Source organism: Lithobates pipiens, unplaced genomic scaffold (assembly GCF_037356315.1).
Source record: "Lithobates pipiens isolate NorthernLeopardFrog02 unplaced genomic scaffold, aLitPip1_a1.2 Scaffold_8, whole genome shotgun sequence".
NCBI classification, from domain to species: Eukaryota; Metazoa; Chordata; class Amphibia; order Anura; family Ranidae; genus Lithobates; species Lithobates pipiens.
Genome location: NW_027507903.1, coordinates 63,206,655 through 64,360,087, shown reverse-complemented (window position 1 = coordinate 64,360,087; position 1,153,433 = coordinate 63,206,655). Strand labels below are relative to the sequence as shown.

The 1,153,433-nt window shown below is 43.8% G+C and overlaps 6 protein-coding genes and 2 long non-coding RNA genes across 18 annotated transcripts in view; 5 read left to right on the top strand and 3 right to left on the bottom strand.

Annotated features, from left to right (window-relative positions):
- The window catches only part of DTWD1 (DTW motif tRNA-uridine aminocarboxypropyltransferase 1), a 94,648-nt gene extending 44,605 nt beyond the window's left edge, over window positions 1-50,043 (top strand). For 6 of the 7 annotated variants that reach the window (XM_077473439.1, XM_077473443.1, XM_077473438.1 and 3 more), the window contains 2 exons: window positions 45,915-46,046; window positions 49,705-50,043. In XM_077473439.1, the coding sequence (XP_077329565.1) occupies window positions 45,915-46,046; window positions 49,705-49,904 (332 nt within the window). In that variant the 3' untranslated portion in view covers window positions 49,905-50,043. The remainder of the gene's footprint in view (window positions 1-45,914; window positions 46,047-49,704) is intronic. The other variant, XM_077473444.1, reaches the window with a different exon arrangement.
- A 174,263-nt stretch (window positions 50,044-224,306) lies between these two features.
- Window positions 224,307-225,990, top strand: LOC143964168 (uncharacterized). The gene is made up of 2 exons (XM_077473871.1): window positions 224,307-224,505; window positions 224,612-225,990. The coding sequence occupies exons 1-2, from the start codon at window positions 224,307-224,309 to the stop codon at window positions 225,988-225,990; spliced, it is 1,578 nt and encodes a 525-aa protein (XP_077329997.1).
- Window positions 225,991-354,941: 128,951 nt separating this feature from the next.
- ATP8B4 (ATPase phospholipid transporting 8B4 (putative)) lies at window positions 354,942-886,383 on the bottom strand. Of its 2 annotated transcripts, none has more exons than XM_077470822.1 (29): window positions 886,137-886,383; window positions 858,149-858,222; window positions 813,228-813,295; window positions 787,079-787,137; window positions 728,115-728,228; window positions 717,531-717,629; window positions 714,843-714,904; window positions 582,690-582,762; window positions 568,252-568,322; window positions 551,204-551,286; window positions 513,054-513,212; window positions 508,476-508,564; window positions 496,941-497,137; window positions 467,525-467,733; window positions 462,814-462,857; window positions 459,271-459,436; window positions 438,717-438,905; window positions 422,480-422,595; window positions 408,033-408,197; window positions 397,099-397,210; window positions 391,963-392,068; window positions 391,731-391,878; window positions 386,942-387,125; window positions 383,657-383,880; window positions 371,840-371,923; window positions 369,345-369,590; window positions 368,321-368,459; window positions 366,430-366,560; window positions 354,942-358,843 (listed from the first exon to the last, which is right to left on the bottom strand). In XM_077470822.1, exons 3-29 carry the CDS (start codon window positions 813,253-813,255, stop codon window positions 358,559-358,561), a joined length of 3,582 nt encoding a protein of 1,193 aa, XP_077326948.1. In that variant the 5' UTR covers window positions 813,256-813,295; window positions 858,149-858,222; window positions 886,137-886,383; the 3' UTR covers window positions 354,942-358,558. The 2 variants fall into 2 exon arrangements, with proteins under 2 accessions (XP_077326948.1, XP_077326949.1); XM_077470823.1 differs by lacking the exon at window positions 886,137-886,383 and adding an exon at window positions 867,150-867,314.
- An 83,309-nt stretch (window positions 886,384-969,692) lies between these two features.
- LOC143962928 (uncharacterized) lies at window positions 969,693-970,415 on the bottom strand. The gene is made up of 2 exons (XR_013270838.1): window positions 970,206-970,415; window positions 969,693-970,106 (listed from the first exon to the last, which is right to left on the bottom strand). It is a non-coding gene; the product is annotated as an uncharacterized LOC143962928 (long non-coding RNA).
- A 688-nt stretch (window positions 970,416-971,103) lies between these two features.
- Window positions 971,104-971,905, top strand: LOC143962577 (uncharacterized). Its single transcript, XR_013270726.1, has 2 exons — window positions 971,104-971,393; window positions 971,492-971,905. It is a non-coding gene; the product is annotated as an uncharacterized LOC143962577 (long non-coding RNA).
- Window positions 971,906-980,132: 8,227 nt separating this feature from the next.
- On the top strand, window positions 980,133-1,002,488 carry AFG2B (AAA ATPase AFG2B). 3 transcript variants are annotated; one of them, XM_077474090.1, is made up of 10 exons: window positions 980,133-980,407; window positions 980,883-980,947; window positions 984,174-985,238; window positions 988,366-988,551; window positions 992,252-992,410; window positions 995,860-996,069; window positions 996,201-996,422; window positions 997,548-997,682; window positions 1,000,639-1,000,764; window positions 1,002,293-1,002,488. In XM_077474090.1, the coding sequence occupies exons 1-10, from the start codon at window positions 980,245-980,247 to the stop codon at window positions 1,002,455-1,002,457; spliced, it is 2,496 nt and encodes an 831-aa protein (XP_077330216.1). In that variant the 5' UTR covers window positions 980,133-980,244; the 3' UTR covers window positions 1,002,458-1,002,488. The 3 variants fall into 3 exon arrangements, with proteins under 3 accessions (XP_077330216.1, XP_077330218.1, XP_077330217.1); XM_077474092.1 differs by having other exon boundaries at window positions 980,134-980,319; XM_077474091.1 differs by having other exon boundaries at window positions 980,134-980,329.
- An 11,240-nt stretch (window positions 1,002,489-1,013,728) lies between these two features.
- Window positions 1,013,729-1,063,210, bottom strand: SLC30A4 (solute carrier family 30 member 4). The gene is made up of 7 exons (XM_077474087.1): window positions 1,062,737-1,063,210; window positions 1,045,920-1,046,066; window positions 1,039,299-1,039,452; window positions 1,033,343-1,033,538; window positions 1,029,112-1,029,217; window positions 1,028,717-1,028,851; window positions 1,013,729-1,019,350 (listed from the first exon to the last, which is right to left on the bottom strand). Exons 1-7 carry the CDS (start codon window positions 1,063,113-1,063,115, stop codon window positions 1,019,202-1,019,204), a joined length of 1,266 nt encoding a protein of 421 aa, XP_077330213.1. The 5' UTR covers window positions 1,063,116-1,063,210; the 3' UTR covers window positions 1,013,729-1,019,201.
- A 170-nt stretch (window positions 1,063,211-1,063,380) lies between these two features.
- On the top strand, window positions 1,063,381-1,097,120 carry BLOC1S6 (biogenesis of lysosomal organelles complex 1 subunit 6). Of its 2 annotated transcripts, XM_077474088.1 has the most exons (5): window positions 1,063,388-1,063,585; window positions 1,071,490-1,071,634; window positions 1,077,669-1,077,756; window positions 1,083,454-1,083,540; window positions 1,094,338-1,097,120. In XM_077474088.1, exons 1-5 carry the CDS (start codon window positions 1,063,513-1,063,515, stop codon window positions 1,094,455-1,094,457), a joined length of 513 nt encoding a protein of 170 aa, XP_077330214.1. In that variant the 5' UTR covers window positions 1,063,388-1,063,512; the 3' UTR covers window positions 1,094,458-1,097,120. The 2 variants fall into 2 exon arrangements, with proteins under 2 accessions (XP_077330215.1, XP_077330214.1); XM_077474089.1 differs by lacking the exon at window positions 1,083,454-1,083,540 and having other exon boundaries at window positions 1,063,381-1,063,585.
- The last annotated feature ends 56,313 nt before the right edge of the window (window positions 1,097,121-1,153,433 follow it).

Here is a 1,153,433-nt window from a genome sequence, read left to right as displayed (position 1 = left end):
ATGCTTGACTTTAGGAAAAACGCACTTCTCACCTGGTTGCCACCACACACGCTTGACGCCATCTGAACCAAATACGTTTATCTTGGTCTCCTCAGACCTCAGGGCATGGTTCCAGTAATCCATGTCCTTAGTCTGCTTGTCTTTAGAAAACTGCAAGCTTTCTTGTGCATCATCTTTTAATAGATGCTTCCTTCTGGGACGACAGCCATGCAGACCAATTTGATTCAGTGTGCGGCTGAGCACTGGCAGGCTGAGCACCCCACCGCTTCAACCTCTCAAGCAATGCTGGCAGCATTCATATGCCTATTTCCCAAGGACAGCCTCTGGATATGACGCTAAACACATGCACTCAACTTCTTTGGTCGACCGTGGCGAGGCCTGTTCTAAATGGAACCTGTCCTGTTAAACCGCTGTATGGTCTTAACCAACGTACTGCAGCTCAGTTTTCAGGGTCTTGGCAATCTTCTTATAGCCCAGGCCATCTTTATGTAGAGCAAAAATTTGTTTTTGTTTTTTTAGATCCTCAAAGAGCTTTTTGCCATGAGGTGCCATGTTGGACTTCCAATGACCAGTATGAGAGAGCGATGATGCCAAATTTAACACTCTTGCTCCCCATTCACATCTGAGACCTTGTTAAACCCCATGCACACAATCAGAAATTCTGCCAGCAAAAGTAGGATGTGAGCTTTTGGTCAGAAATTCCAACCATGCGTATGCTCCATCGGACTTTTGCTGGCAGAATTCCAGCCAGCAAAAGATTGAGAGCGGGTTCTGTATTCTTCGGTCGGAAAAAGTTCCAATCAGAATTTCCGTTTGTCTGTACAAATTCCAACGTGCAAAATTCCTATGCGTGCTCAGAAACAATTTGACACATGCTGAGAAGCATTGAACTTAATTTTCTGGGCTCGTCATAGTGTTCTTGAGCAGTGTGAACACTGTGTACGTGGCTTAATGCTAACGAGTCACATGACACCAGGGAGGGAAACTTTTTATTTAGGGGTGTACTCACTCTCTTGTTCTAATCGATTTAGATATTAAAGAGGAAGTAAACCCTGATGGGTTTACTTCCTCTTTGATTCCCTGCAAAGGTAAAGCATAATGGACTACTATGCATCGCATAGTAGTCCATTATGTGTCACTTACCTGAAACAGGAGCTAGCGAAGTCACCGCTGTCCCCTGTAGTTCTGAGCGTCCATCTTCTTGGTGGGTCTCGCTGTTTCGGCGCTGTGATTCGCCAGGGCAACGATGACATCACTCCCACGCATGCGCACTGGAGCCGACACTCGCGGTATATCGCCGCGATCTGCGGCTTACCCAGTACACCTGCGCGCCGCTGTCTACGGCGCATGCGCCGTAGACAGCGGTGGCTGTCTTCAGGTAAATATCTCCTAAACCGTATAGGTTTAGGAGAGATTTCTTGGACCTACAGGTAAGCCTTAATCTAGGCTTACCTGTAGGTCAAAGTGGTTTGTAAGGGTTTACAACCACTTTAATGGCTGTGTGTTTAGTTATTTTGAGGGGGCAGCAAATTTACAGAAGCTGTACACTCACTACTTCACATGGTAGCAAAGTGTCATTTCTTCAGTGTTGTCACATAAAAAGATATAATAAAACCTTTTCAGAAATTTAAGGGGTGTACTCACTTTTGTGAGCTACTGTATGTACCTCACTCGTTACTTCGTTTCCCTGATGGCTGTCATTCTTCTCCAATGTCCGATGCTCTTGGATGTGGGCGGGCCCCTGGCATCCTCCTATATAATGCAGAACTGCTGAGCCTACATTCTACAGGATCATGTCAAAAAGCTGTGACCAGGATAATCAGCTGCCTAAAGTGGAAGAAACCAGTGGGAGTGAGATATAAGGTAAGTTTATCACCTTGTAGGCAAAATGAGCAATTCATTCTTTGCAATGGGAAGGGGAAACCACTCCACTCCAAAATTCAAGTTTAAAAAGATTTTGGTGTAACCTATTGGCAATTACAGTGGTGTGAAAAAGTGTTTGCCCCCTTCCTCATTTCCTGTTCCTTTGCATGTTTGTCACACTTAAGTGTTTCGGAACATCAAACCAATTTAAATAATAGTCAAGGACAACACAAGTAAACACAAAATGCAATTTGTAAATGAAGGTGTTTATTATTAAAGGTGAAAAAAAATCCAAACCATCATGGCCCTGTGTGAAAAAGTGATTGCCCCCCCTTGTTAAAACATACTATAACTGTGGTTGTCCACACCTGAGTTCAATTTCTCTAGCCACACCCAGGCCTGATTATTGCCACACCTGTTCACAATCAAGGCATCACTTAAATAGGAGCTGCTTGACACAGTAAGGTCCACCAGAAGATCCTTAAAAGCTACACATCATGCCGAGACCCAAAGAAATTCAGGAACAATTGAGAAAGAAAGTAATTGAGATCTATCAGTCTGGAAAGGGTTATAAAGCCATTTCCAAAGCTTTGGGAATCCAGCGAACCACAGTGAGAGCCATTATCCACAAATGGCGAAGACATGGAACAGTGGTGAACCTTCCCAGGAGTGGCCGGCCGCCCAAAATTACCCCAAGAGCGCAGCGACGACTCATCCAAGAGGTCACAAAAGACCCCACAACAACGTCCAAGGAACTGCAGGCCTCACTTGCCTCAGTTAAGGTCAGCGTTCATGCCTCCACCATCAGGAAAAGACTGGGCAAAAATGGCCTGCATGGCAGAGTTCCAAGGAGAAAACCACTGCTGAGCAAAAAGAACATCAAAGCTCGTCTCAATTTCTCCACAACCCATCTTGATGATCCCCAAGACTTTTGGGACAACATTCTGTGGACCGATGAGACAAAAGTGGAACTCTTTGGAAGGTGTGGGTCCAAGTATATCTGGCGTAGAAGGAACACTGCATTTCATAAAAAGAACATTATACCAACAGTAAAATATGGTGGTGGTAGTGTGATGGTCTGGGGCTGTTTTGCTGCTTCAGGACCTGGAAGACTTGCCGTGATAAAAGGAACTATGAATTCTGCTGTCTACCTAAGAGATCCTGAAGGAGAATGTCCGACCATCTGTTCGTGTACTCAAGCTGAAACGAACTTGGGTTCTGCAGCAGGACAATGATCCTAAACACACCAGCAAGTCCACCACCGAATGGCTGAAGAAAAACAAAATGAAGACTTTGGAGTGGCCTAGCCAAAGTCCTGACCTGAATCCTATTGAGATGTTGTGGTATGACCTTAAAAAGGCCGTTCATGCTCGAAAACCCTCTAATGTAACTGAATTAGGACAATTCTGCAAAGATGAGTGGGCCAAAATTCCTCCAGGACGCTGTAAAAGCCTCATTGCACATTATCGCAAACGCTTGGTTGCAGTTGTTGCTGCTAAGGGTGGCCCAACCAGTTATTGGGTTTAGGGGGCAATCACTTTTTCACACAGGGCCATGATGGTTTGGATTTTTTTTCACCTTTAATAATAAACACCTTCATTTACAAATTGCATTTTGTGTTTACTTGTGTTGTCCTTGACTATTGTTTAAATTGGTTTGATGTTCCGAAACACTTAAGTGTGACAAACATGCAAAGGAACAGGAAATGAGGAAGGGGGCAAACACTTTTTCACACCACTGTATATTGTAAACTTTACCGGCTGTTGGCTTGTAGTTCGCAATGAACTACCATGGTGCTGTGGTAGTTCATTGATTCTTCAAATAATAAATGCAAATTTTATTTTTTTTACCTGCAAAAATGTTTTGTAAAAAAAGGTGAACTTTTCCTTTAATGGATAACAAGGAGAAGTTAAAATGATTTCTGGACAAGTTTTAGAGGAGCGTTATTAGAGTTGGCTTCTAGAAATAATTGGGGGGGGGGGGGGTGTTCTGGAGACCTGGTCTGGATTGAAAGCAAGCAGAACGGGGCTAAATACAGAGCAATTTCAATCTCAAAAGAGACCTGAGGCTGGCAAAGTTTCATGCTTTCATTGATGATTACTCTAAACATTAGTGAAGCCAAGGTGCTGAATGTCTTGGAAAGTCCAGAATTGAATATAAATAAATGTGTGTGGCACAACTTAAAAATTTGTTGTTAACCAATGGTCCAATGGTCTTCACCCAACCTGTGAGTAATCTCTCTGAGGGCGAGTTCCTTTACAGCCAACACAACCAACACACTCATTTCAAGCATACAGAGTACATACAATGGTCCCGATGAAGTAGTAATACTATATAGCATCTTCAGACAATGGACTGGATGGGTATTCATAAAATCAGCTGTGTAAATCCTATACAGTAAGAGAACACAATGAGCCCGAATAGTAGGAGAAGCAATATCCAACTCCAGAATGTAAGGCATTAAATTAAACACCTATTTGATGTTATGTGCTAAAACACAAGAGAGAGAAGCACAACCTAGTGCAATAAAACGTTTAATAAATTACCATAAAGAAAAAATGTTACGCTCACATGATCCCAATGTAAAACTGCATCCATGAATCGCCACAGAGTCTACAAGAAGCTGCACAACAAACAATCCATCCGAGTGCAGCAGAGTCTCCTGTTTGTGTGATGTTGCTGCACAGCTGTCCCAACAAGTTGGTCAGAGGAGCGGATGTAGGAGAGACCCACTGTCAGCTACTTTGAGTGGCTCTCTTAGACCAGCTACTGGACTGATTGAGAGACCAGTTCTGATGTGACCTGTGGTATAGAGGATCAACATATGGGTTGCCTAATGCCGCGTACACAATCCGCTCGTGTGTGGGCTTCAGCGGACTTTTTCAGCGTGCAGTCCGGCGTACTAAGAATTTCGGATTTTTCTAATTTCTGTCCGTCGTACTTTGGTTTCAGCGGACAATCCGCTCGTCAGTATGCTAGTTCGACGGACTAAGAATGGCGCATGCCCAGAAAGGATTTACACGGCGGAAGGGTGCTTTGCTGTGTCTTGGACTTCCTATTTCTAGTCCCGTCGTACGTGCTGTATACGTCATCGCGCAAGCTTTCGACGGACTGTTTGTGCATCCGTGTGTGTGGTCAAGTCCGTTCAGTCGAAAGTACGACGGACTGTCCGTCGGATTGTATGACGAACTAAGTACGCCATACAGTCCGCTCGTGTGTACGCGGCATAAGTCACATTGCATGTTTCAGAGGCATAGCCTCCGTTCTCAAATGTCATTTAACAATTTTACAAATAAGTAATTTTTCTTCTTCACTTATGTGCACTCCTGAGGTGGCACTGATAATCCACACTGCTGAGGCTGCACCGATTAAACTGCACAGATAACCTGCACTGATAAGCTGCACTTATCAGGGCACTGATGATCAGTGCTCTGATTATCAGTGTAAACAATCTACTAGGGGTGCAACGGATCAAAAAACTCACGGATCGGATCGTTCCTCGGATCAGAGTCACGGATCGGATCATTTTTCGGATCAGCAAATAATAATTTAATTTGCAAAAACCTGTGAAAATTCCACCACCATATAGTCCCCACTGTAATATCCACAATCTTCCCCACTGTAATATTGGCTGAGTATGGCTGGGTATGGCTGAGCATAGCTGAGTATGGGTATTGCTGAGTATTGGCAGGCAGGGTATTGCTGAGTATTGGCAGGCAGGGCATTGCTGAGTATTGGCAAGCAGGGTATCGCAGAGTATCGCTAGAGTATTGGCAGGGTATCGCTAGAGTATTGGCAGGGTATCGCTAGAGTATTGGCAGGGTATCGCTAGAGTATTGGCAGGGTATCGCTAGAGTATTGCAGAGTATTGCTAGAGTATTGGGGTATTGCTAGAGTATTGGGGTATTGCTAGAGTATTGGGGTATTGCTAGAGTATTGGCAGGGTATCGCTAGAGTATTGGCAGGGTATCGCTAGAGTATTGCAGAGTATCGCTAGAGTATTGGGGTATTGCAGAGTATTGGGGTACTGCAGAGTATTGGCAGGGTATTGCTGGGTACTGCAGAGTATTGGCAGGCAGGGTATTGCTGGGTACTGCAGGGTATGTAGGGATGGCTGCTTCCATCTCAGGATCTCTCCCCTCCACTGTACAGGTTAGTACAGAGAGGGGAGAGAGGAACCGGCGTCATGAGATGACGCCGGTTTATTTACAAGTGATCGCTCCGTCGGAGCGATCAGTGTAAACAGCCTGGGTGTAGAAAGATGGCCGCTGCTTCGGAGCTAGGCCGAAGCCGCGGCCTTTCCTAAGGCCAAGACCGCGGAGCACTCCTAGGATCGCGGCATGTGCCGATCCGAGTGGGTTGACCCGTTCGGATCACGGATCGGTGGCGATCCGTTGCACCCCCTACAATCTACTGACAGGCTTATCAGCATAATGGGCAAGTCTGTTTACATATGATTAGCCGTGATTGGACACAGCTAATCACAAGATAAAGGACTGTTGTGGGTGGCTCTTTACCTCAATTTGTGATCAGCTGTGTCCGAAGAACACAGCAATCACAGAGCGAGCCCTATGTGCGCCCCAGGGAGTATGTGGTAGGCATGTTCTGGGAAGGACATCCTTGGACGCTCTCCCAAAATGTAGCCATCTTTCGGCTATAGCACGGTAGTAAAGTGGTTAACGGGCAAACTCAGTATGTAGCAGCTACTTTACTTCACTCCAAAAGGATTTTGTTATATGTTAATGTTTTTTTCCTGATACTGTCTGAATTATGGACATCATATGAATACTGGGAAAAATTTGAATACATAAACCTGAAAAAAAGAACAGTTTGAGTGTCAATATACATCAAAAAATACTCTAACATTTTGATTGGTAAGCTGAAAAATATCTTTGTGCGTTACTATCTTCATGTACGTTCACCAATTGAACAGATGTTACTTTTGTTTTCCTCTTAAAAAATAATTTATATAAAAATAAATCCAGCCAAAAAAGAACAGATTTCCTTTCTAGGAGTTTTTCAATCTGAACATTAATGTGATGACCTCAACTTCTTCTCTGTTTATCACCTTTAAAATCTTGTTGAATTTTACTCAGAAAAACTTTCCCTGGCTTTACTACAAAAATTAGACATTCTGAAGTGTACGTAGATCAGCAACATACTCCTCAAATCAGCTCAAGGTGTCTGCCACTTTTGTAAAATATAGTAGGAAGGAGTGGCATAGCATGAATGCAAAACTAGTTCAATTCCTCGGATGCTACCATTCTTCAGACAAAGTAATTGTATAGGAAACGGGGACTTTAAATGTAGCACTGAGGGAATTGCTATATAAAATGTTTCAAAGCTTTATAAACGAATCAAATAGAATTTACAATGACTTATGTAAAATTACAAATTTCTATGTATATACAGAAAGTTGCTGTTCATAACAGAACACAATAAGATATAAGGTGTGCAATAGACGGATTATGAAGCCCATAAGCCTGAATGCAATTTACAGACTCCACGTTTTCAGGACTTGGATGAAGCAGTGGAGGATACATTACATGAAGAATCTATTTACACTTGTGGGAGTGAACAAAGTTTGGCTGTTAGCATTTTTTTTTTATTTTTTTTTTTGCCACTCCAAAAAAAATGTTGGCACTATATTTTGGGACACTTTTATGGACTTTGTTTTTGTTCTTTGGTTAAATATAGATACACATCCACTTGGGTCTGTGTATATGTGGGTTTTGTTACCCACTCTTTAGCACTTGTTGGTGTGGTCACACATCACAATATACTTTTTTTATTTTAGTTTTAATTCATTTTTATTAGATCGTATAGATAGAATTGTTATCACATTAGAAATTATTGGAGAGAGATTATAGGATTGTGTTGAGTTTATTTTTTTTAGGATTGATTACTTTAACCTAAAGTTAAATCTTTCTTGGTCTACATGACCTTGGCACAAAAGAGCCCCTAATTTTCCACTTCTTAATAAGTGATTAAACTGTACTGACTGGTATATTCAAGGCTTTGGATATCTTTTTATATTCTTTTCCATCTTTGTAACGTTTCATTACCTTGTTTTACACATGTCTTTTGACTGTTATTGTGTACCTACACATGGCTAAGTGTCTAGCCTGCATAGTGCATCCATGTGAGAGCTAACAAACTGACTATTTATATACATAAACTAATTGTGATGTAAAAATCCACAAATGTGGGAAGTTAACCTTGCCATTTTAACCTGTGTGTGCCACCTTCTGTGTCTGTACCAAGGCCAAACATTCCAGGGTATGTTAACTTCTTATCAGGGCCATTTGGGTGATTTCTGTTATTTATGCTTTAAAAAGGATCCAAAAATTTAGACAGCTTGTTTGGTATATTGCCCGTTCATGGCGAATGGTTCATGTTTCCACCTCTATCATTGTTCCCCATTCATTCACATATTTAATCCATTCATCCTCTTTTATAAACTGCCTTGATAGCGCAGCCTAATATTATAATTTTATTGCTGTTTTATTGTTTCCCACCCGCCTAATGGCCGCCAGTGTGGTGAAGATGTTTTCCCCATTAAAATGGCTGCTAACATTCACTTTAATTAGAGTTACTGCTGTAGCCTACTTTTCCTACCCATAAAATGGCCGCCGCTATATTGTAGACAATTTACTAGAATCACCGCTGTATTCTATTTTTACCTACCCGCAAAATGGCAGCTGCTATGTTGGAGACAATTTCCACAACAAGATGGCCATGATTACACTTCCTGTTTCTGGGCATAAATAGAATTGCCCAATTGCATTATTGTTTTTTTTTTTATCACTTTAGGGAATTGTGCTGATCACTTCCCTCTCTATTCATTCTTTTGTGCATTGTGTTCACTTTAGATATAGCAGCATTTTCACCTTATTTAGTTGGATACTGTTCACTTAGTAGCGCGAGGGACTATATTTTATATGTAATTAAAATTGTTTGCCAAGGTGACCTAATGTTTCTGGCTTCTGTCCCTTGGACCAAGCCCACCTGTTCTGCATGGATCCAGGGTAGTAGAAGCAGTTTTAGGTATAATGCCAACATTTTTGAGTATATTATTTTATTCCCAAATTAATCAGGGAGATTGGCCTATAGCTTTTGCATAACAGAGGATTTTTCACCTCTTTGATAATTGTAATGTGTTTGGATTCTTGGAGAAATGGGGAGCCAATGCTGATTTAGTTATTATTTTATCCACTTTCTGACCGCCGTATGCTGATGGAGGTCAGCAGAATGACACAGGTGCACAAAAGCGTGTACTTGTCCCTTTTGTAATTTTGGGATTGTGGGCGCGTGTGCAATGTCCGCCGGTGGCCCATGATCGTGGCGAGGAGAGGCAGAACGGGTAAGTGTCTATGTAACCAAGTCATCTCCCTGTTTGACTAGTGAAATTACAAGGATTTTCTGTTTCCTGTCATGTCAGTGGTAACCCATCCCCTTACAGTTAGAACACACTGAGGGAACACATTTAACCTCTTGATCTACCCCTAGTGTTTAACCCCTTCCCTGCCACTGACATTTACACAGTAATCTGTGGCTATTTTATAGCACTGATCACTGTATAAATGTCAGTGGTCCCAAAAGTGACCGATTTGTCCACCGCAACATCGCATTCCTGATAAAAATTGCAGATCACTGCCATTACTAATAAAAAAAAATAATAAAAATGCCATAAATCTATCGCCTATTTTGTAGACACTAACTTTTGCACAAACCAATCAATATACACTTACTGCGATTTATTTATTTTTCTTCCAAAAATATGTAGAAGAATACTAAACTGAGGAATAAATTAGTTTTTTTTATATATATTTTTTTGGGGGATATTATAGCCAAAAGTAAAAAAGCTTTTTTTTTTTTTCATAATTGTCAGTTTTTTTGTTTATAGCACAAAAAAATATTGTTTGGGTACAGTGTCGCATGACCTCGCAATTGTCAGTTAAACTGACACAGTCCCGAAATGCAAAAAATGCTCTGGTCATTAAGGCTGGGTTCACACTGCTGCGGTGACGAGATCGGATGTGATTCGCACTGCAGTGCAAATCACATCCGATCTCTGTGCGATGCGAGTTCAGCCATACAGATAGTATGGCTGAATTCGCATTGCATTCGGCTCAAACTCGCACAGGACCCTTTTTTGGTCCGCAGCAGAATCTCATCGCATGGCTGTCTGAGTTTGCAGATCGCATTGCGATATGCGAACTGATCTGGGGGTGTCATTAACTTTTCACTGACACTTCCAGCAGTTCGCATAGGGCAGTGTGAATGCAGGAACCCGCAGCGTTCCAGCATCGCAGCAGTGTGAACCCAGCCTAAGGGTGTAAAACCTTCCGGGGCTGTAGTGGTTAAAGGAAACCAGTATTAAGAGAAAAAAAAAGGCTTCTATTCCTGATTTCCTTTTGAAATCGACATTCTTTTCAGAGTTGTTCATAGTAGTCAGGGGTGTTTTTAGAATTGCAACTTAAAGCATTGCAGCCATGCTATCAGCATGACAGCCAGAAAACTAGAATGGTCTGGAGGTCAGTAATGGTTTAGTGTTCCTTTCATGACATGTGTGCTCTTAAAAACGACTCACATTTCTGACCATATTACTTATTCCAGCCATAGAGGTTCGAGGAGCTAGGCAAAATTCAAACAGTGTATGGGCAGGCTGAATTGATCAACTTGGGTACAACCAGCCTGCCAGATTATTGCTAGCAATGATCACCTATAAAACAGAAAATAAACTGCTTGTGATAACAATGTAAATAAAGCTGCAAAACTCTAGTGAGATATCATCACAAAAGTAGAACTGGATAAATAATGTTGCGCCAAAACAAAAAAAGTGAGTCTGAGGCTCCAAAGTGACATAGACGTGAACAATTATCTTGATTGTTGATACACCAACAGGAATCTTCCACCATGTGAAAACCCACCATCAATGAATGGTGTACTCTTACCAGAGAGCAATGACCACCTGTTACGAGGGGTCAAAGAAGGCTTTGGTATCTCAAATTCTCCATTGCCATATCTAAACACGTAAACGGGGGAAGATCAATCCAGGCAACCAATAAGGAAATCACCGGTCATCTGTAGTAACAAAACTGGTTGGGCTAAGGCAGAGGTGTCCAAACTTTTTCAAAGAGGGCCGGATTTGATGAAGTGAACATGTGTGAGGGCTGACCATTTTGCTTGACATTCTTGGAACCTTTAAAATTCGGTGTAAGTGTGTTTGTTCGAGCACTAATACACTGCCCAACAAGAATTCTCTTGCCTTTGTGGCTGTGTGTGCGAAGAGTTGAGCTTGGGCATATTATTTGGATATACCGTATTAATTAGCGTATAACACACACCTTCACTTTAAGAGGGACGTTTCAGGAAAAAAATGTCATTTTAAATAAAGAACTGTGAAGCAAAATAATGGTCAGTGCCCATCTGCAGACCCACCATTGCCATGAATGTAGCCTCACCATTGCCAGGAACGCACTTACCATAGCCAGGAACGCACTCACCATAGCACATGAACGCACTCACCACAGCCAGGAATGCCCTCACCATAGCCAGGAATGCACTCACCATAGCCAGAAATGCCCCCCACCATAGCCAGGAATGCCCCCCACCATAGCCAGGAATGCCTCCACCATAGCCAGGAATGCACAACCATAGCCAGGAATAGGGATGAGCCGAACACCCCCCAGTTTGGTTTGCACCAGAACTTTCGAACGGACCGCAAATTCGTACGAACGTTAGAACCCCATTGAAGTCTATGGGACTCGAACGTTCGAAATAAAAAGTGCTAATTTTAATGGCTAATATGCAAGATACTGTCCTAAAAAGGGTTTGGGGACCTGGCTCCTGCCCCAGGGGACATGGGTCAATGCCTAAAATGTTTTTAAAAATGGATGTTTTGGCGGGAGCACTGATTTTAATGACGATTAAAGTGAAAAAAAAAGTGAAATATTCCTTTAAATATCGTGCCTGGGGGGTGTCTATAGTATGCCTGTGAAGTGCCATGTGTTTCCCGTGTTTAGAACAGTCCCTGCACAAAATGAAATTTAACGGAATAAAAGTCATTTCAAACTGCTTGCGTTTTTAATTTAATATCTGGTTCCGGCAATTTGGATGAAAATCATTGAGAAAAATGGCATGGGTAGCCCCCCGCTTCCCACTATCAGCCCCTTTGGGTCTTGTACGGATATTAAGGGGAACCCCGTACCCATATTAAAAAAAGGAAAGACGTGGGACCCCCAGACCCTATATACTCAGAATAGTAGTATACAGGCGGTGCAAACAAGACGGTCTGTCTAGATTTGTTTTGTTAAGTAGAATCTGTGTGTAATTTTGAACTCGTACATTTTTAATGTGTAGCTCCAGTCAAAAAATCAATTTTTAAGCTTTTTGGAAAACATAGGGAAGGGTTATCACCCCTGTATAATTTGTTTTGCCGTCTGTCTTTTTTCATCTCACTTCCTGTTGTCTCCTTCCGTTTGCAAGTAGGAGACGTTTGTAAGTTGGATGTTTGAAAATAGGGGCCTGCCCTATATGCTCTGCAGAAATGGGGGCCTAAGGTGTTGGTGTTGCCACAACATTGTAAGCCCTCAAAGTGACTTTCTTGGTGGGCGCTGGAGCGCCCTGCTGTGAACGATTATATCAAGAATTGTAATTACATGCCATTGTTGAACAGTGGTAGAAAAATTGGGCCTTTGGTGGCTGTGGTGCTGGTGCCACAACACTATAAGTCCTCACAGTTACTCTCGGTGGGCACAGGAACGGGCCCTGCTGTGAAATAATTATATCAAGAATTGTAATTACATGCCCCTGTTAAACAGGGGCATGTTATTAGGCTTGCGCCTGTCTGCTTCTCCTGGTTGGCCTTCCAGACATGGTAATGGCCTGAAGGGAGATGGGAAAACCAGCAATTGGGTAGTGTACAGTGCCTTGCGAAAGTATTCGGCCCCCTTGAACTTTTCAACCTTTTGCCACATTTCAGGCTTCAAACATAAAGATATAAAATTTTAATTTTTTGTGAAGAATCACCAACAAGTGGGACACAATTGTGAAGTGGAACGAAATCTATTGGATAATTTAAACTTTTTTAGCAAATAAAAAACTGAAAAGTGGTGCGTGCAAAATTATTTGGCCCCTTTACTTTCAGTGCAGCAAACTCACTCCAGAAGTTCAGCGAGGATCTCTGAATGATCCAATGTTGTCCTAAATGACTGATGGTGATAAATAGAATCCACCTGTGTGTAATCAAGTCTGTATAAATGCACCTGCTCTGTGATAGTCTCAGGGTTCTGTTGAAAGCGCAGAGAGCATCATGAAGACCAAGGAACACACTAGGCAGGTCCGTAATACTGTTGTGGAGAAGTTTAAAGCCGGATTTGGATACAAAAAGATTTCCCAAGCTTTAAACATCCCAAGGAGCACTGTGCAAGCGATCATTTTGAAATGGAAGGAGTATCAGACCACTGCAAATCTACCAAGACCTGGCCGTCCCTCTAAACTTTCAGCTCAGACAAGGAGAAGACTGATCAGAGATGCAGCCAAGAGGCCCATAAAAGCAACACAGCTCATCACCCTCAACGCACCATTCCCACTGTCAAACATGGTAGTGGCAGCATCATGGTTTGGGCCTGCTTTTCTTCAGCAGGAACAGGGAAGATGGTTAAAATTGAGGGGAAGATGGATGCAGCCAAATATAGGACCATTCTGGATGAAAACCTGTTGGAGTCTGCAAAAGACCTGAAACTGGGACGGAGATTTATCTTCCAACAAGACAATGATCCCAAACATACAGCAAAATCTACAAAGAAATGGTTCACAAATAAACGTATCCAGGTGTTAGAATGACCAAGTCAAAGTCCAGACCTGAATCCAATCGAGAATCTGTGGAAAGAGCTGAAAACTGCTGTTCAGAAAACGCTCTCCATCCAACCTCACTGAGCTCGAGCTGTTTTGCAAGGAAGAATGGGCAAGAATTTCAGTCTCTCAATGTGCAAAACTGATAGAGACATACCCCAAGCGACTTGCAGCTGTAATCGCAGCAAAAGGTGGCTCTACAAAGTATTAACGCAAGGGGGCCGAATAATTTTGCACGCCCCACTTTTCATTTTTTTATTAGTTAAAAAAGTTTCAAAAATCCAATAGATTTCGTTCCACTTCACAATTGTGTCCCACTTGTTGGTGATTCTTCACAAAAAATAAAAATTTTATATCTTTATGTTTGAAGCCTGAAATGTGGCAAAAGGTTGAAAAGTTCAAGGGGGCCGAATACTTTTGCAAGGCACTGTATATTGTGCTGGAGGCACACAGCACCCACTAACTCCTGCAGATGGCAGATGGCTCAATTAGAGAAGAGCTATATAGGTGGATATAATGGTGTATAGTGCGGTCAGGGCATGCAGACAACAGGCACAATCTCCTACAACTGACTGCAAGCTCTATTACAAAAGAGCAATATAGCTAGCTATATAGGTGGATATAACGGTGTATACTGCGGTCAGGGCACGCAGACAACAGGCACAATCTCCTACAACTGACTGCAAGCTCGATTACAAAAGAGCAATATAGCTAGCTATATAGGTGGATATAATGGTGTATACTGCGGTCAGGGCACGCAGACAACACCCACTACAGAAGAGCAAGAACGCAAAATCGGCTGATAACACAGTGTATACTGTGTTGAAGGTACACAGAGAACACCCACTAACTCCTACAGACGCCAACACACTACACAAGGCCGCCGCGCTGGCGGCCTTATATAGTGTGGGGCGTGTACTACACAGCCTGAGCTATGATCATGACTCTCCTCGCTGCCGGCGCTATGATTGGCCAAGCATGCGGGGTCACAGTGCATGCTTGGCCAATCATGAGCCAGCAATGCACTGCGATGGCGCAGTGCATTGTGGGCCGTGAGTGCCACACAAATTTGGCGCGAACGGCCCATAGCGTTCGGTATTCGCCGAACGCCTGAACAGCCGATGTTCGAGTTGAACGTATGTTCGACTCGATCACGAAGCTCATCCCTAGCCAGGAATGCCTCACCATTGTCAGGAACGCAGCACCATTGTCAGGAACGCAGCACCATTGTCAGGAATGCACAGACGAGCACCAAAGGAGAATCTCCTGTTTACACGGCGGCCTCTTTACTAGAAAGTCCCGTCTCCATTGATGGACAGAACAATCGTCAAATGGCAGCGCCGGAGACGGGACTTTCTATTACAGAGGCCGCCTGTAAACAGGAAATTCTCCTGTGTACGGCGCTCGGTCCCGCCTCCTCCCTTCCAAAGCATATACATCTTTTGTGGCCCTGGCGCTGGGAGATCATCGGGGGCCACAAAAGATATGCATGTTTAAATAACCGGGGGGGCGTTCAAATCGGTCCGCAGCCTGGACTTTGGACATGCCTGTGCTAAGGTATTCATAGTTACATAGTAGGTGAGGTTGAAAAAAGTCACAAGTCCAACCTATGTGTGTGATTATATGTCAGTATTACATTGTATATCCATGTATGCTGTGGTTGTTCAGGTGCATATCTAATAGTTTTTTTGAAATTATCGATGCTCCCTGCTGATACCACTGCCTGTGGAAAGGTAATTCCACATCCTTGTCACTCTTGCAGTAAAGAACCCTCTACGTAGTTTAAGGTTAAACCTCTTTTCTTCTAAATTTAATCAGTGATCATGTGTCTTGTTAAACTCCCTTCTGAAAAAAGTTTTATCCCTATTGTGGGTTCACCAGTATGGTGTTTGTAAATTTAAATCATATCCCCTCTCAAGCGTCTCTTCTCCAGAGAGAATAAGTTCAGTGTTTTCAACCTTTATTCATAACTAACATCCTCCAGACCCTTTATTAGCTTTGTTGCCCTGCTTTGTACTCGCTCCATTTCCAGTACATCCTTCCTGAGGACTGGTGCCCAGAACTGGATAGCATACTCTAGGTGTGGCCGGACCAGAGTCTATGGCTTGATTCACACCTATGCATTTTTAGTGCTTTTTGCATTTTGCAGAATTGCACTACAGCCCATTTAACATGGTTTCCTATGAAACACTTTATGTAGAGCAAATCTGCAAAAAGCACTAAAATTGCATAGGTGTGAATCCAGCCTTATAGAGCGGGAGAATTGGCGTTTTATGTCTGGAGTTGATCCCCTTTTTAATGCATGCCAATATTCTGTTTGCTTTGTTAGCAGCAGCTTGGCATTGCATGCCATTGCTGAGTATATCATCTACTAGGACCCCCAGATCCTTTACCATCCTAGATTCCCCCAGAGGTTCTCCCCCAGTGTATATAGTGCATTTGGGTGGCAAACGCATGAATGCAATCTTTTATGTTTTTCTATATTAAACCTAATTTGCCATGTAGTTGCTCACCCCATTCATTTGTTCAGATCTTTTTGCAAGATTTCCACATCCTGCGGAGACGTTAGTGCCCTGCTTCGCTTAGTAGCATCTGCAAATGCAGAGATTGAACGGTTTACCCCATCCTCCAGGTTGTTTATGAACAAATTAAATAGGATTGGTCCCAGCACAGAACCCTGGGGGGGACCAACTACCCACCCCTGACCATTCCGAGTACTCCCCTTATTACCACCCTCTGCACTCGCCCCTGTAGCCAATTTTCAATCCATGTACTCACCCTATGATCCCCCATACCAACGGACCTTATTTTGTACAGTAAACGTTTATGGGGAACTGTGTCAAATGCTTTTGCAAAATCCAGATACACCACGTATGGGCCTTCCTGTATCTAGATGCCAACTCACCTCCTCATAGAAAGTTAATAGACTCCTTCCTGTCATCACGTCTAGAGAGCACTCAGTTTGTATGGACTTTTTTGTGTCTATACATACATGCTGTTTTTACTTGCGGGCGTGTAAGTGCAATGCTTTTTATTTAAGCCCTGTTTATTGCAATTTTACACTATTGTAGCATTTTTATCCTTTGTTGGGGTTTGCGATTTGATATTTCCACTTAGAGCAAGATGACCTGTGATTTCCTTATTGGCTGCCTGGATTGATCTTCCCCATTTACAGTTTGTGATGTGACAATGGAGCAGTGAGATACCAAAGCCTTCTTCGACCCCCCCCCCCCCATAACAGGTGGCCATTGCTCTCTGGTAAGAGTATATCCTTCATTGGTGGTGGTTTATCACATGGTGAAAGATTCATGTTGGTGTATCAACAATCACGATAATTGTTCACATCTATGTCACTTTCTTGATTCATGAACTCACTTTTTTTGTTTTGGTTTTTAGTTACACTTAGCGCAACATTATTTATCCATAGCAATAATCACAGTCTTCTCGTAGGGACGGCTACCCCTGCCACACCCCTGCCAGGAGCAAACAGTTGCTCGCCAGGAGGGATTCCCCTGTCAGAACTGTCTGTGTTGATGGGGGGAACCATGCAAATTTATTTCCTGTACCCCACGGTCGCAGCAGCCATTTGCACCATCTATGGCCTGCCTTAGTTTTGTTCACTTTCCATTATGTCTTGCAATAAGTTACAACTCTAAAAACATCCCTGTCTTTTTTCCCAATACCAGTAAATTTTTTGTGAAGGTGTGAATAGTCCCCTTTGTGAACAGTAGATTTTCTTCTGTCCTTTCATTGGATAGAAAATGGAAAATATGACAACTCTGAGCCACATGGAATATGATCCTTATTGATGACATTTTCAAACCTCTATGTGTGATCTATTGTAAAGTCTATTTGTGTTTTTCTAGAGCAAAGACCACAGTTCAGACTGTATCACAACATGTACTTATATGGTTTCATCGGCCTCTGAGCAGCTTTTTCAACTAAGGGATTGAGCCAACAAACTGGTTTTAATTGTGCTTTCCTGCTCATGGTGCTGCTATTGTTCCACAGTATTTGGCTTTCTTTGTGGATAAAAAATAGTCTAAACTTGAAGGTGAAAAAAAAATGAATCAGTTAATGAAGGTAAAAAAAAAAATATCCAGTTGTTTAATTTTAAGTGCACATGAATTGCTTTAATTATATGAATACTTTGTGAAAAAGTTAGGTAAACCATGGCACGAGCACATTAATACAACCACTGATAATTAAAGGTATAACTATAGCTTCAGTTAAGTATTTTCATGTGCTTTCCCTCATCCCTCTCGTATTTCAGAATACAACACCAGATTTTCAACGCAAACTCCTGCCTGTGTATATACTACATCAGACTCTACAGTAGCATTCACAATTTCCATAGTGGCAGCAGAATGCTCACTAATACATATACAATACTTGACTGGCTTCCTTCGAACTGAATGGACTTCCCTTCTTCCTCCTTAGTGAACAGGTCACCTGTACTAAAAATGTTAAAATGCCCCAGCTGGGGTTATCTCAAAGTCTGTGTGTCAGTTTTGGTATTATAGGTCAGAAGATAAAGGGGGCATTAGAAGCACAAGTGGGCAAGAGCAACATCATATAAGTATATTTTTTTCCGAGCAATGTATGTTCTATACCTTTCCATTGCAACAATGCCATCAGTGTTATTATTTGATTGTTAGCTGTACTGCAGATGCTATCTGATACCTCCTAACTCTATATAAAGTCTGGATTCACACCACCTTTGATTCATTTACCACACATTGATGGGTAATTATTTTTACAAGGTGCATGTCAAACAGGCAGTATAGCTTTGTATGAGTGATCTGTATGAATGATTCCTGTCCAACAGTAAACATTTCTGTAGTTAATAATGAGAGAGCTGTGCTTTTTTTATTTTTATCTCAAGCAAAAACTTTATTTAAAAGGTAATAAAAAAGCAGTACACAATTCCAGAGCATTACATAGTCAATGTATTTACTCTACTTTTTTTTTATATACATGAACATAGCCATCGCCTGTGCACACATCACTCTAATGGAACTCAGATTGTATAATAGGCATCCAAACATAAATCAACAAATAAACATTAAAATCCAGTGTATAAAACCAACGCAGCCGATTACCATACCATTCTAAACATAGGTGGTCCATGATTAGATCTACCAGAGCTAAGCCAGGAACATACAGTCATGGTGCCATGGGGGGGGGGTCTATCGATTTTCCAGTGCCCCAAGATTAATTTTCTGACCTGAAAAATAGCCCCAGCTCTAGCTAGTCTAGGGGCCTCTTCCACATGAACTTCATCTATAATTCCTAACCGGCAGATTTTAGGGTCTTCTGTAAGTTGAACCTGAAAAACTCCGTTGATAATCCCTATCACCTCCTTAGAGAGATGGGTAATTTTGGGCACCTCCACCAGAGGGATATCAGGTCTCCATGGGCCCTCATGCAACGAGTGCAGAACGGATCATCTCGCACACACATTCTCACCAATGGGCACGTAAGAGTAGATATAGCTGAGATAGCCATTGGGCCACATTTAGAGAGCACTGGGGAACAGCAGCTAAAGCCTCCTCCCATTGGTCTTCCTCAAAAATTACCACATCATGCTCCCATTTAGATATCACCCCTCTGGTTCCATTGGGCAGAAATGTATTAAGCAACATAGAGTCACTGCAGGAGATAACCCCCTTGTAAGAGGTCACCTCATGCATGTAGTTAAAAATAGGTGTGGGACTCTGTGTCCAAGAGTCAGTAAGAGTTTGGGCCCTGATTGCGTGTTTGAAGTTGGAAATAATAAAATAGCATAGATGAGGGGAGTTTGAATTCTAGCTGTAGGGTATTGAAGGGGCGTAACTTGCCATCTCTGAATAATTGTCGCATGTGTGTAACCCCGTATAGTTGCCATTTCAAGCCATATTGCAATTTTTTATAACTCCCGATACCGCTTGTTATCCCATATAGGGCTAAACCTGGTAAACTCCTCTACCTGCTGTAATGTTCTGAGTTTGTTCCATATTTTTTGCATCAGGTTATAAGTGGGATATAGCTTGTTTGACTTAGAAAAATGCAATGCTTCCAGGCCTTCAGCAACCTCCTCCCAATCGTAAAGCTGAGCAGCTGCGCAGTAGAATCAACCAAATTCAACACTGGAGAGCCCCCTGGGCTTATGGCCCTAGCTATATGGTGTAGTTGAGAGGTTAGATAGTATAAACATGGGTTTGGAAGTGCCATCCCACCTGCTTCCTTAGGGCACTGCAGTTGTTCCAGTCTCACTCTGGCAGTTATATTGTGCCAATTAAGGGACTCAAAAATGGAATTAATGATACGAAGCTGCTTCAGGATATTACTTTATTCAATCGTATGACCAAAACCTTTGCCAGTATCTTCACATTGGTTCATAAAAGGGATATAGGCCTATATGAGCCAGGGTCTAAGGGGTTTTTGCCAGGTTTCAATAGCAAGACTATATTGGCTTTGGTCATAGAAAGTGGGAGACGCGTGCTTTTTTAGACTCATTAAACACTTCTAACTGTTTAGGTAACAGACGCTCAGCATATTGTTTAAACACCTCAGCCGGAATGCCATCCTTCCCTGCTTCATTTTCATTAGGGAGCATCCCGGTTGCCACCTGCAGTTCCTCCGAGGTGAGAGGAGCATTCAGTTGATGTCTAGCTGTATCAGACAAAGTGGGTAAATCAACCAAGATATGTGTGCAATGATTCTTCTGTATAAATTTGTTTAGACTGATATAAGTTGGAGTTATATGACACAAGTACAGACATAATAGTGTCTGGAGAGTTTGTGATTGTTCTGATGTGCGTCCTCAAGGCACTAATGGAGAGGGACACCAGGAGGGAAATTTTGGCTAAAAGGCTACCAGTATGTTCATTCTCCTCGTAGAATGCATGCTTGGTAAAAAAAAAAGTGTTTCCACTCTGCTGGAGAGGAGGTAATACTACACATATTAGGCCTCCAAGGCGTGTATCAACTGTTCCACCCCCTCTCTGCGCATTAGATGCTTGCTTAATTGGAGTAATCTCCCTAATAAAAAGTCCCTGAAGAAAGGCCTTGAAAGTCTCATATCATCCCCACAGCTGGATGATCTATATGATTTTGCCAAAAGTCAGTAATCTTCATTTCTATCTGGGCCTGGGATGGAAATAAATTGTGCCAAAAGGCATTCAACTTCAGAAAGGGCATATTTAATCTCTGACACATACTGGGTGGCTGTAACAAAGGCACAAGTCTATATGTGACAATGATAAATGGGATTTAGAGAAGCACAAGAATTGTTTCTCCCAGGGTTTTTACCCCTCCAGGGATCAATCTACCCCACCTCAACCATTTTTTAAGGGCTATGTGGCTAATGCCTCATCCCTGAAACACAAGGGGGTTGTTTAAGGAGGGGTCTAAGTAGCAATTGAAGTCACCCAGGACATACAAAGGCATATCCAGGTGACCCAACTGATACTCCAACACCACTCTCAACACTTGATGATTATAAGGAGGCGGGATGTAAAACAAACGCAAATATACATTTTAATGAAAACAAAATAACATATTGTTCCTCATCATCCACAACATAATCCAGTTCCTGGTAGTCCAATGAACTGTGTGTATCAATACACTTATCCCTCGAGAAAAAGAGGTGTGAGTGATACATCTTCCCCATCCACCGAAAATTTAAACAAGATAAGGTATCGGAGGTGAAGTGAGTCTCCTGTAAGGCACAGATAGCGGGTAAGTATTTGCATAAAGAAGTGGATTTACATCAGGATAAACAAGAGAAATTGTAGCCCACAAACACAGGTACCACCTCCTCCCTCACCTGTCCCAACAGAAGATTACCAATATAGATCTGAGCAGGCAACAGTGAACCTATAGTATCTTGATGAGGCTGAAGTGTGTTACCGGTAATGATCTGGAGAAATAGTTCCAAACAGGTTGAACAGTAGAGTGTAACATCACTCTTAACACAGCACATATAATCCCTTGATCAGGTGTAATAGTCAGGCAAGAAATAGGGGTTGCAGTGCCTTGGCCTCTGCAGAGGCCCAAAAGGCAGACATGAAAAAACTTGCATTGAAAATTTGAATAACTGAATCGTTTATAGGACAACCGGTCCTTTCTCCCACTGGCCACACAAGAACCAGCAGGAGCTCAACTCCACTCATAGTGTAAAATCTTGCGTTCCTAACAACAGCTCATTGATAACAGTGAGGAAAAACTTGTAATGCAAACCAGAGGCAAGTATAAGTAATCTTCCCACAGGAAGTAAGACCATCTCTGTCCTCTTCAGCCACCTGTCTCCTGGCCTAACATAAAGCATTTTCATTGGCATCTAGCCAAGCTAAGGCATCCATAGCATTTTCAAAGAAATGGGCTTGGCCCCTGGCAGTAATCCAAAAGATCGCAGGATATAACATAATGTAATTTCTGCAGCCATCTTTTAACTTCTGCATTTCTGAACATCAGCAGGAAAGTCAGGATAAAAGTAGATATATGCCCCATTAAACTGAAGGTGTTGCCTCTCGTGGGCCAGACTCAGGATAATCCCTTTATCTCTGTAGTGCAACATCCGAGCCAGTAGTGGGTGAGGAAGGTGTCCTGGAGGCAAAGGCCTTGTGGGAACTCTGTGGGCTCTCTCCACTGCATACAGTGAGGTAAAGGCCTCCTTTTCAAAGACTCCCAGCAACCATCTTTCCACAAAGATTGTGGGGTCTCTTCCCTCCACCTGCTCAGGGAGACCCACAATACACACATTGTTGCACCACAGTCTATTTTCAAGGTCATCAGCATGCTGATGAACAGTTTTACTGTGACTCTAATCTGTGTTGGACTGTGACTCTAATCAGTGGGGGAAGCTTGTCCTCTATATCACTGATCCTGCTTTCAGCAGCAGTAGTTTTCTCTCTGATATTTTGCAGATCGTGTCTTATTAAAAAGACACTTCCTCCTTTAACTCACCAAAGCACTTTTGTAATGTGTTCACTGAGGCAGTGCACTTATTAACTGCTTTCAGGATCTCTGCTAGGGTCAGCTGTCTCTTCTTCCCCACTATTTTCACCTTCCTCTGTCTCCGCTGCCTGTGTCACTGGCAGGTCTGCATCAGTGTGCATTGTCAGATCCCCCTCCATCTCCTTCACTCTGCGACCTCTCCATTGGGCACTTCTCCCGCCTCAGCCGTGTCGATAAGAACAGACGGTTCGGCCAGTTTCTGTGCATAATAGTGCATATCTTTAGGGGGATCCCCAGCAGTGGACTTAGGAGCCTTGAGCGTTTAACTGATTCCTTGGGCCTTGCTTTTCTGACTGACCATCATAGAGCTGGCTGAGCCTGGTGTGTCAGAAGGGTCACTGGAGGTGCCTGAGATGCTGGGTGTCCAGATGAACAGTGCTGCTGCATCAGAAACATGATCAAATCAGGGGAATCAGCAGGAGCTCTGTGAAAAGCAGCTGGTCACGCCCCAATAGAGCTGTTTAAATTTTAACTATTGCCTACTAACAATGTTTTTTATTTTTGAAACTAATAACATGCAGACCAGCAAATATAAAAAGACATATTACTGCTTTAAACATATATAGTGATATACACAGGGCTCAAGTCCTGCGGGAACACATGGGAACGGAGTTCCTGTACGTTTTCCACAACAGGAACTCCGTTCCCATTAGCATTCCCATTAGTCCTGCAAGACTTTGAAGTATGTGAGCTGTGTGGCAGGTGATACACCAGCAGCCGCCGACACAGTTTGCAATAGTAAGCGCCGCACACCAGGGGTGGACTGACCATTCAGGCATTGCCAAAATCCCCCCTCCTCTATCTTCAGTGCCATATGATGAGAGAACCCAGAGGAGGAGCACAGCTATTCTGCTCACCGGTCATGCAGGGAGAGAGGGGAGCTGAGGGAGGAACATCAGTTTGGGGTGGTAAGCTGAGCACAATACCTGGCAAAGTTTAATGCCAGGAGGGAAGTTTATGTGAAGGGTTGGAATAGCAGCGAGTGTGTGTTGGAGCCCTGCAGAGTTTGCAGCCCCCCAAGCTAACATACATCTCCTAAGCAGGAACACATCACTATCTCCTCAAGCATTCTGTCCAGATAATGTGCAGTTCATTTATGACTTTTCCATTCAACCCTGTGTTATCCAAACTCTTTTCAATGAAAAGTGTAAACTCACAACATAAACACTCTATATACAAAATAACATTCCCCAATAAAGATCAGAACCTGATGTTCACATTTGCATGGAAGCACAATTGAATGAATGCTGATTATTCAGAGAATTACCGTATTTATGTTTATTGAGGATTTTTTTTTTTTTTTTATGTACTAACAATTAAGCTTCATACATACAATACGAAAATTGGATGAAAAATACCACTTTGAAGTGTTCGTGCATATGAGAGTATAATTTTTTGTTTTTTTGGTGGGGGAGTGGATCTTGGGTGGGAGTTCCCACGCTTTTTTCCCCAGGACTTGACCCTTGGATATACAAATACCTTAATGGTGATTCTAGCATAAAGGAAAAAACTTTTCAGGGGCAGGGAGTTTAAAAAGACATGTGGCCATTCATTAAACTGTAAGAGAAGTGGTTTAACCTTAAATTGTGTAGGGATTCTTTACTGTCAGAGCGGTAAGGATGTGGAACTCCCTTCCACAAGCAGTAGTTTCAGCAAGGAGTGTCAATAGTTTAAAAAAACTATTAGATGAGCATCTTAACAATCGAAACATACAGGGATATGGGATTTATTATTGACATAAACTCACACCCACTCAGGTAGAACTAGATGGTCTGTGCTCATAGGTTGCGGGGTGGGCTGGGCATTCCAGACATTGCAAAATCCTATCAAGCAGCCTAAATTTCCCATCTCTCCATGCTCCATGCAATGTCTGACTTCCCCCTGGGTTCTCCTGGAGGTGCCTAACTGTGCAACGCTCCATGTCTCTGCCTTACTGTGGCTACCCCCTAAAATGCGGCCTCCTTTTGTCAGCCCCCTCATGACACATAGTTTGAAACTATGGGGCTCAATACGGTACTCTGGCAAACTCATGTCTCCATTCCTGCCGCTACTCCCTCTCCTGGATAACCCTATGTTTCCTCCTGGCTCGGAACAACCTCACATCTTCTCGTGGTGGCCTGCCCATGGGTTTTCACAGGTTTGTCACTTTCGTGGATTCCGTGCTTTCCCAGCATGGTCCTCGATCCACGTGATCCATGAAACTCCGCTAGCCGAATTCTTTTGTTGCATTCAGCTGCAACACTGGATAACATCCCTCCGACATCTTGACTCCTTCCCATATCAATTGACTGCCTTTGAACACACCCTCCAGCATAGCCCAGGCACTTGTAGCATCAGCTCCATGATCTACTCCTCCATCACTGCCAACGGCACCTCCACTATCCTCTCCTATGGGCTTAAATGGGAACGTGACTGGTCCCCCATAGCAAAATGCTCTTTTAACACATCCATGTTGGAGGCAGCCTATAAGGTTCTCCTACGCTGGTGCTGGGTCCCAGCCTGCATCACCAAGTCAAACCTATCCTGCGGTGATGTTTGCTTACAGGGGTGTAGTCATCGAAGAGATTCAATACATATATGGTGGTCTTCCCCCGTCTTGTAGGATTCTGGTCAAGGGTCTTCAGCCTCCTATCCTCCCTTTTTCACGTACCCTTTTGCAACACCAAATTTGCAATGCTCCATTGCCCGATCCCAGGCCTCTTCTCTCACCAGCAGAAACTAGCCACAAAGCTATTTATCACAGCTAAACACACAATAGCAAGGGCCTGGAAAAAGTCAGCTGTTTCATTTCCGGAGATTAATAATAACTCGACAACCCTCACGATTCATGAAAAATTGTCTTGTATCCTCCACGACTCCCATGCCAAATTTCTTAAAGTATGGGCCCGTGGTGATCCTATGCATTCCCCACTTTGCACCCGACCAGTCTAGAACTCTCAAACAAAGTTGACCCAATCTCCAGCCTGAGGGACCTTCCTTTTTCCTTCTCTCTTCCTCTTTGCCCCCCGCCCCCATTACTCATTCCATTTCTGGGCCTCTTGCCCACCGCTCTGCTCTCCACTAACCAACCCCCCCACCCCCAATTTGTTTGTATGTCCCTTTTTTTTCTCTTTTTTCCCCATTATTGCAGACAGCTCCGCTCCCCCTTACCTACAGTGGTGTGAAAAAGTGTTTGCCCCCTTCCTCATTTCCTGTTCCTTTGCATGTTTGTCACACTTAAGTGTTTCGGAACATCAAACCAATTTAAACAATAGTCAAGGACAACACAAGTAAACACAAAATGCAATTTGTAAATGAAGGTGTTTATTATTAAAGGTGAAAAAAAATCCAAACCATCATGGCCCTGTGTGAAAAAGTGATTGCCCCCTTTGTTAAAACATACTATAACTGTGGTTGTCCACACCTGAGTTCAATTTCTCTAGCCACACCCAGGCCTGATTATTGCCACACCTGTTCACAATCAAGGCATCACTTAAATAGGAGCTGCTTGACACAGTAAGGTCCACCAGAAGATCCTTAAAAGCTACACATCATGCCGAGACCCAAAGAAATTCAGGAACAATTGAGAAAGAAAGTAATTGAGATCTATCAGTCTGGAAAGGGTTATAAAGCCATTTCCAAAGCTTTGGGAATCCAGCGAACCACAGTGAGAGCCATTATCCACAAATGGCGAAGACATGGAACAGTGGTGAACCTTCCCAGGAGTGGCTGGCCGCCCAAAATTACCCCAAGAGCGCAGCGGCGACTCATCCAAGAGGTCACAAAAGACCCCACAACAACGTCCAAGGAACTGCAGGCCTCACTTGCCTCAGTTAAGTTCAGCGTTTATGCCTCCACCATCAGGAAAAGACTGGGCAAAAATGGCCTGCATGGCAGAGTTCCAAGGAGAAAACCACTGCTGAGCAAAAAGAACATCAAAGCTCGTCTCAATTTCTCCACAACACATCTTGATGATCCCCAAGACTTTTGGGACAACATTCTGTGGACCGATGAGACAAAAGTGGAACTCTTTGGAAGGTGTGTGTCCAAGTAAATCTGGCGTAGAAGGAACACTGCATTTCATAAAAAGAACATTATACCAACAGTAAAATATGGTGGTGGTAGTGTGATGGTCTGGGGCTGTTTTGCTGCTTCAGGACCTGGAAGACTTGCCGTGATAAAAGGAACTATGAATTCTGCTGTCTACCAAGAGATCCTGAAGGAGAATGTCCGACCATCTGTTCGTGTACTCAAGCTGAAACCAACTTGGGTTCTGCAGCAGGACAATGATCCTAAACACACCAGCAAGTCCACCACCGAATGGCTGAAGAAAAACAAAATGAAGACTTTGGAGTGGCCTAGCCAAAGTCCTGGCCTGAATCCTATTGAGATGTTGTGGTATGACCTTAAAAAGGCAGTTCATGCTCGAAAACCCTCTAATGTAACTGAATTAGGACAATTCTGCAAAGATGAGTGGGCCAAAATTCCTCCAGGACGCTGTAAAAGCCTCATTGCACGTTATCGCAAACGCTTGGTTGCAGTTGTTGCTGCTAAGGGTGGCCCAACCAGTTATTAGGTTTAGGGGGCAATCACTTTTTCACACAGGGCCATGATGGTTTTGATTTTTTTTCACCTTTAATAATAAACACCTTCATTTACAAATTGCATTTTGTGTTTACTTGTGTTGTCCTTGACTATTGTTTAAATTGGTTTGATGTTCCGAAACACTTAAGTGTGACAAACATGCAAAGGAACAGGAAATGAGGAAGGGGGCAAACACTTTTTCACACCACTGTACCTTAGCCCCTGGTCTATAGGCTCGGGCATACCGCATGGACCCCTGGCCTTGGCCAGAGAGTCAATGTTAGTCTATAATTTATACCTTTGTAACACATTTTATTTCGAATCTTTGCATGATCTTCTGTCTTATGCTCCATGCCCGTATCACCTACGTGGGAATTTATTTGGGTTCCTTTTTGTCCCTTTATGTCAATAAAAACTTTGTCCCAGAACTAGATGGACTGGTGTCTTTATTCAACCTTACAAAACCATGTATAGTATTTTTTATTTTGATATGGCATTATGGTTAGGACTAAAAATTTTAAATGGTAATATTTTTACATTTTTTTAAAACCTAGAAATGTAAAATATGGCATGAGAATTTTATGTGTTATTTTATATGGCCAGGAGGTGGTGCTCTGGGATCCCTGCCTTGTCCTCCCAACCTATAGCTACAACATGCTGAAAAAAGCCTGTTTATAAAGAGCAGTAGATCAAGTTAAACTTTACCGAGAACTAGATGTGCCAGCAATGGCACAATGATAAAGTTTCACTGAAAGACAGCTGTATCTGAAAGGGAACTACTTCTGCTATGCTATCTTTTTGGCTAACCAAAAGTGCTTTGGAAATCATTAGTCATGTATTAAATGTTTATTTATAAAAAAAAAATGTAAAACACAAAAACAGTAATGGTTTCCCTTTAATGTGGTTGGCAGCAGGTGGGAGTATCTGTGCCTGCCTCCACCAGTTCTTAATCGTGACTTATGCCGCGTACACACGGTCAGACTTTCCAACAATAAATGTGCAATCAGAGCTTGTTGTCGGAAATTCCGAGTGTGTGTAGGCTCCATTGGACAATTTCCAGCGGAATTTCCATCGCACAAAATTTGAGATCTGGTTCTCGAATTTTCCGACAATAAAATCCGTTCGCGTGTGTACACAATTCCGATGCACAAAGTGCCACACATGCTCAGAATAAATTACAAGACGGAGCTTGTTGTCGGAAATTCCGACTGTGTGTAGGCTCCATCGGACAATTTCCAGCGGAATTTCCATCGCACAAAATTTGAGATCTGGTTCTCGAATTTTCCGACAATAAAATCCGTTCGCGTGTGTATACAATTCCGATGCACAAAGTGCCACACATGCTCAGAATAAATTACAAGACGGAAGCGATCGGTCTGGTAAAACTAGCGTTCGTAATGGAGCACATTTGTCATGCTGGAATTTTGCAGCGCATTCTCTTCTTCTTTATATTGCTAGAAGAATGAAGTTGTTTTGCTGCTCATATTCACAAACTGATTTCTTTATTATTTCTCGTGCTCTCATGAATAATATTAATTTTTTTTGTCAGATCTCCATAATAATGTTTTTTTTTATTTTTATTTTTTATCAAGATGTGCATTTTTTTCTAGTGCTCTCCATAATATTATTTCTCGTTTTGTGTGTCAAGTTATCACAACACCATTATTATCTCATATTTTTTAACCTCAAGGAGGTTGGTTTGTGTTGGTGTCCCTTGTTAATTTGACCTTGTATTTTTTAAATGTACCTGCCTACTCACAAAGAAACTGGCCTTTTTGAAGTAAAAAACATAGGCAAGTATTTGTGAAAAAGAAATAGCCATTTATTCTGGATCCTAACAAAATAAAGAGAAAGGCAACGCTGGAGAAACTGCTGAGATTAGCAAAGCCTTTGTACCCCAGGGCACTTATCAACTATTTTACAGTTAAAATTGGTGGCATGAGGAGTCCATATATAATAGAGAGCACAATCCGGTCCAGGACTACAAGAGATCAGTAATGGCAGCAGATGACATATCTGTCCATAGGCTGTGGTCATACAACAGCCTGCATCTTTTTCCAGACCATACTGAATCCAGGCCATCACTCTCTGGTCTTCCTTTGTGTTGTGGCAGGAGGTGGAGGAGGAGGACCATGCTTGAACTCCCAAACGTGGCTTTGGCTTGTGGCTTGTCACCCCTCAACCCCTTATTTAGGGCTTGCAAGATCACTTCCTCACAGAAGAGCACTGGTCCTCCTCCATTTCCAGCATTTTGCAGGCTGTCATGTAGGCATAATCCTCTTGAACACTGGGGAGGTTTCTTAGGGCTGCAGTAGCCTACAGAAATAGGCCAATTGATGCCTCCTTCAGTTTACCCCTCTTCCCTGCACTTTTTTGTGGAAGGCCGAGGAGAGGGACCTGCAATTTGGGCAGGCAGCTGGGCCCAGCCACCTCCTGGCTGCCACTTACCCCCGCCACCTCCTGGCTGCCACTTACCCCAGCCACCTCCTGGCTGAGGCTTTCCTGTGTATGAAAAAGGGACATCGTTTTAGTTTTTGGTTCATCAGTCGCACACAATTTTCAGCTCATGACTGTTGCAAATTGAATGTTAATGAATAGAAAAGACTATCATTCTGACCCCAGTATTTTTCATTTTTGTCCAATCATTTGTGGCCACTACTGTCAATTGATATGTAAAACACTTTGTGAAATCAGAAGTTAGTTAGTTATCAAAACTAACATATATCTAACATCATTAGTTTGACAAACAGAAATATTTTGAAGAATGCTATACCTGAATCAAGCTGGGCTCCTCCACATGTTGCTGCCTGGAAGGCCCAGGTTAATCGTCGGAAGCCTCAGCTGGGGGTGAAGGAAGCCTTGAAGGAAGATTGGAGAGTGCTGGCCTGGGTTCAGTCTGGCCTGGCAGAAAAGGCAGTTTGTCATAGTACTACAGCCTGGGTACATAAATGTCTGCTGCTCCTGATCTCAGGGAATCCTAGACCTTCTTGCGCTCCCTATTATAAGTGCTCCTCATGCCACCAATTAGGGCCTTCAATTAGGGGATGTCTGCCATGGGGATCACCAGCTTCACAAATTCCAGCAATTGATCCAGCGTTGCCTTCCTCTTTGGTTTATTGTTCAAAAGGGGTGGTTTACCTGCCACAGACAGGACAGCTCCCTGTGCATATCAATGAATTCGAGGATAAAGCCCTCATCATTGAATAGATCAATTTTCTCTGAGAGACACAACACAAGGCAAACCCTAATGTCAGATGAAAATCTCCTAATCTTGACCCAACATAGGCCTCAATCTATAAGCAGTATAGGCTACTGATGCAACAACTTAAAATTGTACCTTCGTTGTAACGATTGTTGCTTCTGTTACTTCGTCCTCCGCTCACAGATTGTACATACGATGCATGCGTGTTCCGCTTTATATACACTGCGCATGCGTGAAACTCCGTCCGCCCATGACCTTCTTTCTAGTCTATTCCCCACCCCTTGTCTTTCAGCACAATGGGAGAGCACATGGCCAAGAGACAACAGGTGCAAAGACAAAAGGTCAGAGCCCCAGAATCTCCTGATCCCGGAGGAGATTGAAGGCCTCAATTATGGCCTTTATAGAGATGATGGAGACCGTGGACATCTTCAAGAGGGCCGACTATGATGGGAAGTATGGACTGTACCCAAACCCAAATGTGAGAAAGGCACAGGAGTTTTGGGGTACGACCATCCAAGGATCAACTGAGGAAATGATGGTCAGATATCAAATTGGGGGGGCACGATCGGTACAGAAGAATCAAGAGTGTGCTGCAAAAAAGTAAGTATTTTGTCATGTGTTCCTATTCTTCTTAACGTTTGTGCTACTCCATGTGCTTTTCTTTACTGTTGTACATTTTAAAATGACAACTTTCATGTTCCTGGGCACAGTAATCGGTTGTAGGAAACATCGTTTGTTCGCCCACTTATAAGATGTTTTAGGCAGATACAGGTCAACTACATTTGTTCATGCTTATTTGTATTAAAATAAGTTTGTTGCCTAGATGGGTTTGTAACTAGAATGAAATGCAAACTTGATTCAGTGTAAGGAGAAAACACTCAGTAGCTGTTTACACATCTGGACGCTGGAGCACTAGTGTGGGACACCAGAATCAAACTTTTTGGAGTGTCCCACACAGGTGCTCCAGTGGATACTATAGGGGTATCTACATGTGTGATACTTTAACAATAAAGGTAAGTATTCCAGCTTTAGAAAGGAAATAAAGGAGGGCGTACGCGGAAGTGACCCAGGACTAGGGATGAGCTTCGTGTTCGAGTCGAACGTACGTTCGACTCGAACATTGGCTGTTCGTCCGTTCGGCGAAATCCGAACTCTTGGTCCGTTCGCGTCAAAATTCGTGTGGCGCACACGGCCCACAATGCACTGCGATGGCGCAGTGCATTGCTGGCTCGTGATTGGCCAAGCATGCACTGTGACCCCGCATGCTTGGCCAATCGCAGCGCGAGCAGCGAGGAGAGCCATGATTGGCCACAGGCAGGATGCCTGTGGCCAATCATAGCTCAGGCTGTGTAGTGCACGCCCCACACTATATAAGGCCGCCTTTGAGGCGGCCTCATGTAGTGTGTTGGCATCTGAAGCAGTGGGTGTTCTGTGTACCTTCAACACAGTTACACACCAATCGTTTTTGGCTGATTTCCTATCTTGCTCTTGTGTAGTGGTTATTGTCTGTGCCCTGACCGCAGTATACACCACTATATTCACCTCACCTATATAGCTAGTGATCTAGCTTTAATAATAGAGCTTGCAGTCAGTAGTGTTAGGAGATAGTGCGTGCTGTCTGCGTGCTCTGTACCCAGTACATACCGCTATAATCCACCTACATAGCTGTTCTCTATTTGAGCCCAATTGCCATCTGCAGGAGTTATTGGAAGTTGTGTGTGCTTCCAGCACAGCACAGTATACATCTGTATATACCCCTTTATCTCTGCTGTTTTCTGGTTATTGTCTGCATGCCCTGACCGCAGTATACACCGTGATATTCACCTCACCTACATAGCTAGTGGTCCATCTTTAATAATAGAGCTTGCAGTCAGTAGTGTCAGGAGATAGTGCGTGCTGTCTGCGTGCTCTGTACCCAGTACATACCGCTATAATCCACCTACATAGCTGTTCTCTATTTGAGCCCAATTGCCATCTGCAGGAGTTATTGGAAGTTGTGTGTGCCTCCAGCACAGCACAGTATACATCTGTATATACCCCTTTATCTCTGCTGTTCTATAAAAAAGGCATCTGCAGGAGTTAGTGGGTGTTGTGTGCCTCCAGCACAATATAAACTACCCAACTACTGTTTTACCCAACTCCCTTCAGGCCATTACCATGTCTGGAAGGCCAGCAAGGAGAGGCAGACAGGCGCGAGCCGATAAAAGAGGGCAAGCAGGCTCTGTGTCTAGAGACAACAGTGCTTGTCGTGGACGCGGTGCATTGTCATCAGCACGTGGCCATGGGACATGCTTGTCCTTCTTTTCTGCAGCTGGACATGTTGAACCGCAACATGCCAACGACTTGGTAGAGTGGATGACCAAGCCCTCTTCATCCTCCTCATCCTCTCTCACCCAGTCTCAGGGTAGTAGCAAAGCAGCTGCCAACGCATCGTCTTCCCTCCTCTCAATGTCATCATCAGTGACTCCTTCCCTAGACCCACCACGTCCTCCTGAGGAGTCTCCTGAACTCTTTGAGCACAGTGTTGGGTACATGCTCCAGGAGGATGCCCAGTGTTTGGTGGGCTCTGATGATGACACTCAGCTAGAGGAAGGCAGTAGCGTGAGCGCAGAGAGAGGGGATGCTCAAGAAGGACAGCAATCTGGCAGTCATGTTCCACAAGCTGCAGCATACTGCCAGGTTTGCTACAGCGATGAAGAGGGAGGGGATGATGAGGGCACTGACTCCACGTGGGTGCCTGGAAGGAGGGAGGAGGAGGAGGAGGAGGAGGCACATGTCCAACGAGTCAGGATGCCCTCCGGGGGCCAGCTTAGGGGCAGCACACCGTCTGAATCACACCGCAGAGCTCCGCCTGCGCAGAGCGCTTCCTCTGCGCGTTATTCTAAAAGTTCTTTGGTGTGGGCCTTTTTTGAGACGAGTGCATCAGATCGCACCACTGCTATTTGCAACATATGTCTCAAGCGTATCTCACGTGGCCAAAACATCAGCCACCACATGCTTGACCAGACATATGTTGACCTGCCATGCAGCTCGTTGGCAAGCGTACCTCAAAGACCCACACCAAAGAACAAAGCGGACCTCTCCTTGCTCCTCATCAGCTGGCATCTCCAACCCCACTAGACCTTCAGTCCTCTCTGAAACCTGCTCTTAGAGGAATGAAGGTGTAGAATTAGGTGTGTTACAGCCAAGTGCTTCCGGGAACTCTGCTAGTGGTACATCCACGTCCGATTATAGCAGGCAAATGTCCCTGCCCCAGATGCTGGACCGGCGGAAGAAGTTTACTCCCAGCCATCCACATGCCCAGCGGTTGAATGCTAGCTTGGCTAAATTGCTAGCACTTCAACTGCTGCCTTTTCAGTTGGTAGACTCGGCCCCCTTCCATGAGTTTGTACAATGTGCGGTTCCTCAGTGGCAGGTCCCCAAACGCCACTTTTTCTCACGGAAGGAGATTCCGGCTCTCTACCGGCATGTGGAAGGCAATGTCCTTGCCTCGCTGGACAGGGCAGTCAGCGGTAAGGTGCATATTACCGCTGACTCATGGTCCAGCAGGCATGGACAGGGACGTTACCTGTCTTTCACGGCCCATTGGGTCACTCTTCTGGCTGCTGGGAAGGATGCAGGAGAAGGTGCAGTAGTGTTGGAGGTTGTTCCGCCACCACGCCTCCAAAATGCTACTATTGGTTGTGACACACCTCTCTCCTCCACCCCCTCCTCTTCTTCTTCCTCCATGGCCTCTTCCAGTGCTCTGTCCTCAGAACCAGCGGTGCTCCGTAGGCGTTCCAGGGGCTACGCAAGTACGCAGGCAAAACGATGCCATGCCGTGCTTGCGCTGGTTTGTTTGGGGGACAGGAGCCACACTGGGGCGGATGTTTTGTCAGCTCTGCAGGGGCAGGCCGAGAGGTGGTTGACGCCACGCCAGCTTAAGCCAGGAATGGTGGTTTGCGACAATGGCACCAACCTCCTCTCCGCCCTCCGACAGGGACAACTGACCCATGTGCCCTGTGTAGCTCACGTCCTTAACCTGGTGGTGCAGCGGTTCTTGGGCAGGTACCCCGGCTTACATGATGTCCTGAAGCAGGCCAGGAAAGTCTGTGTGCATTTCCGCCGATCATTTAATGCCTGTGCTCGTCTGGCTGAGCTCCAAAAGGAGTTGAACCTGCCCAAGAACCGCCTTATATGTGACATGCCCACCAGATGGAACTCAACATTGGCCATGCTGCAGCGGCTGCACACGCAGCAGAGGGCCATCAATGAGTACCTGTGCGACTACGGCACCAGGACAGGGTCAGGGGAGCTTGGTTTATTCTCACCACGCCAGTGGGGCATGATCAGGGATGCATGCACTGTCCTGTCACCGTTTGAGGAGGCCACAAGGATGGTGAGCAGTGACAGTGCATGCATCAGTGACACTGTACCTCTTGTCCACCTCTTGGAGCATACGCTGCGTGGAATAATGGACAGGGCACTTGAGGCAGAACAGAGGCAGGAAGAGGAGGACTTCCTTGCCTCTCAAGGCCCCCTTTATCCAGACAGTGTTCCTGCTGTGCCACCCATCACACAGGAAGAGGGTGAGGAAGAGGAGGAGGAGGATGATTGTGTCAGCATGGAGGTGGAGGCTGGCACTCAGCATCAGCAGCAGCAGTCTTATTGGGATGATTTACAGTCCCAAGAAACACGTGGACTTGTACGTGGCTGGGATGAGGTAGCTGCGGATCATGTTGTCCTTAGTGACCCAGAGGACTCCGGACCGAATGCCTCAGCTAACCTACGCTGCATGGCCTCCCTGATCCTGCAAAGCCTGCGGAAAGGATCCTCGTATTCTTCGGATCAAGGAGAGGGACCATTACTGGCTGGCCACTCTCCTTGATCCACGGTACAAGGGTAACGTTGCCGACCTTATCTTGCCATCGCAGAGGGAGCAGAGGATGAGACATCTCCGGGAGGCCTTGCAGAAAGCTCTGTGCAATGCGTTCCCAGAGACTGGGAGGTTATAAACTCCTGGTCCTGGACAACGTGTTGCTGAGGCATCGGTCAGAAGGAGCGGTGGAGAAGGTGGCCGTCTGACTGATGCTTTCAGACAATTTTTTAGTCCGCAGCCCCAAGGTATGATTGGTTCCAGCACCCATCGCCAGCGTCTAATTTACATGGTGCAGGAATACCTAGGGCAAGGTCAGACTTGGACACCTTTCCCACCGAAAATCCTCTGGCTTACTGGGTCTTGAGGATGGATCACTGGCCAGAGCTTGCACAGTATGCAATTGAGCTACTGGCCTGTCCTGCATCCAGCGTTCTTTCGGAACGCACCTTCAGTGCTGCTGGTGGCTTTGTTACCGATCACAGGGTACGCCTGTCCACCGAATCAGTTGATCGACTGACCTTCATCAAGATGAATCAGTCTTGGATCACCCACAGCTACCAAGCACCTGAAGCTGATGTAACCGAATCATTTTTTTTGAAATACCACATCCCTTCAAGACTGCCTATGCTGATGCTGAGTGACTGTCCTGTTATGTTGATTGTCTATCCTCTTCCTCCTCCGCTGATATGTTGGAAGAACATTTTTGGTTCTGGGTGATGCCAGCAGCCCAATTTTTCTGCCCCTGTTTAACAGGGGCGTTTAATTACAATTTTTGATGCAATGCTTTGCAGCAGGGCTAATTCCTGCAATAAAACTAGAGTATATGGCAGAGGTTGGAGTGTGGTGGCACCAGCACCAGTGCCTAAGGCCCAATTTTTCTGCCCCTGTTTAACAGGGGCGTTTAAGTACAATTTTTGATGCAATGCTTTGCAGCAGGGCTAATTCCTGCAATAAAACTAGAGTATATGGCAGAGGTTGGAGTGTGATGGCACCAGCACCAGTGCCTAAGGCCCAATTTTTCTGCCCCTGTTTAACAGGGGCGTTTAAGTACAATTTTTGATGCAATGCTTTGCAGCAGGGCTAATTCCTGCAATAAAACTAGAGTATATGGCAGAGGTTGGAGTGTGATGGCACCAGCACCAGTGCCTAAGGCCCAATTTTTCTGCCCCTGTTTAACAGGGGCGTTTAAGTACAATTTTTGATGCAATGCTTTGCAGCAGGGCTAATTCCTGCAATAAAACTAGAGTATATGGCAGAGGTTGCAGTGTGATGGCACCAGCACCAGTGCCTAAGGCCCAATTTTTCTGCCCCTGTTTAACAGGGGCGTTTAAGTACAATTTTTGATGCAATGCTTTGCAGCAGGGCTAATTCCTGCAATAAAACTAGAGTATATGGCAGAGGTTGGAGTGTGATGGCACCAGCACCAGTGCCTAAGGCCCAATTTTTCTGCCCCTGTTTAACAGGGGCGTTTAAGTACAATTTTTGATGCAATGCTTTGCAGCAGGGCTAATTCCTGCAATAAAACTAGAGTATATGGCAGAGGTTGCAGTGTGATGGCACCAGTGCCTAAGGCCCAATTTTTCTGCCCCTGTTTAACAGGGACATGTAATTACAATTCTTGATATAATATTTCACAGGAGGGCCCCTTCCTGTGCCCACCCAGAGTAACGGTGAGGACTTATAGTGTTGTGGCACCAGCACCACAACCACCAAAGGTCAATTTTTCTACCACTGTTCAACAATGGCATGTAATTACAATTCTTGATATAATCGTTCACAGCAGGGCGCTCCAGCGCCCACCAAGAGTCACTTTGAGGGCTTACAATGTTGTGGCAAAACCAACACCTTGTTCCGCCATTTCTGCAGAGCATATAGGGCAGGCCCCTACTTTCAAACATCCAACTTACAAACATCAGACAGCAGCAAGTGAGATGAAAAAAGATGGACGACAAAACAAATTATACAGGGGTGATAACCCTTCCCTATGTTTTCCAAAAAGCTTAAAAATAGTTTTTTTGACTGGAGCTACACTTTAAAAATGTACCAGTTGAAAATTACAAACAGATTCAACTTAACACAACAAACCTACACAGTCCCTGTCTTGTTTGCACCGCCTGTATACTGCTGTTCTGAGTATATAGGGCCTGGGGGCCACACGCATTTCCTTTTTTTAATATGGGTACAGGGTTCCCCTTAATATGCGTGCAAGACCCAAATAGGCTGGTAATGGGCAGGGAGGGCTACCCATGCCATTTTTCTGAATGATTTTCAACCATATTGCAGGAACCAGATATAACATTAAAACCGCAAGCAGTTTTAAATGGTGTTATTTCCGTTTAATGTCATTTTGTGCAGGGACTGTTCTAAACACGGGAAACACGTGGCACTTCACAGGCATACTACAGACACCCCCCAGGCACCATATTTAGTGTTGAAAATATTTTTATTAAGACATGTCAAATAAAAAAAAACAATAAACAGTAACCATCATGAGGCATATGCAGACAGAAACAGTAACTGAGGTACAATTACAGGAGACCGGCTAACGACAAACGGCCACAGCCGGTCCCTGACAGCAGGCTTGGAGAGTAGAAAAGACGGCCTGTGCTCCGATCCCTAAGGTCACAGTAGGGAGAAGCACCCATGGGTTACTACATGATGCAGTTTTTAGACAAGATCATAAAAAAAAGAAAGAACAGAAAGGAAGAGAGGAGAGAAAGGAGCAAAGTAAAGAGGAGCAAGGCAGTGTAGGGGAAAGCTAAATAGCAGAAGAAGAGGAAGAAAAAAGGGGGAGGAAGGGGGGAGGGGGGAAGGAATTTGGGTAGGGGGGGTAGGGTAAGGGAGAGCCCACAGCGTCCTCATGCGTTTAGGATTTGGTTCATTAAAGTGTCAGAAGAAGAGAAGCGGAGCCAGATTGACCACTGAGAAACAAATTTGCCCAGGCACCATATTTAAAGGAATATTTCACTTTTTTTTTTTCACTTTAATTGTCATTAAAATCAGTGCTCCCGCCAAAACGGCCGTTTTTAAAACTTTTTTTTGCATTGACCCATGTCCCCTGAGGCAGGAGTCAGGTCCCCAAACCCTTTTTAGGACAATATCTTGCATATTAACCGTTAAAAGTAGCACTTTCCATTTCGAACGTTCGAGTCCCATAGACTTCAATGGGGTTCTAACATTCGTAACGAACGTGGGGTCCATTCGAAAGTTCTGGTGCGAACCGAACCGGGGGGTGTTCGGCTCATCCCTACCCAGGACGGACGTGTTTACAGAGAGCTCCTGAGGGCCCAGTGTAATCCACAGCAATCCGGGTGCATACACGGCTGTTTTTTCCCAATCCTTTGGCCTATGCACCCTACCACCTGTCCTGCCTCAGCCTGGAAGAAAATTGCGCCGAGACTGGTCCGGGATCCGCGGGAAGAGACGCCGGCCTTGTCCGTCCGCGGCCGCCGCCATCTTCCCCGTCCTCCACCACTTCAACGGGGGACCTGGCAGTGGATCTCCCCATCATCCGGACTGCCCTCCTCCATGCCCGGTAAGGTCCAGAGGTCCGTGGGGCCGCCAGGATTGTCTGCCGCGGATGCGGCCTAATGCGGCCTAGTGCAGCCAGCCAGTCCCCACACTTTCCTGCACCAGCGCCCGGCAGGGAGACGCCACGGCCGTCTTCCCGGCCTCCACCCTCCTCAACCACACCAACGGAGGCCCTTATGGTGGGCTGATCGGCTCCCCTTGCCACCTGGTCTGCCCTAGTCTATAACCGGGGACCTCTGGAGGTCCATGGGGCCGCCGGGACTGTCTGCCGTGGATGCGGCCTAGTGAGGCCCAGTGAAGCCTGCTAGCTCCCACACCTTCCTGCCCCAGCGCCCGGCAGAGGGCCTACGCTCTAGAACCCGGACACTACAGCTGCCATCTCATCCCCCCATACTTCAAGATCAGCTGAAGGAGAGGAGGTGACTGTGAGCTCCACGGACCGCAGGTGAGGCACTGTCTTAGCCCAGGGGGCCCTTGCTTTCCCCAGACCTCGCCCTGCTGTGTACTGGACACTCTCCCCATCCCCAAAGCTCCACGGACCTCTCTCCGGCCTGGCCTTCTCCTGGGATCCGGCTCTTAACAGCCTGTCTACCACCCCAGTGGGTTAGAGCTTAACGCCCCTTCTCCAGGCTACACCTGGCTTGGCCTCCGCCATCTCCGCTCGGAGTCTCCGTGGACCAGTCCGGGAGGCCCACCCCCCCTAGTCTAGGTGAAATTGTTTGACCATCAAGGATGATAGCTACGGTGAGTTCACGAGAGTCATCTACTCACCAGTCAGCTTTCCCTATACAGCCTCTTCAACAAGCCCTTAAAGAGACATACCCCCTTCTCCCGAGACTTTAATAATTTTGGTTGTTGGAATCAGCACAAACTAGTAGAACTCATGTGCGGCTAACAACGCTGAAACCATGTCTTAGTATGGCTTAATATACCGCTCCTTTCCTAAGGGACCCTGCACCGCTTCATAAGCTCTCACATACACAGGGTCATTATCAGCTGCCCCCGGACTCCTCCGGATACTACATGGGCAAAGTTGGTTTTCAGAAGAGTATATATCAAGGCTTTATCCCGCCATCGACCTCCCGTCCTGCACTCGACATGGAGCGATACCTACACAGATTGCAATCTCCGGCCTTACACACGCTGGCAGAACCGCTAGAGGCCACCGACCCCCTGCCCTCCACACCAAGTTCTCTTCACAAAGGTGGCTCTACCCAGCAAACAAATCCTGCCGAAGCAATTACAGTAACGGTCCTGGACCTGAAACTACAGACACTCCTACAGGATTTGACACGCAATATAGCTAAAGAGGTTGGGAAGCTTGCTCAGGAGCTTAGGGGAGAGATTGACCAACTTGGAGAGCGTACTGCCACTTTGGAATCTAAATTTGATGAGAATGTGCAATACATGCATGTATTGGAGGACGAAAATGCATTTCTTAAACACACAGTCTCCCAAATACAACTCCAACAAACGTGAGGATCCGTGGAGTCCCTGAGACAGTCAGTGATAAGGAGTTACGGGTCTACCTACTTGATCTGTTTGTCACTCTGGCTCCGCACATACCAGATATCGATTGGCGTCTAGACAGAGCCCATAGATCTTTGACCCCCAAACCTCCTCCTGGATCCAATCCAAGGGACGTTATAGTCCGTTTCCACTATTATGACAACAAGGAAGCTCTAACTGCAGCCACACGCAACAAAAATTGCATCGATTTCAAAGGCTCTAAGATCCAGATCTTCATCGACCTTTCTCCCATCACCTTGGCCAAGAGGCGCAACCTCCGACCAATCACTGCACACCTCCAACTCCACCAAATCCCCTACAGATGAGGTTTCCCTTTTTGGCTGTCAGCATCCAAAGATGGCACACAATACTCTATCAGAGAATTGCATGAATGTGAGGCCTTCACTCGCAATTTGGGCCTCCCACCTGTCCCGGAAGAGGACCTTCAACTCCCCCCGCCCACCCTGGCCCCCAAACCTCTCCAAGCCCCTACGGCAATTTGGACCCCAGTTCGTCGGAGACATCAGAGAGGCTTCTCCACACCGCAACGCCCCAATGTGCCTAAACAACCCACCTGAAGTTCCAGAGCCTGTCCGAATTACACCACCTTACCCTTGGCTTCCAGGAACATGTCGGACCTCTTCAGGAACTCTACGGGAAACACCCCCCTATCTTTAAATCTCTCCCATTTCTGTAGTGCTCAATGAGCCTCCTCACCCCCCTTCCCCCCCCCCCCCCACGGGGCCCCTCCAGCTGGTATTGTACTCCCAGTCGATGGTGGTATGTCTGATCACTGTTCAAATGTTAAGAGTCCGAGGTTAATCATTCTTTACGGGAGCGGTACATAGTTTACCACTCCAAATGTTTGTTATGTCCCTTTATAGGTCCAAGGTGTTCTGCCTTGGCTTCCTGAAGATTTTACATCCTTCAGGCTTTCAAGATACATGTTTTATGTTTTTTGTTTTTTATCTCTTCGTTTTTGTCTCTCTATATTTTACTCAGGTTACTTTTTTTTATTTTTTCAAGTTCTTGCCAGGTCCTTTTTTGATCTGGCCTGGTTCATACAATTCGCCGCAGGTTGTAAACTTGACATACAATATTATGTTACTAGGAAATGCTGATGTGTATATGCCTCTTCCAGACCTCCTTAGATCAGAGCACTCCAACCACATGTACCAGATTCAAATATCATCTGCTAATTATTCCATGAATCTATTATGGCTCTAAAAATATTTTCCTGTAATGTTAAGGGCTTGAATTCCTTAAGAAAACGCTGGCTAGCCTTGCGGGAATTCAAATCCTCTGGGGCCGTTGTGATAATGGTTCAGGAGACGCACTTCCGCCCAGATGGCTCATTTAAATTTGCCTCCAAGCTGTACCCTACTGTTTTTATGGCCTCCGACCCATCTGGGAAGGCTGGAGTAGTAATTTTGATTAAACGATCATGCCCTATACGGATCCTTGCATCGATCCTAGATCCCCAAGGTCAGTTTATACTCCTGAACTGTTCTCATCTGAACACCTCCTTTTTCTTAACTAATATTTATGCCCCTAATACGGGACAAATTGGCTTTCTCACCAGAGTATTGGATCGGCTGCGCTCCTTCTCTCAGCCTTTCGCAATCATAGGCGGAGACTTCAACATGTGTATGTCCCCTGGTAGGGATAGATTAGCACTATTTCAACAAACCTCGTCCCTCCAAACTCTTAAACTGTCCACCTCCTTTCGCAAACTAATCCGCTCCCACAATCTCTTTGATGCATGGAAAATGAAACATCCCATTCATCGCCAATACACCTTTTTCTCCCCCCCGCATAAATTGTATTCCCGACTGGACCACTTTCTAATAACTGCACCCTTGCTACCCAGCATAATATCCTCTGAAATAGAGCCTATCACGTGGTCTGATCCCGCCCCCATTACTCTCAATGTGACGCTCCATACCGCATCACCTAAAACGTGCCACTGGAGACTGAATGAGTCTCTATTGCGACATGCTGAAACCAAAGATAGACTACTCAAGAGACTGGAGGAGTTTTTCCATCTCAATGTAGGCTCCATTTCAGATATATCTACTGTGTGGGAAGCCCACAAGGCAGTTTTTAGGGGGGAGTGCGTCTCAGCCAGCTCACGCCTGAAGCGGGACTCTGTTGGGCTGAGGGTGGAGCTTGTGGCCCAGCTTCAGGTGGTGGAGGCGAGGTTACTCCGCTCCCCTACGGTGGATCGCTTGCGTGCAGTTACTACTATTCGCAACCGCATTAAGGCTATAGACGCAAACAAAATTTCAAAATCAATGTTATGGTCTAAGCGAAAGTTCTATGAGTTTGCAGACAAACCACATAGGATGCTTGTCCACAAACTTAAGCCCCGCCCCTTTCTATCCATTCCTGATTATATACTGCAATCAGACGGCACACCAACACACTGCCCTCAGACCATGTCCGGAGTATTCAGAGAATATTATAACAAACTTTACAACTGCTTGAACACGGGCACACAAGATCAGTTCCCACAAGACAGGTTGGACTCATTCCTATCATCTATTCACCTCCCAAAACTATCACCAGAGCAACGCTCCTCCTTAATCCAACCTATCTCCACTGACGAACTAGTTGATGCAATTAAACATCTCCCCACACATAAAGCCCCAGGACCAGACGGCCTTCCATACTCCTATTATAAGACGTTCCTAGAGTCCCTGTCCCCACACCTGTTGACCTTATTCTCTTCAATGCTCCAGGGCACAATACCACACCCCTCGTTCCTACACGCAGTCATAACCACTATCCCTAAACCAGATAAGGATCCTTCCCTCCCTGACAATTATGGTCCCATAGCCCTATTGAACTCTGATTACAAAATCTTTACCAAGATTCTAGTGAACAGGCTCTCTCTACTGCTGCCAGCATTGATCCATAGAGACCAGGTGGGTTTCGTTCCCAGAAGACATGCGGGGGACAATACTCGCCGCACAATTGACCTTATAGACCTGCTTACTAAAACTAAAAACCCCGCTTTGATACTCAGTTTAGATGCCCAAAAGGCATTTGATCGCCTTAGCTGGCCATTTATGTTTGCGATACTAAACCACTTTGGATTTTCAGGCCCCTTTATTCACGCCCTCCGAGCCCTATACTCGAAGCCCACTTCACAGGTACAACTCTCCTCCCATCTGTCCCGTCCATTTTCCCTTAGCAACGGTACAAGACAGGGTTGCCCTCTATCGCCATTGCTCTTTATTCTCAGTCTGGAACCCCTAGCTGCGGCTATACGGGAATGTCCAGATATTAAAGGAGTTTGCCTCCGCAACGCAGAATATAAACTATCCTTATTCGCGGATGATGTCCTCCTAACTCTCACCCACCCACACACATCCCTACCACACATTCGCCACCTACTATCCACTTTTGGTAGCCTCTCGGGTTTTTAAAATCAATGATACTAAAACCGAAGCATTACCTGTAAACATAACCCCAGCCCTCTTATCTTCGCTCCAAAGTAAGTATAATTACCACTGGTGTCCTCACTCACTTAAATACCTGGGGGTTCACCTTACTGCTTCCTATGATACTTTATATAAGGCCAATTTCCCCCCCCCCTGTTCTCGGAAATTAATCGCTTGCTGACATACTGGACATCTCTCCCCCTATCCCTGTTGGGCCGAATCAACGTCCTTAAAATGTCTATCCTCCCTAAGTTATTATATTTGTTTGAAACTTTATCTGTGGCTATCCCTATGTCACAGTTGAAATCCCTTCAAAGGAGAAGCCTCCGTTTTATTTGGAATAACGCTTCCCACAGGTTAGCAGGGACGGTGGTCCTGGCTCGGAGGAATAGGGGGGGTCTGGGAGGCCCAGATTTCATTAAATACTATTATGCCACACACCTGAGAGTTCTTACCTCCTGGACTTCCCAGGAGGCCCCAAATAGATGGTCAGAAATAAAAAATGAATGTTACAGCCCCGGTCCATCCTTGCTATATGCTTTGGCCTTCCACTGCCCTTCATATGCCCCAATTACGGCACATATGCCTAGCTCCCATGTTGTTCACGTTGAATATCTGGAAAAGGTGCAATGACCGCTTTTCCCTATCCTCACCGTGTCCACCGCTTTTGAATATCCTATTTAACCCAGACATCCCAGATAGCCTGTCCTATGATCGTATGCTACCATGGACCCAAGTGGGACTTTTTCAACTCTGACATTTTGTTAACCCGGCGACACGCCATTTATTGACTTTTCCCACCTTGCAAAAGCAACACCAGATCCCCAAAGGCTTCTACATTCATACTTACAGATCAGACACTTTTTCTCTACCAGGTCCCCTTCTCTGACTCTGGACAAACCCACAGACTTTGAGATCCTATGTGCTAAGGGTCCTTACGAGCCCCGACTGATCTCTATTATTTACACAATATTACATGAATCTATTCCTATGACGGTGAACACCCACCACTACATGAGGAAATGGTCTCAGATTCTACAGCACGATATTTCCCTGGTGGACTGGGGGAACATATGGGAGCACACTTCCAGAATATCCCAATGTGTGACCCACAAGGAAACTGCATACAAAGTTCTCATGCACTGGTATAGGACTCCAGATATTCTATATGCCCGTAACAGATTAATTTCAAAGCAATGCTGGAGATGTGGTGGGGAAGTCGGCTCTCACTACCATATTTTTTGGGACTGCCCCCTAGTCCACCAGTTCTGGCTCCAAGTCCAAAATCTGTCAGAAACACTGGCTGGCACTCCTATTCCCCTGACGCCCATGCATTACCCTGCTAGGCCTCCCTTTCTCTGGTATTTCTAAGGCCTTGCGCAGATTGTTGTCCTTCATCTTATTGGCTGCTAAAAGGGTCATACCCAGGTTATGGTTGTCCACCTCTCCACCAACACTTCCACAATTGATCACCACTGTAGCTGACATACGCAGAATGGAACACTTGACAGCCGTAGTGGAGGGTAAGATGCAGAAATTTTCTAAAATTTGGTCAACATGGGATGAGTCTACATATGGCTCTGATGAGATTGATCCTACTTAGTTAAACCTGGATACATACATGTCCCTGAGAGAAGGTCTGACATTTATTTTTCCTTGTGTGTAAAGCTTTCTTTGAGGTTAAATGGTATGTTTACAGTTTCTGTCTATAACCCCCTTAAAGATACGGTAGAAGGTCACTTCAATTTCTATTTTTTAGGGATGCGACTATCTCTCCCCCACTTAAAATTAATACTTTAATCACATCGCTATACCTCTATGTGTTTAGATTTTGTATGCCCTGTAATCAAAGTATACCTGCAATCTCGATATGTTAATATTTCATGTATATTTTCTTCTGTATGATGTTGAAAATTTAAAATAAACAATTACAAAAAAAAATTAAGAAAGGAAATAAAATGTTCTTCAGATTGGAACTCTGCCAAAACAGACAATTGTACGACACTTCCAAGCAATGTTTCATATTTCTATTTCTGCCCTCCGATATCTGTGTGCTAAGTATCCCTATTTTTTATTCACATAGGGGAGAAAAGACTCGGGACATATGAGGACACCAGGGACCCCCCACCTCCTAAAGAAGGGGAAATCCCCACACCACAAGCAGAGGGTGAGGAGGGAGAGGTTTATGAAGTGGGCGGAATTGTCACCACAACAGGTGAGTGTCTGACACCACAGTTCAGGTAAGATATTAGTTCCTGCATATTTATAACATTTCTTTTAGGTGATGTGGATGTTGTGAAAGAAGAATCAGAATCTCATTTCAGCACTGAAAGTGCCCATATCCTCATCGGGAGAGAATGGGGTGCAATCATGATTTAGAAAATATAAACGAAAACATCAATGATGTTCAAAAAAATTAAGAACATAATTGATGTTTTATGCAGAATCTAAAACACACAAAAATTTACGTTTTCTCATGTATTTTTGAATTTAAAAACGTTTAAAGTATTTTAAAAGCCAAATTTTGAAGATGCACACAGTGTGTCAACATGTGCTATCTGCCATCATGGGATATCAATGGACACATTTGTGGGTGTAACCCCCTTCCTCCCAACTCAGTTAAGTGAGAGGAAGGGGTTGCACCCCCAAAACACGTCCATTGATCCCCCATGATGGGAGGCAGCACATGTTGACATTAGGCATGGGATCAGGAGGGAAATCCCCAGTTTGAATCCCAATTATTTTGCATCTTCAAAATGTGGCTTTTACAGGAGTGACATCACCCCATCTGATGAAGGCAAGATCAACACAGTTTGGACATACTCATATCTGATATTGCCTTCACTTTGTCAAAGCTGAACTTTGGAAGTTTCTGAGTTGGGTATGTTATGCTTTGAAACATGCCTGTTTAACCAAAAAAAAGGATCTTTACAATGTGAAAAAAAAAAATATACACCAAAGATGTTGGTTGTTCCAAAACCTTTTTCTAAAACACATGTGAATGTAAAATGTTTTCTATTCAGCAATGTGTGGCTTCTTCTTTCAATGCTCAATAGCATTTTTGTAGTAAGTTGGTGTTTACAGTTACAATGGGGGTTATTTACTAAAGGCAAATCCACTTTGCACTACAACTGCAGTTTCAGTGCAGTTTCATGTGCACTTTTAAGTGCACTTGGAGTGCAAAGTAGAATCTCCTTTAGTAAAGAACTCCCACAGTGCTTTCTAATTTGCCACAATCACCCCATTTTCATGACTCTACAAAATTCATTCATTGTGCTGAAAATGATGAATATTTTTGTCAGTAATGCATTACATACATTAACAACAAATACAAGGTGTGTGTGTGTAGCAGACCCACAACATAATAATAGTTTACTGAAGAAGAGATTGTCACCTCATGTATCAAATAAATTACATTTGCACTATTGAAGAAAATGTCCAAAAAGAAAAGCCCATTGTAGAACCTAGGAGACAGCTAAAAGAAACCCAGGCAGTAAATCAAAGGAAATCTTCTTTCAGCTTAAGTTAAACAATTTAGGCTAAAATGTTTTTTAAAAAGTTTCTGGCTTATCAATGCCCCCCCACCACTACTCGACATACTTCTGTCTTACTTCGTGGGCACTTTGGGGGACAAGCCAGGACAGCCAGCTTCAAGTGCCATCAGGGTTTCTTGTTGAAGTCTGGCCTCAGACCCAACTGAGGCCACATAGTTCATTGAATTTCTCCTTAAATAGAATGCAGCATGCAAGGAGTATATGGTTAGGTTAAATTCCGCCATGTTGATTGGTGTAAGGAATAGGCGGAACCGGCTGGCCATTATGCCAAAAGCGTTCTCCACCACTCTTCTGGCTCTGGCCAGACGGTAGTTATAAACCCTCTGGTCCAGGGTGAGGGTCCTCATGGCTTCAAAACGGTTGGCTGGTCAGAACGAACTAACAGCACTGAAAAACAAATACTCAATAGAAATATGAACCCACAAGCACAATCTGAAGAGCAGTAATGATTGTAAAAGCAGAAGGCTGAAAAACGCGAATCGTCTATCACCAAACTTCTACTAACACGAGATTAGCGGAAGGAGCCCAAAGGGTGGCGCACTTGGTCTTGAACTCCCTCTTTCTAGTGTCATCATACGTGTTGTTCTTGATGTTTGGAAATTCTGACAACTTTGTGCGCCCGTGTGTATGCAAGACAAGTTTGAGCCAATATCCGTCAGAATAAATCCCATGTGATTTTGTTGTCGGAATGTGCGACCGTGTGTACGCGGCATTAAAGTGATTCTAAAGGCAAACTTGTTTTTTTTTAAATCTTAATGCATTCTATTCTAACTTTGTGTGCAGCAGCCCTTCTCAGCCCCTAATACTTTCCTGAGCCCCATGTCAATTAAGCGATGTCATACAAGGGGCCTCGGCTGTCTGGGACTTTCCCTCCTAATTGGCTGAGATACAGTAGCCGGTGCCATTGGCTTTCACTGCTGTCAAAGTTAGTGAGCCAATAAGGAGAGAGAGTGGGTGGGGCCAAGCCACGGCTCTGTGTCTGAATGGACACACAGAGCAGCAGCTCAGCTCGGATGCCCGCATAGCAAGCTGTTTGCTGTGGGGGCAGGAGGGAGGGGCCAGGAGCGAATGAGAAGAGAAGGATCTGGGCTGCTCTGTGCAAAACCGCTGCACAGAGCAGGTAAATATAACATGCTTGTTATTTTTAAACAAAATAAAATACTTTAAATATGAAACACAGAAAAGGAAGCACTGGAATGGAAGCAGAGTTTTTTTTCCAGAACCAAAGAAGCTAGGTCCCACTAAAGAGGAGTTGCCACACACAGGTCCTAAAGTATATTTCTATGTGTGACACGTTGTTTACTGCATGGTAGCTCTGGGGTTCCACCATACTGGTGACAGTATGTAAAAAAGTTTTTTTTTGTTTTTTCTTTTTCATTAAATTTTTACATTATTACATTATATTTCTTTTTTTACAATTTCTTTTAACACACAGTAACCAGAGCAATACAGCAACCATTTTTACTGAATGAAATTGATTAATTTAGTTTTAGTTTGTGTGTAGATTAATTAGTGTGTATTGTTGTGATTAATGTGATTGGCCACAGCTAATCACATAATAAAGATGGACTGTGATTGGCCATGTCTGTAACATGTAATCACTTTGACCAATCACAGCTACTAACACAATTGTACACAAAAAATGGCATTAAGGGAAGCCATTCAATGTTTACAATTGTCATGTGATCTGCTGTGATAGACATTTTACCAGCAGCGGGCCGGTACAGGGATCCGTCATCAGCTGTGTACGGTAGACACCGCTAGTGACAGATCACACTGGAGTGCAGCTCATGGGGTGCATGCAAGGTATGACCTGGGCATAACCTGTAACGACTGCTAGAAAGGAGACAGAATTGTGAGTGACAGCACTGCTTTGGAAGCAGGGTCCACTCTAGAGACCAATGTTGCCATGCACAGCAGAGCAGTCTGTTGCAGATGCTGAACTGACAGCGCTGCTGAGCATTGGCTCCAACAGCGCTGATTATTTATAATAGTAAAAGTTCACTTAGCACTGTGGGTTTGATCTGCAATGGCTTTTATATCTGCCAAGAGTCATTCTGTCCATCTTTAACCACTTGCCAACCGCGCCATAGCCGAATGATGGCTACAGCACGGCTTGATAACTCTGGGAGGGCATACATTGACGTCCACCCAGAATCGTGCTCCCACGCGTACCCGGGAATATCCAGGTCTGGAGGACCCGGCGCATCATGGTTAATAGCCGCTGACAGTGGCCGTTTCAGGGCTGACTTAGCCCTTTCTCCTCTGGGCTGTCTGCTCAGCTGTCGGCTAATTGCCAGCTCTCTTCTCTTTCCACAGTTACCAGCTGTTCCCGAAGATGCTCGTCTGACCTGCCTATTTTAAAGCCTTCCTGCTCACTTTTTCATTTGCCTTTGTGTTGGTTACATCACAGGGAACCATCTCCTGCTGTTTGTTTCAAGACTGGCTTGCTGACATCCCACCTGGTTTCTTATCCTGCTTGCGGTTGCTCTCCTTGGATCTCTGACTTCCGGGCCTAGCTGATTACCCAATATGGTTAATGAACTTTGGACTGGCTGACTACCCGATCTGGCTACAGGACTCTGGCTATGCTTGACTACGCTTTTTTTGTATTTACCTTTTTATTTTTATTAATAAACAAGTGTGATTTGATTGTAATTCTGTCTCAGTCTGTTTCATGGTTTCTGGCAGGCCGTTTACCATGTGATCGCTCCATCAAATTACGGAGCGATCACTTGCAAACAAACCGGCGTCTTGTGCTGTTCCACTCACCCCTCTCTATACCGATCAGTACAGGGGGAGGGGAGAGATCAGATGCAGTAGCGCTGTGGCCTGGATGTGTAGTGTCCACAGCGCTGATATGTGACAATTCCTGCCTCATCCAGCCATCCATTCATCCACGCTCAGCCATCCCATCTATCCCCATCCATAATCAGTAATACTTAGCCATCCATCCTCATCAATACTCAGCCATCCATACACTGCAATTCTCACCCATTCATCCATCCATACTCAGCAATACTCATCCATCCATCCATCAATACTCATCCATTCATACTCAATAATACTCATCCAACCATCCACCCATGCTCAGCCATCCATCCATGCTCAGCCATCCCATCCATCGATACCCAATTATACTCAGCCGTACTCAGCCATACTCATGATCAGTCATCCCATCCATACACAGCCACCCCCATCCATGGCTCATCCATCCCCATTCATGCTCATCCATGCCACATCAGTTCTCATCCATGCCACTACAGTGCCTCACAAAAGTGTAATAGGTAGTCAAATTAGATTTGACATTTATGCCCCTAGAACACCTGACGGTGCTCCCTGCATGTTGAGCCTCTATATGTGGCCAGGCTATGTAAAAGTCTCCCACATGTGGTATCGCTGTACTCAGAAGGAGTAGGACAATCTATTTTGGGGTGTCATTTTTGGTATGTACATGCTATGTGTTAGAAATATTGTATAAATGGACAACTTTGTGAGTAAAAATGCATTTTCATTTTCTTTACACATTTTCCAAAAACTTGTAGACAAAAATGACATGTTCAAAAGAGTCATTATGCCTCATAGATTATACATTGGGTTGTTTTCTTTCCAAAATTTTGTAATTTTTGGAGCGTTTCTATTGTCCTGGTGCTTCAGGGCCTTCAAAAGTGTAATGCCGCGTACACATGATTGGACAAACCGGACTTTGCAGAGGAGGTCCGCTAGAACTTTCCGAACGAGCGGACCTGCCCACACACGACCAGACTTTTCCAGACTTGCCCACACATGGAGAAAAGTCCGTTCATTTTGAACGTGGCTCCAGGTAGATGGGACTATCGAAGGAAGTCAATGTCGCCGACTCCATCGGCGAGATTGACAGGTCGCGAGCCCTGTCACCTGGTATGAACTTAAAGGGGAAGCCCTACACCGAAAAAATGGCGGTCCCCCCAACATCGCAAGGAAGAAGAAAAGAAGAAGAAGAGGAGAAGAAGAAGAAGGCAAGAAGGCTGGGCCAACGCTAGTAAAAGAGCTGGAAGAAGAAAGTGGAGGCCCGGCAAGAAGAACCAAAGAGGGGGACAGGACCCTGAAGTCGGAAGAAGACCCCCGGACAGCGGCGACGAAGAAGGAAGCCGGGCTCCTCCGCTAGTAAAAGAGCTAACAAAAGAGCAGGAGATAGCGGAGGAGTCCGGCGAGAAGACCCCCCAAGACGGAAGACCACCGGAGCTGTCTAATAAATTATTTTAAAACCTTGTGTTGTGTTTTATTTACACTTTTTTCACCAGGTGAATGGGTAGGGGTACATTGTACCCCATACTCATTCACATAGGGTGGGGGGCCAGTATCTGGGGGCCCCCTTATTAAAGGCGGCTCCCGGATTTCGATAAGCCCCCCACCCGCAGACCCCGACAGCCAACGGCCAGGGTTGTCGGGAAGAGGCCCTTGTCCTCATAAACATGGGGACAAGGTGCTTTGGGGGTGGGGGGCCGCAGGACCCCCCTTCCCCAAAGCACCCCCCCCATATTGAGGGCACGTGGCCTGGTACGGCTCAGGAGGGGGGACGCTCGCTCATCCCCACCCCCTTTCCTGACCGGCCGGGCTGCGTGCTTGAATAAGGGTCTGATATGGACTTTTGGGGGACCCCCACGCAGTTTTTTCGGTGTAGGGCTTCCCCTTTAAGTCCGTACAAGGTGACGGGGCTCGCGACGTGTCAATCTCGCCAATGGAGGTGGCAACATTGACTTCCTTCGCTAGTCCCGTCTACCTTGAGCCGCGTTCAAAATGAACGGACTTTTCTCCGTGCGTGGGAAAGTCTGTTCATTTCAAAAGTCCAGCGGACTAGCACACAGACGAGTGGATCGTCATTCAAAATGTGAGAGCTCCGAAAACTAAAAATTGGTTTGGTTAGGAAGGGGGTTTAAGTGTCCAGTGGGTAAGTGGTTAAGGTATATGTATAAGACAAAACTCTTTTTATAACTTTTTATTTTGGATAGTGTGAGGGAGGATTAGATGCTCTATGTCCCCACTGAAGACCACAGAATATAAAGAGAAAGCCAACATTTTTTAGATGAAGTTAAGTCTTTCACTATTAGTTCACTAATATTACTGAAAAGCAGCAGTGTTGGGACAGTGTAATAGAGTCGCCGGTTCCGCATATGTATACTAGCAAACGGCAGCTCTATCACACAGCCCTGCAGTGCTGAAATAGTAGAAAAAATAGGCTATAAAAAGAAAGCTATAATAGTATAACTACAATAAGGGCACTCAGTTCTGGCTGTACCTACCCTCACAGACACACTTATGAATTGGGCTTTAGTCGGGAGTGGACTATAGCAAATATAAAAAAAAAAATAGGCTTTTAACCTGCAATAAGACTACTGATGAGAATGGGACCACTGATGGGAATGGTACCAAGAGCTATATGCGCTAAGGCTACTAGGGGATTAACCACTTCCCGCCCGGCCACTGCATATAAACAACCAGACTGTTTCCCGCCCCGCCATTGCATATAATATGCCAGACGGGACAACCATCAATCTAGGAGGCTGTACACATACATACATACATACATACATCCAGATGTGAGCCTCATACTTGCCCTGGGGTGGCTGTGACCTCTGTGTCCACCGGATACAGTGTACAGTGGATCCAGGTACCAAGTGGCAGTGCTCCACCCTGGTACTATGTAAACGCTTTGACCAATCACAGCAATTACGTGTCCAGTAATACATATGCCTGCCATTCGAACAGCCATTGAAAACTGCTGTGATTGGTCATAATGATCATATGGTACAGTACCAAGCACTGCCTCTCTGTACCATGTGATAGCTGTACCCAATCCCAGCTTTCATTGTAGTTCCCAATTGCTGCAGGAATGCACCGGAGAACTGTCAGAAATTATTGCTTATACAGCCATCATGGAGGGGGGGAAGGGAACATAAAGGGAAACTTCCTTTAGGGGGAAGTTCTGCTTTAACTCCTTGGCCCCCTGTTTACAACTTAGCCATGCTGAGTGCGCTTACAGCATGATAGCCAGCAGGGATCAGTAAGCTTCCGATGAATACTTACGATCAAGAGCTTTCCAATCATGTGACCACTATGACAGTCAATCACTGCGGTCACATGACCTGCCCACCTCCCGGCTTTTAGATCTCTTAAAGGGCTGGGAGGCGGTAGCGGGAAGGGGTTAAGGATTGGGCATGTTGGTTAAAACATGCAAATAATTCCTTTTTAACTTTTGACATGACCTATATCCAAAGCACCCATTTGAAGAACAGACAAAAATGCCTTTAGAGCTTTGTTTCAATTCACTATAAGCTTATAAGAATTCTATACTGAGAAAAATATGACTTCCAGAGTAAGCACTCAGCAAGTATTGAAACTATAGGATCAACATGACCATGATAGGCAGACAACAAACATTTTCAATAATCTAGTGGATGTTCAAATGCTCAAGAAACCGTGAATTCAGTACAGCAATGTATAATAAATATAAGGTTTCTAAAAGGGACTTTTAAAGCGCAATGACACCATATTATATAAAAAATATAAATTTTAATACAATATAGAAAAAACATATAGATGCATAATTGAAATTAGTACAGAAATAGTGTAAGATAAATATAAACAATTGCAATGTGGATACATCTCAACATGTTTCGCCATACATCATAAGGTTTCTTCAGGGGAATTAATTTATCTTGCATAAGCATATAATCTCTGAAATAGATAGAAGAAAATCAAAAACCGCATAAAAACACTAATCAATACAATTATAATTTAGCACCACACAGACTATCATAGAGACAACAAGTCTCGACCTCAAAAGCTGACCTGTACATTTCAATTGGACTAATATGGATAATCCACACGTGGCTGGATTTGATGATACCATAGAGAGAGATATATTCTAGAGAACCATCTGTTTAACACAAAGAAGAGTGTATATATATATATATATATATATATATATATATATATATATATATATATATATATATATATATATATATATATATATTTATATATATAAATAAAGAAGATCCGATATATCAATGAAAAATTGCCAAACCTAGAAAAAATATACCTACAGTTTAGTCAAGATGGCCAAACTTCTGATGGAAAAATGGACTTCTATGTGTTGATGTTAAAAGGTTACAACCCAAATAGTCCACAGACAGGGGGAACCTAACGGTATAAAAATACCAAGGTCCCCAACTAAAAATATAAACACAGAAACGTAAAAAAAAAAAGGGAATTACACATAAAAATAATGAACCAAAAGGAATTTTGATGGATCTTCTATAATATATACAACTCCTTACCTAAATACTACTCCTTGAATTCAGGGTACTAGACAACACTTCCCTCCTGGGTTGGTCAGCCATACATACTGACCACAATGGTCTTTTATAGCCCTCTCCACCCCATTTGGTGCCAAAATTTGACGCCAAACGCAGGGTGAGGACACTTTGAAGTCACTTACAAGCACCGTCACACCTGAAGTGACACCCTCGCGCCGGAAATGACGTCAGTGCGCCAGAAATGACGCTGTACCCACTAAAACCGGAAACAGCGTCACAGCACTAGCGCAGTAAGACAGGAAATGACGACCAAACAACCCCATTCAACCAAAAATAGACAAAAGACATCCATAAAACATCCAGCAATCACAGTTCATAGAGACAACCAAAATAATAGGCTGCCAGAACGATACTATATTTACAGGATGAGGAGATCCTTAACTAAATGGCCAATAAGCTGAAGGGTGGCCAATCCTGTTTCATAAACAAACAACATATGCCCATAAGTTGATTAATGGCATATGAGGACCGCTTGTATAATGTGACTAAATTGGTGCCCTCCACTGAAACTAAAAAGCAACAGCAGGGGAGCACCCTGGGTGTCCATATGGTACATCTAATCACATGCTCCAACCACCATTTATTATAAGGTCCAACACATATTGAAAGACCCAAATTTATTCAGGAACCAAATAAAATCAATATCTGGAATCCCGTAAATTTAAACCATAAAAATCTTTTTAGTACAATAAAGTAAGATAAATGTACAAATACATGTATGCTCAAGAGTCGAACACAAGAGGTCCCCCTGACACCCTGCAGAGGTCTTACATATCATAATTAAACTAAAAAAATGAACAAAAACTATAAGCAATGTATAATAGTCTACAGCAGGGAGTCTCCAAACTATCTAAGCATAGGACCTTTATAGCCCCTCAGACTTTTTTTTTTGGGGGGGGGGGGGGGTTGCTGGATTGTGGTCAGTCAGAGTAAAAAAAATGACATAGCACCTGTGGTCAGTAGGAGGAGGAATAGTGCCCCATTGTGGTCAATGGGTGGAACTGTAGATGTTATCCAGTTAATAAACTTGATGACCAAAACGACTATTGTTAACTTTCTGAGATATACTCTATTCTGGCCAATATGTAGTTAGTAATGGTTCCAAATTACCTCAGAGCAGCCAGTACATTATTATAAATGCAAATCAAGGATCCAGCTTTATGGAATCTCAATAGAATCCACACATGGTTCAAGCAGGGGTCAGAACAATCAGCCGTATTCCATGGCAAAACGGATAAATGATAGTAGTTACTGCAATTAATTCACATTCTGCATTCTTCTACTCTAGTGGTCTTATCCACATAAATCACGCAACGCTCATATCCTATCCAGACAGTTCATATGGGTAGGTTCCTGTAATATAATATCCATGGTATCACTAGTACATGTCATTTCAAAACATGATATCCAATAATCAAAAGAAAGCAGGGTTTCCATATCACACTCTCGCAGCTATATTTTGTCAGAAGACCTTGACACGTATCACTTCACATGGAGTTTTTTCGGGGTTTACAAAGACATCCTCATACCTTGCTTACAGTGGGGAAAAAAATATTTAGTCAGCCACCAATTGTGCACGTTCTCCCACTTAAAAAGATGAGTGAGGCCTGTAATTGTCATCATAGGTATACCTCAACTATGAGAGACAAAATGTGGAAACAAATCCAGACAATCACCTTGTCTGATTTTTGAAAGAATTTATTTGCAAATTATGGTGGAAAATAAGTATTTGGTCACCTACAAACAAGCAAGATTTCTGGCTTTCGCAGACCTGTATCTTCTTCTTTAAGAGGCTCCTCTGTACTCCACTCATTACCTGTATTAATGGCACCTGTTTGAACTTTTTATTAGTATAAAAGACACCTGTCCACAACCTCAAACAGTCACACTCCAAACTCCACTATGGTGAAGACCAAAGAGCTGTCGAAGGACACCAGAAACAAAATAGTTGACCTGCACCAGGCTGGGAAGACTGAATCTGCAATAGGCAAACAGTTTGGTGTGAAGAAATCAACTGTGGGAGCAATAATTAGAAAATGGAAGACATATAAGACCACTGATAATATCCCTCGATCTGGGGCTCCATGCAAGATCTCACCCCGTGGGGTCAAAATGATCACAAGAATGGTGAGCAAAAATTCCAGAACCACCGGGGGGGGGGGGGGGGGAGGCCTAGTGAATGACCTGCAGAGAGCTGGGCCCAACGTAACAAAGGCTACCATCAGTAACACACTACGCCGCCAGGGACTCAGATCCTGCAGTGCCAGACGTGTCCCCCTGCTTAAGACAGTACATGTCTGGGCCCATCTGAGGTTTGCTAGAGAGCATTTGGATGATCCAGAAGAGGATTGGGAGAATGTCATATGGTTAGATGAAACCAAAGTAGAACTGTTTGGTAGAAACACAACTCGTCATGTTTGGAGGAGAGAGAATGCTGAGTTGCAACCAAAGAACACCATACTGTGAAGCATGGGGGTGGCAACATCATGCTTTGGGGCTGTTTCTCTGCAAAGGGAACAGGATGACTGATCCGTGTACATGAAAGAATGAATGGGGCCATATATCATGAGATTTTGAGTCAAACCTCCTCCCATCAGCAAGGGCGTTAAAGGTGAAACATGGCTGGGTCTTTCAGCATGACAATGATCCCAAACACTCCACCCAGGCAACAAAGGAGTGGCTTCATAAGAAGCATTTCAAGGTCCTGGAGTGGCCTAGCCAGTCTCCAGATCTCAACCAAATAGAAAACCTTTGGAGGGAGTTGAAAGTCCGTGTTGCCCAGCGACAGCCCCAAAACATCACTGCTCTAGAGGAGATCTGCATGGAGGAATGGGCCAACATACCAGCAACAGTGTGTGACAACCTTGTGAAGACTTACAGAAAACGTTTGACCTCTGTCTTTGCCAACAAAGGATATATAACAAAGTATTGAGATATTGAGAACTTTTGATATTGACCAAATACTTATTTTCCACAATAATTTGCAAATAAATTCTTTCAAAAATCAGACAATGTGATTGTCTGGATTTGTTTCCACATTATGTCTCATCGTTGAGGTATACCTATGATGACAATTACAGGCCTCTCTCATCTTTTTAAGTGGGAGAACTTGCACAATTGGTGGCTGACTAAATACTTTTTCGCCCCACTGTATATAGTGAAGATTATTAACCTAACAACCCCTGGTAAAATTGAGATATTCTGTATACATTGCATCTAGCAAGGAAGAGGAAAAAGGTGGATGCTTCACACAGCAAGTTTGAATTATTAAGCACAAAAAGCATCTCAAGGTGTAACTACAAACCTTGGACGCAAACAAAATTTTCGATCACCTTAGAAAATAGTATCCTATATACCAAACATATAGTATCCTATATACCAAACATATAACCATCAGACCACATTTACAGTTATACCCTTAGCTTCATTTATTTATTTTCAATCCCTATTGGAGTTCAGATGTTACATTCATTAATCCATTGGCATTCTTTTTCCCACAATATAATATCAGCACCACCTTGCTATATCACATAGATGTTCATTTATAAAAGCATATGTTATCAGCTTCATCTTGCCAATATATAGACGTTCACAGGAACATTTGATTTGATACACTATGTTTTCCATAGAGCAATTACCAAAAGACAATGTAAAACTGTTTAATACCATCTTCTGATCAAAAAGTATAATTCTTTTCAACATATTGGCAGATGTCACATTTATGCATACTCCCCAAGGGTTGTGAACTGGGAGATGGGGACTTATTCTAGATCAACATATCTTTAAGGCTTCCCTCCCATCTACCCAGGAGGCTTGGGTATGGACACTCTATTTCTAACAGTCTCTTGATCAGCCTGTTGAATAGAATCATGTGAGCCAAATGTAATTGGACTCCTCCTACCAACACAGGTGGAAGCATGCTAAGGTTGGTGTACAAACTGCCCCATGGCTACACCCTATAGCAGCTATTAAGATGGAAACATTTGCTGTAAAATACATTCCAGCGTATTTACCAAAAATGCATTATACAGTAGGTAAATTAGCGAGGATACCTGAAGTTACCTGACAGTATTTAATATTCTAATAAGAATTTATATTTATTCTTAAAAAACAACTAGGTAGTTTGAGGCAACCTTGGACTTTCCTTGTACGGTATAGACTAATGCCCCATACACACGAGTGGAATGTCTGACAGAAAAAGTCTGACGGAAGCTTTTCATCGTATACTCCGATCGTGTGTAGGCCTCATCTGACCTTTTTTCCAAAATTCTGACGGACCTAGAAATAGAACATATAAATAATCTAAATCTAGTAATCTAAATATTTCCGACGGAACCAATTCCTATCGGGAAAACCGCTCGTCTGTATGCTGTTCTGATGGACCAAAAACGACGCATGCTCTGAAGCAAGTACGAGACGGAAGCTTTTGGCTACTGGCTATTGAACTTCCTTTTTCTAGTGCCGTCATACGTGTTGTACGTCACCACGTTCTTGACAATCGGACTTTGGTGTGATCATGTGTATGCAAGACAGTTTCAGTGGAAAACTGGTCGTGTGTACAGGGCATTACAATGCTTAAACAGTTGATTAAAAATATATACATTTATTGAAAAATTTAATTAAAAAACCCCCAGAAGGGGAGCCATATAACATACATAGGGTAACCCATAACAGGAGACCACCTTAGACAAATAAATTCCTCTGATGAAAACTGGAGAGAAATAGGTATATCAGCCCACAGTAGGGGATTTGACATTTGTCTCTTCTCAGTAAAGAACTCTACATGTTTTGCAGGAGACCACTTCTTCAGGAGTATAATTCAGAGGAAGGTTTATTCTAAAAAAAGAAACAGATACATAAGAAATCTTCATATACCAAAGCATAATAATATAGTATAGTAAAGTTGCAGAATTTATATTTATTTGTAACTGACAAAGTATGTGTTTCAGAACATAAAAATACCTTGCATTTCACCCTGCTTCACTGTCTCAGTTCTGCATTCTAATTTTGTGTCAAAAAAGTCTCTGCTTTATCTAGTTATCAAATAGAAAAGGGGTTGAAATGAAACCCCATGTGTAATACTTCAAAGCACTGTTTGGCTCATTTCCCATCACACCTTGGGTGCTTTGTAAAAGGCAGTGGGCCAGTCAGGCTGGCCAGAAAGCAGTTATGAGCACATCCTGAACTTTCAGAGCAACATTGTTATCTCATTCACTGCTGGATACTGCACACTACAAAAGAGATAACACTGACGGTAGTAGGTTAGATTTGAAAAATTAGAAGAAGAAGCTGATAGAGCAGCATAGACATATTTCACAGTGACTGTGGCTGCCTGTTTTTAAAACATTGCTACAAGAGATTATTACTGAACTGATCAGTAGAATACACTTCAAACAAAATGAATGACCTGAAAAGATGGAACCAAAAGGTACACAAATTGACGTCATATGAGACCATATAACTAATCAATTTACTGATGGCAGCATTAATGAACCTATAGACCTCCAGAGGATCACAAACTGAGGAGAGAATGCAGTGAAGTCCATCTCCATCAACAGGAGCTTTGGTAAATACCAGCTGGCCCTTAGACTGTGCGCCATGGGGAATCCTCTGCTCTCAAGCGGGACCATTCTCTTCAAGAGTCTTCCAGCATGGTTCCAACTCTGCAGATCCAACTCCTTCTTCTGATCTACCCCATGGTGTCCCACTCTACTATGATCCAGATGTTGAACTACTTTTCTGGATATGCCAACCATCTATCTTAGGTACTCTTGATAATGTAGCTATTGGGTCAATCTTGGCATAGCCGCTATCGTGACACCACCTACGAAATGATCTATATGAATAATCCCCACCCCTCCCATGTTATCGCCTTGGTCTACAGCTCTATGAAATACACATTGTTTGCTTCTCTCCCTACCTATGTCCCTAGCTGAGAAACTGACCTTGACATACACTTCAAAGATGAGAACTGGGTGTTCCATTAATATCTCAGCTATTGAAAGCAATTGCAAATTTTTGTTGAGATGGTACCTAGTTTCGTGCATCTCTCATTTTGTATCAGGTTGCCCCTCCCCCAATACTTTTCTCTGCTCATTCTTTGTGCCTCTACACCTACTCTCTCCAACACCTCAGCTTAACTTTTCCCCTTTCCATTGGCTGCATTACTTTCTGAACCATTGCGGATACAAACAGTGCTTCTTAAAGTGGTTGTGGTTACCTTTTCGGGCGCACTTCCGAGTCCAGCATTTGCGTGCATAGACACAGAATGTTGTATTCGGCCCCACTCCCAACGCCCGCGTCATTGGATTTGATTAACAGCAGTGGGAGCCAATGGCTGTGTTGCTATCTTTCTATCCAATCAAGAGCCGAGAAGCCCAGCCAGAGTGGTCCAGTGCGTCTCCGCCGAGGGAACGAAGGGCTCCAGTGAGTAAAATGGGGGGGGGGGCTGGGGGGCTGGTCAGTGTAGGATGCATTAAGGTGAAAAAACAAAAAAACATGAGGGTTTACAACATCTTCAAGGTTGAATATAGTTTTTATTGATTTTAAAAGGAAAAAATAACACGAAAAAAAAGGGGGATAGAGAATGAAGAAAAGTAAGTGGGGGAAGCGGTTCTCACATACCACCCATCATATAAAACACATGTGCATGAATGCTTGTAACAAACAGTTCTTAGCAACCCAATACCCTACAATATGGTGCCCCCTTTACTTAGAACACTGCATTTAAGATATAACGTATAAGCTGACTGTCGGATGAGGGGAGATATGGAAGGGGAACTAGAAAAAGAAGTGGGATTTAGGTCCATTAGCGTTTGTGAGAGAAAAATGTAGTCTATCCTACTGTAGGACTTGTGTGCAGGGGAGTAGTATGCGTAGTCTCTCTCAGTGGGGTGTAGAAGTGACCATGCGTCAACCGGGCATAAGTCCACTAGGGTGGCGTGTATTTTAGAAAAGGTAGAGGGGGCAACGTGTGACTTACCGGTGCAGGAATCCAGTCTCAGGATAAGGGGAAGGTTGAAATTTCCTCCCAGGATTAAATTGTGGGTCCCAAAGGCTTTGAGGCGGGCTGTCACAGAGGAGAGGAAGAGGAGCTGCTCCTGATTCGGGAAATAAACTTTAGCGATTGTGAAAACTGTCTGTTGATATTGCAATTTGAAAAACAAAAAGCGTCCCTTAGGGTCTGTATCTGACTCGAGCACTTCAGGGGAAAAAGAGCTATGGAAGGCCATCGAGGCGCCCTTCGTTCTTGCTATGGGGTTTGTGCTATGGTACCAGATAATGAAATGTTTGTCCGGTAGTAACGGAATTGCGTCAGAAAGAAAATGGGTTTCCTGAAGTAAAAGTATCTGTGTTTTGGCTTTATGGAAGTGACGTAGTATTTGTCTGCGTTTTTCAAGGGTATTAAATCCTCTATTATTCAGCGAGGATATCTTAAACTCTAAGGTGGAAGCCATGATACGTGGATCGGGGGGTTGTATGTCAAACTACAGTGTATCAGAGCGTGAAAAGGTTTAATGGTGGAAAGAGGGAAGGAGGAGAAGTAGGAAGAGAAAGGGCAAAGTAGGGGGGAGGGGGTACATGCACCGAATTGGTAGCAGATGTAACTGAACTATGTGCAATTCTAGTGCATTGTAGTCTTGGGAAGGGTATGGTAGAGAGCCGTATAGTTGTTTTCTGGATTGCGTACATCTGAACGTACTACTTCTATCATTGGAGGGGCTGCTCCCTTTAGTGTCCATTTTGGGATAGAGATAATGGGCACTCCCGTGTAGATCTAAAGTAAACACTTAAAATACAGAGGCAGTAAAGCCTCTGCCAACCCTATCATGGGGAACGTGGCTAATCTGACCTGGGCCATCCAGCCGGAGAGTTAGAAGCACGTGAGCGGGAACGTTTCTTTTTGAAGTGTGTTCCCCATCCAGAAAAAAGAAGGAGGCCTGGGGTCGCAGATCTTAGGGGCCAGTCTGTCACCTGTATTTGTGGAAGTTCAAAAGTCCCAGAAAGTTAGCAGGGTCCCCGAGGGTACGGAAGACAGCCGATTTGCCATTGTGAGATGCAGAGAGTTGGAATGGGAATCGTCATCTGTATTTGATCTGTTTTGCTTGTAAGGCATCTGTGACTGGTTTCAGGGCTTTCCGCACAAGTAGGTTCTGTCTAGACCAGGAGTCGGGAACCTATGGCTCGCGAGCCAGATGTGGCTCTTTTGATGGCCGCATCTGGCTCTCACCTCTCAATCCACTTATCGCGTGGTGGGCCGATCTGCAGATTGAGCCCATAGGAAAGGCCGTGGCTTCGGCCTAGCTCCGGAGCGGTGGCCATCTTGGTACACCCGGCGGTGGCTTAGGTGAGCGGCGTGGTGATGCCATCATCATCCGCCTCAACTACTCGTGGATCTGCCTACTTGTGTAGTGGTAAGCAAGCAGACAATCGTGGGGGAGCTGTGGATATTACAGTGGGGGAGATGTGGATATTACAGTGGGGGAGATGTGGGGAGATGTAGATATTACAGTGGGGAGATGTGCACATCACAGTGGGGGAAAATGTGGATATTACAGTGGGGAGATGTGGATATTACAGTGGGGCAAGATGTGGATATTACAGTGGGGGGAGATAATGTGGATATTACAGTGGGGGAGATGATGACATTACAGCTATAATTAATCAACATTATGATCATGTTTAACGGAGGAAAGTCTCAACGCCTGCATGAAGCACCAGAAGTTGCATTAATGGTAAGAAGTACTTTATTCATCATTGGAAAGCAACAGCATAACAACGTTAGTAAAAAGAATTCAGAGGTCATGTCATGTTCGGCAACTTTGTTGTATTTTTTTGTTCTGTGATTTATCCCTTAATAAAGAACACCTAATTGTTTAATTAAGAGACTTATTGCACTTTAATAGTGTTGGTCTTACATAAAATGCACACATTTACTTGTATTTAGTTTTAAACTTATTGTATAGCTCTCACGGAATTACATTTTAAAATATGTGGCGTTCATGGCTCTCTCAGCCAAAAAGGTTCCCTACCCCTGATCTAGACAGATCAGTTTGTAGCATAACAGGGGAATCATTGAACATGATGGTCTCCTGGGAGCGATCTGCCTGCATGATGTCAGTTTTCACATTGAAAAAATGTAATCGTTGACTGATGGCCAAGATCCTATCCATGAACGTCCATGGCCTAAATTCAAATAGGAAACGGCATCTGGCACTACGGGAGTTTAAACAGTCAGGGGCGGATATTGTTCAAGTTCAGGAGACGCACTTTGATAAAGGGGGATACTTTGCCTTCGCCTCCAGAAATTTTCCGCTTCTATACCAATCCTCGGGGTCCCATAAAAGAGCGGGGGTAGCTATCCTGATCCGACATGGGGCACCGTTTACCTACACTGACCACTACAGCGACCCTCGGGGGGGCTTCCTGATACTTAAAGGGGTGTGGCAGTCGCAACCGATTACCCTGTGTACTCTGTATGCCCCAAATGTCCATCAGCATAGCTTCCTCTCCAAAGTCTTCACACGTCTTTTTAAAACCGATCCCGGGTATCTGGTGGTGGGAGGGGACTTTAACCTGGCTCATTCAGCTACGGTGGATCGCCTGGTGGCGGCCACCCGTGTGCCTTCGATCAGGGCCCTCAGGGACTCGAAACTCTTTCGGCAACTTACCCGACGTCATGCACTATTTGACGCCTGGCGAGCCTTCCATCCGGGGGATCGGCAATATACGTACTATTCAGCTCCCCACCGAATGCACTCCCGCATAGATTATTTCTTCACTAATAACGCTACGCTGAGAGCGACACGTAGTGTGTCTATCCTGCCGATCTCATGGTCGGATCATGCCCCGATCATGCTTACCCTGGCCTTAGGCTCCCCAGCAACTTGGCCCTATAATTGGAAGCTGAACACCTTCCTTCTACAACACCCCCCCTCCCACTCGGGATTAGTTTCGACCCTCAGCCACTACTTTACAGAAAATATGACCCCAGATGTCACGCTCCCCACTTTGTGGGAGGCCCACAAGGCGGTTGTACGGGGTAAGTGCATAGCACTTTCCTCAGCCATAAAAAGGGATGTAGAGGCCACTAAATTACAACTGGACAGGGAGCTCAGACAATTAGAACAGAAACTGCACACATCTCCGTCCCTGCCACTCCTCAGAAAAATCACTAATCTACGCACGGCACTAGGAGACTTGGCACTCCGTCGGGTCGAAAAAGCCCTACTGCGGATTAAACAGACGTACTATGATAAGGGTAATAAGGCACACTCTCTCTTAGCTAGGAAACTTAGGGACAAAACCCTCCTGTCAGCCCCACACCAGATCAAAAATAAACTTAATGAGCTTGTCTCCCACCCCAAAGATATAGTTGATACGTTTGCGGGCTTCTACGTGGAGCTTTATAACAGCCCTGACATCCCCGGCATTCCTGTATCGGCAGAGCTCTCGAATCGTATGCAGCAGTACCTCTCCGACAGTGATATCCCTCGTATCCGAGAGTCAGACTTGGTATCTCTAAACGTGCCCATCACGGAAGAGGAGGTGGAACTGACCATTAAATCCCTCCCTGCGCACAAATCCCCGGGTTCGGATGGCCTGCCCTACAAATATTATAAATATGAAAAGCTGCGCCAGTATCGATATATACTGAAACTAACTTTATAAAAATAAAAATATATAGAGGGTATGTGGCTCTCATACAAGATAAATGCCTAAAGAACAATCACCCATTGTGCATATAGCAATCACAGAGAAATATTTAAGTAGAGAACATGTAGTCCATGTGAAATGTAAACCTGCATTTAAAGTAAAAATAAAAGTAGAAATAATTTTATAGTCCAATAAGGTGTTCCAATGTAACAGCGATTAACATGTCACCACCGTGAGTCCACACAAAGCTGAAGATCTGTGCCCGTCACCGGATAAGAGATGCGCTTACCAAATATATGGGAAATAACAGCCTTATTGACACTAGTCCGCAGCAGGGTAGTGGAACATCAAATCACAGTTCTCGCATCGAAAATGGCCCTTAACATAGGTATATGGCGATACCCCAGCCTTTAGAGCTTCATTGGTCAATGGTCACATATATCTCCGATAACACCATTAAAGAAAAAGAGATGCCTCCATAGCGTAAAAACGTTCGGGTAATTTATTAGAATAAAAGAATCACACTTACATGAAATAACTTTAAGTTAGCATCAAAAGCGGAACTGAACAACGCCGGCCGGCATTCAAACAAAGCGTCCCGTCCTTCCCTCGTAGAGCGTGGTGGCGTCACTGCGTACCTTCCCAGATGCGTTTCGTCATAGATGACGTTATCAATGGGGAACCGTTCCCCATTGATAACGTCATCTATGACGAAACGCGTCTGGGAAGGTACGCAGTGACGCCACCACGCTCTACGAGGGAAGGACGGGACGCTTTGTTTGAATGCCGGCCGGCGTTGTTCAGTTCCGCTTTTGATGCTAACTTAAAGTTATTTCATGTAAGTGTGATTCTTTTATTCTAATAAATTACCCGAACGTTTTTACGCTATGGAGGCATCTCTTTTTCTTTAATGGTGTTATCGGAGATATATGTGACCATTGACCAATGAAGCTCTAAAGGCTGGGGTATCGCCATATACCTATGTTAAGGGCCGCTTTTGATGCTAACTTAAAGTTATTTCATGTAAGTGTGATTCTCTCTGCCTACCTCGTTTAAAAACGTTATTCTAGCAGGCACGGCCCAGAGAGGGATGATCTCCGATATCTACAAAATACTTAATGTATTCCCTATGGGCTCTAAAGGCAAACATGCATACATGCTTAAATGGGAGGAGGCACTGGGTGAGGTGTTCACGGAGGAACAATGGCGGAGGATATGGTCACAGGCATCCAAAAGCTCCATGTGCACACTTTATCGGGAAAACGCATACAAAATATTATTCTTCTGGTATATGACCCCGGACGTTCTTCATGCCATCTACCCTTCTGCAACGGACAGGTGCTGGCGCTGCCGGGAACACAAGGGCACCCTCCTACACATTTATTGGCAGTGTCCCCGTATAGTCCTCTTCTGGACGGAGGTCCAACGTCTCTTGACCAGTATCCTGGACCGTCCGTTGGACTTAACTCCCAAAACTTTCCTACTTGGTGTCCCCTTTCCCAAACTGTCTAAATCCATGCAAAAACTATCTCGACACATCCTGACGGCAGCGCGGTGTCTTGTGGCCTTGCACTGGAAAAAGATACAACCCCCTGCCCCGGGTGTATTACACGCCAGAATCAGGGACGTGGAACTCATGGAAAAGATGACCGCCAGGATACAGGACTGGTTGGAGGCGCATGACGTGGTTTGGAGTCTCTGGAACCTCAGGGAAGGCCGGACCTGAGGGAATTGCAGAGTGTTAACAGTGACTACCCTCTCCTACTCCCCCCTTTCCCCTCTTCTCTTCTTTCTATCACTCCTTTTGTATCCCTCTCTTTTCCCAGCTTCTTGCTCTTCTCTCACTTCTCTCTCTCCTTCTAAACTCTCCCAGGAATACATGTTTGATAATGTTATGTACAAGTATATAGCACTTTAAATCGATACCTGCTGTCTCCACTAGTAACTCTTCACTAGAAAAAGTGCTTTGAGGATCAGTTTAATGTTGGTTGATCTCTACTTTCTATTCACTCTTGAGGATGATCCCAATGCGTGCGGACGGCAATACCTGGCCTGGTTAGTACCTGCTCCAGTTGGCCCTGCTTTACAGGCCGGTATGCCCTAATTGTTCGTTAACTTCTTGTTAACTTTTTGTTTTTGGTTTCACCAATGTTGCATTGAAATACATGACATGTACTGCTTGATAAGACTCAAATAAAATGTTATTTGAAAGAAAAAATGTATTCGGCATATGACATCCCTGGCATAAGCAGGATTCGGGGTGCGGGGCCCCAGTGACCTGTGAATTCTGTCAAATTTGATCGGTGTATCTTTGGGTTTGTTCAGCAGTTGGTTAAACATGGTGGCGGCTGCCACTGCAAGGTCTTTATTTTCCACCGGCTTTGGCAATCCGCGTATGTGGATATTGTTGCAACGGCTTCTGTTCTCTTGGTTGTCAAGACCGTAGAACAATTGTTGAATTTGATTTGTGTACTCTTGCAAAATGCTCTCATGCGCAGAGATTCTGGTGACTGATTCCTCTACTGTATTCTGATGTCCTTCATGGTCTATGTCTTTGCGGGGGTCACTAATCTCCCTCCTGTAAGACCTCTCCAGCCTGCTGATGTAGGATTCTATGTCTTGTTGGGGAGGACTTTTAGACCTCCATGTCCCAGCGAAGCTGCTTGTGTAGCCGCCGAGCGGGTCTCCGCCATCTTGGAGGCCGGCGTGGTCCTGTTGTCTGGTCCCTTCATGGAGAAATAACTGCTAATTTCCCCGGGCTTTTGGTTCCCCGAGGCACGGGGGTGTTGCTGCACCCTCTCTGGCTCATAAGGCACGCCAGGGGGAGTTCTGCCTGGGGTGCTGTGTGCCGAAAGAAGGACGGGAGCGGGAGCTGGTCTGTCAGACGTCTGTCCTTTTAATGCGCCATGCCACGCCCCCTTACAACCCCTTTAAGTCATGTTACCTGGTACTGCCCTACGGTCCAACTCCAGTACTCATGCTGATAACAAAAAGTGTACCCTGTTTATTTTACACATTAGTCTGCCGACTCCCCTCTCCCATACTTTTCCAATTTCCTTCACTTAAAATTTCACCTTTCTTTCCATTTCTCAACCTCCTTTTAATCCTCATTACCAATTTCAAAAGACAGACAGAAATTGTTCCACCAATAGAATGACCTTTCAAGAGGAATGAGTAGAAACAAATCAAAATTGACAATAATATACTATAAAAACAAGTAACATGGGCCAATTGGGCTGTAGAGACTGAACACGTAGGGATGGAAAACACAGTAATGAGTATCACCACAATAAATGAATGCTACACATCCTGTTTTCTATGGAGGAGGGGAAAACATGTAAGTCTAATGCCGCGTACACACGGTCAGAATTTCTGACAACAAATGTTCAATGTGAGCTTGTTGTCGAAAATTCCGACTGTGTGTAGGCTCCATCGGACATTTTTTTGTTGGAATTTCCGGCAAAATTTGAGAGCTGGTTCTCAAATTTTCCGACAACAAAATCCTTCGTAAATTCCAATTGTGTGTACACAATTCCGACGCACAAAATTCCACACATGCTTGGAATCAAGCAGAAGTGCCGCACTGCCTATTGGACTTCATTTTCCTCGGCTCATCGTACGTGTTGTACAGCACCGTGTTCATTTGTGCGACCATGTATATGCAAGACAATTTTGAGCCAACACCCGTCGGAAATAAATCCAGGATTTTGTTGTCAGAATGTCCGATCGTCTGTACGCGGCATAAGACCTCTCTATAAGATCAGTAGTGATAGAACAGAAAAAATAAAAGCCCATAGTGTATGAGATCTCATTGGCAGTAAAATGGGAAGATGAGATAAAGTGCAAAGGGGTATTAGGGAGGGAGGCCAAAGGGAATGGGAGACCCTGGGGAAGCCCACCACCCAAGATTCTCATGTAGTGGCAGTGAGCAGTTCGGGGAAACCACCACAAAGACAAGGTAACTGCCAGGAGCATCAGCACACGATACTCAGGGAGAAAAAAATTCAAATCTAATTGGTAGAAGGTTTTATGTTACATATCCTCCTTCCTATTCATTGAAGCTACAATTTCTTCCAGTTTCAACAATTTTGCATAGTCAAAGACTAATCAGCAGTGCTACCATTTTTTGTCCAGTAAAGGGGGTCACACGCTTTGGCTTTGTTTAGCAAGTGTATCAGCAATACCTTTTTGTTGAAAGTGGGGGGAGGTGTAAAAGAAAAGCCGCTGGGTCAGTCCCCAAGTTGACATTGGTTAGCTTGAAAGATTTATCTTCCACCTCTTTCCAGAAGGAATGTACAGTAGTACTGAACAACTCCAAAACATATGTAGCATGGAGCCTTCCTGTTGCTAAAAGCAACATATTGGCCAGCATATTGTTAAAGACTGTGGATACAGTTCATGTAATGCTCTGGGGGACTCTGTACCAGTGGGATTACTACTCATGCTTTAAAATAATAAAATATATAGAACATAAAATGGAGTTCATCTAGCATGCATGAGAGACATTTGACATAATGTATTAATGAGGTACTACTTACTGAAAATTTTATAAACTTTGTAAGGTAGTATTTTTAAAAAAAATGGAAAAGAGAATAACCAGTAGTAACCAGTCAAATTCCAGCTGTTGTTTATTTTTATAATGCAATTTTCTTAATTGTTTATACAAATAAACAAGTACACAGTTTTAACAATTGGCTTCTGGTCTGGTTGTTTAACACATTATACAGAGCATAGGTGTAATACAGGTTAATGTCAACTTTAATTTAAACAGTGAAACAGTAGAAATAAAGAGATTATATGACCTTGATATACAGAGCTAGTGGATACAAGTTGTGGGGGGGGGGGGAGGACTATCCACTCAAGCCGTTGGGTCCAAATGAAGTAAAATTTTTGCAGACAATTTTGCTTGCAAATGTCAATGTGTAGATTGGTTATCATTTTTTCTCTTGCCGGAGGCTAGGGTGGTATTGAGGACTTCCATTGGAGAAGGATTTCCCTTTTGGCACAGCACAGGAGGCAGCTGTCATTGTTTAGTGCAGATTAGAAATAAAACATCTGGCCAGTTTCTATAATTACAAACACTATTTTCTTTTGTCTGTATAGCCAAAACACAATGGAAGATGTCTGTGTATGTGTTGTTTACATGGCTGCGGTATTTATAATAAAGCTAAACCCCAGTTATATATAAAAAACGAAAATGTATACAATTATAAAAAAAAAAATTTATTACAGCAGAACTAAACTCAAAAAATAAAAAAGGTGAACAGGCAACCTCTGTTTGCAATCCTCTCCAGAATGTAAATGGAGCTGTGTATGCGCAGCTCTGTTAACATTTCTGGCACAGAGCCAGTCAGTTGGTATGAATGACTCCTTACTTGCAGGTCTACAAAGATACTGTGTAATATATATATATATATATATATATATATATATATATATATATATATATATATATTAAAAAAAGAAAAAAAATACCTGTGCTGGGGCACAATATAAATACAAACAGCAGCTAACACAATTTGCAGGCATCAAACAGAAACAATATACAGTGGGGGAAATAATTTTTAGATTTTTTGATTCCCTGCAGATTTTTTTACAAAGAAATTAAGGGACTAGAATTGTTATCATAAGTTTATTTAACCACTTGCCACCTGCCCACCATCAAATGATGGAGGGACAGTGCGGCTCTCATTCTGGGTGGACCTCATATGACGGCGCACTCAATCGGCCATGCCCGCAGGGGCACGCACCACCAGATCTCTGTAAGGAGCCACTGACATGGCTCTTTAACCATGTGATCTTCTGTGTCCAATCACAGCCAGTCACATTTAAACATGGAAGTGATGGTAATCTGCTCTCATTTCCTCACACTGACAGAATGTGTGGCGAGGAGAGTTGATCAGTGGCATCTCCTCGCAGAGGACAGCAAGACAGGTAATCAGGGTACTGATCATCAGTGCCTTGGTTACAATAAAGCGCTAGTAGTGCCAGCAATCTGAGCCCATTAGTGATGCCAGTCAGTGCTGGCTTTTAGTGCCCATCATTGCTGCCCATCAATGCCCCATCAGTGCCACCCATCAACGCTGCCTGTCAGTGCCACCTATCAGTGCCCACCAGTGCCACCGATCAGTGCCCATAAGTGCGGCATAATAGTGCCTCCTCATCAGTGCCCATAAGCTCTGCATCATCAGTGCCCATAAGTACCACCTCATCAATTCAGCCTATCAGTGCCCTTCACTGCAGCCTCATCAAAACTGAGTTGCAGTTCATTGAGTAAAATAAGTATTTGATCCCCTACCAACCAAGAATAACTCTGGCTCCCATAGACTGGCTACAGTATGTGCTCATGTGGTACACAGATTATTCCTGTCAATTTAAGAAGGTGCTCTTAACAACAAACCGTTATGTGTATAAAAGACACCTGTCTACAAAATATTTCTTCCATTCACACCTCATCATCATGGGCAAGACCAAAGAGCTGTCAAAGGACTTCAGGGACAAGATTGTAGACCTGCACAGAGCTGGAATGGGCTACAAGACCATCAGGAAAAAGCTTGGTAAAAAGGAGACAGCTGTTGGAGCGATTTTTCACAAATGGAAGAAATACAAAAAGCCATGAATCATCCTCAGTCTGGAGCTCCATGTATAATTTCGCCTCATAGGGTAAGTATGATCATGAGAAAAGTGAGGGATCAGCCCAGAACTACACGGAAGGAGCTTGTGAATGATCTCAGGGCAGTTGGGATCACAGTCACCAAAAAAAACATTGGTAACATAATATGCCGCCATGGATTGAAATCCTGCAGCACCCGCATGGTCCTCCTCCTCAAGAAGACACATGTATAAGCCCGTCTGAAGTTTGTCAATGAACAGCTAAATGATTCAGGGAAGGATTGGGTCTGTGGTCAGATGAGAAAAAAATTGAGCTCCTTGGCATTAACTCGACCATGTTTGGAGGAAGAAAAATGCTGACTATGACAGTAAGAACACCATCCCTATAGTCAAGCACGGAGGTGGAAACATTATGCTTTGGGGCTGTTTTGTCTGCACAAGGTACAGGCTGACTTTGCCACACTGAGAGGCCATTGGACGAGGCCATGTATTGTAAAATCTTGGATGAGAACCTTCTTCCCTCAGCCAGAACACAGAAGATGGGTCGTGGATGGGTCTTCCAGCATGACAATGTCAAAAAACATAGCACCAAGGCAACAAATAAGTGGCTCAGGAAGAAGCACATTAAGGTCATGGAGTGGCTTAACCAGTCTCCAGACCTTAATCCTATAGGAAAAGTATGGAAGGAGCTGAAACTTTGAGTTGCCAAGCGACAGCCAAGAAAACTTAAAGAGGAACGGCAGTCTGCTCACATAATTTGTAATAAAAACATCTTTGCCATTCTGAAGCTTCCCTCCAACCACTTTGAATTTTGAATATTATTTTATATATACTATGATTCTATACTTGCCAAATATGCTGCAGAAATTTCCCTCCACTGATATTTTAACTGTGGGCAGCTGAAGCTGCTGCCTGTTTACTTCCTGGATTTACACAGATGCACAGAAGCACAAATCCAGCTATGCAGTTCTCACTGGTCCACTTCCTGGCAAACTTTTACAAGAGTAAGAGAGCTGCGCATGATGCCATAAGCCTAGGCTTTTTACCAGACAAGAAACCGGAAGTAGGCTGTATAAGGTATTTATTGGCAGAAAAAAAATGTTTTACTATCCAAAGTTAAAACAACAAGGGCAAAGAATTTATGAGACTCGGCTGATCACAAATCCGAGTAAGGGGTCGATCCCGGCCCTTTACCACATGATCAGGTGTCAGCCAATGAGGGCTGAGTACGTGATGTAAACAGAAGCTCGGTAATTGGTATTTAATTTTTCGCGTGAGGGGAAAAAAAATCTGATCACCGGCTTCTGTCAGAAGATCATCGGTCCCTCACTCAGAAAGCCGCAGCTGTGCCCACCAGTGTCACCTGCCAGTGCTCACAGTGCCACCTATCAGTACCCACCAGTGCCCACAGTGCCACGCATCAATGCCCACCAGTGTCTAATAATCAGTGCCACAGATCAGTGTTGCCTATCAGTGCACCTACCAGTGCCACCTATCAGTGCCGCCTCATCAGTGCTTATCAGTGCCACCTATCAGTTCCCCTTAGTGCCACCTTATCAGTGCCACCTATCAGTGCCCATGTGCCCATCAGTGTAGCCTCATCAGTGCACATCAGTGAAGAAGAAAAATTACCAGTTTTCAAAATTTTATAACAAACTGTGAAAGTTTTTTTTTTTTCAAAATTTCGGTCTCTTTTTGTTTTATTTAGCAAAACATAAAAAACCCAGCAGCAATTAAATACCACCAAAAGAAAGCTCTATCTGTGTGAAAAAAATTATAAAATGTAATTTGGGTAAATTGTAGCATGACCACGCAATTGTCATTCAAAGAGTGACAGAGCTGAAAGCTGAAAATTGGTCTGGGCAGGAAGGGGGTTTAAGTACCCAATAAGCAAGTGGTTAAGACAAAGAATCATATTTAGATAAAAAAATAACTATTATTAATGAAGACGTTTACATCCAATTCAACATTAATCCTATATGAGATGTCTTTAATGTATAAATCTACCATGTTTCTAATCTCGATATTTCCCATCTAGTGTGATTTCCCCTCCAATTGGGTGTAAAGTTGTCTATGGCCATGAAGAAGGTTCCTTCCAGTTATCTGTTGTGATATAATGGATAGTGTTTTGAAACACTATGGTTAGGGAACCCTTTTCTAATGTTTGCAATTTGTTCATTGATCCTGATGCATTCCGTGCGGCCCACATATTGTAGACAACACAGACATTGCATCAAATAGGCAGCAGTCTTTGTGGTGCATGTTTTAAACGACCTTATATCAACAGATTTAGAAGTACAGCAAGACTGTTTTCCAGAGTATTAAATTTACAACCCCCACATTTCTTGCACAGATAATAACTCTCATACTCATGTTTTTTATTGGGGGGGGGGGGGGGGGGGTTTGGGATATTTTGGAACCACATGCAACCTTAAAGGAGGGACTCCTCTATAGATTACAGATGGAATCTCAGGCAACAAAGGGCCAAAGACTCTGTCGTTACTCAGAACCAGTGTGAAAGAACTTTTTAATAGCAAAATGTTGGGTAGAGTAGGATGTGAAAAAAGAGAGGTTAAAGTAGGATCCCTCTTCCTCCTCTCTCTAGGTGTGATAACATCTCACCTGTCCCAACCATCTACCTCCAATAGTGTCTTATCAAAATCCCCAGGGTCATAGCCCCTATCCAGGAAGCACTGCTTGAGAAGCTCCTGTTGGTGAGTACAGTTCTTTTTGTGCCTCAAGAACTGGCTCTTGGGTACAGACCTAAGCCATGCAGAATTATACCAACTCCTCACATCTATAAATCTATGGCCACACCTCTATTTTGTAAAACGTATGAGCCACTAAGCAAGAAGTAATGTACTATAGGTCTCTAAAGATATAAAAAGGTGTGAGATTTCAACTGGGCCTTGACATAAATGAGGACATTTAAAACCCAAAGGCTGTGAATTCCCCAATCAAGTTTAAGATTAGTAGTAATTTCTTTGACTAATTCTGTTTCTTATAGGCTGCTGTATCCAACTTGTCAAGAATAAATTCAATTAAAAGCATGTCCACTTCAGTAAGTTAACATATACTGTACAATTTCTTTTTTTGTGCTGCCTCATTTTGTACATTATGCAGTACACAGATCTGTACTTGACTCATTATCACTGCTGTGTTCTTTTCAGTCCTTCATCACTTGCCCTTGAAATATATTATATTTCTTATGATAGTGTATTTTTTTCTTATGAGGGTAGCCCATTGAAACTGTGATTTCACATGTCTCTGCATGTGTGAATTGGGTTTTTCCTCTGACTGGACCAGTGCTGTTCACAACCAGTGCAAGGAGACCAGCAAAGGCAGAGAACACACACCAAGCAGGTCCCACAATGTCGTCTCAACCACTTCCTGGTTCATGTGAAACCTGACTAGCAAACCTAGAGTGGGGTAGTGAACCCGAGCAATGTGCAGTGGCAACTGCACATGGGATCCTAGCTGTAGAGGGCAAGCAGAAGCATTTTTGCCCTGGGTACTGGATGGCATTAATATATACAGTACTATGCAGAAGTTTTAGGCAGGTGTGAAAAAAATGCTGTAAATTAAGAATGCTTTCTGAAATAGAAGTGTTAATAGTTTTTTCAATTCACCAAAATGGAAACTAAATGAACAGAAGGGAAATCCAAGTTAAATCAATATTTTGTGAGACCACCCTTTGCCTTCAAAACAGCCCTTCATGAACAAACTGCCTTTTGCTACAGCCAAATATTTCACATTTTCACCAAGCAATGACTAAGCACAGGTGTGTGAAAAGCATCTGCTGAATTGTTCTTTGAGCTTTGAGTGCATGTCATGTCTTCCTTTTTTTTGGATCTATAATAAAACATGAAGATTTTATGCTGGATGTGCCACCACATTTTTTTTCTTTGCATCTCTGATTGTCACATCAAAAACAGGACAACCCACAGTATATGCATTATATATAAAAAATATCTAAACTCCTAAAAATCTAATTAAAAAACATCTGAAATACATAAGAATGCTGTCACCATTCAATGACTATATAACACAGCCCAAGAAAATATATTAAATAAAAATTAATTGAAGCATTGAGTGGTTTATAAAAACAATATATATGTACCACAAAGGGATCTCATATAAAATATAATTATTATTTATGAATGAGTTAACGTCCCACTCTATGTTGAGACCCCAGGGCTGATACATTTTTAAGTGAAAAATCCATTGTGTCTCATGGCAAGAAATATGTCTTTTAAGGTTACTACCCCTCCAATGGGGGGGTATATTTCTCAATGCCCACAACTTGCAACTGAGAGGGATTTTAGTTGTGGCATTGAGCAAAATGTTTAGATAAACTATGTGAAAGGAGCCCTTTCCTGAAGTTAGCCAAATGTTTGCCAATGCAAACATTTAATGGCCGTATGGTCCTCCTCACATACTAAAGACCACACGTACAATGAAGGAGATAAATTACCCCTTTCGTTTGACATGTAATAAAGTCCCGAATGGTGTAAATTTTTTCCTGTATAATGGGAGGAAAAGGAGGAAGTGCTTAAAGTTTGTGATTTTTTTTGCACATTTTGCAAGGAAAAAAAACAAAGATTTTCCAACATTTTATTTTTGAGAAGAGGTGTAATTGGATGAAGTGCTATTTTATCTTTAAGAGATCATTCTTTTTTGAAAATTATTAATTTTTTTGTTGTAGCACTACCCCCGCAGGAGCCACTGATATTAACAGTTTTTTTCCCCAAACAGTACAGAGGCCACCAGTCACCCCAGCAACAGTCAATTCACTCTGGCTCCAGTACACAGTCTAGGGATTGTCTTTTTTCTTTATTGCTGATAAACCTGAACAGAAAGGAGAAGGTGCAGGGTGATATGAGATATTCCAGGAACAGTGAATCAGGAGGATATACTTCACTATGCTAGGTTTAGAAATTAGACCCTGTAAGAGCCATCCCAGTGAGAACTACCACTGGCAGTTATCACTACAAAAACAGAACACAGTCACCAGGATCTTGAGCTCAGGTCAGCACTCACAATGTCACAGAACAGCTGAACACTTCTCAGTTTCCACAGACATCTCTATGTCACAGAACACCTGCACAGTTCCTAGCTTCCTCCAGGCTCTCTTTGACTGGAGGATATCTCCATCTTCCACCAGACACTGTTTGGCAAGGAAGAGGTTAATACTCGCGATGCCAAAAGACAGCTATACACCTTCCAACTTCCACTGGGCACTACCTCTATGGGCTCTCCAAACCAGATCCTAAGGTGAAGTTCCATAGCTGGCACCAAAAAAAAGTTAAGAATAGGCCCCTCAGATCTGCCACAACTGGGACCTCGGTGAACGTCAGCAAACTCCAGAACTGCCTCTAAGGGGCCATAGCCCCTGAGACTATGGAACTTCTCTGGCAGGACAAGGACCCCCAGATGCCCCAGACGCCACTCACCACAGTCACCTACTTGACACACCTCTCCTGGGGTTGGCTGAAGCGCAATAAATATTCATGCTGCCCATTTGACTCTCCCAGCCCTCTGTTCTCAAAACATCCAGAAGGCAGGGGGAAGCAGTCACACCTGCAACCTGTGAGATATAGAACAGTCCAAAGAAATCAATAGTGGCTCCCTTGATTACAGAGAAGCCAAAAAGAACTAATCTTGTATGACATTATTATTATTATTATAAAGGATTTATATAGCACCAACAGTTTACGCAGCGCTTTATAATATAAAAAGGAGACAATACAGTTCTAATACAATAAAATACAAGAGGATTAAGAGGGCCCTGCTCAGAAGAGCTTACAATCTAATAAGCTAGGATGACATCCTAGCAGCCTGTCTAGGAGGATGCTACATTGTGAATGATTTATATTCTTGTATTGAATTTTTACATAAATGCAAGAGAATTATCTTTTTTTTTCCTGAATAGCGCTGCATGCATGCAAATTTGTTGAACACCTATTTAATGCTAGCAGGCTGTTCATGATTTTCACAAAAACATATTAAGTGTACTCACAGGAGTACTAGGGTTTTGCACAGAGTTTTCAATTTTTTTTTTTTGTATAAGATGTTTTCTGTTCCTGTTACAGGAGATAACAAGAGGTATGCTGTATGGTATGGTGATCTGAAAAAGTCTTATTTTTCTCCTTTCTTTGCTGTGTGACTGAAAGAAATATATATATATATATATACAGTGGTGTGAAAAAGTGTTTGCCCCCTTCCTCATTTCCTGTTCCTTTGCATGTTTGTCACACTTAAGTGTTTCGGAACATCAAACCAATTTAAACAATAGTCAAGGACAACACAAGTAAACACAAAATGCAATTTGTAAATGAAGGTGTTTATTATTAAAGGTGAAAAAAAATCCAAACCATCATGGCCCTGTGTGAAAAAGTGATTGCCCCCCTTGTTAAAACATACTATAACTGTGGTTGTCCACACCTGAGTTCAATTTCTATAGCCACACCCAGGCCTGATTATTGCCACACCTGTTCACAATCAAGGCATCACTTAAATAGGAGCTGCTTGACACAGTAAGGTCCACCAGAAGATCCTTAAAAGCTACACATCATGCCGAGACCCAAATAAATTCAGGAACAATTGAGAAAGAAAGTAATTGAGATCTATCAGTCTGGAAAGGGTTATAAAGCCATTTCCAAAGCTTTGGGAATCCAGCGAACCACAGTGAGAGCCATTATCCACAAATGGCGAAGACATGGAACAGTGGTGAACCTTCCCAGGAGTGGCCGGCCGCCCAAAATTACCCCAAGAGCGCAGCGACGACTCATCCAAGAGGTCACAAAAGACCCCACAACAACGTCCAAGGAACTGCAGGCCTCACTTGCCTCAGTTAAGGTCAGCGTTCATGCCTCCACCATCAGGAAAAGACTGGGAAAAAATGGCCTGCATGGCAGAGTTCCAAGGAGAAAACCACTGCTGAGCAAAAAGAACATCAAAGCTCGTCTCAATTTCTCCACAACACATCTTGATGATCCCCAAGACTTTTGGGACAACATTCTGTGGACCGATGAGACAAAAGTGGAACTCTTTGGAAGGTGTGTGTCCAAGTATATCTGGCGTAGAAGGAACACTGCATTTCATAAAAAGAACATTATACCAACAGTAAAATATGGTGGTGGTAGTGTGATGGTCTGGGGCTGTTTTGCTGCTTCAGGACCTGGAAGACTTGCCGTGATTAAAGGAATTATGAATTCTGCTGTCTACCAAGAGATCCTGAAGGAGAATGTCCGAGCATCTGTTCGTGTACTCAAGCTGAAACAAACTTGGGTTCTGCAGCAGGACAATGATCCTAAACACACCAGCAAGTCCACCACCGAATGGCTGAAGAAAAACAAAATGAAGACTTTGGAGTGGCCTAGCCAAAGTCCTGACCTGAATCCTATTGAGATGTTGTGGTATGACCTTAAAAAGGCCGTTCATGCTCAAAAACCCTCTAATGTAACTGAATTAGGACAATTCTGCAAAGATGAGTGGGCCAAAATTCCTCCAGGACGCTGTAAAAGCCTCATTGCACGTTATCGCAAACGCTTGGTTGCAGTTGTTGCTGCTAAGGGTGGCCCAACCAGTTATTAGGTTTAGGGGGCAATCACTTTTTCACACAGGGCCATGATGGTTTGGATTTTTTTTCACCTTTAATAATAAACACCTTCATTTACAAATTGCATTTTGTGTTTACATGTGTTGTCCTTGACTATTGTTTAAATTGGTTTGATGTTCCGAAACACTTAAGTGTGACAAACATGCAAAGGAACAGGAAATGAGGAAGGGGGCAAACACTTTTTCACACCACTGTATATATATATATATATATATATATAAATGTAAATACAAAACAAATTTATACATATACACATGGGACTATTAACCACTTCCCGCCTGGCCTATAGCAAAGTGATGCCTGGGCCGTGTTTCCATTACCCGGACTGTCTTTCAGGACAACGAGCCAGTGTGCACCCGTGGGGGCTCACAGGGCGGTGATTGGTGCTGCGGTGTGTCGGTAAGACACACTGCAACACCGATCTCGGTAAAGAGGCTCTTTACTATGTGATCAGCTGTGTCCAATCACAGCTGATCACGGTGTAAACAGGAAGAGCCATGTATCAGCTTTTCCTCTATCGTGTCTGAAGTACGAGACTAAAGGAGAGCAGATCAGCTGCTCTTCTGACAGGGGGGGTATGCCCTGATTGATTATCAGAGCAGCCCCCCCCCCCCCCGAGTATAGACCAACAGGAATGTCACCCATGGCCACCAGTCATTATCAATCTGCGCCCACAAATGATGCCAATCAGTGCCCATCAATAATGCCTGCCAGTGCCTCATTAGTCATAACAATCAGTGCCATCTATTCGTTTCCATCAGTGCCACCCATAAGTACCTATCAGTGCAACCTTTCAGTGCCCATCAATGTCGCCTATCAGTGCACATCAGTGCTACCTATGAGTGCCCATCAGTACTGCCTATCAATGCCCATCAGCGCTGCATATCAGTGCCACTTTTCAGTGCCCATCAGTGCTGCATATTAGAGCCCATCATCAGTGCCACGTCATCAGTGCCACGTCATCAGTGCACATCAGTGCAACCTCATCAGTGCCCATCAGTGAAGGAGAAAAATTACTTATTTAGAAAAGTTTATAACAGAATGAAACTTTATTTTATTTCAAAATTTTCTGTCTTTTAATTTGTTTAGCAAAAAATAAAAAAAACCCAGAGGTGATCAAATACCACCAAAAAGAAAGCTCTATTTGTGGGAACAAGATGATAAAAATTTTGTATGGGTACAGTGTAGCGTGACCACGCAATTATCATTTAAAAACCGACAGTGCTAAAAGCTGAAAATTGGTCTGGGCAGGAAAGTGGAAAGTGCCCTGAATTGAAGTGATTAATTATAACAAGACATGTCTGTACGTAAAACCTGCAAAGAATCTACGTGTCCTGGATGGATTTTTATTTTTTTTCCTCTGAGGTGATAGAGACATGTACAATGGCAGAATGGACAGCATTAATAAAATATGGGTATAATAATAGACTAAAACTCAATATGCGCATGATTACCTAATGTAAGCATGTAACCTCAGAAAATCTTAAGATTTAGTAAGTGGCAGATAACCCAGAGCACGTCACTTCTAACAAGTGTTATCTGAATTCCATCAAATTATTATTTTGATGTATGTGCCTGTTTTGTTTTTATTACACGTCTTTGTAGATGTACTGCTCACCACATTTTGTGGCTAGTATTTTAAAAGAAAAAAATTGCCAGTTTTAGCACAGGAAACCAGTGATACAGTATGCTCTATTACTAAGGATCTACAGTGGTACAAATTGTGCATGCTATTGTAGTATATATTGTCCAACTAAGTACATTGCCTTCCTCATACATGAAATTTACCTAGACATTGGCATGACATTATGGGTTTTATTTACTAAAACTGGAGTGCAAAATCTAGTGCAACTTTGCATGGTAGCCAATCAGCTTCTAACTTCAGCTTGTTCAACTAAGCTTTGATGTTTTTTATGCAGAGCTGCATCCGATATTGCACTCTCCAGTTTTAGTAAACTAGCCCCTATGTCTGCTAGAAATGACCCCCATGTCGCGTTGCCAATGCACGTAGTTGGCAGCTGTGATGTTCGCCGGCCACCCGCGATCTCTTCACAGAGAGCCATAACGGGGATCTGTTAGTGTAAACAAAGCAGATACCCGTTCTGACAGGAGAGTAGAGAGAGATTGTCTGTTCATAGTGATCAGGAATAGCGATCTCTCTCTCTCTCTACTCCCAGTCAGTCTACTTCCCCACAGTTAGAAAGCACCTCCCTAAGACACATTTAACCCCTTGATCGCCCCCTAGTGTTAACCCCTTCCCTGTGTCATTTATACAGTGATCAGTGGGCATTTCTTAATCGTACATCATGGGACACAGAACCATAGTAATTACTATGTGGGTTATAGGCCACCTTCAGGTGATGGACACTGGCACACCCTAAGACAGGAAGTAGCCTCCATATATAACCATTCTCACTACTGGGAGTACCTCCGTTTTTTCGCAGGTGTTGGTCACGAGTAAAGATGTGCTGTGCTGAGCTCCACTGGAGCAATCCTTGCTGAGGCTAGCTATGCAACCGGATCCATTAAAAGTGTCTTTTTGGGCCGAATTGATTGGTACCCAGGCCTTGTGCCAGAAGAAACTAGGTTTAGCCTATAATGCTTCTCTTTCTAGAGAGCTAGACCCCAGGATCCAGTGCTTTTGGGTTTTTCAGCCTTAAGTTTTTTCTGGAGGGATGTTTTACAGGTCCAGGAGTGTGGATAACCTGATTAAAAAGGTCCCCAGTTCCTGAAGTTTTTATAACGGAAACCCACCGTGAGGGGTGAAGATTGGGTCTGTTGGTATTACCACAGAAAATCCTGCGGCAGGAAAGGTAAGTGGAGATTCTAAGGAATTTTGTTAAGTTTCTTATGAATTGTCTCCTTTAAAAATGTAAAAGTTGTCATGCCTAAAATTCACCACTGGGGGCTGTATAGAGCAGGTACCTTGTCATGCTTTCCTGCACTATGTCACGCTGTCTCAGTAGAAGCTGCAGATTCCTCCAGTAAGCAGCCCCTGAACTCCGGTAAGATTGGGGGGGATTTTCTTACAAAAACACCCCCCACCTGGAAAAAAGCGCTCCTCCTCTCTCTGGATCTCAAAGATCTAAACCTGCTTTTGAATATCCTTTTTGCATGGAGTCAATCCGATCAGTAGTCTCTATCCTACAAGGAGGAGAATTTCTGGCGTCAATCGACATCAAGGATGCATACCTCCATGTGCTGATTTTCCCTCAGCAGGTCACCCCTGAATCCCTGGGACTTGAATTTAGTTCTACAGCGTACTCAAGGTGCTGCCGGAGCAGAGTCTTGTAGAGTGGGAGAATTATCGTTTTGTCTCTGGAGTTGATCCCCTTTTTTAATGCATGCCAATATTCTGTTTGCTTTAAAGGCAGCAGCTTGGCATCGCATGCCATTGCTGGGCATATCATCTACTAGGACCCCAGGTCCTTTTCCACCCTAGATTCCCCCCAGATGTTCTCCCCCCAGTGTATAGATTACATTCATATTTTTGCCACCCAAATGCATTATTTTACATTTGTCTACATTAAACCATCATTTGCCATGTAGTTGCCCACCCCATTCATTTGTTCAGATCTTTTTGCAAGTTTCCACATCCTGCAGAGAAGTTATTGCCCTGCAAATACGTATATAGTATTGTCCACAAATACAGAGATTGACCTATTTACCGCATCCTCCAGGTCATTTATGAACAAAATAAATAGGATTGGTCCCAGCACAGAACCCAGGGGGGCCCCACTACCCACCTCTGACCATTCCAAATACTCCCCATTTATCCCCACCCTCTGAACTCGCCCCTTGTAGTCAGTTTTTAATCCATGTACTCACCCTATGGTCCATGCCAACAGACCTTATTTTGTACAGTAAAAGTTTATGAGGAACTGTGTCAAATGCTTTTGCAAAATCCAGATACACCACGCCTTAGGGCCTTCCTCTATCTAGATGGCAATTCACCTCCCATAGAAGGTTAATAGATTGGTTTGGCAAGAACGTTTCTTCATGAATCCATGCTGATTACCGCTAATGATACCGCTCTCGTTACTAAAATCTTGTATATAGTCCCTCCAAGAGCTTGCATATGATTGATGTTAGGCTAACTGGTCTGTAATTGTATTTTGGGCCCTTTTTAAATATTGGTGCTACATTGGCTTTTCTCTAATCACCTGGTACCATTCCAGTCAGTAGACTGTCATTAAAAATTAGGAACAATGGTCTGGCAATTACTTGACTAAGTTCCCTAAGTACCCTTGGATGCAAGCCATCTGGTCCCGGTGATTTATTATTTGTTAAGTTTCCCAAGTCTAATTTAAATTCTGTGCTCTGTTAACCATGGAGAGGCTTCCTGCGATGCGTCATAAGGATAAACACTGCAGTTTTGGTTAGAAGCCCCCAGATTACCTCGTAAAGACTGAATAGAAAAATAAATGCGTAACCAGATGTCCTTCCTCATTCTTTATGGGGTCAACATGATCTGTCCTCCCTTTTTTACTGTTTACCATATTTATTGGCGTATAACACACAAGTTTTTCCCCTTAAAATCAGGGGAAAATCATGTGTTATACGCCAATATCCGGTGACTGTGAGCGGAAATGAGCGAGCGCCGCTGAAATACAGGAAGCCGAGTGTACTCAGCTAGTGTCAGGGTTTTTCCCGCACAGAAAGGGCGAATGCGCTGGGCAAGCCAGGCATCAGCGCATGTGTGTGTCTGCCAGCATGCATCCCAGTCGCACGTACATGCGCGAAGGGCGCGTGCACGTGCACAGCGTGTGCACATGTGAGTGTGTTAGCGCTGTTTGGTGCCAGTGGCCCTACTACTGCTCAGTGCTGTTTGTCTGCAGCTCTGTATCTGAACCTCCTGCAATCTGCCTACTGTTTGTATTTCTGATCCGGCTTCAGACTGACCTTGCCGACCTCTCCTGCCCTGACCCCGGTCTGCTTGACCTTGCTTTGAATTGAACTTCTGTTGCCGAACCCCTGCCTGCCTGTACTTCGCTTCTGCCTGCTGAACATATCCGATTGCATTACCTGTTGTGACCCGGCCTGCCTGACTATCCTCCTGTCGTTTAAGTGTGCTGTACCTTGGTCCTGCTGCTGTTGCTCCTGCATCTGCTGACCGCTGCCTGCTTATCCACCATCTACCCTGCAGTTCCAGTATCCAGGAGGACCCAGCTGCTGCTTCCAGTCAGCCACTCCTACCCAGCTGCGCTCATGGGACCACTGTCTCCATTCAGTGGCCCCTGAACCAGAGCTGTAAGAGAGGTCTTCTTCCATCAAATCAGGCTCACCACCAGGTATCTAACAGCTAAACATGGCACCTCTCACTGTCCCACCGAGCGAGCGTCGCCGACATACAGAAAGCCGAGTGTATTCGGCTAGATTCGGCTCCTCCCGCAGTCCCGCCCCTGACTGTGAGCAGAGCTGAGTCTAGCCGAATACACACGGCTTTCTGTATGTCGCCAGCGCTCACTCATCTCCGCTCACAGTGAGTGAAGATGGGCGGGACTGCGAGAGGAGCCGAGTACACTCGGCTTTCTGTATGTCAGCGGCGCTTGCTCATCTCTGCTCACAGTCAGCAGAGTGTCTGCAAAGAGACTGGCAAGGCTGCAAAGGCACTGTGCAAGGCTGCAAAGACACTGGGAAATGCTCCAAAGGCACTGGGCAAGGCTGCAAAGGCACTGGGCAAGGCTGCAGATGGACACTGGGCAAGACTGCAATGATGGACAAGGCTGCAGATGGACACTGGGCAAGACTGCAATGATGGACAAGACGGCAGATGGACACTGATAAGGCTGCATTGATGGGCATTTAAATGTAATTTTTTTGTCTTAAACTTCCCTCCTAAAAGATTTTTTCCTTAAAACTCCCTCCTAAACTTGGGGTGTGTGTTATACACCGGCGTGTGTTATATGCCGATAAATAAAGTACATACTTGAAGAATTTCTTGGGGTTTTTTTTTGCGCTCTTCCGCTATGTGCCTTTCTTGTTCTATCTTAGCCGCCGTAATTGCACACTTACATTTCTCGTTGCATTCTTTATAAAGTCTGAATGCTGATGATGATCCCTCAACCTTGTATTTTTTGAAGGCCTTCTTCTTTGCTTTTATATGCATTTTTACATTGGAGTTAAGCCATCCAGGACTTTTGTTCGCTCTTTTAAATTTATTACCCAATGGGATGTATTGGCTATTTAATATGCTCTTAAAGCAAACCCATCTCTCCTTCAAATGTGTGGTAGGTGACTATCTTTATGTAATACGTTTTTGTTCTTTCTAAAGTAAACAGGATTATTGAAATTAATGAAGCATCAATTTCATAATGGACTGTATCCCTGAAAAGCCTTCCACCTTCTAATTAATTTAGCCCTGTCAGGGCAGAATAAACCTGCTTGGATTGTTTCTATCTTGTGCATGTTTTACTGCTTTTAGTCTGTCCCCTTACAACTGGTAAGAATACTAGTTCATGTTTTTCAAACTAAAAGTAAACATAAAGTAGATGGAAAGTTAACATATCATCAAAGTCTAAAAGGTATCCCTAAGTTTTATCACCATATAATTTTTTTTTGATCACCATATAATTACATTTTGTTTATCTGTGGTCACGTGACCGCTAAGATAAAAAAAAGGATAGGATATTGTGAATGGACATATTTTATGGAAAACTTGCATAATACAATTTTTTATTTATACTTGGGATTCAACTTCAATCTCTACAAGATACAGTGCCTTGAAAAACTATTCATACCCCTTGACATTTTACACATTTTGTCATGTTACGGAAATTTATTTTTATTGGGATTTTATGTGATACACCAACACAAAGTGGCACATTATTGTGAAGTAGAAGGAAAAGGATAAATGGTTTTCACTTTTTTTTACAAATAAATTTCTGAAAAGTGTGGCAAGCATTTGTGTTCAGCCCCCCCGAGTCAATACTTTGTAGAACCACCTTTCGCTGCTTTGCACATCTAGAGAGCGATTTTCCCATTCTTCTTTGCAAAATAGCTCAAGCTCTGTCAGATTGGATGGAGAGCATCCGTGAACAGCAGTTTTCAAGTCTTGCCACAGATTATCAATTGGATTTAAGTCTGCCCTTTTACTTGGCCATTCTAACACATAAATATGCTTTGATCTAAACCATTCCATTGTAGCTCTGGCTGTATGTTTAGGGTCTTTTTCCTGCTGGAAGGTGAAGCTCCACCCCAGTCTCAATCTTTTGCAGACTCTAACTGGTTTTCTTTTAAGATTGCCCTGTATTTGGCTCCAACCATCTTCCCATCAACTCTGACTCGCTTCCCTGTCCCCGCTAAAGAAAAGTATCTCCACAACATGATGCTGCCACCACCATGTTTCATGGTGGGGGTGGTGTTTTCAGGTCAATGTGCAGTGTTAGTTTTCCGCAACATATTGCGTTTAGCTTTTACGCCAAAAAGTTCAATATTGGTCTCATCTGACCAGAGCACATGTTTGCTGTGTCCCCCGCATGGCTTCTTGCAAACTGCAAATGGGACTTTTTATGGCTGTCTTTCAAAAATGGCTTTCTTTTTGCCACTGTTCCATAAAGGTCAGATTTGTGTAGTGCACGACTAATAGTTGTCCTATGGACAGATTCTCCCACCTGAGCTGTGGATCTCGGCAGCTCCTCCAGAGATACCATGGGCCTCTTGGCTGCTTCTCTGGTTAATGCTGTCCTTCCCCGGCCTGTCAGTTTAGGTGGACGGCCATGTCTTGGTAGGTTTGCAGTTGTGCCATACTCTTTCCATTTTGGGATGATAGATTGAACAGTGCTCTGTGAAATATTCAAAGCTTGGGATATTTTTTTTATAACCTAACCCTGCTTTAAAATTCTCTACAACTTTATCCTTGACCTGTCTGGTGTGTTCCTTGGCCTTCATGATGCTGTTTGTTCACTAAGGTTCTCTGAGATTAAATTATACACACGTGGACTCTATTTACTAATTAGGTGACTTCTGAAGGCAATTGGTTCCACTACATTTTAGTTAGGGGTATCATAGTAAAGGGGGCTGAATACAAATACACGCCACACTTTTCAGATATTTATTTGTAAATAATTTTGAAAACCATTTATCATTTTCCTTCCACTTCACAATTATGTGCCACTTTGTTTTGGTGTATCACATAAAATCCCAATAAAATACATTTAAGTTTTTTGGTTGTAACATGACAAAATGTGGAAAATGTCAAGGGGTGTGAATACTTTTTCAAGGCACTGTAAATGTTAAAATTTTTCACATACATAATGAAATCTGCTTTTTTTTAATCAAAATTACTTTAAACCTCCAAACAATTACATATTTCCTGAAACCCAAGGCTATGTAGAAAAAAATGGTAGCAGTTATGTTAGACAATATATGCACAATTGTTTATCAATTGCATATTTTAGCAAAAAATACACCAAAATAGATTGTAATGTAAACAAACACTATATAACACCCATGTTTTACATAAAATAATAAAGAAAGGGTTGCATCAAGTAAACAGATGCCAAACATCTCAATCACTAAAATTGTGCATGCCCGTGAAAAAAAACAATGGTACCCAAAATTGTCCATAGATAAATTATGTCCCCAAAATTATTGTTCTTACTAAGATATATGCTGTGATGCCTCACATGTTTGGGGATTGGATCTTGTGCAGAGCTTGAATGTAAGCAGAGTGTTCTGTGATGGGAGGATATTGACCCGGGGTTTCATCCAAGCTGGCTCATGGACTCCAGGAAGTGGGCTGATTGTATGGTTGCCACCTCACCCCTTTAAACCCGAACACATATTAATTACACAGGTTTTGTGGCTGATTAAGGTGTTAATTAAACTCACTTGGTGCCTTATATGCATTTAATTAGCCTCAGAACCTGTGTAATTCAAAGGTGTTCGGGTTTAAAGGGATGAGGTGGAAACTCTAGCTGATTGCATTCTAATTAACAACAGTGATACAAGTGCTATAAAAGATTGATTTGTAATCATACCAAGTAGGTCATGATTAAGCACAGATAGCATGAAACGTGTCAACCTTACTGTCCCCCTCTGTGTCAGTGACAGCCTAATGTACATGGCTCCATTTGTGCAATAAAGTGGATCACATTGGCGTGCGGCTGTCCAGATGTTCTCTGCTGTTTCTAGTACAGCCTCTGAGCTGAGTCGGCACCCAATTAGGAGGTGTGTGGGCTATGCGCATGAGTGGATCTGTATGTTTATAAACTTAGGATTCAATGTGACAGCACTATATCTAAATAAACAAAAGTATAAAAAACAAAATAAACTAATTCCAACAGTGAAAGTAAGTTAAATACAACACACAATACATGTGAAAAAATTGATTAACAGCCCATAAAAACACATCAGTGTAAGTTCTTGTGAATTAGACTAGATCGAAGATAGTGCACCTTCACCACATAGAATGCACGCTTACCAAAAGGCAAGCTTTGATAAGCCTGCAGCTAAGTTGACCAGCCAGGGCCTCTAACTGGGGAGATGTTATATATCCACAGGAAGGGCAACTGGAACAAGACACCAAAATGTCCGGGGAGATTTGAGCATCAACCACCAGGAGGGTGGATCAGACCACAAAAGCAAAAAAAAAAAAAAAAAAACTCTAATATGATTACACTTACAGAAATGTAGAAATAATGTTCAGAAAAAAGACAGCCGGGCTTGCGAACACCTGTCCACTAGATAGGCGCAATGACGTCAACACGTCATCCGTCCTACGCGCGTTTCATCATATACTGACGTCATCTCGGGGAACAGGCGATGCACTCATCGCGCTATATAGTGAATAAGCGAACCTAGTCTCGATCTGAGTCCCGGGAGGCAGGAACCAATCCTCCAAAAGGTGAGTAAAAAAAAAACATTGAAAAGTAAAAAAACTTTATTAGAAAATAACACAATATATCTTGAATTTAGGAAGGCACAGAGAAATTTAAAAAAATATATATAATTAAAAATATATAAAAAAGGAGCATAATTAAGTTGTCACCAAAATTAATCAGGCTGTATCAAGATGTTGAGGTACACAGGACAAAAGGGCAGCTACGGAATTAAAAGTAGAGGACAAATCTCCCAAAAGTGGACAGCAATTCGTACCCTAGGGGATATAGGAATTAGTCCATCCATGCCTCTAGTGGTGGAAACATGCAATGTATCAAATGGTGTATTATAAGCACATTGGCCAAACCACCTAAGATGTGTCATGGTACTACTTACAGTGAGCCCACAGCCGGTGTTCCGCCAGGGACCCCCTCACGAGTGTTTGGGCTTAGCTGCGTGCTGACCCCAGGTCACGACCCCCAGGTTCACCCTGCTCACTAGGGAAGTACCAGAAGAAACTGTTAGAAAAGGATTGATGATGAAGCAAAGGAGAGCCGGATAGTGAGCCAAGGTCAGGGCGGGCTGCAGACAACGTAATCAGAACAAGCTGGGTCGGTACACAAGAGATCAGTTCACGAGAGGTCAAGTAAAACAGGTTACACGAAGGGAGCTCAGAAACAAATGTTGCTCAAGCAACCAGTGGCTAGTTTGAAAGGGATTTAAATAGAGAAGCACATGAGGGGATGGACAGGAAGTAGCAGGAAGGAAAGATATATTAGGCAACAGGTGATGGGTGGCGACACCCATAGCTGCAGAGTGCACAGAGCTGAACACCAGCTAGAGGAACAACAGATGCCAGCCGACCGACAGCAGTAAAGGTGAGACACAGATCAGCTCCGCAGCTGATCTGTGACAGTACCCCCCTCTTACGAGGTCCCCCTACACGTCTGGGTGCTGGCTTGGAGGGAAATTTCCAATGGAATCTGATCACCAAACGTGGGGCAGAGACATCGGTGGCAGGAACCCAAGACCTCTCCTCCGGACCATAGCCCTTCCAATCAATGAGCTAGAGTAGTCACCCCCAGGAGTACTTGGAGTTCAATAGTTCTTTATTCTCACACTGATCCGTGGTATCAGCCACAGGAGCGGGGTGAGAAGAAGGGCGAGAGAAGAGATTGAGGACCAGTGGCCTGAGCAGGAAGACATGGAAGGCATTGGGTATCCTGAGATGAGAGGGCAGACGGAGCTTTAAAAGCAAATGGATTTGTCTGATGGAGAATAGGAAATGGACCAATGAAGCGAGGGGCAAATTTCATTGAGGGTACCCGGAGTCGGATGTGCTTGGTAGAGAGCCAAACTCTATCGCCAGGCAGGAACTTAGGAGCCGGACGGCGATGACGATCTGCCACCGTTTTATGTCTGGAAGCAGCTAGATGAAGATTCCCAGAGACTTCTTTCCAGATTGAGTTGAAGGACCTCTGGTTCTCAGCTGCTGCTGGTACAACAGGAGAAATGGGAACAGGAAAGGGAACAGATGGATTCTGCCCATAAACAGTGAAGAAAGGAGATTTGCCAGAACTGGCATTGGCGTGATGGTTTAAGGCAAACTCTGCCCAGGGAAAAAAGGTCCACCCAGTCATCTTGGTGGGCTGAGATAAGGGCATGGAGAAAACGTTCTACATTTTGATTGACACGTTCCGTTTGCTCATTGGACTGGGGATGAAAGGCAGATGAAAAATCCAATTTAATCCCAAGGAGCTGGCCAAGGCTCTCCAAAACCGAGCAGTAAGTTGAACTCCTCTGTCAGAGATGATATGTGAAGGCATCCCATGAAGACGAAAGATCTCTTTATTGAAAGTTGTGGCAAGACTGGGAGAAGAAGGTAGGCCTGGGAGAGGAATCAAGTGACACATTTTGGAGAACCGATCCACCACTACCCAGTGGACTGTAGAACCTGTTGAGGGAGGCAGATTTGAGATAAAATCCATGGAAATACAACGTCAAGGTGCATCAGGCATTAATAAGGGCAAAAGCAACCCAACAGGGGAAGATGTGGAAGATTTGGATAGTACACAAACCATACAAGCTTGAATGTATTCCTTGACATCCTTACGAAGAGAAGGCCACCAATAATGACGCTGAAGATCACAAGTACAAGGTATGCCAGGATGTCCAGAGAACTTGGAGTCATGTGCCCAAGCAAGGAGTTTGGGACGAAGTGCAGGAACTACAAAAGTTTTACCTGAAGGATGCTGCGTAGACTGGAGCTGAGTAGTGGCTAGAATACGATGCAGAGGGATGATGGGACCAGGATCTAAGTGATTCTCAGAATCATTGACATCAAACGACCTGGACAAGGCATCGGCTCGAAGGTTTTTGGCACCTGGACGGAAAGTAATGTTAGAATTGAAGCAGGCGAAAAAGAGGGCCCATCGAGCTTGACGTGGGTTCAAGCGTTTTGTAGATTGTAAATACTGTAGATTTTTATGATCAGTATAGATGGTAATACAATGGGGAGAACCCTCTAGAACAGTGATGGCGAACCTTGGCACCCCAGATGTTTTGGAACTACATTTCCCATGATGCTCCACTACACTGCAGAGTGCATGAGCATCATGGGAAATGTAGTTCCAAAACATCTGGGGTGCCAAGGTTCGCCATCACTGCTCTAGAAGATGTCCCCATTCTTGAAGAGCTAGTTTAATAGCGAGTAGCTCATGGTCCCCAATGGTATAGTTCTTCTCCGCATCAGAAAACGTCTTGGAAAAGAATCCGCAAGGCTGAGACTTGCCCTGCTGAGCTTGGAGTAGGATGGCACCGACTCCTACTGAAGAGGCATCTACCTCCAAAGAAAAGGGTTTAGTAATGTCCGGTCGTAGAAGAATTGGGGCAGAGAGTAACGCTTTCTTGAGTTTGCGGAAAGCTTCAATGGCTTCAGGGGACCAGAGCCAAGCATTGACACCTTTGCGGGTAAGAGATGTAATGGGGCCACCAAGGAGGAGTAGTTACGAATTAATTAGCGATAGTAATTGGTGAAGCCCAAAAAGCGTTGGGTGGCTTTAAGACCAGAGGGCTGGGGCCACTCGGAGATGGTCCGAAGTTTGGCTGGGTCCATGAGGAGGCCTTGTGACAGTGGGCACATCAGGGCAGACAGCGGGCACATCAGGGCAGACAGCGGGCTCCTGGTTGTCGAGCTGGGCAGCGAGCTCCGGGTCATCGAGCTGGGCAGCGGGCTCCGGGTCGTCGGGCTGGGCAGCGGGCTCCGGGTCGTCGGGCTGGGCAGCGGGCTCCGGGTCGTCGGGCTGGGCAGCGGGCTCCGGGTCGTCGGGCTGGGCAGCGGGCTCCGGGTCGTCGGGGTGGGCAGTGGGTCGTCAGGCTGGGCAGCAGGCTCCGGGTTTTCAGGCTGGGCAGCTGGCTCCGGGACCTTAGGCCGAACAGAAAGTACCGTAAGGGCAGGCTGGATCACAGGCACCGGCTCAGCAAGCTGGGTAACAGGCCCCGGCCCAGCAGGCTGGGTGACGGGCCCAGGCTCAGCGAGCTGGACACCGGGCACTGGTCCGGCAAGTCGAATGACGGGCACAAGCTTAACAGGCCAGGTGACGAAATCTGGTTAAGAAGACTGGGTAGCAGGCACTGGCTCCGCAGACTGGGTAACGGGCACCAGCTCCGCAGACTGGGTAACGGGCATGAAACTTCAGGCTGAGACACGGGCATCTAAACTTCAGGCTGAGACACGGGCACTGAGACTTCAGGCTGAGACATGGGCACTTCAGACTGGAACACCAATATCAAATTATCAGACTGGGAAGCTGGCACATCAGACTAGGAAGCTGGCACATCAGACTGGGAAGCAGAGACATCAAACTGGAAGGCTGGCATATCAGACTGGGAAGCTGGCACATCAGACTGGGAAGCAGAGACATCATACTGGAAGGCCGACACATCACACTGGGAAGCCGACACATCAGACTGAGAAGCTCACACATCAGGCTGGGAAGCTCACACATCAGGCTGGGAAGCAGGCACATCAGGCGGAAAGACTGGCACATCAGACTGGGGAGCTGGCACATCAGGCTGAGAAGCTGGCACATCAGGCGGAAAGACTGGCACATCAGGCGGAAAGACTGGCATAGCAGACTGGGAAGCAGGCACATCAGACTGGGAGGCTGGCACATCAGACTGGGAGGCTGGTTCATCAGACGGAAAGACTGGCACTTCAGACGGAAAGACTAGCACATCAGACTGGGAGGCAGGCACATTGGACTAGAAGGCAGGCAGCAGAACATCAGACTGGAAGGCTGGCACATTTTACTGGAAAGCTGGCACCAGGACATTGGACTGGAAGGCAGGCAGCAGGACATCAGACTGGACCTCTGGCACATTGGACTGGAAGGCAGGCAGCAGGACATCAGACTGGAAGGCTGGCACATTGGACTGGAAGGTTAGCACATCAGACTGGAAGGCTGGCACCGGGACGTCAGGCTGAATGACTGGGATGTCAGGCTGAAAGACTGGGACGTCAGGCTGGGTAGCAGGCACTGGGACATCAGGCTGGGTAGCAGGCACTGTGACGTCAGGCTGCGTAGCAGGCACTGGGACATCAGGCTGGGCAGCAGGCACTGGGACGTCAGGCTGGGTAGCAGGCACTGGGACGTCAGGCCGGGTAGCAGGAACTGGGAGGTCAGGCTGGGTAGCAGGCACTGGGACGTCAGGCTGGGTAGCAGGAACTGGGACGTCAGGCTGGGTAGCAGGAACTGGGACGTCAGGCTGGGTAGCAGGAACTGGGACGTCAGGCTGGGTAGCAGGAACTGGGAAGTCAGGCTGGGTAGCAGGAACTGGGATGTCAGCCTGGGTAGTCTGACCTTTTAGAAGCTGGTGACAATATTCACCATCCTCTTCTGCCAGCAGAGAATAATAAGCGATTTCATTGAAATCCATATTGGCAGACTAACAGGTCAGGATGGTTCCTCAATGCAGCCACGTCTGGTCAGGGATGGCCTTGGTATACTATCAGGGAATTAGTAGACCAGACTGTGTGGACTGCACAGAGGAGGAAACCCAAAACGCATGTAGGTGAAGTAACAATAGTGTTAATTATAATAAGTGACAAGAAAGTGAAAACAAACTGTGCACTAGCAACCACAAACAACAAGTAATATATACAATAAATGGGAAATACCAGAGTTGTAAACAAAAGCCAGGCCGAGGTCATGCACAGGGGAATCGGTAGATGGGTAAGGATGGGGAACCAGCAGGAGAGGGAGAGGAGGGATGGATGGGCTGCAGAGCAGGGATCCTAAGGTAACAGGCTCAAGGTCAGAGTACAGGCAACAAGGTCAGGGCACATGGAGAGAGCGATGCCAAGGCAAGCATGTGAGGGCTTGCCGGGTATTTATAAGACTGCCAGTGATTAACCTCACGTAACAGCTGAACACAGAAGGTGCTGTCTGCTCCACACTGCCGAAGTACACCCGCTGGTGGACACCGGTACTACAGCCCAAGGATCCAACAGTGCCACCAGGAGGTAAGTCCTCTTATTACAGGCTCTGGGTATTAGAAGACACCTGCTGGTGGACACTGGTACTGCAATACAAGAGACCAACAGCGCCACCAACGGGTGGACCTTTTCATGACACTCATAATGTCCATCCCGGGTGTTAAAGGCAGTGTCACGTACCTGGTGGTAGAGCCCGACTTGCAGAAGGAGACCTCTCTTGCAGCTCAGACTCGAGGGCCCTGGTAGTGTATACAGGTGACACAAGAGTCAAGAGGGGCACGAGTGTCTGGCAGGATCAACAGCTGGGTCAAGGAGTGCTGGATCGGAGGGGAACTGGAACAGCAGGCAGGTGCAGGAAGCTGAAGCAGGGCAGCAGGCAGAGAGGCTGAAGCAGGACACAAGTGCAGGAGCTCTGGCAGAGGTAGGACTTCAGGCAGGTGCTGGAACCACTACAGGAGATGGAGCAGCAGATGGCACCGGAACAGAAGGCTGGAAGCAGAGTAGTCAGGCAAGCCGGGTCGGAGGTCAGGCGGTCAGCAGAAGTACCAAGGATCAGACAGGTGGATGGTCAGACGAGCCGGGTCGGTAAACGGACAGGTAGCAAGGCACCGAAGGAACAAGCAGAAGGGAGGTCAGGCAGGCCGAGGTCAGATGCAGGCGGATAGCAGGAGCAGTAGGTAAACAAGCCGGGTCAACAGGTCACAGGAGGCAGGTTCTCAGTATCAGGGTACTAGCACGCTGTAGATCAGACAGCAAGAACTGGATGTGACCAACTGGACTAAATAGCCCGCCTGGCACCAACGAGCGCACACACGCGCGCACGACCGCGCGCACCCGCGCACGGACGCGCACGCGCGGCGGAAGGTCCGGGCTGACCGCTGCTGGCAGGATCTTCGTGACATTGCCCCCCCTCAAGGGGCAGCCTCCGGATGCCCAACCGGGCCCATCTTTCAGGGTGCAATCTTCTGAAAGCTTGGATTAAAGTCTTTGCATGGATATTTTCCACAGGCTCCCAAGAATTCTCCTCCGGGCCGTAACCTCTCCATTTAATTAAAAATTGAGCTTGGTTATTCCTTTTCCTACAATCCAGGATAGCTTCAATTTCAAATTCTTCCTCCCCGTTCACCATTACAGGGTCTGGAGGGTTCACATTCCGGTCGGGAAAAGGATTGGGGACAAAGGGTTTCAACAGGGAGACGTGAAAGACAGGGTGGATCTTGAGTGAATCCGGGAGCTCCAGCTCATAAGCCACCTCGTTAATTCTCCTCCTTACAGGGAAAGGGCCCAGGAATTTGGGGCCCAATTTCCTGGAAGGACAAGACAATCGAAGGTTTGCGGAGGATAACCATACGCGGTCACCTGGTTCGAGCAGCAATTCACCCCGCTTCTTCCTGTCAAACACTTCCCTATTCTGTTCCTGGGATGTTGCCATGGTCTTCTGTAGTAATTGGTTGTTCGAAGAGAAAAAATTTATAGTCTCCAAGACTGCTGGCACAGAACATTCAGGAATGGAATTAGGAAGGAAAGCTGGATGAAACCCATAATTAGCAAAAAACGGACTTTGCTTGGTAGCAGAATGCACGGAATTATTATAGGCAAATTCGGCCAACGGGAGCAGTGTGACCCAGTCATCTTGGGAAAAGGATGAAAAACAACGCAGGTATTGCTCGAGGGTCTGATTGGTCCTCTCGGTCTGACCATTCGTCTGAGGATGGTAAGCGGTGGAGAATGACAGCGTAATTCCCAGGACTTTACACAGAGCTTTCCAAAACCGCAAGGTAAATTGCACTCCGCGGTCAGACACTATATTGGTCGAGATTCCATGAAGTCTAATTATTTCCCTGATAAACATCTGGGCCGTCTCGGAAGCAGAGGGGGTACCCTTCATCGGGATGAAATGGGCCATTTTAGCCGATCTACCACCACAAAGATGGCAGTATGCCCAGCTGCAGGGGGCAGGTCGACGATGAAGTCCATAGACAACATCTTCCACGGCCTATCTGGAATGGGCAGAGGTTTCAGTAACCCCCAGGCTCTGGACCTACGGGTTTTGCTCCGGGCACAGGTGGTGCAGGACTCCACGTAACTCCTACAGTCCTTAAGTACTTGGGGCCACCAGAAAGTACGTTGAACAAGATCAGCAGTCTTATAGGCACCAAAGTGCCCTGCTAGTGCATGGTCATGGCAAAGTTCGAGAATGACCACTCGTAAGCATTTGGGTACAAAGATTTTGCTGCCGTACCAAAACAGTCCATCCCTGACCTGTAACTCAGTTCCAACGGTGGGTGTTGGTCCCATGGAAGCTTGTTTAAACCGCGAGAGCAGATCTTCCTGTAACAGGAGAAAGTTCCCTGGGGCCAGGATAGTGTCAGGGGGTGAAGTTCCTTCGGATTTGTGAAACATCCTAGAGAGGGCATCGGGTTTCGTGTTCTTGGAGCCGGGCCGGTAAGTAACATGGAATGAGAACCTGGAAAAGAACAAGGCCCACCTAGCTTGTCGCGGTCTCAGCCTCTTTGCAGACTTCAGGTATTCCAAGTTCTTGTGATCTGTGTAGATCAGGATAGGATGAGCAGCTCCTTCTAACAGGTATCGCCATTCTTCCAGGGCAGATTTTATGGCCAGTAATTCCCAATCGCCTACGTCATAATTTCTCTCCGCGGGGGACAGCTTTCGGGAAAAGAAGGCAATAGGAAAAAGTGAAGCTTTGGTACCTTGTCGTTGGGAGAGGACAGCTCCAACAGCGATTTCAGAGGCGTCTACTTCCAGGACAAATGGTAGGGAAGAATCGGGATGTGTTAAGACATCCGCGGAGGTAAACAGTCTCTTGAGGGACTCGAAAGCGACTTGAGCTTCCGGGGACCAATGAAAACGCACCCCTTGCTTGGTTAGTTGTGTGATTGGGCAGATGATAGCGGAGAACCCCTTGATAAATTTCCTGTAAAAATTGGCGAAGCCAACAAAACGTTGGACCCCTTTCTTGTCAGTGGGAGCTGGCCAATCAAGGATTGCAGAAATCTTTTGTGGATCCATCCTTATTCCTTCAATGGAAATGACTAGGCCCAGAAATGAGATACTTTCTTGTTCAAAAGCACACTTTTCAGCCTTGGCGTACAGCCCGTGTTGCCGGAGCCGGTTCAGGACACATTTAACGTGTTTGCGATGAGAGTCTAGAGAAGGGGAAAAAATGAGGATATCGTCAAGGTAAACAATGACAAACAAGTCTAAATAGTCCCGGAAGACATCATTAATAAAATACTGGAAGGTAGCGGGAGCGTTGCACAATCCGAAGGGCATCACCCGATATTCGAAATGCCCAAAGCGGGTACGAAAAGCTGTCTTCCACTCATCCCCACTTCTGATACGGACCAGATTGTAGGCCCCTCTGAGATCCAGCTTAGTGAAGGTAGAGGCAGTTCCCAGTCTCTGAAATAATTCCGGTACCAGAGGAAGCGGGTATCGATTCTTTACTGTTATCTTATTTAACTCTCTGTAATCAACACAGGGCCGGAGGGTATGGTCTTTTTTTTCCACAAAGAAGATGCCTGCACCCGCTGGGGAAGTGGAGGGTTGAATGAAGCCTTTCTTCAGGTTTTCGTCTATGTACATCTTTAGGGTTTCCTGTTCCAGTTCGGTCAGTGGGAAGATCCTGCCAAAGGGAATTTCAGCCCCGGGAAGAAGTTCGATGGGACAGTCATATGCCCGATGGGGCGGCAGGGATTCTGTCCCCTTCTTACTGAAGACATCTAGGTAGTCGTGGTATACTTCGGGAACTGCTTGGCGAAGCTCGGAATCGGAATCCAGACATAGTAGGGCAGAGGATTCGCCAGAATTCTTCAGGAGACAGTACTGTTGGCAATAAGGAGAGAAAAATGTGATCTCCCCAGTGACCCAGTTAATAGCAGGGTTATGGGCCTGCAACCATGGCATGCCAAGGATGATTGGAAACAAAGGAGATGGAATGATGTCCAAGCGAAGCAGTTCCTGATGCAGATTAGAGACAGAAACTGAAATGGGGGTAGTCTCTTGCGTAACTGGTCCAGATTTTATCGTGGAGCCATCGGCCAGGTGGATAGAGAGTCCTTGAGCCTTGTACAGCAAAGGGATTTGGTGTTTACTGGCAAAAGAAGAGTCCATGAAACAACTACAACCCCCGAGTCAATGATAGCGGGGACCTGCAAAGTCTTTCCTGGGAGCTGCAACGAGACAGAAAGGGCGAGGTGAGAAGAGGTCTTAAGCCAAGCAGTAGTAGAGCCAGACGAGACAGACATGCACTTACGGAGCTTGGCCGGACAGTTCCTGACGTAGTGCCCAGGTTCCCCGCAGTAAAGGCACAAGTTGTTGACCCAACGACGTTGGCGCTCCTCCACCGTGAGAGCAGGGCGAAGGACTCCGAGCTGCATAGGTTCAGAAGTATCAGGTGCTGGAACAGGACTAGGAATGGGAACCGGATGAGAGTAGTTAGGTACCCGAGGCAGCATCCAGGTGGGGCGAGTGAGCCCAGGACCTCTTTCAGCTCTTCGCTCCCTCAGCCGTCGATCAATTTGGATGGCCAGATTAATCAAGGCATCCAGAGTTTGTGGGATTCCCACACGGGCCAGTTCATCTTTCAGTGGGTCTGAGAGCCCCATCCGAAACTGGTAGCGAAGGGCCGCGTCGTTCCAGTCCGTATCAGTACTCCAACGGCGGAACTCAGCGACATAGTCCTCTACGGCCCTACGCCCTTGCTGAAGGGTATGCAGGGCGGCTTCGGCCGTGGCGGAGAGTTGAGGGTCCTCGTAGAGCTGGGCCATCGTATCGAAGAAGGTGGTCAGGTTGGTTAGGACCTCTGCTTTCTGTTCCAGTAAACGATGAGCCCAAGCTTGAGGATCTCCCAGGAGCAAGGACACCACGAATCCCACCTTGGTGGCCTCAAGTGAGAAGGTGCGAGGCTGAAGGGCAAAGTACAGTTCACAAGAGTTCCGGAACGCTCTGAATTTACTTCGTTCCCCGGAAAACTTTTCAGGCGTGGGAACCCTGGGTTCGGGAGGCAGCATTACCACCGTCGGAGAAGAGGTGCTCGAGCCGGCAGTGGACGGAAGAGGCCCCTGAGCGGTTGTGGGTGGAGTGAGAGCTTGGACCCTTTCCTCCAAACGCGTGTATCCCTCCTGGAGACTCTTAACAGCCTGGGTGAGGCCAGCCAGATGCAGACAAAGTTCGTCCATGGGAGAGGCTCCCTGCGCGGGCTCGGACATGGCTGTCTGATACTGTCACGTACCTGGTGGTAGAGCCCGACTTGCAGAAGGAGACCTCTCTTGCAGCTCAGACTCGAGGGCCCTGGTAGTGTATACAGGTGACACAAGAGTCAAGAGGGGCACGAGTGTCTGGCAGGATCAACAGCTGGGTCAAGGAGTGCTGGATCGGAGGGGAACTGGAACAGCAGGCAGGTGCAGGAAGCTGAAGCAGGGCAGCAGGCAGAGAGGCTGAAGCAGGACACAAGTGCAGGAGCTCTGGCAGAGGTAGGACTTCAGGCAGGTGCTGGAACCACTACAGGAGATGGAGCAGCAGATGGCACCGGAACAGAAGGCTGGAAGCAGAGTAGTCAGGCAAGCCAGGTCGGAGGTCAGGCGGTCAGCAGAAGTACCAAGGATCAGACAGGTGGATGGTCAGACGAGCAGGGTCGGTAAACGGACAGGTAGCAAGGCACCGAAGGAACAAGCAGAAGGGAGGTCAGGCAGGCCGAGGTCAGATGCAGGCGGATAGCAGGAGCAGTAGGTAAACAAGCCGGGTCAACAGGTCACAGGAGGCAGGTTCTCAGGATCAGGGTACTAGCACGCTGTAGATCAGACAGCAAGAACTGGATGTGACCAACTGGACTAAATAGCCCGCCTGGCGCCAACGAGCGCACACACACGCGCACGACCGTGCGCGCACGCTCATGGACGCGCACACGCGCACCCGCGGACGCGCGTCGGAAGGTCCGGGGCTGACCGCTGCTGGCAGGATCTTCGTGACAGGCAGTCATCCATTCGTCTCCTTCCCAGATTCTTATTAAATTGTAGGCCCCTCTAAGATCCAGTTTAGTAAAAACATGAGAACCTCGCAGTTTGTCAAAGAGTTCAGAAATTAAAGGAAGAGGGTATCGGTTCTTCGCGGTGATGGCGTTAAGACCCTTGTGGTCGATGCATGGACGGAGTAAACCATCTTTTTTTGCTACAAAGAAGCTCTGGCAGGTGAGTTAGATTTCCAGATGAAACCATTTTGCAGGTTTTCCCGAATGTATTCAGACAAGGCTTGTGTCTCGGGGAAAGATAGAGGGTAGACTCAGCCTCAGGGAGGAGAGGTCCCAGGTAAAAGATCAATGGAGCAGTCAAAGTCTCTGTGAGGAAGAAGCGATCAGCGGACTTTTTGCAGAAAACATCTCAGAAGGACTGATATTGGGCAGGCAACATGGGAGTTGTGGAGGTCTCAGCAAGAGGAATGGAAGGAGGCGGTAGCACCTTGGAAATACATTGTTGCTGACATGGAGGACCCCAAGCCAATACTTGTCCAGAATTCCAGTCAAGTTGCGGGAAGTGTTTCTGCAACCATGGAAGGCCCAGGATGAAGGGACTGGAGGATTTAGGCAAAATTAGGAAAGAGATCTCCTCACCATGTAAAGCCCCAATGCGTAACTCTATAGGAGGGGTTTTAAAGAGACTCATAGGCAAGAAGGAGCAGTCTACTGCAGTCACGGACAGGGGTATAGAAAAGGCAACAAAGGCGATGCCCAACTCGGAAGCTAAAGATTGTTCAATTAAATTCCCGGCAGCACCAGAGTCCACGTATGCCGAGAGTTGATAGGCATTTTGAGCCCAGTGGATAGTCACGGGAAGGGTTAAACGAGGGAATCAAACAAAATTAACAGATCGGTCTAGAACAACTCCCTCCAAGTGACCTAGACCCCGGAGTTTCCCGGACGGACTGGACAGGAATTCAAAAGATGTCCTTTATCGCCACAGTAAAGACACAAGCCCAATCCCATGCATCAGGCACGTTCCTCGGGAGTGAGGCGGATTCGCCCAAGCTGCATAGGTTCTTCCAATGTGTGAGAGGTTGAAGACGGAGAGGATTGCAGTGGTCTTTGGACTACCTGTGCTGGACGGCCAGCACGGGGACGACTGGATCTGGATTTCTTCAGGTCCCGCTCCTGGAAGTGAATGTCTATTTGAATGCTCAATGCGGGGCCACAAAAGATATATATGTTTAGATAACCAGGCGGGCCGTTCAAAACCGGACCGGACTTTGGACATGCCTGTAATAAAGTGTTTCAATTTTCATCCACGAGTACAGGCAACACACATGAGATTAGAGATTTTATTTGTTGCAACACACAAGGCGCCGTGTACGTTTTATTAGGTTTGCTAGTCCTAGTGCATGTAAAACACCTCTTGCATGGAAAAAATCCTTTGCCTGTGAAGAACGTATAGTATAGTATTTACAAAGTGTTCTGCCGCTCGCGCCAAAATTTATATACAGACGTGCTCCCACATTGAGGGATAGGATAGTAAAAAACATCCCACATTGAGGGATAGGATAGTAAAAAACATCCCAGATCCACCAACAAAGAACTATACGTTCTGCACAGGCAAAGGATTTTTTCCATGCAAGAGGTGTTTTGCGTGTACTAGGACTAGCAAACCTAATAAAGTGTTTCAATTTTCATCCACGCGTACAGGCAACACACATGAGATTAGAGATTTTATTTGTTGCAACACACAAGGCGCCGTGTACGTTTTGGAGTGTAGTTGCGGCCTACAGTATGTAGGTCGAACGAAAAGGCCTTTGAGGGTAAGAATTAAGGAACATGTGCAAAACATCTTAAAGGGATTCGACAAACACAGCGTTTCAAAACATTTTGCCACACACCACAAAAAGGACCCCAGACACCTAAAATTTTGGGGTATTGTACCTTATATAAAACATTGGAGAGGGGGGCACAAAGTGAGGACCCTTAGTCAGATCGAATCCAAATGGATATTCTCTCTTGACACTTTTGTCCCTAGAGGACTCAATGTCGAGTTGAATCTGAACTGTTTTATTAGTAATTTTTTGAGATATCCCCTCCTCCACTCTCTTTCTCTGCTGCTATATAGGGGTTATATTTATTTTATTTTGACTCATATTATTATTATTTTTTCCATTTTATTCCAATTTTATTTTTATTACTACTTTTTTTATTTTTTTTATTTTTATTTTTATTTTACTTTTTATTTTTTTCTTTATTATTATTTTTATTTTTTTCATTTTTATTTTTTATAATTTTGTATTTATTCATTTATTATATACTTTGAGTTTTTAATAGAATTTGTAGACAATGTTTACATCTCTCTGGCTATGATATACGAATTCTGTGATGTATACGTCACCTCCGAGGTCTGATACTATATATTCTCAATTTTTTTAAAGTTCATGTAGTCATGGGTAGTGATGGACGAACTTCCGACGGGACGTTTCGCGAACGCGAAACGCGAACGGGCACAAACGTTCGCGAAAACGACCGTTCGCCGCGGGCTCCATTGACTTCAATGGGAGGCGAATTTCGCAAACCTTTAGGTCGAATTTGCGGCCACGGGGTAATTATTAGGGGGTAGCACGTAGTCCCACCACCTGGACAATAGCATAATACATGTATGAGGTGAATTTGGGATCGATAACTACAAGCATTTTTTTTTTATTTGGGAAATTGTTCTGACAATTCAGGACTATGGAGCTAATGAAGGCAATGGAGGAGAGGGAAGGTCAGGGACCAGGGTAGGCAAACAAGAGGGTGCAGGAGATACAGAGCACTGACAGCAGCACCGTAATACAGAGCACTGACATCAGCACCGTGACATACAGCGCTGACAGCAGCTCCGTGACATACAGCGCTGACAGCAGCTCCGTGACATACAGCGCTGACAGCAGCTCCGTGACATACAGCGCTGACAGCAGCTCCGTGACATACAGCGCTGACAGCAGCTCCGTGACATACAGCGCTGACAGCAGCACCGTGACATACAGCGCTGACAGCAGCTCCGTGACATACAGCGCTGACAGCAGCTCCGTGACATACAGCGCTGACAGCAGCTCCGTGACATACAGCACTGACAGCAGCTCCGTGACATACAGCGCTGACAGCAGCTCCGTGACATACAGCGCTGACAGCAGCACCGTGACATACAGCGCTGACAGCAGCTCCGTGACATACAGCGCTGACAGCAGCTCCGTGACATACAGCGCTGACAGCAGCTCCGTGACATACAGCACTGACAGCAGCTCCGTGACATACAGCGCTGACAGCAGCTCCGTGACATACAGCGCTGACAGCAGCACCGTGACATACAGCGCTGACAGCAGCTCCGTGACATACAGCGCTGACAGCAGCTCCGTGACATACAGCGCTGACAGCAGCACCGTGACATACAGCGCTGACAGCAGCTCCGTGACATACAGCGCTGACAGCAGCTCCGTGACATACAGCGCTGACAGCAGCTCCGTGACATACAGCGCTGACAGCAGCTCCGTGACATACAGCGCTGACAGCAGCTCCGTGACATACAGCGCTGACAGCAGCTCCGTGACATACAGCGCTGACAGCAGCTCCGTGACATACAGCGCTGACAGCAGCTCCGTGACATACAGCGCTGACAGCAGCACCGTAAGCAGCCCCAGGAGGAAGTCAGCACAGCACAGGGATGGTGTGATCCCCTCATAATAAGAACCCCCAGGAGGAAGTCAGCACAGCACAGGGATGGTGGGAGCCCCTCATAATAAGAACCCCCAGGAGGAAGTCAGCACAGCACAGGGATGGTGGGAGCCCCTCATAATAAGAACACCCAGGAGGAAGTCAGCACAGCACAGGGATGGTGGGAACCCCTCATAATAAGCAGCCCCAGTAGAAATATGACACCGCTCAACCTCTTCAAAGAGGAGGGTAGGGGCATATAGTACGGTGTGCTTTTTTGGGTCAGGGAAGTGAGCCAAATGAATTAAGAAGGTCTGTGTGCTTGATTCCAAAAATTGTTTATAGACATATACATGGTCTACTGATCACATGTGTTGAATTCCTCCGAGATCCATGCCTCATTCATTTTTAGAAATGTGAGGTAGTTAACACTGTCGTGAGCTAGGCGAGTACGCTTATCGGTCACAATCCCCCCTGCTGCGCTGAACGTCCTTTCGGACAGGACACTGGATGAGGGGCAAGCCAACAGTTCGATTGCAAATTGGGCAAGCTCTGGCCAGAGGTCAAGCCTGCCCACCCAGTAGTCTAGGGGTTCATCACTCCTCAGAGCGTCCACATCGGCCGTTAACCCAATGTAGTCGGACACCTGACGGTCTAGGCGTTCCCTGATGCTGGATCCGGATGACACCTGTCGATGGGTCGGCTGAAAGAATGACCTCATATCCGAAGTCACCAACACATCTTCAAACCGGCCTCTTCTTGCAGGCGCTGTTGGATTGGTACCCGCAAATCCTTCTCTGGGAGTGGGAATTGCTCCTCTGCCAGCGCACGCAAAAGCAGAATGCAGCATTTCTCGAAGCAAGGCCTGGAAGTGCTGCATTCTGACAGCCCTCTGCGACGGCGGTAACATTTCCGCCATTTTGTGTTTGTACCGGGGATCTAAGTACGTTGCCACCCAGTACTGGTCCTTGACCCTCATGCTTTTTATACGGGGGTCCCTATTAAAACACTGGAGCATGAAGGCCCCCATTTGCACTCAAGCGGAAGGTATGTGGTGGTGGTGGTGTTGTTGGTGGTAGTGTCTTTGGGGGTGCACATAGCAGAGAGTGAAGAAGAGGGTGCAGATCGAGAGGATGAGGAGGGTGCAGAAGAATAAGGCTGAGTGAGCCACTCAACCAAGTCTGGTGCGTCCTTTAAAGTAATTGAACGCACCTTCTGCAACTTCCCACTTTGGCTCAAGGCTGTTGCTCCTGCCCTACCCCTACCACCCCTGCGGAAGGGCCTGCCTCTTCCTCTGCCTGTCATTTTTTAAATCACCCTGTGACAAAACTCTTAGTCCCTATACCGCTGAAGGACTGCTGCAGTATAGGGCAGCGGTCAGCAGTAGTGCACGTCAACCCTATGTATTGTGGACCGATAGCGGTCCTTACAGAACAGCAGACTGTACTGCACTCAGGCCTATGTACCGTAGCACCCTATACCAAGTTACCAGTCCTTATAAGAACTTTTGTGGACCAAGCAGGTTGTGTGTTAGTGATTAGCAGACTGTACGTCAGTCCCTATACCAATGAAGGACTGCTGCAGTATAGGGCAGCGGTCAGCAGTAGTGCACGTCAACCCTATGTATTGTGGACCGATAGCGGTCCTTACAGAACAGCAGACTGTACTGCACTCAGGCCTATGTACCGTAGCACCCTATACCAAGTTACCAGTCCTTATAAAAACTTTTGTGGACCAAGCAGGTTGTGTGTTAGTGATTAGCAGACTGTACGTCAGTCCCTATACCAATGAAGGACTGCTGCAGTATAGGGCAGCGGTCAGCAGTAGTGCACGGCAACCCTATGTATTGTGGACCGATAGCGGTCCTTACAGAACAGCAGACTGTAACGCACTCAGGCCTATGTACCGTAGCACCCTATACCAAGTTACCAGTCCTTATAAGAACTTTTGTGGACCAAGCAGGTTGTGTGTTAGTGATTAGCAGACTGTACGTCAGTCCCTATACCAATGAAGGACTGCTGCAGTATAGGGCAGCGGTCAGCAGTAGTGCACGGCAACCCTATGTATTGTGGACCGATAGCGGTCCTTACAGAACAGCAGACTGTACTGCACTCAGGCCTATGTACCGTAGCACCCTATACCAAGTTACCAGTCCTTATAAGAACTTTTGTGGACCAAGCAGGTTGTGTGTTAGTGTTTAGCAGACTGTGCGTCAGTCCCTATACCGCTGAAGGACTGCTGCAGTATAGGGCAGCGGTCAGCAGTAGTGCACGGCAACCCTATGTATTGTGGACCGATAGCGGTCCTTACAGAACAGCAGACTGTAACGCACTCAGGCCTATGTACCGTAGCACCCTATACCAAGTTACCAGTCCTTATAAGAACTTTTGTGGACCAAGCAGGTTGTGTGTTAGTGATTAGCAGACTGTACGTCAGTCCCTATACCAATGAAGGACTGCTGCAGTATAGGGCAGCGGTCAGCAGTAGTGCACGGCAACCCTATGTATTGTGGACCGATAGCGGTCCTTACAGAACAGCAGACTGTAACGCACTCAGGCCTATGTACCGTAGCACCCTATACCAAGTTACCAGTCCTTATAAGAACTTTTGTGGACCAAGCAGGTTGTGTGTTAGTGATTAGCAGACTGTACGTCAGTCCCTATACCAATGAAGGACTGCTGCAGTATAGGGCAGCGGTCAGCAGTAGTGCACGGCAACCCTATGTATTGTGGACCGATAGCGGTCCTTACAGAACAGCAGACTGTACTGCACTCAGGCCTATGTACCGTAGCACCCTATACCAAGTTACCAGTCCTTATAAGAACTTTTGTGGACCAAGCAGGTTGTGTGTTAGTGTTTAGCAGACTGTGCGTCAGTCCCTATACCGCTGAAGGACTGCTGCAGTATAGGGCAGCGGTCAGCAGTAGTGCACGGCAACCCTATGTATTGTGGACCGATAGCGGTCCTTACAGAACAGCAGACTGTAACGCACTCAGGCCTATGTACCGTAGCACCCTATACCAAGTTACCAGTCCTTATAAGAACTTTTGTGGACCAAGCAGGTTGTGTGTTAGTGATTAGCAGACTGTACGTCAGTCCCTATACCAATGAAGGACTGCTGCAGTATAGGGCAGCGGTCAGCAGTAGTGCACGGCAACCCTATGTATTGTGGACCGATAGCGGTCCTTACAGAACAGCAGACTGTAACGCACTCAGGCCTATGTACCGTAGCACCCTATACCAAGTTACCAGTCCTTATAAGAACTTTTGTGGACCAAGCAGGTTGTGTGTTAGTGATTAGCAGACTGTACGTCAGTCCCTATACCAATGAAGGACTGCTGCAGTATAGGGCAGCGGTCAGCAGTAGTGCACGGCAACCCTATGTATTGTGGACCGATAGCGGTCCTTACAGAACAGCAGACTGTACTGCACTCAGGCCTATGTACCGTAGCACCCTATACCAAGTTACCAGTCCTTATAAGAACTTTTGTGGACCAAGCAGGTTGTGTGTTAGTGTTTAGCAGACTGTGCGTCAGTCCCTATACCGCTGAAGGACTGCTGCAGTATAGGGCAGCGGTCAGCAGTAGTGCACGGCAACCCTATGTATTGTGGACCGATAGCGGTCCTTACAGAACAGCAGACTGTAACGCACTCAGGCCTATGTACCGTAGCACCCTATACCAAGTTACCAGTCCTTATAAGAACTTTTGTGGACCAAGCAGGTTGTGTGTTAGTGATTAGCAGACTGTACGTCAGTCCCTATACCAATGAAGGACTGCTGCAGTATAGGGCAGCGGTCAGCAGTAGTGCACGGCAACCCTATGTATTGTGGACCGATAGCGGTCCTTACAGAACAGCAGACTGTAACGCACTCAGGCCTATGTACCGTAGCACCCTATACCAAGTTACCAGTCCTTATAAGAACTTTTGTGGACCAAGCAGGTTGTGTGTTAGTGATTAGCAGACTGTACGTCAGTCCCTATACCAATGAAGGACTGCTGCAGTATAGGGCAGCGGTCAGCAGTAGTGCACGGCAACCCTATGTATTGTGGACCGATAGCGGTCCTTACAGAACAGCAGACTGTAACGCACTCAGGCCTATGTACCGTAGCACCCTATACCAAGTTACCAGTCCTTATAAGAACTTTTGTGGACCAAGCAGGTTGTGTGTTAGTGTTTAGCAGACTGTGCGTCAGTCCCTATACCGCTGAAGGACTGCTGCAGTATAGGGCAGCGGTCAGCAGTAGTGCACGGCAACCCTATGTATTGTGGACCGATAGCGGTCCTTACAGAACAGCAGACTGTAACGCACTCAGGCCTATGTACCGTAGCACCCTATACCAAGTTACCAGTCCTTATAAGAACTTTTGTGGACCAAGCAGGTTGTGTGTTAGTGATTAGCAGACTGTACGTCAGTCCCTATACCAATGAAGGACTGCTGCAGTATAGGGCAGCGGTCAGCAGTAGTGCACGGCAACCCTATGTATTGTGGACCGATAGCGGTCCTTACAGAACAGCAGACTGTAACGCACTCAGGCCTATGTACCGTAGCACCCTATACCAAGTTACCAGTCCTTATAAGAACTTTTGTGGACCAAGCAGGTTGTGTGTTAGTGATTAGCAGACTGTACGTCAGTCCCTATACCAATGAAGGACTGCTGCAGTATAGGGCAGCGGTCAGCAGTAGTGCACGGCAACCCTATGTATTGTGGACCGATAGCGGTCCTTACAGAACAGCAGACTGTAACGCACTCAGGCCTATGTACCGTAGCACCCTATACCAAGTTACCAGTCCTTATAAGAACTTTTGTGGACCAAGCAGGTTGTGTGTTAGTGATTAGCAGACTGTACGTCAGTCCCTATACCAATGAAGGACTGCTGCAGTATAGGGCAGCGGTCAGCAGTAGTGCACGGCAACCCTATGTATTGTGGACCGATAGCGGTCCTTACAGAACAGCAGACTGTAACGCACTCAGGCCTATGTACCGTAGCACCCTATACCAAGTTACCAGTCCTTATAAGAACTTTTGTGGACCAAGCAGGTTGTGTATTAGTGTTTAGCAGACTGTGCGTCAGTCCCTATACCGCTGAAGGACTGCTGCAGTATAGGGCAGCGGTCAGCAGTAGTGCACGGCAACCCTATGTATTGTGGACCGATAGCAGTCCTTACAGAACAGCAGACTGTACTGCACTCAGGCCTATGTACCGTAGCACCCTATACCAAGTTACCAGTCCTTATAAGAACTTTTGTGGACCAAGCAGGTTGTGTGTTAGTGTTTAGCAGACTGTGCGTCAGTCCCTATACCGCTGAAGGACTGCTGCAGTATAGGGCAGCGGTCAGCAGTAGTGCACGTCAACCCTATGTATTGTGGACCGATAGCGGTCCTTACAGAACAGCAGACTGTAACGCACTCAGGCCTATGTACCGTAGCACCCTATACCAAGTTACCAGTCCTTATAAGAACTTTTGTGGACCAAGCAGGTTGTGTATTAGTGTTTAGCAGACTGTGCGTCAGTCCCTATACCGCTGAAGGACTGCTGCAGTATAGGGCAGCGGTCAGCAGTAGTGCACGGCAACCCTATCTATTGTGGACCGATAGCGGTCCTTACAGAACAGCAGACTGTACCGCACCCAAGCCTATGTACCGTAGCACCCTAGACAGACCAAGTTACCAGTCCTTATAAGAACTTTTGTGGAACAAGTGAGTTGTGAATGATTAGCAGACTGCAGCAGAAGGGCAGCAGTCAAGTATAATATTCTTTCTATATTTGGAAGAAAGAATATTATACGTGTACAAGCCTATTACCGTACCACTGATACCAGTCCTGAAAAGAACCTTTGTGGAACTAATAGTAACAGCAAGTCTTTAAAATTATCCTCACTGCCTGACACACTGCTTCCTGCCTGTCCCTATACAAATTGGCAAAAAAGAGTAGGCTGGAACGATTAGCTGGAACAGCTCTTTTGTGGACCTGATAGTAACAGCTAATGATGATGATGATGATGATGATGAAGAAAGACTAATCTGGCTGAGCTGTCCCTAAAATAGCAGCATACAGCGCTCTGTCCCTTTATCTAAACTGACAAAAGAAACTCAGGCTGCTGACCTAACACCTATACCAGTCCTGAAAAGAACTTTTGTGTACCAAATAGCTAGCGTTTTCTCTGTCCCTACTCCACACAGGATCCTTTCCCTACAGTGACAGAAGAAAGAATGTAAAATGGCCACCGGATCGGGTGTATTTATAGGTTAGGGGGAATGTCCAAGTGTCCATGAGCTGTCATGTCTCAATTGGTTGTCCTGTAACACATGATAAACGTGTCACGAAAGGTTAAAGTTCTTGTATACATTAAACACGTAAGTCCGCCGGGGCGAACGACGGAAAAAGGCGTTCGAACCCGCGGACGGCGAAAGTCGGAAATTCGCCGCGAAACGACCGCCGGGCGAACCGTTCGGCCATCACTAGTCATGGGAAAGCTTTTAATAATCCCATTCAATTCCATGGGAGTATATTTTACTAGTCACTTGTGCAATTTATTAATTTTAATTAATCCTCAATTTTATGTACATTAGTTTGTCAGAAATATGTTACTAGTAATATACCTTTATATACCTAGATATTTTTTTACCACGTTTTCGGATAGATGTGACATACATTGCTGACACTAAACAATGGCGGCCATGACAAAATAACCATTCCCTATTTATGTGTGGCAAGCTTCCAAAGAAATGGTTGCTATTACCATCAATGAGATAGACATCTGTTTAATGTGGTCCTCAAGAAAATGGCCGTGAGCGCGACCCGGACACGCTTTTACAGATATAGATATATGACTGGGATATGGTAAGGTTTTTAAGAAGAGAGCTTTCTGATAAAAAACGCATAGATAAGCATCTCTCATTTCTTTCTTTTTTTCCCCCCATTTACTTTGCTGGTTATTCTGTGTACTTCACCAATAAATTACATTTTAATAAGAGGCAGAGCTATATCCGCCCAGTCCTTTTAACGCCGCTTCCGACGGCCACCTAGCATCCCAGTTGAAGTCACCTGAAGTGATGTAACACGTAGGACACCGGAAGTGACATCTACACCTGAGCGGTATGCTCATAGTCTGTTTACTGTGCGATTTACATCTAACATTGTGTGAGTAGTTTTAATTTTTTTAATAAATTGGCAACTTTTATAATCTACTACACTATGGTGGGTCTTACATTTATCCTTTGAGTGCCCATGCTGATCTAATCCATGGAGTAACCCTTATGGACGGTGGTGATGCTACAGGAGTCTGAAGCTCTCTCCCTGACCCCCTGTGCTCTCCCCAGAGGCTATATACGCTGTATACCTTACAGTAGTAAGGTAATTACCTAGTGTGCTTAGCGAACACGTGGATATCCCTTGAGTGTGGAGATTGTCGCATCACGGATTCACCATTCCACCATATAGCTTCATTTGTTCTGTGACACTTTCACTGTATAATCCATCTCTTGGACTACCATATATGTCACCCTGAGCAATAGCACCATTGGTTTACATATTGATGTTTTTTCTGACTTTTTATAAAAGTGATATAGCATGCACATTAGCACTTTATTCGTTTGATCACTGGTTCTTACACTATTGTATGAGTGACACTATTTTTGGCTTATATATCGATTGCTCTCCTGGTTTATCAATTTATTTATTTATTTATATATTATGCACTTCAGCAATTTATTTATTTATTTATTGATATAGAGACATATTATGCACTTTAGCACTTTATTTATACATTTTTCCACTGGTTTTTACATTGTTTAAATAAGGATATATTTCCGTACATTGGGATACTCTTTTTTTCACTTCTTTGTGGGAGCGCAACACCAATTTTCAATATTAATTTTGTATTTATATGAGAGTGTTTAACTCATAAGGTGTGTGCAGCACCCAGCTAGGTGTTATTATTTTTTCATTCTATATACAGCGCAGGAGCCCATACGTATACACGGTGACACCCATAGCTGCAGAGTGCACAGAGCTGAACACCAGCTAGTGGAACAACAGATGCCAGCCGTCCTACAGCAGTAAAGGTGAGACACAGATCAGCTCCGCAGCTGATCTGTGACAGGATGGGAAACTAAACATATTAGATATATGTGTACATATGCAAATAAAATTAAGTATATACATATAAAGATATGTCCAAAAATGATATTGATGTATATACACATTTAGAAAAAAAATAAGTATATATATATATATATATATATATATATATATATATACCACATTTATTGAATTCAGATAATATATATAAAAATGTGCATCAAAAATTATGTGAAAAAATATGTAAAAATATGAAAATTATAAAAAGTTATAAGTCGGTAAAGGCTACCCAGGACTCACATCGAGTTCACAACCTTGGTTATATGGAAAATACCAACCCAATAATATCATACAATATTTGGGTGACACACCATTAGGAATTGTCAATGAAGGCGTTCACATCCACATCGATATTAAGCCCAAAGGGCACATAGCTCTTAATTCTATGTATCCATGACATTTCTAACCTAGAAATACCTCGCACCAAAGAGCTCCCTCTCCACTGGGGACAGAATTTATCAATCCCAAGAAAAATTGTTTTGGCTGGATTTTTATCATGGGCTGTTAGATAGTGCTTACAGACTAAATGTTTAAGAAAACCATTTATGATATTGGTGATATGTGCATTCGGTCTCACCAAGCGGAGACGTTTCGTCCTGCCCACAAGGACAGTGGAGCAGGTAAAACACCCCCTCGTGGAACAAATAATGAATGGTTTAACTTCATAATCAATGGAGGTGCTGGATGTATTTGTTCTTCTATGTCTACCGCCATTCAGGGAGCAAACCCTACACCTCCTGCATTGATAAAAGCTGGTAAGATCTTGAAAGAAACCTCTTTTTGTAAATATTTTATTATATCTTTTCATGTGAAAACACTGAAGAAATGACACTTTACTACAATGTAAAGTAGTGAGTGTACAGCTTGTATAACAGCGTACATTTTCTGTGCACTTAAAATAACTCATCACACAGCCGTTATTGTCTAAACCGCTAGAAACAAAAGCGAATACACCCCTAATGGCCCTACACACCTATTGGCCACCTTTGGAGGCCAATAGAAGGAGCAGCAAGCTACGAGTGTGTAGCCTTTCACCACTGCAGCTCTGATTGACAAGATTCCAGTCCTGCCTAGGTACAATCAGACGCCAGTGACATCACTTCCTGTTCCACGGTCCATGCTGGTCAGTGTGGAGCTGCTTGGTTCCTTTGCTCCTGGAAGAAACACTGTGATTCATTCCAGCCAGCTGCTCAATCCTTTCCAGCTATCCAGAATAGCGGTGGGACCCACAGAGCCATGTGGAATGCCAGGACTGCACTTTACTTTGACGAGCATGCATCTTCTATCATCTTGTGTTTTTAAAGCGGTAGTAAACCCGCATTTTTTTTTTTTTTTTTTTTAAAACCTGCAAAGCAAAAGGCATAATGAGCTAGTATGCACCGCATACTAGCTCATTATGAAATACTTACCTTAGAACGAGGCCCCGACATCTCGCCCGATCCACGCCGAGGAAGCCGACATGCTCCCTCGGCGTCTCTTCCGGGTATCGCGGCTCCGGCGCTGTGAGTGGCCGGAGCCGCGATATCGTCACTCCCGCGCATGCGCGCGGGAGATTTAAATCCGGCCGGACGAGCGCTGCCGGATTTTCGCGGAGAGAACCCCCTTGTGCGCATGCGCCGCTGCAGTCAGCGGCGCATACCGAGGGGAATATCTCCTAAACCGTACAGGTTTAGGAGATATTTTTTTTACCTACAGGTAAGCCTTATTATAGGCTTTCCTGTAGGTAAAAGTTAAAAAAGTGGGTTTACTTCCACTTTAATCTTATCCTATTAAAGTCATCATTTTAATACTAGACTCAGATCGGTGCCTCCCCCTCCCTGTTTTCTCCTTAAATGTCTTGCAGAGTTCTGGACACACTCTGAAGGATGGCTACCTTGCTTTTTTTTAACCCTTAATACCCCTTTCTATGGATACATCACCATCCAGCTATTACAGCCACAGATTATACCCCTAAGGATTACTCCATCTGGAGTGCCAGATAAAAACTGAATATACTGCTTAGTGACGCCCCTGGCCAGGTCTCCCTGTATATCAAATCAACCCTGACAGGAACACATGGCCTTTAAAAAACTTTGCCTCAAAACCACCTCCTGCCTTTAAATCAAGCTGTTCCAGTGCCACCTACAGCTAGACTGCCCTCTACTTGGTGAGCACCGGAGAGCTTTTGGGTGGAAAATGTAAGGGTAGGAAAAGTGAGGGTGCATACAGAGCATTTTTAAAATGTAATATCATATTATATTTTAATAATATGATATGCATGATTTTCCAGAGCAGGCTCCAAATGTTCTTAATTTACCTCATAGCACTAGATAGAAAAGTATTTGTCAACATACTTCGAAAGTCTGTATGTTTTTTTTTTCCTGTACAATATGAAATTCATATGTTTGTACTGGCATTGTAATGACTACATGCTAAATTTAAATGTATATAAAATAAGGGTCCTTTTATGTAAAAGATATGACAAGTTATCTAGATAAGAAATATATGAACAAGTGTTTTAAAGAAGGAAAGTATAGAATGTAAGCAAATAACGTTCTCTGTTTTCAAAAGTGAGTATAAAATATAACACTCAAAGTTTACAGTTTAAATCTTGGTTTTGAAGGAATGTACAGTACTTGGTATAACCTATTTGGTTGTCTATCATCTTCAGAACAAAAGGAGAAAATAAAAAGGAGGAAGACAATGAGGGGTTGCCTAATTGAAAGCTCATTATGCCCTGCAAAATACCATGGAAGTGCCTTTTATTAAATGTTTATTTGTAAATAACAGGAGACAGTACAATGGAAGACAAGAGGGTTCTTTGCTTACAGTTCTATAAACAAAAAAAAACAGGACAGTTTATAAATGTATAAATATTCAAAAAACAGTAAAGCAAAATGTATCAGATGCATTATATTTTTCCTTTAAGTGGCCCAGAATGGGCTATTTCCTACTCTGTCTGACTTAAAAACTCATCTCTTCTGGGAAACCACCTCACCTCTACCTAAAAATGCTTTCTTTCTCCAGCAACCCCCAGTGTTATTACCTTTTGTATCACCGTTGTCTCCGTTTAAGATTGTGAGCTCTCATGAGCAGGGTTTGGAACAGTGATGTTAGAGAATTTTTTCAGGATGTGTTGAGATACCCCCTTCTATTTTGTAAATTTGGAACGTTCAAGCATACCAAACCTTTGGCCCTTATCCTTCATCCAGTTTGTATTTTTTTTTTTTTTTTATTCATTGTTTGTTCAATTATTAGAAGAACTAGAGAAAATAGCTACACCATATATTTGACACGGAAAAATCAGGAAATTATGTTGCCATGTGTATCACTACCCCCCATAGGAGCCCATGATTAGGATGGATCCTCTGTTCTTTCCCCCAACCTTTTTAAGAACTTTAGCCCCTTTAACACACTAGGTTGTGTGTACAAAGCACATAATATCACAGAAAATCACTGAAAGTATTACTTAGTTCCCAGAAAGAAGGCACTGAACCAGTTAGTAAATGCAAACTTAATATATTGTCACCTGATATGGTTAGTATGAAGTAATCAACAAAATGGATTAACAATGGTAATAACACAATTTAGCATGCAAGGCGATTAGTAATAAGGACTAGGCATAAGATGACACCTGTCGTCCAGATCAGCATAAACAGTAGCAAGGTGACCTAATGTGGCGACGGTGCTAGGCTTAGACCAACTGAATGTGCACTGTCTATAGAAATAAAGGAAAGGGTAGAATTGAACAAGGGGGCCTTGCATGGTGGTTTTACGGGAGGGGCAGCCAATTTATGCTGTTGTTCTGCCATCTACTGTGTCTTAGCCAATGAAAAGGGAGAGACCCGGGGAGCTGCTGCTCTCATGCACATCGTTGGATCAAGATTGGGCTCAGGTAAGTATTAGAGGGGACTGAGGGGGGAGCTGAACACTGAAAATGTTTACCTTCATGCACAGAAAATATAAGGTATCATCAAATCAAGATGACACCATAGTGAGGAGGAAAATTCAAAATTCCATTATTACACCATGTTGTATTAATGTGCAGACCACAAATGTTTAGACTGTAGCTTCCACGCTACAGAGTCCGGCACACTCTTAGTGACATACTGCAAAGCTTCCCAAGCCACACAGTGGGCTAACATGAACTGAGCATGGGCTGACCAGCACTGCCGGAGCAGGAGCGGACTTGAGAAATGTCAGCTGCACAAGTGGTTCAAGTGGCTCACCCGGAGACCCCGGAGTATCTCCCACTGTGAGGGATTCAAACCTGAGAGATTTACTGACTGGATACTAACCCATTGACAGTGAGTCTGCTTGCCCCTGTGAGTGGCATCTACCTTTGGGTTTATTTTCTGCCTGACAGCAGAACTGGTCAATTCGCTACACATTTGGGCAGCATATCTGTCTGTTTAGAGCCAAAGGAACTCATGGCATTCTGATATACTATCAGGCATGATCTTTGACTTCAGAATCACATGGATCATGTGCAGTTTGAACTTTAGCAACAAGCATCTTGTTCCAGTAGGTCCTACCCAACCTTCCTGTCCACCTGGTTTGATTACCATGTAATGCACAGTACCTACAGGACCTGCAGGAGAAGGCAGGGGGAGACAGCTGTTCCTACTGTGTTCTTTACAGTCATCTTTCAGATTTCAACCCTGCAAAGGGCCCTTTAGTTCAACTCTTAAGGAGACTGCATCTTAGCAGCTCTGGGGTATCTTCCTCTCATGCCCTGGGCTACTGGGACCCTCCCACAGCTGGCCTTTATATAGGCACTCAACACACCCCTGACATGACTAAAGGAGGGAATTCTCTAAAGAGGGAGCTATTACCTAACTTTCCCCTTTTTATACATAATGGCAATGTAGCCATCTAGTGGCAGGCAAGCTAACTGTACCTGCTAACAATTATCATTCACCATCACCATACTGACCGTACCCAAATCAGCACAACTTATGCACTAGGCATTCTAATTTCCCACCTAATTATTTTTTTTTGTTCAATATATTTTTATTGAGAAAAAGGAGACAGTATAAACAGTGAACAGTATAGCATTGGGACACATGTTCAATGGTACTACGAAAGCAATACATTGGAATTATATATTTAATATAGAAAGCTTAAACATGTCCAAATTAACACTCAGATATACCAATAATACACCATAAGTAATAACAGGAGAGAAGAAGTGCAGTGTATAGTAAAGAAAAGGAGAGGGTGGGGTGGCTAAGCCTCTTATTAATATACCGTTAGGTAAGATAGAGAGTGTGTGGAGTATGACAAATGTTGATTGTGAGAGCATTCTCAGTCAGGGTTAGACATTACTTCCGAGAAAGTTGCAGAGTACTTGAAGGTGAACCAGCAGGCCCAATTTTTTTAGAAAAGTGAGAAAGATTTCTGAGATCATAGGTTACATCAGTAAATATGATCCACTACATGAAACCATTGTGGGATTGTGGGGATAGTAGGTTGTTTCCAGTATTCCAATATGAGCATTTTTGCAGCGTTCAGTAAATGTGGTGTGATAGATTTTTTGTATCGGCCCGCTGGTTCATCAGAGCAATGAAACAACACAACCCAAGGATCATTAGGGACAGGGAAACCCTGAATTACCTCTGTCCAATGTAGCACAGAGGCCCAGAACGGGCGGATGAGAGGACACTTCCACCATATGTGGGCGCGAATAGCCACTGCTCAGCATCCTCTCAGCATCAGGTCAAGATTTTGTAGTTAGTCTCAGCAAGTCTTGAGGAGATGGAGGAAGTGTGCGCCATTTATAGAATTGTAGAACGTTTGGCGTCTGACAGAGGTTGTTGGAAGTCTTCTTCCCATTTTGCTATACATTTTGGACATGTCACAGGTTCTAGAGCTAGTAGAGCCCTGTAAAATTGCGAGATGGTCTTCTGTGGGGGCTGGGTGTCAGCCTGTATTTTTTCCACTGGTGATTGATCTGCGAGTGTGCGCAGGGGTTTTGCAAGAGATTTAATAGACCCAGACAGCTGTTGGTATCTCCAGTAATCCATAGTTTTTTTTTTTTTAAGAAAACAAACTTTATTGAGTTTTATGCAAAAGTATACAGAGTAATCATGTACATCAATGATAATAGAAGGCATCACCCAATAAAGGGAAAACAAAACAACCATAGAATATAATGGCATAGTGGTGTAGTGGTTAGCACTCTCACCTAGCAGTAAAAAGGGTCACTTGTTTGAATCCCAACCATGACACTACCTGCCTGGAGTTTGCATGTTCTCCCTGTGCTTGTGTGGGTTTCCTCCAGGTACTCTGGTTTCCTCCCACACTCCAAAGACATGCAGGTAGGTTAATTGGCTTCTTTCCAAAATTGGCCCTAGTATATGAATGGGGACCTTGGGTTGTGGGTTCTTTGAGGGTAGGGACTGATGTGAGTGTGCAATGTACAGGGGTAGGGATAATTGTAGACACTCACTCAGGTTGAACTGGATGGACTGGTGTCTTTATTCAACCTTACTAACTATGTAACTATATAATAATATAATAGATAAAGATAAATTGACAACAAAAAAAGGGGGGAAAAAAGGAGAAAAAACCCACTGAAAAGTGGCTGGTACCCATTTCTTCAGAGGATTTAACTTGCACGGTACTCAGGTATTTGGCTAGGACTGGGATTGTTTGCTATACCTACCCTTGAAACTTTAAACCATTGTATTACAGCTAGTTTCCACATAAACTATTGAACTTGTCAAATTATATGACTGCCAAAATATCCTTCATTTCTATTCTATCCGCACACTCCAAAGTTGCCAAATTTGGGTAAGTCATCTGTTTTGATGTGCAAGCAGTGTTTATTATTACAATTTTAAATATATAAATAAGGGAGACATATTGTTAGAAAATGATGCCAACATGACTCTGAATGCACCATTTTCTAACATGTCACCCTTTCACCTATTGTAAACTTTAGTACATTAGCTGCCTCAGTGTATTCTGTAAGTGTGACAGGAGATGATGAATGAAACACTTACTGCCTTTCCAACATAAATTTCATGTCGACAATGGACCAAATAGCATTTCTTAAATAGTCAGATGTAAAAGACGTATTTGGCAGGATAATTGAATGTCTGATGTCAGATTACCGTATGTTGCAGATCGTGCCGTTTCCTAGAAGTGATGCGGTCAAAATACATATTTTATATGTGACGTTTTGGAACAGCCGAGAAGCAAGCTGTTTTTTATAGTTTTGTATCATAAAAATCCATGGTTTACCATTATACGCTGTTGTATTTCTGGAAGTTATTTTTTTTATATCGAAATAATTCTATAATTGAAAGTGAACCTGTGATTTGCCCAATGGCAAGAGCTACTTTACTACATGTGTTACCCAGTGATAGCATAACAGACCTATTAACATTTGTTTTTTGTCTTTAAACAATAAAGATTATTAACCTTCATAGGATTATTTTTGCTACATTTTGCGAGTACTGGCTGTACCACTAGTGTTTTGGTTTTTTGGGCCTATATATCCACACACACCCTAGACTGGTAAAAACTGATATGCAATGCAATATAACGAGTTGGATGAAAAGATTCAGTTAGCAGAGACTCAATAGAATAAATACATACATTTGGAAGGTTAGAAGTTCTTTTTACTTCAGCAGGTAAACCAATCAAGCATGCTATGTTAATTGATTGACTGTCTTGAGGATTCCAGCTTCTTGCTGAGGTAGTCGTAATAAAATTAAAATGCACACATGAAACAGACTAGAGGTCAAGGGAAATCATAATGCAGACCAGGGACAAAGAATGCTGCATTACCCCATACCGACCACAATGTAGAATAAGGCCGCGTACACACGGGCGGACTGTTCGCCCAACCTTGTCCGCTGAACAGTGTTTGGGCGGACAGTCCGCTCGTGTGTGGGCTTTCAGCGGACAGTTTCAGCGGACAGTTGGACGGACAAGGTCTTTCGGAAATTCCGAAAAACTGTCCGCTGAAACCTTGTTTGAGCGAACAGTCCGCCCGTGTGTAGGCCACTTTCGAAATGAGCAAACTGTTCCCGCTCGGAGGAAAGTCCGCCCATTTCGAGCGCGTGTACAGGTAGGCGGGGCCCGCGAAGGAGACATCGCGGGCTCCGCCGCCTGGAATGGACTTAAAGGGGAACCCCAACGCCGAAAAAAATCGGCGTGGGGGTCCCCCCCAAGTCCACAACAGACCCTTGTCCGAGCACGCTACCCAGTCGGGAGAAGAGGCCGGCGGCGGGGAGGAAGAAAGCCGGGCTCCTCCGCTAGTAAAAGAGCTACACGAAGATAGCGGAGGAGTCCGGCGAGAAGACCCCCGAAGACGGAAGACCCCCGGAGCTGTGCAATAAAATATTTTTTCTCTGTGTTGTGTTTTTTTTTGTACTTTATTTCACAGGTGAATGGGTAGGGGTACATTGTACCCCATACTTATTCACATAGGGTGGGGGCCGGTATCCGGGGGCCCCCTTCTTAAAGGGGGCTCCCGGATTCCGATAAGCCCCCCGCCCGCAGACCCCGACAACCAACGGCCAGGGTTGTCGGGAAGAGGCCCTTGTCCTCATCAACATGGGGACAAGGTGCTTTGGGGTGGGGGGGCCGCGCGGCCCCCCCTTCCCCAAGGCACCCCCCATGTTGAGGGCACGCGGCCTGGTACGGCTCAGGAGGGGGGGCGCGCTCGCTCGCCCCCCTTTCCTGGCCGGCCGGGTAGCGTGCTCGGACAAGGGTCTGTTGTGGACTTGGGGGGGACCCCCACGCCGATTTTTTTCGGCGTTGGGGTTCCCCTTTAAGTCCATACCAGGCGGCGGAGCCCGCGACGTCTCCTTCGCGGGCCCCGCCTACCTGTACACGCGCTCGAAATGGGCGGATTTGCCTCCGCCTTACGTGGGCGAGTCCGTTCATTTCAAAAGTTGAGCGAACTGTTTGGCAAACAGTTCGCTGAAACAGTCCGCTCAAAAAGTGCCGTGTGTGGGCATGTCCGTCAATGCTAATTTTGAGCGGACTGTTTGCCGAAACTGTTTGACAAACAAAGTTGGGCGAACAGTCCGCCCGTGTGTACGCGGCCTTAGTAGGAGAAACTTAATGGAAATCCAAAAAAGTAAAGTACCTAAGGTGATGTCAAGCTAGAAACCTATGGCCTGCATCTTACAGAGAATGTTGCTTATCTCTAAAGGTTTTTTAAGAAATGTATTTATGTGTTGTCTCCCCAATTTCAGATCTCAACAATTTGGAAGAATCTTGTAAGCTAAAGTCGGATGACTAAGTGGATTGCTAAGAGATGCATTATATATAAGGAAATGTTTGGAGTTCTTGTATAGTTGACATAAATTGAAGGAAAAGTCACCTGGATTCACACCAGACACAAGAAAAGTCTAAGTTAAGGTATGTACTTATATGTATATATACAGTGTGTATTGTGGCAGCACGCAGGTAAAATCACCTGGTTGTATTCAGGATGGGAAATATGTGTGTCCTAGATTCAGGCTTTATGCAGACTTTTACAATTAGAGGGGAAGAGTTAATGAGCCCAGCTGTAGTAAGTGGGCTCATTAAGACCTCTACAAAAAACCCCAGCATGCATAGGGAGATGCTCCATCCTGGAACCAGTTTTGTGTGTATAGACTGGGGAGTCTGAGATCTGTTCTGTGCGGTGAGTTAACGCCTGTGTGGCAAACCCCTACAATAGGGACAGGGACTGGGGCAGCACAAGGCTGCACACAGTTGTTAGACAGGGAATCTAAGTGTGTAGTTAGAGGTCAAGCTGACCAGGATTTATTTTCTTGTTTTATTTTGTTTGGCTGTTATATGTATCACTGCATGTAGCCTAAATAAACCGGATCTTTTGTTTTTTGCACCTACAACGCTGTCTGCTGTGCCTGACTTTGTGTTGTGAACCCATCCAGGGGGTCACACACACCCGCTACCTAGCGAACCCCCTCACAGTTGGTGGAGAATTTTGGCAGTTTTTTTGTTTTTTTTGTTGTTAAGGCCAGCATGGAGGAGATACTGAGACAGCTGGCTCTAGCAAATGCAAACCAGCAGCAAACAAATGCAGCTTTACAAAAGAGCCTTGCAGCTCAACAACAAGCCCAGCAGCAGGCAAATGCAAATCAGCAGCAGAGTTTGGAAGCCCAGCAGCAGGCAAATGCAAATCAGCAGCAGACAAATGCAACTTTGCAGCAGAGTTTGGAAGCTCAGCAACAAGCCCAGCAGTGATCTGAAGCCCGCTTCATAGACCTGTTGCAGAAGCAAGAGCAGAATTTTCAACAGCAAATAGAGACATTGATACAGCAACGTCCGCAGACCAATGAAGCAAGTGGGTACAATAATACCGCAACCTTTGGTGTGAGCCGTTTACTGACAAAAATGACTGGAGAGGATGATCCGGAGGTGTTTTTGACCACATTTGAAAGGACTGCTGAAAGGGAAAAGTGGCCTAAGGAGCAATGGGCTGGACTGGTGGCCCCTCTGTTAACTGGGGAATCGCAGAAAGCTTATTATGACCTAGAGCCTGACCAAGCAAAAGACTATGTGGTGCTAAAAGCAGAAATATTGGCACGGCTGGGTGTCACCCTGGCAGTCCGGGCTCAGCGTGTGCATAACTGGACTTTTCAGGTTGGAAAACCTCCCAGGTCTCAAATGTATGATCTCATTCACCTGAGCAGGAAGTGGCTGCAGCCAGAGATTTTGACCGCACCAAACATTGTGGAACGTGTGGTTATGGATCGTTTCCTGAGAGCTCTTCCTACTGCCATCCAAAAATGGGTAAGCCATGGAGACCCAGAAAATGCAGATAAACTTGTGGATCTGGTTGAGAGGTACTTGGCTACAGAGAACTTGACCACCTCTTCCAGGGACTCACGGACTTTCCCCCCTAAGACCAGATCATCCCCAGTGGCGGGTAAGATGACTCCAAGGGGTGAGGGTGGAGAGAGTGAGAGGGTGGGAGTTCTACCTAAGGTCTGGCGGGAGCAGCCCAGGAAGCCCATGCTGCAAGAGGCAGCGAGAAAAATTATTTGCTACCGCTGCCGGCAAGAGGGACATATTGCAGCCAATTGCCCAGTTGTGGATGAGCCTATGCAATGTGACTTTATAAGGGAGAGACGTCAGTCGCTGTTTGCGACAGTTGCATGCACTGCCATTCGGGGACCTGAGAAACATTTATGTAAAATGTGTATTAATGGTAGACATGTTGATGTGTTGCTAGATTCAGGTAGCCTGGTAACATTGATAAAAGCTGAATTAGTTACTACAGAGGTCTCTGGGAAGAACAGGGTGGCTGTTATTTGTGTGCATGGGGACACCCGAGAGTATCCTGTAACTTCAGTGTTTTTTGAGACCCCCAAAGGTAACCTCTCTCATCAGGTGGGGTTAGTGTCTCAGTTACCACATGATGCTATTGTGGGAAGGGATTTTCCAAAATTCTGGGAACTCTGGGATTGTCCTGAGGCCCCCATTGGTGCCCCTATAAACCAGGAAGATGACCAGAATTCCTCTGGGAGTGGTGAGGACTCTCCTGAATTTCCCTTGTCGGTATTGGCGGGGGAAACTCGAGAAACTAGGGAGGAGCCAACATCCTCAGATGAAAACATGCCGTCTGTGGAGTTTTCGGATCTTGAGGTTCACAGGGAAAATTTTGCCACAGAACAGTTAAAAGACCCCACCCTAATAAAGGCACGGGAAAATGTGGTGAAAATAGATGGCGAGTTAGTGAACCCAGATAAGACTTGCCCTTATCCTTACTTCACTATGGAAAGGGACCTGCTATATCGAGTGGCTCAAAGGGCAGAAGAAACCATTGAGCAACTTGTAGTGCCCAAACCTTACAGGAAGTTGGTGTTAGAATTGGCTCATGGACACATTCTGGGAGGTCATCTGGAGACAGAGAAAACCAGAGAGAGGGTATTGCAGAGATTCTATTGGCCTGGGGTCATGAAGGAAATAGAAAAGTATTGTTCCTCCTGCCCTGTGTGTCAGAAGTCGGCACCTATGCCACATTTCCGTAACCCACTGGTACCTCTTCCTATCATTGAGGTCCCCTTTGAGAGGATCGCAATGGATTTGGTAGGTCCGATAATGAAGTCTGCTAGGGGGCATCAGTACATTTTGGTTATATTGGACTATGCCACCCGTTATCCGGAAGCAATTCCTCTCCGAAATACCTCGGCCAAAACCATAGCCAAAGAGCTATCCCTTGTTTTTAGCCGCGTGGGTATTTGTAAGGAACTGCTTACGGACCAAGGTACACCCTTTATGTCCCGGGTTATGAAAGAATTATGCAAGTTGTACAAAGTGAAGCAATTGCGTACATCTGTGTATCACCCCCAAACAGATGGGTTGGTTGAAAGATTCAACAAAACCCTAAAACAAATGTTAAAGAAGGTGGTGGATAGAGATGGAAAGAATTGGGATTGTCTAATACCCTATCTGATGTTTGCCATTAGGGAGGTACCCCAATCCTCTACGGGTTTCTCACCCTTCGAGTTGCTCTATGGGAGACACCCAAGAGGGCTGCTGGATATCGCCAAGGAAACTTGGGAAAATGAGAGTTCTCCTCACAGGAGTGTGATTGAGCATGTCGCCCTGATGCAAGATAGAATTGCACAGGTAATGCCAATTGTAAAGGAACATTTAACCCAAGCGCAGTTAGCACAGCAGAGAGTGTACAACCGTGGGGCCAAGACACGTACTTTTTCCCCGGGGGATAGGGTCTTGGTGCTAGTCCCTACGGTTGAAAGCAAATTTCTGGCCAAATGGCAAGGTCCATATGAAGTAATTGAAAAAATTTGTGAGGTGAACTACAGGGTTAGACAGCCAGGAAGGCGAAAGCCGGAGCAGATCTATCACGTCAATCTGCTGAAAGCCTGGAGGGATAGGGAATCCCTAGTCGCAGAGACTTTGTCACAAGTACAGCCTGATTGCTTAGTTCCTGAGGTTGGAATAGCAGACACCTTATCGAAACCCCAACAACAGGAGGTTAAAGAGTTTGTACTTCGTAACAAAGAGATTTTCTCTGAGCTTCCGGGACAAACATCTGGCGTAGAGCATGACATTATCACCCCGCCAGGAGAACGGGTAAAACTAAAACCTTATAGAATACCAGAGGCCCGACGGGAGGCAATACGTGGGGAGGTTCAAAGGATGCTGGAATTGGGTGTGATAGAGGAGTCCCAGAGTGACTGGTCCAGTCCTATTGTACTAGTGCCCAAACCTGATGGGAGCTGGCGGTTTTGTAACGATTTTAGACAATTAAATAAAGTTACAAAATTTGACACCTACCCCATGCCACGTATAGATGAGTTGGTTGACCGGCTGGGAACAGCCCGATATATGACAACTCTTTATCTCACCAAAGGGTATTGGCAAATTCCCCTGGCCAAGTCGGCCAAGGAGAAAACTGCGTTTGTAACCCCAGATGGGGCATTCCAATATAAGAGAATGCCGTTTGGGTTACAGAATGCACCGGCAACATTCCAGCGGAAAATGGATAAGATTCTGAGGCCCCATCATAAATATGCTGCAGCTTACCTGGATGATGTGATTATCCATAGCACAGACTGGGTCTCACATTTGCCAAAAGTACAAGCAGTCCTAGACTCTATCCGGGAAGCTGGGTTTACGGCCAATCCAAAGAAGTGTACCATTGGACAGGAGGAGGCCAAATATCTTGGGTACACTATTGGGAGGGGGGTGATAAAACCCCAAGTCAATAAAGTCGAGGCCATACAGAGTTGGCCACGTCCCAACAGCAAGAAACAGGCGAGCCTTTCTGGGAATCGCTGGCTATTATCGACGATTCATTCCCCATTTTGCTTCTCAGGCTGTGCCCCTCACCAACCTGACAAAAGGGAAAGAGTCGGTTATGGTTAAATGGTCCCCAGAGGCTGAGGAAGCATTTCAGTCCTTAAAAACAGCCTTATGTAGCCAGCCAGTGTTGTACTCACCAGACTTCTCTAAGGACTTTGTTGTACAAACTGATGCATCAGACGTTGGGTTAGGAGCAGTGTTATCCCAGGTCTGGAACGGGGAAGAGCACGCAGTCATTTACCTCAGCAGGAAGTTGAAGTCCCATGAGGTAAATTACTCCACGATTGAGAAGGAATGTTTAGCAGTGAAGTGGGCTCTAGATTCCCTTCGGTACTATCTGCTAGGTAGGCACTTTGACCTGGTGACTGATCACGCTCCTTTAAAGTGGATGGCTCAAAACAAGGAGACCAATAGAAGGGTAAATAGGTGGTTCCTGGCCCTACAGGAATTTAACTTTACAGTTAAGCATCGCCCTGGTGTTAAAATGGGGAATGTGGATGCTTTGTCTCGGATACATGCGTGTCTGGCTGCTTGTGTTACAACCCCAAGGTTGAAACAAGAGGGGGGGGTATGTGGCAGCACGCAGGTAAAATCACCTGGTTGTATTCAGGATGGGAAATATGTGTGTCCTAGATTCAGGCTTTATGCAGACTTTTACAATTAGAGGGGAAGAGTTAATGAGCCCAGCTGTAGTAAGTGGGCTCATTAAGACCTCTACAAAAAACCCCAGCATGCATAGGGAGATGCTCCATCCTGGAACCAGTTTTGTGTGTATAGACTGGGGAGTCTGAGATCTGTTCTGTGCGGTGAGTTAACGCCTGTGTGGCAAACCCCTACAATAGGGACAGGGACTGGGGCAGCACAAGGCTGCACCCAGTTGTTAGACAGGGAATCTAAGTGTGTAGTTAGAGGTCAAGCTGACCAGGATTTATTTTCTTGTTTTATTTTGTTTGGCTGTTATATGTATCACTGCATGTAGCCTAAATAAACCGGATCTTTTGTTTTTTGCACCTACAACGCTGTCTGCTGTGCCTGACTTTGTGTTGTGAACCCATCCAGGGGGTCACACACACCCGCTACCGAGCGAACCCCCTCACAGTATATATATATATATATATATATATGTATATATATATATATATGTGTATATATATATATATATATATATATATATATTATAATTGTCTGTGTTTAATTATGCTGATAAGTTAGTATGTCCATTATTAAGCTACAAGACCATTCTGGCCACAGGATCTATTTGCTCTGTAAATATTTTTTATCAATCAATTGTCTTGATTCAGGTTACATAGTTACATAGTATGCAAGGTTGAAAAAAGACACAAGTCCATTAAGTTCAACCTATAGCGGTTATTTTTATGTTAGTATTACATTGTATATCCTTGTATGTTGTGGTCGTTAAAGTGCTTATCTAATATTTTTTTTAAATCAGCGATGCTTCCCGCTGAAACCTCTGCCTGTGGAAGGTAATTCCACATCCTAACCACTCTTACAGTAAAGAACCCTCTACGTTTATGGTTGAACCGCTTTTCGTCTAATTTTAGTGAATGGCTGCATATCTTATTAAATTCTCTTACGCAGAAAAGTTTCATCTCTATTGTGGGGTCACCAGTACGGTATTTGTACATTGAAATCATATCCCCTCTCAAGCATTTCTTCTCCAGAGAGAACAAGTTCAGTGCTCATAACCTTTCCTCATAACTCATGTCCTCCAGACCCTTTACTAGTTTTGTTGCCCTTCTCTGGACTCTCTCCAGTTTCCAGCACATCCTTCCTGAGGACTGGTGCCCATAACTGGATAGCATACTCCATGTGTGGCCAGACCAGAGTCTTGTAGAGTGGAAGAATTATTGTTTTATCTCTGGAGTTTATCCTCTTTTTAATGCATGCTAATATTCTGTTTGCTTTGCTTGCAGAAGCTTGGCATTGTATGCCATTGCTGTGTCTGTCATCTACTAGGACCCCCAGGTCGTTTTCCATCCAGAGGTCCCCCCCCAGTGAATAGATTGCATTCATATTTTCTCTTTCGTTCATTGATGGACACAGCATGTTCATCTTGACCTTAGGGTTATATCGCCCCTTTAGTGGAGGACTAGGCAGAAAGTGTTAAAGCAGAAACACTTGCACAGTACCGCCCAGGCAGTCCTACTGGCTTTAACCCCTCACACTGCATCCAGCAGCTCAGTTTTTTTCTGCCTAGTATAGGAGAAGGACCATTGGTCCCAGAAATATTTTTTCTTTTTTCTGCATTTTTGGTTCCTGTGATCTACTATCAACAGCCAGGCTGGGTGACAGGCTGGATAATATAGATCCTGGTAGTCTCCCTAGCCTGGCCATCGAGCGTGAGCAGACCTTAGCTACGCACTGGGTTGGCCGCGACATGCCCCGTCTGTTACAGGGGTGGCCGGTGAGTAGGGATGAGTTGGTAGTTTGACTTGAACATCGGCCATTCATCTGTTAGGCGAATTCAGAACTTTGTGGACCGTTCGCACCAAATTCATATGACACGAACAGCCCACAATGCACTACGCCATCAAAGTGCATTGCTGGCTCATGATTGGCCAAGCATGCACTGTGACCCCGCATGCTTGCCCAATCACAGCGCCGGCAGCAAGGAGAGCCATAATTGGCCACAGGCAGGATGCCTCTGGCCAATTATAGCTCAGGGGGCTTAGTACACACTCCACACTATATAAGGCCGCCAGCGCGGCGGCCTTGTGTAGTGTGTTCCGGCATGCAAGGATAGAGCAAGATAGGCAGGGACAGTGTTCTTTTCTCAGGCATCTACAGGATGCAGGAGTTAGTGGGTGTTGTGTGCCTCCAGCACAGTATACACCTTTATCTACCCTTTTTTGCTGGTGTTCTCTAATACAGGCATCTGCAGGAGTTAGTGGGTGTTGTGTGCCTCCAGCACAGTATACACCTGTATCTACCCTTTTATGCTGGTGTTCTCTAATACAGGCATCTACAGAAGTTAAAGTGGGTGTTGTGTGCCTCCAGCCCAGTATACACCTGAAGATACCCCTTATTGCTGGTGTTGTCTGTTGCATATATTGCATATTAGCCTTTAAAATTAGCACTTTTGATTTCAAACGTTCGAGTCCCATAGACTTTTTAATAGGGTTCTAAAGTTCATACGAATTTTTGGTCCATTCGAAGGTTCTGGTGCGAACCGTACCGGGGGGGGTGTTCGGCTCATCCCGGTGAGCTATATGCTCCGGGGCACACATATGACCAGTCTACCGCTGTCTGCGTCACAGTGTGCCGTGGCCGACAGCCACCCCATACTGCTTGGGTGATGGGTCTGCCTATGGAATGCGTCCAGCAGTCCCTGCAGGAGGGGTACCGTATATACTCGAGTATAAGCCGAGATTTTCAGCCTCTTTTTTGAGGCTGAAAGTGCCCCCCTCGGCTTATACTCGAGTCATCGCTGTCTGCCCGCTCGATCAGCGTGTCGAGCAGACAGACAGCGGCCATTCTATGATTCAAAAGCCGCGCCTCCGGCTCCGCCTTCGCCTGTGATAGGCGGAACACTGAATTTCCCAGCAGCCTGTGTTCCGCCTATCACGGGCATCGTCTCATCCTCGTACTACGGACGAGGATGATACGACGTCCGTGATAGGCGGAACACAGGCTGCTGGGAAATTCAGTGTTCCGCCTATCACAGGCGAAGGAGGAGGCGCGGCTTTTGAATTTTACAATGGCCGCCGACGAAGAGGGCACGGGACGGAGGCAAGGCAAGGCACGGCACGGGACGGGACGGGACGGGACGAAGGCAAGGCACGACACGGGACGGAGGCTCGGGACAAAGGCTCGGGACACAGGTAGGCTGGACACACACACACACACACACACACACACACACACACACACACACACACACACACACACACACACACACACACACACACACACACCTGTACTGCCCACTAAACATGATGGGATTTTTGTCGTGGCTATGACGCAAAGTGGCTGCTGGATGGTCTTCTCTGTGTGGGTGGCCAGCGGGAATAAATCTGCGACTCAACTATTCCCTTTTCCCTGCCAAAGTGAATGGGTCCTCAGCCCTGGTTCACACTATATTGCCATGCAGCTAACACTGCAAACCCTATTCATTTCCGCACTGCGTTTTGCGATCTGCTGCGGGTGTAGGTGCAGGTAGGCTGGACACACACACACACACACACACACACACACACGGATGGAGACACACACACACGGATGGATGGATGGATGGAGACACACACACACACAGGGATGGATGGATACACACACACACAGGGATGGATGGATGGATGGAGACACACACACACAGGGATGGATGGATGGATGGATGGAGACACACACACACAGGGATGGATGGATGGATGGACACACACACACACAGGGATGGATGGACGGACACACAGGGATGGACGGACACACAGGGATGGACGGACACACAGGGATGGACGGACACACACACAGGGATGGACAGGCATGTCTCACCCTCGGCTTATACACGAGTCAATAAGTTTGCCAGTTTTTTTGGGGGTAAATTGGGGGCCTCGGCTTATATTCGGGTCGGCCTATACTCGAGTATATACGGTAAGTATGGTTCCACCTGTCTCGGCAGGATGGAGCAGCTGGGCACTCCCTGGGAGGTCAACTAGAGGGTCTCTCCTTCTCTCCTAGTCCCTTACCTCCTCCCCATGCTATTGGCCACTGTGTGACTGGGCACATGGTGGTGCCATGCACGTACCTGGCTGGAGGACCTCTGGGGGGCTCTGGGTCCTGGCAGGGGGCTGCGATGGGTGTTGGGGGTGTGCTCCTCCTCTTCCCTGTTTCTGAGCCATGGTGGGGTGTTTGTGCTGTGTTTGGCATGTGGAGGCCGCCGCGCGCTCCGCGCCCATTTTTCTGTGACCACAGGCAGTTTTTGCTTTTCAGCCACTTTCTGGAAGTTCGGCGGCCATTTTCTCGGTGCCCTCAGATGGTTTTTGCTGAGGCGGCTGGCAGCCATTTTCTAGTAGCCTCAGGTAGTTTTGCCTCTAGCGCTGGGTGCACTTCCTTCTAGAACAGTGCGTTTTTCACACAGACACCTCATGGATGACAGGGGAGAGCAGACAGAAGCAGCACAGCGCAGTACCTGGGTCGGGGTGGTGAGTCCTGCGGGGGCCCCTCAGTCTGTGGCAGCTAGGAGGGTGGATATTTTGTGTGACTTGCCTTAGGTCCCTATGTGGTGACAGGCGAGTGTGGGTCAGCAGGGTGTCAGAAGCTGGCGCTTCTTCCCCAGATGTCCCTGTTATTGCAACTGGTTCCCCTGCACCCTCGGTGCCTATGAATGCTTTGTTGGTGGTCCTGGAGGCCTTTTTTGCCAGGGTGGAAGCGGCGTGTAGGCGCAAGGGGGGTAAAAACCGCCCCCTCCCCTCACCATCTTCTGGGGAACGCTCTGATTCAGATTTGGGGCCCGCTGTGACAGGTGGCCCCTGTTCTGACGTATCAGAGGATGCGGACCAGGAGCGTTCGGACAGTGAGAATGACTCCATGTCCGGGTCAGCGCAGGAAAAGGTGATTGTAGGAGCACTTATTACAGTGGTGCGGGATACCCTAAAGATGGAGGATACGGCAGGGGCATCTACAGAGGTGTCGGTCCCTTTCGGGACCCACAAGCCGTCCCGCATAGCTAAGGTGTTTCTTTACCCAACTTAATTTGATACGTTTATTTACAAGGAGTGGGGAAAACTGCGGTGGGCCTTTTCAGTCCCGAAATGCAAGGTGGTGCCTTACCCCTTTGAGGAGAGTTTCCTGAAGAAATTTACATCTCCTGCGATTGTTGACCCCCCGGTATCCAGGTTAAATAAGGTAATCACGATTCTTGTGGACAGGACTCCTGCTTTCAAGGACCCTGCCGACAGAAGGGCAGAGGCGGTTGCCCGGTCCATGTTTACGGTGGTGTGGTCAGCATTGCGGTCAGTGCTAGCGATGGCCCTGGTGTCACAAACACTTACAGAATGGGCAAAATTGTTGCACCGAAGAGTGCAACAGGCTTCCCCGGTCTGGAGCTGGCAGACCAGTTGGTGCAGGGCCTTAAGTATGTCTGTGATGCGGCCTTAAATACGGCCCCTTGCTCTCTAGAGCCTCAGTATCAGCAGTAGTGCTACGTTGCCTGATTTGGCTGAAATGCTGGTCTGCGAACCAGGCATCTAAGAAAGCCCTGGCGGACTTGCCCTTCCAGGGAGAGAAGCTATTTGGAGCCTCGCTGGAAGACATTATTAAGCATGTTACTGGGGGTAAGAGTACATGCTCCCACAGTCCAGAAAAGGTAAGGAGCCACACCGTAGGCAAGGGCCCTCCTTTTCTGCTCAGAAGCGTATTTTTCGTCCGCCCGGGTCGGCAGGTACGCGCTCCTAGTCCAACAAGGTGCTTGCTGAGGGACAAAAGTGTTCCTGGTTTCGCAAGCCAAACTAGCCTTTGAGCAAATCTGTTACTGCATGAAGGTTTGCCCCCGCCCGACTCTCGGGTGGAGGGTCGCCTTCAGGAACTGGTTTCATCAGGATACAAGATAGAGTTTCTTTCTTGTCCGCCAAACAGATTTTTTTCCTCCAACTTTTGTCGCTCGTCGGGAAACCCTGTTCGGGGCAGTACAGGACCTGCTGTTGCGTGGGATGATTACTAACTGTAGCGACGCTGGAAAGGTTTCAGGGATTCTACTCCAATCTGTTTGTAGTCCCAAAGAAGGAGGGGGTCCGTCCGGTCCTGGACCTCAAGGCACTCAACAGCTTTGTGAAGGTACAAAGGTTCAGGATGGAATCAGTTCACTCAGTGGTCGCTGCACTCCATCAGGGGGATTTTCTGGCATCCCTGGACATCAAGGACGCATACTTGCTTGTCCCCATATGCATCAAGCATCCGAGGTTTCTGCGATTTGCGGTCAGGGACGAGCACTACCAATTTGTAGCTCTCCCTTTTGTCCTGGTGTCGGCACCGAGGGTCTTCACCAAGGTGCTAGCCCCAATTTTGGCTTTGCTAAGGCAGCAAGAGATCGCAATCATGGGTTACCTGGACAACCTCCTTCTGAGAGCACCTTCCACCTCAGAATTAAGGGAGGATGTGCCAGTCACCATGCAAACTCTTCGGGAGTTTAGTTGAGTACTGAAAGTACAGAAGTCGGTGTTGGTGCCGGCTCAACGCCTGGAGTACCTGGGCTTGCTTCTGACTCCCTTCGGACAAGCTGCAGACTCTTCAAGCTGCAGTGAAGTTGTTGGTGTCCCGCAAGTGGTCATCGCTGTGTTTTTGCATGCGAGTCCTGGGTCTCATGGTAGGCACTTTTGAGGCGGTACCGTATGCCCAATTCCACACTTGAGTCTTGCCCTTCGGTCCAGGAAATCATTCCTTCCTCTTCATTGGATGGTGGTCACAACGGACGCCAGCCTGACCGGTTGGGGGGGGGGTTGGGGTGTATAGTCTGCCCAGGGTCGCTGGACCCAGAAAGAATCCCGCCTGCCTATCCATGTGCTGGAACTTCGGGCGAGCACGCGGTGCCTCTCCGCATGGTCACAGAGGCTACAGGAGTGTCCGGTCAGGATCCAGTCAGACAACACGGCAGTGGCGTATGCCAATCATCAAGGAGGAGCAGGGAGCTTGGATGCAGCACTGGAGGTCGCTCACATCTTGCGTTGGGCAGAGCGGCACGTGCCGGCTCTATCGGTCGTGTACATTCTGGGTGTAGAAAACTGGCAAGCGGACTACGTAAGTCGTCAAATGCTGGACCAAGATGGATGGTCGCTACATCCGAATGTATTTCGGCTCCTTTGCCTAAGGTGGGGCATGCCAGATGTGGATCTCCTGGCTTCATGACTCAATCGGAAGGTACAGAAGTTTGTGGCCAAGTCAAAGGATCCCTGGGCGGAGGTGCCAGACGTGTTGGTGGCTCCATGGGGTCATTATCAGCTGATTTATGCTTTTCCCCCACTGAAACTTCTACCACGTCTGCTTTGCAGAGTGGAGGCCGAGGGGATTCCGGTAATTCTGATTGCCCCAGATTGGCCTCGGCATCCGTGGTATGCCGACATAGTACGAATGGTGGCAGAAGTCATTTTCTCTGAAGATTTATCATCGTACGTGGAAGGCCTACATCTCCATGTGTGAGGAGATGGGGTGGCGTCCGCGCACATACTCGATTTCCAGGATCCTGCTGTTTTTGCAGTGAGGAGTGGATCAGAAACTTGCCTTAAGCACCAACAAGGGGCAGAAATCAGCTTTGGCTGTCTTCTTTCATCGACCCTTGGAGACTCACTCACTGGTGTGTACGTTTGTTCAGGGGGTTTAACATGTGGCCCCTCCCGTTCGACTACAGCTACCTTCATGGGACCTGAATCTGGTGCTCTCCGTGCTTCAGAAATCACCGTTTGAAAATATTAGGGAGATCCCCTTATTGACACTCTCAGAAAGTAGTCGTTCTAGTGGCTATTACATCTGCCAGGAGGGTTTCTGAGTTGGCAGCCTTGTCTTGTAAGTCTCCCTACTTGATCCTCCACAAGGATAAAGCGGTGCTGCGTCCGCAGTCTTCGTTTCTGCCAAAGGTTGTTTCGGCCCTTCATCTAAATGAGGACATTGTGCTTCCGTCTTTATGTCCTCGGCTGTCACACCCCAAAGAGGTGGCTTTGCACTCCTTGGACATGGTCTGCGGGTGTATCTGTCTGCTACGGCTCCTTTTCGCCCCCTTTCCTGTCAGGACACATTCTACCAGGGCAATTGGTGCCTCTTGGGCTTTTCAACATTAAGCGTCTGTTTCTCAGGTGTGTAAGGCGGCGACCTGGTCGCCCAGTCACACTTTCACAAAATTTTACAAGGTTGATGTGAGCGCATCTTCGGATGCTTGCTTCAGCCGCAAGGTTTTGCAGGTGGCTGTTTAAGGTTGCAAATCCTCCGTTGAGGAGCTTTGGTTGTTATGGATGGAGTTATTTTCTTGCTGTTCCCACCCCTTGTTTATTGGACACTGCTTGGGGACGTCCCTAAGGTGAAGATGAAGATGTTGTGTCCGTCAATGAACGAAAGAGAAAATAGGATTTTTGTACTCACCGTAAAATCCTTTTCTCTGAAGTTCATTGACGGACACAGCACCCACCCCTCCATTTATGTTTGTACTGCTTTTGACAAACTGAGCTGCTGGATGCAGTGTGAGGGGTTATAGCCAGTAGGAGCGCCCCCCTGGGCAGTACTGTGCAAGTGTTGCTGTTTTTAACACTTTCTGCCTAGTCCTCTCCTAAAGGGGCAATATAACCCTAAGGTCAAGATGAAGATGCTGTGTCCGTCAATGAACTTCAGAGAAAAAGATTTTCCTATTTTTGCCACCCAAATGCATTATTTTACATTTTTCCCCATTAAACCTAATTTGCCATGTAGTTGCCCACCCCATTAATTTGTTCAGATCTTCTTGCAAGGTTTCCACATCCTGCGGAGAAGTCATTGCCCTGCTTAGCTTAGTATGATCCGCAAATACAGAGATTGAACTGTTTATCCCATCCTCCAGGTCATTTATGAATAGGTTAAATATTGGTCCTAGGACAGAACCCTGGGGGACCCCTGCTCATTCCGAGTACTCCCCATTTATCACTACCCTCTAAACTCGCCCTATAGCCAGTTTTCAATCCATGTACTCACCCTATGGTCCATGCCAACTGACCTTACATTGTACTGTAAACATTTATCGGGAAGTGTATTGAATGCTTTTGCAAAAATCCAGATACACCACGTCTACGGGCCTTCCTTTATCTAGATGGCAGCTCACTTCTTCATAGAAGGTTAATAGATTGGTTTGACAAGAACAATTCTTCATGAATCTATGCTGATTACTGATTATAGAGTTGTCATTGCTAAAATCTTGTATATAGTCCCTTATCATCCCCTCCAAGAGCTTGCATACAATTGATGTTAGGCTAACTAGTCTGTAATTCCCAGGGATGTATCTTGGCCCTTTTTAAATATTGGTGCTACATTGGCTTTTCTCCAATCAGCTGGTACCATTTCAGTCAGTACACTGTTTGTAAGAATTAGGAACAATGGTCTGGCAATTACTTGACTGAGTTTCTTAAAGATCATCAGGTGCAAGCCATCTGGTACTGGTGACTTATTCATGTTAAGTTTTTCAAGTCTATTTCTAATTCTGTCCTCTGCTAGACATGAGGGTGCTTCCTGTAACGTGTCATGAGAAAACATTGCACTTTTGGTTACTGAAGCATCCTGATTCCCTCATGAAGACTCAGGAGAAGAATAAATTCAATACCTTAGCCATCTCTCCATCCTTAGTAACCAGATTCCCTTTATCATTCTTTATAGGACCAATATGATTTGCCCTCCCTTTCTTACTATTTATGTACTTAAAACATTTTTGGGGATTTTTATTACTCTCCTCTCTTTTTGTGCCTTTCGTGTTCTATCTTAGCCACTCTGATTGCAGCCTTACATTTCTTGTTGGATTCTTTGTAAAGTTCATAGTAAGGTTGAATAAAGACACCAGTCCATCCAGAGTGTCTACAATTGTCCCTATCCCTGTACATTGCACACTCACATTGGTCCCTACCCTCAAGGAGCCCACAATCCAGGGTCCCCATTTATAGCCAATTAATCTACCTTCATGTCTTTGGATTGTGGGAGGAAACCGGAGTACCCAGAGGAAACCCACGCAGGCACAGGGAGAACATGCAAACTCCAGGCAGGTAGTGTCGTGGTTGGGATTTGAACCAGCAACCCTTCTTACTGCTAGGTGAGAGTGCTAACCTCTACACCACTGTGCCGCCCACAAGTTGGAATGCTGGTGATGAACCCTCAGCCTTGTATTTTTTGAAGGTCTTCTCCTTTGCTTTTATATGCATTTTTACATTGGAGTTAAGCCACCCAGGACTTTTAATAGCTCTTTTAAATGTATTTACCATTGTGATGCACTGGCTAATGCCCTTATTTAATGTGCTCTTAAAGCATACCTATTTCTCTTTTGTGTTCTTTGTTCCTAAGCTTTTATTCCAATTTGTATCTTCTAGCAAGGCTTGTTGTTTAGGGAAGTCAGCTGTTTTGAAATTCAGTGTCTTTGTATTCCCCGTGTGTTTCCTATTAGTGTGATTTATTCTGAAACTAATTGACCTGTGATCGCTGTTTCCTAAATTGCCTCGTATTTCTACATCCATGATCAAGTCTGTATTGTTGCTAATCAGTAGGTCTAGTAAGCTTTGTTTCTAGTTGGTGCATTTACCAATCATGAAATTGTCTTGCAAGACATTTTGCAACTGGCGAGCCTTAGATGAACGCAAGATTCCTTCCACCCAGTCTATGTCTGGATAATTAAAATCCCCCATTAGAATGACACTTCCCATTCTTGTCACTAATCCTAATTGTGATGGGAGGTCTGCCCTTGCCTCCTCCCTCAGGTTAGGGGGCCTATAGCATACTGCCAGTATTACTTTCCCCTTAGTTTCTTCCCTTTGCAGCTCTACCCATGCTTTGCAGCCCTGAAATCAAGACAGATGCAGTTTTTGTTTAATCCAGCTGTGCAAGTTATAATATCCAAGTGAAAGATATAACATGAACATGTCAGAATTATTTTTTTTTATTCAAAAACAGAAGCGCTGAGTTGGAAAAAGGATCACCCCCTTATGTCAATATTTTTGTTGGACCACATTTTGCTTTAATTACATCCTTTAGCCTGTTGATATATGTCTTTACTAACTTTTCACATCTAGACTTTGCAATATTTGCCCACTCTTCTTTGCAGAACTGCTCAAGTTCAGTTAAATTTGATGGTGACCATTTGTGGACTGCAGTCTTCAAGACATTCCTGGAATTTTCGGTTGTGTTTAAGTCGGGGCTCTGACAGAGGCCATGCAAGTACATTCACCCCTTTCTTCTTCAACTACTGTGTGGTCATATTTGCTGTGTGGTTTTGGTCATTGTTTTGTTGGAAGGTAAACCTTCTTCCCATTGACAACTTTCTGGTAGAGGGGGCAGATTTTCCTCAAGAACTTGAGAACTGTTCCAGTTCCTGCTGCAGAGAAACACTCCCATAACAGAATATTACCACCTCCGTGCTTTACTGTAGGAATGGGGTTATTTGGATGGAGAGCTGTATTGGATTTCTGCCAGACATATTGTTTGGTGTTGAGGCAGAATAATTCAATTTTAGTCTCATCTGACCACCTTAATTGCACCCTGGAGACTCTGAAGCCACAAGGAAAAAGGTGTTATGGTCAGATGAGACTAAAATTGAATTATTTATCCTCACAGACATGTTTGAAGGTTATATTTTTTTTCAATAGAGTGAAGCATTTCCTTCTATAATAGATGCTAAAGGGTTTCCAAGAACACAGGGGATAACTCGGATCTGTTTTTTTTTTGTTTTGTTTTTTAAGGAGGGGATAGAAATATACAGTCAATTTAATGCCTTAATGGGTATTTCTACTTTTGCAGCCACACTGGGATAAGACTCACTTTATGTTTGGTACATGTCCCCACCCACATAGCATAACCTAATATTAATATTTAAAAATTGCAGCTTACCTTTTTAGGATGGTCTATTATGGACCCTCCAGCAATTCAACATCTTAGGTAGTTCTCTTTGTTTCTGATTACTTCTTACCTCAAAGGGCCTCTTTAATAGTAATAGAGACTTTATAGGCTTTGGATCCATGTTTTTCATTAGTGCTAAGAGAAGCGTTGTTATTCTCAAGCCTGATATGTTAACTTTTGTGTACTCCTGCGTTTGTCTCTGGCCTGGTTTTTAGAGAGTGGTGCAAGCACAGCTGACAGGTATTCAGAAGGTGATATTACTGCTTCCTGAATACATGTTTGTTTTTTCACGTAGCCTAAACAGGATTTTTTTTTCAATCCTTTATTTGGTGTTGAGGCAATTCCACAATGCCACACATAATAGAAAACAAAGAATAAAACAGCATCATGTGATAATGATCAAATAGGCAAATATATAATACAGCAAGCAATACAAAACATACACATGAAAAAGGGCATTTGATTTAGCCCCTGCAGAAATTGCTTATGACGTCCATGGGTTGCTGATGTTCAGCGATTAAAAGTCAAATTCTGAGGTGTTTTATGTAAAGAGTATGTGAAGAGTAACATAAGGGAGTAATAGTAAAAGAAATAAGAACTGGTGGAGGTAAAGCCTCAGGAGAAAAGAATGAATAGTGTTTTTTTTATTTTTTTCTGACATGTTGGTGTTATAGCTTTCAATTGGATGTTATAAGTTGCACTAGTAAATACAACAAGATAAAACAAAAACTGTGTCTGTCTTTATTTCAGGCTGCAAAGCAACAAAATGTGATTATTGTTATTATTATTATTATTTTTTTGGCGATAAAGGACATCTTCTGAACTCCTGTACAGTCTGTCCGGGAAACTCCAGGGTCTAGGTCACTCGGAGGGAGGTGATCTAGACCGATCTGTTAATTTTCTTCGCTTCCCTCATTTCACCCTTCCCGTGGCTATCCACTGGGCTCAGAATGCTCATCAACTCTGCATACATGGACTCTGGTTCATTGAACAGTCTTTAGGTTCCAAGTTGGGCATCGCCTTTGTTGCCTTGGCTATACCCCTCCCCATGACAGCAGTAGATAGCTCCTTCTTGCCTATGAGTCCCATCCGGTTTAAAACCCCTCCTATAGAGATACGCATTGGGACTTTGCATGGTAAGGAGATATCTTTCCTTATTTTGCCTAAATCCTCCAGTACCATCATCCTGGGCTTTCCTTGGTCGCAAAAACACTCTACGCATCTTGACTGGATTTCTGGACAAGTATTGACTTGGGGTCCTCCATGTCAGCAGCAATGTATTTTCAAGGTGCTACCTCTTCCTTCCATTCCTCTTGCTGAGACCTCCACAACTCCCATGTTGCCTGCCCAATATCAGTCCTTCCGAGATGTTTTCTGCAAAAAGTCCGCTGATCGCCTTCCTCCTCACAGAGACTTTGACTGCTCCATTGATCTTTTACCTGGGACCTCTCCTCCCCGAGGTCGAGTCTACTCTCTAACTATCCCCGAGACACAAGCCATGTCTGAATACATTCGGGAAAACCTGCAAAAGGGTTTCATCAGGAAATTGAACTCACCTGCGGGACCCGGGTTCTTCTTTGTAGGAAAAAAGATGGTTCACTCCATCCATGCATCGACTTCCGGGGTCTTAACGCCATCACCGTGAAGAACCAATACCCTCTTCCTTTAATTTCGGAACTCTTTGACAGACTGCGAGGTTCTCATGTTTTTACTAAACTGGATCTTAGAGGGGCCTACAATTTAATAAGAATCTGGGAAGGAGATGAATGGTTGACCGCCTTTAACACCAGGGATGGACATTATGAGTATCTTGTGATGCCCTTTGGCTTATGCAATGCCTCAGCGGTCTTCCAAAATTTTGTTAACAAGATCTTTCATGACCTTCTGTATGTCTGTGTCATTGTATATCTAGATGATATTCTTATTTTCTCACCCGACTTACCTACCCATGGTCTTCATGTGAAAACTGTGCTACAGCGTCTACGGGACAATTGTCTATATGCAAAATTGGAGAAATGTCTATTTGAACAAAACACAAGTTCCATTTCTGGGCTATATAATCTCATCACAAGGCCTCCTCATGGACCCAGCCAAACTTCAGGCCATCTCCGAGTGGCCCCAGCCCTCTGGTCTTAAAGCCACCCAACACTTTTTGGGCTTCACCAATTACTATCGGCAATTCATTCGTAACTACTCCACCTTGGTGGCCCCTATTACATCTCTCACCCACAAAGGTGTCAATGCTCGGGTCTGGTCCTCTGAAGCCATTGAAGTTTTCCGCAAACTCAAGGCAGCCTTCCTCTCCACCCCTATTTTTCTATGCCCGGACATTACTAAACCCCTTTCTTTGGAGGTAGATGCCTCCTACTCCAAGCTCAGCAAGGCAAGTCTCAACCTTGCAGATTCTTTTCCAAGAAGTTTTCTGATGCAGAGAAGAACTACACCATTGGGGACCATGAGCTGCTCCCTATTAAACTAGCCCTTCAAGAATGGCGACATCCTCTAGAGGGTTCTCCCCATTGTATTACCATCTATACTGATCATAAAAATCTGCAGTATTTACAATCCGCGAAACACTTGATGCCACGTCAAGCTCACTGGGCCCTCTTTTTCGCCCGCTTCAATTTTAACATTACTTTCCATCCAGGTGCCAAGAATCTTCGAGCCGATGCCTTGTCCAGGTCGTTTGATGTCAATGATTCTGAGAATCACCTAGATCCTGGTCCCATCATCCCTCATCATATTGTAGCCACTACTCTAGCCACTACTCCAGTCTATGTAGCCTCCTCCTGGTAAAACTTTTGTAGTTCCTGTACTTTGTCCCAAACTCCTTGCTTGGGCACATGACTCCAAGTTCTCTGGACATCCTGGCATACCTTGTACTTGTGATCTTCAGCGTCATTATTGGTGGCCTTCTCTTTCTAAGGATGTCCAGGCATACATTCAAGCTTGTACGGTTTGTGTACTATCCAAATCTTCCACGTCTACCCCTGCTGGGTTGCTTTTGCCTTTACCAGTGCCCAATGGACCTTGGCATTGTATTTCCATGGACTTTATCTCAGATCTGCCTCCCTCAACAGGTTCTACAGTCATCTGGGTAGTAGTGGATTGGTTCTCCAAAATGTGTCACTTGATTCCTCTCTTTCATTAAGGAGATCTTTCATTTTCATGGGATGCCTTTGCATATCGTCTCTGACAGAGTAGTTCAATTTACTGATTGGTTTTGGAGAGCCTTGGGCAGGTCCTTTGGGATTCAATTGGATTTTCCATCTGTCTTTCATCCCCAGTCCAATGGGAAACGTGTCAATCAAAATGTAGAACATTTTCTCCGTGCCTTCATCTCAGCCCACCAAGATGACTGGGTGGACCTTTTGCCCTGGGCAGAGTTTGCCTTAAACCATCACGCCAATGCCAGTTCTGGAAAATCTCCTTTCTTCACTGTTTACGGGCAGCATCCATCTGTTCCATTTCCTGTTCCCATTTCTCCTGTTGTACCAGCAGCAACTGAGACCCAAAGGTCCTTCAACTCAATCTGGAAAGAAGTCTCTGGGAATCGTCATCTGGCTGCTTCCAGGCATAAAACGGCGGCAGATCGTCATCGCCGTCCGGCTCCAAAGTTCCTGCCTGGTGATAGAGTTTGGCTCTCTACCAAGCACATCCGACTCCGGGTACCCTCAATGAAATTTGCCCCTTGCTTCATTGGTCCATTTCCTATTCTCCGTCAGATCAATCCAGTTGCTTTCAAGCTCTGTCTGCCCTCTCATCTCAGGATTCCCAACGCCTTCCATGTCTCCCTGCTCAGGCCACTGGTCCTTAATTGCTTCTCTCACCCTTCTTCTCACCCCGCTCCTGTGGCTGATACCTCAGATCAGTATGAGATTAAAGAAATATTGGACTCCAAGTACTCCCGGGGGAGGCTACTCTATCTCATTGATTGGAAGGGCTATGGTCCGGAGGAGAGGTCTTGGGTTCCTGCCACTGATGTCTCTGCCCCACGTTTGGTGACCAGATGCCATCAGAAATTTCCCTCCAAGCCAGCCCCCAGACATGTAGGGGGGCCTCGTAAGGGGGGGGTACTGTCAGATATCAGCTGCGGAGCTGATCTGTGTCTCACCTTTACTGCTGTAGGTCGGCTGGCATCTGTTGTTGCACTAGCTGGTGTTCAGCTCTGTGCACTTTGCAGCTATAGGTGTCGCCGTCCATCACCTGTTGTCAAATATATGTTTCCTTCCTGCTACTTCCTGTCCAGCCCCTCATGTGCTTCTCTATTTAAATCCCTTTCAAATCAGCTACTATTGCTTGGGCAACATTTGTTTCTGAGCTCCCTTTGTGTAACCTGTTTTACCTGACCTCTAGTGAACTGATCTCTTTTGTACTGAGCCGGCTTGTTCTGATTACGTTGTCTGCAGCCCGCCCTGACCTTGGCTCACTATCTGGCTCTCCCTTGCTTCATCCATCCATCCTTGTCTAACAGTGTATTCTGGTACTTCCCTAGCCCCTTGCCGATGAGCGTACGCAAATGTGCGTACTCAGCTTCCGGGGTTATACCGGGATGATACCCGCAGCTGCAGGCATCATCCCGGTACCGTTTTTTTTGAGCGGGCGATTGGCTTTCCAGCCATAACAACCGATGCGGCTAAAAGCCGCTCGGCTGTTATGGCGGAGGAGTGGGAGGGGACGGATGCATTATCCGCCACTTCCAGCGGCTAGGGAGGGACTGGAATCAAGCCGTATGTGATTTCCACCTGTGAAGCTACCGAGATTGATTCAAGACTCACTCTGACTGCAATTTTGGGTGATTGAGTTACTGATCACTTGACTGGACTATTCATTGTGTGGGATTTTCTGTTATATCACCACAACTTTGGGCAATTGAATCACAGATCACTTGATTGGAGTATTCACTGTGTGGGACTTTTTATTTTGATATCATCGTGGGCTATCCCCTATACAGTTTATGCATGTATATTTGTTTATATACACTGATTTATGATCTGGGATAAGCATTGCATATACTGCTGTTATTTACACATTGTCACTGTCTGAGCACATTGACAATTCATTATTATTTTCTTTGCAGTATTCACCATTTTGTCATATCATCACTGTTTGAGTACTTTGATATATTGTTTGCAGAAATTAGCGCTACACTTTCTTTTTGCTCTTGAATTTTTGAACTTTGTTTGTTTGAGTGTGTGCTGCTTTTTTCTGATAAATTTCTTTGGGTTTTAGCGCAGTTTTTTCTGTTTTAGTAGATGCACAAGAAAGCCCGCAAACAGTTGGCTGAAGACAAGCAGACTAAGGATATAGATTACTGGAGCCATGTCCTGTGGTCTGATGAAACCAAGATAAAGTTATTTGGTTCAGATAGTGTCAAGCGTGTGTGGCGGCAACCAGATGAGGAGTACAAAGACAAATGTGTTTTGCCTACAGTGAAGTATGGCGGTGGGAGTGTCATGGTCATGGGCTGCATGAGTGCTGCCAGCACTGGGGAGCTACAATTCATTGAAGGAACCATGAATGCCAACATGTACTGTGACATACTGAAGCAGAGCACGATCCCCTCCCTTCGGAGACTGGGCCACAGGGCAGTATTCCAACATGATAACGACCCTAAACATGCCTCCAAGACTACCACAGCCTTGCTAAAGTAGCTGAGGGTAAAGGTGATGGACTGGCCAAGCATTTCTCCAGACATAAACCCTATTGAGTATCTGTGGGGCATCCTCGAACAGAAGGTGGAGGAGCGCAAGGTATCTTACATCCACCAGCTCCATGATGTCGTCATGTAAGAGTGGATGAGGACTCCAGTGGCAAAATGTGAAACTCTGGTGAAGTCCATGCTCAGGAGGGTTAAGGCAGTACTGGAAATTTATGGTGGCCACACAAAGTATTAACACTTTGGGCCCAATTTGGACATTTTCACTTAGGGGTGTAGCCACTTTTGTTGCCAGCGGCTTAGACATTAATGACTGTGTGTTGAGTTATTTTGAGGGAACAGCAAATTTACACTGTTATACAAACTGTACACTCACTACTTTACATTGTAGCAAAGTGTCATTTCTTCAGTGTTGTCACATGAAAAGATAGAATAAAATATTTACAAAAATGTGAGGGGTGTACTCAATTTTGTGAGCTACTATATATGCATATATTAAGATGTAGTCTGTATATTGCTGTATTTGTGAAATATTTCTGGATGCCTTTAAAATAAATGGAAACCATGAGTGTTTTAAAACTGCACATCTTTACAAACATTTGCAAATGCCACAATGACAGCAGTTGTGAAGAGAGATCTCATTTACAAAAAACAGGTGATAATAAAAAAAAAACATATGAATTTATGCCTGGATTTATGCCTGGGATTTTGCCTGGACTGTAATACATTACAAATGAGATATATCTCTTGAACTATATGCTTAATTCTGACCTAGACAATGGACAATACAAATAGTTATACTGCCTTACTATAATATACAAGACTGCAGTACCTGTATGATACTCCAATTATATCAAGCAGGTGCTATTGCTCATCAATGTAATATGTCGGTTAAAAAACACAGTCATTAGAGGTTCTAGCGCCAAAACAAACAGCGGGGGGGGGGGGGGGCACCCCTGTCTTGTCCCATTATACAATTCGAAGGGCCCTGCTGTAAGTTGGTTATATAATGCTTTAATCCATGGGGTCATCCTTGGGCCCAATCCCATTGCCTCTAGTGTGTTCTGCATAAATCCCTGGTCAAGTCTATCAAACGATTTTTCTGCGTCTATTGATAGCAACACTCCTGGGGATTTACTTTTTTAAATTTTCTGCACTGCTAGGAGCCCCTATCTCTGCTTTCTCTTCCCGGGATGAATCCCACCAGATCTGCATGTACTAAGTTGTTCGTTATTGTTTTCATCCTTCCCGCCAGTATCTTGGCAAATAATTTCGTATCGGCATTCAGCAGTGAAATAGGTCTGTAGCTAGAACATTTTGAGGCATCTTTTCTTTCCTTTGGGATAACAGTAATTGCGGCCTCCAGAGCCTCCCTCCTCATCCCCTAGTTTGTTCCGATCCCATTCAGATATGAACATAACTTGGGGATTAGAATATCTTTAAATTTTTTGTGATAAAATGTTGTCAGCCCATCTGGACCAGGGCTTTTCCCAGCCGGTGACTCCTATCAAACCCTATTTATCTCTTCTTCTGTTATGGGATCCTCTAATACCCTAAGTTTGTCTTCTTATTTAGACCTATTTCCTTTAACCGCTTTACAACCGGCCCATAGCCGAATGACGGCTACAGGGCGGTTGTTTAACTCTGGGAGGACGTCATATGACGTCCTCCCAGAATTCCGCTCTCGCGCGCCCCCTGGGGCGCGCACTCGAGAGCATTCGTGACTGCCGGGTCCACAGGACCCGGCGCATCACGGATCACGGTAAACGGCCGCTCATTGCGGCCGTTTACCACGTGATCACTCCGTCAAATGACGGAGTGATCACTTGTAAACAAACCGGCGTCATGTTATGACGCCGGTTCCTCCCTCCCCCTCTCTGTCCCGATCGGTACAGCGGAGGGGGAAGATATCGGTGTCAGCAGCGATGTGGGCTGCATCTGCAGTGCCCACATCGCTGCTCACTGAAAATTAACCCCTTAATTCCCTGCAAATACTCTGCAATACCCTGCAATACTCTGCAATGCCAGCTAATACTCTGCAATACCCTGCCATTACTCTGCAATACCCTGCAACACTCTGCAATACCCTGCAACACTCTGCAATACCCTGCAACACCCTGCAACACTCTGCAATACCCTGCAACACTCTGCAATACCCTGCCATTACTTTGCAATACTCTGCAACACTCTGCAATACCCTGCAACACTCTGCAATACCCTGCAACACTCTGCAATACCCTGCCATTACTCTGCAATACTCTGCAACACTCTGCAATACTCTGCAACACTCTGCAACACCCTGCAATACCCTGCAACACTCTGCAATGCTCTGCTACACCCGCCAATACCCTGCAACACTCTGCAATGCTCTGCAACACCCGCCAATGCCCTGCAACACTCTGCAATGCCCTGCAACACTCTGCAATGCTCTGCAACACCCGCCAATACCCTGCAACGCTCTGCAACACCCGCCAATACCCTGCAACGCTCTGCAATGCTCTGCAACACCCGCCAATACCCTGCAACACTCTGCAATGCTCTGCAACAACTGCCAATACCCTGCAACACTCTGCAATGCTCTGCAACACCCACCAATACCCTGCAACACTCTGCAATGCTCTGCAACACCTGCCAATACCCTGCAATGCTCTGCAACGCAATACTCTGCAACGCCATACTCTGAGATACCCAGCCATACTCTGAGATACCCAGCCATACTCTGAGATACCCAGTCATACTCTGAGATACCCAGCCATAGTCGGTGATACCCTGCAATACCCAGCCATAGACACCCCCCCTTCCGCCGCCCTCCAGTGCTTCTACCGACTCGCTAATACGATCAAAGCCAGAATCTTTTTTTTTTTTTTTTTTCTTTCAGGCTTCCCAGCTTAGAGGTGAGATGTGGGGTCTTATTGACCCCATATCTCACTGTAAAGAGGACCTGTCATGCCATATTCCTATTACAAGGGATGTTTACATTCCTTGTAATAGGAATAAAAGTGATCAAAAAATTTATTTTTGGGTAAAAAAATGTCAAACTAAAATAAATAAAGTAAAATGAACAATAACAAAAAAAAAAAAGGCTGGCGTCATGACGAGGAGGCGGAGCGTCAAGACGTAGGCAGCTGAGAGCGTCTCCCTCTGCGCTCGACCTCCCGCAACCCCACCGTCTCGTCATACCGTCGGAAGCCTCCGTGGGATGCTGACGGGAAACCCCACCGCCCGACTACCGCTCTATAGCTCGATAGCCCCACAGCTGACCACCCCCTGCCCGTGAGTTTCTCTAGTTGGCGGTTCGTGCAGTGATCGTTAGCTATGCGGTAATAATCCACCGCCCGGGCAGTAGAGGAGGAGAGCCAGCAGAGGAAGCTGATAGAGAGCCGACAATCTCTCCCCTCCGGACCGACCAAGCGTTGTGGATGAGCACGGCCCCAGGCTTCAGCTCCAGCAAATTAAGCAAAACAGCATGGCCAGGTAAGGCAAGGTGATTTACCTGAGGGGAGCCTGGAGAGGAAAGAATTATCATGTCATGAAGGAAGGGAAACAGAGAAGAGAGGTCGCAGGAAGGAGGTAGGAGATAATTATCACAAGCCTCTGATTTTGCCGCATTATCTCTGTTATTTCCGCAACTTTTCAGCGCCTACCAGTATTAGTGGTATGCTGGACTACTATATGGCTGTTTTTCCCATGATAATTTTTACATGCTACCGACTTTTTTGCATTGTCCACGCTATATCCATTATATTTCTGTTATACCCGCAATATCCGGCGTTTGATAATTTTTATATGCTACTGACTTTTCTGCATTATCTCCGCCATATCCGTTACATCTCTGTTATACCCGCTTTATCCTCGGTCTGAATGGACTAGCAAATGGCTGTCTCTCACGTGACATCTGAAGGAGGTAGGAGATAATCCCTACATGCCACTGATCTTTCCGTATTATCTCTGATATATCCGCTATTTCTCAACGCCGATCATTATAAATGGTTTGGTTGGACTACTGTATGGCTGTCTATCATGTGTTAAATTGGTGGATGATTGTTTGGCCACGGAGAAGTGTACATGGTCCAGCTCCGCGGGCTGGTAAAAATCAAAAGTGAAGCAGTAGTTGATACGCTAAAGGAGGTATCATAGTGTGGGAAGCGAACTTAAATTAAATTAAGCGGGAAGACAAGTCGCATGAAGGAAGTGGGAGACTGTCCCTTCACATCTATATGCCCCCGGTTCTACCCGCCGGTAAAGTTCCGCTAAAGTTCCCCGTCCCGCTTCTTCTTTCTTTTTTTTTTTTTTTTCACTCCACGTAACATCTGGAAAATACCCTTTTGCTCGCGACAAGGTGTTTATGGTTAAAGTGTGTAGAAAAGAACATATCGGACTGTCCTTAAATTTGTACGAGAGAGTTCTAATTGGATGGAAATTGGGCTGGCAGAGTTTGAACCTGAAGAATATCGTTGGGCCCAACAACATCTTCTGGGACTGGGACTCTTTGGGTGGGAAGTGGGAGGTCTAGATCGGAATAAGTATATGAGTTCCATCTGTAGAAGAGGCCAAAGAGTATAAGGGACATAAAAAAGATCATAAATACAACAGACACACAAGGGCAAGAACAAATAAGGACTTAATGTAAAAAAGGGAGAGATTAAACAATATAGTGAAAACCATATACCCAAAAAAAAAAAAAAAAAAACAGGGACACCCGCAAAGTAAGCGGCCTTAGTAACATGGAAGGGGGAATTCTGGGGGTATAACAAAAGGAAACAATAGTACGGAGTGGTATAGTTATCTCTTTGTCTTTCCTCCAGTCTCTCACTGCTTCCGCGGCTCTGGGGAACAGAGTCCGGGCAGCTAGGGAGAGAAGAGGGGGGAAGACAAACGAAGGTGAAAGGGGTGGGCGGAAAGAGGATAGGTAGGAAAAGGAAAATGAGAGGCAAAGCAAAAGCAGGAAAAAATATACTGCCGGTGGCCAGTCCGGGAGGCATTCAGCGGTATATGGCAAACATGGCTAATACACTAGAGGAAGGACAAGGCAGCCCAAAAATAGGATCATTGCGTAGATCAGGGCCAAATAGACAGAAGGGTTCGGAAGAAGGTAAATCTGGCAGATTAACAAGGACTCAACAAGAGAGAGAGGAAACAAGAGAGGTAGAAACGGGGACAGGCGGGGTAGGAGGGGCTACCTCTGCACCCCAGGAAGTGGAGGCAGCCACAATTAAGGAGATGTTAACGGAAATGTTTTGTAAAATGGAGGAGTCAATAAGAACAGAGATAGCAGGAGTAAGGGCAGACATAGGACAGGTATTAGGAAGAGTTGAGGAACTGGAGGATAGGCTGGATAAACAAGATGTAAGGTTGGATGAGATAGCAGAACAAGTGGTAAACTTGCAGAGAACAAATATAAATCTCCAGTATAGAATTGAAGATCAGGAAAAATAGGGGGAGGAGAAAGAATGTGCGTATCAAAGGACTCCCGGAGAAATATAGCTCCGGGGTTCTGGGAGACACATTACAAAAACTTTTTAATCCTTTGTTAGAGAGGGACCCCTCTGATCCGTTAAAATTGGAGAGAGTTCATAGGATCCCCAGGGGGAGGAGGGCAGGAGAAGAGGCCCCAAGAGATGTAATAGCAAGATTCCACTATCCAGAGGAAAAGGTACAAATAATGGGGAGGCTGAGGACGCATCCAGACTTGACCCTAGATGGGGCGGATCTGCAGGTGTTCTCAGACCTAGCCCCAGAAACACTAAGGAGAAGGAGATTATTAAAACCTCTAACTCAACAGATGTCTGCCCTAGGAATTGCGTACCAATAGGGTTTCCCAGCCTGTCTAAAAGGGAAAAAGGATGGTCGCTCTGCAGTATTGCGCTTCCCAGAAGACCTTAGAGCCTTCTGCGATAGGCTGGATATACCCCAGCCCCTATTACCGGGGGGTGGGGAATAGAAGCTATAGAGGAAGGATCGATACAAAGGAGAGCAAGATGGAAGAGGGGGCGAGGCACAGACCCTAATGAGGGGGAGACAGTTAGAAGCTAAATTAAAAGAGAAGGTAGGACGGGGGGAGGACGGGGGGATGGTGGGGAGTGGGGAGGGGGGGAGGGGGGGAGCCTCTTGTAGGCCTACTGATGTGAGCCACCGAGGTAAATATGGGAAGGAAAAAGACACCTCAATGTGATGTGTCGATCCCATATGATCAACGCAGAAAGGGGGGTTCTCCGAATAGCGTTGCGGAGAGAGATGGGGGGGAGGTATGGGGAAATTTATTTATTTAAAAAAATTTTTTTTTTTTTCTGTCAATCCCGATCTGTCCTCTCGAAAAATGTCTCTGGGTTGGTGGAGCTCTTTAAAAGAAATTAATATTAAATGACACTAATTAATGTGATAACATACAATGTGAGGGGGTTAAATACAAGAGAAAAAAGATTCAAAATCAATGAGGAATTGCAGTTCCTGAGGGGGAATGTAATATGTCTACAGGAGACGTACATAACCAGTACCTCTGGAATAAAAATGGCATCAGTACAATTTCCAGTATGGTATTACGGAGATTCACCATCGGCCCACTCAAGAGGAGTAGCCATTGGTTTTGATAGACAATTGAGATTTGATATTCAAGACCGCTTAACCGACCCAGATGGCAGATTTCTGTTTATAAAGGGAAAAATGGGGGCAGCGCAATATACAATAGCAAATATTTATGCTCCAAACAGAAACCCAGATAGGTTTCTAAAGAAAACTTTAATAAAACTTGAGGAATTTAGAGAGGGCAAAGTAGTACTAGCAGGGGATTTAAACTGGTGTCTAGATCCAAGGATGGATTCCTCGGGGGGGGCTTAAGAGCGTCGCAACAGAGATATAGGGGGGTAATTAAAGCATTTTCAAAGGCTCAGCTTTTAGATGCTTGGAGGATTAGCCATCAAAAAGAGCGGGATTACACTCATTTCTCAGCGGTTCATAAAACTTTCGTGAGATTAGATTATGTTTTTATAGAACACCGACTTGTGACCAACTTGAAAAAAGTTGAGATGAAGCCTATTACCCTATCAGATCATGCCCCGATAGTTGCCCAAATAGAAACGCAGGAAGAGACAGAGAGGGAGATGATTTGGAGAATGAATGATTCCCTTATACAGGAACCAGGGGCAAGTGGACAAATTGAAAAAGAGTTGAACGATTTCTTTGAATTAAATGACATGAAGGAAATATCTAGAGCGACCCTATGGGAAACACATAAGGTAGTAATTAGGGGTAGGCTAATTTGGATCGTAGCAGGAATAAATCAGGAAAAGCAGAAAAGGAAGTCCCAACTATACAATGAGATTTAACAATTGGAACAGAAAACTAGACTTAGAGGAATACAGGAGAGTCAGGATCTACAAAAAAAAAGAGAGTTAGAAGAGTACCTGGACCAAGATAGGAGAACAAGGTTCCATGAGATAAACAAGGAAAGATACCAATGGGGGAATATGCCAGGTAAATGGCTTGCAAGGAGGGTCAAGGAACAAAAAAATAGGACTTTCATTCCCAAAATTAGAAATAAAGAGGGGGAGTTAAAGTTTGCGACTCCAGAAATCGCCGAGAATTTTCACTCATACTATAGTACCCTTTACAAACTGGGAACAATTAGTAGTAAAGGAGGAAAAAGGAAGGAAGCGATTAGGGAATATCTCAGGAAGCTCGAGTTCCCAAGAGAAGAGAGAGAGGAGATGGAGGCCCTAGAGGCCCCCATTTCAACTGGGGAAGTTGAGAGAGCAATAAAGGAAATGCCGCTTGGGAGCAGCCCCGGCCCAGATGGGTTTTCTAGTAGGTACTATAAGAGATATAAGACCCTGTTGGTGCCAAAACTATGTGAGTATTTTAACGCAGTAGGTGAGGGTCTACCGTTCCGTAAAGAAGCACTTCTGGCCTACATCTCCCTAATTTTGAAGGAGGGTAAGGATCCAGTTGCGTTGGAAAGTTATCGCCCAATATCGCTATTGAATGTAGACATAAAAATATACGCAAAAATAATAGCTGATAGGTTAAAGGTTCTTCTACCTGCATGGGTCCACGCCGATCAGGCGGGATTCGTGCAGGGACGGGAGGGAAGGGATAACTCTGTGAAATCCATCATTCTGATCCAAGAGGTAAATAAAGAAAAGATCCCAACAGTGCTGATGTCAATTGACGCCGAAAAGGCCTTTGACAGATTAGACTGGGAGTTCATGTACGAAACCCTAAGTTATAAGGGGGTAGGGGACAGAATGATGAGATGGATTAAGGCATTATATACTCATCCAACGGCCAGAATAAGAGTTAACGGATCCCTGTCTCGCCCCCTCGAGTTGTTCAACGCGACGAGACAGGGATGCCCGCTCTCACCGCTGCTATTTGTTCTGAGCCTTGAACCCCTCTTGGTGGCAATACGCAGGAATCAGGATATCCAAGGTATCAGGGTGGGGGGGATAGAGTATAAATTATCAGCATTTGCAGATGACGTATTATTGTATATAACTAACCCAAGAACATCGATCCCCCCGATCTTGAAGGAACTGGAGTGTTATGGAAGGTTATCAAACTTCAAAATTATTTAGGGATAAAATTGACCCCACAGAGACAAGGCCTTTATGAGGCAAATTATATCCCGCTCCTAAATAAAATTAAAAAAATAATGAATAACATGAGGTATAAAGCAGTATCCTGGATGGGTAGAGTAAATGTAATAAAAATGATTATTCTCCCTATTATTAATTATACATTTCAAATGATTCCTGTTCCGGTCCAAATATGTTTCTTTAGGAAATTAAAAACATTAATGATGACTTTCATATGGCCCCTGAAACGAGCACGTATACCATACAAAGTTTTAGTAAAGGGAAAAGACAAGGGGGAGTAGCATTACCAGAGGGTTAAGAAATACTATGAGGCAATAATAATAGCTAGAGTAGCAGACTGGATACATAATCAGAAGGAAAAGGGTTGGGTAAACCTGGAAATGAGACTGAGTGGAGTACCGCTAGAAAAAATGGTATGGATACCATCTGAACAGCGGAACTTAGGAGAAAACACAAGTAATTTAACGAGACACACGTTAAGAGTATGGGATAGCATTAATAGGGCACATAACTGGACTCACAATTCACCTTTAATGTCACTTTTGGACACGGATTATTTTTTGCCAGGGAAAGAGGAACGATTGTATTTTAGTAGATGGGCAAGCAAAGAGGAAATAAAATTAGGAGAAATTATTAAAGGGAATAGGTTATACACATATAGGGAACTCACACAAGAATGGGGACATAAACCGTTAGATAAATGGAGGCACGCCCAAATTTTACACTTTGCACAAAGTCTACCACGTCCGCTACGGGGACTAGAGTCTCTGAGACCGCTGGAAAATTTATTGAAGGATAACAAGTGTTTAGTTCGAAAAGTATCAAAAATCTATAAAATATTAAGACAAGAAACGGATTTAGAATTTCCGAGATTTTTAGGGAAATGGGAAGAAGATTTAGGTGCACTAAGGAATGAGGAACACAGGATAAAAATATGTAAACTGACTCACTCAGTATCAAGAGAAGTCCGTATGATAGAGATGTCTTATAAATTACTATCAAGATGGTATATGACCCCCCAAAGTATGCAGAGGTTTACAGGGGCACAGCAGGCACTGTGTTGGAGGGAGTGTTCGGAGGAGGGCTCCCTCTCACATATTTGGTGGAGTTGCCCCAAAATATCTCCGTTTTGGGATAAAATTGTAGAAATCATAAACTTGGTGACACAAAAGAAACTTAAGAAAAACCCCTGGACATGCCTTTTTCACGACACTGAATCAGGAGTAACACAATATAGAAACACGATAGTCCCCCATCTCCTAAATGCTGCTAAAGTTCTGATTCCTCGCTATTGGAAACCCAAACAAATCCCAAGAATTACGGAATGGGTACAGAGGGTGGAGCAAACGAGGATAATGGAGGAATCATTACATAAATTACAAGATATAGAGGAAGAAGATCATGGGGAGTGGCAACAATGGCTGGCATTGCTGGAGAGGGAGGACTGTCGTGAAATAATTGAGGGATAAGGGGACAGAGAGGGAGAGGACATTGGGTATGAATTTTTTTCTTTTTTTTTTTTTTGGAGGGAGGGTTAAAGAAATTAGGGAGTATAAGTAATTTTTTGTAACGTATTTATATGTGCTTAAAGCGGGAGTCCGCCGGGACTCCGCGTTTTTTTTTTTTTTTTTTAAAGCCAGCAGCTACAAGTACTGCAGCTGCTGACTTTTAAAATAGTGACACTTACCTGTCCAGCGCGCCCGCGATGTCGGCACCCGAAGCCAATCTCTAGATCGTCTTGTCGGGTGCTGCCGCCGCCATCTTGGGTATGGGAATCAGGAAATGGAAATTTCCCGGTTCCCTACTGCGCATGCGCGAATCTCGCTGCGCAATAAGGATGGTCCCCGCTGCCTCTGGGATCTGTGTGTTTCCCAGCAGGCAGCGGGGCACTTGCGGAAAGGGGCGGGCACTTGCGGAAAGGGGCGTAATCTACGCCCCTTTCCGCAGAGAGCTATCCCGGAAGTGGGTGCAGAATACCTGTACTGTACAGGTATCTGCACCCCCCTCCCCCCTGAAAGGTGCCAATTGTGGCGCCGGAGGGGGGGAGGGTTCCGATGAGCGGAGGTCCACTTTAGGGTGGACCTCCGCTTTAAATGTAAAACTGTTTATTAAAGGTAATGAAAAGAAAAACAAAAATTTGCCATAATGATGTCAAAAGGAGCTAGCGGAGATATGAACATTGAGTTGATTACACTCCGCGAGGATAAAGTAACAGACTGAGATGGCAAGGAAAAAAAAAAAAAGAACAATAAATTTTTTTTTTTTTTAAAGCGCCCCTGTCCCCATGTGCTCGCATGCAGAAGCGAACACATACGTAAGTCCCGCCCACATATGAAAATGGTGTTCAAACCACACATGTGAGGTATCGCTGCGAACGTTAGAGCGAGCGCAATAATTCTAGCCCTAGACCTCCTCTGTAACTCAAAACATATAACCAGTAAAAAAAAATGTAAATCGTCGCCTTTGGGGATTTTTAAGTAGCGACGTTTGGCGCCATTCAACGAGCGTATGCAATTTTGAAGAGTGACATGTTAGGTATCTATTTACTCAGCGTAACTTCATCTTTCACATTATGCAAAAATTGGGCTAACTTTACTGTGTTTTTTTTTTTAAGCACAAAACTGTTTTTTTTCCGAAAAATTGCTGCGCAAATACCGTGCGAGATAAAAAGTTGCAACGACCTCGATTGTATTCTCCAGGGTGTTTGCTAAAAAAACATATATAATGTTTTGGGATTCTATGTAATTTTCTAGCAAATAAATGATGATTTTTACATGTAGGAGAGAAATGTCAGAATTGTCCTGGGTGCTCCAGAACGCCTGACGGCGCTCCCTGAATGTTGGGCCTCTGTATGTGGCCACACTGTGTAAAAGTCTCACACATGTGGTATCGCCGTACTCGGGAGTAATAGCAGAATGTGTTTTGGGATGTAATTTGTGGTATGCATATGCTGTGTGTGAGAAATAAACTGATAATATGACAATTTTGTGAAAAAAAAAAAGTAAAAAAAATCTTGATATTGCAAAGAATTGTGGGAAAAAATGACAACTTCAAAAAACTCATCATGCCTCTTACTAAATACCTTGGAATGTCTTCTTTCCAAAAAGGGGTCATTTGGGGGGTATTTGTACTTTTCTGGCATGTTAGAGTCTCAAGAATTGAAATAGACCGTCAGTACTTCAGGTGTGATCAATTTTCAGATATTGGCACCATAGCTTGTGGACTCTATAACTTTCAAAAATACCAAATAATATCCACCAATTTGTACTTATTTTTACCAAAGATATGTAGTAGTATAAATTTTGGCCAAAATTTATGAAGAAAAAATTACTAATCTGCTAAATTTTATAACAGAAACAAAGAAAAATCTATTTTTTTACAGAATTTTCTGTATTTTTTCTTTTATAGCACAAAAAATAAAAAACCCAGCAGTGATTAAATACCACCAAAAGAAAGCTCCATTTGTGTGAAAAAAGGACAAAAATTTCATATAGGTCCAGTGTTGCATGACTGAGTAATTGTCATTCAAAATGTGAGAGCACCGAAAGCTGAAAATTGGTCTGGTTATTAAGGGTGTTTAAGTGCCCAGTGGTCAAGTGGTTAAGAATACTTTTATTTTTTTCTAACCTCTCTTTTTCCCTTTCTGATGTCTCCTTTTATTTAATTGAGTACAATTTACCGTAATACTTCTGAAAAGCACTCGTTAGTTCTGCTGTTGTATATACCCCAGTCCTAGTTTGTATATAGTTTGTATATATAGTTTGCTGTTTTTTTTATTTTTTTTATTTTGGCCAGGCACTTCCCTGTTTTATTTCCTCATTGATACCTCTCTTCTTTATTCTATTAAAGACCATATGTGTTTCTTGTTCAATTATCTCTTTTGGGGCCTCCCTTTTTAATATGATCTGCTGTAGTGTGTCACATTCACCATTTTTTTATGTTGCTGTTCCAAATTCTGGATTTCTTTAGATAGTATTTCCCTTTTCCTTATTCTCTGCCTTTTTTTCTGCTCCCATTGCAATCATAATTCCTCTTATATATGCCTTGTGGGCTTCCCACAAGGTGGCTTCTGATATATCCTCTGTATCATTTATTTTGAAGTACTGCTCTAATTCAAATCTTTTTTATCCTATCTTCATCTACTTTATCTTGGATTAGTTCTTCAATTAGTCTCCATATATTTTTCCTGTTTTAGGCCCCTTTTATCTTCAATTTTCTTATCACAGGAGCATGGTCTGAAAAAGTTGTAAACTCGATGTTCATACTAGTCACTTACTCCAACATTCTATGTTCTATCGGAAAGTAATCGATTCTTGAGTACGTCCCGTGCACAGTTGTGTGGAATGTAAAGTCCAGTGTTTAAGCATGTTGTATTCTTTATACCTCTATCAATTGATTTTGTTGTAACTTCTTTTTTAACTTCTTCCACTCTACATTTCCTGTCTGCTGTACCTGGGACTCTTAATCCTGGGTTCCATGCAGAAGTTAAAGTCTCCAGCCATAATTACTCCTCCTACCTTAAATGCCATCAGCTTCTCCATTATCCCTGTTAAATATTTGATTGTGTTTTTATTGGGGCAATAGATATTTGCCATAGTGTAATCCACCCCACTTATTCTTCCCCTCAGGAACAAATAGTGCCCTTCCGGGTCCGCCAATTTCTCCTCCAGGGTAAACCTTACTCCTCTGGCAAATCCTATTGCAACACCCTTTCCCCTTTTAGTTATAGAATCCCCATAATACCATACTGGCAAACCGTAAGAGGTTATTTTAGTAGCATTCTCATATGAGAAATGTGTCTCCTGCAAGAAGACCACTTCTGCCTTAAGTTGCTTAATTTCTCTTATTATATTAAACCTTTTTGTGGGTATATTTAGCCCACATACATTGTATGTCACTAAGTTAATGTTGTCATCAGCTCATTGCACTCCCCTTTCCAACTCCTATCTTCTTGATACCACCTGACCACTTGATCCAGTTGGTTATATCCATTTACCGTGTGTGGTAGCCTTGCTGGGAGTCTAATGAGAAAAAATGGTTTCCTCACTTCCACTGTTAGTCTTAGCCTGGTTCCGAGAGGTTCTTCCCCCACCCCGCTTACCCTCCCATCCTCCCCCTCCCTCTCTAACCCCACATCATTTGTGGGGGGTTTTGGTGTCCCTATGACCATAGGATCCGAGTTCCTACAACTCTTTCCTGCCTACGGTTCTTCTCCCTGGAGGCTGTGCTCTACCTGTGGACCTCAGTCCAAGCAGCTCCGTCCCCAATCAAGGGGTAACCCCCTCGTCCGCTTGGCCCCCTAAGTCGTAAAACTTTATTTCTATTCCCCCCCAAACCATTCCAGTCTGGTCCCCTCCCCTTCTCTGCTTTCTAGGTTTTCTTCTTTGTTGTTGCTGCCTTCTTCTTTTGTTAAGATCGGATACCATTGTTGCTGCTCCTCCGTATTTGGTGTTTCCTCCTGCGCTTCCCACCAGCCAGAAATCTCTAATAATGGGATATCTAGTCTGTTGCAAAATTTGAGTGTATCTTCTGGAAATCTGAGAATTGCTGACCTGCCCTCCTTTCAACCTATTAAGCAAGCTGGAAAATCCCAGGAATATTGGATCTTATGTGTTTTCATTAGTGCAAGTAAAGGTTTTAATAGCCTTCTCCTAGCCAAGGTTTCCAGTGCCAGTTGTGGGAATATCTGCAGTGTGTTCTCTTCGTACTTAATAGACTGATTGGATTTTAGGTCAACCCATATCTGCTCTTTAAATTTATTGAATCTCGCAATCACATCTCTCGGAATTTCTCTTGCCATCTCTGCTGCTTTTCTAATCCTATGTATTCTTTCAAACTTTATTTTTTCTGTCTCTGATAATGCCAGCAGATGGCCAAATACTTTATCCATTTTTTCTTTTAGATCTTTGTCATGTAAGTCTGGTAAACCCCGGAGTCTTAGATTTTTTTCTCCTATTGCGATTTTCCTGGTCTTCGATTTTATATTGCTTTCTTTGTAACCCTTCGATCTTTTCTTTAAGCACTTTTAATTCAGTTGCTTGGGAGTCCAACTTTTCTTCTATTTCCTCCACTATTCTTAGTATGTGTTTCAAGTCTCCAGGCAGAGTTGCTATTTCCTCCTTTATAGATTGTTCCTATGTCGCAAACATCTTCGCCATTTTGTCCTTAGGTGGTAATTGCTTTTTTTGTCTTGGCTCTACTTCCATTTCTTCTTCCATTTCTTCATTTATGTTCATAGAGATGTTTGTTCCCCCGATTGTCTACTCTGTCCATTTTTCAGGGAACCCTCTGTTAGTTTGAGCTTAGCTCCCAGCTGTTATCCCGGGCTATTTTTACCTCCCTCTTGTATGATATATTTCTTGATGGAACTGGGGCTAGAGTTCACTTTAGGCTGATTTGCTCATGCACCCCTCACTTATTTTCCCCTCATATTGCTTAATTTACTATTTCAGGCTTCAAACCGGGCAATACACAGTAGTGCGGGAATTCTAGCTCTCTTTAGTATAAGACTTTAAACTTTTCCTGTTCCTCTAATGCCCCGTACACACGAGAGGACTTATGTCCGACAGACTTCCAAAGGAGTTCCGCCGGAATTCCGCCGGAGTTCTGACAGACTTTTCGGCCGAACGGACTTGGCCACACACGATCACACTAAACTCCGACGGATTCGAACGTGATGACGTAGGACCCGACTCGAATAAGGAAGTTCATAGCCAGTAGCCAATAGCTGCCCTAGCGTCGGTTTTAGTCCGTCGGAGTAGCATACACACGAGCGGATTTTTCTAAGGGGACCGGGTCCGGCGGAGTTCCGTCGGGAAAATTTGAAGCATGCTTCATTTCTAAAGTCCGTCAGACTTTTGCGAAGCTAAAGTCCGTTGCAGCCCACACACGATCGGATAGTCTGACGGACTCGGTCTGACGGACTTTGGATGTTGAAAAGTCCGCTCGTGTGTACGGGGCATAAGGGTTACGGTGTTTTGTTTTTGATTTGCCTCCTTTGTTTCATTTAATTAAATGCTAACAGATAGGTATAACACTCCTGGTTTATTGTCTAACTGTAGCAGTAGAAATAGGCACCTGCCGGGCGTCCGAGCAATCAGTCCCCTCGGCCTGCCTCTGTTTTTTGAGTATTTACAACCAAATTTGTAATATATTCCAGCCTTTTTTCTCAGATTATGTACAGTTATCTGTTTGCTATATAAGCAAATAGTTCAAGTGATATATCTCATTTGTAATGTATCACAATCCAGGCTTAAATCCAGGCATAAATCCGCAAAAGAGAGCAGAAGTAAATTTGACTCACCACTTTTGGGATTTGGGTCTTCATCTTGCTATGTATGATATATCTCATTTGTAATGTATTACAGTCCAGGCATAAATCCACAACAGAAAACATAAGTAAATTTGACTCACCCCTCTTGCAATTCGGGTCTGTGTCTGGCCCACAGATATTACCCTCTGTATGTCACTGTTAGGGCTATAGGGCTGTCTTCTCTGGATGGCCTCCTCTGTTTCCATCTTCCTGCCCTAGTGTGTGCTAAATACTGCAGCCCATGGCATTCAGGGGTGTCCTGGGGATGCCAGAGGGTCAAAAATACAGTTCCTGGGGTTTTCTTCCTATCCTTCCTTTTACCGAACCAGACCGAGCCACACATGCTCTCCTTTCTCCTCTGCTATCTCCTCCCAGCAGTCTGGGGCCAGCGCAGCAACATGTTCCCCTCACCTCCTTACTTTTTACTTCTGCCTTCCCGGTTGGCGCCCAGGCACTTCCCCTTCTGACTGACCCAGCTCTTCTGGTGTACACACTGCACCTCCATGCAGCTCTTACTGCCTGGTCCCGGACCCCTCCAGCACAGGAACAACCAGAGGAGAGCTCATCTGCTCTGCAGTTTCGTAGACCAAAGACTGGTGGCGGGTGGCGGGGGGGGGGAACTCTTGTTTTCACTGGTGCATACCAAGGGGAGCCTCACAGGCCTCTCGGGATTAGCAGCTGCTCCTGGCTGACGCCCACACCAGGCCCCTCTCAGCTGTATTTGTGAATCATTTCTGGACACCTAAATGGAAACCATGAATGTTTAAAAACTGCAAATCTTCACAAACATTTGCAAATGCCACAATAACAGCAGTTGTGAAGAGACAGGTGATAATTAAAAAAACAGACAGCATAAGTGCTGCTAAATGGTAAATGAATTTCAGGCATAGAGCAAATGTTTCTTTTAAAGTCTGAGAAGTTGGACATAGTAACCAATACATGATTTTATTATTATTGCAGTAAATCTATTAACAGTTTTCAGCACACCGCCTGTAAACACATGTTTGTGGTCTACATGCAGAACAACCTCTTCTCATGGGATTATTTGTTCCCATTTCCCATAGTATTATAAACATAATACTTTTTCAAAAGACTGTAGTCCTTATATAATACAGATAATTCTGACCTAGACAATGGACAATACAAATACCATAGTTATACTGTCTTACTATAATATACAAGACTGCGGTGCCTGTGTTATACTCCAATTATACCAAGCAAGTGCTATTAATCATCAATTTAATATTTTGGTTAAAACACAGTCATTACTTGAAACAGAAATAGCTGTGCAGGAGGCTTAAAACTGGGTGAAGAACAGCAAAACTAAGATGAGGTTGTGGAAGACAATTTCATGTCACAAGTCATGCACCGTGGCAAGACTGAGCACAGCAACAAGACACAAAGTAGTTATTCTGCACCAGTTAGGTCTCTCTCAGGCAAAGATTTCGAAGCAGACTGGGGATTCAAGATGTGCTGTTAAAGCTCTTCTGAATAAGCCCAAAGAAAAGGGCAATGTTGAGGATTGTAGATGCAGTGGTCGAGCAAGGCAATTTAATACAGCAGATGAATGACACATTGTGCTTACTTCCCTTCAACATTGGGAGATGTCCAGCAGTGCCAACAGCATAGAACTGGCAGAAACCAGTGTGACCCAGGTACACCCATCTATTGTTTAGAGAAGTCTAGTCATAAATGGTCATCATGGAACAGTTGCAGCCAAAAAGCCATACCTCCGATGTGGAAACAAGGCTAAGCAACTCAACTATGCAAAAAACATAGGAACTGGAGGGCAAAAAAATGGCAGCAGGTGCTTTGGACTGATGAGTCAAAATTTGACATGTTTGGCTGTAGCAGGAGGCAGTTTGTTCACCAAAGAGCTGGAGAGTGGTACAATAATAAGTGTCTGAAGGCAACAGTGAAACATTGTGGAGGTTCCTTATAAGTTTAGGGCTGCATTTCTACAAAAGGATTTGGAGATTTGGTCAGGATCAATGGTATTCTCAATGCTAAGAAATACAGGCAGATACTTAGCCATCATTTGAGTCCGGACCAACTGGGCTGTATTCAAGCCTGATAAGAGGTCAACTCTTGTTTACTCCTGCATTAGTCTCAGGCCTGGTTTTTAGAGAGTGGTGCAGGCGCAGCTGACAGGCATTTAGAAGGTTATATTGCCACTTCCTGAATACCTGTTTTTTTTTTCTGGTAGTCAAATAGGATTTTTTTTTTTAATTCTTTATTTAGCGTTCAGGAAATTCCGCAATGCGACACATAACAGAAAAAAAGAATATAAAAGCATCAGGTGATAATGATCAAATAGGAAATATACAATACAGCAAGCAATACAAAACAGACACATGAAAAAGGATGTTTGGATTTGCCCCTGAAGAAATTGCTTATGACATCTATGGGTTGTTAGTATTCAGCAATAAAAGTTGAATTCCAAGGTGCTTTATGTAATTTACATGCAGAAAGATAATTCTTAAAATAGGTATCTACCGAGAAGAGTAACAGAAAGGAGTCATAGTAATAAGGACTAGAAGAGGTAAAGCCAGAAGAGAAAATGCATATGATTTTTTATTTGTCAAATTTGTTTATTGAGATTTAACAATTTACAAAGAGAAGTTCAAAAGTGGCATAGGCTATAGAGGGTTATAGTTCCGTAATATAACTGACATAACTGAGAATGGTGTATGTCACATAAGCTTATAATAGGAATAAAAACTTAAAAGACAATTCTCTATATTTATTTAAGTGAGGCTAAAACAAACATAAACAATAGAAAATATAATGAAGTCTCAGGCTAATAGTAAGCTACGATTATCAATAGTGATGGACGAACTTCCGACGGGACGTTTCGCGAACGCGAAACGCGAACGGGCACAAACGTTCGCGAAAACGACCGTTCGCCGCGGGCTCCATTGACTTCAATGGGAGGCGAATTTCGCAAACCTTTAGGTCGAATTTGCGGCCACGGGGTAATTATTAGGGGGTAGCACGTAGTCCCACCACCTGGACAATAGCATAATACATGTATGAGGTGAATTTGGGATCGATAACTACAAGCATTTTTTTTTTATTTGGGAAATTGTTCTGACAATTCAGGACTATGGAGCTAATGAAGGCAATGGAGGAGAGGGAAGGTCAGGGACCAGGGTAGGCAAACAAGAGGGTGCAGGAGATACAGAGCACTGACAGCAGCACCGTAATACAGAGCACTGACATCAGCACCGTGACATACAGCGCTGACAGCAGCTCCGTGACATACAGCGCTGACAGCAGCTCCGTGACATACAGCGCTGACAGCAGCTCCGTGACATACAGCGCTGACAGCAGCTCCGTGACATACAGCGCTGACAGCAGCTCCGTGACATACAGCGCTGACAGCAGCACCGTGACATACAGCGCTGACAGCAGCTCCGTGACATACAGCGCTGACAGCAGCTTGACAGCAGCTCCGTGACATACAGCGCTGACAGCAGCTCCGTGACATACAGCACTGACAGCAGCTCCGTGACATACAGCGCTGACAGCAGCTCCGTGACATACAGCGCTGACAGCAGCACCGTGACATACAGCGCTGACAGCAGCTCCGTGACATACAGCGCTGACAGCAGCTCCGTGACATACAGCGCTGACAGCAGCTCCGTGACATACAGCACTGACAGCAGCTCCGTGACATACAGCGCTGACAGCAGCTCCGTGACATACAGCGCTGACAGCAGCACCGTGACATACAGCGCTGACAGCAGCTCCGTGACATACAGCGCTGACAGCAGCTCCGTGACATACAGCGCTGACAGCAGCTCCGTGACATACAGCGCTGACAGCAGCTCCGTGACATACAGCGCTGACAGCAGCTCCGTGACATACAGCGCTGACAGCAGCTCCGTGACATACAGCGCTGACAGCAGCTCCGTGACATACAGCGCTGACAGCAGCTCCGTGACATACAGCGCTGACAGCAGCACCGTAAGCAGCCCCAGGAGGAAGTCAGCACAGCACAGGGATGGTGTGATCCCCTCATAATAAGAACCCCCAGGAGGAAGTCAGCACAGCACAGGGATGGTGGGAGCCCCTCATAATAAGAACCCCCAGGAGGAAGTCAGCACAGCACAGGGATGGTGGGAGCCCCTCATAATAAGAACACCCAGGAGGAAGTCAGCACAGCACAGGGATGGTGGGAACCCCTCATAATAAGCAGCCCCAGTAGAAATATGACACCGCTCAACCTCTTCAAAGAGGAGGGTAGGGGCATATAGTACGGTGTGCTTTTTTGGGTCAGGGAAGTGAGCCAAATGAATTAAGAAGGTCTGTGTGCTTGATTCCAAAAATTGTTTATAGACATATACATGGTCTACTGATCACATGTGTTGAATTCCTCCGAGATCCATGCCTCATTCATTTTTAGAAATGTGAGGTAGTTAACACTGTCGTGAGCTAGGCGAGTACGCTTATCGGTCACAATCCCCCCTGCTGCGCTGAACGTCCTTTCGGACAGGACACTGGATGAGGGGCAAGCCAACAGTTCGATTGCAAATTGGGCAAGCTCTGGCCAGAGGTCAAGCCTGCCCACCCAGTAGTCTAGGGGTTCATCACTCCTCAGAGCGTCCACATCGGCCGTTAACCCAATGTAGTCGGACACCTGACGGTCTAGGCGTTCCCTGATGCTGGATCCGGATGACACCTGTCGATGGGTCGGCTGAAAGAATGACCTCATATCCGAAGTCACCAACACATCTTCAAACCGGCCTCTTCTTGCAGGCGCTGTTGGATTGGTACCCGCAAATCCTTCTCTGGGAGTGGGAATTGCTCCTCTGCCAGCGCACGCAAAAGCAGAATGCAGCATTTCTCGAAGCAAGGCCTGGAAGTGCTGCATTCTGACAGCCCTCTGCGACGGCGGTAACATTTCCGCCATTTTGTGTTTGTACCGGGGATCTAAGTACGTTGCCACCCAGTACTGGTCCTTGACCCTCATGCTTTTTATACGGGGGTCCCTATTAAAACACTGGAGCATGAAGGCCCCCATTTGCACTCAAGCGGAAGGTATGTGGTGGTGGTGGTGTTGTTGGTGGTAGTGTCTTTGGGGGTGCACATAGCAGAGAGTGAAGAAGAGGGTGCAGATCGAGAGGATGAGGAGGGTGCAGAAGAATAAGGCTGAGTGAGCCACTCAACCAAGTCTGGTGCGTCCTTTAAAGTAATTGAACGCACCTTCTGCAACTTCCCACTTTGGCTCAAGGCTGTTGCTCCTGCCCTACCCCTACCACCCCTGCGGAAGGGCCTGCCTCTTCCTCTGCCTGTCATTTTTTAAATCACCCTGTGACAAAACTCTTAGTCCCTATACCGCTGAAGGACTGCTGCAGTATAGGGCAGCGGTCAGCAGTAGTGCACGTCAACCCTATGTATTGTGGACCGATAGCGGTCCTTACAGAACAGCAGACTGTACTGCACTCAGGCCTATGTACCGTAGCACCCTATACCAAGTTACCAGTCCTTATAAAAACTTTTGTGGACCAAGCAGGTTGTGTGTTAGTGATTAGCAGACTGTACGTCAGTCCCTATACCAATGAAGGACTGCTGCAGTATAGGGCAGCGGTCAGCAGTAGTGCACGGCAACCCTATGTATTGTGGACCGATAGCGGTCCTTACAGAACAGCAGACTGTACTGCACTCAGGCCTATGTACCGTAGCACCCTATACCAAGTTACCAGTCCTTATAAGAACTTTTGTGGACCAAGCAGGTTGTGTGTTAGTGATTAGCAGACTGTACGTCAGTCCCTATACCAATGAAGGACTGCTGCAGTATAGGGCAGCGGTCAGCAGTAGTGCACGTCAACCCTATGTATTGTGGACCGATAGCGGTCCTTACAGAACAGCAGACTGTACTGCACTCAGGCCTATGTACCGTAGCACCCTATACCAAGTTACCAGTCCTTATAAAAACTTTTGTGGACCAAGCAGGTTGTGTGTTAGTGATTAGCAGACTGTACGTCAGTCCCTATACCAATGAAGGACTGCTGCAGTATAGGGCAGCGGTCAGCAGTAGTGCACGGCAACCCTATGTATTGTGGACCGATAGCGGTCCTTACAGAACAGCAGACTGTAACGCACTCAGGCCTATGTACCGTAGCACCCTATACCAAGTTACCAGTCCTTATAAGAACTTTTGTGGACCAAGCAGGTTGTGTGTTAGTGATTAGCAGACTGTACGTCAGTCCCTATACCAATGAAGGACTGCTGCAGTATAGGGCAGCGGTCAGCAGTAGTGCACGGCAACCCTATGTATTGTGGACCGATAGCGGTCCTTACAGAACAGCAGACTGTACTGCACTCAGGCCTATGTACCGTAGCACCCTATACCAAGTTACCAGTCCTTATAAGAACTTTTGTGGACCAAGCAGGTTGTGTGTTAGTGTTTAGCAGACTGTGCGTCAGTCCCTATACCGCTGAAGGACTGCTGCAGTATAGGGCAGCGGTCAGCAGTAGTGCACGGCAACCCTATGTATTGTGGACCGATAGCGGTCCTTACAGAACAGCAGACTGTACTGCACTCAGGCCTATGTACCGTAGCACCCTATACCAAGTTACCAGTCCTTATAAAAACTTTTGTGGACCAAGCAGGTTGTGTGTTAGTGATTAGCAGACTGTACGTCAGTCCCTATACCAATGAAGGACTGCTGCAGTATAGGGCAGCGGTCAGCAGTAGTGCACGGCAACCCTATGTATTGTGGACCGATAGCGGTCCTTACAGAACAGCAGACTGTACTGCACTCAGGCCTATGTACCGTAGCACCCTATACCAAGTTACCAGTCCTTATAAGAACTTTTGTGGACCAAGCAGGTTGTGTGTTAGTGATTAGCAGACTGTACGTCAGTCCCTATACCAATGAAGGACTGCTGCAGTATAGGGCAGCGGTCAGCAGTAGTGCACGTCAACCCTATGTATTGTGGACCGATAGCGGTCCTTACAGAACAGCAGACTGTACTGCACTCAGGCCTATGTACCGTAGCACCCTATACCAAGTTACCAGTCCTTATAAAAACTTTTGTGGACCAAGCAGGTTGTGTGTTAGTGATTAGCAGACTGTACGTCAGTCCCTATACCAATGAAGGACTGCTGCAGTATAGGGCAGCGGTCAGCAGTAGTGCACGGCAACCCTATGTATTGTGGACCGATAGCGGTCCTTACAGAACAGCAGACTGTACTGCACTCAGGCCTATGTACCGTAGCACCCTATACCAAGTTACCAGTCCTTATAAGAACTTTTGTGGACCAAGCAGGTTGTGTGTTAGTGATTAGCAGACTGTACGTCAGTCCCTATACCAATGAAGGACTGCTGCAGTATAGGGCAGCGGTCAGCAGTAGTGCACGTCAACCCTATGTATTGTGGACCGATAGCGGTCCTTACAGAACAGCAGACTGTACTGCACTCAGGCCTATGTACCGTAGCACCCTATACCAAGTTACCAGTCCTTATAAAAACTTTTGTGGACCAAGCAGGTTGTGTGTTAGTGATTAGCAGACTGTACGTCAGTCCCTATACCAATGAAGGACTGCTGCAGTATAGGGCAGCGGTCAGCAGTAGTGCACGGCAACCCTATGTATTGTGGACCGATAGCGGTCCTTACAGAACAGCAGACTGTAACGCACTCAGGCCTATGTACCGTAGCACCCTATACCAAGTTACCAGTCCTTATAAGAACTTTTGTGGACCAAGCAGGTTGTGTGTTAGTGTTTAGCAGACTGTGCGTCAGTCCCTATACCGCTGAAGGACTGCTGCAGTATAGGGCAGCGGTCAGCAGTAGTGCACGGCAACCCTATGTATTGTGGACCGATAGCGGTCCTTACAGAACAGCAGACTGTAACGCACTCAGGCCTATGTACCGTAGCACCCTATACCAAGTTACCAGTCCTTATAAGAACTTTTGTGGACCAAGCAGGTTGTGTGTTAGTGTTTAGCAGACTGTGCGTCAGTCCCTATACCGCTGAAGGACTGCTGCAGTATAGGGCAGCGGTCAGCAGTAGTGCACGGCAACCCTATGTATTGTGGACCGATAGCGGTCCTTACAGAACAGCAGACTGTAACGCACTCAGGCCTATGTACCGTAGCACCCTATACCAAGTTACCAGTCCTTATAAGAACTTTTGTGGACCAAGCAGGTTGTGTGTTAGTGATTAGCAGACTGTACGTCAGTCCCTATACCAATGAAGGACTGCTGCAGTATAGGGCAGCGGTCAGCAGTAGTGCACGGCAACCCTATGTATTGTGGACCGATAGCGGTCCTTACAGAACAGCAGACTGTAACGCACTCAGGCCTATGTACCGTAGCACCCTATACCAAGTTACCAGTCCTTATAAGAACTTTTGTGGACCAAGCAGGTTGTGTGTTAGTGATTAGCAGACTGTACGTCAGTCCCTATACCAATGAAGGACTGCTGCAGTATAGGGCAGCGGTCAGCAGTAGTGCACGGCAACCCTATGTATTGTGGACCGATAGCGGTCCTTACAGAACAGCAGACTGTAACGCACTCAGGCCTATGTACCGTAGCACCCTATACCAAGTTACCAGTCCTTATAAGAACTTTTGTGGACCAAGCAGGTTGTGTATTAGTGTTTAGCAGACTGTGCGTCAGTCCCTATACCGCTGAAGGACTGCTGCAGTATAGGGCAGCGGTCAGCAGTAGTGCACGGCAACCCTATGTATTGTGGACCGATAGCAGTCCTTACAGAACAGCAGACTGTACTGCACTCAGGCCTATGTACCGTAGCACCCTATACCAAGTTACCAGTCCTTATAAGAACTTTTGTGGACCAAGCAGGTTGTGTGTTAGTGTTTAGCAGACTGTGCGTCAGTCCCTATACCGCTGAAGGACTGCTGCAGTATAGGGCAGCGGTCAGCAGTAGTGCACGTCAACCCTATGTATTGTGGACCGATAGCGGTCCTTACAGAACAGCAGACTGTAACGCACTCAGGCCTATGTACCGTAGCACCCTATACCAAGTTACCAGTCCTTATAAGAACTTTTGTGGACCAAGCAGGTTGTGTATTAGTGTTTAGCAGACTGTGCGTCAGTCCCTATACCGCTGAAGGACTGCTGCAGTATAGGGCAGCGGTCAGCAGTAGTGCACGGCAACCCTATCTATTGTGGACCGATAGCGGTCCTTACAGAACAGCAGACTGTACCGCACCCAAGCCTATGTACCGTAGCACCCTAGACAGACCAAGTTACCAGTCCTGATAAAGAGCTTTGTGGAACAAGTGAGTTGTGAATGATTAGCAGACTGCAGCAGAAGGGCAGCAGTCAAGTATAATATTCTTTCTATATTTGGAAGAAAGAATATTATACGTGTACAAGCCTATTACCGTACCACTGATACCAGTCCTGAAAAGAACCTTTGTGGAACTAATAGTAACAGCAAGTCTTTAAAATTATCCTCACTGCCTGACACACTGCTTCCTGCCTGTCCCTATACAAATTGGCAAAAAAGAGTAGGCTGGAACGATTAGCTGGAACAGCTCTTTTGTGGACCTGATAGTAACAGCTAATGATGATGATGATGATGATGATGAAGAAAGACTAATCTGGCTGAGCTGTCCCTAAAATAGCAGCATACAGCGCTCTGTCCCTTTATCTAAACTGACAAAAGAAACTCAGGCTGCTGACCTAACACCTATACCAGTCCTGAAAAGAACTTTTGTGTACCAAATAGCTAGCGTTTTCTCTGTCCCTACTCCACACAGGATCCTTTCCCTACAGTGACAGAAGAAAGAATGTAAAATGGCCACCGGATCGGGTGTATTTATAGGTTAGGGGGAATGTCCAAGTGTCCATGAGCTGTCATGTCTCAATTGGTTGTCCTGTAACACATGATAAACGTGTCACGAAAGGTTAAAGTTCTTGTATACATTAAACACGTAAGTCCGCCGGGGCGAACGACGGAAAAAGGCGTTCGAACCCGCGGACGGCGAAAGTCGGAAATTCGCCGCGAAACGACCGCCGGGCGAACCGTTCGGCCATCACTAATTATCAAGACTATTCCCCAAAAAAGAGTGTTATGCCGTGTACACACCAGCAGAATGTCTGACAGAAAAAGTCAGACGGGAGCTTTTCATTGTATATTCCGATCGTGTATACGCCCCATCAGACTTTTTACTTCGAAAATTCTGACGGACCTAGAAATGGAACATGTTTTAAATATTTCTGACGGAACCAATTCCTATCGGGAAAACCGCCTGTCTGTATGCTGTTCCGACGAACCAAAAACGATGCATGCTCTGAAGCAAGTATGAGACGGAAGCGCTCAATGTGGTAAAACTAGCATTTGTAATGGAGCTAGCACATTCCTCACGCAGCAAATTCTGTGATCTTTTAACACAGCGCATTCTTTTCTTCTTTATAATGCTAGAAGAATGAAGTTGTTTTGCTGCTCATATTCACACAGAGTTCTCACAAACTTATCTCTTCATTATTTCTCCTGATCTCATGAATAATATTGTATTTTTTTTAAATCACGATCTCCATAATAATGTTTACAGTTATTTTTTATAGTCATCTTTTATTTTTTTATTTCATCAAGATCTCCTTTTTTTTGGATTATTGAAAAATTATTTTCTAGTGATCTCCATATATAATTTTATTTTTTGTGTGTCAAGTTACCACAATAACATTATTGTGTTGTATTTTTTATTAACCTCAAGGAGGTTGGTGTTAATTTGACATTGTCTTTTAGAAATGTACCTGCCTACTCACAAACTGTCCTATTTGAATAAAAAGACATAGGCAAGTATTTTCAGAAAATAAAATCTCCATTTATTCTGGATAACAAAATAAAGAGGAAGGCAATGCTGGAGAAACTTTTGGAATTTACAAAGCCTTTTGGCCCCCAGGGCACACATCAAGTCTGTGGAAAATAAAATTGGTAGCTTGAGGAGTCCATATAATTTGGAGCACAATCTGGTCCAGGAATCCCAGAGATTAGGACCAGCAGCAGATGACATATATGTCCCCAGGCTGTGGTACTACACCAGCCTGCATCTTCTGTCAGACCAGACTGAAGCCAGGTCATCACTTTCTTCACTGCAGCCTTCCCTCCACACTTCCCTGCACCCTTCCCTGCAGCCTTCCTTGGAGGCTGTGCCTCTGGTGGTGGACTTGTGGCGAAAGGAGGAGGATGGGCTTGCTCATATATGTGACTGTTGTCAGTCAGCTGGCCCCTCAACCCTTTCTGAAGGGCCTCAACAATAATTCCCTCACAGAGGAGGCGTTTGCCCTCCTCCAATTTCAGCAATCTTGTGGTTAGATAGCATTTTTTCAGCATTGGGCGGGGTCCTGAAGACATCACTTGCTTCCCTAATGAGGCCCAGTGCTGCCTCCTCCGTCATCGCCCCCTTCCTGGGATTTTTGGTTGTAAGGCAGAGGGGAGGCACCTGGGATAGGGTGAGGCTCCTACTGGGCCCGCCCTCCTCCTGGCTGCCACTGGGCACGGCCTCCTCCTGGCTGCCACTGGGCACGGCCTCCTCCTGGCTGCTACTGGGCACGGCCTCCTCCTGGCTGCCATTGGGCATTGCCTCCTCCTGGCTGCCACTTTCCAGACCCTCCTCCTGGCTGAGCTCATGCTGTGTATAAAAAAGGGACATAGTTTTAGTTTTTGGTTCATCAATCACACACAATTTTCAGCTCATGACTTTTAAATTGAATGTTAAGAAATAGAAAAGACTATTATTCTGACCCCAACATTTTTGGCCCCTACTGTCTATTGATATGTATACATCACTTTTTTTAAATCATTCATTTGTTATCAATTATAACATCTAGTTAATATCATTAATATTAGGACTATAAATATGTCTAAAAATATACCTGACTCCAGCTGGGCACATCCACTTCTTGCAGGATGTAAGGCCCAGGTTGTTTCCTGTTAGCCTCTGCTGGGGTGGAGGGAAGGCTGCAGGGAAGGGTAGAAAGTGATTTCCTGCCTTCAGCCTGGTCATCCAGAAAACGCAGTTTGTTGAAGTACCACAGCCTGGGGATATACACTTGCGCTGCTGATGCTCCTGATCAGAGTGATTTCTGGATCTTATTATGCTCCTTCTTATACATGTTCCTCAAGATCACAATTTTCTTTTCCAGGAACATGATGGTTGCATCGGGGGCCCAAGTCTTCACAATTTTCAGAAGTTTCTCCAGCGTTGACCTCCTAGCTTGTTTATTATAATATAAGCTGTGTTTCACCTCCCACAAATTCCTCATCTCCCTGTACTTGTCAATGAAACTGGCCATAAATTCAGGGTCCTTAAAGTGATTCATATTTTCTGTAAGACAATACACAAGACAAAGACACTAATGTCAGCCTAAACTCTCATAATCTTATCCCCATAGGCCTCTATCTTGAAGCAGTATAGACCACTGATGTACCAAAGTTAAGATTTTACCTTGGTTAGAACATTCGTCCTCCTTCCTCAGCACACCAAATGTACGTACGGCACTCACGTGTTACTTTATATACACTGCACATGCGTGGCCCGTGTCGCCCACCCCTGACGTTCTTTCTAGTGTGTTCCCTGCCCCTTCTCTTCAGCGCGCAGTAGAAGCGACATGACGGAGACAGAGCAGGTGTCTGTTAATTAGGAGAAAAGCCTGGAGGCAGAAACGTCCGGATCCTGGAGGCGAAGATTTAAGGCCTTGAATATGACCTTTGGTGAGATGGTGGAGATGGTGGACATCTTGAGGACAACCGACTATGATGGGAAGAATGGACTGTACATAAACCTGAATGTGAGAAAAGCCAAAATTATGACGAAAGTGTTGAAAAGTCTGCACACAAATTTTGGGGTACGACGATCAAAGGAGCAAATAAGGAAACGCTGGTCAGACCTGAAACTGAGGGAGCTGTACCAGTATAGAAGAATCAAAAGGTGCTTAGAAAAGTAAGTAGTTGTCGTGTGTTCCGATTCTTTATTATTACTTGCATGCTGCGCCATGTGATTTTCTTTACTATAGGACATTTTAAAATGGCAAGTTTCAGGTTTATTGGGCACAGTTATCGGTCATAGGAAACATTGTTCGCTCATTAAATACGATGTTTTGGGCAAATACAGGTTAAATACATTTGGTCATGACTAAATATCTGTGTGCTAAAGTATACCTTTTGTTTCATTCTCATAGGGGACCAAAGACTTGGAGGACACCACTCAACAGAGTACACCAGGAAACCCCCACCTGACAAAGAAGGGGAAGTGGGCGAACTTGTCACGACAACAGGTGAGTGTCTGACACCCCAGCTTCAGGTAATATATGTGTGCCTGTATATTTATAATACATGAGAAAAGAAAAGGATTTTTGGGACTTTATATGAGGCAGGAACCAAAGAGGTAACTGCCTCCATCACACTCATTGATTAAAATTGAGAGCAAATGGTGGGACTTTGTATGAAGCACACAGCAGCACAAAAAGAAGTCAAGTGCCTGGGAAATACTGTTTATTCATGTTGCATAATCTAACATACAACTTAATGGGTATATAACCTCCAAAATCATTTGATCATTTACAACATAAGTTACATAGTAGTCCGCAATCATTGAGACAGTTGTAGAACAGACAATGGATACGTATTGCACACATAGGCAAGTTAAAAACAATACTGAATGCATCAAAAAAAATAAAAGGAAGAGGGGAGGACAAAAAAAATTATATAAACATAATTCATATACTGAATGATTATAAACATGAATAAAACCGTAAAGAATATAAATTGATCCATGGTAGAATGGTAGTAAAGTGTAAGGCTTGATGTGTTTCGCGGCCTTATAGCTGCTCATCAGAAGCATAGACCAGGAAAAATATCTAAAAACAAAAAAATATTAGTTCTAAATGGTCTAAAAGAAAAATTCATTTTAATTTAGGTAGGGATAAGAAAACATAACAAATGAGGGGAAATTGAATATGAAGGTTTGTTACTAGGTTGCATATTAAACTTACATCTGCATCTGTGCGGCAGCAGTGTGGCATTGAAAGTCGCAAAAAAATCGCAGGGCCTCATCTCTAGGCACTGCGGTCGCCAAAGAGGCGATATCAACCAACATAGAGAATTCGTAGGCCTGATGTGTGAGTGGACAACCCTTGTGAAGGGTAAAAGCAGTGAGCCTGATGGGTAACCTAAGATGCAAAATAAATGCATGAGAAAGAAAATTGACTAATGTTGAATGTAAATAGGTTATAAAGGTGAAAATAATAAGTGAAGTGAACGGTGAGTGGTAAGAGGTGTAAAAGGGAAAAGTCACTTGACATCTTTTTGTGCTGCTATGTGCTTCATACAAAGTCTCACCACTTGCTCTCAATTTTAATTTATAATACATGTTTTTTCCAAAATTTTTAGGTGATTTGCTGGTTGTGGAAGAGCAAGCTCCAAAATTCACAAGTGCACAACTCCTAATCCAGGACATCATGTCATGGAATCGTAAAATCAACTTCACAAGAAATAAACTCAGTTTTATTGAACAACAAATGAAGAACATGATTGATGTGTTAAGGAGAATATAAAAGATCTTAAAAATACAAACATTTTAATTATTGTTCTAAATTAGTAAATTAGTAATTAGTAAAAGACACATTTTGAAGATGCACACAGTGTGTCAACATGTGCTATCTGCCATCAGGGGATTTCAATGTACACGTTTTGTGGGTGTAATCCTTTCCTCCCAAATGAAGTAGGTGAGGGGGAGGGGTTGCACCCCCAAAACACGTCCATTGATCCCCCATGATGGCAGATAGCACATGCTAACATTAGGTATGGGATCAGGAGGTAAATACCCATTTTGACTCCCAAATTGTGTGCATCTTCAAAATTTGGCTTTTACAGGGGTGACATCAGCCCATCTGATGAAGGCAATATCCAGACATTTAGGAAATACTGTAATGTCTGATATTGTCTTCTGGTTTTCTATGTTGAACTTTGTAAGTTCCAGAGTTTTGTATGTTATATGTTATTAAATATGACTATTTTGAACAAAAAAAAAAGTAAAAAAATAGAAAAATACAAAAACAATTTTTTTTACCCAAAAATTTGAAAACGCACATGTGTGAAAAACTTTGCTCATCAAAAATGTGTGGCTTCTTATTTTAATGGTCAATACCAGTTTTTGAAGTAATTTTGTGTTTACAGTGACAATGGGGGCTTATTTACTAAAGGAACATCCACTTGGCACTACAAGTGCACTAGGAGAACCTAGGATTTTAAGATTTTATCAGATAATTTTTTTTTATTAAAAGTTTTAGACATTGTCTGGCAAAGCAATGGCCCCCCTACCCATAAAATAATTGACATATTTCTGCCGAACATCATGGGTGCTTTGGGGGGCCAAGCCAGTATAGGCAGTATCCAGGCCCATCAGGGGTCTAATATTAAGTCCTGCCTCAGGCCCAACTGAGGCAATATAATTTTGGGCATTTTTCCTTAAAAAAATGTGCAATATGCAGCAGGATAGGACAATATGGTTGATTTTGTAGTTCGCCATATGGATTGCTGTCAGAAACAGGCCGAACTGGCTGGCCGTTATCCTGAAGGTATTCTCAACAACTCTTCTCGCTCTGGCCAGCCAGTAGTTAAAAACCCTCCTCTCCGGGGTGAGGGTCCATTGGGGGAATGGCCTCATCAGGTGCTCGCCCAGACCGAACGCTTCATCAGCAACAAAGACGAATGGGAGTCCTTCCATGTTGTCCACATCAGGTGGCAATGCCAGGCCACCAGTCTGGAGACGCTGGTAAAACTCCATCTGGGCAAAGACTCCTCCATCCGACCATTCTTCCCCACGTCCACATATAGGAACTCATATTGTGCTGACACCATCGCCATCAACACTATACTATTAAACCCCTTATAGTTATAATAGTAAGACCCTGAATGGGGTGGTGGCATGATGTGGATGTGCTTCTCATCTATAGCCCCTCCACAGTTGGGAAAGTCCCAACGGTCGGCAAAATGGGAGGCTACAGTCTGCCATTCCTGTGGCGTTGAAGGGAACTGTGAAGTCAAAACAGACAAAAAATATAAGTACTTTTGCACATAACATTGCAAGCAGATTAAACAAAAACATTCTTGGCCGACATCAAAATAACATTTTTTTAAAGGAGTATTTCAAGACAAAAATCTAAAGTCCACTTATATCATATTCCTCACTCCCTCTGATTGCCCATTGTAAAATTTTTAGGGGGGGGGGAAGGTTTGAGGTGACTTTGGGAGCCAGAAAAAAAACACTCAGCCTGAATTTAAGGACACACATAGCATTTGTACACATTTTAGGGTGTGTTTTGGGTAAAGCACTGCAATGGAGCTGACAAAATACATTGTTAAGGGTCTAGGTGTATAGGTGTATATGGACCCAGGATAGCTTTCTGGGGAGGTTAGTGAAGGCAGATATGCATGAAGGCCAAAAAAGGAGCATTAAAAGCTTCCAGCATGCATGGGGACAAAGGGGACTTTCAGAGCATATTCCAATCATGGTATTTAGGGAACGATTAAATAAATACAATACATTAGCAAACATTAAATACATATAATGTGATGTTAAAGGAGAAAACTTACCCTAATTTAGTCCTTCTGCAGAACCTGAATGATGGCAGAACAGGTCTCTGGAATAATGATCCCCAGAGCCTGGGGGGAGATGCCTGTCAAAAACTTGAGGTCCTGTAGACTTCTCCCAGTCACCAAGTACCACAAGGTGGCGACGAGCCTCTGCTCTGGAGTGATGGCTTGCCGCATGCAGGTGTCCTGCTTCAAAATATAAGGGGTGAGAAAACAGCCAACAGACGGTGAAAAATGGGGTCCGCCATCCTGGGAAAGTTCCTGAAATCATAAGGATTATTCTCCTGGATTTCACAAAGCATGTGTGAGAATTGGTCATGCTGGAGTAACCAATTCTTGGTCCATGAACTCCTCTTCGCCCTGTTCATGGACTGGACTTGGGTCAAAGTATAAACCCCAACACCAATCCCCCACACAGCATGAACTGTACGACGATTACGTACACACAAAATGGTTTCAAAACGGTCAGCTGGTCAGAACGAACTTAACAGAATGCACTGAAGAACAGCAAGGCCTGTGAAGAGTGAGCTGAAAATCAGCAACGAGTAGACAAGAATGCACTGAAAAACAGATACGAACTGACTGCACACACTGAAAAACAGATACAAATCCACAAGCACAAACTGATCAGCAGTAAAACGATCTGAAAGCTGGAGTCTGAAAAGCATGAATCATCTCTAACCAAACATCTACTAACACGAGATTAGCAGAAGGAGCCCAAAGGGTGACACAGTGGCTGTTGAACTTCCTTTTTCTAGTCCTGTCGTACGTGCTGTACTTCACCACGTTCTTGACGGTCAGACTTTGGTGTGATCGTCTGTACCCAAGACAGTTTCTGTGGAATTCCGTCAGAACTCCATCGCAAAAACTTTATTAGAGTTTATTCTGACGGGAAAACTGGTCATGTGCACAGGGCATTATGGGTTTATTGTTTTTATGAAATATGCAGCGCTTATGTCAAAAATTTTATAAAAGGTGCCGCTGCTTGAACTTGAAGAAAAGAAAGAAGAGAAAGAGGATAAGGGTGATAGAAACATTTAATAGAAATGAAAATAGAAGGGGAAGGAATAGAGTAAGAACAGGGAGAGGGGGAATCCCCGGGGTAATGTGGTGCTAATAATATGATGTTTATAGAGAAAATTAGGACATCAACAAGGGTTCATCAAAATTGGAAGAAAAAAAATGTGTCACCCAAGGGAGCCAAATTTTCTCAAAGTTATTTATTTTGTCTTGAGTTATAGCCTCTATTTTGGCATGAATCATAGCTTGATTGATTCTGTCTTTGGTTTTAGTTACTACCAGGTTTAGGGATTTCCAGGCTTTAGCGATAGTTTGTTTCATGGCTGTAGTCACCCATAAAGGCCCATACACACGATCAGACTTTTTGATAACAAACATGCAAATTAGCTGTTTTAAGGCAACATCTGACTGTGTGTATGCTCCATCGGACAAACTTTTTCGGTTTTCAACTGACTTTTGTTGGCTGTGCGAACGGACAAACTTTCCGGCAACAAAAGTCAGATGAAGCAAAGTCTGATCGTGTGTACAGAAAACCATAGGACTTTTGTACAAAGTACAAACACGCATGCTCAGAACCAATGTAAAAGATCAGACAACAATACAGAAGTTGACCAAAGGGTGTCGGTAAAGAGCAGAAAAACCCAGTGATTTGGTGAAAGTTGGCTGAAAAAGTCCTGCCGTGTGTATGTAATACAAGTTCACGGCCGATGCCCTTTGTACAAAAATCCACAGGAAAGTTTGTACAAAGTGTGATCATGTGTATGAGGCTTAATAAGGGTTTGAACTGGTTATGGATAAGAACAGTCAGTTTTAAATTTAAAAGTGCTAGCAGAGGATAAGGAGGGATGGACACTGCAAATAATGTTGAAATCATAAAAAAAAATATCTATCCAAATTTTTTTTAATTCCAGACAGTTCCACTAGGTATGAAGGTGAGATCTAAGATCAACATAGCTTTGAAAGCAGGATGAGTAGTAATTGGGGGTAAATTTCGCAATTCTGGCAGGGACCAAGTACCAGCATGTGAGCCCTTTATACTTTTTCTCTAATGCAATTATATTTTGGGAAGAGGATTTTGTAGTATTCCAAATCTCATCCCATTCGGCTGTTTCCAGCTATAGTCCAAGATCAGACTCCCACTTAACTATATACGAGGATGGATCAGAATTAGGCTTCGTTATGAGTTGGGCATAAAGAGTCAAAATAAGTCCTTTTGTGTGGGTACCATGTTTGCATATTTCCTCGAAGCGTCACAGTTTATCAAGTGCGTGCCCTTGATAAATAGGGCATAAAAAAGTTTTTTATCTGTAAATACTGAAAAAGTTCTGATATTGGGAGACCATGATTTTTGCATAGGTCAATGAACGTTTTAAAGGAAGTAGAGGAAATTAGATCATGTAGCTGGGTTAATATAGAGGTGATCCATGCTTTAAAGGACTTAGGAAAAGTCCAAGCTGGATTAAAAAGAGGATTTTTAAGAAATGATAAGAGTGGAATGTGTGGAGATTGTAGGCCATTTACCAATTTAAATCTGTCCCAGATGGCAAGAAAATGTTTAGTTAATGAGTCTTTTACGATCAGAAGATCTCAGCCATTGTAATGGATGTGATCATGAGTGTTATAACTGAAATGTCCATTTCTGGTGCTCTTATAGATATAAGTGCTTATCTTTCAGTATCAGCTATCAACCTTAACCATACTCATTTAATCATAATTAAGATGTCTGCCCGTTTCTCCCTTCATGTGGAACGAAACTGCAAGGGTTAAAAAGAGCAACGTCAAAAAGATGATCGTGCCTGTTTTCGGCACCATGAGACTACACCCAAGAGGAAGAAGGGGCTGAAAACAAGACCCTATTTTAGCTACGATAGTTTGCTTTTGTCTTTTTAAGACATAAACCAGCTAAAAAGCTTATCCTTTGTCACAATAATGAATATGTATAATTGGTGATTTGTACACGCTGTCTTTCATCTAATTTCTGATTTGATAGTAAGATATCCGGCTTATTGTATATCAGCCAGAGTTCAGGAAATAAAAATAGAGAAGTATCTGAATACTGAACTTTGCCTGCGTCAGTGTTTGACTTCAAATGTGCATGAATCCAAAACACCATAAGAGATTGGAATTTCATTAGCTGCCTCATATTTAGGTGTGTGCCAGATGAGCCACGTGGTAATATGTGGATAAATTAGGAAGTCCAAGGCCGCCTTTAAGCTTTGGAAGGTAGAGGGTATGTTTAGGTAGATGGGGTTTTGAGGAGCCCCAAAACAAAAGCTGTTATCTTACGCTGCAATACTCTTAGAAAGTGTAGTGTAGCTCCTGAAGAGCATGTGCTATGTGTTCTTGAAATTGAATGTTTAATCTGAACCGCAGTTTGGTTTGGGTTTAATTACTCCAAATTTTGACCTCGGCATCAGTCTGACTAGACTACAAGATGTTCTGCCTGTCCATAGGGGGCACTGTCACTTCTGGCAGGCATGGTAACACAGCCTGATTGGGTGCTTTAAGGTTACTTTCTCTCGGAGTCAGCCCAGTGGGAGTGTCACTCTTGCTGTGCCTTCTGGGAGGGGGTACCTAAGGTGCGGATGTCACTTGTTTTGGGGTTCTGGTCCAGAAGTATGTTCTGATTCCTTGGTCCTGGTCCTCCTGACCAGCCCCCAGGATGCCTATGGCCTGGGGTGCGGATCCACCCGACTTTACATCTCGGGGCTGACTAGACAAAGGCGAGGAAACTAGAGGAAGGATTCAGTGGTGGTCCGGAGCCATCTCAGGTTGTGGAGAGGTCCAACAACTTCAAAGTTATCCAGGGGAGGACTCTTCGGGAGAAGGCCACGCAAGGGTTGGCTTCTTGACAAGAGCCTGATAAAGCTGAAGGATCTAAACAAATTCAAACTGGTGTGGTATCGCCGGACCAGCTGCAAGATACTGGTACCACACGAGTGTTCTACAAGTATTCAAGTTTCCTTGTTCCTGTTCTATAACAAAGTCTGTGGCAGAGACTTGTTCCTGACTCAAGCACCCTGTTGGCTGCTAGGCCTCCTTAGAGAAGGACTATCCAATTAGGGTGAAGATCAAGTTGTGAATGGCTATTCTTTGGATTTATTCAAAGTGAGAGAATTCTCCTATACTGTCTTTGATATCAAGAGTACCTGGACTTTTCACCTAAACCCTCTGATCCTATACTGATAAAAATAAAAATCCCTTTAAGGGGATCTGTCGTCAGTCTCTATAGTTCTTGGGCCATCTACCACGGGAAACCCCTAGACGCAAATTGAGGTGAAGAAGGTAACGGTAAGCCCATAAACCAGACGCTCCTTCGGGGGTCAGTGCTACATGTGGGGGCTCGTGGTCCGGGATTTACCGTTACCCCTCACAAGCTGTGCACGTGGTGAATGTAAGGACAGAGGTTTTTTTTTTTGACTAAGTCATTTTGTGAAAATGATGGACATCCACTGTTGGCACATAAGCGTGGGAGGAGCCTGGAAAAAGCCCATGAGTTGTGCAGCCAGAGGAACCAGTGGGAGGAGTCTAGCCTGTTTCATTTCCCTGCATGAGGCACCGTGTGAGTGTGTTGCCGGAGAGGAAGAAGCAGGTTGTTTCTTTTGGATCAGAGAAAGAAAACCTTTAACCCAGAGATGTTTCACGCTACGAAGATGTTGCCCAGCATGGGACCTCGAATGCCATCAGTGGAAGTTCCGATGGGTGTGAGACTCCTGGGAGCCGCATTAACTGATACAGGGCGTTTCGTCTTGTATGCATCGGGAGACGTTGAGGCCCTGGGGATGCTCTGTGGAAGGTGCGAGGGACTGTTTGTGAACCCCCGGCCGTTTGTCCGCTGTCCTGCCTGTGGGGAATACTTCTTCAAGTTGGAACAGTCAATCACACTACCTACTGGGCCACGGGCATACCAGCCATCTTTGCTCCTTCAGTGAGGCCTTCTACAACAGCAATATCTGATACCGCTAACATTTCTGAGAGAGATGTCACCGCTTCCACCACTGCAACTGCCGGAGAGACCACTCTGGTGCAGATGGACACTACTTCTTCCACCATTACTGAAGTCGCTGCACCTGCTTTAGAGAAAGTGGGGCGTACAAAATCTTACCGGAATCACAATGGAAGACCACTACCAAGTCCGGCCGGACCAAATCGGTGGAAGAAGGTTGCTTCGAGGAAAGCTACACAAACTGTGAGTAAGACTGTGGTTAATTATTTGCCGGCAGAAGAATTCCGGGACTCGGAATTAGAATCTATTCCGACACAGCGAACGATGATCATTCCTATACATCTTAGAATATAGTTCTATCTTAGAACAGTTAAGAAAACAGAATTTGTACTTACTGTAAAATAATTTTCTTGGAGTTCATTATTAGCACTCCTATGATCACTCCTCCTACTGCCTTTGCGCAAAATTAAAGTAGGATGGGAGTGGGAGGAGTTGCTGGCTGACTGTCAGTGCCCAGTTCTTATGTAAGCAGCAGTTTAACCCATTGGTTTCAGAATACCTCGCACCCTGTGTCCCTTAATGAACTCCATGGAAATTCTTTTACAGTCAAATTTAAAAAATCCTGTTATTTTCCAAATCACTTTCTGCTGTGTTTAAATTTACCTGCATTTACATGTATTTATGCACATTTAGACATGTTTAGAATATTTTACCTGCCCCTGGACCTAAACACAGGGCAGTGAAAACATGCAGCGTTCTACAAATGAATATAAAGACATGTAGGTCATTGCCTATGTGAATAAGGCCTTAGTTATCTACATATGTAATTTAATGACTAAACAGACCTCACGCTAGTTTCACTTAAACCTATCCAAAAACACTACATACATGTCATATGAGTTATGCGCACTCATTTGCAAGAACCCTGGACAATCTGGAGAAAAATATAGGAATTATAATTTTTTTCCATAAGACGTGGAAATAGAAGGGGAAGTGCCTGCATCATCTCTGAAAAGCATGATATGGGTTGGAATGTACACAGCTGTTATGACTTAGTATCATCAAAGTGTATTATATAAAGCTACACACTTCACTTCTAAGGGATTCCCTATTTTTTATTACTGTAATCATTTCCATTTTCCTTAGGCACAAGTGCTAAGCAACCAGCAAACAAAATGTAAATTTACCATTATTAGGTACATATAGCAGTTAAGAAGATAAATTGGTATTGCTGATTGCTTGTGTGTATGTCTTAGCTTAGCTCAGTGTATACTGGCAGTAATTTTACTAAATCAACATTGTGAATGTATACCATAAATGAGAGGAAGAACATAGCCCATAGTGAAACAATTTAAAAATCATTGTGTAAACAGTGTAAAAACAAACATATTGGCCATATTTACTCACATCTGTCAGTGTAAAACTGACACGCCTACAAATTGTGATCCCTAACTCTTTACTATGTGAGCACCCCAACTAGGATATACACCAATCAGCCATAGCTTTATAACAACCCACCTAATACTGAGTAGATACACCTTTTGCTGTCAAAACAGCTCTGACCCATCGAGGAATGTACTCCACAAACTCTAAAGGTCTACTCTGGTATCTGCCACCAAGCTGTCAGTAGCAGATGCTTAGCAGATGTAAGGTGCACGGTGGGGCCCCTATGGATCAGACTTGTTTTTACAGCACATCCCACAGAAGCTTGATTGAATTCTGGAGAATTTGAAGGCTAAGCCAACACCTTGAACTTGTTGTTGTGTTCCTTAAATCATTCTTGAACCATGTTTGCAGTGTGGCATGGCACATTAAAGTGGTTGTAAACCCTTACAGACCGCTTTTTACTACAGGTAAGCCTATAATAAGGCTTACCTGTAGCTACCCCAGATATCTCCTAAACCTGCGTGAAATATCTCCTGTATCAGCATATGCCAACGTCATGTATGGCTAACATTTGGAACAAATATAATAGTGGGCCAAAGATTCTGTTTAATCACATTACATCTACCTATCTAAAAGAATGTGTGCTTGGACCATCCACCTATCTTAGAAGAGAGATAAGAGGTAAGAAGGTGAGTGAATACAGCCTAGTAGGGTCACTAGCCAACTGAATCCTGAGACAACAGATATGAGAAGATACCCATTTGAAAACAATGTTGGATTTGAGTCTCTGTAGCAGGTTCAAGCTAAGTGCCTCTGATTCCTAATAAATTATATGGATAATTCCTCATTAAATAAAGAGAAAATGCAGTGCTACCTACAATATGCTAATTAATGTTATGTGCATATAAACTTTTTTCACCAAATAAAGTGCAAATCAACTCTGCAGTGAGACAAAAAAATAATGTGAATAATTGATAAAAAAAAGTGAGAAAAAATAAATAAATAGATAAACCAAATGCAAAAAAAGATGTCCATAAGCAGTATCTAGCATAATAAAAGTTAATTTAGTGAGATGACATGACAAACAAACAGTCCAAAGTGATAAAGTGCATGTGCTTTAGTTCAATATGAATGTTGAGATGTGAAAAATCAGATGCTAAATCAACATGAATTCTTAATAGTTGTGATCACTATTACTTCCACCATCCAGAAATCCACCAGGATTGTTCCCTGGCAGCTCACCTTAATCAAAGACCCCAGCGGGTCTAACAATGCTTTCATATAGTAATCCTTCAGAACAGAGCATGTTTCACTCTCTTCTCTTAGATCAGAGACCACAGCAGGTCTGACAACACTTTGTTAAAGCGGGATTCCACCCTAAAGTGGAACCTCCGCTGATCGGAACCCCCCCCCCCTCCGGTGTCACAATTGACACCTTTCAGGGGGGAGGGGGGTGGAGATACCTGTCAAAGACAGGTATTTTCACCCACTTCCGGGCATAGACTCCCATTTCCTGCCCTGCCGCGCTGTCTGCTGGGACACACACGGGTCCCAGTGCAAGCGCAGAGATTTCCTATTGCGCGGCGCAGCTCGCGCATGCGCAGTAGGGAACCGGGAAGTGAAGCCGATTCGCTTTACTTCCTGATTCCCCCACCTCGAATGGCGGCGGCAGCAGCCGAGGCCCGAGCGGTCGATCGGCCTCGGCTGCCGGCATCGCTGGAACCCAGGACAGGTGAGTGTCCATTTATTAAAAGTCAGCAGCTGTAGTATTTATAGCTGCTGGCTTTTAATATTTTTTTTTTGGGCGGAATCCCTCTTTAAATGGATCCTTTTTTGGATGATCAAGTTCCATTCTCCTCTCCTCTCCTTATAGTAAAAAAATCAGGAATATGGTATGTGGCACAGCAATTAAGCACTATGCTGTGTTTAATCTCCTCCTCTCCTCAATTCACAGGCAATACAAAACAAATGAGATCTTCATGGTGCAATGATTTCATAAAAACCAATGGTTTTATTAAACGTAGTAACTTACATCTAAGAGAGAGACAAGCAGCAGTATCGAATTCAGGACTTCCAGTCTCGGCTGCGGCCGAAAGTGACATCACCCGGCTCCTCACGACGCATTGCATCACAGATCGCGTGACTATCTCAAGGGCATTGAGAAAGTCATGTGATTTGTGACTCATCGGATTTGGCCAAGACCAGAAGTCTTGAATTCGACGCTGCTGCTTGTCTTTGTTTTAGATGTAAGTTACTAAGTTTAATAAAACCATTGGTTTTTATGAAATTACTGCACCGTGATCTCATTTATTTTGTATTGCCTGTGAATTGAGGAGAGGAGGAGAGGAGAAGAGGAGATACATCCATCTTCAATCGCCCGATGGACTTGAAAAAAGAATAAATAAATAAATCTCGGCTTCACTGGGAGGCGTCCCGCCAACTGCTCTCTTTTCGCAGGCCCTGCCCTTGCCTTTATACCAGCTGTCACCGCACCGCACTTCTAGTTATTTTTTGTAGTTTTCTTTAAGTTTTCTATGGTGAGTGGCTAGTAGGGATGGGTGAAAAGTTTTGCCTGAGCATGAGTTCGGGCCAAACATTTACCTGGTCTATTGTTCACCGAACATCTGAATTTGAGCACTGCACAGTGCATTCTGTGCCCTGATTGGGCAAAGCTTTGCCAAATCAGGGTGCAGTATAAGCTGGTTGTTAAGGAACGGAGCCGGGAAGCCAGCTGTGGCGTCCTTAACGACCAATGAGTCATCAGCTGTCCCTAGGTTTCCCCACTGACAACCGAATAAAGAAAAGTGCCAGTAAAAGAATAAATAAAAAATAAGGGCATTATATGCAAGTGATTGGCCATAAAGGGGGTATGGGGGTCTGGGTACTGCCCTGGCGGACCACTTTTTGCAATTCGGCACTGCATTGATTTAACTGACAATTGCTCGGTCATGCGATGTGGCTCCCAAACAAAATTGACGTCCTTTTTTTTCCCAAGAAATAGAGCTTTCTTTTGGTTGTATTTGATCACCCCTGCGGTTTTTATTTTTTGCGCTATAAACAAAAAAATAGCGAAAACTTTGAAAAAAACGCATTATTTCTTACTTTTTGCTATAATAAATATCCCCCAAAAATGTACAAAAAACGTTTTTTTCCTCAGTTTAGGCCGATACGTATTCTTCTACATATTTTTGGTAAAAAAAATCACAATAAGCGATTATTGATTGCTTTGTGCAAAAGTGATAGCGTTTACAAAATAGGGGATAGTTTTATGGCATTTTTATTAAGAATTTTTTTTCTACTAGTAATGGCGGCGATCAGTGATTTTTATTGTGACTGCGACATAATGTCAGACACATCGGACATTTTTGACACATTGTTGGGACCATTGTCATTTATACAGCAATCAGTGCTGTACAAATGCACTGATTCCTGTGTAAATGACACTGGCAGGGAAGGGGTTAACCACTAGTGTGTCCTAGGGGCGTGTTGAAAAATGTGGGGGGCGTGGATGTGTTTTACACATCACTGATCTCTGCTCCAATCACAGGGAGCAGAGATCAGTGTCACTGTTGCTAGGCAGAAGAGGGAGATGCTTGTTTACTTTAGCATCTCCCCATTCTTCCTCCCTGTGAGATGATCGCGGGTATCCCGATTGGACTAGCGGAGGTCCCGACCAGCACGCAATGGCATGGTGGAAAATTTAAAGGGACATACCTGTACACACATTTGCCTGTCCGTGCCAATTCTACCAACATACATCGGCGTACATCGCCGGTCGGGAAGTGGTTACTGTGCCTGTAAAGTGACATTTTGTAGCATATAGAGAGCATGCTACAGCAAAACTGATATTTCTAAAGAAAAAAATCCCATTTAAAATGACTCACGGTTACAATTGGTGGCACCCGGCTATTAAAAAATAAAGACAAAAACGGCGTGGGGTCCCCCCAAAATCCATACCAGACTCTTATCGTGCATGCAGCCTGGCAGGTCAAGATGGGTGTCAAGAAGTGCCCCCCTTCATGAACCATACCAGGCCACATGCCCACAACATGAGGGGTGGGTACTTTGGGGCAGGGGGCTTTGCACCCCCCACCCCAAAGCACCTTGTCCCCATGTTGATGGTGTCAGGTCACCTGAGACCAGGTGACAGATGCACTCTGTAGGAGTCAGTAGTGCACCGCAAAGATAGTGAACCCTAGGATTGACTGCTGCGGATTGAACCCTGGGAGGTTCAGGAAGCAGGTCTACTGGATCACTAACACAGAACCCAGTGGGAGCTAGAGCATAGATTCCCCAGGGCACGGAGTCTAAGAGCCAGCAGGGGTTCACCAGAGCCTCTAGTTGTGAGGATGGACTGCACTGCAGTCAAGCTCACAAGCAGACAGGAATAGTCGAGAACATGCCAAGGTCGGTAACAGAGACAAATGTAGAGCACACGGCAAGCAGGAAACAAGCTATGCTTAGAGGAGAGGTTATAAAAACAGCCAGGTGAGAGTGGCTGGCCTCTTAGTCTGTACACATGAGGAGAGATGAGCTGACAGAGAAAGATTACTGCATAACCATGACAGATGGGGATAATGGTTCTGCCCGACAAACCTGGGCTGTTGGGGTCTGCGGTGGGGTGCTTATTGGAATCTGGAAGCCCCCTTTAACAAGGGGGCCCTAGATCCTGCCCCCTCCCCCTATGTGAATGGGTATCGGGTACATCGTACCCCTACCTATTCATCAAAAAAGTTTAAAAAAAGTAAAAACCACAAGAGACAGTTTTTGACAAATCCTTTATTAAAAAAGAAAAAAAGTGTCCCACAGTATAATTCATCATCAATCACACCGCCTGACGGACCTGAAAGATAGGGAAAAATAAAAATGCTCCACCTCCATTGGAGGCTACCCGCTGTATACGCTCTCTTTTCTCTTTGTCAGCTCTTATATATGCAAAATGAAAGTGGGTGCCCCCGCCCTCTCCTGACATCATGTGACATCTCGCAAACCTCAGCAACCACAGTCCAGGGTTGTTGGAAAGAGGCCCTTGTCCCCATCAACATGGAGACAAGGTGCTTTGGCGTGGGGGGCACAAAGTCCCCCTTCCCCAAAGAACCCACACCCCCATGTTAAGGGCATGTGGCCTGGTATGGTTCAGGAGGGGGGGCTCTTTCTCTTCCCCCCCATACTGACCTGCCAGGCTGCATGCTCGGATAAGGGTCTGGTATGCATTTTGGGGGGGACCCCACACAGTTTTTTCATTATTTTATATTAGCCGTGTGTCTGCAATTAAAACCACAAGTCATTTTAAATGGGATTTTTTTTCTTTAGAAATGTTAATTTTGCTGTAGCATGTTCTGTATATGCTACAAATGCAGAATTTTCCAGCACATTAACCACTTCAGTCCCGCAAGGATTTTCCACCCTCCTGACCAGGCCGTTTTTTGTGATACGGCACTGTGTTGCTTTAACTGACAATTGCACGGTCATGCAACGTTGTACCCAAACAAAATGTGTGTTCTTTTTTCCCCACAAATAGAGCTTTCTATTGGTGGCATTTTATCTTCTCTGCGGTTTTTATTTTTTGGCTATAAACAAAACAAGAGCGCCAATTTTACTAAAAACACAATGTTTTGTAGTTTTTTCTATAATAAATAGCCCAAATTTTTAAAGAAACAAACAAATGTGTTCCTCAGTTTAGGCCAATATGTATTCTTCTACATATTTTTGGTAATAAAAAATCGCAATAAGCGTATATTGATTGGTTTGCACAAAAGGTTTCGTGTCTACAAAATAGGGGATAGATTTATGACACGTTTATTATTATTATTTTTTTACTAGTAATGGCGGCGATCTGCGCTTTTTATCACTGTGACATTGCGGTGGACAGGTCAGACACTTTTGACACTATTTTGAGGCCATTGACATTTATACAGCAATCAGAGCTAAAAATATCCATTGATTACTGTATAAATGTGACTGGCAGGCAAAGGATTAACACTAGGGGGCGATCAAGGGGTTAACTGTGTTCCCTGAGTGTGTTCTAACTATAGGGGGATGGGACTGATTAGGGCAGGAGAAAGATCGGTATTTATTCACACAGACCCCAGTTCTTACTCTGTCATGATCGCGATCATCACGCCCACCAAGCACGCGCGTCGGCTCTGGGGACTCACAGCGCACACGCCTGCTGTGAGGTCTCATGGCATACAGCTACGGCGTTTTGCCCAGCCGAGCCAATCTGCCACAGTATAACTGCGGCGGCTGGTCAGCTAGTGGTTAATGGGGCCCCTCAGGCAAGATATTTAAAGGAATTTTTCATTTTCATCATTGCTTCATTAAAATCACTGCTCCTGAAAAAACAATGATAACAAAAATATATATATTGATACATGTCCCACTGGGCAGTACCCAGACCCCCACACCCCTTTTATGGCCAATTACTTGCATATAAGCCTTCAAAATTGGCACTTTTGATTTTTCTGGTTTGGCTCCCATAGACTTCAATGGGTTTCACTGTTCGAGTTAGAACATTTCCCTGTTCGGGAGTTCTGCTTCAAACCGAACAGGGGCCGTTGGATTGGAATTTAATGGCTAGCTGAATTTAATAATGATGCAAGCTGTTGAGATCCGTAGGTTCCTTCTTCAAGCTCTATAAAATCGAGTAAAAAATTCAGTATTATGTTAAAAACCTTTACATCTTATATCTAATAACTTAAAGTGATTGCAAAGTCTAGTTTTTTTTCTCTAAAAATAACAAACATGTTATACTTACCTGCCCTGTGCAGGGGTTTTGCACAGAACAGCCCACATCATCCCCTTCTCGGGGTCCCTCTTCTGCTCTCCTGGCCCCTCCCTCCTGACATGTGCCCCCACAGCAAGCGGCTTGCTATGGGGGCACCCGAGCTGAGGTGCAGCTCCGTGTGTTCATTCAGACAAGGAACACCAGTTCAGCTCTGCCCCCCTCTCTCTCCTGATTGGCTAACTGACTTTGATTGACAGCAGCAGGTGCCAATGGCGCCACGGCTGTATCTTAGCCAATCAGGAGGGAGAGTCACGGAAGGCTAAAGCACTCATGGACATCGCTGGACAGAGATGGGGCTCAGGCAAGTATTAGGGGGTGCTGGAGCAGCTGCTGCACATAGAATGCATTAAGATAAAAAAAAATTCTGTCTTTACAACCCCTTTAAGTTAATAAAAAAAGGGTATTACTAAAAACGTATAATCTTTCTGTATTAATTGATGGCTAACATAGTACAATACTGTAGTAGTACGGTGTCTATATAGCAAGTGTAACAATTTTGTAGATGATGTTATTTCTAAGCTAAGTAGAATCCCATCATATTTTTTCAATCACATAGGGAATTACCTTTTTAAGACACAGTAAAAATGTAAGCTGTTTTGGACTGACCACAGAGACCACATTACATCAGTAGGCCTTAAAAGTTTTGCACATTTTGATTACTTGCAGATTTAGAGACAATGTGAACTCAGGAACTGTCCCTTAGGCAGTTCAGTGTTTTTCTGTTGTCAGGACTTGCGTGGCTTTTATTGTGAAGCTTTTATTGTGATGTGCTAACTATTCAGCAGCCTTGCTACAAAATAAGTAAAAATTCTAACTCAAGCAGAAAACAATATAAATTGTCACAGTGGCTTCAACCACCTAGGCTAGGGTCCCACTAGCCAAAGTTTTGAAAGTGATCCACACTGGATTTCCTTTGAGAGCATGGTTATGCAGCCCCTGTCAGCCATTCAGGAGCTTAGAGGTGCCTGTTCTTTCTTCATCCTTCCGCTGAACAGCATTGGGCTAATGCACCACAACCATGAGACAAGCGTTTGGCTTGCTCTTGCAGTGCAGCCTCCTTGACTTTATTGCCTGGAACCACCTGTCAATTCGGCATGTGGTGTTAAATTTGCCATGGGTGCGATGTTATGCATTGCAGGAGTGACATGCCAACTGCTTGTCCAGCTGTAGTTTAGCGTTCAGTGAGTGGCTCTAAATGGTCTGAGCCTTCAACAACATTCTTTTGTTAATGGTCCATTTTGGATCCTGAATTTTTTTTCTAAATAATTTGATGAATCGTCAAAATGCAGACCCAATTTTTTTAGAACTTATATATTGACTATCATGTACCTGGCAGCAGAGTCTGAAATGATGAGCAAGGCCTCTCTTACTCCTCTGACTCGAGGCCCCTGGTATTGTGAACAGAAGGTGCAGGAGTGCAGAGTGGCATGAGTCCATGTAAGTCTTGCAAATAGCAGAGCGGGTATTCTAGCCAGGCAGGGGAGTCGTCAGTAGTCTTCAGAGAAGCTGGTAGACAGCTGGTGAATAGCAGACTATAGGACAACAGGCACAACAGGATGTGTCAGGAAGCAGAGTCTGGTAGGCTGGGTCATACACCGGCAGGAAGGATCAGGTATAGAGGAGCAGGCAGGAGCGTGCTCTGGGTAAAAGCTGGGTCAGGAGCAGATCAGTGGAAGAGAAGCCAAAGGAGCAGACAGAAGCAGAGGTCAAGGACAACCTGAGGTTGATGCTGGCGGAGTTCAGAGAGTGGTCAGTCAAGCCGGGGCAGCAACTGGCATCAGGATACACAGGAGGCTGAAAGACAAAGCAGCACTGAACCAGAGCAATGACACAGTTTAATTAGCCCATTTGGCAGCTGTGCATGTGAGTACACTGAAGTGGTGTATGCAAACGTGCATGCACACCTCTGCGAATGTCGATATGCATTCACGCATGCGCATACATTTTAGCCAAATGCCTTCATGTATGAGAGGGAACATGAATTACCTTTAAACCGCTTGCCGACCAGCCGCTGTCATTATACTGTGGCAGGTCGGCATTTTACCGCGAGCCATCATAGCTATACGTTGGCTCCTTTAAATGGGATAGCACGGGGCGGTGCCGATGCTCATGGCCAATGATCGCGATGACCGCCTGCCATGAGCGATCGCGGGCACGAGAGGCAGAACAGGGACGTGTGTGTGTGTAAACACACAAATCCCAGTTCTGTTCTGTGAGGAGAGACAGATTGTGAGTTCCTAATAGCTAGGAACTACGATCTGTCATCCCCTCTAGTCAGTCCCCCCCCCCCCACAGTTAGAACACACAGTCAGGGAACACAATTAACCCCTTGATCACCCCCTAGTGTTAACTCCTTCCTTGCCAGTAATATTTATACAGTAATTATAGCACTGATCGCTGTATAATTGTCAGTCGTCCCAAAAATGTGTCCAATGTGTCCACCATAATGTCACAGTCACAAAAAATCGCATATCGCCGCCATTACTAGTAAACAAAAAAAAATAATAATAAAAATGACATAAATCTATCCTCTATTTTGTAGACATTATAACTTTTGCACAAACCAATCAATATACGTTTACTGCGATTTGTATTAGCAAAAATATGTAGAGGAATACATATTAGCCTAAACTGAAAAAAAAATTAGCTTTTTTTAAAAAACAAATTGGGATATTTATTATTGCAAAATTGTCGCTCTTTTTTTGTTTATAGTGCAAAAAATAAAAACCTCAGAGATGTTCAAATACCACGAAAATAAATCTCTATTTGTGGGAAAAAAAGGATGTAAATTTTGTTTGGGTACAGTATAGCACAACCGTGCAATTGTCAGTTAACGTGAGGCAGTGCCGTATCACAAAAAATGCTCTGGTCATTGAGCAGCCAAATCTTCCAGGGCTGAAGTGGTAAAGAGGCACAGAAGTCCGTCTAAAGGATCTATGTTGTCTACTGGCATGCCCTTCCTGACATTGACTGTATTCCATGATATGTGTATTATTTTTTTTTTAAATCCATTTGTTCTGGATGCATAGTGGTCTGCTGTAACATAAAGAATCTGCACGTCTTTTTATATCTCTAATGGAAGGTATGAAATATAAATACCTTTGGCATACTTGGCAGCTTTTCTCCTATATAAACCCAGCAGCACTCATGTACTTAAAGTCTTTACACTTCTTTATCCTACCGTTTATCCTTTCTAAATATCTTGACAAGGGGTGAGCAAATGTGGTCAAGTTCAGTTTGCGGATATTGGGTGAGCAAAGCTTGATCATCAGTTCTGGCCATTTTCAAGACTTATAGCAAAGTAATTTTCAAAAAAGGGCACGAGGAGATGGACACTGCCATGGGGGACATGTACCAATGCAAAATAAAATGTAAACAGTACCTTACATTAGGGAGAAGGTCCTCTGTTAATGCGACTCCAAAGACGACATGTATGTAATTGCTTTTTTTTTTACTTTTACTTCTGGTTTGGCCTAATTATAGCAACATCTACCCAAACTGATTCAATACAACCTGAAAAAAATAAAGTTTTGGCCGAGACACCTAATTTTTATGTCCAGTGATAACAGGTCTGAATTGGTTGGTGGAAGTAATAATCAATACAGATCTAAAAGCTATAGGAACATAGCTGGTTAAAAAATAAAGCTAAATGGTGCAAAACCATTGCAAAGAGCAGGTAAGTATTATGCCGTACACACGCCCAGACTTTTCAATAGCAAAGGTCCGACGGAACAAATCCATCGGACAACTCGACCGTGTGTGGGCTTCATCGGACCTTTGCTGTCGAAAAATCAGATGGACTTTAGATTTAGAACATGTTTCAAATCTTTCCGAAGGGACTTGAGTCCAGTCGAAAAATCAGTTCGTCTGTATGCTAGTCCAACGGATGAAAACCGATGCTAGGGCAGCTATTGGCTACTGGCTATCAACTTCCTTATTCTAGTCCGGTCATACATCATCACGTTCGAATCCGTCGGACTTTGGTGTGATTGTGTGTGGCCAAGTCCGTTCGTTCGGAAAGTCCATCGGGACGGCATAACGCGTTTGTTTTTATATTTTTTAAATCAATTTAATAGTATAGTTTGTAAGCTTCCTAATACACAAAAACACTTCAAACTTACAACCCCAAATGGCTTGAACTCCCTCCTACCATAATACTTAAAATATACATTTTGGTAGAAACTGTCTTGTGTCAAGCACAAGCTTTATCTTGCCCATCCTGTGTGTTATCTAAGATACCATAGCCACAAATATTGTGCAGTGACTGGATAGTATAAAATGATCTTCATTAGGTTGCAATGTAGAGGGAAGAGATGAGGTAAGTTTGATCTTGGAATAGTCTTGAGATTGTATCAAAGACAATAGTCATAGATATTGCACAATGGCTGGGCAGTATGTAAGGTCAGAAGTGATGTCAGAACTTGACCTTGTGTAGGCCACGCCTTTGGGTTCGGAGTGGCGGAGAGAGATCGTAGCATACAAAGATATGACTGTTCTTTTATGAAAATGGACATTTACATGGAAGAGCAAACACTGCCACTGATAATGCTTGGAGTTTTGGACATTCATAATGGTTTGAAAAAAAAAGAAGAAAAGGAGCACATGGTCAAAACAATGGCTGCAGGACCAAGAGAACTATTCACATATGGCCTTGCTTCGAGAATTACAGGAGAATAATCCTGACGATTTCAGAAACTACCTCAGAATGGACGATGAATGTTTCCAAGCATTGTTGCAGCTGGGGACACCAATAATAAAAAAACAAACTACAATTATGTGGCAGCCAATAAGTCCAGAGCAGAGGTTAATCGCAACACTAAGGTATCTTGCAACTGGGAGAAGTCTGCAGGACCTACAATTCTCCACAGGAATTTCACCGCAATCACTGGGGAGAATAATACCGGAAACCTGCAAGTCTATCATTGATGCGCTCAAAAGAAACTATGTCAAGGTAAATTATGTCAAATTACCTATATTAGCTGACTGTTATTAACTTTTTTTTAATTTAACAGTTAATATAGTAGTATAGATTTTTTTTTGTGTGTCAGTTTAATTTGGAAATAAATCTCAAAATATATTTAAACACTATATATTTTTTTCCTGTTACAGTTTCCAAGCAACCCTCCTGAGTGGATGAAAGTTGCTAATAACTTCAAAGAACTATGGAATTTCCCCAATTGTGGAGGAGCCATCGACGGGAAACATGTGCGCATTCTTCCACCACCAAATTCTAGATCCTATTACTTCAATTACAAAGGTTTCGAAAGCATCATAATGCTAGCTGTAGTAGATGCCAAATACAATTTTATATATCTTGATATAGGAAAAAATGGCTGCAACTCTGATGGTAGTGTAATCCAGCAGACAGAGTTCTATCACCGTCGCCAGAATGGAACATGAATTGCAGGGATAGTTGATGGTGGGGAATTGGATTTTACCAATTGCGCCAACATCTTTCCTATGCTTTCGCCCTCTAAAAGAGGACTGTCGCTGTAGGAGACACTTAGTCTCCGCCCTCTGCATAATTACTGTACTCTTGTTGTTTGTCTAGCCATATTATTTCCCTCCCAGGGGTTGGATCTGTTTTATAGTTATTCTCAGCCGCGGCCACTTCCCTTAAAATGTTTTCCTCCCAGGCCCTCTCATCTTTATTATATTTAGCCACCTGTTGTATTAGGACACCCCTAAGAAAAGCCTTTAGAGTGTCCCACCATAATATCCCTACTGATGCTGTACCTTCATTGAATTCTATGAATTCTCTAATTTTAGGAAGCTCCCCGTCTGTTTTTTTTAAATTAATTTATACCAATGTGGGTTTATTCTCCACTCCTTCTGAGTTTTTTCTCCCCCCAGTCTCAGTGTAATCACTATTGGAGAATGGTCTGATATCCCTCTTGGCCAGTATATTATTTTTTCCATAATCTGTAGGGCTCTATCATTTCCCAGGGCCATATCAATCCTGGAGAGCGTGGAGTAGGAGGCTGAACAGCAAGAATATTGCTGGACACCTGGATTCCACGCCCTCCAGAGATCCATTAATCCCACCTCATCCAGAGATTGACTCAACCGTCCCTTCTCCGTAGGCACTACTATATTTCAAGTGGGAAATCTGTCCAGCTTGCTGTCTAGAACCTCATTAAAATCTCCCACTATTATAATTGGTATATCTTGCTTATCCAACAGAAAATCATTTAATCTAAGCATCATGTCTATTTTAAATGGTAGAGGAATATAGACGTTTGCTACAACAAATGCTCTGTTATCAAATAAACAATGTAAGAAGAAATATCGGCCTAGCTCATCTATGCTGGACTGTCTGCAGGAAAAATTCACCCCGGTTCTTACCATAATGCTTACCGCCCTACTATAGGAAGAATAAACCGAATGGTATTGACATTAGTATCTTTTAATCTGGACTTGCTGAGCTGTGTCCTTTGTTAGGTGAGTTTCCTGCAGGCAGGCCAGCTCCATATCATATTTCTCCAACATGGAAAACACTGCCGCTTTTTTAACTACTGGTCCCAACCCCCTTACATTCCATGAACCTATTTTAAGTGTTTTCATTTGCATCTAAAAACTAAAAATGTATATATACAAACAACCAGGAAGTGACTATTTGTGGTCAAATTAGTATTAAGTTCATACTTGAGTTCCACACTAACATACTGGTGTATTCTCCAAAACCGTTTCATGTGAATTACAAACACCTTTTTCCAATATTTCTTACTTTGTATAATATCTTACTTCCACCCAGTGCTATTTTCAGTAATTCTCAAACATATTATACCTTCATTTAAACCACACTTCCCCAATAGTATCTCTTGAACAGTACTGATATTATCTCAACCCCTCACCTTCCCCATTGCCCCACACCCCCAACCACCTTTTGCTCCCCCATTTCACTAGGTAACCCCCAAGGGGGCTTACAGCGACCATCTCAATTACAACTTGTTCCTCATTAGTACTCCCATATTCAATCTCATCCATCACATCCCAAACACCAACTGTGCAAAGCCACCTATCCTCCCCCTCCCATATTTCAGGCAGTACAACCTATACATCTTATACATTTTCTTTCCCTTCTCCCTCCTCTCATCCAGGGTATCTAAAATGTCTCCTTATTTTCCTCCAACCATTTCTCAATCCTAATCGGGGATTCAAAGATCTGGGTTCCTCCCAGTGCAGTCACCCATAGCCTTGCTGGGTAAAGAAGGGCATAAAGTAACTTAAATCTTTGTAAAGTACGCTTAACCTGTATGAACTCCGCTCTACCTCTCCGAAGATCCAGGGAAAAGTTAGAGTAAAATGATATTTTGGTACCATTAAAAAAATTTTTCCCGCTTCTCTAGTTTTCCGCAGCAGTGATGCTTTGTCCTTATAATTAAGGAACTTCATCAATAAAGTCCTGGGGTATCCTCCTACTGGAGGGGCCTTAAAAGGCACCCTATGTGCTCTTTCTATGCAGAAAATTGTTGAAAAGGACTCTTTCCCAAAAAGCTCAACCAACTACCTTTCTGGGAACTCTATAGGGTTAGGACCCTCACTCTTTTCAGGCAGATCCACCACCCATACAGTGTCCCTTCAGCTTCTATTTTCCATTTTCTCCAATTTTACGCTTGTCTGAGTAACTGTCCCTTCATACTTTTCATCTCTTTTATTAATGGTGTCACATCATCTTCCAGATGGCTAACCCTTCCTTTCAGAGCTGTAGTTCTTTCTGCTGTTTTTTGTAAATCATGTCTGACCATGATTAAGTCCTCTTTAACTCCCTTCATTTGCTCACAAAGATCTTTAAGTGATTCATTACATGCTCTTACTGCCATAAATACATCCATCAGGGTTGGCTCTTTCTCTGAAAATATACTAGACCCAGCTGTACTGTCTATTATTACATTTTGTTCAAGCAGACCCGGGTTTTTGTTGCTCTGCGATTTTGTTGACTGTGCCTGTGGGGTTGAGACAGCTACCTGGCTCTGGCCTTGACTTTTTCGGTCCGATGTGCCTCCCTGATTCGGTTTAGCCTGCAACCCCTTCTTTGGGGGAGACCGTGAAGAGGTATGTGCATTTTGTTCCAATTTTGCTGCTGCGGCTGCAGCCATTTGTAGGGGATTTTTCTCCTTAGCGGAGTATAAATACTGCATGCTGTACCCGCCAACTACTAAGAGGCCATCCAGGCTCTAAACTGGTTATCTAACCTAAGCAATCACCCAGGGTGCCTTTTACCCCCAGCTCTAGGATGCACCCAATTCTCGTGATGCACAGTCAGAACTCAATGATAAATATCTTGTCAATATCTATACCGTTTCCATCCAACACCTCTAAAGCAGCATTTAGCATTTAGGATGTAGCAATGTCCTTATCTGGATACAGTTTACAGCATACAGCTTGCTGAAGGTATTAAAATAGCAATTAGCAGCACTTTAGCAAAGCATGAGTCCTTTCAACCTCTGTTACTCATGTATCCTTTTATCTTTTAGGATCTGATGAGGGTACAATGGCGAGCTGCTTCCTCCACTGTTTTGAATCACTGCAAGCGTCCACCGTAACTGATTGTTCCTTTAAGAGCCTTTAGATGCCTTTAGGTGACCTCCGCTATATCACTCTCTCAGTGGCCAATATTCAAAAACATGTCATGTGCAGGGTGTGCTGGGTGTCTTACCGGCGGCATGTAGCATGCGGCTTCACTTCCAGCTCCCTTCCTATGCTACCCTGGTATTTCATAGCAGCGCGGAGCAACGCGAATCCCGCCGGAGCTACTCGGGATCCCTTGTGCAGATCTGGGTTAGCAAGGACAGGGTCAGCGGTATGGGTTCTCTCCGCTTCCTGTTTCTGCCACTCCATGTTGAGGACCAGGTCTTGTGTCCCACACCGCACCTCCAGCTTCTCTCCTGCGGCATCTACCACCAAACATGCTCCATGTCAGGTGGGGCGGGGAGGGGAGGTCACACAGCGTCCTCACATCCTCTCACTCCATAACCCTGCTCACCACCGCTCGCACCTTACATCCGGCCACCCCCCCCCACAGATACCAAATTATTGATTCTTTAAATTATGTCAGAACTCAATAATAATGTAATAGCTTCCCTGCAACTAGTCATTTTTTTACTGTTATAAATGAAAGAACAATTCTAGCATGAGCTTTTTAGGCTGGGATACTCTTCTAGCTCACAGGAGTGCAATTCATTATGAACTCCTGTGTCTGAAGTCCGCTCCCCCTGCTGACATCACGCTCATCATTCAGGTTAGCATGCCATCTTGAATTCAAAGTCTGGATCCCCCAGCTGCCTTGAATGCTGAGACACTGCCACGGGTGGTCCAATGAGCACGCAGAAGTAGAGCAGAAGCGATGCTTTACTGACAGTCAGCATCACTCTGCTTCTGGAGTAGTGAGAATTGAGCCATCCGTGGTGTTCGTGGCTCAGTTCTCAGTGCATAGGCGCCAGGGGCAGATGAAGCATCAGCCTGATGCTGCATCCACCGAGGTAATAGCTAAAAAAAAAACTAAGAAAAAAAATAAAAATAAATGTATTTTAACCACTTCAGCCCCGGACCATTTTGTTGGCCAAAGACCAGACCACTGTTTGCGATTCGGCACTGCGTCGATTTAACTGACAATTGCGCGGTCATGCGACGTGGCTCCCAAACAAAATTGACATCCTTTTTTTCCCACAAATAGAGCTTTCTTTTGGTGGTATTTGATCACCCCTGCGGTTTTTATTTTTTGCGCTATAAACAAAAATAGAGCGACAATTTTGAAAAAAACTCATTATTTTTTACTTTTTGTTATAATAAATACTCCCCAAAAATATATAAAAAAAACATTTTTTTCCCTCAGATTAGGCCAATACGTATTCTTCTACATATTTTTGGTAAAAAAAATCGCAATAAGCGATTATTGATTGGTTTGCTCAAAAGTTATAGCATTTACAAAATAGGGGATAGTTTTATGGCATTTTTATTAATAATTTTGTTTTTACTAGTAATGGCGGCGATCAGCGATTTTTATTGTGACTGCGACATTATGGCGGACACATTGGACATTTTTGACACATTTTTGGGACCATTGTCATTTATACAGCAATCACTGCTATACAAATGCAGTGATTCTGGTGTAAATGACACTGGCAGTAAAGGGGTTAACCAGTGGGTGGCAGTGTAGGGGTTAAGTGTTCCTAGGGGTGTGTTACTAACTGCTGGGGGCTGGGCTTTCTTTTAGTGAACACTTATCTCTGCTCCAATCACATGGAGCAGAGATCAGCATCAGCTAGGCAGAACGGGGAGATGCTGTTTACAACGGCATCTCTCCGTTCATCCGCCCCGTGAGACGATCGCGGGTACGCCCACGTTGATCGAGTCCGTGGGACCCGCGACCAGACTCACGGGGGTCCCGACCAGCACACGAGTGCACCGCTGTGGCACGCTTGCAATGGCAGGGCGGCATTAAAGATTGGACATACCTGTATGCCAATATGCCTGCCTGTCGGGAAGTGGTTAATAGAACATAATTAGATATCCATTAACAATTATGTATCCAAAATACATAGACATACCTTGTTTGGGTAGATCAAGATTTGATGATTCCTCGAAGGTCATGTGACCACTGTCTTCATCTTCAACGTAGTCTGTGTCTGCAGAAATACATGGCCCCTGGCTTGATTGACAAAATACCACATCTTCGTCCAGTCTTTTCTTTTTACTAGGATTTGTCCAAATTAGAAATGAAAATAGATAAGGTAAATCGACTTAAAATGTATATTAAAAAAACATTGCAGAGTACTTTTATTTGGAACCATTATTAACAAATGTAGTACCTGGAGGAGTTGTCGGTTGATCATGTTCTTCAGGACCTTCTCCATGCTCACTATGTACTGTTCTGCCTTTTCTTTTCTTTGATAACTTTATTTTCTTTCCTGTCAAACATAATGTAATTAAATTGTTTTAAACATGCAATACAGACATATACATATTTTTACTAAACTAACATAATTAATATTCGCAAAATGCCAAAGATCATTGCACAATGATGTTTAACCACTTGCAGACCGGACCATTTTGCTGGTCAAAGACCAGACCACTTTTTGCGATTCGGCACTGCGTCGCTTTAACTGACAATTGCGCGGTCGTGCGACGTGGCTCCCAAACAAAATTGACGTCCTTTTTTTCCCACAAATAGAGCTTTCTTTTGGTGGTATTTGATCACCCCTGCGGTTTTTATTTTTTGCGCTATAACCAAAAATAGAGCGACAATTTTGAAAAAAACACATTATTTTTTACTTTTTGTTATAATAAATATCCCCCAAAAATATATAAAAAAACATTTTTTTCCCTCAGTTTAGGCCGATACGTATTCTTCTACATATTTTTGGTAAAAAAAAAATCGCAATAAGCGATTATTGATTGGTTTGCGCAAAAGATATAGCGTTTACAAAATAGGGATAGTTTTATAGCATTTTTATTAATAATTTTTTATTATTTTTTTTTACTAGTAATGGCGGCGATCAGCGATTTTTATTGTGACTGCGACATTGTGGGGGACCCATCGGACATTTTTGGGACCATTGTCATTTATACAGTAATCACTGCTATATAAATGCAGTGATTCCTGTGTAAATGACACTGGCAGTGAAAGGGTTAACCAGTGGGTGGCAGTGTAGGGGTTAAGTGTTCCTAGGGGTGTGTTACTAACTGTGGGGGGGTTGGGCTTTCATTTAGTGAACACTGATCTCTGCTCCAATCAAATGGAGCAGAGATCAGCGTCACTAGTTGCTAGGCAGAATGGAGAAATGTTGTTTACACAGCATTTCCTCCATTCGGCCGCTCCGTGAGACGATCGCGGGGATGCCCGCGGCGATCGAGTCCGCAGGTCCCGCGACCGGACTCACGGGGGTCCCGACCAGCGCGGGAGCGCGCCGCCGGCGGCGCGCTCCCGATGGCAGGGCGGCATTGAATATTGGACGTACCTGTACGCCAATATGCCTGCCCGTGCCATTCTGTCGACGTACATCGTCGTGCGCTGGTCGGGAAGTGGTTAATGTTAAAAAATGGTTCCTTACTTTTCTGAATAGTAACTTGTATTTGATTTAATTGCTCATTTTCTCGTAATACCATGTTTCCTTTGTAGGAGTTCAATCACTTTTTCTAGAATAAGATCCTTCCTGGTGTTAGGCCTTTCATAGTGTTTCTTCTTCCCATCATAGTCATGTTTTTCCAGCATGGACACCATGTCCACCATCTCTGCTCTTGACATGGGACTTGCTTTACTCCTTACTGCTGGACTCTGCTCTTCTCTGTCCTTCTGCATAGAACCCCTATCATGGTGCTTGTCTGCCTGTTTAGAAGATTTTTCAGGACTTTTCTCAACAGCAATGTCCGCCATGCTGCCTCGTGTTCCGTTCGTTGGCTGATGTCACAGTTGGCACATCACAATGACTTGTACAATGCTGCGCGAATCATCAGAGAGGGGCGGAGCTAGGAGCACACGGACAGTGTCTTGCTTGCGTGAAAGATCTTTCAGAACCAGTGATCTTTCAGACCCTGCCCTATAGTCTGCCCTGCGCATGCATGTGGCCGATGTGAGGTAGCAGCTCGTGTGCGTGTGACGTCACAGCGTCAAATGGGTTTCCATGGAGTCGGTGGCTATTGCTGGAATTTTCCCAGAATGCCGAAGAGGCCACAGGCTGGCCTTTGATTGTGTCATGGCTGGGGGGCGTATGATGGAGTGTGGGGAGGAGAGACACTGGTGCGCTCATCTATGCTCAAATTACACACACAGGTGAGACAGGTTAATTAGCAGACTCCTATTTAAATAACACATTCAGTGCACATTTCATTCCCAAGTGGACAACACATTGGACAGTTGCAGAATAGGATCATGTGGTGAAAGGCAGCCTCTAGTAAGTAGATATTTGACCAAATTATTTTTTCTTTTACACATTTTTGCAATATGGCGATATTGCGATATATTGTGACAGTTGTCCCAGCCCTCTTGATCAATACATTTATTTACATATACACACATTTCCTCCAATGCAGCATGTGGATACCATAATGGTGAGGCACTGTGAATACCATTAATCTTATCATGAACACACAACCTGACAATTGTTTTGACCTGTTGGACGGACCAATACATTGTATCTGAGACCCACATATGGTAAAACAAGGTAACTACATTTATGGAATACAACTTTCTCTATATAGATATATGCCATTAACTCCTATGAGTAGGGATATAGACACAGGTACATATTTGTTGGGAATTCATATTCTCCAGATGATGTATTAGACCTAGGAGTTATTCCCCTAGCAAAATCTATTGATTTGAAGCAATATAATAGACAAATTAAAAACTAGTCAGATAACTGTAGATAAGCTTATTCATCTTTAGATATCATGTACACTATGTGCCCACCTGTGCCTCCCTCCACCACCCCTGCACGCCTAATCACGTGTGACCTCTTGTAGATAGAATTGGACTCCTTGGGTGGTTGACTACCGTGAGAGCACCCTGGTGTGATGATTTTTGTGTTCCTCCTCTGGCCATAAACACCCTTTTTTTTCAAAGGTAGGACCTTTTGATATCCTGGATTCCTGTATATACAGGTCCTCTCTAAATGATTATTATGATGAATACTAATGTTATGTATTGATATGTTATAGATGTCCATATCCCCCTGAAGAAGATTGAATATAATATTAAGAGTGGAACGCATTGGGGTTATCTTTAACAGCAGCATCCACAGATATATTGTTTGTGTATTTCTTATTGTCAATGTCATATTGGACATCCATTATGCAAAACTGTATGTACACCAGAGCTATTGTTGTTGTCCCTTATTGTTTATGTATCTCCCCTTCTCCTTTTTTCATTATTTGATATTGCTTTTTATTTGATGATGATTTTTTATATCAATTTAAAATAAAATAATATATGTTTTATATAAAACATATAAATATGTTTTAAATGCTGGGGTAGATAGGGGCAGTGATTTTCTATTTAATGTAAAGTGAGATTAGACTCCACATTATAGTAACAAGTATTGACAATACGTTTAGTCTTTGGTTTCCATTGAATGCTACTCTTGCAGAGGAAAGGCAAGACTGTAACAAATCTTACAGATTATGCACAAAAAAATTGTAAAAATGTTGATATAGTTTCATAGTTAGTAAGGTTGAATAAAGACACCAGTCCATCCAGTTCAACCTGAGTGAGTGTCTACAATAGACCCCATCCCTGTACATTGCACACTCACATTGGTCCCTACCCTCAATGCGCCCACAATCCAAGGTCCCCATTCATATACTAGGGCCAATTTTGGACAGAAGCCAATTAACCTACCTGTGTGTCTTTGGATTGTGGGAGGAAACCGGAGTACCCGGAGGAAACCCACGCAGGCACAGGGAGAACATGCAAACTCCAGGCAGGTAGTGTCGTGGTTGGGATTTGAACCAGCGACCCTTCTTACTGCTAGGTGAGAGTGCTAACCACTACACCACTGTGCCGCCCCAACGTTACTAATACCTAATGATTAATTGATCTGTTTATAAATCAGTAAAGAGAAGATGACACATAATCAGAATGCACAATCAATTACATTTAGGGGAGTTGGCAACAGTGCTGTAAAAATTGCAAAGGACACCTTCTTATGATAGAAAAAATATATAGAAAGAAGAAAAAAAGGTACTTTATGACACTCATGTACTGTACAGCATGTAAAGGTAAGATTTAATGAGCAGTCTTCTTTTCCTTTTGTTTGGAAAAATAGTGAATATAGTATTGCCACACTTAATGCAATGTACACACGAGCGGAATGTCTGATGGAAGCTTTTCATCGTATATTCCGATTGTGTGTATGCCTCATCTGACTTTTTTTTTGTGGAAATTCTGAAGGACCTAGAAATAGAACATGTTCTAAATAATTCCGACGGAACTAATTCCTTTCGGGAAAACCACTCCTCTGTATGCTGTTCTGATGGACCAAAAACAACGCATGCTCTGAAGCAAGTATGAGACGGAAACTACTGGCTACTGGCTATTGAACTTCCTTTTTCTAGTCCTGTTGTACGTGCTGTACATCACGCATTCTTTATGATCGGACTTTGGTGTGATCATGTGTACGCAAGACAGTTTCAGCGGAACTCCGTCGGAAAAACCTTCAGAGTTTATTCCAAAGGGAAAACCAGTTGTGTGTATGCGGCATAACTCTAGTATGGACATGCAAGATATAAACAACACATTGGGGTTGATTTACTAAAGGCAAATAGACTGTGCCTGTTGCTTGTGCAGTTGCACTCTGCAAATGTATTTGCACTCATTTTCCCAAGAGCTTAGTGAATGTGGGAAAGCTTTGTTGATTTCCATCATCCAATCATGTGCAAACATAAATGTTTTTTTTTTCCCTTGCATTGGGTTTTCTTTTCAAAGTTATGCCATAGAGAACCTTTTTGGATATTCACCTTGAACTCTATGAGTCCGGGAGACTCAGTGAGGAGTTAGTACAATCATCTAATCACAGTTACATTTCCCCCTTCTCTCCATCTCCTGCAATTTTTATGCTAGTGAAGTTGCAGTCTGCTTCATTGTGTTGAAGGTGGATTGGTCTATTTTTGACAACTAGCATACTAGTGAGTGTAACCTTGCACTGGCTTATATGAATTTGATAATATCATTGCATAGGACGGCATCATTGACATTCATGTGTTTTTTTTCTTCTTCTTTGCTTATATGCATCCTATTTGGATTGTATGTGGCTAAAATTCCTTCTGTAGCCTTAAAATAGTCACATATAAAAGTTGTACAAAATATATTCCCTTATCGATACCCAATATATCACTATCACTGTTTAAGTAATAGGTGGATATACTTATTATCATCAAATAGTTTAGTATATTGTGGGTATGCGTCATACTATATTTATATAAAGAATCTTCAACTAATCTTTTATATAAAATAGCTCAAATTAATTCATAACTCATACGTTTTAAAATGAATATCTATGTAAGCTTTTGTATGGATTTAATATGTGTTTTTTTGTTTTGTTTTTTAAACTGATAATGATTGCTTTTAAATTATACAATTATTTTATTTTATTTTAATTTAAATTATTTTGAAGCTATGAAATACCCTCTATGACACACTAGGGGTTAAAAAGTTAAAGTTATTCACAGGGGGCGTGGCCTGGCAATGCACTAGAGTGGACGTGTGCTCCGTGAGCTCCTGGGGCCGACACTACTAAATTAGCCTAATTACACGGATCCTCTCGCAACCTTCTCGCCTGATGATGGGTCGGAGAACGGGCAAGTCCCTACCCAAGAAAGGTACCTCTACGGGGTCAATTAAACGGTTCCTTTCCGTGGAACCAGAGGATGCGGAGGGACAAGACGGCCTAGGCCGCTCACCACGTTGCGCGCCTCTGGGAGTGGACCCCGCCTCCCGCAATAGGCCGGAGCGGAGACCGCACTCGCCTGAGTCTTCTGCGGACTCGGGCGATGAGGAGGACCTGCCTAGTTCGGCCGGAGCGGCGACTAAGGTGAGCGACCTGCCTACCAAATCTGACCTGGCCTCTATGCTGCTAAACTTAGAGCGGGTCATTAAGAAGGAGGTCTCCGCGGTCCGATCAGACCTGTCTCAAGTACTACTGCGGGTGGAAGAATCCGAGTAGCGCTTGGATCGGCATGCGAACGCCATTAGGACTTTGCAGGCGACTACCCGTCAGCTTGCCATTGCTCACCAAACGACCCTTTACAAACTCGAGGACCAGGAGAACCGCAACAGACGTAATAACGTTCGGATTAGGGGCCTACCTGAAGCAACTGGGGACGATGACCTCTTACCGTCCGTCAGGGGCATTTTTAACAGCCTCCTCGGCCGAGCGGCGGATGCTCCCTTAAAGATAGACCGGGTGCATAGAGCTCTCCAGCCCCGCAACCTCACCGCTGACACTCCACGAGACTTTATTTGCAGGGTCCACCATTACCCCGAGAAGGAGCTGATCATGCAGAAGGCCAGGGGCTCCACGCCATTCGATTTTGATGGGGCGAAGCTATCCTTTTTTCCCGATCTGGGAAGGGAGATTTTAGATAGACGCAGGGCCCTGTGTCCCCTTACGGAGCTGCTCCAGGCGGCGTCCATTAAATATAAATGGGGCTTTCCAGCGGCCCTGATTGCTTCTAAGGATGGCAGAACCGCGATACTTCGCTTCCCAGATTTGGCCAGATTCTGCAAAGACCTGCATATCAGTGTCCCGGATCTACCTAGCTGGCAAGATGGCATCCCACCTTTACCAAGCGGATGGCAGAAAGCGGGCCGCGCCCGACGCACTTCCGACCAGGATCACCGCCCTTGAATCGACAAAGTGCCTTGCAGTTTGCTTCCCCTCCTGCACCGGATTCTTGGCTGCAGTCGCAGGGATTATTCCCCTGCTGAGAGTGAGATATCTTCCCTGCCCTGGATGTAAGTTGACATAGGCCGATTACGGCAGCTGCTGGACCTTGCTATTCTGCGGGTAGGATGTTGATTGCAGTGTCTACTGCTCCTTTATGCTTCCCATGGGGCCCCTACCCGAGGTTGGACACTGTTATGTTTTTGTTCTGGGTCCTCTGATTTTGTTTTGCATATGTTTTGTTTAATGCTGTTTTTTCCCTTGTTTTAGTTTTGGTCGGGTTGCGGTTTCCCCTTGCATACTAAGCCGTCCCAGATCTGTACCCTATCATACATGTGTACTACTGTTATCCATAGTAGGATGCTATGAGTTATCTGCTGTAGTGTCGGTGCCGGGCCACTGGGCTGCGCTCCAGACCCCCATGGAGAGGTTTGTGCCCAGTTGCCTGAGCCCCGCCTCCCCCTTTTTGAGCGGGGGCTGTTTGGCGCGGAGCCCCAGTGTCCTTGCCCCTTATGGGGTAGAGGGCGCAGGGGGTGCTGTGTCGAGCGCGCAGCCCGCTCTTGCACGGCATATTTATGCGTGCAACACTAGCGGTTATCAGACAGTATTTTTTCTGGTATATTTGTGCTCTGTTTTTCCCACTGTTACGTGGTCTTTTTTCCTTCTGTCCCTTTTTCCTCTTTTTTTCTTCTCTACCCCTCCTACCTTGGCTCCTCCCGATACCCTCCCCCCCGCCATTTAGTTATGGTCCACCTCTACATTGTACTGGTTGTATTATGGTGATCGCGGTTCCTCTTCTAGAGACCTCATGGCCACGGTGAACCTAGTATCTTTTAACATGGGCCTCCAGGCTCCGGGGAAGAGACACAATTTATATAGAGAGCTGGATCGCCTGCGGGGGGACGTGGTTTTCCTCCAGGAGACCCATCTCACACATACGACTTTGACCAGACTACACTCCCCAAAGTACCCCACGTGGTACTACAGCCTTTCAGATGTTTCCAAAGCAAAGGGTGTGGCCATTGGGCTCCGTGGGGGAATCGCGTTTACACTGGAATCTATGTTGAGCGTTCCTGCGGGACGCTTCTTGTTTCTCCGGGGCACCCTGGGCAGCATGCCATGTACTCTTGCTACCTTATATTCCCCTAACAGGGATCAAGCGAGTTTTCTTGCCTCCACACTCAACTCCTTGCGGAGTTTTGCCCGTGGCTGTATCCTCCTAGCGGGCGACTTTAATGTTCCGCTGGAACCTGCTCTGGACACCTCTAGGGGTGGCTCTTCTTTATCCGGCAGAAATTTTTTTTGAAAAACAGGAGTGCTTTATTGCAAAAATATCATATCAGAATACAAAACAACATAAGGCATAGGAACAACTCAATCGTACCGACAAGCAATTACAGATTAGTATGGTAGTTCAGAGTGTCATACAATAAAAGAAGGATATTCGGATACCCTTACAGTGGGGCCCTGAGCATATCATTCATCAATATACATAAGACAGAAGATATACCCAAACCTATAAGTTTAAACCAACCCAGTAGTCATCATTGGAAGGAAAAAGAGGGGGGAGGGGCGAGGGAGGGAGGAAGCAATATCCAACTCCATCCTCAAGTGGCTGCCCCGGAGGTCCACGGGAGCCAGATCTTGTCAAACTTCCACGGACAACCCCGATTAAGGTACGTTAGTTTGTATAATGGGAGGGCAGCATCAACTGCGCGTTCCCATCGGGCTACACTGGGGGGGCGCTCCGAGAGCCACTTGCACAAAATCGCCTTCTTCGCATAGAAGAGGAGATAGGAGGTCAATAGTTTAGAGTAGTATGGCGTGAGTTCATCCGGATGAATTCCCAATAGGGCAAGTTCAGGGGTCCGAGGGACCCCCAACCCCAGCCGTATATTCAGGTGGTCAAACACGCCTAACCAAAAGTCCTCCAGCCGCCGACACTCCCAGAACATATGCAGGAACGTTCCAACCTCAGTTCGACACCTGGGGCAATAGGGGTCCCTAGTGGGATATATTCTGGACAAACGTACAGGAGTGAGGTACACCCGATGGAGAAATTTTGTCTGGATGAGTTTATCACTCGCTGATATGGCCAGTTTGGTGCCCCTCTCCAAGCATTCCTCCCAATCCTCCCTCTCCAGAGCAGGGATATCGGCTTGCCATTTGGACCAAAGCAAAGTCAGCCTCGCCGGTTCAGCCGGGAAAACCACCCGGTACAGATCCGAGAGAGGTTTTTTTGGGCCCTCCCCTGTGAATAAATCCTCCAGGGGAGTAGACTGCAGGGTTGGGGACACAGGGAACTGAGCTCTAACCGCATGCCGCAGCTGGAGGTATCTAAAATACATCCAACCAGGCAGAGCGTGCAATTCAGCCAGCCGAGCAAAAGAAGGCAGCCCTCCCGACGACAGGATATCGCCCAGCGTAGAGATTCCAAATCGCACCCAAACCTGCGGATCCGGGATTGACCTAAAGTGCGGCAGGGTTGGGTTATCCCACAGTGGCTGATCCGGAGACCAGCAGTCCGGTCTCACAAACCTCCTCCCCGCTACCCGCCAGACCCTGAGCGTCGTCCTCGTCGGGGCGGGGAGCGCCGTGCTTGCCGCCACCCCCCTGTAAACTAGCCCCTGCAGGTCCGTAAGCGAGCCCACAACAGCCGCCTCCAGCCTCACAACCCCGTTCGATCTCGACGCCACAAACCACCACGAGACCGTAACCAGTATGGCCGCCCAGTAGTAAGCCCTCAAGTTGGGGAGAGATAGGCCGCCCACACTCGTTGGAGACTGTAGAACAGATCTAGCCAGCCTGGGGGACGAACCGTTCCATATAAAAGACCCAATGAGCTTATCCGCCTCCCTGAAAAAAGACCCCGGAATCCAGCTGGGACAATTACGAAAAATATAATTAAATTTAGGGAGGAGTACCATTTTCAAGAGATTTATGCGCCCTATGAGATTCAACGGGAGTCCGGACCAGGATTGGCACCTCTCCCGCAGAGTGCGGAGAAGAGGGAGGACATTTAGAGCATAATATCGGGCAGGATCCCTAGTCACCGTCACCCCGAGATATTTGAATTCGGTAGCCCTCTGTAAAGGAATACCACCGGCCGGCGCGGACACCCGGTCATCCACAGGGAACAAGATTGACTTGGACCAATTTATACAGATTCCCGAAAAGGAACCAAATTTGGTAAAAATCCTGAGAGCCTCCGATAGCGACGGACCCGTATCGTTTAAATAAAGAAGGGCGTCATCGGCGTACAGGGAAATCCGTTCTTCCAGGCCCCCCGTCCGAAAACCCCTAATAACCGACGACTCTCTAATGAGGATTGCCAGGGGTTCCAGGGCCAGGGCAAACAACCCCGGCGACAGAGGGCACCCCTGCCGGGTACCCCTCTGCAGGGAGAGGGGCTCCGATAGCCAAGCGTTAGTGCGCACCCTGGCCCTGGGAGCCCTGTAAAGCAATCTGATCCATCTCGTAAATACAGGGCCGAACCCGAAGCAACCGAGCACCTCCCAAAGGAAGCCCCACTCCACCGAGTCAAATGCCTTCTCGGCATCGAGAGAGGCAATTGCACGGAACCCCGGTGTCTCATGAACTATAGAGAGGTTAAGGAACAAACGCCTAATATTAATATCGGTGCCTTTCCCAGGCATAAAACCCGTTTGATCGGCGTGGATCAGGGTCGAAATCACTGAGTTCAATCTAGTGGCCAGAATCTTCGCTAATAACTTGGCATCCACATTTAAAAGAGATATTGGACGGTATGCCCCACAATCCCGAGGGTCCTTGCCCGGTTTCGGAATGAGGACAATAATAGCATCCCCCATAGAGTCCGGGAGGAAGTCCTCATCTCCGAGCCCGTCAAGGAGGCGCTTAAATTTGGGAGCCAGCACATCACTATGTTGGGAGTAGAACTCTGCCGGTAAACCGTCAGCACCCGGAGCCTTGCCCGCTTGAAGGCCTCCAATCGCCAATTGGATCTCCTCCAGCGTAATCGCCCCGTCCAGCATCGCCCTCTGCTCTGCAGATAATACCGGAAAGGGAATACCCGCCAGATAGTCCGTTAGTGCTGCATCTGAGTAACCCCGCCTAGACTCATACACCCCTTTAAAGAATTCGTAAAATCTATTATTGATGTCTTCAGGGGAGGTGAGCTCCCGTCCCTGAGCATCTCGGATACTGGCAATGTGTGTGGAAGCCGAGCGAACCTTCGCCAGCCATGCCAACAGCCTACCGTTCTTGTTGCCATGTTCAAAGATCCGCTGCTTAGAGTGCAGCAGCGAATCCTGAGTCTGAGAAACAGCCAGTAGGGACACATCTCGGACCGCCTCCTGCCACTTCCGATAGGCCTCCTCCCCTCCCGTGCGAACATACTCTGCCTCCCACCTGCCGCACCGCCCCTCCAGTTCCGTAAGGGATCTAGACTCTTCCCTACGCTGTGAGGCAATACTGGAGATGTAGTGTCCCCGGAGCACCGCTTTAAATGAGTCCCACACAATAGAACCCTTCTCAAAGTCAGCATTGTGCTGCCAAAAATTACTGACAGCCTCTTCTGTACTCTCCCGCAACCGCTCATCAGTGGCCCAGAACCCGGACAGACGCCACACCCTCGAGCTAGGCGGGCGGGACAATGATAAAGTAAGCATGAGTGGGGCATGGTCAGAGATTCCCCTAGGCAGGTGTCGCACAGACCTGGTCCATCTCAGAGCCCCAGGAGAGGCATAGGCCAGGTCTATGCGAGACATCGCCCGGTGGGCAGCAGAGTGGCAGGTGAATTCACGGTCACTGGGATGAAAGTGGCGCCAAAGATCGGTGAGAGTGAAGGTGTCAGCCCAACTCTGAAGTTCCCCACCAGCCCGGGAGGCAGAGCGCAGTCTGTCCAGGTCCTGCTGAGGCACCAGATTAAAATCCCCGACCAAGAGAATCTCCGAGGTGTGAAACCCCAAGGCCAAATGCATGATATCATATAACAGCTGCCCATTTGCCGGGGGCGGCAGAAAATTTAAGTTCATACGCTCACGATTCCATGACCTGCAGTTGATGGATGTCTGGAGAATTACTCACCCACGGGAAAGAGATTTTACTTACTATTCTTCGGTACACCAAACGTACTCCAGAATTGATTTGTGTTTCACTGATCACCAACATCTACCGCTAATAGTGAAGTCAAGCATTGAATCCTCTCCCTTATCAGATCAAACGCCTCTTTCGCTAACTATTAGAGTAGAGTCCCTACCCCTGAAATCCACTAATTGGAAGTTGAATGAAGATCTGATATCCGAGGAGTTAGACAAGAAGGTGATAGGGGAAGATTTAGAATTTTACTTTAGGACTAATGTGAGCCCTGATGTTTCCCCTGGAGTATTATGGGAGGCCCACAAAGTGTTTATTAGGGGTAAGCTCATGGAATTGGGATCCAGGAAAAAGAAGGAGCGTACACTACAACAAACTACCTTACTACGTGAAATTGAAGGCTTAGAACGCCAACATAAACTAAATCAGACCCCGGCCCTTTTCCAAACCCTGACTAAAAAACGAGAGATACTGAAGTCCCTTCTACATTTGGACCAAAATCGACGCTCTCGGTTAGTAGCTCACCGTTTTTATGAGTGGGGTGATAAACCCAGTAGGTTATTGGCCAATTCGGTGCGACAGCGTAAGAACGCTGCGTTTATTGCTAAGGTTAAAACCCCCACGGGAGACCTGGTGTTTGACACCCCCCACATAGCCAAGACGTTTAGGGACTTCTATCAACGCCTGTATCAGGTGCACCATGATATCAGTGATGGGGAAACAAGGGGGCGCCTTATCCGGGAATACTTGGCCCATGCCGACCTTCCTACGCTCCCTGCGGAAGTCCTGGCTTCCTTAGAGGGTGAGTTTACATCGGCGGAGCACCTGGGTGCCATAAAGGGCATGGCCTGTGGCAAGGCCCTGGGGCCTAATGGTCTCACGGTGACTTATTATCGATCGTAGGCTGACATAATGATCCCTCAATTGACCAACTATGCTAACGTGACCTTGACTGGCAGAGCTCTGCGTCCGGAAACCACCCATGCCCACATTACTGTTATCCCCAAGGCGGGCAAAGACCCCAGTGATTGCGCGAGTTACCGCCCTATTTCGCTGTTGAACATTGACGCAAACATTTATGCTAAAGCTATTGCAAACCGACTGCTCCCTCTGATACCGCAATGGATCTCAAAAGACCAGACGGGATTCATCCCGGGTAGGGAAGCGCGGGATAACTCCCTGCGCACACTCTCCCTGATGGCGTATGTACGGCGGACTTCCCAGCCCACCCTGTTACTTTTCACAGATGCTGAGAAGGCGTTTGACAGGGTGGAGTGGGAATATCTTATGGCAACGCTGGCGCACCTAGGAATTGGCCCCTCTTTGCGCTCCCAAATATCGGCCTTATACCAACGACCCACTGCCCAAATACGAATTAATGGCACCCTTAGTGACCCCTTCTCCTTGTACAATGGTACCCGCCAGGGATGCCCACTATCACCAATTTTGTTTGCGATCTCCCTAGAACCATTTCTCTCCCTCATTAGGCGCAACCCGAGTATACATGGTATATCAATAGGCAAAACAGAACACAAATACGCAGCGTACGCTGATGATATACTATTTTTTATTCAACAACCGTTGATTACCCTCCCTAATCTTATGTCTGAATTCTCGGCTTATGGCTTAGTTTCGAATTTAAAAATGAATATGTCCAAATCGGAACTATTAAATATTTCTGTCCCCGCTCGACAGGTATCTCACCTGAAACGGAACTACCCCTTTACCTGGCAGAGGAGATCTATGAAATATTTAGGTATTCACCTCATGCCCTCCCTGTCGTCCCTATTCCGTACTAACTTCATACCTCTACGTAACACGCTTAGGTCAGAGATCCAGAAATGGTCCCAGCTGCGACACTCTTGGCTGGGTAGAATCGGGTTGGTCAAGATGAATTTGCTGCCCAGGGTGGTCTTTATGCTTCAGATGATCCCGTTCGGGATACCGGTGTTTTTTTTTACGATTTTGACCTCTATGGTGTATAGATATATATGGAATAGGAAAAAACCCAGACTCCCTAGGTCTCTCCTCACCCGTCTTAAATGCGATGGAGGACTTGCAGTGTCGGATTTTAAGCTTTATTACCGCTCCATTGTGTAGACTAGGCTCTATGATTGGAAATACTGCAAGGAGACTAAGTTATGGGTTAATCTAGACAGACCTCTGTGGCACTGAACTTTCCACGCTGATGTGGATCCCGAGGAAATTCCGGACTCTCTTGCCTACTACATCGCCGCTAACGCAATCGACCTTGATGGTATGGGACTCTCTGTGCAAGACACATGGATGGGCGTAAAATTCCCCTCTGATGCCCTTGACAGGACACAATTACTTCCCGCCAGGCAATATGGATCCTCAAACTCACTCATGACATCTGGGCAATAAACTCTACCTGCATCAAATTGCCGCCCCCTCCGGCATTTTACCACTCTCTACCATCATGGGCGCATCTTCCATATCTTATATGGATTGCTGGAAACATCATCAATTAATGGCCTTTGTTCATTCACTCCCAAAACCCTTACACTCCTTGGCTGAGCTTACACCTCTCGAAACCACATTTTCTGATACTCACCCAACCGAGAAATCAATCTCATACTTCTATCACGCACTGCTGTCCCTTACTTCTACCAGAACTCCTACATTTCTACGCAACTGGGAACAGGATCTACAAATGGAACTCTCGCCGACCCAAAAATCGCATATTCTTGCCTTGGCACATACATCCTCCGGATTTTCTAAAATGTCGGAAATGGCATATAAGCTTTTAACCAAATGGCATTACACGCCTGTGGTATTACATAGGTTTTTCCCCCTGACATCACCACTGTGTTGGCGGGAATGCGGTGAGAGAGCTACCCACGCTCATATTTGGTGGTATTGGCCGAGGATCCGTCCATTCTGGCTAACGGTTTTATATTGGATCAAAGAGATCCAGGGATGGGAGGTCCCTAATGATCCTTGGTATGTTTTGTTCCACTGTACGGGGAAGCCAACAGGCCTTTTCAAAAGATCAATTACACCCCACCTTCTTAATGCCGCAAACACCCTCATCCCACAATTTTGGAAACTGAGGAAGATCCCTACGCTCCGACGTTGGTTACTCAATGTGGATAACACTTATTACATGGAGGACCTGACCCTCTCCCTCCGTAGCAAACCCGAGCTAGCAAAAAAAAATTGGGCCTGTTGGGTTGCCTTTAAATATTCTTCCAGCTATGCAGATATAATGTCTCAACCACTATGATTGTAATCTTAGCACTTAAGGTTCTTACTGTAATTTTGGAGCTGGTATCAGAGACGGACCCTTCCCACCCCCCCCCCCCCCCCACCCCCCCACCCCTACCTTCCCCACCCTTTTCTATGTTCTTTACTTCCTGCCCTTTTTTTATCTTTTTTCTTTCTCCACCTCTGTCTATTGTGCTTCCTTTCTTAAAACTGGAAGAGAGGGATGTACTCTCATTGCCGCAGAGGTTTGACGGTCCCAGCAGCGGTGATTCATAGTGATCACTTAGCCATGTGACTTTGGAATCTTGCCGGTGGTTCATGTTACTATACTACTTCTGCTGTTTTGACCCTTATGGGCGGTACCTTGCCACCATAGTTGCTGATTAGTGATGGACGAACTTCCGACGGGACGTTTCGCGAACGCGAAATGCGAACGGACCCAAACGTTCGCGAAACAGAACGTTCGCCGCGGGCCCCATTGACTTCAATGGGAGGCGAACTTTGCAAACCTTCATGTCGAATTTGCGGCCACGTGGTAATTATTAGGGGGTAAAACGTAGTCCCACCATCTGGACAATGACATAATACATGTATGAGGTGAATTTGGGATCGATAACTACAAGCATTTTTATTTTATTTGGGAAATTGTTCTAACAATTCAGGACTATGGAGCTAATGAAGGCAATGGAGGAGAGGGAAGGTCAGGGACCAGGGTAGGCAAAGAAGAGGGTGCAGGAGATGATCACCAGCAGCGTGACATACCGGAATGACACATGCACCGTGATAGAGGCATCTGACAGCAGCACCGTAATACAGAGCACTGACAGCAGCACCGTGACATACAGCGCTGACAGCAGCACCGTGACATACAGCGCTGACAGCAGCACCGTGACATACAGCGCTGACAGCAGCACCGTGACATACAGCGCTGACAGCAGCACCGTGACATACAGCGCTGACAGCAGCACCGTGACATACAGCGCTGACAGCAGCACCGTGACATACAGCGCTGACAGCAGCACCGTGACATACAGCGCTGACAGCAGCACCGTGACATACAGCGCTGACAGCAGCACCGTGACATACAGCGCTGACAGCAGCACCGTGACATACAGCGCTGACAGCAGCACCGTGACATACAGCGCTGACAGCAGCACCGTGACATACAGCGCTGACAGCAGCACCGTGACATACAGCGCTGACAGCAGCACCGTGACATACAGCGCTGACAGCAGCACCGTGACATACAGCGCTGACAGCAGCACCGTGACATACAGCACTGACAGCAGCACCGTAAGCAGCCCCAGGAGGAAGTCAGCACAGCACAGGGATGGTGTGATCCCCTCATAATAAGAACCCCCAGGAGGAAGTCAGCACAGCACAGGGATAGTGTGATCCCTTCATAATAAGAACCCCCAGGAGGAAGTCAGCACAGCACAGGGATATCATAAGCAGCCCCAGTAGAAATATGACACCGCTCAACCTCTTCAAAGAGGAGGGTAGGGGCATATAGTACGGTGTGCTTTTTTGGGTCAAGGAAGTGAGCCAAATGAATTAAGAAGGTCTGTGTGCTTGATTAAAAAAATAGTTTATAGACATATACATGGTCTACTGGTCACATGTGTTGAATTCCTCCGAGATCCATGCCTCATTCATTTTTAGAAATGTGAGGTAGTTAACACTGTGGTGAGCTAGGCGAGTACGCTTATCGGTCACAATCCCCCCTGCTGCGCTGAACGTCCTTTCGGACAGGACACTGGATGAGGGGCAAGCCAACAGTTCGATTGCAAATTGGGCAAGCTCTGGCCAGAGGTCAAGCCTGCCCACCCAGTAGTCTAGGGGTTCATCACTCCTCAGAGCGTCCACATCGGCCGTTAACCCAATGTAGTCGGACACCTGACGGTCTAGGCGTTCCCTGATGCTGGATCCGGATGACACCTGTCGATGGGTCGGCTGAAAGAATGACCTCATATCCGAAGTCACCAACACATCTTCAAACCGGCCTCTTCTTGCAGGCGCTGTTGGATTGGTACCCGCAAATCCTTCTCTGGGAGTGGGAATTGCTCCTCTGCCAGCGCACGCAAAAGCAGAATGCAGCATTTCTCGAAGCAAGGCCTGGAAGTGCTGCATTCTGACAGCCCTCTGCGACGGCGGTAACATTTCCGCCATTTTGTGTTTGTACCGGGGGTCTAAGTACGTTGCCACCCAGTACTGGTCCTTGACCCTCATGCTTTTTATACGGGGGTCCCTATTAAAACACTGGAGCATGAAGGCCCCCATTTGCACTAAAGTGGAAGCGGTGTGGTGGCCTGGCTCCTGCTCATCATCCAGGATAATGTCGTCCTCTTCATTCTCCTCTCCCCATCCACGCACAACAGGGATCCCAGAAAGGTTTAAAGCATGCTCTTCTTGCTCCTGCTCATCCGCCCCGGCACCATCCTCCTCTGACTCCTCATCAGACTCCTGTTGTTGACTTGTCTCAGATAGAGTAGCCCCCCCTGGGAATTCATCCAGCATTGCGACTTCCTCATCTTCCCGCTCCTGCTCCTCCACAGCCTGATCAATGACACGACGCAATGCACGCTCCAGAAAGAAGGCATAAGGTACCATGTCACTGATGGCGCCATGGCTGCGACTGACCAGTTTGGTGATCTCCTCAAATGGCCGCAGAAGTCTGCATGTGTCGCGCATGAGCAGCCACTGGCGCGGTGAAAAAAAACCCAGCTCCCCAGAACCGTTTCTTTCGCAGAGTTCATACAGGTAGACGTTAACTGCACGTTTCTGCTGGAGCAGCCTATCAAGCATATAGAAGGTTGAGTTCCATCGCGTCGGGCAATCGCAAATAAGACGTCTGACCGGCAGATGGTGTCGCCGCTGAATGTCAGCAAGGCGAGCCATGGCCGTGTAAGATCTTCTGAAATGGGCCGAGATTTTCCTTGCCTGCCGCAAGATGTCCTGGACCCCAGGGTATTTGACAAGGAATCGCTGCACGACCAAGTTTAAGACGTGTGCCATGCACGGCACGTGCGTGATTTTGCCCTGTTTCAATGCGCTAAGCAGATTGGCACCGTTGTCACACACCACTTTACCAACTGTCAAATTGAGCGGTGTTAGCCACTCATCTGCCTGTGAACGCAAAGCTGAAAGGAGTGCCGGGCCAGTGTGGCTCTTTGCTTCCAGGCACAACAGACGCAGCACGGCATGGCAACGTCTCACCTGGCATGTGGAATAGGTTCTGGGGAGCTTGGGCGGTGCAGTGGAAGAGACGCTAGCAGCGGAAAAGGAGGAGGCAGCTGAGGAGGAGAGGGAGGAGGATGGAGTAGGAGGAGGAGAAGAAGAGTCAGGCCTGCATGCAATCCGTGGCGGTAAAACCAAATCTACACGGGTGCCACGGGTTACATGCTTGACGGCCGTCAGAAGGTTCACCCAGTGGGCAGTAAAACTGATATACCTTCCCTGCCCGTGTTTGCTAGACCACGTGTCTGTGGTCAGATGTATCTTGGCACCGACACTGTGTGCCAGAGATACATTCACTTGCCGCTGAACATGGCCATATAGCTCTGGGATGCCCTTCTCTGAGAAATACTTCCTTCCTGGGACCTTCCATTGTGGTGTTCCAATGGCCACAAATTTGCGAAAGGCCTCCGAGTCCACCAGTTTATATGGCAGTAGTTGGCGGGCTATGAGTTCTGACAAGCCAGCCGCCAACCGTTGGGCAAGAGGGTTATCCGGCATCATCATTTTTTTACGCTCAAACATTAGGCCCACGGAAGCCTGCCTTTTTGCAGAAAAATGTGAGCTTGGCGTGATGGAAGGTGGAGTGGAGGACAATTGTGAGGAGAGAGGAGAAGGAGAAGTAGAAGACGAGGCTGGACGGTGAGAGCCTGCAGTGTGGCTTTGTGTGTTCCGTTGCTCCCACTGGGCTCGGTGATGGCTGCTCATGTGCCTTCTTAAGGCGGTCGTCCCTAGGTGAGTATTGGGCTTACCGCGACTAACGCGTTGACTGCAAAGATTGCAGATGGCAACGCTATTGTCAGCAGCGGACACGTTAAAAAAAGCCCACACTGCGGAGCCATGTGCCGGTGTCCTGGGAGCGCCAGATGTGACCGTACATGGTCGATGACTCGCTCCTGATACATTTGCAGTCTGCTTTGTCCCTGCTGTGCAATGTAAGTCATTGCTGCTTCTCCTCCCTATCTGCTGGTCCATATCTCCCTCTGAACTCCCCTCCTCTTCCTCTCTTGTGGGCACCCACGTGACATCACTAGACACGTCATCATCAACGTCACCTTCCCCACCGCTATAAGTAGAGATCTCGGAGTAGGCAGCAACACCGGGGACCAACCTCCTCCTTGGGCTGATCTGGGTACTGGCGTCAGACTGCTGAGTAGCGCTTGTTGCTACCTCCTCTTCCTGATCCAATACCAAGAGTGGCTGCGCATCAGAAATGTCCTCTTGATATGGATCGGAAAATAATTCCAGTGACTCAAGCGGAAGGTATGTGGTGGTGGTGGTGGTGGTCGTGTTGTTGGTGGTAGTGTCTTTGGGGGTGCACATAGCAGAGAGTGAAGAAGAGGGTGCAGATCGAGAGGATGAGGAGGGTGCAGAAGAGTAAGGCTGAGCGAGCCACTCAACCAAGTCTGGTGCATCCTTTAAAGTAATTGAACGCACCTTCTGCAACTTCCCACTTTGGCTCAAGCCTGTTGCTCCTGCCCTACCCCTACCACCCCTGCGGAAGGGCCTGCCTCTTCCTCTGCATGTCATTTTTTAAATGACCCTGTGACAAAACTCTTAGTCCCTATACCGCTGAAGGACTGCTGCAGTATAGGTGAGCGGTCAGCAGTGGTGCACGTCAACCCTATCTATTGTGGACCTATAGCGGTCCTTACAGAACAGCAGACTGTACCGCACTCAAGCCTATGTACCGTAGCACCCTATACCAAGTTACCAGTCCTTATAAGAACTTTTGTGGACCAAGCAGGTTGTGTATTAGTGTTTAGCAGACTGTACGTCAGTCCCTATACCGCTGAAGGACTGCTGCAGTATAGGGCAGCGGTCAGCAGTGGTGCACGTCAACCCTATCTATTGTGGACCGATAGCGGTCCTTACAGAACAGCAGACTGTACCGCACTCAAGCCTATGTACCGTAGCACCCTATACCAAGTTACCAGTCCTTATAAGAACTTTTGTGGAACAAGCAGGTTGTGTGTTAGTGATTAGCAGACTGTACGTCAGTCCCTATACCGCTGAAGGACTGCTGCAGTATAGGGCAGCGGTCAGCAGTGGTGCACGTCAACCCTATCTATTGTGGACCGATAGCGGTCCTTACAGAACAGCAGACTGTACCGCACTCAAGCCTATGTACCGTAGCACCCTATACCAAGTTACCAGTCCTTATAAGAACTTTTGTGGAACAAGCAGGTTGTGTGTTAGTGATTAGCAGACTGTACGTCAGTCCCTATACCGCTGAAGGACTGCTGCAGTATAGGTGAGCGGTCAGCAGTGGTGCACGTCAACCCTATCTATTGTGGACCGATAGCGGTCCTTACAGAACAGCAGACTGTACCGCACTCAAGCCTATGTACCGTAGCACCCTATACCAAGTTACCAGTCCTTATAAGAACTTTTGTGGACCAAGCAGGTTGTGTATTAGTGTTTAGCAGACTGTACGTCAGTCCCTATACCGCTGAAGGACTGCTGCAGTATAGGGCAGCGGTCAGCAGTGGTGCACGTCAACCCTATCTATTGTGGACCGATAGCGGTCCTTACAGAACAGCAGACTGTACCGCACTCAAGCCTATGTACCGTAGCACCCTATACCAAGTTACCAGTCCTTATAAGAACTTTTGTGGAACAAGCAGGTTGTGTGTTAGTGATTAGCAGACTGTACGTCAGTCCCTATACCGCTGAAGGACTGCTGCAGTATAGGGCAGCGGTCAGCAGTGGTGCACGTCAACCCTATCTATTGTGGACCGATAGCGGTCCTTACAGAACAGCAGACTGTACCGCACTCAAGCCTATGTACCGTAGCACCCTATACCAAGTTACCAGTCCTTATAAGAACTTTTGTGGAACAAGCAGGTTGTGTGTTAGTGATTAGCAGACTGTACGTCAGTCCCTATACCGCTGAAGGACTGCTGCAGTATAGGTGAGCGGTCAGCAGTGGTGCACGTCAACCCTATCTATTGTGGACCGATAGCGGTCCTTACAGAACAGCAGACTGTACCGCACTCAAGCCTATGTACCGTAGCACCCTATACCAAGTTACCAGTCCTTATAAGAACTTTTGTGGAACAAGCAGGTTGTGTGTTAGTGATTAGCAGACTGTACGTCAGTCCCTATACCGCTGAAGGACTGCTGCAGTATAGGGCAGCGGTCAGCAGTGGTGCACGTCAACCCTATCTATTGTGGACCGATAGCGGTCCTTACAGAACAGCAGACTGTACCGCACTCAAGCCTATGTACCGTAGCACCCTATACCAAGTTACCAGTCCTTATAAGAACTTTTGTGGAACAAGTGAGTTGTGAATGTTTAGCAGACTGCAGCAGAAGGGCAGCAGTCAAGTATAATATCCTTTCTATATTTGGAAGAAAGAATATTATACATGTACAAGCCTATTACTGTACCACTGATACCAGTCCTGAAAAGAACCTTTGTGGAACTAATAATAACAGCAAGTCTTTAAAATTACCCTCACTGCCTGACAACACTGCTTCCTTCCTGTCCCTATACAAATTGGCAAAAAAAGAGAACGATTAGTGGTTACTGGAACAGCTCTTTTGTGGACCTTGATAGTAACAGCTAATGATGATGATGATGATGATGATGATGAAAGACTAATCTGGCTGTCCCTGTAGCATACACCGTCCTTTCCCTTTCTCTAAACTAACAAAAGACACTCAGGCTGCTGCAAGAATCAGCAGCACAGCAAACCTATCAACACCTAACACCTATACCAGTCCTGAAAAGAACTTTTGTGTACCAAATAGCTAGTGGTTTATCTCTCCCTACTCCACACAGGAACCTGTCCCTATCGTAACAGAAGAAAGAATGTAAAATGGCCACCGGATCGGGTGTATTTATAGGTTAGGGGGAATGTACAAGTGTCCATGTGCTGTCATGTCTCAATTGGCTGTCCTGTATCACATGATAAACGTGTCACCAAAGGTTAAAGTTCTTGTATACATTAAACACGTAAGTCCGCCGCGGCGAACGACGGAAAAAGGCGTTCGAACGTGCGGACCGCGAATGTCGGAAATTCGCCGCGAAACGACCGCCGGGCGAACCGTTCGGCCATCACTATTGCTGATAATGTAATGCGACTGTCCCATGTGCTGGTTCACGTATTGTCTTTTATTTTATTGTGCATGCTTCTTTTCTTCAATAAACATTAATAAAAAAAAAAGTTAAAGTTATTCAATATAAAATAAGCAATTTGTAAAAAAAATATCTGGTAAAAAGAAATCCAGTGAATGAATTGCAGAACAATCAAAAAACATATGCATATATTATTTGTATTCTTATTATCAATTTTCATAAAAATATATATCATTTTCCTATTCAGGTTTTTCATTTAATTATATATATTTCTCAAGTCGTCTTCCAGGACGGCACCCTGAGAGATGACTGGTCCACCTGACAGGAAACACAATCAATCAAAGAGGTTAAAAGCCCCCGCCCCTCCCCGTGCTCCTCAGTTTTTGATTGTGTTTCCCCACAGCGAAACCGTTTGTTATTTTTTCCTAGACCCGAAGCCTGGGGCTGGTGGTCTCCCCCTGGGAGCCAGACCTAATGCCTGGGAAGCCTCTAGGTCTGGCAGGATGTTCTCATCCTTCCTGGGGGGTTCCCCTATATTTTCCTCAGGGGGGGCAGCAGAAACTGGAAGGACCCTGGGTACAGTGGTGTACCCAGAACTTCAGGGGCCAATTTTCCTCTCCTCTCCTTACCTGTGCGGTGGCCGTGCAGAAAAGGAGCCTGGTGTCCCTTTTTGGCTCAGGGTATCTCTCTGAAGACTCCAGGTCCAGCAATCCAGAGGGTTCTTGGTGCAGCTGGAGGCAGTATCTCCCCTTTGCAGCAGAGGTGCTCAGCTTTCTGGGGAGGTTTGGCACCATCTTCCTGGAGCTTGGTGGAGGAATGACATCACTTCCTCCACAGAACAGGAAGTGAGCTCAGAGTTCGGGTCATTTCCTGTCTACAGCAAAATGGTGGCCGTATCAGCATGGAGGTAACCACAGCCTCAGCCTCACAGCTGATTTCCCAAATCGGGGACATAAATCCAGGAGGAGCAGGCGCCCACTTCTCCCACAGACCGGCTGCCTTCGCCTGTGTTAGCTGTCCGAAGAAGCTCACTGGTGCCAGCAGCATGGAACGTGAGGAGAGACCCGCAGGGTCCATGGCCATGGAGGAGACCACAGGGGGTGAGTCTGACCGGCCGCCGGAGGTTTAGATGGGGGAGGGTACCCCAACTCTTCTCCTCTGGGTGGTACAGTGCTGTATTGTAATGCCTGTATGTTTTTGTTTCAGGGGACGATGCCACTGCCCTTGGGGTTGCCAGCCGTCCCGTGAAATCTTCCACCCGCTCTAAGCGTTGTGGAAACTGTAATGCTAGATTACCCCCAGATCATCCTAAACCCTTCTGCTTTAAATGTATACAGAAGCTGACAGGGAAGGAAACCTCTCAGATAATGGAGAAGTTTCTCACAGTACAAACTGAGATGCTGTCCACTCTGAAAGCCTTTCAGTCCTCCCTTAAGTCTAGGGATTCAGAGGCTCACACCAGCAAGGACGCCTCCTCCCAGGAGGGCTCCGCTTCCTCTAGGGGGTCTAGACGGCGGGCAGACAACCCAAGGTGTCTCCAGTCTCAGGATTCAGAGGAGGAGGATGAGTCCGAATCCCATGGGCAGGGATTCTCGGACGAGGGTGTGTTGGACAGCCAGGAGGAGGATGAGGGGGAGGACTCCAGGTCTAGCAGGCATATCTTTTCAGCCGATGACATGGAGGGACTACTGAGGGCGGTTTACGCTTCTGAAGGGATTCAGGAGCCCACGGCACAGGTCTCTGCCCAAGACAAAATGTATAGGGGCTTAATTAAACCACAGACCAGGGTTCTTCCGGTACATCCTGCACTCAAAGATATTATCTTAAGGGAGTGGAAGGATCCGGAGAAGAGGCTCCTAAAGTACAAAACATGGAAGCGTAGATGCCCCTTTACTGAGGAGGATGAGGAGAAGTTTTTCAAGACTCCTAGGCTAGACGCCTCCCTGGCACAAGTTTCTAAACAATCCGATCTTTCCTTTGAAGACACTGGGAACATCAAGGATCAGATGGATCGGAGGGCAGAAACTATTTTGCGCAGGGCCTGGGAGGCCAACGCGTCGGCTATGAGCCCCGCGTTGGCCTCAGCCTGCATCGCTAGAAATGCGGACATGTGGATCTCTAAGCTGATAGACCACATCTCCCAGACTTCCAAGTCTAAGGAGGTCTTAGATTCATTGGAGGTCGTAGGCAGCGCTGTTGCATACCTAGCGGATGCGGCCGTGGAGACGGTGCGCACAACCGCCAAGTCTGCTGCCTTACTAAACTCGGCTCGGCGAGCCCTATGGGTTAAAACTTGGGACGGGGATGGCTCATCTAAGACCCGTCTATGTGGCCTCCCTTTTGAGGGTTCCCTCCTTTTTGGTGCTGGCCTAGACCAAGCCCTTGCTAGGTCGACCGAAAAGGGGAAGAAATTCCCTACTAAACCGAGGAGGGATAGGAAGAGGTTTTTTCGTGGCCCCCAGGCAAAGAACCGCTTCTCGGAGAAAAAGGTCTCCCCTAATAGACGTTGGGGGGCTGGGAAGGATAAGCAGAAGTCAGGCATTCTCTTTTCCAGCCAGAAGTCAAGCGACAAGACCTCCAAATGACATTCCAGTGGGGGGAAGACTTTCCCACTTTGTCCCTCAGTGGGAAAGGGTCACTCAGAGCCCCCATATTCTACAGATCATAAAAGAGGGTTACAGATTAGAATTTCTTTCCTCTCCTCCCACCAAATTTCTCTTGACCCACCTTCCCAGGGATCCTGGCAAGGCAGCAGGAGTCCTACAGAATATAGAAGAACTGGCCAGGCAGGAGGTCATAGTGCCTGTTCCAGAGGGCCAGCAGGGTCAGGGGTTCTACTCCCACATATTTGTGGTACCAAAGCCCTCAGGAAGATATCGCCTCATCATAAATCTAAGGCATCTCAACGTCTTCCTGCGGTACAAGAAGTTCCGCATGGAGAGTGTTTATTCTCTCAGGAGACACCTTCTCAGGGACGTGTTCATGGTAACCTTGGATTTAAAGGACGCCTACCTTCACGTCCCTATATTTCAGAACCATCAGGTCTTCCTAAGATTTGCAATTGCCTCTCCAGAGGGAGTTCAGCATTGGCAGTTTGCGGCCCTCCCCTTCGGGCTGGCATCCAGTCCAAGGGTTTTTACAAAGATCCTGGCAGAAGTAGTGGCCTTCCTGCATCTCCAGGAAGTAGCGCTGATTCCCTATTTGGACGACATTCTGATTTACAATCAGAATCGGGATCAGCTCCTTTTGGATCTAGCCAGGGTAGTGGAGACCTTAGAATCCCTGGGATGGATCATCAGCAAGGAAAAATCCTCACTGATTCCGGCCCAGACGAAAATGTATCTGGGATTCCTGGTGGATTCCGCGCAACAGAAGTTAGTTCTACCCCAGAGCAAGGTAGAGGGTATAATTTCAGCGGTCCTTTCTCTGTTAGAGGCAAAGACATCTCCATACAGAGGGATTATGAGGGTGCTGGGCCTGATGACGGCAGCTATCCCAGCAGTTCCTTGGGCACAGCTGCACTCCAGGACCCTCCAGCACTTCCTCCTTTCCTCTTGGGACAGGAAAGGGGTTTCTCTAGAAGTAGAAGTGGCCATTCCGATCGAGGTAAAGGATTCTCTTCACTGGTGGCTTCACCCTCAGAGGCTTCAGGGGGGCCTCCTTTGGAGTCAGCTTCAGCCGCTCAGGATAACAACAGACGCAAGTTCCTGGGGGTGGGGGGCCCACCTGGAGGATCTAACAGCCCAGGGTTCCTGGGACGTGAGTCAGAGAAAGACATCCTCAAATTTTCGAGAACTTTTGGCCATCGGGGAGGCATTAAAGGCTTTCGAAAGGAGGATCAAGGACCAGGAAGTTCAGGTCCTATCAGACAACGCCACGGCAGTGGCATTTGTCAATCATCAGGGGGGCACCAGATCTCCAACTCTACTGGCTCTATCTTTAGAGATCATGGGCTGGGCGGAGCATCGGATTATCTCCATTTCCGCAGTCCACATAAAGGGGTCCCTGAATGTAGAGGCAGACTATCTCAGTCGTCAGCCGATTCTTCAGGGAGAATGGGAGTTGAATCCAGAGGTATTCTCCCTGGTATGTCGGCAGTTCGGCGATCCAGAGATAGATCTGTTCGCCCGCAGAAAGAACAGAAGGGTAAAGAGATTCTTTTCCCTTGCCCGAGAGGGGGGCTCAGAGGGGATAGACGCCTTGGCCCAGGTTTGGGACTTCCGGTTGGCCTATGCCTCCCCCCCCCCTGGGGCTTATTCCGAGGGTTCTTCAAAAGCTGTTTCTCTCGGAAGGCGCCCTGATTCTGATAGCTCCTTGGTGGCCCAAGAGAGCTTGGTTTCCAGCCCTGCAGGGTTGGTCCATAGCCCCGCCTCTACACCTTCCTGTTTGGCGCGACCTTCTCCTTCAGGGTCCAGTTTGCCATCCAGACCCCAGCTTCTTCAGGCTGACGGCCTGGCTCTTGAAAGGCAGAACCTGCGGGAGAAGGGCCTGTCGGACAGAGTAGTGGATACTCTCCTCCTTAGTAGAAAGCCGGTCACAAGGCGTATTTACGCTAAGACCTGGGGGATTTTTTCTCGCTGGTGTCAGGTGAGAGGGACTTCACAGCAAGAGATCCCGGCCATTCTGGAGTTTCTCCAGGATGGAGCAGAGCAGGGGTTGGCAACCAAGACACTTAAAGCACAGGTCGCAGCCTTATCCTGTTTTTTGGAGAGACGCTTGGCACTAGATCCTCTGATCAAGAGGTTCCTTTTGGTCAGAGAGAGGTTGTCCCCTGTCCAGGTGTCTAGGTTCCCACCATGGGATCTTACCTTGGTGTTAGAGGGCTTAACAAGGCCCCCCTTTGAACCAATAGACCAGATCCCCCTCAGGATTCTCACCTTTAAGTTGGCCTTTCTGCTTGCTATTACATCAGCCAGGAGAGTAGGCGATATTCAGGCTTTTTCAGTCAAGGAACCATACTTTCGTTTATTTGAGGACAGGGTTATACTTAGGCAGGACCCCCTGTACCTCCCTAAGGTAGCATCCAGGTTCCATAGGTCTCAAGAAGTAGTGCTACCTTCCTTTTGTAATAATCCCCAAAATGAGAGGGAAATTTCTTTTCACTGTCTGGACGTCAGACGTTGTTTATTATCCTACTTAGAAAAAGTTAAGGAGTTTAGAAGGTCCAGCCATCTTTTAGTTAATTTTTCTGGCCAAAAGAAGGGCCAACAAGCCTCCAAAGCATCCATAGCTAGATGGATTAAGCATGCCATTGCTTTAGCCTATGAGCAGTCAGGTAATGCAGTTCCTAGGGACCTGAAAGCTCATTCCACGCGATCTCTGGCAACCTCTTGGGCAGAAAGGGCCGGAGCTTCAGTGGAGCAGATATGTAGAGCCGCTACATGGACAAGCCAGAACACCTTCCTGAGGCATTACAGGGTGGAGTTACTGTCCCCTCAGGATCTGGCATTTGGCAGGAAGGTCCTGCAAGCGGTTGTCCCGCCCTAAGGTAGGCCTGAGCTACTTGCTCCTCTCTCAGGGTGCCGTCCTGGAAGACGACTTGAGAAAATGACCAGTTACACTTACCGGTAACTGTGTTTCTGGGAAGTCTTCCAGGACGGCAGGCCTACTTCCCACCCGTTCTCTTTAGGTTTAAATTAAGGTATAGAGTGTGGTGGTGTGGTGTGGTTTTCTTCACTCTCGTGCACTGGTGTGGGTCAATACTTTGTCACAACTGAGGAGCACGGGGAGGGGCGGGGGCTTTTAACCTCTTTGATTGATTGTGTTTCCTGTCAGGTGGACCAGTCATCTCTCAGGGTGCCGTCCTGGAAGACTTCCCAGAAACACAGTTACCGGTAAGTGTAACTGGTCATTTTTAGATATATTGTATATTGATTTTTTTATGACATGTAGTTGCTATATTATTCCCTGCATGTTTCCAGTGGAATCTTAATGATTTGTGAGTAAAGGGTTAAAATCCTGGACAATTGATCGTAGCCACAGAAGGACTCTCTGGACAACAAAGCGTGGACCTGAGGAAGGAGGCCACGCCCTCTGAAATGCGTTGTCCTGGCAACTTCACTGGAGGAACTTTTTCACCTACGTTTGCAAGTGTATCGATTTTATCTTTTATATTACAATAAACAAATGTTATTTGCACCATGAGCCTGTGCGCTCGTATTTCTCTTACATTCTTTTCAAAGTGAAGCTTTACCACATTATATTTACTAACAAAAAAAAGAGTGCAACTGCACTTGCAAAGTTCTCAGTCTAGTTACCTTTGGTAAATCAATCCCATTGAATTGTTTATGCATTGCTATATGTAGTACTTAATGCTAAAGATCAAATAAAATATTATTTCTAATCATTTTGTGGTTTCCTCTTCCATGAAAATAAGGGCACTGTAGACAGCTTAGCGTGTTAAAGATTTTATGTTCCTGAAATGTACTTCATAAGATACTGTCCATATGAACAATTTCACTAGAACATGTTTTAGGTTGGCTCCCCTGTGTAAATTGCCATGCCTGCATGCCGGCTACATGGCAGGGGACCCAATGTGTGTGGCCGGTGGCCACCAACGATTATAGGCACGAGAGCCAGAACGGGGATTTGTGGGTGTAAACCCACAAATCCCCATTCTGACAGGATAGGTTCATCTGTTTCTAGTAATTAGGAACAGCAATATGTCTCCTCCTCTTGTCACTACAGTGCCCCCACAGTTAGAAACACTCATGAGGGAACACATTTAACCCCTTGATCACCCCCTAGTGTTAACCCCTTCACTGCCAGTGACATTTACACAGTAATCAGTGCATTGTTATAGCACTGATCGCTGTATAAATGTCAATGGTACCAAAAAAGTGTCAAAAGTATCCGATCTGTCAGCCGCAATGTCGCAGTCCCGCTAAAAACGCAGATCGCCGACATTACTAGTAAAAATAAAAAATAATAATAATAATGCCGCTATAACTTTTGTGCAAACCAATCAGTATACACTGATTGGAACATTTTTTTACCAAAAATATGTATACATATCAGCCGAAACTGATGAAAAAATTATTTTTTTTCAAAAAAAAAACTGGGATATTTATTATAACAAAAAGCAAAAAATATTGGTTGGTTTTTCAAAATTGTCACACTTTTTTTGTTTATAGTGCAAAAAATAAAAACTGCAGAGGTGAGCAAATACCACCAAAAGAAAGCTCTATTTGTGGGAAAAAAAAGATGTTCATTTTGTTTGGGTACAGCGTCGCAGGCCAGCGCAATTGTCAGTGACGCAGTGCCGTATTGCAAAAAATGGCCTGGGCATTAAGGGGGCAAATCCTTCCGGGGCAGAAGTGGTTAAGCAGGCTATACAGAATTCAACATTTGTTAGAAATTTTGTAGAGAAATCATACTTCAGAACATTCTTTCTTCCCAGCATTGAGTCCGCTAGTTTCATTCAACAGTTCTTAAAATATCATCCAGACCTGCTATTTGATTGGAATCCTAGATATATTAAACATGTTTCATTACAATATGTATGATTTTTTTCAGAACAAAAACCACTTTCACACTTAGAATCACTGTTTGGCAGATTACAGTCATTTTGGAAAGTCCCATTTCTGGAGAAATTACTCACTCTGATCTTGGTGGCTGTCCAGTGACTCCTGAGAAAGTGGCCCAATGGACCCAGTGGGAAATCTAGGTTGTATAATATGGAGGACAGAGAACGGGGCGCTAAAGAAACAGATAGTGCTCTGCAGGCTACATGGAAAAAGTACAGTGTAGACCCAATGAGTTGGTGATCAAGTGCAGTTGGGGAGGCATGTTGTGGAGAAAGCCACGGAGTATCTTCCAGTGATGTTGTGAAAAAGACCCTTTCTATAGCGACCCAGTCCTTTTGGAAGAACTGTAAATTCCAGTCTACCAATGTATTAATTGGGCTTGCCCAGCAATATTTCTTTAAGTGAGAGCCCAATACCTTCTAAACTCTTTTGCAAGGTGAGATACTTCAAGTCTTTTTAGAGATAGGAGCTGAATAGTTGTCTAAATGAGCAGAAAAGGAGGGTGATAGTCGGACTGGGATTGTCTGCATTATGTTTAATAGTTTTAGAAGCACATTCTCCTGAACCAAGAAAACCTTGGTTTGTCCCAGGATGTAAATTTCCACTGTAATGTAAATCATTTATATGAAAAGAGCAGCAGGAGGCCATTTGTTAAGATCTTAGCAAATATGTCAGTGTCCATGTTCAGGAAGGATTTGGGACAATAGTTTATCACCTGAGTTGGCTCTTCTCCTTCCTTTTGTAGCGCTATAATGTGTGCTCCCGATGGTTGTGGGAAAGTGAAAAGTGCCCCTTTAAGGAGTTGAAAGCTGACAGAAAACATGGGGCAAGAATATGTTCAAAGCTTTTGTAGCATTGCACCATGCGATTATCGAACCCTGGACCTTTGCTGGGTTTCAATTGCTTCAATACAAATCTGAATTTTTCAGGGGTAATAGGTCTTGCAAATGATTCTGGCCCTGCTACCGTGATGGTCAAAGGCCTGTGATAAAGTGAGGTAATTTCTTATATGTTGTAGGCATGTCTGTTATGATCGGTTTCCTAAAGTATTACAGGCCAGGTTGTACAATGGTTCATATTAAGTCTGGGACGGTTTCGCTATGTTGTCCGTTTATCGGGTTGGCCCTGCTACCTGCGTCATGTATGTTGTATACAATCATGTTAGCTCTTTTGTGTGCAGGGGTCTAGCTAGAAGCCTGCTACTTATATTGCCATGCTCACAAAACAAATGATGGCAGAGCATGAACTGCCTCTTCGTTTCTTTTGCCAATTCCCCCAACCAGGCGTAAACATGCATTCCATCAGTGTGTCACTACCTCGTGATCATTTGTGTATTGTCTCTAATTTGTTGCAGTCTAATGGGATGTTTGGTAGAAATGGAGTCAGACTACAAACTTCTGATATTTTCTGGGAAAGGGAGCATGCAAGAGGTCTGAGAGGAATGTTGGTTCTGTAGAGGCTTTATGCAGCGAGTGTATGTCAGGCTGTGAAAGGAAAAGGTAGTCAATTCTAGAGTATTTTTTGTAGGGGTAGGAACAGAAAGGTGTAAAGTTTTCCATGAGAGATAGAGGAAGACACCATGGACGAGTCAAAAAGTGGTTGTAAAGGGAGGCTGAAATTACTTTTTTTTCTGTTGATGCACTTCTTTGTAGGTTGTTCATTGATATAAAAAAAAACAATTAAAACACTTTACTGTGCAAACGTTTTATATATATATTTATATATACCATATTCAACTCTTTGCCTATATTGAGAACTTGGCCTCCAGAATAAAACTCAACATTAATAATGATAAGAAAACAAATAACAGGTAACTAATATATAACTTAACTTATGATATAATTTATACAGCAAGATTGATTGGTTGTGTCTGAAGAGATGGGTGCATTCCAGCTATCCTGGGTTTACCAGGGAAGTCACATTTTTAAGCTAACTTTGTTATGTGAGGTGTCCTGATTTCACTTTGGAAGGCAGAGTTTAAATAGAAGAGCCCCACTGCCTTATGTCAATGATCATAGGCAAAACATCACTTCTCAAACTCCAACAGTAGCCTGACATAATTCATTACATTAATTTACACTTGCCTGCAGTCCAGCAGTTACAAAGGGGGTGTAGAACATTGTTGCAGAGAGGAGGAGGGCAGATTGCAGAGGACCTTTCAGGATGCACTTCAAGGTTAGAGCCCTCTTCTTGTGTACAATGTAGTCCCTGTGCACAGCTTCCCAGCACCCCACCCTCACACCCTGGAACCCATGATGTTTCCACCCACCTTAGATCACTTTATGCTCCTGATCCTCCCTTGCCAGCCTCATGTATTCCATTTCTCTACTGCAAATCATGTGGCCCCTGAGCCAAGTCACCCTTCTTACTGGAGACTTATATACAGTAATTAACCTCTTCCTGTCTCTAGATATTCTAGGGCCCTTAAGCAGAATTTTTAAGACACCTCTCAGTCTGATACTTTATTAACTGTTTCCCTCATCGTCTCTTCCTGGGGCCCCTTAGCACAGCTTACTCTGGGGTTATGACACCCATTTATGCCTTCATTGGTCTACTTTGTGGCCTTGAGCGTAACCTTCAAGCGCTTATGAAAAAAAACAGAAAAGCACCTCTAAGTAATAAGCGATATTTATTCTACAATGGCAAGTAGCAATAAAACACTCACATAAGTTAAAGAAAGTTCATCTGGGAGAAGGAACCCATGGGTAACAATCCCCAATGCCTCCAGTCTGGGGGTATGCCCGCTTCAATTACCGCGATAAATCAGGAAGAAGCCGAGACGTCCTGAGTTGTTCTGGGTTGTTTTGGGTAAGCCTGATGTAACCAACTTGGAGCGCAGTGCCAGTGGGCTTGTGACATAACTGGGGTGAGGGGAGAACCACAACACATTTCAGAGCATGTGCAAAGCTGGTACAGAGTATGCACGCTTGTGTAAACACACAAATCCCTGTGCTGTCAGAAGAGAGGAGACATGTCCTTTGTTTAGTCTAGTAAGTAGGAACGGCGAAATGTCTCCTCTTCTACTCAGTCATATTCCCATATAGTTTAAACACACTGAGAGAACACACATTTAACCCCTTGATTGCCCCCTAGTGTTAGCCCCTTTCCTATCAGAGTCATTTATACAGTTATCAGTGCATTCTTTTAGCACTTATCACTGTATAAATGTCAATGGCCCCAAAAATGTTTCAAAAGTGTCCAATCTGTCCATCGCAATACCGCTAAAAATCACAGATCATCATCGTTACTAGTAAAAAAAAAAAAATAATAATAAAAATGCCATAAATCTTTCCCATAGTTTGTAGACATTCTAACTTTTGTGCAAACCAATCAATATACGCTATTGTGATTTTTTTAACAAAAATACGTAGAAGAATATATATTGGCCTAAACTGATGAAGAAATTTGTTTAAAAAAAAATTTGGGGGTTTTTTATTATAGGAAAAAGTTTTTCAAAATTGTCGTTATTTTTTGTGTATATCGCAAAAAATAACAACCACAGAGGTGATCAAATAGCACCAAAAGAAAGCTCTATTTGTGGGAAAAAAAGGATGCAAATTTTGTTTGGGTACAGAATTGCATGGCCGCGCAATTACCAGTTAAATCGACACAGTGCCAAATTATAAAAAGTGCCCTGCTCATAAAGGGGGTAAAACCGGGGGTTGAAGTTGTTAAAACATTCATACATGTGATAATATGGGAAAGTTAAAATTTGGATGTCCCATAATCTAACCGTTAAAATGATATATCTGGAATAGGTCTGAAACATATTAAATGCATACATATGTATACATACACAAAGTTGTGTTCATAAGTTTACATAACCTGGCAGAATTGTTGATTTCTTGGCCATTTTTCAGAGCATATGAATGATAACATGGAAACGTTTCTTTCACTCATGGTTAGTTTTTGGCTGAAGCAATTTATTATCGATCAACTATGTTTACTCTTATTAAATCATAATCACAACTAAAACTACCACAATCAAAAGTTTACATATTGCAGTTCTTAATATTGCCCCCTTTAACATCAATGACAGCTTGAAGCCTTTTGTGGATGAGGCTCTTTATTTTCTGAGATGGTAAAGCTGGTCATTCTTCTTGGCAAAAAGCCTCCAGTTCCTATAAATTCTTGGGCTGTCTTGCATGAGCTGCATGTTTGAGATCTCCCCAGAGTGGTTCAGTGATATTGAGGTCAGGTGATTGAGATGGTCACTCCAGAAACTTCACTTTCTGCTGTAGCCAATGACAGGTTGACTTGGCCTTGTGTTTTGGATCATTGTCATGTTGGAATGTCCAAGTACGTCCAATGCGCAGCTTCCTGGCTGATGAATGCAAATATTCCTCCAGTATTTTTTTGATAATATATTGAAATCATCTTGCCATCAATTTTGACCAAATTTCCTGTGCCTTTGTAGCTCACACATCCCCAAATGATTAGCGGGCCACCTCCGTGTTTCACAGTAGGAATGGTGTACCTTTCATCATAGGCCTTGTTGATTCCTCTCCAAATTAAGTGTTTATGGTTGTGGCCAAAAAGCTTAATTTTGGTATCATCACTCCAAATAACTTTATGCCAGAAGGTTTGAGGCTTGTCTTTGTGGTGTTTTGTGTATTTTAAGGTGAATACTTTGTGGCATTTTTATAGTATTGGCTTTCTTCTGGTGACTCGCCCATGCAGCCCATCTTTCTTCAAGTGTCTCCTTATTGTGCATCTTGAAACAGCCACATCACATGTTTTCAGAGAGTTCTGTATTTCACCTGAAGTTATTTGTGGGTTTTTCTTCCCAAACAATTTTCCTGGCAGTTGTGACTGAAATTTTAATTTCATACAGTTCAACTACCTTTTCCCGCAGATCCTTTGACAATACTTTTGCTTTCCACATGACTCAGAATCCAGAAAGGTCAGTGCAGCACTGGATGAAAGATGCAAGGGTCTGTCAGGTGTCCAGAAACTCATTGACCTTTTATGAACACACACACTAATTACAAGCAAACAGATCACAGGTGAGGATGGTTACCTTTAACAGCCATTCAAACCTCTTTGGGTTGGTTCACACTGAGGCAGCATGACTTGCAGCGCGACTGCCTCAGGCAACCTGCATCTGACTTCATCAGCAGCTTGCAAAATGACTTCTGTATAGAAGTCAATGCAAGTCACCTGAAGTCGCCCCAAACATAGTACAGGAACCTTTTTCTAAGTCGGAGCGACTTTTGTCGCTCCTATTAGAACGGTTCAGTGCTGGAGGAAGAGAATGAGAGACACTGTACAAGGAGGCCAGCAGACCTCAGATGCCATGACAACCACGGCATCAGCATTTTTTGGTGAAGAGATGTAATACTTTCACCTTGACAGGAACTATAGAAGCTTGTTCTGGTGTTGTCCCCTTGATGCTGGGAACTCAGGGGCAACTTTCACTTTTGCTCCCATTTAATCTAACCCTGGGTTTGGGACATTGTGTGTAACTTAGATTGGAGACACTTCATAAAATAAACAGGTACTGCATGTAATAAAGAGACAGAAAGCACTGCATATAATGTAGCAATATGTTGTAGAGAGGTATGAGACATTGCGTCAATTACAAAAGCATTATGCACCCCTTCAATTTGTAGTAGTTTAAAAAAATATATAGTAAGTAATCAACTTAAAGATCACACAGGGAGTAACTGTAATGCCACGTACACACGACCAGGAACGTCCGACCGTTTAGAACGCGGTGACATGCAGCACGTACGACAGGACTGGAAAAAGGAAGTTCAATAGCCAGTAGCCAATAGCTTCCATCTCATACTTGCTTCAGAGCATGCGTCGTTTTGGTGCGTCGGACCAGCATACAGATGAACGGTTTTCTCGATAGAAGTTGATTCCATCGGACAGATTTGAAACAAGTTCTATTTCTAGGTCTGAATTTTTGAAGAAAAAAGTCAGATGAAGCCCACACAAGATCGTAATATCCGACGGAATGATTCCGTCTGACCTTTTCTGCTGGAAAGTCCTGTCGTGTGTACACAGCATAACTTAGAGTTTATTTAACAGGTGCATCATCAGAAGCAATAATGCAAAACAGGTTCTGGATGGCAAAGAGTATGCATAAAAATACAAAACAAATTACGAAAGCTGCAAAACATGGACTCTTCACAGCAATGTCTCTTTGGCTCAATCAATGTAACATGGCTGCATAGCATAATCTCTATAAAACGTTACAATAGAATAGTTCAGAACATAAAAAGCTACCTGCTATTATCCTCATAAACAGCATTCCTTTACTGAAGTCCATGTTAGCTCTCATTTAAAAAGAGAGCAGCTGGAGGGATCCAAGGACAAGGGGTGACCCCACTAGAACTGGAGCCCCTGCCTTGCTGTCCATGTGTCAGATCTGACAGCAGAGTCCATTCACCTGGCTAAAGATCATTTGCTCAGCTACCTCTGTCGCATCATGTGTGGCCTCTCTGCATTGCTGAGGGAGGGAAACTGAGGAACATATCTTGGGCATGTCCAGGAACCTAGAGAGCTATGGGAAATTGAGCAAAAGGGGCCTGTGCCTGCATCTCAGCATGGTAAGTAAATTGTCTGTCTGCTACAGTGGAAGCATGAGACACTGCGTGTACTGGAGGAGTATAAAGCCCTGCATGTACTTAGGAGGAGAGGCAAAGAGCAGTGGTCATCAACCCTGTCCTCAGGGCCAACAAACAGGCCAGGTTTGCAAGGTAACTGAAATACATCACAGGTGATATAATTTGCTGCTCAGTGATTGCAGTATTCTAGTCTGCATCTCCCCAAGGTAATACATAAAACCAATGTTAGAGGGCCCTGAGGACAGGCCTGATGACCACTGGCATAGAGCACTGTATGTAACAGATGTATGAAGCACCGTGTGAGGTACTGTGTTTAACCCCTGCCGACCGTATACTGTAAATATATACAGTGGCAAGGCAACTCTCCTGCGCAGGATCACATACCTAGTACGTGATCCTGCACTGCCGGATATGGGGCGCGCACGTCGGCAACCCACTTCTATTGTGATTGGACACAGCGAGAAACAATCAATGGGTCAATGGCCGATCTTTCGGGAGACAAGCAGAACGGTGGTCTGCTTATGTAAACAAGGCAGATCACCATTCTGTCAGTAGGAAAGGTATTGATCCTGTGTTTCTGCAAAGCAGGAACACAGATCTCTGCCTTCCACTAGTACAAGCACCTCCCACACAGTGACCAAGCACAGGTTAGGCACACAGTTAACCCTTTGATCACTCCTGATGTTAACCCCTTCCAAGCTAGTTTCATTAGTACAGTGACAGTGCATATTTTTAGCACTGATCATTGTAATAATGACACTGTTTCCCAAAAAAGTGTCAAAAGTGTCATTTAGTGTCCAATTTGTCTGCCACAATGTTTCAGTCATGCTATAAGTCACTGATCATAGTCATTACCAGTAAAAATAAATCAATAAATAAAAATTCCATAAATATATCCCATAGTTTATAGAAAAAAGATATTCCTGCACTAACCCAAATGGTTATACCTAGCGTACTGCTGCACACACTGAGGGAAATATCTGAACCCAAAAAAATGACAAATAAAAGAGTAGTGGTGCACTGTACCAGAAAATAAATATGCTGCTAAAAATGGTCACACACAAATATATAATATACACGGCAGGGAAAGGTAAATACTTAAACTGGTGCCCACTGTGGATTAATGGTGAAAAATTCGTTTGAGGAATTATAATAAATAATCTGTAGCCCATGCAACAAAGTACTTATCTCCCAAATAAAAAAGTATTTAAAAAAAATATCAAATCATACATGTATATAAATAAAATAAAAAATAGAAGTGTCCATAAATAATGCGTATTGCATATAGGCTAAAAGGATAATAAGCCCAAGCTGAGAGTGCAAAAAACACAAGTGCTGGTAACTGACAAACTTTGGTAATGTCCCAAGTGAAAACACAAAAATAGAATAAAAGAAAATATCACATCGTACTGAAACAGTAAGCATTCAAAAAAAACAGAAAGCATTCAAAAAAACAACATAAGTTGAAATGTCCAAAAAAAGTTCTTTGAGCAAAAAAGTATATATAGTGCAGTATATAGTGATCCTATGGATGCAGAAAGTAAAGTGCTGGTGCTGGTAAACACAATTAAGTAAAGTGCTACTAGTGGTGAATGACCCGTACGTTCCTCCATGCTGGTTAAATATATATGGATGTCCCCTTACCTTACTGCTGTAAGGTAACAGCATAAGATTATGTGACTTTTCGGTCCGTGGTGACCGTTCCTATCGTTGTAGCCCGGGTCCTTGTTGGTAAAACTATCCTGCCTACAGTCAGCAATGGCATCCCATTTAAGAGCAACCTTAGGGTATCCAGGATGGAGGGTCTCGCCAGTGTACCATAGGTTGAAATTAGAAAGAGGATGGATGCCCCATAGTGTAGTATTATACAGCTTTTTATTAGTTAAAAAAGTTTAAAGCCAGGTACTCACATCAACAAGCAACAGTTAGACAATGTAAAAACGAGCGGCGAGCTCGATCGGCGTCACTTCCAGTGTCACAGTCCCGACGCGTGTTTGTCACAATAACGTGACTTCATCAGGGCTCCCTTCTTATGCTGTTACCTGTCCCTAATCCATCTACTGATAGTACAGAGCCCTGCACATACTTTTTTTTTTTTTTTTTGGGGGGGGGGGGCTGCACGTGATCTGTACAGGGCCAATAAGCACTGCCCAGATAGAAAGTCAGGGGTCACGCAGTCTCATAGGACAGTCAGAAAAGGATAAAAACTCCCCCTACAAGCTTTAACCAGTGCTCCACCAGACACTGATAGAAGTCACAAGACTGCTATATACTGCTGATGAGAAAATGTATTCAGCGGTTTTACTAAAACAATTACATTTCCATGTTCTGTGTACTGTGGGAGAGCAGATGTAGTGAATGCAGGATCTGTGTTTAGTAACACTTTAAAAAGTGTGTGTGCGTGGAGATCAGATCGCACTGGTGGCAAGGATCCTATGATGTGGGCTGTATCCCCTAGAGAGATTTACTTGTCCTCTCCTCCAGCACTTCACTTACACCATATAAGTCATTAAAACCCGTTCACATCCCAGTTTTACTAAACTAGTTGCAAGTAACTAAGAAAAATGCAGGTAACAGGACCTTTACTGCCATGTAAACAGTAAGAGATTGGTAGTTCCCATTGTCCCCACCATCATTGTGTTGCACAGCTAGTATGCAGGACAAAAAAAAACAGTCAGCAAATGTTATTGATCATATCTGAAACTATTTAAAGTTTATGTTGAAATCTTATTAATTGCTTTCTTTGGCAAACTAAACTACTGGCAATCTGTAAAGCTGCTTTAAATATAAGCATATTTGTGTCTGTTTAGTGATTAATTCTCATAAAAGCTTAGTTTTGGCTCAAGAGTTTAGCTGTGGAATGTAATTCCCTTAATGAAGTAGTAATTTGGGATGCACTTGCTAGCATGGGGATAACGCGTGCACTATAATTAATCATAACTGTGATGCAGGCAACATATCATTTACAGTCTTACATGCTGCATTTCCCAGGCCTCCTACACATTTCCAACTTTACGCATTGGTGCCACCAAAATGACAGAGTCTTGGAGTGAGTTAACTGCTGTATATTTTAAATCAAAACCTTCAGATTAAAAATCCTTTGAAAGCAAACCTCACCAAAAGCCAAATTCATCCCTAGAGCAAAATCAGCTATTGACTTATATTGTGATCCAAGAAACAAATCACTTTCAGTGAGAATAGACATAGGCTTATGTGTAATAGAACAGAGCAATAAAATCCCTTATTCTCACTTCATGAATCGTATGTAATCCCGCACAGGGATAATACATTTATGTAATCGTCCTTTGGACTATTTGTGCAATAAAACTATAACCCCTGCTTCTACAACAACATGCCGCTTTTGCACTTCAATGGTCTTTTTTAAAAAGATTTATTAGGATTGTTGTTTGAATCATATTCTTGAAATAATAGAAGAATAGAATTTGATTTGAACCCAGAAAACTAAAAACAGCATTTTCAGCTATTTGGATAATGCTAGAACATATTCAAAATAAAAGCTTACATCAAAACAAATTTAGTCAGCCAATAAAATCTAAAAATAAAAATAATTTTCTATATTGAGTTTTTTACTATCTGGGGCCAACGTGGTAGGGAACATTACTGTTTGTATAGTATTTACAGATTTGTTGTTCGTGGAACAATATCAGCAAACAATTGAGATGCTTATTAAAAGTAGCTAATTATACAGTTCTTAGCCCTTGTACACACTGTCGGAGAATCCGTCGGAATGTGTCCTATCCGACCGTGTCGTCGAATAATCCGACTGTGTGTGGTATGCACCGGACTGATTCCGTCCGAATATCCATTGGACCCAATTTTCCAACATGTTGGAAATATTTCCCGACCAACTGGTTCGATGGGACATACTCCGATCATGTGTAGCGAATTTTGATCGGACCAAGTGCCACTCATGCTCAGATCAAATTCCTACATCAAAGCTATTGGCTACTAGCCTGAATGTAGTCCCATCATAACGAAATTACGTCATCACGTTCTGAAAGATCGGATTTTTTGACAACTTAGTCCGACCGTGTGTATGCAACAGTTTCGGACACAATCCGTCGGACTAAATCCGACGGACAAAATCCGACGGATTTGGTTGGCAGAATCTCCGACCGTGTGTACAGGGGCTAAGAAGTACAATTCCCCCGCAAAAAGAAACATTGTAGCTGTAATTTTTATTAGGTATTATTTAATTAAAATAGTACTTACTCTTTTAGTTCTAATTTTATTTCCTTTCATCCATTTTTGTTAACCAGTTTAGCAGGGGTAATTCATCTAAACTTAAAGCTCCAAAGTCATTATGAATGCACAACAACCCTGGTATGCAGCAGAGAGGTCTAGTGGTAGTAACTGTTGCATTGCAGTAATAGAGTCCTGGTTCTGCCTCCCACTAAATACAAGGCTTGTGCAATTCGTTTTGTAACGAATCGAAATGAATTTTGTATCTTAGCGAACTTCAACAAATACGAAAGAAATTATAGCAGATATAACAAATTAATTTGACATGATTCGGTAATTCGTTAAAGATCTAATGAAGCAAAAGGTCAACTCAAAGTAAATTTTATGCCGCATACAAATGACCGGACTTTCCAGCAGACTAGGTCTGACGGTCTTCCTGATGGTATTTCGGCGGAGTTCCAATGGTCCTTCCGAATGAACGGACTTGGCCACACATGAACGTGAAAGTCCATTTGAAAGTCCGTTCGTTTTGAACGTGATGGCGTAAGACGGGACCAAAAAAGGAAGTTCAATAGCTAGTAGCCACTAGCTTCCCTTGCGTCGTATTTGGTCCGTCGGACCAGCATACAGAAGAACGGTTTTCTCTATAGGAATTGAGCCCGTCGGACAGATTTGAAACATGTTCTATTTCTAGGTCCATCTGATTTTTTATGTGAAAAACGATCGAATTAGCCCACACATGATCGGACTGTCCGATGGACTGATTCCGTCGGACCTAGTCTGCCATAAAGTCTGGTCGTGTGTATGCGGCATTACAGTCCAATCAGCTGATTCATTTTGTGCTAGAGGTTGGATTACTGGCAAAGTGCATTCCTGAGAAGTGATTGAGAAGGGTGTTGTATTGTATTTGAGCCGAGAAGAAGAGATATTGTCATTGTGTGTGTTAGAAGATTCAATAAACAAACGACTTTCCAAACTCAACCTACAAATCATTATCCCGAATATATATACATACATAAATATCGAATTTCCAAAAATATGAACCAAATTATAGCACATATGAATTTGACATGATTTGAGATTCAGTATAATGAATATTGACACTATAGAAATAACAATTTGTCCAAAAATTTATTAAAGGAACATAATGAATATAACAGAATGAAATTATGTATTTTATGAATGACACTGAACTGAAATAAAATTTTCCGTGTGCACAAGTCTACTAAATACTCTATTGAGTGTATTCATTTCGACACATCGTTTGCTCAGCACAGGAAATAGCCTAATAACATCATTTGGAGTTTTTTTTATTTTTTTTTGTCCAATTCGCCCAGAACAAATGCATGTACATTTTCACTGGACAATGCTATGTCATTTTTTTATTATTATTATTATTATTAATACACCCCTATGTGTTAGTATGAATTACCTCTGGTTGCATTGGTTTCTTCCCACGCTCCAAAAACATCCTAGTGGATTTAACAGGAACCTACCCTTATTGGTTATTCTGTCTGTCTGTCTGTGTAACTGCTGTATGTACATTAAATTGCAAGATCCTTTGTGACGGACGGGGATAAATATGGATGGTTAATTCTGCCCCACAAGATGTGTTCAAAACTGTAAATTTACCTGCTGTTGATTGAGTCAGCTACATGCTCAGTCCCAGTTCAGCCAGGCCATTGTCCTTTCTATTTAAACTGGGCTCAATCTCTCAATCCCCAATCCCGTTTTTCTGTCAGTTTCCTAGTGTCATCAACTTTCTGAGTAATTCCAATTGACCCCCTTTACCCAGTATAAGTGCCTTTCAGGAGACCTCCGATGTATCTCTGTACCTCCAATGCTCCCAGTTTAATCTCCCATGGGCTTCTAGTGTGATCTCTGTATTCTCAGTGTTCCCAGTGGCATCCAGCCTATCCCCAGTAGCTCTCTGAGTGTTTCTGCCTGCAATCTTTATCCTTGCACCTGTTGAATTCTCTGAGCATTGCGTCATATTTGTGATTCTATTTCCCCTTGCACTTTCAATATATATTTATTGTTGAATTTTTATGTACAAATTAGCACATTTATGGGTGTATTTGTCAATTATGATATGATAATTTTTTTTGCTCTAAATTAAAATTGGCTTTACTGCATAATATAGCCATTTCACGCATTTCATTTATAATTTTTATTATTTTTAGCGCAGCTTCATATATTTTGTGAATTTTGTGTGGCATTGTATAACGGCTTGAGTTGCAGCTTAGTTGTTAGTTTGTATTAATAGCGCAGTTTTTTTCTTTATAATACATAAAACCTGGCCTGTTAGTGGGCCCTGAAGACAGGGTTGATGACCACTGAGTTAGAGGGATGCAACCTGGAAGTAATCTGCTGTTAAATACATCTTTAGTAGCACTTTTGAAGACAAGGTGGCTTCTTAGACTCTGCGCCTCATCACCTTTGCTGTATATGTGGGTGTGCTAGGTTTCCACTCTGCTGCCAACAGGTATACTGCCTTTCTAAAGGTTCGTACACACAATCGCATTTTCCAATGGGAAATGTGTAATGACAGGCTGTTGGAGGAAAATCCGACTATTTGTACGCTGGGACAATTGTCGGAATTTCCACGGACAAATGTTGGATGGCAAGCTTTAACATTTTTCCGTGGACAAATGTCTGTTGTTGGATTTTCTGAGTCTGTGTGCACAAGTCTGTTGAACAAAAGTCCAAAGTACAAACACGCATGCTTGGAAGTAAGGACGAGCCGGAAGTGGTCGGTCTTATAAACTAGTGTTTGTAATGGAGAATTAACATTCGTGACGTGGCAAATTATGAAATCTCGAAATGCAGCACACATTCTCTTCTTCTTTAATGGTATAACAATGAAGCTACTTTGCTGGTGATACTGATGGAGTTATTGCAAACACATTTTCAAAGGCTTTTTTACTAGTGATATCAAGAATAATATTATTATGCTTTTTTAAACTGCTATGTAACTGCCTACTCCCAAACTGTCATTTGAAGTAAAACACAAAGCCAAGTATTATTCTCCACAATTTTTTTTAATGTACATTAAAAATTAGACATGCTATCTGCCAATAGAACTTAACCAAAAAGTACATTCTATACATCCAAAAATATAGAAAACAAATCAAATCATTATTTTTCAACCAAAAAATAAAATAAAAGCCCCATGCATGTATCCTGCTTCTTAATATAGGGGGGTCAACAATGCTAAGAGTTGGTGAAAGCAACGAGTCAGTCACCTGGAAATAATTCAGAAAAAAAACCTGGATTATTCTCCTGGAGCTCCCGCAGAAAAGGCACATGACATAATTGGTCACGGTTAATAGAGCAACCAATTTTTGGTCCAAGAACTCCTCTTCCTGTTCCTGGACTGGACTTGGGTCAAAGAAAAAACTCCAAGGCCAATAATAAATAACACGTTATCTCCTCCAATTCCGCAACATGTCTGGTTGACGAACAGCCATTCAGAAACTAACTGAAAAGCACAAACTGAAAATCGTGAACTGAAAAGCGCTAACTGAAAAGCGTAAATCAACACTCACCAAACTTCTGAAATTAGCATAAGGAGCCCAAGGGGTGGCGCCAAAGAGCTGAAAAACCATGTAGTACATCACTATGTTCATATTTGTTGGCCCTCAATTCCTTGCCGTTTGTATGCAAGAAAAAATCCAGGCACATGCCTTCGGACAAAAGTCAGAGGTTTTGTCTGTGAAAAATCTGATCATATGTATGAGGCTTAAGACTCCTTGTGCATTCCAAGTGTATCCAACATATCTATATCCCCTGAGCCTCCTGTGTTGTGCACCTGTTTGTTCCCTGTACATCCCATCACCCCTGTGTTCAAGTGTTTTAACACTTTGGTTCTCCAAGGGATCTCTGCACTGTTGTCTCCTTGAGAGTCCAGCTCCCCTGTGCTGTGAGTGACATTTGTTAGTACTCCTGCCCTCCTATAAGGCCAGAATCCTAGTGCTGCAGATACCCCCTGTCACTCCTTCTGTTCCTGTGAGTCCAATATTCCATTCTTAGTGTAGATTGTTGTCTCCAGTGCTTCTCTGTACTTGGTCAGCTGTAACCCGCACAGGTTTACCCTCCAAGCTTACCACCATCCAGCATGTAGGCTGTACAGAGGGTCCACGACCCCTGCCCATTCATGACATTGAGATTACTCCTTTTTTATATAGTGACAACTAAATTCTCAAGAGTATTCGGTATCTCAGGCTCTAAAATAGATACTGAAGTTTTGAATGTGGGCCCAGATATTACACTAGGGGAAACTTCTGCCTATCAGGTAGTTGCAAGACAACCATCTCAGGAATAATTATATTAGCTATTTCACCTTCATGAATTTCTATATTTTTAGACAGACTCTACTAGAGCAAAGGTGCACTATACTAAGGGATCTATAAAACTATCAGTGGAGAAACTATGCCCTTCTAATTCAAGGAATTCAGATGTCTGATATATTTTGGGATCAATCCAAATTGTACATGGTAAATTTATTAATAAACAATGTTCTGAAAATAGCTTCAGAATGGATACTGCAAGTTAGAGCAGCCTTGGAATCCACTTTTATGTCTGCTATACCTTTGCCAAATTCGATATGGAAAACAGGCAGATGCAACCAGTGGGTGGTGCTTATCCCATGATGACCCCCTTTAAATTTCTAAAAAAAGCACTTTGTCTTCAGATTGTAGATTATAAATCTTGACCTTTTTGCCACAATAACAGATTTATTTTGTTGAGTCTTCTGTCCAGAATTTCTTTTGGCTGGATAAGCTTGTCTGAGGTCTCTTTTTAGTCTCTCCGCATAACTTGCAAGAGAATTTATAGGGATATCATCAGCTGTTCTCTTCCAAACATCAATTAAATCCAGTAGCATCAGTTTTAGTACTGTTATAAGCATGTACAATGTAGTAATATGAAAACATTGATACATCTTTTTCTCGGATGGCAAATTTCCTAACATATCCAAAAGGGTCCTATTAAAACTCAGGCCGATGGTCACTATGTGGGTAATTTAGTGCAGTGGGATCTTTTCTGAACTCCAAGAAAAGTTAGTAGTTCTTTGTCAAGCTTACTTTCAAAGTCATACTTTAGACTTTTCAACAAGTATCTTTGCGACAGTAATGGCTCTTTGACCTTGAGTTAGGAATACTTTGGCATATCTTGTGTACAGTAAATAAAATGCAAATGCTGCAGCAATCCAGATAGGCTCATCAGAAAATAGCTTTCTAAAGCTTAGCGTGGGTGCAAAATGATAAAACTATGAACTGCCCATGCATTTTCCCTTATGTATAAGATCAGTATAGCAATCTTCAGAGGAGGTTTTGAAACATGAGAAACTGAAAATTCTAACAACTTTATGGCAAGCACATTTTGGCTACAGACCAATATAATTATACATTTTCTAAATAAATGTTTATGCCATTTTAAAGCAGATTACATCGTTCAAAACTGAAGCGTTCTAAAGTGGTAGTATATAAACATCACAACAACGGATATGTGCAGTGCAGGGCTGGATTAATGTAGGGGCTATTGGAGCTGCAGCTCCAGGCCCCTACCTTAATATAGGCCCAGCCACCCAAAAAGAACACACTGCTCATGAAAAGCAATGGGCCAACAGAGTTCTCCCCTGACGGGCCCTGCATTCCGTATGCACCGCCTGGGCAGGGTGGTGGGATTGATAATGGGCGCCGCATGAGCAGTCCTAATGGAAGCCTGGTGCACACCAATGCAGGGCTCTTGCAGAAATCTGGGGCTTCCATAGTGTTAGGCCTGCTCGGCTGCACTCTTTCAGCTCAGAGAGCACGCCAATGCACGGCCCTTATGGCAACCTGGCAAATCAAATGCCAGGCTTCCCTTGTTTGCATGTGCCCTTTAGAGTTTGGGCTCATGCCAACACAGGCTCTTAGAAACACAGAAGGGTTGCCCCCTAAAAAGGCCCAGCAAAATCCTCAGCACCAAGCACACGATGCTCTTAATATGGCCCTGGTGCAGTGCCAAGACAAGTCCCTTTAGCATTTGTGGCAAAAATATCAATGAGCTAAAGGCCTCTTTGCCACCCCCCCCCCCCCCCCCCCCCCATCTTCTGAATCATCCAAGGAGGCTGTCTTTTCTGCCTTTAAATCAGCTCTCTTGATGTGTACTTCATGTGACTGAATCAGTGCACATGCTTACAGGACATGTGGGGAGGTGTAGCATAGTGCGGTGACAGCAAACACCCAGAGTCCAGTTGCAGAGAACAGAAGTTGTATTACTGTTAGAGTTCAATAATTTACAATTCATCCTCAAAGGATGTAACAGCAGTGTGTAGCAGAGCATGTCTCAGTGTCTGTCTTGAAGGACAGAATGTGGTCTGGCCAGTCGGTACCCAAATAAGGAGCTCTACAAGAAGGATAACATGTGCCTATCTTTTCCCTACTCCTCTGGAGCCTCTCCCTACTCCTAATCACTGACCCTGACAAACAGGTGACCTGTCCCTACACTACCCACTCATTAAATAGGCACCAGGGCTTTAAATAGGTTCTGCCAGACCCAAGATGGCTGTCAGAGTTACATGGGGTGGCAGCATCCAAACGGATAGCTTCCCTAGGAAACCATAGAGGAACCATGTTCCTCTTGACTTCCCTTCTAATTGCAATGCCGCTGTGGTCAAGTGCCACCTACAGTGGAGAAAATAGACTGCCTACAGACTATTATTAGTCAGAGAGGACCGCAGACAATTAAAAGGGTGCTTTGGCAGTTTTTTATAGCTAGTGCTGGAAGGCATAAGGAGCCCATTTGTGGCAATGTAAATCAAATCAACCAGATGAGAGAGACTGTCAAATAAAGCATCATGACTCAAGGAGAGTTACAGTTATACAAACTATTTAATAATATTTATAACAGATAAAATGTGCAACAAAAAATTTATTAATTGAAAAAAATGTAATAAAAAAAAATCCCTGCATATAGAAAAATGCAAACGTGATATAACCATATAATTAGGGTACAATATTAGGGTATAGATTGTAGCCCATAAAGTGCTTCAATCAGTTCAAATAAAGCAGCCAGACATTCAGTAAATCAATCAGCTGTTTTATTCATCAAAAAAATAAACAATCAGCGCCGCTTACCGGAATTGTTGGATCTCAAATTCTAGAGATCAAAAGGGCACACACAAGGGGGAACACTCAGCCCAGGAAAGCACATCCCCAGGTTCATCCAGTAATGGGCTAGCCTCTGTTTCCAGTCGTTGCCTTCTATGGGGAAATGCGCCAGATGGAGCTACGGGTCTTGACGTCACCACGCATCATCTGGCTGGCTTGAGCCATGGCTGTTTTGAATGTTCTGAACACCGTTTTTTTGGATGTTAGTGCCTACGATTTTGAATAAATATTTTTAAGTGGAGTACTGCACCATGAAGCCTCTTCTTTTTATCTTATAAAATACCCCATGCTTGGAGATTACTTGGAGAAAGTTTTTCTGCCTCATCTGTGAGGAATATCACATTATTGGAGAGTTTGCTATAGGAGAGAGGATCCCGTTACTGGATGAGCCTGTGGATGTGCTTTTCTCGGCTGAGTGATTCCCCCCTTGTGTGTGCCCTTTTGAGCTCTATAATTTGAGATCCAACAATTCCAGTAAGAGACACTGATTGATTTGTTTTTTGATGAACAGAACAACTGATTGATCTACTGAATGTCCGGCACCTTTATTTGCACTGATTGAAGCACTTTATGGACTACAATCTACACGCTAATATTGTACCCAAATTATGTGGTTATATTTTTAGATATGCAGGGAGTTTTTTTATTAAATTTTTTTTCAATTCAATTAATTTTTGGTTGCGCACGTTATCTGTTACACATACAGTATCTCACAAAAGTGAGTACACCCCCTCACATTTTTGTAAATATTTTGTTATATCTTTTCATGTGGCAACACTGAAGAAATTACACTTAACTTCAATGTAAAGTCGTTAGTGTACAGCTTGTATAACAAACAGTGTAACTTTGCTGTCCCCTCAAAATAATTCAACACACAGTCATTAATGTCTAAACCGCTGGCAACAAAAGTGAGTAGACCCCTAATGAAAATGTCTAAATTGGGCCCAATGTGTCAATATTATGTGTGGTCATCTTTATTTTCCAGCACTACCTTAACCCTCTTGGGCATGGAGTTCACCAGAGCTTCACAGGTTGCCACTGGAGTCCTCTTCCACTCCTTCATGATGACATCACGGAGCTGGTGGATGTTAGATACATTGCACTCCTTCACCTTCCATTTGAGGATCCCCCACAGACGCTCAATAGGGTTTAGGTCTGGAGACATGCTTGGCCAGTCCATCACCTTTACCCTCATTTTCTTTAGGCAGTGGTTGTCTTGGAGATGGGTTTGGGGTCATTATGTTGGAATGCTGCCCTGAAGCCCAGTCTCCGATAGGAGGGGATCATGCTCGGCTTCATTATGTCACAGTGCATGTTGGCATTTATGGTTCCCTCAATGAACTGTAGCTCCCAAGTGCCAGCAGCACTCATGCAGCCCCAGACCATGACACTCCCACCACCATGCTTGACTGTAGGCAAGACGCACATGTCTTTGTTCTCCTCACCTGGTTGCCACCACACACACTTGACACCATCTGAACCAAATACGTTTATCTTGGTCTCATCAGACCACAGGACATGTTCCAGTAATCCATGTCCTTAGTTTGCTTGTCTTCAGCAACCTGTTTGCGGGCTTTCTTATGCATCATCTTTAGAAGAGGCTTCCTTCTGGGACGACACCCATGCAGACCAATTTGATGTAATGTGCGGCGTATGGTCTGAGCACTGACAGGCTGACCCCCCCACCCCTTCAACCTCTGCAGCAATGCTGGCAGCACTTATATGTCTATTTCACAAAGACAACCTCTGGATATGACGCTGAGCATGTGCACGCAATTTCTTTGGTCGACCATGGCGAGGTCTGTTCTGAGTGGAACCTGTCATGTTAAACTGCTGTATGGTCTTGGCCACCATGCTGCAGCTCAGTTTCAGGATCTTGTCAATTTTCTTATAGGTATCAGAACAAAGGATATAATATCATGTTTATTCATCTTCTTATAGCCTAGGCCATCTTTATGTAGAGCAGCAATTCTTTTTTTGAGATCCTCAGAGAGTTCTTTGCCATGAGGTGCCATGCTGAACTTCCAGTGACCAGTATGAGAGAGTGAGGGCGATAAAACCAAATTTAACACACCTGCTCCCCATTCACGCCTGAGACCTTGTAACACTAAAGAGTCACATGACACTGAGGAGGGAAAATGGCTAATTGTGCCCAATTTGGACATTTTCACTTAGGGGTGTACTCGCTTTTGTTGCCTGTGGTTTAGACATCAATGGCTGTGTGTTGAGTTATTTTGAGGGGGCAGCAATTTTACACCATTATACAAGCTGTACACTCACTACTTTACATTGTCATTTCTTCAGTGTTGTCACATGAAAAGATATAATAAAATATTTACAAAAATGTCAGGGGTGTACTCACTTTTGTGAGATACTGTATTTTACTGTGGTTTTTTGTGAGATTCCATTGTGTTTCTGAAACATACACCAAAGAACACATTTTCTGTGCAGTTTGTCATACATTTGGTAACAAACAGATGTGAATGGAACTTCATTGTTCTTGTGTAAACACATCAATTCCACTATTAGGCCCCATTCACACTTTTTTCCCGTGCCTACAGTCAAGCATGGTGGTGGGAGTGTCACGGTCTGGGGCTGCATGAGTGCTGCCGGCACTGGGGAGCTACATTTCATTGAGGGAACCATGAATGGTAACATGTACTGTGACATACTGAAGCAGAGCATGATCCCTTCCCTTCAGAGACTTGGCTGCAGGGCAGTATTCCAACATGATAACGACCCCAAACACAGCTCCAAGATGACCACTGCCTTACTAAAGAAGCTGAGGGTAAAGGTGATGGACTGGCCAAGCATGTCTCTAGACCTAAACCCTATTGAGCATCTGTGGGGCATACTCAAATGGAAGGTGGAGGAGAGCAAGGTCTATAACATCCACCAGCTTCGTGATGTGGTCATGGAGGAGTGGAAGAGGATTCCAGTGAAGCTCCGGTGAACGCCGTGCCCAAGAGGATTAAGGCATTGCTGGAAAATAACGATGGCCATACAAAATGTTGACACTTTGGGCCCAATTTGGACATTTTAACTTAGGGGTGTACTCACTTTTGTTGCCAGAGGTTTAGACATTAATGGTTGTGTGTTATACACGCTGTACACTCACTACTTTACATTGTAGCAAAGTGTCATTTCTTCAGTATTGTCACATTAAAAGATATAATAAAATATTTACAAAAATGTGAGGGGTGCACTCACTTTTGTGACATACTGTAAATACCACAATATGTTCTAGAAAAAAGTTCTAGAGCTTCTTTGGGGTGATTGTAGTGGAAATGCTCCAAAGACCCCAACATACATGTATAACAATGGCCATACATTATACAATGTGATTGTACACTCTGTACAATTTTCTTTAGATTTACTATAACTATGAAACAGGAGGTCTCACCTTTCAATTTGTATTAAGTCAAGCAGGCCCTTGCAATACATAGTTGAAAGAGGATCTAAAGCGGATTTGGCAATCAGATTGTATTGTGTATGGTCACCTTAAAGCGTTTATCGCCCCAACATTTCATATTCCTGATATGTGCCTGCTGTACTATATACTTGTATGAGAAAGTATCCTGTTCTCTTTGTATCGCTTCCTTTATGTGAAATTCCTGGTGTTCCTGCCAGTTCCCTTGCTTTCCTACTAAAAACTGACTACACATGTACAGCGCTAACAAGGTGACCCTAAACCTTACATATAAATGTATAATGGTGGACTAATAAAGACCTGCTGGCAGCTGTACAAAGGTGCTACACCTCACTAAATAAACAAAAATAAATATCACAGCACCTACAGGATGAATATATAAATCAAGTAACAAAACCTAATTGATGTAACTTTACAATAATGCTTACAACATGATAAGAAAATTATACAAGAAAATATAAAAAGGTGATCAATAATTTAAGTGATGCGTGCTCCAAATAAAGTGCAAATGTGCTCCAAAAAAGAAGACTGGTGCTGTGTGCCACACTCCACTTTGTGACCCCACTCACCAGAAATCATAGACCACACACTTCGCAGTCTGGGGTCAAATAAGCAGTGATCAATCAGATCTGGTATAAGCCGGATGATTGGGTGCAGCAAAATCCTCAAAATATATTCTGGGGCTTGCGGAGTAGGTAACCAGGCTCAAACGATGGAGAGAGAGGAAAAAAGGACTGATAGTGAAGTACTGTACGATTGTATAAAATCGCCCTTCTAGGGCGTCACTTACACACAAGTAGTGAAAACAGGCATCAGTACAACCAGGAAATGCTGCTGATCGGCGTGTGTTGCACGGAGGTGTCAATGGTTGGGGCGAGAACAGAAGTGCGTCAACGCATTTCGCCCCTCCTCCAGGGCATCATCAAGGACATCTAGTTATGCTGGGAACTCAGTGTACTCTCCTCCAATGATCAGGTGCTGGGCTAGAGCAAAATGAAGAACAAGAAATTGCCCTTTATTATTCTTTCCCTATACTGAGACACTTTTGATGTTGCACCATCCTCCTCAGCAGCCAGCAAGGGGAAAGCCAAGCAAGTCAATAGTCTTTTATGCAGAGTGCTAAGAATCCTCAGAGTTGTAGTTTGAGACGGCAGCCATATAATGAGATGAGATAATAGGCACTGTAGGAGGAGTGGAGAGATGATTTTTATTAAACTGCCCAGGAAAGCTCTTCCTCTTGGCACAGAGGAAGTTAGAGAGAGAGCACATTTGTCTAGATATTGATCTGTCAGTATCTACCATACTAGTGGAGATCCTAGCCTGAGACTGAGAGTGAGGACACCCAGGAGCATGGCAGCAGCACCCACATCAGAGCACCTGTACTGCGACAGCAGACTGGAGCATCCACTCACTCTCTGCTTCCCATCACTGACTACTGGAGGCTATCTGGGAGAAACCAAGGGGGTCCCCTTCTTCTACAGGAAAAAGTCACTGCAGCATCCAAGGGACTGGTGAGCAAGCTATTTACCCATTGCTGATACTGCTAGCAGGGACTGAGCCACTGAGAACAGGACACCAAGTGTACCCAATCCATACCGCACCCATACTGCACTCTATACCACACTTATTCCAAACCTAGACTGCACCTTCACCAACCCTATACTGCATTATACCAAACTTTTACCTCATCTGAACCACATCTACCTTGAACCTGTGCTGAGACTATACCATGCCTATACTGTACATATACCACATGCAAGTTAACTACGGCTGTCATTAAGTGCAAAGACACCATTAAAGGGCCCCAATGATAGCTGGCAGAAGAAGGACTGCCCCTTCTGTAATCCTTATTCTGCAAGCTCCTTTTGTTCCCCTGTCCCTCTGCTACTATCCTTCTTTTTCTTTTGAACAGTGCATACCCAGTTGGCTTATGACTAGCATTGCCACCATAAATGTGCTCTGGCAGTATAGTTCCAACACTTGATTGATGAAGCTTTACTACTGCTCATTGATGTGCTTGAGGTGGCCTTGCTACTGTTTACGCTGATCTGGATGGCAAATGTAATTTTATGCCTAGTCCTTACTGTTAATCAAGTTGAATGCTAAATTGTGTTATTACCATTGTTAATCTATTTTATGCTTGCCTAGTTACCAACCAAATTGGGTGACAATATATTAAGTTTGCCCTTACTACCCGGTTTGGTGCCCGTTTCTTTGCTATAGCACTACTATTTGGTATTAAGTCTTACTTTCAGTGATTTCCAATGATATTGTATGTACACTCAACCTGGTGTATTAGAGGGTCTAAAGATTTTGAGAAGGTCAAGGCAAAGAACAGAGGACCCATCCTATCCAGCGGCTCCTACAGGAGTAGCTCTACATATACTATGTGTGTACGCTAGACAGCATTGCTCAAAGCACTGTTTTGCTTGTCAGATAAGAATAACGAATGTGTACTGTTTCTATGTTAAAAAAAAAAAAACTGCCACACACAGACTTCTGTGGTATATCAACTAGATTTGCCTCTAGTGAAATCACAGGCAAAATGTCACACAAGTCAAAGTGTTTTGGTGGCTGGCTAGATGTCTCTTGTGCAGGCAGAGCTGTAGATATGTCAGGAAAACAATTTATAAATGTGCAATCCATAATTAGACATCTGGGTTTTGCAGCAGCCAAGTGAGGTTTGCACACAGCCAGAAATTCTTGGCTGCATGCTCTGATCGCATTATAGAAAAGGGTAAATGAGAAGCAACCCAGTATAAAGATTTCTCTCGAATGATAATTCTGCCGGGGAAATGGGAAATGTCTGATGGAGTCATAAAAGCCATTGCTGTCCTGTTAAAGTTCAGTAACAAAAAATACAGTATCCAGATGTGCTTCCTGAAGCTTATTAAACCTTAGGATTACCTTTACTTTATAAAAGGGATTGCTAGCAATGAAGGAATACCTATTCATCATCTATACAGTAGAAAGAACATAAACAAAAAGATTTAAACATCCATTTTAGGAACAGGGGAGTAACAGACAGGAAATTGGATCAATTTCAGCAGAAAACCAGATGCACCTTGCTGCATTATATCTCATGTAGACATACTTACACTAATAACATTTCTGTTATTCTATGATTATGTATAAAAATTGATATCTACTAAGAATTGATTTGAAGTAATGTTATTAAACCTATATTTTTACTTTAGTAGATTGGTTTTTGTGTTTATTTATTTTTTTCTTTTAGTTTCAGAATGTATTTTGTGATATTAACAGTGAATGGGGTTAAAGAAAGGTTAAAATGCAATTATTTTTCTTTCATTAGGGGCCAAGTAGGTAAGCATTTTATTAAAAACAAATATTAACCACCTTTTTTTTTACTATCTAGTTTGCTTCGGCTAAAAGGAATATTGTAATAAGCTGCACACACATAAAATATAGTTATATGCAATCTCAGGGCTTTTTTTCTCAGAGAATAGTTGCATGTGCTCCTACCTCCTGAGTCACCCCTTTTCTTCACCCCCTACCCACCTCTGTGCACTATACCTTGTTGCCACCCCCTACCCACCTCCTAGTATCACCCCTAATGGAAAATACAGAACCAAATATGTTGTGGTGCTATGTAATTTGTAAGGAATGTGTTAAAGCGGAAGTAAACCCATCGATCTAACAGTTTGAAAAAACAGTTACATTCCCGGCATGCCGGAAATGTTAACTGTCACATTGGTTGTGCTCTCAACCAAACTGTCAAACCATCCAATGGCTGGTTTGATAACTGATCACATGTGCAGCTTCATGGCAGTTAAAGATTAAAGGGAGGCCAAGATGGAAGCTTCCTTACTTTTTCCTTCTTTTTTTTTTCTTTATCAGTTCCTTCATCTCAGTTAAAAAAGATTTATTGTACAAAGAGCATAGTGCTTTCCACAATTAACAAATATCCACCTTACGTACATAAGTAATACAATACGGAGGGACGCCCCCGACCCGCACTTCGCGCCGGGCGCGCCCTCCGCCCCAACCTCCCCATCCCTCCCACCCACCCCCTCTTCGAGCACACACTGCTAGCGCGAGCCCCGCTAATAATGGTCAGCTAATTAAAGAGCAATAGCAACAAGTTGGTATGGAGAGGGAGATAAAGGGAAAAAAAAAAAAAAAAAAAAAGACAAAGGGGAGCCAAGGAGGAAGAGCCATCGCCGCCAGCGCTTCAGAAAGTGCTAAGTCGCCCTCACATTAGCCTCCTCAGGGGGATAACCCATATCGGTCAGCCACGGGTTCCATATTGCTCCAAATTTTTTTAGGTTGTTTTGCTTTATAAACATAGCTCTCTCGCACCAGATGGTAGAATTGATTGCATTTGACCAATGTTCAATTGTCGGGGGGTTTTTGGCTTGCCAATTTACAGCTATCAGCCGTCTGGCCTGATATAAACATCTCAAAACCGACAGCTTGATTAAGGGGGAGATTCTATCCTCCTCAAAAATCCCTAATAAGCAAATCCTGGCCTCTGGTTTCAGGGAGATCTTAAAGATCCTGTTTATACTAAGTACAATTTTTAACCAGTATCCATACAATTTTGGACATTTCCAAACCATATGAAAAAGGTCCCCCAGTGCCCCGCATCTGGGACAGCTGTCGCTGGTTTTCCTGCCAATTTTCCACAATTTATAGGGGGTATAATATACCCTGTATATAAGAAACAAATGTGACACACACTGCGATGGGGATATAGAGACCAATCTCCCCTGTTCGAGGATCTTATCCCATTGTTCCTTGGTTATCGGGCCCACATCTCCTATCCACCCCAACCTGCTCTTCTCCGGGCCCTCTCCCTTCAAGGTCCTTCCCCTGATCTTGGTATATAATCTGGAGATCTGGCCTTTTGCTTGCCGGCGGTCCATGAGTCCCTGGAGTAGAGGAATTTCGGTCCGTTCAATCTCAAATGACCCGTATTGAGCTTGAATACCATGTCTAAACTGTAAATATTTGTAAAATGTCTTGTTAGAGACATCAAATTCCTGTCTGAGGGCTTCAAAAGATTTCATTACATTCCCGTCGTACAATTGCACCAACCTATTGATTCCCTGTCTGTCCCATTCTAGAGATCTATCTATATTGTTTAGTTCATGTAAGTGTCGATTGTGCCATAGGGGCATGTAGCCGGTTACCCCCACGTATCCCAAGGTTTGCTTTGCATTGTGCCATACCTTCCTCATTAGTGTATTGGTGGGGCATCTATGGGCAAATGAGTTAGCCTCTAGGGCTTCAGCGAGTAGCTTGTGGGGTGCCCCGACCATCATCAGTTTATGGTTTGGGGACCCTCCCTCTTGGAGCCCTGCCCCTTCTAAATGCTGGAGTTGGGCAGCCAAGAAGTATGAACTCAAGTGGGGTATGGCCAATCCTCCCTCCGCTACAGGAAGCTGCATCGTCTGTAGCCCAATCCGGGCATGCCCCTTTTTCCAGATTAAATCTCGGATAAGAGAATCCATTTTTTTAAACCACTTCTGATTAATCCAGATTGGGGAATTGTGTAGAATATACAATATTTGTGGCTGCCAGATCATTTTTATTAAGTTACACCGTCCTGCCACCGAGAGAGGAAGGCCACACCACCTGTTAAGTTTCTGCTTCAGTTTAGTTAATAATGGTAATAGGTTTTCCTTGATATACTGATTCACTTCCCCGGAGATCCAGATACCCAGGTACTTCAGGCTAGATACTGTCTCCAGACCCTGGATCACCGGTGGCGTCCATTGGACCCCAGGTCTAAGCAGTGGTAGGAGAGCTGATTTACTCCAGTTGATTACAAGGCCAGATTGTTGGCCAAACTCCCCCATCATCTGCACTACCCTGTTCAGGGTTGAATCCATGTCCCCAATAAAGAACAGGACATCATCCGCGAACAGGGCGATTTTATCCTCCCTTACACCGCGCCGGAATCCCTGGATGTCCAGGCGTGATCTTGCCATGACAGCCAGGGGTTCCATGGCTAATACGAACAAGAGGGGTGACAATGGGCACCCCTGTCTTGTGCCTCTCTCCAGCTGAAAAGCCTCCGAAAATTCAGACCCCAGCTTGACTTTTGCCCTGGGCCGATTATAGAGTAATTTTATCCATTGGATAAATTGAGTACCAAGGCCAAACCTCTCCAACACTCCCCACAAGTAGCCCCAGTCCAGGCTATCGAAGGCCTTAGTCGCATCTAAGGCCAAAATGGCTCCCGGCCCATCGTTATCCCTGGGTGTTTGAATATTAAGGAAAACTCTTCTGATATTGGTGCTGGTTGTCCTGCCCGGGATAAAACCCGACTGGTCTGGATGTATTAGTTTATGGATATGTTTATTTAAACGGGTTGCTAGGGCCTTAGCTAGAATTTTAATATCCGAGCACAGCAAGGATATTGGCCGATATGATGAGACTTCCTGTTGGTCTTTCCCCTCCTTAAGTATTAGAGTTATATTGGCTTCCAGCATTGGGAGGAGATATAAATGAGCTGCAAGGTGAATTAAGTCTCCTGCATAAACTCACTGAGGTGGCAAAAAAAAAAAAAAAAAATCAAAAAAAAAAAAAAAAGATGGAAGCTTCCTTGGCTGAAAACGATAGGAGGGTTTACTTCCACTTTAATTATAACAAGGGAAGCAGTAAAATAGATCCCCTTCAGCCAGCAGTAATAGACCCTCCCTACAAATAATAGATCCCCCCAGCAACAATGGGTCCCCATCAGCAACAATAGATCTCCCACCAGCCATCATCAATAGACTACTCCCTCAATAGTAGATCCCTCCAAGCAACAGTATATCCCCCACCAGCAACAATAGTCCCCCTGCAACAATAGATCCCCTTCAGAAATTACCTATCCCCCAGTAGCTAGCCAGCAGTAGACACTCCAGAACACCCCAGCACCCCTTGCCTTTACATACATTCAGTGCGTTCCCCCATGTTCCTGCTGAAAAAAAGCCCTGGAGCTACTTACATTGTAGCTACCCTGATTACTATGTCCTCAGTTCTGAAAAAGCCATTGACAGGAGTTCTATTGCACAAATTGGGGACTCAGCTGTCAAACTGACAGCAGATCCTGATGTGTACACTCAGGAGGTAAAGCCCAGCAAGGAAAACTTTTCAGGACATACTAGTTATGCCTTGGGCAGTTAACTGCCCTGCAGGGCAAACCTTGGATGGCTTAAGATGGCCATAGATCAATTAAAATTTGACCAGTTCAGCAAGGACTGGCCAAAATTCAATCCATCTATGGCCATTCAAGATTGTGAGAAGTTGATCTGATTGACTTCTCATGAAAGGGCTTGTTGGAAAATGACTTTTCAGTCAGCACTGACCAGTATATTCATCCAGCAGAGGAGTTTCTATTTTCAGAATACAATAACACAGCGGGGAGGATTCCTCTATCTATCTCACTTGTGTGGATAGAGGAATCTGTTCTGATTTTTTTTATCAGCCCCTGCTGTAAAACTGACCCTTGTATGCCCATGGATGAAGCAGTAAATAGATGAAAGCCTTGTCAAGTTTTCCTTATTGCTGACTGTGTCCAATTGGGAACATTTTCTTTCAGCCCACATATTTCCCTTTCCCCACAAGAAATGAGAGGAAAAGTATGTCACTGTAATGGGTGGCACCTATGAGAAGATGTCCCCTCTCACTGATCTAGTGACAACTAAAAAAGTGGATTATATATTTTTGCCCACCATTATGAGCAAAATGTGTGTTTGGGGGAGGGGGGGTTCAGATGGTCTGCTATGCATCATGTATATCAATAAACACAGATTATGGCTTTTTTACTCTCTGGTGCAGCTACTCTCTTCTCTTCTCTTCTCTTCTCTTCTTGTGATTGATTATAGAGTGGTGGAACAACCACATAAGAGCCGGCACCTGATTCTAGGTCTGTGTTTGGGCATTTGTACCTGCAGTGGAGCAATGCCATTCTTCTGATATTCCCACTATATTTTTTTTCCAAGTGACAATAGTCACCAGGATAGAGTTTTCCCAGTAGGGCACATAAAATAGTTAAAAACCTAACCTTCCATACGTTATTCAAAAAATATATAACTGTGATTTTGGATACATTTTAACATACCAGCATTGTTAGATAATGGCACATTATCTGTTGTTTTGGTCTTTGTGTAGTACATTGAACTAGGAATAAAATCTTATTTGAAGCACAAGAACAACACACCTAGGAAATATCACATCTAGTTTTTCTCAACACTGCTACCAACACATAAACTGCAATTGTAATAATTTTCTGGATTCAAATCTTCAATTGTGCTTGTTCTGTCTCTTCATGTTTTGCACTTACTTAATCTGTTTTTAATTTTCATTCACAGTCTTATCGGACTTCATTTGGCTGACTAGGTCTCCTTTCATCAGCCTGCCCTGCTCTTTCCTACTCATTTGTATGTCTTGTTTTAGACTCTGTTGTTTCTATATAAGTCTATCTTTCATTAGAGCCCCTACTGGATTATTAATATATGTGGTTTGTCAGGAATCTGTATCCCAGCTTTGCTACTATTTGGTTAGTATTAGAAATCCTTACTCTGAACTCTAGCCTTGTTTTCGCTACTTGCTGGTTTGGTCTTGTCTTGTGGTTTGACCTCCTTATTTATACTCCTTTGTTGTGTCATTTCAGTTCTTTTATTTCTCTATGCTGTTACCCAGTCCTTTGCCAGTTTTAAGCTTCTTGTTAACCACTTGCTATTCCTTAGTATGGTCTTTGTCACCATGTATATGTACTTGTTTCTGTTTACAGCTGCTAATATCTGAGTGTGTTGTTTTGTTTGTGCGCTCACCATGTCCCCCTGGTTGTATTACCTTTGTTGTTCCTTGTTTTTGTTTCTGCTAGTCGCTAGCAAGGCCATCCTGGGGTCTGTATCCAGGGAGTACTCCCCACACCAGTCACTTCCACACCATTGACAGCTGTGGTAAAGACTGGCATATTCTTGATCTTGTGCTTCAATGAGATCCCTTTGTCACCTGTTGGTGACTTCTCTTCTGTCTGTCAGTCCATTCTGAGCTAGCTACTGTCTGTATGTACCTTGTTTGTCTGGTTGCTGAATGATTTCCCACATTCTGAACCCCAGCTTCCTTCTTAGGTGGTGGTATCAGCCTAGTATGATTTTTTCTGTTTTTCTGTATAGCTTTTTTTGCATAGTTTCAGATGTCTGAATTATGATAGGTAGACAATTATGATAGTGTGGCAGCACGCAGGTAAAGTCACCTGGTTGTATCCAGGATGGGAAATATGTGTGCCCTAGATTCAGGCTTTACGCAGACTTGTACAACTAGAGGGGAAGAGTTAATGAGCCCAGCTGAAGTAAATGTGCTCATTAAGACCTCTACAAAAAACCCCAGCATGCTTAGGGAGATACTCCATCCTGGAACCAGTTTTGTGTGTATAGACTGGGGAGTGTGATATCTGTTCTGTGCGGTGAGTTAACGCCTGTGTGGCAAACCCCTACAACAGAGACAGGGACTGGGGGCAGCACAAGGCTGCACTCAGTTGTTAGACAGGGAGTCTAAGTGTGTAATTAGAGGTCAAGCTGAGCAGGATTTATTTTCATGTTTTATTTTTGTTTGGCTGTTATATGTTTCACTGCATGTAGCATAAAATAAACTGCATCTTTTGTTTTTTTGCACCTACAACGCTGTGTGCTGTGCCTAATTTTGTGTTGTGAACCCATCCAGGGGGGTCACACACACCCACTGCCGAGCTAACCCCTCACAGTTGGTGGAGAATTTTGGCAGTTTTTTTAAGGCCAGCATGGAAGAGATACTGAGACAGCTGGCTCTAGCAAATGCAAATCAGCAGCAAGCAAATGCAAATCAGCAGCAAACAAATGCAAATCAGCAGCAAACAAATGCAGCTTTACAAAAGAGCCTTGCAGCCCAGCAGCAGACAAATGCAACTTTGCAGCAGAGTCTGGAAGCTCAGCAACAAGCCCAGCAGCGATCTGAAGCCCGCTTCATAGACCTGTTGCAGAAGCAAGAGCAGAGTTTTCAACAGCAAATAGAGACATTAATACAGCAACGTCTGCAGACCAATGAGGCAAGTGGTTACACTAATACTGCATCCTTTGGTGTGAGACGTTTACTGACAAAAATGACTGGAGAGGATGATCCGGAGGTGTTTTTGACCACATTTGAAAGGACTGCTGAAAGGGAAAAGTGGCCTAAGGAGCAATGGGCTGGACTGGTGGCCCCTCTGTTAACTGGGGAATCGCAGAAAGCTTATTATGACCTAGAGCCTGACCAAGCAAAAGACTATGTGGTGCTAAAAACAGAAATATTGGCACGGCTGGGTGTTACCCTGGCCGTCCGGGCTCAGCGTGTGCATAATTGGACTTTTCAGGTTGGAAAACCCCCCAGGTCTCAAATGTATGATCTCATTCACCTGAGCAGGAAGTGGCTGCAGCCAGAGATTTTGACCGCACCAAACATTGTGGAACATGTTGTTATGGATCGTTTCCTGAGAGCTCTTCCTACTGCCATCCAAAAATGGGTAAGCCATGGAGATCCAGAAAATGCCGATAAACTTGTGGATCTGGTTGAGAGGTACTTGGCTACAGAGAACCTGACCACCTCTTCCAGGGACTCACGGACTTTCCACCCTAAGACCAGATCATTCCCAGTGGCGGGTAAGATGACTCCAAGGGGTGAGGGTGGAGAGAGTGAGAGAGTGGGAGTTCTTACTAAGGTCTGGCGGGAGCAGCCCAGGAAGCCCAGGCTGCAAGAGGCAGCAAAAAAGATTATTTGCTACCGCTGCCGCCAAGAGGGACATATTGCAGCCAATTGCCCCGTTGTGGATGAGCCTATGCAATGTGACTTTATAAGGGAGAGACGTCAGTCGCTGTTTGCGACAGTTGCATGCACTGCCATTCGGGGACCTGAGAAACATTTATGTAAAATGTGTATTAATGGTAGAAATGTTGATGTGTTGCTGGATTCGGGTAGCCTGGTAACGTTGATAAAAGCTGAATTAGTTACTACAGAGGTCTCTGGGAAGAACAGGGTGGCTGTTATTTGTGTGCATGGGGACACCCGAGAGTATCCTGTAACTTCAGTGTTTTTTGAGACCCCCAAAGGTAACCTCTCTCATCAGGTGGGGTTAGTGTCTCACTTACCACATGATGCTATTGTGGGAAGGGATTTTCCAAAATTCTGGGAACTGTGGGATTGTCCTGAGCCCCCCACTGGTGCCCCTATAAACCAGGAAGATGACCAGAATTCCTCTGGGAGTGGTGAGGACTCTCCTGAATTTCCTTTGTCGGTATTGGCAGGGGAAACTCGAGAAACTGGGGAGGAGCCAACATCCTCAGATGAAAACATGCCGTCTGTGGAGTTTTCAGATCTTGAGGTTCACAGGGAAAATTTTGCCACAGAACAGTTAAAAGACCCCACCCTAATAAAGGCACAGGAAAATGTGGTGAAAATAGATGGCGAGTTAGTGAACCCAGATAAGACTTGCACTTACCCGTACTTCACTATGGAAAAGGACCTGCTGTATCGAGTGGCTCAAAGGGCAGAAGAAACCATTGAGCAACTTGTAGTGCCCAAACCTTACAGGAAGTTGGTGTTAGAATTGGCCCATGGGCACATTCTGGGAGGTCATCTGGGGACAGAGAAAACCAGAGAGAGGATATTGCAGAGATTCTATTGGCCTGGGGTCATGAAGGAAATAGAAAATTATTGTTCCTCCTGCCCTGTGTGTCAGAAGTCGGCACCTATGCCACATTTCCGTAACCCGCTGGTACCTCTTCCTATCATTGAGGTCCCCTTTGAAAGGAATCGCAATGGATTTGGTAGGTCCGATAATGAAGTCCGCCAGGGGGCATCAGTACATTTTGGTTATATTGGACTATGCCACCCGTTATCCGGAAGCAATTCCTCTTCGAAATACCTCGGCCAAAACCATAGCCAAAGAGCTATCTCTTGTTTTTAGCCGCGTGGGTATTTGTAAGGAACTGCTTACGGACCAAGGTACACCCTTTATGTCCAGGGTTATGAAAGAATTATGCAAGTTGTACAAAGTGACGCAATTGCGTACATCTGTGTATCACCCCCAAACAGATGGGTTGGTTGAAAGATTCAACAAAACCCTAAAACAAATGTTAAAGAAGGTGGTGGATAGAGATGGAAAGAATTGGGACTGTCTAATACCCTATCTGATGTTCGCCATTAGGGAGGTACCCCAATCGTCTGCAGGTTTCTCACCCTTCGAGTTGCTCTATGGGAGACACCCAAGAGGGCTGCTGGATATCGCCAAGGAAACTTGGGAAAATGAGAGTTCTCCTCACAGGAGTGTGATTGAGCATGTCGCCCTGATGCAAGATAGAATTGCACAGGTAATGCCAATTGTAAAGGAACATTTAACCCAAGCGCAGTTAGCACAGCAGAGAGTGTACAACCGTGGGGCCAAGACCCGTACTTTTTCCCCGGGGGATAGGGTCTTGGTGCTAGTCCCAACGGTTGAAAGCAAATTTCTGGCCAAATGGCAAGGTCCATATGAAGTAATTGAAAAAATTAGTGAGGTGAACTACAGGGTTAGACAGCCAGGAAGGCGAAAGCCGGAGCAGATCTATCACGTCAATCTGCTGAAAGCCTGGAGGGATAGGGAATCCCTAGTCGCAGAGACTTTGTCACAAGTACAGCCTGATTGCTTAGTTCCTGAGGTTGCAATAGCAGACACCTTATCGAAACCCCAACAACAGGAGGTTAAAGAGTTTGTACTTCGTAACAAAGAGATTTTCTCTGAGCTTCCGGGACAAACATCTGGCGTAGAGCATGACATTATCACCCCGCCAGGAGAAAGGGTAAAACTAAAACCTTATAGAATACCAGAGGCCCGACGGGAGGCAATACGTGGGGAGGTACAAAGGATGCTGGAATTGGGTGTAATAGAGGAGTCCCAGAGTGACTGGTCCAGTCCTATCGTACTAGTGCCCAAACCTGATGGGAGCTGGCGGTTTTGTAATGATTTTCGACAATTAAATAAAGTTACAAAATTTGACACCTACCCCATGCCGCGTATAGATGAGTTGATTGACCGGCTGGGAACAGCCCGATATATGACAACTCTTGATCTCACCAAAGGGTATTGGCAAATTCCCCTAGCCGAGTCGGCCAAGGAGAAAACTGCGTTTGTAACCCCAGATGGGGCATTCCAATATAAGAGAATGCCGTTTGGGTTACAGAATGCACCGGCAACATTCCAGCGGAAAATGGATAAGATTCTGAGGCCCCATCAGAAATATGCTGCAGCCTACCTGGATGATGTGATTATCCATAGCACAGACTGGGTCTCACATTTGCCAAAAGTACAAGCAGTCCTAGACTCTATCCGGGAAGCTGGGTTTACTGCCAATCCAAAGAAGTGTACCATTGGACAGGAGGAGGCCAAATATCTTGGGTACACTATTGGGAGGGGGGTGATAAAACCCCAAGTCAATAAAGTCGAGGCCATACAGAGTTGGCCACGTCCCAACAGCAAAAAACAGGTACGAGCCCTTCTGGGAATCGCTGGCTATTATCGACGATTCATTCCCCATTTTGCTTCTCAGGCTGTGCCCCTCACCAACCTGACAAAAGGGAAAGAGTCGGTCATGGTTAAATGGTCCCCAGAGGCTGAAGAAGCATTTCAGTCCTTAAAAAGAGCCTTATGTAGCCAGCCAGTGTTGTACTCACCAGACTTCTCTAAGGACTTCGTGGTACAAACTGATGCATCAGACGTTGGGTTAGGAGCAGTGTTATCCCAGGTCTGGAACGGGGAAGAGCACCCAGTCATTTACCTCAGCAGGAAGTTGAAGTCCCATGAGGTAAATTACTCCACGATTGAGAAGGAATGTTTAGCAGTGAAGTGGGCTCTAGATTCCCTTCGGTACTATCTGCTAGGTAGGCACTTTGACCTGGTGACTGATCACGCTCCTTTAAAGTGGATGGCTCAAAACAAGGAGACCAATAGAAGGGTAAATAGGTGGTTCCTGGCCCTACAGGAATTTAACTTTACAGTTAAGCATCGCCCTGGTGTTAAAATGGGGAATGTGGATGCTTTGTCTCGGATACATGCGTGTCTGACTGCTTGTGTTACAACCCCAAGGTTGAAACAAGAGGGGGGGGGTATGTGGCAGCACGCAGGTAAAGTCACCTGGTTGTATCCAGGATGGGAAATATGTGTGCCCTAGATTCAGGCTTTACGCAGACTTGTACAACTAGAGGGGAAGAGTTAATGAGCCCAGCTGAAGTAATTGGGCTCATTAAGACCTCTACAAAAAACCCCAGCATGCTTAGGGAGATACTCCATCCTGGAACCAGTTTTGTGTGTATAGACTGGGGAGTGTGATATCTGTTCTGTGCGGTGAGTTAACGCCTGTGTGGCAAACCCCTACAACAGAGACAGGGACTGGGGGCAGCACAAGGCTGCACTCAGTTGTTAGACAGGGAGTCTAAGTGTGTAATTAGAGGTCAAGCTGAGCAGGATTTATTTTCATGTTTTATTTTTGTTTGGCTGTTATATGTTTCACTGCATGTAGCATAAAATAAACTGCATCTTTAGTTTTTTTGCACCTACAACGCTGTCTGCTGTGCCTAATTTTGTGTTGTGAACCCATCCAGGGGGGTCACACACACCCGCTGCCGAGCTAACCCCTCACAATAGGTATAACCACATTAGGATAGGTATAAAAGTAATTCTCAGATCAAAAATGGGCACCCATGGATGGTTGGGAATTTGGCCAACTCCTGCTGAAGGAGCCAAAATTTGAGTAATTGGTAGCCCTACCAGCACCATCCAGCTCAATAAAAGTTGCTTCAAAAAATTAATTGAGTTAGATGGAAAATTATTGTTTAAACACGGACATTGTTAAGAGTTAGATGGAAAATTATTGTTCAAACACGGACATTGTTAAATTACTTGTAAATGCTTGCTTTAGACCATTGATTACTGCCAATGTGTCGAGAATAGTCATACTTCCAAAACATACTAAAAATGTGTTCATTCAGTCAATGTATAGTGTCTCCTGACTTAATTACAACATTTTCTTGCTACTTAAATTTTGCGTACCTGTATATCCAAAACGTTTTTCTAGTTTGGATTGAGTAGGGAAGTGTAAGAACTCCTGTCAAGTTTGTATTACTGTCTGTGTCTCCTGCTGGGAAGATGTACCCTCTTTGTTGGTTCTGGTGTCCATTGTTCAAATTTAACATTTTTGAGTTGTCACCAGAACAGAGGGACATTTTCCAATAGGGACATCTGTTCCAGTGACAAATGTTTAATGTTTATTGTTCCAGTGACAAATGTTTATTGTGTGTCTCCAGGATAGTAAGTGAAAGAAATACACCCCCCCCCCCCCCCCCCCCGCCAGGACATAGGCAGCAAATAATAAACTAAAAGGGTGTTAACCCTCCCCTACGCTTTGTTCATACATACACTTCAGGTACAGAGGTGCTTAAAACTTTTATCTCTAGTTGTGATTTGCTGCTGGTTTCTACATTGATGTTTCTTTGCTTTTGAGTTTCTCTCAACCACAACAACTTGACTACAGTGCAGTTAATGTCTTTCTAGCAGGCAGACCAAGCGTTTGTGTCAATGACTGGACTGACTGCCAGAGGCTTCTGTTGGATATTTGGATTGTAACTACATAGCTGACCACCCTTCTCTGGTCATATTCTGCCTTAATGTATAATTGTGACCAAGATATTGACACCCAATTATGTGAATATTCTTAAAATGTAACCGAAGTCAAAACTTTATTTTTTCATTTTGGATAGAGTAAGGAAGGGTTTTAAATCCTGTCAGTTTTTTTTTTCTATCTATGTCCCAATGGGGAGATTTCCCTTCACATCCTGCCACATAGCCAAAACAGTGTCACGGTCCCTACCCTGCCATGCAAATGGCCAGGCATGGTCATCCCCAGGTGGCTCAAGGAGGTATTGAACCCATGACTTTCTGTGTACTGCTTCTGCTGTATTGCCTCTGAGACACACCTCAGCTCATTATTCATCCTGGTTTCCAGCTATGCCTTGTCCTGCATGCAGCACTGAGGGCTATACTCTGGATCTTGCTCTGCAATTAGCACCAGTCACTCATGGTTCAGCTGAGGTAGTTTATTTAATCAGCTGGGTATAAAAAACGACCTCACCCTGAGGGCTGTATCAGTTCATTGTCTCTTGTATTGCCAAATGTTCCTGTTTTCCTGTGTTCTTATTTTCAAGTTTCAGTGTTCCAAGACTGACCCCGGCTTCTGATCCTGGCTCTGTTCATCGTTAACTCTGACTTCTGGAATCCCTGACTAGGTCTTCACCTCAACAATCCTTTGGTAAATTCTCTGTCAAGCCCCCATGCTCAGATTCACAGCCCAAGTAGCCTTTTACCTAGTTATTGTGGGCTGTGTGTATTTGCAAGGGTGAGCATACATCTCTGCACTATGAACTCCAACCAAGGTAAGCCGTTACAAACAGGAAGTGGGAGGAAATCCCTCCAAAGTGAGGAAATCCCTGTGTGTCACCAGGGTCACCAGAACTAGTTTGTTGGAAGATTTCTTCTTTATAATTGTTTTGGTGTCAACCCAACCCAACATTTGGGATTTTCTTTTACTTTCACTTTTGAAGATAAACAGTTAAACAGGTAAACAGGACAAATAGAGAGGGTGAATCAACCTAATGGGGGTGCAGACAGCAATAAAAACTGACAGATATTTTAATAACTCTCCACTGTATCCTAAACTAAAAAAAAGTTGTCTTTAGGTTCCCTTTAATCAGTAAATGAGCTTTACAACAAGCCCTCACTGACCATTATAGCTGCAGACTCTGTGGAGTCCTTCAGCCACTTTACAGCAAAATCATTGGAATTGTCCAAGTTGTTCTCTCCTCTCAGAAGCTCAGCGCGCTCTGCTCCCTCTTCTCAGCAGTAATAGTCAGAAGCCCTTCTGTCTGAGAAGGTCTGGTAGGGGAGCAGAGTGAGCTGAGCTCCTGTGGACTGATAATGAACTTTAAGGATAGATTTTTCCACAGTGCCTGCAGCTGCAGTGATCACTGAGGGCTTAGTTTACAGTTTTACTAAGGCCTGACTTTCCCTGATTTCAAGTAAGCCCTGCTAACTGCTACTCTACTGTCCAGTGAGACTTGGTGGCTCTGGTGCAACTAGACCTGCACTCTTTAAAGCAGTGGTCTCCAAACTGCAGCCCATGGGCTGCATGTGGCCCTTTGCTTGCCTTTATCTGGCCCTTGGTGTACTATTCCACCAGCTGATACCAATGATGGTGCACCATTCCTCCTATTGACACCAAAAATGGGGCACTATTCTGCTCATTGATATCAACAACGAACACTATTCCCCCCATTAAAACCATTGAAGGGACACTGATGCCAGGGCATTTTCTTCTCCCACTGGACACAGTCTGGCCCCCCTAAAGCCTGAAGACAGTAAACTGGCCCTTTGCTTAAAACATTTGGAGACCTCTGCTCTAAAGCAATCTTGGCCACAGTCATACTCCTGCCTCCTTCACATACAATAGAGGATTTATAGCCCCTGAATTGTATGTGACGATGCCAGGGGACTGCCCTTAGCCTCATAAAGTAAAGGAGAGCATCAGAGTGGCATGTAAGGTAAGTAATTCATCTCCCCATAGACTTAATAAGCATTTACCCCTTGAAGTGCAGGTGGGTGACCACAAGGGTATATGTTTCCTAAAGATAATAAGAATTAATTTCATGTACAAAAGAATATGCATTTGACAGTCCAAGTTTAGAAATACTAGAAATGTATGCTGCTAACTGGCTACTGAAAAAAACCAAGAATGTGCTTCATTGAAAGTTATAGAGGTGTCTGAAAGGAAAACCAACCACTAAATCATGACTTCAATGCAGAGTTCATGCATCACCAGAGTTTTCATTAATCTTTGTTGTCTGCAAAGATAATCTATTGTCAGACCGCCACACACGCACAGACTTCACATATTAGAAAGGAATGGGGTAGATGAGGGGAAATCTGGATTCAGTAACAGTTGTGCGTGCCATTGGTGATAAAGTCTAAATTGTTCAGCGTCTGAGATGAGAACCGCTGGGAGAAGAAGCGTGTCTGGAAAATGTTTAATTAGTCTGTTGGGCTCTTTAAACATCGTTATGGCTAAAGTGCAGAGATGTTGGAAGCTTTAACTCTGGGAAGAAAGCAGTTTATGGAGAAATTGTGCTTTTGTTCAGTTTTACAGCCCTAGGCTGCCAGCTATTACATATTGAAGTATCCTATGTAAAACAAACATCTTTCACAGCTAATCTTCTCAGAGCAGCATAAAACATGGCTGCTTTTACTGTTTATACCTTTGTGTGCAGTACTGTCGGGTAGTAATGAATCTTAATAGGGGACAAAGGTCTGTGATTAGCCTGGTTTCTTTATTATGCAATCATATAGCCATTACCCTAGGAAGTATAGAAATTTGCATGTTAAACTTTAGGGACGTAGATGAGATTCCAGATCTCCTTTAGGGGGTTATAAATAGTATCTGGGGCATGTCATAAGAGCAGCAATCTAAAAACGTAATACTGTATTTATTGGCATATAACACTCACTTTTTCACCATGAAAATTGGGTGCAAATAGTGTGCGCGTGTTATACGCCAATACTAGAATTTTAGCTGCCTCAGAGGGGGACAGGGAGAGGGACGGGACGAGCGTTGCCAGATTATATACAGTGAGAATCTCCTGTTTACTTGGTGGCCTCTGTAATAGGAAGTCCTGTCTCCTGGGCCACCATTGGACCACTGTTCTGTCTATCATATTCACATTGTATACAATAATCTGTCGGCACTCGTTACGCCAACCTTCCTGTCCCCTCTGGGCTGCAGATGGGCATTGAAAAGGCTGCATTGATGGCAATGGTGAGGCTGCATTGATGGCAATGATGAGGCTGCATTGATGGCACTTGTGAGGCAGCAGATGGGCACTGACCTTTATTTTGCTTCAAAGTTCCTTATTTCAAATTTAAGATTTTTTCCTGAAACTTCCCTCTTAAAATGAATGTGCGTGTTATAAGCCTGTGCGTGTTATACGCCGATAAATATGGTAATTAAATATTTCAGTCCTTACACTGAAATGGATTAGAGCAATTATTAAATTTCACCTGTGAGCCTATTAATTCAACGATAACTTTGCAATTACTCTAGATAACAAAGTAATAAATATATAATCTTTTTTGCTTCATCTTGAAAATATTGTTTTGCTTATGTTATTTTATGATTTTATTTTGTATGAAATGTTGTATACATAAGGGTGTTTTATTTTCTAGTTTGACTATTGGCAGTTTTAAAACAAGTTTTACTTTCTATTTTACATTACAATTTGTTGCATTTATAATGACACTAAAATGTAATTTCTATTACAAAGCATGGCAAATGCAATAAAGACATTTTTGTTTAAATTTTGAATATAAATAATTAAAATAGTTTAGGGGAAAAAAAATGAACGAAAACGAAAAAAAGTGTAATTATTAAAGTTAACCCAGAACAATGCAAAGTTTCAGCCCAGAGCAGAAATGTAAAGATTGCTTAGTCCATAAGAGGTATACAAGAATTACCTTCAGTTCCGAAAGGATAAGACTACTGAAATGTATTAAAGAAATATAATGAATGCAGCAAACATTGGGAAAAGCAAAATATTAGGCTTAAATTCATTTATCAAAGATCAGATTGCTAATGACTTTACATTGTATCCCAAGACACATTAAGTGTATACTGCAAGGGAAGATATTTCATAATATAATCCCTCTAACAGATAAATTAGCAAATATCATTGCAGAAGACAAGGGAAAAAAATTCAGAACCTATTTGAAATGAAGGGACGCAAAACCCAAGTGAAACTGTAAGATACTTAGGATGTATTAAACGGAGATAAACAAACTTCCGGTTCTGGCGTCGCATGGAGCAGCTGCTTCTCCCATCAGCTCCCGCAGCTAACCTCCAAAATTGGCCTGTAAAACCAGCGGAACCTGCTCCAAACACCGGCAGCCTCTCCCCCCACACCCGGTCACAACATGGACCGATTTGTGGGAGAAAATGGCCCGCGATCTTATGCGCCCGTGACGGCGCGAACAGCACAGCCGCAAATCAAGGCCCCCGGCTTTGGCCTACATGGACCCTCCCGCGGATACAGCGCCAGACATGGAGGTAGGCACCAGCCACCCCTTCTTCTCACAGCATGCCACTGCCCCTCAACAGATCACTGCCTCACAGCAGGACACTGCCTTACAACAAAACCTGGCCTCACAGCAGGTCACTGCCCCACAACATAGCAATGATCACCACACAGAGCTCATTTCACAGGCTGTGGCAGCTCTCCTCTCCCCCATGATAGCAGCCTCTGTGGAGAAAGCAGTCAGCGCAGGCATGCAGAAGCTCCAGGCCCAATTAGGAGAACATGCCTCCAGGCTAAATGAGGCCGAGCACCGCATATGTAACATTGAGGAAGAACTCTACCAGGCACAATCCACAGAACAGGCCCAAGACAAACAGATATGTTCTGGAGAAATTAGACGATTTAGAAAATAGGTCCATAAGGAGCAAACTGCGATTCGTGGGCGTCCCAGAATCATTGCAACCTTCAGCCCTTACGGACCTTTGCGCTAGGTGGATACCAGAAGCACTAGGCCTCCCAGGCCCCTGCACTGTGGAACGTGCCCACCGTATGGGAAACTTTAACTTGGATCGCAAATCATCCTGACCGAGCATCGCAAAATATCTGAATTATTCAGACAAAGCTTCCATTCTACAGCACTACAGGCAATCCAGGTCTCTTCAGATCGATGGAATGAAAATCCTGATATTCGCAGATTACTCCATAGAAGTATCCAAGAAAAGGAAGGCTTTTCAACAAATCTGCACAGAGCTACACCAGTGACAAATCAAATTTACCCTAGCCTTTCCAGCTATCCTCCAGCTCAAAGCCCCTAATGGCGAACAGCTCTCCTTCCATGACCCAACCAAGGCAGTGGCCTTTCTAAGATCCCTACGCACGGGTCCACACCTCAGCCCCACATCAAACAGCCCCCATCAACCATGCTCTGGACCAAAGGAGCCCAGGCAAAGACTCCCCAAAATGTTTCAGAGCCTCTGGATCGGATCAACGTCACTCCACACCTCATTGAAGGAACCCTTCCATTGGCGCTACAGCCTCTGTTACTATTAATCCTCAACCGGCCTTACGGACCAGGCGAAGATGTCTCTCATCTTATCTTCTTTCTGCTTTGATCTCTTCCCTTCATCATATCCCCCCATGTACTGGTAGGCCGAACCTTTACTCTGTTAAACACAATCTTGATCTGTTAATGCTTGTTTAATGCTTTTTTTAATTTCTCTTAAAAGCAGTGTTCTCCCCTGGCCTCCCTTCGTACATTCCCCCACGCACTCCCATCTTATGATTCGCTTGCACCAACAGACCCTAACTCAGCACTCTCATATGGAGTAGCCTCCTATATATCCCTGTTTTTATTTGCAGCGCACCTACATATGCTCTCTCAACCAACTCATACAACGCCAACCCATACCTCTATCATGGCCTCACCAGTATGAAAATAATCTCCTGGAATGTGAAGGGGCTCTGCTCCCCATCCAAGAGAATTAAAATTCTTAGCCACCTCAAAAGGCTTAAAGCCGACATTGCCCTACTCCACTAGGTGGGCACGGTTCTAGGCTCTGATTCTAATGGTCGCAAAGCAGGAGTTCTAATATTCATACATAAAAACCTCCCTTGCAAGGTCCTATCTGTTGACTCGGACTCACAGGGATGCCTATTATCCACACATGTGTAGAAACAGAACAAAAACTCTGGATGGCCGCACTCTGGATTGAGTAAAAGATAAAATGCCTTTATTTCTTCAAATGCAGGTGCAAAACTCCATAGAACAACACATCACAGCAAAAGGGAACAAAAGAAAAAATAGAACAAAATTTCTGACGTGTTTCACGCTACAAACAGCGCTTACTCATAGGCTCATAAGCTATGAGTAAGCGCTGTTTGTAGCGTGAAACGCGTCAGAATTTTGTTCTATTTTTTCTTTTGTTCCCTTTTGCTGTGATGTGTTGTTCTATGGAGTTTTGCACCTGCATTTGAAGAAATAAAGGCATTTTATCTTTTACTCAATCCGGAGTGCGGCCATCCAGAGTTTTTGTTCTGTTTCTACACATTTGGCTTATGCAATCAGCCTGCACCTGGAACCCCTATCTACTTGGAGAGCTTGCAGCCTGTCAGTGGTTTGACCTGGAGCGGTGAAATTTCTGTTTGTTTTGTCGACTTTCTGGATTCTATTATCCACACATGTTCAAATAGGGACCAAAGATCTAATAATTTCGAACATCTATGCACCCAACAACCCCACAAAACAGTTTTTAGTACACCAACAACCTGGCTCCTTCGCGATCCACACCTCCCACACTTAATTGGCGGGGACTTTAACAATATTCTACACCCAACTGACGACAGATCCTCTCCCAAACGCCCAAGACCCCAATGCTCCGACACTTCTGGCCTCCACGATAGAATCCCTCGATCTTCATGACATTTGGCGCCTTCATCACCCAACTGAGAGAGAATTCACATTCTATTCCAACCCCCATAATGTCTTCACCAGAATTGACTACCTCTTCTGCTCAGATAACCTCGTCTCATTGATTCCTGACGCTGACATACACAACATTGTTATATCTGACCATGCACCCATCTCAGCGACACTGGATAATCCTGACCTACACCCAAACCCCAAACTATGGCACTTCCCCTCCTACTTTCAAAACAATTCTGACTTCTGTTCATACATGGAAGATGCGTGGTCTGAATACACCTCGACAAACGCACCACATGTAGACAACCCAAATCTGTTCTGGGAAACGGGCAAGGCCTTTCTCAGGGGCCGCATTATCTCTTATGCGGCCTCTTTCAAAAGGAACACACTTAAAAATTACAAAACGGCCAGCTCCCAATTACACCACGCTCAACGTACCCTCCACAAATTTGGTAACAAGGCAGGTAAACTACTTTCAAGACTCTGTAAGGGACCCCACCGTCCGATCTATATCACCACCCTGTGAGACGCATCAGGTACTATCAAAACCTCACAAAAAGGCATAAACGAAGCCATGTTACACTACTATTCCTCACGTATGCGACTGACCCTATAGACAATTCAACAGCACTTTCCTTTCTTGAGAAAATAACCCTCACACAAATCTCTCCCTCCCGATTGGATACTTTAAAAGCACCCATCTCCCTTCCTGAAATATCAACTGCCATTCAAAAACTAGCCCCCTCTAAAGCCCCAGGCCCAGACGGCTTCACGGGCGAATTCTACAAATCCCTACAATCGCTCCTAGAACCCACCCTCCGTGACGTCTACCATCACATATGGACAGGCGGCCCCTACCTACCCACGGGTAACCAAGCCATCATTAAACTATTAGCAAAAGGGGTACCCATAAGAACCAGGTTCATATAGACCCATCTCACTTTTAAATCTTGACGTCAAGATTCTCTCCAAAATTATAGCCACTAGATTAGCCTCCATTATCCCCTCTCTGATACATCCTGCCCAATTGGGTTTTGTGAAGGGCAGGACTGCCACCATGAACATTAGAAAGGCGATTATGGCACTGGAACACGCTAAATGCAATCCAGGGGGAAACCATGCAATGATCACCCTAGATGCGGAGAAAGCCTTCGATAACGTAAGTTTCGAATGGCTTTCCTTGGTCATGACCAAAATGGGATTCTCCGGCCCTTTCACTCACCTTATCAATACTATGTACACCTCCCCGGCAGCCAGACTTGTAGTGGCAGGACTCCTTTCAGAGGAATTTCGTCTCCACAAAAGGTACGAGGCAGGGATGTCCTCTATACCCACTCCTTTTCAACATTGCCTTGGAACCCCTATCCAGGTACCTTTCCTCCATAGCCCCTTTACATGGCATCAAAATAGGCAAATTACGAACTTCACTCTTTGCTGACGATGTCCTTATTTTCACAGCAAATCCTGCCTCCGATATGCTCATGATTAAATCAACCTTTGACCTATTTAGAACGTGCTTAGGCCTTCACATAAATTACAATAAAAGTGAAATACTTCCCATAGGTACTCATTCCAATCCTCCCTGGGCCCACCAATCCATCTTCACTGTCGCAAAATCCCATATCAAGTATCCCCTCCACTCTCTACCACCTCAACTATCCCCCCTTACTCACAAAAATCTCTCAGGAATTAGATAACTGGATCAATCTCCCCCTTTCGCTCCTGGGAAGATGCCATCTGGTGAAAATGGTCAGTTTCGCCTGCCTAATTTATCCGCTCCAAACTATCCCTTTGCTTCTACACCATAAAGACATGAAATTCCTCAATTTTGCCATATCTAAATTCCTTTGGCAAAACAAAAGACCACGCATAGCCTTTACAAAGTTATATTTTCCCAGACGCGAAGGGGGCATCAGACTCCCTAACATCAGAACATACAATTTAGCCTGTCTACTGAGGATAGGTCTGGACTGGGTAGCCCAAAAGTCTTGCTACTACAATCATCACCTGGAAACTGCAATGATTCACCCCTACTCCTTGGTAGCCCTCCTCCACTGCAAGTGGAAATCCCTTCCACCTCCACTTCAGCACAACCTCCTGCTACGAAACACTGCAATTGCCTGGAGAGAAGTAAGGAAAAGCCTCAAACTATCACCCTTCATTTCTAGCCATCTTCCAATACAGGGAAACCCAAGCTTTCCTCCAGGTCTGGAACATCAACCCTATGTCACCTGGCATCGAAATGGCCTCCCAAAATTCTCTTCACTATGTGACCTGGAGACTGGTCGCCCTATCATTTTCCGTTAGCTGATAAATTCTTGCTTCCAACGTCGCATGCCTTTCAATATGGTCAATGCATCAGCTTTCTGAAAAATGACTGCAGAGATGACCATAAGAGGTTCAAACCATCCTTCACAGATATTCTTCTCCAAGAAGACTCATACAAAATTTAAGACATTTATCAACCTCTTCTACTGAAAACCACTCCCCCTCTAATGACCTCTTCAGCAGCCAACTGGGCAAAAGACTTTCCGGATACTGTACTGGTGGAAGTAATCCTACAAGGCCTTAATACTATCCACAAACTGGTTACTAACAAATCTTGGAGGGAAACCCAATTGAAAATTGTTCACCGGGCTCATATACCCTTCCTTTCAGCCAAACAAGACCAAACAGCCTCTATCTGCCCTCTCTGCCAACACCCCAGGCCCTCCCTGGCACACCACTTCTGGTCATGCACATATATTTCCATCTTCTGGGACCAAGTCCTATCCTACATCTTTGAAGTGACCTTGCTGAAACTACCCAAAGACCCCCCCTGCTCCTTATCTTTGGACACTGGGAGCCCCAGCTGCTGCCCTGGTCACTCAATCCTACCCCTTCCGGCAAAGACTGGTCCCTGATATGCCTCCTACTTGCCAGAAGAGCCATCCTGAAAAACTGGATCTCCAGCGTACGGCCAAACATCTCACAAGTCAAAAGAGACCTCTTACAACTACTATTTAGAGACAAACTCAACACAAATCTATCCCATGAAAAGACCAGAACACGCTTCTACCACAAATGGCAACCTTCATCACTCACTCCTATGGATCAGACGAAACTTGAGGAGCTCTCATTCTTATACCACAGGCCTCATCAATACCGCAAGTGCGGCTGCCTTCTTCTCCAACTGAAAGTCCCACAACAACATAAGGACCTCACTTTCCGACGAGACACAAGGCCTAGCGTGAGATCATCTCTCGCCTACCAACACCTCATCCTCCTTCACTGTCACCACGGAAAATGTAATCTTCAATTCCACAACCTCAGAGTATACCCCCCAAGATACCCCCTTTAACAAGAACTTGGTGCTCATCCCCCCACCCCACCCCCTCTTTTTTTCCTTTTCCCCCCTCCCCCTCCCCACACTTCCTAGATCATTTATTGGTTTTCCCTTGGTAAATCTAGGAACCTTTTGCCCTAGATCCATCCAGTTACCCCCCCTCCCCCCTTTTTTTAATGTGAACATTACTACTTTCTGTCTCCTACAAGATTCATTGCTACTGCTATGTACTTTGATATTTTCTTCATAACTGCTTTTCCCTGTACATAATTACTGATACTGTTGAAATTTTACTCTGTATGTAGCATATTTCAGTAAGATCTAATAAAAAAAAAAAGGAGATAAACGCTGTTCTTGGACAACCTTCAAAAAAATGTATAATTAAATTAAATGTATTTAAATTATTATTTGAACATGGCACACTTATCTAGAAAAATAATTGACTGTGGGAAGCTGACAGTGACTTCACCGCTGCCTCTCCACTGTGCATGCGCAAGATGCGCTGTGCTTGGAGACTGGTCTTGCATCATCCTGAAAAATGTGACTTGTCCCAGGAGGTTCTGGGTGGGGAGCGGGGCAAGCTTCTGCTCATTTCTTGCCTAGGCAAGAAAAATGGAAGTGATAACAGGTACTGATCAGAAACAGGTACCCAGTCCCAAAAAATATAAGACAATATCCAATGATGACAGAGGAGGGAGGTGGAGGATGAGCAAGCAGAACATCCTATTTTAGGGGAAGTTCAGCTTTATTGGGGTCTATGGAGAAATGGCTATGCATGTGCAGCATGTCACTGACTAATTTGAAGTTAGTAGTGCAGCATACAGTGGGTATAGAAAAGAATTACCCACTTGAACATAATCACATTTTGTTTCTTTGCAGCCTGAAATAAAGACACACAGGTTTTGATTTATCCAGAAAGATATGAACAGATATGATATGTCAGGAAAAAATAAATAAATAGAAAAAAGAATCACTGAGTTGGAAAAAGGATCACCCCTTGTGTCAGTATTTGTTGGACCACCTTTTGCTTTAATTACAGCCTTTAGTCTGTTGGGATATGTCTCTACTAACTTTGCACATTTAGACTTTGCAATATTTGCCCACTCTTCTTTGCAGAACTGCTTAAGTTCAGTTAAATTTCATGGTGACTGTTTGTGGACTGCAGTCTTCAAGTCATTTTCAATGGGGTCTAAGTCTGGCTTCTGATTAGGCCATGCAAGGAGATTCACCTTTTTCTCCTTCAGCTACTGTGTGGTCATTTTTGTGGTGTGTTTTGGGTCATTGTCATATTGGAAGGTAAACCTTCTTCATATTAACAACTTTCTGGAAGAGAGTAGCAGATTTTCCTCAAGAATTTGACTGTATTTTGCCTCATCCATTTTTCCTTCTATCCTGACAAGTACTCCACTGCTGCAGAGAAACACCCCCATAACAGGATATTACTACCTGTCCGCCAGACATATTGTTTGGTGTTGAGCTCAAATAATGCAATTTTAGTCTCATCTGACCATAACACCTTTTCCTATGTGGCCTCCGAATCTTCAAGGTGCGTTTTGGCAAAGGTCAGTCGTGACTACATGTGGCATTTCTTGAGGAGTGGCCCATACAAGCCACATTTGTGGAGAATTTGTCATATTTTTGTCACACGCTTACAATGACCATTCAGTCAGAGCTGGGCTCAGCCCTTGCTTCACAAAGTTGGCCTCTCAGCTGTCGGCTAATTGCCAGCTCCTATCTCACCATATTGACTCACCTGTTGACGATATACAGCTTGTCAGTCCTGCCTACTTAAGCCGTCCAGTCCAGATGATCTCTGCCTTCACCTTGGTCACATCTTAAGGCCCCTTTCACACTGGGGCGGTTTTCAGGCGTTACAGCGCTAAAAATAGCGCCTGTGTAGCGCCTGAAAAAACCAGCCCCTTTCACTCCAGTGTGAAAGCCAAAGGGGTTTCACACTGAAGCAGTGCGCTGGCAGGATGGTGAAAAAAGTCCTGCTAGCCGCATCTTTGGAGCGGTGAAGGAGCGGTGTATTCACCGCTCCTAAACCGCTCCTAACCATTGAAGTCAATGGGACAGTGCGGCAATACAGCCGGCAAAGCGCCGCTGCAGCGGCGCTTTGCGGGCGGTTTTAACCCTTTTTCGGCCGCTAGCGGGGGTTAAAACCACCCCGCTAGCACCCGCAGACCACCGCTAAAACGACGGTAAAGCGCCGCTAAAAATAGCGGCGCTTTACCGCCGTCGGCCGCACCGCCCCAGTGTGAAAGGGGCCTTAGAGACACTCTCCTGTGTCCCTGTTAAAGACTTGCTTCGATGACATTGCTTCTGGCTTCAGATCCTGCTTGCTGTTCTACTACGCTCATCTCTGGCTCCCTGATGTTTTTGCTTGTCTGACTATCCGTTCCTGTTCCTGAACACTAGCTATGTTTTGACTACGTTTATTCCGTTTACCTTTTTTTATTATTATTAAGTGTCATTTACCTGTACTTCTGTCTCAGTCTGATTCATGGTTTCTGACACACTCTGTCATAAGATCCTGCAACTGCTTCAGAGTTGCTGTAGGCCTCTTGGTAGCCTCTCTGACCAGTTTCCTCCTGGCTCTTTCATCTAGTTTGGAGTGACATCCTGACTCCACTTCTTAATAATAGACTTCACTGTGCTTCCAGGCATTGATGAAAACTTTGACATTTTCTTTATATCCATCTCCTAACTTGTGCCTGTTCACAACTTTATCCTGGAGATTGTTTAACAGTGCTTTGCCACCCAGTTGATTGTTTGCTTCAGTTGTACTACCAGGGACTGAAATGTCCCAGGAAAGCTTATTTCATGCTGAGCTAATCATAATGACCACAGCTGATCACAGTTGAAAGTCAAATGGCTTTGTGTGCCATTGAGAAGGTGATTAGCTACACCTGATTGAGTTTAAAAAACCCATGCAATACATTTATATATGATCGTTTACACTCCAAATACCTCAAACTAAAAAAACAAGGTGCGTGTGGTATATTCAGCTGATGCGTGCAATAAAACCATTAGTACATAGAGAAAATATGTTTTTTAATAATACAATTGGCAAATAATGCATGGTAATGTAATTCTGCATACGTAAGGGTCAATTCACAAAATAATTATGTGAATGTTTGCAGCTGTTCAGATCTCTTAACATAGCATTTAAATAACTTTGGTTTATTTTCAAAAGCTTTACAATTCAGCAGGTTTGTAAAACATTACCCACTCCCTGCTTTCATGTGCACATTACATGTACATTACAGGTACACATTGCTGGTACACCGGCCACAGTGCTATGCAATTTACAGTACAACCCTGAAAGCATTGCCTGCTTAACTCCGGGGTAAGCAAATATGGTCTAAATACATTCATCACATGTATTCTTACTTGAATCATGGTGTGCTTTGTATATTTCAATTCTCTGTAATAAGACCAGTCACTGCTGCTCTTATTCCTTGTGCAGGGTGGATGTTCTTGTCTCCTCCCCCTCCTATAGATTCCAGCAGGCAGCCTGAAGTGGATGGACCTGTTGGGACCCTCCCACAGCTCTGTGCACTGCATAGACTATGTGCAGCACAATGAGAATATCACCACTACTTTTATAAGGTAATATCTGGTTTTATAAAGGCTTTTGTCTGCAGACAAAGTGGATTTCTATCTTTTGTGGCTATTTATGAAAATATTTAATTGGTTGCTGTACATGTACATATACTGCAGGGCAATGGCTCTTCTACGCAAAATCACGTACAGGTACGTGATCTCGCACTTCTGGGTCTGTGGCTCGCACACGCGCTGCCAGCGACCTGCTCCTGCTGTTATTGGACACAACGGGAGCTAATCAGCAGGTCCAGTGGACCCAATGTCCCATGGAACCCACCGATGGTTCCCCACAGGAGCAGAGCCACAGTTAAAGCACATCCCCTACACAGTTAGAAAACACTCCCTAGGCACAAATTTAAAGCTGAGTTTCACCCATTTAAAAGTCAGCAGCTACAAAAGTGTAGCTGTTGACTTTTAATAATCAGACACTCACCTGTTCCACGGTCCAGTGATGCAGGTGCATGAAGCCCCATTCCTCCTCTCCCCCTCATCTCTGCGGCACAGGCATTCTAACTGTGGGTGCCTGTCTGTGGTTTCTCAGCCGGGCATGAGTCACTCTGCGTGCTTTGAATGGCTGGGCAATCTTCTAGGACCTGTGACGTGTCCCAGAAGATGCAGGGAAAGAGGTGATCTTCCTTCCAGTGCCGTGGCACCAGGGGAGGAGGTGGGAGCTGGGTGCCTGTAAAAACTGGGTACCGCTCCCCCCCCCAAAAAAAAAATGACATGCCAAATATGGCATATCAGGAGGTCAAGAGCACTTAAAGCGGAAGTTCCATTTTTGTGTGAAACTCCGCTTTAACAGTGACAATGCATTTTTTTTTAGCACTGATCACTGTATTGGTGTCACTGGTGCCCAAAAAAGTGTACTTAGTGTCCAATTTGTCTGCTGCAATCCTGCTATAAGTCGTTAATCACCGCCATTACTAGTAAAAAAATAAAAATAAATTCAATAAAAATACTTCATAGCTTGTAGACGCTATAAGTTTTTCACAAACCAAGCAATATACACTACACTGGGTATGTTTTAAAGCAGAAAGTAAAAAATGTTTTTTCAATAGCCAGTAGCTATTGGCTACTGGTTATTGAACTTCCTTTTTCTAGTCCCATTGTATGGGTTGTATGTCACTACGTTGTTGACGGTCGGAATTTGGTGTGACTGTGTGTATGCAAGACAGCTTGTGTGAAATCCTGTCGCAATTCCCTCGGGAAAACCATCAGAGCTTTTTTCCGACCAGAATTCTGATCATGTGTACGTGGCATACTAATTCCAAATTACATGTAATGAACTGATACCAGAGCAGGCAGAAAGAGTTACCTGCAACTCATTTTCCAATGCAGCACACAGAAGCGCATGGTAGCACACGGGCGTGCATTGCAGTATGCATTTGTGTTGGGGTGTTCTTGAAAAAAGGCGCTGCAACAGACCAAAATGTATAATGTGCATTACTACAGGCCAGTAGTGTGAATCCATTCTAAAGGAAGGATTTCCCTTTAGTTCATAGCTCACACCTTCCTGGTTCAATTGATTTTAAAGGCAAAAAATTAAACATTTAAGGAGTTGTAAAAGCAGAAGGTTTTTTATCTTATATTCTATGCATTAACCACTTTCCGACCGCCTCCATTTGACAGCGGCAGTATGGCTCCCCTGCGCGAATCGCCGTATCTGTACAGCGGGCGCTTTAAGAGGTACAGAGGGTGCCGCCAGAGGCGTGCGTATGCGCTTGCCGCATCACTTAGGAACCAATGCATGTGCCCAGCGGCCGCAATGTCTGCCGGCACCCGCAATCGCTCCTGACAGAGCCAGAACAGGGATATGTGTGTGTAAACACACAAATCCCAGTTCTGTCAGGGGAGTAGAGACATATTGTGTGTTCCTAGTATTTAGGAACAGCGATCGCTCCCCTCCCCCAGTCAGTACCACCCCCCCACAATTGGAACACACACTGAGGGAACACATTTAACCCCTTGATCTCCCCCTAGTGTTAAACCCTTCCCTGCCACTGCCATTTATATAGTAATCAGTGGCTATTTATAGCTCTGATTGCTGTATAAAGGTCAGTGATCCCAAAAAAGTGTCAAAAGGGTCAGATCTGTCCCCCGCAATGTCCCATTCCCACTAAAAATCACAGATTGCCACCATTACTAGTAAAAAAAAAAATAATTATAAAAATGCCATAAATCTATCCTCTATTTTGTTTGCGCAAACCAATCAATATATGCTTATTGTGATTTTCTTTCCCCCGAAAATATGTAGAAGAATGCATATTGGCCTAAAATGAGGAAGAAATGTGTTTTTATTTTTTTATTTTTTGGGGGTTATTTATTTTAGCAAAAAGTACAAAATATTGTGTTTTTTTTTTCAAAATTGTCGGTCTTTTTTTGTTTATAGCACAAAAAATAAAAACCCCAGAGGTGATAAAATACCACAAAAAGAGAGCTCTATTTGTGGGAAAAAGGGCCTCAATTTTATTTTGGTACAGCGTCTCATGACCGTGCAATTGTTAGGTAAAGTAAAGCAGTACCGTATCACAAAAAAATGACCTGGTCATGAAGGGGGGTAAACCTTCCGGAGCTGAAGTGGTTAAAATAAAAAATTTTGTGCCTGCAGTTCAGCTTTAAGACATACTTATGACCAAAAGGAAGAGCAGTTAGTGGATCAATACATGGATCATCAGGCAGTAAACTTAAACAAACCAGAAGTTTAGTCATTCACAACCCATCATCATCTGTGCATAGATCAAACAATACTGGCCAGACATGCACTGACTAACAGCAACAGGGGAATAGATTAAAGGGAAAAAAAAGACAAGTCTGGAGGATAGACCATAAAGGATGTCATAATGGAGCCAGAGCTCTAACCAAGTGAATTTGCAAAAAAAAAAAAAAAAACAGACAACATTAAAGTTTGATACAAACTAGTAAGGGAGCTGTCCAGCAGTTCTGGTTATGGTTCCCAGTGGAGAAATATTAACAGAGCTGCCAATAGCAACTGTAGCAATGAATAAAGCAGATATTGACATTCTGTAGTCACACAAAGTAACATATCATTTATAACTTAGTCGGGTAGTTAACTACATCCACACTAAATGGGAATTGTGTTGGCAAATCTCAGGATGATTTTGAACATTGTCAAAAAATTGCTTTTTTCGGCAGAAGCATGCTTCACAGCACAAATCTGTTACATCCAGCCATAGATATTATGAATAGTCTGAACTGCAAGCAACCAAAGTTTTTTTTGTTTTTTTGTTTTTTAATATAGCAGACTTGTGCAGGGATTGTCTGTAATTATCCTTCATATTATCCTGATTACGAGTTGCTACTTCACTTTCTGCATGCATGTTTCCAATCAGTCAGTTAGCATTTCATGTCAGCAATAGCAACATATATGTATATGTCTGTCTAGATACACTTTAAAAATAACCCAGGGGGAGTGGCTTGGCCCATGAAGAGGACGGATGCCTGATAGCTCGGCTCCCACTCCTGTCCCATGAACGGCACACAACACTGCAGATAGAGCCCCATCGGCCTCTCATATGAGCAGGAGAGGCTGCAGCAATACTCCCCGCACCTTGAGGAACCAGAAATCCGGGGAAAAAGGCAGTTATTTCCCCACGAGAGACACAGACAGCAAGACCACGCCGCCTTCCAAGATGGCAGAGACCCGCTTAGTGGCAGCACAGACAGCACACACTGTTGCTAAGGAACAAGCCGTGCACTCCCCTCACTCCCCCCAGTCCTCAGAGCCAGGGCCCAATCACCCAAGGACCCCTTCCTCACTTCAGCCAACAACTGTTTTATGGTCTGGACGACCAAGAGAACAGAAGTGTCGCAACAATATCCGCATTTACGTATTGCCAGAATCAGTGGAAAACAAAGATTTAGCAATGGCGGCCACCGCTATGTTCAACCAGCTGCTGAATAAGCCCAAAGAGACACTGCTCGAAATAGACAGAATTCAATTTGCGGCATATATTTTTTTCAATGTGAAATCTGACATCATGCAGGCAGCTCGATCACAGGAATCCATTTTGTTCAGTGATACCCCTGTTATGCTTTTAACAGATCTATCAAGACAGACCCTACTTATGCGGAAAGCCCTGAAACCAGTAACGGATGCCTTACAAGCTAAGCAGATTGAATACAGGTGGGGATTCCCATTCCAAATTTCTGCAACCCATAATGGCAAATCAGCTGTCTTTCGTACCCTGGGGGACTTGGCTAACTTCTTAGGGAATTTTGAACTCCCACAAATTCAGGTTCCAGATTGGCCCCTCAGATCAGCGACTCCCGATCACATATTTCCAAATTCCCTGCAGGATGAAACTCCACCCACCCCCCCACCCCCACCAGCTGGTGTGAATCTTGTCGTCTCAGCTTATCTGTTATCTTAACTTGATTTTTTCTTGATTTTTTTCTTGATTTCTCTCCCGGGACCCCAGGGGAGGTGTGTGACCCCCACTGCGGATCATTACCCCCAGAAGAGGGAAACAGTTGGATGCAACGGCCTTAACGGCTGTCCTCAGGATTAAGTTTTAATATTTTGCACAAGTTATAAGTTACCTGCCTTAAATGTCTGTTATCACATGCACCGTTAAATCTTAGATTTAAGAGATAACCCCCTCAGACTTTTTGCTCACGATCAAAGGTCTTAAGAATGGCAAGAGCATAGGCCCAGACGGTTATACCCCCCAGTATTACAAAACGTTCGCTCAACAACTAGCACCAATTATGGTGTGAGCATTTGAAGAAGTGGACAAAACACATCCACTACCAACACAACTCCTCCAGGACCAGATAGTAATATTACCCAAACCCGGAAAATACCACTCACAATGCAGCAATTATAGGCCCATATCTCTATTGAACATTTATCTCAAGCTCTTCTCCAAAATTATAGCCATGCGTCTAACCCCCCTACTCCCTTCCCTAGTACATAGTGATCAAGTAGGATTTATTCCAGGTCGGGAAGCTAGGGATAATACCACGAAAACCCTACACCTCATATCATATGCCCAATGCCACAACATCCCCACTTGCTTACTAGCGTGCAATGCCGAGAAGGCGTTTAATAGCGTAAGCTCTTAAACTCTATCCATGGGATCCCCACGCCCTCAGCCCCCTGCAAGTTGTCACTTTACGCAGATGATCTGCTTCTCTATGTCACACAGCCACAGGTTAGCATCCCTGCCATTCTCCTGGAGCTTGACCGTTTTGGAGCGCATAGCAACTTCAAACTAAACATCACCAAAACAGAAGCCCTGAATATTTCTCTCACACCGAAGGAAGTAGCCCTTATTCAGGAAAAATTCCCTTTCCATTGGCAATCACGTTCGGGTAATTATTTGGGGACAGAGATCCCTAAAGATCTACAGGACATATACGCCTTATAGTCCTCCTGTTGGCTAAAATTCATCATTGACTGGAATCTTGGCATCATCTCAAGCTCACATGGTGGGGGCAAATTAATTTCCTCAAAATGGACATTCTCCCTAAACTGCTCTATTTATTTCAAGCACTACCCATACTGCTACCCAATACCTTCTTCCTATCGCTTCGCTCCCTAGCGATCAAATTCATATGGCAACATCACCCTCCCAGACTTAAACATAAAATACTATGTACCCCCAAAATTCGAGGAGGCATCAGCCTTCCGCATTTCCAACTGTATCATACCTCTGCCATACTCTCGAAAATCCTTGATTGGTTTCCGAGACCCTTAACCAAACCATCCACTATCATAGAGCAAGACATGCCACAAATAGACTCTCGCTCTCTCGGGCTCTTCTCTCGGGATATAGCGTTAAATTTCGTACAATAACCGGAATCTCACCCATGACAACAGCAGCGCTCGCTACATGGTACAGCAAACACAACACACTCGCCATATTCAGCCCTCTCACCTCTCTTGTTGACAACCCATCACTTCCAACTTATCACAGCCAGGGACAATGTGGCTCATGCACAAGGGAATAGTGGCCTACATCTAGACAGTTTGTTCACTCATCCACAGGCCAATTGCAACCTCTATCAGAGCCCCTACTTTGATCGACTTATCCATAATACCTCTGACACAACATAGCAGGACACTGACCACAGTCCACAGACTGCTTTTAACATTTGAAGATATGTGTGGTCTCTTTCAGACCCCCAAACACACCTTATCCCTGATATATAGAGACATACAGTCCCATATATGTGACTCATTGCCTAATTTCACACAAAAGTGGTCAAGGGACCTGGGCATGGAGATATCCCCAGAACAATGGATTACATCATTCACACTCACACATAAGTCGTCCATATCCGGATTCCCACAGGAGAAGAATTACAAGCTACTATCCTGATGGTACAGAGATCCAGTCACGGTACACAAGATGTATCCAGGCACTTCAGACATATGTTGGCGCTGTCACAGAGGAAAAGGATCATATATTTATGTGTGGTGGGATTTTGACCGAGTCCGCCCATTCTGGGACAAGGTTTACAGTAACTACAATGATATGTATGACGCCTCTCTAGCCCCCTCTCCTTTAGTGGCTCTTCTATCCCTCCTACCAGGACCAGTCAACTCTCACAAGAAAAATCTCCTTAGATTCTTCCTATCCGCATCCCGTCATGTCATTTCTTTGTACTGGAAAACAAACACAATTCCCTCTATTACTAGATGGATAGACACACTCAATGACATGATGCTCATGAAGGAGCTACAGGCAAAGATAAGTGATACCTGGGAAAATCCAAACTATTGTGGTCCATCTGGTTTCATCACTCCTCATCGGACCTCCTCCTCAACAGAATTTCTGCTTGAGGACTGGGCCTTGAATTACACAGTGTTAGAGGGAAGTAGTATTATTTTTGGTTTTACTGAAAATGTTTTTGACAACTGCCTATAGCACAACGTGCCTCCCCATTCTTTTTTTTCCACTCCTTGTTCTCCCATCTCCTGGTTAGCCCTTTACCCTATACCCTCCCCATATGACAGTTAGATTGTATGTAACAAGTTCCGGGCAGTGTCCTGAGAAGGAAGACACAGAGGGATAATTTTTTGGTTTTAAAATGAAAAACAGTTTTAAGCACTTATGTACATGTAAAATCATACTATTTTGTACGACGGGTGGAAGGTGTGGACCACCCTCCCCATCCTTAACTCCCCTCCCTTTTCTTTATGCTGTACCCTCTACTCTTTAATACTGGTTTACTTATGTTATTTTTTTTCTGAAAAAAATGTAATAAAAAACTATGTTCAACATTATAAATAACCCAGAAAGTGTACTTCTACCTTTCACGTGTTTGCTGTGTACTCCCGTTTACACAACATACTTACAAAGTAATTTACAAAAAATATTTCTTACATTTCTAGTTGTTTTTTGGCGCAGTATTATACATAAGGCTCCTTTAGGCAGCTTGTATTATTCAGAATAAATTGCAAGGGACACATTTAGAGACAGTTTAAAACTGCATTTGCAGAAGTATCTTTGGCTACTTCACAGAGCCAAGGAGGATGGGCACATCAGTGAATGTAAGGCTAGCTCTTACCAACCATCCGTGTTGCCTTAAGGGCCAGAATTCCATATTGCTTCAAGGTCACTGGCTTTGGCAGCTTGGTTATTGAAGCCCAGGCCCTGAGGCAACAGGGTCTTTTTGACTCCATTATCCCAATGCCTTTGAAGGCTAAAAAGTTGACTTCTCAGAGATTCTATTATTGCACATGAAAGGCTTACTTCGTGTGGTGCAAGGAATGGAAGTTCCTTCCTAGATGGTACTTCATGGGACATATCCTCTCTTTTCTTTAGTGTAGTCTGGATCAGCGCTTGGCCTTGAGTACCATCAAAGGGCCAATCTCAGCCCTGGCTATTCTTTTTCAGAGACTCTGGCTGCTCACTCTCTGGTAAAAGCCATTGTACAGGGGCTAGCTCACATAGTTTGCTGGAGGGTATCACCTGCAGAGCCTGGCCTGAAGAAGGACCCTTTTTTCTTCAATCGAGAGTGTTGCATGGAGGGTGGGGGATGCAGAAAGCGATCTTTGGACTTTGTGATTATGACCTTGATTATGAATCCCAGGAGTGCATGTGTTTGGGGATGTAAATGCCAGAGGTTACTGTAAGGACCGGGACTACTTGCATTGAGTTCCAGATTAGCTGGCCATTCCCTCCTCCCACCAGCAAAGGCTGCTACAAAAATATTTTGGCTAAAGTTTGTCTTCCTGCTAATTTATGCTGATGTTTTGGAGTATTCTGCAGCTGCACCCCTCTCCTGTTCAAGTTTTCTGCATAAAGTCCATTAAAAGAAATCCCCTAGACCCCTGTTTCTCAACTCCAGTCCTCAAGGTGCCCCAAGAGGTCATGCTTTCAGGATTTCCCTCAGATGAAACAGCTGTGGTAATTACTAAGGCAGTGAAACTTATCAAAGCACCTGTGCAAAATAATGGAACGCCTGAAAACATGACCTGTTGGGGCGCCTTGAGGACTGGGGCTGAGAAACCCTGCCCTAGACTGATTCTATGTTTGTCCGTATGCTTTGAACTGTGTCTATGTCTGACAGCCCTTGCACTAGCAAGGGAGACCTGGGTCAAATCCCAGTGGCTCCTTTAGGGAGAGTACTACAATAAATACTCATTTTATTTATAATAAGCCTGTCAGTTAGTGACATGCCAACAAACTACATACAGGTATATTTTCATCTTATTCAGTATGGAATTCCCACAGTATATTAAATTACGTAGTTAAAAAGAAAAAAAAACATTGTCAGGCTTAGTCAGAGAATTTACTGGCAGGCCATGGTAATACTCATGGGTCCTGTTCTTTAATAATACACTGGGGGAAAAAAGAAATAAAGTAAAGTCATGTCACATAAAGGGGGATTACTTTATGAAAGTCCAAAGAGAAAAATTCTCAAACTTTTACAATTTTCTATGAAAAACAAAGTGCACTATGGCATGGTAGATTTATGAAGACATTATATGCTTTGCATGGAATTCATTAGTGTGCATCTTGTGTTTACTGTTGGAATGAAAATAATTATAGTCCCATTGTGCAGAGTAGACTTTGAACACAGTCAAAGCAGTCCTATTTGGTAGCTGTAATAAATAATGTTGGCAGCATAAAAATAGAATGATTTGTAATGTATTTTCAGCATATTAAAGAATGCAGAATTCGGTTATATGCTGTGCCAATGGTTATTTACCTGTGTCTGCTTTTTGTTTTGGTATGTCATATATAAATGAAAGAGATGCCTTGTGCCTGTTTCTGGCTGTGAGATATGAATTGTGCAGTATAAATTCTTCATACATCCTTGCTATCCTCAATTAAGAGAACAGCTGCCTGTAAAATATGCACTATGTATGATGAAACCAATGCAAAATGTACTGTTTTGTCTGTTTAGATATAATTAGAGATATGTTTTGTAGGTTTTATAATTTGTATATAAGCAAATTATTTGATAAATGGTTCTCAGTAGAGGTGGATTAACTTTTCAAATTTCACTCTTTCATAGTTCACATAAATGTGTATCAAAGCCATTTTTAGTGGAATCATCAAGTTCCTACTCCCAAAAAGATGTAAGCTTCAACTTTCCAATTCAGTTATTACCTCAATTATCTTTGCAAACATATACAATTGAAAACTATTTGGGGATTAGGAAGGATCTACTGTATCTATATTTTTACAATGCTTATAGAAGAAATCATCAAATGAAGACTAGACATTGCAATAGGTGTAACCTTATATTTATCCTCCAGCCTAAGCGTATTGTTGACAACCTCAAGATGGTAGATAGTGTTGTTTTTGCATTCACTTGTTTGGCTTCTTAGGGCCTAACACCACTAATTCCATTATTACTGTAATTCTACACATTCTCTTGTCCCCACTCTATACTTTGAGTTTAATACAAGTCCATCCATAAAGATTGGATAACATTTGCAGTCACTCACAAGCGTTCTATGTGCTAGTGAACTGTTGATAGCAGCCATATTCTGGGCTGAACATATTATATGTACTGTATGGGTGACAAGTTCACTTACACAATCCTTCCAGTCTCAGTCGTTTCCAGGGCCGGTGCTAGACTATTTTGCACCCTAGGCAAGACCAGCTACTTGCGCCCCCCCCCCCCCAAAAAAAAAAAAAAATACCCTGCATGGCTTTGTGAAGTGTCATTAAATAATAGCACAACACACTCTTTGATCACAGATCCCAGTATGTATTGTGTGACAATCTGTCAGTTTTAATTATTTCACTGTGAACACCAGGGCCAATTGCAAGTGCGACCGTTCAGCCTGGATTACGAGCATCATGGGCCTGGTGCTGAAGATTTTGGTGGGCTCTGGATTATGAAGCCCCTTGCCCTGAATTATACATTAAATTTTTCTTTACAGGCCCGCCTTAACCATCACTTGTGCCTAGGCATGCCTTTCATCCCCACCCACTGCATCTGGGACCCCTTTCCTCATCATCTACTGTGCCTGCAGCCTCCCTTGCTTTACCACCCACTGCACCCACAGCCCTCTTCCCTCACCACCCAACATACCTTTAGCCCCCCTTTATTGCAGAAATACTACAGGAGAGGGTCACAGACTGCAAAACGTACTACAGGAGAGGGTCAGAGACTACCGACAGGGTACAGGAGAGGGTCAGAGACTGCCGACAGAGTACAGGAGAGGGTTAGAGACTGCCGACAGGGTACAGGAGAGGGTCAGAGACTGCGGACAGGGTACAGCAGAGGGTCAGAGACTGCAGACAGGGTACAGAAGAGGGTCAGAGACTGGGGACATAGTACAAGCATTTCCTAGGCTAGCAGTGACCAGTGTGGAAAAACATTGATCACTGCAATATGTGTAAACAGGAGTTTACAAGATATAACAATGTGCCAAAAAAACAAAAAAACTAACAGTAATTTCTCAAGCAAAGGAGGACAGTAAATGGTTAACAGGTCTGAGACGCTCCCAGCCTGACCAACCTAATTCCTTCAAAGATAAATAAAAGGTCAAACAAATCATGGATGGGCACATATAGCTATAGAAACAGCAGTCATTGCAGGCCTTGCAGAAGTCTAATCAGCATTCTCCTGTCCTGTGTTCAGTGTAAATAAAACCACAGATAAGAAGCAGCTTGAGAAGACAAGGGGAAGTGTGATCTCTGCATATCCTACACACAGCACCAGAGAAGGAGAACACTGATACCTGTCTGCAGCCAGCATTGTGACAGCTTTTATCTCATACCTTCACCATGCTCAGGTATGTCGGGTGAGGTCCTCTCCATCCCGCCCTGCTCTGGCCAACATCTTCTGGTCAAATGTGGCGGGCTGGACAATATGATTGGCTAAGGAGTTAGTGGGAGGCGGAGCAACTTAGCAGTCATGCCCTCCCACTCAGAAGAGGAGCGCTATTGGCTGCCTGCCTGTTACACAGACGTCCATCTCCCTCCAGCATTGTGAAATCCTGGGAGGAAAAGGGGAGAAGCTGCACACCACAGCGCAAGGCTACCGCCCGCCCGCTGCACTGAAATCCTTGCTCTCCCGGTCCCCTGTCAGTGGCTCTGCCGGGAGCTTGGGGGTGGGAGAAGAGGAAGAAAGGGGGAGGCAAGGGTCGGCTGCGCCCCTAGGCGGCAGTGCGCCCTAGGCGGCTGCCTAATCCGCCTAGTGGGTGCACCGGCCCTGGTCGTTTCCATGCTGTTTTACTTTATACATATAGTAATGTTTTTAAAAAAGCTTCAAATTGCAGAAGATCTTGTGTTCTAAATCTAAATTCCTCTTTGCATTTCTTCCTACCATGGTGAACTCCAGGCAGTATACATCTGCTTGTGTGTAGCAACACGCCTGTTAGGGTGATCATAATGTTCCTTCTTTTGTACAGCTGCTTTTGGTCCAGCTGTCCTTAAGTCAAACTGAATATCTAAGCCAAATTATGTCATGGATTTATTTAGAATAGAGTGATTAGCACATTTCAGATAGTCAGTGAACAGCCTCTGGAAAACCCTGAATATTATTTTACAGCGAAGAAGAGAATTTATGCAGATCCTGATTAATGTTTAAATACAATTTCTTAATCAGGAGATTTCTGCAATAGGTACTTCTTCATCAGAACAATGATTATGCTTCAGTACCTTTCTCTATTTTAAAGTTTCAAACGATAATTTTTCAAGTGAATTTTATTAATACAAATTTTGTTCTGTTAAGCTTGTCTTAAATTTGTTACATGTAATGCCGCGTACACACGAGCGGACTGTATGGTGTACTTAGTCCGCCGAAACACATTTCAGCGGACAGTCCGCTCGTGTGTGGGCTTCAGCGGACTTTTTCAGCGTGCAGTCCGGCGTACTAAGAATTTCGTTTTTTTCAAAATTCTGTCCGTCGTACTCGCATTTCGGTGGACAATCCGGCCGTGTGTATGCCAGTCCGCCGTACTTTTGAAATGAGCGGACTTTTCCCGCCCGGAGAAAAGTCCGCTCATTTCGAGCGGGTATCCAGGTAGGCGGGGCCCGCGAAGGAGACGTCACTGGCCCCGCCGTCTGGTATGGACTTAAAGGGGAACCCCAACGCCGAAAAAAATCGGCGTGGGGGTCCCCCCCAAGTCCACAACAGATCCTTGTCCGAGCACGCTACCCGGCCGGCCAGGAAAGGGGGGCGAGCGAGCGCCCCCCCTCCTGAGCCGTACCAGGCCGTGTGCCCTCAACATGGGGGGTGCCTTGGGGAAGGGGGGGCCGCGCGGCCCCCCCACCCCAAAGCACCTTGTCCCCATGTTGATGAGGACAAGGGCCTCTTCCCGACAACCCTGGCCGTTGGTTGTCGGGGTCTGCGGGCGGGGGGCTTATCGGAATCCGGGAGCCCCCTTTAATAAGGGGGCCCCCGGATAACGGCCCCCCACCCTATGTGAATGAGTATGGGGTACAATGTACCCCTACCCATTCACCTGTAAAATAAAAGTACAAAAAAAAACACAACACACGAGATAAAATACTTTATTGCACAGCTCCGGGGTCTTCCGTCTTCGGGGGTCTTCTCGCCGGACTCCTCCGCTATCTTCTTGTAGCTCTTTTGCTAGCAGGTTTTCTTCCTCGCCACCGGCCTCTTCTCCCGACTTCGGGGGTCTTGTCCCCCTCTTCGGTTCTTCTGCCGGGCCACCGCGCCTTCTTATAGCTCTTTTACAGGTGGTGGCCCGGTCTTCTGTCGCTGCCGCCGCCGCCTTCCGTTCTTCTTCTCCTTCTTCTCCAGGAGATGTTGACTCGACACTCTCTCCGGCCACAATGCCAGGGCCGTGCTGCGCGGCCACTTATATAGGGACAAGGGGCGGTGTCACATGGCTTTATGTCACATGGGTTGGTCACATGGGTTGATGTCACATGGGGACTATGACATCGTAAGGGGGCGGGGTCACCATGTGACACCAACCCATGTGACATAAAGCCATGTGACACCGCCCCTTGTCCCTATATAAGTGGCCGCGCAGCGCGTCCCTGGCATTGTGGCCGGCTCCTCCTTGTGCTCGTCTAGGTTTTTCCCGAGGTTGATGGCCCAATAAACTGTAGAGACCAACACTTGACTCTGATTTTTATTTGCAAAACGTTGAACAGAACAGAAAAGTCTCTCAGTAGGGAATAGTGGGTATGGGTAGTAAAGCTCAGGTACTCTTGGAACTGCTTATACTTGAATGTCTCTCTCTATATGATCCAGGGAATAGCCATTTGCAACTGGATGTTACAGCTATCAGATAAATCCCCTTTTTGTGGATTTAGCAACCGACAGGTGATTAAAAAAAAAGCACAGTCTATGCCACAGACTTGGTTGTAGAACTTTAGAATGAGAAAAGTCTCTGCCACAGACTTGGTTGTAACTAAAGGATGAAACTAGAAACTTTCATACAGTACCAGTATCTTGCAGCCGGTCCGCCGATACCGTAAGAATGTAGATTCACCTTGGTGTCCTTTCCAGCTTAGCTTCCAGGCTCTTACGAGCAGCCAGCCTTGTGCATGACCCTCTTCTGAAGAGTCCTCCCCTGGTTGCGTTCTCAGTAGCTGGGCCTCTCCAAAACCAAGATGGCACCGGACCACCTTGGAACCCTCCTTCCAGTTACTGTGCCTCGGGCTAGCCAGCCCCGAGACTCAGAAACGGATGGATCCGCACCCCAGGCCATGATGGGGCTGGTCAGGAGGACCAGGACCAGGGAGTCAGAACATACTTCTGGACTGGAACCCAGAACCACGTGACCTCAGCACCTTAAGTACCCTCTCACGGAATACACAGCGAGACAACGCACCCACTGATTAGCTCCGAGAGAGAGATTGGTACCCAATACATCCAACCAGACTGCGTTCCAATGCCTGCCAAAGGTGACACCCACACCTATGTCCAGGCAGAACATAATACAGTCCAGCTAAACTGATACTGAGACCATAATTTACTGTAATTAACCCTAAAACCCAACTATGGTATTAGGAACATTTAAATTGACAAAAACATAGCGCGTGCTCTTCAGGAGCCCGTCACTACACAAGAAAATGTTTGGAATGTTTTTTCTTATGCATGCTCTGTATGGATGACAAAGGATCTGAAGCCTACAACATGTCATTCACATTTTAAGATAGAGTAAGGTATTTAAAATGGGTTCTGCTAATGAGTCACAACATTTTTATCCAACTCATTTTGCCATTGAAACACCATCCAGTTAACAAAACAGGTATGACATTCATCTATTTGTGTGATGTTGCTAGCTGAAGCTTCCTTTGGATTTCCCACCTTTTATGTACTTGGAAAAGTTCCCGGAAGAGGGTGAAGAATGAAGATAATGAAAATAGGAGAGGGGGTGAATTTGAGGACGGGGCACTAGGGCAAGAAAATTCAGCGGTGGTGGCTATGTAAAAGAGTGCATCTACAGTTGTCTGTGGCACTGCTTGAGGTGGCAAGTATGGTCTATGAGGTCTATTTCTTCCTCCAGCGGGTACTCATGGTGCTGATTAGTAGTAACTGGTGATGATAATGCTACAGGTATTCTGTAGTATCAAGGACTGGTGTATCTATTCTGTGGTATCAGGAACTGTGGACAGAAAGTATCAGCTTTTCCAGATTTCATTAATTTTTATGGACATCAACCTATTGACACTTGAGAGCAATAGTCTGATGAACTATTTGGAAACGAATGCATTCACCACACAAATCACTAAATCAGGAGATGGGGTTTGGGGCCAAATAAAATATCATACCTGCTATTTGATGCTGCACCTAAAATTTGTATAAATCAAGCAAAAAATAAAACAATAAAGGGAGCAACAGATATAAAGTATCAACAAAAACTAAATAATCATTATATACATAAAAGTGCACAAACAATATATTATAGTGAATAAAAGTCCATATTCATATCGAACATTGCTGTATAACGTAAATAAATGGATCTTTTATATATACTATAATCACTGTGTTGTTACTAAAGTGCAAAAGTGCTTCATATAAAGTGCTTCACCCAAAGTGGTATATCAAAGTGCTCACCAGATTACATCGGCCACCAAGTGACCACCAGGTATCTAGTAAAGAGAATACTTGTTTCATTAGATGTATCGCTTCATAGATCTTACAGCATAGGCCAGCTGTTTTATGGATAAACCAGATCTCAATCCAAGCAAAAATGGTATATATACATATATATATCCTTTGTAAAACCAGCTCACATCCAAATCATCTGCAAATGGCGAGATGGCAAGGCAAGAAAAGGCAAGATGGCTCCTTCATGAAAAGCCACAGAAAGGCATGGATAGCAGCACTTACAAAAATCCAGTATGGTCAGTGTAAGGTACAGCAGATATATAAGATGCAGCTACGGAGGAGAGCAGAAGCCGGTCCGACACCATTCGAGTGTTTGTAGTGCTTGGTGTGCGTCTCAGCTGTATACGGAAGCGGAGGACTCGCATACTGCGTGTCGAGCCTCACTTCCAATGCATTTCATGCTCAAGCGCATGTCGTCAGGAAATGGGCTCGGCACCATTTTACTGGAGCCTAAATACAAACTCAATCAATATCATTGGTCAGAATCAAGCGGCTCAGAAAAAACTAAAATTGAGACAGCTTTAAAAATGATTCCAATTAAAAAATCGGTTTGCTCACCCTTTAAGCTGCATCCTTATAGGACAAAGCATAAAAACAACAAACATATTAAAAAATATAAAAAAAAAATAAGTGTCTAAATCAGGATGTCAACTATAATACAGAATGATTTTCATATATTTAGATACATCTCGTTAGACTCCATATGCAGACCTCATGTTGATCACCCTCATATATATGGTAACTTAAAAACAATATAAACATCAAGGCATTATTACATTTAATCTTGCTACAATCTGCAGCGCCACCCCCCCCAGTGGTGGGGACGCAAATAGCACTACTCTATTGAGCTTCTAAGAAAAATAACCCAGCATAGGCAGCATAATAACTTAGTTCACATTCTCAAGTGTTATGACAACCTAAACCAACAATTCCAAACTAAAGAATCTCTAATTGCTTTATTAATATACTAAAAATTTGAAATTGGTAGTTAATAATTCAAATTAATGAATATTTTACCTTCCTATCAGGGAAGATATTAATACCATAGATAGATAGTCTATAATTAAAATTAGGAATAAGCATAAGAGTAATACATCCCAGGTGGTATCCAAATCAGTAGTCAGTCAAAAAACAATTAAGGTCTATCTCAATATTCATGCCCGCAGGCATGAGGCACCCTAACTCAAAAATCCACAGAGTCTCAGCCTGTGAGACCTGGGTTTTCATATCGCCCCCTCTCCAATGGGGCAAAACCTTGTCTATCCCATAAAATTTCAAAAGGGCTGGGTTCTGCTGGTCATGAGTTCTAAAATGGTTTGAGACACTATGTTTTCTGAAGCAATTTATAATATTTGTTACATGTTCATTAATTCTCTTGTATAGACATCTTGTGGTCCTCCCTACATAAACCAGTCCACACGGGCAAGAGATGTACAACATATCTGATATTACAGGGTATAAATTCATCAATCTTGTATTCCTTTCCATTACTCCCCATGAACCCCTATTTTTCTTGTTTTGTCCACGGTTGTCCTACACAATTTACATCAACCACATCTGTAAAAACCGATGGTGTCCAAAAATGTTTTCTTTTTTAGGAGGGTCTACTATATTTTTTGCAATGTTTTGCGTGTTTCTAAGTTCAGGGGCCTTCCTATAAATGAACGATGGTTTACATGGTAGAATCTTATTTAGAGTGTTATCTTTCAAAAGCATGGGCCAATATTTTTTTAAAGACGTCTTCACTTTTTTATAATCCAAATTAAAGCCTGTGATGAAGGCCAATTCAAATTTGTTCTCCTTTCTCTTTTTTTTTCTCTATCAGATCTTCCCTATTGCTATTAGATACCTCCATCCTGATCTTTTGAAGAGCAGAGTGGTTGTTCCCATAAGTACCTCTGATTGGGCCCAATAGTCTTCGTCCAGATCACAGTTCCTTCTGATCCGGACAAATTCTCCCTTTAGGATGGCTTTAATCCATCCTGGATAGTGGCAACTACAGTTGAAATATACCAATTTTTGTCCACCTCTTTAAAGAAGGTTCTGGTTTAGAGTCTGTTATCCTTTTTGAAAATTTCTAAATCCAAGTACTGTATTTCCTCATAGCTCCATTTACTAATAAGGTTGATACCATATCAATTGTCATTAATATGGGTCATAAAGGAATGTAGGTCCTCAATAGACCCCTCCCATATGAAAAACAGGTTGTCAATGTACCTTCGATACAGCTTCAACTGTGGCCACTCTTCTGTAAAAATGTCTTCATCTTCCCATTTGTTTAAAAAAATGTTAACTACGCTAGGGACATATTTTGCCCCCATAGCAACCCCTTTTATTTGGTTAAAAAATTCACCTCCATACCAGAAAAAGTTGTTAGACATAGCCATTCTAAACCCTTCGATCAGAAATGCGATTTGACTCGGTTTCAAACTGGTATGCTTATGTAAGGACAATTTAACCGCATCCAATGCATTATTCTGCTTTATATTAGTGTAGAGGGACTCGAAATCTGCTGTCACCAACAATGTCTGTCCATCTACATACAATTCCTGTAATAATCTTTTTAATTCTTTTCCATCTTTCAAAAAAGCTGTGCCTTTTGCATTGGTTGAAAAAAGGTGTCCAAATACTCACCAATACAGGAATAAAGGGAATTGATCCCACTAATAATCAGTCTCCCCGATGGGGTAATTTTATTTTTATGCATCTTGGGTAATTGATACATTACTGGTATTTTAGGAGCTCTTAAATTAAGATATTTTGCCTCCTTCTTATCCAAAATATATTTTTTCATACCCTTTTTTAGCCATTCCTCTAATTTCTTTTTTAATTTAAGAGTAGGATTACCCGGTAGTTTGACATACATGTCTCTGTCCCCTAAAATTGTATTAATCTCTGCTTTATATTCTGACTTTTTCAATACAACAAGGCTCCCTCCCTTGTCGGCAGGTCTCATAACTATTTCTTTTTTTTTCTAACTTTTTGATAGCTTCCTATACCAACTTAGTCTTTCTCTTTTTATCACATCTTCCTACACCATATTTGCAGATGATTTGGATGTGAGCTGGTTTTACAAAGGAGATATATATATATATATATATATATATATACACATATACCATTTTCGCTTGGACTGAAATCTGGTTTATCCATAAAACAGCTGGCCTATGCTGTAAGATATATGAAGGGGTACAAAAAGTGTTTACGGTACAGTAAATAACAGTGCAAATCAGGTCTTTAGATGCAGACACAGAACCAAGGTGATGCATCTTAACCAAGAAAAAAGTACATTGTATAACATAAATATATCCCTTCAAATACAATGATACAAGGTGCACTGGGGAAATTGATGCATCACAACAGTGGGTGGAGACCCATGTTAGAGAGTTCTCCCAATACACTTTTGTGGAAGTTATGTTGTGAAGTAGCCAGGTGGCCATCTAGTGTATGTGTCGCTTGGGTAACAATAGCGTTTATGGTCACAGTGAGGAGAGGAAATTAAAAGAGCAAAGAAAATGAACTGAGAGAAAGGGAGCATGGGAAAAGAAAAATATAATAATGGACAGAGGGAGATGGAGGGTAAAGGGGGGAAGGAACAGATTAGGACCTAATACAGGTCCTCTTGTATTATAACTGTATTATTTCCCTTTTTTTACATTGTAAAGCGCTGGGTAAACTGTTGGCGCTATAAAAATCCTGTACAATAATAATAATAATAATAATAGTGTGACCAGAAGCCCAGGTGGCAGCCTTGCAAATCTGCGTAACAGGTCTGGTAGAGTGTGCTTTAACAGAGAAGGGATGGTGAACTCTATTCCTTCAGCCTATAGGCTTTAATAATAATGTGTCTGATACACCTAGCTATGGTGGAGTGAAAGGCAGAAAGAACTTTAAAAAGCACAAAGAGAGAAGCCAATTTCCTAAAAGCAGCAGTGGCGGAGAGGCAAACTCACAGCACATGCCATGTCCAAACAGTTAAGATCATTTTCTCCAGGAAGTTTGAGAGCAAGACATAAGGAAGAAAGGAAGCAAGCAAAGCCTGATCTAGGGGGTGCTGGGGTGGGCTATGTCCCCAGGATTCAGCTGTGCTTCCCCCAAGACCAGTGACATTGTTATCTGGAAGTAGAGAAGCTGGAAGGCAGTGTTCATTCACTGCGATGTCAAGCTGATATGATTGCACAGTATCCTACCCCTGTCTTTTGCAATGCATTGTTTCCATGGGGCAGGGGAGCAAACTAGGATGTGTTGCTACAATGCTAGTTGCTGGCCCACACAAATTTTGGAAATGGTTAACGTTGTTCCAGGGTGGGGATTTAGAAGAGGATACAAGTCCTGCTTTCATTCAGACCTGCTCCCCTTTCTGCCTCTTGTAATGATGCTGCAGCCACTGTGAAAATTCAAAGGTGGGACTCCATTTGTGAAGGGGGCTAAGGACTATTATTTGAAGGAGGCTGCCTCTGATGTGATTGGGCCTGGCTCTGATGTGATGGGGGGACCTTGATCTGATTAGGAAACGCTGATATTATGAAGGGACTCTGATGTGAAAGGGGCTCAATCTGATGTAATTGGGGACTCTAATGTGACAAGGGACTCTGATGTGAGGAGCAGGGACCTTGATGTGGTACTCCCCCATGTGGAGCCAAAGAGAGGGTTACCATATCATCTAGTGCAGATGCCAGTATCCTTCTGCCCAATAAAATCAGTTTGGGACATACTTGGCGGACCAAGAACCATCACTACAGACGGCGCTTGAGAAGATGGGAAGTTTTCTGGGCTGCGCATAAATTGGGGTACATTCCAGATTCTGCCCCTGGACCATTTTTCCCCACCTTTCATGTACCCAGAACTACCACTAACTAGAGTAGACTCAATCAAATATTTGGGGGTGCATTTCACGAGAAACCTGGGGACTACATCACTCTTAATGTAGAACCGTTGTTGACCTTAATTAAAACCAAAACACAAGCCTGGTCTAAATTGCCCCTAGGAGTTATGGGACATATGAACATCATCAAGATGGTCCTACTCCCTAAGATTCTCTACATGGCATGGCATGCACCCTTATATATTACCCTGATGATGATTAAGATGGAAGCTATCTTAAAGTCATTTGTTTGGGGTCATGGTAGACACAAGTTGGCGTGGCAAGTCCTTAAAAATCCCACATGCATGGGAGGAACTTCCCTTCCAGACTTGCAGAAATACTACCTAGCCGCACAATTATCTCACATGTACTATTATAACACGCCTGAAATGCGGAGATATAGAGCTCTGGTATGTGACAATCCAGGAAACCCATTGGCATCCCCTATCCAGGCCATTCTCATGGGAGGACAACTTCGTAGAAGATCACCCTGATACAATGTGGGTATGCTTTCACACAGCCAAAAAGTATGGGATATAACTGTAGAAATTGAAGCTAGGACAGATTCACTCTCATACCCCTCACTGGCTTAATAATCATATGTCAGAACTTAAACATATACCAGATCCCAATATATGGGCCTCCTATGGGATACTTTACCTCCATCAAGTAATGACCACTACAGGGCCTAAAACGTTTCAATCCCTCAAATGAAGACTACTCAATTCCATACCACCTAATGTTTAGGTACTTGCAACTTCACCACACTCTACGGTCCCAGTTCAGGAATACCACCGTTACTCTAGACCAGCCCCAGACCTTGGGAATAATCCTGGGCACAGAACCCAAAAAACTAATATCAAATTTATACTCCACAATTGGGCTTCCAAGGGTGATGACAGTAATTCAGAAGGCCAAGGAGAGGTGGGAGATAGATGTAGGGGGTATCAGTGACTCAGATTGGGATGAAATTTTAGAAAATGTTAAAACAACCTCACCTAAACTTTCCGACAGGACTGTTCCAACACAACTCTACATTATACACTAGGCCTACCTGACGCCAACAAGGATAGCCAAATTTCAGCCTACCCATAGTCTGAACTGTCCTTTGTGTTCTAACAACTCAAGCCCGTTCTACCATTTAATATGGAGTTGCCCCATTATACACACCTACTGGACACAATTAATTAACTTCCTACATGATGAAATGGGTTCCCCTGTGGTTCTGGACCCTAAGTTGTGTATACTGGGTCTTCTACCTCATACAGACATAGACAAGTTCCAGGCTACTTTTATGTATGAAACTTTATTTTTGGCTAGAAAGATTGTAGCCTGAAATTGGATGCAGACGCTCAACCCTACAGTACTGGAGTGGAAGAGGGAAGTCAACGCAACCCTTCCATACAAAAAGCTGATTTATAAGCATAGAGGATGCACACAAAAATACAAAAGTCTGGGATAGGTGGCTGGAGGATGGAGAAACATGCACATAATAGCTAAAGGATATCATAAATGAAAGAAAACATTTAATATGTTACAGTGAGAGGATGGGAGGCAACAGGGCACTTTACCTTGCTCGTGGAGAACAGAACTTTGAGTATTTGGCTATAACTACACCAGGAAGTCATAGCAGGGTGTGGATATTTCTGCCTGGAAGAGCAGGGTATTTTTTTAAAATGTGAAACCTGTACAGCTATACTGACTTTGATGTACATACCCAAAGTTTCTTGTATATTTGTGCATTTCCAATTAATAAAGTTGGTTTTCCCAATTAAACAAAAAATCTATTTGAACTGAGGTGCCTGGTGATTTTGAATACTTTTAAAGGGTGCGGTGACTGAAAAAAAAGGTTGAGAAAAGATAACAATGATTTTTCATTGCAGCCACATAGAGACGCAACTAGCATTTCCTGTTCACTCCTGCACCACATTTACACTACCCAGAAGTAGTATTGGATGTTACTTCTGAGTTGTGACTCTGTCACACTGTCTGATAGACTATCAGTAATTCACACATTGTCAGGTAGAGCTTGGTAGAGAGGATAACATGAAGCTGTGTTGACAATATTTCCCCTGACTTTTTTTTAACTGCACCTTCAGATCAGAAGGCTAGATATGGCCCAGGAAGGAAGGGCTATATCCTGATTAAGGTGGGAGGCAGAGACCACTTTCACAAGGAAGGAGGCCATAGGCCTCAAGACAACTTTGTTCTTGTGCAACATTAAGTAGGGTTCCTTACAGACTTAAAGACTCTTTTGCAGAGGTCATAGCCACAAGAAAGGTAATCTTGGGGTTAAAAAAATACTCAGATAAGTATTTTTGATGTTGATGAGATGAAAAGAAGGAAATGTGCAGATAAGCATCCTGGATGTCAAAAAAGAAAAACTCCACATACACCAGTGTTCCTCAAATCCAGTCCTCAGGCCCCCCCAACAGGTCATGTTTTCAGGATTTCCCTCAGATGAAACGGCTGTGGTAATTGCTAAGGCAGTAAAACTGATCAAATCACCTGTGAAAAATAATGGAAAACCTGAAAACATGACCTGTTGGGGGGGCCTGAGGACTGGATTTGAGAAACACTGACATACACCATTGTAAATCCCACAGTTGATCCAGAGTATGATTCAATGTGCTCCAACAGGGGAAAAAAATCATCATTGATCCCTCTGTAGGCAATTGGATATTTCCTAGATCAGCTACCCTCTTCAGATCCAGAATGAGCCAAACCCCTCAATTCTGTTTGGGAATGGTAAAATGCAGAAACCTTGGAAGCCTACTATTGGACAGCAGAAATTAGATCTGCCCACTATGATGGGGAAAGAGACAAATTGAAAGGCATGAAATGGAGAGAAAGCAGAATGCAAAACTCCAGTTTGTAAGCTCTGGAATTGATACTCTGGACCCAGGGGTCTGAGATTTACTGGGATCACAAGGCTGAAAGGGTCTGACAAATGTTCACATAGTTTGGGAAGCAGGGATGTCCCATCATTGTGAGGAGGCCTTGGCAGACCTGGAAGGCCATTTTTCTTAAGGAAAGAATAATCCTGCCTTAGACTTGGAAGGCATTGGAAGACTGAGAGGGAATGGCAGTCACACAAGCCTTTTTCTGCTGGGGGAAGAGAGTATTTTTATCCACTGTGATCTCTGTGATGTATTTAATCAAGGAGGGACCAAAGGGTCTTCGAAAACGTAACTGCTGAGGCATTTCTTGCATGATTATCAGCATTAGAGCCATGTGGATAGAGAGAACTCTCACCCTGGAAATTGGGCGAAGCGTATTCCCACTAGGATACTGTTAGAATAAAAATCTTTTCTGCATAAGGCCTTTCTCCATAGATGTCAAATTCTACCAGCAAGTAGACCAAGACAAGACAGACTTAGCTTGTTTTGTGAATTTATCTGACCCCATACTGGACACCTTAGTGTTTGCAGACTCTGGCAGCTCTAACATTTAGCAAGAGCATCATTGTTTTAGTTTGGCAGAAAGCTCTGTAGAAGGCATGTCATCCTGATCCAATGTCTTTGAATGTGAAGGGTCCTTCTCAACTGTCACCTCCTCCCAGGCACTCTATGTGACTTATGGGTGAAATCAAATACTGATTCAGCAGGGAGGTAAAAGGGGCACAGCCGTGACACCTGCTATCTATGGCCTCAATAACCTAGAAATTCCACCTGTGATTCTTCCCTAGAAACAAAACAGGAACTGGTCTGGCTGATGGGCCAGTTGAAGGCAGGAGGCTAAAGCTGAGCCCGAACTAGCAAGTTCAACTAATTGATTCTTTTCCCCTGCTTTAATGATCTGCTATACCTGCAAAAAATGTCCTCAGTGGTGTACTTCTGTAGTGGGAGGGTAATGCCTCACTGTCAAGTACTTGTAGGCTGCCGTAACTCACATATTGAACTCTGAGAACCAGGAGATGTTGATGTTCCAGAGTTCCATCTGCAAAATAGGAAGAGGCAGGGTGTGCAGGCAAAGGAACTCCCTTGAGAAATAGGTGGGGACGGAACAGAAGGTGCTCGGGCCACACAGGCGCAGTAGCAACCGTTAGGGCAAGTGCACTAGACACCACTCTGGCAATGCCTGTGGGCACAGTAGGACTTTACTAGGCACACTTAGATTGCCAAAATGAAAAATGAACCCAAGCCATCCTGGTTCCTTCTGCAACCATTGTAAGGGTGAACAGTAATTTCCAATACACCCGAATGGGGAAGCATGGAAAAGTGCACCATTGGATAAATGTTTAAAAGTACTTTGGTCTGTACCCATGAATTCAGTAAGTGAAATAAAATGAGGAATTAACCCCACCCTGACTTCACCCTTTGCTCTGAAGCAGGCAGACCATGGCCCTGGACTTTTTAATAGCCCTATTGCTAACATTTTTCACTGCTGATGAGTCCATCAATCTGCACTGACTAAAAACAAGACAGCGCAGGTACAGTAGTGCCTTATGCGAGACTATAGGAAATATTTATTTGACACCAAATTTAAACAGCCAGCAGTTCTCCAGCTCAATGGCTGTGACACACTATTTAAAGTTCTCCTCTATAGCCTTAGCATAGGAGTACCATTACCCTGAGAGTTTAACCACTTCATCCCCGGACCAATAAACACCTTAAGGACCAGAGGTCTTTTTCCAATTTCGCACTGCGCTGCTTTAACTGGTAATTACGCGGTCATGCAATATTGCACCCAAACGAAATTTGTGTCCTTTTCTTCCCACAAATAGAGCTTTTGTTTGATGGTATTTGATTGCCTCTGCGATTTTTTTTTTTTGCGATATAAATGGAAAAAGAGCGAAAATTTTGAAAAAAAAATATATTTTCTTCTTTTTGTTATAAGAAAAATCGAATAAACTAAATTTTAGTCATACATTGAGGGCAAAATTTATTCAGCCACATGTCTTTAGTAAAAAAAATGTCAATAAGCGTATATTTTTTGGTTTGCGCAAAAGTTATAGCGTCTACAAACTAGAGTACATTTTCTGGAATTTACACAGCTTTTAATTTATGACTGCCTATCTCATTTCTTGAGGTGCTAAAATGGCAGGGCAGTACAAACCCCCCCCAAATGACCCCATTTTGGAAAGTAGACACCCCAAGGAAATTGCTGATGGGTATGTTGAGCCCAGTGAATATTTATTTTTTTTGTCCTAAGGGATTGAATAATGACAAAAAAAAAATAAAAATGATATGATATAATGATGTCACTAAATGATATATTGCTCACACATGCCATGGTTATATGTGGAATTGCACCCCAAAATATATTCCGCTACTTCTCCCGAGTATGGGGATACCACATGTGTGGGACTTTTTGGGAGTCTAGTCGCGCACGGCACCCCGAAAACCAATCACCACCTTCAGGATTTCTAAGGGTGCAAATTTTTGATTTAACTCCTCACTACCTATCACAGTTTCGAAGGCCATAAAATGCCAAAATAGCACAAAACCCCCCAAAATGACCCCATTTTGGAAAGAAGACACCCCAAGCTATTTACTGAGAGGCATGTTGAGTCCATGGAATATTTTATATTTTGCCACAAGTTGCGGGAATATTACAAACTTTTTTTTTTTTGCACAAAGTTGTCACTAAATGATATATTGCTCACACATGCTATGGGCATATGTGAAATGACACCCCAAAATACATTCTGCTGCTTCTCCTGAGTACGGAGATACCACATGTGTGGGACTTTTTGGGAGCCTAGCCGCGTACGGGACCCCGAAATCCAAGCACCGCCTTCAGGATTTCTAAGGGCATACATTTTTTATTTTACTCCTCACTACCTATCACAGTTTTGAAGGCCATAAAATGCCAAGATGGCACAAAACCCCCCCAAATGACCCCATTTTGGAAAGTAGACACCCCAAGCTATTTGCTGAGGGCCATGTTGAGACCATTGAATATTTTTTTTGTCCCAAGGGATTGAATAATGACAAAAAATAAAAAAGAAAATTTTTTTTACAAAAAGTTGTCACTAAATGATATATTGCTCACACATGCCATGGTTATATGTGGAATTGCACCCCAAAATATATTCCGCTACTTCTCCCGAGTATGGGGATACCACATGTGTGGGACTTTTTGGGAGTCTAGTCGCGCACGGCACCCCAAAAACCAATCACCACCTTCAGGATTTCTAAGGGTGCAAATTTTTGATTTAACTCCTCACTACCTATCACAGTTTCGAAGGCCATAAAATGCCAAAATAGCACAAAACCCCCCAAAATGACCCCATTTTGGAAAGAAGACACCCCAAGCTATTTACTGAGAGGCATGTTGAGTCCATGGAATATTTTATATTTTGCCACAAGTTGCGGGAATATTACAAACTTTTTTTTTTTTGCACAAAGTTGTCACTAAATGATATATTGCTCACACATGCTATGGGCATATGTGAAATGACACCCCAAAATACATTCTGCTGCTTCTCCTGAGTACGGGGATACCACATGTGTGGGACTTTTTGGGAGCCTAGCCGCGTACGGGACCCCGAAATCCAAGCACCGCCTTCAGGATTTCTAAGGGCATACATTTTTTATTTTACTCCTCACTACCTATCACTACCTATCACAGTTTTGAAGGCCATAAAATGCCAAGATGGCACAAAACCCCCCCAAATGACCCCATTTTGGAAAGTAGACACCACAAGCTATTTGCTGAGGGCCATGTTGAGACCATTGAATATTTTTTTTTTGTCCCAAGGGATTGAATAATGACAAAAAATAAAAAATAATTTTTTTTTTACAAAAAGTTGTCACTAAATGATATATTGCTCACACATGCCATGGTTATATGTGGAATTGCACCCCAAAATATATTCCGCTTCTTCTCCCGAGTATGGGGATACCACATGTGTGGGACTTTTTGGGAGTCTAGTCGCGCACGGCACCCCGAAAACCAATCACCACCTTCAGGATTTCTAAGGGTGCAAATTTTTGATTTAACTCCTCACTACCTATCACAGTTTCGAAGGCCATAAAATGCCAAAATAGCACAAAACCCCCCAAAATGACCCCATTTTGGAAAGTAGACACCCCAAGATATTTACTGAGAGGCATGTTGAGTCCATGGAATATTTTATATTTTGCCACAAGTTGCGGGAATATTACAAACTTTTTTTTTTGCACAAAGTTGTCACTAAATGATATATTGCTCACATATGCTTTGGGCAGAAGTCAAATTACACCCCAAAATAAATTCTGCTGCTTCTCCTGAGTACGAGGATACCACATGTGGGGGACTTTTTGGGAGCCTAGCCACGTACGGGACCCCGAAAACCAAGCACTGCCTTCCGGATTTAAATATAAAATGCTACCAAAAAAACTGTTAGCGATCGCAGGGATCAGGCCTGACTCTGCGATCGCTGCAGTTATGTGTTTAGTAAGTGACAGTGATCGATCGATACTGCACTTGGGTGGGCTGGGCAGAGGGGCAAAACGCAGGTGCTAGCAGGTATCTGGGCTGATCCCGCTAACAATGCGTTTTTTTGGAACCCTGAACTGCTGGGGACGCTAGTATAGATCTGATTAGATCAGATATTGATCTGTTCAGATTCGATACCACTACGGGAGGTGTATGCTTTGCGCGTGGGTGTTAGCGGTACTGGCACTAACCTAGTGCTGCCTGGGGCGACGCAGACCCTGACCCTAAGACCTAATTGATATCACCCGCCGGGTGATCAGGGGGTTAAACCTTTATTGGGTAATAAATGGTGGGTGCCCTGATGCTATAAAAAGCAAACTAACCAGTCACCCGTAACACTTATACGGTGATCAGTGGTGAAAGGGTTAACTAGGGGCAATCAGGGGGTTCAAATTTTTATTAGGTAGTATATGGGGGTCCCTGGCGCTATATAAAAACCTGACGGGGAACCTAAATAACTAACTGGCTAACCAGCGTCACCAGTGACACTTATACTGTGATCGCTGGTGAAAGGGTTAACTAGGGGCAATCAGGGGGTTAAAACCATTATTGGGTAGTATATCGGGGTACCTAGCGCTAAAAAAACCTGGCGGTGAACCTAAAAAAATAACTAGCTACCTAGCGACAGTAGCGACACTGATGCAGCGATCAGAAAAATGATCGCTTAGTGACACTGGCAAAAGGGGGTGAAAGGGTTAACTAGGGGCAATCAGGATGTTAAAACCATTATTGGGTAGTATATCGGGGTACCTAGCGATATAAAAACCTGGCGGCGAACCTAAAAAAATAACTAGCTACCTAGCGACACTAGCGACACTGATGCAGCGATCAGAAAAATTATCGCTTAGTGACACTGGCAAAAGGGGGTGAAAGGGTTAACTCTAGGGGCAATCAGGGGGTTAAATCTTTATTGGGGGGTGATAGGGGGCTACCCTGGACCTAACACTAACTGCCCTGACAGTTTTTACTTTTACAACTGACACTGAATGCATTGATCGGTAAAGAAATGATCAATGCAATCAGTGACACTGTGACTGGGGGGGGAGGGGGGGGATCGGGGGGCGATCGGGGGGGCGATCGGGGGGGGGGGGCGATCGGGGGGGGGGGATCGGGGGGGGTTTGTGTACCTATGTGTCAGTGTAGTGTTTTGGTGCACTTACTTTTAGTCTTCTCCTCGTAGTCCGGTCAAAAAGACTGCCCCGAGGAGAATGACATCACTTCCTCCTTCCTGTGTAAACAATACACAGTGGGAGGAAGTTCGTCATTGGCCAGGAGCGATCGAGAGGGGGTGGCCAGAAACGGCCATCCCCTCATCACGGATCGCTCCTGGAGGGAAACGGACCGCCGTATCCAGTGGGAGGGGGTCCGATCGGACCCCCCACCCGCTGGAAGGCAGGCACGTACATGTACGTGCTTGTGCCTGCCTGTGCCATTGTAATGACGTACATTGGCAATACGGCGGTCCTTAAGTGGTTAAGGGTGCAAGTCCTGCCCTTACTGTGCAAAGATCTTCACAGCCTGGACAGAATTTAATGGCTCAGACCCTGTTAGAAATTTTGAGCTTATTACTATTTTAAGTGATAAATGTTTCTGAAAAATATATGAAACACAAGAATGTTATAATGTAATCAGTGTTGTTTTCTGAAGGTCACAGAACACACTGATAGAGGAAAGTAATTTTGCATTGTAGGTATTTCTATTCTGAGTTACTATGTCAGGACAATGGGTAGAGTTATGCGACTTAACTTTAGACTGAAGCCATATAAAGCATATACAGTATGTAAAAATGGGTGTTATTCTAGGAAATGCTTGACATAACATTATGAAACAGTATGAGAATTGAGTAGGGTTGAATGGCTAGTTAGGAAGAGGGGTAGGAAGAGCTTGAAGGAACCCTACACTTTGGAGAATGTAATATCTGATATCTCTTCTGAAGCCATCACCATACCATATATGTTACCAGATGTTAAAATGTAAGTCGTCTTTGCTTATTTTTCTGAAGATTAAACAACATTTCTTAATGTATTGTACAAACTAAGGATTCTTCAATTTCTACTATGAAATTAATTCCTAACATTATTGGTGGAGATGCAGCCTTGGATAAAGACAGAGACACTTCTCCTTCACACACAGAGAGGACACACACATATTTACACAAAGACTTTGCTATTCATCCAGAAACGCCCTTGAGATAGAAGGATTCTAATAATTATACTGTTCTTCAGACCCCATCCTGGCTTGGCTCTCCAAAATTGACATACCCCTAAATGGCCCTCCGAAGACAGGGCTCCACCACTGGCAGACCACAGACCTGGACAGCACCCTGAGGCTAACGTGCCAAGGTGATCACTCACGCAGGATTCAGCTCTGAAATTATATTACAGACTGGCCTCTGCATCTTCTCCAGGCAGGCTCCGTGTTCAGTCCCCCCAAGGCTCAGCTGAGAAGTTAACCAATACACCATCTGTGGGAAAAAGCTGCATTGGCTATGATGCAGTTAGAAATTTTGATAGAGAAAACTTTCATATAAAAGAGGTAAGCTTCAGTAGGACACTAGCAAAAACTAAGGCTAGCTTGGAGTGGGAGGAGTTATATTTTGCCAGTGTCCATCACCTGAAGATAGCTACATATACAGTGCCTTGAAAAAGTATTCATACCCCTTGAAATTTTCCAAATTTTGTCATGTTATAACCAGAAACGTAAATTTATTTTATTCAGATTTTATGTGATAGACCAACACAAAGTGGCACATAATTGTGAAATGGAAAGAAAATGATAAATGGTTTTCAACATTTTTTACAAATAAATATGTGATAAGTGTGGTGTAAATTTGTATTCAGTCCCCCTGAGTCAATACTTTGTAGAACCACCCTTCGCTGCAATTACAGCTGCAAGTCTTTTTGGGAATGTCTCTAGCAGCTTTGCACATCTAGAGAATTACATTTTTCCCCATTCTTCTTTGCAAAATAGCTCAAGATCTGTTGGACTGGATGTAGAGCGCTTGTGAACAGCAATTTTCAAGTCTTGCCACATATTCTCAATTGGATTTAGGTCTGGATTTTGACTGGGTCATTCTAACACATGAATATGCTTTGATCTAAACCATTCTATTGTAGCTCTGACTGTATGCTTAGGGTCTTGTCCTGCTGGAAGGTGAACCTCTGCCCCAGTCTAAAGTCTTTTGCAGACTCTAATGCCGTCTACACACGGTTGGACTTTCCGGCAGAAAAAGTCAGACAGAATCTTTTCATCGGATATTCTGATCGTGTGTGGGCCTCATCTGACTTTTTTTTTTTTTCAAAAATTCTGACGGATCTAGAAATAGAATATAGTTACATAGTTAGTAAGGTTTAATAAAGACACCAGTCCATCCTGAGTGAGTGTCCTACAATTGTCCCTATCCCTGTACATTGTACACTCACATCGCTCCCTACCCTCAAGGAGCCCACAATCCAAGGTCCCCATTCATATACTAGGGCTAATTTTGGACAGAAGCCAATTAACCTACCCGCATGTCTTTGGAGTATGTTTTAAATCTTTCCAACGGAATCAATTCCTTTCGGAAAACCATTCTTCTGTATGCTGTTCCGACGGACCAAAAACAGCACATAGGCAGCTATTGGCTACTACCTATTGAACTTCATTTTTCTAGTCCCGTCCTACGTGTTGTACATCACCACGTTCTAGACGATCAGACTTTGGTGTGATCATGTGTAGGCAAGACTGTTTCAGCAGAAACCGGCTGTGTGTACGTGGCATAACAGGTTTTCTTATAAGATTGCCCTGTATTTGGCTCCATCCATCTTCCATCAACTCTGACCAGCTTCCCTATCCCTGCTGAAGAAAAGCATCCCCACAACATGATGCTGCCAACACCATGTTTCATGGTGGGGATGGTGTGTTCAGGGTGATGTGCAGTGTTCGTTTCCTGCCACACATAGCGTTTTGCTTTTAGGCCAAAAAGTTAAATTTTGGTGTCATCTGACCAGGGCACCTTCTTCCACATGTTTACTGTGTACCCCGCATGGCTTCTCACAAACTGCAAATGGGACTTCTTATGGCTTTCAACAATGGCTTTCTTTTTGCCACTCTTTCATAAAGGCCAGATTTGTGGAGTGAATGGATCTCTGCAGCTCCTCCAGAATTACCAGGGACCTCTTGGCTACATCTCTGATGAATGTTCTCCTTGCCCAGCCTGTCAGTTTAGCTGGATGGCCATGTCTTGGTAGGTTTGCAGTTGTGTTGTTTTGGATCAGAACAAAAGTCCGATATTATTATATCCCCTGATCAGATTGAATATAAAAGCGTGCATGTTTTGAAGTAATATGCTGACACCAGTTCAGAGTAAAATACTTTCTGTTTAATATTTCTACTTCTCAAGATTTTTATACAATGCCATTAAAGATTAAGAGATATGTCAACAAGACTGGAGTATATAAACCACAAATATAAAAATACATATGGCGCTAAAACATTGGTTTTAGCTGGGAGCTCATTTGAGATAGTAGCTTTGTTCTTGCAGAATTTCTGCATCATTTCTTGCTTCTTTTAATCTATTGGTGTTATGATATTATATTCTGAATGTATTCTCGGAAGCAGGTGCAAACTTTTTGTTAACTGTTGACTGTCAGTCCAGTTCCTAAGCTAGGGAAGGGTGAGCTTTTGCAAAATATCTGAATATGTCTTAAGGCTTATTAAGCGTAGAAGCTGATATATATTGTAGACATGTCACTGGAGAAGTGATCGAGGGGGTGTACATCTCACCTAGGTTGCTACACAGTGTGAGATGGTAAATCCAGGATGGATCAGTTTCTCAGCAGCGATATGCTGCTGAGTTGTTATTTAATTTTGCCGGGCCTGGGTTTATATGGAATGGCAGGTAGGTTTGGTAGAGGGACCTGTCATTCCACATCCCCCGATCCAGTTCTGGGTTTGGGATCAGGTGAGCTTTGATCCTAATTAGCCTGGGAAGCTAAAGGCTCTGCAGGGTCTGCAGGTGATTGCTCTCAGCCAGGGAATGAACAATCTGTGTGTTGAAGGAAGCTGCAAGCACAGCCACTGCTGGAGCTAAAACTCACCCTGCGATATCCAGGCGAAAGACGCTGTGTTTGTAAGTGTCAGATAGGTGAGCAGAACCTGTTAGTAAGCGCCCAGCCGGGCTAGGACTTTTATTTTTGTTGTACTTAGAAAGCACGGTGTTGCTGTATATTTTGTTTGCTGGACTGTTTGTACCACGAATAAACGCCAAGATCTGCTTTATAAATTCCAAGTCTGCTGTGAACTGTGTCCAAACACACCCTACCCCGGGAAGATCCCTTACAATTGGTGGAGGTAGCGGGCAACACGGTTGCTAGGGGCAACGGTGTGGACAGACTTGGCTACAGCTGCTTATGTCTTGGGTGAAAGCTGCAACTACACTCCAAGAACAGTCCAGCAACATGGAGGAGATGCTGAAGCAGTTTATGCAAGTGAGTTTGCAACAACAGCAACGACATGAACAGTCCATGGCTGCACAACAACAACTTATCGAGCACCTGATAGCAATTCGAGAGGCGCCTGTGGTTGCTAATCCACCCACAGTGATGGGAGCCGCTCCAGAGATTTTTTTTGGGAGAAGGACTGTGCAGAAAGCGCTGCAAAAGATGACTGCTGAGGACGATGTTGAGGCCTTTCTAACAGTATTTGAGCGCGTGGCTGAGCGAGAGAAGTTACCAGCCGCTGAGTGGGCAGAGGTAATTGCGCCCTATTTAACAGGTGAACCCCAAAAGGCCTACTATGACCTCAGTGAGCAAGAGGTTAAGGACTATACTCGGCTAAAAGAGGAGATACTTGCCCGACTAGGAGTTACTACTGCAGTCCGTGCCCGGAGGGTACGCAACTGGAGCTACAGTCTGGACAAATCAGCGAGGTCCCAGATGTATGACCTAATCCATTTGGCAAGAAAGTGGTTGGAGCCAGACACTTCTACTCCTGCACAAATCCTAGAGAAGGTCGTGATGGATCGCTACCTCCGAGCGCTTCCTACTGACCTGCAACGCTGGGTGGGACAAGGTGATCCTAAGAACGCAAACGAACTTGTCAACCTTGTGGAGAGGTTCCAGGCGACTGAGGACTACCTCCGTGATGTTCCTGCAGCATCTTCACCTCCCCGGAGCGCCAGATCTGTGCCGTCAGCTGGTAAGAGACTTCCATCTATTGGGGGAGTGTGGAGGGGTGCTGATGGGGGGAAAAGGGCTCAAGTGGTGTCTCAGGGACAAAAGACTGGTGATGGTCCCGGGTGGCTAAGGGGCTCTGAAAAGGACTCCTTGCCAAAGAGACCAGGCCCTATCCAGTGTTGGAGATGCCATGAGGCGGGACACGTGTCGGCCCATTGCCCTCTTACCTCTGAACCCATGGAATGTGACGCTAGCCGGCGTCAGTCGCTATTTGCGGAACCATCTTGTGCTGCAGTTCCTGGACTAGAGACTGAACCGCAAATCTGCGACATCACAATCAATGACTTTCCTGTTAAAGCGTTAATGGACTCAGGAAGCCTTGTAACCTTGGTGCATGCTAGCCTGGTGACTGGGGACTTAGAGTCTAAAAAGCATATGAGCGTTGTGTGTATACATGGTGATACAAAAGTGTACCCTATAGTGCTGGCTAAAGTCGGGACTGAACAAGGCACCGTACAATATGAAGTGGGTGTGGTTAAAAACCTCATGCATAATGTAATATTGGGGCGCGATTTTCCATTATTCTGGGCTCTCTGGGAAAAAAGGAAAATCCCCAAAAGGAGTGAGGATACCTCTAAGGTGGTTGCCTTGTCCACTGTGAATGATAAAAGGGTACAGGATGAAAATGATTGTTTTCCTTTGCAGGTCCTGGCTGGGGAGGAGGAGGCTCCGACAAACTGAGCAAAATATACTAGACTTAGAGGTGTCTAGCGATAATTTTGGGGCTGCACAATTACAGGACCCCACTCTCAAAAATGCAAGAGAGCAGGTTGCTGTTATGAACGGGGTACCTCAGGAACCAGATGCTGAAAAAAGATTTCCACATTTTTCGGTGACTAATGATCTTTTCTATAGAGTCAATAAGGTTAAGGATGAGATTGTGGAACAGCTTCTGGTACCTAAGCCGTACCGGCGTCAGGTGCTTGACATGGCACATAACCATGTTCTTGGGGGACACTTGGGGACTGACAAAACGCGAGAGAGGGTTCTCCAGAGGTTTTTTTGGCCGGCCATATATGATGACATTAAAAAATACTGTGAGTCGTGCCCCACATGTCAGGTTAGTGCCCCAGTGTCACATTTTCGCAGTCCTTTGGTTTCACTCCCTATTATAGAGGTGCCTTTTGAGCGTATTGCCATGGATTTAGTGGGTCCCATTATAAAGTCAGCTAGAGGACACCAGTATATTTTGGTAGTCATGGATTATGCGACCCGCTATCCTGAGGCTGTACCCTTAAGAAACACTGCATCTAAAACAATTGCACGTGAGTTGTTTTATATGTTTTCTAGGACTGGGATCCCCAAAGAAATCCTAACTGACCAAGGTACGCCATTTATGTCGAAAGTAATGAAGGAGTTATGCAAACTATTTAAAATCTCACACATCCGTACCTCTGTATACCACCCCCAGACGGACGGATTGGTGGAGAGATTTAATAAAACTTTGAAACATATGTTGAAGAAAGTGGTGGCAAAAGATGGTCGTGACTGGGATCATTTATTACCCTACCTCATGTTTGCTATTAGGGAGGTGCCCCAAGCGTCCACAGGGTTCTCACCATTCGAGTTGGTCTATGGTCGTCACCCTAGGGGTCTACTGGACATTGCAAAAGAGACATGGGAGAATGAGTCCACCCCATACAAGAGTGTTATTGAGCATGTAGCACAAATGCAGGACCGTATAGCCACTGTAATGCCCCTGGTAAGGGAACACCTCCAGAGGGCTCAAGAGGCCCAAAGTAGAATTTACAACCGGTCCGCAAGAATCAGGACATTCAACCCAGGCGATAGGGTCCTTATACTAGTCCCCACTGTTGAGAGTAAATTCTTGGCGAAGTGGCAAGGTCCCTATGAAATTGTTGAAAAGGTCAGTGAGGTGAACTACAAGGTGCACCAACCAGGTAGAAGGAAGCCTTTCCAAGTTTATCACATAAACTTGATCAAGCCCTGGAAAGACAGGGAATCCTTGGTGGCGACAAATACTGTTAATAATTTGTCACAACCAATCCCTCCAGTCAAGGTAGGTGATACTCTATCAGTGTCACAGAAACAGGAGGCTCAGGAATTTTTACAGAAAAACAAAAACAAGTTCTCTGACCTCCCAGGGCGTACCCACCTCATCCATCATCACATTGAAACTGAGCCTAGAAGCAGAGTAAACCTTAAGCCCTATAGGATACCCGAGGCACGTAGGGAAGCCGTATCTGCCGAGGTAAAACGTATGCTTGCTCTGGGGGTAATTGAGGTGTCACAGAGTGAATGGTCCAGCCCAATTGTGCTAATCCCAAAGCCCAATGGAACTTGGAGGTTCTGTAACGATTTCAGAAAGTTGAATGAGATCTCCAAGTTCGATGCGTATCCTATGCCCAGGGTAGATGAGTTGATTGAGAAGTTGGGTAACGCCAGGTACATAACCACCCTCGATCTCACAAAGGGCTACTGGCAGATTCCACTTTCTGGTAAGGCTAAAGAGAAAACTGCATTCTCCACCCCTGATGGGCTATTCCAGTATGTAGTGATGCCATTCGGGTTACATGGAGCGCCTGCAACTTTCCAGAGGTTGATGGACTTGATTCTGCGACCACATCGTGATTACTCAGCTGCCTACCTCGATGATGTGGTCATTTTTAGCCCTGATTGGGAAAGTCACCTCTGTAAGGTACAGGCCGTGTTGGATGCCATAAGTGATGCGGGGTTGACCATAAATGCAGAGAAGTGTGCTCTAGCCCTAAAAGAGGCCAAATATCTAGGCTACATTATTGGGAGAGGGTTGATTAAGCCACAGCTAAATAAAATTGAGGCAATACAGAATTGGCCTAGACCCCTGACAAGGAAACAGGTTAGAGCTTTCCTGGGTATTACGGGGTATTACCGTAGATTTGTGCCGAACTTTGCCTCAGTTGCTGCTCCACTAACTGACTTGACAAAGGGCGGAAAGACAGCAATGGTCACGTGGACCCCAGAGGCCGAGAAGGCTTTCCAAAGCCTTAAGTCTGCCTTGTGCCAACCACCTGTCTTAGTTACCCCCGATTTCAGGCGAGAATTTCTGGTCCAGACAGATGCCTCTAACACAGGCTTAGGTGCAGTACTCTCACAAGTAGTGAATGGTGAGGAGCATCCAGTGACGTACTTGAGTAGAAAACTAACCCCGGCCGAGAAAAATTATGCCATTGTGGAGCGAGAATGTTTGGCAGTAAAGTGGGCCCTAGAATCGTTAAAGTATTACTTGCTAGGCAGGAAATTCAAGTTGGTGACAGACCATGCCCCCCTAACATGGATGAAGTTAAACAAGGAGAGAAATGCAAGAGTGACTAGATGGTTTCTCTCCCTACAAAACTTTAATTTCACTGTGGAACACAGGCCAGGGAAATTACAGGCAAATGCTGACGCATTGTCAAGGGTAAGTTGTCTGTGGGGACAAAAGGCTCAGCCCTCCGGTCTGAAAAAGAGGGGGGGGATATGTAGACATGTCACTGGAGAAGTGATCGAGGGGGTGTACATCTCACCTAGGTTGCTACACAGTGTGAGATGGTAAATCCAGGATGGATCAGTTTCTCAGCAGCGATATGCTGCTGAGTTGTTATTTAATTTTGCCGGGCCTGGGTTTATATGGAATGGCAGGTAGGTTTGGTAGAGGGACCTGTCATTCCACATCCCCCGATCCAGTTCTGGGTTTGGGATCAGGTGAGCTTTGATCCTAATTAGCCTGGGAAGCTAAAGGCTCTGCAGGGTCTGCAGGTGATTGCTCTCAGCCAGGGAATGAACAATCTGTGTGTTGAAGGAAGCTGCAAGCACAGCCACTGCTGGAGCTAAAACTCACCCTGCGATATCCAGGCGAAAGACGCTGTGTTTGTAAGTGTCAGATAGGTGAGCAGAACCTGTTAGTAAGCGCCCAGCCGGGCTAGGACTTTTATTTTTGTTGTACTTAGAAAGCACGGTGTTGCTGTATATTTTGTTTGCTGGACTGTTTGTACCACGAATAAACGCCAAGATCTGCTTTATAAATTCCAAGTCTGCTGTGAACTGTGTCCAAACACACCCTACCCCGGGAAGATCCCTTACAATATATATATATATATATATATATATATGTTAGGTATATAAAGCATATATTGGAATAGACATTTCATCACAAGCACATTTATTAATCACATCCATTACAGTCCCCCCTTGAAATTGTCTATTCAATACTGTCCCTCATACTGGAAGGTCCTACTCACCTGGACCTTCTTCTGCAGCAACTCTTTTGGGCTGTATATAGAGGAGAGCAGCAACTAACTCACTACCCCTCATGATACAGCTTAGAGAAGGGCGATCAGGTGCTGTCTATGCCTACAGCCCTATGGTATTGCCTCCTGGGGGCGTCTATAATGGGGTGCAACTCATAATTACCAGTAAGTCTTACATAATCCTCATCATCATCATCTGGTATTTCTTGGTTCACAAACATGGGAGTAGATTGGTCAACAGCTTTTTCTACACACTTCTTAAAGCAGGGAAGAACACTGCAGACCATGACAGTTAGGGTCACTAGAATTATCAGAATGGCTATTCCGATCTGTGTTAAAATTCCCTGCAACCCCCCCTTGATCCAGGTGAAGTACTGATCCCAGGGGTCAGAGAGCCCTGAATTCTTCTTTAATTCTTTAGACAGATCCTCAAGTTTTTGGATGGCTAAAGTCACTTTACCATTTGGGCTTGTGTTATTTGGGATATAAGTGCAGCATGTACTTGTTTCAGGTAACATGTTACACTCACCCCCTTTTTCAGCTAGGACCATATCTAAGGCCATCCGGTTTTGGAAGGTCATATGTGAAGCGGCTTCTAGTCGTTCGGCTAAACCTCGGAGTGCATCTCTAGTGTAATTAACAAACCTTTGTTGGTTGTAGTGGATGTAATTTATCCAGTCTTGATTATGGTAATGATGGGGATTAGGGATTAAAATCCTGCTGCTACTTGGTCTCTTGCTTTGAACTCACCTGGGACCCCTCTAGGGACTCCTATGGCGGCTATGTATACATGAAGGTTAAAGCTTCCTGCTAGAGCACTCCTACATTTCGTGTTAGGTTGGGGTGTGTTGTTTGCATCTGGTTTTAGGTTCTCTGAGAGAATATGTAGAGGCATTATGACCTTGGTCAGTGCACATTCTCCTGTCCTCTGTCCTGTCATTCTGCTTCTAATTTTCATGCCTCCGCAGATCCAGTACACGTCTCCCAAAGACTGGACTTGATTTTGCACCAGAGCTGCAGAGGCCTTACTATACGACCCACAGTAACCCTTAGGGAAATTCCCAAGAGATTTCCCCACTCCCTGATACCGTCCATAACATGTGTAATTGCCAGGATATATGGTGATTAGGGATGGGCTTTATGTTCGAGTTGAACATGAGTTCGACTCAAACATTGGCTGTTTGCCGAACAGCGAACAATTTTGGGTGTTTGGGGCAAATTCGAAAGCCGCGGAACACCCTTGAAAAGTCTATGGGAGAAATCAAAAGTGCTAATTTTTAAAGGTTAACATGCAAGTTATTGTCATAAAAAGTGTTTGGGGACCTGGGTCCTGCCCCAGGGGGCATGTATCAATGCAAAAAAAAGTTTTAAAAACTGAAGAAGTTTTTTTCGGGAGCAGTGATTTTAATAATGCTTAAAGTGAAACAATAAAAGTGTAATATTCCTTCAAATTTCATACCTGGGGGGTGTCTATAGTATGCCTGTAAAGGGGCGCATATTTCCCGTGTTTAGAACAGTCTGACAGCAAAATGACATTTCTAAAGGAAAAAAAGTAATTTAAAATTACTCTGGTATGAGATCTGAATATTAAGGGTCCCCCCAAAAATCCATACCAGACCCTTATCTGAGCATGCAGCCTGGCAGGCTGCAGGAAAAGAGGGGGGACAAGAGAGTGACCCCCTCCTGAACCATACCAGGCCACATGCTCTCAACATTGGGAGGGTGCTTTGGGGTAGCAGCCCCCCCAAAGCACCTTGTCCCCATGTTGATGGGGAGAAGGGCCTCATCCCCACAACCCTTGCCCGGTGGTTGTGGGGGTCTGCGGATGGGGGGCTTATCGGAATCTGGAAACCCCCTTTAACAAACAGACCCCCAGATCCCACCCTCCCATTTGAATTGGTAATGGGGTACAAATGTACCCCTATCATTTCACAAAAAAAGTGTCAAAAGGGTTAAAAAATAGAAGAGGCGGTTTTTAGGACCTTTATGAATTTCTTCTTCTTTCCACTTCTTCTTCCATCTTCTTTCTTCTGGTCTTCCTTCGGTGTTCTTCTTCCTCCATCTTCTTCTTCATCATCTCCTTCCTTCGCTCTTCTTGTCCCGCATCTTGCGCCGGCTTCTCCGCTCCGTCCACATGATCTGCCTCAGTGGGAGTCTTCCTCCGCATGACGCTTCTGTTCTTCTGACACTTCGTATATAACGGAGGCTGGTGCCTCCTGGTGACCCCGCCCCCTTCTGACGCATGAGGACTTCCCTAAGGCTTTCCCTGTGCTGTTAGATGGGGGGTGGTCACCCGTTTATGTAAATGGGGTGACCCCGCCCCCTCTGACCTCATGGGAAAGCCATAGGGAAGTCCCCATGAAGTCCCCGTGCGTCAGAGGAGGGCACCGGGTGGCCCTGCCCTCGTTATATAAGAAGTGTCAGAAGAACAGGAGCATCACACGGCAGAAGACACCCACTGAGGCGGATCGTGTGGATGGAGCGGAGAAGAAGACGGAGCAAGATGCAGGATGAGAAGAGCGGAGGAAGAAGAAGATGAAGAAGAAGATGGAGGAAGAAGAACACTGAAGGAAAACCAGAAGAAAGAAGATGGAGGAAGAAGAGATTAATAAAGGACTTGTCAAAAACCATCTCTTGTGTTTTTTAATCCTTTTGACACTTTTTTGTGAAATGGTAGGGGTACTAACGGGGGGGCGGGATCTGGGGGTCCCCTTGTTAAAAGGGGCTATCAGATTCCGATAAGCCCCCACCTGCAGACCCCCAAACCACCGGACAAGGGTTGTGTAGATAAGGCCCTTCTCCCCATCAGCATGGGAACAAGGTGGTTTTGGGGGGCCACTACCCTATATCCATACCAGACCTGAAAGGCCTTTTTTTTTGGGGGGTTTCGGGGTTCCCCTGTGGGGAGATTCCATGCCATTTTTATCAATGAACTTTTATGAGTATTGTCGGACCGACAATTCATTATAGCCGCAAATAGTTTTAAATTACTTTTTTTACTTTAGAAATGTAATTTTGCTGTCAGACTGTTCTAAACACGGGAAACATGCGCTCCTTTACAGGCATATTATAGACAACCCCCAAGTACGAAATTTAAAATTGTTCAAAATTGTTCGCTGTTCGGCAAACTGGCGAACCGCCAATGCTCCCCTGGGGCAGGACCCAGGTCCCCAAACAATTTTTATGACAATACCATGCATATAAGTCTTTAAAATAAGCACTTTTGATTATTCATGTTCGTGTCCCATAGACTTTAACTCGCATGTTCAAACAAATTGTTTGCCTATTCGCATGTTCTGGAACAGGGGGGTGTTCGGCTCATCCCTAATGGTGATACCTTCTCCTGGCTTGGGGGTCTTGGTGACTATGGGATATTTCTTCTTACAATGTTTACACAGGGAGAGGTCAGTGGTTGTGTTGGTAAACAGGCTGAGGAAACCTATCTCATGTTCGGAGCATATGTTCAGGGGTACCGTTCCTAAATGTGGCCTACCCCCCCCCCCCATACACATACCAATTGGTCTTATTGTGTTTCCCTGCACTGTACCTCATCCACTCGAGCCACAAATTGATATCTGAGAACCCGGTTTCTGCAGCCATAGTATCCTCAAAGGTAGGGTCTGCTATGGCCACCATGTCCTTTAATGTCTGTATATGGGGCCTCAGGGGGTTTGAGCTAAATGTGGATTGGGGAACTCCCCACTCTGGGTTATTGAACATATATTTCAGTTGGAAAGACTTTCTTTAACTGGGATACCCACTCCTCCACCATAGGCCCAGAACATAGGTCCCACTGTATCCTGGGCTAGGATTCACAATGGTCAGCCTGAACTCTTTGGTGTAATACTGATCTGTGTGCTTGTTGATTGCCCTTCTATCTAAGCCCTTGTACACACGGTCGGAGATTCCGATGGAATGTGTCCTATCGGACCGTTTTGTTGGATAATCCGACTGTGTGTCGTCTCCATCGGACTGTTTCCGTCGGAGTATCTGACGGACCAAGTTTTCCAACTTGTCTGTAAAATTTTCAGACCAAATGCTCCGATCGGACATACTCCGATCATCTGTAGCCTACTCCAACGGACAGTGCCACGCATGCTCAGATCAAATTCCTAGACCAAAGCTATTGGCTACTAGCCTGAACGTAGTCCCGTCGTAAAGAAATAACATCATCATGTTATGTACAATCGGATTTTCCGACAACTTTGTCCGACCGTGTGTATGCAACAGTTTCTGACAAAATCCGTCGGACAAAATCCAACGGATTTGGTTGTCAGAATGTCCAACCGTGTGTACAAGGGCTAAGAGTGACTTCCCATTTTTGTCCTTTCTATTTTGGGCGTTTTCAGGTTTGTACCCCCAGTGTTCCATCCCACTGCTCCCCAGGAATCACAGTTGTTACCCCAATAGGAATCAGTAACGCATACATACACAGTTATGGGTCTTACTGTTTCATCCCAGAACTGGATCTTGTACATAGTACCTGCAATTATCTGTTCATAAGAGGATATAAAAGTGCCAACATGTGTGTTGGATGAGTTATACCAGAATTGGGTCATACCATCTTTTTGTTTGATGGCTACCTCTTGTGCCTGAGAAATGATTACTATGAAAAGGATATACAGAATCATTTGGTCCCCTTGACCTCTTCCTCAGGTACAGGCACTTCCTTGTAGTGGAAGGTGTGCATCCACGTGTTTTTCCCGGCCACCTTGACTGATGTGGCAGTTCTTAGGAAAACCTGGAAAGGACCATCATATCTGGGTTCAAGAATGTTTTCTCATAAACTTCTGTATCAGGACCGAATTACCGGGAACCTGCTTGTGCATTCCTGTATCTAGCTCAGGATCTGGAATGGAAGAAAACACTTGCGAACGGATACGGGTTAATTCTCGAGATAAAGCAGTCACATAATCAGTCAATATATCAGATTGGAGCTGTAATTGCTGTGGGAAGTAACAAACTAGTCTAGGGTCTGAACCAAACAATATATCATAGGGTGACAAGCCATGGTTTCCCCTTGGAGTGTAGCCAACACTGAATAAGGCAATGGGTAGGCTGTCTGGCCAACTCACTCCTGTTTCCTGAGACATTTTTAGCATTTTAGATTTTATTGTGCCGTTCAATCTTTCCACCTTCCCACTTCTCTGAGGATGGTATGGGGTGTGGAAAGCTAGTGTGACCCCTAAAGCTGCCCATATCTCTTTGGTCACTGAGGCCGTGAAAGCCGACCCCTAATCGCTCTATATGACCTCTGAGACACCATATCTGCACACTATTTCTGTTAAAAGTCTTCAGCCGTGGTTTTTGCTGTCATGTTGGTAATGATATAGGCTTCGACAGATGGGAGGCACCATGGGCCCACTGTGCCACTGCAGGAAACATTGATTGTGGCAGACATGGTCTCTTGTTTAATTCCACGATTCCTTCAAATTTGGGGCTCTTTTTTGATCCACACTTCTTTCTCTTCGTTGTCAGCTGCCTCCTGTTGCTCCTTGAGGTGAGTCCTGTTTACAGGAGGGTTTTGTACACTTTTTTCAGGGGTATCCATTGTGTCATCCAAGATGGGTGCATTCACTCTGCTGACCACTTCTCGTGTTCCGTTTGCAGCAGCATCTGCCAGGTGATTGCCCCGTGCTTCTTGAGATACCAATTTGCCATGTGCCTTCAACTTAAGTATAGTCACTTGTGAAGAGAGGAGTAAGGCATCCATTAAGTCCTTGATGGCTGTACTGCGTTTTACCGGTGTACCTGTTGCTGTTAGTAACCCTCTGGTTTTCCAGATGATACAGAAATTGCAGGCAATGCAAAGGGCATATCTTTAATCTGTATAGATGTTAGCTCTTTTCCCTTCTGCCAAATTGCACACCATAGTTAGGGCCTGGAGTTCTGATTCCTGGGCAGACATGGAGGAAGGTAATGCTGAAGCCTGAAGAACTGTATCTTTGGTGGTGACTGCGTATCCTGTGTGGTACTGTCCAGTGATGTCTGCATACCTGGAACCATCCACAAAAATTGTCAAGTCAGGATTTTTAAGGGCTGTTTTACCGATTGTCGGTAGGTGCGATGTTTCCATCTTCATCACTTCAAAGCAGTCATAAACTGTGAGGTGAGGGTCATGCTCCAAAGAGGTTCCCCCCTTGAGAAGAGGAAGCAGATTGGATGGGTTAAGGATATTGCATTGGAGGGTGGTGATGTTTTCAGGGAGAAGTAAGCCACATTGGAGTCTGAGATGTCTTTGCAAAGATGGGTGTTTAGGTTGTACTTGGTTTAGTATGACCGTTATGTCATGACGGGTGAGGAGGATTATAGGGTGGCCCAGCACAAGGTCAGCAGTCTTGTCCAGAAGGGCTTGGGCTGCAAAGATGGCTCTGAGGCAGAAGGGTCCCCCCCCTGGCCACTGAGTCCCATTGACAGGAGTAATACCCAATGGGTCTGAGCCTGTTGCTGTGGGCCTGAGCCAAAACTCCTGTGGCATACCCTTGTCTCTCTGAGACGAACAGTCTTTTCATAGTCTGGGAGGCCCAAAGCAGGGGCTGTTGAGAGGATCTCCTTCAGAGTTTCAAAATTGTCCACAGCTTCTGGGGAAAGTGAGAAGGGATCAGACTTCATGGCATCATAGAGAGGTTGCATCAAGAGGGAGGCTCCTGGGATCCAAGAACGGCAGTAGGAGATTAACCCTAGAAAGCATGGGAAAGCATGTAGGCAAAGGGATGGCCTTGATTGCAGCAACTCTTCCTTCAGTGAGATGTCGGGTGCCTTGGGATATACAGTGGCCTAGGAAAATCACCTTCTCTCTGCAACGCTGGACATTTTTCTTTGAGGCCTTTCATCCTTGTTTGGCTAGGTAGTGGAGGAGGCTTTCAGAGAAGATTGAGGTGTCACCAAGTGTATCTGCACAAAGCAGGAGGTCATCAGCATACTAAAGGAGTACAATGTTTGGGTGTAAATTCATCCTGGTGTCCAGAATGAGGACCATTGCCTTGGCAAATTGGGAGGGGGTGTTCTGGGCACCTTGTGGCATAACAGTCCAGGTGTAGCGGGCAGGTGACACAGGCTTGCCTGAATCCTAGCTGAGAAGGTCCATGTGATCCGGAGAAGGGCAGGGTGGTGGGCGAGGTGAGCAGTCATGTCCCTGGTACTGAGCACTTTCATGTGGATCATGGCTGGGGGCTAGTTGCTTGTGGGCAGACTTCCGGGGGCCCCGGCATTCCATTTTAGGCACAGGCATAACGTCCATACGTAGAGGGTTATATTATATATATGTGGAAATAAAGCTTACGCCTGGTTTCCTACTAATGTTACAGGTACATGTTATATTGGGAAGTTAGCACCTGCTTTGGCTGTTCGCAAAGATACAGTGCGACCAGATCAAAGTCCGGAATACCCTTTAGTGTTCAGAAGAGAGCTGTTCACTGAAGGTGACATGACATGGTTATGGTTCCCTTCCTGGACAGGATGGGGAATTGAAGCAATGAAAAGAATAAATAATTACACTAGAATTGTAGATGAGATTATTAACCTTACTACCACCGATATAGGTTTAAGTGAAGAAATGGCTCAGATTAAAAAAGTAGTATTAGAGCACAGATTAATGCAAAGTTTTCTCCCTGCAGCTCAAGGTGGGATGTGTAAGTTATTTCACACTGACTGTTGTATATACATTTCTGATAATGAGGACATTATTAAAGGGCATCTTGCGAAGATAAGAGAACTACAGAATAAGGCCAGAGATATTGCTAAAGATGGATGGAACCCCTTTAAGGGTTTAGGAGGTTTTGGTGACTTTTTATATGACATAGCAACATGGTTACAGAAACTAGGCGCTTACATTGTAATGTTCCTATTTCTCATATTTGTTAATTACTTCCTCATCAGGCTATTCCTCTGTGTGACTACCCGCTGTACCAACAAATGGTCCACCAGCCCTGATGAACCCATTATTGTGAGAAAACTAGGAGAGAGCTGAAAAGGAGGCTGTCTCTCTTCGCCAATGTAACAGGAGTTACCAGCAATCGGCTGAATGTAACGCGGAGAAGAATGGTGTCAAATAAACAAAAGGAGGGAAATTACATGGACATTCACTGTACTGTTCATTTAAGCACAAGAGACTCCATTTTGTTCTCACTGTTGAAATGTGTTCTGTAACCTTCACCTAACACATAGACACATCTCCTACTAAACGCTCTCTACTCCCCCCTCCCTTCTCAATGTTTTACTTTTGCAATTGTTCTATTCGCTAGCTTTTAATAATATATTTCTATTTGTTAGTTTTTAATAACATCTCACACCACCCCTTTCTTATCTATGTATAAAATAACATGTAATAATACATTTTGACACTGAACGGACATTTTAAACACAGTGATTGAGTCCTGTGAATCTGTTCCTGCAGCTGCAGTATTAACTTTGTTTTAGAGTCCCAATCAGAAATTAGTCATAACACCACCAAGATGTGACCAACAACACAACAAGATGTGTGACAACTGTAGAGAAATACAAGATTGTTCAGATCTCACGGGATCCCAACACCACCGCTGGGCGTATTCCGGACGCCCCTTCCTGGTTTTCCCCGTGATTCTCACCGCACCTGTGCTTTACCGCAAAATATATTTCCCAAGAGAAGTTTAAACATGTCTTCATCCATGACTATATAATCAATCCCTCATTCCCAACAGCCGCTACAAAACACAAGGTTGATCAACAAAACAGAACAGAACAGGCGGTAGATATAATCAGTACAGGTTCAAAGGCTATGGGCAAGATATATACCTGTTTCTTTGCCTACCGTGGAGAGCCAATATAGACAGAGATTAGCCAATTATGGGTACAGGATAAACCGTAGACTAGATATATAAGGTATCAAAAGTGTCTTACCATTTTTTAGAGGTGATCAGTCTCGATCCAGTCTCTGTATTGGCTTGTCCCGGTCCCTTCTCGATCGGCTATCCTCCGGTACAGAGTCCACAGCCCCCTGTTGAGCGCCAAATTGTTTTGGATCAGAACAAAAGTCCAATATTAATATATCTACCCCTGATCAGATTGAATATAAAAGCGTGCACGCTCTGAAGTAATACACTGACACTACTTCAGAGTAAAATACTTTCTGTTCTGAGGGCTTCACAGAACAGTTGTATTTATACTGAGATTAAATTACAGACACCCTGTTTACTAATTAGATGACTTCTGAATTGGTTCCACTAGATTTTAGTTAGAGGTATCAGAGTAAAGGGGGCTGAATACAAATGCACGCCACACTTTTCACATATTTATAAACATTTTGAAAACCATTTATCATTTTCCTTCCACTTCACAATTATGTGCCACTTTGTGTTGGTCTATCACAGAAAAACCCAATAAAATACATTAACCTTTTTGGTTGTAACGTGACAAAATGTAGAAAATGTCAAGGGGTATGAATACTTTTTCGAGGCACTGTAATATAATAGTCATAGTTGAAGGCTAAAAATCCTTTTTTCTGTACTGTGCGACTAAGAAATAGTGTAAACGATGAAGTATGAATACAACATATCTGTAAGGAGAATCTTGTTAGTATTAGAAAAGGATAATACCCATCCTTACTAGTGGTACCAAGTGGTCTGATAAACCATTTTTGCCCATTGCCCAAACTCTAGGTATTTCCAAAAAGAATCCCCCCTTTTTCATGAGTACTTAAAGAAACAAGTGGGATTGGATTTGCTATACTAAAAAAGTGTAGCCAATATATATACTGTGCAAAGCTAGGACCCAGTCTTTTTACATAACATTGCTTGGGCATTCCAAAATGGGGAAGCTAGTACAAAGTAGACACTACGGCAGACATAGGGGTTGATTGAATAAGGGCATATCCACTGTGCACTGCAAGTGCACTTGGAAGTGCAGTTACTGTAGATCTGAGGGGAAGATCGGAAATGAGGGGAAGCTTTACACATTTCTATCATCCAATCATGTGCAAGCAAAAATGCTGTCCTTGCATGTCTCCCTCAGAACTACAGCAACTGCACTTCCAAGTGCACTTGCAGTGCACAGTGGATTTGCCTTTAGTAAATAGCCCCCATAGTAGTCACTGTCATGGGTAGGGTTAAGAGAGTCAAGCAACAGTATCATTATACTTCATATACAGGTATTATGTGCTACATAGCAGTGGGGGCCTGTGCATTGTGGTCGCTCCCTATCCATGTGCCTGGCCCCCTTCAGGATGTCGGACACATGAATTACAATTGCAGGGATAGACGGGGGGTTTGTATTTTGAATCACCTGATTAGAACCAGAGGCTCTAATAGGCTTCAAAATAGGGTGGGCTCGGGGTGCAGAGAGTGCGCCCTGATCCCACCCAGTTGTGTGACACTAGCGAATGAATATTCCCTATTCTGTCACATTCTCCTCCTGGCCAATCAGGAAGCATTTATTGGCCAGGAGGTCTTATGACTCCCTGGCCAATCATGTCTCGGGACACACTTCTGGGTTCCAATCGGCCAGAAAGGAGAATGCCTGTGTCCTCGCTGGGAGCCCAGCTCCTCCTTCTCCCTGTCTCCTCCATGCCTCAACTAGGCAGGGTGATCGCTGCTGGCTGTGTCTCGAGGGGGGGGGGGGGTGATGCTGAGTGATCGCTGCTGGATGTATCAGTGTCTAGGGGGAATGCTGCTGGGTGATCCTTCATTCAGAGTGAGGGCACTCTAATACAGATAATGTGTTACTGGCCAGATCTCCAGATGAAAACAGAGGGGAAAAGATTTAAAAAAAAAAAGAAACCTAATGCAGCCACCACATCTAATGATTGGTAAGCTGCAATATATTACATTTTTTGGTTTTGGGTTTAATACTGTTTTAGGGATAGATTTCTACCAGGGTACGACTCAGAGATCCCAGCATCCAGGGAACTTAAACACATTTTGAAAAATGCACAATGGGGTGCAATAACGCCAGAAGGGGCAGCTAAATAAAGATGCCTGTTCCAAAGAATAATTGGAGCTTCTAGGGAAAACCTAAGCATCCAAAACTTAAAAGGAGATAAACCTTAATAAACCCAGCAGTATGAACAAACAACCCCCCACTCTTTTAAGCAGATGGCTGAGCAGATAAGAAAAAGGACTTCTGGCCTGAAGTACAGCATCTAGATTGTGATCACTTACAGCAGGGGTACTGCATCAAAACTCACAGGGGTCCAGTCAGTAACATTTTCTTTCTCCAGAGGTCCAAAACGAATGCTTATTCTATGATTCTGGTCCTTCACACTACGCTACGCTCCCCCCCACACACACCTTTTACATCACAGCCCCCTTTACATCAGTGTCTTTAGTCCCCTCTTTGCAGACCCCTCCTCTCACATTCTCGAACCAGAAACATTTATGTAATGTGTAAATATGATACACTTTTTCACTGGTATTACTGTGGATAAAAGGTGCAGATGTTAAATGAGGATCAACTATCTGATGTTGAGGTGGGAGAGAATTTGGGCTCACCAATATCTTTGGTTTGATATTAAAACAACTGACTTCCGGTTCTGGTGCCGCATGGAGAAGAGCTGGGTGATTACAGCTCCAGCCGCACTCATCCAAATGCTGCATACTGAACAGCCATCGTCCGAGGTATTCCTCCAGCCTTCTCTCTCCTGTGAGGGGAACCTCCATGGATCACTTTGTTAAGCGATCCGCAGCTTGAGCAGGCCCCGCTCCCCCACCTGACATAGGGGACAAAGCACTCGCTGCAGCCAATATGGTGCCTGCTTCCTCTGCTGTGATGAAGGCAGCTGAAACACCCACGATCATGCAGGCTCCCTCAATGCCTACACAGATGGACCCAGCCTCTCCTGTTAGTATTGCGCAGGCTGTGGTGGCACTTTTGACCCCTATGGTCACTCATAGCGGTCCTTAAAGGATTAGAACACCTCCATAATGAGCACCTCCATAATGAGCTTCAGCTTCAAGCCCTGCGTATTGACCACACAAAGGAGTGAATCTCCTCCATAGCGGATGATGTTACTGTTATGTCTTCTACTATAGCCAGGCTCTCCACTGTTCAGAATGATTTACAGGAAAAAGTGGAAGATTTAGGCAATTGCTCAAGACGCAACAACTTGCGCATCATTGGGCTCCCTGAATCGCATTCCTCTTCCACGCTCACAACCATCTGTTCCTTCATCAACCCGGAGCAGCTGGGGTTATGCACTCCGTGCATTGTAGAACGTGTGCACCTCATCGGCCAGCCATCAGAAACATGTTCCAAGCCCCGACCAGTGATTGTCAGATATCTCAACCATGCAAACAAACACACCATTAATTCAAAAATTTTGCACAGTGCGCAATCTATCTGTTGACGGCCATCCGTTACTACTCTTTGCAGAGTACTCTATTGAAGTTCTGGTCCAGCAAAAGGTCTTCTCTGCTGTCTGCTCCTCACTTTACAACCATCACATCAAATTTACCCTAGCATACCCAGCAATCCTGCATATCCAACCAGACACGGGTGAGCACCTTTCTTTCACTTCACCATCTGAAGCGGAGCACTACCTTAACACTGCACAACCATCAGCTATGGAACAGGAATATCCTTCTATCTCCCACAATCCTTCCTCATTCAGGAAATCTACTTCATCTTGCAGAAGTCAAAATCCTCAGAAACCTCCCTACAAGAGGGTGCGCTTCGGACCCCCAGATGATAAATCTGTGCACTGCTGACTGCCTGCTCCCACCGTAACTGGCGGTTGCTAGACTTTGCTTCTTCTATTTCCCAGCCCGCCATTTCTATTGTCCTCCACCCTGGGCTTCAAGTGCCCCTTGCCTCCCATGTGAGGTGAGGCCCTCTCCCATTGAGGGTCCATGGAACTACACTGAACTATCTGTCCTGTTATCCCTTCTTCAACTTCGGTTCCCCTTCTCCTCACCCCCCTCCCCCTTCTTTTCTTCCCTATTTATCTTCACCACCTCATTCTCTCCTTCCTCCTTGGAACTGGCTCATATCTGCATACTCAGGGAGAGCGCTCTCTGGCGGGGGTGTTTTTCTTTTTTGGGAGTGTTCTCTATGGGGAAAAAAAGTGAAGTCCTCCACAGGTTCCTGGAGGCTTCCTCTTCCCTTTATTGTTATTTTACGTGTCTGGTTAACTATTCTCTGTTCTCTCCAGTTATCTTTAGTACTCCACCAAAGTGTTACTGATACTGGATCCGATGGGGTGGTGTCTGCAATGGTACTACCCCTATTTGGGCTACCTCATGTTTACCTAATACAACAGCCATTGCTCCTTTGGATGCTAGGAATCATTTAAAGGTTATTTCATAGAATGTTAAGGGGCTTTGTTCTCCCCAATAAGCGCATTCAAATTCTGAGACACCTCAAGCGTCTGCAGGCAGATGTTGTGCTCCTACAGGAGACTCATCTGGCCGCAAAGGACTTTTCTCACCTTTCTAAATTATGGGTAGGTAAGGTCTATGGCTCTCCAGTGGTAAGACATAAGGCTGGAGTTGCAATACTACTTCACAAAAATCTCCACCACACGTTGCGCTCCACATAGAGAAGGACTCGGTCAGTCGCAGACTCACTGTTCACCTAACGGTTGCATCCTGTGACATCGCTATTTCTAATGTCTAAGCACCTAACTCTCCTAGGCAAACCTTTTTCCAAGATTTCAACTCTTGGGTTCTTCAGATCCATGAACACTTTCATCTTATAGGGGGGATTTTAACTGTCATTCACTTGTCTGAAGATCGCACACAGGGACCCACATGACAAACTCAGTTGACTGACACTCCTACTATGCTAGCTGAATCGGTCTCCTCGCTTCACCTTATGAATATCTGGCACTTCATCCACCCCACAGATCAGGAATACACCTTCTCCCCGCCCCATGGCTCGTTCTCCTATGTTGATTCTTTTTTTTTGCTCTCCAGGTGCATTCCCTTTAGTGACAGCGTCGACCATTGAGGTTATTTCTTATTTCAGGTTATTTCTGACCACTCCCCCATTAGTGTCCAGCTCTCCGGAATAGCATTACCTTGCGCTAACACCTGGCGTTTCCCCTCCTACTTAACTGACAACGAAGACTTTAAACACACCCTACAGGAAGCGTGGGTGGAATTTGCCAAAACCAATGGGGCTCATCTCTCTACCCCTAACCTCTTTTGGGAAACAGGTAAAGCTTTCATCAGGGGCTTATTTCTTACACCTCACAATTTAAAAAACAAACCCACATCCAATACCACAAAGCTAGCAATTCTCTACATATGGCCCATCATGCCTTATCATCAAGCCGCTCACCAGCTAATATATCTACCTGGCAAGAGGCTAAGCACACCTTTGGTCACTGGTCCACATAGCAGGAACTCACCAGACAATCATACTCTACCCTACATTTCCATAGATATGGTAACAAGGCTGGCAGGTTGTTGACGAAACTATGCTCTGGTCGCCACTCACCAACTCATATTGGAGCTCTACGCTCCCCTGGTGGTGTTATAACTAATGTGCCCTCTGAAATCAGCCCCCCTCCGGACCAACTACTACACATCTCTCTAATCTGAAGATCCTATTGACACAGATGGAGCAGAAAAATTACTTGCAAAAACCTAACTACCTAACTAGAGACTTTAAACGCCCCCATCTCCCGAGAGGACGTTTGCTCTACTATGAAATACCTTCCTTCGGGGAAAGCCCCTGGCCCAGACGGATTATCCACCGAATTCTACAAACTAACCTCAGAGTTTATCTCCAATACCTTACACCATGTCTATAAATCCATGTGGGTTGAGGGCCTCTACCTACCCTCTGGCTCTAAAGCGCACATCAACCTCATAGACAAGAAGGTGAAGGATCCTCTTCTCCCTGGCTCCTATAGACCGATCTCCCTTATCAATGTAGATACCAAAATTCTTTCTACAATCATTGCACCCCATCTGACGCGCCTCCTTCCATTAATACTACACCAGGCCCAATTAGGATTTGTTCCGGAGCCCTCTGCCACCCTTAACATCCGTAAAGTCCTCCTGGCCCTTGAGTTTGCCAGGGTGTACTCTGACCATGATACAGCCATTGTTTCACTTGATGCCGGAAAAGCCTTTGACAACATTAGTTTCTCCTCATCTTACATTTTATTCAAAAGATGTATGCCTCTCCAACTGACTTTATATCCCCCGACATCCCCCTTACCAAAGGCACATGTCAAGGGTGCCCTCTCTCCCCTCTTCTCTTTAACATCACCATTGAACCGCTATTCAGAATTTTGAATTCCCATTCAGAGGTCAGTGGTGTCACGATAGGCAACCAAGTTCTTCTTTCGGTTCTATTTGTCCATGACATTCTTCTCTTCTCAACTAACCCTTCATCTGACATATCTCTACTCCAAGAACTATTTGTGACCTACCAAGCCTGCTCTGGATTAAGGATTAATTTTGATAAGAGTGACATTTCGGCCCTTAACCCACATTTGTCTCGCAGCTGGATTGACTCATCCTCATTTATAGTGGCAAAGCATTTTATCACCTATTTAGGTATCCACATTGGTAGATTACCCTCCTCTTTGTATAGTCTAAATTATCCCCATCAGAGATAAGATTGAGCTGGAAGCATGGTCAGCCCTGCCCCTTTCACTTTTTCTGAAATGCCATCTCTTCAAAATGGTCTCATTTACAAGACAATTGTATCCAATGCAGACCCTTCCTCTTCTGAAGCATACTGATGTTCAAAGGTTACTTACTGCCTTGCTCGCGTTTCTCTGGTGCGGTAAGAAACAGAATTGCTCTTCAAAACGAAGCTTCCCAAAGAGTGAGGGTGGAGCAGGCCTGCCCAATATTAGATTATATAATCTTTCTTGCCTACTGTGACAGGGCATCGATTAGTTGTCTAGAAGGTCTCAATAATCCAATTACATGCTGGAGGGTGCCCTAGTGTCCCCGTTCAATCTTCAGGTGGTGCTTCATTCCAGGCTGTGCGCCCTCCTATCTTAAAATCAAATGTATTGATTATAGACACCATTATAGCCTGGAGAGAGGTTTCAAAAACTCTTGGGTCTACCCTACACTATCTCATCCCACCTGTCCATACTTAGCAACCCAATGATCTCCCCCTCAGGGACACATATAAAGCATTTTCACAATGGTCTGCCTCTGGCCTACAGACTGTCTCCAACTTCTTCAATCCTACCCAAGAAACTCTCAGACCTTTCTCAGAATTGACCCAACAATACTCCTTACCATCGTCACAGGTGTTCCACTACTATCAACTATCCAGCTACCTCAAATCCTGCTTCAGTCCACAATAAAAACCCCTGCCAGTGCTCATTCATTGATACAATGCTCAAGCGGGATCAATACTCTATTTCCGAAATATACTCTAACCTTGTCACCCACCAGGCCTCTAAATACCGCATCCTTCCATTTAAATCCTGGGAGTCCATCCTTGACATCCAAGACGCCCCAGAAAAGATGCTAGAAGGATACCAAAAGATCCGCTCCCTAGTGGTCTACGAAGAATGGCGAAAAACAAAAATGTTAAATCGCTCATCGTGCATATATACTGTTTCGACATAGTAAAGTAGATCCCTCCTTCTCTATGTGCCCCTGGTGCGACAACTCTCAACTGTCTGTTTCATAGACCGTGGACTTGCCAAGCTACTGCCACCTTCTGGGACCAGGTGTTTAAATATATTAACAAGATACAACAGAGACTCCTCCCTAAAGACTCATTGCTGTGCCTCTTTAGCTGTGATGCATTGATGTCCTCTTCCTCTTCATCTACCTCTGCCTCACTCCCACAGTGGGTCCATATTTGCCTTCTGATATCTCGCAGAGTCCTGATGCAAGCCTGGATTCATCCTATGCCGCCTTATATTTCTTCAGTAAAACATGCACTACAAACCCTATTTCTCATGGAAAAGCTGGGCACTGTTACCCGGTACTCTAAGTCCTTAAAATGTTTTATCGCCAGATGGCGACGTTATATGGCGCACTGGTGATCAAATACCACCAAAAGAAAGCTCTACTCTACTTGTGGGAAGAAAAGCATGTCAATTTTGTTCGGGAGCCACGCCGCGCGACCGCGAAATTGCCAGTTAAAGCGACGCAGTGCCGAATCACAAAAAGTGGTCTGGTCTTAAGCCAGCAAAATGGTCCGGGGCTGAAGTAGTTAAGTCAAGGTCCCAAGGCTATCTGGGTTTGTTTCTATAACAAGGAGTCATATGTTTAAGAATATTTGAAAATGACCCAGGGTTGCCACGTTTTATTAAAAATTAAGGTCGTTTCATGAGCTGTTGCCCTAATCTCTTCCATTTTAGAAAGAAGGTGAACCTCTTCTAGCCATTCCTTGATTGTAGGGGTAGTGGTATTTCTCCAGTGTCTGGGGATCACTGCCTTCGCAGCTATGAGTAGAAATCTGGTCAGTGATCTCTAGTACTTTTTCACTGAACAATTAGTGATGTGTAATGAGCAACATGCTGCGTTTAATTTAATCACTGTCTCTGTTATAAGCGTTATGATTTTACAGACCTGTCGCCAGAAGGACTGAATCAGGGTGCATTCCCACCATAGATGCTGTAAGGTGTCTTTCTCCTGATTGCAACGCCAGCAAAAGTCAAGACGTGTAGGGAACCATCTATGTATTTTGATTGGTGTGGTACTAATTCATTAGAAGCTTAAATTAGGTTTCCTGTAGTCGTGTGCTAATTGCATATTTTTACACCTCCTGCCTGGGAGGAAGGTATACACACACATACTCACTTGCCCCCGAGACATGTACCTACCCACCAGCATAGGTGGTTGATAGCCTGAACTAGCTGCCGTGTATTTAAAAGCTCAGTGAAGGAATTTCCCAAATTACTATTACCTGCCTATTCTCTTAAAATTGCAACTTCCAGTGATTTGCTCTTTTCTTGTGTCAACAAACCATGAACTGTTTGTGATATTCCAACCTGCTCCAGCAGTCAATTGCCCCTACTACCGTCTAATATTGTGACTACATAGATTTATGGAAGGGATTCCAATTTCTTGTTTGACTTTTACTTAATATTAGTACATTGCTCTTAAGAAAACCATTATTTATACTTTTCTAGGAATCGTCAGTGATTTTTACTAATTGTATAAAGTCATGCATGGGGGGGTGTATGAATGTGTGTAGTGGCCATCTGAGTCTGTAGACAACGTTGTCTAATTTTTTTTTTTTTAACAAGAAGAACGTTGTCTAATTTTAATGAACTTGGTGGTGGTATTTCCTATTTTTGATTAGTGTTAAGTGAATTTGTGCAATAAAATCATTTATATTTTTGGAAAAATTGCCTGTTCCTCTTTGAAGAATTGCTTTTGGAAATTTTCTCTTTAATTCCCTCTTTTTTCTTATTTGCAACCAGGTGTAGGCTAAAGAAATAGTTTTTTCGGATATGTTTGCCTTTAGACACACAGTTTCAAATGGTGTTAGAGGTCTCATAAAATGTTTATGTCTCTGGGGACTCATGACATAACTATGAAGTTGATAGTATTCCCAATGATTTAGGGATGACAGTGCCTTTTCCGTTTGCTTTTCAGAAATTGATTTGATTTTGTTGCCTTTGAAACAGTGTGTGGCCAAAATAGGTATATTCCTGTCAGTGTACAACTTGGATAACTTGTTCAGTATTGGTGGAAAGTCTGGATTAGCTATCAGCGGTGTTAGAGAGCAGAGTTTCAGTTGTTTAGGGCATGAGTTCCATGGTATCCAAGGTGAGTATGTCACATGTATTGGACCCATATTATTTTCCAGCATCACCCAATCCTTGCTATCCACATGACAGGTCCAGTCTATAACTGGTAAAATGAGAGACCAGATAGTAGTTTTTAAAGTTTGGGAAATCCATACCTCCATTTTGTTTATCTCTTGTGAGTAATTGAAGACTCATGCAGGGTTTTTTGGACGCCCAAAGAAATTTCCTGAGTATGGCATGTAGAGATTGGAAGAAGTTTGCTGGTAAAAGGATTAGGATGGTCTGAAAAAAATACAAGATTCTAGGCAAGACTGAAATTTTGATGATGGCTGCTCTGCCAAACCACGAGAAATATTTTAAGGACTGTTTTTCTAGGTCCCTGCTTATGGCTTGTAAAAGTTGTTGGAAGTTTCTTACGTATAGTGAATCCAATTTCGGTGTCAACCAAATCCCTAAGTATTTGAGAGCTACTAGAACGTATACTTGCTTCCACTCCTCAGGTTGTTTCTTTGGTGCAATTTATTAGTTAGTTACTCTTGTTATACCAGATGTGCTATTAGTCAGTTATAATTGTTCTGAAATAGCAGTGCTGTCAAGGCTGATTCTTTATTACTGTTAATTTTTTTCTATTATGCGAAGGCTATGTTATCGGTCTTACAGCCTTCACGAATACATGATTTGTGTTTGCAATACTTTTATTTTATTTGTTTAATGAAAATTCTTAATAAACATATTAAAAAACAAAAACCAAAAAAACAAGAACTGAAAAATCATATACAAAAACAAAAGATTATAGATTTCAAAAGGACAGATTTTGCTGAAATGGGGACATTTCTAAAAAAAATAATTGAAAGGTTGGAGTAAAATGACAGCAGTAAGTAATCAGTGGGCACTGTTAAAGTCTACCATCCCGGAGGCAATTCGATTAAATGCAAGGCAAGGTAGTAAGAATAAACAGAATCCCATTCTACTACTCTGACTATATGTATTCATATTTTTGAGACCCCAGTGATCTAATCTCCCCTTTTTTCTGGAACACTTACCGAATTCCTGGCCTCCCTTCCCAAGTCACAACTAAGGCTATAATGCTCAATACAATTTTTTGTTTTTTACTGCCACAACATAGATCCGTTGTGTCTATTATTACTGTTAAGTTGTCAGTTGAATGTAATCTTATATTGTGGAATGTGAGGGGTCTGAGTGATGTAGTAAAACATCAAGCGCTTTTCTCTATACTCAAACCATACCGCTCTGCGATGGTGTGTCTGCAGGAAACGCACCTACAATCCAATACTTTATCAGGTGTAGTTTCACTCCACTCACACCGCGTATTCCAGAGCAGTTAGTATTTTAACGATGTCTCTTTTGACTTAATACATTCTCATGCGGATGACCAAGGTCAATATATATTCCTGTTATGTAAGCTGGCTGGTATGATGTGTATGATAGCAAATGTCTATGTCCCTCCTCCCTTTTCCTCAAAAAGTTTAAATTGTTTAGCACAATTTATGGCTCCATATCCTGATATACCCATTTGGGTTCTGTGGGATTTTAATAACCTCCTAGATAAGAATTTAGACAAGTTTTCACCTCTTGGCAGGGCACTGGTGGTGCTACCTCATTTGCAAGACTGATTTCTGAGATTGGTTTGCGGGATGTGTGGAGGGACAGATATCCACACAAGAGATGTTACTCATGTTATTCTGCTCAGCCACACATAGAGCATTATCACATAGTTACATGGTTGGTAAGGTTGAAAAAAAAAAAAAAAAATTCCAACCTGTGTGTGTGTGTGTGCTTTTATGTTAATATTACATTGTATATCCCTGTATGTTGTGGTCATTTAGGTGCCTAATAGTTTTTTTTTAATTATCGATGCTCCCCGCTGAAACCACTGTTTGTGTAAGAGAATTCCACATCCTTACCGATTTTACAGTAAAGAACCCTCTATGCAGTTTAAGGTTAAACCGCTTCTCTTCTAATTTTAGTGAATGGCCACGTGTCTTTTTAAATTCCCTTGCACGGAAAAGTTTTATCCTTATTATGAGGTCACCAGTGTGGTATTTGTACATTGAAATCATATCCCCTCTCAAGTGTCTCTCTTCCAGATAGAACAAAAATTCAATGCTTGCAGTCTTTCCTCGTAGCCGAGTTCCTTTATTAGCTTTATTGCCCTTCTCTTGACCCTCTCCAGTTCCAGCACATCCCTTCTGAGGATTGGTGCTCCAGAACTGGATGGCATACTCCAGGTGCGGCCAGACCAGAGTTTTGTAGAGTGGGAGAATTACCATTTTATCTCTGGAGTTAATCCCCTTTTTAATGCATGCCAATATTCTGTTGGCTTTGCTTGCAGCAGTGAGGCATTGCATGCCATTGCTGAGCCTGTCATCTACTAAGACCCCTAGGTCCTTTTCCATCCTAGATTCCCCCAGAGCCCCCACCCCCCCCCCCCCCTCCCCAGTGAGTAGATTGCATTCATATTTTTGGCACCCAAATGCATTATTTTACATTTTTTAACATTAAACCTCATTTGCCATGCCATTAATTTGTTTAGGTCTTCTTGTAAGGTTTCCACATCCTGCGTAGAAGTTTTTGCCCTGCTTAGCTTTGTATCATCCGCAAATACTGAGCTTGAGCTGTTTATTCCATCCTCCAGAACGTTTATAAATAAGTTAAATAGGATTGGTCCCAGGACAGAACCCTGAGGGACCCCATTTTCCACACCAGACTATTCTGAGTACTCCCCATTTATCACCACCCTCTGGAATTGTGAATCACGTATTGATTTCTTATTGTGCAACCCACTGGCTATGCCCAAAGCTACTTTAATTGAATATGTCCCACAAAGCATTTCTGACCATTCTGTCTTACAGACATTGATCTCTGTTCCGAGTGCCCCTAGGGAGAGACTATGGGAAGTAAATACCTTCTGTCTCCAATTATTCCATGCTGATGATCCCCTGCCTAGGGCACTTACCACCTTATCGATGCAATAAGGGTACAGCATCACCAGGCATGATCTGGGATGCCCTTAAGACGCACCTTATAAAACGAATCTGTTATTACTACTAGAGAATGGGAAACTCTTGTTTCTGCTGAGGCTAGGAAAGCTGAGGAGCATTATATTGCTTAGCCCTCACCGGCTTGTGAACTGAGTTGGTTGGCTGCGCAGAGCATTTATCAACAGGCTGTTTCCACTGCTGCTAAAAAAAAAGTTTTTTATATGCAACAACGCTATTTTGAAGAATGGGAAAATACAGGAAACTTGTTGGCAGTGATCTCTCAGGCACAACGGGCAAAGTCATATATAGATGCCATTCAGAATCCTACAGGGGAAATTGTCCACGATTTGGACCGTGTGGCGTCTGTGTTTGGCGACTATTTTGGGGATGTGTATACCTCTAAGGTCTCTCCCACAGAGGAGCAATTGGTGAATTTTTTGGATCAGTGCCTGCTCCCAAATCTATCTACAGGTGGCCACAAGATATTAACTGCTCCCAACACAAACTCAATGAGGCGGTGGCCTCTATGGCTAACAGTAAGTCCCCAGGCACAGATGCTCTCCCAGCTGAGATTTATAAAATATAATTTAAACCTGCCTTCCTCTCCTTCTAGATACCCTGAATGCCACTGTGTGATCTGGAGGTCTCCCTCAATCCATGAATGAGGCAGTCAGAGTAGTAATTCCCAAGCCTGGAAAGAACTCGTTGCTACCTGACAGCTTTGACAGTGTTGAGTGGAAAAACCTCTGGGCGGTTTTGAGAAAGTTCCAGGTTGGAAAATTCTTTCTTTCCTGGGTGCAGCTATTATATGTGGCTCCTCAGACAATACAAATTAATGGGGTTTTATCTAGGGCATTATCTCTGCACAGAGATTCTAGGCAGGGGTGTCCCCTTTCTCCCCTGCTCTTTGCCCTGGCGTTGGAGCCATTGGCGGCTATGGTCAGAACCTCTCTGGATATTGTGGGGTTTCGTTAGGGTGAGAGGAAGGATGAAATCTCCCTCTATGCAGATTATACTTTGATATACCTAGGAGACACTGTCGGATCACTGGAAGCTGTTATGCATCCTATAGAAAGGTTTGGACAGTACTCCGGATTTACCATCAATTGGCATAAGTCATCTCTTCTATTGCTTGATCCCCTAGAATCTGCCCTCCCCGATTCGGCAGCTCAGGTGGAAGTAGCCCCCCTCCTTTAGATATCTGGGAATTGGGGTGACACGAGACACTAAAGACTATGAGGTTGATTTACTAAAGGCAAATAGACTGCACAGTTGCACTCTGCAAGAGCAGTTGCTCCAGAGCTTAGTTAATGAGTTAAAGCTTCCCTTTGCAAAGAATACCAAATCACATGCTAGGAAAAAATGTTTTTGCTTGCATGTGATTGGATGATGGAAGTCAGCAGAGCTTCTGCTCATTTACTAAGCTCTGGACCAACTGCACTTGCATAGGGCAACATTCTTTTTGCCTTTAGTAAATCAACGCCTATATATCTTTAAATTTGAGAGACTCCGCCTTGTGTCTGACATGTCAATTACATCAGGGTACACTGATCTATCTACTTTGAAAGAGCACTAAACAGGTACACTATTGGCATGAGATTATTGCGACCATTAATAATATGTATCATCTACTGGTAAATCCAGTTACTTGTCTACTGGGTGGCCTTGTGGAAGAGCTATACCCTCTTCTACATATATTGCTTTAACTAGATTGCTTTATTTAGCTAGAAAATTGACCACACCCACATCCAATCAATGGATACAAAAGGTGAATGCAATACTTGTAAGGAAAAAGATTATGTATCAGCACAGAAATGTGTCCGGTAAATTTACCAAAATCTGAGAAGAATGGTTAGAGAATCCAGGAGTAGCCCCTCCTCAGCTTGTTTTTACCAGACTGTTTTAGGTCTAGGTGAGGAAACAGGAATGTTCTGGCTACAGCTCTAAAGGCCTGCGTAGGATTAAGGATTTTAGATTAGAATACATTGGATACTGTCTTGGGATATCATGTTAATGGATAGTATACACTTGATGTTTACTTTTCTTTTCTTTAGTTCAAAGTTTGGCAATATGTTCGGGTATTACACTTACTGTGCAGATTGATCATCCTAATTCAAAGGTACAACTTTGAAAATTATACCTTTATAATGGTAGGTCTATAATAACTATGCTTTCCAATTTCAGAGTTTTTTCTCTGACTGATTGTACCTTAAAAAAAAAGAATAAACAGAAGAAAAAAACATTATGGTTCACTAAAGAGGTAAGCAGGATAGTAAAGGAAAAAACATCAGCATATAGAGGTTTCAAGGAAACAGGAGGTGTAGCTGACAGAGAAATCTCTATAAAAATAGAAAAAAAAAAAAAAAAGAGGCTCGCTGCTGTCAATCACATCCAATGATGCGCCTCGCTGAGGGCGGGGCACAGTGATACAGTGAGCGGCTATAGTCGCCGGCTGTATCACAGGAGCGCGCCCGCAAGTGCTTATCACCATGCGAGGGAGCTCACATGAACATGAGAAGTACTTGTGGAGGGAAGCCGAGACAGTCGCCGAGGGATCCTAGAAGACCAGGTTCGGGGGCCACTCTGTGCAAAATGAGCTGCACAGTGGAGGTAAGTATAACATGTTTGTTATTAAAAAAAATAAAAAAATTAACTTTACAACCCCTTTAATAAAGCAATGGGCCCTGATGGTATTCATTCCAGAGTTCTAAGAGAACTTCGAGGTATAGTTGTTGGACCATTAACGGATCTTTTTAATCAATCTCTTCCAACAGGAGAAGTTCCCCCTGACTGGCAGACAGCTAAGATTGTACCTATCCACAAGAAAGGCAGCAAGGTAGAAGCTGGCAATTACAGCCAAGTGAGTTTACCATAGTTGTAGTCAAGTTAACGGAATCACACCTGAAAAGTAGGATCATTGAGAACTTAAAAACACGTGACTTGCTGCACTCAAAGTAGCATGGCTTTACTAACGGTAGATCACGTCAGACTAATCGGATTTAATTTTTTTACTATGTTACCAATGTTTTGGACCAGGGTGGTGCGGTGGACATAGCATATCTTGATTCCAAGCAAGGCATTTGATACAGTTCCACATAACGATCTAATACAAAAGTTATACAAGCTAGGACTTAACCCTTGGGTGGTTCAGTGGATATTGTTGACTAGTATTTATGATTATGTGCATACCCCTCAATCATTGTAGTAGTATGGACATATACATATCTAGATCTGAGAGATCTTGTACAAAAGAGATAGTTCAATCAGCAATACACATTTATTTATAGGGTTACATAATATATACAAATTACACACCAGACAGTATGTACATCACAATATACAGTGTAGGTCCCCTGGCTTACATGATATTTACAAATTACTCACAGAATCGTATTTACAATACAATATAAGGTGCAAGTTCAGAGTTAGATTACCTGTTAACTTCAGGTCAGCCCATGGTGACTGCCGTGTGCTCCCCCACCAGAGTGACTTGGCTTGCTCACAAAGCATTATATCCCCCCCTACTTCCTGTAGTGTGGCTAATCTAATTTTCCCTAATTGGTCACTGTACCTAGTCAATGTATATTGGGAACAGCCTGATTGGATGAGTCAACAAAAGCTGTTGTTTACTTCCCAGGTGAGATGTTATCATGGAAAACAAAAGGCCAAGCTTTGAAGTTGAACCCATTACAGTAACACCAACACAAACACTCAATACTTTAAATATATATTTAAATCTAATGGAAATATATTTCTAATTACAATGTTGTACAGGTATTAATGGAGATTTCACATAAACTCATAAGGCTACAGATGGCCCCTTGTGGCCAGTTTAGAATATGAGACTCGGCCACACATAGAATAATGGTTTATGTGCAATCTTCTTTAATATTTTGAACGTTTGGCTTTGCCCTCTGAAATGAAATAAAACTCTTTGAGAAGAAAAAAAAACTTTTAAAATCCCCATCTCTACAGTTCACATTTCTGGATCCCAGTATCGGTAGTCCTCACTTGTTCTGAATGTAATAAGTCCATAATAAAAATCATAGGATACAAAATACAATAAAAAAAACAAGAGGGATAAAAAAAAAAAAACATGAGGATCCTTGTTCTCAACCGTCCAATAATGTTAGTGCGAAAGTCAATAATGTCAATCTGGTCATGTTGCCCTTGCTTCTGGGACAGCCTTCCATGGTGATTCCCGTTGGATACCGCGTACAGTAATGGCCTTTGGATCAGCTTTCCCGGCTAAGATTATACTTTGTTAATGTGGACAGAGGTAGAGAAAGAACACCACAAGTACATTTGAGACACATGCATTCAAATTAATGCTTGTCTGGTAAGTCTGAGCAGTTAGGACCTTTTATTAGAATTACCATAGATATACTGCGACATATTAATAAGACCCCTTTCTCAATGACATGTGTAACAATTTGGTTACGCCCTTGTTGACTAGTATTTATGATTATGTACATACCCCTCAATCATTGTAGTAGTATGGACATATACATATCTAGATCTGAGAGATCTTGTACAAAAGAGATAGTTCAATCAGCAATACACATTCATTTATAGGGTTACATAATATATACAAATTACACACCAGACAGTATGTACATCACAATATACAGTGTAGGTCCCCTGGCTTACATGATATTTACAAATTACTCACAGAATCGTATTTACAATACAATATAAGGTGCAAGTTCAGAGTTAGGTTACCTGTTAACTTCAGGTCAGCCCATGGTGACTGCCGTGTGCTCCCACACCAGTGTGTCTTGGCTTGCTCACAAAGCATTATATCCCCCCCCCCCTACTTTCTGTAGTGTGGCTAATACATTCTCCCTAATTGGTCACTGTACCTAGTCAATGTATATTGGGAACAGCCTGATTGGATGAGTCAACGAAAGCTGTTGTTTACTTCCCAGGTGAGATGTTATCAGGGAAAACAAAAGGCCAAGCTTTGAAGTTGAACCAATTACAGTAACACCAACCCAACACTCAATACTTTACATATATATTTAAATCTAATGGAAATATATTTCTAATTACAATATTGTACAGGTATTAATGGAGATTTCACATAAACTCATAAGGCTACACCCTTCAGCCAGGTGTCTGATTTCCACCCCCCATCTTTCTTCCTCCATGGTCATATGCCTGCAAGTAACTCTGTTCTGCCTTCTGCTGTATACCACTGTGTGTCTGTGTATGACCCTTCAAGTGTCCAGGGGGCTCTTGTTGCCATCGCAACTCACCACTACCTCCTGTTACTGAAGCTATGTTCAGTGCTGGTCCCAAACATTGGGCACCGTCCTTGGCTACCATGTGTAGCTACTGCACGAGCCCTGCCTTTAGCAGGCTACGGAAGAGGTCATCACTTTAAGAGTTCTCATTGCAGATTAGGCAGTGTCGCCTACGCAGACAAACATGACTGGATTTCAGAATACAGATAGGTGTGATGTCACCAGTCACTAGTGGCTTCAGGAAAAATCTAAATAAAATACTCTTAAGTACAAATGTACTATACTCCCTGCTATTTGCCAATCACTATGAGTCTCACCAGTCCCAGTATATCTATATGATATTGACGCAATGCTCTTTGAACTTATTATGGCACAAAAAGAAAGAAATGAACATTAAAAAAAAAAAAATATCAATGACCACATCTGATGACTGCCCAACATTAGAACTGTAGAGAGGATTGTATGTCACATATACACAGAAAATAGTCACATGGCTGTTGCTAAAGCCTTATGTTACTATTGTCATGATAATAGCTACAATGACATAAAATTATATAAAACAATTATCCAATGTCATAAGAGAAAAACAAAAACTGTTGGATACTCGACCCATCCCCAAAATGCTAAAGGGAAGCTTTTAATATTCTATATCAACCTTTGTAATTGCTTTAAATGTTCTCCATATAATGTTCCCCATACTCCCCTCTTTTTTTTTTTTTTTTTTTTTTTTATTTCACCATAGGCAAGCCAAACTGAAGAATCACCAAAAAAAAATTAAAATAAGGTGATATAGGAAGTAAAGAAAAAAAAAAAATAGTTTTCTTTAAGAGAAAAAGTTGAAGGAGAAAAAAACAATAAAGAAAAAAACTATTCAGATTGAATGCTGCCTCAACCTTTAATTTGTTAAAGAGCCTTGAATCTGTAATTGTGTTAGACAGAATGATTGAATCTGCTTTCAAACATTGCGCAACACCCTCTCTCGGTGGTGATTAACATATTAATCGACTCTCAGTGCAAAACAATTTGCAAGTCAAGCAGGCCACAAAAAATTAGAGAGAGCAGGACCTCTGTTTATTGAAACAGACCGCCCTAAAGAAGTTAGAATTTAGTAAGGCCTGACTGTAATTAATTCCATTCAAGGCTTCTCCTTAAAACCAACATAAAATTGTTTTAAGGTCCTCATCTGTGTTTCACAATACTTTGCCCGTCTGCGTCCGATCATCCATCCTTGTTTGGGCAATTACCCTAAAATACAAAACTTAAAAATCATTAATAACACCTCACTGTACCTCTCTGAGAGGTTCATAATGGTCTACAATAGTAGTGGATGCTTGGAACAGACTTCCAGCCAAGGTAATGGGTCCATTAACCGTGAGTACAGTCAATAATGTCCAGGACCCACCCCCATATCTATACTCGGACAGACCAAAAATTATGGAAAAACTGGGAGGGTTTGTAAAGACTTCAATTCTAAAATGACAACATGTAGATCTATAACCTTCACACATATTAGCATCACATGAGTTAATTTGGAAGGAAAAACAAAACAAAACAGAAGACCTACTGAATCCATAAGATGTCACAAGGTGCAAAGTAATGTATCATGTAGTTTCCGAGTGTCAGAGTGAATGGACCTTCACTCTAAGCCACAGGAAAGGAGAAAACCAAGATATACACAACATCCCTACAGTTCCTCATAGTTATAGGGATTGAAATTTCATATTTTTGCACAGGTTATTTATTCGCAAGTACATTTAAACTTGTAAAAAAAAAATTATAAATTTAAACTGGTACCAGTATTGAGCTCATTTCCAATGAAAAAAAAAATTATAAACAGTACAACGCATGCGCATTAGTGTGATCACACTTATTTATGGCCATAAAGCAATGTTGAGTACACTCCATAAGAAAATCTTTGTTTACACATGGACAGTTCATACCCATGCATTCCATCGCTCAAACATACACATTCATTTCGATTGCATCCCATACATCCTGGATAGCACTTTGGTATTTGCAAATGAATTGTTATGTGTTTCTGCAAACGGGAGAGAGAGAAAAAAAAAACAACAACCAAGAACAGCAACCAAAAACAAAAAATAAAAATAAATTGAAGCAAGAGTAAGTTTCTGTACTAAGCAACACTTATACCCTATACCTTTGAATATTTATGGCAGTCTTCTGATCCTTTGGGGAAGATAAACACCTATATTACTAATAACCATGTTTGAATACCTAGCCTACTATACATTACCTTAGGTGTATGTATTTATGTATATACATCTATATTGATACATCTTCTTAACATGTAAATACTTTTTCATGAGCTCCCTGCACCTGGAAAATATAACTTATACAAAAGTTATTACCCTTTTCCCTTTCTTTGGCACAAAGAAAGCAAACACTACCACATTGTTACATTTACATTGGTATATGTTCACTGACATCCGCACTTGGATCTGGTGAAAATAAATTACTCAGATCATAGACATCTGAATGACACATTAGATCTGGTACTTCTTTCACTGTTTCTACATTGCTTATATTTAAGTTTTGTTCCCCGTAAGAGGAAGTCCTAGCAGATAATATAGATAGATTGGGCCTCCCTCCTGTATTTTCTGTTTGAATGGAATAGACAGTTTTCTGTGGGGTCTTAACAATTTGATCAAAAGATTGTTTTATTTCTTTCAGTTCTTTATTACACTGTACCACATCTGCATGGCATGCTTCATATTTTTCCTTAAGAACATGTTGTGATGTTTCCATTATTTTATTGGTATTTTCCCAATTATGAATATGTGCCTTCAGTAGCTTAATCTCATTTTCAAGAGACGTAATTGTGGTTATTAACGTAAGTTCTTTCAGAACTGATCTCCTGTGCTGTAATCTGAGATCGCTTTCCATGGTATTTACATTCAAAGGGGAGCATGAGGCTATTTGCCTTTGACTAGTAACTGTGGAGCCATGCCTATAGATCTTATCTTTGGAGGCATTGTAATTGTAATGATGTCTCTTTCTGTTTGAAAAGGTGGCCAATTCTCCTGTAGTGTGGCTTGCTAAATAGGTATTTTTGTTTGTAGGCTGGTGATAAATCTTTGATTTCACAGAATTAGACCTTCTGGCTACATGAAAATAATTGTGCATACAATCCATGATACTTTGATATGAATCTTTAAGAGGATTTATAAAAAATCCACATTGACTTTTAAATTTTGGATGGGCATTAGATATTAGGAGGGTTTTGTACTCTGGGTCCTCTCTGTTTACATTTCTCCGTTTGCCTACATAGTAAGCTGACCATAGCCTGTTTGCATAAAGAAGTGGATTCTCATTATTTTCCTGTTTTGTTCTAAACGCTGCTATTAAGCCTAGGTCAAAGGGATATAATATTTTTAGCAGTTCATCTACAGTTTCATTGTAATCTGCTCTTCCTTCTTTAACATGGTCTGGTAAGGAAGACCATGTGTCTAATTTAACTGTTAATAGTAAAACTTTAACCTGATCTCTGGAGTTGGCAACTCCCAGCAATTTACATCGTTGCAAGACATTATCTGCATGAAATGTTATGTGCACTCCTGGCAATAGTTTGCCAATATTGTTAGCTACAAGTAGCACATTTTCTAAAGACTGTCTGTCCTCCCTATCCATCTTTTGTGCTGTACTCTCAATTCCTGTTACATGCACTTCATCCACTGCAGGAATCATCTTTCAAACCTTTTTTTTTTTTTTAAATAGACTGAATCTTCATGCATATAAACATTGGGCAACAGCTCTTTTCATCTCCTTCTAATGTATCTGGACTCTTCATGTACAAATTCTATAATATATTTAGCTTTTAGCATAAATGATGTGTTCCTTAGTATACTAACAGTAGGCTTCCTAATGATTACACACTGTACAAACAGCTATTTTTTTATAGCCCATTTCTATATTGAGCACCTAGATCACCCAATGTTACTTTTTAGCATTCAGATGAAAAAACCCTTTCATAGTGTGCCTTTTGTAGATATTGCAACCCCTTGAGATATTGCTGAAAGAGACCACCAATTTTTCCTGTCCCTTCGTCGGTCGCCATTTGTTGACTAGTATTTATGATTATGTGCATACCCCTCAATCATTGTAGTAGTATGGACATATACATATCTAGATCTGAGAGATCTTGTACAAAAGAGATAGTTCAATCAGCAATACACATTTATTTATAGGGTTACATAATATATACAAATTACACACCAGACAGTATGTACATCACAATATACAGTGTAGGTCCCCTGGCTTACATGATATTTACAAATTACTCACAGAATCGTATTTACAATACAATATAAGGTGCAAGTTCAGAGTTAGATTACCTGTTAACTTCAGGTCAGCCCATGGTGACTGCCGTGTGCTCCCCCACCAGAGTGACTTGGCTTGCTCACAAAGCATTATATCCCCCCCTACTTCCTGTAGTGTGGCTAATCTAATTTTCCCTAATTGGTCACTGTACCTAGTCAATGTATATTGGGAACAGCCTGATTGGATGAGTCAACAAAAGCTGTTGTTTACTTCCCAGGTGAGATGTTATCATGGAAAACAAAAGGCCAAGCTTTGAAGTTGAACCCATTACAGTAACACCAACACAAACACTCAATACTTTAAATATAATGGAAATATATTTCACATAAACTCATAAGGCTACAATATGCACTTGGCTAAAAGATAGATACTAGAGTGTGGTTGTAAATGTAAATGGTAAATGGTTGTAAACAGTGACCAGTTACTAGTGGTGTACCACAAGGCTAGGTAGTAGGTCCTGTTCTATTTAATCTCTATGTAAGTGATATAACTAAAGTGTGCAATAGGGTTGATATCCCTGGAGGTGTCTGTAACATGGAACATGGATTTTGGCATTGCTGGAATATTGGCCAAAGTAGTGAAAACTGTAGTTTAATGTTTCTAAATGTATGTAAATTAATGCACCTAGGGAAAAATAATCCCGAGAGCATGCAACATTGGGGCTACAGTGTTAGCCAGAACTATAGAGGAAGAAGATTTGGGGGTACTTATTTTCAGATGATTGCAAAATGAGCAAATAGTGTGACCAGGCAGTGGGAAAAGCGAATAGAATTCTAGGATGCATCACTAGAGAAATCACCAGCAGGAGGAAGGAGGTTCTGATTCCTCTATACAGATCTTTAGACCTCATTTAGAATACTGTGCCCAGTTCTGGAGACCTCACTTAGAAGAAAGAAAATACCATATTTATCGGTGTATAACACGCACAGGCGTACAGCATGCACATTAATTTTAAGAGGCAAGTTTCAGGAAAAAAAAATTTAAATAAGGAACTTTGAAGCAAAATAAGGGTTGCCATTAATGCAGCCTGATCAATGCCCACCTGCAGCCTCACCATTGCCATAAATGCAGCAGCCTCACCACTGCCTTCAATGCAGCAGCCTCACCACTGCCTTCAAAGCAGCAGCCTCACCACTGCCTTCAAAGCAGCAGCCTCACCACTGCCTTCAAAGCAGCAGCCTCACCACTGCCTTCAAAGCAGCAGCCTCACCACTGCCTTCAAAGCAGCAGCCTCACCACTGCCTTCAATGCAGCAGCCTCACCACTGCCTTCAATGCAGCAGCCTCACCACTGCCTTCAATGCAGCAGCCTCACCATTGCCTTCAATGCAGCAGCCTCACCATTGCCTTTAATGCAGCAGCCTCACCATTGCCTTCAATGCAGCAGCCTCACCATTGCCTTCAATGCAGCAGCCTCACCATTGCCTTCAATGCAGCAGCCTCATCGATGCTCATCTGCAGACTAGAGGGGACAGGGAAAAGGGTGGGACAAGCGTCCTCAGATTACATACAGTGAGAATCTCCTATGATAGACAGAAAAGTGGTCCAACGGCGGCCCAGGTGACGGGACTTCCTATTACAAAAGCCGACAAGTAAACAGGAGATTCGCACTGTATGTAATCTAATGGCGCTCGTCCCCCCCCCCCCCCCCTTCCTGTCCCCTTCGAGGCAGCTAAAATTGAAGTATTGGCGTATAACATGCACACGCTATTTTCACCCAATTTTCATGGTGAAAAAGTGAGTGTTATACGCCAATAAATACAGTATATTGATAGGATAGAACGAGTCCAGAGACGGGTAACAAGAATGTTTAAAGGTTTGGAGATAAAACATATTAAGAGCGACTTCAGGAAATGATTATAATACAGTCCGGAGCAAAGAAGGGAAAGGGGAGACATGATTGAAACCTTTAAATACATAAAGAGGGTGCAGTGTATAAGGTTCAGGAGGGCAGTTTTTTCAATATAAAACCAAAATCAAGAACACAGGGAACAGGAAAGTATAATTTTACTGAAAGGGTAGTTGATGCTTGGAATAAACTTCCAGCAGAGGTAGTGAGACACTCAACAGTAAATGGCTTCAAACATGCTTAGGACATAGATCTATACTCAGACAAAAATGTTAATGCAATTTTTTTTTTTTTTTAAAGGCCAGACTTTTCTGTTTCTATTCTATAATTTATAGACAGGACAAACACATCTTTGGTACAAACTATAGCTATATAGCTATAACTATAGCATATTGCGTTTTTTACAAATTAAGGAACTTTAAATATTTTTTAATGGGCTACTACAAAAACAAAAACCATGTCTCGACTGTCTCCTGGCAATTTGACAGTTCTGGAGCCACATAAGGAGTAGAAGACAATAGAATACCAGCTACAGGGCAGAGTGCCTTTCTATATCGCTAGCAGAATGTCTATTAATATTTCTTCAGTTTCAATTACCGATTATTTAAATAGGCAGAAAAGTGGTAAAGGTATATTGAACACACACACACACACAATTAAGCTGTACCAGCCTTGAGAAAATACCTGTATCTAGGAGAAACACAGTTTTTTTTGCGACAGCCTTCCACATTTTTGCCCAATGCTCACGTTCATCAGAATGAAATAGGAAAGGACAGGGCAGTGATCACATGTGAAACAATTACAGGAGTCATATATCAGTCCACACTATATAAGCATACAGTAGTGTGACGTAATGGTCCTGTCTACTCAACCTAAGAAGATACATCAATGAGGTTCAATAATTCAATTTGTATTCCTTTGTAATTTAAATAGTAACCTCTTCAGAATTCACTGTGCAGCATCAATGCAGCAGAATGCAATGGGCCAATGGCTCCCAACTTCCATTTTAGAACCAGACCCACCAGTCCCTCTTTCTTCCTCTTTTTGGTGTAATATCTATTTTTAAAATATTAAACATGCATTAACCTCACCTGCAGCAGGTTTAACTACCCCCTCTATGTCCGAATGCTGGGCTGTTTGGATCAGGCAAAGTTATGGCACCCACTGGTAGTGATTGACCTTGCTCACCCCCTTCTGTGCTTTTCTAATGTCCACTGAGGGAGCCTTTCAAAGTGATCGGTACACAGGAATAAGTGAATTTTTTGTTTTCTGTTTGGCTTTGTTCTGTGATTTTTGCTGTATTTATACCATGAAGTAGAGGTGTATATTTTAACTGATGTCTTACAATATATAAAAGTCCCCAAAATAACTCTGGATACCAACCTAGGCAGAGATCAGAAATGAACAATGTTACACCTTAGGGTAACAGAAATGAATAGCTTTGTGAAAGCTTGTGAGCCAAATCCCTTGGGTCTTAGAATGCCGATTCCTCAATGTAACTTAATGCATTTTAAAGTAAAGCCACCCTAGCAGAAACAGGAGTTCTGATGATTGAGTTTTTTTCTTATGCATTTTTATTGCTCTTGCGGTCAACCTAATTCTATGGCTTTACTACTTAGACACTGACCTGGAACAAGTACACAGATCAGAACTACTCACTTCATGGGCTGTACTCCCTTCCTCCAAATTTGTAATCCATTGACTCAGAACTTAGCCAGGGGACGAATAACTTCTGAAATCCGCAATGGCAGCTGCCATATTTCTTTCATGACAGGTTTACTTTAATCATATTTTCTGATTTAAAAAAACACACAGAATGCATATGACTACTTAGAAACTGTATATTTATAGAAAATATTTTGTATATAAAGAACTTGAATAAATTATGGAACACTATGTACATATGTAAACCTTATTATATTACAAAAGAGCGCAAACTCTTTGGTATGACATCATGCGCACAGACAGATTTGTAAATGTCTCTATTGCACAAAACAAAAGCCATACGATTTATAGAAATCTAAACTAATCTATACAAGTACCCAAAATAATAAAGCTTGACAATTCTAAATATATATTTACTGTATACATATATTTATACCTCATAAATAGCATTTTTGCTTCTGTAAATACAAAACATAGCATACCTTATCAGAACTGTGTTTTCCAAACATTAAAACAGAATAAAGACAATAAGCAAACAAGTCAAAGACAGTACAAACTGTTCAACGTAATAAAGCTTATTTGTTTCCCAGCATAATAAGGATTTTTCAACTGTCGTCTAGCAACCAAACATTGCAAGCAATAAAAAGATGTGGTTTGACGTAGCACAACATAGGAATAATTAGTAACTTTGTTTTATATGAACTGGACCATTCAGCGTCAGTTCTTGCCCAAATGCATTGCAGAGCCAGGTGTTTGTGCATAGCTGGAGCAGATGGTTAACAATCCTAGGGTGAAAAAGTGAAAGACAACACCCTCTTTCTAGTATGAAAATAAACAAAGCATAACAAGTTTTGGAGATCAGACTGGAAAGATAATTACTTTGGTGTCTTGCAGAATGAGTTTTTGTCGCTGTTTTAGCTAAATGACTGATATTGAAGTTACCCTGGGATCCCACGTTTCCTAAGTGGGATGTACTATGAGAAGGATTATTATTCTGCCTCTAGAGCCTCCTGAATACATAAAGTAGTCAGCCCGAGGACAGGATCCAAAGCTAGAGGGTTCAAGAGAGCACAGTTGAGTAAAGGAACAAAAGGCAAAAGTGAGGAACATGACATAAATGGAAATGGTGCAATGCTAAAAAGCCATTCTCCTCTTTTAGTATTTTTAAAGGATCAGTTCACCTGAGACTGATATTTACATTTTGGATTTATGCTGTCAGGCTGAATCGTCCACTGGTATTTGGTGACTTCAGCAATTCTGGCTTCCATCAATGTGTGGTAGCAATTATAAGGAGGTCACCACTTGCCATTTTTTTTATATGACAAAGAAAGCAGCATGGGAACCAAAACTTTCTTGCTTGACCTCGAGGGCAGGGAGTTCCAACTAGAAGATCTCATTGCCTAGGTCCTTCATAAATTTAGGAGCTGAAGAATAATTTATCACATGGCCTTTAATCATTTCTTGTCCTTATTTTTTTCACTCTTTTAGGACTAGAAGAAAATGTATTGTGTTAGCTTCGTAATGTGATCACTATGTGCCATCACAGTGATCAGATAGACTGGACTTCCTTTGTAAAAACACACCAGCCTGAGTGCTGTATATGATAAGGATATTGTGAATGTAGTGCTACAATGAGTATTGGGGGCATAGGCCTACAGGAGGTGATTTGTACACTATTCATAATGTGTGTAGGCGCTCCACAAATGATTATTGATATATATATATCAATATGGGTGGTTAGAAAAGGGCTAAACCTAAAGGTATAAGTATCATTAGTAACATTGAGATTCACATCTCAACCATGCCTACATGTTGAAGATTATAATAGTCTACCTACTACAGATTCTTATATTGCCTAAATGTAAGGCTGGTAATGTAGTTGTCTTGTGTTTATGAGAACAGATAGGATGGAAAGTTTGAACAGAGCTGTAAAATTGTATAAATGGATATCTCCCCTGAGTACATGGCTTCATTGGTACGAATTCACAGGTAATCCAGAAATTCAAAGTACACATGAGGTCAATCTACAACTATAAATGGTAAGTAGACAACAGAAGTTGAGATATCAGAACAAAATTCAAGCCAAGAAGTTAAAGATCTTTGTTTTATCTTACAGCAAGTAAAAGTATTTGAACCATAAGAGGTTATGTACACATACCCCTTTCATTGCATTTAAACTCCCAAACTGGAGGAGGGGTAGAGGGATTCATATAAACTATTGATTGCTATTCAGTATCTGAACCACTGTCCTAATGCACACTAGACAAAAAGAGATGTTAAAGCAGAGTTCCACTGAAAAGTGGAACTTCCGCTTATCCACCCCCCCCCCCCCAGTTTTAGACAGGTACCATTCCCCACCTCCAGGAGATGGGTCCATGGCGCCATCTCGCAGAAATTTGGCCCCCCCTCCTCCTTCCTCCACTGCCGGACCAATTAGAAAGTGAAGCACACTTCGTGCATGTGCAGTAGGGAACTGGCTGCAAATCCGAAAGGCTTCACTGCCGGGTTACTTTAACAGGAACAACGGCAGCTGCAGCCGACAGCCAATCCGAAGATCGGCTGGGGTGCCGACATCATGGCCTCCCTGGACAGGTATATGTCCTAATATTAAAAGTCAGCAGCTGCAGTATTTGTAGCTGCTGAATTGTAATTTTTCATGTGGGGGGGGGGCTGTACCTCCTCTTTAAGAAGGAAGAAATACACTACTTTGCTTATTTGGCCACTATCAAATATCAAAGGCTGAGTAGATTAATTCTGTTATTTCACTGAGATCATTGGTGTCTATGTAGGTCCTCTCCCCTTCTAAGAAGGAATAGACATCAAAATAAAGGGCAGATAAATCCTTAGGTCTACAAAAACCCAGTTCAACCTAAGCCACTAAAACACCTACGTATTTACGGCACCTGTTTTCACATTCATAATGCTTAAAAGGCTGAAATGGAAAATAGACATTCATCTTGTATAATAAGGAATGTTGTTCATCCTACCTGAAATAACTCTGAAATGTATACTTTTATATTTAAGTGCACACTAAGCACTGGCCATACCAAAGATATATATTGCTCTCTAAAGGGATATCTATTTTATATACGAATACAATAGGCAGTAAGCTACAGAAAATACATAAATCTTCTGTTTCTAGGGAAATCCTTCTATGTCAGCTATAAACTAAGGATTCCGCTTTCATAGAAATAAATTCTGAAGTTATTATTGACTGGGAGAAGAATATCACCTTGCATCCAAAAAAGTATAAGAAAAACTGTATACGTCTGAAACATTTAAGATACTTCTCTGGAGTATGCTAGATACTTGGAATAAAACGCATCACATTGATTTTACAAAAAAAGAAAAATAATCCAGCTAAAGGTGTACCATTAGTGTACATTTACAAACTTAAAAAAATTCCAAAATATTGTGATGCATATAAGAGCATAACCCAAATGCCTGGGACAATCAGTAAAAACTTTGTCTAAACAGCTGTTGGTCAAAAGCATAAGTCTACAGTGCTGTGTTATTGTTCTTCATCACAGTATGGTGTTCCACCAATGTTCAGTTACAGGGACTCTTCAGCAATATTCGGAAAGGTAGGGGTGCGTGTGAAGAAATTCTATTCATAAAAAGCATAATGATGTTTTCAAATGATTTTACAATCCAGGAGTTTGCCAATTCAAGATGAATCACTTTCAGAAGACATAAATGATGTCCTTTGGTGCTGAGAAATACAGTGCAAAAATATGGCCCCAGCTAAAGGTTTTAAAAAAAAAGTCAAGATCCAAACTTCATAGTTTTGTAGATTTGTCACTGCTGAAGGTATTAAAATTATCTGCAGTTTTCTTTCGTAAATTTTCTATCCAGCTTGTGCTGCCACTCAGCATTGTTCTTGCTAAGCTTGAAGAGGATTGGGGGACATTTAAACGCATATTTTTACCAGATGTAATAAGTTCACCATAGCCTTCTTGGTGAGAGAAAGCATAACCTGATCTTCTGGAACTAGTTCTGTGTACCCGACGCATACGGTTTGCCAGGGGTTTCCGTTTCTTCTTAGCCTGCTGTAAATATCGAACCTTAAAGTAAACAAAAAAAAACAAAAAAAAAACGTTTAAATCTTTGCAATTCTAAACTATACCCACAGTGCTTGCCCAACTTAAGCTTTTAGCATCAGTTCACATCTGGGCAGTGCATTTTTTGATGCATTGTGTCTTGGGAGCATTACCATTAAACTCTACTGAACATGCATTTTGATTTAAAAACAAAAACACATCAAAGATGCAGCATGCAGGACTGGTTTTAATGCATCACACCTAAAATGCAAATAAAGCACAGTTGTGAACGGGGCCTTAAAGAAGAACTATCACCAGAAATGCACATAGTACTTATTCCTGTTTGAAAATAAAACAAAAAGGTTCTCTGTCTGGGCTGTAGCTCCATCCCAGGCCGCAAGTGATAGCACACTGCAGAGAATTGCTGTTATTGACAAAAAACACAAGGCCACAACTACAGATGCCAGCTACTACTCTAATCTCTCTCCCTAGAATAGCTGGTGGCTGGCGAGTTGGTCTGGGCTACCTTCCTAGTATACTGCAGAAGGGGGAGGAGCAGAAGATACACAGGGCGTAAGTTGTGCCGTACTCTGCTGTGTATGAGCTGAGCATACTTTAGCTCACTGCTTCTCAACCTCAGTCCTTAAGTACCCCCAACAGGCCATATGTTTGCAGGTTTTACTTTATCTTGCACAGGTGCTTTAAATCAGAGTCAATGGCTTGGTATTTTGGACAGCTACTTTATCTAAGAAAATTCCCAAAACATGGTCTGTTGGGGGTACTTGAGGACTGAGGTTAAGAACTACTGCTTTAGCTGACATGCACACCGCCTACCCTGCATTTTTAGCAATTCCATTTGTCTCAAGCAAGCTTTTGAAGAGTGGCCAATTTAAACTAATTGGTTGTTATGATGCTGCTGCTTAGCCAGACAGATGTTGGATGAGCGAGGTGTCCTGTCCAGTTAGGCAGCTAGTCTTAGACAACACATAAAAATATGTGCCATTTAAGGCTAGGTGCAGGGAAACAAGAGACATTAAAAAGGAAGACTTCTTCTTAAACAGCAATTTTGTTTAGTTTTTAAATTGATTTTAGACTGCCATTATTTTACAACTTTATATATAGGCAATTATACATTTTTCAAATATATATGCAAAATATATTTTAATGCAAAAAAGAGGAACATTTTATACTTACCTGGTAATTTTCCTTGCCTGATGCAAAGCATTACAGCATATACTTATGGGCAGGCTCCACCCCCTGCCCTATTCCAGGACCAGTTATACTATATAAGTAAGTCTCCCCCTGCAGGCAGCATTCTCGTAACTTATTATTACTGAAAAGCCCTATAGGGAGGGACCTATATACTGTCATGCTTTGCATCAGGAAAGGAAAATTACTTAGGTAAGTATACATATTTTCTCTTTCCTTACACAAGCATGACAGCATATACATGGGATGTAACAATCACCAGAAGACAAGGGTTGGTAATGCTGAAGTGTTTAAGTAGAGAATTAGATCTATCCTCACTAACCACTGAAATGTATTGTAGCTAAGGCCGCTGGGTCCCCAACTCCTTTGAGTTCCGTCCATGGATGCGTAATCCATCTGGTAAAACTGTCTCTGTCCTCACTTGGTGGATTTGTCCTAGCCATCTAAGCCCCTTGACTAACTTGATCCGAACACTGCAATTGTCTTTAATGGACAGTGATTGTCCTCTTCTGATGCCACTAGGCCTGAAGAGACCATTATTTGCCCTTTGAAGAAGGGCCACTTCCATGTCTCTCTTAAGCCCCGTACACACGAGAGGACTTATGTCCGACAGACTTCCAAAGGAGTTCCGCCGGAGTTCCGCTGGAGTTCCGCCGGAGTTCTGACAGACTTTTCGGCCGAACGGACTTGGCCACACACGATCACACTAAACTCCGACGGATTCGAACGTGATGACGTACGACCCGACTCGAATAAGGAAGTTCATAGCCAGTAGCCAATAGCTGCCCTAGCGTCGGTTTTAGTCCGTCGGAGTAGCATACACACGAGCGGATTTTTCGAAGGGGACCGGGTCCGGCGGAGTTCCGTCGGGAAAATTTGAAGCATGCTTCATTTCTAAAGTCCGTCAGACTTTTGCGAAGCTAAAGTCCGTTGCAGCCCACACACGATCGGATAGTCTGACGGACTCGGTCTGACGGACTTTGGATGTTGAAAAGTCCGCTCGTGTGTACGGGGCTTTAAACCTTGAATCTATTTCCAATGCTTGTGGTACTTTATACACTTTAGTTAGGATATGCCGGAAGGATGATGTTCTAACCCAGATGCAAAGCTGCAGAAGAGACTAGAGCCATTTTGCCTGATAATGGCAGGAACAAGGTAGTTTAGAGCTTGACACTTGAATGTCTGAGATCCTTATAGACCTATTAACCATACAAAATACTTCTTCAGTGTTACTGGCCATATTTAGGATGTCTTATCCCTCTGAATGGAGGGCGAGACAACATGTCCCACACTATTTGGACGACCCCAGGGGAAAGAACAATCTGCCCAGGTCTTTCGGAATTGGTTTAACAAGATATGCAACAGTTACTGGATCCCAGAGAGTGAGGACACGACCGAGCCTCATCTATCCTTTAATGCCATCTCTAGGCTTACTTGTATACAATTCAATCATTACAGCAGGGGACAGAGGATTCCATCCTATAAATTCTGCAGGGTTTCCTATGATCTAATATACTTGAAGTTTGGAGTAGGTGCCCTGGCCTCCATAGGGTTTCAAACACTAAGGTGAGACCTCCAGGTGAGCCTCCACTTCTTGGGTCTCCAGCATCCAGATATATCTTGTCTGTATTTGGACAATAGAGTTGGCCACGCTGCATGAAGTACTGGATCTCAGGAAGGAGAATAGGAGGTTATCGGATCTGAGACTGTACCCGTGGATATCATGGCCTGAAGGCCACTGGGCAATTATTGTCCTCATCACCCTGAACGACCGCGGATCCTGATAAGGTTTGTTTGATATACATATTGGCTAATGTGTAGACCCAACTGGATGTCAGTAGTTCCACTGCTTCCACCTCTGGGAAGCCACCAAGATTACTGTCAGATCAATATCCTGATAGCCTTATTTGTTGCCAATCCCTTGAATGGCTTGTTGGTTTGGAGACCATCCCTTGACATCCAATGCCTTTGTACCTTATGGAGTCTGACAGGAAGTTCTAGGAAATTCAAACCTAAAGGGCTGGCAGACCTGACTGGGCGATACCTGGGACAGAAGTTGACTAGTCTTGCATTCCTTCTTGACAGCGAAGACAGGACTTTCCAATTTTGCTTAGTCTTTGCAGCATAGATGAGGCTTTCTTTGCTGTGTTTCCGGAAGGACCTCAGCCTGCGACCACTGCAACTCTGACTTTGGACACGTTGTCCTCCATTGGCATGAATACCCAACAAGTAATAGACTGGAATACCTAGTAGCTGATAAGCTGAAAGATTAGCTACCTCCCAAAAGGACTTGTCTCCTCTGTGGAGTCACTGTTCCTAGTGCAGGAAGCAAGTCTTCCCTTACTACAAAACCAATTAATAAAAAGTTCTCAACCTTCCAGTGGGCCACTTAGACCACATGGCTTACTACAGACTACTTCTCTACCCTTTTGCGACCGTGGGATGCAACCAATGGGAAAGCGCTAAAATTTGTTCAAGTGAGATATTTATACTGTTGCTCTCTCTAGGGGTAACACTACTGTATTCTTTGGAGATTCAGAACGGCTTCAAGGCAGATCATTGCTGTAATAAGACTAGTTGGTCTCGCAATGATGGCTCCTCCCAAATCGATCTGAACTAGAAAATTTTACCTGGACCTGGAAGATATTGCTGCAGGCTGTTGCCCAAAGAAGGATCACCATAACCCCTTGCTCCTGCCAGATGGCCACTACTGGACCTAATGTCCTGGGAAATGCCCTGAGTTTGTGGAAAGGCCAAAGTCTGCCAGATGAACATGTAGTGAACTCTTGAACGGCCAAGCAAAGGTACTTGCAGAAGCATGGGTGTATTGAAGTGTTTATACAGTATACACACACCTTCTAGGTCTAAAGACAATCAACAATCTTAGCCTAGGTTCCCACTATTCCGACCTAAAAGTTGTGCGGTTTTGCTAAGACTTGAAGCAATGCCTGTGTTTTCTTGAGGTCTATGGACCTTAAGTCGAAGAGGGACCAAAGTAGTGCAAGGACTACTTTGAAGTCCATGAGATTTGAAGTTGCACAGATATGAACGGTACTCCTTGAAAATCATGGGGTACAATTTGTGGAAACCGAGCCTTAGGCCGCGTACACACGGGCGGACTGTCTGTCCAACTTAGTCCGCTGAAACACATTTCAGCGGACAGTCCGCTCGTGTGGGCTTCAGCGGACTTTTTCAGCGGACAGTCTGGCGGACTAAGTCTTTCGGAATGTTGGAAAGACTGTCCGCTGGACTCGCATTTCGGCGGACAATCCGCCCGTGTGTGTGCCAGTCCGCCCTACTTTTGAAATGAGCGGACTTTTCCCGCCCGGAGAAAAGTCCGCTCATTTTGAGCGGGTATCCAGGTAGGCGGGGCCCGCGACGGAGACGACACTGACCCCGCCGCCTGGTATGGACTTAAAGGGGAACCCCAACGCCGAAAAAAATCTTCTCGCCGGACTCCTCCGCTATCTTCTTGTAGCTCTTTTGCTAGCGGAGGAGTCCGGCTTTCTTCCTCGCCGCCGGCCTCTTCTCCCGACTTCGGGGGTCTTGTCCCCCTCTTCGGTTCTTCTGCCGGGCCACCGCGCCTTCTTATAGCTCTTTTGCAGGCGGTGGCCCGGTCTTCTGTCGCCACCGCCTTCCGTTCTTCTTCTTCCTCTTCTTCTTCTCCAGGAGATGTTGCCTCGACGCTCTCTCCGGCCACAATGCCAGGGACGCGCTCCGCTGCCACTTATATAGGGACAATGGGGCGGTGTCACATGGCTTTATGTCATATGGGTTGGTCACATGGGTTGATGTCACATGGGGACTATGACATCTTAAGGGGGCGGGGTCACCATGTGACCAACCCATGTGACATAAAGCCATGTGACACCGCCCCATTGTCCCTATATAAGTGGCCGCGCAGCGCGGCCCTGGCATTGTGGCCGGAGAGATCGTCGAGGCAACATCTCCTGGAGAAGAAGAAGAGGAAGAAGAAGAAGAACGGAAGGCGGCGGCGAAGGCGGCGACAGAAGACCGGGCCACCGCCTGCAAAAGAGCTATAAGAAGGCGCGGTGGCCCAGCAGAAGAACCGAAGAGGGGGACAAGACCCCCGAAGTCGGGAGAAGAGGCCGGCGGCGAGGAAGAAAGCCGGACTCCTCCGCTAGCAAAAGAGCTACAAGAAGATAGCGGAGGAGTCCGGTGAGAAGACCCCCGAAGACGGAAGACCCCCGGAGCTGTGCAATAAAATATTTTATCTCGTGTGTTGTGTTTTTTTTTTGGTACTTTTATTTTACAGGTGAATGGGTAGGGGTACATTGTACCCCATACTCATTCACATAGGGTGGGAGGCTGGTATCCGGATGCCCCCTTATTAAAGGGGGCTCCCGGATTCCGATAAGCCCCCCGCCCGCAGACCCCGACAACCAACGGCCAGGGTTGTCGGGAAGAGGCCCTTGTCCTCATCGACATGGGGACAAGGTGCTTTGGGGTGGGGGGGCCGCGCGGCCCCCCTTCCCCAAGGCACCCCTCCATGTTGAGGGCACGCGGCCTGGTGCGGCTCAGGAGGGGGGGCGCTCGCTCGCCCCCCCTTTTCTGGCCGGCCGGGTAGCGTGCTTAGACAAGGGTCTGTTGTGGACTTGGGGGGAACCCCCACGCCGATTTTTTTCGGCGTTGGGGTTCCCCTTTAAGTCCATACCAGGCGGCGGGGTCAGCGACGTCTCCGTCGCGGGCCCCGCCTACCTGGAGACGCGCTCAAAATGAGCTGACTTTCCTCCGCGTGTGTGGGCGAGTCCGTTAATTTCAAAAGTAGGGCGGATAGTATGGCGGACTTAGTCTGCCGTATTAGTCCGCTCAAAAAGTGCCGTGTGTGGGCAAGTCCGTTCATTCGAAAGTATGACGGACTGTCCGTCGGATTGTCTGACGGACTAAGTTGGCCAGACAGTCTGCCACGTGTGTACGCGGCCTTACTGATGGCTAGAGAGATTGATTGCAAAAATGCCATATGAAGTTTTGGATCCTAATCCTTCTGCTTGTTGACCAAGTCTGCCTTTTGACTAAGGAAAATGCAGACACAACCCTTGGCATTTTCTTTGGCTGGATGGCTCACTGTTAAACAAGGTGTGGTTTTTCGGCGTTAATTGCGCTAATGCGTCATGGAGGGAATGCAATGAGTTGGAGGAGAGGAACAAAAATTCCAATGGCTTCCTTAATGCACAGGACCCACAGATCCTAAAGCTCAAATTTACCTATAATTCTGCCGGTTGACCCTACTGGGTGACTTGGGTGGAGAAAGTTTGTTGCTCCTCAAAGGGAGCAGACTCGGCTTTAGGTAGACGAAGATGATTATGGATTTTTTATTCTCCTCTAGTTTTTCCAGGTTTAACCTATCATTCAGTTTTCGTTACTTTGCCTTTTGGCTATCCTCTGATCATTGAATAGCAGTGCGCAGGTTTCTAGGGAAGTGGGGCCAAACTGCTTGTACCCTATACAAAAAGGTGCATTAAACACTCACAAATTATGCAAAAGACAATGGGGTTTATTTACTAAAGGCAAATCCACTTTGCACTACAAGTGCGCTTGGAAGTGCAGTCACTGTAGATCTGAGGGGGACATGCAAGGAAAATATTGATTGGATGATAAAATCAGCAGAGCTTCCCCTCAGATCTAAAGCGACTGCACTTCCAAGTGTACTACTTGGTATTGTAAAGTGGATTTGCCTTTAGTAAATCAACCCTAATGTCATTGGTTAGAAATCTGCTGTGGATACCAGTGATACTCAATTTCCTTTCAGCTGGGAATTAATGTATTAGAACATCACTGTACTAATCCCCAGAAGTCATGGTGCCCTTGTTCTAGAACCCCAAGTGTCAATGTGCCACTGTTTTGGAATCTCCAGTTGTCAATGTACTATATTCCTGTCAGGCACCATTTCTCAACTGGTGACCATTGATAATTCATGTTTTCCAGATTCTGAACAATATGACACAAAGAACAGAAGATGAGAGACTGCTTTGGGACTAGGTGTTTGCCAGATTTTGTGCTTACAAACCAACCACAATCATAGCCTTGTTCAAGTAGCTTAACCACCACAGTATTGTAGTTATGGGACACAAATATAGCCATACAATTTCATAAAACACGCATTGATTTTTTTAAAATATGCATAGTCTGCAAGTATGTATTTGTTCTGGGACCCGAAGTAAAAAATTAAATTTTTCAGAAAGTCACAGTTTTTTTCCAGATAGAAGCCACTGTATGAGAACATACATTCAAGGGAATCCCAAACATTTCTTCTATGGTACTGTTAGGGCCATGGCTCTTAGGCAGTACATCTGTAGCCACAGAGCACATGGTTTAAATGAATTCTGCTATCTAGGGAATTAATCATCAAATTTTTGTAGAACACATCTATGCTGCATTACCTTATCACTTAGTGTAGGACTCAGATCCACTTTCAAGAATCGGTAAGTCAACACAGGCATGACACAAATCACAGTGGTCAGGAATATCACAAGCCAAACGCTTTTGTGACTTAGAGAATTTCTAGCATTTCCTGTTAATAAATAAAGAAGTAACAATTAATTTAGTTCATCAGTAAAATAATGGCAAATATCAACTTTGAGTGCATAAAAAATTACCTTTTTGAAACATATTTATACTTGCTACAACTAGTTCCAGTTTTTTCTAAAACATTTTTTTATTATAAAGCATTATTATAAACAGTTACACTTTATTTATATCTTATATATTTTCCACTAAATTGTTTATTATATTTTATATATTTGATTGTTTAAATGGAGAGTCTATCACAGTCAAGCTGCTGCTAATTTATTTTTTATTCACTAGCAGGGACCGGTATCTTTCCTTTAGTTAGAAAAAAGTTGATCCATAAGTCCATAAATGTATAGGGTAAAAAAATTGCTTTATATGTTTCCACATATAAGATTCTTTAATTGAACATGTACTACTTGTTTTTTTTAGGCTTGCAGATGCACACCTTTTCAACTAAATAAAACATTGCAACTTTACAACAGCAATTTCTATGTCAAACCAAATATAACAAAAGTATGCTTTTTGTTGTCAATGAAATAGACAAGAAAACAGCCACAAACTGACAGAACCTAACAACAACATGTAATGATTTGGAATACATTTGTAGTGATGCACATGTACAGCTGCTTACTTTAAAATTGTTCACACCTCAAAACTTTTCTAGTCAAATCATTGCAAACGCCTGCCCGATGTATGCTTTTATCAGTGAAACAATGTTTTTGTTTGCTAACAAGTTATACTGTAAGAGCCGGTGCACACAGGGGCAACGCGACTTCCAGCGTGACTTTGGGAGGCAACTTGGACAAGACTTGAGTATGAATCACAGTGTGACTTGGGGCGACTTCAACACGACTTGAGGCGACTTACAACACGACTTTAAGTTGCCCCCAGGCCAGTCGACTTCGGCCGTGGCCAATCACAGAATAATCAGCTCTCGAAGGGAACTCCAATCCAATTATTAAATAAAAAACAGCATGGGTTCCCCCTCCAAGAGCATATCAGGCCCTTAGGTCTGGTATGGATTTTAAGGGGAACCCCTTACGCCAAAAGAACAGCGTGGGGGTCTCCCCAAAATCCATACCAGACCCTCATCCGAGCACATAGCCTGGTCGGTCAGGAAAGGGGGTGGGGACGAGCAAGCGCCCCCCCCCCCCTCCTGAACCGTACCAGGCCGCATGCCCTCAACATGGGGGGTGCCCCCCTTCCCCAAAGCACCTTTTCCCCATGTTGAGGAGGAAAAGGGCATCTTCCCGACAACCCTGGCCGTTGGTTGCCGGGGTCTGCGGGCGGGGGGGCTTCACCATTCATCTGAGGGAAAAAAATTGTCAATAAATATAACACACTAGACAGGTATCTCCGGGGGTCCTCTTCCGACTTCGGGGATCTCTTCCGACTCCTCCGCTCTCTCTGGCCTCTTCTCCCGCTCTCCAGTTCTTTTGCCGGGCTCCTCCGCTATCTTCTTCCAGGTCTTTTACTAGCGTTGGCCTGGTCTTCTCCGTCCTACTTCCCTCTTCTCTATTCCATTGACTTCCATTGAAATCAATGGGTACAAGTCGCCTACAAGTCGGATTGAAGTCGTACAGGAACCTTTTCTGAAGTCGGAGCGACTGCAGTAGTGTACATTAAGATGGCTCCATTCACTTCCATTGATTTTCTCAACCGCATGACTTGGGGCGACTTGAAGTAGGATCACAGGTTGCCCCTGTGTGAGCCGGCTCTAAAGTGTATGTTGTTTGCTCATAAATATAAAGTTAAACTTACCCACAAATGCAAAGTGACTGGGGAAAATATCAAAGATCCCATCTCCGTGCATGGCAAATAAGATAGAAAAGTACACAGCGAGGCTTCCCCAGATAAAGAAATGGTTAATAGCAGTCCAGTAGCTGGTGTCCAGGCCAATCTGCAACACAGAAACTCTCAGTAATTATTCTTTGATATACCTAATACAAAGTTATAACAGCAACGAAAGCATAGCTGTTTAAGGGAACCATAAGCCTGTGAAAGGGGTTGCATTATTACCAGAAATTGAACACGTGAAATTTTAATCGAAAGTTACCCTCTGGAGCACTTCCCTACCCTCACACACCCCTCTAATCGCTGGCATATTAAAAATCCACCTAAATGCCCCTTTTACTTACTCAAATCCGTGGTATCATGATATTTCTGTTTCAAACCTGCTCTCTTCTTCCATGCACAGAAGGCAGGGGCTTATTTGGGTGTCCATGCCATTGGCTTTGTGGCACAGACACTTCCTATTGGCTGTCCATCGGCAGGGTTCTCTCAGAATCTAGAACACAGACTTTAGTGATGATGTCAGAATGGGGGAAATGATGGGGACTAAGTGTAAAGAGCCCATTTACAGCTTTCACCCACACTTGAAAACGGCACCATCAAGTTATAGAATTGTTTCATCGGGTATGTCATTAAAAAAAAAATTGGAGCGGTGAGAGGGGGCAGGACAGCTTTTCAGTTCTGCCCTGAGATGGGCTTTTAAAAAAAGAAAAGAAATATATAATATATACTTGATATATTATAACTTGGAATTTAAAAGAAGTCATGGACACGTCTCATCTACAGTTTGAATACCTTTGCTCCCCTAGTTGTTATAGGAACTCTAGTGATAGCTATTATTAATCCAACTATAGATGCAGAGTTTCCACTGCAGATCTTCATACATGGCACAAAGATCTTCACTAGAGACCGGGAAGAAAGGCTGGGAAGGGTTTTAAGTGGCAGGAACCATTAGCTCTGCTTTTGCAAAAACGAAAAATACAAAATTCATTACCTGGACGCTGACCACTATTACTAGGCTTGTAGCCACAGTGACGGCAAAAGACTGATAGTCTGCTATGTGTTTTCCATCCTCTCCGGCCGTATTAAAAAATGCACCAAAAGGTATAAAGAACAGGGCAAAAGAGGTGTAAATCCCATGTAATACACATATAAAAAATCTTCGCTTGTTGAATAATAGATTCAGCTGACCAGGCTCATAGAGTTTAGTGTAGTCCATACAGTTCTGTTCATTCACATCCTACAAAGAGGTTCACAATAAACAATATTAAGAAGGTTAACACATTCTACACAAGAAGATTCATCAAGTTTATTTTAAACAGTTTCTTTTATACAACATATACAACTGTCATACAAGTTATTTTGTAATTTTTACTCAAATTGCCTTTTCATTTAAGGGCATGTTCACACCGCATGCAGTCCAGTGCGTTTTTTTTCTGCATCAAAAATGCATGGAAAGTAGGTTATATGGTTTTCAAAGGCATAGTTCATACTAGTGCTTGCAGTTCCAGAAAAAAAGTAGAACATGCTGCATTTTTCCTGCACTGGACTGTACTGGAACGCTGTAAAACACATCAAAAATGCTCTGGAAAGCACCTAAACACACCAAAATCACACTGGAACACACATGTCCTAATCTAAGGTTAAGAAAAAAGAGGGAGGGAGGGAATGCACTGGACTGCATCAAAAATGCACTGGAATGCATTAAAAACATGCATGTACAAAAGCATCTGTAACACATGCATTTCTATGGTGTGAACTGGCCCTTAATCTGCTCCTATTTATGGAGCTTTGTAACTGCAAAATAAAATTCAATTTTTTTGTGTCAGCATGGTAGAATCCTTACACTCTCCCTGCACCTATAACTGCCTAATTTCCTCTACTACAGAATTATGCACAGATGTGAACTAAAGGTCTCAGAGCAGTAAAACTAGGGATGCACCAACATTTTGTTTGTTTCGCAGATAGCTGCACCTCCGGGGCGCCGCCCATTGCGGGGTGTCATCCTGGCGACTCAAGGTCCTGTCCTCCCCTCCCTCCTCCTCTCCTTGCAGAGCGGTGATCTTCCTGTGTCAGGGAGCTGAATTGCACGGGCCGTAGTAACAATGTCCCGCCTACTGTGATAGACGGCACACTGATCCAATGTTGGGAAATTACACAGCAGGAGATCGCCGTTCTGATCCGGCCATGGGCAGGCTGCATCTGACGGGCACTGGTGAGAGGCTGCAACTTATGGGCACAGGCAGGCTGCGTCCACAGGCACTGGTAGGCTGCATCCCACAGTTACCAGTGCCTGCATCCACAGGCACTGGTAGGCTGCATCTAACATGCATTGATAGGCTGGACCTGATACGAGAGATGGTTAGAGATTGTAGACCTGATGCAAGAGATGGTTAGAGACTGTGGACATGATAGAAGAGATGGTTAGAGACCGAGGACATGATACAAGAGATGGTTAGAGACCGTGGACCTGATACAAGAGATGGTTAGAGACTGTGGACATGATACAAGAGATGGTTAGAGACTGTGGACATGATACAAGAGATGGTTAGAGACTGTGGACATGATACAAGAGATGGTTAGAGACTGTGGACATGATACAAGAGATGGTTAGAGACTGTGGACATGATACAAGAGATGGTTAGAGACTGTGGGCATGATACAAGAGATGGTTAGAGACTGTGGACATGATACAAGAGATGGTTAGAAACACTGGACATGATACAAGAGATGGTTAAAGACTGTGGACATGAAACAAGGGATGGTTAGAGACACTGAAAATGATACAATAGTTAGAGACTGAGGACATGATACAAGAGATGGTTAGAGACCGAGGACATGATACAAGAGATGGCCAGAGACTGCATACTGAATTTTTCTTGAACTTTTACCGCACTAAACAAAGCCAGTAATGGCCAACAATAAATTCATATTAATTTAAATTGATGATATTAATTCAAAAGTTGAATGAATTATATATAAAAATATAAATATTTTTTTAAAACTGTCATTTTCGGTTTCGGTATCAGTTTTCAGCAAAGTGCATTTTCAGTTTCGGTACCAAAATTTAAATTCGGTGCACCCCTAACTACTGAAGCAATTCAATATTTTTTACTGTTATTCATGATTTGGGAGGCTGCTTTCATTAAAAGGTTAAAGCAAGCCAAATGTAAAAATATAGCCACATTTTCTAGTCCACACAAGTAAATGCCCTGCACAGGAACAGACACAAGATGCTCCGCTTACTGCTTTTCCACTGTTCAATGCAATCTCAAGAGCTATCAAAAGAATGATCACTGGACAAGGGGTGGCAGTTAGCAACGTTTAACCATAACATTCAGGATAGTTTGGCCCCAGTAATAAAAATTATAGTGGATCAGAGAGGGGCACAGAGGAGAAATGTTTACTTAGTAAAGGTACAGTGTGCGTCTTTTGATGTCTGCTCTTGGGTAGGAACACAAGCTCACTTTAAGTTATATAATATCATACCTGATCAAACAGCCCCATGGCTAGGACAGGAAGTGATGTATATACAATATTGAAAAGTGTAATAAACCACTGGTCATAGACTGTCTGTAAAAGAAACAAAATACAAGTAAAAGAGTGAATGATTCAATCGGAATTAACTGCACTCTGTATATACGTAGAACTGCCAACTGTACAGCTAACTGTGGTGGTATGGACCTACACCATACTCATGGGCTGAGAAAAAGACTGTAAAATCTGGTATAGATGTAAATGTAAAAATCAACCACAACTCTATGACCAATGACAGGTTAAGTGAATAACACTGATTATCTTGTTACAATGGCATCTGAAAGTCAGTGTGATATATTAGGCAGCAAGTAAACATGCTGTCCCTGAAGTTGATGTGTAGAAAGCAGAAAAAATGGCCATCGCTGTTTGTGGTGTATGGGACTGTGTAGCTACGGAATAATCAGGGTGCCCATGCTGACTAGAGCACACAGCCAAAAGTGCCAACAATGTGCATATGAGCATCAGAATTGGACCCAAGAGCAATAAAAGGCGGTGGCCTGGTCTGATGAATCATGTTTTCTTTTACATAGAAGAGTGATGGTAAAATAAAAAAGACCATGTCGTCCATTGAGTCCGCCCATTTTTTATTTTTTTTATTTTTTTATATCTACATGTTTTTTTAATCATTTTTGAGTATAGATCTTTGTTTGTCCTAAGCATGTTTAAATTCACTTACTGTTGACTGACTCACTACCTCTGCTGGAAGTCTATTCCTAGCATCAACTTTCAGTACTGAAAATACTGCCCTCCAGAATTCACCCCCTTGATGTATTTAAAGGTTTTAATCATGTCTCCCCTTTCACTTCTTTCCTCCAGACTGTACATATTGGAGGTTATTTACTAAAGGCAACTCTACTTTGCACTGCAAGTGCACTTGGAAGTAAAGTCACTGTAGATCTGAAGGGGACATGCAAGGAAAATAAACAACAGCATTTTAGCCTGCACATGATTGGATGATAAAATCAGCAGAGCTTCCACTCATTTCAGATCTACCCCTTAGATTTAGAGCGACTGCACTTCCAAGTGCACTTTCAGTGCAAAGTGGATTTGCCTTTCGTAAATAATCGAGTTCCTGAAGTCTCTCCGGATATGTTTTATTCCTCCCACCTTTCATCATTTTTGCTGCTAATCTCTGGACCTGTTCTTATCAATATATTTTTTGTAAGTGAGGTCTCCAAAACTGGACAAGTATTCTAAATAAGGTCTAACTAAAAATTTATATAGAGGAATCAGGACCTCCTTCCTCTAGCTGGTGACCCTTCTAGTGACCAATCCTAGAATTCTATTCGCTTTTCCCACTGCATGGCCAAACCGTTTGTTAAATTTTGCAGTCATCTGAAATAAGTACTCCCAAATCTTTTTCCTCTGCAGTGCTGGCCAACACGTACCTCCAATAGCGTAGTCTATCAAGGGATTCTTTTTCCCTAGGTGCATTATTTTCCATTTAGAGACATTGAACTGCAGTTTTCACTGCTTTGACCAATCTTCCGGCAATGCCAAATCATCGTCCATGTTACAGACACCTCCAGGGATATCATCCCTATTCCACAACTTTGTGTCATCAACAAAAAGATCTTACCAACTATTCATGTGGATCTAACTAGACATGTACCACTTACCTCAAAATTGTTGCTGACCAAGTACACTACACCCTCTGTTAGGACCTGCATCACATGCTGGTGGCACTGTGGTTCCCCGGGCAGAAGGTTTTAGTTCCAGTGTCCACCAGCAGGTGTTTCCCAGCATCCAGCAGATCCCAGTAATCAGTCTCCACTTGATGCTGGCTGCTGGGAAGGTATTTAGACCTCCTCTACTGGTGCGTCTTTCTTCAGTGTTTTGCCTACCAGCCAGATGCATGCTTGCTATTAAATTGTGAGCCTTATTCTTGCCTTGCACCTACAGTGCATCTGGAAAGTACTCACAGAGCTTCACTTTTTCCACATTTTGTTACATTACAGCTTTGTTCCATAACTGATTCATAATTTTCCTCAAAATTCGACAAACAATACCCCATAATGACAACATGAAAGAAGTTTGTTTGAAATCTTTGCAAATTTATTAAAAATAAGAAGCAAAACAAATCCTATGTACATACCGTAAGTATTCACAGCCTTTGCTATTACACTCAAAATGGAGCTCAGGTGCATCCTGTTTCCATCGATCATCCTTAACCTCCCTGGCGGTATGATTATTTCAGATTTTAGGTGATGAAAGTGGTACTGTTATTTTGCATGAAAATTTGGTGGTTTATATTGTAGGCCTGTAATTCTTAGGAATAACTCACTGAAATCTGTCCAAACCAGAGTCTACTAGACATCTCTGGTATGATAAAGTTTGAAACACAAAATCATAAATTATAATATAATAAATAACTATAAATAATAACAAATAATAATATAATAATACTTTCTATTCAATACATTTTAGTAAATAATATAATCAAAAACACTGAAATTTTTTTTGGCCAAACAAGGGTGCAATATTAATAGTCATATTGCTTCAGTAAACATCCCGGGTATGGAAAATTTTAAAACATGGTACAGTACAAAGTCCGACGTCACAGTCAGGACAGTAGAACCTGGTTTCTTTTCTGATTTTCCTTCCAGTGTCGTCACGCTTAGAGCAGCAAACCACACACATCCTTGTGGGTGCTACATTCTTTTCTGTTGGTGGAATGTGGTCCATAAAGCGACAACCAGTCAGGCGTTCTGGGTTCACAACACCAGCAGCACAACATCCAGATCTATTTACAGTGGTTGACGTTTGGTGCTTGAGAAATATAAGTTCGGCAACTTTCCAAACAAAGTCCGCATGAACCACAGGCTTGCCACTTTTTTTTTAGAAGAATGAAAGCATTCCACAGGCACTGCTCAAGAAGGTGCCTGAAGATTTTTTTGTAATATTTTTTTGTTGCTTTCTCATGGCTGGGTAAAAAGTCATGGCCTGGTCAGCTCGGTCAACACCTCCCATGGTGTGGTTGTAGTCAATCACGACTTGTGATTTCATTACGTCTTTTCCACCTTTTGTGTGTACCATGACAGTAGAGGTGTTGTGAATAGTACTCAGGCACACATATTTTTTGTCGCGCCATCTCAGTGCCATCATTTTGCCTTTCTGCCAGGCAACTATTTCTCCTGCCTTGAGCGTTTTATTGCCAAAGGTTTGTGGCATGTCACGCCGGTTAGCTCTAACGGTCCCATATGCATCCGTCTTATGCTGTAGAAGGAACTTATAGAGTTCTGGAGACGTGTAAAAATTATCTGTGGTTGCATAGTAGCCCTGATTCAGCAATGGTTCAATCAAAGTAATAACTGAAGCGGTTGCCATTCCATAATTACTGAATCTTTCGTTGAACTTGGTTCCTTTCCCAGTGTAAAGGATCGAATTCCATATGTAACCAGTGCTGGATTCACATAGCATGAATGATTTTATGCCAAATCGTGCTCTCTTAGACGTGATATACTGTATTCAGCTGAGTCTTCCTTTGTAGGCCATTAGACTTTCGTCGATACTGATAGGACATAGGTCTGCTGGAAATTTTTCTGAATAATTTGATATACCCCGAAATCCTTTTGAGTTTTGTTGCTGGATGAGAAGTCTTGTCAAATTCTTCATTATTTTCAAAGTGCAAATATTTCATAATAAGAGAAAATTTGTACTCCGACATGACGGTGCCAAAAAAGGAGTGGCTATTAATTTGTTGGTTGCCCAATACCACTTCTGCAGGGGTTTCCCTACCACTCCCTGAAGAATTATGAGGCCCAGAAACTTCCAGATGTCCTCTTTGGTCATTGGTTCCCACTTTCCGCTGCTTGCAAACCTCTGATGCATAGCAAGTTGTTGTTCCTGGTACCGATTTGTCTCCGTAACAATTTTTTCTATAACCTCATCGGTCAAAAAGAGTTGGAGGTATTCCAATGGGTTGTCATCTTCCACATCCACTTTGATACCAGGTGTTCCAGTAAATGTGAATCTTGGGGGCGTTGCGTGCTCCGTACCGCAGTCAATCAAGCACCAAGTCCGCACATCACTGGGCACAGTCGCAGGATCATCGCTGAACTCGCTTTCCGTGCCTGATGACTAACTTACCCACAAATCGCTATCACTCAATTCTGCAAGCGATTCTGTATCGCTGTCGCTGTTTTCCAACAGGCCATATGCCACTTTTGATGTAGAGGCGTGCTTTTTTGATGCCATGGTCGCTCTGCAGTTTCCAGACACAAAGTACAGTAAAACTGCATGCAAGGGCACTGGATAAAGCACTGGGGGCAAGCTAAGGTCAATTTTATTTTATTTAGTAATATAATCCAATAGGATTACAAAGTATCAGTGTGTTTGTGTTTTATACTTTTTGAATTTGCCTCTGGTTCCACCTCCCTGCGTCGCAACGCTTGCAGGGAACTGAAGCCAGGGCAGAGAGTGCATCGGGCGGAAGATGCGGAAATCTGGCCGCCGTACACAGCGGGAATACATTGCGGGATCCCGGGGACAAGGTAAGTCACCTCTTACAGGATCCAGTGATCCGATCCCGAGTGTGGCTCTGGGTTACCGCTAATGGTATTGAAATCTCACCCTGAGCCACACTCTGGAATACCGCCAGGGGGGGTTAACATGTTTCTACAACTTGACTGGAGTCCACCTGTGGTAAATTTTATTTGATTGGAGAGGATTTGGAAAGTCACACACCTGTCTATATAAGGTCCCACAGTTAACAGTGCATGTCAGAGCACAAACTAAGCCATGAAGTCCAAGTACTTGTCTGCAGACCTCCGAAACAGGATTGTAGCAAGGCCCAGATCTAGGGAAGGGTACAGAAACATTTCTGCAGCACTGATGGTTCCAATGAGCACAGTGACCTCCATCATCCGTAAACGGAAGAACGCTTGGAACCATCAAGACTCTTCCTAGTGCCGGTCACCCGGCCAAACTGAGCGATCAGTGGAGAAGAACCTTAGTCAGGGAGGTGACTAAGAACCCGATGGTCACTCTGACAGAGCTCCAGCATTTCTCTGTGGAGAGAGGAGAACCTTCCAGAAGAACAACCATCTCTGCAGCACTCCACCAATCAGGCCTGTATGGTAGCATGGCCAGATGGAAGCCACTCCTCAGTAAAAGGCCCATGATAACCTGGCCGGAGTTTACAAAAAGGCACCTGAAGGACTCTCAGAGCATGAGAAACAAAATTCTCTGGTCTGATAAAACAAACATTGAACTCTTTGGCCTGAATGGCAAGCGTTATTTCTGGAGGAAACCAGGCACCGCACATCACCTAGGCAAAAACCATTCCTACAGAGAAGCATGGTGGTGGCAGCATCAGGTTGTGGGGATGTTTTTCAGTGACCGTAACCGGGAGACTACTCCGGATTGAGGGAAAGATGAATGCAGCACACATGAACAGAGACATCTTTGATGAAAACCTGCTCTGGAGCACTCTGGACCTCAGACTGGGACGAAGGTTCATCCAACAGGACGACGACCCTAAGCATGCAGCCAAGATAACAAAGAAGTGGCTACGGGACAATTCAGAATATCCTTGAGTGGCCCAGCCAGAGCCCAGACTTGAACCTGAATGAACATCTCTGGAGAGATCTAAAAATGGCTGTGCACTGACGCTTTCCATCCATCTTCCAAAGAAAAACATCAAAGCCCGGGTAAATTTTACAAAATCCCATCTGAAGTCTCCCAAAAGCATGTGGAAAAATGTGCTATGGTCTGATGAAACCAAGGTTGAACTTTTTGGCCATAATTCCAAAAGATATTTTTGGTGCAAAAACAACACTGCATATCACCAAAAGAACACCATACCCACGGTGAAGAATGGTGGTGGAAGCATCATGCTTTGGGCTAATTTTTCTTTAACTGGAACAGGGGACTTAGTCAAGGTAGAAGGTATTACGAATAGTTCCAAATACCAGTCAATATTGGCACATAACCTTCGGTTTCTGCTAGAAACCTAAACATGAAGAGGAACTTCATCAACTTCATTTCAGCATGACAATGACGCAAAGCATACATCAAAATCAACAAAGGAATGACTTCACCACAAGAAGATTAAAGTTTTGGAATGGCCCAGCCAGAGCTCAGACCTGAATCCGATTGATTGTGGGGTAATCTGAATATGTCTGTGCACAGGAGATGCCCTCGCAATCCGACAGAATTGGAGTGTTTTTGCAAAGAAGAGTGGGCAAATATTGCAAAAGACTGAGTGCTGTAATAAAATCAAAAGAGGCTTCACATATTAGTTAAAGGGTGTGCACACTTATGCAACCATATTATTATTTATTTACTTCCTTCCACCTAAAAGATTTCAGTTTGGTGTTCAATTTAGTTGTACAGTTTATAGGTCACATTAAAAGTGGAAAAAGTTCTGAAATTATTTATCTTTGTCTCCTTTTTTTACATCACAGAAACCTGAAATTTTAAAAGTGTGTAGACTTTTTATATCCACTGTATGTTGTACATCTTTTTTTCTTTTTCTATTTTTAATAAATTTGCAAAGATTTCAAAAGAACCTCTTTCATGGTGTCATTATGGGGTATTTTTTGTAGAATTTTGTGGAAAATTAAGATATTTACGTCAAACTTACCTATAAAATCATTTTCTTTTCTTGGAGTACATTGAGGGATACAGAGCAACCATAATAATGTCTATATGGGTTATACGCCACCTACTGGTGGATGGACAATGGCAGATAGTCAAACAGGAATTCCACCCCTATATAACCCCTCCTACACAGGAAGGACCTCAGTTTTGTAGCAAAGCAATGAATATCCAAAAAAGGATGGGGGGGGGGGGGTGACCTCTGTATCCCATGATGTACTCCAAGAAAAGGATTTTACAGGTAAGTATGGTGTCCCCATTGTCTCCTGGTCTGGTGACAACTGAATCATTTTGAGAATTTCTATCTCTTTCTGTGCCAGTGACAACAGTTGGGTGTGGACAGTTTTACGCAAATAAAAAAAAAAAAGTTTTAAAATTAGATACACATTAGAGCCCAACGTAAGACGACTAAATAACCATCTCTTCCATGGGGCATGCCTGCACCTCACGGTTAATTGCTTGTTTTGGTCTAGGGCAGTGATGGCGAACCTTGGCACCCCAGATGTTTTGGAACTACATTTACCATGAAGCTCAACTACACAGCAGAGTGCATGAGCATCTTGGGAAATATAGTTCCAAAACATCTGGAGTGCCAAGGTTCGCAATCACTGGTCTGAACAATAAAGAAAATTTATTTACCGGATCACTCCTCCCCGCATCTTCTTCTCCCCCAAGCTCCAGTGGTCTAGGGTCCTGATGTCATCAAGCACCAAAGCAGGGTTCAAAGCCCTGCACAGGATGTAATGATGCCGAGGGACAATCATCCACTGGAGTGCATGGGAGTACCGCATGAGAGGAGGATCAGGTAAGTAAAACTGTTTCCGCTCTCTCCTAGACAAAATTAGCTATTAACCCTTAAAAGTGTAGGTGCAGCCCAATTGCAAGGGATAATTTTACATGTTCCCAGAGTTGGGCTTTAGGATCTGCACACTAGTTAGTAGTTCTAAAGTAGCTAAAAAATCAAACTGCTTCAAAATCTATGCCTTAACATCATTTCTAAATCTTGAAATCAATGTGCCCACATTTTAACCTGTGCTTTAAACATAAAGAAATAACCATATGTTTCATATGAAAACGATAAAATCAAGAAAGATTTTTTTTCCCCTAAATGACTGCAATCTGGCTAGTTTACAAAAATTCAGGTAATTGTAAATGTGATGTCAAGACCCTGATATGCAACAATATATCAGTAAACTCAAACAAAGGGTCAACTACATAACAGACGAAATGTCTACACACAAATTACAAGCAAAAGAAATAGTCAAGCAGAAGGAATTAATACTGCACTAGGCACTGCATTTGTATAATCTTTTTTAAAATAATTACATCAGTCATTTGCAAAGAGTTCTCTCTATAAGAATTCATAGTGAAGCTAAAGAGCATCAGACTCCTTTATTCAGTGAGTAAAATAAGTATTTGAACCCCAAGCAAAACATGACTTAGTGCTTGGTGGAGAAACCCTTGTTGGCAAGCACAGAGGTAAGATGTTTCTTGTAGTTCATGACCAGGTTTGCACACATCTTTGAAGGGTTTTTGGGCCACTCTTCTTTACAGATCTTCTCTAAATCCTTAAGGTTTCTTGGCTGTTGCTTGGCAACTCAAAGTTTCAGCTTCCTCCATACATTTTCTATAGGATTAAGGTCTGGAGACTGGCTAGGCCACTCCATTACCTTAATGTGATTCTTCTTGAGCCACTCCTTTGTTGCCTTAGTGTTATGTTTTGGGTCATTGCCATGCTGAAAAACCCATCCATAACCCATCTTCAGTGTTCTGGCTGAGAGAAGAAGGTTCTCATCCAAGATTTTACAATACATGGGCCCCATCCATTGGCCCCTCAATGTGGTAAAGTCAGTCTGTACCTTTAGCAGAGAAACAGCCCCAAAGCATAATGTTTTCACCTCCGTGCTTGACTGTAGGGATGGTGTTCTTAGAGTTATAGTGAGCATTTTTCTTCTTCCAAACACAGCAATTCCCCCTCTAAAGAATGCACATGTACAGTCATGCCAATGAACATCATTGGAGGAAGAAAAATGCTGACCATGACCCTAATAACACCAACTGACTTTGCCGCATTAAGGGGCCAATGGACGATGGATGAAAACCTTCTTTCCTCAGCCATAACACTAAAGATGGGTCGTGGATGGGTCTTCCAACAATGACCCAAAACATACCACCAAGGCAACAAAGGAGTGGCTCAAGGAGAATCACATTAAAGTCATGGAGTGGCCTAGTCAGTCTCCAGACCTTAATCCTATAGAAAACTTATGGAGGGAGCTGAAACTTCAAGTTGTCAAGAGACAGCCAAGAAACCTTAAGGATTTAGAGAAGATCTTTAAAGAAGAGTGGACCAAAATCTCTCCTGAGATGTGTGCAAACTTGGTCACTAACTACAAGAAAGTCTTACCTCTGTGCTTGCCAACAAGCGGTTTTCCACCAAGTACTAAGTCATGTTTTGCTTGGGGATCAAATACTTATTTTACTCACTGAACTGCAACTTAATTTATAGTATTTATTTTATGTATTTTTTTCTGGATTTTTGGTTGATATTCTGTCTCTATCATTTAAAATATACCCATGATAAAAACTATAGACCCTTAATTTCTTTGTAAGTGGGCAAACTTACAAAATCTACAGAGGATCAAATAATTATTTTCCCTGCTGTATTTTAGAATGAGGTGCCTTGAGATTGTGCAGAATTTTAAACAGTGCCTTGTTTGAAAAATACGTTGAGAAAAACTACTCCAAGTAATTCTATTAGTTATACAAGAGAATTGCATTCAGACAACTTAATTTTATGACTTACTATCTAAAAGTTTAAGTACAGAAGAATAATGCAACCACTAGTCATACATCATTCAATGGATTTTCTATTTTTTCCTATTTTGGTCTCTTCTCAAACCAATAAACTTAATCAGTGTCTGCCAAGTATTCTTTTTCTGTATGGACCAAAGTGGCTACTCCAGCTTGTTCCCAGTTTGTAAGTGTACCTCTATTGATGCTGCACGCCAACTCAATTTCATAAAAACTGAACCACCCATGGAGACAGATTTCTTGAAGCTGGTCAAAGAAATGCTTTTTCCCTAATTGGATAATTCATTTCAGACTTCGGGGGAGATCAGTTTTAATGTATGAGGTGCTATCAATAACAAATGATGACTACACTTAAGTTGAAAAGCAGACGGCACATTGCTTAAATGGAAGATCAACTTTAGAGAGAGACAAAGTTAATTTTTGTTCTGAAGCCAAGTCTATGTTTTTTTTGCCCTGTTTTAGCAATGGATAAAACTACACAATATTTTTACCCTAAGAGATTTTGGAAAAAAAATTCAAGTAAATGTATAAACAAGGTGATTCTTTTTTTTGTAGGATGGCCAGTGACATTAGTGCCACAATGAAACGGCTTTCTGCATACCTAGCATGACAGCTCATCAAAAAAGACATGGATGTGTATTAAATGGCAACAAAGTGTTAGCAGGTAGCACCCTTGACTTGAACTGCTGACCTCCTGGGCACAATTTCTTCCAAGGACATTATATGCATTTAGTTTTCCAGGATCCAAAAACATACTGGTAGATTAAAGCTGGCCATACACCAATAGAATTTTGTTTAAAATGTTTTAACAACTTTCGCTTGATTTTCTAATTGTTAGTGGGATTAACTTGAAGGACCAGGATAGAAAATTCTCTCACACAAACTAAGTTCTAACAGTGAATGAGGTTTTCCTTTGTCCATTCATTCCAAAATCAAATATTAAAAGTAAACAAAAATTTGAAGTACTTCTAAACGACATTTGTCAAGTCATCAAATGTACCAATTAGAATTTTTGTATGAGTGTTAGTTTGAACTTCATTAGAAAAGCTACTGGTGTATAGCCAACCTAACCAGTCTAACCGGGTATCAACAGCTCGCAAGCTTCCTGTTGACACGGACACCGCAAAATGCATTGAGGCTGCACATCTGCCATTGCTGACATCACTACTGGTGTACCTTGAGCATCACATCTGGCTGCTGGAATGCACACCATTCCAGAAGTACACGGCAAGTGCACACTGAGGCTGTATATGTTGGTGCTGACTTACAGCACCATTAAATGTAAGTGCGCATTTTATATTTCTAATGATTGGCTAAAAAATTTAAATAAATGTAAAAAAAAGTTTTGCACTATGATCCTTCATTATACCTTTTCTGGGTATAATTTTTGAATTATATGTGGGAGAGAGCTATCTGGAGAAGTCTGTGGACTAGAGAGCTGATATCATTGTAGGATCCGCCTTAAGGCTGGTGATTGTATTGATGGTTGGTGAATGTGCATTTTATACATACTTTTTGTGGTGGAGCACAGTGTAAGGAGAATTACAAGCAGCACACATCTTTTATCGCAGTGATTGGATTGCTTTATGAAGATTCCGTTATACTTTAAGGGACTTTCACGAGATTGCACTGTTTGAATTATGGTTTTTGATAAGGTATATAAATTATGGATTTGATTAAGTAGCACTATACCTTTCTTTTCTTTTTTAATAAGTTCAAAAGTGGGGCTATCACTTTAAGGCCTCATGCACACTGGATGTTATAAAAACACCAGTTTTTCAGTGAGTTTTTCAACTTTTTTTGCAATACCGTTTATTAGCGTTTTTCCCGCATCAGTATTTTAGTGTTTTTTCTTTTAAGAAATGTTTTTTTCAAATGGATTAAAAATGTTAAACACCAGTGAGCGATGTTTTTGAGTGTTTATCAACGTTTATCAGCGTTAAAGCGTTTTTACAGCTGAAAACATCTCTCAGATCCCACTAGTTCTGTTTTTTTTTTTTTTTTTTACTGCTCAAAAACGCCACTGCCCAAAACTGCTGATAATAGCCTATGTGTGAATGGACACATAGGATAAGATGATGGAGAGTTAATGACTGTAGAAAAAATGTCTACAGCCAAAAACAGATGCTGTAAAAATGTCCAGTGTGCATAAGGCCTAAAGGGGCAGCTGCACTCACACATTTTTTAAATAGTTCTGTAATTGATGCCACAGCTTATCACCTATTTTGATTTATGCTTAGATTGACTGAAGCCAATGATCCCTATGCTGACCAAGCAACTTACATTTCAAAAAGAGTTTCAATTAGATCAGCCCCAGTACTGTGCTCATGTGAATGAAGGTGAAAAATTATCACTCACCTGTGCCGAGAAGCCACAAAAGAATCCAAACCAGAAATGAACTAGTGTAAAGGCAAAATTTTTATAGAAGAAATAGCAGAGGAATTTGCACATTCGAAAATAGGACCAGCGACCATGAACTAGAAGAAGTCTTTGTAAGTATCTAAACTGAGAAAAGGAGTAATCACTGGCCAGAACTGCTTGCATGCCCTCTTGTCCACTGATGCCAACTCCTATATGAGCACCTGAAATCATCAAAAAAAAGACTACAATGGTTATCTCAAAACTTAACTTTAACAATAAACATTCTACTAAAAAAGATGGTGGCCTTGGTTAACTGAACTGTTTTTTGTTTTTAGGAGAATGGTGATGGAACCACCAGCCATTTAAACAGTTATTTACCAATGCAGCTTTAAATTGTAGATGGATCATGTAGAAACACCCTTTCCTATCATTGCAGTCCCACACTTCCTGTCTATGGGATTAGCACGTAAAACCAACATGGGAAGCGGCCTGCAGAGGTTTGGTGATGCCCTGGGTATGCCCCTTGATTGTATGCCCCTAAGGGCCAGTTCACAACGGTTCCCGAACTATTCCAGCATATTTCCCTGCATTGTGTTTTGACAGCCCATTCATCCAGGGATACACCTAGCACCCTAGCATGCGGGGATGAACTGATAGTTGTGCCATCAACATTGGCATAGAAGTCAGGGGAAGGGGCACATGAAGGTGGAAATAATATGAGCTCAAATTGGGATAGACTGAGCTTGAGGAAGTAATAAGACATCCATCATGGCTGCAGTTTCATTTTTAGCCCACAGTTCCATGTGTCTATGATTTCCAAGCAGACACTTTACCAAATTTATAAGTTTTGCCCTTACTTGTTGTGGAAATGACAGCCCTGTTCTGTTCAGATTCTTCAAATGTTGATGTCAGTGTGTCCGATGACGGGTGGTCGCCTAAGACAAATCGTCAGCGAGGCGGCTGCGTCAGAGTGGCTCAAAGGCTGCAAAGAGGCAGTCTGTGTCTGTCCTATCCCTGCATGCCCAGGGCTGTCACACTCTTGGTCCCACCCTCTGGATGCCACTGAACATGGGTAATGTATTGAAGCAGACAGACATACACAAAACTATAAACAGAGTGATGACCAATGAAGGAATTTAAACTAGTAATCACCTTGTTTATAATAAAACCTTTGGCTGCATTAAAGTGGTTGTAAAGGCAGAAGGTTTGTTTTACTTTACTGCACTTCATGGTCAAATGCTATTTTTTTAACTGGTTCACTTCATGCCATAATATATATATATATATATATATATATATATATTTATAAATAATAAATAAATATTTATAATTATCAAAATGCCATGCTTATTAAAGCTGATGTTTAGTAAAAAAAAATCCTTCCAGCTTTAGTCACATCACTAGAATAAAGAATTAATGTCTCACATTGTGCAGACTGCTGGATTCAGTAGAAATCTTCAATGCAGGGATGCCGGTCCTCCTCTTGTCTCTGAATTTCCAGGGGTTATTAGCTTTGGGTCTTCAGGCAGAACAGAAGTACAGATGGTCCCAATGAGGTCCCCTCCACTGGGAAAAGTTATTTAATTGTTTTCCCTGCCTGTAGCATGATCTGTGAATGGGAGGTGTGTCTGTTGAGTCACAGGGCAGCTGTTCTATCTGAAGACCCAAAGATGTTAACCTCTGCAAGACTGAAAGCCCAAAGACAGGAAGAGGACAGGCATCACCGAAGTGAAGATTTCAGATTTCTTCAGGATCCAGCTGCCTGCACAACAGAGGACATAGTTGAATACAGGTAAGTGATGTGACTAATGTTTTTGGGATTTAAATGTTTTGCTAAACTTGAGCTTTAAAGTGATAATTAACAAAAATGTTATACTTACCTGCTCTGTGCAACAGTTTTGCCCTGAGCAGCCCTGACTGCGCCTCCTTTTCTTGGTTACCTCACTGGTGCTCCTGGCCCCTCTCTCCTCCCAAATGTGCCCCCAGAGCAATCGGTTTTCAATAAGAGCATCCGTGCAGGCTCGCTCCTGCGCCGCTGCTCTGTGTGCGGTGTACCCTGCACCCCTCTTTCTCCACATTGGCTCACTGGCTGTGATTGACAGCAGCGGGAGCCATGTCTAAGCCAATAGGGAGGGAGAGTCCCCAGAGAGCCGAGGCTCTCATGCACATTGCTGGATTGCATGAAGGTAAAAATATGAGCCTTTAGAACTTCTTTACTCATGAATAAAGAGAATGAATTCACAAGAATAGTCTATAATGCTTCACTGACTGTCCAGGTAACAAACAGACTCTAACAGAACACAACTCGAATTTTACTAACAACGCTGATTTTGGATAGCGTAAGGGAGGGTTATAACGCCTGTCAGTTTTTTTTTGTCATCTGTGTTTTACTTTGGCTATTTACCTTCCCTTTCTGTCCCATAGCCAAAACAGGAAGTGAGAGAAAATCCCTCCAAATTAAGGGAATTCCTTGGGAACCCCCAGGTCATTAGAACTAGTGTCCCCATTGGAAAACGTATACTGTATTACTTTTCTGGGGACTATCCAAAGTTTGGGATTTTCTTTTACCTTCAGTGATCATTGCAAACATGGCAAATCTCCCTAATGGGAGCACAGACAGCGATAAAATCCTAATAGGTCTTCTAATCCCTCTCAAATCCAAAACTAAAAAGTGTTGCCTTTAGTTATTCTTTAATGTAGTTCTTTGTTCCTTAGGAAAGTTCCTCATAAGCTTGAGACTGTCCTGTGCAGGTTTGGTTCCAGTGATATAAACACTATTCAGCAGGCTAAACTATACCTCTTTAGACAGAATTATATGCAATTTAACAGCAATAATTGCAGTATTTTTTTTAATTTTTAATTTAGGCCCCTTTCACACGAAGGGTCCGGTCAGGTCCGCCTGTCAGTTTCTCAGGCGGACTTGATCAGATGGTCTATTCACTCCCATGGTCCGGCAGGTGTAAATTGACTTGTGTCTGTTTAAACCCACCTACCTCCAGTCTGACCCAGTCTGCTAAAACAAAAAATGGAAGGGAATCCGTCCTTCGTCTATACAGATCGGATGACAGTCGGGTGTAAACGGGCAGCAGAGTCCGTTTACTCCTGGGCCCCCATAAAGCAGAGCGGGCTCAGTCCTCAGTTTATGCAGAGCAGAAATAGATGACTTATCTGCCTGCTATGTTCTGATCAGCAGGGGATCAGTGGACAGGACCTCCTGCTGATCTCAAGGCCTGTGTGAAAAGGGCAGCATAAAGTTAGGAACCTCTGTAATTATCGGCTTACTTTTTATCATACTGATATCATTGGCACCATCTCCTATGGCCAGAGTAACAGCTTTTTTATACTTCTTCACTAGTTCCACCACTTGTGCTTTTTGAAGAGGAGTGACTCTGCAGCAGATCACAGTCTTGCATATACATGCGATCTCCAGGAAATCTTTCTCCATGTCTGCTTCTAAGGCATGTGCCTGTAGTAAAAAGAAGTATCCTTCATTATTATGTTCTTAATGGTAAATCAAAACTAAATCTTTCTTACAACGTATAACAAAACAATATTAACAGTTTTGAACAACTGAAAGAGACAAAATAAATACTTTTAGCATATCATTGCTGCCTAAATGCAGGAGGTATTTACATTTCATCAGTTAATGTAACCAAGCAAATCATTTCTCTAGTATGACTTGTAGACATTTAGAATGTCAAATTTATGTTCCAAGATCCCTTACTATAATTGCATTTAATCAATTAAGTTTTATAAAATATACCCTCCAGATAAACAATCACAACCACTTCAGGAATTTGTAAATACACCAGCATCTACCCTCTTCTGTGAGATGATCAGCACTAAAGCCCATACAACAATTAAAGCTGAACTTCAATCTGTCAGTTATTCTGGAGTTCGTTGTGCGCCGCATGCTAACTTTTTGGCATGCCTAGCGGACCCAGTATAGAGGTTGTCCACATAATATCTGTACTGTACAAATTTTCTTTGGAAGTAACCTGTAATTCTTTTCATATTATTTATCTGTACCAACGAACACACCAAACAAATAAAACCTTTTTTTTCTGATAAAAAAAAAAAAAAAAAGCTGAACTTCAGGAATTATCTTTATTGCCAATTTATTTTACAATTGCTTGGCAGGATATAATTATCCGTATTTTATGTCTGGAGTATCGATAAGTTTGGGCACCCTCCAAACTCATCTCTAGCCAAACACTTGCACCCTGATTTCTACTCCAGGAATGACCCAGCATACAGCTTATTGAAGTAAAGAGTGCAAGACTGCAGTCCAGGTGGAGAAGGAGTTTGGATACAAGGTGTTTTTTTATTGGAAGTGGTGGAGAGAAGGGGTAGATTATGTCATGATCTATCCTCCTTCAATCCTCCCAAGAGCAAGCATTCTTCTAAATTTCCATATAGACAACATAGGAATCAAGTTCTGCAATTCCTATTTGTAGCAAAACACAAAATTAAAATGATTTTTAGCAAAACAAACAATCACAACATCCGAATGATGACTGGTTATACCAGCAGGGACAATTTTGGACAGCATGCCATTGACTGCTTTGTATGCATCCAGCAGTCATCACCACAGGTAATAGCAGACTCTGCATAAAGCCATGAATAGCTGTGGTCACCGGCGACCTGTCATTATAGTGTATGGGGATGGCGGCAGCACCTAGCTGCTCACGCAGAATCAAGATTCCTGCCGCTGTAATTTGCACTGGCCTTGATCGTTGGTGTGAATGTAGCCTAAAAGTGACACCTCTAGTAAGCGGACTGGTCTGCAATGAAGGTCTTCTGGTAACAATGTTCTTCAATATTATTACATCCCTGATGGCATTGCATCCTTGGCATGTCTATTAATGCTCCATTGTGGTAACACAGCATTTTTGGCAATGTAACTTGTCGATAACTAACACTGTAGCTTTGGTAACACAGCAATTCTAGCACTTAATATTGCACCTTTGCTGCACAACTGCAAATCTTCACAATTATCATTCTATTAGCACTGCAGCTCCGTTAATACAGAACTCTTTAATGTTGCCTAACTGGTAACCAAGTAGTTCCTGTGCACAAACACTGGGACATATTTGATGGTCAAGAGGACCAAGTGGTGCTACTCAGAGCAGTAAAGCTGCTACAAGAGAGCCAGGAGGCTGAATGTTATATTTGTTGTACTGATGGTGAGGACCTCCTGCATGGGAAGAGATACCTCTGTGAACTTTTGATCCTATTTTAAATAAAAGTGGGCAGGAAAGCCCTGAAACTATTTCTGGCATGGAGTTAACTCACTGTTTTGGCACTACCACTGAGCTACAAAACCCCAACCTGTCACAATACATACACTATATTGTCCAAAGTATTGGGACGCCTGCATTTACATGCACGTGAACTTTAATGGCATCCAAGTCTTAGTCCATAGGGTTCAATATTGAGTTGGCCCATCTATAACAGCTTCAACTCTTCTGGGAAGGCTGTCCACAAGGTTTAGGAGTGTGTCTATGGGAATGTTTGACCATTTTTCCAGAAGCGAATTTGTGAGGTCAGACACTAATGTTGGACGAGAAGGGCTGGCTTGCAGTCTTCGCTCTAATTCATCCCAAAGGTCTTCTATCAGGTTGAGATCAGGACTCTGTGCAGGATGGTCAAGTTCTTCCACCCCAAACTTGTTCATTCATGACTTCTTGGGAACATTATAAACCTGTTCAGCGCACACCACAATCATCAGACTCTTGGCTACCAATACTACCAGGGCCTGTTGCTACAACTACCTTAACAAAAGAAAGCGCATAAATATATTTAACATTCATTAAGTGACGAAACTGTAGTAATTCTAGGACACTTAGCTTATACTGCCACCTTTAGGAGGTTTGGACCCTGGCAAAAAAAAAAATGTTGGACCAGAAGACCTGGCTCACCGGTCTAATTCATCCCAAAGGTGTTTTATGAATGTTGAGGTGCAAGCCAGTCAAGTTCTTCCACCCCAAACTCGCTCACGCATTTCTTTATGTACCTTGCTTTGTGCACTGATCCAAATGATTTGGTGGAGGGGGGATTATGGTGCTGGGTGGTTTTTCAGGGGTTGGGCTTGGCCCCTTAGTTCCAGTGAAGGGAACTTTTAAGGAGTCAGCATACAAAGACATTTTGGACAATTTCATGCTCCCAACTTTGTGCGAACAGTTTGGGGATGGCCCCTTCATGTTCTAACATGACTGTGCACCAGTGCATAAAGCAAGGTCCATAAAGACATGGATGAGCAAGTTTTGGGTGGAGGAACTTAACTGGTCTGCGTAGAGTCCTGACCTCAACCAGATAGAACACTTTTGGGGTGAATTGGGGGTGGGGATAGAACACTTTTGGGATGAATTAGAGCAGAGACTTTGAGCCAGGCCTTCTCCAGTCCACATCAGTGTCTGACCTGAAAGAATGGTCAACCATTCCCACAAACACACTCCTAAACCTTGTGGACAGCCTTTCCAGAAGAGTTGAAGCTGTTATAGCTGGAAAGGGTGGGCCAATACAATTTTTAAACCTACAGACTAAGAATGGGGTGCCATTAAAGTTCATGTGTGTAAAAACAAGTGTCCCAATACTTTTGACAATAATAGGATATATATATATATATATACACACACACATAGGATATATATATATATATATATATATATATATATATATATATATATATATATATATATATAACACCTAAAACAATACAGTCAACAGTCATACAGTTATTATAGAGCTATGGGTCCTCATCAACGTAAACATGTGGCCCTGCACATAGCTATAAAAAAAAAAAGTCCCTTTAACCATGGAAATAAAATTGACATGTGGAATAAGTGCAGCAGAACCACACATTTGGCTGATAATAATTTACAGTTAATCCAGACCAACTTTTGTTGTGCTCCAGACTAGACTATAATCTTCCCTGTGGAACAGTTTATCATGGTTAGGTCTATTAGGTCAAACATAACAACGAGGTGAATGGCTCACTACAGGCGTTCTCTTCATTGTCTCATGTTCCAGTATTAGTACAAGAAACACATTCCCTAATCAAAACACATTTATTTGGCAAGACAATAAGCTCTCATCTTACTGGAATCCCACTGGGGAGTTTTTAAGCATAGTACACTGGATATCAGACTTGTATTAAATACTTTTAAGGTCAGTTTGAGCTCTTACATTTACAGGAAAGGATACTAAAGCAGCTGCATAGCAGCTCCATATTTACTATTCACTACCAATGTACAAACATATATTAGTACAGACAATAGATTTAGCTGGCAGAAATAATTAAAAAAAAGGTCTGATGGGCCCACACAAGCAGACTCACACCAACTCTCAAATGGTCGAAATAGTTACTAAAAGCACCGTAAGACATTAAGTCATTGTCACCTGATCTGGCCCATTAAAGTTAGTTGGTAAATCTACAAGCACTCCCAATATGCCCAGCGGCCCCCCGCTCCCCCCTCCCCCCCGCTCCCCTCCATGTATCTAATAACAGAATGTAGAATGACCAGGAGGGGTTTCTATATGACCCTGTGGTTTGTCATATCTCTCAAATGCAGTTTTGGGTACCTTTACTCTGCTAAGCACAACCTGAATAGCCACGTAACCTAGCTAACTTGTCACCACAGATAGGATCCCTGATACCTTTTCTTGTTTGTATGTGTGGCTTTAACCCTTGTACAGCAGATCTTAAAAAGTCTCTGCTATTAAAAAATAAAGCTGAACTCCCATGAACCAACAGCAGCTCTTCCTATTCTTTTCCTGCATAAGCTGTGTTGTCAACCAGCAAAATGCTATAGAATGAGCAGGCACATATTTTCGGAAAGGTATCAAATAATGGACAGGTGCGATTTTGCAGATTTTAAGTGTGTTTCAATTGAAGAAAGGATGGTCAAAGTGTTAACTGGTTCTTTGTATATAAGAGCAATTATTTATGAAATAACATCTTCCGTCTATCATTAGACATTAAGTAAGTAATATGGTTGGGTCTTTGCCACAGTGCAGGGTAAAAAAGGACACTTTATAACTTTTTGTTATAGATTATGGCATCACTTACCAGACTGTGTCCATTTATGACTAAGGCATATTCACTAGTTACAGTTTCCTCATACACAGATTCCAGCTTTATGTCGTTCATTTTCTCTGAGAATTGGTGGCCATTGAAAAGGCTTCTACTCTGTCCAAATGTTGCTTCCTTAACTTTCCTTGAAGAAGGAAATGAAGTAAATTAGATAATGTAGTACAGACCACATGATTTAAAAATGTTAATGAAAAGAAATGCCAGATACCTCAGTTCTTCTCGAACCTCTGTTACTGTGCGACCAGATATTACAAAAATATCATTCATGTCATCTGTGAGCATATGGCAAGAATAACCAATGTTCATGGCAGTTTCTAGGGAAAAAAATTTCAATTATTTTTACATAAAAGCGAGATAATGATACATGAACTGGATACGCAATAACTATAAAAATTGAGTGCACTCACACAGGTAGTTTTAACCCTGCCTGGTTCACACCCTTAATCTGGTTCATTTGAATAGTATGAACGCTCCAAATCGTTCCTGGAAAGGTTAATATTGATGTGCTGGGACCACTTGGAAGAGGTGAACCAGGGCATCGTTTACTTGTGGTCTGGAACAGTTCACTTTAGTGTGAGCACAAGCCGACACAGAACACTCCAAAAATAATTGAGCACAGAAGCAAGGATCATGGTGGTCTGGTTGGATGGGATGCTGTAAGCGTGTCTGGGAACACTTGCTTAGCCCAGTGCTAGTGCTTACAAGTGGGGGAGTGAGGACAATCAAACCTGAACACCGTTTTAACTGTGCCCTGTGTGAGTGCACTCTAAGATGCATATAGATGGTGTCCAGGGCCTCAGAACACAACATAATGATGTCTTAATTGTATCTTCACTCTTCCAGTCGAAATTACATGTTTTCACTTTCTATACATGGGTGGTTCCCTGATACACAACCATGGGCTGAGATGCCAAAGTTTGAGCTCAATGGACGGAGGTGTATATTTCACCCAGAGTACACATTTTTGCACATTTAATCTTTTTCCCCTTCTCCAGGTCTTCAAGACTAGCCTGAAAGCCTGAGCCAACCTCCTTTTATCATTAATAGGGAAAATTTATTTACTAAAAATGAAGTTGTTACCTCCATTGCTATATGTTATGCGCCACTCTAGTATGGATCCCTAAATCAATCTGCAAACAATTCAATTCTCATGTCACTAGTTTTCTGTGGGGTTCTCGCCCCCTAGATTCCGGCTATCTATACTACAAAGGCCCTGGACTCAGGGAGGCTTGGCCTGTCCTGATTTCTTTTTATACTTTTTAGCTGCAATGCTCATTATTGGATTATATCAGATACTTCTAACTCTGCAGTTGCTCTCGTAGCTTCCCTAGTGGGCTCCCACGAAACCTTGTGGAATACACTTTTTAGGGGTATTAAAGATCTGCATCCTTTAACCATCTCCATGACAACAGTGATCAAAGCATGGGTGTCAGTGATTCCTTATGCTAGAAATGGTTTGAGACATTATTCTCCAAATACTTCCTTATGGACAAACCCCTCTCTACCGGAATTCCACTCTATTCCGGACCCCTCCCTGTGGGCTGGCAGTGGGGTCCATTATTTGTCCCATATTTGTGAGGGTGGCGCATTGCAGACGTTTGATCAACTTATGTATACATTTGAATTACCCAACGCCTACTTTTTTCGGTTCCTCCTGCTCCGTCATGCCTTCACTGCACAATCTGGGAAGAACCCCTGACAAAACCTTTATTGTCAATTTATAAAGCATTACAACCAACTGTGCACCATGGGATGGATAACCTTCGTTCTTTTTGGGTGGAGGAGCTTCCGGAGTTGGACACAGAGGACTGGAAGGAGGTGTGGGAACTCCCTTTCTCTCACCTTAAATCTTCTAGGGATTGTTTTATGCAGTTTACAATTCTTTATAAATATCATTTTACACCACATAGATTGCAAAAAATCTACCCAGACTGTGCACTGTGTTGCCTGGCTGAACCAGCCACCTCTTTACATATGATTTGGTCATACTTTGGTTATACTCCTGTTTTATGCTCGCAAAAGCATCATACTCAGTTGGAGAGTTTCTTCTGCACCTACCCAGAATATGTGGAGGTCGTCGGTCAACTCAGTCATCCCACTATACAAAGAAACCTATATGCACAGGGGCTGCCCAAAAAAATTCAATAAGGTGTGGGATATCTGGTTAGAGTCTGATACTACTAATACAGAACAGAATAACCCAGTGGATAACACATCTTAATGGTTTCACTCTTATTTGGATTTTTGTCAACCAAATAGTGTAGTCATGGTAAATGTACTGTAAAAATAGTTCCTTGAATGCTAGAGGTTAATGACACAGCTGGGACAGGAAAATGTGTATGGTATTGCTAGCCTGGTTGTGATACTCCATTGCTCACATCCTTCGTGTACTTGAGCACTTATTAATTGTCAATCATCTTCTTTAGCAGCAAGTTTTTTCAGGTGTTTCATTTTAGCTAGTTGCTATGTTAAATTTTGTATTATTTTGTCTTTTTCTTTGATTTTGAGAGGCGGGGTATGCGCAGAGACTCTGTCTCTGTACCTTTACTTGATAAAAAATAATAATAGAAAGAATTTAAAAAAGCTCTATCTATTTTGAGCTTACAATCAGCTGAAACATCTTATTCTGCTGTATTTCTGTCAGTGGGAAAAGATTTCTCAATTTTTGTTGAAGTTAACAAAGAAATACACCCAAAACCCAATACTTTGTATGAATGGAGGCGTATTAGTAAACATCATATGCAAGATCAATCCAGAGCCCCATTGCTAAAGTTCATGTGTGGGCAAAATTAGGAAAAAAACATATTCAGCACATTTCTGTAAGTACAGTTACAGGTAATCTTGAATCAAAAGATCCAAATTTTCTGTAGCGAACTGACAATGCCTCTGCTGCACTAAAATGCCAAGCAGTGTTGTCATCAGACATAAATGGGGTTTGATTTGTAGTCCACAGCCGTGAACTGGGACAGGCAGATAACACTGCTTAGAATTTCAGTTCAGCGGAGACAGTACATTAGAATAAATCGCTGGGGAAACATCACAGAAGGACTTCATGTGGAAAGTCACACCCTGGCGGGCAGTAAATATAGGGGACTAGCAAATCTAATTTTTTTTATCCAAGGTCCCCCTACTTTTTCACACAAATCTCAACTATTAATGTTAAGTGATATGCTTTAAATGCATAACAATAAATACATTACAAATATATGTTGCAAAGTATACAGGACGTGATAAGCATCCTAAATCATAGCTTCTAGATGTAATATTCCTGCAAATTATTAAAATTTTAAGGTGCCAGCTGTGATTTCAGCTCATTGTACATTTGTCATTGCTGTCAAAACATCTAATAAATTACATATTTCTAATATTCATAGCACGCAACCATGCCGTATTACCAGTTATATAAGGCGTTATGAGCTCCTGGAAGGAATTCTGCTCTCAGCATGTCACCACATCTGTTTTCTTTTTTTTTTCTTAAATATTTTATTTATCCAGAAAATATCAAAAATTTATAAACGCACATCTGTTTTATAATCTTTGTTCAAATATCAGCAAAACTGTGAAGGTGTAGCTAATAAACGTTTAGGGTATATATAATGTATGTGTATTTGGATATTAGCAATATCTATATCCATTGTGTGGAAGACTGATCAGGGCTTGCTGGTATGGGTGGGTGGAAGGAGGGGGGTGTGGCCCTCTGTCAATCCAAACTTTGGTTAAATAACACTGCAGTGGAGAGAGGCAATAGATTCTAATCTCTGCACCAGGGGGTTGGAGATGATTCAGATAAGAAGCATCCTATGTACTGTATAGGCTGTATGCACCCCAGCATCATGGCTTTCCAACACTTAACTTCAGTGATCGAGCTGAGAATTACAATTAAAAGATGGGAGCAGGTCTACGGGCAGGACTACCCACCTACTTGACTGTTTAACCCTCCCTTTCCTTCTCCTCAGCTATAGTGGATAGGTAGGGGCACCCACCAAGTTGGAAAGAAGGAATGAGCTCTGGAGGAGGAGACAGGGATGTCTCTGAGCCAGGATAGAAAAGCACAGGGTGAGGATGGGAGAGAAGGACTCTGATAGCAGCTTCATCTATACAGGGCATGGCTCATAAGGTAAGAGAAATTGGCTGCAGTAATTCACCAGGTAAACACTCAGTATACTAATTACAGGCTGCCCCACTATCAAATAAAAATCAGTCTATCCTCTCACAATTTTAAATGCCTAGTTAATATTGTCCTCTGTTGTCCCATTGTACAAGATGGTTAGTTGTCAATTTATTTGTGGGCAGCTGACCAATAATAACAAGACAAAGTGAAATATATTTTAGAGAGATCCTAGGAACATGGATATTTTGTTTTATATGGCTCAGTGATTTACGGCTATTGCTAGTGACATATGGGGGGAGTTTACTAAAACTGGAAAAGACAGAATATGGAGCAGTTGTGCATGGCAACCAATCAGCTTATAGCTTAAGCTTGTCCAGTTAAGCTTTGAAGATGAAAGCTGGAATCTAACTGGTTGTCACACACAGTTGCTTCAGATTATGGTTGCTCCTGTCATAGTAAATCCCCTTCATAGACTATACTGCCTTCATAAAACAAAACTAAAATAGTATGTCATGTTCATTAATGTCACCCAGGCCAGAATATATATGCGACTAATGTTAAAGAGATTGTAAACGTTCAGTGTTTTTCTTCCTAAAATACTAAACAGGTTTTTCCTCTGTGCAATATTGAACAGAGCAGTCCTTTTCCTCTTCTTCTGCGGTCCCCTGCAAGCGCCCTTGGCTACTCCTCCCTTCCGAGTGTGTCCATAGCAAGCCGCTTGCTATGGTTACACTTGTGCATGCTCGATCCTGAGCTGGGCTGCGTGCATCTACAAACAAACAGAGCATGACTTGGCCCTGTCCTCTCATCACAGGATTTGTTTGACAGCACTGCTGCTCTTGGGCATAGCACTGGATGGAGATAGGACTCAAATAAGTATTTGGGGGGAGCTGGTCATAGTAGTTTTTTTTATCTTAATGCAGAGAATGCATTATGGTAAAAATCTATATGTCTTTACAACTGCATTAAAGTTGTAGTAAACCCTGGATTTTGATATTTACCTAAAGGTACAGTTATAATGACACTTGTAGGTTAAATTAATATCTCCTAAATGGGCACAGTTTAAAAGATATTTGCCTAGTTGGCAGCCAGTGACGTAATCTCTGTGAGCTCTGTGCCATACCACAGTGGCCGCAGCCCATGAACCCACATTGAGTGAAAAAGGAAATATCTGCAGTGGTGACAGTTCGCCGCTTTTTTCCCCCCCAAGTTTACTACCGCTTTAAGAATTACCTTGCTTGTCTCCAGTTAGGATCCAAAGCTTAATGTTGGCCAGCAGGAGACTAGCAATAGTATCTGTCACTCCTTCTTGCAGCTTGTCTTCTATTGCAGTAGCACCTAGCAGCTGTAAGAGAGAAATCAATGATGACCACTATTTAACACAGTAAAAAATGGCATTTCATTAGGAAAAAGCATTCTAAAATATCAAATAACTTTATAATGCCACTTACTTTTGAAGAATGATGCTGATCTTTTTTCAGAAAAGATAAAGCACTGTACCAGTGCCATGTCTATGTTATTTTGGATATTCTCTTTTTTACATTTGTGCATGTAGAGGTTAGAATGTAGATGTAAACAAATATAGAAGTTTTACGTAAGATCAATCGCTACATTTTATATCCAGGAGCTGGAGTCCGGTGCTCTGGCTGGGGCGTTCAACTCCTAAGGTAGTAGATATCAATTAGATTAAAGCTAAAGATTCGGAATGCTCTTGAAAAGAAAATTCTTTATTGGCTACATGTATAAAAGCAGGATACAAAAGACAGTAACGTGTTTCGGCTGTTGCAGCCTTCCTCATAGCATACAAAAATGTTTACAACACTGATAGATAGATATATATATATATATATCCAACACATACATTCTCAGAAAGGGAGACAGTGTTTCATTAATTAAAAACAAGGTAATTACTAGCACATGGAACAAGAAACCAATCAGAGGGAAAAAAAGAGGGAAACAATCAGGCACAAGAAATCTCCATGAAAGAAAACAGCATACATCATATGAAAAAAAAGGGGCTGATACATAGATGGAATCTGTTCAATAATCACTAGCATTAATTATAGAAGTTCATTTAAAAAAAAAAAAAGATTCATATTTCATTCTATTATTCATGCCCAGGGGCGCCCTTGTATTAGGGTAAGTATCCACCACAGCTCAGGCTTAAGTAAGAAACGATGTACGTCTCCTCCTCTCAGGGGTCTCTTAACCTGTTCAATACCAAAAAAAGGAGAATGTGTCAAGATTTCCCTTAGGTTTTTCACGGAAATGTTTTGAGACATTGGAAATATTTTTTGCATTAATTTAGGGGTATCAAAGTGTTCAGATACTCTGATTTTTAGAGAGCGTACAGTACACCCAACGTACCGAACATTACATATATTACATTCATTATACATAATACATTATTTTTCAATGTAATATAAAGCATAAAATATCTCCAACGTTTCAAAATATTTCCATGAAAAATCTAAGGGAAATCTTGATGCTTTTTTTTGGTATTGAGCAGGTTAAGAGACCCATAAGAGGAGGAGACGTGCATCGTATCTTACTAAAGGGTGAGGTGTGATACTTATCCTAATATAAGGGCGCCCAAGGGCGTGAACAATAGAATGAATATGAATCTTTTTTTAAAATTAACTTCTATAATTAATGCTAGTGATTATTGAACAGATTCTATCTATGTATCAGTCCCTCCTTTTTTCAGATGATGTATCCGGTTTTCTTTTATGGAGGTTTCTTGTGCCTGATTGTTTCCCCACCCCCTTTTTTTTCTCTGTTTGCTTTCTTGTTCCATGTGCTAGTAATTACCTTGATTGTTTTTAATTAATGACTGAAACACCGCCTTTCTTTTCTGGGGATGTATGTTAGACATTATATATAGATATATCAGTATTTTAAACATTTATGTATTATATGAGGAAGGCTGCAAAAGCCAAAACGCGTTAACATCTTTTAGATCATGCTTTTATACATGTAGCCAATAAATAATTTTTTCTTGCAAGAGCCCTCTGAGTCATAGGCTTTAAACTTATATAATGTAAATGTATATTAACCACTTACAGACCGGACCATTTTGCTGGTCAAAGACCAGACCACTTTTTTGCGATTCGGCACTGCGTCGCTTTAACTGACAATTGTGCGGTCGTGCGACGTGGCTCCCAAACAAAATTGACGTCCTTTTTTCCCACAAATAGAGCTTTCTTTTGGTGGTATTTGATCACCTCTGCGGGTTTTTATTTTTTGCGCTATAAACAAAAATAGAGCGACAATTTTGAAAAAAAATGCATTATTTTTTACTTTTTGTTATAATAAATATCCCCCAAAAATATCTAAAAAAACGTTTTTTTCCCTCAGTTTAGGCCGTTACGTATTCTTCTACATATTTTTGGTAAAAAAAATCGTAATAAGCGATTATTGATTGGTTTGCACAAAAGTTATAGCGTTTACAAAATAGGGATAGTTTAATGGCATTTTTATTAATAATTTTTTATTATTTTTTTTTTTACTAGTAATGGCGGCGATCAACGATTTTTATTGTGACTGCGACATTGTGGCGGACACATCGGACATTTTTGACACATTTTTGGGACCATTGTCATTTATACAGTAATCACTGCTATATAAATGCAGTGATTCCTGTGTAAATGACACTGGTAGTGAAGGGGTTAACCAGTGGGTGGCAGCGTAGGGGTTAAGTGTTCCTAGGGGTGTGTTACTAACTGTGGGGGGGTTGGGCTTTCATTTAGTTAACACTGATCTCTGCTCCAATCACATGGAGCAGAGATCAGCGTCACTAGTTGCTAGACAGAATGGAGAAATGCTGTTTACACAGCATTTCCTCCATTCAGCCGTCCCGTGAGATGATCGCGGGTATGCCCGCGGCGATCGACTCCGCGGGACCAGCGACCGGACTCACGGGGGCCCCGACCGGCGCGCTCGCGATGGCAGGGCGGCATTGAAGATTGGACGTACCTGTACGTCAATATGCCTTCCCATGCCATTCTGCCGACGTACAACACTAAAATCAGTCTGTATATTAAGTAAAGCATGTTTGTTACAGTATCTGACAAAAGTGAGTACACCCCTCACATTTTTGTAAATATTTTATTATATCTTTTCTTGTGACAAAGAAATTACACTTTGCTACAATGTAAAGTAGTGAGTGCGCAGCTTGTATAACAGTGTAAATTTGCTGTCCCCTCAAAATAACGCAACATACAGCCATTAATGTCTAAACCGCTGGCGACAAAAGTGAGTACACCCCTAATTGAAAATGTCAAAATTGGGTGCCCTGGTGTCATGTGACTCATTCGCGTTAAAAGGTCTCAGGTGTAAATTGGGAGCAGGTGTGTTAAATTTGGTGTTATCACTCTGACTGTCTCATACTGGTCACTGGAAGTTCAACATGGCACCTAATGGCAAAGAACTCTCTGAGGATCTGAAAAGAATAATTGTTGCTCTACATAAAGATGGCCTAGGCTATAAGAAATTTGCCAAGACCCTAAAATTGAGCTGCAGCACGGTGGCCAAGAGCCTACAGCAGTTTAGCAGGATATGTTCCACTCAAAACAGGCCCCCCCATGGATCGACCAAAGAAGTTGAGTGCACGTGCTCAATGTCATATCCAGAGGTTGTCTTTGGGAAATAGGTGTATGAGTGCTGCCAGCATTGCTGCAGAGGTTGAAGGGGTGGGGGGTCAGCTTGTCGGTGCTCAGACCATAAGCCGCACGTTGCATCAAATTGGTCTGCATGGCTGTCGTCCCAGAAGGAAGCCTCTTCTAAAGATGATGCACAAGGAAGCCTGCAAACAGTTTGCTGTAGACAAGCAGACTCAGGCCGCGTACACACGGGCGGACTGTTCGTCCAACTTTGTCCGCTGAACAGTGTTTGGGCGGACAGTCCGCTCGTGTGTGGGCTTTCAGCGGACAGTTTCAGCGGACAGTTGGACGGACAAGGTTTTTCGGAAATTCCGTAAAACTGTCCGCTGAAACCTTGTTTCAGCGAACAGTCCGCTCGTGTGTAGGCTTGTTCGTCAAACAAAGTTGCGCGCATGCTCAGAAAGGATTTTCACGCCGAAAGCTATAATGCAGTGTATAGGACGTCGTATTTTTCGTCCCGTCGTACGTGCCGTTCACGTCATCGCGCACGGTTTCAGCAAACTGTTCGTCCGTCGTGTGTGGCCATGTCCGTCCATGCTAAGTTTGAGCGGACTGTTTGCCGAAACTGTTGGACGGACAAAGTTGGGCGAACAGTCCGCGCGTGTGTACGCGGCCTAAGGACATGGATTACTGGAAGATAAACTTATTTGGTTCAGATGGTGTCAAGCGTGTGTGGCGGCAACCAGGTGAGGAGTACAAAGACAAGTGTGTCTTGCTTACAGCCAAGCATGGTGGTGGGAGTGTCATGGTCTGGGGCTGCATGAGTGCTGCCGGAACTAAGGAGCTACAGTTCATTGAGGGAACCATGAATGCCAACATGTACTGTGACATACTGAAGCAGAGCATGATCCCCTCTCTTCAGAGACTGGGCCGCAGGGCAGTATTCCAACATGATAACGACGACCACAAACACACCTCCATGACGACCACTGCCTTGCTAAAGAAGCTGAGGGTAAAGATGATGGACTGGCCAAGAATGTCTCCAGATCTAAACCCTATTGAGCATCTGTGGGGCATCCTCAAAACAGAAGGTGGAGGAGCGCAAGGTCTCTAACATCCACCAGCTCCGGGATGTCATCACAGAGGAGTGTAAGAGGACTCCAGTAGCAACCTGTAAAAGCTCTGGTGAACTCAATGTCCAAGAGGGTTAAGGCAGTGCTAGAAAATAATGGTGGCCACACAAAATATTGACACTTTGGGCCCAATTTGGACACTTCCCTTAGGGGTGTACTCACTTTTGTTGCCAGCGGTTTAGACATTAATGGCTGTTTGTTGAGTTATTTTGAGGGGACAGCAAATTTACACTGTTATGCAAGCTGTACACTCACTACTTTACATTGTAGTAGAGTGTAATTTCTTCAGTGTTGTCACATGAAAAGATATGAGGGGTGTACTCACTTCTGTGAGATACTGTATACTCACTGTGGAACCTAAGGGATTAATCCTCTGATTGTGTAAAAAAAGGCCGTTTGATCCTGTATTCTCTGATCCTCCCCTTCTTTTACGGTCACCAATCCATCTGCTGGTAGCACGGAGCCCAATGCCGCGTACACACGGTCAAACTGTATGACGTACTTAGTCTGGCGGAAAAGTACGCCAGACTGTCCGTTGGAATTTCCGAACGGACTACTTGCCCACACACGGCACTTTTTGAGCGGACTAATACGGCGTACTAAGTCCGCCGTACTATCCGCCCTACTTTTGAAATGAACGGACTCGCCCACACACGCGGAGGAAAGTCCGCTCATTTCGAGCGTGTCTCCAGGTAGGCGGGGCCCGCGAAGGAGACGTCGCTGGCCCCGCCGCCTGGTATGGACTTAAAGGGGAACCCCAACGCCGAAAAAAATCGGCGTGGGGGTCCCCCCAAAGTCCACAGCAGACCCTTGTCCGAGCACGCTACCCGGCCGGCCAGGAAAGGGGGGCGAGCGAGCGCCCCCCCCCCCTCCTGAGCCGTACCAGGCCACGTGCCCTCAACATGGGGGGGTGCCTTGGGGAAGGGGGGGCCGTGCGGCCCCCCCACCCCAAAGCACCTTGTCCCCATGTTGATGAGGACAAGGGCCTCTTCCCAACAACCCTGGCCGTTGGTTGTTGGGGTCTGCGGGCGGGGGGCTTATCGGAATCCGGGAGCCCCCTTTAATAAGGGGGCCCCCGGATACCGGCCCCCCACCCTATGTGAATGAGTATGGGGTACAATGTACCCCTACCCATTCACCTGTAAAATAAAAGTACAAAAAAAAACACAACACACGAGATAAAATACTTTATTGCACAGCTCCGGGGGTCTTCCGTCTTCGGGGGTCTTCTCGCCGGACTCCTCCGCTATCTTCTTGTAGCTCTTTTGCTAGCGGAGGAGTCCGGCTTTCTTCCTCGCCGCCGGCCTCTTCTCTGGACTTCGGGGGTCTTGTCCCCCTCTTCGGTTCTTCCGCTCCTTGTCCCTATATAAGTGGCCGCGCAGCGCGGCCCTGGCATTGTGGCCGGAGAGAGCGTCGAGTCAACATCTCCTGGAGAAGAAGGAGAAGAAGAAGAAGAAGAGCGGAAGGCGGCGGCGGCGACAGAAGACCGGGACAAGGGGCGGTGTCACATGGCTTTATGTCACATGGGTTGGTGTCACATGGTGACCCCGCCCCCTTACGATGTCATAGTCCCCATGTGACATCAACCCATGTGACCAACCCATGTGACATAAAGCCATGTGACACCGCCCCTTGTCCCTATATAAGTGGCCGCGCAGCACGGCCCTGGCATTGTGGCCGGAGAGAGCATCGAGTCAACATCTCCTGGAGAAGGAGAAGAAGAAGAAGAGCGGAAGGCGGCGACAGCGACAGAAGACCGGGCCACCGCCTGTAAAAGAGCTATAAGAAGGCGCGGTGGCCCGGCAGAACAACCGAAGAGGGGGACAAGACCCCCGAAGTCGGGAGAAGAGGCCGGCGGCGAGGAAAAAAGCCGGACTCCTCCGCTAGCAAAAGAGCTACAAGAAGATAGCGGAGGAGTCCGGCGAGAAGACCCCCGAAGACGGAAGACCCCCGGAGCTGTGCAATAAAGTATTTTATCTCGTGTGTTGTTTTTTTTGTACTTTTATTTTACAGGTGAATGGGTAGGGGTATATTGTACCCCATACTCATTCACATAGGGTGGGGGGCCGGTATCCGAGGGCCCCCTTATTAAAGGGGGCTCCCGGATTCCGATAAGCCCCCCGCCCGCAGACCCCGACAACCAACGGCCAGGGTTGTCGGGAAGAGGCCCTTGTCCTCATCAACATGGGGACAAGGTGCTTTGGGGTGGGGGGGCCACGCGGCCCCCCCTTCCCCAAGGCACCCCCCCATGTTGAGGGCACGCGGCCTGGTACGGCTCAGGAGGGGGGGCGCTCGCTCGCCCCCCTTTCCTGGCCGGCCAGCGTGCTCGGACAAGGGTCTGCTGTGGACTTTGGGGGGACCCCCACGCCGATTTTTTTCGACGTTGGGGTTCCCCTTTAAGTCCATACCAGGCGGCGGGGCCAGCGATGTCTCCTTCGCGGGCCCCGCCTACCTGGATACCCGCTCGAAATGAGCGGACTTTTCTCCGGGCGGGAAAAGTCCGCTCATTTCAAAAGTACGGTGGACTTGCATACACACGGCCGGATTGTCCGCCGAAATGCGAGTACGACGGACAGAATTTCGAAAAAAACGAAATTCTTAGTACGCCGGACTGCACGCTGAAAACGTCCGCTGAAGCCCACACACGAGCGGACTGTCCGCTGAAATGTGTTTCGGCGGACTAAGTAGGCCATACAGTCCGCCCGTGTGTACGCGGCACAAGAGTCACTCTGGACATGCTTAGTTTGGTGTGTTTTGCTAAAGAGTTTTATTTTGGGAGGGTTCATGTAATCAGCACAGGGCCAATCAGCAATTTCTAGACAGAGGGGTCAGGGGTCATGCAGCCTCATAGAACAGTCAGAGAAGAATGAAAACTCCTCCTACAAACTTTAACTAGCGCTTGACCGGACACTGATAGAAGTCACAAGACTGCCATATACTGCTGATGAGAAAAGGTATATAGCAGTTTATATTTGCTAAAATAATTGCATTTCCATGTTTGTACTGTCGGAGACCAGATATAGTGAATGCAGGGTCCTGGGTTTAGCAACACTTTAATCTCTGGTTTATTTCAAAGAGCTTCCACTTTTATTATCTTTAAAGGGAACCCCAGGAATTGTCATTTTTATAAATATTGGTAGTGTCTGGTTCAATGAAAGTATCTATATCTAATATTCAGAGGGCTGCTGGGGATGCTGAAAATCACTGTACTATTCTATGCAATATACAGTGATAGCCATGATCTTCTGAGTTCAGGTCCAGTGGCTTCCCTCGGCACCACCGCCATTCAGAAACACCTTGTATTTTTTTGTGTGAATGTTCTCTGAATAAACAAGGTGAAGATTGTGACATCATCTGCCCTTTTTCTTAATCTCTTCCAATCAGAAAACACCTTGTATTTACTGAAACTAAAATACAACGTGTCCCCTGAATGGTGGTGGTGCAGAACTATCAACTCCCTGTGTTCAAATCATGGTTATCACTGTACAGTGGTGTAGTGGTTAGCACTTTCACCTAGCAGCCATTGGGTCGCTGGTTAAAATCCCGATCACAACACCATCTACCTGGAGTTTGCATTTCCTCTGGGTACTACGGTTTTCTCCCACACTCTAAAGACATGTTGGTAGGTTAATCAGATCCTGTCTCTAAATTAGCCCTAGTATGTGTTTGTAAGCGCGTTGGGACCCTACAGGGTAAAGGGCCGTGCTATAATAAGATGCAACTCAACTCATGTAACGCAAATTACTAAAGTGATTTTCAGCATCCCCAGCAGCCCTCTGGATGAAATAAATTGCGCTTTACCAACCAAAGATTGGTAAAAAATTACGTTTTTGGTACCTTTACAGCGCTCATTTAAAGCGGATGTATAGCAATGGGTTTTTCTTTCCTTGGGCAAGGTAAAGTCATTATGTGAAACTTACCTTAAAACAAAGCTGTTCCAGTGCCGCAATGTCAGAGCTGCAGCCATCTTCCGTCTTGCTTCCGGGTTTGCGGGCTCCGGCTCTGTGACTGGCCAGAGCCGAGATGATGTCACGCCCGTGCTTGTGTGTGGAAGCTGCCGTTCATGGCACAGGGCTAGGAAGGAACAGCATGGGTGGCTGTTCTTTCAGAGCACATGCGCCAGTGATGTCCCTGGCGGCATGTAATGTAAATATCTCCTAAATGGCGCACGTTTAGGAGATATTTACACTACCTATAGGTAAGCCTTATTATAGGCATATCTATAGGTAAAAAGCAGTAAGGAAGTTTACTTCCTCTTTAAACAATTCTTCATTCCACCTAACAAATTAAAAGCAACTGTATCATGTATACCTACATACGTTTGTAAATCAAGTATGAAACAAAGTATGAATAAAAATACATTATAAAAGACACCGCTTTTGTGAAAAAATATTATATTGTTGCTGTATATTGTGACCCACCTGGAACTTATTCTAAGATTTTCTTTAAAAGAGAAGTATGTTTTTTTTTTTATTATTAATACTTACCTAGCTGGATGCTGCATCTGTCCCCTGGCACCTCTAGTACTGAGAACCGAGTGATCGAACACTGCCAATCGCTCGGTTCTCACAGCTCCCCGAGCAGAGAGCTGCTGACTGTCAGTCATCACTCTCTGCTCTGCCCAATTCCTCACTCACGGGAGCGCTGAGCTGTGGCGGGGGTGGAAGCAGCCGACTCAGGGATCTGGATGGATCCCGACTCCATGGTCATGATGACACCGAGCCTGGACATACTCTGTGACGTCAGCAGAGAGCAGACTTCAGCCCGCTCTCTGCAGAAAACGGGTCACAGGAGTGCGAAACGAACTCCACGGCTGTGATCCATAGGAGAAGTACGAGCTTTGGCTATACTTCTCCTTTAAGCATCCCAATATTTCATTTGTGTCAGTTCAGTGGGGATACCTGTGGTTCCTTAGCATCAAAAATTGTTTGCCACTTTCATCTCCTAGTTTCCTTTTGTCTCCAAATCTAATTCTGGAGCATTTAAAGTGGTATTAAACCCAAAACCAAAAATGTAATATATTGCAGCTTACCAATCATTAGATGTGGGGACTACAATTGTTTTCTTATTTTAGGCATTTTCCCCCTCTGTTTTCACCTGATGACCTGCCCAGGAATACACCTCCTGTATCCCTCACTCTGGATGAAGGAGCACATTTGGAAAGCAGCACTGTCAGTCTAGGGGGAGGGGAGTGTTAGAGGCACTAGCAGATTTATATACACTATTAAATTAAAGCCAAACTCCAGCTAGTACTGAAGTTGCACAAGCAGTTACAGTAATTTTTTTTTCTTTTAGGATAACAGTTTTACATGAATAAATAAAAGCACTCCTGTTAGTGTTAAAGAGTTTGTCCCAACATTCTAACTGTAACCCTGAAGGAGAGCTTGTACTGTTAAAAAACAACAGACTTAGACCCCTTTCACATTGAGGCAATTATCAGGCATTTTAGTGCTAGAAATAGCACCTGTAAAGCACCTGAAAACTGCCTCCTATGCCGTCCGAATGTGGAAGCTTGCGGGACGTTAGAAAAAGTCGTGCAAGCAGCATCTGTGGGGCAGTTTGGGAGAGCTGTATACAGCAGCAGGGGTTAAAAGCGCACAGCTAGTGGCCGAAAAGTGCAGTTTAAACAGCGCTAAAGCACGGGCGGCCCCACTGTGAAAGGGGTCTTATTAGCCAGATCACCAGTTGAAAATAAAACAAAGAAAGGCTAAAAAGAAAACTAATACAGGCACCATATCTCCAGGCTGGTTCACACCATAATTTCTATGTTCCCAATGTGCATTTTGATGCAGTATTGATTGGTTCCAGTGTGTTTCTGATGTGTTTCTGATGCATTCCGGTGCATTTTTGCTAGTTTTTCCTTATCTCAATTGAGGACAATTGAAGACATGTGCGCAATGGTGCATTTTTGTTGCATTTTGCCGCATTCTAGAAGTGTTGCATATGGAAAAAGAGCAACATGTTTTACTTTTGTTGACTGCACTGAAATGCACTGCATTGGTGTAAACACAGTCCATGCGTTTTGATGCAGAATAACAATGCATTGGACTGCATCTGATGTGAACCAGCCCTAAGAACTGGTAAATGCTGCATTATAATAAATGTTTTCTTTTGGGTTTAATACCACTTTAAGGTCTGCATAAGGACAATGATTTCTACATTTCACTTTCATTACATGTTAATTACTAGCTATTCACAGGCTGAAACTAGGACTTTTTGCTGCTTAAAAAAAATAGATGGAAGTTTTAGTATGTGACTCTACCTAATTTTTTGTGTTTTATTTTAAAGACCAAATAAGTGTATAAAGCACAGTTGAATTGATGTTTGTGTTGATGTATTGGATCCCATATTAACTCAAAATAATTCTGAATCTTCTCTCTTTGGTTTTTAGTCTTCTACACATTCTCTTTCAACAAACTAAGCTGGAACATACCATCATGTCACTTTCTATCTGTTCATAAGCGTCTGCCAGCCGTTCCTCCCTGTTCTCCAAAGCAATGCTGGCTTCGTGATGGATCTTCAGCCACCATTTAAAGTAATCTTCACTGAGGTCTTTATATGCCAAGGCTAATGTCCGCAGGCCCTCCCCTGCACACTCCTAGAGAAACAACACAATGCCACATTTATAAACATTGCAAGTGTGAGCTGAAAATAAAATCTTGGATTGAGAGTAAGGCCTCATGCACACGAGACGCAGTTAAACGCGCGTTCAGATGCAGTTGGACAGTTTTTTCAACTGCCCCTGAACCCATTCAATGTTATCCTATGTGTCCATGCACACAGTCTCGTTTTTTTCCGTTTTTATGCAGTTGCGTTTAATCTCGTTTTTCCAGAAGCAAAAAAATGCGTTCAGAAGCAAAAATTTCCACATTTCAGACGCAAAACGCGGCAAAACGCCGCTACCGCGTTTAGCCGCGTTTGCGTTTATATGCGTTTTTAAAGGTGACCTTTTTTTTTACATTAAAAATCTCAAAAATGATTGCAAATGATGAAAAACCATTAGAAAAATATTTTAAACAACTGCAATTGCAAGTGGACAATCCACAACTTGTGGCAAGTGACATGGCAGGTGGCAAGTGACGTGGCAAGTGGACAATCCACAACTTGTGGCAAGTGACATGGCAGGTGGCAAGTGATGTGGCAAGTGGACAATCCACAACTTGTGGCAAGTGACGTGGCAGGTGAAGTGGCAAGTGACGTGGAAAGTGGACAATCCACAACTTGTGGCAGGTGACGTGGCAAGTGACCTGGCAGGTGACGCGGCAAGTGACCTGGCAGGTGACGTGGCAAGTGGAAAATTAACAACTTGTGGCAGGTGACTGGCATGTGACGTGGCAAGTGGACAATCCATAACTTGTGGCAGGTGACGTGGCAAGTGACGTGGCAAGTGGACAATCCACTTGTGGCAGGGGATGTGGCAAGTGACGTGGCGAGTGGACAATCCACAACTTGTGTCAGGTGACGTGGCAAGTGGACAATCCACAACTTGTGGCAGGTGATGTGGCAAGTGATGTGGCAAGTGGACAATCCACTTGTGGCAGATGACGTGGCAGGGGACGTGGCAAGGGACGTGGCAAGTGGACAATCCACAACTTGTGGCAGGTGACGTGGCAGGTGACGTGGAAAGTGATGTGGCAAGTGGACAATCCACAACTTGTGGCAGGTGATGTGGCTGGTGACGTGGTAAGTGGACAATCCACATCTTGTGGCAGGTGACGTGGCAGGTGACGTGGAAAGTGGTGTGGCAAGTGGACAATCCACAACTTGTGGCAGGTGATGTGGCTGGTGACGTGGCAAGTGGACAATCCACAACTTGTGGCATGGCAGGTGACGTGGAAAGTGGACAATCCACATCTCGTGGCAAGTGACGTGGCAGGTGATGTGGCAAGTGACGTGGCAAGTGGACAATCCACAACTTGTGGCAGGTGACGTGGCAAGTGGACAATCCACAACTTGTGGCAGGTGACGTGGCAAGTGATGTGGCAGGTGATGTGGCAAGTGACGTGGCAAGTAGACAATCCACAACTTGTGGCAGGTGATGTGGCAAGTGACGTGGCAGGTGATGTGGCAAGTCACGTGGCAGGTGATGTGGCAAGTCACGTGGCAAGTGGACAATCCACAACTTGTGGCAGGTGATGTGGCTGGTGACGTGGCAAGTGGACAATCCACAGCTTGTGGCAGGTGGCATGGCAGATGACGTGGAAAGTGGACAATCCACATCTCGTGGCAAGTGACGTGGCAGGTGATGTGGCAAGTGGACAATCCACAACTTGTGGCAGGTGACGTGGCAGGTGATGTGGCAAGTGGACAATCCCCAACTTGTGGCAAGTGACGTGGCAAGTGGACAATCCAAAACTTGTGGCAGGTGACGTGGCAAGTGACATGGCAGGTGACGTGGCAAGTCACGTGGCAAGTGGACAATCCACAACTTGTGGCAGGTGACGTGGCAGTTGGACAATCCACAACTTGTGGCAGATGACGTGGCAAGTGACGTGGCAAGTGACGTGGCAAGTGGACAATCCACAACTTGTGGCAGGTGCCGTGGCAAGTGACACGCTAAATACAAGTACACTGCAGCTCTCACAGCTGCTGCTACTCACTCTGGTCTCACAAAATTGCTGAAATAGTTAATAATACTGTTTTTTTGAGCTGGGGAGGGTCTATGATGTTAGCTTAACTAAACGCTTCTAGACGCAAACGCGGTAAACCAACGCTAAATCGCTGTAAAAATCGCGGCAAACTGCGCATTTCTAAACGTGCGTTTCAACATGTGTCCAGCAGCGTTTGCATCTGCGTCTCATGTGCATGAAGCCTAACTTGTTCTGAGAGTGTTTTGCAAGACCAGCAATTTTTTTTTATACATTTTGACTTTATCAACGAGCATTGTCTTGATATACAAATAGTGTTTAGTCAGAACTAAGTATAAAAGATAAGAGAGACGCCTCTAAATGTAGTAATAAGTTATATTTAATGAAGGTACAACATTTATCAACTAAAATGGTTGATGAACAAAAGAGGCACATCTAAGTATGCAGGCATCCAGCGTAAAGATCAGATCGCTCTACCGCAGGGTAGTCATCCCGGGTCACGATGGCAGACTAAAGCCCCATACACACTATCAGATTTTCTGCTGATTTTTTTCCTCCAGATTTACCAAAATCATGTAGAAGGGCCTGCCTGATTGCATACAAATTGAAACTCCTAAGGTTTGACTTTATTACATGGTTTTGGTAAATCTGAAGGAAAAAAAAATCTGCAGAAAATCTGATAGTGTGTATGGGGTTTGACAGCGGTGAGAGCTGGCTGTGTAGAGGATTGGTCTATGTGGACCGATTTTCCCCCGGATGGTGTATGGAAGAAATTCCGTCCACCAATAGTATCACACCAGCGGGTATTAGGTCTTTGGGAAAATGGCAGCGACCAGACTTCCTGATGACGCGAATACAGTAAAATGCATAGAGGTCAAATAGCTGCAGACATCTGCCCCTAAGGCCGGCCATAGACAGCGCAAATTTCTTTCCTGCAGACAGCGTCGACAGGGGAATCCCTCCTGTGGATCAAGTGCGTTTTCCTGGTGGTGGCGGGGAAAGCAGGGGGCAGGGAAGCTGTCCCCGCTTGGAGAACACAGTGATTATTGCTAGCGGATACAACAGCTGCTAGCAATAATCAGATGTAAAATCTGGCAGGCTGATTATACCCAAGTTGATTGATGGATCAATTTTGATGCATTCAAAAAACTCTCAGAGGGACACAAACTGCTGTAGCTTGTTGTTGAACCTGGATGCCAATAGGTCGACCTCTGGACATGCCCAATGATCGAAAATTTCCTGGCACACCCCTGGGTGTAGGGACCATTTCCTCCGGAAAATCTGCTGGCTGCTATGGTAATCTGCCTTCCAGTTCTCTACTCCCGGGATATGAACTGCGGATAGAATCTGCACATGTCCCTCTGCCTAGGCTAGTATGTGATTCACCTCCTTCAGAGCTGAATGATTCCTGGTACTGCCTTGGTGGTTTATATAGGCCACTGCAGTGGCATTGTCAGACTGAACCATAATAGGGCAGTCCTGAAGCTCCACCGCCCAGGGCTGTAGGGCCAGTCGTACTGCCTATAACTCCAGGATGTTGATGGGCAGGATCTGTTCTGTCCTTGACCATTTCCCCTGAGCTGTGAGCCCCTCTAGGGTCACTCCCCAGCCTGAAAGACTGGCATCTGTGGTCTGTACTCTTCAAGTTATCAGGAGGAAGGATCTTCTCTTTTGCAGGTTCTGACCCTGCAACCACCAGTTTAGGCTTAAGCGTGCCCAAAAAGATAAGAACAATGGATAATCCAGGGCTTGTCCTCTCCTGTTCCAAGCCAACAAGATGTCTTCTTGTATAGGCCTGGAATGGAACTGGGCATAGGGCACTGCCTCGAAGGAGGACACATCCTTCCTAGAAGACTCATACAGAGCCGAATGGATGGGTGTCTGGTGCCCCTTATCTGACGCACTTGATCCTTCGGGGCACAGATCCTTTACGGGAGGCAAAAATACCCTTGCTTGGACCGTATCTAGGATCAGACCTAAATACTTCAGACTTTGAGCTGGTCTCAAGGCTGACTTTTTGATATTAATGACCCAGCCTAAGCTTTCCAAATACCACACTGCTCTGTTCTAGAGCCTGTAGTGAGTTACCTCTGAGCAGGAGGTCACCCAGATACCCAAGCACCAAGATCCCTTAAAAGACCCAGTACTGGTGCTAGGACTTTTGTGAACAACTGGGGAGCTGTGGCAAGCCTGAAGGGTAGAGCCACAAACTGAAAAATACGATTTTAAAAGCAGCTTACCTGTAAAATCCTTTTCTTGGAGTACATCATAGGACACAGAGTCTCAAGTAATTACATAATTACTTATTTACACGTACCCATCTGTCAGCCTCATCAGAGGTTCCTGCGATTTGCAGTAGAGGAACGTCATTTCTTTATCGTACATCATAGGACACAGTGTCTCAAGTAATTACTTGGTGGGTTATAGGCCTACCTTCAGGTGTTGACACTGGTATAACCAATACAGGAAGTTGACTCCCCTATGTAACCCCTCCTCCTTCCAGGAGCACTCAGTTTTTGTAGCCAAGCAATATAAGTAATATACTCTCATCCCATAAAACAGAGGGGCGGGAGCTCTGTGTCCTATGATGTACTCCAAGAAAAGGATTTTACAGTTAAGCTGTTTTAAAAATCCTATTTTCTTTATCGTACATCATAGGACACAGCGTCTCAAGTAATTACTTGGTGGGATGTCCCATAGCAATGCTACATGAGGGGTGGGAGACACAACCCGTAGGGTAACCCCCAGACCTGAGGACTTATACTGCTGCCTGCAGCACACTGCGCCCGAAGGCGATATCCTCATTCCATCTTACATGCACTTGATAAAATTTTGCAAATGTACAGTGCCTTGCAAAAGTATTCGGCCCCTTGAACTTTTCAACCTTTTGCTACATTTGAGGCTTCAAACATAAAGATATAAAATTTTAATTTTTTGTGAAGAATCACCAACAAGTGGGACACAATTGTGAAGTGGAACGAAATCTATTGGATTTTTGAAACTTTTTTAACTAATAAAAAAATGAAAAGTGGGGCGTGCAAAATTATACGGCCCCCTTGTCTTAATACTTTGTACAGCCACCTTTTGCTGCGATTACAGCTGCAAGTCGCTTGGGGTATGTCTCTATCAGTTTTGCACATCAAGAGACTGAAATTCTTGCCCATTCTTCCTTGCAAAACAGCTCGAGCTCAGTGAGGTTGGATGGAGAGCGTTTGTGAACAGCAGTTTTCAGCTCTTTCCACAGATTCTCGATTGGATTCAGGTCTGGACTTTGACTTGGCCATTCTAACACCTGGATACGTTTATTTGTGAACCATTCCTTTGTAGATTTTGCTGTATGTTTGGGATCATTGTCTTGTTGGAAGATAAATCTCCATCCCAGTTTCAGGTCTTTTGCAGACTCCAACAGGTTTTCATCCAGAATGGTCCTGTATTTGGCTGCATCCATCTTCCCCTCAATTTTAACCATCTTCCCTGTCCTTGCTGAAGAAAAGCAGGCCCAAACCATGATGCTGCCACCACCATGTTTGACAGTGGGGATGGTGTGTTGAGGGTGATGAGCTGTGTTGCTTTTATGCCAAACATATGGTTTTGCATTGTGGGCAAAAAGTTCGATTTTGGTTTCATCTGACCAGAGCACCTTCTTCAACATGTTTGGTGTGTCTCCCAGGTGGCTTGTGGCAAACTTTAGACAAGACTTTTTATGGATATCTTTGAGAAATGGCTTTCTTTTTGCCACTCTTCCATAAAGGCCAGATTTGTGCAGTGTACGACTGATTGTTGTCCTATGGACAGACTCTCCCACCTCAGCTGTAGTTCTCTGCAGTTCATCCAGAGTGATCATGGGCCTCTTGGCTGCATCTCTGATCAGTCTTCTCCGTGTCTGAGCTGAAAGTTTAGAGGGACGGCCAGGTCTTGGTAGATTTGCAGTGGTCTGATACTCCTTCCATTTCAAAATGATCGCTTGTACAGTGCTCCTTGGGATGTTTAAAGCTTGGGAAATCTTTATGTATCCAAATCCGGCTTTAAACTTCTCCACAACAGTATTACGTACCTGCCTGGTGTGTTCCTTGGTCTTCATGATACTCTCTGCTCAGGTGCATTTATACAGAGACTTTATTACACACAGGTGGATTCTATTTATCACCATCAGTATACAATTATCCAATGGATTTCGTTACACTTCACAATTGTGTCCCACTTGTTGGTGTATTCTTCACAAGAAATTAAAATGTTATATCTTTTTGTTTGAAGCCTGAAATGTGGCAAAAGGTTGAAAAGTTCAAGGGAGCCGAATACTTTCGCAAGGCACTGTATGTACTGAAGGCCAAGTCATGGCCTTGCAGATTTGAGACCTGAGGGCCTGGTGACGCACTGCTCAAGAAGCACCAACCGCTCTGGTAGAGTGCGCCTTAACTTGAAAAGGGGGAATCTTTCCCTTTAAATCATAAGTTTGAATTATAACTTGCCAAATGCATTTAGCGACAGTGAATTTTGACACTGCCTGTCCCTTCTTAGGACCCTCTGGCAGAAGAAATAAGACATCAGTCTTATGAATCGGAACAGTTTTCTTAAATACATTTTCACTGCTTTAACTACATCAAGACAATGTAGTGACCTTTCTTCCCTGGAACAAGGTCTTGGGAAAAAACCCTGGCAGGACAATATCTTCATTCAGATGAAAGCCTGAAACCACTTTTGGCAAAAAACCTGGACGAGGGCATAACACCACTCTGTCCTCATGAATAAACAAATATGACTCCTTACAAGAAAGAGCAGCCAATTCTGAAATCCTCCTTGCTGAGGATATAGCAAACGAAAATATCAGCTTCCTAGTCAGAAGGACTAAGGGAACATGCTGCAACGGTTCGAATGGCTGTTTTTGTAACACTGACAAAAACTACATTTAAGTCCCAAGGGCTTAAGAGTGATTTAACTGGCGGATTAATCCGCAGCACTCCTTGCATGAAACCCTGGACTAAAGAATGCATAGCAAGCAGTCTTTGAAATAAAAATTGATAAGGCTGAGACTTGGCCCTTAATAGTAATCAGAGCCAACTTCATCTCTACGCTTAATTGTAGAAAGGTAAGAATTCTGCCTATGATATATCTCCGAGGGTACCAACCCTTGGACTCACACCAGGAAACATAAGCTTTCCAGGCTCTATAATATATAGCTCTAGAAGCTGGCTTCCTAGCATTAATCAAAGTAGAGATAACTGACCTAGAAAGCCCACGTTTATTCAGAATGTGGGTCTCAATAGCCAAGCCGTTCGTAAAGTAGGATGGAATATCGGCCCCTGAGATAGCAGGTCTGGCCTTAGTGGGAAGAGCCTTGGACCCTCCACTGCCATCCTTACGATCTCTGCGTACCATGACCTTCTGGGCCATGCTGGTGCCACCAGTATTACCGATTTTCTTTCCAGCTTGATCCTGCAAAGAACTTGAGGTAGCAACTGAAATCGGGGAAAAGTGCATAGATCAGTAAAACTGATCCCACGGGGTCGCCAACGCATCTGTTCCGTATGCGAGTGGGTCCCCTGTCCTGGATGCAAAGTTGACTAGCTTAGTGTTGAATCTGGACACTAGAAGGTCTACGTCCGGAGTCCCCCATCTTTGGCAAACAGCCTCAAACACCTTAGGGTGAAGAGACCATTCTCCTGGGAATAACTGCCGGCGACTTAGATAGTCCACCTGCCAATTCTCTACTCCCGGAATGAAAACTGCTGATAGGCATGGGACATTCTCTTCTGTCCAAGTTAGAATCTGGTTCACCTCTCTCTGAGCTGAGAGACTCTTGGTGACCCCTTGTGATGGATATATGCCACAGCTGCGGCATTGTCGGACTAGATCCTGGCAGGACAATTCTTTAACCTGGAGGTCCAGGTTTCTAGAGCCAGATACACTGCTGGAATCTCTAGGATGTCGATGGGCAAGGCTCCTACTCCCCAGCCTGAAAGGCTGGCATCTGTCGTTACTACCTTCCAGATAATTGATCTGAAGGACTTTCCCTTCAGCAGGTTCCAAGATAGTAACCACCAACTGAGGCTTTGGGACACTCATCGTTTTGTTCCAAGCAGACAGAATACTGCTTTCAGTTTCAAATGGAATTGAGCATAGGGAACTGCTTCAAATGAAGCTACCATCTTCCCTAACAACCTCATGCAAAGGCAAATTGAAGGATTTCTCTTCGACCTGATCATCCTCACCAGCTCCTGTATGGAGCTGATCCTTGCGGGAGGCAAGAACACCCCTTTTCTGGGCTGTGTCTATGATCAGGCCCAGATACTCCAGCCTTCGTAGTGGCTTTAAGGAGGATTTCTTTAGGTTGAGAATCCAACCCAAACCTTCCAGGTAACTGCTTGTGATGGCTACACCTTGCTTCAAGCAAGCCACTGACTTGGCTTACTTAGACGATCTATTGTTAATAGACCAGACAGTTATGCCCTGTGCCCTTAACCTGACTAGAGGTGGGGCTAATACCTTAGTGAATACCCGAGGTGCTGTAGCAAGCCCGAAGGGCAAGGCTATTAACTGAGAATGCTTCTGTTCTACTTTGAACCGCAGAAACCTCTGGTGAGGAGGAAATATATGGACAAGCAGCTATGCATCTCTGATGTCGATGGACGCCAGAAGTTTTTCTCCTTGCAGGATGGAAACGACTGACTTGATTGACTCCATGCAAAATGGAGTGGATTTTCAGGAACCGATTTAGATTATGTAGATCTAGACTTGGTCTGATATCCCCATTTGGCTTTGGCACCGTAATTAGGTTTGAGTAAAACCTCAAGTCTTGCTCTTGTTTGGGAATCTGTCTGATCACCCCTTGAGCCAATAATCGGTCTAATGCTTGCAACAGGGATTGCCTTTTCCCTGGATCCTTGGGAACGTTTGATCTCAGAAAACGAGATGGTGGAAACTCTCAAAGCTCTAGCTTGTATCCTAGAGACACTGTGGAGAGAGTCCATTTGTCCTGAATCTCCCTTTGCCAGACTTCTGAGTACATCAGAAGTCTTCCCCCCCACCTTGGTGAGGGGAGATGCCTCTTCATAAGGAGGTCTTGTATTCTGCTTTGCAGACTTGTAGCCCCAGGTCTTCCTTTATGCCTGGGTCTGATGGCAGAGGCCGAACAGTTTAAAGTGGTTGTAAACCCGCTGTTGTGTTTGTTTGTTTTTGGCCATCTGCAAAGGAAAAGGCATAATGAGCTAGTATGCACCGCATACTAGCTCATTATGAAATACTTACCTTAGAACGAGGCCCCGACATCTGTCCCGATCCATGCCGAAGGAGCTGACATGATCCCTCTGCGTTTCTTCCGGGTATCGCGGCTCCGGCGCTGTGAGTGACCGGAGCCGCGTGCGCGTGGGAGATTTCTTCCCAGCAGGGTCCGGCGTCTGCCGGGCTTCCAGCCGGGAATCCCCTGTGCGCATGCGCCGCTGCAGTGAGCGGCGCATTGTGAGGGGAATATTTTTTTTACCTACAGGTAAGCCTTATTATAGGCTTTCCTGTAGGTAAAAGTCCCCAAAATGACTATACAACCGCTTTAAATGAAAGACGCTTATATTTTCTTTTGACTGGCAAAAGAGTACTATTTCCGCTGGAAATTGTTTGGATGTATTTATCCAAACTATCGTCAAATAATCGTTCTCCCTTAAAGGGGAAACTAGTTAGAAGGTTCTTACAAGGCGTCTCAGCTGACCAACCCTTTAACCAAAGGGTCCTTCGCATATGTACAAGTACTAACGCAAGGCGTGATGCCTGGTGAATAGAATCCTTCATAGCGTCTACAGCAAAGCAATGCTTTAGGTAGCTCGGCCAGTTCCTGTGCTTGTTGTGCAGGGAGCTCATCTGAGAGCATCTGTGAACTGGTCCTTTAAGGACTGACAGATGCCTATAGCTGCAATTGCAGGCTGAACAACAGTACCTGCGAAGAAAAAAAGGATTATAACAGACCTATCAACTTCTTATCTGTTGGATCTTTAAGCATAAGCGCATTGTCCACTGGGTAAAAAAACAAAACATTTTTTTTTCCACATTGGAAATCACAGCGTCAACTGCTGGAACTTTCCATTTTTTTGTGAATCTTTCTTCCATAGGATAGAGCTTTGTGAGTCTCTTTGGAAGGGAAAAATGCTTATCCGGATGATCCCATTCGGTATAAATAAGCTTTTTTAGTAATGCGTGGATGGGAAACGCATGCAAAGGCTGTAAAGGCTTCAAAGAACCCAAGGAAGAACCGACCCTTCAGCTAACTCTGTTAGGGGTAGCATGCAAGTAGAGCGAAGTATTGTTTCCTCCACAGAGAAATAATCGCCTGTCTTTTCCTCCCGATCATCTGAGGGCAATACCCCATTCTGTCCTCAAAATTCTCTTGGACCCTCCACTGACTGTAAAGAGTCTAAGGTGGGGGAGGGGGATCTAGGACGCCTCCTATACACTGGATGGAGGATGCGATTAAAGCTGCTTATCTTACTTCTAAGCCTTGCAAGGCAGAGGAAAATGCATCTTCAGTCACCTCTACAGGGGCTGAAGTGTGTGAAGCAGTTGCACCACCGCTAGCTTCCAATGACTCACCCTGGCTTGCCATGTGTGATCTCTCGGAATAGGAAGACAGTATGGAGGCATAACTGGGATTCCCAGCGCCTGGGCGGTGACACCTTAGGTACCTTTACGGTAGGTCTGGAAGACACAGTGCAAAGCACAAGCAGAGGTACACACAAAATAACAGTTCTTTTGCTACTAAGTAACAATAGTTTTTCCTGTCTGGAAATGCCTGTTTACACCCTTACGTGCCTCTCTTCAGTTAAAAAGTCTTTCTGAAATAACAGTGTCTATGATATAAAGCCTCAGGTGGAACCTGATTGGTATCCTCAGCGCTTCCTCTCAGCTATGCGGCGAGTGCTGTGTGTGTGTGTGGACGTTATATCCATACACAGCGCCATGTGACCTTGCGGACATGCCCCTCTGCATTCTCAGGCTCTGCTAGGGACCCGAATGGCCAACACAAAGTAAGGTGAACATACTATACACCTCTACAAGTGGGGAGGGGAAGAGGGGGTTCTGTCAGCAGATTTATAGTTTTTTTTAAACCACAGAAGCATAGGGCGTTTCCCTATGTTACTAGGTGGAACTGCTGGGTTGTAATTAAACCATGCAGCTAAAGCAGCTGCGTCAACCAATCAGCCACCGCCCATATAGGAGTTTATACACATCTCTGTATTAGCAACTGCTGTATTTTTTACCAAATTCCACAAGATCTTTTTAAATAAGAACCCCCTCTGCCGCTGGGACCACACATGTTCTGAGACAGAGCTGCACTAAGACACATCATATGTAGTGCAAGTTACTCCTTATAGACGAGACATTTATAAAGGCATATAAGGTATATTGAAGGAAAAAGCAAAGCTTCTTTCCTTACCTTGTCCTCACTGCAGGATACTGCTGATTTAACAGACAGATCCAACTTTCACCCATCACGACGGGCTGCATTTAAACACGCTCAAAGACTGGGGCCCTTTTAAAAGGGTTTCCGCTCCTTTGGGCCTTGTATAGCACCCCTCAGGACAACTTTAGGAAATGTAGCAAGACCAAAAAGAGTCCTGGTTCCTAAGGTCCAGCTCTCAAAGAGAAGAATTACAGGCAAAACCTTGTTCTTGCATCGAGGTCCAGGTACCATCCTATGGCCTCAGTGGCAAGGATGGATCTGATTGTGGAGGTTTCTTTAAATCCAGCATGGATCCCTCCTGGAGCTCCGCAGAGCACATCTTCACTCTTGACCAACACCTTAGACACTGGCGAAAAAACTGAGTGCTCCTGGAAGGAGGAGGGGTTATATAGGGGAGTCAACTTCCTGTATTGGTTATACTAGTGTCAACACCTGAAGGTAGGCCTATAACCCACCAAGTAATTACTTGAGACTCTGTGTCCTATGATGTACGATAAAGAAATGACGTTCCTCTACTGCAAATCGCAGGAACCTCTGATGAGGCTGACAGATAGGTGCGTGTAAATATTCGTCCTTTATATCAATGGAGGCTCCCATATGGAGAGAGGCTACAACTGAGCGGACAGACTCCATCTAAAAGGACTGGATTAGTATATACTGGTTCAAGGATCTTAGATCCAAAATGGGCCCTGTGTCCTCGTTAGGTTTTTGAACCGTAAACATGTTCAAATAAAACCCCGCTCCCCTTTCAGATACAGGAACCTGTACGATCACTCCTTAATGCACTAAATGATGTAGTGCCTGAAACAGTAAGTTTATATTGGGAGGATCCGAGGGATTGCTGGATATTAGAAACCTCTGAGGGGGAACCCCCCGTAACTCCAGCTTGTAACCGCGGAATATAGTCAAGGTGACCCACTCGTCCTGAACTACTGTTCTCCAAATGTCTGCAAAGTGCAGAAGCCTTCCTCCCACCCGATAGAGTGGAGGCGTCCCCTCAAAAGGAGGGCTTGGTGCCGGGTTTAGAAGAGCTTAGAACCCTGGGCTTTCTCTTGCCATGGCCATGTGGCTTGCCCCGGCTCTAGCGCCCTGTTGGCAGTGGAACTGCCTTGGCGCTGAGACACCTGAGGAAGCAGTCCCTGAGGTTTTAAATGGGGGATGCCTGGTGCTTCTCTTTACAGGAAGTAGAAAGCTCTTCCCTCTGGAAATCTTTTGGATATATTTGTCCAAATCATCACCAAACAAACGTTCCCCATGAAAGAGGAAACCTGCCAATAACTTCTTACAAGGAAGCTCAGCTGACCAGTTCTTAAGCCACCAAATTCTGTGCATATGTACAGACAAGAGAGCCAAACCAGAAAACTGCTGAATTGAATCCTTTAAAACGGTAGTAAACCAGCGTTTTTTTTTTATTGCGGGTTTATGAAGCAGAGCTCAGAGAGCTCAACAAAAATGTGCCCATCCGCCTTGCAGACACTGGTAAAAAAAAACGATATACTTCCTGTATGGGAGGGGTTATATAGGGGATGACTTTCTGTCTAAGACTTTGTCTACCAGTGTCCATTCACCTAGAGATGGTGTATAACTCAGTAGGTAATGAATATTAGCCTAACTCTGTGTCCCATGATGTAAGAAAAAGAAAAAAATAAATTGATCACTTTTATTCCAATTACAAGTAATGTAATGTAATAGGAATAGTGCATGACAGGTCCTCTTTATGGAGACATGTGAGGTCTATAAAACACCACATCTCTCCTCTAGGCTGGAAAGCCAGAGATAAAAAAAAAAAAAAAAAGATCTCAGGCTTTGTCCTCGGCATTGCTTACTTCTGCAGGCCTGGCGGTGATGTCATAATGCCGTGCCCGGGTCTCAAAGTCATAGAAACTGCCAGGGGGGAAATTTTTCTCTATGGCTAACTTCCGGCACTGGCGGATTCCTTCTCCGGGTCGTCGATCGCACGGGTGAGCCAGTAGAAGCACCGGAGGGAAGGAAGTCCCCTCCCGCTGCCTGTAGGAATGATCAAGTGGCTCTATGATTGTCCTTACGATTGCTTCTGCATGATTTCCTTCTCAGGGCCACCTGTTCTGCAGCAACTTCAAAATCTGTCAAAGTACACATTTGTCTATGGAGTGGCTCCAATGCCTTTCAGGGTTCCCTTGGAGTCACCCCTATTTCCACACCCTTCAGCATAACTACAGCCGCATGAGAACATGTTCATTAACAAGCTCCATCCACCTCTCCTCCACCAACCAGCTCTAGATTAAAAAGTGGACTGACCAATTTACTCCTGCGTGTTTACCCTATATAAGGAGTTCAGGTGGCCCAGTCTGACTGCACTGTGCACACTTCCGGTCAGACATTTAGGGGACCAAAGGGAGGGAAACAGCAGCAGTAGTTAAAAATTGTGGAAAAATATTTGTCAATATAAATTTGTAAAAAAATTAAAAAAAATTAAAAAAAAAGGAGGAAAAAAAAGGAGAGTGCCGCTAGCAATTTGGATCTGAAGGGAAATATTTGTTTGGTGATGAGGGCTTATTGCTACTTTATTCTAATTTTTTATGTGTTGTTATGCACTTGTAAAATGCTGTATTCATACGCACCATAAAATGAATTTTTAGCTATAACATCTATCTTGAGTGATGTGTTCTACAAATCATTACCAGTGTATAATGCATTATGCCATACATATAAATGTAAGAGTAGGAAAAATGATGGAGACTATCAATGATTATGCGAACTGGGCAAGTTCCCTACCTGGAAAAAAAGTAGTGCCTGTTAAGAAGTAATTATCTCTTCAATAAAGGAAAGATGCTGGAAAATGCATATAAAAAAAGAGAGAAAACTCACATTAAGGTGATCTGACGTGATGTACATTAATTCTTCACTATTGACATGGAGCCTCTCAAATAAAATAGTGTCTGCTCCTTTACAATAAAGTTTAATCTGTCCTTCTGGGTTTCGTACTGTGGAAAAATAATTAATATATTAGTAAAAAAAATAATGACCATTCAGAACGCTGGACACAAATAATCATTGCATGGCCTCCTCTAAATTACTTCATTTTTTTTTTTTATCTGTGATGGTGTTAAAAAAAAAAAACTTTATGTGTGCACGTAAACACAGGCATAAAGGTGCACTTAAGGGTGTGCTTTTGCCCCCCCCCCCCCAGAAGGAGTAGGACCTTTCCTTGAACCCCCGGGGCACAAGACTCCTGACAGGGTCAAGGTTACAAACTTGGTCTACCTAGCCAAGAGGCCTGGCAGACCCCTCTCCTCATGGCCAGTTTTAGCCGACCACTGACTACTAGGTCAAGGGGCTCTCCTGAAGAGAGACTCCCCAGGTTCAGGGGAGGGAGGAACCTGATGGTCACACATCCTCCCCCTAGACTTCAGGGCAAGCCCTCTATCCAGTGAGAAAAAACACACACAAAAGTAAAAGATGACAAAAGTGAAGAGAAAAATAAATATATAAATAGTGGCTGTGCAACATGCACTGGCTAGGCCCTGAGGCTTGGTAGCAAAGATTGTTCAAAAGGCCTAGCCCATAGAGGCGCAGTGCAGAAAAAGTATTTAGTGCTGTGACCATGTGCCTGTTCACACAGTGGTCCCAAACCCAAGTGTTACTAAGAGCACTCCTGGGGTGACCACTGCCAGGGGGCACAGACACCATGGACTATCTGCCTTCAAAGCCCATGGCCAGAGAAGATTAATCCACTCAAACATCCGCTCGTGGCCCACGATCGCAGTGTACAGAGGCAGAACGGGGAACTGCCTATGTAAGCAAGGAGATTCCCCGCTCTGCAAGATGACATGTCAGAGATCTTCTGTTCCCAGTGGTGGGAAACAGTGATCTCTGTCATGTCCCTGGTAGCCCATCCACCTATAGCTAGAACACACCCAGGGAACATACTTAACCACTTCATCTCTCATCCCTTAAAGAGAAAACTAGTTAGAAGGTTCTTGCGAGGTGTTTCAGCTGACCAACCCTTTAAAGGGTCCTTTGCATGTGTACTAGCACGGGCGTAAGGTGAGATGCCTGATGAATAGAATCCTTCATAGCATCTATGGCAAAGCATAATGCTTTTGATAGCTCAGCCAACTCCTGTGCCTGTTGTGCGGGGAACTCTTTAAGAGCATCTTTGAACTGGTCCTTTAAGGACTGACAGATTCCTATAGCTGCAATTGCAGGCTGAGTCACGGTCCCTGCTGAGGAAAAAGAGGATTTTAACAGACCTTCCAACCTCTTATCTGTTGGATCTTTAACCACTTTCAGACCGGACCAATTTGCTGGTCAAAGACCAGACCACTTTTTGCGATTCGGCACTGCGTCGCTTTAACTGACAATTGTACGGTCGTGCGACGTGGCTCCCAAACAAAATTGACGTCCTTTTTTTCCCACAAATAGAGCTTTCTTTTGGTGGTATTTGATCATCTCTGCGGTTTTTATTTTTTGCGCTATAAACAAAAATAGAGCGACAATTTTGAAAAAACGCATTATTTTTTACTTTTTGTTATAATAAAGATCCCCCAAAAATATATAAAAAAACATTTTTTTCCCTCAATTTAGGCCGATACGTATTCTTCTACATATTTTTGGTAAAAAAAATCGCAATAAGCGATTATTGATTGGTTTGCGCAAAAGTTATAGCGTTTACAAAATAGGGATAGTTTTATAGCATTTTTATTAATAATTTTTTATTATTTTTTTTTACTAGTAATGGCGGCGATCTGCGTTTTTTATTGTGACTGCGACATTGTCGGGGACCCATCGGACATTTTTGACACATTTTTGGGACCATTGTCATTTATACAGTAATCACTGCTATATAAATGCAGTGATTCCTGTGTAAATGACACTGGCAGTGAAAGGGTTAACCAGTGGGTGACAGTGTAGGGGTTAAGTGTTCCTAGGGGTGTGTTACTAACTGTGGGGGGGTTGGGCTTTCATTTAGTGTACACTGATCTCTGCTCCAATCACATGGAGCAGAGATCAGCGTCACTAGTTGCTAGGCAGAATGGAAAAATGTTGTTTACACAGCATTTCCTCCATTCGGCCGCTCCGTGAGACGATCGCGGGGATGCCCGTGGCGATCGAGTCCGCGGGTCCCGCGACCGGACTCACGGGGGTCCCGACCAGCGCGGGAGCGCGCCGCCGCGCTCCCGATGGCAGGGCGGCATCGAATATTGGACGTACCTGTACGCCAATATGCCTGCCCGTGCCATTCTGTCGACGTATATCGTTGTGCGCTGGTCGGGAAGTGGTTAAGCATATGCGCATTGTCTACTGGACAAGATAAACTTTTATACACATTGGAAATCGCAGGATCAACTGCTGGAACTTTCTATCTTTTAGTGAATTTTTCCTCCATAGGATAGAGAATTGAGAATCTCTTAGGAGGAGAAAAATGCTTATGCGGATGATCCCATTCGGTATAAATAAGCTTTTTTAGTAATACGTGGGCGGGAAATACATGCAAAAGCTGTAAAGTTTTTAAAAAACCAGAGGAGACCTGACCTTCAGCTAACTCTGTTAGGGGTAGTATGAAAGCGGAGCGAACCATCTCTGTAAGGCTCTGTACTTCAGACTGTGAAGTTGAAACATCAAGTATTGTTTCCTCTGCAGAGAAATAACTGGCTTGTCTTTCCTCTCGATCATCTGAGGGTAATACCTCACCCTGTCCCCATAATTCCTTTGGACCCTCCACTGTCTGTAAAGAGTCTAAGGTGGGGAAGGGGGATCTAGGATGCTTCCTATCCACTTGGATAGAGGATGAAATTAACGCCGCTAATCTTCCTTCTTAGCCCTGCAGGGCAGAGGAAAATGCATCTTCAGTCACATATACAGGGGCTGAAGTGTGTGAAGCAGTTGCACCACCGCTAACTTCCAACGGCTCACCCTGACTTGCCATGTATAATATCTCCGGAGAGAAAGACAGTATGGAGGCATGCCTGGGGTTCCCAGCGCCTGGGGGCAGCACCTTAGGTATCTTTACGGTAGCTCTGGAAGACATAGACAAGTACAAAAGCAGAGGTACACAAAATTACAACTTGCCTAACAACAGTTCTAGCAAAAACAATTTCACCAAAATAACAGTTTTTAATTGCTAAGTAACAATAGTGTTTCCTGTACTGTAAATGCCTCTTTACACCCCTTAAGTGCCCAGCGCTCTGGTGTTTCTTAGTGTGAAAGACTCCCTCTCTTCAGCTAAGAGATCTCTGCAACTGAGAGTGCCTGTAATAAAGCCTCAGGTGGAACCTGATTGGCGTCCTCAGCGCCTCTTATTCAGTCTCTGTGCCGTGTGCTGTGTGTGGACATTGCGTCCTATACACAACGCCATGTGACCTTCAGGGACACGCCCCTCAGCGTCCTCCGGCAATACCCGCTCCTCTCCTTGAATATGCCTAGTACGCGCACGAATGGCATGCGTGTCTGCCATTGCAGACCCAAAGGGAGGGGGTGACGCTGCCACGTGTAATACCAGAGCTGTAACGCAAGGTATGTACGGACACCCCTCTGCAAAGGAGAGGGGGGCAGGGGGCTGGGGGTTCTATCAGTAGTCAATACAGCGGAGGCACAGGGAATCCCAATGCTGCTAGGGGGCCATGGTTAGGGATAAAAAAATCCTTTTTTTCCCCCAACCTTCACAGCTGCCAGGCAGCTGCGCCAACCTTAAAGCCTACCTTGTTTTAGCAGCTGCTGTATTTTCTTTTTAAATAACTTAAAAAGGATTATTAACTAAGCACCCCCTCTGCTGGGCCACAGATGCTATTGGAGACAGAGGTGGCTGTAAAACATCGCACCTAGGTTGTGTAAATTACTCCCAATAGGGGAGACATTTTAAAAGGCATACTAGGTATATGGAAGGAAAAGGCATTAGTTCCTTCTCTTACCTTGCCCTCGCTGCAGGATACTGCTGTAAACAGACAGATTCAAACGTCACCCATCACAGTGGGCTGCGTTGTAAACCTTCAAAGACCGGGTCCCTTTTAACAGGGGTTCCACTCCTTTGGACCTGTATAGCACCCCTCAGGAACAGCTTTAGGTAATGTAGCAAGACCAAAAAGAGTCCTGGTTCCTAGGGTCCAGCACTCAAAGAGAAGCTTACAGGCAAAACCTCCTTCTTGTCTGCGAGGCCCGGGTGCCATCCTATGGCCTCAGGGGCGAGGATGGATCCGGCTGTGGAGGTTTTTAAAATCCATCATGGACCCCTCCAGGAGCTCCTCGGAGCACATGTTCACTCGTGAACAACACCTTTAGACACTGGCGAAAAAATGGAGGTACTCCTGGAAGGAGGAAGGGTTATATAGGGGAATCAACTTCCTGTATTGGTTATACCAGTGTCAACACCTGAAGGTAGGCCCATAACCCACTAAGTAAATACTTGAGGCTCTGTGTCCTATGATGTATGATAAAGAAAAGTGGATTGCAAGGTTTTACAACCACTTTAAGGTCCCTTTAACACGAGTGGACTGATAGGGTCTGCCTGTCTGTTTTTCAGGCAGGCTCAATTGGACCACCCACTTTTATTTATGGGGAGGTGGATGTAAACGGATATGTGTCTGTTTACACCCGCCTACATCCGGTCCGTAGACTGATAGTGGATCAGTTCGGATCGGATCGATGACAGTCAAATGGAAACGGACAGCGCTGAAAATGGCCTCTGCTCAGCACCTAAAAAATTGCCTCCCATTTGTGACTTTTTACACTCGGGCGGTGCGCTTGTGGGACATCCTGAAATGTCCTGCAGGCAGCATCTTTGGGTCAGGTTGGGAGCGTTTAGCGCTCTCAAAACGCCCTGCCCATTGGAATGATTGGGCATGCAACACATGAGTTTTTAACCCCTTCTTTGGGGTTAAAATCTCCCCGCTAGCAGCCAAAAAGTGATTCTTAAACAGTGGTAAAGTGCCGCTAAAACAAACAGCGTTTTACCGCGAACGTGGCTCCAGTCTGAAAGGGGTCTTAAGAGCAGCCAGCAGGACATGATTAACACTTCCTATGCCTTGTACACACGGTCGGACATTCCGACAACAAAATCCCTTGGATTTTTTCCGACGGATTTTGTGCCAAACTTGTCTTGCATACACACTGTCGGACAAAGTTGCCGGAAAATGTGATCGTTCTTAACGAGGTGACATACTACACGTACGTTGGGACTATAAACGGGCCAGTAGCCAATAGCTGTGGTCTCAATTTATTCTGAGCATGCGTGGCACTTTGTCCGTCGGAATTGCCTACACACAATCGGAATTTAAACAATCGGATTTTGTTGTCAGAAAATTTTAGACCCTGCTCTCAAACTTTGTGTGTCAGAAATTCCGATGGAAAAAGTCAGATGGAGCCCACACAGGATTGGATTTTCCGACAACACGATCCGATCGCACATTTTCCTTCGGAAAGTCTGACTGTGTGTACAGGGCATTGGAAGTAAGTTATTTTACCAGTGCTGTATCTGCACCAACATTTTTAAACAAACCTTCAGCTTTAAGGGAATTAACATCTTTATTCAATACTTGCTGCAATCTTTGTAAATGCTTGTAGTACGCAATTTTTTAGACTAAGGTTTTCATGCCAAGGTCTGGATAAGCTTTGGCTCAGATAGGTCAAGAAGCCATCCAGCTGCACCTCTCATGAGAAAATCAAATGCAAATCCATATTTAAAAAAAAATCATAGAAATTTCCATCATATAATTGCTTGTTGAACTGCTGCCTGTATATGGTAGTGCTAAGGAAAACTGTGCATGTCCCAAGCTGTAAAACAGTAGGACAAACCCTGATGCATCTGTCTACATAAAATCAAACCCTCCCCTGAATTTTTTTTTTTCATGCCTTACTACACAATTTATTCCCACTGACTAGAGAAACATGTTTACTGGCCTCTCTAGTCTCCATGTGGATTAGCAGACACGAAATGGGTGGAGAAAGTAATGTGATGAAGAACAGAATTCTCTATCTAATTATGGTTTTGGTTAGGAAATCTCTGAGGACAACTGCAACTTACAGCCAATTTCTGTTTTAGAAGCTGGATTTTTTTCCACATAGCCCATATAAACCTTGAACATCTAAGCTGGAAGAAACTTTCTCTATATGTAATGGCCTTCCTGGCTCACAAAGAACAATAAATCGAGATATAGGGTTATGGGGGATTAGAACTCTTTTCACTTCTAAAGAACACGAACACTGGAAAACAACTTATTTTTCAAAAGAGATTTCATTTGTTTACAGTCTAAACGTTATTGTAAATAACATTTATTAAAGACAGTGCCAATTCTTTATATCATTATTAAAGTGATTATAAAGGTACATTTTTTTCAAGTGTTTGTAAACCTAAAAAAAAAAAAAATTGCACAGGCTCATTAATTTGTTTAAATTACATCTGTCCTGTCATGATTACCTTTTTATGTAAAAACGGTAATGAAAACTGCACTGAGTCAAGCTGAAATCCAAAGCAATCCAACTAAACAGCTGTAACATACCATGGGATATAATGACACAGCATCAGAAATGAAATACAAAATGTTGCGCTAAAAAAAATAAAAAAAGGAGAGAAGTGACCTCCTATCACCTACTGTAGATGGTAATAGTAAATAAAGGAATAAAGTCCACAATAGTTCCAGTGATCCAATATCGATATGTGATAGTTGAGAAAAATCAGATGTGCAATGCCAACTCCTAACGAAAACATGTGTTGTGTCCAGACCTCCACCCAGTGATCTAAAACGAAGTTTACCAGACAAAATTGACAATCTGCTACAGGTAGGTCAATTTGGGCATGTAATGTAGCGATATCCTTTGATCCTCAATGATGGTGGACCATCATGGACAATACCATTGTACACCTCGATAATCAGATGCTCCACAATGTATATGTTTAAAAATAAGCAGAGAGATCGTGAAAAGCGTAACTCCATATATAAAACGTGTATTGAATAGAGAAATAGTTACACTCACATATCTTCCAAGTAAAAAGCGTTTTTTCTTATGTAAAATCCGCGGATACACATAAGAGGATGGCTTCCCAATCGCTTCTAGCATCGACGTAGTGATGTCACAACAAGCTTCGTGATTGGGAAGGTATCCTATGTGTACTCGCAAATTTTACATATGAAAAAGCAGTGGTATTGCCCGTGATGGTCCATTATTGAGGATCAAAGGATATCGCTACATTACATGCCCAAATTGACCTATCTGTAGTAGATGGTCAATTTTGTCTTGTAAGCCTCGTGTTTGATCACTGGGTGGAGGTCTGGACACAACATGTGTTTTCATTAGGAATTGCACTTCTGATTTTTCTCAACAATCACATATCGATATTGGATCACTGGGACAATTGTGGACTTTATTCCTTTATTTCCTATCACCATCCAGGTGATAGCCGGTCACTTCTACTCTACTTTTTTAGTGCAACATTTTGTATTTAATTTATGATTACATTTTTGTCTGCCGATTCTCTGTTTTATCTGGTTGATCCTGGCGGTGCCGCTCCTTCTGAGAGTAAATGAACCATGCTAGCATAGCTGCCGGCCCTTACTAGCATGGTCCGTTTACGTACTGTGTCATCATATTGAAGATACAGGCATGCTATGCAAGAACACAGCTAAAAAGGGAAAAAAGGGAAGTGACATTATGTCGCTGGGATGGATGATGCTCCACTGCTACTGAAACACAAAACCTTCTGGTCATGACGTAATGCCCCCCGGATTAGACATTCCCACCAGCAGGCATGTGCATCGCTGTAGAAGCTACAGCGAGCACATGACCTGTATTAATACAATCAGGGAAAGCATTAAGGAATGTTTTAAAAAAAAAAAGCAAGCACATAACGTCACATAACAGGCTTACAAATCGATTACTCGATTGTATCATGAGTAAAAAGAGGGAGAGAAAGAGTGCGAGAGAAAGGCATATAATACTTACATATACAATTGCATAGAGCAGCCCTGAACCTCCTATTCTGGGGTCCCCTGCCGTTGCTGTCCACTCCTCCTCTTCTCCAAGTGCTCCCAAAGCAACCTAGATGCAGGCGCACTCCCGAGCCAGGTTGTGTGCATCTACAGACACACACAGAGCAGTTTGGCCCCACCCCTGCTTCCTCCTCACACATAACTGACAGCAGAAGGAGCCAATGGCTTCACTGCTCTCAGTAAAGCCCATTAAATCAGGAAGAGAACAGAGTGGGGCTGGTGGTGGGGCCAGTACTGGATCAAGACTGGGGTCAGGTAAGTGTTTGGGAGGGAAGCCTAGACAGTGGAAAGTTGCTTGCCTTAATGCAGAGAATGCATTAAGGTAAAGACCTTCTTGCCTTTAGGAATACTTTAACCACTTGCCGACCAGCCGCTGTCATTATGCTGCGGCAGGGGTTGGCTCTATTACGCGAATCACCGTAGTTGTACATCAGTTTGTGTAATAGATGCAGTGGCGCTGGAGCCGATGCGCATGACTGGCGGCTGCGATGTCTGCTGGCCACCTGTGATCACTCCACAGAGAGCCAGAATGAGGATCTGTCAATGTAAACAGACAGATCCCCATTCTTATAGGGGAGTAGAGAGAGATTGTCTGTTACTAGTGATCAGGAACAGCAATCTCTCTCCTCCTCCAGTCAGTTTACTTCCCCCACAGTTAGAAATACCTTCCAGGGAACATATTTAACCCCTTGATCACCCCCTAGTGTTAACCCCTTCCCGTGTCATTTATACAGTAACCAGTGCATTTTTATAGCACTGTTTGCTGAATAAATGTCACTGGTCCCAAAAAAGTGTCCTAACTGTCTGCCACAATGTCACAGTCCCACAAAAAAACATTGATCACCGCCATTACTAGTAAAAAAACAAAACAAAATAAAAATGCCATAAATCTATCCCCTATTTGTAGATGCTAAAACTTTTGCGCAGACCAGATAGATTCTCCCTTAACGGCCGAGCTTGCACTGCTGGGTGTACAGGGTGATGAGCAAAGGCCTAGGTATACTAAGATACTGATCTCGCTTCTACTTTTCTATGCCAAAAAAGAGATCTTGTTAAAATGGACTTCTCAGTTACCACCCACAGTAGGAGCAAGGCAAAATTGGGTTAATGCGGTACTGCCATTGTATAAGTTGACATATATAAGTAGAGGATGCCCCAAGAAGTATGAAAAGATTTGGCAGCCATGGACTGATCCCATTTAGACCATTGTAGTTGGAAACTGACTACCTGCAGACATGTCAAACTTGTTGTATTTTCCCTTTTTCTTGAAGGAGCCCGTCCGCCCCTTCTTGTTCCTTCTCTCCCCCCTCCCTCCTTTCAAGGTCCTCCTGATTATTATTAATTGCTTATTCTAAAGGAGCGAGACATCTGACAACGTATAGCCATAAGTTATTTCTTGGGATTCTCAAATGTATGTTACTGAAATTGATGTAACTGTTATATCTCTCAACATGAAGTGTCTGTATCATGCCACAAAAAAAACCAACCTTGTTGTTAAAACTTTTGCGCAGACCAATCAATATATGCTTATTGCAATTTTTTACCAAATATATGTTGAAGAATACATATTGGCCTAAACTGAGGAAGAAATTCAATTTCTTTATATTTTTTGGGGGATATTTATCATAGCAAAAAGATAAAAATATTGCTTATTTATTGTTTATAGCGCAAAAAATAAAAACCCCAGAGATAATCAAATACCACCAAAAGAAATCTCTATTTGTGGGGACAAAAAAGGAAGTGAATTTTGTTTGAATACAACGTTGCATGACTGTGCAATTGTCAGTTAAAGCAACGCAGTGCCGTATTGCAAAAAATGGCCTGGTCATTAAGGGGGTGAATCCTTCCGGTCCTTAAGTGAATAAAGTATAACTCCACGTTATAGAGCAACAACATATGACTCTCCGTCTCTGCTTTTTAACAGTGAACAACTTCATTGCAAACCAAGAGTCCTTTCACATAGGCATCAGTCACATTTTATGCTAAGAAAAAACTGATGAACTGAATCAATCTTTTACATCCATTTTGGCATCCATTTTGTTTCTTGCCAAAAAACAAATAAACAGAACATATGTTAACATCCGTTTATGTGCACAACAAAATGTAAAAAGATGCAGACCTTTTCCATTCTTTTTTTCTGTGGGCATACAAATGATACATTGACATCCACTTGCTATTCACATAAATTGTGGTTCAATCTAGATCCATCTGAAAATCAGACAGATGGATCCAGACGGAATGCCTCTGTAAAAGGGCCCCAATATCCGTTGCTGTTTGGTACTTGAATTCTCACACCTGCATTGTATTTACTTACTCCTTCCATTGTGATGAGTAGGAAAGTCTGCCTGTTTTGGCTACATGGTCAGTCCAAGTGTTGTGATATGACAGTGACAGTGTTGTGACTATGACATTTCAGGGCGCAGAAACTTAAAGAACACCCCCATAATTGCATAAAAATAATATTGGAATATTTTATTCCGCTTTTAAAGAATCTTAGCAAATTAAGATAAAATACATTTTAACATTATTAAACTTTTCCGTAATTAATATAGCAATTCCTTCAGAAATGGAAAGTTACTCTATAAAAGTAATCAGGTCAGTTATAGTATCCAAATTAATCTCCACAATGGGGAATGAAGGTTTGTTGGGTAAGGTGATGACACACAAGGTGTGCAATAGGGTTGATATTCTTAGAGGTATCTGTAACAAAGAACATGATTTGGCTTTGCTGGGAGATTGGTCAAATCAGTAGAAACTGCATTTTGATGTTTTTAAATGTAAACTGATGCATCTAGGGAAACAAATCCCATGATAGAGTACAACATTGGGGGTAAAGTGTTGGCCAGAACTATAGAGCAAAAAGAGGTACTCATTACAGATGATTGCAAAATGAGCAAAGTGTGGCCAGGTTATGGAAAAAGTGAATAGAATTCTAGGGTGTATCACCAGTGGGATCACCAGCAGATGGAAGGAGGTTGCGATTCCCCAATATAGATCTTAAGGTACACATCATATAGAATACTGCATGTAGTTCTTAAGACCTCACTTAAAAAACAATATTGATAATTGAAAACAAATTCCAGAGAAAGGCAACAAAAGTGAGATGAGATCTGAGAGATAACATATCAGGAAAGACTTCAGGAACTTAATATGAAAGGAACCCTAAAGGTGAACTTATCCTTTAATATAGAAGTTAGAAAACCCAATGTGTTTCAGGAGTTAAGCTGCACCTTTTCCATTAGGTCTTAGAAATTCTGTATAATTTGAAAAGACGTAACATGGACCAGATTACAATATTGAAAAAAAAATACCTGAGATCCCTGATGGAAAAAGATGTCGGCATCAGAGATTTGAATTATGTTCTTTTGCAATGAGGTTTTTTGGCAGTTTTCAGAATAAACAGAGAGAACATGCTATTCAAATTAGTATACAGTATACAGAGTAAACTGTAGTATATTTAAGACAAATTTCAGAGGAACTGCTGTCTGACTGTCACAATTGGGCAGGTATACTAACAGTTCATAAACATCAAAGATATCAAGAAATGTACAATGAGAAAAAAGAAGTTCAGTTCATAAACATCACAGATATCAAGAAATGTACAATGAGAAAAAAAGAAGCGCAAAAAGTTATGTGTATAAAAACTGTCAAGGAGTGAAGGTCTCATTCAAGGGTCCAGTTGACCAAAAAGTGCCAGAGTTGTAATGTTGGATTGAAAACTGCCATGGTAGAAGATGTGTCCAAAGATGGAGTAAGGGAGTAGGGAAGAGGGGAGGAGGGAAGACAAGGAACTTAAAGTATAACTAAAGGCAAAACTATTTTTGTTTTGGATAGAGTAGAGAGGGATTAGAACACGTGTGAGTTTTTATTGCTGCATGTGCCCCCATGTGTCCTGTTTACCATTATCATTGAAAGTTAAAGTAAAAGAAAAGCCCAAATTTTGAGTTGTCCCCAGAAAAGTAATAGTGGAGAAATCTTCCAATGGGGACACTAGTTCTAGTGACCTAGGGGTCCCCAAGGAATTCCTTTAATTTGTAGGGATTTCCTCTCACTTCCGGTTTGGCTAGGGGACAGAAAGTGAAGGAAAATCCTGGCAATGGGAAACAGATGGCAAAAAAAGTTATAACCCTCCCTTACTCTATTGAAATTGTAAATTTTCTTTTGCCTATAGTTCTACTTTAAGAGTAAAAAAAGAGGGGGGGGGGGGTTGAGGTCCCAGGGTGTCATAGTGGCAACAACCTCAAATGGTTAAGAGAAGGTGATCAAATCTAGATGGACTGGCATAAGCTGACCAGGGTTGCCAAACTCTAAGGAATCTGTCATGAGATTGTGTAAATATAGACGTCAGTTTTTTGTTAACCATTATATCATTCACTTGGTTCTTCTTCATTTTAAAGCTGAGGACAAAGGATTTACAAGCGCCAGAGATGGTGAGCTTAGTAGCTGTAAAGATGTGTGTGATAAGCATTCATTTCAAAATGGAGGAGAGTGTCAATAGGTTTGTGGTGTAATGCCTCAAAGGGTTTTTTCGAGTGAAGGAGTGTACGGAGCAATTTGTAGAACCGGATCCATAATTTGTTCTGTGTCATGGTCCCTTCTAGGGGACATCCTCGAAAACATGTGGGATAATAAATAGGAACAAAGTGGGCTATTCAGGCTTGTGTATAATACCATTGGTAAAGAATATTGTAAGCATTCTTTATTATTAGAACATTTCATTACAGTCATGACCTTCCAGTCCTCCAGGTCCAACATCATCGCCAGTTCACTTTCCTATTGTTGTTCGTAGAAACCAGTGGTTCTCAACTCCTGTCCTCAGGACCCACTAACAGGCCAGGTTTGCAAGATAACTGAAATACATCACATCACAGGTGATATAATTTGCTGCTCTGTGATTGTAGTATTCTAGTCTGCATCCGCCCTGGCATGTTAGTGGGTCCTGTGGACAGGAGTTGAGAACCACTGGTATAAATGTACTGGTGGTTTCCTAAGAAGACTATAGAGGAGTACATCAGGAAAATAAGACCTGCCGAATGCGGATGAGACTTATGTATGCTTCAAATAATGTTAGTCTGTACAGGGAAGGCTTTTAGTGAAGAAGTTTAAGTAGGAAATGTCTAAGTTGAAGGTAGCAGTAATGTTCTCTTAATAGGAAGATGACCAAAGAGACTCAAAGTGCTCATTCTAGTGGGAGTGAGAAGGTAGCAAATATCTAGGAATCTGTAGTTTGACAACTTGAACTCTGCAGAGTTTTTGTCACTTGGGGGAAAGAGGGCATTGTTGCAACTGTAACAATAGCAGGTGTGGAGATATAAAGTCAGCAGAGAACTTAACAGAATCTCAGCGCCGAAGAGTAAGACTATAAGTTTAGGGGCGGGAAGATGGAAATAACCAAGGTAGGGAGGATAGAAAAATTGGAGGGATTTCTACCAAGTCTAAGGTGGCCCGGAGTGATTTAGCAGGGTTCATTTGTAATCCGGATAAAAGTACAGAGGCAAAAGTACAGAGATTTTAATTCTTAATATCTTCCGATGCTAAATTTGTTATACAGCAGGGATCACAGAAAGGTATTCTTATGTATTATGAAATTCAGGTACTTGCACCAATTGCGTTAATAAAATACATTTAATGATTTACATTTATAGTATCAAAAACAGAGCTGTAATTAAATTTTTTTTTGTTTTTTTATATCTGGTTGGTGTTTAGCTTTCAGCTAAAATTGATTATTTGCAAATCGCTTTTGTGCTAATATGATACTTTTTATTATAATCTGTATATAAAAAATAATCAGATAACACTAACAGAACGAAGATCAGACAAACACAGAAAACAAAGGGAGACTTAGACAGTTCAAGGGGAGCCAAAGGGGAGAATATGAGAGAAAGAAGATGGGATTTGTCCAAAAAGAGGTAGACAGTGCTAGGAGAAACAAACCGAAAAAACGTGGAGACAAAAATCAAAGAGAAGAATACACATTTTCTAAATAGAACTATTATATTTGAGGGAAGATCTGATTTTGATCAGCTTGGAATTTTTATCTATCAGAACAAAGAAGCTAGTTCTTGTCTATTGAGTAAAATGTCCAAAGAAATCAGAGCAATTTGTCTGCTAGCTTACTAGAAAATTCAAATTTTGAGAAATAATTGAAATGTAATATATACATAATGCCATGTGCTTTTTTCTATTTTTATTTAAAGGAAACTATACAAAACCAAAGTAAAGGTTGTCTCCCTTCCCAACAACATATATTCACCTTTCCTTCACTAACCCACCAATTTGTTCAAGCACCAGATGAAAGAAAATGCCAAATACTTAAAGCGCATGTCAAGGCAAAATGATCAAAAACATATTTTGTACATCTCTGCAATATATCTAATTTTTTTTCCTTTAAACACGCTGGAAGTACAGAAAAACAACTGATGATGTGCCAGCAATATAGTCTGTTTTTTGTATAAAATCTTAATTTTACCAATACCCATATTTTATAGTGTGCATTCGCTGTTTGGTGAGCATGCTTTGCCAATAGAGAGGGAGCGGGGTCACCCTCCTTTGACAAATTCAAGACTACTTTTAGCACAGGAGCTGCGAGGAAGCAACTTTACATGGCACAAAACTTGCACAAAGCTCCATCTGATGGTTACACATGATAAATATTAATATTATGCAATAATGCATACTTACCTGAATAAAAAAAACAAAAACAAAAACAAAATGTTAATACTCTAATACAATACAATACTATAATTGTTAGTCCTAAACATAATAAAGAAGCCCCCTTTGAACACAAGTATCTTATCTTTTCACAAACATTTCATAAAACTATGCCTGATGATTTAGTAATATATTTACACAAGCTACACAGATTTAAAAATTATTAAAGTGCTTCCTCTATACTGTCAGACAGTGTCCTGTCTCACTGTGCTCTGCCATGCTGTTTAGGGAATGCTCAGTAATTTTGAAACTCTAGCAAATTTTATGAGTTTTACAATTTAATTAGGCTTTCGATTAGTAAAAGGAAAAATGGTGTACAGTGAGCCAGTAAATAGTTAAAAAGCGTAATGCCCCGGTACACATGATCAGATTTTCCAACAACAAATGTTGGATGTGAGCTTGTTGGCTGAAAGTCCGGCCGTGTATATGCTCCATCGAACATTTGTTGTCAGACTTTCCACCAACAAATGTTGGCCAGCAGGTTCTCAAATTTTCCGCCAGCAAAATTTTGTTGTCGGAATTTCCGATCGTGTGTACACAAGTCCGACGCACAAAAGTTAACGCATTCGCGGAATCAAGCAGAAGGAGCCGCACTGGCTATTGAACTTCCTTTTTCTTGGCTCATTGTATGTCTTGTACGTCACCGCGTTTGTAATTCTTGGCCAACATTTGTGTGACCGTGTGTATGCAAGACAAGTTGGAGCCAACATCCTTCGAACAAAAATCTACGGTTTTATTGTCAGAAAGTCCGATCGTGTGTACGGGGCATAAGTCTTGTTGATCCTAAGGAATACATACAAGCCAATTTGGAATTTACTTAATCCAGATGGTCATAGGATCTGGTGTGTGAGGCAAGGTGGGGGTCAGCAGGTCCAACACAGATCAATGACATAACACAAAGCTTAAATGGCTGGCTTGAATGTGATGAATCGCTGAAAAAGGGCAAATGATGATGGCATTTCTCTGACATCATAAGCATTTCCCGTGCAGATTCAGGGTTTGTACTGATGGCAATTGGAAACCATGCAGTGGTACCCTACCTCTCTGTGTAGTTGCAGGTCTACAACAATGACCATAGGATACTATTATCAAACTAACTTGATCCAGTTACCCCATGAAAAAAATGATGTACAAAAAAAGTAAAAGATTAAAATAAAAGCATTAACACCTCTGCTACCAAATAAACCACATATCTGCACAAAGCATGGTAACACGGTGGCTTCCCTGGATGGTACTGATGATTTTGTGTGAGCACTGAATGATCTCCCATAGACACATCTCTTCAAATTTAGTTCAAGCCTATGTAGCTTTAGCAAAGGCTTGATCTATTTCCAGACAACAAGACCAACAATAAGGAACAGGAAGACACATTATGAAAAAAACTAAAAACGTGCAAGTAAAAAATACCTTACCTATGACAGACATTCTTTTCCTGACATTGTTAAAATCTAATATTGCTAAGAGTTGATATGTTACAATTCTCCCCATTTCTTGCACAGTAATGGTCTCAGGCGTTCGGGACTTGAATATAAATCCAAAGTTTCGAGCAGCAGTAACCAATGCACCTTCATCTGGGGATTGCACTTGGTAATTCAGTTTCCCTATGTCATTACAGGAAAAAAGAGCATAGCAATTGATTCTGGGTAAGAAAAATAAGTTTAGGATGATTTTAGAAGCATTAAAGATTTTCTAAGACAATAATAGGAAATATGGTATCCGCAGTGTTAAAGTGATTGTAAACCATTGTGGGTTTTTTTAAATAAAAATAATACACTTACCTGTTCTGTATTTTGCACAGAGCAGCCTCAAACCTCCTCTTCTGGGGTCCCTCACCAGTGCTCCTGGCTCATTCTCTTCTGCAAATGCCCCCAGAGGAAGGCGCTTCCTATGGGGGGTACCTATGCAGGCTTGATCCCCATGCCATGCTGTCTGCGTCTACTGACACCCAAACCCCCCCCCCCCGCTCATCACAGAATTTGATTGACAGCCATTAGCTCTTGGTGCTATCAATCTGTCTTATGAAAAGGCAGACAGCGAACAGAGCCGCTGCTTTTTACCTTCATGCAGAGAATGAGTTAAGGTGAAAAACCTTAAGGCTTTAGAAACACCTTAGAATATAAATGGGAAATGATTATACACAATTTAAAATTTATTGTATTTTTGCACGTAACTACAATAGCCGCACAAGCCTGATTTTATGTCTAATTACCTACTATATTATAATAATAAAGGAAAGAGAAAATGAAATAGCGGTTAATCAAAAAAAAATGGAAAACATCCTTTTTTGGTCACATAAATTCCAGTGAGAAAGGTCAGGAGGAAGATGTGTGGGACCCATCTGTAAACATATACACCATGAGCAATTCTTGTGGAATCAGGTCTGAGTCATAGCAATCCTGAAAATTCCAGTATTGCAAACACGTGTCCGATCTAAAACCCACAACGTAGCAAAATTATAAATACTGGGAGTGCTTCTTTCAATAAGTCTTCTATAATGTGCAACTCCGAGAAGTCACCAGCATGTAAAATTCAACATTTAAGTTAACTCCTTCAACTAAAAGACATCATTCATTAGGCAGTACTTTTTACCACATTGAGATTAATTCCTATTTATTTTTTTCTGTTATTTAACTGAAATCTCAGGTTACCTAGATTTGTTAGGATAGTGTAAAACTGAGGATTTTGACCTGGTTCCTGGAATGGAGGTTAGCAGACTATGGAAAAACCTGGTGCTGTAGTAATCTCAAGCAGAGGTGGAACTTATGTTGCATAAAGAATCACTAAACAACATTATTATGTAAATTTGTATCCTATGGCGATATATAGCATATCTTTTGAATGCGCTGGAGTTGTAAGTGGATTACCCCAAGACTCTGTCCTTGGACCAATTCTGTTTAAAAGAGAAGTAAAGGAATTTTTGTTTTCCAGTTTCATACTTACCTTACCTGGTTTGATGCTGCATCTGTCCCCTGGTGCCACCGAGCTATCAAACACCACCGATGTTTGATGCTGCATCTGTCCCCTGAACACCACCGATGGCTCGGTTCTCACAGCTCCCCGAGCAGAGAGCTGCTGACTGTCAATCAGCAGCTCTCTCCTTTGCTCCTGCTCGCTCACTGGAGCACTGAGCTGTGGAGGGGCAAGGAGCAGCTGTGTCATCCTCTCAGCGACTCGCCGAGAGGCTGAGACGGATGCCGGTCCTTCACCTGGCGGATCCATACTCCATAATGCCAAGCAAGCAAGGCTAGCAGACTATTAGCATGCATTAAAAAGGGTATTTACTCAAGAAATAAGACTATAATTCTACCACTTTACAAAACTCTGGTTGAGACATCCAGTTCTGGTCACAAGTCCTCAGGAAGGATGTGGAACTGGATAGAGCCCAGAGAAGGGCAACAAAGCTAATAAGGGGACTGGAAGACCTCAGTTATGAGGAATGTCTACACATTTTAAACTGGCTCTCCCTGGAGAAGAGACAGTTAGGAGGTATGATTACAATATACAATAACATGGTGATTCTAGCATAGGGAGAAAACTATTCAGTCTTAGGTCTCTTAACCACTGCCATTAAAGTCGATTCTGACATACATGGAAAATGCATTTATTACTAGAAAATTACTCAGAACCCCCAAAGTTCATATATTTTCACAAAGCAAAGACCCTGGAAAATAAAATGTTGGTTATTACACTTTTTTATAACTGATATTTGCGCAATAGTTTATCAAATGCTAATTTTAAGGGAAAAATAAATTTTAATAAATTTTAGCACACATAAATACAATATAATAGACATTTTTTTTTGATAAAATATAAAAAAATAATGCTACGCCAAGTAAATATATACTGAACATGGCACGTTTTAAAATGATGCACACTTGTGGAATGGTGACAAACTAAGGCACATTAAATTACTAAAAGATGACAGTTTAAAAGCCTTTACAGGTTAACAGTTTAGAGTTAAAGAGGAGGACGGGCACTAGAATTGCTGCTCTCACTCTGATGTTTACAGCAATAATTCACATGTGGTGTATTCACCATTTATCCAGGGGGAGCAATGCACATTCTTTATTTGTTTTTATTTTTATGTATTTATTTTACACTGTTTCATTATATTTTTTTTTATTCAGCTTTTTTGCGATCACAAAGGATGAACAGCATCCCTTATGATAGCATGGGTGGTGACGGGTACTCTTTCAAGGAGATATCTGGGGTCGACTAGCCTCCAAAGCAGTTGACTAAACTGCGATCGGTAAACAATGGACCAAAACTGGAAGTGATGAAATCCTTGTGGTTCCCCCTTCTCTATGGTAAGCTGGCCCAACCACCCACATCGGTCCCGGGCTTCCCTGTGGAACGGGAGACCTCGGGAAAGGAGGGAACAGGACCCCTTTCTGCCTCCTATAAAAATGATTTGGGGGGTTGAGCAGACACTTAACTCCCCTTTACAGAAAAGAGAATCACTTAGATACAATTTTTATACCAGGATCATGGCTGCAGCCATGATACTAGTGTATCAAACCAGTGTGATAATTCTCCTTTAAGGCAAGAAAATTATGTGACACGTAGCGCTCAATAAGTAAATAATTAAACTCACACTGCCTAATACCTCAAATATAATAAAATAAACAAAAATAGCACTCATATACACACTCACATGTATATATATATAAAGCGCTACAAGTGCAAATATGTGTGTATATATATCTCACAAGAAATATATATACCTAAAATTATAAATATATACCTATATATACTCAAATATATAGAAAACACTGATTAACCCATATGATAATACAGTGAAAAATAAATTGCGAAAAAAGTGAAAATATACCAAATGAAAACAGAAATGATCAAATATAAAAATTAAAAATGCATCAAAATAAGTGAAAAAATGTATAAGTGAAAAAATATATCAGTCCAAATAGATAGGATCCAAATAATAAAGTCCATGTGAAAGGTGATATCCAATGTCCAAATAAATTATTTGCTCCTTCACCACACCATCTGTGACCGTGAAACCCCCCTTGTGGATACACTCACCAGCTGATAAGCCTCACACTCACGTGTTTGGCTAATAAAGCTTTATATCCTCTAGATGGGTGACCACTGTAAAGGCTCTGGTTTTGAGACTCAGAAAGGAGTGAGAGGAGCTCTGGCCGTTTGACTAAGAAAAGTACATATATATGTGATTTGTTGAGAAGGGATCAAGATATATAGGCTTCGCAAATCTGATGGTTTACAGTGGTCACCCATCTAGAGGATATAAAGCTTTATTAGCCAAACACGTGAGTGTGAGGCTTATCAGCTGGTGAATGTATCCACAACGGGGGTTTCACGGTCACAGATGGTGTGGTGAAGGAGCAAATAATTTATTTAGATCCTATCTATTTGGACTGATATATTTTTTCACTTATACATTTTTTCACTTATTTTGATGCATTTTTAATTTTTACATTTGATCATTTCTGTTTTCATTTGGTATATTTTCACAATTTATTTTTCACTGTATTATCATATGGGTTAATCAGTGGTTTCTATATATTTGAGTATATATAGGTATATATTTATAATTTTAGGTATATATATTTCTTGTGAGATATATACACACACATATTTGCACTTGTAGCGCTTTATATATATATATATATATATATACATATATACATGCGGGTGTGTAAATGAGTGCTATTTTTTTTTATTTTATTATATTTGAGGTATTAGGCAGTGTGAGTTTAATTATTCACTTATTGAGCGCTACGTGTCACATAATTTTCTTGCCTTAAAGGAGAATTATCACACTGGTTTGATATAATTTTTGTAGAAGTAGCAGCTGAGGTTATAGGTGGTGATTGATTGCAGCGCAGTGGTGATGTACACTTTGGTGGGAATGTGAGTAAGTGCATCTATTTTTTCTTATGATACTAGTGTAACCACTTAAACCCGGTGGTCTACCAGTACAGTAAGAAGACACGCAGTCACTAAATGAAGCTTGACAAACAGTGATTTAACCTTAAAATTGCTTAATGGGTTCTTTACTGTTAGAGTGGTAAAGATGTGGAAATCCCTCACACAGTTGGTGATGTCAGCAAGGAGTGTCGAATGCAATATACAGGGATAGAGGAAATGGTAGTGATATAGTCTCATAAACACACACACACACACACACACACACACACACACACACACACACACGGTGAACTGGATTTACTGGTGTTTTTACTCAGCCTTGCAAACTATGTACTTATATGTTTGCATTTGTAAAACTTTTGTAACATTTATGTCCATTTCATCCACTGAAACATGTTCTATAATAGAAGTAGAATGGTTTCCAGTACTCTTATTTAACCCTTTTTAATAGAAACATAATCCTTTCACTTTTTTAGACTCACGTGTATAGATCAGCTTGATGTAAACAGTTGTTCACTACACCAGCAGGCTCTGTTCTCTATTGTCCAGTGCAGCACAATGAAAGTTCTTTGCTGCTGCTCAAAATGTCAGCCTATGAGTTGACCCAATGAAACCAAAGTACTCCCCATGGATAATTTTGTTAACAGTTGATAAAATAATGAGACATGTTTGTGGCTAGAGATTTGCTCTAGAGGCAATCTAGAAAGTTCTATATTTAATGAATTGCTTTGACTGACCAGGCAGTATTTGCATCGCTGCAGCTTCCCACCCTCTTGAATTTCTACAGCTTCTCACGCTTTCCTCTACTGTGTGAATTAGAATGTAAAAACAATCATTTGAAAAAAGATTTAAAGTGTCTGCCCATATTATGCTAGTCACATGTTACGAACTCTATCCAATTTCCTTTAGATTTACTGAGGACTTTGCATGTGCACTCATTCATCAATCCAAGGTACTGAGTGATATGTTCAACTTTGACATCTGTGATATTAACAATAATAAACGTATTTAAAAACACAATTAAGTGAAAGCGTGTCTAAAGAAAAAAAGTTTTTAGATTTGATTTGAATAAGTTTAGAGAAGATGACTCTCTGACGTTCTTTGGAAGTGAATGCCAGAGTTTTAGGGCATAGCAGGAGAAGGCTTTGTCTCCCATCGGGTGTAGGTGAGTAGAGGGGACACACAGAAGACCAGAATTTGAGGAGTGGAGGTTACGGGGGGGGGGGGGGGGGGTAAGTTGATAAAAGTTCAGAGAGATAATGGTGTGACAAGCCATGTGGGCAAGCATAGAAGTGATAATTAAGCCCATGTGATATAAGCAGTTGGCCAAATGGATACATGTAAATGCTAAAAAGGGACCCAAGATTGAGCCATTAGGCTCGATGATAAAGTTAGATTGAATGGCACAAACACGAAAATGGTGATCGATCAAAATCTGAAAAAAAAGGGCTGAAAAAACACATTTAATGTGTGTGTTCAGTATTATATATATATGTGTATATATATATATATATATATATATATATATATATATATATTGTGACACTTAGGCAGGAGTAGTAGCATGGCTGGAAGAAAAAAAGGACCAACTGACGTAGAAATAAGGGGAAGGGGGAGGGAGTCTAGGTTATTCAGACCTGAATCTGGAATTTTTTTTGATGTGATTGGTGGGGTTTTTTCTAGTTTTTTTTTTTGTAAATGAATACACTAAAGAATTATAACAAAAGGCAAGGTAGAGGGAGACACACATTTAGCTGTAATGAATGCGTGGAGTATGTTCAAAATTGAAATAAAAAAAGAGGAGGGTGGTGGGTGTGAGGGGTGGGGTCGGAGTCGGGGGGAGAGTGTGAAGAATGAAATAAGGATGGGGATGAGTAGAGCAGGAATGTATGCACTGGTGGGGAGGTATTAAGGGAGTTGATTAAAGGTATTACACTTATGGTAGTTGTAATGGGGGAAAAAAAAGGAAATAGGACAAAAGATAAAACAATTTAAAACACGAGTGGATGGAAAAGGTAGATTCACTACATATGATAGACAAAATAATTGGAGCACTATGGTACATAGAGTAAAGATTATATATGGGTGGATATTTGGCTACAAGAAGGTGTATAGGAGAAGTTTTTTTATGGGAAATATTAGCCCCCTCTTGCTTACACCTCTCTATCAGTTATGGAGGCCAGAGAGTTAAATATAGGATCTTGGAATGTTCAAGGGATGGGTAGTGCCATTAAGAGGACGGCAGTACTTGATGCGCTGGAGTTACATAAGATAGAGCTTATTTGCCTGCAGGAGACGCACTTAACAAGATCTACTAAGGTATTGTTTCAAACCAAAAAATTTCAATATCAATATCACACCGTATATTCCTCTTATTCAAGGGGAGTAAGTGTACTGGTGAGATGCGGAGTGATGTTCTCCCGCAGACAGATAAGCATTAATGAAGAAGGGCGATACATCTTCCTGCATGGTGTAATAGAGAATAGGGAGTATGTGTTGGCAAATATTTATATTCCCCCACCATTTAAGTTATACGCAATGTATAGATTAATGGAATTCATTTGGTGAAAAACAGGGGTACCAGTAATAGCAGTGGGAGATTTTAATGAGGTATTGAGTAAAAACTTGGATAGGTTCCCCCCAGGTATACAGGTACACGGTAGGTCTGAGAGCCAGCTATATCGGTTTTCACAAGAAGCAGGGCTGCTTGAGGATGCAAAATCTAGGCTCCTGGCAATATTCCTGCTTCTCAAGCTCTTATTCATCTCTCTCTAGAATAGACTTGGTTCTGGGCAATGGAGAAACAGCCCAGACAATAAGAGATATAACAGATCAACCAAGAGGGGTCTCAGTTCACTCGCTGATGGTGGTGACAGTGACTTTGGAAGGAAAAAGATCTCCTAGGATATGGAAGAGGAGTCCATTTTGGTTTGACTGAATGGAGAACCCAGATGAGGTACATAGCAAGCTAAAAGAGTTTGTGGAATTTAATGAAGGGACTGTAACAAGGGGGGTGATGTGGGACGCATTGAAAGCGTTTCTTAGGGGTTTTCTAATCCAACAGGTGGCATGGATTAAAAAGGCATCGAGAGAGTGGGAAAAAGGGATTAGGAAGGAGTTGGCAAAAGCAGAAAGAGAATACGTGGAAGACCCATCCCCAGAGAAACAAAGAGCCTGGCTAAACAAACAACAGGACTATAAAGCAGCAGTAATTAGGAAAACTGAGAATAAGAGAGTCTTCCAGAAACAGGCAGCATTTGGAGAGGGGGAAGTGTAGGATGGATGCTGGCTCATTTGGTGAGAGCTAACTCCCCCCCCTCTGAGGTCCCCGCGATTATGACAGCAAAGGAGAAATTTTGTCCCAATTATCGGAGATCACGGATACATTTAAGGAATATTATGAAGGACTGTATAGGTTGCCAGGGGCTGCAGAGAGTGGGTAGTTGGATGAATTCCTCAAAAACACTGAAATATCGGTTCTTACGGAGGTTGATAGAGAGGGAATGGAGGCCCCGATAACTTTAAAAGAAATACAGCAAGCGGTGATGGAGATGGCCAATCAGAAATCCCCAGGGCCTGATGGCCCGCCAGCAGAAGCTTAGAAACATTATGGGATTGCTCCTGGAATTCCTTAAAATACTCAAGTGGGCAGAAGAGGAAGGGAAATTACCTATATCGATGACAGAAGCCATAATGATAGTACTACCCAAAGAGGGGAAAGATCCTTTAGATGCTACCTCTTATAGACTAATCTCGCTACTCTGTTCAGATGCTAAAATCCTTGCTAAGGTAATGGCAGTTAGGCTAAATAAAATTATTTCAAAAATTATACACCCAGACCAAACAGGATTCATTCCTGGTAGGTCGACCAGGTTGAATATCATAGAAAACACGGGAGAAACGTTATGTCCCTGGACGTGGTCAAGGCATTTGACAGTCTGGAGTGGGGGTATATATGGCGAGTCAAGGAGGAATTCGGCTTAGGCCCTGTGTTTATTAGATGGATGAAAATATTGTATAATGGACCAAGTGCTAGAATAAGGGTCAATAACTACTCGGGCAAGATACAACTGGAAAGAGGGACAAGACAAGGATGCCCTCTGTTGCCCCTTGTGTTCGCGTTAGCTATGGAGCCACTAGCTTTAGCAATCAGATAAAATATAGGCATAAAATAGTTTGTGAGAGGGGTAAAAAGAAAAAATCGTATTATATGCGAATGATGTGCTCCTCTTCCTGGGTGCACTCCCTCAGGCAGGTGATGGACATCGTAGAAAAATTTGGAAGTCTCTCAGGCCTGGTTATAAACTGGGAAAAATCGGTGCTCATGCCGATTGATCACAGTGAGAATCAAATCATGTTAGGGATACCCCAATTGGAGATTGTGGAGAAATTGAAATATTTAGCAATATAAGTAACAAAGGACCCCAATAAGTTCATACAGTGCCTTGCGAAAGTATTCGGCCCCTTTGAACTTTTCAACCTTTTGCCACATTTCAGGCTTCAAACATAAAGATATAACATTTTTATTTTTTGTGAAGAATCACCAACAAGTGGGACACAATTGTGAAGTGGAACGAAATCTATTGGATTTTTGAAACTTTTTTAACTAATAAAAAAATGAAAAGTGGGGCGTGCAAAATTATTCGGCCCCCTTGCGTTAATACTTTGTAGAGCCACCTTTTGCTGCGATTACAGCTGCAAGTCGCTTGGGGTATGTCTCTATCAGTTTTGCACATCGAGAGACTGAAATTCTTGCCCATTCTTCCTTGCAAAACAGCTCGAGCTCAGTGAGGTTGGATGGAGAGCGTTTGTGAACAGCAGTTTTCAGCTCTTTCCACAGATTCTCGATTGGATTCAGGTCTGGACTTTGACTTGGCCATTCTAACACCTGGATACGTTTATTTGTGAACCATTCCTTTGTAGATTTTGCTGTATGTTTGGGATCATTGTCTTGTTGGAAGATACATTTCCGTCCCAGTTTCAGGTCTTTTGCAGACTCCAACAGGTTTTCATCCAGAATGGTCCTGTATTTGGCTGCATCCATCTTCCCCTCAATTTTAACCATCTTCCCTGTCCCTGCTGAAGAAAAGCAGGCCCAAACCATGATGCTGCCACCACCATGTTTGACAGTGGGGATGGTGTGTTGAGGGTGATGAGCTGTGTTGCTTTTACGCCAAACATATGGTTTTGCATTGTGGGCAAAAAGTTCGATTTTGGTTTCATCTGACCAGAGCACCTTCTTCCACATGTTTGGTGTGTCTCCCAGGTGGCTTGTGGCAAACTTTAGACAAGACTTTTTATGGATATCTTTGAGAAATGGCTTTCTTCTTGCCACTCTTCCATAAAGACCAGATTTGTGCAGTGTACGACTGATTGTTGTCCTATGGACAGACTCTCCCACCTCAGCTATAGTTCTCTGCAGTTCATCCAGAGTGATCATGGGCCTCTTGGTTGCATCTCTGATCAGTCTTCTCCTTGTCTGAGCTGAAAGTTTGGAGGGACAGCCAGGTCTTGGTAGATTTTCAGTGGTCTGATACTCCTTCCATTTCAAAATGATCGCTTGCACAGTGCTCCTTGGGATGTTTAAAGCTTGGGAAATCTTTATGTATCCAAATCCGGCTTTAAACTTCTCCACAACAGTATTACGGACCTGCCTGGTGTGTTCCTTGGTCTTCATGATGCTCTCTGCGCTTTCAACAGAACCCTGAGACTATCACAGAGCAGTTGCATTTATACAGAGACTTGATTACACACAGGTGGATTCTATTTATCACCATCAGTCATTTAGGACAACATTGGATCATTCAGAGATCCTCGCTGAACTTCTGGAGTGAGTTTGCTGCACTGAAAGTAAAGGGGCTGAATAATTTTGCACGCACCACTTCTCAGTTTTTTACTTGCTAAAAAAGTTTAAAATATCCAATAGATTTCGTTCCACTTCACAATTGTGTCCCACTTGTTGGTGATTCTTCACAAAAAATTAAAATGTTCTATCTTTATGTTTGAAGCCTGAAATGTGGCAAAAGGTTGAAAAGTTCAAGGGGGCCGAATACTTTCGCAAGGCACTGTAAGTAATAACTTATTACCTCTCCTGGTCAGATTTAAAAAGAAAGCTGATATATGGAGGCATCTCTCATTATCAGTGGCAGGAAGATGTAACCTTATAAAAATGTTGTGGATGCCCCAATTATTATATCTTTTAGATAACACGCCAGTGTGGGTAGATAAGAAAGGGTTTTAAAAAATGTACACACTGTTCAGGGATTTGATTTGGAAAGGAGGTCAGGCCAGGATAAGTCTCCAAACATTAGAGCTACCAATAAGGGAGGGCGGAATGGCAGTCCCACACCCTTGGAGCTTCTTCCTGGCAGCACAATTGCAACATCTATGGGGTAATAAAGATCTAGAGGAAGGGGGTTTAATGACATTGGGGTTGGCCCACAGGACTTTGGTAGAGGTTTTAGAGGCAAATTCTTTTGCTTATAGATATTCCTCAGTAAAATTAGTTAGAAAGGTTTGGAAAGCTGTGAAGCTGCTGAGCGGCCATAGCGGCATGACAGAATTTACCCCACTGTGGAATAATAGGAACCTCCAAGAGATGGCCCCCATGGGAAAAAATGAAGGAGTGGGAAATAAAGGGGATAGATAAAGTGATCCATATTTATGAGGAAAGTACCTTAAAATCGTTTACAGCTCTGAGAGTAGAATATGAAATCCCTAATCAGTCATTCTACAAATACTTACAAATTAGACATGCCCTGAATGCACAGTTTGGTAAACAAGGTCCGAAATGGAATAAAACCACCATTCTACAAAAATTATTTAAAGTGAACCAGAAAAAAGAATTACATCCATATATACGTAGTGGAAGTGTAGAAGGTGCGGAAAGTCTTAAGAGTAGGGGGAAATGGGAAGCAAATGTAGGGGAAATCACAGAGGAGCAATGGAAGAACGTTTTAGAGAGGGGGCACTTGGTATCAGTATCCCCGGCACAGAAAATCTCAGCCTTAATGCAAATACAACTTTCTCATTTTTAAGCATTGAATTAGGGATGGAGACACATTTTTCATGTGTCTCACTCAAAGTCCCAAACCCCCCCAGTATTTTCTAATGCTAATACATAGAACATAGTTTACTCCTAAGAGACTTTTTCAGTTTGGACGGAGAGCAGATGCCAACTGCCCCAGATGTCAGGATATAGGTGATTTAATACATATGGTATGGAGGTGCCCAAAATTATTTGGCTACTGGATAGGGGTTCTTGATACTATACATGTAATTTACGAAGTTAAGTTGGAAATGGACCCCAGATTATGTATTTTAGGACTGGGAGAGGGAATTAGTGGTACATCAAGAATAATTAAGGCAGTGATGGGATGTCTTTTTCAGGCTAGAAAAATGATAGCACAGAGATGGCAAGCAAAAAAACCCCTACAGTAAAATAATGGATTAATACAGTAACGGAAACAGTATGGAAGGAAAAAGTAGTATACACACAAAGAAGGAACTAGGAAGGAGAAGGAATTCGAAAAAATTTGGAAACCGTGGATGGTGAAGATGGGCTATCCTATATGAGGTATACAACAGGCATAAAGTAGGAAATCCTTAATTAGAGAATATGATACTTCTTAAAATACACTATAAGATAAGAAATGGGGGGGGGGGGGCCTGAGAGGCTCAAGTATAGGGAACAGGTAATAAAGGAGATAATTGAAATGTCACAAGAAAATGTCCGACCCTAGAATGTTTTTATGAATATGTAAGAATTGTTTTTCCTTTTTCATTTGTAAATGACGTAAAAAATCTGAATAAAGAATATTTAATAAAAAAATAAAAAAAACGACTGAACTTGTTTGAACAGAAGACCTTGTCCATTAGGGAGAAAACACGTAAACTGTTTTATGTTGAAGCTAACAAGCCAGGTACAATGCTGGCCAGAGCACTCCATGCTAAAAATAGCATTGCTTCTATTCCTAAACGCAAACAACCTGATGGCCAACTCACCCATCATCCTCAGGAAATTTACAAGCTATTTCGTTCGTTTTACACCACACTATACAACCTCCCCCCATGCCTTCCTAACATGTCGCCTGAGGATTTTCAATCCAAATTTGACAAATATCTTGCACTTTCGACTATCCTTACAGCTGTAGTGCAGGATCTTGATTGACCATTTATCGAGGATGAACTTGTGCTGGCAAAGATCTTCTCTCAAACTCAACAAAAGCCCAGGCCCGGACGGCTACTTGACCCATTTCTATAAATCCTTCCAAGATTCCCTTACATCACTTTTTATAAAAATGTATAATGCTATCTCCACTGATTCTCCTTTCCCGAGACAAGCTTTGGAAGCTCATATCATAGTCTTGCCTAAATACGGGAAAGATCCTACACTGTTTGGTAGCTTTTGCCCCATTTTACTCACCAACATTGACATTTGCTTATACTCAACCTGATACATGTTGACCAAGTGGGGTTTAACCCCCAGGAGGGAGGCCAGGGATAATATCCTTAAAGCCATTTCCTTGATGGAATAGCTTGCTTGATCTCGGTTGATGCCGAAAAAGCATTAGACCGGGCTCATGGCAATTTCTAGAGAGCACACTTCAGCAAGTGGGCCTTGGGCCTAACATTCTATGCAAGATCCTGGATCTTTATGGCAACCACGTGTTAAGAATTTGTTCTAATGGCCTCCTATCTGACTCAATATGGATACGTAATGGAACCCGCCAGGTTCCTGTCACCATTATTATATATACTGACTATGGAACATCTTGCCATGGCCATTCGGCACAACTCTAATATCCAGGAACTTTCTATTGGCCAACATCATTATAAATTATCCCTATATGCAGACGACCTCTTATTATGTTACTAAGCCTCACATATCTATGCTAGCCATTGTTGAGGCATTCACAGAGTTTGGCTTGGTTAGTAACTTCAAAGTAAATTATGATAAAACAGAGGCCCTTAACATTTCCCTACCCAAACCTACTTTATCCCACTTTCAATCTTCATTTGGATTTAAATGGCAGCAAAAGGTTATTAAATATCTTGGAATCCAATATCCTACCTCTTTGTCTATCCTGGCAGATCTCAATTATATGCCCCTAATACGCACGATGCGAACGTGCCTTTAAACTTACGATAAACCGAACATCGCCTGGTTTGGCCAAAGGAACGTCATCAAAATGGACATTCTGCCGAAATTTTTATAAATTTTTAAGGCGATTTCTACTCCATGTGATTACTTCCAATCGATCAAGAAGGCTATTCGGGACTTCATATGGCGACATAAGAAACCTAGGATTGTTTTTAATACTTTAGCTTTACCTAAGAATAGAGGGGGTGTTGCTCTTCCTGACCTACTGTTGTAAGAATAGAGGGGGTGTTGCTCTTCCTGACTTACTGTTGTAATTTCACGCTGCATTGCTATTCAGAATAGTCAATTGGTACCGCGGTTTCTCCACGAAACTGTGGACGTCGTTAGAAAATGACCGAATATCTCTCGACCTCGCATCCCTTCCATGGACGCACCCAATGCACAGACTCCCTACTGACCTAATGCCCCTTGTAACTTGCACTACTTTGCGAATTTGGTACAGTTGCCTTTCCAAAGGTTTACTGTCCTTGAGACCCAGCCCCTGGACCTCACTATTTTGTATCAATTCCCTCTGACTTGTACTAAATCTAAATTTCTTATATGGCAAAAATCAGATGCTCCTCTATTGAGCCACATGCTCCATGCTGGAAAATTGATTCCTCTACCTAACATGCTCGCTTCCTGGCATAACCCTCTTGTGGCCTGGCTTGAACATACTCAATTAACACACTTTTTAGACAAAATACCAAACTTTGACAACTTGAATAGACCACATTCAGACTTTGAGTCATTGTTAGCCCTGTGGGACACACAAGAGCACTTGTTATCTGAGATACATCAGATTTCTTATCCAAATTCACATCCATTCCTTTCAAAATGGGAAAGGGAGAGGAATGTATCTCCGGATAATATGGAATGGGGCAAAACACTGGCACTTTCTTTTAATTGATCTAACTCATCTCATGCCCAAGAACGGAATTATCGTATTTTCTCAAGGTGGTATCGCTGCCCCACTATTCTACATAAATTTGATCCTAATGTATCAGAGATATGCTGGAGATGCTTGAAGGCCCCAGGCAGCATGACACACATTTGGGGTATATGCCCACTTGTACTCCCTTTTGGGATAAGATTCTCCATCTCTATGACAAACTTGTAGGGGACAAATATCCCAAATGAACCCCGCTTAACGGTCCTATGTTACCAGGATCCTATAAGCAAATCAAAATGAGCTTAATTCGCCATTTGCTGACGGCTGCCCGTTCTGTTATTGCTCGATCTTGACATCAACCGGTGGCCCCCTCTCTAGCTGATTGGGCCTGTGAAGTAGACAGGATCAAACATATAGAACGGATGGTAGCGTGGGATGCTGATCAAAGTGAGTCTCACACCATTATGTGATCTGTTTGGTTACACTTCTAGTTCTCCTTTGAATTTGATTCTTTTGTATCAGATACAGCTAATGCTGTTCCACCTGGGCCCTCTCATGAGTAGCTCGATATAACCTCTCCCCACTTTCCTTCTCTCTCTCTCCTCACCCCTCTTTTTTGTTGTTCTCCTTTTCTACACCTTCTATCTTACCTTTATAAGATTATGGTGATTTTACCGGTAGTGCCACCACATTTCCAGGCCATATATGTTGAGCCTTGTTTTTTTCTTTTTTATACAGCATTGTTTCTAGTGGACTACTGATTACTTGATATACCATTGCATCGCTCATTTCTCCATGCCTTAATGACACATAATTGATTCTGCTTATGTGATACATGTTGTGTTATTGCTCTTCTGATCTTAATATATACTTGTACACTCATTGGAATTGTGTTATTCTTTGCCTATGTTTATACATTATTGTTTAAGAATGTTTGAAAAACGTAATACAACAGATTCAACGTAAAATCAGGGTGTACTGTGCAAGCTCAGATTTACTAAAGACATTATGCATAAATTTACTCAATGATTTAGAATATGCTTAACTTTTACTTTTGTGGAAAGTGAGCCATATAATTTACAATCTGAATGTACATTTTACTAAAGCTGGTCCCAGATGGATCAAAGTTAAGCTGGTTCAGCAGGGACCTGCCAAATTTCTATCCATGTGTGGCCACCCCTGCTCAACAGAATCAAATTGATTGAATAGATTGATTTCTGTTTAATGGGTATGTTGGAAAACCTCTTGACAAGCAGCTGCAGCAATTCAGCAGCTGATTGGTGTATTCTGACAGCGGAGAGTCCTGCTGTCAGAATGCAATGTCCCGGTGGAGGGATTCCTCTATCCACCTCGCTTGTGTGGATGGAGGAATTTTTTTTTCTTTTGTTTAGCCAACAGAAGAAATTACCTATCTATCGTATCTATGGCCAGCATGTTTTAAATGTTTAGAGACTTTTTAATGAATGGCTTTGTACCAATGAACTGTTGCAAAGTAACAATTTTTAAAAGGGATTAAGGTCTTCACTCAACAACTGCAGACCTGTTGGCAGTGGCGGCCCACCCATAGGGGGCGCCCGGGCGCCGCCCCCCCCTCTCCCTAGGTGTAAAAAAAAAAAAAAGTAAAAAAAAAAAAAAATAAATAAAAGTTAAAAAAAAAAAAAAACGGGCCCTTTAAGACATTTAAAAAAAAAAAAAAAAAAAAAATGTCATTTAACAATTTAACATAGTGTACTGTGGCGCCGGTCACAGTGCACTATGAGAAGCGCCACGTCCATGCAATCACAAGATTGCATCCATGGCGCTTCATTTGCGGGTTAAAAACCCGCCTTGCAGCGCACTGCAGAACGCCGACTAGCTTCCGCCCGTAAAATCACTGTGATTCTACGGGCGGGAGCATTGTCATTCTTAGACAGGCAGTCACTTCCGGCTTGGCATTGCATGCTACTGCATACCACTGCCTTTGGCCAGGGTTGTCGGGAAGAGGGTTGTCGGGAAGAGGGACACGTCACAGGTCCCAGATGATTGCCCGGCCAGTCACAAAGTGTTTTCTGTGGGCGCCCGGCTGTGAAGCCACAGCCGGGCGCCCACAGTGACAATGCTGATGCTGCAGAGAGGAGTGGGAGACAAGGGGGGCTTCGTTCCCCCGCATCACTGGACCCTGGACAGGTAAGTGTCCAATTATTCAAAGTCAGTAGCTACAGTATTTGTAGCTGGTGACTATTATTTTTTTTTTGTCGTAACTCAGCTTTAAGGGCTGTCTTCAGAAAATTGTAAATAATAAATGATTTACTCTGTATGATCTAGGGTTTGTTTTCAGTTGATGTACCCCAAGCCTCAGTTCTGGTAACCAATACTTTTCAGTTTCAATTTGTTTATTCACATTATGTATTCACAAGAAATGTTCCATTAATAATATTTAACATGGATTACAAACTAGTTAGCAAGTCTCTTGATACAGATAAGGAAACCTACAGTTCACAATTGTCCTAGACATCAGTCCATCCAGTTCAACCTGTGTGAGTCTATGAGTGTGTATATATTTATGTCTCTGACAATTTCCATATCCCTGTATACCGCATTCACCAAGATGCTCTTCTAAGAGCTTTTTGACCTTATCAACACTCTCCGCTGACACATCCAATTGTGGATCCTTATTGTGGATTCCACATCCTTACTGCTCTAATAGTAAACAGTCCCCTTATGCAGATTGTGATTAAACTGCTTCTCATCCACCTTCACTGAATGGCCCCGTGTCTTCTTAAGTGACCTGAGACAAAACAGTCACCAGTTAGAAACTTGTATATTGCATTCATATCTCTTCGTAAGCCTCTCTTCCCAGGGAGAATAAGTTTAATGTATGTAGTCGTTTGTCATAACTGAGATCCTGTAGTCCCCTTATCAGTTTTGTTGCCCTTCTGTGGACTCTCTTCAGTTCTAGTACATCCTTCCCCTGGACTGGTGGTCAGAACTTGATGACATACTCAAGATGCAGCCAAACCAGTGTCTTGTAAAGTGGTAGGATTATAGTTTTGACTCAAGTGGATACCCTTCTTAATGCATGCTAATGCTTTGCTAGCTGAAGCTTGGCATTGCATGCTACTGCATACCACTGCCTTTGGTCTACTAGGCCCCCCCGAGATCTTTTTCATCCAAAATTCCCCCCGGGGTTCGCCCCTAAGGTGTAATCTGCATTCATATTTTTAGTCCCCACATGCATTACTTTACATTTATCTATAGACCTCATCTGCCATGTAGTTGCCCACTTTTCTATTTTATTGAGGTCTTCCTGTATGGTTGCTATATCATGTTGTGGTGGTTATTAAGTTTGTTTCATCAGCAATAACTGAGATTAAACTATTTATTTCAACCTATATATAATTTATGTACAAGTTAAATAGAATTGGTCCCAGGACAGAGCCTTGGGGTACCCTACTTACAGCTCCAGTCCATTCAGAAGATATGCCATTTATCATTACCCTTTGGCCGTGTCCCTGTACCCAATTTTCAAGGAAAACACTATCATTAATGCCAACTGATCAAAATGTGTAAATGAATGCTTTGGCAAAGTCTAGATACACCACATCCACTGGCTTTCCTCTATCCAGATTATAGCTTACCTCCTCAGAGAATGTTAAAAGGCAGGTCTGGTAAAAATTATGTTTCATAAATCAATGCTGGTTACTACTAATTTCACCAGTAAAAATACTATTTCCACCAGCAAATTCCTGGATATTTTCCCTTATCATCCCCTCCAATATTTGACATACTATTGAGGTTAGACTAACTGGTCTGTACTTTCCAGGTACAGTAATACCTCGGATTGCGAGTAACATGGTTAATGAGCGTTTCACAATACAAGCTATTATTTTTTTAAAACCCTGACTTGGTTTGCAAGCATTGACTCGCAAAATGAGCAGGATTCAACCATCTGTGGTGTCCAGTACTTCATTTGACCAGAGGTGCGGGGGTGCCGGTGACACTCTGAGCTGCTTGGATGCACTCGGAAACACTGAAACACTCCGTTCCCAAGTGTTTCCAGCGCCCCCCCCCCCCCCCCCCAAACTATGGTCACATGCAGTACTGCATACAATAGAAGTCACTGTGGAACAAATTACTTTATCTGAGTTTCCATTGACTTCTATGCGGAAACTCGATTTGATATTGGATTAAAATCATTATTCTGGAATGAATTATGCTTGTAATCCAAGGTACCACTATATATATCCCAGGCCTCTTTGAAATAACGATAGCATGTTAGCTTTTCGCCAGTCAGTAAGCTCTCCCTATAGATTAGGTATAATGGTTATTTGAAAACTCATGGGTGTAAGCCATCTGGTCCTGGTGGTTTATTCGCATTAAGTTTTTCCAGTCTATTTTGAACACTGGCGTCCATTAGCCTGGTCTATCATAACCCTCCCCCCAGCAAAAACTGATAAGAAGAATGTATTTAAAGCGTGAGTCCGCCGGGAGTGCACGTTTTTTTTTTTTTTTTAAAGCCAGCAGCTACAAATACTGCAGCTGCTGACTTTTAAAATAGTGACACTTACCTGTCCAGCGCGCCCGGGATGTCGGCACCCGAAGCCGATCTCTCGATCGTCTCTCGGGTGCTGCCGCCGCCATCTTGGGTATGGGAATCAGGAAGTGGAGCCTTTCGGCTTCATTTCCCGGTTCCCTACTGCGCATGTGCGAGTCGCGCTGCGCAATGAGGATGGACCCGCTGCCTCTGGGATCTGTGTGTTTCCCAGCAGGCAGCGGGGGACTTTCGGAAAGGGGCGTAATCTACGCCCCTTTCCACAGAGAGCTATCCAGGAAGTGGGTGTAGATACCTATACTGTACAGGTACCTGCACCCCCTCCCCCCTGAAAGGTGCCAATTGTGTGGCGCCAGAGGGGGGGAGGATTCCAATGAGCAGAAGGTCCACTTTAGGGTGGACCTCCGCTTTAACATCATTGCCTTCTCCATGTCACTTGTAACCAAATTTCTGGCTTTGACCTTTAATTATTAATATATTTAAAAACAATTTTGGAATTCTTTTTACTCTCCTCTGTTACGTGTATTTTGTGGCCTATTTTTGATGCCCTTATTGTGCTCTAACATTTCTTATTGCATTCCTTGTAGTGTTGGAATGCTAAGAGTAACCCCTTGCCTCTACATTTTTTAAAGGATATATATTTTTCTTTAATAAGCCTTTTTACGCTTTAAATTTAGCCATCCAGGTTTGGCTTGAATTCTTTTATATTTGTTGCCCAATGGAATTCACTGACTGATACCCATAATTAATATATTCTTAAAGCACTGCTACTTTTGCTCCATGGTTTTTGTGTCTAGAATTTCCTCCCATGTAATGTCCTGAAGTATAGAGTGCAGTTTTGTACAGTTAGATCTCTTGAAATTACCGTTATCAAATTCTCCTGCAAGACAACCAAAAAAATGACGAGCTTTAGTTGCCTGAGCAGTTCCATCTGCCCAGTCAATATCCAGATAATTGAAGTCCCCAATATACTGGATAGCAGCGTTATCCTTCAAGCAGGCAATGCTCATTTTATGCATAAGTTATTTATAACGGGAAAAGTAAGTATGGGCGTAGGGTGGAGATTCATGTGTTATGGTGTATGGGGACATTTAAGCACAGGTAGACTCTAGTGTAGTGATTTAAAGTGGAAGGTACAAGTTCAGTGTGTAGATTATCAGCTTAGGTGAGCCAAAGGGTTGTTGGGGAAGGGAGGAAGGTGGCAAAGGTGCAAATGAAGAAAGGAAATGTATAGCATGGAGAAGAACAGGTGGAGCAAGGGAGGGGGAAATAATACTTTTAATAGATTTCTAAATAAAAAAAGAATTTTAAAATTTAAATAAAAAAAAAAAAAAGCCAACAGTAACCCAGTGCACTGCATGACTGAACAATTAATTGGCAAACATGTTTAATGTGCATAAATGTGATGAAGTATTAGTTCTTGTTCCACATAACCATCTCTGACTTGCATAGCAAATTAAATGTACATGCTGGTATGCTTAGTTCCATACAAACCTTCATTTTTCTCTTCAGACATGACGGTATGACAGAGAGACAACAATCTGAAAAACTCTTGCACATGGGGCTCCTCCAGCTTTATAGACTCAATTAAACTGTGATCATAAAACTGAAACTTGCTATCCGCAAGAGTATTGAATGAGAAGTCCACTGGTGGTGTTTTCTGGAAAATACAAAGACAAACATACACAACAAAATGAATCATTCAGGCTGGGCTCACACCTATGCCAGCATCCAATTCACATAGCAGGAGAATATGACTTGCTCTCTATGGAGCCGGTTCACATGTCTCCAGGGTGGCTGCGGAGCGCACTGCACAAAAACGCTGTGCGTCTATGCCTCCATTTCAGTGCCAAATTCAGGCAAAGATTCTGCCCTGATTCGTCCCTGAAATGGAGAACAGGGATGGACAGCGTTGCTGTGCAATTTGTGGCCGGTTAGGTGTAAACAGGAAAGAACCATCTGTAATATTTAAAACTTACACATGAGAAAATACTATACTAATCAGTATAAAAATACCATATAAAAATTGCACCATCCATGGAGTGCAGTGGGTAGGCTAAATTCTAACCCTCGAGGGTCACTTCGGATTTTAATAAAAATGTATTGCATACACTTTAACCGGGTCCTGACCGGTGCACGCACTGCCACCCACTGGTTAACCCCTTCACTGCCAGTGTCATTTACACAGGAATCACTGCATTTATATTGCAGTGATTGCTGTATAAATGACAATGGTCCCAAAAATGTGTCAAAAATGTCCGATGTGTCCGCCATAATGTCGCAGTCACAATAAAAATCGCTGATCACCGACATTACTAGTAAAAAAAAAAAATATTAATAAAAATGCCATAAAACTGTCCCCTATTTTGTAAACGCTTCAACTTTTGCACAAACCAATCAATAATCGCTTATTGCGATTTTTTTACCAAAAATATGTAGAAGAATAAGTATCGGCCTAAACTGAGGGAAAAAAATGTTTTTTTATATATTTTTTGGGGGATATTTATTATAACAAAAAGTAAAAAATAATGCGTTTTTTTCAAAATGGTCGCTATATTTTTGTTTATATCGCAAAAAATAAAAACCGCAGGGATGATCAAATGGCACTAAAAGAAAGCTCTATTTGTGGGAAAAAAAGGACACCAATTTTGTTTGAGAGCCATGTTGCATGACCGCACAATTGTCAGTTAAAGCAACGCAGTGCCGAATCGCAAAAAGTGGTCCGGTCTTTGATCAGCAAAATGGTCCAGGGCTGAAGTGGTTAAATGAAAAGTATGCCAAAGCTTGTTTGGACATACTCATCATGTGCGCTTCTGTGACCCAGAGTCAGCCAGCAGTGAGCAAAAGTCCACCCAAATTCCTGATCAGCAGCTGGCTAAGACCCTGTTCACATTTAGCGATTTGGGATTGCAGGCAGAATAGCTGCGATTCCAAATCCCACTGCAATGCTAGAAAAATGCAACACATGTGTTCAAGTGCCATTCATTTTCAATGCCACCTAAAATGCAGTGCTAAAATCGCAGGAATACAGCATCAAATAAAGCTTGTCTCCTAAAAAGGAGCAGGAGCTTCTTTTTGGGTGAGAAGCTTCACGCAATGTGGTTTTCTGCAATTGCATGGCTTTTTTTTGCGTGACAATTGCAGCAAAACTGCACTGCATTTGGGTGCGATTGAAACTGAATGCGTGCTGAGTTTTGTCAGCATTGCAATGTGATGTGGAATCGTGGTGATCCCAAATACCTAGATAAGAATGGGGTGCCTCAGCCTCTCAGTGGGCTGCTGTGAGCCTGAGCTAGCCGATCCTACCTGATCTACGGTCCAACGCTCCAGTGAGGGCAAGAGGGACAAAGTACAGAGTGATGACTGACAGTCGCCGCTATCTGCTCAAAGCAATTAGCAATCACATGATGGCTCAGTTCTTGGGCTTAGAGGCAGAAGGGGAACAGCTTGCAGCATTGAACAGATGCTGCAGGATGTATTTAAGTATGTATGTTTGCTTTTTTTTTTCATTCCAACATTTCTCCTTTACTTTATATGATGAATCTGGTGCTAGCATTTTTAACTCTTGGAGTGATAAGCTACTTTTGCTCCTGGCCGCATTGTTCCTGGCTATACCTATTGCATTCTCCCTCATATTAAAAAAAAATAGCTGAGATTGGAAATGTTTTTTGGTTGTCTAATGCTGCGTACACACAATCGGAAATTCCGGCCAGAAAAAGACCGATGAGAGCTTTTCATCGGAAAATGTGACCGTGTGTATGCTCCATCAGAATTTAGCTGTCCGAATTTCCGCCAGCCAAAAATTGATAGCATGTTCTCAATTTTCCAGACGGAAAAAATTTCTATCGGAAATTCTGATCGTGTGTATGCAATTCCGACACGCCAAAAATCACACCTGCTCAGATTCAACTACGAGACAGAAGCTATTGGCTACCGGCTATTGAACTTCCTTTTTCTAATTCCGTTGTACGTGTTCTACGTCACCGCGTTATAAAGGATTGGAATTTGGTGTGACCGTGTGTAAGCAAGACAGTTTGAGCCGAATTCCGTCGGGAAAACCAACAGAGCTTTTTCCGAGGAGAATTCCGATCGTGTGTACGCGGCATAACACTCCAGTAGCTATCAGAAACTCAGTTATGGCTGAATTGACTCATCAATCCATTTCCAGCAACTTAAGAGTGATTGCAGTGTGCTAGAATGTAAACTAAGCTGTGCATGCACAGCTCAGTGTATATTCTACAGGGGATAGTGAACAGGCAGCTAAGTGTCTTTTACTGCAGAAAATGTGCATTTTTTTGGTTTTAGTTCCACTTTAAGTTTTTTCTGTTATTAGCTCAATATTCTTAAAAGGCAGAGTTGCTTTCTGGCATATAAGATGGGAATATTTCTTCAAATATATAACACCAATCCATAAGTGCTGTCTGATCTAAATCTTTTTTTTGGCCAGGAATTCATTTTAAATATCAGTTTTGAGTGGGTAAATTAAAATTATTAATATAAGAAGAGATATTACAAATAGCCAACATTCTTAAAGGATAAGTTCACCTTTGGGAACATGTTACATGGTCAATCCATTTTTAGGGTGGAACATATAACATATTCCCAATGCTGCAGCCGCTGCCCACTACCCCCCGCCCCCCCCCCTCCCTGTGGCAACAGTATGGGGATAAGTTCCCTATACTAGCTGTCACTTTTTGAAATAATCACAAACGTGCAGGGCTCCACCCACATGGCTGCGTTATTCATACACACAGCTCTGTGTGTGAATGAACTACAATCCCTGGCATCCTTTGCAGCTTGTAGTTCGCAATGTTCTCTTCCTTTCAGTGTATCTACTTGCCCATACACGATGTACGGGCACATGGATACAATGACATAGCTGCAGGAGACCTGCAAGGCGCCAGCAATCTTAAAATAAATAAATAAATGCACATTTTTTTACCTGCAAAAAAAAACTATTATTTTTTTTTAATAAAACATATCCTTTAAGGGGTACATGTTACAGACACCAATATTGCAGAAAACTGCAGTTGTTACCTCTGTAATTTCCATTTTTCGGCCCAGTTCATCCCGTACCTGACCTACAGAATAAAATAAATACAATTAATTAATAAATAAAGAAGCCAATAGCTTTTTCCTTGAAAAAAAAAATCTAAATACAAATTCTAAATAGATCTTATATGCACCTAAACTTAGAGAAGGACATATACAACATTATACAGTAGTTTCTGTATATTGTAAACTATTATCCTGTAACGCCGGAAAACATAAATCTATTTTCTGTTATTATTATCATTGGCAATGTTTGTATTCCAGCTGTACTGTCTACATATAACTGTATGTATAGTGCAATGAATAGCAACGAATAGCAATTAACCATACCCTGCACAGCGTATTATGTGCTGAATCTTAGCTGATTAAAGTTTTGCCTATGAAGACATCATTGGAGTGCTGCTTTTCTTTTGGATTATACTGTACACTGCACAGTGTTCAATTACAACAAATCATGTGCTTACATGACCTACACAATTGCACCGTTTTTCCCAAAATGTACAAATTAAAATAGCATATAGACACAAGAGGAATGATGACAAGAAAACAAATCATAGCTTATGAAAGTCCTTATCATGTAGTTAAAAAAACAGCAACTGTAGAAGGCAGCTCCATTTGAAGACTAATGCCACGTACACACGATCAGACTATCCAGCGGACATAGTCAGAGCGAGCAGACCTGCCCACACACGCCTGGACTTTTCCGGGACTATGGCGGGAGTCCGCTAGACTTTTGAAATGACCGGACTTGCCCACACACGAAGTAAAGTCTGTTCATTTTGAACGTGGCTCAAGGTAGACGGAACTAGCGAAGGAAGTCAATGTCGCCACCTCCATTGGCGAGATTGACACCTTGCGAGCCCCGTCACCTGGTATGGATTTAAAGGGGAACCCCTACGCCAAAAAAACGGCGTGGGGGTCCCCCCAAAATCCATAGCAGACCCTTATCCGAGCACGCAGCCTGGCCGGTAAGGAAAGGGGGTGGGGACGAGCGAGCGCTTTTACTAGCGGAGGAGATCGACTTTCTCCTTCGTTGCCGCCGCCGTCCGGGGGGCTTCTTCCGACTTTGGGGGTCTTGTCCCGCTCTTCGGTTCTTCTTGCCGGGCCTCCGCTTTTTTCTTCCAGCTCTTATACTAGCGTTGGCTCGGTCTTGTCTCTGTCGCCACCGCCTTCTGCATCTTCCTCTGATGGTGACACGACGCTCTCTCTGGCCTTAATAGCAGGAACGCATTTGTGCGGCGACTTATATAGGGATAAGGGGCGGGGTCACCAAGTGATGTTACATGGTGACCCTGCCTCTTATGTCGTCACAGTCCCAGAGGATGCTGGGACTGTGACATCACCCGTGACCCCGCCTCTTATCCCTATATAAGTCGCCGCACAACATGTTACTGCCATTAAGGCTGGAGAGAACATCGTGTCAACATCGGAAGAAGAGAAGAAGAAGGAGGAAGAAGAAGTGGAAGAAGCAGAAGGTGGAGACGACAAGACTGGGCCAACGCTAGTAAAAGAGCTGGAAGAAGAAAGCAGAGGCCCGGCAAGAAGAACCGAAGAGCGGGACAAGACCCCCGAAGTCGGAAGAAGACCCCTGGACAGTGGCGGCGACAAAGGAGAAAGCCAGGCTCCTCCGCTAGTAAAAGAGCTAGTAAAAGAGCAGAAGATAGCGGAGTACAGAGAGAAGACCCCCGAAGACGGATGAAGACCCTGAATCTGTCTAATAAAGTACTTTAAAAACCTGTGTTGTGTTTTTTTATCTACACTTTTTTCCCCAGGTGAATGGGTAGGGGTACATCGTACCCCATACTCATTCACATAGGGTAGGGGGCCGGAATCTGGGGGCCCCCTTATTAAAGGAGGCTCCCGGATTCTGATAAGCCCCCCACCCGCCGACTCCGACAACCAACGGCCAGTGTTGTCGGGAAGAGGCCCTCGTCCTCATCAACATGGGGATAAGGTGCTTTTGGGTGGGGGCCGCAGGGCCCCCCTTCCCCAAAGCACCTCCCATGTTGAGGGACCTGGTATGGCTCAGGAGGTGGGGGGCGCTCGCTCGTCCCCACCCCCTTTCCTTACCGGGCGGCCTGCGTGCTCGGATAAGGGTCTGCTATAGACTTTGGGGGGAACCCCATGCCGTTTTTTCGGCGTAGGGGTTCCCCTTTAAATCCATACCAGGTGATGGGGCTCGCGAGGTGTCAATCTCGCCGATGGAGGCGGCAACATTGACTTCCTTCGCTAGTTCCATCTACCTGGAGCCACGTTTGAAATTAATGGACTTTATTCCATGTGTGGGCAAGTCCGTTCATTTCAAAAGTCTGGCGGACTAGCACACAGACTGGCGGATTGTCCGCCGGACAATTTTGAGTCAAGACATCTTTCAAAGTCTGCTGTACTTTTGGGAACAAAAAGTCAGCCGGAGCCCACACACGGGCAGATTGTCTGGCGGACTCTGGTGTGTACGTGGCATAAGAAACAGCAAAACAATCGTCTAGGAACACTGGAAATGGAAACAGAGGCGCCACTCTAAGTGCAGTATTAAAAGAGTGCTTTAATAAAAACTTAAAATTTGGTAGTCACAAAAGTACACTAGCAAAAGGTGTGTAAACAAGAAACTGCCAAACATCCATGGAGTGGAATCATTCTGTGAACTGGAGGAAGGTTGTATTCAGTAGACTAAGCTGGAACATACACTGCTGACACTTCCAGTCAGTGGAACGCACGCCAGCTGAAGCCCACACACGATCGGAATATCCGATTAAATGATTCCTTCTGACTTTTTCTGCCAGAAAGTCTGACCGAGTGTACACGGCATTACAGTAAAGAACCCTCTATGTAGTTGAAGGTTAAACCTCTTTTCTTCTAATTTTAATGAGTGACCAAGTGTCTTGTTAAACTCCCTTCCGCAAAAAAGTTTTATCCCTATTATGGGGTCACCAGTATGGTATTTGTATATTGAAATCATGTTCTCCAGAGAGAATAAGTTCAGTTCTCACAACCTTTCCTCATAACTCATATCCTCCAGACCTTTTATTAGCTTAGTTGCCCTTCTTTGTACTCGCTCCATTTCTAGTACATCCTTCCTGAGGACTGGTGCCCAGAACTGGACAGCCTACTCCAGGAGCAGCCGGAACAGTGTCTTGTAGAGTGGGAGAATTATCGTTTTATCTCTGGAGTTTATCCCCCTTTTAATGCATGCCAATATTCTGTTTGCTCATAGAAGGTTAAAAGATTGGTTTGGCAAGAACGATTCTTGTGCCATAAGGATAAACACTGCAGTTTTGGTTACTGAAGCCCCCAGATTCCCTTGTGCAGACTGAGGAGAAGAAGAAATTCAATACCTTCACCATCTCCCCATCCTTTGTAATCAGATGTCCTTCCTCATTCTTTATGAGGCCAACATGGTCTGTCCTCCCTTTTTTACTGTTTACATACTTAAAGAATTTCTTGAGATTTTTTTTTCGCTCTCCTCTGCTATGTGTCTTTTGTGTTCTATCTTATCTGCCCTAATTGTACCCTTACATTTCTTGTTGCATTATTTATAAAGTCTAAATGATGATAATGATCCTTCAACCTGGTATTTTTTGAAGGCCTTCTCCTTTGCTTTTATATGCATTTTTACATTGGCGATAAGCCATGCAGGACTTTTGTTCGCTCTTTTAAATTTATTACCCAAAGGGATGCATTGGCTAATGCCCTTATTTAATATGCTCTGAAAGAAGCAAACCCATCTCTCCTCTGTGTTCTTTGTTATAAGATTTTATCCCAATTCATGCCTTCTAACAAGGTTCATAGTTTAGGAAAGTTGGCTCTTTTGAAATTCAGTGTCTTTGTATTCCCCTTATGTTTCCTATTTGTGTGATTTATACTGAAGCCAATTGACCTGTGATCGCTGTTTCCTAAATTGTCCTGTATTTCCACATCTGTGATCAGGTCTGTATTGTTGGTAATCAGTAGATCCGGTAACGCTTTATTTCTAGTTGGTGCATCTACCATCTATACCATGAAATTGTCCTGCAAGACATTTAGGAACTGACGAGCCTAGAGGAATGCATGGTTCCCTCCGCCTAGTCTATGTATGTATAATTAAAATCCCCCATTATAACACTTCCCATCCTTGCTGCTAATCCAACTTGTGATAGGAGATCAGTCCCCCCCTCCTCCCTCAGGTTAGGGGGTCTATAGCATATTCCCAGTAATATTTTCCCCTTAGCTTTATCCCTTTGGAGCTCTACCCATAAGAATTCTAACGCCACCCTAGCCCCCTTAGTGATGTCATCTGTTACATTCACTTACAATATTCTTGATATATAGGCATACCCCTCCCCCTTTTTTACCCTCTCTATCCCTGCGATAAAGGGTATACCCTTGAATGGTTGCCAGCCAATCATGAGAGCTGTTGAAACAGGGAATTGGTGAACATGCCACGTAGTTTAGACCAGTCCCATACTATCCTCTTATTGGGTGTTCAGAGACCGAGCAGTGTATGGCATCAGATCGCCGCCACCTGCCTGTCTTGGATCTATTTGTTTTAGAAGGTTGTAGAGAAAAGAAGGCAGCAGATAAACAGGTACAACTTACATGGGAGGATTTGTTTAATCTTTGAGTATCACATGAGGTTTGTCACTTCAGTGGTATATATAAGGGTTACGAATCACTTTAACTAAATGCAATACACAAAAGAAAAGTCATATATTTCACTTACCATATAATCTTCCATTGATTGAACATTTATTAAATGTCATTATATTCTGAGTAAGAGTCCCTGTTTTGTCAGAGAATATATACTCTATCTGCCCTAATTCCTCATTTAAAGTAGTGGTCCGGGCTTCGGCTGGAGTACCTCTTTTAGAGTAATACATTTTACGGTCCCAGTTGATAAAGTAACTATGTCCCAGGCGAATAACTTCAACACTTCAAAAAAGAAAAAGAAAAATCAAACAATATACATGAATATAAATATTTAAAAAGTTTTAAAAAATACCTAATAATCAGAAAAATAAAATATGTGTTCACTTGCATTAGACTAAAATTCAGATTCATAATGAAGGTGTGATGCATAGATAACTGGTATAAAAAGAAGCATGCCTTCAGTATAAAAAGAATTTGGTAAAGCGTGATGGAGTGTTAATTACAGAAGGAAAATAAAAAAATGGACAATTCTTGGTAAAAATATATATAATACAAATTATTTTAGAATCTATCAAAATAGGTGTAATATTAAAAATAACTAGTGGAGACTAATACTACTAACTACACATTCTGAAACAGATAATTTGAGAGGTTTTTTTTTCCCGCATGGTATTTCATGATGCAGATCTTGTCCCCTTTTTCCATACTTTTCTATACACTATTTAGCGCAACTGTGGGAACATAACAGAAGGAGGAAAATGCCTCAAGTCGAGATAAGAAGACCTTACCAGGGGGCCAATTAGTGTAGTTTAGCCTTAAAGTGGTGGAAAAGGCAGGAGATTTTTTTACCTTAATGGATTCTCTGCATTGAGGTAAAAGACCTGTCATCTTCATCTCGCCCCCAGCCCCCCTAAATACTTACTTGAGCCTGATCTTGATCCAGCAGCTCTCTCCTTTCTCTCTCTCCTCAATGGACATGGAGGCAGCAGCAACAGACATTGACTCCTGTGAGAAGGGAGCGGGGCCAAGCCATGCTGTGAGTGTCAATGGACACACATAGCCCGGTTTGGGAAGGAGTCCACACATCTGCCCTCAAAAGCAAGTGCTTGCATGGGGGCAGACACAGAAGAGGAGGAGCCAAGATCGCTGGTGGGGGACCCTAGAAGAGAAGGTTCAGGGCTCTGCAAAACCATTGAACATACTGTAGCAGGTAAGTATAACATGTTTATTATTATAATACAAAAAAAAAAGAAAAAAGGATTTACAATCACTTTAAAGAGGAGTTGCCCCCCCCCCCCAGCAAAAAAATAAAAGTCAGCAGCTATACATAATGTCTCCATCGGCTCTCAGTTGCTGCCGCCGACATTTGTAGTTAGGGAAACCAGCAGTAAAGCCTTTCAGCGCTGCGCTTTCTGAATGGCCCACCAGTGGGGGGGGAAGGAGGAGGGGAGCCGAACTTCAGAGTGATCTCGCCATGGTGAGATTGCTCGGAAATGGGGACAGGTACCTGTCAAAATACAGGTACCTGTCCTCCCTCCCTGAAAGGTGGCAAATGTGGCACTGGCACTGGCACTGGAGGGGGGGGGGGGTTTGATAAGCGGAGCTTACAGTTTTGGGTGCCTTCATAGTAAAGTGAAACAAAGTCTGGGATGGCACAGAGATGGCTTTTAAGTTTAATGTGATTCTAAAGGCTTAAGGTACTTTACCTTAATACATTGCATGCATTATAGTGAAAAAAAAAACTTTCGGGTGAAGCTCCCCCACCCCCTCCAGTTCCCCCTTATACTTACCTGAGCCCCATCTGGATCCTGCGATTTGCATGAGAGTAACAGCTCTCTGAGTTTCTCGCTCCTTATTGGCTCCTGATGCTGTCAATCACAGCCACTGAGTCAGAAGAAGAGAGTGGAGGTGGTACCAAGCTCCATGCATGAATGGACAATGTCACAGGAGTGTGGCTTGCTATTGGGGGGCACTCTGCAGGGGGGAGGAACCAAACAAAAACAGGACCAGGGCTGCTCTGTGCATAACCATTGCACAGAGCAGGCAAGTATAACATGTTTGTTATTTTTTTTTTTTAAACTTGCCTTTACAAACACTTTAATTACAAACACTAACTTTTATTGCACAGAATGCATCAAGGTAAAAAACCTTGTGTGTGCAGAAGCATCCCCAGCCCCTCTAATACTTAGCTGAGCCCCCTCTTGATCCAGCGATCTCCGCAAGAATCTTGTCCATCTGGGGACTCACACTCCCGATTGTCTTTCTGCAGCAGCGAGAGCCATTGCCTTTGCAGGTGCCATTGTCAATCAAAGCCTGTGAGTCAATCAGGAGACAGAGGGGACAGGGCCAAACCACGGCCCCCTGTGTGAATGGACACACAGAGCTGCAGCTCGGGAGTGCACCTGCTTAGGGTGCCCCCTAATACCGTATATACTCGAGTATAGGCCGACCCGAGTATAAGCCGAGGCCCCCAATTTACCCCCAAAAAACTGGGAAACCTATTGACTCGTGTATAAGCCGAGGGTGAGATATGCCTGTCCATCCCTGTGTGTGTCCGTCCATCCCTCTGTGTCCGTCCATCCCTGTGTGTCCGTCCATCCCTGTGTGTGTGTCCATCCATCCATCCCTGTGTGTGTGTCCATCCATCCATCCCTGTGTGTGTGTCCATCCATCCATCCCTGTGTGTGTGTCCATCCATCCATCCCTGTGTGTGTGTGTGTGTCCATCCATCCATCCATCCATCCCTGTGTGTGTGTGTGTGTCCATCCATCCATCCATCCCTGTGTGTGTGTGTGTGTCCATCCATCCATCCCTGTGTGTGTGTGTGTGTGTGTGTGTGTGTGTGTGTGTGTGTGTGTGTGTGTCCGTGCAGCCTTGTGTGTCCAGCCTACCTGTGTCCCGAGCCTCCGTCCGGTCCCGTCCCGAGCCTCCGTGTCGTCCCGTCCCGAGCCTCCGTGTCGTCCCGTCCCGAGCCTCCGTGTCGTCCCGTCCCGAGCCTCCGTGTCGTCCCGTCCCGAGCCTCCGTGTCGTCCCATGCCAGGATCGCCGCTCTTCGTCGGCGCCCTGGCGGCCATTCCCCTGTTCAAAAGCCGCGCCTCCGCCTCCGCCTGTGATAGGCGGAACACTCAATTTCCCAGCAGTCAGTGTTCCGCCTATCACGGACATCGGCTCATCCGCCTCCGCCTCCGCCTGTGATAGGCGGAACACTCAATTTCCCAGCAGTCAGTGTTCCGCCTATCACGGACATCGGCTCATCCGAGGATGAGCCGATGTCCGTGATAGGCGGAACACTGACTGCTGGGAAATTGAGTGTTCCGCCTATCACAGGCGGAGGCGGAGGCGCGGCTTTTGAAAGGTAGAATGGCCGCTGTCTGTCTGCTCGACACGCTGTTCGGGCAGTCAGACAGCGGTGACTCGAGTATAAGCCGAGGGGGGCACTTTCAGCCTCAAAAAAGAGGCTGAAAATCTCGGCTTATACTCGAGTATATACGGTATGTGCTTGTGTGTAAAGTCATCTGCAGAACGGAAAGTTGTCAGAGAAGTATGCTCTGATATCAGCTCCCTGTAATACTCTGCATTCAGACAGACATGAACACTACGGTAAGCCAATCTGGCTCTTCCGCAGTTGTTGTCCAGCTAACACTAAGGGCTTTTTGAGAGGAGTAGAGAGCAGCACGACAGTTTGATTTACTCAGGGTACTTGTTTGTGCAATCACAGCTGGAAGTTTAAACAGCTAAATTTATGCTGGGTGGCTAAGATTTTCCTAGGGGTCCACTTTAAATATTGTGTTGAAGTACTTTATTTCTCCATATCAGATAAAGGGGAAACATAAAATCCCATGAACGCCAAGCTACCTAATGAAAAACACCAGTTCTTATATGAGCAACTTGGCCCTTTCAGTAAATGGAGTTTTGGCTACAAACAGAGAAACCCAAGTGCCCCCATAAGAAGCAGATTCCTATTCCTATAGGGACACTCGCCGTAGAGGTGGAGCCAAGCGTTGGGGGCCCCGGTAAAGGAGGATTGGGGCTGCTCTGTGCAGAACCACTGCTCTCGAAGCAAGTATTACAAGTGCTTTTCATTTTCTTGTTTAATATTTTTATTTTAATATAAGGAACTGGATACAGCATTGTATAATTTCATTATGTTTATGCTGCCATACACTCAGAAAACAACAATGAACAAAAGGTTCATAAACAAAAATAATACTGAGATATCATACAAGTTGGAGCAAAATGCGAACGTACAAACATACAAGATATATGCGGACAACCCTGACTTGTGGGGACAATCGCGTTTAGGAGCTCCATGGTACCAGAAATGGAAAGTAGCCCATCAGGCTTACACAGTTCAAGTAATTGGTCAATAAGGTAAAAGAGTAGAAAAAAAGTAGTAGGCGAGAAGGAAAACCAGGGTATCCAATTGTTGTGGCAGCAAACCAGCTGTTAGCTAGGAGTACCAGTGAGTACCTGTACGGGTCTTAATCAAGGTTCCACTAATAACTGGCCAAAGTCCCACAGTAAATAGTTGTCCACCCATGGCTGCCAGATTTTCAGATGTTTAGGGATTCGGTCAAGCAACGTGGCCTTCATTGTGTTGTGGATCATAAATGACATTATCCTTTTTGTGTTTTGTCTCAAGTAAACACAGATTGTGTTTTTTCCATGCCTTGGCAATAAGTCAGATGGGCGCTTATTCAGTAGGGATGTAGTAGGGTCAGTTGTTAGGGTTACTACATCAAGCATAGATAGCATATGAAACCCCTCAGTCCAGAGGGCCACCACAACAGGTCAAGACCACCAGACATGCAAGTGGGTTCCCGCATTTGCGCAACCCCAAAAGCATTGTGAGGGATACATTAGGAGTATTTTGGAAATCACCATCTAGTGAGCACTAATTCTAGTATGTTTACCATGGAAGTCTTAATGAATGGCCATATGTCGGCCCAATCCTCCGAGCCCAACAGGAAGCTGAAATTAGACTGGGGACCAGGTTTGTTTTTTATTTACAAAAAAAAATAAAGTTTACAATCACTTTAATAAATAAAATAATGTGCAAGATGTTTTTGATATCTTGAATATACCACACTGCAAAAACAAAAAGTAAGGTGAATTCTGCAATATCTCAGAAAAACAACCTCAAATGAGCACTTTCAAACTAAACATGACTCATATTCAAGAACATGAGGCATTTACAGAGCTCTTGTATTACAGTCATTCCAAATTCCAAATCTAAGCTTCTGAAATGGTGTGCAGAAACCAGAAGCTCCTGCTTATAAAATAGTTTGACATTTGTGGTCTGTGACTTGTGTCCAAAAAAACAAAAAACAAAACAAAAGGGATGATAAAATGCAAGATTTTATTTTTGAAACGGAACAAAGTCTGACAACTTTGAAAGCCAAGAAGAGGAGAGAATCTTTGAAGAGTAACTTGAGAAAAAAAAAAAACTTTCACTCCTGGGTGATCTATGTACATTGCAGGGATAATTTTAACAAATTGTTCCAGATTCCCAGCTTTTTTTGAAGAAATAGCTGTTTGTTTGTGTCCATGTACCAAGTGAATCTGTATGGGAGTGATTTTAAAATGAACAATCAGCTACTGCACTTGCAGGGTTCTAATGAGGAATAAGGCCAGGTCTGCATTCCTTTATGCATCCCTTTAGACATGGGAAAATGGCCAGGTCTGCATCCCTTTATGCATCCCTTTGTGCATCCCTTTAGATATGGGATGCACAAAATCTGAATTTGTGCCACCTTCCGGAAAAATCAGTAAACCAATCACACAAGCAGGAAATTTCATTTCTGGGGGGCATTGTGTGCAGTTTTACAGAACGCCTCCAGGGTGCCATACTGCATTGCATTTTACAGAAAATTACAGAGGTGCAGATTGAAAAGGAAATTAAATTTTTGATAACATTCAATTACAATATGACTTGAGTCACAATTGTATATGCTATATTTATATATATTTTTTTTATTTGCTTTTTTTCTTCCCATGAAGTAGCATTACCATTTAAACTACCAAGATTAACATGTCAATATTTTCACCCACAATTCTAATGGCCTGTACACACGGTCAAACATTCCGATGACAAAATCCATCGGATTTTTCCGAAGGATTTTGGCCCAAACCTGTCTTGCATACAGACAGTCGCACAAAGTTGTCGGAAAATCCGATCTTTCATCTCGTAATTAATTCTGAGCATGCGTGGGCACTTTGTGCGTCGAAATTGTCTACACACGATCGGAATTTAAACGATCAGATTTTGTTATCGGAAAATTTTAGATCCAGATCTCAAACTTTGTATGTCGGAAATTCAGATGGAAAAAGTCTGATGGAGCCCACACTCGATCGGAATTTCCGACAACACAGTCCAATCGCATATTTTCTGGTGGAAAGTCCGACCGTGTGTACAGGGCAATAGAGTTTCCAGTTCTGTGTGAAAATGCGAGAATGCTGGGTGATAGACAATTTTGCCAATCTTAGGTGAAAACATTGATATTATGTCAGCAAAAGAGAGAGAATGGACTGTTAAAGATAACAATTGTAATGCATAACATCAACTAAAAGTTGAAATCCAATTTAATTATAAAAAATCTGTTAAAATCCACAATACAACAACTGCACTGAAAAGTAGTTAAAAAAAGCATTTGTACAGTATAGTGCTGTGTTACATACTGTAGTACAAAATCCTCCCACTTTAAAAAGGTACCAAACGACAACATGGGCTTGTTCACAGGGACCTGTGCTGTTCTGCACCAGATCAACACGGGTCACTGCAAAGGCACAAAGAAAAAAATATTTTTCAATGGAGTTTAAGATCCCTTTCACACTGGAGGCGCTTTAGCGCTAAAAATAGCACCTGTAAAGCGCCTGAAAAAAGCCTCAGCTGCAATCCCAGTGTGAAAGCCCAAAGAGCATGCACACGGGGTCACTGTGCTGGCAGGGCTTCACAATAAGTCCTGGAAGCAGCTTCTTTGCAGTGCTATAGGAGCAGTGAATACACCACTCCTATAGTGCCCCTGCCCACTGAAATCAATGTGCAGCACTGCCAGATGTGCAGGGGGTTTTAACCCTTTTTTGGCCATGATGACGCCCAGGCGCCAGCAGTGTGAAAGCACTCTTACTAAACTTTTAGATTCCAATATTTGGTGCAGCTGAGCATAGTAGCCAATCAGCTTCTAACTTCAGCTTGTTCAATTCTTTCACAAAAAACTGGAAGGCGATTGGTTTCTATGCAGAGCTGCAGCAAATGTTGCACTCTCCAATTATAGTAAACAGAGGTGGCTCTTGGCTTTGTGAGGCCTTAGGCAAATCTGAGACATGAGGCCCCATTCACATCCATAACTGGAAAAATAATTAAAGCGATAAAAATGAACTGTATAAATTGCATATATTAAGAGTTTTAAATTCTATGAACTATGAATTAACAGTTTTTATAGAATTTTCTCTAACCAATTCTTCTTTAATCAAATATATATATTACATATATATATATATATATATATATATATATATATATTATATATATTACACGCACATTTCTCCATTTACATGAAGGTCAGGGTAACATAACCCATCCAGCACAGAGTTCCCCCCATATATCAGAATGCCATTAACAATGTATTGACACCAGTGTGAGCTGCCTGCGGGAGAGATGCGATGCGGGAACCGGCGCAGTAATCGCACCGGTTCCCGCATCACATCAGTGTGAACCCGGGCTAATGGACGGGCTGCCACTGCAAGAGATGGTCAAAGACTGCAGACATGAATGGGCTGAAATTGCACTGCACTCAGGTCACATGGGAATTGCGCAGTGCGTTCAGTTCCCTCCACAGTGCCCTGTGTGTGTCAAACAGCTGGGGAGAGATGCCGGCTGCAATGCACAGTGGAGCTCGCGGCGTACAGGAATGGAGACACCCCGCACCATCCGCTGGCATTGCGGGACTCTGATTCACCGCGAATCATCGAGGTTGCGGTATGGGCAAATTAGGCGGCCGCGAGGCCCCATGTGGGGGAGGCCTAAGGCGACCGCATTATTTGCCTAATTAGAGAGCCGCCTCTGATAGTAAATCAACCTTAATGTGTCATGTTCACACCACAATGCTATGTGCATCTGTGTGGCAGTATGATGTATTAAAATGCAACCTGTCTGCAATTTAATGCAACGCAAAGTAATGCGTTTAAATACAACACAACTGAAAGTAAAGATATAAAAAATACATTGTTTTTAGTATTTTTACCCTTCGGACCTTTCATTTCACAATGAATGTCATTGGAGCCCCTCAGCTAAGGAGATTTAGATTGCTTGCTGAATATCGTAGAGGTTTGTGATCTAAGTGAAGCACTTTATGATCGACTCTCTGGTAAAGAGATTTGATATAAGCACGGTAGTATGGTGTATAGCTTCACACACTGAAGTTGGTGCGAGTTTCCTGCCTTTCCATTTACCACTTTTCTATCTGAGTTTCAACTCATCTATACCCTAGTGCTGCATATGAACTCTACATGCATAAAAAGGCAACTTCATGCAACACAATGTGCAGAAAAAGCTTATTAAATGCACATCATTGAACATGCATCTTGAATGTGCAGTATGCTATGAAAGAACTCTTAAAGTGGAAGTCCATGCAAAAACTAAAATCCCTGCATCTATAGCCACCAACATTCTAACACTAAACTCTTTAGCCCTGTAAAGAAAAACTCAGTATACATACCTTTTCCTGCAGGCGATCCGACCCAACCTCCAGCGGTGGAAGATCTGATCCCACTCTGAGCTGTCAGCCGCGGCTTCGCTGTGTGGTTGGGTGCAGAGGACACGTCCTTCAATGGAAGCCCCATAGTAACTTTTTGGGCAACGTCACTTCCCATTTACTTCACAGCCGTTGTCGGTCGTGTGCTCTGCAGAGCTTCCATCGCTGGAGATCGCCTGCAGAAAAGGTATGTGTTTTTCTTTACAGGGCTAGATAGGTTAGTGTTAGAATGTTGGTGGATATAGATGCCGGGATTTTAGTTTTTGCATGGACTTCCACTTTAAAGAGGAAGTAAAGGCACTTAATAAATAAAATAAAATGCAACCTGCAAGGCAAAGGCATAATGAGCTAGTATGCGTAGCATACTAGCTCATTATGAATAACTTACCTGAGAATGAAGCCCCTGAAGCGGTCCTCCGTCTTCATGTTCGCAGCTGCCATGTATCCCAGAGTGACTTTCGGGTCTCGCTGCTCCGGCGCTGTGATTTGCCAGAGGCGCGATGATGTCACTCCCGCGCATGCGCACGGGAGCAGACATGAGTTGTGTGCTGCTGTCTACGGCGCATGCGCCTTAGACAGCTGTGGCGGTCTTTTTGTAAATATCTCCTAAACCATATAGGTTTAGGAGATATTTCTTGGACCTACAGGTAAGCCTTAATCTAGGCTTACCTGTAGGTCAAAGTGGTTTGTAAGGGTTTACAACCACTTTAACATTGATATGTGTTCAAATACTGGATAACAGTGTAGCGCTGAGATCCTTGTTTATTGATGTGATTATGCATGCTTTAATGTGAGGTATATGGACATTACTGTGGTTTCGTACTAGGGCCATCTAGTGGCCAAATATGGGTAACGCACCTGTTTTATGATTACCTCAGAACAAACTAAAGACTTGTACAGGAAGTGCCTGTGTGTTTTGGATTCTGGAGGTTGACCTCGTTACCCAGGAGTCTGTGTGACCTACCCATGAACACTCTCTTACACAGTGCATGCTGGGTAGGGGATATAAGGGACAATAGCGGCCATTTTAGGTCTCTTGGGACCACGTTACCTGCCTGTGCGGATCTGTGGATGGGGTGTCCCGAGAGACAGCGGCTGACAGCTATCACGGAGTGATCAGCCTGTTTATTCTTGTGCGGTGACCCGACGGAGCCTGAGAGACGGCAGCCAGATTGAGGAGGTCCAAAGACACTCAGCGGAGAATCGGAGAACTGGATTGATTCAGCGGAGCGATACATAGCATCTGGCCCAGCTGACGGAAAGACAAGCTACAGTCACCGGACCAAAGTGATCACGTGGAACTCTGATCCAGTTAGTGAGCGGTTTACGGCCCACCGTTTGTTAATCTTTGTACGCAGTTAGACTCACATACAGGCCTCACTGGAATCTGCAGTTCCACGGAGGCATAGCAGAGCCATTGACATTGAGCAGACTTGGGGCCTATTTACTTTGGCGCCTCAGCGTATGTAGATAAGTTACTGAAGTTACATCAGGAGCATTTCAGCCTAATCCTCCATGAACTTTGGATTACAAATACAAAGGAGTGACTTGAGCTAGCGAAGAAAAGAAGACCCTGGATTGAGGTACTTTAAGTGAGGACTCACTAATAGACTTTAAAGCAGGGGGAGCTCCCAGGTTCATATAAATATATTTACATATGTTATATTCTGTTATATGGAAATATATTGTGCTGCCGTCCTATGTTGGGATGACAGCACAATTACTGTAACCACCTGTCTAAATATTCTACAGTGAACAATATTTCTGGTTATGTATCCAGTTGTGTGGCGTATTGTTTTTCCCCACCAGGTGGAGCCAGTGGATCCTGAGGGTACAATACAGGTACTTTGCATTGTTTTATATTGTACTGTATTACATTGCACCACAGCTGTGCCAAGGGGATTGAGCCAAGTAAGTGGGGTTTCTAGGTAGAGTACAGGCCCAATCAAAACCAGCAGCTCCTTCGGGGGTCAGTGCTACAACAGATTTTAACATTTACAATATAAGTGTGTCACATGACAACAGACGAGCAAACTACTTTTCTTGGACTAACAGTCCACTTCTTCAGGAGTAGTCAGTAGGTAAGTAATCTTAAATAATACAATAAATACCACATACCAGGGGTAGGCAACCCCTAGCACAGGTGCCGCATGCGGCATGCAAAGCCTCTTTTGCCAGCACTTGACTCCCTTGCCATCAGCAGAGAAGTGCAAGGAAGTGTCAGTGAGACACTAATGCATTCCAATCCCAGAATTCCCCACGCTGCACCTGCACTGAGGGTGAGGCACTGTGCCCCCACACATTGTAAAAGATGGGAAACATTGTTTGGTTCTCCGATTGTCAGTTTTTGTGTTGGGGAAGAGATTGGGTGCAATTCTGTAAGGGAGGGCGGTCCAAGTTTTCAGGAAGAGGAGGATTGTCATTGGCCACTGATAAACCCAATCACAGTCCTGTTAACCCTGTCCACCATCTGGAGGAAGATGACTTGCTTGGTTGCCACTACCAATCTCAGAAAGAAAGGATTTCACTGTGATTGAGAAAACTCCAATCAGGTGACAGTTTGTGCAATTATTTCTGGGAACTTTGTTGAAATTATTCCTGAACCTTTGCATCACTTACTACTAAACCCCTGCACTCTGTGTCCCTTTAAGCCAAAGCCAGTATTCAGCGCAATGGGCATGTGGGCCTCATGCGAGAGGTGGATCAGCAGGATGAGTGTGCCAGGACAGGTAGATGTGTCTCATCTCTGCTTCCTTTCACCACTCTGCATTTCACACATATCAGAGATGAGAAGGGGGTTCAGCAGTGGGGCAGATGTGCGGGGGGGGGGGGTCAGTGTTGGGCCAGATGAGCAGAGGGGGTTCAGTGTTGGGGCAGAAAAGCAGGGGCATTGAGCAGTGGGGCAGATGTGAAAGGAGGTGTATTGGTGGGGCAGATGAGCAAGGAATTACAGTGGTGGGGCAGGAGAGCAGGGGGAACAGAGGTGGGGCAGAAGAGCAAGGGGGTACAGAGGTGAGGCAGATGTGCAGGAGGTACATTGGTGGGGCAGATGAGAAAGCGGGTTACAGTGGTGCAGCAGATAGGTTCAGTGTTAGGACAGATGAAAAGGTGATTCACTAGTGAGACAGAAGAGCATGGGGATATGGCAGTCGGGCAGATGTGCAGGGAGGTACAGTGGTGGGGCAGATGAGAAAAGGGGTACATTGATGGGGCAGATGAGCAGAGGGGGTTACAGTGGTGGGGCAGATGAGCAGAGGGGTTACAGTGGTGGGGCAGATGAGCAGAGGGGTTACAGTGGTGGGGCAGATGAGCAGAGGGGTTACAGTGGTGGGGCAGAAGAACAAGGGGGTACAGTAGTGGGGCAGATGTGCAGGAGGTACAGTGGTGGGAGGGATGGGGAAGGGCGTTCAGCGGTGGGACAGAAAATCAGGGGGACACAGTGATGGGGCAGATGAGCAAGAGGTTGCAGTGGTGGGACAGATGAGTAGGGGGTACAGAGGTGGGGCAGATGTGCAGAGGGGTGCAGAGGAGAAAGGCGGTACATCGGTGGAACACATGAGCAGGGGGTTACAGTGGTAGGGCAGAAGAGCAGGGGGAAAAGAGCTGGGACAGATGTGCAAGAGGAAGATGGGAAGATGAGAAAGGGGGTTACAGTGGTGGGGCAAATTAGCAGATAAGTTCAGTGTTAGGACAGAAGAGAGGATGGTTCAGTGGTGGAGCAGATGTGCATGGAGGTACAGTGGTGGGGCAGATGAGAAAGGGGGAACATTGGTGGGGCAGGGGGTTACAGTGGTTGGGCAGATGAGCAGGGTGGTACAGATGAGCAGGGGGGGTTACAGTGGTGGAGCAGATGCGCAGGGGGTTACAGTGGTTGGGCAGATGAGCAGGGTGGTACAGATGAGCAGGGGGGGTTACAGTGGTGGAGCAGATGCGCAGGGGGTTACAGTGGTGGAGAAGATGTTCAGGGGGTTACAGTGGTGGGACAGATGTGCAGGGGGTTACAGTGGTGGGACAGATGTGCAGGGGGTTAGAGTGGTGGGGCAGATGAGCAGGGGGTTACAGTGGTGGGGCAAATAAGCAGAGGGTACAATGGTGGAGCAGATGTGAAGGGGATTACAGTGGTGGGACAGATGTGCAGGGGGGTACAGTGGTGGGGCAGATGTGCAGGGGGTTACAGTGATGGGGCAGATTTGCAGGGGGTTACAGTGATGGGGCAGATGTGCAGTGGGGTACAATGGTGGGGCAGATGTGCAGTGGTGGGGCAGATGTGCAGTGGGGTACAATGGTGGGGCAGATGTGCAGTGGTGGGGCAGATGTGTAGGGGGTTACAGTGGCGAAACAGATTTGCAGGGGGGGGGGCAGTGATCTAAGGTATGAAGGGGCATGAATTGGGGCTCATCTGAGGCGTGAGAGTGCAGGATGTTAATTTCCCACTACTAAAGTAGTTTACAGCATTTACTTTATAAAAAATTCTTTTTGTGATCGACATTGTGAAGTTGACATATTTTTGTTATAAAATCGGTCCGCTAAATTTCTTTGAAAACATTTTTCGGCACACTGTGTTCAAAAGGTTCCCTACCCCTTGCTTACCAACACAAATACAATATATTTACAATCAAGGAAACAGTGTATATTATATTATTTTACATCCACAATGTGGTAGGCATGGCTGCAGGGCAGAATTTTAAGAATCCCTGCAACCCCATGTACCACACTGAAAATGTTTCCTTTCATGTGTGCACTAAAGGTGATAATATTTTAGGTAATTTAGATTCTTACAACTTCCTGGATTATGGATGTACAGTTTTTTTTTATTAGTTTTCTAAGATTATATAATATTGTGTATTGGTTGTTGTATTATATAATATAAATGACTTAACTCCTGATTACTCCTGAGGAAGTAGGCAGCTGGTCCAAAAATTACGTTTACACATCAATTCCATTGTCACCAGGTGACAGATTTATGTTATGGATGCCACGGTCTAATATCCAGTACCTGAACAATTGTCACATGGTGCCTTTTGAGCCCAGAAGCTACCATATCATACTACAGTGTATAACACAACACTATTCAACTTTTTACCTTCTTTTCTGTGGAATTTTTTGTATTATGGACTTTTCTATACAATGCATTGAATGTTCCTTTTATTTGTAATCATGCATTGAAATTGGTACATTAACCACTTAAGCCCCGTAAGGATTTTCCCCCTTAATGACCTGACAATTGCGCGTTCGTGCTACATTGTACAAAAACAAAATTGACGTTCTTTTTTTCCCCACTAATAGAGGTTTCTTTTGCTGGTATTTGATCATCTCTGTGGTTCTTAATTTTTGTGCTATAAACAAAAAAAGAGCGACAATTTTGAAAAAAAAAAAAACAATATTTTATACTTTTTGCTGTAATAAATATCCCCCAATAAAATGTAAAAAAATGTATTTATTCATCAGTTTAAACCAATATATATTCTTCTACATATTTTTGGTAATTTTTTTTTTTTTAAATCGCAATAACCTTATATATATATATATAAAGTAATAGCATCTACAAAATAGGGAATAGATTTATGGCATTTTTATTGTTTTATTTTTTTTGTCGTAGTAATGGCGGCGATTTTTAGCTGGTCAGATCGGACACTGACACATTTATACAGCGATCGGTGCTATAAAAATGCACTGATTACTGTGTAAATGTCACTGGTAGGGAAAGGGTTAACACTAGGGGGCAATCAAGGGGTTAAATGTGTTCCCCCGTGTGTGTTTCTAACTGTGGGGGGGGGGTGGGACTGACTGGAGGAGGCGACATATCGCTGTTCCTACTTCCTACTTAGTAGGAACAGACGATCTGTCTCTTCTCTCCTGTCAGAACAGGGATTTGTGCGTTTACTCTTTCTGACTCTCGTGCCCGCAATCATTCGTGGCCGGCGGACATTGCGCCTGCCAGCCTCGAGCATCGGGTCCCCTGCCGTGGCGTGTGCACGCCTGCCATAGCTTTTTAAAGGGTCAACGTACAGCTACGGCAATTTGAGTGAATGAGCCAACCTGCCACAGTATAATGGCGGCAGCTGGTCAGCTAGTGGTTAAAGCCCAATAATAAAGATTAAAACATGATCCTTTTTAGTGGGGCTGGGCCCGCACTGCAAGGGTTAATAGTCTTGGGGCAGGCGGCGCTCCCCTCACAAACTGGCAGTGGAATGTCCCTCAGTGTCATTAAGTCAAGAGCAGGGTTACAGACTCTTCTCTGGTCTTGATGACGTCAGCACCCCAGACCACTAGAGTGCGAGGGTGCAGAAGCTGCGGGAACCAGTATAACTGCAGGGAGGAGAAGAGGATTAGGTAATTATTCACTTGACCGCCTCACGTATGAGTAAGCTGGCAGAGTAGCTCTCCTGTACCGAATCATGTACCTAGTACGTGATCCAGCTCTTTCGAGTAGGGGGTGCATGTACATGTCGCTGGCTTGCTGGCTGTGCTGCGATTAGACACAGCACAAGCCAATCAGTGGGTGCCAATGGATGTCCATCAGCACCTAATTGGCGAGGAGGAACATTGGACAGAGCTCTGCCTAAGCTACTCATGTGAAGGGTGAGGCAGTCAAACTTTGCTACTAAGGTAAGGTTGTAGAAAACAGTTTCATGTCACACGTCATATACCATGGCTGACTGACTGAGTGCAGCAACAATACGAAAGATAGTTATACTGCATCACCAAGGTCTCCCCTAGGAAAAGATTTCAAAGCAGACTGGGGTTTCAAGATGTGCTGTTCAAGCTTATTTGAAGAAGCACAAAGAAACAGGCAATGTTGAGGACCATAGATACACTGGTTGGTCAAGTAAACAATGCAGCAGAAGAAAGACGCATCATGCTTATGTCCCATCCACATCATACAGAACTGGTGAGACCCAGGTACACCCATATACTCTCTGGAGAAGTCTGACCAGAAGTGGTCTTCGTGTAAGTATTGCAGCTAAAAAAAAAGCCATACCTCTGATTTGGAAACAAGGCCAAGTGACTCAAATATGCAGAAAAACGTATGAACTGGGGTCAAATGTTGAAATATTTAGCTGTAGGCATTTTTATTTTGCCGAAAGGCTGGAGAGCGGTAAAATAATTAGTGTCTGCAGGCAACAGTGAAGGTTTCATACAAGTTTGGGGCTGCATTTGTGAAAAAGGAGTTGAGGATTTGGTCGGGATCAATGGTGTCCTCAATACTGAGAAATATACGCAGATACTTATCCATCATGCCATACCATCAGGGAGGCGTGTGATTTGCCCCGAATTTATTCTGCAGCAGGACAATAACCCCAAAGATACAGCCAATGTCATTAAGAACTATCTTCAGTGTAAAGAAGAACAAAGAGTCCTAGAAGTGATGATTTGGACCCCACAGAGCCCTGATCTAATCCTCAAGTCTGTCTGGGATTACAAGAAGAGACAGAATGATCTGAGGAAGCCTACATCCACAAAAGATCTGTAGTTAGTTCTCCAAGATGTTTAGAACAATGTTCCTTCAAAAACTGTATGCAAGTGTTCCTAGAGGAAACTTTTGCTATTTTGATGGCAAAGGTAGGCCACATAAAATATTGGTTTGATTTGGATTTCTTTTTTGTTCATTTACTTTCCATATTTAAATTAATGGAAAAAAAATTCTATTTCTGAAAGCATTCTTAACTTACAGCATTTTTGCACACCTGCCTAAAACTTTTGCACAGTAGTATATAATGTATTAGCAGCATTTTTATGAATTTTCAGGTTATAAAGTGTCTTTCCACTTTTGTAGTCAAGTTTTGGATAACCCTACATAACAAGTTTGCTTTAACTACATGCTTGTTATGCATTTCCATTCACGCAGCATAACTAAAAATAATTAAAAAAAATATTTATTGCTTTTCTAGGTGTGTGCTTGGAGCAGGTCTTGGACAGAATACAAGCTACTCAAACAACAATTTGAAGATAGAGGAAACTCAATTTGCCACTGATAGATGGAGTTTTTCCGCATTAACATAGAATGCAGAGGTCCAGCTTTTAGGTCTTTAGCTCTTTGTTAGGAGAGACAGTGTCCAACTTTAGTTTACAACTGATAATATGATCTGCCAGCACAGTACAGAAAGGGTTAATCATGCTAAATACGGTATTTACTTTCCAGCCCCCTCTGCATAACAGTAATTTTCTGAGTTTTCAGAAAAGAGCAAGGAATATATAAACATATTTTTTTTTTAAAGTTATACTAAAGTATGTGAATGAGAATACTCAAATATAGTGGGTATTTTCCAATTTTGCCTGCAACAGTGATCTATGCTTTAACCACTTTTGGACCAAGCCTATTTCTGACACTTGTAGTTTACAAGTTAAAGCGGTTCTTCACCCTAAAGGGGAAGTTCCGCTAGTATTATCCCTCCCCCCCTCCGGTGCCACAATCGGCACCTTTCGGGGGGGAGGGGGGTGCAGTTACCTGGATAATCCAGGTAACTGCACCCACTTCCGGCCAGACCGCCGCATGGCTCCGCTCACCGCCGCATGGCTCTGCCCCCCCGTTGTGTTCTGGGAAACACACAGTTCCCAGAGACACAGCGGGGAACCAGCGCAGCGCGACTCGCGCATGCGCAGTAGGGAACCGGGCAGTGAAGCCCTCTTGCTTCACTTCCCGATTCCCTGACAGAGGATGGCGGCGGTGGCTGCAGCGAGACGAGCGATCGCTCGTCATCTGCCGCCGACATCGCTGGAACCTGGGACAGGTAAGTGTGATATTATTAAAAGTCAGCAGCTGCAATATTAGTAGCTGCTGGCTTTTAATATTTTCTTTTTTTGTGCAGCTCCTCTTTAATATCATAATTTTTTGCTAGAAAATTACTTAGAACCCCCAAACAATTTATATATTATATATATATATATATATATATATATATATATATATATATATATATATATATATATATATATATATATATATATATATATTTTTTTTAGCAAAGACACTGGAGAATAAAATGGCAGTCGTTGCAATATTTTATGTCACATGGTATTTGTGCAGCAGTCTTTCAAACGGTCTTTCAAATGCAATTTTTTGGGAAAAAATACACTTCACCGAATGAAAGAAAAAACTAAAACTAAAAAAAACTAAAGTAAAGTTAGCCCAATTTATTTGTATATTGTGAAAGAAGAAGTTACACTGAGTAAATAGATACCTAACATGTTATGGTTTAAAATTGCGCACACTCGTGGAATAGCGACAAACTATGGTATTTAAAAATCTCCATAGGCAACACTTTAAAAAATTTTAACGGTTACCAGTTTAGAATTACAGAGGAGGTATTTTATTAGCATTATTGCTCTTGCTCTGGCGATCACGGCGATATCTCACATGCCATTTACATTTGTGGGCGCGACTTACGTATGCGTTTTCTTTGGTGCGTGAGCATGCGGAAATGGGAGCGCTTTAAAAAAAATTGTTCACTCTGTATCTTTAAAAAATGAAATGTAAACATCCCTTGTGACAGTTATAGATGGTGAAAAGTACCGTATTTATCGGCCTATAATACGCACTTTTTTCCCCCTAAAATCAGGGGAAAATCTGGGGTGCGTGTTGTACGCCGACCCCCCTCATTTCCTAACCTTCTGTGCCGCTCTCGGCGGCTTTCAGGTATTTTCTCTGGTATATTCGGCCATTCTCGGCTATTTTCGCCCACTCGCGGCTATTTTTGGCCGCATTCAGCCGTTCTCGGCAGCTTTCGGAAAGCTGAAAGCCGCCGAGTGCGGCCGAAAATAGGCAAGAAGGGCCGAAAATAGCCGAGAACGGCCGAAAATACCGGAGCCGCTGAGAACGAGCGCCGCCGAGATACACAGGACATCCGCTCTGTATCTCGGTGGCGCTATTTTTAAAATGACACTGACAAGCCTGCAAACGACTGACAAGGTTGGAATCGACTGACAAGGCTGCAATCGACTGACAAGGCTGCAATCGACTGACAAGGCTGCAATCGACTGACAAGGCTGCAATCGACTGACAAGGCTGCAATCGACTGACAAGGCTGCAATCGACTGACAAGGCTACAATGCAAGGCTGCAGTGGAAGGCTGCAATGGAAGGCTGCAATGGAAGGCTGCAATGCAAGGCTGCAATGCAAGGCAGCAATGCAAGGCAGCAATGCAAGGCAGCTATGCAAGGCAGCAATGCAAGGCTGCAAATGACTGACAAGGCTGCAAATGACTGACAAGGCTGCAATGCAAGGCTGCAAATGACACTGATAAGGCTGCATTGATGGGCATTTAAATGCAAGTTTTTTTCCTTAAACTTGCTTCCTAAACGTTTTTTTCTTTAAATTCCCTCCTAAACTTGGGGTGCGTGTTATACGCCGATAAATACGGTAAATGTTCCAAATTCCTCCTTTGCAGTTAAAAGTATTCAAAATGCCAAAAACAGCGTTTTGGAATACTAGGGATTTTTTATAATCAGTAGCCGAGTAAACCGGGTTACTACATTGGAGACTCGATCAAAGCCAATTCCAGGTTTGTTCAGGACTCGCCAGCCGGCGGACGTACCGACTGGTCCAGTGGGTCTCCCAGTGGGACAGGAGATCCGAGCGGAGCGCTGGGACGTCCCCTCACGCTCCTTGTGATAACGGCCGAGTGGCTGCTGAGCCGCATTGGTTGTTATCAGGAAGCCGATTGCCAGCTCTAAAAAAACTGTATCGGGGTGAAGCCTGCAGCTGCAGGCTTCTTCACCCGGGTACAACCACTTCCTCAAAATGACGTACAGTTACGCGACTAGTGAAATATATTTAATTACTTTTTTTTCAAAGAAATGTGTATTTGGAATTGTATAAATATATATAAATGGCTATGAATAAAAAAGAACACACTTATAGCAAACTGGATCACACTTTATGGCGGTTTATTCACACCAGGCGCAGTTAGACTGCACCTATTCCAGGCACAGTCCCCTTGTAAGACAAGGCAAAATGTCTTGTGTTCAAACTAGTTCACACCACTGCGTTGCGGTGATGTGTGAGGAGAAAAAGCACAGAAAGACGTCCTTTTTTTCCCTGCACAGCGCAAGGCAATCCATTGTCTCACACCACACGGTGGCCAATAGAACTTAATGAAATGTCACTGCGAGACATTTCAAAAAAGTTTGTTTTTAAAAAAAGTACGATGCGCCCAATCAGCACACTGACGCTGCTGTCATCCCCCCGTATAGCAGCCATTGTGTTCTAATGCAACAGCTGGTGTGAATGTACCCTCAGGGTTTTGCCTTTCTTATAATGTTGTTCTCTAGATGAACCTGAAAGACATGTTTTTTTTTAAACCTATGTAACAATGTCATCTGGCTATTGTTTCAGGTATGTGGATGACACCTGAATCAAAATCATAAAATAGGAATACAATTATTTTTCTGTATTTGCATAATTTTAAAAAGGCAAGACATTGGGAAATATGCATGCATTGCTAAGGTATACTGCATCTTTCCCCATTCACTTTAGGGAAGGTGTGGGATGACATCAAGGTTAACAGCTCCAAGTATAGACTACTGCAATTGGATATAACAGCATTTATACCACACCACATAAATTCTTACAGGGGTGGCCTGCTGGAAATGGGAGCACGCAAAGAGCTAGTGGTAAAAAGGAGCACATTTATCACTTTTTTTTTTAATTTTGAAATTCCTTGTCTCAATAAAAGGTCCATCTCACACCCTGATTTGCATAACACAGAAATGTAAACTTATTTCAAAATTTTTGAAAATAGAATTCTTGCCTGTCAGCATTACGCAAGTCTGCCAAATTGTAATTGTGTTTTGGAGATACTGCTTGTGTAACATAATCCAGCCAATTAGCTGCAAAATCTGACTAAAACATAGATAATTAAAGGCAAAAATAAGAGAACGATAGTGACTTGTCTTGGGAAAGTGCGTGGAGGCTCCAATTTGAAGAACGAGATATTAAAAAAGTTGTATAAGACCACTAACAAATTAAAAATAATAGCTCAGGAAGACTCTACATTGAAGACATTGCAATAAAGCACTCATAAATTTAGGTTGATATTGTATTGTTTGCCATGAAAACATTTGACTTGGCATAGTAAAAATATATTTTAATCACAAAAGAGGTCTGTGTTTATAAGATGGTACAAATGATGTGCATTCTAAGAAATGAGGCTCTTGCTGGGGAAACTGACAGAATGATTGCAAAAAAATATGCACATCTAGCTCTTGTTTCTAATGTCCAAAACATGTTAACTCATTTAGCCGCACCATAATTCCAAACCACTTTAATGCATTTTTATAGCAGTAGAGAGACACTCACCGACCAGCTAGATAAGTACACAAGCAGGTCATCCTAGTGGATGACACAGGCTCAACTGAGGTGCGGAGTCCAAACACTAACATCTCCACCATCAGGAGCTCATCAGAGCTCCTGATGGTGGAGATGGGTTTTGCTGTATGTTAGTATCATCTAACAGCCAGGAGGGGAACAACCTGGGGTCCAGTAGCAGATATAGCAGGCATGGATCAAGCAGAAGCGTAGTCGGTAAACAAGCCAAAGGTTGGTAACAAGTGGTTGCAGGTTGGGATCAAGTTGAAGTGTAGTCGAGGAACAAGCCAACGGTCAGTAATGAATGGTTGCAGGTTGGGATCTAGCAGAAGAGTAGTCGTGGAACAAGCCAAGGTCGGTAACAATTAGTAGCGAAGATAGGGACAACTGCAGGTATGCAAAAGAGCTATAAAGTGCACAATAATCTGACAAATTGGAAGTGCAAAGGCATGGCTTAAATAGGAATTTCATGTGAGAAGCAAAGGGTTCAAGGGAAACAAGACAATGTTTTCCAGGAACTAGGCAGGGAGCTCTCCAGCACTTCGGGTGGCACAGCAATAAGAGCTACTGCTAAATGCAGCAGATGTTGCGGGTTCATATCCCCGACAATACTCCCCTACTTCTAGACATAGAAGTATGGACATATTAGAGCCAGGTTTGAGAGGAAATCTCTGGAGAAATTCTCCTGTTAATCTGGGGGTATGAATGTCTCAAGTCTCCTCAGGTCATAAAATGTATAGCCAAGCAATGGCTAGGATGACAGGGAAATTTGGTGACATAATTAGCTGCAGTCTCATGGTGGTCAACCTCAAATCGGAGTACCAGAAGAGCAGTACTCATGGGTAACAGGTCCTGCTTGCAGGCTGGGATCAGGCAGAAGCATAGTCGAGGAACAAGTTAAGGTGTATAACAAACAGTTTTGGTTGGGATCGAGCAGAAGCATAGCCAAGGAACAAGCCAATGTTGTTAAGAAGAAGTGGTAAAGACACAGATGGCTGCAAAGGAGCAAGGTATCAGCTAGAGAGAACATAATAATCTGGCAAACAGAAGTGCAAAGGCATAGATTACATAGAAAGCTCATGAGAGAAGCAAAGCGTTCCGGGTTCAAAAGAAACAAGACACAAACAAGGTTGTCTAAGGTATTAGGAAGGAAGCTGTCCAGCATTCCTGGTGGCACAGCGAGGACAGCTACTGTTGGATGCAGCAGAGGTCATGGGTTCAGATCTTGATCCTGACAATTAGACTGAAACTCATATGTATGTTGGCCAGACTAAAGTGCCAAGTCAATTCAAAAGCACCTTGGACACTATCAAATAAAACAGGTTCCCAGTTCTTTTAATGAAAGGAAATGATCAACGAACTGTCATGTAGAACCATGCTTTTAACAAATGCATTTAGGAAGTATAAAAAATATTTTACCCAAAAATACATGTGTCATATATCATAACATTTGTATACAGATAAGCATCCAAAGGAGCAGATCCATCCTAGCATATTACTCTACAGAAAGTCTAATGCCCCATACACACCGACCGTGTGTGGGCTCCATTGGACTTTTTCCATCGGATTTCCCGACGCACAAAGTTTGAGAGCAGGATCTAAAATTTTCCGACAACAAAATCCGATCGCATAAATTCCAATCGTGTGTAGAAAATTCTGACGGACAAAGTGCCACGCATGCTCAGAATAAACTAAGATAAAAGCTATTGGCTCTTGGCCCATTTATAGTCCTGACAACTTTCTGACAACTTTGTGTGACCGTGTGTATGCAACACAAGTTTCGGCCAAAATCCGTCTAAAAAAAAACGGCGGATTTTGTGGTCAGAATGTCCGACTGTGTGCATGGAGCAAAAGAGTGGCTCTTGTCCAGACAAAAAATGCATATGTAGTTTATTAGAAAATTATATAAACTTGCAACTGTGCAAGGGTTGGACTAAGAGCAGGGTTAGAGAAGGTTTAGAGCTCCTGTCAGATATTTATTGGATAGAATTTCTCTCACTTCCTTCCTGTCGGGGTGAAGCAACAGTCTGGTATGGAAGTAGGAGACTGGAAGGTGAACTGGCTGCACAGATACTCACAGAGCCACAGCAAGCAGCTAGTCTTTACATTAGTGAGGTGTGCAGCAGCACTACATGTGATTCTCCTAGCTTTGTTCGATTCTTTCTTGTGACGCACAAATTACTGTGATGAATGTGAGTATATATGTAACCTTTTTTTAAAAATAAACCTTGTTTGCATATACTACATCATGTGGAGCGTCTTCTCTTTTTGGTGAAACACTTCTTCCATTTGGATGCCCAGAGGGGATGGAGCAGGAGAGTAGAGATAAATGAGTCCAGTGGAGCAGAGGACTGAGCCTGGAGAGCCTGGCGTTTTTTTCTGCTGGTGAACTCTCCTCTATGTTATGTTATCAGTACATGTACACGGGGTCGTTTATAGTTGTTTCTAAGCAGTTGAATTTAGAAGCATTTTTTGGAAGGCAAAAAAATGCATTCAGGACAGACATTCAGAGGCATTCAGAGGCATTTTCCGTCTTTACTTATTATGTTGGATTTGTCAGCTGCGTTCGACACTGTCGATCATGGCATTCTTTTAGATAGTCTTCGTGATAATGTTGGACTAAAAAATTTAGCCTTCAGTTGGTTCGAGTCATATCTTACAGATAGGATTGAACAAACTACATTGGGTCATTTTAAATCTAAACCGCATATGGTTACCTGCGGAGTTCCCCAAGGGTCAGTGCTTGGCCCGATTTTATTTATTCTATATCTTACTCCCTTGGGCCATATTATAAATCGTTATAATATTTCTTTCCATTGTTATGCTGATGATACACAGCTTTATGTAAAAGCTGCAGCTGAAACTCCTTCAGTGCAGTCACCCCTATCAGTCCTTACCGCCTGTCTGGAGGAGATAAAGGAGTGGATGGAACAACATTTCTTGCAACTAAATAGCTCCAAAACTGAGTTTATTATGATTGGAACATCTCACCAGATTAAATCATCGCTGATAACAAGTATTGCCTTTTCAGGCTCTAAAATTCCAGTTTCGTCTGTTGTCACTAATCTTGGTGTAAAAATGGATTCCCAACTCACTTTTGAAGCTCATATAAATCAAGTATGCAAGACTTCTTTCTACCACCTTCGTAATATCTCTAAACTTCGTCCTATCCTTTCTTTTTCCGATGCTGAAAGATTGATTCATGCCTTTGTCTCCTCCAGGCTGGATTATTGCAACGCACTTCTCATTGGGATTCCGAGAAAGAGCATGCAGAGGTTGCAATACGTTCAAAACTCTGCAGCGAGGATCCTAATGAGAGTGCGGAAGCATGAGCATATCACTCCAATTTTAAAATCTCTTCATTGGCTGCCGGTCTCTACAAGGATTGAGTATAAGGTCTCTCTTCTTGTGCATCAATGCATACATGGACAAGCTCCACCTTATCTTAAGGAACTTCTTAGATTGCAAAATCTACCGCGTTCCCTTCGCTCAACTAATTTGCATTGTTTAGAGGTTCCAAAAACTAGGTTGAAAACCATGGGAGATAGGGCTTTTTGTGCTGCTGCCCCACGTCTGTGGAATGCTTTGCCTGATAGTCTGAGGGTTTCTCAGTCTACTGAAAATTTTAAAAAGGGGTTGAAGACTTTTCTTTTTAGCAAATGTTTTGTAAATTAAGCGGTTTGTTTGTTTTTATTGTAATTATGTAGCACTTTGAGGTCTTTTGATGGAAAGTGCATTATAAATAAAATTTATTATTATTATTTAAAACTCCAAATGCCTGTAACAGCTTGTAAATGTGTGTAAACGCGGTAACTCACGTTTAGCCGTGTTTCGTTTACAGACGTTTCTCATTTTTGGCTATTTGAAAAACAAAAATACTTCTAAACGCAAACTGTCAAGTTAAATCATTCAGGAGAGTCTGTAAAAACATCCGGGGTACACGAAGCCTCAGGCCTTTAGATCTGGTGAATGTGGTGCATTATTTTTATTTTTTTTCAAATATAAACTTTTATTAAATTTTTCAAGGCTTGGGCAAGAAGCCCTACAAACTCATAACATTAGTGAGACAGTAGAGGTCGGAGCCCCCGAACCACATATTCTGTTGACTACTAAAACATTTAGACATTTGATACATTCCGTACAAGTCCGGAAGGGTTTACCGGAGATGTGCCCAGTTACCATCTCATAGTTTCATCCCGTAGGCCCAAATAACCCAGAAGAGTCGAATAGTATCGTCAGCCCTGAGCCTTCACGAGTCAGTTTGCATGTATAGAAAAACCAGAGAGGTCGTCTCTGGCCTTAGCGGGAGGCTGTCACCGAAAGAGGGAAGGAAGAAAGATAGAAAATTAAGTAGTAAGCAAGTAAGGGGGGGGGGGCAGGTAAATGAGGGGAATGGCGAGTGCTCCAGGGAATACCAGTACCATCGTATCATAATCAGAATGCATTTCCTATATCACGTCAGGTTATGTTCGCTCAGATCTTAAGAAGGGATTTGCCCTCCTCCGAGAGTATAAACATGTTCCACAGGGACCAGGTCTTCCTATATGCTTCTTGTCTGTTTTGCGCTGTCAGTAACAAGTCCTCCATTTCATTTATCTCCTCCACCTTCCTCAACCACATCACCACAGTCGGAGGATGCTGCTGCTTCCATAATATCGGGATACAGGATTTAGCTGCGTTAGTCAGGTGACGCAGTATGGACTTTTTATAGCGTTTCGAAGGCAAGGTGAATACATGGAGTAGGAAGAAGGCCGGGTCATTTAGTATCTGAAAGTCTGTGAATTTCTGGGAGATAGTACGCACCTCAGTCCAGAATGTTGTCAACTGAGGATAAGTCCAAAACATGTGCAACATCGTTCCCCTTTCCTCGGGACATCGCCAGCAATATGCCGACGCATCCGGGAAAATAGCGTGTAAGCGACTAGGTGTCAAGTACCACCTCGTCAAGATCTTGTAATTAGTGTGGTGCATTATTTAGGCAATCAGATGCATAAAGGTTTCTTTGGTTGCAACAAAACAGTACGCGATTACATTTTTTTTAACTTTTATATAGAGAATATCTGGACACTGGTTAATACACTATGGTGTGGGGGAATCGATACATATTCATTTGGACACTGTTTATAAGCCACTGTTGGACACTGAAATAGGGACCGTTTGTTTACATAGTTAAAGTAATAGCGTGAAGAAAATAATTGTATCTAAATAAGTAACAAATACGTTTTACTTTGTTTATTTGATGTTTGAATTGTCATTTTTCACATTGTGATACAAGCAGATTACTTTTTTGAGCGCTGGGCTTTTTTGGAATTTTAGATTCCCCAAAAAATATTTTTTATGTCAAGCAGATAAACAGCATAATCAGGATGGGATGTGAGCACTGCCAAAAATATCCTCCCAATTTGTAGCTATAATAATTGTAAGACTGTGACTTTGGAACCTGAATTAATTCAAGCATAAATGGGTCTTAGAAATGCAAAGGAAAAAAAATAGTCAGAGCGGATGGCGGAGTGAACCATAGGATTTTTGGCCAGAGTCCACCTTTAACTTTTTCACAGCCTGCTAGCAGCTTATTTGAAGAGGCAATTAACATCCTATTGTGGAATGTGTCCCATCGGACCGTGTTGTCGGATAATCCGACTGTGTGTGGTATACATCGGACTGATTCTGTCGGAATATCTGTCGGACCCAATTTTCCAACTTGTTGGAAATATTTTCCGACCAACTGGTTCGATCGGACATACTCCGATCATGTGTAGAGAATTTTGATCGGACCAAGTGCCACGCATGCTCACATCAAATTTCTACATCAAAGCTATTGGCTACTAGCCTGAACGTAGTCCCATCGTAACGAAATTACGTCATCACGTTCTGAATGATCAGATTTTTCGACAACTTAGTCCGACCGTGTGTATGCAACAGTTTCGGACAAGATCCGACAGACAAAATCAGACGGATTTGGTTGTCAAAATCTCCGACCGTGTGTATAGGGGCTTATACAAACTGAAACCTGTATGAAACAAGCCGTACAATGTGATTTAGCAGAAAAGTTTTTAGTGTCACTTGCTGGATGGGAAACCAGGATTTCAGAGAAGGCAGGAGGAATAGATCTAATAAAATATAAACGGATTCCTAAAAAAAATAAAAATATATATATTTATTTCCTTTGTATTTAAAGGAATCTGTGAGGACTGAGAATCGGAATCAGCCACACTAATTTGTTTTTAATTCTACCTTCATTACATACTAAGCACTGACCTAAATAAACTTTACTGACTGTATGTTTGTTTCTGGTCACTGACTCACTCAAAGCAACCTAGTTTCTATAGGAAAAAAACCCTAAAAGGCAAACCATACCTGTAAAAGAAGAGACGACATACATAGCAAGTGCCACTGAATACTGATCCAATGGATCTAAAGGGAAAGTGATACTTGTCAGGGGTTTAATCAACTGTGTCCCCCACTGCTGTCACTGGTACCTTCCTCTGATGTCTGCCCATTAATGATTACAGTGGGTCAGAGGGTGCAATCAGTGAAAGCTGTGGGGACCTGGTTGGTTGACACTTTCCCTTAGGACATCAGCAGAAGATTTCTTGGGCAACAGTACTAAAGGTAAGTACTTTCCTGTTGATTGGTTTTAAAAGCTATCTAAAGCAACAAAGTCACTTCTGATAGTTAAGAAATTATAACAGCTCTGGTGTAAAGGTGTTTCAACAATGACAGCTCTCTTATTTCTATTATGACATCATTCCCCATAATCACTTATACGTGAAATGCATTAAAAGAAATTGCATCTAAAAATACTGATCCCATTCAACTGACTTCAACATAAAATGTTTTGCGATACTCTAGAGCAGTGGTCCTCAACCCTGTCCTCAGGGCCCACTAACAGGACAGGTTTTATGTATTACCTTGGGGAGATGCAGACTAGAATACTGCAATCACTGAGCAGCAAATTATATCACCTGTGATGTATTTCAGTTATCTTGCAAACCTTGCCAGTTAAGCTGGCCATACACCATACAAATTTCTTATTCAATTTCCTTTCCTGATTGCATACAAATTGAAAGTGTTTAGATTTGACCTCATATTATATGGGCTTGTACACACGGTCAGACATTCTGACAACCAAATCCGTTGGATTTTGTCCGAAACTGTTGCATACACACGGTCGGACAAAGCTGTCGGAAAATCCGATTGTACATAACGTGATGACGTTATTTCGTTACGACGGGACTACATTCAGGCTAGTAGCCAATAGCTTTGGTCTAGGAATTTGATCTGAGCATGCGTGGCACTTTGTCCATCGGAGTAGGCTACACATGATCGGAGTATGTCCGATCGGAGCATTTTGTCAGAAAATTTTACCGGCAAGTTGGAAAAGTAGGTCCGTCAGATATTCCGACGGAAACAGTCCGATAGAGACCACACACAGTCGGAATATCAGACAAAACGGTCCGATAGGACACATTCCGTCGGAATCTCCGACCGTGTGTACAAGGGCTAAAGGAAATCTATAGAAGAAAATTGCATAATGTATGGCCAGCCTTAGTGGTTAATGACCACTGCTCTAGAGGGATGTATTTTTCATCTACTAAATAGACAAAGTTAGGGTTGTGGTGATTATATATGCACATAATATATTTTTTTTAATGACCCATTATGTTGAAATGTGCTCGCTTAACTTCTTTTAACTAAGAAATAATGTAAATGGGGTAGGCAAACGTTTCAAAAAGACATTATGTACATACAAACATATTTACAAAACAGCTTTTAAGAGATCTATAGCACTAGACTATATAAAAGGTATTTTGGGAAAATGTGCACATGATAATGAGGGCAACAAGAACTGAAAAGATATGGGTGAGCTGCAGGGTGACAAAGGGACAATACTACAGTGACTATTATATGAGGTACGCCAAGCCTGGGTGCTCAGGTGCAGGAGTGACAATGCTGCCCCCACTGCTTACCTGTCAACTGTTGAATGAAGCAAGAGGGAAACAAAATTGTGGACACAATTCAATGAAAATGATCATTATTAGGAAAGGAAAACAAAGTTAACTTTACTGTGGCGTGCTGATTTCACTACTGGTGAGGAAAGATACAAAATTACAGCTGAGAGAACTAAAAGTTACAACAAAAAAATTGACAATATGGCTTAAAATTAAAACAAATGCAGTCACAGTATGACATGACAATCTGAACTTTGAGTTCCCCCTTTGTTAATTCCTGTTTTCTTCTGGACTTAATGATTTGATCATTTAAACCAGACACAGGCAACCTACACATGACCCACAACAATTGGCAACAGATGACTGTAGCTCATTGCAAAACTCAGATTTCTATAGAACTGAATTCTTGGCTCTCCATGTATAAGTGTAATCATTACACAAAATAAGCATTTCACAGGAATTTGCTCTTTGGCTTACCTTACATAAAGCGAAATGGGCACTACAGTATTCAGTATGATGATGTAAGACCAGAATGTGAGGAATCCTGAGAAAACAGCGCTATTAACCACCTCATCCCAATATAAGTAGACTCTGAAACGGCTGCCCACATGGTGCTCCCAAATAGAATTCCCAACAGCTAAAATAATCCCCATGCATACCAGGAAACCAAATATCTGCAATACAAATTGAAAAAAATGACCTGTAAAAATGATCTTAGTTATTCAACTGTCTCCACAACCCACTATAAGCAGAAAGATGATATAAAATGTAGAAAGGATGTGTTTATTCAATATGATAATGCAATCAATAACGATAATGAGACGTGCTATAAGCTAAAACAATCAAACATTACACTCAATCTACCAAAGCAATTCAAAACTACTAATTTCCTTCTACTGGTCACAGCAGCTCTGTATGCTTCCAATTCTCTAACTAAATAGATAGCTCCCAACTGTCCCTTGTGCCTCTTTTGAGACCAAATCCCTCTGTCCTGTCAGTTGTTTTTGTCCGATATGTACATCTACATACAAAATGTGCAATGTTACTACCAAAAGTGTTACGCGGCACAAAACATTTTATCCAGCCTCTATATTACTGCATTTGTGATTTTAAACAGCCAATTTGGAGGTCAAAAAGGCACTTGTGTGATTAATATCCTGTACCGTATGATGCCAGCTGGATAGGTACTACCTTGCTCGTAGAGACTATTAGTTGGTTTATTGGGTCTCTTAGTTGGGTCAACTTTCTGAGGTGAATATGCAATAAAGTTCTCTTTGGGCCTCTTCCTATTGGTTTGGTACTCTTTTGATCTGGCTATGGTGGATTTGTAATTCTTGCAATAACAACTGTATATATTTTGTCTATTTTTGGAATTTTAAACACTGGAGATTTAAGGTCCTTATGCTATACTGCCTGCTGGGGTTGTAGCATTGGAATGTCCGTTTACTGTCATTGTCAGTCTGTTGCTACTGTTTGTAAGTTTTATTTTTCTGCAAAAAAAAAAGAATCCAAAAAAAAAAAGACAACTTGTGTGGCTTGGGCAATGATTTTCTGCATATTACACTTCCTTGCAAAAGTAATCACCCCTCTTGGCATTTTTCGTGTTTTGTTGCCTCACAACCTGGAATTAACATGGATTGTTTGAAGATTTGCATAATTTAATTTACAGTGCATGCCCACAACTTTGAAGATTTTTTTTTTTATTGTGAAGCAAACAACAAATAGGACAAAATAACAGAAAAAGTACATTTGCATAACTATTCACCCCCCTAAAGTCAATACTTTGTAGAGCCACCTTTTGCGACTATCACAGCTCCAATTCGCTTTGGATAAGTCTCAATGAGCTTGCCACATCTTACCACTGGGATTTTTGCCCATTCCTCCTGGCAAAACTGCTCCAGCTCCTTCAAGTTGGATGGTTTGCACTTGTGAACAGCAATATTTAAGTCTGGCCACAGATTTTCTATTGGATTGAGGTCCTGGCTTTGACTAGGCCATTTCAACACATTTACATGTTTCCCCTTAAACCACTCAAGTGTTACTTTAGCAGTGTGTTTGGGGTCATTGTCCTGCTGGAAGGTGAACCTCCATCCTAGCCTCAAATCACACAAAGAGTGGTACAGGTTTTGCTCAAGAATATCCCTGTGTTTAGCACCATCCATCTTTCCATCAACTCTGACCAGTTTCCCAGTCCCGACTGCTGAAAAACAGGATTTTTTGTACTCACCGTAAAATCCTTTTCTCTGTAGTTCACCAACTGACACAGCTCCTTTCTTAGACCATCGGGTTGTTACGCCACCCTCAGGAGAGGACTAGGTGGAACAGGTTAAAATGTTATAATAAAACTAGAACTTTCTAGTTCCGCCCAATGGGCGGTCCCTTGGGTAACAACCCCTCAGCACGTCAACAAGCAGTATAACATTAAAAAAAAAAAAAAAAATAAGAGGGGAGGGTGTTGTGTCAGTCGGTGGAATACAGAGAAAAGGATCTTATGGTGAGTACAAAAAATCCTATTTTCTCTTATGCTCACCGACTGACACAGCTCATTTCTTAGACCATTGGGACGTCCCCAAGCAGTGCCAAAACTAGGGGTGGGAAAACAGCATAAAAACTTCACCCACAATGGCATGTGGGAACTAATATAAAAATTTTACCCACAAAAACAACTGTGTGGGAATAACCAAGAACTTTTTTACCCACAAAAAAAAACAGAGTGCTCCTCATCTGGGAGTCACTACCTCCAAACCGCCACAGAACTAGCGGTAACAAATGCAACAGTGCATTTACTTAAAGGTACTGTTTTTACCAAAAACCAGGAAAAAAATTTAAGTACAATTGCAAAACTTTGTGGCCAAAACAGGCATCAGCCGATGCACTGACATCTACCTTGTAGAATTTTGTAAAGGTGTGAACAGACAACCAAGTCCCTGCTTTACACACTTGAGCGACAGACGCTTGATGTTAGAAGGCCCAAGACATTCCAATTGCCCTAGTGGAGTGGGCTGTGACTGGAAAGGGGGGCACCTGCCCCTTCAAGGTGTAGGCCTGTACTACAATCTGTCTGATCCACCTGGAAATGGTGGCCGACGAGACCGTCATGCCTTTTTTCAGACCAGCCACCGAAACAAACAAGGAGTCTGACTTCCAAAAGGGAGCTGTAGCAGACAAATACACCCTCAGAGCCCGAACCACGTCCAGGGAATGGAGGGCCACCTCTTTGGGATGTGTTGGTTTAGGACACAGAGATGGTAACACAATGTCTTCATTAATGTGGAACGCCGAAAAACCACCTTCGGCAGAAAAGAAGACCACTTTCTGAGAAAGAGTCAACAGAGGGATCTCACTGATATTTTCAAATGGTGGTTTCTGAAGCGCCGATAACACCAGATTCAGATCCCAGCAGGATGGCAAATCAGACCTTGAGACAGAAGGTCCTCTAGTAACGGCAGTCGCCATGGGGCGTCTGCCACCAGGTACACTCAGTCTGCGTACCAGGGACGCTGGGGCCAATCCGGGGCAATCAGTATTACTGGGATCCCCTCGGTCTCCACTCTGAGGAGCAGACGTGGTAACAGTTTAAGCGGAGGGAAGGCATAGATCAGCTGGTACAGATCCCACAGAGCCACCAGCGCATCTGACGCGTCTGCCCAAGGATCTCTTGTCCTGGACACGAATCTTGGCACCTTTCGATTGAGATGGGAGGCCAGAAGATCCACGTCTGGTGTGCCTCATCGCAGACACAGTAGCCTGAACACCTCCGGACGCAACGCCCCTTCTCCTGGGTCCAGCATCTGGCGACTTAGTCCGCCTGCCAGTTCTCCACTCCCGGGATGTAAATGGCTGATAGGGCCGGTACATGTCGCTCTATCCACTGAAGGATGTGTGCGACCTCCCATGTGGTGGCCGAGCTTCTTGTTCCTCCTTGGTGATTGACATATGCCCCCTCCGTGGCGTTTTCTGACAGGATCCTGATCGCACGCCCTCGAAGTCTTATCGACCATGTGGAGACCACTCTCAGCTTGAGCACATTGATCGGCAACTTGGATTCCTCCTGCGACCAGAGGCCCTGGGTCGACTGAACTCCCATTGCACCATCCCAGCCGGTTTCAGAGGTAGGAATGACTTCCTGGACCGAAGTGCCGGGAACCTCAGCCACCAGAGCATGGAATCCCTGGGTAACTGGCTCACCTGAATCTGCCGATCCAGGGACAACGGAGATTTGTCCATTTTGTCAAAATCTTCTTCTGCAACACTCTGGTGTGAAACTGGGCATACGGTACTAGCACGAAGGAGGCCACCATGAGTCCCAGGACTCGCATGCAGAAGCGTAGCGATGACCACCTGCGGTTCATCAGGCAAAAAAAACTGAGGCAGTAGCAGGCTGAGGGGTTGTTACCTAAGGGACCGCCCCTTGGGCGGAACTAGAAAGTTCTAGTTTTATTATAACATTTTAACATGTTCTGCCTAGTCCTCTCCTGAAGGTGGTGTAACAACCGGATGGTCTAAAAAAGGAGCTGTGTCAGTCAGTGAACGTAAGAGAAAACATCACTGTGGGGATGGTGTTCTTTGGGTGATGTGATGTGTTGGGTTTGAGGCAGACATAGCATTTTCTTTGATGGTCAAAAAGTTCAAATTTAGTCTCATCAGACCAGAGCACCTTCCTCTATACATTTTGTTAGTCTCCCATATGCCTTTTTGCAAACTTAAAACGTGCCATTTAGTTTTTTGCTGAAAATAATGTCTTTCTTCTGGCCACTATGCCATAAAGCCCAACTCTATGGAGCGTACGGCTTATTGTCGTCCTATGTACAGATACTCCAGTCTCTGGTGTGGAACTCTGCAGCTCCTCCAGGGTTACCTTAGGTCTCTGTTCTGCCTCTCTGATTAATGCCCTCTTTGCCCGGTCCGTGAGTTTTGGTGTGCGGCCATCTCTTGGCAGGTTTGCTTTTGTGCCATGTTCTTTCCATTTGGTTGTGATAGATTTGATATTGCTCCTAGGGATCATCAAATATTTGGATAAATTTGTTATAATCTAACCCTGACTTGTACTTCTTAACAACATTGTCCATTACTTGTTTGGAGAGTTCCTTGGTCTTCATGGCAGTGTTTGGTTAGTGGTGCCTCTTGCTTAGGTGTTGCAGCCCCCAGGGACTTTCAAAAAGGTGTGTATATGTAATCATATGACTTAGATTGCACACAGGTGGACATCATTTCACTAATTATATGACTTCTGAATGTAATTGGTTGCACCAGACCTTTTTATGGACTTCATAACAAAGGGGGTGAATACATACGCACATGCCAATTATTCATTTTTTATTTATGAAAAATCGTTTTATTTATATATATTTCTAATTTTACTTCCCAAACTTAGACTATTGTGTTCTGATCCATCACATATAATTCAGATTAAAAAAACATTGAACTAAAGGCTGTAATATAACAAAATAGGTAAAAACCCAAGGGGGTGAATACTTTTGCAAGGCACTGTATTATCTTTGTGGTTTGTGTAATCAGGGCTGTGGCAGGGACATGTCTTTTATCTACATACTGTGAGCTAAAAAGCGATCCTCCTTATTTCAGATAGTTGGGAGTTATATAAATATGCTATGTGGTTGATTTGCTAAAACTGGAGAGTACAAAATCTAGCACAGCTGTGGATGGTAGCCAGCTTTTTAAGTATTAAGCATTTAAGCTTTGACAAAAAAATAAAAAAATAAAAACTGGAAGCTGATCTCTTCTATATTATTAAATTATTAAAACGATGTGTGCCCAGCCTAGGCAGTCAGTAATAAACTGGAAATCAAATCTCTATTGCACAAAGTTCTTAGACAACGCCAGAATATTGTGTTTAACTAAACATCTTGTGTTTGTGTTAAACAAAATCTCTCGGTGTCATCATTGTTCAATAAGGATAGTGTAAGGCCTCATGTACACTACTGCTGCAAAACGGATGTTTGGGAGCAGTTGAGCATTTTTTTCAACTGCTCCTGAACTCTCCTCTGTGTTATCTTATCAGTACATGTACACAGGGTCGTTTATAGTCATTTCTAGGCAGTTACGTTTAAAAGGCTTTTTTTGGAACGCAAAATATATATTTTTTTTTAAACGCTTCTAAGCGCAAACGCGGTCAAGTTAAATCATTCAGGAGAGGTTGGAAAAATGTCCCGTGTACATGAAGCCTAATAGTGATGGTCTACGCTGGACACTACATCCTCTTGACAGCTGTGCTTGTAGAGAAAGTGACATTAGTCATTTATGAGAACTTTCATTTACCATTGGGATATTTCATATATACAGTAAAAAAAAAGGGGGTTCCCTCACGCTATCAAAGTGAACAATATCTGAATGTGGCATGTCGGTTAGATTGCTGCTAGACCTAAAGTGTATACCATGCACTTGAACAAAAATAAATAAAAAAGGTGATCAGCGCAAACTATATACCATTACTACAAAGATGAAATATCCTTGTTTGATATGTATTTTACCTCATAGATAAAGTGCAATAAATCAATAATTATACCAATACTAATGGTGAGTCCTAGTGCAAATTGCTGCTGTGCATGCAATTATTTAGCTGCTGTGCAATCTGCTACTGTGCAGACTACGCAAATAAATAATTTTCAAAAAATACGCAACACATTACAATAAATTCATTAAGTAAATAAAGTAGCTGCTGCTATGCAGATTATTAAAACAAACAATTTAGTGCAAAATCGTGAAAATCCTCATCAGGTGCTAAATATGAAATAATAATTGAACAAACCCTAAATAGTGCAAAATGGTGCAAGATTATCATAAAGTGGCAAGCATCAAATAAACCTTTGTGTACCCCTTTAAGTGTGTAGGTGTACCAATACAGTCCTATTTATATTGAGTAGTGATACCCATAAAAGTTCATCCATAAACAGTAAATGTGCAAATTAGTGCAAAAAATGCTGGTGTGCAGTCTGTCACATTGCAAGCTATTTTATTTGCTTTACGAATTTATGGTAATATGTTGCGCATTTTTTGAAAATTATTTATTTGCGTAGTTTGCACAGCAGCTAAATAATTGCATGAACAGCAGCAATTTGCACTAGGACTCACCATTAGTATTGGTATAATTATTGATTTATTGCACTTTATCTATGAAGTAGAATACATATCAAACAAGGATATTCCTTCTTTGTAGTAATATATGGTATATAGTTTGCGCTGATCACCTTTTTTAATTATTTATACAGTGCTTTGCGAAAGTATTCGGCTCCCTTGAACGTTTCAACCTTTTGCCACGTTTCAGGCTTCAAACATAAAGATATAACATTTTTATTTTTTGTGAAGAATCACCAACAAGTGGGACACAATTGTGAAGTGGAACGAAATCTATTGGATTTTTGAAACTTTTTTAACTAATAAAAAAATGAAAAGTGGGGCGTGCAAAATTATTCGGCCCTCTTGCGTTAATACTTTGTAGAGCCACCTTTTGCTGCGATTACAGCTGCAAGTCGCTTGGGGTATGTCTCTATCAGTTTTGCACATCGAGAGACTGAAATTCTTGCCCATTCTTCCTTGCAAAACAGCTCGAGCTCAGTGAGGTTGGATGGAGAGCGTTTGTGAACAGCAGTTTTCAGCTCTTTCCACAGATTCTCAATTGGATTCAGGTCTGGACTTTGACTTGGCCATTCTAACACCTGGATACGTTTATTTGTGAACCATTCCTTTGTAGATTTTGCTGTATGTTTGGGATCATTGTCTTGTTGGAAGATAAATCTCCGTCCCAGTTTCAGGTCTTTTGCAGACTCCAACAGGTTTTCATCCAGAATGGTCCTGTATTTGGCTGCATCCATCTTCCCCTCAATTTTAATCATCTTCCCTGTCCCTGCTGAAGAAAAGCAGGCCCAAACCATGATGCTGCCACCACCATGTTTGACAGCGGGGATGGTGTGTTGAGGGTGATGAGCTGTGTTGCTTTTACGCCAAACATATAGTTTTGCATTGTGGGCAAAAAGTTTGATTTTGGTTTCATCTGACCAGAGCACCTTCTTCCACATGTTTGATGTGTCTCCCAGGTGGCTTGTGGCAAACTTTAGACAAGACTTTTTATGGATATCTTTGAGAAATAGCTTTCTTCTTGCCACTTTTCCATAAAGGCCAGATTTGTGCAGTGTACGATTGATTGTTGTTCTATGGACAGACTCTCCCACCTCAGCTGTAGTTCTCTGCAATTCATCCAGAGTGATCATGGGCCTCTTGGCTGCATCTCTGATCAGTCTTCTCCTTGTCTGAGCTGAAAGTTTAGAGGGACGGCCAGGTCTTGGTAGATTTTCAGTGGTCTGATACTCCTTCCATTTCAAAATGATCGCTTGCACAGTGCTCCTTGGGATGTTTAAAGCTTGGGAAATGTTTTTGTATCCAAATCCGGCTTTAAACTTCTCCACAACAGTATTACGGACCTGCCTGGTGTGTTCCTTGGTCTTCATGATGCTCTCTGCGCTTTCAACAGAACCCTGAGACTATCACAGAGCAGGTGCATTTATACAGAGACTTGATTACACACAGGTGGATTCTATTTATCACCATCAGTCATTTAGGACAACATTGGATCATTCAGAGATCCTCGCTGAACTTCTGGAGTGAGTTTGCTGCACTGAAAGTAAAGGGGCCGAATAATTTTGCATGCACCACTTTTCAGTTTTTTATTTGCTAAAAAAAGTTTAAATTATCCAATAGATTTCGTTCCACTTCACAATTGTGTCCCACTTGTTGGTGATTCTTCACAAAAAATTTAAATTTTATATTTTTACGTTTGAAGCCTGAAATGTGGCAAAAGGTTGAAAAGTTCAAGGGGGCCGAATACTTTCGCAAGGCACTGTATATACAGTGCCTTGAAAAAATATTCATACCCCTTGAAATATTCCACATTTTTTCATGTTACAGTCAAAAATGTAAATGTATTTTATTGGGATTTTATGTGATAGACCAACACAAAGTGGCACATAATTGTGACGTGGAATTGAAACTAAAATTGTTATCAACTTTTTTTTACAAATAAATATCTGAAAAGTGTGGCGTGCGCTTGTATTCAGACCCCTTTACTCTGATACCCCTAACTAAAATGTAGAGGAACCAATTTTCTTCAGAAGCCACCTAATTAGTAAATAGCGCTCACCTGTGTGTAATTTAATCTCAGTATAAATACAGCTATTCTGTGAAGCCCTCAGAGGTTTGTTAGAGAACCATAGTGAGCAAACAGCATCATGAAATCCAAGACAGGTCAGGTATAAAGTTGTGGAGAAGTTTAAAGCAGGATTAGGTTTTAAAAAAATATCCCAAGCTTTAAACATCTCACTGGAAAGAGTATGGCACAGCTGAAGCCTACCAAGACATGGCCATTCACCTAAACTGACAGGCCGCGCACAAGCCAGTCAAAGTCCAGACCTAAATCCAATTGAAAACCTGTGGCAAGACACTCTCCAAGCAATCTGACAGAGCTTGAGCTATTTTTCAAAGAAGAATGGGCAAAAATCTCACTCTCTAGATGTGCAAAGCTGGTAGAGACATCCCCAAAAAGACTTGCAGCTATAATTGCAGCGAAAGGCAGTTCTACAAAGTATTTACTCAGGGGGGCTGAATACAAATACACACCACATAAAATCACAATAAGATACATTTACGTTTTTGGTTGTAACATGACAAAATGTGGAAAATTTCAAGGGTGCGAATACTTTTAAGTCACTGTAAGTGCAGATCACAGCCTGTTTTTTTGCTTCATTTGTGTGCCCTTAACAATTGTGTTTTTGAATCCCAGCCCTGAGGTATCCCTAACATCCCCAAAATGACCGGTTTAAAAAATGTTTTGCGGTATGAGCAGCAGTAACAAAACCCTGAAAGCATGACCTGTTATGAGTACGTGAGGGTTATGGAAGAGAAATACTGATCTTAATGTGCCCTGGCATTTACAGTATGTCACAAAAGTGCATACACCCCTCTCACATTTTTGAAAATATTTTAGTATATCTTTTCATGTGACAACACTGAAGAAATTACTACAATGTAAAGTAGTTAGTGTACAGCTTATATAACAGTGTAAATTTACTGTCCCCTCAAAATAACTCAACACACAGCCATTAATGTCTAAACCGCTGGCAACAAATGTGAGTACACCCCTAAGTGAAAATGTTCAAATTGGGTCCAATTAGCCATTTTTCCTCCCTGGTGTCATGTGACTCGTTAGTGTTACAAGGTCTCAGGTGTGAATGGGGAGCAGGTGTGTTAAATTTGGTATCATTGCTCTCATTCTCTCACATACTGGTCACTGAAAGTTCAACATGGCACCTCATGCCAAGAAATCTCTGAGGATGTGAAAAAAATAATTGTTGCTCTACATAAAGATAGCCTAGGCTATGAGAAAATTGCCAAGACACTGAAACTGAGCTGCGGCACGGTGGCCAAGACCATACAGCAGTTTAACAGGACAGATTACACTCAGAACAGGCCTTGCCATGGTCGACCAAAGAAGTCGAGTGCACATGCTCAGCACCATATCCAGAAGTTATCTTTGGGAAATAGACGTATGAGTGCTGACAGCATTGCTGCAGAGGTTGAAGGGGTGCTGGGTCAGTCTGTCAGTGCTCAGACCATACGTCATACGTTGCATCAAATTGGTCTGCATGGCTGTTGTCCCAGAAGGAAGCCTCTTCTAAAGATGATGCATAAGAAAGCCAGAAAACAGTTTGCTGAAGACAAGCAGACTAAGGACATGGATTACTAGAACCATGTCCTGTGGTTTTGATGAGACCAAGATAAACTTGTTTGGTTCAGATGTCAAGTGTGTGGCGATGACCAAGTGAGGCGTACAAAGACAAGTGTGTCTTGCCTACAGTCAAGTATGGTGGTGGGAGTGTCATGGTCTGGGGCTGCATGAGTGCTGCCAGAACTGGGGAGCTACAGTTCATTCAGGGAACCATGAATGCCAAGATGTACTGTGACATACTGAAGCAGAGCATGATCCCCTGCCTTCGGAGACTGGGCCACAGGGCAGTATTCCAACATGATAATGACCCCAAACACACCTCCAAGACGACCACTGCCTTGCTAAAGAAGCTGAGGGTAAAGGTGATGGACTGGCCAAACATGTCTTAGACCTAAACCCTATTGAGAATCTGTGGGGCATCCTCAAATGGAAGGTGGAGGAGCGCAAGGTCTCTAACATCCACCAGCTCCCCGATGTCATCATGGAGGAGTGGAAGAGGACTCCAGTGGCAACCTGTGAAGCTCTGGTGAACTCCATGTCCAAAAGGATTAACGCAGTGCTGTAAAATAATGGCGGACACACAAATTGTTGACACTTTGGACTCAATTTGGACATTTTCACTTAGGGGTGTACTCACTTTTGTTGCCAGCGGTTTAGACATTAATGGCTGTGTGTTGAGTTATTTTGAGGGGACAGCAAATTACATTTACATTGTAGCAAACTGTAATTTCTTTAGAGTTGTCACATGAAAAGATATAGTAAAATATTTACAAAAATGTGAGGGGTGTACTCACTTTTTGTGAGATAATGTATGATGTTCATCATCGGGTACTAAGGAAACCTTCAGGTTTGGACAACTGGACTGTCAATGTAGCACTTAAAACCACAACAGATCTACATGGGCAACCACAAATGGTGAAGAGCATAACTGGTCAAATGAAATGTATCTGCCCTATTCTACCCTGTTCCTAATTGATGATACCAACAAAAAGTAGCACAGCAGGCCAAATACAAACGATTATATGATGCAAAATTATCTGAACTTAAAAGAGATGGGAAAATCCAGAGAATTTTCCCACTGGAGATGGGAGTTCATACAGCTATCATATACATTCCTGCATATCAGGTGTAACATTGCATTTAGCACATGCATAAAAGATTATACATACGTTCCAGTAGCTCCAAACTTCACCTCCTTTCTAAATATAATACTAAAGATATTTTTGGATACATACAAATATACCATATTCTATTTCTTTTTCATAAGCAAAACTTACCCATAAAACTAGGGTATTCATTAGCCGATCAATGCTGGTTCTTTTAAATGTAGTCTTACCACTGTTCTGCATTAATTTAGTATCTGGCCCTGCAAAAATATAAAACCAAGGAAATTTCATTGAAAGCCCACCTTATACCACAAGTTCCAAAATGCTCTGGATTACCAAAAAAGTAAATGAATAAAATAAATATAACAATTCAGGAAACAAATTTTTTTACTATGTACAAATATAATCTGGAAACTATAACTGACACTAAAATCCCATTTATTCCGGCCTAGTCTGCAATTTTCACATATTTTTATAATACTGACAAATGGAAGTCAAAATATATAATTGTTGCCAATAAACCTACCGTATATACTCGAGTATAGGCCGACCCGAATATAAGCCGAGGCCCCCAATTTACCCCCAAAAAACTGGAAAACTTATTGACTCGTGTATAAGCCGAGGGTGAGACATGGCTGTCCATCCCTGTGTGTCCGTCCATCCCTGTGTGTGTGTCCGTCCATCCATCCCTGTGTGTGTGTCCATCCATCCATCCATCCATCCATCCCTGTGTGTGTGTCCGTCCATCCATCCCTGTGTGTGTATCCATCCATCCCTGTGTGTGTGTGTGTGTGTGTGTGTGTGTGTGTCCGTGCAGCCTTGTGTGTGTGTCCAGCCTACCTGTGTCCCAAGCCTCCGTCCCGAGCCGCCGTCGTCCCGAGCCTCCTCTGTCCCGTGCCTCCTCTGTCCCGTGCCTCCTCTGTCCCGTGCCTCCTCCGTCCCGTGCCTCCTCCGTCCCGTGCCTCCTCCGTCCCGTGCCTCCTCCGTCCCGTGCCTCCTCCGTCCCGTGTCGTGCCGATGGATCGCCGCTCCAGGATCGCCGCTCTTCTCGGCGGCCATTCTACAATTCAAAAGCTGCGCCTCCGTCCTCCGCCTGTGATAGGCGGAACACTCAATTTCCCAGCAGCCTGTGTTCCGCCTATCACGGAGATCCTCTCATACTCGTCCGTAGTATGAGAATGAACGGATGTCCGTGATAGGCGGAACACTGACTGCTGGGAAATTCAGTGTTCCGCCTATCACAGGCGGAGGCGGAGAAGGAGGCGCGGCTTTTGAATTTTAATGTCCGCCGTCTGTCTGCTCGATACGCTGATCGAGCAGTCAGACAGCGGTGACTCGAGTATAAGCCGAGGGGGCACTTTCAGCCTCAAAAAAGAGGCTGAAAATCTCGGCTTATACTCGAGTATATACGGTACTCAGAGGTGTGCTCTTGTAAGCGCCACCCTACACCTTAATGCCTGCTTTAAGTTTCTGAATGATAGTAAGAAAATTGTTGGGTCTACAAATGTTTGTCGTTGGGTATCCTTGGACCAACACAAATACAACACAACAGATATCAGCACATCTGAAGTGCATTAAAATAAATAAACATGCTGAAACTGAAACTTATGAGTTTCCCACAGTAATGAAGGTTGCATAAAAGCATGTAAAATATTTAACGTTTAAGAAAGATTCAGAGGTCCTCACACATTCGATTTTTATATTAACTAAATTACATATACTCGATTTTAAAGCCGATTTTGCTGCAAGGCATTATAAAATAAAAACGTAACTTCCTTAATGGAAGTTTAAAGACTACGTTTATCTAAAACAAACAAAACAAAAACTGGGACAAGGGATATTACTTAGTGAGATATGTTCTTATTGCTACTGTGCCCTCCTTTCGCTAAAATCTTCCTCCTCCATGTGGCAGGAGTTAATAGAACTAAAGGGCTGTGACAAGCTCTCGTCAAGAGTGCCCGAATATGCCCGCTTTTTACACCCAGCTGCTCCATTCATAGAAAGCATTATCAGAGCTTCCATGAATTAAAGTGGTTGTAAACCTTAGACATCACATATGAACAAAGCATATCCCTCTATAGTGTGTGCTTGTCTCAGTCCACAGCACCAAGTGTAATTTCTGTCTGCTGCTTCATTCCTGTGCTATCTGTATGGGTCACTTCTGACTAGTTTTCCTGACACCAAGAGAAAAAAGGTGACAGGGAGGGAGCTCCAGCTGATTGGCAGTCTCAGCTCTATTCCTGTGTGTTATGTGAAGGGGAGTGTGTTCCTTCCCTCCAACCAGCTCTCCTCACTGACCTTTGCAGAGTGTAACTTCAGCTCTCCGCCCCCCTTTTTTTTCTCTTCACTCAGCCAAACTTTATAAATTCATCACTTTGAATGGATGTGGGGAAGAGAAGGCTGCAGACAAACAAGTAAAACTTATGTAGGAAGATTTGTTTCATCTGTGTATCACCTAAGGCCAGTCACTTTACTGGGTATATGTAAGGATTTACAACAACTTTAAACAATCTATGAATGGAGAATGAGTGGTGATTGAACTGTCCGCCCCCTCCATTCATAAATCATGATTCATTTTGGCTGTAATATCGGCTTCTATGAATGAAGCAGCTGGCACTCTTGATACCTGTCACAGTCCCTTAGTTGTATTAACCCCTGCCCCACTGGAAGATTGTGGCAGCAGGGATGGCTGGGGGGCATAGGCAGGTAATGGAAGATTTTGGCGAAAGGAGGACAGAGCCAGCACAAGGAACACATCTCAATGAAAGTACAGCAAGTAATGTCCCTTGTGCTGATATATTTTTTTTCCCTTTAGGTAAACTTAGGCTTTGTGGTGGTTTTATTTAAACTTGAAGCTTCCAAATCCAACAGCAACAGGAACAGCAGCAATAAGAAATCCCTGGTATTCATTCAATTCGGGTGCTTAATGACTATCTTTCTAGCAAAATTTTGCAGTACTAGTGAAATTAAAGGTACATTTCAGGCAGATATAAAATATACAATTAATTCAGCTCTCTATTCATTAACACAACATTAAATATACAGTAGATATGTTTTAATGCAAGCAGTGTAAGTGTACCAGAATTTTGTTTTCTTATATTAGCCTCTTGCAGTTCGCTGTGGAGCCGAGTTTAGACTGACAGAGAGAGGAGCAGCACAATAAAGCAGTCAGTTGTGCTGCAGTACCAACAAGGGACATACTGATAGAGGGAGTGAGCACAGTGACAGAGACCCTCAGTCTGCTGCTTCTCCTTTCACTGTCCAGTCTATTGTGTTAGGGGAGGGACAAGACTTGTAAGTGTAACTGTAGCAGAGTTTACAGAATGCACAGACAAGTGCCAGAGCTGTGTAAATCTCAGAACTTGGTAGACAGTAATAAAAACCCATGGACAGGTAAGAAAGTGCCCTTATATTAATTTCAACCATGTGTTAAGCTTTTTACCCTGGAGTTCGGCTTTAAATGTACTTGCAAATTAAAATACACAGTATATAAACATGTACAAAGGCATCAAATATTTTTCCATGTATTAGATATCCAAAAATGTAATGAACACCAAGCAGATATAAGGAAAACATATTTAAAGTAGAACTATAGGAAAAACTTTTTATCTTCATTTTGGATAGAGCAAGGAAAGGTTATAACCCGTCAGATTTTTTTGCCATCTGTGTTTCATTGTAGAGATTTATCTTCACTTTCTGTCCCTTAGCCAAACAGGAAGTGAGAGGAAATCCTTGTAAATCAGGGGAATTCCTTGGGGACACCCAGGTCACCAGAACTAATGTACCCATTGGATTTCCTCTCTATTACTTTTCTGGGGACAACCCAAAATTTGGATAACTTCTACTTTCAATGATCATGGTAAATGCCACTTCCTTAACCGTAGCACAGAATGCAATAACAACTGGCAGGTGTTCTAATCCCTCTCGTCACTATCCAAAACAAAAAAAAAAAAAGTTTTGCCTTTAGTTATAATTTAACCCATGTATGTGGTAACAAAAAAAATGAATAAAATTTATTTTTACATTAAACTTGTACAAGTACCTGATCATGTCTTGATATCAGTCAGGGAGGGATGGTCAACACACTGCAACAATTAGGGCTCTACTGATTTGCACAGTGCTATTATATCGCCTTCTAAACATGCTTTTATGGAAAGGGAGAGCAGAGTGATGGCTTCATCAGAGTGCTTCTGCTCCTTTATTGTTCATTCACTAAACTGGTAACCAAACTGCATTGCTAAGCTGCAGAGGAGAAAACAAAGGTCACCAGCCTAGCCGTGTTGTTTTGCAAGGGTTCCTAGATAACATGAGTGCCTGAACAGATCGGGTAGGCCATATTTATGCATTTCAAACATGTATTTAGCTATTTTCCTGGAGTTGAGCTTTTAGAAACCATTACTCTCGTTTACAAGTTTGCCATTTCTTCCATGTTTGCCTTTGGGTAGAACTACTGTTAGGCACTTGTATGCATCTACTGCTAAAATCATGTTGTTCTAGGAATGAACAGACTTAGAAAATGAGCATTACAGAGTGAAAAAAACACAAGGGTACAATAAATGTGATAATTTTTGCACTTCTATTACCATAGTTTTTGATTTCCTCTAGCAAGCACGTCAACTTTAAAGAAAGTTACTGCAAGTAAATAAGGAAAGGGAACTAACAAAGGTACCACCAATCTCAACCTTGATTTTATCACATAATCAGGGAGAGGTAGAAAGAAATAGATGAATTGATGCACTGACAAATTACCTGCAAAGATGACCATTCCAAAGCACCATTCAGTGTTTCTGAGTACACACCCTCTCAACAGCATCTTGCCATTATTTAATGAATACTTGCAGTCTTTCCAGATTAGTGTTCCATTAAACTTGTCAAGCTTGTTGTTTGGAGGTTCACACAAGACCTCCGCTAAAAATAGAAAATGTATCATTATTTCAGTTTTCTGAAGAATAAAAAAAAAATAATTCAGCATTTACCTGCCAAAACCAAAAATGTTATACCATGCCATTACCTCATACCCGTGCATTATTATAACTGAGCCAGATGTGGGGATTATGTAAAACCAAAGTACATGCACAGGAGTGACATCATCAGTGATTACATAATGGAGGAAGAAACATAGGAGAAGATGTCTGTGATGGTGGACTGAGCAGCTTCTAGAGTTCTGTAATGCCGTGTACACATGAGCGGAATTTCCGACAGAAAAAGTCAGACGGGAGCTTTCATCATATATTCCGATTGTGTGCATGCCCCATCAGACTTTTTACGTTGAAAATTCTGGCGGACCTACAAAGTGAACATGTTCAAAATTTTTCAGACGGAACCAATTCCTATTCGGAAAACCTGTCTGCTGTTCCGACGTACAAAAACGATGCATGCTCTGAAGCAAGTACGAGATGGAAGCTATTGGCTACTGGCTATGGAACTTCCTTTTTCTAGTCCCGTTGTACGTGTTGATGGTCGGACTTTGGTGTGACCGTGTGTGTGCAAGACAGCTTGAGCGGAATTTCGTCGGAGAAACCTTCAGAGTTTATTCTGACAGAAAAAACGCTTGTGTGTACACGGCATAACTGTCAGCACTGAAGGAGGGAAAGCCCACAAATAGGTCGGCCATAATATACAAGTATCTATGTCTAGATGCACACTATGGCCACACTACATTTTCATGTAACATACTCTTTATGTTTATTCTACTACTGTCATTTTGACAAAAAATTAATCTGATTAAAATCAGTGGAGAAACACTTTCTAATGAAGCCCATGTGCCGAGCTGTCTTCTGTGCTGGTAACTAGATGAGCTAATTGGAAAATAGAAACTGAATTGATGCATACTCCTTCCCTTTATACCATATGGGTAGAAATTAGATTAAAAAAATAATAATTATGTGGGCCTGTTTGCACATAACAAACATGTTCCAGATTTAATTTTGTTAATAAAGAACACTATTTAAGTGAGGGACAAACTCCACATTTGTTGGATTTGCAAGAAGTAAAGACAAATGTCAATGTCAGTGGCAGACGTTTTAGTTTTTTTGGTCAATCATCCAAACTTTACTGAATATTCTGTATGGCTGTTTCAGAAATTGTACATTATAGATGCTTGGTTTCCACATCTATCATCGATGCCAGCTATAAAGACTGAAGAAGTTAAAAGTTGGATAACTTGATGTATATTTTTGGACATTTTCAGAGCATAAACACATGGTTCTTGATACACAGTGGGGGAGATTTACTAAAACCGATGCACACAGAATCTGGTGCAGCTGTGCATAGTTAACCAATCAGCTTCTAGATTTTATTGTCAAAGCTTAATTGAACAAGCTAAAGTTATAAGATAATTGGTTACTATGCACCAGATTTTGTGTGTACCAGTTTTAGAAAATCTCCCGCTGTGTGCCACAGGAATATGAAAGATCAATCTGCATAGCCATGTCCATTTGTTTGCAAATTCTTTATTTCAAGTACACATCTGAGCAGATAATTGTAACTTTTTACAAAGCATTCTTTCATTACATGGACAGTAAATAATTACACGAGCAGCCTGAAGCCCTAAACAATGGGCTACAAAGTTAACAATTCAGCAGAGCTCAGCGGTCTTGTACACCCCATATTATTATGAATATGAAATAAGGTTATATGGCTTAATGGATACAGATTTTATATTGTCTTTGTATATGTTTAGCATGGGGCAAAAGAAAAACAGGTGGAAAAAAGAGGGGCAGGAGGAGGGATTGGGGAAAAGGAAAATAATTTGGGATAGAGGGGTACAGCGGTAGTGTGCAGAAGTAGAAGCTACAGCAAAGCAGCAGAAAGAGAGAGAAATAAGGAAGGCTGAGCAGGTGGATCAGGATGTAGTATCTGTCCCACTGTCATTGATATGGCTTGCCATGGCTTCCTTGTATTCTGAAGAGAATCTAAATTGTTGCTAGTAAAACCATGGGGTTGATTTACTAAAACTGGAGAGTGCAAAATCTGGTGTAGCTCTGCACAGAAATCAAACAGCTTCCAGTTTTTTTTGACAAAGCTTAAGGCTCCTTTCACACTGGGGCGGGAGCGGCGTCGGCGATAAAGCGGCGCTATTTTTAGCGCAGTTTTACCGGCAGTATTCGGCCACTAGTGGGGCAGTTTTAACCCCTGCTAGCAGCCGAAAAAGGGTTAAAACCTCCCGCAAAGCACAGCTGCAGCGGCACTTTACCGGCAGTATAGCCGCGCTGCCCCATTGATTTCAATGGGTAGGAGCAGTAAATACACCACTCCAAAGACGCGGCTAGCAGGACTTTTTTTACTGGCCTGCTAGCACACCGCTCCAGTGTGAAAGCCCTGCGGCTTTCACAGTGCAGTGAAAGGTGCCGGATTTTTTCAGGCGCTATACAGGCGCTGAAAAACGCCCCAGTGTGAAAGGGGCCTTATTGAAAAGCTGAAGTTAGAACCGGAAAAAAGGAAGAAACAGCTGCACTCCAAGATGATGAATATGAGTTCTTTATTAATCCATCCAAGTGACACACCACAAGAAGGAAGAGAGTGAAATCCTCTATCCTTATTGTCTCAATCTAGTGCAGACGACTAATTAAAAGACCGTAGTTGACAGCTAATTTCTGACAACACTCAACACTTTTCTTTCTTCAAACTCATTTGCTCCCAGACACAAAAAAAGCCCATCACAGAACACTGGCAGCGTATGGTCATTTAGAAATAAGGCAAGTGGTTCCCAAGGTTCCTATTTGAATCTTAAAAAAGTAACAATTTAAGTAAAAAGGTTGATGGCGTTGACCAGGACACACATATTTAGTTTACTTTTCAAGTCTGAACCAAGGAAATGAAAGTGGGAACGTTACTAGTTGCTATGAACAAACCATCTACAGTACTATATTTTGTAATGGGTTTTTAAAAATAAAAAGCTATGTCATTTTACTTAGTTCTGATTTAACAGGTACCTGTACAAAAGTAAAACAACTTTCAATCCTTCTGAATCAGCCTTACATTAAAATCCTGTTTTTTTGCATATTTTATTTGACCTTTATTTTATTTACTTTATTTAAGCTTTGGACTGAATATTTTCCAAACTCACACAAGCAATGATGATGCATTTGAAATGTTGCAGGAATGTGACAAGCTCTAAATGTTAAAGGGATGGACTCTAAATTCAGAAAAACTGACATGCATGCATTTCATTTTGTTTTAAACATGAGCACATCAAATACTTATTTTCTGGTAGGTTTAAGATTGTGCTGTGGAATCCTGTACTGAAGAAATCAAAGTAACTCTAATTTTTTACACCATAAGATTCCCACTCTTACCTTCTCTGTGGGGCACAAAGGGACTTTCTACCCACCCCCCACACACACATAATGCAGCACTAGGTGCCTTAGCATTGTCCCATTGGGAGAGGGACAAGGATGATTATCCCTGTGCAAGTTCCAGAAAGCTGTAAGTCAATTCAGGAGAGTTGCACTGGCAGATTGAGATAGTTGGAAGAGTAGAAGAGAAGAAAAAAAAGAAGAGCTCTTATGGTGCCCACTGCAGATGATATTCATTACTTTGATTACAAGTACAGAGCTTCTTTAAAGCGGAGGTCCACCCTAAAGTGGACCTTCTGCTCATTGGAACCCTCCCCCCCTCCGGCGCCACAATTGGCACCTTTCAGGGGGGAGGGGGTGCAGGTACCTGTACAGTACAGGTATCTGCACCCACTTCCGGCGTAGATTCTGCAGAAGCCACGCCCCTTTCCGCAGAATCTACGCCCCTTTCCGAAGGTCCCCCGCTGCCTGCTGGGAAACACACGGATCCCAGAGACAGCGGGGACCATCCTTATTGCACAGCATAGAACCGGGAAATTAAGCCGAAAGGCTCCACTTCCTGATTCCCATACCCAAGATGGCGGCGGCATCACCCGAGAGACGATCGAGAGATCGGCTTCAGGTGCCGACATCACGGGCGCGCTGGGCGGGTAAGTGTCATTATTTTAAAAGTCAGCAGCTGCAGTATTTGTAGCTGCTGGCTTTTAAAAAAAAAAAACGGCGGACTCCCGCTTTAAGGTTGAAATTATACAGAAAAGTGAATGCAGAAGTTTGAAATACATGTAAAAAGTACAAATGTACTTATCTGGAAAAAATTTGTAATCCAATGAGGAATGTGCAAGTTTAATTTATGCACTTTCTATATTGGCATGACGATGATCGATTAGTATATGTTTGGCAATTGGTATCCTCCCACACTCCAAAAAGAAAAACATGCTGGTTGGTTAATTGGCTTCTGTCTAAATTGGCCCTAGTATATGAATGTGAGTTAGGGACCTTACATGGTAAGCTCCTTGAGGTCAAGGTCAAATCGGAATTTAATGTTATTAAAAAATTACCTTTCCTTTTTAACCCCTTCCCGACCAGCGCACGCCGATGTACGTCGGCAGAATGGCACGAGCAGGCATATTGGCGTACAGGTACGTCGAATTTTAAATGCCGCCCTGCCATCGCAAGTGCGCTGCCGGGGGCATGAGTCTGGTCGCTGGTTCCGCGGACTCAATCGCCGCGGGCATACCCATGATCGTCTCACGGGGCGGCTGAACTGGGAGATGCCATTGTAAACAGCTTCTCCCCGTTCTGCCTAGAAACAAGTGACGCTGATCTCTGCTCCATGTGATTGGAGCAGAGATCAGTGTTCACTAAAAGAAAGCCCAACCCCCCCACAGTTAGTAACACACCCCTAGGAATACTTAACCCCTACAATACCACCCACTGGTTAACCCCTTCACTGTCAGTGTCATTCACACAGGAATCACTGCATTTGTGTAGCAGTGATTGCTATATAAATGACAATGGTCCCAAAAATGTGTCAAAAATGTCCGATGTGTCCGCCATAATGTCACAATAAAAATCGCTGATCGCCGCCATTACGAGTAAAAAAAATAATAATAAAAATCTCATAAAATTATCCCCTATTTTGTAAACGCTATGACTTTTGCGCAAACCAATCAATAATCGCTTATTGCGATTTTTTTAACCAAAAATATGTAGAAGAATACGTAACGGCCTAAACTGAGGGAAAAAAATTTTTTTATAGATTTTTGGGGGATATTTATTATAACAAAAAGTAAAAAATAATGCGTTTTTTTCAAAATTGTCACTCTACTTTTGTTTATAGCACAAAAAATAAAAACCACAGGGGTGATCAAATACCACCAAAAGAAAGCTCTATTTGTGGGGAAAAAAAAAGGATGTCAATTTTGTTTGGGAGCCACGTCGCATGACCGCACAATTGTCAGTTAAAGTGAAACAGTGCCGAATTACAAAAAGTGGTCTGGTCTTTGGCCAGCAAAATGGTCCGGGGCTGAAGTAGTTAATATGCAGCACTGTATTTTTATGTCAAATTCAATGCAATACAGTAACCTGGATGTGTTCTGTACACAGATGGTATACAGAACTTCCCCATAATATAATTTCCTGCTTGTGTGATTGGTTCACTGATTTCCCCAGAACTCTGTACTAACATACAAGTCAGATTTTAGGCATCCTCTGCAAAAAAATTGTCATTTTTAGTGGCATACTCCTAAAGCGTTAATCACTTCTAAAGAGATATAGATCCTGCAGACAGACAAAAAAGGGAATTGTGGGACTTTAAATGAGGCTATTGAATTGTGGAGGTAAAATGGTTTGTAAACATAAATTTATTTGTGACATTGGTATGAAACAGGTAGAAAAGTAATTTCATGTATATACATATACACGGCATGAACATGATGGATAAATAGATACATACATAACGACTTGACAGCACATGATCATAACGAATGAAGATTGGCAACCTGTGTCCTGTGGATGTTGGGTGTGCCCTACTATCACGGGGCTCAAGATTACCTCAGCTCCCAGGAGAGACAACTCTTTGTCCCTGGCCCCTTATCCATCATACATCATGTTTTTCCATCTCATATAAGTACTCAGGATTGGCTTTTTGCCTTTCCTGTTATTCTTAGTATCCCACTAGATTAAATATACTCTGTTAATTTCAGATAACTTGTTGCATCCGCCCCTGAACGTTTTTTTACACGAAACGCATCAGGCATTCAGGATGTATCTACATGCCTATCAATAGGAAGATACCCTGTACTATGTTTACAATTAATCGTGTTTCAAGATTTTATAACTCTCATCATATTGCTGAATGCCATATATGTATTTATATAATTTACCAATATTTATTCGTTATGATCATGTGCTGTTGAGCCGTTATGTATGTATCTATGTAGCACTACCCCCAAAGGAGCTTCTGGTTAGATTTGGGCTTACCGTTACTTTCTGTTCTCCTTGTTTCACGTCTAGGGGTGTCCCGTGGTAAATGGCCCAGTAACTCGAGAGACCAACAATCCACTTGAATGGGTTTTATTTGCAAAACGTAAAAAAAACATAGACAATGAACAGTCACGTTCAGGTACTTAGAGTCAAAGTCAAAAGGTTGAAGAACTTGCTTACTTTGACTGCATCCAGAGAATAGCCATTCGCAACTGGATGTTCACTCAAGTTGGACAGTCCCTCTCTCACAAGGCCTAGCAGCCAACAAGGTGCTTACTCAGGAACAAGTCTCTGCCACAGACGTTGTTGTAGAACGTACAAGATAATGTCTCTGCCCCAGACATTGTTGTAGAACATGTAGGGAAACTAAGCTTGAAGAACACTCGTAGGATACCTGGATCTCTCAGCCAGCCCGGCGATATCCACGAGACCAGATTCTCTTGGGTACTTCAGCCCTTCCAGGCTCTTACTAAGAAACCAACCCGTACATGGTCTTCTTCTGAAGAGTCCTCCCCTGGAATGCTTGAAGTCACTGGGTCTCTCCCAAACCGGAGATGGCACCCATCCACCTCAGAATTCTTCTTTAGTTTCCTTGCCTCGGGCTAGCCAGCACAGAGACATTAAAATCGGGTGGATCTGCACCCCAGGCCATAGCCTTCCTGGGGCTGGTCAGGAGGACCAGGACCTGAAGTCAGTACATCATTCTGGACCGGAACTCCAAACCACGTGACGTCCACATCTTAAATACCCTCCCCCAGAAAACACAGCGAGAGCGCCACTCCCACTGGGTGGGCTCCGGGAGAGAGTAACTTAAGCACCTAACCAGACCATAGTTCCATGCCTGCCAGAAGAGACAGTGCCCCCTGGGACCAGGCTGAACATCTCACAGTCCAGTCAGACTGATGCTGAAGTCTAAATTTATACAATTGTACCCAAACCAAACTGCAGTTCAGGGCATAACTTTAACTTTGAAAAACGCATAGCGTGTGCTCTTTAGAAGCCGCCGCTACATCTATTTATCCATATGTTCATGCCGTGTCTATGTGTATATTTATATACATGAAATTACTTTTCTACCCGTTTCATACCAATGTCATGAATAAATTATGTTTACAAATCCTTTTACCTCTACAATTCAATAACCTCATTTAACCACTTACAGAGCAGAAGATTTGCCTTCTTAATGACCATGCCATTTTATGCGATACGGCACTGCGCAGCATTAACTGACAATTGCACAGTCGTGCGACGCTGTACCCAAACAAAATTGATGTCCTTTTCCCACAAATAGAGCTTTCTTTTGGTGGTATTTGATCACCTCTGCGTTTTTAATTTTTTGCACTATAAGCAAAAGAATGCGACAATTTTGAAAAAAAAACTATATTTTTTACTGGAATGAGACAATTTTGAAAAAAAAACTATATTTTTTACTTTTTGGTATAATAAATATACCCCAAACTTTTTTTAATAATCAAAATTCTTCATAAGTTTTGGTCAATATATATTCTTCTACATATTTTTGGTAATAAAAATTGCAATAAGCGTATATTGACTGGTTTGCGCAAAAGTTATAGCATCTACAAACTATGGGAAAGATTTATGGCATTTTTATTATTATTATTTTTTTTTACTAGTAATGGTGGCGATCTGCGATTTTTATCAGGACTGCGGCATTGTGGCAGACAGATCGGACACTTTTGACACATTTTTGGGACTACTGACATTTATACAGAGATCAGAGCTATAAAAATGCACTGGATTACTGTCTATATGTCACTGGCAGGGAAGGAGTTAAGACTAGGGGGCGATCAAGGGGTTAACTGTGTCCCCTCAGTGTGTATGTTCTAACTGTAGGGGGAAGGAACTGACTAGGTAGTAGGAACACACGATCTGTCTCTCCTCTCCTCACAGAACAGGGATGTGAGTGTTTGCATACACACATCCCTGTTTTGGCTCTCGTGCCTGCGATCGCACATTGGTTCCCCCGCAATGCAGTGAGCTTGCGCCTGCTATCCCTACTTAAAGGGCAGATGTACAGCTATGACGGCTCACGGGAACCTGCCGACCTGCCGCAGTATAATGACGGCGGCTGGTTGGCAAGTGGTTAAAATCCCACAATTCCCTTTTTTGTCTACTTGAACCAGGGATGGCACTTAATTTTGCTTAATTTAAAGTCCCAACCCCCCATTTATAGACCTTGCAGATTTCCCTTATCAGCGAATTTGTAGCCAAAAGACATAGCAGAACGAACAGCTACTTCTTCAGAGCATGAACAGGTAGAAATCTGCAATCAAGTTTGGCAAATTCCCTGCAATGTACATTGATCACCCAGGGGGTAGAACTGCACAATTCTGGCCAAAATGAGATTAATGATCTTTTTGCTTAGAATAAAAAGATTGCGATTCTCACGATGTAAACTCTTTCACATTAAACAAAAAAAAATAAAAAATGGGCTAACTTTACTGGTTACATAATTTTTTTTTTAAATTAATTAAAGTAATTTTTTCAAAAAAAATTGCATTTGTAAGACCGCTGTGCAAACACAGGCCGACCTGAACGGATCGGTAGTGTGAAAGGGGCCTTATCGGTTGAACTTAAGTATAAACATTGTAACAATTTGTCAATGGAATAAAATATTGCAACAACCACCATTTTATTCTGTAGGGTTTCTACTAAAAAATATATATAATGTTTGGGGGTTCTAAGTAATTTTCTAGCAAAAAAAAAAATTATTTTAAATTTGAAACCAACAAATGCCATAAAAAGGTTTAGTGTTTAAGTGGATAAACTTTTTTCACTTACATACAAAGTCTATTCCATTGACAAATTGTTACAATGTTTATACTCAAGTTCAACCGATAAGGCCCCTTTCACACTACCGATCCGTTCAGGTCGGCCTGTCAGTTTTTCAGGCGGACCTGAACGGATGCTCCATAGAGCTCTAGAGAGTGTCGGATGTCAGCGGTGACATCTGACCCCTACGAATGGAAAACTGCGGTCCGTCGCCACCCGATCTCCCATAGGGGAGAGCGGCGCTGTGACAGGTACGTCCCTGCACAGTGTGCAGAGACAGACCTGTCATCTTCCTGCTCAGCGGAGATCACTCCTCGATGGGGCGGGGATGCAGGACCTCATCACTGACTACTCCCACTCTGTCCTCCCCTCCACCTGGCTGCATCCATCCTGTCCTCCCCTCCACCTGGCTGCTCCCACCCTATCCTCCCCTCCATCTGGCTGCTCCCACCCTGTCCTCCCCTCCATCTGGCTGCTCCCACCCTCTCCTCCCCTCCACCTGGCGGCATAAACCCTGTCCTGCCCTCCACCTGGCTGCATAAACCCTGTCCTCCCCTCCACCCGGGTGCATCCACCTTGCCCTCACCTCCACCTGGCTGCATCCACCCTGCCCTCACCTCCACCTGGCTGCCCCACCCTGTCCTCCCCTCCACTTCCCTCCACCTGGCTGCTCCCGCCCTGTCAATCCGCATCTGGTGGCAGGTGACGATGGCAAGTGACGCGCTCAGGGCTTCCACTGATTCTGCATTACGGTGAGTTGAACTATTTCATTATACATTACAATGTAATAATAAAAATAATGCGCTTCAATTATCCTGACACCATAACAACCATGGTGCCATGATGATTGAAGCGCCAGCCATTTCCCTGACAAATTTCCTGCAAAAATTTTTGAAGTGCCCCTCCTGAGATTAGACTCTGGATCTGCCCCTGCTGTGCGTGTTATACGCAGATAAATAAGGTATATTTACCTGTAGTAAAGCGGGTCTGCTACCCGTCACCTGATTGGCTGAAAGGACAGGCGCTGCTACTGGATGCTTATCAGGAGGAGGGGAGGAGACGCATAGAGGACACAGCTCGCCGCTCTCTGACCTGCAGTAAGGTCCCACAGCTCGCCACCATCACCCGCTGCCTGACTTGCCACCAAGATAGGCAAGCGGGCGGGGTCACAGTGGCAACTTTTGATGGGCACAGTGGCAGCATTTGATGGGGCACAGTGGCAGCATTTGATGGGCACAGTTTGTTACATTACAGCCTTTAGTTCAATGTTTTTTTTTTAAATCTGAATTCTGAAAATCTGAACACAGTAGTCTAAGTTGGTGAAGTAAAATTAGAAAAATATATACATAAAACTATTTTTCAGAAATAAAAAAATGATAATTGGCATGTGCATATGTATTCACCCCCTTTGTTATGAAGCCCATAAAAAGCTCTGGTGCAACCAATTACCTTCAGAAGTCACATAATTAGTAAAATGATGTCCACCTGTGTGCAATCTAAGTGTCACATGATCTGTCATTAGATGTACACACACACCTTATTGAAAGGCCCCAGAGGCTGCAACAACTAAGCAAGAGACACCACTAATCAAACACTGCCATGAAGATCAAGGAACTCTCCAAACAATTAAGAGACAATGCTGTTGAGAAGTACAAGTCAGGGTTAGGTTATAAAAAAATTCAAATCTTTGACGATCCCTAGGAGCACCATCAAATCTATCATAACCAAATGGAAAGAACATGGAACAACAGAAAACCTGCCAAGAGATGGCCACACACCAAAACTCACGGACCGGGCAGGGAGGGCATTAATCAGAGAGGCAGCACAGAGACCTCAGGTAACCCTGGAGGAACTGCAGAGTTCCACAGCAGAGACTGGAGTATCTGTACACAGGACGACAATAAGCCGTACACTCCATAGTGTTGGGCTTTATGGCAGAGTGGCCAGAAGAAAGCCATTACTTTCAGCAAAAAACAAAATGGCACGTTTTGAGTTTGCAAAAAAGGCATGTGGGAGACTCCCAAAATGTATGGAGGAAGGTGCTCTGGTCTGATGAGACTAAAATTTAACTTTTTTGGCCATCAACGAAAACTCTATGCCTGGCGCAAACCCAACACATCAGATCACCCAAAGAACACCATCAGTAAAACATGGTGGTGGCAGCATCATGCTGTGGGGATGTTTTTCAGCCATCTGGACTGGGAAACTGGTCAGAGCTGAGAGAAATATGGGTGGTGCTAAATACAGGGATATTCTTGAGCAAAACCCGTACCACTATGCGTGTGATTTGAGGCTAGGATGGAGGTTCACCTTCCAGCAGGACAATGACCTCAAACACACTGCTAAAGAAACACTTGAGTGGTTTAACCACTTGACCACTGGGCACTTAAACACCCTTAATAACCAGACCAATTTTCAGCTTTTGGTGCTCTCACATTTTGAATGACAATTACTCAGTCATGCAACACTGTACCCATATGAAATGTTTGTCCTTTTTTTCACACAAAAGGAGCTTTCTTTTGGTGGTATTTAATCACCTCTAAGTTTTTTATGTTTGTGCTATAAAAGAAAAAAGACCGAAAATTCTGTGAAAAAATGAATTTTTCTTTGTTTCTGTTATAAAATTTAGCAGATTAGTAATTTTTTCTTCATAAATTTTGCCCAAAATGTATACTACTACATATCTTTGGTAAAAATAAGTACAAATTGGTGGATATTATTTGGTCTTTGTGAAAGTTATAGAGTCCACAAGCTATGGTGCCAATATCTGAAAATTGATCACACCTGAAGTACTGACGGAATATTTCAATTCTTGAGACCCTAACATGCCAGAAAAGTACAAATACCCCCCAAATGACCCCTTTTTGGAAAGAAGACACTCCAATGTATTTAGTAAGAGGCATTATGAGTTTTTTGAAGTTGTCATTTTTTCCCACAATTCTTTGCAAAATCAAGATTTTTTTTCCTTTTTTTTTTCCACAAAATTGTCATATTATCAGGTTATTTCTCACACACAGCATATGCATACCACAAATTACACCCCAAAACACATTCTGCTATTACTTCCGAGTACGGCGATACCACATGTGTGAGACTTTTACACAGTGTAGCCACATACAGAGGCCCAAAATGCAGGGAGCGCCATCAGGCGTTCTGGAGCACCCAGGACAATTCTGACATTTCTCTCCTACATGTAAAAATCATCATTTATTTGCTAGAAAATTACAGAGAACCCCAAAACATTATATATTTTTTTTTAGCAAAGACCCTGGAGAATACAATGGTGGTTGTTGCAAATTTTTATCTCACACGGTATTTGCGCAGCAATTTTTTCGAACGCGTTTTTTTGGGGGAAAAAACAGTTTTGTGCTTTAAAAAAAAAAAAAAAAAACTGTAAAGTTAGCCCAATTTTTGCATAAAGTGAAAGATAAAGTTATGCTGAGTAAATAGATATCGAACATGTCACTCTTCAAAATTGCACATGCCCGTGGAATGGCGCCAAACGTCACTACTTATAAATCCCCATAGGCGACGCTTTAAATTTTTTTTACTGGTTACATGTTTTGAGTTGCAGAGGAGGTCTAGGGCTAGAATTATTGCTCTCGCTCTAACGTTCGCAGCGATACCTCACATGTGTGGTTTGAACACCGTTTTCATACGTGGGCGGGGCTTACGTATGCGTTCGCTTCTGCATGCGAGCACATGGGGACAGGGGCGCTTTACATTTTTTTTTTTTTTTTTATTGTTCATTTTACTTTATTTATTTTAGTTTGACATTTTTTTCCCCAAAAATACATTTTTGATCACTTTTATTCCTATTACAAGGAATGTAAACATCCCTTGTAATAGGAATATGGGATGACAGGTCCTCTTTACAGTGAAATTTGGGGGTCAATATGACCCCACATCTCACCTCTAGGCTGGGAAGCCTGAAATAAAAAAAAAAAGATTCTGGCTTTGATCGTATTGGCGAGTTGGTAAAAGCACCGGAGGGCGGTGAGGGGTGGGGGGGCGTCTATGGCTGGGTATTGCAGGGTATCACCGAGTATGGCTGGGTATCTCCGAGTATGGCTGGATATGGCAATTTATGGCAGGGTATTGCAGAGTATTGGCGGGGTATTGGCAGGTATTGGCGGGTATTGCAGAGTATTGGGGGTATTGCAGAGTATTGGGGGGTACTGCAGAGTATTGGGGGGTACTGCAGTGTATTGGGGGTACTGCAGAGTAATGGCAGGGTACTGCAGAGTATTGGGGGTACTGCAGAGTAATGGCAGGGTACTGCAGAGTATTGGGGGGTACTGCAGAGTATTGGGGGGTACTGCAAAGTATTGGGGGGTACTGCAAAGTAATGGCAGGGTACTTCAGAGTAATGGCAGGGTACTCCAGAGTATTGGGGGGTACTGCAGAGTATTGGGGGGTACTGCAGAGTAATGGCAGGGTACTGCAGAGTAATGGCAGGGTACTGCAGAGTAATGGGGGGTACTGCAGAGTAATGGCAGGGTACTGCAGAGTAATGGCAGGGTAATGGGGGGGGTACTGCAGAGTAATGGCAGGGTACTGCAGAGTATTGCAGAGTATTGGCAGGAAATTGAGGGGTTAAATTCGGTGAGCAGCGATGTGGGCACTGCAGATGCAGCCCACAGAGCTGCTAACACCGATCTCTTTCCCCTCCGCTGTACCGATCGGTACAGAGAGGGGGAGGGAGGAACCGGCCTCATAACATGACGCCGGTTTGTTTACAAGTGATGACGGCCGCGACCAGCGGCTGTTTACCGTGATCCGTGATGCGCCGGGTCCATCACGGATGATCTTGTGTGCGCGCCCCAGGGGGCGCGCGCGAGCAGAATTCTGGGAGGCCGTTAATTAACGGCCTCTCAGAGTTAAACAACCGCCCTGAAGCCGTTAATCGGCAATGGGCGGTTGTTAAGTGGTTAAGAGGAAATGTGTAAATGTGTTGGAATGGCCTAGTCAATGCCCAGACCTCAATCCAATAGAAAATCTGTGGTCAGACTTGAAGATTGCTGTTTACAGGCGCAAACCATCCAACTTGAAGGAGCTGGAGCAGTTTTGCAAGGAGGAATGGGCAAAAATCCCAGTGGTTAGATGTGGCAAGCTCATAGAGACTTATCCAAAGCGAATTGGAGCTGTGATAGACGCAAAAGGTGGCACTACAAAGTACTGACTTTGAGGGGTGAATAGTTATGCACATTGACTTTTTCTGTTATTTTGTCCTATTTGTTGTTTGTTGCACAATAAAAACATAAAAAATCTTCAAAGTTTGTGGGCACATTCTGTAAATTAAATGATGCAAAGCCTCAAACAATCCATGTTAATTCCAGGTTGTGAGGCAACAAAACACGAAAAATAGCAAGGGGGGTGAATACTTTTGCAAGGCACTGTACATTTAATGGGCACAATTTCTGCAACTGATGGCACAGTGGCTGCATTTGATGGGCACTGTGGCTGCATTTGATGGGCACAGTGGCTACATTTGATGTTTTTTTTCCAGTATTTTTCAGTTTGTTTGCGCCCCCCCAAAAAATGTTTAACACCAGCTGCCACTGACAGGGGCTCTACTCTTGATCCTTTTCAGCTCAAAGCTATTGAAACATATTGCATTCAATGTGTCTGTTATTCTACTAGCCTTCATTGACTTTCTTTCATTCTGTTAGTGACAAAACTGTACTTGCAATGTATTTTCTACACTTTTTTCAATGAAGTGTTTTAAAACAGAAAAATAGGATTTTTGTACTCACCGAAAAATCATTTTCTCTGAAGTTCATTGACGGACACAGCTCCAGTAATCTTGACCGTACGGTTATTACGCCACCTTCAGGAGAGGACTAGGCAGAACATGTAATACATGTGAAAACAACAGAATATTACAGTTCCGCCCAGGGGGCGGTCCCTCTGGTAATAACCCCTCAGCCGGGTTCCTGCAGCTCAGTATTTTAACAAGCAGTATAACGTAAACCAATAGGAGGGGAGGGTGCTGTGTCCATCAATGAACTTGAGAGAAAAGGATTTTACGGTGAGTAGAAAAATCCTATTTTCTCTTTCGTTCACTGACGGACACAGCTCCAGTAATCTTGACCGTAGGGACGTCCCCAAGCAGTGTCATAACGAGGGGTGGGAACAGCAACATAACTTCACCCACAACCAGTGATGCTCCCTAACAGGGGAGTCACCATCTGAACCAACCGCATCAGAACTTGTGGTCAACAAATGCAGCAGAGTGCATTAACAGCCAAAAAAGGTAACTTTTTCTTAACAGAAGAAAGAGTGTTACAAGGTCACCTGCAAAACTTTGCGGCCAAAGCAGGCATCGGAAGATGCGCTTACATCCACTTTGTAGAACCTTGTAAAGGTGTGGACGGACGACCAAGTCGCCACCTTACACACTTGAGCGACTGAAACTTGATGTCGGAAAGCCCAAGAGGTCCCAATTGCCCTGGTGGAGTGAGCCATGACAGGAAAGGGGGGTACCTGCCCCTTCAAGGCGTAAGCCTGGACCACGATCTGTCTGATCCACCTGGAAACGGTGAACGACGAGACCGCTATCCCTTTTTTCGGACCAGCTACCGAAACGAACAGAGTCTGACTTCTGGAAGGGAGCCGTGGCAGACAAATATATCCTGAGAGCCCGGACCACATCCAGAGAGTGAAGAGCCACCTCCTTAGGATGTGTTCGCTTAGGACACAGAGATGGTAACACAATGGGGGTTATTTCCTAAAGGAAAATCCACTTTGCACTGCAAGTGCACTTGAACGTAAAGTCACTCTAAATCTAAGGGGTAGATCTGAAACGAGTGGAAGCTCTGCTAATTTTATCATCCAATCATGTGCAAGCTAAAATGCTGTTTTTTATTTTCCTCGGATCTACAGAGACTTTACTTCCAAGTGCATTTTTAGTGCAAAGTGGAATTTCCTTTAGTAAATAACCCCCAATGTCTTCATTGAGGTGAAAAGCGGAAACCTCCCTTTGTAGAAAAGAAGGTTGCGGATGCAACACCATCTTATCCTGTGGATAACAAGTTAGGGCGACTTGCAAGACAAGGCCGCCAGTTCCGAAACCCCCTTGGCCGATGTAACGGCCACTAGGAAGACCACTTTCTGAGAAAGAGTCAACAAGGGAATTTCCCTGATGTTCTCAAACAGCGGTTTCTGAAGCGCCGACAGCACCAGGTTCAGATCCCACGGGGGCAAGGGTGGACGCATCGGAGGGACTACATGTCGGACCCCTTGCACAAAGGTGCTCACCAGAGAGTGAGACGCCAGGGGTCATTGGAAAAAGACAGCCAAGACTGATATCTGTCCCTTGATGGTGCTAATTTCTGGTCTACTCCTCGCTGTAGGAACAGCAGGATCCTGGAAATGGAATAGGTGCGTGGATGCCACCCCATCTCCTCACACATGGGGATATAAGCCTTCCATGCACAATGGTATATCTTCCAAGAAGAAGATTTCCATGCCCTCAACATAGTTGAATTAGTTGAGTCAGACAGGCCTTGGTTCCTTAGCAACTGGCTCTTTACAGCCACACCATTAAAACCAGCGATGGTAAAGCAGGATGGAGAATCGGACCTTGAGACAGAAGGTCTTCTTGCATCGATAGCCACCAGGGAGCGTCCGCAACCAGGCGTACTAGGTCGGTCTACCAGGGACGCCGAGGCCAACCTGGGGCAATCAGTATCACTGGAATCCCTTCGGCCTCCACTCTGCGGAGCAGACGTGGTAACAGTTTTAGCGGAGGATCAGTCGGTATTGAGCCTATGGGACCAACGCGTTTGCCGCGTCTGCCCAAGGATCTCTTGTCCTGGATACAAACCTCGGCACCTTCTGATTGAGCTGAGAGGCCAGGAGATCCACGTCTGGTGTGCCGCACCACAGGCACAGAAGCCTGAACACCTCCGGATGCAATGACCACTCTCCTGGGTCCAGCATCTGGTGACTTAGATAGTCCGCCTGCCAGTTTTCTACTCCCGGGATGTATATGGCCGACAGGGCCAGTACATGCCGCTCTGCCCACCGAAGGATGTGAGCAACCTCCTGTGCTGCAACCGAGCTTCTTGTTCCTTCTTGATGGTTGACATATGCCACTGCCGTGGCGTTGTCTGACTGGATCCTGATCGGACGCCCTCTTAGTCTCATCGACCATGTGGAGAGGCATAGCCTGTTCGCTCGGAGCTCGAGCAAATTGGTCACCAACTTGGATCCCTCCCCCTGATCAGAGGCCCTGGGTCGACTGTATTCCCAGTACTCCACCCCAGCCAGTCAGGCTGGCATCTGTTGTGATCACTGTCCAATGCAGAGGTAGGGACGACTTACCAGACCGAAGTGCTGGGGATCTCAGCCACCAGAGCAGGGAGTCCCTGACTGACTGGCTCACCCAAATCTGCCGATCCAGGGATAACAGAGATTTGTCCCATTTTGTCAATATCTCCTTCTGCAAGACTCTGGTGTGAAATTGGGTGTATGGTACCGCCTCGAAGGAGGCCACCATGAGGCCCAAGACTCACATGCAGAAGCTCAGCGAAGACCACCTGCAGTTCATCAACAGCTTCACTGGGGCTTTGAGAGTCAGAAGTTTGTCTGAAGGGAGAAACACTCTCGCTTCCACGGAGTCCAGAAGTAAGCCTAGGTACTACAGGCGCTGAGTCGGCACAGGCACCGACTTCTTTAGGTTCAACAGCCACCCAAATTCCTGCAGGGTTTGCATGGTGATCGCCACATCCTCCTTTAATGCTGAGGCGGAAGCTGCTCTCAGGAGATCTTCTAGATAACCCACGATTGCGATCGTGCGTTGTCGTAACAACACGTTGTCGATAACCCATGATTGCGATCCCGCGTTGTTGTAACAACGCCAAAATTGGAGCCAATACCTTGGTAAAGACTCGGGGTGCTGAAGCCAAGCCAAAGGGGAGAGCCATAAACTGGTAGTGGGCTTCCTCTACTGCAAATCGCAGAAACCTCTGATGCCTGAGGCATATGGGTATGTGCAGGTACGTGTCCTGGATGTCCAAGGACGCCAGGGGATCCCCCTGATGGAGTGCAGTAAAACAGAGAACCGATTCCATTCTGAACCTCTGTACTTTTACAAAGACATTGAGGGCTTTCAGGTCCAAGATTGGATGTACCCCTTCCTTTTTGTGGACTACAGATTTGAGTAGAACCCCAGAAACCTTTCCGTTTCCGGAACAGGCACTATCACCCCGTAGCTTAGCAGGTCCCTTACTGCCCCAAATTGGGCCTAATGGCGAGCCGGGAGTAAGGGTATACTGGAGGGGAAGAATCTGTTTAGTGGCCAAGAGAGAGAAACCCTATCTTGTAGCCCGATGAAATCAGTTTGCAGACCCATTGGCCGAGAGGCACGCCGGGCTGCAAACTCCTGAAGGTGACCCCCTACCCGAGTGACGGGCAGGGACAAATCTTCAAGCGGAAGCATTTTTGGTCGCTGGCTTGTTAGGCTTGCGAATCCAGGGACGCTTCTGTCCCTCAGTAGTCGCCCTGTCGGACTAGGAGCATTTAGCTGAAGTCCCGGGCAGATCAAATAGTCTCTTTTGAGAGGAAAATGAGGGCCTACGGTGTGGCTCCTTACTCTTCCTGGACTGTGGGAGCAAGGTGCTCTTCCCACCTGTGACATTCTTAATAATGTCATCCAACAAGGCTCCAAATAGCCGCTCACCAAGGAAGGGTAGATCTGTCAGGGCTTTTTTTAGATGCCTGGTCCGCAGACCAGCATTTTAACCAAATCAGGCGCCACAGCACCACTGCGGACACTGAAGCCCTGGAAAGAAAAGGAAGCGTATCCGGAGCCACGTCACAAATGTAATTAAGGCCGTGCTCCAACTGGTCTGTCAGTTCCACGCAGACAGGAGAGGCCTGCTGCTTCTCAAATTTGCGGTGCAAAAGTTTTGCCCATTCAGTAAGTGTCTGCGACCCTAGTGCCGTGGCCAGTATTGGTTGTTTTGCTAACCCCACAACCGTAAACAAGGAACGGGCCACTGCCTTGGCCTTCCTGTCAGTAGGGTCCTTAAATGCAGGAGTCCCCTCTTCCGGGATTGTGGTTACTTTATTTAACCTGGATACTGGGGGGTCCACAACTGGAGGAGCCAACCATTTTTTAAGAAGGCTCTCCTCAAAGGGGTAGTGCACCGCCATTCTTTTGGGGACAGAGGAGGTCTGTTGTGGGCCTCCCCATTCCTTGTAGATGAACTTATCGAAATAAGTCAGATACGGAAACACCTTAGGTGCACGGGCTGGCTTACGGGACCCAAAAGGGACCTCTACTTCAGCAGAGGATCCTGCTGTATCCTGAATTTTCAGGGTATCACGCACAGCTGTGATAAGTGCTCCAACTAGCGCTTTGTCTTGTGCGGACCCGGGTGGGGAATCATCCTCATTGTCCGATCGGTCCTGGTCAGTGTCCTCTGACATATCAGAGCAGGGGCCACCAGTCACGGCAGAGCCCGAGTGAGTCAGAGTTCTCCCCGGAGGACGTGGTGCAGGGGCTGCTTTTTACCACCTTTGTGCCCGAACACCGCCTCCACCCTGGCAACGAATGTTTCAAGGATCGCCGACAAAGCGTCCAAAGGCACTGCACTGTTTGCAGATGAGCCAATTGCAATTGCAGGGAGTTCTGGGGAAGAAACACCAGTTTCTGAAGCCATGCTGACCCACCCTGTCTGCCACCCTTGGGGACTTAGGACAGGTGCACAATCCCACCCTCCTAGATGCTGCACACTGAGGGGCCCCTACCGCAGGACTCAACACCCCAAGTGCTGCGCCATTCTGTTACAGGTGCCTGTGTCCAGAGTCAGCTCCCAGGTGTCCAGAGCAAAAAAAAGTGCTGTTCTGAGCTACAGGGACCAGCGAAAAAGGATAAAAAACGCGCTGAGCTACAACAAAATTGCCGCTGGCCATCCCGTATAAAGGGCAATCACAGGGAAAATGGCTGCCAAACCTGACCATGCTTTCCACAGAGACACAGAAAATTGCTGACAAGCAACTGTACACAGTGAATGAACAGCGATATGGCGACAGCACATTCAGAGCCCCCAGACACCAGCGGAGAGACCACAGACAACCAGGGACACAGACAACCAGTGCAGCCCCCAATCCAAGGTCAGAGGCCCCCGGAGGACCCCTGGCTCAGATACACACACTGCTCAGAAGCCCAGCCATACAGCATCCCCCACAAGGCGAGGGAAGAAAATAGGGACAGGGAGAGAAGAGAGGGAAGAAAGGGATCCCTTAATCGACCTCCCAGGGAATGCCCAGCTGCTCAAGCCCGCCGAGGAAAGGAAGAGCTGTACTTACCATCCGGACGAGCTGGGGACATCCCATCACAGACCCACTCCCGAGCAGTACGGGGTGGCTGTTGGTAGTCCGGTCATGTGTGTGCCCCAGAGCGTTGCGCTCACCGGCCGCCCCTGGAGCCTGAGGGGCATGTCGTGGCCGACCCAGTGCGTAGCTAGGGTCTGCACACGCTCGATGGCCAGGCTGGGGAGACTACAAGAATCTAGATTATCCAGCCTGTCACCCAGCCGGTTATGGATAGCAGATCACAGGATCTTAAAATCTTGCGCAAAAGGCAAAAATCCAGAAAAAATTCCCAGGACCAATGGTCCTACAGGGATCCTAGGTCCTTCTCCTTCACTAGGCAGAAAAAAACTGAGCTGCAGGAAGCAGGCTGAGGGGTTATTACCAGAGGGACCGCCCCCTGGGCGGAACTGTAAAGTTCAGTTGTTTTCACATGTATTACATGTTCTGCCTAGTCCTCTCCTGAAAGTGGCGTAATAACCCTACGGTCAATATTACTGGAGCTGGGTCCGTCAATGAACGAAAGAGAAAGAATAAATAGGCCTTTCTTTATTACACAAACTCTAAGGCCGCGTACACACGCGGGGACTGTTCGCTCAACTTTGTCCGTCAAACAGTTTCAGCGGACAGTCCGCTCAAAATTAGCATGGACGGACTTGCCCACACACGACGAACGAACAGTCCGCTGAAACCGTGCGTGGTGACGTGAACGGCACGTACGACGGGACTAGAAAACGACGTCCTATACACTGCAATGCAACTTTCGCGTGTAAATTCTTTCTGAGCATGCGCGAGACTTAGTTTGACGAACAAGCCTACACACGGGCGGACTGTCCGCTCAAACCAAGTTTCAGCGGACAGTTTTTCGGAACTTTGTTCGTCAGACTGTCCGCTGAAACTGTCCGCTGAAAGCCCACACACGAGCGGACTGTCAGCCGAAACACTGTTCAGCGGACAAGGTTGAGCGAACAGTCCCCGCGTGTGTACGCGGCCTCAGAATAACATATTCTATCAAACCTTTTAACTCTTAAAATATATATAACGGGTTCCTAGCAAATATTGTAAATATTACATTTATAATAAGCCTAAAAGTTAACACTGGAATAGTTCTTGGGTTACAAATTATAAAATGGTTTGCAAATGTTAATATATTTCAATGATAATGCACTACACAACATCTGCAAAAGGTACACCACAGCAGATTTTGAAGTGTAATCACTGCTAATGTCATGGTTAAAATCCAAAAACAATAAACTCTACCCTTATTACAAACCATTCCACTTTCAACGTTATCGCTCCTGTTCATCTGAACTTGCTACAATTTGGCTCTCAACTAAATAAATCTCCAAGCTAATCAAATTCAAATTAGAGCAACATTAGGCCTTGAATACATGCCCATCAAAATGAACAACTCCTGTGCTGATAAAAGAGGTGGGAGACATATGTGGAATTCCACAGTATTAGTTGAAAAAAAAAAGATTTGCTGTATAACCATTTTTTTAATCATTTGACCAATCTGATATACTACTGATATCTTGACATACAGTTTACATAAAATAAATCATTATGTGAATGTTCAAAACATACATTTAAACAGGCCCTAAAGCAGAGGTTCTCAACTCCAGTCCTGAGGGCCCATTAACAGGTCAGATTTTAGGTTTTACATTAGGGAGATGCAGACGAGAATACTGCAATCACTGAGCAGCAAATTATAATCACCTGTGATGTATTTCAGTTATCTTGCAAACCTGGCCTGTTAGTGGGTCCTAAGGGCAGGAGTTGAGAACCACTGCCCTAAAGACATAAAGCGATTACAAATAAATTGATAAAATCCATTAAAGCAGAACTACTGGCAAAACTTTTTTCATTTTGGACACAGTAAAGGAGGGTTATAACCCCTGTAAAAAAAAAAAAAAAAATGCCATCTGTGTCCTATTGTGGAAATTTACTGTCACTTCCAGTCACAAAGCCAAAACAGGAAGTGAGAGGAAATCTCAGAAAATCTGGGTAATTCATTGGGGGCCCCCCAGGTTACCAGAACTAGTATCCCCAGTTGGAAGATTTCCACTCTATTACTGTTCTGTGGACAACCCAAAATTTGGGTTTTTCTTTTACTTTCACTTTTGATGATAATAGTAAACATGACTAATACAGAAGGGGAATCTTACTAACAGAGGCAGAGGTAGCAATAAAAACAGGTGTTCTAATCGATCTCCACTCTGTCCCAAAATTAAAGAGGAGGTCCAGTCTGGGTGAAACTTTTAATATCAGGGCACCTACCTGTCAAAGGAGCCCGCGATGTCGGCACCCCAGCCGATCTTCAAATCGACTCCTGGGTGCTGCCGCTGCCATTCTTGGTAAGAGTACCAGGCAGTGAAGACTTTCGGCTTCACTTTTGGCTCCCTAATGCGCATGCGTGAAGTGCGCTGTGCATTCTAATTGGCCTGGCGGTGGGAGAAGGTGCGAACTGGCGGGATATTGGGCCGTGGCCCATCGTGGTGAGGGGGGCCTGTAAAAATCAGGCCCTCCCCCCTCCGAAAGGTGCTAAATGTGGCACAGGAGGGGGGGCATATAAGTGAGAGTTCCCCTTTTGGGTGGAGCTCCACTTTTGCCTTTGGTTATACTTTAACAGTCTAGAACAAAACCTCTCCTAATACATCATTAGGTACTATGAATCTCCTAACCTTTTACCACAATCCTTAGATGGGCTTAATCATAGCAGAGGTCAGACACAGATCTTTTACGCAACATTTTTCTTATAAAATGTTGCCCTCTTCCAATATACATCTGGAGATAAGACGGGGAATAGTAAGACCTTGGCGCCATTGATTGTAACAATGTTGATATTGTCCTGGTCTTAATAGTTTAGCAGCTGAGCCAGCATGGGTCTCAGGGATTTTCAGGGAAGGAAGATGGGCCCTTTTCACAGCATATAGAGATGTAAGCACATTTTTTCCAAATAGGGATGATTTCTCAACCTTTTCCTTAAGATTGTTTCCCACAGAATTTACAGTTGTTGTGTTACAGTCTACTCTCTAAATCATCTAGTTTTTCTGGATTAGAAAATAGACTGATATTTTGACTGGTATCATTGGGGTTGATTTACTAAAGGCAAATAGGCTGTTCACATTGCAAGCAAATTTGCCCCATAGCTTACTAAATGTGGTCAAGTTTCACTTTGGAAAGAATACCCAATTGCATACAAGGAAATAGAACAACTGCATTTTTGATTGCACATGATTGGTTAATATTAGTCAGCAGAGTTTCACTTCTTTCACTACCTCTGGGGCAAATTCCCTTGAAAAGTACAACTTCCCTCTCAAATTGAAAATCTTTTTGTCTATAGTAAATCAACCTCACTTATTATTAAGTGCTGCAATCTATTTGCAAGTTTTTTGCAGGTCAGGTCTTAAAAGGGAAATGTATTCCTCGACTCACTCTACCTGTGCCATGACAGAAGTAATGAAGGAATTATATTGTTGTACTGCATTTAGGACCTCTCTCAATGTTGGTTTCTCTCTTCTATGTGGTTGTGTGGAAGCCTACAAATCACATATCAATAGTTCTCAAAAAGTCAAAAAACTCAAAAAGTGCAGGGAATCAGCGTGGACTCTGAGGCTGACAGGTCATCTGAGGCGGTCAACTGTCATGGGATCTAATATCCTGGGAAATCAGCTGGCCACACTAATTGGCAAATGGTGTGGCAGTGCTCTGCAGAATGTCCCTCGACTGTACATGGTTTAGGCACGCTAGCTTAGAAGTCACTGCTCTACCTTTCTTCCTTAGTGCTTTTGGAGCATGGTGTTCCCTGCTCCATCTTCAAGAGGACTAGACCAGGAGATGCTACTAATAGATGAGTGGTGTCCTCATATGCTGTGTAACCAGCTGATATACAGTGAGAGATGCTGCAGATGCAGACGATGCTTTTATTTTCCTTGAATGTCCCCCTTAGGCCTCATCCAGACAAGGCGGCTCCGCTTGCACGGAGTCCACCTCTGTCCGCCGGCTCAGCGGGAGATCTCTCCATTGATCTCCGCTGAGCCAGCGGATGACAGGTCCCTCTCTGCTCACTGAGCGGGGAGGGGCTTATCGAACGCCACTGTATTCTACGGAGAGATTGGATGAAAACAGACAGCATGTCTGTTTTCATCAGATCTCACCCGATCCGATAGCTACGGATCCGGGCATAGGGCCATCCATCTGCTTTTGGTGGATCGGACCGGGTCGGATGCCAGCTGACATGTCACCGCTGGCATCTGTCACTCCACAGACCAGCATGGAGCGCCCATTCAGGTCGACCGTCAAAACTGACAGGTGGACCTGAACGGTCCGACAGTGTGAAAGGGGCCTTAGAGCTACAGTGACTGGACTTCCAAGTGCACTTGTAGTGCAAAGTGGTTTTGCCTTTCGTAAATAACCCCCGATGTTTGTTTTTAGGGCATAAACACCTAAAGGGGAAAAAAATTAGATATTGTTTTAAGGATGGTATTTAGAAGGGCTACCACTCGGCACAGCACCCTAAAGATCGCAACCATCATTGTAGTAGCTGGGGCTCCCACAGAGATTTACTGCTTGCGCAATCAGGAATCACTTATGCATACACCCAGTGTAAGTATGCATATGTGATTCCTGATTGCGCAAGCAGTAAATCTGGCCCAATGTAACTTTGCAAAATATATCAATCATGGAATTCAGTTTCAAAGTTTTTACACAAGCTGAACAAGCATTAGAAGCACTTTAAAGCAAGCCCCCACTCCTTAGTAGCTACAGGCATTGTGGATAAATTCATAACAGAAGCACTGAAATCAAAAAGTTTTTTACACTATTATTTCTTTAGAGAGCAAAAACTGTAAACACACAGCAAGTGTTCCTACGCTGCAAGAAACCATCACAAACCTGACTTTTTTACTCTTTATTGTAATCCTTGTGGATAAATAACTTCACAGTGCAAGCAACAAGAGATATCAAAGATAGCTTGCTTTAAAGAGCTTTAACTGCTTGTTTAGCATATGTAAAATAATGCCCGTAGCCTGAGCACAGGTGCAAGAGAAAGCTGCTGTCATTACACATTGTAGATATAGAGAAAAGCTACGTTGCAGAGGAAAATATTACATATTACTACATACACAGCTACTTCTTCCTGATTTGCACAGCTACACAGTGATTCTCGATTTACAACTTCTTCTCACAATGCAATGAGAATCAGCCAACACATTAAAACCCATTCACTCTCAATATGCCTGATATTTCAATAGCTAATAAACAAGGAGGTCAATTGTCTGGTTTTACAAAGAGGCATTGTAAAGGAGTTATAGCAGAGCTGCAGCCCCCCACCGAAAATTTTTAAGTCAGCAGCTACAAATACTTAAAGAGGGATTTCACCTAAAAAAAAAAATATTAAAAGCCAGCAGCTATAAATACTACAGCTGCTGACTTTTAATAAATGGACACCCACCTGTCCCGGGTTCCAGCGATGCCGGCAGCCGAGGCCGATCGATCGCTCGGCTCTTGGCTGCTGCCGTCACCATTCTACGTGAGGGAATCAGGAAGTAAAGCGAATCGGCTTCACTTCCCGGTTTCCTACTGCACATGCACAAGTCGCACAGCGCAATAGGAATTGTTCGCGCTGTCACTGGGACCCGTGTGTGTCCCAGCAGACAGCGCGGCAGGACAGGAAATGACACCCGGAAGTCTTTGACAGGTATCTCCACCCCCCTCCCCCCTGTAAGGTGCCAATTGTGACACCAGAGGGGGGGAGGGTTCCGATCAGCGGAAGTTCCACTTTAGGGTGGCCCCGCTTTAACTATCCAGGGATCCCGCAATGTCAGCACTCATCTGATTTTTTAATCGGCTCTCGGGTGCTGCCGCCACTATTCCTTGTAAGGGAAACAGGCAGTGAAGCCGTACATATTCACAGGTGGTTCCCTACTGTGCATGCCTAAAGTGCACTGTGCTTTATGAATGGCCCGGAAGAGGAGGACGGAGCAGGGCCAAACTTCCAGAAGTGGGGATGGGTACCTGTCAAAAACAGGTACCAGCTCCCCCGAAAGGTGCCAAATGTGGCAAACAGGTACCAGCTCCCCGAAAGGTGCCAAATGTGGCAGCTAAAGGAGCGGGGGGCAAACAAGTGGAGCGTCCCCTTTTGGGTGGAGCTCCCCTTTAAAGTGTCACTAAACCCACATCATAATAAACTACCAATAAATGATGTATTACATGCAGTTCATATGCACTCAGTCACTATGAGATTTGTTTTCTATATTCTGCAAAAATCCTGGATGATCTTGCTGCTCTCTATCTCGACCTTCTTTTCATGTCCCCAATTCAGCTAGGGATTTTGCAGATGTGGTAGCAACTCTGCACATGCTTAGTTTCTATGCTAAGCATTTATTCCCCATCACATCTGAGCAGCCCATGTGGTCACACTCATTGAGCAAACAAGCAGGACAAAACTCTGGATAGCCGCACACTGGAAAAAGGCTTGAAATCCCATCTTTAACTGAAACAACATGGGTCACATCAAAACAAAATCAAAAAATCCACAGCAAAGGGAATAACAGGGTACAGGAAAAACTGACGCGTTTCACACCGTAATCAGTGCTTACTCATAGCTAACCATCTTTCAAGCAAACATCAAGTATATAGCATAAAAAATAAAAAGAGGCAAGGCATATCACATAAATGAAAGATTGAAGGCAATTACATACAGCTGAATCGCACTTGCAATTAGATCCTAGCATGTGCTGTCAAGCAGTGAAAATACTCAAGAAAACTTGAAAGAAAGCAAAAAGAAAAAAAATCTTTTTGACCAAAAATCTAACCAAAATGTAACTCTTGGTGAAAATAGAAATGATTTAAAAGATGATGCAGGCATACATCACCTTGTACAGATGTGTATGTCTGTTTAATGATCTCCCAGCCCATGGATTCAATATTGAGTTGGCCCACCCTTTGCCGCTATAACAACTTCAACTCTTCTGAGAAGGCTGTCCACAAGGTTTAGGAGTGTGTCTATGGGAATGTTTGTCCATTCTTTCAGAAGCGCATTTGTGAAGTCAGGCACTGGTGTTGGACAAGAAGGCCTGGCTCGCAGTCTCTGCTCTAATTTATCCCAAAGGTGTTCTATTGGGTTGAGGTCAGGACTCTATGCAGGCTAGTCAAGTTCCCCCACCTCAAACAGCAGACAGTCTGGGAAAGAGCTGAGTCATATGACAGCTGTATATTGATTAGAAAAAGGGTACTTGATTTTTTTTTTATTAAAATAATTACAGTGGCCTTATCCACATACAGAAATAGAAGGGAAATTAAACAGTATGTGTTTAGTAGCACTTTAATGTTACATAAAAATATGCTAAAGTAAACACTGCAATCTGAAAGAATGCTCCGACATCGTGGCTCCAACCATAACCCACCTCATAAACCGATCATTCCACGAAGGGATTGTTCCCAGCATCCTCAAACAAGGCATCGTCAAACCTCTACTCAAGAAACCAAACCTGGACCCTCAGGATCCAAACAACCGTAGGCCAATTACAAGCCTCAACACCATTTCTAAGATCATGGAGAAATCTGTAGTACATCAGCTACAACTTCACCTGGATACTCACAAACTCCTGGACCCGCTGCAATCAGGCTTCCGCCCGGGTCATGGAACAGAAACAGCTCTCCTCAAGATTTGGGATGACGCCCTCGAAGCGGCAGATGACGGAGAGCCGTGTCTCCTCGTACTGCTAGACCTAAGTGCAGCGTTTGATACAGTAGATCACAATACTCTACTCGTCCGCCTCACAGAAGTAGCCGGAGTCCAAGACATAGATCTCCATTGGTTCGCGTCCTTCCTAGGAAATCGGTCACAGACAGTGAAACTAGGAAAATTCCTCTCCGAAACTCGGGCAGTCACCTGTGGAGTCCCTCAAGGCTCTCCATTGTCACCCGTTCTCTTCAACATTTACATTCGCCCACTCCTTCAAATCATCAGATGCTCAGATCTCTGCTTCCACTCTTACGCTGACGACACGCAACTTTATTTCCGGATCAATGGAAAAAAAGATCACCAACAACAACTTGAAAACTGCCTCAAATCAATAGAGGACTGGATGACCACCAACTCCCTCCAGCTGAACCAATCAAAGACAGAGCTTCTTATCTTACACCCAAATCATAAGCCCGCAACCAAAACCTCCTGGTCTCCACCAACCGTCTTTGGGCAGACTATCTCCCCAAAGACCAAAGCGAAGAGTCTCGGGGTTATTTTAGACGCACAAATGTCAATGGATGCGCAAATAGGAGCAGTAGTCAGTGGATCTCACCATCTGCTGCGCATGCTTCGCAGACTCATCCCTTTTATCCCAAAGAATGACAAAGCAGTGGTAGTTGGAACAATCATTAATTCACGACTGGACTACGCAAACTCGCTTTACATAGGATTACCACAATATCAACTTGCGCGATTACAACTGATCCAAAACACGGCGGCAAGGCTGATAACAGGAAAAAAACCCTGGGAATCCATTTCTCCTTCACTGAGGAGCTTACATTGGCTAACCGTAAAAAATCGGATCACGTTCAAGACCCTTTGCCTCACCCACAAATGCGTGCATAGAGAAGCTCCGCAATACCTAATGGAGAAAATAAATCATTACACACCAAACCGCAGTCTTCGATCAGCCAACAAAAACCTCCTCCTCGTGCCCAAAGCCCGGTATAAATCCAAGGGGGATCGGAGATTCGCTGTCCAAGGGCCTCGGCTATGGAATGCTCTACCAATAAACATCCGCCTGGAAGAAAATCACCTGGCTTTTAGGAAAAAACTCAAGACCTTCCTCTTTTAGCAGATGATCAAAGCTCGCCACAGCGCCTAGAGGCGATTCAGTTCGCATTGTGCGCTATATAAGTATTTCATTCATTCATTCATTCATTAATAATTTAAAGTATGCACTTATATTGTCCCCTTAATGGGTGTCTGGTAACATTCGGGAGTATCACTAAATCATACTGTATCAAATTTTGGAACACTGAAACAATGTAATGACAGATAAAACACAGCAGCTTTTTAAAAAACATATATTGCTATGCCAGTTAATGGTGCTAGCATCCACTGTAGTAAACACTGTGAGTTTATTGAAATCAAGCACCATACTTTAGGGGTTATCTCATAGTCCCAGCCTCGTTTCATACCAGCGTTAAAGTGATACTAAAGTCTCGTTTTTTGGGGAGGGGTTTAGCAAAAAAAATTTTAACAAATCCACTGCTCTGTGCGGTGGATTTGCACTTCGGTGCTCCTCATGTGGATATCCCATGATTTAACACACCGTGGAGGAGGCTCTTCTACTGGACACCAGGATCAAAGGCAGATTTTGTTACATGCACTTTACCCCTGCAGGGGCGCAGCTATCTGGTGAGTGTGGAACCGAGAGAGGAGCACGAGTGCTAATTCACTTTTCTGCACAGGAGATGTGATCAATTTACTGCATAAGTCACTTTGGAATACTGTGAAAAGTCACTAATAAAGGACATTATTTATATTAGTCACTTTGGAAAACGATATAAAGCACAATTATATATATGCATTTCATGCTGCCATTTAAATATCACCATCTAATTTTCCCAACACTTTATATGTATGTTTATTTAACTGCTTAAGGACCGCCTCACACCGATACACGTCGGAAGAATGGCACGGCTGGGCACAATCACGTACCTGTACATGGCTCTTTAAGTGCCCAGCCGTGGTTCGGCCGGCGGCGCGCTTCCGACCTGGTCCTGAGCTCCATGACCGTGGCCGCAGGACCAGCGGACCCAGTCGCCGCTGGTGTCCCGCGATTGGGTCACAGAGCTGAAGAACGAGGAGATGTCTGTGTAAACAACCCTCTCCCCGTGCTTCCTACAGTGGCTGTCACCAATCGTCTGTTCCCTGTTATAGGGAAAGATGATCAGTGACGTCACATGCCAGGCCACGCCCCCTACAATTAAAAAAACACATAACATCACACATAACCCCTACACTGCCCCCTAGTGGTTAACTCCTTCACTGCCAGTGTCATTTACACAGGAACCAGTGCATTTAAATAGCACTGATTGCTGTATAAATGACAATGGTCCCAAAAATGTGTCAAAAATATCCGATGTGTCCGCCATAATGCCGCAGTCACAATAAAAATTGCTGATCGCCGCCATTACTAGTAAAAAAAAAATTTATGAAAATGCTATAAAACTATCCCCTATTTTGTAAACACTATAACTTTTGCGCAAACCAATCAATAATCGCTAATTGCGATTTTTTTAATCAAAAATATGCAGAAGAATACATATCAGCCTAAACTGAGGGAAAAAAAATTATCACATTTAGCAAAAAGTTAAAAATATTGAATTTTTTTCAAAATTGTCGCTCTTTTTGTTTATAGCACAAAAAATAAAAACCGCAGAGGTGATCAAATACCACCAAAAGAAAGCTCTATTTGTGGGGAAAAAAAAGGATGCCAATTTTGTATGGGAGCCACGTCGCGTGACCGTGTAATTGTCAGTTAAAGCGACGCAGTGCCGAATCGCAAAAAGGGGCTTGGTCCTTTGGCTGCAAATTGGTCCAGGGCTTAAGTGGTTAAGGATTGTCCGATATTTGGTACATACAAGCATTTGCACTTTTTTTGATAAGAGTCTGCATATATACGAAGGTTTATGCACTGCAGCACACATCAGGTTTTTGATTTGACTGCAAGTGGTCACTACACCTTTGAGTTCTTTTGGCAGAGCCATTTCACCCTTTTACAGGTATATATTATATTAATACTTCACTAGTGGAATTCCAAGGGGATGCAACAGCCACATTCATACCTAAGTGTGGAATTAAACATATCTCATACAAGAAAGTCTTTCCTTGCCAACAAGGGTTTCTCTACCAAGTCATGTTTTGCTTAGGGATCAAACATTTATTTTACTTACTGAACTGCAACACAATTTATAATATTTCTTTTTTTTTCTGGATTTTTGGTTGATATTCTGTCACTATCATTTAAAATACACCTATGATAAAAATCACAGAACCTTCAAGAGGGCAAACTTACAAAATCTGTAGGGCATCAAATAATTATTTTCCTCACTGTAGGAACAGTTTTCATTGTTAACACATAGATCATCTAATGATACATTCACTCCTTTTCACTAATCAAAATGGCCAATAATAACAAAACAGCTGCTCTGATATCATTTAGAAATCCTCATACTCACAAGTTGATAGCAAAATGCTATAAAATCCCACCATGAAATATAAGCATCATATGGACCTGTCAAGGAGATTGGTGTTTCTTTTTGTCCTATATCCATGCTGTCTCAATTATTATCATTTACTAGGATCATCCACATACCACAGAGACCTAAGTGCTCTGTATGCAAAAGGTTTTTAGCATATGTTATTCAATAGTGCAGAAATACAAAACTATGATTATCGTTTGAACCAATCCAAAAAAGTAGCTGAATATTTCGATCAGGTAGGAGGTTAAAAAAACTTTGAAGGCATGCAGACCTATTTCTGCAGTTACAAGATTAATTAATATTGTTTCATAAATTAAATAGAGGACAGTAGTTTCCTTCATGCCTCTAACAAAAAACACATTTTCCTAATTTATTTAAGCAACTGCTTTTCAGCAGAAAATATTGCTTGTCTCCTTAAAGCTGAACTCCAGGCAAATCTAAAAAGCAAAAATGAAGTGATGTATTTATTGAAACATTATTAAATGTATCATTTTTAAAGCTGACAGTACAAATGTCTGAATTAGATTAATTTGCCAACAATGAATATACCGATATGTCTTTTACAATCATTGTAAGTGAACGAGATCAAATTGGCTAGAAGGTTACAGTTGTTCTAAAGTTGATCTTGTAGTGTTTGAGGACCTTATTGATGAAACTGATAAAGCTTTATGGTTTAAGGTAGTAATGGCAAAAAAATAAAAAATCTGTAAAATGACTGTCTGCTTTTCTTTCAACTCCTAAGAAAAAAGTTATTTAAAATGATTTATAGTGTAACTAAATGCAAAACTTATTTTTTTTACATTTTGGATAGAGTAGGGGAGGGTTCCAACCCCTTTAGTTTTGTTTTATTTGCCATCTGTGTCCCATAGGGAAGATTTCCTTTCACTTTCTGCCCCATAGCCAAAACAGGAAGAGAGATGAAATTCCTCCAAAGTAATAAAATCTTGCTGTGTCACCAGAACTAGTTGTTGCCTTATGAGTTCCTTATGAGTCCCCATTGGAAGATTTCCCCTCTATTACTGTTCTGGTGGCAAAATTTGTAAATTTCTATTGCTTTCACTTTCAATGATAATGGTACACAGGACAAATGGAGAGGGTGAACTTTCCTAATGGCAGCACAAACCGCAATAAAAACCTGTCAGGGTCATCCCTAGCAAAGCGCCCTTTTCTCATATTGATGAAGACAAGGGCCTCTTCCCCACAACCCTGGCCTGGTGGTTGTTGGGGTGCAGGGAGTGACTTATCGGAATATGGAAGTGCCCCAAGATCCCACCCCCCCTCCTTTGTGAATGTTTAGGGGTACATAGTACCCCTATTCACTCACCAAAAAATGAGAAGTATAAAAAAAACTAAAAACAAACTAAAAAGCACAACATTTCTGGCACGTCTTTTATACTTTTTTTTTTTTTAAGTCCCTTGAAGTCCATCCATTGTCACCCCCGACACCCGCTGACAACCACTCCCAGCACTTGGCTCCCGATGACTGACATGCCACTTCCCCCTTGACACTTAAGTAAACATGGGGGTGGCGTCCATGATGTCAAGAGAGGCGGGACCACCCAATGACATAACTGACCAAACATGGATTTGGCAGTGTATGGTCAATTAAGTCACCGAGTTGCCATGCTCCATCATGACGTAATTGACCCCTCTCACCTGACCATAACACATTTTTCCACGTGGCCTCAGAATTTTAAGATGCGTTTAAGGTGGTCAGATGAGACTAAAATTTAATTATTTGGCCTCAACACCAAACAATATGTCTGGTGGAAATCCAATATAGCTCCCCATCCAAATAACACCATTCCTACAGTAAAGCATGGAGGTGGTAATATCCTTTAATTGGTGTATTTCTCTGCAGCAGGGACTGGAGCACTTGTCAGGATAGAAGAAAAATGGATGGGGTAAAATACCATCAAATTCTTGAGGAAAATCTGCTGCCATCTGCAAGAAAGTTGTCAATGGGAAGAAGGTTTACCTTCCAACATAACAATGACCACATAGTGGTTGAAGGAGAAATGATTTGAAGACTGCAGTCCACAAACGGTCACCATCAAATTTAACTGAACTGAAGCAGTTCTGCAAAAAAGAGTGGGCAAATATTGCAAAATCTAGATGTGCAAAGTTAGTGGAGACATATCCCAACAGACTAAAGGCTGTAATTAAAGCAAAATATGATCAGACAATGAACTGACATAAGAAGGGTGATGCTCAGTGATTCTGTTTTTTTTTTTTTTTTTCTGACATGTTGGTGTTATATCTTTCACTTACTTGGATGTTATAAGTTGCACTAGTAAAAAAAAGTAAAAAACAAAAAACTTTGTCTGTCTTCAGTTCAGGCTGCAAAGCAACAAAATGTCATTATTTTAAAGGGGGTGATTCTTTTCTATGCCCACTTTAAGTGGGGCCAGTTTATAACTAAAATAACGACAAAATATGACTTCATCAAGCAAACCTCAGTTTTTTCTCTCTGTGATTGTGATCACTTGTTAGCAGCAAAATTTCAGTATGGCATATATAACCCCCCTTTTCCCAATTTCAAGTGCTCATTATTACAGCAAATTCTTAGCATTTGGGAATACTAAGATACACCATAAAAAAGCTATTTTATTACCACTGAAAACTATGTAAAAAAATAACCATATTTGGATTTTTTGGATTATAAACAAAAATTAACAAACGGTTTGGCATAAACACTATGCAAAGAATTAACAACATTTATTTAGTGTCTAAATTATTTACTTTATATCATCCTTTTTTCTTTTATTAGCCCAATGACATTTCGAAAAAAGGCTGGGTTCCATTACTAATATATGGCATTATTAATTGACAAGTTGATTTTGGAAAGCATTATATCAACATGATGATTCTTAAAGTATTTTTTCCCTGGGACTTTTTTTTTTTTTTTTACTTGGAAAAGGCACCAGATTGCAATGGATTCCAACTCATGTCTAAACAATATCTCAAGAAATCTCTCCACAAGCTGCACTGCAGAAAAGACATCACATTTTCCCAAGAACCATCCAGACTATTTCAGAGAATGTGGATTTCAAAATAAATAAGGATAAACCAAGATCACTCTTGTGGCACGGATGGGTAATTATGATGGTGTTTTGCTTTTCATGTTATCTAAACAGGCAACAGAACTATCCACAATAGCATTCAAACTCAAGGACATTTTATTCTCGGCTATTGCTAAAATGATCTGTGCAACTGTATTGTTCCCATCCCTTGAGTACAGTAGAAGCAGCTACTTTGAGAGTTAAATACAATAACAACCTATAAAATCAGCAGGCCTCAATAATGGTATACATTCTTGTATGTACTATACAGTATTATGAGTTTATTGGCACATTCAGCATGTCCAATGGCATTCAGAGTCACCTGAACAAAGATCATAGGGATATGCTTCTGAACACATGTTAGACCTGTAGTGTTGCATGAACCCTATAAAAAGCCAAAATCTGAAAAAATGTATAACAAATTACATCAGTTTGTCATGTGAATGACAGTTTGCATCATTACAGAGCTTGAAGCTTGTCATACCATTTTGTCATGGCCCTTAAAGTCTTGTTTAGTTTTGTTATGGGTCAATCGGGGTCAGGCCAGGATCTACACAAGGGACAGCTCCAGACTGATGGTGACCCGCAAACATGTAAGCAGCTGTTGTGTGCTTCAACAATCTACCATCCATGTAATACTGAAAGGTCAAACTCAGGTGGACCCTGTCCTTGAATGAATCATAGTCATTCTGATGTCACCCCATAAAGCTGTTGCTTTGAATGTAGATTAATCACTTCCCACCCGGCCTACAGCTGACTGACGGCTGGGAAGTGGTTCAATTATCCTGACTGGGCGTCTCATGATGTCTCCAGCAGGATAACATGCCGCGGCGATCGCGAGTGCGGCATGTCAGTCTGACATGCCACATCTCCTATCGTGGTACGAAGCCTCTAGCAGAGGCTTCTTACCACGTGATCAGCTGTGACCAATCACAACTGATCATTGTGTGAACCAAGAAGTGCCGTTAAACAGCATTCCTCTGTTCATGCTGACAGGGAGAGCTGATCAGCACTTCATACTGTTGGGGGGGGGGGGGGGGGGGGTGTGCTGATAATCAGCACATTGATTATCAGCACAGCCCCATCAGATGTGCCATCCCAGCTGCTAAAAAGTGCCCATAAGCTGCCAGTCAGTGCCCCATAAAAAACCCAATCAGTGCCCATATAAGTGCCAATTAGTGCCCACCACATTGCCAGTCAGTGCCCATCACAGTACCAATCAGTGCCCAGCATTAAAACCTGAACCTCATCAGTGCTGCCCATCAGTGCCACCTGTCAGTGCCAATCAGTACCACCTATCAGTGCCAATCATTGCCCATTACAGCCGATCAGTGCCCATCAGTGCCACCTATCAGTGCTGCATATCAGTGCCCATCTGTGCCCATCTGTGCTGCATATCAGTGCCAAACAATTCTACATATCAGTGCCTTATCAGTGCCAACTCATCAGTGCAGGAGAAAACAAAATTTAATAAACAAAACGAAGAAAAATGTTTTTTTTTTTCCCACAAAATTTCAGTCTTTGTTAGTTCGTTTAGCAAAAAATAAAAAACGCAGAGGTGATCAAATACCACCAAAAGAAAGCTCTATTTGTGGGAAAAAAAATGATAAATTTTGTTTGGTTACAGTGTAGCATGATTGCGTAATTGTCATTCAAAATGCGACAGATCTGAAAGCTGAAAATTGTCTTGGGCGGGAAGGGGCAAAAGTATCCTGTATTGAAGTGGTTAACACACCAAAACATGGATTAGCCACCTAACAAATAATGGAGTCAGGATGTGTTCAAGACACAGAGAGAGACACTGGTTTCCAGAATTTGTTCAAAAAAGTTCTAAGACATAATTTGGTGTAAATGCAACCTCAAGTCTGAAATAATTATTTGAACAAGGTGGTCCAGATTTGCAGGACATCAGAGAACTCTGATAATGTAAAGAATCGGGGGAATTATCTGCATAGATAAAAAGCCTTTTCTTCTTTAAACTCCATCTGGAGAGCACATGTCACATTGATAGTGAGCAGGGCTAAGGAACCCTGGAGGAGGATGAAGGATTTTGGTGTGAATGACCCACTTGTCTAAGAGCATCCATTACTGTTTCCTTTTCTCGAATTGTACCACCTATCATTCCCCAGGTCATATTGTTGCACATGCAACTTTAATTTTGAAGACAAATGAAGGCATCGTTTCAGTAGGCAGCAGAGATAAGTTTCAGTAGGGAAGAATAAAGGTCATGAGGTGGGAGTTAATGCTATAGCTTTAAGTTAAATGTCAAAAGGAGAAAAAGAGACATCCAGACACGTGAAAAAAAAAGAAGGATAACTGATAAACCGCAAAATATCTTGCACTTGTATATTTGGGATTAGAATAAGGGTAATGCATATTAAATAATGTATTATTTTATATGTCATTATATAGAGAGAACTATTTGATTCCAATAAGTTTACATTTTGGATGAGAAGGGCATAATGTGGAAAAAAGTTCCTGGTATTGAGAAATGGAGAAAGAAAACTAACACTGACCATTGATTTAGACAGATATCATCAACCATTTCCTTTTTTTTTTAAAATAACTTTTTTTTTTATATTATCACATTTTTCACAGTAGTTACATGCTAACCAAACCGTTAGAGATAGAACAAGCATCATAACCAACATTTCTAACAAACATAAAATCTGCATTGTAATAGCAAATAAAAAATCATCGGCTATGATAAAGCGAGTAAAGAAAAATACAAAGATATGAGAGAGAAAATAGTATTTTAACAACCACATAAAGTATATCAAATGGTAATCAAACATTTTTATTTTGAAGAATAAATTCAGTTTTTCTGTTTAGTATTGTTTGGGCTCTCCTAAAATGGAATTAGCAACATCAAATTTTGCAGGAACATCATTCCAGTTACCTCACAAAAAATAAATGACTCAAGCATTACGAGATAATGGTGAACCTAATCCCTTGAAAATTACACACCCAAATGTGGTAAATTCAGGATTTTGCTTAATTTTGTAAAAAATAAAATTATCCTAAATGTAATCTAGTGACTTCAAGGTCCCTAGAGCTGGAAAAAAAGCAACAATGGGCATTTTTTGATGAAAAATATGATGACATTTGTGCTAGCTTTACACATGAAATAATCACATCTGTGTTACCAACCCAGCACAGAACATTTCTTTTTCAAAGTAGTAAGTAAAGCAATTACCGTCAAACTGCGCAAGCCTGGAAATATCTTCTCCAAGGTCTGCTGTCACTGGAAGAGCTTGCCGAACCTTTAAATTTGTTTCCCTACAAACAGCAAGGACATACAGAGCCTATTAATAATTGTATTAATGTTATTATAAACTTGTATGAATATAATATTTCACTACCAACACCGTATTGGACAACAAATGACACATAAAAATGACATGCATTAATTTTCATGATCTAAATTACCAAAATGGCAGATTTGTTGTATGGAAAAAGTAAGAACACCCCATACATTTGCCACCCCTTCAAATATATGAAATTGGAATCCAGCATTCTAGATTAGATGCCCGTTAGTAGAACCTTCTTAGGGAGCATGCAGGTGAAAATTGTTCTATTTAATCTGAAAATATCTAAAGTTGGATGTTCTCTTTGCTATTGACATGTATGATGTCATTACAAGAACAATATAGCTCTCTTAGGCCCACAAAGAAAGTAGTGGATCCCTAAGGGCCTTGCAAGGCTTTAAAAGGATCATCAAATAATTTGAAATAAATCCTTCCATTGTAAGCAAAATAATCTGTGAGTGGCAAAGATTTCAACAACTGCCAGCAAATTCAACCTAAAAGATGACCATCTGATTCTAAAAAATGGTCTCCAAGAACCCAACAATTTCCCGTGGGTTAATCTGGTAACACTTGTAACAGCTTCAGTCAAAGTGCTATCAGAAAGAGATTGCACCATTTCAACCAATATGACAAGCGTGTTAGGAAAAAGTCTTTGCTGTCCAGAAAGAATGTTAAAACAAGATTATAATTTGCGACTAAACACATAAGCAAAGACCATATATATGAGTTGTTTGGTCACAGTAATAGTAGATAGATCTGCTGCAAACCAAATACAGTATTCCAGCAGAAGAACTACCTAACAACTGTGAAGCATGATGGTGGAAACATAGTTTTTGCTTGTTTGGTTGCTTCAGGGCCTAGACAGCTTTTAGTTATGGCGTCAATTAAACATTTTGCATCATATAAAAATATGCTTGATGAGAATGCGACCATCTGTTCAAAAGTTTAACTAAAATGAGCCAGCCTGTCAAAATGACAATGAATGGAGGCACATTAGCGAATCCACCAAGGAATGACTCAAAAAGAAGAAATAGAGAGTTATGGATTGTCCTAGTCAACATCCAGATTTGAATGCCATTGAAATGTTGCAGGGGGATTTTGAAATAGGCACTTCATGCTAGGAAACCCACATAGTTCTTGCAACTAAAGCAATGTTGCATTGAGAGATGGTCAAAAATTGCAGTAAGTCACTCAATAAGTCAATGTCAAAGACTGGTGGGCTGTTATACAAAGTGCCTACAAAAAGGAATTTCTGCTACAGGGGGCCAAGGGTGTACTAACTTTTTCCACAGTATACCATTGCATCTATTAATATTTTAGTTGAATACATAATTGGAAAGGCATTTGGTGTTTGTGCTCAAGTAAATCACCTTTTTGTGTAGGCACTGTATTAATAAAAACCTAATATTTACTTGTTCAGATATGTTAAAAAAAAAAATAACCATTTTAATGGGATGTACTTACCTTTTCACAGGACTATATGTGTGTTGAATTACCATCAGGAATAAATGGCAACACACAAATGCAGTGTATTTAGTTAACAAGCATCAAGTATCGTATGCAGTGTGAAAAGACCCTATTTGTCCTAGACAACTATATGTAGTCAAAGGGAGCAAATGTTTTATTTTCATATTTGTCCTTAACCGGTTCCCGACCGGCGCATGCCGATGTACGTCGGCAGAATGGCACGGGCAGGCATATTGGCATACAGGTACGTCCAATCTTCAATGTCGCCCTGCCATCGTGAGCGCGCGGCCGGCGGCGCGCTCACGTGACGGTTGGGACCCCCGTGAGTCCAGTCGCGGGTCCCGCGGACTCGATCGCCGCAGGCATACCCGCGATCGTCTCACGGGACAGCTGAATGGAGGAAATGCCATGTAAACAACATTTCCCCTTTCTGCCTAGCAACTAGTGATGCTGATCTCTGCGCCATGTGATTGGAGCAGAGATCAGTGTTCACTAAATGAAAGCCCAGCCCCCCCCAGTTAGTAACACACCCCTAGGAATACTTAACCCCTACACTGCCACCCACTGGTTAACCCATTCACTGCCAGTGTCATTTACACAGGAATCACTGCATTTATATAGCAGTGATTACTGTATAAATGACAATGGTCCCAAAAATGTGTCAAAAATGTTCCATGTGTCTGCCGCAATGTCGCAGTCACAATACAAATTGCTGATCGCCGCCATTACTAGTAAAAAAATAATAATAATAAATTATTATTTAAAAATCCCATAAAATTATCCCTATTTTGTAAATGCTATAACTTTTGCGCAAACCAATCAATAATCGCTTATTGCGATTTTTTTTACCAAAAATATGTAGAAGAATACGTATCGGCCTAAACTGAGGGAAATATTTTTTTTATATATATTTGGGGGATATTTTTGTTTATAGGGCAAAAATTAAAAACCGCAGGGGTGATCAAATACCACCAAAAGAAAGCTCTATTTGTGGGGAAAAAAAGGACGTCAATTTTGTTTGGGAGCCATGTTGCATGACCGCGCAATTCTCAGTTAAAGCGACGCAGTGCCGAATCGCAAAAAGTGGTCTGGTCTTTGACCAGCAAAATGGTCCGGTCTGTAAGAGGTTAAATTCCTGAAAATACTTTCTTATCTCTCCATTCAATGCATAACTGTTAGGATTCATGCACACATATTAAAAATAGGTATTTTTTATTTTCTGAGGTGTCGAACGTACCAAGTACAGCATGCAATGCAAGGGAATAGCTGTGGATTTTAGTCCATGTGCATGAACACTTAATGGGAAGTCTGTAAACTGTCTGTGAGTAAAATGTGAGCACTTTTGACTTTAATAGACTTTTTATAATGTAGAATATTATACAAATCCCTTAATTACATAACAAAAACTAAGACTATTTCCAGGAAATGACTATACTCATACCATTGAATTTAAAGAAATTTGATGTTCTTTTATTGTAAACATGTGTGAGATTAACTCATCTAGAGAAGAAATTTCTACAGGTCACACATGATTGGGTATTTAAGGTTCACATTATCTATTATCCTTTACTTTCCCAAGTAAACTGCCTCTACTCCTTTAGTAAATTAACCCAATGTCTACATTACCAAGCTGTGCTGACAGGGAACGTTGTGGGCTACCATAAAAAAATGTAATGCTGTGTTCAATATGACACTTTTTGGTGAAAAGTTTCTTTTGTTTCTTTATATTCTTATAAGAGGCTATACTGTGGCTTTATTCCATCGTGGAATCTCTGCATGCTCCTATTTTAGATTTCCGATAACAGTTTTCTACCTGTGTTTGTCATGCAGACATATACCCTATTTATAAAGATAGGTGCAAGGACTTTGCATAGCTGGTACCACACTACAACAATGTGGATTATAAATCCTTGTATTACAGCCTCTTCTCCTCCTTTAAAGTTCAGAAGATTTGTTCTAGTTGGGCAGGTATGTTTGCAACTTTTACCTAAAAGATGGTAATTTTTTAAAATTAAAATACAACAGTTTTGTTCAAAAGTTTCAAAGACAAGTTTCCAATTTTTCAGTTCTGAGATAACGGTTTGATTCTTTATAAATGTGGTAAAAAAAAGAGCTGTTATCCAAGCTCTGAAAAGTTGTGTACCAGGGCATGCAAATTCCATTATAAAACTTCTTTCAAATACGGTTCTATAGGTCAGTATATGTTTATAAATCCTAGATGGGAAAATGCTTAAAGGGTGGACCAATATTTGGTTACACTTGCATGGGCGCACAGCTTCCAATCCTACACATAATTTATAATGGGTTAAGTCATTTACGCAAGTTTTGCTAAATAGGTGTACCGTCCATTTAAATTTTCCCTCACACCTTAGGGGACAAGTAAAGGTGCCCAATCAGGTGTGGTGGAAAGTGCTGGAATACCTAGGGGCTCATTATATAAGGGGCCACATCCCTGTCACAAGTGCCTGTGGTCAGTCTGCTATAAGAGCTTCCCTTTCCCCCCTACCATCGCAAGCACTTATTTGTGGTTTCGTCACCCTTTGGATCTAGGGGGAACTTTGTTACTGTTTTTATATTCTTCTGTATTTTACATGAGTTTTTGATAACTAGGCAACTATTGTTATTTACTAATGGTTTGATATGTAAATTTAAAGTATATTTGTTATATCTGTTAAACCCAAAATAAAGTGCCGTGACCAATAATTTTGCCAAAATGGGTGTTAATGTATTCATTTCTTAGTATATTAGTTTGGTTGTCTTTGGGGAATGATTTGTTTTGGGATAGAAGTGTGCTCTTGCAGTACAGTACTGTTACTCTTATTTACAAGAATTTCAAATGAAACATAATGCATTTGGGCCAAAACGTAGATTTTCTAACTGTTACAGTTGTACTTTTTATTCTGTAACATAATCTATAGTAAAATTCTGTATGCAGCTTGAATAGATAAAATGAATGTTTGTAATACAGTGCCTTAACAAAATATTCATACCGATTGAAATTTTCCACATTTTGTCATGTTACAACCAAAAACATAAATTAATCTTATTGAGATTTTATGTGATCGATCAACACAAAGTGGCACATAATTGTGAAGTGGAAGGAAAATGATAAATGTTTTTTTAAAATGTTTTACAAATAAATATTTGAAAAGTGTGGAGTGCATTTGTATTCAGCCCCCCTGAATCAATACTAGAATTTTTGGGAATGTCTCTACCAGCTTTGCACATCTAGAGAGTGAAATGTTTGCCCATTCTTCTTTGCAAAATATCTCAAGCTCTGTCAGATTGGATGGAGAGTGTCTGTGAACAGCAATTTTTAAGTCTTGCCACAGATTCTCAATGATTTAGGTCTGGACTTTGACTGGGCCATTCTAACACATGAACACATTGAAGCTCTGGCTGTACGTTTAGGGTCGTTGTCCTGCTGGAAGGTGAACCTCCACCCCTGTCTCAACTTTTTTGCAGACTCTAATGCCGCATACACACGACCGGACTTTCCGGCAGAAAAGGTCAGACGGAATCATTTCATCGGATATTCAGATTGTGTGTGGGCTTCATCTGACTTTTTTTTTTCCCAAAATTCTGACGGACCTAGAAATAGAACATGTTTTAAATCTTTCCGAAGGAATCAATTCCTATCGGGAAAACTATTCGTCTGTATGCTATTCCGACAGACCAAAAACGAAGCAAGGGCAGCTATTGGCTACTGGCAAATGAACTCCCTTTTTCTAGTCCCGTCGTACATGTTGTATGCCACCGCGTTCTAAACTAATGGACTTTGGTGTGATCGCGTGTAGGCAAGTCCGTTTCAGCGGAACACCATCGGAAAGACCGTCAGAGTTTATTCTGATGGACCGGTCGTGTGTACGCAGCATAACACGTTTTCTAATGCCGCATACACACGACCGGACTTTCTGACAGCAAAGGTCTGACGGAACGAGTCCGTCAGACAATTCAATCTTATGTGGGCTCCATCGGACCTTTGCTTGCCAAAAATCCGGCGGACTTTAGAAATAGAACATGTTTTAAATTTTTCCACCGGAACTCCGTCGGACCGAGAAATCCATTCGTGTGTATGCTAGTCCGCTGTATTCATACGGAGTTTAAATTACACATAGGTGCACTCTACTAATTAGGTGACTTCTTAAGGCAATTGGTTCCACTAGATTTTAGTTAGGGGTATCAGACTAAAGGGGGCTAAATAAAAATGAACACCTTTCAGATATTAGTAAAACATTTGAAAACCATTTATCATTTTACTTCCACTTCACAATTAAGTGCCACTTTGTGTTGGTCTATCACATAAAATCCCCAAAAAATACATTTACGTTTTTGGTATTAACATGACAAAATGTGGAAAATTTCAAGGGATATGAATACTTTTTCAAGGCACTGTATGTGCACTGTAAATCTACAATAAATGTTATTTGATAAATAATAATACAATTTAACAAGAAAAAAAAAAGAGAGATGAACAACACATATGGATTGATTTCCTAGTAAAAGTTTTGCCCTTTGCCAAAATAAACGACATTTTCCATATCTAAAAGAAAAACTTGCATAACAAAACTGTATATAGTGTTGTCATGTCTCAAATGCATAATTATTCAGACATATTTTAATAATTCCATGTTTACAGTGTAAATAAACTAAACCTACTGCAGTTCAGCTGTAGTTGCTGATGTATGATGTTGCAAAAAATACTTTCATTTCTTATTGAAATGGTAAATAAAATTCATATAATATATGTGAATTCAAGTAAAAAAATGTAAAACGCACTGCGAGCAACTGACAAAATGACCCTCACAGTGGCCCCCTCCATCAATTGCCTGGTCAGGTTTAATGGACCTTTTATCTATATGCTGGGTTGAAAGAAAAAAAAAAAAAAAGTATTCTGATCAGCTGGCTGCAGCGGCTGATCAAATGCTGGTTTTCCAGCAGGACCATTCAACGAAATTCAGCCGAGTCCTGCTGAATTGGCTGAATTTCAGTACACGTATACCCAGGTTAATAATTTTCTTGTTACTAGCTTCAACTGGATTCCATCACAACAATAAAGGGAAAGCGCCTGCTCACATCCTGGGACATTAGAGAGCTGAAAGAACTCCAGTTGCAGGGGAACATATTAATGCTTATTCCCCTACCCCTAGACGAAATATACTTCTACCCCAATGATACATTTGAAAGTAACCCACAGTTCAGCTTTAATTATAAATATTACCATACATGATAAAAGTTGGTGTTGTGATCAAGAACTTTAATGAAAAGAAATAAATTAATTTACAGTGCCTTGCGAAAGTATTCGGCCCCCTTGAACTTTTCAACCTTTTGCCACATTTCAGGCTTCAAACATAAAGATATAAAAATTTTATTTTTTGTGAAGAATCACCAACAAGTGGGACACAATTGTGAAGTGGAATGAAATCTATTGGATTTTTTAACCTTTTTTTAACTAATAAAAAAATGAAAAGTGGGGCGTGCAAAATTATTCGCCCCCCTTGCGTTAATACTTTGTAGAGCCACCTTTTGCTGCGATTATAGCTGCAAGTCGCTTGGGGTATGTCTCTATCAGTTTTGCACATCGAGAGACTGAAATTCTTGCCCATTCTTCCTTGCAAAACAGCTCAAGCTCAGTGAGGTTGGATGGAGAGCATGTGTGAACAGCAGTTTTCAGCTCTTTCCACAGATTCTCGATTGGATTCAGGTCTGGACTTTGACTTGGCCATTCTAACACCTGGATACGTTTATTTGTGAACCATTCCTTTGTAGATTTTGCTGTATGTTTGGGATCATTGTCTTGTTGAAAGATAAATCTCTGTCCCAGTTTCAGGTCTTTTGCAGACTCCAACAGGTTTTCATACAGAATGGTCCTGTATTTGGCTGCATCCATCTTCCCCTCAATTTTAACCATCTTCCCTGTCCCTGCTGAAGAAAAGCAGGCCCAAACCATGATGCTGCCACCACCATGTTTGACAGTGGGGATGGTGTGTTGAGGGTGATGAGCTGTGTTGATTTTACGCCAAACATATCGTTTTGCATTGTGGGCAAAAAGTTCGATTTTGGTTTCATCTGACCAGAGCACCTTCTTCCACATGTTTGGTGTGTCTCCCAGGTGGCTTGTGGCAAACTTTAGACGAGACTTTTTATGGATATCTTTGAGAAATGGCTTTCTTCCTGCCACTCTTCCATAAAGGCCAAATTTGTGCAGTGTACAACTGATTGTTGTCCTATGGACAGACTCTCCCACCTCAGCTGTAGTTCTCTGCAGTTCATCCAGAGTGATCATGGGCCTCTTGGCTGCATCTCTGATCAGTCTTCTCCTTGTCTGAGCTGAAAGTTTAGAGGGACGGCCAGGTCTTGGTAGATTTGCAGTGGTCTGATACTCCTTCCATTTCAAAATGATCGCTTGCACAGTGCTCCTTGGGATGTTTAAAGCTTGGGAAATCTTTTTGTATCCAAATCCGGCTTTAAACTTCTCCACAACAGTATTACTGACCTGCCTGGTGTGTTACTTGGTCTTCATGATGCTCTCTGCGCTTTCAACAGAACCCTGAGACTATCACAGAGCAGGTGCATTTATACAGAGACTTGATTACACACAGGTGGATTCTATTTATCACCATCAGTCATTTAGGACAACATTGGATCATTCAGAGATCCTCGCTGAACTTCTGGAGTGAGTTTGCTGCACTGAAAGTAAAGGGGCCGAATAATTTTGCACGCACCACTTTTCAGTTTTTTATTTGCTAAAAAAGTTTAAAATATCCAATAGATTTCGTTCCACTTCACAATTGTGTCCCACTTGTTGGTGATTCTTCACAAAAATTTAAATTTTATATCTTTATGTTTGAAGCCGGAAATGTGGCAAAAGGTTGAAAAGTTCAAGGGGGCCGAATACTTTCGCAAGGCACTGTATATTCTATTTTATTAAATAAACATGAACAGCAAAACAAAGCGGTCTTAGATAAAGAAAGTGATGATGGCATGTTATTCTAATGGACATTATTCTATCCAGTGATGCAGTCATTTTTATCTAAAATGTTGTATACCATTAAAAATGCTTTTGTGCTGTTATATCGACACAAGGACTTTCTGATGGGAGCCTATATGTGGCCATTTCAGCACACATTATGCAGGCACAGTCCACTGCCCTCACCATCACCATCGGTAAACTCGTCCTGGGAAATGCCATACAGCCCTGAGCAGAGTACATACATGTACACAGAAACCGGTTGCATAGGGGCTACAGTAGATCACCAGCATTGAGATGCCACAAAACAAGATAAAACAAGTATTTTAGGAAAAAAAAATATCAATCAGTTTTAATTTACACCTACTTTAAAGAGGAAGTAAACTTTCCTCTATAACTTTTACCTATAGGTAAGGCTTACCTATAGGTAGCGTAAATATCTCCTAAACGTACACGGTTTAGGACATATTTACATTACATGCAGCCAGTGACGTCACTGGTGCATGCGCTCTGAAGGAACAGCCAGCCGCAATGTTCCTTCTGAGCCTTGTGCCATTATCGGCGGCTCCCGCACGCATGCATGGGAGTGACATCATCGCGGCTTAGGCCAGTCACAGAGCTGGAGTCTGCGAACTCGGAAACAATATGGGTGAAGAAAGGAGACTGCTGCAGCTCTGAGATCTCAGCGCGGGAGGGCTTCAGTTTAAGGTAGGTTTAACATAATGTGATAGTATAAGATGCATACTAGCACATTATGCCTTTACCTTGCAGGGTATGAAAAAAAAATAAAGTCCAGTGGTTTACAACAGCTTTAAAGCGGAGTTTCAGCCTTATTTTTATTTATTTTTAAAAGACACCAGTAATATTAATATTAATATGTTTCCAAAAAGGTAATTCTATGCAAAGTGGTGGTATTATTTCAGTATTTTTGTTTAAAACTAACCTTTAGTTTTGCCCGTCAGCATGCTCCCATCTTAATTGTTGGCACGTGACGCCCACTAATGTCTTCTTCTGGGATAAAGTACTGCTGGTGACCCAGCATGCACCTCCTTATCTCACACATGCACATAAAACACAAGGCGCGGCATGCGGATCGTGTCCCGGGTTGCCTTTACAACAACAGGATCGAAGTTCCTGTCCCGTTGTGATGGCAACCATAATCTGTCGATCTAGTAGTCAATACCCTGTAGGCAATATAGCCCGGTATGCAGATGAAGCTGCTGCTGTACCAGGCTGAGGTGAGCTCTTGATCATGAAGCAATTTTACCACAGAATAATTTATACTGCTGCAAAGTCTTCTGAGTAACCTCGACACCTGTATGTGTGTGTGTACATGCACACACACAGTATTTATATTACCTTAATGCATTCTATGCATTAAGGTGAAAAACCTTCTGTGCTGCAGCTCCCCTCCGGAACCCCCTTTTTCTTACCTGAGCCCAATCCAGCAACGTACAAGAGTGCAGTGGCTCAACCGCTGACACTCTCTTCATTGGACAAATTGATAGCAGCAGGGGCCATTGGCTCCCACTGCTGTCATTCAAAAATTGTGACATGGGAGCGGGGGGTGGGGCCTAGTCCCGCTGTCTGTGTCAATGGACGTAGCAGCGGGACTCAGGAGCGAGCCCGCACAGGTGCGCCCATGAAAAATGTGTTTCCGTGGGGCACCCAATGAAGAGGAGGGGCTTGGAGTACCGGCGGGGGACTCTAGAAGAAGAGGATCGGAGCTGCTCTGTACAAAAGCATTGCACAGAGAAAGAAAGTATAGGCATGTTTGTTATTTTTATTTAAAAAAAATTGAGGGTTTACAAACCCTTTAAGGTCTGGGGAGTTTCCTGGCCATTGACGCAAAATGTTGATGTTTTGTTCCCCAAGCCACTTAGTTATCACTTTTTGCCTTATGACAAGATGCTTCGTCATGATGGAAAAGGCATTGGTCCTCCCCAAACTGTTCTTGGATGGTTGGGAGAAGTTGCTCTCTGAGGATGTTTTTGTACCATTCTTTATTCATGGCTGTGTTCTTAGGCAAAATTGTGAGTGAGCCCGCTCCCTTGGCTTAGACGTAACCCACAAATGAAAGGTCTCAGGATGCTTTGTTGTTGGCATAACAGGACTGATGGTAGCACTCATCTTTTCTTCTCCGGGCAAGGTTTTTTCCTGGATGGCCCAAACAATCGGAAAGGGGATTCATCAGAGAAAACTATTTTACCCCAGTCCTCAACAGTCCAATCCCTGTACCTTTTGCAGAATATCATTCTGTCCCTGATGTTTTTCCTGGAGAGAAATGGCTTCTTTGCTACCCTGCTTGACACCAGACCATACTCCATAAGTCTTTGCCTCACTGTGCGTGCCGATATACTCACACCTGCATGCTGCCATTCCTGAGCAAGCTCTGCACTGGTGGTGCCCCAATCCCACAGCTGAATTAACTGTAGGAGACAATCCTAGCACTTGCTGGACTTTCTTGGGTGCCCTAAAGCCTTCTTCACAAATGCAGTGCAATTTTTTTTTTTTTTTTAATGGGATTAAGTTCACTTTCATGCCAAAGAAGAACTTTGCAATTAATTCCAATTCATCTGATTACTCTTCATAACATTCTGGAGTATATGCAAATTGCCATCCTAAAAACGGAGTCAGCGGGCTTTGTGAAAATTAATATTCGTATAATTTTCAAAACCTTTGGCCACGGCTGTACAGTCAAATCATGCCTCTGGTGATAATGGTCAGAGCTGCCTGTGTGCCTATGTTAGCTCTTAACCAAACTTTCAAGGAAACAAGTGTCATAGCTCATCACGTGTAGCTGTATAATAACTACAGATTTAAACAGAGGCTAAGATGGCATGTTCCTTTTTTTTTGCAAAGGATAGGAGGGTTTAGTTCCCGCTTTAACTTTTGTACATGCTTACACTAAACCATTTGAGGCATCTACATAGAAAAAATATATGCTAGCCATTTTATGGACTCAAATAATACACCTGACAATTCAACCTAACAAATGAATAGTAGCCAATGACATCAAAGCACATGGGAACAGGGGAGCTTTAAAACAGTTCAAACAGCCTTGGGTAAAAAAAAAAATATACAGTACTCTGCCTGTGGCTTAGCTTATAGAGTACTTAAAAACAATGCCATGAGCAGTTTTAATTAAGAAATGTCATAGAAAGTAAACAGAAGAAAATTACATTAATATTTAGTGTTACAACCCCTTTGTCTTTATAACTGAACCAATATAGTCTTTTTGGTATGCAACCTGGACAGGCTGGAATGCATAATAGCCAGCATATACATCCCTCCTCCTTTCCTCACAGTAGTATATTGATTAATATGTAGTTGTATGCATTTTCTAAAGGTTAAAAAGAAGCTTGAAATCAGCACTCAAGTGTAAAAAAGAGATCTTTAAGATGAGGAGACACATTTGCTGATCTAATCCATGCAGTGCTCAGAATCTGCTTTTGGTTTTGCAGCCCTCCTCAGATAGGGGACATCTTTGATCCTAAACCAAAAGAACATCAAACTAGGAGAACCAGCCTAGTGCGTTATCTCAAATACTGTTTATTAATAAAAAAGTGTATATAAAAAAAAAAAAAAACACAAAAGCTGTAAATATATAATTAATCCTGTAGAAGGGTCTCCTGAACTTCAAGGACCTGGACTACCAATGTGAAAGACCACACAACACAAAGCAAGGAAGCTAACGCATTTCAAAGGATATAATCTTTTCCTCAAAAGTTAGCCATCTTGCTTTGTGTCATGGAGTCTTCCACAATAGTTATCCAGGTCTTTAAAGTTCAGGGGACCCTGTTACACAATTCATAAAATGACCACTAAAAAAATTACTTACAGCTTTTGTGAGTATTTGTATATGGTGTCTTAATGGTACTTGAGGTAATAAATTAGACTGGTGAGCCTTTTTCGATTGTCCTCTTAATTGGTACTTGCATTGGAACTTGTTCCAAGCATCCTGGATTACTTGTCACAGTTTCTCTGCTGACTTTGGATGTCTTACTTTCTTCTGTCGCTCAGGCTGGCTCAATGATGTTGACATCAGAGCCATGTAATCTGTTGAAAGATACATTTTCTTTGTATTGCAGATAGTTATGTATTATTTTGGATGGACCTGGGACTTGGGTTTTGGGTCATTGATATTCTGCAGAATGATGTTGTGAATGATCAGATGTATCTACGATTACACAGCATGATGGGTGCAAAATCTGCATGTACTTCTCCACAGTAAGGAGGCCATCAATTATGACCAAATCGGTTTGCAGAGTAGCACCGTGCTTCATTGTTGCCTGCAGGCCTCTATTCATGTTGCCATGGGGGCCAAATACGCCCCCAGTTTGGCTAACTTATTTATGGCCAAAATGGGAGGAGGACGTCATCGATTCTCCCAGACGACCAGAGATAGTGCTGTGGGCACGATATATTGAGACGTCCTCCTCCTTTGGGATGGTGACGAACATGAACTCCATGCCTTTATGGAAGGGCTAAATAACAACACGAGAGGCATCAAATTTAGCTATGAAGCCAGCCAGGAAGGTGTGAACTTTCTAGATTTAAACATCAAGGTTAACAGTGAGAGTTTTGTCACCTCCACCTTCTTTAAGTCTACAGATAGGAATTCCTACATTCCTATGGGCAGCTGTCACTTGGACTCCTGGTTAAGGTCGGTCCCTTTGGGACAGTACCTACGTATTAGGAGAAACTGTTCTGATACCAACAAGTTTGATGAGTAAGCTAAGTTACTATCTCAGCGGTTTGCGGAGAAAGGCTACGCAGCAGACTTGTTGACCGAGGCTTATACAAAAGCACGAGAGAGAGACAGATCTGCCTTGTTGGCAGACAGGGAGCGTGAGGTTGATGCGAATCAGTCCTTATTACCCTTTGTCACTACCTTCTCGATGCAACACCAGAAGGTTAAACAGCTTATTCGTAGACACTGGCATATTTTGACCAGTGACCAAACTCTTGGAACTATCCTACCGGAAGTCCCCAGAGTGATTTTTAAAGGAGTCTCTTCACTAGGTAATATGATTTCCCCTAGCGTACAGAACCCCCCTGTTAAAGACAGATGCTTCTTTCAGAACCTCAAAGGGTTCTATAGATGTAGGAATTGTCAGGTGTGTTCCTATAATAAGAACAAAAATTCTAAAATCCTTGAGTTCGTCTCCACCAGTACCCAGAGATGGTACACAGTGGAGCCGTTCATTACATGCTCGTCAGAAGCAGTGGTTTATCTCATCCAATGTCCTTGTGGGCTTCAGTACGTGGGGAGAACTAAGAGAGCCCTCAAGGTCAGATTGAATGAGCATATCGCCAACATTAAACGGGGTTTTGACAAACATCCCCTTTCTAGACACTATGACGAGAAACATGGAAGGGATCCGTCTAACACCTTGTACATGGGGATTGATAAGTACAAACCCCACTGGAGGGGGGGAGCTCTGGTCAGAGAGATCTCACGGTTGGAGATGTCTTGGATCCATAGACTAAAAACTTACACCCCTTACGGTATGAATACAGATACAGACGTTAATGCATTTATTAATAATGCTTAGCGTGTTGTTTCTGTCAGTGTTCTAGGTATAGACGCTAAACAGATATGACTTTTCCATCAGACATCGTGGGATCTGGATATCTGTGGATTTTCCTACCTTAATTTAGCGTCTGATGGTTGTTTTGCAAGCTCCCATTTTTTCTATTTTAAGAGAGAAATATTTTATATCTCATAATTTATTGAGTTCCACAAAATACAGTTGTGTATGTCCCTTTCACTTTTTGTTGTGAGTGAACTTTGCAGCTGATTCAATACCGCTATTTTATCATTACGAAGTGTTTAACCACATAATGAGTTAGATATGCATTATAAAGTGCCTTGCATGTTTTATCCATTTTGAGTATTAATTGTTAGTTAATAATTTTTAATTTTGTGGTTGGACCAGTCCCCTCCTCCCCTGTCTTAATTTAGTTTTATTTGAGGTTTATACACCTTCCTCCTATATATATCTTCCTCCTTTGAGATAAGTAGGAAGATTTATTTGCTATGGAGGTCCGGAGCTATGACTACGCTTTATTGAAAGTGAGACGTGGCACCGGATGAGGCGCACACACTTCCCCGTAAGGGGTGATGTGCGCCGTTCATCCGCCTGCTACGTACGGTGCGGTGTCATCCGCTCGTTACGCCCATTATATTGAAAGCGAGACATGGTATCAGATGGAGCGCACACACTTCCTTGTAGTGGGTGGTGTGCGCCGTCCATCCGCTCGCTACGCACGTCGTGTTGTCATCCGCTCGTGATCCACGACGTGACGTCATCCGCTCGTTACGTATGGCGTGCTGTCACGCCGTCGTAAGGAGCGCCTTTTTCAGACGTAAACAGAGAGGGGCGGGGATTGCATGGATCACTTCCGCCGCCCTGGCCCCCTGATCCTGCACGTTATTGGACATGGGAGCATCACTTCCGCCGTCTTGGCCCTCTGACCTCGCATTCTATTGGATATGGGAGTGAGGCTTGGTCCTTTGACCCCGGAAGTGAAAGAGGCTCGCAGACAGCGGAGGAGGTGGTTTGTTCCAGCATTCACTATTTAATGGAGGCAATATGGCGTGTCACCCATACCCCAGACGACGTGAATTTTTCACGAAACGCGTTGGGTGGCGTGACACGCTTACTTGCCTCATGTGAACCGGTACTAGAAGGGATATCGATTGGTGTTCGCGATCGGCCGACGCTTGCCCAGTTGATATGCCCGATGTTCTTTCATGTTTGTAAGTGCATCTTTTGTTTTTTATATTCGTTTTAATGAATGATTTTACACTATTTGGAGCGCTTTTTTTCCTCCCTATGGTGAACCTTCCTTGATTCTACAATGCCATACATCTGAGTCCTGCTTCAAACAGCGTCTTCCCATGTTGGACGGTTTATGACTGGTGTATCTCCTAACCTGCCTTACGGTAGTGTTCCATTTGGAGGGCTCAAGTTTGATCCATCTGCAGACCCATTTTGTGATTAAGCGCTCCCTACCGGGATATCTGGTAAGGGGCTACTATTACTTGTCTGGTGGAGGTGCACCTGGTTTTTCTTCACGCTGATTGAAAAGCTATACGATTGAATAGATCCCTTCCACACAGGGTGTCTCTCCAGTTGGACTGTTTATGGACTTTATGCTATCACATATAGTTTTAGAACTGTTTGAGTTTACTTTATATGCTTTTTTTCCTTTGAATTGCACATGCTTTTTCCTTTTTGGTTCATAGCCTATGAGGGAACTTATATGTTCACTTTATATAATTATGAGTAATGTCTTATGGTTTATTCAGTTATAAGTTTGGTGTGTTAGAGTTATAGATCACAAGATACACTTGTTTAAGGTAGATTGGTTTAAATCCCAATAGAAATATTGGGGATTGCGCAGTTCTCTTCTTCTTTTTTCTTTGTCTCTATATGTATATTACACTTTGGGTATATATTAGAACTGCTGCATCACACATTTTCGTTAAGTATACACTGTAGCGCAGATTTCCTCTTCTTTTTTTCTCTATTCATGTACCTTCTCCATTTCTGTATTGGTAAAACTGGTTTCTGTAGGAGCTTGGCTTTATTTCCCTCTTGGAGGAATAGCTTTTTGACCACAACACTTTTATAAGGACCAGTGGAGTGATAAGGCTACACTGGGCTGTAGGTGAGTGTACCTGGGTCTTAGATTCTGACAGTTTTGTGCCAATATTAGTGGCAGGGATCTTCCATTTTGATGGGAAGTTAGATGTATTTCTTGTTTGCTGCACTGTTTCAATGGCCAATCAGAACACAGTTATTATTGGTAGCAGCTATAATAGTCGCTAGCAATAATAATTGCATTTACAATTGGCAGGCTGGTTGTACCCAAGTTGATCAATCAATTAACTTGGGTACATTCAGACTGCCCATACATGGTTAGAATCTCAGGTGGTTCCTGCTGAACCAGCCGAGATTCAAACCATCGATGGCTGGCTTTAAACAGCAGTTGTTATTTCATTTAGACATTCAACCTATCCTTTATGTCACTAATCATAACAACCATTTGCTATAACTGCTAAAGTAAACACGCCTACAAGCATATTATGATTTTAACTAGAGAGTTGTCTATAATTATGTTTGGTTTTCTTTTTAAGGGTCTTGTTATGTCTTACTGTATTACTTTTCATTTCATTTTTATTGACAGTCAATTGCAGCAGACATGACCATCTTAGACAAATATTTAGTGAACTACTATATGTAACATGCCTGTGCCTTCTGCACATTATTGTATATTTCCTAAAAATAAAAACGCAAAATTAGGTTTTTGGAGAGAAAACTTTTTTTTTTTTTTTGGAGTGAACACTGGTTCTCTTCAAAAAAATAAATGTATTTTGCTTTATCAGTATACTAGGAGGAAAAAAATTACATGTGGTTTTCCAAAAAACAGCAAATCACACGTTAAATAAAAAAAAGATAAAATAAATAAAAAATAAAAAAGACTCACCCATCAAGCTCAGCTGTTTCCACGTAACACAGGCCATGTGGTTCACTGCTTGAGAGGAGGAGCAAGTCAGCCTGTGAAACAGATAAGTATCTGGTTTATACGTTTGGCTGAAATATTTCATTTGCAACAGTAAATAGGACAGATCCCTTGCAGAAGATTAGTGTCAGGCAAAACACTGCTATCTGTTACAGGATTTGTGAGGTTAACACATGATTCATTTTGTGTACAGTGGCCAATTACAGCGTTTCATTGTTTACCAAGCTTTACTTTATGAGTCTGGAGTGACCGCGCCCTCGGCATAATGATGAGAACAACCAGTCAAAGTAAAACGGTTTAAAAAAAAAGCTAGTGAATATAGGCCATGCAAAGACTTATTGTATTTCAGTGACTCTATTGTGCCATTAATTCATATTTGGTATGGTCAGATGCATGACTCCAGGTAGTGTAGAGCCATCACTTGATTAGCGTAGCCCACCTAGCATGGTACCCTTTCTTCAAACAGCACAATTTCTTTCTCCCTCTCATTGAAAATTTAGGGTAATTTAAAAATATATACATTTCATTAAAATATTTCATTTTCATCCTGTCCCTTCAGGCTGCAAATGTTTACCCTAAAGAGTATTATATTCTAGATGCCAAAAACAACTCACAAGGTATAGAGTTGAATTAACGGTATATTGTTCAACTGCTTCATAAATAAAATTGGTATTAAACCCAAAACCAAAAATGTCATATATTGCAGCTTATAAATCCTTACATGTGGTGGCTGAATTGGTTTTATTTTTATAGGATTCTGCCCTCTGTTTTCACCTGGTGATCTGGCCAGTAACACCTCCTGTATAGAAGTGCCCCTATTCTGGATGAGAGAGCACAGGGGCACCTTTGTTAGTCTGGGGGGAGGAGAGTGTTTGCTGCTCTAGCAGGTTTAAAGACACCAACAAATTAAAGCCAAACTCCAGATAACTCTGTAGTTATGGCAAATGTTTTTTTTTCCCTTTGGAAAGCAAATAAAAGCTAATTATCATGAACACCCCCCGGTCAGTGTTAAATGGTTTGTCTCAACCCTCTTAGCCGCTACACCAGTAGGAGAGATTGTTCGGTTGAAAAATAACAGACTAACTGGCTTGATCATAAGATGAAAATAAAGGAAAGAAAGCCTAAAAAAAAGAAAAAGAATGCCGCCATCACAAGCTGTAATAAAATAAATGTTTGCTTTTGGGATTAATACCACCTTAATACAAACTGTACCTTATTTTTACATTATATGTATACCATATTTTTTGCTCATTAAGACACACCTAGGTTTTAGAGGAGGAAAACAAGAAAACAAATATTCTGAACCACGTGGTCCCTGCAGTGGGTGGCTGGGCTGGCACCTGTTGTGGCTTGCTGGTGCGTCCCCTGACTCCTCTTCTCTCCCGCCCATTCTGGGCGGGCACTGTTTGCCGAGGCGAGGGACTGGAAGGGACTCGGAGGGAGGTGGAGACCTATGTGGGTACACTATTAGGTTTGCACATGCCCGATGCGTGGAGCAATGCGTAATCACGCACTGGACCTGCTGCAAAGCTTCCTGGGCTTGCTTCTTCTACCCAGGCCAGTGCCTAGACAGGGCCAGACCCCAGTGAGTTCCAGCAGGCGGCACTAGCAGGCCCCTTCTGCAGCCAGGCCCTCGGGGGGGGGGGGGGGGGGGGTATGGCCAGTTAATATTTGCTCCATAAGACGCACAGACATTTCGCCTCTTTTTTGGGGGGGAAAAAAGTGCGTCTTATGGAGCGAAAAATATGGTACATTTCAGCAGAGATACAGAGACATCTGTTGTAATCAGCATTACTGCTGATAGTATTTTAAGACTTCTTAAATCTTTAGAACAAAAAAGACTCATAAAAAGGAAAAATGAGCAGCTAAAGCTGGCATGTTAATCTTGCCTTATGCATGCTCTCTGGTGCCATGACATAAAACAGCCAGATAAAAAAGGTATACAGACTTTTGCAGTAGAACTCTTCTGCCATCTTTTGGAAGTAATACAGTATTACAAGCAGTACATTTAAAAATACATTTTTCATTCCCAATCATGCAAGAATACCGGTACTTTCATAATCTAAACACTAATCATGCACACTGCAGCTCCAAAAAAAAAGCTGCTTTTACAGGCATCTGAGCTTTTATTTCTTGGCCTAAAAGCTTGAAGTAAGCGTGTGCTTTTTTGCATGTTTTTATTGGACATAAGCGTTTTTTTTTCACAAACCCTCCCCTCAGTTAATTTTTCCTTTTCTTTTTGTGCATTTTCATGTATTTTGTGCTTTTCCATGTGGTTTTGGGCACTTAGGCATCTTTTCTGCTGAAATACTCCACCCAAAAACCTGAGTTTGGTGTTTTTTTCTGCCTTTAAAAACATATGCATGCAAAGTCCTGAAAAAGCCACAGTTTGCATGGACACATTGGCTAACATGGAGGGGAGTTTTCAGGCAGAAAAAAATGAGAGCTCAAAAGCCCGTAGGAGCCGCGACTTTGAGATGCAGTGTGCATGAGCCCTAATTAGTGCTGCGACTGATATGGAAATTCTGATCAAAGATTAGTAGTTAATAACTTCCGGACCGCCCACCGCATATATACTTCAAGCTCTCCTGCAAATGTAGCAGTTAGAGGGATAAGACAAACCATTTAACGCTGCCGGGGGTGCTTACAAGGACCAGCTTTTATTTATTCATGTAAAACCTTAACCCCAAAAGGGAAAAAAAATGTTTCTGTAACTAGTGTGAGCTGGAGGTTGCCTTCAATTTTTTTTATTGCATCTAAATCTGCTAGTACATCTAATACTTCCCTACCCCCAGATTGACAATGCTGTTGTCCAAAGGTGCCCCTGTGCATGCAGAGTGGAGGCACTCTAATACAGCAAGTGCGTTACTGACCAGATCACCAGGAGAAAACAGGGAAAAAAGCTTATAAAAATAAAACAAATGCAGCCACCACATCTAAGGACTGGTAAGCTGCAATATATTACGTTTTTGGTTTTGGGTTTAATACTGCTTAAAGCCCCCATCCAAATCTCTAATTACTCATTGGGCCACTGTTATATGCCTACTGCCCTGCAGAAACATGGGACATTTAACTGTAATGCCCTGTACACATGACCGGTTTTCCCGTCGGAATAAACACTAAAGGTTGTTCCGATGGAATTCCACTGAAACTGTCTTGCGTACAAACGATCACACCAAAGTCCGAACGTCAAGAACGCGGTGACGTACAACACGTATGACTGGACTAGGAAAAGGAAGTTCAATAGCCAGTAGCTTCCGTCTCGTACTTGCTTCAGAGCATGCGTTGTTTTTGGTCCGTCGGAACAGCATACAGAAGAGCGGTTTTCCCAATGGAATTAGTTCCATCAGAAATATTTAGAACATGTTCTATTTCTAGGTCCGTCAGAATTTTCTACGTAAAAAGTTTGATGGGGCACACACACGATCGGAATATACGATGAAAAGCTCCCGTCTGACTTTTTCTGTCGGACATTCCGCTCGTGTGTACGCGGCATTACAGAAAGTGCAGAGGTGTTTTTACCATGCAGGCTGTAATACAAATATGAATTCACCTTCTCTGAGATGGCTGCACCACACGGGAATAACCCGTCTAGTGGGACAGATTGGAACATAGCTTTTGCTCACTGTAAATAGGTATAAGAGGAGTTTTAGTTTTAGCATGGCAGCCAAGGAACTAAAGTTCAAAAAAAGGGAAGAGCAGCAATAGCAGCTGACCTAACTATTCATCAGGAACACTTTAAGAATGGCTACAAACCCATCAGCAATTATTGTTTGTTGCAGATAATATACTCTGAAATCTGGACTACTATTTTTCACATTCATATATTTACATCTTTGAAGAAGTAGGGTTGCTCCTCATTTATACTTTAATTATGTTCATGACATATTGCATGTAATGACGCATACATTTCAAGCAAATGCTCGGCCGGATGATATGTAACAGACATGAACCCATCACATTTTTATTAGGTTCACCTTCCATATTGGTACTGGTGACCGTTCCATATGTGCAACAGACACGCTTTAAATAGATTATCTCATAAAGTAATTAGATGCTGATGGAAGCAAACACATCCCAGGGCAGTGACATAGCTATGTGCTATGAAATTGAGAAATGACTGCTTCCACAGAAAACTAATTAAATAACTGTTTTGCTTTGTGACACTTCACAGTGCACCTGTTTGCCGCTTTAAATTCCTAAAAGTAAACCCCCCCTTATTAAAGTACACTCTATTGGCTATAGATACAATTCAATGGCACAAGGAAATTGCATATGGCAGGAGTTACACCTGAAGGCGGGGGGGGGGGGGGGGGGGGGGGTTCAGGCCGCTGGTAACAATGTGAACATTATTTCATGGAGGCACACAGAAGAGAGTCCTCTGGGTCAAAACAAACAGTATGAACGTTGTGATCCCTGCTCTTAGGCTATTAACACTATTACATTTTAAGTGCAGCGCTAAATTAAGCTGCGAATAGTAAATGACACTGTGACAGAACCTACTGTCACTGTGTGTTTTGGAGGGTGCTGTGGGCTGGCCTCCTTCCCACAGATTTTGGCCCAGAAGAGACAGAGAGAGACTTGGGGAAAAAATGGCATTGAGATAATGTAATGTAATGCTACATCCCTTCTCTCCCCTGTTGCTGTGTTTAATTGTGGTTATGGCACATAGACAAAGGTCTGGAGACACCTCCCAGCAGGGGATGTGTAAGGAGGGGCTGCCTGCTTATCATAATCCCTTTAAGTGTTTCAACTGTAGTTTGAATATACAAGTGTTGCGTTTCCATTGGTGCTTCCTTGTCCCCTACCCCCTCTATGACAAGGCTAAAGGGAGTGTCCCTAACTGTGTTTAAAAGTGTATGTTTGGTACTTAATAAAGAGTTTATGCTCTGCGTGTTTAACCCTCAACACCTGTGTGGCTTGTTTCGCGTTTGAAGGGGTTAAGGGCTGGTTATGGCGAGTCTGCAGGCTGCGGGTGCATTTGGAGGACAGGAGACACAGGTCTGGCGCAGGTGTATCCGAGATAGACACATTGCCTACCAGCATGTGATGAATAAAGTGCGAACGTGCAATGATACAATGGGGGTTATTTACGAAAGCCAAATCCACTTTGCACTACAAGTGCAGTCACTGTAGATTTGAGGGGGACATGCTAGGACAATAAAAAACTGCATTTTAGCTTGCACATGATTGGATGATAAAATCAGCAGAGCTTCCCCTCATTTCAGATCTTCCCCTCCAGATATACAGCGACTGCACTTGCAGTGCACTTGTAGTGCAAAGTGGATTTGCCTTTCGTAAATAATCCCCGATGTCACTATAACCAATATTCCATATCAATTAATATACCAGGTTAGATTAATTATTAATATTGAATATTGGTTATAGTAACATTGTATCATTGCACGTTCCCACTTTGTTCATCACATGCTGGTAGGCATTGTGTCATTTAATATTCACAGCTTAATTTAGCGCTGCACTTTATATTTTGCATTTATCCTTGTGCCCAATATCGGGGGTTATAGTGTTCATCTGCTGATTTTTTACCGAATGCAGATATAATTTTTATATATATATATATTACTTTTTAAGTGTTTAAAATTGTTGATATATTTGCTTTTAGATATTTCAACAGTCTATTTGTGATAAACACATAATCGTGCCTATCCTCATTTTAAAATTGTAACTCCAGCTTAAACCGTTTACGGTTTGAGCAGAGTTGGAAGGTAAGACCACTATCACTGGGACAGAAAGTGAGGGTAATCTTCCGCGGAATGCAGATAACAATAAAAAACTGAAATCCAAGCCAAGCTGCAAGCAACTTTCCAACTCTCCTACACAAAACTAAATGCTGGAATCTTTACACTGGAACTTTCTCTTCTCTATCTAAAGAGACTAGACTGCTTGGATAGAACAATTCTGGATGGCTCCCATTCACCCAAACACCATGATATGGCATACAAATGAGAACATCTTACTTTCCAGTTTCTCTATGCTATGATTGTTACTAATGCGTATATGCATACAATCTTCATTTTGCAAATTTCTGAGAAAAAAAATCACAAATAATGCCCACAATATTCCTTGCCTTTTGTCTGGTTGTTATGACACTGGTGAGAACTGGTTCCCGAACAACCAGGAGCCCTAAGCAGGAAGCGGTCACATAAAATGGGGTGGAAAAACCATGGCTCAACCTCCTGCTTTTACTGCCCTCCTCTGTCCAGGCTTATCTGTCCTAATGCACTCCTCCTGTATACTTGTGTTTTCAGCAACCCAGTAGTCCCAGAGACTCTCACTCTTGTTCCTGAGTTCACATAATCCTAGCAAACCAGTGCTTCCAGATGCTAGAACCTGTTTTCCTCTCATTCCATCCTTGTTTGAGTCAGGGGACCGAAACCTAAGAGCTGTCAGCAGCAGAGTTCATCACTTTTTGTAGAGTGCAATGGCGTAAATCAGATGGCTCCTTAGACCCTGCAACTCAGCTCTTCACAGGGCTTTCACCTTCGCTGAAGATGCCAGCACCTTGAGTCCTGTTCCTGCCAAGCCTTTGGAGTATCCAATAGCACCCAGTATCAGATATACCTCTGCTGTCATTCCGCACACAAGTATTTTATGTCTCCTCTTCTTGTTACCAGATTGTCTTCTGTCGCTCCATGCCCCAAGCTTCCAGTGTCTCCCAGTGACTCTCAGGGAACCAATACCTTTCAGTGATTCCTCTGTGATCTGCATCCCCATACAAGTCCAGTTACTACCATCAATCCGTGGTTATTCTGTTCCTAGTGAGTATGGACTGCCGCCCCTAATAGTTTGCTGGAACCAGGACAGAAGAATCACAGTCAGTGGTGGATCCCAACAAGCGTCTCATGCAACAGCAGTCAGTGGTGGATCCCAATAAGTGTCTCATGCAAAGGCTCAGCCTCCAAGAGGCAACCAGGTTCAGGTGAGTCATGCCCTTTCCACTGAGCTGGAGCAACTTCAGACTTCTCTACCAATGGCTCCTTTAACTCCAGGCCCACCGCAACCTTCTCAAGGGCATCAATCTAGTTCATCAGTTGCTTCCACGCTACACCTACTAACACTCATGCATCTCTGAAGAACCCAAGGACTGCAGCAGTTTTGTGAATCAATGTAGACTTTTTTTTAACTGCAGCAGCAGAACCTCCCAATGGATGGGCCAAAAAGGCGTATAGAGTTTCCCTGCTTTCTGGTCAAGCCTTGGCCTGGGGACCCATCTAGTCTGAAAGCAGTTTCCTGTACTAGCAAAGCTCTTACAACTACCTTCTGCAGATCACATAAAAAATGAATTGGACAGTTGAGAGACTGCTACCACCCTTGATGACCTTGTCTCCCTGGCAATACAGATTGACATTAGCTTTTTAGCGCATGTCCAAGAGAGGGCTCATCAGTGTAAGACCTTCAGTCCTTACCTGGCTCCTACCTTCAAGCAAATCCTAGAAACACCCAATGTCTTTGCTTCACTACCCCAAGAAAAGCCTATGCAACTGGGCTGCTCGCGCCTTCCCTCCAAAGAACTTAACACCTGTCCCAAGGCCTGTGTATTTAATGCAGCCAGATGGGTCTCTAGCAGACACTGAGCAAAGGGAACGTTTCACATATTGTCCCACTCTTCTCCACCCAAATCTGGGACCTCTTCCCCCCACTGCTCCCTACATTCGATCACCGAAGGAGGCGAAACAGGAAACAGCTCCTTATATAATTCAGCTAACGGTATTTCATGGAGTCATAGAGAACATTGTCCAAAATTGAAGGTCTAAGATCCAGCTTAGCAGAGCCAAACTGGGACACAAATGCATTATGTAGCTGGAGATAGCAAAAGAAAGAAGGATTTGGGAGCTCAAACTTCTGTTTAGATCATGTCCTTTCTGAACCTGCCCCAATCCTTCTCTAAGGCCCCAATCACACCTGAGCGTTTTGTAGCTTGAAGCCTGAAGCTACAAAATGCTGGAGGGAAAAAAATCTTTTATTCTCAATGGAGATGGTTCACATCTCCACTCCAAGTCGCCTGAAGCCAAACGCCTGAAGATAAAAAGGGGTCCAGAACTTGTTTGGTCACTCGAATCAGGCAGATTTGGGCATTTTTCTTCTTTTTACATTGGTGACCTTTTGCCCTGCACAAAATCGTGGCAAAAAAACGCTCCAAAATACGCTGTAAAATCGTGCGATTTTCTGCCTGAAAACGCTATAGTCAGGTGTGAATGGGGCCTAACTTTGTCCTGGGTCTCACTTGGCTGCAACAACATTAACAAATGCTGGATTGATCCTCAAGTCTGCTAGCCCAGGGTCCATACTGCCACTCCAGATGTCTTGCCAATGTGTTCCTGGTTAAACCATATCCTTCGGCTTCCTTGAAGATCTCTACTGTAGCCCCAATCAACTATGTGGACTTCCTGAATGTTTTCTATAAATGCAAGGTAAATCAACTTCCACCTCATAGGTTGTATGATTAAGCCATTGTTTGGTCCCAGTTCCAGCATCCCAAAAGATCCTTTCCAGAAACCAAGGCAATGTCAAAGTATATTACCGCTGGATTGGGTTTCTTTTTTAGTTGAGAAAAAAAATGTCTCACTCTGCCCTAAATTGATTATTGTGACCTGAATGCTTTCACGCTTAAAAATAAATACCCGCTGATGCACATTATCTCTGCGGTGCCAAAAATTTCTAAAAAGTTGACTGGTGTAGCCCCTACACCCTGATTTGCATAAAAGCAAAGAGACAAAAGGAAAACTGCATTTAACAACCATGATGGCTACTATGAATATCTTGCCTATTGGCCATGCCATGTCCCAGCAGTTTTCCAACACAATGAGATTTTCTGTGACCTTCTTTATAAATGCATGGCCATCTACCTTAATGACATGTGATCTTTTCTATGGATGTACCTACTCCAAGACATCATGTCCTCACAGTCCTACAAGGTATTCATTACAACAGGCTCTTTGCTAAAGAGGAAAAATGCCTTGTATTTCAAGTCTATACTGGTGGCTAGTCCATACCAAAGATGTAGAAAAATGTATGCAGGCCTGTCTGGTTTGAGCCAAAACCACGTATACTACCCAATAACCAGTTGGCCCTCTTCTTCTGTTGCCTATTCTCAAAGAGCTCCACTGCCATATCATCCCCTCCCTCCATCCAAAGGCTGTACAGTAGCCTGGATAGTAGTAGACAGATTTTCTAAAACTGCACATTTCGCAACTCTTTAGTTACTGTCTTCATCAACAGTCGTGATGCCAATCGTTATTTGGGAAATCCAGTATAGAGTTGGATCACAGGGTCCAGTTTATCAACCGTTCTCTTTGGCCTACTATGCACAATCCAATAGGTAAACTGATAGAACTGAGCAGTCACCTGAGCAATTTCTTTGAGCTTTGGTGTCGCCCCAGGACAACTGGATTTCTCTGGTCTTGGGCAGGGTTTGCCCATAATAGTTACCAAAATGCCAGTGCCCAAGAATCTCCATTTCACATCATTTATAGTATGCACCCACATCTGCTGTTCCCCATGCCATGAGTTCTTAAGATCCCAGTGCTAGATGCCATGCAAGATAACATAAACCAGGTCTGGTCCCAGGTCCACAATCAGTTTTGGCAAAAAATGTGCCTGTAATCCGTGAAGATTACCACTTCTTTAACCCTGGGGACAATGTTGGGCTGCCTACAGAGAATATCTGTCTCAAGGTCCTATTGTATGAATTTACCTCACATTACATCGGCCTTATGTTATCTCCACAAGAGGCAACCCGGTTTGCTACAGACTGTCTTTCTCTATGCCTGAAAATATCTAACACCTTCCATGCCACTTGTTTTGAACAAATTCTCTTGTTCTTCATCTTTGGCTGCTCCTTCTGCCAACCCATCTCTCCCAACCAACCCAATACATGATGTTAAATTCTGGACTCCAAAGTCCCTTGTGGGAAGCTACAATATCTGATTGATTGGAAGGTTCCGATGTCCACGTTTGATTAAGGGAGAAGGATTTAAGTCTAGAGTTAGTGGCAGAAATTACAGTCTCAAGGATTTTATAAACTGTAACACCAGATATTCGATATACCCGATTACATGTAAACTCTGCCATATACAATATGTGGGCAGAACAACAAGGAGATTGCGGGATCGCTTCCATTATCATGTGTATGATATGCAGAAGTACTACTCTACAAATGTTGATTATCATTTTAAGAGATCACATGGTGGCGGTCTTGCAGCTCCACAAATACAGGGGACTGAAAGAGTTAAAAGACCACCTAGGGCGGCGATCTGCAATTAGCGGACCTCCAGCTGTTGCAAAACTACAAGTCCCATCATGCCTCTGCCTCTGGGTGTCATGCTTGTGGCTGTCAGAGTCATGCTATGCCTCATGGGACTTGTAGTTCTGTAACAGCTGGAGGTCCGCTAATTGCATATCCCTGACCTAGGGGATGTGATATCTTCAGGTTGCTTTGCAAACGGGAAGTCTTTTGGATTTTCCATTTGAGAACATGGGTTAAATTTTGAGTGGGATCTTACCCATTTTTATGATTGACCTCCCCTTGCTTCTTCTTTTATTTATTTTCTTAGCTAGTTTCCTGCAGTCTATTAGCACCTATTTCTCTCCTACCCTTTTTTAAATTTATTTTTTCTCCCTCTCTTAGCTAGTTTCCTGCAGTCTTTTACCATCTATTTCTTATTTTTTGCCATTGATGTTTATTTGAGACTATGCACATATTTTGGGACTATGCCAGTATTGGTCCTCATGATGTTCTAACACTTTGCTTTTAAAATAATTTGTTCTTAACATCAACTTCATTGTGTGTATACATATATACATGTTTTCTATTATTTTGTGTATGTTGTAACTATACAATAATTTTGACTGATGTGTTGAGTTTGTTTCAAGTTCAATCGATGAATCCGATTTTTTCTGGCAGTGGATTTGGACCAAACTCTTTACATCAGATTTGAGTGTAAGTACTGTGTATTCCAGCTGGGTTTTCTTTGTAACACCAGCTGAGTACTTATTTGAATTGGTTAGTTCACCTGTAACCTAATGATGACACATTAAAGCAGTATATAGGCGATTGTGGTGACTAGTTCCAATAGGTAATGACTAAGCACTAATATTTGCACGAAACGCATCTACCTCTTTGTCCCCTGCTCCATCTCTCAACCACTTGTCATATGAAGCGTCAATAAAAGGATTTTTGGAAGGGCAGCCATCCAGAATCATTTCCTTATGTTCCCAACATTCCTATATTCTTATGAACCCAGCACACCAGTGGTTCCAGAGAATCTCACCTGTTTTCCTGTGGTCCCAACATCCCATTGCTCACAGAGACTCTTGCTTTTGCTTTCCTTTGATCCCACCACTCCAGTGCTGCCAGAGACTCTAACTCCCATGTACCCATGCAGGCTGCTTGTTCAAGTGAGCCACAAGGCCACAACCTGAAAGTCGTCAGCAGCAAAGTTCATTACTCCCTGTGGGTTGGGCAGATCCTTAGGCACATTTGCTTCAACCTTTTTGAGGTCCGTTACCTCCTCTGAACGTGGAGGTAGGCTGCCAGATTGTCTCCTGTGACTCCATGGCTTAAGTTTCCATTGTCCCTTGGTGGCTGGCCATACACAGATTCTTCCATCCACACAAACAAGGTGGTGGATGAAAGGAGTTAGGATTGAATTGCAGTGAGTGTGTTAGTCCTGGGTTTGAAGAAGCAATGTGTTTCAGCAAAGGTCGAGGAAATGAGAATGTTTGTATGAATTGTTCTGCTTCCTCCAGATCTGTAGATTCATGTGTGTCAGCGCAAATGTGAATATTTTTATATTGGCTGGATATAGCAATAAGAATGTCATCCTTTTGTCCACAAGCATTTTGCATGCTTGGTTGTAGGTTTTGTGCAATTTAGGCCCCATCCACACTGATCAGCTGCAAGGACTTTTGGTGTGCTTTCAAAAAACACACAAACTGCCCAATCTGATGAAAGTCTAAGGCAAAGCATGGGTAATCTACACAAAAACCACAGGACACCATTGCTGCAGGGAAACTGCAGTGGATCGGTGTAAAAGGTGACAAAAATTCAGAGAAGTTTGTGTCCCTACGCTAAAAGATTTATTTGTTCCCAATATGCCGATGGGTTGCTTTTTCAGCATAGTCCCAATAACAGGCTATGACAGGCCTAGTCTGTGTGCCCTTAATACTTCAAACAGGCTCAGCAGTACTATTGCTTCAAGGATGCCATGAGCACAGAATTTATGTGGGTTAAGAGGTTTAAGCAGTTTTGGAAGCCCCACAAAATGCAAATTGTTACACCTGGCAATATTTTCAAGGTATTCAGTCTTGTACATAGGAATAGATTGGAGTTTGAGTAGTGATTTGATTCAAGCTCACTCGCTGTTCCAGGGAATTAATTATGTGTTCGTTATTGGCAGCCATGTTCTGCACTTTCTGAAGGTGCTGGATCATTATTTATTTTAACAAAGTCAGGTTTAAGATGTGTGGCTACCTGCATTGCCGATCACCAGGTTTGGTAAAGGTTTTGCATCTGTTGTGTTCTCTTCATCTTTGCTGAGTGTAGCAAGGTCTCTTGTCTCTGTCCACCATCCTGGATAAGCAGGTTAGCTTTTTTTCAGATTTAGTGCATTGTTTCCTCTGCAGTGATACTTTTGATATGAATCTCACCAAAAGGCCCCCCCCCCCTGTGCTTAGGGTAAATTTGCAATGTGAGGGTACTGATTTTTGCAGTGAATCCTGAGGGCTGGCTGAAGCTCGGCTGCTATGCATCCATACTCATAAGGCACCAGAACTGGAAGTCTTATACTTATGTTTTAAAAATAACTACTTTTTTTATAACTTTTTTGCAACAGTGTCACTTTAACTCAAACATTGTCTTTACACCACATAAATTTGTCTCTATCATCAGTCACATCAATATTTTGTGCATTATGTATGAATTAAAGTAGACTTCTTAGAATCATTCTCTTGTGTTTCCATCTCTCGCTACAGAGTTCAAGTTTTGCGACTGGATCATCTCTAATGTTTCCAACCCTGCTGTATATCCTAAAACCCTTTCAATGTTGTTTATAACATTGTCTTTTCCTTATATGAGACAATTCTGAATATAATGGTAAACACAAAAAAAATGCTAAAGGGCAGGTTATTTATTGCAGAAGAGACATGCAATAAAATAAATGTGCTTGTTCGTATTTATCTGCAGAATGTGCACAGGGCTGCACATGAGTGAAAACTTGTGGCTATTGCAGCATTGAGTATTCTTGCTTTTAGTTTGGTTTCAGGTTAAATACCTGACCTTTGTTATCTGTGACATTGTTGGAATCATTTTACCTCACAAATTTTCCAAGTGACCACCATCACTGGTGCAAAAAGTAAAGGGAAATGCTCCAAAATGATGAAAAAAAACTAATAAAAATCTGACAGAATTGCCAACTCTATCCAAGATTACATTTTTTTCTAACTTCCAGAAACCTATTCAAGGCTTTTAACCACTTGCTTACAGCGCACTTAAACCCCCCTCCTATCGAGACCAATTTTCAGCTTTCAGTGCTGATACATTTTGAATGACAATTGTACACTGTACCCAAATTAATACATTTTTATAATTTTTCCCCACAAATAGAGATTTCTTTTGGTGGTATTTGATCGCCTGTGCGATTTTTATTTGTTAAAATCGGTCTTTTTACATTTAAAAAAAAAAAAAAAACTTTTTTTTATTTTGTTGTAAAATTTTAAAACAGGTAATTTTTGCCCGTCATTGATGTACGCTGATGAGGCGGCACTGATGGGCACCGATAGGTGGCAGTGATGGGCACTGATGGGTGGAAGTGATGGGCACTGATCGGTTACACTGATAGGCAGCACTTCTAAGTGGCACCACTGGTGGGCATTGATAGGTGGCACTTGTGGGCATTGATAGGTGGAACTTGTGGGCATTGATAGGTGGCACTTGTGGGCACTGTCAGATGGCATAAATAAGGCATAATTGCCTCTTCCTCTTCGGGACTGAGCTGGTGATCGGCTTTTTATTCCTCCTCCGCTATCAGCATGAGGAGAAAAAACAAGATCACTGAGCTTTTGTTTTGATAATGTGATCAGCTGTCATTGGCTGACAGCTGATCACATGGTGAGGTGCCGGGAGCGGCCCCTTACTCAGATCGGTGATCATCCGAGTCCCAGTGACTTGGGGATCACAGCGCGCTCCGGGAGCATGCACAAGGGAGGCCGTCATATGATGGACCCGGGAATTCAGATCCAAGCTGTGGCCGTCATTCGGCTATAGCACGGATGTCAAGTGGTTAACTGAAGCCTTACATGTCTTATTGCCTATCCTTTCGGTAGTTATAATATTGAAAAAAAAATCTGCAAATCAATAAAAACAAATATAAATTATTACATACAACCACAAACTGATTATTCTCCAGTCTGATGATATCGCCCGCTTTTACATTCATCCATTTCTCATTCTGTAGTCTGTGAAAGACAAAGAAAAAAAAAGAAAGAATATAACTGATTTTGTCTCACAAAATTCCTTCTGCCATTATTAATCAGCCTGAAGTCCCAGTAATTCTATAACAAAGGAAAGCAAAAATTCAAGATGAACAACCGTGACATTCCAAGCGGATTCGCCAATATGATACCATGGAAATAAAAGTGGTGAGCAAAGTGCAAATGAGGATGAATTTTCTTCCCATACTACATACCATCTTCCAAACAATTTTAGTAGGAATATTGCCAAACTTAAAAAAAATCTTGGGGAACAGAGCTTCAGCAAAGAAACAAAACAATAAAAAAATATATGTCAAGCACAACTTATTCCCATCAATAAAGACTGTGAAGCAGATACCCTCAAGCCTCACCTGTATTCACATACGTCACCCACCCTGGGACACCTGATATATAAATCTAGACCTTGTTTACCAAAGCTTAATCCTGCCCTCTTCAGTTCCCCCACTAACTGAACTGTTGCTTACTGAGCATGATGGGTAGGCTCAATAACCAGTAGCTAGGCATGGGAGGGCCAGCCTCCAACATTGTAAAATAAAATTAATATCTACAAATTAGAGCGCTACCTTTGTTTTTTATTATACACTCTCCGTGTCTTGCCATGTAAAACACAGAGATTTGATTGATATTTTTACAGACATTTCAATTAAAATTTCAAAAGACAACACAATCACAAACATCTGTAGTACAGTGATAAATGGCCGTGATGCATGGAACATTACTGCTTTAATGCATAATTAAACCCAAGAACAAAATATGTAAAAGGTTGTAGCTTAGAATTCTTAGCTGTGGTGGCTTCATTTAATTTTTTTTTTAAAGCTAAGAAAATACCTGTTGATCTGGTCAGAAATGTGGTGAAATGCTGTGTCCATATAATTCATGTAAGCTACACCGACAAACATCCTTCTTCCTAAATATCTTCTGTAAACTACTAATTGTCCTGCCCTCCATATAGTGGAAATAGATACAGACATGTTTGTAGTCCATACCAGGAAAGCAGAATAGGGTGACAACCATAGTTCCCTCTATAAAAAAAAGTGGAGTGACGTAGCGACCCAGGGACAGGAAGTGTGTTATTTCCAGGATTACCACGTGAAAATAAAGCAAAATGAGCCTGCAAAAGTAAAATAAACAAAGCCACCTAACCAAGGATGCGTAATCTGCAATAAATTCGATTTTTGGTTTGGGTTTATTTCGAATACACAGTACATACAGCGCCTTGAAAAAGTATTCATAACACTTGAAATTTTCCACATTTTGTCATATTACAACCAAAAACGTAAATGTATTTTATTGGGATTTTATGTGATAGACCAACACAAAGTGGCACATAATTGTGTGAAGTAGAAGGAAAATGATAAAATACATTCATGTTTTTGGTTGTAACATGACAAAATGTGGAAAATTTCAAGGGGTATTAATACTTGTTTAAGGCACTGAATAAAAGAAGCCTCCTTAGGCCGCGTACACACGGGCGGATTGTCTGCCCAACTTAGTCCGCTGAACCGTGTTTCAGCGGACAATCCGCTCGTGTGTGGGCTTCAGCGGACTTTTTCAGCGGACAGTCTGGCGGACTAAGTCTTTCGGAATTTCCGTAATTTTGTCCGTCCAAACTTGGTTTCAGCGGACAGTCCGCTCGTGTGTAGGCAAGTTGGACGGACTAAGTATGGCGCATGCTCAGAAAGGATTTACACGGCCGAAGGTTGCATTGCAGTGTATTGGACGTCGTTTTTCTAGTCCCGTCGTACGTGCTGTACACGTCATCGCGCAAGCTTTCAACGGACTGTCTGTTCATCGTGTGTGGTCAAGTCCGTTCATTCAAATGTTGGACGGACTGTCTGTCGGATTGTCTGACGAACTTAGTTGGCCAGACAATCCGCCCGTGTGTACGCGGCCTTAAGGTAAACGACATTGACAAAATGGATTACTCTTGACAGATTTCTCCACTCCAAGCTGTTCCTCCCCACCTCCAATTGAATACCGGATGCTGGAGGTAGACCGAGCTATCCTCACTAGCAGGCACCATGCAAGAAAAGGAAACAACCCCACACTGGAGGGATCACTAATATCTGTGTTTATTGTATAGGCCAGTGATGGCAAACCTTGGCACTCCAGATGTTTTGGAACTACATTTCCCATGATGCTCATGCACTCTTCAATGTAGTCGAGCATCATGGGAAATGTAGTTCCAAAACATCTGGAGTGCCAAGGTTCGCCATCACTGGTATAGGACATCCACAAGCATAACAATAGAAGTCCGTATCCTAAGACGGGGGCTGTCATTATTAAGCTTATGGAAATCCTACACAATAAATGCCGATAATAGGGATTCCTCTGCTGTGCTATGGCTTCCTTTCCAAACCTTAAAGTGGTTCTAAAGGCTGAAGGTTTTTTAGAATGCATGAAGGTAAAAAAAAAAAACTTGTGTGTGCAGCTCCCCTCCCAAATACTTACCTGAGCCTAATCTCGATCCAGCAATGTGCATGAAAGCAGCTGCTCTCCCCCTCCTCATTGGCTCAGACACAGCAACGGGAGCCATTGGCTACCACTGCTGTCAATCACAGACAGTGAGGAGGAGTGAGGGGTGGGGCTGTGCCACGTTTGTGTCAATGGACGCAAAGAGCATGGCTTGGTAGCGAGCATGCATGAGTTCCCCCATAGCAAGCAGCTTGCTATAGGGGCACTCACCAGGGAGAGGAGCCAGTAACTCCACCAGCGGGGGACCTGAGATGAGAAGGATTGGATCTGTTATGTGCAAAACCATTGCACAGAGTATGCAGGTAGAACATTGGTTATTTTATTTATTTTTTTCCTTTAGTACCACTTTAACAGGAAATAAAAATACACAAAAACCATGAAAAATTAAAAACATGGCAAACACCTTTAAATGCATGCACAGTTTTCTATGTTGTAATAATGTATGTGCTATGTGAATGAGCTCCTAAGAATAGTAAACTCTATAAATGCTATTAACCACTTTCAGACCGGACCATTTTGCTGGTAAATGACCAGAGGTCTTTTTACACTTTGGCACTGCGCTGCTTTAACTGGTAATTGCGCGGTCATGCAATGTTGTACCCAAACAAAATTTGCGTCCTTTTCTTCCCACAAATAGAGCTTTCTTTTGATGGTATTTGATTGCCTCTGCGATTTTTATTTTTTGCGATATAAACGTAAAAAGACCGCAAATTTTGAAAAAAAATGATATTTTCTACTTTTTGTTATTAGAAAAATCCAATAAACTCAATTTTAGTCATACATTTAGGCCAAAATGTATTCAGCCACATGTCTTTGGTAAAAAAAAAGTCAATAATTGTATATTTATTGGTTTGCGCAAAAGTTGTCACATCTACAAACTAAGGTACGTTTTCTGGAATTTACGCAGCTTTTAGTTTACGACTGCCTATCTCATTTCTTGAGGTGCTAAAATGGCAGGGCAGTACAAAACCCCCCCAAATGACCCCATTTTGGAAAGTAGACCCCCTAAGGAAATTGATAAGAGGCATGTTGAGCCCATTGAATATTTTATTTTTTTGCCTCAAGCGATTGAATAATGACAAAAAAAAAATTTTTTTTTTTTTTTTACACAAAGTTGTCACTAAATGATATATTGCTCACACATGCTATGGGCGTATGTGAAATGACACCCCAAAATAAATTCTGCTGCTTCTCCTGAGTACGGGGATACCACATATGTGGGACTTTTTGGGAGCCTAGCCGCGTACGGGGCCCCGAAAACCAAGCACCGCCTTCAGGCTTTCTAAGGGCGTAAATTTTTGAGTTCACTTCTCACTACCTATTACAGTTTTGAAGGCCATAAAATGCCAAGATGGCACAAAACCCCCACAAATGACCCCATTTTAGAAAGTAGACACCCCAAGCTATTTGCTGAGAGGCATGTTGAGTTCATGGAATATTTTATATTTTGCCACAAGTTGCGGGAAAATTACAAACTTTTTTTTTTTTTTTTTTTTTTCACAAAGTTGTCACTAAATGATATATTGCTCACACATGCCATGGGCATATGTGAAATGACACCCCAAAATAAATTCTGCTGCTTCTCCTGAGTACGGGGATACCACATATGTGGGACTTTTTGGGAGCCTAGCCGCGTACGGGGCCCCGAAAACCAAGCACCGCCTTCAGGCTTTCTAAGGGCGTAAATATTTGACTTCACTCCTCACTACCTATTACAGTTTTGAAGGCCATAAAATGCCAAGATGGCACAAAACCCCCACAAATGACCCCATTTTAGAAAGTAGACACCCCAAGCTATTTGCTGAGAGGCATGTTGAGTCCATGGAATATTTTATATTTTGCCACAAGTTGCGGGAAAATTACAAACTTTTTTTTTTTTTTTTTTTTTTTTCACAAAGTTGTCACTAAATGATATATTGCTCACGCATGCCATGGGCATATGTGAAATGACACCCCAAAATAAATTCTGCTGCTTCTCCTGAGTACGGGGATACCACATATGTGGGACTTTTTGGGAGCCTAGCCGCGTACGGGGCCCCGAAAACCAAGCACCGCCTTCAGGCTTTCTAAGGGCGTTACAGTTTTGAAGGCCATAAAATGCCAAGATGGCACAAACCCCCCCCAAATGACCCCATTTTGGAAAGTAGACACCCCTAAATTTAGGGGTACACTAGTGAGACTAGGTAATAAATGGCGGGTGCCCTGAAACTATAAAAAAATAACTAACCAACCAGCGTCACCTGTAACAGTTATATGGTGATCACTGGTGAAAGGGTTAACTAGGGGGCAATCAGGGGGCTTTATGCGGTAGTATATGGGGGTCCCTGGCGCTATAAAAAGCTGCGGCGAACCTAAATACCTACTTGCCTAACTAGCGTCACCTGTGACACTAATACAGCGATCAGAAAAACGATCGCTTATTAGGCTGGGTTCACACTGGAGCGATGCGGGAACGCCACGAATGCGCGGCGGGTTCCCGCATCGCATGCCTCCCGGCGGCAGTTCACACTGCCCTATGCGAACTGCTGGGAGTGTCAGTGAAATGTTACTGACACCCCCAGATCAGTTCGCATATCGCAGTGCGATCTGCAAACTCGGATCGCATGGTGTGAACACCCATGCGATCCGATTCTGCTGCGGGCCAAAAAAAGGGTCCCGTGCGAATTTGCGGCGGGTGCGGCGGGTGTGGCGGGTGCGGCGAATGGCTGAACTCGAATCGCACAGAGATCGGATGTGATTTGCACTGCAGTGCGAATCACATCCGTTCTCAAACCGCTGCAATCTGAACCCAGCCTTAGTGACACTGGCGACGGGGGGTGATCACGGGGTTAAACCTTTATTGGGGGGGTTAGGGGGGTACCTTAGAACTAAAGGGGGCTAACCCTAACTGCCCTAACAGTTATTAGTCACAAATGACACCCGCCGGGTGATCAGGGGGTTAAACCTTTATTAGGTAATAAATGGCGGGTGCCCTGAAACTATAAAAAAATAACTAACCAACCAGCGTCACCTGTAACAGTTATATGGTGATCACTGGTGAAAGGGTTAACTAGGGGGCAATCAGGGGGCTTTATGCGGTAGTATATGGGGGTCCCTGGCGCTATAAAAAGCTGCGGCGAACCTAAATACCTACCTGCCTAACTAGCGTCACCTGGGACACTAATACGGCGATCAGAAAAATGATCGCTTATTAGGCTGGGTTCACACTGGAGCGATGCGGAAACGCCGCGAATCCGCGGCGGGTTCCCGCATCGCATGCCTCCCGGCGGCAGTTCACACTGCCCTATGCGAACTGCTGGGAGTGTCAGTGAAATGTTACTGACACCCCCAGATCAGTTCGCATATCGCAGTGCGATCTGCAAACTCGGATCGCATGGTGTGAACACCCATGCGATCCGATTCTGCTGCGGGCCAAAAAAAGGGTCCCGTGCGAATTTGCGGCGGGTGCGGCGGGTGTGGCGGGTGCGGCGGGTGCGGCGAATGGCTGAACTCGAATCGCACAGAGATCGGATGTGATTTGCACTGCAGTGCGGTGCGAATCACATTCGTTCTCATAAACCGCTGCAATGTGAACCCAGCCTTAGTGACACTGGCGACGGGGGGTGATCACGGGGTTAAACCTTTATTGGGGGGGTTAGGGGGGTACATTAGAACTAAAGGGGGCTAACTCTAACTGCCCTAACAGTTATTACAGTCACAAATGACACCAATGCAAAAAAAAAAAAAAAAAAAAAAAAAATGACATTGGTGTCACTGTGACTGGGGGGCAGGGGTAATTGGGGGGGTGATCGGGGGGTAAAGGGGGGGTGTGAGTGTGCCTGGCATGTTCTACTGTGTGTGGGATGTGTTGGTGCAACTCACTGATCCGCTCTCCTCCGTGTCGGAACGAAAAATACCGACACGGAGGAGAGAATACATCACTTCCTCTCCTGTGTTTACATTACAGGAGAGGAAGTGATGTCACCGGGGATTTCTATTCGTCGGGAGCGATCGCGAGGGGGTGGCCATGAATGAATGGCCGTCCCCTCGTCCGGGATCGCTCCCGAACGAAAACCGACCGCCGCAGGCACCGGGCGGGGGCCCGATCGGGCCCCCGACCCGCGGGAGGCAAATCACGTACATGTACGTGCTTATGCCTGCCCGTGCCATTCTGCCGACGTACATCGGCGTTAGGCGGTCGGCAAGTGGTTAAACTACAGGGCTGAGAGAGATCTCAGTGTTGCTCCTGAACTATAGAATGAGTCAAATGTGTATGCTGACCTCAAGATACAGGGCCTTGTGTACCAAGGCATTCTGAAAAGAAACATCTCTGTGCTGTCCAAAGCAACAAGTGCTTCCATTCAGCTTCTCGCAGAAATGACAGCTGGAAACAGTTATGTTACAGGACAATTTTTTATGAAATACAGTGCGTGGTGGCTGCCAGGGATTTATGCTTTCCAGAATTTCAGGTAGTTGCACAGCTTTGTTAAAGGGAACCGGTCAAGTCCACCAAAGCATATAAACTACCATCACTGATAAAGTGCAGGCAACTTTGGGACGCTTGCAAGTACCTGCATTTGTCCTCAGATCAGTAACTCTGAGCATGGCAAGGACTCAGTGTTCAAAGCCCAAGACTTTACCAGTGATTTTGTTTTAAAAAGAAAAGGTTCATATTAAAGCTAATCTGTCACTATGAAAAGAGCATTACACATGGAGTAGCTCATTTGTGAAATGAATGTGTACCCCCTCCGCAAAGTCTATCAGTCTACCAGGGATGTCATAATCTAAAAAAATGAGCAGTATGAATTTAAAAAATGTAATAGCTTCAAGGTGCTTACAGCTCTGTAATCTTAAAAGAAGTGTATTTATAAAACATGTACTGTTGGCAACCACTGAGAATTGTGATTTCTGGAACATTTCAACAGGCTACAGCATTGGTTTTATATTACAGCTGGTTAAAGCGGGAGTAAACCCAGTTTCAAAAAAAACTTACATTCCCGGCATGCCAGAAATGCTAACTTTCACACTGGTTGTGCTCTCAACCAAACTTTCAAACCATCCAATGGCTGGTTTCATAACTGATCACATGTGCAGCATTATGGCAGTTGAGGAATCATTAGAGGGCAAGATGGCAGCTTCCTTGACTGAAAACGATAGAAGGGTTTACTTCCACTTTAATGTTGCCGGTGCATAAAAGCTGGTTTTAACCACTTCAATACAGGACATTTATACACCCTTCCTTTCCCAGACCAATGTTTAGCTTTCAGTGCTCTCACACTTTGATTGCCAACTACTCATTCATACAACACTGTACCCAAACAACATTTTTACATTTTTTTTCATATAGAGATTTCTTTTGGTGGTATTTAATCACCACTGGGTTTTTTATTTTTTGCGACATAAGTGAAAAAAAAAAAAAAAATTTTGAAAAAAAACACCTTTTTTTAGTTTATATGATAAAATTTTGCAAAGAAGTAATTTTTGTCCATAAATTTGGTCCAAAATGTATACTGCTACATCTCTTTGGTAAAAACAACTCAAAACTAGTGGACATTATTTGGTCTCTGTGAAAGTTATAGAGTCTACAACAGGGGTCTCGAACTGGCGGCCCTCCAGCTGCTGCAGAACTACAAGTCCTATGAGGCATTGCAAGGATGACAATTACAAGTATGACTCCCACAGGCAGAGGCATGATGGGACTTGTAGTTCCGCAAAAGCTGGAGGGCTGCTAGTTTGAGATCCCTGGTCTACAAGCTATGGCGCAAATCATTGAATATTGATCACACCTGATGCACTGACAGCCTCTCATTTCTTGAGGCCCTGAAATGTCAGGAAAGTACAAATACCCCCAAATGACCCCTTTTTGAAAAGTAGACAGTCAAAGGTATTTAGTATGAAGCATGGTGAGTTTTTAGAAGTTGTATTTTTTCCCACAAATCTTGGGAAAATTAAGATTTATTTTTTTCACAAAATTGTCATAATAAGTTATTTCTCACACACAGCATATGCATATTTCCAACTACACCCCAAAATACATTCTGCTACTACTTCCGAGTGTGGTGATACCACAAGCGTGGGACTTTTACACAGCCTGGCCACACAGAGAGGTCCAACATGCAGGGAGCACCATCAGGGGTCCTAGGAGCATAAATTACACCTCTAATTTCATTTGTGAAGGCCCTGGAGCACCAGGACAATGGAATTACCCACAAAATGACCCCATTTTGGAAAGCAGAAACTCCAACATCTATTCTAGAAGGCAAAATGAGTCTTTCGAATGGTTAATTTTTTCCACGTCTTTGGAAAACATGGGAAAAAAATTAAAACATCTTTTTTTTTGTTTACACGAAGTGGTCAGTTTATATGATATTTCTAACTCAAAGCATGTATATAGCAAAAATGACACCCCAAAACACATTTTGCTACTCCTCCTGAGTATGATGATACCACATGTGTGAGACTTTTACACAGCCTGGCCACATACAGAGGCCCAACATGCAGGGAGCGCTGTCAGGCGTTCTTGGAGCATAAATTACACCTCTAATTTCCTAACAACCTATTACATTTGTGAAGGCCCTGGAGCACCAGGACAGTGGAATTACCCACAAAATGACCCCATTTTGTAAAGGAGACACCCCAATGTCTATTTTATGAGGCATATTGAGTCTTTTGAAAGGTTAATTTTTTTTTTACACAAGTCTTCTGAAAACATGGAAAGAAAATGAAATATTTTTTTTTTTTTTTTTTTTTACACAAAGTTGTCAATTTATAAGATATTTCTAACACATAGCACGTATATAGCAAAAATTACACCTCAAAATACATTCTGCTACTCCTCCCAAGTATGTCGATACCACGTGTGAGACTTTTACACATGGCCTGGCCACATACAGAGGCCCAACATTGAAGTAGTACCTTCAGGCATTCTCGGATCATAAATTACACATCTCATTTCATTCCTACCCATCGCACTTTTGAAGGTCCTTGAGCACCAGGACAGTGGAATTAACCACAAAATGACTCCATTTTGGAAAGCACCCTAACGTATATTTAATGAGGCATGGGCTGCAGATAAGTACTCGGATACTCTGATATATAGTTACATAGTAGGTGAGGATGAAAAAATTACACAAGTCCATCAAGTCAAACCTATGTGTGATTATATGTCAGTATTACATTCTATATCCCTGTATGTTGTGATCGTTCAGGTCCTTATCTAATAGTTTCTTGAAACTATCAATGCCCCTCGCTGAGATCACCTCCTGTGGAAGGGAATTTCACATCCTTGCCACTCTTACAGTAAAGAACCCTCTATGTAGTTTAAGGTTAAACCTCTTTTCTTCTAATTTTAATGAGTGGCCACAAGTCTTGTTAAACCCCGTTTTGCGAAAAAGTTTTATCCCTATTGTGGGGTCAACAGTATGGTATTTGTATATTGAAATCATATCCCCTCTCAAGTGTCTCTTCTCCAGAGAGAATAAGTTCAGTGCTCGCAACCTTTCCTCAAAACCTTTATCAGCTTTGTTGCCCTTCTTTGTACTCACTCCATTTCCAGTACATCCTTCCTGAGGACTGGTGCCCAGAACTGGACAGCATATTCCTAGAGTCTTGTAGAGCGGGAGAATTATCGTTTTATCTCTGGAGTTGATCCCCTTTTTAATGCATGTGAATATTCAGTTTGTTTTGTTAGCAGCAGCTTGGCATTGCATGCCATTGCTGAGCCTATCATCTACTAGGACCCCCCCCCCCCAGGTCCTTTTCCATCCTAGATTCCCCCAGAGGTTCTCCCCCAGTGCATAGTTTGCATTCCTATTTTTTCCACCCAAATGCATTATTTTAAATTTTTCTACATTGAACCTAATTTGCCATGTAGTTGTCTACCCCATTAATTTGTTCAGATCTCTTTGCAAGGTTTCCACATCCTGCAGAGAAGTTATTGCCCTGCTTAGCTTAGTATCGTTCACAAAAAAACAGAGATTGAACTGTTTACCCCATCCTCCAGGTCGTTTATGAACAAATTAAAGAGGATTGGTTCCAGCAGAGAAACTGGGGGACCCCACTACCCACCCCTGACCATTTATCACCATCCTCTGAACTCGCCCTTGTAGCCAGTTTTCAATCCATGTACTCACCTCATGGTCCATGCCAAGGGACCTTATTTTGTACAATAAACATTTATGGGGAACTGTGTCAAATGCTTTTGCAAAATCCAGATACACCACGTCTACGGGCCTTCCTTTATCTAGCTGGCAACTCACCTCCTCATAGAAGGTTAGTAGATTGGTTTGGCAAGAACGATTCTTCATGAATCCATGCTGATTACAGCTAATGATACCGTTCTCATTACTAAAATATTGTATATATTCCCTTATCATCCCCTCCAAGAGTTTACATACTATTGATGTTAGGCTAACTGGTCTGTAATTCCCAGGGATGTATTTTGGCCCTTTTTAAATATTGGTGCTACATTGGCTTTTCTCCAATAAGCTTGTACCATTCCAGTCAGTAGACTGTCAGTAAAAATTAGGAACAATGGTCTGGCAATTACTTGACTGAGTTCCCCAAGTACCCTCGGGTGCAAGCCATCTGGTCCTGGTGATTTATTAATGTTAAGTTTCCTTTTAATTCTGTCCTCTGTTAACCACGGAGGTGCTTCCTGTGATGTGTCTTTAGGATAAACATTGCAGTTTTGGTTACTGAATCCCCCCGATTCCCTCGTGAAGACTGAGGAGAAGAATAAATTCAATACCTTCGCCATCTCTCCATCCTTTGTAACCAGATGTCCTTCTTCATTCTTTTTTGGGCCAATATTGCCTGTCCTCCCTTTTTTACGATTTACATACTTAAAGAATTTCTTTTTTTTGCTCTCCTCCGCTATGTGTCTTTCATGTTCTATCTTAGCCGTCCTTATTGCACCCTTACATTTCTTGTTGCATTCTTTATAAAGTCTGAATGCTGATGATGATCCCTCAACCTTGTATTTTTTGAAGGCCTTCTCCTTTGCTTTTATATGCATTTTTACAGGCATTTTTACATTGGAGTTAAGTCATCCAGGACTTTTATTTGCTCTTTTAAATTTATTACCCAATGGGATGCATTTGCTAATGCCCTTATTTAATATGCTCTTAAAGCAAACCCATCTCTTTTTTATTTCCGCGTTCTTTGTTCCTAAGATTTTATCCCAATTTATGCCTTCTAGTAAGGTTCGTAGTTTAGGGAAGTTGGCTCTATTGAAATCCAGTGTCTTTGTATTCCCCTTATGTTTCCTATTTGTGTGATTTATGATGGGCTGCAGATAGGTACTCGGGTACACCGATGGGCTGGTGACAGGTCCTTGGGTACTCTATGGGCTGGAGATAGATGCCAGGATACTCTGATGGCCTAGTCACAGGTACCAGGGTACTCTGATGGTCTGGTGACAGGTACTGGGGTACTCTGATGGCCTGGTGACAGGTACTCAGATGGGCTGTGACAGGTACTCAGATGAACTGTGACAGGTACTCAGATGAACTGTGACAGGTACTCAGATGAACTGTGACAGGTACTCAGATGAACTGTGACAGGTACTCAGATGAACTGTGACAGGTACTCAGATGAACTGTGACAGGTACTCAGATGAACTGTGACAGGTACTCAGATGAACTGTGACAGGTACTCAGATGAACTGTGATAGGTACTCAGATGAACTGTGACAGGTACTCGGGTACACAGATATACTGTGACAGGTACTCAGATGGGCTGTGACAGGTACTCAGGTACTCAGATATTCTGTGACAGGTACTCAGGTACCCAGATGACCTGTGACAGGTACTCAGATAAACTGTGACAGGTACTCGGGTACTCAGATGGACAGTTCAGGTACTCAGGGGAACTGTGACAGGTACTCGGGTACTCAGATATACTGTGACAGGTACTCAGGTACTCAGATAGGCTGTGACAGGTACTTGGGTACTCAGATATGCTGTGACAGGTACTCAGATGAACTGTGACAGGTACTCAGATGAACTGTGACAAGTACTCGGGTACTCAGATATACTATCACAGGTACTCAGATGGGCTGTGACTCAGATGGGCTGTGATAGGTACTCAAGTACTCAGATGGGCTGTGACAGGTACTCAGATGGGCTGTGACAGGTATTTGGGTACTCAGATATGCTGTGACAGGTACTCAGGTATTCGGATATACTGTGACAGGTACTCAGATGGGCTGTGACAGGTACTCAGATATACTGTGACAGGTACTCAGGTACTCGGGTTGTGAGGGGGAAATCAGATAAACTGTGACAGGTACTCAGGTACTAAGATGGGCTGTGACAGGTACTCGGGTACTCAGATGGGCTGTGACAGGTACTTTGATGGGTGGTGACAGGTCCTCTTTATTGGGGGGGGCAGTCAGTGTGATTGGTGTGTACTGTAAGCGGTAACGACATGTTACAGAAATCTCCTTCTCACACATGATCGGTGTGTGAGGAGGAGAACCCGGTAACATCTCGTTACTGCGGTTTGTTGACATTCTGTGACCGGTTGCGATTGGACACAGCCGGTCACGTGGTAAAGAGCCAATTTCTTTGGCTCTTTACACGGATCTGGGATGGGCTGTGTCCGAGGGACACATCTCATCTCCGCTCGTCACCCTGCGGGCCCCTCTGGAGCGGCGAGAAAACGAGGACGTCATATGATTTCATTGACTCTTTACTGCGATGGAGGTTGGGCTGTGTCAAGGTGACAAGCTTCGTCCCCGATCGGCGCTCTGTGCGCGCCCTAGGGGCGTGCATGAGCGCCGTGCACGTGGGCAATACATGTGATTGGACACAGCCGGTCACATGGTAAAGAGACATTTTTTATTGGCTCTTTACACGGATCTGGGATAGGCTGTGTCCGAGGGACACATCTCATCTCCGATCATCACACTGCGGGCCCCCCTGGAGCAATGAGAAAACGAGGACGTCACATGATGCCCGCCCAGAATGGGAAATCCCATCTGCGGACATCATATGACTATAGCCCGGTAATGAAGTGGTTAACATGCAGGCAGCCTTCAGTTTTCATTGGTAGTGAGCTGTAGTGAGGGGCACTGGGATGCACAGTAGCATTTTTCTGCTTTTTTTTAAAAAAAACTTTATTTAAAGTGTCACAGAGGGGGTGTTTACTAAAACTGGAGAGTGCAAAATATGGTGCAGCTGTGCATAGAAACCAATCTGTTTCCCGGTTTTATTTCCCACGCTTAATTAAAAAAGCTGGAGTTAGAAGCCGATTGGCTACCATGGAAAACTGCACCAGATTCTGAGTGCTCCAGTTTCAGTAAATCTACCCCAGTGTGACATATCGGGGTTGATTTACTAAAGGTAACTCCACTTTGCACTACAAGGAAGTGCAGTCGCTGTAGATCGGAGGAGAAGATCTGAAATGAGTGGAAGCTCTGCTGATTTTATAATCCAATCATGTACAAGCAAAAATGCTGTTTTTTTATTTTTCTTGCATGTCCCCCTCAGATCTACAGGCAGCGCACTTGTAGCGCAAAGCTGATTTGCCTTTAGTAAATAAACCCCATCACTCATATCTATACACAGCGCACGTAGTGCCTTTGTGTGCGCTGTGGTACATTGCTAAATGTCTGCATTTTACCACAGCTCACTGAACCCCAAACCTTATATGCCCTAGCAGTGGCTGGCATTAACCCAGTGTGGTAAAATGGCAATCACTGCACTAGGTGTGAATGAGCCCTTAACATTTTTGATATGCAAGATCCAGAATAACAATGTTCCAAGTAGTGATTGTTCTTGAGTAACCTGTACAAAATGTATAGTTAAAGGTCACTGGTTGTGCATTCTAGTAGGGGTGTACAGAGTTACTTCTTTGGTGAAACTTTTGCAACCTTATATTTTACCACGTGTTTTAGCTCCTTGGCTGGAGCTCAGCTTTAAATCTTTTTTTTTTGTACCTAGTTTAACGTTTAATCTTTTTCGTTTGCGTTTTTTTACATTTCTTCAGTTGCTTCCTAGTTTCTGAGTGATGTCATACATCCTAGGAGTTTTCATGGGCATTTTTTTTTCATCTGGGAGGAGGGAAGGGGAGGTTTTCTCACCTACCCACACCCTTTCCTGCATGCCTGAACTTAGGCAGATGGATTCCAGGAAGTAAATGCTACATAAATCATATGCCCTTTTTCAAGATGGCTGTGACTAGAAGTGCTGGGTGGAGGGGTGTTATTAAAATGATTTTCAACAAAATAAAGTATGGAGACAAGACATACATGGATGGGTGAGTTTGCTGTGAATATTAAAAATGAATTAAATAATTCCCATACTGCAAACCCTTAAACACCGCACACAAGCCTGGTGTAACTTGCTGTCTTTCCCTGATTGGTAAAATGTATTTGTTAAAAATGAAATTTCTCCCTCAAATTTTATATATTTTCAGAAACTTACCGGTTTGGATACCCAAGACTATTTTTGAGGCAATTGACAGGGTAGTTTTGGATTTTCTTTGAGGCGGGGCACCCTGTCTCAGATTACAAGTACTACAGCAGCCCTGGAAAGAAGGGGGGTTGGCGGTACCCAACTGTACTAGGTACTTTTTAGCAGGACAATTAGTCTTTGCACACAAGTGGTTGACACAGCCTGATAATGATGCAGCAGTATCACTGGAGGTCACAGTTGTAGGATCCTACGAGGCATTGTCCCATTTAGTGTTTCACTGGATGGGAGGCCCCTTATGGGGTCAATGTGATCTGTCATTAAGGAATGGGAGTTGCCCAGGAAGATGAACTCCAAGACAGTGTGGTGTCTCGCTATACAGCATTGTGGTATAATCCCTACTTGCCTCAGTTTTTCTCCTATCCTGACCTCATTATTTGGATGAGATATGGGATCAAGACAGTGGGATCAGTAGTCGGTAATGGGGTGCTGTTGATGTTTGGGGAGCTTAAATACAGGTAAAAGCTCCCTAACTCACACTTATTTCGCTACCTCCAGTTTAGGCATGCTTTTTATGCTCAATTTGGGTTCTCTAACATAGATGTGTGGGTTAGTGATCTGGAATCCTTGCTTAGAGACCAAAACCTCCCTAAAGCCCTGTCTGCTGCTTATAAACAACTGTTTATAGATACTACCAACTTTGTGGCCTCCTGTCATGCTGCCTGGTTGTCAGACTTCCCGCAGCTTGATATTGATGACTGGGGCACTGTGTGGAACCGTTTCTAGACTGGTGTGAGTACGGGATGACCTGATACAATTCAAATTTCTCCATAGAATATATTATACTCCAGCTAAACTTGCGAGAATCTTTCCACATTGTCTGCACATATTCTGGCATTGCACACTGATCCAGCAGTTTTGGGCAGAGATTATGGACTGTGTCAAGTCAGTTACGATTACCATCAGACCTACCATAGCAGTCTGTTGTGACTGATGGATCCGTTGGCACCCAAAAAGGTGATCCATACACTACTTCCCTGCTTATGTATTATGCACGTAAATAATAATTATTCTGTCATGGAAGAAACTGGTGGCCCCCACCATTGTGGCTTGGAAAATGTTAATAATGCCTTACTGCTGTACAAAGCTACATATCCTAGTAGAGGGGTATCAACTAAATTTGAAAAGGTGTGGATGAGGAGGAATGATAGTTGTACCGCTTCGGATTAACTGCTTATTATTAGTTAAAAGTTTCTACTATGGGCAAAATGCTAACTATATGCAGGTCTTGGTGAGCACCTGGTCCAATACCTGTTGATATCCTTGGGGTGATGTGATTTGACTCTGTAAATGTGTGCTCTGCTTTCTGGTATAGTCTGGAGCTGCATTGCTCCTCACTCTCTGCTCACTGGCTGTGATTAACAGCAGCAGGAGCCAATGACTCCTGTTGCTGCCTCTATTTCTAGTGAAGAGATAGCTTCCGCTGTTGGGCCCATTGCTAGATTGAGATTGAGCTCAGGTAAGTAAAAGTCTAATTCCAAAAAAGATGGGACGCTGTGTAAAATCTACATAAAAACAGAATGCAAAGATTTGCAAGTTTCATAAACCCATATTTTATTCACAATAGAAAACATGTTTAAACTGAGAAAATATATCCATTTAAGAAAAAATAAGGTGAATTTGAAATTGATGGCAGCAATACATCTCAAAAAAGTTTAGACAGGGCAATCAAAATCTGGCAAAGTAAGTGGAACTTACAGGGGAGAGCTGGAAAAAGATTTTGCAACTAATTAGGTTAATTGGCAACAATTATAATAAGTCAGTAACATGACCGGATATAAAAAGGGAATCTTAGAGAGTCCGAATTGTCTCAGAAGTAAAGATGGGCAGAGGTTCACCAATTTATGAAAAACAACATCTAAAAATTGTCAAACAGAATAATGTTCTTCAGCATAAAATTGGAAAAACGTAAAAAAAAAAAAAATGTAATCTACAGCATATATTCAGTATTCTCTTGGCGTAAGGGACAAGGCCGAAATGCAATACTGGATGCCCATGATCTCTGGAGCCTCAGAGAGCACTGCATTAAAAACAGGCATGATTCTATGATGGACATCACTGCATGGGCTCAGGAAAACCTTAAGAAATCACTGTGAACACAGTTTCCCGTGCCATCCAAAAACACAAGGTAAAGCTCAATCACGCAAAGATGAATCCATATCTGAACATGATCCAGAAACACAGCCATCTTTTCTGGGCCAAAGCTCAATTAAAATGGTCGGTTGCAAAGTGGAAAGCTGTTGTTGTCAAATGAATCAAAATTTGAAATTTTTTTTGGCAACCATGGGTGCCCTGTCCTTTAAAATAAAGAGAGGGACCTTCTGGCTTCTTATCAGCACTCATTTCAAATACCTGCATCTCCAATGCTATGGGGGTGCATTAGTGTGTATGGAATGGGCAGTTTGCACATCTGGAAAAGCATCATCAATGCTGAAAGATACACCTAGGTTTTAGATCATCAAAGGCTCCCATCCACATGATGTTTTTTTCAGGGAAGACCTTGCATATTTCAGCAGGACAATGCTAAACCGCAAACTGCATCTATGACAACAGCAAGACTTAACTTAACTGCTTTCCAGAACCTTTGCTAATTGAAAATATTTGGCATATCTTTAAATGAAAAATATGACCAAGACCGTTGAGCAGCTAAAATCCTATATCAGGCAACGATGGGACATTTCTCCCCCAAAACTCCAGCAACTAGTCTCCTTAGTTCCCAGATGTCTACAGAGTGTTGTTAAAAGAAGAGAGGGTGCTACAACATAATAAATATGGTCCTGTCCCAACTTTTTTGAGCTGTATTGCTGCCATCAATTTTTTTAATGATCTCATTTTTTTTCTTAAATTGGTCAGTTTTCTATTGTGAATAAAAAAATATGAGTTTATGAGATTTGCAAATAATTGCATTCTGTTTTTATGTAGATTTTACGCAGCGTCTCATCTTTTTTGGAATTGGAGTTTTACTTACCTGAGCTCAATCTCGATCCAGCAATGGGCCCAACAATAGAAGCTCTCTCTGTTCTATCTCTTCACTGGAAATTGAGGAAGAAACAGGAGTCATTGGCTCCTGCTGCTGTTAATCACAGCCAGTGAGCAGAGAGTGAGGGGCAGGGCTGAGCTGCACTGTGTGTGTCTAGATTTTTTTGCCAACTTTTTTGGAATTAAGGTTGTATAAGGGGGGCTGCACACAGAAGATTTTTATCTTAATGCAGATAACTCATTAAGGTAAAAACAAACTTTTAATTTACAACCACTTTAACAATTAAAGTCTTAAAAGAGAAGTGAAGGCTTTAAAAAAATAAAAATAAACATTCATACTAACCTTGATGTATGCAGCATCATTACAATGCTGCATCTGTCCACCATTGGCTCTGCAGTGAGAACTGAGCGATCAAGGACTGCTAATTGTTCAATTCCAAGGTCTGCTCTCCTGTGAACCACAGGAGAAAAATGGCCAAAACAGCTTTGGCTATTCTTCTCCCCTAACATTAAATGATTGAAACTCATATGTATAATGCACTGGTTTTACATATTCATTACTACATATGGAGACATGGGAAGCTAAAATTATGTGCAAATCTCCTCCTGTAAAAGTCAAGCTTGGTCTTGCACCTTTGCCTTTCTAAGCCCTCTTATAGACTAAGGTGACGGTCACATTAAATCATTTGCAAAGAACTTTTAGATATGGAGGGGCCGTGGTCCAACTAGATTTCTTACAGGAAAAGTAAAGATTTGAACCTAGCTTAAGCTGCCTACAGTTAGGTTCATGTGTATTTGGACACAGGCATAATTTTAGATTTTTTCAGGTATTTACCAAAACACATTCAAGCTATAGTTATATAATTGATATGGGCTGAAAGTGTACATTCTCAGGTTTAATTTGAGGGTATGTACATCCAAATCAGGGGAAAGGTTTAGGAATTACAGCTCTGGCTTTTTTAGATGTTTTTTTTTAACAAAGTCTGGTCTGGCTTTCCTATTATTCATGCTTATGAATGGTTTGCACCTTGTGGTGAACCCTCTGTATTTGCTCCCATGCAGCCTTCTCTTGATTGTAGACTTTGACAACAGCTCTTAAGAATAGCCATCCTCCCTTTTTCAAGGGACCAAAAGTAATTGGACAATTGAATCAAAAGCGGTTTCCTGGCCAGGTGTGGATTACTTTGTTATTTCTTCATCAATTAAGCAGGTAAAAGGTCTGGAGTTGATTGTAAGTTTGGTATTTGTATTTGGAATCTATGGCTGTGAATCTACATCATGTGTTCAAAGGAGCTGCCCATGCAAGTGAAGCAGGCCATTGTAAGGCTTCAAAAATACAACAAATCCATCAGAGAGATGGAAGCAACATTAGGAGTGGCCAAATCAACAGTTTGATACATTCTGAGGAAAGAAGAATGCACTGGTGAACTCAGCAACATAAAGCCTGGATGTCCATGGAAGACAACAGTGGTGGATGATCACAGGATCTTCTCTATGGTAAAGAAAAACCCATTCACAACATCCAGACAAGTGAAGGACACTCTCCAGGAGGTGGGCTAATCATTGTCAAAGTCTACAATCAAGAGAAGGCTGAATGGGAGCAAATACAGAGGGTTCACCATAAGGTGCAAACCATTCATAAGCATGAAGAATAGGAAAGCCAGATCAGACTTTGCTAAAAAAAAAATATCTAAAAAAGCCAGACCAGTTCTGGAAAAGCATTCTTTGGACGGATGAAACTAAGATTAATCTGTACCAAAATGACGGGAAGAAAAAAGTGTGGAGAAGGCTTGAAACAGCTCATGATCCAAAGCACACAACTTCATTTGTAAAACATGGTGAAGGCAGTGTGATGGCATGGGCATGCATGGCTTCCAGTGGCACTGGGTCATTGGTGTTTATTAATGATGTGACAGAAGACAAACAGCTGGATGAATTCTGCAGTGTTTAGAGATATACTGTCAACCCAGATTCAGCCAAATGCAGCAACATTTTTTGGACGGCGCTTCACAGTACAGATGGACAATGATCCAAAACACACTGCAAGAGCTACCCAGGAACTTTTGAAGGAAAAAAAAAGTGGAATATTCTGCAATGGCCGAGTCAATCACCTGATCTCAATCCAATTGAGCATGCATTTCACTTGCTGAGGGCAAAACTAAAGGCAGAAAGACCCACAAACAAAAAACAACTAAAAAGGCAACTGCAGTTAGAGCCTGGCAAAGCATCAGAAAGGAGGAAATCTTTGGTAATGTCCATGGGTTCCAGAGTTCAGGCAGTCATTGCCAGTAAAGGATTCTCAACAAAATATTACAAATTAACATTATATTTATGATTATATTCATTTGTCCAATTACATTTGAGCCCCTGAAAATGGGGGGGGGCAGTGTATACAAATGGTTGCTGTTCCTAAAATTTGTACTTGATATTAATGATCAACCCCTTGAATTAAAGCTAAAAGTCTGCACTTCAAATTAATTTGAATGGTTTCATTTGAATTTTATTTTGGTGGCATACAGAGCCGAAAGAATGAAAATTGTGCCTGTGTCCAAATATATATGGACCTAACTGTATATTGCTGCATCTAGAGACTGTTTTCACATGCACTTTTCACTTAAGGTAACCACTTTGTATATAGTTTTTCTTTCTATAGTTGGTTTGAATAGCTCAGGTTTGTGACAGGTTTATTTGAAACAATTCTAAATATTTATTCTGCTTGATAGTGTAGTTTGCACAGTCTACACAACACTTTACTAGATCATTTGGCTCAGAAATGGGAGACAGTGTCTTTTATATCAATCCAAGTACACGTTGTCCTGGGCAATGTTCAACAGCAATATTTTATTGCGAACGCTCAGTTCTGGCTTGCTGCACATCATTTTAAGGTTGGGATATTGGCAGTTTTATCACCTTTCTCGTCTATAAAATATTCCTAATATCAAATTAACTCTTTCCATCTCCCAACTTTCTTGCCCTTTCGTGATTAAATCTGAACATGTTTCATGATTATGGTAAAACATATTTTAGTAGGAAGAAGTTCTAAACCTCACAGGTCTCCAGCCAAAAAAAAATGAAAAGCATTTTTGTACTTAACACAAAATGTTTTTCTTGAAGTGCATTGAGGGACACATGAATATTTAAATGCACTGTAAACCTTCCTACCTGCACCTTGCATCTTTCATCTGCATAAAATATGCATTAACCATTCAGTTTCATGGTGTCATTTGTTGCCCTGTATAGACAACCTATAGTAGAGAAAAATCTTCAAAACCTATAGTAAATCTTTACTTTCTGGTGTGCAAAGTTTTTGTTTGCGTCTAAACATGAGGCATGTTCCATGGTCCTGTGTTGTTTTTGGGGGTGTTTTATTTTCTCCCCTCCTTTATTTGATACATTTGCTAGCAGTTTTTAAAAGACCTTTCTTCTGACACTTTTTAAACAGCATTTTTTTTCCCCCTCTTTCTTCCTAAAAAATTAGGGGAGGGGTTAATTGTTCACAGGTGTATAAAGGTAGTTATACAAACTCCTCCAGGAGCTTGCTCCCTGATTGTGGCTTGCATGTGGATTTTGTGAACACAAGTGGATTTTTTGAACTAAAGTGGAGAGTTAACAACCAGGAGTTGAAAACAGGAGTTAAGACCGGAGTCTCCTACCTCCATCCTCCCCTCCATTTTAAAGATCCCACTGCAAGGGGCAACCAGACAGCTTTCCAGAAACGTCAGGCTGACAGCAAGCCAGATTCACCGGAACCAGACTTCTTTTCTGAGCGGAGACCTTCACCTTAAGTATAGGTAGCTGGAACAGCCAGCAACCGAATACAACAACTCCTTCCGCATCCATATAGGCATCCCCTGATCACCTTGCGCGCTAATAGCCTCAAGCACGGCGGCAAGTCTGATACCTAGCCCCACCTCAGGATCAATACCCTCATCAGGATCATCATCGAAGGCCCATAGTACCATCAACAGCATCCACAAACCATGTGCTACTTCAAATACTCAGCTGAAGTTCTGCACAGACTAAGGAACATCAACACCACATTGCCATCTTCCATACAAAAAATACTTCAAAGAGAACAACTATTAAAAACCGGACGACAAGCAGCTCCCAACCACAGGAAGACATCTACTCGACCACTACAATTAGACTGCGCCTTGATTAACGCCAGGTCTGCAGTCAAACATAGACTGGAAGTACACGACTTCATCATCGAGAACAATGTAGACTGCCTCTTCATCACCGAAAGCTGGTTAACCTCTGACTGCAACACCATCCTCACCGAATTGGTGCCGGAAAACTACAGGATCCTAACCGAACACCGGATAGGGAAAAAAGGAGGAGGCCTAGCAGTGATCTTTAAAGGTCACCTGGATCTCACTAAACCATCATCTCAGAACCCAGTTCCTTTTATGGAAACCCTGACGCTACATCTTCAACCAACACCCCATGACACCACTCATATTCTATTGTGCTACAGACCACCGGGACCAAAGTCCAATCTTCTTTCACCCCTCACGGAATCCTTTGCAATGCACACCCTAAAATTCAAAAATTTCCTGGCACTCAGAGATTTCAACCTTTGGGCAAACGAGCCTAAAGACCCCATCGCGACTGCCTGCATCAATCAACTAGAAGAACTGGGTCTACAGCAACTGATAAAGACTCCCACGCATGGGTCAGGACACACCCTGGACCTCATTTTCAAACAGAACATCAACGTCAACATACTCGACAACATAACTCTGCCATGGACGGATCACCACGCCATCAAATTCAAAATCGCTACCAAGATCACCAACGCAAAACGGAAACCTGTAACAACGCACTGGACCAGATCGCATAAAAAACTGTACTCCGAAGCCTTCAAAACCACTCTGTCCAAAAAGATATCTACAATAACCTTAAACCACTCTACGGAGGAAACACTCAACTCCCTGAACAAGGCATTACTGCAATCAGCAGACTCGGTAGCACCAAAATGCAGGGCACTCATCAGGAAGAAAAATGCTGGATGGTTTAATAGCTCCCTCTCCGTACTAAAGCAAGAACGCAGAAGAGCGGAAAGAACATGGAGAAGAAATCCCACCGAGGAAAACCTATTTAACTACAAAGGTCTCACAGAGAATTATCGGAAAGCAATCTTCAAAGCCAAAAAGGACCACTTCTCATATACAATCTCAACGGCCGCAAACCAACCACGGGAACTGTTTAAACTGGTTAATCAATCAATGAATCCGGTGTGCCTAGAACCCCCAGAAAGCGAATCCCAGGATTACTGTGACAAACTGTCTGATTTTTTCATCGATAAAGTCAAAACCATCAGGGAAACAATTTGTCAAAAGAAAACATCCAACCTCAGCCAGCAAATACATAAAGAGGATGTCTGCACCAACATACCGCAACCGCCAAAATTTTCACTATCCCCAATTACCGTAGACACCGCAAAAAACATAATTAATAAACTGCGTGACAGTACCTCACCTATTGACATCATCCCCACAAATCTACTGAAAGAATGCTCCGACATCGTGGCTCCAACCATAACCCACCTCATAAACTGATCATTCCACGAAGGGATTGTTCCCAGCATCCTCAAACAAGGCATCGTCAAACCTCTACTCAAGAAACCAAACCTGGACCCTCAGGATCCAAACAACCGTAGGCCGATTACAAGCCTCAACACCATTTCTAAGATCATGGAGAAAGCTGTAGTACATCAGCTACAACTTCACCTGGATACTCACAAACTCCTGGACCCGCTGCAATCAGGCTTCCGCCCGGGTCATGGAGCAGAAACAGCTCTCCTCAAGATTTGGGAGGACGCCCTCGAAGCAGCAGATGCCGTGTCTCCTCATACTGCTAGACCTAAGTGCAGCGTTTGATACAGTAGATCACAATACTCTACTCGTCCGCCTCACAGAAGTAGCCGGAGTCCAAGACATAGATCTCCAATGGTTCGCGTCCTTCCTAGGAAATCGGTCACAGACAGTAAAACTAGGAAAATTCCTCTCCGAAACTCGGGCAGTCACCTGCGGAGTCCCTCAAGGCTCTCCGTTGTCACCCGTTCTCTTCAACATTTATATTCGCCCACTCCTTCAAATCATCAGATGCTCAGATCTCTGCTTCCACTCTTACGCTGACGACACGCAACTTTATTTCCGGATCAATGGAAAAAAAGATCACCAACAACAACTTGAAAACTGCCTCAAATCAATAGAGGACTGGATGACCACCAACTCCCTCCAGCTGAACCAATCAAAGACAGAGCTTCTTATCTTACACCCAAATCATAAGCCCGCAACCAAAACCTCCTGGTCTCCACCAACCGTCTTTGGGCAGACTATCTCCCCAAAGACCAAACCGAAGAGTCTCGGGGTTATTTTAGACGCACAAATGTCAATGGATGCACAAATAGGATCTGTAGTCAGTCGATCTCACCATCTGCTGCGCATGCTTCGCAGACTCATCCCTTTTATCCCAAAGAATGACAAAGCAGTGGTAGTTGGAACAATCATTAATTCATGACTGGACTACGCAAACTCGCTTTACATAGGATTACCACAATATCAACTTGCGCGATTACAACTGATCCAAAACACGGCGGCAAGGCTGATAACAGGAAAAAAACCCTGGGAATCCATCTCTCCTTCACTGAGGAGCTTACATTGGCTAACCGTAAAAAAATCGGATCACGTTCAAGACCCTGTGCCTCACCCACAAATGCGTGCATAGAGAAGCTCCGCAATACCTAATGGAGAAAATAAATCATTACACACCAAACCGCAGTCTTCGATCAGCCAACAAAAACCTCCTCCTCGTGCCCAAAGCCCGGTATAAATCGGAGATTCGCTGTCCAAGGGCCTCGGCTATGGAATGCTCTACCAATCAACATCCGCCTGGAAGAAAATCACCTGGCTTTTAGGAAAAAACTCAAGACCTTCCTCTTTTAGCAGATGATAAAAGCTCGCTACAGCGCCTAGAGGCGATTCAGTTCGTATTGTGCGCTATACAAGTATTTCATTCATTCATTCATTCAGGTCAATGCATGACCACCGAAGTGACACATTCTGTGAAGAAACGATATATCCCACAGTACCTGGGTCTCCCAGTCTAGCACTGGTGCAGGTGAGAGCTAAATAGTAATTTGATCTGACATAGCCACAAGCAGGCAGAGTAATTAATAGCGAGATCATCGCACTAGAAGAGATTTTATTTTCATCACATTACCATCCCACATTTGTGATGCAATACAGTGCAAATAGCAAGGCATGTAATGAATGCTGTGTAACCCGGAACAAGTTGCCTGTGCTTTTAGCGAACAGGGACAAGTTAGGTGAATGAATACATGGACAAAGGGGAATCCATCTGCCATGACACTACAAACTGCAGCCACAACATCTGAGCCCATCATTGCAAAGAAAGGCAAACAAATGACAGAGGGAATATAACTACACTAATACCTAGTTGAAACAACAAAAACATTTGAAAGTGTACAATACCTTTAAAAAGCCAGCTTAAGCAAATGCCTAAAAGAGTTTGGGACCCTAAAAACAATAAATGTTTAATAAAACAAATAATAAATGTTTAAGCCAGCCCTCGTATAACCATGCCTTTAATCATCATTTGTAATCAAGCAGTACACAGCACCAGTTACACAAAGAGCGAGAACCAGCTTCCCCCAATGGACTTAAAAAAAATAAAAATACCTGAATCAAAGCTAGATGAAGAAATACCCAAGTAAAACATGGAAATTGCCACAGCCAAGAAAGGGGCATCAAGGGTCAACCTGGTGCTCCAGACTAATACATGTTACCACCACTGGAGGAACTGGTAACTGAAGGAATTATGGGCCTCAATCAGGGAAAGCAGAGGAACAACCAACCATCCACCAAGGAACAGGTAAAATGAACACGTTAAACAAATTGGAGAATAAAAGACCAATAACTAATATAGTCAACAAGAAGAAACATTTTCTGGGCCAAGTCCAAAAACAGGTACTTAGGGGAAGGGGTAGATTTACTAACACTAGTGCACCTGTGCACAGTAACCAATCAGCTTCTAACATCAGTTTGCTCAATTAGGCTTTGACAATGAAACCTAGAAGCCGATTGGTTACTATACACAGCTGCACCAGTTTTAGTAAATCTCTTCCAACATGTCCTATAGAAAGACCATTTGGTAAAACGCAGGAAACAATTAGGTCTAGTATACCTAACCTTTGACTTCAGAAATTAAAGGTTTGGACTGGCATATCATGTAAAAAAAAAGACCAGCTAGTCAACAGCAGGAGGCTTAAGCTTAACACTCACAATCTAGGAGTTAAAAGGGAGACCCATGATTAAAAAGGATACTGCCCGATGAGATAACCAATCTGGTAATGAAAGCTATGGCTGAGTGCCCTCAATGCAGAAATTCCAAATGGTTCAAAGGAAAAATGTGTACATCACTAATGTGTAAGGTAAAGTCTACAGGTTTGGAAAAATCAGTTTGGAAAGGGATAGAAAACTGTCTAAAAGATCATATTCAGAGAGTAGTGGTTGATGATTTATACTCCGAATGATCTAAGGTTATTAGTGGTGTAACCCAAGGTTCAGTGTTGTAACCCTTACATTTTAATATATTTATAAATGATATAGAGTCTGGGATTAAAAGTACCATTTCAGTCTTTGCAGATGGAACCAAACTACCGGTATGCAGTAGAACAGCCTCTCAACCTTTTCAACACAGAGTAACCCTTCAAATAGTTTTCTGGTCTCGGGGGAAACCCTGCTAAAAATTAGAAATCTACAACTCATTATACATTAGTGTGATGGTCAGTGGGAAGAATGGTCCTTACACTTGTGATCACTGGGAAGAATTACCTCCTTACAGATAGCTAAAATGATCAATGGTGTGAGTGGGAACTTATCTGAGAGGCAGAAATTGCCCAATGCTGAAGGAACCCCTAGCAACCTCTGGAACAGGGGTAGGGAACCTCGGCTCTCCAGCTGTTTTGAAACTACAAATTCCATCATGCCTTTGCCTCTAGCAGTCATGCAAGGGTCTTGCAAGGTCTCATGGGAGTTGTAGTTTCAAAACAGCTGGAGAGCCAAGGTTCCCTACCCCTGCTCTGGAGGAACCCTGGTTGAGAATCACTGCAGTAGAATAACGCCCTTACAACATGTCTTCAAATTACTGTGGCAAATGAGGTTTAATGTTGATAAATGTGAAGTCATACATTCAAGGGATAAAAATATGCATGCATCATACATACTTGGGGGAGTACAACTGGGCGAATCAATGGTGGAGCAGGATCTGGGTGTTCTGGTAGAAAATAAGCTTAATAATAGCATGCAATGCCAAGCAGCGTTTTCCAAAGTGAACCAAATCCCTTTATTGTATTAAAAGGAGGTATGGACTGCAGAGAGAGAGAGAGAGAGAAATAATTTTGCCCCTGTAAGACCTCATCTGGAATATGCAGTTCAGTTTTGGGCACCAGTTCACAAAAAGGATATTGGGGAAGTGGAGAAAGTGCAGAGAAGGGCAACCAAACTGATAACAGGCATGGAGGATCTCAGATATGAGGAAAGATTAGAGGAACTGAATTTATTCCATCTTGAGAAGAGGAAATTGAGGGGGGATATGATCAAAATATATAAATACATAAGTGAGCCATAGTGAACTTGGTGTGGAGTTATTCAATTTAAGGTCACTACAGAGAACAAGGGGCACTCTTTATGTCTGCAGGAAACGCGATTTAACCTCCAAATACGGAAAGGCTTCTTCACAGTAAGAGCTGGGAAAATGTGGAAAAGACTCCCTCAAAAGCTGGATCAGGCAAGCTCAGTAGATTGTTTTAGGGAAAAAAAAGGCCTGGATTCTTTCCTAAATGCACAAAATAATAACTGTATGCGAATATCTGATAGCCTCTTGGGGGATCAAAAGTCCCCCCCCCCCAATGGAGCAAATTGGATCATGCTTTATTGGAGTTTTATTTTGTATTCTTCTGGATCAACAGTTTTTTTTTTTTGTGTGTTGAACTGGATGAACTTGTGTAAATTTTTCAACCACACTAAGTAACTACAGTGCATCTAGAAAGTATTCACAGCGCTTCACTTTTTCCACATTTTGTTATGTTACAGCTTTATTCCAAAATGGATTCAGTTGATTATTTTCCTCGAAATTTTACAAACAATACCCCATAATGACAACGTGAAAGAAGTTTGTTTGAAATCTTTGCAAATTTATAAAAAAAAAAAAGTAATCACATGGACATAAGTATTCACAGCCTTTGCTTAATACTTTGTTGAAGCACCTTTGGCACCAACTACAGCATCAAGTCTTTTTGAGTATGATGCTACAAGCTTGGCACACCTATTTTTGGGTATTTTCTCCCATTCTGCTTTGCATGACCTCTCAAGCGCCATCAGGTTGGATGGGGAGCATCGGTGCACAGCCTTTTTCAGATCTCTCCAGAGATGTTCAAATCGGGTTCAAGTTTGGGCTCTGGCTGGGCCACTCAAGGACATTCACAGAGTTGTCCCACAGCCACTCCTTTGTTATCTTGGCTATGTGCTTAGGATTGTTGTTCTGGTGGAAGATGAACCTTCACCTCAGTCAGAGGTCCAGAGAGTTCCTGTCGCTGAAAAAACATCCCCATAGCATGATGCTGCCACTACCATGCTTCACTGTAGGGATGATATTGGCCAGGTGATGAGCAGTGAATGGTTTCCTCCAGACATGACGTTTGCCATTCAGGCCAAAGAGTTCAATCTTTATTTCATAAGACCAGAGAATTTTGTTTCTTGTGGTCTGAGAGTCCTTCAGGTGCTATTTGGCAAACTCCAGGTGGAATGTCATGTGTCTTTTACGGAGGAGTGGCTTCCGTCTAGGCACTTTACCATACAGGCCTGATTGGTGGAGTGCTGCAGAGATGATTGTTCTTTTGGAAGGTCCTCCTCTCTCCACAGAGAAGTGTTGGAACTCCGTCAGCGTGACCATTGGGTTCTTGGTCCCCTCCCTGACCAAGGCCCTTCCCCCGATCGCTCAGTTTGGACAAGCGGCCCACTCTAGGAAGAGTCCTGTTGTTTCCAAACGTATTCCATTTACGAATGATGGAGGCCACTGTGCTCATTGGGACCTTCAATGCTGCAGAAATGTTTCTGTACCCTTCCCCAGATCTGGGTCTCTATACAATCCTGTCTCGGAGGTCTACAGACAATTCCTTGGCCCCCCCTTCCCCAAGGCACCCCCCCATGTTGAGGGCACGCGGCCTGGTACGGCTCAGGAGGGGGGGCGCTCGCTCGCCCCCCTTTCCTGGCCGGCCGGGTAGCGTGCTCGGACAAGGGTCTGTTGTGGACTTGGGGGGGACCCTCACACCGATTTTTTTTGGCGTTGGGGTTCCCCTTTAAGTCCATACCAGGCGGCGGGGCCAGCGACGTCTCCTTCGCGGGGCCCCGCCTACCTGGATACCCGCTCGAAATGAGCGGACTTTTCTCCGGGCGGGAAAAGTCCGCTCATTTCAAAAGTACGGCGGACTGGCACACACACGGGCGGATTGTCCGCCGAAATGCGAGTCCGACGGACAGTATTACGGAAATTCCGAAATACTTAGTCCGCCAGACTGCACGCTGAAAAAGTCAGCTGAAGCCCACACACGAGCGGACTGTCCGCTGAAATGTGTTTCAGCGGACTAAGTAGGCCAGACAGTCCGCCCGTGTGTACGCGGCTTTATAAGAGATCCCATAGCATCCCCAGAAACCCCAAAAGGAGGAAAGGGGGAAGTCTGTATACACATAATAAATGGGCCAAAGGTCCACAGGGAGTGGACTTTGTGAGTAAAGACTTGTGCTTGATAGTGCCACTCAATAATGAACCAAGGCTACCAATGCTAAATACCTGACTTTTGGTTAACTGTTAAAATCCAGGAAACTGACATCAGGGATGGTCTCCTGAGGATTCCTGAGTCCAGGACTGATGAAAGACAATGAAGAGTCGGGTACTTACTAGAAATGAGATTAGTAAGGACTAATCACTGTCAACCATGTAGCTTTACAAGGTCTCTCAGCAGAGAGACAGAACTGAGTAGAGTCAATATCGCAAAGGGTGCAACTTTCTTGGGAAGGAACAGACCTCCACTGCAGGGAGGAGTATGAGCTTTAATGGGACATCAATCGCAAAGATAGCATCTTAGAATAGAAATCAGAGTTCTTGGATTGTGGGAAATCCCCAAAAAATCAGAAGATGCACAGTGATTAACAATGAAAAATGAGGGTCAGCTGGAGAAGTCTGACTCAAACCTATGTACTTACAAACATCACATTGAATTAGAATAATACATAATCTGTTTAAAATAAAACTGTGTGCATAAATGTTCATAATGTCACAAATAAATGTGTTTGGCATTCAAAATAAAGTGCTTTGAAACAAAATCCGGTGTGCAGTGTGGATTTTTAATCAATTCCACCTCCATGTGCTCCATCCTCAGCTACACCACCTGCTCAATTTAAAATTTTGACCTATACTGGGAAATATGTCAAATTGTGCCTTGGCCTTTATTTAGGGCTTCAGATTCCTACAGTATTCTCCATATGTATTAATCTTAATCTCTTTTATGCAAATAGACCTCCAGTGCCCACAGTTAAACCAGCCCGCCACCTCTAAGCAGTATTGCTCAAAATAGACCGAAAGCCACCATCGTTCAGTACATTTCAGCTCCGTATACTTTAAGAATATAGCATATACAACTGTAACACAAGTCAAATTGCAATTGAATGTTATTAAAAACTACCCTTTTCAATCTGCAGATCTATAATTTTTTGTAAAATGCAATATGACTACCTGGAGGCATTCTCTACACAGATGGTGTACAGAATGCCCCCCAAATATGTAATTTCCTGCTTGTATAATTGGCTTACTGATTTTCACAGAAGTCTTCTCTACGATAACGTCAGATTTTGAGCATTCCCTGCAACAAAAAATTTATTTTTGGTGAGATACTCCCAAAGGGAAATCATGTCTAAGGGAATGCAGACCCAACCACTTTCTTCATTAAAGCCCTGATTGATAATTATGAAATTACCCCTATAAAGATGTACTTTGCACATGGGTACAAACAGCTATTTCTTCAGAAAAAGAAAAGGTAGGAATGTACATAGATCTCCCAGAAGGTAATATTTTTTTCCACAAAAGTGGAGTTACTCATTAAGACACAATATCAGCATCATCTCCACATAGAAGATAAACTCACTTCTTAATAGAACACGATGACGTCAAGCAGCTCTGCCTCAGCGTGTTTCACTACAGCCCCCGTTGGCTTAATCGTTTTCCTCATGATTAAGCCTTGAGGAGCATGGCAAGACACATCAGGGTGGAGCTTCGTGATGTGATCACGTTCTAACTGGAAACCGTAAGTAAGGTTCTTTTCTATGTGAAGATGATGCTGATATTGTATCTTAAGGGAGCAATGCATTTTTAAAGTGGCAAACTATTCCCAGTACATAGGACAGTTGTGCCCTGTATTTGTAAGTGCACTTCCGTTAGTTTGTATTGTTTTATGGGCAATAAAGTATATGGTGCTTAAATATGTTGCACGATGATGATTTCTGTTTCATCTGAGCAATACGGATTAGAGGTGGCAGGCTGGTGTACCTTTGGGCTCTGAAGGTCTATTTACATTAAAGAGATCAGTTAATATACCTGGAGAAATTTGAGGCAATCTGAAGCCTTAATTAAAAGATATTTAGCAGTATAGGTCCAAATGAAAAGGTATGCAGGTGGTATAGCTTGTGATGGAGCGCACGGTGGTGGAACTCATTAAAAATTCTCGCGACACAAGGAATTTTGTTTCAGAGCACACTATATATTAATACATGTTATTTGGGATTTTATGAATGTTTGTGCACACGGTTCTATGTTCAGCACAATATTTATTGTGCAATGGATTTTACTGACCTCTGTACACTGCCCTATATAATACTCACTTCTGCACACTGCCCTATATACTACTGACCATGTCACACTTCCCTACATACTACTGACCTCTGTACACTGCCCTACATACTACTGACTGCTGCACACTGCCCTACATACTACTGACCTCTGTACACTGCCCTACATACTACTGACCTTGGCTAACCGGGAGTTACCAAGTTTACACATGTTTACAAGCTGTTACAGGCATTTAGAGTTTAAATGCCTTTGAATGCATTTTTTGGTGTTCCAAAAAATGCTCCTAAACTCAACTGCCTAGAAACTACTATAAATGACTCTGTGTACATGTACCGATAAGATAACAGAGGAGTGTTCAGGGGCAGCTGAAAAAAAAATGCCCAACTGCTCTTGAATGTCCATTTACCAGCAGCAGTGTACATGAGGCCTGAAGGTTTACCACACACTGCCACACACACACACACACACACACACACACACACACACACACACACACACACACACACACACACTAAAATTATTTTACATGAGACAAACAGGTTGTTCACTTTACCAGGAGAAATTGTACTTTGCATTGGAATTTTCCCCAGAGATTTGTAAAGAATACCCAATCATGTGAAAGGAAATAAAAAAAAAAGCATTTCTGGTTGCATATGTTCGGATTATGGAAGTCAACAGAGCTTCATCTCATTCACTAAACTCTGGAGAAAAATTCCATTCAAACTGCAACTTCCATGGTAAAGTGAACAACCTATTTGCCTTTACTAAATTATTATTATTTCAGGTACTTATATAGTGCTGTCAATTTATGCAACGCTTTACATATACACTGTACATTCACATCATTCCCTATCCTCAAGGAGCTTACAACCTAAGGTCCATAACACACATTCATACATATCCTTGGGCCAATTTAGACAGGATCCAATTAACCTAACAGCATGTCTTTAGAGTGTGGGAGGAAACCAGAGTACCTGGAATAAACCCACGCAGGCACAGGGAGAACATGTAAACTCCAGGCAGATAGTGTTGTAGTCGGGATTTGAACCAGCGACCCTTTTTGCTGCTAGGTTAAAGTGCAAACCACTACACCACTGTGCTGCCCCCTTCATTGTTTCAGTTGTCTACTAAAATGTTAATTGAATTATTGGAAATACGTGATTGGTTAAGCTTAGAAATAGAAAGAAAGCATATATTGTCCTAAATAATGACAGCAGCTTAACAAAGATGACCTTGTTGAAGACAAACTGCACAGCACAATGTCTTCTTCCCAGACAGGATATACCTTCCCAGAACAGAGGAGAACCATGTGTGTGTGGTCTTTTGGCACTGTAGACAATTTAACACTGTGCTTCAGTTCTTTACTAGGCAGGCCTTTGTCTGTTTATGAATGAATTGCTTTCAGCAGACAAAATAATTTGCTACAGATTAAAACCTAGCCTGCAAAAAACATAGTACTTTTTAAGTAGAAATATTTTATAAAGCATTTTGGAACTGGTATTGAGAAACTACTGGCCATGTCTAATGTTTTTGGGGACTCTTGTGGTAAAGCGACCTGTTAACAAAAGCATAGTGCAAATCCAGGGCAGAAATTAAACAGATGGCTTGGATGCAAGCAGATACAAATGGACTGGAATGATGAATCAGAATCCATCCAGAGAGAAAAGCGTGGTCTGGAGGTTTGAAGTTTGCTCAGTCAAATAGGTAATGGAATACAGGTTAGAAAGGTGCCACTAGCTGATGTTGGATGCCTGTCACAGGGGCTGGGGGACTGAACATGACAGGGCATTCCCAGAGTGAATGATGTGGCAGGAAAGTTCAATGATTGTGGCTCTAGGCAATGCCTTCAACGATATTAGGATACCTGGGCTGAGAAGTAACCATAAGTAACAGAATAGGTCAGACATAAAAATGAATAATAAGTGAAGCCAATGCAGACACAACCCTTGCCCTCTTTTCAGAGCCACATACCCCAAAAACCTTCCTGGCATCTCCACCAAATTAGAGTAGAAAGCACTGGTTTTAGGAGTGGTTAGGATAACTCAACAGACATTGGAAAGATTTAGGATGTTATAGATAAGTGCCTACCAAAATAAACATTATGTAAATACTTAATGTACTGCTCTCATTTACTCGCTTTGCATTTTATGAGAATCTCTTACCCTTCATTACCTTAATTTACTTAAAGCATAGAATGATAGGCCAGTTTTCTCCAGCCTCTACATGTGCCTATACCCTCTTGCCTCTAAGTTAATATTAGAGTAGATGTGTGCTTTATAAAACCTGTTAACCAACACTAATCTTCCCTTTCTTATCTGTAACACTCTGAAAGTCATTAGATAGTGACAGCATAACATATACAGTGCCGTGAAAATGTATTCACACCCCTTGACATTTTCCACATTTTTGTCATGTTAGAACTAAAAATGTGAATGTATTTTATTGGGATTTTATGCGATAGACCATCAAAAAGTGGCACATAATTGTGAAGTGGAAGGAAAACTATAAATGGTTTTCAAAATTGTTTACAAATAAGTACATGAAAAGTGTGGCGTGCACTTGTATTCAGCCCCCTTTACTCTGATACCCCTAACTAAGATCAAGTGGAACTAATTACTTTCAGAAGTCACCCAATTAGTTAGAGTCCACCAGCATGTACTGTAATCTCAGTATAAATACAGCTGTTCAGTGAAGCCCTCAAAGGGTTATTAGAGAACCTTAGTGAACAAACAGCATCATGAAGGCCAAGGAACACATCAGACAGGTCAAGGATAAAGTTATGGAGAAGTTTAAAGCAGGGTTAGGTTATAAAAAAAATATCCCAAGCTTTGAACATTTTACAGAGCACTGTTCAATCCATCATCCGAAAATGGAAAGAGTATGGCACAACTGAAAACCTACCAAGACATGGCCATCCACCTAAACTGACAGGCCGGGCAAGAGGAGTATTATTCAGAGACGTAGCCCAGAGGCCCATGGTAACTCCGGAGGAGCTGCAAAGATCCACAGCTCAGGTGGGAGAATCTGTCCACAGGACAACTATTAGTCGTGCACTCCACAAATCTGGCCTTTATGGAAGAGTGGCAAAAGTAATTGTTTGAGGGGGCGGCCGTACATTCGCTTCTGGGGGAGTGGCTCTGGCAGCATGGAGTGAGTGGATGAGGGATTAGAACGCTGAAGCACGACGGTGCAGTCCCGCTGGAGATCGTTCGGAATAAGCCTATGAGACTGCTTACTTCTGGCTGGAGACTGTTCGGAATAAACCTATGAGATTGCTTATTTCTCATGTCGAGAAGGGGAAAAGCTGCAGGAATGCCTTACGTTCCTAGACACCAGTATATCATGACCATAAGGAATAATACCGGTGAGGCATCAGGTGTGGAGATGGCACCCGTGCAGGAGCTACGTTCGGATGTTCCGTGGGTATTGGATACGTCTGTCCGAGCTGCTAAGATGGTAGCAGCGGTACAAACAGAGAGGAGAGAGATCGGAAGGCAATAACTCCTCACCTACATGGGAAAACGAACAAGGGGAGACACAGACAGCAACGCAGATGCCAGAATCTGGTGGCTTAAGCGGCTTAAACCCTTTGTATGTGGATGGAGATCTACGGCAGATGATCCTAGCACTTCCAACAAAAGAAGATATCCAGGCACTGCTGAAAGGTATAAAGGATGTGCTGAGAGAGGAGATGAAAGAAGTCCGGGATACAGTTGTGAATGTGGAACGGAAAGTGATCCATCTAGAGACACAGCAGGGCAAAGTGGATACCCGGTTGCAGACGATGGAGGAGAAGCTACTCCTCCAGCATCAGAGGTTGATAAAGTTGCAAATACAGTCTGAAGAGGCAGAAGACAGAAGCAGGAGGAACCATGTAAGGGTAAGGGGGATTCCTGAAAAAAGTATGGGGGTGAATCTACGCGAAATAGTATCTGAGATCTTTAATCAAATATTGGATAAGCCTCCTGAATATGATTGAAATAGACCATGTACATAGAATCCCCACTGCCAGTAATATAGACTATGCTAAGCCTCGGGATGTGCTGTGTCGGATCCACTTTTTCAGAGTGAGAGAGGACATAATAAGGGCAATTTGGCAGAAAGACTCAGTGGTATATAAGGGGGCTGAAATACAAGTGTATCCAGATTTATGCCCCCAGATAAAAAATAGATGCCGGATGCTGAAACCCCTATTGGACTGACTTAATTCGATCTAAGGGTGCCACGTATCGATGGGGGTATCCACTTTCGCTACATATTAAAAAGGAGGAGCATAGCTTTTACTTGCATGACTTTTTGGGAACAGAGGCTATAGAGGTTCCAGTATGGACAGAGATGTTACCATGGAGGGAGTGGACTCCCCGTCATTAGAAGAGAACTCAATGGGCAAGAATAATGACGACTATAGATTTTGACTTTCTCTATAGGAATACCCAGGCAACTGTTTGATTCCCAAAAAGAACCAAAAACACTGCGCTATTCGAATGTGTAACCAGTATACAAACAGCAGCTAACACAACATCTAGGTGTACAAATGTGACATAATAAATTTTTGTGAAAAACGTGTAGCGCTTATTTGTTTTTACCACATTACAATGTGACCAATGTAATCAATACATGTGTTAGACTGTGCACAAAACACATAAAAAAGAAATATATAAACACTCAATTACTGTATATGTAAAGCTAGAATGTCCAAGTAAATAAATATGAAAAAAAATGTGTCCACAAAAGTGGAAAAACAGCATGAAAACAGATGAAGAGTTCTCCAGATTTTCCAAGGTTACTGTGTGTGACACGATGAAGTGAAAAACAGTCCTACACCTTCTCCAAAGGATAATCACACAATCACCGCGTGAACCCTCCACCACATAAAATGGGGGCTTACCAGATTTAATGGATCCTACTCAAAATTATATTTGGAGGATCATATGTGCTTGTAGGTATACATAGGCTATTTTTGGAGTGTTGTCTTTTTCTGGAAGGCTTTCAAGTGTAGCTATTTTCTCTGCGGTATGTCTCCATCCACATAGATCATCATAGGTAGGAGCAGCCCCAGATGATGTCTGCTTAAGACGAAACGCGTCGGGACTTCACTGCAGCCTGAGATTTTACTGAAAAAGCGCTTATGTTCTTTGTACACGTGAGTTTGATAATTTTTAATTAAATTATTTGAAACGAAAAACGGAGTTACACTATTTTGGTCCCTGCTCTCTTCCTTTATATCTATCCCACTACCTATGATGATCTATGTGGATGGAGACATACCGCAGAGAAAATAGCTACACTTGAAAGCCTTCCAGAAAAAGACAACACTCCAAAAATAGCCTATGTATACCTACAAGCACATATGATCCTCCAAATATAATTTTGAGTAGGATCCATTAAATCTGGTAAGCCCCCATTTTATGTGGTGGAGGGTTCACGCGGTGATTGTGTGATTATCCTTTGGAGAAGGTGTAGGACTGTTTTTCACTTCATCGTGTCACACACAGTAACCTTGGAAAATCTGGAGAACTCTTCATCTGTTTTCATGCTGTTTTTCCACTTTTGTGGACACATTTTTTTTCATATTTATTTACTTGGACATTCTAGCTTTACATATACAGTAATTGAGTGTTTATATATTTCTTTTTTATGTGTTTTGTGCACAGTCTAACACATGTATTGATTACATTGGTCACATTGTAATGTGGTAAAAACAAATAAGCGCTACACGTTTTTCACAAAAACTGTTTGATTCCCCCCCCTTTTTTTTCTCTCGCAATGTGATGGAGACTTTCGGTTTTTGTCTCGTTTTTGGGAGTGGGGCTATTGGATAATATATTGTTTTTTTTTGTGCTTGTTTGTACAGGGGGTGGGTGGGGAGGGGAGAGGGATGATGGGCATATATTTCGGATTATAATGTGTGTACAATTATAATAATACTATGAGGGAGTGGGAAATACACTAATTATAAGATAGAAAGGGGGCACTAATATAATGGATTTTTTTTCAGGGGGGGGATACACTTGGTGAACTTGAATGGTATGGTCCAAGGAGTGATGAGAGGATCTCTTAATATGGGTTATAATTTTTTGTAGGGGTAGGGGTGTGGAGGTGTGCACAGGTTTGAGGGGGGAGGGGGAGGTTCTGCATTAATTTTTTTTACACAGGGGGTGGGTGGGGAGGGGAGAGGGATGATGGGTATATATTTCGGATTATAATGTGTGTGTTATAATAATACTAAGAGGGAGTGGGAAAATACACTGACTATAAGACAGAAAGGGGGCATCAATATAATGTGTTTTTTTTTCTCTCCTTGGAGAGAATTGGGGGGGGGGGGTGAGGGGGGAAAGTAGGTTATATGGTATGCTTATTTAGAGGGCTGGGGTTCCTAAGGTAGAGGTATAGTGAATTAAAAATGATGGCAGGATAATAGGAAAATATGGGGGGGGGGGTAGAAGATGAATGGTTTATAATAATAGATAGCAAGAGAATGGGACTGCACTGCTGTCTGTGCTGCACTGTTGTTTGTGCTGCATCTAAAATCTCCATTTTGCCGGATCATTCTCCCCATTATAAAACACCTCTCCTCCAGTGGGCGGACAATAAGAGGTGTTTTGAAAAAAAAATATTTATTTTTGCCCTCTCTTCTCTTCTTCCTCTGGTGTCTCCCTCTCCCCTCTTCCTCTTGATTGTACTCAGGGAGATTACCCGGGGAGAGGATCTTGTCTGGGAGGGACAAAATGACTAGGATTACTTTGACATCATATAATGTGAAAGGGCTAAACAGCCCAATAAAACGGACAAGGTTACTGGATGAACTATGGAGACTTAAAACACAAATTATTTTTCTCCAGGAGACACATTTTAGAAAAGACAAAATTCCTAAATTGGGGAATTACAGGTACCCGATAGTATATCATAGCGCTTCACAGTCTGCCAAATCAAGTGGGGGCTCACTTTTGATTTCGAAACATTCCATGGAAGGAAATAAAAGTAATTACAGAGGAAAAAAGTTGTCTCCTTATTGTTAAGGGGGTCCTTGGAGACCAAAAAGTCACTCTGGTTAATTTATACCTGCCCAATGAAGATCAGGTCCCTGCATTAGAGACATATCTTCAGTTGATACAGCAACACAAGGAGGGCTCTCTAGTGGTGGGAGGAGACCTCAATATAGCACTTAACCCAGTTCTGGATGCATCAAAAGGGGTCTCCCACATATCAAATATGAAGTTGAAGAGAGTAAAAAGAAGTCTACAAGAGTTGCAGTTGGTGGATACGTGGAGGACTCTACATGCGTATGATAGAGACTACACGTTTTTCTCAACTAATCATAAGACATATACGAGGATTGATTATATTTTTGTGTCACAGGAAGTTCTAATAGATTTATTGGAGGCTTTTATAGGGTAATTTACCCTCTCGGATCATGCACCAACTAGTTGTACTTTAGAGATAGGAAAGCCAGTGCCCTGAGAGTGGCACTGGAAAATTAATGAGACACTGTTGAAAGACCCAGAGTGTGAGAAACCGGTTACTCAAGAACTGGATTCCTTTTTTGAGACTAATGATACAGGTGAAGTTTCACCCCTCTGTTTATGGGAAACACATAAATGCGTTATTAGAGGGATTTTGATATCTCTGGGAGCAAGGAGAAAATGTCTTATGACAGCACAGATAGATCGGCTACTCAAAGAGATTAAGATTAAGGAAAATACCCATAAGAATTCACAAACTCCACAGATGGAGGAAAAACGCGGCTACGGGAAGAGTTAAATTCATTACTCATAGAGAAGCCAAAGGCTAAACTGACACGATGTAGGAGAACATTTTATGAATATGGTAACAAACCGAGTAGAATCCTGGCCCAGGCAGAGAGACAACAGTAAGGAATTATATCCCCCATAGTAAAACAAAGGGAGATGTGTCAGTGGATTCATCACAGAAGATTGCACAGGTCTTTAAGGATTATTATGCCAATTTATATTGATTAGAAGGGCAGAACCCATCTGACTTAACTAATAGCAAAGAGATATTTTGAAGCTTCAGGGATGCCGAAGCTCCCAGAAGAGACAAGTAGAGCTTTGGACGCATCCCTGACGGTGGAGTTTCAGGCGGCTCTCAAAACTCTGAAACCAGGTAAGGCCCCTGGGCCGGATGGTTATACCTTATTGTACTATAGGGTATTTTCAGAGAAACTGGCACAGAGATTTGTGACAGACAACTCTACTGGCTCACATAGCTGTTATTTTTAAGGAAGGGAAGAATCCATCAGTATGCTCGAGTTATCGCTCGATATCTCTGCTTAATGTGGACTTAAAGATCTTTACAAAGATTATAGCTACCAGATTATTGAGCTATGTCTCTAATCTGATAGATCCGGATCAGGTTGGGTTTACTCCAGGTAGGGAGGGTAGAGAGAATACTCAGAGAGTGATAAGTGCCATACATCTTTCCCAGATCCAGCATACCCCACTAGTGTCGATATCTGCTGAAGCGGAGAAAGCTTTTGATAGAGTCGATTGGAGCTTTCTAAAAGCTATGATACAACATATCAGACTGGGGGAAGGAATGCAGAGTTGGATATTAAATATATATTCCAAACCATCAGCGCGAGTCAAGATAAATGATATTCTGTCAGAACTGTTTTTAATATTAAATGGGACTCGTCAGGGCAGTCCGGTATCACCTATCATTTTCATCCTGACCTTAGAACCGTTTTTAAGAACGATTAGAGCCAATGGAGATGTGAGGGGGATTTGGACTAAGAGTAGAGAACATAAAAGTTGCTGCTTATGCGGGCAACTTGATGTTTTTTTTTATCACGTCCCCCCGACATCTCTTCCATCATTAGTACAGGAAATACATAGATATGGGGAGCTGTCCAACTGTAAGGTGAATTATGAAAAATCAGAGGCGATGGGGCTGTAGTTGAGCGATACCCTCCATCATCAGATCGCCTCTCAATTCTCCTTTAAGCGGACAGATTCACATCTCGGTTATCTGGGATTAAAGATACCAAAGAAACTAGTTAGAATCTATGGGTTGAACTATGCTCCAATGACCCGACAACTTAGATTTGATTTCCAGCGCTGGAATAGAGAGATTTTCACTTGGTTTGGAAGGATCAACATTATCAAAATTAACGTTATGCCAAGACTGTTGTATTTGTTTCAAACAATACCCATAGAAATTCCAATAACATTTTTAAGGGATATCAGATCGGAGTTTATGAATTTTATATGGGCAGGAAAACCAGCAAGATTAAGCAGAAACATGTTATCCCTTCCTAAGGAGAAGGGGGGGGGGGGGGCTGGGGTCCCAGATCCAGTTAAATACTACCAGGCCACGCAGCTGGCAAGGGTGTTAGACTGGTGTGTCCATAAAAAAAAAAATGGATTGAAATGGAACACGCAATTATTGATCCTCCCTTAGAGGGAATTGCGTGGATGCCAGACAGAGATATCCCGCAATCTGCTAAGAGACATCCAGTAGTTGGGGGAACTATACGAACGGTTAAAAGATTGTTTAAAACTACTCCCATTTCGTCAGCCCAGACTCTGATGGTCCCAGTTTTGGGTACTCTGACCTTTCAGCCAGGAATGACAGATCCCTGTTTCAGGGCTCTGGCAAATAGGGGTATTAGCAGGCTTGTGTATTTTTCAATAGAAGGTCGAGTTATGTCTAGCAGAGAGATAGAAATACATTTTTCAGAAGATCTAGATTTTGTTTTACGTCGGGGACAGTTATCCGGACTAAGACGGGGATGGTACGGGATCCATCAATTTTTGAAAAACTGTGTCTGAAGGGAGAATCACTAAGACACTCCCTGTCATATCTATACGCTTTATTAACTGAGGCTGAGACCCCACAGAGTTTGCCTTTTATACAGCGGTGGGAAGCAGACTTAGGGGTCCTTTCTCGCAGATCCAAGAGGGAGAGAAAGAACATGGTATATATTTGTAATGGAAGAATGTTAAGGCAATTTGAAAATTAATATTATATGTTTATAATGTAATTGTAGGTTATTCGATAAATTGCTTGATGAGAGGGGTTCATCACTGTTTTGTAATGATGAAAAGAAAAGGAAAAATAAAGAATAAAAAAAAAAAAGTCACCGTTGAAAGAAAGTCATAAGAAGTCTCATTTGCAGTTTGTAAGTAGCTATGTGGGTTACACAGTAAACATGTGTAAGAAGTTATTTAGAGGTATTTAAAACTAAGAAACAATCAGCGCTCACATGTATCAAAAGAACAAATTATTGCAAGCTGAATGCCTCAAGGAGCAACACACAAAACACCTTACTGGCACATTAAGTTATACAAATGGTGCAGTGCAAAATACAAAAGTCCACATATATTGGTCATGTATGACAGCAAAAGAGCGTGTAGAAAGAAGACATCACATGGGGAGACAGCTTTTCGATTATATGTGACCACTCCTTCCACCAGTAGGAATAAACTCTTACCAGCTGGGATGGACCTCTGAAATCTCAGATGGTCAAAAGCGCAGATTCACACTCGAGGTGTGAAGGAGCCATAATGCTTGATTTCCCATACACGGATGAGGACATTTTCAGATCCAATTAATCAGGTGCAGCCGACTCCAGATAAATGCCCAACAGTTTCACTCCAGGTATATATGGGCAGGTATGTATAAGCAGGAGAAATCCGAGAAAAAACTCCAACCAAAAAAAATAATAAATAAAAAACGATCTAAGTGTAGCTTAAAACAGATCGTTTTATTACGATGCACATTTTAAAAATAAAAAATTATTCACCAAAAATGATCACTTTCAAAGTCCACAGTTATATGGATAGATTACTTGATACAGTGACTTGGTGTCAATACTGCTTTACACCACAAGATGCCAGTATAGCGTATGTAATAGCAGAAGCTGAGCACCTTGCAGCAAGAGATGAAATACACTAAAAATAAACAAACAAACCACGGACTAGACGGCGGGTGATGTCCGCAACAAGCTCCTCCCCCCGTACCCACGTTACGTCCTATCAGGACTTCGTCAGCGGTGGGTGTTTTGTTTATTTTTAGTGTATTTCATCTGTTGCTGCAAGGTGCTCAGCTTCTGCTATTACAGACGCTATACTGGCATCTTGTGGTGTAAAGCAGTATTGACATCAAGTCACTGTATCAAGTAATCTATCCATATAACTGTGGACTTTGAAAGAGATCATTTTTGGTGAATAATTTTTTATTTATTTTTTAAATGTGCATCTTAATAAAACGATCTGTTTTAAGCTACACTTAGATCGTTTTTTATTTATTTATTTTTTGGTTGGAGTTTTTTTCTCTGATTTCTCCTGCTTATACATACCTGCCCATATATACCTGGAGCGAAACTGTTGGGCATTTATCTGGAGTCAGCTGCACCTGATCAATCGGATGCATTAAAAAGGGGATAAATTCCAGAGATAAAACGATAATTCTCGCGCTCTACAAGATTCTGGTCCGGCCACATCTAGAGTATGCTGTCCAGTTCTGGGCCCCTGTCCTCAGGAAGGATGTACTGGAAATGGAACGAGTACAAAGAAGGGCAACAAAGCTAATAAAGGGTTTGGAGAATATTAGTTATGAAACTTTTTCACGGAAGGGAGTTTAACAAGACACGTGGCCACTTATAAAAATTAGAAGAAGAGAGATTTAACCTTAATTACATAGAGGATTCTTTAACGTAAAAGCGACAAGGATGTGGCATTTCCTTCCACAGACGGTGGTCTGAGCATCAATAATTTAAAAAAACTATTAGATAAGCACCTGAACGACCACAACATACAGGGATATACAATGTAATACTAACATATAATCACACACATAGGTTGGACTTGATGACTAGTGTCTTTTTTCAACCTCACCTACTATGTAACTATGGTAGAGACATTCCCAAAAAGACTTGCAGCTGTAATTGCAGCGAAAGGTGGTTCTACAAAGTATTGACCATTTATCATTTTCCTTCCACTTCACAATTATGTGGCAATTTGTGTTGCTCCATCACATAAAATCACAATATAATACATTTACAATTTTGGTTGTAACATGACAAAATGTGGAAAAGGGCATACCTCAGCCGTCTAATTATCAGAAATTCCCATATCGTCTCAAGCTCCTGGTTTTGGATTCTCATGGTCGCCAGTAAATCCTCTCCTGGGCAAAAGCTTGCCAACTGTTATGGAAATTTTATAACTAGGCAAGTTCTATATTAATAATAAATACTGCTGTAGGGAACAGACACAAAAAGATGCACTTTTCTTTACAAATAACTATTCTGTTTATTCTGCACAATTACATTTTTTTATACACGATTACATAGGTATCACATTAATATTACAACAGGGCTCGACAAAATCCGGGCGCCAGGTCGCATTTGCGACTAGAATTAGCGAACTGGCGCCTGGGGCAGCACAGCTGGGGGTATGCTGTCTCCGCAGACCCCCCCGGCGCGATCGCGTCGGGCCGCGCCGCCGGCGGCCGGTAATTTAGCCCCCGGCTTTGAGGCCTTCTACGATCCTATGGTTCCTTCTGGAATCTGGCGCCCTCTTGTGGTGGCCGCTGGAATTACAACCAGCAATGCTAATGGATGCAATGCTAATTTTCCCTGCCTGCCAGCCTATCTTCCTTCCCTTTACTCAGAACCCCTAAAAATTATATATATATTTTATTCTAACACCCTAAAGAATAAAATGGTGGTCGTTGCAATACTGTCTGTCACACCGTATTTGCACAGCGGACTTACAAGCGCACTTTTTTGGGGAAAATGTATTTAATAAAAAAAAAAAAAAAACAGTAAAGTTAGCCCAATTTTTTTTTAATATTGTGAAAGATAATGTTGCGTCGAGTAAATCAATACCAAACATGTCATGCTTCAAAATTGCGCCCGCTCATGGAATGGCGACAAACTTTTACCCTTTAAAATCTCCATAGGCGACGTTTAAAAAATTCTACAGGTTGCACTTTTTAAGTTACAGAGGAGGTCTGGGGTTAGAATTATTGCTCTCACTCTACCGATCGCAGCGATACTTCACATGTGTGATTTGAACACCGCTTTCATATATGCGTTCGCTTCTGCACGCTAGCTTGGCAGGACAGGGCGCGTTTAAAATATATATTTTTTTATTTTAACTTTTATTTTTATTTTTTTCACTGTTCTTTAAAAAAATAAAAATAAAAAAAAAAAATGTGTGTCACTTTTATTCCTATTACAAGGAATTACAAGGAATGTAAAAATCCCTTGTAATAGAAAAAAGCATGACAGGTCCTCTTGTATATGAGATCTGGGGTCAGAGAGACCTCACATCTCATATTTACACTATAATGCAATTTAAATAAATTTGTCATTTGAAAAAAATAAATAAAATGTCCCTCTAAGAGCTATGGGCAATGACTTGGAGACAGGTGAGGGGCTGGGGGCTATCTTCCCCTCACTCGTCTCCATGTCAGGCCAGGGACAGGTCCGGATCGCCGTCACGGACCCGGCTCCTAACTTTTTTAGCTGGCTCCTGGATTCCAAGCAAATTTGTCAACCCCTGTATTACAACTATACTTTTTTTGGTAACAAGGGGCGTAACATAGGCAGGCTAATTTCTAATCAGGCCTCCATATCAAAACATTATAATAATGCCGTATGCACAATGAGCAAAGTGGTCAATATATGAGCAAAGTATACAAAATAGAATACCATTTTATACAGAATTTACAACTGCATTTACAGGTCACCAGATGAAAAAAAAATAAAAAAAAAAAATCTGTAAGAAATAATGCAGCAACCACATCCCAGGACTGGCAAGCTGCCATATATTGCATTTTAATTTTTCGAGTCGAGATACACTCGGTGCGTTTACATTCAGCAATTAGGCATACTAGACCCACACTTGCCAGGAGAAACTGGCTAACATATAAGGTCTCAGGAGAGACTGTTCATAGATTTACAGGAAGGAGACTTTGGATGCAGATCCTTAAGGCTAACAGAGTGAGAGCCCTTTCACACTGCCAGCATCCGGGTATCGGAGTTAACGCACCCCTACATTTTTTGTCAAAATGACCATGCAGAACATTGTGTAACAAAGCCCAACAATGAAAAAAGCACACGGCACCAATAATGTTTTCCTTACATTTTCATTCTTTCTGACATGAGTCCTGATTAGAATTAGCCTGCCTATGTTACACCCCTTGTTACCATATAAGTGCAATTGTAATATTAACCACTTGACCACTGGGCACTTAAACACCCTTAATAACCTGACCAATTTTCAGCTTTCGGTGCTCTCACATTTTGAATGACAATTACTCAGTCATGCAACACTGGACCTATATGAAATTTTTGTCTTTTTTTCACACAAATAGAGTTTTCTTTTGATGGTATTTAATCACCGCTCGTTTTTTTATTTTTTGTGCTATAAAAGAAAAAAGACCGAAAATTCTGTAAAAAAAATGAATTTTTCTTTGTTTCTGTTATAAAAATTAGCAGATTAGTAATTTTTTCTTCATAAATTTTGGCCAAAATTTAAACTACTACATATCTTTTGGTAAAAATAAGTACAAATTGGTGGATATTATTTGGTCTTTGTGAAAGTTATAGAGTCCACAAGCTATGGTGCCAATATCTGAAAATTGATCACACCTGAAGTACTGACGGCCTATTTCAATTCTTGAGACCCTAACATGCCAGAAAAGTACAAATAGCCCCCAAATTACCCCTTTTTGGAAAGAAGACATTCCAATGTATTTAGTAAGAGGCATGATGAGTTTTTTGAAGTTGTCATTTTTTCCCACAATTCTTTGCAAAATCAAGATTTTTTTTTACTTTTTTTTATTTTTTTCACAAAATTGTCATATTATCAGTTTATTTCTCACACACAGCATATGCATACCACAAATTACACCCCAAAACACATTCTGCTATTACTCCCAAGTACGGCGATACCACATGTGTGAGACTTTTACACAGCGTGGCCACATACAGAGGCCTAACATGCAGGGAGCGCCATCAGGCGTTCTGGAGCACCCAGGACAATTCTGACATTTCTCTCCTACATATAAAAATCATCATTTATTTGCTAGAAAATTACATAGAATTCCAAAACATTATATAGGTTTTTTTAACAAACACCCTGGAGAATACAATGGTGGTCGTTGCAACTTTTTATCTCGCACGGTATTTGCGCAGCAATTTTTCTAATGCTTTTTTTTGGAAAAAAAAACACAGTAAAGTTAGCCCAATTTTTGCATAATGTGAAAGATGAAGTTACGCTGAGTAAATAGATACCTAACATGTCACTCTTCAAAATTGCAAACGCTCGTGGAATGGCGCCAAACGTCGCTACTTAAAAATCCCCATAGGCGACGCTTTAAATTTTTTTTTACTGGTTATAGGTTTTGAGTTACAGAGGAGGTCTAGGGCTAGAATTATTGCTCTCGCTCTAACGTTTGCAACAATACCTCACATGTGTGGTTTGAACACCGTTTTCATATGTGGGCGGGACTTACGTATGCGTTTGCTTCTGCATGCGAGCACATCAGGACAGGGGCGCTTTAAAAAAAAAAATTGTATTGTTCATTTTACTTTACTTTATTTTAGTTTGACATTTTTTTCCCCAAAAATAAATTTTATGATCACTTTTATTCCTATTACAAGGAATATAAACATCCCTTGTAATAGGAATATGGCATGACAGGTCCTCCTTACAGTGAGATATGGGCTCAATAAGACCCCACATATCACCTCTAGGCTGGAAAGCCTGAAATAAAAAAATAAAAAAGATTCTGGCTTTGATCGTATTGGCGAGTCGGTAGAAGCACCGGAGGGCGGCGGGAGGGGGGGATGTCAATGGCTGGGTATTGCAGGGTATCTCAGAGTATGGCTGGGTATCTCCGAGTATGGCAATTTATGGCAGGGTATTGCAGAGTATTGGCGGGGTATTGCAAAGAAATGGCAGGGAATTGAGGGGTTAAATTTTGGTGAGCAGCGATGTGGGCACTGCAGAAGCAGCCCACAGCGCTGCTGACACCGATCTCTTCCCCCTCCGCTGTACTGATCGGTACAGAGGGAGAGGGAGGAACCGGCGTCATAACATGACGCCAGTTTGTTTAGAAGTGATCACTCCGTCATTTGATGGAGCGAACAGGTGGTAAACGGCCGCGATGAGCGGCCGTTTACCGTGATCCGTGATGCTCCGGGTCCTGTGGACCCGGCGATCACGGATGCTCTCGAGTGCGCACCCCAGGGGGCGCGCAAGAGCGGAATTCTGGGAGGACGTCATATGACGGCCTCCCAGAGTTAAACAACCGCCCTGTAGCCGTCATTCGGCTATAGGCCGGTTGTTAAGTGGTTAATGTAGTACCTACATAATCATGTGTATAAAAGCCTTCAATTGCATCAAATAAAACAGAACAGTTATTTTGGAAAAATGCGGAGTGTATCTTCTGTGTCTGTTCCCTACTGCAGTAGGTATTCATTTGTAACCACTAATCAATATAAGGATAGAAGTTGCTGAACTATAAAATTACTAGAACAGTTGGAAAGCTTTGTCTAGGAGAGAATTTGGAGGAGACCCTGAGAATCCAAAACTAGACGATCTGGGAATTTTGCATAATCGGCCAGATTTAACTTTTGTAGGTAATGAATATATTGTTATGTGACACCAAGTGTTTAATAATTAATCATTTGGTGTCACATCAGAAAATATATTCATTACCTACACAAGTTAAATGCCTATATATAATGTTTGGTTCTAGTTGTCTGTGTAAATTTAAGATTGGTTAATTTTTATATTGAAAATAAAGCTTTGTCGGTCGTTTAAAAACAAAACAAAAAAAATCCTAACTTTTTTAGCTGGCTCCTAGATTTCAAGCAAATTTGTCAAGCCCTGATATATGAATATGTCCTGATTAGAATTAGCCTGCCTATATTACGCCCCTTGTTACCATAAAAGTACAACTGTAATACTAATGTGATACCTATGTAATCATGTTTATAGAAGCCTTCAATTGCATCAAGAACAGTTATTTTGGAAAAATGCTGAGTGTATCTTTTGTGTCTGTTCCCTACTGTAGTAGTAGTAATTAATTTGGGACCACTAATATGAGGATAGGAGCTGCCTATCTATAAATTTTCCAGAACAGGTCTAGGGGAGAATAAAGGAAATTTCACTTACCTGATCCTCTGCACCCAGACCCACCCCCCCCCCCCCCCCCCACACAAACGTTCCCCAGAGGTCTTGCAGTGCACTATATCTTGGCGTCCTCACATCCAATGCAGAAATATCAGGGATATGGACCAGGCATTGGTCTTGCTGACGTCAGCCTGTTGGAGCACGAGGGAGTGGGAGCAGAGTCTGGTCTAACAGAGTACTGGATAAGTAAATCTATTTTTACATGCCCCCCTAGACCTAAACAATCAGGAGTGCAGGTGCAGCCCCACTGCAAGGGAGCATTTTCAAGTTTCCAGAAGTTGGGTTTTAACCAGTTCCCACTTTATCTTACAGTTAAACGAAAACACCGAAAAAGAATAATACATCATAATATCATAAAGAAAATATTGAATTACTGTACCCTTTATTGGTACTGCAATGCAATCTGAAACTGGGCATTTTGTTTATCTCCATAATATTTTAGTATAAAATACTAGAAACATTTTCATTATAAGAATATTTGCAACTTATAAAAACAAAGTGATAGGGAACATCATGGTGTACAAAAAAAAAATCTTTAAAAAGATAACAGGCAGTAAGCATTGCAATCAGTATTACACTATGAGAGAAAGACAATCTATTCTAGGCAAATACAATTTTGTGGAGAATCTGTCCAAAAATACTGGAAGTAAATATTTTTGGGGACAAGATCTTTTTTGGGGTAGAGTTCTGGCAAAAATGATTGGAAATGACTGCAGTCTGAGGCCTGCTGTACGGAATATGAAAAAAAAAAAAAACATATTTAATCGCAAGTTGTTTTAAGAAAACATGAAGGAAAAAACTAGGGATCTCACAGCATAAGTGCCTTCAGTGCAGTCCAAGCTCTAATCATTTCATGCTCAAAACCCCTGGTGTGAGCACATCTAGAAAAGACCTCTACATCAGGAATAAGTAAGTGCCTGAGCCAAGGATTTAATCAACGTTTGTTTTATCTAAGGCCAGGTTAGTACCTCAGCTCATATGGCAGTTATAAAATCCACATACTTCACCCAAAATTCTCACAAATAACACTCAGTGGAATTCAAATTGGTGTTGTGAGGGCTACACCTACGGAAATAGATGTGGGACAATAATCTAGGCCAGTAGTGCGATGATACCGTGGAGATCTTGTTTCCATTATATGAAAATAATAACGCTATCCTCAAAATGTCATGCTCTGGTCTTTACATACATTCCAGGAAAATTACTGCTTGGAGCTTTTGCACAATTTTTTGATAATGTGAAGCATTTATTTCTCAGAGGTCTGTTTTATTTTTCTTGATCAGACACAGTACACACACATTTTTTACATGCATCATCCTTGAAAATGTTAACACCAAATGCAAATCGAGCATAAAATATTTTGAATATATTTTAGCAGAGAGTAAATTCAATAATGTTTTGAATAATGACTGCTCAGTGTCACATCTACGCTGTTCACACAATTAGCATTTCCTAGTCCTGCTCTGTTCTTCATAAACACACACACAGTTTCTTTCATAATATTGAATTGAATACTCTTCAACTGGTATTCACTGACAGTCATAAACAGAAGATATTTGGAATGATAATCAAGCATTCTTAACCGCTTGCCGACCGTCTCACGCTGATATACGTCGGCAGAAGCACCATGAGTGTGATCGTGGTTCCCCTAGACTCGATGTCTGCGGGGATACCCGCAATCATCTCACGAGAGGAAGATTGGGGAAATACTGATGTAAGCAGACATTTCCCCGTTCTGCCTAGTGACACTGACACTGATCACATCCCTGTAATTGGGAGCGGTGATCAGTGTTGTGTCACATAGACCCCCCCCCCCAGTTAGAATCACTCCCTAGGACACATTTAACCCCTACAGCGTCCCCTAGTGGTTAACCCCATTCACTGCCAGTCACATTTACACAGTAATCAATGCATTTTTAATCGCATTGATAGCTGTATAAATGTGAATGGTCCCAAAATAGCACCAAAAGTGTCCTATTTGTCCACCATAATGTCGCAGTCACGATAAAAATCGCTGATCACCATTACTAGTTTTATATTAATAAAAAAAAAATATAAAACTATCCCCTATTTTGTATAAGCTATAACTTTTGGCAAACCAATCAATAAAGGTTTAATGAAATTTTTATACCAAAAATATGTAGAAGAATACGTATTGACCTAAACTGAGGGAAAACATTTTTTTTATATATATTTTTTTGAGGATATTTAATATAGTAAAAAATAATGCGTTTTTTTCAACATTGTCACTTTGTTTGTTTATAGCGCTAAAAATAAAAACCACAGAGGTCATCAAGTACCACCAAAAGCAAGCTCTATTTGTGGGGAAAAAAGCATGTCAAATTTGTTTGGGAGCCACGTTGCACAACCACGCAATTGTCAGTTAAAGCAGCAGGTCTGGTCTTTTGCCAGCCAAATGCTCCCGGTCTTAAGTGGTTAAAGTTGAAGCCCTAATATTTGGATTCAAAATGGCACTGTTCACATTGGCACCATCTATTTGGAGATTGGTGGATTCTTTACCTAAAGTGTCACTAAAGCCACATAAAAAAAAATATCAATACATGGTGTATTGCATGCTGTTCATACTCTCAGTCACTATGAGATTAGTTTTCTATGTTCTACAAAAAACCTGATCCATCCTGCTGCTCTCTATCTCCACCTTCTGTCCATTTCCCCAGTTCAGCTAGGGATTTTTCAGAGCAGTATTGGCAGCTCTCCAAATGCTCAGTTTTCAGTAAATTTCTATGCTGAGCATTTCCTCCTTATCATATCTAAGTTAGAATCATACAAGTAGGGGTATACACAGTGGTAAATGATAGCCCACCCACTCCCTCCTCCTCCATGCCCACCACGCAGCTAAACACAATGGGGGTGGGATATTACATGTAGATTGATGGAGGCTTCACCTCTCTCTTATTATAAGACACAGGCTCTGATTGGCAGAAATTTGCCCTCTCCAGGTTATTGCCAAAATATAATATAATAACAAAGATTTGATTTTAAATATATATTTGTAAATGTATCTGTATTGCAAAGGCTGTTTTTTTTTTCAACATATGACTAGCAGCAGAAGACTATAAGCTCCTCCTACTTATTTTTTCCTGCAAACGGGCTGGGGAAGAGCTGGGTCATGTGACAGCTATATATCGATTAGGAAAAATGTACTTAGATGTTTGTTTGTTTTTTAATCATAACAACTACAGTGTCCATATACAGAAATAGAAGGAGCAATGTAAATTAAACTGTGTGTTTAGTATCACTTTAAAATAATGGGGCAGAAGCCAAATACGAGTACCATATAGAGAATAGAAATAACATGCAAAGGATGAAAATACATTTAAACAGAATTGATAAGAGTCATCATCTAAAACAGGGGTTGACAAATTTGCTTTGAATTTAGGAGCCAGTTAAAAAAGTTAGGAGCCAGTTTTTTTTTTTTTTTTTTTTATCCCTAACTCACAATGGAGCACCCAGTCAATAACTCCATTGAAACGCTGTTACATCAGGGTTATGGGCTGACCATAAAGAGTAAGGCGGCAACAGGTGGAACTGGATGGCACTGGTTGCCACTGGCAGGCACATGGAACTGCCAGATGGCATTGGCAGGTGACACTGGTTGGCACTGGCAGGTGGCACTGATTGGAAGTGGCAGGTGGCACTGGCTGGCACTGGCAGGCAGCACTGGTTGCCACTGGCCGGCACGTGGAACTGCCAGATGGCATTGGCAGTTGACACTGGCATTGGCAGGTGACACTGGTTGGCATTGGCAGGTGACACTGGTTTGGAACTGGCAGGTGGCACTATTGGCACTGGCAGGTGGCCCTGATTGGCAGGTGGCACTGGTTTGGAAGTGGCAGGTGGCCCTGGTTGGCGGTGGCACTAGTCAGTGGCAGATGGCACTGATTGGCGGTAGCACTGGTTGGTGTTGGCAGGTGGCACTGGTTGGCGGTGGCACTAGTTGGCACTGATTGGCGGTGGCACTGGCAGGTGGCACTGATTGGCGGTGGCACTGGCAGGTGGCACTGATTGGCGGTGGCAGGTGGCACTGATTGGCAGTGGCAGGTGGCACTGATTGGCAGTGGCAGGTGGCACTGGTAGGTGGTGGCAGGTTGCACTGATTGGTGGTGGCAGGTGACACTGGTTGGCAATGGCAGGTGACACTGGTTTGGAACTGACAGGTGGCACTATTGGCACTGATTGGCAGGTGGCACTGGTTTGGAAGTGGCAGGTGGCCCTGGTTGGTGATAGCAGGTGGCCCTGGTTGGCGGTGGCACTAGTTGTCACTGGCAGATGGCACTGATTGGCGGTGGCACTGGTTGGTGTTGGCAGGTGTCACTGGTTGGCGGTGGCACTAGTTGGCACTGATTGGCGGTGGCACTGGCAGGTGGCACTGATTGGTAGTGGCAGGTGGCACTGATTGGCAGTGGCACTGGTTGGCACTGGCAGGTGGCACTGATTGGAAGTGGCAGGTGGCACTGGCAGGCAGCACTGGTTGCCACTGGCAGGCACGTGGAACTGCCAGATGGCATTGGCAGTTGACACTGGCATTGGCAGGTGACACTGGTTGGCATTGGCAGGTGACACTGGTTTGGAACTGACAGGTGGCACTATTGGCACTGATTGGCAGGTGGCACTGGTTTGGAAGTGGCAGGTGGCCCTGGTTGGTGATAGCAGGTGGCCCTGGTTGGCGGTGGCACTAGTTGTCACTGGCAGATGGCACTGATTGGCGGTGGCACTGGTTGGTGTTGGCAGGTGTCACTGGTTGGCGGTGGCACTAGTTGGCACTGATTGGCGGTGGCACTGGCAGGTGGCACTGATTGGTAGTGGCAGGTGGCACTGATTGGCAGTGGCACAGGTTGGCACTGGCAGGTGGCACTGATTGGAAGTGGCAGGTGGCACTGGCTGGCACTGGCAGGCAGCACTGGTTGCCACTGGCAGGCACGTGGAACTGCCAGATGGCATTGGCAGTTGACACTGGCATTGGCAGGTGACACTGGTTGGCAATGGCAGGTGACACTGGTTGGCACTGGCAGGTGGCACTGATTGGCGGTGGCAGGTGGCACCGATTGGCGGTGACACTCGGCACTGGCAGGTGGCACTGACTGATGGTGGCACTGGCAGGTGGCACTGGTTGACACTGGCAGGTGGGACTGGTAGGTGGCACTGATTGGAGGTGGCACTGGTTGGTGGTTGCAGGTGGTATTGATTGGCAGTGGCACTGGTTGGCACTAGCAGGTGGCACTGACTGGTGGTGGAACGGACACTGGCAGGTGCCACTGATTGGCGGTGGCAGGTGGCACTGGCAGATGGCACTGGCAGGTTTCACATGGAGCACTCTGTTACTGAAATGTAACAGAGGAGCTGTCAGAATTGAGCTTAATGTCGGAATGGGCGGGACCCGGCTGGGGTGTGAAACTGACAAGTAACAGAGGCGGATATGTCAGATTTGAGCTTGATGACAGGGTGGGCAGGACTCAGCAGCTATCAAACTCCAGCCAACGATTGGGCTGCTTAAGAAAAGGTGCGGGGCCACATACACGTAGCGGCCCGCCCAGATCCCATTGGCTGGTGTTTGAAAGCTGCCGGGTCCCGCCCACCACGGCCGAGTCCGCCCACCCCGGCCGGGTCCGCCTCCCCCGAAAATCAAGCTGAAATCTGACAGATTCTCCTCTCTCCCTTGCTTGTCAGTTTCATACACTTAGCGCGGCACCGCTGAGTGTGGAGGAGGGAGGAGGACGGCAGTCAGTGTTAATGCTGTTGCATGTCTGGGGCATCAATAGTGAGTGGGCTGGTGGCAGCTTAGGTGCCAGGTTGCGATTTCTGGTCGCATTGGCGACCTGGCGCCTGGGGTTTGTCGAGCCCTGATCCAATAGTCAAATACTATAATACTGTCTTTATATACAGTACATCATAAACAATCATGAAATGCCTTCATAAGTGGAGAGATTCATACAAGGCAAACACAGACCTAATGAAAAACAAGATTCTGAGATTTAAGCGCCACACCATAAGGTCATATTCAGAAAGCAGTTTACTGATTGGATGTAGTAGCCAACACATTTTGGGGGTCAAAAATCACCCCAAGTTTGACAATCTGGAAATCCAGGGGTATCTGGTGACTTAGCTGGTGTGTGTGCACACCAACACTGTGCCATTCTGGGTTTCTCAAACCAGCAAAATTATCAGATACCCCTGAATTTCCAGGTTGTCAACTCTGCAATTTTTTAAACCCTGATGAAAACAGCAGTTTTGGGCCCCTGAAACACGCTGACTATTACATTCTATAAATTAACATCATTCTGAACTTATTCTTATGGCTTGGTGCTGTGTTATTGGGATCGGACTTTTGCCTACACAACCCAGGGTTATGGTGATGACCCCTCAGTTTGCAGAGCAACCTACTAACTAGAGCTGCAAGATTCTGGTTAAAATGAGAATCATGATTTTTTTTTTGCTTAGAGGATAGATCAAGCTTCTCGCGGCGTAACATCTTTCACAGTAAAACAAAAAAAAATGTGCTAACTTTACAGTTTCGTTTTTTTTTTTGTATTCTTTATTGAAGCGTATTTTTTCCCTTTTCCCTTTGTATTTGAAAGACCGCTGGGCAAATACAGTGGGACATAAAATATTACAGGAATTGCCAATTTATTCCCTAGGGTCTCTGCTAAAAAAAAAAAATATATATATTTATATATATATATATATATATATATATATATAGATATATATATTATATATATATATATATATATATATATATATATATATATATATATATATATATATATATACACATATATATATATATATATATATATATACATATACATACATACATATACATACAGTGCCTTGTGAAAGTATTCGGCCCCCTTGAACTTTTCAACCTTTTGCCACATTTCAGGCTTCAAACATAAAGATATAACATTTTTATTTTTTGTGAAGAATCACCAACAAGTGGGTCACAATTGTGAAGTGGAACGAAATCTATTGGATTTTTGAAACTTTTTTAACTAATAAAAAAATGAAAAGTGGGGCGTGCAAAATTATTCGGCCCCCTTACGTTAATAATTTGTAGAGCCACCTTTTGCTGCGATTACAGCTGCAAGTTGCTTGGGGTATGTCTCTATCAGTTTTGCACATCGAGAGACTGAAATTCTTGCCCATTCTCCCTTGCAAAACAGCTCAAGCTCAGTGAGGTTGGATGGAGAGCGTTTGTGAACAGCAGTTTTCACCTCTTTCCACAGATTCTCGATTGGATTCAGGTCTGGACTTTGACTTGGCCATTCTAACACCTGGATACGTTTATTTGTGAACCATTCCTTTGTAGATTTTGCTGTATGTTTGGGATCATTGTCTTGTTGGAAGATAAATCTCCGTTCCAGTTTCAGGTCTTTTGCAGACTCCAACAGGTTTTCATCCAGAATGGTCCTGTATTTGGCTGCATCCATCTTCCCCTCAATTTTAACCATCTTCCTTGTCCCTGCTGAAGAAAAGCAGGCCCAAACCATGATGCTGCCACCACCATGTTTGACAGTGGGGATGGTGTGTTGAGGGTGATGAGCTGTGTTGCTTTTACGCCAAACATATCGTTTTGCATTGTGGGCAAAAAGTTCAATTTTGGTTTCATCTGACCAGAGTACCTTCTTCCACATGTTTGGTGTGTCTCCCAGGTGGCTTGTGGCAAACTTTAGACGAGACTTTTTATGGATATCTTTGAGAAATGGCTTTCGTCTTGCCACTCTTCCATAAAGGCCAGATTTGTGCAGTGTACGACTGATTGTTGTCCTATGGACAGACTCTCCCACCTCAGCTGTAGTTCTCAGCAGTTCATCCAGAGTGATCATGGGCCTCTTGGCTGCATCTCTGATCAGTCTTCTCCTTGTCTGAGCTGAAAGTTTAGAGGGACGGCCAGGTCTTGGTAGATTTGCAGTGGTCTGATACTCCTTCCATTTCAAAATGATCGCTTGCACAGTGCTCCTTGGGATGTTTAAAGCTTGGGAAATCTTTTTCTATCCAAATCCGGCTTTAAACTTCTCCACAACAGTATTGCAGACCTACCTGGTGTGTTCCTTGGTCTTCATGATGCTCTCTGCGCTTTCAACAGAACCCTGAGACTATCACAGAGCAGGTGCATTTATACAGAGACTTGATTACACACAGGTGGATTCTATTTATCACCATCAGTCATTTAGGACAACATTGGATCATTCAGAGATCCTCGCTGAACTTCTGGAGTGAGTTTGCTGCACTGAAAGTAAAGCCCCATACACACTATCAGATTGTCTGCAGATTTTTTCCATCAGATTTACCAAAACCATATAATATAAGGTCAAACCTTAGGGGGTTCAATGTGTATCCAATCAGGCAGGCCCTTCTACTACATGGTTTTGGTAAATCTGAAGGAAAAAATCAGCAGACAATCTGATAGTGTGTATGGGGCTTAAAGGGGCCGAATAATTTTGCACGCACCACTTTTCAGTTTTTTATTTGCTAAAAAAGTTTAAAATATCCAATAGATTTCGTTTCACTTCACAATTGTGTTGGTGATTCTTCACAAAAAATGTAAATTTTATATCTTTATGTTTGAAGCCTGAAATGTGGCAAAAGGTTGAAAAGTTCAAGGGGGCCGAATACTTTCGCTAGGCACTATATATATATATATATATATATATATATATATATATATATATATAAAATGTTTGGGGGTTCCAAGTAATTTTCTAGCAAAAAATATTGATTTAAACCATCAGAAAGAGATTTAGACTTTAAGTGGTTAGACTTCCTGCATTTACAGATTGTTGAAAACTTGGCAGATTGCCTAGATTATTTGTTTACACAGAAGTTCTATCCCTTTCATCGAAGAAGGAAGCGTTAGTCACAATGTTTCAAGTTCTAAACTTGGCAGACTGCCTGGATGCTTTCTTTTGACAGCTGAGTGAGCAGATAAGTCTCTCCACTTTTTTATATGAAACAATCAAACTCAGCAGGAATGATCATCGGGGGTGGGGGGGAGAATCGAGATCACAATTTTTTTAAAGATTAATTGTGCAGCTCTACGTTAGCAATCAATGTTCCACAGGGATCATATTAACATAATGGTGAAAGCAACTTAAACGCAAGACCTATTTTGAGCTCTAGGTTTTTAGCATCATATAACTAATCCCCAAAAGACAAATGGGAAAAAAAAGATCAGCGATTACCTTATGAAAAACAGAACATGAAAGCAGAGAAGATAGGGGAAGAATAAAGGGGTAAGAAACAATAAGTAGGAAAAAAAAAAGAAAAAGAAAGATAGGACTAAAAAGAGAAAGGGGGAGAAAAAATAATACGATTCCTCATCCTGCTGCAGACATCTAACCAAAAATAAAGTTGCTCATACGGCTGCAGGTACAGGATACACATGTCTTATGATGTGAATATTTTACACTTTTCTGTTTTTACCACATTGCTTGATGTGTATACCTAACCCGCTTCACCTAAAAATTTAAACTAATTGGGGTTGTTTTATTAAAACTGGAGAGTGCAAAATCTGGTGCCACTCTGCATAGAAACCAATCAGCTTCCAGGTTTTTGTTTCTGTCAAAACTTGAAAAATTGAACAAACTGCAGTTAGAAGCCGATTGGCTACCACACACAACTGCACTAGATATTGTACTCTCCAGTTTCAGTAAATCAACCCAATTGAATTTTGATCCTGTATGAATGAGCAACCACACACATACAAATTTGCATGGACTAACCATTATGCCACATGTCTTAGATTTATTTCCACTTTCAGTAAACATGGACTACAATATAATTAAATTTCAAGTCTGAACACTATTAAAATAAAAAAAATATTCCATACCAAACCTGAAACAGTTAACAGAAAGGATCATTCTGCACCGTTGTTTGTTCATAAAAATAGTACTTTTTTTAGGCTATTCACTTCGCAATGAAGAAAGTCAGCACATTTCCAAGAACTGCTGTTAACCTGACTTTTCAAATCAAAGGATTTTCTTTGGTTTACAATGTGTCACAATAAACAACTCGAGAATTAAACTCTGCATGGAAACAGACAGGGCATAGAGCCCTTGAGACAGATTATAATTATCACAGGCTTACAACGCCTGCTGTAAACAGACACTAAAATAGAAAGCCAGACTTCGCAATTTAATGCAGGGAGGATTAAATAATGCACACAATGTAAAAGGCCCTTCTAAATGTCTATTTAAGGTGAGTGACTTCTCACTATCCCATGGACATCAATGTTACAGTAAGCAGATCAGGCTTATTGACCATTTGTCCATTCTTCGTAGCCCAGTCATTTGCATTTTTTCGAAAACGAAAAGACAGCTACAATGTTCTTGTTAGATATGCTTTAACAACAAAATATTTTTGGGCATTGTGAAAATAATGCCATAGTTTTATATTAATCCTCATCTAACAGGCTGTTTAACCACTTCAATTCCGGGCACTTACCGTATATACTCGAGTATAGGCCGACCCGAATATAAGCCGAGGCCCCCAATTTACCCCCAAAAAAACTGGCAAACTTATTGACTCGTGTATAAGCCGAGGGTGAGACATGCCTGTCCATCCCTGTGTGTGTGTCCGTCCATCCCTGTGTGTCCGTCCATCCCTGTGTGTCCGTCCATCCCTGTGTGTCCGTCCATCCCTGTGTGTCCGTCCATCCATCCCTGTGTGTGTGTGTGTCCATCCATCCATCCATCCCTGTGTGTGTGTGTCTCCATCCATCCATCCATCCATCCCTGTGTGTGTGTGTCTCCATCCATCCATCCATCCATCCCTGTGTGTGTGTGTCTCCATCCATCCATCCATCCATCCCTGTGTGTGTCTCCATCCATGTGTGTGTGTGTGTGTGTGTGTGTGTGTGTGTGTGTGTGTGTGTGTGTGTGTGTGTGTGTGTGTGTGTGTGTGTGTGTCCAGCCTACCTTTGTCCCGAGCCTCCGTCCCGTGCCTTGCCTCCTTGCCTCCGTCCCGTGCCGTGCCTTGCCTTGCATCCGTCCCGTGTCGTGCCTTGCCTTGCCCCCGTCCCGTCCCGTCCCGTGCCGTGCCTTGCCTTGCCTCCGTCCCGTGCCCTCTTCGTCGGCGGCCATTGTAAAATTCAAAAGCTGCGCCGCCGCCTTCGCCTGTGATAGGCGGAACACTGAATTTCCCAGCAGCCTGTGTTCCGCCTATCACAGACGTCGTATCATCCTCGTCCGTAGTACGAGGATGATACGATGTCCGTGATAGGCGGAACACAGGCTGCTGGGAAATTCAGTGTTCCGCCTATCACAGGCGAAGGCGGAGCCGGAGGCGCGGCTTTTGAATAGAATGGCCGCTGTCTGTCTGCTCGACACGCTGATCGAGCGGGCAGACAGCGATGACTCGAGTATAAGCCGAGGGGGGCACTTTCAGCCTCAAAAAAGAGGCTGAAAATCTCGGCTTATACTCGAGTATATACGGTATACACCTTCCTGCCCAGACCATTTTTGAGCTTTCAGCACTGTTGCACTTTAAATGACAATTGCATGGTCATACAACACTGTACCCAAGCTAAATTTTTATCATTTTGTTTCCACAAATAGAGCTTTCTTTTGGTGGTATTTGATCGCCTCTGGGATTTTAATTTTCTGTTAAACAAATAAAAAAAGACCTAAAGTTTTGAAAAAAAAAATGTGTTTTTTGTTTCAGTTACAAAACATTGTAAATAAGTACGTTTTCTCCTTCACTGATGGGCTCTGATGGGGCTGCAGTGACGGGCACTGATAAGGCAGCACTGATGGACACCAATGATGTGGCACCAATGAAGTGGCACTGATAGGTGGCACAGGCACTGATAGGTGGCACGGATGGGCATGGATAGGCGGCATGGATGGGCATTGATAGGCGGCACGGATGGGCATGGATAGGCAGCATGGATGGGCACTGATAGGCGGCACGGATGGGCACCGATAGGTGGCATTGTAGTGTACAGTATTGTACGCATGGATGCCAGTGCCAAACAATAATGCATGCCAATCAGTGATGCCCATTGTGGGCACTGATTGTGGGCAATTATTGGCATCCATTATGGGCACTGACTGGCATCCCTGGTGGTCTAGGGCAGCATACCTGGTGGTCTGGTGGCGTCCCTGGTGGTCCAGTGTGGGCATCCTCGGAGGGGCTGCACTGATAATCGATCAGCATAGACCCCCCCACCCCCACCCCCTCCCGTCAGAGGAGCAGTCGATCGGCTCTCCTCTACTTGCGTCTGACAGACACGAGTGAGGAAAAGCCGATCACCGGCTCTTCCTATTTACACTGTGATCAGCTGTGATTGGACACAGCTGATCACGTGGTAAAGAGTCTCCGTCAGAGACTCTTTACCGAGATCATAGTTGAGGTGTGTCAGACTGACACCCCGTAACAACGATCGTCGTGAAGCATGCCCCAAGTTCAGTATATTGAAAGATTCAAAGATGATTTGATGAATACTCTTTATCTAAAGTAAATGAACATTACAAACGCTTGAAATCATTTTTGACCATTTGTTTGAAATGTAGTTTGCAGAGAATTATTTTGAGGAAGCTTGTAAAACCACTTTTGATCAATTTCTTCTACTTATTTGTACCTAGTACATTGCAATGGCATTTGTGTTCATTAAATATTCATTGTCAGTTATATCTATTCCCATTTACTATTTGAAAAAAAAACTATAATATGATCTCAAACAATACAATACCATAGTTTAATATACTATTCAGACTCCACTGTAAAATGTCAGCTGAAAGTCCTAAGTCGGAACATAAATGATAGCGATCGGAAAAATAAATCCAGTGCGAAGTAGTTTCTCAAGACTACCAATCAGTTGGATGTTTGAATACAACTGCTAGCTTGTCCTTTAAAGGTTTATTTCATCTATGCAAAAAAAACAAAAAAACTGCCTCTTCGATCCACAACAATACCTTTGTGGAAATCCCCAGAAGGAATGGCCTCATCCAAAAGCCAACATGCATTCATGAATACAATTACTCCATACCGAGCTGCACCTCCCACCTAATAGGTGGCAGCTGCGTGTGGCTCGGGAGAGATGCAGATTGGATCAGCCCCCTGAGCCATATGAGGGTGGTACCTCCCCAGAGTGCATGTGCAAACAAAGTTGTTTCGCCGCGGCGGAGTGACATCACACGCGCGCTGCCCACCGACACGGAACAATCCCTGAAGACAACAAGATGTGGTCATATGGGAACTTTTTAAACCATAATCACAACAGAAACTACCCAAATGATCCTGATCAAAAGTTTACAAACCGTTATGATTTTGGTCTGACAACATGCACAAGTTGACACAAAGGGGTTTGAATGGCTATTAAAGGTAACCATCCCCACTTGTGATCTGTTTGCTAGTAATTAGTGTGTGTGTGTGTATAAAAAGTCAACGCGTTTCTGGACTCCTGACAGTCCCTTGCATCTATAGTGCTGCACTGATGTTTCTGAATTCTGAGTCATGGGGAAAGCAAAAGAATTGTCAAAGGATCTGCGGGAAAAGGGAGTTGAACTGTATAAAACAGGAAAGGGATATAAAAAGATATCCAAGAAACTGAGAATGCCAATCAGCAGTGTTCAAACTCTAATCAAGAAGTGGAAAATGAGGGGTTCTGTTGAAACCAAACCACGGTCAGGTAGACCAACTAAAATGTTAGCTACAACTGCCAGGAAAATTGTTCAGGATGCAAAAAAAAACACAAATAACTTCAGGTGAAATACAGGACTCTCTGAAAACATCTGGTGTGGATGTTTAACCAGTTGAGACCCGCGCTATAGCCGAATGACGGCTACAGCGCGGATCTCCTTTGCCGGGACTACGTCTATTGACGTCGTCCCGTGCACGAGCGGCCTGCGTGCCCCCTGAGGGGCGTGTGCTGCACGCTCTGTGATCGGCGAGTCTATGAGACTCGCCTGATCACCGGTCCGAGCAAGGGCTCGATCCCGATCCCTTATCACGTGATCAGCTGTCAGCCAATGACAGCTGATCATGTGATATAACGGAGCCGGTAATCGGCTATTATTCCTCCTCGCGCTGACAGCGTGAGGAGAAAAAAAATAAGAGCTGATCACTGGCGAAAATGAGGGGTTCTGTTGAAACCAAACCACAGTCAGGTAGACCAACTAAAATTTTAGTTACAACTGCCAGAAAAATTGTTCAGGATGCAAAAAAAAAACACATAACTTCAGGTGAAATACAGGACTCTCTGAAAACATCTGGTGTGGATGTTTAACCAGTTGAGACCCGCGCTATAGCCGAATGACGGCTACAGCGCGGATCTCCTTTGCCGGGACTACATCTATTGACGTCGTCCCGTGCACGAGCGGCCTGCGCGCCCCCTGAGGGGCGCGCGCGGCGCGCTCTGTGATCGGCGAGTCTATGAGACTCGCCTGATCACCGATCCGAGCAAGGGCTCGATCCCGACCCCATATCACGTGATCAGCTGTCAGCCAATGACAGCTGATCATGTGATATAACGGAGCCGGTAATCGGCTATTATTCCTCCTCGCGCTGACAGCGCGAGGAGAAAAAAAAAAAGCTGATCACTGGCGGCCGTGATCGGGACATCAGGCCCGATCACGGCCAGCCCTGCCAGTGCCCACCTGCCCCCTCATCACTAAACATAATTAAAAAATAAGTGCCCCCTGTCAGTGCCACCCAGCAGTGCCCACAGTGCCACCCAGCAGTGCCCACAGTGCCACCCAGCATTGCCCACAGTGCCACCCAGCAGTGCCCACAATCTGCCTCAACAAAGGTGCTGCACCCCAGTGCCACATATCCGTGCCCAGCAGTGCCGCCCATCAGTGCCCAGCAGTGCCGCCCAGCAGTGCCACCTATCAGAGCCACCTATCAGAGCCCATCAGTCCCATCTATCAGTGGTACCTATCAGTGCCCTAGTGCCACCCATCCGTGCCACCCATATGTGCCACCCATCCGTGCCATCTTATCTGTGCCCATCTTTGCCCATCAGTGCCGCCTTATCTGTGCCTATTAGTGCCACCTTAACTATGCCTATCAGTGCCCACCAATGCAGCCTATCAGTGCCGCCTCATCAGCGCACTTCAATGAAGTAGAAAAATGACCTGTTTGCAAAATTTTATAACAAACTATTAAACATGATTTTTTTTTTGTTGGCATCTTTTTTTGTTTGTTTAGCAAAAAATAAAACTCCCAGCTGCAATTAAATACCACCAAAAGAAAGCTCTATTTGAAAAAAATGATAAAAATTTCATTTGGGTACAGTGTTGTATGCCCGCGCAATTGTCATTCAAAGTGCATCAGCGCTGAAAGCTGAAAATTGGTCTGGGACTGAGGGGGGTTTAAGTGCCCAGTAAGCAAGTGGTTAAAGATGTACAAGAAGGAGGCACTTGAAGAAAAAAGGGCTGCATGGTCGAGTCACCAGAAGAAAGCCATTGGTACACAAATGCCACAAAGTATCCCGCTTACAATACGCCAAACAGCACAGAGACAAGCCTCAAACCTTCTGGCACAAAGTCATTGGGAGTGATGAGACCAAAATTTAGCTTTTTGGCCACAACCATAAATGCTACATTTGGAGAGGAGTCAACAAGGCCTATGATGAAAGGTACGAGGTGGATCGCTGATGTTTTGGGGATGTGTGAGCTAAAAAGGCACAGGAACACAAGGCCAGGTCAGCCTGTCATTGACTATAGCAGAATAAAGTGAAGGTTCTGGAGTGGCCATCTCAGGCCGCGTACACACGCGGGGACTGTCTGCCGAAACTAAGTTCGTCAAACAGTCCGCTCAAACTTTTGAATGAACGAACACGCCCACACACGGCACTTTTTGAGCGGACAAATACGGCAAACTTTGTTCGTCGTACTAAGTCCGCGCAACTTTTGAAATGAGCGGACTCGCCCACACACGAGGCAACAGTCCGCTCATTTCGAGCGCGTGTGCAGGTAGGCGGGGCCCGCGACGGAGACGTCGCGGGCTCCGCCGCCTGGAATGGACTTAAAGGGGAACCCCAACGCCGAAAAAAAACGGCGTGGGGGTCCCCCCAAAGTCCACAACAGATCCTTGTCCGAGCACGCTACCCGGCCGGCCAGGAAAGGGGGGCGAGCGAGCGCGCCCCCCCTCCTGAGCCGTACCAGGCCGCGTGCCCTCAACATGGGGGGTGCCTTGGGGAAGGGGGGGCCGCGCGGCCCCCCCACCCCAAAGCACCTTGTCCCCATGTTGATGAGGACAAGGGCCTCTTCCCGACAACCCTGGCCGTTGGTTGTCGGGGTCTGCGGGCGGGGGGCTTATCGGAATCCGGGAGCCCCCTTTAATAAGGGGGCCCCCGGATACCGGCCCCCCACCCTATGTGAATGAGTATGGGGTACAATGTACCCCTACCCATTCACCTGTAAAATAAAAGTACCCAAAAAAAAAACACAACACACGAGATAAAATATTTTATTGCACAGCTCCGGGGGTCTTCCGTCTTCGGGGGTCTTCTCGCCGGACTCCTCCGCTATCTTCTTGTAGCTCTTTTGCTAGCGGAGGAGTCCGGCTTTCTTCCTCCCCGCCGCCGGCCTCTTCTCCCGACTTCGGGGGTCTTGTCCCCCTCTTCGGTTCTTCTGCCGGGCCACCGCGCCTTCTTATAGCTCTTTTGCAGGCGGTGGCCCGGTCTTCTGTCGCCGCTGTCGCCGCCGCCTTCCGTTCTTCTTCTTCTTCTTGTTCTTCTCCAGGAGATGTTGACACGTCGCTCTCTCCGGCCGGAATGCCAGAGCCGCGCTGTGCGGCCACTTATATAGTGACAATGGGGCGGTGTCACATGGTATATGTCACATGGGTTGGTCACATGGGACCCCGCCCCCTTATGATGTCATAGTCCCCATGTGACATCAACCCATGTGACCAACCCATGTGACATATACCATGTGACACCGCCCCATTGTCACTATATAAGTGGCCGCACAGCGCGGCTCTGGCATTCCGGCCGGAGAGAGCGACGTGTCAACATCTCCTGGAGAAGAACAAGAAGAACAAGAAGAAGAAGAAGAAGAAGAAGAAGAAGAACGGAAGGCGGCGGCGACAGCGGCGACAGAAGACCGGGCCACCGCCTGCAAAAGAGCTATAAGAAGGCGCGGTGGCCCGGCAGAAGAACCGAAGAGGGGGACAAGACCCCCGAAGTCGGGAGAAGAGGCCGGCGGCGGGGAGGAAGAAAGCCGGACTACTGCATGCACATTTATACTTTTTAATTAGAAACAGCAGCAGATAACCTTGAACTAGATTGTAGTTCTTATCCATTTCAGTGTTATTGATGGGAATATGATGCATCTCTGAGTGAGATTGCAGCTACTCCTAAATTTAGCTCAAGATGTTTTCTATATGGTTGAATATTTCAATCAATATAACCATGATGGTCTCTTGATCTTGTGCATATTTCTAATATAATATACATAGATGGCAACATTACTTAAATACCTTGCTACCATACCTACCTTTTTCCCAAGTATGGCCCCTGATAGTAAGTATGGTATGTATGGAGAGAAGAAATTTTGTAGTTATACCATGAGATCCAGATTCAGAACTATGATTTTCGATCCCCAGTAGAGGCTTTTAGTTTATCTACATGTATTGTATTATACACGTACATATACATATATTATCTTATATCTTCTCTAATATTCACTCCAATTATCAGTCCCTGCAGGGGTGTTGTTCTGGCAATTGATGCATGAGTGCAAACACCCACTTCATCATAATTTTTACAGGCAAGTATGTATTATACATTTGTCTGTGTATATGTATTTTCTAGATATTCAACCAAGTGTCAAGTGTTTTTTTACCTCTATAGGATTGTATCCCCTCTTGTGGCCTCATTGAGCTCTGGTTCTCCTTTTATGGGTTGAATATTTGTTAACGTTCCCCCATGACTACAAGTTTGCCTTTTACTATCTACGATATCCATCAAGGTGGGCTAAGTGGGAAGGAGTCCTTGAGGTTGTGTCTTCGTTTTAAATACATCATGAAATGTCTAAATGTACACCTTTAAAGTGACTGTAAGTTGATGATTTTCTATCAAACTATACGTTTTCAAATGTATTTATAATTATGCCATTGCTAGTATGTCTGACCCTTGTGCTTACATCATAGACATTGGATATCTCCCTTAGCCCTGATGAAGGAGTTGTCTCTTAAATGCTGAAACGTGTCGGGTGGAGATTTACTACTGTTGTCATCTTGTCCCTAAAAGTCTGTACACTGAAAATCACTCATGTTCTATTTTTTTTCATGATAATGTTTTTATCTATGTGTGTGCAATATAATTATTTACAGTTTAAATTTACTTAACTGACCGGTGTCAAAGTGCCTTTAAAGTCCCGCCCCTAGGAGATTTTTATGTTCTACATTACCTAGGGATGTGGCACCCTATGGAGTGAATCACTGAAATTCTTTAATGGAGAATTACTCTAGGACAGTGAGTGTTTTGGGACTACAAGATACTTCCCCTCTCCTTTTCCATTGGAGAGGTGCTGTGTTGTCCACAGTCAACAGAGGCAATGAGCACAAAGTTGTCAGGTCACTAGATTTTTGGCAGGATCAACGTTTTTTTTGTTTTTTTTTGCGTTTATTGAACAGATACAACAAAAAGCTTTCCATGGTATAGACAACAGACTATAAGAGAACAAACATAAAAAGTTAATGGCTAGGGTAATCTGTGTCATCTCTATTTTTGAAAGTAAAAATGAATGTGCATTAAAATAAACAGAGTGAACTTACTAATAACGTTTATTGGTAACATAAGTAACTTACTAATTGCTTTCACCCGTTACCTAGAATTGTTCTTGAATGAATCTGAAACCAATATTTCCTTTTATCATTAATCTTTTTAATTCCTATATTGTGCAATTACTCATATTGATAGAATGAACATTGTGTCCTTCACAGTGATCTGATCTGTTTCAAGTACTACTGACACTTTGCAGGCATGCATTCATTGTCATGATTACTGATTCATAGATGGTCTCCCTATGCAGAACTATCAGCAGGTCAATAAGTTATGGGTATGCAGACTTTGTGTGAGGTACCTGACCTAATGTCTGGCCATGATGTAACCTTTTTTTTATGCTTACAAGGTACATTTCTTCTTAAAGAGAAAAAGAAGCATCTCTAGTCTTGGTTGAACAGGTATGGGTTGAAATATGAAGTACTTGCACTACATATCCTTCATTGCCATCAGACCCGACACCATGCCATGGTTGGACATTGGCAGAACAGTTATTAAAGAACTTGTACAGTTTACCAACTAGGAAGAAAGAAGTTAATCAGAAAAAATAGCTATTCAGGGGTTAAGTGAATAGAGGATTCTACTCGCTGCTTCCTGACAATGCAAGATGAGAGCATGATCGTCCTTTTCTGAACTCGGCAATTAAAGCAAATGCTGTTTCAATGTGTATAAGTAGCTGTGTGGTCCAGTTATTCATCTGTCAGTTTCAGATCATGTAAGCCAGCATAATATATACAATTCAATATTCTGCTTTATAAACAAATGCAATGTCAATGAGTTAAGCCCCTGCCACTATACCAGGACTGCATTCTGCCTGGATTAAAGATTTGAGCTTTTGAACCGCATAAAGATCAGGTTCAGGCTCAACAAAGCGATTATTTTTTCCAAGACATACTGGATCATTTTCTCTAAGTTTAACCAATGGAAAAATATTTTTTCATCCTGGCTTGATTGTTCGTCTACAGCTATAAGCAGCTAATGTCAGCATGACCTGTCCTGCAGCAACGTGGGAAGATGTAAAACACAGACCTGCTTTTCTGCAAAAGATTTTGTAAAACGTAATAAGCTGTATTAAATAATTGGAAGTCGTCAACCCTAAGCACTCAGCAAGTTAGGAGTTGGATTAAAGAGTCATTAATCAACAATAGATGACGCCAAAACTTTTCAACAGAATTACCAACTTTGATCAAATCTGGCTACCCTGGGTCAAACATTTTTTCCCACTAACCTTTGAAACTGGGTTGATGAAAGTGAAGTCTATATCACAAAACATTATCCTTTATACTTAAAACCTTCAGTACTTTAATACCAACATTGTGTTTGTAAGAATAACTGCTGATTTTTTTAATGCTTTTTGTATCAGCTGTTTGTATCTCACCAAGTTATGACCTTGATATAAAACAATTGACCTTGTACTATTTACCGTATAGTATTATACAACTCAAAAAATAAAAAGTACTGAAGAAAAAAACATAAGCTTTAACACTAACATTTGAAGAAAAAACTGATTAATTTTCAAAATTGATGGCAGCAACATGTCTCAAAAAAGTTGGGATAGGGTTATATTTACCACAGTGTCGCATTCCCTCTTTTAGCATCACTCCATAAACATCTGGGAACTGAGGAGACCAGTTACTGTGGTTTTGGGAGAGAAATATTGTCTGGTTTCTGCCTGATATAGGTTTCGAACTGCTCAACTGCCCTGTGCCGCCTTATTCGTATTTTTAATTTCAAGATGTGCCAAATATTTTTAATTAGTGAAAGTTCTGGACTGTGGCAGGCCAGTTAAGAACCCAGACTCTTCTACTACAAAGCCATTCTGCTGTCAAAGATGCCATCTGCTGTTTAACATTATCCTGCTAAAATATTTAAGGTCTTCCAGCTGGATGAGAGCATAGGATGCTCTAAAACCTACATATATCTTTCAGCATTGATGGTGCCTTTCCAGATGTGCAAGCTACTCATTTCATACGCACTAGTGCACGCTCATGCCATCAGAGATGCAGGTATTTGAACTGTGCACTGAGAACAAGCTGGAAGGTCCCTCTTCTCTTTAGTCTGAAGGATGTGGCTTTCATATGGTAGTTACCAAAAAGAATGTCAAATTTCGACTACAGAACAGTTTTGCCCTTTGCAACAGACCATTTTTCAATGAGCTTTGGTCCAAAGGAGACATGGATCATGTTCAGATATGGATTCTTTGCAAAACAGAGCTTTAACTTGCATTTTTGAATGACACAGCAAACTGTGATTTTTGGAAGGATTCCAGAGCAGGAATGTCCATCAAAGAAACATGCCAGTTTTTAATGCAGTGCTATAGATCACAGGCATATAATATTGCATTTAGACCTTGCCCTTTGCACACAGAGATTTCTCCAGATTCTCTGAATCTTTGATATTATGTACTGTAGATGATGAAATATTTAGTCTTTGCAATTTTATCTTGAGAAACAATATTCAGAAATTGTTTGACAGTTTTTTGATGCAGTTTTTTTTTACGGATTGGTGAACCTTTTCCCATATTTACTTCGGAAACTCTCTGACTCTCTAAGATGACCTTTTTATACCCAATCATGTTACAGACCTGTTGCCAATTAACCTTTTTAGTCGCAAAATGTTCTTCCTCGTCAGTACCACTTACTCTGCCAGCTTTTTTTGCTCTGTCCCAAATTTTTGGAGACGCGTTGCTGCCATCATCGGATATGTTTTCTATGGGTATATGAGATTTGCAAATCATTGCAATCTGCTCTCAGGTAGATTTTATGGGTAGCATTCCAATGTTTTTGGAACTGGGGTTGTAGATTAAAGATTGTCAATCACTTCATTCAAGTGCAATGCACTTTTTTTTTCTAAAAAGCATACTATATAGAGCATATCTCTTGGGAACACAAAAAAGTCCCTCTCTATCAACCTATCAATCTGCATGATAACATCCTAGAAGCCATGGCTCCTAACAATTATATCTTTTTTTAACGCTGCCGGTTGTTGTATGTACTTTTTCCAGGTACCGTAAACACAAATATTAGTTACAATCACATCCAAAATCTCCCAACTGAGGAATGGGCAATACAACAAACAAAATCAGCAGGCCCACAGAACAAAAATGGGTCAAGAAGGTTTGACAAACTCAAATAGAAGCTTGTAGCAGCTTACACCTGAAACTGACCTCTGAAGAAGCCTGAACTTCAACCTGGCAGGATTTAAGGAACCTAGGAACAGAAACTCTGATGGAAGCCTTGGAAATAGCCTGATGCTGAAAAGACTTTGAAGTTCCAATAGCTCTGGCAAGGATAGCCTTGAATGAATGAATGAAATACATGTATAGCGCAGAATGCGAACTGAATCGCCTCTAGGCGCTGTGGCGAGCTTTGATCATCTGCTAAAAGAGGAAGGTCTTGAGTTTTTTCCTAAAAGCCAGGTGATTTTCTTCCAGGCGGATGTTGATTGGTAGAGCATTCCATAACCGAGGCCCTTGGACAGCGAATCTCCAATCCCCCTTGGATTTATACTGGGCTTTGGGCACGAGGAGGAGGTTTTTGTTGGCTGATCGAAGACTGCGGTTTGGTGTGTAATGATTTATTTTCTCCATTAGGTATTGCGGAGCTTCTCTATGCACGCATTTGTGGGTGAGGCAAAGGGTCTTGAACGTGATACGATTTTTAACGGTTAGCCAATGTGGTAAGCTCCTCAGCGAAGGAGAGATGGATTCCCAGGGTTTTTTTCCTGTTATCAGCCTTGCAGCCGTGTTTTGGATCAGTTGTAATCGCGTGAGTTGATATTGTGGTAATCCTATGTAAAGCAAGTTTGCGTAGTCCAGTCGTGAATTAATGATTGTTCCAACTACCACTGCTTTGTCATTCTTTGGGATAAAAGGGATGAGTCCTCGAAGCATGCGCAGCAGATGGTGAGATCCATTGACTACTGCTCCTATTTGCGCATCCATTGACATTTGTGCGTCTAAAATAACCCCGAGACTCTTGGATTTGGTCTTTGGGGAGATAGTCTGCCCAAAGACGGTTGGTGGAGACCAGGAGGTTTTGGTTACGGGATTATGATTTGGGTGTAAGATAAGAAGCTCTGTCTTTGATTTGTTCAGCTGGAGGGAGTTAGTGGTCATCCAGTCCTCTATTGATTTGAGGTAGTTTTCAAGTTGTTGGTGATCTTTTTTTCCATTGATCCGGAAATAAAGTTGCTTGTCATCAGCGTAAGAGTGGAAGCAGAGATCTGAGCATCTGATGATTTGAAGGAGTGGGCGAATGTAAATGTTGAAGGAGAGTCTTGAGGAACTCCCCAGGTGACTGTCCGAGTTTCGGAGAGGAATTTTACTAGTTTCACTGTGACCGATTTCCTAGGAAGGACGTGACCCATTGGAGATCTATGTCTTGGACTCCGGCTACTTCTGTGAGGCGGACGAGTAGAGTATTGTGATCTACTGTATCAAACGCTGCACTTAGGTCTAGCAGTATGAGGGGACACGGCTCTCCGTCATCTGCTGCTTCAAGGGTGTCGTCCCAAATCTTAAGGAGTGCTGTTTCTGTTCCATGACCCGGGCCGAAGCCCGATTGCAGCAGGTCCAGGAGTTTGTGAGTATCCAGGTGGAGTTGTAGCTGATGTACTACAGTTTTCTCCATGATCTTAGAAATGGTGTTGAGGCCTGTAATTGGCCTACAGTTGTTTGGATCCTGAGGGTCCAGGTTTGGTTTCTTGAGTAGAGGTTTGACGATGCCTTATTTGAGGATGCTGGGAGCAATCCCTCCGTGGAATGATCAGTTTATGAGATGGGTTATGGTTGGAGCCACGATGTCGGAGCATTCTTTCAGTAGTTTTGTGGGGATGAGGTCAATAGGTGAGGTACTGTCACGCAGTTTATTTATGATGTTTTTTGCGGTGTCTATGGTAATTGGGGATAGTGAAAATTTTGGCGGTTGCGGTATGTTGGTGCAGACATCCTCTTTATGTATTTGCTGGCTGAGGTCGGATGTTTTCTTCTGACAAATTGTTTCCCTAATGGTTTTGACTTTATCAATGAAAATATCCGACAGTTTGTCACAGTAATCCTGGGATTCACTTTCTGGGGGTTCTAGGCACACCGGATTCATTGATTGATTGACTCGCTTAAACAGTTCCCGTGGTTGGTTTGCGGCCGTTGAGATTGTATATGAGAAGTGGTCCTTTTTGGCTTTGAAGATGCTTTCCGATAATTCTCTGTGAGACCTTTGTAGTTAAAGTGGTTTTCCTCGGTGGGATTTCTTCTCCATGTTCTTTCCGCTCTTCTGCGTTCTTGCTTTAGTACAGCGAGGGAGCTATTAAACCATCCAGCGTTTTTTCCCCTGATGACAGCCCTGCGTTTTGGTGCTACCGAGTATGCTGATTGCAGCAATGCCCTGTTCAGGGAGTTGAGTGTTTCCTCCGTAGAGTGGTTTTACGGTTATTGTAGTAATCTTGTTGGACAGAGCGGATTTGAAGGATTCGGAGTACAGTTTTTTATGTGATCTAGTCCAGTGCGTTGTTGTTACAGGATTCCATTTTTCATTGGTGATGTTGGTAGCGATTTTGAATTTGATGGCGTGGTGATCCGTCCATGGCAGTGTTATGTTGTTGAGTATGTTGACGTCAATATTCTGTTTGAAAATTAGGTCCAGGGTGTGTCCTGACCCATGCGTGGGAGTCTTTATCTGTTCCTGTAGACCCAGTTCTTCTAGTTTATTGATGCAGGCAGTCGCAATGGGGTCCTTGGGCTTGTTTGCCCAAAGGTTGAAATCTCGGAGTGCCAGGACATTTTTGAATTTGAGGGTGTGCATTGCGAAGGATTCCATGAGGGGTGAAAGAAGATTGGACTTTGGTCCCGGTGGTCTATAGCACAGTAGAATATGAGTGGTGTCATGGGGTGTTGGTTGAAGATGTAGCGTCAGGGTTTCCATAAAAGGCACTGGGTTCTGAGATGTTGGTTTAGTGAGATCTAGGTGACCTTTAACCACTTAAGCCCCGGACCAATTGTCAGCCTAAGGACCAGAAGTCTTTTTACAATTTCGCACTGCACTGCTTTAACTGGTAATTGCGCGGTCATGCAATGTTGTACCCAAATGAAATTTGCGTCCTTTTCTTCCCACAAATAGAGCTTTCTTTTGATGGTATTTGATTGCCTCTGCGATATTTATTTTTTACGATATAAAAGGAAAAAGACTGAATTTTTAAAAAAAAATATATATATTTTCTAATTTTTGTTATAAGAAAAATCGAATAAACTAAATTTTAGTCATACATTTAGGCCAAAATGTATTCAGCCACATGTCTTTAGTAAAAAAAAATGTCACTAAGCGTATATTTATTGGTTTGCGCAAAAGTTATAGCGTCTACAAACTAGAGTACATTTTCTGGAATTTACACAGCTTTTAATTTATGACTGCCTAACTCATTTCTTGAGGTGCTAAAATGGCAGGGCAGTACAACCCCCCCCCCCCCCAAATGACCCCATTTTGGAAAGTAGACACCCCAAGGAAATTGCTGAGGGGCATGTTGAGCCCATTGAATATTTTTTTTTTGTCCCAAGTGATTGAATAATGACACAAAAAAAAAACGTTTACAAAAAGTTGTCACTAAATGATATATTGCTCACACATGCCATAGTTATATGTGGAATTGCACCCCAAAATATATTCTGCTGCTTCTCCTGAGTACTGGGATACCACATATGTGGGACTTTTTGGGAGTCTAGCCGCGTACGGCACCCCGAAAACCAATCACTGCCTTCAGGATTTCGAAGGGTGCAAATTTTTGATTTCACTCCTCACTACCTATCACAGTTTCGAAGGCCATAAAATGGCAAAATAGCACAAACCCCCCGCCCTCCCCAAATTACCCCATTTTGGAAAGTAGACACCCCAAGCTATTTACTGAGAGGCATGTTGAGTCCATGAAATATTTTATATTTTGCCACAAGTTGCAGGAATATTACAATTTATTTATTTTTGCACAAAGTTGTCACTAAATGATATATTGCTCACACATGCTATGGGCATAAGTGAAATTACACCCCAAAATAAATTCTGCTGCTTCTCCCGAGTATGGGGATACCACATGTGGGGGACTTTTTGGGAGCCTAGCCGCGTACGGGACCCCGAAAACCAAGCACCGCCTTCAGGATTTAAATATGAAACGCTACCAAAAAAAACTGTTAGCGATCGCAGGGATCAGGCCTGACTCTGCGAACGCTGCAGATATGCGTTTAGTGTTTTGTAAGTGACAGTGATCGATCAATACTGCACTTGGGTGGGCTGGGCGGATGGGCAAAAACGCAGGTGCTAGCAGGTATCTGGGCTGATCCCGCTAACAATGCATTTTTTTGGAACCCTAAACTGCTGGGGACGCTAGTATAGATCTGATCAGATCAGATATTGATCTGTTCAGATACTATACCACTACGGGAGGTGCATGCTTTGCGCGTGGGTGTTAGCGGTACTGGCACTAACCTAACGCTGCCTGGGGTGATGAAGACCCTGACCCTAAAACCTAATTGATATCACCCGCCCGGTCTTCTGTCGCCGTCTTCTGTTCTTCTCTTCAGATGTTGCCTCGTCGCATCCTCGTCGAGGATGCGACGAGGCAACATCTGAAGAGAAGAAGAGAAGAACAGAAGACGGCGACAGTGGCGACAGAAGACCGGTCCACCGCCTGTAAAAGAGCTAGAAGGCGGCGCAGTGGCCCGGCAAGAAGAACCGAAGAGGGGGACAAGACCCCCGAAGAGGGGGACAAGACCCCCGAAGTCGGAAGAAGAGGGCGGCAGCGGCGAAGAAGAAAGCCGGGCTTCTCCGCTAGTAAAAGAGCTAGCAGAATATAGCAGAGGAGTCCGGCGAGAAGACCCCCGAAGACGGAAGACCCCCCAGAGCTGTGAAATAAACTATTTTAACCCTTGTGTGTTGTGTTTTATTTTTACTTTTTTCCACAGGTGAATGGGTAGGGGTACATTGTACCCCATACCCATTCACATAGGGAGGGGGGCCGGTATCGGGGGGCCCCCTTATTAAAGGGGGCTCCCGGATTCCGATAAGCCCCCCGCCCGCAGACCCCGACAACCAACGGCCAGGGTTGTAGGGAAGAGGCCCTTGTCCTCATCAACATGGGGAAAAGGTGCTTTTGGGTGGGGGGGCCGCACAGCCACCCCTTCCCCAAGGCACCCCCCCATGTTGAGGGCACGCGGCCTGGTACGGCTCAGGAGGGGGGGGCGCTCGCTCGTCCCCCCCTTTCCTGGCTGACCGAGAAGCGTGCTCAGACAAGGGGTTCCCCTTTAAGTCCATACCAGGTGACGGGGCCAGCGACGCCTCCTTCGCTGGCCCCGGCTACCTGGAGACGCGCTCTCCGGGCGGGAAAAGCCTGTTCATTTCAAAAGTACGGCAGACTGGCGCACACACGCCCGGATTGTCCGCCGAAATGCGAGTCCGGCGGTAAGATTGGAGTGCAAAACTACTTTCTAAGTCCGCCGTACTTTTGGGTGAAAAAAAGTCCGCCGGAGGCTACACACGGGGGGATTGTCCGGCGGACTTGAGTTTGTCTGACTTTTCCACTGGATTGTTTGATCGTGGGTACGCGGCATTAGTCTGTGCAGAACTTCAGCTGAGTATTTGAAGTGGCACATGGTTTGTGGACGCTGTTGATGGTACTATGGGCCTACAGATGATGATCCTGATCAGGGTATTGATCCTGAGGAGGGGATAGGTATCAGACTTGCTGCCGTGCTTGAGGCCATTAGCGCGCAAGTTGATCAGGGGATGCCTATATGGATGCGGGAGGAGTTGTTGTATTCGGTTGCTGGCTGTTCCGCCTACCTTTACTTGAGAAAAGAAGTCTGGCTGTGATCTGGAGTAGTCGTCCTAGGATACCGTGAAAAATGGAATGGAGGCTGGAGATAGGGGTATGCTAACCTACGGTTGTTCCTGATTGTTCCAGAGGAAGGCGAAAAAAAACCCGGGCAGTAGCAGCTAAATGCGCCAGTGGGGCAAAAATTCCTTCCTGACCCCCGTAGGCGGTCGGACGGAGTCCCTGGAACAATCACTGGGGGAGGGGGGGGGGGGAGTGGAGGTGCGAGCTTACCTGGTTGCGGTGGTCCCTGTTAAACAGTCTGGTTCCGGTGAATCTGGCTTGCTGTCAGCCTGACGTTTCTGGAGAGTGGTCTGGTTGCCCCTTGCAGTGGGATCTTTAAAATGGAGGGGAGGATGGAGGTAGGATAGAGGTTAGAGACTCCTGTCTTAACTCCTGGTTATTAACTCTCCACTTTAGTTCAAAATTCCACTTGTTTTCACAAAATCCACATGCAAGCCACCATCAGGGAGCAAGCTCCTAGAGGTGTTTGTATAACTACCTGTATACACCTGTGAACAATTAACCCTTCCCCTAAATTAGCAGGAAGAAAGAGAAAAAAAATGCTGTTTAAAAAGTGTCAGAAAAAAAGGTCTTTTAAAAACTGCTAGCAAATGTATCAAATAAAGGAGGGGAAAAAAATAAATAACCCCGCCCCCCCCCCCCCCCCAAAACAACACTTGCAAGCAGAAGCAGTCAAAAGCACAACTCCTGGTTATTAACTCTCCACTTTAACAGGGAAGGGAAGAACCATATCCTTCAGACTATAGGCTTTAATAATATTTTGTCTGATCCACCTAGAAATAGCAGGTTAAGTTGCACAGAGACCCTTGGAGGAGTCCTCAGAAAGTGCACAGAGGGAATCCAGTTTCCCAAAAGAAGCAGTAGATAAGAGGTAAACTCTTAAAGTCCAAACAATGCAGGGAACTTTCCATAGGATGCTTTGGAGAAGAACCACTAACCCCAAACAGTATAAAACAAAACCACTTTTATGGGGAGGCATATTTGCTGCTGGGGTTCTTTCTATAAGTGGGAGTTATTTAAGTGGAAGACTGTCCTCTAACTGAATGTCTCATCTGAAGATTTTGTCTCCGTCCTTCCACAGGTATGTTCCTGCTGCTCCACATCCACCCATAACTGAAAAACTGAAAACGGATTGCTTTGCTTGTTTTTGTGTTTCATCCAGTATGTTCTTGCTGCTTAAACATCTGTAGTCCTCTCCACTTTGTTCCATTCCTTACAACCCTACCCTCTTGCGAGTCTGATTCTGAAGTGTAAATTTTATTCCGTTAGCCAGGCATCCTTGATTAATTCCTGATTAGTTCATTGGAAAGCAACCATCCCCACCCCTAACAGTATAACACTAAACCAAATTCATGGGGGAGGCACATTTGCTGCTGGGGTTCTTTCTAGAAGTGTTTTTTTTTTTTTTTAAGTGGGAGCACTTCTGACTCTACACTTCAGAGATTGCATGAAGTGAAAGTACACAGGAAACAAAAACAAAAAAAATGCGCTCTTTACCACTCTGACAGTTGTGTCCTCTCTCCTTAAATTTGCTTTCCTTCACCTACTTTACCCCTCTTCTCCACCTCACAGCTTATATATAACTCCCTCACTTCTGTCCTCTCCTTATTACTTCACTCACCAATTACTACTAATTCTAAATTCACACGCTAATAAAACCTCCAGGACACTGGGGCATGTCCCTTCATATAAGTCATACTCCCATTTTACCTCCCTCACCTTCCTGCTTCTCCTACCTCTGGAGATATATCCCCAAACCATGGGCCTACATCATTTTGTCATCCTTCACCCTCTGGCAGCAGCCACAAGCCACACAATTTTGTTTCCATTCCTCTTCTTTCTAAGACCAAACTCCCCATCCCTTCGCAACCTCTTTAGCGATAACCCATTTAATCTACTCGCCATTACTGAAATATGGCTTCATGAATTTGACACTGCTACTTCAGCTGTCCTCGCTCATGGTGGCCTTCTCTGGATTCACTCTCCCAGACCCAGTGGGCAAAAGGGAGGAGGAGTGGGAATCGTTCTATCCCCACACAGCACCTTTATGATACTTAGGGTGGCGCAGTGGTGTAGTCGACACTCTCGCCTAGCAGTAAACAGGGTCGCTGGTTCGATTCCCAACCACGACACTGCCTGGAATTTGCATGTTCTCCCTGTGTCTGCGTGGGTTTCCTCAGTGTACTCCGGTTTCCTCCCACACTTCAAAGACATGCTGGTAGGTTAATTGGCTTCTGTCCAAAATTGGCCCTAGTATACGAATGTGAGTTTGGGACTTTGGATTGTGAGGTCCTTGAGGGTAGGGACCAATGTGAGTGTGCGATGTATGTGTGGCGTGCTGTGTAATTTGATGGCACTATATGGGTACCTTAAATAAATAATAATATAATAGATGAGCATCTTAACCACTTCACACCCGGGCCAATTCTGACATTTCTCTCCTACATGTAAAATTCATAATTTTTTTTTGCTAGAAAATTACATAGAACCCCCAAACATTATATATGTTTTTTTAGAAAAGACCCTAGAGAATACAATGGCGGCTGTTGCAACTTTTTATCTCACACTGTATTTGCGCAGCAATTTTCCGAACGTGTTTTTTTTTTTTGCTTTAAAAAAAATAAAACAGTAAAGTTAGCCCACTTTTTTGCATAATGTGAAAGATGAAGATACGCGCAGAGTAAATTGATACCCAACATGTCACGCTTCAAAATTGCACCCGCTCATGGAATGGCGCCAAACTTTGGTAATTAAAAATCCCCATAGGCAACGCTTTAAAATTTTTTACTGGTTACATGTTTTGAGTTACAGAGGAGAGCTAGGCCTAGAATACCTCACGTGTGGTTGGAATACCGTTTTCACGTTTTCATATGTGGACGGGACTTACATATGCATTTGCTTCTGCGTACGAGCTCATGGGGACAGGGCGCTTTAAATTGGTTTTTTTTATTGTTAATTTTACTTTTTTTAGTTTGACACTTTAAAAAAAAAAAAATTAATCACTTTTATTCCTATTACAAGGAATGTAAACATCCCTTGTAATAGGAATATGGCATGATCGGGCCTCTTTACAGTGAGATATGGGGTCATTAAGACTCCACATCCCACCTCTAGGCTGGGAAGCCTAAAATAAAAAAAAACAAAAAACTATCACGGCTTCCCAGCCGAGGCGGCACCGTTTTTTTAAATGCATAGGCCGGACATGACGTCATACGATCGTGCCCGGCCTCCGAAACGATCATAGAGACTCTGGTGACCATCTGGTCTGCCGGAAATCTCTATGATCACCATCCGGGTCGGTGGATCTTGTGCCTGACTCACCGATGGAAGTGGTGAGTCGGTAGAAGCACCGGAGGGCAGCGGGAGGCTTCCACTCCCACCGCCCATAAGAACGATCAAGCAGTGGAACAGCCGCTATGATCATTCTTACAGTGTAGGGAATCGCCAGCTGAAAAAGCCGATATCTGAATGATGTCTGTAGCTGCAGGCATCATTCAGATATAACCCCGGAAAGTCAAGGATGTCCCAGGACGGCCCTTCGGTGCAAAGTGGTTAATGAGACACAATGTATGGGGATAAGGACAATTGTAAACACGCATCCACACTCACTCAGGTTGAACTGGATGGACTGGTGTCTTTATACAACCTTGCTAACTATATAACTTCACCTACCTCCCTCTCTGTCACTCTCCTCATTTCAGGAGCATTGCATTCGTCTTTTCTCTTCAGTTTCTTTAAGGATAGTTAATCTAACGTCCCCCTGGACCAGTAGCAGCCTTTCTTGATGACTGGTTGGTGAGTTGAGCTATGGAATTGTTTTTGTCTTACATGTATATGCCCCCCATGTGCTCCTTACTGTGAAGGTCAGTTATGGGTGTGGGCAGTGGCCAGTTTTTTGTTACTGTTCGTATATATATGGTCCAGGGACACACTGGGCACCTTTTCTGCCATTGTGCTCCTGCTGGGTGTCCAGTGTGTCCCACATCTATCCATTCCATGCATGTGGTTCCACTGTGGAGACACTTATAAATTTGTAGCGTTAGGACTGCAAGCAACACAGGGTGCCGTGACGAGGCCTTGCAGCTTTCACATGCGTTTGCAAATGTGTGCTAACTAATCCCCTGCTTTTAACAGACGGTTAGACAGGTTAATTTGGTTGGTCAGCAGACTGGTTGGTGAGTTGAGCTATGGAATTGTTTTTGTCTTACTTGATGAAATGTCTGCCTGGCTACCCTACTTTCTCCCTTCTGAAATTCACACAATCATTCTCGGTGACTTGAACATCCCTGTTAATAATAATACTCCTGCTAGTTCTACACTTCTCAGTCTAACCTCCTCCTTTGGCATGAAGCAATGGATACGTGCTACTACCCACTCTGACGACAACACCCTTGACCTATGCACTCAATGCAACCTCTCAAACAATACTTTTGCTCTCTCCAATTACGAACATTAGTTTCACACTCTCCCTCTCTTCCACCTTCTCTCCCTCCAAATGCCTAACAATTACCACCTAAATCCTTCCCTTCTCTACTCTGCTACTGACTTCCTCTGACAAAATCTCACCCCTGTCCTGCCCCAACCTAGCCACTTCTGTCTAGAACACCTAACTGTCATCCTCCCAGGACATACTGGCCCCACCCACTCCACTCAGAATTAGGCCCTGACCCCTACAACCTTGGAAAACAGATGACACCAGAGGTCTGAATAAACATAGCCGTGTTCTTGAGCCCCTGTGGCATTTCTTCTAAATCATTACTTCTTTTATTCAACACAAGGTTGCTAAACTTTCTTCTGAAGTCCACCTAACCACCTGCCCCCTGGACTCTGTTTCCTCACAATGCTAAGGTCACCCTCTGGCTCTATCCTACACTCTCTCACATCTTCAATTTCTCCCTGTCTTCTGGCATCTACCCCAACTCTCTAAAACATGCACTAGTCATCTCCATAAGTAAAAAGCCCTCACTGGACCCCACCAATCTTAACCTACACCCATCTCCTTGCTCCCCTATTTATCCAAGATACTTGAACGTCAACTCTACAGCCAACTGAGTGACCACCGCACTTAGAATAATCTTCTTGATCCCCTTCAGTCTGGATTTCACCCTCAACACTCCACTGCTCTCCTCAAACTCACAATCAATCTTCTATATAGCTAAATCCAATGGACATTATTCTGTACTCCTACTCCTGGACCTATCTGCTGCTTTTGCTATGGTGGATCACCCCCTTCTCCTCAAAAATCTCCATGCCTTTGGTTTCCGTGAATGTACTGTTCGCTGGTTCTCACCCTACCTACTTCTTCCTCTCCTCTTCCTTTCTCTATCAGGGTTCCCCAGGTTCTGTTCTTGGACCATTCCTATTCTTCATCTACACCTCCTCCTTGGGTCAGGTAATAGCCTCCCATGGCTTTTAAAACTATCTCTACACAGACGGCATCCAAATTTCTCTCTCTACCCCTCAGCTCACTCCTTCAGTCTCCTCACATATCACTAATTTACTAACAGACATCAGCCTGGATGTCACACCACTTCCTCAAACTCAATCTATCCAAAACCAAGCTCATATTTCCTCCACCACGTGCCTCTTTCCTTTATTTCTCTGTCAAGATCGATAGAAAAACTATCGACCTGTCCCTGCATGCCAAGGTTCTAGGTGTAATCCTGGACTCTGAACTATCCTTTTGGCTCCACATCCAATCACTGTCCAGCTCTTGCCCTCACAACCTATGTAACATCTTCAAAATATGCCCCTTCTTACACCACTAAGCTCCTAGATCACTCCATGGTCATCTCGATTCACTTTGATTAATGCAACTTCCTTTTCACTGGCTGACCTTTACATGGACTAAAGGTGGGATAGCCTATCATGAATGCTGTTGCCAGACTCTTCCACCTTACTAACTGTTCAGTGTCTGCTACTCCTCTCTGTCAAGCCCTCCACTGGCTTCCGCTCACCCAACAAATTAAATTCAAAATACTAACAACTTTCAAAGCTATCCCATAACTCTGCCCTAAGCTACATTAAAATACAAACCTAATCATTCTCTTTGGTTGTCCCAATATTTCCTGCTCTTTAGTTCCCTTGTCACCATCTCCCATGCTCGCCTTGTGGACTTTTACCGAGCCTCTCCCATCCTATGGAACTCCCTACTCCACTCTATCTCCTACTATGTCCAATTTTAGATAATCTTTAAAAACCCTTCTCTTCAGAGAAGCCTATTCTGCCTCCATCTAACAACTGTACTTTTATTATCTCCATCAGCTCATCCCCCACAGCTATTACCTTTTGTATCACTTGGCCATCCCTCCTAGATTGTAAGTTTTAATGAGCAAGGCCCTCTGATTCCTCCTGTATTAAATTGTATTGTAACTGTACTGTCTGCCCTCGTGTTGTAAAGCAATGCGCAAACTGTCGGCGCTATATAAATCCTGTATAATAATAATAAAATGAAGAATACAAGGACAATATCCTGATTTAGGTGGAAAACAGACCACCCTGGGGAGAAAGAGGGCCTTCGGCCTCCAAACATTTTTGTTCCTGTACAAGATTCCTTGCAGGATAAAGCTACTACTTCAGAGACTCTTCTCACAAATTGGATAGTAACAAGAAGGGCCATCTTACAGATAAGGGCGGACAAGCGAAGATTCCTAAATATTTTGAAGGATGGCTTCTGAAGCTGAGAGAACCAGATTGGACAGGGGGAGAGATGTGAGCTATGCCCTGACAATGCCTTAAATTGATAGTAAATTTTTTTTAATTTTTTTTAACCACTTCAGCCCCGGAAGAATTTACCCCCTTCCTGACCAGAGCACTTCTTGCGATTTGGCACTGAGCCGTTTTAACTGACAAGTGCGCGGTCGTGCAGCGTTGTACCGAAACAAAATCGACGTCCTTTTTTTCCCCACAAATAGTTCTTTTGGTGGTATTTGATCGTGTCTGCAATACTTTTTGCTATAATAAACACCCCCCAAAAATATATGACAACTTTTTCCTCAGTTTAGGCCGATATGTATTCTTCTACATATTTTTGGTAAAAAAAAAAAAAAAAAAAAAAAAAATCGCAATAAGCGCATATTGATTGGTTTCCGCAAAAGTTATAGGGTCTACAAAATAGGGGATAGATTTATAGCATTTTTATTTACTAGTAACAGCAGCGATCTGCAATTTTTATTGTGACTGCAACATTATGGTGGGCACATCGGACAATTTTGACACATTTTTTGGGACCATTGGTATTAATACAGCGATCAATGCTATAAAATTGCATTGATTACTGTAAAAATGTCACTGGCAGTGAAGGGGTTAACACTGGGGGCGCTCAAGGGGTTAACTGAGTTTCCTGGGAGGTGATCCTAACTGAAGGGGGAGGGGACTGACTGGAGGAAATGACGCATTGTAGTTCCTAGCTAAGAGGAACGATCTGTCACTCCTGTCAGAACAGGGAAGTGTGTTAACACACACTCGCCCCTGTTCTGTCTCTCCCGCTCACGATTGCTTGTGGCCGATGGTTATCGCGCACCCCTGTATCCTGACCCTGAGAGCCAACGTATAGCTATGATGGCTCCCTGTGGGAGCCAACCTGCCACAATATAACTGCGGTGGTTGGTCGGGAAGCAGTTAAATAACAAACATGTTATACTTATCTGCTTTGTGCAAGGGTTTTGCACACAGCACCCCTGATCCTCCTCTTCTGGGCAGCCCTGCTCCTCCTCTTCTTGGGTGCCCCTGGCGGCGCACCTGGCCTCTCCTCTTCATCTTTGCCCCAACAGAGAGATGCTTTGCAAGGTGGCACCTGTGCAGGCATGCTTCTGAGTCCTGCTGCTGCAACATCCATTGACACAGACAGCTAGACTCGGCCTTGGCCACGCCCTCCGCTCTCGTATTACTGGATTTGATTGACAATCTATCCAATGAGGACAGAGACAGCGGTTGGAGCCACTGGGCTTGTGCTCGTCGCTGGAGCAATCGGGTGCAGGTAAGAAAAAGGGGGGGTGCTCTGAGGGGCAGCTGCAGCACAGGTTTTACACCTTAATGCATAGAATACATTAAGGTGAAAAACCTTGAGACTTTACTACCCCTTTAACTACAGAATGGGAATGGGAGGCCAGACGTCTCTGAAACAGAACTATCAAGGCCAAGATTTGTCCCTTGACTGTACTCAAGGCCAGATGCTGGCCCAGACTGGAGTGTAGGAAAAACAGACAATATTCCTCTGTAATATTTTCTAGTGTGAAAGTTCCTTGCCTCGCACCAATCAAAAGAGGTTTGCTAGGTGAAATGGTAGACTTTGCAAACCTTTAATGACAGTATCTGAAAGACCCCTCTACTTCAATACCATGGCTTTATAAGCCACATCATTAAAGCAGGATGGAACACTGGTTCTCTGAGACAGGAAGTCCAGACAGTCCAGAAGTTCCCACAGAGTGTCTGTGAAGAGTCTGAGTACAATATGCTCCTGGGCCAATATGATACAATGAGGATCACCAGAATGTCATCCATCTTGTTCTCCGAAGGGGGCCTTGAGTGGCAGAAAGATATAGATAATTTTGAACTGATTCCACAGAGTCACCAAAACGTTCCCCTGGGAAAGACTGAAGGTCCCTGGACCTGGTGACATACCTATCCAGGTTGCTGTTGAATTTGGATGCTAGAAGGTCCACCTACTGCAATCTCCTATACATGACAGAGTGTGAGACCTACAGATTGAGGGCCCATTCTCCCCCATACCCCCCGATTCAGTTGCTGATGAATGAGAAAGTCTGCTACCAAATTTTACATGAGATGTGGATGATAGGTAGGGTCAAAATGCACATTTCTAACCAAAGAGAGCATCAAGTTCACTTCTTTTAGAGCGACACTACTCCTGGTGCCTCCTTGATGATTGATAAAGGCACAGCAGTGGCTTTGTCAGTGGCATTGTCTGAATGGATCTTTGACAAGTATCTTAGCAGAGGAGAGGTTTGGAGTTGAATTGAAGACCAAACCACCCTGAGTTCAAGAATATTAATAAGGCGAGCTTCTCCAACCTGTTGGTCCGGAGACCACGTCTCCTGACCAACAGGTTGTCGAGGACTCCACCCCAGCCCAACAGGCTGGCTTCTGTCATGAGAAACCTCTATGAGTGGGGAGGAAAGGGCTTACTAACTTCAGTGCTGGGTTGGAAATTCCACCATGCCATGGAGAGTCTGGCCCTGTGGGTTAGACGCATTGAGCAGTCCAATGACTGTTTGTCTCTCGCTGGCTGTCAGAAACCATGAATCAGACAGACAGAAGTAATGTTAAATCTTACTTAATCTTAATAATAAAAAAGGTAAACAGAGTAAACATAGTCAAAACAAAGCCAGAGTTGAGGAACCGGAGCAGATAGTTAAGACAAGCCAAAATGTCAGGGAGCCAGAGATGAGCATTGTAGACCAGCAAGTAGCATCTGGAGCCAGAAGGAATGTCAGCCAAGCAAGTTTTTAACAGGAACGCAGGAGAGCATCTCTAGAGATATGACCAAAGCGAAGGTAGAGATCATCTGGGCTGGACGGCTTAAATAGGCAAGACTGACGAGCAGGATATCATCAACAGGTGAGTCACTGTGGGAGCTGGAAATTAGCCGACAGCTGACAGCTGAAAAGCCAGCTCAGAGAAGGAAGGGCTGAGCCCAGCCCTGACATAAATATAAGTAATATGCCAGTAAGTCGAGTTCCATGGGAATGTGGAAAATGCTAATGCTGGTTGCTGGTGAGACTCTTTAGATCCAAAATAGGACAGACTTCAACATTAGGCTTTGGGAGGTTCAGGTAAAAAAAAAAAAAATTGTTTGGCTGTTTGTACAGGGTAATGACACTAAGACAAGAGTTGCTGGAAAGCACCATTAACCTGGTCTCTGTTGCAAGAACTGGTAACTGGTCCGCTGCTTCCCCACAACCCTAAGTGGTTATTAGGATAAGGGCACCCTGGGATGTTGGGGTTTAAAAAGCTTTTGCCCTTACTCGCCAAATTAGAAGCAACAATTAGGAAGGACCTGTAAAGCACCCTGCAGCTACACTGTACTTTGCATTACATGCCAAGAGGAGCACCAATGGTAGGATACAGTGCATGACAGCAACATCATACAGGCAAGGCCATCATCCATCTTCAACCAATTTAAAAATAGTAAAAAAAACTCAAAGGCAATGATGCAGCCTATATGTTAATAGACTAATCGGCTTGAAATAAACACCCAGAGAGAAAAACACTCTATACAAGAAGGTAAGCTTCTTTCAGCAGAAAGAAATGGTTTCTAATTACCTAAGGGAAAACACTGAAACCCCATACACACTATCAGATTTTCTGCTGATTTTTGCCTTCAGATTTACCAAAACCATGTGGTGCAAAGGCCTGCCTGATTGCATACAAATTTAAACTCCTAAGGTTTAACCTCATATTATATGGTTTTGGTTAATATGAAGGAAAAAAATCAGGAAAAAATCTGGGGCTTTAGGCTAGTTGGGAGTGATAGGAGTTAATAGGGATGTCCTAGCTGCATTTTTTTGCTGGTATTCAATCACCTGAAGGTAGCTGCTTATAACCCAGGCGTAATCATTTAAAGAAGCCTCTGACCTTTCATGTACGTTCAGGACATTTTCATAAGTAAGAAATGTAAGACTACGTATTTCACTCATAACATATTTCCTTTCAAAATGTGTAAGAGAGAGGAAAACAGGAAGTAATCATTCTCTACTACAGAGGAAACCAAAAGCAATATCTAGAAGGGAACTGCATGGTAGCCAAGTAACTTTTTTATTTTCCGGAGGCTTATAACTGCAGCCTTTGCATTTTCCCTCATGAGAGGATTTTATGAAGTCTTGAGAGATTTCAAAATTACAAGCCAGAATTCTGGAGGGGGGGAGGGGAATCGCTGACATTACATTACCTGAGTACCAGGAGCCAGTGACTTTAAGCAGAACTTCACCCAAAAGGGACAGTTCTGCTTTACCGACTCCTCCCCCTTTCCCCTATCACTTTTGGATACTTTTATTTTTTGGGGGAAGCGGGTACTGGTTTTGATAGGTACCCACTCCCATTTCTGCTCAGGTTACCTAGGTGATCCGAGCAGAAGTTCAACCCGCCCGCCCCCCCCCCCCATTTTTTGCCTGCAGTCTTCTGGGTCCATGGAGACTGTGGGACCATTCATAAAGGAGTCACAGCTGGCTTCCCTTAGTAAACATGCTTGAGTTGGGGGACCCTAAGACCGATGAAGAACCAGCCCAGGGTGAGGATGACATTAATGGATGGACCAGACTGCTGGTTGGAAGCTAAACAATGGAGACCTTGAGTGGAAAGTGAACAAGTCTTGCTTTTTGACTGCTGGTGATTGCTGGGTTGCATTTTTAGGCTCTTTTGGGGTAATTTCCTTGTAGCTTTTTCATACTTTTTTCTGGCACTTTTTAAACAGCTTTTTTCTTTGCTTCCTTCAGCCTACTAATTAAGAGGAGTGGTTAATTGGTCACAGGTGCTTGAGGCTTATATAACTGTCTGTAGAACTCATTGTGAGCCTGCTCATCTTTGAGTCTGCTGGAACTTTGACCAAGTGGAACCGGTCTAAGTGGTGAGTTACTGGTCTAAGTGGTGAGTTAAAAACCAGAGTTTAAAACAGGAGGTTATAACAGGAGTCATAGTACCTGTGTAGTGCGAGTACCTGAGTGTTGTCTGAGTAGTGTGTGTGGATCATTAGTACTTGTGTATTGTGTATTGTGAGTGCATGTAGTTCTGCAAGTGCACGTAGTTCTGCGAGTGGTCCGCGAGTGCACGTAGTACCACGAGTGCATGTAGTTCTGCGAGTGGTCTGCGAATGCACGTAGTTCTGCGAGTGGTCTGCGAGTGCATGTAGTTCTGCGAGTGGTCTGAGAGTGCACGTAGTTCTGCGAGTGCCTGTGTATTGTCTTGTTGAGTATTAGTGTCAGGAAGTTAGTTATTAGGTCATTTGGACAGGGTATAAATCGCAATCCTCATTAAATTGCCCGGTGGGTGTGGAGGGACGACTCGTCGTACATCTTGCAGCATGTATGCGTTCCTCGATCATTGTTTGCCTGGAAGCCCATGTTCTGAATCTGGGGAAGCAACTGTTTGCATTGAGAAGTCCCTCTATACTAAAGGAGAACAAGGAATGTACATGGCAGGGGCCAGCACAGAGGCGGGTGGAGACAAAGAGGTGCAGGCACTAGCAAAGAGTAGATGGGTTACAGGAAGAGTACAGGGGGAAGTGCCAGGGAGGCCGATCCAGGGCTGGAGCATTCCAATAAATTTGCTCCATTAAAGAGGAAGTAAACCCTAATGGGTTTACTTCCTCTTTTTTTCCCTGCAAAGGTAAAGCATAATGGACTACTATGCATCGCATAGTAGCTCATTATGTGTCACTTACCTGACACAGGAGCCAGCGAAGTCGCCGCTGATCCCTGTAGTCCGCCGCATCCATCTTGCTGGTGGCGTCTCGCAGCTCCGACCAATGACAGCGGCGAAGCCGCGATGACGTCACTCCCGCGCATGCGCACGGGAGTCGCGTCTCGCAGCTCCGCCTCTGCCATTCGGCGAAGCCGCGATGACGTCACTCCCGCGCATGCGCACGGGAGTCGACAAATTAGGCAAATCCATTCTTGGATTTGCCGCATTTAGTGCGCCTGCGCGCCGCTGTCTACGGCGCATGCGCCGTAGACAGCGGTGCCCATTTTCGGGCAAATATCTCCTAAACCATATAGGTTTAGGAGATATTGCTTGGACCTACAGGTAAGCCTTAATCTAGGCTTACCTGTAGGTTAAAGTGGTTTGAAGGGGTTTACTTCCTCTTTAAGTGACATTGGTGAAACCAGTCAGGGACCAGCACTGCTGGAGCTGAGGAACTCTCTTAGCTGCTGGGGGAAGAACTGCTCCAGTGAGTGTAGGGGAGAAGTGAAGAGAAAGGAAAGACAGATTCTGGTGGTAGGGGACTCAGTTCTTAGGAGGACAGAGAGGCCAATCTGTAACAAAGACATGAAGTGCCGAACAGTTGTCTACCGGGCGCTCGAGTATGGCACATCATGGATCTAGTGGACAGATTGCTGGGAGGGGCTGGGGAAGATAGAGGCAGATGGAGTATCCTAAAGAACGATTTTAAGGACTTAGGAGATAAATTGAGGAAAAGGACCTCAAAGGTAGAATGCTCAGGAATACTACTGGTACATCGAGCCACACCAGAAAGGGAGATTAGGGAAGAAAAACAAGTGGCTGAAGAGCTGGTGTAGTAAGGAGGGGTTTGGGTTCCTGGAGGACTGGGCCGACTTCTCAGACAATAACCAGTACTTTAGAAGGGACGGACTGCACCTAAATGAGGAGGATGCAGATCAGATCAACTGGAAATGAAGATGGCCAAAAAGTTAGAGGGGTTTTTAACCACATTTTGAATGCCAATTACACAGTCATGTAACACTGTACCTATATGACATTTTTGTCTTTTTTTAACACAAATAGAGCTTTCTTTTGGTGGTATTTGATCAACCCTAGTTTTTTTTATTTTTTGCGCTATAAAAGAAAAAAAGACAGAAAATTCTGTAAAAAAATAAATTTTTCTTTGTTTCTGTTATAAAATTTAGCAAAATAGTAATTTTTCTAGATACATTTTGGCCAAAATGTATACTTCTACATATCTTTGCTAAAAATAAGTACAAATCGGTGTATATTATTTGGCTTTTGTGAAAGTTATAGAGTCCACAAACTATAGTGGCAATATCTGAAAATTGATCTCACCTCAAGTTCTGATGGCCTATCTCAGTGATGGCGAACCTTGGCACTCCAGATGTTGTGGAACTACATTTCCCATGATGCTCATGCACTCTGCAGTGTAGTTGAGCATCATGGGAAATGTAGTTCCAAAACATGTGGGGTGCCAAGGTTCGCCATCACTGGCCTATCTCATTTCTTGAGACCCTAACATGCCAGAAAAGTACAAATACCCCCCAAATTACCCCTTTTTGGAAAGAAGACATTCAAAGGTATTTAGAAAGATGAATGGTGAGGTTTTTGAAGTTGTAATTTTTTCCCACAATTCTTTGCAAAATCAAGATTATTTTTTTTCACAAAGTTGTCATATTAGCAGGTTATTTCTCACACACAGCATATGCATACCACAAATTACACCCCAAAACACATTCTGCTATTACTCTCGAGTATGGCAATACCACGTGTGAGACTTTTATACAGCCTGGCCACATACAGAGGCCCAACTTTCACGGGGTGGCTGTTGGCCACTGCACACTGTGACACAGACAACAGTAGCCCGGTCATATGTGCTCACATATAGCTCACTGGCCACCCCTGGATCAGACGGACATGTTGTGGCCGACCCAGCGCATAGCTAGGGCCTGCTCATGCTCGATGGCCAGGCTGGGGAGGCTACCAGGATCTATATTATCCAGCCTGTCACCCAGCCCGGCTGTTGATTGTAGATCACAGGAATCAAAAATGCAGAAAAAAATTCATTAGGACCAATGGTCCCATCGGGAGCCAGGTCCTTCTCTTACACTAGGCAGAAAACAACTGAGCTGCTGGATGCAGTGTGAGGGGTTATAGCCAGTAGGACCTCCCCCTGGGTGGTACTGTGCAAGTGTTGCTGTTTTTAACACTTTCTGCCTAGTCCTCTCCTAAAGAGCCATATATAACACTAAGGTCAAGATGAAGATGCTGTGTCCATCTACAAACGAAAGAGAATCAATAGTTTTTACTATCTGATATAAGACCCCTTTCACAGAGGTGCTTTGCAGGCGCTATAGCATTAAAAATAGCACCTGCAAATCGGCCTGAAACAGTGGCTCCATTCACTCCAGTGTGAAAGCCCGAGGGCTTTCACACTGGAGCGGTGCCCTGACAGAGCGTCAGAAAAAGTCCTGCCAGCAGCTTCTTTGGAGCGCATTAAGAGCAGTAAACTCACCACTCCTAAATTGACCCTGCCCATTGAAATCAAAGGACAGTGCCGCCGAACCGCTGGAAAAGCGCCGCTGTAGCAGTGCTTTGCACTCAGTTTTAACCCTTTTTCGGGTTAAATCCGCCACAAAAACGATGGTAAAGCGCCGCTAAAAATAGCGTCGTTTTACCGTTGACGACCGGGGAGGCTCAGTGTAAAAGGGCTCTAAAACATATCTAATACATTTTTTTTTTTTATCTAATTTCTTCATATATTTAGGCCAATATGTACTGTATTCTGCTACATATATTTGGTAAATAAAATCCTAAAAGGCGTATATTGATTGGTTTGCACAAAAGTTTAAGCGTTTACAAACTATGGGATATTTGCATTTATTAATTTAGTTTTTTTTACTAGTAATGGCAGCGATCAGCGACTTATAGCAAGACTGTGATACTGCAGTCGACATCCTGACACTGACTGATTCTTTTTGGGACCAGTGACACTAATACAATGATCAGTACTAAAAAATATGCACTGTCACTGTACTGACACTCACTGTGAAAGGGTTAACATCAGGGGCGATCAAGGGGTTACCTATGTGCCTAGCCAGTGTTTTACTAAACTGTGGGAGAGGCTTCTACTAGGGGAAGACATGGATCCTAGTTCCTGCTTTGCAGAGACACGGGATTCATGCCTTACCTCCAGTCAGAATAGCAATCTGTCTTGTTTACATAGGCAGAGCACCGTTCAGCTTCTCTGCTCAATCACCAGTGGCTGCTGGTGGACACTGAGTCAGCGGTACCCGCCGCTGGACTCCCGCTGCGTGTGATCACATATATATGCGATCCGGTGCACCAGTGCAGACCTGAAGTAGTTAATAGCTCTGCTTAAATCTGTCTGCAAACTACAGAACACTTCCCCCTATGCTATGTAGATGAGGAAAGGGGGGGGACACATTCTGCAGTAGTAATTAATTTCTTTTTCTAAAGTGACATTACTGCATTTTCATAGATACAGCACAGCGAGTGTTGTCACTGTAGCACAGGAAGAACTAATATAGCCACTACACCAAAGGACTTTGTAAGCTGAAATATATTAAACTTTTGCTCTAGTGTTTCAATACACTATAGGGAACTGGCAGGATCACCAGGAAGAAAAATAAATAAATAGAAAAACAAAAATGATGCTCTTTAAAGTTGAACTATAGGCAAAACTTTTTTGTCAATTTGGATAGAGCAGGGAAGGGTTAGAATATCTGTCAATTTTTTTTTTTTGCCATCTGCGTCCCATTGTAGAGATTTACCTTCACTTCCTGTTCCATAGCCAAACATGAAGCAAGAGGAAATTCCTGCAAATTAAGGGAATTTCTTGGGGACCCCTAAGTCACCAGAACTAGTGTGACCATTGGAAGATTTTCCCTCTTATGCCCCGTACACACGGTAGGATTCTGACCGCGTGTAGGCTTCATCAGATACTTTCCATCGGAATTTCCATTGCACAAAATTTGAGATCTGGTTCTCAAAATTTCTGACAACAAAATCCGTTGTCAGAAATTCCGATCGTGTGTACACAACGCACAGAGTTCCACGGATGCTCGGAATCAAGAAGAATCACTGGCTATTGAACTTCATTTTTCTTGGCTCGCATGTGTTGTACGTCCCTCGTTCTTGACGTTCGCAATTTCCAACCAACTTTGTGTGACTGTGTGTGCAAGACAAGTTTGAGCCAACATCCATCGGAAAAAATGCATGGATTTTGTTGTCAGAATGTCCAATCAATGTCCGATCATGTGTACGGGGCATAATACTTTTCTGGGGACAACCCAAAATTTGGGGTTTTCTTCTACTTTCACTTTAATGATAATAGTAAACAGGACATATAGAGATGGTGAATCTCCGTAACAGGGTCAAAGACCATAATAAAAACTGACAGGGGTTCTAATCCCTCTCCATTCTATCCAAAACAAAAAAAAAAAGTTTTTCCCTTTAGTTATATTTTAAGTTCTATTGCTAGGTTTAGATAACATTTAAAGTGGTTGTAAACCCTTACAACCAACTTTGACCTACAGGTAAGCCTAGATTAAGGCTTACCTGTAGGTCCAAGAAATATCTCCTAAACCTACACGGTTTAGGAGATATTTGCCGAAAGACAGGCACCGCTGTCTATGGCGCATGTTGACCGTGGCACTGAGCGCGCCGCGGTCAACGGCGATATGCCGCGAGTGGCGGCTCCCGTGCGCATGCGGGGAGTGACGTCATCGCAGCTTCGCCGAATGACAGCGGCGGAGCAGCGAGACCCACCGAGAAGATGGATGTGCCGGACTACAGGATACAGCGATGACGTCGCTGACTCCTGTGTCAGCTAAGTGACACATAATGGACTACTATGTGATGCATAGTAGTCCATTATGCTTTACCTTTGCAGGGAATGAAAGAGGAAGTAAACCCATCAGGGTTTACTTCCTCTTTAAGGCGACCATTCAAATTTTTGCTTTCACTTTTTTCTTGATCATCAGCAGCATCTCCTTTTTGCTAAATATCTTTGTATTACAATTAATTCCAAAAGGCAGACACATGTAACTCAGGCAGGTTTATATAGCTATTTCAAAATGAGCATTGTAATGAGAAAAAGATGGGTGGGGAAAATGTAACTTTCCTCATTCTTAAAAAAACACTCATGAAGTACACAAAACACTGGCACTCCGCATTATGCACAAAATAAATGGGCTTCTCTATTTCTTTTTGGCAATTAACTTTGTTTTTAAATTTTGAGAAGGTTATAAGCGCATATGGTGTCCAGATATTTACTTCACTAAACTTCGGAACCTAGATGTTCATTTTCTAGATCAGTTAAATAATTAGTTGGCTGTATCAGAATAATTACATTCAGACTTGCACATAGGGAAACAGTACAAAAGGTAAAAAGGTCATGCATTCACCTGGTGCATTGTTAATCTGGTATTAATAATAAAATGTATCCATTCATAAGTCAATTAGCAGTCTAGCAAGTAAAGCCTCTTACACACGATGAGAATATTGGATGAAAGATAGATTTATTTATTTTTTGCATGCTAGTTTCATGTCAAAAGTGAATAGGTTACTAGAGTTAAGAAAATTCTCCCCAGACAGAATACAACTTTACCGTGATGATGTAATATATTGTGTTGTATTGTAATGTATTCTTTGGTTTCTGAGCATGCGTGGTCTTGATCATTCGATTTTTACAGGCGGATATATATTATAAATATATTATATCTATATATATATATATATATATACACACACACACACACACACACACACACACACACAGAGTCAGGTCCATAAATATTGGGACATTGACACAATTCTAATCTGTTTGGCTCTATACACCACCACAATGGATTTGAAATGAAACAAACAAGATGTGCTTTAACTTCAGACTTTCAACTTTAATTTGAGGGTATTTACATCCAAATCGGGTGAACGTTGTAGGAATTACAACAGTTTGTATGTATATGTGCCTCCCACTTTTTAAGGGACCAAAAGTAATGGGACAATTGGCTGCTCAGCTGGTCCATGGCCAGGTGTGTGTTATACCCTCATTATCCCATTTACAAGGAGCAGATAAAAAGTCCAGAGTTAATTTCAAGTGTGCTATTTGCATTTGGAATCTGTCACTGTCAACTCTCAATATGAGATCCAAAGAGGTGTCGCTATCAGTGAAGCAAGCCATCATTAGGCTGAAAAAACAAAACAAACCCATCAGAGATATAGCAAAACATTATGGTGGCCAAATCAACTGTTTAGAACATTCTTAAAAAGAAATAACACACCGGTGAGGTCAGCAACACCAAAAGACCCCGGAAGACCAAGGAAAACAACTGTGGTGGATAACGGAAGAATTCTTTCCCTGGTGAAGAAAATACCCTTCACAACAGTTGGCCAGATCAAGAACACTCTCCAGGAGGTAGGTGTATGTGGGTTAAAGTCAACAATCAAGAGAAGACTTTGCCAGAGTGAATACAGAGGGTTCAACACAAGATGTAAACCATTGGGGAGCCTCAAAAACAGGAAGGCTGGATTAGAATTTGGCAAACATCTAAAAAAGCCTTCACAGTCCTGGAACAACATCCTATGAGACCAAGATCAGCTTTTACCAGAGTGATGGGAAGAGAAGAGTATGGAGAAGGAAAGGAACTGCTCATGATCCAAAGCATACCACCTCATCAGCGAAGCATGGTAGTGGTAGTGTCATGGCGTGGGCACGTATGGCTGCCAATGGAACTGGTTCTCTTGTATTTATTGATGATGTGACTGCTGAAAAAAGCAGCAGGATGAATTCTGAACTGTTTTGTGCAATATTATCTGCTCATATTCAGCAAAACGCGTCAGTCTCTCTTCACAGTGCAGATGGACAATGACCCGAAGCATACTGCAAAAGCAACCAAAGAGTTTTTTAAGGGAAAGAAGTGGAATGTGATGCAATGGCCAAGTCAATCACCTGACCTGAATCCGATTGAGCATGCATTTCACTTGCTGAAGACAAAACTGAAGGGAAAATGACCCAAGAACAAGAAGGTACTGAAGACAGTTGCAGCAAAGGCCTGGCAGAGCATCATCAGGGATGAAACCAAGCATCTGGTGAGGTCTATGCATTCAAGACTTCAGGATGTAATTGACTGCAAAGGAGTTGTAACAAAGTATCAAAAAGTGAAAGTTTGATGGATGATTGTTAATCTGTCCCATTACTATTAGGTCCCTTAAAAAGTGGGAGGCACATATATAAACTGTTGTAATTCGTACACCATTCACCTATTTTGGATGCAAATACCCTCAAATTAAAGCTGAAAGTCTGCAGTTAAAGAATATCTTGTTCTTTTCATTTCAAATTCAATTAAATTTCATCACACATCACATCAGCATTATGGTTGCCATCAAAGGGTCAGTCGTATCTGCCATGGTATTTTGTCTAAGCCGTCTCCAATAAAGTTTCTTGTGGATGATATGAGCGGTGTGTGACCCTTCTTTTCAAGTGGCATAGAATTTTATTCTATGTACCCCACCCCCTCTTACATCAGATGTCAAAGCCCCCACCCTCCCTTACATCTCAGTGCACCCCCATTACCTTGTGCTGCTGCTTTAAAGAAGCTGGGGGCTGAGTTGGGAGGCAGAAAGTGCAGGGTCTGGGGGAGGACCAAATAGGGCTGGAGTCAGCTGCCAGAGTCTGCTGAATTCTGAGACCAGTGTTGGCAGAGACGAGGTAGTGCTGTGGCAGCACAGAGAGACACAGCATCAACAGGAGGAGTTCTGTCCTAATCTCTGCTGCCAACTGCTGAGACAAGGTGGGGGTGGAGACAAGAGGGGTGAAGCAACTGACAGGTACGAGGGCCACATGAAATGGCCTGGCAGGCCAGATTCGGCCCGCGGGCCTTGTGTTTGATACACGTGCTTTAAATGATTCTTGTATGGCAAAGGACAGGTTTTGCGCTACACAGGCATTTTCCTAATTAAATACATTTGGCAAAGCAAAGAATGAAGTTTACTGAAAACAGAAAATAAATATTGAACCTTTTAGGCTCCTAAAATTATAGTTTTTATAGTTTTCTTTCTCTTAGTTTTCAGGTGGACAGTATATGTTTCTAACATAATTAAATATGAGACATACCATTACTGGGAGAGTAAAAAAAGATGTCAAGTGATATAAAGTTATAAATCTTTCTCTCTTAGTAGAAAAAAGGCAGAATAGAAATAAAAATCCATCTGCAAAAAATGTTACTACAAAATATGAGCCAAGACAGATTTGATAAACAAGAAATGCCAGATGTGAGTCTCAAAGATTCCAATGGAGAACAATAAGTCAGTGGTGGGCATCTAGGAATTAGTTTGCATTTTTAGCTAATTGTAAATTTTTAATGATATCAAAGATACAGAAGGGGTTTCACAATAAACATACAGAATATAATAACATAGGTATAAAACATCTGGTCCAGGAACGTCTATCAAGTATAAACGTATGAGGGTTCTTCAAAAGTTCACTTGGGAGTACTGTGCACGCAACTAGCATAAAAAGCTCACATTGGTCAATATATTTAAAACATGTTTATTAATACAGCCTTAATAAAGGGTGTTAACCAATGTTGATTAAAACAGATCCTATGATGGTTAAGGAATGATGGTTACGGAATCCACAGCATTCTCTTTGGAGAACTAATGCAAGTTTTGGCTGTTTCTTTATTACAGCTGCTATGGAAACATGCTTTGAAGCTGAATTGCACACAGTTAGCTTCTCAGAATGTGCATTACAAGCTGCAGAAAGTCATACAGAGCTCCCCTCATATCTTGACTGATGGAAATCCAACATCTAGTTCTTTTCTTTACAGTTTTAGTGTCCATGACACACCCCTTTTATTCCTTGGATTTTAGTTTTTCCTTGTCAAAATATTTTATTATGTATTCAAAAGGTAAATTATACAAGTGTACAATATAATCTTATCAATCAAATTAATGAAGCTCATTTATATAAATGCAAAGAACTGTGCTATTATATATTATTAAAAGTAAAAAGTTATAAGCAACTGTTGATCTGTTTTTGAATGAAATATCTTAATTTATACAGTTACAATTATAACTGTAAAAATTCTATATGATCATAGGTAGCATATGTGGGAGCTTCCAAATTCAAGAAGTAAATATGGATATAAATAAAGATAAGAAGGGAAGAAGGGTAGAAGGAAAGAGAGGGATGTATAGAGAAAGGGTAATGAGTTCCGCAGGGTTCGGTCGCGAGCCACCACAACATCCTTGAACAACCATATTTAAAAAAAAAAACCTATTAAATTTAATACCATGGTAATAGTACTTTGTTATCAAATGTTGATGGCAAAAAAAATTCTATCCAAGGTTGCCATATTTTTTCGTATTTAGGGATTTGGTCCATTTCAAGAGCTAACATTTTCACTTGTATCATAGTATTATACATTCTATTCACAGTCTCATTGACTTCCAAAGTTAAGGATCTCCACGCTTTCGCATTTCTCACCGCCGGGAACAGCTGTATCAACAATTTAAAGCGGGTATGCGATAAGAATTCTGTTTTTAAATTGAGTAGGGCCATTGTAGGGTCCAAAACATACAACGTAAAACAAAACAAGATAAAGTTGGCGCACAAATGAATGGTCTCTTTAAGAGCGTTTGACTATCTCGTGGGATGTTTGTTTATTTAAATAAATGTCCTGTAGATGGTCTCAATGTGCGGCTGTTAACCCATTATGGACTTGGTAAAAAATGGATGCAGCAGAAAAAACGATCAAAAACAGCGCATCAAAGGGACTAGTAGATTGATGTGAAAAAGACTTTAAAATGTCATTTATTAAATGTAAAAAATAAACACAGACATCTGATCCCTGCAGGATCTCAAACACATAAAAAACACCAATCATAAAACGGACAGATGTTTGATAATGAAAAGCTCCTCAGATCTCTCAATTATAACTTTGGAAAGGTCAAAACCAACGACCAATGTGCACAGCTTTCGAATGCCTAATGAATGCAATCAATCATCTGAAAGAACCCAAAAAGTCAGTGTAAACGAATGGAACAACGTTTCTAGGGACACTCACTTCATAGGTGTTCAATGGGCTGCAGAGCTGATGAGTCCAGTCTGATGACCGAGGGGGAGGTGTTTATTTCAGCTCCATCTGAAGCGTTCGGCTTGGAGGCAGAGGTGTAATGCTGCACGCTAGGTGGTAAGGATCAAGCTTAGTCACCAGATGATATCAGCTGTACACATAGGCAGCTTGGAGGGTCCAGATGTAATTTCATTTTGAGTACTTTACATGCAGCGTTCAAAATGTCCTTCCAGAAGTCTTGTGCAATAGGGCAATCCCACCAAATATGAAAATAAGTACCCAAACCTGTATGGATTTTAGTTTTTCCAATCATGGAGGCTTAGTATCCAGTGTCAGTATTAGTTATAGCAGTCTGGTTCTGGGACTGAATAGGTTGGAATAGAAAACTTGAAACCATTCTGGTACAACCACTCCTTGTATCTGAGCTGGCACAAGGTGATGAAAAAATCTGCCTTCCTTTGGTCTGAAGCCGGTAGACTGGAAGGTAAAAAAGTGAGGAGGGGGGCAGAGATACAAACACTACTTTGTACCCCTCAAAACAGGGATACAGTTTGATTGGAACTATAGAGGACTGAAATGGGAACACTACCAGAATATACTATTTCTTTTTAAAATGCTTTTCCACAGGTAATCAGCAAAAAACATAAATGGACTATAAATCTTTTCAGGGCATAGCCAAGCCTCATGAAGGAATCCGTGCGTCTGTGGTAAAAGTCTTTATCATTAGTCAATTCTTAGTATCCATAGGGGTCCGTTTTGGCTGTGGAGAATCAGGTGCTGTTAGGCTGCTTACACACTGAGGAGAAAATTGCTTCCCTTTAACCACTTGCTTACTGGGCACTTAAACCCCTCTCCTGTCCAGACCAATTTTCAGCTTTCAGCGCTGTCACTCTTTGAATGACAATTGCGCAGTCATGCAACACTGTACCCAAATTAAATTTTTATATTTTTTTCACACAAATAGAGCTTTCTTTTGGCGGTATTTATTTACCACTGAGGTTATTATTTTTGCTAAACAAAAAAAAGATGGAAAATTTTGAAAAACACAAAAAAAGTTTCATAATTTGTTACAAATTTTGCAAACAGGTAATTTTTCTCCTTCATTGATATGCCCTGATGAGGTGGCACTGATAGGCTGCAATGGTGGGCACTGATAGGTACAGATAAGGCGGCACTGATGGGGACAGATAAGGTGGTACTGTGGGTATTGATAGGTGGCACTGGCAGGTGGAACAGGTGGGCACAGATGAGCTTGCGGCTGCTCTCCTTGATCGGGACCGATGTCCCTCTGACAGCCAACGGTGATCGTTTTTTTTCTTTCTCCTCGCGCTATCAGCATGAGAAAAAATAGCAGATTACCTGCTCTGTTTATATCACATGATCAGATCAATGGTTGACAGCTGATCACATGGTAAGGGGTTGGAAATGTCCCCTTACTCCAATCTGTGATCCAGCGAGTCTCATAGACTCGCTGATCGCAGAGAGCACTGCGCGCACCCTGTAGGGGGCACGCAGGCTGCTTGAGCACGGGAGGACGTCTATTGACGCCCTCCCGGCAAAGTAGGTCTGCACTGTAGCCGCCATTTGGCTATAGCGAGGATCTGAAGCATTTAAAATCATTTAATCGGTTAATACTGGGAAGGTGCGATTCTGTTGTGGTGAAAAAAAATCCTGCTTACAACATTTTTGGAGCATGTTTGGGGAATAAAAATAACTGCCCCAAAAATGTTCCTCCCCATTGAAATGAATGGCATTTTTGAAGCAAACCCGTGTGAAAATGTCGTTAAGCAAAGACTGATGCCATAAAAGCCAATGCTTGTACCTTATAGGCTTCAGGGGAAGGAAAACCCTTAACTGCCTCTATCAAAATCAATCTCCTCAATACTTTTCTCCATATCTTCAAGTAAAAGAGGTTCCCCTTCTGATTCCTGAGCCAAATCAATGGGAAAAAAAGTCATTTTTGGCATCTGTAAACCAAAGGTTCTGGAAGTGTAGGGAGTTTACCAAATAATTCAAAAATAATGACAAAGAACAGCTATCACCCTAAAGGGGTGGTCTACGTTTCCTGTAGGCCTTCAGCAGAATGCATGCTATTAGGCCCATTTGTCACAGCTCTCTTGTCCGAAGAATGAGCTGGTAAAATTCAGCCATTTACCAAGTTCCTTTGGCTCTGTCCCTGTAGAACACTGGTTCTCAACCTTCCTAGTGCCGTGACCCCTTGATAAAATTTCCCACGTTGCAGGGACCCCTAACAGTAAAATTATTTTTGTAGCGCAAGTTGTCAGCACTCAAGGCAAGACAAGTAATTTGCGTGTCCAACCCACAGATATTTAGCGTCCCCCCCGAGTCCCTTCCACTCGTACACTATTAAAACCCCTTAAGGTACATTCTAGGATGTACCACTCCTTTCTTTTTATGCTCATTTCTTTCCTTTTTATCTCTCTCTCTCTCTCTCCTAATTTCTTGTTTTTTTCCCCCCATCCCTCTCTCTAGCCATTTTTCTTGTTATTTCTCTTATTCTTTTTTTCCCTTTTTCTTTGTTCCTCCCCCTCTTTTCCTCTCCCTTTGTTCCTCTCTCTCTATTTTTATTCCATCTCTTACTTCTTGGTGGGGGGGATGGGGCGAGTGGCAGTGCTGGTGGGAGTCCTGATCAACCAACTTAGGTGCACTTGATCATGGTCATCTGCTGATCTGTGAACTGTAGTGGGGACCTTTAAAGAGGAAGTAAACCCTGATGGGTTTACTTCCTCTTTTTTTCCCTGCAAAGGTAAAGCATAATGGACTACTATGCATCGCATAGTAGCTCATTATGTGTCACTTACCTGACACAGGAGCCAGCGAAGTCGCCGCTGATCCCTGTAGTCCGCCGCATCCATCTTGCTGGTGGCGTCTCGCAGCTCCGACGAATCACAGCGGCGAAGCCGCGATGACGTCACTCCCGCGCATGCGCACGGGAGTCACGTCTCGCAGCTCCGCCGCTGCCACTCGGCGAAGCCGCGATGACGTCACTCCCGCGCATGCGCACGGGAGTCGACAAATTAGGCAAATCCATTCATGGATTTGCCGCATTTAGTGCGCCTGCGCGCCGCTGTCTACGGCGCATGCGCCGTAGACAGCGGTGCCCATTTTCGGGCAAATATCTCCTAAACCATATAGGTTTAGGAGATATTGCTTGGACCTACAGGTAAGCCTTAATCTAGGCTTACCTGTAGGTCCAAGTTGTTTGGAAGGGTTTACTTCCTCTTTAATGGCAACTATAATCACAGGTAGCGTTACTCGCTGTGTCTCTTTGTGGTGTCTTGTAGCAGTGACACCTATGCCAAGATCTGTTTATAGGGTCTCCTCCAGCCCCTCCCACTTCACATTCCTCACCCGTCAGCTGACCTCTAGTCTCTGCCCCCCAGCCATGCCATGACCTGAATGGGTGGCTGCAAAGAGGCTGAGTGGGTGGCCGAGGGCTCCAGAAACAGCCCAGCTGGGCAACCATACGTTCCAGGGACAGCCCTGCTGGGCGGCTGCGAAAAGGCTGGGAGAGAGGTACAGGCTTCAGGAAAACCCTGGGATTCGGTGACCCCTGGCAAATCATCATTTGACCCCCAGGTTGACAACCACTGCTTTAGAATATGGCTGAGGGAATGCAGCAACATGCATTTGGAAGCACATCATCTGGGAGGTGTTAGGTAGTTGCTTCATCCTTCTGAGACCAAGTCCAGATAGAAGGGTAAAAAATTACAAACATAAAAACGTTTGCTGAATAGTTATAGACAAAATAGCAGGGGGTGCCACAATAAAATGAACATCACCCAATTATCTGCCCACTAAAGGGGCATAATGTGCTATGACCTGCAGACAGCATTGTTAAAGACAGGAACTGGAGTCCATGTATAGGGAAACCCATCTTAATTTAACCACAAAACTGAGCCACAAACTTCAGGCCTGGACTTCACAGTGGGCATACCGTTCTGTGTCTGGGAACCATAGAAATGGACCATGACCCTGGACCTGTATAATACCCTGTAGATAACTGGACATATTGCACTTTTTCCAATGTGAGCGCTTAATGCAGGGTCCATTGCATGAAGCAAATATTACTGGTCGACTCTTTGGAGTGGGGTCCAGTCCTTGAGGTACACACTGAGGATTACTAATCCAGAAACTGCTAGGCAATAAGTGGTTGGATGTTGACAGAAGAGTCAAATTAAATTATAAAAATCATCAAGGGTTTGACCCAGGGGAGTCCAAACTTTTTGCAAAGAGGGCCAGATTTCATGAAGTGAACATGCGTGAGGGCCGACCATTTCGCCTGACTTTTTTTGAACCATTAAAATTAAATGAAAATTAAATATTTTATGCAAACTTTATTGCAAACATGCAAACAGAAACTATTCATTTTGTAACATTGATGACAATATATGATGATATATATATATATATATATATATATATTATCTTCTCCGCTCAGGGTAACGATGAGCTCAGATGTGTCATGTTTAAAAAAAAAAAAATAATTATATATATATATATATATATATATATATATATATATATATATATATATATATATATATATATATATATATTCTACTTTAGCCTCTGACCAATCCCCAAGCACCTCTGCGGGTAAAGATGAGCTTGAGCGTTTGTTATTACGATCTTTTCTTTAGCCAGCCAAATCCACCAGCGCCTCTCACTGCAAGGATGAGCTCGGGTGTTTTCTGTTATTTTTTTTAAATGACAATCTTTCCTTCAGCCAGCCTAATCCGCAGTGCCTCTCACTGACTCAAAGGAACCGCGTTCCGGTTTGATGTGGCACCCACTTGGAATTTACAGATATATCCATCTGTGGCTGTCAGGAAGGGCATGCCAGCACCCAAGATGGCTGCCGAAGAAGACGACCTGTTACCTCTTCATGTCAGGAAGGGCATGCCAGCACCCAAGATGGCTGCAGAAGAAGATGACCTATTACCTCTGTCCCTGTCAGGATGCCATTGTTGTGCACGCACCATGTGACAGCTTTGTCCGCCCAAACAGTCTATTTAAACTCAGTTTCCAGGCTCAGTGCTGTCTGGTCTACAGCGTTCCCTGTGTAACCTGCAATTAGCTACCTGACTTCTGTGCCTGTTGTGACCCGGCTTGCTTCCTGACATTCCTGTTTCCTGCCTGCATCCGACCCCGGCTTGTCCCCCACTCCGCACCTGCCTGCTCCTTCTGCCACACTGCTGCCAGCCTGTTGACGACCCGGCCTGTAATCTGATTCTGCTTCTGCTTCAGCCCCTGTTCCTGACGTGCCCATTGTGTATGACCCAGCCTGCCTGTACTTGCCTTCTCTTCAGCCTTGAGGGTGCCACCATCCCTTCTGCTGCATCTGCACTCCAGCCTGTGGGGATCAGGTGTCTACTTGTTCCAGCTACCTGCTTACCACTGCTCTGGGATTTCTACAGACACCTCTACAGCCCGGCCGAGTGCTCCGATCCAGCTCCAGGTTCAGCGATCCCACCAGGCACTCGTGCGACTCTGCATCTAGGTGCTTCCTGTCAGCTCTATCAGGGGCTCCAAGTCAGAGTTGTAAGAGAGGCCGTCCTCTGCATATCAGGCTCCATCACCAGGTACGTGACAGTGGCCCCCAAGCTCGAGCATGTTATGTTTTTTTTTTTTTTGCTGTGAATAAATTGATCTTCTTTAGCCTGACAAATCCCAGAGCGCCGCGCTCATTGTTAGGATGAGCCGGGGCGTGTTCAGAAGTCAATGTGCCCGAGCCTGCTATGAAGCTGACAGCGTGCAGTGCCACCGCCAATCACAGGCACTGTGACATTTTCCTGATCTCTGCATCTGCAATCCGCAGATACAGAGTTCGGGAATAGTCACAGTGCCTATGATTGGCTCTGCGCGCTGTCAGCTTCATAGCGGCTCTGGCACATCAACCTCTGAATACACCTCAGCAACAGGCCCAGCCACACGCCCTGGCTCATCCTAACAATGAGCACAGTGCTTGGGGATTTGTTAAGCTAAAGATAGATAGATATATTCACAGCAAAAAAAACATAACACGCTCGAGCTTGGGGGCCACAGATGGATATATACTGTATGTAAATTCCAAGTGGGGGCCACATCAAACCGGAACGCGGTTCCTTTCAGTCAGTGAGAGGCACTGGCCCGCATCCGGATTTTGAACATGCCTTGTTTAACCCCTTCGCTGCCTGAGCCGTTTTTGCACACGTGCTTCAAAAAATAGGATTTTTATATACAGCTTACCTGTAAAATCCTTTTCTTGAGAGTACATCACGGGACACAGGAGCTTCATTACATAGTGGGTTATATAGGTACCTCTGGTGAATGGACACTGGTTAACCCCCAATTAAGGAGAATTCCTCCCCTATATAACCCCTCCCATATGGGAGGCACCTCAGTTTTGTAGCAAAGCAATAGAAAACCATGTAAAACCCAGGAAGGGTGGGAGCCCTGTGTCCCATGATGTACTCTCAAGAAAAGGATTTCACAGGTAAGCTGTATATAAAAATCCTATTTTCTTGATCATACATCACGGGACACAGGAGCTTCATTACATAGTGGGATGTCCCAAAGCAATGCTCAGATTGAGGGGAGGGAGACACAGATCATAATTATAGGCCGCCATGGACCGGAGGACCTAAACTGCAGCCTGCAGTACACTGCGCCCAAAGCCGATATCCTCTTGCCCTCTGACATCCACCTGATAGAATCTGGTGAATGTGTGGACTGATGACCAAGTTGCAGCCTTACAGATCTGAGCCAGGGAGGCCTGGTGATGCACTGCCCAAGAAGCACTTACAGCCCTAGTTGAGTGCGCTTTCACTTGAAAAGGAGGGATCTTCCCTTTAACACTATAGGCCTGAGAAATAATCTGTCTAATCCACCTTGAGAGAGTGGATTTTGATGTCGCCTGGGCCTTCCGGCAAAATAAATAAGCAATCAGTTTTCCTTATCTGAGCAGTTGACTGAAGATAGATACTGATTGCCCTTACCACATCCAAAGTGTGCAAAGATTCCTCTTCGGTGGACTGTGGGTCCGGAAAAAAGGATGGTAGGATTACATCTTGATTCAAATGGAATCCTGAAACCACCTTAGGCAGAAAGGACCTGTTGGGACGCATTACCACCCGGTCCTTATGAATAATTAGACACGGCTCTTTGCTGGAGAGAGCTGCTAGTTCTGACACTCTTCTAGCCGTGGATATGGCAACCAAGAAAACCAATTTTTTTGTCAAAAGAACTAACGAAGCCTGATGCAAGGGTTCAAAAGGTTGCCCCTGCAAAGCCGAGAGAACCAAATTCAGAACCCATGGCCATACCGGAGGTTTGACTGGCGGCCTTATCTGCATAGCCCCCTGGATGAAAGCCCGCACCAGGGAATGTGATGCAAGTGGCTTCTGAAAAAACACTGACAAGGCCGAAATCTGCACCTTGATAGTGCTTATGGCCAAATTCATTTCTAGGCCTGACTGGAGGAAGGCCAAGATCCTGCTAATGACATACTTTCTAGGATGCCATTCCCTGAGTTCACACCAGGAAACATATGCCCTCCATATTTTGTAGTAAATAAGCTTGGAGGCCGGCTTTCTGGCATTGACCAGAGTAGAAAGGACTGGCCCCGAAAGCCCACGGTCTCTCAGAATGTGGGTCTCAGCCCCCAAACCGTCAAATTCAGACTGTGTAAAGCAGGATGGTAAATTGGACCCTGTGAGAGCAGATCTGGCTGGAGAGGGAGGATCCACGGCCTGCCTACTGCCAACTTCATGATCTCTGCGTACCACGGTCGCCTGGGCCAAGCCGGGGCTACCAAAAGAACGGACTTTGTCTCCCTCTTGACTCTTCCCAGGAACCGCAACAGAAGCGGGCACGGGGGGGGGGGGAGCATAAATCAAATTGTACTGATCCCAGGGAACTGTCAGACCATCCGACCCCTGAGCGAGTGTATCTTTTGTCCTTGACACAAATTTTTCCAGTTTTACGTTGAACCTGGACGCAAACAGATCTACGTCTGGAGTACCCCACCTGCGACATATGTTCCAAAACATGTCAGGGTGCAGAGCCCATTCTCCTGGGCACAACTGCTGGCGGCTCAGAAAATCCGCCTGCCAATTTTCTACTCCTGGAACGAAGACTGCAGAAAGGCATGGAACATGCCTTTCTGCCCAGACAAGTATGCGATTCACCTCTTTTTGCGCAACCAGACTCCTAGTACCGCCCTGGTAATTGATATAGGCCACTGCTGTGGCATTGTCGGACTGAACCCGAACAGGGAGACCCAGTAGTCTGAAAGACCGGTTTATGAGAGCCATATAAACTGCCCGGATCTCCAAGACATTTATGGGCAATAGCTTCTCGTTTGCAGACCATTTCCCCTGCGAGCACGTCTCCTCCAACACTGCTCCCCAGCCTGTCAGGCTGGCATCTGTCGTAATAATCTTCCATGGAAGAGGAAGAAAAGTTTTGCCTTTCAGCAAATTCTCGGTTTGTAACCACCAGACGAGACTCTTGCGTGTCCCTGGGGATAGACGCATAGGAAGATCCAAGGACTGGGGCTTCCTGTTCCAAGCTGCAAGGATGCATCTTTGCAGAGGCCTTGAGTGGAACTGGGCGAATGGAACGGCCTCGAAGGAGGCGACCATTTTCCCTAACAGTCTCATGCACAACCGAATGGGGGAAGATCTTCTGCCCAGAATTAGGCGCACCAGATCCCCAATGGCCAAGGCTTTTGGCCTTGGTAGAAACCCCTTGCCCTGAGCGGTGTCGATAACCATACCCAGGTATTCCAACCTGGTAGCAGGTTGTAGGGACAACTTTTCTAGGTCTATAATCCAACCTAGGCGTTCCAGGTGTTCTAGCGTTTTGGTAACACTGTGGTTCAGGAGCGCTACGGTTTTCTCTATGAGAAGCAAATCGTCTAGATAAGCCAAAATGGCTATACCCTGAGCTCTTAGGTTTGCCAAGAGAGGGTCCAGAATCTTTGTGAAGACTCGAGGGGCCGTAGCAAGCCCGAATGGCAAGGCCACAAATTGAAAATGGTGCCGCTCTACTGCGAACCTTAGATACTTTTGGTGTGTGGGAAAAATTGGCACATGGAGATATGCATCCTTGATGTCTATTGATGCCATAAACTCTCCCCCTTGCAGGGAGGAGACCACAGTGCAAATTGACTGCATTCGGAAGGACCGGAATGCGTAAAAATCGGTTCAGATCATTCAGATCCAGGATAGGTCTGACACTTCCATTTGGCTTTGGAACGGTGAAGAGATTCGAGTAAAACCCTGAACCCTGTTCTTTTGGGTCCACTTCTACTATCACCCCCTGGGATAGTAAGTGATCTAAGGCCAGAAATAGCGGTCTTTGCTTTACTGGGTCCCTGGGGATCCTTGACCTTAGAAAGCGAGAAGGTGGAATCTCCTGAAACTCCAGCTTGTAGCCTAGAGATACCGAAGAGACCACCCACTTGTCCAGGATCTCTTCCCACCAGGCTTCCGCAAACTGCAGGAGCCTTCCCCCCACTCGGCCGAGCAGGGGCGCCCCTTCACAAGGAAGCTTTTGGGCTCTGCTTGGCAGGCTTTCGCCCCCAGGATTTCTTCTGCCCCTGGGCCTGGCCTTGAGCCTTTCCTGTAGAGGGGGGTTGAGAAGGCTGTCGCCACTGCTTAGAGCTTGATGCTCCGGGAGAGAGAGAACGCCTAAATGATGGACGTTTGCTCCTTTTGACTGGAAGGAGAGTAGATTTACCCCTGAAATTTTTTGGACGAATTTGTCTAATTCTTCTCCAAACGTTCCCCTTTAAATGGGAACCCAATCAAATGCTTCTTGCATGATAGCTCAGCTGCCCAATTCTTTAGCCATAGGGCCCTTCGCATGTGTACCAACAGGAGAGACCAACTAGATGCTTGTTGGACAGAATCCAAAATCGCATCAATCATAAAACACAGAATTTGAGGTATTTCTGCATAATTCTCCAATTCCTGACTGGGAAGGAGGCCAAGCATTTGCTTAACCTGTTCCTTGAGGAACTGACACAACAGCTGCGACTGTAGGTTGCACTACAGCGCCAGTCATGGAAAAGGAGGCTTTTAATAATGTTTCCAGCTTCTTATCAGTTGGATCTTTAAATACCTGAGCATTATCCAAAGGACAGGTCAGGTTTCTATTCACGCAAGAAACAGCCACATCGACAGATGGGACCCCCTATTTCTTGATGAACCTTTCCTCCAGAAGATAAAGCATAGAAAACCTTTTAGGAGGAGCAAACGGTTTATCGGGATGTCCCCAATCCTCATACAACAATTTATCAATTAAGGGATGAATTGGAAAGGAAAAGGCAGTCTGTGGGATTTTCCTGACTCCCAGGGAAGAAACAGAGGACGTAGCAACCTCAGCAGCAGGGATTCTGAATGTGGTACGCACCAATTCAGTATAATACTGCACCTGTTTTCTGAGAGCCTGGGAGGAGGGGACTCTCTCCTCTTCCTCTGATTCATCCGACTGCTCAAGATCCCTGTCCCAAGATAGGGATCTCTCCTCATTGACAGAAGTGTCATCTGAGAGAGGAATCTCAGCAGAGGGAGGGGATCTACCCCTTTTCCTGCTATCTTTCAGGGAAGCTGAAATAAAATTAATGATTCTCCCTTCAAAACCCTCCAATGTAGCCCTAAGGGAGTGCTCAGTGACGTATACCGGGGCTGAAATATTAGGAGAGGCTGCAAAACCTGACAGGGGCACTGACTCATCCTGTGAGGCTGGCTCCAGTCTTGCAGGGGGGATGGTAATCTACAGGCATTTTTAGAACCCCTAGACCTAGGCGGTGATTTACCAGTGCCCTTGTTACCCCCCCCTGAGACCCTCTTACAAGGAGACATAGTCCTAAGCTACAAAGCAGAGGTACTAGTACAAAGTGCAATCACTGTTGTGCTTAAAGTCTCACAATAAATATATATGCTTAAACTGCACAACCTGATGCTGAGTAGGTGTCTTAGGTTTGCCTGGATCCAATCCCTTGGATGCTTACTGCCCACAGCTCCTGTGTCTCCACTTACAGCCCCCTGACGCTCTGGGCTTTATAAAACTGCCGCCTGGCGCCTGCGCAGTACAGCGCCGTGCACACCGACGTGCACGGCTCGCAATCACACTCCCCCCTCCTCCATTAGCATGGGAGCGCGCTCGGCGCACATGCACGAGGACCGCCGGTATCCAGGGGGGAAGGGAATCGCCATCGGAGCTGCGTGGGACCCCCAGACTACGTGGGACCCCTGTATTACCTTCATTGTGGCAGAGATTGCAGTGGAGACGTGAGTCATCTGGGAGAACCAGGCTTCACTGAGTGTGTGTATCTGAAAGGCATGCAAGTATGCATCAGGCTGCTCTTACTCCCTCTAGTGGTGGAAACCAGGTAAGATATACAACTACTCAATGAAGAAATCCATAATATAATTTATATAGGATTAACTTCCCTTACCTGTCCTCGCCACAGGAATTACTGAAAACAGACAGATTCCAGCCTTCACCCATCACAGCGGGCAGAGTTGTGCCAACCTTCAGGTTTTTTTGGGGTTCCTTCTCAGAAGAATCTCCTACCTGGACCTTGTAAAAAACTTTCGTGCCACTATGTAAATAGTACACCAAGTCTGGTTTTCCCAGAGCCCAGTCTTCCAATAGGAGAGGACTTACAGGCAAAACCTCGCTTCTTCGGATGACGAGGCCCGGGTACCATATCATCTTGGGAGTCAAAATATCGGCCCGAGATAAGGATCCGGTTTGTTGTAGCCCTTAGACCCCCGCAGGGACCTGCACAGGGCTCTCTTCATAGCACATGTTTTACGTGACCAACCACCATAGACACTGGCGAAAAAACTGAGGTGCCTCCCATATGGAAGGGGTTATATAGGGGAGGAATTCTCCTTAATTGGGGGTTAACCAGTGTCCAATCACCAGAGGTGCCTATATAACCCACTATGTAATAAAGCTCCTGTGTCCCGTGATGTATGATCAAGAAATAATTTTAGCCCATAAGATTACATAAAACTCCCAAAACATTATATATTTTCTAAAAGTAGACACCCTAAAGTACAAAATAGTGGTAGTTCCAATTTTTTGTGCCACGATATTACTGCAAAAGAAATGCAAAATTTTAGTAAAAAATACACTACAGTTAATTTTAGGGCAGACAAATGCAATAAATGACCCAACATTTTTGGTAAAATATAAAAGACGAGATTGCACCCAACCTAAAATAAAAAAATAAAAAATAACTGGGGCCTTGCAGAATAGACTTTATAAGAAGCTGAACCCTCACAAAGTTGGTGGCAATATATGGATATGCTCTAAGGGTGGCCCTAGCAAAAGATTTTGCCATTGTCCAATCACCTGAAAATAGCAGCATATAACACATGGTCCATGAATACTAGTCCTGTACTGTATGATTAAGATAGCTGTTTTGTATACAAGTCAAACTATGCTTGTTAAATACGATTCACAACACATCGAACTCTGAAGCAGAAGTCCACACCGAGTGCCACTCCTGTCAGCTAACAGGAAATTGAGGCTACAATTCGCACAGGCTCACCAAAATTGGACAGTAGAAGATTGGAAAACTGTTGCCTGGTCTGAAGAGTTTTCATTTCAGCTGTGATATTCAGATAGTAGGGTCAGAATTTGGCGTAAACAACATGAAAGCATGGATCCATGGTGGTGGTGATGGTGTAATGGTGTGGGGGATATTTTTTCTTTTCTCTCTTTTAGTACTAACTGAGCATTGATTAAATGCCACAGCCTACCTGAATATTGTTGCTGACCATGTCCATACTTTATGACTACAATGCACCCATCTTCTGATGGCTACTTCCAGCTGAATAATGCACCATGTCACAAAGCTCAAATTATCTCATCACTGCTTTCTTGAATATGGAAATGAGGTCACTGTACTCCAATGGCCTTCACAATCACCAGATCTCAATCCAATAGAGCACCTTTGGGATGTGGTGGATTGGAAGATTCACATCATGGTTGTGCAGCCAGACAAATCTGCAGCAACTGCGTGATGCTATTGTGTCAATATTGACCAAAATCTCTGAGGAATGTTTCCAATACCTTGTTGTAGCTATCTCACGAAAAATTAGGGCAGTTTTAAAGGCAAAAAGGGGTCCAACCCAGTACTATCCAGGTCTACCTAATAATTCTTCTACATATCTAATAAAGTGGCCGGTGAGTGTACAGTGGGTAAAATAAGTATTGAACACGTCAACATTTTTCTAAAGGTGGTATTGACATTTTCACCATGTCGGACAACAACCCAGGCAATCCATACATAGTAGGTGTATATATATATATATATATATATATATATATATATATATATATATATATATATATATATATATATATACACACACACACACTTCTAATCAGAAGAGATCCAGGGATACAGGCTGCGATATTGGGATGCCCCATAGTGTTCATCTTCTAAGAGGAGTCAAAGTTTTATTAGCCAAGCACACGAGTGTAAGGCTTAATAGCTGGTGAGTGTACTCACAACGGGGGATTCACAATCAAAGAAGGTGTGGTGAAGGAGCAAAATAGTTGTTTTGGACACCAACTATCACTTTCACGTGGATTACTTATATTGGACTGATTTTGAGTTTTAATATATAATTGCCTATGGTGATGTAATTTCTTGCACAGTTGTTTGATTCATGTTGTGCTGATTCATGTTGTGGGGTTCACTATTTTTTAAGTATAGATATATGCAAATTTATATATCCTCATTCACATAAAGTGGGTGGAATTTAGTGTGATGTACTCACAGTATTTGTATTCTTGATTGCATATATATATGCGATTATATACATTATTTCACGTGTGGGAGTATTTATAATTCGAGGTAGATAGTGTGTGTTATTATTCACATGTTTATAGCGCTACGTGGCATTATTTATTTTTTCATTTAAAAAGAAACAATTTTGATGCACCTATTTGACAGAATTTTTTATTTAAGTAGCAGCTGAGGTTTAGGGTGGTAGTAACTAGAGCGCTGTGGTGATACACTATTTGGAGGGAACGGGATTTGTGTATCCATATATTTTCTTGAATCCATACATACAAAGAAACAAAAAAAAATAAGTTCAGAAGTGAAGTTACGTGTAATAAAATGGTTGATATAGCGAAAAAGTATTGAACACGCTAACTGAAATTTATTTCATACTTCATACAAAATCCTTTGTTGGTAATGACAGCTTCAAGACACCTCCTGTATGGAGAAACTAGCTGTATGCGTTGCTCAGGTGTGATTTACCACACAGTCTTCAAATCTTGAAGATTTTGTGGGCCTCTTCTATGAACTCTGATCTTTAGTTCTTTCCATAGCTTTTCTATTGAATTCAAGTGGGCCATTCTATCATCTTTATTTTCTTTCTTTGAAACCAATTGAGAGTTTCCTCGGCTTGGTGTTCGGGATCATTGACTTGCTGAAATGTCCACCCTCGTTTCATCTTCATCATCCTGGTAGATGGAAGCAGATTTTTATGAAGAATGTCTTGGTACATTTTTCCATTCATCCTTTCCTCAATGACATGAAGTTTGCCAGTACCGTATGCTGAAAAACAGCCCCACACCATGACGTTCCCACCTCCAAACTGTTGGTACTGGGGTGATGTGCAGTGCCATTTGACCTCTAAATATGGTGTGTTATGGCATCCAAAGAGCTCAATTTTGGTCTCATCTTACTAGACTATATTCTCAAAAAATGTCATAGGCTTGTCTAAATGTTGTGCAGCAAACTTTAAGCAAGCTTCAACATACTTTTTCTTCAGCGATGGAGTCTTGCGTAGTGAGCGTGCATAAAGGCAATGGCCTTTGAGTGCATTACTTCGGGTTTTCTTTGAAGCAATTGTACCTGATAATTCCAGGTCTTTCTGAAGGTCTACACAAGTGGCCTTTGGCTCTAGAACAACTCTTCTAATAATTATTTTCACTCCTCTGTCAGAAATCTTGCAAGGAGCATGTGGTCATGGTCGGTTTATGTTAAAATTATGTTCTTTTCACTTCCGGATTATGGCCCCAACAGTGCTCGCTGGAACATTCAGAAGTTTAGAAATCCTTCTATAACCAATGCCATCACTATGTTTTGCAAAAATAAGGTTGCAAAGGTCTTGAGAGAGATCTTTGCTTTTACCCATGATGAGATGTTTCTTGTGTGACACCTTGGTAATGAGACATCTTTTATAGGCCATCAGTTGAGACTGAGCCAACTGATATTCATTTGCACCGACAAGGGGCAGGATTGCTTTCTAATTACTGATAGATTTCAGCTGATGTTTTGGCTTTCCATTATATTACACATAACTTAATTTCTGAACTTATTTTTATTTTGGTTTCTTTGTATGTGTGGATTGCAGGGGTTGTTACCAACAAGTGGTGAAAATTTCATGTCAACAACACCTTTACAAATATATTTACCTTCACATTTACCCCTGCTTATGCAGCAACACTGACCCGAGCCTTAACAAAATGTCTCACCCCCCCGTATTTACATATTCAGGTGGGTTCTCGTGTCTTCTTGCTTGTCTTTTTCTTGTCAGTTGTGCCTGCATTAAGGTGTTTCCCATATATATGCTAAATACTTAATAGGTTGCTATGCCCCCTCTTTCAGACATGCTATCAGTCTCTATACTTAAGGGGACTGAGCACTCATCCATTTAATACATTGGTTCTGTACCTATGGGCCATTTCTCAGTACTATTGGAAAGTACCATCCATATATATCTTTTATATCTCTTGTATTCTATTAGACTACATATATCCCGTTCAAAGGGTTAACACCTAATCATGGACTTTGTCTACTTTTAGATACTGTGTTGAATACATTTATAGTGGGAATCTATGACCACTTACCACTGTGTGTGATTTATAGTCTAACATTTCTACATGATGTTGCATATCAGGTGAGAGCCATTCTAGTATAAACCGCTTTTTTTTTCTCTGGGGATTTTTTTACTGTGGCACCCTAGTCCATAATGCATATGTCTCTGTTTTATTTAGTGGTACCTATCATAGACCACATGATATGTGTGTATTTTACTACCATACACACACATGAAAACATGAAATTTTGCCTTTTGGTTGTCTGTTAATTCTGTTCTCCCTTACCCTGCACCACAAGTTTACCAGGCAAGCATACATGTTGTCATGTTAATGCAATTGGTCTTTGTTTATATGTATTCCTCCTGGAGAAATGTTGTAATAACCATAGTTATACTTACATAGATATACACTACACTAAATACTTCTACATGTACTCTTTTGTTTTTAAATATATCAGCACCTACCCAGTATTTTTCCTGAGGAAGCTAATATTTTAGTGAAACACGGCGACGAGCAAGTTTTTGGAGGCATTACTGGACCAGAAATTCTTCTCCTACTTTGATACATTATGAAATCAATCTTCGTACCTTAGATCCAGCCCTCTGTAACTGCATTATTGGGTAACTGGTAACTGTGTCCATACAGCGTGTTGTTTGTATGTTGGTTATATGTTTTTTTTTTTTTATTATTTTAATTATGCTGTAATAAATCCAAAATATATGTATAAGGATTGAATAAGTAAAAAAAAATACCTTTTTACTGATTTTCCCTCTCATTGTGTGCCCATAAAGTCCGCCAATTTTTTGACCTGGTCAATCCTTATACTGTATTTATCGGCGTATAACACCCACCCCAAGTTTAGGAGGGAATTTAAAAGAAAAAAAACTTTTAGGAGGGAAGATTAAGGAAAAAACTTACATTTAAATGCCCATCGTACTCGCCCATTCTCAGCTATTTTTGGTCGTTTTCGCCTATTTTCGGCCGTACTCTGTGGCTTTCGGCTTTCCAAAAGCCACTGAGAACAGCTGAGTGCGGCCGAAAATAGCCAAGAATGGGCGTAAATAGCCAAGAACTGCCGAAAATACCAGAGGCCGCCGGGAGCGTCAGAGAAGTTTAGAAACGGCGGGGGATCGGCATATAACATGCACCCACAATTTTCCCCTCATTTTAAGGGGAAAAAGTGCGTGTTATACGCAGATAAATAAGGTACATATATTTTGGATGTTGGCATGGTGAGGGTCTCCCCTACCTATATTTACCTAGAAAAAATGTGACGTGTTCAATACTTATTATACCGGCTGTATACAACAGATGTTAATTAGAACAGCCAGTATAAAGGGAGTCTGTTTTCAAAATGTTAACTATAGCGATAAACTCCCTTTTATATATAGAAAAGATTATGATCAACAGCAGAGTTTTCCATGCAGGCCCTAAAATGTCTGTTATTAACATTACAGAAAATGCTCACAGTTCTTTCTCTTTTGTAGTGATGTTTGAATAGCATACAGTGCGTGCAAAAAGTAGGCTCTCTATGGTCGGACCAGGTATATGCCAACTACTGCTGAAACAGTTAAAGAGAGTTTGTCATGGGAATAAAACTCATAAACATCTCAGCAGATCTTATTATAACTTTCCCAGCCACATAAAACAGGGAAACACATCAGAATCGAAATTGGAACGAAGTTCCTTTCCCTTTGAAGTGATAACAGCTTCTTGATGCAATTAAATGTATTTCTCAATACTGATTTATACTGTTATCTACTGGCATACATGAAATCACAGCTTAGTGACTTCAGAAAGCACAGTACTTTCCATAACAAGAAAAGAGCTCCATGTGGTTAGTTTGGGCTTCATAAATGTACCTTATGTGCATTTCAAAGTTGGACACAGGTGGCACATTCTAAAAAGGAACACAAACTCAGCATGAATGTCTTTTACAGTATAATTTAGCGAGTACACACAGATCTTTTGCTGAATGAAGAAAAATGTCATGTTGCAGAAGAACAGAGCAGAGAGTGTAAGTGCAACTTGGAAACAATGCCAAGGTAGTGATTCATCAACTAATCTCACAAGGATTTTAAGATTATGAGTACTATTGTCAAAATACTTCAAAGATTCAGAAGAAAAGACTAAAGGCAGTCATCCACAATGTTATTTTTACAACATTTCTACAACTGCAAAATACGCAGTGCATTGCCTAAAAAAAAAAAATTTTTAAGAATTTAAAATATTATAACATTTGGGACTGCCAACCACAGAATTTTGTCAGCAAGCTGGAACATTCTGAAGGATCTGTACAGGATGGAGAGAAACATCTAAGCAGCAACAAGAGTGATTGTTTTGGATCCTGAGTGCCTCCCTAGCTTTACTATTTTGACAAATAATCATTCATTAAAAAAATAAATATCACCGGTCTCTTCGGCAATAAAAAAGCTTTAATGCACAAGCAGGGGTGGTAAAGTTTTGCTTTATTTATTCCTCATCCCTGACCTCTCCCTTCACTCAACAAATTTTAAAACATTTTAACATAGATTCCCTAATTCCAGGTGGCTTTCGGGTTGTCACATGATCAGTGGGTCCTCCTTCTCAAGCATTAGTGGGATTTAAGTAACATTCTACTGTAAGCTCAGTCTGCGTAAAGATGCACCCCCTGGGGAGTGTCTATGAAGGCCTGGTCCCACAAGAAGTGGCTAAATGACCCTGGGAATTATTCAACCAAGAAAAGAAAAAAAACAGCAATAGAGGGGGATACAGAGGGCAGTGGTGGAGCATGGAGAAAGTATTATACTAACCAATGTGGTTGACCCTACCAATCAAACACTAAGCCCTTGTACACACGATCGGAGATTTCCGACGGAATGTGTCCGATCTGACGTTTTGTCGGATATTCCGACTGTGTGTGGTCTGCATCGGACTGTTTCCATCGGACCAACTTTTCCAACTTGTCGGAAATATTTTCCGACAAAATGCTCCGATCGGACATACTCCGATCATGTGTAGAGAATTCCGATCGGACAAAGTGCCACGCATGCTCAGATCAAATTCCTACATCAAAGCTATTGGCTACTAGCCTGAACGTAGTCTCATCGTAATGAAATTACGTCATCACGTTCTGAAAGATCGGATTTTCCGACAACTTTGTCCGACCGTGTGTATGCAACAGTTTCGGACAAAATGCGACGGATTTGGTTGTCGGAATCTCCGACCGTGTGTACACGGGCTAACAGCGCTCTGTTGTACAATCTGAGTAGTAACTCAGATATCTAACGTGTTTACAATCAAACAAGCTCTTATTAAAACCATGTGAAACACATTACAAACATGACTATCATTTTATAATATAAAAGAGTCCTTCAGGCAGAGAGACGTGTGGATAGAGCCACATCTTCCCCGTGCGGTTATGTTTCAAAAGCAGTAGATGACTGTCCTACACATCACTGTTTCCGCCAATCTGTGTGCCCACATAGATGGCCGCTTACCAGAACACCTCTGCAAATGGACCTGTATAAACTGGGTCTTTCAGTATGGTTGATTCTTCAATGCTCCTTACTCCTCCACTATCTAGCACAATGTCCTGTTGGCTGAATGGAGGCTTGTCACAGCTAACCGCAATCAGGAGAGACCTCAGAGAAGATTCTCATTGCAGAGGACCTTGCCTCACAGACCAGGAACTTTCTCCCTGGGAGGGTGCAAGGTGTAGATATGGCTCTATCCACACATCTCTCTGCCTGAAGGACTCTTTTATATTATAAAATGATAGTCATGTTTGTTATGTGTTTCACATGGTTGTAATAAGAGCTTGTTTGATTGTAAACACGTTAGATATCTGAGTTACCACTCAGATTGTACAACAGAGCGCTGTTAGTGTTTGATTCGTAAGGTCAACCACATTGGTTAGTATTGTCTTTGGATTCTCGTCGTGCTAATTGGTCAGAGCATGCAAGTTCAGCTGAGCAAATAGGAGCGCTGGGTTCAGGTTTAGATTTAATATTTTATTGTATTTTATATATTCCTGAAAGTTTGTTTAGTGGAGAAAGTATTGTTTTACAATGTCCACGGAGGGGGAATTTGATGAAAAAAGTTTAGATGGGCTGATGTTTTACAGTTGGGAAAATAATTATTTGATCCCCTGCAGATTTTGTAAGTTTGCCCACTTACAAAGAAATTAAGGGGACTATAATTTTTATCATAGGTATTTTATTTGATATGAAAAAGACAGAATATCAACCAAAATTCCAGAAAAAAAAACACGATACAAATGTTATAAATAGAGCTGCAGTTCATTGAGTTAAATAAGTATTTCATAAGTATTTCCCAAGTAAAACACGACTTAGTATGTGGTGGAGAAACCCTTGATGGCAAGCACAGAGGTCAGACGTTTCTTGTAGTTGGTGACCAGGTTTGCACACATCTCAGGAGGGATTTTGGTCCACTTTAATTTACAGAACTTCTCTAAATCCTTAAGGTTTCTTGGCTGTCGCTTGGCAGTTCGAAGTTTCAGCTCCCTCCATAAATTTTCTATAGGATGAAGGTCTGGAGACTGGCTAAACCACTCCAAGACCTTAATGAGCTTCTTCTTGAGCCACTCCTTTGATGCCTTGGTGGTATTTTTTGGGTCATTGTCATGCTGAAAGACCCAGCCACGACCTATCTTCAGTGTTCTGGCTGAGGGAAGAAGGTTCTCATCCAAGATTTTACAATACATGGCCCCATCCTCAATGCGGCAAAGTCAGTTTGTACCTTTAGCAGAGAAACAGCCCCAAAGCATAATGTTTCCACCTCCATGCTTGACTTTAGGGATGGTGTTCTTAGGGTCACAGTCAGCATTTTTTTTCTCCAAACAAGGTGAGGCCCTCTCCTCAAGAAGAACAAAGACAAACAAAGATTTGGGGGGCACACCCTAAAAAATGCATAAGGGATGGTGCTGCCATAAGACCATACAGACTGAAAAAAAAAATAAAGATTACAGAGCACACATACAAAAATGACATATGTACATAATTTGGGGTACTTTGTCACAATAAGTGGGCTTAGTACTATATGACCAGATAGTGTGACCAAACCCCCGTATTTTTTTAATATGTTCAGGGGTTTTTTACTAGCCTTGCAGGATAAATGTTGTATGTGTGCGCTGTAATCTTTTTTTTTTTTTTTCGGTCTTATGGCAGCACCATCTGTTATGCATATGAGTTTTTTAGGGTGTGCACCCAAATCTCTGTCTAGTGTATGCCCTTCGGGCTGGAGCACCCCCCCCCCCCCAAATCATTGCCTCTTATTAGTGTCTACCTGTGTTATAGTCTTTGAAATTCTCCCATTTAGAGGAGTGTATGCTCCCATGGTTCAGAGAAGCAGGATCTTCCATTCTATGGATAGTGTAGGACCCACAAATTGGGGGTACTTTATCGCAGCAAGTGGGCCTAGCACTATACAACCATATAGTGTGACCAAACCCTTGTATTTTTTTAAATATGATCAGGTGTTTTTAACTAGCCTTGCAGGATAAATGTAATTTTTGTATGTGTGCGCTGTAATCTTTTTTTCCCCTCCTCAAGAAGGCACATGTACAGTCAATGTCATGCCAATGAACATCTAAATGATTCCGAGAAGTATTGGGAGAAAGTGCTGTGGTCAGATGAGACCAAAATTGAGCACTTTGGCATTTCCTCGACTCGCCCTGTTTGAAGGAAGAAAAAAGCTGACCCTAAGAACACCATCCCTACAGTCAAGCATGAAGGTGGAAACATCATGATTTATGGCTGTTTCTCTGCTTAAAGTACAGGCTGACTTTGCCGCATTGAGGGGCCAATGTGTTGTAAAATCTTGGATGAGAACCTTCTTCCCTCAGCCAGAACACTGAAGATGGGTCATGGATGGGTCTTCCAGCATGGCAATGACCCAAAACATACCACCAAGGCAACAAAGGAGTGGCTCAAGGAGAATCAAATTAAGGTCATGGAGTGGCCTAGCTAGTCTCCAGACCTTAATCCTATAGAAAATGTATGGAGGGAGCTGAAACTTCGAGTTGCCAAGAGGCAGCTAAGAAACCTTATGGATTTAGAGAACATCTGTAGAGAAGAGTGGACCAAAATCCCTCCTGAGATGTGTGAAAACCTAGTAACCAAATGTCTTACCTCTGTGCTTGCCAACAAGGGTTTCTCCACCAAGTACTAAGTCATGTTTTACTTGGGGATCAAATACTTATTTTACTCACTGAATTGTAACTCAATTTATAACATTTGTATTATTTCTGGATTTTTGGTTGATATTCTGTCTCTATCATTTAAAATCAATTACTTGACCGTGAGCTATTTTAGCTTGAGCTGTTGAGCTCTGCAAATAACAGACATTTAGATAACCTGGAAAAATTAAAAAAAGGAGCTAAACATTCCCTCTGCTGTCCAGTCACTGTTCCAGACTCAGGAAAAAGGCAATCAGTTGCTATGAGAGATTTAAGCAGATTCATCATAAGAAACATTTTAAAACTACAAACAGGTGCCTGCATTTTATACAGTAAATTATTTTAAAAACATATTTTCCCACTTTTATCAGAGTATGTTTAAAAATATAGTAGAACTGTAGAAAAAAAAATACATTTTAGAATTTTCCATTTTAAAGTGATACTAAAATGACATTTCTATGACAAAGCAATGCAAAGTTTTTTTCAAAGCAAATGCTCTCTATTTAAATTGTGAGCATTTTTAATTCAACACAAAAAAAAAATGATTACCAACAAAACAAACACAAACTTTTCAAATGTTCAAACTTTTCAAAAGACGTTCAAATGTTCATGGCTTAATTTAAAAAATAAATAAAATAAAAAAATAGTACAAAATAGCCAAGGGAGGAACGGGAAATGTGTTAAACAAGGCTGTTTATCCTTAAGGGTTAATAAAGGCTTAACCACTTGCTTACTGGGCACTTAAACCCCCCTCCTGTCCAGACCAATTTTCAGCTTTCAGCACTGATGCACTTTGAATGACAAATGTGTGGTCATACAACACTGTACCCAAATTACATTTTTATCATTTTTTCCCCACAAAATTATATTTTGTCATAAGATTTTGCAAACAGGCAATTTTTCTCCTTCATTGATGTACACTGATGGGGCGGCAGTGATGGGCACCGATAGGTGGCAGCGATGGGCACTGATGGGTGGCAATAATGGGCACTGATTGCTTACACTGGTGAGCATTGATAGGTGGCACTTGTGGGCATTGAAAGGTGGCACTTATGGGCGTTGATAGGTGGCACTGGCAGGTGGTAATAACAGGTGACACTGGCAGGGGGTACTGATTGGCACAGATGAGGTGCCTGTGTCCCTTTCTTCTTCGGGACTGATGTCCCTTTAACATAAGCCGGTGATTACCGAGCTTTTGTTTACATCATGTGATCAGCTGCCATTGGTGATCACCCGAGTCTCAGTGAGCAGGGCACGTGCAGGGAGCATGCACAGAGGAGGGCGTCCTATGACGGCCTCCCAGAAATTGAGGTCCGTGCTGTAGCCGTCATTTGGCTATGGCCTGGACCTCAAGTGGTTAAAGGAGAAGTACAGCCAAAGCTCATTTGGCTGTACTTCTGTGGATCACAGGAGTGTAGTTCATTATGCACTCATGTGACCCATTTTCAGCCAACAGCAGGCTGAAGCCCGCTGTCGGCTGACATCACTGAGCCGGACCAGGATCCACCCACATGCCTGGACCTAGCTGCTAAGAGCCTAAGCCTGCTGCTCCCACCCCCTGCACACTGGCGGTGTTTGATCGCTCGGTTCTCAGTGTTAGAGCCAACGAGGGACCGATGCTGCATCCACCTAGGTATGTATAATTTAAAAAAAAATAATATTCCCTTACTTTTCTTTTAAAAAGCAACACATTTTATCTAAAATAGTTGTTTTTTACTTGCTTTAAAATTACAAGTGATCCTGATTAAAGGTCACCCATTGATCAACATATTATTTAAGATGCTCATCTATTATATTATTATTAAAAAATAATAGTAGGATTACTTTGAATTTCTGATGGCTGGTTCCCACCAAACACTTTCCAGTGCATTTTTAAACTGCATCCAGAATGCATTTACAGTGTTTGCCATGTATTTATATGTCCCCAATTCACCCCAGTGAGGTCAGTTCCAGTGCTTTCAACAAAAGTACAATCCGCTGCATTTTGTTTTGCTAGGCGTGCATTAAAAAGCATGTAAACACACAGGAATGCACTTAAAGCAGTAGTAAACCCACACATAAAAAAAAAAAAAGGAAAAAAAACAAATCCTGTAAGGCAAAGGTATAATGAGCTAGCTCGTTATCAAATACTTATCTCAGAACGAAGCCCCCGTATCGGTGCCCTCGGCGTGTCTTCCGGGTTCGCGACTCCGGTGCTGTGAGTAGACGGAGCTGTGATGACTTCACTCCACGCGAGCAGGAGTTTTCTTCCCGGCAAGGGCATTCAGAGCGCATGCGCCTGCTGACGTCAGCGGCTGCATTCATAGGGAATGTATCCTAAACCATATAGGTTTAGGAGATATTAATTTTACCTACAAGTAAGCCTTATTATAGGCTTTCCTGTAGGTAAAAGTGTAAAATTTAAGTATACAACCGTTTTAATGAAAATAACGATTTTTTTTTTCAAGTACCAAAAAGGGGGGGGGGGGGGAACGCACTGGAATGCATTGAAAAGGCATCAAAAAAGGTGTTTAAATGGGTATGCAAAAATGCATTTGGAACAGAGAAGTTGTGGTGGAAACAAGCCCTGAATCATGCTTCTAAACAGTATTTATAAACATTGTTCAAAAACTCTGTTTTTGTCAGCAGCTACACCAGCTGTGTATTACTCAGTAAAATTGGCAGGTGGTGTGCAAGCAGGAAGACAGGGATAAGGAATGATTATGTACAGGCTGTCTACTTTTTATGTATGCCGCACACCTAATGTCCTCAACTGCTTCATTATTAGTGTATGTTACAAGGGGAGGTGGGGACTCCTTACACTAACAAAAAGGGTTGTACAGACTGGGAAAGAGATAATAATTGACAGAAATTGGCTGGTTTAAAAGGATTGCAGTTACAGCAAAAAGAGTAGACACTGATAAAATGATTATATAGAATATTTTGGAAGTCCCAAAAAGTAGGAGATATGACATTAAATGCATAATTGCCTCACCCAGAGTGTTCATTTATCATTCAATTGTTCATTGGTAAATTATTTTTTGGACTTGTAGAAATGATGCTAACTATGGAGATGGAGTATCTAAGTTTTATTTATGATCATTTTTGTAGGAGGTAAGGAAACTCAGACCGATCTTTCCCAATTTCTTTTGCTTATTATGAATGAATCAAAATAGATTAAGGGTAACAAAGCAATTTGATTATTGTTTCTACTGTGAAAACACTGCTTAATCCCAGCAATTATTTCTTTTAATCACCGTCAAACTCTTATTACAGTGGATACAATTGTTTACTGGAAAACAGCAAAATAAGCCAAGTAATAAAACAAATAAAAAAGAGAGAATGTACGAATACTGATAGATAATAAAATAGAGCCAATCTTCTTCTCTGCTAAATGTTACAGCTCAAGTGTTTGGGCTGCATATTTCAAACTGATTTGGTATGGTCTATGAGATTCCACTGGCGACAATGTAATCTGCATAGAGTTACCACATAATTCGCTAAGGCTGGGTTCACACTTGTGCGATTTTAGACATCGCATGTGAGTCGCACCGCACTGCTGTGCAGATCAAATGAGATGTCTGTGCAATGCAAATTCAGCCATATAGATTGTATGGTTGAATTTGCATTGCATTCGCACCAAAATTATGTAGGACCCTTTTTTTGGTCTGCACTGGAATCGGAAATGCATGGGTGTTCACACCTATGCAATCTGATTCCTGCATCATTTGGCAGTTCGCACTGTGATCTGATATGGGTTTGTCATTAACTTTGAATAGACACCCATAGCAGATGGCAGTGTGAACCGCTGGCAGGTGACATGCGATGCAGAAACCTGCACTGGAATCGCGCTGGTTCCCGCATCACATATATGTGAACCAGTACTTAATAGTAATACAGTATTTTTTCCCGCAACAGCAGAATATGCTAGCCAAGTGGGATAGGCCGAGAAGCAGATATTTACACACACAGGAACAAAGCATTGACATTTGACGGACCACTGGGTACACATATATACAGAATCTTCTTTTATAGTGTCCAAAGCTAGTTTCCATCAATGCAGCCACATTAACCTGAGTCTTTTGGAAGTCATGGGGCTTTGGCCACCAGATTGGGCCACTCCCTAGTACTTTTTTACTTGTACCTAACATCCTTCTCCTGTAGGTAGCCTTATACCCAGCCAGTTTCATAATACAGGGATCAAGCAGTGTCAATAAGTGAGAAGAGGAATTCAAATATATCACAAATAGCATTTCCAACACACAGATTTAAATCCTGTTCAAGTCCAGTGAGTGTATAACACATTTCCTTAGCAGTGCACCCCAGGATTGTGAATGTGGAACTAGCTTTTTGTTGAAAAAGAGTAAGAGATGAGGGAATGCAGGAATGTGCCAAGCTCAAAATAGATAATCCATTTATCCATATCTGTGTGGGTATAGCACAAATAGGTACCTAAATATTGGAGAATCCTTAACTCCGAAGCCTCATTTACACTGGACTCTTTTATGGACTGTTATCAGCGGTTTTTGGAAGGGGCGTTTTCTGGCTCGAAAAACCCCAACTAGTGGATTTTGAGAGGAATTTTTCAGCTGTAAAAATGTTCCAACTCTGATGAAAGCTTAAATACACCAAAAAAATTGGCTATTCAGCTGTTATCAGGATTTTTGAGCCATAAGCTTTTGTGGGAGTATAGTCTTGCTTAAAATATAAAATAAACGCTATGGCAAAAGCACAAAAAAACTTATTCTACAGTTACAGCTACAGCTTTCTACAGCGAATGCTACTGGTGTTTTTATAACGTCCAGTGTGCATGAGGCCTCATTACGGCTGCACTGCTACCATAACATTAAAGGAGAAGTCCAGCCAAAGCTCGTTTGGCTGTACTTCACCTATGGCTTACAGGAGTGCAATTAGTTTTGCACTCCCGTCACCTGGTTTCAGCAGAGAATGGGCCGTCACAGATATCAGTCCAGGCACCACGTCATCCCGACAATGGACTGACATCCGTCTCAGCCTCTCAGCGAGCCACTGAGAACCTGAGAGGGCCGCTCCCGCCCCTCCACAGCAGCTCAGTGCTCCAATGAGCGCGTAGGGAGATGAGCAGAGAGCTGTAACTCTACAGATCTCTGCTTACGGAGCTCTGAAACCCGAGTGATCTGCGGTGTTCGATCGCTCGGTTTTCAGTGCAGAGTCATCAGGGGACAGATGCAGCCATAAGGCCGATGCTGCATCCAGCTAGGCAAGTATAAAACTGAAAAAAAAGAGAAACCCATGCTTCTCTTTTAAATGTTGTCTATGTTCCTGTTTGCAGATATTGACCTTCACTTCCTAGTCCGTCTGTTACCCATCACCTGAGCAAAAAGTGATGTTTTTTATGATACGTGCTATAATAGAGTTCATCCTTATCTAAATCTGGTCCTATTTAATTTGAGATTTCGTTCTTATATGATGTTTTTATTAAGTCAAATGAATGATAAGATTTTGGGTTTACAAACTGAATTTATTCTACAATATTTATCTGTGTATTCATATTGATTGTTTGGATATTCATTTGGGTGTTCATATTTATATTGCTTATATTTATACTTTTTGTAGCCCTGGTGAAGAGGGAGAGGTTTGGCTCCATAAATGCATTGGCTCTTTTGTGTCATCCTTCTGTGAATTCGTGTTATAATTCAAAGCCTGGTGCATTTCATGGACTATATATACAAGTATTAAAAAGTTGACAGGTCATAACCCCGCTCCAATCTACTAAAAAGGAAAGACTTTTGGCTGCGGTTGGGATTTAAATACAGAAGGGCTGACCCAGAACCTCTTGCTATCACTTGTAAAAATAAACATACCTGTAATGCATTCTCACAAATGAGAGAAGAACCTATCTTGAAGGATGCAATAATTGATAGCTCTGTATATTCTCTCTATCACCTTTCCAACTTGAAAACATACATCCTTTGGAACTCCCTACCCTAATCTGTCCGACTGTCTCCTAATCTATCCATCTTTAGACGATCCTTGAAAACCCTTCTCTTCAAAGAAGCCTATCCTGCTTCTAACTAACACTGTTTTACTTCCTCCATCAGCTCCTCCCCCACAGCTATTACCTTTTGTATCAACTGACCCTCCCTTTTTAGATTGTAAGCTCTAACGAGCAGGGCCCTCTGATTCCTCTTGTACCAAATTGTAATGTAACTGTAATGTCTGCCCTCATGTTGTAAAGCAAACTGTTGGCACTATAAAAAACCTGTATAATAATAATAATAATAATAATACAGTGTGAACCCAATAAAATGGTTTGTAAAAAAGCTCCAATTACAGGTTTCCTTCCCCAGGAGGATTCTGAAGTAACATATTTTGCTGTTATGTGAAATTAGTTATTCAAACTAAGGTGACATTTATGCATTCCTTTTTCTTTAACTATTTTTCAGTTGACTGCTCCCCAAACCTTGTCTTCCCCACACCCCCACACCTTGACACAAATGAAATAGAAGTGAATTAAATGACTCAATAAAATATATCAGCCAAACATAAGGGATTGGTTGTCATCTCTTACTGTTCCTAGGACATACGGTCAGTGGGCGTTCAAACAGTGCTTAAGAGAATGAATGTTGCAAATTCTTTGATAATATTCTTTGCTTTTACTCTGTTTTAATGTGAAAAGCCAACTATACGTTTGTTGCTTATAAGTTGCTTTGGCAGTTTGTTATATGTAAGAGTTAAACTACTCTGTGGTAGCAGCACATAGGATAGTTGGACCACTGCTCTCTCACACAAAGCAGTGGTTGGGCTCTCCAGTAGTCCAATATGTCCACCCCCTCTAAGGAGTGAGAGCACCGCTGATTTCAGCAGCATCAGGTAGGCATGTCAGAATGCTGGAGAGCTGGGATGCTGCTTTGTGTGCGAACAGAACAGTCCAACTCTCCTATGTGCTATTAGGGTAATCTAGCCCTTACTGCAGCACAAAGTGTCTTGAAAAAGTATTCATACCGCTTAAAATTTTCCGCATTTTGCCATGTTACAACCAAAAACATAAAATTTATTTTATTGGGATTTTATGTAATAGACCAACACAAAGTGGTGCATAATTGTGAAGTGGAAGGAAAATGATAAATGGTTTTCAACATTTTTTTACAAATAAATATCTGAAAAGTGTGGCGTGCCCCCTTAGACAATATTTTGTAGACTCACCTTTCTTTGCAATTACAGCTGCAAGTCTTTTTAAGTATGTCTCTACCAGCTTTACACATCTAGGAGAGAGACATTTTTGACCATTCTTATATTGCAAAATAGCTCAAGCTCTGTCAGATTGGATGTAGAGCATCTGTGAACAGCCATTTTCAAGTTTTGCCACAGCTTTTCAATTGGATTTAGGTCTGGACTTTGTCTGGGCCATTCTAACACATGAATATACTTTGATCTAAACCAGGCATATGCAATTAGCGGACCCCCAGCTGTTGCAAAACTACAAGTCCCATCATGCCTCTGCCTTTGGGTATCATGCTTGTGGCTGTCAGAGTCTTGTTATGCCTCATGGGACTTGTAGTCCTGCAACAGCTGGAGGTCCGCTAATTGCATATCCCTGATCTAAACCATTCCATTGTAGCTCTGGTTGTATGTTTAAGGTCTTGCTGGAAGGTGAACCTCTGCAACAGTCAAGACTTTTGCAGACTTTAACAGGTTTTCTACTAAGATTGCCCTTTATTTGGCTCCATCCATTGTCCCATCAACTCTGACCAGCTTCCCGAACCCTTCTGAATAAAAGCATCGCCACAACATGATGCTGCTGCCACAGTGTTTCACAGTGGGGGTGATGTGTTCAGGGTAACGTGCAGTGTTAGTTTTCAGATAGCCTTGAGAAGCAGATGCATACGATCGCATAGCCAGCCTTTTCTTTTTGCCCTGTGCTGTCTCGCCATCTCTCTCTGTCTCTAGTGACGTCATATCCGGTCCTGTGGTTCTTCCTGGAACCAGGGACGCCATCCAGCCTGCAGACAGCATCAACAACACCCGCGGCCCCTGCATACATCATGATGACTGCGAGATGGACCAGAGGAGCCTTACGAAGCACAGATGAGCATTTATTTTAATTATATAAAATAAAATAATATGGCACTAGGAGAAAAAAAGAACAAAGCTGCAACTAAAACACCATCAAATATCAATATGGAATCAAAATGAAAAAATATATAATGTTGCGCTAAATATATGTGAATGCTCAGATGCAATCAAAATTAAAAATGATTCGAAAAAGATGAATGTGCATAAATCCTATGAAAAAAATTGTGAACTATCCCGTGCTGAAATCACACTAAAAATATTATATAAATTATTCACTAAGGACAAATAAAGTGATACAAAAAAATACAACGTGGCTGATACCTTCCGGAAAAAGCCGATCCTCCTCACTTCATCTCTGATCGTACTGAGAGGATGGGCAGGTTAGCCGACCAATCTCTCCCGGTTTCCAACTTGGAAACCGAGAGAGATTGGTACCTGCCCATCCTCTCAGTACGATCAAAGCTGAAGTGAGGAGGATCGGCTTTTTCCGGAAGGTATCGGCCACGTTCGGGAATTTCCGGGCTGTTCGTACACGAGGATATCGGTCGGCTTGAGGGACCGTAGCGGAGCGCACACCTGGGAGAGACACGCTGATCCCTGCAGAGGGTTATTTCTGCCGGCTTTACTGACTCCGTATGTTGGGAGTCCATCAGCTGCGGTAACAGTCCAACCTATTTGTGTTACCGGGAAGCCATAACAGTTCAGGATTTGGAAACGCTATTTAAACCAGAGAGAAAGATTGAACATTTTTTTGTGACTTTTTGCACATTTGTATCACTTTGTTTGTCCTTTCTGAATAATTTATATAATATGAGTCTACTTTTCAATATTTTTTTATTTTTTTTTCATTAAAGGTAAAGTTTATTTGCAGATTAGAATACAAATAACATGGGTATATCATCGATGACAAGTGAATCATGTCAAGTCGTAACAACCAAAAACATTCCAACATTGTCTTTTTAAACAGCGACAGAAGTGTTACAGATCTACTTTTCAATTTTTAGTGTGATTTCAGCACGGGATAGTTCACAATTTTTTCATAGGATTTACGCACATTCATCTTTTTAGATTCCTTTTTAATTTTGATTGCATCACAGCATTCACATATATTTAGCGCAACATTATATATTTTTTTATTTTTTCATTTATTTTAATTGCTTATGTGAGTGTTTTTTAAACCCTGCAATAAACAGTGCATCTAACTACTACACTCAGGTTGGCGATTCCTGTCTGTCTCTCTCCTTAGTTTTCAGACACATATAGCATTTTTCTTTCAGGCCATAAAGTAAAATTTTGGTCTCATCTGACCAGAGCACCTGCTTCAACATGTTTGCTGTGTCCCCCACATGGCTTCTCACAAACTGCAAATGGGACTTCTTAGGGCTCTCTTTCAAAAATGGCTTTCTTCTTGCCACTCTTCCATAAAAGCCAGATGTGTGGAGTGTACGACTAATAGTTGTCCTGGGGACAGATTCTCCCACCTGAGCTGTGGATCTCTGCAGCTCCTCCAGAGTTACCATGGGCCTCTTGGCTGTTTCTCTGATTAATGCTCTCCTTGCCCGGCCTGTCAGTTTAGGGGTATGGTTAGGTCTTGGTAGGTTTGCAGTTGTGTCATACTCTTTCCATTTTCGGATGATGGATTGAACAGTGCTCCGTGAAATGTTCAAAGATTGGGATATTTTTTAATAACCAAAACCTGCTTTAAACGTCTCCACAACTTTATTCTTGACCTGCCTGGTGTGTTCCATGGCCTTCACGATGCTGTTTGTTCACTAAAATTCTCCAAAAAACCTCTGATGGCTTCACAGAACAGCTGTATTTATGATGAGATTAAATTACACACAGATGGACTCTATTTACTAATTAGGTCCCTTCTGAAGGCAATTGTTTCCACTAGATTTAGGTTATGAGTATCAAAGTAAAGGGGGCTGAATACAAAAGCACGCCACACTTTTAAGATAATTATTTGGAAAAGAAATTGAAAAACATTTTCTTCCACTTCACAATTATGTTACTTTGTGTTGGTCTGTCACATAAAAGCCCAATAGAATATATTTATAATTTTTGGTTGTAACATGACAAAATGTGGAACATTTCAAGGGGTGTGAATACTTTTTCAAGGCACTGAACCAGTTTAGAAAAAAAAGGTAAAGGCTCCATAATAGTTTTTACTGTATGTACAGTCCAGCTGCATTACAGTAATATCAAGGATTTAAGGCCCCTTTTACACTGATGTGGCACAGTTTGACCACTCCGCGATTGTATTGTGGTGTACCTGTGGTTTTGGTGCTGGTTAGCTGCTCATTTCCATAGAGTTCAATTATGTCCTGTGGTTTTGGTGCACTTTCTGAAAGCACACCAAAACACTTGCATGCAGGACTTTTGGTGCACTTTCTGAAAGTGCATCAAATTCATGGGACATAACAGAACTAAATGGGAAATGGCAGATAACCTGCACCAAACTCGCAGGTACATTGAGCTACACCTGTGGTATGGTCCAATCACACCACATCAGTGTGAAAGGGGCCCAAGGGTCACCTCTGGAGCGCAGTGAAAAAAAAAAGTTTTTCGTTGTGCCCTGTTTACACAGCAATGCAGCCGGGAGATGTGTTGTAGTGAGCTGCGGTAAAATGCAGATTTGGGGCATGATGGGGAAATCCTCTCTGCCGTGTCTTTGTATTATGCCAGTGGGGAGACTTCTCGTTTATATCATATTGGTTCCACCTGGTCACTTGCACAGAAACAGCCACAGCTTTAAAATGCATTACACAAACTGTTGTACAATAGTAAGTTTGTTATTCTCACCTGCCACTGAGAAGAACCTGAGACTGCCGATTGTTAACTTGATTATCAGTCTTATGACGGAACTGCAATTTAGAAAAACATCCATTTTAAATGACTAGTACCTGCATACAGTTTACAGGGCTCCCTTCTATTATATATAGCCACTCTTGGCCTTCATGCACTTGCCCATACAGGAACCATACAGCATTTAGAGTCTATGTAATCACTCTCCTGGGACGCCAATGCAGCAGATGCATGCCCAATGAAAGTTATTACCCAAGCTCTGCACATTGTATAGCCCCTGTACAGCCATGTGTATGAAGCCTTATTAGCAGATAATGAGACCTTCCTGGGAGTACTTAAGGTTGCATACTCGCACAAACCGTTTTTGTCATTTTTGGGGGACTTAATAAATGTCTGTATTGATTTCTCCACCAATGGAAAGCATAATCATTATTTTGTGGCTTGCATGCATAACAAATGTCAACTGGATATTCAATGGAGTTTCTACAATTTTTTGCAATGTATAATTTGAATGTGGTGAAACAACATTTGGGTGTGTATATATATTTTTTTCTCCCTTTTTTTTAATTTTATTTACATTATATTCTATGGAGTGAGGAAAAATAATACAGTCTAAGACCTTTAACGATGACAACTAGCACTAGTTTTTTTCCAACTTTTTCACTGTCCAAATTCCCTTATCCTTTGGTTACTGTAGATCACAGCAAAGTCTACAGTGCCACCCAGTGGCTGCCTGCAGTGGTATTTGCCATGCAGATGATCAGGATTACAGGTTACAGCTTTCAATGCAAAACCCTCTAAATATTTGTGCATAACGCTGGACTTACTTATTTCATATCATTTTCCTTTGGGATTATTAAAATATTTTGAATCTAAATCATACTGTTATTTGTTGAATGGTTTGTGGACACTTCTTGCTCTAAGGCTGTACTTGGACAGGATACTGGCGTTCTTTCTCTGCCTTTACACAAGTCTTTGATTTTTACTAATTTCATTGGACTTCTGCATGGTGGAAAAAAAGCCAACAATATTAATCCATACATTCTTTCTAAAATTTCTCCTTTTCCAATATTGGCGTCAACACAAAACACATTTTCCACTGTTTTCATTGGGATATAGCAGACATTTAAAGTGTTTAGCTGAACTCTATTCTAGTAAGTTTTAACTGACATGCAATTAAGCAGAACATTAAAAAAGACATGTATAATGTAAACTCTGCATATTATAAATACAAATTCTATACAAAGCAAATTCCTAACTTGTACAAACCACATTCAGCTAAAAGTGACACTAAACTCTGGTTTCAAAAAAGAAAAAATCTAATTAATTATGCATTCATATTTCAAAAAGGACTCTCTCTTACTCTCAGCCTCCTTTTGGCTACTGTTTAGAGGATGGCTTCATTCCTTCTGTATGGCCCCACGTATGTAGGAATTAGGGATTAACCGATTATCAGCGCAGCGCAGCCGAAATTCAGCATCGGTGAGAAATGAACCAATATTACCGATATTGCTCAGACCTCCTCCCCCTGCGCTCGCTGCAGTCTCTGCCAGTGGTGCAGCGGGCAGCAGAGAGATGACATCATCTCTCACTGCCTGCCTCGCATAACCTCTGTTCTTCCCCTACAGCGGGGCCGCGAAGGCTGCTCTTGGCAGAGCTGCGGCCGCAGACAAGCAGAGATAGCTACATCATCTCTCACCACCAGCCTACATGTGGAAGTTTACCCACTTGGACGCCGCTGGAGAGAGGCTGCCAGAAGTGGTGTAAGTAGTGACAAGCTGCATATGGGTGGCAGGTGACAGTGGCAAGTGACATGCTTATGCTTATACATTTTTATTTATTTATTTTTATGGTTGAATTAGATGGACTTGTGTCTTTTCTCAACCTAACTATGTAACTATGCATCTGGGTGGCAGATGACAGCGGCAAGTGGAACACTGCATATGGTGGCAAGCGACATACTGCATTTGGGTAGCAGGTGACAGTGGCAAGTGACATACTGCATCTGCACCCCCATCAAATCATTCTATGCAGCTATTACCTTTTGTACCTTTTGTACCACCCCCTCCCTTTAGAATGTAAGCTCTACGAGCAGGGCCCTCCTGTACATTTTGTGTTGAACTGTACTGTAATTGTGTTGTCCCCCCTATACATTGTAAAGCGCTGCGTAAACTGTTGGCGCTATATAAATTGTGCATACTAATATAATAATAATAATCTGGTGTCAGGTGACGGTGATGTACAAAATATCGGCACCTGATATCAGCTATAGACCTGAAAGGCAGCCGAAAAATCTGTATCAGTTCTGAAAAAATGATATTGGTTGACCCCTAGTAGGAATGTAGCCACCCTCTCTTGCTTGTCCCCAAGATGGACTATGGGATGTGTAGCATGTTTAGAGCAGTGTATATGCCCGCAAATAAAGCGAACTGCTCGTTTCAAACAAGTACAAAGAAAAGTTGAAATGAAAAATAGGATACAAGTCCATTGAGTAAAGGATCAGTATTGATTATTTTTGAAAAATAAGCATATAATTTAGAGTCACTTTATGGAGGCTTACTTTTGTAATGGCATGATACAACACAAGGTATAAACATGTTATTATAGTTAAAAAAAAAAGTAACTGCATTATATAACAAGACTGCCATTATCTGACAATAACAAAAAAACACAGGCAAAACTTACATAGTCATCAGTGGCATCTTTAACAGCAGTGATGGTCAGTACAAGAACTAAAGGCACAATGGTGGTAAACCATGACAAGGAAGAAATTTCGGGAATAAGCTACAAAGAAAGATATGAAATCATTATACTAGTTACACACGTGGAAACTTTTACTAAAACTTGATATGAATGGTTGACAATAGTATTTCTATGGTTACATCTATGCAGCTGTTAAATCAATACCAGCTATCCACCATGTGTTTAAAATGAGTCAAATACAGTGTGCCTAATGCCTAGTACACTCGATATGATACGAATGATTGTTTTTTGCATGCTAGTCCCATATTGAAAAACCAATAGGTTACTAAAGTTATGAAAACTCTCATACAACAGAATACAACTTTGGATGTTATGTGATGTAATGTACTGTAATTTATTCTTTTGTTTCCTAGCATGCGTGGTCTCGGTCACACGATTGTTTTCGTACAAATACTATACAGCTTACACGAAAATCTGTTATTGTACAAGAAAAATGTTCATACTTGTCCCTTCGGATAATCTTGCATGTACAGTCATGATCGACTCTTGACAGCTGTGTACTAACAATCAGATTATCGCACGATTGCTCCAAAAGCGGTAATTTTTGTCTGATTTTCTTATCGCGTGTACTAGGCATAACACTCCATGCACATAATTTCCTAACCACACATTAATTTGAGGTATATTTGTGATCCAATGAATAAGCGTTTAACATGCCCGTACCCCACTACAACTTGTACAGGCATCACAATAAGGGAAAACCTCTACAATGTTGTTACACAAATAAAAAACCCCAATGCACACATACAGTAGACCTAAACAAACACACGCTATGGGTATGACCTTATTACATGATATGATTTATAATGCATGTTTTATTATATACTGAAATCTCCATGAAATGTTTGAGTTGTTGTAACTATTTTATTTATGGTATATGTGGTATCACATATATACACAATAGCGATCATACAATTGTATGTAATATAGTGGTACACTACTGTGTGCAACTACTTAAAGTTCACGTATTCCACAAAAGAGTCTCATCTATAAAGATCAATAATTTCAACTTGTTGCTATGTACTGTAGTATAAAAGTGCTGAAAAGTACAAGTAACAGAATAACTCTAATATTAAATGGCGTACCTAGCACATCTGGCACACAGGGCTAGTAATTATTTTTGCACCCCCCCCCCCCCCCCCCCAAAAAAAACATCTCTAGTAATACAGCTGCACCAAAGTGTAAGTGTGGTCAAATTAACAATGGGAGGGGCCTAAGGGGTAATATGCTTTAATGACTTCACACACCAATCTCCTAAGTCCAGGGTCTCTCCACACACGCCTTTCCTCCTCCCCTAGTCCATCCATGTATTCCCCAACCTCCCCCCCCCCTCAATCCAGGGTTTCTCCAAACCCCCCCCCCCCCCCCCGACAACCATCCCTGCCTCAATCAGACAAGCGCCAGAGCACTGCAATGCAATGTGGGTGGGGCTCATCACTCCCCTCCTCCTGTGTGCTGCCCTGACAGCATTCTTCTGTGCTTGTGAGGGAGAGATCTACGGTATAAAGGAGAGGTGATGGTGAGATCACTTCGCTCCTCCTCCCGACTACCACAGGAAAACTTTCCTGTGCCGACAGTGCAGCGGACTCTTCTGGACTAGCCAGGCAAGCTGTAGTGTACCTCAGCCTCAATATGCACTTAATTTACATTTGATTTGGCTGTGTCACCCTTCCACACACCCTAGGTAGGACAATGGTAGGTTTTGTACCCAGTAGACTGGTCAGGGACAACATCAGCAGGCTCTCTCTCCTCCTTCATATTCATTCCAAAGAATATGCCACTAATGCTCCTATCATTATTGTACAAAAGACATTTGGTTTCCTTAGCTGAGATTATTTATATTATGTGCTACAACACTGCTACATTCCTACTTGGATCAAAAATGTATAACCTTCCTTGACGGCTATTTTTAGTCTAGTAGTACAAGACAGTTGCCTATTTTCCCCACTTCTGTTTGCCCTACTTAAAAAAAAAAGAACTCTATATTGATTACACAGAAAACTTTCTTTTTACACCTGTTCTTGGCACTATTTGGAGTGCCGATTTAGAAAATTGCATTGGCTAGACAGCATCAGCTCTATTTTTTTTTAGATATAGTCGAATTTATACAGTTTGTGTGTTTTTAAAAAGCTCTTGCTGATCAACTTCTGTTACTTAATTTGTGTTCTTGCGCACAAGTTAGCCAATACAGTGAGAGTGTTTATACTCCCAATTGTAACTTTACATCGGAAACATTGGATTCTAAAGTTTAATTTATTAATTGTATTATAGTTCTAACCATATAGAAGGTGTGTATATTGGCACTCATATTTTTATATTTGCAGATTGAGCACCGTAGAGGTTATGGTTTACAACAGTCCTAGGTCTTTCTCCTTCACTAGGTAAAATAAAACTGAAGCTGCAAGGCAGGCTGAGGGGTTGTTACCTAACATGTTATGCCTAGTCCTCGCCTAAAGGTGGCGTAACAACCCAATGGTCTAAAGAGAGGAGCTGTGTCAGTCGATGAATATAAGAGAAATATGTGCTATTTTTGGAATCAGCGGGTCAGATATAACCCAGGTCTAACATTTGAGGCACCAGAATGTGTGTTATTATTCTGCCCTGGCTGTCCCCAAAACATTACAGGTTGGTTGCTTGCCCCATCACTAAACACTCCATGGGGATATGAGAAAGTCCCAAATTTTCTCGTAAGTTAATCTTGCCACAAAATATTCTAATGCCAGCTATATTACAACCAACCTTCAATACATGACTGTCATAATCTTTACTTAACAAAACAGTCTTTAAGACTTCAAACACTCTAGAATAAGCATAAAGCTAAATTATACCCCGAAGTTAAACATGTCCCCCTAACATCAACACACACCAAGCAGGATTTGTGCTTCTTCACGGCTTACAAAAAAGCTTTATTAGACAACACCTAAAGCCCTGCCTCATCTCCTCAGTGTATTGTCTGCTTGTTATAACAGTTCAGAGAACACTTCTTTCATACATGCTGAAAAGGGAAACTGATTTAGGAAACTTTGTTACGGCGGATGATTGCCGCTATATTTGGGCCACCTCACCGTTTTGGATGTAGCCAACTACAAACTTTTTTTACTGCTGGTTCATGATCCCTTTTAAGGAGATCTCTTATGGTCCCTACATGCCCATCACTCTGCTGCCATGGCTGCCAGAATGAAGGCTTTCAAGCATATCTGGTGGGACTGACCAATGGTCAAAAGCCATTCTAAACTAAAACCAACTATGCATCTCCCATCAGTTTAAGCTGTTCGCCCATATCCTTGCTGAAGCCAAAGGAGTCAAATCTTGGCCATGGAGGGCTTTCACAATACCCTTTGTGGAAGTCAAACTGGGCCTCCCATCCCATTCCTATCCATCATGATTGTTTTGTTACCTTCCATGTGGAGGTCACTGCCTAAGTCCCTCAGATGGAGACACTAACCACAACTGGCCACATCATCCAACTACTACTCCCTGCCCCGCCCCTTTTTTGTTTTTCCCTCCCTCCTCCTTTTTCCTATGCCTTATCTTCCACTTTCTTATCCCCTCTCTCAGTTTCTCCCCTCTTCCCCTTCTGCCACTCTCCTCCCACTTTCCAATGGAAGCCTGGATCCCAAACCCTAGATTTCGGAGTATGCTAACTCCTTCCTCAGGCTGTGGCTGTTCCCATAGGCTGTGAATGCTGGAATCCACCTACACAAGCTGTCAGCTGCACTTTAGAGACATGAACGTTTAGGGGAAATCCACTCCCGGAATTTGCTGCAAGATTGCTATCATGCTTGTGTTTATTCTCCCTTTGTGAGTAGTTTCACTTCTGACTTATCATTAAATGGTTTATCAATACTGCACTCAGACGTGCTGTGTTTTTTTTACTTTGTTGCATTGCAGAGACTGCGTCTAGCGTTTTACACTTCATCTTAGAGACTGTTGCTGTGGACTTTGTCCCACTTATTGAGAAACGTTTTTAATCACATGTATTTGAGCTGTGTACACCTCCAGGGTCTCTCCTCAAATGAGCGCTGGGTTTATTTTTTGTGTATTTTTGTCTGTTTATTTTTAGACTATTGTGCTATTCTTCTAAGCAGTGGTACTACTTGCTGTTTACACTCCTGATGTATGTAAGCTACCAAAAACACCTGTCTAAGTTATACCAAGCTTTGCAGATGTTTAGATTACTTCTACTCCTGTACTTTCCTATATTTGAAAATAATAATAAAAAAAAATAACAAATAAAAAATACCAGAGGCACAATATCTGTAGAACTCATTTGATTTTATTATTACCATATATTTACTTTTGCTCCACCAAAAAAGGTGCTATAGTAGAGAAGTACAGTATCTCACTCAGTGAGTACACCCCTCACATTTTTTTTGTAAATATTTTATTATATCTTTTCATGTGATAACATTGAAGAAATTACACTTTGCTACAATGTAAAGTAGTGCACAGCTTGTATAACAGTGTAAATTTGCTGTCCCCTCAAAATAACTCAACACACAGCCATTAATGTCTAAACCGCTGGCAACAAAAGTAAACCCCTAAGTGAAAATGTCCAAATTGTGCCCAATTAGCCATTTTCCTTCCCCACTGTCATGTAACTCGGGGCAGCACAGTGGTGTAGTGGTTAGCACTCTCACCTAGCAGTAAGAAGGGTCGCTGGTTCGTATCCCAACCATGATACTACCTGCCTGGAGTTTGCATGTTCTCCCTGTGCCTGCGTGGGTTTCCTCCGGGTACTCCAGTTTCCTCCCACACATGCAGGTAGGTTAATTGGCTTCTGTCCAAAATTGGCCCTAGTATATGAATGGGGACCTTGGATTGTGGACTCCTTGAGAGTAGGGACCGACGTGGGTGTGCAATGTACAGGGATAGGGACAATTGTAGACACTCGCTCAGGTTGAACTGGATGGACTGGTGTCTTTATTCAACCTAACAAACTATGAAACTATGAAACTCGTTAGTGTTACAAGGTCTCACGTGTGAACAGGGAGGAGGTGTGTTAAATTTGGTGTTACCGCTCTCACTCTCTCATACTGGTCACTGGAAGTTCAACATGGCACCTCATGGCAAAGAACTCTCTGAGTATCTGAAAAAAAAGAATTGTTGCTGTACATAAAAATGGCCAGGGCTATAGAGATTGCCAAGACCCTGAAACTAAGCTGCAGCAAGGTGGCCAAGACCATACAGCGGTTCAACAGGACAGGTTCCAATCTGAACTGGCCTTGCCATGGTTGACCAAAGAAGTTGAGTGCACATGCTCAGGATCATATCCAGAGATTGTTTTTGGGAAATAGATGTATGAGTGCTGCCAGCATTTCTGTAGAGGTTGAAGGGGTGGGGGGTCAGCCTGTCAGTGCTCACACCATACACCGCACACGGCATCAAATTGGTCTGCACGGCTGTCATTCCAGAAGGAAGCCTCTTCTAAAGGTGATGAACAAGAAAGCCCACAGTTTTCTGAAGACAAGCAGACTAAAAACATGGATTACTGGAACCATGTTCTGTAGTCTGATGAGACCAAGATACATTTATTTGGTTTAGATGGTGTCAAGCGTGTGTGGTGGCAACCAGGTGAGGAGTACAAAGAGAAGCGTGTCTTGCCTACAGGCAAGCATGGTGGTGGGTGTGTCATGGTCTGGGGCTGCATGAGTGCTGCCGGCACTGGGGAGCTACAGTTCATTGAGGGAACCATGAATGCCACCATGTACTGTGATATACTGAAGCAGAGTATGATCCCCTCCCTTCGGAGACTGAGCCGCAGGGCAGTATTCCAACATGATAACGATCCTAAACACACCTCCAGGACAACCACTGCCTTGCTAAAGAAGCTGAGGGTAAAGATGATGGACTGGCCAAGCATGACCTAACCCCTATTGAAAATCTGTGGAGGATCCACAAATGGAAGGTGGAAAAGCGCAAGGTCAAGCGCAAGGTCTCTAACATCTGCCAGCGCCGTAATGTCATCATGGAGGAGTGGAAGAGGACTCCAGTGGCAACCTGTGAAGCTCTGGTGAACTCCATGCCCAAGGGGGTTAAGGCAGTGCTGGAAAATAATGGTGGCCACACAAAATATTGACACTTTGGGCCCAATTTGGACATATTCACTTAGGGGTGTACTCACTTTTGTTGCCAGTGGTTTAGACAGCTGGCAACAGCTGGCAGAAGAGGCTGAAAAGCACGGAGAAGAGGCCGGAGAGCGTCTTTCATATTCTATCTTAGCCGTCCTTATTGCACCCTTACATTTCTTGTTGCATTCTTTATAAAGTCTCAATGTTGATGATGATCCCTCAACCTTGTATTTTTTGAAGGCCTTCTCCGTCTTTTATATGCATTTTTACATTGGAGTTAATCCATCCAGGACTTCTGCTTGCTCTTTTAAATTTATTACCCAATGGGTCTTAAAGCAAACCCATCTCTCCTCCGCGTTCTTTGTTCCTAAGATTTTATCCCAATTTATGCCTTCTAGTAAGGTTTGTAATTTAGGGAAGTTGGCACTTTTGAAATTCAGTGTCTTTGTATTCCCCTTATGTTTCCTATTTGTGTGATTTATACAGAAGCCAATTGACCTATGGTCGCCGTTTCCTAAATTGCTCCAATTTTCTGATCAGGTCTGTATTGTTGGTAATCAGTAGATCCAGTAACTCTTTATTTCTAGTTGGTGCATCTACCATCTGACCCATAAAATTGTCCTGCAAGACATTTAGGAACTGGCGAGCCCTAGATGAATGCGCGGTTCCCTCTGCCTAGTCCAGTGTTTCTCAAATCCAGTCCTCAGGCCCCCCCAACAGGTCATGTTTTCAGGATTTCCCTCAGATAAAACGGCTGTGGTAATTGCTAAGGCAGTGAAACTGATCAAATCACCTGTGAAAAATAATGGAAAACCTGAAAACATGACCTGTTGGGGGGGCCTGAGGACTGGATTTGAGAAACACTGGCCTAGTCTATGTCTGGTTAATTAAAATCCCCCATTATAACACTTCCCATCCTTGCTGATAATCCAAATTGTGATAGCAGATCAGTCTCCCCTTCCTCCCTCAGGTTAGGGGGCCTATAGCATACTCCCAATATTATTTTCCTCTTAGCTTCATCCCTTTGGAGCTCTACTCATAAGGATTCCACCTCCTCCCTAGCACCCTTAGTGTTGTCATCTCCCACATTCACTTGTACATTATTCTTGATATATAGCATACCCCTCCCCCTTTTTTACCCTCTCTATCCTTGCGATAAAGTGTATACCCTTGAATGTTTGCCAGCCAATCATGAGAGCCGTTGAACCAGGTCTCTGAAATTCCCACAAAATCCAAATCCTCCTCAAACTAGTATCTCTAGTTCACCCATCTTGTCCACCAGGGTCCTGACATTGGTGAACATGCTATGTAGTGTAGACCAGTCGCATATTATCCTCTTATTGGGTGTTCCCAGATTGCAACTAGGACTTGCTACTATACTTACCTTGGGTTTATGTGCTTTGGTCAACCTACCACTAATGCCCCCAATACTACCCTCTGGAATATGTTCTGCACTTACTATCTCTACCTCTGCATCCTCCCCCCATCGCCGAGTTTAAAAACCCCTCTAACTTTTCGGCCATCTTCATTCCCAGCTGATCTGCACCATCCTCATTTAGGTGCCGTCTGTCCCTTCTATAGTACCGGTTATCGACTGAGAAGTCGGCCCAGTCCTCCAGGAACCCAAACCCCTCCTTACTACACCAGTTCTTCAGCAACTTGTTTACTTCCCTAATCTCCCTCTGCCTTTCTGGTGTGGCTCAATGTACTGGTAGTATTCCTCAGAATACCATCTTGGAGGTCCTTTTCCTCAATTTAGCTCCCACGTCCCTAAAATCGTATTTTAGGACACTCCATCTACCTCTGACTTTGTCATTGGTGCCAACGTGCACCATGACAGCTGGGTCTTCCCCAGCCCCTCCCAGTAATCTGTCCACCAGATCCGTGATGTGCCGAACCCGAGCGCCTGGCAAACAACATACCGTTCAACGCTTCAGGTCTTTGTTACAGACTGGCCTCTCTGTCCTTCTAAGAATTGGGTTGCCTACCACCAGAATCTGTTTTTCCCTTCCCTTCCCCCCCACTCTCACTGGAGGAGTTCTTCCCCTGGCAGCTAGGAGAGTCCCTCAGCTCCAGCAGTGCTGGTCCCTGACTAGGATCACCAATGTCACTCAATGGAGCGTACCTATTGGGATGCTCCAGCCCTGGATCGGCCACACTGGCACTTGCCCCTCTTGCCACCCTTGCTGTCACCCATCTACTCTTTGCTAGTGTCTGCACCTCTTTGTCTCCACCCACCTCTGTGCTGGCTCCTGCCGACACCTGCTGTGTACGTTCCTGGCTCTCCTTTAGTATGCAGGGACTTCTCAGGGCTGACAGTTGCTTCCCCAGATTCAGAACCTGGGCTTCCAGGGAAACAATGTGCTTACATTTTGCACAGCATTATTCACCCTCGATCGGATGATTAAGGAATGCATACATGCCGCAAGATGTACAACAACAAGTTGCCTCTCCACACCAGCCAGGCATCCTACCTATTAATGAGGATTGAGGATTATACCAGGTCCAAATTACCCAACAACTAGCTTCCTGACACTAATACTCAAGACAATACACCAACAGCTAGGGTTATCGGGAAGAGGCCCTTGTCCTCATCAACATGGGGACAAGGTCCTCTGGGGTGAGGGGGCCGCAAGGTGCCTCCCCTGCCCCAAAGCACCCACCCCCCATGTTGAGGGCATGCGGCCTGGTAAGGTTCGGGGGGGGTTGCTCGTCCCCCCACCCCTTTTCCTGACCGGCCGGGCTGCGTGTTTGAATAAGGGCCTGGTATGGATTTTGGGGGGACCATCATGCCATTTTTTCGGCATAGGGAGTTTCCCTTAAAATCCATAACAGACCGAAGGGCCTGGTATGCTCTTGGAGGGGGAACCAATGCCTGTTTTTTATTAAAAATTTGGCGTGGAGTTCCCCTCAAGATCATCAGAGCACAAGACGGCAATCCGACTTCAATGATAGTCAATGGGCTGAAGCAGGATCAAAGTCGGACCAAAGTTGTACAGGGAGCATTTTCAAAGTTGGACCGACTTGTGTCGGACCAGTTAAGACGGCTCCCACAGGGAAACATTGACTTTCACACGTCATGCAACATGAGCTCCCAATGTCGGAGCATTTGTCGCACTAGTGTGAACCCAGCCTCATGTCACACTCTAATCGGCTTTTTTGAGATGCACCTTTATCTATTATGCATTCACATTAGTCCCTGCCCTCAAGGACCCTACAATCTAAGGTCCCTAACTCACATTCATACATATACATACTAGGGCCAATTTCGACAGGAGCCAATTAACCTACCAGCATGTCTTTGGAGTGTGGACAGAAACTGGAGCACCTAGAGGAAACCCATGTAAGTACAGGGATAACATGCTAACTCCATTGAGGTAGTGCAATGGTTGGAATACAAACCAACGACTCCCGTGCTGCTAGGTGGAAGTGCTAACCACTTAGCCACTGTGTTTCCCCATGTATAAAAAAGTAGAAATTTAGGCTAACCAATTAAAATGGGTGGACAGGCAGAATTTTTAATGCAGAAGAGAGAGATTCTTTGTCTCTTCTGCATTAAAACTACTTACCTACCTGTCTGCCCTTGTACAGCGAGCCACACACACGCAGCTTACTGTACAAATTTGGCAATGCCGAATCTGACTGAACTCCCGTGAAATGACAGCAGTGGACGATCGAGACCCAGAAGGAAGACCAGTGATTTAAAAAGGCAAAATCTCCTAAAAGTCAGTTAAAGAAAAGAATATTACATGCTCAGGCCTGCAGGATGGAATAGCTCTTTTTCAGGAAAGGCAAGTAATTCAGCCCTTTTGTTACTATACACTCTTGAAAGATTGTTAACATTACTTTAGGTAAACATTTCAATATAGATTTGGCCCTAAGAGTTTAAAAGAAAGAAATATTTGAAAAACAGACCCATAGGATGCTCTTATCCACAAACCAATAGACAATGCCCCTCTGCGTGGTTGAATGCTTATAATACATGTTTTTATAGCTACTAAACAAACCATTGCCCAAGCATGGAAATCCCCTGAATTTCAAGGAGGTTAAATCTAGGTTTCAGGGTACATTCATCAAATAAAAAGTGATTGCAATCTTGGAGGACACCCATGATAAATGTATCTCAATTAGGCAACCATGGCTTGATTAATTTGTATTTTATTTTTCTCTCTGTACTGATATGCTTGATGTGATTGCAGCCGTAATTAGTGCAATTGTGACAGAGAAAATTGAGTACTGTCTGATACTTTTTTTATTTGCACTAGCATACAATTTTACAGGACAAGCTTTCAGGGTATGACCCCTTCTTCAAGGTCCAAGCAGTACTGATATGCTATAACTACTACTGCATACTCTGAGCCAATAATGTATGGCACAGTCTACTGTACATTTTAAGTAAAGTTTCTTTGGTAACAGAAATAATTGCAAAACATACCTGTAATATCAGCAGGAAAAGAAAATATGCATTGGCAACTCGCTGGAATTGTTCAAACAAATTGATGGGCAGGAACGTAAGTATATTATACTTGGATGTCTTGATGGCATTATTCTGAAAGCAAAACAAAGCCCTGGTTAATTGCTACAGCAGAAAAAAAAATGAATTGCGCTATAACACAAATGAAGTTTTAAAACAGCAGAGGGCAATAGAGAAGCATAGTAAAGAGGAGCGTCAAGCAACAAGAACATACTTCTCCATATCAATACAATGATGGATTTGTTCTCTGGGTACACACTTATGTTAATAAACACAGAGTAAAGAATATAAAAACATGCCCATATGTAGGACAGGAAAATGCTCTCAGAAACGCCATGGTAAATCTTACACAAAATGTGTAAAGATAATTCAGATTAGCAAATGTACAACTTTTCTGTCACCAAAAAAAAAACACAAATTGAAAACAGAACAGGTACCATTTTACATGATATCCATCTATAAATTCCAAAAATTCATGTAAATAACATCTTAATTATTCCAGGTTTGATACATATATTTTCCAGAGAACACGTTTCGTTTGAAATCGTTTGGGGAGGCTGGTCTTTTAGTACACTGCCTTTCTGTAAAATATCCTCAAGTTTTGTTTCTCAATCAAATGTATACATAGGGTACTTTTGCTTCTAATCGGAAATTCATCATAACAGTTTGATATTTAGCAAGTCACAATTTCAAACATAACACGTATATCAAAAGTATTTTCAGGATGACAAAGGTCCAACGAACCCCCTACAAAACGCGGTGCACTTTTTTCTTAATAATGAGCACATCTGTGACACACCATTACATTTAAATCTTGCACCCAAGGGTCAGGCAAAGAGCTGACACATCCCATATAACACCCCACCTTCATACCTCTGCCTAAAGCCTACAATGCAGCCACTGGGGGCTGTTCGCATGCTGCTATGATGATTTTCACTGTGACAAATTCAAAGTGGCATGTCTAGTTGATGGACCGCACCACCTTTCAAACAGTCATTGGCTGCAAATGCAAGCTAAATGCTTGGCTCACAGTTGCAGCACATTCGTTTGAAAATTAGCATTCATCTAAAAAAAAAAAAAAATCAGGCATTTGGGAGACAACAGGATGGCATTGTGAACGCCTGACAGCAGCTGTTTAGCTGCACTCTTACCAGGGGTCAAGTTCTGGGGAAAAAAAAGTGTGGGACTCGCCCAAGGTCCCCCCCCCCACCCATATATACACACACACACACACACATAATGTCCTCAAGCTGCCTGTATCGATTGTGCAAAGTGGGGCTGCTCACTCCTAGTGCCCATCAAATGCAGCCTGAGCAGTGCCCAGCAATGCAGCCTCGCCACTGTCCCCACCAATGCAGTCTTCCAGCAATAAAGTCTCAACACTGTCCCCAGCAATGCAGTCTCGCCACTGTCCCCAGCAATGCAGTCTCGCCACTGTCCCCAGCAATGCAGCCTCGCCACTGTCCCCAGCAATGCAGCCTCGCCACTGTCCCCAGCAATGCAGCCTCACCACTGTCCCCAGCAATGCAGCCTCACCACTGTCCCCAGCAATGCAGCCTCACCACTGTCCCCAGCAATGCAGCCTCACCACTGTCCCCAGCAATGCAGCCTCACCACTGTCCCCAGCAATGCAGCCTCACCACTGTCCCCAGCAATGCAGCCTCACCACTGTCCCCAGCAATGCAGCCTCACCACTGTCCCCAGCAATGCAGTTTCAACACCGCCCCCAGCAATGCAGTTTCAACACCGCCCCCAGCAATGCAGCCTCACCACCGCCCCCAGCAATGCAGCCTCACCACCGCCCCCAGCAATGCAGCCTCACCACCGCCCCCAGCAATGCAGCCTCACCACCGCCCCCAGCAATGCAGCCTCACCACCGCCCCCAGCAATGCAGCCTCACCACCGCCCCCAGCAATGCAGCCTCACCACCGTCCCCAGCAATGCAGCCTCGCCACCGTCCCCAGCAATGCAGCCTCACCACTGCCCTCAGCAATGCAGTCTCACAACTGTCCCCAGCAATGCAGTCTCGCCACTCTTCCCAGCAATGCAGCCCCGCCACTGTGCCCAGCAATGCAGTCTCACCAATGTCCCCATACATGAGTCCTCCCATCACATAAGATAATCCCAATAATATCAGAGTCCCCCTCATCTTAGAGCCCCCAGTCACACAACCTCCTCCCCCCAATAACAGAGCATGCAGTCACATAATGACTCATCACAAAGTCCCCAATTACACAGTTCCCGCTTCACATCAGCGCCCCACCTTTTGGCTCAAGCAGTGTGGTGGAGGGCAGGAGGTAGGGGAGGTGGACTTCTATCTTCTTCTGAATGCTGAAGGTGGCCCTACGTGTCGCCTGCCCCTAATTATAGTCATGTGTTGTTATGGTGTGGACAAGCCAGTGCTATCATAGCAATGAACAATGTTGTGCGTCCTGGCCCTAGAGCTTTATTTGGATGTTATGGTGGTGTCAGGGTTTCTGTCTGTGTTCCCTCTGGGTGTCAGCCTGCACACAAAATGGCAACTCTTGAAGCTGATCCAGGACAAACTGGGTGCTGTGCTCTGGGAATCCAGAAGGCATCGTGGTTGAGTTATATCGACTTATTACAGATACTGACAATTATTAGGCCTTCATAAAAAGCAAACCACTGAAGGAAAACACTCCTATGGTGTAAAGCCAGGCTTTGTGTTGTACTACATTTAACCTAATTAATGGACAAAATAAGTAAATACAAGTGAGGTGAGAGCCCTATTGTTTTTTTTTATAGCAATGTGTAATAACAAGAGCATTAAGAAAAGTATTCAGAAAAAAATAGAAGAAAACAAATAAGAAAGGTCAGCGGTATGGTAGGGTTATCAGGGAAGGCAAGGCAAGGGACCAGAGAATGGATTCAAGCCAGCCTCTGGCACATTATGGGTCAGCTGTGAGGCTGGTCTTATGTATCATAGGGCCAGCAAGGACTGATCAAGATCTTAAAAGGTAATGTTCAACCCATGGGGTCATCTCTGCTGTATTTTCATTGTTAAAGAGGAGGGCCGGTTTTGAAAAAAAATATTTAAAAGTCAGCAGCTGCAAACACTGTAGCTGCTGACTTTTAATAAGTATACTTACCTGTCCAGGGCGCCCGCGATGTCGGCCACCCGAGGCTGACCCATCCCTCAGTCTCGGGTCCCGGCGCCGCCATTTTGGGTAAGGGAAACAGGCAGTGGAGCCTTGCGGCTTCACTGCCTGTTTCCTACTGCGCATGCACGAGTCGCGCATTTCGCTTTGTGAAATGGGACGCGCTGTGTTCTGGGACACACAGTTCCCAGAACACAGCGCGACCCATTACCCAGAAGACGCCGCACGGAGGAGAGAAGAAAGAAGATCTCCGCGGAGGAGGAAGAGGCAGATTAGGATGATGTGCCTAGCAACAGGCATTTCTGGTAAGTAAAAAAAATAAACATTTTTCATTTTTTTTAATGATTTTTTTCTAATTTTTAATGTATTTTCTTTTTTCAGGGTGGCCCTCCACTTTAATTTATTTTTAGAATAACATTTTTTTTTTAAGTTTTCTTTTTACCTGTTAACTATGAATCTTTCAGCTATATAGAGTTGTGCTCATAAGTTTACATGGCCTGGCAGAATTTATGATTTCTTGGCCATTTTTCAGAGAATATGAATGATAAACACAAAAATATTTCTTTCACTCATGGTTAGTGTTTGGCTGAAGCCATTTATTATCAAACAACTGTGTTTACTCTTTTTAAATCATAATCCCAACAAGAAACTACCCAAATGATCCTGATCAAACGTTTACACACCCTGGTGATTTTGACCTGGTAACATGCCCACAAGTTGACACAAAGGGGTTTGAATGGCTATTAAAGGTATCCATCCTCACCTGTGACCAGTTTGCTTGTAATTAGTGTGTGTGTGTGTGTGTGTGTGTGTGTGTGTGTGTGTGTGTGTGTGTGTGTGTGTGTGTGTGTGTGTATGTGTGTGTGTGTGTATATAAAGGGTCAATGAGTTTCTGGACTCCTGACAGATCCTTGCTTATTTCATCTAGTGCTGCACTGATGTTTCTGGATTCTGAGTCATGGGAACAGCAAAAGAATTGTCAAAGGATCTGCAGGAAAAGGTAGTTGAACTGTATAAAACAGGAAAGGGATATAAAAGCAGATACAAGAAATTGAGAATACCAATCAGCAGCGTTCAAATTCTAATCAAGAACTGGAAAATGATGGGTTTTGTTGAAACCAAATTGCGGTCAGGTAGACCAACTACAATTTCAACCACAACTGCCAAGTAAACTGTTTGGGATGCAAAGAAAAACCCACAAATAACTTCAGGTGAAATACAGGACTCTCTGAAAACATGTGGTGTGTCTGTTTTAAGATGCATAATAAGGAGGCACTTGAAGAAAGATGGGCTGCATGGTCAAATCGCCAGAAGAAAGGCTTACTATGCAAATGCCAAAGTATCCCGCTTACAATATGCCAAATAGCACAGAGACCAGCCTCAAACCTTCTAGTACAAAGTCATTTGGAGTGATGAGACAAAAATTTAGCTTTTTGGCCACAACCATAAACGTTACATTTGGGGTGGAGTCAACAAGGTCTATGATGAATGGTACACCATTCCTACTGTGAAACACGGAGGTGAATCGCTGATGTTTTGGGGATGTGTGAGCTACAAAGGTACAGGAAATTTGGTCAAAATTGATGAATGCATTATGTTGTAAAAAAATACTGGAGGAACATTTTCATCCATCAGGAAGCTGTGCATGGGACGTACTAAGACATTCCAACATGACAATTATCCAAAACACAAGGCCAAGTCGACCTGTCATTGGCTACAGCAGAATAAAGTGAAGGTTCTGTGTGGCCATCTCAGTCACCTGACTTCAATATCATTGAGCCACTCTGGGGAGATCTCAAACGTGCAGTTCATGCAAGACAGCCCAAGAATTTACAGAAACTGGAGGCTTTTTGCCAAGAAGAATGGGCACCTTACCATCTGAGAAGATAAAGAGCCTCATCCACAAATACCACAAAAGAATTCAAGCTGGCATTGATGTTAAAGGGGGCAATACACAGTATTAAGAACTGGGGTATGTCAACTTTTAATCAGGGTCATTTGGGTAGTTCTGTTGTCATTATGATTTAAAAAGAGTAACCACAGTTGATTGATACCACCACTCATGGCATATAGGTATGCACAGTTACGTCACGTTCTCCTTGCCCAATTTAAGGACGGTCTCCCTAGCCCACAAACCTTACCCGTGACTGATGTGATAATTGGGGTAGATCCCTCTAAACTGATATCCGCCCTATACACCAGATTAAGAAGTCGAGTGGTAGCCCAGATAACAGACATGGCCAAGCATAAATGGGAGGAGGACATTGGCCCCATAGGGGATGATGACTGGGGAGAGATTCTTGAAAATGTTAAAAAAGCTTCCCCCAGACTGTCTGACAGATTGACCCAGCTATATGTTATACATAAATCATACCTCACACCTGAAAGGCTTGCCAAATACCAGAGCACTAGGGACCCGCGGTGTCCGAGATGTACCGACCGGTCCTGCTCATTTTACCATTTAATATGGACGTGCCCAGAAATCCAATCCTACTGGACGCAGGTAATTCAATTCCTGCACGACTGCATGGGCTCGCCCTTATAATTAGATCCCAAAGCCTGCCTGCTGGGCTTGCTCCCGGACGCATTGACAGACAAGTTCCAGTCCGTCTTCCTGAATGAATCTCTGTTCTGTGCCAGGAAAATTATAGCAAAGTTCTGGATGCGTGGTGCCCCCCCCTCCCCCGGTCCAAGCTTGGATTGGGGAGGTTAATGCTACACTGCCACACAAAAAGGTTATATACCAACATAGGGGATGCCGGGATAAATACCATAAGGTCTGGGATAGATGGCTCGCTACACCGGACACCTGTACGGATTAATGCTTGTCTACTGCCCGGTATACAGTGAGCTAATGAAAATCGTTGATGAGGCCCTTTGCTGGGATCATTTATAGGAGTCCTACACACTGTAAAGAAACACCGCCTATGAGTGGGTTAAGGGTACTTAAGCATTGCAGACGTACTTGTAATTAATGTGGCATTATGGTTAAATGCTCAGGAGGGGAGGGGGGATACATTAAATGAGTAAAACAAGGGAAAGAAGGGAAAGGGAAAACCTACAGGAGAAAACTACACACGTTTGTAAACTGCCATTTTATATTTTATTCTTTTATTATTTGATCTATGCTCTAAACCTGTATGTCTTTTGCATGTTATTCTTTATGCAAATAAAGTTTGTTGTTTAAAAAAAAAAAAAAACACAGTTGATTGATAATAAATGGCTTCAGCCAAACACTAACCACGAGTGAAAGAAACATTTTTGTGTTATCATTCATATTCTCTGAAAAATGGCCAAGAAATCACAAATTCTGCCAGGGTATGTAAACTTATGAGCACAACTGTATACATAGTCATATGCAGGTGGCGTAGTGCTGACTTCTAGTTTAAAGCTGCCTCCTAGTTTAGGGTAAGATTTGTCCAGGCCTGATATCAATTAAAATTTCCCTTTAAGTGGTTAAAGCTATGTGTATACCATCCCAGCTTGTAAAACCAAACTCTGATCTTGCCTAAAACGTGACAGATACATTTTGATTGGTAACAGAACAGCAGCTTGCACTTAGTTGGACACAAAGCATTTGTAAAAATATAAAACAGAACAAGCTATTACATGGGAACACTCTCAAATATGTTGGAGAAAATTAAACGTTTTCTTATGTAACAGCTTGTTAGTTGTCTGCACTACGGAGGAAGGGTGATCTAGCAGTGCTGGTAAGGGAGCAAGCTGTTTATGACTGTGACACGGAGGTACCCTGAGAATACATATTATAGAGCTATGGAAAATCAAATGCTTCTCACAAATGTTAAGGACAGTGTGAGCCCTAGAGGGATCTGGCAGCTGGAAAACAGTCTGTTGATCGTGCGAAAAAAGCTCCACCTTCAATGCAAGCTTGCTCTAGAGACCAAGAACTTTCTCAGTCAAAATATGATGATGATACGATTTAAAACAAACTCACTTTCTTGGCAGCACATTATCATAGATAATGCATACCATATAGAATAAGAATGAACAGTGGGCACAGTAAGGCGCCCACATCATGGGATTGTGGTCGCCATAAATATCTAAAAATAAATAATTAAAGTTTTAATTTAAGTCCTTGGTAAGAAGAGTCCTGGAAAGGGCTAAAGCAGAGGGAGGTAATGAATGGCTTCAACGGTGTCTAGCACTCGCTGAAGAAAGCACATCAATAGTGGCTGAACAGCAGCATACCCAGAGTGTTAGGGAGCCGCTTGACGAGTCTCTGTCAGCTGCCTCTACCTCAGCACAGCACTCGCCGGCTCGCAGCATTTAGCGGAGCTTCCCCTCAGAACTCACAGTTATAGATTCTGCAGTGGTGTGTGAGGAGCGGTCTGTCTCTACAGTTGAGCAGGATGATTCTTGTCATGGGGCTCGCAGTGTGAACCAACATGTCAAGAGGAATAGACGGGTGTTATCCCCATCTCCCATCCGCAATAGAGGAGGCAGATGTTGGACATGCCACTCGTCCATTGCACCCAGGGAAACTCTTCACACAGATGACTTGTATCCACCCAGCTTAGCAGATGCTCCTCCTGCCTGTAGGTATGACGCTACCTACAGCGCCAAGGTCGCCTATCTCTGCTGGGAATCATCCCAGACAGGTATCTCAGGTCACAAATTCGGCATCACTTGCATCCAGGTCATCTAGGCTGGATGCTGTGAGGGTCTCTGTGTCTCTTTCCTCCTATGCAGGTCCAGAAGTTAGCCAAGTACCAACTACAGGTACCCACATCCCAGTTAGTTGTAGTCAGCAAGAATACAACAATGCTGGTGAGACTGCTCAGGATGATTTAATGAATCAGTTATTAGTTTCATTAAACAAATTTAATGAGAATATATGTATTAATCATACCACATTTGTATCAACATCTGTATCTCCTTCTCCAGTTAATGTTTGGTCAGGTAACTCAGTAGCTGATAACAATCCTGTTTTTACACATACAAGTATGTATTCCTACTTCTGTTTCTGAGACATGTTTTAAAGAGGAACTTCCTTGTAAGATATCCCCTTTAGGATTCCATTTGCCTTTTAGCAGTAAAAGAAAAGATATGGAAAGGCGAATTTTTAGATTTATTATCTTTATTACCTATTGCAAAAGACTTCATTGTAAAACAGATAGGAGGTCTAAGGGTGGCGCTGACGATAAGCGCCGTCCCGTTCCTAGATCCTTTTTTAATTGGTTACAGGTTTTCTGTATATTTTCAGCAATAATGGGTGAGAAGCATCCAGAAAAATGTCATGGGTTGTTTCAACACTTAGAACATATCCTGGAGGCATATAAAAGTTTTGGCGGTATGGGATGGTTTCGTTATGATGAATCGTTCCGCCAAAAAAATTGCTATCCTAACCTAAAATGGGGTAATAAAGATGTTGGGCTATGGTTAAACCTTATTATTCTTCAGAAGCCTGTATATACAAAACTACAACCCCAGTCAAATTTTAATCATAATGCATTAACTTCATATAAAAAAGGGACATGTTACGCATTTAATGAAACTCAATGCAAATGGTTGAATTCATGCTGTTACTGCCATGAATGTTCTTGTTGTTTTTTGGTAGCCACCCAGTCTCAAGATTCTTTAAAAGACAATCTTGCAATCAAGTCCACAGGGATCGGTCAAAAGGCCTGCATGCCAGTAAGGCTATTCGCAATGCATCCATGGTTAAATGTTATACCCCCACAAGGGGAAAGCACAGTTACTAACTGACTTTTTTTTTAACAGGTTTTAAACTTCCTATTTTTACAGGCCCAGACTGTAAGTTATCAAATAATTTAAAATCAGTATATCTACACACTGACATAGTAAGGGACAAATTGATGAAAGAAATTTCAGTTAGTAGAATTGCTGGCCCTTTTAGCTCTCCTTCGTTTATTAATTTTCTCCTAGATTACCTCCTTCTGAACGTGTGATCTTGGGTTTTCTTTGTGCACTAATACAGTTGAAATTCTCCTTTAATCATATTAATAAAACATTAGCAGGGGTTTCCTTTTTATTGAAACTGAATAATTTTCCGGCCTGTAACAGTTTTTCTGTTAAACAATCTTTAAAGTGGTTGTAAACCCTTACAAACCACTTTGACCTACCCTAGATTAAGGCTTACCTGTAGGTCCAAGAAATATCTCCTAAACCTATATGGTTTAGGAGATATTTGCCCGAAAACAGGCACCGCTGTCTACGGCGCATGCACCGTAGACAGTGGCGTGCAGGCGCACTGAGCGCGGCATTCTCAGAGACGGAGCTGTCGCGCGTGTCGGCTCCCGTGCGCATGCGCGGGAATGACGTCATCGCGGCTTCGCCGAATGACAGCGACGGAGCTGCGAGACCCCACCAAGAACATGGATGCGGCGGACTACAGGGGACAGCGGTGACTTCGCTGGCTCCTGTGTCAGGTAAGTGACACATAATGGACTACTATGCGATGCATAGTAGTCCATTATGCTTTGCCTTTGCAGGGAATGAAAGAGGAAGTAAACTCATCAGGGTTTACTTCCTCTTTAAAAGGATTGAGGAAGGTAAGATTGAATCTAGATGTGTAGGCCAATTACTTTGAACGTATTATACAAGCTGTGTTTGGCCACTCCTTTTGTTTGCATTTCAGTTTACGAGGCTTTATTATTTCATGCTTCTTTTGTTTTAATTTTTTTGTGGCCTTTCGTATCTCTGAAATGTTACCAAATAACAAACACAGTTTGGATGCTTTGTTTTTATCTGAAGTTTCCCATTTAGATGATAAGGTTCTCATTTTTGTTAGAAAATAAAAAATGGATAGATCAGGAAAAGGTCAGTGGCTCAATCTATTTGCTTGTGGCCACTCCATCCTCTGTCCTCTTTGAATTCTCAAAAAATACATTGCAGTAAGACCTGTTTCAGGTCAGCATTTTTTTGTTCATATGGATTCTTCTCCAATGACAAGATTTCAGTTTTCTGCAGTCCTGAAACGATGCGTTTCTCACTTAGGTCTTTCCCTTTTTAAATTTTCTACCCATTCCTTTAGAATTGGAGCCGCTACAGAAGCTGCTAGATTGGGTTTGAGTGATGAGATCATTATGAGATTAGGTAGATGGTAGTCTAGTAGATTTAAGATATACATTACACCTAATTTATCTCTTTGATTTATAGGTGAGAAATCTTACATATGGATAGTTGGCCATTCATACATATTCTGGGCTCATAAAAGAGCTTCAGTGTTGCTGCGGTTCTAACCTATAGTTAACTTCATATTCTTTGGAAGGGCATTCGTGGTTTACAATGGACTAATCTTTTCTTTCATCTTTCTGATTTGTTTCCGAATACTTGTATTATTTTCTCTGAAATGGTTTCCCACCTTCCTTGGTTATATTCTGAGGGTGGTAGACCTCTTGAAAAAATTAAACGGAGAATTAACTATTCAATTGATAAATTCTTGCCATTGATTGGAGGGATCTCTTTCCGTCATGTTGATCTGGAAGGAGGCTTTCCTGGTCTATATAGGCAAGATGGCGTACATCTTTCTGTTGTTGGTCTTGATATCTTTAACTTAGGTCTTCAAAATTGCATTGAACAGGCCGCGGTGCTGGGGTAGCCGTCTTTTTGTTTGCAAAAACCCGGCTGGGGACCTGGTTATATGAATGGATGTATTTATAGCTCGAGTCCTATCACTGAGTGAGTTTAGAATTTAAGTTTGAAATAAAATGTATTTATTCTTTCATTGATTAATTTTGAATAAAGTTATTCGATTTATTTTAATACCAATAAAGGTGCCGCGGCCATTTAAACACCAATCTGCTGTAATGTGTTTATTTAATTAGTATATGGTGCGACCTACAATTCCATGAACAGTGGGCACAATAAGGCACCCACATCATGGGATTGTGGTCACCATAAATATAAAAAAAATTTTTTTAACGTTTTAATATTTAAAAAAAAAGCGGGCTAGTCCCGAGGCTAGGAGTGGGAAAAACATTTTTCCTCAGTATCGAGAGGCTATATAAGCCTCCTGTGTGACAGACACCTTTCACATTTGCCCTGAGGTGGCTTAAGATTGTGCTCTCCTTACCTCCCACCCTTGTTGCTGGCACCATTATGTGGTTATGTCCCCAAGGGGGGACTTGGTTATATGAATGGATTTATTTATAGCTCGAGTCCTATGACTGAGCGAGTTTAGGTTTGAAATTAAATTTATTTATTCTTTCATTGATTCATTTTTAATAAAGTTATTTGATTTATTTTAATACCAATAAAGGTGCCACGGCCATTTAAACACCAGTCTGCTGTAATGTGTTTATTTAATTAGTATATGGTGCGACCTACAATTCCATGTCTTTAGCGAACCTGCAATCTGAAATATTGACCTGCCCGTAAAAGAGATACAATGCTGTACAAGTGTTATATCAGATGTCATCAACTGATCAAATGTAATAATAATGTCACACTGTAGAGCAGGGGTCTTTAAACTTTTCAGAACAAGGGCCAATCTACCCATCACCTGCTCGCGGTCTAGGGGTAGATCACGATCAAGGAGTGGCTGACCCCCAACTAACAGAGGAATAACTTCAGTAAAACAAAGAAAGACTATAGATGGATTATCCCTTTTGGAAGAAGTCAGTCCGAAAAGAAATCTATTTATTGAAGCGTGCATGGCCACCATTAGGTTTACCAAGAGTTTGTATTGTGGGGGCTCTACCAAACAAACCATAGAATTTTTATTTTACATATCTGTCAGTAGATCTAAAAAAAAAAAATTGTACATTCAGATTTGTATACATATAGATGCAAAGCATTCTCTGAATGGCACCTCCTGTGTTCAGAATGCAGCAGGGCAGTCACGTGCATGGGACCGAGTAGCACATGGAGATCACTGTAATAGCGGTATCTACTTTGGTGATTTCTAGCTTCCAGGGGCATTGGCCGGGTATGTCTATACTGTACATAGTTACATTGGCGCAAAGTGTATAAAATAGCCATACCTGGAATTCATATTTAAACACTTCCCGCCGGGTGGGTGTCCATGGACATTCTCCAGTTTCAGTGGTTATATCGGAATGATGCCTGCACCTACAGGCATTATTCCAGTATGTGTCTTTTGAGCTGGCGATTCCCCAATTAGCCACTCGATCACTTCTGTGGTTGGTGGAAGAGGGTTCCACCCCCCTCCCACCACCGCCGCCTCTTCTGGGCTCTACCGTACGATCGCCATGCCCAGGAGTGATTCGGCCAGCGGCAATGGTTACCCTGAACAGAGAGAGAGGAAGTGATATTGTTCCCCTCTCTCTGTAGCCCCAAAAACCCAGAGCGACAAGTTATGTAGTGATTTCTGGTTCTGCCTCTATGTTTGCCTGGCCACCAGTGGCCTGGAAAGCAGCTGATCAGACTTATCGGTGTCTGATCGGCTGCATGGGAGGCTAGAGGATCTGGATCTCCATAGAGGACCTGTCATGGCCCATACTGTCCATAGCAATAAAGTTAATCTAAAAAAAAAAAAAATGTTGTATAAAATAAAAAAATTAAAGCACCCTCATGCCACCGTGCTTAGGCACAAATGTGAACACTCATGTTATTTAAGCACATGTGAGGCATTGTCGTAAACGTTAGAGCGAGAGCAATAATTCTAGCATCAGACCTCCTGTGCACCTCTAAACTGGTAACCTGTAAAGGCTTTTAAAGCGATGCCCAAGGAGAATTTTAAGCACCATAGCTTGCAGCCATTCCACGGGCAGACGCAATTTTAAAGCGTGACATGTTAGTTATCCATTTACTTTGTGTGATATCACATTTCACATTATACAAAAAAATTGGGCTAACTGTAGTGTTTTATCTTTTTTTATTATTATATTATAGTGTTTATTTTACAAAAAATTGCATTTGAAAAGCCACTACACATATATCAAGTGACATAAAAAAATTGCAATTTCTATAGGACCTAAGTATAGGGGTTCTAAGTCATTTACTAGCAAAAAAAAAATATAGATTTTTACATGTAGGAGCGAAGTGTCAGAAATGGCCTGGATGGCAAGAAGTTAAAACTCTCTCTGGTTTTAAATGCTGTCTTTAGCTCCACTGAGGAGTTTTTCTTCTAAGTTTTACTTGCCATCTGTTCCCTCACAGAGGAGAGGTTTCTTCACTTGCTGTTCTGTCTGAAACCTATTATCAACACAGGAATTGAGGGGGATCTCCCTCATGTGGACACAGCCTGACACCTGTCATACAAAAATGAGGAAATTAGGCTGGACACACGTTGGTAGAATTTTGAAGATGCTTAACATTTTTCATTTGATTTTCTAATGAATACAAACTTATATAATCACTTGTTTGAAAATCATATAGTGTATGGCCAGCTTTACTATTCAGACAAATACAAGGTAGGAGAAAAAAAAATCTCCCAAACGATGACATAGACAGCAATACAGTTGACAATGGTTTTACCTCCTAAGATCATGTGATCAGGCCTACTGATTGGTTGCTAACACTAATCAATGCCACAGGGGAGGAGGTCAGGCAAATACAGCAGGGGAGACCCGGCAAGCACACACTTGCAACCAGCTCAATGGATAATCGCACTCTACATATAAAGCTTATTTTTTTTAAATGGACTGGGATCACGCTATGAGATATAAACAGTGCTTAATGGAGTCCCTAAAGTGATAATAAACCCTTGTTTTTTTGTTTTTGTTTTAGCACTTTCAGCAGCAGACTTTATCATTTATCAATTATGTAAATTATGTAGCTTTTTAGTTTTAATCCTTGCCTATGTTCCAGTTTAAAGTGGTTCTGAAGGCAGAACATTTTTTACCTTAAACATATTCCCTGCATTAAAGTAAAAAGATGTTCCTGTATTTGTATCACCCCTTCACCTCGCTTTATACTTACCTGAGTCCTGAGTCCTTTCTCGATCCAGAGCTGTGTCCATCTGCAGGAGCTCTCTCCTCTCTCTCTCTCTCTGCTTACATAGACAGCAGTGGGAGTAATTGGCTCCTGCTGCTTTCTGTTTCAATATGTTTATTGAGAATTTTAATAAAACAGTAATAAACAAGAGATTACAATCTACTCCTTGTGAGCCCTCACAGGGGCCACTAATCATGAATACAAATCCAAAGGGCAAACCATCACAGTATACTTCTAATAAACTCGAGATAAGGAAGGGAAATGAGCAAGGGATGAAATTGAGACTGGTTCAGTACCAAACAACTCGTTCCCTTGTTGTTTGGTACAGCCCTTTTCCTACTACCCCCGTCCATGGGTGGCAGCAGTTTTTATTAGCAATGGGAGAGATTACTAAGGAGAGTGAAGAGAGATAGGGAACAGAAGAAGGAAGGGTAAAGAGAAGAAAGGGGGAGGAAAGGAGGGGGGGAAGCTCGGGCTCGGACGCCCCGCCAGGAGAATTTAGACCAAACCCAGGCATGCCGCTTGGAGCGCGGGGAACTCATAGGAGATCCACGGCTCCCAGATTTTTCGAAATTTAGCATGAGAATCATGGACAATACTGGACATACGTTCCTGAAGTAACATAGCAGTCATGCGTGTCTTAACCCCTTGAAAATCTACCCGTTGTGACTTCCAGGCTTGGGCAATGGCCCGCTTGGCCGCTATAAATAGATAGGTAGCCAGCTTCTGTTGAGGGCCACGCAAGCCAGGAACCGGGCAATGTAGGAGAGCTAGCTTAGCGTCCCTTCGGATCGTTAGATGAAAGAGTGTCTGCAGTAAGCCAAAAACCCTAGACCAGAACCCCACCAACCTTGGGCAAGCCCACCATGTGTGCATAACATCACCTCGCTGTCCACAGTTGCAGAAGCATCTGTCAGTACTCCCAGGGAATGCCCGAGCTGTGCGGGCAGGTACCCAATACCATCGGAACATTACTTTATATGCGGCCTCTAGGGTATTTGTGTTGAACGAGCATTTGGCGACCGTGTTCCAGGCCCTGTTCCAGTCCTCTGGGTCTTCTGGGGCCTGAAGGTCCTTTTCCCATTGAGTCATATAAGAGAGGGGTGCCGATGGCGAGCGACCATTCAGGGAGGCATAAATGGCCGAAATCAGGCCTGGGGACCCTGGGGAGTGATGGCATGTATGTTCAAAAAAAGTTTTTTGGAAGGGATAGGTGGACATGCGGCGCAATGTTACAATCCAGTGCTTTAATTGGATAAAGTGATAATGCTCCGTGACCGGCACCCCTTGTATTTCCCTGATACTCTCCCAGGAGGGGAATGATCGTGAAGAAAGAAAATTTTGGACTTGTGGGTAGCCATGCGAAGACCACCAGGAGAATGCTTGGGGCTCCACCAGACCGGGTGGGAAAAGAGGGTTATGGGTGATGGGGAGTAGGGGTAGGAAGGGGGACATCAGATTGTTAGCAGAGCGAACTGAGTCCCACACCTGCAGACCATGAAGCAGCATGGGGCTCAGGGAGGGAGGGCGCAGATTCCTGGGAAGCCAGAGGAGTGCCTGAAGTGAACACGGGTCACAACCAGGCACCTCCAGAGAAACATCCGTGGTTGCATGAAGCATAGTCAATGGGGAGATCTGGGCCGTTGGGTAGTATTTAGAGATATTGGGGACCCCCAGGCCTCCCCGGAGCCTATGGGTATAAAGGGTCGCTCTAGGTACCCTGGGGCGTTGGCTCCTGCTGCTTTCAATCATCCCCTGTGTGCAGAGAGCTGGAGGTGAGGCTGAGCCACACTGTATGTGCCTATGTATGCAAACAGCCCAGGCCAGATCAGGAACAAGCCCATAGGTGCACCCCCATAGGAAGCAGCTCCTATGGTGGTGCACTGAAAAAAGAAGGAGCCTAGAGTGGTAGACCCCAGAGGTGGAGGTACAGAGCAACTCTGTCTAATACCATTGCACAGAGCATGTAAGTATGTTTGCAAATTCTCATTCACCCCAAGACCTGCTACAATCTTCCAAGTTACCTGATCAACACATGCTGTAGCACCCAGAGTTCACATGTAATGATCTTTTCATGAAAGTAAAAAGGGGGAACAAAGCCTTCCTGAACACAGGTTTTCCAACAACAAGAGAACGTGTGCATTAACAACCTGTAAGTTAAACTCAACATAATGATTTTTACTTGTATACCAGAGGCACCCTTGCATAGGGCCATAAAAAACAGATCAAGTGTGACTTGAAATTGGCACCAACATCCTAATGATCATAGATCGCAAACTGAGAATGCATTATGGGTGTACAGGACATTAAATGCACCAATTCAACGAGAGCCATATCATAAAAAAAGAACATTTTATTGTAATAAATCAGATTTAAAAAAAAAAACATATCCTGAATGTATGACAATGCAATTAGACTCTTACTGACATACAGTGCCTTGCGAAAGTATTCGGCCCCCTTGAACTTTTCAACCTTTTGCCACATTTCAGGCTTCAAACATAAAGATATAACATTTTTATTTTTTGTGAAGAATCACCAACAAGTGGGACACAATTGTGAAGTGGAACGAAATCTATTGGATTTTTGAAACTTTTTTAACTAATAAAAAAATGAAAAGTGGGGCGTGCAAAATTATTCGGCCCCCTTGCGTTAATACTTTGTAGAGCCACCTTTTGCTGCGATTACAGCTGCAAGTCGCTTGGGGTATGTCTCTATCAGTTTTGCACATCGAGAGACTGAAATTCTTGCCCATTCTTCCTTGCAAAACAGCTCGAGCTCAGTGAGGTTGGATGGAAAGCGTTTGTGAACAGCAGTTTTCAGCTCTTTTCACAGATTCTCGATTGGATTCAGGTCTGGACTTTGACTTGGCCATTCTAAAACCCTTCTTTCCTTTTTTTTGTGAACCATTCCTTTGTAGATTTTGCTGTATGTTTGGGATCATTGTCTTGTTGGAAGATAAATCTCCGTCCCAGTTTCAGGTCTTTTGCAGACTCCAACAGGTTTTCATCCAGAATGGTCCTGTATTTGGCTGCATCCATCTTCCCCTCAATTTTAACCATCTTCCCTGTCCCTGCTGAAGAAAAGCAGGCCCAAACCATGATGCTGCCACCACCATGTTTGACAGTGGGGATGGTGTGTTGAGGGTGATGAGCTGTGTTGCTTTTACGCCAAACATATCGTTTTGCATTGTGGGCAAAAAGTTCGATTTTGGTTTCATCTGACCAGAGCACCTTCTTCCACATGTTTGGTGTGTCTCCCAGGTGGCTTGTGGCAAACTTTAGACAAGACTTTTTATGGATATCTTTGAGAAATGGCTTTCTTCTTGCCACTCTTCCATAAAGGCCAGATTTGTGCAGTGTACGACTGATTGTTGTCCTATGGACAGACTCTCCCACCTCAGCTGTAGTTCTCTTGTCTGAGCTGAAAGTTTAGAGGGACGGCCAGGTCTTGGTAGATTTGCAGTGGTCTGATACTCCTTCCATTTCAAAATGATCGCTTGCACAGTGCTCCTTGGGATGTTTAAAGCTTGGGAAATCTTTTTGTATCCAAATCCGGCTTTAAACTTCTCCACAACAGTATTACGGACCTGCCTGGTGTGTTCCTTGATCTTCATGATGCTCTCTGCGCTTTCAACAGAACCCTCAGACTATCACAGAGCAGGTGCATTTATACAGAGACTTGATTACACACAGGTGGATTCTATTTATCACCATCAGTCATTTAGGACAAAATTGGATCATTCAGAGATCCTCGCTGAACTTCTGGAGTGAGTTTGCGGCACTGAAAGTAAAGGGGCCGAATAATTTTGCACGCACCACTTTTCAGTTTTTTATTTGCTAAAAAAGTTTAAATTATACAATAGATTTCGTTCCACTTCACAATTGTGTCCCACTTGTTGGTGATTCTTCACAAAAAATTTAAATTTTATATCTTTAGGTTTAAAGCCTGAAATGTGGCAAAAGGTTGAAAAGTTCAAGGGGGCCGAATACTTTCGCAAGGCACTGTAAATACGCTTATGCAAATATAGCTCAAAAATTTAACCTGAACATAAATGGAGTATCTATATTCAATATACACATGTAAATCTCAATGCGATTTGAGTTTATCTTCATTGGGGCTAAACTGAACGCAGTCCATAAGGGAAGTAGGTTTGTCAGCTTATACAGGTCTAAAAACAACCCAACATGTGCAATCCAGTAACGGTTGGACCCAAACAGTGGGGGCAGGAATGCAAGCAGGGACCTAATGGCCAACAGGGACACCGACAGTGTGGCGAGGTCTGTCCCGGAGTCTGGCCGACCAAAACGATCCACAGCCAGGGGATAGCAGCAGCATGTACAGGGTCTTGTTTGATCACAGTTAACACAAAGTGCCTATGATAAGTATTTATCACCTTGAAATTTCATGTTTCAATGTTGTAGGATCACAGCAGGGGTCTATGCAGTCAAGGCACCCCAGGAGGTAATAAAAAACTGTTCAGTTTTTAAAATAGCTGTAGCCCATTTGCTTGGTAAAAAAAAAAAAAACTATCTGTGCCCTGCTCTATCGCAAAGATGCTGTAGTCATTGGACACTCATTCCCAGCATTAGTACAGTGCAGTGCCCTCTCATCCGTTGCATCATTAGTGAGCTCAGGTTTCTGAGAGGAAGTAATTGCCTACAGGTATTGCAGGTACATTATCCAACATTTTTAAAAGCTGCACAGTAAGCCTATGTCAAGGCACTGAAATTACAGACTGCCATAGAATGAGAACTCTCCCTATTATCCTTCAATCTCTTAACCATATTCTAACTACCCTACCTGGTCTCTTTCTTCCGTATTCCTTTTGTTTAAGCACCTTTGATTTAGCAACATACATCCCGCTATCGTCTGATGTCACTCAGTCAGTCCAAGCTCTGGAGAGATTCCGACTTTAAATGTCGAGATCCAACCAGACACCACTGAGAACCTGAGCCAGCCACTCCCACCCCCTCCACAACTCGGTGCTCCAGTGAGTACTGGAGGGGCAGAGCAGAGAGATGGTGTCTGGCAGTCACTGGCTCTCTGCTCATTATAGACTGAGAAATGAGCAGATGCCTTTGTTTATTAATTTTTTTGTCATAACAATTTCACATGGAAAAAAAAAAAGGGAGAAAACAAGGAACATTAGGCTCAGACATAAATCCATATTCATTACAATACACCATATCAATGAAAGTAGGATATACATGCTGGTGTATAAAACATTTCAAAAGATAACAAGGTAATTCCCCATTAGGTAAATATCAATGGAATGTAGCTTCTCTAGTAAGCGGGTATTGAGGGAGTCAATAGTCAAATAAGTATAAAGACTCACATATTATAACAAAAACATAGGAAACATCAAAAGTCATTTACACGGAGAGGGCTTTCTACAATAAAAGCAAAAGGGATACCTCTCTCTGCCGGCAACAATAATATGATTGTGAACAGACGAGCATGTGGAATTCTTGATGGACAAGTAGACGAGTAGAAACAAGTAGAAAAAGAGAAGGGGGGGGGTGTGTTGAGGATAAGGAGAAAGGAAAAAGAAAGACCCAAGTACTATGATGAGGGATAACGTTAGTTATCCAATAAAGAGTTGCAAGTAATATTGCAGGGAAATCAGAGCTAAGAGGCAAATTTAGAGGACTATCGGAAGTGATTCCAGATTGACCATGTTAGAGTGTAATCAAATTTTTCTGTCTCCCAGGAGATCAGATTTTCCAGATGACAAATAGAGTTCATTTCACAGGCTCACTCCACAAAGGACGAGGGCTGTGGTTTATGACATGCCCTGGTGATCACAGTAGGCGCAGAAGTCAAGATTTGTCTAAGAAGCCTTTTTTATATGTTTATAGGATCCGGGCACCATTGATCACAGTGTGATCAGAGGAGAAGTATTGTTTCTGTCACCAACTAAATCATAGTAGAGGTGAAGTATTTTATCCCAGAAAGAAGTTATGAGAGGACAACTGCTCCAAATAGGAGTCATAGTACCTGGGGCCTGCAAACCTCTCCAATAGGTGTTCGGAATGAAATGGGTCAATTTTGTGAAAAAGTAGTATGGAACCAATACCACTGGCAAGGATTTTATAGTTCCGCTCCTGTGCTCTAGAACAGTGGTTCTCAACCTCAGGTTTCAAGTACACCCAATGGGCCATGTTTTGGGAACTTCCCTTAGATAAAATAGCTTTCATCAATACCATGTCATTAATATTGATTTAAAGCAGCTGCGCAAAGTAAAGGAAAACCTGAAAACATAGCCTGTTGGGAGTACTTGAGGACTGAGGTTGAGAACCACTGTTCTAGAAGATATGGAAGTCTTCTTAGTAAATATTAGTATTTTGTCACAGTTAAGTCTTCACTGGGGATAATAAGTTCCTGCTCCCATATGGTGATAAACTGCAGCGCACTGCCTTCAGCTACACTTGATATATGTGAGACAGGGGGTGATCCGGCAAGGCAGACTGGGACAACAAGTACTCAAAGTCATTGAATGGTCTGGTTAGGGCAGTCATAGGCATATTAGTTGCGGGGTAATGTCGGAGTTGAGAGTATTCCAGTCGAGCTCTAGTCTGGTTATGACAGGACGCTAACAACTGCAATAAGAATAGCAGTTTACTGTTTTGCAAGGTATGGCAAAGCAGCTGTTTTGATCAGTGGTCTTTGATAGCTCAGTTCTCGGTCTTAGAAGTGGCGGGGGACATATGCACCATCAGATCGATGCTGCATCTACCTGGATGAGTATGTAGGTTTATTTTATTTTTTTAACCTGCCAGTGGTCAAAAAGCTATAGTTGATCAAGATATACAGTATCTCACAAAAGTGAGTACACCCCTCACATTTTTGTATATAATTATATCTTTTCATGTGACAACACTGAAGAAATGACACTTTGCTACAATGTAAAGTAGTGAGTGTACAGCTTGTATAACAGTGTAAATTTGCTGTCCCTTTAAAATAACTCAACACACAGCCATTTAAGTCTAAACCGCTGGCAACAAAAGTGAATACACCCCTAAGTGAAAATGTCCAAATTGGGCCCAAAGTGTCAATATTTTGTGTGGCCGCCATTATTTTCCAGCACTGCCTTAACCCTCTTTGCGTGGAGTTCACCAGAGCTTCACAGGTTGCCACTGAAGTCCTCTTCCACTCCTCCATGACGACATCACTGAGCTGGTGGTTTTTAGAGACCTTGCACTCCTCCACCATCCATTTGAAAATGCCCCACAGATGCTCAGTAGTGTTTAGGTCTGGGAGACATGCTTTGCCAGTCTATCACCTTTACCTTCAGCTTCTTTAGCAAGGCAGTGGTCATCTTAGAGGTGTGTTTGGGGTCGTTTTGTTGGAATACTGCCCCGTAGCCCAGTCTCCGAAGGTAGGGGATCATGCTCTGCTTCAATAAACTGTAGCTTCCCAGTAAGTGTTAATTTTGCCAGAAAACGTCAACTTCGTTTTACTCTTAGGACTAAAATGGTATTTTAATTTTAGTCCCATTTTAGTCCCATTTTAGTCTTCTGCAATTGTTTTCGTTTTAGTTGTATTTAGTAGACTAAATCTCCAGTACATTTTAGTAGACTAAAATGTCTTCCGTTTTAGTCGACTAAAATCTCCATTATATTTCAGTTGACAAGTGTAATTCAATTGTAATGCATTAGTTAGCAATTTTCTACAATTTGCAAACTCATTATATACTGCTGGAGTGAAAAATCTAATGTTATTTATTCTTACATTGAGGTATGAACATGCACTACAGACCTGAGGCCAGTGTTAATTTTGAAGTCAAATTTCAATTTAGTTTTAGTCTTAGTCTTGACTAAAATGGCATTTTAGTTTTGGTCCCATTTTAGTCTTTTGACTAAAATGCCATTTTAGTTTTAGTCGTATTTTAGTCATTTCAGTTGTTTTAGTTGTATCTTAGTCGACTAAAATAATATTCATTTAGTCGACTAAAATGTTTTAGTTGATGAAATTAACACTGTTCCCAGTGCCAGCAGCACTCATGTAGCCCCAGACCATGACTTCCACCACCATGCTTGACTGTAGACAAGACACACTTGTCTTTGTACTCCTCACCTGGCTTGACACAATCTAAACCAAATAAGTTCATCTTGGTCTCATCAGACCACAGGACATGGTTCCAAGTAATTCATGTCCTTAGTCTGCTTGTCTTCAGCAAACTGTTTGCGGTCCTTTTTGTTCATCATCTTTAGAAGAGGCTTCCTTTTGGGACAACAGCTATGCTGACCAATTTTATGCAGTGTGTGGCATATAGTCTGAGCACTGACAGGTTGACCCCCCACCCCTTCAACCTCTGCAGCAATGCTGGTAGCACTCATACTCTGGATATGAAGCTGAGCACATGCATTCAAACTTCTTTGGTCGACCATGGCGAGGAACCTGTGCGCTGTATGGTCTTGGCCACCGTGCTGCAGCTTAGTTTCAGGATCTTGGCAATCTTCTTATAGCCTGGGCCATCTTTATGTAGAGCAACAATTATTTTTTTCAAATCCCCAGAGATTTCTTTGCCATGAGGTGCCATGTTGAACTTCCAGTGACCATTATGAAAGAGTGAGAGCGATTACACCAAATATAGCACACCTGCTCCCCATTCACACCCGAGATTTTGTAACACCAACTAGTCACATGACACCGGGGGGGGGGGAATGTCTAATTGGGCCCAATTTGGACATTTTCACTTAGGGGTGTACTCACATTTGTTGCCAGCGGTTTAGACATTAATGGCTGTGTGTTGAGATATTTTGAGGGGGCAGCAAATTTACACTCTTATACAAGCTGTACACTCACTACTTTACATTGTAGCAAAGTGTCATTTCTTCAGTGTTGTCACATGAAAAGATAGAATAAAATATTTACAAAAATGTGAGGGGTGTACTCACTTTGGTGAGATAGCGTACTGGTGTGTGTGTATTATATATATATATATATATATACCGTATATACTCGAGTATAAGCCGAGATTTTCAGCCTCTTTTTTGAGGCTGAAAGTGCCCCCCTCGGCTTATACTCGAGTCATCGCTGTCTGCCCGCTCGATCAGCGTGTCGAGCAGACAGACAGCGGCCATTCTATTCAAAAGCCGCGCCTCCGGCTCCGCCTTCGCCTGTGATAGGCGGAACACTGAATTTCCCAGCAGCCTGTGTTCCGCCTATCACGGACATCGTATCATCCTCGTACTACGGACGAGGATGATACGACGTCTGTGATAGGCGGAACACAGGCTGCTGGGAAATTCAGTGTTCCGCCTATCACAGGCGAAGGCGGCGGCGCAGCTTTTGAATTTTACAATGGCCGCCGACGAAGAGGGCACGGGACGGAGGCAAGGCAAGGCACGGCACGGCACGGGACGGGACGGGACGGGGGCAAGGCAAGGCACGACACGGGATGGATGCAAGGCAAGGCACGGCACGGGACGGAGGCAAGGAGGCAAGGCACGGGACGGAGGCTCGGGACAAAGGTAGGCTGGACACACACACACACACACACACACACACACACACACACACACACACAGGGATGGATGGAGACACACACAGGGATGGATGGATGGATGGATGGATGGAGACACACACACACAGGGATGGATGGATGGATGGATGGAGACACACACACACAGGGATGGATGGATGGATGGATGGAGACACACACACACAGGGATGGATGGATGGATGGACACACACACACACAGGGATGGATGGACGGACACACAGGGATGGACGGACACACAGGGATGGACGGACACACACACAGGGATGGACAGGCATGTCTCACCCTCGGCTTATACACGAGTCAATAAGTTTGCCAGTTTTTTTGGGGGTAAATTGGGGGCCTCGGCTTATATTCGGGTCGGCCTATACTCGAGTATATACGGTATATATATATATATATATATATATATATATATATATATATATATATATATATATATATATATATATATATGTACGTACGTGTGTGTGTGTGTTGTTTTTGTTCTTTTATTTATAATGGGAGGTCATAGTTTTACTTTAGTCTTTCTTTTTAAAGCTCTATTCATTTCCTCTGGCAAAGCCGGAATAAAGAGATAACTGAGACTTCCCCTATCATGAAAGGAAGCATTATTGAGAAGCTCTGTGTATGGCTATCATATGGAAGGAATGCACCAGCTGAATATGACCATTATTATAATATTGATTATCAAATAGAAATAATATAGAAAGAAATGTGAGAACTACAAAGCAATGTATTTTTTTTTCTGTAAAACAAAGCATGACTATCATTTTGCTATATGACAGCGTGTGATGCAACCACACAGTAATACAGCACTACCTGGCTTGTCAATAACACTCCCCTATGAGACCTGCCTGCTTGTCAGCCAGCAGGGAAGCCATACAACATGAACTGAAGCAGAACATAATCTGCATTTTATTTTAGAAAATCCAAAAGTTTATTGTGTAATAAAAGTCCCCCATTGCTCTATCAATCATACATTTGTGGAAAAAATTAGAACCAGAGTATGGACATTACTTACACTTGTATGTCACAGCTGTCAACAGAAGGAGTGAGAACATTATCAGTAATACATTTTTAAACTAAACTCCATGCACATATTAAACCAAAATTAATGCTATTATTAATTTAAAAATAACATTTATTTTTTAAATGGAATTAGTATAGGTACATGAATGTGAGTTATCGGTCTCCTGCAGTACTGGGAGCGGCATGCTGACAGGAGGAGAAAGCAGTGTGAGCAGAGTGATGGGCTGCTGCTTCTTATTCACTGTCTAGTCAAAGGCTGGCTGTACTGTCTGACAAGGCTGTGTAAATCTCAGGAATAAATGAACAGAAAGATCCTTTTGGCAGGTAAAACAGCTCTTTAGCCATTTTCCTTCAGTTACCAACTTCAATATTTGCTGTAAAAACCACAGAAAAGTCAGATATTTAAAGCCCAACTCCAGGTACACAAAAAAAACCCTTGCAGTGGGGCCTAATGCGAGGGTTTATTCTTGCCAAGTTAACGGACATGCCAAAGTGTCTGCATTACTAATCTTTTTCCTCTTTCCCCCGTAGCTTCCTCTCTAAGCCCTTGTACAAACGGTCGGAGATTCCGACGGAATGTGTCAGATCGGACCGTTTTGTCGGATATTCCGACTGTGTGTGGTCTCCATCGGACTGTTTCCGTCGGAGTATCCGATGGACCAAGTTTTCCAACTTGTTGGCAAAATTTTCCGACAAAATGCTCCGATCGGACATACTCCGATCATGTGTAGAGAATTCCGATCGGACAAAGTGCCACGCATGCTCAGACCAAATTCCTACACCAAAGCTATTGGCTACTAGTGTGAACGTAGTCCTGTCGTAACAAAATAACGTCATCAAGTTCTGTTTCCGACAACTTTGTCCGACCGCGTGTATGCAACAGTTTCGGACAAAATCCAACGGATTTGGTTGTCGGAATGTCCGACTGTGTGTACAAGGGCTAAGCGGTTCTCAGGCACAGTTGCACACTTGCCCCATCTGGTACAATAGGTTGTTAGCCCTGTATTGACCGTAATGACGGTGGGGAACTGGCCACAACCAAAACTTTGTGGAGAAAAGGATAGTAACAGTGTAGGGAGTAAGAAAGTTAATTCATAGAAAAAACAAACAGCGCTCCAGATGAGACTAGGTGTATAATCCCTTTTCTGAATCACAGGGTGCCGGTTTAGTCTGTAGGCCAGAACGTTCCAAATGAATGCAAAACAGGTTGACCACACTCCAATCTCAAACAAATTGCAAGCTTTTATTGATAAAATCCACAAAATGCAGACAACACAAACCCAAGATACCAAATGGCAGGAGCATGGTTAACGCATTTCACCCAAAATGCGCTTAATTATTATTAATGATTCATTCGTTATGATGAAGCGCATTTTGCGTGACACAGGTTAACCATGCAAAAACTCACAATTCTTCTGAAGATTGGAGCGCAGTCAACCTACTTTTGCATTCAGATAGTTAATGCACCCTGTACCCTCAAGGCTTAAAGAATAACTAGGGGCAAACTGAAAATATGATGGCTGTTACATTTGTGGGCACTTGCTCATGCCCAGAGATCCGCAGGTTCTGTATAAATCCTAGGCATCCTCTGGGGTCTGTAGGTGTACTCATGTAAATAATTATGCTTCTATGCATCAGTGTTTACCTACATTTGTGCGTAGAAAGGATTCCTCAAATGCCTCATTTCTATACAGGAGCATCTGCGTTTATATGAGCATGTTGGCGTACAGCAGTAGGCAGCAACTGCATCTCCCCGGGCTTGGGAAAACACCCTGAACTTTACACCTAGCATATTATCAGCCTTTTGTCATCTGTGTGCATGAGGCCTAATATTGAACGCATTCTAGTTGTTGCAATGGCCATCTTCACATTTGCACTGTACTGAAAAAGACTCCATTCATTGTATTCAATTGAGTTTTGCATTCATCAGAACAGTACAGGGCTCAGTAATGTACCTCATTAAAATATATATGCAGTTTAGGGTCTGGCCATTCTTATGTGGTAGTGAACTATAAGAAAATTTATTTTTAAAAACTAAAAAAGTAGGCTTGGAAAATAGTTATACACATCTGAGGTGGAGTGTGAGGTTGATATAGGGGACACATACCACAAAAGGTACTGGCTGTTTGGAAGGGGGCATACAATGTATTTTGTTTAAACAAAATGGAATTTGTTAATGATTTATTTACTACATAGTTACAGTGCTTTACATATATATTGTACTATCACATCAGTCTCTGCCCACTAGGTGACAATCTAAGAAATCTATATCACATACATACATACCATATGATATACAGTATATGCACATAAACGCAATAGGACCAGACAGGAGCTAATTAACCACTTTAAGACCAAGCCTTTTTCTGACATTTGTTGTTTACAAGTTAAAATCAGTATTTTTTGCTAGAAAATTACTTGGAACCCCCAAACATTATGATTTTTTTTTTAGTTTTTCCGTAGCGGTCTTTCAAGCGCAATTTTTTGGCAAAAAATGAACTTTCATGAATTAAAAAACAAAATGAAACAGTAAAGTTAGCTCAATGTATTTGTATAATGTGAAAGATGATGTTATGCCAAGTAAATAGATACCCAGCATACCATGCTTTAAAGTTTTGCACTCTCATGGAATGGCGACAAACTACGGTACTTAAAAATCTTCATAGGCAATGGATTAAATTTGTTTACAGGTTATTCGTTTAGAGTTACAGAAGAGGTCTAGTGAATTACTTCTCTTGCTCTAACGATTGCAGTGATACCTTACATATGTGGGCGACTTACGTATGCGCTCACTTCTGCGTACAAGCTTGCCGGGTGGGGTGAGCTTTTTTTTCTTACCGTATATATATATATATTATACTTTTTATTTTTACACACTGTCCCTTTATTTATTTTTTTCACTTTTACTCCTATTACAGTACAAGGAATGTAAACATCCCTTGTAATAGAAATAAGCATGTCAGGTCCTCTTTATTGAGAGATCTGGGGTCAAAAGGAAAATTTGTCAATTTGACTTTAACCACTTCAATAACAGGCACTGATCGGCACTGTTGTGAACACGGACAGGGTGGCAGGTGATGGGCACCTTTTGATGTGGGCTGTACTGATAATCAAATGTGCTGATTATCAGCACAGAAACCCCCCCCAACAGGGAGAGACACCAAACAGTTCCCCTTGTCAGCATGAACTGAGGAAAGCCGTTTACCGACACTTCATGGTTCACGCAGTGATCAGCTGTGATTGGTCACAGCCGATTCCGTGGTAAGAAGCCTCTGTCAGAGGCTTTATAGCACAATCAGAGTTACGGGGTGTCAGGCTGACACACAGCCCCTCCAATACTGCTGGCGCACGCCAGCTCCGTTATCCTGATTCTATTTGCCCGAGGACCGTAAGTGGCATCAGAGGTTGCTCCAGTCCTCCAAGGGCAAAGAGTCGAGTGGGGGCTATCTTGTCCTCATTCAGCTACCTGCCTAGCCATCGGCCCACAACGTATTGGTCCCGGGCTTATGGACAGGGTATTGCAGAGTATTGGCTGGGTATTGCAGAGTAAGCATTGGCAGGGTATTGGCAGGGTAAGTATTGCAGAGTATTGGCAGGGTATTGCAGAGTAAGTATTGGCAGGGTAAGTATTGCAGAGTATTTGTAGGGTAAGTATTGCAGAGTATTGGCAGGGTATGTATTGCAGAGTATTGGCAGGGTAAGTATTGCAGAGTATTGGCAGGGTAAGTATTGCAGATTATTGGCAGGGTATGTATTGCAGAGTATTGGCATGGTATGTATTACAGAGTATTGGCAGGGTAAGTATTGCAGAGTATTGGCAGGGTAAGTATTGCAGAGTATTGGCAGGGTAAATATTGCAGATTATTGGCAGGGTATGTATTGCAGAGTATTGGCAGGGTACGTATTGCAGAGTATTGGCAGGGTACGTATTGCAGATTATTGGCAGGGTATGTATTGCAGAGTATTGGCAGGGTATGTATTGCAGAGTATTGGCAGGGTAAGTATTGCAGAGTATTGGCAGGGTAAGTATTGCAGAGTATTGTCAGGGTAAGTATTGCAGAGTATTGTCAGGGTAAGTATTGCAGAGTATTGTCAGGGTAAGTATTGCAGAGTATTGTCAGGGTAAGTATTGCAGAGTATTGGCAGGGTAAGTATTGCAGAGTATTGGCAGGGTAAGTATTGCAGAGTATTGGCAGGGTATTGCTGGGATGGCTGTGGCTGCTATCCAATTTCTCCCCTCCACTGTACAGATCAGTACAGAGAGGGGAGAGAGGAACCAGAGTCATCATGATGCCGTTTGTTTACAGGTGATCGCTCCGTCATTTGATGGAGCGATCACATTGTAAACGCAGATGGGTGTACCAAGATGGCCGCCGCTCCGGAACTAGGCCGAAGCCACGGCCTTTCCTAAGGCCGAGACCGCGGAGCGATCCGTGTATCGCGGCGTGTGCCGATCCGAGAGGGATGACCCATTCGGATCGCTGATCGGTGCCAATCCGTTGAACCCCTATTAACCAGCATGTCTCTGGAGTGTTGAAGGAAAATGGAGTACCTGGAGTAAACCCACACAAGCACAGGGAGACCATGCAAACTCCATGCAGGTAGTGTCCTGGTTGGGATATAAACCAAGTGCTGCAAGGCAGGAGTGCTAACCACTAAGTTGCTGTTTTGGTGCACAATACTATATGAAATCATTAGGGTTTACATTAGGAATGTCTGCGGGTTTTCTCACTGGTGTTCTTCATTAGGCCTCATGCACACTACTGCTGTTAAACTCACATTTTTGCGAGTTTAGGAGTACTATTTTTCTGCCCTTGAACTCCCCTAATGTTATCCTATGTATCCAAGCACTCCTGGATGTTTTTAGCAGTTTAGAAAATGTTTTCTGAAGGCCCTAAGGTTGCATTCACATGTTCCAGTTAATTGCAACCTGTGCAGTAAAATGGTCACGTCTCTATGTTCATATCACATGCAGTTAGTTACATGAAGATATCCAATTGTAACATGAGACGAATCTCAATTTGCCTATTATCTGCTCGGCAGAGTGTTTAACTATCCCCGGGGTATGGATTATTCTACAAGGCAATCCTTGATCTCAAAATAGATAATGACAGTGCTACGCTAAACTGTGACTTCCAGGCTTCATACACCGAGGCAGATCATAGCAGAGAAGATGCGTAATTAATGAAACCACAAACTCATTTTCATAAAGAGAAGACACAGTTCTTGTAAAAGTTGTATTATAGTTCTACAGCTAACTGTGCTTATTTTAACAGAATTGGTTTCATATAAAGCTACCGGGGAAATCTCTACACTTTCTGGAATAAATGAGCACATGAGACATATTTCTACAAGTTTCAGACTGGTGAAGTGGATTTTTTACTAAAAGTGAATATACAGGCTTTTACTTTAAGTTTTGCATAGTGTGGCAAAGGGACACCCCCACCCCCTCACAAAAAACTTTTACTGCTGCTGGTGTCCCTACTGGGAAGCTTTAGCCCACTTTTTGCCTGGGTATTCATTATCACTGAGCCAGAAAATAACTGAAAAGTCAAAAATGATAGCTTGTCACCAGAGCAACAAGAGATGAAATCTCCAATTGGGATAACAATTAATTTTAGAGATTTCTTCTCATTTCCGGTTACGTCATTACTGCAGTCGGAAACATTTGACACAATCAATTATCAGAAAATTGAACAAATGTTCCAAAATCAATTTTTTTTTCATTAAGATGTGGCAAAATAGTCAACCAATTTAAAACAAAAACAAAGACAAGAAAAAGGAACCCTGAAATTCTTTCTACCACTCAAAAGGTAGCCAAGAATGTTTTAGAATCTTTTAGTAGAGCATTCACCACTCTCGCTTGCCCAGCAATTTCATGGAGCCCAACAAACAATGGGTATCCATGCCTCCAATGCCAGCACAAGCAATTTGCAACTTTACCATCTTCAACATGTATACTGAGACTTTGAGCTCTGTTCATGCTGGAATTGGGAGCTAGAGATAGTGGGAGGTGGTGAGGGCTCTTGGAAAGTGTTCCCTTCCTGAAGCCCATTAAAAATAAAGGCAGCAATAGATGGATCAAATTTCGGCCACTTTAGTTGGGACTGGCCGAGATTTCATCCATCTACAGTATGAGCAGGCTGGTTGTACTAAAGTCAACCCATTGATCGACTACAGTACAACCAGCCTGTCAGATTTTTTTTCATGTGATCACTGCCGATAGCTACAGTGAGGGAAAAATGTATTTGATCCCCTGCTGATTTTGTAAGTAGCAGCTGGGACCATAGTCACAAAGAAAACAACACATGTACAGGCCCGTCTGAAGTTTGCTAATGAACATTTGAATGATTTGGAGGAGAACTGGGTGAAAATGTTATTGTCAGATGAGACCAAAATCAAGATTTTTGGCATCAACTCAACTTGCCATGTTAGGAGTAGGTGGAATGCTACCTATGAACCCAAGAACACCTCCCAACCGTCAAACATGGAGGTGGAAACATTATGCTTTGGGGGTAATTTTTTTTGCTAAGGGGACAGGCCAACTTCATTGCATCAAAGGGACGATGGACAGGGCCATGTACCGTCAAATCTTGGGCAGGAACCTCTTTTCCTCAGCCAGGGCATTAAAAATGGGCTGTGTAGGGGTATTCCAGCATGACAATGACCCAAAACACACGGCCATGACAACAAAGGAGTGGCTGAAGAAGCACATTGAGGTCCTGGAGTGGCCTAGCCAGTCTCCAGACCTTAATCCCATAGCAAACATGTGGAGGGAGCTGAAGGTTCAAGTTACCAAACAGTAGCCTTACAACCATAATGACTTAGAGAGGATCTGCAAAGAGGAGTGTGACAAAATCCCCCCTGAGATGTGTGCAAACCTGGGGGGCAACTACAAGAAATGTCTGACCTCTGTGATTGTCAACAAGGGTTTTACCACCAAGCACTAAGTCATGTTTTGCGAAGGGGGCAAATACTTATTTCACTCATTAGAATGCAAATCAATTTATTACTTTTTTTAAATGTGTTTTTCTGGATTTTTTTTTTTTTATTCTGTCTCTTACTGTTAAAATAAACCTACCATTAAAATGATAAACTGATCATTTCTTTGTCAGTGGGCAAACATACAAAATCAGCAGGGATCAAATACTTTTTCCCCTCACTGTACGGCCGCTGGCAGTGATCTTTGTATTCCGCCAATTGGGAAGGCTTCCCACTTGCAGAGCACAAGAGTGCTGCAGAAGGAATTCCACATCAACAGTGACTGTGTTGATAAGGGTATCAAGCAATTTTCTTTCCTTCCCATGGTGAAAAGAAGAAAATTGCATACCGTATATACTCGAGTATAAGCCGAGATTTTCAGCCTCTTTTTTGAGGCTGAAAGTGCCCCCCTCGGCCTATACTCGAGTCATCGCCATCTGACTGCTCGATCAGCGTATCGAGCAGACAGACGGCGGACATACTACAATTCGAAAGCCGCGCCTCCGCCTCCGCCTGTGATAGGCGGAACACTGAATTTCCCAGCAGCCTGTGTTCCGCCTATCACGGACATCGTCTCATCCTCGTCCGTAGTACGAGGATGAGACGATGTCCGTGATAGGCGGAACACAGGCTGCTGGGAAATTCAGTGTTCCGCCTATCACAGGCGAAGGCGGAGGCGCGGCTTTTGAATTTTAGAATGGCCGCCGAGGCGCCGACGAAGAGCGGCGATCCTGGCAAGGCACGGGACGGAGGCAAGGCAAGGCACGGCACGGGACGGGACGGAGGCAAGGCACGACACGGGACGGAGGCAAGGAGACAAGGCACGGCACGGCACGGGACGGAGGCAAGGAGGCAAGGCACGGCACGGGACGGAGGCAAGGAGGCAAGGCACGGGACGGAGGCTCGGGACACAGGCTCGGGACACAGGTAGGCTGGACACACACACACACACACACACACACACACACACACACACACACACACATGGACACACACACACAGGGATGGATGGATGGAGACACACACACACAGGGATGGATGGATGGATGGATGGAGACACACACACACAGGGATGGATGGATGGATGGATGGATGGAGACACACACACACACAGGGATGGATGGATGGATGGATGGAGACACACACACACAGGGATGGATGGATGGATGGAGACACACACACACAGGGATGGATGGATGGATGGACACACACACAGGGATGGATGGATGGATGGACACACACACACACAGGGATGGATGGATGGATGGACACACACACACACAGGGATGGATGGATGGATGGACACACACACACACAGGGATGGACGGACACACAGGGATGGACGGACACACAGGGACGGACACACACACAGGGATGGACAGGCATGTCTCACCCTCGGCTTATACACGAGTCAATAAGTTTGCCAGTTTTTTTGGGGGTAAATTGGGGGCCTCGGCTTATATTCGGGTCGGCCTATACTCGAGTATATACGGTAATCTATTTGCTGCTTTAAAGAGGAAGTAAACTTCCTCTTTATTTCCCTGCAAAGGTAAAGCATAATGGGCATCGCATAGTAGCCCATTATGTGTCACTTACCTGAAACCAAAGCCTGGGATGTCACTGCTGTCCACACTACCAGTGCACGTCCCTCTTCACCCCTCTACCTTCTGGGGTCACGAACTCTGGCTCTGTGACTGGGCGGAGTCGCGTGACGTCACTCCCGGGCGTATGCGGGAGTTGGCAGTCACGGCATAACTCCTTTTAGAAATGGCACAATCTGGCCTTTCTAAAGTGCGCCATAGACATTGGTGTGCGTTTTTTTTAAAAATATTTCCTAAACCGTGGAGGTTTAGGAGATATTTCTAGCACCTACAGGTAAGTCTTAATATAGGCTTACCTGTAGGTAAAAGTGGTTGTATAGGATGTACAAACACTTTAAGCTGGCACCAGATGGATCAAACTTTGCGTGGTTCAGCAGAGACCAGATGAATTTCAATCCATGTGTTGTCACTCCCATTCAACATATGTAGGTTTACCGCTTGGCTTCTAACGGGCTTGTTAAAAAATCTTCTCGATCGGTGGCTGCAGCTGCTAATCTGTGCATTGCGGCATCAGAGTCCCCTATGCCAGAATACAATGTCTCTGCAGGGAGGATTCCTCTGTCCACCCTGATTGTGTAAATGAAGGAAGCCTGTCCCTTAAATATTGTTTTCTTTCAGCCCGCTGGCTAAACGAGAAAAATAAAATATCCATCTATGGCCAGCCTTAGCCTTACAAATACAATCTTCTGCTCTTTTTTTCATCCCCACACAGACCCAAAGGACATTTTTACTAATGTTGATTTTCAAGTACTTTCTTTTCTGCAGTAACAAAGGATCATGGTTTCTAACACTGAGCAGACATGAGCAGTTAGACTACATAACATATGGTTCCCAAGCAACCAAATAAAACAAAGTGCTTCTTATATACGCCAATACTATTTCCCCTCTATTATTATGTTTTGACATTGCAAACATTAAAAAAGTGTCTATCAAAACACCATTACGATTAAACATTATCAAAATCCATTTTCACATATTGCGATAACAAACAGCATTTTCTTCTAACCGCAGAACTCAGTAGTTTAATCCAAGTATATGTCTACAAAATAAGAATGTTTGGCCAATAATTTTGATTTAGGATCAGCAAAGGATTATTATATATCACCAAACAGCATAACTCACATGAACGCTAAAAACGATTCTTGGCTTAACCGTATACATTGTTGAAACGCTGCTCAACAGAATGCTTACACTGAGCACATATTTTAACTTGATGTGACTTTTACAATTATAAACTACTGTATTAAATATACAAATGTATTTGCTATCTCTATATCACAGAGTCAGTTGGCTGACCTGAAGGAAGGCCTTGTTTACTCGGGCAGTTTTATCATTTCCCCCCTGACTGTCCAGCCAATCAGGGGCTATGTTAGTACACACACTGCTGCGGTTGCAGTGGAGCATGGTAAAATCAATACTACAGGTTACGTTTGGCAAGCATTACCACTGCCAAATGCCCCCAATTCAAGGATACTGCAAGGTTTGCTTTAATAGTTGTTTAACCACTCGCCAACCGGCGCGTGTACAATTACGTTGGCAGAATGGTACGGCTGGGCAAATGGGTGTACCTGTACTTCCCTTTGAATTTGCCCCCATGTTGTCGCGGCGTGTGCATGACCCTGCTGCGAGCTCCATGAGTAGGATCGTGGGTCCCGCAGACTCGATGTCCGTGGGGATACCCACGATCGTCTCATGGAGAGGAAGAATGGGGAGATGCTAATGTAAACAAGCATCTCCCCGTTCTGCCTAATAACACTGTCACTGATCATAGCTTCCTGTGATCTGGAGCAATGATCAATGACGTGTCATTCGTAGCCACGCCCCCTAACAGTTAGAATCACTATCTAGGACACACTTAACCCCTTCCTAGCCAGCTAGTGGTTAACCCCTTCACTGCCAGTGTCATTTTTACCGTAATCAGTGCATTTTTATAGCACTGATCGCTGTAAAAATGACAATGGTCTCAAAAATGTGTCAAAATTGTCCGATGTGTCCGCCATAATGTTGCAGTCATGTTGAAAATCGCAGATCACCGCCATTACTAGTTAAAAAAAAAAGATTATTAATAAAAATGCCATAAAACTATCCCCTATTTTGTAGACGCTATAACTTTTGTGCAAACCAATCAATAAACACTTATCGCAATTTTTTTTACCAAAATATGTAGAAGAATACGTATCGGCCTAAACTGAGGGAAAAAATTGTTTTTTATATATTGTTTGGGGATATTAAAGCAAAAAGTTAAAAATAAAGTGTTTTTTTTTAAATTGTCGCTCTATTTTTGTTTATAGCGCAAAAAATAAATATCACAGAAGTGATTAAATACCACCAAAAGAAATCTCTATTTGTGGGAAAAAAAGCCAACTTCCCATTTGGTTGAGATGCTCAAGCCATAACCTACCTGGGGATTCAGCTTCCATTTAAACTAATTGACCTTTATCCTAAGAACTTTGCCCCCACTCTGAAAACAATACGAAAAGACCTGCAAGATTGGAACAGAGGCACTTTTTCATGGTTTGGGAGGGTGGCGATTATAAAAATGAACATCATCCCCAGAATTATTTACTACAATCCGGATTAAACTGCCGCCAACATTCTTTTCTACATATAAATGGCTTTGCCTAAAATTGATTTGGGCTGACAAACAATCACATGAAAGATGGGGTAAATTGGTGACCCCAAAGTTGAAAGGAGGAATCAGCCTCCCTGACATACAAAAATATTATTGGTCATGCCACTTGCCAGAACAATAGATTGGCACTTACATTCCAGGACTAAAGCATGGATAGGCATCGAGGAGGCGTTCTCTTCCCTGTCTATTCATCACCTGCCATGGATAAGCCCACACAAAACACCACAAGAATACCAATCACATCCCCTGACAGGCCCCACGATACAGATTTTTCTAAATGTTTGTAAAAAACTGAACATTGCCTCCTCACCCGGCCCATTGTCCCCGCTCAACTGGAACCCAGAATTTGCCCCAGGTATCAAACCCCTTGTTAAGGATGACCAATCACCATCAAATTCCATCAGAGCAGAATCCTTCTTTAATAAAGAGAAGTTGGTGTCCTTCCAAAACCTTCCATCCTGACTCCATGATATGGAAATACCATTCTTTAACCACTTGCCGCCCGCCCTATTACAAATTGACGGCGGCAAAGTGGTTTCATTATCCTAACCGGACGTCATATGACGTGATTAGGATTATGAGCCGCTGCGCGCCCCCGGGGGCGCGCATCGCGGCGATCGTTGTTGCGGGGTGTCAGTCTGACACCCGGCAACTACGATCTCGGACGGAGACTCTTTACCATGTGATCAGCCGTGTCCAATCACGGCTGATCACAGTGTAAATGGGAAGAGCCGGTGATCGGCTTTCCCTCACTCGCGTCTGTCAGACGCGAGTAGAGGAGAGCCGATCGGCTGCTCCTCTGACAGGGGGGGTCTGTGCTGATCGATTATCAGCACAGCCCCCCCGAGGATGTCCACACTGGACCACCAGGGACACCACTAGACCACCAGGGAAAAGGTAATAAAAATCCATAATCCTCCCTAGACCACCAGGGTGCCAGTCAGCACAATGGGTGCCAATCAGTGCCCATAATGGATGCCAATCAGTGGCCACAATGGGCATCACTGATTGGCATGCATTATTGTTTGGCACTGATTGGCATCCATTACTATAACACCGATGCCGCCTATGAGTGCCCACCTGTGCCGCCTATGAGTGCCCACCTGTGCCGCCTGAGTGCCCACCTGTGCCGCCTGAGTGCCCACCTGTGCCGCCTATGAGTGCCCACCTGTGCCGCCTATGAGTGCCCACCTGTGCCGCCTATCCATGCCCACCTGTGCCGCCTATCTATGCCCACCTGTGCCGCCTATCTATGCCCACCTGTGCCGCCTATCCATGCCCACCTGTGCCGCCTATCCATGCCCACCTGTGCCGCCTATCCATGCCCACCTGTGCCGCCTATCCATGCCCACCTGTGCCGCCTATCCATGCCCATCCGTGCCGCCCATCCGTGCCAGCTATCAGTGCCAATTTGTGCCACCTATCAGTGTCCGTCCGTGTCGCCCATCCGTGTCGCCCATCCGTGTCGCCCATCCGTGTCGCCCATCAGTGCCGCCTATCAGTGCCACTTCATTGGTGCCACATTGGTGCCCATCAGTGCCACCTTATCAGTGCCCATCAGTGTAGCCCCATCAGTGCCCATCAGTGAAGGAGAAAACGTACTTATTTACAAAGTTTTGAAACTGAAACAAAAAAAAACATTTTTTTTTTTTTTTAAATCTGTATTTTTTTATTTGTAGCGCAAAAAAAATAAAAACCGTAGAGGTGATCAAATACCACCAAAAGAAAGCTCTATTTGTGGGAAAAAAATGATAAAAATTTCATTTGGGTACAGTGTAGCATGACCGCGCAATTGTCATTCAAAGTGCGACAGCGCTGAAAGCTCAAAATTGGTCTGGGCAGGAAGGTGTTTAAGTGCCCTGTATTGAAGTGGTTAAATATCTCCAAATACGACATTTTTTACAGAGCTCGAATCCACAATCCCAGTGGTTTAGAGAACATACTCCATTCAAAGCACTTTGCATCCAGCATGACCCACAGAGACATGTCATCTCAGTTATGTACTCCTTATTGTTCCCAGAGACACCGACCGTAGAGGATGTGACATACCAAAAATGGGAGAGAGCATTATCCACAGACCTTACACAGGAGGACTGGCATAACATATATAGTCACATTCATAAAGGATCCTTAAATGTCTCAGCACAAGAGAACGGGTACAAAATATACTCCAGGTGGTACAGAACCCCAGATAAAATACACAAATTCCAACCAAGTATCACTCCACTTTGCTGGAGATGCAACGCAGCTCACAGCTCTTTAATACACATCTGGTGGGAATGTCCCCTAATCCAACCTTACAGGAATGAAGTACATCATCTAACCTCACAGATTAGTACACATACCTCGGATTTCACACCAGCTCAATATGGTGGAAGCTCCAAATTAGAAATTAGCGGACCTCCAGCTGTTGCAAAACTACAAGTCCCATCATGCCTCTGCTTCTTGGTGTCATGCTTGTGGCTGTCAGTGTCTTGCTATGCCTCATGGGACTTGTAGTTTTGCAACAGCTGGAGGTCCGCTAATTGCATATCCCTGTCCTATACCATACGTCTATACCACAATCAGCGTATAAAAAAATCTCTTACCCTGCACCTCATAAATGCTGCAAAACTCTGCATTCCCATCCACTGGCGGTCTACCTCCCCTCCCAAAACATCTGAATGGCTCAGTAGAATTGGGAAAATAGCCGAGATGGAAGATTTAATCCATCAAGCGCGCGATACACTGACTAAATTCCATAAAACTTGGGCTTGCTGGCTACATTTTAAAGAAACCACAGAATATAGCAACATTATGTTGACCTCCTCATAGCTTGACCTGGAGGACAGTACATATTACCTCACAAATAAACCTTACATCCAATCTTGAAGCCCCCCCTTTTCCTAACGCCCTCTTTCCTCTATTCCCCATGTCCCCATATATATACACCACCTCCATAGAGTTAGTCAAAAAACATCACATCTACTATTCATAGTAACAATAGGATTTATTACTAAGCTGGCTTTGACCAGGAGACCGATAGGTTCATGACACGATTCAAGGAAAAACCAGCCTCATCCTCGCACAGTTAGTAACCATTAGGGGTGCGTGAGGATGAGGCATGACACCCGGTCTCATGGGGAAACATACAATAAGACTATTGTATAGGTTACTTAAGCAGACCATATGCCCTATGTTCACTTCTAAAAGCGTTCCTCAAATCTAACTATTATGGAGAATTTCACATGACATCTCGGCTCAGGTTTCTGTTTTTCTTTAACCTCACATCCCCCTTCACACTATGACTGTATGATATTGTTAATGATGTACTGCAAGTATGTATACCGCATGGTTCAAAATCTTTTTATTTGTAACCTATTTCTTCAATAAAAATATTGAAAACAAAAAAAAATGAAAAAGCCTGTAAACGAAACGCGGCTAAATGCGAGTTACCACGTTTGCCGCCTGAACTAATTTTTTTGCCTTCAAAGAAAAGCCTATAAACGCAACTGCCTAAAAACAACATTAAATGAACCTGTGTACATGTACAAATAAGATAACATTGGATGAGTTCAGGGGCAGTTGAAAAAAGCAGCCAACTGCCTCTAAACATCCGTTTACCAGTACATGAGGCCTTCATTTTCCTGTCACTGTGGTTGAAAACGAATGTCGATTTGACCCCACTAACGATTAGAAAATCTAACGAACGTTCTTAAAATTACATTTTTTTTCAAGGAAGACATTGTTTTTGTATGGCCAGCATATCATATATTACAATTATGTTTAAAAATCTGCAAAACAGTCCAACCTTTTTTTTCTTTAAGACCCCTTTCCCACTGCCAGCATTTTTCAGGCGCTACAGCGCTAAAAATAGTGCCTGAAAAAAGCGGCCCGAGGGCTTTCACACTGGAGCGGTACGCTGGTAGGACATCAGAAAAAGTCCTGCCAGCAGCTTCTTTGGAGTGGTGAAGGAGCGGTGATTTGATTTCAATGGGGTGAGTTTACCACTCCACTGCTGCTCCCCATTGAAATCGATGGTGCAGTGCTGCGATACTGCCAGAAAAAAGCTGCTCCGGCGGCGTTTTGCGGGCAGATTTAACCTATTTTCGGCCGCTAACGGAGCAGTTTTAACCCCCGAACAGCGCTGCTCAAACGACAGTAAAACAGCACTAAAAATAGAGCCTATTTACCGCCGACGCCCCCCCGCAGCTCGGTGTGAAAGGGCTCCAAATAAAAAAAGATCCGAGTCTGATGATATTTACTAGATTCAACCTCTAATAGTATATAGAGTATATCTCTTCTGTCTGTTATTCTCAGAGTGGTATTAGAGATTTTGCTCTCTAACCATATAGTTGGTTATTTATATTTACCACTGCATATAGAGATATTTAAGAATAAATTGCCTTTTTGTTAAACTTTACATATTAACTAAATTATACACCACACTTTTAAGGTTATTAACCGATCAATCAAAACAATAATCGGTCAACTAATCGATTATGAAAATAATAGTTAGTTGCAGCTCTAAATATAATTAGTTAAATTGTGAAGGAAAAAAAAAAACAGAGATATTTGTTTCTCTTTTGCTTCGCTAAAAATAGAAATCTAAAAAGGACAACGTTGCAGTCCCTATGAGAACATGTATACTCGTTAAGTGGCTGATCAAACAGACTAATGGCGTACCTTCTTTCAACCAACCAGCTATATGAAAACACTGAAATGAAATGGAAAGGAAACCGATCTGCAACTCAATTATTAATGTGTCTCTTGAAATAGAAGAATAAGAATAATGTAAAGTGTACAAATCGGGTTTCAAAGAAAGCCATACTGATGCAATTTCTGTTTTAGGCACATGGATATTTTAATGTCACATTCAGACAGTTTTTCATGAAGAACACAAGGAGGTCGTTTTACTTTTGAGGCTTTCCATCTGGCTACACATACAGAAAGGGAGGTGTGCCGGGTATCAGATATCTGGCCTGAGGGGATGGTGAGCAGCCAAGGATTTCTGCTGCATCCAATTACTGTCACTATCTGCTGGAGAGAAATGATTAGGTAAGAAAATACAAAGGGAAACCCACATCTTAACCTCTATGGTGCTGGGAAGCTTAGTCAGCATGCCAGAGGTTGTACAATAACATTGCACCAATGCTGCACCATTAACCAAAGGATGTATAATAGAGTCTAGTCTAATGATTAATAGGCCATTGTAATTGTAGAAACACACGGCAAACTGAAGGTAATCATCTGTACAGTATTTAAAATGCAATGAATTCCTTTTAGAATATTAGCAGGTAGAGGCGTGTGTGTTTTTCTTCTACCTTTCTTAGGATGCGTATAATTAAACAACAACATTTCCCAACATATTCCAAAATGGCACAAAACTGCTACTAAATGTCAAAGCAAAAGAAACGCTTGCAAGCACAAAACATAAAAAAAAAAAGGATTTTTGTAATCACCGTAAAATCCTTTTCTCTGATGTTCATTGACGGACACAGCTCCATTAATCTTGACTGTAGGGTTATTACGCCACCTTCAGGGAGAGGACTAGGCAGAACATGTAATACATGAGAAAAACAGAACTGTACAGTTCTGCCCAGGGGGGCGGTCCCTCTGGTAATAATCCCTCAGCCTGCTTCCTGCAGCTCAGTATGTCAACAAGCAGTATAACGTAAACTAATAAGAGGGGAGAGTGCTGTGTCCGTAAATGAACTTCAGAGAAAAGGATTTTACGATGAGTACAAAAATCCTATTTTCTCTTTCATTCATTGACGGACACAGTTCCATTAATCTTGACCATAGGGCGTCCCCAAGCAGTGTCATAACGATGGGTGGGAACATCAAAGATAACTTCTCCCCCAACCAAAGGTGCTGCCCAATGGAGGAGTCACCATCTGAACCAGCCGCATCAGAACTTGCAGTCAACATATGCATCAGAATGTATTGATAATCAAAATGCAACTTTCTGTAAAAAGAAGAGAGAGTGTAAATTGCAACATTATATGGCGGCCTGCAAAACTTTGCGGCCAAAGCAAGCATTAGAGGATGCGCTTACATCAACTTTGTAGAACTTTGTGAAGGTGTGAACGGATGACCAAGTCACTGCCTTACACACCTGCGAGATGGACACTTGATGTTGGAAGGCCCAAGAGTTTCCAATTGCCGTGGTGGAATGGGTCATGAAAGGAAAGGGGGGCACCTGCCCCTTCAAGGCGTAAGCCTGGACCACGATCTGTCTGATCCACCTGGAAATGATGATCGATGAGACTGAAAGCCCTTTTTTCGGACCATCCACCGAAACGAACAGAGAATCTGACTTCCAGAAGGGAGCCGTGGCAGACAGATATACCCTTAGAGCCCGGACCACATCCAGGGAATGGATGGCCACCTCCTTAGGATGTGTCGGCTTAGGACACAGAGATGGTAACACAATGAATGTCTTCATTGAGATGGAAGGCCAAAACCACCTTAGACAGAAAAGAAGGTTGCGGACACAACACCACCTTATCCCTGTGGATAACCAGACAGGGCAACTTGCAAGACAAGGCCGCCAGTTCAGAAACCCTCCTAGCAGATATAATAGCCACTAGAAAGACCACTTTCTTAGAAAGAGTCAACAAGGGAATTTCCCTGATGTTCTCATTCTGCGGTTTCTGAAGTGCCAATAGCACAAGGTTCAGATCCCACGGAGGTAGGGGTGGACGCACAGGAGGGACTACATGCCGGACCCCTTGCACAAAGGTGCTCACTAATGAGCGAGATGCCATCGGGTCATTGTAAAAAAACAGCCAAGGCTGATATCTGTCCCTTGATGGTACTCAAGGCCAACTTCTGGTCCACTCCACGCTGTAAGAACAGCAGGATCCTGGACTCCGAATAGGTGCGTGGACGCCACCCCATCTCCTCACACATGGAGATATAAGCTTTCCACGTATGATGGTATATCTTCCGAGAAGAAGATTTTTGTACCCTCAGCATAGTGGAAATTACAGCGTCCGTCAGACCTCGGTTCCTTAGCACCTGGCTTTCAACAGTCATGGTGTTAAAACCCGCAACGGTAAAGCAGGATGGAGTATGGGACCTTGTGACAGAAGGTCTTCTCGCATCGGCAACCACCAAGGAGCATCCGCTACCAGGCGTAACAAGGACGCCAAGGCCAATCAGTATTATTGGAATCCCCTTGGCCTGCACTTTGTGGAGGAGACGTGGTGACCGTTTGAGCGGAGGAAAGGCGTAAATCAGCCAGTACTGCTCCCACGGAGCCACCAACGCGTCTGATGCGTCCTGGACACGAACCTCCGCACCTTTCAATTGAGCCGAGAGGCCAGAAGATCCACTTCTGGTGTGCCCTACCTCAGGCAGAGAAGCCTGAACACCTCCTGATGCAGTGACCATTCTCCTAGGTCCAGCATCTGGCGACTTGGATAGTCCGCCTGACAGTTTTCTACGGGATGTATATGGCCGACAGGGCCGGTACGTGTCGCTCTGCCCACAGAAGGATGTGAGCGACCTCCCATGCTGCAGCCGAGATTCTTGTTCCTCCTTGATGGTTGACATATGCCACCGCCGTGGCGTTGTCTGACTGGATTCTGATCAGACGACCTCGTAGTCTCATTGACCATGTGGAGAGGCATAGCCTGATCGCTCTAAGCTCAAGCACATTGATCAAAAGCTGGGTCGATTGTACTCTCAGTACTCCACCACAGCCATTCAGGCTGGCGTCCGTTGTGATCTCCGTCCAATGAAGAGGTAGGAACAATTTCCTGGACCGAAGGGTTCCAGGGATAATGGTGATTTGTCCCATGTGGACATTATCTCCTTCTGCAAGACTCTGGTGTGAAATTTGGCGTACGGTACCACCTCAAAGGGAGGCAACCATGAGACCCAGAACTCGCAAGCAGAAACGCAGTGACAACCACCTGTGGTTCATCAACAGCTTCACTGCGGCTCTGAGAGTCTGCAGCTTGTCTGAAGGGAGAAACACTCTCGCTTCCATGGAGTCCAGCAGTAGGCCTAGATACTCCAGGTGCTGAGTCGGCACTAGTACAGACTTTTTGAGGTTCAACACCCACCCAAATTCTTGTGATCGCCACATCCTCCCTTAATTCTGAGGCAGAAGCTGCTCTCAGAAGGAGATTGTCTAGGTAACCCACGATTGCGATCCCATGTTGCCACAACAATGTCAAAATTGGAGCCAATACCTTGGTAAAGACTCGGGGTGCTGAAGCCAGGTCAAAGGGGAGAGCCACAAACTGATAGTGGTCTTCCCCTTCTGCAAATAGCAAAAACCTCTGATGCCTGAGGCATATGGGTATGTGCAGGTATGTGTCCTGGATATCCAGCGACTACAGAGCGAACCGATTCCATCTGAACCTCTGTACTTTCACAAAGCAATTGAGGACTTTCAGGTCCAGGATTGGACATACCCCTTCCTTTTTGGGGACTACAAACAGATTGGAATAGAATCCCTGAAACCTTTCCATCCCTGGAACAGGCACTATCACCCCGCGGTTGAGCAGGTCCCTTACTGCCCCAAACAGGACCTCCCGGCAAGCCGGGAGTAAGGGTGGGGGGAGAGAATCTGTTTGGTGGCCAAGAGAGGAACTCTATCTTGTAGCCCGATTAAATCAGTTCATAGACCCATTGGACAGCAGAGAGGCTTACCGGGCTGCAAACTCCCGAAGGCGACCCCCCACCCATGTGTCGGGCAGGAGCAAACCTTCATGCGGTAGCTCTTTTGCTCGCAAGCTTGCGAGGCCAGGGACGCTTCTGTCCCTCAGTAGTCGCCCTGTCGGACCGGGAGCGTTTACCGGAGGTCCTGGGCAGACGAAAAAGCCTCTTTTGAGTGGAAAAGAAGGGACTTTGCCTGCGGAGTGGCTCCTTATCCTTCCTGGACTGTGAGAGCAACGTGCTCTTCTCACCTGTGACATTCTTAATAATGTCATCCAGCGAGGCTCCAAATAGCCGCTCAACAAGGAAGGACAAATCAGTCAAGGCTTTTTTTTTTGTTAGATGCCTGGTCCGCAGACCAGCATTTCAGCCAGATCAGGCGCCACACCACCACTGCTGATATCGATGCTCTGGAGAGCAGGGGAAGTGAATCCAGGACCACATCACAGACATACTTAAGGCCGTGCACCAACTGGTCTGCTAGTTCCAGGCAGACTGGAGGAGACTGCTGCTTCTCCAATTCACAGTGCAATCGTTTTGTCCACTCGGTAAGGGTCTGTGACACTAATGCCAGTACCGGTCGTAGTGCTGACCCCACTACCATAAACATGGACTGGGCCACTCCACTGTCTCAGCCCTCCTGTCGGTAGGGTCCTTAAATGCAGGAGCTCCTTCTACCCGGATCATGGTTACTTTGTTTAACTTGGATACTGGGGTCCACGACCGGGGGAGCCGACCATTTTTTGAGAAGGCTCTCCTCAAAAGGGGTAACGCACCGCCATTTTTTTTTGGAACCAAAAAGGTCAGTTGCGGGCTTCCCCATCCCTTGTATATGAACTTATCAAAGCAAGTCAGATACAGGAATACCTACGGGCTGGCTTACGGGATCCAAAAGGGACCGCCGCCTCCCACCCTGTCTGCCACTCTAGGGGACTTAGGACAAGGTGCTCAATCCCACCCTCCTAGCTGCAACAGACTGAGGGGCCCCCACCTCAGGAATCACCACCCTGACCGAGTGCTGTGCCATGCTGTTACTGATGGCTGTGTCCAGTGTCAGCTCCCAGGTGGCCAAGATTAAAAAAAAACGCTGTAATGAGGTACAGGAACCAGAGCTGGGGGAAAAAAAACACGCTGAGGTTAAAAGAAAATGGCCGCCGGACGCGCTATACAGAGAAAAAAATCACTGCGAAAATGGCCGCCAAACTCCGAGAAAATGGCCGCTTCTCACAGAAAATGGCCGACAAACAACTGTACACAGAAAATATAAACAGATAATGACGGTAGTCAGCGATATGGCAGCAGCACATGTAGAGCTCAGAGACGCCAGCAGAGACAGATGACAGCACTGGGACATAGACAGCCAGCGCAGCCCCAAATCAAGGATCAGAGCCCCCCGGAGGACCCCTGGCTCAGGTACACACACCGCACTACAGCCTAGTCATGCAACATCCCCCACGGGGGGGCAGGGACAGGGAGAGACGAGCTGGAGGCATCCCATCACAGACCCACACCCAAGCAGTATGGGGTGGCTGCAGGCAACAGCACTCTGACAAAGACATCCGTAGTCTGGTCATATATGTGCCCTGGAGCATTGTTGTCACGTACCTAGTGGAAGAGCCTGACCTGCAGGGAGAGACCTCTCTTGCGGCTCCGACTCTAGGGCCCTGGTAGAGTATACAGGAAGCACAAGAGTCCGGAGTGGCACGAGTGCCTGGCAGGATCAACAGCAGCGGAGGGGTCTGGAACCCAGGAAGTACTGTGTAGTGGAACCTCCAGCAGGATCAGGAGACAGGCTGGGACCGGGAAGGAGCTGGATCAGCAGGCCGGTGCAGCAGGCTGAAGCAGAACAGCAGGTAGGCAGCTGGAACCAGGACACAGAAGCAGAAACTCAGGCTTAAGCTGGACTGCAGGTAGGAGCTGGATCAACAACTGGAGGCAGGACAGCAGACAGGCACCAGGAACCAGGATGCTGGAAGCAGGGAAGTCAGACAGGCCGGGTCGGAGGTCAGGCGGTCAGAGGAGGTACCAAAGGAGCAAGCAGAAGACTGACCTTTGCTGGCAGGCTCTTCCTGACAATTGTGCTCACGACCGCCCCTGGAGCCCGAGGGCCATGTCGTGGCCGACCCAGTGCATAGCTAGGGCCTGCACACGATCGATGGCCAAGCTGGGGAGACTACAAGGATCTATATTATCCAGCCTGTCACCCAGAAGGCTGTTGATAGATCACAGGATCTTAAAATCTTGTGCAAAAGGCAAAAATCCAGAAAAAATCCCCAGGACCGATGGTCCCGGCAGGGAGCCTAGGTTCTTCTTCACTAGGCAGAAAAAAAACTGAGCTGCAGGAAGCAGGCTGAGGGGTTATTACCAGAGGGACCACCCCCTGGGCGGAACTGTACAGTTCTGTTGTTTTTCACATGTATTACATGTTCTGCCTAGTCCTCTCCTGAAGGTGGCGTAATAACCCTACGGTCAAGATTAATGGAGCTGTGTCCGTCAATGAACAAAGAGAAATATAATATATTCTGCCATAGCCTAATGACCTGTTCAAAATACAGATAACTCTGGGTGGTCAAAGATGCCATGCCTATTCAGGAGATTTGTAAAATAAACATTAAAAAAGTATACTGTGTAAACGAAAAACAAAAACCTGGAAGGATATATACCAGGATCGAAACATAACAATACTAATACCAAGAACAGCTTTGAGCACCAAAAGCGGAACTAAATTCTCTCAATCAGCATTAACTATTTTTAATTCTTATGCTGCTAGCCCTACTAGATAGGAAGGTATATTACATCTGTTTGTTTTAAACATATTTCTACATTTTTTCAGTTGCTTCCTGGTTTCTGGCCTAAGAGTCTTCATGGCATTTTTCTTCTTTCATCTCAGCTAAGCACACCATCCTGCCTGCAGGATGCTGAATGAGCTAAGGGCAGATGGATTTCAGGAAATAAATGCTACCCTTATTCAAGATGGTTGGGGCCAGAAACACTAAAGGGGTGTTTTTCAAAGTGATTTCCCAACAAAATAAAGCATGGAGGCAGTAAGGTAGATTTACTAAAGGCTCTGCTTATTTCTATCATCCAATCATGTGCAAGCAAAAAATTTAGTTTTTTTTATTTTCCTTGCATGCGATCAAGTATTCTTTGCAAAGTGAAGCTTTACCTCATTTAATAAGCTCTGGAGCAAGTGCACTTGTAGTGCACAATATATTTGCCTTTAGTAAATCAACCCCATTGATGCATAGGTTGAGTTTGCTCTGAATATTAACAATGAACGAAATAGAATTTTTATTTTGTAGTCCTCAGATACAGTTAAGTTCAGCTTCAAGTACATTCGTTTTATGAAGGCCAGTAATCACTATTAGCAAACAAAACAAAAGGCAATAATGAAAGCCTGTTTTCAGTCTCACAGGCTACAACTGTACTTGAAAAAAAAAAAAAGAAAAATAGGTCTATATTACTTAAACGTTAGATATTGATACTTCGATTTCTGGTTTGGATTGGTTTATTTAACCGCTTCCGGACCACCCATTTACTGTGGCAGGGTGGCCTGGTTGCGCAAAATGTTTTCTCTTTTGGGTCTGGGGCATGCATGGGGTGCCGGTAACCCGTTCCCACTATGATTGGACACAGTAGGAGCCAATCATTGACAAGAGAGGCAGAACAGCGGCAAACAAGGCAGACCGCCGTTCTGTCAGAGAGAAAGAGAGATATCTTGTGTTCCTGCTAATCAGGAACACAGATTTCTCTCTTCCTACAGTTAAACCATCCCCCACACCAGGGGTTGAAAAATTTGCTTGGAATCTAGGAGCCAGCTAAAAAAGTTAGGAGCCAGGTCCGTGACGGCGATCTGGACCTGTCCCTGGCCTGACATGGAGACGAGTGAGGGGAAGATTGCCCCCAGCCCCCCACCTGTCTCCAAGTCATTGCCCATAGCTCTTGGAGGGACATTTTATTTTTTTCAAATGACAAATTTTTTTTAAATTGCATTTTAGTGTAAATATGAGATGTGAGGTCTCTCTGACCCCAGATCTCATATATAAGAGGACCTGTCATGCTTTTTTCTATTACAAGGGATTTTTACATTCCTTGTAATAGGAATAAAAGTGACACACACTTTTTTTTTTTTTCTTTTTTTAAAAGAACAGTGAAAAAAATAAAAATAAAAGTTAAAATAAGAAAAAAAATTTTTTTAAACACGCCCTGTCCCGCCAAGCTTGCGTGCAGAAGCGAACGCATATATGAAAGCGGTGTTCAAACCACACATGTGAGGTATCGCTGCGATCGGTAGAGTGAGAGCAATAATTCTAGCCCCAGACCTCCTCTGTAACTTAAAACGTGCAACCTGAAGAATTTTTTAAACTTTGCCTATGGAGATTTTTAAGGGTAAAAGTTTGTCGCCATTCCATGAGCGGGCGCAATTTTGAAGTATGTCATGTTGGGTATCGATTTACTCGACGTAACATTATCTTTCACAATAAAAAAAAAATTGGGCTAACTTATTTTTTTTGTTATTAAATACATTTTCCCAAAAAAAGTGCGCTTGTAAGTCCACTGTGCAAATACGGTGTGACAGACAGTATTGCAATGACCACCATTTTATTCTCTAGGGTGTTAGAATAAAATATATATATAATGTTTAGGGGTTCTGAGTAAAGGGAAGGAGATGGAGCTTCCCCTGCCTGCCAGCCTATTAGCATTGCTGGTTGTAATTCCAACGGCCACCACAAGAGGGCGCCAGATTCCAGAAGGAACCATAGGATCGTAGAAGGCCTCAAAGCCAGGGGCTCAATTACCGGCCGCCGGCGGCGCGGCCCGACGCGGTCACGCCGGGGGGGGGTCCACGGTGAGGGGATACCCCCAGCTGTGATGCCAAAGGCGCCAGGTCGCTAATTCTAGTCGCAAATGCGACCTGGCGCCCGGGTTTTGTCGAGCCCTGCCCCACACAGTTATAAAGCACTCCCTAGGAGCACACGTAACCTTTTGATCTCCCCTGATGTTAACCCCCTTCCCTGCCAGTGTCATTTATACAGTGACAGTGCATTTTTTTTAGCACTGATCACTGTATTATTGTCATTGGTCCCCAAAAAGTGTCACTTAGTGAACAATTTGTCTGCTGCAAGAGAAGGGTTTTGGAACTTTGCATGAGGCGGGTATGCATGGCCAAAGGATCGGTCAATTCTAAGCTAAAACATTGATTATGAAGCTGCTGGCACAGTATCATAGTATATGCCCGGATGAATGGGCTGAACAAGATCATAATTAACAAATAGTAATTGTAATACATTGTTGCCACCAATAGTAATACATTGGTGGCAACATAGCAACCCATAATATAATATGTTTGGAAGTATATTGGCAGTGGGCACGTGTTGTTTTACCCTTTATGTATGTATATATATTATATGTATTTGTCATTTGTACATATATGACTTCTGCATGTAAACATTATATGCTAGATATACTTTTTGACAAAAAATACGTTGATATATTTTTCCCAATGTTCTGCCATATGTTTCATTTAAACATGATATGATATGAGGCAATGATCATACATGAGTACAAAGCACTTTGGAATGCACATGGTTTAATGATCTCTGTATTTTGTCCACCGCAAAGTCCCGCTAAAAATCGCTGCTCGCCGCCATTACTATTAAAAATAAAAATGCCATAAATCTACATACCATAGTTTGTACACATGACAACTTTTGCGCAAACCAACCAATATATGCATATTGGGATTTTTTTTACCAAAAATATCTAGCAGAATACAGAATGGCCTAAATTGATGAAGAAATTAGATTTTGTACATTTTTTTTATTGGACAGGTTTTCTAGAAATAAGTAAAAAATATTGTTTTTTCTTTTCAAAATTGTCAGTCTTTTTTTGTTTATAGCGCAAAAAATAAAAACCGCAGAGGTGATCAAATACCACCAAAAGAAACCTCTATTTATTTTGCTGTATTGGTAGCGATGTGACTGTTTTGAACAAATGCGCAATTGGCAAGTAAAGCAACGCAATGCCGTATTGAAAAAATGGCCTAGTCATGAAGGGGGTAAAACCTTCCAGGGCTGAAGTGGTAAAGATTGTGAAAAGTGCAGAAACATACCAGACACTTCACTTTACATAGAAGTTATTGAACTTCAAAAACCTGTACTAATGGGGACATAGGGAAACTCCAACATACACTAGATGTAAAACAGAACCAGGCACTTTGCTGCACATGGAGTGGAAATGCCCAAAGTGCATAACAAGGATATACTAAATACTACTAACAGTGTGTTTCAGACAAACTCCCAATCGCCCAAAGATTTGTGTGCTAGGACTTCTAGATTAAAGGAACTACACTGTACATGAACACACTAATACTTGACTATTTATCCTTGCACTAAAAATTATAACTGTGACATAGATATTACCTACCCCACCCTCTTTTCAATTAGGAAAAGCTCATATAAAAACATAAGGGTTGTCTTGAAAGACTGGGAAAGGTGGTCAGAAAGACCTGATCTGGAACCTGTTCATTTGATTCTGCAAAAGGTTGTTGGGTTAATAAGGCAATATGGGATCTGTAGCTGCTCGTGGCGAGAGAGTTGGTGGGACACTACACGCAGACAAGTATACAACTGTTTAAAGTAGTTGTAAACCACTGACATGAAATATGAACCATGCATATCTCTCGATAGTGTGTACTTGTCCCTATCCAGAGCACTAAGTGCCATTTCTGTCTGTTGCTTTGTTCCTCTGCTATCAGCATGAGTCACTTCTGACAAGTTTTCCCGACACCAAGAGAAAAGGGTGACTTGACAGCCTCAGCTCTGTTCCTGTGTGAAGTGTTCCTTCTCACCAATCGGCTCTCAGAGCTCTTCTCCTTGAGTGTATCTTCAGCTCCCAACCCACTGCTTCTGAAAAGCTCAGAGAAGTTGTATAAATGCTGCATTTTGTATGGCTGTAGAGAAGAGAAGACAAACAGGTCCAACCTATGTAGGAGGATTTGTTGCATCCCTGTGTATCAATTGAGGCTAGTGACTTCACAGGGTATCTGTCAGCATTTACAACCAGGTTAAGCCAAAATAATTTTATTGTAACAACAATGCCACATCTTTGATACAGGATGCATTTACAATTGCTTCAATGATACATACACTATATTACCAAAAGTATTGGGACTGCCTTTACACGCACATGAACTTTAATGACATCCCAGTCTTAGTCCGTAGGGTTCAATATAGAGTTGGCTCATCCTCTGCAGCTATTACAGCTTCAACTCTTCTGGGAAGGCTGTCCACAAGGTTTAGGAGTGTGTCTATGGGAATGTTTGACCATTCTTCCAGAACCGTATTTGTGAGGTCAGGCACTGATGTAGACGAGAAGGCCTGGCTCGCAGTCTCAGCTCTAATTCATCCCAAAAGGTATTCTTTCGGTTTGAGGTCAGGACTGTGCATGCAGGTCAAGTTCCTCCACCCCAAACTCGCTCATCCATGTCTTATTATAGGTTTACCTATAGGTACTGTCAATATATCCTAAACGTGTACGGTTTAGGAGATATTTACTTGTGAATGGGGCGGTGACGTCACGGATGCGTGCACTCATGCCTATGCCCGTTCTTTCTCCGGCCTGGGCCATGGATAGCAACGACATAGCAGCGCAGCCAATCAGAAGGCCGGAGAATGCAAACCTGGAATGAAGCACGGATGAAGACGGAAGTCCTGTCAGCGATGACAGTTCAGCTCTGGAGGGCTTCATTTTAAGGCAAGTTTTACATAATGTGACACATTATAACTTTATCTTGCAGGTTTAAAAAAGAAAAAAAAAGCATGCCGGTTTACTATCGCTTTAATAAATTAACATCAGATAGACAGCAATGGATTTTTATGTCAACATCAAATTCTACTGGTCATGTTGTGTCTATCAAGGCTGTACTTCATGTAACAAAGATATTCATTGATCTACCCAACCCAATCTCTCCAGTGCATTTTGGTTGCTATCAATTTAGGGTAAAACAAATGGAACATTTTATTTGGACATTGTTGGCCATACACAAAGAGCTTTCAGGAGGAATAAAAGCAACAAGCAGGTATGCCATCTGAAAACAACATCGAGGACTGATAATGGACCTATGGGAAATAAAATCAATGCCATCTGCCTGCACATTATTCACGTAATGCTCATCACAGAACAGCGTATATGCGCTCAGCAAATACTAAAAACCAAAACTAATGAATATAATTGTTCAGGTTGTAACTTTTTAGCTAGTTCCCACTTAGCTCATACAAACTCTAGCGAAATATATTGTACACTGATAACCATATGCATTTAACTTTTTTGTGACCGGGGTCATCGATGTGTCCAAGCCAAATTTAGCATGGGTCTTTATGTACTGAATAGCTTCACTATATCTTTATTACTAATTTGTATACATACTTAGAACAATGTACACTGTGATATAGGCTGATCAATGCTTGCTTGTAAGCAAGTTTGTGATCATGAACCATACGGTCTTCTTCCTAATCACTGTATCATACAGGACTGTTGTCAGATACAATGCTGTCATAGAACTAGTGGTAAGAATGGGTGCTTGCTGCTAGTTTTACAATAGGACATTTACAATATACATTTATCCTCAGCAGATCATGCTGCAGAATATTATAAGGAATTATGGTGAAAATGGGTTAATCAACACATCTAGCAAAAGTGTATCCATTTGTGTACAGATTGGTTTGAGACCATGAAGGTAATTTGCTTTCTGGCAAGTCTGACAACAAAGGACAAACAGTCTATACCAGCCATTCTCAACAGGTGTGTTCTATGGAACCCCAGGGTTCCGCCAGAGGTTGCTAGGGGTTTTAGATGGGGCTCAGGAAAGTATTGGGGAGACTGAGGGGGGCTGCATCACACAGAAGGTTTTTTTATCTTAATGCATAGAATGCATTAAGATAAAAAAAACCTTCTACCTTTACAATCACTTTAAAAACATCTCCTGCTGGTGTTTATTACCTCCAATGGTTCATGGTACATATAACAACTTTCCTTGGGTATCAATTGGTTCTTGCATCATACTCTATGTTGTTATACTTATAGCATAAAAAAAGGGACAAATTGTGCTCTCTATATATTTCCATAGGAATGATGAAGTAGTATGAAGAGGTAAAAACAGTGCATCAAAGACTTGACACCTCACCACCCCATGTATTATGTAGCCTTTGGAGATTATAACCATCAGCGAGAGCACTATCTGGCCTCAGTCTAATAGCGGGGTCATAACAGGAGGTGAGTGACACGTGGTGTTTACACGCTTTGGTGATATTTGGGAAGGGGTTCTCACTATCATGGCAGACTGGTTATTGATGAGGTGGTGAGGTGTTCAGACCCACGGTCTTTGATGCATTGTTTTTATCTCTTTATGTGAGTGGATTTATGCTACTTCCTAGTTCCTATTGGAAATACAGTTAGAGACCTTGAGCTCCTCCACCTTGCGTTTGGGAATGTCACCTTGGAGATGTGTTTGCGGTCGTTATGTTGGAATATTGCCCTATGGCCTAGTCTCCGAAGGGAGGGGATCATGCTCTGCTTCAGTATATTCAGTATGGTGGCCACACAAAGTATTGACAGTTTGCACGCAATTTGGACATTTTCACTTAGGGGTGTACTCACTTTTGTTGCCAGCGGTTTAGACATTAATGGCTGTGTGTTGAGTTATTTTGAGGGGACAGCAAATTTACACTGCTATACAAGTTGTACACTCACTAATTTACATTGTAGCAAAGTGTCATTTCTTCAGAGTTGTCACATGAAAAGGTTTTATAAGAGATTTACAAAAATGGGAGGGGTGTACTCACTTTTGTGAAATATTGTATACAGAGAGAACTATTTGTCCTCTTTTTTATGCTTTACATTTAACAACATAGAATATGATGAGTGAACAAAGTGATACCTGAGGAAAGTCGTTATATGTACGGTGAGCCATCGTAGGTATTAAACACCAGCAGGAGATATTCTTAAATGCTATTTGACCTCAGTCTAATAGCAGGGTGATGTAAGGAGGTGAAGGGCCATTCTTGCTTGTGGTGTTTGCATACTTTGGGTGTCAATTAGGAAGAGGATCACACCACTATTGCACACTGGTCATTGTGAACACAGTTTTAGGACTTTTTTATGGACATTTGGTGAACTTTAAATGTTTGCTGCTCAGTGATTGCAGTATTCTAGTCTGCATCTCCCCAAGGTCATACATAAAAGTTGGCCTGTTAGGGGGTCCGGAGAACAGGAGTTGAGAACCACTGCTCTAGGGTTATAAGGTTGAGAAAGGTTGATCTATAATAAAAAGAAAAAAGTGTGGCCTATACAACAATGTGCATAATGTAGATCAACACGAGGTTAAGATTTTACAAGACTTTACAACACATTTCACAGAAATACTCTCTCTCCTATTATGTCCTGTATAGATGTTGTGCCTGTGAGTTGGACATTCTTGTAGCTAACACAAGCAAAATACTCAACAAAGTCAAAGCGTCTGTATGTTAATCAGTTAGCTTTTACTTATGCGGTTTAATTATTCTTTAAAAAATGCTTAAACCCCCCTGGCAGTGCTATAGTTTGCTCTGACCCATCATTTTCTATTTTGCTGGACAACTTCGCCTGCATGCAAATGTGGAGAAAATATGAGCAATGCCATGTGTAATGTAACCTCATTCTGCATCCAGAATACAATCACTTTGCTCTAGAGGTTTGTAAGGTAAAATGGCAAAAGACCAACGAATATTCTTTACAATCCAGAAAAAAATACAGGTCCAGATGTATGTAAATGTATCCAGACATGTATGAGAAGTTTAATGTCCTATTTAGGAGGTATTTCAATTTCTTTGGCTTCTCGTAAATCAGCAGACTATGAGATTTTCCCATCCTTGAGGAAATTGCAGAAACCCATTACCCACCGCAAACCTTCTCAATGACTTGCAATTTTTAGTGAAGTATATGTGAAATGAAATAATGGTTTCCTATTTTAAGCTGACACAAGAAATTTCCTAGAAGCTGCAAAACCTCTTTAGCCAATCAGCACCTCTGAATCTGTAATGATACCCTCCTGGGGCACGTGAAAAGCGCACTGTATAGCTTCAACCTCGGTATGTTATACAACGTCAACCAAATGTAAACTAATAACCACAGGGTCCAGGACTAAGCCTTCTTTCACATTGATTGCGGCTTTAAAATCGCGCAATTTCAAAGCTGCATCTCAGCGTGACCGAGTTTGGAAATCGCCAAAAGTAGTGCAGGAACTACTTTTTTAAATTGGTGTAGCACCATAAAGTCAGCGGTGCACCAATTTTAACAGTGTGATTGCCGGCAATAGGGTGCATGACAAGTCGCTCAATGTGAACAGGGCTTAAGGGATATCAGACATTTACAAAATTGGTGCATCCCTAGTTAAAATGAAGGCAGAACATACTTAGCAGTCAGTTTTAGAAAGAAACAAGAGACACGTAAACTGCCCCTGGTATTATGGATAAGCAGCCATGATAAACGTGGTCAGTTTACAGAGGGGGAGGGCAGCACCAGGCGGGATCAACCAGGTATTTTAGATTATAGAAAGGGACAAATTACACAGCATAAGCACTGTGCTGTTATTCATGCTTTCAAGGAACAGGATAATTTTGTTATTTTTTTTATTTTTTTAGGGTTATAACCACTTTAAGCTTTAATTAATATCTTCAAAAACAATATTAAAAAATATTCCATATATTAAGAAAATGAAAGTGTCATTAAACCCACATAATTAAAAACCATCAATAAATGCTGTGTTAAAACACTGATCATACTCACTCAGTCACTATGGGATTCGTTCTCTGTATGTTGAAAAAAAAAATGGTCTGGGGCTTAAAGCGGGAGTCCGCCGTTATTTTATTTTTTAAAAGCCAGCAGCTACAAATACTGCAGCTGCTGACTTTTACAATAATGACACTTACCCGCCCAGTGCGCCCGCGATGTCGGCACCCGAAGCCGATCTCTCGATCGTCTCTCGGGTGCTGCCGCCGCCATCTTGGGTATGGGAACCAGGAAGTGGAGCCTTTCGGCTTCATTTCCCGGTTCCCTACTGCGCATGCGCGAGTCGCGCTGCGCAATAAGGATGGTCCCCGCTGTCTCTGGGATCCGTGTGTTTCCCAGCAGGCAGCGGGGGACCTTCGGAAAGGGGTGTAGATTCTGCGGAAAGGGGCGTAGCTTCTGCAGAATTTACGCCGGAAGTGGGTGCAGATACCTGTACTGTACAGGTACCTGCACCCCCCTCCCCCCTGAAAGGTGCCAATTGTGGCGCCGGAGGGGGGAGGGTTCCAATGAGCGGAAGCTCCACTTTAGGGTGGACTTCCGCTTTAAGTGGGTAAAGTGATTGTAAAGCTTCGTTTTTTTTTTCTTGTTTTTTGTTTTTTTTAATAACAAACATGTTATACTTACCTGCTCTGTGCAAGGGTTTTGCCCAGAGCGGACCCGATTTTTCTGGGGTCGCCCAGGCCGCGCTTCTGGCTCCTCCTCTTCTTCAGTGCCCCAACGGAGAGCCACTTTCCATGGGGGCACTTGTGCGGGTGCACTCCCAAGTCCTGCGTCCATTGACGAAGAAAGTAAGACTCGGCCCCACCCTCCCACTCTCATGTCACTGGATTTGATTGATTTGACTGCTATCAATCTATCCAATGAAGATCCAAGACAGTGGCTAGAGCTGCTGTGCTCGTCCCTGTCGCTGGAATGATCGGGGCTCTGGGGGGCTGCTGCAGTACAAAAAGTTTTTTCACCTTAATGCATAGAAAGTGAAAAACTGTGAGGGTTTACAACTCCATTAAAACTGCCACCATTTGACTAAAATAATTGTTAAAATAAGTGCAGTGTCATCAACTGCATACAGGAGAGAGGGGGTAATGTATATTAAACAGTGTGTGTTTAGTATCGCTTTAAGAATATGCCACATGATTTACAAAACAAATCTTTGTATGTAAATAATTGGCCTGAATAAGATTTTTTTTTTTTACTGCCAAAAAAATACCAAAGTAATCTTTTCCCCTAATAAAAGCACGTCACACAGTACACAAACACTTGTTAGGCACACATTTAACCCTTTGATCGCACGTGATGTTTTACCCCTTCTCAGTCAACATCATTAGTACAGTGACAGTGCATATTTTTAGCACTGATCACTGTATTAGTGTCACTGGTTCCCAAAACATGGCAGGTGTGTCAGTTAGTGTCAAATAATATAATAAATAAGTAAAAATATACCATAGTTTGTAGACTCTATAACTTTTGTGCAAACCAATCAAACACTTATTGGGATTTTTAGTTACCAAAAATATGTAGCAGAATACATACTGGCCTAAATTTATGAATAAATTTGATTTTTGTTTTTTTTTTATTTAAAAAAAATTTTATTGGGTATGTTTTATAGCAGAAAGTCAAAAATAAGGTTTGTTTTTTTTTGTTTTGTTTTTTCAAAATTGTCGGTTTTTTTTTTATAGTGTAAAAAAAATTAAAAAAAACACAAAGGTGATCAAATACCACCAAAAGAAAGCTCTATTTATGGGGAAAAGAATGACAAACTTTCTTTAGGTACAGTGTCGCAATACAAAAAATGGCCTGGTCATGAAGGGGACACATTTTTTACCAGAGGTCAATTGATTAATATACATCAATGTTTCTCCACTCCAGTCCTCAAGTACGCCCAACAAGTTATGTTTTCATAATTTCCATTATTTTGCACAGGTGATTTGATCAGTTTCACAGCCTTAGTAAAATCCTGAAAACATGACCTGTTGGGGGTACTTGAGGACTGGAGTTGAGAAACATTGATGTACCCTAGACCCAGCACTATGAAGGCCCATACACACAAGATGAAAATCAAGCGAAAAATACTGCTTTCAAATTGATCGTACAATAATCGGATTGCTAGTACACAGCTTTCAAGAGCCGATCAGGACAGGTCGTGTGAGATTATCCAATGGAACAAGCACAAAAATGTTTCTTGTATGATGCCAGATCATACGATTTTTGTTTAATCAGTAAAGTTTTCATTTGAAAATACATAAAAAATACATAAAAAATACAACGCAGTACATTACATCGCTTCTGGATTTTTAATCTGTTGTACGGGAATTTTTGTAATTTAAGTAACCTCTTCATTTTAAATATGGAGACTAGCATGCAAAAAAAAAAAAAAAAAACAGATGATCATTTGTCTGATAATCTCACTTATACGAACTAATGTATATTGACTTTTTTGATTTGACGGCTAAATGTTGCGGCCATTGTTCATGTTAATCGCATTTTCAGAACAAAAAACAAAATAACACAAATTACCTGTCAGTTTTTACCACCCATTTGTCGTCTATGTAAACGAGGCCTAATGGACTTGAATCCAAGCACACCGAAAGGCCCCCCCCGGCTTTCAAGTCGTGTCGTTTTCGAACAGTGACTGAACATGGAATGTATTTCATTACATAATACTTTAGGCAAAATTATAACCAGTAAATAATACTCACTGCATAATTAAACTTTTCATTGTAGTCACGGTCGTTCGCTTTGACTCGACGTTCCTCCTCTAAAAAAGAAAAAACTTTATTAGACGTTGTCATTGAAGCTGTGAATAAACATAACTAATGGACGCACTGCACACCAACAATAGCTTCTCGGGGATATTAGGGTTGGAATGCGTTGGCATTTCAACTTTTATAACCTTATGCCAAGAGTTTGTACCTTGTGCACAATTATAAGCAGCTTTCACAGTGTGGATCCAATGTCTTTTAACTAATGTGGATTAACATGGGCTGAAAAATTACAGCTGGACAACATTCTAACATTACATAAAAGTCCCTTCTTTGGGCTTGATTTGGAAACTATGCCGCAGGCCTACAAATCAGCCACGGAACGTGTACTCCGCACCGAGTCGTTTGCTGTCAGGAAACATAAAAATGTAGGAAAAGATTCACATGTGTGCACTGAGACAGGTTCACTGGAGTAAGAAGACACTGTAAAGAAAGAAAAAATCTGTAACTGTACTTCTTCATTCCAGATTGGAAGCGCACTCTGTTTATGACTATAGGGATGAAAAACGGGACAATGCTGCAAGTTGAGCTCTGCATATGTTGTGTGTTTATTCCCTATTAATAATGTAAAGCCCAACTCCAAGCACAACAAAAAAATACCTCTGCGGTGGGGAGCCCCTGTACTGCAAGGGTTACCTACTCCTTAAAGCCCAACTCCACCCAACACTTAAAAATGATCCTTTGCGTCCCACTGCTAGGCTTAATTGTAGGGCTGTGGAAATTAAAAGATTAATTCCTTGATTAATCGATTCATTTTTTTGATCGATCAAAATTCTTTTGATCGGTACTTACCTCTCCGCTGGCTTCCGGGTCTTCGGGGAGTTCCGTCAGAGATCCGGTGACATCACGGACATTGACGGTACCGGACTCCTCCCCCTTTCCCCAAGTGCCTCCATCTGCTAACGAAGGGAAGGGGGGAGGAGTCCGGTGACATTGAAGTTCTGATTGAACGTAACACGTATGGGGGAGGAGCTACACATGACGCCACGCGCTGCTGCCCTACGGAACTAACACAATTGACGGCTTTACATGCTGTGTTTTTATCATCTTTATGCGAGTAGTTTGTGTTTGAACACAAAAATTTAATCTTATACTTAAGCGGTGAGCACTTAGCTCTTTTCTTTCTACCCATGACCTGGAGTCCTTGCTGAGATCTAAGGAGACGTGAGAGACGTTTACGGTCCGTGTTAACCCTTTTGATACCCGCTTGCATGACCACCTGTTTGCACAGGAGTCCATGCCATAAGGTAAGAGTGATTAGTTAGACCGGAGGTGGAGGGATTGTCACGCTACTGTGGAAAAAAAAATTACTTGCGTCAGTGCAACAGTTTGAATTTAAAACCTATTTGTGTGAACTGTGACGTTAAGTCATGGATTGTGGAAACAAATTAGTGTCGGATGATTGTATATAGTGTATACCACATTTACCACTGACTAATGCAGAGTTGCAATGCAAGGAGATCAGATAAAAGTAGTTGAATCTGTATGTGCATTATAATTAATCAAAATTAGTCGATTAATTGATTAAAAAAAATCAGTTAATCAAACACGAAAATTTGAATCAGTAACAGCCCTTCTTAATTGAACTCTCTTTGTAAGCTCTAATGAGCAGGGCCCTCCGATTCCTACTGTATTAAATTGTATTGTAATTGTACCGTCTGCCTTTAAAGCGGAGCTCCACCCAAAAGGAGAAGCTCTGCATGTTTGCCCCTCCCCCACTCCACTGTCACATTTGGTACTTTTTTTTGGAGGGGGGGTGAAGAGGGTACCTGGTTTATGACAGGTACCCGCTCCCACTTCGGGCTCCAAATTGCTATGACAAACCGAGCTGGAAGTTCAGCCCCCCCCATGCTCCGCAGTCTTCTGGGATACATCCCAGGTTCCAGAACACTACGTTACCATTCACAGGGCACAGAAACAGGCTGTGAAACCACAAAGCTTCACTTTCCATTTCCCTTACTAGAAATGCCAGCGCCTACGCCCGAAGCTGATTGAAATATCAGATAAGATGAGCACGTCGCTGGATCCCTGGGCAGGTAATTATATTAAGGCTCCATTCACACCTTGGTGTTCCGTTTTGCAGGCTTAATCACCGCGATTTGGAAACGCTGAAAATCGCAGGACACCCTTGTGATCCCCACTACTTTGAATGGCACCAAATCGCGGCACGATTGTTGCCCAATGAATCGCAGTAAAATTTTGATAAAAACATGCAAACAGAATCACGGGACGCCCCAAAAGAGTACAAGAACTGTTTGTTGGGTGATTTGGTGTCATTCAAAATACTGGGGATCGCAAAGGCGTCCCACGAATTGCAGCGTTTCTGAATCGCAGCGATTCTGCCCACAAAACCAAATGCCTAAAAGTCAGCAGCTACAATATTTTTTGGAAGGAACCTAGAGCTCCTCTTTTTTTTCCTCAAAGAACTTTACTGAACAGAGAATTAGGACAGTATAAATTTCAGAGATTGTACACCATACAAATAGGATATAAGTTGCCAATACAACAGAATACAGACAAGGCAGCAGAAGCCGTCCCCGCAGAGTAGCATAAAACAGAGTTTTGGTGAAACAAAAAATAACACCCACCAGTCCCCACAAGCATGGGTACAGTGCCTTGCGAAAGTATTCGGCCCCCTTGAACTTTTCAACCTTTTGCCACATTTCAGGCTTCAAACATAAAGATATAAAATTTTTATTTTTTGTGAAGAATCACCAACAAGTGGGACACAATTGTGAAGTGGAACGAAATCTATTGGATTTTTGAAACTTTTTTAGCAAATAAAAAACTGAAAAGTGGTGCGTGCAAAATTACTCGGCCCCTTTACTTTCAGTGCAGCAAACTCACTCCAGAAGTTCAGCGAGGATCTCTGAATGATCCAATGTTGTCCTAAATGACTGATGGTGATAAATAGAATCCACCTGTGTGTAATCAAGTCTCTGTATAAATGCACCTGCTATATATGTGAATGGGGAGCAGGTGTGTTAAATTTGGTGTAATCTCTCTCTCTCTCATACTGGTCACTGGAAGTTCAACATGGCACCTCATGGCAAAGAACTCTCTGAGGATCAGAAAAAAGAATTGTTGCTCTACATAAAGATGGCCTAGGCTATAAGAAGATTGCCAAGACCCTGAAACTGAGCTGCAGCACGGTTCCACTCAGAACAGGCCTTGCCATGGTCAACGAAAGAAGTTGAATGCATGTGCTCAGCGTCATATGCAAAGGTTGTCTTTGGGAAATAGATCTATGAGTGCTGCTAGCATTGCTGCAGAGGTTGAAGGGATGGGGGGTCAGCCTGTCAGTGCTCAGACCATACGGTTGCTCAGACCATACGCCGCACACTGCATGAAATTGGTCTGCATGGCTGTCGTCCCAGAAGGAAGCCTCTTCTAAAGATGACAAAAAGGTACGGGACTGTCACTGTGTCAGAGACTGTGGCATGGCGGTCCCATCTCTATATGAAATGTACAAAAAGAAACCCCCTTAATGGGACTTTAATGGACCACCAATACCACCAAGATTAAAGATAAAAGTTATATTTTAATTCATTTTACAAAGAATATACAAAGAACACCAGACACAAAGTATCTCCAATAAAATACATTCAAACAAACATATATAGAAAAAACATCTATACAGAAAACCACAAATCCTCTCATTAATGTCCCAAGCCCGACGCGTTTCCAGTCTCTGCTATTACAGAACCTTCATCAGGGGTAGAGAGCAGAAAATAACAATATTGTGGCAATTCTTATTAGGAGTGCTCCTCCATAAATGTAGGGCAGGACCACAAAATAACGCCTAGGGTGTATGGCCACACTTTTACAGATGTTACAATGGAATGGTCACACCCGGTACAAACCTTTTACAATATTTCCAAATGGGGATTATGTCGTATACATTACTTCCCCAAAAGCAGGCAATCAATGGGGTTTGTTATAATCAACACCCCCTTAACGACATGTTAGTGGGCCCCAACAAGGGGTGTCCCAGAGAGGTATGTCACACCATCAGCTCAAGCAATAGAGTGTCGGGCATACTCTTGGTTGTTTCCGGTATCCATACCCTTAGGCTCTCTGGGACACCCCTTGATGAGGCCCACTAACATGTCGTTAAGGGGATATTGTGCCAATGTCATCATCAGCGCATGCGCTGTTAAGAAACAGACCACCGTGCCGTTTCTTCACCCAGCATGTGCCATGGCTGACGGCTCCAGCACGCATGCGCAGGAGTGACGTGACGCAGCTCTGGCCAGTGACAGAGCCAGAGTCCGCAGCCCCAGAAGGAAGAGGGGCGAAGATGGACGCAGCCTGCACAGGGGACAACTTCCTTTGCAGGTAAGTGTCATATAATGCATACTAGCCCGTTATGCTTTTAATTTTCAGGCCTTGCAGGGAGCAAAAGAGGAAGTAAAACCCATAGGGGTTTACTTCCTCTTTAAGTCTAGGGGTCCTTGAATAAAGTGTAATACTTACCTTAAAACTTTCTCCAGCAGTGCGACCAGCTTTCACTCTAAGGTAGGCCATAGAGCGTTTTTCTTTCCTGCAACCATGAGTTGCAGGATAGAAAATCACTTGATTTTCCCATCAACACAGACAGCGTTGATGGGGGAATCCCTCCTGTGGAGCCACTGCCTGCTCCCAGCAGGGGGTGAATAAGCCGTCCCTGCCAGGAGAACACACTGATTATTGCTAGCAGCTATAACAGCCTCTAGCAATAATTGCATGTAAAATCTGACAGACTGGTTGTACCCAAGTTGGTTGATCGATCAACTCTGGTACATTCAGCCTGCCCATACGTGGTTTGAATCTTGGCTGGTTCAGCAAGATTCAAACCTTCTATGGCAGAGTTACAGAGGAAGTAAACTCCCTCTGCAGACATTTACCTATAGGTAGGCCTAGCATAAGGTATACCTATAGGTAGTGAAAATAGGTCCTAAATGTGTACCGTTTAGGAGATATTTAGTATACATGCAGCCAGTGACATCACTGGCAGATGCGCTCTAAAGGAACGGGCATGGGTGCCGTTCCTTCCGAGCCCTGTGCCGTGAACAGCAGGAGTGACGTCATTGTGGCTCTGGCCAATCACAGCACTGGAGCCCGCAAACCTGGAAGAAACTCCGGGTAACATGTCAGCCGTCTCAGCGATGTACGGGCGCCGCTGAGAGAGCTTAGTTCTAAGGTAAGTATCTCATAATGAGCTAGTATGCGATGCACACTAGCTCATTTTGCCTTTGTCTAACAGTTTTTTTTTTTTAACAGGGTGGCTCCCGACTATGGTTGGACTCCTGCCTCATGGGTTAATAGCCCTGCATTGTACATTATGAAAGTGAGGGTCAACCCATAGGCCGGAACTTCAGGGCGATAAGGAGAGCTCTGGAGCCTATGGAATGAAGAGTCTGGGTAAGTAATAAAGCCGGTTTCTTGATCCCCTAGATATAATGAGCATTGCAAAGGGTATATATTGTCCAATTACTGGAGTTGAGCTTTAAACATTTCATAATGCTGCCTACATACCAGAATAGCATGTGGAGAAAACCATTTTGGTGAAATCTGCTTTTCTAAACGGAGTTCATTGGTTACCGCCAGGATTACATGAAAGGAAAATACTGTAGGGGTATATATCTAAAGCAGCAAATGAAACACTTACTGCAAGTGACTCAATTACTGAAAAATGTAATTACATGCACTAAATATTATAGACTTATCACTTGTCAGTGGGCAAATGTACAAAATCAGCACAGGATCAAATACTTTTATCTCTCACTGTAGTACAGCTTCAATGAATGGAGGTGTGGGGTGGAAAGGGCAGGCATAGTCAACAATTTTGGCGTTGGCCTGTGATAGGTTGAGCCATTAGTATTAACCCTCGCACTACTGGAAGGTCACATCTGCAGGTGTATTTGAGGGGGTGGGGGCAGCCACCAGCACAAGGGGCACTCATCATTCACGTCAGTATGGTTTCTGGTACAGAATAAAAAAAAAAAAACATATCACTAAACTTCAGCTTTAATATGTCTCTGAATTCAAACAGAAATCTTAAAGCCCGTTTATCACGAAAAATCTAAAATCCTAATTACTCTCTTACATAAGACGCAAGGGGTGGAAGTGGTTACAAAAAAAAAAAAAATGAATGCATGGAACATCATTCTGGCATATCCAGTAATTGCTGCTATTATCTGAAAACACGTGTCCTCATTTAATACAAAGGTAAGAAAAGTTTCCTTCCTAAAGAAACTGCATTTTATCATCATGTAGGAAAAGATAGTACTCTAATGCCGCGTACACGCGAGCGGATTTTCTGTCGGAAAAATCTCGGATGGTTTTTCCAACGGAATTTCGCTCAAGCTTGGCGTACTTTGGATTATAGTTTCAGCCACTTCTTACAGGCAGCAGTGACGTCACTAAGCCACACCAATGCCTCCTGGGAAAGAAAAGTACTCCAAATCCAATCGAAAAGGCTCAGTGATATCATTGGCACCTATGGGAAGCCGCCACAAAGCCAGCGTGCAAGATACATATTTAGTAAATTTTTAATTCTAACACCTTAGGTTTTTTATTTAGTGTTTTTTTCATGAAATGTCAACTGTAAAGAAAACCTACCAGTGCCATTAAGATACTATAGACCAGCCTGTCTCAACTGGGGTTGCGCAGCACCCTGTTGTGCCGCCTGAGATCGTCAGTGGTGCCACGGCATCTTGGTAGATAAAGGCTGTCAGATGACATGTACATGTGTCTATGTATGTATGTTACGTTTAATCCTGACCCCCTATTTATGTACAATCAGAACAGCTTTTAGGACTTGTTCGTAATAGCAACAAGTACTGCCGCTCCTCTGAAAAACAATCCATGCTCAGGTCGCTTTTCTGAGGCATTTGACAGGAGGCGAAGAGGCAATTGGTCACCTCCTCACCACCAGTTTTAACCCCCTAAATGCAGCATCACCAAACCACAATTGCATGCAATGCACAAAGTTGCGTGTCATTTTCAGCACAGTCCCATTCACCTGGGGGTATACCTCCAGCAGTGGCCACAGCATATATACACCCACAGTTGCTGCCTCTGTAGCTAAAGGGAGAGAAAATTGGGGTGGTAAAAATAACTCAACTATATGGTTCTACCGCCCCCCAACCTAACATATGAATGAGCCCTTGGTTCATACCTGTGCTGCTGTGTGTAGGTAGGTGCTTGTCCTACCCGTATAAAAACACAGGGAAAGAAGTCCCTGACCCTTCTTTTTTTTTTTTTTTCAGTCTTAGACTGTGGTGCCTCAAGACTAAAAATACTTTTCAAGGGCACCACGAGTGGAAAAAGGTTGAGAAACACTGCTATAGACCTACAAGCCTGATTTGACTATACAATGCTGTCTTTTGGCCCATCATTGTTCATTAATAGGAATGCTTGGCCAGTGCAGGACAAATCATTAGGTTCACTTGTCCCTGCAGCAGCTTATACTTGCTATTCACATCAAACCCCCCACTGCTTAGTTTGCTACGAGGAGCAAAATTAATTAGCCAGTGTTTTCAGGCACAGGGTAGTATGTTACCCACTGACCTTCCACTAACTGTGCAGGTGCATTGAAGTGGCTGCTCAGACATCAGCACCTTCATATGTGGATAGGGAGAGAACTCTTAGTCCTATGTAGGCTCCAGCAAGATTCACCTTAGAGCAGGCATGTCCAAAGTCTGGCCCGTGGGCCAATCGCGGTACACGTTCCGGTTTTAAATGGCCCCTCTGGTTATTTGGACATATATATCTTTTGAAGCCCCCAACAATCTCCCAGCGACGGGGCCACAAAAGAGATATATATGTCCAGATGCCTTGAAGTTGACAGGAAGGAGGCAGGACGACTGTTCTGTCCATTAAAGGATGCAGGACTTTCTATTAAAGAGGCTGCTGAGAAAACAGGCTTTTCTACTGTATCTAATATTTTGGCACTCGCCCCGCCCCCTCCCTGTCCCCTCCGAGGCTGCAGATGGATGGGCATCAGTCAGGCTGCAGTGATTGCAATGGTGAGACTGCATTCCTGGCAACGATGGGGGGCTGCATTCCTGACAACGATGGGGGGCTGCATTCCTGACAACGATGGGGGGCAGCATTCCTGACAACGATGGGGGGCCGCATTCCTGACACCGATGGGGGGGCCGCATTCCTGGCAACGATGGGTTTCTGCATTCCTGGCAACGATGGGTTTCTGCATTCCTGGCAACAATGGGTTTCTGCATTACTGGCAACGATGGGTTTCTGCATTCCTGGCAACGAAGGGGCTGCATTCCTGGCAATGATGGGGCTGCATTACTGACAATGATGGGTACTGCATTCCTGGCCATACTGGGTGCTGCACTGATGGCAATGGTGGTGCTGCATTCAGGGCAATGGTGGGGCTGCAGATGGGCACTGCCCCTTATTTTGCTTCATATTTCTTTATTTAAAATTTTATTTTTTTCCTGAAGCTTCCCTCCTAAAGTGAAGGAGCGTGTTATATGCCAATAAATACGGTATATCCATATAACATGCCCAAGATCATCTCTTTACTCACACACGGCCACAAAGCCAAGAGAATTCTTGTTGGGCAATGTATTAGTGCTCGAACAAACACACTTAGGCCGAATTTTAATGGTTCAAAGAATGTCAGGGAAAATGGCCGGCCTTCACACATGTTCACTTCATCAAATCTGGCCCTCTTTGAAAAAAGTTTGGACATCCCTGTCCTTAGAGCTTAGGGCTGCTTCTCCTTATAGCCGTTGGAGAACACGGCTTTCCCTGTAGAGTAAAAACCTTGCTTTACTCTGCAAGCCCAAAGCACAGGTTCACTTTAAAGTATATTTCCATGTTTGCAGTCAAATGTTAGAAAATCTCTCCTTTTTGCAGAACAAAGCCTCATGGCAGACTGCAAGCATTTCAGTCGGTCAGTCCCAAGGACAAACTAAAGCCTAGTACACATTATTAGAAAATTGGATGAACACATCTGCATTTGGAACAATCGGTCCATTTTCTATTTGTTAGTATATTGCTTTCGAGAGACGATGTCAACTGCTCAGAAGAAAATTTCTGAAAGGTCATGTTGGAAAGTTTTTCTCTTTAATTACCAGAACGAACGATTTTCATTTAATTAGTACTTTAATTAGAAGTTATTCTTAAAAAAAAAAAAATTACTGAGCAAGACCAGGCATGATCAGAAACAAAGTACAACCCTGAAGAAGATGGCAGAGAAAAACATATTTTTGTAAACACAAAATAAATATCAATATACAAAAGAATAAAAGGTTTTTCAAGGAGATATCAATTGAAATTTCTATGATAGTGATAAGTGAATAGCAGTAATAAGTTTACCACTATACAGATTATCTATTGGACTACAAATAAAGGGTTAAGATTAATAGTTTTTTTAATAATAATCTGTGCATGTTACAACTACTTCAGCTCCAGAAGGTTTTATCCCCATCATGACCAGGCCATTTCTTTCTATTCAGCACTGCGCTACTTTAACCACTTCAGCCCCGGAAGATTTGGCTGCTCAATGACGAGGTAATTTTTTGCGATACGGCATTGCAACTCTTTGATTGCGCGGTCGTGCGGCGCTATAACCAAACAAAAATTACGTCCTTTTTTTCCCCACAAATAGAGCTTTCTTTTGGTGGTATTTGATAACCTCTGCAATTTTTATTTCTTTGCAGTATAAACAAAAGAAGAGCGACAATTTAAAAAGAAAAACAAAAATCTCTTACTTTTTGCTTTAATAAATATCCCAATTAAAAAAAAAAAAGTGTTTTTCCTCAGTTTAGGCTGATATGTATTCTTCTACATATTTATGTAACTTTTGATACATTTTTGAGTATACAGCGATCAGTGCTATAAAAATGCACTGATTACTGTATGTCACTGGCAGGGAAGGGGTTAACTGTGTTCCCTCAGGGTGTTCTAACTGCAGAGTGGATGGGACTGACTAGGGGGAAGAGATAGATTGTTGTTCATACATAGTATGAACACACGATCTCTCTCCTCCCCCCCTGAGAGAACCAGGATTTGTGTGTTTACACACACAGATCCCGGTTCTCACTCTGTCACGACTTATCGCAGGTGTCCGACTGTCATAGCGCCTGCAGGGCACTCGCATCGGCTGCGGAGCACACTCACGCCTTCTACAGCATCTTAAAGGGCCGATGTATAGTTATGGCAGCTTGCCCAGGGGAGCCATTCTGACGCAGTATAACTGCGGTGGCCGGTCGGGAACCAGTTAACTGGTAACTGCGTGGTCATGCAACGCTGTACCCAACCAAAATTTATATAATTTTTTTCATACAAAGAGAGATTTAATTTGGTATTTGATCCCCACTGGGTTTTTCTTTTATTGTAATGTAAACGAAAAAAAGATTGAAAAGTTGGAAGAAAAAAAAAACTATATTTTTTACTTTCTGCTATAAAACTCCCATTGAAATAAAAAAAATGTATTCAGCTACATGTCTTTGAAAAAAAAAATCCCAATAAGTGTATATTGATTGGTTTACATGAAAGTTATAGCATCTACAAACTATGGTATATACACTGGAATTTGCATTTATTTATTTTTTATACTAGCAATGGCGGTAATTAGCCATTTATAATGGGACTGCGGTAGTGTGGCCACTGATATTAATACAGTGATCAGTGATAATACTATACACTGTCACTGCACTAATGACACTGGCTAGGAAGGGGTTAACATCTAGGGTGATTGGGTGGTTAAATGTGTGCCTAACAATGTGTAATGTGTGTACAGTGTGTGGCTTTACTAATTGATCTCTAAGTTTCTCATTCCTGCTTTGCAAGGATCATTCCCTGTGTATAGAGCTCTGTGTTGAATGTCAACACAGAGCTCTGGGCTGTTAATGTACACAGCCAATCAGCAGGTCCTGGCAATGAATCATTGGCTGGGACTTTCAGACAGGCATCCCGCTATATACAATCACCGCGGGTACCGATGGGGAGGCTCACGTGCGTGCGCCCTAAACCCTGAAGTAGGCAGCGGCGTAAGGGTGCATCGATTTGCCTACAGCAGCCGCCTGTCAGCAGTGAATTGCGGTCAGGCGGTCATTAATTGGTTAAAGTGATATTAAAGTGATTGGTTAAAGTGATATTAAGGGCAGCTTTTTTTTATTTTATTTTTTTAATACCAAACATGACACACTTACCTGCTCTGTGTAATGGTTTTGCACAAACCAGCCTCGCGCCTCCTCTTCCTGGGTCCACCGCCAGTGCTCCTGTCCCCTCCCTCCTGTCAAGTGCCCCCATAGCAAGCAGCTTGTTATGCTTAAGATGGGGCTCATTTAAATATAATGGGGGGGGGGGGGGGGGGCTGAAAGTAATGCTGCACACAGAATGAAGATAAAAAATCTTGAGCCTTTACAACCACTTTAAGATCCCCTCATTAACATACAATGCAGGTGGCCAGCTTCTAAATCTTGAATCCTTTGTTAAAGTGGAACTTCTGCTCATCAGAACCTTCCCCCCCTCCGGTGCCATAGGTGGCACTTTTCAGGGGGGAGGGGGGTGCAGATACCTGTCTAAGACAGGTATTTGCACCCACTTCCGGGCATAGACTCCCACGGGACTCTATGCCTCTTCCTATCCCGGCACGCTGTCTGCTGGGACACACACCGGTCCCAGAGACAACGCGGACCATTCCCATTGCGCGGCGAGGCTCATGCATGCGCAGTAGGGAACTGGGAAGTGTACTACTACATGATAATGAGACTTGCCAGCATTTTTTCAGCATTTCCCCATGTACAAAGTGGGTGTAATTGTTTTTTTAACTATACGATTTTAATGAACAGAATTATGCTATTTAGATCTCCTCTGCTATCTTCTCCATGTACGTTAATAAGTAAAAACTAACACGGCATGGCATACCATTGTGGGATGTAATCGCCAAGGGCGACCACAAGCTCCAGCATAACCAGGACCATCACAAAGTGCTTATAACTCTTATAAAATAGTAGTCCATATCAGTCGGTGAGTGAGTGGGGACACTGGAGAGAGATCTGCACATAATTTAAAGAGACAGCACTCGGCACTGTTAAAGACTGCACGATCGATTGTCACAATTTGAATGCATGAAGAAGCACAAGGATATGGACTAATTCATATGTCCCGGGTTTTGATTCAATTTATTTTAAATGGTTTATTGTATAATTAGCTTACTTTTCACAATTGTATCTAATCTATGTTGGTACTTGTATGACATTTAAGAGACCAGGCAGCTCTTAAACTAGTATATCTAATAGAACAGACAGTGTTAATTAGAAGAGCTTTTTTTAATTTATTTTTTATTAAATTATGCTATGTGAATGGGTACATGTAACAAATATGTATAATGCCGCGTACACACGATTGGAATTCTTGTCGGATAAACCTCTGATGGTTTACCCGACGGAATTCCGCCGGAATTCGGCTCAAGCTGTCTTGCCTACACACGGTCACATCAAATTCCGATCATTTATAACGCGGTGACGTACAACATGTACGACGTGACTAGAAAAAGGAAGTTCAATAGCCAGTAGCCAATAGATTCTGTCTCATAGTTGAATCTGAGTATGCGTGATTTTTGGCGTGTCGGAATTGCATACACACGATCGGAATTACCGATAGAAAGTTTTTCCGTCGGGAAAATTGAGAACATGCTATCAATTTTTGGCTGGCAGAAATTCGGACAGCTAAATTCCGATGGAGCATACACACGGTCGCATTTTCCGATGAAAAGCTCTCATGGGTCTTGTTTTGGCCGGAATTCCGATCGCGTGTACGCGGCATAAAAGTAGATATTATCCAAGGCTCAATTCTTTAAGAATAACACTTGTAGTATTTAACCCAACAATAATTTTCAGCATTCTTGGCCAGGAAACTGGAACTTTTATGATCCCACTGCTGTTGACAATTATGATTATAGCTTATGGACTTGTTAAGAATTATAATTATAGGTTATGGACTTTAGCATTTTGTGCTCCCTGGAGCAAATTTCATTTTCTGCATTTCAAAATTGCCACAAAATCTTTTCATTTGTTTTGTAGACTCCTAAATGGTCCTTGTTCATTGTTGAGGTTATTCCTGAGACACTGTACAGTTTAATTTATACTTTGGTTGATGGAAAAGTTTGGGATTTAAAAAAAAAAAAAACATATATGCTTAGCTCGATGTTACAGCATCAGTAATGCTGCTGTCATGCCACATCAGAGAACTGAGCGATCACACCAAATGACTGCTGATCACTCAGTTCTCGATCTGCTGCAAGTTGAGAGTAATGACTATCAGTCACTGCTCCCCGCTCTGCCCTTCCAGTGCTCATTGGATCTATCAGCTGCACACTAGAAGGTGGCAAAAGCTGTCAATCCGGCAGCTTGGTGGATCCCAATAATATTGTCATTGGTTTGGCCCCATCAGCCCATAGTGGTCAATAACCCGTTATCAGCTGACTCAGGGTCACAGGAGCACAAAAGTAATTTACTCGTGTGGCCCACAAGAGAAGTATGGCTTTTTTCAACTCTACATTCATTAAAATGTATGTCCAGTCAAAACGTATTTTTCCTAATTCAAAACTCTGTTGGGTTTTAGGCCTCATGTGCACACAGCGTTTAGCTCCAATGCACGAGGCTATGGAGTTTAGGTGCAAACTGAAGGCATCAGGCCCAATGGCTGCAGCTGGTTGGGAGTCTGCATTTAGAGAGCTTTCACACTGCCATGCCCATAGCGTCGGCAGTAAAACGCCGCTATTTTTAGCGGCGTTTTATCATTGGATTTGAAGCACATTTTACCCACCGCTAGCGGCCGAGAAAGGGTTAAATCCGCCCACAATACACCGCAATATTGGCGTTTTGGCGGCGGTATTGCAGCGCTGCCCCATTAATTTCAATGGGGAGCAGCGGTGGAGGAGTGGTAAACACACCGCTCCTTCACCGCTCCAAAGAAGCTGCTGGCAGGACTTTTCCTGATGTCCTGCCAGTGCACCGCTCCAGTGTGAAAGCCCTCGGCTTTCACACTGGAGACAATGGTGCAGCAGTTTGAGGGCGGATTGCAGGCGCTATTTCTAACGCTATAGCACCTGCAAAACTCCCCTGGTGTGAAAGGGGTCTTAAGGCATTTGTCCCTGGGTGCATATTGCCCTAAAAACTTTACTAGTGCTCAGTGAACTGTCCAGCTGTAGCAGCCTTCAGCCCTTCACATAGGGTGCACACACACTGGGACTGGTTAAACCAAACCGTGACAATGTTAAATTGTTCTCCCTCCCCAATTCCCCACTAGTCTACATTTACACTGAGCTATAAGTAAGTGTTTTAGGGCATGCTGACAGTGATCTTTGAAGCCTTCTGTGCTCAAGCATGGTTTGTACTCCCACTAAAGTGAACCATTTAGGACCACAACTGAACTGTGCCTGAGACTACCTTTTCCAAGGGGCTCCCCGGGAACACTTAACTCTTCCCAGGTAAGGTTTGGAGTACTTACACTCAAACCGGACCAAGAGGGTGAACCATGCCTGGGCACGGTTAAAACTACCAGTGTGAATACACACTTAGGCTAGGTTCACCCCCAATCACTGAGGTGCAGTGTATCAAAGCCTGCACTTTTTTCACATATTACCATGCAACGCATCAGGCTATTCAAAATAATGGGCTGCCATGCATCTCTGTGGCCCAGAAATCAGACCTGCACCGTGATGGCCGGTGCTACTCATTACAGTAATGTACACTTCTTCCCATCATCATCTGAGGCGGTAGACGCACAGTCTATGAACTGCATCCAGAAAAAGCTCCTCCTACCATTTATACATTGCTATTTTTTCTCCTCTGATATATTATAAAGATGGTTGGTCATGTAGGCGACCATCAAAACCGATAACTGGATGCAATATGAACCTGATGGGTTTGAGCAAATAGAGATAAAATCATTGTAACTAATATCTTGTGTTTCGTGGAAATACACTAATAAGCTTGGTACATTTTAACAGTACATTATCAGTCTGATTAATCTGATACCATTCAATTCCTGGTACAGGATTTGATTTTTGATGTTTACAATGTTGGTGACTAACAATCATATTTAATGATACAATCTACACATATCATAGCTACACTGCAAATACACAACCCAAAATGTAAATAGCTTCTCTTCATCCAGAACAGAGGCATAGGAATGCCCCCAAAAATACAGTTTCAGTTTTTACTTTGAAATCAGGTTGACATTTGAGTATTTTCAGTTAACAAAATGCTCAATGGATTTCTTTAAAAGCGAAATCGATGAAGAAATATTAACCACTTCGCGCTGGACATGCTGGGACAGCCTCCACTTTCCAGGGTTATATCTGAATGATGCCTGCGGCTACAGACATCATTCAGATATCAGTATTTTCAACCGGCGATTCCCTGCACCATAAGAATGATCATAGCGGCTGTTCCACCGCTTGATCGTTCTTCACGGCGGCGGGAGGGTGATTCTACCGACTCACCGCTTCTAACGGTGAGTCGGACCAAGGATCTGCCGGCCCCCGGTGGTCGCCGGAGTCTCTATGATCGTTCGGTGGCCGGGTGCGATGTTAGGACGTCATGCCCGGCCTCTGCATTCAAATAACGGCGCCGCTTCGGCTGGGAAGCTAGGATCGTTTTTTTTGTTTTTTTTATTTTAGGCTTCCCAGCCTAGAAGTGAGATGTGGGGTCTTATTGACCCCCTATCTCACTGTAAATAGGTCCGTCCGATCATGCCATATTCCTATTACAAGGGATGTTTACATTCCTTGTAATAGGAATAAAAGTAATCAAATTTTTATTTATTTTTTAAAGTGTCAAACAAAAAAAAATAAAAGTAAAATTAACAATAAAAAAAAAAAAATTTAAAGCGCACCTGTCCCCGTGAGCTTGTACGCAGAAGCGAACGCATACGTAAGTCCCACCTACATATGAAAACAGTGTGCAAACCACACATGTGAGGTATCGCCACGAACGTTAGAGCGAGAGCAATAATTCTAGCCCTAGACCCCCTCTGTAACACAAAACATATAACCAGTAAAAAAAATGTAAGCATCGCCTATGGGGATTTTTAAATACCAAATTTTGGCGCCATTCCACTAGCACGTGCAATTTTGAAGTGTGACATGTTGGTTATCTATTTACTTGGCGTATCTTCATCTTTCACATAATGCAAAAAAATTGGGCTAACTTTACAGTTTTTTTTTTTTAAAAGCATGAAAAAAACATGTTCAAAAAATTGCTGCGCAAATACTGTGTGAGATAAAAAGTTGCAACAGCCGCCATTGTATTCTCTAGGGCAGTGATGGCGAACCTTGGCACCCCAGATGTTTTGGAACTACATTTCCCATGATGCTCATGCACTCTGCAGTGTAGTGGAGCATCATGGGAAATGTAGTTTCAAAACATCAGGAGTGCCAAGGTTCGCCATCACTGCTCTAGGGTCTTTGCTAAAAAAAAACATATATAATGTTTGGGGGTTCTATGTAATTTTCTAGTAAAAAAGAATTTTACATGTAGGAGAAAAATTTCAGAATTGGCCTGGGCGCGAAGTGGTTAAAAATTTGGCACCTTTCAGCGGGACCTGGGCCGTGAATTCTCACCACTTCACACAAACCGTATTATCACCCTAGCCCTTAAATCTTCTCTTTGTACCAAGATGCAGGAAACCAACTTTAAAATCCTTACCCGTTGGTACCCAACGCCTTCCAGGCTGAGCAAGTGCTACCCTTCATCTTCAGATCGGTGCTGGCGCTGTGGGGAGGAGAAGGGTACTCTGCTCCACGTGTTCTGGTCCTGCTCCAGACTGCGTTCATTCTGGATGGAGGTCCGCCGTATATCCCAGCAGTTCGCGGCCTACCCCATCCCGGATGATGCCGCTTTCTTTTTGCATCTATCAGTGGTCCCCCTCAAAAAATATAGGAAATCCCTTATGTGTCACCTTCTCAATGCAGCTAAGGCTTGTATTCCCCTATGCTGGAAGCGCAGTGCCCCACCAACAGTGGCGCATTGGTTGCGGAAGGTGGAGGACATACGGAAGTTGGAAGACCTTATCCTTACTGCACAGCACAAACAAGAGACATATAAAAAAACATGGGATGGCTGGTGCTTGTTTATCTTCTCCGGGGAAGGCCAGGCCCTGCTAAAGTCGTGATCCTCCCTTGGTTCTATTTACGTTACGGATGATCCGATCCACCGCCGTGTCTATCGGTCTATTCTTTGTTCTTTTCTGTCCCTTATCTCTTTCCCCCTCCCCCACCTCCTCCTCTTCACCCCTCACTTCTGTCCTCCTATTTCTATCCCTCTCCATCTCCGGTAACTCTGAGTTTCCTCCCTGTGGTTAGTCGGAGGAGGCTCGGATATTGTACCCCACTCTTGTACCGTTCCACGGAGTTCGCAGGTTCACTGTCCTTACCTGCTGCAAAAGCAACGATCTCCTATGTACTCTATTGTTTTAATGTATCTGGTTCGCTGCATTGTTTGAGTGACTGTACGCTCTTGATACCACATTGCTTTTTGTACTGAGAACTCTACTCGTTTTTTGTCTTTTTACTGCCTGTATTGTGGGGTATTCCCTTCCGGAGTTAACTTAATAAAATTTATATTTGAAAAAAAAAAATTTGGCACCTTTCACACTGGCTTTCTGATTCGTCTTTTTTGGTTTTTCAGACCGATCTGATCGGAAGCTCCATGAAACTTTATGGGCAGGTGGATAAGTCTGCTGATAACCTGCCATGTCCATCCAGATCCAGAAGAAAAAAAAATTGTTGGACTGCATCCTTTTCTGTTTTTCCAGGCCTCATTACAAATCATTACAAATTGGATGTAGCCTTACGTAAACAGGCACAAGTCCATTTACATCAGGCCATCCATAGAGCCATCATGGGTCAGCCACAGTCCAACTCAAACTTGTAAATAAAGCCAAGCAAATGTGAATATGTTTTATTCCTGGCTTGCACCAATAGGCCTTTTGTCCATGTAAGTTCCTACTTCCAGAGGAAAGTGAATGGAGTGCCTTTACCAGCATATGTACATTACCATGCCCAACACCTCACCAAATATTCTTTCCAGTGGAACCAAATACAGACCTGCCCTGGGTTACAACATAGGTTCTGTGGGTTTGTTCTCAAGTTAAATTTATACGTAGGAACAGGTACAGTTTTTAAGTGTACACGCTCCTTAGATAGGCCATTAGTAGCAAGAAGAGGCAAGTCCAATACAATTTCCAAGCTTTACCGCCATAACTTCATGGTAGGCGTAGGGTATACAGCTTCTCGCCAACATGGTATCAATCATCAGCACTTTCTCAGGTTGATAAACTGTGTAATGCGGTGCCTATAATGTTAAAAGTGAACTTGTCATGTGTCCACCCAATCTGTGTGTCAAAAATGATGAAAGAATTTATATGCTGAACAAAATCATAAGCAGCATACAAATGTGATTTGTATTCTGCTGATGGGATATGCGATTAGCGGACCTCCAGCCGTTGCAAAACTGCAAGTCCCATCATGCCTCTGGGTGTTATGCGTGTGGCTGTCATATTCTTGCTATGCCTCATGGGACTTGTAGTTCTGCAACAGCTGGCGGTCTGCTAATTGCATATCCCTGGTGTAAAGCATAAAAAATATACAAAGAAATCGTGCTCTGAATATTTTTTATTGGGTTTTATACAAAAAGTGGTAAGCTTACAGCGAGTAAATATTCAGAGTGCAGATTGTCCACATGGCTGAATAATAGGGATTACAGATAAAATAGTTAGAACAAACATGTGAGTGTACAGTAAGGCAAAAACCATTCCAATTATGCAAACGAAAGCAAGCAAAGATTCCTGAAAATTAACCTCTAAGAATATCAATTATCAGAGTGTGGATACTGCTTATAATTAGGGCTACAACTAATGATTATTTTAATAATCGATTAGTTGGCCGATTTGTTTTTTCGATTAATCAGTTAATAACCTTCAAAAAAAAGTGTGGTGTATAATTTAGTTAATATGTAAGGTTTAAAAAAAAAAAGGCAATTTATTCTTAAATATCTCTATATGCAGTGGTAAATATAAATAACCAACTATATGGTTAGGGAGCAAAATATCGAATCCACTCTGAGAATAAAAGACAGAAGATATATACTGTACATACTATTAGAGGAGAGAGACTGTATATACTATTAGAAGAGATATACTGTATATACTATTAGAGGCGGTATACTGTATATACTATTAGAGGAGATATACTGTATATACTATTAGAGGGTGAATCTGGTAAATATCATCACTCAGAGGGAGATCACTTTTTTTTTGTATTAAAAAACAAAATAATGTCTTTCTTCAAAAAAATAAAAAAAATGTTATTTTAAGAATGTTCGTTCCATTGTCTAATCGTTAGTGGGGTCAAATCGACATTTGTTTTCAACCACAGTGATGGGAAAATTTGGTAATAATAGAAAACTTCTTGGTCAGTGGAATTTTCAGACAGTGTATGTGGTTTTCGTTCAGAAATTACATTCATTTTAAAAAAAGAATGTTAAAAACAAGTGAAAATTTCAAAAAACGTTCTTTCATTCAGCGAATATGCAAAGACTTTTTTTATGAATATTCTCATCTGAAATTTGATCCATGTGGCCAGCATAAGGCTCGGTACACACCTATGCAGTTTACTTTTGATCTGTTTGTTCTATTTCTCCAGTGCTTTTTTGCACACATGATTTTGCTGCGATTTGCGTTTTTGCATTTTTTTTGGCCAATTTGTTGTTGGGCAGATTAAAAAACACATTCCATGCTTTTCTGCAGCTTCTCCGTTGAAGTATATTGAACTAAATAAAGCACCGTTTTGCGTTAAAAAAGTCCCTGACCCTTTCCAAATGCGCAGCGGCTGAAAAAAAGCATAGATGTTAATGTGTCCCATAAGAAACCATGTAAATGAACTGTAGTGCGTTTCTGCAAAAGGCCCCAAGAAACACATAGCTGTGAACCAGGTCTAAGACGTTTAGTAACATAATGGGGTTAAAAAACCTAAAATCAGCCGTTATAGTACAAAAAAAGCAGATAATCTCTACTGTAAGGGGTTCATTTTTTTTTACTGTAGAACTGTGAAAGTAATTTTTACAGTAGTGATTATTTTCTCTTTTTGTACTATAAAGGGCTCATTTTAGTTTAGTTTTTTAACCCCATTATGTTACTGGTCGATTAATCGATTATGAAAATATTAATCAATGAATTTCATAATCGATTCGTTGACGACTAATCGATTAGTTGTTTCAGCCCTACTAATAAGAACTGCATTTACGGTCAGAGGAAATGCTAGCGGTGATAGAGAAAGAGGGAGGAGGACCGTCGTCTTTCCTTCTAAAAACATAAACCTTCCAATAACATAGCTTGCATGACAATCAACCAATAGGTGTGAGAAGCGAATAAATCACAACATACCAATCAAATTTAGGCCCCTCAGGTTGACTCCGTCAGTGGATATGCCTTGCTCAGTGGGGGGAATCTGTCTGCTGATCCCCGCTGGGATCAGCAGACAGATGTCGGCGCTCTTTCCTCTACGGGAGATTGGATAGAAACGATCCGCCTGTCTGTTTCCATCCAACTGTCATTCAATATGCCCCACAGATGGGGAACGGATCACCCATCCATCTGTTTTAAGTACATAGGATTGGATTGGGTGTCAATGGACACATGTCTGTTGACATCTGTCGCTCCATAGAGGTCAATGGATGGTCCGATTGGGTCTGCCAAAACACTGACAGACAGATCCGATCGGTCTGCCATGTAAAGGAGGTCCAAGGACACAATAAAGAATCATAGCAAGAAGAAGAGAAGGGGGGAGAAGGAAGGTGGGATTTAGTGTCCAACCCGTGTTCTCCACCCCCCAACCCACGGACTAATGCTAAGATGGGCATTGCAGGTAACATAGCCAAGGGTCCCAAAATTGTTAAAATTTGGCATGCCTATCCCAAAAGGATGCCGAACAATTTTACATGCAACATGATCCAGGTAAGTTTGCACTTCAATAAAGCCAAATCTATCGTAGAGGTTTTCCAGGTGATAGCTATAGATATTTTAGTACCCAGAAATCTAAAAAAAACATAAGTGTCTGTGTATGTTTGGGAACATTATCACCCGGGTCATTTATGGGAGCCATCTGAGCTTTTTTGGGAACGGTGATCATGGTCACCAAATGGATTAAACAGTGCACACACACACACACACACACACACACACACACACACACACACACACACAAGTCCTTACAATGTTACTAAACCCAGGACCCTGCATTCACTATATCTGGTCTTCCACAGTACACTGAACATGGAAATGCAATTATTTTAGTAAATATAAACTGATAAATACCTTTTCTTATCAGCAATACATAGCAGTCTTGTGACTTCCATCAATGTCTGGTTAAAGTTTGCAGGATGAGTTTTCATTCTCCCACAACTGTCCTATAAGTATGCATGACCCCTGACCCTCTGTCTGGACTGTGACAATTGGCCCTGTGTTGATCACATGCATCCTCTCAAGAAAAGAAAAAAAATCCTCTCTAGCAATGCACACCAAACTGAGCATGTGCAGACTGACTCCACTAACTCTGTCTGAGATGTTTTGAGGACAAGGAGAGAATCTGTGCATACAGGAACAGCCTTTTTACACAATGCAGAGGACTAACCCCTTAGGTTCCACACTGAGTATAACAAACATGCTTTTCTACATATACAGACTGATTTTACTGTTGTGGGTTTAGCAACACTTTAAGAAGCAAATAAAATAACCTCAAAAAGAGTCTGCATCTTCCAACACCACTTGCAATCACCATCAAGTCTTCCTATGTATGGCCTCACACCACACACAGGTGAAATCAACACTTCCCAAAAGCAAAACTGCAATCGCACAGCACGTTACACGGATCTCTTACAGCAGCTCTCTCCATCTCAGCCAGCAAAGACACAGCCTGTGGCAGCATAAAAACTCGTTCCTCGCTTGAAGCCCACTGAGGGATGGCATCATAGCAGAAACCACACTGCAATTCTCACATATGGGGCAAACAAGATAGAGCCACAGTGCGGTATATTTTCTTGAGACTTTAAAACCACATAAAAACATCCAAGCACAATCTCAACTCCCATTAGAAGCTGCTACACGAAACCCGATGCAGCGGCGTGACATCAGCTCTATAACTTTTTCCTACGCGTTTCGTCTAATAGGACAACCCCCAGAGGCGTTAGGGCACTCATCTTATCATATAATGGTAGCAGTCATCAGCACTTTCTCCAGTCAGGCCATCTATGTCCTGTCCCCCAACTCTTTCCTATCCAGGACACCACGTCTTCTCTAGCCATTGCCCAGGAAGGAAACACCAAAAACGGGGAATGCTACATTCCTGTAGTATAGGATCCACCAAGTCCCATCGGGCAGACTCTGCTGACACCTTGCCCAAACTTCTCCCAATAGCTCACGCAACCCACTGTTTGTCTATATGGAGGGCGCCGCCTAGTGGCCAAACAGGAAATTGTACCAACAGCGCTTACAAACTGAACAGAAACTGATGTCACAAAAGTCATATGCTCATGGATTCCAGCTGAACAGAGCAAAATGGCACATTAAATCACATGGTGGCATTGTATAGACTACACTGAAACTTTTAATAAAAGGCAAGACATAACTAAATAAATATAACAAGAAAACAAGCAAAGTAACCAGACCATAAACTACTTTTTGGAACCACTTTAATCTTCATGGGGAGTGCTGTGGAAAAGCTGGGCACCTAGGCAGCTAGAGTGTTCAGACAAGTGGATCAGTACGTTTTATAGTGTAAAAAGAGAGCGGAGAATCCAAGATAGGCTGTCGTTTCAGTTTTCTGCACCAGCGATCATTACCTGCCAGAAAACTGAGATTTACAAGGACCAGGCCTAACACCTACATATTTATATTATGGCTGATTACTATACAGGAAAGTACTAGAGTGCACATGTCAGGCTTCACCAGCTCGGTTTTACATTAACTTCCTTTCATCTCATGGTCCATTACACCAAATGCTTAAGAAAAAACATATCCAAAAGGCACAAAACTACATACTTGAATAATGGAGTGGCGTGCTCATCCTCCAGTATGTTACAAACGAATGGTCTTGGCCCTCTCTTCACCACCATGTCTTGCCAACTTAATTAAAGTTGAACTCCAGCATTGCCCTCAGACTTGCACAATTGTACAGGGTTCTCTTCTGTACTGAAATTGTTTACTCTACTTTCACTGCATACTGCAAGCATCTCATACTACTTAATTTCCTGGCTGGAAGACTTCTGGCATCATCTAGCCCTTTTCTCCTTAAGCTGGCCATACACAAACATATTTGTTACCTTCAGCAGATTCCTCAATAAACAACAAGAATGGGTGAAGTGTCCTTTGTGCTGGCTGTCATAGTGGAAAAGTCATCTGCCCCCCTTCCATACCCTGAAGTTGTAATCCGGTGTTGCAGGGGTTAATATCAGCTCTGAACCTGTGACAGGCACTCATTGAGAGTGCAAACTAAGCCCACTCTTTCGTCTCCCTCCTCCATTTATTGAAGTTATAATATAGCTTATATGAATGAAATGGATGAATGATAGGTTCACTGTCTCCATTCATAGAGTGCTTTCATTCATGGAAGCTATAGCACAGATTCTATGAATGGAGGAGGGGGTGGAAAGGTCTGTTATAGTCATCACTCTTGATGAGTACCTGTCACAGGTCCAGCACTGGTATTAACCCCTGTAGGGTATGGGAGTGGGCAGAGGACTTTGAATTCCCACTATCGTAGCTGACATCAGCACAATGGACACTGAAATAATTGTAAACAATGTACCTCGTGTCGATTTTTTTAACCACTTGCCAACCTGCCACAGTAATTTTACTGTGACCAGGCAGTACGTGCAAGCACAAACACATATATTTACATCATTGTGCCTGCTCGAGGTTAGGGGCATGCAGCACGCCCCTCTAGTGACCGTTATGTCCACCAGATACAGCTGATTACAGTTACCAGTAACCGGGTATCATGTGATCGCTATGATTGGTCACAGTGATCACACGATAACAATGTAAACCACCTGTCATGAATGATTTTCCATTCAAAAACACTTTGCTTACTGTTGTCATCTGTGATTGGCCCACAGCAATCACATAGTACCTGGCTACCTGTACCATGTGATTAGCTATAGTCAATCACAGAACACAACCAAAAGCAAGCTGTTCATAAATGGTTAATCCATTCATGACAGCTAAAACTACTGCTTATATAGTGATCATCTTAAAAAAAAAAAAAAAAATCCCTGATCCCCCAGAGTAGTAGTCATCAGTCAGTATACGTGATCACCGTCACATCAGTCATATGAGGATGTTGTACTGCACTGGTGACAGTATGTAAAAAGAAAAAGCTATTTTTATTTAATTATTTCATTTTCCAAAAAAGTGTGACAAACAATTACAACAACCTCAAAGAACTCGCCATGCCTCTTACTAAATGCCTCAGACTGTTTGCTTAACAAAAATTTTTTTTTTTTTTTTTTTTTTATGTTTTATAAACAGAAAGTAGAAAATATTAGGGGATTTTTTCAAAATGTTCAGTCTTTAATTTATATAATTAAAAAAAAGTTATATTTGTGTGACAAAAATTATACATTTTTTATTTTTATACAGTGCGGCATGAACACTCCTAACAGCTTTTTTCAAGTGTTTTTTTTTCTCTTTATCTACTGTAAAAACACTAATAAAACACTAACGCTCCTAAAAGCTACTAGAAGCTACTAAAATACAACTACAAGCTGGCACAAAAACATTTTTTTCAACTTATAAAAAATGCCAGTGTGCATGGAGCCAAAAAGCAGGCACAAAAATGTTATTACCGTATATACTCGAGTATAAGCCGAGATTTTCAGCCCCTTTTTTTAGGCTGAAAGTGCCCCCCTCGGCTTATACTCGAGTCACGCAGATCAGGTAGGCAGACGGCGACCATTCCACTATTCAAAAGCCGCGCCTCCCTGTCTGTGATAGGCGGAACACTCAATTTCCCAGCAGTCAGTGTTCCGCCTATCACGGACATCCGCTCATTCTCATACTACGGACGAGGATGAGAGGATGTCCGTGATAGGCGGAACACTGACTGCTGGGAAATTGAGTGTTCCGCCTATCACAGACAGAGAGGCGCGGCTTTTGAACAGTGGAATGGCCGCCGTCTGTCAGACGAGGAGGAGAGGTGCGGCATGGCACACAGAGGCTGCAGAAGGCAAAGAGACAGGTAGGCTGCGATGGACACAGGGAGGGACGGGACACAGGGATGGACGGGACACAGGGATGGACGGGACACAGGCATGGACGGGACACAGGCATGGACGGGACACAGGCATGGACGGGACACAGGCATGGACGGGACACAGGCATGGACGGGACACAGGCATGGACGGGACACAGGCATGGACGGGACACAGGCATGGACGGGACACAGGCATGGACGGGACACAGGCATGGACGGGACACAGGCATGGACGGGACACAGGCATGGACGGGACACAGGCATGGACGGGACACAGGCATGGACGGGACACAGGCATGGACGGGACACAGGCATGGACGGGACACAGGCATGGACGGGACACAGGCATGGACGGGACACAGGCATGGACGGGACACAGGCATGGACGGGACACAGGCATGGACGGGACACAGGCATGGACGGGACACAGGCATGGATGGGACACAGGGATGGACACAGGGATGGACACAGGGATGGACACAGGGATGGACGGGACACAGGGATGGACACAGGGAGGTATGCAGCTGCAGATGGGCATTGTTGACCCTCTTTTCCACTCTTTTAAGCTGTAACAGTAGCTGCTGCATGTCTCACCCTCGGCTTATACACGAGTCAATACGTTTTCCCATTTTTTTTGTGGTAAATTAGGGGCCTCGGCTTATATTCGGATCGACCTATACTCGAGTATATACGGGTACGAGTGTTTTTTATCCAGTGATTTTCAGCATTTTTAAAGCTTATAGTATGCATGGAAGCCTAAATTTGTACAGCCACATTTGTAGTTGCTTAAATAAAAAAGTTACCTACCAAGCTTTTTTGTATTCCTACAAATCATTGTAGAATGCAGTCACCTCCCAAAGTAGCTATGGTATAGCCTGTTAATAGAACAAAAAAAAAAATATATTAGCAAATGTAATACATTATGTGTTTGTTTATAGAGATTTGCAAAAATGAAAGCCACAAACAGGAGAGTGAAGTCATTGAATATCATGTTCTTTATGAAATATGAGCCCATTTGTCTAAATTTAATATCACAGAATTTGCAACCTGCAAAAAAAGAATACAGTCATCATCACCAGACAGATATGGCTCTGAGAAGCATAATATCCTGCAAATCATCAAATAAATACAAAGCACTCTCTATCTCTATAATGGTAGCATGACATAACACCATTCTTTGTTTTTTTAAAATCTTGATAACCAGTATTTTTGCTTATTAAAGCACATTTCATTGCATAAAAAGAAAAAAAAAAAATGAAGAACACAGAAACAGACATGATCGTTTTTGTAAAGCAGCAGAACACAAAGCATAGCATGTATGTTGTAGGGCGCTCCAGGACAATGCGATCTGAGTTTGAATAGCTGCACTGGAGGGTAGGGGAGACACTGGGGGTCTAACAGATCCCCAATGTCTCCATGAATAGTACTTGTTACCTGCCCAAGTTATCACATAGGGGGGTCTTGTTAGTTCCTTTATGATAGCAATAAAGTTAAAAATGAATTTTTCGGAAAGTGTAAAAAATAAATAAAAAAAAGATATTAAATAAATAAAAATAATTCAAATTACGGGGTACACGCCTCATATAAAATGCAATGCATAGGGCTAGCACATGTACAATGCCTTGCAAAAGTATTTACCCCCCCCCCCCCCCCCCCCCCCCATTGGCATTTTTCATGTTTTGTTAGAACAACCTGGAATTAACATGGAAGGATTTGCATCATTTCATTTACAGAACATGCCCACAACTTTGAAGATTTTTTTTTTTATTATGATGCAAACAACAAATAGGACAACATAACAGAAAAAGTCAATGTGCATAACTATTCACCCCCCTAAAGTCAATACTTTGTAGAGCCACCTTTTGTGGCTATCACAGCTCCAAGTCACTTTGGATAAGGCTCTATGAGCTTCACACATCTTACCACTGGGATTTTTGCCAATTCCATGTTGCAGCTCCTTAAAGTTAGATGGTTTGCGTTTGGGAACAGCAATCTTTAAGGCTAACCCCAGATTTTCTATTCGATTGAGGTCTAGGCTTTGACTAGGCCATTCCAACACATTTACATGTTTCCCCTTAAAGCGGTTGTATTCCCCCGAAATTTATTTTTTATTCACCTGCAAGGCAAAAGGCATAATGAGCTAGTATGCACCGCCTTCTAGCTCATAATGAAATACCTTAGAACAAGTTGTCGGCCCACGCTCACCTGGTCCACGCCAAGAGAGCTGACATGTTGCCTCGTGTGTCTTCTGGGTATCGCGGCTCCAGTACTGTGAGTGGCTGGAGCCGCGATGTAGTCACTCCCGCACATGCGTGCGGGAGACTTCTTTCCGGCAAAGTCCGGAGTCTGCCAGGCTTTCAGCCGAGAATCCCCTGTGCACATGCGCCACTGAAGTCAGCTGCTAATACAGGTAAGCCTTATTATAGGCTTACCTGTAGGTAAAAGTTTACATTTTGACTATACAACCGCTTTAAACAACTCAAGTGTTGCTTCAGCAGTGTGTTTGGGGTCATTGTCCTGCTGAAAGATGAACCTCTGTCCTAGCCTCAAATCACACCGAGTGGTACAGGTTTTCCTCAAGAATATCCCTGTATTTAGCACCATCCAACTTTCACTCAACTCTCACCAGTTTCCCAGTCCAGACTGCTGAAAAATAGCCCCACAGCATGCTGCTGCCACCACCATGTTTCACTGTGGGGATGGTGTCCTTTGGGTGATGTGATGTGTTGGGTTTGCGCTAGACATAGCGTTTTCTTTGATGGGCAAAAAGTCTCATCAGACCAGAGCACCTTGCGCCATACAGTTTGTGAGTCTCCCACATGCCTTTTTGCAAACTCAAAATGTGCCATTTTGTTTTTTGCTGAAAGTAATGGCTTTCTTCTGCCCACTCTGCCATAAAGCCCAACTCTATGAAGTGTACGGCTTATTGTCGTCCTATGTACAGATACTCCAGTCTCTGCTGTGGAACTCTGCAGCTCCTCCAGGGTTACATTGGGTCTCTATGCTGCCTCTCTAATTAATGCTCTCCTTTCCTGGTCCATGAGTTTTGGTGTGCGCCCATCTCTTGGCAGGTTTGCTGTTATGCCATGTTCTTTCCATTTGGTTATGATGGATTTGATGGCGCTCCTAGGGATCATCAAAGATTTGGATAAGGACAGATCATGTGACACTTAGGATTGCACACAGGTGAACATCATTTCACAAATTATGTGACTTCTTAACCACTTAACAACCGCCCATTGCCGATTAACGGCTTCAGGGCGGTTGTTTAACTCTGAGAGGCCGTTAATTAACGGCCTCCCAGAATTATGCTCTCGCGCGCCCCCTGGGGCGCGCACACGAGAGCATCCGTGACCACTGGGTCTAGTGGACCAGGCGCATCACGAATCACGGTAAACGGCCGCTCATCGCGGCCGTTTACCACGTGATCGCTCCGTCAAATGACGGAGTGATCACTTGTAAACAAGCCGGCGTCATGTTATGACGCCGGTTCCTCCCTCCCCCTCTCTGTACCGATCGGTACATCGGAGGGGGAAGAGATCGGTGTCAGCAGCGATGTGGGCTGCATCTGCAGTGCCCACATCGCTGCTCACCGAAAATTAACCCCTCAATTCCCTGCAAATACTCTGCATTACTCTGCAATGCCCTGCAACACTGCAACACTGCAATGCCCTGCAACACTCCGCAAAGCCCTGCAACACTCCGCAAAGCCCTGCAACACTCCGCAAAGCCCTGCAACACTCCGCAAAGCCCTGCAACACTCCGCAAAGCCCTGCAACACTCCGCAAAGCCCTGCAACACTCCGCAAAGCCCTGCAACACTCCGCAAAGCCCTGCAACACTCCGCAAAGCCCTGCAACACTCCGCAAAGCCCTGCAACACTCCGCAAAGCCCTGCAACACTCCGCAATGCCCTGCAACACTCCGCAATGCCCTGCAACACTCCGCAATGCCCTGCAACACTCCGCAATGCCCTGCAACACTCCGCAATGCCCTGCAACACTCCGCAACGCCCTGCAACACTCCGCAACGCCCTGCAACACTCCGCAACGCCCTGCAACACCCTGCAACACCCTGCAACACCCTGCAACACCCTGCAACACCCTGCAACACTCTGCAACACTCTGCAACACTCTGCAACACTCTGCAACACTCTGCAACACTCTGCAACACTCTGCAACACCCGCTAATACCCTGCAACACTCTGCAATGCTCTGCAACACCCGCCAATACCCTGCAACACTCTGCAATGCTCTGCAACACCCGCCAATACCCTGCAACACTCTGCAATGCTCTGCAACACCCGCCAATACCCTGCAACACTCTGCAATGCTCTGCAACACCCGCCAATACCCTGCAACACTCTGCAATGCTCTGCAACACCCGCCAATAACCTGCAATGCTCTGCAACGCAGTACTCTGCAACGCCATGCTCTGAGATACCCAGCCATAGTCGGTGATACCCTGCAATACCCAGCCATAGACATCTCCCGCCGCCCTCCGGTGCTTCTACCGAATCGCTAATACGATCAAAGCCAGAATCTTTTTTTTTTTTTCAGGCTTCCCAGCTTAGAGGTGAGATGTGGGGTCTTATTGACCCCACATCTCACTATAAAAAGGACCTGTCATGCCATATTCCTATTACAAGGGATGTTTACATTCCTTGTAATAGGAATAAAAGTGATCAAAAAAATTATTTTTGGGGAAAAAAATGTCAAACTAAAATAAATAAAGTAAAATGAACAATAAAAAAAAATGTTTTTTTTAAAGCGCCCCTGTCCCCATGTGCTCGCATGCAGAAGCGAACGCATACGTAAGTCCCGCCCATATATGAAAACGGTGTTCAAACCACACATGTGAGGTATCGCTGCGAACGTTAGAGCGAGAGAAATAATTCTAGCCCTAGACCTCCTCTGTAACTCAAAACATATAACCAGTAAAAAAATTTAAATCGTCGCCTATGGGGATTTTTAAGTAGCGACGTTTGCCGCCATTGCACGAGCGTGTGCAATTTTGAAGAGTGACATATTGGGTATCTATTTACTCTGTGTAACTTCATCTTTCACATTATGCAGAAATTGGGCTAACGTTACTGTGTTTTTTTTTTTTAAGCACAAAACAGTTTTTTTTCCAAAAAAAAGCATTCGAAAAATTACTGCGCAAATACCGTGCGAGATAAAAAGTTGCAAAGACCACCATTGTATTCTCCAGGGTGTTTGCTAAAAAAACATATATAATGTTTTGGAGTTCTATGTAATTTTCTAGCAAATAAATGATGATTTTTACATGTAGGAGAGAAATGGCAGAATTGTCCTGGGTGCTCCAGAACACCTGATGGCGCTCCATGCATGTTGGGCCTCTGTATGTGGCCACGCTGTGTAAAAGTCTCACACATGTGGTATCACCATACTCGGGAGTAATAGCAGAATGTGTTTTGGGGTGTAATTTGTGGTATGCATATGCTGTGTGTGAGAAATAACCTGATAATATGACAATTTTGTGAAAAAAAAAAAAAAGTAAAAAGAATCTTGATTTTGCAAAGAATTGTGGGAAAAAATGACAACTTCAAAAAACTCATCATGCCTCTTACTAAATACCTTGGAATGTCTTCTTTCCAAAAAGGGGTCATTTGGGGGGTATTTGTACTTTTCTGGCATGTTAGGGTCTCAAGAATTGAAATAGGCCGTCAGTACTTCAGGTGTGATCAATTTTCAGATATTGGCACCATAGCTTGTGGACTCTATAACTTTCACAAAGACCAAATAATATCCACCAATTTGTACTTATTTTTACCAAAGATATGTAGTAGTATAAATTTTGGCCAAAATTTATGAAGAAAAAATTACTAATCTGCTAAATTTTCTAACAGAAACAAAGAAAAATTCGTTTTTTTACAGAATTTTCGGTATTTTTTCTTTTATAGCACAAAAAATAAAAAACCCAGCGGTGATTAAATACCACCAAAAGAAAGCTCTATTTGTGTGAAAAAAAGGACAAAAATTTCATATAGGTCCAGTGTTGCATGACTGAGTAATTGTCATTCAAAATGCGAGAGCACCGAAAGCTGAAAATTGGTCTGGTTATTAAGGGTGTTTAAGTGCCCAGTGGTCAAGTGGTTAATTTAATTTGTTGCACCCTTTTTATGGGCTTCATAACAAAGGGGGTGAATACATACGCACATGCCAATTATCAGTTTTTTATTTCTGAAAAATTGTTTTATGTATATATTTTTCTAATTTTACTTTACCAACTTAGACTATTGTGTTCTGATCCATCACATATAATTCAGATTAAAAAAAAATTGAACTAAAGGCTGTAATGTAACAAAATATGTAAAAAGCCAAAGGGGTGAATACTTTTGCAAGGAACTGTATATAGACATCAACTCTGTCGCACATGAGTTATCATTAACGTTTGAATATTTTGTTTACATGAACATTCATTTACCTGTATTTTTTCCTAAAAATATGTATTTGATAAATAAAGAGAAAATATCATGTTATATAAAAAATTGCAACTACAGCTATTTTATTCTCCAAGGTCTCTGCTTTCAGAAAACATATACTTTTTTGAAAGGGGGGGGGGGGGTAAAAGTGCTTTCTAGCAAAAGATGCATATTTTTAACATGTATGCAAAGATTTTTTAAGATTTCCTAGTACACAAGTGGTTAAAATTAAACAACAAATCTGACTTAGGGGCAATTTATAAAGCAGTGAATCAGGCATTCACCAAACATTCACTGCATGCATTTTTAATTACAGTTATTGATACACCACCCATGAATGTTTGCTGAAAGTCACATTCACCGCTTTAAAAATATGCCCCTAAGCCCCTCTTTAACCCAGTGCGACTTTGTTGCAAAATTGCATGACAAATCGCAGCCTATTTGTGTCTATGGAACTGTTCAAATTGATAAGACACTGATTTGAAAAAGGTTCCTGCACTAATTTTGGCAATTTCATGTGGGACTTGCATAGACATGTTGGCAAGCTGCACATGAACACGCACTGACCGCAGCTTAGAAATTGCGTTGAAATAGTGCGATTTCAAAGCCGTATTTAGTGTGAACCGGGGGTTTTTGTTATTTTCAACAGAGGGAATTCTGCATGAACAAAGGGGAAGCAAGCGGGGCTTACCTTTGCCTGGCCATGGCTCAAGCTCATTTTAGAGGATTTCAAGTTACAGTCCCTAGGAACCCATTGACAATTGAGTGTTTTTTTGTAAGCTCAGTCACCCTGTGTTCTACAACAGTGGTTCCAAAACTGCGGCCCGCAGGCCCGATGTGGCACTTTGCTTGCCTTTAGCCGGCACTTGGGGCCCTATTCCTCCCACTGACACCAATGATGGGGCACTATTCCTCCCACTGACACCAATTGATGGGGCATTATTTCTCCCACTGACACCAGCAATGCAATTCTTTTACTCCCACTGACCATCAAGCCTATGGCATAGTTTACTCTTACCAATGCCAAGACATTTTCTACTTCCATTGGCCACAGTCTGGCCCCCCTAAAGTCTGACAGTAAACTAGCCTTTTGTTTCAAAAGTTTAGAGACCCCTGCTCTACAATATAAAAAAGTATGAGCTTTTTATGAGCGTATTCAGGCATTTTGTCCACATGGCCTTTAATGGGAGTATCTGTAAAAGTGGGATACAAGTGTTTTTACATCTGAAGAATTCTTCTACAGAACTGCTCTCCTCTTCTTACCCAGCCCAGGAAACAAATGCCTGAAGCTTGAGCCATGTGCAAAAACACCTGTAAATCACATGAAAATTGTCTGAAAAAGATCTGCACAGCTGGCCCAGCTTCCAAAATACCATGCCATTACTGAAACCCCCCTTATGAGTAGCCATAGAATCTGTGGACTGTGACCCTCTTTCTACAGCTAATCTCCTTTGGTTGGCCCCAGCCCAATGTCGACCCATTATCAACCCGATCACGAGGCACAGCCTCAATATCTGGCTAAAAAATCACTTCGGCCTCCAGTCTCCTCATAACCTCTTAGGCCGCGTACACACGCGGAGACTGTTCGCTCAACTTTGTCCGCTGAACAGTGTTTCGGCGGACAGTCCGTTCGTGTGTGGGCTTTCAGCGGACAGTTTCAGCGAACAGTCTGCTGAACAAAGTTTTTCGGAATTTCCGAAAAACTGTCCGCTGAAACTTTGTTTCAGCGAACAGTCCCCTCGTGTGTAGGCTTGTTCGTCAAACTAAGTCTCGCGCATGCTCAGAAAGGATTTACACGCCGAAAGTTGTATTGCAGTGTATAGGACGTCGTATTTTTCGTCCCGTCGTACGTGCCGTTCACGTCATCGCGCACGGTTTCAGCGGACTGTTCGTTCGTCGTGTGTGGCCATGTCCGTCCATGCTAATTTTGAGCGGACTGTCCGCTGAAACTGTTTGACGGACAAAGTTGAGCGAACAGTCCCCGCGTGTGTACGCGGCCTTACTCTTTTTCCTTAATAACCTGTCCTTTTATCCCACTTGGTCCTCCCCGTCATATTTTTCTGCTTGGTCAAGAGCAGGCCTTCTCCGGCCCATCAATTCTTTGAAAAGATGAATCACCGCTCCAAGGTAATCCTCGAGGACTGAAGCTCTGTTTCCTATTGATGAGCCCCAGATGCTGACCATTACACACACACTGAGCATTTTCCTGTACCCTGTTATTGCTTTTGCTGTGTATTTTTTGATCTCGATTTGATGTGACCCACGTTGTTTCAATTAAAGATGGGATTTCAAGTATTTTTCCAGTGTGAGGCTATCCAGAGTTTTGTCCTGCTTGTTTGCCCATCAATTCTTTGCGACCACTACCTTTGAATCCTTCCTGACACTTTGCGAGTCTTATGGTCTTTCCCCCTCTGAACTCTTTTGATATCTGCAAATAAAGCATTTTCTTACTCCATGTACTTCCTCTGACTCTTCAGACCCAGGTTTTATACTCTTTGAATGGGGGTGCCAATCTGACTCCCATGGATATGAACTAAATCTCTGAACTATATAACCATCTTCTAACCCAGACATTGCGGAACCCCCAGCTTATGTAAGCAACTGGGAAAGAGATCTTAGCCTTACTCTTCACCATGCTGATTGGTCACTCATCTGTCAGGCAACTAAATCATCCTCACCTAAAATCGACGCCTTAGAAACTAGCTCCAAAAGGTGCTCACCAGGTGGTACCCGGTCCCCACCAGGATTAATAGATTCCCCCCCGCAAAACCCAACTCACTGCTTTTGCAGGTTGTAACAAGGCTGGCATGCACCTCCAAATTTGGTGGGACTGGCCCATAGTGCAAACTTTCTGGTCAGAGATTTTTTTGATTGTGAAATGTTTTGACACATCTTTATCACCAGACCCAACTGTAGCTCTCGTGAATAACAAACCCATGTTTTTGACCCATCGCCAATTTAAACTTCTGCTCCATGTCACTACTGCTGCCAAGCAGACCATAGCTAAAGCCGGGGAAATCCACTACTCTGTGTGTACTCGCGGCAAAACACCAAATTACCAATGATTTACACCAAATTGGAAGCTGTTCTATCAGATAAAGTTCCTGAATTTGAGAAGCTCTGGAACCCTTGGGTGACTCATTTCCTATCCCCTGGTTTCGATGAAACCTTACTGCTCCCATAATATCTCCAGCACACACTCTTTATCCTACCCTTGAATCTCCCATCACTTACCTGTCCTCCACTAGGGGAGTCCCCTTGCCCACCTCCCCCTTTCCTAACCTATTCCCCTTACCTCGCTACCCACCCCTCCCCAGCCTCTCCCTATTTTGCTCTCTTTTACTCCCTTTACACACTTGTCCCCCCACCCTTCCCACTTCCTTCTCGTCTCTATCCATCCTATTCAACCCCTGCAGCCTTCCTACCCCTGGCTTTAGCTTCAAGCTAGGCCTACTCCCTAGCATGTCCTCATTGCCTACTCTGATCTTCAGTCTCAATAAGTTGCTTACGCTTAGATGTTTCAGCCTACCTCTGTGTAGCTTTGTGCCTTTTTGACCCTGCATGGTCTAGCATTTGTTATGTTGTACTTGCTATATTATACATATAGAAAATATATAGAGATAGAGATAACGATTGAGATAGCGATAGAGATAGATATGTCCTTTTGCACTATTACCTGTACCTTTGTACTGGAACCTTTTTGTTTATTTTAACAAAATATCTTACATCAGAGTCCACCCCTTACACATTACCTTTGTACTCACTCACTTGGAGGCAGGAGAGAGAAGGGAGGGGGGGCAGAGACTTCAGTCACAGATACTGGGTGGTGAGCTCACTCACCTGAGGATGGAGACTCAGGCATCGAAGCCTTTCGTCCACAATGTTTCTGCCGGTTGCTGAGCTTCAAACTTCCACCCCACACATCCCTTTCCTGAGGCACAGAACACCAGGGATTGGAGTGCAGGTGGGAAGACAGAGTGGTAGGGGTGGGAGGAGGAGAAGCAGATCAATCTCTCTCTCCTCTCCTGTGTCCTGTCTGTGTATGGGGGTCGGGTATGTATGTGATACCTATGTGATACTTGGTTACTTAGGAAGCCACAGTCCATTCTGAATATTGTGTCTGGGTCTTAGGTGGCCTGTAACCCAGACACACAATTCAAAACACGAACTGTCCAGGTGGCAACCCTAGCTGAGACCCATCCTCTGTGCTGAGCTGCCTTTTGCTGCGTGCAGGAAGACCATAGAAGTGGATGCAGACACAGTCACATATAGGTAGGAGTGGGTACACAGATCCAGATACACAAGGGTTGATTTACTAAAACTGCAGACACGGCATAATTTGATGCAGCTGTGCATGGTAGCCAATCAGCTTTTAACTTCGGCTTTGACATAAAACATGGAAGCTGATTGATTTCTAAGCAGAGCTGCCCCAGATCTTACACTTTCCAGTTTTATTTTTTTTTTAAATATTCCCATTGTGTTTATCTTCAGATCTGTGCACCCACTCCTGGCTGCATGCAAATTTTGACATGTAACTGTATTTGTGCAGCCACTGCATCTGCATCCACTTCTATGGGCTGCCTGCACGGAGCTCCAAGTTGGATGCACAGGCATGTGAATGATGCCATCTGAATGAGCCTTAAGCCCTTGCTCACACTAATGAGATTTCTGATGCATTCTAGAACGTGCATGGCATTGCATGACAAGTGAAATTATATGATTTTCTATGATACTGCATGTTTCATTTTGATTTTAGAAAGGGTCTTGTGTGAGTTTGGAATGGTGCATGCAATTTCTAGCTCCATAGACTTGAAAGGTAACTGCATGTAACATGCTTATCTGTCCTAAGAGCACATGATTCCGGTACGGTTTCTGGAAGTCTTTGCTGTTTTCCTGACCTGCCTGAGACAGAAACCAGGACAAAAGTCACACAGAAATCGCAGCTGCATCCAAATCACATCACCGCATCAAAGTGAACCTAGCCTAAGACAGGCATAGATGGTGCGGTTTTGCAGGAAAGAAAAATCATTCAATTCCCCCATCAATGCAGCTAGTGTCGGGATGGGGGGAAAGCTATTGTGTTCTCCCTGTGGGGGGCACGGGGAGCTAGGAGAGCACAGTGATTATTGCTAGCAGCTATAACCTCTAGCAATAATTGAATGTAAGAATCTGACATGCTGGTTGTACCTAGGTCGATCAATGGATCGACTTGGGTACATTCATCCTGCCCATAGATGGTTTGAATCATGATGCGAATCATGTATGGGTGACTTAAAAGAGAAGTATGGGTTTTTGTTCTTTGTCTTTTTTTGTCATTGGTCCAATGCTGCATCTGTCCCCCGCCAGCTCTAAGACTGAGTACTGAGCAGTCAAACATCGCTGATCGCTAATTTCTCAGTGCTCCCTGAGCGGAGAGTGGGTGGCTGTTAGAGGCTCTCTGTTCTGCTCAGCCCCCCACCCGCACTCAATGGAGCACTGGGCTGTGAAGGGGGTGGGAGCAGCTGGCTCAGGCTCTCAGCGGCTCACTGAGAGGCTGAGCCAGGTTCCGGTGCAGGCTCCTGGGTGGATCCCAACCATATGGTTGCAATTTTTCCCCAGCCTGGACCGGTTCTGTGACATCAGCCAACAACGGGCTTCAGCACGATGGTTGCTGAAAACGGGTCTTAGGAGTAAGGTTAGAACTACACTCCTATAATCCACAGGAGAAGTACAACCAGACAAGCATTGGTTGTACTTCTCCTTTAAAGGAGATTTCCAGGGAGCTCAAACTACTTCAAATGTCACCCCAGAAAGTCACAGCTAGTTTTTTGTTATGCATTCCAAGCAATGGAGGCTGGTGGAAATTTTTTTTGGGGTTGCGGCCAACACCCCATAACCGGCGACTTCCCCCTGGTCGGTGGCAGCGGCCTTCCATTCTCCTGCTCTCCATCACTGATGGCCTTCCCTGCTCAGCGGCCTCCTGTTCTTCTACTCTCCATGGCGGCGGCTTCCGTTTCCCCCCCTCCTCCTCGGCGTCCAATTGGGATTCTTCTTTTCGGCCGATCAGAAAACAGGTAGCACACCCGCTTCTGATTGGCCGGATTGCGGTTCAGTGTTACAATAGCGAATATTAATTCGCTCTTGTAACACAACTGGGTGATCTCCAGGTCGCATACTCTGCGACCCAAGCCCACCCTATTTTGAAGCCCATTAGAGCCTCTGGCTCTAATCAGGTGCTTCAAAAAAATCCCCTGCCGCTGTAATTAACGTGCCCGGTGACCCTAAAGGGGCTGGATGCATGAATCTATCCATTACCCTATAGGGGGGTGGCGTGAGAGAGGGGGCCGCCAATAAATTCCGAGTCTGACACACTCTGCATTCCACTACGGAATGTTAGTGCCCTATAACTATCCTTTCCATTGCTTACAACTTTGACCTTGTTTTTTTGCTCATTACCTAGAGCACATGACCATAAATTAGGCCAATAGAATAACCAGTACACTTCTGCTCTATGCTTCACATTCCAGCTATTGTTTCAAAGAGTGGGTTGAATCTAACAGCAGGAAAATGTAAGATTTCAAAATTGATATAGGTGCTCTGAGAATTATTTTTTAGTAATGTAGTATAAAAAAGGCAGTTTCCTCTACACATGTACGGAGTGCTAAACAGACCACTTTCAAGAACCTGGTGACCAGAACGAATGACCGCCTGCTAGAGGTCGACCGATATATCGGCCGATATTTGCAGTTTTTTAATTAATCGGCATTGGCCGATTGTGCTGATAAAAAGCCAATTTAGAACTACAGCGGGACTTTGAAATGACTTCTGTAATAGAAGTCAGTGTAAGTTGCCTGAGTCGTCAGTCTTTCCTCCTCTCTGGGCAGGCTGCCAAGAAAAGAACAGAAAGATACAATGTTTACACTTGAATGAATGAAGTCATCTCTGTGTGTAGAAGTTCTCAGTTTAACCATTTAAAGACTAAATCTTTTCTGACACTTGTTGCTTACAAGTAAAAATCCTGTATTTTCTGCCAGAAAATCACTTAGACCCCCCAAAAATTATATATATATTTTTTAGCAGAGATCCTAGGGAATAAAATAGCGGTTGTTGCAATATTTTATGTCACACGGTATTTGCACAGAGGTCTTTCAAATGCATTTTTTTGGGAAAAAAATACACTATTTAAAAAATAAAAATAAAATAAAAACAGTAAAGTTAGCCCATTTTTTTTTTTTCGTCCAAAAGTTTTGACTACCTGTTTTTATTTAATATATAGGTTTTTTTTTTTTTATCTAAATCATACATACAAGTAAACTAATTGGAGGTTTGTTTTGTTCAATAAATGTTTAAATGTAAGAAATTTTCTGTATCACTTATGAAGGCTGCTTTCACACTGGAGAGGGCAGGCGTTGATGGTAAAACGCATGTTTTAGCGGCTCTTTACCATCATTTTAGCGGTGCTATTTGGCTGCTAGTGGGGCACATATAACCCAGCTAGCGGCCAAGGAAGAGGTTAAATGCGCCCATGAAGCACTGCTGCCAAATCGCATTGCATGCGCTTCGGCAGTGGTGCCCATTCATATCAATGGGCGGGAGTGGTGGAGGAGCAGTATACACCACTCCAAAACGTGCTGCTTGCAGGACTTTTTTTTTTTAAGATCCTGCCAGCGCATCGCCTCAGTGTGAAAGCACTCTGTCTTTCACACAGACTGCAGGGGAGCCATTTTGCAGGCACTTTACAGGCGCTATTTTTAGCCCAAAAGCGCCTGAAAAACGCCCCAGTGGGAAAGGTGTGTTAGATCAAGGGGGATTAAAAAAAAATAATAAATAAAAAAGGAAAAAAATAAATAAATAAAATAAAATCGGCCTAACATATCGGCCCAAAAAAATCGGCATCATATATCGGCTATCGGCCGCCATGATTTCTAAATATCGGCATCGGCCAGAGAAAAACCCATATCGGTCGACCTCTACCGCCTGCCACCCTGCCCAATGTCCCTGAAAGACAAGCTTCTGCTGTGTGGTTCAATTAGTTACGTTGTTGCATTCCCCCATGGACCATAGCACCAACGCTGAAACCACTTGGTTAGGGGCTGTGGAGTTGCACAGCAGAAGGTCATGCAACCAGTAACAACACTGCTGTAACAAATATCTTCTTCACTGTGACACCCACATGACACGACACCGCAACAACTAGTCTTGGAAGGAACTTTCTACACAAAAGCTTTTTTTTTTTACTAAGGATGTGGTTGGTGGTCACCTGTGAAATATTTGCACAACCCTGGATTTTAGGTCAATATTTTCCATGAACATCTTGTATATGTTCATGTATATAACTAAATGCAGGAAATATCACCACATAGGCTTCAAGACTTTCCTTGGTAATGATTTTACCTTGAAAACATACAGTATCTGAGTGAAAATGAAACCGTGCTTCACAGGAAGCAATCAAATGTAGCACATGAAAAAATAAAGAGCAGTTTAAATAGATTACAAGATGGTCATCGGGCCAAGCTGTACAAAGATACCCTGATACACTATAGGTCCACTACTACATAAATAATGAATTCTAAAAGTGACAGCAACTGGGACAAGCAACAACACGGCCAGGGGTACTTACAACAGCTACAGTCTATTCATTACAGTTATAGGCTTGGAAAAAAATGTCCATGCAACTGTTAAAGTGTAACTCCACTTTTGTTGAGAAAAAAACATTCCCCCTGGGTGATCTATGTATATTGCAAGGATTATAACAACCTTTGTTGCAGATTCCTACTTTTTGTTATTCTGAAGAAATCCGCATGTGTTTGTCTGTTCTGAGTGGGTCTAATGGGAGCGGTTTCAGAATTATCAGTCAGCTGTGGCAGCTGCAGAGCACTAATGAGGAAATCTGCTGGGCCTGCATCCATTTAGACGTGCTCCTATTGAAAGTATTTCACCAAAAATGAAATTTTTGTTGCAGGGGATGCCTGAAATCTGATTTGTATTTTAGGCAGACTTCTGGGAAAATTGGTGAGCCAATCACACAAGCAGGAAATTATGTTTCTGGGGAGTGGTCAGTACACACTCTGTGTACAGAACCACTCCAGGTAGCCATATTGCAATGCATTCTCTGAAAATTACATCAGCTGCAGATTGAAAAGGAAAGGTCATTTTTAATAACATTCAATTAAAATATTATTAGTGTTGCAATTATATGCACTATTTTTTTTGCTTTTTTTGCTATTTTTTTCCCCACAAAAGTGGAGTTACCCTTTAATGCAGAATTCTAGGATAAACCAAACTAGTCCTAAAAATGTCCCTTCCCCTCCTAACACCTATTCCAACTAAGTCATGTAAGAAAGCTGTATATATTTACCAATTTTCAGCTCACTCCAGTCTTATCATGTGATCCCCTGTGTCAGCCAGTGACTGCTGCAGGGGAAGAGAGGGTGCTCAACGATATCTGGTAAAATTGGAGTGGTGACATCGCCCATAGGCCCATCTGTTGTCAGTGCTTCCTCCTACCCCCTGCAACCGACACTGGAGAGTCGTATCACATAACCAGACCAGGGCAGGCTGAAAATAGTTAAGTATATACATCTCCCTTACACAAGTTAGTCAGCGTAGATGTTAGGAAGGGGGTGGAGAGCAATTTTAAGACTACTATGTTTATCCAGGAATTCTACTAATGAAGTCTATGAATAGGAGAATTAATTCTACTAATGAAAATAGGAGTAAGGGCCACAGGGCTATAGTCATTTAAACCATGGCACAGAAACAGCATAGAAAACGGAGCACAGAACCATTTCTCAGTTTAGAAGAGTGGCACAAGTGTAGACCTGCACCACTCTTCGATAGTTCCTCCTATTGTGTTTAAAAAGGGTGACTGAGGAAAAAACGGAAAACCTGTCCTTAGTGGTAAATGACCATAGTACATGCTGAAAATATTTTGAAATCAGTTTTCTCCAAGGGTGTTTTACCAAATTTCAAAAGTCTGGGTTACATAGTGCAGTGGTCATCAACTCTGTCCTCAGGGCCCACTAACAGGCCAGGTTTTATGCATTACCTTGGGGAGATGCAGACTAGAATACTACAATCACTGAGCAGCAAATGATATCACCTGTGATGTATTTCAAACCTGGCCTGTTAGTGGGCCCTGAGGACAGGGTTGATGGCCACTGACATAGTGTGACTCCATCAGACTCACTAGTGGATAACAGCAGGGATAAGATTTCATTGCTAGTTAATAAGAACATTAAAAGGGAAGTATGGTTTTTTTTTTTTTTTCTATATTTATACTTACCTAGGTGTATGCTGCATCTGTCTCTTGGCGCCTCTATACTAGAACCAAGTGATCGAACACCACCGATCACTGGGTTCTCACAGCTCCCCGAGCAGAGAGCTGCTGACTGTCACCGGCTTACTGCTCTGCCCCCTCCTCACTCACTGGAGTGCTGAGCTGTGGAGGAGACAGCCGGCTCAGGCTCTTAGTGGCTTGCTGAGAGGCTGAGACGGGTGTCCAGGCATCTAGTGGATCCAGACTTCCATTGTTGCGATGACGCAGCGCCTGGACCGACTTCTGTGATGTCGGCAGAGAGCGGACTTCAGCCCGCTCTCTGCTGAAAACGTGTCACAGGAGTGCAAAACAAATTCCACTCCTGTGATGCACAGGAGAAGTACAGCAAAACAAGCTTTGGCTGTACTCCATTAAGCAGGAAGTATTATTCTATTTTTTTCCATTTCAGAATCATCACACGCTGATATGTCAATCTATGGTTTTGAATAATAAAAGTAGCAAAAAGCAGCATATGAAGTGTTATGTGTGGGAACATGATTAGAATGTTTCTAAACGTTTCAGTCATCAATACCTACAATGTTTCCACTGTAATCGAAATAAACGTGTTATTGTACTATAATACCAAACTTCTTTTTTATTTCAACACAGCCCAGTCTAGACATACATATCATGTAATGTTTGCTTTCTTTACCCTAGATACGCATCTAGGTGTTACTGCGAGCATGACAGCCCATTCATTTCAATATGCCGTTCCTGCAGAAAACGGTGCATGCACATTTAAAAAATAATAATAATAAAGGCGGCCTGCAGAGAAATTGCATTGGTCATTTTGACTATGAAATTTCCCTGCAGTTCCTGCACATGCACTGCGATCTTACTTGCATGGGGATGCCATGAAGAATGAATGGCAGCCCTGTGCGTTTTCTCACAGCAGAGTGACTTCACTGTGGGTGGTTGCAGGTGGGGGTATCACTGCAATTCCTGCAGCCACACACATAGGCATGAACACAGACTCAAAGAATCTTCACTTATGGCCAGTTCCCACGCCATCCTCTTTGCAGGGGTCTCCTCTGCATAACTGGCTGCAAAGGTGACACCCATGCATGTCACTCCCGGCTGGCCATACCTCTACTCACTCCTCCCAGCTCCAGACAGTCTGTTACAGGAGCCAATTTCTTACCATCACCAGGAAGTTTGAGGGAACAGCCTGGCTAGTGGAGGATCCATGACAAACGACAGCGGGTAAGTGTTAGGGGACAGGGGTTTTAATTGTACTGTAGCGATTTTTACCTTAAAGCGGATGTAAACCTCATTCATGAAATCTGACCTGGGCACATCTATCTGTGGTGTTTACTTATCTCTCTCCAAAGCCCTAAGTCCTGTGTCTTTCTGCTGCTCCATCCTCTGGTATCAGCATGATACCTCTGACAAGCTCTCCAACACTGAAGATAAAAGCAGCTGGACATTTGCATTGGGGAGGGAACTTAGAGCTGGTCTATTTACAGTACAGCTCTTCGAGTTTCTTTGTTCCTCAGTCTACGTGGAGGGGGGTGTGCGCCTTTCCTCCAATCAGCTCTCACACAGTGTAAGCCCAGACTCCCCTCCCACTGCTAAAACAGGAAGAAAGATTTGTAACAATGTACAATATAGAAAGGGAAAGCCTGCAGCTATACATGTAAAAGTTATGTAGGGAGATTTGTTTAATCTCTGTGTATCATCTGAAGCTATTCATTTCACTGGGTATAGCAGAGGGTTTACATACATAAACTTTAAATGCATGTGTTTTTTGCAGGGAAAAAATGTGCATTCGTTATTCTTTTATATGGGAGCCTGAAACATATTGCACCCATGATCAGTGGATTGTGCATGCATGTCAGGCCCCAGCTGTCTGCTTATACCTTTGTATGAGCTTTCAGTTGGAAAGCTGGAGGAAGTGTCAATAGTCTATGAGTGTGCCAATTACTTCACTCGTATTCCACTGAGAACTACAAATCCATCTGCCATGATGGAAGAGGGGACATGTCGTTCATTCAGAGATCTGTAAATGAATAAATGATGCAGCCGTGTGAGCGGAGCCTCCAGCAGACTCTTTGAAACCACTTTATATTTCTAACTATGTACTCCAACAATGGCTACATGTCATTTCTCTGAGCGAGAATCCTGATGGTGACAGCAGTGAGCCACACTTTTGTACTGTGTGTTGAAATTGCCACTTGTAGTCTCTACTGGAAGCCTGTTTGATAGGGTGACAACACAACTGGGAGTAGGACTTAGCATAGTTATCCAAAGTCCTTCATAACAGGATGACAAAGTATTATTTTAATAACATTTTTGAATTTTTTTTAAAATACTGAAAATTACCATCATATTCTGTAATTTGAAAAGTTAAGTCTACATATTTTTTTGACTGGGCAGAAGTATACATGAATATTTTTTTGTTTTCACAAAAAAAAAAAAAAAAATCTAAAACAAATACAGTGTCACCATTCTGCAGTGATATCAGCCTAGCTCAACAGACACATTAGATGAGCTGTAAGCATGGAGCATGAATGCGGCCTGATGCTCTTCAGTATCAGGGTGTGTGGGCTGTTTTCAAAGAATATGCCCAAAAAGAACCAAAGACACACCCCCCCACCCAAAAAATTAAAGCACCAATGTACCGTTAGTGTTGTCACCCAGCACCACTGTACTTTAGTGTTGCTACCAAGCACCACTGTACTCTTAGTGTGCCACCAAGAACCAATACACAGTTTGTGTTGCCACCGCTCACCAATGTACCGTTATTCTACCTCAAGCACCAATTAAGACTTAGGAGTTGCTTGACTAAACGAAAATAGACGTTGCACTTTTCAAGGTGCAGTTGCACTCTGTGGGTGTAGTTGCTCCAAGGCTTAGCAAATGAGCTAAAGCTTCACTTTGCAAAGATAACCCAAATACATACAAGGAAAATACAAGGAACAGCATTTTTTATTTGCATGTGATTGGACGATGGAAGTCAGCAGAGCTTCTGCCCATTTACTAAGCTTTAGAGCAACTGCATGTACCTTTAGTAAATCAACCCCTTAGTGTGGCCATCAACTACCAATGTACTGGTAACATTGCTGCTGAACACCAATGCACTATTAGAGTTGCTTTTGGGCACCAATGTAGTAACACCATTATTATCACTATCGTACGCAGATATACTGTATATCAAATAATTATTTCCAGAGGCCTGAATTTTTTTCAAGGAGTCTCCAAGGGTAAAAAAGGTTGCTTTAGATCAGTGGTTCTCAATCTGGGGGTTGAATGACAATTTGCCAGGGGTCACTGAATACTGGGCTGTTCCTGAAGCCTGCAACGCTCTTCCAGCCTTTTTGCGGCCGCCCCTCTGGGCTGTCCCTGGAGCCATGGGCCGCCCACTCAGCCTCTTCATAGCTGCCCATTCAGTTCACGGTATGGCCGGGGGGCAGAGACTAGAGGTCAGCTGATTGGTGAGGAATGTGAAGTGGGAGGCGCTGGAGGAGACCCTATCTCCTGGTTTTGGCATAGGTGTCACTGCTGTGAGACACCATAAAGTAGGAGACACAGTGAAGCCGGAGACACAGTAACACTACCTGTGATTATAGTAGCCATTGAAAGTCCCCACTACAGATCAGCAGATGACCTTGATCAAGAGCACCTAAGTTGGCTGATCAGAACTCCCCTCAGCATTTCCACTCATCCCAACTACTCCCCAGCACTGCCACTCATCCCATTCCCCCACCAATGAGTAAGAGAAGGAATAAAAAAATAGAGAATACATGGAAGGGAAAGGAAAAGAGGCTGAAGGAGGAACAAAGAAAAGGGAGGGAAAGAATAAGAGAAAGAACAAGAAAGACGGCTAGAGAGAGGGATGGGGGAAAATAAAAAAAAAAGAAATTAGGACAGAGATAAAAGGGAAAGAAAGGATAACAAAGAGTGGTACATTCTAAAATTTACCATAAGGGGTTTTAATAGTGTATGAGTGGAAGGGACTCAGGGAGTGCTAAATATCTGTGGGTTAGGGGCGCAAATTACTTGTCTTGCCTTGTCTTGGGTGCTGACAACTCACACTACAAAAAAAACACTACAAAAATTATTTTACTGTTAGGGGTCCCCATAAATTGGGAGATTTTATCAAGGGGTCGCAGCACTAGCAGGGTTGAGAATCACTGCTTTAGAGCAAATAAAGAGCAAATGTAAATGTCTGTGCCCCCCCCAAAATGGAAGAAATCAGCACAGGATTCCAAAGAGTCTTGCCCTTGTATTCCCTGACTCAGAATTAGAATCACTCAGGAACGAGAGAACGTTAGGCTGATTTGAGTTTCCTGTTTTTACTATGCAGAAAGGGCAGCCCAGCACAGGATGGAAACGGAAGAACACCCCCACCAATAGATTATTAATAGCTATATTCAGACTATTAAAAGTGTATGTAGGCCCTAACAATGAATCTCTTAGGCCACCTTCACACGCAAGAGGAGCAATTTTTAGGCATTTGTATTTGAGAGTTTTTGAGCATTTTTAGAAGTGTATTACAAGCTTTTTAAAGAGTCAGGTGTTTTTGTATAGCCAATAGAAAGTACTGGGGGAAGGAGAGGTGGAGGAGATGAGGTGTAAAGAACTTCTGTTTGAGTAGAAAACGTAAGACAAAATGCTCATGTTAAACATTTTCAAGAATTCCCATTAAAGTCTATGTAGCCCAATCTGCATATGCCATTTTTTTATTTTGCTATGAAATATGCATTAAAAATGGAGGAGAACTGGGGGGGGGGGGGGGGCAGGGGTACAGAATATTAAAATGGAGAAAAATAGGGAGCGTTATGTTATAATTAAATTTTTGAAAACTGGCAGATTTTCTTTTACATTAAAAGGGCAGGAGGTGAACTGGTGAAATACATTTTAGCATATATTAAGGAAAACTGTTATCCATACTTACCGTAATTTTCCTTTCCTGGATCCTCCCCATGTCAGCCTACTATGGGTCAGCTCCGCCCCCTCTGACCCCTCCAGGATCACCTTTTTCCTAGCCCATGTTCAAAAAATACCCACTTTGTGTTGGATAAACTGGGTGGGAATCCTCCGGATGACATGGGGAGGATCCAGGAAGGAAAATTACGGTAAGTATGGATAACAATTTTCCTTATTCCTGGACCTCCCCATGTCAGTCTACTAGGGAATGTACCAAGCAATATTAAAAAGGGAGGGAAGACAAAAAATAAGCCAAACCCTTAATGCAATGCTACTCAAATTTTTAATGGGCAACCACCATCGTAATAACCATAGAGCCAAATGTTTCCTCAGGCGGACAAGCCAAATTAAGCCTGTAATGCCTAATAAAAGATGATGGGCGCGCTCCAGCTTGCTGCTCTGCAAACTACCTCAGGGGCGACCTTTGGGTATGCTTCCCAGGATGCTGACATACCCCTCATCGAATGTGCTTTGATCTCTGAAGGAGGAGGAAGGCCCAGCGTGTTGTATGCAATATGTATGGTCTTTGACAAATCAGGAAGACACAACACTGGATGTTGCCTGCATACCCTTTTAGGCCCCATTGGGAAAAACTACAGCTGATCTGCTTTTAGTCCATTTCAGGTAGGTTGAAACCGCAGAGCCCAGGTCTAACCTACTCCATTCATCATCAGCTGTATCCGCCAGAAAGGCTGGGAGAATGACCTCCCATTACATACGAGATTATATGGCAACCTATGGCAGTAAGCTTGGTATCGGCCTAAGGACTATCTTGTCTGGGAGCACCAAACAATATGGTTCTTTAGATGAGAAGGCGCACAACTCGGAGACTCTTCTTGCCGAGACAACGGCTAGTAAAAAACAAAAACAAAAAACTGTTAAAAGAAATAACGAACAAGAGAAAGCTTGATCAAATGGAGGAACCAGCGATGTTCCCAAGACTAGTGTTAAGTCCTCTCTTGGAAAAAATTATTTCAATGGAGGTCTGATTTCTATGGCTGCCCCTGCAAATCAGATCACAAACGGATGTAGAGCATATCTTGTACACTACATAGCCAACAAAGTAGGGATTAGACCCTTCAGGGAATTATAAGATAACCCTTAGAGACCACTCTGCAGAAACTCCAAAATGTTAGATACTGAAGGAGATCCAAGGTCCCAACCCCTTTCTGTAGTATTCCAGATCTGGTGATAGGTTACATTTGTGGACCTTTTACGAGTCTGTAATAATGTCTCCACTACACCGCCCGAGAGAACCAAGCCAGTTAAAGCCTCTCACTTCCAAGCTATTAACTTCATCCTCCTGCAGTTTGGGTGTCAGAGATTTTGACAAGGAGGCAGTGGGATTGACGAGCCCAACTTTATCCTACAAGCCAGAGGAAACCACAGCTCCCTGAGCCAGTAAGGTAAGGCTACTATTGCTGTGATCCTTTCTCGCTGAATCTTCAGCAGGATTTTGAGAGCCAATGGAAGCAGCAGGAACACATAAACCAAGGGAAAGTTTCAAGACCTGGACAGAGCACCCTGACCTAATGCCTGTAGATGCCAGGTCCGGGAGAAGGAGCAAGGCAGTTGACAATTCTCCTCTAATGCCATAAGATCTATCGATTCAGGCCCCATTCATTGTGATCCTCAAAGCCTCGACTCAAGTTATCTGCTAAAACATTCCCAGGCCCTGGGAGATAAGATGCTGTAAGAGAGCCGAGATTCTTCTCTGCGCATAGGAAGATTGACAGATTGACATGCCACCTGAAGGAGAAGGTGACTTCTTGTGCCCCCTTGAGACACATAAGCCACCGTAGTTGTTGTCCAAAGAATCTTGACAGCTTGACCACGCAAAATAGGTTGAAATGCTAAGAGAGCACGTCTGACAGCATCCAATCCCAAGAAATTCACAAAAGTTCCATTGGCCTTGAACCTGCTGTCCCAGGCAGTATGCCCCGCAGCCTGCCAGACTGGCATTGGTCGTCTCCACTATTGGTTCTGAGGCCTTCAACGGAAATCCGCAGGAAGATTGCGATCTACTGACCACCAAACCAGCGACCAGATTATCGGAATTGGCAGATAGATTTTCTGGAACGATCCCACTGAAGAAAGATGCATTGAAACCTCCTTCTGTGCCACCTGACCTATGGGACTACTGTAACTGTGGCTGATAGAACCCCCAGATACTGCATGCATTCCTTCACCATCATAGAAGACCTGGCTATCACTGCTTTTGTCTAAGACTGGATCTCCTGGACGTTCCTCTGAGGAAGAGAAACACCACCCTGATCCATGTTGAACTGTACTTCTAAATACTCCAACATTTGGGTTGGATGCATCTGGCTCTTCTGAAAGTTGAACAACCAACCGAAAAGAGCTAGTGTTTTGCAGGTGAAATTCACATGAAGTAGAAGGAGCTAATTTGACGGACCCAGAAGTAGCATGTCGTCTAGATAATGGAATATTTGCACTCCCTTGACCTGAAAGTCAACAGCAGACAGTAGCTTTGAGAACATTCTCAGAGCCGTGCAGAGACCAAATGGGAGACATTAAAATTGAAAATGAGAGCCTTCCGCGGAAAACCTGAGAAAGCGATGGTGAGATGCGTCTATGAAAACAAGAAGATACGCATCCGCCAAATCGATGGAAACCATCCAGTCTCCTGAGTCCACAACTGAAATGATCATTTCCAATGACTCCATTTTGAATGGTGGAACCTTCATGAAAGAATTCAGGACTTTGAGGTCAAAAACTGGTCCAAAACCCCCTGAAGCCTCTGGGACCAAAAACAGAGGGGAACATACTCTTTGACCCAATTCGTGCCTTGGAACCAGAAGGATGGCCTTTGCTGCCAACAGCTTTCCTATATAACCACTCAAACATCTGTAGGAAGCCCAGTTTCTACGAACAAGGTCTGAGGGGGCCTTGTTCTGAACTCGAGGCGATAACGTGATCGGCTACAATCCAGGCATCCTGTAATTTGTCTGCCCAAACCCCCCTGAATTAGGCTAGTCTTGCTCCTACTTGAGAGGGTTAAGTGGAGACATCTTCAGAGGGACTTATTTGAAGCCTTAGAAGCTTCATTGGCCCTGGGCTTGGAAGGTTTGTGGAAGGTTGAACGGACTCCCTTTCATGAAAAACTGTCTGTAAGTACTTGCCTTGCTGAATCATCCTTTGGATCTCTTGTTAAACCAAAGGGGCTACTGTGGTCTTTCTCTTCTGCAGAATTAGGCTAGATCTGCCACCAGAAACCCGCTGAATTGCTGATTCTAAGTCTTCCCAAAGAGTAGCTTCCCTTTGAATGGAACCGAACATAGACTGTGCTTAGAAGCCTTAATCGGCCGACCAGTGCTTCAACAATAAGGCTCTGCGGGCTGTGATGGAATGAGCCATTATCTTTGCTGTCATCTTTTGAACCGCCTCCCTGACCTGGTCAACAGCCACAAACTCTACAGCAGTCCTGAAAACTGCAAAAGAGAAGAATTGCCACTTCCCAGACTTTCATCTGAACATTCATCTACCAGCTCCGCTACCCACAGTCTAAGGCTGGATTCACACCCATGCACTCCCAGCGCTCCCTGCATTGCGCAGATCCGCACCACAGAACATGTCCCATAGGAGACCATGGTAAATGAATGGTAGCGCAAAACTGAAAAAAGCACCAAAAAACGCACAGGTGCGAATCCAACCCAAGTGCTGCTGCCACAGAAGCGAGCACTACCGCTGGCCTGCAGGCTGCTTCGGCCAAACTATACAACCTATTTAGGTCTGCGTTTATTCTGCGATCCATAGGATCCCTAAAGGAGACCGAATCCTCCAGCGGAAGCGGAATGTTGTAGGCAAATCTAGGTAATGAAGCATCCACCTTAGGTGTAGTGTCCCAAGGGTTACAGCTTCAATACTCTATTATGCACATTGAGCTTCTTCTCAGGCCCTGCCCACTCATCGTCAAATACTTCTTTAATTTCAGAAATGAATGGGAAGGAAGGTAAAGATTTCTTTATATACGGGTAGTATCTCTGCTGTTTCTTTGGAGGCGACAATTCTTACTGCCACTTCATCGCATCCTTAACAGCCTCCACCAAGGGGGGTACCAGTGCAAAAATTAAACGTATGCGATTCTGAGACCATCTCGCCTCAGATGGATCTGAATCGCTATTGACGTCAGAGTTAAAACACACTGAAAACACATTATCTGAATCTGCAGATGCTGAAGATACAGCAGGATGAGCAGAATTCCTTGAAACACTGTTTAACCCTTCCTTGACTGTGTGCTTAATGTAGGATTTAACCTGGTGTCCTTTTGCAGCATTGTCCTGAGCCGTCTCATTGAAGCAAGATGCACATTTCCGCTTTCCTCTGATGACCTCAGCCGAGCAAGCCCAACAGGATCCTTCTTCTGCCTGGGCTGGCGATGAAGACCTATCCGAAGAAGAGGACCTTCTTCTCTGTCTGCGCCCAGATTTGCACTTTCTAGAGGCTTTCTGATGTATGGACTTCTCTTGGCTTGGGTCCGAGAGACTAAAGTGAGGCAAGGGCGAGGGAGATCTGGAATGATGTGACAACAGGCGTCTATCCAGCTGCATGCGACTCTGCGATTTGTCATGTCTAGTCCCCTTTTTACTCCTTTGAGGCTGGAATGCTGATTAGGAACCTCTTTGCGGGCGTTTAGCTTACACTGGTCCCTTCTCTCTGTAAAACAGAGGATGTGCTCGCTTTTAAATAAATAAATAAAATAAACTTCTCCATCCTAATCTTCAGTGCTAAGGCAGCTAGGCAGGCAGGCAAAACTCCCCAGACCTATAAAGGCACAATATAATAAAAACACTCTGACAGACAAGTAACACAGCAGTAAGTAATGAGAGTCCTGGAAATCAGGCTTACCAGAGCAGAGTAGCAGATTGATCAACTGGAGCCTGAGATTAACCTAGAGGACAGAGCCTGCTGTAAATCAGCAGTGAGCATTCTGGTGTTTGCTAGGCAATCCAAGAGGAAGCAACCTCTGACCTCACCAACTCAACTCTGAGCTTCCTGAAAGGAATGCATGTGGGAGGTGGTGAACTACAAGTCCCAGCGAGCCAAACCACTGCCTGAACACACAAAAACACGGAAGGAGAGAGTGCCAGCACCTGCCCAACAAAGGTATATACAGTCATTTATACTGCCAGTGACCTTTGCCAGTAATACACAGTCATTTATACTGCACCTTATTATCCCAGCACCAAGGAAACCCACCTCCTCAGGAGATTTACAGGCTATATGGGGGGAGGGGGGGGGTCTTCTGATCCGGGAGAGGCTGAACCCAAACAGGATGGATGGTGGATGGAGAAAAAAAGAATGAAAATAAAATAAAAATAAACTTTAAAAGGTGTCCGGAGCGAGGATGAAAAAAGAACACTGGTGTGGGCAGACAGCTGCCATTTATGGGCTAGGAAAAAGGTGGTCCTGGAGGGGTCAGAGGGGGCGGAGCTGACCCATAGTAGACTGACATGGGGGGTTCCAGGAAATATAATTATCATGCAAATATCTTTTCTCATGTTGTTTAGCATGTGTCTGCATCCTTAAAGCGGAACTTCAGTCATTTATTTCAACTTTCCATCTATTAAATCTTCTGCCCTTGTTGTTTTAACTTTGGATAGTAAAACGTTTTTTCTGCCAGTAAATACCTTATATAGCCCACTTCCTCTTTCTTGTCTGGTCATTAGCTTAGGCTTTTGACATCATGCACAGCTCTCTCTCTCACTCTCATGAGAGTTTGCCAGGAAGGGTGAGTCATAAGAGGGCCAATGAGAGCTGCAAGGCTGGAGTTGTGTCTGTGTACATCCAGAAAGTGAACAGGCAGCAGCTTCAGTTGCCCACAGTTAAAATGGCTGCAGCCAGACTTAGTGGAGGGAGATTTCTGCAGCATATTTGGCAAGTACAGAATCACAGTACATATAAAATAATATGCAAAATGGTTGGAGAGAAGCTTCAGAATGGCAAAGATGTTTTTATTAAAAATTATGTGAGCAGACTGCAGTTCCTCTTTAACCACGTTATTATATGAAGAGTTGTTAAAATCTGTAATTTGTACTTCTAATCACAGCACAATTATTTCACTTGGCAGTCAAGGAATGCCCCAGATACTTATGAAGTATGAACAGCAATTATAAAATGTCTTCAAAATATAAGACATCTGATCTCTTTTTTATCTCTAGTATTTTTTGGCATACATTCCCTTTCCTTTTATGAAGCAATAACCCAATGTATTTCATAGAACAATGACTTTCTACCCTGTCTTTCATTGGCATTCTGCGACACAGATGTCCCTAATCTTTTTCAACTTGGGATCTGCAATATAAGTAGCGACAGCCCATGCTTCCTTCTTAAAAGTTGTGCTGTGGCCAGGGATTCTCCCACACACACAAAGGATAACTCCCTGTAACTAATTGATGCAGTAATTAAAAAAAAAAAAAAAAAAAAAAGTAACTAAATCTAAAAGGGCTTTTTACTTCTCTAAATCCATGGTCACATGATGCGCCCGGGCCTGGAATCTTCTACCTTCTGGACTGTAGAGGTGAAGGGTCCTTCTTTGGGTGCTCCTGTACTAGGTGGATTGGGCATTTCTTATTGGCTGTACAGCATCAAATCACGCTAAGGCAGGGGTTCTCAACTGGGCCCAGTAAATTCTTTCAAACCCTTCCATGCCACAACACTAACAAAGTGTATATTCACACAATAAAATTATTTGAATTCAAAAGATGTATTGAAATGCTAGAAGATTCCGGATGGGTGTCGCTGTGGGGGACGGGGGGTTGTGTAGCTTGTAAGGGGACTCTGCAGCTAACTTTGTGGCCCTGTAGGGGATGAGGTTGGTAGACGGGGCTGGGGAGCACTGTGGGAGGTTGGGGGGCACCGTTTGATGTTCAGAGCACTATGGACACTATGTGGGCCACATGTGAAAGTTAAAATATCTGCAGCTGGATGGATGCCCAGGGGAGGCCTGGCAGGAAGTGGGCCAGGCCCAGTGGATGAGAACCACTGCTCTAAAGGTACTAAGGAACCACAGAGGTGTGATGATGTCACCATGAGGGAACCAATTGGCAGCAGGCACAGGCAACAGCGGTGGATCAGTGATCTCCACTTACAGAGGAAGCACTGGTTAAAAACCCTATACCTTCTATCATTTAAAAGCAGTCGTTAAATTCCAAGCAAGTAACTTTACCTAGGTTTGAGAGCTATGAATAAATATCCCAGACAGGAAGAAATATTTCTTCAGTCTCCCCTCCCCAGTGGTCACTATAACATAACTTTGCAGCATATCACAAAGTGAGAAGCAGTAGAGGGGTGATCTGTTTGAGACCAACTGTATATATACAGCCCAGAACATAAGGGCTATTGAACAGGTACCGGGATTTATAAATATACAATTACAGTATATATTGTAAATGTTAGCCCAACATCTCAATCTAAGAAATAGATGTTGACAATGGATGATGATCAAAAGTTAAATCCTGGGGAAAACAAAAAGGCTTCCTTGCAGTGGGCTGCCCTCTGAACTGCAATGCTCATAGGGGTCTAGGGGGCTGCAAAAATAATTTTGCTTTTATTTTGGAGGTGAATAAATTACATTTCTCACTCGCACCAGATCCTCCATACTGTAAGCTCTTGTACACACGGTCGGACATTCCGACAACAAAATCCGAAACTGGTGTTGCATACACACGGTCGGATAAAGTTGTGAGAAAATCCGATCGTTCAGAACGTGATGACGTAATTTCGTTACGACGAGACTACGTTCAGGCTAGTAGCCAATAGTTTTGGTCTCATAATTTGATCTGAGCATGCGTGGCACTTTGTCCGATCAGAATTCTCTACAAACAATCGGACAAAGTCCGATCGGATCATGCTGTCGGAAAATTTTTATAGCCCAGCTCTAAAACTTTGTCGGATATTCCGATGGAAACAGTCTGATGGAGCCCACACACGGTCGGATTATCCGACAACACGGTCCGATCGGACATTTTCTGTCGGAATGTCCGACCGTGTGTACAAGGGCTAAGACTGATCCCAGCAGCCTCTTTTCACCTCCAGGCTCCAGCGGGCATAGGTCATATTCTGTGGCAGTTGCAGGTCCTCTGTTGTCATCATACCTCAACACTGGGTGTGAAGACACTGAGGGACAGTTCACTGTCAAAGCATTGGGGAGAAGAGGAGAGAGTGCTGGTGGAGTGGAGGACTGGGAGCATAGGGGAGTGGAGCAGAGCGCTGTTTGGCAGTGGGGCAGAGGACTGGGCAGAAAGGGGAGTAGGTGAGAGCGCTGGCTGCCAGTGGAGTGGAGGATGTGGAACATAGGGAAGTAGAGGAGAGCACTGGCTGCTCGCTAAGTGGATGACTGGGAAAGTAGGGGAGTAGAGGAGGGTCCCGGCTGGCAAAAGGTGGAGGATTGGGAGCATAGGAGAGTAGAGTAGAGTAGAGTAGAGTAGAGTAGGTGCAGGGGAGTAGAGGAAACAGCCAGCTGAAAGGGGAACAAAGGATCGTAAAACTGTATTTCATGGTCCCCTAGACAACAATGAACATTCAACCTTTACCGTGTGGGGGAGCAGCTCCACTGCAAAATAAGGACTGTTTCTTTTTTTTTTTAATCCAGTAATCTTTATTACATTAATACAACAGACACATTTCACATTCATCTTGTTCAGATACAGCAAAACTACACAATACATAAAATAACCCCACAAAAAAAAAAAAAAAAAAAAGACACACCCATTTCAGATCCGGTAGCCCTCTCTTTCTCCCCTCCTCATCCTCGCCCCCTCCCCCCTTAGTAGAGTCTCATCAACTAATATCCACTCTCCATTTTATGGCAACTCACATGTCGAGGCCTAGGACCTCCAACCAGTTTTTCCAAATAGCTTCAAACTTCCCTCAGCAATTTCTATGTAGAAGAGTCAATTTCTCTTTCAATATACCGTATTTTTCGGACTATAAGGCGCACCGGATTATAAGGCGCACTAGCAACGACCGGCTGATAAAATGGATATTTCCATATATAAGGCGCATCGGACTATAAGGCGCACCGGATTATAAGGCGCACTAGCAACGACCGGCTGATAAAATGGATATTTCCATATATATAAAGCGCATCGGACTATAAGGCGCACGGTCGATTTTGGGAGAAAATTTAGGCTTTTACGTGCGCCTTATAGTCCGAAGGTTTACGTCAAGATGACAGATACTGTTAACAAAGAACTCCAGCGATGTCAACGGGTCATATATAAGGCGCACCGGACTATAAGGCGCACGGTCGTTTTTGGGAGAAAATTTAGGCTTTTACGTGCGCCTTATAGTCCGAAAAATACGGTAGTTTCTTTTATTTGCAATCTCCATTCCCCCACTGTCGGGGGATAAGCAGAGATCCATTTCTGTGCAATTAACTTAGGTGCCTGGAATAAACTTATTGCTATTGTATCTTTAGTATTTTGCAACAAACTAGATTCCTCCAATATATTTAATATATAGATTCTAGGATCTACCGACAGTTTGATTTGAAACACCTCATTAATAGTTTTAATTATGCCCTGCCAATATCAGTGGAGTTTAGGGCATCTCCACAACATATGTATTAAGTTTGCCGGTGTACTTCCACAGCGCAGACATAGGGGGGGGGGAATCTATACGCTTCCAACTAAATAATTTTTCCAGGGTATAGTATAATCTATGTAGAATAAACAATTGCTTTAATTTTTGTTTGGCAGAAGATGATACCCTTGGGATCATGGCCAGAGCCATTGCCCACTGATCCTCTGACAATGGTCCTAGGTCTTGCTCCAGTGGGTCCTAGAGGGGATATCTATGGGTCTTTTAGACTTGTTTTGTAATATCTCATACAGTCGTGAGGTAAATTATGTCACACATCCCAGGAGTCTTCAGAACGGGAGGAGGGGTACTCTCTGCTGCACTCACCCTTGCACCTGTGTTTTGTCAGATTAGGCGACCCGTCAGATTTTGTAACTGAAGTGACGTCCGTCGCCGCCATCTTCCTACACCCCACACTCCTCCACAGTAAGGATACAGTCAGAAAGCAGCAAGGGGACATCTTTTTACACCCACCGGAGTCTTGCATTTCACACTTATTTTTAACAGTAAACTGAGCTTATGTAGTGAAATTCTGAAATCCATCAGACTGTTTTGATGTTGATTTTTCAAACCAGCGGTGTCCTCTCATATTAACAAATCTGTGAGATCAGTAGGTTCTGCTTTTAAAATTCAACATCTAAAAACAGTCACACCAATTTTTAAATATTGGATTTCACTATATAAGCTGAATTCATTGTTAAAAAGAAGCGTGAAATGCAAGACTCCAGTGGGTGCAAGATGTCCAACAAAAGGTTCTTGAGTGCTAGAACGGTGTCATCTGTAGAGGTATGTACATCCTGGAGAATATAAAATCAGCTGAAGCCCAGTGCAGCCGCCAACCACTGGAAAAGGTGGATAACAGGACATATACAAAAAAGCAGCGCTCTATGGGACCAGCATACAAACTTGCAGACCTTTAGCCAAGTCAAGTTAATTTATTAGATGCACGCTTGAAAATTTAAAACAACTGTCAATGATAAAATTATAGAAGTTTGCGAAAGCAATCATAAAAACAAATAGTCATTGTTGATATATACTGGTGGTAAATCCTTTAGAATCTGTCGCAGCCAAAGCAACATATTCTAAAAATGGCAGTAATAAGAACTACCTAAATCTGGCGCACGTGACAGAAAACTTTGTGATACATTCATTTTATTTTTTTAACCACTTCAGACCCGCAGTACGTCTATTGACGGGCTGGGGTTTCGGTGGTTATATCTAAATGATGCCTGAGTCCACAGACATCATTTAGATATTGCCGTTTTCAGCCGGCGATTCCCTACACCATAAGAACGATCATAGCGGCTGTTCCGCCGCTTGATCGTTCTTACGGGCGGCGGGAGGGGACGCCCCCCCCCCCTCCCGCCGCCCTCCGGTGCTTCTACCGACTCACCGTTTCCATCGGTGAGTCGGTCACAGGATCCGCCGGCCCCAGCATGTGATCATAGAGATTTCCGGTGGACTAGATTGTCCCCGGAGTCTCTATGATCGTTCGGAGGCCGGGTGCGATGTTATGACGTCACGCCCGGCCTCGTTATTCAAATTAACGGCGCCAATCTGGCTAGGAAGCCAGGATCGTTTTTTTTTTTTTTTTGGTTTTTATTCTGCCCAGCCTAGAGGTGAGATATGGGGTCTTATTGACCCCATATTTCACTGTAAATAGGTCCGATCGTGCCATATTCCTATTACAAGGGATGTTTACATTCCTTGTAATAGGAATAAAAGTCATCAATTTTTTATTTATTTTTTTTAAGTGTAAAACTAAAAAAATAAAAATAAAATTAACAATAAAAAAGAAAAAAAAATTTTTTTAAGTGCCCCTGTCCCCGTGAGCTCGCACACAGAAGCGAACGCATACGTAAGTCCCGCCCACATATGAAAACGGTGTTCAAACCACACGTGAGGTATCGCCACGAACGTTGGAGCGAGAGCAATAATTCTAGCCCTAGACCTCCTCTGTAACCCAAAACATGTAACCAGTAAAAAATTTTAAAGCGTCGCCTATGGGGATTTTTAAATACCAAAGTTTGGCGCCATTCCACGAGCGCGTGCAATTTTGAAGCGTGACATGTTGGGTATCTATTTACTCGGCGTATCCTCCTCTTTCACATTATGCAAAAAAATTGGGCTAACTTTACTGATTTGTTTTTTTTTAGCATGAAACTGTTTTTTTTTCTGAAAAAAACGCGTTCGAAAAATTGCTGCGCAAATACCGTGCGAGATAAAAAGTTGCAATGACCGCCATTGTATTCTCTAGGGTCTTTGCTAAAAAAACATATATAATTTTTGGGGGTTCTATGTAATTTTCTAGCAAAAAAATTAGGAATTTTACATGTAGGAGAGAAATGTCAGAATTGGCCTGGGCAGGAAGTGGTTAACAAAGAGGTATTTATTTAGAAGTTACCAGATACAGAGATGTTAAAATAGATCATTTTTTCCATATCATGACATCAATGAACATATTCGTAAACAACTCACAATTCAGGCAAATCAGGTACATTAGCAGGTTGCAATTTCAGCTTACATAATTAAACATAGCACCCCTCTTAAACCTTCCCCAACCATGTATCCAGAACGGCGGGTGTTGGGTATTAGATGTATAGATCCTATCTACGACTATACGTCCTATTATTTCACCACTGCCACATTTCTAAGATACTCTCGGCCTACATTCAGTCGCCTCAACAGGACTAGCTCCCTAGGTGCCAGCCCATAGACATCGAGCCATGGTGAAGTGGTGGTGTAGTGGGTAGCACTCTCACCTGGCAGTAAAAAGGGCCACTGGTTTGAATCCCAACCATGACACCACCTGCCTGGAGTTTGCATGTTCTCCGTGAGCCTGTGTGGGTTTCCTCCCATAAGTCGACCCCTGTGTTGGTATATGTACACACACACACACACACACACACACACACACACACACACACACACACACACACACACACAGTATATATGTATCTCTCTAAAATTAGCATGTTCCCCATGAGTCACCCACATTTTAACCGACGGGGGGGGGGGGGGGGGGTCATGGACTTCCAGCCAGCAGAATAATCTTTCTGGCCTAAGGGGCCTAGAGAAAGCCATTCTGGTAACTTCCTCAGGCATCACCTCTTCAAGGATTCCAAGTAGACAATGAATAGTGTTTAAGGGGACATTCACCTGGAATATTCTATTAAGAGTGGAAAGGACTTCACTCCAATAGCGATGTAGCTTAGGGCATCGCCACAGAAGATGAATAAGGTGCCTGAATGTTCGTCTGCATCTACTACACAAAGGGTTGAGAAGTCTTCCCATTTTGTGAAGCTTCACTGGGGGTATAATGGAGTAAGATATACAGTTGTGACACCTTCTATGAGAGATTTAGGGAGCATATATTGGTCGACTGAAAAGCTTCTTACTGATCCCCTGTTATGGTTCATACATCCTCCTTTCACTGCGATATTGCCCTGGTGGGGTTGGCACTCAAATATTCCATTAAGAGCATGTGATAGCACTGGGATATAAAGTCTTTCGTTTTGGTCGCAGACTGTAGTAAATGGAATATGGGGGTGGGTGAGAGTGACCAATCCGTTGCATCGCCCTCTGCCTTAACTGCATGTGATAGTTGTAAATAATAATAAAACATAGAATCCGATAGAGTGAACCTACGCTGGAGGTCCGTAAAGGGTAACGGCCTCCCACGATGGAATACCTGGTAGAGCACAGTTATCCCCTAGGCACGCCATCTAGGCACCTGTTGGATTTTGGCTAGTTCAGCATAGGTATAATTTCCCCAGAGTGGACTGTATGCTGTGTAGCCTGTCACACTCTGCAGATGCTTCCAAAAGTAAAAGCCTGAAAAGGGAATTCATCACACAAAGAGGACCACCACAGGAGAGTTATGAAGGGCATATAGAAGTTGGGGCATAAGTATCTTTTTAATTAAATGAGTTTTTCCTGCCAGAGACATTTTGAGATTATTCCAGATATTAATATTATCCTTAAACCCGGGCACATTAAAGCGGTAGTAAACCGTGAAAAAAAAAACCTGCAAGACAATAGCATAATGTGCTAGTATGCATCGCATCCTGTAGAGCGCATGCGCCGCTAACATCAGTAGCTTCATGCAGGGTCAATATCTCCTAAACTGTGTAGGTTTAGGAGATATTATTTTTACCTACAGGTAAGCCTTATTATAGGCTTACTTGTAGGTAAAAATGTCCAAGCCAGGTATACAACTGGTTTAAGACAGCAGTATTCCGTGACAACAGGGGAGACTTGTATACCCTGGATAACTAAAAGAGGACACTGAGGAGATGGAGTAGGGAATAGAATCTGCCTGTCTAGGTGTGCAATCAAACATTAATGCCAAATTGGTCCAATTAATAGTAAGGCCTGAGAACCACCCAAACTCCAAGATTATGGACATGACACTGGTCAATGATGAGGAAGTATCTCCTAGGAACAGCACCATATCAGCGTATAGCATGATCTTCTCATGCAATTCACCATACTGAAACCCAGTGATATGTGAGCTATTGCATACTAGGGTAGCCAGGGGCTCGACTGCTATGGCAAAGAGCAGGGGGCATCCCTGCCTAGTTCCCCTGCCCAATGCAAAAGCTGGTGGCTGTCTATCAGATACTCTAAGCGCTGCTTGGGGTGAACTGTATAGGAGGCCAACCCATGAGATGAAACAATCACTGAATCTAAAATTGGACAGTATCGCCCAGAGGTATGGCCAGCTGATAATGTCAAATGCTTTATTTGCGTCTAGGGAAAGGAGTGCTCTATGTCCCATATTGTCTGACAGTGTCAGCATATTCAGGAACAAATGCCGGAGATTGATGGCTGTGGACTTTTGAGGCACAAACCCTGCTTGGTCAGACTGTAGAATGGACAGGAAAAAAATGTGTTCACCCTCAGTGCCAAGACCTTGGCCAAGATCTTCACATCACATTGTAGCAGAGAAATGGGCCTGTAAGAGCCAGGGTCCAGGGGATCCTTTCTCGGTTTAAGCAGCAATACAACATTTTCCCTAGGCATTAAAACAGACAGGGAACCCACCTCGATTGAGGCATTGAAAACCTCCAGCAACCTGGGCAGGATCGTCTCCCCATAGGTGGTGTAATCCTCCATGGGAATACCATCGTCCCCATGGCCTTTGCATGTGGGAAAGGAACAGGACACCTTTTGGAGCTCATCTAGAGTGAGTGGGGTGTCAAATCTAGATGGGCTACAGAAGATAAGGTGGACAGAGGTAGGTCAGTAAGGTAGTGCGCTTACGACTCAAGGGAGTAGTTATCTTGTGCGCTATGCTATATAGATCAGAATAAAATTATGATAATTCGATGACAATTTGATCCAGGTCACTACTCATACAGTAGAAGAGCGTATGGGTCCAATAGCTGGGGAGAACTGCTGTGCCCTAGCAATTTTTGCCAACAGGCCGCCTCTGTTTTCTTCCCTCTTCATAAAATGCCATTTTTGTGAAGAAATATTTCCGTTCCGTGGTGGAGGTTGATACATTTCTAAGTTTACATTAGACGCAGGTTTCGAAGTGTGAATTAGGCTGTAGATGGTGCCCCAAAGCTCTGCCCCAACTGCAAAGTGTGAAGTCAGACATTCAACTCAGGACACAATTTTAGACCCGGTGTTTGCAGGGAGATCTGTAAGTGCCCATTTACACTACAAAAACATCCTCCAGATATGTTCTGGATGCATTTCTGCATGTGCATTAACAATTTTTTTTTAAATGCATTTTTCCGGATGCATTCCAAATGCTTCTTTTCTTCTTTCCCGTTTTTTTTTTTTTTTTTACTTTCACTGTACATGGGTCTGGTGTATTTTAGCTGCATTTGTGATGCTTTTTACCGCATTCCAATACAGTTCTGTACAGGAAAAAAGCAGCATGTTGTACTTTTTCAGGCTCTGAAAAGCAATGGAACACACTGCACTGGTATGAACTATTCTTATACAGGATTTATTATACAAGACTATGCCACTGGAACCCATATAACAAACTTTCCAATGCGTTTTTTTATGAAGAAACAAGCACTGCACTGTATGTTGTGTGAATGGGCCCTTTGGGTCAGAACAGATGGCCAAGCACCCAACTACTAGGGGGGAAGTGCCACCCAAAAACTATCAGGAAGGGCCACATCATGGCAGTTTAAAAATGGTCTTGTTTATGGGGAGACTACTTTTCCAGAAGCTGTTTGACAATTGACATGCATGCTTCTGAATATGTAAAAGGCCATGGAGGACTACATATATCCCTATATAAGTCTTCATTGCACAATCCCTGCCCTTCACACCTGCCGATCCCAGTGTTCTTCTTATGCCCAGTAGAGATGGAAACCTTTGACCACAAATATGAACAGTTTAGTGCCCTTTCACAACAGCAGGCCCATAATAAGGAGCAACATACACCAGCTGGATTCTGGATTCTGCAGTGCATTAAAGTCTTTATATTCTAAACTATATACTTTTTTTTTTTATTGATTTTTTTTCACTTTACAACACTACTATTACATACAAAACATTCCCACTAAACATTTAAAAAAATGCATTTATCATCAGAAAACGAAACACCAAAACAAAACAAAGCAAAACAAAAAAAAAACACACACACACACACACACACAACAAAAAAGATAATCCTAATAAACTGTACAACGTCCTGATTAAGCAATCTTGTTACTCAAGATCTTTATAAATAACAGTAAAATTTATAATTATAAACACACTTCATATATAACATTGGACTGCATTGTAGGACAAGCCATGATATTCAGTTTAACAATTACGGATTATATGTACTTCTCTCCCCTACCAGAAATCTATCCCTCTTATAAATTTCAATAAACTCACTGGTTTGCTCAGCTTATTTACGCAAATAAATTGGAGTCTAACCATCGAGACCAAATTTTTTTAAACATTTTTTTATGTTTATATGTCAATTCCTCCATTCTTAAATTAATATTAGTCGCATCAGACCATTGAGCAGTTGATGGTGGGGAGTTTGATATCCATTTCTGCAATATAAGTTTACGGGCTATGTACATAGACCGCAGCCACATCACATGCATTTCAGATGGGAGAATATCATCCAGTATAATCCCTAACAGAGCTATTTTTGGATCAGAATGAATATTTGTAGAACTTATAGTATTTAAGATATCAAATATATTCCCCCAATATCAATGCAGTTTAGGACAACGCCACATCATGTGTATGAGTGCGCCTGTTTCGTTAGTACATCTGGGACAGTTTGGTGTAGCTGCTTTGCCCCAAGTATGTAGTAATTGTCAAACACTGTGAAGAGGATAAGGAAACTCTGGTCAAATTCTCCAAAGCTTGTTTCCATTCCTCATCACTAAGAGGCCGCGTACACACGGGCGGACTGTTCGCCCAACTTTGTCCGCTGAACAGTGTTTCAGCGGACAGTCCGCATGGGTTGATGTCACATGGGGACTATGACATCGTAAGGGGCGGGGTCACCATGTGACCAACCCATGTGACATATACCCTGTGACACCGCCCCATTGTCACTATATAAGTGGCCGCGCAGCGCGGCTCTGGCATTCCGGCCGGAGAGAGCGACGTGTCAACATCTGAAGAAGAAGAAGAAGAAGAAGAAGGCGACGGCGACAGAAGACCGGGCCACCGCCTGTAAAAGAGCTATAAGAAGGCGCGGTGGCCCGGCAGAAGAACCGAAGAGGGGGACAAGACCCCCGAAGTCGGGAGAAGAGGCCGGCCGGAGAGAGCGACGTGGAAGAAGAAGAAGAAGAAGACGAAGAAGACGAAGAAGACGAAGAAGACGAAGAAGACGAAGAAGACGAAGAAGAAGAAGAAGAAGAAGAAGAAGAAGAAGAAGAAGAAGAAGAAGAAGAAGAAGGCGACAGAAGACCGGGCCACCGCCTGTAAAAGAGCTATAAGAAGGCGCGGTGGCCCGGCAGAAGAACCGAAGAGGGGGACAAGACCCCCGAAGTCGGGAGAAGAGGCCGGCCGGAGAGAGCGACGTGGAAGAAGAAGAAGAAGAAGACGAAGAAGACGAAGAAGACGAAGAAGACGAAGAAGACGAAGAAGACGAAGAAGACGAAGAAGACGAAGAAGACGAAGAAGACGAAGAAGAAGAAGAAGAAGAAGAAGAAGAAGAAGAAGAAGAAGAAGAAGAAGAAGAAGAAGAAGAAGGCGACAGAAGACCGGGCCACCGCCTGTAAAAGAGCTATAAGAAGGCGCGGTGGCCCGGCAGAAGAACCGAAGAGGGGGACAAGACCCCCGAAGTCGGGAGAAGAGGCCGGCGGCGGGGAGGAAGAAAGCCGGACTCCTCCGCTAGCAAAAGAGCTACAAGAAGATAGCGGAGGAGTCCGGCGAGAAGACCCCCGAAGACGCAAGACCCCCGGAGCTGTGCAATAAAATATTTTATCTCGTGTGTTGTGTTTTTTTTGTACTTTTATTTTACAGGTGAATGGGTAGGGGTACATTGTACCCCATACTCATTCACATAGGGTGGGGGGCCGGTATCCGGGGGCCCCCTTATTAAAGGGGGCTCCCGGATTCCGATAAGCCCCCCACCCGCACACCCTGACAACCAACGGCCAGGGTTGTCGGGAAGAGGCCCTTGTCCTCATCAACATGGGGACAAGGTGCTTTGGGGTGGGGGGGCCGCGCGGCCCCCCCCTTCCCCAAGGCACCCCCCATGTTGAGGGCACGCGGCCTGGTACGGCTCAGGAGGGGGGGGGTGCACTCGCTCGCCCCCTTTCCTGGCCGGCCGGGTAGCGTGCTCGGACAAGGGTCTGTTGTGGACTTTGGGGGAACCCCCACGCCGATTTTTTTTCGGCGTTGGAGTTCCCCTTTAAGTCCATTCCAGGCGGCGGAGCCCCGCCTACCTTGACACGCGCTCGAAATGAGCGGACTGTCCTCGTGTGTGGGCGAGTCCGTTCATTGCAAAAGTTGCGCGGACTTAGTACGACGAACTTAGTCCACTCAAAAAGTGCCGTGTGTGGGCAAGTTCGTTCATTCAAAAGTTTGAGCGGACTGTTTGACGAACTTAGTTTCGGCAGACAGTCCGCCCGTGTGTACGCGGCCATAGTATCCAGATCCCAGAGACTACCATCCTGTGTATTAGTGTTAGTTGTTATCTGTAAAAGGGAATATATATCACTAATAAGTCCCTTTTTAGAATGCCTAGTAGACACTGATAAAGTTAAACTTTTGGAAGGAAAAAGAAGAAACAATAATTTGTTAGATAGATGGTATTTCTCTGCCAGTTTATTAAATTCATGTAGAGCATCTTTATCAAAAAGCTGCTGAATAAGGACAATACCAGCCCTTTTCCAAGAGTCAAAACTTTTACGTTTCACTACCTCTGGTAATCGTAGATTATTCCATATGGGCATAAACTGGGTATAGCTCTCATGAGAAATAAGTTCAAACTTTATGAATTAATTTAAATGTAGGGAAGCAATGTTTTCTATATAAATAATGAGCTACTATTAACTGCACCAGTGGCTCCATCAGAAGTTCTGAGAGTATAATTTGTTGTACTGGGTCATCAAAATTGATAACATTCCAACCATATAAATGTTGAAGTTGTGATGCCAAGTAGTACAATCTGGCATTGGGGACAGTTAAACCACCTCTCGCCTTAGACTGCTGTAAAACTCCCAGTCTAATCGAGGGGTGTTTATACCTCCAGATAAGATCTCTACAAAGGGTGTCCACCTGTCGAAAAAATATCTGAGGCAACCATACAGGACAAGTATGTAGGGCAGTGGTCATCAACCCTGTCCTCAGGGCCCACTAACAGACCAGGTTTGCAAGATAACTGAAATACATCCCAGGAGATATCATTTGCTGCTCAGTGATTGCAGTATTCTAGTCTGCATCTCCCCAAGGTAATACATAAGACCTGGCCTGTTAGTCTGCCCTGAGGACAGGGTTGATGACCACTGATGTAGCAGATACAATTGTGGCATCCAAACCATCTTTACCAGGTTGGCTCTGCCAACTACCGATAAAAGCAGCATACTTCATGTTTTTCCCATCTGTTTAAAACATTTAAGTAATGGATCTAGATTTCTCTCTACATATTCAGACATTTGTGATGTAACTTGGACACCTAGATACTTGAATGTAGAGATTATAGCTATTTGAAATGCGGAGCTTGGCATCTTATCACCAGGGGGTCTATCGGTAAAAGAACTGACTCAATTTATTGTGAAACCTGAAAAAGAACCATATGTAGTAATTGGGGACATCGTTGCTACTATGTGAAGTATCTCACAAAAATAGAAGCTCATCATCAGCATATAGGGCAATCTTGTCTTCTATCTGCAGCAGATAATATTCGCAGACTGGCGAATAGCAGCTGCCAAAGGTTCAAAAGCCAAGTCAAAACGGAGGGGTGATAATGAACATCCCCGTCTTGTTCCTCGATGTAATTGAAAAAGGGCCGATGTATGTCCGTTCACCTGGGCCTGTTCTTCCGCTGCAGCATAGAGAAGCTGTATCCAGCATATAAACTGGGGTCCAAATCCAAATTTCTGTAAACAGTGCCATAAGAAATTCCACTCTATGCTTCTATAAAGCTTTTGCCACATCAAGTGACTCTATAGCTCTGTTACCCAAATTATCAGATGGAGCCTGTTAATTAAGAAATATTTGTCTAATATTTATTGCAGTGGATCTCCCCAGAAAAATCTGGATACACAACCTTAGAAATGAATTTTACCAGTCTAGTGGCTAACATTTTGCTAATAACTTCACATCTGATGTGAGTAATGATATTGGACGATATGATTCTGGGTTATTAGGGGTCTTGCCAGGTTTTAATAGGACTATGATAATCGCCTCATTCATAGAGGGAGGAAGGTAACCACACTCCAATGCTACATTAAAAAGGTTGTAAACCTTTAGTGTTTTTTCACCTTAATGCATCTTCTGCATTAAAGTGAAAAAATACCTGGCAGTGACCGGACCCCCAGCCTTCCCCCCCCCACCCCCGTTTTACTTACATGAGCCCCGGAACTTGACCCTGCGGGGACGCGTTGTCTCTCTGCCTGGGGTTCTTGGCTCTTGATTGGATAGATTGATAGCAGGGCAACCATTGGCTCGCACAAATAAAAATAAGGTACTAGTGCGCACAACCCCTAAAACTAATAATAAACAATTTCTAACAAGTGCCTACTTAATAACAAAGGAAGCTGCCAACACAAATAATGTTCTCAACACTATCTAAACAATTGCATATAAAAGTATGTGGCGCTACCTTTTGGATAAATATCAAAATACGTGAAATAAAAAGCAAACTGTGATCAAAATAAATGTGCAAATAGCAAAACACTGTGCTTACATACACACGCACAACACAATTGTGTATAATGACTGAAAAGGGCAAAATCACCTATAACAAAGTGATACATACAAATCATTTTTTCATTTTTGCAATATTAAATGTACTAGGAATGTGTAGATTTTAAGTTTCATTTGCGGATCAAATATTACTGATATAGGCGGCGGTCGTCGTCTGAAGTTGTCATAGCAGCACCGCTCACTCTATATAAACATCTGTGACACCTGACTCCTTGGCCCTTTGAAAAAGTCACGTGTCTGTGACGCAACGCGTCAGGGAGGAGCCAGGTGTTTTACGATCGTCACTTCCGGCCGCGGCCGAGACCGGAAGTTCCTTTGTTTACAAGCGCGGAATTCGAAATTTTATGTGAGTGGGTATTTTTGTTATTTTCAATAAATGATGTGGTTTTACACATGAGAGTCCCCTTTCTTCCCTTATGATCACTGGCATTGTAATACTTTGTGAGGTGGAATTATTGAGAAGGAGCCATACCATCTATTTCCCCTACATGTGAATTTGACCCTACGGGGTCTATCATGGAGGTGAGAGGCTGGGGGAAACGGGGGGTGCACTGGTGGAGCACTGAAGGTGGATTGTTCCACATATTTGTGAAGCACGTTTTCATCTGAGTGAACACGGCATGTTTTCATCAGCACGCTTGGATACTGAGTCTATTGAACAAGCACTGGAACATTAGTTTGAACATTTTAGGGACACTTTTTTTTCTTTTCTTTTTTAGATTTTTTTTGTGATTTTGTCACACGTTATTTTGCAACTTTTTGCACATGTTATGCGATTTTTTGCACACTTTATGCGATTTGTATGTATCACTTTGTTATAGGTGATTTTGCACTTTTCAGTCATTATACACAATTGTGTTGTGCATGTGTATGTAAGCACAGTGTTTTGCTATTTGCACATTTATTTTGATCATAGATTGCTTTTTTTTTCACGTATTTTGATATTTATCCAAAAGGTAGCACCACATACTTTTATATGCATTGGCTCGCACTGCTGTCAATCAAATCCAATGATGCGGGCTCCGGGGGGCAGGGACGAGTCATACATTCGGTGGCTATGGACGCCGAATGCTGGACTCGGAATTGCGTCCACAAGGTAACCCCCCACGGGAGACAGCTTCTTCTAGGGGGTTATCTGATGTAGGGAGGAGCCGAGAGAGCCACCAGGGGACCCCAGAAGAGGATGTTTGGGGCCACTCTGTGCAAAACGAGATGCACAGCAGAGGTAAATATGATGTTTGTCATAAAAAAAAAAAAAAAAAAAAAAAAAAAAACAGGAACCCTTACGATCACTTTAAATACCTCTAATCGTTCACGCAATAAGTTAGCTCCATACTTTTTGTAGACCTCCTCTGGTATCCCATCAGCGCCTGGGGCTTTATTGTTCGGTATACCGGAAGCAGTGACCCGAAGTTCCTCTAAAGTCAAAGGTTTATCTAAAGCCTCCCTGTCAGCTGCTGATATTTCCGGTAACATAATGGAGTCAAGAAAAAAATTGCAATTCAGCATCTTCATAAGATACTTTACTGCTATATAAATCTTTGAAGAAACCACAAAACACAGATGAAATCTCCAAAGTGGTGTGTATCGTTTTAGTTGGAGATTCTACCACATGGGCTGAAGGTTTTTGGGCCTTTACAATTGTAGCCAGGAGGCGACCCAAATTTTCCCCCTCCTCAAAATTGGTTTGCTGAAGAAAAAAAAACGTTTTTACTTTTTTTTTTTTCCTACGAGAGATTTCCACATAGGACTGTTGACATTGTATCCACTTGCACTGGGTTTCTATAGTAGGGTTCGGTGTATATTGGAGTTCGACCTGCTGGACAGTTTTTTTTTTGTTTTTTTTTTATCTTTTTTAAAAACTTTATTAAAACTTGACAGTTCATACAACTATTTGCAGTAGTGTGTTACAGTGCAACATAATGTGCTGCTCAAAAGTACAAGTCCTATTTTTTTTTTCAGTGCACACCGTGTGAACTGAGGCAATAGGACATAAAGGCAAATTGCTACGTCAATATGTTGGAACTGCCTCAGGCAACGCTGCCCAACGCAGACCAATGGGGCTGATGTCAATGAGCCCTTAACCTGGCAAATGTACAAACAGGCATTGGTTCAGATAAGCAACATGCTCTGGTCGGCATGCAAACTGATTAAGGCCTTGCTCACATGGATATTTGCATTTTTTGGATGGGCACGCAGGTTCCCGCTGCCAGAAAAAAGCATCAGTTTTGACTCAGTTATAGCCATTATGTTTTAATGCATTTACATCCACACCATTTAAATGCGTACCCAACGCACCTATCTGAATGGCCCAATTCATTTTAAAGTAGTTGTAAAGAAAAAAAAATGTGTATACTTATCTGCTCTGTGCAATAGTATTACACAGAGCAGCTGCAAACCTCCTCTTCCGAGTTCCCATGCTGCTGCTCTTGGCCCCTCCTCTCTGTCCAGTGCCCCCATAGGAAGGCACTTCCCATGGGGACACGTACATGCTCTCTCCCGATCCCTCGTCTCAGCCCCACCCCCTGCTCCCTCCTCACTGGAATTGATTGACAGGAATGGGTGTCAATGGCTCCCGCTGCTATCGATCTGCCCAATGAGGTGGAAGAAAGCGCAGCGAGACGCTGCTTTTGTGCACACCGCTAGATAGGATCCGGCTCAGATAAGAATAAGGGGGGCTGGGGGGCATCCTGCAGCAGATAAAAACCTTGAGGCTTTAGAACCACTTTATAGCGGAGCTCCACCCAAAAGGGGAAACTCCACTTGTCTGCCTCCTTGTGGAGGGGGCGGGTACCTGGTTTGACAAGTACCTACTCCCACTTCCTGCTGAGTTAGAAGTTTGGGCCTCGCCATAGCTGGCCCATTGAGAAAGTGCAGCGCGATTTGCATATGCAGAAACCACGCAAGGCTTTACTGGTGGTTTCCCATACCCAAGATGGGGCCCGAGCACCCGAGAGCCGATTTAAGAATCAGCTTGGTGAAGACACCGGGGGATCCCTGGACAGATAAGTGCCCTACAAACAACAAATATAAAGCCACTGTATAGCCATGTGAATATATTTCACATCATGACACTGTAAAAACAATGAAAAACTTACCTGATTCATCTGCAGGGAAGTGGGAGGATCTTATCTCTGAAGATCCCAATGTAGAAACGTACGAAGTATGATAGCTGAAATAAAAAGAAAGTAATAACTTTAAATTATGGCAACAGAAAAGATTTAACAGAGCATCGAAAAAAATGTAATGCAGTATTAAACCCAAAAGCAAACATTTATTCTATTGCAGCTTACCAATTCTTACATGTGATGGCTGCATTCATTTTCTTTTTTAGGCTTTTTTCTATTTTCATCTAGTGATCCAGCCAGTAAGTCTGCAGTTTTTCAACAGAACACGCTCCCCAGCAGAATGTATAAGTTGTAGAGATCAGACAAACCCACAAACCAAACACTGGCAGGGGTGCTTACAATGACCAGCTGTTATTTATTTATATAAAATATGTATCCCAAAAGGAAAAACCTGCTTTAACTGCTTTAAAAATGTTAGCTGGAGTTTGGCTTGAATGTTTTAGTGTATTTAAATCTGCTAGTACATCTAACACTCCCCTCCACCCAGGCCGACATAGCTGCAGTCCAAAGGTTGCCCTACTGTGCTCGTTCACCCAGAGTGGAGGCTCTCTAATACAGGAGGTGTGTTACTGGTCAGGTCACCAGGAAAAAACAGAGGGGGAAAAGCCTTAAAAAAAGAAACTTATTGCAGCCACATCTAATCACTGGTAGGCTGTTATAGGTTAAATTTTTTGGTTTAATATTGCTTTAAAAAGGAATTCCAGGCATGGAAATGTTTACATAGTTATAACTATGGAACAATATAACTATGCCCATGCCAATCCTGGCTGATGCCCCTGGAAGCTGGAAATCACTGTAGTAGATACCGCTACTCCATTGATCTCCACTTGCTTCTGGGTCCCGTGCTGAGCAGTTGCTTTGCTACACTGTGAACGCAGGAAGTTGCTGCAAGGCACGGGCGCCATTCGGAGAATGCTTTGCTTTATTTTAATGAATGCAAAACCTTCTCTGATTTGACAAGGTGGAGAGGTGGGTTGGTTATGTCATGCTCTCCACCTTGTCCAACTAGAGAGCGCTTTGCATCTATCGAGGGAAATGCTAAGCGTTCTGTGAATGGCACCTGTGCCTTGCGGGCAACCTCCTGTGTTCACAATGCAGCAAAGCAACTACTCAGCACGGAACCCCCGGAAGTAAGTGGAGATCACTGGAGTAGCGGTATCTACTACAGTATGTTTTGGCATCCACAAGGATCCCACAGGTATGGTATATTTATACATATCCAAGAAGTACTATTGTACCTATGTGAAAACATCCACTACCTGGAATTCTTCTATAATTACTGTATTTATTGGTGTATAACACCCTGAAAATCGGGTGCAAATAGTGTGTGCGTGTTATACGCCGATACTGCAATTTGGGCCACCTAGGAGGGGACATGAGGGGGGAGACAAGCGATGTCAGATTACACACAGTGAGAATCTCCTGTTTACTCATTGGCCCCTATAATAGGAAGTCCCATCTCCTTGGCCGGCATTGGACCAGTGTTCTGTCTATCATAGAACTTTGTATTAAAGAGACCGCCGAGCAAGCGGGAGATTCTCCCTGTATGTGATCTGACATCGCTCGTCCCGTCCCCCTCCCTGTCCCCTCCGAGGCAGCAGTAATCTGAGGCGAGGCTGCAGATGGGCATTGATCAGGCTGCATTCATGGCCATGGTGAGGCTGCATATGGGCATTGATCAAGCTGCATTGATGGGCAATTGCGAGGCTGCAGATGGCATTGATCAGGCTGCTACTGGGCAATGGTGAGGCTGCATTGATGGGCACTGACCCTTATTTTGCTTCAAAGTTCTTTACTTAAAACGTACGTTTTTTTCCTGAAATTTCCCTCCTAAAATAAAGGTGCGTGTTATACTCCTGTGCGTGTTATATGCCGATAAATACGGTACTACAGCAAAAAAAGCAAGCACAATGTTAGAAAATTGTATTTTGTTTCTCTATATACTATGTATATTTAAAAGGTTATTTTAGAATGGGATCTTTTATGTACATTTACAAAAATATTTTAGCAAAGAATTGAGAAGAAAGGGCCGGTTCACACTGCGGGCGATGCGAGGCGACACCGACTTGCCTCGCCGCGACCTGCCGCGACCTCAGCGGCGATTTGCAAATGACTTCTGTATAGAAGTCAATGCAAGTCGCCCCGAGGTCGCCCAGAAGTAGTACAGGAACCTTTTTTCTGAGTCGGAGCGACTCGAGTCGCTCCTCTCAGAACGGTTCCATTGTACAGAACGGGGGCGACTTGTCAGATTGTGGCGAGGCAAGTCGTGTCGCCTCGCATCGCCCGCAGTGTGAACCGGCCCTTAAAGGAAAACTTAAAAAAAAAAAAAAAGGAAACAAAAAGTAATGTTGTTGTGAACATTGACCAATGAGATTCCTCGTTTCCATTTTACAGAGATGAACAGTAAAACCAGGACCAGTTACTAAAATGTTTTTTTAGGGGGGAAAATCTGAATATACCAGGAAAAGTGACTAAACAGTTTCACAACTACTAGAACGGTGACGTTTGAGAGTTCATATAGAAAGTGGGTCAACTTGTCCTCTGGTTTATTCCATCCCAACCACCAACATAAACGCAGGCACCCAGAGGTCTGCATGAACCTCCGGCCATCTTCCTAAACCCCCAGGGAGCCCTGCAATCCAGGCCACACTACCGAGCCAATTCAGACTTCAGCTGCTAAATGGTATGTCATTTTTTTGCAGCTTGAATTCCCGTAAATGTTTTTTTAATTTAATTTTTTCATTTCAATAATATAAAAAAAGCTAAACACATTGTACCGCCCCTACACAACGAAAATTAGTGGACGCGTTATACAGAGCATAACGTGCCCCTGCAAGTGTGATAGTGGCCACAAATAAAAGACATACATAGTTGGAGCTGGACTTTACTTGACATCACCTCTTTCACATGGGCTATCTGATCAGGTCCGTCGGTCTGTTTTCAGGTAGACATGATTGGACATGCTATATTAGTCTATAGATGGTTGGTTGTAAACCGATTTGCATCCCCTTACATTCAGTTACCTCCAAGTCCACCAAGGTACAAAAAATAAGTCTGCAACCTTTTTTGTATATTCAGAACTAGATGACGCAGATCAGAGGTAGTCTGATATAAAAAGATGTCCATTCAGCAAGCCAATAGATCCAATATAGATCCGGATTTTAAGCCCCTGTTCACACGAGTGCAAATTGTCACACTCTATTCTGGGCTATGGAACTGTTCAAATCGGTGCAACTCAGACTTGCACCAACTTTGAAAAGGTTCCTGCACAATTTTTGGCAATTTCACATGCAACTTGCATTGACATTTGTGCATGAAGGCGCACAGATTTATTACAGGAGCTTACATAGCGCAGTCAATTTACACATACAGTATATTGTACATTCACATCAGTCCCTACCCTCAAGAAGCTTACAATCTAAGGTCCCTAACTCACATTCATACATACACATTCGACGACCAATTTTAGACAGGAGCCAATTAGCCTAGCAGCATGTCTTCGGAGTGTGGGAGGAAACCCATGTAAGCACATGGAGAACATGCAAACTCCAGGCAGGTAGTGCCGTGGTTAGGATTCCAACCAACCACCCTAGTGCTGCTAGGTGGAAGTGTTAACCACTTAACCAGTGTTAACCGCTTAACCAGATAAGCCACACATGAAATCCCACTGAAGTAGCATGATCTCAAAGCCACATTGGGGTAAACTGGGGCTTAATGCAGCAGGAAACTGAACAGACACAATGGGGTTGATTTACTAAAGGCAATTCCACTTTGCACTGCACTTAGAAGTGCAGTCGCTGTAGATCTGAGGGGAAGATCTGAAATGAGGGGATGCTCTGTTGATTTCTATCATCTAATCATGTACAAACAAAAATGCTGTTTTTTATTTTCCTTGCTTGCCCCCCTCAGATCTATAGAGACTGCACTGCCACTTTGCACTGCAAGTGCACTTGGATTTGCCTTTCGTAAATAACCCCTAATGTCAACAAAGTGATATTTTTATCATTCTTCTCCATTTCAGCATGAGATCTGGTCACTGGTAGTACACAGATCCCATGCTGAATGCACTGGACAGCACCCATGAGAAAGGGGCCCCCTCCACCTATGCAGGTGCGGCAGAACACCCTCATGTCTTTGTGCCTGTCCATGTGTCGCTTTTAAACCCCATTCACACCTGAGCGTTTTGTAGCTTGACGCCTGAAGCTACAAAACGCTGGAGGGGAAAAAATCCATTCTCAATGGAGATGGTTCACATCTCCACTCCAAGTTGCCTGAAGCCCTACGCCTGAAGCTCAAACAAGTTCCGGACCCTTTTTTGTTGCGCGAATCGGGACGATTTGGGCGTTTTTGTTCTTTTAACATTGGTGACCTTTTGCCCTGCACAAATTCGCGGCAAATCGCGGTTAAAATCGCGGCAAAAAACGCTTGAAAAGGCTACGCTCAGGTGTGAATGCAGCCTTAGGCCTCATGTACACTGCTGCTGGTAAGCAGACGTTCAGAGGCAGTTGGATGCTTCTTTCAGCTGAACTCATCCAAGGTTATCTTATGTGTACACAGATTTGTTTAATGTCGTTTTTAGGCAGCTGAATTTAGAGGCCCTTTTTGGAAAGCAAACAAATGAGTTCAGACGCTGAGTTTAGAGGCATTTCAAGCTCTAAGGCCTCATGCACACGAGACGCAGATGAAACCTCTGTTAAAAAAAAGCTGAAACGCGCGTTTAGAAACGCGCGTTTTGCCGCGTTTGCATGTCGCGTTTAGACGCGTTTAGACGCGTTTAGACGCGTTTGCGTTTAGACGCGTTTATAAAGATAACATCATGTAGACCCTCCCCAAGCTCTCAAAGCATTTTTTTTTAACTATTTCTGCTATTTTGATCAGAGTGAGCAGCAGCAGCATAGAGAGCAGTTGTACACTTGCATTTGCCGTGTCACTTGCCACGGCACCTGCCACAAGTTGTGGATTGTCCACTTGCCACGTCACTTGCCACAAGTTGGGGATTGTCCACTTGCCACATCACCTGCCACGTCACCTGCCACAAATTGTGGATTGTCCACTTGCCACGTCACTTGCCACATCAACTGCCACGTCACTTGCCACGAGATGTGGATTGTCCACTTTCCACGTCATCTGCCATGCCACCTGCCACAAGCTGTGGATTGTCCACTTGCCACGTCACCAGCCACATCACCTGCCACAAGTTGTGGATTGTCTACTTGCCGCGTCACTTGCCACATCACCTGCCACGTCACTTGCCACGTCACCTGCCACAAGTTGTGGATTGTTCACTTGCCACGTCACCTGCCACGTCACCTGCCACAAGTTGTGGATTGTCCACTTGCCACGTCACTTGCCACAAGCTGTGGATTGTCCACTTGCCCCATCACTTGCCACGTCACCTGCCACATCACTTGCCACGTCACCTGCCACAAGTTTTGGATTGTCCACTTGCCACGTCACTTGCCACGTCACTTGCCACGAGATGTGGATTGTCCACTTTCCACGTCATCTGCCATGCCACCTGCCACAAGCTGTGGATTGTCCACTTGACACGTCACCAGCCACATCACCTGCCACAAGTTGTGGATTGTCCACTTGACACGTCACCAGCCACATCACCTGCCACAAGTTGTGGATTGTCCACTTGCCACGTCACTTGCCACATGCTGTGGATTGTCCACTTGCCACATCACTTGCCACGTCACCTGCCACGTCACTTGCCACGTCACCTGCCACAAGTTTTGGATTGTCCACTTGCCACGTCAGCTGCCACGTCACTTGCCACATCACCTGCCACGTCACCTGCCACAAGTTGTGGATTGTCCACTTGCCACGTCACTTGCCACATCACCTGCCACGTCACTTGCCACGAGATGTGGATTGTCCACTTGCCATGTCACTTGCCACGTCACCTGCCACGTCACTTGCCACGTCAGCTGCCACGTCACTTGCCACAAGATGTGGATTGTCCACTTGTCACATCACCTGCCACATCACTTGCCACATCACCTGCCACAAGTTGTGGATTGTCCACTTGCCACATCACCTGCCACGTCACCTGCCACAAATTGTGGATTGTCCACTTGCCACGTCACTTGCCACATCACCTGCCACGTCACTTGCCACGAGATGTGGATTGTCCACTTTCCACGTCATCTGCCATGCCACCTGCCACAAGCTGTGGATTGTCCACTTGCCACGTCACCAGCCACATCACCTGCCACAAGTTGTGGATTGTCTACTTGCCGCGTCACTTGCCACATCACCTGCCACGTCATTTGCCACGTCACCTGCCACAAGTTGTGGATTGTCCACTTGCCACGTCACTTGCCACATCACCTGCCACGTCACTTGCCACATCACCTGCCACAAGTTGTGGATTGTCTACTTGCCGCGTCACTTGCCACTTCACCTGCCACGTCACCTGCCACAAGTTGTGGATTGTCCACTTGCCACGTCACTTGCCACAAGCTGTGGATTGTCCACTTGCCACATCACTTGCCACGTCACCTGCCACGTCACTTGCCACGTCACCTGCCACAAGTTTTGGATTGTCCACTTGCCACGTCAGCTGCCACGTCACTTGCCACATCACCTGCCACAAGTTGTGGATTGTCCACTTGCCACGTCACTTGCCACATCACCTGCCACGTCACTTGCCACGAGATGTGGATTGTCCACTTGCCATGTCACTTGCCACGTCACCTGCCACGTCACTTGCCACGTCAGCTGCCACGTCACTTGCCACGTCAGCTGCCACGTCACTTGCCACAAGATGTGGATTGTCCACTTGTCACATCACCTGCCACATCACTTGCCACATCACCTGCCACGTCACTTGCCACAAGTTGTGGATTGTCCACTTGCCACGTCACTTGCCACATCACCTGCCACGTCACTTGCCACAAGATGTGGATTGTCCACTTTCCACGTCACCTGCCATGCCATCTGCCACAAGTTGTGGATTGTCCACTTACCACGTCACCAGCCACATCACCTGCCACAAGTTTTGGATTGTCCACTTGCCACACCACTTTCCACGTCACCTGCCACGTCACCTGCCACAAGATGTGGATTGTCCACTTGCCACGTCACCAGCCACATCACCTGCCACAAGTTGTGGATTGTCCACTTGCCACGTCCCTTGCCACGTCCCCTGCCACGTCACCTGCCACAAGTGGATTGTCCACTTGCCACATCACTTGCCACATCACCTGCCACAAGTTGTGGATTGTCCACTTGCCACGTCACCTGACACAAGTTGTGGATTGTCCACTCGCCACGTCACTTGCCACATCCCCTGCCACAAGTGGATTGTCCACTTGCCACATCACTTGCCCCATCACCTGCCACAAGTTGTGGATTGTCCACTTGCCACGTCACCTGACACAAGTTGTGGATTGTCCACTCGCCACGTCACTTGCCACATCACCTTCCACAAGTGGATTGTCCACTTGCCACGTCACTTGCCACGTCCCCTGCCACAAGTGGATTGACCACTTGCCACGTCACTTGCCACGTCACCTGCCACAAGTTATGGATTGTCCACTTGCCACGTCACATGCCAGTCACCTGCCACAAGTTGTTGATTTTCCACTTGCCACGTCACCTGCCAAGTCACTTGCCGCGTCACCTGCCAGGTCACTTGCCACGTCACCTGCCACAAGTTGTCTATTGTCCACTTGCCACGTCACATGCCAGTCACCTGCCACAAGTTGTTGATTTTCCACTTGCCACGTCACCTGCCAAGTCACTTGCCGCGTCACCTGCCAGGTCACTTGCCACGTCACCTGCCACAAGTTGTCTATTGTCCACTTTCCACGTCACTTGCCACTTCACCTGCCACGTCACTTGCCACAAGTTGTGGATTGTCCACTTGCCACATCACTTGCCACCTGCCATGTCACTTGCCACGTCACTTGCCACAAGTTGTGGATTGTCCACTTGCAATTGCAATTGTTTAAAATATTTTTCTAATGGTTTTTCATCATTTGCAATCATTTTTGAGATTTTTAATGTAAAAAAAAAGGTCACCTTTAAAAACGCATATAAACGCAAACGCGGCTAAACGCGGTAGCGGCGTTTTGCCGCGTTTTGCGTCTGAAACGCAGAAATTTTTGTTTCTGAACGCATTTTTTTGCTTCTGGAAAAACGAGATTAAACGCAACTGCATATAAACGGAAAAAAACGAGACTGTGTGCATGGACACATAGGATAACATTGAATGAGTTCAGGTGCAGTTGAAAAAACTGTCCAACTGCATCTGAACGCGCGTTTAACTGCGTCTCGTGTGCATGAGGCTTAAATGTGATAACTTGCATTTAGCCGCATTTCGTTTACAGTCCTTTTCCATTTTTGGCTATTTTGAAAGAAAAAAAATGTAAACATTTTCAAACGCTTCTAAACACAGCATGTAAACGTGGCAAAATGGACGTTTTAAACATGAGTTACTATCGGTCATGTTAAATTGTCCAGAAGAGGCTGTAAAAATGTCCCGTATACATTAAGCCTCAGGGCTGTCTATTCATTTCAACTGGCTGCCCTACATGCAAAAAAGAAAAGAAAAAAAAAAGAAAAACACATTAAGGAAGTGCATAAACCTTTTTAGAAAAAAATTGCATGCACATTGGCAAGATGCTAGATAGCGTGCGTCTGCAAAAGTGCTGCACATTTTTGTGCATTGCAAGAAAGCGCATGATTTTGCGAGCATTCCTGCAACAGACAAATGTGAACCTTGCCTTAGCCTTTGAAAATAAAGAAAAAAGTCAAAATTTACTGTAAAATGGTATTATAACAGTGAATTAAAAACATCCAACAAACCAATTGTTAACTAAAACTGCTAAAGGTAAACAAAAATACAAAAAAAAAAAAAAACTACAATAGGTAAAACACATAACACAAATTGAAATATTCAGGAAAGGCAAACGCAACCAAAAACTACTGAAAACAGGGAGAAGAAAAAATATTAACCTACCGTCCTATCTCCAACATTTACCATGCTATTACATGGCGATAAAAAAAAAAACGATCTGGTGTGAAAAAACGGCAAGTAACATTTGAATTGCCTTGTAACATCCAGTTTTGGTAATTCTGTATTCCTTGTATATCACTCAACAGTAGTAAAGAACCGGACATGAAGACACAACAAACCACAAGAGGAAATAAGTATGTCATCACTAACAGATCTACTGTCACCGTTTATTGACAATCTCTGCACCCTTGAGCCATCTTATCCGCCACCTTATATTCACCTGAGACTAATGTGCTGTGAATTTCTCATTCTCCTTACTGTATGACTGGCCATAAGACATGCCAGGGAGGTGAGATGTGCGTAGGATCCATAAACATGTACAGCTGCCAAATTATTTGGGAGAAAACAGACACAATTGTTGAATTAACTTGCCCGGAATCAGTCAGAGGGGCCTGTGAAGGTCATGTCTGTTGATTCGGCAACACATGTAAAAAGACAGAGAGGCGCCATATACAGGAACAGGTCTCCTGAGAACAATGGGATGGTACCTATGGGACCCACCACTGCAAGTCGCATGACACGCATGATGAGGAAAAGCAACACACACACACACACACACAAACAATTCCATAGACGAGGTTTGCTCATGTCATACAAATAAGCAGTTGGATGCATTTTTAACTGTACTCCAAGTGCATAGAAAGTCAAAAATCAAGGTATACTTATGGGTTCACATCAGGGCTCAACAAATCCCAGGCTTCGCGTTGCAATGGCGACTAGAATTTGCATCCTGGCACCTGGGCTTTTGTCAGTCCATTCCTGCCGGTGGCTGCACTGTGTGCTCTCTCTGCCTTCTCCCCTGCTGGGAGCCTGTGGCCGGCCCCCTCCATGTCCGCTTGCTCCTCAATAATCTCCCTTGCACTTACTGTCATGAGTTTCTAGGAGCACTGTCGTCCTAGCAATCAATTATGCTTTAGTCGCTGTATGTGCACACAAGGGACTCCTGACAGTTGCGCATTCTCTTTGGGTCATCTGCGCGCCACATCCAGATTGGTTGCCCAGCCAACAATGCTTTGCTCTTTCATTAGCTGTAGAGGCAGCAGGGACAGACTGCGCACTTATTCGCTAGGGAACTAGCAGAACTTTGATTGGCTTGAGGAGTGGCGCCGCACTGCGTGTTTTTACAGAAAATGTGGCCACCTCTTTACCCAGAGACCGAGAGACAGCAGAGAGAAAGGCACGCCCACCACCGCCAACATGATCTCTCTTACGGACACTCAGAGTAAGAGACACTGATAAAAAGATGCCAATCGTGGCGAAACATATGTCGGAGCGGGTCCTAACTTAATACCCCATACCAGGCTTTGCCCTCCGGAGCGAGACGTGGCATGCACGCCATCCCCAGGGGATTAGCTGACTCACACACGCTGATTACACCTAGTGCCAGGCCAGGCACTTCAACATGTGAGTATAACTGCTATTATTGCTGCTCTTTTTATTTTACTTTATTAAAAATTACTACACTATTCGACTTTTATCCTGCAGTCATTTTTTACATCCTAGTTCAGTGATGGCGAACCTTGGCACCCCAGATGTTTTGGAACTACATTTCCCATGATGCTCATGCCCTCTGCAGAGCAGTTAAGCATCATGGGAAATGTAGTTCCAAAACATCTGGGGTGCCAAGGTTTGCCATCACTGTCCTAGTTCCATCGGTGGCCATTGGAGTGGATTTATGCTGTTAGCGGAACCAATCTGGTGTTCCAAAAGCATTTTTTGACCATCCTTGTAAAAAGGGGTCAAACATCTCTGGTGAGAGGCCATCTTCATGCTGAGCACTTGTGGTGGAAGAACTAGAAGTTTTATCTCTGAGCATTTCGATTTTTGCTTGCTATTATGACAATTTATTTCATTATGCCGTGTACACACGATCAGAATTTTGGTCGGAAAAAGCTTTGGACTTTTTCCTGACCGAATTCCGACGGGATTTCACTCAAGCTGTCTTGTATACACACGGTCACACCAAATTCCGACCGTCAAGAACGCGGTAACGTACAACACATATGACGGGTAGTGGTCGACCGATATATCGGCCGATATTTGCCGTTTTTTAAATAATCGGCATCGGCCGATTGTGCTGATAAAAAGCCGATTTAGAACTACAGCGGGACTTTGAAATGACTTCTGTATAGAAGTCAGTGCAAGTTGACTGAGTGGTCATAGCAACCCTTTCCTCCTCTCTGGGCTGCCAAGAAAAGAACAAAATGATACAAAGTTTACACTTGAATGAATGAAGTCATCTCTGTGTAGAAGTTCTCAGTTTAACCATTTAAAGACTAAATCTTTTCTGACACTTGTTGCTTACAAGTAAAAATCCTGTATTTTCTGCCAGAAAATCACTTAGACCCCCCAAAAATGATATATATTTTTTTAGCAGAGATCCTAGGGAATAAAATAGCGGTTGTTGCAATATTTTATGTCACACGGCATTTGCACAGAGGTCTTTCAAATGCATTTTTTTTGGAAAAAAATACACCATTTAAAAAATAAAAATAAAATAAAAACAGTAAAGTTAGCCCTTTTTTTTTTTTTTTTTTTTTTTTTTGTCCAAAAGTTTTGACTACCTGTTTTTTTATTTAATATATAGTTTTTTTTTTTTATCTAAATCATACATACAAGTAAACTGATTGGAGGTTTGTTTTGTTTAATAAATGTTTAAGTGTAAGAAATTTTCTGTATCACTTATGAAGACTGCTTTCACACTGGAGCGGGCAGGCGTTGATGGTAAAACGCAAGTTTTAGCGGCTCTTTACCATCATTTTAGCGGTGCTATTTGGCTGCTAGTGGAGCACATATATCCCAGCTAGCGGCCAAGGAAGAGGTTAAATGCGCCCATGAAGCACCGCTGCCAAATCGCATTGCATGCGCTTCGGCAGTCGTGCCCATTCATATCAATGGGCAGGAGTGGTGGAGGAGCGGTATACACCACTCCAAACGTGCTGCTTGCAGGACTTTTTTTTTTAAGATCCTGCCAGCGCATCGCCTCAGTGTGAAAGCACTCTGTCTTTCACACAGACTGCAGGGGAGCCATTTTGCAGGCGCTATTTTTAGCCCAAAAGCACCTTAAAAAACGCCCCAGTGGGAAAGGTGTGTTAGATCAAGGGGGATTAAAAATAAATAAATAAAATAAAATCGGCCTAACATATCGGCCCAAAAAAAATCGGCATTATATATCGGCTATCGGCCGCCATGATTTCTAAATATCGGCATCGGCATCGGCCAGAGAAAAACCCATATCGGTCGACCTCCAATGACGGGACTAGAAAAAGGAATTTCAATAGCCAGTAGACAACAGCTTCCGTGTTGAATCTGAGCATGCGTGAGTTTTTGCGTGTCGGAATTGCATATACGCGATCAAAATTTCGGATAGAAGCTTTTTCTGTCGGGAAAATTGAGAACCTGCTCTCAATCTTTTGCTGGTGGAAATTCGGCCAGCAAAATTTCGATGGAGCATACACGGTCGCACCGTGTGTACGCGGCATTAGTGTGCACATTTAGGTTTGATGCACTGTATATTTATTCTTTGGTCAAAGTTTTTTATGAACATGTATAGCGCTAGATCCATTATTCCAATATTTTACACTGATAAAACCATCGGCATCACCCCAGGGATATATATTGTATGTTACTGAATAGCACAGAGGCAGAGGCTGAAAGACAACCTGCCATATATTTACAGCCCATCCCCCCCCACTGGCTCCTAACTTTTTTATCTGGCTCCTAGATTCAAATACAATTTGTTGAACCCTGGTTTACATTATTGCACTGCAGTGCAGTGCAGTTAAAAAAAAAATTCAAATAGTAGAGCATGGTCCATTTTTCCACACCACAAACGCACAGAAATGCATTCAAACACACTGCAATGCATCACAGAGCACATAGAAGCCCAGGGAATGAAAGAAAGAACATAGGACAATAGCAGATAGAAAAAATGCATGTCAACTGCACACACATCAAATGCATGCATATGTGCAAGGAAAAAACATGCAGTAGATGTGCAGTTTCTAATGTGAATGGGTCCTAAAAGCCTAAAGAAGAAAGAAGATGGAAGTGACCACAAAGGAAATGCAAGCTCAGAATAAACGCACTGTGAATGCATGCAAATGTGCATCAAATGTACGTCACTGCACATGCAAAAAAGCGCAGTAAATGTGCAGTTTCTGCTGTGAAAGGGCCCATAGGAGAAATCCTTTGATTTCCCATCCGCACTAAACCGCATGGATGAAGGAATCCCCACTGCCAGCTTTTTAGCAGCTGTCTGAATACAATGGCACAGACAGGGTGCAGCCACTCTTCGGCCATTCATTTACTATCCAGCTCAGTTAAAGTGGAAGTCCAGGCTATATTACCAACCCTTAAAATGCCCCCACCCCCTCCTATCTCCTTTTCTAACTACCCTATAGATGAAAGAAGACTATACTTACCCATCCTCAGGGTGCTCAGGTCATGTGATCGGCTCCCACTGCCCCAACTTCAGTGGAGAGAAGGGACAGCCGACAACGGATAGCCTATAATATACTAATGGGTGGTGTCACCACCCAGGCATTCCATCTGTCATCAGCGCTCTCTCCTCTCTCCTGAAGCTGGCCGCAGGGAAGATCACATGACTGGACCAGAGCACCCTGGGAATAGGTAAGTATATGCATCTTTCCTCTACATGGTAGTTAGGAGTTAAAAGGGAGGTGGGAGCAGTTTTAAGCATAGTTAGATCTAGCCTGGACATACTCTGGTATCTATATTTAAGATGTTGGCAACAACTTGGGGTTATCTGGATATCTCTACTTTGTATACACTTTAAATTTAAAGTCGACTCAAGTCAGGCAAAGCTTGGGGTCCCCCATGGCTCCAATTTCTGTTGATTCAGCAGGAATGAGCCAACATTTGAGCCATCTAAGTCAAGCCTTACAGTAGTTCTAAAGGCAAAAGTGTTTGTTAACCCAAAAAAAAAAAAAAAAAATACAGATTCTGGTCCTTTAAAGCAGATTAAACAGCACAGCGCTTGTGCTGTGTAATCTGCCCCCCTATAAACTGTAAAAAAAATGTAAAATGAAACTCCCTGAGCCTGCCACTTCCTGTATGCCCCTCTCTAAACTGACCACGATAACCAGAGCTACTCAGCCCTGACCACCGTGGTCAAAGTGCGTCCCTCTGTCATACACTGCCCTGCTCTCCTCTCCCCTCACGCTCCTCCTTCCTGCCTGTCAGCACCCTCTCTGTCTCTGCTCCGCCCCATGCCGCTATTATTGAAAATAAAAAAAAATTTATTGTCACTGCCAGGTTCTTTATTAGAAGCTGGCATACCGCACTTACAGCTCCGAGAGGGCTTCTGCGGGAGGAGCCGAGCGGCCACATGATCTCCCCGGCTGATGTCAGAGGGAGATCACGGTCCCTCCTGCAGTAGCCGTGTATCAGAGCTGAAAAGCGGAAGGGAGAACTATTTACTTAACAGTACCCGCTAGAAGTACTGTATAAACATTATGGAGCCTCAGGAACATACAATATACAGCACTGTGTTCCGGTGTCTTATCATATAAGGTCCCCCATCAGATAGCGTCCGCTGTGTACTACGCATGCGCAGTACACAGCAACACAGATTCCGAAAATAGCCAAGGATGAACGGCGCCTGCACACTGAGTCAAGGTTCTAGCCCCACCATCCAAGTGCACATAGAGTAGGAATAAAAAAGAGCCGAGCGCAGCAAGGCCGAGCCCGAAGCGCGGCGAGCGAAGCGCGGCAAGCGAAGCTCGCCCGCGAGGGGCCGTCTAATTTTCACAACCCTATGTCCGCTTGGATGGTGGGGCTACCACCTCCACTCACGGTGCAGGCGCCGTTCAGCTTCGGAAATTTTATAAAGCTTCTTCTGCCCCGTACTGCGCATGCGCAGTACGGGGCGGACGCTATATGATGGCCGGACTGAATATGCCAGAACACCGGCAAAGGGGTGGGAACTTCCAGGAACAAAATGTATTCGGACTGGTCAGCCATTTGAAGGAAGCCTTGCATTCTTTGAATGAACACTACGCTTCTTCTGATTGGCTAGGGCAGAGATCATGACATCATCCGCCTGCCTCAGCCAATCAAAGGAAGCTTTGTATTCATTCAAAAAAAAATACAAAGCTTGGTCCAAATAAACTGTTTAGGGCTCATGCACGCGGAGCTTAAAACACAGCCCTTATACAGGTGCTGAGCATTTGAGCCTGTAAAAGCACCTCCATTTTATATAAGCCGATATGTTCATACACACATAGGTGTTTACATGTGTATTAGAAGAGGAGTGATTATTTATTATTACTAAAATATACACATTCTTGAGAGGATAGAAAAAAAAAAAATTAATAAACACGCCTAAACAAGCTTAAACTCTATGCATGTAAATGCATTCCAACAGCCAGAAAAAATAATATTCTGCCCAGTAGAATACATTTACACTCAAACGCTATATGCGCATAAATTCATGAACAATACGCAGCATGTTTTTTTATGCCACATTCTCCAGAAAACAGTCCTGGCGTTCAGAGAGGATTTTTCAGATGGCCCATGTGCATGAGGCAGACGTCATCGGTGTTCAGCTTCTTCCGTGTTTTGTGTTCCGGCCCACCCATGACATCAGTGCCAGATCTCACACATGTGCAGTCGTCTGACTCTCAGGGATTCATGAAATCTTGCAAAAACTCTCAATGTACAGCCAGGATCACCCACGAAGACACTGGTAATTAGCCTTCAAAGAAGGCATCTGCGATTGCCAGTGCCTCACTCAACCAGGAAGTGGGACTCGATTTTATGTAAATAATCAAATAATTATTTGATCTGGAAAATGACTTGGGGACACTTTAACAGATGTATGCACTAGGCATGTTTACTGTAGTGGAGGGGAATGTTCTGCTTGTCCTGTTATTGCCTAAGCACAATTTTGTCATGTCAACTCTGTCATATGTTAGTAAACTATACATACACTATATTGTCAAAAGTATTGGGATGCCTGCCTTTAAGCGCACATGAACTTTGATGGCATCCAGCGTCACCCGCCCCCCCAATCTCCATGCCGGGTGCCAGACGCATGGATTTCTATGGGTTTCTTTTTTTCTTTTCAGGCGCACGCGATTAGAGCCTGAGGTTCTTCAAAATGGCTGGCCCCCGATCCCACCCACTTGTGTGACAATAGCAATCTAATATTGGCTACCATTTTCCTGCTCTTCCTCCCAGCCAATCAGGAAATGGGTCTTAAGACCCGATTGGCCAGGGGAGATGTGACCAGAATGGCTGGTATGAAAAGCAGTGAGGAAATCGCCCAGGAAGCCATTGAGAAGGAGAAGCAGCTGGGAAGCCGCCCATGACCTGGATGGGGTAAGTAGTGCAGGACAATCAGCCGATTGGGGGGGAGGTTTCTTTGCCACCCCCCCAAATAAATTGAGCACCAGCAGCCACTGATGGCATCCCAGTCTTAGTCCGTAGGGTTCAATATTGAGTTGGCCCACCCTTTGCAGCTATAACAGCTTCAACTCTTCAGGGAAGGCTGTCCACAATGTTTAGAAGTGTGTCTATGAGAGTGTTTGACCATTCTTACAGAACAGAATTTGTGAGGTCAGGCACTGATGTTGGAGAGAAGGCCTGGCTCACAGACACCCCTCTAGTTAATCCCCAAGGTGTTCTATCGGGTTGAGGTCAGGGCTTTCTGCAGGCCAGTCAAGATCCTCTACCCCAAACTTGCTAATCCATGTCTTTATGGACCTTGCTTTGTGCACTGGTATGCAGTCATGTTGGAACATGAACGGGCCATCCCCAAACTGTTCCCACAAAGTCGGGAGCATGAAATTTTCCAAAATGTCTTGGTACAAAAAACACAGTCACTTTCCGCATTAATAGGTCTTCCAAGGTGTGGAGTAACAGATGTCAGATAAAATGGTGGTGTGAAAGGTATATATGGTATCCCGAAACTAGGTGGATGCTGACTTCCTCAGATGGGGTAATCCGAAAGGAACTACAAGAAAAACAGAACGAGTTTCGAGGGTCCCCCCCCCCCTCCTCAGAGCTAGGCACCTGACCTTGGTCGTAATACTAACCATGTCAAATCCTTGATCTTGTTTTTGTTTTGTTTTTATTTACAGCTTCATCTCCTCCAATGAGAGGAAGATACAATGTATCTCTCTTCTCCATTCAGAAAAGGAAGTAAACACAGGGGAAGACTTACAGTGACTAATCGCTGTGATAGCCAATCAGAGACTATCACAGCGATCAGGTGACCCATAATCAGAAGTCCCGGCTTTCGATCATTGGTGAGAGCCCAGTCTCTGTGCCGGGAATGAGGTGTGCAGCGCACTCCCAGCACAAACAGAGATACACAGATATGTGGCCCCACAGAAAAAGACCCACTTCCATGAGGCTGGATATATGTGTACAGTCGGCGGGAAGGGGTTAAAGGGGGGGCTAGGCTATGGCCAATCAAATCTTATAAAAGGTCTGTGGTTACCTCTGTAGCAGCACATACTATGGAACAATTGAGCTTAAAATTTAAGAAGAACGGAGATTATTCATGTTGCTCTCTCAGTAGCTCCGCTCCCAGCGCTCCAATCTCAAGATAATGTAGACTTTTAAGGTACTCCTACGGCCCACATAGACCGTTCATATATTTCCCAATTCCTGCTGAACAGGCTAAAATTTGAACCATGAGTGACCCTGCAAGCACAAACTCGATCAACAAAAGTCGAATTTAAAATAAACTAAGCCGGGTCAGTGGAAAATGAATTCCTAAACTGGGTCTGCATCCTATCAGATGGTCACATTGGGGGTTATTTACGACAAGTGCAAACTGCAAGTGCAAAGTGCAGTTGAAATTGCACTGAAAGTGCACTTGGAAGTGCTGTCGCTCTAAATCTGAGGGGTAGATCTGAAACGAGGGGAAGCTCTGCTGATTTTTATCATCCAATCAAATGCAAGCTAAAATGCTGTTTTTTACTTTCCTTGGATGTACCCCTCAGATTTACAGCGACTGCACTTCCAAGTGCATTTTCAGTGCAATTTCAAGTGCACTTTGCACTTTTAGTTTGCACTTGTAGAGCAAAGTGGATTTGCCTTTCGTAAATAACCCATTTGTTTCTTTTATTTTATTGCCCAGTAACAGTTCCAGTGCTCTACTGTACATTTCTTGAAATGTGTCCATATGTTTTGTTCATGCTACAGTGCATCCGGAAAGTATTCACAGCGCTTTACTTTTTCCACATTTTGTTACGTTAGAGCCTTATTCCAAAATGGATTAAATTCATTATTTTCCTCAAGATTCCCCATAATGACAACGTGAAAGAAGTTTGCTTGAAATCTTTGCAAATTGATTTTTTTTTTTTTTTTATAAAAAAAAAAAGGAAAAAAATAAATAAAAAATCATAAGTATACACAGCCTTTGCCATGACGCTCAAAATTGATCTCAGGTGTATCCTGTTTCCACTGATCATCCTTGAAATGTTTCTACAAATTGATTGGCGTCCACCTGTGGTGATGAATTCAGTTGCATGGACATGATTTGAAAAGGAATACACCGTCTATTAGGCTACTTTCAGACTGGACGTCGTTGGGGACGTCGGCTGTAAAGCGCCGCTATTTTTAGTTGCACTTTACCGTAGTTTTTGCGACCCTTTTCAGCAGCTAGCAGGGCGCTTTTATCCCCCGCTCATGGCCAAAAAAAGGGTTAAACCCACCAGCGCTGTCCATTGATTTCAATGGGCAGGGGCACTTTAGGAGCAGTGTATATACTGCTCCTACAGCACTGCAAAGATGCGGTTTGAAGGACTTTTTCTGGCGTCCTGCCAGTGTACCGCTCCAGTGTAAATCCCTCGGGCTAACACACTGGAGTGACAGGAGAGGCTCCAGGCGCTATGCCTGTAAAGCGCCTCAGTGTGAAAGCAGCCTTAAGGTCCCACAGTTAACAATGCATGTCAGAGCACAAACCAAGTCATGAAGTCCATTAATTGACTGTAGACCTCTGGACAGGATTGTAGTGAGGCACAGATCTGGGAAACATTTCTGCAGCATTGAAGGTCCCACTGAGCACAGTGCCCTCCATGATCCGTAAATGGAAGAAGTTTGGAACCACCAGGACTCTTCCTAGAGCGGGCCGCCTGGTCAAACTGAGCGATCGGGGGAGAAGGGCCTTAGTCAGGGAGGTGGCCAGAAAGCTGATGGTCACTCTGACAGATCTCCAGCATTTCTCTGTGGAGAGAGGAGAAACTTCCAGAACAACCATCTCTGCAGCACTACACCAATCAGGCTTGTATCTTAGAAAGGGTATGTGTGCCGCTCAGGCTCGTCAGAGAGCGGGTATGTAAATGGTGCATCCACTGCTGCTGTTAGAGTGCTGACAGGGGATGGAGCCCGTCCTGGCTCCTGCAAGGGTTCAAGAAAAAAAGGGGTAGCCCCTGGAAGTCTCACATCTAAGATGTCCTGGAGAGGTGAATGGAGTGGCAATCTCAGCCTGGACCCCAACCAGGCCACGCCCCCAACGTCTTTTACTCAGCCCCCTGGAGATTAGTCATGGCGAATCAGGCCTGTATGGTAGAGTGGCCAGACGGAAGCCACTCCTCAGTAAAAATGCAAGTGACAGCCCATCTGGAGTTTGGCTCCTGAAGGACTCTCAGAACGTGAGAAACAAAATTCTCTGGTCTGACGAAACAAAGATTGAACTCAGTCTGACACAACACAACTCCAATCATGGTATGAAGCCTCTGACAAAGCATCACAGCTAATCACAGCGTGAACCAGGAAGTGCGGGTAAACGGCTTTCCTCGGTTCACGCCGACAGGGAGAGCCGATTGGCGGCTCTCCCCGTCACAGGGGGGTCTGTGCTGATAATCAGCGCATTGATTATCAGCACAGCCCCCATCAAAAGGTGGCCATCACCTGCCAGCCTGTACCCCTCTATAAACGCCTGTCAGTACCCACAACAGTGCCGATCAGTGCCCACAACAGTGGTAGTGGCCAAAAAAGTGCAAGCGCCCCATCAGTAATGCCTGTTAGTGCCCCATAAAAGTGCCACTCAGTAATGCCTGTCAGTAGCGCCTCATCAGTGCTGCCTATCCAGTGCCCATCAGTTTTTTTCTTTCAAAATTGTTGGTGTTTTTTCTTTTATAGCACAAAAATTTAAAACCGCAGAGGTGATCAAATGCCACCAAAAGCAAGCTCTATTTGTGGGAAGAAAATGATAAAGGTTTGGGTACAGTGTAGCATGACCGTGCAATTGTCATTCAAAGTGCGACAGTGCTGAAAGCTAAAAATTGTCCTGGGCAGGAAAGGGGAAAGTGGCCAGTAATGAAGTTGTTAATTAATTTGCAAAGATTTGCAAAATTCTGTCGTGTCATTATGGGGAATTGTTTGTAGAATTTTGAGGAAAAAATGAATTTAACCCATTTTGGAATAAGGCGCCTTTCACACATGTGGACATTATGTCCGTATTTCATCCATCCATTTGCGGATGAAATACGGACATACATGCATTCCTATGGGATAGCGGGTGTCTGCGGATGAACATCGTCCGCCTCTGCAATTGTCCGATTCTGCAGACGGAGGAAAATCCTATTTTTCCATCCGTCTGCAGAGCGGATCGGATGAACACAGACAGACGGTCCGTGCTCGTCCGATCCCCCATAGAGGAGAGCTGAGAGATGACAGGGCGGTCCGTGCACAGTGTGCCGGGACCGCCCTGTTATCCGCCGGCTCAGCAGGGACAACAGAGCGATCCCCGCTGAGCAAGCGGATCATCACGGGGCAGATCATTACGGATTCCGTCCCGTGTGAAAGGGGCCTTTTAGGCTGTAACATAACAAAATGTGGAAAAAGTAAAGTGCTGTGAATACTTTCTGGATGCACTGTATCTTCATACTGTTTTGCCGTGGTAATCTGTCCAATATGTACGCTTGTTTTTTTCTTGATGAGAGCCTTGTTGGCTTTTACTTTTAATTTGTATCTTTTAATGATCTGCAATAACATTTTATTAAACAAAAAGATATGGTCAATATTTAGCAGCACCAGAAGCTGTAGGAGCCAAAGGTTTCCTAATACAAAGGAGACTCCTCCATCCGCGGTGTTTAGCATGGCATTGTATTAACATGCTAGCATTGCGTTGTAGTTCTATTTTTCCAGCAGTCCTGTGACTCTCTCACATGAGTGCAGACAAGCCGAAGCACACTGTCACATGGCCTGTAAAGTCACTTCAGGTTTAGAAAGTTCCCGGGCGTCTTTGCAGACCACGCTGTCCAGCTGAAGACTGAAGTGTTTACTGTCAGCCTCTCTCCATCAGCAGATGTCAGACAAAAACTAGTAGACAATACAGGGGTTGTGTCCCTGAGCACGTTACATGTCTACAGGGCTGCCTGCATCTTCCCAACAGAAGACACCCAAGGGTGACAACTCTACCGCTGCATTGGAAGCTGGTGGACAGTGTTGTCACCCAATAACAGGAACCTGGCAGAATCAACAGCCAACTACAACAGCTTCATTGAGATGAAAACAATTACTTCAAAACATACTTGGAAACTAGAAAATTAATTGTTGGAAATTTGGGGAATTATTTTTTTCTTTTTTTTTTAGTTTACATACACTTTTAGGGCCGGTGTTCTGTCAGGTTAGGCAACTCCTCAGATTTGGTAACCGAAGTGATGTTTGGCACAATAGAAATACATCTCCTACCTGAGGGGCCGCTGGGGAAGCTGACAATCAATGGAATGGTCGGTGCTACTACAAGGATATAGTCGGTGCTACTACAAGGATAGCTCTGGGCTCTGCACAGTGGTGTAGTGGTTAGCACATTCACCTAGCAGGGTCGCTGGGTTAAATCCCGACCACAAAACCATCTGCCTGGAGTTTGCATGTTCTCCCTGTGCCTGCGTGGGTTCCCTCCCACACTCCAAAGACATGCTGGTAGGTTAATTAGATCCTGTTGAAAAATTGGCTAAGTATGTGTATATGTTTGTAAGCTAGTCAGCACTCCATGGGGCAAAGGATCGCACTATACCGCAGATGGACACCAACGGCAAAAGCACCCTGAGGAGATTCAGTTTGCATAGGTAGCGCTATACAAGTCACCCATTCATTCAAACAGTTTTCCCATCTACACTCTGACCTCAGGGGGTCACTCACTTTTGTTTTAATACACACAAGGCATTCTCTGCTTGGATCTGGTTGAGATCATTACATCACCCACCTCATCCAATCACAGAATTCTTTGTACTCATTAAAAAAAAAAAATAATACAAAGCTGGGGGGGTTTACCAAGTCTGCTTTCAGACTGGTAGCAGTGCTTACAACCATCTGAAAAGCGATCTGCCACCATAGTTCGCTTTTTAAGCTGGGCATACGTGAATCAAAATTTGGCCAGTTCAGCAAGGACCGGACAAATATTAATCCATGCATAGGCAGGCTGGTTGTACAGAAGTCGATCTAACGATTGACTTCTGTACAACCAATCTATTGGATTTTCCCCGCTCGATCAGCACTGATCAGTGTATTCTGATGATGGGTAACTCTCCCTGCTCTCAGAAAACAATAGCTCAGTGGGGAGGATTTCCTCATCCATATCCAGTGTGTGGATGGGAGAATCAAGTCAATTTGTTTCATTCAACTTGCTTCATCTATGCACTGCTTTAGAGGGCAATATAGCCGCTTGCCGACCTGCTGCAGTACATACTGTATACTGTGACGGGGCGGCTCCAACGGGCACAACGACATGCCCATACATCGCCTGTGTCCAGGTTCAGCGGCTTGCCCCCGCCCGCCTACGCCCCTGTGGTTTGACACAGCGGGAGTTTGGCTCCATTCACACCAATGCGTTTTTTTCATGCTTTTTCCTTTTTCCAGACACACGGGACATTCTTTTTAACATGGGTTTTGGAAAGCGTCTGGAAATGCAAAAAGCACAGCAAAAAGCACTGCAGAAATGCTCAAAAGCAAACTGCATAGATGTGAATGGAGCCTTAGTCAGCAGATCCTGGCCAATGATACACGGCCAGCACCTGCTAATCGGCTGTGTGCAATCACAGCCCAGAGTCCTTTGCTGACAAACCACACAGGGCTCCGCACAGAAGGAACAATCGCTTTGTTTCTTCTCCTTGCAAAGCAGAGAAAAGAAACAAATCGATATGTAGTAAAAAAGCCGCACACGTTACACATTGTTAGGCACACAATTAACCCCTTGATCGACCCTAGATGTCAACCCCTTCCCTGCCAGTGTCATTAGTACAGTGACAATGCATATTATTAGCACTGATCAGTGTATTCATTTCACTGAAGATGTCAGTGGCAGTGAGTCAGTTCCCACAAAGTGTCAGTTAGTGTCAGATTATCCGCCGTACTATCACAGTTCCACTATAACTCGCTGATTACCGTCTTTAGTAGTATAAAATAAATGAATAAAAATGACAGGTTATTTACCATAGTTTGTAGATGCTATAACTTTCACACAAATCAGTTAAAGGGTTTGTGAACCCATTTGTCTAAGTCTATGCCAGACCCTCTATTAGAGCCTGGCATAGCACATATGCAAAGTATTTTTAAAAACGAGCAGTGTAAATACGGATGTTCAGCAGTCTTCAGGCCGGTCACATCACTTGCGTCCACTTTCCAGTTCCAATGAATGGCTTCTGTGGGAAGCCAGCACTGCACACCACCAATCAGAGGCAGCGTGTATATGTGAAGCTGCCGGTTGGGAAATGCCTCACTGCCTATGATTGACGGTGTGCAGTGACCGCTTCCTGGTGGGTTCGATCTAAACACGCCCGCCCCAAGCCCATCACTATTCCTCACACTGCCTGCGCGCTGCTCTGGAAACACATTTTTACACCGGGTGGGGGCCATTTATTTATGTTTCCAGAGCAGCGCGCAGGCAGTGTGAGGAATAGTGATGGGCTTGGGGCGGGCGTGTTTAGATCGAACCCACCAGGAAGCGGTCACTGCACACCGCCAATCATAGGCAGTGAGGCATTTCCCAACCGGCAGCTTCACATATACATGCTTCCTCTGATTGGTGGTGTGCAGTGCTGGCTTCCTGGAGGGTTCGATCTGAACACACCTGAGCCAATCACTAATGAGGAAGCAACCCCATACAGGTACACACGGCACTCAGACAGGTGTACGCTGTACTACGTCCAAGTGAACAAGGCCTTAGCCCCATAGACTTTCAAATGGGAGTGCCTGAAGAATGCATAAACATGTCTTCTTCCTGTGTATTTGGGGCTCATTCACAGGGTGCAGATGCTTTAGGAGCAGTGTGCAGGCAGCCTATGGATGTGAATAGAGACACAGTGGCTGGTGGCCTCCCCCGTACATCCAAGTCTGACAGGGGCGGGTATACACTGTGTGCATCCAGGGCCATGCACTGCATCCCCACCAAAATATACAGGCAGCTGCATGCTGCTGCGGAAGTATCTGCTGCCTGTAAACGAGCCTCAAAACACAGGCAGAAGACATGTTAATGCGTTCTTCAGGCACTCCAACTGGAAAGTCTTTGGGGCTAAGGCCTTGTTCACTTGGATGTAGTACAGCGTACACCTGTGTGAGGGCTGTGTGTACCTGCATGGGGATGCTTCCTCACACTGCCTGCAAGCTGTTACAGAGGTATCTGTACCCTGTGGATGAGCCCCCAGTACACAGGAAGAAGACATTTATGTGTTCTTCAGGCACTCCTATTGGAAAGTCTTTGGGGCCAAGGCCTTGTTCACTTGGACGTAGTACAGCGTACACCTGTGTGAGGGCCGTGTTTACCTACATGGGGATTAGGGTTGCCACCTTATCCCTATGCATTTTTTTTAGCGCATTTTCAGTTTTGCAGAAACACACTACAGACCATTTAACATGGTTTCCTATGGATGTAGTTCACATCTGTGCATTTTATGGAAAGGGCCAGGGACTTTACGGTTTTTAGTTCCATAGACTTCAGTGGTTTAAAGATGTGTATTGAAACAACCCAAAACGCACCTGCACAAGTGTGAATCAGGCCTTAAAGTGGTTGTAAACCCTTTACAACCACTTTAAAACAACAGGTAATGCTATAATTAGGCTTACCTGTAGCTGTACTAGATATCTCCTAAACCTGCACAGTTTAGGAGATATCCCTGTATTTGCATGTGCCGATGTCATGTGGCACATACGCACTTAAGCCACCTGAAGCAATGGCAGTATGTGCCGTTGCTTCAGTTGTACTGTGCCGTTCCCAGCGGCTCCCGCGCATGCATGAGAGTGACGTCATTGCAGCTCTGGCCAATCACAGCGCCGGAGCCTTGATACCCGGTAGTTACCTCTGGGATGGATGTTGCCAGCCGGAAGGGGAGACGAGGATGGCTGTGGGGGCTTCGTTCTCGGGTAAGTAATTCACAATGAGCTAGTATGCTATGCACACTACCTCATTATGCCTTTATCTTGCAGGGTGTTTTTTTTACAGGAGGGTTGACAACCACTTTAAACCCGAACACATATGAATGACACAGTTTCTGAGGCCAATTTAATGCAGATAAGGCACCAAGTGAGTATATGTGTTGGGTTTTAAAGGGATGAGGTGGCGGCAACCCTAATGGGGATGCTTCCTCACACTGCTCCGGAAGCATCTGCACCCTGTGAATGAGCCCCCAATACACAGGAAGAAGACATGTTTTTGCGTTCTTCAGGTATTCCCATTTGAAAGTCTTTGGGGTGAGGCAGTGGTGGCCCTGGGTGCCACCCCCTCTCTCCATTCCACCCCCCTATATGTAGTGGAAAGAGTCATGCATAGCATGACTCTTTCCATGGCCGCCCCCTATTCATGCGTCCAGCCCCTTTCAGGGCACCATGTGCATGAATTACAGCGGTGGGTTTTTTTTTAACCACCTGATTAGAGCCAGAGGCTCTAATAGGCTACAAAATCGGGTGGACTCGGATCACAGAGGATGCGTCCGGAGCCCACGCTAGTGTTTTGTTACAGTAAGGATGAGCTCAAGCATGTTTGCAAACAGCACGTGTAGAGCCCACCAGGAAGTTGGCACGGCACTGCGCTAATCACAAGCGGTGAGACGTTGTCCCGATGTGCGGCTGCAGAGATAGGGAAATGTCGCACTGCCTGTAATTAGCGCAGTGCCAACTTCCTGGCGTGCTCTGCGCGTGAGATGTGCGAACATGCCTGAGCTCATCCTTAGGCTCCATGCACACTGAAGCTGATAAACTGCAGTTTATTGGAGTTTGGGCGTTTTTTGTAAAAGCCCATAAACTCCACTCTATGTTAGCCTATGTGTCCATGCACACATGGACGTTTTTCAGCTTTAATGAGCAGTGGAGTTTATGGGCTTTTTTCTGAACGCCAGAAATTCGCGTTCAAAGTGCCGTTTTTCAGCGGCAAAAAACTACAAACGCTCATTAACGCTCATTAACGCTCATTAACGCACGTTCATTAGTGTTCGGCATTCTATTTTTCAATGTATTGTGGGATTTTTGGAGTGTCCTCTGTGTATTTTTATAAAAAACGCCCATTAACGCTAACGCTGTAAAACGCTCATTAACGCTAGTATAAAACGCTGTTAAAAGCAGGTTTTTCAACCAGTGTTTTCTGCCAGCAATCTGGCGTCCAGAAATAGCTTTTTTGAGCTTCAGTGTGCATGGAGCCTTATACAACAGCGAATTAATATTTTCTGTTGAAACACTGATCCTCAATCCGGCCAATCAGAAGTGGGTGTGAGACCCATTTTCCAATTGACCGAAAAGAGAAGAGTCTCGATTGGCTGCCGAGGAGGAGGGAGGAAATGGAAGCCGCTGTGATGACACAGAGAACAGGAGTGCTACCAACCATCCAGGGGCATACTGTTTGCTGCCCCCCCAATAAAAAATGTCACGTGGCTAAGGTCTTGTTCACTTGGACGTAGTACAGTGTAAACCTGTGTGAGCGCCGCGTTTACCTGCATGGGGATGCTTCCTCACACTGCCTGCGCACTGCCCTGTGAATGAGCCCCCAGTACACAGGAAGAAGACATCTTTAGGTGTTCTTCAGGCACTCCTATTCGAAAGTCTATTAAGGATGAGCTCCAGCGTGTTCGCACACCCCATGTACAGAGCCCGCCAGGAAGTCGGCACTGCGCTAATCACAGACAGTGTGACATTGTCCCGATGCGCGGCTGCAGAGATCGGGAAATGTCTCACTGCCTGTGATTAGCGCAGCACAGTGCTGACTTCCTGGCGGGCTCTGCACATGGGGTGTGCGAACACGCCGGAGATCATCCTTAAAGTCTATGAGGGAAGGCTGTACTCACACCTGGGAATGTTGTGTTTTACCATGTACTTTTTTTGGCACGCCATGTTGGGCGGCCATTCGTTTGTATACTCCGCCCTACACTCAAAACGCACCAAAGTAGCTCCTGTACTTTTTTTTTTTTTTTCTTTGGAGCTGATTTTGGCCCGTTTTTGGACAGTATTTTTTTTTTGCGCATTTTTCCCGTTTTGTCACACAACAAAATGGCTGGTTTTTAGCGTGTTAGAATGAATGGCACCCCAACACACATGGTGCATTTTGACGAGTTTTTAGCACACATTTCTGCTGCGCTCAGGTGTGACTGGGACTGAAGCCTCGCAGACATAGCTCAGCATACGAGGGTTGTGTTTGCGCACATGAGGACGCATGGGCGTTCCATGTTCTGCGTAAACAACGCACATTTGGCGTTGTGCAGCCACTGCGTCCAAAATGGGACGGCTTGTGCGGACAAACGCGGGCCTGGTAGGGTGTACACTTGTGTGAATGAGGCCTAAGAATACACTTCTCTCTACATGTACTACAAGTCTGAGGAAATCCCCCCCATCATCACCGGCGGTGTGAATGAGGCTCACAGCCCGGAACTGCACACATCTCCCCATTATATACAAACACTTCCCTGTACTCTCCCCCCTACAACCCCCGACCTCCGGCACCCCCGCCCCCCACACCCGGCGGACACTCACCGTGATCCGAGCCCGTTAGGTAAACAATCATCTTCCAGCGGACGGAGGAGGGTGGGGCCGGGCCGGCTCTGGAGCTCCGGGGCTGAGGATGAAGTCACAGCCCGAGGAGGAGGAGGAGGCGTCCGCTACTGGGAGATCTCCGAGCTTCCGCCACCTTCATCACCATCACCGGGGCCCCGGGAGACCGGAGATCAGCCGGCTACATGGAGGAGGAGACCGCCAACACACACCCGACAGTTCTACTCACTCCTATATGATACAATACACTGCGATCTCTATAACACAATACACTGTGATCTCTATAATACAATATACTGTGATCTCTATAGGAGAGGCATAGTGTGATCTCTATAACACAATACACTGTGATCTCTATAATGCAATATACTGTGATCTCTGTAGGAGAGGCATAGTGTGATCTCTATAACACAATACACTGTGATCTCTATAATACAATATACTGTGATCTCTATAATACAATACACTGCGATCTCTATAATACAATACACTGTGATCTCTATAATACAATATACTGTGATCTCTATAATACAATACACTGCAATATCTATCATCCAATACACTGTGATCTCTATAATACAATGCACTGCGATATCTATAATACAATACACTGCGATATCTATCATACAATACATTGTGATCTCTATAATACAATACACTGTGATCTCTATGGTACAATATACTGTGATCTCTATAACACAATACACTGTGATCGCTATGGTACAATATACTGTGATCTCTATAGGAGAGGCATAGAGATCATACTATGGTACAATATACTGTTATGGCCCCTGTCACATGGGTTGTCTGATCAGGTCTGGCTCAAAAACTGACAGGTGGACCTGATCGGACCCTCCAATCACCCCTATGGATGTCGGCGGTGATATGTCCGCTGACACCTGCTGCTATCCGATCCTTTCCGCCAAATACATCAGTGACCCTACTTTTAGCAGCGATTTACCGTCATTTTAGCGGCACTTTTCGGCCGCTAGCAGAGCACTTTTAACTAGGGGTGCACCGAATGGGTTTTTTGGTGCCAAAACCGATACTGAAAAGGAAAAATACACTAGGCCGAAAACCGATACTGAAAATGACAAAACTTTTTTTTTTTTTTTAAACATTTTTATACAGGAGATGGTCAGAGACTGGGGACATGATTCAAGAGATGAATGCAGCCTCACCAGTGCCCGTCAGATGCAGCCTGCCTGTGTCCTCAGTGCAGCCAGCCAGCCTTTGACCCCATTGCAGCCAGCCAGCCAGCCTGTGTCCCCAGTGCAGCCAGCCAGCCTGTGTCCCCAGTGCAGCCAGCCAGCCTTTGACCCCAATGCAGCCAGCCAGCCTGTGTCCCCAGTGCAGCCAGCCTGTGTCCCCAGTGCAGTCAGCCAGCCTTTCACTTCAGTGCAGCCAGTCAGCCTGTGTCCCCAGTGCAGCCAGCCAGCCTGTGTCCCCAGTGCAACCAGCCAGCCTTTGACCCCAGTGCAGCCAGCCAGCCTTTGACCCCAGTGCAGCCAGCCAGCCTGTGCCCCCAGTGCAGCCAGCCAGCCTTTGACCCTCGTGCAGCCAACCAGCCTGTGTCCCCAGTGCAGCCAGCCTGTGTCCCCAGTGCAGCCAGCCAGCCATTGACTTCAGTGCAGCCAGCCAGCCTTTGACCCCAGTGCAGCCAGCCAGCCAGCCTTTGACCCCAGTGCAGCCAGCCTGTGCCCCCAGTGCAGCCAGGCAGCCTTTCACCCCCGTGCAGCCAACCAGCCTGTGTCCCCAGTGCAGCCAGCCTGTGTCCCTAGTGCAGCCAGCCAGCCTTTGACCCCAGTGCAGCCAGCCAGCCTGTGTCCCCAGTGCAGCCAGCCAGCCTTTGACCCCAGTGCAGCCAGCCAGCCTTTGACCCCAGTGCAGCCAACCAGCCAGCCTGTGTCCCCAGTGCAGCCAGCCAGCCACCCTGTGCCCCCAGTGCAGCCAGCCAGCCTTTGACCCTCGTGCAGCCAACCAGCCTGTGTCCCCAGTGCAGCCAGCCAGCCATTGACTTCAGTGCAGCCAGCCAGCCTTTGACCCCAGTGCAGCCAGCCAGCCTTTGACCCCATTGCAGCCAGCCAGCCAGCCTGTGTCCCCAGTGCAGCCAGCCAGCCTTTGACCCCAGTGCAGCCAGCCAGCCTGTGTCCCCAGTGCAGCCAGCCTGTGTCCCCAGTGCAGCCAGCCAGCCTTTGATTTCAGTGCAGCCAGCCAGCCTGTGTCCCCAGTGCAGCCAGCCAGCCAGTGTCCCCAGTACAACCAGCCAGCCTTTGACCCCAGTGCAGCCAGCCAGCCTTTGACCCCAGTGCAGCCAGCCAGCCAGCCTGTGCCCCCAGTGCAGCCAGCCTTTGACCCTCGTGCAGCCAACCAGCCTGTGTCCCCAGTGCAGCCAGCCTGTGTCCCCAGTGCAGCCAGCCAGCCATTGACTTCAGTGCAGCCAGCCAGCCTTTAACCCCAGTGCAGCCAGCCAGCCAGCATGTGCCCCCAGTGCAGCCAGGCAGCCTTACACCCCCGTGCAGCCAACCAGCCTGTGTCCCCAGTGCAGCCAGCCAGCCTTTGACCCCAGTGCAGCCAGCCAGCCTGTGTCCCCAGTGCAGCCAGCCAGCCTTTGACCCCAGTGCAGCCAGCCAGCCTGTATCCCCAGTGCAGCCAGCCAGCCTTTGACCCCAGTGCAGCCAACCAGCCAGCCTGTGTCCCCAGTGAAGCCAGCCAGCCAGCCTGTGTCCCCAGTGCAGCCAGCCAGCCAGCCTGTGTCCCCAGTGCAGCCAGCCTGTGTCCCCAGTGCAGCCAGCCAGCCTGTGTCCCCAGTGCAACCAGCCAGCCTGCCTTTGACCCCAGTGCAGCCAGCCAGCCTGCCTTTGACCCCAGTGCAGCCAGCCAGCCTGCCTTTGACCCCAGTGCAGCCAGCCAGCCAGTCTGCCTTTGACCCCAGTGCAGCCAGCCAGCCTGTGTCCCCAGTGCAGCCAGCCAGCCAGCCTGTGTCCCCAGTGCAGCCAGCCTGTGTCCCCAGTGCAGCCAGCCAGCCTTTGACCCCTGTGCAGCCAGCCAGCCTGTGTCCCCAGTGCAGTCAGCCTGTGTCCCCAGTGCAGCCAGCCAGCCTTTGTCCCCAGTGCAGCCAGCCAGCCAGCCAGCCAGCCTGTGTCCCCAGTGCAGCCAGCCAGCCTTTGACCCCAGTGCAGCCAGCCTGTGTCCCCAGTGCAGCCAGCCAGCCTTTGACCCCTGTGCAGCCAGCCAGCCTTTGACCCCAGTGCAGCCAGCCAGCCAGCATGTGCCCCCAGTGCAGCCAGGCAGCCTTTCACCCCGTGCAGCCAACCAGCCTGTGTCCCCAGTGCAGCCAGCCAGCCTTTGACCCCAGTGCAGCCAGCCAGCCTGTATCCCCAGTGCAGCCAGCCAGCCTTTGACCCCAGTGCAGCCAACCAGCCAGCCTGTGTCCCCAGTGAAGCCAGCCAGCCAGCCTGTGTCCCCAGTGCAGCCAGCCAGCCAGCCTGTGTCCCCAGTGCAGCCAGCCAGCCAGCCTGTGTCCCCAGTGCAGCCAGCCAGCCTGTGTCCCCAGTGCAGCCAGCCAGCCTGCCTTTGACCCCAGTGCAGCCAGCCAGCCTGCCTTTGACCCCAGTGCAGCCAGCCAGTCTGCCTTTGACCCCAGTGCAGCCAGCCAGTCTGCCTTTGACCCCAGTGCAGCCAGCCAGCCTGTGTCCCCAGTGCAGCCAGCCAGCCAGCCTGTGTCCCCAGTGCAGCCAGCCTGTGTCCCCAGTGCAGCCAGCCAGCCTTTGACCCCTGTGCAGCCAGCCAGCCTGTGTCCCCAGTGCAGTTAGCCTGTGTCCCCAGTACAGCCAGCCAGCCTTTGTCCCCAGTGCAGCCAGCCAGCCAGCCAGCCTGTGTCCCCAGTGCAGCCAGCCAGCCTTTGACCCCAGTGCAGCCAGCCAGCCTTTGACCCCAGTGCAGCCAGCCAGTCTTTGACCCCATTGCAGCCAGCCTGTGTCCCCAGTGCAGCCAGCCTGTGTCCCCAGTGCAGCCAGCCAGCCAGCCTGTGTCCCCAGTGCAGCCAGCCAGCCAGCCTGTGTCCCCAGTGCAGCCAGCCAGCCTGTGTCCCCAGTGCAGCCAGCCTGTGCAGGAGAAGAGAGAGGAGAGCCGCTGCCGCCTGGTTAATTAGAGCACCGGGAACATAACAGCTTTCATTTCAATAGCTGTGTGTTCTGCAACTGTTTAATGTAATCTCACTGATGTCGGTGCCGGAGCGTCGGGATGACGCATTCACAGTCTTTTGGTGATCGTGGTCGGATGCCCAGGACATCCTGCCCCCCCGTAGTGGGGTGCCCTTGGGCCTCACGCTCTCATGCTTCAATCCCTTACCGGGTGGCAGATGTGTGGGTGTCGGACCCCGTGGGTACCCCCCAGTGTACTGCAGTCGAATGCGTGCATATGCTGACCACCCCCTGAAATGTTCTTTGACGTGTTTGCTTCACAATGATAACTGTTTTTTCTTCTTCTCTATTTCAATGGCCTTATGCTCTCTCTTCCCCTCTCCCCACCTCTCCCCTTCACCCCTGCTTCCTTCTGCCTCAGGTACATCTACTTAGGAAAATAATACACATGAGTCTCCTCTGTCGGTCCCCATGGCTGCGATGAACCTACTATCTTTAAATGTGAGGGGCCTTCACTCCCCAGGTAAGAGGCACAATTTATTCAGGGAACTGGGTCACCTGTGGGGAGATGTAGTTTTCCTACAGGAGACCCACCTCACGCACACTACTTCAGTGAAACTCTTCAGCATAGTACCCCACGTAGTATTATAGCTTATCGGATATTCACAAGGCTAAAGGGGTAGCTATTGGATTCCACAGAGGTACCTCATTTTCACTAGAAACCACGCTGAGCGACCCGAGTGGGCGATTTCTGTTCTTACAAGGCAGCCTGGGCGGTATGCCATGCACCATAGCAACACTATATCCACCTAATCGGGATGAAGCAAGCTTTATAGCCTCCACAGTCAAAAAATTATTTTGCCCACAGATGTAGCCTGTGTCCCCAGATGTAGCTTATTACCGCACATTTGCAGATATCTTGTTGCCCCGCTTAACCTCTTATGCTAATGCTATTCCCGCAGGTGGTTCCCTCCGACCCGAAACCCTCCATGCTCGCATCACTGTACTCCCTAATCCCGGGAAAGACCCCAGTAACTGCGGGAGCTACCGCCCCATCTCGCTGTTGAACAATGATGCCAAATTATATGCCAAGGTCATCGCAAATAGGCTCCTACCCCTGCTCTCCCAGTGGGTTTCCAGAGACCAAACGGGATTCATTCCAGGAAGGGAGGCATGGGATAACTACCTTCGGACCTTGTCCCTGATGGCTTTCGCATGGGGTTCCTCCCAGTCCACCCTTCTGCTTTCAACGGATGCTGAAAAGGCATTTAATAGGGTGGACTGGGAGTACCTCATGGCAACGCTATCTCATTTAGGTATAAACGCATCCCTTCTATACCAAATCTACGTCTTATACAATTGTCCCACAGCCCAATTGCGAATCAATGGCACTCTCAGTGATCCATTTACACTATACAACGGCACTCGCCAAGGCTGTCCTCTATAGCCCATTCTATTTGCCCTATCGCTAGAACCGTTTCTGTCAACAATCAGGAAAAATCCTAATATTCGCGGAATCAAGATAGGTGAGGTTGAACATAAATATGCTGTTTATGCGGATGACATCCTGTTTTACGTGCAACAACCCCAGATATCTCTCCCCAACCTTATGTCAGCGTTCTCAGCGTTTAGCGCTATCTCCAATTTTAAAATCAACATGACAAAATCAGAAATCCTGAATATTACAGTCCCCGGTAAGACCGTGACCCAATTGAAAAAGGCTTTTCCATTCACCTGGCAAGACAGTAAGATGAAGTACCTAGGTATATAGCTCACTCCTGACCCAACCTCCCTATTCCACACTAACTTTATGCCCCTCCTTATCACGATTAGGACAGATCTGCAAAAATGGTCTCAAAATTGCTCACTCTTGGCTGGGGAGAATTAGTGTTGTGAAAATGGACATACTGCCCAGGCTGCTATTCCTTTTCCAGATGATCTTATATAGAATCCCGGCCAGATTCTTCACATTATTAAGATCAATGATAGACAAATATGTGTGAAATAGAAGGCGCTCCAGACTGGCTAGAACCCCACTATCCAGACCCAAAAGTGAAGGAGGCCTGGCTATCCCTGATCTTAAGAGGTACTTTCTGGCAATAGCCCTGAACAGAATTTCAGATTGGAAGTTCCACAAGGAATCTAAGATGTGGGTAAACTTAGAAACAGAACTAAGCAATTCAGACCTTTTTACCCAGATCTGGATACCTAAAAAATACAGGACCCTATCCTCTGCCACGTCTCCACTCCCACACTTAACCCTCATGGTGTGGGACTCTATATGTAAGGCACAAAAATGGGCTTACAACTCACCTATCATGCCATTGACGGGTCACAACTATTTCCCACCTGGGAACATGGATCCCAAGCTCCATTCCTGGTCTCTGGGGGCTGCGCCCTTACTTCATCAAGTCACTACCCCATCGAGCACTGTGCCCCTGTCCACACTACTAAACCGCTCCCCAGCAACTCTCATGGACCACTGGAGACACTGTCAATTGTCAGCCTTTGTGTCATCACTCCCAAAACTTCTCCGTACCATCTCGGATTTAACAATCATTGAATCAGCATGTAATGAGGATAAACCAGTTGAGAAACCGGTCTCTTACTTCTATCAAGGCCTGCAAACATTAGCCTCCACAAATAAGACTACGTTTCTAGCCAACTGGGAGAAGAATCTCCAAAAAGACCTGACGGAAACTCAAAGGCGCATCATTCTCCAACTGGTTTACACCTCCTCTATGGCCTCCAAAACCAGGGAGATCAATTATAAACAGATGACAAGGTGGCACTACACCCCAGTTGTTCCCCACAAAACCTTCCCAGAAGCATCTCCTCTATTTTGGCGGGGATGCGGTGAAAGGGCAACACACACTCACATATGGTGGTATTGCCCATTTATTCGTCCATTCTGGCTATCCATTTTGCACTTGGAGAAAGAAATACAAGGTTATGAGATCCCAAATGACCCATGGGTTATACTACTCCATTGTACAGGCTCACCAATAGGATCATATAAAAAATCCACCACGCCTCATTTGCTTAACGCAGCAAAAGCACTCATCCCCCAATATTGGAAACAACCGACCATCCCTTCATTACGTCAATGGTTAATGGCAGTTGATCGTATGTACTACATGGAAGATCTTTCTTATTCTCTCAGGAATAAGGCAGAAAATATGCTCAGAAAATATGGTCCTGTTGGTTAGCCTTCAAGTAAACAACTGCCTATGCAGAGATGATGCCTAAAAATAAATGAAAATTATTGTAATGAGATATATATTTCATGTATCATAAGGGGAAGATGGACTGAGGCAGACACACTCCCCCCTTCCTCCCCCCCCCAACCCTCCTACCCCATACCCCCCCCCCCCATACTTTTCTTTCTCTAGCTATACTTTAATTTCTGGAATCTACTAGTACAGTTTATTATTGCAATGGCTATCAAAGTCAAAGTTAACTGTTGCCAAATCCCCTAGCTATCTGACTCTAGCATTGTCTCCTACAGTCCGATAGAAAACTTGGAAATGTGAATTTTGAAATAGGTTAGAGAATATGTGCTGTAACACATACTTAAATATATAATTTGGTCACTTCTTCATAACCGTTTATCATGTTACTCTTGGGCCCATGCTTTGTTGTGCTTTGTTCAACTCAAATTGTATTCTACATGATTCTCTTTTTGTGTTCTGTTTGATATGTATACTATGTCTTCTAATAAAAACAAATTAAACAAAAGAATAAACTGTGATCTCTATGATACAATACGCTGTGATCTCTATGATACAATACACTATTATTTCTATGATACAATACACTGTGATCTCTATGATACAATACACTATGATCTCTATAATACAATACGCTCTGATCTCTATGATAAAATACAGTGTGATCTCTATGATACAATATACTATGATCTCTATGATACAATACGCTGTGATCTCTATGATAATATACAATACGCTGTGATCTCTATGATACAATACACTATGATCTCTATAATACAATACGCTCTGATCTCTATGATAAAATACAGTGTGATCTCTATGATACAATATACTATGATTTCTATGATACAATACGCTGTGATCTCTATGATACACTACAGTGTGATCTCTATAGGAGAGTCATAGTATGATCTTTATCATACCGTACACTGTGATCTCTATAGGAGACTAGGCTAAAACACACAGCTGTAACTCTTCCTCTGCCATTATTTCTCATATGGGCACACAAACTAAAATGCATTTGTTATGTGCAGGAAACCCATGTTTGGGGAGCATTTCCTGCACCACGTTCGAAACGGACTGGGTATGCGATCTGCTGCAGGTGTCAATGAATTGCTAATGACACCCCGAACGCAGGCCACAAATGCAGTGCGTTTGCCTACATTGGATCACATGGTATCGCAATACTGTGAGATCGCGTTGCAGTGTTTTTAAAAGTGGTGTATGCAGTACATTTGGTGCGAACCAGTGTGACTTTGGACCATTCTAATGAATGGGCTGATAGTTGCAGCACGCTGAAACTCACAGGAAATGGAGCCCATTCCTGTGGGATTCCTGGCGTGAATCGGCACTAAAATGTGTTTCCCTGCGTGGGACACACCAAAATACCTTGTGTACTTTTTTTGGCAATGAGCAGGTTTCACATTCTACGCCACATGAATGCAGACTGAAGATATCACTCTGTTATGATCTTCAGATAGTGAGTCTGACTTAGTGGAAGGGGACCTCTCTTACGGCTCAGGTTCTGGTCTCACTGGAATGGGAACAGGGAGACCGGAGCGCAGCGGGGTAGGAGAGTCCAGCCAGGTGCAGCAGCAGATGCCAGGTAGATGAGGATCCTCTTGGAGCGGGAGCTCTCTGTAGCAAGAAGGCAGCTGGGAGAAGACCACGGACCGTGGAATCAGGATGGCTGGATCTCAGGATGAGGAAGTAGCAGACACAGGAAAAAGCAGGAGCCAGCAGAGGAATCAGGTACAAGCAGAGGTTCGGCGACAAGAATCAGTCCAAGAAGGGTCAAACAAGCCGGGGTCGGAGCAGGAGAGATCAGCAAGGTCAGACGGAGCCGGGTCAGGTATCAGATAAGGTTCAAGCAGAATAGCAGGTAACTTCGGGTACAAGCTGCAGACAAGACAGCACAGAACCCCTGCAGCTGTGCCTTTAAAAAGGGCCACTGGCGCCAATCGTGCTAACGCTCGCCCGTGCGTGCGTGTACCGCGCGCACATACGAACGACGTGCACCCGCGCGCATCGGAAGACGCTCGTGCCTACGACGACCCGCGGCACGAACGCGCGTGCGCGTATGGAGAGCCGATCGCACGGAACGGGCGGATTCCTGACATTGCCCCCCCACAAGGGGCAACCTCCGGGTGCCCCTAGTGGCTCTTTTCTCCGGGTGTGCAGCAAAGAAGGCCTGGATTAGTCTATTAGCATGTACGTTAGAAGCAGGTTCCCAAGAATTATTCTCCGGGCCATAGCCCTTCCATTTAATTAGAAACTGACCTTGTCCCCGTCGTCTTCTGAAATCCAGAATGGCTTCCACTTCAAATTCCTCACTGCCATCAATCAGCACAGGGTCAGGTGGCCTTGTTTCTCTACCAGGGAAGGGATCAGGTACAGCAGGCTTAAGTAAAGCTACATGAAAGACTGGATGTATTCTCATGGAATCAGGTAGGGACAATTCATAAGACACCTCGTTAATTTTCCTCTTAACAGGAAACGGGCCCAGAAACTTGGGTGCCAACTTCCTGGAGGGACATGCTAATTTTAAATTAGAAGAAGACAGCCATACCTGGTCCCCGACTTGAAGGATCAATTCTCCCCTTCTTCCTCGATCAAAGCTCCTCTTGCTGTCAGCCTGAGCCTTGGTTATGACCTCCTGCAGGGTCCGGTTATTCTGCTGGAGAAAGGATACCGTGTCCTGTACTGCTGGAACATGAGATTCTGTAAGGATATCGGGAAGAAAAGACAGGTTAAAACTGTAATTGGCGAAAAACGGGGACTGCCCAGTGGTAGCATGGCTGGCATTGTTGTAGGCGAATTCCGCCAGCGGTAACAGGGAGACCCAATCGTCTTGGACAAAGGAAGAAAAACATCTAATATATTGCTCGAGGGTTTGGTTGGTGCGTTCCGTTTGCCCATTGGTCTGTGGGTGGTAGGCAGAGGACAGGGCCAATTCTATTTTCAAAGCTTCACATAGGGCTCGCCAGAAACGGGAGGTGAACTGAACCCCTCTATCAGATACAATATTGGTGGGTACCCCGTGGAGCCTGATTATTTCTTTGATAAAAATATGGGCAGTCTCGGTCGCGGAAGGGGTTCCCTTTAAGGGTAGGAAGTGGGCCATCTTAGACAGACGGTCACAAACTACAAAGATGGCAGTGCAGTTCTCAGAAGGGGGAAGTTCCACAATGAAATCCATAGTAATCATCCGCCAAGGGCGGTCGGGTGCGGGAAGAGGTTTAAGCAGCCCCCAAGCCCGATTTCTGGGGACCTTATTCCGACTACATACGGGGCAAGAATTTACATACTGCTTGCAGAACTCCCTCATGCCTGGCCACCAGAAGGAGCGCTGTACCAGTTCCAAAGTCTTGCGGACACCAAAGTGCCCAGCGAGCGGATGGTCATGGAGGAGACCCAAGACCTTAACTCTCACATCTTCAGGGACGAAGATCAGGTTGTCCTTCCAAAGCAGGCCTTCCCTGGATGCTAGTGAGATTCCCGGGGGACAGGAAGATGTGGAGGAAGCACTCTTTAGCAGAGACACTAGGTCTGGTTGGATGAGTAGAAAGGTGTTAGCAGGGAGGATGGTATCCGGGGTGCGGTGTCCTTGGGGCTGTCAAACATACGGGAGAGTGCATCTGGCTTAACGTTTCTTGATCCAGGGCGATAGGTTATGTGAAAACAGAACCGGGAGAAAAAGAGGGCCCAGCGAGCCTGCCGAGGTCTTAGGCATTTAGCGGTACGGAGGTACTCGAGGTTTTTGTGATCCGTGTAGATGAGCACGGGGTGTACCGCCCCCTCGAGTAAGTATCTCCACTCCTCCAAAGCAGACTTAATGGCAAGTAATTCCCGGTCGCCCACATCATAATTCCTCTCCGCCGGAGAGAGTTTTCGGGAAAAGAACCCCACGGGGTGCATCAGGTCATCTTTACCTAAGCGCTGGGAGACCACCGCCCCTACTGCTATCTCAGAGGCATCTACCTCCAGAATATAAGGTCTAGATGGATCCGGGTGACTGAGGATAGGAGCAGAGGTGAACAAGTCCTTGAGTCTCCTGAAGGCGGCCTGGGCTTCAGGACCCCAAAGGAAGCGCGTATTTTGCTTGGTGAGCTGGGTAATGGGAGAGATAATGGCTGAGAATCCTTTAATGAATTTTCTATAAAAGTTGGCGAAGCCCACAAAGCGTTGGATGCCTTTCTTGTCAGTGGGGGCTGGCCATTCAAGGACAGCAGCGACTTTTTGCGGGTCCATCCTGATGCCTGCTGGAGAGATTTCAAGGCCGAGGAATTGGATCTCCTGTTGCTCGAATTTACATTTCTCGGCTTTGGCGTAGAGTCCATGTTGCCGGAGCCGAAGCAGTACTCTGCCGACGTGTCCCCGGAGCTGTTCCAGGGACCTGGAGAAGATCAGGATGTCATCAAGATATACGATGACGAAGATATCCAAGAAGTCCCGGAAGACATCATTAATTAAGTGCTGGAAGGTGGCTGGGGCGTTACACAACCCGAAAGGCATCACCAGGTACTCGTAGTGCCCAAAGCGAGTTCGGAACGCAGTTTTCCACTCGTCATCTGCTCGTATGCGGACCAAGTTATAGGCTCCTCTCAAATCTAACTTAGTAAAAATAGTAGCCGACCTCAGTTTTTGGAAGAGTTCTGGAATCAGGGGTAGGGGATAGCGGTTTTTAATCGTGACTCTGTTCAGCTCCCGATAGTCCACACAAGGTCGAAGGGTCTGGTCTTTTTTAGTAACGAAAAATATTCCAGCCCCGGCAGGAGACGTGGAGTGACGGATGAACCCCTTCTTGAGGTTCTCGGAGATGTACGCCTTCAGAGCCTCTTGTTCCTTCTCGGATAAAGGGTAGACACGTCCAAACGGGATCTCTGCCCCAGGAAGGAGCTCAATGGGACAGTCGTAGGGGCGATGCGGGGGGAAGGAATCAGCCCCCCGTTTACTGAAAACATCCAGAAACTCATGGTAAGGCTCGGGGACTGATTGACATAAGTCCAGGTCTGGGTCTAGGCAGAGAAGTGTTCCGGATTGTACAGAAGCCCCAGGAAGGCAGTGGTCCTGGCAGTAAGGGGAGAGGAACCTCACCTCCCCAGAAGTCCAGTCAATGGAGGGATTGTGGGCCTGCAGCCATGGGATGCCCAGAATCACAGGAAAGAGTGGGGATGAAATGACATCAAGAATTAACAGTTCCGTATGTCGGCAGGAGGTGGAGGTGGGTAGTGGAAGGGTCTCCTGGGTGACTCAACCGGACTTAATCTGGGAACCATCGGCCAAAAAGATAGAGAGTCCATGAGACTTTTTCTGGAGTGGAATGGAATGTTGGTTGGTGAAGGCAGCGTCAATGAAGCAACCGCAGGCTCCGGAGTCAAGGATGGCGTTGACGCGGATCGTTCTTTCCGGAAGCTGAAACGAGAGCAGAAGGGCAACATGGAGAGAGTTGGAAGGCAGGTTTAAGGAACTGCGAGACACTGAAGAGAGGCACTTACGTGACTTAACGGGACAGTTGGCCACATAATGTCCGGAGCCGCCACAGTATAGACACAAGTTCATCTGTCGGCGGCGGGCTCGCTCTTCCGGAGACAGGGTAGGTCGGAGTAATCAAAGCTGCATAGGTTCCTCAGGAGCAGGAGAAACGCTGGCAGGCCCCCTTTGAGGGGGAGGAGAGAAGAAAGGTGTGGAATACGGGGTTCTGGCGGTCATCCAGGCAGGTCTCAGAGGTTGGGAAGAGCGTTCGGCCCTGCGCTCGCGAAGCCTTCGGTCGATTTGAATGGCCAGAGCAATTAAGTCCTCTAAGGCGTCAGGGGTTCCAACACGGGCCAACTCGTCCTTGAGGGCCTCAGACAGGCCCATGCGAAATTGGTGTCTTAGGGCCGACTCGTTCCACTGGGTATCTGCGCTCCAGCGTCTAAAGTCCGAGACATAGTCCTCGGCCGTCCTACGGCCCTGCTGGAGCGCAGTTAATGCGGATTCGGCGGTGGCAGCCTGCTGGGGATCGTCGTAGAGTTGCGCCATCCCTCGAAGAAGGTGGAGAGAGTCTGAATAAGGGGACTGTCATTCTCCAGAAGGTGGTGGGCCCAGGATTGAGGTTCCTCTTGCAGGAGAGAGACAACAAACCCCACCTTAGTTGCCTCCAGAGAGAAAGTCCTGGGCTGGAGGGCAAAGTATAGCTGGCAGGCGTTGCGGAAAGCCCGGAACTTGGAGCGGTCCCCCGAAAACCTCTCCGGAATGGGAACCCTAGGCTCAGGTGGAAGCATCATGATTGCCGAATGGGCGGCTGGCTGAACAGGAGAAGGCTGAGGTGTGGTGTCTGGTGAACCCGGGGTAGAGAGATGCTGGACACGCTCCTCCAACCTGGTGTAGCCATCCTGCAGAGACTTCACGGCCTGGGTGAGGGCCGCAAGGTGGGAGCAGATCTCCTTCATGGCGGAGGCCCCTTCCGCAGACTCAGACATGGCTGTCTCGTACTGTTATGATCTTCAGATAGTGAGTCTGACTTAGTGGAAGGGGACCTCTCTTACGGCTCTGGTTCTGGTCTCACTGGAATGGGAACAGGGAGACCGGAGCGCAGCGGGGTAGGAGAGTCCAGCCAGGTGCAGCAGCAGATGCCAGGTAGATGAGGATCCTCTTGGAGCGGGAGCTCTCTGTAGCAAGAAGGCAGCTGGGAGAAGACCGCGGACCGTGGAATCAGGATGGCTGGATCTCAGGATGAGGAAGTAGCAGACACAGGAACAAGCAGGAGCCAGCAGAGGAATCAGGTACAAGCAGAGGTTCGGCAACAAGAATCAGTCCAAGAAGGGTCAAACAAGCCGGGGTCGGAGCAGGAGAGATCAGCAAGGTCAGACGGAGCCGGGTCAGGTATCAGATAAGGTTCAAGCAGAATAGCAGGTAACTTCGGGTACAAGCTGCAGACGAGACAGCACAGAACCCCTGCAGCTGTGCCTTTAAAAAGGGCCACTGGCGCCAATCGTGCTAACGCTCGCCCGTGCGTGCGTGTACCGCGCGCACATACGAACGACGTGCACCCGCGCGCGTCGGAAGACGCTCGTGCCCACGACGACCCGCGGCACGAACGCGCGTGCGCGTACGGAGAGCCGATCGCACGGAACGGGCGGATTCCTGACACACTCATTGAATCCAACTTTATTTATTTATTACCAAATTTTTATTATTATTACATTTTACATGGAAATTAACGCATAATTCACATCATCTTACATGGGCAAGTGCCTCAATGTTCCTTTTGCAGGCTATAGTTCCACCAGCCACCTTAATACTCATAATCCTCATAAATTGAAGAGTCTTAAAACACTCACACTACAAAAAATAAAATAAACCAATTTTATTAAGCCAAGCTGTACACACTGCAGATTCCTATCAATGCGTTTCGTCCTCTCTATAACTAATCCTGTAAAGGTGAAATGTGCCAGAAGGGGGAGATATCCAAAGACCTGTGGCATGTACTACTTGGCTTAGTACGTTTGGTTGTCACTAATTATGTTAATGTGTGTGTGACCCGTTGTTTCATACTTTGGATCTGTATGGAGTGTGGGGCTCCCTTGGTCAGCATTGGCCTGGGGGGTGAGCAGAACCTTTGGAACAATGGGATCTATCAGGATCTCCTAAGGTGTAGTCAGGGGTGGTGACACAGAATCACCTTGGCTCCCATTTATATAGAATTACCAAATGGAATGTTACCTGTGTTTGGGGTGCTATTAAGAAATAATGGCACAGCAAGTGCGATGAGTGTTTTGACAGATTTTTCGCATTTTTCCGCAAATGCGGGCAGAAATGCGTGTTTCTTTACATGTTCCCAGAGCGCTTACTGTCCAGAAATTTGCATTTCCACATGCGTTTTTGGAAACGCATGTGCTTGTGGTGCCATTATTTCTTTATGGCACCCCAAAAGTGAGTCGCAGTCCCTTGTTTTGCTGTGTGTTTGTCATGTGCAAAATTCAGAATGACCTTGGCCTTCATTCATCCAAAATGACGGAAGACAGAGGTTATCCTGGGCTGCCATTGCAGCATGAATGACTCAATCAAAGCCAAATGGAAATATCAACAATATGTACACAGCAACACATAGACAGAATGACTTTACATACTGTAGTACATCTCAACTCATACAGACATAAGCGCCTACATGTGCGTAAGAGTTGAAATTGCGCATTTGTGCTTGAACGTCACTCATTTCATCGGGCTGCCTTACCTGCGTGGAAAGAAATCCCGGATCCTTTTTTAAAATCATGCAGCACCAAACCACATGGTGCCACAGCGCAGGTGTGGCACTCCCGTTTTTTTGGCTGTGCCGGAAAAACACGTGTACATTCCTGCACACACAAATGTGAACCAAGCCTTAAGCCTCGTACACATGGTACAACTGTTTGCCAACCGAGCGTTTGATTTTTGTCTTAAGGGCGTGTGCCAGGATCTTGTCTTGCATACTAACGGTACGCAATTGTCATGCCACAAACATGAACGTAGTGACGTCTTACGAGGAATTCCAGCTCTTGTGTGCCACCCTTTGGGCCCCTTCTGCTAATTTTGTTTTTGGTGATCATTGATTCCGAGCATTAGTGTTTGTACTTTTGACTTTTGCGTGACAGATTTGTGTACTGACCGTATGAAAATGTGACGTCAAACTGTTGTCCGCCAAAAATTTACTAGCCTGTCATCCAACATTTGTTGGTGGAAAATTGGACAACAATTGTCAAAAGGATCGTACTAACGGTAAGATTTTAGGACAACAGTCTGTCAACAGACAATCCCCTGCCAACAATTAAACCATGTGCAAAAGAGGCTTTAGTTCCTCTGGAAGATATTCTGCTAACTTTTCCAAATAGCTTCTATGCCATAAAACTCCCATCACATCTCAGGAGAGACGCATGCCACAGTTCTGTCAGGCTGTCAGATGCAAGTTTCCCCACATCCAAATCGCATTACAGGAGACTGTGACCGGCTCTCAAAGGACTCACTGGAAAGGGTCCTGTGAGTCTTTGGCTCTGTTTCAGGTCTGAATTCAGGCAAAAATTCTGACCCGATTCACCCCTGAAATGTAGAACGGGGACCGGCCTCAGAGTTGCGACAGATTCATCTAAACCCTACTGAAACATTCACAAACCTATCGCAAGTTCTACCGTTTGTCACATTATTGTAAAGCCTCATACACACGATAGGACTTTGTACAAACTTTCCCTTGGATTTTTGTACAAAGGGCGTCGGCCCTGAACTTGTATTGCATACACACGGCAGGACTTTTTCAGCCAACTTTCACCAAATCATGTGTTTTTTCTGCTCTTTACCGCCACCTTTAGTCAACTTCTGTATTGTTGTTTGATCTTTTGCATTGGTTCTGAGCATGCCTGTTTGTACTTTGTACAAAAGTCCTATGGTTTTCTGTACACACGATCAGACTTTGCTCCATCGGACTTTTGTTGCCAGAAAGTTTGTCCGTTCGCACAGCCAACAAAAGTCCGATGAAAACCAAAAACGTTTGTCCGATGGAGCGTACACACGGACGGATGTTGCTCCAAAACAGCTAATTTGCATGTTTGTTGTCAAAAAGTCTGATCGTGTGTATGGGCCTTTAGTCAGATTTCTAGAATATCTAGGACACACTTAAAGCCGAGTTACACCTACATTTTGGCACCTTTTGGGGGGGGGGGGAGCGGGTACCTGTTTTTGACAGGTATCTGTCTTCACTTGGAAGTTTGGCCCCCCTCCTCTTTTCCCCCCTCCCTCCTGCTGGTCCATTCAGCTAGTCCAGCGTGCTTCACGATTGCACAGTAGGGAACCGGCGGTGAAGCTTCACTGCTGGTTTCCTGTAGCACGAATGGCGGCAGCAGCAACCAAGAGCAAATAAAAACATTGGCTGGGTGCCAACAACACTGGATTTCAGGACAGGTAGGTGTCCTAATATTAAAGTATTAGTATGTGTAGCTGATGACTTTTAAAGTTGTTGTAAACCCTTACAAACCACTTTAACCTACAGGTAAGCCTAGATTAAGGCTTACCTATAGGTCCAAGAAATATCTCCTAAACCTACACGGTTTACAAAAAGACAGGCTATATGCCGTTAGTGGCGGCTCCCGTGCACATGCACGGGAGTGACGTCATCGATACCCGGAAGAAGATGGACACTCCGTGCTACAGGGGACAGCAGTGACATCGCTGGCTCCTGTGTCAGGTAAGAGACACATAATGCATATTAGCCCATTATGCTTTACCTTTGTAGGGAGACAGGAAGTCAACCCGGTCACAATCTTCTGTCATGCAAATTGGATGCGGGGAAAACCCAAATCCACACCCCCTTAAATGAGAATTAACCTAAAAATAAATTAGTTAAATCCACAAGGGCCTTTTTTACCACTTATATTCATTTATATTGGCTTTTGAAATTTACAAATGCAGCAATTTAGAAATTGGAGGAAAGGTTTAGCTCTGGCAAACACTTTTTGAAAGCTAAAAAGTGCATTTTATATACAACTTTATAGATCAGACTCAAATGAGGAGGAAAGAGGGACAAAGGGACATTGCTTCAAATCAGGTACAGTCCCTCAAAATCAGGGACAGTTGGGATGTCTGCTCTAATACCATCCCCCTCTGTATGTACCCTGTAATAACATCCCCTCTGTATGTACCCTGTATGATCAGCCCCCCTGCCCTGCGTGCACTCTGTAATATCACCCCCCTCTGTGTTAGACATGTGCGGTTCGTTTCCTTCCGAATTAACATTCGGGCAAATTTTTGTTATTCATAGTTACCTAGTAGGTGAGGTTGAAAAAAAAAGACACAAGTCCATCAAGTCCAACCTATGTGTGTGATTATATGTCAGTATTACATTGTATATCTCTGTATGTTGTGGTCGTTCAGGTGCTTATGTAATAGTTTCTTGAAACTATTGTTACTCCCTGCTGAGATGACCGCCTGTGGAAGGGAATTTCACGTCCTTACCGCTCTTACAGTAAAGAACCCTTTACGTAGTGTAAGGGATCTTCCCGGGGTAGGGTGTGTTTGGACACAGTTCACAGCAGACTTGGACTTTATAAAGCAGACCTTGGCGTTTATTCGTGGTACAAACAGTCCAACAAACAAAGTATACAGCAACACCGTGCTTCTTGTGTATAACAGGAACAAAATAATAACAAAAAACAAACAACCTAGCCAGGCTGGGCGCTTACTAACAGGTTCTTCTCACCTATCTGACACTTATAAACACAGCGTCTTTCGCCTGGATATCGCAGGGTGGATTTTAGCTCCAGCAGTGGCTGTGCTTGCAGCTTCCTCAAACACACAGACTGTTCGTTTCCCTGGCTGAGAGCAAACACCTGCAGGCCCGCAGAGCCTTTACCTTCCCAAGCTAATTAGGATCAAAGCTCAGAACTGGAACGAGGGATGGGGGGTGTGGAATGACAGGTCCCTCTACCAAACCTACCTGCCATTCCATATAAACCCAGGCCCGGCAAGATTAAATAACAACTCAGCAGCATATTGCTGCTGAGAAACTGATCCATCCTGGATTTACCATCTCACACTGTGTAGCAACCTAGGTGAGATGTACACCCCCTCAACCACTTCTCCAGTGACATGTCTACATATCCCCCCCCTCTTTTTCAGACCGGAGGGCTGAGCCTTTTGTCCCCACAGACAACTCACCCTCGACAATGCGTCAGCATTTGCCTGTAATTTCCCTGGCCTGTGTTCCACAGTGAAATTAAAGTTTTGTAAGGACAGAAACCATCTAGTCACTCTTGCATTTCTCTCCTTGTTTAACTTCATCCATGTTAGGGGGGCATGGTCTGTCCCCAACTTGAATTTCCTGCCTAGCAAGTAATACTTTAAAGATTCTAGGGCCCACTTCACTGCCAAACATTCTCGCTCCACAATGGCATAATTTTTCTCGGCCGGGGTTAGTTTTCTACTCAAGTATGTCACCGGATGCTCCTCACCATTCACTACTTGTGAGAGTACTGCACCTAAGCCTGTGTTAGAGGCATCTGTCTGGACCAGAAATTCTCGCCTGAAATTGGGGGTAACTAACACAGGTGGTTGGCACAAGGCAGACTTAAGGCTTTGGAAAGCCTTCTCGGCCTCTGGGGTCCACGTGACCATTGCTGTCTTTCCGCCCTTTGTCAAGTCAGTTAGTGGAGCAGCAACTGAGGCAAAGTTCGGCACAAATCTACGGTAATAACCGGTAATACCCAGGAAAGCTCTAACCTGTTTCCTTGTCAGGGGTCTAGGCCAATTCTGTATTGCCTCAATTTTATTTAGCTGTGGCTTAATCAATCCTCTCCCAACAATGTAGCCCAGATATTTGGCCTCTTCTAAGGCTAGAGCACACTTCTCGGCATTTATGGTCAACCCTGCATCACTTATGGTATCCAACACGGCCTGTACCTTACAGAGGTGACTTTCCCAATCAGGGCTAAAAATGACCACATCATCGAGGTAGGCGGCTGAGTAATCCCGATGTGGTCGCAGAATCAAGTCCATCAACCTCTGGAAAGTTGCAGGCGCTCCATGTAACCCGAATGGCATCACTACATACTGGAATAGCCCATCAGGGGTGGAGAATGCAGTTTTCTTTTTAGCCTCGTCAGAAAGTGGAATCTGCCAGTAGCCCTTTGTGAGATCGAGGGTGGTTATGTACCTGGCGTTACCTAACTTCTCAATCAACTCATCTACCCTGGGCATAGGATAAGCATCGAACTTGGAGATCTCATTCAACTTTCTGAAATCGTTACAGAACCTCCAAGTTCCATTGGGCTTTGGGATTAGCACAATCGGGCTGGACCATTCACTCTGTGACACCTCAATTACCCCCAGATCAAGCATACGTTTTACCTCGTCAGATACGGCTTTCCTACGTGCCTCCGGTATCCTATAGGGCTTTAGGTTTACTCTGCTTCTAGGCTCAGTTTCAATGTGATGATGGATGAGGTGGGTACGCCCTGGGAGGTCAGAGAACTTGTTTTTGTTTTTCTGTAAAAATTCCAGAACCTCCTGTTTCTGTGACACTGATAGAGCATCACCTACTTTGACTGGAGGGATTGGTGGTGACAAATTATTAACAGTATTTGTCGCCACCAAGGATTCCCTGTCTTTCCAGGGCTTGATCAAGTTTATGTGATAAACTTGGAAAGGCTTCCTTCTACCTGGTTGGTGCACCTTGTAGTTCACCTCACTGATCTTTTCAACAATTTCATAAGGACCTTGCCACTTCGCTAAGAATTTACTCTCAACAGTGGGGACTAGTATAAGGACCCTATCGCCTGGGTTGAATGTCCTGATTCTTGCAGACCGGTTGTAAATTCTACTTTGGGCCTCTTGAGCTCTCTGGAGGTGTTCCCTTACCAAGGGCATTACAGTGGCTATACGGTCCTGCATTTGTGCTACATGCTCAATAACACTCTTGTATGGGGTGGACTCACTCTCCCATGTCTCTTTTGCAATGTCCAGTAGACCCCTAGGGTGACGACCATAGACCAACTCGAATGGTGAGAACCCTGTGGATGCTTGGGGCACCTCCCTAATAGCAAACATGAGGTAGGGTAATAAATGATCCCAGTCACGACCATCTTTTCCCACCACTTTCTTCAACATATGTTTCAAAGTTTTATTAAATCTCTCCACCAATCCGTCCGTCTGGGGGTGGTATACAGAGGTACGGATGTGTGAGACTTTAAATAGTTTGCATAATTCCTTCATCAGTTTTGACATAAATGGCGTACCTTGGTCAGTTAGGATTTCTTTGGGGATCCCAGTCCTAGAGAACATATAAAACAACTCACGTGCAATTGTTTTAGATGCAGTGTTTCTTAAGGGTACAGCCTCAGGATAGCGGGTCGCATAATCTATGACTACCAAAATATACTGGTGTCCTCTAGCTGACTTTACCACGGGACCCACTAAATCCATGGCAATACGCTCAAAAGGCTCCTCTATAATAGGGAGCGAAACCAAAGGACTGCGAAAATGTGACACTGGGGCACTAACCTGACATGTGGGGCACGACTCGCAGTATTTTTTAATGTCATCATATATCGCCGGCCAAAAAAACCTCTGGAGAACCCTCTCTCGCGTTTTGTCAGTCCCCAAGTGTCCCCCAAGAACATGGTTATGTGCCATGTCAAGCACCTGACGCCGGTACGGCTTAGGTACCAGAAGCTGTTCCACAATCTCATCCTTAACCTTATTGACTCTATAGAAAAGATCATTAGTCACCGAAAAATGTGGAAATCTTTTTTCAGCATCTGGTTCCTGAGGTACCCCATTCATAACAGCAACCTGCTCTCTCGCATTTTTGAGAGTGGGGTCCTGTAATTGTGCAGCGCCAAAATTATCCCTAGACACCTCTAAGTCTAGTATATTTTGCTCAGTGGGAGGAGCCTCCTCCTCCCCAGCCAGGACCTGCAAAGGAGAACAATCATTTTCATCCTGCACACTTCTATCATTCACAGGGGACAAAGCAACCCCCTTAGAGGTATCCCCACTCCTTTTGGGGATTTTTCTTTTTTCCCAGAGAGCCCAGAATAATGGAAAATCGCGCCCCAATATTACCCTATGCATGAGGTTTTTTTACCACACCCACTTCATATTGTACGGTGCCTTGTTCAGTCCCGACTTTAGCCAGCACTATAGGGTACACTTTTGTATCACCATGTATGCACACAACACTCATATGCTTTTTAGACTCTAAGTCCCCAGCCACCAGGCTAGCATGCACCAAGGTTACGAGGCTTCCCGAGTCCATTAACGCCTCAACAGGAAGGTCATTGATGGTAATATTGCAGATTTGCGGTTCAGTCTCTAGTCCAGGAACTGCCGCACAAGATGGTTCCGCAAACAGCGACTGACGCCGGCTAGCGTCACACTCCATGGGTTCAGTGGTAAGAGGGCAATGGGCCGACACGTGTCCCGCCTCATGGCATCTCCAACACTGGATAGGGCCTGGTCTCTTTGGCAAGGAGTCCTTTTCAGAGCCCCTTAGCCACCCGGGACCATCACCAGTCTTTTTTCCCTGAGACACCACTTGAGCCCTTTTCCCTCCATCAGCACCCCTCCACACTCCCCCAATAGATGGAAGTCTCTTACCAGCTGACGGCACAGATCTGGCGCTCCGGGGAGGTGAAGATGCTGCAGGAACATCACGGAGGTAGTCCTCAGTCGCCTGGAACCTCTCTACAAGGTTGACAAGTTCGTTTGCATTCTTAGGATCACCTTGTCCCACCCAGCGTTGCAGGTCAGTAGGAAGTGCTCGGAGGTAGCGATCCATCACGACCTTCTCTAGGATTTGTGCAGGAGTAGAAGTGTCTGGCTCCAACCACTTTCTTGCCAAATGGATTAGGTCATACATCTGGGACCTCGCTGATTTGTCCAGACTGTAGCTCCAGTTGCGTACCCTCCGGGCACGGACTGCAGTAGTAACTCCTAGTCGGGCAAGTATCTCCTCTTTTAGCCGAGTATAGTCCTTAACCTCTTGCTCACTGAGGTCATAGTAGGCCTTTTGGGGTTCACCTGTTAAATAGGGCGCAATTACCTCTGCCCACTCAGCGGCTGGTAACTTCTCTCGCTCAGCCACGCGCTCAAATACTGTTAGAAAGGCCTCAACATCGTCCTCAGCAGTCATCTTTTGCAGCGCTTTCTGCACAGTCCTTCTCCCAAAAAAAATCTCTGGAGCGGCTCCCATCACTGTGGGTGGATTAGCAACCACAGGCGCCTCTCGATTTGCTATCAGGTGCTCGAGAAGTTGTTGTTGTGCAGCCATGGACTGTTCATGTCGTCTATTGGCCTCTGTCTGAGCCTGCTGTTGTTGCAAACTCACTTGCATAAACTGCTTCAGCATCTCCTCCATGTTGCTGGACTGTTCTTGGAGTGTAGTTGCAGCTTTCACCCAGGACATCAGCAGCTGTAGCCAAGTCTGTCCACACCGTTGCCCCTAGCAACCGTGTTGCCCGCTACCTCCACCAATTGTAAGGGATCTTCCCGGGGTAGGGTGTGTTTGGACACAGTTCACAGCAGACTTGGACTTTATAAAGCAGACCTTGGCGTTTATTCGTGGTACAAACAGTCCAACAAACAAAGTATACAGCAACACCGTGCTTCTTGTGTATAACAGGAACAAAATAATAACAAAAAACAAACAACCTAGCCCGGCTGGGCGCTTACTAACAGGTTCTTCTCACCTATCTGACACTTATAAACACAGCGTCTTTCGCCTGGATATCGCAGGGTGGATTTTAGCTCCAGCAGTGGCTGTGCTTGCAGCTTCCTCAAACACACAGACTGTTCGTTTCCCTGGCTGAGAGCAAACACCTGCAGGCCCGCAGAGCCTTTACCTTCCCAAGCTAATTAGGATCAAAGCTCACCTGATCCAAAACCCAGAACTGGAACGAGGGATGGGGGGTGTGGAATGACAGGTCCCTCTACCAAACCTACCTGCCATTCCATATAAACCCAGGCCCGGCAAGATTAAATAACAACTCAGCAGCATATTGCTGCTGAGAAACTGATCCATCCTGGATTTACCATCTCACACTGTGTAGCAACCTAGGTGAGATGTACACCCCCTCAACCACTTCTCCAGTGACATGTCTACAGTAGTTTAAGATTAAACCTCTTTTCTTCTAATTTTAATGAATGGCCACGTGTCTTGTTAAACTCCCTTCCGGGAAAAAGTTTTATCCCTATTGTGGGGGTACAGTATTTATAAATTGAAATCAAATCCCCTCTCAAGCGTCTCTTCTCCAGGGAGAAGTTTAGTGCTCACAACCTTTCCTCATAACTAATATCCTCCAGACCCTTTAATAGCTTAGTTGCCCTTCTTTGTACTCGCTCCATTTCTGTCAGAAACCATGAAACAGACTGAGACAAAAGTACAATTAAATCACACTTGTTTATTAATAAAAATAAAAAGGTAAATAGAAAAAGCGTAGTCAAGCATAGCCAGAGTCCAGTAGCCAGATCGGGTAGACAGCCAGTCCAAAGTTCACTAACCAGATCGGGTAATCAGCCAGGCCAGAAGTCAGGGATCCAAGGAGAGCAACCGCAAGCAGGATAAGAAGCCAGGTGGGATGTCAGCAAGCCAGTCTTGAAACAAACAGCAGGAGATGGTTGGTTCCCTGTGATGTGACCAATGTGAAGGCAAATGAAAAAGTGAGCAGGAAGGCTTTAAATAGGCAGGTCAGATGAGCATCATCGGGAACAGCTGGAACTGTGGAAAGAGAAGAGAGCTGGCAATTAGCCGACAGCTGAGTGGCCAGCCCAGAGGAGGAAGGGCTAAGCCAGCCCTGACAATTTCCAGTACATCCTTCCTGAGGACTGGTGCCCAGAACTGGACAGCATACTCCAGGTGCGGCCGGACCAGAGTCTTGTACAGCAAGTGAATTATCGTTTTATCTCTGGAGTTTATTTTTTATATTCTGTTTGCTTTGTTAGCAGCAGCTTGGCAAATAATGCCCAAATGCATTATTTTACATTTTTCTACATTGAACATCATTTGCCATGTAGTTGCTCACCCCCATTAATTTGTTCATATCTTTTTGCAAGGTTTCCACATCCTGCAGAGAAGTTATTGCCCTGCTTAGCTTAATATTGTATGCAAATACAGAGATTGAACTGTTTACCCCATCCTCCAGGTTGTTTATGAACAAATTAAATAGGATTGGTCCCAGTACAAAACCCTGGGGGACCCCACAATCCATCTCTGACCATTCCCCATTTATCACCACCCTCTGAACTCACCCTTGTAGCCAGTTTTCAATCCATGAACTCACCCTATGGCCCATGCCAATGGGCCTTATTTTGTACAGTAAAACGTTTATGGGGAACTGTGTCAAATGCTTATTCAAAATCCAGATACACCATGTCTACAGGCCTTCCTTTATCTCCTCATAGAAGGTTAATAGATTGTTTTGGCAAGAGCGATTCTTCGTGAATCCATGCTGATTACTGCTAATGATACCATTCTCGTTCCTAAAATCTTGTATATAGTTCCTTATCATCCCCTCCAAGAGCATGCATAATATCGATGTTAGGCTAACTGGTCTGTAATTCCCAGGGATGTATTTTGGGCCCTTTTTAAATATTGATACTACATTGGCTTTTCTTCAATCACCTGCTACCATTCCAGTCAGTAGACTGTCAGTAAAAATTAGGAACAATGGTCTGGCAATTACTTGACTGAGTTCCCTAAGTACCCTCGGATGCAAGCCATCTGGTCCCGGTGATTTATTAATGTTAAGTTTACCAAGTCTAATTTTAATTCTGTCCTCTGTTAACTATGGATGTACTTCCTGTGATGTTTCATCAGGATAAACACTGCAGTTTTGGTTACTGAAGCCCCCCAATTCCATCGTGAAGACTGAAGAATTCAATACCTTCGCCATCTCCCCATCCTTTGTAACCAGATGTCCTTCCTCATTCTTTATGGGGCCAATATGGTCTGTGCTCCCTTTTTCCCTGTTTACATACTTCATAGAGAAGTTCTTGGGATTTTTTTTGCACTCCACTCCTATGTGTCTTTCCTGTTGTATCTTAGCCGCCCTAATTGCACCCTTACATTTCTTGTTGCATTCTTTATAAAGTCTGAAAGCTGATGATGATCCCTCAGCCTTGTATTTTTTTGAAGGTCTTCTCCTTTGCTTTTATATGCATTTTTACATTGGAGTTAAGCCATCCAGGACTTTTGTTTGCTCTTTTAAATTTATTACCCAATGGGATACATTCGCTAATGCCCTTATTTAATATGCTATTTAAAGCGGGAGTCCGCCGGGACTCCGTGTTTTTTTTTTTTTTTTAAAAGCCAGCAGCTACAAATACTGCAGCTGCTGACTTTTAAAATCGTGACACTAACCTGTCCAGCGCGCCCGCGATGTCGGCACCCGAAGCCGATCTCTGGATCGTCTGTCGTGTGCTGCCGCCGCCATCTTGGGTATGGGAATCAGGAAATGGAGCCTTTCGGCTTCATTTCCCGGTTCCCTACTGCGCATGCGCGAATCGCGCTGCGCAATAAGGATGGTCCCCGCTGCCTCTGGGATCTGTGTGTTTCCCAGCAGGCAGCGGGGCACTTGCGGAAAGGGGTGGGCACTTGCGGAAAGGGGCGTAATCTACGCCCCTTTCCGCAGAGAGCTATCCCGGAAGTGGGTGCAGAATACCTGTACTGTACAGGTATCTGCACCCCCCTCCCCCCTGAAAGGTGCCAATTGTGGCGCCGGAGGGGGGGAGGGTTCCGATGAGCGGAGGTCCACTTTAGGGTGGACCTCCGCTTTAATATGCTCTTAAATCAAACCCATCTCTCCTCTGCAGGGCAGGACTTAGGGTGGTGGGGGCCCCTGGGCTTGAGTCACTTTCGGGCCCTACCATCTATACATTACCGTATTTATCAGCGTACAACACGCGCCGGCGTATAACATGCACCGCAAGTTTAGGAGGGAATTTTAGGGAAAAAAACTTTTAGGAGGGAAGTTTAAGGGAAAAAAACTTACATTTAAATGCCCATCAATGCAGCCTTATCAGTGTCCATCTGCAGCCTTGCCCATCCATCTACAGCCTTGTCCAGTGTCATTGCAGCTTTGTCAGTGTCATTTGCAGCCTTGTCAGTGTAGCCTTGTCATTTGCAGCCTTGCCCCATCGTCATTTGCAGCCTTGTGATTGCAGTCTTGAAGTTTAAAAATGGCGCCGCCGAGATACAGAGTCCTGTGTATCTTGGCGGCTCTCAGGGGCTCTCGCCGGCTCTCGGGTTCTCTCGGGGGCTCTCGCCGGCTCTTGGGTTCTCTTGACGGCTCTCGGGTCCTCTCGGTGGCTCTCGGGTCCTCTCGCTGTCCCGAGCGGAGCCGAGAGTAGCCGAGAGTACTCGGCTTGGCTCACAGTCACGCCCAGTCCCTGTGTTATGTCCATCATAGGACGGGACTGTGAGCAGAGCCGAGCTGAGTACACTTGGCTATGTATCTCTGCAGGGCCCTCTATTGGGTGGGGCCCATGGGCTTGAGCCCAGTCAAGCCCAATGGTAAGTCCTGCCCTGCTCCTCTGTGTTCTTTGTTCCTAAGATTTTATCCAAATTCATGCCTTCTAACAAGGTTTGTAGTTTAGGAAAGTTGGCTCTTTTGAAATTCAGTGTCTTTGTATTCCCCTTATGTTTCCTATTTGTGTGATTTATACTAGAGGTCGACCCATATATCGGCCGGCCGATATATATCGGCCGATATTTGCCGTTTTTTAATTAATCGGCATCGGCCGATTGTGCTGATAAAAAGCCGATTTAGAACTACAGCGGGACTTTGAAATGACTTCTGTATAGAAGTCAATGTAAGTTGCCATAGAAACGTCTTCCTCCTCTCTGGTCAGGCTGCCAAGAAAAGAACAAAATGATACAATGTTTACACTTGAATGAATGAAGTCATCTCTGTGTATAGAAGTTCTCAGTTTATCCATTTAAAGACTAAATCTTTTCTGACACTTGTCGCTTACAAGTAAAAATCCTGTATTTTCTGCCAGAAAATCACTTAGACCCCCCAAAAATTATATATATTTTTTTAGCAGAGATCCTAAGGAATAAAATAGCGGTTGTTGCAATATTTTATGTCACACGCATTTGCACAGAGGTCTTTCAAATGCATTTTTTTGGGAAAAAAATACACTATTTAAAAAATAAAAATAAAATAAAAACAGTAAAGTTAGCCCGTTTTTTTTTTTGTCCAAAAGTTTTGACTACCTGTTTTTATTTACTACATAGGTTTTTTTTTTTTTTTATCTAAATCATACATACAAGTAAACTGATTGGAGGTTTGTTTTGTTTAATAAATGTTTAAATGTAAGAAATTTTCTGTATCACTTATGAAGGCTGCTTTCACACTGGAGCGGGCAGGCGTTGATGGTAAAACGCAAGTTTTAGCGGCTCTTTACCATCATTTTAGCGGTGCTATTTGGCTGCTAGTGGGGCACATATAACCCAGCTAGCGGCCAAGGAAGAGGTTAAATGCGCCCATGAAGCACTGCTGCCAAATCGCATTGCATGCGCTTCGGCAGTGGTGCCCATTCATATCAATGGGCAGGAGTGGTGGAGGAGCGGTATACACCACTCCAAACGTGCTGCTTGCAGGACTTTTTTTTAAGATCCTGCCAGCGCATCGCCTCAGTGTGAAAGCACTCTGTCTTTCACACAGACTGCAGGGGAGACGTTTTGCAGGCACTTTACAGGCGCTATTTTTAGCCCAAAAGCGCCTGAAAAACGCCCCCGTGGGAAAGGTGTGTTAGATCAAGGGGGATTAAAAAAATAATAATAATATATAAAAAAGGAAAAAAATAAAGAAATAAAATAAAATCGGCCTAACATATCGGCCCAAAAAAATCGGCATCATATATCGGCTATCGGCCGCCATGATTTCTAAATATCGGCATCGGCATCGGCCAGAGAAAAACCCATATCGGTCGACCTCTAATTTATACTGAAGCCAATTGACCTGCGTTAGCTGTTGCCTAAATTGCCCTGTATTTCCACATCCGTGATCAGGTCTGTATTGTTGGTAATCAGTAGATCCAGTAATGCTTTATTTCTAGTTGGTGCATCTACCATCTGAACCATGAAATTGTCCTGCAAAACATTTAAGAACTGGCGAGCCTTAAGCCTCATACACACGGTCGGACTTTGTACAAACTTTTCCGTGGACTTTTGTACAAAGGGCATGGTCCACAAATTTGTATTGCATACACACGGTCTGACTTTTTGACAACAAACACGAACGTAGTGACGTCACAACGTACTGACGCCACTTCAAAAGAGGACGTTCAATGACTCCAGCGCCACCTTTGGTCAACTTCTGTATTGTAGTCTGATCTTTTGCATTGGTTCTGAGCATGCGTGTTTGTACCTTCTACAAAAGTCTGATGCTTTTGCGTACACACGGTCGGACTTTGCTCCATCGGACTTTTGTTGCCAGAAAGTTTGTCCGTTCGCACAGCCAACAAAAGTCCGATGAAAACAGAAAAAGTTTGTCCGATGGAGCGTACACACAGTCGGATGTTGCTCCAAAACAGCTAATTTGCATGTTTGTTGTCAAAAAGTCCGACCGTGTGTACGGGCCTTTAGACAAATGTGTGGTTCCCACTGCTTAGTCTATAGCCTCATACACACGATAGGACTTTTTACAAACTTTCCCTTGGATTTTTGTACAAAGGGTGTCGGCCCTGAACTTGTATTGCATACACACAGCAGGACTTTTTCAGCCAACTTTCACCAAATCATGTGGTTTTTCTGCTCTTTACCGCCACCTTTGGTCAACTTCTGTATTGTTGTCTGATCTTTTGCATTGGTTCTGAGCATGCCTGTTTGTACTTTGTACAAAAGTCCTATGGTTTCCTGTACACACGATCAGACTTTGCTCCATCGGACTTTTGTTGCCAGAAAGTTTGTCCGTTCGCACAGCCAACAAAAGTCCGATGAAAACGGAAAAAGTTTGTCCGATGGAGCGTACACACGGTCGGATGTTGCTCCAAAACAGCTAATTTGCATGTTTGTTGTCAAAAAGTCTGATCGTGTGTATGGGCCTTTACACTTCCCCACTTTCCGAATACCCGAATTACAATATAAACAAATTTTACTGAATGCTCCAAATAACGTAACAAAATTCGTCTGAATTTTGGACTGAAATTCAAATCAAATTTTACATTGAACTCCATTCGAATTCTAACTACACATAATGCTGAAATCAAAAACTGTGTGTTATTAGAGTACCATTTTGAAATAATGCTGTTTTTGTTAAACCAGGTGATTTAAAGAGTCATTGTAATCATTTGATGAAGATTTTTCTTTTGTTTGTTCACTTTGCGAATGTTTCGACCTATTCGAAATTTGCGTTTCGACCTATTCGAAAATTTATCGATTTGAACATTTCGAATTGAAGAAAACCCAAAAATTCTGAATACGAATTCCGAATGCGAATTCCAAATACAAATTGAAAGAATCAACCGAATTGAACTAAAAGAAATAGATTAACGAATTAAAACTATTTTTTTCATCATGCACATGTCTACTCTGTGTGAACCCTGTAATATTACCCCCCCCCCCTCATGTTTACCCTGTAATATCAGTTGTAGGGGAGGACTGGCCAGCCTTAGGCCTTCCATATTTTCATCAATTAAATCTTCTGCCCTTGTTGTTTTGACTTTGGATAGTAAAACATTTTTTTCTGCCAGTAAATATCTTATACAGCCAACTTTCTGTTTCTTGTCTGGTAAAAAGCCTAGGCTTATGAGATCATGCACAACTCTCTCTCACTCTAATGAGAGTTTGCCAGGAAGGGAGGGGGGTGTCATAAGAGAGCCAATGAGAGCTGCAGAGCTGGAGATGTGCCTCTCTGTGTCTGTGTAAATCCAGGAAGTGAACAGGCAGCAGCTTCAGCTGCCCACAGTTAAAATGGTTGCAGCCAGACTCAGTGGAGGGACATTTCTGCAGCATATTTGGCAAGTACAGAATCACAGTATTGTACCTTTCTTGTGCTGTTGTTAGCTTGTGTTGCATAAATGAAAGCACCCCCTTCATCTGCAATCATTTACAACATGAGCTCACAGTTTCCATCTTGTCTGTCCAGTATAGCTGGTGGCAGGGTTTTATTAATTTATTGATTTAATAAAACTGGAGAGAGCAAAATCTTATGCAGCTGCGCAGGGTAGCCAATCAGAATCTAACTTTTGTTCATTTAGGCTTTGATTAAAAATAAAATCTAAAATTCTAACTTTTGTTCAATTAGCTTTGATTAAAAATAAAATCTGGAAGCTGATCAGTCCATAAGGGCGTATGGGCGCTGTTCTCTCTTTCCAGCCACCCCTTCTATGATCAATGGATAGATTCATGCATAGCATGAATCTATCCATGGCCGCCGCTGCCACTGGGCACTGAATTACAGTGACGGGTTTGTTTTTGAAGCACCTGATTAGAGCCATAGGCTCTAATAGGCGTCAAAAAAGTGACTTTCGAGTGCCATGCTTAGCGCTCACAGTTCACCCAGGTGTGCTAGTACAGCGAATGAATATTCGCTTTCCTAACACTGAACTGCCTCTCCGCCAATCAGGTGCTCAGGTCTGTTACCTGACACCTGATTGGCTGAAACAACAGGTGTTGTGATTGGATGCCTAGCAGGTGGAGAGGACTGGAGGAGACATATGGAGGGCGCCACTAGCCGTCGCCCGCTGCCCCACCAAGACACGGTAAGTGCCAGGCAGATGGCGAGTGGGCGCAGGGGGTCACAGTTACGGCATTCGATGGCACAGTGGGAGCATTTGATGGGCACGGTGGCTGCGTTTGGGCATGGTGGCTGCAATTGATGGGCATGGTGGCAGCATTTGATGGGCACTGTGGCGCATTTGATGGGCACAGTGGTGGCAATTGATCAGCATGGTGGCTGCAATTGATTGGCACAATGGCTGCATTTCTTTTCAGAATTTTTCAGTTTGTTTGCGCCCCCCCCAAAACTTTTGAGCATCAGCCGCCACTGAAGCTGATTTCTATGCAGAGCTGATTTTGTTAAAATTTTAGTAAATCAACCTCTAATGCCCTGTACACACGACCGATTTTCCCATCGGAATAAACTCTGAAGGTTTTTCCGGCAGAATTCCACTCAAGCGGTCTTGCATACACGCGGTCACACCATCAAAAACGTGGTGACGTACAACACCTATGATGGCACTATAAAAAGGAAGTTCAATAGCCACTGCGCCACCCTTTGGGCTCCTTCTGCTAATCTCATGTTTATCTCATGTTAGTAGAAGTTTGGTGAGAGACGATTCACGGTTTTCAGACTTGTGCTTTTCAGATCGTTTTACTGCTGTTCAGTTTGTGATAATTTTTCAATAATCCAAAAAAAAAAAAAAAAAAAAGAAGATCTTGATGAAATAAAAAAATAAATAAATGAAGATGACTATAAAAAATAATAATAAACATTATTATGGAGATCTGGCTTTAAAAAAATAAGATTATTCATGAGATCACGAGAAATAATTAAGAAATACATTTGTGAGAACTCTTTGAATATCAGCAGCAAAATAACTTCATTATTCTAGCATTATATAGCACAAAAGAATGCGCTGCATTAAAAGATCACTGAATTTGCAGCGTGAGGAATGTGCCATCTCCATTACGAATGCTAGTTTTACCAGATTGAGCGCTTCTGTCTCATACTTGCTTCAGAGCATGTGTGGTTTTTGGTGCGTTGGAACAGCATACAGACGAGCGGTATATAGAACATGTTCTCTATCTAAGTCCGTCTGAATTTTCGACGGAAAAAGTCAGATACACACGGTCGGAATATACGATGAAATGCTCTCATCGGAATTTTTCTGTCGGAAATTATGACCATGTGTACGCGGCATAAGAAACACTTATAATGAGCATTTCCAAGCACAGTGCTTTTTCACATACTGCATTGGGAGGTGAACACTTGGATATACAAGGACCAGTTGTTGGAAACCATGAAATCAGGCTGAGACAGAAGTACAGTTAAATCGCACTTGTTTAATAATAAAAGTCAAAACATAGCCAAAGTTCAGTAACCAGAACGGATAGTCAGCCAAGCCAGAAGTCATTGATCAAACGTAGTGAAGCAGCAAGCAGGATCTGGAGCCAGAAGGGATGTCAGCAAAGAAAGTCTTTAAACAGGAACGCAGAATATCGTCTCTGTGATGTTGACCAAGGTGAAGGCAGAGATCTTCTCGACTGGATGGATTAAGTAGGCAGGACTGACGAGCAGGATCATCAACAGCTGGGTAACTGTGGAGAGAGAGATGGGAGCTGGAAATTAGCCGACAGCTGAGCGGCCAGCTCAGAGAAGAATGGCTGAGCCCAGCCCTGACACCAGTGCTGTGGTCAGGAGATTCGCCAAAGGCTGAGCGATGGCTGTAACTCCCAATAGGAACATCCATATTTTGGACGGGAGGAAGGGGACGGTGGAGCTAAAGCCTGCACACAAATCCCTGTGCTTTTAGGGGAGAGGAGACATGTAATTTGTTCCTAGTAAATAGGAACAACGATAAGTCTCCTCTCTTACTCAGTCCTATCCCCATACAGTTGAAACACACTGAGGGAACACACATTTAATCCCTTGACCGCCCCATAGTGTTAACCCCTTCCCTACCAGTGACATTTATACAGAAATCAGTGAATTTTTATAGCAACGATCGCTATATAAATGTCAATAGTCCCAAAAATGTGTCAAAAGTGTCCAATCTGTCCGCCACAATGTCACAATCCCGATAAAAATTGCAATCACTGCTATTACTAGTAAAAAAAACAAAAATAAAATAAATCATAAAAATGGCATAAATCTTTCGCACAGTTTGCAGATGCTATAACTTTTGCGCAAAACAATCAATATATGCTTATTGCAATTTTATTTATTTTTTTATATTTTTTATCAAGAATATATATTGATCTAAACTGATAAGGAAATTTGTTTTTTAAAAACATTTTTGGGGATATTTATTATAGCAAAATTTATTTTTCGAAATTGTCGCTGTTTTTTTGTTTATAGTGCAAAAAATAAAAACCGCAGAGGTGATCAAATACCACCAAAAGAAAGTTCTATTTGTTGGAAAAAAAAAATGCAAAGTTCATCTGGATACAGCATCGAATGACCACAAAATTACCAGTTAAAGTGACGCAGTGCCAAATTGTAAAAAGTGCTCTGGTCAGGAAGGGGGTAAAATCTTCCGGGGCTGAGGTTGTTAAAGTAGTGTGTGCTAGGCTTTACTGTCAGCAGCTGACTATCTCCTCCTATGATTGACAACCCACCACTCCCACCCAGCCATGGTGACTCCTAAATGCACATATTCTCCAGCTTATCTGCTTGCAGTGCTTACTGGAAATGCATCATCAATAACTTTCACATCCAGGAAGGACTTGCAAGCACAGCTGAATCCCCAGCCTTCACTTTGTAGTTGCAACCGGCTTAGGCCTCTTTCACACAGGCGGCTGTTCTGCCGCTGTTAAAAGCATGTTTTGTTATTTTGAAACTCCAAGACTCCAGGCACAGCGATTACTTCCAGTTGTACATTGCGATTAGCTGCGTTTACGTGCGTTTACATGCGGCTGCGTTTAGTTGCGTTGGAACATTCTTGCCATTTCTGATGTGCTTCCTGTTGTTTTCCTTTTCTTGTTGCTGCTGCTATCTGCAGGAGAAATAGTACACTGCGATTACCTGCGATTATGTGCAGATAGGTGCAATAACTCGGTTCTGGATGCAGTCAAATAAAGTTTTTCTAACCGCGCAAAACCCCATGTAACGAAACCGTTGCTAAATGCAGTGTGTGAATGGGGCCATAGGAAAGCATTGTGTAAGTTTAGCTGCGGTAGATAACTTGATCTATCCACAGCTAAAAGCTGAATTCTATCCGCCCGTGTGACAGGGGCCTTAGAGACAACTATTCCAAATGATGACTCAGATTAAAAAAGGCACTCAGAAAATGAACCGGCGGTTTACTCTGGACATGGTTAGTATTTAATCTGAAAAGAAAAAATGACGGAGTTTAGATGGACCTTAATTTGTGTCTTTAACGGAACAAAATAGAATTGTTTTGTGAACGTTTTCTGTACACACTGCTCTGATAAAAGGCGAAGCCCTTGTGTACAAGGCCTAACAGCACAGCCAAGCCGCTCCGAGCCTCCTGCTGCCGGAGGCATTGTTCCGTTTTACAGCACAATGCAGTCTGGCCTTGAAAATTGTTTTTCAATGCGAGCTGTGCTGAACATATGCAACTAACCTCATAGACTCATCAATAAGCAATGGGCTTCCAAGGATAGTCTGTATTATGCCAAAGAAAACCAAGCTTATCTAAACTGTGGTTGCTCTCAGCAGCACGCTACACCTTCTCAGTGAAATGGACCTTGTACTGGGGTCTCTAGAAAAAAAAGTAACTTGTGGGGAAAAAACGGTAACTTGTGGACTGATGATGTTTTAACAAACTAAGCTATTCCCTTTAATTAAAGGATATTTAAATCCAAGAACAAGCATTTTTAATATAATGCAGCTTGCCAGTTTTTAGATGTGATGTCTACAGAGGCATAACTAGAACCTTCTGGGCCCGGGTGCAAGAAACCATGAAAGGACCCCTGGCTGGGGCCCTTCCCTTTTGATCCTGGTGGCAGAATGCCAGGGCCCGGTTGCAAGTGTGACCTTTGCGTCCCTGGTAGTTCGGCCACTTGTGTCAAGAGTTGTTTATATTTTTGTTTTTTCAATATTTTTACCATTTTGTTTTATTTATTTTTTACAATTTTTTTTTTCTAGGAGCCCCATTGGGGGCCTTTGGTGAAGTATCAGGTGTCTAAAAAGACCTCTGATGTTTCACCTTTGAGACAGAAAAAAGGAGATTGAGTCCTCAATCTCCATTTCTGCAGCCTCAGCAGCTCAGAATGAATGGACATAAATAGCGCTGTACAAAGCTTCCCATTCATTCACAAACTGAAGCATAGTATGCCTCAGTTACTAGGGGTAACTCCATGCTTATCTCCATGTGTGAAACTTGCACAAAACAAGTAAGTATTCCTGCTTTGGAAAGGGAAAAAATCATGTATTCAGCTTAGAACTCTGCCAAAACAGACAATTGAAAGACACTTCCAAACAATGGGGGTTATTTGCTAAAGGAAACTCCACTTTGCACTGAAAGTGCACTTGGAAGTAAAGTCGCTGTAGATCCGAAGGGGACATGCGAGGAAATAAAAAAATGCATTTTAGCTTTCACATGATTGGATGATAAAATCAGCAGAGCTATCGCTCATTTCAGATCTCCCCCTTAGATTTATAGCGACTGCACCTCCAAGTGCACTTGCAGTGAAAAGTGGATTTGCCTTTCGTAAATAACCCCCAATGTTTCATATTACTATTTGTAGCCTAACATATCTGTCTGCTAAGTATACTTTTTTGGATTCACATAGGGGAGAAAAGAAGAGAGACATCTGAGCTGTGTGTGGACACCAGTAAGCCAGCACCTCCTGAAGATACAGAAAGTCAACTCACCACATACTCTGAAGCAGATGTTGATGCTGATGTGCATGCAGGAAGTACTGTGTGAAGTTCTTGAAACTGTCGACCACAGGTCAGTGTCTGAGACCACAGCGTCAAGTAATAGATGGATGCCTGCATATTTCTAATACATGTTGTGTTTTTTATTTTTTATGTGGATATTGTGGAAGACCAAACTCACTTTAGTAGATGAAGTGCACAGATACTTATCAGTGAGCTCTTGGTTTGCAATAGGAAATTGGAGAAAATGAAAGAAAACATGCATGATCTCCAAAACAGAGTTATCAACATCATTGATATTTTAGGGAAAAATGTAAAAACCAAACATGTTTTATTTTTTTCGTCATGTTGTAAATGTGTTTGTACAGTTTTAACCTCCCTGGCGTTATTCCCGAGTCTGGCTCGGGGTGAAAATTTTGTACCATTAGCGATAACCCCGAGCCAGACTCGTGACCGCATCGCTGAATCCAGGGAGAGCTTACTTACCTTGTCCCCTGGATCCAGTGATGTACCCCCGTTGTACGAGCGAGTCATCCTCCACTCAATCTATCATATCACCGGGCTCCATTCCCTGCGAGCGTTGCGACGCACGGGGACGGAGAACTGCGCCAAATTCAAAAAGTGAAACATACACAGTACGTACAGTATAATGTAATATTACAGATTACATTACTGTATGTAATTATTTCACATCCCCTTTGTCCCTAGTGGTCTGCCCAGTGCCCTGCATGTAGTTTTATAATATAAAAACTGTTCTTTATGCCTGGAAACTGGAGATTGTCCATAGCAACCAAAACTGTCCCTTTACATCAAAAATGGTTTTAGACCAGCTAGAAAACAGCGATAATAAATTGAAATCACTCGCAGAATTGAGCGATAGCGATTTGTGGGGAGATCCGTCATCAAATACTGAAAAGTAATGACAGCGACAATTCTGCAACTGAGCAAATTTCTGTGTTTTTGATTTGATCACATTATTGAATCCTTTTTATTATTATTATATTATTATTTGGTATAATTATTTATATTTATTTATTATATTATAATTTATGATTTTATTTTTCAAACTTTATCATACCCGGGATGTCTGCTGGACTCTGGTTTGGACAGATTTAAGTGAGTTATTCTAAGAATTACAGGACTACAATATAAAACACCAAATTTTCATCCAAAATAATTGTACCGCTTTCAGCACCTAAAAATCATACCACCAGGGAGGTTAAATTGATTAACCTTTGCCCATTTCTTAGGTCTCTCAAATGACATGACAAATCGCTCCAATGTGAAGTTAGGCTTTAGTGTCCGAGGTCAGTGTTTCTTCACTACATTTCTCTAGGTGCACCACCAAATCCTGTTTTCTGTGTTTTCCTCATTAAAAAAAATGACTGTGTGAATTACTACCCTTGAAAATGACATCATCATTAGGGATGAGCCGATGTTCGAGTCAAACGTAAGTTCGACTCAAACATCGAGTGTTCGCCTGTTCGCTGAATAGGGAACAATTTGGGGTGTTCGCGCCAAATTTGAAAGCCGCGGAACACCCTTTAAAAGTCTATGGGAGAGATCAAAAGTGCTAATTTTAAAGGCTTGTATGCAGGGCCGTCTTTAATTTTGATTGGGCCCTGGGCAAACATTTTCTTGGAGCCCCCCCCCTCCATTCTGAGACATACAAAAAATAGCAGGTAGACTCATAATCAGTTTACTGCAGCAGATCACGCAGTGATTGCAATTGTTTGCCAGAGGTTACAGCCTATCCTTACTGCTCGCTGGCTGGTTGATAGAGGTTACAACACATAATTTCTGCTTGCCGATTGGTTGCTAAAGGTTAATGCACATCATTACCACTTACTGATTGGCTGCTAGAGATTAAAGCAGATCACTACTGTTCGCTGATTGGTTGCTACAGGCTAATACACATCATTACCTCTCACTGAGCAGTGGAGCAATCCTAAATAACTGAGCAAGTAAAGGGGCACATTAATACACATACTACAGGAGAGTGTCAGAGAGTGCAGACATACTACAGGAGAGGTTCAGAGACTGCAGACATACTACAGGAGACAATCAGAGACTGTGGACATACTGCAGGAGACAATCAGAGACTGCGGACATACTACAGCAGACAATCAGAGACTGCGGACATACGGCAGGAGACAATCAGAGACTGCGGACATATGGCAGGAGACAATCCGAGACTGGCAAAATACGGCAGGAGACAATCCGAGACTGGCGGCATACGGCAGGAGACAATCAGAGACTGGCGACATACGGCAGGAGACAATCAGAGACTGGCGACATACTGCAGGAGACAATCAGAGACTGCGGACATACTACAACAGACAATCAGAGACTGCGGACATACGGCAGGAGACAATCAGAGATTGCGGACATACGGCAGGAGACAATCAGAGACTGGCGACATACTGCAGAAGACAATCAGAGACTGGGGACATACTGCAGGAGACAATCAGAGACTGGGGACATACTGCAGGAGACAATCAGAGACTGGGGACATACTGCAGGAGACAATCAGAGACTGCGAACATACTACAGGAGACAATCAGAGACTGCGGACATACTACAGGAGACAGAGACTGCGGACATACTGCAGGAGACAATAAGAGACTGCGGACATACGGCAGGAGACAATCAGAGACTGCGGACATACGGCAGGAGACAATCAGAGACTGCGGACATACGGTAGGAGACAATCCGAGACTGGCGACATACGGCAGGAGACAATCCGAGACTGGCGACATACGGCAGGAGACAATCAGAGACTGGCGACATACGGCAGGAGACAATCAGAGACTGGCGACATACGGCAGGAGACAATCAGAGACTGGCGACATACTGCAGGAGACAATCAGAGACTGCGGACATACTGCAGAATACAATCAGAGACTGCGGATATACTGCAGGAGACAATCAGGGACTGCGGACATACTGGAGGAGACAATCAGAGACTGCGGACATACTGCAGGAGACAATCAGAGACTGCAGACATACTGCAGGAGACAATAAGAGACTGCGGACATACTGCAGGAGACAATCAGACTGCGGACATACCGCAGGAGACAATCAAAGACTGCGGACATACTGCAGGAGACAATAAGAGACTGCGGACATACTGCAGGAGACAATCGGAGACTGCGGACATACTGCAGGAGACAATCAAAGACTGCGTACATGCTACAGGAGACAATCAGAGACTGCGTACATGCTACAGGTGATGGTCAGAGAACTTTTAGCAACGCACAGCTTGACAGTTGAATAACACAGCTCAGGGTTTAAGCAGTCAGGCATTTTATGGGTGCAAGGACATAGCTGGGCAGCCAAACTCACTACATACATTTAGAGGTATGTGGGCGGGGCTTCCATTCTCTGATCTCACTACAACAGCCGGGAGCTCCACTGATGCTTTGTAGGGGGGCCCCGTTACCCAATGATGGTTTTGCAGAGTGCACAGAGGACACGGGAGGCTGTATTCTCGCGCTAGCCAGCTGAGAGGGGGCGGGGCCGGGAGCTCCACTGACGCTCTGACCCCGCCCCCGTGCAGCCTGTATGCTCGGAACAGAGCGGCTGTAGTGAGAGTCAGTGATCGGAGTGGGAGCATCAATGGAGCTCCCGCCCCCTCTATACTGGCTGGGGAATACAGAGGTCCGGGGGCGGGGCCGGGAGCTCCACTGACGCTCCCACTCCGATCACTGGCTCTCACTACAGCCGCTCTGTTCCGAGCATACAGGCTGCAGGGTGGCGGGGTCAGAGTGTCAGTGGAGCTCCCGGCCCCACCCCCTCTCAGCTGGCTAGCACGGGAATACAGCCTCCCGTCCCGTGTCCTCTGCGCACTCTGCAAAACCTTCATTGGGGCCACAATTCGCGGGTAGCAGCGCGGGCCCCCTACAAACATTGGGCCCAGGGCAAGTGCCCCATTTGCCCTGCGCTAAAGACGGCCCTGCTTGTATGCATGGTATTGTCATAAAAGTGTTTGGGGACCTGCGTCCTGCCCCAGGGGACATGTATCAATGCAACAAAAAGTTTTAAAAACTGACATTTTTTCAGGAGCAGTGATTTTAATAATGTTTAAAGTGAAACAATAAAAGTGAAATATTCCTTTAAATTTCGTACCTGGGGGTTGTCTATAGTATGCCTCTAAAGTGGCCCATGTTTCTTGTGTTTACAAAAGTCCCAAAAGTGCACAAAATTACATTTCTAAAGGAAAAAAGGTAATTTAAAAGTACTCACGGCTATAATGAATTATCGGTCCTGGCAATACACATAAGTCTTTAAAAAAAGGCATGGGATTCCCCCACAGTCCATTACCAGGCCCTTTGGGTCTGGTATGAATATTAAGGGGAAAACCAAACCAAAATTTAAAAAAAACTTGTGTAGGGGTCCCCCCAAATTCCATACCAAGCCCTTATCCGACCACGCAACCTGGCAGGCCGCAGGAAAAGAGGGTGGTGAGAGAGTGGGTGGCCCCACCCCCCTCTGATGCTACACCATCGGGTTGTCCCCGTGCATCAGAGGGGGCGGAGTCACCCAGCGACATCACCGTGTGGCCCCGCCCTCAGTTATAAAAGGGCTGTCACCTGAGAGGACAGTCATTACAGCGAGTGCCTCCCATCTAGGTGGGTCGGTCACGTTTTTTTTTTCTTTTTCGGTCCATTGGTGGAGCAAGAGAAGAAGAAGACTTCGAGGGACAGTTTTATTTTTTTAAATTTTTTAATAAAGGTCTTGTCCCCAAGCCGTGTCATGTAATTTTTACCATTTTCACACTTTCTTTGTGAAATGGTAGGGGTACATTTGTACCCCGTTACCATTTCACACAGGGGGTAGGCTGGCATCTGGGGGTCCTCTTGTTAAAGATTCCGAAAAGCCCCCCACCTGCAGACCCCCAGGACCACCAGGCAAGGGCTGTGGGGATGAGGCCCTTGTCCCCATCAACATGGGGACACGGTGCTTTGGCTACCCCAAAGCACCCTCCCCATGTTGAGGGCATGTGGCCTGGTACGGTTCAGGAGGGGGGCGCCCCCCTCTTTTCCTGTGGCCTGCCAGGTTGCATGCTTGGATAAGGGTCTGGTATGGACTTTTGGGGGGACCCCATGTAATTTTTTTTACATTTTGGCGTGGGGTTCCCCTTACTATCCAAACCAGACCCAAAGGGCCTGGTAATGGACTGTGGGGGAATCCCATGCCATTAGTAAAATCACTGCTCCCGGAAAAAAATGAAATTTTTAAAACTTTTTTTGCATTGATACATGTCCCCTGGGGGACCAAGGTCCCCAAACACTTTTTATGACAATAAATTGCATATAAGCCTTTAAAATTAGCACTTTTGATTTTTCATGTTCGTGTCCCATAGACTTTAACGGTGTTCCTGTGTTCGAACAAATTTTTTGCCTGTTCGCTAGACATGTGCAGAGTGAAATATTTTGTTTCGGATTTTCGTTTACGTCCGAAAAATACATTTATTTAGTTACGCTCGAAATTCGTTTTTATTTATTTCGTTTTTCGTTCAAAAATTGCATTTGTCCGAAAATCCACATGAATTACGGTCGAATCTGTCTTTGAAGGCTTATGGTGTCTGTCGAATGTATAAAGAAGATTAGACGGAGCTGCTAAACTCTATATAGCCTATAGGTGGAGCATTTGACTCTGGAAATGTACCATTGCAGTGTCGTACAGTTTCGATGCTCCGTCGAATATTATTATAATATTATTATATATGTTGAATGAATGGTCTAAGTCTCACAGTGTCAGGTGTCAGATAGTGAGTGACTGATAATAACCCATTGTCAGAGCGACATGGAGGCATTGGAGGACATTCCTGGGCCATCTACAAGTGTTTCTGTATATATATTATATACTCGTTCAAACAGAAATTGGTGGACTGGTGATAGCGATCACTGATCAGACAGGTAACAAGATTCTATAATAATAAATCCAACCCACAACACAGGCAGCCTCTGAGGCTTTCACAACAACACTAGAAGGAACACTAGTATCACTATAAATATTTCACATTAACACAATAGCAGCAGATTATTAGGAAAAAGCTAAGTTGAACTGTAGCTTGCTTCACTATTGTTCTGCTGCTGTGCTTATGCTTAATAATAATTTGGGTTCTCTGACAAGTGACAATTCAAACGGACCAGCTAAGATTGACTGTCTTCTGAAATGATTCAGTGTGCGTGTCTCTCTCTGCTAGCAATCGTAAGCGAAAGTAAGTTGGCTGTACGAGTGTACTTAGTTCTAGCTATTTTACTACTCCTCCTCTTTGGTTACAATCAGCCAATAACATTCATCATCATCATCATTATTTTTATTTTACTTCCCCCACCCAATTCCAGAATCTTTTCTCTCTGTCAAATCTTTTCTCTCTATCGAATCTACAACTGCAATTACGTTCTATAACATCTTCTTTTTTTTTTTGCAAATCTTTTTATTAAGATTTAGGCAGTAAACAACAGCAAACAAACTAACAAACAAAAAAGAACACATACATTGGTCACGACTACAGTTACAGGCGTGGTGTATACAGAGTTGTAATACAAGACAGTTTGGTACATACAGAATATGACGGAGAGTCTAAGGCACCTCATTGGCCACAGATAGCTGACTCCATGTGCAGCAGGACAACTTGGAGTTAAAACATGCTACTCAGACATACGACATTTCCACTGGTGCAGTTTCCTGTTTACTAGCAAAAGGAAACTTGTTAAGTAGGCTGCGGGTCAGAGGCTGTGGAGGCGTCAGCCAGCCAGCTGGACCAGACCTTGTCATATTTTTGCGGGCAACCCCTATTAACATAGCAGTCTTTGTAAAGAGGCAGGCTGCTGCTGACCAATTTTTTCCACAGGGAGAGAGGAGTAGGAGTTGGCTTACGCCAGCTGAGGGCTATGGCCTTGCGGGCGTAGAAGAGGAGAAGCCCAACCAGGGTGCGTCGCGCCACAGTGGGAATAATATGATCTATCAGGCCCAGTATGCAAATTTCTATGGAGGGCTGGAGCGATATGGAGGTGACCTGTGTAATGACCCTCAGTATCTCCTTCCAATAGTCGACAATGGCTGGGCAGGTCCAAAAAATATGAGTGAAGTCCCCCGGTATTGTCCCACAACACCAACACCCCGGGGGGGGAGGCGGGGTTCATTTTGTGCAATCTATATGGGGTGAAATATGCTCGGTGGACCATCTTAAACTGTATTAGCCGGTCTCTCAGGGAGACCAGGGATCTGAAAGGGAAGTCCCACATGTCATCCCAATCATCATTATCAAAGGTGGGAATGTCGCGCACCCATTTGTCTCTGAGTTTTCCCAAGATAGGGAGGGAGGTCATTATCAAATGGGAGTAAAGTTTCGAGGTGGGCTTATTTTCACATCTGGATGTGAGGAGGTCCTCCAGTGCGGACTGGACAACCTGGGGGGGGAGACCCGGAGAACTGGCATCTGAAGGCATGGGAGAGTTGTAGATATCTAAAAAAATAGCTCTGCGGGACGTTGAAGTCAGAAATCAACTCGGGGAATGGGGCCAGCGATTGTTCGGAAATTATTTGGTCCGCTGTTTTAACGTTAAACTTAGTCCAAGCATGGGGTTCAGGTAGTTTGTAAAACTGCTCCAGGGTTGGGTTCAACCACAAGGGGGCAGCTGGAGAAAGTGCATTGGCAGGGTATTTTTCAAGTTTAAGTCCTGCCCCCCATGCACGCAACGTGGTGCGCATGGAGGGGGGTCAGCGGGTATGGGGCTTTTGGGCCACGATACAGTAAAAATGTCAGCGCTTCCAGTGACTTCACCACCGCCGCCTCAACCAAGGTGGCAGGGTTCGTCCTATCAGGAGTGAGCCACCAAGCCGCAGTAACCATTCTATAACATCTTTAATATCAAAGATGTTTATATTAACTGATTGAAGAATAAAACACTATATACAGTATTTTAGAACATTTGGTATTTATTTGAACCCAAATGTTGAGGGGGGGTGGCAGCGGTGGTACTTGAGGGGTGGTAGCAGTGGTACTTGAGGGGGTGGCAGCGGTGGTACTTGAGGGGGTGGCAGCGGTAGTACTTGGGGGGGTGGCAGTGGTGGTGGTTTACTTGGGGGTTGGCAGCGGTGGTACTTGGAGGGCTGGCAGTGGTCGTGGTGCACTTGGGGGGTGGCAGCAGTGGTACTTTGGGGGCTGGCAGTGGTGGTGTACTTGGGGGGTGGCAGGCAGCATGGTACTTGGGGGGTGGCAGCGGTGGTGGTGCCATCCTCTCCCACCACCAACACCTCTGCCTCTTACTGATCCCATCCCCCACCACCACTGATCTCATCCCTACCCTATCCTCCCCATCACCTCTGTTGTAGAAGTGATGGTGGGTGGGTAGGGATGGGATCAGTAAGAAGCAGAGGTGGTGGACGACTTGGGATGGATCGATTGCACTGCATTTCGAATTGTCAGACAGTCATTTACTTGAATGCCTCCAGGGATGCCTTTCCTCATGGGGAGAGAGAGAGATCCTCCCCTTCACTCGATTGGTGTCAGCTGGTCAGCTGACTTAATTTTTCAGTGTCCGCCCCGCCTCCCTACATTCTCTCTCTGGATAGGTGGGGTGGGATGGGGCGGTCCAGACAGTCTCTCTGAGTCTCAGCCTCTTCTCAGCTCAGCGGGCAAAAGCCCCCCTCCCCGTGGCAGAACGAACGGCCAGGCAGCGCGGCCACGGCAGGGCCTCCTGGGCGGTAGATGTAATTGAGGTAATGCCGCCCAAGTAATGGGAACTGAGTTACCATGAGGGGAAGAGTAATCAATTCGATTACTCGTTACCCTCTAAAGTAACTGAGTTTATTTTAACTCAGTTACTTACATCACTGGTGCTAGTCCCCATCATCATTGGACGTATTTCAGGAGTGCATCCTCTTCCTCTCACCTACTTCAGTTTTTAGGAAGGGGTTGCACACCCAAAATGCGTACATTGATATCCCGTGATGGGAGATAGCACATGTTGACTCACTGTGTGTTTTGGGGCTTTAGGAAATAACCTGTTTGTACCTACACACATTTTAGGCAGGGAATCATAAGGGACATTTAACAGTTATGCCTCTACGTGTATGTGGCTTTGAATTTTGGCTTTTAGATGAGTGAGATTACCCCATCTGAGGAAGGCAATATCAACATAGTTTTGGGATAATAATGTCTCATATGGCTTTCACTTTAGCAAATTCGAACTTTGTAAGTTCCTAAATTGGGGATGTGTATCTTTATGTTTTTAAACATGCCTGTTTAGCCCCAAAAAAGGCAAAATAATGGCAAAAATACATGTTATACACCAAGATGTTGGTTTGTTTAAAAACCTTTTAAAACACACATGTGAATGTGCTTGGAGTAAAATGTTTTATACTAAACAATGTGTGGCTTCTTATTTCAACGCAACTGAACAGGTAAGAAGTGTCATAATCCAAAAATATGGATACACACTGTCCAAATTGAGGCACATTTTTACATTCATAAATTACCTATCAAGATAATAGGAGACAAAAACTTTCAACAGTACCATTTGAAGATATTCAGGCAGGCCCTTGCACTACATGCTTTGGTGAATTCATCCAGAAATATGACCACAAAAGAGGTATAGTGTGTATGGGTTTTGCAAAGTAAGCAGATAGAGTATTGGTATCAGTTGACTTAGCATTTGGGGGGGGGGGGGGTCCAAATGAGTTTGTGCCCCAATAAATGGCCTCTTACACTCTGCCTGAAATTAAGGACAACAATAACATTTGTACACATTTTAGGGGGTGTTTAGGGTAAACACAAAAATTAAGATGACAAAATACAGTGTTGAGTTACTAGGCTAGGTGTGTATGGGCCCAGGATAGCATGTTGGGGAGGTTAGTGAAGGAATATATGCATGAAGGACAAAAAAGGAGCATTAAAAGCTTACAACATGCATGAAGACAAAGAGGACAATCACAGCATATTACAATAATGGTAATTATGGAATGAAGAAATGAATACAACAAATTAGAAAACATCAAATACATAGAATGTGATGTTAAAGGCTAAAATGTACCCGAATATAGTCCTTCTGCAGGACTTGGATAATGGTAGAACAGGTCTCTGGAATAATGATTTCCAGAGCCTGAGTGGAGATCCCAATTGTGAACTTCAGAGCCTTTGTTTGGAAGTAATGGCAAGCCACATGCATGTGTCCTGCTTACTAATATAGGGAGTAGGCAATGCCAATAAACGGTGAAAGCAGGAGTCCGTCATCCGGAGATAATTCCTGAAATCATCTGGATTATTCTCCTGGAGCTCCCACAGCAAGGGCATATGACAGAATTGGTCACGCTTAAGCAATCAATTCTTGGTCCAAGAACACCTTCTCCCCCTGTTCCTGGACTGGACTTGGGTCAAAGCAATAACTCCAAGCCCAAAATAGCACGATCTCTCCGAGAACGCCACATGGCTAGTAGACGAACAGCCGTTCAGAAACAAACTGACAAGCACGGACTGAAAATCCAAAAGGACCTGACAAGCACAACTTGAAAATCGGAAACAAACTAACAAGCACGCACTGAAAATCGGAAACTAACTGAAAAGAACTCACTTAAAATCAGAAATGGACTGACAAGCATGCACTGAAAAACAGAAACGAACCAACAAGCATGACCTGAAAAACAGAAATGAACTGACAAGCACGAGCTGAAAAGCGCAAATCAACACTCACCAAACTGCTACAAACACAAGTCTAGCAGAAGGAGCCAAAAGGCCAAAAGGGTTGCACATGACTATTGAACTTCCTTTTTATCGGCTCATAGTACGTCTAGTACGTCACTACGTTCATAATTGTTAGCCAACAATTGTGTGGTCGTGTGTATGCAAGACAAGTTTGGGCCAACACCCTTCGGACAAAAGTACACGGTTTTGTTGGCCAAGAATCCGATCGTGTGTATGAGGCTTAACACTTACCTGAAGTCCCTCTCTGTCCAGCGATGTCTACAAGTGTCTCAGCCATCTGAGATTCTCCTTTCCAATTGGCTGAGACACAGCAGCTCCGCCATTCGCTCCCACTGTTGTCATTAAAAGTCAGCTAGCCAATCAGGGGAGTTAAAAGGGAGGGGCCAGGTTGGGGCTTTGTGTCTAAATGGATAAACGGAGCTGTGACTCAGCTCAGTTGCCCCCAGTTGCTGTGGGGGCACTGAACAGGAGGGAAGGGCCAGGAGCAGCAAAGAGTCATCCAATAAGAGGAGGATGCGGGCTGCTCTGTACAAATCCAGTGCAACAGAGCAGGTAAGCAAGACATGTTTGTTATTTTTAGAGGGGAAAAAAAAACAAGACTTTACAATCACTTTAAGGTAAGCACCTTTTGCCTTTAGAACCACTTTGATGCTGTTTAGGGATGCGGACATAGAGCTGCAGTCACCAGGAATTGTGTGTTGGGGATAATTGTTCAATTTAAACCTGAAAGGTAATGTCATACTGTGCTAGTATGCATCGCATACTAGCACATTATGTGAAACTTTCCTGAAAACGAAGCCTTCCAGCGGCATGCTGTCACCGCTGAAGATGCTTCCATCTTCACCTGGTCTTCCTTATGGGTTTGCTGACTTCGGCTGTGTGAGTGGCTGGAGCCATGATAATATCACTCCTGCGCATGCGTGGCGGAGCCGCCGTTTACGTCACAGGACTTTAGAGGAATTGCACGGGTATGCCGTTCCTTCAGAGCATTTCCGCCGGCGATGTCACCGGCTGCATGTACAGTATACTGTATATCTCCTGTGCAGTTTGCACATTTATATGATATTTAGTGTACCTAAAGTGGATTTAAAAAGTCCACACATCCTCGTACACATGGCCCGATTGATGACAGGGGATGTTCTGTTGACAGACTGCTGTCTTAAAATCTTACCGTTAGTACGCTCCTTTTGACAATTGTCCAACTTTCGGCCAACAAATGTTGGATGACAAGCTAGTAAATTTTTGGTGGACAACGGTTTGATATCAGATTATGTATAGTCCGTGCACAAATCCATCACACAAAAGTAGAAAGTACAAACACGCATGCTTAGAATCAATGCTCATCACAAATTAGCAGAAGGAGCCCAAAGGGTGGCGCTCAAGAGCTGAAATTCCTCGTAGTACGTCACTACGTTCGGGTTTGTGGCACGACAATTGTGTGCCGTTAGTATGCAATCCTGGCACATGCCCTTTTGACAAAAAAATCAGATGCTTGATTGGCCAACAATCATACCGTGTGTACGAGGCTTTAAAGTGGGTGTAAACCCACGTTTAAAAAAAAAAAAAAAAAAAGACACCTGCATAGCATACTAGCTCATTATGTAATACTCACCTGAGATCGAAGCCCTTGCTGCAGTATACACAGCACCGGCTGGCGACATCAGTTCCGGGGGACACTTCTAGGTATCGTGGCTCTGGCGCTGTGATTGGCCGGAGCCGTGATGACGTCACTCCCGCACATGCGCGCGGTAACGGCACACTCACTGAAGCAACAGCACATACGTACCATTGCTTCAGCTTATGTCAGTGCGCATGTGCCGATGACGTCAGCACAATTCTTTTTTTCAGATCCTCAGAGAGTTCTTTGCCATGAGGTGCCATGTTGAACTTCCAGTGACCAGTATGAGAGAGTGAGAGCGATAACACAAAATTTAACACACCTGCTCCTCATTCACACCAGGAGACCTTGTAACACTAACAAGTCCCATGCCACCAGGGAAGGAAAATGGCCGATTTGGCCAAATTTGGACATTTTCACTTAGGGGTGTACTCACTTTTGTTGCCAGCGGTTTAGACATGAATGGCTGTGTGTTGAGTTATTTTAAGGGAACAGCAAATTTACACTGTTATACAAGCTGTACACTCACTACTTTACATTGTAGCAAAGTGTCATTTTTTCAGTGCTGTCACAGGGAAAAAAAAAAGATATAATAAAATATTTGCAAAAATGTGAGAGGTATCCTCACTTATGTGAGATACTGTAGCCTTAATGTAGCATTCAAAGCAAACGTATAACCCCCATGACTCCCTTAGTAAACGTGAGGTTCCCTGGACTGATAAATCCATGTTTATTAAACGTCAGCAGCTACAGTATTTTTTTTTCCAGACCAAAGATCCTTTTTAAGACCCCTTTCACACTGGGGCGTTTTTCAGGCGCCTGTAAAGCACTTGAAAGAAGCCTCATCTGCAATCTCAATGTGAAAGCCCAAGTGCTTTAAGAGCCCTTTCACACTGCCAGCGCCCGAAAAACGCTTGTAAAGCACCGCTGCCAAAAACGCTTTGCAGGCACTTTTCAGGCGCTTCCCATTGATTTCAATGGGAAGGGGCACTTTAGGAGCGATGTATTCACCTCTCCAAAAGCGCTGCAAATAAGCTGCTTGCAGCGCCTGAAAAACACCATAGTGTGAAAGGGGTCTCAGTGTGAAAGCACTCGGGCTTTCACATTGGGATTGCAGATGAGGCTTCTTTCAGGGGCTTTACAAGCACTTTTTTTTAATGCTAAAGCACCTGAAAAACGCCTGAAAAACGCCCCAGTATGAAAGGGGTCTAAAGTACAATGGGATGAGTGCTGGAATAAAGAGAGAGGGGCAAGTTGGGGGGTGGAGATGTATGCAGGGGTTAGAATCTCTTTTAGGATGACCCTATTTAGGTTGAGGTGGGCTCTTTTTCCCTGGGGGTAGGTTTAAAAGTGTAAGGAGATGTTTTCTAGCATGGTGTCCTGAGAGTTTGCCCCTTGGCATGCCATGTCTGGCTCACTACTACAAGGTATGGAGAAGTGAGGATGAAAAGTGGACATCAAAATGCTGGCTGGCAATGCCTCTGTGTAGAATAGGTTTATCTGGGAGATGTGCTCAGAGACTGCAATGTGTTATAGCATAATAACCAAATTAGTAAATTTGTTGGAAAAGGATCTGACTGGACAGTCTTTAATGGGGAGGGGGATCTGCCTTGGACCTGGAGTGTATGTGTGAAGACAAGATGGCGGAGGCTCCCTCTGATGGTAGGAGAGTCAGCAAACCCCAATCCCTCTGTGTTCCATGAGTCAATAGGAGGATGTCCTTAGGCCAGCAGGTGGCATTTCTGGCGACCACTAGGGGACCTCCTTACAAAGAGGGGCGAAAGGGAGATGGGAAGGGGAGACTTCTCCCCTCTATTTCCTTAGGTGCCCCACTTAGGCCCCAACTGCATGAATCCGCAGTTATGGAGCTGTAGTTTTACTATTGGAGTCACTGATGTGTTTGCAATAGAGACTTTTTATACTTCCACCCTTCACACTACTGCCTAGGTTTATGTATGTTAGGCGCCATAAAAAGAGCCATAACCATCAGTGACCAAATAATTTACAACCTAAACTTTAACTGTCTTTCAATACTCTGATTGGACAAATGTTGGTTACAATAAACTGTCTGCATTAAGCCGTCTCCTATATGGGCATATTTTCTACAGATTATACCAATTCTGATATTAATCTGCATGTGTTATATTGATGGTAAATTGCAGAATTGTGAGTTGTGGCTCCTCACCATGGTTATCGTTGAACCAGGCTGTAGTATTCAATGTTAATTTCGTCAACTAAAACATTTTCGCCATCATTTTCGTCAGTGGCTTTTTTACAGTGACGAAAATGAAACTAAAATTACAGCACATTTTTGTCAACTGACATAAACTATGATGAAAATCAAATCCATTTTCGTTAAGGAATGAAAACGGGATGTTAATGGCAAGAAGGGACGTTTACCCTCATGAAATTATCTGGGTATAACATGCATGCATTGATTTATATGCCAATATTCGTTTTTTATCCAACAGCGGGCGGGGATCGGGCGGTCTTCCCCGGGGACCTCACAGTGGGGGGGGGGGGTGTAGAGCCGCCCCCCCGCCTCTTCTGACCCTTAGACAGCACTGCCAGCAAAGTCTAAAGTTAGGAAAAAATCACTGCCAGCCCCTTCTTCTATACCGCTCCTCCTCCTGTGTCACACTCATTGTAAGCTGAAGCTTCTAAATACCTCAATAGCTTAGTTCTCGTTGGGCTCCTCCTCCCACTCCTCCTCCTCTGAGTGTTGCTTTAGATTGGAGGAGACCTGTCACTTGACCATCCATGAAACATCAGAGGTGAGCAGTCATGTGACCGTGTCCATGCAAGGACAAAGCTATTGAGTTATATTTAGAGACTATAATTTACAATGAGAGTGACACAGTAGGAGTTATGTATGAGAAAGGGCTGGCAGTGATATATTCTTAACTTTAGAGTACGCTGGCAGTGCTGTGCCAGGAGACTGGGAGTCTCCTGGAAATGCAGATGGGCTCTGTATTGTGCAGAGGATGGGGGCTGTGTGCTGAGTACTGTGGGGGTCTGTGTATTGTGCAAAGGGTGGGGGACTGTGTATTGTGCAAAGGGTGGGGGTGTCAGAAACCGTGAATCAGACAGACAGAAGTACAGTTAAATCAAACTTGTTTAATAATAATAAAAAAAAGGTAAACAGAGTAAACGTAGTCAAAACATGGCCAGAGTTCAGGAACCAGAATGGATAGTCAGACAAACCAAAAGGTCAGGGAGCCAGAGATGACCATAGTAAAACGGCAAGCAGGATTTGGAGCCAGAAGGAATGCCAGCCAAGCAAGTCTTTAACAGGAACACAGGCGAGCATCTGCAGAGATGTGACCAAGGCGAGGGCAGAGATCATCTGGACTGGAGGGGACTGGGCTTAAGTAGGCAGGACTGGGCTTAAGTAGGCAGGACTGGCGACAGGATATCATCAACAGGTGAGTCACTGTAGAGAGATAGGAGCAGGCAATTAGCCGACAGCTGAGCTGCCAGGTTTGAGAAGGAAGGGTTGAGCCCAGCCCTGACAGGTGGGCTGTGTATTCTGCAGAGGGTGGGGGGGTGTTTATTGTGCACAGGGTGGGGTGCTGTGTACTGTGCAGAGGGTGGGGTGCTGTGTACTGTGCACATTTGATTTTAGTTGACTAAAATGTACTGGATATTTTAGTCGACTAAAATACAATGACTAAAGTGGGACTAAAACTAAAATGGCATTTTAGTCAAAGACTATAACTAAAACACTTGCAGAAGACTAAAATTGGACTAAAACTAAAATACCATTTTAGTCCTAAGACTAAAACTGAATTTAAATGTGCTGCCAAAATAAACACTGGTAGTATTTCACCGCCTTGCTGGCATAAAGAAAGTAAACTATATATTTTTAGTTCTACCACATTATGGATTTTGGTTGCACCATACCATAACATTGCCTTGATGCATCAATTACACAGTACATCAATCAAATTAGGTCTATGAAGAATGGGTTAAACAATATAGACTTAGGGCCTATAGGACCGCTTACATACTAAACATCATTGGATGCATTTATCCAGCTGGACATTGTAGAAGTCTCACCATAATAAATTCTCTAGGGTTTAGCCCCGGGGTGTCAAGCCAAGGGGCCCATAGCCTCTCAATTTTGCCTAACCGACCCCTATGGTATATATCATTCACGAAGAAGAGTGTTTGTTTTTGTATGATTAATTGAATCAAGAATATTACAGCAGTATTTCCAAGTTGAGTAGGTTTTCTGTATAAATGTTCAGCTCCAAGTGAAATCATCCCTAATCCAGCCTCATCTAAACAATATTAATAGTGTTCTAGAAAACACAGTGTTTATATTGATGGATAAGCTGACCTGGAATGCTCTCATTCTGAGCATTTATAGCTGCAATCTTCCTATGCTGAAACAGGATAGATATATAGGGGTTGATTACTAAAAACGGTAGAGTGTAAAATCTGGTGCAGCTGTGCATGTTAGCCAATCAGCTTCTAACTTCAGCTTGTTATATTAAGTTTTAAAAATAAAATGGAAGCTGATTGGTTTCTATGCAGAGCTGCAGGGCCGTCTTTAAAGTGGAGGGCCACCCTGAAAAAAAAAGAGCATTACCATTATTTTTTTACCTGGTCAGAAATCGCTGTTGCTAGGCAGTCTTCCTAATCTGCCTTCTTCCTGCTCCTCGGTGATCTTTGGTCTTCTGGGTAATGGGGCGCGCTGTGTTCTGGGAACTGTGTGTTCCCTAACACAGCGTGTCCCATTCACAAAGCGCCGCACGACTCGCGCATGCGCAGTAGGAAACGGGCAGTGAAGCTGCAAGGCTCCACTGCCTGTTTCCCTTAGTACGAATGGCGGTCGCCGGGACCCGAGAGCCGAGGGACATGTTGGCCTCGGCGGCCGACATCGCGGGTGCCCTGGAGAGGTAAGTCTGCTTATTAAAAGTCAGCAGCTACTTTTTTTTAGCTGCTGACTTTAAAAAAAAATGTTTTATAGCTGAAACACCACTTTAAGGCAGGGCAAAAGGAGTAGCTGCCCTGGGCCCCATTATCGTGGGGCCCGAATAGCCTGCCTTATACTTGCCAATCATCCCAGTTTAAATACCCTTATCCCTTGAAGTTTTAGTCCCGTCCTGTATCCCGATATCTCAGTGTGAAAACTGCTACTAATGCTTCCCAGCTCTGCCCTATTGTTGTGTACAGATGACTCACCTGCAGACCCTGTGTTTACATGTAAATAACCTGCATTCATATGTAAACAGCCACGGACTGATATGTAAATAAAGGCGGCATTCATATGTATATCATTCCTCCCTGAGACCATATCCATCATCACCTATACTAAATGCTGCCCACTGGGGAGGTAAAGGGGCATGCGTAAAAGTCCTACCTGCAACTGTGGTTATTAAGCCTAACATCAGCCTGTTCTGCAAAGGTAAGCAAATTGGTGGGGGTAACCTCTAGCAACCAGTGAGTAAGTGGTAATGATACACTGTAACCTCTGGCAACCAATCGCAATCGCTGCCTGATCTGATTCAGTAAACTGATTTTGAAGTCTAAGGCCGCGTACACACGCGGGGACTGTTCGCCCAACTTTGTCCGTCAAACAGTTTCGGCAAACAGTCCGCTCAAAATTAGCATGGACGGACATGGCCACACACGACGGACGAACAGTTTGCTGAAACCGTGCGCGATGACGTGAACGGCACGTACGACGGGACGAAAAATACGACGTCCTATACACTGCATTATAACTTTCGGCGTGAAAATCCTTTCTGAGCATGCGCGCAACTTTGTTTGACGAACAAGCCTACACACGAGCGGACTGTTCGCTGAAACAAGGTTTCAGCGGACAGTTTTTCGGAAATTCCGAAAAACCTTGTCCGTCAAACTGTCCGCTGAAACTGTCCGCTGAAAGCCCACACACGAGCGGACTGTCCGCCCAAACACTGTTCAGCGGACAAAGTTGGGCGAACAGTCCGCCCGTGTGTACGCGGCCTAACTGCTATTTATTGTAGGTCTCAGAGCAGGTGGAGAGCGAAAATTGCATGGGGGGGGGGGGGCAAGAAAATGTTTGCCCAGGGTTCAATCAATATTAAAGATGGCCCTGCAGAGCTGTACCAGATTATACACTCCAGTTTTAGTAAATTGACCTCATAATGTAGAATTTAGAATCTTCTAAAAAAAGCAGAAAACTTAAACATTGAGTTTTTTTTAATTATTCCTACTTCTCACCTTGGGCTTGTCATCCTGCACCTGGTAAGTACTGAACACTGTATTTTTTTTGTACAGTAATACATCCCATTTACCACTTGCCAGCTTTAAATATTTGGGTTAAGCTTTGCAAACAAAGGATCAGTATTTCATTTTTAATCCAGCAAGAATGTGCTGCTCAATTCAAATTTGCATGTGAAATGTGAGATTGGATTAACTGTGTATTAACCACCTAACAGATCTAATACCATATTATATCAGACTAGCAAAACTGTGGCCATTCCAGAACAGTCAATGTTGGGGATATTACAAAAAATGCTTATGAATTGTGTGTACGGAATGTTTGGCCACAAGCAATATGTGCAGGGGAACAGTGTGAAAGGATATGATGAGATGGCAGTATGTGTGGTAGAGAAGTGCAGAGGGTATGATGGTGAACATTCTGTTCGGTAGAAGAATGCAGAGAGTATGATGGTGAGAAGTATGTGCAGGAGAGGAGTGCAGAGGTTATGACGGTGAGCAGTATGCGCAGTAGAGAAGTGAAGAAGGTATAACAGTGAGAGGTATGTGCAGTAGAAAAGTGCAGAGGGTATAACGGTGAGCAGTATATGCAGAGAGATAAAGGTGAGCAATATGTGCAGTAGAGAAGTTCAGAGGGTATAACAGTGAGTAGTATATGCAGGAGAGGAGTGCAAAGGGTATGACAGTGAGCAGTATGTGCAGTAGAGAATTGCAGAGGGTATAACGGTTAGCAGTATATGCATGAGAGGAGTGCAGAGAGATAACGGTGAGCAGTATGTGCAGTAGAGAATTGCAGAGGGTTTAATGGTGAGCAGTGTATGCAGGAGAGGAGTGCAGAGGGATAATAGTGAGCAGTATGTGCAGGAGATGAGTGCAGAGGTATAACGGTGAGCAGTATGTGCAGTAGAGAAGTGCAGAGGGTATAATGGTGAGCAGTGCATGCAGGAGAGGAGTGCAGAGGGATAAAGGTGAGCAGTATGTGTAGTAGAGAAGTTCAGAGGGTATAACGGTGAGCAGTATGTGCAGTAGAGAAGTGCAGAGGGTATGACTGTAAGCGGTATGTGCAGTAGAGACGTGCACAGGGTATAACAGTGAGCAGTATGTGCAGTAGAGAACTTCAGAGGGTATGACGGTGAGCAGTATGTGCAGTAGAGAAGTGCAGAGGGTATGACTGTAAGCGGTATGTGCAGTAGAGACGTGCACAGGGTATAACAGCAGTATGTGTAGTAGAGAAGTTCAGAGGGTATAACGGTGAGCAGTATGTGCAGTAGAGAAGTGCAGAGGGTATGACTGTAAGCGGTATGTGCAGTAGAGACGTGCACAGGGTATAACAGTGAGCAGTATGTGCAGTAGAGAAGTTCAGAGGGTATGACGGTGAGGAGTATGTGCAGTAGAGAAGTTTAGAGGGTATGACGGTGAGGAGTATGTGCAGGAGAGAAGTTCAGAGGGTATGACTGTGAGCAGTATGTGCAGTAGAGAAGTGTAGAGGGTATAACGGTGAGCAGTATGTGCAGTAGAGAAGTGTAGAGGGTATAACGGTGAGCAGTATGTGCAGTAGAGAAGTGCAGAGGGTATAACGGTGAGCAGTATGTGCAGTCATAGGGGTGCGCAGCCTATTGCATTAAATCCCCTCTCCTGCAAAGACCAATTTTCAGCTTTCAGTACTGACGCACTTTGAATGACAATTGCGCGGTCATACAACACTGTACTCAAATTAAATTTTTATCATTTTTTTTCCCCACAAATAGAGATTTCTTTTGGTGGTATTTAATCATAGCTGGGGTTTTTATTTTTTGTGAAACAAACAAAAAAAGATGGCAAATTTTGAAAAAAATAAATAATGTTTAAATTTTGCAAACATGTCATTTTTCAGCTTCATTGATATGCATTGATGAGGCGCCACTGTGGGCGCTAATAGGCACAGTTAAGTCGACACTGATAGGCACAGATAAGGTGGCACTGATGGGGACAGATACGTCGGTACTGATGGGCACAGATAAGGCAGAACTGTTGGCCACTGATAAGATGGCAATGATGGGTGGCATAGATGGTTGGCACAGATGGGCACTGATAGGTACCACTGAGAGGTGGCACTGATAGGTGGTACTGGTAGGTGACAGTGATGGGCACTGATAGGTGGCACTGATGGGCAGCGCTGTTTGTCAGGCACTGATTGTGGGCACTGACAGGTGGCACTATGGGCACTGACCGGCTGGCGCTGGTGGGCACTGGTAGGCAGCACTATTGCCTACTGCTAGGTGCCACTTGTAGGGGGTACAGGTGGGCACTGAGGAGCTGGCGGCAGCTCGCAGTGATCGGGACTGATGTCCCTCTCACTGCCGCCGGTGATCGCGCTGTCAGCTCGAGGAGAAAAAATAGCTGATTACCGGCTGTGTTGACATCACATGATCAGCTATCATTGGCTGACAGCTGATCACGTGGTAAGGGGTTAGGATCGATCTGTGCGAGTCTGATAGACTTGCTGATCACAGAGCGCGCCGCATGCACCCTCCAGGGGGGCGCGCAGGCCACTCATGCATGGGATGACGTCAATAGACGTAGTCCCGGCAAGGCTGGTCCGCGCTGTAGCAGTCATTCGGCTATAGCGCGGATCTCAAGCGGTTAAATGCGCATGCCTTTCTTGCAGCCTCAGCTGCACTGGACAGTGAATGAACAGGATAGTGCTCTGTGCTGAGTGGCTTCCCGTTCATTCACCCCCTGCACATGCCTATGTGTGCAGTAGAGAAGTGCAGAGGGTATGTCAGCAAGTAATATGTGCAGGGGAGGAATGTGGAGAGTATGATGGCAAGCATTATGAGCAAGGGAGGAATGTGGAAACTATGCAGCATGTGCAGGGGAAGAGTGCAAAGGGTATGAAAGGCAGTATGTGCAAGAGAACGTATAATAGCAAGCAGTATGTGCAGTGAACGAATGTGGAAAGCATGATGGTGGGCAGTAAGTGCAGGGAAGGAATGCAGAGGCTATGCCAGAGATCAGTGTGTGCAGGGGATGAGTCTAGGCAAGGCTGGTACAAGGAGTTTTGTCTACTCAGGCGAGGGTGCATTTTGTCACCCCCCACAATCAGTAAAAATTACACTGAAGTTAATTTTTGGGCACATCAATGTAACTTATTATCCAATTGTTTGTAAAATATAAAAGATGAGGTTGTGCCGAGTAAATAGATACCAACATGTCAGACCTTAATATTGCGTGCACCTGTGAAACGGTGAAAAACTTCAGTACCCTATATTTTTTTTTCATGGGCAAGGCTTTAAGAGCTCCTACAGGTCATCTGTTTAGAGCTACGCATAGGGATGAGCCGAACACCCCCCGGTTCGGTTCGCACCAGAGCTTGCGAACGACCCCCGCGTTCGTTACGAACGTTAGAACCCCATTGAAGTCTATGGGACTCGAACGTTCGAAATGGAAAGTGCTAATTTTAACAGCTAATATGCAAGATACTGTCCTAAAAAGGGTTTGGGGACCTGCCTCCTGCCTCAAGGGACATGGGTCACTGCAAAAAAAAGTTTTAAAAACTGCCGTTTTGGCAGGAGCACTGATTTTAATGACGATTAAAGTGAAAAAAAAAAGGTGAAATATTCCTTTAAATATGGTGCCTGGGGGGTGTCTGTAGTATGCCTGTGAAGTGCCACGTGTTTCCCGTGTTTAGAACAGTCCCTGCACAAAATGACATTAAACGGAAATAACACCATTTAAAACTGCTTGCGGTTTTAATGTTATATCTGGTTCCTGCAATATGGTTGAAAATCATTGAGAAAAATGGCATGGGTAGCCCTCCCTGCCCATTACCAGCCCCTTTGGGTCTTGTACGCATATTAAGGGGAACCCTGTACCCATATTAAAAAAAAGGAAATGCGTGTGGCCCCCAGGCCCTATATACTCAGAACAGCAGTATACAGGCGGTGCAAACAAGACAGGGACTGTGTAGGTTTGTTGTGTTAAGTTGAATCTGTTTGTAATTTTCAACCGGTACATTTTTAAAGTGTAGCTCCAGTCAAAAAAACTATTTTTAAGCTTTTTGGAAAACATAGGGAAGGGTTATCACCCCTGTATAATTTGTTTTGTCGTCCATCTTTTTTCATCTCACTTGCTGCTGTCTCCTTGCGTTTGCAAGTAGGAGATGTTTGTAAGTTGGATGTTTGAAAGTAGGGGCCTGCCCTATATTATAGCGGTATGTACTGGGTACAGAGCACGCAGACAGCACGCACTATCTCCTAACGCTACTGACTGCAAGCTCTATTATTAACCACTTGACCACTGGGCACTTAAACACCCTTAATAACCAGACCAATTTTCAGCTTTCGGTGCCCTCACATTTTGAATGACAATTACTCAGTCATGCAACACTGGACCTATAGGAAATGTTTGTCCTTTTTTTCACACAAATAGAGCTTTCTTTTGGTGGTATTTAATCACCTCTCAGTTTTTTATTTTTTGTGCTATAAAAGAAAAAAGACCGAAAATTCTGCAAAAAAATGAATTTCCTGAAAGGCTCCATGGCAGCATACGTGTGGGTAGCCCCGCCTCCACGATTACCCAATAGGACCCAACTCCCATAAATCTTTGCTCCTGGCTACTATCAGTGTTCCTTTTTTGTCCTCCCCAGTAGGACCAGATGGTTTCTTTCCTGGAAATAAAACTTCACGACGATCGATTGGCTGATTGACTGAGAATTTTTCCTCCGATAGGCCCTGACTGTTAAGCAGGGTATGGAGAGTATTTGCAGAGTAGCGCTGAAGAAAGGATTTCCTACCTGAGTACGCACGGTCTGTGTCCCGTTGCTATGGGTGACCATTATCTGCTGGAGGTATGGCGTGTGTGTTCCAGTCCGTTCGGCCAGGTGATCGTTGGTGGAGTGGTGAGCCTTTTATCTATCCATGGCAGCATTGTATTTGTGTGTATTTCTTTTGTTTGTCTTGCGGTCTCCTCCATGCCGTTTGCGTTCGCTTCCGCGTTCCAGCAAACCTCTCTCCTACTTCCGGGTTATGCAGGCGTTCTGCGCATGTGCGAACCCGGTATGAGACCGAGGCTTGGTTCCCGCGCATGCGCGCGAGCGCCTCGCGTCTGACGTCGGCGATGACGTCACGGGCGCCAAATTTAAAAGGCTTTGGAAGCTGTCAGAACCCTGGGAATGTTTGCAGTGGTCGCAGCGACTTCCCGGGGCTGTCAGCGCGGCGGTTTAAGGTAAGAGCATGTCCCTTAGGCTGGGGAAATGCTTTTTAAAAAAAAAAAAAAAAATGTGTGTTTTATTTTTCTATTTGGTTGCAGTGTTTCTTAAACTGTGGGTTTATTGTGAATATGGACGCCTTACTGCCTCCTAGTGGCCAGCCCGCTCATGTTAGGTAGGTCTTTAGTATTTATGCTTTTTATATATTGGAGAGAGTGTTTGGCATAGGTAGGATTGACTGTATATCCTTTTCTCTCTCTGTCTGTTTTACCCTTACAGCCCTTCTGGGTCTGATCCACAACCTAACACTTCTAGATGCAGTGGATCATCAAGATCACACCGCCATAAATCCTCCTCAAGATCTAGCCAGCATAGGTCAAGATCTGAACAGCATAATAAGAATTATTCTCACCCCCCTGCTGCTCACTCCAGCAAGCGTACGGAAAAATCATGCTGGGGGTGCAGGATGCCTGTTCCTTCGGACGTATCCTAATGCGATCATTGCTTCTCCAAAGCTGCAGATGAAAGGGATGGTGCAGACCAGCGTTTGGAGTCAATAGTAAGACGGGTTGTGAAGGAGTCTCTGCAGGAGAGGGATGCTCTACAGCTGTGTGAATCCCCGTCAGAATTATTGGCTCCTCCACCTGGAGAGAACCCATTGCAGGAGACATGGGAATCCTCTCAGCCAAGCCGCCTATCTGCTCCCATCTCAGATAGTGAATCTGACTGTGAGGATCCTGGTTTAGGTTTTGACTATGGACTGGTGCCTTCATTGGTCAAAGCAGTGAGAGAGGCTCTGAAGTGGGAAGACCCTATTACTTCCCCACCAAAGCAGAGAAAGTTCTTTAAACAGCTCAATAAGGAGCGACAATTTTTTTCCCTTCCTTTCAGAGTTGGGTGACATTATTACCGAGGAATGGAGCAAGGTGGATAAAAAGGGTTCCATGCAGTCAAAAATCCTGAAATTATATCCCTTTAAAGAAGAGGATGTGAAGCACCTGGAGTCAGCACCACTGGTGGATGCAGCGCTCATGCGTTTGGTGAGATATGTAACCCTACCCTTAGAGGATACGGTATCCTTTAAAGATCCTTTGGAAAGGCGGATCGATTCAGACCTTAAGAGGATATATCTGACTTCTGGAATGGCTTGCAAACCAGTGCTTGCAATGGCAGCGGTATCCAAGGCCATAGAATCATGGACTGATTCTGTAGAGGAATTCCTGAGGGGTATTTTTATTGAATCAGCAAAAGACTCCCCTATTCAAGAAATCAGGATGGCGTCTGCCTTTTTGGGGGAGGCATCTATTGATGTTATCCGCCTGATATCTCGGGATATGTTAGCAGCAGTCTCAGCTCGCCGTGCGTTATGGCTCCGTCCATGGCTGGCGGATCCAGCATCCAAACAGGCCTGGTGCCGTATTCCCTTTGAGGGGTCATCTTTGTTTGGTAACAAGCTGGATACTGCCATATCCCGGGCTACAGGTGGGAAATCTGTGTTTCTTCCCCAGGACAGACGTCTTCAAAATCAAAGGCGTCCATTTCCTAGAAGACAAGGCCCTGATCGTGCCAGGGAGGCGCGGAGCTATAGACCTGGTCGAGAATTCTCAAGGTCATGGAGATCCAGGCAATCTTCTTTCAAAAATACCTCAAAAGGGGGTTCGTCCGGCAAGCAGGATTCCGCGAAATCCTTTTGAAATTGGGCCCGCTCAAACTTGTCAGGTGGGGGCTCGTCTTCTCCACTTCAGGCATGTTTGGGCGGCCTCAATTCGGGATTTTTGGACTGTAAAAACAATTTCCTCAGGTCACAAGTGGGGTTTTATCAGCACCCCAAAGCTAAGATTTATTCCCACAAATCTTCCAGAATCAAAAGAGAAGAAACAAGTCCTATTGACCTACGTGAACTCTTTACTGGATCAAGGCGCAGCCGTTCCCGTTCCAGAAGAAGAACGTGGAGAGGGCATGTATTCCCCTTTGTTTCTGGTTCAAAAGAAAAACGGCACATGGAGGCCGGTAATAGATTTGACCCATCTCAATTCCTTCATTCGCAAAGAGAAGTTCAAGATGGAATCTCTGCTTACCATCCAGCAGTCCGTGTATCTGGGGGACTGGATGATATCAGTCGATTTGAAGGACGCTTACTTCCATGTTCCCGTGGCAAAGGAGTTTCAACAATACCTCCGCTTTGCAGTAGGCATTCAACATCTTCAATTTACATGTCTTCCCTTTGGGTTAACAACGTCCCCACGGGTCTTCTCCAAAGTTCTTTTGGCAGTTGTGGCCTTTCTCAGAGTCAAAGGTGTTCGTCTCCATCACTATCTCGACGACCTTCTTCTGCTATCCCAGAACAAAGATCAGCTCTTGGAGCACAAAGACCTAGTCATCTCCACTCTACAGGAGTTCGGGTGGCTTCTGAACTTAGAAAAGAGTCACCTAGATCCAACTCAGTCTCTTGTTTTCCTAGGGGCGCAGTTCAACACAGCAGAAGGTACTATCGCCCTTCCAGAAGAGAAGGTTGGAGTCATACGAGACAGGATTCATGCAGCCCTTGCAGCATCCCATCTCTCGGCTCTCCAATGTCTGAGGGTGATTGGCACAATGTCAGCCACCATTCCCATGGTAAAGTGGGCCCAGTGGCACACTCGTCCCTTTCAGAAGGGGTTTCTACAACAGTGGGACTTATCCAGCCAGACACAGCGCATATTCCTCACTCCAGCCATGAGGACGTCTCTTCTTTGGTGGCTACAGGGGAAGAACCTGCGCAACCACCATTCAATCATTCCCATCTCATGGGTCACGGTAACTTCAGATGCCAGCAACCGAGGATGGGGCGCTCACTGCCTTTCGGAGGTCGCTCAGGGCAGGTGGACGTTTCCATCACAGAGAGTCGTCTCCAATGTTCTGGAGCTAAGAGCGGCCTTCCAGGCGCTTCGGTCATTCCATCATCTGACAGCGAATGCCTCGGTCATGCTAAGGTTGGACAACACAACCGCGGTGGCTTACGTAAAGAAGCAAGGGGGAACTCGCAGCTGGTCCCTGTTACAGGAGACGGAGCCAATAATGAATTGGGCTCAGAAGAATTTGTCCAACCTTTCTGCAGTCTACATCCCAGGGGTGCAGAATGTTCAGGCGGACTTCCTATCGCGTGTCGAGTTGGACAACAACGAGTGGTCCCTACACCGGGAAGTATTCGATTGGCTCCTGACCTTAGGATTGTCCCTGGAAGTCGACTTGTTCGCTTCCCCGTGCAATCGGAAGCTTCCGAAATATTACTCAAGGTTCAGGGATCCCCAGGCATATGGGATAGATGCCCTCACAGAACATTGGAAGTTTCAGACAGCTTACGCCTTCCCTCCAGTTCCGGTGATCCTGCAATTCCTTCGGAGACTCAGGTCAGAGAAGGCGGAGATTCTCGCAGTGATTCCTTTCTGGCCCAACAGACCTTGGTTCCCTCTACTGCTGCTCCTCAGTTATCAAGAGCCAGTTCCCCTGCCTCTCAGGTAGGATTTGCTATCTCAAGGCACAAGGTTACATCCATGCCCATCATGTCTGAACCTCAAGGTATGGTTTTTGAGAGGGAAAGGCTAGAAGCTCTTGGTTGTCCGGAAGAGGTCATCCCAACCCTTCTCAATTCCAGACGCGGGAGTACTAATAGGGTATATGAGCGTATATGGTCCAAGTTTTCGGCCCATATGTCCTCCAGAGAAAATTCTTGCAGTTCTCCAACAATACAAGACATACTAAGCCTTCTTCAAACAGGCCTTGATTTACCTCTAGCTATCAGTTCATTGAGAGTCGAAGTATCGGCTATTTCAGCCTTTACGGGTATTTCCTGGGCAAACCATGCACTGGTACAACAATTCTTCAAGGGAGCTACCAGGCTCAGACCCCAAAGAAAACCAAGGTTTCCTAAATGGGACCTCCCTTTAGTGCTGGATTTTCTCTCAAACCTTGGAAAGGATTCTACGGAGCCTCTGTCCATAAGGGATCTCACTCTCAAGACCATCTTCTTGGTAGCTATAACCTCAGCCAAGAGAGTTTCTGAGATTAGGAATCTAGGTTCGGAAGAACCCTTTCTGACTTTCTTTCCAGATAGGGCAGTATTGATTCCCATGTTGGGATCGCATCCCAAAGTAACCTCGGTCTTCCATGAGAATCAGGAAGTTGTGCTTCCCACTTTCAAAAACTCAGAGTCAGGATGTTCATCCTCTGGACGTAGGACACGCGCTTAAACAATATTTGGAAGTCACAGCTCCCTTTAGACAAACGAAATTTCTTTTTGTTCTCCCTCATGGCATGAATAAAGGATTGCGAGCTTCGGCTAGATCTATCTGTACCTGGATCGTTCAGATCATTCAGAGGGCGTACAGAGCAAAGGGCTTGGCTCCTCCTGAGGCATTAACGGCTCATTCAACATGGAGTATTTCAACATCGTGGGCAGCTTCTCGACATGTGGCGCCTGAAGTTATTTGCAGAGCGGCCTCTTGGTCTTCTATTAATACCTTTGTTTCTCATTACTGTGTAGAGCCAGCGGCTCTGTCTTCTGTTAATTTTGGTTTGCAAGTTTTGTCGGTTGACAATGCTAAATAAACTTTTGTTCTTTGCTCGACATTTTGCCCACCCGGGTGTGTTTGGCGAGTTATTTCCCACACGTATGCTGCCATGGAGCCTTTCAGGAAAACGGAAAATTTATATCAAATACTTACCGTAATTTTCCTTTCCTGATAGGCTCCATGGCAGCAGGAGTTCCCTCCCAAATGTCTGGAGTCGGCTAGTTACGGAACACTGATAGTAGCCAGGAGCAAAGATTTATGGGAGTTGGGTCCTATTGGGTAATCGTGGAGGCGGGGCTACCCACACGTATGCTGCCATGGAGCCTATCAGGAAAGGAAAATTACGGTAAGTATTTGATATAAATTTTCCGTTTTTTCTTCGTTTCTGTTATAAAATTTAGCAGATTAGTAATTTTTTCTTCATAAATTTTGGCCAAAATTCATACTACTACATATCTTTGGTAAAAATAAGTACAAATTGGTGGATATTATTTGGTCTTTGTGAAAGTTATAGAGTCCACAAGCTATGGTGACAATATCTGAAAATTGATCACACCTGAAGTACTGACGGCCTATTTCCTTTATTTTTTTTCCACAAAATTGTCATATTATCAGGTTATTTCACACACACAGCATATGCATACCACAAATTACACCCCAAAACACATTCTGCTATTACTCCCGTGTACGGCGATACCACATGTGTGAGACTTTTACACAGCGTGGCCACATACAGAGGCCCAACATGCAGGGAGCGCCATCAGGCGTTCTGGAGCACCCAGGCCAATTCTGACATTTCTCTCCTACATGTAAAAATCATCATTTATTTGCTAGAAAATTACAGAGAACCCCAAAACATTATATATATTTTTTTTTTTAGCAAAGACCCTGGAGAATACAATGGTGGTCGTTGCAAATTTTTATCTCACACGGTATTTGCACAGCAATTTTTAAAACGCGTTTTTTTGGGGGAAAAAACAGTTTTGTGCTTAAAAAACAAACAAAAAAAACAGTAAAGTTAGCCCAATGTTTGCATAAAGTGAAAGATGAAGTTATGCTGAGTAAATAGATATCAAACATGTCACTCTTCAAAATTGCACATGCCCGTGGAATGGCGCCAAACGTCGCTACTTAAAAAATCCCCATAGGCGACGCTTTAAATTTTTTTTCACTGGTTACATGTTTTGAGTTGCAGAGGAGGTCTAGGACTAGAATTATTGCTCTCGCTCTAACGTTCTCGGCGATACCTCACATGTGTGGTTTGAACACCGTTTTCATATGTGGGCGGGGCTTACGCATGCGTTTGCTTCTGCATGCGAGCACATGGGGACATGGGCGCTTTAAAAAATTTTTTTTTTTTTTATTGTTCATTTTACTTTATTTATTTTAGTTTGACATTTTTTTCCCCAAAAATATATTTTTGATCACTTTTATTCCTATTACAAGGAATGTAAACATCCCTTGTAATAGGAATATGGGGTGACAGGTCCTCTTTACAGTGAAATCTGGGGGTCAATATGACCCCACATCTCACCTCTAGGCTGGGAAGCCTGAAATAAAAAATAAAAAAAAGATTCTGGCTTTGATCGTACTGGCGAGTTGGTAGAAGCACCGGAGGGCGGTGAGGGGTGGGGGGCGTCTATGGCTGGGTATTTCAGGGTATCACCGAGTATGGCTGGGTATCTCCGAGTATGGCTGGGTATGGCAATTTATGGCAGGGTATTGCAGAGTATTGGCGGGGTATTGGCGGGGTACTACAGAGTAATAGCAGGGTACTGCAGAGTATTGGGGGGTACTGCAGAGTAATGGGGGTTACTGCAGAGTAATGGGGGGTACTGCAGAGTAATGGCAGGGTACTGCAGAGTAATGGCAGGGTACTGCACTGCAGAGTAATGGCGGGGTACTGCAGAGTAATGGCGGGTACTGCAGAGTATTGGGGGGTACTGCAGAGTATTGGGGGGTACTGCAGAGTAATGGGGGGTACTGCAGAGTAATGGGGGGTACTGCAGAGTAATGGGGGGTACTGCAGAGTAATGGCGGGGTACTGCAGAGTAATGGCGGGGTACTGCAGAGTATGCACTGGTATTGCAGAGTATTGGCAGGGAATTGAGGGGTTAAATTCGGTGAGCAGCGATGTGGGCACTGCAGATGCAGCCCACATCGCTGCTGATACCGATCTCTTTCCCCTCCGCTGTACCGATCGGTACAGAGAGGGGAGGGAGGAACCGGCGTCATAACATGACGCCGGTTTGTTTACAAGTGATCACTCCGTCATTTGACGGAGCGATCACGTGGTAAACGGCCGCGACGAGCTCCGTGATCCGTGACTCGATCCGTGACTCGAATTTTGACTCGAATTTTGACTCGAATTTTGACGCGAACGGCCCAAACGTTCGGAATTCGCCGAACGGCCGAACAGCCAATGTTCGAGTCGAACGTACGTTCGACTCGAACACGAAGCTCATCCCTAGTTACGCATGAGTTCTGGTTCCAAAATGATTGATCTCACTCCGATATATGTGTGCGTGTTGGTTGGGAGGGGGGGGGGGGGCTTGCTCCAAAATCCTTTTTTCTTTTTTTATGTGAATCTTTAAATGTTTAAAAGTTTTTTGTTTTTTTTTTACATAACATGATTGCTATCACATAGGGTCTCATATAATGAGGACAAACTAAACAATATATATAAAATGGTGTCACTTATTACATATGTAGTGGATCCCAAATTATTATATTACATATGCTGAAAACAAAATAAACAATACATGTAAAACAGTGTCACTTATTACATATACAGTGGATCCCAAAAGTGTTATACCACACTCATGCCTAAAATTTATACAAAAGAGTGCAAAATATATTGTGCATACACATTAGGCAAGTCATAGGCTGACCATATAAAATCTCAATGTGTCCTTTTATTATAGTCCTTAGAATAAGTCCAGAAGGATAGACTGTAGAAAAAACACTACGTGTCACATCTAATAACTTTGGCTTTCTGATTCGTATTTCAACCCACAGAACATGCTGAAGTGCACCACCACCAGAAGATAAGATTTGCTCCTTACCAGACATCCTAATAAGGTACGCTTTAAGGGGTCAAGCCAGACCATACATGTGCCTTAATCCTCCAGCACCGCTCCACTCTCAACCAAGACCACAATTCGGAGGTATTCCAATGTAAAAAGCGGATGGTCCACCATAAGAAGGGAAAAAAAGCGCTCCAAATAGTGTAAAACCATTTATTAAAATTGTCAAATAAAAGAAAAAGTACACTTACAAGATTACTGTAAGAAAAGGCATATCACAATGGGAAGCGTCGGCCGAGCGCAATTCTCCACAGTTGTATCCTTATTCCAGCTAGTATTAAGAGGCAAAAAAGTAGCGTGTCACAGTGTTTGCCTCTTAATACTAGCTGGAATAAGGATAATAAGGATAATAAGGATGCACTATATACAAAAAAAAAAGTCACAATTTACTTTTTGCTATAATAAATATGTAAAAAAACGATTTCTTCATCAGTTTAGGCCAATATGTATTCTTCTACATATGTTTGGTAAAAAAAAAAAAAAAAATGCAATAAGCGTATATTGATTGGTCTGCGCAAAAGTTATAGTGTCTACAAAATAGGAAATAGATTTATAGCATTTTCATTTCTTTTTTTTTTTACTAGTAATGGCCACTATCTGCGATATTGCGGCAGATAGATCGGACTATGTAAATGTCACTGGCACGGAAGGGGTTAACACTTGGGGGCAGTCAAGGGGTTAAATGTGTTCCCTGGAAGGTATTTCTAACTGTGGGGGGGGGGGACTGACTGGAGGAGGAGAGAGAGAGAGATTGCTATTTCTGATCACTAGGAACAGCAGATCTCTCTCTCTACTCCCCTGTCAGAATGGGAATCTGTTTACATTAACAGATCTCCGTTCTGGCTCTCTTTCCCGTGATCGTGGGTGGCTGGCGGACATGGCGGCCACAAGCATCAGGTCCCCTGCTGTGCAGCGGGCGTGCGCACGCCTGCTTTGGCTCTTAAAGGAGCCGACGTACACCTACAGAGATTTGCGGGAAAGAGCCAACCTGCCACAGTATACTGAAGGAGGCTGGTCGGCAAGTGGTTAAAGATGAACTGCAGTCTGCTCACATAATTTGTAATAGAAACATCTTTGCCATTCTGAAGCTTCCCTCCAACCACTTTGAATATTATTTTATATATACTGTGATTCTGTACTTGCCAAATATGCTGCAGAAATTTCCCTCCATGAAGTCTGGCTGAAGCTTTTTTAAATGTGGGAAGCTGAACTGCCTACCTGTTCACTTCCTGGATTTACACAGGCACACAGAGGCACACCTCCAGCTCTGAAGCTCTCATTGGCCCTCTATATCCTCCCTCCCTTCCTGGCAAACTCTCACAAGAGTGAGAGAGAGAGCTTTGCGTAATGTCGTAAGCCTAGGCTAATGACCAGACAAGAAACAGGAAGTGGGCTGTATATAGGGTCGCCACTTTTCTTCAAGCCAAACCCGAACACTTTAGCGGCACAGGGCACATTTTTTTCCCTAGTATACACTATAGGATTATAAAAGACCAGGGACACCTTTGGGTGCCCCCCAAGGAGAGTGGTAATGCAGCATGCTGCGGCAAACAGTGGGTGTGGCCAAACTGCTCTTGCTGACATCATGTCCCCCACCCCCAGTGATGCCAAACCTGCCCCTAGACAGCAGGCTGCATCTCCCGAATGGCAGCAGATTTTTGTTTGACTATCTCAGTTACTTGGGGAGCCACAGCCCAGTCTAAATGTGTCCGGGTTTCAGGCAGACTGAAACCCCGACACAGGATTCCAAACCTGAACTGTCCGGGTGAATCTTGGACAGGTGGCAACCCTAGCTGTATAAGGTATTTACTGGCAGAAAAAAAATTACAAGGTACACTTACCGGTAACGGCTTTTCTAGGAAATCTTCCAGGACGGCACACCAGAGAGATGACTGGTCCACCTGACAGGAAACACAAACAACAAGTTTAAAAGTTCCCACCCCTCCCTCAGACCCTCAGTTATGGTAAAGAAAAGCCCACACCGGTGTCAGAGGGAACATTCTGTGAGGAATAAATATACCACACCAATAAAACAAGGGTAGGGAAGTAGGCCTGCCGTCCTGGAAGATTTCCTAGAAAAGCCATTACCGGTAAGTGTAACTGGTCATTTTCTCCAGTCATCTTCCAGGACGGCACACCTGAGACGATAAGCAAGAAGTTCAGGATTACCTTTAGGGCGGGACAACCGCTTATAGGACCTTCCTGCCAAATGCCAAATCCTGAGCGGACAACAGCTCCACTCTGTAGTGCCTCAGAAATGTTCTATGGCTCGTCCATGTTGCTGCTCTGCAGATCTGGTCGATTGAGGCGCCTGCCCTTTCTGCCCAGGAGGTCGCCAGGGATCTGGTTGAATGCGCCTTAAGGTGGGCTGGCACTGGTTTACCTGCCTGCCTATAAGCAATAGATATGGTTTGTCTGACCCATCTAGCTATCGTTGCCTTAGAAGCTTGTAGACCCTTTCTCTTCCCTGAGAAGGTGATCAATAAGTGACTGGATCTCCTAAAGTCTCTCACTCTTTCCACATAGACTAGGAGACAACGCCTGACATCTAAGAAATGGAACCTTTCCTCTTCCTAATTCTTGGGATTCTGGCAAAAGGACGGGAGAATAATCTCCTGCGTTCTGTGAAATAGCAAAGCCACTTTTGGCAAATAAAGAGGATCCTGAGTGAGGATTACCCTATCCTCTAGGATACGTAAAAACGGCTCTTTAATCGAAAGGGCCTGTTTATCACCCACCCTTCTGGCCGTAGTGATAGCCAGAAGGAAGGCCAACTTAAATGATAAAAGTGTCATGAACCAGATGTGACCAGAACTGTGTGACTGCGACAAGTGAACCAGACACAAATAAGTGAAGGTAAATTTATTAAGCAAACGCATATAAATGTGAACACACCACCAATACAAACTAAGTGAACAAACTAACAACCAAACAGTGCAGATAAGCAAGTAAACCAGTATAATGTAACAAAAGGGAGAACCAGAATCGTAGTCAAGCCAGGCCGGGGTCATAAATAGGAGGTAAGCAGAATAGGGGGACAAGGAGAGAGGGAACAGGTACAAGAGGCAGGATACAGGAAACAGGTATCAGGTATCAGGTATCAGGTATCAGGTATCAGGTATCAGGTATCAGGTATCAGGTATCAGGTATCAGGTATCAGGTATCAGGTATCAGGTATCAGGTATCAAACAAGCTGCAGGTCAGGGCTCAAGGACAATACCAAGGCGAAGTGTATATGAACTTGCCGGGTATTTATAATGGCTGCTGTCAGTCATGTGACGCCTGACTGCAGAGGGCAATACCTGCTCCATACTGCCAGGATCCCTCCGCTGGTGGACACCAGTACTGCGGACCGAAGATGACATAATTCCGGCAGGAGACACCTGCTGGTGGATCGCAGTACTACATACCAAATGATTGATATTACCAGCGGAGGGAACCTTTCCTGACAGTACCCCCCCTCAAAGGAGCGACCTCCGGACGCTCCAACTAGCAGTTACTGGGGAAAGTCCACTGCGTCAAGCTGGGCTATGGGCAAAGTCACATTAGGTTGGGTAACAGACACTTCAAGCAGGGCAGCAGAAAGAACCACATCGGGCCGGGAAGCTGGCACGTCAGGCTGGAAGGCGGGCAGCGGCACGTCAGGCTGGAAGGCGGGCAGCGGCACGTCAGGCTGGAAGGCGGGCACATCAGGCTGGACAGCAGGCACATCAGACTGGAAGGCATCGGACTGCAAGGCCGAGACATCAGACTGGAAGGCGTCGGACTGCAAGGCCGGGACATCAGACTGGAAGGCGTCGGACTGCAAGGCCGGGACATCAGACTGGAAGGCGTCGGACTGCAAGGCCGGGACATCAGACTGGAAGGCGTCGGACTGCAAGGCCGGGACATCAGACTGGAAGGCGTCGGACTGCAAGGCCGGGACATCAGACTGGAAGGAATCAGACTGCGAGGCCAGGACATCAGACTGGAAAGAATCAGACTGCGAGGCCGGGACATCAGACTGGAAGGCATCGGACTGCAAGGCCGGAACATCAGACTGGAAGGCATCAGACTGCAAGGCCGGAACATCAGACTGGAAGGCATCAGACTGCAAGGCCGGAACATCAGACTGGAAGGCATCAGACTGCAAGGCCGGAACATCAGACTGGAAGGCATCAGACTGCAAGGCCGGGACATCAGACTGGAAGGCATCAGACTGCAAGGCCGGGACATCAGACTGGAAGGCCGGGGCATCAGACTGGAAGGCATCAGACTGGAAGGCCGGGGCATCAGACTGGAAGGCATCAGACTGGAAGGCCGGGGCATCAGACTGGAAGGCATCAGACTGGAAGGCCGGGGCATCAGACTGGAAGGCATCAGACTGGAAGGCCGGGGCATCAGACTGGAAGGCATCAGACTGGAAGGCCGGGGCATCAGACTGGAAGGCATCAGACTGGAAGGCCGGGGCATCAGACTGGAAGGCATCAGACTGGAAGGCCGGGGCATCAGACTAGAAGGCATCAGACTGGAAGGCCGGGGCATCAGACTGGAAGGCATCAGACTGGAAGGCCGGGGCATCAGACTGGAAGGCATCAGACTGGAAGGCCGGGGCATCAGACTGGAAGGCATCAGACTGGAAGGCCGGGGCATCAGACTGGAAGGCATCGGACTGGGAGGCCGGGGCATCAGACTGGAAGGCATCAGACTGGAAGGCCGGGGCATCAGACTGGAAGGCATCGGACTGCAAGGCCGGAACATCAGACTGGAAGGCATCAGACTGCAAGGCCGGAACATCAGACTGGAAGGCATCAGACTGGAAGGCCGGAACATCAGACTGGAAGGCATCAGACTGGAAGGCTGGAACATCAGACTGGAAGGCATCAGACTGCAAGGCCGGGGCATCAGACTGGAAGACATCAGACTGGAAGGCCGGGACATCAGACTGGAGGGCATCAGACTGGAAGGCCGGGACATCAGACTGGAAGGCCGGGACATCAGACTGGAAGGCCGGGGCATCAGACTGGAAGGCATCAGACTGGAAGGCCGGGGCATCAGACTGGAAGGCCGGGGCATCAAATTGCAAGACATCAGACTGGAAGGCCGGGACATCAAACTGCCAGACATCAGACTGAAAGGCCGGGACATCAGACTGCAAGACATCAGACTGGAAGGCCGGGACATCAGGCTGCAAGACATCAGACTGGAAGGCCGGGACATCAGACTGGAAGGCATCAGACTGGAAGGCCGGGGCATCAGACTGGAAGGCCGGGGCATCAGACTGCAAGACATCAGACTGGAAGGCCGGGACATCAGACTGCAAGACGCCAGACTGGAAGGCCGAGACATCAGACTGCAAGACGCCAGACTGGAAGGCCGAGACATCAGACTGCAAGACGCCAGACTGGAAGGCCGAGACATCAGACTGCAAGACGCCAGACTGGAAGGCTGAGACATCAGACTGCAAGACGCCAGACTGGAAGGCCGGGACATCAGACTGCAAGACGTCAGGCTGGAAGGCGTCTGGCTGGAAGGCCGGGACATCAGGCTGGAAGGCGTCTGGCTGGAAGGCCGGGACATCAGGCTGGAAGGCGTCTGGCTGGAAGGCCGGGACATCAGGCTGGAAGGCGTCTGGCTGGAAGGCCGGGACATCAGGCTGGAAGGCCGGGACATCAGGCTGGAAGGCGTCAGGCTGGAAGGCCGGGACATCAGGCTGGAAGGCGTCAGGCTGGAAGGCGTCAGGCTGGAACATCAGGCTGGAAGGCGTCAGGCTGGAAGGCGTCAGGCTGGAACATCAGGCTGGAAGGCGTCAGGCTGGAAGGCGTCAGGCTGGAAGGCCGGGACATCAGGCTGGAAGGCGTCAGGCTGGAAGGCCGGGACATCAGGCTGGAAGGCGTCAGGCTGGAAGGCCGGGACATCAGGCTGGAAGGCGTCAGGCTGGAAGGCGTCAGGCTGGAACATCAGGCTGGAAGGCGTCAGGCTGGAAGGCGTCAGGCTGGAAGGCCGGGACATCAGGCTGGAAGGCGTCAGGCTGGAAGGCCGGGACATCAGGCTGGAAGGCGTCAGGCTGGAAGGCGTCGGGCTGGAGCTCTGGCTCTGGCACTCCGGGCTGGAGCTCTGGCTCTGGCACTCCGGGCTGGAGCTCTGGCTCTGGCACTCCGGGCTGGAGCTCTGGCTCTGGCACTCCGGGCTGGAGCTCTGGCTCTGGCACTCCGGGCTGGGACAGATTGGTAGGTGTGGAGGCAGGTTGGGTTAATGGTAAGACCATTTTGGTTGGGAAAAACTTTCGTTTTTTCTTTGGCTTAGCCACTGAAGCTCTGTAGGTGACTACAGGACTGTAAATAAGGGGTGCAGCAGACTGGAAAGGAGGATTGTGATATGGCAGAGAAGAGGTACCAGTAGCTGGGGAAAGAACTTGTGGGTTTGTAGACAGCGGAGAGGAAGCAGGTGGGTTGAATGCAGGATAAGTACAGGGAGTAGAGACTGGATAGGAGTATTTGGTTGGGAGCAGCGTGTACTGGGGTGCAACTGAGGCTGACATGGCTGGTGGGGAAACATACTTTTGGGTAGGCTCATACCTGATGGCAGAGGTGGATTGTTTGGCTGGGGCTGAATGCACCATGTCAGACCATGCTGAAAGTATGGGTTGTACAAACTGAAGTTTTAAGCCTCCCTGTCTAACCAAAGACTGAGCAGATACAATGCACTCAGCAATCACCTGTGGGGAACAGGCTGAGTAGTGTTCACAAAAATCAGAAGGATCATCTTCAAAAAGCCATACTAAAGATACAACCTGATTCATATCAAAAGGAGGAGTGAAATCATCACGGCCATCTGGGATACAGGGCAGGGCTAGCTCAGTACAGATCTTTATCAAAGGCTGCACCTCCTCAAACAATGTATAACCCTGATCGACCAGGGAGTGAGCCAAACGCATAGCTGCAAACAACTGGTCACTAGACCATTCTTTCAAAACCTGGCGGCAATAATCACCACTCTCAGATGCCAGCAGAGAAAAATAAATGATCTCATCAGCATTCATGTTTGCAACCAAACTAAAGCAAATGGTTCCCCTGTGCAGCCACTTCTGGTCAGGAATGGCCTTGGTATTCTGTCATGAACCAGATGTGACCAGAACTGTGTGACTGCGACAAGTGAACCAGACACAAATAAGTGAAGGTAAATTTATTAAGCAAACGCATATAAATGTGAACACACCACCAATACAAACTAAGTGAACAAACTAACAACCAAACAGTGCAGATAAGCAAGTAAACCAGTATAATGTAACAAAAGGGAGAACCAGAATCGTAGTCAAGCCAGGCCGGGGTCATAAATAGGAGGTAAGCAGAATAGGGGGACAAGGAGAGAGGGAACAGGTACAAGAGGCAGGATACAGGAAACGGGGATCAGGTATCAGGTATCAGGTATCAGGTATCAGGTATCAGGTATCAGGTATCAGGTATCAGGTATCAGGTATCAGGTATCAGGTATCAGGTATCAGGTATCAGGTATCAGGTATCAGGTATCAGGTATCAGGTATCAGGTATCAGGGTTCAAGGACAATACCAAGGCGAAGCGTATATGAACTTGCCGGGTATTTATAATGGCTGCTGTCAGTCATGTGACGCCTGACTGCAGAGGGCAATACCTGCTCCATACTGCCAGGATCCCTCCGCTGGTGGACACCAGTACTGCGGACCGAAGATGACATAATTCCAGCAGGAGACACCTGCTGGTGGATCGCAGTACTGCATACCAAATGATTGATATTACCAGCGGAGGGAACCTTTCCTGACAAAAAGTCTAACAGAGATTTGAGCCACAGGCTCAAAAGGCCCCTTTGTTAGGGCATCTAATACCAGGGACAGGTCCCATGAAGGGCAACTGACCAACCTGACTGGAACTACCCTTTCCCTGGCCAACAAAAATCTTTTTATCAGTGGTTCTTGTCCTAGCTTCCTGTCAAAAAACACGGACAGGGCTGCCACTTGGACTTTGAGGGTGCTGACTGCCAAACCCTGGTCCACCCCCTCTTGAAGAAAGTCTAGGATGGTAGGTATCATCCGGAGAGCCCCCTCCTTAAACTGCAGCCAATGGGAGAAAACTTTCCAGACCTTTGCATAAATTTTTCTGGTGACGCCTTTCCTACTGAGGAGAAGAGTGTCTATCACTCTCTCCGAACAGCCCCTGTCACTGAGTATTTCCCTCTCAATAGCCATGCTGTCAGAGAGAGACGTCCCGGGTCGGGGTGAAAGACTGGACCCTGACTGAGCAGGTCTCGTTGCACCGGCAGATGCAGCGGGGGAGCTACCGAGAGACTCTGAATGGTGGGAAACCAAACCCTCTTGGGCCACCAGGGTGCTATCAGCACCAGGTCTGTCCTTGAGTAGGTTAATTTCTGTAGAACTCTGGGAAGGAGTACCAGTGGGGGAAAGGCATAAGCCAGCCTGAAATCCCACACCTGTACAAGAGCGTCTATCCCTTCTGCTTCTTGATCCCTGTAAAGGGAGAAAAACCTGCGGACCTTCGCATTCCTCCGGGAAGCGAATAAATCTATTTCTGGCTTGCCAAAATGTCTGCAAACCAGGAAGAAGATTTCTTTGCTCAATCCCCATTCCCCTTGAAGGATGGGCTGTCTGCTTAGGAAATCTGCCTGCAGATTGAGTGAGCCTTTTATATGAATTGCTGACAGTGAAAGGACCCTCCTTTCTGCTTCCCCAAGGATTTGCTGTGCTAACTCCCTCAGTTTGCCAGACCTTGTCCCCCCTTGGTGATTTAGGTATGCAACCGTGACCCGGTTGTCTGAGAGGACCTGAACCTCTCTGTCCTGCAGCTGCTGTTGGAAATACTCTAGGGCTTTGCCTACTGCCAGGAGCTCCCTGAAATTGGAAGATTCCCTGGCTTGGCTGCGGTTCCAGGACCCTAGGGTATATCGGTCTCCCAGATGAGCCCCCCAACCCCAAGCGCTGGTGTCCGTGGTCAAGACCAATGGGTTTACCTGGGACCAGGGGCGACCTTTCAACAAATTGTGTGGGTCGAGCCACCACCGCAGAGAGAGAGAGACCTCCTCTGTGAGGGACACTCTCCTCTCCAATGTTTCTCTTTTTCCTCCCCATGAGGCAAGTAGGAAAGTCTGAAGCTGCCGAGAATGGAGTTGTGCCCAGGTTACTGCCGGTATGCAGGCCGTCATGAGACCCAGCAGTCTCATTATATATCTCAGAGAGGCTTCTCCTCTTTCGAGAAGGGTGACAACCGCATTCTGGACATTCACTACCTTCTCTGTTGGTAAGAATACCCTCTGTGCCTGCGAGTTTAACAGGTAGCCTAGGTATAGTTTGGACTGAGATGGTGTCAGTGAGGACTTTTCCCGACTGACCATCCAGCCCAAGGTCTCCAGAGTTTCTAACACTATGTCTCTGTCTATCACTGCTTGCTTCTGATCCACACTGTAGATCAGCAAGTCGTCCAGGTAGGGTATTAACCCTATCCCCTGCAGGTGTAGGTATGCTACGACTTCGGCCATCACCTTTGTGAATACCCTTGGGCTTGCCGCCAGCCCAAAGGGAAGAGCTCTGAACTGCCAGTGTTGTACCTTCTGCTGTATGCAAACTGCGAAGCGTAGGTACTTCTGGTGTTCGGGAGCAATGGGTACGTGTAGATATGCGTCTTTCAGATCCAGAGTGACCATAAAAACTCCTGCCTGAAAATACTCTCCATCCTGAACCTCTTGTGAAGTAAGTAACGGTTGAGTCCTCTCAAATTTATTTTTAACCAAAATTTGCCTGAGGGTTTTGGAACTACAAAAACGTGTGAGTAAAAACCCTGGGCTAACTGACTGGCTGGTACGGGAGCAATAACCCCTTGCTCTGCCAGCTCCTTTAAATTTCTCAGTAACCCCTCTGCCTTGGCTGGGTCCCTGGGAGGAAAGGTAATCCTTTCCCAATGGGGAAGGAAGTCGCTGAGTCTTGCGCCTACCCTTACGGTGGTGTCATTTGCCTTCTTTCTGAGAGGCTCCGGTACTGGAGAAAAGAATTGCACTTTTTTCTTTTCCTTTTCCAAGGTTCCACTTCTTCCTCTGTTCAACTTTCCCTCTATGATGAGTCTTTGAGTGGGGGCCTCGAAAAAATTTCTTACCCCTTTCCCTCTTGTGCCTCACAGGGAACTTCTTTCCCTTTTCAGTAGATCGGGACAAAACCTGATCTAGGCCTGACCCAAACAGCAGGGAACCCTCAAAGGGAATGCCGCATAAGCGAGACTTGGAAGTGAAATCTCCATCCCAGGTCTTTACCCATAGGGCCCTCCTGGCGGAGTTTAAAAGTGCTGCTGCCTTAGCTGTGGTCCTAACAGTCTCCACTGCTGCATCTGCCACATATGCTACCGCTCGACTGATTACCTCCAGCGAGTATACAATTTCTTTAGTCTCCTTACCCCGGGAGATGTGATCCATCAATTTGCCAAGCCAGGTGTCTGCATTTCTGGCTACACAGGCAGAAGCTAGAGCCGGCGCCATCACCGCCGCATTCGCCTCCCAGGCCCTTTTGAGTAATGTCTCAGACTTTCTATCCATCTGATCCTGGATGTTTCCAGAATCTTCGAAGGATAAATCAGACCTCTTAGACACCTGCGCTAGGGCTGCATCCAAACGAGGAGTTTTAAAAAATGTCTCCTCCTCCTCATCCTTAAAGGGACACCTTCTCTTCCAAGCTTTCAGTCTGAGGAGCTTACGTTCAGGTTCCTTCCATTCTCTGAGGACTATATCCTTCAGAGACTGGTGGATGGGAAAGGTTCTGGCCTTCAACCTTCCTAGGCCCCTATACACCCTGTCCTGTGCTGAAACCTGAGCAGAGGGGACCTGGATATCTTCCGAGGTGTAAATGGCCCTCCATGTCCTCAGTCGAGAACAAAATTCCCCAGGTTTAGCCTCCCCCTGGCTATCCTGGTCTGAATCTTCCTCCCCAGTACTAAATTCTGGGACCTGACCTTCCTCCACCTCAGACAACAGGGAGACCTGGCCCTGGGAACTCTCCGTATAAGATATGGAAAAATTCTCTTGTGAATGAGGAGTCTCTCTCCCAGAAGGACCCTCATCCTGACTCCTCACTAGAGTAGTTTGGAAAGATTGAAGGGTGACTAACATTTCTGACTGTAAAGCCCTACATTCCTTCACGACCTGGGCGGTCTCCTTGCCTGCGAGCTTAAAGATACATCTATCGCAGAAAGGCTTGCTGTTGTCTTGTGCTAACTTAGAATTACAATAACCACAACGCCTGGACTTTGAAGTAGCCTTTCCTTTAGACCTACAGGCTGACCCCTGGGCAGAGCCTTCAGTCCCTGGAAATAGTAAAAAAATAGGCAATTAGCTACTCATGTCCTAAAAGGGCCAAGGGGGGTCTGCCTCAGAGTACCTTGCCCCTAAAACACAGCTGGATCACTCACCCCCTGTGGCGACCTCAATGGCTGTCTGCTCAGACGGACCTTCCAGTTCCATGGTGATTTAGCTGCCCTGCAGGATCGCTGGATCAAGGTGTAGTCTTGAGCGTTCCCCCTGTTTGCCTTGGAGATGCTGCAATGCACAAAGCGCTTCACCAGAATGTAGCCTGGGTGCTTTCCACTGCACCCTCTGCTGTTTAAATAAACCGCTGATTGGCGCCATCTTTGGGAGGTTCGTCGCCCGGAAATGACGTACGGTCCCCTCCGGCGGACTTCCGGTCTTGCGCCGTGATGCTGGAACGCACGCCGGTGCGTCCAGACAACACAGTACCAGCGAGGTCTCCATCCGGAAACTCTGCCCGGAAGTGACGCGTCCGAACTTCTGGACATGCGCCGTAGTGCTGGAACGCACGCCATCCGCGTTCAGCACTCCTGGAAGGATGCAGCTCACCTCACTCCACCAACGAACAATGTTCAAGGTAGGCACCAGCATAAATGGGGAGCAGCACATTTAGGACAACTCCCCTGTCCCACGTGGCTGAGAACAAGGCTCTCCTAAAGAGGCCTTGAGTGAGGACTATCCCCCCCAGGTGTCCCTGGGGGTTACAAGGGACTATCGCAGACCCTGTCTGCTGAGTCCCAGGGAAGAATAATCCTCCTTAAGGAAAAACGAGGTCCCAGACCCCTCAACAAAAATTAAAAAGGAGAAACTTGGTTTCGCTGCCATCCTGTGGGAAACACAATCAAGAACTGAGGGTCTGAGGGAGGGGTGGGAACTTTTAAACTTGTTGTTGATTGTGTTTCCTGTCAGGTGGACCAGTCATCTCTCTGGTGTGCCGTCCTGGAAGATGACTGGAGAAAACTGTTTTACTATCCAAATTTAAAACAACAAGGGCAGAGGATTTAATAGATGGAAAGTTGAAAAAAATTACTGAAGGTCTGCTTAAATTGCCTAAAAAATGCATTGCACTAATGTGATCCAGGTCTTAGGGTTGGTGGTGTATCCCCAAAGTTCACTGATTGAGGATTGAAGAGGTTGTAAACCTATTTACAAAAAAAGAGAGATATCCTGTTCCTTCTAAGTAGGTTAACTAGTTGCTGACCGCCGGCCGTCAAATGATGGCCAGGCGGCGCACCTATTGTGGCGGGAGGCCGTCATATGACGGCCTCCCGTTTAAACAGGGAATGCGCGCGATCATGCGCGCGCATCCCTGTTTCTTCGGTGGCGGCGTGTCACGGAGACACCGCTCGCCACCGAAGGGGGTGAACAGCCATTCGTTATGGCTGTTTACCACGTGATCGGCCGTGATGAAGTCACGGCCGATCACAGATGGTCACACCCCGAACGTGCACGGCGCATGCGCGCGATCGCGAGCGCGCTACGCGTGCACGTCGGTGGCAGCGTGTTCCCCGGGAACACTGCTCGTCAGCGACGCTGGTAATAAGCCATTGGCCGGCTGTTTACCCACGTGATCGGCTGTGATCCTTTCACAGCCGATCACAAAAATGTAAACAAACTGCGGTAACGGGATGTTACCGGGTTCTCCTCCTCACACACCGATCGTGTGTGAGGAGGAGATTGCGGTAACATCTCGTTACCACATACAGTGTACACCAATCATACTGATTGCCCCCCCCAATAAAGAGGACCTGTCACCACCCCTCATAGTACCTGTCAATCACAGTCCATCAGAGTACCTGTCACAGTCCATCAGAGTATTTGAGTACCTGTCACAGCACATCAGAGTACCCGAGTACCTGTCACAGCCCATCAGAGTACCCGAGTACCTGTCACAGCCCATCAGAGTACCTGTCAGCCCATCAGAGTACCCGAGTACCTGTCACAGCCCATCTGAGTACCCGAGTACCTGTCACAGTTCATCTGAGTACCCGAGTACCTGTCACAGCCCATCAGAGTACCCGAGTACCTGTCACAGCCCATCAGAGTACCCGAGTACCTGTCACGGCCCATCAGAGTACCCGAGTACCTGTCACGGCCCATCAGAGTACCCGAGTACCTGTCACGGCACATCAGAGTACCCGAGTACCTGTCACGGCACATCAGGGTACCCGAGTACCTGTCACGGCACATCAGGGTACCCGAGTACCTGTCACGGCCCATCAGGGTACCCGAGTACCTGTCACGGCCCATCAGGGTACCCGAGTACCTGTCACGGCCCATCAGGGTACCCGAGTACCTGTCACAGTCCATTAGAGTACCGAGTACCTGTCACAGTCCAGTAGAGTACCGAGTACCTGTCACAGTCCATCAGGGTACCCGAGTACCTGTCACAGTCCATTAGAGTACCGAGTACCTGTCACAGTCCATTAGAGTACCCGAGTACCTGTCACAGTCCATTAGAGTACCGAGTACCTGTCACAGTCCATTAGAGTACCGAGTACCTGTCACAGTCCATCAGGGTACCCGAGTACCTGTCACAGCCCATCTGAGTACCCGAGTACCTGTTCCAGTCCATCTGTGTACCAGAGTACCTGTCACAGTCCATCTGAGTACCCGAGTACCTGTCACAGTCCATATGAGTACCTGTCACCGCCCTTCAGAGTACCCAAATACCAGTCACCAAACCATCAGAGTACCTGTCACCAGGCCATCAGAGTACCCGAGTACCTGTCACCAGGCCATCAGAGTACCCGAGTACCTGTCACCAGGCCATCAGAGTACCCGAGTACCTGTCACCAGGCCATCAGAGTACCCGAGTACCTGTCACCAGGCCATCAGAGTACCCGAGTACCTGTCACCAGGCCATCAGAGTACCCGAGTACCTGTCACCAGGCCATCAGAGTACCCGAGTACCTGTCACCAGGCCATCAGAGTACCCGAGTACCTGCCACCAGGCCATCAGAGTACCCGAGTACCTGTCACCAGACCATCAGAGTACCCGAGTACCTGTCACCAGACCATCAGAGTACCCGAGTACCTGTCACCAGACCATCAGAGTACCCGAGTACCTGTCACCAGACCATCAGAGTACCCGAGTACCTGTCACCAGCCATCAGAGTACCCGAGTACCTGTCACCAGGCCATCAGAGTACCCGAGTACCTATCTCCAGCCCATGTCTCATAGAATATACGTTGGGGTGTTTGCTTTCCAAAATGGGGTCATTTTGTGGGTAATTTCACTGTCCTGGTGGTCCAGGACCTTCAAAAGTGTGATGGGTAGGAATGAAATGAGATGTGTCATTTATGCTCCTAGAACTCCTGAACGTACTACTTCAATGTTCGGCCTCTCTATGTGGCCAGGCTGTGTAAAAGTCCTACACATGTGGTATCGCCATACTCGGGAGGAGTAGCAGAATGTATTTTGGGGTGTAATTTTTGCTATATACATGCTATGTGTTAGAAATATCTTATAAATTGACAATTTTGTGTAAAAAAAAAAATGCGTTTAAATTTTTTTCCACATATTCCAAAAACTTCTGGAAAAAAATGAACCGTTCAAAAGACTCATTATGCCTCACAGATTATACGTTGGGGTGTTTGCTTTCCAAAATGGGGTAATTTTATGGGAAATTCCATTGTCCTGGTACTCCAGGGCCTTCAAAAGTGTAATAGGTGGTTGAGAAATGAGATGCGTAATTTTTGCTCGTAGAACGTCTGAAGGTACTACATCAATGTTAGTGCTCTGTATGTGGCCAGGCTGTGTAAAAGTCCCACACATGTGGTATCGCCGTACTCGGGAAGAGTAGAAGAATGTATTTTGGGGCGTAATTTGTTGTATGCATATGCTGTGTGTGAGAAATAACCTGATAATATGACAATTTAGTAAAAAAAAAAAAAAAAATCTTCATTTTGCAAAGAATTGTGGGAAAAAATGACAACTTAAAAAAACTCACCATGCTACTTACTTAATACCTTGGGATGTCTACTTTGTAAAAAGGGGTCATTTGGGGGGTATTTGTACTTTCCTGACTTGTTAGTGTCTCAAGAAATGAGGTACACCTGATGTACTGAAGGCCTGATCAGATGTGATCAATTTTCAGTGATTGGCACCATAGTTTGTAGACTCTATAACTTTCACAAAGACCAAATAATATATACTAATGTGGGTTATTTTTACCAAAGATATGTAGCAGTATAAATTTTGGCCAAAATTTATGAAGAAAAATTACTAATTAGCAAAAATTTATGACAGAAACGAAGAAAAAGGCATTTTTTTCACAAAATTTACGTTTTATTTTATTTATAGCACAAAAAATAAAAAACCCACTAGTGATTAAATACCACTAAAAGAAAGCTCTATTTGTGTGGAAAAAAGGACGCAAGTTTCATATGGATACAGTCAATGGGGAGGGGGGAACAAGGAAGGTGGGACTTTATATGAGGCACATGATAGCAAAACATAATATCAGTTGAACAAAGGAATTTTATTCACATAGCAATATAATACATTGTTATTATCGAATAAGATATATAACATGGTAACAAAAAATAGCAAAGATGACAACAGGGGCATCAAAAGACATAACCACTGATATTCATGGTAAATAAATAAACATGATAGTAGACATTCAGCAATTTGATAACAATGGTATCTAAAAAAATATGATCATTGTAAAATTCCATAGTTCAACATGGACAGGCTTGGGTAAAATCAATATTGCACATTAATATCTGCGGGACCTATGGCCTCACTGAGCCAAATGAGGTAGGAATAAAGTAATAACTGAACAAGTATAACATTGGGTAGACGCACGGCAACAAATAGCTCTACGCGTTTCGTGGCTGATGCGCCACTCGTCAGGAGCATGCACGTGAGTATCTAAAAAAAATGAAAAAAGTAAAAATGTGGATTAATAAGATAGACCCATAAACAGGGGTAGAATAATAACCCCCGGCCGCACGAAAAGTGCGAACTTACTAGTTTGAACAACTGGCAAATGGCAGGGCAGGAGGGGGCAAAGGTGTCCTGAAATGGCCTCTAAACGGGGGCCGTGGCAGACAGCAGTAGCGGTGACCCAGGCAGGCTGCAATCAGGGCGGGCTAGGGACCACAAGGGTACTCTGTAAGGAAAACAGTCAAGATAAAGATAAGAGATCACTGGGGGTGACTAAAGTGAAGATATGAAATAAAGTACACCGTGCTAGTGTTTTAGCTCTATTGGTTTACCATTTTTACACTCTCTGCCATTGAAGACCTTATGTTTAGCCCCTCTGCCTTTTTATATGTATTCCTTTTGCTTATTATTATATCCCTTTACCCATATTAATTTAATTATTTCATATTTACACTAATTACTGAATACTGCCGATATCGGTATGGTTGGTCGGATTACCTGGGTGCCCCATTTTTTGTCCTCCCCCGGGGGTTGTGACGCGCACCACGGACCTCCGCCCCTTCCCCACCTTTTTGCTTGGGGGGAGTGGATGTTCCGTTCTACGTGTCAGCGTCACGTGTTCCTGTGCAATACTTGCGGCGTCTTCCTGATCGCCGCACGTTTGTTACAGACGTACCATGCTCGTGGTCAATGGGGGAGTGGTTTTGGCCCGTTCGGCTGGAGAAGACTCTCCGACCGGCGACGCCTTTCCTCCTCCCCCGCACTACGCCACGTTGCGTGACGATGGTGGGCGGTGCTGTGGTGACACATATATGGGCGTCTCTCCGGGCGTTCTTGGCACTCAAGGCCTCCTGTATCTTTCACTCCACACCGTGCTATTTTTCTCTCTCTCCAGCTGATGTTTGGTTTCTCCAGGTAATCATCTTTGTTGCACTTTTCTTTGTTTGGCTTAACCAGCCTCTATATTCACTTTTCACATATTGGTTTTTGTCACTATCTTTGGCAGTTCATCTACTGCCAATGTTTAATTTATCACCTTTTCTCCACTAGCACGGTGTACTTTATTTCATATCTTCACTTTAGTCACCCCCAGTGATCTCTTATCTTTATCTTGACTGTTTTCCTTACAGAGTACCCTTGTGGTCCCTAGCCCGCCCTGATTGCAGCCTGCCTGGGTCACCGCTACTGCTGTCTGCCACGGCCCCCGTTTAGAGGCCATTTCAGGACACCTTTGCCCCCTCCTGCCCTGCCATTTGCCAGTTGTTCAAACTAGTAAGTTCGCACTTTTCGTGCGGCCGGGGGTTATTATTCTACCCCTGTTTATGGGTCTATCTTATTAATCCACATTTTTACTTTTTTCATTTTTTTAGATACTCACGTGCATGCTCCTGACGAGTGGCGCATCAGCCACGAAACGCGTAGAGCTATTTGTTGCCGTGCGTCTACCCAATGTTATACTTGTTCAGTTATTACTTTATTCCTACCTCATTTGGCTCAGTGAGGCCATAGGTCCCGCAGATATTAATGTGCAATATTGATTTTACCCAAGCCTGTCCATGTTGAACTATGGAATTTTACAATGATCATATTTTTTTAGATACCATTGTTATCAAATTGCTGAATGTCTACTATCATGTTTATTTATTTACCATGAATATCAGTGGTTATGTCTTTTGATGCCCCTGTTGTCATCTTTGCTATTTTTTGTTACCATGTTATATATCTTATTCGATAATAACAATGTATTATATTGCTATGTGAATAAAATTCCTTTGTTCAACTGATATTATGTTTTGCTATCATGTGCCTCATATAAAGTCCCACCTTCCTTGTTCCCCCCTCCCCATTGACTTTAAAAGGGATGGAAATACATGACCTTACCAGCTCATGGTTTCATATAAAGTCCCGTAGGGATGGAAATACGTGACCTTACCAGGTCTTGGCTTCCTTAAAGTCCCTAAAATTATCCTTCTTTTCATTTGATATGGATACAGTGTAGGATGACTGAGTAATTGTCATTCAAACTGTGAGAGCGCTGAAAGCTGAAAATTGGTCTGGTCAGGAAGGGGGTGTAACTGCACTGTACTGAGGTGGTTAAACAGCACAGTGCTTGTGCTATCTAATCTGTCCCTTTCTATGCTGTAAAAACATGGTTGTTCCTGTGTCCCCCTATGTAAACTGACCACAGTAATTGTGGCTGCTGATTCATGATACCCTGGTCAATTTACTTGCCTCCGTCATCCCACAGTTTCTCCCTCTTCCTCCCTGCCTGTCAGCTCCTGCGTGAGCGATCTCCTCCTATTAGTAGCTGGCAGTAAAGTCAGAGTAGGATTACTGCCAGCCCCTCTGTTATACCAAAGTATACTGCACAGTATAAATATTTATTTAAAATGATGCCACTAAATACCTTATTTCAGATTGCCTCTGTGTGGTCATGTGACCTCTCGCTGCTCTCCTCCCCCAATATTGGGAATACAGCAGGAGGGGCTGAGCAGACAGCACACTGGTCACGTGACCTTCTTGTACTCCTGCAAATGCTCCCGATCCCTAGTCCAATACCTGGACACTCAGGGATGATTGGTGCGGCGGTGGGGGAACTTATAATCACCGATCTCTCTGTGCGGCTTTCAATAAAGCAGCTGACAGCCGCTTCTCCTCTCCCCACTGCGACTTTGACCGCACCGGTCATCCCTGAGTGTCCCCGTCCTCCACCGGTCACCCTCCATGGGCTTCTCTGCCCCCCCCCCGGTTCAGTCATCCCTGACTATACATTCATAACTGAAACATCGTAATCTATATTTACAATGTCTATGTTTTATGAATGGAGAGGAGTTCAGTGCAGAGAGAGGGACTGGGGAATGTCTATCCTCAGTCCCTTTACATGTCTCAAAGGGGAGATGTCAGGGTCTGTTTAGACCTCTGACATCTCACCAATGCCCCCCCCCCCCCCCCAACAGGGTTGGATAAAAAAACAAACAAAAAACAAAACATTGTGATAAATAAATATTTTAAATAAAATACAAAACAAAATAAAAAAGACACTGACTGTCCACTCTCCCCACCCCAAAAAAAGAAAGTAAAATGAAATTTTTATATATATATATATATATATATATATATATATATTGTACAGGACGCCATGGCTGGGTCCTGGAAGGACGCTATATTTCCCCTCTGTTTGGGTTGTGGTCTTTTTAAATGAATAAAATTGATTAACCCACCTGTTAAGGGAGTGCCTTTAAAAAAACAAGACAGGAAGTGGTAGGGGTGTGGAGGAGTGGAGAACACATGGTGGATGGTGTTTGTTTGGGTTGCAGCAGCTGAAGTGGACAGCAGTGTCCTGTTTGGAAGGCTCCTGGCAGGGGAAGCTGCCTGCCATCAAGATCAAGCTCTGTTTCTGATAAAGACTGCTGTTTTGGACTTTGCAAGTCGGTGAGACTACAAACCTTTTTCCTTTTGTTTTTGGCTGCTGTAAAGCGATTTAAGTTTAATAAACCCTTTGTTGTGTGCAAAGCCTGTGTCCTGCGATCTACCTGGTCCCCCGAACATTACAAGTGGTGCTCGAATGCGGGCAGGACAAAGTAACAGGCGTTTTTTCTTGCTATTTTTTTATTTTTTTTTGCATGGGATTTGAACTGACATTTAAAGGGACAGTACAGTGAATTTATGTCCTGGGTTAAAGCTGCACAGCTGTTGAAAGCTGAAACAATGGAGGAGCTAATTAAACAGCTGTCCTTAGCTAATATACAAGCGCAGACTCGCCATGAGGAAGCTAATCAGCGCTTAGCTGGAGGTACAAAAAAACGCACCACAACGAGTTGGTGGCCCAGTTAGCAGCCCAGTTAGCAGCCCAGCTAGCGACCCAACAAGAGGTTATGCAGGCTCAGATGGCGGCCTTAAAAGAAGCAGTGCAGCAGCTTTCTCAGGGCCGTGAACAAGTGGCCGTTGCCCCTGGCAACCAGGTGACCATAAGGGCAAGCCATTTTTTGCAGAAGTTGTCCCTGAGTGATGACGTAGAGGCGTTTCTGGCAACATTTGAGAGGACGGCAGAGAGAGAAGGGTGGCCCCAGGACCAGTGGGCCGGCTTAATTGCTCCTTTCCTCACCGGAGATTCTCAAAAAGCCTATTTTGACCTACCACCAGAAGATGCTAAAAATTATCAAAAACTAAAGGCAGAAATACTGGCTCGGTTGGGGGTGACTACGGCCGTTCGGGCCCAACGAGTGCACCAATGGAAGTATCGTTCAAACCGGCCACCGCGATCTCAAATGCATGACCTGGTGCAACTAGTAAAAAAATGGCTGCAGCCCAAAGTGTTGTCTGGCCCCCAAATTGTGGAGCGGGTCGTGCTGGACCGATACTTAAGGTCACTGCCAGATGATCTTCAACGGTGGGTCAGCCATGAAGACCCCAAAACCACGAACTGCCTTGTTGAGATGGTGGAACGATATACGGTGGTGGAGGATCTGCTTGGCCCCACCGAGCGTCAAGGGCCCAGTCTGCCACGGCCCTTCCGACCAACTGCCGCCCTTCGAAAGGATGTCCCCAGGAGCCCTGGAACCAACACCCCGGAAGGCCAAGAGTCACACCCGTTACCCCCTCAGCGACCTGTTCCTGATCGGAGAGGAGGGGATGTACAATGTTGGCGATGTCATGCCTGGGGCCATACCCGGGCCCACTGCCCATTGCAGGAAGAACCCATGGAATGCGGGGTTCTTCGGAGGGAGTCTTTTTATGCCCATAAAGCGTGTACAACACATCTTGACCTTGGAGAGGGGAAGTTTGAGTGTGAAGTCCAAGTGAACCACCACCCTGCCCAGGCTTTGCTGGACTCTGGAAGCATGGTAACCCTGGTTCACCCTAGAGTAATTGGGAAGATTGGTCCGGTAAGCAAAATTTTGCGGGTTGTGTGCATTCATGGGGACACTAGAGAGTACCCTCTCATCTCGGTGTCCATCTCCACAGCATGTGGCACTAGTACTCAAGAGGTGGGGGTGGTAAAAAACTTGGTACATGACGTTATCATAGGACGTGACTGTCCGTTATTTGCAAAACTTTGGAGACAAGGAGAACTATCTGAAAGGTCCAGAGACTGGGAAGAAACTAGTCCCTCTGTTCCTGTTGTTGAGGGTAATAACCCTGAGATGCCACATGTTCGTAATATGGACCCAGTTGATAAAAACGCCAAGACTTTGGTTAATAATGATGAAAATAGTGCTGATACTGTTAAGGATGTCAATATGTGGGGGTCTCAGACCTACCTGAACACTGAGGAGGGGGAACCTTCCCCGCTCCAGGTAATGCTGGGGGAAGAGGATGAGGAAATGGCCTCTACCCCTGACTTGCCAGATTTGGGTGTTCCCCAGGGGGCATTTGGTACTGCCCAGATGCAGGACCCCACTTTGGCCAGGGCACGGGAACAGGTTGTAGTAATAAATGGGGAGCCCCAAGAGCCAGGTGCTAATGAGCGGTGGCCAAATTTTTCAATATGTAATGAATTGCTTTATCGGGTTACTAAAGTGAGAGAAAATGTGGTAGAACAATTTATTGGTACCCCAACAGTATAGACGCAAGGTCCTGGACCTGGCCCATGATGATGTGTTAGGGGGACACCTGGGAGTTGAAAAGACTGAGGCACGGATCGCAGACCGGTTTTACTGGCCAGGCTTGAAAGCAGAGGTAAGGAGATACTGTACCTCTTGTCCCACCTGTCAGTTGACCGCTCCAGCGACCCATTTCCGGAGCCCGTTGGTCCCTCTGCCCATAATTGAGGTCCCATTCGAGAGGATAGCCATGGATATAGTGGGTCCCTTGGTAAAGTCGGCTCGAGGTCATTCTTACATACTGGTGATCCTCGACTATGCCACTCGATATCCTGAGGCGCTACCCCTACGGAATACCTCCTCTAAGGCTATTGCACGGGAGTTATTCCAGTTGTTTACACGGACAGGTTTTCCCAAGGAAATTCTCACAGACCAGGGCACCCCGTTTATGTCGAAGGTTATGGCTGATGTATGCAAACTGTTCTGAATTAAACAGCTGCGCACATCGGTCTGCCATCCCCAAACAGATGGATTGGTAGAACGTTTTAATAAGACCCTTAAGTCTATGCTCAAGAGAGTGGTACAAAGGGATGGGAAACACTGGGACTGCCTGTTACCAGCTCTCCTATTTGCTATCCGAGAAGTGCCCCAGGCCTCCACTGGGTTTTCGCCCTTTGAATTGGTATATGGGCGGAGACCTCGTGGATTACTGGACTTTGTTAAAGAAGAATGGGAAAGTGAACCAATTCAGCATAAAAGTGTTCTTGAATATGTCTCTCAAATGCAGGAGAGGATCCGAATGGTGATGCCGCTAGTTAAGGAACACTTACAAAAAGCCCAGGAGGCTCAACGACGGGTCTATAATAGGGCAGCCAAAATTAGGAACTTCCAAGTGGGGGATCGAGTAGCAGTGTTGATTCCCACTGTGGAAAGTAAGTTCTTGGCCAGATGGCAAGGCCCTTTCGAGGTTGTAGAAAAAGTGGGAGAGGTAAATTATAGAGTCCACCAGCCAGGCAAGAGGAAACCCTTCCAGATATATCATGTAAACTTGCTAAAGCCCTGGACAGACAGGAAACCAGTGACCTCCCTGGCTAGTACAAAACTTGAGCCTCGGGTTGGGGTGGAGAGTGTCCAAGTAGCAAATACCCTGTCTAAAACCCAAAGTCAGCAGGCAAAGGAGTTCTTGCAGAGAAATAAAGAAAAATTTTCAGACTTGCCAGGGCTCACTAGTGTCATAGAGCATGATATTGTCACAGAACCAGGAGTCAAAGTTTTTGTCCGGCCCTACCGCATCCCAGAGGCTCAAAGGAAGGCCGTTTCAGAGGAAGTAAAAAAGATGTTAGACCTAGGGATTATTGAGGAATCGCAGAGTGAGTGGTCGAGCCCGATTGTGTTGGTACCGAAGCCCAACGGGACTCTGCGATTTTGCAATGATTTCCGGAAACTTAATGAAGTTTCCCGGTTTGATGCCTACCCCATGCCCCGGGTAGATGAGCTTATCGAGAGACTAGGTCCAGCCAGGTATATCACTACGTTAGACCTTACCAAGGGGTATTGGCAAATACCGTTGACTAAGGCCGCTAGAGAGAAAACAGCTTTTTCTACCCCAGAGGGGAGTTTTCAGTACAAAAGGATGCCTTTTGGATTGCAAACCGCTCCAGCCACGTTCCAGAGAGCAATGGATAGGATTTTACGACCTCACCGGAAGTATGCCTCAGTGTACTTGGACGATATAGTCATTTTTAGCAAAGACTGGGAATCACATTTGCCCAAAGTGCAGGCAGTGCTGGACTCTCTTTGGAAGGAGGGGTTTACAATAAACCCTGAAAAATGTGCTTTGGGAATGGAGGAGGTGAAATACCTGGGTTATATCGTGGGTAGAGGGGTAGTAAAACCTCAGGTCAACAAGATAGAGGCTATACAGAATTGGCCCCGCCCCCTCACAAAAAAGCAGGTACGTGCATTCCTGGGCATGGTTGGATACTACAGGAGGTTTGTACCCAACTTTGCCACGTTGGCGGCTCCGTTGACCGATCTGACTAAGGGTCGGAAATCGGTCATGGTGGGGTGGAATGCAGACGCTGAGAAGGCTTTTTTGGAGCTCAAGTCGGCGCTGTGCCAACACCCTGTCCTGGTAGCACCCAATTTTTCAAAAGAGTTTGTTGTCCAGACTGATGCTTCCGATGTAGGATTGGGAGCGGTGTTGTCACAGGTTATTCATGGCGAGGAACACCCGATAGTCTTCCTCAGCAGGAAGTTAACACCAGCGGAGAAAAACTATGCCATAATTGAACGAGAGTGTCTGGCCATTAAGTGGGCTCTGGAATCCCTTAGATATTACCTTTTGGGAAGGAAGTTTAGGTTGATTTCTGACCATGCCCCTTTAACATGGCTGAGACAGGGAAAAGGGACTAATGCCAGGGTTACCCGGTGGTTCCTGGCACTCCAGGAATTTAAATTTGTAGTGGAGCATAGGCCCGGGAGACTGCATCAAAATGCAGATGCCCTCTCCCGAGTCCATTGTTTGAGCTCCACTGTTGCCTCCACCTCCTTGGCGTTGGGGCACAGGGGGGGGATATGTACAGGACGCCGTGGCTGGGTCCTGGAAGGACGCTATATTTCCCCTCTGTTTGGGTTGTGGTCTTTTTAAATGAATAAAATTGATTAACCCACCTGTTAAGGGAGTGCCTTTAAAAAAACAAGACAGGAAGTGGTAGGGGTGTGGAGAACACATGGTGGATGGTGTTTTGTTTGGGTTGCAGCAGCTGAAGTGGACAGCAGTGTCCTGTTTGGAAGGCTCCTGGCAGGGGAAGCTACCTGCCATCAAGATCAAGCTCTGTTTCTGATAAAGACTGCTGTTCTGGACTTTGCAAGTCGGTGAGACTACAAACCTTTTTCCTTTTGTTTTTGGCTGCTGTAAAGCGATTTAAGTTTAATAAACCCTTTGTTGTGTGCAAAGCCTGTGTCCTGCGATCTACCTGGTCCCCCGAACATTACAATATATATAAAATTGTAATGAATAATAAAGAAAATTAATTGTAAAAAAAAATTTGTAAAAAAATAAATAAAAATAAAATAAACTACTGACACAGTCCACACCTCATCAGTGCCCAACTGCCCACCAGTGCTGCATATTAGTGCCACTGTCACATGACATTAAAAAAAGTATCAGTAATTGGTATTGGCGAGTACTTGGTACTTGTACTCAGTCTTAACAAAGTGGTATCGGGACGGCCCTACTTACCAACATTGAGCTTCACCTGTTTTTTTGGGTTTTTTTTACACCGCACATTTTGGCTCATCTGACAGCTATGTTTGGGGTAGCGTTACCTATTAATGGTACCACTCACATTTTTCCTACGTTCCCGACATACAAGTGTGAACGCAGCCTCGACGACTTCTTTTACGCATTTCTTGTGTGCAGGGCAGCCCACTGAGATGAATGGGTTGCTCTACATGCAAAATGCAAGAACGCGCTGAAAACGCATGGAAACACGGGCATGGCCGGTGTTCTGCCTAATACAGTCCGCCCATCAAATGCTGTCCGCTCCATACTGCGCATGCGCAGTACGGAGCAGCCGAAGCTTCGGAAAAACTCCGAAGTTGAACGGTGCCTGCGCCGTGAGTGGAGGAGGTAGCCCCACTATCCAAGCGGACATAGGGTTAAGAATTTTAGAGGGCCCCTCGCGGGCGAGCTTCGCTCGGCCTCGCTCGGCTCTTTTTTATTCTAACTCTATGTCCACTTGGATAGTGGGGATAGAACCTGGACTCACGGCGCAGGCGCCGTTCGTCCTCGGCAATTTTCGGAATCTGTGTTCCTGTGTACTGCGCATGCGCAGTACGCAGGGGACAGCATCTGATGGGGGACACTATTTTACAAGACACCGGCACACCTGTAGGCACTGAAAGTAGTCAGTGTTCTTCTTCAGACATGGATTCAAGAAGATCCCATCCTAACATATAGTAGATTCCAGTGTAACTATAAAGGAAAAACTTTTTTTTTCCTTTTGGATGGAGTGGAGAGGGGTGATATCACCTGTCGGGTTTTATTGCTCTCGGTGTCCCCACTAGGGAGATTCATCCTGTTTCCTGTAAAAAAAAAAAGTAAAGAAATCCCAAATGTTGGGTTGTCCCCAGAAGGGTAATAGAGAGGAAATCTTCCCAATGAGTTCTACTCTCCGCCAGGCAGGGAGAAGGTTCCTTCTAGTGATCTCAGGGTCTCTCAGTACAATGAATGGTGTGATTGTGTCCGGGCAGGAAGCGATGCTCAGTACTAAGGTCGGGCATATAGCTTCATTATATATCACTGACACTCACTACACACCGCTGTATTCAACGCTCGCAGGCTGCCCCCTGCTGGTCATATGGCAGCTTTACATTCACCTTCGGGAATCCAGTAATAATAAAAGACAAAATCCCGCCCACTTTACACTGCCCAATCACAACACATCACTTGCAGGTCTGTATCGGTACACGGTACTGTTCTATAGCGAGACCCTGACAGAGGCGGGGCCCTGCCCAGACCACCATACAGCACACAACCAGCCCCTCCCAGACATCGCACCGCTCTCCTCCATTGGATGACAAGGACGGAACTACATCTCCCGGCATGCCCTGCGCTGATGTCACTGTCATGGAACCCGGAAGTTGATGGTGTAGGGACACGTGAGGAACAGTATATGATACTTTATATGGGGGAGTTTATAGTGGATATAGGGAGACAGCACTGTAAAATACAAGAGGGTGAGAGTATTGTATAGTGGACGGTGCATGGCATAATATAGTGTATTGGATGATACGTAGTATAGTATAAAATATATAGTATGTATGGGATGGTGTAGTATATTATATGGCAGTGTTACTCAACTCCAGTCCTCCAGGCGCCCCAACAGGTCATGTTTTCGGGATATCCCTCACATGAAACAGCTGTGGTAATTACTAAGGCACTGAAACTGATCAAATCACCTGTGCAAAATAATGGAAGACCTGAAAACATGACCTGTTGGGGCGCCTTGAGGACTGGAGCTGAGAAACACTGTTATATGGGATGGGATATAGTAGATTGCATGGTACAATGTATAGTACACTATATGGGATGGTCTTGTATAGTAGATACGATGGGGTACAGTATATGGTATAGTAAATAAGATGGGGTATGGTATAGTAGATGGGATTTCAATATGTATTGTATGTTAATGCTGATTGTACTCTCCTGTAGGCATAATAAAGGCGGAATGCTTTTATCACCATTGCATTGCCCTCAGCCTGATGTCCTCTGTTAAGGTTAGTTATAGTTGTCTTTATGGTTCCATTTTTGGGTTCCTTATATTAACCCTTTCATGACTAAGCCTATTTTTGGAATTTGGTGTTTACAAGTTAAAATCCATATTTTTTGCTAGAAAATTACTTGGAACCCCCAAACATTATATATATTTTTTTAGCAGAGGCTCTAGAGAATAAAACGGCGATTGTTGCAATATTTTATGTCACACGGTATTTGCGCAGTGGTGTTTTAAACGCAACTTTTTGGGAAAAGGGACACTTTCATGAATAAAAAAAAAACAAAACAGTAAAATTAGCCCAATTTTTTTGCGTAATGTGAAAGATAATGTTACGCCGAGTAAATAGATACCAAACATGTCACACTTTATAATTGCGCGCACTTGTAGATTGACGACAAAGTACGGTACCTAAAAATCTCAATAGGCGACGCTTTAAAAATTTTTTACGGTTACCAGGTTAGCGTTACAGAGGAGGTCTACTGCTAGAATTATTGCTCTCGCTCTGACGATCGCGGCGATACCTCACATGTGTGATTTGAACACCGTTTACATACGCGGGCGCGACTTGCGTATGCGTTTTCTTTGCTTCGCGAGCTCGCGGGGACGGCGGGCGCTTTGAAATTTTTTTTTTTTTATTTTTTTATTTTTTTTATTTATTTTAAAACGACTAAATTGTTTTAAAAAAAAAAAAAAAAAAATTTGATCACTTTTATTGCTGTCACAAGGAATGTAAACATCCCTTGTGACAGTAATAGGTGGTGACAGGTACTCTTTATGGAGGGATCGGGGGTCTAAAAGACCCCCCACCCCTCCTTTACACTTCAATGTATTCAGATCGCCGAAAAGGGCGATTCTGAATACCGGATATTTTTTTAAAACCGGCGCCATTGGCAGCCGAGTAAACGGGAAGTGACGTCATGACGTCGCTTCCGTGTTTACGATGAGGAGACTGGAACGAAGCCGATTACGGCTTCGTTCCAGTTCCTCCGCAGCAGCCGGAGGCGTCGGACAGGGAATCGGTGCTCCCGATCGAGCGGGAGCACCGGTAACAGTGGCGAGAGGCGGCGGGAGGGGGGGACGTCCCCTCCCGCTCCTCCGGCATAACAGCCGAGCGGCTTTTAGCCGCATCGGTTGTTATGGCTGGAAAGCCAATCGCCCGCTGTAAAAAACGGTACCGGGATGATGCCTGCAGGTGCGGGCATCATCCCGGTATACCCCCCGGAAGCCGAGTACGCAGATCTGCGTACGCTCGGCGGGAAGGGGTTATTATTATTATTATTATTATTATTATTATTATTATTCAGGATTTATATAGCGCCAACAGTTTGCGCAGCGCTTTACAATATGAGGGCAGACAGTACACTTACAATACAAATCAATACAGGAGGGATCAGAGGGCCCTGCTCGTTAGAGCTTACAATCTATATCTACAGGAAGCACACAGTGGCTCGATTACAGGCACAGAGCTTGCCAGGGAAAATGGCAAATTTTGGGCCCCCAAGGTCTTTTTTGCCATAATGTGCAGGTATGCACAGAATATTTGCACATTGTTTCATATGTACCCAGCAAAATGACCTCTTCCAGCGCTGTAAAGTCTGCATTCCTAGTTATGGCCAGTGCTTCTATTGACCAGGTTCAGGGGCATTGGCTAGCCAAGGACTATGTAACTCCTTACTTAGAATTCAGCAGCTGCTAATACTGTATTTTGATCTGTGAATTGTGATAATATGAAGGTAGTTCAAAGAATAAAGTACACAGAGCTCAGTGCTGTAAACTTAATTGGCTATATGAGAATATTGCTCTTGGCACACTTTATTTTAGGCTTTATTATACGTGTTCGCAAACTACATTATCTTTTTTTCTTCATGTTTTTGGAAGTGGTTTGAAGATACTTGCTAGAAAATAATATAAAGTAAATTAGTGCTTTGCTTTAGATTTATAGTACAGAGTATTTGGGGTTAAAGGGAACATGTTAGGGTGGACATGGCATTAAAGTAGTTCTTCGCCCTAGAAACAAAGAATTAAAAGTCAGCAGCTGAAAATACTGTAGCTTCTGACTTTTAATAAAAGAGCAACTTACCTGTCCAAGGATATAGCACCTTCCTCATCTGGGCCTGTTGTTTGTTTGCAAGTCTTTGTGTCCCTGGCGCCGGCATGTTTACTAAGGGAAGCCGGCTGTGACTCCTTGTGGCTTCCCAGTGTACGAGCCGCATTGCACTTTGTGAATGGTCCCGCAGCCTATTGGTACCTGTGATGTGTTCCAGAAGGCGGTGAAGGCTGAACTTATGTTTGGATCGCCCAGGTGATCTAAGCAGAAGTGGGAGCAGGTACCTATCAAAACTAGGTACCTGCTGCACCCCCAAATAAGAATGTGTTCAAAAGTTGGAGAGGAGGTGGAAAAGCTCATCTTCCCTTTTCGGTGAAGTTCCACTTTAAATCTGGCTTAACTGTATCCATTTTTTTTTTTTTATCAACCAGATTTCCCCCATCCAAACAATTGAGGTGGGTAGAGGAATCCGCTGCTGTCAGAATACACTGATCAACAACTCAATTCCCCCATCAACACATTCAGTGTTGATGGCGGAATTCCTCCTGCAGAGCTTTTGTATTCTGACAGTGGGAGGTTTCCCACCTGTCAGAATACATTGATTACTGTCGGCTGCCGGAAGTCATCACACGAAAAACAAAACAGACAGGCTGGTTGTACTAAAGTTGAGCGGTGGATCGACTTTAGTACAACTAGCCTGCCCATAGAAAGATTGAAATCCATCTTTGGCTAATTTTACTGTCTCAGTGACAATGGTGACAATGGTCACCAGTAGAGATAGTCTTGAGTTTGATTCAGGATCAATTTCAACCCAGCTGTCAGTGTTAGTGTCCACCAAATCAGCTGTGGTCAAGGCACTACCTATGGCCATATTGGGTATTATGTCACAAGCATCCCTGCAACCGCGGGGTGGCAAATGCCTTGCCCACAGCTGTGTGGCCCAGCACTGGTGGCTTACATCTGGATTCAGCCCAATATTGGGTTTAGAGCAACCAAAGCTCATCCTTAGTCACCAGTACAAATAGAGGGGTTGACTCCCCAGCAGGAACATAGACATCAATAAAAGCCAGACAAATGTTCTAATCCTTTACCATTTTTTTCCCCCAAAAAAGTTTTAGGCTATACATAAACCTTTATCTCATACTGATATCTATTTAACTGTAATGTTATTTTATTACAGATGGACACAGAGCTTAAGCTATTGCCATTGGATTATGAAGACCATGGATCACAAAGATGTAGATTGGGACCCAAAGCTATGTCGCATCTGGGAGCTAAAATCGGTTTCCCTATCCTGATATCATTACCAAGTGGCAACTGTCTGTGCACAGCTTGGCCAAGGAAGGACCTTTCTGATGGCTTTCTTCAATTTGACACCATGTGCTCTGCATTGACAAAACCTACAATAGACCACACAGGTTCACTTTGTTTAAATTATTTAAAAGTTTTAAATCCTATCAAGTTAAAAAGGGTGACAGTGAAAGTGGTACTGAGGAATTTGGAAGTGAAATTGGCTTTATCAGATGCAATGCTCCATGAGGTGGTGAGGGACTTGCTGAGAAATATGTATGTGCTACCTCAATATGTGGTAAAAATGACTGACGACTCACCAGTTGTGATTGTGGAGGTAATAGACATGGACCCTGTAACTGCTGGCGCTGGCATTATAACAGCAAAGACAAACTTGAACATTAAAGAGGTCATAGCACTGGAGTGGTACAAGCACATAGCTGACAGTGCTCCTCAGTACAAAGTTGCTGGAATGGAAGAAGTATGTGCCTCACTCTGTGAGATCATCAATTTACCTTTCCACTATCAAAAGACCTTAACCAAACTAGGTTTAACGTGTCCCAGAGGCCTTCTCTTAGTTGGTCCTCCTGGAGTTGGGAAAACTCTTTTAGTAAAAGCTGTTGCAAGACAAGTTGGAGCCTATCTAATTAGCCTGAATGGGCCAGCAATTCATGGACCGAGGCCTGGAGAGAGTGAGGAGAATTTAAGAAAATATTTTGAGAGAGCCAGAGACATTTCTCATGGAGGACCTTGCATCCTGTTTATTGATGAGATTGAATCCTTGTGTCCTAAACGTGGAGGCTCAAGTAATGCTCCTGAAAATCGCATAGTCGCTCAGCTTTTGACACTCATGGATGGGATTCACAGTGATAACAAAATGGTTATTGTTGCGGCTTCAAACCGTCCTGATGCTATAGATTCAGCTCTGAGACGACCAGGGAGATTCGACAGGGAGGTACCTTATTCTTTGCTCAGTAAGACGCACCTGACCATAACAGGCACCTAGGTTTTAGAAGAGGGAAACAAGAAAAAAATATTCTGAACGAAATAGTGTACTAAAATATTTACCAATGCCCATGAAGTGTAGCCTGACCAGTCCCATTAAATGCTGTCTTACCTGTGCCCATTAAAAGTGCAGCCCGACCTGTCCCCACTAAATGCACCAATAAATGCAGCCTCACCTGTGCCCACTAAATAGACCATTAAATGCAGCCTCACCTGTTCCCATTAAAAATGTAGCCTGACCAGTGCCCAGTTAAAATGCAGCCTGACCTGTGCCCGGCGACTGGCGAGGATGTCATCATATCCATCTGTCACTCAGATAGCAAACAGAGCAGCAGGATCGGCTGTACTCCATTCCGCTGCTGAGGCTGCTCTGTCTTCTGTGAGGGACAGGCTTAGCCAAGAGATGACAAGGCTTGCGGGAGAGAGCCGCCCGCTATTGTGTCATGGCGGGGGGGGGGGAATTCTGGTCAGTATTCGCTCCATAAGATGCACCAACATTTTCTCCCATTTATTGGGGGAGGGAGAGTGTGCCTTATGGAGTGAAAAATATGGTAATTTACTATGCATGATATCTAGCTAAAATGGGTGGACACAGACAGAATCCAATAATATTCTTAAGCTGGCCATACACTGGTGGATTTTCAAATGTTCATTCCAATGAATAGTCTCAGTACATTTAATGACTTGACAGATGTCGTACACAAGTACTTAAAATGTTTGCTTTTAACATTTGATATTGGATTGAATGTCATTTTCTCATTGCTACAGTCGGCAATTTTAGAATACAAGTCTACTAGTGTATGGCCAGCTGCAGATTGCTATCATCCCAAGAAAAACGGCAATATATATGGAAAGAAAGATACTTTAGATATAGCACCCCGAGAAATTTTTAAAATACATACCGAATTTTGCTAAAAAGCACACAGATTTTATCAACTGTTTTTTAAAATCAATCGAATATTCTTATGGTAAAATAATATATACAAATGTATACATACAGAAGACTATTTCAGATTATAGCGTTCGCCACCATGTCACCTATAGTGGTCAGCGTGTTTCACAGAATTTGTCTGTTTCTTTAGGATCAAAAGTGAGAAGTTATTGCTGACATATTGTTGATATGGTCTGTACATTTTTTTTTTTTTCTCTAAAATAGATGACAATAGTTATAAATCCATACAACAAATTACACCTAAATTATAATAATAATAAATTCCACATCTATATAAAATGTAAAGGTATCTTGTCAACTATAGATACTTCTTTTTATTTTTTATACAATTTTGGGAGAAAGTTTTATGTTGCCTAGTCAAAGCGTTTTGTGAGTCACCTTATGTGCTCATATATTGAGATTATGTTTAGTTTGTCAATATATAGTTGTATTACCAATATTGGTGCCGATACTGAGCATTTGCACGATTACGTATACTCATGCAAATGTTTTGAGACCTAAACCGATTCCTTTGCAGTGCGATTTAAGCCCATACAATATGTTTTTTTTTTTTAAATTGGTGAGTACTGATACTCAAATGCTGATGCCGATGCTGAATACCAATACCTTTTTTGCAGTGCGATTTTAGCCTATACAAAATGAGTAGGCTCAAATCTCGCTGTAAACAAAATCATGCGATTTGAACAGAAACGCGGTGCGATTCCTGTCCGAATCACATGTGGTATCCCCCACCGCTCCTGGGTGAACTCAAGTTTGTCATTGTAAATTGTGCCTGGGTTCACACAGGAGCGGTGTGGGAAACTGCATGTGATTTGAACACCGCATTTCTGTTCAAATTGCATGTGATTCTTTGCAGTGAGATTTGAGCCCTCTCATTTTGTATGGGCTAAAACCGCACTGCAAAGGTATCGGTGTTCGGTATCAGCACTTGAACATAAGTATCAGTATTCACCGATTTTAAAACAAAGAAAAACAGTATCCCCTAATAACCCTGATAATGTGTCCATTTAAAATTGCACTAAAAATGAAGTTTCTGGTGAAAAGCTTGCTGGGGGGGGGGGGTCTAGGGAAGCAAAATATTACATATTGGATTACATTTTAGCTTTTACAGGCTCTTTTACATGGGCGTCGCCCGTTCTGTTATGAAGACGGTTTAAAAAAAAAAAACATGAAAACCTAATCCTTTTTACAATGAAGGTGAGCGGACATAAACGTTCAACATTTGTTTATATCCACAAAAACAGTAAGGGCCGGTTCACACAGGGGGCGACACGAGGCGACACGACTTGCCGTGCCGCGACCTGACAAGTTGCCCCCGTTCTGTACTACGGAACCGTTCTAAGAGGAGCGACTCGAGTCGCTCCGACTTAGAAAAAAGGTTCCTGTACTACTTTTGGGCGACCTCGGGCGACTTGCATTGAGTTCTATACAGAAGTCATTTGCAAGTCGCCGCTGAGGTCGCGGCACGGCAAGTCGTGTCGCCTCGTGTCGCCCCCTGTGTGAACCGGCCCTCAAGGCAAACCTTTTTTTGCAGACATAAACAGGCATAGATTGGAATGGAGAGTCACATAATATAAATTCCATAGCAATACATTTCAGTTTGGATTTGTATGAAAGGCTGACTGACCGATCAAGACTGGACGCTGGTGTGAAAGGATAATCGGGGCTGGTTCACTCCAGATGTAGCCAAATGCGTTTTTATTCTGCATCAAAAATGCATGGACAATGATTAACATGGATTCCAATGGTCCTAGTTCACACCAGTGCAGTCAGTAAAAGTAGATCATGTTGCATTTTTTTCTGTATGGAAGGCATCTGGAATGCTGCAAAATGCATCAAAAACACTTAATAAAACACACATGCAGAAATGTATTTTGACCGCAGAAATTGTGGTGTGAACCTGCCTTAAATCAGAGAATTCTGCAGTGATGAATGTCTTTATCACAAAGCGGCACCCTTTCATTAGCTGGAGTTGAGTTGATTTTACACTAAAGGTTTTCTGTTACAGGATTAAGTTTTATTCTATGTCACTTTTGATTCAGTGATGGCAAATATGTTTATTTCTGATCAATCCTTGTAACCTATATGAAAAGAATTTGGGGAAAATTCTGGTTCTCTTCTGTAGGTTATTATTGGAACTCCCACACTCTGCCAGAGAAGAGCCATTCTTCAAGTACTCCTATCTAATATGCCCGTCAGCAGTGATGTGGATGTTGGTGTTCTGGCCGACATGACGGTGGGCTACGTAGGGGCTGATCTCACTGCGCTGTGCCGCGAAGCTGCTATGCAAGTTGTGCTGCAGGTGCACCAGGTAATATAAGTGCCTACAAGGACTTTTGGACAGTTTTGTATTAGCAGATAACGTACAATTACATTTGTTCCATTCATGTGTTAGAGTTACAAAATTCAATTTTTATATTAAATTAAATACTTATAATGTATTTGTATATAAATGTTTTGCCTTTCATTTTATGAATGAGTTTTTGTACAAGGTGATCGTTTACAATCCCTTTAACTGCTGCAGCCCCTGGAAGATTTTACCTCATTCCTGACCAGAGTACTTTTTGCGATTCGGCACTGCGTCACTTTAACTGACAATTGCGTGGCAGTGCGACTTTAACCAAAAAAAAATAAAAAAATTAACGTCCTTTTTTTTTTACCCCTGCAAATAGAGCTTTCTTTTGGTGGTATTTGATCGCCTCCGCATTTTTTAATTTTTGCGCTATAAACAAAAAAATAGCGACAATTCTGGAAAAAAAAGCAATATTTTTTACTTTTTGCTATAATATCCCCCAAAAATATATGGAAAATAATTTTTTTCCTCTGTTTAGGCTGATATGTATTCTTCTACATATTTTGGTTAAAAAAAAACAAAAAAGACACAATAAGCGTATATTGATTGGTTTGTGCAAAAGTTATAGCGTCTACAAAATGGGGGATAGTTTAGTATTTTGGTATTGGTATTTTTAGTATATTTTTTTTTTTTTGGGGGGAACTGCAATTTTTATCCTGACTGCGACATTATGGTGGACACATCGGACACTTTAGACAATATTTTGGGACCATTGTCATTTATACAGCGATCACTGCTATAAAAATGCACTGATTACTGTGTAAATGACACTGGCAGGGAAGGAGTTAAACGCTAGATGGCGATCAAGGGGTTAAGTGTGTCGTAGGGAGTGATTCTAACTGTGGGGGGGGGATGGGCTACCACTGACATGACGGTGATCACTGCTCCTGATGACAGGGAGCAGTAGATCCCTGTTATGTCACGAGGCAGAAAGGATAAATGCCTTGTTTGCATTTTCCTGTTCTGCAGCTCCGTGATACGATCGCGGGACACCGGCGGACATTGAGTCTGCGGGCATGGTCACGTGCGCCCGCTAGCCCTGCCAATTAAAGGAGATGTACAGGTACGCCCATTTGTCCACCGCTGCCATTGTGCCGACCTATATGGGTATGCAGCGGTTGGCAAGTGGTTAACGTAGTTCTAAAGACAAAAGTTTTTTTACCCTAATACATTCTCTGCCACTCACTTACCGCCACTCACTTACCTGAGACCTCCATCGATCCAGAGCTGTCCTGTGTTGCTCCTCTCTTCCTGCATTCACAGGAGTCTCTGGGAGCAGCGAGAGCCATTGGCTCCTGCAGCTCTCAGTCAAATCCTATGAGGAGGGAGCAGGGGGGATAACAGTACTACATTTACCCTTTAAGGCTTCATGTACACTGCTGCTGGTAAACGCACATTTAGGAGCAATTAGGCATTTTTTCAGCTGCCCTTGAATTCTCCTGTATGTTATCTTATCAGTACACATACACTTTTGTCATTTATAGTCATTTCTAGGCAGTTGAGTTTAGAAGCATTTTTTGGAAAGCCAAAAAATGCGTTTAGGATGGATGTTCAGAGGCATTTGAAACGCCAAATGCCTGTAACAGCTTGTAAACGCATTTAGCTGCGTTTCGTTTACAGGTGTTTTTAATTTTTTACTATTTTGAAAAAGAAAAAAAACGATTCTAAACGCAAACGTGGCATGTAAAATGCGGCAAAACGAATGATTTTAAACGTCCATTACTATTTGTCAAGTTAAATTGTTCAGGAGAAGTTGTAGAACATCAATCAGCTGCTGCACCTGCAGGGTGCCAATAGGAAAGGGGTTGGGTCTGCAGGTTTTGGATGCCCAAAATCTGACTTGTATTTTACTATAGACTTCTGGGAACATCAGTGAGCCAATCACACACGCAGGAAATGACATTTCTGGGGGCGTCGTTTATTTATTTATTTTAAATTGGCTTTTTTTTTCCCCAACTAAAGCAGAGTTACCTTTTAACTACTGTAATGAAAAGTCAACTCAGAACCTGGCTGTCTGGTTAAAAAATAACTGAATAAAAATTACACATTTTTGGCAAGTAAGACATTTCACAATTAGGCTTAATGTACATGCAGCAGCTGATTGATAATTATAAAACCGCTCCCATACAGATTCACTTTCCCACATGGAGACAGACAAACGGCGATTTCTTCAGAATAACAAAAGGTAGGAATCCCCAACTAAGATTGATAAAATCTCTGCAAGGTACACCGATCATCCAGAGGGGAATGCTTTTAAACTGAATTGGTTATATGACAATATTGCACTTGGAATATTTTTCATTAGGTTTTATTATACACATTCATAAACCGCATTTTCTAATTTCTCCATATATTTATAAAATCTGTTTAAAAAAAAACGCATATAGTATACATGGATATAAAGTAAATTTGTGCCTGCAGTAGATTTATAGTACAGAGTATTTTGGATTAAAGGGAACTCCTTTCACACAGGCTCTTATCAGCAGACCATGAACTTTTGTGACATTCGTGTCCCTTAAAAAATTTTCACTGCATTTATAAACTGAGCTTTCTGGACCCATTATATAGGCGACTTCTATCCGACTTGTGCCCATTGACTTCATAAGGCTTCATTTCCAGGAGGCGGATCCGCTGCCACGAAGTCCACCTCTGTCCACCAGCTCAGCGGAAGATCTCTCTGTTGATCTCCTCTGAGCCGGCGGATTTCAGGTCCCTCTCTGCTCATTGAGCGAGGAGGGGCTTGTCGAGCGCCACTGGTTGCTATGGAGATATCAGGCCCGATACGATCCACCAGGGATGGATACGAATGTAGGTCCATCCGTCTGATTTTAGTGGATCGGACCGGGTCGGATGTCAGTGGACATGTCACCACTGACATCCGCCGCACCATAGACTAACATGGAGCGCCCGTTCAGGTCTGCCTGTCAGTTTTGTCGGTGGTCTGACAGTGTGAAAGGAGCCTTAGACACATAGAGCTGTGGCTTGGCCCACCCCTGCTCTCTCCTCATTGGCTCACTGGCTGTGATTGGCAATGGCTCCTGCTGCTGTGTCTCAGCCAAGGGAGAGGGAGACCCAGGATTGCACAAGATGGCTGCTCGGGTTAGTATTGGGGGGGGGCTGTGGGGGAGCAGCTCACAGAATTTTTTTACCTTCATACATGGAATGCATAAAGGTAAAAAATAAAAACCTGAGCCGTTACATAGTAGGTGGGGCTGAAAAAAGACAAGTCCATCAAGTCCAGCTTATGTGTGTGATTATATGTCAGTATTACACTGTGTTTGTTTGTTTTTTTTTTTTTGTTTTTTTTACAGCTAATGCAGCTAAAGAATAGACTGGAGTTGACTTTTGTGTTTCTGCTGTAAGCTCTGAGAATGCATTTCTCCACAGTGTCAGCAGCTGCAGAGGCCAGTGAGTTTATTTTGAAGCTCATTGACTGCTTATTCAGAATGTTATGATACTTGAATATATATAACTTGGTCACAGCTTCACATCAACAGTGGTAAATGATAAACCCCATGCATTAAGTTTTGTTTATTGCCTTAATATTAGAACCTGAGATTTCAGTCTTTATATATTGCTTAATTGATGATTGATCCATGTATAAATAAATCAATGATAATTATAATGAAGCCATATAAATGATAGTCTTTTATTTCAGGACAGTCAGACGAGTCAAGTTACTAGAGCACATTTTTATGAAGCCTTTAAAAAGATCCGTCCTTCTACCGCTCGTAGTGCGATTGGACAGGTGGAGTTTAAGCCAATCTACTGGGAGAATATAGGGGGCCTGGAGAATGTTAAACTCGTACTGAAACAGGTAAAGGACAGCTTGATCATGTGCAAGATGTTATTATGGGGATTCCTTATGTCTGCAGAAATGTCAAATGTTCTGCATCCTAAAATGATTACAAGAATTCCAATACAGATTTGTGGTAAAAACAATCCAGACATTAAAACCTAACTCTGGGAATGTGAAAATGATCCCTTGTAGTGGGGCTGTGCCTGCACTGAATGGGTTCACTGCTTGTGTAGTCTAGTGGGGGAGAGAAGCACTTAACTTACCTGATACATCACTCCCCCTGAAGATGGCGTTTCCCATTGCTCTTGGCGTCATCACATCCATTGCAGGGCTGTGTACCTTGCATTGGTCTTGATGACATCAGGACTTCAGATCACTGGAGCATAGCAGATGAGGCACTGCAGGGACTGGTCTAATAGAGTGGAGGATCGGGTAAGTAAATCTTCTTTAAAGGCTATTATCTCCTTTTGGAGCATGTTACACCTGTATTTATTGTGTAACATGTTTCAGCACATGTTCTCTCACCCCCCCCCCCCCCATCCCCCTTCTATGTGACAGCAGGCAGGCATCCTCTTCCCCACAGCCACTGTCACATTTTAAAATTGATGGGGCTTCGCCCACACAGTCACGTCATTCATTTAAAGTGATCTGTGAATTAACTACCATCAATGGACTGCGAGTGTGCTCATCAGTGCGCTCATAGTCCATTCACAAGCCCCGCAGCTGTATAGCCTGTTCAGAGGTATGGCAGAAAGCTGTAGGACTTGTCCGCAGGAGCCTGACATTACACCTGGGCTCATCTGATCGCGGTTGCAATGCTTTTTAGGATCCTGGGGGAAAAACTATGCACATTTTATTTTCCTGCAAAAATGCATGCATTTATTTATTTTTTCCCCAAAAGGTGAACTTAGCCTTTAACAATTATTTTAGACCTAAACAAGCAATTAAACGATAAGTATGGGTTTGTTTTGTTTGTTTTAAATTTATACTTGCCTAGGTGGATGCAGCATCTGTCCCCCGGCTCCTCTGCACTAAGAACCAAGCAATTAAACACAGCTGATTGCTTGGTTCTGACAGCTCCCCGAGCACAGAGCTGCAGACTGTAAGTCAGCGGCTCTCTGCTCTGCTCCCTCCTCGCTCATTGGGAGCGCTGGGCTGTGGAGGGGGGTGGGGGCGGCCGGCCCAGTTTTTCAGCGGCTTGCTGAGAGACTGGCAGATCCAGACTCTGTCAGCAGAGAGTGGACTTCAGCCTGCTCTCTGCTAAAAATAGGTCACAGGAGTCAAAAGAGGTTTGGCTATACTTCTCCTTAACTCTTGCAATGCACCATTTTTAGAAGTTGAAAAGCAGTCCTCTCTGCAAAGGATGCAATTAGTACTTTTGTCCCACAGCCTTAAGCCTAATACCATAAGGTGCCGAACAAGGCTTCATGCACACGGCCACAAGAGGGCATACATGGAGTGTAAATAGCTAATGTAAGCAAGCCGCAGGTGCAGCATGCCGCCTCTCCCATTGCAATGAATGACTGTACGCTGCTATACAAGGGTGTATACTGGCACTTGTGTAAACTTGCACATGGGCATACAACCCTGGATGCATGTTTCTGTGTCTAGTGCTGTATGTGCATGCGTGACCTAAACTAAGCTCAGGTGTAATTCCTCCTGTAGCAGTGTATAGCCATTCACTGCAATAGGAACCTGTATGCTGCACACATGGCTTGATTACTGTATTTTCTGGCGTATAAGACTACCTTTTACACTTAAAAAAAATGCCCAAAAATCGGGGGTCGTCTTATACGCCGGGTATACAATGCTGCCCGATGGATGTCCGCCACCAAATGTCTGCTAATACTGTATGTAGCTTCAGCTACAAACAGTATACGCCGTTGAGCCAATCCCGGCGAGCGATGTATTCTATTAATGAATACAGAGCCTGCTTGGATTGGAGTAACAACCTCTGTCAATCCGAGCAGGCTACATAGAGTAGCCTGCTCGGATTGGGAGAGCGAGAGCGAGAGAGAGAGCGAGAGAGAGAGCGCAAGAGAGCGCAAGAGAGAGAGCGAGGCAAGGGCTGATGATGCTACAGCCTCTGCCAATCTAAGCAGGCGTTGTATTCATTAAAATAATACACCGCTCACCATACTTCCCTGGGTAAATCCATTCACTGATCTTCTACTACTATACATCCTGCTGTTTGCCTTTGAGGTCGCAGGCACCCAAGAGGGACAGGTAAATCTGGGACATATGACAGGGTGGTTATAAAATGTTATTTGGTGGACAATTCCCATAGAATGTAACCCAAAAGTGGTATAGGTTTGGTTAGTTAAAAATTCTACTTTCCAGAGTTGTGGCATTCAATAGATCTCTGTGTTATTATTGTTTGATTTACTTTATGACATATCACAGAATGGCGGATGAGTAGTTGGCACATTCTTGCTTTGTGTTTTTTAATGGTTCTAATGTTTTTTTAAATGGTGTTGCCTCAGAAGGGGGGGGGGGGTAGTCTTATACCGCGAGTATTGCCCAAAACCTATGTTTTCACTTGAAAAATAGGGGGTCGTCTTATACACCCAGTCGCCTTATACGCCGGCAAATACGGTAATCCCACTATTTATGCTCCACACACACTATATGCCTTTTTTGGGTTTACGTGTATTAAGCCTAAAGCTTACAAAAAATAAAAATAAAATAAATAATAAAAAAAAAAGTTATCAGCATTCATCATTTCAAATTCTGGTCACTTCTGCTGTGCTCTGTAGATTTCTCCACTTGCCCCGATTGTCACTAGAGTACACAAGGGCTGGCAAGGGTCCACACTGCACATCGGGGTCAAGGTATTTCGAAATTCCCAAAAGGGTGATGAATTCTGACCATCTTTGAACAAACTCTGTTTTTTCTTTACCAACTCAAAATAGCCAATAAAAAGGGTATCACTTAAACTCCAAACTTTTAGCATGTTTAAATAGAAGTTTAGTGGTGCTGGCTGTGGGATATGATGAATTGCTTTCTTTTTAGGAAAAACTGCTTTCTAAATGGATTGTCCAGTTATTTTGTTTTATTTTACTTTTGTTCCTGAAAGATTTACAGTGGAGATAAATGGTTATAATAAGGTTCTGGATTGCCTTTCAGAAGGCTACAATAACAGAATGAATCCAAAGATACTGAATATAGTATAGTCCCTATATCCTGGTGATGGTGCCTACACTGGGAGTATTGGAATGATCTTATTCAATATTATGGGGACACTACCATCTGGCAAACTCTTCTTTGTAAGTAGTTGAAAGCTTTGCCTTTGTAGAGCATGTGATGTTCGACCAAGCATAATATATGCAATGTTTAGTTCTCTGTTCCAGTTTACTCAGAAAGTTGAAATGTTATTTTTTTGCTATTTGTTTGCTTTCTGGGAATTGGAGAATGATAGTATTCCTTCTATGGACACATTTTGTTTTCTTTTTGTGTACTTTGTCTAGAGCATTGAGTGGCCTATGAAGTATCCTGAAGCTTTCCTGAGAATGGGTCTGACGCTACCAAAAGGAGTTCTGCTCTATGGGCCACCAGGATGCGCTAAAACTACGCTGGTAAAAGCTTTAGCAACAAGCTGCCATTGTGCTTTTTTCTCGGTCAGTGGTGCTGATCTCTTCTCACCCTATGTGGGTGACTCAGAAAAGACATTAGCACAGGTAAATATTAATGAAGTTCACATTTCTTTTTCCCGATGAAGGAAATCCAAAATCTGACTGGGGTACCCCAAGATCTAAGTTACTTTGATCCAAATTTCATAAATCAGGGTGTTTATTTTTTCCTTTTACAGCTTTTTAGACAGGCAAGAGCCAGCACACCAGCCATCGTATTTCTTGATGAGATTGATGCTATAGTAGGGTGTCGATCAGAGGCCAGGACAGGTTCTGGTGTACAAGAGAGAATCCTTTCTGTTCTCCTGAATGAACTGGATGGAGTTGGGCTGAAGATAACAGAACGCAGAGGGAGCCGGAAAATGTTGGAAGGCAATACTGATTATCGTCACGATGAACCTGTAAGTACATTCAACTGGACTAGATGGTAGAGGAATCCTTGAAAGTTTTATTAGTCTAAACGTCTATTGTTTTCAAAATGATTTTTCTTTATTTTAATGCACTTGGACTTCTTTTGCAGTGGAGAGATGTGATCATAAAAGCAGAAGTGACATTTTAAAAATTACAACTGTAACATTGCTAAACAAATCGATATGTAGAATTGCTTTTCAACAGGCCATAAAGTGATTAGAAAGAGATCAGCTAAGATATATTGTAACATCAATAAAGGAAAACATTACATTCATATGTACTAATTGTGGACACAAGCTCATAGACCAGCCATTCTCAACCAGGGTTCCGTGGAACCCTGGGGTTCCTCCAGAGGTTGCTAGGGCATTCCTTGAGCTGTGAGTGATGAACCACCTATTTGTTGGTGCCTACAGAGTTTAAGGTTCAGCATAACTTAGCAAAGCCAGCTGCATGACAACAAATATCTTTTTAGCGGTCTTTAAGGGTGGCATTCTGAACAGTACTTTAAGGGGGACATTCTTCCTATTGACCGCCAATATAAGGAGCATTGTTCCTATTGAGCCCTGATGATTTGATTTTAGTAAGGGTTTCTTGAGACATGAAAATTCCTCTAGAGTTAAAAGGTTTAGTGTTATAGACTGAAATGTACTAGTGTTCCAAAAATGATTTAAAATACCCATACACCTAAAGGTTGGGACAGCACGTCTGCAACATGTAGCTGGAAAGATAAAGTAAACCTTTCCATGAGGGAAAGAAAAAAAAAAGGATAAAGTGGCAACATAATCATAGTGACACTAGGGCCTTTTTTGGGGAAGTCCATTATAATAAAGTCCCCAGTGTTGCTCTGATTATTTTTTAATTTGATAATTGCATCTGGCTGAACTGCATGTGTCCTTTTTTTTTTTTTTTAACCAAATTCATTTTGTTACAGTTTACATACTAGATCCGATATGTACTCCCCACCTTAAACTTGATAAATCGTAACAATATAATTGGGGATTTCTCTGCTGTAATGTATCTATAATCCACAAATACCTGAATTATTTAATTTACCTTTAATGCAGTATATCAAAAATTGTCAAACACAGAATTGTAAATGAATGTGTTACTCCCAGGACAAGTTTCAGGAAGTGATTAACAAATCCGTAATGATTGTGGCAGCTACAAACAGGCCAGATGTTCTGGATGATGCTTTGCTGCGACCAGGCAGACTGGATAAACTACTCTATATTCCACCACCAGATGAAAAGGTAATTGTTGGTTTCTGCATTTGGTAGCCAGATCAATATTGCTCAGCACTGGTCCTCAAGGCCCATTAGTAGTGCACATTTTCCAACACTGTCTTGGTGCACAGCTTCATAAATCACTAAGTCGTGCAATATACTGTGACTTTATACTAGGTTTTTTTTTTAGGGATGCACCGAATGGGTTTTTTGGTGCCGAAACCGATACCGATAATGAAAAATACACTAGGCCGAAAACCGAAACCGATACCGAAACAGCACCGATACCGAAAATGACTGTTTTCAAAAAATATTTTTATACAGGAGATGGTCAGAGACTGGGGACATGGCACAGGAGGTGGTCAGAGGCTGGGGACATGGTACAGGAGGTGGTCAGAGGCTGGGGACACGGTACAGGAGGTGGTCAGAGGCTGGGGACACGGTACAGGAGGTGGTCAGAGGCTGGGGACACGGTACAGGAGGTGGTCAGAGGCTGGGGACACGGTACAGGAGGTGGTCAGAGGCTGGGGACACGGTACAGGAGGTGGTCAGAGACTGGCGACACGGTACAGGAGGTGGTCAGACTGGCGACCTGATAAAAGAGATGAGTGCAGCCAGTGTTGCCCCCAGTGATGCAGCCAGGGTTGCCCCCAGTGATGCAGCCAGGGTTGCCCCCAGTGATGCAGCCAGGGTTGCCCCCAGTGATGCAGCCAGGGTTGCCCCCAGTGATGCAGCCAGGGTTGCCCCCAGTGATGCAGCCAGTGTTGCCCCCAGTGATGCAGCCAGGTAATCAGCGAGTACTTACTGTCTTGGTGCATCCCCAGTTGTAGGTGTAATTCTGGGAGGTGATCCTGTGTTTACTAACGGAATGTCCGCTCTTATCAATAGTTTTCTTAGATAAACACATCAGTCTAATGTAAATAATCTTATCAATATGTGGCAATGCTGTGAAAATCTCCTTCCTCTGATGCAGCCAGCGATGCCCCTCTGCAGTGAAGAGAGCCATCTGGTTGAATAGAGCGCCGGGAACATCACAGCTTTAATTTCAATAGCTGTGTGTTCCCCGTCGCGCGCCGTCACACACAGCCCCTCCCCCTTGTCCAGGCACTTTGATAGACAGATCACCCGTCCAATCTGGACAGGTGATCTGTCTATCAAAGTAACCCCGGACAAGGGGAAGGGGCTGTGTGTGACGGCGCGCGACGGGGAACACATAGCTATTGAAATTAAAGCTGTGATGTTCCCGGCGCTCTATTCAACCAGACGGCTCTCTTCACTGCAGAGGGGCATCGCTGGCTGCATCAGTCCTGCGCTATTCACCCCCATCATGGGAGGCACCAGGGGCGGGACGGGGGCGGAGTGCCGCCCCAGGCCCCGCCCCATTTTCGGCTCAATTATCGGCCGTTTTTTCCTTTCGGCAAATTGCCGAAAATGGCATTTTCGGCCGATATGTTTCGGCGGCCGAAATTTCGGTGCATCCCTAGTTTTTTTTTATTCTTTCAACTAATCCATTACTGGATATGGAAAATGTATTTTTTAATACCTGCCACATATGTCCATCTGTGTTTGTTTTAAGAGAAAATAATTGATACTTTTCAAAATATTTAACCATTTTGCTTGCCAGTAAGAAAAGAGATCACATTGCAAACAAATCCACACAAGTGTTGAGTCTGGAGAGAGACGTCCTAACTTAGGATACTAATCTACACTGAGCATGATTGGTAGCGTTGGGTTATAAAAAAAAAAAAGTCTATCTTGGCTGGCCTGTTGATTTTTCTCTAGTGTCCTTTTAACCTGTAGGCGACATCAACAACCATGGTATAGACTAGTGGTGGTCAACTTAAAAATTTTAGATGGCCTCAAAGTACAGCTCCTAACACTTCTGGGGGGGGGGGGGGGCGCACAATAGAAGCACATTTTTGTGCATTGGGGGTTATTTACGAAAGGCAAATCCACTTTGCAGTGCAAAGTGGATTTTCCTTTGTAAATAACCCCCTGTGTGTCAATTTCGGTCCGATTGTTTTATTTTCAGTGTATCTCAATGAACACTGAAGAGTTCAATAGCCCCAGCATTGGTGTCAGTTTGTACAATAATTACTCCCAACAGTGGCATCAGAGGATGCAGTAACCCCTCCATCCCCCATCTTGGTGTCAGTGAATGCAATAATAACCCTCAACACTGGTGCCAGTGATAACCCCAATATCGGTGCCAGATGACACAATAACAACCTGCAACAGTGGTGTTGGTGGACGCCATAATAATCCTTCAAACTGGTGCCAATATTATTAACATATGGTGGACACTGGCTGTGACATTTAACCCCACCCCCCTGCATTGGTGGTCAGTGACATTTTAGGGCCTATCTCCAGTGATTAGAATGCAATATTGTACCTTTTGTAGCCTGTTATAAGGTGAGAGCCAGCAACAGGGATTGATTTGTGTTACATGTGAATAAGGCAAAACTACACATGTACCTAAATTGTATATGCTTGTGTGTCAGCATCTTGAGCCAGGAAGTAGAGGGTGATCATGTCTCATACCTGAACATAGGTGGTTTGGGTCTTCTGAAGAGACATGCATAAAAGGGGAATTGTCCATGGGATACTATGATCTATGGTGTTACACCTGGTCTACTATGCATGCACTTAACATGAAATAGTATAGCTGATTGTAGGTCTGCTTACAAGAACATTTATGATACATTCAAATATGAGGGTCAGAAGCTAATGGTAATTCTGATATACTCATCTGTATTGAGCTTGGGGATATGGGATACAGCATGGCGATGGTTTCTGACATTGATCTGTGGTTGTAACTGTTTTGGGAAAAAGCCAGGTATTGAATAATATAATTAGTGAATAGGGTGGCAGTAAAATGATAATTACATGTATTATTATTATTTTTTTTATTATATACTACTTTTGTCTGACCTGCTATTTAGGTTCAGATTTGTTATTGTTTTGCTCTCTCCTATATTGACAGGCGCGGCTATGTATCCTGAAAATCTGCACTAACAATGTGCCATTACATTCTGACGTGTGCCTAGAAAGGCTGGCAGCTGATACTCCATTTTACTCTGGTGCTGATCTTCACAATCTTTGTAAAGAGGTGAGAATTCATTCAGTATTGGAATGGTACCTTAGGTCGGTAAAAATTGTACCTATTATTATATGAGTTCCAAATCTCACCGTAGATTGCGAGTTTAAAGGATAAGTTCACTTTTTGGGAAAAAATAATAAATGCACATATTTTTGCAAGAAAATAAATGTGCATTTATAATTTCTTTTCCAAAGGAGCTTGGAAAGCATTGCACCTGTGATCAGGGGTGCAATGGCAGGCTCCTGCAAACAAGCCCTGCAGCTTTCAGCCAGTACTTGTGGTGCAGGGCTTGTGAATGAACTACAAGGCCGCTCATCATTCTGAACTACAAGTCATCAGTTGCAAAGTATGACAGTACTTCTAGTTCGTCATTCACAGGAAACTTTGAATGAGTGACATGGCCTTGTGGGCAGAGCCCTGCACAGCCATGTTATTTTTAAATAGTGGCAGGGGGCGCCAGGTGAAGTTCCCCGGTCACTGGGGAGGGGGAGAGGCTGCAGCTACTGGAACATCCTACATGTTCCAAAAGGTGAACTGATCCTTGAAAGAAGAGTTCCAGGAATGGTGTATTTTTACATAGTACCATACCTGGCCAATGCTCCTGGAAATCCCTATAATACACACTGCTACTTCAGTCATCTCCACTTGCTTTCAGGTTCCGTGCTGAGTGGAGGGCCTGATGCATTGCGAATGACAATTTTCTAAATGAATGCAAGGTGTTCTGATTGGATGAGGTGGAGAGGCCGGGCGGTGACATCATGCTCTGCACCTTTTCCAATTACAGAAGGTGGAGTAGCTGTGTCTACTTCAGTGAATTCCAGTGGCCAAAGCTTGACCAATATAACAAATATACCATGCCTGGAATTAGTCTTAAATACTATTTAGTGTGTTTAATCCAGTGAAACTTTCCCTGCTTAACTGTATTTAAGGGGGGGGGGGAACCTAACTGGAAGGGTTAAACTCAGGTTTTTATTGCTGTATGTATCCCAGTTGGGGAGATTTAGTCAGGCCATATATTGACCAATTTTCTTTCCTTCAGCCACAAGTTGAAGGAAAGAAAATTGCTGGATTTCCCCATCAACACATTCAGTGTTAATGAGGGAATCCCTCCTGAGCAGCTATTGTATTTTGGCAGGCAGCGATTGAAAGGAAACAACCTGACAAGCTGGTTGTACTGAAGTTGATCTATCATCTTCAGTAGAACCAAGCCTGCCCATTAATGGTTCCTGCTTAACTGGCCGAATTTTGAGCCATCTATGGCCGGCTTTACTCACTTTCTTTCCTGGAGCCCATGTGTAACAAGGAGAGAAGTTTGGCTCTTACCACTCCATCTAAAACTTTTAGCTGGAGATTACCTTTACAATATAATCTAAAATTATTTCCCCTTGATTCTTGTGCCTTGCCCATTGGTGCTTTCAGCAAGATGTGTTTGTAGGAGATAGGTGTGTGTGTGTGTGTGTGTAAAAAAAAAAACAAAAAAAAAACAAAAAAAATCATGTGTGTTATTCTGATATGTATATACATTCTTTGCCTGCAGGCCGCCCTGGTTGCGTTACAAGAGACTGAACTACAGGCTACCTATGTGAAACAAGAGCATTTCCAAAAGGCTTTAGCATCCGTACCATCGTCTTTGAATGCCAAAGATCTTTTAGCATATAAAAAGTTACATGGACCTACAGAGAGAGAATATCTTTTTAAATAATGAATAAATGTACTTTGATCTGTTTGAAGCATCTTTGCTCTTAAAAGCATATGTCAAAGAATTCTGAACAATCTAAGTGCCTTAAGCTGATGTCAAATGCAATCGCTCATCAACACAGCAGATTTACTGTCCACTTCTGCTACTGACATCTGTACTTTGCCCACAATTGTGAGATCTGCAATATAAGGATAATGCTGTGAATGTTTAGTAGTGCATTGTGTTAGAGATGCACCGATGCCAAATTTTTATCGATACTATCGGTCAAGTACTCGCCAATACCAAGTAACAATACTTTGTGTTACTATTTGAGTCCATACAAAATTAATGGGCACACTTCGCACTGCAAAGAATCCCAATGCGATTCCTGTCCAAATCACAAGCAGTTTCCCCACCGCTCCTGTGTGAACCCAGGCTTGTAGTAGTCATTTCAGCCTGGGTTCCCACAGGAGCAGTGCGGGAAACCACATACGATTCAGAAAGGAATCGCACCACATTCCTCTTCAAATTGCCTGCATTTTGCACCCATTATGTATGTGTGAAAAATCGCACTACAAAGTATCAGGAGCATTTTCACAAGTACTTGTGAAAATACTCAGTATTGGTGCATCTCCTCCATGGTGCTATCTACCCTCCCATTAATTTAAATACCAGATTAAACCGAATTAGATTTAGAAATGTCCCCTCTGCCTCCTAACACCTATGCTGGCTAAACCGCATAAAGGAAAAAATAAATAATAAAGTAGTAGATACGCTTCTTCTGCTCCCTTGTATCCACAGGGAAGCCCGATCACATGACCAGACCAGCCTGAAAAAAAGGTAAGTAGACATCTTTTACACAGATTAACCAGAAAATGTTTTAGAAGTGGGGGGAGGGAACATTTTTAAGACTAGTTAGGTGTAGGGTGTAATTCTACCTTAATGCTCTTATGCAGTCCTATATCTGCTGATATGTATATACTCATGTGCTTTAACAGAGTAACCATAAACAAATTACAGTGTATATATATTTACACACACACTCTATCTCACAAAAGTGAGTACACCCCTCACATTTTTGTAAATATTCTATTATACCTTTTCATGTGACAACACTGAAGAAATGACACTTTGCTACAATATAAAGTAGTGAGTGTACAGCTTGTATAACAGTGTCAATTTACTGTCCCTTCAAAATAACTCAACACACAGCCATTGAAGTCTAAATATCTGGCAGCAAAAGTGAGCACACCCCTAAGTGAAAATGTCCAAATTGGGCCCAATTAGCCATTTTCCCTCCCCAGTGCCATGTGACTCATTAGTGTTACAAGGTCTCAGGTGTGTGAAATTTGGTGTTACCGCTCTCACTCATACTGATCACTAAAAGTTCAACATGGCACCTCATGGCAAAGAACTCTGAGGATCTGAAAAAATAAAAAGAATTGTTGCTCTACATAAAGATGGCCTAGGCTATAAGAAGATTGCCAAGACCCTGAAACTGAGCTGCAGCACGGTGGCCCAGACCATACAGCGGTTTAACAGGACAGGTTCCACTCAGAACAGGCCTCAACACGGTCCACCAATGAAGTTAATTGCACGAGATCAGCATCATATCCAGAGATTTTCTTTGGGAAATAAACGTATGAGTGCTGCCAGTATTGCTGCAGTGGTGGTGGGGGGGTCAGCCTGTCAGTGCTCAGACCATAAGTTGGACACGGCATCAAATTGGTCTGCATGGCTGTCATCCCAGAAGGAAGCCTCTTCTAAAGATGATGCACAAGAAAGCCCACAAACGGTTTTCTGAAGACAAGCAGACTAAGGGCATGGATTACTAGAACCATGTCCTGTGGTCTGATGAGAGCAAAATAAACATATTTGGTTCAAATGGTGTCAAGCGTGTGTGGCGGCAACCAGGTGAGGAGCACAAAGACAAGTGTGTCTTGTCTACAGTCAAGCATTAGGGTGGGAGAGTCTTGGTCTGGGGCTGTATGAGTGCTGCGGGAACTGGGGAGCTACAGTTCATTGAGGGAACCATGAATGCCAACATGTACTCTGACATACTAAACCAGAGCATGACCCCCCTCCCTTTGGAGACTGGGCTGCAGGGCAGTATTATAACGACCACAAACGCACCTCCAAGATGACCACTTTCCAGGAACGACTGTTTAGTTGAAACGCGTCGGGTGGACCCCCTTACAGACATCGCTATTTTCTGACTATGTTATTACGATTGAACCAAATGTGAGTGTAATTTTATTATTTTTTAACAAATTGGATGTTAAAACGGTATCACGCTATGCTAGTTTTCTACTGCCATGGTCTTTGATACCTGAGCCCCCTATTTTTGTGGGATGAGCACTAGAGGAGGATCGCTACAAATGATTTCATGACCTGAAGACTTGCGGGAGATTACACGCTAGATGTATGATTATCTGGTTTGCTAACCTACAGGCCCATATACTCGAGAGGCGTAAGCCTTCCTCTGAGTCCACGTCATTTGGTAAGCCTCCTCCCCTTTTTTTTTTTATCACGGTGGTGGTGGTGGTATTATTCTACACATCAGAAGTTGAATTTCACCTTTTTTACGTCTCCTCAAGTTTGGAATTGTGATTGATATTACACATTTCAAGAACTGTTAGACGTTCACTTGATGGACTATATATGTTAAATTAATTTAATTTACTTTAAACTTTTGTGTGCATGAGGTTCATGCACTCTTCCACTTGGGAGTAAGATCTCTTGATATATAACGGAATTTACACATATTTTCTTTTTTTGAAGTGTATGTAATTTTCTTTGCTTGAATTAGTGCCTTACTGGTTCATGTGGTTTGTTGCCATCTAAGCGCCACACTTTTTTGTTTTAACTTTCCAGGAAGGGCCAGCCTAACAAAATTAATCCAAGAGCATGGTGCTGAGCTGACCAATCATAATCAGTCTAGCCCAGGGATCTGCAATTAGAGGACCTCCAGCTGTTGCAAAACTACAAGTCCCATCATGCCTCTGCCTGTGGATGTCATGCTTGTGGCTGTCAGAGTCTTGCTATGCCTCATGGGACTTGCAGATCTGCAACAGCTGGAGGTCCACTACTTGCTTATCCCTGGTCTAGCCCATCCTATTAGTGCTGTGAAGAGAGCAGAGTGAGTCGGTAGGATTTCAAATCCCTGGACCGATGAAGCAGCGCCCTGCTGCCCGACAGCGGCTTGATGCATATCTGAACCTACTCAATCCTTGGAATTCATAAACACTTTGCAGACAACCATTCATTGGAATTCTGTTGGGTCTTAAACGGGAACATTAATCTTTTGCATGGAGGTCGGCATTGAAGTTGGCGTGTCCAACATGAACACTTGTTCCTCAGTGCAGCTAAGTAACAATAAGCTTCCTGCTAGGTCACATATTAAACCCAATCACGGTCTAATTTGTCAACAGTGAGTAGGGAGCTGGGACTTTCAGTACACAGACCAAGAATAAAAGTCTATTCTTGGTGACACAAGTGTGTGGCTATTGGTTAAATTAATTGCCAGGCCACTATGCCCGTCACAGACAGGTTTTTTAAGATCCAAATAGGTACACCCCAAAAGCTTATCCTAAAAATTAGAGTGTTAGGGAAAAGTATTATGGACATTACTGTTTTTGTTGCAAGTGCACTAATACGCCTACAATGACCTCAAGTAAGATGAAAGCTTTAACCACTTGACAACTGGGCACTTAAACCCCCCTCGTTCAGCTTTCGGTGCTTTCACACTTTGAAGGACAATTCAGCCATGTAATACTGTACCCAAATTATTTTTTGTCCTTTTTTTTTCATACAAATAGAGCTTTCTTTTGGTGGTATTTGATCACCTCTGGGTTTTTAAATTTTTTGCACTATAAATGAGCAAAGACCGAAAATTTTGAAAAAAAAAATAAGCATTTTTCTTAGTTTCTGTGATAAAATTTTGCAAATTATTTTTCTTCATAAATTTTGGCCACAATTTATACGGCTACATAGCTTTGGTAAAAAAAATAACCCAAATTAGTGGATATTATTTGGTCTTTGTGAAAGTTAGAGAGTCTACAAGCTGTGGTGCAAATTATAAAAAAAATGTATCACACCTGATGTACTGGTGGCCTATTGCGCCCTTTGAGAAAGTCACGTGATCGTGACGCAACGCGTCAGCGAGGAGTTGAGGTGTCACTTGCTACTTCCGGTCACGGCCGAGACAGGAAGCTCCGCTGTGTACAGTTCTTGAAAAGTTTTTCCTAAATGTAAGTGCTTATTTTATATTTTAAATAAATATTGTGCGTTACTACTCATTGGAGCCCCCCCTCATTCTTTCATATACTGCCTGAATCATCGCTCTTGGAGGCTGTAGTTTTTGATGGTGGAAGAGTGGTTATTAACCATCCCCTAAGTGTGATCCGGTCCGTAGGGACCTTCATTGGAGGTGAGAGGCTGGGGGAAACAAGGGGTGCATGTAATAGCACTGAAAGGAAGAGGGAACAACATATTGACTGCTCACATTGCATGGATATTATTGCTAAATGAACTGCACATTGTTTGGAGTGGACTGTTTACACTGTGTTTCACTGGGCACTGGAATTTAATGCTCACAGAATATAATTTTCATTGTTTAATTTGCTGTATTTTGCACTATTTTGACACTGGTGCATGCAATCTGCGGTTAACGTGGATTCTTCTACTTTTGTATATGAATATTTTTTATTATTTTCTTTGACATTTCTGGATTTTTAGCACTTGTTATTTATTAATTATAATAGAAGTATGGCAGCATTATGCTAGGTGTGTTCTCACTAGTTGCACTGTCGCATGAATTTTTATAATTAAGATTTACTGCTGATACACCATATTATTTAGAGTAATTGATATTTATGCACTTTATTGCTGCTTAGTAGCCGGATTATTATTTTTCACTATTGTGATAGGTTGGTTAGACTCACATAATTTAATTCACAATTGTATTTATTTAATTTTGGTAGTTTTTACTTGATTAGTATTTATCTAGGTAGCGCCACATAAAAACACCCCTGATAATTTTATTTAAGAGTGCAAAGAACACTTTTATATGTGAGCAGCTTCCTATATTCCATATTCATTTTTTTATGTAGCAAGAGTGTTGCGCAACAGGACTTTCCCATTGGTTAAATTAATTGCCAGGCCACTGTGCCCGTCACACAGACCGTGTTTTAAAAGATCCAAATAGGTACACCCCAAAAGCTTATCCTAAAAATTAGAGTGTTAGGGAAAAGTATTATGGACATTACTGTTTTTGTTGCAAGTGCACCAATACGCCTACAATGACCTCAAGTAAGATGAAAGCTTTAACCACTTGACAACTGGGCACTTAAACCCCCCTCGTTCAGCTTTCGGTGCTCTCACACTTTGAATGACAATTCAGCCATGTAATACTGTACCCAAATTATTTTTTGTCTTTTTTTTTTTTTTCATACAAATAGAGCTTTCTTTTGGTGGTATTTGATTACCTCCTGGGTTTTTAAATTTTTTGCACTATAAAATGAGCAAAGACCGAAAATTTTGAAAAAAAAAAAAAAGCATTTTTCTTAGTTTCTGTGATAAAATTTTGCAAATTATTAATTTTTCTTCATAAATTTTGGCCACAATTTATACTGCTATATCGCTTTGGTAAAAAAAATAACCCAAATTAGTGTATATTATTTGGTCTTTGTGAAAGTTAGAGAGTCTACAAGCTGTGGTGCAAATTATAAAAAAAATGCATCACACCTGATGTACTGGTGGCCTATTGCGACCTGAACAAGCCAGGAAAGTACAAATATCCCCCAAATTACCCCTTTTTTTGAAAGTACATATTCCAAGGTATTTAGTAAGAGGCATGGTGAGCTTTTTGATGATGTAATTTTTTCCCCACAATTCTTTGCCACATGAAGATAGTTTTTTTTCCCCACAAAACGGTCATTGTAATAGGTTATTTCACTAATATGTATGCCACAAATGACACCCCAAAATACATTCTGTTACTCCTGCGTATTATGATACCACATGTGTGGGACTTTGTCACAGCCTAGCCATTTAGAGAGGCCCAACATGCAGGGAGCACTATCAACTTAACTTGTTGACTAACTATTGAAGGCCCTGGAGCAGCAGGACAATGACACCTGACCCTAATGATAGATGGCACTGACAGGTACTGTGGGCACTTTATTTTCCCTTTTTCTTACACTCATGCTGCAGCCATTCGCTCTCTCCCTCCTCAAACGCTGTGTGAGGAGGAAGAGCCGGTGTTCTGCCGAGAAAGGTCCCCCCGGCGGATAATAACCCCCCCCCCCCCCCCCCCCCATACTGCTGCGGAACAGCGCTTGCGCAGTACGAACTACAAGGGAGCCACCAAAAATATCCGAAGCTGAACACCTGCGAGTCAGCTGTATACGGCACCTGCTTGTGAGAGGGCCCCTCGCAAGCGCACCACGCTTCGCTCAGCATATTTATAATCTAACTCTATGTCCATTTTGGATGGTGGGGCTTGAAGCTGGACTCAGGGCAGAATGTATTGTTAAGATCACAGCCACTGTTCATCTTCAGAGACTTTTGGTGGCTCCGTAGTAGTTTGTACTGCGCAAGCGCTGCGCCGGGGGGGTCATTATCTGCCGGGGACCTTTTTTTGGCTAGACACCGGCAACGAGAGATGATCTCATGTTTACATACGAGATAATCTCTCATTGGACACTCAGCTCGAGTGCTAAATGGTCGCTGTGCTTGGCCATTTAGCATGATCTGTGATTGGCTGTGTCCAAGGAACACGGCCAACACAGAATTTACCCTCTGCACGCCCACCGTGGTGCACAGAGGGTAAGAAAACAAGAGGACGTCCAGGGATGCCCTCCCAGCAACTGGAGTCTGCGCTGTAGCTGTCTTTCGGCTATAGCGTGGACGCCTAGTGGTTCATATACTTTTGGTAGGTAAAACTGAAGTTTATATGTTTTGGGAATACAGAAGCAGACATTATGGTGCTTATCCCATTAGGGCTCATTACAGGGCACTGTAATCCATTGCTGATGCACTGCCGTGTTTACCAGGACAGGGATGCACAGGTTTGTGCAGGAAGTGCTATAGCTGTCAACTGGGACACAGCAGGACAGATATCTGCAGCTCCTAAATTGACATCCATGCTGGTGCACAGCCCTAAACTCAGCTGGTTGAACCTTTCTCAACCACAGCTTAGTGATGGATCATCAAATAATGCCTAGTAACCCCTAAATAAGGCCTAGGGTTCCACCAAGCTCTTGTTGAGAAAGGTTGGTCTCAATCAGGAATGCTCAACCTTTTGAAGAGTGTGGGCCACAATGAAATTAAATTTTGAATAGAATAATGAAGATTTTTAATCTGGATCCTGTTGTGAATTCATTAAGAAAAAAAATAATAATAATACATTCATATTTACTGTCAAAGAGGTGAGATTGTTTAGGCTTTAGGAACAGATGAACTACAATGTTGATATTATTGGACTAGGACCTCTTGGAGAACTTTAAAATGCAAAGTACAAAATCTCACAGGTTTTCTAAATGTTAAAGGGATTAGCTATCTTTTCCAATTTTACAAGTCTGTACTGAAAAATGTGTGGCCTGAACAAAAGGGATGTTTGGTCACAAACACCAGAGGAAATCTTATCTACCTCATTTAATGGCCAAGGAAGGCCATGCAAATATATATGGCAAGGTTTGGGCTATACTCAGGAGTACCTGTGACCAACAGCCATTAAACCTGAATGACCAGAACAAATATCCCATTGTCTCAGAAAGTGAGAGATCAATAAGCCAAGTAGTCAAGGTTGTCCTAGCTTCTCATGAGACAATGGCTAAGATATGAAATGGAGATCTCCCCCACAGGGCAATAAGACACCTCTATTAGAAAAGTAAACAATGGGACTGTATGCATGAATGTTCACTGTTCAATTGAAGACACGACGAGGAAACATTGAAAATTGTGTATTTTTTTTTTTACATCATAATATACGTATATTAGAAGCCGGGATATGATATCTTATTATAGAGTTCATCTCAAAACCTGCTGTAAGATTCATATACCAGTATCATCAATATTTTTCTAAGCCATTCAAATTATATATATAGGTCACAACTGAGATTATAATTTTAGTATCTAATGATCTAAAGAACTTGGTCACAAAGAAATTATATATGAAAGTATGATTATAAGTAGAAGTGTTTTAGCAACAAATTAGTATTATAAAAAACATAAATCATGATTAGAATTGTATAAGAATTTAACCTATGTTTAGATAAACAAATATTGATTGGATACCCAAATTATACATGTATCCATATAGATAATAATTGTATGTGATTTGTTTGATATATATCTAACCTGTGTCCTTTCTAAACGGACTAAAGATTAACAGATATACAGTGATATGCATATATATCACCAATTTATGCAAGTGATTATTGGAAATTTATGTTAAAGCGTATTCTACATTATGCCATAATTCTTGAACACTCGAATATATTCGTTAGAACATATAAATAACGAACACATATTACAGAATTAGAAAAATATTCACTTAAAGAAATAAAACACCAAACATAGGTGAGACACCTGGTGGTGGAAGGTGCTATTACCTTAAAATCACGAGACTCCTGGGAAAGCTAACCATTAAGTCTGCCGGCCAATGAGGGGGGGAACACATAACCTCTGGGCAGAACTTAGTATAATTTTATAATCCTTTTGTTGAAGAGGATATTTAAGAAACCAGGAAGATGGAGAAAGAGGGAGGAGGAAAGCTCGGAGGAGAGCTGGGGGGAGAGAGTCAGGGGGAAGCTTAGGGACCCCCCCTGAGAAGGGACACTGGAAGACATGCATGAATACACATTTTACATTCATGAAGATCCCTGCTCCTTGGAATGTTGAAGCCACGGCAGCCATCTTAAAATTCCTGGTAACTAATACTCCACACTAATAGCCATATTGGAAATGGGTAAATATATGTTTATCATCTATTTTATGTTCTCTTAAATATTGATGTTTTTGAATATTCTATTATTGAAATACTTCTCCCGAATCAATAACCGCCTTTTAGATTTTTCTCTAAATTAAATTTTTCATACATTTCTTTTTGCATAGATGCCAATTTTATTGACAGACAAATGTCTAATTTATTTCACATTGTTAACCACTTACTTACCTGCAGTATAGTAACGGTTGGATGTGTGAAATACAGACATTCTGTTTAATTGTCAATTATCAAAAGGTTATTGATTCTACCGAGAAATGATAATGGTGATAATTGTGTCCAAGGTACTACGCCCAGTCTGAGGGTGTTTCTATTAATTGTCAAAATGATCAAGTAATGTAATCTGTATTTTAATATTTCATGTAAATATTTGTTTTCTGTCAACCAATAAATGTAGCTATTTTGTATGATCACTCGTCTCCGTGAATACGTTTCACATATATAGACTGTGTCATATAGACTGATTCTGTATCTTAAAAATATCTTCGTTAAAAATTACTTAGTAAATATTGTGCGGGAAAATGTCCTTAAAAGCACAACAATCCCATACTAAGGACTAAAAAAATAAATAAAAAAGGACCAGGAAAGCACATGACCAAGTAGCGCAATACATTTTTATTAGGTAAAAATAAAATTACATATAATGCACTTATATGCTCCTGGAATGACACCAAGCTCAGCCGGCTGCAATAGCAGTTTGTGTATGACAGCCACCAGGATTATGGAAGACCGGTAATTATTCAATAGAGCAGCGTGCATCCAAAAGGAGGTTTGAGGTCACAGCCCACATCAGATGCCTCCATGTGCCACAGGCTGAGCATGACTGGTCTAAAGTCTCTGCACGAAAATGTGTCCCTTTCTCAGAAAGTTGGCCACTATAAGGCCAAAAGTTTATGAACAATGAAGCACCCTGGGCCAGGACAAGACAGAACAGGCACATCTCCTGGCAGTGTAGGCTATTGTCTTCATTCACAAATTACTGTTAAATTAAAGGATATTAAAAAAAATGGATGTCCTGCTGCATATATCGGTGTGTGTGTGTGTGTGTGTGTGTGTGTGTGTGTGTGTGTGTGTGTGTGTGTGTGTGTGTGTGTGTGTGTGTGTGTGTGTGTGTGTGTGTGTGTGTGTGTGTGTGTGTGTGTGTGTGTGGAGGGGAATTGCTATTCCTGGCATTGTCTGATAAAATACAAATCCTGATACATAAACCTGGCTTTCTTCTATTTACAGCAGCTGATCTGGCAATTGGATCTGTTTTTCAAAACAAGCTCTCTTGCAAATGTATCAGTACTATGCCTCAAGCGAATCATGTCAGAATATAATCTGTTCCCTCTGGCTATTTTAAAGAGGAAGTAAACCCTGATGAGTTTACTTCCTCTTTCATTCCTTGTAAAGGCAAAGCATAATGGACTACTCTGCATCGCATAGTATTCCATTATGTGTCACTTACCTGACACAGGAGCCAGCGAAGTCACCGATGTCCCCTGTAGTTCCGAGCGTCCATCTTCTTGGTGGGTCTCGCTGCTCCGGCGCTGTGATTCGGAGCAGCGATGACGTCACTCCCGCGCATGCGCCGAGACTCGTGGCATTGCCGTCATCGACGATGCCCCGCTCAGTGCGCCTGCGCGCCGCTGTCTACAGCGCATGCGCCGTAGATAGCGGTGCCCGTCTTCGGGCAAATATCTCCTAAACCATAAAGGTTTGGGAGATATTTCTTGGACCTACAGGTAAGCCTTAATCTAGGCTTACCTGTAGGTCAAAGTGGTTTGTAAGGGTTTACAACCACTTTAATAAAAGAGGATTTAGGCCCCATTCACATGGGTGCCTCTGTTCTGTGAGATCCACTTGCTCAGTGGGGATCCACTCCGCTGAGCAGGCGGATGACCGGTCCGTTTCCCCTCACTGTGCAGAGCATAGAGGGACAGAGTCCCGCACCCCTCTATGGGAGATCAGCTGAAAACGGACCGCGTTTCAGTTTTCATCCGATCCCATATGCTAGACCGAAATAGGCCCTCCATCCTTCTGGTTTTGGCAGAGAGGATCAGATAGAGGACATGTCCACCACTCCCTAGAGGTGTATGGAGTGTCCAATCAGGTCTGCCTGAAAAACTGACAGGCGGACTTGATCAGACAGCCCATGTGAAAGGGATCTCAGTGTGCGGCATTCATGTTACGGATCCAAGTGATTGCTTCGGCGTAAGACGAGACAAGCCAGCACCTGAGATGTGATCATGGAGTCTGATCTCACCTGGAGAGCCTGTGAAATATTGGAGAAACCCAGTGAAACAAAGTTATAATTGGCAAATAAATATTTTATTATAACGGTATTGTGCAGATTCAGTACCATCCTCTTTTCTATAGAAATAGTATGCTAGCAATGTGGTTATTACATTTTGGAATCCTTATACATCATTTGAAAGCAAAAAATTAACTGTATTTACTAACAATTAGATAACACACCAAACCAATTTCAGCACATCGTTTTTCCAATTATGTTTCCAGTTTGATTATACATGTACAGTGCAAACAATATGTATATTTACAATACTTAGCCACCCATACCAATTAACACCAGCGATGTGTCCCATGATAGCTGTGATACCATCGTCAGGGTAAGGGGTTCTAAAGTCCTTTTTTTTTTTGTACCTTAATACATTAGGGTAAAAAAAAAAAAGCTATGCCCGTTTCTCCCCCCTAAATATTGATCCAGCACCATACTCTTCTTGCAGCACTTATGTCCTCTCTCTTACAAACTTGGCTGAGGGCAGTGGGAGCCATAGTCTCCTGCCGCTGTCAGTCACATCCAGTGAGGTGGAGGCAAAGCACACTGTGTGCGTCAGTGGACTCACAACCTGGCTCAGGAGCAAGCCTGCATGTGTGCCAGCATAGAAAGTGGCTTCCTATGGTGACACGCAGGAAGAGGATGAGAGCAGAGACTTCTGGTTTGGGGGGGGGGGGGGGGGGTGCACCACAAGAGGAGGTTCAGGCCTGCTCTGTGCAATGCCATTGCATAGAGCAGGCAAGTATAAAAACATTTTTATATTAGGCAAAAGAAAAATTACTATTAATTTGACCCTTGGCTTCATGAACATTTGGAACCATTGAATTGGAAAAGAACAAATGTTAAGGTTTAAAGTATATGTCCAATTAAACTTTTTTTTGCGTGGGGGAGGTTAAAAGGGATTTACCCTTCCGCTCCTGAGGACATTGTTTTACTAGACAGGAAGTGAGGGGAACTCACTAACAGGAATACAAAACAATAATATAATTTTAGCCTACCCTTACTCTACTAAAGAAAAGCCCCATCAGCTTCTAAAAATGTTACAAAATGTTCCCTCATTTGCCATCTGGTGAAACCATTCTCAGCAGCGCAGGAACTGAGGGAAAATCTCCATAATGGAGTTACCCAACAGGAGGTTCGAATCCTTCTCCATTTTATCCAAATCTAGGAAAAAAATTAAAAGGTATTTTTGCATTAAACTAAAAAAAAAACTGATTACTCTGAAGCCTCCTAAATGAGGTCCCCAACTCATGAAGACACACTGGATTGTTACATTTCTTATAAATAAACCCATCTAATTTAACTAGAGTGGGTCATCTGAATGGCAGAGCTGGAATCCTGTATCGGGAAAACAATTGCAGGGATTGGAACCTATCCTAATACAGACTCAAATCACCCACAGGGCCTTAAGAGGAAAGTAAATACACGTTTCCTCAGATAGTTGCAACACCAGTTTGTTCATTTTGGCAATGATCAAGTCTATTCTGTTCAGGCTTGCACGGTTTCCCATGGTATGCATGAGATTCATAACTCCATTTAATTAGACTGATTTTATTAAATTGGATGCAGGCTCCTGCAGTTTAATGTATGAATGTGGAGGAAGCCAGAATGTTATAGGAAAATTGCATAAAAGAGCACAGCCTACCTTCTCGGGGGCTTGGGTTCTTTTGCTTTCCTTTCTATAATACAACAAAAGTTTATGTCAGTCCTAAAAAGTTCCTCACAGAGGTTTTAGGAATTTGACATTCCCACTCTACCTGGGAGAAGCTCTGTAAAATCTGGCTTCAGTGGATTAAAGGAGAAGTACAGCCAAAGCTTGTTTGGCTGTACTTCTCCTGTGGTTCACAGAAGTGCAGTTTGTTCTGCAATCCTGAACCATTTTCAGCAGGCTGAAGCCCACTGTGGCCCGACATCACATAGCCAGTCCAGGCTCGGGAATGCTTGTGACCACATGGTCAGGATCCGCCCACATACCTGGACTAGCACCTGGCTCAGCCTCTTCAGCTCTCTGCTGAGAAACTGAGCCAGCTGCTCCTGCCCCCTCCACAGCCCAGTGCTCCAGTGAGCGTAGAAGGGCAAAGTAGAGCGCCAGTGACTGACCGTCACCAGCTCTCTGCTCACGGAGCTGTGAGAACTGAGCGATCGGCAGTGGTTGATCACTCTTTCAGTGCTAGAGCCCGCGGGGGACAAATGCAGCATCGGTCCAGAGGACCAGCTAGCTCAAGCTCTCAGCCCAATAAAAAAAAAAAAAATCCCATAGATTATGGAAAACTGAGCTGACATTAGCACAGTCAACATCCTTGCCGTATAGCAGGGAACATTTTTTTACTTGTTTCACAGAGACATAATACTTTTTCCTATAATACAACATGTAGTTTTCTCATTCACAAATTCCTGTGAATGAATGAATCCGCTGTGTAGGCCATGCCATTTTTTCAAAATATGATAGTGAATGTGAATTTATGTTTTCACAAAATTTCAATGCATCAGCATAAGAAAAAACAAACAAAAGATCACTGCACAAAGTGCATAAAAAACAAATGCAATAACGTGGGTTATCAATGTGACAGGACAGGTGTAGAGGTGAAAGGGCCCGCTTTGTACTGAACTCAGATTTCAAGTATCTATACAATAAACATTGGGCATAGGATTAATAGCATTTACAAACATAATAGTGCATAACTCAACTTAACGCAATTAGATTTTTCAGAAATTTGGATTAAATACGTATGAAAGACTTAATGCCATCTTCAGTTGAACTTGCGTTAAAAATATGGATATCTTTTTGAAGTTACTACCTCTCTCTCAGCACATCTAATGTGTAATTTCTTAAAATAGGATATCCATTTTTTTTTTTTGCGTGATAGCCAACAACCAAGCAAATCTAAACACTAAAGGAGTGTATCCAGTTTAGGAAAGTGAGCAGCAGGTAAATCAGCCACAAGGGTTGTGCAGGGAATTCGAACAGGAAAAATCTCACTGCAGGATTCTCAAGAAATAGAAGAAACTATTGGACAACAGCACAGCTGTGTCTACCTAGAACGCCAATATAAGTTTTACATCTGCTGTCTAAGTATTATGGCGCTTCCACAGTGAAAGGCATGGAACAGAACCTGTCAACTCTATATACTATAAATCTGGTTCCTCCATTTCCTGAATTAACACTGTTCAAATTGAGCCTGACCAAATCAAGGATGGCCATCATATAAAGTTAACTGTCCCTTATGAAAATAGCATTTGTGTTCTGAAAGCCTTAATCTGATAAATATACGAAAACAAGCAGAGGCTGCCATATAGTTCCCAAGTTTCAGAAGCACAAAAAAAAAAAAAAAAAAAAAAAAAAAAAAGACACTTTCCAACATACGCCGCTAATTAGAAATAAATGTAGATAAGTAATCTAAATATGTCTTTGTATCGGCCTCCAGTAATCCCCTGACCAGCAGACTGGGAAGTGGTGGGGCCAGCACTAGCAGTCAACCAGGCTCTCTAGTACTGCTCATGTACAGGCCATGAACATAATGGCAGAGAGCAGGATAAGGACCTCCTCAGCGATCAGCTGCTCTTTTGTTAGTCAATCAACAGGCTGGGGTGTGTTATGACTTGTTTACTTGACCATGTTATGAATTTGTGAAGGTCAAGGAAAAGTCTGTAGTGTCTGGCAGAGGTGTGCCTGAATCACAAAAAACAACTTTACAAAATAAATAATTTTGCAGGCATACATTATAATATATATATATATATATATATATATATATATATATATATATATATATATAATATTTAGCTGCTTGCCTAGAACTTACCTTAAAATATTTATCAACACTTTGTGGCACAGAACTAACTGAAAACCTCTAGGTTATGAAAATACTATTGTTTGGCAGCACAGCAAACCATATAAAATATACATTTTTCAAAATAAGAATCAAGTACAACACTGGTTGATATGAAGGAAAGTAAAGAAAACCAAGTTCTAATTTAAATACAACATTGCTTTCTTAGGCTTCATTCACACGTGCAGCTAGGCAGTTGAGCTGTGGTTATATTGCTCCCCAAACACCCACCTTAACCTGGACATCCAGTCGCAAAAATTAAAACCGCAGGTCACATTCAGCAGTCGTTACCGTCGCTGAACACAACTAATCCAAGTCTATGGCACCACCCAGCCAATGCATTCAATAGTAACCTGGCACTGTAGCATTTACAGGGTTAAATCAGGTGGTGAGGAGACACCACAATACCTTCTCACTGCCGGTAAAGATGCCCTCTGAAGAGTGATCCAACAAAGATGGTCTTAAGAGGGCACTGCACATGTGAGCAAGCCCTTAAACACATGAATGGGCCTTGTGAATGACCCGCTTGGTTATGTGGCTGTAACCACATTTGCAAGCAGCCTGTTACTCTAATGGGACACAACAGCTCTATGGATACAGATGCAAGCCTAATTGGAAGAGCATACAGGGGCAGGTGAGCGGCCCCAAACGCACACTGTCTGTATTCAGAACCATGCACCCATCTCTGCACGCCTGTCGACTTAGGACTTGTAGCTATGTCCCCATAGAGTAACACGTTGCCTGCAGACAGCTCTGGCCACAAACAAGCAGCTCCTCAAGCTGTAAGAACCACAGAATGTGAATGAGGCCATATTGTTTGGAAAGCAGAGCTGTCAAGGTTAATTTCAACAGCACATAAATCGGGGGGGGGGGGGGGGGGTGAACACTGTTTAAGGATATCAAACTTCATAAAATGGTTAATTATAGCACAAGAATCAGGTCACTGTATAAACCTGAGTGAACGTTTCCTCGTAAGTTATTAACTAGACAGAGGTGTCATTGCAGCACAGAAATCAGCCGAACATAAAAGTGGAAGAACGTAAAACATGAAGCGTGGTCATTCGTCCCCCTGAGGCTGCATTGTAAACCTGTTGTGTGATAATAATGATGGTTTATGGAGACTGTGCTTCATCGGGAGTGAAATATAACTGAACTGCTCAACCTTTGGAACAGAAAGCCAATAAAACTGGCCTGGAAGGATTTGTTTTATGGAGTGTTATAACCATTTAACTGGTAGGAATGTGAAAGAATTGCCAGGCCATAGGTCTCTTGTGGGCCAAGTGATGAATGCCGATACACCTGTTTATTAGAAACGTTTGATGTCCTATCAAATAAAGACAGTCATTAGATATGATCACCAAAATAGTGTTCTTTGGATCCTCCTGTCAGGGCTTCATTTCGTCACCCTAAGATCTGAGGTATGTGCAAAACTTGCTTATATCTGTAAACAGCATTTTAAAATTGGTCATTATATATTACTTCACAATGGTGCATTGCCTTTCTTTCTGGTAGCATCACAGGCTCTGATAAAAAAAAGTGTGCTTCCCTGGTGCTGCCGAAAGCACCATCTCCTCTACAGAAAGGGTTCAAGGTGAACAAATATATTGCTGTTTTCTGATGGGTCTGTGGCGAGGCAGCAGCAGTCCACAGGACTTAGGCACTGGAACAGGTGGCGCAAGCTGTGCTCTCTTCTTGTCTGTAGCTTTGCATCTGAATAAAGCACTTGTACATTCCATATGTGTTGAGTAGTATCTTCCTGGCTTTGCTTTGTACATCCTCCCACTTTGATGTTGAACCAGGACCTGAAATGGAAATGCAAAATAAAATTATGAAACAGTAGATTTACTTTTTCAGGAAAAAAACCAAAAAGAACAAAAAAACAAACAAACAAAAAAAAAAAACCATCATAGACTTACCTCCATTGATGAGCTGTCATTGCCCATGCAGCTGGTGTAGCAGTCCGGCTATTTGAAATCCCCGCTCTTCTACCTCTTCTTTCCAGAATGGATTAGAGTGATGTTCTTAGCTGGCACTGGCCAGTCAGAATCACACTGCTCCATCCTGGAAGTGGTGCAGAAAAAAAAAAAAAAAAAAAGAGGGAGAATTGCGAGAATTTCAGATAGCCGGCTACATAGGCATCACTCAGAGGTAAGAGACAGCGGGGACTAGGGGCGGGTAAGGAGGATTATTGTGTTTGTTTACTGGACTAGATAGATATTTAAATTATGCCATATTTAATCCACACTGAAATGCTCAATACTACAAACAAGCACTGCAACTGCTAGATCAATTACTGTTTTGTGCAGAAGAAACCATGACAAAAATAACATATCATAATAATACATTAAATCCCAACTCCGGGCAGCAGAAATAAATACCAATGCATTAGACCAGGGGTCTCCAAACTTATTAAACAAGGGGCCAGTTTACTGTCCTTCAGACTTTAGGAGGGCCGGTGGGAGTGCAAAATGCCCCGGCTTGGTGGTTAGCGGGAGTAAAAAAAAATTACATTGCGCCTGTGGTCAGTAGGAGGAGGAATAGCATCCCATTCATTGGTATTAGTGGGAGGAATAGTGTCCCATTTTTGGTGGCAGTCGAAGAAATAATGTTTTATCATTGACGTCAGGGGAAGGACTAGTGCCCCATCATTGGCAGGGATAGTGCCCCGCCTTTGGTACCTGTGGAATGAATAGCGCCCCTGTTGTCATCAATTAGTAATTTTGCCACACTGTTGGTGAAAAGAATGGGGGTTCATCTTTGGTGTCAGTAGGAGAATATAATGTCCTTGTTGTATACCCGCACAACATTTTTTTTTGTTTGTTTTTTTAAGGCAAAAGGCAGAATGAGCTAGTATGCACTGCATACTAGCTCATTATGAAATACTCATCTTAGAACGAGGAATCGGCAGCTGATCCCAGTTAGCGTTGAGGGAGCTGACATTTCCCCTCTGCGTTTCTTCCAGGTTCATGGCTCCAGTTCTGTGAGTGGCCAGAGCCACAATGTCGTCACTCCAAAGCATGCTCGCGGGAGACTTCTTTCCGGTAAGGTCAAGCAGTGTCTGCTGGACCCTCACAGCACATGCACCGCTGACGTCAGCATGCAAAAGTGCATACCTCCTAAGCCGTATGAAGAGATATTCATTTTACCTATAGGTAAGCCCTATTATAGGCTTACCTGTAGGTAAAAATGATTAAACAAAATAGGATTTTTATAACAACTTACCTGTAAAAATAAATTTTCTTTGAAGTACATCACGGGACACAGAGCCATAGTAGTTACTATGTGGGTTATAGGCCACCGTCAGGTAATGGACGCTGGCACGCCCTAAATTAAAAAGTGCACTCCCTATATAACCCCTCCCACTGGTGGGATTGCCTCAGTTTTGTAGCAAAGCAATACATGAGTTTACCAAGAAGGGAGGGACCTCTGTGTCCCGTGATGCACTTCAAAGAAAAGGATTTTACAGGTAAGCCGTTATAAAAATCCTATTTTCTTATCGTACATCACGGGACACAGCCATAGTAGTTACCATGTGGGATGTCCGATAGCAATGCCAACTGAAGGGAGGGAGACACAACAAAGTAGGGCACCAAGAGACTAGAGGACTCGTATTGCAACTTGCAGTACACTGCGCCCAAAGGCAATGTCCTCATGCCTTTTACATCTACTTGATAGAATCTGGTAAATGTATAGACTGAAGACCAAGTTGCGGTCTTGCAGATTTAAGCCATGGTGGCCTGGGGATAAACTGCCCAAGAAGCACTAACAGCCCTGGTGGAGGGCGCTTTAATATAAAAAAGGAGGAATTTTCCTCTTTAAACCATAAGTTTGAACAATCACTTGACAAATCCATTTAGAAATAGTAAATTTCGATGCATTCGTAATCAAACACTTATGAATCTGAGCAGTCACCTTCAATAGACCTTGACTGCTATCACCACATCAAGGAAATGTAGTGACTTTTCTTCCACAGAAATGAAGTTCTGGAAAAAAAATGAAGGCAGAACAATATCCTGGTTTAAATGAAAACCAGATACTATCTTCGGTAAGAATTCAGGATGAGACCACAATACAGTCTCATCCTTATGAGCAACCAATAAGGCTACCTTACAAGAAAGAGCAGCCAACACTGATACTCTTCTCACAGAAGATATGGCAACCAAGAAAATTATTTTTCCCCTGTCAAAAGGGCCAAGGGAATATCTCATATTGGCTCAAAAAAATAAAAAATAAAATAAAAAAAAAGGCTGCCTCTATAAGCCGACAGGACTAAAATTAAGTCCCAAGGGTTCGGGGTGACCAAACTGGAAGATTACGAATAAAGTCACAAACCAGAGAGAGGGAAGCAAGTGGGGAAGCAAGTGGTTGATGAAAAGAAAGTCCAATAAGGCCGACATCTGGCCATCGATAGGATTAGAAATGAAGCTGGCCTCGAGTACTATCAGTAGGAATTCAAGGGTCCTACTTATGACATATTTCCTGGGGTGCCAACCCCTGGATTTACACCAGGATACATATGCTTTACAGATTCTTGACTCTGGAGGCCGGCTTAGCATTTAACCAAAGTAGAACTAGGCTAACCACCCACGATCTTTCAGAATGTGGGTCTCAATAGCCAAACCGCTAAATCTAGCGTTTGTAAGGTAGGATAGAATACCAGAGACCTCGAGAGAGAAGGTCTGGCCATAGTGGTAGGGTCCAAGTGTCCCCCACCGCCATCTTTACAATCTCTGCAAACCAAGATCTCCTGGGCCACAAGAATCACCTCCTTCCCTTCTTGCTTGACCCTGCGAAGAAGGCGCAGAAGCAGCAGAACAGGAGGGAACGCATAGATCAGTAAAAAAAGGATCGCACAGAAAAAATAAATAAAAATCAAGGTATCTGTTTCGCATGCCATCGGATCCCTTGTCCTTGATACAAAGTTCCACATCCGGAGCTCCCCATTGTCTGGTATATCAACAGAAACATGTCAGGGTGAAGGGACCATTCACCCGGGAACAACTGTTGGCAAATCAAGTAGTCCGAAGAAGAAAAGGAAAAAATACTGCGCTAATCTGAAAAAACTGCTACGTAAGAATGTGACAAATATTAATGTGGAAAGAAAGGTAAAATGCAGCGCTAGTGTCTAAATAACATGTGCTCATAACACATGAACAATGAAAATAAGCATCAACATAAATTACACTCAGTGATCGGTGATTAAATAAATGTAAAGTCCACAAAGTGTCCGCCCAGATACTTGATAGATCAGCCACAAACCAAACCGGTTCATAAAGGAGAACAAGGAGAACCTCTTTCGACTCAAGTAGTCCGCCTGCCAATTCACTATTCCTGGAATGAAAATTGCTAATAGGCAAGGAATGTGGTTTTCTGCCAAGATAGAATACAATTCACCTCTATCTGGGCCGCACAACTTCTCGTGCCCCCTTGGTGAATGATAAAAGCCACAGCTGTGGCACTGTCGGATTGGATCCTAATAGGACAATTCCGTCGTTTGAGTGTCCAGGCCTCGAGGACCAGGCGTACTGCCCGAATCTCTAGAATATTGATGGACAAGGTCATCACTGATTTGGACCATTTCCTTAGGGCAGATGATTCTTCCAGGACTGCTCCTAAGCCCAGAAGGCTGGCGTCTGTTACCACCTTCCAGGTAACTGGTAGAAAGGATTACTCTTTTTGAAGATTCTTGGATATTAACCACCAATTGGGGCTCTGACGCACATTGGAGGATAAACGCATTGGGAAGCCCAGAGCTTGGGCCTTCTTGTTCCAAGTTGACAGGATACTGTTTTGCAGCAGTCTTAAATGAAACCGCGTATAAGGAACAGCCTCGAAAGAAGCCACCATCTTTCCCAACAAATTCATACAAAGCCGAATAGGATTCTTCTTTGACTTGAAGAACTTAATCAGTTCCGTTATGGAACCGATCCTTTCCTGGGGGGAAAAAAAAAACATCCTATTCTGAGCTGGATCAATGATCAGCCCCAAGTACTGCAATCTCCTTGATGGATTTAAGAAGGATTTCTCTAAGTTGTGAATCCAACCTAGGTATTCAAGCTAGCTAATTGTGGTGACCAAAGTTTGGATTAAGCAGGCTACCGAATTTAGCTATGAAGAGAAGATCTAAGTAGGCCAGTATTGTTATACCTTGAGCCCTTATCCTGGCTAAAAAGGAGGCGACAGGACCTTTGTAAACACTCAAGGTGGGGTAGCTAGACCGAAAAGGCAGAACTACAAACTGAAGAATTTCTACCGGGTGACTTTACTCATAATTTTTGGACCTGCCCAGCCATTGTCAAATACTGGAAAGAAATACTAAAGGTCATCATACAGGTCACCACCATATCGCTCCAACCCTTCATAGCAATATGTATATTGGGCCTGATAGAACAAATAATTCCCACTGTGGATAGCTACACTCTGGTCGGGCTACTTCTCTTTTACGCCCGCAAAGCCATAGCCCTTAGCAGGTGTAAGCCTACTCCTCCTCCTCTCACCCTGTGGAAACAATTGGTCAACAATAGAATAACAATCTTCATACAGAGGCAGGCTAATAGGGGCTGTCCTCAAAAATATGATCAGGTTTGGTCCAAATGGCTGGTGGATTCCTCCACAGCCTCAGACTTGCAACCCTTCTTAACCCACTATCTTCTGCCAATGAATAGGAATTTGCAACTGTGAATGTAATGTATGTTTCTGAGATGCACGTTCTAGCCCCACGATGTCCTCCTACCCATGAATGCCAACCTGCTAAGACCATTGTGATGTCTTGAGCTCCCTGCCGTATTTCATGTAATTGTTTGCCTTATATCATATTTCTGTACGTACCAAAGTCAACTCTTGTCATGACCAATGTATTTTTTGTTAAATGTTTAAAAACGCAACAGATAAAAAAAAAAAAAATGAAGATTTTCTACCTTGAAGCATAAAATTTCTGGTGAGCGGAGAAAAAAACAGCACATGGAAAAAGCATCCTTGATATCGATTGACGCCAGAAGTTCTCCCCCTTGTAGGACAGACTACTGATCGGATTGACTCCATGCGAAAAGAACGTATATTCAAAACCGGTTTAGATCTAAAATTGGTCTGACATCCTTGTACGGTTTTGGAACCGTAAAAAAGGTTTGAATAAAACCCTAATCCTTGATCTACCAAGGGGACCACCGATATCACTCTTTGAGACAAGAGATGATCCAAAGCTAGAAAGAGACTTCTTTTCACTGGATCTCTGGGAACGTTTTGATATGAGAAAACAAGGAGACGGGAACTCTGACATTGTTCCCGTCAGACCCTTGAAAACTGTAGAAGCCTTCCCCCCATTTGAGCGAGTGGGGGTGCCCTTTCACAAGGCTTTAGTATTTTGTTGGTTACCTCCCCAGGTCCTCTTTTGACCCTGGGACTGACCCTGAGGTTTACTTCTAGAATCCTGAGGGTGATGGCCATCGTGACTACCTGGAGGCAGATGCCCCTGGCACTAGAGAAGAAGCACATTTCAAAGAAAAATACTTAAACTTTTTAACCGAAAAAAAGGGAACTTTTCCCATTAGAAATTCTTTGGATATACTTATCCAGATTGTCTCCAAATAACCGTTCACCATAAAAAGGGAAACTAGCCAAGAGCTTTTTGCATGCGCTTCTCGGCTGACCATCTTTCAACCATAGGATTCTATGCACAGGTACCAGACTTAGCATGAGCCGTGAGCCCTGGAGAATAGAATCTTTCATAGCGCCAACTGTAAGGGGGGGGGGGGGCTTTTAGTGAACCCAAGCAGAAGTGGGCTCATCGACTGACTGCGTTATTGGCAGTAAAAATGTGTAGCGGACCAATTCAGTGAGCGACTGTAAACAACCTTTCCTGCGAGCTTGATACTTCGCATCAGGTTCTTTGGAAGGAGACATCAGCCTTTTCCTGGTCAGAGAAATTCGTCATCCCTTGCTCCTTGTTCCTCAGTATGAGGGTCCTGAGCAATGGACGGGGACCTGTTATGCTTAGTCCCACTCTGGGATGCAATTAAAGCATCAAACCTTTACTTCAAGCTTAACCACTTTAAGACCGGGCCTCTTTTTTAGAGGTGATGTTTACAAGTTAAAAACAGTTTTTTTTGCGAGAACATTACCTAGAACCCCCAAACATTATAAATTTTTTTTCTAACATCCCAGAAAATAAAATGGCGATCGTTGAAATACTTTGTCACACCGTATTTGTGCAGCAGTCTTACAAGCACACTTAAAAAAAAAAAAAAAAAAAAAACACTTTTTTGTATTAACAAATAGGGCAGCAGTAAAGTTAGCCCAATTTTTTTTATATTGTGAAAGATAATGTTACGCCGAGTAAATTGATACCCAATATGTGTCACGCTTCAAAATTGCGCCCGCTCGTGGAATGGCGACAAACTTTTACCCTTAAAAATCTCCATAGGCGACATTTAAAAAATTCTACCAGTTGCATGTTTTGTGTTACAGAGGAGGTCTATGGCTAGAATTATTGCTCTCACTCTACCGATCGCAACGATACCTCACATGTGTCGTTTGAACACCGTTTTCATATGCGGGCGCTATTCACGCATGCGTTTTTTTCTGCACACGACTTCGGCGGGATGGGGGGTGCGTTTAATTTTTTTACATTTATTTTACCTTTTATTTTTACACGGTTAAAAAAGAAAAAAAAATTGTGTCACTTATTCCTATTACCAGGAATGCAAACATCCCTTGTAATAGGAAAAAAAAAAGCATGACAGGACCTCTTAAATATGAGATCTGGGGTCAAAAATACCTCAGATCTCATATTTGGACTTGAATGCAAAATATTGTCATTTTGAAAAGGTGACAAAAAAAATAAAAAATGTGCCTTTAGGATGTATGGGCGGAAGTGACGTTTTCGCCCTGCTATGGTATGGAGACAGATGGGGGGGCATCTTCCCCTCACTCCTAGCCTCTCCATAACTAGCAAGGAGACATACGCGATCGCCTCCACTGCTGCTCTGGTAAGCGGCGGAGGGCGCTGGATCATGGCGAGAGGGAGCCCTCTCCCGCCACCAATAAAAGCGATCTTGCTGCGAATGCAGAGACCCCTTTTAACTTGTAGCCGACCGCCAGCCAAACACAGGGGTACTGAGGTTATGGCAGCTACCAAAAAGTGCTGGATCCCAGAACTCTAAAAAGAGAAGCATTACAGGCAAAACCTTGTTTCGTCGGATACAAGGCCCGTGTACCATTCAATTCGGCCAAAAAAAGACACTTTCAATGGATCCAGTCTGCATAGCAAGCCCCAGCAAGGATTGTTTCAGTGGAGCTCAGCACTGCATATCTTCAATTGTGACCAACACCTTAGATACTGACGAAAAAAACTGAGGTGCTCCCACCAGTGGGAGGTGTTCTATAGGGAGTGCACTTTTTAATTTAGCATTTGCATTAGACCAACAGCAGGTTAGACAGACGGGACCTAATGCCTCTGTGGCAATAAAAACCCAAAGGGTGCTGTGTTGTAAGCTCACTAAAAGGTTCAAAGAGCTCATAGAATTTCTGTCAGGGTTGAAAGGTATTTTTCTCTACTTGCGGAATTTCAAAAGAGATAAAATATGGGGGGCTTTTGCAGATAATGAAGAGATGCACTGCATTTTAAATAACCATGCTTAGTATAGGTAACATGGATGGCAAGCCTAGAATTCAGTCTGTACAATTTTCTATGGTTTTTAAAATTCTATGTACATTGAAGTTGTGTTTACAGAATTTCATTACATAAATACGAATGGTCTACAACAGAAGGGCTGAATCCAAACCACCCGTACCTAACTGATTGATGAGATCTGCAGATACACGTAACATACGGTAGATTATATCACAAAATCCTTTTAGCCAGAATTTACATTTGGAAATTTAAAAGCAGGCATATGCAATTAGCGGACCTCCAGCTGTTGCAAAACTAAAAGTTCCATCATGCTCTGCCTCTGGATGTCATGCTTGTGGCTGTCAGTCTTGCTATGCCTCATGGGACTTGTAGTTCTGCAAAAGCTGGAAGTCCGCTAATTGCATATTCCCAATTTAAAGGATTAGTTCACCTTTAGGATAAAAAGTTCACATGCATTCTAGCATTCACAGTATGTTAAAACAATGCTTGGGTTTTGAAAAAAAGATTTTCAATTACCTACCTGTAGGTGGTTGTGACCTCTCCCATATGCTTCTGTCCTGCCTAGATGGCAAATAAGGATCTTCACCAGCATACCTTGGTATAATAACATTGTGCTTTGATCACATAAAGTAACACGCATCACAGGTCAATGTTTTGAGACCTTGCATGATTCCTTTTTCAAGACAGATTTAAAAATAGATCCTGTGAGGTCCCAAAATGTTGGCCTGTGATGCCTGCTACTTTAAGTGAATAAAGGACAAGATTATCACTATACCAAGGTATGCTGGTGATGCTCATTTTGCTGCGATTGCATGGAGACGTCATCCACCAATTTTCTACACAAACTGTGGGCAAGCCTGTAAGGAGTGTGACAGATGCAATACAAATACTGTCTAGATGGGAAGATATACCAGACTTTGGGTGCAGGATCACAGTAGCCAGAGATCTGGTTTGTTCAAAATGTGTGCATGTGTAGTGTAATCTCTCTTCCTCTGTCACACAATGCTGAGCTCAGTCTCTGCTGTGACAAAGGAAGAGAGCCCATTGTACATGCAGAGGTTTTTATTTGAATAAGCCAGACCCGATTACATTTATACAATAATAACTGAGCAAAGTGTATGGAATGTTGTGTTTTTGTTACTAGATAAGATGATAGTACTGTTATGTTTTATGCGCTTGCAAGCTGGGGAATGCCCATAGGCTTTGTTTTGTAACTATATACTTTAAACCTTTAATAGCAAAAAAATAAAAATAAAATGAATAAGCCAGACCTGTTGTCTCCGTGAACCTGGGGTATGCACTCAATACCTGGTACATCTTGGCAGGGAGAGGGCACCCACCTAGGAGTTTTTTCATGACTTTCATGGTTTAGGAGTGGCCTTACACAGCCTACATGTGTGACATGGAAAAGAATGCACTTTTATTGTAATGGGGATGCTGGAATGCATAGGCAATTGTATCACGAAAGGTGAAGTAACTCTTTAATGCTGCATTATAGAGGCTATGTTATAATTATAGTCACAATTCAGTACCAACTTACTCAGCTGTAAGTTGATTATGGCAGCAGATTTCCCTGTGGTCAGTGACCACACATTAAGATCTTCTACAGCGTACACATCCTCTATTTTCATCAGGTCTTGTTTGATTTGATCCACATTCAAGTGCCTTGGAACTCCTGGAATAAAGTAAAATAGGATTTTATAAATTGGGAGATTCACGTGTAAACATGTTCTGCATATATTGCTGGTGTAAAAATGTTAATACCGTTTAATCATAAACTGACACTCCCTCCAGAATAATTTCACAATAACCAAGTTGTGTAAGAAGATTGCAATCAACGATCCACTATTGTCAGCAAATTTCACAACAGCCTTAATAATGTAAATCGCCAAACAGGTTGTCAGAGAAAAAAAAAAAAAAAAGGGTTCTGCTCACCTTCAAGTATTATAAGCACGGTGTCTCGTATAAGCTTCAGAGTAGTGAAGATGACAAGTACAGAAAATACGTAGGTACAGATTGGATCAGCAATTTTGTATTCTGGCTGAAAAGATAAAAAATGATTTGTTAAATGTTTTGTGGTTTTGCTTTTCAGAATATGTAAATTATATTATCGGTCCTACAATCAAGATAGGGTTTAAATTATATGCTGCAAAATCTAGGCAAGGCCTGTTCTCTTTGGTCGCTTTCCTAGTGGAAAGGAATCAGAAAATAACAATAGTTGCCCTATTTTATAAGTGTGAAAATTTTTCACATTTTCATGCTCGCATGTCAGGCACAGGGCAACTGACTGACCACCAGTATTGCCTGCAGCTGACCTTTCCCTCATTACGGACTTGTCAAGAGTAAAGGTTATGCTTTCTGATGCCAGATTCTCCAGCAAGAACAGTGAGCAGAACTCATGAGACTAACAGTCACAGGTAGCAATGACAGATCTCACACTGCAGATATACAGCGGTTAAAGGAGGAAAAGCGCTCTAGAAAGTTTTAAATATTGCCTCCCCTCTACTTGTACTAATGCTACACATTGTTTCTAATAAGCAGTGTAAATACTTTTTTAATCCGTTTCCTACAGGTCACACGACTGCACAACTCCAGGTCCTGGGTGGCTGCTGTGAAATCCATCAATGGTCAGGAATCCCCAGAGCAGTGATGCGACTATACCAGTGCCAATGTTCTGGGCGTGGGGGGCTTTCTGCTGCTCTGGGGAGTTCTTAACACTGGGTCTCTGTCCTGCAAATTCTTCACCTTGTCGATGCTTTGGGAATTCACCATCAGCTCTTGCAGCCGTCACCTAGGACCCAGAGCTGTGTAGTCATGTAACCGTTGGGAAACAGATTTAATTTTTTTTTTTTTTTAATTTAAACTGATTAGAAATGTTATGCAGCATATAAAAAAAAGGGGGGGGGGGCAGCATTTATAGCTTGCTTAGTAGAGAGCATTTACTTTTAACACAGAAATGTCTCGGCAACCCAACATACCGGGAAGTGCAATGCTATTTTTCAGAGAATTAAAGTCAAAAGGTAATTTTTTCAGGTTACTGCTTGAGCACATTTCTAGATGTTCCCTGCAACATATCAAATCTCCAAATCTTTACTTTTTTAGTTTAAGTTCACTTCAAGGGCCTATTCACACCAGGTGCAGTAGGAAAGTACAGTATGCAGTAGCATAGCACAATGCAATCCACTGCATCCAATAGAAATTAAATAAATGAGACTTTATGGTACTTCAAAAAAGTTCACAAAAAATAAAAACAAACGAGGTGATGCACCAGGACTGGCACATTTTCACTGCTGTCATCCTATCATATACTAGTGGCTGCATTCTAGCACAGAAGCGGCTGTGAATGGGTCCTAATAAAACACTTTTTTCCATTATAGGCCGACAGAATATTTAAGGAAAAAAAAAGAAATCCCAAAATGTTTTTTTTTATCCATTTCTTTTTATTACAGTACTTTTTTTATCCATTTCTTTTTATTACAGTACTTAACATTGAACACTGTAACCTCAAGTTGCTGGCCTATTTTGTCAATGAAGCCTAAATGTAGCCATTTCGCCACAGCTGAGATGATGATAATCACGTGATAGGTTTCTGATTACTAGCAGAGCATGAAGCTGTAAGCGACAGCCGGGATTGAGAACCACCAGCTGCGCATGGGAGGCTCTCAAAGGAAGGTGGTTTATTAAAGAAGTTTACCTTTCTGAACATGTTACACCCATATGGTGTAACACAGTGGTCATCAACCCTGTCCTCAGGGCCCACTAACAGGCCAGGTTTTATGTATTACCTTGGAGGATGCAGACTAGAATACTGCAATCACTGAGCAGCAAATGATATCACCTGTGATGTATTTCAGTTATCTTGCAAACCTGGCCTGTTAGTGGGCCCTGAGGACAGGGTTGATGACCACTGGTGTAACATATTCAGCATCAGACCCCTCTCTCTCTCCTCATGACAGAAATCCAGGGATATTCTCGTTGCACCTGTCAGAATTCAGAGAGACCTTGGCTGAGGGGCATCCCCAGATCCCTGTGAATCAATGAACTAAAAGTACTGACGGCCTTTGCGGCTGTCGACTTGTAGTTCTCAATGAACTACCACAACGCTATTGAGCGCTCTAGGAAGTTCATTGAACTTCTGGTCATTCAGTAACTGCCCACCCGTATCTGTGGTACAGACAGACTGCTACACAGTCTGCTGGACCGTGGATTTACACCAACATTCTGCTGAACATGGGTGCAATGCCTTACATGTTCTAATTAAAAAAAAAATTTTTTAAATGTACGTATTTTTTTTACCTGCAGATTTATTTATTTCATAAAAGGTATGTAGCAATTGCAGGTGGGAAGGGGTTTAAAGAAAAACTGTACTTTTAAAACACATTAGCTCTTTCAATAGTGCCACCCAACAACTCTCCAAATATATCTTGTTAAAGTTCACCTTCTGAAGCATGTTACAAGTTATATTCATACACAGGGTATATCATACAAGGGACATTCCACCCACCCCAAAAACACTGTCATTCATTAATAGAGTTCTGTGAATGAATGAACTACAAGTCCCTTCTTCCACCATGGCAGAAGGCTTGTAGTTCTCAGTGAACTGTGAGAAGAAGGGCAGAAAGCTGTAGGACTTGCTTTACTGATCAAGGGTACAATGCTCTGCACATCATTACTGCCAACTGATTGGTTGCTAGAGGTTACTGCACATCATAATTGCTCACCAATTGGTTGCTATAGGTTACTGCACATCATAATTGCTCACCGATTGGTTGCTAGAGGTTACTGCACATCATAATTGCTCACCAACTGGTTGCTATAGGTTACTGCACATCATAATTGCTCACCGATTGGTTGCTAGAGGCTACTGCACATCATTACCTCTGCATCAAATTGTGAGTGTGGCTAAACTGCACTAAAAATGAGGCATTGTTATAAACCAGGATTTCAGGGGCACGCTACGTGCAGAGTGCAGGGCTGAGGGGCACACTATGTGCAAAGTGCAGGGTTGAAGGGGAAACTTTGTATGGAGTGCATGGCTTAAGGTTGTGTACATCCAAGTTCTCCATTGAATATGAGGTAAATACAGCACATTAGTTAAAATATAGAGATAAATACCACAAAAAAACATGATAGCAATCATTAAGCCAAGGTTCACATCACTGTGGGTTAGAAATCCTGCAAGTTCCGCTGAACTTGCACAGTTTCAATGGCTATTTGACAGACATCTGTGCGGGTTCCTGCACGGATAGGAACACAAATCTCCCCCCACCCTGAAGTCGCCAAAAGTAGTACAGGAGCTACTTTTGGGAATCGGTGCGGCGCAGCACTGTTTCAGGCATTGCCATTGCCGGCAATAGCCGCCCAATATGGCATGCAATTTGACATGTCAAATCGCATGCCAAGTTGTACCAAGGTGAACCTAGGCTAAGTCAATTCATTAAAAAACACATTATTTATCAACTGGTGTTTGCTGGTGGTATTTTAGAAATGTGCAAAATAATCCTAGGTTCACACTAAATGAGACTTTGAAGTAGCACAATTTCAAAGCCGCAGGTCAGTGCAATTTCTGATGGCTGACACCTGTGCAACTTCATGCACAAATATCTATGGAATTCGCACCTGAAATCAGTAAAAAAAAAAAAAAAAGTGCAGGAACCTTTTTTCCAAATGGGTGCAGCAGCAAAAGTCGGAGTTGCACCGATTTGAACGTTTCCATCGCCAACAATAGGGTGCAAATTCTCACACCGATGTGAACGGGGGCTAAGAATTAGAGGAACTCTGCACTGGCCAGGAAGTGAAAAGTATACACTGTATCTGTGTGAATATATTCTCCTCTGAGCTCAGGAATGAAAATAAAATTGTAACATTTAATCAGAGGTAGATTTTGTGAACGAAAGCACACTAGAATGTTTTTATAGTTTTACAATATTGCGGTGTGCCTTCTGGTGCAGTGTTGGCTTTCATTAAAAGAAAAATTGTGAAATAAAAAACGCAAAATGTAATCTCTACATATCGCAAAACATAAATATTTAATGCATTTGGGAAATAACACTTTTTTGTGAAGTGACTAGTTTTTAGATGAATATCACAAGTTATTTTAACTCAAAAATGTATGCGGTATTCAAACACAAAGCATGCACTGTTCACATTTGGATGGGGACAATACCTTGAATCGGATGATGTATGCAGCAATCAAAACACCAATGCTTTGAGCGAGATCTCCAAGTGCATGTACAAATGCCGCTCTAACCGCAAGGCTTCCATGGCTGTGGCCATGAGGACTGGGAGAAGAACTAGTTGGAGCATTATGAGAATGCGAGTGGGAATGAGGGTGGCCCGCCTGGTTTAACAGAAACCCCATTCTATAGACAGGGAAAAAAAAAAAAAAGTCAGGAACTGAAGAAGAAAGTCCATATAAAAGATGTTCTACACAGCTCAGCGAGTTTCACCTTGATTTATGAAATTACTATAACCCATGTATGTACCAACTAGAAAAGTGCTTATGCTATTTGTTCACAACAATAAACATATCAAGATTTTTTTTTTACCAATTTGTTTTTCACTTGCCTCATCTAAAGCACCAAACTCCCTACTTTTACTTCTAGAGATAAGGAAGGAGGTACATAAATACATGCGCTTTATTTAACATCCCAATTAGCCTTTTACTTCACCGATTTATTTGCCAACGGTCAATACTGGAGTTCATTCAAAGTAAACCACAGTGTATACAAAGTAAATGCCAGCAATTGAATAAAACGTGAGCACAGAGTTCTTGCTCAACACACCTATAAGAAAACAGCGAATAAACAGATTAATACCTTTTTTGTAAGTAACAAATCAACTAGAAAAGCACTTGGTTAATCTGAGTGTGTATATAGTAGTGTCCTATTGTTCAGATTTCCTGGCAGCTTTACTACAATTGTTTTTCTAACTCCCGATGCAGCTTGCCAAGTTGAAGGAAGGCACAGGTAGCACCCATAAAATTACTATTAAAGCACGGCATGTTTGTTTTTTAGGCAATTTTGGCAGCCGATTTAATCCCATATTGATTATGCAGCTTATTCATCTTTCAATTCTTCCCTTTGTTCAAGTTTTAAGCTGGTGCCATGGCCACTGACTCAGGTTTCTTGTTTCAGGTGACTACTTTCTCTTGCAGCAACCAATAAGTAACCCTTGCATGCAGAGACTAGCATTGTGTCTCCCTACACGATGTGCTTCAATAGACATAAATCCCCATAGCCTAGGACTACAAAGCACTCCCCCTGCTTCACTGTCCACCATTAACAAAAGGTTAGGGAATCTGCACAGAGAGAAGAAACCAAGCACATTGAAAGTTGTAAACTGCAAGTGCTGAGATGAGAATTTTAAACTGTTAAAGATGAATTCCAGATATGGCAATTTTTACAGTTATATTGTTCCAGCTTGGGTCAATGTAGGTATGCATGTCCTATACCTGTGGGATCCCCATGGAAGTTGGAAATCACTGTAGTAGGCACCACTACTGCAGTAATAGTTGCTAGCTTCTGGGTCTTTTGCCAAGTGGCCCAGCTGCAGTGCTGCATTGTGAACACAGGCAGCCACTAGCTTGGAATGGGTGCCATTCACAGAGGAATCCTTACATTCATTGATCCCATTAGGGAACGCTTTGCATCTTCTCAATGAATGCAAAGAGTCCTCTGACTAAACAAGGTAGAGGCAGAGCAGTGATATTACAAACGCCATCTCATCCAAGCCGTTAATGTTTTGCATTTATTAAGAAAATAGAAAGTGTTCTCTGAATGGCACCCGTGCTGAGTAGGCGACCTAGCATGTTCAGTAAGCAGCAGTGCAGCTGCTCAACAGCCTGGAGTGTAGGGCACACTTAAAAGGAGTTGTAAAGTTAAAAAGTTTATTATTGTTATGCATTCTGTGCATTAAGAAAAAAAGCCTTCCGTGTGTAGCAGCCTCCCCAGCACCATGAATACTTACCTGAGCCCATCCCAATTCAGCAACCACGAGTGTCTCGGCCATCCGAGACTCTCCCTTCTGATTGGCTGAGAGACAGCAGCAACGCCATTGGTTCCTGCTGCTGTCAAAGTCAGATAGCCAATCAGGGGGAGAGGGGGAGAGAGGGAGAGGGAGCCGTGTCTGAATGGACACAGGGAGTTGTGACTCGGGTGTCCCCATAGCAAGCTGCTTGCTGTGGGGGCACTCAACAGGAAGGCGGGGCCAGGAGCACCGAAAAGGGACCCAAGAAGAGGAGGATCCGGGCCACTCTGTGCAAAACCAACTACACAGAGCAGGCAAGTAGAACAGGTTTATTTTTATATAAAGAGACTTAACAATCACTTTAAGCGTATACCTGTGCAAATGGCCCTGTTTGCCACGGGGATGCACTGGCGTTTCCTGCATCCCCATGCAGGCAGTTCCATTCATGTCAATTGGGACACAGTTGCTCTGCAAGTGTCCGTACAAAGCGGCTGTGTCCGTACAAAGAACTGCATCTGCATCTCAATTGACATGGACGGGACTGACTGTATGTGGATACACAGAACATCGGTGCATCCCTGTGTGGGGAAACATGGCCCCATCACATGGGTGTACAGTTAAAGTGTAACTAAAGGTTTGGTTTATTTAAAAAACACATACATGTTATACTTACCTCCTCTGTGTAGCTGGTTTTGCACAGAGTGGCCCCGATCCTCCTGTTCCGGGGTCCCTCATTGGCGCTCCTGGCTCCTCCTGTTCTCGATTGTCTCAGAGAGCCGCTCTCCCGTGTCCTGCTGCTGCGTCTATTGACAGAGACAGCAGGAGTCTCTATAATTTTGATATCTGGAAATCTGCTTTAAACTGGGAAATATTTATTATACCATGCTTAAAGCGGAGCCCATTCGCTTATTTGCCTCCTCCACCGCCCCCCGCTGTCACATTTACCACCTGGGGGGGGGGGCAAGTACCTTGTTTGACAGGTACCCGCTCCCACTTTCAGCTTACTTCGCCATGGCAAACTCATCCTGACTTAATTTTTTCTGAAGGAGCCTGGAGCTCTGCTGTAATGTGTTAAAGAGGTTGTAAACCCTCCTGAAAAAAAAAAAAAAAAAAAACACCCTGCAAGATAAAAGCATAATGAGCTAGTATGCATAGCATACTAGCTCATTATGAATTACTTTCCCGAGAACAAAGTCTCTGCAGCGGTCCTTGTCTCCCCCACCGGCTGGAGACATCTATCCCGGAGGTTACTTCTGGGTATCGCGGCTCCGGCGCTGTGATTGGCCGGAGCCGCGATAATGTCACTCTCGCGCATGCGCAGGAGCCGCCGGGAACGGCACAGTACAACTGAAGCAACGGCACATACTAATACAGGAATATCTCCTTAACCCTGCAGGTTTATGAGAAATCCAGTGCAGCTACAGGCAAGCCTAATTATAGGCTTGCCTGTAGTTTAAAGTGGTTGTAAAGGGTTTACAACCACTTTAAGCTATAAAACGCTAAGCGTTTAATACTACAATAAAAGGGTGACTACATATTCGTAGAAAAAGAAATGTGACAAATAAAAAAAAAAAAACGATATAGCATATAAAATTGCTACACAAGCGATATTGTAACTGAATGTCATTAAAAATCACCTTTCCTTTTCAAACTGCACCATTGTAATTTTCTGTAAAATTCAATGCTACCTGGAAGCATTCTGTATGCAGTTGGTATACAGAAGGCCCCCAACAATGTAATTTCCTGTGTCAATGAGGAACTCTGCAAGTACAAGTCAGGTGTTAAGCATACTCGGCAACAAAAATTTCATTTTTACTGAGATATTCCCTACAGGTTTATCACTTTTAAAAAGGATTGCAGACACTGCAACTTCCTCATCAGAACATTCAAAGTGCACCGGATGATTAAAATGTTACACAATACCATTGGGAATCAGTTTCCAAACAAATGTTTTCTTCAGAGCAGGAACCAATCTACAACAAAGTTTGTTAAAATCCTTACAATGTACATCACCATAAGGGGATTGTTTTTTCTCTTACTCTTTAAGCATTTAATAGGACTGGCTGTGAGATGGAGAAAGCAACTTATATCATTTTACCCACAGCAAGTGCAGTCACTTAAGAACTCAAGAATCCTATAAGTTGATGGCAAATTCTAAGTTTTACAGCAAAAACATGCTTTAATGGGTAGTTGAGGTGCACTATATGTATTCCTAAAAATGCTGTCTCCCCCTCCTACCTATGCTGCATAGCCTGTATAAAAAAAAAATAATAATAAAAAAAGGATCTGTGTACTTACCTTTTTTTCCAGTCTGCTCTAGTGCAGGCATGTGATCCAGCAGCTCCCATTTTTTTAAGAGACTGCGCCACAATTGCTCTGAATTCACGCAGCCTTGACATCACCCGCCTGATCCCATTGCCCTTACTTCCTGCAACAGCCACTCACTGACTGCACCAGAGCAGATACAGATTTTTTTTTTCTTATACAGGTTATGCAAAATAGGTAGAAGGATGGGGGAGCCAGCATTTTTAAGAATACTTTTAGTTAGTGGTATCCTCTACTTTAAAGGAGGTTGGGCATTTTTATTTTGGCCACTGAGTGTACTATAGAGCCATGCAAAGAGCAAAAAAGAGGTGACTTTGGAGCTGCACATATACAAACCCAAGGACAGAAGAAAAGTATATACCCAAAATGACACTTTATTGATCAATGAATTAAAAACAATATGTAAAGGTATTCTGCCCATCCCTGGGATAGGCTCTATTTCCTGTTGGACCCCAACTGTACATGCAATATCATTACATAATAACATATGCAGGAACACTGTTGTAGGTCTCAATGCGTTTCACAAATATGTAAAGTAGAACTAAAAGGCAGTGGGACAGAGTGCAGAGGGGGATTAGAACACCTGTCAGTTTTTATTGCAGTCTGTGTCCACCCTCTATATATTTGTCCTGTTTACCATTATCATTGAAACTGAAAGTAAAAGAAAAAACCCAGAATTTGGGATGTCCCCAAAAGTAATAAGAAAAGTAAGAGGGGAAATCTTCCCATGGGGACACTGGTTCTGGTGACCGGGGGGGTATTTTCTCTCTGTTTGGCTATGGGACAGGAAGCAAAGGGAAATCTCAATGGGCCCAGACGGCGAAAATAAATTTGACCGGAGATATAATCCTCCTTTACTCTGTCCAAAATGAAAAAAAAAAAAAAAAGGTTTGCTCATAGTTCTACTTTAATGGAGACATACAGCAAAATAGTTCAGTGTGCACGTGGCATCACATCCAAGGAAAAACACAAATTTATTCCAACAGCAGATATGTGGCTGCCCTAGAGAAATCTCGAAGGCTGGGAAAATAATGGATAGAAAAATTGTGGATGGAACTTCTGATTAATGGAATCAATGCATGGGCCTGAATATTTAGAATAGACAGCCAACCATGGGAGGATAATTCTCCACTTAGGATAGGACTATACACTGCATCTAAATTGAGCCAAGGGCAAGTAGTGCCATTCACATCAAAACCCCTCTAAAATCATCCACAGAATGTACTGTAGAGAACAAAATATCCTCATGTCAAATGTTGTGTAAACTGTTTGTAGGAGCCGATGAGCGCACCTATGCTCATACAGTTAGACGGCTTTCACACCAAGTTGCCCATAGCGCCGGTGGTAAAACGCCGCTATTTTTAGCAGCGCATTTTGGCCGCTAGCGGTGCGCTTTTGCACCCCTGCTAGCGGCTGAGAAAGGGTTAAAACCGCCCGCAATAGCTGCGTTTTTCAGCGCTGCCCCATTGATTTCAATGGGGAGCAGCAGTGGAGGAGCGGTAAACACACAGCTCCTTCACCGCTCCAAAGAAGCTGCTGGCAGGACTTTTCCTGATGTCCTGCCCTCAGGCTTTCACACTGGAAACAATGGAGCAGCAGTTTAAAGGCGGATTGCAGGCGCTATTTCTAACGCTATAGTGCCGTCAAAATGCCCTCGGTGTGAAAGGGGTCTTAATGTATGAAATAATGGTTAAGTGTAGGCATCTACTCCACCCAAATCAATACTGATCAGAAATGTCACACAGAAAGCTGATTTGTCCATTTGAATTCAACTCACTCACGTGATAAATAAAATGTACCCATAAAACATAGCTTTTACTGTAACTTACATGAGATTTACAGCAACACCAACAGCTGCTGTTATCAACATTACATCTCCATTAATTGTGTAGTCCATATGGATAGTCCTCTGCACTGCTTCATAGAGCAGGAAGCCTGTGAGAATGTACACCAACAATACACTAATAATGGCAGAAAGGACCTCTACAATAAAGAAAAAAAAAAAAAAAACACATTAGGAAAAAAGTAGACTCAGTAATGCAAAGCCATGAAGAGCTCTCTGCAATGCAACAATTGTGATATACAGCTGCAAACATTTATATTAAAGCAGTTTTAAATCCAACGACAAACTTCACAGACTTATATTTCCGCCTTTGCTGTTAAATTTAATAAACCCCACTATAGGTTTTATATGTATTCCAACTTAGTGTGTGTGTGTGTGTGTGTGTGTGTGTGTGTGTGTGTGTGTGTGTGTGTGTGTGTGTGTGTGTGTGTGTGTGTGTGTGTGTGTGTGTGTGTGTGTGTGTGTGTGTGTGTGTGTTCCTTTTTTTTCCCCTTCGGAGAAGTATTTCTAAGGGTGGCTTCTACTGTCCACAAAAGCTTGGGATGTGCAATTAGCGGACAAATTAAAGCCTGATAGACCCAGTAGGCTGAATGAATAAAAAACGATAAGCTTGCTGTTCTAACCATGCGATGTTAGCAGAGCGATATTCCAGCTCAGCTATTGTGTTCTGACCCCCCCCCCGCAGAAGCCAGACATGCTACTGGACTCGCCAAATGTCGGCTGGTTTCTATTGAACTGAACAGGCTGATATTCAGCCCATGTGTAGTGTGTACTTTTTTTTTTTTTTTTTTTTTTTTTTTTTTAGAGAAAGATTTGTTTAAAATTACATTAACATACAATGTACCACACAAGCCTTGAGATCTTTAACCCTTTGTGAGGATGGACAGAGTGTAAAGTTTTACAACTGGTAATGAGATATTACAGTACAGACAGGGTTAATTATAGCAAAGATAGTATCCAAGCCCCTTCCTTAACATCACATAGGTAGGATTTTCAGTAAAAAGCCTGGTAGCATTTTTAAAAATATTTATATAGGTTATGCTACGTGAAGCTATAAATATAAAGTAGGCGTTATCCCATAATGCACTTAATGATATGCAATTTCATGAACACCCATGCCCTCCTTATGCTCCAACTGACTCACACATTCCCTGCCACCACTGGTTCTCTTTTCCATGCAATGGATCTAAGCCCTGCACTTTTCACATCTACCTAGCTGAACTACAGTTGACATTTTCTTGTAATCCCTCAGCAAAAGTTCCACAAATACCTTTAGTAGCCTGCCAATGAAGTCCACCTAATTCAGAGCATGTAGTGCCTGCTTGCAGCACTTAAGACCAATGAAATTAATTTTGCAGGGTTGGGGCTATCATTATTGTCACTGCAATATGTGTTAATCAGCACCTGTCCATACCTAGCAGTCCTGCTCACTGTATTCTGGACTGGCAGCATTGCCTGTTGATGAAACCCTCCCCCACTATAAGCTGCAGTGTCTGGGAGGGGGGAGAGCGCAAGACTTCCTCGACTGTTATAAACAAGCAGTCTTACATAATCTACAACTGATCTAAAGACCTGGAATTTTTCAGCAATATTTAGTCAAACAAATGATCATGCCCATTATCCCCATCTTAAAGTGGTAGTAAAGTCTTTTTTATTGCTTGTACCTACAGGTAAGCCTATAATAAGGCTTACCGGTAGGTACAGTAATTATCTCGTAAACTTGCTCTGTTTAGGAGATATTCACACTGCATGCAGCCGGTGATGACATCTGTGCATGCGCTCTGAAGGGACAGCATACCCGTGCAGTCCCTTCAGAGCTCCGTGCCTCCCACGTGTATGCCAATCAGATGGCCGGTGAGCTCAAACCTGGAAGGAAGACCACGTGAAGATGGAAGCCCTGTCAGCTATGACAGCATGCGGCTGGAGGGCTTCATTCTAAGCTAAGACTATCAAAATTTCATAATGTGATGCATACTAGCACAGTATGCCATTGTCTTGCAGGGTTTGTTTTTTTTTCTTTAAAAAGGTGCAGTTTAATACCACTTTAGAAAAACATGCACGTGCATTATCTGAACTTAGAAGCATTGTTTTAAAGTTAGCTGCTCTCAAGAGAACATCTCTATCGGCTGAAAAATGCTTCTACACCTAATGCTAACTGGCATGCTTGTGGAACAATCTTTCATTAGAAAGATTGCTCAGAAATCTGACTGTACACACAGCCAACCATCATTAAATGATAGTAGGTGGGCTGTGGACAGAGGGGTACTTTCCTCCATATATGGTGGGAGTGCCCTCTTATCCTACCTTTTTGGGAAATGATACATAAACTTATGCTGGAGGGCCTCGGGATACTTTCCCAATTTTTCAAAATGCTTTCTCCTTCCAGTTCCCCATATGCCTCTCTCGTTATAAACGTAGTGCTCTCCCTCACCTTCTCGGTGCTGCTAGCTAAGCGTCTCATACCGGTTCATTGGAAAAGCTCTCCTGTCCCAAATAAAACGGAGTGGCTGCGGAAGGCGAGGGAGATTTAGGGAGGCAGAGGAGTGGCTCGCCACATGTAAAAAAAACACAAGAAGCTCAAATCCATCTGGGCAAACTAAAAGGATCATATAGCCCATGGCCAGTCTCAACCTCTTCCAGCTTAGATAAACACTATTCTATTGGCATTGGTAGACCCCAACATTTAAACTATTGGCCTTAGTTGACCATTCCCCGTCCACTATCGATTTACCAGGCACTACATCTAAGTAGCTTTGAACCAGATGTTAATGCCAGGACCCTATTCTTGGAATCTGTACAGGAGTTCAGTCACATGATAGTTCAAGATAATGAAGAATAATTTTCTGTGCGCATTAGGCACATTTTCATTTACGTTCCTGAGAATGGATCTCTCCGCTCCTCTGTCAGTGAGCAAGGGGAGATATGTCTACAGGCAGTTCTCAGGTTACAAACAAGTTCGGGACTGTAGGTTTGTTCTTAAGTTGAATCTGTTTGTAAGTCGAAAAAGGTACATTTTTTTTTAAGTGTAGCTCCAGCTAAAAAAAATATTTTTAAGTTTTTTTTGGCTAGCATAGGGAAGGGTTAACAGCCCTGTAATGTTTGTTTTGCTGTCTGTGGCCCTGCTCAGAAGATTTCACCTCATTTTCTGTCCGATGTCAATTGGATTTAGAAAATTTTCTGTTGTTCTGGAAACAAGCCTTGGTGATAAAGCATCAGCGGAGGTGCCTTTTTCCCCATAATAACCCTTACAGGAGTGAATTTCCCCTCTTAGGGGTAGATTTCCTCTCACTTCCTGTTGTCTCCCTCCGTTTGTAACTAAGGGAATGCCTGTACTAGGACCGAAAGTCTGACATAGAGCTCCCTTGTGTTTCAGTGTTGAGGTAGCTCTTATGCCGCGTACACACGGGCGGACTGTATGGCCTACTTAGTCCATCGAAACACATTTCAGCGGACAGTCCGCTCGTGTGTGGGCTTCAGCTGACTTTTTCAGCGTGCAGTCTGGCGTACTTCGGATTTTTCTAAATTCTGTCCGTCATACTTTGGTTTCAGCGGACAATCCGCTCGTGAGTAGGCTAGTTCGACGGACTAAGAATGGCGCATGCTCAGAAAGGATTTACACGGCGGAAAGGTGCATTGCTGTGTATTGGACTTCCTATTTCTAGTCCCGTCGTACGTGCTGTACACGTCATCGCGCAAGCTTTCGACGGACTGTTTGTGCATCCGTGTGTGGTCAAGTCCGTTCATTCGAAAGTAGGACGGACTGTCCGTCGGATTGTATGACGGACTAAGTAGGCCATACAGTCCGCCCGTGTGTACGCGGCTTTAGTTTCTCTATATCTGCTACCTATGTTGCGAGTGATGACTTCTGTATATTTATTTTTTTCATACAGTCTTATTTGTTTTCCTTATTTTTTTTATTTTCTTGATCTGTTCTCTCACAATGCTGCCTAAAATAGACTATTAAAAAAATAAAAAAAAATAAAAATAAAAACCATTGTAGGCATCTTGTTCTCTTTCCCAGTAAAAAGGCATCTTTAAAGCGACCCTGTTGCAAAATTCCCTGAGCGGTCATCCATCTCACGATTTTCAAGTGCAAGGGGAATCTTCTTCATAGGAGGGTGGGTTCTTAGCACCCCATCAATCGTGTTCTTCCTTCTCTCAGGCCCTAGTTCACCATTGTGTCCTGTCCTGACATGACATAGGAGTCAACAGAAGAAAGCACAGAACTCAGTAGGGGACAAGAATCTGATTCTACTGAAAGTGTGTCAAATGAAAAGGATTCTCAAAGGACTAGGACTCTTGAAGAGAGAATGAAGATTGGCCAGGGAAAGAGAAGGGTAAGTAGATTTCTTTTTTTAGACATCCTTCACAACAGTTTCTGGCAGCAAGAATCAGCAAGCTCCATCAGCTAGAATGACAGGTGCATGCAAATAACAATGTGCAATCAACCTATACCAAGTAATGACAGGCTTACAGCAGCAGTGGCTGTAGGTATGTAGTCGCACATCTAGGTGGGATGTGTGGCTACGTGTGAACAGTGACAGTTTCTGTCAGCTTGTCTTTACTTTGTACAGGCTGAACAACTGCTGTCATTCGCACCTGTCATTCCAGCTGCAAGTATCCACTGATTCTTGCACAGGAATCTATTGCACGCAGGTAAACTCTGATGTGAAAGACGAAACTGAGAATGTTTTAAAATAGATCGCTTCATTATCATGATCATTATCTTGAATCAGTGCGTTTCAAGCTCGATTTCTCTTTTTAGGAGCAATTCATTTTTACATTCTGATTTTGGACTTTTATTCAATAGTGGTCAGGTGTATGACTTCTCTATCTTTGGGTGCAGTTTATCCATATGGCTTCTTGTAAGCCCCAGTCCAGGTGGCCCTGCCTAGAATATTTGATAGAAAGACACTTGCTATGGTAATATTCAATATCCTTATGTTGAACAGGTACTTGATTTATAACTCATAAATGTATGTGTATGGTGATGTATGGGATTAAATAATATTGTATGTTCTTAAATATCCCTGACCCTTCTGATGAAGGCCGGGATCATTACAATTGAAATGCATTGGGGTTTTCTTTGGGAAGGATTACTATTAAGAAATTAATTTGTAAACCGCTATATATACACACACACACACACACACCTGCCTTCTAATGGTTATTGCTTTGTATATTACAGGGTACTAGGCCTATTTCACACTCAGGCGTTTTCAAGGCGCTACAGCGCTAAAAATAGTGCCTGTATAGCACCTGAAAAAATTGTCTCCTTTCACTCCAGTGTGAAAGCTGGAGGGCTTTCACACTGGATCGGGGCACTAGCAGGACGGTAAAAAAAAAAAAAAAAAAAAAAAAAAGTCCTGCTAGCAGCATCTTTGGAGCGGTGTATTCACCGCTCCTAAACCGCTCCCATCCATTGAAAGCAATAGGGCAGCGCGGCTATACCACCGGCAAAGTGCCGCTGCAGCAGCACTTCGCTGGCTGCTAAAACCCATTTACGGCCACTAGCGGGGGTTAAAACCACCCTGCTAGCAGCTGAATACCGCCGCTAAAACGACAGTACAGTGGCGCTAAAAATAGCGCAGCTGACACCTGCACGGCCCCAGTGTGAAAGGGGCCTTAATTTTTGCGTTAATAAAATGAATCAATTCTTTTATATTACTATACTTGTTACACTTACTCTTTTGCTGCCAAAGACCCCTTTCACATTGGGGCATTTTTCAAGCGCTTTAAAAAAAAAAGCGCTTGAAAGAAGCCTCATCTGCAATCCCAATGTGAAAGCCCGAGTGCTTTCACACTGAGGAGCTGCGCTAGGTTGTCAAAGAAGCCGCTTGCAGGACTTTTTTGATGCCGTGCCAGTGCAGCGCCTCAGTGTGAAAGCACTCAGGCTTTTTTCAATTGATTTTTTTTAACGCTAAAGCGCCTGAAAAACGCCCCAGTGTGAAAGGGTCGGGCTTTCACATTGGGATTGCAGATGAGGCTTCTTTTAGGTGCTTTTTTTTTTTTTTTTAAACCCTAAGGCCCCTTTCACATGGGACGGATAAGTAATGATCCACCCCGTGATGATCCGCTTGCTCAGCGGGGATCGCTCCGTTGTCCCCGCTGAGCCGGCGGATAACAGGGCGGTCCCGGCACACTGTGCAGGGACCGTCCTGTCAGCTCTCCGCTCTCCTCTATGGGAATCGGACGAACACGGACCGTCTGTCCGTGTTCATCCGATCTGCAGATGGATAGAAAAATAGGATTTTCCTCCGTCTGCAGAGTCGGACAAAAGCGGAGGCGGGAGATAGCGAGTGTCTGCGGATTGCATGTATGTCTGCAAACGGATGGATGAAATACGGACATACGGTCCGCATGTGTGAAAGGGGCCTAAAGCGCCTAAAAACGCCCCAGTGTGAAAGGGGTCTAAAAGTCCCAGGGGGAGTGAGAAACATGGTTTGTTTAGGGGCAATTAAAAATAACTTTCTGCAGCTGAAGTGAAAACAAAAGATTTTGGCTTGCAAATCCCATATATAAGCACATAAACATATAAGGTTACAGTTTCTCAATATGCAGCCTGAAATGTATTTGTTTTTCAAAACACTAAAAGATAAAAACGCACCTAAGCGATGGAATCCAAAGGTGAAACGTTTGTTGGGAGACTTTGCGGAAAGCCACAGTGCGAGCAAGGTCAAAATAATACTGCTGAGATCAGTTAGCATATGAAGTGCATCAGTCATAATAGCAAGGCTGTTAGCAAAGTATCCACCTGTAATAAAATCATTAAAGAGTCAAATAACCTGTTAAGAATTCTCCATTTAAGCCGTCAATGAATAAGACACCTTTGAACACAACGCTGGAGGGAATGAAATACAGTACAGACCACATGTGGGAAACACGTTAGGTTAAGCTATGCATTATGCGCTATTAAATTTACAAGATGTAGACATACTTATTCTACTGTCACTAGGGGACAAAGATCAGAATTTAGGATTAATGGATTAAAATGTTGCAATTAACAGCAATGGTATTTTTAACGATCTCCGTTTACATTCCAACTGCTAATGCTATATATATATATATATATATATATATATATATATATATATATATATATATATATATATATATATATAAATAAAAGGGAGCGTGCAGAGTATTGCACCCGTGATTAGCAGAACACAGGTGCAATCATACCCCCATGTAGACTCTCAGCATAGCGGTTTGCTCATACCTCATACAGGCAGACAGCTACCTGAAAGTAGGAAAATCAATGACTACCAGCGTGCTTCACCAGCACCCTCACTACAATTCTTTAGCCGCTATGGCTGATGGCACTTGTAGGAAATCAGTCACAAGAAACTGTAAATGAATGATGTGGTTGTGTGGGAGAAGCACCGCACAGCGGCACCTTTTTCATATTGTGACAGCAGGTGCAGGGAGAGGACTGCGATAGGAAGGAGGATTGGGGGTGGGAGGCTGTAAATGCTGGAACATTTTACATGTTCCACCCTAAGAACAGGTGGGACATAACAAAAGGTGAACTTATCCTTTAAAGCTAGGGGTGCAACGGATCAAAAAACTCACGGATCGGATTGCTCCTCAGATCAGTCATGGATCGGATCATTTTTCGGATCAGCAAATAATAATTGAATTTGCAAAAACCTGTGAAAATTCCACCACCATATAGTCCCCACTGTAATATCCACAATCTCCCCCACTGTAATATTGGCTGAGTATGGCTGGGTTATGGCAGGGTATTGGCAGAGTATTGCTGGGTATTGGCAGGGTATGGAGGGATGGCTGTCACAGAGCAGCGCTGTGGCACTACAGATCCAGCCCACAGCGCTGCTGACACCGATCTCTCCCCTCCACAGTACAGATCAGTACAGAGGGGGGAGGGAGGAACCAACGTCATGTCATGACGCCGGTTTGTTTATAAGTGATCGTCATTTGACGGAGCAATCACTGGGTGTAGAAAGATGGCCGCCGCTTCGGAGTTAGGCCGAAGCCGCAGCCTTTCCTAAGGCCGAGACCACGGAGCACTCCACGGAGCGCGCTGTGTGCCGATCCAAGCGGGGTGACCCGTTCGGATCACGGATCGGTAACGATTCTTTGCAACCCTATTTAAAGCCATAACCAGTCATTTTAATTTTCTACTGTTCATAAAACATACATTCACTTAAAGTGGTTGTTAAACCACCAATCTATTTTTCATAATCCTCTTTTTTTTACTGTAATAGCCCCCTGTGACTGTGCTTCATGAAAATAATGCTGTATATACCTTGTTTATAGACCACTAATCTGCGCTCATTGACCCGTCACTTCTGTTCTCTCTCGGCCTGACAAATGCAGTCGACGGGGCCAAGGATCCCCCCCAAGCTGATGAAAGTCAGGAGGGGAGGAGGAGTGAGGCGGCCCCACACACTGCATGTGCCATTACAGTAAAAAACTGAGGATTATGAAAAATAAACAGTAATTTGAGCAGCAGGATGGGAGGGGGTGGCGCAGACATGGAGCTGTCAGGCAGAGAAGAGGGGGGAGAGCACACAGGAGACACAGAGCAGGCTGTGAATGGCAGAGGCACGTACCCTGACTCTGGTGTCAGAGCTCGGCAGCCATGATATATTGAGTCAGCATACAGGGGGGAGGGAAGAAACTGGCAGGATCAGCCAGGTATTACAGGTGACACAGGGGGCCAAATTACACAGCACAAGCACTGTGCAGTATAACATGCTTTAACCACTTGCTTACTGGGCACTTAAACCCCCCTCAGTCCCAGACCAATTTTCAGCTTTCAGCGCTGATGCATTTTGAATGACAATTGCGCGGTCATACAACACTGTACCCAAATGAAATTTTTATCATTTTTTTCCCACAAATAGAGCTTTCTTTTGGTGGTATTTAATCACAGCTGGGAGTTTTATTTTTTGCTAAACAAACAAAAAAAGATGCAAAAAAATAAAATAAAAATCATGTTTAATAGTTTGTTATAAAATTTTGCAAACAGGTCATTTTTCTCCTTCATTGAAGTGCGCTGATGAGGCAGCACTGATAGGCTGCACTGGTGGGCACTGATAGGCTGCATTGGTGGGCACTGATAGGCATAGTTAAGGCGGCACCGATGGGCACAGATAAGGCGGCACCGATGGGCACAGGCGGGCACAGATAAGAGGGCACGGATGGGTACCACTGATAGATGGGACTGATAGGTGGCACTGCTGGGCACGGATATGTGGCACTGGGGTGCAGCACCTTTGTTGAGACAGACTGTGGGCACTGCTGGGTGGCACTGTGGGCACTGCTGGGTGGCACTGATAGGGGGGGCACATTTTTTATTTAGGCAGGCAAAGCAGGGGGCAGGTGGGCACTGGCAGGGCTGGCAGTGATCGGGACTAATGTCCCGATCACGGCCGCCGCTGATCGGCTTTTTTTTTTTTCTCCTCGCGCTGTCAGCGTGAGGAGGAATAATAGCCGATTACCGGCTTCGCTCTATCACATGATCAGCTGTCATTGGCTGACAGCTGATCACGTGATAAGGGGTCGGGATCGCTTGCACGGATCGGTGATCAAGCGAGTCTCGTAGACTCGCCGATCACAGAGCGCGCCCCTCAGGGGGCACGCAGGACGCTCGTGCACGGACGTAGTCCCGGAAAAGGAGATCCGCGCTGTAGCCGTCATTCGGCTATAGCGCGGATCTCAAGTGGTTAAAAGGAACAGGATCTTTATTTTATTTTTTTGGGGTAATAAATGCTTTAAATGTTAAATGATTTTTTCCTGACAGACTCCATGGCAGCAACGTGTGGGTTAAGTCCCGCCTCCACTACCCTATAGGACACCACTCCCATAAATCTTTGCTCCCTGCCCATGGCCGTGTTCTTTTTTTGTCCTCCTCCGTAGGACCAGACGTTATGGTCTTTCTACCTGAAGATTGCTCCCACACGGTTCCATTGTTGGTTTGGCCGAATTGCGACTGGATGGAATTGTCGCATGACTCCGCTAAGCCCTAGCTACTAGCGGGGTATGGAGTGGGCATTGGATATAAGCGCTGGAGGAAGCCAGAAACCTAGCCACTGGCAGGCAGGCTGCGCATTTGGTCGGATAGCCCAGCTAAATAGCAGGCGACCTATTTTGCCCTGAGAAGTCCGGTATGTATGGTGCTTACCTTCGGCCTGGAGACGATCGTGTGGGAGCGGTAAGATTGTTCCTCTTTTCCATGGCAGCAGTTTGTGTTTGTTTTTTTTTTGCCGTTTCTCCTTCATTTTCCGTTCGTTTTCTATGTCTGTGTATGTGGGTATAGGCATGACGGTCGGATTAGCCTGCGTTCCAGACCGGCGCTCACTTCCGGGTCTTCGTCGGTACGTTCGTTCTGCGCATGCGCGCGTACGGCACAGGACCGAGGCTTGGTTCGCGCGGGCGCGGTGGCGGCGGGATGACGCTATTCGCGCATGCGCTGTAGCGGTACACAGGTCGCGGTGATGACGTCATTAAGGCGCTTTATTTAAACTTAGAAAATAGCCTGCAGGCTTTGGGAATGCTTGCAGGTTATTTCGTGACTTCCCCTTGTCCAGGTTTTCTGCTGTGGAGGTAGGTGGCCTTCTGGGAGAAGGGGGTGGGCGTGTGTGTGTTTGATTCCCTCAGCCTTACTTATATGTCTTTGCAGCATTTATGGAAACCCCTAGAGATATGGACTCACCTCCGCCGGTATGTGGCCAGCCCTCTCATAATAGGTACTGTCTGGGGAGGAAGTAAGGGGGGGGGAGTGGTCCGGTATTAGTCAGTGTGTTTTCTTTCCTTATCTGTATGTCTCTTCTATCTCTGTCTTAGCCCATCTAGATCAGAACAGCAACGCAGCTCAACGCATAGAGGAAGCAATTCTTCTAAGTCTTACCACCGGCATTCATATTCTAAGTCTAAACATCACGGCTCACCCTCAAGATCTGGGCGCCGTAGCGAGGATCGATCTCGCTCCTCCAAGGCTCATCCTGCCGTTCAGTTATTAATACTTGCTGGGGATGCAGATCGCAAGTTCTTACTGGGAAATCCCTGTGTGACCTCTGCTTTTCCAAAGCCTCTAGTGAGAGAGGGGGTACGGACCAGCATCTAAGGTCCCTTGTGGAAAATGTGGTGAAGAATCCCTCAAGGGGATCGGTGCCAGTCAGGCTCCTGTGCCTCAGTCAGAAGTCACCTCAGTCTCCAGTCAGGGAGTCGCATGCTCAGGAGCTTCTGAGGAAGATAGTACCTGTGTGGGGTTTGACTTTGCCTTACTTTCCCCCTTGGTGAAGGCTATCAGAGAGGCTGTGAACTTGGCTAATCCTTCCAAACAAAGGAAGTATTTTAAGCATCTTAAAAGGGAGCGTCTTAACTTTCCATTCCTGTCTGAACTTGGTGAGGTCATCACGGATGAATGGACTAAAAGTTGAGAAAAAGAATAGTATGCTCTCAAAAGTCCTAAGGTTATATCCCTTTAAGGAGGATGAGGTCAAGTATCTGGTTTCAGCTCCTCTCGTGGATGCAGCAGTGATGAGACTAGTAAAACATGTAACCCTTCCATTGGAAGATACAGTTTCATTTAAGGATGCCTTAGATAGGCGGATTGATTCCGATTTAAAAAGAGTCTACCTCACTTGCTGGTTTGGCATGCAAGCCAGCATTGGCTTTAGCGGCAATGTCCAAGGCCATGGAAGTCTGGACGGACAGGGTGGATGATACCCTCAGAAACATTTCGGATGAAGTCGCAAAACTCTCCTATCCAGGAGTTACGGCTTGTATTGGCTTTTCTGGGGCAGGCTTCGATTGACATCATCCGCTTGGTGTCTCGGGTTATGCTTTCAGCTGTAACCGCCAAACGGGCTCTTGGGCTCCGTCCCTGGCTGGCTGATCCAGCATCTAAACAGGTGTAGTGCCATATCCCTTTCGAGGGTTCTTCCCTTTTTGGGAATGAGTCGGATAATGCCATAACCCGGGCCTCTGGTGGGAAGTCGGGGTTTCTCCCTCAGGATAGACGTTTAGAAAGCCAGACGAGATTTTTTCCTATAAAGCAATATCAAGAGCAGGCCAGGGAGGCCCGTAGCTATAGACCGGGTCAAAAATATTCCAGGTCATGGAAGTCAAGGCAGTCCTCCTTTCAAGAAATCCGCCAAGAGCAGTGCGACAGGAGAGAGGGAACCAAGCAAATCTTTTTGAGATTGGGCCCGCTCAGATAGACCAGGTGGGGGCTCATCTTCTACTTTTTCGGCATGTCTGGGCAGCCTCAGTCCAGGACTTCTGAACCGTCAGAACGGTCTCTTCAGGTCATTCTTGGACCTTTAGCAGGTCCCCAGGACTAAAGTATGTTCCCACCTTCCTTCCGACCTCAGAAGAAAAAAAGGCAGATCCTGTTGGCCTACGTGAAATCTTTACTGGCTCAAGGCGCTGCCGTTCCCGTGCCAGATGATCAACGAGGGAGAGGAATTTATTCTCCTCTTTTTATGGTCCAAAAGAAAAACGGTTCTTGGAGGCCAGTCATAGACCTTACACATCTGAATCATTTTATCAAAAAGGAAAAGGTTCAAGATAGAAACCTTGTCAACAATACAACAGTCAGGCGTCTGGATGTTTTCAATAAACCGTCCTTTTTCAAGGACCTAGGACGCTTACTTTCATGTCTCTGTGGCAGAAGATTTTCAGCAGTTTCTGCGATTTTCAGTAGGAAAACCACATCTTCAGTTCGTATGTCTCCCGTTCGGGCTTTCAACATCCCCCCGAGTCTTTCAAAGGTGTTGTTGGCCGTAGTGGCTCTATTGAGATCCAAGGGGATTCGTCTTCACCACTATTTGGACGATCTTCTGCTGCTAGTCCAGGACAGAGACCGTCTGTTATTGCACAAGGATCAGGTTATTTCCACTCTTCAAGAATTCGGTTGGATCCTGAATCTAGAAAAGAGTCAGTTAATTCCTTCCCAGTCTCTTGTGTTCCTAGGCGCACTCTTCAACACAGTGAAGGGCTCCATCTCATTACCCGAAGAGAAAGTAGCGGTAATTCGGGACAGAATTCGTCCGGCCCTCTCAGCCTCCCATCTCCCGGCTCTTCAGTGCCTGAGAATTATTGGCACTATGGTGGCCACCATTCCAATGGCGAAGTGGGCCCAATGGAAGATGAGACCATTCTAAAAAGGGTTTCTTCACCAATGGTTAGGCGACAAGACTCAACTTATCCGGATCACATCTTCAATGAGAATCTCTCTGCCCTGGTGGCTTCGGAAGGAGAATCTATTCAGTTGTCATTCCATTCTCCCCATCTCATGGATATCAATAACTTTGGATGCCAGCAACAGGGGCTGGGGCGCCCACTGTTTGACGGAAGTAGCACAAGGCACCTGGGACTTCCCTTCCAGGGGGATGGTGTCGAATATTCTAGAATTAAAGACAGCCTTCCGGGCGCTCCTAGCCTTTCGTCATCTGATCTCAGGAACTTCGGTTCTTCTCGGACTAGACAACACAACAGCAGTGGCATATATAGGGTGACAAGGAGGTACTCGGAGTCTGTCCCTTCTTCAGGGGGTAGAGCCAATCATGTCTTGGGCTCAGAAGAACCTGGTCAGCATTACAGCAACTTATGTTCCAGGAACGCAGAACGTCCAAGCGGACTTCCTGTCTTGAGTCAATCTGGACAACAACGAATGGTCTCTTCACGAGGAAGTTTTCAGGCGGATTCTAACGTTATGTTTCTCCCCAGAGGTTGACCTATGTGCCTCTCCTTGCAACAAGAAACTGGCAAGGTATTATTCCAGGTTTCGGGATCCTCAGGCTTACGGAGTGGATGCACTGACGGATCGATGGCGGTTCAACAAAGCTTACGCCTTTCCTCCGATTCCTATTATTCTACAGTTCCTGCGGAGACTCAAATCAGAAGCAGTAGAGGTGATAGCTGTAATACCTCTTTGGCCCAACAGGCCATGGTTTTCGCTTCTAATGCTCCTCAGCGTCAGAGATCCGATTCCCTTACCTCTCAGACCCGATCTTCTATCCCAGGGCTCGAAGCTCCATCCCTGTCCGGCCCATCTATGTCTGAGGGTCTGGTTTTTGAGAGGGGAAGATTAGAGGCTCTGGGTTGTCCCAAGGAGGCCTTTTCTACTCTCATGAGTGCAAGAAGGAAAAGTACCAACCAGGTGTATGAGAGGATTTGGTCTAGATTCACAAGTCACTTGTCTTCCAAGTCTTGCTCTAATGGTAATCTGACGGTTCAGGATGTTTTGACTCTCTTACAGTCCAGACTAGACATTCCCCTATCTGTCAGCGCTCTTCGCGTACAAGTCTCTGGAGTATCCTGGGCTTAAACATCCCTTGGTTCAGCAATTCTTTAAAGGAGCAATTAGACTTAGACCACAGAGGAAACCTAGATTCCCCAAGTGGATTTACCGCTGGTTCTCGTCTTCTTTTCACAACTGGACTGAACACTTTCAATCAAAGAATTGTCCCTAATGACATCTTTTTTTGGTAGCCATATCTTCAGCAAAAGGAGTCTCTGAGTTTCAGTCTTTAGGATCAAAGGATCCTTTCCTCACATTTTTTCCTGACAGAGTGGTCCTAGTGCCAATACTGGGGTCGAATCCATAGGTTACCTCAGTCTTCCACGAAATTCAGGATATTACTCTTCCTACCTTTAATTCGGCTGGGAGTCAGGATCTTCATCCTCTCGACATGGGAATTATTCTGAAACGATACTTGGAGGCAACAGCTTCTTTCCGGCAATCAGATTATCTTTTTGTTCTTTTTCACTGTAAAAACAAAGGCCTTTGGGCTTTGGTCAGATCCATCGCCACGTGGGTGGTTCAGGCGATCCAGTGGGCTTTTAAAGAGAAGGGCTTGGCTCCTCCTGAGGCGGTTACGGCACATTCCACGAGAAGTCTCTCTACTTCTTGGGCAGCTTCACGTCATGTGGCTCCTGAGTTTATCTGCAAGGCTGCCTCTTGGTCATCTATTCATGGCTCACTGTTGTGTCGAACCTACCAGTTTATCTTCCATTGATTTTGGTTTAAAGGTGCTGTCGGTTGACAGTGTTACATACATTTTTGTTCAGCATTTTGCCCTCCCGAGTGTGTTTGGCGAGTTATTTCCCACACGTTGCTGCCATGGAGTCTGTCAGGAAAACGGAAAATTCCTATCAAAATACTTACCGTAATTTTCCTTTCCTGATGGACTCCATGGCAGCAGGAGTTCCCTCCCAAAATGACTGGAGTAGGCTAGTTACCGAACACGGCCATGGGCAGGGAGCAAAGATTTATGGGAGTGGTGTCCTATAGGGTAGTGGAGGCGGGACTTAACCCACACGTTGCTGCCATGGAGTCCATCAGGAAAGGAAAATTACGGTAAGTATTTTGATAGGAATTTTCCGTTTTTTTTCTGGAGATGTGCTGAATGCCATCTGACAAGCAGTAAAGGAAAGGTTTTGGAATGGGGCTGGTAAGGTGGCATGCAAATATGCGGTCTCTCGACAGGTGGGCCTTGGCACTGAGTGGCTGCATATTTGCATACCACAGTGCAAAAGCACCTGTCACGAGAGCGTGCACCCTGAGCACTCACTAGACACTTACCGGCAGCTAATGGAAATCTTTCCGATCATGTGACCGCTGTGAAAGCCATTTAGGACGGTCATGGCATCTAAAACCCCTTAAAAGGCTGAGAGGCACCTGTGCAAAGGGGTTAAGAGTATCAGAGGGAGAAGACCTGTTTTCTGGAAGTGTGACACAAGTAGACCTTGCTACGTAACAGAGAAGAGTCCCTTTTCCCGGGGTAAACATGGAGCAGTGGATGTATTTCCCCCTGCAGCATATGAGCAATGAAAGAAAGATGATGAGAGACGGAGTTATGAGGCTGAAGATACAGGGCACCTGTTATCTTGAGTAGTAAAGAGAATATCAGCAGTAAAGAGTGTCATTTTTGTATGCCATTTTGTTTGTCTGCTACCAGCATGAGATACTTCTGACAAATTTTCCTGACACAAAGAAAAATGGTGATAGGGAGGGAGCGACTGCACACAGTTTGTGATTGACAGCCTCAGCTCTGTTCCTGTGTGCAGGGGGGGTGTCTCTTTCTGCCCCCTCCAATCAGCTCAGAGCTCACCTCGCTGAGCTCGGCAGAGTAACTTTAGCTCTCCACCCCCGTTTTACTGACTGCTCAGACAAGCCATATAAATTCTGTGCTTTGAATGGATTTAGAGAAGAAAAAAATGCAAATAAACAGGTAAAACTTATGTAGGATTTGTTTCATCTTTGTGTATAACCTGAGGCCAGTCACTGCGCTAAGTATATGTAAGGGTTTAAGAAAAAAGTGCTTTTGTCGTTATCATTCTTAAGGCAGAGGTGTGAAGTTGAAAGTACCCAAAGTTTGTGCAACTGAAAAACAAACATTTCAGTAAACAAGGTTTGTTTTTTTTAAATCCTGGCAGTTGTGCCGGTTCTCTTTATCCTCTAGCATAAAAGCATAGGTTACACATATGTGATCTATGCAATGGTATGCACAGAGCAGGCCCAAACCGCCCTCTGTCCTGTGAATGCAGAGTGCCGCCACAGATGGGCACAGCTCTGGATTGAATGGAGACTCGGTACTGGTACTGGGGCATTTTTTACTTTGTGAGAAATGCATTAAGTTAAAGAATGTCCTAGCTTTAGAAGGCTCTCACTCCGATGTGTGCCATTCCCTTGACCACCAGGTGACAAGCATGTTGCGTACATACATATACACACACATACCTCTATGAAAGCAGTAGCCGGTTTCAGGAAGCAAAACTATTTTACGGATCAGATCTGGTACAGTATATGTTAAGGCTTACGGTAAACCTTGTTTCGTGAAACCTGTTAGATCGGTCTACTGCTAAACATAGTATACATAGTATTTTTAGGGAGTTTTTCCATTATATACAAGATATTAAATTAAATGCTGGGTTGGCAAAACAGGTAGCTATTGATTTCCTGATCCTGATTAACTTACAACTGCCAAATAAGAAAATAATATGTTCTTTCTTTACAGCTTTATATTAGATGTCAGGTTACGTAAAAAAACACCACTTCCTGGGAAATGCGTTATCGTTAAAAATACAACACATGCATAATTCCCCTGAAAAATGATGTAGGTTTCCGACAAATAGAGGAAATAATTTCAATATAATTCATGTTTTTGCTATTAATCAGTGTTATAGAGCAGGGGTTTCCAAAGTTTCTAAGGGCCAGTTTACTGTCCCTTAAGGCTTTAGGTGGGCCATTGGGAGTGGAAAATGCCTTGAGATAAGTGCCCTATTGGTTTTAATGGGAGGAATAGTGCCCCATTGATGGGGTCAGTAGAAGGAATGGTGCTGTCATTGGTGTCAGTTGGTTGAATAGTGCCCCAAAGGCAAGCTAAGGGCCACATCTGACCCTCGGGCCACAGTTTAGAGACCACTGTTAGAGTATAGCCCTGCCTTTCATGTCTGAAACATTTTCCAGACCAGTATTTTTCAACTAGGGTGCCTTCTGGGTTCATCAATGGTGCCTTGGCAAAACACACAAAAATTGCTGAAAAATAGTTTAAGCCAGTCAGTGGATACAGTCTGCCTTTTTGTTACCCAAAGCCACAGGTTTTCACTGTACTGCATTACAACCATAGACTCCGTGCGGCCCAGCCAGTGACATCCTAAATAATGATGTCATTCAATAATAAGGACATCAGGTGCCTGCACAGGATCCTTGGTTGCCCCTCTCCATTAGCACTAGGATAACTTTAGCTGAATGAGAGAGATCAGAATCTCTGGAGGTCTAGTCAGTACAAAGGTGAATTTGCTTTGTAAAAAAAAAATTTAACGGTTCAGATGTTGGATGTCCAAAGTATGTAAAATGCTCCTGCATTATGCAAAACTAAATTTTATTTTTTTTACAATTTATAGCATTGAGATTGTGCAGAATTTTAAGGGGTGTCTTGACTCAAAAAAGGCAGAGAAACACTGTTAGAGACTAGTGATGGCCGAACGGTTCGCCCAGCGGCCGTTTCGCTGCAAATTTTGGCTGTTCGCGGTCCGCCCGATCGGCAGACTATTGCCGCCGTTCGCCCGGTGGACTTCCGTGTTTTCTGTGTAAAAGAACTTTGACCTATGATGACACATCCATCCTTGGACATTCCCCCTAACTTATAAATAGACCCGATCCGGCGGCCATTTTACATTCTTTCTTCTGTCACTATAGGGAGAGGTTGCTGTGTGGAGCAGGGAGAGATTGCAGTGACCCAAATCGCTAGCTATTTGGTACACAAAAGTTATTTTCAGGACTGGTATAGGTGTTAGGTGTAGTTCAGGATATAGGTTTGAGGCAGTGCTGTGCTAGTGATTGTTGCAGCAGCCAGAGTGTCTTTTGTCGGTGTAGAGAAAGGGACAGGATGGTGTGTGCTGCAGGGACAGTCAGTTTAGTCATTAGCTGTTACTATCAGGTCCACAAAAGTGCTATTCCAGTTATTGTTCCAGCAGCCTCTATTTTGTCAGTTTATATAGGGACAGGCAGGAAGCTGTGTGTGAGGCAGTGAGGGTCAGTTTAATCAGTAGCTGTTACTATATTAGGTCCACAAAGGTTCTTTTCAGGACTGGTATCAGTGGTATGGTAATAGGCTTGTACACGTATAATATTCTTTCTTCCAAATATAGAAAGAATATTATACTTGACTGCTGCAGTCTGCTAATCATTCACAACCTACTTGTTCCACAAAGGTCCTTATATAAGGACTGGTAACCTGGTGTAGGGTGCTACAGTACATAGGGTTGAGTGAGGTACAGTCTGCTATTCTGTAAGGACTGGTATAGGTCCACAATACATAGGGTTGAGGTGCACTACTGCTGACCGCTGCCCTATACTGCAGCAGTCCATCAGTATAGGGACTGACGTAAAATTAATGAGGCATGGAACTCGGAAGAATTCAACACATGTGACCAGTAGACCATGCATATGTCTATAAATAATTTTTTAAATCGAGCACACAGACCTTCTTTCTTCATTTGGCTCACTTCCTTGTCCAAAAAAAGCACACCATACTATACGCCCGTACCCTCCTCTTTGAAGAGGTTGAGCGGTGTCATATTTCTACTGGGGCTGCTTATTATGAGGGGCTCCAACCATCCCTGTGCTGACTTTCTCCTGGGGCTGTACCTCTGCTGTGCATATTATGAGGGGCTCCCACCATCCCTGTGCTATGCTCATTATGAGGGGCTCCCACCATCCCTGTGCTATGCTGACTTCCTCCTGGGGCTGCTTATTATGAGGGGCTCCCACCATCCCTGTGCTGTGCTGACTTCCTCCTGGGGCTGCTTATTATGAGGGGCTCCCACCATCCCTGTGCTGTGCTGACATCCTCCTGGGGCTGCTTATTATGAGGGGCTCCCACCATCCCTGTGCTATGCTGACATCCTCCTGGGGCTGCTTATTATGAGGGGCTCCCACCATCCCTGTGCTGTGCTGACTTCCTCCTGGGGCTGTACCTCTGCTGTGCATATTATGAGGGGCTCCCACCATCCCTGTGCTATGCTCATTATGAGGGGCTCCCACCATCCCTGTGCTATGCTGACTTCCTCCTGGGGCTGCTTATTATGAGGGGCTCCCACCATCCCTGTGCTGTGCTGACTTCCTCCTGAGGCTGCTTATTATGAGGGGCTCCCACCATCCCTGTGCTGTGCTGACTTCCTCCTGGGGCTGCTTATTATGAGGGGCTCCCACCATCCCTGTGCTATGCTGACATCCTCCTGGGGCTGCTTATTATGAGGGGCTCCCACCATCCCTGTGCTGTGCTGACTTCCTCCTGGGGCTGTACCTCTGCTGTGCATATTATGAGGGGCTCCCACCATCCCTGTGCTATGCTCATTATGAGGGGCTCCCACCATCCCTGTGCTATGCTGACTTCCTCCTGGGGCTGCTTATGGTGCAGGCGTCAGTGCTCTCTATCACCGTGCGGGTGTCAGATGACTCTATCACCGTGCGGGTGTCAGATGACTCTATCACCGTGCGGGTGTCAGATGACTCTATCACCGTGCGGGTGTCAGATGACTCTATCACCGTGCGGGTGTCAGATGACTCTATCACCGTGCGGGTGTCAGATGACTCTATCACCGTGCGGGTGTCAGATGACTCTATCACCGTGCGGGTGTCAGATGACTCTATCACCGTGCGGGTGTCAGATGACTCTATCACCGTGCGGGTGTCAGATGACTCTATCACCGTGCGGGTGTCATTGCTGTATGTCACGCTGCTGATGTCAGTGCTCTCTATCACGGTGCAGGTGTCATTGCTGTATGTCACGCTGCTGATGTCAGTGCTCTCTATCACGGTGCAGGTGTCATTGCTGTATGTCACGCTGCTGGTGATCATCTCCTGCACCCTCTTCTTTGCCTACCCTGACCTTCCCTCTCCTCCATTGCCTTCATGCGCTCCACAGTCCTGAATTGTCACAACAATTTCCCATATAAAAAAAGAATGCTTGTAGTTGTCGATCCCAGATTCACCTCAAACATGTGTTATGTATTTGGCCATGTGGTGGGACTATGTTTGCACAGCTAGTAATTATTTTGTGGCTGCAAATTTGACCTGTAGGTTTGCAAAGTTCACCTCCCATTGAAGTCAATGGGGCCCGCCGCGAACGTTCCGGTTCGCAAACTATCGGCCGCGTTTGCGGTCCGCATTCGCGAAACGTCCCGTCGGAAGTTCGTCCATCACTATTAGAGACCAGTGATTACCAACTCAAAACAGTCTCAGGGCCACACTTGTATCAACAAGTCAAACAGGGCCGCATCTAAATCTAAAGACAAAACTACCAAGAAGCAAGAAATTAGAATTTCTTCTGCTACTTGAATGTTTGATTTAGTACTGTGAACTCACCCCTATAATTACAGTTGACTGCTAACAATTAAAAAACGATTGAACAAAAATACATTTATATAAAACCTTGCTCACAAAAAAGGTCCAAAAGGCTGCATGCATTAGAGCCTGTTCTAGAGATTTACTAACAACAAATAAACCACTGCAACAAAAAGATATATTTTCTATTGGGTAAAGCAAGTTAGGTCAGGTTTATTAGAAAGAAGCGAATAAAAAGCCGATCTTCACACTGTCCTGGTTTACTATAGCAAAGTATGTCAGGTCTAGTTCACACTGGTGCAACATACGCTCCGACTTTGGGAGCACATGACGCATGAAGTGTACAAATCAATGTTTCCCTATGAGAACTGTTCTAACTAGTCCGACACAGGTCGGTCTGACTTTAGAAAAGGTTCCTGCACTACTTTGGTCCGTTTTTCAGCCCATTCAATATAAATGAAGTCTAATCCTTGTCCTAAACATCCGACTTGTGACACCCGACATGGAGATTACAGCATCAGAAAAAGGAATTTATGTCACACTGGGTTTTGAGTGGTCAAAAGGACAAGGTGGACCATCTCAAATTTGGAGCAAAATCATATCCTGTTCATTCAAGTAGGATGGAAATAGGACTGATGTTGCAGAGCAAAGTAGGATGTCAGTCATACAACAGTCGTGTTGAACCAGCGTGAACCCGACCTAAATCAAAGACAGTCAGCAGGAGAGCTGTCAGCGCAGTCAGTGCATTACTAGGGATGGGTTCTGTAAGCAGAAGTGGTCAGAGATCAGTGGGGCAACCCTGCAACCTTAGTTTTCCTGCTATGTCTACAAATTTCTTTCAACTGACAGCTGTCGGGTCATTTTTAGCAGAGAAGACACTCTGGTATTTTTTTCAGCCCAGAGAAGGCAGCATTAGTCATACAGAGTTCATTTCAGTGTTGGTTGAGATGACCAGAAGCTCTGACATCTACCTTTCAAAGACAATTAGGGCCTTTCACATTTGTCCGTTTCTCATTTGTCCATTTTTGGATGAAAAATGGACAGCAATTAATTTCTATGGGCTTGTGGATGTAAACATCTGTGTCCGTTCAGGTGCATTTGTTAAACAAAACAAGACTGCGTCCTTTTCCATTTAAACAATCTAGTTGGAGGTAAACGGATGTTGTACATTTAGATCTGGTCTGTTTTGACCAGTTTTGGCAGGAAACTTTGTTTTATACTTTTTCAGCTATGATTCGTTTTCTCAACAACTTAAAAAATAATTAAATAGAAAAAACAGATGTAAACCACGGGTATGCAAACTGATATAAAATGAACTGAAAAGTAAAGCCCCTTTCACACGGGCGGTCCGATCAGGTCCACCTGCTGGTTTTTCAGGCAGACCTGACCAGACCCTCCAGTCTTCTCTGGAGTGGCGGATGTCAGCTGACATCCACCGCTATTCAATCTCCAGGCGGATGGTGGTCCTATTTTCCGCCTGTCTGGCGGATCGGTTATGATCAGATGAAAAAGCACAGCCATTTTACCCAATTTCCCCAAAGAGGAGAGCGGGACTGGGTTCATCTCCACTCTGCACGGTGAGTGGAGACAGACCTGTCATCTGCCTGCTCAGTGGGGATAAGCGGAGTTAAAAGTGCTATAAACTGATATAAACTGAACAACCTTAAATCAGTATTCAGCGTTTTTATTTTCTTTGCTTGTCAAACACCCTTATCCACCGATGATCACTTTTCAGAGGAGCAGCAATAGCAGCTGCAAATCTGAGTGAGCCCTTTGCCATCTGTGTCCCATTGGGGAGATCTCCCTTTACTTTCTGTCCCATAGCTAAAATATGACGTTTGAGGAAATCCCTCCAAAGTGAGGGAATCCCTGGTTGTCAACAGAACTAGTGTCACCGTTGGAAGATCCCCCCCCCATGAGTGTATTGGTTTGCAGTATCCGACATGGTGTCCCTGGGGGATGTATTGGGTTACAGTGTCCGATGTGGTGTCCCCAGGGGATGTATTGGGTCAGTGTCCGGTGTGGTATCCCAGGGGGGAGTGTGGTGCCCCCGACGGGGAGGAGTCCCCCATGGGGCGGGAGGGGTTAGTGTATTGGGTTGCAGTGTACAATATGGTGTCCCCGGGGAGTGTATTAGATTACAGTGTCCGGTGTGGTATTCCCAGGGGGGGAAGTGTATTGGGTTGCAGTGTACAGCATGGTGTCCCTGAGGGGGGTTTATTGGGAGTATGGTGTACCCAGGGGATGTATTGGGTCGCAGTGTCCGATGTGGTGTCCGTGAGAGTATGGTGTCCCGGTGTATTGGGTAGCAGTGTACCGTATGGTGTCCCCAGGGGGGACATGTACGGGAGTATGGTGTCCCGGGGGGTATGTATTGGGAGCACGGTTTCCCTGGCAGGGGGGGGGGGGGTTGGGATGTATTGAGTGTATGGTGTCCCGGGAGGGGGGGTGATACATTGGGGGTGCGGTGTCCCCGGAGGGCATACACTGGGGGTACGGTGTCCCCGGAGGGCATACACTGGGGGTACGGTGTCCCCGGAGGGGGAGGAATATATTGGAGTACGGTGTGGTGTCCCCCCTCAGTCCCCGGCTCTCACCCAGCAACTCGGCCCCCATGAATAGAAGGTATAGTAGGGCGGCCAGGCCCAGCCTCCTCTTCACCGTCCTGTCCCTCCTCCGCTCCCCCCGGTGCTGGCAGCTCTCACACGGCTCTGTGCGGACCGGGGGCTCCGGTGGCTCCCTCTCCAGTAAGGAGTCATCATCGGAGGACAAGGCCAGGGTCCCTCCATTGATGGCCGGGCAGTCATCGGACACCAGCACCCTCAGCTTATTGATAGAGGGGGGCAGCTCTCCGTCCGCCTCCTCCGCTCCGTCCGGGTAGTCGAAGCCCGTGTCATCGCTCAGGTAAGGCGGCTGCTCGTCCCTGCGAAGCTTCACCCGCAGAGCACTCCACCAGGCAGGGGGCCGCCGCCACATGGCAGCCCGCACAGCTCGGCGATCTGACAGCCGACCCGTGTCACTCTCCGCACTCCACCACTTCCGGGTTCCAGCCGCTAGGGCTCTAAAAACAATCGGTCACATGACACCGCGGGGACGCGCGAGGCAAACACCGAACCACGTGTCTGCCGCGGGCGAGCTTCAAGTTGTCACAAGACGCCCACTCCCCTACTGGTGTGAATGAGCGTCCTCTAGCGGTAAAAGCGCACATTCCGCCCCATTGAAAACTTTCCTTCATCAAGCTTTATTGACATCAACGTTAACGCGAGCAGGCTTGTCTCCAAAGAAGTAAACGAGCTATTTCCGGGTTCTCCTAGCCGGGGATCACATGCCTGGGTCAGGCTGAAATCAGCTGAGGAGGGGAAAGCTGGATTTCATGGAGGAAGAAGGCAGCGGTGATGGACAGACAGTAGACAGCAGGATACCCCAGGGGGGAGTGGGTGCAGCAGGTAGGTGGGCAGAGCAGTGTGTCCCTGGATGTGTCTTGTGGAAGTTCAGTGCAATCATCTGATTGGTCAGAAGAGGAATAAGACTGCCATTGCTGGCCTCCTGTTTATTATATTACCTGCCTTTTATGGTGATCCTCCTGTCATGGTGATCCTATATACAGGAAGGGAAGTCACAACCTTTCATGTCAGCTGATCATTGGTGTAAATCTGACCACACACTGTACAATCTGATCGTACAATCACCTTCAGCCCTGCCATTCACTATACAGTACAAGGACCTGCCTGATTGGGTATGATCTGGATGAACTGTTTAGGTCTGACCTCATATTACACAGTTTTGGTAAATCTACAGATTCTACAGTCAGATTGTAAAGTGTATGTTCAGCCCAAGGGTCGCTTCACGTGTGTCCAGAGCATTTCTTGCACGTCACACTCTTATGCCTGTTTTTAGCCATACATGATGAAAACGCATCAATGATGCAGCATGGAGGACTTTGATGCACTTTAATCAAAACCCACATTCCCATAGAGTTCAATGGTAGTGTGGGAGGTAGAAACACCTGTAACAAAAAAAAAAAGGCTCACATATGTGCGGGTCGGTAACATGTGAATAATTGCATGTATTCCCAAACCACAAGAAAAATGCCTTGCTCTTTTGCAGACATTAAATGCTTACTAGCACCACCATGAATCGGAAGATGCAAGTCATTTTTGCATGTGTGAGACTGCATGGTGCTGCAGCGCCCCGCGGTTCTGTGCAGCTGCGTTTTGAACCACTTTATTATCAGGTCATATCCAAAAGTTGGCTACAGTGCAGCTCTCGTGTTCTGATATGAACCTTCCCCCAGAACAAGCCCCCCGGGGCACACATTAGGTGCGCTCTGTGATCGCTGTGTCCTTTGGACACAGTTGTCACAGATCGAGATAAAGGGCCAATCACAGCGGCTCTTTACCATGTGATCAGCTGTGTCCAATACAGTAAGGATGAGCTCTGGCGTGTTTGCATGGTCCACATGCAGAGCCCGCCAGGAAGTCGGCGCTCCGCTGCGCTAATCGCAGGCAGTGAGACATTGCCCGATGCGCGGCTGCAGAGAAAGGGAAATATCTCACTGCCTGGGATTAGCGCAGCTCTGCGCCGACTTCCTGGCGGGCTCTGCATGTGGAGCATGGGAACACGCCTGAGCTCATCCCTACAATACAGCTGATCACATGTAAACAAACTTGCTGGTTATCGGCAGTCCTCTCCTCACGCGCCGTCAGTGTGTGAAGAGAGGAGTTATCGTTATGATTAGTGGCAAGGCTGACAGCAGACATTTACACCTTAAGGCTGGATTCACACCTATACATTTTTGGTGCGTTTTGCATTTTGCAGATTTGCACTACAGAACGTGTTCCATAGGAAACCATGGTAGATGGACACTAGTGCAAATCTGCAAAATGCAAAAAGCACTAAAAATGCATAGGTGTGAATCAGGCCTAAGGCCTCATGTACATTGCTGCTGGTAAACAGAAGTTTAGGAGCAGTTGGGTGTTTTTTTTCAGCTGCCCCGGAAATCTCCTCTATGTTATCTTATCAGTACATGTACACAGGGTCGTTTATAGTCGTTTTCTTGTTGAAAAGCAAAAAAATGCATTCATGAAATGCCAAATGCCTGTAAACATGGTAAATTGCATTTAGCCACGCTTCATTTAAAGGTGTTTTTAATTTTTGACTATTTGAAAAACAAAAACAAAAAAAAAAAACGCTTCTAAGCGCAAACGCGGCATGTAAATGAGGCAAAACGGATGTTAAATCGCTCAGGAGAGGTTGTAAAATGTCCCGTGTACATTAAAGTGACACTAAAGGTACTTTTTTTTTTTTTTTAAATAAACATGTCACACTTGCCTTCACTGTACAGCTCGTTTTGCACAGAGTGGCCCAGATCCTCGAGTTCTGGGGTCCCCCGGCGGCTCTCTCGGCTCCTCCCCACATCAGATAAGTAGCGATCTCCCCATGGGGTTACCTTGCGAGCACGCTCCCGAGTCCAGCCTTTGCCAAATAGATGCCGAATGCAGGACTCGGCCCCAACCCCACGGTGGCCGCGTCATTGTATTTGATTGACAGCAGCGGGAGCCAATGGCTGTGCTGCTTTCAATCTATCCAATCAACAGCCAAGAACCCCCTAGCAGAGAGAAGGCTCGTCCCTGTCAGACAAGTTCGATGGTTCAGGTAAGTAAAACGGGGGGGGCTGGTCACTGACAGGTGTTTTTTCACCTTAATGCATAGGATACATTAAGGTGAAAAAACATGAACCTTTACAACCCCTTTAAGCCTTATAATCAGGGTACTGATCATAAGTGCAGCCTCACCAGCGCACATTAGCGAAGAAGAAAAATTACTATTATTTATTTATTTGCAAAAAAACTTTTTTTTTCTTCAAGATTTTTGGTCTTTTTTTTATTTTTATTTTTTTATTTTCTATTGTTTAGCAAAAAAAATCCAAAACCCAGTGGGGATTAACCACTTCAATACAGGGCACTTTCGCCCCCTTCCTTCCCAGCCCAATTTTCAGCTTTCATCGCTCTAGCGTTTTCAGTGACAATTGCGCGGTCATGCTGTACCCAAATTAAATTTTTATCATTTTGTTCGCACAAATAGAGATTTATTTTGGTGGTATTTATTCACGACCCTGTTTTTTATTTTTTTGCGATATAAGCGCAAAAAAGCGGAAATTTGGAAAAAAAACAATATTTTCTTTTTTCTATTTTAAAAGAAATCCAATAAAATCTAATTTTGTCATAAATTTAAGCCAAAATGTATTCTGCTACATGTTTTTGGTAAAAAAAATTCCGTTAAGTGTATAATAATTGGTTTGTGTGATCACGGACATATGTACGCAAATGATCATGTACAGATGTGTGCAGGTGATCACGTACATATGTGTGCACATAATCATTGGGACAAGTGATTTTAGTGGGACATATGTGAGGGACATGTTTTTATTATTAGGGACATGTGTTTTTATTTTTTGGGGACATGTATGTTTTGGGGACATGTGTGTTATGGGGACATATGTGGGGACTGTGTTTACACTGTGTGGTGTGTTGTGTGTTTACACTAGACTGAAGATCAGTGAGTAAAAAGCTGTAAAAAACAGCTCATACTCACTGATCATCAGCCGGCTGCAGAGATCTGCTCTCCTCTCCTCAGCGATGACTTCTGTGTGAGGAGAGGAGGAGCCGATTGCCTAGCAACCGGCTGTTTGTTTACATCACATGACGGCCGTGATTGGACACGGCCGTCATGTGATCAGGAGGGCCAATCACAGAGCCCTCCTGCCGATCTGAGATGCGCCGTGTCCCGGTGACACGGGCGCATCGGGATCGCGCCGATGCGCGGGCACGCGCGCGCGCGATCCCGCTCCTCCTGATGGACGTTCCTGAACGTCCTATCAGGAGTAGACGGCTCCCACCCGGCCGTATATGTGCATTGGCCGGGTGGGAAGTGGTTAAAAACCACCAAAAGAAAGCTCTATTTGTGAAAAAAAAAAAAGATAAAAATGTCATATGGGTACAGTGTTGCATGACCCCACAATTGTCATTCAAAATGTGACCGTGCTGAAAGTTGAAAATTGGCCTGGGCAGGAAGTGGGTGAAAGTGCCCAGGATTTAAGTGGTTTATAAAGGGTTGGGGACTTTCCTGCAGGTAGCTAATCCAAATGAATAGGCTGCTGTGCCCGCACAAACGCACTCACACAGACCTGCATTGATGTGATTCTGGACTTGTGGTAGCCTTTGGTGATGAGATCAGACGTGTTTGGGCTAGGATCAGATCCCACATGTGTGACCCCCGCCAGGAAGGTGTCACCTGTACAGTCCAATCATCTGTGATTCTGCACCTTCTAGCTGCTTGTATTTACTCCCCTGCTGCAGATGAGAGATTTCTGTCAGGATCACACAGATGGGTTCAGATCCCAATCCGAACATGCCCAAGAACTAGCCATGCACACTTCAATGAATGATCAATTGCTTTTCCTATCGATCTGTGCTGATAGGGATGATCAATTTTTAGTGTACAACCCATTGCAGTGAAAGTTACAATCATAAAATAATCAATCTTACCTCTGTTTCCACCTGGAATTTCAAAATCGAATCAATGGAATATATATTTGTATGAATGAGATCAATATTTTTCCACCCTGGCCAATCAACTCCTTTTGAATCAAATCTGATTTAACCACTTGCTTACTGGGCACTTAAACCCCCCCCCCCCCCCCCCCCCTCCTGCCCAGACCAATTTTCAGCTTTCAGCGCTGATGCACGTTGAATGACAATTGCGCGGCCATACAACACTGTACCCAAATGACATTTTTATAATTTTTTTCCCACAAATAGAGCTTTCTTTTGGTGGTATTTAATTACAGCTCGGAGTTTTATTTTTTTGCTAAACAAACAAAAAAAGATGAAAAATAAAAAATCATGTTTAATAGTTTGTTATAAAATTTTGCAAACAGGTCATTTTTCTCCTTCATTGAAATGCGTTGATGAGGCTGCACTGGTGGGCACTGATAGGCTGCACTGGTGGGCACCGATAGGCACAGATAAGGCAGTACTGATGGGCACAGATAAGGTGGCACTGATGGGCAAAGATGGGCACAGATAAGATGGCACTGATGGGTGGCACTAAGGGGCACTGATAGGTACCACTGATAAATGGGACTGCTGGGCTCTGATGGGCGGCACTGATGGGCACTGCTAGATGACACTGATGGGCACGGATATGTGGCACTGGGGTGCAGCACTGTTGTTGAGGCAGACTGTGGGCACTGATGGGTGGCACTGTGGGCACTGATAGGGGGCACTTTTTTATTATTTGGGTGGCACTGGCAGGGGGCAGGTGGACACTGCTAAGCTGGCCGTGATCGGGACTAATGTCCTGATCACGGCCGCCGGTGATCGACTTTTTTTTTCTCCTCGCGGAAACATAGCCAATTACCGGCTCTGTTGTCATCACATGATCAGATGTCATTGGCTGACAGCTGATCACGTGGTAAGGGGTCGGGATCGACCCCTTGCTCCGATCCGTGATCAGGCGAGTCTCATAGACTCGCTGATCACAGAGTGCGCCGCGTGCGCCCCTCAGGCCACTCGTGCACGGGACGACGTCAATAGACGTTGTCCCGGCAAAGCAGGTCCACGCTGTAGCCGTCATTCGGCTATAGCGCGGATCTCAATCGGTTAAATTGAATCTAGTGGTGTTCACACTCCCTTCAATTTTAATATCCAATCGATTTGATCAAAATGTTTGAATCCACAAACCATCAAATAGCCAAGACTTTCCTTTCTGAGCCATTTAGATTCACTTTAGATAAGATTCACTCAAATCCAATCAGCCAGGGCAGGGAATGATCAGTCATGTTACACCTATTCTGGGAAAAATGAGAATCACGTTTTTTTACTTAGAATAAAGATCACAATTCTCTCGGCGTAACATCATCTTTCACATTATGCGAAAAAACGTTACTTTTTTTTTTTTTTTTTTTTTATTCATTAAAGTGTATTTTTTTCCAAAACAATTGCATTTGAAAGACTGCTGCACAAATACAGTGCGACATAAAACATTGCAACAACCACCATGTTATTCTCTAGGGTCTCTGCTAAAAAAAATATATAATGTTTGGGGGTTCTAAGTAATTTTTTAGCAAAAAATTATGATTTTAACTTGAAACCAACAAGTGTCAGAAAAAGGTTTAGTCATTTTTAAAGGGGTTGTAACCCATATTTAAAAAAAAAAAAATAACAAACATGTCATACTTACCTCCACTGTGCAGTTTGTTTTGCACAGAGTGGCCCCAATCCACCTATTCTGGGGTCCCCCGGCGGCTCTGGTAGCTCCTCCCCACAACAGGTGTCCGCGTTGGAGAAGCACTCTCCCAAGTCCTGCTTCTGTGTGTAGTTACACAGAAAGCGGGACTCTGCCCCGGCGCCCGCATCATTGGATTTGCTTGATGGCAGCGTGAGCCAATGGCTGCGCTGCTATCAATCTATCCAATCAAGAGCCGAGGCAACAGGCAGAGAGGTAGAGCGTTTCTCCGTGGGAACGAATGGGCTCAGGTGAGTAAAACGGGGGTGCTGGGATGCATTAAAGTGAAAAAACACAAGGGTTTACAACCCCTTTGGTTAAACTTCCCTCATTTACAGACCAAAGTTCATTCCTTTGATCTAAAGAACAAAACTTACAATGTTTATAGTTGGATCCAGCTCTGAGGAATGTTATGAAACTTGGCAGACTACCTGATTTTTTGTTTTGTTTTGTTTTTTGACAGCTGACAGCTTCAGCAGAGAACTCTGCATAGAATTGGGAAAATGCTTTGTTAAGATTGCGAGGGGGGAAGAAACGCAATCTCGACTCTTAATAATTAATCGTGAAGCTCTAACCTATCGGCAGCACGTAGATGCTTTGCTCATGTCTACGATCATATTTTGATTGATTGTATTGTGGGATTACATGGTGGAAACAGAGATGTGATCGATAATTTACAATCGCAAGTTAGGCTTGTACCTTCGCAATTGATCAAAGTCGACTGCCCTGTGTGTGGCATATTAATCAAATGGGTTTTCAGCTATAGATCAGCTATTCCTATTGGAAAAGAAATTGATCATTTATTGAAGCGTTTATGGCCAACAATAGTCAATCAGAAGGGATGTTATGGCTATTTGATCATTTTCTGATTCAGTCATAAATCTGAGGTTGATTGTAGAGTCATATTTTCATGTTTATGGTGATCCTAAAATGAATCACACCAAGGAGTTCATGCTGGAAAACTGTAAAAAGCAAGAGATGTGATTCTTAAAGTGGAATTAAACTCTATTATTTTTTTATTACTAGGCCCCCTGCAGGTTTCTGCCATAGTGGACTAGTATACTCCGCATTGTAGCAGATTATGGCACACTTACCTGCAGAAGAAACCCTCCAGTGCTGCACTGTCAACACCCCAACAAGTCCATCTTCTGCCTGTCTTCCTTCTGGGTTTGTTCTGTTCAGCTGCTTGAATGGCCTGACCGCGACGATGTCACTCCCATCCATGCACACAGGAGTGACTTAATCACAGCACAGAGCATGCACCGCTCAGTGTACATTACACTGACAGGCAGGGGGAAGCATTTATGATAAAGAGATCAATAGGTTTATATAATAGAATTATTTAATTTTGCTTTAAAGGCAAACCTATGTTGTTGGGTTTTGGAAAAAGTGTAAGCCCTTGTACACACGGTCGGACATTCCGACAACCAAATCTTTTTGTCCGAAACTGTTGCATACACACAGTCGGACAAAGTTGTCAGAAAATCCGATCGTACTTAACGTAATGACGTTATTTCGTTAGGACGGGACTACATTCAGGCTAGTAGCCAATAGCTTTGGTCTAGGAATTTGATCTGAGCATGCGTGGCACTTTGTCCGATCGGAATTCTCTACACATGATCGGACAAAGTTGTTGGAAAATTTTATAGCCCAGCTGGAAAACTTGGTCCGTTAAATACTCCGACGGAAACAGTCCGATGGAGCCCACACACTGTCGGATTATCCGACAACACGGTCCTATCGGACATTGTCCATCGGAATGTCCGACCGTGTGTACAAGGGCTAACACAGCAGTGCCTGCTCATAGGGTATAGTGAATACATGTCATAGAATTTCAGAAAGTAAATGTGTGGGGATCTTCACAAGATCATTCAGAGTAATAGGAGTGAGCTAGAGATAATTGAAATACAATGTGGAAATTACTATATGATTTTACATTGTGAACATAGATACGCTTTAAATGTAAGCAGTATAATTACCTGAATGGGACCTATCAGCCTCTTATGATTAACTTGCTACAAGTTATTTTTTCTTTTCTTCTATTACTTTTAATATCCTTTAGGGGCAAGTAATGACACAATCGACGAAGGATTGCCAGAAGATCAGTTTCCTCTTGATGTAAAGTCTGTTGAGCAGCTCAGTGAAGGACTCCTAGCTCATTACTTACCCAATCTTCAGAACTCGAAGCTTGCCTTGCAGGAACTCACGTATGTAGAAAGCATGCAATGCTATTGGTAACAGAGGTCGCACTCATGTCCCCTTTTAGGCCTTTAAAACTCTAAACCCCCATACATACTATCAGTTTTTCCTTCAGGTTTACCAAAACCATGTAGTACAAGGGCCTGCCTGATTGCATGCAAATTGAAACTCCTAAGATTTGACCTCATATTATATGGTTTTGGTAAGTCTGAAGGAAAAACTCAGCAGAAAAACTGAATGGTGCGTCAAGCAGTACTAACAATTAGGACAGTATGCCCCTAGAGATGAATGCCCAGAATGCTAGCAGTCTGCGTTCCAGGCATAAATTCTGAAGCACGTAGGGGTGCACTACAAGTGCACTGAAAGTGCAGTCACTGTAGATCTGAGGGGAAGATCTGAAATGAGGGGAAGCTCTGCTGATCCAATCATATGCAAGCTAAAATTCTGTTTTTTATTTTCCCTGCATGTCCCTCTCAGATCTACAGCGACTGCACTTGAAAGTAGGGATGCACCGAAATTTCGGCCGCCGAAACATATCGGCCGAAAAATGCCCTTTTCGGCAATTTGCCGAAAGGAAAAAACGGGCGATAATTGAGCCGAAAATGGGGCGGGGCGGGGCTCCTGGTGCCGCCGCTCATGGGAGATCTATAACGCAGGAGAGCCGCCACCTGGCTCAGTAGAGCGCCGGGAACATCACAGCTTTAATTTCAATAGCTGTGTGTTCCCCCGTCTCGCGCCGTCGCATACAGCCCCTCCCCCTTGTCCGGGGAACTGTGATAGACAGATTATCCTTCCAGATTGAACCAGACGGTGGAGGCGGCTCTCCTCTCTCTTCGCTGCATCACTGGCTGCACGGGGGACAAACACACTGGCTGCACGGGGGACAAACACACTGGCTGCACGGGGGACAAACACACTGGCTGCACGGGGGACAAACACACTGGCTGCACGGGGGACAAACACACTGGCTGCACGGGGGACAAACACACTGGCTGCACGGGGGACAAACACACTGGCTGCACGGGGGACAAACACACTGGCTGCACAGGGGACAACACACTTATCTCTTTTATCATGCCGCCAGTCTCTGACCCTCTCCTGTACCATGCCGCCAGTCTCTGACCACCTCCTATACCATGTCGCCAGTCTCTGACCACCTCCTGTACCATGTCGCCAGTCTCTGACCACCTCCTGTACCATGTCGCCAGTCTCTGACCACCTCCTGTACCATGTCGCCAGTCTCTGACCACCTCCTGTACCATGTCGCCAGTCTCTGACCACCTCCTGTACCATGTCGCCAGTCTCTGACCACCTCCTGTACCATGTCGCCAGTCTCTGACCACCTCCTGTACCATGTCGCCAGTCTCTGACCACCTCCTGTACCATGTCCCCAGTCTCTGACCACCTCCTGTACCATGTCCCCAGTCTCTGACCACCTCCTGTACCATGTCCCCAGTCTCTGACCATCTCCTGTATAAAAATATTTTTTAAAAATGGTCATTTTCGGTATCGGTGCTGTTTCGGTATCGGTGCTGTTTCGGTATCGGTGCTGTTTCGGTTTTCGGCCTAGTGTATTTTTCATTTTCGGTATCGGTTTCAGCACCAAAAAACCCATTCGGTGCATCCCTACTTGAAAGTGCACGTGTAGTGCAAAGTGGATTTGTCTTTTGTAAATAACCACCATACTGCCCTAAACCTTAGTACCACTAAATGCACCATCTACCTGCAGCAGCTGTGAACCTTTCTTGGAGTTTGGTGCTTGGCGGATTCACCTGTACCTTCCACATCTAAAAGGACACAACATACAGGGATATGGGAAATCATTATAGACACTGATACACATACACATTCACAGGTTGAACTGGATGGACTATTGTCTTTTTTCAGCCTTACCGGCTATGATGAGCCGTGCACCAGGGCTAAATGGCTAGTGGGTATAAGACCTTAAAGTGGTTGTAAAGTCAGAAGTTTTTTTTTATCTTCATGCATTCTATGCATTAGGATAAAAAGCCTTCTGTGTGCAGCAGCCTCCCTAACACTTATCCGAGGTCCCTCTCTGTCCAGCGATGTCCATGAGTGTCTCAGGAGTCCGAGATTCCCCCCTTCTGATTGACTGAGACACAGCACTGTCAAAGTCAGCTAGCCAATCAGGGGAGAGAGGGGACGGGACCGGGCCAGGGCTCCATGTCTGAGCAAAGGAAGCTGTGACTTGGCTCAGGTGCCCCCACAACACCTGAAGTCATGAACAGAAGGTGGAAATAGAGAGCAGCAGGATCAATTAGATTTTTTTGCAGGAATAAAAAAATCTAATCTCACAGTGACTGAGTATGAACAGCAGGTAATACAGCTTTTAGTGATCCTTTTTATGATGTTGTTTTATTGACACTTTAAAGCGGAGTTCCAGTAATAAAAAAAAAAATCAAAATGAAAAGTCAGCAGCTACAAATATCGCAGCTGCTGACTTGTAACAATCGTACACTTACCTGTCCCAGGGTCCAGAGATGCGGGGGAAGCCCCGTACGTCTCCCCCCTCCTCTCTGCGGTGCCGGCATTGTCACTGTGGGAGCCTGGCCGTAGCTTCACAGCTGAGCACGCTCTGCGCATGTGTGAGCCGCGCTGTACGCTGTGACTGGCCGGGTAATCATCTGGGATCTGTAACGTGTCCCAGATTATTGCAGAGAATGAGGGGGAGAGGTGATCTTCCTTCTGGCGCGGCGGTGCCCCGGGAGGAAGTGGGAGCGGGAACTCTCTTAAGAGGGTTTCCACCCCCCAAAAAAATAGCATGCTAAATGTGCCATGTCGGGCGGGTCACCTGCCCTTAAAGTGGAATTCCATTTTTGGGTGGAGCGCCGCATTAAGTATTTATGTAAGAATATTAAGGATGAGAGCTGTTTAATGTGGCGGTAATAAAATATGCAGTGGTGATCATCACTCTCCCTTTGCACCCCCTGCAAAATTATTGGTTGTCCTGGAGTTCCCCTTTAATCTAATCTATTATTTTTCAGGAATTACCAGTTAGATATTTTAAAGATTGTACTGTGATTCAGAGTCCTATAATAAATCACCAAAATTACCAAAGAAGGGGGGTAACAGTAAAGTTTTGGTGTAGCAAAAGATCAGTTTAAACAAATATTTTGAATTTTAGTTCCCCAGAGAAGACTGCTTCATGAGCAGAGGGCATTTAGCCTCTGTTCATGGGACTTTGACGTTTAACGGTGGGCACTGGTTTACCATCTAGCAACAGCTGCTGCAGCTGGACAGGGCTGGATAGTGCACTTAGCTGTATGAATGTTTAGAGTGGTATGTGCCTGGGGTCAAATGGGCTGAACGTAAGAAGTCTGTGTTCTGAGCATTAGTCCCTGGGTGCATACTCCTACATTTGTACAGCTAGACTGCAAGCAGCGGGGCTGGACAGGACATCCACACCCATCACCTGTGGCTAAATGCCAGAGCCAAATGCACCAAGGCTATACTCATAGTGTGCTTGGGATCAAACTGTTCTTGAACTGTTCTTCCTTTTTTTTTAATTTTTTTTTTTTTAACAAGAAATTCCTGAACTGTTCTTGAACCTCTAATGACAATTGTTGAAACACAAGCCTGTTGTATTTAAAAGTCTGTGTATCATTCTCGGTACACAGAAAGGCTTCCTCTTGTACAGAACATTGGGATAATTCACAAAAAATTCAAAACAGATGGTATTTGACTTCTTACAGGTTATCAAAAATATACTCCTCCGCTTCCCCGATATGTTGGAGGTGCAATGCACAAATAGGAACTCTACACCACACCTTATGGAGCAGTAAACATGTACACAGCTTCTGGCAGGCTATCTCCACATTCATAGCTGAACTTACTGGTAACCTAATTGAGCTCACTCCTGCTATGGCCCTACTAGAAATAAATCTTGACACCCTCTAATATATAGGACAATAGTAGCCCATATACTCATAGCAGCAAGAATTACAATATCCAGTATGTGGATATCTACTGACGTTCCAAACTTATCAAATATTATTCGATTGAATATTCAAGCTGATTGAACAATACGAGCTGATGTTAGCATACACAAAATATTCTACAAATAGTTATTAAAAAAAGTGGCAAGCTTGGATGAACCACCATAGAGCTTCCAATTATCTAACTGACCGTCCAATTAAAGTTAAGGTGTAAATTATCTCTTCCATATTGAACGTATCGGCTTGATAACCGGTCTTTGCTTACAGTTTGAACCCAATTGGGGTAAGCGAGGCCAAGATATATTAAAGTGGAGTTCTGCCAAAAAAAAATAAAAAAGTCAGCGGCTACAAATACTGCAGCTACTGACTTTTAATCGGACACTTACCTGTACCAGGGTCCAGCGATGTGGGGAAGCGAAGCCCCGCTCCTCTCCCCCCTCCTCTCTGCAGTGCCGGCATCATCACTGTGGGTGCCTGGCTGTGGCGTCACAGCCAGGCAGGTACTGCACATGCGTGAGCCGCGTCGGGACTGGCTGGGCAATCATCTGGGACCTGAGTCGTGTCCCAGATTTTTGCCGAGAGGGAGGGGGGAGAGGTCAACTTCCGGCGCTGCAGTGCCCCAGAAGGAAGTGGGAGCTGGAACCCTCTAAAAAGGGTTTCCCCCCCCCCCCAAAAAAAACATGGCATGTCAGGGGGGTCACCTTCCCTTAAAGTGGAAGTTCCATTTTAAGCTTGATATCTTGATATCTTATTACATTTGAATGTACGTACTTTGTAGCGTATACTCATAAGAAACCTCATTAGTGAATGTTTTATTGTCATGAACATATGCTCTTGGTACTGAAGAAATAAATTAAAAAAATTAAAAGGGGTGAAAAAAAAAAAGTTTGTGTATCGTTACCTAAACCAGGCTGTCTAGGGTTATTCGTATCAGTGAATAAACCCAAAAGCAAACTTTTTTTTTTTTTTTTTTTTTTTTTAATTGCAGCTTACAAATTCTTGTTTGTGATTTCTTATTATAGAACATTGAATCACAATGGATTTAATTTTGAAGTGAAAACAGATCTTTGCAAAGTGATTTAAAATAATTACAATAGAAAAATATGAAATAACTGATTGCATAAATATACACCCCTTTTATATATGACGCATCTAAAGCCTCGTACACACGGTACGATTGTTGGCCAACCGAGCATCTGATTTTTGTCAAAAGGGCGTGTGCCAGGAACTTGTCTTGCATACTAATGGTACACAATTGTTGTGCCACAAACACAAATGTAGTGACGTACTATGAGGAATTTCAGCTCTTGAGCGCCACCCTTTGGGCCCCTTCTGCTAATTTCATGTTTGGTGAGCATTGATTCCGAGCATGCCTGTTTGTACTTTCAACTTTTGTGTGACGGACTTGTGTACTACGAAAATCTGACATCAAAACATTGTCTGACGAAAATTTATTAGCCTGCCATCCAACATTTGTTGGCCGAAAGTTTGACAACAATTGTTAGAAGGAGCGTACTAATGGTCAGATTTTAGGACAACAGTCTGTCAACAGACAATGCCCTGTCAACATTCGTACCGTGTGTAGGAGGCTTTAGAGCAGTGATTCTCAACCAGGGTTCCCCCAGAGGTTGCTAGGGGTTCCTTCAGCACTGGGCAATTACTGCCTCTCCGATAAGTTCCCTCTGACACCATTGATCTTTTTAGATATCTGTAAGGAGGTAATTATTCTAAATGACCACAAGTGTAAGGACCAATCTTCCCACTGACCATCACATTAATGTATCATGAGTTGTAGATTTCTAATTTTTAACAAGGGTTCCCTGAGCCTGGAGAACTATTTCAAGAGTTCCTCTGTGTTTGAAAAGGTTGATAAAGGCTGCTTTAGACACTGGCACAACCAACCACGTCATTTGTTAAATGAAGATCTCCTGTATGTAGTTAAGTGATTTCAAGTGATCGTAGTATAAATACTGTGTACTATATTACTACTACTTGAGTTATCATAAATTAGGTGTTTTATATTTGCTAATGCATTGAAGGAAAATTAAGTTTTGAACATTTTCTGTATTTCTATATTTTCTTCTAGGCAGAATCAAGTGGTATTACTGGACACTCTAGATCAGGAAATCTCCAAATTCAAAGAGTGCAATTCAATTCTGGACATCAATGCCCTGGTGAGTTCTATGTAAATGCCTCTTTTGTTTATTTGAACCCAAACTCCATGCAACATATATATTTTTTATTTTTTTTTTTTAAATAAAATGGCTCCCCCAGTAGTGATAAGTTTGCTCATGTTCGGATCCTAATTCAAACCCACCAGAGCGAGTCCGCCAGGAAGCTTTCATAGTACTGAGCCAATGATCTGTGGCCAGGTCATTCCCCACCCTGCAAGCAAATGTATACAGTAGGTGTGTATCCTCTTGAACCCCAGAAGATTTACCCCCCTTAATGACCAGGCCATTTTTTGCGATCCGACACTGTGTTACTTTGAAAATCGGATGGCCTCACACCACAAAAAGAAAAATGTATATAAAAATTCATAATTATACGAAGTGTACCATCATCCAAAATGTATGAGATAAACAATGGGAACTCTGGTCCCCAAACAGAGACACCAAAGAAAAAAAGGGGGGAGCTGACGGACTATTGCGGTGCACAACAAAAAATACAAATATAAAAACACTTTTATATATATATAAAGAATATTGGATACATTTATTGAATTGTAAAACAAAGAACAATATGAACAATCAATAGCTAATAGAAGCAGTAGTGTATTTCGACTCGTTTTTGCTTTTCAGCTTTTTCAGGAAATACAGACATCTAGTAAATATAAAATAAATATATTAAAATATAGTAATATATATATATATATATATATATATATATATATATATATATATATATATATATATATATATATATATATATATATATATATATATTATGTGTGTGTGTGAAAGGATAAAATAGGGGGAAAAACTACAATTATTTTGACATTACAAATAAAGAAGACATCAGGGTCTTACCCTAGGGCTTCAGCTATTGAGGTTGCTCAAGCACCGAGAGGGGTCTCCACCGGCGACTGGGGGGCGATATTTACCCCAAAACAGGTCCGCATCTGTATAAAATTGTAGGAACTTAATATAGAGTACCGCTGTCCACGGCAATCAAAAAACTGTCAAGAGTGGGGTGTAAGTGCCACCAGGGTCAAAAATTGACCAATGGAAGTGAAAAGTTGAACAAGTAAAGAAGGTGAAGTACACCGTGACAAAGTGAAGTACAAAAAGTGAAAACCCCGAGGGGTGTGAAAAGCTATGGGGATCGTGCAAAACATGCAGAAACAACCAAAAGTAAAAGTGAAGTGAGTTGTGAAAGCCTGAGAAAGTGACAGTGAAAACAAATTAGTGATGTGGATGTAAAGAACCTACAACCTCATTAACCACCGAGAAAAGGCAGTTTGTATAATTACCCTGTCCCACTAGAAATAGTAATGGGACCCGGAGACAGGCTGTACACCAACCCCACAACCAGTGGGTATGGTCTCAGCCATGGCAGCCTCGCTGATATATGGGGTAAACAGGTATCCGTCAAGAAATCAAACTGCTATACAGCAATAGGGCAACCTAGGTAATTATGAATAAGGGTAACCATGAGTAGGGCTATAACAAAGATAAGTGACCACAGATCAAGTGGTCATAAGGCTCAAGACAAAGCAAACTCACTTACGTGTCTATGCGGGCATACCGGTAATGCTCCGGGTCCAGACAGCCTGTCAGAATGGCGGAGATTGCCACCATAAATACCGCCCAATCCTGTTCAAGACCCAGGAGGTCGGCCACTGCGCGTGCGCGACGTCATTGCGCATGCCCTACCACGGTTGCTCGATGCGCTGCACACATGCGCAATGTGTCATGTCACTCTGCCTGTAGAGCCCCTGACCCCGTGACTCTGTGCATCGGCGACCCGACTCCAGGGTCTTGAACGGGGTTGGGCGGTATTTATGGTGGCAATCTCCATACTGTATACTGAGTTACCTGCCTGTCCATACTGTATACTGATCTGCACACGCACAACTTGGTGTAGAATTTTGGCAATCCTAAGCTGACTACACGCCCTTGGATGTGCAGAAGTGATATCATCTCGGCCCTGGCCAATGAAAACAGCCGGTGATCGATACCCGGAAGCCGCAGGGCTGAAAGATATTGCAGGGCATCACAGCGCTGGAGAGAAGGTGAAAACTGTTCTGGTCCATAGGGGTTGTACAGGGGTGACAGGGAAAGTGGTTAGATGAGCAATATAACTTCTAAGGCCGCGTACACACGCGGGGACTGTTCGCCCAACTTTGTCCGTCAAACAGTTTCGGCAAACAGTCCGCTCAAAATTAGCATGGACGGACATGGCCACACACGACGAACGAACAGTTTGCTGAAACCGTGCGCGATGACGTGAACGGCACGTACGACGGGACGAAAAATACGACGTCCTATACACTGCATTATAACTTTCGGCGTGTAAATCCTTTCTGAGCATGCGCGGAACTTAGTTTGACGAACAAGCCTACACACGAGGGGACTGTTCGCTGAAACAAAGTTTCAGCGGACAGTTTTTCGGAATTTCCGAAAAACCTTGTTCAGCAGACTGTTCGCTGAAACTGTCCGCTGAAAGCCCACACACGGGCGGACTGTCCCCCGAAACACTGTTCAGCGGACAAAGTTGGGCGAACAGTCCCCGCGTGTGTACGCGGCCTAAGTGTTTTTTAACCCACAGTTGTTACTTTTTTATGCGTGTGCATGATTGCACTTTATAGTGGAGATCCAAGAAGTATTTCTAAACCCGAGTACAGCAGAAATGTTATTATTAGATTTTTCTTGTTAACATGGCAAAATTCGGCTGCTTTGAATTCCCAAACTGCATGTCTATTTGTACTTGTCGCCCAACATATTATTACATTTTTAATCATTTACCATTCCAGTGATATTCCATCTCCTTCATTTGACCATTATTGTAAACTTTATGGCTATCCGCAAAAGATTTACCTTCAGTTTTAGTGTGTGTGTGTGTATATATATATATATATATATATATATATATATGAGAGGAGAGAACAGAATTGGGACTTTAAATGAAGCACACATCAGTAAGAGAATAAGTCAAGTGACTGCAATGAATATTTATTTTGTATAGTCCATGATAACAGGGCTCGACAAAACCCGGGCGCCAGATCGCATTTGCGACTAGAATTAGCGAACTGGCGCCTGGGGCAGCACAGCTGGGGGGATTGCTGTCTCTGCGGACCCCCCCGGCGCGATCGCGTCGGGCCGCGCCGCCGGCGGCCGGTAATTTAGCCCCCGGCTTTGAGGCCTTCTACGATCCTATGGTTCCTTCTGTAATCTGGCGCCCTCTTGTGGTGGCCGTTGGAATTACAACCAGCAATGCTAATGGATGCAATGCTAATTAATTTTCTCTGCCTGCCAGCCTATCTTCCTTCCCTTTACTCAGAACCCCTAAAAATTATATATATATTTTATTCTAACACCCTAAAGAATAAAATGGTGGTCGTTGCAATACTGTCTGTCACACCGTATTTGCACAGCGGACTTACAAGCGCACTTTTTTGGGGAAAATGTATTTAATAAAAAAAAAAAAAAATAAGACAACAGTAAAGTTAGCCCAATTTTTTTTAATATTGTGAAAGATAATGTTGTGTCGAGTAAATCGATACCAAACATGTCATGCTTCAAAATTGCGCCCGCTCATGGAATGGCGACAAACTTTTACCCTTTAAAATCTCCATAGGCGACATTTAAAAAATTCTACAGGTTGCACTTTTTAAGTTACAGAGGAGGTCTGGGGCTAGAATTATTGCTCTCTCGATCGCAGCGATACCTCACATGTGTGATTTGAACACCGCTTTCATATATGCGTTCGCTTCTGCACGCAAGCTTGGCGGGACAGGGCGCGTTTAAAATATTTTTTTTTTTATTTTAACTTTTATTTTTATTTTTTTCACTGTTCTTTAAAAAAAAAAAAAAAAAGTGTGTCACTTTTATTCCTATTACAAGGAATGTAAAAATCCCTTGTAATAGAAAAAAGCATGACAGGTCCTCTTGTATATGAGATCTGGGGTCAGAGAGACCTCACATCTCATATTTACACTAAAATGCAATTTAAAAAAAATTTGTCATTTGAAAAAAATAAATAAAATGTCCCTCTAAGAGCTATGGGCAATGACTTGGAGACAGGTGGGGGGCGGCACTATCTTCCCCTCACTCGTCTCCATGTCAGGCCAGGGACAGGTCCAGATCGCCGTCACGGACCTGGCTCCTAACTTTTTTAGCTGGCTCCTAGATTCCAAGCAAATTTGTCAACCCCTGCATGATAAGTCATACAAACATTTTGGGCATCAACCTCTAAAATGCTCTGGGCATACAGCCTCCATACAATGAGTCATGGACTAATAATTCACAATAATTTACAATCCAAAAAGCATTCTCATAAAACACAAAAAAGAACAGTATGCATGTATGTACATTATTTTGCTGTGGTTGAACCCAAAATGGCCAAGATAACCATGGTAACTGAATAATAAATAAATCAATTAAAAATGCCTGAATAATAATTAATGAATCAAAAAAGATCATATGAATCTTGATTTTCCATGATTGGGGTAGATGATAATAGCTAAAAGCTCTACACCTTTCGCGGTATTCCAACCGCTCATCAGGAGCATACATCATGGCATAATTCTACAGAATGTATGAAAAGAAAAAAATGTATTTAATATTTAAATTAGGTAAAAATTAGCAAAATAATTTAATAATTATAATTAATTTGAAGGCTAGGCGTCCAACTCACGTCTGCATCAGCGGGCCAGTAAAACGGCATCAGGGTCCGCAGAAAGAGCCGCAGTGCATAGCTGCCAGGCACCGGGGCAGCCTGCAGAACAGGTAACCACCAAAATGGGCACTCCCAGGGTGGGTAGAGGGTGCAGGGTCTGTGGAATGAATGAAGATATCTATGTGAAAGATATATGAGAAACAGACCACATATGGATCTGTATATGTGTGTTGTGTAAGATATATGTGTTGGAAATAAATGTGGTGAAGTGACAAAGGGGCAAAAAGGAAAACCGTAATAAAACTATCAAACTAACAAAGAATAAAGACCACCATAACAAAAGAAAAAAAGGGGGGAAAACAGAATGGGGAGTGAGAGCTTAGGGGGAACCTAATGTGATAGGGTAAGGGAAGTTTGTGTGAAAATTTTATATGTGAATGTGCTGGGAAGGGGTAGGAAAGGTGTATAGCCCAACCACAGCAAAATAATGTACATACATGCATACTGTTCTTTTTTGTGTTTTATGAGAATGCTTTTTGGATTGTAAATTATTGTGAATTATTAGTCCATGACTCATTGTATGGAGGCTGTATGCCCAGAGCATTTTAGAGGTTCATGCCCAAAATGTTTGTATGACTTATCATGGACTATACAAAATAAATATTCATTGCAGTCACTTGACTTATTCTCTTACTGATGTGTGCTTCATTTAAAGTCCCAATTCTGTTCTCTCCTCTCATATAACATTGATAGGGATGGAGGCAGGCACTCCTTTAGTGCCAGCCTCATTTAAAGTCCCAAAAATCCTCCTTCTATCTGTGTGTGTGTATATATGTGTATATATGTGTGTGTGTGTGTGTGTGTGTGTATAATATATATATATATATATATATATATATATATATATATATTATATTATATTATTTATTTTCAAAGATACCTGCACTCCTTTTCATGTCTTTAGAAAATGATCAATGGCAACTAATTTTTTTTTTTTTTTTTTTTTATTGTTACATGTCTTTTTATTGTAGTTTTCAGAAGCCAAGTATTATCATAACAAGTTAGTGAATATCAGAAAGGAAATGTTGCTACTTCATGAAAAGACATCAAAATTAAAGGTGAGGGTTTTTTTTTTGTTTTTTGTTTGCTGTGCATCCCCCCCCCCCCCCCCACAGTTATTGCCTTTTTTTTATATCACTTTCTCCTCGCTTGTAGATTGTAATATTTCACAAGCGGGGCCCTCCTATCCCTCTTGTATTGAATTGTATTGTAGCTGTAATGTTTCTCTCCCTTTACCCCTTGTAAAGTGCTGCATAAACTGTTGGCACTCTATGAATCCTGTATAATGATAATAATAATTTTATCTTAAAGTGGAGTTCCAGACTAAAATGAAAGTAGCTCTAGGATAATCGAGCGCACTCCCAACCCCCCCCCCCCCTTTTGTTTTTGGATATGCTTTTTTTTATTTATTTTTTTTTTTTTTTTTATTTCTCCATCTGGTTTTTCATCCTACCTCATCCCAGCAAGGTAGGTCATCTCTGCATTTGCATCGGCCCTCCCCTCCCACTGTCTTCTGGGACCTTTCTGTGTCCCAGAAGATTACGGGCCATTCAGAAAGTGCAACATGACTCGTGCATGCGCAGTAGGAAGCTTTAAAGCCTGAAGGCTTCACTGGTGGGGTTTCCATTAGTTGCAGTGACGGTGGACGGATAGGCTTCAGGCGGGCCAAAATTGCCAGATCCCTGGACAGGTAAGTGTCTTTATATTAAAAGTCAGCAGCTACAAATAATGTTTTATTATTTTTTATTTTTTTCAGTGTGTATTTGATTTAAATCATAATTTTTAAGACCAACTGTCATCTCTGTCCTGCAACGACATCTCTTCTGACCCGCTGTTGACTCGCCAACAGTCCTGTTCTATTTAATGGGACGGCTGGTGATGCGGCAGTGACACAACAAGGGGAGGGACATGGTGGCAGCAGGTGAGTGGATGCCGCTAACAGGCACTGCCATGATGGATCTGAGATGACAGGTGCTCTTTAAATGTAAGGACTTATTCTTGATGGTAGTTAGAATCTTTAATATTTGCAAATTAAAAATGTTCCTATTTAGAATAATAAGCTGTCACATTAGTAAAACAGCGATATCAGAACCGATTCAATCATACAGTTTGTGGTGTACATAGCTTTGCAAAAAAATTGGAATAAAGGAATATTCCTGAACTTTGATTTATCTCATGGTTACTGTGAAATTGTGTGAATGCATCAATGCGGTGCATGTTATCTCAGCTTGCGGAGCTTGGATTCATTCAGTGAGTTTACCAAAAATGTAAATATTCCAGAATATACAGCCTCATGCTACATAACTAAGCTCTATTTCATGCTGAATAAACAAAATTATTCATCTTAAATAGAAAAATGTTTAGCATTTTATTAAAATAAATGTAATAAAAAAAATCGCTTTAAATCCCCAAAAAATATTTTTTTCTAAAAAACAAAAAAAATAAAAACAAAAAAAAATCATTCAATTTTTTTTTTTTTTTTTATCCACCCTGATTTTTGGTTTAGAGGCTGAAACTCTGCTTTAATGTTGATATTTGACATGTTTCCCATCCTGCCTAAAAAGGGACATTTATGTTTTGCTTTGCAGTCTCAGACTTTCCTGTACAATGGGCAGAATAGCTCCGATATCAGTGATGGCGAACCTTGGCACCCCAGATGTTTTGGAACTACATTTTCCCATGATGCCCATGCACTCTGTAGTGTAGCTGAGCATCTTGGGAAATGTAGTACCAAAAAATCTGGGGTGCCAAGGTTCGCCATCACTGTTCTATATGATAAAGTGTAACTCCAGAAATGTCAGTAAAGCTCTTAGAACCAGCAAGATGTACAACTGGAGGGAAGATTGCTGTTCATAAAATGTCATGGTGAGATATAGAATGTCCCTGGTCATGGATATGGTTTTAATGAAGCCATCAAGTGCTGGGGTCTCGTGATTTTAGTGCAATGGAGAATACTGGGTCTGTGATCTTGCTATCTGTCACTGAGCTTAAAGTTTATGTGAACCCTTACCTTGTAAAACTCATTTAGTTTCAAATCGAAATCAAAGAAAAAAAAAACATTTGTGTATACATGCATTATAAATACACATCACATAATCTCTGTTCTCAGTTGCATATGGGGCTTAGAGAGCTAGGGGAGGAGAAACACAAGAACATTGATCTTCCCAGTAAATGGCTGTGCAGTGGGGAATTGTCAGCAGAAGTCTGATCATTGGAAGGCAGACAGGCTGTTCTCCCAGCACATCCAGAAATCTGCCCATGCTGGGATGGATGAGCTTCCATGCCAGGTATGGTCAGGTTGAAATAGGAAAGCAGAGGGACAAGAACACCAGGTATTTCATAAGACAAGAATGTTAAAAACTGTTAGTAAAATATAAAGATCAGCAATTAGAAGGAGATTATCCATGTCCTTTTCACCTGGTCAATCCTTTTATTGTTGGGCTTTTCATCCATCCAGTGATTATCAAGATCTTGCAGAAGAAACCATTTTTCTTGCATGTTGACAGTGAGCACTGGGAGATTCTGTATTTTCTCTTGCTTTTCAGTCTTCGTCAGTGGATAGTTGGTGGAACCTGCCTGTGTGACAGGATCTTCTATATCGGGGATAAGTTCTTCTATATCGGGGATAAGTTACATGGAGATTTAAAGCCTCATGCACACTGGATGTTTAGACCCGGTGCATGGAGCTCTGACATTTAGCTGCGATTGTGGGAGTTTGGCACAGGCATGCCATCCAGGAACTCCGCAGACAGCCTGTCAAATTCTAAGGCCCCTTTCACACTGGGGCGGGAGGTGCGTCAACGGTAAATCGCTGCTATTTTTAGCAGCGCTTTACCATTGGATTTGCGGCGCTATTCAGCCGCTAGCGGGGGTGGTCTTACCCCCCGCCAGCGGCCGAGAAAGGGTTGAAAACCACTGCAAAGCGCCTCAGCAGAGGAGCTGTACCAGCGGTATAGCCGCGCTTCCCCATTCATTTCAATGGGCAGGAGCGGTATACACTCCGTTCCAAATATGCTGCTAGCAGGATTTATTTTATTTTTTTTTTTATTTTTTTTTACCGTCCTGCTAGCGCACCGCTCCAGTGTGAAACCACTCAGGGCTTTCACACTGGAGACACAGCAGCGGCTGTTCCAGGTCTGTTTGCAGACGCTATTTTTAGCGTTGTAGTGCCTGCAAAACGACCCAGTGTGAAAGGGGTCTTAAAGAGGAAGTAAACCCTGATGAGTTTACTTCCTCTTTCATTCCCTGTAAAGGCAAAGCATAATGGACTACTATGCATCACATAGTAGTCCATTATGTGTCACTTACCTGACACAGGAGCCAGCGAAGTCACCGCTGTCCTCTGTAGTTCCGAGCGTCCATCTTCTTGGTGGGTCTCCGTGGGTCTCGCTGCTCCGGCGCTGTGATTCGCCAGAGCAGCGATGACGTCACTCCCGCGCATGCGCATGGGAGCCGAGACTCGCGGCATTGCCGTCATCGACGATGCCCCACTCAGTGCGCCTGCGCGCCGCTGTCTACGGCGCACGCGCCGTAGATAGCGGTGCCCATCTTCGGGCAAATATCTCCTAAACCGTATAGGTTTGGGAGTTATTTCTTGGACCTACAGGTAAGCCTTAATCTAGGCTTACCTGTAGGTCAAAGTGGTTTGTAAGGGTTTACACCCACTTTAAGCTCTGTTCACATCTTGGCGTTCCAAATTGCGGACGACAGGCGTTCCACGATTCTGCTTGCGCGATATTACCGCGATTGTGTCCACGACAAATCATGGCAAAATCACGTCGCAATCGGTGTGCCGTTGAAATTGACAGGGGTTGCACAGGCGTTTCCCGCAATTGGCCACTTTCGAATCGCAGGCAGGATCGTAATGATTCGGGATACCAAGATGTGAACGGAGCCAAGGGGCTGACGGCTGGTCTGGGTTGGAGGGTGCGCCTAGCGGCATGATCATTTAGGGCAAAAACGCGTCCAGGGAAAAATGCTTGAAGAGCAAAAAGTTTGCGTTTACAGTTATTAATCTCTGGGCACAGACTGTTCTAAATGGAAGTACTGCTAGGTGCATGGTCCAGCTACAGCAGCTGTCGGCCTTTCATAAAGCTTGTCAGGCTGTCTGCAGTGGGATTGGGTGGCACACATGTGCCTCCCGTCTGCTGCTAAATGCCAAAACCCCATGCATCAGGTATACACATCCAGTGTGCCCAAAACTGCCCATCTGGATCCTTGTCATATGATTTTTTTTAAAAACCTTCTACATAAATTGCAGTTGCAGACTAGTGATCAAAATGATATTCAACAAATTCTGTACAGTACAATTATGAGAAAATAATTATACCGAGTGGAACTATAGGCAATTTTCTTTCTCATTTTGGGTAGAGCAAGAGAGGGTTATAACCCCTGTCAGAATTTTTTATTTTTTTTACCATCTGTGTCACATTGTGGAGATTTTCTTTACTTCCTGTACCATAGCCATCCAGTAAGTGAGAGGAAATCCCTGCAATTTAACCACTTCAGCTCCAGAAGGATTTACCCCTTTAATGACCGCGCCATTTTTTGCAATACGGCACTGCGTCGTTTTAACTGACAATTGCGCGGTCGTGCGATGTACCCAAACAAAATTTATATATATTTTTTTCACACAAATAGAGCTTTCTTTTGATGGTATTTAATCACCTCTGCTGTTTTTATTTTGTGCGCTATAAACAAAAAAACACAGACAATTAATATAAATAAATATATAATTATATAGCAGAGACCCTAGGGAATAAAATGGCTATTGTTGCAATATTTTATGTCACACTGTCTTTGCGCAGTAGTATTTTAAACACAATTTTTGGGGGAAAAAATACACTTATATATATTTTACTTTTTGCTATAATAAATATAAAAAATGTCTTCATCAGTTTAGGACAATATGTATTTCACATATTTTTGGTAAAACAAAATTGCAATAAGCTTATACAGGAAGTCCCTGAGTTATGAACGACTCCTACTTACGAACGGCCTCAATGATGGCCGCTTGTGCTCCACGCTGGTCCTGGATACCTCTGAGCAGCTACCATGCCACATCCCACACTGCAGTACTTTTTTTTTTTATTTTTTTTTTTACAAGTAATGGCGGTGATCAGCAATTTTTAGTGGGACTGCAACATTGTGGCGGACTGATCGGACACTTTTGAGGGAGGGGACTGACTGGGAGTAGAGAGAGATTGCTGTTCCTGATCACTAGGAACAGACAATCTCTCTCTACTCCCCTGTCAGAACAGGGATGTGTTTGTTTACATTGGCAGATTCCCCATTCTGTCTCTCTGTGTAGCGATCACAGGTGGTGGACATCGTGGCTGCTGGCCATGTGCATTGGCGGCATGCACGCACCCGATGTATCAATTGCACAAACTGCCGTACCGGTACGGCAATAGAGCCAACCCGCCCCGTATATTGGTGGAGGCTGGTCGGCAAGTGGTTAAGGAAATCTCTTGGGGGGGGGGGGGGGGAGGCAGGTCACTAGAACTAGTGTCCCCATTGGAAGATTTCCCCTCTGTTACTTTTCTGCGGATGACCCAATATTTGGGATTTTCTTTTACTTTTTCAATGATAATGGTAAACAGGACAAATAGAGAGGGTGAATCTCCTAAACAGGGCCACAGACAGCAATACAAACTGGCAGAGGTTCTAATCCCTCTCCACTCTGTCTAAAACTAAAAAAAAGAAAGTTTTGCCTGTCGATATGCTTTAACTGCTTGCCGGCGGGGCGGTGTGGCTCTCGTTATGGGACAACGTCATATGATAGCATCCCAGAATGGTCGCTCTCGCGCACACCCACACCATGTTGCTAGGACACGGCGCAACCCTGAACTCTGTAAAGGGCCGCGTCCGCGGCTCTATACCCATGTGATCGTCTGTGTCCAATCACAGCCAGTCACATGTAAACACGGGGATGCCGGTAATCGGCTTTCCTCACCTCACACTGACAGAGTGTGTGGCGAGGCGAGCCGATCAGCGGCATCTCCACGCAGGGATAAGTCTAGCAATGTAATCGGGGGACTGATCATCAGTCCCCTGCTTACAATATAGCAATACAGTGGCAGCAATCAGTTCCCACAAGTGCCACCAATCTGTGCCCATTAGCGATGCCAGTCAATGCTAGCAATCAGTGCCACCTATCAGTACTAAAACAACAAATTCTCCTGCGCTCTGGTTTCTTGGTCTTTGAAATGTGATATAGACAGTTTGAAATGGTGTTGTCACTAAGTCTTGCAGCCCTCCTTTAGAACATTGGGTGTTCAAATACTAGAGAGAAACAATACAAAAGAGGGGAAGGCGCACTGACCTAGTGCATTACCATAAAACAGCTTTATTTAAAAATAAATCAAATAGCAAAATGGCTACTCACAAACAAGTATTGATCAAAGGCAAAATCAATACAAATAGATCCATCGCACCAAACGTTTGGCGAATCCAGACCAGATGTCAGAGGAATTGGTACGGAAAAAGGGCAACCAATTGTTGATTGCCCTTTTTGGCTCTGAAGAAAGGGGGTCACTCCCGAAACGCGTTAGCCATTTCCGTAGAGGTATTTACCAGTTCCCCTGGCATCTGGTCTGGATTCGCCAAACGTTTGGTGCGATGGATCTATTTGTATTGATTTTGCCTTTGATCAATACTCGTTTGTGAGTGGCCATTTTGCTATTTGATTTATTTTTAAATAAAGCTGTTTTATGGTAATGCACTAGGTCAGTGCGCCTTCCCCTCTTTTGTATTGTGCCTATCAGTACTACCCATCAGTGCCACCTATTAGTGCCCACCAGTGCTGCCTATTAGTGCCCATCAGTGCCGCCTCATCAGTGCACATCAGTAAAGGTGAAAAATTACTTGGTTACAAAATTTACTGACAGAAAAAAATAAAAAACATTTTTTTTTCAACGTTTTTGGTCTTTTTATTTATTCATTTATTTTAAATACCACCAAAAGAAAGCTCTATTTGTGTGAAAAAAAAAAGATAAAAAATGTGTTTGGGTACAGTGTAGCACGACCGCACAATTGTCATTCAAAGTGCAACAGCTCTGAAAGCTGAAAAATGGCTTTGGCAGAAAGGGGGTGTAAGTGCCCATTTTGCAAACGGCTTATAACATTGGATCCCACCATTATCTAAATCATAATAGAAGAATAAGAATTGTATGTAAAGTGAAAAAAAAAAAAAAAACATGTGCCATATGTTTCTGTAAAGCATGCATCTGTTGGCTATATGAAAACACAAGGAAAATATATGTTGATGCAGCCAGTAATCCACTTCGCTCTGTGGGCTGACAATGCTGCCTCTGCTACACTAAAACCTCAGACCATATTTTCAGCTTTGTCTCAGTTATCTCCTGTTGGGCTACAGTGCACCTCCCCCTTTCATCTGCATTTATATAGGGGGATGTTCTGTAGTCCAACAGGGGAGAACTTGGGCAGAGCTGACAACACTTCTTGGGATTTCAATGTAGAAGAGGAAGTGTTGTCAGTCCACTACAGAAAGTTAGGAGATCAGTGGCTTTCTGGCAGGATCATCGGGTATTTTTCTGTACTTGGAAAGTTTCTAGTGGAATAAAACATGGGGAATGTGCATGTAATGTACAGATCTATGGCATGTGATTTTGCATTTTGCCCTGACATGCACTTTACCAAGTATGCACAGAATGTTATAGTGCCTTGTTTTTAGTGGATTGTTTAAACATTTACGGGGGTAAATCAGCAACAGAATGGCTCCAGCTGGTGAAGAACATCCTGAGACCTTGAAGACGATGACCCGTTCTATAGCATTTTTTAATATATGATAGGCTCACATGTAAAGTGATCAGCTAATTCGGAATAATCTGATGTGTTTAAAATCTCACAGCAATTTTAAAGAAATACCATCTCTGTTTATCTGACACCTCTCTGCAAGGAGTTGGGCTTTAACACTGATATACTGAGCGGGGCTCTGACAGGTCTGTCCCTGCACAGTGAGCAGAGACGGACTTGTCATCCGCCTGCTCAGCGGGGATCAACCGATCGATCCGGCACTGAGCAAGAGAGTCCGCTGGCTGGAAAGCCCATGTGAACGGAGCCTTATGCCCTGTACACACGCTCGGAAATTCCAACAGAAAATGTCCGATCGGATTATATTGTTGGAAAATCCGATCGTGTGTGGGCTCTGTTGACGGAAAAAAATTGAGAGCAGGATCTCAAATTTTCAGACAAAAAAAATCCGATCTGACTTTTTCCAATCGTTTGTAGAGAATTCCGATCGGACAAAGTGCCACGCATGCTCAGATCAAATTACGAGACCAAAGCTATTGGCTACTAGCCTCAACATAGTCCCGTCGTAACGAACGATCGGATTTTCCGTCAACTTTGTCCAACCAGGTGTATGCAACACCAGTTTAGGATCCGTTGGAAAAAAATGCGACGGATTTTGTGGTCGGAATGTCTGACCGTGTGTACAAGGCATTAGGAGTATTCTTAGCCATGACCACAAATGTAATGCCTCGTACACACGAGCGGTTCTTCCGACGGAATTCCACCCAAGCTGGTCTTGCATATACACGGTCACACAAACGTTCTCTGAACTTTAGACCTTCAAGAACGCGGTGACGTACAACATTACGACGAGCCGAGAAAATTAGGTTCAGTGCTTCCAAGAATGCGTCAAATTGTTTCTGAGCATGTGTAGGAATTGTGTGCGTCAAAATTTGTACGGACGATTAGAATTTCCGTTCTGAACTTTTTCCGACCGAAAAATGGAGAACATGCTCTCAATCTTTTGCTGCCCGAAATTTCCGATGTGTACGGTACATAAGAGACATTCTTCCCACTGATCATCACACTAATGTATTGTGAGTTGTAGATATAGTCATTTTTAGAGGGATGAAAGTTATACCAGGAGTTCCTCCTGTGTTGAAAATATTGAGGAAAACTGTTTATATATATATATATATGTGATATTTCATAGTCCCATTTGTCATCTTTGATGTATTTTAATTGTATCGTGTTTCTGTTCTGCTTTCTGAGCGCAGAGTTGACAATTTTACAATTATATGAGGTATACAATGTAGCTGACCTACCTATCTGGGATTGATCTATCAGCAGCTAATTGTGTACAGCTGAATGGAGTCCTGTTCTCCTATATTAGGTGGCTGCAGGATCGATCGAGCATGTAATGATTAAGTGCTGAGACAGGCATTAAACTCATCAACCTTCAGTCCCCCGCTGTGATCTCTATGCTTCTGAGTGCTGTGTTACAAGGATTTACTGCAATAAAGGTGGAGTTATATATTACCGAGAGCAGCCATACAGATCTTCTTTCTCTGTTCACATCCCACCATGCATTTGGAAGACCTTATCTATGGCTAGGTTGTGACAGTTTGGATTTTAGAACAGTTTTTTTTTATTTATAGCAAGAAAGAGGTACTTTTGCCTGAGAGGAAGCCAACTTTGGGTTGTTCTATTGCTTTGGGCAGTACATCACATATATCAAACACAGGACCCATGGGCCGAATGCAGCCCACCAGGCCTTGATATGTGGTCCTCGGAACTCAGTTTTTGTCACCTCCGGCTCTCACTCCCCACTGTCACTTGTACACGCAGAAGCCTTCTGTGTTTACAAAGGACAGCTTTGCTCTCAGAGGCTCCTGGATCTAACAGATTCCTGTATGCACTCATGGTGGGGCATGGCGGGGACAGATCTCCAGAATCTGGGGGAGAGAACATCCTCCCTGCAAGAGCATGCAGATCCCCTTACACGGGGAGATACTAGATGTAGAGGTGCCAGGTATGTGGGAGAGATGCGAAGAAGGCCCTTGGGTTGATGATGGGGTTGCACACACTGCACCCCTGTACTCTATACTCTGTATGTAGCACATCCCTAATCCCTGCACTCTGTATGTAGCATAATCCTGAACTCTGTACATAGCGCACTCCAAAACCCTGCACTTTACGCAGTGCACCCCCCAGCTTTACACTCTGTATGTAGCGTACCCATGAACCCTGCACTCTGTAAATAACACACTCCCGAACGCTACACTCTGTACCTAGCGCACAGCTGACACCTGTACGTAGCTCACCCCTGAACTCTGCACACAGCTCACCCCTCATCTCTGCACTCTGTACATAGCGCACCCCTCAACTCTGCACTCTGTACATAGCGCACCCCTCAACTCTGCACTCTGTACATAGCGCACCCCTCAACTCTGCACTCTGTACATAGCGCACCCCTCAACTCTGCACTCTGTACATAGCTCACCCCTCAACTCTGCACTCTGTACATAGCTCACCCCTCAACTCTGCACATAGCTCACCCCTCAACTCTGCACATAGCTCACCCCTCAACTCTGCACATAGCTCACCCCTCAACTCTGCACATAGCTTACCCCTCAACTCTGCACATAGCTCACCCCTCAACTCTGCACATAGCTCACCCCTCAACTCTGCACATAGATCACCCCTCAACTCTGCACATAGCGCACCCCTCAACTCTGCACATAGCGCACCCCTCAACTCTGCACATAGCGCACCCCTCAACTCTGCACATAGCGCACCCCTCAACTCTGCACATAGCGCACCCCTCAACTCTGCACTCTGTACGTAATACACTCCTGAACTCTACATTACATGTAACGCACTCCTGAGCCTTGCATTCTGTATGTAGGTCACCCCAGATACAACCGGATCTTTGAGGGTAACCATACTGCTGAGGCAGCCCACAATGAAATTGAGTTTGAAATCCCTGCTGTACATCAATGTTCACATGATTGCAGCATCCCTTTTTTAGGCTGCACTAGCCTTTTCATTTATGGAGACATTACTGATGGGTTTCCTGTCTTTTTTTTTTTTTTTTTCAGAAGAGAGCACTAAAGTTGCAGCAGAAGAAACAGGAGGAAAATCTTAAGCAAGAACAGCAACGTGAGCGTGAGCTGGAGCGAGAAAAACAATTAACAGCCAAGCCAGCTAAAAGGACATGAAATGCAGGGCATGTCTCGGCCCGTTCATGAACTCGCGTCCTGGGCATTTCTATTTAGTTATGAAAAATCTGCGCTGTTACTGTTGAAGGTGAAGGCAGTTATAAAAAATTCTAGTCTACAATTTTTATGCTTTTAACCATCCGGTAGTCCAGGTTTCTGCTTGCCCGGCTTGCACTGATTGAGCACAAATTTCAAATGCGTTTCAAGATAAGCGTGGGTGCAATCATTGTGTATGATAAAGCATGTGAAGAAAGTCTATCCAAGCAGTGAAGAGAATGTACTAGCTGGAGCATGAATTCTTTTCTTTCTGTACGAAAGCGCCGACTACTCTTTTCCAATGAAATATAATTTTATATATAGTGCCAGGGAGCTTAGTAGGAATGCAGAGAACAACAAATATGGTATTTAGGAGGCCTGCTCCAGATGACCATGGAACTTTGCTGCCATCTACTGGCTAATATCCGGAAGGCAATTTACGGTATCTTTAATTATATGCCTGTGTTATTTAAGATAGAGACCAGCCCTATTATAATTTAAATTAGGCAAAGATCTTCTTGTACTGTATAATAGTTTGTTTTTGTTTTTACATACCTTATGAAACGGTATCATCAATGGAGCCATCTGCAAATTGCTTGCTGCTGAATGATAGTCAGTATTCGTCTGTATGAGATGCATTGCACTATTTTTGCCTGTTACATGATTGTATTCTTGTGAAATGTTTGAAAGCTCCAGAAAAAAATTGAGAAAAATTATACAGCCAAGCAACTTTTAAATAGTTCTACCCTGTTATCTATGTTGGCAGGCAATAGAAACCCGCTTGTTTCCAAACTGTTCACATAACACAGGTGTTATTTTAGAAAATCATCATCCCTTTCTGCAAAAAGGCAATGCCTGTTTTTTTCAGGCTCCGGCATTGATGTATCATATAAAAGAGTTAAAGAAATAGTATATTTGTGTATCCACTCTTTCTAAGCAAGCCATAGCGATAATTATTATGAGTGTGAACATACATCCTACAGCTGCCAAAGATTTTCCGTAATTGGCTGTAATTTCTGAAAACTATCTAAAAAGACTGCAAGTATAGAATACAGAGTTTGGAGATATGAAGAGATGGGAATTGTGCATTGGGCATGCCCATTGCAGTAAATGATAATTAGCAATTTGCAGGAGGAAGCAGGCCAGAACCTGAAACTAACATTTCCATGGGTACCTCTGATTTCAGAGCTCCTAGTGCATTGGTGGTCAACTATCTTGATGTGCCGGGTTTCAAGTGTGGCTCCTGACATCACCAAAGGGCCACACATAATATTCAGTTAATGCAATCCTACAGAAAACTGTCAGAGATGCTGCAGGAGATGGTTAGGATCTGCAAACAGCCGAACATGCTATATGGGAGACTGGGGACGTGCTTCAGGTGACAGTCATATGCCTTAGGCACATTACATGAGACTGCTAGAAAGCGCTGCTTTTACAGCAGTTTTACAAATGCATGCTTCCATGTTTGCTCCCTATAGCCCACTTAAAAATGATGTGTCCCAGTAAGCTCTATTATAATAAAGCAAAGGGGGAAAAAATAATGGGCAGCACAGAAAAAAGATAGTCGGCAATAGATAAACCAAACCATGCCCTATGTAAGGAAAATATAGACTTGTCTGCGGAGGGTGCAAGGGCCACACAACAAGTGCCAAAGGGGCGCTGATTGGGTGCCAAGATACTAGAGCGGTGGTCTCCAAAATGCAGCCCGGGGACCTGATGTGGCCCTTTGCTTGCCTTTCTCAGGCCCTTGGGACACCTTTCCTTCTACACCAATAATAGGACATCATTCCTGTCACTGTGGGGTGCTATTCTTCCCACTGACACCAATATTGGGACAATAGTCCTCCTACTGACACCAATGCTGGGGCACTATTCCTCTCACTGGCACCAAATGCAAGGTCATATTCCCAGCGACACCAATGATGGGGCACTATTCCTTGCCCTGATATCAACCATGCAGCTCTATTCGTTCCACAGACACCAACGATCGGGCACTATTCTTCCAAATGACACCAATGATGGGGCACTATTCTTCCCAATGACACCAATGATGGGGCACTATTCTTCCCAATGACACCAATGATGGGGCACTATTCCTTGCCCTGATAACAACAATGCAGCACTATTCATCCCATTGACATCAAGGATGGGGCACTATTCTTCCCAATAACACCAATGATGGGGCACTATTTTTTCCCCCTAATACCAACAATGTGGCAGTATTCCTCCCGCTACTACCAATGATTGGGCATTCTTTACTCCCATTGACCCCAAAGCATTTTCTACTCCCACTGGTCAGTCCAGCCCCCTCAAAATGTGACTCACGATAAACTGGTCCTTTGTTCAGAAAGTTTAGAGACCCCTGTCCTAGAGCATAGAGCAAGATATGTGTCAGCGCATGTAAGCCCCTTTAGGTGTCTGTGTCCTTTACGACTGTACCAGGAAGACCTGCTGCTCATTACTCTGCCATCCGCCCATCACTTTGACAGCAGTTGGTAGCCTAATGGAGCTCATCAATGCTCCATGCATATGGTAAGCTCTTCTGTGTGAAATGCATCAGAGTGAGGCTCAGCCTGGTTGGATGTTTGGTGATCTTGTCTGGAAAAATAAAGTCTGTTTAAATCTGATTTGTCATTGGATGGTGGCCAGCTTCTTTGTTTAATGCAATAACTCTTGAATCCTAATAATATAACCGATATAATGGACTCCCTGTCCTAAAGGAAAGTGAACAGCAACCCCCCCTAAAGGGACAAGGATGACAAGACAAATCAGGCAGGGGCTCTAACTTCTATTTAGAGAATGGTACAATTTCACTTTTGATATTGCTTGTCTTTAAGATTTATTGACTTTTAAATATATTCACGCTAACTGTTAGGCCTAATTAACTATTTGCTGTCTGCAGAAATTGTTGCACGTTATTTGTGCAGCTATTTATTAAAAGCAAATTTTCAGTAAAAATGCACATACATTAATTTTCATGCACACAGACACAATACAATGCCCATTTTTATTGGTAAAATATAAACGGTGAGTAAATGGATACCTAACATGTTAAAGTGGTTGTAAAGGCTCAAAGTTTTTACCTTCATACATTCTATGCATGATGGTAAAAACCATTTGTGTGCAGCAGTCCCCCCAATACTTACCTGAGCCACATTGCGATCCAGTGATGTGCAGGAGAACCTCCGCTCTCTGGGGACTCTCCCTCTTCATTGGCTGAGACAGCAGCGGTAACCATTGGCTCCCTCTGCTGTCAGTCACAGCCAAAGAGGAGAAGGCAGGGGCGAGGCCAAGCCAGGGCTCTGTGTTTGAATAGACATGCAGAGCAGCAGCTCAGGAGCGAGCCTGCTTGGGTACCCCAGAGCAAGCTGTTTGCTCTGGGGGCACTTGGCAGGTGGGAGGGGCCAGGAACATCAATGGGGGATCCCAGAAGCAGTAACTCTTAATTGTAACTGTGGAGTACCCATTTGTAGGTCACACATCTAGGTGCCAGGTCTGTTGTGCTTTTTGTTATTAAATTTGAACTCCAGGCAAACTGCTAAATGCACAAATACGTCACGTATATTGGAGCTGCCTCATCTGACAAATGATTTGTATTTCTGTCCCTGCAGTCTTGACATTTATACAGCTCTGCCATACAGCACAGTCTTGTCTGGCCTACCAGAGACCCGTTTTTTCCTTCTGTTTACTCTGCGGCATCTGTAATAGGGAGTCCTGTCTCCTGGGCTGCCATTGGACGACTGTTCTGTCTATCATAGGAGGCGCGACTTTGCATTAAAGAGGCCTCCAAGTAAACAGGAGATTCTCCTGTATGTAATCTGTTGGCGCTCCTCCCGCCCCCGCAGAGGCTTGCAGATGGGCATGGATCAGGCTACTCTGATGGCAACGGTGAGGCTGTAGATGGGCACTGATTAGGCTGCATTGATGGGCTGTGACCCTTATTTTGCTTCAGTTCTTTCTTTAAAATTTAATTTTTTTCCCCCCAAAACTTAAGCAACCTCCCTGTAGCCGTCATTCGGCTATGGGCCGGTTGTTACGTGGGTAAACTGACACTCCCACCCCCTTCTACCCCATACGGATCCCCCAGACTATTTAGTGTAAAATACGTGATTGGTTCCCCCATGGAAATGACATTTTCTGTGCCACTTATGAGGTTAATCCGTTTAATTTCCTCCTTGAGATCCAGCTAGACGCCCCGCCCCCACCCCGGCCCCAGCCAATCACTGCTTGTAGCCTGGGGACGAGCTTGCTGTGATAAGCCTTTGGGGGCGGGGCATATGACTTCTCCAATCACAGCCAGTGGGCAGGACTTGTTCCTATCCAGACTTCTCCCCCGCTCCTCAGTGTTCTGTCAGATTGCGGACACCGGGCTCCCCTCCCCATCACACACCGATGACACAATTCCATGAAGTCAGTCAGGTGAGACCGTGTGTGTCCCCTCCCCCCATCCATCACATCCCCCATCCGTACACCTCACTGTCTTCTCTTAATATATGGGGGGAGGGGAGGTCTGTATTATATGGAGTGGGGGTAGAGGAGGTCTGTATTATAAGGGGGGGACTGTATTATATGGATGAGGGGGAGGGGAGGTCTGTATTATATGAATGGGGGGAAGGGGAGGTCTGTATTATATGGAGGGGGGGAGGTCTGTATGATATGGAGTGGGGGGGTTTGTATTATATGGATGGTGGGGAGGGGAGGTCTGTATTGTATGGAGGGGAGGGGGAGGTTTATATTATATGGAGGGGGGAGGTCTCGCATCAGGGTATTGTAGAGTATCACAGGGTATTGCAGATTATTCCAGGGTATCGCATGGTATTGCAGGATATCTCCGAGTATTGCAGAGTATGGCATAGGTTCGCAGGTTATTGCAGAGTATCGCAGGGTACTGAATGGTAGTGCAGAGTATAGAGGGATGGCTGAGCATGGATGGATGGAGGGATGTGACTGCAATTGTCACTGAGCAGCGCTGTGGGCACTACAGATCCAGCCCACAGCGCTGCTTCCATCCGCTCTCCCCCTCTCCTCACACTGTCCTGATCGGTACACAGCCAGTAGAGAGGAACTGGGTTTGTTTACAAGTGAAATGTTCCGTCATTTGACGGAGCGATCACGTGGTAAACCGCCGGTGTCCTATCAGATACAGTCCCCCATCGGATAGTGTTCGCAGTACACAGCAGACACATATTCCGAAAATACCTGAAGATGAATGCGCCTGCACCATGCGTCCAGGTTCTAGTCCCACCATCCAAGTGGACATAGAGTTGGAATAAAAAGAGCCAAGAGCAGCGAGGCCGTGCACCGAAGCGTGGCGAGCGGCCCTCAAATTTTCCCAGCCCTATGTCTGCTTGGATGGTGGGGCTACCACCTCGACTCATGGCGCAGGCGCCGTTCATCTTCGGAGATTTTCCGAAGCTTCTTCTGCTCCGTACTGCGCAAGCGCTGCGCATGCACAGTACGGGGCGGACACTATATGCCAGAACACCGCGATGATCGGCCGTTTACCATGATCAGCTGGGGCCAGAGCGCTCCAGGAGGAATTCTGGGAGGACATCATAGTACTCCCTCCCAGGGTTAAGCAACCTCCCTGTAGCCGTCATTTGGCTATGGGCCGGTTGTTATGTGGGTAAACTGACACTCCCACCCCCTTCTACCCCATACGGATCCCCCAGACTCTTTAGTGTAAAATACGTGATTGGTTCCCCCTGGAAATGACATCTTCTGTGCCACTTATGGTGGTTAAAGTGGTTGTAAACCCTTACAAACCACTTTGACCTACAGGGAAGCCTAGATTAAGGCTTACCTGTAGGTCCAAGAAATATCTCCTAAACCTATACGGTTTAGGAGATATTTACCCGAAGACAGCCACCGCTGTCTACGGCGCATGCGCACTGGGCAGGCCGCAGATCGCGGCGATATGCCGTGAGTGCCGGCTCCCCTGCACATGCGCGGGAGTAACGTCATCGCTGCCCTGGCGAATCACAGCGCCGGAGCAGCGAGACCCGGAAGTCACTCCGGGATCCATGGCAGCGGCGGACATAAAGAGGACCGCTTCGGGGGTTTCGTTCTTAGGTAAGTTTGATCATAATGAGCTAGTATGCTATGCATACTAGCTCATTATGCCTTTGCCTTGCAGGTTCCTTCCCCCACCCCCATGGGTTTACAACCACTTTAATCCGTTTAATTTCCTCCTTGAGATCCAGATAGTCGCCCCGCCCCCAGCTAATCACTGCTTGTAGACTGGGGATGAGCTTGCTGTGATAAGCCTTTGGGGCGGGGCATATGACTTCTCCAATCACAGCCAGTGGGCGGGACTTGTTCCTCTCCAGACTTCTCCCGCTCCTCAGTTTTCTGTCAGATCGCGGACACCGGGAGCGAGGACACAATGTCAGTGGCTGGACTGAGGAAACAATTGTATGCAGTCAGTCAGGTGAGACCATGTGTGTCCCCCTCCCCCCCATCCATCACACAGCACACCCCACATCCGTACACCTCACTGACTTCTTTTCATATATGGGGGAGGGGCAGTCTGTATTATATGGAGGGGGGGGAGGGGAGCTCTGTATTATATGGAGGGGGGAGGGGAGGTCTGTATTGTATGGAGGGGAGGACTGTATTATATGGAGGAGGGGAGGTGAGGTCTGTATTCTGGCCGGACTGGCCTACCTTGAGATTTCTGCCCTGGGGCCGCTTTTACTTTCAGCTGCATTGGGGCCTGCTAATGCGGATCACAGCTCTGTGTTCGGCGGCCGCTCTGTAACATGGCCCCCACAGACCAGCTCGTGTGATAGTAGAGAGAATCAACGTTCCGCCTATCACACGAGCTGGTCTGGGGGTGGCGGGGCCATGTTACAGAGCGGCCGCCGAACACAGAGCCAGACAGCGTTGTGATCAACAGGGGAAAATATCGCCGGTACAGCCCTGCCAGTGTGCCTGGGGAGGAGGATCATCATGGGGGCTGCATATAGAGGAAATTATCTTTCTATATTCCTCCATGCAGCCGCTGAGTGCTTGCAGGAGGGAGAGGAGGAGAATCAAGTATTCAGCGACTGCATGGAGGAATATAGAAAGATCATTTCCTCTATATGCAGCCCCCCTGCTGTTCCTCCAACTTCTTTTACTTTTACTGCAGCCCCCCTTACTGTTCCTCCCCTCTCTTCTCCCCACCACACTCAAGCACTGGAGTCAAGCCATCAGACAGTTGCAAATCAGTGGTCTTGCTATCAGACAAGTTTTTTTGGTTGGATATTCAACACAGAAAAACTAAATATAACATAATGTATGTGTGACAGCTCTGTGTAATCATTATTTTATATATTACATCGCCCTCTCTAACATTTACAATATGGTATGATTTTACTGTGGAAATTTAAAGATACAGAGCCCCAAATATCAACCCATTGGCAACAAACTGACATTTTTTTCCAATACTTCAAAGTGGATCAGAAACAAAATCTCCCTGTCAGGTCACCTTGAGGCGAGGTGACAGGTGCACACCGTAGGGATCCGGAGTGCACCGCAAGGTTGTGGACCCTACGGCTGACTGCTGCAGACGGAGTACAGATCCCACTGGGGTTAGAGCGTAAGATTCCCTGGGGCGCGGAGTCTAAGAGCCAGCAGGTGTTCACCAGAGCCTCCAGTGGTGAGGATGGACTTGGCTGCAACTGGCTTCAGGTCGCGACCCCCAGGGTCCCCCAGCTCACACCCACAGTAGGCAACAGGAGGATAGGGATGGTGAGGGACAAAGCCAAGGTCGGGGCCACAAGCAGACAAGAATAGTTGGGTACACGCCAAAAGGCAGGATCACAGGCAAGGATAGTCAAGACACGCCAAAGTCGGTAACGGAAACCAGTAGCAGAGCAGAGGGCAGGAAACGGGAAGCTAACACACAAAGAATACACAATGGTTGATCAGCACTGAGGCCTGCAGTGCACAGGTTTATATAGGGCTCCCTGATAGGGCCTGGGGTGGAGCCATGCTTAGAGGAGAGGTTATAAAAACCACCAGGTGGAAGTGGCTGGCTTCTTAGTCTGAAGACATGAGGGAAGGTAAGCAAACACAGGAAGATCACTGCATAACCATGACACTCCCATTGGACCAAGACGTTTACAATGCAGATGTGTCATACACACCCCCCTCTATGATATCTTACAATATGGTATGATTTTACTGTGGAAATGTAAAGATATAGAGCCCTAAATATCAACCCTTTGGCTACAAAGTGACATTTTGGCACTACTTCTAAATGGGTTCAAAGCAAAATCTCCCGTTGGAACAATACGTTTACAATGTAGACATGTCATACACACCCCCTTAGTGATATCTTACAACACGGTATGATTTTACTGTTCAAATTTAAAGATATAGAGATATATGGGTTGGTATTTGGGGCTCTATATCTTAAAATTTCCACAGTAAAATCATGCCGTATTGTAAGATATCATAGAGGGGGTGTGTCTGACACATCTGCATTGTAAACATATTGGTCCAATCGGAGATTTTGTTTTGAGCCCATTTAGAAGTAGTGCCAAAATGTCACTTTGTAGGCAAAGGGTTGATATTTGGAGCTGTATATCTTTAAATTTCCACAGTAAAATAATACCATATTGTAAGATATCATAGAGGGAGTGTGTATGACACATCTGCATTGTAAACATATTGGTCCAATGGGAGATTTTGTTTTGAACACATTTAGAAGTAGTGCCAAAATGTCACTTTTAGAGCTGCCACAACGCATCGACGTAATTGACTACGTCGACTAAGAAAATACGTCGACGTGCGTGAATGGCGTTGACGCGTGACGCACGTGTCATCTGGCAGTAATAGTGGCGACAGCTGCTGCTGATGCCCCTGCTCCCGGGAATGGGGGAAAAAGTTCTGGTGCAGCACGAAAATCCAGACCACGACTTTCAAAGGTATGGGAATTCTTTAACCACTTCCCACCCGGCCAATGTACATATACGGCCGGGTGGGAGCCGTCTACTTCTGATAGGACGTTCAGGAACATCCTTCAGAAGGAAGGAGATCGCGCGCGTGCCCGCGCAGCGGCGCGATCCTGATGTGCTCGTGTCACCTGGACACGGCTCATCTCGGATCGGCAGGAGGGCTCTGTGATTGGCCCTCCTGATCACATGATGGCCGTGTCCAATCACGGCCGTCATGTGATGTAAACAAACAGCCGGTTGCTAGGCAATCGGCTCCTCCTCTCCTCACACAGAAGTCATCGCTGAGGAGAGGAGAGCAGATCGCTGCAGCCGGCTGGTGATCAGTGAGTATGCGCTGTTTTTACAGCTTTTTACTAACTGATCACAAGCCTAGTGTAAACACACATCACCACACAGTGTAAACACACATGTCACCACACATATCTCCAAATAATAAAAAGACATGTCTCCAAATAAAAAAACACATGTCCCCCACATATGTCCCACTAAAATCACATGTTCCAATGATTATCTGCACACATATGTACGTGATCACCTGCACACATATGTACATGATCATTTGCGTACATATGTCCGTGATCACACAAACCAATTATTATACACTTAATGGAATTTTTTTTACTAAAAACATGTAGCAGAATACATTTTGGCTTAAAATTTATGACAAAATTTGATTTTATTGGATTTCTTTTAAAATAGAAAAAATAAAATATTTTTTTCCAAATTTATGCTTTTTTTGAGCTTATATCGCAAAAAATAAAAAACAGAGTCGTGAATAAATATCACCAAAATAAAAAATGTCATTTGGGTACAGTGTAGCATGACCGCGCAATTGTCATTGAAAGCGCTAGAGCGATGAAAGCTGAAAATTGGGCTGGGAAGAAAGGGGGCGAAAGTGCCCTGTATTGTAGTGGTTAAACAGAGGCCAGATAAAATGGTCCTTTGTTCCCTCTGCAAAACCGAACTGGCGTACCACGGCAGCACTACTGCGATGCACGAGCACCTCAGAAGAAAACATCCTGGCGCACTACGGCCTCAAACGGACGAGCCATCTTTGTAAGTACTACTTACTTACTAGTATTTTGTTCGTTTTGGGAGACAATGGGAGTAATTTGTGGTCAATGAAAGCTGAAAATTGGGCTGGGAAGAAAGGGGGCGAAAGTGCCCTGTATTGTAGTGGTTAAACAGAGGCCAGATAAAATGGTCCTTTGTTCCCTCTGCAAAACCGAACTGGCGTACCACGGCAGCACTACTGCGATGCACGAGCACCTCAGAAGAAAACATCCTGGCGCACTACGGCCTCAAACGGACGAGCCATCTTTGTAAGTACTACTTACTTACTAGTATTTTGTTCGTTTTGGGAGACAATGGGAGTAATTTGTGGTCAATATTTATTAATATATATTATGTACTGTGACATTTTATTATTGTACATACACTGTATATGAGCACTTTCATTAGGGGATAGAATAATTTCTAAACTGTGAGGAGATTTTTTTCTCTATTATTTTTCTCAATCTTTTTGAGGTGAATACATACCATCTGGTATATTCCCATCTGAACAAACTAGCTCTCTAGAGCTCTTCTGTAAGGTTCCACCTCTCTGGAAGCGCAGCACTACCATTTTTTATTTTAATATATATTATATATTAATATATTTTATATGCTCATGCTGCTACTGCTAGTAAGTAAGATACATCATTATTATTAGTGCATGCTCAAGGGGTACATATTTGTTGCTGTGCTGCTTTGATAATTTCTTTTTTTAGTGGCCATCTCATCTCATCTTCACATTCACAAGGCACTTTTTGCACTGCAGCCCTCTTGCTGATCTGGGGATCCCTCAGGGCATGGTTGACAATGACATTGAATTTGACAACTTCCTGCAATGTATAAGCTGAGAGAAGAGATGCCATGCTTTTCTTCCAATACACAGAGCAACAACAATATAATATTAATTTAATTGCAGACAGACATTTACTACACTACCCGTACCCTCTTTTAAATACGCAGTACAAGTTTAGTACATTATTAGCATTGAGCATTCATGTTGGTTAAACTTGGTTCAGGTTCCTAAATGTTAATTATTATTGTGTGTCTTTTTTTTGTTTGTTTTTTCTCAGGAAGAGGCAAAGCTGTGTATAGGAGTTCTTATTCAATAAAAAAGATGTCACTGTTTGCACACCCCAAATGGCCGTTGCATATACCAATAGCATACTCAACATGATTGTAAAAGATATGAGACCTCTTTCCATTGTAGACGGTCAAGGATTTCGTGAGATGATCAACACGTTTTACCCAGGATACACACTTCCCTCCAGGTCCCTTTTCACTAAGCTGATGGAGAAGAAATATGAGGAGAATTTTGAAAGATTGAAAGCATCACTCAAAGATGTGAAATCAAAAATGGCTCTCACCACAGACGCATTGACCAGCATAACCACAGAGGCATACTTGGGTGTCACATGCCACTTCATCAATGAAGACTGGAATCTTACATCGTACAATCTGACCACTATGCCACTTGAAGATCGGCACACAGCTGAAAACATTGCTAACTGGGTGGAAAAAGCAGCTGAAAAGTTTGAGATATCCATGGCCAATGTAAATGTAGTTGTCCATGATAACACTGCAAATGTTGTCGCTGCTCTGCGTATTTTGGAAGAAAAGCATGGCATCTCTTCTCTCAGGTGTGCTGGTCATACATTGCAGTTGTCAACCATGCCCTGAGGGATCCCCAGATCAGCAAGACCCCGAGGGCTGCAAAGTGCCTTGTGGAACATTTAAAAAAAAGTGAGCTGGCCACTACAAAGTTTAAAGCAAAGCAGCAACAACTCTACAATAACACTATGTAAGTAATAATGATTACAATTACATAGTGTTATTGTATGTTGACCAGCATTTTTGTGGTGTTAAACAACAACACTTTAGGTCAAGAGGCATAATGCCATATAAATTCTGCCTAACACTTTGCAAAAGATGCATTCTGAGGGCATTATGTGTGGTTGAGTAGTAAGGTTAACACACAGCACAATGCCTTCTGAATTCATCTCTTGCAAAGTGTTAGGCAGAATTTATATGGCATTTTCATGCCTCATGCCCTAAAGCGTTACGTTTTATTTTTGGGAACTTGTGTTTTTGCACAGTGTTGAGCAGCAGTTCAGACTCAGAGCAGCAGTGCTTTTGTTGGATATGGCTCCTTTTGAAAACGATGTTACCTCCTCAGGTATGTTTTACATTACAATTAAAGTAACACACCACAAAAATACTGCTCAATCAGCACTCTGACTCTACAATAACACTATGTATTCAATCAATGATGATTACAATTACATAGTGCTATTGTATGTTGACCAGCATTTTTGTGGTGTTAAACAACACTTTAGGTCAAGAGGCATAATGCCATATAAATTCTGCCTAACACTTGCAAGATGCATTCTGAAGGCATTATGTGTGGTTGAGTAGTAAGGTAACACACAATGCCTTCAGAATGCATCTTTTGCAAAGTGTTAGGCAGAATTTATATGGCATTTTCATGCCTCATGCCCTAAAGCATTACCTTTTTATTTTTGGGCACTTTATTTTTGTATATTATGTCTTTCATGTGTTTTGTACACAGTGTTGAGCAGCAGTGCTTTTGTAGCATTTTTATATGGCATTTTTTAATGCTTCTGGCTCTGAATTAATGGCAATGCCATTATTCGTGCCTGATGCTAAAGTGTTGTTTACATTTTATTTTTGGCACTTTTTTATACTGTAAAAACTTTACCACATTGAAGTACTTTTTGGAAAAAATTTAATAAAAGTTGAAATATTATATTTAGAAGTTGTACGTATCATTTTTTTGTAAAGTTATCCAAAGGATTATTATCTAATCACAAAAAGAACACACTAGATTCATTAAAAAAATAAAATAAAAAAATAATCGGATAGTCATTGACTAATCTAAAAAATATTCGATAGATTAGTCGACAGACAAATTAATCGTTAGTTGCAGCTCTACTAAATTTGTCCCACCCCTTCCTTTCACATAAGCAGTCCAATTGGCTTTGCGTGTCCTTTAGGCAGACCCAATTGGACCCTCCATTCTCCTCTATGGAGCAGCAGGTGTAACAGCTCCCTCCAGAACAGAGCTTACCCATTCCTTAGCTTTCTAGTACACAGTGCTTGAGAAGAAGGGACAAAGCTCTCCCTTCTTCTCTCATCCCCACCCCCCCTACACTCAGCTCAATAAATAATCAGTCCTCCCATCAGGAGGTTAATATAAGTCTTACAGTTTCAGCCCTGTCTTCACTACGAGCCTGACCCTCCAACCCCCCCAGTGCGTAGAGCTCTGACCACCCCTAACATTGATTTAAAAGCTGATGTATCTCCATCCAGTTCAGCAGTGGATCTGTTCCTGGATCTCCTGTTCCTTAGATAAAATAGCTTCTTGGTTTGAGGTCTTTCATTTTTCTTTCTACAAGGTTCTCCATTCATCGCTGACAAAAGAAAAGTCGAACTTCTTCCGATCCTTAGCTTTAACAGCCTGTTCTTGGTCTGTGATTTCTGCCAACTCTATTTCCGCTGGTCAATATGCCGGGAGCGCGTGCTCTTCATTCTAACCCTTCATTCTCTCCCAGTACCTAGAGCTCCCCCCTCCACCCCAATACACAGAGCTCTCCCTTTCCTCCCAACCCCTGGGCACAGCTCCCTCTAGAACAGAGCTTACCCATCCCTTAGCCTTCTAGTACACAGAGCTTGGGCTCCCCCCAGGACAAAGTGCCCCTTCTTCTCTTACTCCCCCCGTAGTAAAAACTGAACAGGCATTGAGGTCAAAAGCTAATGTCTGTCCCGTTCAGCTCCGATTCAGCTGTGGATCTGTTCCTGAATCCTTTGTTCCTTAGATAAAATAGCTTCTTGGTTTTCTACAAGGTTCTCCATTCATCGCTGACCAAAGAAAAGTCAAACTTCTTCCGATCCTAAGCTTTAACAGCCTGTTCTTGGTCTGTGATTTCTGCCAACTCTATTTCCGCTGGTCAATATGCCGGGAGCGCGTGCTCTTCATTCTAACCCTTCATTCTCCCCCAGTACCTAGAGGTCCCCCCACCACCTAGTCCCTCATTTCTCCCCCCCTCCACCTCAGTACACAGAGCTCTCCCTTTCCTCCCAACCCCTGGGCACAGACAGCTACCTCCAGAATAGAGCTTACCCATCCCTTAGCTTTCTAGTACATAGAGCTTGAGCTCCCCCCAGGACAAAATGCCCCTTCTTCTCTCACTCCCCCCAGTAAAAACTGAACGGGCATTGAGGTAAAAAGCTGATGTCCATCCCGTTCAGCTCCGATTCAGCTGTGGATCTGTTCCTGGATCCTTTGTTCCTTAGATCTCCCAAGATTTCTTGTTCATAGGAGGAGAGTATTGTCACATGACATTTCAAGATCATGTGACAGGTTTCCTCCACCTCCTAGCTCTTTTTTTTTTTTTACAATGTTTAGTATGAATAGGATGAAGAGTAAACTGCAAAGAACACTGACTCATTGGCTTAGCCTAAAAGTCTACTTTTCTTGTCCCACTGGGACTGTGTCACTACTTACCTTTGCCAGTAAGTCCAGGAAGTTAGGGTCGGCCTTTTCTGGATAACGTGGCTCATCCTGAAGTATGGATTACTTCACCTTGGCATTGTCCTCGCCAGCGTTGAATGGGTGATATTTGAAGGCCACCTCAAACAGAATTATTCCCAGAGAGAAATAATCTGCTGTGCTGTTATATGGTTTAAATGTATAAACCTGTAAGAAAATCAGAGATATTAGGATCAGAGCAACAAATAAGGCTGGCAATCAGGAGCATAGCACTTAGAAGCACCTTAAAGAGAACCCGTCATCCTTAATTAAATCTGCCCCAGTTGAACCTTCCTGAACGCTGTCATTGTGCAACACCTCCAGGGCAGACCACGCCTCCAGGGCTGACCACACCTCCTTAGGGTCACAAAGGAATTTGCCAGCCATGGATTTAGCACTGCTTTAGGGAGTCAGAGGCTGCCTCCAGTGTCAGATGGGACCCTAAGGAGAGACTAGAAAATGCCAGACTGATATTTTCCCTTGTATACAGGTTTTCTTTAATTCACCTCTAATCTGGTTAATAATTGCTCCTTATATACAGTTTGAAATTAAGGCCTAGTCAGGTTGATAATTGCCCTGTGTATGGGCACATTGGACCAGCAGATGGCTGCTCTTTTACTTACCTCTGGTGCCATATAATGGTCTGTTCCAGCATTTTCCGTCACTTTCTTGTTTCCAGTCATGTTTGTCACAGCTAGACCAAAGCCCGCGATATTCACGTGACCATGGTCACCTAGAAGGATGTTTTCTGGCTTTAGGTCCCTGTGGAAAAAAAGAGTTTCAGTTCTGCAGTTCAGACAGTTATCTTCCCTATATCCCAGTATTCCTGATCAATAGAGGGACTAACATTCACAAATCTGTTTTCCTAGCGCTGCCCCTACACAGAATGATTGGATCCAGTGGTGTCTTTCCTGAACTGATTGCACTACTACTATATGATCAATAAACAATTATTTTCTTCAGATCTGATCAATCAGTCCTGGTGGAAAATCCAATCAAATCTGGCCAAATTGACCTTTTTTTTTTTTTTTTTTTACTATGCAAGTGAAACATTAAAAAGTGATCCAATCTGCGCTGAACCATTCACTGAGAAAAGGACAGCAGAGGTGCAGCCACATTCATTGGATGGAGAAGGGTGAAGGGGCAAGTGTTATTACAGTCTATGAAAGGTACTTACCTGTGCACGACTCCTTTGGAATGTAGGAACTACAAACGGCAAAGCAGCTCCACTGCCATATGTCTGATGTCATTGATGGTACATTTTTTTTGTTCGTTATTCTCTCCCGCAGCTCTTCTCCGCTCAGATATTCCATTACAAAAAATAAGTAATTCTGGGGAATGAATTCAATTAGAAGGTTAATATAAAAGAATCGGATTATAATTCTCTACCAAAAACACTGCATGATATCAGTCTATCTAGCTATCACTATACATCCTTTGGTAAAATGCTTCTGGAGTCTTCTCCTTCATCTGACATATCCTATTCTATGTGAACTCCAATCAGTTATTGGTGAGAACCAGTCAGGCCAGTATGCATTGTATAGCATTGCCCAATGCAGTGTGACAGTTATCAGTGTAGGTGGAAGGGCAGATGATCAGCCTCTATTATGTCACTACAAGTGAGGTCTCTGACCTGGCAATGTTGTCTGGCAGGATTACCTTGATCACAAGACAATCCTTTGACAGGTGAGATGTACTATACATGTGTCACATCTGCATCTTCCCTGCCTGTCTGGAGTTCAGCTGACAAAGCCGGTATGCTGATATCACGAAGCAATGTTTGTGCTACTACATATTCTATTTTCCAAAAATACACTTACGTCTGTCTGAAAGGTGCCATAGAGGTGAGTACAGTAAGGGCTGCACACAACCATCTCCAAGACCTTCCTCTCAATCAGGACGGAAGCCGAGTCATCCTCAATTAGAAGATTTTTGCTGACAATCTTCACTGCCACCAGTTGGTTACTGGCATGATGGGTGGCAGCCACAACCTGTAAGAGAGGGACAGTTAATACATCATCTTTTCCATGCACTCTAGCTGTAACATCATTACTAGACATTCCTCATGTTCTCTCTGTAATTACTTTCATTTTCCCCCTTTCTGTCATTTGTCAAAAAATTATCAACCTCCATAAATGTCATATAGCCATAAAAATAAGCCTCCATCAGCCCTTATTCATCACAGCAGGCTGATTCTTAGGTGTCATAACCCTGACCGACCAATCAGAATTCACTCTGCAGAAATCAGACTTGGACAAGGTTGATGGTGACTGGTTGCTGCACTGTTGGGCACACTCAGACACTTTGCATTACAGTAGAATTCCAGGCAAACCCCAACTAGTTCTAGAGATGCTCCCTCACCCTCCTAACATCCGTGCTGACTAACCTTTGTAAGAATGTTATATATACTTACCTATTTTCAGCCCATCCCGGTTCGGTCATGTGATCTGACTCCCTATGACAGCCAGCGGTGGCTGCAGGAGAGAGGTGGGAGCAATGACCATAGATGGGCCATAGGAAGCCTATGGGTGAGGTCACCCCTCCAGGCTTTACCAGCCATTAAGTGCTCTCTCCTCTCCCCTGCAGCTGCCACTGGATGATATAGGGGATCACATGACTGGATGGAGAGGGCTGAACATATGTAAGTATATAGAGCTTAGTCGGCTTAGGCTTTGGGGGAGGGGACATTTTTAAGACTAGTTAGGTGGTAGCTTGGCATTCTACTTTAAAGCTAAACTTTGGGGGGAAAAACATTCCCCGTGCAGTGGGACCCCCTCTGCACTGCGATGGTTAAAGCATAACTAAAGCCTCAACAAACATAACTTATTGTAGATTACCAAGGAGTAACAGATCACCCTTGGACTGCACCATTCCCAATCAGTGGAGGGGGGTGTGTTAGACGGACTAGTATTAGATGTAGATGGATTTTTACATCTATGACTAATTAACTACATCAGCCCCTGAAAGATTTACCCCCTTGATGAGCAGGCCATTTTTGCAATACAGCACTGTGTCGCTTTAACTGACAATTGCATTTTACCCAAACAAAACTCATGTCCTTTTTTTCCCCACAAATAAAGCTTTCCTGAAAGGCTCCATGGCAGCATACGTGTGGGTAGCCCCGCCTCCACGATTACCCAATAGGACCCAACTCCCATAAATCTTTGCTCCTGGCCACTATCAGTGTTCCTTTTTTGTCCTCCCCAGTAGGACCAGATGGTTTCTTTCCTGGAAATAAAACTTCACGACGATCGATTGGCTGATTGACTGAGAAATTTTCCTCCGATAGGCCCTGACTGTTAAGCAGGGTATGGAGAGTATTTGCAGAGTAGCGCTGAAGAAAGGATTTCCTACCTGAGTGCGCACGGTCTGTGTCCCGTTGTTATGGGTGACCATTATCTGCTGGAGGTATGGCGTGTGTGTTCCAGTCTGTTCGGCCAGGTGATCGTTGGTGGAGTGGTGAGCCTTTTATCTATCCATGGCAGCATTGTATTTGTGTGTATTTCTTTTGTTTGTCTTGCGGTCTCCTCCATGCCGTTTGCGTTCGCTTCCGCGTTCCAGCAAACCTCTCTCCTACTTCCGGGTTATGCAGGCGTTCTGCGCATGTGCGAACCCGGTATGAGACCGAGGCTTGGTTCCCGCGCATGCGCGCGAGCGCCTCGCGTCTGACGTCGGCGATGACGTCACGGGCGCCAAATTTAAAAGGCTTTGGAAGCTGTCAGAACCCTGGGAATGTTTGCAGTGGTCGCAGCGACTTCCCGGGGCTGTCAGCGCGGCGGTTTAAGGTAAGAGCATGTCCCTTAGGCTGGGGAAATGCTTTTTAAAAAAAAAAAAAAAAAAAAAAAAAAATGTGTGTTTTATTTTTCTCTTTGGTTGCAGTGTTTCTTAAACTGTGGGTTTATTGTGAATATGGACGCCTTACTGCCTCCTAGTGGCCAGCCCGCTCATGTTAGGTAGGTCTTTTAGTATTTATGCTTTTTATATATTGGAGAGAGTGTTTGGCATAGGTAGGATTGACTGTATATCCTTTTCTCTCTCTCTCTGTTTTACCCTTACAGCCCTTCTGGGTCTGATCCACAACCTAACACTTCTAGACGCAGTGGATCATCAAGATCACACCGCCATAAATCCTCCTCAAGATCTAGCCAGCATAGGTCAAGATCTGAACAGCATAATAAGAATTATTCTCACCCCCCTGCTGCTCACTCCAGCAAGCGTACGGAAAAATCATGCTGGGGGTGCAGGATGCCTGTTCCTTCGGACGTATCCTTATGCGATCATTGCTTCTCCAAAGCTGCAGATGAAAGGGATGGTGCAGACCAGCGTTTGGAGTCAATAGTAAGACGGGTTGTGAAGGAGTCTCTGCAGGAGAGGGATGCTCTACAGCTGTGTGAATCCCCGTCAGAATTATTGGCTCCTCCACCTGGAGAGAACCCATTGCAGGAGACATGGGAATCCTCTCAGCCAAGCCGCCTATCTGCTCCCATCTCAGATAGTGAATCTGACTGTGAGGATCCTAGTTTAGGTTTTGACTATGGACTGGTGCCTTCGTTGGTCAAAGCAGTGAGAGAGGCTCTGAAGTGGGAAGACCCTATTACTTCCCCACCAAAGCAGAGAAAGTTCTTTAAACAGCTCAATAAGGAGCGACAATTTTTTCCCTTCCTTTCAGAGTTGGGTGACATTATTACCGAGGAATGGAGCAAGGTGGATAAAAAGGGTTCCATGCAGTCAAAAATCCTGAAATTATATCCCTTTAAAGAAGAGGATGTGAAGCACCTGGAGTCAGCACCACTGGTGGATGCAGCGCTCATGCGTTTGGTGAGATATGTAACCCTACCCTTAGAGGATACGGTATCCTTTAAAGATCCTTTGGAAAGGCGGATCGATTCAGACCTTAAGAGGATATATCTGACTTCTGGAATGGCTTGCAAACCAGTGCTTGCAATGGCAGCGGTATCCAAGGCCATAGAATCATGGGCTGATTCTGTAGAGGAATTCCTGAGGGGTATTTCTATTGAATCAGCAAAAGACTCCCCTATTCAAGAAATCAGGATGGCGTCTGCCTTTTTGGGGGAGGCATCTATTGATGTTATCCGCCTGATATCTCGGGATATGTTAGCAGCAGTCTCAGCTCGCCGTGCGTTATGGCTCCGTCCATGGCTGGCGGATCCAGCATCCAAACAGGCCTGGTGCCGTATTCCCTTTGAGGGGTCATCTTTGTTTGGTAACAAGCTGGATACTGCCATATCCCGGGCTACAGGTGGGAAATCTGGGTTTCTTCCCCAGGACAGACGTCTTCAAAATCAAAGGCGTCCATTTCCTAGAAGACAAGGCCCTGATCGTGCCAGGGAGGCGCGGAGCTATAGACCTGGTCGAGAATTCTCAAGGTCATGGAGATCCAGGCAATCTTCTTTCAAAAATACCTCAAAAGGGGGTTCGTCCGGCAAGCAGGATTCCGCGAAATCCTTTTGAAATTGGGCCCGCTCAAACTTGTCAGGTGGGGGCTCGTCTTCTCCACTTCAGGCATGTTTGGGCGGCCTCAATTCGGGATTTTTGGACTGTAAAAACAATTTCCTCAGGTCACAAGTGGGGTTTTATCAGCACCCCAAAGCTAAGATTTATTCCCACAAATCTTCCAGAATCAAAAGAGAAGAAACAAGTCCTATTGACCTACGTGAACTCTTTACTGGATCAAGGCGCAGCCGTTCCCGTTCCAGAAGAAGAACGTGGAGAGGGCATGTATTCCCCTTTGTTTCTGGTTCAAAAGAAAAACGGCACATGGAGGCCGGTAATAGATTTGACCCATCTCAATTCCTTCATTCGCAAAGAGAAGTTCAAGATGGAATCTCTGCTTACCATCCAGCAGTCCGTGTATCTGGGGGACTGGATGATATCAGTCGATTTGAAGGACGCTTACTTCCATGTTCCCGTGGCAAAGGAGTTTCAACAATACCTCCGCTTTGCAGTAGGCATTCAACATCTTCAATTTACATGTCTTCCCTTTGGGTTAACAACGTCCCCACGGGTCTTCTCCAAAGTTCTTTTGGCAGTTGTGGCCTTTCTCAGAGTCAAAGGTGTTCGTCTCCATCACTATCTCGACGACCTTCTTCTGCTATCCCAGAACAAAGATCAGCTCTTGGAGCACAAAGACCTAGTCATCTCCACTCTACAGGAGTTCGGGTGGCTTCTGAACTTAGAAAAGAGTCACCTAGATCCAACTCAGTCTCTTGTTTTCCTAGGGGCGCAGTTCAACACAGCAGAAGGTACTATCGCCCTTCCAGAAGAGAAGGTTGGAGTCATACGAGACAGGATTTATGCAGCCCTTGCAGCATCCCATCTCTCGGCTCTCCAATGTCTGAGGGTGATTGGCACAATGTCAGCCACCATTCCCATGGTAAAGTGGGCCCAGTGGCACACTCGTCCCTTTCAGAAGGGGTTTCTACAACAGTGGGACTTATCCAGCCAGACACAGCGCATATTCCTCACTCCAGCCATGAGGACGTCTCTTCTTTGGCTACAGGGGAAGAACCTGCGCAACCACCATTCAATCATTCCCATCTCATGGGTCACGGTAACTTCAGATGCCAGCAACCGAGGATGGGGCGCTCACTGCCTTTCGGAGGTCGCTCAGGGCAGGTGGACGTTTCCATCACAGAGAGTCGTCTCCAATGTTCTGGAGCTAAGAGCGGCCTTCCAGGCGCTTCGGTCATTCCATCATCTGACAGCGAATGCCTCGGTCATGCTAAGGTTGGACAACACAACCGCGGTGGCTTACGTAAAGAAGCAAGGGGGAACACGCAGCTGGTCCCTGTTACAGGAGACGGAGCCAATAATGAATTGGGCTCAGAAGAATTTGTCCAACCTTTCTGCAGTCTACATCCCAGGGGTGCAGAATGTTCAGGCGGACTTCCTATCGCGTGTCGAGTTGGACAACAACGAGTGGTCTCTACACCGGGAAGTATTCGATTGGCTCCTGACCTTAGGATTGTCCCTGGAAGTCGACTTGTTCGCTTCCCCGTGCAATCGGAAGCTTCCGAAATATTACTCAAGGTTCAGGGATCCCCAGGCATATGGGATAGATGCCCTCACAGAACATTGGAAGTTTCAGACAGCTTACGCCTTCCCTCCAGTTCCGGTGATCCTGCAATTCCTTCGGAGACTCAGGTCAGAGAAGGCGGAGATTCTCGCAGTAATTCCTTTCTGGCCCAACAGACCTTGGTTCCCTCTACTGCTGCTCCTCAGTTATCAAGAGCCAGTTCCCCTGCCTCTCAGGTCGGATTTGCTATCTCAAGGCACAAGGTTACATCCATGCCCATCATGTCTGAACCTCAAGGTATGGTTTTTGAGAGGGAAAGGCTAGAAGCTCTTGGTTGTCCGGAAGAGGTCATCCCAACCCTTCTCAATTCCAGACGCGGGAGTACTAATAGGGTATATGAGCGTATATGGTCCAAGTTTTCGGCCCATATGTCCTCCAGAGAAAATTCTTGCAGTTCTCCAACAATACAAGACATACTAAGCTTTCTTCAAACAGGCCTTGATTTACCTCTAGCTATCAGTTCATTGAGAGTCCAAGTATCGGCTATTTCAGCCTTTACGGGTATTTCCTGGGCAAACCATGCACTGGTACAACAATTCTTCAAGGGAGCTACTAGGCTCAGACCCCAAAGAAAACCAAGGTTTCCTAAATGGGACCTCCCTTTAGTGCTGGATTTTCTCTCAAACCTTGGAAAGGATTCTACGGAGCCTCTGTCCATAAGGGATCTCACTCTCAAGACCATCTTCTTGGTAGCTATAACCTCAGCCAAGAGAGTTTCTGAGATTAGGAATCTAGGTTCGGAAGAACCCTTTCTGACTTTCTTTCCAGATAGGGCAGTATTGATTCCCATGTTGGGATCGCATCCCAAAGTAACCTCGGTCTTCCATGAGAATCAGGAAGTTGTGCTTCCCACTTTCAAAAACTCAGAGAGTCAGGATGTTCATCCTCTGGACGTAGGACACGCGCTGAAACAATATTTGGAAGTCACAGCTCCCTTTAGACAAACGAAATTTCTTTTTGTTCTCCCTCATGGCAAGAATAAAGGATTGCGAGCTTCGGCTAGATCTATCTCTACCTGGATCGTTCAGATCATTCAGAGGGCGTACAGAGCAAAGGGCTTGGCTCCTCCTGAGGCATTAACGGCTCATTCAACACGGAGTATTTCAACATCGTGGGCAGCTTCTCGCCATGTGGCGCCTGAAGTTATTTGCAGAGCGGCCTCTTGGTCTTCTTTTAATACCTTTATTTCTCATTACTGTGTAGAGCCAGCGGCTCTGTCTTCTGTTAATTTTGGTTTGCAAGTTTTGTCGGTTGACAATGCTAAATAAACTTTTGTTCTTTGCTCGACATTTTGCCCACCCGGGTGTGTTTGGCGAGTTATTTCCCACACGTATGCTGCCATGGAGCCTTTCAGGAAAACGGAAAATTTATATCAAATACTTACCGTAATTTTCCTTTCCTGATAGGCTCCATGGCAGTAGGAGTTCCCTCCCAAATGTCTGGAGTCGGCTAGTTACGGAACACTGATAGTGGCCAGGAGCAAAGATTTATGGGAGTTGGGTCCTATTGGGTAATCGTGGAGGCGGGGCTACCCACACGTATGCTGCCATGGAGCCTATCAGGAAAGGAAAATTACGGTAAGTATTTGATATAAATTTTCCGTTTTCTTTTAGTGGTATTTGATCACCTCTGTGCACTATAAAAAAAATTTAAAAAAAAAGCGTCAATTTTGAAAAAAAATAACAAAATATTTTTTTTACTTTCTGCTATAATATTTCTTCTATAATTCATATCCCAAAAAAATAATTTATTCATCAGTTTAGGCCAATATGTATTTTGCTATATATCTTTGGTCTAAAAGAATCTCAAAAAGCGTATATTGATTTGTTTGCGCAAATGTTAAAGCATCTACAAACTATGGGATAGATATATGAACTTTTATTTATTGTTTATTGTTTTTTCCGGTAATGGCTGTGATCTGCGATTTTTAGCAGGACTGCGACATTGTGGCGGACAAATCTGACCCCAAATTACACTTTTTGGGGACCAGTGACATTATTCATTAATCAGTGCTATAAAAAATGCACTGATCAATGTAAAAATGACACTGGTAGGGAAGGGGATAACACTAGGGGGCGATCAGGGGGTTAACTGTGTTCCCTGGGTGTGTTCTAACTGTATGGGGGGTTGGCTTACTGGGAAAACACTGAGATCGCTGTTCCTGATCGCTGTTCATGATCTTTACCATGTTTGCTAGTGGCTGGCGAACATCGAGTCCGCCGGACCCATGCGAGCGCTCACACTACTACATGCACAGACCAATGCACAGGTACGTCGGTTTGCCGCAGTTTATATGCAGAAGGTGTTTGGCAAGTGGTTAAAGTCAAACTCCATCTAACACTTAGACCCCTTTCACAATGGAGATGTTTTTCAGGCAAAAAAAATCGCACCTGTAAAACACCTGAAAAAAGCCTGATCTGCAATCCCAGTGGGAAAGCCAGAGTTCTTTCACACTGGGGCGCTGCGCTGGCAGGACATAAAAAAAAAAAGTCCTGCAACCGGCTTTTTTTAGGCGTTTTAAGAGCGGTGTATACACTAGCGGCGCTTTACCGCTGATCCCCCCGAGCTGGCAGTGTGAAAGTGCTTTTATTAATCAGACACACAAACAGATCTATTCTTTTTAGGATAGAGGTATAACATCAATGAATAAAAGCTGGTCATTGTCAGCACCCCTATCGGGTCTGGTCCAAGAGTTGGGTGACAAGCAGTGGATGCTTCCTGGCTGTGGCCTGGAGACTGGATACAGAGAGGGCTGTCAGAGAAGGGCTGGAGGTGAAGAGAGATGGCTCCAGCCCTTCTCTATATCCAGTCTCCAGGGCACAGCCAGCAAGGGCTCAGTATTGTGGGGGGATGGGGGATGCTGCACACAGAAGGATGGTCACTTTCATGTATTGAATGTATGAAGATAAAAAACCTTTAGAGCTGCTTTCATTTCCCCAGGAGGGAGGATGCCTACAATCTTCTTCATGAGAGCACCGACAGGGGAACCGCTCATCAGCTCCTCCCATACTGAACACTCCCACTGGCTACAGAGGAGCAGAGAGACTACTGGATAGGTTACTGGTCCTCACTAAACATGCCCACCAGCTGCTCTTAGACCCAGAAAGGGGAGGGATTGAAGTCATGTGACAGGCACAAAGTACTGCAGAATAAAAGTAGAAAGAAAGATTTCTGCATTTTGGGACATAACACTAAACTTATCTTATATGAATGATTTCAGGGAGTGTGTATAAGCATTAGACTTTCCTTCCACATTCACCTTGGCACCCCCCTATCTACCCCAGAGTGCAGAGGGAGACCAACTGCAAGGGGAACGGTCCCTTATTCCCAGAGTTCAGCTTTGAGTGGGAAGTTTTATACGGGCTGTACAGACCTCCTTGGTCAGTAATTCTTCCCCCATAACCTGAGCTGAGGATTTATCTGTATTTATCATCCCTGAAGAAGTCGTATTTCTAGCTCTTAAGTACTAATCTATGATCACTTACCTTCCTGTAACTCCCCTGTCCTAATATCTCATGAAGTGTGAAGTCCTCAGCTCCCATAGAAGCCCTGACCTGTCTTTTTGTGCTCTTTGGCATTGAAATAATTTTTTTTTATTTGAAGCAAAAAACAAAACAAAAAAAAGCACCATTCTGAGGTATTGGGCCTGGTTCACACCGATGCATTTTCAGTTTTGCAGAAACACATTACAGTCCATTTAACATAGTTTCCTATTGATGTAGTTCACATCAGTGCATTTTATTGAAAGGGTCAGGGATTTTTTCAGATTTTTCCTTCAATAGACTTCAATGCATCAAAAATGTGTATTGCAAAATGCACCTGGAATACGCAAACTGCATAGGTATGAATCAGGCCTGACCCTTTCCAAAAACAGAGGCACAAAATGCATTGATGTGAACATGTTCCATAGGTTAAAAAATGTCATGCGTTTCTGCAAAAAATGCATGAAAAATGCATTGGTGTGAATGGAGCCATATAGATCTCCGACATATGCCATAGCATTGCAAAATTGCATTGGGGTTCATGTACTTAGGCCTGGTTCACACTTATGTGTTTTTTAGTTGCAGAAATGCATTACTGTCCATTTAACATGGTTTCCCATGGGACACATTCACATCTATGCTTCTTTCAGCCGTTGCGTTTTTTTGGAAACGCTCGGGGACGGAACATGGGGTAGAGCATTGCGCTCCAAGCACACCCAGTTGTGCGACACTAAGCAAATACATTTTCTCTATTATAACACTAAAGTTCCTCCCTGCCAATTAGGAGGCAGGTCTGTGAGACTTGTTTCCGCGATCTACCCGATACTGGCACTCCCACCCCCATCTACCCTATACCGACACTCTCACCCCCATGTACCCCATACCGACAGTCTCACCCCCATTACCCCATACCGTAACTCCTACCCCATATCGACACTCCCACCCCCATATCCCCTTATCCACTGGGCACTTAAAACCCCTTAATAACCAGACCAATTTTCAGCTTTCAGTGCTCACATTTTGAATGACAATTACTTAGTCTTACAACACTGTACCCATATGAATGTTTATCCTTTTTTCACACAAACAGCTTTCTTTTGATGGTATTTAATCACCATTGAGTTTTTTTTTTTATTATTTTTTGCGCTATAAAAGAAAGAAAAGACTGAAAAATCTGCAAAAAAAATATTTTTTCTCTTCGTTTCTGTTATAAAATTTAGCAAATTAGTAATATTTCTAGATAAATTTTGGCCAAAATTTATACTGCTACATATCTTTAGTAAAAATAGGTACAAATTTATGATGTATATTATTTGGTCTTTGTGAAAGTTATAGAGTCCACAAGCTATGGTGCCAATATCTGAAAATTGATCACACCTGATGTACTGACGGCCTATCTCATTTCTTCTTTTCCCACAATTCTTTGCAAAATCAAGATTTTTTTTTTCCTCACAAAATTGTCATATTAGCAGGTTATTTCTCACACACAGCATATGCATACCATAAATTACACCCCAAAACACATTCTGCTATTACTCCCGAGTATGGCGATACTACATGTGTGAGACTTTTACACAGCGTGGCCACATACAGAGGCCCAACATGCAGGGAGCACCCAGGCCAATTCTGATATTTCTCTCCTACATGTAAAAATCATAATTTATTTGCTAGAAAATTACATAGGACCCCAAAAAATTATATATATATATATATATATATATATATATAATTTTAGCAAAGACCCTGGAGAATACAATGGCAGTCATTGCAACTTTTTATCCTGCACGGTTCTTGCGCAGCAATATTTGGAATGCGTTTTTTGGGGGGAAAAGAACAGCTTTGTGCTTTACAAAAAACAAACCCTTGAAATTTGCACATGGTCGTGGAATGTGGCCAAACTTCGCTACTTAAAAATCCCCATAGGCGACGCTTTAAACCATGCTTTTAGTTACAGAGGAGGTCTAGGGCCAAAATTATTTTTCTCGCTCTAACGTTCGCAGCGATACCTCACATGTGGGGTTTGGACACCGTTTTCATATGTGGACGGGACTTACGTATGCGTTCGCTTCTGCATGCGAGCACACGGGGACAGGGGGGCTTTAAAAATGTTTTATTGTTCATTTTACTTTATTTTAGATTACACTTTTTTTTTCCCCCAAAAAATATTTTTTTTGATTACTTTTATTCATATTACAAGGAATGTAAACATCCCTTGTAATAGGAATATGGCATGACAGGTCCTGTTTACAGTGAGATATGGGGTCAATAAGACCCCACATCTCACCTCTAGGCTAGAAAGCCTGAAATAAAAAACAAAATAAAGAAAGATCCTGGCTTTGATCGTAGCCGTGAGTCGGTAGAAGCGGCGGGGGCGATGTCCCCTCTCACTTCCCGTAAGAACAATCAAGCAGCGGAACAGGGAATTGCCGGCTGAAAAAGCTGATATCTGAATGATGCCTGTAGCTGCACCCATCATTCAGATATCCCCGCACGAAGTCAAGGATGTCATATTGTGAAGGAATCTAATGTACATACTGATAATCAGAAAATGTCTATTTGCTTATGTGTATACATGTTTCTATGCAACTCCTTACTTATTATGTAGTATACAGATTGGCTCTCTGTTTGGAGTTAAAGATGGCGTCTACTCCCTACATCCCACGCGTTAGAAGAATGCATATGAGATAACAGAACCAGCTTCAACCAAACTTCAAGCATCAAGTTTCTCCATTTCTCTTGTATTTTAACCAATAAGATGTACCAATTAGACTGACATAGCAATGATGTATCTTTCTGTATAAAATATTAACACCGCCCACGAATAAATCAGAAGTTAGAAGTAACCGAGCTGAACGTGTCTCAGGGAGTGTTTACTTCTAATGTGCATGCACATTATACTTTTTAATTAGAAACAGCAGCAGATAACCTTGAACTAGATTGTAGTTCTCATCCATTTCAATTGGCACCCAGAACGTGGGGGCTCCAGGCTTCAAGCGAAGGGAGACCGCATTCCAGGACTGAACAGCTTGCCAAATAAGAGAAGGAGGTTAAGCGCGCAGCCCTAACAGTACGGTAAGCATATTTATTCTTACCACTGTACGACTTCTCTGATTGGGCCGGTTGATTTTGTCTCGTTGGCTCCTTTAAATTGTTCAAAGAGGCAGGATAGCTGGCAGGGATGCGCGCCCCCACACTAGGAATTCTTTGATAAGATAGCAGTGGGAGAGGAGTATTAACCCATTAGTTGCCTGTATTCTCCTCTGAAGCCACCCGCTAAAAGAGAGAGAGAGAGAAGGGAATGCTAGCATGTGATATTGTGAAGAGGAGAGAAGATGTTGAAATAATTAACAAAGTTGTGTTATGTTGCTAAAGAAACAGAGAGGAATCCTGTGTGATAAAGAAAATTGGATAAAGGAAGTTAAGAAAGCTGACAATTGTATCACAGAGTTGATGATATACTGGAATCACTGTGTTATGCAAAAACCTGAAACAGAGGAGGGGAGGGGCAACCCTAACGCCCACTCCCTTCTCACCACTCCAGCCCAAGCACAATCCACTGTGACAACTCCACACGGCAGCCATCTTAGTGCACCCAGGCCTTCACTTTCTGCCCAGCCCAGTGCACTTCCTGTCGGCGGCCATCTTGGTACACCCAGTAGGCCCAACCTATAGCCAGTCCTTCCTGTTTTAAACCAGGATGGTTCCTACCATACACCTGTCTTCCCCAATACGGAAGCACTACTTTCACAGGCCGGATATGTTAATGTTGAAGAAACGTCCGAGTGGGAAGACCAACAACAGGCAGCAAGGCCACCTGCTGATTTAACCCCCAATCCGGCTCCGGACTCACAGTTCCGAGAGGACCTCAAACATATGCTGGCAACCATAAGAAACAGTGCCCATTCTCAGCCCCCGCCCCAACACCAGTCTCGGTTACCAGAAGGGGCACTGGTGATGTATTTCGCTTTTACCCCATCACAAGCAGCGGCCTTAGTGACAAGTCTGCCTGACCCAGAGAAACAGCCAATGGCCTTCTACCGCAGGATAGTGCGGATACAAGAGACTTGATCAGCCTATGCCAAATTAAAGTAGGCCATGTCTTTTGGCCGGTCATGCAGGCGGCCCTACTATGATGTTTGCCTGACAAGTGCTACTTCCTACACCTCAGGCATGGCGTTCTGTGGAGAAGTATCATGCTAGACTCATAAAGGCCTTTGATGATCTGGGCTTCTCCCACTATGGAAAGGCACACACACACGTTATCAACTGCTTTTGTCTCAGGGCTCAAAGAGGATATCAGAAAAGGCTTGCTCCCCTATCCTTAGAACACTCATCTGCTTTGTATTCTCTTCCTCTCCTGATGACACTTCATGAAGCAATAACTCCAAGTTCAATACCGCAGGAAGTACTTGACGGAATCCCTGCGTGCCTATGATCCACAGGACCGGAAGACAACTGTCACTTAAAGGTGCCACCAGTTTCAGTCAAGTTCAAAGATGGCGCATCATTGCCCTGGAAACCACAATACCCCCCTAAAGTTAGCCCAATCTGCAGCTATTTGGAAGCATGTCAAGGCCCTCCTGTCAAATGGAGCCCTGATACCCTGCGCATCTCCATGCAACACACCTCTGTTCTCTAGGAAGAAGAGAACCCCTAAAAGAGAACCAGCTACTTGCGGGGGTGTCCCTGACTGCAAAGTACCTCACAGTGGTGGACCATGCAAATGCTCTCTTCAGTGTCCACCCTCACCTGCTGGTACCTTTTGCATTCACCAACGAAAAAAACAGCAACATACCTAGACAGTTATGTCAAAAGAGGCACAGAACTCTCCAAGCCAGTTTGCAAAGCTATGGCTATCACCCTTGACACATAACAAGAGGATCACCCGGAAGTGATTCTCCTCCAATATGTTGATGACCTTCTCCACTGTGCAGCTGACTTAACCACTGTTGAAGCCACCTCAGAAAGCCAGTTGTGCTGTCTTGCCAAACAGGGTTGCAAAGCCTCAAAGCCCAAATTGCAGTGGTGCTCAACATCTGTAATTTTTCTTGGACACTGTCTTGTCCCATGGGACAAGACACCTCACTGAAGACAGGCCACAAGGCCAGAAGCCCCATTCATTCATTCCTTCCTTGGACTAATTTCCTATTGCAGAGCATGGATTTCAGAACTCTCCCTACTGATGCAACCTTTGTATGATTCCCTGAAATCAGACCCCTTCCAGATGTCTCCTGAAGCAATATTCAAACTTTGAGGCCCTCAAGCACACCATCTCTGGCTCTAGGGCTCCCAGACTACGACAAAACGTTCAAGCCCTTTGTATTCGAACATCTGGGTCGTGCTACAGGTGTACTCACCCAATCACACGGCATCTGCCTACGCCCTATAGGATATTATACCTGTCGGCTGGATGCGATAGCAAGAGGAGGCCCATCGTGTCTGCGAGCTGTCTTTGCTGCACAAGCCTTGTTTGACAAAACTTCTGGCTTGGTCCTCGGACTCTGCCTCGTTCTGCTTGCTTCCCATGACATTGCTCCCATACTCAACCAAGATCCAGCCGAAACATCTGTCCACTACGAGACTCCTGAGTTCCCTCCTACTGGACGGCATTACTCTATTACGTTGTCACACACTGAACCCTACCACCCTTCTTCCACTTCTCGAGGGGGGAAAGGAGGAGGAGTGGAGTCTTGACTTGTCACCCCATGACTGCATTGAACTAATGCGGCTGGAAGCCACGCATCTCCCCACCGTGAGTGAAATACCCCTGCAGGATCCAGGTCACCACTGAAAACTCGGTTCTCCAAACTTAAACCTTACCACCGGTGATGTCTACACAGGTGGTAGAGCTGCAAGTACTTACTACAGCATGTAAATTGGCAGAGGGAAAGAGCCAACATTCATACGGACTCAAGTTATGCTTTCAGCGTTGCCCATGATTTTGGTGTTATCTGGAAGGACAGAGGGTTCCTGACGGCTGTAGGAACACCTGTGAAACATAGCTCAGCCATCAAGGACTTGATGAACGCCCTGCTTCTCCCAACCCAAGTGACTATTCTAAAAGTAAAGCACACGACAAACTCAACTCGAAGGAAGCTCGAGGCACTCTAGCCGATTCAGCTGCTCAACAGACAGCCAGTGGTCCACGCGAAAGTGGACAGCAGGGTGGTAGAAGACCACCCTGTGCTTATCCTACAGACTCTCCCAGTGGACAGAGTTTATCTGAAAGAATTATAGGAAGCAGCAAGTCCAGATGAGAAGGAAAGCTGGAAACGGAGAGGAGGAACTCTCAGGGATGGACTATTCGAGTGCAACAAGAAGCCTTGTCTACCCAGGAGTATGTACTCAGCCATGGTGCAATGGGCAAATGAAGCTGCCCACTTGATAAAGACTGTTATTAACTTATGAGTTGCTCCATTGACCAACAACGTCTGCAGATCATGCACTATCTGCAACAAATGTAACCCAGAACATACAGAAAAGGCACAGAAGAAGCATGTGGCAAAAGCCCTATACCCCCTTCAGGGGATACAAATTGATCACTCCCAAATGCCAAAGGAGTGGCAGATTCGAATACGCCCTAGTGGAGGTGGACATGACTGCCAGGACCACAGCTAAGAAACTACTGAGTGAGATAGTATGTAGATTTGAGGTCCCAGAGGTGATAGAGAGCGATCAGGGCCCAGCCTTCACAGCAACCCTTACAAAAGAGATTTGGGCAGCATTGGGGGTTCAGTTGGCTCTGCACACCCCTTACCACCCTCAAAGTAGCTGGAAGGTAGAAAGGATGAAAGGGACACTAAAAAAACAGGATGTTAAAGATAGCCCAAAAGACTAACATGAGTCGGCCACACAGTTTGCCCATTTCCCTGTTTAGTGTCAGACACACTCCCCGAGGGAAATGTGCTCTATCCCCTTATCAAATTTTGTTTGGTTCAGCCCCCAGACTTGGCTGTTACTTTCCACAACAGTTACAGTTGCAATCTGATGTGTTGACTAATTATATAACCGCATTATCACGAGAATTAACCCAAATGCATGTCCAGGTGTTTTCTTCCATTCCAGATCCTGAATTAGATACAGGAACACACCAACTACTGCCTGGAGATTGGGGGCTGGTAAAGAAATTTGTGAGAAAACAAACATTCTCTTGAACCCAGATATGATGGTCCATTCCAAGTTTTGCTGACCACAGCCACCTCAGTCGAATTGGCCGAGAAGAACACCTGAATACACGCTTCCCACTGCAAGAAAGCTCCAACCCCTGATGACAATATCCCGTCCACTTCATGATGACCATTATGCATATCCTTTTTCTGTTTGGTCTAGGGGGGAGGCCCAGGAGGTGGCAATCACAAAAAAATTATAACATAATTACATTTTGGGTATAACTCTTCTTTACCTTTGATTACTGTGACATAGTACCTTGTCCGTTTGACTCTTTCATGGCAATGCCATTGGTACAGTGACATCCCTGATGGTAAGGATATATATGTGTGTTTTACGGACAGTTACTGGGGCCAGAATTGTGGTTCCTGGGAGGGACAGTGGGTTGGAACATAGGACCAGATTAGAGGGAATCTGGACCGGTGAATGTGCCCTTGAAAAGGTCATTATGCCCCTCCATATCCTAGCAGAAGATACTCCTGATACATGCACTGACCCAGCACCTAGTCAGAGGAGGAAGCGAGCAGCTCTCTCTGAAATCTTTGACCCTCATTTATACATGTCATAGGTCAAGGGGGTCCCTGATGAATTCAAAGCCAGGGATCAGGTAAAAGCTGGTTTTGAGTCTTTGATCCCCATAATAACTGTCAACAAGAATGTAGATTGGAGTTGAAGAACTCGGGTATTACAGATCAATGGGATCAATATTTTAGCTGTATGAGTGGGTGGCAAAAAGTGCTCACCCAGATAGGGGTAACAGTATTAATAATCCTGGTTCTTTTACCCCCGATTGTATGCTGTATTCTACGTTTCGTAAAAGAAGTTAATGAGCAGGGCTGTAGACAACAGAACACCTACATTTCTCCACCAAGAAGAAGAAGAGGACCCTCTTATGATGGAGGATGACAAACCCTTCACTCCTCTACTGTCACTCCATGTCCAAAATCTCACAATCCTATAGGGTTATAGGGAAAGATAGCACCTGATTGCCCTTCTCCAGCTGTATCGAGGGGGGTAGTGAACTAGTTGCTGCCTAACTCTATATACAGCCTAAAAGAGTTGCTGAGGAGAATGGGCAAGGTGAGTAGGACCTTTAGATGAGGGACAGAAGAAAATAGCCATTTTAGGGGGGGCTGTGAAGGAATCTAATGTACATACTGATAATCAGAAAATGTCTATTTGCTTATGTGTATACATGTTTCTATGCAACTCCTTACTTATTATGTAGTATACAGATTGGCTCTCTGTTTGGAGTTAAAGATGGCGTCTACTCCCTACATCCCACGCATTAGAAGAATGCATATGAGATAACAGAACCAGCTTCAACCAAACTTCAAGCATCAAGTTTCTCCATTTCTCTTGTATTTTAACCAATAAGACGTACCAATTAGACTGACATAGCAATGACGTATCTTTCTGTATAAAATATTAACACCGCCCACGCAGGGCCGGTGCTACCACTAGGCGGACTAGGCAGCCGCCTAGGGCGCACTTCCGCCTAGGGCGCCCGGCCACTGGTGACCCTCTTCCCTCTGTCTGCAGCCAGCAACTATGTCCGTCTCAACACAGCAGGCAGCCACTCTGTACAGTGTCAGAGGCGCAGCGACGGCGGGCGGAGGTCTGTGCCACCTGTGACCCATCTAAAGGGATGCCGGGGATGCTCTTCGCCCGTGTTCTCACTGCATCCACAGTGCAATCAGAGCAGAGAACATAGGCAGAGATCCACTAACCCTGATCACTGGAGGCTGGGCAGGGGGGGGGGGGGGGGGCGGTCCAGACGGACGGAGCACACTAGATCCCAGTGACTCCGCCTCTCCTTCCCTGGGATTACACTCGGCCCGGTGCCGGCTGGAGCTCCATGAAGATCAACTGGTGAGAGGCACAGAGACACCGAGTCGTCCCGCTGGTTGTCACCCGCAGCTGCCTGACTACCCATCACCATGGGGTAAGTGTGTGCTGGGTCCCCCCCCCCCCACCTGTATATGGTTCAGTCCTCCTACTATCACCTCTATGCAACTTTCTCTACTGGGGGTCACCAATGTGTAATAATGGGGAGGTAATATGTAATAATGGGGTTCCTCCTGTGTAGTGATGGAGGGGTCTACCCTGTGTAATGTGGGGTTATCTGTAATAATGGGGGCAACTCTGTGTAATAATGTGGGGTCACCCCTGTGTAATAATGCGGGGTCACCCCTGTGTAGTGATGTGTAATAATGCGGGGTCACCCCTGTGTAGCGATGTGTAATAATGCGGGGTCACCCCTGTGTAGCGATGTGTAATAATGCGGGGTCACCCCTGTGTAGCGATGTGTAATAATGCGGGATCACCCCTGTGTAGCGATGTGTAATAATGCGGGGTCACCCCTGTGTAGCGATGTGTAATAATGCGGGGTCACCCCTGTGTAGCGCTGTGTAATAATGCGGGGTCACCCCTGTGTAGCGAAGTGTAATAATGCGGGGTCACCCCTGTGTAGCGATGTGTAATAATGCGGGGTCACCCCTGTGTAGCGATGTGTAATAATGCGGGGTCACCCCTGTGTAGCGAAGTGTAATAATGCGAGGTCACCCCTGTGTAGCGATGTGTAATAATGCGAGGTCACCCCTGTGTAGCGATGTGTAATCATGCGGGGTCACCCCTGTGTAGCGATGTGTAATAATGCGGGGTCACCCCTGTGTAGCGATGTGTAATAATGCGGGGTCACCCCTGTGTAGCGATGTGTAATAATGCGGGGTCACCCCTGTGTAGCGATGTGTAATAATGCGGGGTCACCCCTGTGTAGCGATGTGTAATAATGCGGGGTCACCCCTGTGTAGCGATGTGTAATAATGCGGGGTCACCCCTGTGTAGCGAAGTGTAATAATGCGGGGTCACCCCTGTGTAGCGATGTGTAATAATGTGGGTTGACCACATGATACACGAGGTGTATCATAGTGTGTGTATTCCCAAGTGTCATGTTTTAGGGCAGCCTATTAATATCAATGGGCAGTCATGTTTACATGAAACGTGCAATAAAGGTGCAGATGTGATTTTTTTTTTTTTTTAAATCACTTCACACCAATCTCCATTATATTGCAGTGCGGTCCGTTTTGGTGGGCGTGAATGTGTGTTTGCTGCATGTGTGGGGATCCCATTAAAAAAAAATAAAATAAAAAAATCAATGGCACCCATAAATTTCTGTATTTTCAGGTGGTGCTGTAAAACGTGTGATTTTATGTGCCGTCACATGGGTGCTGAGCCCCGCACAGTGTGATAGGACAGTTATCTGTTTGAAGTGTTGAGCTGCATGTATGGAGACACAGCTGTGCTGAGTTTTGAAGTAAGGCCTGGTACACATGATGGGATCATCGGACAAATGATTGTCTGTTTTTTTTTTTTTCATGCTAGCCTTGGATCAAAAATGAAGAGTTTACTAAAGTTACCAAGATTCTCGTACAACAGAATAAAAATTTGGAAGTGATGCTAGTATTTTTAAATGACAACTGTACTGATTAAACCGAAATCATACTACCTGGTATCGTACAAAGACATTTTTCACACATGTCCGATCGTATATATCGGATTAACTGTCATGATTGGCTCTGGAACGCTGTGTACAATCAGATTATCGTACGATCGATTCAAAAGCTATATTTTTTGTATCATTTTCTGATCATGTGTACGGGGGCTTAAGGGGTACCACTGTCTTCATTCGATGCTGCATGCCCATCCAAGACGCCTCCGCATCTCCATTCACTGCACACCGCTCAGTGCTGGGTCACAAATGTAAACAAATGTAAACAATCGGCTCTTCACGCCGTATGGAGCTCCGCGCCGTTGTGAATGTAGACTTTCAGCTTCACTCCTTCCACGCTGTTAGGGCTTGTTCATGTGCTCTTTGGTCTCTGAAGAGTGATCCATGTCCGGATCACTCTTCAGAGAGCATTTGACAGGTTGTATTGCCTCCTCACTACCTGCTTTAACTTCTTGAGTGCCACACTAGTGCGCCGCAACCACGTGCATTTCACATGATTGCAGGGTGTTTGCAGAGCGGCCCTTTTCACTTGAACGGGTCATGGTTGATGGGCACTATGCCCGCTGAAAGCGACCGGGTATAATTCCAGGGAGGCATCATGCCCCCACATGTGTTCACTCCTCAGCACTGATGTAAGTATATTTCTTTTAATTTTTTTATATATGACTACCTGCTGCTGCCTCTGCAGCTGAAGCAGTTGCAGTCGAGTGCTCAACCATGGAGTTTTATGGTTATGTAGTAGGAGCAGGGCCGGTGCTACCACTAGGCAGCTGCCTAGGGTGCAAGGTTGCCTAGGGGCACCTGGCCACTGGTGTTCCTACTCTTTTCTCTCTGCAGCAAGCAACTAAGTCTTAGTATCAGCAGGCAGAGAACTGTGTCTGTGTCCCAACTCTTGAATTAATGGAAGCAAGCAAACATTCATTGGTAGGCTGTATTGATGGGCGCTGGTGAGGCTGCATTTGATGGATGCTGGTGAGCCTGTAATTGATGGGTGCTTCATTAAAAAGGTGGGGTATACATGGGCAGGGCAAAGTGGATGGAGTCAGAGGTGGAGCCAAGGGGGGGGGCGGCAAAATGAGGTTTCGCCTAGGGTGTCAAAAATCCTTGCACCAGCCCTGCGCCCACGAATAAATCAGAAGTTAGAAGTAACCGAGCTGAATGTGTCTCAGAGAGTGTTTACTTCTAATGTGCATGCACATTTATATTTTTTAATTAGAAACAGCAGCAGATAACCTTTAACTAGATTGTAGTTCTTATCCATTTCAATATGAATACCCGGCTGGGTATCACCAAGTATGGCTGAGTATTACAGGGTATGGCAGAGTATCACAGGGTATTGCAGAGTATCGTAGGGTATTGCAGGGTATCACAGGGTATTGCAGGGTATTGCAGAGTATCGCAGGGTATTGCAGAGTATCGCAGGGTATTGCAGAGTATCACAGGGTATTGCAGATTATCGTATGGTATTGCAGAGTATCGTATGGTATCGCAGGGTATTGCATGGTATTGCAGAGTATCGCATGGTATTGCAGTGTATCGCAGGGTATGGCAGAGTATCACAGGGTACTGAATGGTATTTTAGAGTAAAGCAGGGTATCACAGGGTACTGAATGGTATTTTAGAGTAAAGCAGGGTATCACAGGGTACTGAATGGTATTGCAGAGTATCACAGGGTATAGCAGGGTATCGCATGGTATTGCAGAGTATCACAGGGTATTGCATGGTTTTGCAGAGTATCACAGGGTATTGCAGATTATCACAGGGTATTGCATAGTATCGCAGAGTATTGCGTGTTATTCCGTGTTAAAACCGGCATTTAAGAGGCTACCTATCACCTCCCAGCTGCATATGTACTGCCTTCTGAAAAGCATTCAACCAAGGATTGCATTTCATAGGGGTAGCAAGTGCCACACGTGAGAAGAGCCCTAAATGCCTGTAAGAAAGAATATGACATGGTTTACAATATAGTAAATTGCAATGAGCCCTGTGTCAAGAACAGAAGTACTGTGAAACTGGAGATGATATCTTCAGCAAATTATTTGTATAGTAAACTGATGTGACGTCTAGAGTCTATTCTAGGAGAAACACGCTGTCCTTGTCTTTATACAGTGACTTTAATGTCCTTTTTTGTAAAACTTGTTTTTCCTCTCTTGTGTATGTATGTCTCCAGAGCGGGGCTGTATTGCTTTTCCCATTTGAAGCGACTATGTTAAAGAAGTACGATGTATAAGAAAAGTTTATTTTCAATCACTGACTTTTGTGGTTTCTGAAAGTGAGCAAATTCCTTTTATATTCATTTAGGCTCCATTCACACCAGTGCAACTTGTCAAGTCACATTACAAGCCACATCCCACATTTCCCTATGATAACCGTTCATATCTGTGCGACTTCAAAGTAGTTCCTGCACTACATTGGTCTGACTTTCATTTGACTTGAGGTCCATAGACCTCAATGTAAACCCTCAAAAAGTCACATTAAAGGCGCACTTGCATAATATACAGTGAGGGGAAAAAGTATTTGATCCCTTGCTGATTTTGTACATTTGCCCACTGATAAAGAAATGATCAGTCTATCATTTTAATGGTAGGTTTATTTTAACAGTGAGAGACAGAATAACAAAAAAAAAAAAATACAGAAAAACACATTTCAAAAAAGTTATGAATTGATTTGCATTTTAATAAGTGAAATAAGTATTTGACCCCTTTGCAAAACATGACTTAGTACTTGGTGGCAAAACCCTTGTTGGCAATTACAGATCACCTGGCCACCAGGTTTGCACACATCTCAGGAGGGATTTTATCCCACTCCTCTTTGCAGTTCTTCTCCAAGTCATTAAAGAGGAATTGCAGTCTGCTCACATCATTTGTAATAAAAACATCTTTGCCATTCTGAAGCTTCCCTCAAACCACTTTGCATATTTGAAATATACTGTGATTCTGTACTTGCCAAATTTGCTGCAGAAATCTCCCTCCACCGAGTCTGGCTGCAACCATTTTAACTGTGGGCAGCTGAAGCTGTTGCCTATTCACTTCCTGGATTTACACAGACACACACCTCCAGGTCTGCAGCGCTCATTGGCCCTCTTATGACTCACCCCCCTCTCTTTCAGGAAAACGCTCACAAGAGTGAGAGAGCTGTGCAAGATGTCATAAGCCTAGGCTTTTTACCAGAAAAGAAACAGAAAGTCGGCTGTATAAGGTATTTACTGGTAGAAAAAAAAGTTTTACTACCCAAAGTTAAAACAACAAGGGCAGAAGATATAATAGATGGAAAGATTTAAAAAATTACTGAATTTCCACTTTAAAGTTTCAAGGCTGACATTTGGTAACTCGAGCCTTCAGCTACCTCCACATATTTTCTATGGGATTAAGGTCTGGAGACTTGCTAGGCCACTCCAGGACCTTAATGTGCTTCTTCAGCCACTTCTTTGTTGCCTTGGCTGTCTGTTTTGGGTCATTGTCATGCTGGAATACCCATCCACGACCCATTTTCAATGTCCTGGCTGAGAGAAGGAAGTTCTCACCCAAGATTTGATGGTACATGGCCCCATCCATTGTCCCTTTGATGCGGTGAAGTTGTCCTGTCCCCTTAGCAGAAAAACACCCCAAACCATAATGTTTAGACCTCCATTTTGGAAGGTGGGGATGGTGTCCTTGGGTTCATAGGCAGCATTCCTCCTCCTCCAAACGCGGCAAGTTGAGTTGATGCCAAAGAGCTCGATTTTGGTCTCATCTGACCACAACACTTTCACCCAGTTCTCCTCTGAATCATTCAGATGTTCATTAGTGAACTTCAGACTGGCCTGTACTTGTGCTCTCTTGAGCAGGGGACCTTGTGGGCGCTGCAGGATTTCAGTCCTTCCAGCTGTCTTGAGATCATTGAGAAGATTCTCCCGTGTAGTTCTGGACTGATTCCTCACCATTCTCATGGTCATTGAAACTCCAGGAGATGAGATCTTGCATGGAGCCCCAGACTGAGGAAGATTGGCAGTAATTTTGTGTTTCTTCCATTCAAGAATAATGGCACCAACTGTTGTCACACTCTCACCAAGCTGCTTGGCGATGGTCTTGTAGCCCATTCCAGTCTTGTGTAGGTCTACAATATTGTCCCTGACAGCCTTGGACAGCTCTTTGGTCTTGACCATGGTGGAGAGATTGGAATCTGATTCATTGATTTTGTGGACAGGTGTCTTTTATACAGCTAACATACTGAGAATAGGAGCAGTCCATTTAAGGCCAGATTCACACCTGTGCAGTTTTAGTGCTTTTTGCATTTTGCAGATTTGAACTACAAAAAGTGTTCCATAGGAAACCTTGTTAAATGGACTGTAGTGCAAATCTGCAAAAAGCACTAAAACTGCATAGGTGTGAATCCAGCCTAAGAGAGTTCTCCTAATCTCAGCTCGTTACCTGTATAGAAGACACCTGGGAGCCAGAAATCTTGCTCATTGATAGGGGATCAAATACTTATTACAGTCATTAAAATGCAAATCAACTCATAAGATTTTTGAAAAGAGAAGCACGGATTAAGAATGCAATGATATAAGGAGTGCTGGACATGACAGTGTGGATGAGGGACACAGAGGGTTAAGCTTTATGGGTGGAGCTGAGGAAAAAGGTTTGCAGGAAGCAAACTTAGTGTAGGGGAGGGGTCATATAAAAGGGAGGGGTGTGGCTTTAAGGGATCATTCGGAGCCCAGCGTGACACAGAGGAGGCAGTTTTTCGCTGCTCCTCTGCTATGGCTGACCTGGAGGGACTCTTCGCGCGGCTGCGACGGGCGGCGGAGGTAGCCGGCACGGACTGGCTGCGGGACCGCGTGGGTGACCTGGCGGACGGCGAGGAGGACGGCGGCGGGACAGGTGAGGTGCAGCTGCGCGCGCGGAGGTCTCGGCCTCTGGCGCGTTTTTCCCCTGGGCCTACACCTCGGCCACCTCGTGACTCCCGGAGCCCGGGGGAGGACCGTTCGGTCCCCCCGGCAAAACGGCCGGTACTCGGCTCTCCCCGGTCCGGGCGGTCGTTGCGCCGCCGACCGGAGGGGGCGGGGCTTCGCGGCAGCATGGTAATGGCGCCGGGCCTGAACGGGGCCCTGTGGAGGAGGGGGGGAGTGCGGGTGGCTCGGGGGTTGGGGGTCAGGCGGGGGTGCACATGGCGGTGGATCAGCGGCCTGCGGGCTCAGGAGCTGTGATCCGCGCGGTGGGGGGGCGGGGGGTGCCTCGGGGGGGCCGCATGCGGAAGGGGGGGAGGGCGGGTCGCAGAGGGCCGCCAAGGTGCCTGGCAGGGCCGGTTTCAGACGCCGGCATGCCGGGGGCGGCGGGGGGAGGAGGACATTGCCTGCAGTCCCGGATCGCATGGACCGGAAGGACCGCTCGGAGCACAGGGGGATGGCGGCGTCCCCGGTGCGCGCTGGTGAGGTCGGGACCGAGAGCGAGCTGTCCCAGGAGGAGGAGGTGTCCTTTGCTGCGCCCGGACCGGTTCAGGCCGGCGGGGCCCCGGGGGGGGCAGGTAAGTTGCGCGAGTCTACATTGCTGGCAGAAGCTTTGCGTGGTCTGATGGGGGTGTCACAGGGGGGTTCAGGGCCCACGGGGTCCCGGGATGACATGGGGGGGGTTTCGGCTGGTCCGTTGGGGGGGCGGGGCCAGTAGCCTCGGGGGGGCCCGCGGGTCCGCTGCAGGAGCTGTTGGAGGGGCTGCAGGCCCTCGTTGGTAAGTTTGCTGGGGGCTCGGGGTCGCCTCAGGTGGACCCTGGCTGAGTACTGGGGGGGGGGCGGGGGGTCAGAGGCTGTGCCTGCGCGGGACGCACCGCCTGCGGTGGCGTCGGGGAGCGTGGATGCGGGGGCTGGGGGCTCGGGGGTCCCCCCGGTGCCCGCGGACCCGGGGGCGCGGTCCGATCTGGTTAGGCTCGCAGATGCTGCCCGGTGCGAAGTTTATGTTTGCTTCGAGGGCCCGTTGGGGGCGCATTTGAAGCAGGAGGTGAGGGACAAGATCGGCAAGGGTGAGTATGTGGAGATTTTCTCTTTACTCCCCCTCGAGAAGTTTAACTTGGATAGGGTCAAGCCGGACAGTTCCAAGAAGGACGACGAGGAGAAGCGTAGGTATTGGCTGATCCCGCGCACATTTGCGAATTGGCTTCAGGCGTTCGCTATCTTGGCTAGCGTGATAGGGGAAAAGAACCCCGAGCATTGCTCTGCGTTATTTTGTTACCTGGACGCGATTGGTGAGGCTCATCGGGTGTATGGGGGGTTGGCGTGGCTGCGCTATGATGAGCAGTTTCGTCAGCGGAAGGCGGTGCGGGCTGAACTGCGCTGGGATCACAAGGACATAAGCCTATGGATGAGGCTTATGTCTGCGCCGCGGACGCCCACTCCGTTTCTTCAGGGGGGGGCCGGGAGTGCGTCGTCCTCGGGGCTGCCGGCCGGAAAAAAGTGGGGGGTGTGCTGGCCCTTTAATGAAGGGGCTTGTAAATTCGGGGGCGCGTGCCGTTTCAAGCATAAGTGCTCCGGGTGCGGCGGCACCCACCCCCTGTCCCGCTGTTTCAAAAAGGGTAAGCGATGCCGGTCACAAAAGGGATGACGCCGGTGAACCTGGGAAGGAGGCTTCCTTTCCTAAATAGGTATCCGGATGGTGAGGCGGCGCGAGGGTTGATTTCGGGCTTTCGGGACGGTTTTAGGATTCCCTGTTCTTTAGAGGGGGTGCCGCCGTTAGCCAGGAATTTGCGCTCGGCTTTAGATCACCCGGGGGTGGTGGATGACAAATTGGGTAAGGAGGTGGCGCTGGGCCGGATGGGCGGGCCTTTCGAAGTACAGCCGTGGGGGGACCTGGTGGTTTCCCCGTTGGGTGTGGTTCCTAAGAAGGAGCCGGGGAAGTTTCGCTTGATTCATCATCTGTCTTTTCCAAAAGGGGGGTCGGTAAATGATTTCATTGACCCTGAGGCGTGTACGGTTTCCTACACTTCTTTTGACGCGGCGGTACGGTGGGTCAGGCGGTATGGTCGTGGGGCTCTCATGGCCAAGGCGGATGTGGAATTGGCGTTTCGACTGCTACCGGTCCACCCGGACAGCTTCCGGCTATTGGGGTGCCATTGGCGGGGCAAGTTTTATGTAGATTTGTGCCTGCCCATGGGTTGTTCCATTTCATGCGCCTATTTTGAAGCTTTTAGCTCATTTTTGGAATGGGTGGTGAGAGATGTTTCGGGCCTGGAGTCGGTCATCCACTATTTGGATGACTTTCTGTGCGTGGGCCCACCTGCCTCCAGTGTGTGTGCGATTCTTCTGTCCACGTTGCAGCACATTGCGGGCAGGTTCGGGGTGCCGTTGGCGGGGGATAAGACGGAAGGCCCGGTTACGGAATTGAGCTTTTTGGGGATAGTGATTGATTCGCTGGCAATGGAGTGTCGATTGCCAGAGAATAAATTACGGGATCTGCAAGCAGAGTTGGCGGGGATGCAGGGCCGGCAGAAGGTTCAGCTTAGGGCCCTGCAGTCCTTGTTGGGCAAGCTGAATTTCGCTTGCCGGATCATCCCTATGGGCCGCGTGTTCTGCCGACGTCTGTCGGGGGCCACCGCCGGGGTGACCGGACCTAACCATTTTGTGCGGTTACGGAAGGAACACAGGGAGGACCTGCGGGCGTGGCATGAATTCTTGGAGTCGTATAACGGGCGGGCCATGTGGATGTCAGGGCCAGTGAGCAACTTCGATGTGGAGTTGGTTACTGACGCGGCTGGGTCTACGGGTTATGGGGCATTTTTTCGGGGCCGGTGGAGTGCTGAACCTTGGCCGCGCTCCTGGGAGGTGGCGGGGTTGTTGGGCAATTTGGTTTTGCTATAATTATTCCCGGTAGTGTTGGCGTTGGAGCTGTGGGGGGAGGAGTTTTGTAATTTGAAGTTGCGCATCAATTGCGACAACATGGGGGCGGTTCAGGTCATCAATCGGATGACTGCTTCCTGGCCCCTGGTCATCCGGCTGCTACGGCAGCTGGTTTTTCGATGCTTGCGGCTCAATGTTTACGTTTATGCAGTGCACATACCTGGGGTGGAGAATTCCTTGGCTGACTCGCTCTCTCGTTTTCAGTGGGACAAGTTCCGGCAGCTGGCGCCGGGAGCGGAGGAGTCGGGGGCACCCTGCCCCGGGTGGATGTGGGAGCTGCCCTTGGAATCGCCGCAGGTTGGTTGAAGAGGTCATTGAGTGAGGCTACATGGTCAGCTTATTCCAGGGTGTGGGAGGAATGGTGGGCGTTACTGCGGGAGGTTGGAGTAGCTGGTCGGGGCTCCGACCAGCGCTGGGTGGTATTGTACTGGGTGGCCCGGAACATAGAAATGGGACTGTCACCTGCGTCTATCGAGCGGAAGCTGGCAGGGTTGGCCTTTTTGTTTAAGATGTGGGGGGAGCCGGACGGGACGAAGGATTTTTGGGTGCGGCAGACGTTGAAGGGGTACAGGAAAGATCGTAAGGGTGGGGATGCGCGCCGGCCGGTGTCGTTTGACAATTTGGTGGCAATTTGTTCTCGGCTGGTGGACGTTTGCTCGTCTGCTTACGAGACCGTTCTGTTTACGGCAGCTTTTTCGTTGGCGTTTTATGGGGCGTTTAGAATAGGGGAGTTGGTGTGTCGCTCAAAACGGGTGGCTGGGGGTTTGCTGGATCAGGATGTGCAGGTGGTTGCGGATCGGGTGAGTATACGGTTGCGTAGGTCCAAGACTGATCAACGGGGCAAGGGAGTGGCGATTACGCTGCTTGCCCTTCCGGGCTCGGCTGTGTGCCCGGTGGCGGTGGTACGGGCTTTCCGGGCGGTGCGGCCTGCGGGGGCGGGCCCCTTTTTGGTGCATGCGGAGGGCTCTTTTCTATCCCGGTTTCAGTTTGTGTCGGTTTTTCGGCAATGCCTGAGAGCGGTGGGTTTGGTTGAGCGGGAATATGCGTCACACTCTTTCCGGATCGGGGCGGCAACGGAAGCTGCACGATGCGGGCTGGAGGAGGCGGTAGTTCGCCGGATCGGTAGGTGGGAGTCCCGGAGGTTCCGGTCCTATGTCCGGCCGCAGTTGTTACTGGGGTGATGTGGGGGTGCGGCTGGGGGTGTTGCTTGTTGTTGGGAGTTCTTGGGGGAAGTACTGCGATTGTAACATTACGTTGGTTGTTGTGTTATTTATTTTGTTTTTATTCCAGATGGAGGTTCTCCACATCTCGTTTGGATCCTGGGGCATTCGTACGTGTGCTGGGGGGCCAGGAGAGGTGATTCTCTACCAGCAGGCAGGCAATTGGGTATCCCCAGGCGGGTGGCTAGGGTGATGTGGTTGGGGTTCCCGGGTATGCGGTGGGAGCGTGTTATGAGGGAGGTGGAGCGCTTCGCTTTGAGAGACAGGCCCCCGGATGTGCTGGTGGTTCATGCTGGGGGAAACGACCTGGGTGTTCGCAAGGTGAAGGATATTTTAGCGGACATTGAGGCGGACGTGTTGCGCCTGCGAGTCCTGTTCCCGGGCACCATTTTGGTGTGGTCGGACATTGTGGCCAGAACGGTGTGGCGGTGGGCTAGGTCTTTAGCCAGCATTGAGAAGACTAGGATAAGGGTGAATAAGGTGGTTGGGCGGTTTGTGGTGCAGAACGGGGGCATTGTGGTTCGGCATCGGGAGTTGGAGGTGAATGTGGGTCTTTACCTGCGGCAGGATGGGGTTCACCTATCGGATGTGGGGATTGACCTTTGGTCCTTGGGCTTACAGGAGGGGATACAAAAAGCTCTTAGGGTGGGGAGTGGCCCTCAAGGTTGAGGGAGTCACCCTTTCGGGCTGTGGCGGTGTGTTTTCTGGTGGTTTCTGACGGTAGACAGGTACTCAGAAGGGATCTGAGGGTGTGGGGGGCTCATCTAACGATCGGCCCCTCTGGGTATTCCTGAACGTTGGAGGGAATACGGTTATGTTCACTGGCGGAAGTTGTCTCCGACCGGTCACAGGTGGAGGCCTTTGGGAAGTTGGTCAGGTGTACCGCAGTGATTTGGTATTGGCTTAAGTGGGGTCACCGTCAGAGATCACCAGAATGGGCAGTTAATGTTATTTAATGTGGTTTAAAGTTAATAAAGTTATTTATATTTATATATTTATATATATTTATATATTTTCATATTTACAAGTTATTGGAGTGAATTTTGAGTTATGTTTAATAAAGGCTGTTGTGGCCAGTTTACTCCAACCTATGGTGTGGTCTCGTTTCTAATAGGGGAAGGTATGGGTAAGGAATAATATAAGGGGAACATTCAGACTACACTAGTCATGCGTTTTTCTGGATTTTTTTTGCTGTTATTCTGTTTCTCGCTGTTAAAATAAACCTACCATTAAAATTATAGACAGATCATTTGTCAGTGGAAAAAAAAATGTAGTTTTTTTTTATTTTCAACATTCCCCCAGAATCCATACCAGACCCTTATCCGAGAATGCAGCCTGGCAGGTTAGGAAAGGGGGGGGCGAGTGAGTGCCCCCCTGTGACGTCACCAGCCTAGCATGCCCTTGGTCGATTACGTCACCAGCCTAGCATGCCCTTGGTCGATTACGTCACAAGGGGACTCGGAGACAGTTAAAACCATGCAGGCGTCTGAGGCCTACAGGCGTGCGTCTGAGAATGGGTGTGTTTCTGTGCATTTCCATTCATTTCAATGGGCTGCTCTGCATGCAAGAAAAGTGTAAATAAGTCCCTGACACTTTTCAAATAACTTATTACTATGTAAATTAATTACATGGCCAAGCATCTGCTAAAAAACTGTGTATGTCAAGAAACCATAGGAACATAGAAAGGTGATGGCAGAAAAAAGAGCAAGTGGTCCATCAAGTCTGCACCAACCCATCCCCTCATGTCTTTTTTTTTATTTTTTTTATTTATACGCATAGTTTTGCGGGTGTTCCTGTCACACAGTAGGTTGAACTTAGCCTTGATGCTTTTAATTTGTGATGTATTGTTTATGTCCTTTTGAAATTATATATTTGATTTATTATCTGATTATTTACGTGAAGATTTATTTATACTTACATATTTCTCTTTTCTGCATTTCTGCTGTTACAGCATTTACTGTGGGCTGCAATATCTCCTGAGGAAGCTTGAATGAGCAAACATGTTGAGAATCGCAGCTTATCTTTGTTTTTATATATAGGATTGGTAATTTTCTATGTATTTATGCTATGTACCATGTATGCCCACATTCATGGTTATGTATTGATGTTTCAATACTGATGCTGTGGGAAAAAAAAACATTTTTATCTTTATGAATTAGATTTAACTAATACATTTCTTTTACAATATAATGTTTTGATTTACTTGATTTGATACCGTTTAAAGTCCCGGGGTTGATTACCCCCCAGCCCCATTGGCCCCCCCGTTTTCCCTTTGGGATTTTTGTGTTGATGCTTTTATGTGCATCTGTATGCATTTTCTGCAATGTGTGTAAATGTGGAATCCATTGCAGCACATTATTTCACTAAACTGTATATCCTTTATATATTTTGTAAAATTCTTTAGTGCCAACAAGACCCCCACTCAATTTGAAATGGAAGGAAGTCAGTGGCAGAGAGATCATCACTGTGCTTATTTTATTTTCACTGTCCAGCCACAGGCTAGGGGTGGGTCCAGGATGATCTGGGCTGCCTTAGAGGAAGTGGGGTTGAATGATGCTGGCCATCAGACTGAGCACATCTACTGGTAAAACAGAAGTACTGCAGGTGACTTTAGATTCAAGGTGAATATCACAGCAGCAGCTTCTTTTTTAATTGAAACTAGTGGTCTCCAAACTGCTGCTCGGGGGCCAGATGCCACCCTTTGCTTGCTTTTATCCAGCCTTTAGGGCACTATTTCATCCACTAATACCAACAATGCAACCGCCCCCCCCGCTGACACCAATGAAGGGCCACAATTCCTCCCAATGACACTAATGATGGGACACAATTCTTCCCAATGACACAAATGAAGGGGCACAATTCTTCTTCTTCTTACTATTTAAGAAGTTTGGAGACCCCTGACCCCTGTAACTAAAGGCAACACTTTTTTTAGATAGAGTGGAGAGGCATTAGAACACCTGTCAGGTGTTCATTGCTGTCTATGCCCCTGTTAGGGAGGTCCACCCTCTCCATTTGTCCTCTAGACAGAGTGAAAGCAAAAGAAAATCACAAATTTTGAGCTGTCACCAGAACAGAGGGGAAATATTTCACTAGTTCTAGTGACAACCAGGGGGTTTCCTCAATTTGGAGGGATTTTCTCTCACTTCCTGTTTTGGCCTTGAGACAGGAAGTGAAAGGAAATCTTCCCCAATGGGTCCCAGATGGAAAAAACAACAACTGACAGGGCATACAACCCTCCCTTATTCTATATGCCTTTAGTGCTCCTTTCTGCTGACTACAGCATATGATGAAACGTTTAGGGCGGTGACATCAGCACGTACAGTGGCAGCAAGCCGAAAGGAACCTGTGGCCCACATTTTGTTAGCTGCAGCTTTTATGACATTGTGATACCTGCCTTTTTCATCTTGAATGCGACTGATTTTCCTTATGTTTTTAATAAACTCTTATAAGAAAATACTGCATTATGTTTTTTACAGCTTATATATCCCTAAGTGTTGAGAGTGGAGTCGAGAGGCCGATGGTTGTCTTTTCAATCATTGTGGATCCATTTGGGGTTTATCCCCTAAAGTGCTTCTGCTTTTCATTTGTTGGAAAGCCAATCATTTCTGGTACGCACTACGCAGCCTTCCTTACTTTTCACTTCCACTGGACATTTGGGGAGTCTTCTTGATTTCTTCTTTGGAGGTCTTTTCGAACTGTGTCTTCTGTTTTATGATTGTGTGAAGCATTTTTTTTATTTTGCACATTTGTGGACTTTCTTTTTAAACCACCTCAATACCAGGCACCTAAACACCTTCCTGCCCAGACCAATTTTGAGCTTTCTGCGTTGTCGCAACTTGAATGACAATTGCGCGGTCATGCTACACTGTACCCAAATGAAATTTTTATCATTGTTTTCCCACAAATAGAGCTTTCTTTTGGTGGTATTTGATCACCTCTATGGTTTTTATTTTTTGCTAAACAAATAAAAAAAAAGACAGAAAATTTTGAAAAAAAAGTTTTTTTTTGTTTCAGCTTCAAAACGTAAATAAGTAAGTTTTCTCCTTCACTGATGGGCACTGGTGGGGCGGCACTGACGGGCACTGATAAGGCGGCACTGAGGAGGTGGCATTGATGGGCACTGATATGTGGCACTGATAGGCGGCACTGATGGGCGACACGGATGGACACTGACAGGTGGCACGGATTGGCATGGATAGGCGGCAGGAATGGGCATGGATAGGCAGCACAGATGGGCATGGATAGGCGGCACAGATAGGCACGGATAGGTGGCGTTGTATTGTACTGATGGATGCCAATCAGTGCCAAACAATGCATACCAATCAGTGATGCCCATTGTGGGCACTGATTGGTATCCATTGTGGGTACTGACTGGCATCCCTGGTGGTCTAGGATGGCATAACTGGTGCTGGGCATCTCTGGTGTTCTGGTGGCGTCCCTGGTGGTCCAGTGTGGGTATCCTCGGGGGGGGGGGGGGGGGGGGCTGCGCTGATAATCGATCAGCACAGGCCCCCCCTGTCAGAGGAGCAGCCGATGGGCTCTCCTCTACTCGTGTCTGACAGACACAAGTGAGGAAAAGCCGATTACCGGCTCTTCCTATTTACACTGTGATCAGCCGTGATTGGACATGGCTGATCACATGGTAAAGAGTCTCCGTCAGGGACTCTTTACCGAGATCGTAGTTGCGGGGTGTCAGACTGACACCCCGCAACAACGATCGGCGCTCAGCGGCTCAAAATCCTGAGGATGGTCTATGATGTCCAGTCAGGATTTTGAAACCACTTTGCCACCGTCATTTGACAATGGGCGGGCGGCAACTGGTTAAACATTTCATAATACACCTGGGCAAATCAGATCCAAATCAGATCCAGCACATGGAGAACACATAGGCTGTGCAAAAGCAGAGTTCGGTGTTCCTCACATTCTTCTATTGAAGATGTGGACATAACACCTACTATGCCCAAAAGAGGGACTGCAGGGCGGCCAGTGGCCAAGGGCATGTTGGCCCCAGCAGAGCTAGATCCCCTCCAGTCCGGTTAAGGGCGCATGCGGGGCAGTAGTGTTATCCACAGCCCAACCGCTGGAAAATAGTCAGTCCAAAAATTGCCATGTGACTTATTACCTACAGCGGCTCACTGATGCTGTGGCAGAAGGGATAAATGTAAGATGTACATCTGATAGTGCTCCAGATTGAGTACCAGGCTGTGAAGACAGTTACCCCCAGTGAGGTGGAGGTCGCTGTAAATGTCTCTACCTTTCCAGCTAAAACGTATGAGCCCCTCCACATCATTGATGATGGAAAAGTCCCTATAAAGGGTTTGTATGTAGATGTGGATCGCATTAAGATTACTAATGTATTGTTGAAAATGCTTGAAGTCCAAAAAGCACATTTGCTGTACACTTGGTTGTCTCCACTGTGGTCGGACAAGGTGGTACTGCGTAGTACCAGTAGGTGGAGCCAAGTAGTACAAGCTATGCTTGATGATGTTAATCACGAGGGGAACTGGTTGGTACCATATTTATTAGCAGGGTGGCAAATGGTCTCAAGGTTCTCTGAGAGGGTGCTTCCAGTGATCAGTTTGGATGGAAGGCGCTCAGGAGAATGTTTGAAAATATCAGAGGTCTCTCCGCCTGATGCAGTGACTAAGAAAACTTCTGCTGGTGCTGTCCAAGGTGTGGCTGAGCAGTGGTTAGTATAGGGCAGGGATATGCAATTAGCGGACCTCCAGCTGTTGCAGAACTACAAGTCCCATGAGGCATAGCAAGACTGACAGCCACAAGCATGACACACAGAGGCATGATGGGACTTGTAGTTTTGCAACCGTTGGAGGTCCGCTAATTGCATATCCCTGGTATAGGGTGTAGTGTCACATTTTGCTGCCTATCACAGGATGCTGCGGAAGTGACGTTGTTGCGTACTGCGCATGCGCGATGCGTTCCAAACACTCGCGCCGTGCGTTCCAACATAGTTTCGGCAATACAGTTCAGCGAAACCATCACATAATGTTACGGAAGTGATGTTACACACAACACAAACACTGGGCCATTCGTTACAACACTAATACTTCCCTTGTTACCTAGTAGGTTTTGCATTGCTGGGACTTGTAATGCCTATCCTGAGCTACATGCTTCAATGTTCAGTGTCCTCATCCTTATCCCCGAGCTTCAATGTTCAGTGTCCATCCTTATCCCCGAGCTTCAATGTTCAGTGTCCATCCTTATCCCCGTGCTTCAATGTTCAGTGTCCTCATCCCTATCCGCGAGCTTCAATGTTCAGTGTCCTCATCCCTATCCCCCTGCTTCAATGTTCAGTGTCCTCATCCTTATCCCCGAACTTCAATGTTCAGTGTCCTCATCCCTATCCCCATGCTTCAATGTTCAGTGTCCTCATCCCTATCCGCAAGCTTCAATGTTCAGTGTCCTCATCCTTATCCCTGTGCTTCAATGTTCAGTGTCCTCATGCTTATCCCCGAGCTTTAATGTTCAGTGTCCTCATCCTTATCCCTGTGCTTCAATGTTCAGTGTCCTCATCCTTATCCCCGAGCTTCAATGTTCAGTGTCCTCATGCTTATCCCCGAGCTTCAATGTTCAGTGTCCTCATCCCTATCCGCAAGCTTCAATGTTCAGTGTCCTCATCCTTATCCCCGAGCTTCAATGTTCAGTGTCCTCATCCCTATCCCCCTGCTTCAATGTTCAGTGTCCTCATCCTTATCCCCGAGCTTCAATGTTCAGTGTCCATCCTTATCCCCGAGCTTCAATGTTCAGTGTCCATCCTTATCCCCGTGCTTCAATGTTCAGTGTCCTCATCCTTATCCCCGAACTTCAATGTTCAGTGTCCTCATCCCTATCCCCATGCTTCAATGTTCAGTGTCCTCATCCCTATCTGCAAGCTTCAATGTTCAGTGTCCTCATCCTTATCCCTGTGCTTCAATGTTCAGTGTCCTCATGCTTATCCCCGAGATTCAATGTTCAGTGTCCTCATCCTTATCCCTGTGCTTCAATGTTCAGTGTCCTCATCCTTATCCCCGAGCTTCAATGTTCAGTGTCCTCATGCTTATCCCCGAGCTTCAATGTTCAGTGTCCTCATCCCTATCCGCAAGCTTCAATGTTCAGTGTCCTCATCCTTATCCCTGAGCTTCAATGTTCAGTGTCCTCATCCCTATCCCCCTGCTTCAATGTTCAGTGTCCTCATCCCTATCCGCGAGCTTCAATGTTCAGTGTCCTCATCCTTATCCCCCTGCTTCGATGAGGACACTGAACATCGAAGCATGGGGATAAGGATGAGGACACTGAACATTGAAGCAGGGGGATAGGGATGAGGACACTGAACATTGAAGCATGTAGCTCAGGATAGGCACTACAAGTCCCAGCAATGCAAAACCTACTAGGTAACAAGGGAAGTATTAGTGTTGTGTGTAACATCACTTCCCTAACATTATGTGATGGTTTCGCTGAACTGTATTGCCGAAACTATGTTGGAACGCACGGCGCAGGTGTTTGGAACGCATCGCGCATGCGCAGTACGCAACAACGTCACTTCCGCAGCATCCTGTGATAGGCAGCAAAATGTGACACTACAAGGGCAAGGACACTGCCTCACTCACTAGACCTCACATGAAGGAAGGGCCCGAAACCGATGTGGCAGAGATTTTTCCTGTCATTGGCAAAGAGGTACAAATTAAGGTACCCGGTGATACTGTGTGGGGAAGCATTGATGGTACTGGAAGTGGCAACATCAGAATTTCTCTCTAGATCGAAACAAGGGGGGGGCATATGTGAGAGTGAGAGCCCCTGTCTCGTGAAAATAAGTGTAAAATGGACACAGGACTCTCAAAGAGGCAGTTTGAGAATTTCCAGCAGAAGATTGGTGAGCAAAGAAAACTATACTTTAAGTCTTCTCTGAATTTTGTAAGTCTAGATTGGAGCTGGAAACTTGAAGACTTCAAAGAGCATTGGGGTGGATGGAGTCTTCAGTCTTGTGTCTGGGCTTTCCAGAAGTTCTGCAGGTTGTGTGTGTCCAGGTGCAAACACTCATTATAAGGTGGATCTGAGCATAGCTCAGCAGAGTTGGTGTTGGAGCAGTTGCTTCAGCCAGGAGGGAGGGGTGCTACTATTTAAGAACCCAGGCAATATCCTTGAGATGGCACTCCATGTGGGAGAAGTTCCAGGTCAGTGGACTGAGAGAGCTGAGCCAGCAGAGAAAGTCAGGGAGACCATAGCTGAGACAACTGCAAGAGAGAGTCTTGGGGAGAACCCCTGCCAAGAGGCCAGTAGTGGGTCTGCGCAGCTTTGTACTGCGACCAATGCTGAGTGAGCCTTGAGAGCCAGGTGGCTTGGCATTTTTGTTTGTGTTGTCATTTTTGGGAGAAGAACCCCCTGTGTGGGCAACCCATGCACGAACTTTAATTTTTTGTTACTTTCAATAAAAGTGGGCTACCACACCCTTATACTGAAGTTCCCGTTAGCTGTGAACTCACTGAAAATGCATCTACCACTGAGCTAGACAAACCCCCCCCCCCCATATCGCAGTATTTTTGGGAAGGGTCAGGGTCTTTTTTTAAATGCAACATGGTGCGTTTTTGGTTTAATAGACTTCAAAGGACACACTGTGGAAATGCATGTGATGCATTTTTGAATTTGCCAAACAACAAAACCATCTCCTCTTTTAAAAAATGCATAAAAAAAACGCAGGTGAAAAATAATGTAAAACGGATGAAAAGCAAACTGGTGGGAATGAGGCCTAAGGCTACATTTACACCGGCGATTATGTGCGAATTTTAGCGGCAGGAATCAGAAATGTGAATGTAGCCTTAGAGCACCCCTTCCCACCACCTGCACCCCGGTTGCATGATATGTGAAGTCCAGGCCTATGATAAGTTGACATGAAGCTGGATTTAAGGTAGTTATCTTGTGGCCATCAGTGTTTCATTACTCAATAGGATTGTCAGGAAATTGAGGCACAGGATATCATTAAAGTTTCCAAGTTGATGCAATATGCATTGTGCAATATATGAAGATAATCCATTAGCCCTGGTTCACGCTGTTGTGAGTCTGGTGCAGTTTAGATGCATTCCAGAACACATAGATTCTGTGTGAATTTAAGCTCCATAGACTATTAAAATCACATTAGAATCGTAGCTGTCAAGCACAAATCGCACTGCAAATTCACTCTCCAAACTGCATGAAAATTGCACTGCATCCAGTCTGAACCTAGGCTTAGAGCTCAATGAATTATGAAGCCTCACTGGTGTAAATGAACTGTCCTAGATCTGCCTTGGCTTCCCGTACTCTTCAGGATCCAGTTTAACCACCTCAATACAGTGCACTTACACCCCCTTCCTGACCAGACCAATTTTCAGCTTTCAGCGCTCTCACAGTTTGAATGACAATTACTCTGTACAAACACTGTACCCATATGAAACTTGCGTCCTTTTTCCCACACACATAGAGATTTTTTTTAGTGGTATTTTATCAGTGGGTTTTTTATTTTTTTGTGCTATAAATAAAATAAAACATACATTTTGTGAAAAAAATGCCTTTTTCTTTGTTTCTGTCATAAATTTTTGCTAATTAGTAATTTTTCTTCATACATTTTGGCCAAAATTTATACTGCTACATATCTTTGGTAAAAATAACCCACATTAGTGTATATTATTTGGTCTTTGTGAAAGTTAGAGTCTACAAACTATGGTGCCAATCACTGAAAATTGATCACATCTGATCAGGCCTTCAGTACATCAGATGTACCTCATTTCTTGAGACACTCAGAGCCAGTTCACACAGGGGCAACACGACTTTCAACACAACTTTTGGAGGCAACTTGGACATGACTTGGGGCGACTTACAACACGACTTTAAGTCGCCCCAGGCCAGACGACTTTTGCCGTGGCCAATCAGAGAATAAGCTCTCAAGGGGGAATTCCATGCCAAATAAAAAAAAAACGGCATGGGTTCCCCCTCCGAGAGCATACCAGGCCCTTAGGTCTGGTATGGATTTTAAGGGGAACCCCCTACACTGAAAAAACAGTGTGGGGGTCCCCCCCGGATCCATACCAGACCCTTTCTGAGCACGCTACCCGGCCGGTCAGGAAAGGGGGTGGAGACGAGCGAGCGCCCCCCCTCCTGAGCCATACCAGGCTGCGTGCCCTCAACATATAGGGAGTGCCCCCCCACCCCAAAGCACCTTGTCTCCATGTTGATGAGGACAAGGGCCTCTTCCCGACAACCCTGGCCGTTGGTTGTCGGGGTCTGCGGGCGGGGGCTTATCGGAATCCGTGAGCCCCCTTTAATAAGGGGGCCCCTGATCCTGCCCCCACCCTATGTACAATGTACCCCTACCTATTCACCTGTGAAAAAAAAGGTAAAAAAAAAAACACAACACAGAAGTGTTAAAATAGTTTATTGCACAGCTCCGGGGGTCTTCTTCTGTCTTCGGGGGTCTTCTCGCCGGACTCCTCCGCTATCTTCTGCTCTTTTGCTAGCTCTTTCACTAGCGGAGGAGCCCGGCTTTCTCCTTCCGACTTTGGGGGTCTTGTCCCCCTCTTCAGGGGTCTTGTCCCCCTCTTCGGTTCTTCTTGCCGGGCCACCGCGCCTTCTTCTAGCTCTTTTAGAAGCGGTGTCTTCTATCGCCGATGCCGCTGTTGCCGTCTTCTGTTCTTCTCTTTTGGAGATGTTGCCTCATCGCTGTCTCCAGTCACTATGACAGGACACGCGGCGTGCAGCGACTTATATAGGGACATCACCGGATGATGTCCCTATATAAGTCGCCGCATGTCCTGTCATAGTGACTGGAGACAGCGACGAGGCAACATCTCCAGAAAAGAAGAACAGAACACGGCAGCAGCGGCGATAGAAGACCGGCAAGAAGAACCGAAGAGGGGGACAAGACCCCCGAAGTCGGAAGAAGAGGGCGACGGCGAAGAAGAAAGTCGGGCTCCTCCGCTAGTGAAAGAGCTAGCAAAAGAGCAGAAGATAGCGGAGGAGTCCGGCGAGAATAGCTGTGCAATAAACTATTTTAACCCTCGTGTGTCGTGTTTTTTTTTTTTTTTACCTTTTCTTTCACAGGTGAATGGGTAGGGGTACATTGTACCCCATACTCATTCACATAGGGTGGGCCGGGATACGGGGGCCCCCTTATTAAAGGGGGCTCACGGATTCCGATAAGCCCCCTGCCCGCAGACCCCGACAACCAATGGCCAGGGTTGTCGGGAACAGGCCCTTGTCCTCATCAACACGGGGACAAGGTGCTTTGGGGTGGGGGCCGCGCGCCCCCCCCTTCCCCAAGGCACCCCCCATGTTGAGGGCACGCGGCCTGGTACGGCTCAGGAGGGGGGGGGGGGCGCTCGCTCGTCTCCACCCCCTTTCCTGGCCGGCCAGATAGTGTGCTCGGATAAGGGTCTGGTATGGATCTGGGGGGGGCCCCCATGCCGTTTTTTAGGCGTAGGGTGTTCCCCTTAAAATCCATACCAGACCTAAGGTCCTGGTATGCTCTCGGAGGGGGAACCCACACCAATTGTTTTTTAATAAATTTGGCGTGGAGTTCCCTCTTGAGAGCTGATAATTCTGTGAGAGTCGCCTCCGTATGGATGGAGATCCGACTTGGAGGCGACCTCCATTGAAATCAATGGGTACCAGTCGCCTACAAGTCAGATTGAAGTAGTACAGGAACCTTTTCTGAAGTCGGAGCGACTTCAGTAGTGTGCATTAAGACGGCTCTCATTCACTTACATTGATTTTTACATGTAGCGCGACTTAAGGTGACTAGGGGCGACCTGAAGTCGGATCTGAGTCGCCCCTGTGTGAACCGGCTCTAACAAGTCAGGAAAGTAAAAATACCGCCCCCAAATGACCCCTTTTTACAAAGTAGACATTCCAAGGTATTAAGTAAGTAGCATGGTGAGTTTTTTTAAGTTGTAATTTTTTCCCACAATTCTTTGCAAAATTAAAAAATTTTTTTTACTATTATTTTTTTTTACAAAATTGTCATATTATCAGGTTATTTCTCAGACACAGCATATGCATACAACAAATTACACCCCAAAATACATTCTGCTACTCTTCCCGAGTATGGCGATACCACATGTGTGAGACTTTTACACAGCCTGGCCACATACAGAACACCAACATTGAAGTAGTACCTTGAGACGTTCTACGAGCAAAAATGACGCATCTCATTTCAGACACCTATTACACTTTTGAAGGCCCTGGAGTACCAGGACAATGGAATTTCCCATAAAATGACCCAATTTTGGAAAGCAAACACCCCAACGTATAATCTGTGAAGCATAATGAGTCTTTTGAACAGTTCATTTTTTTTCCAGAAGTTTTTGGAATATGTGGAAAAAAATGAAAAAGCTTTTTTCTTTTTTTTTTTTTTTTTACACAAAGTTGTCAATTTATAAGATATTTCTAGATACACATAGCATGTATATAGCAAAAATTACACCCCAAAACACATTCTGCTACTCCTCCCGAGTATGGCAATACCACATGTGTAGGACTTTTACACAGCCTGGTCACATAGAGAGGCCGAACATTGAAGTAGTACGTTCAGGCACTTCTAGGAGCATAAATGACACATCTCATTTCATTCCTACCTATCACACTTTTGAAGGTCCTGGAGCACCGGGACAGTGAAATTACCCACAAAATGACCCAATTTTGGAAAGCAAACACCCCTACATATATTCTATGAGGCATGGGCTGCAAATAGGTACTTGGTACTCTGATGGGCTGCAGATTGGTACTCTGATGGCCTGGTGACAGGTACTCGGGTACTCTGATGGCCTGGTGACAGGTACTCAGATGAACTGTAACAGGTACTCGGGTACTCAGATGGACTGGGAAGGGTACTCATGTACTCTGATGGACCGTGACAGGTACTCGGGTACTCTGATGGACCACGACTGGTACTCTGATAGACCGCGACAGGTACTCCGGTACTCTGATGGACCGCGACATGTACTATGAGGGGTGGTGACAGGTCCTCTTTATGGGGGGGGGGCAATCAGTGTGATTGGTGTACACTGTAAGCGGTAACGAGATGCTACCGCAATCTCCTCCTCACACACGATCGGTGTGTGAGGAGGAGAACCCGGTAACATCTCGTTACCGCGGTTTGTTTACATTTTAGTGATCGGCTGTGAAAGGATCACAGCCGATCACGTGGGTGTTCTCGGGGAACACGCTGCCACCGACGTGCACATGCGACGTGCACAGTGGGGGTGTGACCATCTGTGATCGGCCGTGACTTCATCATGGCCGATCACGTGGTAAACAGCCATAACCAATGGCTGTTCACCCCCTTTGGTGGCAAGCGGTGTCTCTGTGACCCGCCGCCACCGAAGAAACAGGGATGCGCACGCACGATCGCAGGCATTCCCTGTTTAAAAGGGGAGGCCGTCATATGATGGCCTCCCGCCACAATAGGTGCGCCGCCTGGCCGTCATTTGACGGCCAGCGGTCGGGAAGTAGTTAAAGTACTGATATGCTCACTTAAACTTACTGATAGCCATATTAGGAATCTTTTGTGTCACTGTTTTATTACATAAGGCTTACTGCAACCCTGCAACAGTGTCTTAGGGCTAATAAACATTGTGTGTTTACTTCAACGTAAAACACCTGTCATTGAAAGGACACGCTGTCCTGTATGTCCCAGTCACACTGTGACACAGCCTGGGGCTGCTCTGCAGCGTGCTGTGATAAAATGCAGATATGCAGTGGTTGTACACATATACCCATTGAAGTGACTGGCCCAGGTGATACAGAGATGAAACAAATCCTCCTACATAAGCTGTACCTGTTTATTTGCCATCTTCTCTACATCCATTCAAAGTGCTGAATTTTTAACGCTTGTCTGAGAGTTCAGACAAAAAAGGGGTGGAGAGCTGAAGTTTACACTCTGTAGAGCTCAGTGAAGAGAGCTAATTGGGGGGGAAAGGGACACCCCGTCCTCCACACAGGATCGGAGCTGAGTCTGTCAATCAGCGGTAGATCCCTCCCCATCACCGTTTTGCTCTTGGTGTCAGGATAACTTGTCAGATGTGATTCATACAGATAG

Bases quoted from the DNA above. Each gene is read 5' to 3' on its own strand.
- LOC143964168 (XM_077473871.1), top strand. From the start codon at position 224,307: ATGGAGGTAACCACAGCCTCAGCCTCACAGCTGATTTCCCAAATCGGG. The intron at 224,506-224,611 runs GTGAGTCTGACC...TTTTTGTTTCAG, and splicing joins CATGGAGGAGACCACAGGGG to GGGACGATGCCACTGCCCTT.
- BLOC1S6 (XM_077474088.1), top strand. From the start codon at position 1,063,513: ATGGAGGAAGAAGGCAGCGGTGATGGACAGACAGTAGACAGCAGGATA. The intron at 1,063,586-1,071,489 runs GTAGGTGGGCAG...AATATCCTTTAG, and splicing joins GGGGGGAGTGGGTGCAGCAG to GGGCAAGTAATGACACAATC. The intron at 1,071,635-1,077,668 runs GTATGTAGAAAG...ATTTTCTTCTAG, and splicing joins CTTGCCTTGCAGGAACTCAC to GCAGAATCAAGTGGTATTAC.
- AFG2B (XM_077474090.1), top strand. From the start codon at position 980,245: ATGACAAGGACGGAACTACATCTCCCGGCATGCCCTGCGCTGATGTCA. The intron at 980,408-980,882 runs GTGAGAGTATTG...ACTCTCCTGTAG, and splicing joins GCACTGTAAAATACAAGAGG to GCATAATAAAGGCGGAATGC. The intron at 996,070-996,200 runs GTAAATATTAAT...TTCCTTTTACAG, and splicing joins CAGAAAAGACATTAGCACAG to CTTTTTAGACAGGCAAGAGC.
- SLC30A4 (XM_077474087.1), bottom strand. From the start codon at position 1,063,115: ATGTGGCGGCGGCCCCCTGCCTGGTGGAGTGCTCTGCGGGTGAAGCTT. The intron at 1,033,539-1,039,298 runs GTAAGTTACAGT...CCCTGTCTATAG, and splicing joins GGTGTTGCTGTAAATCTCAT to AATGGGGTTTCTGTTAAACC. The intron at 1,019,351-1,028,716 runs GTAAGTTGGTAC...TTTCCATTTCAG, and splicing joins CATAATCAACTTACAGCTGA to GTCCTGGTTCAACATCAAAG.
- ATP8B4 (XM_077470822.1), bottom strand. From the start codon at position 813,255: ATGATTTGTAGGAATACAAAAAAGCTTG. The intron at 551,287-568,251 runs GTGAGTCTTTTT...TGCTGTTTGTAG, and splicing joins GAAACAGCTGAGCTTGATGG to GGAAACAAATTTAAAGGTTC. The intron at 467,734-496,940 runs GTAAGCCAAAGA...TCTTTTTTGAAG, and splicing joins CCCATTTCGCTTTATGTAAG to TGTTGAAGTTATTCGCCTGG.